This window comes from Dromiciops gliroides, chromosome 4 (genome assembly GCF_019393635.1).
Source record: "Dromiciops gliroides isolate mDroGli1 chromosome 4, mDroGli1.pri, whole genome shotgun sequence".
In the NCBI taxonomy this organism is placed as follows: domain Eukaryota; kingdom Metazoa; phylum Chordata; class Mammalia; order Microbiotheria; family Microbiotheriidae; genus Dromiciops; species Dromiciops gliroides.
The window spans coordinates 118689433-119842865 of record NC_057864.1 but is presented as its reverse complement, the minus strand read 5'-3'; the positions used below and the strand labels follow the sequence as shown (position 1 = coordinate 119842865).

General features: G+C 36.8%; 3 protein-coding genes, 1 non-coding gene and 2 pseudogenes across 5 annotated transcripts; 2 read left to right on the top strand and 4 right to left on the bottom strand.

Annotated features, from left to right (window-relative positions):
• Positions 1-128793: 128793 nt before the first annotated feature.
• On the bottom strand, positions 128794-129465 carry LOC122752731 (annotated as a pseudogene).
• Positions 129466-385968: 256503 nt separating this feature from the next.
• SPATA17 (spermatogenesis associated 17) lies at positions 385969-637807 on the bottom strand. Its single transcript, XM_044004567.1, has 10 exons — positions 637543-637807; positions 605431-605520; positions 604323-604404; positions 562213-562263; positions 553861-553964; positions 499783-499906; positions 458765-458971; positions 451796-451944; positions 432101-432236; positions 385969-387882 (listed from the first exon to the last, which is right to left on the bottom strand). Exons 1-10 carry the CDS (start codon positions 637608-637610, stop codon positions 387802-387804), a joined length of 1092 nt encoding a protein of 363 aa, XP_043860502.1. The 5' UTR covers positions 637611-637807; the 3' UTR covers positions 385969-387801.
• On the bottom strand, positions 497454-497553 carry LOC122727061 (annotated as a pseudogene).
• LOC122755752 (leydig cell tumor 10 kDa protein homolog) lies at positions 513406-513696 on the bottom strand. The gene has a single exon (XM_044004568.1). It carries the CDS (start codon positions 513694-513696, stop codon positions 513406-513408), a length of 291 nt encoding a protein of 96 aa, XP_043860503.1.
• A 122-nt stretch (positions 637808-637929) lies between the features above and the next one.
• Positions 637930-901429, top strand: GPATCH2 (G-patch domain containing 2). Of its 2 annotated transcripts, XM_043962791.1 has the most exons (10): positions 637930-638107; positions 652311-653021; positions 671325-671386; positions 675256-675438; positions 675923-676002; positions 800645-800712; positions 821282-821321; positions 841417-841487; positions 877415-877503; positions 897813-901429. In XM_043962791.1, exons 1-10 carry the CDS (start codon positions 638052-638054, stop codon positions 898031-898033), a joined length of 1581 nt encoding a protein of 526 aa, XP_043818726.1. In that variant the 5' UTR covers positions 637930-638051; the 3' UTR covers positions 898034-901429. The 2 variants fall into 2 exon arrangements, with proteins under 2 accessions (XP_043818726.1, XP_043818727.1); XM_043962792.1 differs by lacking the exons at positions 800645-800712; positions 821282-821321; positions 841417-841487; positions 877415-877503; positions 897813-901429 and adding an exon at positions 676130-682023.
• Positions 780566-780672, top strand: LOC122726923. The gene has a single exon (XR_006352914.1). It is a non-coding gene; the product is annotated as a U6 spliceosomal RNA (small nuclear RNA).
• Positions 901430-1153433: the final 252004 nt, after the last annotated feature.

Genomic DNA, 1153433 nt, shown 5'->3' with positions numbered 1-1153433 from the left:
TTTCTGAACTGAATTCAAAAGGGGGAAAAGTACCCCAAAGATGGTAGCCCCTAAAGGTGGTTATTAAAGAAAAAAATCTTTACTCATTTGCATAGCAAGATTTAATTTCCATCCCTTAAATATGACGAATTGCTGAGATTTTCTTCAGTTAATGCTTTTAACAGCTCCCAATAAACTTCATTAATCAGGCAAGCTCTAGGCCCAATGTGCAGCCTGGAAGCAGCTAATTTGCTTGATGAGCCCCCGACTTTAGTGAATAAACAGGTGGATAATCTGAGGGCTTTATGGCCTTAATTAGACTCTAATCAGTTCAGCGGTTGTTGGGCAAAAAAAAAAAAAAAAAAAAAAAGGAAAGAAAGAGGGGAAATAAAGAGGCTAGCGACCACTTTTTTTTTTCCAGTCTGATACTCTTCATTGTCTTGTCCACATCCTCACACATTCACAAGCTTTTGCTGGTCCTCTCCTCCTCCCCCCCCCCCAACTGAATTTATCTTCCTTTTTCCCCTTGAGTTTTAGTCCTCACTTTCCCCTCCTTGTTCCCATTTTTTACTTTCTTTCCTTTCGTGTTTTCTGCTCAACCTCCCTTCTCCGATTCTCTCCACTTTCTGCCTTCCTCTTATCTCCTTTTTCTTTCCATCATGAGTTCTTTCTTCTCTCCCCCCATCGCTTCCCTTTCCTCAGCAGCGCTCTCCCCCTCTCTCTTCTTCCTTTTCTACTGGTGTGCTTCTCTGGTCTCACTCTCCCTCCCCTCTTTCTCTGCCACATATTCTCCCTGTCACAGTTAGGCCGCCTGACAAATCACTTCAAGGGCAGCCTAACTTTGAAGGACAAGACAAAGCTTCAGCATATGGTCCAATCCCCAGATGTTTGTCTTTCTTTCTCTTCCACTCCCCTCCCACACCCTCCCCCCCCTTCACCAAGGTTGGTTTGGAATCCTTGCGATTCCTGTTATTTTCGTCTTCCTCCTACTCTTCTCACCTATCTTGTCCTGTCTTTCCTCATTACCAACACCCCCGCCCCCAAGTTTGGCTTGGAGATGTGGGGTAGCTGTTACTCCCTTTATAGTCTCTTTTGTTTCGCCCTGCGTCTCTCCCTAACAGATGAAGGGGAGGTGGGGAGGAATCATCAGCTTTCTTTTAATGACTTTTAAACTGCACAGTTAAAGAAGTCCCTTGGCCAGTGAAAAGGACTTGGATGCGGAGTGGGGGTAGCGGAAACGGGGGGCAGAAGGGACATAGCACCCGCTATTGGTGGGACAGGAGTGGGTGTGTGTGTTTTAACCAGCTCGTGGAAGGAGAGAGAGGTTGGGCAAGGTGGAAAGTACCCCTAGAGGAGTGTCACCTAAAGCACTTTCGCCCCATATAACGAAATCAGCGAGAGCGGCCATTACCTTAGGCAATGCATGCAGCCCCTAGGAAAGAGGCTCACCTCCCAGGACCGGACAGGCTATCTGGAAGGAAGGCGGGGGTGGGGGAGCCTTAAGGCTGTCGGTAGCTGAAGCTGCGGCTGGATTTATGACGGGCATCCTCCGCCTTATTTAGGAGCGTACTACTAACACAACTACTACTAAGAAAGAGAGCTTCCCCACCCACTAGCCTCCTCTTCTTGGGAGCCTACACGCAGATAGACAAGGCAGCCGCATGGACTCTCCAGGGCAAGAGAAATAACCCCAACCCGGTGCTCCGGGAAGAAACTACCAGATGACCAGCAGCAGGAGGAGGGGAAAGCGACCCTGACTCTGCGCTGGCGGGCGCGGCTTTGCAGCAACTGCGGGCTGCTGCACTCAGGGTCTGGGGTAGCACGGGCGGGGAAAAGCTTGGGGTGCAATGTCTAGGGAGGGAAAAGGGGAAGGGAGCTGTCCGGCTGCCCCAGCACAGAGAGGGACAGGAGGAGATCAGTCTCTAAGGAGTTGCCGCGCTCCCATTAGCGCACAGCCACGTCTACACTTTTATCCCCGAGCCCCGGGGTCCAGATCGATTTGCCGGCGTTGCCCCCAGTAGCTAGGTCCATCTAAGAAAGTCTTCCCTTTTCGGAAGTCGCGAAAACATCTGGGGCAAAGGGTCGAGGGAGTAAGACCACAGTCCTGAGCCCAACCAACACTCAGTTACTTTGTTCCCCATCTCGCAGACCCCTCCCCCACCCCACCCTGCCAGTGATTGATCCATAAGCTCCAACTGAGCATCAGTTTTTCTTCCTAATCAGCTGGCTCTATCAATCTATTTATAGCCACATAACTTTACTGGCTAGGTCATCAAAGACAGGAGACCAACGACAGTCATTTTCAGCAGTAGGGAACTTTACATAAATAGCATGGGGGTGCATGCTTGTATGTATGTATGCATATCTATTGAGTCTAATTGTCCTGGCAGAACTGCCCACTTTCTAAATCCTTCGTTTTATTTCTGGAGAATTGTATTAACCTACATTGAGTAAATGCGCAAGATAGCAGTATTGTAGCGGAAAATAAAAGGACAAGAGGGAAAAAAATAATTTGCCTTCTCTGACAATTTTCTGGACATATGACAGTGCTGAATATTGTAGAGGGGAGCTCAGAAACAAATGAAGGTTGTTAGAATAGGTTTTATTTGACATTTTAGGTTTCACATTAAATTGTATTTGTTTTTAATTCTCTCTCCCCCCCCCCACCCTTTTGGATTGAGTTTACAATTAAAATATTGTAGGGTTGTTTTTATTTTTTAAACTTCTTGGTCAGCCTTACCCCAAACACCCATCAAATCCCTACTATTTCCTTCATTGATTTGATTGCCTCATTTAATCCAGTCATATTCAAACCAGAAACTAAAATCCTGTATAGGCTCAATGTGCACCATTAGGTAGATTACCTCGATTGTATTCTTTACCCCAGCAACAGAAAGAGAAAAATGTGCATGGGTCTACACAGGAAGATGCAGGTAAAACGTTCACTGTATCATAATAGGCACCCTTTTACCACTTACACAAATTTTCAAGAAGTGGCTGAATTAGCAGAAAATCATTTAAACTGTGTTATCCTTTAATTGCAATTATTTAAAATTAGATTACAATATTAAATCAAGCATTAAAAAACCGAGATTACTATATTAAATCAAGTGTTTCCAAAAATGAGCAGAAAGGGGGAGGGGGTGATTTCTTTCAAAGATGAGGTAAATTATTTTTCACTGCAAAGCTAAGTTAGATCATATGATATTTTAGGGCAATAGGTTGGCACCAGCCTTTTGTTCTTTTATATGATCTGAAAGACCAAATTTCACTTCTGTAACCAGAGTGTGCAAGATGTCTCAAAAGGATGACAATAGCCAGCATTCTCTACCTACCCAAACAAAATTACAGCCTAATAAAATTTGAGCTTGTATAACACTGGCTCTCAAAGACCTCAGGCAGTTGTCAAAATCTGCTGATTAATTTCAGCCCATTGATTGTGTTAGGATTTGATAATCAAACTGAATTTTTTTTTTCAAAATACAATGGGAATTTTCTTCCCCACCCCCAAGTTCTGAAAATTCTCAAACTGGCCCTGGAGAAATACAAATGCACAAAGCGACGGGCGAAGCAGGCCCTATGTTCAGCACTCAATCATTTCCTGTCACAGGTGCAACCACTATGCATTATCCTGCCATGATTGATAGAGTGGGTTTGTGCAGACTGGGGGAGCTGGGTAGACTCAGATGGGGTCCTGTCATTTGGGCTCCATTTCATACTACCTGTAGGGAAAAGGAGGAAAAAAAAAAACTTTCCTGGGATTGGTTCCTTAGGAAGGTTTGGGAAATTTTAGTTCTTCACCTATAATAGAAAGGTCTTATTTCATAAAAGTTAAATGTATCACCTCAATTTCCTTATATTAATCTCTGTGCCTGCGAAAAGTCACACATGCACCATCCTCCCTCCACGAACTGAACATATTAGGTAACAGTAAATATAGAGCTATTATAGCAGGCATGGCAAAGCTATTAGCATTATGAAGTTAAGACTTTTAATTAAATTGTACTTCTTTAAAATGATAAGAAATACAATCACTAAAATACAGATTTCATGTAAATACCAAGAAGAATATATAAATCTAAAGTTATGTTTGATTTGTTTTTTATGAGAAAAAGAATGACACACAAGAATGTACATGATCATGTATCATTTACCCATTAATAATAAACTCATTTATTATCAAATAGGATAGAATACAATAAGTATACAGTTGAAATCTTCGTCATATTTTTACTTCAGCTGGAGACCAGGTTTTTGAGGTTGCTCTGATCATGGAAGATCCTAACTAATTAATGTAAGAACAAAGATAACAACAATCTCACCAGTGTTATATAAAATTACTAAATCCACCAGGTCCTTTCTTTTGCAAATGGCTAAAGGCAAAATGATTTGCATAAGAAGGTTTCAGATTTTTCATGTGTAGAATTTCTTTCATTGGGACTATTAAGTGGTCTTCAATGATGTCCACAGATGTTCATGTTCCAAACTCAGCACTTTAATATTTTTCCATGTGGTTTTTACATGCAACCTGCTGGAATGTTTAAAATGATGGGAGGAACAAAAGGAAAATGAAATCACCATTTAAAATTTGTTTTTAGATGCTAGAGACAATTTATTTTTCTTTCAAAGAACAAGGATTTCTTTATCAATCAGATTGCCACTTTAAAATTGGAACATACAAAAGAAAATGCCTGTTTAAAAAAAAACACTGAGCAAAATAAATGCATCACAAACATTTACCAATTTATAAATTACTTCATTTTCAATACTTTTCCAGGCAGAGGAAAGAAAAATGAAGAATTTTTAAAAACCTAAATTTTTTATGAAAGAATATACTTTGAACGAGGAAATACTTTTATTTCCTCCTCATAATAGTAAATACATAATAAACACATGAAATCAGTACAATTATTAAATATTAAATAGTGGATATTTGGTTGTTAAGAGGTTATTTTAAATACTTCTGAGAGAGATTTCTATAAGGAAGAATTGTACTAATTGATTTGGGAAGTTTATTTGCACAGACTCTTTCCCCTTTAAAGAATTCAAAATGCAAAGGACATACACTTGTAAATATTCCCAGTTACTTTTTCAATGATATGAAAACTAACAAATGTTGTGTAATTGTGCATAATGTCATTTAAAAGTAATTAACAACAGTTTGTGTGGATAATGGCATGTGTGACTATAAAACCACCAACTTCTGTCTTTTAAAACTAAAAGCTTTTAAAATTCATTTGTGCATTGCCTGTGTTCACTCCTGTCTCTCAAAGCAATAAGAAAAGGGAGGGGGCTTCAGCTAAGTAAGTTTTTATTTGTTTGTTTTTGTTTTTTGTTTTTACAATATTACATCTGATGATTCAACTTACTGTAAGACTCTAAAACATAAATTCATTACTTAAAAATGCTTACCACTCTGCCATACCACAATGCAGTAGTACATCCCAGTGAATGGGATTTGAGTTCTGAATGCATTAACTCCAAAGCAGAGAGATACACTCAAAGTGCTCACAAATCAGGGTATTTCTTTAACACCTCATTTATTACTATAACATGAAAAATGTCCCCTTCTATGTATTATGATATTATGGCATTAAAGGTCTTAGTCGAGAAGGAATAACTTTGTACACATTTTGAAATAATTGTGCAGTTTTCTTGCCGAACAGAGAGACTTTTATGGATATTGTGAATTATAAGTTTATAATGTAAATAAAGTGGATGTATATTAAAACTAATATGATTAAAGTTTAGGAGAGAAATATACAGGAGAAAGCTGTGGAGGAAGAAGGAGGGAAATTTGATTAACATTGAGAGTACAATGCTAACCTTTTTTATTTTTTCAGGGATTCATGTGCAATCTTACTTCTGCCTGTCACAGGCAAAAAAGTGACTGAAAGACAAGATGAGACACAAAATAGGGAAGGTAGTCCAGGTTGACAGGCTATTGCCTTTATAAACATACAATAGACCCAGAGGCAAACCTAAAGCTGCCAACTTAACTACTAAATGAGTCTGCCAAATAGCCAGATGCTGCATCTGGAAAAACATTTTCATTGTTTTAGCAGCTGCTTGCTGTGAAGGCCATCCCAAAAGGAAGCAAAAGAAACACTGATTTGGTTCTGATCATCATTATAGCTTGGCTAATGAAATGCTTTATGATGTTGTACCTGTGTATATTGAGAAACAAAAAATAATAGGGCTGTGCTTGATGAATGAAATATTTGCAGAAGAGCCCTGTAAAAGAGGAGAGGAGAGAGATGGAAGGAAGTACAAATAAAGCATGGAAACTCTGTAGTTCGAGCATGATTTGGATTAGCATGTATTTTGTGTTGCATTACCTTATTTTTAATTTCTACTCCCTGAGGAATACCAACACTGCTTGCTTTTCAAGTTATTCAGGACTTATCCAGCAGCCTGCTTTCAAAAGCCATTAGCCTGAATTTTGAAAGCAAATGCTTTTTACTGGTAAACTGGGAATGTTTCCTACTGAAAAACTGACCATTCACGAAGTTGGGTTTCTGATGTAACTTTCTCACTGGGGCAGCCAGTACTCTCAATACCTCTTATTGTATTACACTGTTTCCTGGTGGCAGCCCCTTCTAGAGTCATGGCTTATAGATCTGATTTCCCTAGGATTTGCAGGGCTATTTACCTGTAATAATAGGAGCAAATAATAACGAAGGCATCTTAAGGCATTCTGTTCAGTGCTTGGTGCTAACCAAACTTTCTAAAGTTGACAGGCCTATTCATTTATTACCAATAGAAGGGGCTGATAATAATATACACAGCATTATTTCCCAAGTGACAGCAGCATAATTAGCAATATACAGAACACAAAAAAAGACATGGCTCAAGCTCTATGACTTACATTCTAAAGAAAGGTAGGTGACATATCAGCAAAGAGGAAAATGTTCCCAATTCACACTGGTGGACAGACCTGGAGTATTAGCTTCTTAATTTCCCTGTCTCTTTCTAGAATTTTATCATTTCCCTTTCACCCAAGGATTACAGCAAGACAATTACTCCAGATTTGCGGTGCTGAATTATTGAGACATCAAAAGTAAAATAAAGTGGACTTGGTTGGAAAATAGTGAAATCTCAATGGCTGGATAACCATCCTTTATAATCACAAATGAACTGCCATGGTTATAACCTCATTTCGCAGAAGAGTACATCATATGTGTCTGATATGATGAAAAGATTCTAGGAGGAAATCTTAAAGTGTATCAAGACATTTCTCTTCTTCTAAGGAGACATTTTTTCCCTTGAAATAATTTATATATTTTTTGCATTTACATTGTTCAAATATTTAAATTTAAGCAAAAAATGGAAAACTGATGAAATAATTAGAATGCTTGAATCTCTATTTTCAGTTAAGTACAGAGGACCTATATAAATGGCTTAAAATCAAGGCTTTGAAATTATATATGCATATACATATGTATATATATATGCATATATATGTATACACACACACAGGCTATTATTCCCTACATATTTTTTCATAATATACAACATTGACCAAAAACAAAGGTGCAAAACAGAGGAGCTTTCATTCCACTTCATATACTTAAGTGAATTGTGTGAATATAGACAATTTATTGAACTTTTCAGTCTGTTTCCTCATCTATAAAATGGTGATACTATATTGTCACACTTACAGTTGTGATGAAACTGGTTTATAAACATTTAAAGCAGCATATAAATATTACTGTTATTATATATATATATATATATATATATATTATGACATCCAAGAGTTTCGTCTTTTTTTTTTTTAGTTTAAACTCTGGCAGAGGGTTTTGGTATTTATGTGTGTAGATCAATATAGGATACATAATTGTGTTCAAAAGCCCACAAAAAGAGATTCTATATAAATGGAACCATATCAAATTAATAATAACTTTTTAAAAAGAAATTTCAGGGTATATAGGAAGAATGAAAATGTGAAAAAGTAAACATGGGTCAATTTATTGAGGAAATTTGATTTACAGAGCTGTCTCACAAGGCTGATCCCAGCTTCAGTTCCAAAACAATTCACTGTTGGTTACTTGCTCCTTTCAATGCTGCTGTATGTATTAGCCCTATATGCTCCATGGATCCCCTTTTTTCTGTACTCTCTCTTTCCCACAAATGACAAAGAAGCAGGACAGATGGTCAGAAAGTAGCAAGCACAGTGGGAGAATAGGATAAGTGACTTTGGGGCTAGGCAGATGTGAATGGTGTGACTGGTCACTCAGGGACCCCTTTACCAATCAGACAAAACCCAGCAGGCCCTGGCCATTAGACAACATTCTCAAGGAATGGGGGGAGAGTCTAGATGGGCAGCCTGTCTTGACTGTTTTCATGAGCTTTACTCAACTGGGTTGTCTGTAAATCTCCCATTGATTTGGCAAATCATGACAACTTTTACAACATAATTTACAACATAATTACAACATTCCCTTGGAGGATATGGTTTGGTCATTGAGACATCAGTCAACAAATGAGTATTTATTGAGTGTCTAATATGTGCCCAGAACAGTGCATAGATAGTGAAGGGGATACATGAGAATTATATGCCCTATATTTGACCTTCAGGAGTTTATAGGCCTGCTGTAGAAAAAAAGAAACAATTAAAAAGAATACAAGACAGTATACAGTTAAGTGGCAAACTGTGTGGTGAGGATTATCACTGTTAAAAGAGTTCAAAGAAAAGAGAAGTTATCGTAACCTGGAATAGTTATGGAAGGCTTTTGGTAGAAAGCTGAACTTGAACTTATCTTGAAAGAATTTGAATAGGTAGAGAATAGGGTCAAGGTAGGGTTATTAGTGCTGAAGGTTTTCCTAGAAAAGTGCAATTGAGAAAAGGAATGAAGTATGATTGAGGAGACATTGAGGAGATGGATCTCATTGGAGCAGAGTGGAACATTTGGGGGAATATTGGAAAGTAAGGCAAGGTGGGAGCAGCAAATGATTTTCATCAGCGTGATAGGCAATAGGGAGCCATTGTAGGATTTTGGAGAAGGGTGATGACATTAGGAGAGTACTTTTCCTCAAACAATTTGTATTCCATTATGAAGATCTTTGTGAAAATAACGGGTAAAGAATTGAGACATACATTGAATTCTTTATTAAATTTATACTTAATATATCAAAAATGATTATTTCATCAGTTTGGGTGTAGCCTCCACTGATGAAAATCATAGATAAAAATCTTCTACTTTTTAATGGCTGTGAGTTTTCATGACTGAAAAACGTTATCAATCAATGAGCTTTTCCAAACTTAGTTTGACTGGTCCCTTCATGACTGATATCCAGTCTCTTTCTTATTGAGTCTTTATTTCCAGTCTTTCCAAGCTCAATCAGAACTATCAGAATTTGAACCTGGCTGGCATGGCCTTTAAGAGTTCAAGCTAATATAGAAAAAATATAAATCCAAAATTATTTAGAGCAAAATGAAGGCATATATTTCCAACCTAAACTATGTTGTATGTAGAATTTCAGGAACCCTTTGTATACAGAAATCTGTTATGGATATTAAAGAATATGTATTACCTACCAGATATTTTTCACTAGATGATATTTCACTCATTTAGTAAATCATATCTATATTATTTATTATATAATTATATTATGTTATATATTATAATCTATCATATATTTTTTCTTCCAAAATTCTGAATTGAAGTACTTGATTCTATTTATTCTTGGCCATTGTGAAATTACCTATGCTGCAAGATGTGAGAATCAAGTGGGATGGTCCAAGGCATGAGTGGAAAATAGTCATAATTATTAATAATAGTAATAATATAACCTCAAAGAAATGCCCTACAAAAGAAGTTGCAAGGTAGACAGAACTTTTGTTTGCTGTTGGGCAGAATAGTTGTGTCTCCCAGTAGGCCAGGCAGACTGGCTGATACATCCAGAGGGGACGGGTGTCAGGCTGGTGCAGGTGTCACTGGCTGCTTGTGAGTGATTGCACCATCAGCCTCCTACCGCGATCCATCATGCGGCCCCAGCCGGTGAAGAATCACAGCCTCAGCAAGGTGCTGAGCCCAGCAACATATCATTAAACAAGGTTACCACCGGCAGATTTGTTCCCATGATCAATCTGGTCAATAACCGTTCCACCTCACGGTACAATTTTTTTCAACCCTCCCCCGCCCCTTAAAACATAAACAAGTATTATGAAAGCACTCATAGAACAATGTGAAGCTTTATGAGGACTTCATTTCTCCTGTGGCATTCTGCAAGCTTCTTTAAAAACCCTTATAAATCATGAAAAATAACCTTTACTACAGGAGATATCCTCAGGCAAGTGCTCTACCCTAATTCCATATTTTATTACCTGATACTTCCTTTTTTTTTTCAATTGATTACTGAATCACAGTGGGATAATTTCTTTAAAAAAAATTCTCCTGAAGTCTACATACTTTACTAGCTTCTTCTACTACTTCTGTTCATCCTTTTTTAATTTAAAGAAGGATCTCTATGAAAGAGATAGCAGCAAAAGACCTATTGCCTATCTTATATCCTAATGTTTTCCTTTTAATTCTTCACATGCTTCAAGTGGATCAACTGATTGTTCCTTCATATATTTGAAAGCTTATTAATTATTAGTGCTGAAAACTTTTGTAGAAAGGTAGAGTTGAGTAAACACTGAGGAGATGAACCTAATTGGAACAGATCGTTCATTTGGGGGCATATTAGAAAGTAAGGCAAGATAAGAAGGGTAAATGATCTTCAGCAATGTGATAGGTAGGCAATAGGAAATAAGAACATTTCCTGAATTCATTTCCATGAAGTGATACAATCAAGTCAAGAAAGTCAACAAGGATTTATTAAGCACCTACTAAGTGCCTGGCACTGTACTAAGCTCTGAGGATGCAAAGGCCAAAGATAGACCATGCTCTCAAGGAGTTCGCAATCTAATGGGAAAGACAACATAGAAATCTGTATATGAAGAAGGAATTTTTAATTGATTTGAACAATTAGAATTTAGAAAACTGAACTGGAAATCCATTAAAGCATTGCAACATCAGGTTGGCCAGATTCAAAAAGTCCTGAATTACATAGATACTTTAGTCCTAAATGGTGTGAAGAATGACAAAGTGGGTGAAGGGAAGGGCAAGTAGTAAGAGAGTACTTTTCCAACTTGAAAGAGGCTTTCATATTGAACGCATGAGGTTTGGCTGTCTTTCAACTTGACTTCAGTTGATCAGCTATTCCTATGGAAAAGATGGAGAGATGTGGGTACTATATTGCTGAAAGGATATTGTTAAGCTAGAGGCCATGCAGAGAAGGGCAACTACAATGTTGAATGTCATGAGATCATACCAAATATCCCTAGGTTCAAGGAAAAGGGGATGTTGAACATAGAGAATAAGGGAAGCCAAAAGAACTCTCTTTAAACGTTTGATGGATTATGACATAAAAGAGAAATTAGATTTATTCTACTTGGTCCCAAAGGCTTGAATTAGCATGACAGAGCCAGGACTAAGGCAGAACAACCGGGACATTGTCCCAAAGTCTCTGAATTTAGAGCATGAGGACTGGTGACAGTATTTGCCATGTCTCAGCATCATGGAAACAACAGGGTTTGGAACGTAGTAAGAAAATTGGTAAAAATAGGAAACTGGGATATTATCCTGGAGTGACTTCCTTTCCTCTCCCTCTTATCTCCTCTCCTTAATTAAATGGTAGCATTGCAAGCAGCAGCCTTTCACCAGATACCAAAATCTGTCTGACACAGAATGGCATTCCTTGCTCCCCACTCTCCACATCTACCCCAACATTCCTTGCCCTACAAGTAAGGGCAATTTGATCCCTGGGTTATGGTTTGGGGAACTTGCCCCAGGCACAAAAAATTCCTAGTTAGGGCTATGACGATAGGATTTGTAATATAAAAATTCTGTATTTAACCTAAATTATTCATACTTCATGGGAAAAGCCTAGCACAAAGACCAAACAGAACACCAAACCTCACCCTATAGATGGTGAACCTCTCCAGATGTTCCTATTAGTAGATTACATTGTTAAGCACATCAAGACCCAGAACATTTTAGTCTGTCAAATGAGATCCCTATTTATTTTTAGCTTTTACAAAGGTGTGTTTACTTAGTAATATATTAGCATCTCCCCATTATTTCATGGCATGATCTTTCCTACTGCACCTTGATCTTGCAGATGGTAGGTTAAAAACTTTTCTTAGTTCCTATATAGCATTGATTCTACAAATTTCATGTCTGATGGGGCATGACTACTCGGGTGAGCCCTTCTTATTGACTTGGTTTCCAAAGACTGCTCCTTGTTCCCCAAAGCTTTAAGGCTATGTTGGCTACAAAAGCCCACCTAGATTTAAACTTCCAGATTTCTGTAGCTCACCTTCTGAACCTCTGAAGTGTCCAAGGTCAGAGACTCCATTCCTTTTACATAGAATACATAAGAACAAATAAAAAAAAACAAAATATGATGCTCAGGGGAGTCATATTGTTTTAGGGGGGAAGAAGTACCCAAAGCCTTTGTCCCTTCAGCTCAGTCTCTTACTGAATGCGAGTCTAGCTTGTTGTTAAACAATCCATTGAACTGATTCATTGGCTTGTGTCTTGGTCAGACATTGTGGAGGAACAAAAACCTATACTAAAATTCTAACTGGAGAAGAGTAGTTTGAATGAATTTTCTTTAGAAACTGTGATGTGTGTGACCTCAAGATTCTTCCTGAAACAAAGAACTATTTTTTTTTGTGGGGCAATGAGGGTTAAGTGACTGCACAGGGTCATACAACTAGTGTCAAGTGTCTGAGGTTGGATTTGAACTCAGGTCCTCCTGAATCCAGGGTGGGAGCTTTATCTACTGTGCCATCTAGCTGCCTCAAGAACTAATTTTTTTAACATAATTTTTCTTTGGTGATGCTGGATGGCTCTAAATCATGTAATATCACGAAAAATTAAAGTTTTGGATCACCAAAAGAGAAAGCTTACTGTAGGTATAGATAAGATGTCATCAGAAATATGTCTGACTAATAAAGGACACTGGTTGGCCATGTATGGAGAGCAAGGGATAATTAATAGACAGCCTTCATAATCTGGTATTCACACAATGTCAAGAAAACTTGAGAAAAAACCCAGGATGTCATTTGGACTCCCTGTGGAGACGCCTTGTAGGGGATATATGGGAAGACATGGACAAGAGATACTTAGGATGAGAAGGAATGAATGAGTTACAGTCTGAATCACTGGAGATAGTAACCATAGTAATGAGATCTCAAATTTGTTGAAATATTCATGTGACTTCCTACTTCAGTTTAGGCTCAGTTTCCCTTGCCCTTGCCCTTAGGAGAAATGGGCAATAAAGACCATCCTTCTTCATGTAAAAGTTTATCCTATACTTGGAGACCACTATTGATTCTTCAGTGGCATAAGTAGATAGTTTCAATAAGGTGTTTATGGAAGCAAATTCATCCTTTCATTTCCCCAGAGTGGCACTTAATGTATTTTCATCCTGTTCTGAACTGGCCACCTCATATTAATTTGGCAGTTTGGAAGAATAGAGCTCATTATTTATTTTAAAAGCTGTATACTGTGGTGCCCCCCACCCTCCCCTTTAATTAGTGTGACATATTTCCTGCCTAGGCATTGTAATTCAATTATTACGGTTCTTGGAGAATACTTTTCAATTCACTGTGAATTGTTACAGTGGTTTATATTTTTATAACTCAGATTGTTAGAGCATTTGATCTAGACTTCTTTTCCCTTAGTATATTGTAACTTGTATCATATTTATGTACATGTTCTATTAACCCTATTAGATTATAAGTACCCTAAGAACAAGGATTGTGTTGTTTTTCAACTGTATCCCTACCACGTGGTACTTAATAACACTTTACTTGCAAGTTCTCCTAAATTCTGCCCCAAATCTCCCCATCTTTGAAAAGAGGAAACTGGTTGCTTAATTTTCTGGGTTTATTAGTAATCCCCCCCTTCCCCCCACCCTTTCAGGCCCTTTAGGTTCCAGCCTAATTTACCTAACCTTTCTGCTCTTCCCTTACCTCCTGCATCATATCATCTCTTGTTTGCAAGACATTGTACAAACTTTCCTCTGTGTTTACAATGTTCTCATCTCCAACTTCTGGTATTACTTAGCTCATGTGCCATTAAGGCATTTTCTGATCATCCCACCAGATGTTAGGGCTTCATCCTAGTCTCTCTCTCCTCTCCTCTCCTCTCCTCTCCTCTCCTCTCCTCTCCTCTCCTCTCCTCTCCTCTCCTCTCCTCTCCTCTCCTCTCCTCTCCTCTCCTCTCCTCTCCTCTCCTCTCCTCTCCTCTCCTCTCCTCTCCTCTCCTCTCCTCTCCTCTCCTCTCCTCTCCTCTCCTCTCCTCTCCTCTCCTCTCCTCTCCTCTCCTCTCCTCTCCTCTCCTCTCCTCTCCCCTTTCTCTCCTCCTCTCCTCTCTGTCTCATTTTCTCTCTCTATCTCTCCCCTGCCTCTCTCTTTTTTCTCTCTGTCTCCTTCTCTCTCTATATATATATATACACACATATATAATATATGCATATTTATATACTTTATTTACTTACCTGTCTATATTTTCTTTCCTTCAAATAGTAAGATTCTTTTTTTATCTATGTATTTTCAGAACTTGACACATAATAAATATAACTGCTTAATAAATGATGAATGAATGAATGAATGAATGAAGTGACTTACCCAAGGTCACACAGATAGTAAGTGATAGATAGACTAAGCATTCAAATTGTCTTCTGACTCCAAATTCAATCACTTTCCACCTATATCATACAGTCTTTCAAACTTATTCGGCATATAACATGAACTCATTCACCTTGTGTTTCAAATCAAGTCAACACAATAAGCATTTATTAAACACTTGCTATATTCCAGGCATTGTACTAAACTCTGGGAATACAAATGCAAACAGAATGAAAGACAGTTCTTGTCCATTCTAATAGAGGAAAATACATAAAATGAAGATGAAAAGGTGAGGGGAAGGGAGAGAAAAGAAGAATGTGGGAGGGGGAATTAGAGAGAATCCGAGAGAATGAGGAGTATAGCCTGGAGAGGAGTGAAGACATGATTGACCTGGATATCCTTCTTAAAATGGAAGTTCTGGGATGAACCATCCAATCAGAAAAAGAGGTCACAGGGATGGAAGGTGAGTTTCCAAGGTGAATATGCTTCTGGGGCATTGTAGAAAAAGTGTGGGAGAGTTAGAGTCTTCCAGAACTGTTGTCTTTAGCGGCTTGATTGACAGCTGATATATAGTTGAGATGTTATGTTTTAATCTTTTCTGGTTAATATCATCTCCAGGGGCAGCTAGGTGGTGCAGCAGATAGAGCACCAGCCCTGGATTCAGGAGTACCTGAGTTCAAATTCGGCCTCAGACACTTAACACTTACTAGCTGTGTGACCCTGGGCAAGTCACTTAACCCCAGTTGCCCCGCAAGTATATATATATATGTGTGTGTGTGTGTGTGTGTGTGTGTGTATGTATATATATATATGTATAAATTATATATATATATATATATATATCCAAATTCTACTCAGTAAGCAATTTTCCTATATCAAACTAGTTGACAAAATGAAAATGTTATATATTGGTAGCTCTTAATTCATGATCATTTGTAGAAATTGGGAAAATTCATAATAGGTCTAGGTGACACTTTGCTATCTTCACATTTTTTCCCCTGTGTTTTTAGTTGCCTTTTTTTCTTACAATTACCCTCAGGTTGCAGATTACATTTTTATGTTAAGAAGAGGCTAAATTTGAGTCATGTCGGAGATATTTAATGTGGTTAAAACCTAGATGACTTATGGCCTAGACACAATAGCCATGGCAGCTTTGTAATAGGCCTAGGTGGTTTTCATAGTACAGTAATGTGAAAGATTGAAGGAAGCTATTGCTTCCATAGCATACTATAATTTGACTCAGGCACAGGATAGATAAAGTCATCAATAACTCAGCAAAAAGAATTTCATATCTAAACATTCATTATACCTGCGAAATGCCTGAGCTCCTTGGAAGAAAAGTGATATAAATACAAAAGCATTCTTTCTATTATCTATTATTATCTTTCTTTTGATATTGCTATAGCTAATTCATTAATCTGGAATACAGAAAAAGAAGTGCAAGAATATATAAATGTGTTATAAATATAGGGGAATGGAAATCATTTTTCTATAGTACTTGAGGGCTGTTTGTAAAATTGTTGTCTTGTATTCTCAAATACCCAAATGCTATTAGAGAATATTATAATTTCCTTTTAACAAAATGAAAATGTACTTGTCATTTAGGGTACACTTGTCCCCAACTCAGGGTCAGGGTGAAAGTTCTCCTCCATTTTCCTTTTTTAAAAAAATATATGGAAAACAGTATGCTTATTCCCTTTTGTCCCTTGTGTAAACCCTAGTAGTGTGCCTCTCACAAATTAGAAAATGTTCTAAAGCAGTCCCAATTTATCTTACATAAGCTTTATTCTCAGTGGAAATCTTGTAGGAGAATCAAAGTCCTTTAAAGATTCCATAATGTGTGCTATATATTTAACTCAGCTCACCAAATATTTCTCATCATTTTGTCTGCTTTGATAACAGGGAACTAAATATATTGGAGAGGGTATTTTTCTGCGGAGACTCTCCTTTGTCAGTGATAACTGTATTTGGCTCTTTTTACCAAACTGCTCTTCCTGCATAATTGAGCCATCAGCCCCACAGGCAAAGTTGCCACTGAACCCTGACCTTTACTAACTTACAATTGCATTTGGCACTTAGCAAATGCTACCTTGTTCTATTTTTTTTTTGGTGGGGTAATGGGGGTTAAATGACTTGCCCAGGGTCACACAGCTAGTGAGTGTCAAGTGTCTGAGGCCGGATTTGAACTCAGGTACTCCTGAATCCAGGGTAGGTGCTTTATCCACTGTGCCACCTAGTTGCCCCTACCTTGTTCTAATATTAATCTTTATGTGTATGCTTTAGCTCCCCAGTTATAATATAAGCCCCCTCATGGCAGGGACTGTCTTGTATCTCTTTTTAATAGCAGTGCCTTTCTAGTACAGTGCATTGCACATGGAAGGCCAGCCATCATTAAATATTTTTATTGTTGATGCTGCTGAACCAAATAGTTTACCATCCTTCTTAGTGCAGTTGCCTCCAATTCGGGAAAATGTTCAGATGATCCAGAACTCTCTGCCCCAGATACTGAGAATTCATAATCTGTAATTTAAAATCCTAGAGAGTTGTTTAAGAAACTGAGAGGTTGTCATTTTCCCATAGTCACACAGCTACAATATGTCAAAATGAATAAATGAATAAATACTACTATGTGCCAGACACTTTGCTAAGTCCTGGGGATGCAGAAGAAGGCAAAAGACAATTTCAGTCTTCAAGGAGCTCCCAGTCTAATAGGGAAGATAGCATGAAAACAAATATATACAAACAAGTTACAGGATAAATAGGAAATAAGTAACAATGCCAGCTTTCTGTGTACTATATCATACTTCCTCTTAACTGATGATACTATGATAGAATTCTTCCCTCCCATTTGGCAGGTCTAGGTCTTATTTATGGCCAGAACAGCAACTGGTTCTTAAATTTTTTTTTAAAATAGGTTACTTTTTTTTTTTTAATTTTTTTTTTTATTTTAGTGAGGCAATTGGGGTTAAGTGACTTGCCCAGGGTCACACAGCTAGTAAGTGTTAAGTGTCTGAGGCCAGATTTGAACTCAGGTACTCCTGATTCCAGGGCCGGTGCTCTATCCACTGCGCCACCTAGCTGCCCCAAAATAGGTTACTTTTTAAAAATAAAAGTATTTTATTATTTTCTGGTTACATGTAAGGATAGTTTTCAACATTTGTTTTCATAGAATTTTTAGTTCCAAATTTTTCTCCCACCCTCCCTTCCTTTTCCCCTCCCCATGATGGAAAGCAATCTGATATAGGTTTTATATGTACAATCACATTAAACATATTTCTGCATTAGTCATATTGTGAAAGAAGAATCAGAGCACAAGGGGAAAACCTCAAAAAAGAAGGGAAAAAACCAGCTTAAAAGTAGAAACACTATGGTTCAATCTGAATTCAGAATCCACAATTCTTTTTTATGGATGTGGAGAACATTTTCTATCTTTGAAATTATTTTGTATAATTTCTTTTTTTTTTTTTATTGCCGGGCAATGAGGGTTAAGTGACTTGCCCAAGGTCACACAGCTAGTAAGTGTCAAGTGTCTGAGGATGAATTTGAACTCAGGTCCTCCTGAATCCAGGGCTGGTGCTCTATCCACTGCACCACCTAGCTGCCCCCATTTTGGATCATTTCACTGCTGAGAAGAGCCAAGTCTATCACAGCTGATCATTACACAATGTTGCTGTTACTGTGTACAATGTTCTCCTGGTTCTGCTCACTTCACTCAGCATCAGTTCATGTAAGTCTTTCCAGGTTTCTCTGAAATCCTCCTGCTCATCATTTCTTACAGCATAATAGTATTCCATTACATTCATATACCACAACTTGTTTAGCCATTCCCCAATTGATGGGCATTCCCTCGATTTCCAATTCTTTGCCGCCACAAAGAAAGCTTCTATAAATATTTTTGTATATGTGGGTCCTCTTCCCTCTTCTATGATCTCTTTGGGATACAGACATAGTAGTGGTATTACTGGGTCAAAGGGTATGAACAGATCCATAGCCCTTTGGGCATAGTTCCAAATTGTTCTCCAGAATGGTTGGATCAGTTCACAGCTCCACCAACAATACATTAGTGTTCCAATTTTTCCACATCTTCTCCAATATTTATTACTTTTCTTTTTTGTCATATTTGCCAATCTGATAGGTGTCAGGTAGTACCTCAGAGTTCTTTTAATTTGCATTTCTGTAATTCAGAAATCCTGGTTATAAAAATTGTTTCCCAGCTTTCTGTCTCCCTTCTAATTTTGGCTGAATTGCTTCTGTTTGTACAAAACCTTTTAAATTTAATGTAATCAAAGTCATCCACCTTGCATTTCATAATATTCTCTATCTCTTGTTTGAACATAATTGTTTTCCTCTCCATAGATCTTATAGGTAAATTACTCTTTCTTCTCCTAATTTACCTATGGTATCACCCTTTATGTCTAAATCATGTACCCATTTTGATGTTATAAAAATAGGTTACTTGTTAACTGATACGCGGCAATAAAACACTAATCAATCCTGAGCCTAACTAATATATTATTGTTGTTTAGCCATTTTTTAGTTGTGTCTGGGGTTTTCTTGGCAGATACTGGAGTGTTTTGCCATTTTCTCTCTAGCATATTTTACAGATGAGGAAACTGAGGCAAATAGGGTTAAGTGACTTGCCCAAGGTTACACAGCTAATAAATATTTGAGGCCAGATTTGAACTTAAAAAGATGAGTCTTCTTGACTCCAGGCCAGGCACTCTATGCAATGTGCCAATTAACTGTCCAGTATACATTCTACATTTTCTCTAATCATATATTCCCCTCTGAATGAAATGTAAAAGTACAGTTTCAACTTCTGCACCTCTTCCTTGGTGCTGGATTATAAGATGGACAAGTATAAAAGATTAAAAGCTGAAGTAGAAAAGTAGAGCAAAAAAACTGAAAAAGAAGAAGGAAACAATAGCAGAATCAATTGGGTGTCAGTAAAAGAAGAAAAAGGAGAAAGAGGAAGAGAGAGAGAGAGATTGGAGAAAGAAGAAGAGGAAGGGAAGGAGGAGGAGAAACAGAAGAATAGCAACAAGGATTTGTCAGTGGTTCAAGTGAAATCTATGCTTGCAATTGGCTTTTGTTTTACTGCCCGGATGGGAACGTTGAATTACATATTTGATGGCAAGGTAGTGGCAAAACTCCCCTTCATTCCTCTTTCCTATATCCAAGGACTATCTTGTCAAAATATTTTGGAGCAAGATTATACAGACTAATCCTTCATCTTCCTTTATATCCTTTTGCACCATATCTATTAGAACATTAGAAGATGCTTGGCCTTTCTACTTCTTGGGCTGCCACCCATGCAAACCAGGGGGCTTTCTGGGTTCCCCAATTCCAGCTGGAAATTCTCCTGAGACCAAGCCCAGAGCTTTTTCATCCCTTTCCTACTTAGATACTCAGATCAAACTGCCCCTATTTCTTTATGAACAGCAGGTACTGTTAGCAGTGAGAGACACTTCCCAGTTCTCTGAGCTAGTCTCAGCTTCTATACATGATTGGAATGAGAAAGTATTTGGCAGACAAGATTAATGATTGTACTTAACTGTTGAAGTTGAAAATTTTTAAATATATGTATGTTGGTTAGATAAGTTTAAGTGGTATTTGTGTGGTTGAGAAACAAGGAATCTTTCATGTTATGCTTGTCATAGTCTAAGAATATTTTTAGTGTGACCAGTTCACAGTAATGGGATGTACCATATGCCAAGGAAATGGGCTAGGCATGAAGTCATGGGAAGCTGAACTGAAAACAGTCTGTTAGATCTGAGCTCACCAATAGTAAGAATTTACTTTATGATCTTTTTTTTCCCAAAGCTAAAGTATTATATGACAACTGACCTTAAGGAAATGTTATTTGTGCTACTTCATATATAAGATAATCTTATAGTCTAATAAATATACCTTGTTTTGGCATGTTTATGAATGCATGCCATCTTTAATAATAAAAGCTGATATTGCATGTAGTGGGAATCCTGGTATGAAAAGAATAAAACAAGTTGACTGGCAAAAAAAAAAGTCTTTATATAATAGTAAGTACAGTCCTTGGCTGGTTTCTTAACCTTCTGGGTTACTCTTTCTTTCTTTTTTTGCCCTTTTTTTTGTGGGGCAATGAGGGTTAAGTGACTTGCCCAGGGTCACACAGCTAGTGTCAAGTGTTTGAGGCCAGATTTGAACTCAGGTCGTCCTGAATCCAGGGCCAGTGCTTTATCCACTGTACCACCTAGCTGCCCAATGGGTTACTCTTTCTTAACCTTATCTTGAAGATGGTTGAATAACTAACAACTTGAAGGTGCAAAAATACAAATTTAGGATTGATATCAGGAAAAATAAAAAATTCTTAATATTTGGAGCAGTCCAGAAGTGGAATGGGAGGTGGTGGAATTGCTTTGGAAAGGTGTGGAACTCCCCTAATGAGATAACTTTAAGCAGATTTACATGACCACTTTGAGTATGTTACTCAGGTAATTTTTTGGGGGGTGTATATGAGTGACCATTGTGATCCCTTACAAATCTAAAATTATATGATTCTATGATTCTTTCCAAGGTTCCAATAAATTCTCTTTTAGCATCAAATTCCCCCTTATTGGTCAGAATTAAGTCCATAAATGCAATTCACCTTGCTTCCACTTCTACCTTTTGAAGGGTGCATTTATCATCAAACTAAGAGAAAGCAGATTTTTTTTAAAAGATGATACAAATAAATAAATGTAGGAAAACAAAAGACCAATTCTCATAGTTTTCAATGTGAATTTATTAAATAATCCAATAAAATGACAGAATAGATAAGCGAACAAAACTCACTATCTAAAAAGTAAAGGCACATAGAGACTGAAAATGAGAGACTTTGTTTTGTTTTATCTTTTAACTATGGACCAAGAAAATCTTCAAAAGCAGGAGTTGCAATTATGTTATCAAAGTAAAAATAAAAATCCAGAGGAATTGTACTATGCTTAAAGGAATCTTAGACAATGAGCAAACATCGATCCTAAACACATATGCACCAGATGACATCAAAACCACTTTGATTCCCCGTCTCCTCCTTTTCACCTCTTTCTCCCTCCACTCCTTTTCCTCAATCTTACTGCTTTCCTTGGAACAAAGTGTTTTATTAAAAAACAGAGCTATGTGGTATGCAATTATATTGATCAAGAAGAAAAAGAGGTGAAAGGAATTCATCTCCCTTTGCAAATGCACCTCCACTCTGGGTGTGGAGCATCAGATATACTGTCAGGCATGGTTTAATTGTTAGCTAATTTTACTGAACTGCTTTTAAAATTATTATACTCTGTTACATGAAATAGATATCTAGGTGGGGGGGATAGATGGATATATTTAGAAATGAAGATGACATAAAATAAAAAATCATAAAAAGGAAAAAATAACAAGCAATTTAGGGGGTGGCAAAAATCTGTTAGGAATTGTGAACTAATATTTTATATTAAAATAATATAAAATACATTACTGAGGGTTTTTTCTGAAAAAAAATCATTAAGTCAAGTCATGAATTTTTCAGCTTTCTGATTTTAGTAGAGAGACATTCAGTCAATGTCTGGGTAGCTGAAATCTTCCATCAGTACTGTATTCTGCCTCAGGGCTAACTTTGTGATCTCTTTCTACAACTTATCCTCCATTGCCTTCTTCTGGTCTAGTGGTTGGCAATATGCCCTCATCACAATATTTCTTCTATCCACTGACCCCTATTCAAGTGTTCTGTTTTGATATTTCTCCCTTGTTTGTTGATTTCCATGGAGGAATTTATCTTCTTAAACTACAATATTACTTTACCACCAATCCTTTTAACTAAGCTAAGAATAAGAAAAATACTTCCACTTAAAAAATACTGCCATTTGTTGCATCCCACCAAGTTCCTATAAAGTGGTATTTATATCCTGACTTAAAATTTCATGTTTGCTGTTCAATCACCATGCATCTGAATAGGTTATACTGAAGAAAGTCTGCCAATAAGCATTTATTGTTTATTCTGTGCCATGCATCAAAGATACAAAGGAAGTCTGAGATAAATATCCCTCAAACAAGGACAAATGAGGTACAGTGGAAAAAATAAGCACAAGAGCTCTAGGAGTGTGAGCATACCCCAGATCACAGCTTTTACACCCATCATTTGGAGAGTCAACTCTTATGGAAAAGGAGCCAGGCATCCCTATCAATGGCCAACCAACTGTTGCCCATAGACAGGCAAGCCAATCTCATTGGAGTGGCAAAGTATCCTGAGAGAGAGACAGGAGGCAGCATATGCTGGGCTAGTTATACCACCGTTACTTACTAGATCATTTAATTTACTCCCATCTCCCTTTAGTCCCCAGTGATGACAGCCCAGGACCCTGAACCCAAGAACCATGGGAATAGCTATATATCCTATACAAGGCCTAAAGACAGTATCATGAGAAGCAACTCCTGTGGAGATAATGCCACCTGATTTTATGCTGCATCCTTGGGACTTTTCCATCTAAACTCATAGCTGAAGGAAGGCCACATGGGTTGTCTCCTTAATTAGAATGTGAGTTTCTTGAGAATAGGGCCGATCTTACTTTTCTCTTTCTATCCCCAGGATCTAGCATAGTGCTTTACACACAGTAAACACTTAAAGCATTTTTTTAAATCAATTCATTCAATCATTCTCTCAAAAGAGCATAACTCTGGAATCAGAGGAACTTGGTTTGAAACATATCTTGGACAATTAGTACCTATGTGAACATGCATATGTCACAACTTCCTGGGGAAAGTTCATTTTTGAAATGAAGAGTTTGATAAATGGCCTCTGGGATCTTGTCTAGGTCTACATCTAGGGGACTATAAGTTGTCTCTTTATTTTTCTTTGTCCCAGCTTGCAAAGATATACATTTACCTGAGTGACTGAATAAGTAAGCAGGTGAACTTGTAACAGTGATAAGTACAATGTACTCATGCTCACACATGTACAAAAGAAAAAAATCCACAAAAGGAAATATTAAAACCAAATCTCCTTATGTGTTATCTAACCACAAATGTACAAAGTTTCAGCAACAAACAAGAGGAAATAAAGGTCCTAACACAAAGAGGTGAATTTGATCTCATATTGATTGCTGACTCATGGTAGGATTAAACCCATGGCTGGATGATGGTACTAGGTGAGCATGTTTATGCAGAAGAAATGTGATAGATAGAAGGGTAGGCTGGGTAGCATTATTTATTAAGAAGGTATACTCAGGGGGGCAGCTATGTGGCACAGTGGATAGAGCACTGGCCCTGGAGTCAGGAGGACCTGAGTTCAAATCTGGCCTCAGACACTTGACAACTTACTAGCTGTGTGACCCTGGGCAAGTCACTTTACCCCAATTGCCTCACCAAAAAAAAGGTATACTTACGTGAAGCAATCTGGGAACACAGGAACAAGAGGGGGAAGCATGCCAAATAGACATAGCAGAGAGGAACTGAAGTGAGTTTGTCATTGGATAATACTATAGATGTCATTGGATAGTACTATGGATGAAAGAAAAAATGATGAGGAGAATGCAGAAGTCTACCAATAAATATGAATTAAGTGATTACTATCATAATTCTGGCACAGAGACATGATAGTAGTGATGAGGGACTTCAATTATCCAGATATCTGCTGTGTCTCTCTACCAAAAACAGAATAGCTAATAACTTACTGACTTATCTTACTGATAATTTTTATCCTTCTAAAGATGGAGGGACAAACAAGGGGAAATTCTATTCTGAATGTGATTCTCACTAATAGGAAGGAATTGGTTGCTGAGGTTCAAATGCTGGTGAACTTTGCAGAAAAGTGATGGAGCCATTCTAGAGTTTGTGATAGAAAAGGAGAAGAATCTGGGTATGAAATGCACCATTGATCTTGAGAAAATAGATTTCAAAGGGTTCTGAAGAATATTATGTAGTATTGCTTGGACTAAAATGCAAAAGAGGAAGTGTGAGGAGGAAGTGAGCCTATTGCTAGGCAGAGCCTATCTGACAGAACTGACTCCATGTTTGACCACTGACTGATCCAGTATCTGTATGCAATTACTTGTTTGGTCAACTACATTTAGGGTTAAGAATGCAGTGTTAGGGGGCAGCTAGGTGGTGCAGTGGATAGAGCACTGGCCCTGGAGTCAGGAGTACCTGAGTTCAAATCTGGCCTCAGACCCTTAACACTTACTAGCTGTGTGACCCTGGGCAAGTCACTTAACCCCAACTGCCTCACCAAAAAAATAAAAAACAAACAAACAAACAAAAAAGAATGCAGTGTTAGCAAAACATCATCTTAGCAAATTCCATCCAATCCATGTGTACAAAGCTAACAAACTGGGGCGGCTAGGTGGCAGGGGGGGCTAGGTGGCACAGTGGATAGAGCACTGGCCCTGGAGTCAGGAGTACCTGAGTTCAAGTCCGGCCTCAGACACTTAACACTTACTAGCTGTGTGACCCTGGGCAAGTCACTTAACCCCAATTGCCTCACAAAAAAAACAAAACAAAAAAACAAAGCTAACAAACTTTCATAATCATAGTGTCTAGAGATAGCTTGGTTGTATTCCTTTTTTGTACCTCCTCACCCACTGTCTCCTCACAAGTCATCAGCTTGACAAAGGTGGGAGATGTGGGGGATGATGAAATTCTGAAAATAAAAAGAGAAACAATTCTAATGAAAAGGATTTTTTTTTTCTAAAAAGAAAGATATGGATGTACAGGGAACTCACCAACCAACTTAGGTCCCAAAAATGTCTTGGCAGTCTAGGGTACTGGATTGAACCTAATAACATGAAATTCAACAGGGATAAATATAACAATTCTTACACCTGGGTTCAACAAATCAACCTCACAAATATCAGGGAAGGCATGTATAACCAGTAGTTGTTCTGAAAAACATCTACGGATTTAGTAGGACTTCAAGATCAACTAGTTGGTAGTGTGATGGGTCAGTCAAAACCCCAAACAAACAAAAAAAACCTGATGTGATTTTGGGCTGCATTAAGAAGTCTTAGCTTCCAGGAATAGGCAGGTTATAGTCCTCCTTTGGATCTTATCTGTAGCACTATGTCCAATCCTAGGCACTATAGTTTAAGTACACTAATAATTAATGTTAGTATTCAGAAGAAGGCAGTCAGAATGGTAAAGTGCCATGAATCCATGGCATATAGATATCAGTGAGAGTAACTAAGCATGCTTAACCTGGAGAAGAAAAGACACAGAAAGGACATGCTAAATATGTTATAATAGCTATGTTCAAGTAATTGAAGGGCTGCCATGTGGAAGAGGACCAAGACTTGTTATATTTGGTCCCAAAGGGAAGAAATGGAAGCAATGCATAAAATGAGCTGTCCAATAGTGGAATGAACTGCCTAGATGGGTAGTATTGGTTACTGTTTCTTGGTGATCCTCAAGCTGATGTTGGAAAACTACTCTTCAGCACATTATAATAGGTATTCCTTTCTTGTATGGGTTGGACCAGATAGCTGCTGAGAGCCCTCACAAAGGATATGAGCCTGTGATGCACCATCTTGGCTTGGAGGGGCCCGGGCTGCCTTATTTGCTTTGTGTCTCTTTCCCTGAGAATAGGTGATTGATCCTGAGCTGGACATTTCTACCCTTAATGGTAGCCTTATAAGTTTGACATGAAGAGCTCATGGATTCTTCAGTGAATATAATAGATGGATGAAAAAAGCATTTATTAAGTGATTATTATATGACTGTGCTAAGCTTTGGAGATACAAATACAAATCAGGAAGATAGTCATCCGAATTGGCAAAAAAATAGTATCTAAAGGAGAGAGTCATGACTGAGTGGCAGCTGGAGTAATATTCTGCATCGAAGAAGATGCACGCTTTCCAGGAAGAGAAACTCAAGTCTTGGTCTGAGTGGCCAGGACCACTGAGGTACCTCATGTGGTCATTTCTGACCTCATCAATGTGGTAGATCTGACAGGGCCAGTAATGCTATAGCATGTGGCATCATCAAAAGGGAAGAATGTTAATCTAGTGAGTGGGGAATAATAAGCCTGATGATGGGGGAGGCTGTCAGCATTGAAACTCTAGCAGTGGCAACACATACTGAAGTGCTTGCCCACACTTGGGGGGAAAGAGCTCAAGACCCGGACAGTGACTGTATCTGGCACATGGGGCCTCTGCACAAGAGAAGGTTCTTGGCCTCAGCAGATTGGGCAGTTGAGGACGAGCTGGTAGCAGGCAGTAATAGCAGACAATAGACCAGGAATGTCAGTGGTAGTTGATAATATAATCTCACTGATAGTAGTACAGATGACCAAGCATGGCCCTTGCTTCATAAAGAACTAAAGAGGTCTGTCTACATTGTTCCAAGTCCATTATCCAGTGGTCACTGGGAAAATTAGTTCCTAAAGAAGGCTTGGAGAATCTTGGTTGTGGTTAAGAGGTGGTTTGCTTTCTGTGGGAGGCACAGCTATCTACCCAGACCTTGCAAAAGAAGGGGGCAGTCTCTCAGTAAAGGCTTCTAAGGAGGCAAAGATTTGGTACTTCTCTTGGAAGGCTCTAAAGGAAGCTGGAGTCCTGACTGGCAGGCCAGAGTATGCTCAGTGAATGGTAGGACAAGGTGACTCTTGATAGCAACGTTAGGATATTCTTTATGCAAGAGGGTAATGGCATTTTAAATGCCTTGCTTCAGATGAACCTGAGCTGTGATAAAGGTTGGTAACTGTGCAGGAATTATCATCAACTGGGCTTTACTTTTGAGCTTCATTACCACTTAACATAAAATGATCCACTCTGAACTACAAAAATATAGTTTCATCTATTACATGAACCAGATTGTAAATATTGGACACTTGGTCTTTTTTTTTGTGAGGCAATTGGGGTTAAGTGACTTGCCCAGGGTCACACAGCTAGTAAGTGTTAAGTGTCTGAGGCCAGATTTGAACTCAGGTCCATCTGACTCCAGGGCCGGTACTCTATGCACTGGGCCACCTAGCTGCCCCAACTTGGTCTTTTTTAAAGAGGGAAAGTAAAGCCTGAGATTTCTGATCTTTGTTTTTTATATTTAATTACTCTTTTAGGAGGGATTCCATTGCTTGTCAGGACTATTTCTGTTTTCATTATTTTTTTTTCCTTCTACCCTGCCTCTTTCAGGTTTATTGTTTCCCCAAGGTTAGGGTTGTCCAGCAACAACTCTAAAGCTATTTAAATGGTGGAAGGTCCTTTGTGATAAGTGATAGTGGAAATAGAAATGAAACAGTTTTAAAATGTAGTATTATTTATGTTTTATTGTATTTTTATTTATTTTTTAAAATATTTCCAAATTACATTTTAATCTGGTTTGGGCTACACTAGAGTGTCGTAGGCTAGAAGCAGCATGCAGACCACATTTGACATCTCTGCTCTAGAAGACTTTTAGTATCTTGCCACAAAAGGGTATAGTAGAAACAATATCTTTTTTTTCAGGGTGGGGAAATGATGGTTAAGTGACTTGCCCAGGGTCACACAGCTAGTGTCAAGGGTTTGAGGCCAAATTTGAACTCAGGTCCTCCTGAATCCAGGGCCAATGCTTTATCTGCTGCACCACCTAGCTGCCCCCCTGGAACAATATCTTAAAGGTCTATCTCTCCACAGGTTAGGATGACTTTTCATTAAAAAGCATTGACAATATCCTTGAGACTTAATTGTCACAAGAAAGAACTAAGGCTCTAGTTTTCTGGGGATTTTAGTACAAAAAAGTCAGTGCACAAGAAATGAACTGGTTCTTCCCTCAGGCTTCTGAGTGGCAGATGAACATATCCAACATAAGTTCAGGGAAGTTAGGCTTAACTGAATCAATATTTTATCCTCAATGAATATCCCTTCCCTGCTATAGACAAGTCAACCTACTTTTGATCAATATTAGATGCATCAAAAGTGTCTCATTTTGTTCCAGTCTCAAACCTGAGCTACCAGACTGACCCAAATTAGGCCAAGGCTATCATACCTGCTTTCCCCACCACTGTTATTAATTGCTTTCTTTATGCAAAGTTAGGTTTCCTTATATTTAATTTATTATCACTGAATTTATAATAGACTATTCTCTAATTTAATGACTTCTTTGGTCCAGACCTATGATTTCATTGTTGTAGGGAACTCTGGGTATGGAAATTCCCTCTACCAATACATATTGGCAATTATTCATTAATTAGAGGGTTGCATGGGAGTCTTAGTATCTTTGAATGTTGTGTGGGGACACTGGAAGGTTAAGTGACTTGCTTGAGTTAAAGAGACAGTATGTGTCAGAGGTAGGCCTTGAAGCCACATCTTTCCAACTCCAAGGATGGTTCTCTATCCTATATTGCACTTCTTTGAGTGGCTTGGTCAGCAGCATTTTGTAAAGGAACCACCACATATATGAATGCAATGTAATACTATTGTGCTATAAGAAATGATGAGCAGGAAAATTTCAGAAAAACCTGGAAAGACTTAAATGGACTGATGCTGAGTGAAGTGAGCCGAACCAGAAGAACATCGTACACAGTAACACCAACATTGTGTGATGATCAACTATGATAGACTTACCTCTTCTTAGCAATACAATGATCCAAGACAATTCCAAAGGACTCATGATGGAAAATGCTCTCCACATGCAGAGAAAGAAGTATGGAGTCTGAATGAAGATCGAGTTATACTATTTTCACTTTTTTGATGTTTTTTTCTTTCTTATGGTTTTCCTCTTTTGTTCTGATTTTTCTTTTATAACATGACTAATGTAGAAATATGTTTAACATGATTGTACTATATAACCTATATCAGATTGCTTGCTGTCTTGGGGAGGGGGGAGAAAAGGGAGGGAGAAAGAAATATTTGGAGCTCAAAATTTTACAGAAAATTAATGTTGAAAACTATCCTTATATGTAATTGGGGAAAAATAAAATACTATTTAGTAAAAAAAAAATAAAGGAACCACTACACTTACAAAGTAATTTTGCTTGCTAACTAGGCATCTTTCTCAGTTACAAAGCTGGTGAAGTGCCACTCTGTAGGGCATGACTGGTTTTAGGACCCAATCGACTCCTTAAAATAGCTTGGCTTTTTCCATAAGGGCAGTCTTGTCTAAAAGGACAATAAGTCAATGCATGAAAAAACTTCTTTGAAGTTTGTCAGAATCTGGATGAAGAAAGAGTAGTTTAGGTTCCAAGGAGATGTTGCAGTTAAGAAGCATTACCTGTCACTCCCATCCCTGGGGGGTAAGGATGAAAGCAATAAGTTCCAAGCGGCTTATTAAAGTGTTTAGAGGATAAGCCTCTGGTGTTATCCAGACAGGTTGATAGCCTTCTTTGGCTGGTGAAGTAATGACATTGCAAGGAGAGCTGTATGCAAGCTTCCATATGAAGAAGCCACTGGTCAGAGCCAGGTTTCAAACCAGGTATTTTCTATGTGCCAGGTATTGTGATAAGCATTGGGGATACGAAGGAAATGTTTCAAAAAACCAACAAAAACAAAAAAATGATGAGTCCATGCCTTTAGAGAACCCACATTCTAATTAGGGAGACAACATGTAAATAACTAGATATTTTCAAGATAAATGTAAAGAGTATACATCACAGGGGCAGCTAGGTGGTAGGATGGATAAAGCCCTGGCCCTGGATTCAGGAGGACCTGAGTTCAAATCCAGCCTCAGAGACTTGACACTTACTAGCTGTGTGACCCCGGGCAAGTCACTTAACCCTAGTTGCCCTGCAAAAAAAACCAAACAAACAAACAAAAAGAGTATACATGACTACTATTACCAGACAGTCATCTTTGAGGTCCCTAGAGATTGACTTCTTGTGTAACTCTCCTGGTTTCCCTGTGTGGTAAAAATTATTGGAATTTAGCTGACTCATTTGGGAGGGGCCACACCTGGCCCACCCTGAAATTATGTATGCTACTGAGGTCAGAAGGAGCAACTTCTCCATAGGCAGTTTTTTAAGGACCTCCCCTTTTGGGGGAGGAAGATTGAACACTCCCTGAGGGGAGGCTGAGGCACTTCCTGAATGTTAGTTCTCTCTCTCTTCTGCCTTTCTGGTGGTGCAAGCAATTGCAGATGTCCCAGGTGTGGTGAGTGAACACAAATTCCTTTGAATTAGCTTAATTAGAAATGAGATAGGGATTGTATAGACTTAGGTTAGAGTTAGGAGAATTTATCTGTATTTCTTTTTCCCTACTTCCTTATCTTTGATTTTTATTAATTTCACCTTTGTTGTTTAATTAATTCCCAAGTAATAAAATCTGATCCTTTGTGGAAAAGAAGCTGTAAGGCTCCTTTCTTATTGTCCTGGGAGAAATATCTAAAAGGGCAATTCAGAGGGGAGGGAGCTTTGAACCTAGAGGTCCCTCATTATTTCCATGACCCCAATATTTTGGTGAGTCACCCAATTAACTTTCCATATATTAGATTTGGCCCTCATACCTGTAGCATTTCTCAGCAATGAGCTGGAGAAGACACTTACTTAGTAGGCTGTCAAACACTATGTGTATAAGTTTTCCTGGGACATGGTCTCAGAAACAGTGCTTGTCATGTCTGTCTAAAGCCATACAGGAAAGAAATATGGTGATGTGGGCATACAAGTATCAAGGGGAACCCATCAATGGTGAAATAACTGCACATAGATTAAAGTGGTACAGTGGACAGCATGCCAGCCCTGAAGTCAGGAAGACTCATTTTCCTCAGTTCAAATCTGACCTCAGATGCTAGTTGTGTGATCCTGGGCAAGTCACTTAACCCTGTTTGCCTCAGTTTTCTCATCTGAAAATGAGCTGGAGAATGGAATGGCAAATCACTTCAGCATCTTTGCCAAAACCCAAATGGTGTCACAATGAATCAGAGATGACTAAAACAACTAAATAAAAAGACTTAAAGGACTTTTGAATTGAAATTTTTTTTCTAAAGTATAAATTTAAAATTATGCTTATGTGATTCCCCTAATCAGTACAATTCCAGCAATTTTCTTTCAACTTCAGGATGAAATATAAAGTCCTCTAAATGGTAATTAATGCTCTTCACAACCTGGCCCCATCTTAATTTTCCAGGCAGCTTATCCTTTACTTTTCCAACTATCGCTACTATCCAATCCTACTGGCCAACCTGCTGTTCCTCATATAATAGGAGCTCTATCTCCTATTTCTATGTCTTTCCACTTGCTGTCCCTCATGCCTGGAATGTTCTTTCTCATTGCTACCTCTGAGCTTCCTTTAAGACTCAGCTCAAATTGCACCTTATGCAGAAGGGTTTTCCTGATCTCCCTAGCCCTAAATGCCTTCCCCTCTGAGATTACCTTCCATATATTCTGTATATATCTGGAATATAGTTATTTACATGTTGTCTCCCTCATCAGAATCAGGAAGAGAATGTTTTTGTTTTGTTTTAATTTCTCTGGATTCCCCAGTGCTTATTACAATGCCTAGCAGATAGAACGTACTTAATAAGTGCTTATTGACTGACAGTCTTGGGACATAGTTTGAGTCCAGGTTCTGTTACTCCTCCCTCACCTAGGCAAATAGGGGTAAATCATTTGCCTAATCTAGGCTTTGGTTTCCTCATGTAGAAGTGTAAGAGAGTTGAAATAGATACTCTCTAGGGCCCCTTTCCATTCTAAATGCTACGGAAAAACTGCCAGTTGCTTGTCTGAAGCTTTATACCTTTATTACATCTTTTTCTTGAGGATATGAGTACTTCAGAGGATTTTGACTTTGACATTGTTGAAGGAGAATTAGGGAACATGAATGCAGAGTTGCTATAGCTGGATCCAATTCCTGTCCTTTTTCTCCTCTCAGAAATCATTCCAACCCCCACCCCCAGGAGCCAGGAGATTTCAAAGGAAGAACATCTATTTTCTTATCCTTTCAGCTTCTTCTTCCCCCACCTATCCATCCATAGCTTATTCCACCCTGTGTTAAAAGGGTAGTCCCAGGGGCATGGAATATTATTAGCATGCAGGGTTCATTGCATATTATATTGACTTTATGCAATTTATCATTTGCACAAGTAAAAATATCAAGGCCATTCCTCTATTCAATTCAATTGTTTTGTAAATGGGATAATTTTATTTTCTGATTTTGATCTTGCCTAGAAGAGGATGTTACCCCGATGGTACTGCTTTTAGCCCTAACTCTCATACTAGCCCTAACTCTCAGCCCAATCATACTAGTCTGCAGTCAGGGAGGTAAGGGACAGCTGCTGCTATCAGTAGTCTTAATGAGGCCACTAACCTCTCTCTTACTAGGGATTCATTTACTCAAGCAACATTTATTAAGTCGCTATCATGTTGAAGAAACTGTGCTAGGAACTGGAAATAGAAAGACAACAATGAAACTAGTTAGGAGTTATATTGCGTGCAAAGATGAATATAAATGCAGGATAATTTAAGGAGACAAATAATGCTGACAACTCAGTGGCTAAAGAAAGGCTTAGTATAGGAACACAAGTCTAGAGTTGGAAGATATTTCAGGGTTTTATCTTCTCATTTTACAAATGAAGGCCTGAGAATTTTCAATGACCAATCCAGACCATCCCAAGTGTTATCATTAGAGGGAGGGTTCAAACTCTAGTACTCTACCACTAGAGTTAGAAGTTAACTCCAGTGTATCTTGGTCTCAAAGCTGCTCCTTGAAGGAGCCTTAGCATTCTAAGAGGTGGAATTGAGAAGAGAGTATATTCCAGGAATAGAAGAATAGCTCTAGAGAAGGCAAGAAGATGGGCTAAGAAATGGGGTATTTGGGAAACAAACTAGTAGGCTTGTTTGACTGGAATATAGAGCGTATAGAAGAGAAACTTAAAATGTCTGGCCAGGTAAGTTGGAGCCAGACTTTGGAGATGATATGTTATCCAAGAATACTGGAGATCCACTGAAGATTTTTGAGTAGTAGGGTAACTTGATGAATATTGAGTGTTATTGAGATTATTTTGTCAGTTGTGAGGAGGGGAGCTTGGAGAAGAGAAAGAAGTATAAATAGGGAGATCAGTCATAAAGTGTTTTGGTAGTTTAAGTGAGAGGTGAGAAGCCAGGACTAGGTGTGACATGTGAAGAGAAAGGAATCGATTCAACCAATATTTTGGGGGGTAGAAATGGTAGGACTTGACAGCCAATTGGATAGAGAGTGAAAAAGAAAAGCCAAAGATGAATCTGAGATTATAAACCTGGGCAACTGGAAAGATAGTGGTGTCTTCAAGAGAAGTAATAAAGGTTGGTGAAAAAGCATGTTTAGATGGAAGATAATGAATTCTGCTTAGGGCAATTTGAGTTTGAAATGATAATGGGATATCCAGGTGGTGATGTTTAGCAAGTGGTTCATTCTTTTTTTTTTTTTTTTTTTTTTTTTTTTTTTGTTTGGCAATTGGGGTTAAGTGACTTGCTTAGGGTCACACAGCTAGTAAGTGTTAAGTGTCTGAGGCTGGATTGGAACTCAGGTACTCCTGACTCCAGGGCCGGTGCTCTATCCACTGCGCCATCTAGCTGCCCCAAGTGGTTCATTCTTAGGACCTGATCTGAGAAGATAATTAAGACCTAGATATTTAGATTTGGGAGTCATCTACAGAGAGATGAAAATTGAAGCCAAGGAAGAATACATGATCACCAAGGCGAGAAAGTAAAAAAAGAGAATAGGAGAAAACCTAAAATAAACCTGAGGTGAAAACTTGGAGTTAGGTATCAGAGAAGAACAATGATTGAGAAAGGAGACCGAAGAAATGATCAGAGAGTTTAGGGGATTGGGCAATTTCACTCAAACTAATCTCTTCATTTTCTCCCTATCAGCTAGTTCCTTTTCTCTTACTTATAAACCCACTATATCTATACTCCATTTCCTAACCCCTAGAAAAAGCTAGCTACACTCACTACTTCCACTTCCTCTTTAGACACTCATTCACTAGCCCTTTGCTGTTGAGTTTCCAACCTCATCCTCTACCTATATCCAAACTCTACAACATTACCAATAATCTTTTAATTGCCTAATATGATTTTAAAAACTCGGTCCTAGGGGCAGCTAGATGGTGCAGTGGATAGAGCACTGGCCCTGGATTCAGGAGGACCTGAGTTCAAATGTGACCTCAGACACTTAACACTTACTAGCTGTGTGACCCTGGGCAAGTCACTTAACCCCCATTGCCTCACCAAAAAAAAAAATTAATTAAAAACTCAGTCCTCACCCTTCTTGACTTTTCTTCATCATTTGACATTGTTACCCTCTCTTGGATGTTCTCTCTTCCCTGAGTTTTTATGACACAACTCTATCAAAGTGATTTAATCTCCTTATTCAATAAAAATAAATGACTACCTATTGTCTCTATGATCAAATATAAACTCCACTGATGAGATAGAGATAGACAGACAGGCACAAAGACAGAGACAGAAAGACAGAGAACATAGACAGAGATAGACAAAGGAGAGACAGAGAGAAAGAGACAGAGACAGAAAGGCAGACAGAGAGATAGAGACACTGAGAGAGCTAGAGCCAAATACAGAGCCAGAAATAGAGAGGGACGAGGACAGAGATAGGTATAATGATCAAAGGAACTTCTTGAAGAGATGAGTAAATACAATCAAGGAAACAAGTAGAGAGTCTGGCTTTCACAAAAAGACAGGGCTACTTCATCCTTGGAGATTGGAACAAAGGAAGAGAGAAGCTGATATAAAGGTAGAGTAGAAATTTAGTTTTAATTTTCTTACTAAAGGAGAAATTTAGTTTTAATTTTCTTACTAAAGGATAAGGCAGGGTCTTCTGAGCAGGAAAAGGGGAAAGAGTATAGTAGGGGACTTGAGGAGAGGAGAGAAAGTTTGGAACAACCACACTGGGGAGTGTGATAATGAATCATAGTGAAATAAAAGCATTATTATGTAGGAGTAATGGCATAGCTGAGTTTAGCTAACATCAATTTGTTGTGGAACCAGTTAGCACAGTTGTTTGACTTCCTCCAGTGGCAAACACCAGCATGGGAGTAGGAGTGGAAAAGGCAGATAGCCCCAAGAGTGAAAACAGAACAGGAGTAGAGGAGTAACAAAAGTTAGAGGATGGTCAGCTCTAGGGTTGAGACTGTGAACAGAGCAAAGTGAAGACAGACACATTATATTATCATTTTATTGTTTGTCTGGTTTTTTGTTTTTTGGTTTTTTTGCAAGGCAATGAGGGGTTAAGTGACTTGCCCAGGGTCACAGAGCTAGTAAGTGTCAGTGTCTGAGGCCGGATTTGAACTCAGATACTCCCGAATTCAGGGCTGGTGCTTTATCCACTGCGCCACCTAGCTGCCCCTATATTATCATTTTAGAGCTGATTGGGAAGGAAAGAGAGAAAGGGAGGGTCAGGTGAGTCCTCAGGCAGTTCTAACTTCCTGGGTTGGATGTTCCTTAGACCCTACATTACTTTTCAGTGTGTGTCACAGTGGAGTTCTTATTTATCAGGTCATGCTTTGAGTTGCCTGAAGTTTTGGACACAGAAAACCAGGGGTCTTGAACAATGATGACTGAATAGTATATAGTATGTAGACTGTGTGATGTGTTCTTAACAACACCTCTATTTTCTTTGCTATGCTTGTTTCAAAAAAATCAAAGGACCCTGAAACATACTTATGATTGCTTTAGATTATCTGAACTTCAATGATCTGTTATTTCATTGAAGAAGGCCTTTCCTCTAATAACATAGATAACAACAATCAACATTTGTATAGCACTTTAAGGTTTACAAAGTGTTTTATGTATATTATCTCATGTGATCATTTGATCACAAACTGATCTCTTCATGTAGGTCAAAATCCATCTATGCCTTCTCAACCTAGATGAGTTTATTAGAGGCAGCTAGAGGATACAGTGAGATAGAGAGCTGGACCTGCCAGCAGGAAGATCTGAGTTCAAATTTAGCCTCTGACACTTACAAGCTGTCTGACCCTAAGCAAGTCGCTTAACTTCTGTTTGTCATGGTTTCCTTCATTATAAAATGGAAATAATAATATTCCTACCTCACAGAGTTGTTGCTGGGATCATATAAAATAATATTTCTTAAGTGCTTAGCACAGTGCCTGGCACATCATAGATACTTAATTAATGCTTGTTCCCCTCTCTCTATATGACCCTTCCATGTCTCCCATAAATTTTCTATATGGAATCCATCAAAAGTTGAGACAGCAAATGACTATAAAACTGTGCATATCCTTGATCCAGGATTACTACTACAAAGTTTATATCCCAAAGAAATCCCCCCCAAAGAGAAAAAGAGCTATTTGTACAAAAATATTTATAGCAGTTCTTTTTGCTAAGAATTAGCAAAATCAAAGAATTAGAAATCAAAAGAATTCCCATCCATTAGGGAATGGCTAAATAAACTGTGGTATATGATTGAGATGGAATATTATTATGCTATAAGAAATGATAAATAAGGTGATTTCAGAAAGGCCTGGAATGACATATCAACTGATGTATAGTGAAGTGAGCAGTACCAAGAAAACATTGTGCATAGTGACAGCAATTTTGTTTGATGAAGAACTATGAATGACAACTATTCTCAGCAATACAATGATCTAAGACAATCCTAAAGGACTAATGATAAAGCGTACTATGCCACGTCAAAGAAGGAACTGATATTGATTGAACACGAACTGAAGCATGCTATTTTTCACTTTCTTTCATTTATTTCTTTTAAAGTTTTCTTATATAAAATTACTAGTATGTAATGTTTTACATAATTGCACATATATACCCTATATCTGATTTCTTACAGCTTCTGGGAAGAAGGAGAAGGGAGGGAAGGACGGATAGAATTTGGAACTCAAAATTTTAAATAAAAATGTTTATTATTATTTTTTTTAAAAGTTGTGGCAGCTAGGTGGTACAGTGAATAGAGCACTGGCCCTGGAGTCAGGAGGACCAGAGTTCAAATTTGACCTCAGTCACTTGACACTTAGTAGCTGAGTGACACTGGGCAAGTAACTTAACCCTGGATGCCTCAAAAAACCAAAAAGTAAATGTGGCTTTTCTCTAAGCCTCCTAACATTTAATGAATGCCAGTGGAGTCCACTGGCTGCAATGGAGTTTGCTCTTCCTGCCCGACTGGCCCATCTCCTTTACAGCAATTTCTTTGACAATAACTTCCTATGTCTCCATAGACCTCTACAGAGAAGAAGCATGCTTGATTCTGCTCATTCCTAAAGAAGCACAGGTTTCAAAAGATCTCATTAGGTTGCTATTTTTGAGTTTCTTCTATCTTATTATTTTCCTTATTGTGTGAACAGTCACTTTGGCATAATTATAATAGCTAGCATTTAAGCAGCACTTTATGGTTTGCAAATTTGCTTTACATTTATTATCTCATTTGATCCTTAAAACAACCTGGTGAAGTAGGAATTTTCTTTATAAGTCTATATATGGCCAGCATAGTAACAGAGAGGGATTTTTTTTTAAAAGGGAAACATAACTAAAGAGAGAAGTGGGGTGGGTTAGGGAAGCCTGGCATATAATTGCAATCTGTTTATTTCCAAACCAAACCAGCCACTTGAACCTCTTCCTTTAACAAAAATTTGTAAGACCTGATGTTATTTTGAAAAATATAATTGTTTTTATTCCTTTCTCTTTCTACCTTGGATAAGAGAAGGAAATAAAGATCAGGAAGTCAAAGGAAAAGAAGATAAAAGAATCTGAAAACTCCCAGAGTTGCATAATAATTTCCTTATTAGTGAAAAAATAAGTTGATTTATTATAGCTTGTGGAGAAGGTTTGAAAACAAGCCAGCTGAAAAAAAAAGAAAATAAGCCAGCTGTCCAAATTTTTTTTTGAGGAAGGACCCCTTTTCAATATCAGTAAATTCTCACTTTTCCATATGATAATAATTGTGCTGTTAATATTTATCATTAAAAACAAATAACAAACACTAATTCTTTTGAATGAATTTAAAGGTTTAAAGTTGCAATACCACTTGTATATATTTTGAAAGCAGTAATACATATTTAGATAAATAAAGAGCAAAATGACAAAGCCTAATGGACATATAGATATGTGGACTTCCTTCCATTAAGTACATGGCAAGCCAGGGGTTTGGAAACCACAGGCTGGAAATCATTGGACTAAAGGGTTTAGAATCTCTTAGGCAGGAAAATGAGAATTCCCCAAATGCATCAAATTACAGAATAATTAAAAATAGCTTTTATCCTTTTAAACATGATCTTTTTATGTTAACATGAAAACAGATTTTATAAAGCTATACAAAGCTCTGTTTAAGGAAAACTGATTGTAGAAAAAGTCTTGTACTTACAACTTTCTACCCTAAAGCATCTGGTTTCTTTTCAAGAACATAATTTGTGTATATATGTGGAACAAACATTCATAATTACCTCTAAAAAATATTAACAAAATGATTCTTCCTAGTGGAGTGGTTTATTCTCTCAAGTATCTGACCTGGGTAGGTCTCAGTCCATATCTACCTGAAAATGAAATGAATTTAGTGAACTCTGCATAATCTCTTGTGGTTATTTGTCACAACCACCTCACAATTCAGCATAACTGTCATTATCATCTTGGGGGAGGTTGGGCTGTGAAATTAGAGGGCTGGATCTGGTGGGGATTGAGATACTGCGCTGTGGTCAGAGGCGGACAAAACCTGTCCACAGCCTTTATCTACCCTACTTGGACCACCCCAAATGCACAGCATCTGTGAACATATCCACTCAGCCTATTCTAGCTTTAAAGGTGAATTCTGTAATTTTTGAAAAGGTCCTTAGAATCACATTGCAGAATTAAAGGGTGTATTATAATTATCAATATCAATAGTAATAAAAGTTTATTAAAGGTCATTAAAATGAAAGGGGATGGCTATAGATCCCATCAATCTGAATTGACTCCCTCCTCTTGTGTTAATTAGAAAACTCAGATAATGGTTCTATGGGGGAGTACAGGGGAAATTTAATTACGAAAGTTTAATGGGCCACTATCTACTTCCTGCCAGATTAAAAACTGATGATTTACACTATTTTAGATACTACCATGAGCTTTTCTAACAAAACATGTTGCAGAGGAATGTAAGAGCTTGTTGAGAGTATTTTACTCAATTTAAAGCAATGATAGCAAAAGCCAGATCTGCATCATTTTTTAAATTTTGTAGACTAAAATACCATAGCTATAAGGTGCCCGTTTAAGTGTACAGAAACCACTGCATGCTGAGTAATTCAGTAAAGAGGACATTTTCCACAAATTCTTCTGTTAATAGTAAGTTATATTTTTTGTTTTGTTTAGGAGAGGGATTAAAATTTATTGATTCTAATTGGGCTGTCTTAAATACACAGGCCAACTCTAGATAAATTTTTTTGTCTTGTCTTCAATTTCTTTTATATCCATTTAATGAGTCTCTTTGCTTCTATATCACTTCATCCCTTTTTTCATCAATAAGCACAATTTGACATATATTCAGTATTATAGTTGATGTCAAGCCTTAAGAAATTATATGATGAGTTGAGATGAACAGAACCAGGAGAACATTCTACACAGTATGAACAACATTATGTACTGATCAATTGTGATAGACTTGATTCTTCTCAGCAATACAATGGTACAAGATAGTTCCAAAGGACTCATGATGGAAAATGTTCTCCAAATCCAGAAAAAAAAGAACTGTGGAACCTAGATGCAGATTGAACCATACTATTTCTATTGTTTTTGTTGTTGTTTTTCTTTTTTGAGATTTTTCCTTTTTGCTCTGATTTTTCTCTCATAACATGACTAATGCAGAAATATGTTTAATGTGGTTGCACATAGATAACCTATATCAGATTACTTGCTGTCTTGGGGAGGGGGGAGGGAAGGAAGGGAGGGAGAAAAAATTGAAACTAGAAATCTTATAAAAACAGAGATAGAAAACTATCTCTAAATGTAACAGGAAAATAAAATATTTATATGAAAAAATTTTTAAAAAAGAAATTATATTTTAAGTGAGCAAACATCTTTGTCTTCCCTCCTCCTCTTCCCCCTCCATCACCTGTCCCACATTTTCCAAATAAAACTAGACAAAGTACTAAGCTTTGATGCGGAGACCACAAATAGTCCCCAGAGTATCAATGCTTTCTTGTTCTGTGACCTTAGTCAAGTCACTTTTCCTGAGACTAATCTTCCCTTTTGCTAAAATGAAGGAATTGACCTCTTTACATTTGTAATAAATTTTTTGCTAGTGTTCAGTCATGCCTGATTCTTCGTGAACCTGTGGGCCATACTGTTCATGGAGTTTTCTTGGCAAAGATAATGGAGTGATTTGCCATTTCCTTCTCCAGTGGATTAAGGCATTTAGAGGTAAAATGATTTGCCCAAGGTCACACAGCTAGTATGTGTCTGAGGACAGATTTGAACTCAGAGCTTCTTGACTCCAGTCCCAGTGCTGTATCCACTGAACCATGTAGCTGCCTCCCAGGCAAGCAGAGGTTAAGTAACTTGCCCCAAGTCACACAGCTAGTAAGTCTGAGTCTATATTTGAACTCAGGTTTTCTTGATAACATGATAAAAGTACTTTCATAGTTTCCCAAATGAATCCAGGCTGAATTCTTTGGCTTTCTTCAAATCTCAGCAAAAGTCCCATCTTCTTTAGAAGCTTTTCCTCGTCCTTCATAATTTTAGTATCCACCTTCTAAGACTACCTCTAATTTTTTTGTTGTTTCAGTCATGTCCCCACTTTTTATGACCTCATTTGGGGCTCTCTTGGCAAAGATACTGGAGCCATTTCCTTCTTTAGGTCATTTTACAATTGAGGAAACTGAGGTAAACAGGGGTAAGTGACTTGCCCAGGCTCACACAATTAGTATGTGTCTGAGACTGGATTTGAACTCAGGCCTTCTTGACTCTAGGCCCAGTACTCTCTCCACTGTGTCACCTTTAATTTACTCTGTGTACAGCTTGTTTGTACATAGTTGTTTGCATTGTTCTTCCCTTTTCTGCCTTTCTGTTAGATTGTGAATTCCTGAGAGCAGAGTCTGTTTTTTTCTTTCTCTTTGAAAACACAGTGTTCAGCACAACACCTAACACATAGTAGGTGTTTGTTTAATAAAATGCTAGTTGTCTATTAACATCAAGTGAAACATTAATGAATGTTCGCTGAATGTGTTCTCCTCTGTAGTGAAATATATCCTGCCTAGAATACGAAGAGGCACTTAATACATGCCTGTTGATTGATCAATTGATTGAAGAGGAAGACCTTTAGATGATAAGATCCTGTAGATGCATCTACTTACAAATGATATTGTGCTTATTGCAACAAGCCCTAACATCCTAAAGTCATCTCAATGAGATCTACTTCAACTTCAATTAGATTGATTTAGCAAACCATGTAGGAAAAGCAAGTCGTGAAGAATCCTATTTTCCAAATAAAGACATATAATTGTATTGAAATAGTCTGTCTAATCTGTCTGTTTGCTGTCTATTATCTCTCTCTTTATCTATCTATCTATCTATCTATCTATCTATCTATCTATCTATCTATCTATCTATCTATCTATCTATCTATCTATCTATCATCTATCATCTGTCTACCTATTTCTAATTCTATCTCCATCTCTATCTCTATAAATATATACTGGGTATACCAAAAGTCTCACTGTACTTTTCGGGTATTAAATCACATACACACCTACATATAAATAATCCATTGGGTTAGTAATCTATTTCTAATCTTATACATCTCTGCCTGTCTGTCTCTCCCCTCTCCCCCTCTCTCCAGATGTATGTTGCAGATAGATAAGGAATTTGGCCCAGAATTGAATGGGAGGAAGAGAATTGACTAGATTACATTTGAGAAAGCACACAAGTTTTCAGTAATCCTGAGATACTCCCTGGCACAAAATGCTATCTTCTATCATTGGCATTCAGTATGTGATGTTATATATTTGGAATTGTAGAACACCTCAGACTTAAAAAAAATTAAAATTGTAGGTACCTAAGGGGTACACAGAGATATGTGGTGGGCATAGGTAGTCTGCAGTCTATTATCAATAAAGACTTTTTTGCAAGAAGTGCTCTCTTTCTTAATCTTTCTCTCTCTGTATATATATATATATATATATATATATGCATACACATGTATGTATATTCACACATGTAGGTGAACAGACATATAAACAGACAATACAGTTGTACGTGTGTAATGCATGTATGCACACATATATAAATTGTACACACATATGTGAATGTATACACATGTACATGTATCCACGTGTGTGTGTGTGTGTGTGTGTGTGTGTGTGTGTGTGTGTGTGTGTGTGTGTGTGTATATATAGTTGGACCCTTTGATTTCACTGGTGTAAACTGACTTGTCCTTGGCTGTAAGCAAGATTTGAACCCAGGATTTCCTGACTTTAAGGCCAACCTTTTAGCTACTACTTAATATACCTCCCTCTGTTATAAAATGTCATTAAGCAATCATATCATTAGAAAATGAGGTGAAATAGTTATTTAGCAAGAGGGAGGGATAACCAGTGGTCAGTCTGAGTGCTATGCTTGAACCCACAAAATGGTAAAAGACTTAGAACAGGGTATCCAACACATTGAGGGTGATCCCCTATGGGTGATTTGTAGGAGAACACAGAAAACAATCAATCAGGGTGAGAAAGTATCTTACATGGGGCTTAGGATAAATTAGAAGATTCTCCTGTGAGAAGCAAAACCGAAGATGACCGGATAACAAGGCAGAAATATCAAGGAATCAAGGGGCTATTAAAGTTTAGACTGACCAACTAAACATCAGGACAGACATCCCAAAGCAGTAAGGGGAGATAAAATTCTATAGCAGGAAAGTCAATTAGGCGTGGCTACTACCTGACCAGAGCTCAGAGACAGATATAACCCCAAAGGTCAGGACCATCATTTCAAAGAAACCCCCCTTGACTTCAGGAACATGGCAAGCATACAAGCTTTCCCTACCCCACCCCAAAAAGGAACTTTCCATTTTCAAGTGGCTATCCCGTTTATCCTCTATAAAAGCTTTTGCCTTCTTTGTGTTGGGGGAGGAGGAGATTTCTAAGTCCTCCTCCCTAAGGGGTGAAATCTTTGACTTATGCCTTTCTCTAGCACCAAATAAAAGACCACTTTAATTCTAATTGGACTGTGTTTGAGAGTGTAATTTTTTTTGAGGAATACCTAAGAACCCCCACATTTCCTTGTGACCGTATCCATGGGCAATGATATATACCACTGGAGAGTATTTTCATATCAAGGAATTCACTGATTCATTTAAACAGAATCGCATACATATTCAGATTTATAAATCTGAAAAAGAAATGTAATCCAAGTAGGTCAAGTTTTCACCCTTTATGTGGATTGGGAATCAGGAGAGCTTTGTTTGAATCTTGGCTCTGTCACTTCTGTGATTTTGGGCAAGTCACCTATCCTCCTAGGGCCCTCAAATGACTTTTTTTTTTTTTTAAAGTGAGGCAGTTGGAATAAGTGACTTGCCCAGGGTCACACAGCTAGTTAAGTGTTAAGTGTCAGAGGCCGGATTTGAACTCAGGTCCTCCTGACTCCAGGGCCAGTGCTCTATCCACTGCATCACCTAGCTGCCCCCCAAATGACTCATTTTTAAAATGAGAGGATTGGATTCCTAAATCCCTGAGATCTCTTTCACCTTCTAACATTCTATGACTGTAATTCTCCCTTTTCCAAAGTGGAGGGGGGGGGGGACTGGGTTCTTAGTGGTATGCTCCGGTATAATGTAAGCTCCCTGAGAGGATCCCCAGCTCTTAACAGTGCTTCATGCCTAGAAGGTATTTAACAAGTATTGCATAAAATTCAGTTCAAATTGCCCATCTCCACACTGAAGCCCTTGGATGGTATAAGATGAAAAAGAATTGTTATCCCTTCCACTATCATGGTTTTGATATATTGTGGATTGGCACAAGAAATTACTGTAAATGGGAATTTGTGGAGCAGTTTTGCAGAAGCCACAGATGACACATAAAGACCAGCAGACGACACAGAAAAAGGTTAGAAACTCAGAAATGCATAAAATATATGTATAGTACTGCATAATGTCAACATGTTTTATCTTTTAATATCATAAATATACACAATTTCTTTTTAAAGGTTAAAATAAGTAGAAAGTTAAATTTTGTGAAAAGAAGTGAAAGCCAGGGGAAGCTAGGTGGCACAGTAGATAAAGCACTGGCCCTGTATTCAGGAGGACCTGAGTTCAAATCCAGCCTCAGACATTTGACACTTACTAGCTGTGTGACCCTGAGCAAGTCACTTAACCTTCATTGTCCCACCCCCCCAAAAAAGGTGAAAGCCAGTAGAGGACACACAAAGGCTAGAAATAAAAATTTAGTAACCCAACACCCTACAAAAGAAAAAGAAAAAATTCAGACTTTTTATCTGGTATGAAGGGAGGGCCCCAAAATTTTATGCAGCTTTTCCAGAACACAGGGCCCCTGCGTCTCTAAATCCTGGGATGTAGAAGGGATAACTGTAAACTCTCCTCAACTAGATCTGCATGTTTCTTGGATCTTTCACATCTGTGAGAGACTTGGACTTATGTAAGGAAGGTGAGAAAAGGAAGAACTCATGGAGAAAAGCCTTTTTCAAAGATGCTATTCACCCAGGAATTAATCGGTAGTTTTCCCTTTCACACTTTTTAGTGGTACTTTATTTTGTCTTGTGTAAACAGATGGGAAGAATTGAGTGTATAATTTTTTTTTAAATAGCAATTTAATTCAGCAAAAAAAATATTCATTTGGAAAACAATTCTGATATTAGTAAAACAATCAGGTTGCACCTGGTTATTCTTAGTACTTTTGGGAGGAAAAAACAACAACAAACTTTTACCTGAGATAGATAGAAATAGAAGACAAGGCTTCAGTTTCAGATTTTTATTTTTGGCTTGGAACTTAGTCCACATAATTATTTCAGTTTTTTCAGTCAGCCAATAACCTTTCCTGAGTGGCCACTGAGTGCACATCCCATGTATTAGATGTTTTGGTGAATTAAATGGATTATCCGAGAACAGCATGTGCTTAAAAGGTGAAAGTAGATTAGTCAAATGGCAAAGATTATGAAACAAGGTATAGAGGGAGATAGCAATTTGGTAAGTGGATATCAATTAGTGGGTGACCTTAAAGGCTAGGATTAAGAGTTGATTCTCATGGGAAGGAGGAACTATTGCAAGGTTTGAGAAAGAGATCACATAGTGTTAGAAATATTAAAGCTTAGAATGAGCTGGGTTTGGTGAGGAATTCTAAAGACAAAAGTGTGGTGGGAGGGGCTTTCCACCCCAATTAGCCATATTGTGGAACAGAGGACACTTAGGGAAGGATCATAGAATCATCTATCTATAGGTGATAGGGTCATAAGAGGCTGTCTAATCTAACCCCTTCATATTACAGATGAGAAAACTGAGACAATAACCTGTTTATGGTCACACAGATAAGTATGAGTGATAGGTATGACTATTGCTTGGGTTAAATAGAATGCTGATAGATTGAGACTAGGAAGGTTAGAACCAAAATGTCTAATAGAGAGTTGAAAAATAAGTAGAGAGTTGATATTAAAGCATTTAAGTGCCTTAGATTAGTATGAGTAACCTGTTCAGACCAACTATAACCTAGGCTACTGAAAGAAAATGATTTTCAGGATGTGGCCTAATTACATGACAATAGGATTGTTACCTCCTTTATTCTGAACATTGTATGTTTCCCAATGTAACCTAAAATGACATGAACCTTTTTGATTACCATATACCACCTCCAACTCATCTTAAGATTCAAATGCAATAAAACCTTCAGATCTGTTTTTTAGATTTTTGTAATAAACCACTAATTGTTGTCCTTGCCTCCAGTCTTACCCCATCCTTTACAAACCTGTCAAATAATATCCTGAAGGAATAGGTCTAACCACATTATGCCCCTGCTAAAAATCCTTCAGTGACGTCCTATGGTCTCTAGGAAAAAAATAAATAAACTGTTTATACTGGCACTTAAGGACCCTGGTCAGACCCCCATTGCCCCAACTGTCTAGTCATGAATCTTCCATCTTATACTTTTTTTGACTTCTTAATGTAAGCATAAGATTGCATTTTTCTCCAGTCAATTTCATTTTATCCTGTTCAGTGCCTCATTCAAGCTTTCTGAGATCTTTTGAGATCTTGACTCCATTGACTTCTATGTTATCTACACCTTCTAGATTCGTGCCATTTGCAAATTTGATAAGGATATTAACAGTACCATCTCTACCTTCATTAAAGTCATTGATAAAAATGTTAAACAATGGTAGGACCAAGCACAGATCCCTGGGATATAGCTCTAGAGACCTTCCTGAAATGATCTAATTAATGACTATTCTTTTAACCCAGTCATTCAACCAATTGCAGATTCATCTAAATATATGAAATGATGGAGGTACAAAGACTGATAAGGAGGCATTAGAATTATCTTAGTTATGGGGGCAGCTAGGTGGCACAGTGGATAACATACCGGGCATGAATTCAGGAGGACCTGAGTTCAAATCCAGCCTCAGACACTTGACACTAACTGTGTGACCCTGGGCAAGTAACTTAACTCTCATTGTCCTGACAAAAAAATTATCTTAGTTATAAGGTGGTCAGGGCATTAGTCCTCTTGGTAGGATTCAGATAGGCAGTAAAGATAGGGAATAGAGATGGGTATTCCAGGAAGGGGAAAAAATGTTCTTCCACAAACAAGCAATAAGCATGTATTAAGTACCTACATCATGAAAAGAATTGTATTCAGTCCTGGGGACAGAAAGAGAAAAAAAAAACAACCCATTTTCTGCATTGAAGGAACTTACATCCTACTGGGCAGGATATGGCATGTACACAGATACAAATAATACAAGTAATGGTTGTAAACGAGAGACCCAGACAATATTCCTTGATAATATATGAGGAGGAAAATAAAAACAAACCTCATCTTGCTAGGAGGATTAGAGAAAACTGCCTGAAGGAAACTTGAAGGAAGATGAGAATTCCCAAAGGCAGAGATAAAGAAGAGTGTTTTCCTTTTATGGGGGACAACTGTGAGAATGGTTGGAGGCAAAAGATCAAATGCCAAATTCAGTGGAGGGTTAGTGTTCCAGTTTAGCTAGAACAAAGAGCCTGTGAAGGGAGTAATGGGAAATAAATCTGGAAAGGTAGTTTGGAGCCAAATGGGGGGGTCCTTAAAGGTCAATCTAAATGGTTTATATTTTTTCCTAGAGGCAGAAGCCATTGAAGGATTTAAAAAAATTTTTTTAGCAATGTAGTCAGACTTATGCCTTCAGGAAAGTATTTAACAGGTTTTTTTTTTTTTTTTTTTTGCAGGGTAATGAAGGTTAAGTGATTTGCTCAGGGTCACACAGCTAGTTAGTGTCAAGTGTCTGAGGCTGGATTTGAATTCAGGTCCTCCTGAAACCAGGGCCAGTGCTTTCTTTATCTACTGTGCCACCTAGCTGCCCCCTTTAACAGATTTTTAAAGGGTGGCTTAGAGAGGGGGAATGATTGGCAGTGATTAATTACTATAGTACGATAGTGAGAAATGTTGATGTTTGAACTAGGGTATCGACTTTATAGATGTAAAGAAGGAGACAAATTCAACAGATGTTAGGAAATGACAGGATTTGGCTACTGATTTGATATGGAAGGCTAGGTAGAAAAAAATCCTCAAAGATGACTCTGAGGTATTGAACTCTGGGCAATTGAGAGGATATTGGTGCCAGAAACAGAATTAGGGAAACTTGGAGAAGGCAAGGGTTGAAAGTCATGGTTCGCACCCATTACATCCAAATGGAAAAGGAAAGCATGCAAGAAATGATACAAAATAAGGAATTAGCAGGGCATAGTGACAGGTGGGCTGCAAAGGCCAAAGGAAAGAAGAAGGAAGATCAATCAGTCATTCAACAAGTATTTGTTGAGTGTTTGCCATGTGTGAGGCGTATTTAGGTGCTTTGGGAGATACAAAAAGACATTCTTACCTTAAAAGAGGCAAAATAGAATCATATCAAAAACTAAAGAAGATTTTAAAATAAATGGTATTAGAAGAGATAGTATATAGTTAAATGACAAATTAATTCACATAGACAATAATTCTAAAAGAGTCTGGAAGAGGCAGAGATCAGTTTTACTGTACTTATTGAATAATGTATTATATTACAGAGCAACTAGACAGCACAGTGCAGAAAGCACTGGCTCTGGAGTCAGGAAGGCCTGACTTCAAATCTGGCCTCAGACACTTACTAGCGATGTGACCTTGGGCAAGTCACTTTGCCTTGTTTGCCTCAGTTTCATCATCTGTAAAAATGAGCTGGAGAAGGAAGTGGCAACCATTCCAGTATATTTACCAAGAAAACACACAGTGGGGTCATGAAGAGTCAGGACTGAAAACGAGTGAACAACAACAACCCTTTCTTGGCCCTAAGTCCAAGGAAAGATGAGAAGCAAATGATTGAACAACAATTGTATTATTATGAGTTAAATAAAGCTCATCTCCTTTACTATCATATAAATTCCTTGAGGGAAGGAACTGAATCTTCTTCATATCTATATCCAATCCACCACAGCACCCATCATAGTACTTTGCACAAGGCAGATACTAAATATTTGCTGAATGAGTGAATCAAATTAGTTCACCAGAAATCTGTCTACTTTCTACACTTTATTCACTACCAGTCAACTGTGTTTAATCATCATCAATTGCAGAACTTTATACTGGGCTTGCTTTGAATCATCTTTCAGTGGGATGAGAGCTAAACACCTCTAAGGCTGGGTCATCAAGCTGCTTTGGCATCAGGGTTCTTTTCTACATACTTTGTATTTGTTCTCCTGCCAGCTTGGCCCTAAGTTCCTTTCTTTTCTCTTGATGGCTCTCTTGGTTGCTAGTTGCATGGGATTTGTTCTTTCTACCTTTCTTTGCCCATTAATATTTGTGTCATATTGATCTGCCTTTTTATCTCACCTCTGACACATTGCTATATTGCCCTCCTGTTCATGCTATGCTTCCCTAATCACAGTTCTTTGTCTGGTCCCCTTGTCCTATTCTGCTATCCATGATTTTCAATGACATTTGATAGTCAGGGAAGTATTTTTGAAGAAGGCAGGAGTTGCTTTGGGTCTTATGGGTAGAATTTGAATAGGCAGAAAGAAAGGAGTGCATTTTAGACAGGAAAAGCAATATGAGAAAATGTATTCTCAGGCTACCTGCAATGACCAAACAAGAGTTGACAACTGAGATGATGAGGTTCTTGTAGATAGTGGGCCATCTGGTGCTGTGTGTGAAGCACAATATGGAATGTCAACCAACCTGGAGATTAGGGTATATGGCATCATGCCCATATTTACAAAAATATTTCTAGCAGCTTTTTTGCACCCATAACCTGGGGAATGCCTGAACAAATCATGGTACATGAAGATGCAATAGAATATTATTGAGTTGTAAGAAATGATGAAAAGAAAGGTTTCTGAAAATCTTTAGAAAGTTTATGTGAGCTGATGCAGAATGAAGTAGGCAGAAGCAGTAGAACAATTTATACAACACCATAAAGAGAAATAACTTTGAAAGACTTAAGAAGTCTATTCAATGTAGTGACCAACCACAATTCTAGAGTACCAATGACAAAGCATGCCATCCACCTCCAGACAGAGAGATGATGGATGAGTACAGAATGGCACATATATTTTTTGGACATGGCCAATGAAGGAACTTGGTTTTTGCTTGACTTTGTATATTGTTTCAAGGTTTGTTTTCCAGTGGGAGCCAAGGTATGAGGGGAAAATAGATTTTTATTCATTGGAAAAATAAATTAAATTTTAAAAAAGACAGAATCATGGCAGTGATGGGAACAGGAACTGGGCCATTAAAAGAACAATCTAGGGGAGCAGCTACGTGGCGCAGTGGATAGAGCACCGGCCCTAGAGTCAGGAGGACCTGAGTTCAAATCTGGCCTCAGACATTTGACACTTACTAGCTGTGTTACCCTGGGCAAGTCACAACCCTCATTGCCCTGAAAAAAATAAACAAATAAAAAGTAAAACAAATGTCTCAATTAAAAAAAAAAAAGAACAAGCTGTGTCAGCACATATTAGTGTGAGCCAAGAACAAAAGGTGAATTAAGAAATTATCATCTTAAACCAAAGGGTCAGGTAATCTAGAGATAAACCAAATAGGTAGAGAATAGACTGGCAGCTCGATGACCTTTTTCATAATGTCTACACAACTCAGACAATGAGTCCTTTAATACAGCATTTGCATATGTAACCCATGTCTCTCTTCTGTTGCCATGAAATTGGAAAAACTCAAGGTTGGTTGGTGTGTACTAAGTGTATCACTTTGACAAATGTAGAGGATACGGACAGTAAAGTAATGATAGATCAAGCTTGGAAAGGTTGGTTGGGACCAGTTTGTAGAGAACCTTAAATGTCAAGCCAAGCAACTAGGCCCTTAATTTGAGGGCAAAGGTGAATCACTTAAAGTTTTTGGGCAGGGGAGTGAGTGAAAGTTTAAGAGTACTAGTTTGGGGGGCAGCTAGATGGCACAGTGGATAGAGCACCGGCCCTGGAGTAAGGAGTACCTGAGTTCAAATCCAGCCTCAGATACTTAACACTTACTAGCTGTGTGACCCTGGGCAAGTCACTTAACCCCAATTGCCTCACCAAAAAAAAAAAAAAAAGAATACTAGTTTGGCAGCAGCATGTAGGAAGGAAGATGGAGTAGAGTGGAAAAAATGGAAGGGAGGGAGAACTGTAGTAGTTCAAGTATGAAGTTATAAGAGCCTGAAATAGTATGGTAGTAACAAAAATGAAAAGCAAGGGAGAGAGAAGAGATATTGAAAAGGAAGAATCAACAGAAGATGTTAACTAACTGGATAGTTGAACTGAAGGAAAAAAATCAGAATGAAAGATGGCTCCAAGATTGGGAGAAATGTTGCCTTTCAATGAAATGATACATTTAGAATAGGTATGAGGGAAATTCAATTCAGCATCTATTAAGCAGAACTCTATGTTAAATGCTGGCTAAGAAAGATTAACAAAAAACAAACAACATGGTCCCTAACACATCACAATGGAATATAGAATATACTAAGGGGAAGATGAAGAGCTCAGCTTTTAGAGAAGATGTTCAATTTTAGGTGATAGTAGAGAATTAACAAATGATTTTCTATCAGGTTATTGAAAATGGAGAATTGGGGTCTGAAAAGAAGATCAGAGTCTCACTACAGACCCATAAGAGTCTCACTACAGATCATAACTAAAGAAACTTGGGAATCATTTGCACATCAATGATAACTGAAGCCCATAAAAGTAAAAGAGAGTTCTCCAGTCAAGGGACATCGGAAAAGAAGAGAAGGAAGAAAATGACTCCATGGTCATATCATACAAGATTCATATTTCCAACGGGGAAATTTTGAAAGTGAACTTTCTTTTGCCATACTCCATTACACCTTGCCAGTGTAGACCTTACATATCTACTTTCTTTTTGCTTTTATTAACCATATTTCTACTGTCACCATTTTTATATAATTAATGTACACTTGGTATAAGCCATGACATAGTCAATAAAATAAAAAGTTATAATCATACATCAAAAGGACTCATTTAATAATTGACCTGTATATTTATATAACCTAACCTTTCCAGGGCATCACTTATCCCACACCTCCAGCATTTCTATAACACTGCATGCTAACGAGCACACGTTTACTTTGAAAATGCTAATTTAAAAGTTTGATATCACTACAAGGGTAAAGATGACTCTGCCCTTTCTTTCATAAAGGTGAATTAACGTTTGCGTACCAAATCAGTAGAGGATATAGTAAAATAATTTAAGAATTCTTTTCATCTTATCCAATTACTTCTATTTCAGGTCACTTGGAAACATCAAAATCAATGGATTATTTTATCTTAACATTAAATGCCTGTTTTAAAAATGAGGCATTAAAAATACTGAAAATTTCAAGATATGAAAAATGCAAGGAAAAGAGGGTATGCTAAAGTGAAACAAAAAAACAATCTAAGGTGTGCCATTTCTTTTCCTTGATAGGTTCTGAAGTCTCAAAGTTAAGAATTCTGCATTAAAAATCTAGGGCTAGGTGTCAGTTCTAATTTAGGTGCAAGTAGACATTAACTACATATGCATACAGCCGCTTTCTGGCCTGAAGCTGTCTGTCTTACTATACACTCCATTGTGTCAATTGCATGCCCTTGAACATTTTAGGTAAAAGGTAAAGCTTTGAATTACCACCAAAGAGGATGTTAGGTGTGTAATTGAGATTGGAATAATTTCCAAGCAATGGGATGTACATGAATATCCTGACCATTTAAAAAAAATTTTTTTTTACATATAAGGTATTTTATTTTTTCCGTTACATGTAAAGATAGTTCTCAACTTTTGTTTATACAAGCTTTACAATTTCAGATTTTTCTCCCTCCCTCCCCTCCCTCCCCCCTCCCCTAGACAGCAGGTAATCTGATATAGGTTATATCTATATATCTATATACATATACATATATATACACACACACATATATATATCCATAATAACATTAATCCTATTTCTGCATTAATCCTGTTATAAGAGAAAAAATCAGGGCAGTAATGCAAAACCTCAAAATAGAAAAAAAAAACACAACAGCACCCAAAACAAAAGAAATAGTATGGTTCAATCAGCATCTATATGCCACAGTTCTTTTTTTTTTTTTCTTGGATTTGGAGATCCTCTTCTATCATGAGTTCCCTGGAACTCTTCTGTACCATTGCACTGGTGAGAAGAATATAGTCCATCACAGCAGGTCAACACTCAATGTTGATGATACTGTGTAACCTGACCACTTTTAAAATAAATTTGGGTTACTTATGGAAACTGAAAGATCTTCATGGAACATGATAAAAACAGAAACAAAATTGGTGCTACGCTAGATAAAGATGGCACCTGAGAAATTATCGTTTAAAAGATTTGTAACATAATATAATCACACTTCAGAACTTCCAATTTAAAGAAAATCCCCAGGATAGGAAGAAATATTATGGATTGAACAAAGTATAAACAAGGGAAATTAATGAATAAAGCACCAGATAATTCTTTCTTTACAAGCAACCAAACCAGAAAGAGGCAGGTAGGCTTCCCTAAGTCAGATCGAGCTACCTTTCTTGGACTGTGCGGCATAACTTGAGAATTTACTGTTTTAGCATTACCTGCTAATGTTTGTTAATATTCTTTGCCACCTTCCAAATACATGGAGCTCTCATTAGTTCCAATGTAATGTAATTTTGCCTTGCTTTTTCTTAGTGACATTTCTTTGAAATATTTGGTAATAGCGGATAGCTAGTTGGTCGATTCTGTTAAACCAGCTTCTTGAAAATACCTTTGTTACAAAGGAAGTCTCTCAGGGTAGGGGAGAAAGGGAGCTACGAATTCATGAATTACTGCGATGTAAAACAAAATGCATCGATAAAACTTGTATTTTCAAAAGAGAAAATGAAGGGGCAAGGAATCCTAATGGGGGATTTAGAGAAAGTGCCTGAAAAATTGTTATGAATGTACTCCAGTCCCAATGACCATTGTTAGGGGATTCTCTTCTTATTGGTTGAGATCAATTTCCACCACTTGCCTGATTGGAGTAATATGTTATTTGTGCATTGAAATTAATTAATATAAATATAAATAGTTATGAGAAAGTTAAGTTCATTGTTTTTATGTTCAATGCTAAGTTTTTGTTTGTTTGTTTGTTTGTTTTTGCAGGGCAATGAGGGTTAAGTGACTTGCCCAGGGTCACATAGCTAGTAAGTGTCAAGTGTCTGAGGCCAGATTTGAACACAGGTCCTCCTGAATCCAGGGCCGGTGCTCTAACCACTGTGCCAGCTAGCTGCCCCACAATAAATATTTTGATTAGAAAAAGAATGTCTAATAACACAAATTAAGGAAAGAGTATAATTTACAATGGTAAAGTCACTTGAGAGTGAAAAATGTATCTTTTGGTTTAAAGCCATACTTTTAGAGCTTGTCTTGTAGAGAACATCTAGAGAAACACTTCATTTATTGAAGTTTCCTTTGCTCAGCTGTGTCTCTTCATATAGCCACTTAGAGATCCCTCCCAGGGTAGGACACTGAGAGTCCAAACTGTAAAATAAACTGTGGGTTTGGATTATTTATTTGTTGGCTGTCATAGTCTAGGAAGCAAGCTTGGTACAGGGAACAGGTGTGTGTGTGTGTGTGTGTGTGTGTGTGTGTGTGTGTGTGTGTGTGTGTGTGTGTGTGTAGAGAATGGGATTTCTCCATCTAAGAAGGTGCTTACAAAAAAATGTTGAATTCCCTCAGTTTCTTTTGCAAGCTGTGTCTAATCATGAAGATGAGTTAGACAATTGAATCAGGAAGTTGGTAATAAAGGAGTAAGGTAATTAGAAGCCACAGTGGGTAGAACGCTGGACTTGGCATCAAGAAGATTTGAGTTTACTTTCTACCTCAGACACTTGACAAGTCACTTAATCTCTCTCTGGGCCTTGGTTTCCCCAACTGTAAAATGAGGTACTTGGACTTGAAGGGCTTCCAAGGTCTTTTTGAAGCTCTAAATCTGTAATCCTATGATTCCTTTTAAATTAAATTGGCCACCTTTGGGAGGTAGTGAGTTTCCCACAACAAGCCATCAATAAGTATTTATTAAGTGCTTACTGTATGCCGGGTACTGTGCTAAATGCCAAATTGCTGAAAGATCATAGATTTGGAGCTAGAAGGAAATTGAGAGACTGTCTAGTCCCCTGAGTGGAGGCTGGAGACCTACTTGTCAGGGATGTCCATGGGGAGAACTCAAGCTTCAGGTGAGGGGCGGGGGTACGAGATGACCTCCAAGGTCCCTCACAACTCTGATAGTCTGATTCCATGAACTGAATTATCAGTATCATTACCTCTGTTCCTCACTTCGTTTGTATGAGTAGACACCAGTTTAGATATACTGCCTGAGGGAGGGTATCCTACAGGTATTTAACAGCTGTTGTTTCCAAGATTAGGAAAGTACATCATTGAAGGAGATGAATGAAAAGGCTGAAGGACAGGAGGACTGTCTGGCAGTTCATCTTAGAATACAGTTATAGAATCTAATGACTCCTGCCATTCTCTGCGTAGGGATTTCTGATGCATCTGGTGGCAAATTACATGGAGACCTATCTCCAAAGGTGTGCAATGCTGAAAGAAATATTTCTTATTAACAACAATAGAACTTTGGGAATGGTTAGGGTGTTAGGTATGGAGTCAGAGGACCTGGGTTCATACCTCAGCTCTATCACTTATTGCTCATAGAAGTGCAGGCAAGTCACATGACCTTTCTAGTCCTTCATTTCCCATTGTAAAATAAAATGCTTACACTTCACCTTAGATGTCCCCTAAAGTCCACTTCTAAAATTGTTTAATCCTATGACACCTTCCCAGAATGAGGGAACCTTTTTATTTGGGACCCTTTAACCAAATCAGAGAATCATAGAGCTACAAAGGAAGAAGGGAGATTATTTTGTTTATCCACTTTTGATTTCACAGAAGTCACCTGAACCTTTCAGAAGGGATGTCTATTTTCTTCTTGGATATCTCTAGTATTGGGATTCTGCTACCTCCCCCTGTATAACTCATTCCAAAGTTTCACCACCCTGAGGTCTTTCAGAATTGAGGGCATGCCATTTAAATGTATTGCTATATTATTGTTCTTATTAAAAACAACAACAACAATAACAATAATTTAAAAACAAATCGATTTTCTTTTAAAAAGTTTTATTGCTGTCTTTGGCTTTTACATCAGTTATATCCTCTTAACTTACCCCACCCTCAAAATTTGGACCCTTCCTTGTAACAACGAAACATCTAAGTAAAGCCCACTGGTCCAGCAACCTTCTGTGAGAGTGCATAGTACATTCCATATCTGAAGTCCCCACTTCTCTACTGAAAAGAAAGCCTGTTTCCTTAATCATTTCTCTAGAACTGATATTGTTCACTATAATTAATCTAAGTAGCAGAAATGGATTGGGAATACAAATTTATTAAGCATCTATTTTGTTTTGTGGGGCAATGGGGGTAAGTGACTTGCCCAAGGTCACACAACTAGTAAGTGTCAAGTGTCTAAGGCTGTATTTAAAATCAAGTACTCCTGAATCCAGGGCCGGTGCTTTATCCACTTCACCACCTAGCTGCTCCATATTAAGCATCTATTATGCATGCACCAGGCACTGTGCTATGCTTTACAAATAGTATCTCATTTGATCTTGGTTATTGTTTACATTATTTTGTATGTCTGCAGGTAGCTAGCTAGCTAGATAATAAAGAACTGTTGGAAGGTAAACCAAATAAGCAGGGTAGTTTCAACAACAATCAAATTTCTAAAGAAACGTACATTAATTTTGCTAGTACTATAAAGATGTTTTATAAAATTGTGGAGCTGGGGCACCTAGGTGGTACAGTGAATAAAGCACTGGCCTTGCATTCAGGAGGACCTGAGTTCAAATCTGGTCTCAGACATTTGACACTTACTAGCTGTGTGACCCTGGGCAAGTCACTTAATCCCAATTGCCTCACCAAAAAACAAAAAAATAAAATGGTGGAGCCAATAATAGAGACGATGCATTTATATGGGACAGTTGAGATCTGGAGGAAGAAGGTTAATTCAGTCTTGGAAATTTGAATTTGAGATAATGCTGAGACATTCAGGTAGAAAATTTTGGAGGGTGGTTGGAGATACAGGAATGGACACTGGGTGATAAAATGGGACTAGAATGTTATAGAAGACAATTCTCAGAGAAATGAGTAACTAAAAGACATAGGGATGATAATTCTTCAAGGGAGACATTTTTCAGGCCCTATAGGATTGTCAAGATGAAGATGTATTCTGCTTTATGTAACACATTATTACAAAAATTTGCTTATTTTAAGTTTAGAGGGCAATATAGACACCCCTAAGTTTTACTTGGTTCCCTCCTTTGAGGTTTTTGAGAGTTCATTTTAGACAAACAATTAAGAGTTCAGTCACAATTGCTCTGAGCTCCCAGTCAGGAAAATCCCTCACATTTAGACAGAGGTTGTTTTCTCTTACTAACTTTACAGTTATATCTATCTCTAGTTACCCCCCGGTTTTTCTGTGGTTGAAAAAAAAATCAGTTTCTTGGAAACATTTGGGCAGTGAAACAACAGAATGTGAGTAGTTCAGGTACCAAGAGGGGAAATTAGGGAAAGAACTATTTTTTTTTTTACTTCTCCCAGGCCTTTTGCTCCAAGATTCCTGTAAAGCTGATAACCCTCCTTGATTTTTCCAGTTTTTATCACAGCCCAATCTTACTTTTCCTCTTTAGAAGTGTGCAAGAATTCTATGCTGGATCTAATTTCTCTGCTTTTAGTCTCTGTCTCTGTCTCTCTGTCTCGGTTTCTCTCTCTCTGTCTCTGTCTGTCTCTCTTTGTCTCTTTTATTTTGAGATAACTTCTTCCTTCTATACAAATTCCTTAAAGCATGACTAAGTCTCTCATACAATGCTTTTGATTAATTCAAGGAGATATACAGCCTCTGTTCACACAAGCTTCTGATTTTATTTTATTGGAAGGCCCACAGTTAAATGTAGAGGAAAAAATTCTGTTAAAGTTTGGCTGTTCCATATTAGATAAGAATCAGAAATAAATAAATTCTATAATCAAGCATTTCATAAATGTGGGAAAATAAATTACTTGAGGAAGAACTATTTGAAAAAAAATTGGGAAAACTTATAGACAATTTGGTAGAAATTAGCTTTAAAATAAAATCTTATACTATAATATGCTTAAGATCAATATGTGACCTGAATATTAGAAGTCATACCATCAAAAATAATTTTTAAAGTACAAAATGAGAAATCTCTTTCACAGCAATGGCTGGCTCTTTCCTGAGATTTCTTCCTTTTTTTTTTTTTAAAGGAAAATAGCTTATCAAAACTAACCAATATATTGAAAAAGTCTGACACCTTTAGTGCTCTACATTCATCGTCCTTTATTTCTAAAAAGAAGGGAGGGATATACCTTCTCATCTCTTCTTTGGGCCCAGACTTGTTCATTATAATTTCAGAACATTCAGTGTGAATTGTGTTGTTGTTCTTTCCATTTATTTTATTATAATCATTTTGTATATTGTTTTCCTGGTTCTACTTATTTACTTTACATCAGTTCATATATATGGGGAGAGGCCTTATTCAAAAAAGGGATAGAAGCAATTACAAAAGATAAAACAGATAATTTCAATTACATAAAATTATATGAACGGATGCAGAGTGAGATAAACAAAATGAGGAAATCAATAGCAGTGACTATAACAATAAAAATATAAAGAACAACAACAACAAACCCTGAAACTGAATGATATGTAATTATCATGACCAGGTTTTTTCCTGAGGAAGAGATGAGAAAAGATAGCTTTCCCTCTTTTTTTTTTTTTTGCAAAGGAGGATTCTATGGGTGTGAAACTTCACTTACTTTTCATTGTTTGTCCTTCTTTTTGGAAGAGGGCCATGATAGCAGGAAAATAGTGTCATGACTTGCAGGTGAAATTAATTTAAGTGAGGCAGGGCTGTACAAAGTCATCAGCCTTACCCTCTCTTCTGGAGTCATCTGGGTTCAGTGGCAAGGTATAGATCAGGAGGACTGGAGATGGCCTTCACTCTAAGGGTCAGACACCCAGGGAAGGAAAGGGTCATCAATGGAATATAGTTATGGATTTTTAGGAAACAATAAAGACTAACATTCATTCTCCCAAAATAGAAGACATAATATTCACTCAGTTTTTGTGTGGGAGGAATACCAAGGACAATGTTCTGGTTTTTCCAGTCATTACTGACTCTTCATGACCCTATTTGGGGTTTTCTTGGCAGAGAGATACTGAAGTAGTTTGCCATTTCCTTCTCCAGCTCATTTTACAAAAGAGGAAACCGAGTTGAACAGGGTTAAGTAACCTGCCCAGGGTCACACAGATAGTATCTGAGGCCAGATTTAAACTCAAGAAGATGTCTTCCTGATTTCAGGCACTCTGTCCACTATGCCACCAAGCTGTCACACCAAGGATGGATCAACAATAATAACAATAACAATAACAACAATATTTATATCGTGCTTACTATGTGCCAGGCACTGTGCTAAGTGCTTTACAATTATTGTCTCATTCAATCCTCACAATAACCCTTGGAGATAGGTGCTATTATTATCTCCATTTCATTGAAGAAGCCTAGGCAAACAAACAGGTTAAATGACTTCCCCAAGGTCACAGAGTTAGTAAATGTCTGAGACTAGATTTGAATGTGGATCTTCCTGATTCAAGGTCTAGCACTCTGTTTGAGTGAAATGAAATGTCTAAGAAATCTGGAAAGGTAAGTTGGAATGAAGGACTTAAAATGCCAAACAGAGGAGTTTATATTTTATCATAGAAGCAATAGAGAGCTTTTGGAATTTACTGATCAGAGAAGTGACACGTCAGCCTTGTGTTTTAGAAATACCAGTTTGATAGCTTGGTGGAAGATAGATTGGACAGGGTAGAGAAAAGCAACAGGGAGACTAATTTGGAGACTGTTAGAATAGTCCAACAGCAGCTACATGGCACAGTGGATAGAGTGCCAGGCCTGTAAGATCTGAGTTCAAATCCAGCCTCAGACACTTATTACTATGTTATTCTGGGCACTTAACCCTGTTTGCCTCAGTTTCCACATCTGTAAAATGAGTTGGAGAAGGAAGTGGCAAACTACTACAGTATCTCAGTCAAGAAAATGCCAAATGGTATCAAGCAGACATGACTGAAACACAGCACAATATTTCAAGTCATCTCTCCTAGTTTTGAATCTCTTCAGCATCCTGTTGTCTATAAGTTTATTAACCCACATCAAACAACTTTGACAATTAAAATTTTGTTTTAATCTATGTGTAGGATTTTCACTTATATTTATGAAACTTCATTTTTTTCTGGTCATTAGCTTCTTGTCTGCCAAGAGGGTATTTGTAAGAGCTAATGATAGCTAACATTTACATAGTGACTTGCAAAGCACTTGATGCATATTGTTTCTTTTTTTGGCATCAAACATTTATTTTATTCTTTCCATTTACATGTAAGGGTAGTTTTCAACACTCATTTTCATAAGATTTAGAGTTCCAAAATTTTCTCCCTCCCTCCCTTTCTTCCCCTCTCCACAAGACATCAACCAATCTGATATAGGTTATATATGTACAATCCACAAGTGCTCTTTTTATCAGTTCTTTCTATGGGGGTGCATAGTAAGCGTCCTCATTAGTCCCTTGGGATTGTCTTGGATCATTGTATTGCTGAGAGTATTTAAGTCATTCACAATTGTTCATTGAACAATACTGCTGTCACTGTACAAAATGTCCTCCCAGTTCTGCTCACTTCACTATACATCAGTTCTTATGAGTCTTTCCAGGTTTTTCTGGTACCATCCTGTTTGTCATTTCCTATAGCACAATACCATTCCACAACAATCATATACCACAGCTTCTTCAGTCATTCCCCAATTGATGGGCATTCCTTGATTCCCAATTCTTAGGCACCACAAAGAGTTACTATAAATACTTTTTGTACAATTTTTCCCCTTTTTCTCTTTTTCTTGATTACTATTGTTAACTGTTTCCCTTCATCCTATTCCCTTCCCCATGATATTTATTCTATTACCTATCTTCTTTCACCCTATCCCTCTTCAAAAGGTATTTGCTTCTGTATGTCTCCTCCCCCAATCTGCCCTCCCTTCTTTTGCCCCTTTCTCTTTATCCCCCTCCCCTCCAATTTTTCTACAGGGTTATATAGATTACTCCACCCAATTGAGTGTGTATCTTATTCCATCCTTGAGCCAATTCTGATGAGATTGAGGTCTTTGAGCCAATTCTGATGAGTGTTAGGCTCATTTACTGCCCAGATTACATAGATTACTCTACCCAACTGGATGTGTGTGTGTGTGTGTGTGTGTGTGTGTGTGTGTGTGTGTTAATCCCTCCTTGAGGCAACTCTGATGAGATTAAGTTCTTTGAGCCTATTCTGATGAGTGTGAAATCATTTACTGCCCTGCTCCTCCTCCATCTCTTCCCCCACTCCATAAGCCTTTTCCTGTTTCTTTCATGTGGGATTTCACCCCATGCTGCCTTTGCCCTTCCTCCTCCCCCAGTGCATTCCCCTCATCCCTCAATTTAACCCTAAATATGTCATCATGGGGTAGCTAAGTGATACAGTGAACAAAGTATCCACCCTGAACCCAGGGGGATACCAGCCAAAATCCGGTCTCAGACACAAGACAGTCACCCACTATCCCAGGTATGTCCCCCAACTCCAATTTTTTATGGTTTTCTAGGTCTTGTATTTGAAAGTTAAATTTGCCATTCAGTTCAGGTGTTTTCATCATGAATACCTGAAATTCCTCTTTTTCATTGAAGTCCCATTTTTTCCTCTGAAAGATTATGATCAGTTTTGCTGGATACGTGATTCTTGGTTGTAATCTCAATTCCTTGCCCTCTGGAATATAATGTGCCATGGTCTCTGGTCCTTTAATGTAGAAGCTGTTAGATCTTATGCTATCCTGACTGGGGCTCCACAATACTTGAATACTTTCTTTTTGGCAGCTTGCAATATTTTCTCCTTGACCTGAGAGCTCTGAAATTTGGGTATAATATTCCTGGAGTTTTCCTTTTAGGATCTCTTTCAGGAGGTGATTGGTGGATTCTTTCAATTTCTATTTTAGCTTCTTCTTCTAGAATTTCAGGGCAGTTTTCCCTGAGAATATCTTGGAAAATGATGTCTAAGTTCTTTCCTTGATCATGGTTTTCAGGTAGACCAATAATTTTCAAATTATCTCTCCTGGACCTATTTTACAGGTCAGCAGTTTCTCCAAGAACATATTTCACATTGCCCTCTATTTTCTTATTAATTTGGATTTGTTTTATTGTGTCTTGGTTTCTCATAAAGTTACTAGCTTCCATTTGTTCAATCCTAATTCTAAGGCAATTATTTTCATCAGAAAGCTTTTGTATCTCCTTTTCCATTTGGCCAATTTGACTTTTCAAGCTGTTGACTTTTTTCTCATGTCTTTCCTGCATCACCCTCTTTTCTCTTTCCATTTTTTCCTCTACCTCTCTAACTTTATCTTCAAAGTCCTTTTTGAGTTCCTATGAGCATTCTGAGAAATCAAATAGCATTACTCATGATGATAATGTTTCACATTAAAGAAGGGAAAGAAGTGCCCATGAGTAGATAGAAATCTAGCAATGGGGGTGGGAGGATTAGAGGCAGTGTCTCTTTCTTGATTCTTAAACATGAGGCTAATTAAGGTAGGGTGGGGTCAGTAGCATTGGCTAATGAGAACCTGCTTGCAACTGCATCTCAATGGTTATTTCTTTCTTATCACCTCCAATTTTTTGCTTTGGTCCTTTCTCTTTTGCTGGAGTGTTTTACCCTTAGTTTGATCATAAAATACATGGGATGGGTATTCTTTTTCTCAAAGGATATGGCCTTATTCATTAGCTGCTAGTTTCCTAGGTGTCAACAACATCAGTGGGTGTTTACCTAGGCAGTTAGATGGGGCAATGGATGGAGTATGGGGTCTGGAATAAGAAAGACCAGAATTCAAATCTAGCCTTAGACACTTACTAGATGTGTGACCTTGGGCTAATCACTTAATATCTTTCTGTCTCAGTTTCTTTGACTGTCAAATGAGAATAAAAATAGAAAGAACGAGATCAAATAAGATATTTGTAAAGCACTTAGCATAGTGATTGGCACATAGTAGGTACTTAATAAATGTTCCCTTTTCCCCTTTTGTAAGCCATCTATTGCTGAACAACTGTTAGGTTTAAGTCACATTTTAGCACATTGAATTCTTTTCAGATATCAATTTTGTCAGTATTCTGTCATATGCAAATAGAATATTTGTGTGATGAAATGGAGCTGTGTGATGAAATGGAGCTATAATAATGCAAAATTGACATAACTGGTTGCAAAGAAAAAACCTCAAACATTTCGGTGTGTGTTGTGTGGGCATATATATCACCAATAACAAATTTTATAATTTTTTTCATTGAATCCTTTTCTCTCCTCTTTCCAATTCACTCTCCACAGAGCTGTTAAAGTGATTTTCCTAAAATGTAAATCTGACCCTGTCACTTAGCAAATCATCACTTGAAGCCCTTTACAATTAGGCCCCAACCTACCTTTTAATCAAATTATTCATTACTCCCCTTCACTCTTTCTGCAGAAAAGCCAAACTGGTCTTCTTACCATTCCTCATATAAGACAATTCATCTCCAGTACAGTGATTATGCAAGAGTATCAGCACCCTGAGGGATGTTGAGTGTCTTCTCAAATTCCATCAACTCAAGCACCCCCTGGCTGTTTTCTTGCATTGTTAGAGGTCAGTAACTACCAATCTCAGCTTCATTATAACCACTTAACATCAATTAGCTTTAACAAAGACATATTTACTTCCAAGGTAAAACAATAATAGAAGTACAAACACCTCCCCTCAGTACTTGGGCAGGTACACTCTCCTTTGGTCTATCTTGCTTTAGTTTCTAGGAAGTGCTGGTTCAAAACTTAGACCAATTCTTATATAGCATTAATCTCACCTAGTTCATCTCCAAATGTGGCATTGCTGCTATTGCTGCAAAACTCAGACTCTGTAAAGACCAGATGGTTTACAGACCAGAAGTAATAGTAAAATGTCTAAACATGATCCATTCCATATCACCCTGACTCATGCAGAAGCAGGCTCCTCAGCATCTCATCAGGGCATTTGTACCAGCCAAGCATTTTGATTCATCCTCTGCACACTTATCAGCCCCAACACACTCATCTTGGTGTCTTTGCATAGATTGTACCTATCCCTAAAACACACTCCCTTTCATCTCTTGCCACCTTCATGAGGCCCTTCCTGATATCCCCAGCTGTTAGTACCTTGCCAACTACAACTTATCTTGTGTTTATTAAGTGTGTGTGTATACAGATATGTGTGTGTATGTATCCATGTCCTCCACCATGGAATCTAAGCTTTTTGAGAGCATTTTCTGGCTGTCCCCCATTCCTGAAGTATTCTCCTTCTTCTGCTCCAACTACTGACCTCCCTGGCTTCCTTTAAGTCCCAACTAAACTCTCATCTTCTACAGGAAGCCTTCCCTAACCCCTCTTAATCCAATTGCCTTCCTTCTTTTAATTATTTCCTATTTACCCCGTATATAGTTTGCTTTGCATATATTTGTTTGCATGTTGTTTCCCTATCAGATTATAAGTTACTTGAAGGTAAGGACTGTCTTTTTGCCTCTTTTTGTATCCTCAGTGCTTAGCACAGTGTCTGGTACATAGTATGTACTTAATAAATGTTGAATGAAGATAAGGATTATTTAATTTTTGTGCTTGAATCATCAGTGTCTATCACAGTACATGGCGCATGCTTAATAAATGCGCTTAATGTTTGCCGATTAGTTGACTTTGGTGTTGTGGAAACACACTCTAAGTGTATGTTAGATACCTAAACTCACTTATCTTGTCACTCTGGCCAAAAAACTTATTTTGGGTGTATACAAGACTGAAGCACTGGGGAGAAGAATTTAGACAATACCCCAACACTCTATTTTGTTTCCTAATTTAATATCCTCCTGTGAACTCTGTATCTTCTGGAAGCCAGTTTTACATTTCCATCTCAAACTCTTAGAATTTTGGGTTCCCTAAATAAATTCTTCTACCTTCCCAGCCAAGCTTTCTGATTTCTACTTGCCCTGGAATATGTGATGGACCCTTTCTCTCTCCTTAATAATGACTGCCTTTGCTTGGCCTTGAGGCATGCATGTCCAACAGAGTTGGCCTACCTACAGATAGGATACTGCAATATTATCTGACACCTCAGGAAAAATCTGGCCACTGATAAGGACTGAGTTCCTTGCCACCCCTCCCTCTATCCCAGAAGGGGGCTCCAGAGACTAAAGAGGTCTGGTAGCAGCTGATACAGACATCTGAGGAGTTAGCTGTGCTTCAAGCCCTGTTTGTTACTTTGTAGGGAGCAGTAAGGGACAGCTAGGTAGCACTATAGTTCATAGAGTGCTGGGCCTGGAGTTAGGAAGGCTCATCTTCCTGAATTCAAATTCGACCTCAGACATTTACTAGCTCTATGACCCTAGGCAAGTCACTTAACCCTGTTTGCCTCAGTTTCCTCAGCCATAAAATGAGCTGGAGAAGAAAATGGCAAACCACTCCAGTATTCCTGCCTAGAAAATCCCAAATGGGATCATGAAGATATGGATACAACCAAAAAAAAAAAAAAGGGAGGGGGCAGCTAACTGATAGTGCCTGTGACACTTATAGTGAACAGCCATGGTTCAAAATATTTGCAACAACATTGCATGTTGATCAATTGTGGTTGACTTGACTCTTCTCAGCAATATAATGATCCAAAATAGTTCCAAAGGACTCATAATGGAAAATGCTCTCCAAATCCAGAACTGTGGAATCTAGATGCAGATTGAACCATACTATTTCTACTTTCCTGTTTTTGTTTTTTGAGGTTTTTCCCTTTTGTTCTGATTCTTCTTTCACAGCATGACTAATGCAGAAATATGCTTAATGCGATTGCACATATATAACCTATATCAGATTGCTTGCTGTCCTGGGGAGGGAGGAGGGGAAAATTTGGAACTAGAAATCTTATAAAAACAAATGTTGAAAAGTATCTCTACATGTAACTAGAAAATAAGATAAGTACTTTTATGATTAAAAAAACAATATGTGGAGATTTCTCCTTCAGATGAGTATCAATATCTCTTTCAGATGGGTACCAATACAGCCACCACCAACTTCTTCCTTCCCCTTTCTCTTTCTGTGGCCAAGCATATCTTTCTAGGATTCATGGTTCAGTGTTTTTTCTTATGTAAATAGATCATACTTGTTAAATACAAATCAAAGTTATCTTTTGGGGTTTCTACAACCCTCACAAAGAGACCTTGGACAATATGGTAGGCTTCCTTCTGGAACAACACCAGCAATAATGACGATGACAAGACATTTTTAGAGTTAAAAGTGATATGCAGATTTTCTGGGTCCAAGTAGGGCAAAGGATTACGATATATGTGCCAACATTCAGACCCTAAGTCAGCATTTGGCATGGAATAGCTTTACTCTGATGGTTCTGGATCAGTTCTTGGAGTGGTTGGCTTTGCCCATCTTCATTGAGCCCAGGTGACTGCCAACTGGCCAAAGCTTATCTGGCAACATGTGCAAATGAACTCTTCCTTTTAATGTGGGCCAAAGTTTTAGTGGATTTTCTAATATTTTCCAGTCCTTCTCTAGAGCTGATTGCATGACAAAAGGCAACTGGCCCAATTCCATTGCTACTACGTTTGGCTCACCTTGGCTGCCTGGGAAGAAAATACTACCCAGGAATAGAGCTACCTTGAGAGTCGGCCGTTATAGGTAAAGGAGTAATAACACTTCCTTGCATCCGTGCCCAGATCAGTTGCTTCTTTCATCCTGCTCTGCAGCCAAGCTATTTCTAACTTATGAATTCCCAAGTCCCTCCTGCATTTCTGGTCCTAGCTATGGTGGGCCTGGGGACCTCTGTGAGTTTTATGGAATTAGTTCTGATCAAATCTCTACAATGAACTCTTTCAGGAAGACTTGCTCTAGGCTAAAATGATTCAGGTCATTGAATGTGCTTTTTATATCTTGGAAGCATTAGGGAATTTGAACAATTCAGTGAGAGGTACCATGAAGATCTGAGAACTTGGTAATAAAAGAATACTTTTACCCCATAAAATCAGGGAATCACTGCAGATCATCTGTGGAAGCAATGACCTTCCTCCACATTATTTCCCCATGCATTCTTGGTTCCATAAAGACTTACCATTGACCTGTTCTGTATCACAAGAATACTATCTACTCTATCTCAAATAGACATTTCTCCAATTCATCAGATAGCTATTGTCTGGCTTACCCAGCATGGCTCAGGCCAATGTAGCATGCTGGGTGAGAAATTGATATATTAGCATAAGCCATGAAGTCCGGGTTTAGCATGTTTTGAAATGCCAAATTAACTAACCTATAAAGACAGTTGTAGTATTATGAAATCTAATGGCATAACCCAGCATTCATATAGAATTGAAAGACCACCATTTTTTTCCTCACCCTTTCATATTCTGAGCCATGCTGAAAGCTCTCCAGAAGATCTAATTTGGTGATTCACCCTTAGTAACTGATTCTTCTCTCTCTCTCTCTCTCTCTCTCTCTCTCTCTCTCTCTCTCTCTCTCTCTCTTTCTCTCTCAACTCTCTCTTGTTCTTTCTTTCTCTCTCTTCTTCAGATATTTTATCTTCTATTTTACTGACAATAAGAGACATCCATCATGAGCTTCCTGTTCTTCTCTACTTCGTATTTTAAAAGTCTATATCTTCATTACTACTCCTCTTATTTAGAACAGTCTTTGAGGAAGATGTAGCCCATCTTTTCTCCAAGGTCAACATCCCTATCTCTTCATTCAATGACTTCCCCTCTTCCATCTCAAAGAATTTAGCATCATCTCTCACTCCTATTCTTTCAGTATATTCCTATCCCCTAGCTTCTCCCTCCCCACCCCTACCTCTAACTGCTAGCAAACAGAATCAGGAGTATCAGCAGTTACACTGGAGGTAGTTCAAACTGGCTAGTGCCAGTTGTTAAATTTTCAGTGTGAGAATTTAGACATTGGAAATTGGCAAATGCTACCAATCAAGGTTTGGCTTATTGTTTTGTTTCTTGTCTAGAATTTTAAAAATAATGAATTAATTGTTAATTATGCAGATTAAACTTAAAAGTGTGTTCTATATATACTTTCTAGGTAGAGACATGGTTGTTAAACATTTATTAGCACATTCCTGTTTGTACCCTGTGAGAAATAATTATTAATAATCAATATCTTGGGGGGACTCAGAGATCTCTTCTTTTTTAGTCCTCTCTTCCCTCTACTCAAAGGCAAGGCCTTCTTGAGAGATTTCATCAAATCTCTCCATCTGGGCCAAGCCCAAGCCAAGTTTATAAATGTAGCCTATGGTGGAAACAGATTCTTTTGGCTAGATGAGCTGAAGGACTTTACTGATTAGATTTGGCCTGATTTATCCAGTTCTAGGTGGGAACCATTGTGTCCCCATCAGCTTAGGTGGGGGTCTCTACATTTTCTCCTGATGTCATCTTTACTTGAGACATGTATCTTCCAACTTCATTTTAATATAACCCACCTCCAATCATGTCAACTAATTAGATTTGGATGATGCTACCCAATTAGATTTGATTACTGTGTGATGAACCTCCTACATCTGCAGGGTATATGAACCAAGACTCAACCACAAGGAGGGGTTCTTTGGTCTGAAAGAAATGCCATAGACCCCCTTTTTTAATATCCTACCTGCCATATTAATAAAATGATTAAATTACTCAGAAACAATGTCTCATATTTTTAATCTTCACAGCCCTGTATATTGAGAAATCACCTTACTTTTATTATGGCATCCCCTCAAATTACTGTTTGTTATTTCATTTCACTTTTATATTCAGTCCCTGGGGATTGGGTGAGGGGGGAACATAGTCATTGTCTTCATTTTCTCACCTCCCATTCACTTCATAACCTCTTCTATTCTGACTTCCAACTCCACCTCTCAAATGAAGTTACTCACTTCAAGGTTATCCATAACCTCTTTATTGACAATCCTGATGGCATTTTCTTAATGTTTATCTTGTGTAAGCATTCAGTAATTTTGGTTGTTCTTATTGTTCCTCCAACTCCTGTCTTGGATTCTCTTCCCTCACATGGCTTCCATGACTCTATCCTCTCCTGAGTCTCCTTTAACCTATGTGACTGTTACTTCTTAATTGCCTTTGTTGGACCATGAATGGATGAATCTTTATTCATTTACTAAATTTTTAGTATATTATACTAAGTTCTGGGGATAAGAATAAAAAAGTAAGACAGTCCCTGCTGATAATACCTCACCTTTAATATTATTCCCATGCTAAAATCTTATCAGATAAAGTGAAATGTACTGTATGCAAAATAACAGCAATGTTGTGAGATGATCTGCTGTGAATGACTTAGTTATTTTCAGCAATGCTATGATCCAAGACAACTCTGAAGGTCTTATGAAAAATGCAATCCATCTACAGAGAGAGAACCAATGGTAACTGAATACAGATTGAAGAATAATTTTTTTGTTAGTTCCTTTATCTGGTTTTGTTTTTGTCTGTTTTCTTTCACAACCTGGCTAATGTGGAAATATTTTGCATGACTGCTCATGTATAGCTTATATTGAATTGCTTGAGTTCTTAGTCGGGGGGTGGGGAGTGAGGGAGGAAGAGAATTTGGAACACAAAGGTTTTAAAAAATTGATGTCAAAATTTGTATTTTACATGTAATTTGGGGAAAATAAAATCTAAATATAAAATTAAAATCATATCAGTTTAATATTTTAATCATTTTGGCACTGCCAATTACTTTTTGATGGTAAGAACTTTCTTTTTGGGGTCTTCAAAAAATTTGATGATAGTACTAGCAGAAGTAGTTGCCATGCTGCATCTCCATGGGTGTTACTTCCTAGGATGATGGCTAAGGGCTCTAGGCTAGAAGCATTGTTGTTCCAAAAGTTCTTGATTTCAGGGTCCTGTGCCATCAGTCTCAGGGTCTGAGGGCAGATGGTGGTCAAGGTAGTGGAGAGTTAACTTGTCTAGCATAGGCTGTCTCTCCCTCAGGGTTCCTTGCTGCTTCAGACAGTCTGGCATATCTGCCTTGTGATGGCAGTTGGTGGAGATGGCTTGACCCTTCTCCACAGTTGCTTCCATAAATGATGGTTGTCAGGACTAGACTTAAAGTAGGACCAGTCATCTGGGGACTGATGTCACTTTTAGGGCTCCTGTGCTCATCTACCTATGAGTAGAGGTTGGTCAGCAGCTGTTGCTGGTATTGTTGAAGGTGGGCCCTATATCTATAATACTTTCTCCACTCATCGATAGCTGTGGGGAGTGGGCAAGAAGCTGGTGGTTTGGGGGCATTATTATTCCCAAGGCTCTTGAGCTCAGGGTCCTCTACTATCTCCATCAGGGATAGAGAGGAGATGGTGGTTCAGATGATGGTGATGACTTGACTTTCCCAGAACATATGTTCTCCTTTAGGGTGCCTTGCTATTTCACCATGGCTGGCTTTTTTGCTGTATGAGTTCCAGTGGGTTGGCAGTTTATAGGAATGACTGGCCCTTTCTCTATGGGAGCTGCTTTGGTGAATGAAAGCTGTGGGGGATGGCCTGAAAATAGGATCAGTGGTCTGAGAAGGCCTGCCACTTCTAAGTTACTATGCTTGTTGTGGTCCTTTAGAATGGCTGTGTCTCTCCCACCCAAACCTCACCCTCTGCATTCTGATACTTTTTTTTTTACATTCTCTCTGTCATATGGTGATTTCAATTTTCCATGGATTTGAGTGTCATCTTTATACAGACTACTAGCAAAATTATATATCTAGCCTCAATCTTTCTAATAATAATTATAAATCTAATGTAACATTTACATAGTACACTAAGGTTTGTAAAACACTTTACATACATTATCTAATTTGATCTTCAATTAGAATACTATTGAATTCTACTTTTTGTACGATCAACTGCCTGCTAGACAACTCTGCTTGAATATCGGGTTAAATTTTTTTTTAAAGCTCAATATACACAAAATGGAACCTGTCTTCCTCTCTAAACTGCTCCTTTCATGTTGGAGGGGATGTGGGAAAACTGGGACACTAATCTACTGTTGGTGGAGTTGTGAAAAGATCCAACCATTTTGGAGATTAGTTTGGAACTATGCCCAAAGGGCTATAGAACTTTGCATACCCTTTGATCCAGCAACACCACTTGCTAGGTTTATATCACAAAGACAACTCATAAAAGAGAAAAAGAGCTATTTGTACAAAAATATTTAGAGCAGTTCTTTTTGTTATGGCTAAGAATTGAAAAGGAATGCCCAACAATTAGGGAATGGCTAAACGAGTTGTGATATGATGGTGATGGAATATTATTGTGCTATAAGAAATGACAAACAGAATGATTTCAAAAAGACCTTGAAAGACTTGTAAGAACTGATATATAGTGAAGTAAGCAGAACCAAGAGAACATTGTGCAGTGACAGCAATATTGTTTGATGAAGAACTATGAATGACAGCTATTCTCTGCAATATAGTGATATAAGACAATCCCAAAGAATTATGAAACATACTATCCACCTCCAAAGAAAGAACTGATGTTGATTGAACATACACTGAAGCATGCTATTTTTCTTTTTCTTTTATTCAAGTTTTCTTATACTAAGTGACTCATATGGTAATGTTATAAATAATTGCACATTTATAACCTATATCTGATTGCTTATGGCCTCAGGAAGGGGGGAGGGGATGAAGGAAAGGTGGGATAAAATTGGGAACTCAAAACTTTAAATAAAAATGTTTATTATTAAATTGGTCTTTTCTTCAAATATTCCTATTCATGGGGAGGAAACGAACAACCTCACAGTTACCCAGGTTTATAACCTTGGGATTATCCTTGATTCTACCACTTTCCTGATCCCCCATGTCCAATAAGCTGCCAAATCTTTAACATTAATTCCCCCTCTCTCCAATCACACAGCCACTACCCATCTTCACTACCTTTTATCAGTCTCCTTTTCCCCCCACTGCCTTATTTCTTGGTTGCCCTGTTTCTGGTCTCATTCCCTTTGAATCCATCCTCCACATAATCAATCAACAAGAATTTATTAAATACTTACTGTGCTAAATTCTGAGGATTAAAAGGAAAAGCAAAACCAGTCTCCATCCTCAAGTAACTTACATTTTAAGAGAGGACATGATGTGTACAAAAAGCAGTATGTAGTAGATATGTATAACTTCTTGGGAAGGAAGATGATATGGTTACATTTTTTCTTTAAGAATATCAGCTTGACAGCTTGTGGAGGACGATTTAAGAATGACCAAAAGCACAATTTGCTTGCCCTGGAATTGGTAGAGGCTTCTCACAAATGCCATCGTGACATGTCACTTACTTAAGGCATTCTGGCAGAACAATGGTATCTAAATCCATTGCTTTACTGGTACAGATAAGTCAGTTTGGGGCACAGTATTCCTGGCCTGTGAAAATACTGATACAGAAATGCTTGGTGAGATTGGGAAAAATACATAAGCACTGTAAAAGATGAAAGCTTTGAGGAGATAGGTTAAGATAAATAATCTGCTGTCATCACACCTTGCTTCTGATCAAACACTTATCTATTGTTCTTCCATCTCCATTGCTGCAACTGGTTTCCTGCTTAGATTTCAACTCCTTAGATTTATGCATTCCAGATAAACTCTATTTCTGACCTGGTTTGGTACTCTGATTTACATTTCCTCAGATCCATGTTCAGACTCTTTTTCTTTCTCCTGGAGAGGACTACCTTCTTTAGCTTCAAGTTGGTGTTAGAAGAAGAAGAATATTTTCTAAGACACTGATCAATGAAGAAAAAGCATTTATTAAGTGATTATCATGTGCAAAGTCCTGTACTATGCACTGGGAAAATAAATAGAAAACCAAGTCAGTCCCTGCTCTCAAAGAGCTCATATTCTAAGGGGGGCAACAAAACATATAGGAGGTTTCAGCTGCAAGTCAGATAGAAAGGACCTGTGATCCTTGGGGTGCAGAATCAAAGCAGATAGTAATTCATTTTCTTTAATGTAATTTCCATTAATAAAGTCATATAGGTTTCTGATGTTGAACTGTTTGATAGTTCTGAGGACTTTGGTGGCAAGAACAGAGAAGCATCTTAGATGAACATGTATCTACTTCTTTAAAACATTCCTTGATATCAATATTCAGTGGCTTTTTGAACAATATAATCTCTATAGCTGTGAATATCCTAGTCTTGTGCATTTTTACATAATGCATGATAGAACCTTGTCTGAAGAAAGCCTTTAAGACTGAATTTCAATATACCAAATCAAATGCACGGTAAGTAAGAAAGAAAGGAAATCCTGAAGGAGAAAGATGTGAAGGTGAGGCATTTGGTTAATTCCTAATTATTCTTTAAGACCCTGCTTTAAAAATCTCACCTTTTCCATATAGCCTTTTTTGATCATCTTGGCCTACTCTAACTCTAAATGCTACTGAACCCTAATTCTCTCTATCTTCTGAATACTTAAAACATATATTGTTGACACTACACCTTTAGGACTTTGGAGGTAGCTCCAATATGGCTTCATTTTCTTCATAGTACTTTAATTCATGAGTGTCTTGTTTTCCCAGTTAGATCACTGAAACCAATGACCATATTATATATGTATTTTATAGAATTATAGGTTTTTATGGCTAGAAGGGAATATTAGACAATTTAGTCTAACCTACTTTTTGTCTCTGCCACATACAGATATTTCAAAGAATTATAAATCTAAAGCTATACCAGACCTCAGAGGCCATCTAATTTTTATTGAGGAAATTGTGGCCCATGGCAGTTATGTGTCTTGCCAAATGTGAGACAGGTAGTAAATATGAGAGACTGAATCTGAACCTAGGTCCTCTGACTAGGTTCTCACTTAAAGAGTAAATGGTAGCTGTGGTGCAGTGGAAACACTGCTCTTAGGAATCAGGGGTCCCTGCTCTGACAGTAATTGGCTCTGTAACCTTGGACAAGTTGTATCATCTTGATGAACCTCTGTTTTCTTAACTATAAACTGAGAATTTTGGACTTTAAGACTGGGTCACTAATATCCCTTCTAGTGCCATGACTCCAAAAAATGTTCGTTGGTTTATTTGAATGACTTGAAAGAAGAGAGGTTGATGTCATTGTAGATTTTAGATTGATTTTATTCTTCCTGTGAGAGCAGAATGCATTAGCTAATCCCTTGAGTTTTTTTCAAGATTTATCATTTTATACTACTATATATCAATTAGTTTTGAAACATAGTTGAATTTTTGAGGTGAAAATTCTTTTCAGAGTATTAAAGGGTAATTTCCTTTTTCTTTTCTGAATTTCAGAGGAGCTATCCCACACATGATATAAAAGTTTTCTTGGAATTGGCTCTAAGTCTTCGATGATTGTTACTAGACTAGGTGCTAAATTGATTGTCACCAACTGACACTGACTAATTTTGAGTTATGCAATTCCAAGCTAGTTTGCTTAAAGAGCCCTGGAGTCTCTCACTCCACAGAAGTGCTGTTTTCACAAAATCTTAATAGAGGGGCCTTTCAACTAAAAATAAACCTCAAAGACCCAGCAAGTGACCTATCTGAATCCAAGACAGAACATCATAATTGGACAGTGTCACCAATTGTCAATTCTGATTGCCTTCTTTGCCTCCGGGTGTTACAGGAAAAAGGGGAATTTGTTATGGAAAGGGTTAACTGGATTTTATTATAATGTGCTCCTATTTCATTTCCCTCCCTTCAGCTCCTTCACAAAATGTTAATCTAATTGTGATACTATCACTTTGATGACAATATGACAAGACAGACAAATTTGATTTTATTCTCCACAGAGCAAAGCATATGCTGCTTGGGAGACTTTGACAGAGAGAAGGACATAAAACAAATGGAGTTCATGAATATACAATTTTTATTGTACACAGTAGTGACATCCAAACTTCAGAGAATAGGTGGGTGAGACTTATGCTTTACTATTGAGATTAATGGGTACGTAAAAAAGTGCCAACAGAGAGTACTACAGTTTATGTTAAAAATGTCGAAGTGGATAAGAATAATTTTCTTCTCAAGATGAATGATGCATTTAATGGCTGGAAGACATTCGGGCCCAGTAGCAGTTCCTCAAAAGTAATTTTTTGTTGTTATTGTAAATTATATAATCTTAACAGCAATTATAGTCCTGTTTAGGTAAAGGTCAAGTTAGTACAGAAGCTGGTTATAAAGTAGAGGGGAAATTGGTAAATGTATTCCCTTGTTGATAGCTTATGAATGATTTCTAGCAAGATGATTTTTTTGGGTAACTCTATTTCTAGTTTAATGTAATAGAGCAAGTAAAGATGGGCACACATTAACAAAGAGCAAATTAAATTTATCTAAGTAAACATGTATCTTCTAAAGGAGAAATGCTGCTGAAGTAAGGACAGCCTGAAGGTTAAGGAAGAATGCTGGGTAAACAGGACAGGCTAATTTCCATGGAAAGTAAAAGAATGAGAATAAGAAAAAAATACCTTGAATGGGTTGTAATTTCTCTTTTCTAGCATGACTGATTGAGAATCTAAAATAATGGGAAACTGATCCTACCCCTTGGTCTCAGTGATACAGGAGAAATCTGATAATGGTCCTTGGTTTCAAAAGTCCTTCACTATCTGGCTCAAAACCATCTTTACTGACTGACCTCCCATTAGTCCCCTCATGAATCTACACTCTAGCTGAATTGAGCTATTTGATTTTCCGCAGGGATGTGCTGGAGCCAGCTCGAGCAGGTTGTTAAATTTTTAGTGTTAATATCTGTGTTTCCAAAATCAGCAAATGCTACAAATCAGGACAAGTCAGGGCTTGATTGATTGTTTAGTCTTAAGAAAGTGATAAAGACAATGTTAATAATGCATATTAAACTTAAAAGTATGTCATGTGTGCTTTCTTCCCCTTAGAGAGACAATTGTTAAATGTTTACCAAAACACCACAGCTTGAATAGGACATCATACTTCCTATCTCCATGCCTTTGCATAGGCTGTCATCTCCTGGGCTTGGAATACTCTTCCTTTTCACCTCTGCATCACAGAAACCCTAGCTTACATCAATGCACAACTCCAATGTCATCTCCTATAGGAGGTCTTTTCTGATGTCTTCAACTGCTAGTTCCCTCCTCCCTTCCACCCCCAATTGCTATTTATCCTGTGTATCTTTTATTGTTTATTTATTTTGATTTGTGAATTAAAACAAGTATTTCCATAGCACAATATAGTAAAAATGATGATCACACATCAAACTGCAAATCTGTTATATACAACTTGCTATTCCATTTAAATATATAACAAAACTATCATGTAAATTTTTTCCCCCTTTTGTTTCTTCCCTCCCCCATTTTAGAAATGGCTATCATTAGACACAAATATGTATATATGTGTGTATAAAATTAAAATTATTCTATACATTCTTGTATTCATCAGTTCTATCTCTGGAAGCAAAAAGCATCTTTATATGTTCTTTATAGTTAATTTGGGCATTTAAAATAGTCGAAATGACTCATTCACTCAAAGTTGTTCAGAAAACTAGATTGCCATAAAAAACAAAAAAACAAAAAGGGGGCAGCTAGGTGGCACAGTGGATAAAGCACAGGCCCTGGATTCAGGAGGACCTGAGTTCAAATCCGACCTCAGAACCTTGACACTTACTAGCTGTGTGACCCTGGGCAAGTTACTTAACCCTCATTGCCCCATGAAAGTTAAAAACAATCAAACAAAAAAAACCAAACCAAAACAAAAAACCCCCAAACTTTGCCAAATCTATGATCCTGCGTATCTTTCATACATGCTTATTTGTGTATGGGTTGTTTTCTTTTAGTAGAGAGCATGCTTCTTGGGGGCTTCTGGCAGCTATTTTTCTTTGTATTCTCTCATGCCTACTACAGTTCCTGACATATAGAAGGCATTCAACAAATGCTTATTTAATTAAATAAAAAACTTTACTCTGAGAAGTATAGTCTTCCACCCACTGTCTTCAAGTAGGGACTAAAATGTTCTAAATAATAGTTAACAGGCTATTGTGGGCCAGGCCTTGCTCATGTCAGGTTGGTGCTTTAGGTTTGGAATTGGAATGAAATGGAACTGTCAATGATCAATCAACAAGCAGTTGTTAAGTACTTCCTATGTAAGGGGCATTGTGCTAAGACCTGGTGAAACAAAGAAAGACTGACATCTAGCTAAAAGTTGTTTTGTTTGTTTGTTTGTTTTTAAAGGAGGTTTACTTATTCATAGCAAGGGAAAGAATTCCACAAGAATATGGCATGAATTTAGTTGGGTCTAGTTTCCTCCTGTGTTGGCCATGCTGGCTCACTGGTCAGAAGGCTGAGGGAGAGAAATCCCAAGTTTTCTGACTCCCAATCTAATGGTTTTTACATTCTACTCATGCAAATACCATATATTCATCTATAACCTTTCCCTCTTCATTTCTCTAGAGGAAGGGAAAGGAAATAGGCATTTAGTAAAGGCCTACTATGTGCCAAGTTCTATGCCAAGCACTTTACAAATAATATTTCATTTGATAGGAGGGCCTCTTTCCCATGAGGCCTTCTTCAGGGTAGTATATAGATAGCCATTGTGGAGATCCCCAGTTATAAATTGCATGCAGGTAGGTACAATGTTTTCTTATTACTGTTTTTTGCTTGGCACCTGTTAATATAATGATAATTAGACATATCATTTTTGCCCAGTATGTTTCCTTTTTATTTTGTTTTCTTTACTAATTCTCTGTTGACCTTTTCTCCTTCCTTCCCACTTGTTGTCCCTGACAACAAAAGCTCTTTCTCTTCACTTCTGATCACCCACAAAAGGAAAGTCTTTTCTATCTGGGTCCTCTGGTTTCACCACTAGATTCTAGATCAGAACTCTTCCCTCAGCCAGCCACACAAACCCAATTGGGTAATAAGAGCTGGGACTAAAAAACTGTAAGACTGATTTCCTGACATTTATCAGAATGCTAAGACATGAGTATATGTTATTCTTTTGAAAATGAATCTTCCTTTCATAACATTGACAGCAATCTGTATTTTTAATAGTCTTCATATTATAACTAGTAGAGGTTTAGCAACCTGGATGTAGAGGGGGCTGGGTTCATATAAGCAGGCTAACTTCTGTACCTGACTGCAGGAAATCAACATATGTTTGGTGGTGTGTTGTTTTTTTTAATTTCTCTGAAAATTTAATCAATTTAATTGAAACCATGGTCATTATAAAACAAACCTTATTTGGATCTGTCTGCTTTTAGAGGGCTGCTTGGTAGTTATTTCACAATCCTTTTGAATGATTAGACCAAACTCCTTTCCTTGGCCACCACTCCCTGATTTGTGTTGTAGAATATAGGCTTCTTAAGCAAAGGGATGACCACTTTTATACATGTAAACAGGCACTGGGTACCAGTGCCTAGAACATAGTAGACACTTACTAGAGGCTAGTTGGTCAATTGATTATACATTTTAGATCAAAAGATAATCTGGAATTGTTAAAGGGATTAATTAACAAAAGCAATGGAAGGTCCTTACTCTAGCCTGGTCTCACATGTACACAGTATTTTGTGGGAGAGATGGCATTCAAATGAAGCCTTAAGATATTTTTGCTTTACTCCCCTATAGCAGGTTTTTTTTGTTTTGTTTTGTTTTGGTGAGGTAATTGGGGTTAAGTGACTTGCCCAGGGTCACACAGCCAGTAAGTATTAAGAGTCTGAGGCCGGATTTGAACTCAGGTCCTCCTGACTCCAGGGCCGGTGCTCTATCCACTGTGCCACCAAGCTGCCCCCTCCCCTGTAGCAATTTTACAAACAACTTAAGATTTTTCCTCTCTGCAGTTGCCACATTTTTCATATGGAAAATAACACATAGATAGAATTGAGCAATCAGTCAGTCCATTAAGAATAATTAAAAAAAAAAAACATGCCAAGCAGTGGTGCTAAGCCCTGGTGCAATGAAGAAAGGAAAAAAAACCCAACAACCCATAACCTCTAGGAGGTTTACATTGTAATGGGGGAGACAATGTAAATACATAGGCATATGTAAAATACAAATGGAGCATGAGTAAGGCAGTCTTTGGAAGGAAGAAAGGATCTGGGGCACTGGAAGGGGGGGGCATAGATAGGAAAACCTTCCTGCAGAAGGTGGTGTTTGAATTGTCTTGAAGGAAGTTGGAGTTGTCCAAAGGTAAAGGTGAGGATGCACAGCATTCCTTTTATGGGAAACAATGACTGCAAACGCATGGAGATGGGAGATGGAAGATAGATGGGAGAAAAGCAAGCCGGATTGGGGAAATTGTATAGTGCTTTTAATGATCTCAAAATGTTGAGTGCCCAAAACAAAACCTTTTTTTAATACAAAAATTCTCCCACTCACTCGAGATGGTTACAAATAATGAAACACTAGCCTGGAGAATCAAAACTGAAGGTAAGCCAGAGGACAATGGGAAAATTTAAGGTGGGCATGAGAAGAATGAAATGATATAAAAAGACATCTTAAGCTCCCATGATCCTTTTAAGTACTTCAGAATCAACCTGATATCTAGGTCTCCGTTAAGGTGGATAAAAAGGGACCTAGTTTTGCTGTACAGTTATCCCTTCCACATTGTGACTTTCCCCATCTCGGTTTTGATGTCACTCATTAGTATAAGAAATTAAATAGGAATTTGAGGGGAGTTTTATGGAAGGCACAGACAAAATGTGAAGGCCAGCAGATGACACAGAAAAAGTTTAGAAACTCAGAAATGCATAAAATAGATGTATAGTATTATATAATATCAATACATTTTATCTTTTTTTGGGAGGGGCGGGGCAATGAGAGTTAAGTGACTGGTCTAGGGTCACACAGCTAGTAAGTGTCAAGTGTCTGGGGCTGGATTTGAACTCAGGTCCTCCTGAATCCAGGGCCAGTGCTTTAACCACTGAGCCACCTAGCTGCCCCCCATTTTGTCTTTTAATACTGCAAATATATAGACTTTTTTTCAAATTAAAATAAGTAAAAAGTTACAATTTGCAAAAAGAATGGGAAAACCAGAAGACCATACACAAAGCCTAGTATTTTTACTTAATGTTCACCTACATACAGTCTCTGACCAAATACTTAACCCAAATTTTAAAATAAGGTACTGTGAATACCCCAAAAAAGAAAATGAAAAAAGCAATCAAACTTCTTTGGTATGAATGGAGGGCTAAAAATTTTACACTGATTTTCTAGATCAGGGAGGAGTCACACCCCCTCCCCCCAATCCCTGCCATGGGGAAGGGATAACTGTGTACTGAAAATACATATTGGATAGAGGATAATCTTTATTTCACAGGAAATGCAAAAATAGGAAGCAATACAGTTCGATGGAAAAAAGTCCTGAATTGGGACTCAGAAATGTGGTTTAAAATGAGCTTTGTTCTTAACTGCCTCTGTGACACTGGGCAAGTCATTTAACCTCTCTTTATCTCTAAAATGAGCAGGCTAGACTAAATGACCTCTAAGGTCCTTGCCAGTTGGAAATCTATGATCTTCCTTCTCCAGGGAGACACAATGAAGCATTGGTACCTTTGAGGAGAACTTTTGGAGACAACAATCCCTAATCCAAGGCTGAATCTCAGATGGCATAATTCCAGTTATTATGTCAGCCTGGTGTCAAGGAAGCCTTTTTTAGCAAGCAGGCAGGTGGGGGCCATTCTGTAATTGATTACTCAAGCCATATCACTTAAGTTACCCCCGCCCCCTTGAAGCTAGAAATACTTGGATTTCTCCAAAGGCCTGAGGGGAAAAAAGCCAAGTAAAGTAAATTACAAATCTACCCTAAGTAAAAATGCAAACTTCAAAAAAATTAAACTGAAAACAGATCAGGCAATGAAACTGCAAGAATAGTTTTTTTTTTTTTTTTTTAGTGAGGCAATTGGGGTTAAGTGACTTGCCCAGGGTCACACAGCTAGTAAATGTTAAGTGTCTGAAGCTGGATTTGAACTCAGGTACTCCTGACTCCAGGGCCAGTGCTCTATCCACTGCACCACCTAGCTGCCCCAAGAATAGATTTTTAATAGCACATCACAGGCCATTGACGTTGTTTAACTGCTGACTTTTTAATACTATTGTTTGACAGAGGTTTTGAAAGGAGAGGTGCATCACATGGATTTTGGAGGGAAATTATATGAGTTGAATTCTCCTGATTGATCTATATGATCCTTCCTTCCTTCCTTCCTTCCTTCCTTCCTTCCTTCCTTCCTTCCTTCCTTCCTTCCTTCCTTCCTTCCTTCCTTCCTTCCTTCCTTCCTTCCTTCCTTCCTTCCTTCCTTTCTTTCTTTCTTTCTTTCTTTCTTTCTTCAGGGAAATGAGGGTTAAGTGACTAGCCCAGGGTCACACAGCTAGTTAGTGTCAAGTGTCTGAGGCTGGATTGGAACTCAGGTTCTCCTGAATCCAGGGCTGGTGTTTTATCCACTGTGCCACCTAACTGCCAATATATGATCATTTCAAGGGTGTTATTATCATTTTTGAGCATTGTCAATTAGCAGTGGCTCCTAACATTTTAGCTCTTTAGATTTCTCTGGTTTTCACCTCCTCTACAACATACCCAACAAGTGGTCACCCAGCTTCAGAGTTTGTCATGAAGCTCTAATGAGATAATAGATGGAAAGCACTTTGTGAACCTTAAAGCACTAAATAAATTCTAATGATGTTGATGAAGAAGAAGAAGATGATGATTCAAGAGTCATCAGAACTGCAGTCTGGTAATGACTTCATTCCTAGAGTCTTCTATAGCTCTTTAGCTGAGCTTAAGTAATACTTATCGATCAATAAAGGGGGAGGTGCCTATAAACATTTAACAAATGAGCTCTATTCTGCCCCTCCAAATATATACACATGTACTTTAATCTGCATTATTAATACTTTCTTAAGTCTATAAATCAACAAAATGACAAATCAAGCCCTAATTGGTAGCAAAGGCTACTTTCTAAGGTATAAATGCTCACACTGAAAACTTACCAATTGGCTCTCAAAAGAGAGAAAATTGAACAATTAGCCAGTTAGAAATCACTCCAGCTCCCCCTTGTCCAGATTCCACTTAAATATCTCCAGCAATGAGGAACTTATTATTTTCTGAGTCAGTCCATTTTAATTTTCACAGAATTACAGAATTTGAGAGTTGAAAGGGATCTCCATCTTTTCCAACCCACAAATGAAAGGAATCTCCACAATAATATTCAAGATAAATGCTGATCCAACCTCTTTTGCTTTCATATCCCAGTGCAATATTTTTACATTTATCCCTATTGAATTTCCTCCTAATAGAGTAAGTCCAGTGCTCCAGTCAGTCAAAATCCCTTTGGATTTATGCTTTGTCATTCAGGGTGTTATCTATCCCTCCCAGCTTGGTAACATCTAGTGATTATATCAGTACAAAATCTAAACCATCTAGGTGGTGCAGTGGATAGAATGCCAGGCCTGGAATCAGGAAGACTCAACTTCATGAGTTCAAATCTGGCTTCAGACACTTATTAGTTGTGTGGCCCTGGGCAAGTCACTTAACTCTTTTTGCCTCAGTTTCTTCATCTGTAAAATGAGCTGGAGAAGAAAATGGCAAACATTTCCAGTATCTCTGCCAAGAAAACCCCAAATGTTGTCATGAGGAGTTGGATATTACTGAAATGATTGAACAACAATCTAAGTAACAAGCACAGATCCCTGGGTATTCCACTGGAAATCTCCTGCCTTGTTGACAATGAATCATCATCAAATTCTTTAGGCCTGGCCATGCATCTATTTCTAAATCCATCTGACTATATTATTGTTTAATTCATATCTCTTCATCCTCTATGAGGAGTACGAAAAACCATCAAAAGTTATGCTAAAAGTTAGATAAACTATACCCACAGCATTCCCCTTATCTCCGAATTTAGTAATTTCATCAACCTGATTTGAGCTTAATACAACTCTTCTGGCTCTTAATCATTGCTTTCCTGTGAATACACTTTTGTCTTTTCAGAAAAATCTGACTTTTCTTCCTTGTTTCTCTCTGTTTTCAGAATTTTACTTGAGTTATCTCTCATCACTCCTGCTCTGACTTCAAGTCATTTGTTTTACTCCATGAGACCCTACCTGTCTTTCCTTTAAACCCATCTGTTTTCCCTGAATCTAGGACATGTGTCAGACATTGTCCAGATTTGTTCTTTATTACAAATTATAGTATAGAGTGGTCACTTTCCTTCACACTTCTTATCTTTTACAGTTAATCAATAAACATTTATTAAGCACCTACTATGTGCCAAGTTCTGTGTTATGTTCTGGGCATATAAAAAGAGGTAAAAGACACTTTCTGCCTTGTGCTGAGCTCACAATTTAATAAGGGAGACAACAAACAGACATGTAGAAATAAGCTATATACAAGATCAATTTGTTGTTGTCCACTTTTTTGAGTTGTGCCCATCTCTTTGTGACCCCATTTGGAGTTTTCTTGGCAAAGATACTGGAGTGGTTTGCCATTTCCTTCTCCAGACCATTTTACAGATGATGAAACTTAAGCAAACAGGGTTAAGTGACTTGCCCCCGGTCACATAGGTAGTAAGTGTCTGAGGCCAGATTTGAACTTGAACATGAGTCTTTCTGACTCCAGGCCTGGCTCTCTAACCACTGTGGTACTGAACTGTCCTACGGGGAAATAATTAAGAAAGGGAAGTCACTAGAATTAAGAGAGGTTAGGAGAGACTTGAAGTAGAATATTAATTGGGACTTAAAGGAAGCCAGGGAAACCAGGATATGCCGATGAGTAGGGAAAATGTTCCAGTGATGCAGATAACCTAAGAAAGTAACCAGAACTGAGAGGTGGAGTGTATGATGTGCCAGCAATCATTTGTACTCTATGAGCATTAGATCTGGAATAAATCTTTCTCTTCTTAGTTCTCTACCTTTTGAGGGTTGAAATTATCAGTAATGAAAGTCAAGAAGTTATTAGCTGGCAGCTAGGTGGCGCAGTGGATAAAGCACCAGCCCTGGATTTAGGATTACCTGAGTTCAAATCCGGCCTCAGGCACTTGACACTTACTAGCTGTGTGACCCTGGGCAAGTCACATAACCCCCGTGCCCTGAAAAAAAAAAGTTATTAGCTACTCTACATTTGGGGAGAGAGAGAGAGAGAGAGAGAGAGAGAGAGAGAGAGAGAGAGAGAGAGAGAGAGATGGTTGAATAATTCAAATCCTCCATTACTGCTATATCATGCCTCTGTGTTAAACTTGGGATGTATTTCCCAAACTCCTCATCTAGGTATTTTTTCTCTGTCTAGGTAGTCTGTAGGATACTATGGCAATACAATTATTTCTCTTTTCCCCTCCTTGGTCTTCAGCCAAATAATGTGCATCATGTTTCTCCCCCTCCACTTTCTTGAATTTCCTCATATGAATATGCCTTCTTAATATGCAATGATACCACAGACACACTCTTTTTATTTCTCCTTTTTTCTTTTTAATATGGTGCACCCACCAAGAGCCACTATCCTGTAATAAGTTTCATTCCACCAAGTCTTGATACCTGTGAGGTCAAATTTGCCCTCTTGCATTAGGGCTTCTAGTTCTTTGGGCATCTATGTAGGTTCTGGAGTCCATGAGTTTCACTACTAAGTCCTTTGGAGGGGCAGATTTTTTTCCCTCTTGTTATTCCTGTGTTTCTTGGCTGCTATTCTTCCTTCTTTGTGGCTACTCACTACAGAATCTAAATTGCATCATACACATAGGCAGTCTTCTCTCTTCCAGACCCTTTTTATTTAAAGATCTTTGGATTAGAACTGCAAGACTCCTGGATAAATACATTCTTCCTTACCTCTGTTAGTTGTATTCCATCACTGGCCAGAAATCTGTCAACTCTATATTGTAAGCTGTGATGCAGAAATCTGATTTGTATTATTTTTAGACATAACCTTCTTTGTCAACTGTTGATTTCCCAAATTAATTTTTCTTTTCTTTTCCTCTTCTGCTCCACCTTCAGTGGGCAAAAGTAAGGAAAACACAAACTCTGCCCTTATGGTCTTCAGTTTCTTGTCCAAGATGCCATAAAACATTGGCAATACTCCTTAGGTTCCTTCTGGAGGTATCATTTGTGCCCATGTGAATTACAAGAAGAGAGTAGCTGTTAAGTATTTTTATAAGTATGAGGAGGCTCTCTATTAAGTCTTGGACCCCCTTTCAGAAAAGACAACAAGCTTCTCTGTTATTATTAGGCCAGCCTACCTCAGTATCCCTCAGCAGGAGGAAATCACCAATTACTCTTTTTTTTGGTTTGTTTTTTTTCTTTTTTTGTTTTGTTGCAGGGCAATGGGGATTAAGTGACTTGCCCAGGGTCACACAGCTAGTAAGTGTCAAGTGTCTGAGGCCAGATTTGAACTCAGATCTTCCTGAATTCAAGGCTGGTGCTTTATCCACTCCCACCTCGCTGCCTCATCACCAATTACTTTTAATCTTTTTTTCTTCCTCTGCCCTTTACTGAGTAATTTTGTGCCTGATTATTCTGTGTCTTTATTATATCATTCCTGGTGAAATAAGCAGTTTCTATCAGTTCAGACCAATCTGCTTTGAAACACTACTTATCCATTTCTACTTTTCCTTCCTCTTCCATAGAGGACACTTCCATTCACTATCATCCTGGAAGGCATTAAGCTTCCTCTCCTCTACCTCAGAACTCTTTTTTTTCCTACATGGAAGTCTTGCTTCTGTTTTATTTAGGAATCCTTAATCTTCCCTAACAGCCTTCACTTTGGCAAGTTCTTCAGGCCCCATCACCTTCTTCAGGGGCTAGATAAGCCTCCCTTTGGAACATAAATAACAATCTTTTGATGTTAGCAGAAATACAAACATCACACCATGTTGCAAGTTGCTGCCCCATTTCCCTACACTATAATGGTTGAGATTTTTTGCCTTGATTCTGGAAATTATTTGCAGGTGTTCATACCTAAAACTTAAAACTTTCACTTATAAATTATGAAAACATAACTATTTATAGCCAATTTACCCTATACCAATTCCCTTTGTACATTGACTTAACCCTCTATTACTACTTCTTTTCTTGGTTATCTTCTTTATCCTTTTTAAATCTTCTTCAAGTTTTACTTCCTAATCCTCTTTAAGATTTTTACATCTTCCGTAGTTGTCCTTGACTTTGTTTCCCTTACAATTTGTAAGTAGAATCTCTACCTAGAGATTTCTCTCCTTTAAATTTGCTTCAATTGCCCCTACCCCCAATTTTGCCAAATCTCTCTCCCTTCAATCCAACCTCTGAATTATGCCACTAGTCCAAACCCCTCTAAGTCACCTAGATGGTTTTCTTTTTCATCTTACTATGTGGAAGTTCTGTCATCTCCAGTTCTTTTTCCCACAACTTTTTACCCTTAGAAGTTGGAAGCTGAAAAAATGATTTTTTTTTGTTTTTTGTTTTTGTTTTTTGCGGGGCTATGGGGGTTAAGTGACTTGCCCAGGGTCACACAGCTAGTAAGTGTCAAGTGTCTGAGGCTGGATTTGAACTCAGGTACTTGTGAATCCAGGGCTGGTGCTTTATCCACTGCGCCACCTAGCTGCCCCGCAAAAATTATTAATATTACTTCTATCTCATAAAGCATATGGAAAAGAATAGTGAAAAGTGAAAAAATGAATTTCTTTAAAATTAGTAGAAGTGAGTATAATAAGAAAGTTAGCAGTGAGAGTTGTTGAACATTATTCTGTTTATCACACCCAGCCCTCTTCCATTTCTGTTCCTTTATACTGGCTGTCCTCTATACCTAGAATATACTTATCTCTGCCTCTTAGAATCTTTCATTTCCTTCAAGACTCAATTCAAATGCTACCTTCTCCATGAAGCCTTGTCTGATCCTTCCAGTTGCTAGTGACTTCCTTTCATGAAAAAATCATCTTGCATCTATTTTGTATCTCTATATGTACCTATTGTCTTCTTCAATAAGATGTACACTTTCTGAGGGTAGGGACTTTCACTTTTGCCTTTATATTCCCATAGAGCCTAGTATAGTGCCTGGGTCACAGTTGTTGTTCAGTTATTTTCAGTCATGTCTGACTCTTTGTGACCTCATTTTGGGGTTTTCTTGGCAAGGATACTGGAGTAGTTTGCTATTTCCTTCTCCAGCTCATTTTACAGATGACAAAACTGAGGCAAACAGGGTCAAGTAACTTGCCCAGGATTACAGAGCTAGTAATTCTGAGGCTGGACTGGAACTCATTAAGATGAGTCTTCCCTGATTCCAAGTCTGGTGTTCTACCAACTGTACCCACAGCAGGCACTTTTTAAATGTTTATTGATTAATTGATAATGCTAGAATGTGATGATTTTTTCTCTATAAGTATTTCAAGCTATTCAGCCATCTTGCCTGGCATGATTTTTATAAAGATAGGTGGGTAGACTAAATGACTTCTTGAACTTCCTTTCAAATCTATTGTTCATTTTTTTCTATCAACAATTTCAGTTTAGAAGAAGTAAAAAAGAACCACTTGACATAGAGGTAGGTCACTGCAGTGTTATATATTCTTAGCACTTAATATTAGATTTTACTTTACTTTCATGTTAATAAAATTGCTAATTAACTACTAATAATGCTTCCTCCCATATTGATGGGCTACTGTAAATGCCATCAATGAAATACACACCTTTCTTAAAGACTGCAAGTTAGTCTGACTGCAGTAATATCAATACTAGTTCAGCTCATCAATAGATTTTTATGGAATAAAAGCTGTTGTTTTCACATCTATAAGTCAGGGTCAACGTATTTTTGGTTGGTGATGACAAGTAATTGAAGGGCTCTCAGCAGATATGAAAGGGAGCCATTAACAGATGGCTTAGATAACTCATCATAATTTTCTTAGCTCAATAGTGATGGCAAAGCTGTGAGAAAGACTTTCTTTTTTCCTCTTGAATGTATGCCATCTGACCCTTCTCCTTTTCCCTTCCTCCTTTTGGTTTCTGAGCTATTCTCTTCATCCTAAAGAGGGAAAAGTGATTTGTCCTAGTATTTGCATATTTTAGAATAACCATCAATATCTGTTGCAGAGACAACTTTATATTTCAGCTGTGACAGAACTTTAAAAATGTCAGTTACATCAATCAACATATAGTTGGATTTCAAAAATGACAACTCTGGATGCCATTTCCTTTCCTTTTATGCTGCTCATTTTCTCCTCTTTGGCTGCCATCAGTTTCACATGTGCATATTCCCATTAACCAGGAGGTGTTCGGGGATACAGATGTCTTCTTGTTGCTGTGAGATTTTCACAGCCAGAGTAGGCACCAACATAAGAGTGAGGAGACAGAGAGGCTATAAAGGTGGATTTAGGGAAGGATACAGAAGTATATTTGGGGCACCAAAATCAATCAAAAGATGAGCTGATGTTCAGAATAGTGAGCGGCAATAAACTTCTGGAGGACATGTATATCTCCTCCCCCCCCCCACTCCCAGCTCATACTAGGCACTTATTAAATGCTTGTTTATTAGTTCATTTAGGCAACTTCATGCTGAGAAGGTGGTAATATATGTAAAGTGCTTTGCAAATTTTTAAGTGTTATATTAAATGTTAGCTATTATTATTATTTCTCAGCTCACATTCTGGAACCACCCTACTCCTACCATACATGACTGGAGCTAGGTGCAAAATACTTGGATTGTTCAGTAATATATTTTAACATGTTTAATACAATCTCTGACAGTGTGTAGGGGAATAATAGGACAGAATCTGACTTAATCAATCTAATTTAGGATAATTTACATAAGCAGCTTTCGCATGAGTGAAACAAGTCTTTGGCTCTATCTAGGTGACGTCACAACATCTGATAAAAAGTTTTAAAAAATCAGTCAATCATCCATATATTTGGAAACAGCCATATGTTTTTCTCTTCCATTTCCAAATCACAAAATATCTAGAGATTTATGTCAGAATCTTTCTAAGCTGACTTCTGGTTTTTACTCCCTCAAATATCTGAGATGGATTGAAATAATTTTTTTTGGAATTTTTTCCCCTTACTTCAAATCACCCAGTCTGAAAGTTTCACACTTTTGAATGAAATGAACTCATCTGGCTTAGTTATAACATGAATATTGAGTTTACTATGTAGAAAGAATTCAATTCAACAATTCACTTCAATAAACATTTTGCTTACTATGTGCAAGCACTGTGATGGCTCCTGAGGATGCATAAAGACAAAAAGGAAAGAGTTTACATTCTGCTGCATGTATGCAACACATACATTGCTTGAATTGCAAATTATATGCAAAATAATACAAAGTATTTTTAAGAAGAAGTGAGCATTAAGAATCCAGGGAATGAGGCAAAGGTATAGGGTAACCCTGAAGGAAGCTAGAGATTCTAAGAGGCAAAGGTAAGGAGAGAGTACCAAGAACTTCATATGGATTTATAAGAACAAATCAAACTGAACATCATTGCAAGTCATGGTTAATTCAGCATCTTTAGTCATCTGAATAATCTGTTAAGCTTGACCTCAATCTGATAATGCAAAAAAGAAAATAAAAGAAAAAAGTATGGCTAATTGTACATAGTAACATACTAAATGAATTCATCTGTGATTAATCACAGTTTCATATATTTTTGTATTTTGAAGACAACTTAAAGATCATCTATTCCAACATCTTATTTTACAGATAATAAAAACTGATATGCAGAATGGTAAACTTCTCTACCAATGTCACAGAAAAAGGTAACATAGTAGAGACTAGAACTCCACTCTCCTGCCACCAGTGCAATGCTTGTGTTTCTGCATCATGCTATTGCCTTAGACTTTTGATGGAATTTTGTGCATTTAGGAATGGAAAGTCTTTGCCTCACCATTACTTTTCTTACAAAATACCACCACAAATAACTTGGGTACTGGAGAAAAAAATACTGAACAGTTGTAAGATTGTTTAAAGAACTCTTCCTCTGTCCCAAATCAGATATACAAAGGGAAAAGTGTGATCTTTATTTTAAAATGTTTGCGGTTTAATGGATAACTATGGCATTAGCTATAAAAAGGACAGTTTTAAAACCCTAAGTAAGTGGGGTGATGGTGTCCTAAATCTAATGAAATGTGAAATGAGACATCAGAAAATATGATCTTCTGCCAACCAGGCCAGTAAGCTACTTTATGTGACACTTCTCAAAAAAAGAACATTCTCACAATGTCTCTTAACAGTGTCTGAAGGGGGTGAAATGTCATTTAGGGGATATGAGTTCAGATGGAGAGAAATTCCGCATCTGTGACATGTTGTCTGCTTCTGTATGGTGGGATGCCACCTCCTCTCTGCTATTACAAGACCTGAGGCTGGTAAGTGATGAAATGTGAACTGCTTCCCCACCCACTCCACCCCCATTCTCCCTCAGTACTTGTATGTCTCAAGTTCTGTTTACTAAAGCTTAGGGATCATTTGGATGAAGGGTTATAGATGTCCTGATTAATTATCATTTCCTCCTCAAAGTCATTTTCTATTCCAGGCCACCCCAATTGGATGTCGACTTCTTGAGCCAAGCCATATACTTAAATGGGAGTTTAAAAGGCATTTCAAAAAAATTACATAAACGCAGAGTTCGGAAGACTTTGAAAATTATCTAATTCAACTCACAGCTGAGAAGGAGTACACTCTACATTGTTTCCAAGAAGTGGTATCTAATCACCATTCAAAGACCTCTCACAACAGAGGATCATTATGGGAATTCTCTGTGCATGCATATTCTTTTAGGTCTACATTCCCTTTTCATTAGAACTGTGTGTGTGTGATAAAAATTTCAGCCATGAGAACATTCTGTACCTGTTGACCTGACTTATTCTGTAAAATTTTAGGCCTGGATGCCATCTTTTCTTTGAATTCATCTTCAATTTTAGATTCTCCATCAGACAGTGTCCTAAACTTTTCTCTTCATCTATCATGAACTTTAAGAGGGAACAGTAACTTCATGTTAACATTCCCTTCATTTCTTCTTAGCTCACAAAGCTCCTCCTTATTGGTTAGAAGGAAGTCCAGAACAGCACTTCTCTTCACTTCCTTTACTTTTGAAGAATGTAATTATCATTATGGGAAAGCAAAAATTTAGCAGTCACTCTGTTTTTAGAAGAAAACCAGAGTGGTAGCTAGGTAGCACAGTGGATAAAGCTTGGGCCCTGGATTCAGGAGGACCTGAGTTCAAATCCAGCCTCAGACACTTGACACTTACTAGCTGTGTGACTCTGAACAAGTCACTTAACCCTCATTGTCCCACAAAAGCAAAAAAACCCCACCAAACGAAAACCAAACCCCCCCAAAAAAAGAAGAAAGCTAGAGAAAATGTCTGAGTAGTTGGAGACCTTCATGATAACATCATGCCTCCATGCAATCCAGGTTTGTAATATATTTTCTGAACTTAACATCTACTTGTTACCTTTTACTGGTTTACTGGTATACTTTGACTATGATATTTCCAATTATTCTTCCATTAATCATGACCCCAACATCTTCCACTTTCTTCCCATCTGCAAGTTGATGGTTTTCCCCACATGAGTGTAGCCTTGATATGCAATACTTCACTTCTGCTGCTTTGTTCTTACCTAATCTGTTTCTTAAAAGGAGGTATACTTTTCTATTAGTCTAGAGTCACATGCGTCCAGGTCTCATTGAAATCTAAGTGAATTAAGGGGAATGATATACATCTGGAAAGGTAGGGAGAAAATGGTCTATTAAAGCCTTTAAATGTCAGGCTTAGGAGTTTTTATTCCCTTCTTTTTTCTTAAAGACAATGGAGGTTAAGTGACTTTGCTAGGGTCTCACAGCTAGTAAGTGTCAAGTGTCTGAAACCAGATTTGAACTCAGATCCTCCTGAATCCAGGGCTGGTCCTTTATCTACAGCACCACCTAGCTGCCCCCTCTCATTGAAATCTATAAATTTGAATTTACCTCCTTGTGTTAAAATCTCTAATTGTACTTGTTTATTACCATGCTCTGTGCACATGCCCATAGGCATCTATGTTACCAGTTTAAATAATCCTCTTTTTGGATATTGTCTGTAATGAATCACAATCTCTTCACTGTTATTCATATGATCATGGATTTAAAGCTAGATGGGCCATTCAGTTCAACCCATTCATTTTTTGGGTGAAAAAACTGATATGCTTACACAGGTAATGATGATGGGGAGAGAGGGAGTGAGGGGGGGGAGAGAGAGAGAGATTGGCAAAGTATAGGGAAACTGTCCATTGAACTATTTGGGTAGTTTACCTTTTTTATCTTTTATTTTTCCAGTGTGGACCATTGAATCCCTCTCTATTGAGCAATCAATAATGTCACCAAGGAGGCTCTATAGCTTTCAGGGTCAAACCATCACAGAATGGAATATGAGAATTGGAATGGATCTCAGAGGCCATCTAGTCTAACTAATACAAAATGAACCCTCACTATAAAGCACCTGAGAAGTGTTCATCCATTCTCTGCTTGATCCTCCAAGAAGGATCTTCTTTTTGTGTTTCATTTGGTATTCTTTTTGGTTTGTGATTTTAGTGGATTCATATGTACAATATTTTTTCCTCCCCCTATATTTTAAGTTTCTCCTCACATTCACTAGTATCTAGGTAAATATAATTTGATTACACCTTATTAGGTACCTTGCCTCTCTGGCCAAGAAGCTGTTCTTTTTATCTATTGTTAGTCAGACAGCAAGAGTTTATTAAGCACCTACTATGTGTCATCTATGGTCCAGAAATTCAAGTCTCATCCTCAAACACTACCTTCTAAATTATCGGCTCACTTGATAAACATGTTCTTTTCTGAAACCACAACATTTATTTAACTGCAGTGATCAAAACAGCATTTATGCTCCTAAAATCTTCTATTTTATGTCCTGGGTTTCTTAATCCCTAGCAATCATTTCTAGGTTCCATCTAGAGATATTATGTGCCAGCACGTGAATCCGTGGAAATCTAAAATGGAATTTAGGATTGACGAGTCTGAAGAGACTCACCATCACAACCTAGATAATTGTTCTAGAAAATAGCATATGTCCTTAATATTTTTGCCATGTCAGCATATAGATATATGTTGTCTAGCTTGCTCTTAATAATAATTGCTAACATTTATATAGCTCTTTAAGGATCATAATATATGTTGCTCACACTGATCTTCACAACAAACCTTTGTGGTAGGTGCTACCAGTTTTATAAAGAAACTGAGGCTCAAAGAGGTTAAGTAGCTTGCATAGGGTAATAATATTGAGTATATTTCCAAGGCAGAATTCGAATCTAGGTCTTCTTCACTCCTTCACTCCACAAAATAGCATAGCCTCTTGCACAACTTAGTAGGGAGTCTCACAAGCCACCATAATTTTGTCTATTTTTTGCCTGACAGATTCTAGATGGGCTCTCACCTGGTAGCCCCTGTGGATCCTCTGATGTTTCTCTCCATTCCTCAGAGCACAAAAATCACTCCCTCTTTATAGAGATTTTGCCCCACACTCTAGGAGAAGAGCATTGCCAAGGTTCAACAGTTGCTCCTCTTCTCACCATCACATTCCTCCACCCTATAATTAGGAGGATTCCTCTCTGCCTCTTTGGAGTTTGATTTTTTATTCTATTTTTCTCTTTAAACCATATTTTTTCATTTTTTAAGGCAATTATTTATTCTCCTTTCCAATTTGAAAAAGAGAAAAGCATTCCAATAGTCCTTTCAACTTCTCATTTAGCAGGGTGAACCATCTGAATCTCATGGATGTGTATTGTTTCTTGATGCTAGAAGAATAAAAAATATACTACATTTTCTGTAGGTCGCTTGAAAATTCACCTTGCCCTCCATCCTTGCTAAAACTTGGATGCTCTTTTCACTATGGCTCCTCCTCCTAGTTCTTAAAAGGTTATAATTCTCATGACTAGCTACTATGCCAAACTGCCTCTTTGAAGTGCTTACTCAAATCCCTGGGTACCCTGTTGCTGGGGGTATCTTGGAAAGGCTTAATTTAAAATCCAGCTTACCTTTTCTAGGATTTCCCCAAATTTTCCTCATGCTGTGTTGCTATTTGCTCAAAACCATTTGAGCTACAACTAGCAAATTCCATCCAAAGCCAAAATGCAAACAGCAGCTGTCCTCAGTTGTCTGTTAGGTGTTTTTTCTTTTAATAGAAGTACAATTTCTAACCAAAGCTTGCTTCTTCCATTCCTTCCTCTCATCTCATTATTGATTAAATCTTAGTTATTTGGTCTACTTGTATCTCACTTCTTTACCACTTGTGTCTTTACAAACAAAAAAGGGCAAAATTTGCAGTTTACATATATATAGATATAGGTAGATAGATAGAGATATAGCATGTATATATACACATGTATATGTGTATACATATATGTATATGTGTGTGTATAATTACTATATATAGCTAGTGACAACTGTGAACCAAATAGCAGTCTTTTCCCCAATAACTAGTATGTAAGGGTATTATATCTTTACAATTCAATTCAACAAACATTTGTTAAGTGACTACTGACAGGGCAACAAACTGGGACAATTGCTGGGCATTCAGAGAAGAGTATCTTTGTTCTGTTGAAAAGTCTCTAGGCTCCTATACATGCACACTTTTTAAAATGCAAGGTACCTGTGCAAGTGACCTATTCTGTGGCAAAATTTAACATAAGGCTGAGGAATGTATTGTGTTATGGTAGAATAATCATTAGATTTTCAATCAATCAATCAACTAGCAAGCATTTATTAAGCACTATGGACCAAACATTCATCTTGTATTGAAGATACAAATACAAAAATGAATCCTCAAGGAACTTAAATTATATTGGGAGAGTCAAAATGCAATATATTATATATACACATATTTTCTTATATGCCTATATGTGTTTATATATATACATACATAGTATACTTATGTGTGTATTTATGTACATTATGAACATATATATCTACAACATATTGTATATGTGTGTGAAATTAATATAAGGTAATGGTAAGGTGGTAGTGAAGGTTGAGAGAATCTGGGTTTCAGGTAGAGGGTAATACTTGAGTTTTAAATGACATGAGGAATTCTAAGAGTCAGAGGTGAAAAGAGTAGAACCTAAGTATGAGGGATGGCTAATGTAAAGGAACAGCAATAGAAGATGGAATATCATGTGTGAGGAGCAGCAAGAAAGCCAATTTAGCTGGTCTTTAGATGATGTGAAGAAAATATAATACTATATAATGTAATTTACATTATACTGTATTATAATAAAAGCGTATATAGGATATCAGAGGTGAAATGAAAGTAGGAACAAGATTTGGCAATAGACTGGATATATGGGGTGAGGTCTTGTGGGGAGTTGAGGATAAAGATGAGGTTGCAAATCTAAGTGACTTGTAGGATGACAATTGTTCTTAGTAGAAATAGGGGTGGGTGTAGTCTTGGCTGGCTATGTGACTTTGGGAAGATACATAGCCACTTTGGAACTCATTTTCTGCATATTGAAAGGTGGGTAATTAGACTCTTAATGTATGGGAAAATTGCAATAAATATTTATCTGTGAGAAAACTTTCTTTCCATTAAAGCCACCCCAAGGTTCAGTTTCTGCTCTTATACTCCACTGGAAGTACCCAAGACTGAATAACCATTTGTTGGAGATAGGGGAGGGAATTGTTGATTAGAAATGGTTTGGAATTCTTTGTTTCTAGTTCCACCTCCAACCCTTTCCATCAATCCACAGACTGAAAAGACTTTGGCAACTAGGTTCTAGTCCTGCTGCTACCATTAAGTTGTGGTGTGACCTTGAACAAATCATTGAATGTCTCTAGTTTTTCAGTTTCTTCATGTATAAAAAAACCAAAGGTATTTTATTAGATGATCTCTAAAGTCTCTTCTAACTTTTTTCATTCTATTGCTCTTTTGCTTATATCAAAGATGACACATAGGCGGATTTTCACAGTTTCATGGCCTGGTTGCTGCTGCTACACCCTCCACTTACTTAATCCCATTCCTCCCCTGACCCCTGACTCCACCACCTACTGAGAGAGTCAGCAGGAGAATAACCACCTCTTGAGAGAGTCATAAATCTGTGTGTGGTTAAACCCTCCTTTCCACCTTATTCATGAGCGTGGGCACCAAGTCACTGCCATCCTTCTCTTCACACACCAGAAGAAAAGGGGTCAGAACCTTGGCACATGCTGCTTTTGAAAGGTTGCCAACCCCTGTCTTAAAGTGTTCCTTCCACCCATCATCTGGCACCTTCTGCATGTAATTATCAGTCCACAACACTGCCCTGACTCTAAAAAGTGGTTCACAGTATTTTGTATGTCTTTCTGAATGTGAATATCATGATCCCATTCATCAGCTGGCAGCAGTCCCTAGATGAATGTTTTGAGAACTTTAGATCATATTAGTCTGTTGATTAAAGGACCAATGTCATCATTCATTCCTTCATCCACCATTTATCAAAAGATCATAAGAATTTAAGTTGGAAGGCACCTAAAAGGTAATCTAGTTCAGATCCTGAACTATGATCTACTTTATATATAATGACCAATCTTGATGGAGTTTTTCTAGTTGTGGAGACCAGAAAAAATATGAGGGAATAATTAAATGGGTGTTGAATAACCACAAAAGACAGAAATACATGAGATGGCAAAAGGCAATGTATAATTAGGTGCCAAATGAATGGTACAAATAATAATTGTTATGGTTCATAGGAGAACAGATCACTGAGGGTTGTAGTGGTCAGGGAAGTTAATCTAATGACAGTGTTTGGATTTTTTTTCTTTTGCTCATTAAACAGTTACCTAAAAGAGATAAGATGAAATTGGAACAGTTCTATAACTTGCTTTCTTCTTTTGGTGAAGAGCAGTATATAGGACAATATGCTTTCAAATGTCACATGACCAGTCATACAGTTAAATCCCGTGATAATAAATATTATTACAAAGAGAAGTTCCACATATTTTTTTTAAAAAAAGATTTCTAAGGCCCAGCTAGGAGCACACCCATTTCAAGAAATCTTTAAGATCAGAGATTTAAGGCAGTTTTCTGCACCTTAGAATTCATCTAGTCCAGCCTCCTTATCTACTATATGGTATAGGAATAGCCCAATATAAGTTTAATGGGAATGACCTACTCTTTATGTGTTTTAAGAAGATCATTTTGGCAGTTAAGTGAAGGATAGAGTGGAGTGGGAAGACTTAAGGCAGAGAGACCAAGTACAAGGTTGTTTGTTCCCACAATAGTCCAGGCATGAGGTGATAAGGGTCTATGTTAGGGTGACAGTGGTATCAGAGGAAAGAAGGGGTCATATACCAGAGATTTTGTGACAGTAGAAACAGCAGGATTTAGCAACAGGTTGGATATGGGGGGGGGTGAGTGTGAGTGATGAGTAAAGGATGAGATCTAGGTTGCAAGCCTGAGTGACTTGGAAAATGATGGTGCCTTCAACATTAATAGGGAAGTTTTGGAAGAAAGAGTGGGGAAAAGATAATGAGTTCTGTTTGGGATTTGTTGAGTTTGCATTTGAACATCCAATTTGAGATGCCCAATAGGCAGTTGGTAATAGAAGACTGGAGGTAAGGAGAAATTTAAGATCTAGATACATGTATCTGAGCATTGTTTGCATAGAGATAATAATTTAATTCATGGGAGCTGATAAAATCACCAAGCAAGATAATACAGAAGAGGAGACAGATAAGGAGCAACCCTTGGAAGATAGCCTTGGTTAGGAAGTATCTGGGTTTATAGGAAACTTTCAAAAAAGGAAAATGAAATTAAATGGCATGCCCTGTCCTTAATGAAGCCATATTAGCTTTTTGTAATCACTACTTGCCTTTCTTGATGTTTGACAACTGTCTCTAATGATCCATTCTACATTTTTTTCCCCTGAGGAAATGAAGTAAAACTTCCTGGACTAGTTTGAAGTTTCTGTTTTTTCCCTGTTTTTTGAAAATTCAGACATTTACTTTTTTCTGGCCTTGTGGCACCACTCCCATTTCAATGATATTTCAAATATCACTGACAGTGCCTTAGCAATCCCATCTGCCAGTTTTTTCAAGACGTAAGGAAGTCATTCATCTGGGGCAGGTGACTTGGATTCATTAAGGTCAAATAGAGACTTTCTTGTTATCTCCTATATTATCTTGGTAATCAAATTCCTATAAGTCATTTTTATTCTATTATTTCCAGGGTGAAGATCATACTTTAAAAAATAAACAGAAAAAAAAAAAAACGAATTAGGCAACTCTTCCTTCTGTTCTTTATCAAGAATTATCCTATCATTCACTTCAGGTAGAATTGCTGCCTTTTTAAATACTTTTTCTTCCAACATAGCAAAGAATTTTTTAAAGACCCTTTCTTTTTTTTTCTTTTTTTCTTTTTTGGTGGGGCAATGAGGGTTAAGTGACTTGCCCAGGGTCAAGTGTCTGAGAATAGATTTGAACTCAGGTCCTCATGAATCCAGGGTTAGTGCTTTATCTACTGCGCCATGTAGCTGCCTCCTTTAAGACCCTTTATGTTGTTTTTGGATTATCTTTCTAGATTCATCTTATTTTGAGCTTTAGAATTCATCACACAATTTTTACAGGACAGTCTTAAAACTTTATATTCATTTTTTTTTAACCTGGTCTCACTCCATACTCTGTATATTACTTTTTAAAAATCTAAGTTGGTTTTAAATTCCCTGTACATCCATATTAGTCTCTTCAGAGAAAAAAAAATCCCACTTTTCCTCTTTATTATGTTTCCTTTTTTGCATCCAGAATTTTATTCTTGACCATGTCCCATCCTTCTTAGGCTGACTTCCCCTAAACCATTTTATTCCACAGGATAAAACTTAACTATCCTCTGAATCTTCTGAAATCTGCTTTGTCAAAATTTTAGGTAGATGAATCATGTCTAGATTTCTTCTCCTCCATTACAAACTTTTGGATAGTGCAGTCATTTCCTTCAAAGATTCCCATGATTTCTACCACAGAAACGAATTCTTCCCTCAATGAGATTCAAAACCACACTAAAGTTTTCCGTTGTTGATTCCTCCATCTTTTGAAGGATGACATTCTCATTAGGGCAAGTCAAGAAGCTAATAGCTGCTCTGCTTTTGGGAGACAGAGACAGAGAAAGAGAGACAAAGCCAGGGACAGAAAGAGACAAACAGAGATAGCTCTTGCATATATGCCGATAAGTTAATCACTAATTTATCATATTAGTTCTTTCCCAAACTATTCATATATTTCTTTTTTTCTGTCCAAGTGGTTTGTAACATAATCGCATGACAAAATCACTTCTGTTTCCCCCACTTTCACTCAAATATTCTTCATCTATTTTCTATCTTATTTTAACCTATTCCTCCTCAAAAGTGTTTTACTTCTGACTGTTCCCTCCCCTGCTCTGCCCTCCCTTCTTTCAACCTTCCCTCCTTATCCTCTTCCCCTCCTACTTTCCTGTAAGGTTAAATAGATTACTCCTCCTAATTGGGTGTGGATGTTATTCCCTCCTTTAGCCAACTCTGATGAGATTAAGGTCTTTGAACTAATTCTATGTTCTAAATTTTTCTTCCTTCCTCCCTCCTCAACTCTCCCTATGAAATCAAGCAATTCAATATGTCATACTTGTGTAGTAATGCAGAACGTCTTCACCTTATTCAAAAGTGTCCTCCTTTTTACAGCTCCCTCCCCCAATGTGCCCTTCAATCCTTCCCCTCTTCTCCCCCAACCCCTTATCTCTCTCCCCTCCCTCAGGGCAAAAATGTTTACTATACCTAATTGAGTATGTATGTTACTTCCTCTTTGAGCCAATCCTGATGATATTAAGGTTCACTCACTCCCCCACTCCTTCCCCCTCTTCCCTTCCCCTCTATAAGCTTTTTTTTTTGTTTCCTTCATGTAAAGTACCTCTCCCCCGAATATCTCTCCCCTTCCTCTTCCCCCAGTCTATTCCTCCTACACCTTAACCCTATTTTAAAGATGTCATCATGGATTAGCTAAGTGATACAGTGGACAAAGCACCAGCCCTGGACCCAGGAGGCCCCAAGCCCAAATCCGGTCCCAGACATGAGACACTCCACCCTGTTTGCCTTACAAAGAACAAAACATAAATGCTTTACAGACACCATCCCTTCATATTCAGTTCAGACCTGTGTCTTCTGTGAATTCCTTATGGAGAAAGTTCTTATGAGTTCGAAGTATTATCTTCCCATGTAGGAATATAAACAGTTTAATCTTCTAATATCCCTCATGCAGTCTTTTTCCTGTTTGCCTTCTTATGCTTCTCCAAGGTCTTGTATTTGAAAGTCAAGTTTTCTACTCAGTTCAGGTCTTTTCATCACAAATGCATGAAAATCTTCTTTTTCATTGAAATTCCATTTTTTCCTCTGAAAGAATATACGCAGTTTTTCTGGGTACATGATTCTTGGCTCTAGTCCCAGTTCTTTTGCCCTCTGAAATATCATATTCCATGCCCTCTGGTCCTTTAATATAGATGCTGCTAGATCTTGTTTTATCCTTATTGGAGCTCCACAGTATTTGAATTTCTTTTTTCTAGCTCCATTCAGTATTTTCTCCTCGACCTGGGAGCTCTGGAATTTGGCTAAAATATTCCTGGAGGTTTTCCTTTTGGAATCTCTTTCAGGAGGTGATAGATGGATTCTTTCAATTTCTATTTTGCCTTCTGCTTCCAGAATATCAGGGCAATTTTCCCTGACAATCTCTTGGAGGATGGTTTCTAATCTCTTATTTTGGTCATGGTTTTCAGGTAGTCCAATAATTTTCAAATGATCTCTCCTGGATCTGTTTTCCAGGTCAGCTGTTTTTCCAAGGAGATATGAAATATTGCCCTCTATTTTTTTTTAATCAGTTGGATTTGTTTTACTGTGTCTTGATTTCTCATAAGGTCACTAGCTTCCATTTGTTCAAGTCTAATTCTTAGGCAATTCTTTTCTTGACAGAGCTTTTCTATTTCTTTTCCCATTTGGCTTTTCAAACTGTTGACTTTTTTCTCATGACTTTCCTTCATTGCTCTCATTTCCCTTTCCACTCTTTCTTGCATCTCTCTAAATCTTCCCTCTATCTCTCCTACTTTTTCTTCAAAGTCCCTTTTGAGAGCTTCCATGGCCTGAGACCAATTCGTATTTTTCTTGGAAGCTTTGAATGTTGAAGTTTTGGCCCTGTTATTATCTTCTTCTTCTGAGGGTGTATTGTGATCTGCCTTTCCCCCAAAGAAGTTTTTGATTGTCTTCTGCTTTCTCTGGTTATTCATCTTGGCTGGCTATTTCTTGGCTTTTAACTCCTTCTTAAAGTGTAGTGCTACTTCCAAGACACACTGTTTGAGCTACAGCATGGGCCAGGGGGTGATTGGCCTTCTTCGCAGCCTGCCTGACCTGTGAGTAATCACGGCCACTTTCTCTTTGACCCGGAAACAGAAGCCTTACTCAGATTCCCTGTGGTCGGAAGCTTGCTGTGCCTGTGCCCCTCCCCCACTGGGCCACCATCACTTGATTCAGCCCACTGGTTCAGAACCAGTGTGCTTCACCCCAAATCCAGTAGAGACTGCCTCCACTTCACCCTGGCCTATCACAGAACCCTTTCACCAGTCCATGATTGGATCCTCAGAGGCTGCTGGCACGGAAGACTCTGATGGACACTGGAAGCACTGCCTGTTCCTGGCTGGGTCCGGACTGCACACTGAGCTGTTCAGCCTGATCAGTAGGTGATCTCAATTGCTCTCTTTTGCTGAAAAATAGTCTCAGTCTGTTCTTATGTGCATTAGGCTGCTTTGGGTTTTCTTTTTGTTTTGTTTTGTTTTTAACCACCTTATTTGGCAGTGAGTAGATGGGTTTATCTGGAGCTTGTAGGAGTCACAGCTTCTCCTCTGCCATCTTGGCTCCCAAGTATGCTTTTTAAATATACAATATTGTGGGCCAGCTATGTGGTGTAATGGATAGAGCACTGGTTCTGAAGGTGGGGAGATCTGAGTTAAAATCTCACCTCAGACATTTACTAGCTATGTGACCCTGGGAAAGTCATTTAACGCCAATTGTGTTATAACATCCAGGGCCATCTTCAGTTGTTCTGATGTATATCTTGCCACTGGACCCAGATAGCTCTGGAGGAGAGAGTAAGGTTGGTGCCTTTGCACAGCTCTCCCTCACTTAAATCTAATTCACTACAAGCAATGACATTCCTTTGATGTCATGGTCCTCTTCAAGAATGAAGGACAAATAACAATAATAATGCTCTAATAACTCTCTTTTTATTAATCCCATTTCTTTTGGATATATTATAGCTATCATGACCCATAGTCTAGTCATGAGTTTTGTCTCAGTGAGTCTCTGACCTATGGAGATCAAATTTGTCTCTTTTAGGACCTCTCCTTTCTTCTGTTTAATACCTAAATTTTGAGCATTTCTTTATCTTTGCCATTTTTTTCTTGTTGTGTAAAGCCCTTTTAGATTTGCAAAGTGCCTAATGAATGTATTCATATGAGCTTTTGATAGGTATGCTTCACCTTTGAGACATCTGTTGTTCCAAAATCCAGAAATCCAAATCCCATTCTCAAACACTACCTTCTTAGCCACCTGTTCATTCCCCAGATGAATTTTTCTTCTGGAAGTATCTTTTGTTCTCATACAAATCACAAGAAGTGGGTAACTGGCATCTCTTTTGATAAGTCTTGAGAAGTTTTCTTTAATATCTTGAATACGTTCCCCAGGAAGACAATGGACCTCTATATTGTTACCAGATTCACAAATAGATACCTCAGGATACCTGAAAAAGGAATCACCAGTACTATTCTTCCCTTTTTTCACTACCCCTTACCAAATTATCTCTTATCTGATAACTTTTTTTTTGTGGGGCAATGAGGGTTAAGTGACTTGCCTAGGGTCACACAGCTAATAAATGTTAAGTGTCTGAGGGCCGATTTGAACTCAGGTCCTCCTGACTCCAGGGCTGGTGCTCTATCCACTTCGACACCTAACTGCCCCTATCATTCTTGATATGATAAGCAGATTTCTTATCCTCAGATAATCTAGCTCTCTCCTCTTCAGGAAGTGCTTTCAGACACATTTGTGAGTTATAATTATATAACCATCCATTCCCTTCCTTTTTTCCTCTGTGAAACTCTTTCCAATTCCCCATTATTCAAACAAGAGTCAAGTGTCCCCTCCTCTTCCTCAGATCTATACCTCCCCACACGTTTTCCCCATTTTTTTTCCTTCTAAAAAACGTCAGGCTTTAAGTAAATGCTGCTGCTGCTGCTGCTGTTCTTGTTGTTGTTGTTGTTGTTGTTTGTCCTTCATTCATGAAGAAGACCATGACATCAGGCTGATGTCATGACTTGCATTGAATTGGATTTAAGTGAGGGGGGGTGCTGTGCAAGGTCACCAACTTCTCTCCTCCAGAGCCATCTGGGTCCAGTGGCAAGATATGTATCAGGGTGACTGGAGATGGCCTAGGATGTTTAAGGTAATTAGTGTTAAGTGACTTGTCCGGGGTCACACAGCTAGTAAATATCTGAGGTGAGATTTTAACTCAGGTCCTTCCAACTTCAGGGCCAGTGTTTTATCTACTGTGCCACCTAGCTGTCCCTCAGTAAACATTTCCATTTGGGGAGAGGGCGGTTAGACTGCTCAAGATAATTGCCTTGTACATTTTTCATGTTTTTTTTTTAACCTGTCTTTTTAAACCTGTTTCTTAACTTCACTTATACAGTGCCCAAAAGGGCCCTGCAGGTAATTGTTATGAGACCTTCTCAATTTGATACACATCATCTCCAACCCTTACTCCTATCTTGGTGAGGGCTAATAGCCTTCTTATATCTCATCTCTGATTCAGGAGCTGACAGAATGGTAGAATGTCTCTTCCTACTATTCAGATTTTATGCTGAGGTTTTCTGTGGACTGTGCACATCCTCTTAACTAGTCATTTAGGCATTCAACAGTCCTGCCCACACCCCCTTGAAAAATGTTCTTGAAGAACTGATAAGCTTCAGAAAAATCACCAAAACATGGTATGAGACAGAAACACACGCAATGAGGCTTTCCCATATGTGCCATCCCAGCAAAGCCCTTGTTCCCTTTACATAAATCAAATTTAAATGTATACATGTGCTCTATTTAACCCATGATTATTTTCTTCACAAAAATATTAAGTGGTTTAAATAAGTGTTTAAATATTGTTTTAAGTAGGTTTGCTTTAGCCAAAGATATACATTGATATAGAATTTAACCATTATTATTCTTTGCAAGAATTTAGGTGTAAATTAATAATAGAGGCAGTGTGTCAGAAAGAATAGAAGGCCACTCTCAGATCTTGGGAAACTTGAGTTCACATTCAACCTCTGATACACATTGACTATGTGGACCTTTGCAAATCGTTTAACCAAGCAGGATTCTTGGAAACTCTCTATGACAATTAGTTGCAGAGAAGATGCCAATCTCCATTGGTAGAAAGAATTTTATTACTATGGAGTTACGTCAGTCCAGGAAATGGGAGGTCCAATGCTTATTCCTATCCCAATCCTTACCTGTTGCCAACAGCATTTAAACTAAACACCACTCCCCTCAATGACCTTTCCCTTATTTTCAATTTCAATTATAATTATATAGTCTGCACCATATTATTACATACAAGTTCATCTGATTTCTTGAAATGGTTGTCTAGTTGTTTTTTTGATAATTTCATAATCTCTTCCCCCAGTGGGTTTGAAGTGCCTCAAAGAATCACAAGATTATAGATTTAGAACTAAAAGGAGATGCAGAAATCACCCTGTCCAACCACCCACAGAAGACTGAGACTTAGAGAAATTGAGATTTGAATAAGGTCACACAGATGGTAAATCTCAGAGCTGTGATTCAAACCCAGATTCCCCAGACTCCAAATGCAAAATACTTTCCACTTTAATATGTTGCCTTGTAAAGGCAGGGAGACCCTGTTTTTTGGCTCTTAAAAAAATCCATGGGCCAGCTAGATGGCGCAGTGGATAGAGCACCAGCCCTGGAGTCAGGAGTACCTGAGTTCAAATCCGGCTTCAGACACTTAACACTTACTAGCTGTGTGACCCTGGGCAAGTCACTTAACTCCAATTGCCTCACTAAAAAAAATAAATAAATAAAATCCATTATTGGAATGATAACTAATGCGTATTTAGTACTTTAAAGTTTGCAAAGCATTTTACATATATTGTCTCATTTGATCCTCATAATAACTCTGTGAAGTATGCACCATTATTATCCCCATTATACAGATGAGGAAACTGAGGTTGAGAGGGGTTAAATGACGTGGGCCAGGGTCACAGAGAGAATAGTGTCTGAGACACAATTGGAACTCAGATCTTGGTGATTCCAAGTCCAGCTCCCCATCCCATGACACCACATAGCTATTGACTATGTGATAGGTACTGCCTGAATTTTCATTGAATTATAAGTATTCTGTAGAGTTTAAATCATCTATTTTTTGAACTGAGCACATTGCTCTCATTCCTGCCAGAAAAGTAAGACATTATGCCTTTAAGTATAAATCCCTCATGTTCCAGTGCAAACTCCTTCATCATCTAGATGAGTTATCCATACTTCAGAGCTCAGACCTTTCTGTGTAATTTGGGAGGATGTATGTGAGGAGCCCAAGGATTCCTCCTCACCAAATGTCAAACTGAGTCATCTTCCATCTTCACAAATGCCAAAGTGGTTTAATATCAGTTCAACCATGGGCTACTCTGAGTAGACAGTGTTGTAGAATATGGAAAGTTGACTTAGATGTTAATTTATAGCTTCTCCATGAAAAAACTTATTCCGGCATGCAGTCCTCTCTGACAAAAGGATTCCTTAATCTTCCCATTCCCAAGTGGATTTGACAACACCCTCTTGAAGTCACATTTTCTTTGCTTACCTTACATGTGTGATTGGTGGCCAGTCAGAGATAATCTCTTATAAGAAAAACTTAGTGCTCTGATTTGCCTAACTCTGATTGTTTCAAACCACTCTCCATCAGAGATTTTCATTTTACTTTTTATGACCATTTTAATTATAGTTTCCCTATCTCGGTTCTCCTAAATATGAATGAAGCAGGTGAAGTGTAGCCCAGTTGGAGCATTATACTGCTTAGTGCTGGTTACTATCTTTAGCAGAGATGCTGGAATTCATTCTCATCTCATTTGCTGAGCGCTCTATCATTAAAGTGTCATTGAGAACTGACACCACTTAATTTTAGCAGCTTTCAATTCTCGTTTGCAGCAAGAATAGCTTTAAATGGAGAGGAGTGAAAATTACAGGGAGAGGGATATTTTTACACCACACTCAGCATTTTATCAAACAAAGCAGCCTCTCGGGGAATAGGGGACAATACATTATAAAACCAAACTCTCCTCTGATGCTGGTAAATGGGTATTTAATCTTCCTATTGCAGGCATCCACTCTGATGAGCCTGTAATGAATATACTGTCAGGGACATTATCTGAGCTGTTGTGCTTTCCTATTCCCCAAAATATCTTTGGTTTTTATTTCGGGTGTGGTGAGAGAGAGAGAGAGAGAGAGGGGGGAAAAAAAAGAAAAACACAAGCTTCCATGCTCAGCTGTCCCCTGCAGGCCACAGCCAAACCTGTACCGTGCTGCAAATGAAAGAGCCCTAGGGATTTTTCCCCTATTAATTGCATAATTGCTTTTCCTGCCAGTGTAATTTGAACCCTTGGGGGTTAAGAAAATCACTTACTGTGAAATAGTGGCAATTTTTAACCCATTCAGCTGGTGTTTCTTTGCCTAATTAAATGTAAAATGGCTGTCGGCTGGCCATGTGTGTGTATGTGTTTCTGGGGTTATTCTGCTTCCTATGCTGATAAGGTATTCAAAAAGGTACCAAATATTAAAATGTGGAAATAATTTTTCCACTTAGCCCTAGAGCACAGTGGTTATTTCAGTCACTACTGTGTGCAGAAGACGACTTCATTCAACCACAAGATTACCTTCCTTCCCCTATAAGCCTCATACTTTAATGTATTCCAATGGATGTGTGATCTCATCAATGTGGTTATTCCCTCCATCGATGCAGATCACAACCCATCCATGCCCTCTCATCCTGTCCAATTCATGTACATACACTTCCATAGAACCTCCACAGATTATTTATCGAATGTGCTGGAGGCCATCCTCTAGAGTGTTTTTGTAAATATTTTCATGTGCACCATTGGAACAATTGAGCTATATTTCTGTTATCCCTCATTGTCACTATTTGATTGGTCCACTCTGAATCAACATATCCTAGTCTGGTAGACTACATCTTACCTGAAACTTATCACTAGAAATATGCCACAGCCTATTTGAATCCACCATAAATGTTTCCATCATTATTTGGGTTACCTGCAACTTAGATTCTTTAGTAATTATGGTAGCTTAAAACTATGCTAAGACTTTTGGAACAATCTGTACTTGAAAATAAGTCCATCAATATTTATATATCTGTGGTTTCTGGGAAAATGTATTATATTTTACATTATAAAGTAATATATATTCATACATATACTATTATATTATAATGCACTATTATACTAGTCTGGTGAACTTCTTAAAGAATTTTGTGGAAGTTTAAGTTATTAGCTATATATTATAAAACCTTGGGTCCAGAGACTTTTCCAAAACTATATTAAAATTATTCAATTCATTCACTCATGCAATCATTTAGTCACTCACTCATTGGTTTAACAAATCTTTATTAAGCATCTACTGTATTCAGAGCTGTGACAGCTAGGTAGGGTGGTGCAGTGGATAGAATGCCAAGCCTGAAGTCAGGAAGATGAGTCTTCCTGAGTTCAAATCCAGCCTCAGATACTTACTAAATATGTGATCCTGGGCAAGTCACTTAATCCTGTTTATCTCAGTTTTCTCATCTGTAAAATGAGCTGGAGAAGGAAATGGAAAATGACTCTAGTATCTTTGTCAAGAAAACCCAAAGTGGGACCCCAAAGAGTTGGACATGACTGAAATGACAGAACAACAAAATGAGGAGGAAAGATAGCTTGGAGAGAAAAATTGAATTTGGAAAGGTCTGCTAAGAAGCTGCTCTAATTGTTAGCATGGGTGGTTTTGAGGGTCTTTAGGGAGCAAAGTAGTAGAACATTAGGAATGGAGAAAGGAATGAATGCTAGATGGTACATTTTATAGGCCTTGCCAATTCATTGGAAATATGAAGTGGAGAACTAAAAGACTCAATTAGCATCAAGGTCATGGACATGCGAGCGAATGGTGGTACCATAAGGAATTCAGGGAGCGGCTAGGTGGCACAGTGGATAGAGCACTGGCCCTGGAGTCAGGAGTACCTGAGTTCAAATCCGGCCTCGGACACTTAATACTTACTAGCTGTGTGACCCTGGGAAAGTCACTTAACCCCAATTGCCTCACTAAAAAAACAAAAAACATAAGGAATTCAGAAGTATCATGCTTAGGGAAAGATAACAAGCTTGGTTTGGGACATTTTGAATTTGAAGTGCCAGTGAGACATACATGAAGATCAACATGTCTTATTAGCAGTTAGAGATGCAGTCTGGAACTTAGAAGAAAAATAAGAACTGGATATATGGACTTGGGAGTCATCTCCCAAATAAATATGCAGAGATTTGGAAGTTGAAGTAAAATATCAATAGGAGGATTCTGAAATGGATCTTGAATTCTCAACTCTTTCCCCCACCTTTTTTGATATTTTTGGAATAAAGTATAGCCCCAGCCTTTTGGAAGAAAGCATAAAAATCAAATAGTTGTAGACAGTGTACAGACAGTTGTGCTTCTGTTGATTTTTCTTGGCATTAGCTTGTGAAGGTCTTTCCATATTTCCTCTTGTAAGAGGAACATTCCATAAATACCTCTCCCATAATAATTATAAAAGACCCAGACTTCTCAATTGATTCAATCAATCAGATTATAAACTAGGTCTGAAAAAAGCTTCCATAAGACATCTCTATTGAATCCATCTATCAATCACAGGCATTAAACTAAATCTGAGCAACTGAATCAAAATTTTTGGGAAGGAGTGAAATGCTTCTAGCAATTAGGTGATATAAAATGATACTATATAGAAGGTGTTTTGGGATTTCTTGAGGATACTCAGCTCCTAAGGGGTTTGGGAAAAATAGCAAGCTAGTTTGGAACTTGAACATTCTAGTCTGACTAGCATAGAAAAGAGAATAATTCCAACCAAGTCCCTAAGAGGGTATCTCTGGAGGGTGAAAGGAGAAGAGCATCTATATTCTCTCTCCCCTACTTTGGCCAGAGGAAGACCTCATAAACTTTGAAAGGTGGGGAAGATTTTAAGCTTCCCATAAGTACCTTATACACATGCTGGAAACAGCTGATGGCAGTGTTCACAGTGAGAGCTTAATACAAACAAAACTGAAGAAGTTTCATGATTCTACACACATCCCAGAAGAAAGCTTCACTATAACTAAAGGGAACTTTATGAGTGCCACTCAAAGTGGGGAAAAAGATTTTCTAGAAAAAGTTACCCCCCTTTGCCATGTATTCCATAAACATGAGCTCACTTTCCTCTGAACACTATATCTACTTGAGAATGTGTCCTTGGTTTAATGGGATGTTTTATATCAACAGTTCTTATTTTACTACTTTAGTAAATATCAGTTTCAAAAAACTAAGCCTGGCTGTCTAATTCATATCAACTGATGATCATTGAAGGAAGTCCACTGGTGGGAGTTCATGAAATATAGTACTAAAAACTAGCCCCCAGTCCCATCAGGTTCCCCTAGAATACTTAGGGGAGAAGTGGTGGTGATTTGACCTACTAGTCCAAGTTTTGTAAGACTAAAAGTTGGCATTACAATTCTATACACCAATCAATCAAGGTATCTTAAAGGTCACCTAGTTCCAACCCCTCACTTTGCAGAAGGGAAATATGAGGCACAGAGTTGTTGAATAATTTTTCTAAGGCCATATAAGTAGTAAGTAACAGTGCCATGATTTTAAACCAAATTCATTCATCTTTGTGCACACCACATTTGCTTTATATGACCTCTCTTCTCTCTTCTACCTCTTAGAATCTTTTGTTTCTTTTAAAACTCTACTGAAGGACAGAGCACCAGCCCTGGATTCAGGAGGTCCTGAGTTCATATCTGGCCTCAGACACTTGACACTTACTAGTTGTGTGGCCTTGGGCAAGTCACTTAAACCTCATTGCCCCACAAAACAAAACAAAACAAAACAAACAAAAAACTCTACTGAAGCCACACTTTCTACATCAAGCCTATCATGATCCTAGCAGCTGGTAATGCCCTCTATACCCACAAAGTTGCCTTTTATTTATTTCATTTATATTTTGTACATGAGAAGGCAGTGTTGCAGAATAGCTGGCGAGCCAGCCTTGAAATAAGGAAGGGTCCTGACCAGTACAAATCCCACCTCTGATGTATCATGCTTATATGAATCTAGGAAAGTCACTTAAGACAGTGCCAACTTGTATTGGTAGAGGGAATTTCCTCCCTGGGAATTCCTTATAATAATGAAAATCACAGATCCAGTCCCTAAACGTATATTTTCCAAATGCTTATTTATGTCTACGTTGTTTTCCCACACCTGTCCTCCCTCAAAAAAATGTAAACTGCTTGAAGGCAAGGACTATTTCATTTTTGTCTTCAGATCCTCAGCACCTAGCACAATGCCTGGCATGTAATATGTGTTTAATAAATTCTTGTTGATTATTTGATTGATAGGGCCTTTTTTTCACCATATGCATTCCATTTATCTTATGAACATTTCAAGGATGTGCAAAGTAGATTTATATATTTCAGATTAAGAAACAGATGGAAAATTGAAGTGACTTGTCAAAGGCCAAACAGTAAGCCAGTGTCAAGGCTAGACACAGAATCTATGTCCATTTTGCCACCATCCAGTTGTTGGTTCATCAGAACACAAAAATTAAAACAATATAATCCTCTCAGCCAGAAAGATCTAATGTTCTCCTATATCTTCTATGAGGTACAATTCTAACAATTATTAGCCATGTTAGAATTTTGGTGTAACTTTTTCTAAGTCTCTAAAATGTTGGTATGGTGACTTAAAGCTAATTAGAATGTTTCTGTTTCTGATCAATATGCTTTATATAACTCCCAACCAAGATTTCTTGATCTCCTTTAGAATAAACACTGTCATTAATCTTGTTGGAATGATCCCTTAAAATACGTTTTTTCATCATGAAAATCAGAAGTTGGATAGCCTTGACTTGCTATCAGCCCCTGCTACACACACCCTATTTTGGAGAAACTACATAGCTAGCCTTGTCTTTGGATTCTGCACTGGCAGCCCCATTGGTTTCATGATGAAATGTTTATGAGGGCTAATCCAGAATCCCTTTCACCTTTGCCGTCCCTCTTTAAGGACTCCACCTGAATGTCATAGATAAGTTTCTTCCAAAAATTGCCTTGAATTAATAAAAGCCCCCTGTCAACTTCTTTCTGGGACAGCATTACTGAAGAAAAATAAGAAAGATCAAACAAGAAACCTAGAAATCAGTACATCCTGAAGGGATAGTTATAGTGACACTGTACAAGAAGGACTCATGTCTTTGGACCCCCAACTGATTAAACTCCACCACTTAATCCCTACAATCCATGCTACAGGCAAAGTTCAGTATACAACATTCACTGCACTGACATTTTTTCCATCTAAATATCAAATTCCACCTTCTGCAAGAAGTGTCTTCCTTCTGAGATGACTTTCAATTTAATAGCTATATATCTTATATGTTCATAGCTGTTTGCATGTTGTCTCCCTCATAATAATGGGAATCTGATGTATCCCTAGCATTTAGCACAGTGCCTGGAGCATAGTAGGTGCTTAATAAATGCTTGGTGATGCTTGGTAAATCTTTATGGTACTTAATTAATTTGTGTGTGTGTGTGTGTGTGTGTTTATGTGTATGTGTAGGAAGGGAATCTAGACTTCTTCCACCTAGAGATATTAGCATCTCATCTGTAACCTAAATCTCACAGCACTAAGAGATTAATTTACCCATCCATGCTGTGATGTGTCAGAGCTACAGTTGGACTCAGGTCCCTCTTAAATCCAATACTATTTCTCTATCCACTATTCCATATTGCCATTCATTTCCTATAACATGTTGAAATCTATATAGCTTTCTCAAAACTTCCTTATTCAATCTTTGCTATAGGCATGTATAGAATATGGACCAAGAAAAGCATCAATAGTAATATTCCCTGTAAGTTGTGTTGGCACACCTTGACTACACTCTATGGATACCTATGGCCCTTATATAGATTTTAACTTTAAAATAAAACCTTTATTTTGATTTATGGTGTGACTTGATTGGAGTTTTCATAGGATTGAATGAATGTTGATGTTCTCACCCTCATCTCTTATTTCTCAAAAGGAAGAGAAAAAAACTATTAGAAAAAAAGCCTCATCTGTGGTCCTATAAGACTTTGTACTAGTTAAGTCCTCCTGGATCATGTGATCATGAAAAAGGGGCTTGCATAGCTTAATGAAATTATGAGTGGATGGTTACCCAAGATAGACAGGTCATAGTGGAGAGTTCTGACAAAAGGTGATACATGGGAGAAGGAAACAGCAAACGACTTCAGTATCTTTGCCAGGAAAACCTTATGGACAGTACAAAAATGACAAAAGTTAGAACCGAACATAGAATGACTAATTGGTTTAAGATTGGGAAAGGAGTAGAACAAAGTTGTATGTTGTTACTTTAACTTACATGCAGAGTAGATCATGCAAAATACTAGGCTGGATGAATTAAAAAAAAACTGAAATCAAGATTGCCCCAAAAGATACATAAACACTCTCAGATATATAGATGAGACTACTCTAATGGTAGAAAGAAAAGCAGAATTAAGAAGCCTCTTGATGAAGTTAAAAGGAGAGTGTAAAAGTTGGCTTGAAGCTTAACATAAAAAACCCCAAAGATGATAACAACTGGTCCCAACACTGTCTGGAAAATAAAGGGAGACAAAATGGAAGCAGTGTCAGATTTTATATTCTTGGGCTCAAAGATCACTGCAGACGGTGACTGCAGCCAAAAAAATTAAAAGATGCTTGCTCCTTAGAAGGAAAGCTATGGCAAATCCGGACAGCATACTAAAAAGCAAAGGCATCACCTTGCCGACAAATGTTTGTACACTCAAAGCTATGGTTTTTTCCAGTAGCAATATGTGGCTACAAGAGGAAAGCTGAGCTTTGTGGAATGACAGTTTCAAATTGTGGTGCTAGAGAAGACTTTTCAGAGTCCCTTGGACAGCAAGGAGGTTAAAACAGTCAATACTTAAAGGAATTAATACTGAAGCTTTAGCAGCATAAGAAGATAGGACTCACTGGAAAAGACCCTGACATTGGGAAAGATTGAAGGCAAAAGGAGAAGGGGGTGGCAGGGGATGAAAGATGGATAGATAGTGTCATGGAAGCAACAAATATGAGTTTGGACAGATTTCGGGAGATGGTGGAGAAGAGAAGGGCCTGGTATGCTATGGTCCATGGGTTAGTGAAAGGTTGGACATGACTGAATGACTCACCACCAACGACTAAAATCCTGTTTCTCTATATTGGAGCAATAGTAGTTAGGAATTATATTTACCTTCTTTTTAAGAAATATGCTGCAGATGTGTCATATAAGTTTTTAAAATCCACAATGATAGTCATCTTAACTTGAAGGAGCTAATAGGGAGGATTTATCAGTCTAATTGTCTGTGACCACACCTTCCATTTCTTGTATTCTATTATCTGGTGCTGTCTCATCTCAATACCCAAGTTGATTTACTTTGTATAGATCTGGCTAAAGATGTGCACTTATGGGAGAGGATTTGGAAGAGGAAGAGAACTGGACTAATAGATAAAACACTGGGCCAGCAGATGAGAGAACAGAGATAAACTATAAGGAAATCCTCCCACTTTAAAAGGTTGGTTTCAGCATGCCACACATAGGATTGAATGAATCCTATGCCACACAGTGGAATTTAATGGGAATTCCAGTATGTTTACACTCATAGGCACTCTAAAGTTTCAAGGAACCTCCAAGGCCATCTAGTTCTGAGTGTGAATCTCTTCTATAAAATAGGAAAAAGTCTTCTAACTAGTTCTTGAAAAATTTCAATGAAGGGGAGACAATGACCCTCAAGGAAAGACTTCTTTAATTGGTCTTTTTTTCCAGGAAATTTTTGGAAAGCCACAGCTATACTGTGGAAAAAGTATTGTCTCTGGAGTCAGAATATTCAGGTTCAAATAAGCTGCTACATCATCCTCTCCATTTCTGTATGAACATCATAAGTTAAGGATTCCTCATGGATCCTCAGTGTACTTATAGATGGAGGTTACTTGAAGAGACAAAGAAAAAAATGGGCCTTTATCATATTCTAGAGAAGAGGCCACAATAACCACTCTCTCTGAAATATTCAAATACCTATATTTTAAGTTCAGTCCTTCATGCTGAGGTTGAATAGCACTGGCTCTCTTAACCCAAGGTTTACATATGCCTTCTCTATTCCACCCTTGTTTTTTCAAGCACTAACTGGTACATTAATTCTATTTAGTTAGAAGATTTTCTCATATATAAATGCATTATGGGTTAAATGAAAACTGCATTAACATTTCTACTTTTGACCTAGACAAGAATTGGGTCAGAAAGGACTTCTGGGAGATTTTTTTTTCTGGCCCTAAATATTTGCTAGTCTTCATTCATTCTTGATCTTACTTTCCAGCATACTGCATGAATGCTGACTGCTGGTGAAACATTCTAAAACAAGGGGTCTGAAAATACATATTTTCCCCTCATGGCCCAGAAAGCCCAACACGGCCCTAATTTCTTTCCATTCCTCAAAACCACTTCCAAGTTTCTGAAATGAACATCTGTTTGGAACAGCAGGATCAGCTCACATACCCTGTTGCATTGTTTTTCATTGGTTATAGAACTGCAATCAGAGAAATCTAAACAACTTGTCTGCTCTACCCCAAACCACTGATTAATCTGCATAGTTAAAATGCAGATTATACCAGGCCATAACCCATGCTTCCCCTCTTTGCATTTCCTTTCATTTAAAAACATGGTGATCCAGTAAGATCATCTGTGTTGAGTTACTTTTCCTCAAGCAGAGTGGTTTTACATCGATCCACCGATTTCTTTTCAACTGCCCCCTGCTTTTGATCAATGGTATAGTTTTCTCTGACGTCCATTTGAACAGGACAGACAGTAGCTACAGAATGAAGTTAATAGACAGAACTAGTGACCCTGGCCTGATTAACACTCAGATCTAACCAGCTGAGCTCCACAGTTAACACCAAGACCACTAATAAATGGCTAAACCACCCACTCGGGATATTCTAATCTCTACTTGTTCCCTCAGTGTTGTACTGAATACTAAATTTGAGTTCAGCATTTCCTCTTTCTTTATTTTCACCTGCATCTGGCATCTGTGTTCCCCACTCCTTTCTGAGCACATAAAGGAAAAGAATTCATTGATTTTTTTTAGCAATGTCTACATTTTCTCTCAATTAATCACCCTTGCCATATGCTAGAGATCTTACTATCTCTTTGGCTGACCTTTGGCTCTTTAGATTCTTCAATTTTTTTCTTTCTATTTTGTGCAGTCATCTTTTCATTAATGTCTATACTTTTCTTGTCAGTTCCTTCCACTCTCTTCATTTTGTTCCAGAATAATTTCAGATCCCTGATCCTTGCTTTTTCATTTCAGCAGAAACAGTTGCAATACATTTGACTTTTGTCTTTCCTGCATAGGGGCAGCATGGTAGAGTGGATACAGAGTTGTCCTTGAAGCTAGGAAGACCTGGGTTCAGGTCTTGCCTTTGATACACACTGGCTGTGTGACCCTGGGAAAGTTGCTTAATCTTTCAGTGCTCCAGACCAGTGGTGTCACACTCAGACAGAAAGAGTTCCCTGCTGGTATAGCAGGATGACTTAGGAAACCACAAATTAACATGATCTATGTTGTATTTTGATTTATTTGGTTAAACATTTCCCAATTTTATATATATATATATATATATATATATATATATATATATATATTTTTTTTTTTTTTTTTTTTTTTAACGGGGCAATGGGGTTAAGTGACTTGCCCAGGGTCACACAGCTAGTAAGTGTCAAGTGTCTGAGGCCGGATTTGAACTCAGGAACTCCTGAATCCAGGGCCAGTGCTTTATCCACTGCGCCACCTAACTGCCCCTCCAATTATATTTTAATTTCTTAGGGGTTGCACTTAGGAAAGGAAGCCTGTAGGCTGAGAATTTGACAGCTCTACTTTAGACAACTCTCTATGACAAGTCGAAGAGAAGGTCACTTATAACAATGACACTTCTAGATTTTAAACAACTATTTACTAAATAGTAAGGTAAAACAAATAATATGATAGCTATTAACATATTAAAACAAATTGATAAATAATAAAAACATATTACAGTATACATATAGACTCTGATCACATTCTCCTTCCCACCAATGCTTTCAATAGCTATGGTCAAGATCGAGTACACCCTTGTAGGAACCTTATTGATACAGAGCTCCAAGCCCTTACATCTGTGTTATATATCATTTTCTCTCCAAAACAGTACAAAATCCCATCTGAAAGCTGTGTTCCTTCATTCACATATTAAACAGTAAATATTAAAACTCAATTATTTTTCTAATCATAATAGACATTAGAATATTCATCTATCAGGATTAATGCAGAAATAGGATTAATGTTATTATGTGTATATATATATATGTGTATATATATATATGTATATGTATAGAGATATATAGATATAACCTATATCAGATTACCTGCTGTCTAGGGGAGGGGGGAGGGAGGGGAGGGAGGGAGAAAAATCTGAAATTGTAAAGCATGTATAAACAAAAGTTGAGAACTATCTTTACATGTAACGGAAAAAATAAAAAACCTCATACATTTTAAAAAAAAAGAATATTCATCTATAATGGTGGCAATAACCCCCATTGTTTGATAATCAATAAGAATCTCTTCCTTTGCACAAAAACATTTTTCCTCATTTTTCATCATTTGCTGCTCTTTATGAAAATAGCCATACCTCACAAATTGATACCCTAAGTGCAACATTGGTACCCATCAAATGTTAAAAGATCTGGAGAAAGGAATGTAGCATGTTGGGTAGATCCTTTATGAAAGATTTACAGAAGGACATGGGCAAGCATTATAAAGGATGTAAGGAATGGGTAGGTTGCAATCTTGATATAGAAAATGTCCTTTTTTGTGAGATCACAGATATATTGAAGTATTGAATTATCAGTATTTTTTGTAGATAGGGAAATAGACACTGAGGGCAAGTTCACTAAATTTTCATATTACTAGCTGGCAGAGAAAGAGCTGGCTATATATTCAGGCACCATACTTTTGAGTATTTTGGGGAAAAAGGTATGAATACAAAGTCATGTGAATTTTTTAAAAAATAACATCAGAATTTTTTACATATCCAACTGAGTGTTATCCCCTTCAAATCAGTCACCATGGAAGTCATGCCCTAATGCCAATGATGCTACTATAGCGTTCAGATACTATGGCTTTTTTCTTTGGGGAAAGAATTTGGTATTTGGAGCAGCACTAATTTATTTAGAGTTGAAAGTGGCAATTGGATCATCAAGATAAGTACTGGGCCCAAAATGAGATTTGACCATAAAGTAATAATTTTTTTATGTGCCATAAATTGGAATTTGAACCCAGTCCTTACTGACTACAAGTCACATATTCTAGCCTTTATGCCACCTAGTGGAAATATTTGGGGTCATAGAATATTTTAAAAATGTAATTGTATGACTTTAGGGTATCTCCAAAAGTTGGAAGAAATTAAACTTTGGTAAACGGAAGCTGTAAGACTCTGATTTAATGAATAGAAAATAAAAATGTATAATTACCATTCCAAATTGTATATAAAAACACTATAATGTACTAGGAAAAAACCATTCTTTTAAGCAGGTTTTGTATCCCCTTTTCCCAACACGATCCTTTTCTCCCTATTCATTTGCACATAGATTATTCAAAATGAAACTTAAGTTGGATCCCTATCTGCATGATCACAATTTCAGAGTTTGTTATGTATTGTATTCATTGTATTCAATGAACTTTTATCATGTAGTAATTTAAAAGTACTTTTCTGTGATCTTCTCCATTAAAAAATACATCTAAATTTGCCTAATGCTTTGATTATTTTTACCAACCATTTCCATTGAGTACCAAGTACATTCCACAATTCTGTCTTATCCCATGATCCTTAAGAAAGCAAAAATGAATGGTAAAATTTTTGATTGCTTCCACCATCTCTCTATTTCCAATTAGTTCTCCATGTGTTCCTTCAAACAAATCCAAGTAGGTCCCTGATCCCAGCAGATGGACTTCAAAGGAGAATTCTTGACCCATTTGCTTCATTTATTTTGTCTTTCTGTAGACATTTCAACTTGATGTTAGTGGAGAAAATTATCCTTTATTACCAGTTTCTTTTTTAATGCAATATTTGATGCATATTTTTCAACCACTGAAGAACCACTTTCTATTCTGATGCCTCTAAAAAAAAAAAACATTTCCTCCCTATATAAATAAGTAAAACTGAAAAATACCTCAAGAAACCATCAGCAAGAATGGTTTAGAAAATCATTTGTGTCATCTATCATTCCTTTAAAAAACAGTATCATTAAGAAAACTCATTCCTTGACAATAGGGTTACAAAATAGGAAAGTATCCTCATTCTCCCAGACAAACAATGCTTTCTATCTAACTAATTATGTATTTTCATTGTGAGATTTTGATTTCCAATTCAGGTTTTATTCTTATAGAATGCTATGATTCCTCCCCTTCGCCTGAAAGCATCTACTTTATCCTCCTCCTTTGCATTGATCTGATATAAATTGTGCTTGCTTTGCAATGAATACATCATTGCTTAATTTGGGGCAATTTCTTTAGCTATTTGGACCCAAGTTTTAACTGAGCTCAGGATATCTAGACTCCATTTCTCTTGACTCCTCTTCATCTTTTTATCATGCTGTCGTTAAGGCTTATTAGATTTCTCCTGGACCTTTTATGCAAAGGTTGATACATCAAACATATAACGCATTGGAATTTTCTGCATCCTATAAAAATGCACCATAGTATTTGGAAAAATTTATTAAATTAAAAAAACAAAAGATGGAAACACACATGGGCATAAAGCCTGTGTCTCCTTTAGACTTTACTTTTCAAAGAACCCCAAAAGTAGCTTATGGATGGGGGAAAGACAGAAAATTGAACTTTCCAAGATCAGTACTTAACATAAAAATTTCATCACAATCTTTATCATCTTGCAGTGGTTGCAGAAAAGGCCTAGGCTCCCTCCACCTTTAACTTCCTAAAGTCGCCTATTTTACCTTCAAATCTGATGAAGTGTCAAAGTCATTTACCAGTAATGAGTTCTGCTGCAAATTTTATTTTGCTTGGAATTTAATTAATGGGCCAAAGACTTTCCATTGTGATTTGAGCAAATGAATAATAAATCAAGAAAGGAGATTTGTCAGGGACGGAACATCTGTTTCTTACAGGCGTTACAACATGACTACAGCTTGGCTGTGCATTACCAGCACAAAGACAGTAGGAGTCCTCTCCAGTGAAGCTCTCTTCATTTATTGCTCCACTGAAGGTGAACAGAGAGCACTCTAATGGGCCTCTGGTGTTAATAAAAGCTTTGCGCTTCTCCAGTTTTGCTGTAGCTTCTTCCTGTAGGGTGCTACTGTCTGTCCTTAGTCCATGGTTTGTGGGTCCACGTCAGGATTCTGCAATGTCAGTACTTTATTGGATGATTAATAAGGGAAAGACAAATTCATAAGCAGAAACAATATGAAATTACCATCATATTAGTGTTCGCTGTCATGCTTTTTATTTTTTGGGGGGGGCGCTTTGTAAATGAGATCGTGATTGAAGTTAAGTACTTTGACTTGCACTGTCAAAAGCAAAAATAGGTCACTGAACCTGTTGGGCTCTGTCTCGTTAACCAATAAAGGACTATCTGGCTTAGTTTTGCTTTTTTCCATGCCTCCGCGGCACCCCGAACAAGGATCAGAAAAAAGAGAAAAATTAGAGTCGAATTTACCAAGGGCTTGCACTCCCACGCGTGCAAAGGAGGGATAAGGGGCGAAGCCGCTATAGTGCTTTCTTGGCTATTTATTACCCGAACACATTTTGTTCCTATTCACAAGGGAGGTTTAAGTGCCCACTGGGTAGGAATAAATCGCCTTATGAAAATTTGCACGGCAGGGTTCAGGATGACCCTTGTGGAATGTTTATAATGTATGCAGAACACTAATGGCCACTAATGTCATGCAGAAATAACACTCCAGAAAAAAAAAAAGAAAAAGAAGAAAAAAGAGAGAAATAACACTCTTTTCATGTGCTACAGTTTTTTAAAAAAACACCTTGGCGGGGGGAGGGAGGAGCTGGAAAGACAATAAGAGGCATGTGTAATTTAATGATTTTTATACATTCCTGTGAGGTGCCTCTGAGGAGCGGTGCCCTGATGAAGAAAATATTTCACATCTCTGTCACAACGTGCAGCCCCCTAAACGATGCTTTCTAGCATGCAGCACAACAGGGCTTTGTTTGATATGGCATGCTTCCTGCAATTTGTATCGAAAATGGCCCTATGGAGGGAAATCAGCCAGTTAAAAAGTTTAAAACTCAGCCGAGTGAGAGAAGAATTAAGACACAGACACAGCAAAGGGAAGGGAAGTTTGTCTTAGATTAGTGGATGAGAGTATTTTTTCTCCATTTGTCAAAGGTCTTATGTGACCTAGGAAAGTAAAATTATTTCTGAAATGAATGTTTCCCCGGATAAACAACCCAAACACCATGTCTTCCCTCTCTTGTTAGCACAGAAGCAGCAAGAACCTCATTAGAATAAGAGGGAAGAGTGCTAAAATTTTGAATGAGATATCCTGAATTTTATCTGCTACATTTCTTTCTTTCTTTTCTTTTTTTTTGTGGGGCAATGAGGGTTAAGTGACTTGCTCAGGGTCACACAGCCAATAAGTGTCTGAGGTCCTCCTGAATCCAGGGCTGGTGCTTTATCTACTGTGCTACCTAGCTGTCCATGCTACATTTCTTAAATCTATCCCTTCCTTTCTATTCTGGTGGCCACCACCCTACTATAGGCCTCCACTGCCACCTGCCTGGATATTTATTGCAATATGAGCTCATATTTACATAATTCTTTGAGGTTTTCAAAGTGCGTTACAAATATTTTATATGCCCAATAACCCTAGGAGGTAGGGGCTATTATTATTCTCATTTTACTGATGAGGAAACTGAGGCAGACGGAGGTCAAATCACGTGACTTGTCCTGGACCACACAGCTAGTATCTGAAGCAGGATTTGAACTCAGATCTTCGTGACTCTGGATCCAGACCTCTATCCCCTAGGACACCAAGCTTCTTGTACTATATATATATATATTTTTAGCCACCTAGTTTAAACTTGGCTAAGCCTGAGAAGGAGTGTCCTCAGAGGCTGTGGACTGCATCATTGACAGGGAACCAGTCTCAGCCACACTACTTAAAGGACCTCCTCTTTGGGGGAGGGAGAAAAGGGTAGAAAAAGGGACCCCAACAAGAAGTAGCTCACTCTTGGTCTCTCTCTGTCCTTGGAGGAGCATCTGGAGCAGACTAGAGACTGGCTGCTGATTTCCATAGAAATTACAGACCCCTGGTGGTGAGTTAAATCCAGCCCTTTGAATTAGCTGAGCTGAAAGCGAGTTTGGGTTTGAGACATCCCTTGCTAGAGCCAGGGAGATTATCCATTTTCCTTTTTTATTCTTCCCTTGTCCTTGAGTTTATTAATTTCACCTTTGTTATATATTTATTCCCATTAAATAAAACCTGATTTGTTTGTGGAAAAGAGGCTGTTAAGCTCCTTTCTTATTGACTTGGGAGAAATAACTAAAAAGGCAGTCTGGATGGGGAGGAAGCTTTGGACCCAGAGGTCACTCATTATTTTCTGAACTCCAATATTTGGCGAGCCACCCAAGTAACTCTCCCCATATTAAATTTGACCCCTACAATTTCAAAACAAATAAACTTGAGGGGCTCATTTGCATTGCCAAATAATGGTAGACTAATAGGCAAAGGGGGTGAATATGTACAAAATATATACAAAACCAATAGATACAAGATGATTTGGGGGAAGGCACTTAGATTTAGGAAGGGATCAAGGAAGATTTCATATAGAATGTTGTTTGCATTGTGTTTTCAAGGTAGGAAAGGATTCTAAGAGATGGAGATAGGGAGGCAGTGCAACTTCTGCAAAGGCACAGAAATGAGACAAGGAGCGAGAACCAATAATCAGTTTTCTAGACCATAGGGTTCATTAATGGGAGTAATATGTCATAAAATTGGAGAGGTAGATATGGGATAGGTAGCAAAAGCTTTAAATGTCAAACAGAGTAAGCTGTATTTGAGCCTGGATATAATAGAGAGTCTGTAGAGTTGAGTTGAATAAGGGAATGATAAGTACTTTAGAAAAATCACTCTGGTAGCATGTAGAATGAAATAGGGAGAGATGTGAGGCAGGTAGACCAATTAGTAAGGAACTGTAATAGGACAGGCAAAGAATGATAAAGTTCTGAATTTTGATAGTGAGCATGCGACTGGAGAGAAGGAGGCATATTTGGGTAATGTAGAAATAGAAATGATGAAATAGCAGGGTTAATGAGAGTGAGGAATCATTCCAGGTACAAATCTGATTGGCTTAAGAGATGGTGGTGCCCTTGACAGAAACACAGATGTTTACAAGAGGAGTGGATTTGGGGGAAAAAGTATAAGTTCTGTTTCAGACAAGTTATATTTGAGATGCCAATGGGACATCCAAAATTGCAATGAGCAACAGGAGCTAAGGAGTCAGACAAGAGTTGGATATATTGATCTGATAGATCACAGAGATGTTAATTTTCATATCATTTTTTAACACAAAAGGCATGACTAATAGTATGTTGAAGTCTGAATACACCCACTCTGCATCTTTTTATTGTCCATAGGGTTACTTGAAACATACATTTTTCTAAGAACAAATAACATTTCATTATTTTTAGCATCATCAGGAGAATACTAGTACTTTAAAAGTGTTTTGCATTTCTCGAGGAGGGATAGGATGAAAGAAGATAGAAAATAAGAGTAAATATCAAGGGGAAGGAATAGGATGGAAGGTAATACAGTTAGCAATAATAAGTGTGAAAGAAATGATGAGCAGGATGCTATCAGAAGGATGAATGAAAAATTCAAACCATCAGAAGAGAAAGAACTTATGTATCTGAATACAGATTGAAGTATAATTTTATTTTTTAGTTCCTCTTTCTAAAATTATTTTGTCTATTTTCTTTCACAACCGGACTAATGTGAAGATGTTTTGCATGACTACACATGTATGACTTATATCGAATTGCTTGATTTCTTAGGGAGGGTTTAAGAAGGAGGGAGGAAGAAAATTTGGAACACAAAGTTTTAAAAAAACATTGTAAAAAAATTTTTTTACATGTAACTTAGGGAAAATTCTAAATAAAAAAAATGTGTTTTGCATGTGTGTGTCTGTTTGGCAGTGAATAGTCTGATTATTCATACTGGTAGCTGTTTAGTTTCCTAAATATACTACAGTCTGATCTTCTTTTCTTTGCATTCCATTCTGGGCCCAGGTCATATTTGTACATGTGTGTATTTAGGTTTACTTTGTATGTGTAGGCATGTCCATATATATATATATATATGTGTGTGTGTGTGTGTGTGTGTGTGTGTGTGTGTGTGTGTCTATTTGTAAATAGATATGGATACAAATATAGCTATGTGTCATCAATTGAGTTAGAGATTGTAATATTGATATGCTGATAGGCCAGTTAAATAGACTTTCCATCAAATACATGACATAATCTAGGCAATATATATTTTAAATTTAATTAATTTTTCCATTGATCATGGTTAATTACTCCATACCCTAGAAGTACAAATTCTATTCTCAAACACTACCTTCTTCACTGTCTGTTCATTCCCCAATTTTTCTCTTTTACAAATCTTGTCTTCCATGAGTAATAAAGCAGTGAGGAAACACAACATGTGCCTCAATGATCTTCAGTTCCTTGGCCTAGTCTTTATTATTATTTATAGTACTTTTTAGGTTCTTTCTAGGATCATATTTTTGCCCATGGAAATAACAAGAAATATCTTGTCCTTCATACTTATAAGTCTTAAGATGTTCTCTGTTGTGTCTTGGATATGTGCCCCAGGAAACCAACATTCCTCTATATAGTTGTTTTCAGGTTCACAAATAACTGGTTCAGCACTCTTGAGCAGGGCCTCACCAACGGCTACTACTCTTGTCTTCTTCCTCAGATACTTGCTGGATGATCTGACACCTCATATCTTCTGTGACCATACTATATCATTCTTTAAAGGACAGGAGGTTTCTTCAGCCTTTTAATCTTCAGGAAAAGCCTCCAATTAGATTTTTATAAGCATTTTTTTTATGTATAACATTACCATATTAGTAATTTTGTATAAGAAAATTTGAACAGAAGGAAAAAATGAAAAAAGAAAGTGAAAATAGCATGTTTCAGTTGGTGTTCAATCAATATCAGTTCTTTCTTTGGAGGTGGATAGTATTAGTCCTTTGACATTGTCTTGGGTCACTGGATTGTTGAGAATAGTTAAGTCATTTATACTTCATCAAAGAGTATGGCTATCACCGTGCACAACATTCTCCTGGTTCTGCTCACTTCACTATACATCAGTTCATACAAGTCTTTCTGAAATCATACTACTTGTCATTTCTTATAGCACAATAATATTCCATCACAATCATATACCACAACTTGTTTAGCCATTCCCTAATTGATAGGCATTCCTTTTTTCCCCAATTCTTAACCACCACAAGAAGAACAGCTATAAATATTTTTGTAGAAATAGGTCTCTTTTTTTCTTTTGGGGATGTCTTTGGGATTTAACTTTTAAGTATGCAGCTGTCCTTTTGTTTCTCTTTCTTCTTTTCACAATATTCTTCTTCTTCTTTTTTTTTTTTAAGTGAGGCAATTGGGGTTAAGTGACTTGCCCAGGGTCACACAGCTAGTAAGTGTTAGGTGTCTGAGGCCGGATTTGAACTCAGGTACTCCTGACTCCAGGGCCGGTGCTCCATCCACTGCACCACCTAGCTGCCCCCCACCATATGCTTCTACTGCAACATTCTGGTAAAAGTTATTTCCCCTCTTCCACTTAAAATCCCACCCCATGCTAAAGCCTTCCCTATTTCCTTTAAGTTTCCCTCCTTACTAACCTTGGATGTGGAGAAGCATTCTTCAAGTCCCTGCATGTTTTCTTCCAAGAAGGACAATATTCTACCCTTGGAATAGATGAAATGGCCAGTCAACTGTGGTAGAAATGAAGATACCATGCACTTGGTAAAAGGAACTACACAACTTCCCCATCTCTCTATAAGAGTTAAGACTTTCAGCCCTGTTTTCTTAGAATTATAAGCAGATTTTATATTTCAAGCTAAGCAGGCAGTTAAAATATGTACAGCTAATTTTCAATGCTTAATCACCTGATAATCCCATTTCCTTTCCTCAGTGTCTGTTGACAACTACACCTGACATTAACCTCCTATCTCTTTCAATAATCCACCCCATTCATCAAACTACTCTATCAATTTACTCGCTAATTCTTAACTTTTCTCACCTACTTTTTCTTGCCAACTACCTTCTCCTTTTCTTTCCTGTCATTCTCCTTCCTTCTTTAGATCCTACTCTCTAACCCTTCTTAACATTTTCTATCCTCCCTAATTGTCTTTGATTCTGCTCTTATTTGCAGCCCAAAGTAGAATCCGAACCAGAATCTGGGCCTGGACATGATGCTCCTTCAAATTTTCTTCAGTTTCTCTCAAATGTTGCCACACTTCTCTTTCCCAAATTTAACCCCAGGTGTATTTTACTACTCCGACCCCCTGAAGATCAGGTACACAATTTTCTTTTTCCTATTCAATTCAATCTCTTATCTCTTCTTCCACCCTTCCCACAAGCTTCTCTCATAGAATCTAGGCATATTTGCTATCACTGTTCTTAAAGAATTTTTGTGTTTGGTAAAGGGTCTTTTTTTTAAAGATACAGTGTTTTGCAAAGCTGAAAACAATCAATGAGCATTTCTTAAACTATTCCTGTGTGCTGTACACTGTACCAGGCGCTGGAGACAAAAAAGCAATAATAAAAAAGCCCATGCCTTCAAAAGGAAAGCAACCTGGGAAAGAGGTAAAAATATAAAAGAGAGGCTTGGGAGGTCTGGGTTCAAGTCCTTTCTCTGGTTTTATTTTGCTCTGGGCCCTTAAACATAACACTAATCTCTGTAGGCCTCAGTTTCCTCACCAAGCTCTAGGAGTTTATTAGCCTCTATCTTGAGTAAATCTCAGTTAAACATCCAAGCAGATACAAGCACTTCAGATCAACTTATTAAAACACATCCCCAGAAGTAAATGACTGTCTTTTTTATTTTCAGCCCTTTTTCTTCTTTTTACACTTACCTAGCTTGATTCAGGCTCAGCACCTTCCCCAGGCCTCATGAAGGGAGGACTCTGGGATCATTTTATGTCAAAAAACCTCTCATGACACATTTCACAGGCTTTAACTCCCTTGCCGTCAAGGAACTTCCCATGTAATGACAAACCAATACATCAAAGAAAACATGTATGGGTAGGGGTGAGTGGGGGAAGGAGGGACAAAATATCTGATTGGGATTGAGAAAATATGGAGTCCGAAGAGTAGAATCCAGAGAGAAATGAAGACATAGCTGGCCTGGACACACCCCCTTCCCCCCACCCCCCAAAAAAAGAAAGATGAAGAACTAACCAATCAAAGGAAGGGCTACAGCATTAGGGTCAATTTTAAGTGGGTTGAGAAGCACAGGAGTGGGGTGAATTTCCAGGGCAAGGAAGGCCTCGGGGAACACAGTGAATTTACAGGATGAAGAGCTACTTGTAAATCTCACTTTTTGGTCTTTTTCCAAAAATGCAATCCAGTTCTGTTTTTCTCTGTGAAAAAAAGATCCTTTCCCTTTGTAAATTTTATATATGGAGAGGACAGCTAGGTGGTACAGTGGATAAAGCACCATCCCTGGATTCAGGAGGATCTGAGTTCAAATCTGACCTCAGACAATTGACACTTACTAGCTGTGTGACCCTGGGCCCTGCAAATATATATATATATATATATATATATATATATATATACATACACACACACACACACACACACATACATACATACATATATAGAGAACCCATGTTTTAGAGGACTTGCACTTTCCTTCAGTGCTAAAGATTTATTTTTCCTTATTGTCAAGAAATATACTCCTTCCCCATAGCAATTACTCAGTTCAACAAGAAACTGATTTAATTTATCTTGATGAGAAAGCCAGTTGTCTTCATGATTCAAGATGCTTCAACCTCAAGTTGGTTGTTTTAAATCTGAACTTTATCCAGCTTCATGACTCCTTGTTCTTGAGCCCCTAGACCCTTCCCCTTGGACCAATCTTTCTTCTCCAGCATTTTTTGGCCATATTTGAAATCATCACATCACTGACGAAAAATTTGAACTGTAATTTGCCACTTTTCATCTTAAGCTGTTATAATTGTTATTGTTGTTCTTTGTCCTTCATTTTCTTTCTTTTTTTTTTTTTTTGCGGGGCAATGGGGGTTAAGTGACTTGCCCAGGGTCATGTCCTTCATTTTCAAAGAGCACTGATGACATCACAGAGTGATGTCTAGACTCATGAGTGAATTAGATTTAAGCGAGGCAGAGTTGTACAAAGTTGTTAGCCTCACTCTTTCCTCCAGAGACCTTGAAGTCCAGTAGCAAGACAAAAGTCAAGACAATTGGCAATGGCCTAGGATGCAGTGGATTACCTCAGTATCTTTGATGTCCAACTAAGCTCTAAGCACTGCACATCACCTGCTTCAGCCACTTTCATGGTCATTGGAACAAATTGTTCTAATCTATCCATTCCACTGGAGAAGTCTTCACATGCTTGGGGCAGACAACCTCCTAACTCACCATTGAGTTTGAGGCCTGTTACCTTCAGTCTGGTTTAGCCTATCTGCCAAGATGGTTTACCAAAGTGTGGCTACTATGCATACTACAGATTCTTGGAACTACAGTTGAAAGTTGAGTACCAGGTAGATACCAAAGATGGATGAGCAGCCCTGAAAAGTTCTTAGCAAGCCCTCATACCAGAGGTTCTAGTCCTTCTTTTTTGTTGTTTTATTTTAAAGTAATAACTTTATGTCATACAAAAAATAAATTTTTAAGTATGAAAAATGCATTATTGTAATAATACTTCTTTGCAAGTCCAAAATTTTTGTTTTATAATAAAACAGTAGTGTAAAAAAAGAATAAAACAATCAGTGCCATCTATTCAAGTAGTCCATCATTTTTTTTAGAATGTTGCTTAGCAAGTGGCAGAGAAAGACATTTTGAAGCAACATGTAATCAAAAAGAAGCTACTTGTTTTTCTCATTTTACATTATTAATTATTTTTTCCCTACAGGAATTCAAACACTATAATGTTGGTTTGAGGTACCATCATCCATTCTGTGCAGCTGCAACTTACATATTTCCAAACTCCTCTTCTTCTTCATGTGTATTTTTCAAGATGCCTGTAGTACCAGATTGAACAGATAACAATCTTTCCAGTTGCAGTGATGACATCATCTGTATTGTTAATTTTGCTAGATAAATGCCTTCATATTCCTGAAGCTGATGAGCAAATCCAGCATTGGGATTAATACAGAACCTTCTTTCTTGAACATATGTAAATACCTCCTTGTATTTCACTCCAAATATTTCCATAACGTATGCAATAACTAAGGCAGCACTTCTTGAAATTCCTGCATTTCTATGGACAAGACCATTTCCTCCTGTTTGTAAACTTCCATCAATAAAGACTTTAATCATTAGAAAAAAGGTATTATATTTTCAACTAGATTATCTTCAATATCCAGTACCAAATACCTAAATAATTGTTGAAAGTTTGGTTTAATAAAGTTTGCTTCCATGTTTTGTCTTATGCATATTAAATGGGTTATTCCATGTTTCTGTAGGATAGGTGGCTTGCTTTTCATAGCTGAAAAATATGGGCCCAAAAACAAATCTAGGTAAGATTTCCTGCATTTCTCACCTCATGGGATAGGTCCAATCCTCGCCATCTTCTTAGGATGGTGGTAGGGTGGGAAACTCCAATTTCACGTCCTCCATTGCCCCAGCCAGCTGGTTCGTGTGGTTTAAAGGGCCAGTCCGCAACCCTCAGGCAGGTTGTGGGGCTGCTAGCCACGGCTGCAGCAGACAAGAGGACTGGGGGTGGGGGGTGGCGGGGATGCAGGCTGGCTACTGATACAGGAAGGCCACTAGTTTCCGGCGACCCCTGTGGCAGCAGAGCGTTGGGTAGCTCGTGCTCCGCCGCCATGCTGTTCCTCCCCACACCCCTACCCCGCCCCTTCAGCTTCCGGCACTCCTAAGCAGCATGGTTCAGTTCACCCGGGCCGACGCAAAGCACTAGACCTCTCTCCTGGTTCCGGTGGTTCTTGAACTCCATACACTCCAAATGTAACTCATGTTAAAAATGTATATTTAGTTTATGCTTTGGAAGACATGGTTTAAGCTGAGATATGGATAAACACCTGTGTTATTTAGAAAGTCAGTGTGATATAGCTAATTAGGGGCTGGACTTAAAGTCAGGAAGAGGTTACTTCAAGTCCTTTTTAAACACACTATTATCATCATAGTTAACCCTTATGTAACACTTATGTTCTAAGCACTTTACAATTACTATCTCATTTGATCTTCCTAACAACCATGGGAGGTAGATATTAATTATTATTATCTCAACAATTCACAGATGAGAAAATTGAGACAGAGGATATGTGCCTAGCCCAGAATCACACAGCTAGTAAGTGCTTAAGGCTTGATTTGAACTCAGGTCTTCTTGACTCCAGACCCAGCACTTGTGTCCACTGTCCACCTAGCTGACACTTACTAGCTATGTGACCCTGGGCAGGTTACTTTTACCTCTCTGAGATTATAATGTCTAAATGTGTAATTTGGGGGTATTGTAATATGTAATGAATGTGTAAAATGTGTAGAATGGGGATATTGTAGTCCCTTATAATGTTCAAATGAGATACAAGCTGTTGTTGTTATGTCAAATGCATATGATAATAACCTGCATAGTGATGAAGGTATACTTCAGGAATTCAAGGATCTGTGATTTCACCTGATTGGGTCCCTCTACTTAAATAGATTAGCAACCTTCTTCCCCTTATCGGGCAGTTTTTTCTTTTCTTTTCTTTTCTTTTTTTGGTAAGGCAATTGGGGTTAAGTGACTTGCCCAGGGCCACATAACTAGTAAGTCTTCTCTTTTTTTGCAGGAAAATGAGGGTTAAGTGACTTGCCCAGGGTCACACAGCTAGTAAGTGTCAAGTGTCTAAGGTCACATTTGAAATCAGGTCCCCCTGAATCCAGGGCAGGTGCTTTATCCACTGTGCCACCTAGCTCCTTCCTCAGGTAGTTTTCACAAGCTGCTATAGCTGAAAAAAAAAATCCACTAGCCTATAGCCAACCTGGCATGAATTACCTTTCACATAGTATGTGCTTAATAAATATTTATTGAATAGAATGACGAGCCCCTCCAAACCTGACTAGACTGGCCTACAGAAGACTTTCATTTTATCCCAAAGCCTACATTTAGAGCTTTTCCACTTGGGCAAGATTTACCATAGTTTGCCCTCTACTGATATATCCTTTAAGATCACAGGATTACATTCACAACCCAATGAATCCTCAGACTAGGCTCTAGTAGAATAGTAATACAGTGTTAATTAACAGTAACACAAAAGTTCAAAACATCTGCAATTATCTCAGGTGCCTGAAAATTGTATAGGACCATGGTATAAACTCATATACTTTCTGTGATTATATATAAGCTCCAGCAAGGTTAGGGCTAATTTGATTTACCTTCTGACAATCCTTTTTGACCAGTTATATTGCTATTTATTTCCCAAGATTTAGGATGAGAAGATTGAAAGTCACTTACATGGATAATGGTGACATATTTATGCAGGACTGGGGATTTAGGAGAAATATATTGCTCAAGGACTTTATAATCTATAATCCTAGATCACAGAATATTATAGCTGGAAGGAATCTTAAAGATCATTTAGATCAATCCAATCTACCTTAGAGATCAAAAATTAAGGCTCAGAGCCATGAAATATTTTGCTCAATGTCTCACTGCTAGTTAAGTAGCAGACACTGGATTTGAATCCAGATATTCATTCCAAATTCAGTCTGACTTTGCTCCGGTCATATCAGTTTCAGTGACAGACTAATGACGGCTCATTTCCCAATGTTTCCTCTGCATTGCTCTCTAGCAATGAAAACTATAGGCCAGTGATAAAGTCAGGTGGTCTAATATTAGCTGCCCTTGGAGAGCATATTGTGTGTTCTTATGGGTATAATCTTGTCTAAAGAGCTACATAATGTTCTAACTCCATTGGTGGTACTTTGGAATGGAGAGTTAGTGCAATTTCTTCCTCCATGGCAGCTTGTTTGTACATAGGTTTGTTGTAGTTTTTTTTTTTTTTCATGTTGTTCTCTCCTCCCCCTCATGCCCCATCAGATTGTGAGCTCTTTGAGAGGAGCAGGACTGTATTTTACCTTTCTTTGTCTCTCCAGCACTTAGCACAGTTCCTGGCAGATAAATAGGTGCTTAATAAATATTTATTGATTGATTGTTCCTCTGTCACCTGCAGAGCAGGCAAGTCAGCCTAGTTGAAACATCAAGGCACCCTAAGGGATAGACAGAAGGTAGCATGTATTAGGTGAGGCTAACCACCACCTTGACTGCCATCTTCACTCAAACTCCAATTCAGACACTGAATCCAAGAGCCTTGGAATTGCCAATGCTTCTAGCATAGTTCCCTCAGATAGCATTCTGGGAAGCAACCCCTGTAGAGATGCAGTCTCACAACTCTTCCTGTAACCTATAACTACGGAAGACCTAGAAAAGAAAGCGCATGTGGCCAAAGGCCAGCACAATCATGGGGCTCAACATCAGGAAATGATATAATGTCATCAGTAAAAATGACATTAAAGAAGAGATATTATCTTATCTTCTTTGCTACTGAACTCTAAAGGCCCTGGGACCTTTTCCTTTGATTTGTAGCTGAAACTTTCCATATGTATAGTCTTGCCCATTAGAATATTAACTCCTCAAGAGTTCATTCACTTTTCTGTGTATATCCCTAGCCCTGTGTTTTGTACATAGTAAGTACTTAATAAATGTTTCATTCATTTATTTATTCATTTGTTAAACACCAACTATGTATAAGGCACTGTGCTAAGGGTGGAAAGAGGAAGATAATAAAGGAAACAATCCTGATATTCAAGGAGCTTACATTTTGCTATGCAACAAGTATGTATGCATGTCATGGGAAATTAATCTGAAATGAGGTTGTAGTCACACTGTGAAATGCCAGGCAGAGTGGCATTGTATTTTATCCAAGAGGCAATAGGGAGCAACTGAAGTTTCTTGAACAATGTATTGACATAGATTTGTAATTTAAGAATACCAATTTGTACCTGTGTGGAGGTTGAGTTAAAGAGGGGGAGAAAATAGAGGTAGAAGGACCAATAAGGAGTTTATGGAGGGCAACTGGTAGTACAGTGGAGAAAGCACCAGCCCTGGATTCAGGAGGAGCTGAGTTCAAATCTGACCTCAGACACTTGACACTTACTAGCTGTGTGACCCTGGGCAAGTCACTTAACACTCATTGCCCCGCAAAAAAAAAAAAAAAGAGTTTATGGCAACAGTTCAGATGAAAAGAAGCACAGATCAGAGAGAGGGTGTTATCAAGGTAAATTTACATGGTTTGGCAACTAATTTGAAATGAAGTTAGGTGGAAGAGTTGAGGGTAACTATAAAGTCTTGAAGCTGGGTGACTAGAAAGATGGAGCCTACAGAAATAATATATTATGATGAATGAATTTTTTGGAGAAAAATCTTGTTGAAATATATAGATCATAAGTGTTATATCATAACTACTATCACTACTCCTATAAAATGACCAATCAATCAGTGAACATATTTTTCAGCATCTGCTATGTGCTGGGCTCCACTATATGCTATGGGGATATAAACACAAAGGCAAGAAAAGCTTGGAGGCTCCCTGTTCTAAGTTGCTAATTATAATCTTGGAGTTGGATATTATTACATGGAATACTGGAGGCATATGGTTATTTAATGAAGACCCAGAAGCCTCATTCACAGGTAGCATAGGCCTTTAAATAGAAACTAGTTGGAGAGGGAATGTTAAAGATGCAGAAAGAGGACTAAGTTTTTCAATAAATGTCTGAGGCTGATTGTTGAAATTCTAGGTAAACTAAAGAAATAATAGGAAGCTATTTTGGGACCTATACCTAAGAAGCTAAAAGAACTGACTTAAAACCTTACATTAGGAATCACCCCTGATAAACCCTGATTATCCGTTATGTCCAATAACTTATGAGTTAATTTTTATACAAACTTTTATGTTCACTTTACATCTGCAATAAGGAAAGAGGATGATATGGCATTAATGTAGCTAAATATTGATGGCACACTTTAGAATCATCAATACAGCAAGGTTAATCTCCATTTGGTCATGCAAGAAATATTTAATTGGTGTTCCAAGATTCCTCATAAATTGTGGTGTTCAAAGATTTGCAAACATACAGTACTGCCAAGAGAATATGTGTGTTAAATAGATTAGTGTTTGCATGGAGAAGCAGCTTGGGATTGTTAAGAGTACTGTATAATTTCCTAAATGATGTCTGTCTACCTCACAGTCTTCTTTCTATTTAGTTCTTAGTTCAACTCATCATCTACTGAAAGTATCTGGCCCAGATAGATGTATGAACTAATTAAATGGAACGGTCATCCTACCACATGATGTAGGTTGGATTTTATATATATATATATATATACATATATACATATATTTCATCATTTTGCTTCTCCCCTATATGGATTGTTTATATAGACATTAAATCCTCACAACAAACCTGTAATATAGACATGATTATTATTCCCATTTTATAGATAAAGAAATTGAGGTTGATAGAAATTAAATGACTTTTTCAGTGTCCTACTGATAAATTTTGAGAAAGTCTTCTAACTCAGGTATTTTGGACTCCAATTCCAGCCTTCCATTTACTACACCACCTACCTCCCTTAAGAAAATGCCTGACCTCTCTTCTTAGGGACTAGGCCTCCCCAGGGCTGAATCTGGTCTTCATATATGAACTGAATCCTGAGATAGGTTAAGCCTCCCTCATCCTTCCAATGGTTCTTGTTACATTTGTATACTGGTTCTTTCTCTTCATTTAGACCATGTAAGACAGATCATAAACTCCATAAGTCCAGAGGATCATATTGCCTCCAACTTCCAGAGTACCTAAGACAGTAAATAAACAATGAATGATTGATCACTTGAGTAATATGTTTGTATTATTTTGTTAAAAAATGATTCTCAGGAGAATCACAATATGATTTCATTTTGGGTCTATTTTTAAATTTAAATTGCTTTGATGTATAACGAGAAAAGTAGTATTGAGACACACAAAATATGTAATAAAGGATTTTGACAAATCCATTGATTAAGTTTTATTGAACATAATACATTTAGAGCCATAGTGAATGTAATTGTTCCTGGGGCAACTTCAGTGGATGGAAGGATTGGGTATGGAATCACAAAGGACAGTCAGAGATGGAGGATGGTGCGATACAAAACCCATTCCAAGAAGATGGGTGCAGTGGCCTAGAAGATAGCTTCACCATGGATCCATGCTTCCATGGCAACTAAGTTGGACAGTAGATAGTATACTGACTTGTAATCAGAAAGTCCTGAGTTCAAATCAAGTCTCTGAGCAAATTATTTCATCTCTCCTTGGCTCAATTTCTTCAACTGTAAAACAAAGGATAATCATAGCACCTACATCCTAGGGTTGTTAAGTGGATAAAAGGGGCTAATATTTATCAAGTATTTAGCATAGTGCCTGATACATGATAGACACTTAATGCTTATTCTCTCTGCTTCCTTCATCAAGAATGTCATAAAAAAGTTAATATCATTTACTTTCTTGACATGATTCTTAAACTGATAGATGAGTAGAATGCTGTGGATACAAACATATATAGATACATGCACAAAAATGAGAGATATCTATACATACATAGATATAGTTTTCTATGTACATCTATATCTCTCCATATATCATGTAGACTTTATCAAAGCTTTTGATCATGTATTTCATGCTATTATAGTAAGGAAAATATAGATATGTGGATTAGATAGTAATACATTAAGATAGATTCAAAACTTTTTAGATGGCCAAACTCAAAGAATAGTTGCTAATGGTTCAACATTAATGTGGCAGGAGATATCCAATGGTGTACCCTAGGGATCTGTGCTTGTCCTGTGCTGTTTAACACTTTTATCAATGACTTGAATAAAGGAATAGATGTTATGCTCAATGAATTTTTAGATCTCACCAAGTAGTTAGGGATAACGAAGACATTGTATGATAATCTCAATATCTTTGAAACCCACTATGATCTTGGTGATATTTGAAGTAATCAATGGATATTTGGTTCCGCTTTGGTTCAGACTAGTAACCTGGGAGACCATGACTCCGAGTGGAGAATCTGTGAAATTCAACATTAAAGCAGCCATTCCCCATTCCCCCCATTCACCCTATTCCCATTAGTTCTGGGAATTGAATTACTGGTGTTATTTCATAATTCAATCATTTCCTGGGTTTTAGTGGAAGAGACTTCCTCATCTTTCTCCTTCTCCTTTTTCTTCTTTTGATATTAACACATTATTCTACTGAAGTAAAGTAAAATTGAACTTGGTCATATTCAACCTAATATTCTGAATCAAACTAAGAAAATGAGGTTTTTCTTGATTATTATTAATAACCAAATCCATAAATATTCCTTTAATATTTAATTAGGAATGGATGTCAGCCACTAAATGTAACTTAAATGAAATAGTTTGTCATCACTTGGCAGCAGGAGACATATAGCCATGATTTTTGGACTGAAATTTTTATTAAAAATTATAATTTCATGATTTTTGAAGATTGCTTCAAGAAAATTATTTTGGGAATATAAGAAGAAACTTCCTTTTGTTGCTATCTCCACTTCAGCAAATTTTCTGAAACTATACTATATATAATTCTATTTATCAACTTTTTTCTCTGGAGGTAGGTAGCCTCCAACCCATCATGGGTTCTTTGTAGTTGATTTGAGTATTTATAATACTCAAAATAACTTAGTCATTCACAGTTATTCTTTGAACAATATAGCTTTTTACCATATACAATGTTCTCTTAGTTCTACTCATTTCACTCTTTATTATATTATGTAAGTCTTTCCATTTTTTTCTAAAATGAACCAACTCATCATTTCTTACAGCACAGTAGTATTCCATCATAAATGATGCATATCCTTGTGCTTCTGGTTTCTTATTGAAAGTCATACATAGCTCTAATAACTTCTCAGTTATCATCCTAGTGACTTGCCAGATCAAATTGTACCTCCTTGGCCACCATTCCTTTATTGATGCTTTCTTTCCTTTTTAAAAAGCTCCTTGAGGGCAGAGACTCTATTTGTTATTTGTTTCTCCATCATTTAGTACAGTGCCTGGTACAAAGTAATAAATGCTTATTAATAAATATATTCATTCATTCAAAGTTTCATGAATACTTACTAGGTCAGGTATGGAGACAAATCTTAATCATATTCTCATTTTTCCTGGGATTTTACACAACATATTAAATTATTTTGAATCATCTTGCATCATCTGTCCTAGAATGAACTCTTTGTAAAATCTGAGAAGTGCCAATTTGGTAAGGAAGCTGATGGAGCTCATGGGGACAAAGAATAGGATGGTGAATCACAGAAATTCATGAGAAGTAGAGATTGTACTTCAGTGGAAATCCTAGCCTTCAAGAAATATTTGTCGACTTTCCTTAGTTTCCTGGGGCACTATCTCATTTCCTCAAGTTCATTGCCCTAATAGCAACTCTTAGTGACAGTATAGCCCCCTAAGATATCAGAGTAATCACTGGAGGTAACAGATACATTTAGTAAACTAAGGAACCCATCTGTTTCAGCCCTTCCCCAATCAGCAGAAATAGTTCATTATGAAGACTGACACCTCCAATATTGCCACTGACACTATCCTTTCCCATGCCACCCTTTCATGTTCCAGTCAATCAATCAAGTATATATTAAGCACTCACTATGTTCCAGGCATTGTGAGAGTGAAATAGGTCCTGATGTTAAGGAGCTTACATTCTAATGAGAGAAATAGCCTGCACACACATATTGGTTGTTGTTGTTTAGTCATATCTTACTCTTTGTGACCCCATTTGGGGTTTTCTTGGCAGATACTGAAGTAGTTTGCCATTTCCTTCTCCAACTTATCTGACAGATGAAGAAACTAAGACAAAGAAGATTAAGGGACTTGCCTAGGGTCACACAGCCAACAAGTGTCATGAAGATGTCTTCCTGACTCTAGGTCTAGAACTCTATCCATTACACCATTCCATGTACACATATAGGTATACATAAAACATAAATAGCTATGCACAAAATGCATATAGAGCAGGTGAAAAATAACCTTTGAAGGGAAGGCACAAGCAACTGGGAGGATTGAGAAAGGCTTCTTGCAAATGGTAGCACTTGAACTGAGGGTTTTGTTTCTGTTTATTTTGGGGTTAAGTGACTTGCCCAGGGTCACCCAGCTAGTAAGTGTTAAGTGTCTGAGGCTGGATTTGAACTCAGGTCCTCTGGAATACAGGGCCAGCGCTTTATCCACTGCCCCTGAACTGAGGTTTAAAAGAAATCAGGGATGAGAAAGATGCTTTCAGAAAACACGTGAAAAGAAATATGAACTACTGCAAAGTAAAGTGAGCAGAACCATGAGAACATTGTACACAGTATAGAAATATTGTACAATGATCAACTATGAATGACTTAGATTTCTCAGCTAGCATTATTCTAAAGGAGTCAAGATGAAAAATAATATATACCTCCAGAGAAAGAACCGAATGCAGATTGAAGCATACTTTTTAAACTTTATCTTTCTTCAGATATTTTTAGTCTGTGTTTTCTTTCACAACATGACTAATATGTAAATATTTTTATCATGATTCTATATGTATAACCCATAGCTCTTGCCTTCTTAATGAGGGAGAAGGGGAGAAAGGAAGAGAAAGAATAAGGAACTCAATTTTTTTAAACAAATGAATGTTTAAAATATTTTTTACCTGTAATTGGAAAAAATAAAATATTTTTAAAAATAAAAGAGAGCAAGGATACTAAGAAGAAGAAATTAAGAGCCAAATCAATCCAGATATGGGGGAATAGCCACAGAAATGGGACATAGAGTATCTTTTTGGGGGGGGGAGGATGAGGGTTAAGTGACTTGCTCAGGGTCACACAGTAAGTGTCAAGTGTCTGAGGCCAAATTTGAACTCAGGTCCTCCTGAATCCAGGGCTGGTGCTTTATACACTGCACCACCTAGCTGCCCCTTAGAGTATTGTATATGCTGGAGAGCACGTTGCTTCTTGGTCCATCATGTTTTTTCAAGTATAGTCATTGTGTTTGCCTTTCAGTGTTGAGAAATATGTTGAGGGAGAGGAGAGTTGCCTCTTTAGGGCATAATCATTCTCAGTGTTGAGAAAATGGTACACTCTGCTCTACACTCTCCCCATGCCATGCTGGGCACTATTCCTTCAGCCTCTCTATCCACATTCAATTCAGTTCCTCCTATGAAGAACCTGGGCAGCTAGGTGGTGCAGTGGATAGAGTAAAAGGTTTGGAATCAGGAAAACCTGAGTTTAAACTGGCTTTAGATACCTACTAGCTATGTGACCTTAGGCAAATCACATAATTCTGTTTGGTTCAGGTTCCTTATCTGTACTGGAGAAGGAAATAGCAAACCACTCTAGCATCTTTGCCAAGAAACCCTCAAATGGGGTCACAAATAGTCTGAAATGACTAAACAACAACAACAAATGGAAAACAAATGCTCTTTGTTTTTTCCATCATTAGCTAGCCTTGAAGCCTTATGGGCTAGGCATGGTAGAGTGGAGTAGGCATTAAATATACATCCAAATAATTTTATTTTATTAATTTTAAGGGAAAGAAAAATACTGGCAAATAAAGGGGTAGAGGTGTCAGAGGCTTCATGGAGTAGAGGACATGAGCTAAGCCATAAAGTAAAATATTCTGAAAAGTAATTTAGAGGACATTCTAGGCATGGGGGTCATTGTTTAGTCATTTTTTAGTCATGTCTAACTCTTCATGACCCCCTTTTCAGGTTCTTTTGGCAGATACTGGAGTGATTTGTTATTTCCTTCTCTAGTTCATTTTACATATGAGGAAACTGAGCCAAACAGCATTAAGTGACTTGCCCAGGGTCACACAGCTAGTAAGTGACCAAGACCATATTTGAACTCAGGAAGATGAGTTTTCCTGACTCCAGACCCAGAACTCTATCCACTATGCTACCTAGCTACTTAGGCTTGGGGGTACCTGTGTGAATACATGGAGGAAGGAGCACCTTGAGAATTTGAAAAGGAGGTTAGACTATGTTTGGTCCTATAAAGACTGGAACTAGCAACAATAGGTGGAAATTGCTTTATGTAAGTAAAGCATCAAAGTTTCCTCAGAAGATAATGGGTTTCCTGTCCCTAAACATCTCCAAGGAAAACTGTGTGATGACTTGTTGGGAATTATTAGAGGATTCTTGTTCAGATATTATTTGGATTAGATGCTTCCCAAAGTTCCCTCTAATTCACTCTAGGATTATGGACATGTGATTGATTTTTGGACATAGTGAGTTTAATGTATCAGTGGGACATATAGATGGACATATCTTCAAACCATCAGTTGTGTCTGGAAGGAGTAGAGGGAATGTAATATGTATTTAAGTGGCTACTCTGTGCTAATTGCCTAGATCACTGGAAGTTTGTGAATTATCCAGGATCAAGTTGTCTGTGTCAAAGAAGACACTAGACCTGAAGTCTTCCTGATACCAAAGAGAATTATCCATTATGCTATCCATTATGGTAGGGAAATGCTTCTCTCCTTTTTACTTATATTTATACCTTCGATTTTTTTCTTTTATTTTATTGCTATAGATAGCATTTCTAGAATTAAGACAAGTAATAGTGAGTAAGGGAGCATCCTTACTTTATACCTGCTTATACTTGAAAGAATTCTAATGTTTCTTGATTGTAAACTATGTTAGCTCTTGGGTTTGATATATGGTCTTAATATATAAAATATCTTTTTATGTTTATGTATTTTAGAATTTTAAAAATATAAATGAGTATTGTGTTTTGTTAAAAGTTTTTTTCTATACTTGTTGAAATATTGCACCCCCTCCAAGCTAACTTCATCAATCATTAAATGTTTTGGAGGGCTTTATCCTCAGAAAGAAATTGCTACTTTTTCCTTCATTGTTTGGGAATTAAGTCTGAGAGGCTGATTCCAAAGTACCAGCTCCAACAAGCCCTTACCAGTGTAGTTTTCATTGATTATCAGCCAGAGTTAGTTAGGTCCTAGAAAGGATATTTATTAAGCTGGTATAACAAGCATAATTGTTGTACAAACATTTCCCAAATGAAGAGTGCATCCCCTCATACATACAAGGTCCCTGGGGAGAGTGGGATCAAACATAGAGAGCACATATAGCCAAATGCTAACCTCTGCTCCCAGTTACTACAAATCCTTTAAAAAAAATCCTGTGGAATACTCACAAATTTCACTTTATGTGTTGCTATCTATTGGACTTTGAGGGTTCATGCCTTTTTACAAAATGAAAGCCATATTTCTCTAGTGTGTCTAGTTCATCCTCATTGTGTCGCTCAGCTCCCAGTGCAGATGATGCCAACATACACTACTGCTTCAGAGATACTGCTGCTAACACCAGTGGGAACTCCTAATTTTTTGACGTTTTGAAGTTCACAAAGGTTTTCAATGAGAGAGTAGAGGAGAAAATTTGTTACTAATTCAAAAGGGAAATTTTTTTTTCTAGAGTCCTTAGTGCTATATTTGAATATCACTTAATTGGTCTACTGCTGGAAGATGAGATTCTAAACTGAGGTGCAATTAATTCTTTCAGCTTATTTGGTAACATCTGTCTTTATTCAATGATAAAATGACATTATTCCTCTAAAACTGATTGAGAACTTGTTTGTACCAATCCATATCTTTGATTTTTTTTTTTAGAAAAATATTCAATCCAGATTTCTGAGATGTCTGTGATTACATTCATTGAGGTTACTACTCCCTTCTCTCTCTACTGACCCTTACAGAAATCATCTTTTTTGGTCACAATAAAACGTCTATATGAAAACATTTTGTGAAGCTGTTGTATACATTATAGGATAATAGGATTTATAATTTGCAATTATCTTAGAGATCATGGAATCCAACTGCTTAATTACAAAAGATGAGGAAACAGGCCTAGAGAAACTAAGGGACTTGACTACTCTTACTTCTCATTTCTACCTCTGGACTTCCCTTGCTTCCTTCAAATCCCAGCTATTCTCTTATTTTCTACAGGAAAATTTTACCCAACCCTCCCTCATACTGATATCTTCCATATTATTTCCATTATTTCCAAATTATTCTGTATATATCTTGTGTATACATAATTGTTTTCACCTTCCCCATTAGATTGGGAACTTCTTCTTCTTCTTCTTCTTCTTCTTCTTCTTCTTTTTGGTGAGGCAATTGGGGTTAAGTGACTTGCCCAGGGTCACACAGCTAGTATGCGTCAAGTGTCTGAGGCCAGATTTGAACTCAGATTTGAACTCCTGACTCCAGGGCTGGTGCTTTATCCACTGCGCCACCTAGCTACCCCAGACTGGGAACTTCTTAAGAGCAGAGACTGCCTTTTGCCTTTTTTTCTTTGTTTGTTTCTCCAGTTTTTGACACAGTGCTTGGCGCATAGAAGGTGCTTAATAAATGCTTACTGAATTCATTAAAGTATTGGAGTCATGCATGAAGTAGAAGAGATAGAATTTAAAATCCAGGTGTCAGATTACAGATGCATTGCTCTTTTTATTATACAATATATGTTCTACTGTAGATTTCCTGACCAAAGCAATTAATACTTAATCATGAGACTACCCCTTTCTCCACAAAACATGTGTAAAGGATGAACAAGATTATAGCTTGAGATTAAAAAGGGGTTAAAGATCAAAGAGTGTATCAACTTTAGCTCTTGTGGTGCAAGTATTGAGTATGGACCAAGGTATCTTAAGTGTTATTTTCCCTACATATTGGCTGTACATGCCTAACAAAGCTCCCTGCTTCTGCCACTGATGAACTTGTGTCCCTTCAATTTATTTTTATAATAGGAACACAGTCTCATGGAAGCTAAAATGATAGAATCCTAGAATATCAGAGATAGATAGAGACAGAGATAGACAGACACAAAGAATAGAGAGACAAAGATGGGGAGAGTCAGAGATAAAACAGAAGAGAAGAGAAGAGAAGAGAAGAGAAGAGAAGAGAAGAGAACAGAGAGAAGAGAAGAGAGAGAAGAGGAGAGGGGAGAGAGAGAGAGAGAGAGAGAGAGAGAGAGAGAGAGAGAGAGAGAGAGAGAGTCAAACTTTTAACTGACAATTGGATAGTTGGGCTGGAATAGGGAGAGAGAATTGTGGAAAGTGGATCAGCCAGCAGGCTTTTGAAGTATTATAGTTATGAGGTGATGAGCACTGACACCAGCATGGCAGCAGTGCCAGAGGAGAGAAAGGGGTATATGCAAGAGAAATTACAATGATAAAATTGACAGACCTTGACCCCAGATTGTGTATGGCAGGGGTGGGAGTATGTGAGACAGAGTGAGGAGTTGAAGGGGATACCTAGGTTGTGAGTCTGGATGACTGGATAGATGGCAGTGTCCTCAACAGTAAAGTGAGAAGGTTTGTGGGGAAAGATAATGAGATCAGTTTTGGGCATGTCGAGTTTAAGATGTCTACACTGTGTTGTTTAAAATCTAAATTATGGGTTCTAATCTGCCCTGCCCCCCCCAGTCTTGGGGGGGAATCTGGCTAAAATCACTAATAAATTCAACAAGAGTTTAGGCTTTTAAAGATTTATTAAAATATATATTATAAGTTAGTGGAGAGAGAGAGAGAGAGAGAGAGAGAGAGAGAGAGAGAGAGAGAGAGAGAGAGAGAGATTGAGAACAGATTCCTTATAGCATGGAAACCCTAGCTCAGATCTAATTCAGTATAGCCAGAGAAAAAGAAGGCAATTTCCTTTCCTAGCAGCCCATGTGAAATTTCTCACCACCATGCCAGTGTCCAAACAACTAAGAGGCCCCTTCCCCCACCCTTCTCCATCTGCTGCCACGCTTGCTCCTTCTCACCAAAAAGAGAGTTCTTCTCTCAGTGAGCATTGACTTCCTCATTCCTCTCTCCCTACCCCAAAGGGGAGGTCTTTCAAGCTGGTTGGCTGAGAGTGGTCTCTTGCTGATGTCAGAAGCACACCAACACATCATTCAGGGCTGGCCAGGTGTGCCCTCCATCCAATCATCCCCAAGTAGGTACTTAGTCAGCCCCTCATTCTCACCCAATTCAAACAATACTAAATCTAAATACTAAATAATACTAAATACTAAGGTGGGGCCCCTCGGTGTCTGCCAAATTCCATTATTTTTTCACAACAGTATATCCAGTTTGAGATGTCCAATAGGCAATTGGAGACAAAAGAATGGAGGTCAGCAGAGAGGACACCCATGATTAGTGGGAATGACTTAGATAAAGACATCCAGCTGAAGAAACTGAGAAGTTTAGTTTTCTCATTTGCAAAAATGGGGATAATAATAGCACCTATCTCAAAAAGTTGTTGTAAGGATCAAATGAGATATAAAGCATTCTGCAAAACTTATAGCATGTTGTCTCTGTGTGTGTCTTTCTCTTTCTCTGTGTATATACATAGATATATGCTATATCTATGTAACTCATATACACATATGCATCTACTCAAATATATAGATATATTCTCAAATAGGGGCAGCTAGGTCGTGCAGTGAATAGTATGTCAGGCCTGAAGTTATCCAGAGTTCAAATCTGGCCTTAGACATTAACTAGCTATGTGACCCAAGGGAAGTCATTTAACTCTGTTTGCCTCAGTTTCCTCATTTGTAAAATGAGCTGGAGAAGGAAATGGAAAACCACTCCAGCATCTTTGCCAAGAAAATCCTAAATAGGGCCATGAAGAATCAGAAACCAAAAAGCTCCTGAACAAATTCTCAAATATATAGATAAGTTCTCTTTGTATGTGTATATATATGTATTATATATATACATATATAAAGTGTGTGTGCATACATATATACACATATACTTCTGAGTGTATAGATAGGTATACATATACATATGTATGCATATTCATACATACAAACATATATGTGTATGTGCATATGTATTTGCATACATTTAAAGCAAAATACCAAAAAAGGGTTAGCTAGACTGATCATAGATAGATCTACAACAGAGTAAAAGGAGCATTTGGGTTATATTCTTAAACTTTTGTGGTAAAGCATCATCTGGATGACAGTATTATAGTATTTGAATCTAGGAAAGATCTTAGAAATCATCTAGTTCAACCCAATATGGAACTTCCTTGACATGAGAAAAATGAAGCCCAGAGTGGATTCATCACTTTGCCAAAGTCATACAGGTAGCAAATAGTTTAGTTGAGGTTGTTAAAAGATGAAAACTACCCTTGGGTAGCTATCATTGGTCTGACCCCTTAAGGTATTTTGTGTTGTTTTTTAGAACAGAGATTCCTCTTTCTTATACATCTATAGCTAATCCAGTACACTGTCTTTTGACTCAGTTAAGGTTAAAGTTTTAAAATGGTCCATTTTATGGCTTTAGACAGTAGACAGTGAGCATTCATTTTATAGATATCACTTTTAGATGAACACTCTGTTGAATGAGAAGTTTGTGTGGCCATAGGCAGAAATTTTGTACTGATGGGGACCCAGAAATAGTTATAGGGAACATTAAAATTCATGTTCGTGGTGGCAGGGATTACCATCTGGGCCCTGAGTGTCCCCAACATGAGAAATGCCCCCAGATTCCCTTGGGTTATGACCCTGGGTTAGAGTTATCTTTTCTATTTCAACCATGTCCTATTTGGAAGGGATAATAGTGCCCGAAAGATCTTTTGTTTAGTGCTTCTTATATATAGTAAAATACTGTAATTTAACAGCTTGCTAGGGGAACAAGAATTTGTTCCAGTTCCTGATTTAAATGTTTATGCTAATTGCTATTTATTGGCTCAGATGCAAATGATAGGTTGGCCAAAGTGAAATTTTATGACGAGCAAACTCCCCCCTTTTGTGCAAATTGAAAAAGTGAAACAAGAGGAGGATGAAATGAGCCGAAGATGGTCTTAATGGCTGCTTTTTAATGGGGAAGATAAAATTAAGACTGATTTACGTGGCCAACTCCCCTGTTTTCTCTTATCAGCTCATTTGGCAGGAAAAATGGAAAAGTAATTGTTCCTCTTTCAATGTGGGCCTCAAACCATTATTTATTGGCTGAAATTAATCGCTGTTTATCCTTCATTCACGTGGAAACCGCTCTATCAGCATTATGAACCCCAGCAACCCAACTAGTCCCTTGCAATTTAGTCGACAGCGAGCTCAGATCCTGATGAGGCGTGCCTTAATTTTCTGGGCTGTGGGAGTTAATGAAGACTCCTTTCTTAGGTGGACATATTTGTATTTCTACAACATTAATAACAAAGACCTACACTTTCTCTTCAGCAGAAAATAAACTTTTTTTCCACTTAAAAAATGGAAAAATGTGTCTGGAAAAATGGAGAAAGAAAGGGTGAAGCTAGGAGTTTATTGCTTCAAAGATATCTGAAACATGAGGAACTTCATAGCGATGGGGGGTAGAGAGGAAAGCTCCTTTGAAAGGAAGATATCTTGAAAGCTATAAATTGAAGGAGACACTTTTCTTGATTGTTTCAGTCTTCAGTATTGATTGATTCATCTAATTGACAGCCTGTGGTTTATGTAGGACACCAACTCCTGGATCACCTCTCATTGTGCTTCAGAAGACCATCTGGGATTGGCAGGTCATAGTCTAGACTCAAATCTTTGCCTGCTCAATCAGCATCTTCACTGAATATTTATATACTTAGTGTTTCTCCTTTTTGTGTGGTGAATAAATAGAATGATGGTTTTATTCTGTGTTCAACTGGGAGTGTAGCTGAGCTGTCAGAGGATCATATTGACTCTAGTGAAAAGGGAACATTTACCCAGTGGGGTTAATACAGGTGTGGTCATTATTAAAGTAATCACTTCCATGTCTTTCTAAACAAGTAACGTCTCTGATCATGATCTTTGCCAAGACTTAATTTTGTTTTCATTTCCATTTGGGGGAAAGAGTGTGGAGAGGGAGATGAGACAGAGCTGGGATTTCATTAGTGTAGAGAATTTCCAGGGAAGAAACTTCTTAAATGATTCAGATCTGTAACTTATAGTCTGAGAGATTTGTCTGGTACTGAGGGGCTAAGTGATTTTCCCAGGGTCATAGAGCTAATTTGTGTCAAAAGTTGGACTTGATGCAGGGATACCCTGAAAAAAATGTTTAACAATCAGCTCTCCAGAAGGAAAAAAATGTACATATAACACAATTTTAAGTTTAATCTGCATTGTTAACAACTTCTTAAGTTTAGACAATCAATAAAAAAATAACTCAAGGTCTGATTTATAGTGTTTGATGATTTCTCAGTTGTAAATACTTACTGAAGATTTAACAATCAACTCAGCTCTCAGAAGCTGGTACAAAATGGCTCCAGCACACCCCTGAATATATTACCTCCAATATGCTACTCAGAACTTCCTACTTCCACCAAATTTTCATTCTTAACTTTACAAACATAGTATAATAAACAAGATTCAACATATAATAATGGAAAGAATGTTGGATTTGGAGCAAAGAAGATCTGAGTTCAGGTCTTATGTCTTAAAAGAACTGTGTGATCAAACCACCTCACATTTCTAAGGCTTGGGCAACTATTTAACATAAGCCTAAATAAGACAGGTTGCAGTCTTCTGTGGGGCAGAGAAGCTCCCTCATCAATGAAGTCACAGGCCATAATGTGCTGACTGGAATAAAACTATTATATTATAAGGAGTCTATGGCTATGGGCTCTTTCTGTATTATAACTACTTTTCCTGACTCTGCTAAGATCCATCTTCCTGGTTAGAAAAGCTGCAAGAAGAATAGGATGTTAGTTTAAAAGTCAAAAGGGAAAGGAAAAAAAAAAGCTCGTTCTTGTTTCTGTAATTCTCAACTTTCCCTTGGAAAGATTTTTTCAAGTTATACTACACTATTGATTTTAGAGTCTAGACTATGGATTTTATAGGTTATCACTTTCTTTAAACTGTGTCCATTGATTGTGCATTAGAGTTTTACTGACCTGAAAAACAACAACCTGAAATCCTCTCTCAATCATTTGAAGCTGGCTGTTTTGATAAACACAACCCCATGCCCAAGCCAAGTTCTCTCTAACTTCATGAAATATAGAGTTCTTAATTCATGAGCATAGAAGAGAGAAGCAAAAGGTGAAAATTCCATTGAGAAATGGCTTCCCATGGGAGATACAGTAATCATACTTATTGACCACTGTATAATCACAAATTATTTTCCCATACATTATTTCACTTGAGGCTGATGATAGTCTTTTGTTAAACCAGAAATTAAAGTAGCATTCCCATTTTTCAGAAGAGGAAATTGTGGTCCAAGAAATGAAACAATTGAATAAAAAAACAATCACACAACTAATGAGTGGTAGAATTGGGATTCAAGCTCATTCCTTCAGACTTCACCTCCAATGTACTTTTCACAATACCACACCAAGATACTGAGTCCTTACATTTATAGAAATCTTTAAGAACATGGTGGATAGGATGCTCTTGAGAGGCATAATCAGATGACTCTCAAGAGTCCCTTTCAAAACTATTTATCCTGGGATTTCATCTATTTATTTTTCTTGTTCTTGTACTTAAAGAAAAGACTCAATATATGTAAGTCCTTCTCCTTACTCCCTGTACTTAAGAATCCTTTGAAATGGCATTCAGATGTTGGCATCTATTATGATGTGCCTATCTTAACATTATATTACTTTTTTTATCCATAGTTCTTCAGCTTTGGCAGGAGAAACCCTGCAGGTGACATGTATATTAACATTACTTTGGCTTTGCTTGCCTTCTTCCAGTTATATCATTAAATTCTCCATGACAGGAATTAACTAAGAATAAAACTTTTTCAGCTATAAAAAACTTCTGCAATATTATTTTTATGATTATAATGTTATTATGATATAAGATTGTTTTTAGCCATTTGAGCTTATTCTCATTAGTTTTTTTAATTATTAGAGTCCACTTAACTCATTTATAGTTGGATCCTTAATGCAGCTTGGACAATAATTTAATGTTCTTTGGCCTTCTTGATCTTAATGCTTTTGACCTAAATTTCATAGATGAAGGGGAATACACTCTGACATCACCACTTACAGAAGACACCAACATTGTGAGAGGCAGCAAGGCATGGTGGTTAGAAAGAAAAGTCCCCCCCTCAAGCTTAGAAAACCCTAGGTTAGATTCTTGCCTATGTTAGATATTGGCCATGTCACTTAAGCTCTTAGTGCCCTAAGCAAGTTGTTTATCATCTGGGCACCCTGTCAAACTTCTAAGCCTATATGTTGAAAAACATTTGCCTATCTATACTGGTAGAAGGCATTCCTTTACTTAGAGTTCCATGCGCTAAAGAAAACATAAGTCTGAACCATTAAAAAAGATTTATTTTGAATTTTTTATTCAATTTATGTGCAAATAATAATGAAACTGACTTTCTTTAGAGTCACTATTCCCTATACAAATTCAAGTTATCTTTGGAATTTTCAAAATGAGATTATTACAGTTCAAAATTCATTTCTTGAAATTGAAATGGCTAGTTATTCCTCATTTCATGAATTATATTCATTTTCATATATGTCTATCACTCCATGTTGTTGTTGTTCAGTCACTTACTCATGTCTGACTCTATAACCCCATTTGGGCTTTTCTTTGGCAAAGATACTGAAGTAGTTTGCCATTTCCTTCTCTAGATCATAGTACAGATGAAGAACTGAGTCAAACAAGCATCAGTGTCACACAGCTAGCAAGTGTCTGAAGTCATATTTGAAGTCAAATCTTCCTGATATACCACTGGTATAAGGGTTTGCCAAGTCCTTTTTGGGGCTGCTCATCCCTCTTTAGAGTTCACCTTCACTCAACACTTACCTATGGCTCTAAGAAACTATCATGCACAGCAGTCACATACCAGTGAACTGTCTTGGCAGATGGGCTAAACCAATTTGAGAAGAGCCAACAGGCCTCAAACCCATCAGTAAGTTAGGGATATGTTTACCCCAAGCATTGAACACTTTCCCTGATGTAATGGGTGAATGTAAATGATTTGTTCCAACAGCCATAAAGATGGTTGAAGCAAGTGCTATGGAATGTTTAGAGCTTGGCCAGGCATCAAAGACACAAAGGTTATTCATCCACTACATTCTGGGCAATTGCCAGTCATCTTAACTTTTGTCTTGCCACTGGACTTTGGTGACTCAGGAAGAGGGAATGAAGCTAACAACTTTATGCAACTATGCCTCACTTACATAGAATCAACACACAAGTCAAGACATCAACTAGAGGTCATTGGTCCTCTTCAAAAATGAAGGATGAACAAAAATATTCATTTTAGTAAATCTGTAAAGCACATTCAGTCTCATCTATCTATCAAACCACAGATGATCTTTCAGTAGACTCAGCTGAAAACTATTAATGCTGAAGGAGTAAAGATGAAAAGCACACATGGACATGCTTTGGATTATAGTACACTAGCAAACCACAGATATTAGTAATAATACTTACCTACTAATTCATTTGTTTGGAAAAAGTGCTTAGTAGTACTTTATCTATTCCTTTTCACCATCATACTATTTGTTCAATAAATCAGCATAAATTAATAAGCATTTATTAACCACCTACTGTATGCCAGACATTGTGCTAAGTGCTGGGGATACAGAAAGGAGCAAATGATACTCCCTGCCTTAAAGGAGCTTACAATATAATTGCCTACAGGAAACATTAGGTAACTTGAAACTGGTTTACAGGTGGTTCCAATGGTCTTCATGTCTGTGAACCAGTTTCAAGTTACCTAATGTTTCCAGTAGGCAATTTTTCTTTCCCTGAAATCCAGAATCTTGACCTTAGTATCTCTGAAGGTCCTGAAGGCAATAAAGGACTAGCTTGTTCAATAAATCAGTATAAATTAATAAGCATTTATTAATCATCTACTGTATGTCAGGAATTGTGCTAAGTGCTGGGGATACAGAATGGAGCAAATGATACTCCCTGTCTTAAAGGAGCTTACAATCTAATAGACCTCATTAGTTACAAAAGATTCAAAAGACCTGAATTGAAGTCCTGGCTCTGAAATTGCCTGCTAGTTTGTCTTCCTGCCTCAAGTCTCTCTTCACTCAGCTGTCAAATTAATCTTCCTAGAGCACAGGTCCCCTAGCGCATACCTCCTATTCAATAAACTCCAGGGGCTCCCTGCCATCTCTAAGATCAAGTATAAAGCCCTTTGTTTGGCATCGAAAGCTCCCTCCTACCTTCAAAGTCTTCTCACTCTTTACTGCCCCGACATGTGCTGTGTTCCAATGACACTGTCCTTCTTGCTGTTCCTCATACAATCCATCTCCCTACTCCAAAACTTTTTACTGGTTTTCCCCCATGCCTTGGAACCTTCTCCCTCCTTGTCTCTACCTTGAAGCTTACGTGTTTTCCTTCGATTTTCAGCTAAATTCTCACCTTCTGCAAGAAGCCTTTTCTAATCTTCCTTAATTTTAGTGCCTTCCCTTTGAGACTATCCTCAATGTATCCTGTCTATATTTTGTTTGGACACTGTTTTGCCTGTTAGTCTTTGAGTTTCTTGAGATGAAAGACTGTTAGAGGAATTTATTTTTCCTTTACCCCCAGTGCTAAGGACAGTGCCTGACACAGAACAGGTACTTAATAAATGCCAGTTGACTGACTAATATACACATGTATTGACTCACTACATAGTTAAAGCTCATAATGACATCAATGAATCTATGTTATATGCACTGAAAAGAAGATTTTTAGGGAGGATTATTTATCATCTCAGGGTGGATTTTTTTTTCCTTGTGTGTTCATTTTCCATATTTTTGTGTATGTGTGTGTTTTATTGTTTATGTCTTTTTGGCAGGGCAATGAGGGTTAAGTGACTTGCCCAGGGTCACACTGCTAGTAAATGTCAAGCATCTGAGGCTGGATTTGAACTCAGGTCCTCTTCAATCCAGGGCCGATGCTTTATCCACTATGCCACCTAGCTGCCCTCAATACTTGTACTTTTCAATGGAAGTTAAAATTTACATTAAACAGAAAACAATGAATAAGCAATGATGGCATTCTCTTCTCCTAAAGGCTATCACTTCATAGAAATAAAATCCTTAGGAAGAATGGTTATCATTCCATCATGTTTGAAAGGATTAGCATGACTTCCAAATCATTGAGGTTACTATCAGAGGTTTACTGACTTTGGCAAAACAGAGAATTTTGCTTTTGACAGGCTATAGCATTTTGATTATCCTTCTTTCCAAAAGGCTTACTATTTCTGTTCCTTGTAAGTCCTTATTCTATGGAATATGATTATTTCAACAACCCCAGCAAGCCAAGAGAAGTATTATTTTTCCACTTTGTCTGAGACTTGACCGTTACCATTCCTATGGGATTATTTTGGTTATAGCCTCCCTCGGTTCTTCATGATTGCCCTTGTAAAATCTAATAATAGAAGACCAAAAAGAGAGGCTGTACTAGAGAATTAATATGTTTCTAAAATTAGGTTTCTGGTCCATGTAAAACCTCAAAGGAGTAGGGACAAGTGAAGGATCTCTGGAGGTGAAGAAGATAAGCATCCATTTGACTGGAGGCCAAGAGGAAATGACATGTTAAATTACAGACTTCTAAACAATTCCCTGACAATGATCAAATGTCTATTTTCAGTTTACAAAACCAACTATGACCTGAAGAAGTATCAAAAGATGAATTCCATACATACAGTGAAGGCAGCTGAAAAGACAATCTTCATTAGCCAGAACACTTACTGATGGGTTCTATGTATCTTTCTCGCTTTTTTTTTAATCCTAGGAACTGTTTCTTTGGCTTGATTAAAACTATTCACTTGATCTACCTGGAAAGATAATTAAGAATGCCTTGAACCTATTGTGTCCCAAGGAAAACATGCAAAGGCATTGCAAATACTTGAAAAATGTGTACATTTTATTCAGAGGTATTTATAATTAGGAATTAATACACTGAAGAATTATGTTACTAACAAATTCTAATTTTAAAGGTAGCTAGATGGCACAATTACTAGATTGTTGATCTTAGAGTAAAAAAGATTTGAGTTCAAATCTGGTCTCAGACACTTTCTCGCTTTGTGACCCTGGGCAAATCACTTAGCTTCTGTCTGCCTCAGTTTCCTCTTCTGTAAAATGGGGATTAATAATAGCATCTACCTACCAGGTATTGTGAGGATAAATTAAATGAGTTATTTACAAAAATTAAAGTGACATGTAAATGCTAACTATCATTTGAAAGAATGCTCTGTACTTTCTTTTGCAGATAAAAATTAGCCAGTTATTTTAGTCCTCTGTCTCTCCTGACCCTTTTTAGAAAATCAGTCTCTTCTCTTGGAGAGGAACCATTTCCTAGGAATTGGCCACTGTTCAATAAACCATGTGATAGAATATTTGACATTAATTCAATCAAGTCTATGCAAGAGGCACATACACCCTATGCACTGGACTTCATTCAGTTGCCCTGTTCATGGTAACATACTTAATGATCTAGACTATGAGGGTTCAGTGGCAAGATCTTCAGAAAACATTATTTAGATTTACAGTTGAGTATGGCCCAAATATTACTGGCATGAACCATGTAGTATGTCTCTAGGACTTGCTATATGAAGAAATATGCTAGAATTAACATTAAGTGTTTCTCATTTTGAATCATTAATTGAATCAATAATGATATATTTAGAGCTGGAAGGGTTAAATTACTGAATATAAATGGCTCAGAAGAGAGAGTGAGTTATTATGGATAGAGAGCTTGTCTCAAAGCTAGGGAAAGCTGGGTTCAAGTCCTGACTATTATATACTGGCTGTGTGACTGGGCAAGTCACTTAATTTCTTATTGCTCTAAGGCAACTCTTTAAGAATCTAAATCTTGCAAAAGATCTGACTTGCATTGGTTTAGGGAGTATACTCTCTTGAAATTGACAGATCAACTCTCACCCCCATCACCCAATCCCAAAGTAGATTGATTATGTAGGCAGATATTGTTGTCCCTGATCCCAGTCAATATCTAGATTTGTAATCACATGACCTAGGTTGGATTCTTGGCTTGACACCTTATTAGTGTGATCTTGAGAAAATTACCTTCTCACTCTCCAGATCATTTTCCTCATCTGTTGAGCTAGATGAAATTTAAGTTCCTTTCTAGTTCTAAATCCATCATCCTATGATCCAATTAATTATTTTTGGACTGTTGCTTTTCTTTTCAGTACCACATGTCACAAAGAGAAGAGACTCTTTAAAAATAACTTTTAGAAAAAGAAATTGAATAAGCACAAAGAATGTATGACCAAACACAATGCAGAAAGCATTACAGCATAAACAATGAATAATTTTGATTACATTAAATTAGAAAGTTTTTGCACAAACAACATCAATGCAGCCAAGAAAAAAATGAAAAAAAAGCAGAAAACTGGGGGTGGGGGGAATTTATAGCGAGTTTCTCTGATAAAAATCTCATTTTTCAAATATATAGAGAACTGAGTCAAATATATAAGAATATAAGTCATTCTCCAATTAAGTGATCACAGGATATGAACAGGCAGTTTTCAGATGAAGAAGTTCAAAATCACTATTTTGTTATTATTTTTTGGCAGGGCAATGAGGATTAAGTGACTGGCCCAGGATCACACAGCTAGTAACTGTCAAGTGTCTGAGGCCAGATTCAAAATCACTATTGATTAGAGAAATGCAAATTAAAATAATACTGAGGTACCACCTCAGACCTATCAAACTGGCTAATATAACAGTGGATAAAGCACTGGCCTTGGATTCGGGAGGACCTGAGTTCAAATCCAGCTTCAGACACTTGACACTTACTAGCTGTGTAACCTTGGGCAAGTCACTTAGCCCCAAATGCCTTGCCCCCAAAAAATGAAATAAAAAATAAAGAACTTAAATATCTTTATATATTCAGGAGATGAGAACCTCTGGTTAAGTAGAAGGTGTACAAGAAAAAGCAAATAAGGTTTCCTTAACACTGGAAAAAAAAAACACCTAGGAAGTATTCTTCACATTCCTCTAGCAATATATTACTTATAGTAATGGTATGTGATAATGACAACAATAATAACAAACATTAATGACTGTGGACTACTAGTCCTAAAGCATGACTTTAGAACTATAAAATAGAACAAAAAAAGATTTGAAAGTATATTAACAAAAATATGTACAATATAAAAAAAAAACAACAAAACAGGTCTGTCACATTAATGCAGCCATCAGAAGATGAACACTTCTCCAAAAAGGAGAAAGAAGCTTGAGAGACATCTTCAGAGAACATGGTAAACAAGTCAACTTTCTATAGAAATATTTTGGCAACAAGCATGTATAGCTTCACTGAGAAAAAATAAAGGAAAATATCTGAATGTCTTATAGAACTTTTTGAATATAATTGAAAGAGGTTTATCTCTGGATGTAGCCTTTGAAGTAGCTAAGATCCAATAATGGAATAAAAAACCCCTATTGTGTGATACCCACATAAAGTGAGCCAACAAAATGTCAACAAAGAAATGTAAGACAAATTTTCTGCCCAGCTCTGTCTCCAACTTTCTGGACTTCAAAATCATGTCTCTATTGATGTCTCATCTTGGAATTTCCATTAAGGACTGGAGCCTCTTCACTCTGAATTATCCTATTACCCATGTGGTTTGTTCACCATGGAACATCCCTCCACAAAGTGCTCCCCTTTCTCCCATTGCCGAGTTCCAACTAGAGGCTCCACTTTGTGAGGAGGAGCCAGGTTACTTCTCTACTCCATCCTTCCTGGACTTAAAAATCATGTGGATTCTATTATCTTTTCCCACCTTCTACTTTTCAATTCCCTTTTCTGTGTTGTCTTCTTCCATTACAATATAAACTCCTTGAGGGCAGGGACTGTCTTTCTTTTAGCCTTAGTACTGAATAATTCTTTCTTCCTTCCTTCCTTCCTTCCTTCCTTCCTTCCTTCCTTCCTTCCTTCCTTCCTTCCTTCCTTCCTTCCTTCCTTCCTTCCTTCCTTCCTTCCTTCCTTCCTTCCTTCCTTCCCTCTTTCCTTCCTTCTACAAATTTGCTTGCTAAAACAGAAAAATTTCAGGACCAGATTGTGAACACCAAAAATTATAACAAGGTTATCCTTAAAGAGACCAGATTTAGTATTTCAAGTAAATTATATAAAGACAAGTAAGAACTATGTAACATATCACTTCAATTAGCAAAAATGAGAAAGAAAAATGATAAAAATTGTGAGAACATGTGATAAATGGGTAAAAAAAAATCACTTTAGTAAGCAATAGCAATGTTGATAACAAGTATATACTATTGGCTTTGTTGAATGTTGCTAAAAGTACTTTACCTCCAAGTCAAACTTATGAAATGACTAAGATCTAACAGTGAAATAAAAATTCACTTGCCCCACCTCCCTCACCACCATGGGTTGAATCTATGTGAACTTAACAAATAATATGTTGACAAAGAAGCACTGAATAAAAGGCTTTCACATGTATTTTTTATTGGAAACAAATGGTTGTCATTTAAATTTGATTAGAGAAATAGAGGGATTTTGCAGTGGAAATTCAGGACCAGGTTATTGCCACCAGAAATTACAGAAGAATTATCTTTAAGAAATCTGGACTACTCAATAAATATTATTTAAGAAAACAGTAGGACCTGTGTGATACATCACTTCAGGCTGCAAAAATTTAGCACGCAGCCAATACCTAGCAAGACATAAATATTTGGATAGAATTAGACATCAAAAGCTAACCATCTTTTATATACTGATAAACAATAATATTCTAGAGAATTTATTCAACTTATTTGTTGAAATAAATGCTGGTAGGTCTAGGTCATTGTTACAGATTGAACTTTAAAAACCCAGACAACACATTTTCCAGAGAAAATTAGAACATTTTAAATAGATATCACTTACCTAATACCCATAAATTCCAAGGTACATAGAATAAAAATTTCTCAAAATATAGAGATGTAGCAGAAGAGATCAGAATCGTGTAGGAATAGGATAAGTTCTTATCATATCTGATATATTTCTACTATGAGAAATGTTCTGCAATTGCTTTCAGTGAGCCTACAGAATATATTTCTTACATTTTAATGCTGTTATTTAATTCCAAGAGGCAGGTGCTTGGTCAATAGTCCACAGAGCTTTAAAAATAAAAGAATAATAGCAAGATAGCAACTTGCCCCAGGACCATTTCTATCTCAACATTATCTTATAAAACATTATAAAATATTCTAATAACTTCAGTTCACATGATGCTTTGGTGTTTGAAAAGTACTTTCAATACATTATCTCATTTAATTCAGCAGCCCAAGATCATACAACTGAGTATATGTAGTATTTTGTACACACTATCTCATTTGAATCAACAGCACTGATCATACAATCTTGACAGAGCTGCTAACATTATCCTTTGAAGCAGCTATTGAGTACGCACTGTCAGAGGAAAGGATGGAAAACTATAGTGTTCTCTTAAATTTATCACTTTCAGAAACCGAGGAATTTTCAGACAAATAAAATTAGAGTACATCTGAAAAGAGACACTTGCTTAGAAATTATCTGAGAGAAAACCCAATAAATTTTTAAAGATTTTGTTTGAAATTACTTATTGGAGGATTTAAGGGTATAAAACAATATATTTATTTAGGCAAATGAGAATAAAGAAAAGAAAATCTAAATTTCTCAAGGTTGGATTATGGACAGATATAAAGTATGTCCAGCTCACTTGGTGTGTTTCACCTTGAATGTTTGAGACACAATTGCCCTTGACTTACCTTTTCTCCTTCCTCCTCATTTTCCTTTGCATATCCAGTTTGAACAAAACTTTTCTCAATTTTTTATTGTTTAAAGATTGCACATAACTTGTACATTTCATTTTTAAAACCCTAGAATTTGGTAATTCCTTCTCTGTAATATGAAGAGTTATAGAAAATCAATGTAATTACAGGTGATATAAGGATGAGTGAGAAGCATTGAGGTCAGTACATTTGAATTAATTATAGGCTAATAATAATTAGTCTATAATAAGATCTATGTCTAGATTTTCTCATTGGTTGCACGTTCAACCTTCTGGAAGGCAATGCTTAATTTTGTGTCTTTGCTAAAACTTAGCCTATTTGTAAAACTCAACACTATTAAAGAGTCTATTTGCCCTCTCAAAAAGTCACCAATGGCCTCTGAATCACTAAATAAAATATCAGTTTCTTAGTCTCTATTCTTTTTAGGGGCTCTATAGCTTTGAAACTCTCTTGACGGTGGTGACTACATTATCTTGATTTTCATTATACCTCTCAGATAATGCCTTTTCCTTTTTTCTTTTGTCTATTATCCAAAGTTCTATCTTCAATTCTTTTCTCATCCCTTTCTACATTTTCTCCCTTGGTGATTTCATCTACCTCCATTTCATCAACTATTACCTCTAAGCATGTCACCCCAAAATATGTTTCTGGATTTGACTCCTCTCTATCTCCCCCCAATATTCAATCTTCTGCTAAAGCCTGCCATCTCTTGAATATACCATACTCTCTCATTTGATACTGCACCATCCTGATGCAAGCCCTCATCTCCTCATGCCTGGACTATTGCATTAGTCTATTGGTTCCCTGTCTAACTGAAATCTCTACCCACTCCAATCTATTCTTAATTTGGGAAAAAAATGATTTTTTTAAAAGTAGAGAACCGACCATCTCACACCTCTACTGGTTCCCTATCACCTCCAGGATCAAATATAAATCCTCTGTTTGGCATATACACCCTTCAGAAGCTAATCCTTCTACTTTCCACCCTTTACACATATTCTTCAATTCAATAATATTTAATCTCTTTGCCACTCCTTGAACAAGATACTCCATCTCTCAGCTCAGGGCATTTTCACTGGTCATCTCCCATGCCTGGAATGCTCTCTCCTCATGCCCAGCTCTAACTTCTTCCAAGTCCCAGCTTCTATAGGAAAACTTTACCAATCCCTCTTAATTTCACTGTCTTTCTTCTGTTGATTATTTCCTATTTAATCTATTTATAGCTTGTTTGGACATAGTTGTTTCCATGTTATCTCTCTCATTAAATTGTGAGCTCTTCAAGGGCATAGACTATCTTTTGACTTTCTTTGTAACCATACGTTTTAATATAATGCCTAGCACATATTTGGTACTTACTTTTTGACTGATCTCTCCCCCATACTCTAGTCTTACATTTTCAATCTCCAAAGTCTACATTTTTAAAAATGGAAATCATCGTATTCCTTCCCCTCATCATCTTTTTCTTATTTCTGTTAAAAAATGGCCATGCCATTAAAAGTAACACCATTCTTCCAGTAGCCAAAGTTGGAAACTAAGGAGTCATCTTTGATTCTTTCCTCTCTCTTCTTGAATATCCAGCCAGTCACCAAGTCCAGTGGACTCCACACCCTTCATTCTTTCAAATAATGCTGACCTAGTTTAGGATCTCATTACTTCTTCACTTGGATTACAATGTCCTAATTGGTTTCTATGCTACCAGACTCCCTCATTAATCCATCATATGAAATATCACTACATTAATTTTTCTAAAGTACTTCCCTGATTCAAAATTTTCAGTGGACCTATTGAATAAAACCCAAACTTATTAGCCTGGCATTTAGAGTATCATAATTTGGCCCAAACTACTTTTAAAGACATGTCTTTCTGCATCTGTGAGAACACAACCACTGCCCCCACCCCCACCCCCAGCAAAAACAAAACAAACAAACAAAAAACCCCAAAACTTTGGCAGCAGTATGGGTCTGTCCACAGCTGAAGCTCATTCAGAAAACTGAGACAGGATATGATAGAGTTGTGCCCAAATAACAGGGTTCCAAAGGATGTTGGTGTGGTCCTGGTGTTGAGTGAGTCAGATTGGAACTATAGTACTTTAAACACTTGGTTTCTTGGATTCTTGACTGAATATAGACTGTTCTCTTCTTTAGCTCTTTCAGATCCCAGTGCTGCCTGCCATATTACTGACACGTCTAGATCTTATTTGTATTCCTGCCTCTGTTCACTACCTGCTTATTACTTTGTAATAACTGATGTGTTTTTTTCTTATTCCAACCCCATCAGTTGTTTCTGTCCTCTTACTATTGTGATTTTTAATGGTGCAAGCCAGTAATACTCTCCAAAGTCTTCCCCCTGGTATTGTAATCTTTTTTTGTTGTTGTTTTGGTTTGCTTTGGTTTGGTTTGGTGAGGCAATTGGGATTAAGTGATTTACCTAGGGTCACACAGCTAGTAAGTGTCAAGTTTCTGAGGCTGGATTTGAATTCAGGTCCTCCTGAATACAGGGCTGGTGCTCTATCCACTGTGCCACCTAGCTGCCCCTGGTATTGTAATCTTTAAAGGACTCAGTTGACATTCCTGGTAGTACTAACTTCTATCCCCAAGCCTAAAAAATTATTTTCCTTCTCCCAATCACATAGCGATTTTCTAGCCAAACTGTATCAATTTCAATTCCATGAACATCCCCCTTGTTTTCCCTCCTCTCCATCTTTGTTCATGCCATTTATTATCTTAACCTTAACTTCTCTCTTTCCCACTTCCAGCTGTCAAGATCCTACCCATTGTCATGGACCAGCTCAAACACTACTTCCCCAATGATTTCTTCCTGAATATCCCCAGCTAAAAGTAATCTATTTCCCCCTCTGAACTAGCACTGAACTTTGCCCTCTCCGCTGTATTTCTTGATATTTGCATACATATATGTCTTATTTATCCTCTATTTGATTATAGGATGCTTGAAGGAAAGGACTCTGCCAAATTAATTTCTGTACCTCCTACAGTGCCTAGCACAGTGCTTTGCTTTGTTAATAGTTTAAAAAATAAGTATTTGTAGAATGAGCAAAAGAACAAATTATTTAGTGACTTGAAATAAAAATTATAGCTATTGGGGGCTACAAGATGAGTTGAGCACATTTCCATAGCTCTGTGATGTGGTCCTATTAAAAACAGTAGATATCAGGCCCAGGAATTATCATTGTGAGCAAGGTTATGTGAATTTTTGTTTGTTAGAGATCCAAGACACCAAGCATGGAATGATATGGCTCAGTATTTTTCCAGAGCTTGTGCAATGCAAGGGAAACAGAGACCAGCCTTCAAGGGACTTGCCAATTGTCCTTGAAAAGTGTGAATTAATTTAGGTATCTCCAGGCTTTTTCAAAATTATCTTCTGGTGTGTGTGTGTGTGTGTGTGTGTGTGTGTGTGTGTGTGGTGTATAAAATGTCTGTGTAGATTTAAAATCCATCATCCAGTGGGTACTAATGGGAGCAGGACTTGTGAAGGTAAAAGCACCTAAGATGGGATAATATAAGGTTGAAAATACCTTCATGGAAAAATACCATGGTACTTTAAGACCTAAATCTAATAAACTTGATCAAGAACAACTACACAGAGAAAGGAGGCACGGGGGGGAAGAGGTATTCTTTTTTTTCCAAGGACAAGAAGTCAAGTTCCATATCTATCTATGAGCTTGATAAATGTTTTTATCCTGAGAGGTGGTCATGAATATACCTTATTTGGTTGTTAAATGTTACTCCATTTAGGAAGTTTTTTCCCTCTTGTTTTAATTTTCAGAGAAATACTATTACTGAGACTTAATATGGAAGAGGAAAATCAAAAGCATTTAGAAACACCTTGGGAATTATAGGGTGTGGGTCTGAAACTTTCCCTGAAAATTTGCCCCACTCACCCCACCCCCAATGTATTTTGAAATTATGGACTGTGTCTATTTCAGAAAACAGAGAAACTGAGGCAATGGTCTGGCTCATTAAAGTCCTTTAAAGTGTGTTGCCTGACATATCCAGATATCTGAAGCCAAATTACTTTGTGTTGTGGAGTTGGAATTATTTAGGACAACTGTCTCAAGTTTCCAATTTGTACCATCTATTCAATTTAGCAAACATTTATTACGGGGACATGCAAGGCATCATTAAAAGCTATGTATTTCTTTTCACCTACTATACTTCACTTCTTCATATTTAGGAGCTGGGAAGCCATAAATGTATTGGATCTTCCTAACCAATATGGCCTTGCTTCCAAGTCACTGGTTTAAATAACTTCTAGTTGAATTTCCATTAAGTATGGTCATAAGCATTTTTGATGAAAGTGTTAAACTCTTTAGGGATACAGTAGAGTACAGTGGAATAGCTATCCATTAAGAAACCTAGTTTTTAGTCCCAGCTTTTCCACTAAAGAAATATGTAATCTTGGCAGTTAGGTGGTGCAGTGGATAAAGCATAGGACCTCGAATCAGGAAAACCAAAGTTCAAATCCACTCTTCAACATTTACTAGCTTCATAACTCTGTGAAAGCTATTTAACTTTTGTATGTCTCAGTTTCCTCATCTGTAAAATGGGTATAATAATAGCACCTATCTCCCAAGATTGTTGTGAGGATAAAATGTGATATTTGCAAAGTGCATCTCAATCCTTAAAATGTTTTATAAATGTTAGATATTATCTAGATAAACTTATTTGACCTCTCTGGACCTCAGTTTTCTCATCTCTAAAATAACTAGTAAAGTATATGGTCTCTCATAGTAAGAGATGTACCTTCTAACTTTCTATGATAGTTGTCTCATGGCCTCCAGTTGATCTGTGATCACACTGATTTTGTTGTTCCTTCCAATGATGCAGACTAGTAGATAAGTTTTTATTGAGTGTTGACCATGTAGCTAGCAATGTTAGATGATGTGGAGCAACACCTTTAACATACCTCTTTTCCTTTATTGGGAAAGAGAATGGGTTGAATAGCATCATTACTTCTTGTATGACTAAATTACCTTAGTAACTTTGTCAATGATTTTGGGCATCTAAACATGTTTAATAAAGTTGCCAAAATCCAAGCCAACTGGTAGCTTAAATGTTTTAAGAAAAGTAGAATCCAAAGTGCTCAGGGTAAATTTTTCTTACATCTGTTATGTTGTAATGGGCAGCTAAGTAGTATAGTGGATAGAGTACTGGCCTAGAATCTTGAAGACTCATCTTCCTGAGTTCAAATCTGGCCTTAGACACTTAGTGTGTGACCCTAGACAAGTCACTTGACCCTGTTAGCCTCAGTTTCCACATCTGTAAGATGAGCTGGAAAAAAGAAATGGCAAACCACTCTAGCATCTTTTTCCAAGAAAGACCCATATGGAGTCAGGAGGAGTTTTATATGACTGAAAAATGGTTGAACAAATCATGTTGTAAAAGTCAAAACCACATTTCTTTCTAATAACCAAAGACTATGGATAATACAATGGAAACATGTTTGGGGAGTTATATAATTTGCTTTTTGGGTGTGGATATTTTAATTTCATTTCTTTTTTTTTTTAAAGAACACAATGGAAGTTTTTTTGGGGGGGGTTAGGTATAGATTAAAATATATGACCCTGGGGGTCAACTCCAACTCTTGAGATTCTATGACAGATTTCAGAGTTGGATTCTGTGGTAAAGTTAAAGTCATGTGCCTTGGAACCCCCAAGGTAAAGTGAAACACATAATCTAATCCTCTCTCTAGATGCAGCAAAGTGGCATCTCAAACACTTACTAGCTGTATAATCCTGGGCAAGTCACTAAACCTCAGTCTTAGTTTCCTTAACTATAAAATGGTGATAATAATAACATACTCCTCATAGGGTTTTTGTAGATTAAATGAACTAATATTTATAAAACACTGAGCATAGTACCTGGCACATGGTAGGTGGTTTATACAGGCTTGCTCTTTCCCTTCCCCTCTCCCATCCTTGGAATAATTTGTCCATTTAGACCAAGACCTCTGAGAAGTATAGGAATGAGAGAGAGAGAGAGAGAGAGAGAGAGAGAGAGAGAGAGAGAGAGAGAGAGAGAGAGAGAGAGAGATTGCGAGCATTCTCTCTTAGTAGGCAGTTTAGAGTTTAGTATAGAGTTTTAGAGTTTAGTATACAGAAGAGGGGGAAATACCACTTGATTTGGAGTCAGAGGAAATCAGGGATCTGGGTTTGTATTCTCACTCTCCTCTTTTGCTACTTTTGTCACATTGGGTAAATTTCTTTACCTCTCTGGAGTGAACTCAGTTCTTCATCTATAAAATGAAGGACTTTGCCTCTAAAGGCCTCTGAGGTCCCTTCTATCTCTAAATGTATGGTTCCATATTTCTCATTCCCTCACCCTGCCCCCCACACTTAAAGGAGGGACATCACCAGACCATAGAGTAGAGGAAGATACAAACTCACAGAAGATAGAACTAGAAGGAAAATAACAAAGGAGTTCATGCAACAATGGCCCATTTTCTTATACCCCAAGAGACATTGCTTGTAACTTTCTGTGACTGATGTACAGCTGTATGAGGCAGGAAGGTCACAACAGCTGGTCATGCCATTTTGCAGGAAGCAAAAAAGAGGTAGCTGGGGCTTCCTGAAAAAGGCATGGAATCTCATAGCAAGGAAGGGGAATTTGCAAAGCTTCAAAGCAGGAGTAGATTCTTTTGACATTCAATAACCTACTAAACCATTTTCAATATATTCCACAGAAATCCAGCTGTGAAAGACTAAAAAGGAAGGTGAGATTTGAGAATAGTATTTTGTAAGATTCAGGGTGATAACAGTGAGTTGTTGTTGACGTTGTCATTATTGTTTTTATTTCAATATATACAATATTTCTTCATCCAAAACTACCATATTTTCCAGTTGAATGAAACATCAAGGTAGCATTTCCTAATTTAAGAACTGTTGTAAAACTTATCTCTATCTCAAATAAATAGCTGAAGGGTTTTATCTTTATTATTTTGCAATTCATGTTCTCTCAAAGGAAACTTAAACCTTATAGAAAAGAGACACTTTTTGTACTGATTTCCCCTTGTTTCAAAACCAATGCCTTGAACACTCTTTGGACCCCTTCATGGTATTCATCTTGCTCTCTTAATTTTATATGTTAATTAAAATATTGTTTCTCAATATTCATAGGATTCCTGGTCACAACAGGTATGAAAATAACCTGGAATGAAGCAGATTTTGAGCCTTTAGTCTCTTAGTTGAAAGGTTCATTAATTGCTTTGGTTGAAAAAAACAATCATCACTTCTTGGCAAGTCTTCACGTGTTGAACTCCAAGCTTAGCTAGGTTAACACATGGAACACTGTTGGGCCCATACTGAAATCTTTTCAGCTTGCTAGGTCTTCCTAGATCTTACACTCTCTTGGTATAATGATAGAGAACCCAAGGTTACCTCTATACCTTAATCAAAGGTGCAACTAGCCCTTTAAGCATTTGTTCTCATCTCTCAAATAATCAGGGTTCCTTTGATCTATAAATGTAAGGTTTCTAAACAAGTAAAGTTGACCCTCTAAGAAAATTTCTAGAGTAAAAATTAGAATCCTTAGTAGACCACAAATTCTCCTCTCTTTTGTCAGTGATGTCAAATTCAAATAGAGGGAGCCAAAACCATAAATAAAGATCTCTAAAATCTGCATATTGAATTAGAAAACTATTATTTATGTTATCTATGATTTATTATATTTTTATTTATTTTGTTAGATGTTTCCCAATTGCATTTTTGTTTTGGTTTTTTTGTTTTGTTTTGTTTTGTAAGGCAATGAGGGTAAAGTGACTTGCCCAAGGTCACACAGCTAGTAAGTGTCAAATGTCTGAGGCTGGATTTGAACTCAGGTCCTCCTGAATCCAAGGCCGGTGCTTTATCCACTGCGCCACCTAGCTGCCCCCCAATTGCATTTTAATCTAGTTCCCTTACCCTGGGGAGTGTTGTGGGCTGCATGTGGCTTCATGTAGTCTGCTAGCCACCATTTGACACTTCTGAGTACCACTGGGGTTTCCTGAAGCTTTAGATCTGAAGATTCAAATGAAATAAATTTGACATACTAAACCTGATAACCAGTGGGCAGAAGTGAGAACTCATTTGCAATAGAAGAAATTCTTGGGTGGGAATTCTGTTACTACATAAAGAACTCTGCCCTGATCTGACCTTTTCTGGAATGGAAGAGTCATTCCAAAATCTGGAAAAGGTCACTGTGCAGAAAAACCACTCCCAGCATGGTTTCTTCTCCACACCCATCAGACAGGCTCTTTCCATTTCATTAGTTGGTACCTATATCTAGTAAGAGTAGACAACTAAAAAAAGAAAAAGAAAACAAAACTAACAATAAAATCTCCCTAAGTGGATATTCAGCTTAGGGGAATTAGTTGGATCCACTTGGCTTTTGCAATTTGACCATGGCATTTCCATTTCAGCTAATGACTTAATTTTCTAAAATACAGGTTAGCTCACCCTTCAAGTCTGTAGATACCTGAACTCTGGTGAGAGTCAGAGTTCCCCCTCCACCATCACCACCCCCCCCAACCTCCCCCTCCTTCTATCTGATGCAAAAGGTGCTCTAGTTAATCTTCTCTAAGGTCCTATTCACTTAATGGAAATGCTTAGCTGCATAATTGCTTCAAGTCTATTGCTATTGCAAATGGAAAATATAATAATCTAATAGTATTGTCTCTATAAGCGAATGAGAATTTCAGGAGTGGATGTTGGTGCCACCCATGTGATCCGGAGAGGTTAATGCAGTTAAAGTTATTTCACAGTCCATTAAGGAGCTTACGGTGACCCTGTGACCTTTGAGCCAACAACACGGAATCCATTATCATCACAATGGAGGAGCCCTGGGTTCGGCTGACTTGACAATGGGCCCGGGAAATCCCAAGTTAGTACTTAGTTTAAAAAAATGCACTTTTCTTTCTGCTTCTTGGGTATGGCTATTAATATGCCCTCCTATAATTTGTAACATTAACATTGCTGAAGGTACAGAAAAGGACATTGAAATGAAGATGTCAGAACTGCTGACTTAGTTGAGTGCAGGATAATATTGGCTATGTATTGAAGGGGCAGATATCTTAAAAGGAAAGATCGAAATGAAGGTAGTCAAGGAACTAGGGAAAACTGATGAGAAATTATCACAGGTTGTGAAACTCATTTAGGCAAATAGTAGTTTTATTCTCTGTGTAACGTTACGTGCTATTTTAGCATTGAATATACGATTTAGCTAGGAAAAAAACAGTTTACAGGAGAAAACGATGTTGTAGCTTTGAAAATGGAAGCAATTGTGATCATTTCATTAAAACATTCACCTTTTATCAAACTCTCTGGGAAATCTGACACAAGATTTACAGAGAAGCACATTTCACATTGAACAAATAATACCTCTAAACTGTAATTGACCATTTGTTTCTGTTTGATTGGATCCAATGAAAGGTAGCACTGCTGATCACAAAGTAAAAACCAAATTTGGGACAATTTCAGCTTAAAAAACAAAACCCAGAGAATTATAATATTTGTAGCACAGAAATCAGATGTCTATTAGCATTCTGCTTCTAAAGGTTTGCTTTATCACATCCATGTTGCTGTAGTTCATCTTCCCTTCTTGATCTTGAAGATACATAATTCTCCTTTGGAGAAATAGCAGACATAGGAAATCAAATGAATTTTACCGAATGCTCTATTGCTAGAAAAGAAAGTCTAGATCAAACAGACCTTATGTTAAGAAGCCATAAAAATAAGACCATTTGTGGGTATGCAATTTAAAAATGTAAACACAGGCACTCATAGTGCAATTTATATCCCCAGAAATCAAAAGGGAAATATTTTAAAATAATTTAAGAAAAGGCATTTAAAGGTAATTAAAGACTCCTGCAGTACTTTTCATAGATAGTTATTGCTGACATTAGTTAACACATCTTACCTCATTTAAACACAATAAGGTTTGCAGCACTTATTACTGCTCCAAATGTCTGTAATATAATCACAGTAAAATGGGAAGCATACATATCTAGTTAATTTTCAAGAAGACACTGTAATGATTTCTTTTTATGGTTTGCTATCTGAGCAAATAATTGAAAAAATGTATTACCTACTTCTGATGACTCAAAAGAAAATAGCATGGTCAAAGAGTATTTCCTAAACAGACTTCTACCAGGGAACTTCTTGTGTTTGGAAAAAATTTTTCATGAAAAATATCTATTCTTTGAAACCTTATTGAAATATGAACCTTTCAGTTTGGGAAGTTGAGAGAAAACTTCATAATGGTAGTTTATAGAAGGTTGAAGTAATCATAATATAGCAGTTGAGGCACTTCAGACATGTTTTTAGGGATGCTAGAATTAACACCTATATTGCTCTGGAACCTACCAGTTTTTGTAACAATGACAAATAACAATGACATTTATGTAGTACTTTATTTGCAAAGTTCTTTACAAATAGTAACTTATTTTATCCTCAAAAGAAGCTTAGGAGGGAGATTATCCTCATTTTAGAGATGAGGAAACTGAGGTAGACAAATGAAATGATTTGCCTAGTCAGGCATATAGTAAGTAATTAATTGTCTGAGCCCGGATTAAAACCCAGGTCTTCCTAAATGGTGGCTTTTGATTTTTGAACTTCCTGTTCCCTAATATGAATTTTCAGCTATCTTTCTGATTCTCGTATGTTTAGAACTTTATTTATAGAAAATGAATTCAGGATTATAAATAATTTAATAATTCAGTAAGTGATGATAGGTAAGTAACTCTGGTTCATTAGATCCTTGAGTCTTATTGATTAGAAATGTTTCATAATATGTTTTACATTTACTGGAAGATATATTTCATGTGTTAGAGCTAAATAAAAGGGATGCTTTTAACTCTCAGCTGTCAGATATTTATTTTTAATGGCAGAATCTATCTTTGATCTGGTTGCTTATTTTGTTTACCAAGTTCTACCTTAATGAGTTAGAATAAACAGAGGAAAAGAAAAGTGTCCTAGATGGTAGGATATCAAAAAATCAAGAAAGCAGCCATTGGAGCTGAACATGTCACACTAGTTATATGTTTAAGTGAGTAATATGGTTGGTAAGAAAGAATCAGTTGCCCACGGGAAGCAATAATTAATATTCCAAATATTAAAAAAAATACAAAACACTCAATGTTCCCCTCAAAATCTTATATATCAAAGTATGTGCTTCTCACTTTTCACTGACAGATTGGGAGTATTTGTGAGAAAATGTGGAGTCAGACAATGCATTTGTTTCTAATGCTTTAAAAAAAAAATCCTGTCTACTTTGGAGGTTTATTTTCCCCTGTGTTTTGTTTTTATGCAGAACCCTCCATCAAGAAATTTTGATGAATAAAAAGCAGAATTAAATTGGAGGCCTTGCCATGACATAAAAGGAGGTTCTTTGGCAGATGAAGTGTCTAATCTGCATGGTGGGGAAGAGTTGGACTGTAAAATTCTTTGGAATTGCCTTAAAAGAAAGTTATCCCAGGAAGCATGGTGCATAAATGCTGTTCCAAAGTGAGTTTCAGACATCAGTCGCCAAAAATAAACTGGTTCTTGGCTGAAAGACCTAAGTGCTATTGTGAAATTGATATCCCTTCTTGGCTTAGTCCCAGACAATATGTTCCCTTTCTGGGGGCTGATCAATGTGATTGATGGGATGTGTGAAATCCAGGAGGGAGCTCCCCTTTAATCAAACCCACTGTCCTCAACAGAGAAGCAGCTGTGGACTAACAAGTTCTTTAAGCCTTCTCCCTCCAGGTTTCTTTAGCAATCTGACAGCCCCATAGAATAAAAAACAGTTGAATGACAGCCACAAAAACAAACAAACAAGCCTACCCACCATGGAAAAGGAAAGACAACGGGCTGGGTGAGACATATGATGGCAGTAAATGAACAGCTGATTCACTTTCCAAAAGAAACATTTACTTATTTAAATGTTGTTACAAATTCACAAAAGACATATTCATCTGCTATTTAATTCTTGGAAGTATTAACAGTTTCTTTCCTTCTAGCAGTAATGTACAGTAATTTATAGTCTTTTCTCTCTACCCCACTCCCCCTGTTCATTTTCATGTTTACATAATACACTGCATAAGATATGGTACTTTATCCCAATTCTAACATGTGAAGATAAAGTCACAGTGAGAAAAATAACCTAAAGACTTCTTGGAAATGAAATTAGCCTTGTAGACATAATGTGATTATCTGTATAGTGAATTCTAAATACCAACTCGTTCATTTTACATGTCACTGGTTTATCATCTTCTGATTTTTTTTCCCTGTGCTGCTTGTAAATGAAGGCATAGATGTCAAGTAGGAGATTTTTTTTGCCTTTCCTGTGGCACATTTCTTTCATCAGATAGCAATTAAATTGTTAATTCCCATTTCTTCTGCAAAGTGAAATGAATCAAATTGATTTCAGCTTAAAAGATTGACACCAGAGGATGATCTATTATTTTTTAAAGGCTTCCTTTAATCATTGAAAAGGCTTCCAAAGTACAAATCTAAATTGGTTCACCTTAGTACAATTTACTGCATTATTGTAGTACTTGCACATGATATTCGGGTGCCAGATTGTCAGCTAATTATGTCATAAGCAATCAACTAACAAAGCACAGCCCATTTTTGCCTGGCAAATGAACCTTGTTTTAAAATTATTCAGGGAAGAAGTAAAAAGAAAAAAGAAATCATAACCCTTCAAGACAGACAGAGTTAAGAGTTTTAGCCATGAATTCCATTTTAGAATTATCTTTTAACTGATATGTTTTGATTGGTAATGATATAGACTTTTGTCTACATGTAATATAGATAAATATAAAGAGAAATATACATAGAAATATAAATTTATAAATATAGAATATAGATAAAAATAGATTTATAGATATAGAATATATATACATAAATATAAATATGCACACATCTATACACATGTTTATTTATTCACATGTACATGTGTGTATATTACATATTATAGAGATATATGCATGCACACACACATACATGTATTCACATACTTGCCATGTACTATGGTGATATAATATGGAATGGAGTTGAATAAAAGATGGGATTATTTGGTGAATTTACACTGTAATGCCAAACTGGATAACACAAATATCTCTCCATCAATCAACTTTTCTTTCCTGCACCCTCCAAAGAATCATCATAGCCTGGTTCATTGAAAAGAATACTGGAGTGCTAAATATCACCAGGCCTGAGTGAGCCTTATTCCCTGCTCTTTAAAAAGGGGGAGTGGGTTTAGATGACCTATAAGTTCCCTTCAAGTTTGAGCAATAGTAATAGCTACTATAACCTTGGCTCACATCTATGAAGCAGATTTATAAAATAAGGCCCAAATTCCAAATAATTCTGCACTCAGAAGGGTAGTTAGGAAATGACTTGTACATATGTCCCTATTAAGAGAATACAACTTAGGGGCAGCTAGATGGCACAGTGGATAGATCACTGGCCCTGGATTCAGGAGTACCTGAGTTCAAATCCGGCCTCAGACACAACACTTACTAGCTGTGTGACCCTGGGCAAGTCACTTAACCCCAATTGCCTTACTAAAAAAAAAAAAAAAAAAGAGAATACAACTTTCTTGCAGTGGGATGGAGATTGAACTCTTATCCCTGTTTTAGGAAAGGGACCTCTCTCCTGTATGACTTTCTTGCACCCTTATATCACTAAAAGGAACCCCAGGCAGCATAAGGACCAGTTTATGGGGAAAAAAATTATCCAGCCAAGCTATACTTTAATGGCACGAATTTAAGAAAAAACCAAAACAGAAGTAAGTCTGGGACAGTTCCTCTCAGTTTTTCTCAGCACTCCTAGTACTGTGGAAAGGGCACATGATAAAACACCTATAGTCACATATCCCTCCCACCCTGTCCACTTCAATAGTTGTTATGGGCCTGGGGTACCTCAGAAGTTTTCTAGGGGAAAGCAGGGAACCTCCTCCTTGAGAAGCTAAACCAAAGGACAGACACATCTAAAGAGATAAGAGGCATCTGATCTGGACTGAGTTAACTCCTGGACTATCACCCTTCTTTCCAGTCTCCCTCACCCCATGGGAAAATAATCCTACTAGGTGTGGTTCCTGCCTGAGTAGCACCTAGGGTACAGATAACTCCAGGAGTTAGAACTAGCTCCCCTCATTCCAGCTTCCCCCACCCACAAAGGGAACTTTCCACAGTCAGATGATAACCTCATTGGCCCCTCCACCATCTGTCCTCTATAAAAGCATTTGCCTTTCTTTTGCTTGAGGAGATAGATATCTCAGAGAACCAGGTCTCTGAAACTATCTCTCCATGAAAGAAGCATGACTTCTCTCTTGGTTTCCTTTCTCTAGTGCCTAAACAAAATATTATTTTGTTCTAATTGGATTTGTGTGTGAGAGGGTGTAATTCTTTAAAGAGGAATTCCTAAGGACCCCAACACTCCCACAAATTTCCTCTGTAACATATTGACAATTTCTCAGAGTATTAAATAAGAGAACTGCAGAAGAGGCAGATTCCCAGTGCTTTCCTTGTTGCACTGTTACCATGGGATGACTGCCATCTCATTTTCCTTGAGAGTCCTAAACTTCCTCCATTGCTGTGTGCAACAATTTCTGCTACCCAACCTCCTCAAAGGCTGATCTTGGGTTGGTGTCTTTGTTACCAAAACTGGGAAGAATTAAAAATCCCAAAGTGTTTTGTGGCCAGCCAATCCCTTCTCAGGGGAGGCTGCACTATCTTTTATATAGCTAGTTTGTGAAATTGCTTTATATGTGTTAATTCATTTGATCTTATGAACTTTGTTTTTCATCATTTAAATATAAAGCAAAAGAAAAATTACAATGAATTCCCATCTAATGATTACTAAAGGAGAACTATGTCATAGTTCTCCAAATTAGTAGAATATATACAATTCACATGTATTTTTTAAAAAATGACAGCAATGAAAAGGTACTAGAGGCCTATAATAGATTCTGTGTCCCTGACCTTATGTAGGCTAATATTCAAAATAATGTGCTTCTCCCATGATCAGTACAGTATCTTAAACATAGTGCTTAATAAATACTTGCCGTTAAATTGAATTCTTTGTACTCGCTATTCCTGTTTTGTGGTAGGATGAGGTGGCAACATTTTGATGGAGGAAATTGAGATTTGAAGATGACATTTTGGGGATAATTATACTTAGATATGAACCAAATTAATTATCAATTTATAATAAATTATCATTGTGATTTAGAAGAAGAAAGGCACTGATGGTCCTGTTGAGGAAAGAACAAGATCATAGATAACAAAATACTAAATTCTACTATACTAACAATAAATGCAAAGCAGTTTTAGAGAACAGAGAGGTTTCTAGTGACCTTTTCTTGCTAGATTGCACCTCAGAAATGTGAAGTTAGTTGTGACATTAGAAAAAGTTGGGGTCAGAGTATAGATTCCCAAAGGGGTAAAAGGAATCATCAAATGCAGGGGTTCTAAACCTGGGGTCTACAGTTTTAATATATTCATTTTTTACTGTTTTTACATATATATATATACACACACACACATTTGTAGACAGAGAGAGAGAGAAGGAAATGGAGACAGAATTGTAATCATTTAGTTGGTTTCTTACAAAATTTTATATATTTTATTTTCTACACTTAAAAATATTATTCTGAAAAGAGGCCCACAGGATTTAGGACACAGCCAAAGGGGTTAATGATGCAGAAAACTTTTAAAATTCTAATATAATAGGATGCTGATAGTCCAAATACCTTGCTCTAACAGTTAGTAATTGAGAATTCAAAATGTGATATAGCATATAAAAACCAATTAAAAAAAACCTCAGCCATATATAATGATTTGAGCATGGTAGGCTGTCAATGATTTGTTGACTGAATAAATGAGGGGAAAAAAACTGAAATGCATTTCTCAATCAATCAATATGCATTTCTTAAATGCCTACTATGAACTAGGTAGGCTCTGTGGTAGGTACTGGGGATACTAGTAAAAAGAAGAAAACAATCCCTACTCTGAGGGAACTTACATTTCCCTAAATGTAAATAATTACAGAGTAATTTAATACACAGGAACATTGATACGCAGGAAAGTGGAGAATCAGGAAATTTTTCATGTGTTGCTTGAGCTGCATATTGAAGAGAATGAGAGGTTGAGATGTAAAGGAATGGAGGTGCACAATGAAATGCTGTGTGTGGACAGAAGAGAAAGGTCCAATTTGGCTGCATCACAAGCGGGTGGGGAAAAGAGTAATACACAATATGGCTAGAAAGATGTGTTCATTGCATTCAGGTTATGAAAAGTTTTACAAGTTGAACAGAGTTTGTTTTTTATTCCACAGGGAATAGGGAGCCACTAGACTTTATCAAGTAGGGGAGTGACATGCTCAAATGTACTCTTAAGGAAAATCATTTTTGCTGCTGTGTCAAAGATAAGGTGAAGTACAGAGAAATGTGAGGTAGAAAGACCAATTAGAAGTCCATTGTAATAATCTGGGTAAGAGGTAATTAGGATTTCAACTAAGGTGACTTTGTGAAGGCTCCGGGGAGGGGGATATTTTGGAGGTAGAAAACTAGATTTGGGGTTCTGATTGGATATATGAGGTGAATAAGAGGGAGGAACTGATGATAACACTAATGTTACAAACCTGGGAGACTAGAAGAATGCCTTGGACAGAAATAGAGAATGACCACATTAGAAATAGGGCTATTGTGGAGAAAGCACCAGCCCTGGATTCAGGAGGACCTGAGTTCAAATCTGGACCCAGACACTTAACACTTACTAGTTGTGTGACCCTGGGCAAGTCACTTAACCCTCACTGCCCTGACCAAAAAAGAAGATATCAAGAAATAGGGCTATTACTTGACCTATCTGTGGACTTTAATCCAGTATATTCACAAATGAATACCAGTTTGTCTTCTCAGCAATACAATGATCCAAGATAATTCCAAAGGACTTGTGATGGAAAATGGTCCCTACATCCTGAAAAAAGAATTGTGGAATCTGGGTATAGATTGGACCATACTATTTCTACTTTTTTGTTGTTGTTTTTTTCCCTTTTTTGAGGTTCTTCCCTTTTGTTCTGATTCTTCTTTCACAACATGACTAATGCAGAAATAGGTTTAATGTGATTGTACATATATAACCTATATCAGATTGCTTGCTGTCTTTGGGAGGCAGGAGGTAAAGGAGGGAAGGAGAAAAGTTTGGAACTAGAAATCTTATAAAAACAAATGTTGAAAACCATCTTTACATGTAACTGGAAAATAATAAAATACTTTTATGATCTTAAAAAAATTTGGTTGGCAATAGGGTAAAAAAATGCCAGTTTTCTTAAGGTATTAATGAGTGCTTCATTGAAAAAACAAGTGAGATTGAAAAACAGTAGGGAGCATATTTGGTTGGTAATGAGAGCAAGAGAAGAATTAACTGTGTTACAAAAATAATCAGTGCATTTTTGTAATGCACACTTTACACTCAGCTTCATTGACTACATCAAGCACCTTTGACTAAAGTGTTTCCATTAAGGACAGATAAATCTGGAAAGATGAATGACAGTTTGAAGAGTCATTGGTTATACATAAGTCATAATCAATCAATGAACAAATCAATCAATAAGCAATAAAATAAATGAATGTGTGAATAAAAATAATATACTCATAGATAGGAGTTATGCATAACAAAGAATTATAAAAATCACAAGCTGAATGCAAATATGTGGTGTCTTAAAAGTAAGTTGGATGTCAAAATGAGATTAAATATGTAGAAATGATATATTAACTCTTCCATTACACTTGAAATTGGTCACTCTTACCTGAGTCTGGTGCTTAATTCTAATGTCTCTAATATAAGTGAACCTGCTTTCAATCTAGGGATACCATTTCAGAGAAATCCCAGGTCCTAGACACCCTCCACCAATGTGTATTTTCAATTTTAATATTATTAAAGAATTATTGATAATTATGTGGGGCACAGAGAGGTTGGGTAATTTGTCCTAGTCACACAGCTAATATGTGTACTAAGGAAGCCAGACTGGAATGTAGGCTGCATCTCTAGGTGAATTCATAGTTTAGGACCAAACCAAATCTAAAATAGAATTTAGTAAACAAAATCATATTCTAAGTAAAGCCAAAAATGCTATGCATGTGTGTGACAAAAGTCTACTGATAAATTAAGACTGTTTGGTGAACATAAGGCAGAGAGATGTTTATAATCCGTGGTCAATAATATTAAAGGTTACACAAAGAATAGTGTTCAAATGTTCCAGTTTCCAATGAAGACAGAACAAGATGAAATGGGTTTAAATGGCATCAAGGAGAAAGGGGGGTTAAAAATGAGAAAACCCTCCTTGACAGTGAGGGATTGTTATAATGCTAAAATGGATGAGTGGGAAATATCTGGAAATATGCTTCCCTAGAGATCTTTGAAAATAGAATAGTTGCCTCTTGGTCCCCAATGGTTTTGCTGCTGTCCTGTCCTGAGGCAAAGGAATAGAGTAGATGACCTTAGAAAGTTTCTTCCAGACTTTTGAAATTGTGATTATTATAAAGCCTGTGCAAATTGTACCAGACTATCCACAGCTATGAAGAAATAATTTTATTTGGGATGGAGAAGTGAGATGAAAATTTGTTTTCTTATTTAATAAATTGTACCTTTTTCATTATATTTATCTTGGGGCCCAAGGACAAACATGCAAATAGCCAATAGTCTTCCTTTATATCTTGAATCAAGTCACTTATAACTTTGATATATGTATATATATGTATATATATATATATACATACACACATACACATATGTGTATGTATATACACTCATACATTATACACATATAGATGTATATATGCATATATATCGTATGCATGTATGTGTATATCTATCTATCTATCTGTCTGTCTGTCTATCTATCTATCTATCTATCTATCTATCTATCTATCTATCTATCTATCTATCTATCTATCTATCTATCTAATCTGAACCTGGGTTTCTCATCCTTGCTTTCACCCTCCCTGAATTTTTGAGATTTGATCTTTGGAAAAGAGTTCAAGGCATTACATGAGGAAAATGTGGTTGACTTAGATTTGGGGTATCTTAACCTTTTTTGTGTCATGGACCCCTTTGGCAATCTGGTGAAGCCTAAGAAACCCTTTTTGAAATAGTGTTTTTAAAAGTATAAAATAAAAGCCATAAGATTACAAAGGAAACCCATTTTGCTGAAATACAATTATCCAAATATTAAAATTTTAAAATCAGAAGTTCATTGACCCCATCTTAAGAATTCCTGTCTTGGACAATCAAAAAATATATAGTGGATGCAAAGTGCTATGTAAAATAAAAGGCATTTGTTATTATTTAGTTAAAACTATAGTCTGATGACCAAATAATAGAGGTTTGAGTATTTGATTTTTACTCTTTTCCATTAAGAAGAAAGGTGATACAACAGGTCATAATGGATATAATATGGAGTCTGAACATCAGTTCAAATAAGTAATCTGTCACTTCTTACCTTGAGTTTGGGCATCATTTACATTCTATGGACCTTGGTTTCTTCATGTATAAAATGATGGCATTGGACTAAGATGATTTCATAGTTACCTACCAATGCTAAATCTGTAACACTAGGAAAAAACCAAGTATTTTATAAAAAGAAAGTGTTTTGTTATCATTGGTGTTTATTTGTTTTGATGTTGCTTTAAAAAGTAGCAACATTACTGTGGATATGGAAGAAAAAATATCTCTTTGTATGCTCAAATTTGATATAAATCGTTTAACAGAGGTCAGAGTAGATTTGAGGAATAGGCATCTATATTCTATTGATCATTGAAAAAGCTCAGGGTTGCTTAGCTGCAAAACAATAAACCAAATTTTTGTTGGTGATTTATTTTATTTTGCTAATATAGGTTTTGGATATATAATTTTAATAAAAGGCTACTTTAGCTTCATCACATCCCAAAATTTTGGTATGTTCTTTTGTGATTATCAATGCCTTTAACATTTTTATTTCTATGATTTGTTCTTTTATGCACCCATTATTTAGGGTTTCATTTTTAATTTTCCATTTAGGTCTATGAATTTTTTTGTGTTTTCTGGGCTAATTACTGTTTTCATTTCATTATGGTCTAAAAAGATGTATTTAATATTTCTGCCTTTCTATATTTATTTACAATTTCTCTGTATTCTTACATATGATCATTTTTATAAAAGTTACATATGACATTGAAAAATCTGCCTAGTCTTCTGTGGTCTTTTTAAGAAGATGCTGTAAGTCTGTTCGCCCTAACTTTGTTAACAATTTGTTCAATTCTATCTTTTCCTCTTTTTTAACCTTTTCCTTTTGTCCAACTTTGAGAGAGGGACAAATTTCCTACTAATTATTGTGTTAATATTTATGTATTCTTGCAATTTAGTTAATTATTCTTTTATGAATTTAGATACAAATTTAGATGTATTTGGAATATGTGAATTTAATATTTATGTTGATTTGTTTTCTATGCTTCCTTTTAGCACAACATAATTTCTGTGTTTATTTCTATATTGTGAACTTTTGGTTTTGCTTTGTTTGTTTGTAATTTCTGCTTTTTTTTATTCACTCGATGCACAGTAAACTTTGTTCCATCTCCTAATTTTATTCTATGAATGTTGTTTTGCTTTTTTTCAGTGTGTTTCTTATAAGCAATAGATCATGGGCTTTTATTTTCTTATCAATCTGTCATTCCCTTTCATTTTTATTTGATTATTTAAACCATTCATATTTAAAGTTATGAGAAGTTAATATTTTCCCACATTTATATGTCTATTTTTTAAATTAGGGTTTTGTTTTACTTCCTCTTTTAAAACAATATTTTATCCCCATAATTATTTTTGCTTAAGTTCCCTCAAGGCAACCCTGTTCCCACAGACTTTGTTCTTCTTACCTCTAACCCTGTGACCATGTTGTTGTTGTTGTTTGGTCACCCTTTTTTCTGCCTTCGGAGTTTTACTTAACTTATTGATTCCATTTTTTTCTTTCTTTTTTTATTTAGTAATCTATAGTCCCCTTCTTTTTTCCTTCTCAGCTAAATGGCTAGTTCAAGATCTTTTGTCTCCAACTTCTTTGTTCATTTTCTGTGTTTTTTTCTTAAAAAGACATTTCTTTACCTTGTTGTCTTCTTCACTTCTTTTCCCTTGCGGTCTATTCTAAACTTTATTTTTTTGACTCATTGTCTTTATACATATTTTGTTAGTCTATATGTTCCTTGTGGAATGAAAGCTTCTACAATACCAAATTTGAGTTCTGCATTCTAAATCTAATGTTTTATTTTAGACTCCTAAGATTAAAGAACAAAAATCAGACCTTGCTTCCAGTATTGACTCATGAGTCTTGGCTTCTTCCAGTAGTCTTCACCTCTTACCCTTTAAAAACACTAACAACAACAACAACAACCACCCCCACATGCACACACAAAACTTCTGGGAATTGTGTATCTTTCACATCTCAGATCAACATTTAAAAACTTTTCCTCTAGTCTCTGTCAGGCTCTCATTAAAATGTGAATAAATTTAATAAACACACAACTGCACTAAGTATGAATTTACCTCATTTGCGTGCTCCTTGTTAGTACAAAGTAGTCAATGTATTTAAACTGCTGTCTGCCCTCAATTTGTATTTGGATGTAAGTGAGGCTCATCTAGAGAGGCAGCCTGGCTTATTGACTAGAGAGATGACCTAGGAATCAGAAAGGCCTGTGTTCAAATTCTGCTTTTGCTGCATAATGACTGTATAATTCTCAAGAAGTCACTTAACCTCTTTGTGTCCTAAGCCAGGGATTCTTAATGTGGGGGTTTATGAATTTATTTTATTTTATTTCTTAGTATTTAAAAAAATAATTCAGTATAATTGGTTTCCTTTGCAATATATTGTTTGTTCTTCAGTCATTTTTTCAGTTGTGTCTGGCTCTTCGTGATCTCATTGGGAGTTTTCTTGGCAAAAATACTGTCTTCCAGTTCATTTTACAGATGAGGAAACTGAGTCAAACAGAGTTAAGTGACTTACCCAGAGTCACACAGATAATAAATGTCTGAGTCCATATTTGAACTCATGAAGATGAGTCTTCCTGAGTCCAGGATTAGCATTTTATACACTGGGGCATCTATTACTACCTCACAGTGTTGTTGTGAAGATCAAATGAGATATTAATGGTAAAAACTACTTAGCACAATGGCTGGTACATAATAGGTGATGTAGAAATGCTTATTCCCTTCCCTATTTTATGCATTTAAAGCCATTATTTTGAGAAGTGTCCCATAGACTTCACCATACTGGCAGAAGGGTCCATAACACCCAAAAAGGTAAGAATCCTTGCTGTAGGTAATTCTCTAAAACTACAAATTACAGAGAAAGTACTAATCTGTTTTGGTCAAGAAAGTACTTCAAAAGGAACTACCTGTATGTGTGTGTGTGTGTGTGTGTGTGTGTGTGTGTGTGTGTGAGAGAGAGAGAGAGAGAGAGAGAGAGAGAGAGAGAGAGAGAGAGAGAGTGATAGGGGAAATATAAGTGAAGCCCATTGGAAATGTGACTGAAAATAGAGACAAGGCACACTCAGGCCATTTGGTCCATTCCCCTGCTTTTAGGTGGACTTCACTGAAAGCATTTCGGAGGGAGGCATTAAGCATTTGTAGTACCTTAAGGAAGGAATTTTTTTCTATTAAAAAAAGACAGAAAATAGATTCATGAAAGGGAGGAGTTATTATATTGGGGAAAATGTATTACTTTTAACTGAACAGAGATCCTATTGAAATAACTTTTGCCTGTACAATATTCATTTTCTAATTGACTTTGGAGTCAAGCTGACTCAGCCTAGAGTCTTGCCTCAGACCCATACTGAACTCTGTCTTCATGAAAAATTTTAAGAGTAGTTATAAAGAAGCTGTTGATCTATAAGGCTGAAAGGAATTTCATAGATCTAGACAATATAAATGGGTATCATTCATACACACACACATACACACATTCACAAATACACATATAGCAAGTATGTATTATGTATGTGTCATACTCATATGTAAAACATATGTCTATATCTGTTCATATGCATAAAATAAATGTATGTATTGCAAGAGGCCAATGTCTACCCTATTCTATAAGGGTCAAAATTTCCTGGACAGCTTCACTTTTTTTAAGGAAAGGGAATGAATCATGCAGATACCTTTAGAATACATATTCTAAAATTTTATATTGTCCAGGAAATAAGGATAAGATAGTTTTAAAAAATAAAATGTAGTCTCTTTGTGTGTATGTAGCTGAGGGGTGGGAGTGATTGTGTTTAATATTATAAGGAATCTCATAATAGTCATATAATAGAATGTTCTACAAGGTAAATAAACATTTCAAATGTGTATCAGTTCACTAAACCACATATGAAGAGTAAGTTGCAGAATATGTTTTCAGCAATTGTATGTTAATAGTAATGTTCACCGCACTGTTAATACAGATTCATTGAAAATGCTTTCTGGGTGAATATCCCATTAAATCCAGTTTCAATAGAGTCACGCTGAAAGATTCTGTACTCTGATATGAGGTGGCACACTTGGGTGTGCGCTACAGATAATGTCTAAGGCACAAAAGCTGAACAGTGCGTAGATTGCCAAATTCCTATTTGTCCTTCACATGAAGCCCATATTGACTGCTTCAAAAACTCTTTGTATGAGCCATTATTTTCAAATTGTTTCCCAACTTATACCACAATTGAAAATTGGACAGCTTTTCAATTGTTCTTGTATTCCAATTGATTACCAATACAGTTTTTCAGAATTAAGAATATTGTTCTATTCTCTTCCCGGGCATCATGTTGACTCTGTGCAGTATTCATTTGAATATTGCAGTACAGTTGGGGTCTGACTCCAGCGTTAAGATAACACATGAGGAAATCAATTAGATTTATTATCTCTTCTCTTGACTCTACAGTATGTTTCAATGTGAAAAGACAACCCCTACACATAACGTTGCCTTCGCTTCAAGGACTTGTCCGATTAGCATCCAGACATGGTTTTTGCTGCCACAGACAACGGGCTCAAGGTTTCATATTTCTGCTCTAGGAAAAGGCAATTGTTATGAGCTGGTGACACATGTTTTCTAAATAAGGGTATACGAACACCACTGGGATGGATAGCAAGCCAACAAATATTTATTCAAGACTTCTTATATTCAAGGCACCTCACTAGGTGCCGTAAGGGACATGAAGGGGAATATTTTGTATCTCATAATTTGAGTAACTCAGAAATTGCTCTGAAAGTGGAATAAATAGCAGACATTTGGGATGCTAGGGTTTGGGGGCTTGGGGAGTCACTTAACATTTCTAAAGCTCTTCTAAAAATGTTTTCAAAGTACTTTAAAAATCATTCAATAACCCTCTCAGCAGTTTGTATGTACGAATAGTAGCCACAGTTTATTGTTGGGGCAATTGAAGAACGGAGATTAAGTGCCTTTCTCAAGGTCACACAGCAATACAGATGCAAAGCGGTGCCTGCTACTTTTAAGTTTCCTGCTCTTAGTTCTGTGTTTAATCAACTGAACTACCTTGAAATAGTTTCTCTGTGTGTGCGTGCATGTGTGTGTGTGCATGTGTGTACAGAGTCTCATTTTCTAGGAAAGGATTGGCTGTGCTTTGTTAACTGGTTGTTTATGATATAATTAACTGATATAAAACTGCTGGGGTTCAGACTGAAATAATATAACTGGGTTTCCACTATAGGCTTAATGCTGCTTATGTAAAAATGATTTTAACTTCTCTTATTATTTTATTAAAGAACAGAGTGGTCTATTTTGAAATAGCTCCACTTAAAGAGCAAAGTATTTTTAAATAATGGGGAATATTGTTGATTTATGAAAATATTTGCCCAGCATTCCCCTACCCTTCATTTCTTCATGACCCATAACTATTCAGTTCTTCATGATCAAACTGGGTTTTTTTTAAACTATTAATATTTCATGGAATAATGGACTATCAGAGCTAGAAGGGACTTTAGAAATAATTTAGACCAAACTATTTATTTTATAGATGAGGAAACTGATACCATGCATAATACTCTTGCTGCTTTTCCTGGTATTTAAATATAACATCAATGATCCTGCTATCCATGTGTGTTGTGTGGTAAAAAAAAAAATCAGTTTTTGATTAGTAATAAATATGCAAGAAGAAAATCTTCCATAAGCAGCTAGGTGCTGAAGTGGATAGACCATTGGACCTGGAGTCAGGAGGACCTGAGTTCAAATCCAGATTTCAAATTTATTAGCTGCGTGACAACCAGCCATTCATTTAAATCTGTCTGTCTCAATTAGTCCATTTGTAATATGGATATAAGAATAGCACCTACCTTCCAGAGTTGTTGTGAGGATCAAATGAGATAATAATTGCAAAGCACTTTGCAAACTGTGAAATGTATGATAAACATGTACTATCTATGCCATAAAGTATATAAATATATGCTCTATAAATGCTCCCTCTTATTAAGTGTCTTTTGGCTTTTGGCTATATCATTGTTTATAATATCTTTCCCAATGTTGCAGTTCTCCTCCATGTTCTCCACAACCCTTTTACTCAAACAACACTCAACATTTATTTAGTCATGATAACAGATTCAGAGGTGGAAGCGTTCTAAAAGATCATCTAGTTCAATACCCTTATTGTACAGACAAAGAAACTGAGCTTTAGAGAAGTTAAGTTAAGTGGTTTTCCCAAGGTCACACAGGTAATAAGTAGCAGAACTGGGATTTGACCCAGGCCATCTGGCTGCAAATTGAACAATCTTTGCGATGTGCCACACTGTGATTTTCAAGAAGCTTTAAACTCTATGTTGTCTTATTTAACTCTGACAACAACTTTCTAGGTAGGCAGAGAAAGCTTCATTTTATAGATTAAGAATCTTGGACTCAGAAGTTAAGTAGTCTGCAGCAGGAAATAGAGTTGATAAATGGAAGAACTGGTACCAAAATTCAGCTTTTCAATTTCTAGATCATTATCCTTTCAACAATACACTGTTTGGGGGGGTTTCGTTTTTTGTTTTGTTGGGTGGGGCAATGAGGGTTAAGTGACTTGCCCAAGGTCACACAGCTAGTATCAAGTGTCTGAGGTCAGATTTGAACTCAGGTCCTCCTGAATCCAGGGCCAGTGCTTTATCCACTACGCCACCTAGCTGCCCCCTCCATGACACACTGTTACTGCACAGTCATATCCCACCCAAAGGAGGACTAATATCTGTAAATGATTAGGCAAATGATGGCACTGGGGAAAAGGTATTCCCACCTGGAAAGATAAATGGAGCAAGATCCAAAGTGGGTTCAACCAAGCACAAACCATAAGGCCAAGAAAGGATAGTACCAGAGGTTCTTTAGGGTGATGAAATACAGGGGATGAGATGAGCAGGAAAACTGGTTGACAAAATGGAAATTAAAGCCGGGAGTCTAAGAACTTTATTCAAATCAACATACCCATTGCTTCTGCAAAGGAAATGACAGTGGACTTCCCTATTATTTCACTCCATCTCCATGGTAAGCAAATATGAGTAGTAAGTAACATGTTATAGATACAAAATTGGAGCTTGCTCAGAGTTTGAGATACAATTGGTAAAGCCATATACAAAGCAATTACAACTGAAGTCAAGAGAATAGAAAGTGTCTCCTATCACCAAATATAGAGATCCAGTACAAGTATTAATGTAAGAGGCACAAAGAACCGATGAAATTTTGCGAAGGAGGGAGTAGGCAATAGTACCATAGTCCACAAAAATGTCTAGAAGAATTGAGGAATGAGTAATATAATATATTTTTTATTTTATTTTGTTTGGTTTTGGTTTTGGTTTTGGGTTTGTTTTTTTTTTGGCAGGGCAATGAGGGTTAAGTGACCTGCCCAAGGTTACACAGCTAGTAAGTGTCAAATGTCTGAGACCAGATTAGAACTCAAGTCCTCCTGAATCCAGGGACGGTGCTTTATGCACTGCATCACCTAGCTTCCCCTGTAATATAATATTTTTAAGGAGAACTAAGAAAAATATTCTTATATGTTTCATTTTCCCAAATTGATATAATTTTAGACAATATTTTGGAATCATATCAGATAAGAATTGTGTTTCAGTAAATCAACAGAAAAACAAAAATGTAACTTGTTGACTGATAATGCTGGAAATCCTATCTAAGGTGTAAAAATGTGAAGATACATTTCTGAATCATTAGTCATGCTGAGTATAATTAATTCCCTAACACCACAGGAAGATTCTACTCAGTTTATACTTTGTATGCACCCAGCTATTTTCATGTTTGTCTCTTCCTTTAGAATATAAGGTTCTTGAGGCCAGGGATTATGTTTACCTTTCTTTGAATCTTCAGTGCAAAGCACAGTGCCAAGCACAAAGTAAGGGCTTAATGCATGCTTGTTGACTGACTGGCTCTTTCTGACATAGTTCCTTCCAATTCAGAAATATTGTAGCAAGGTCAGAGGCTCCAGTACCTCATCTAAAGTCTAAGGACTCAGAGGCTTCCATGCAATTCAGAACCCTCATGTTAAATGTCTATTGTTGTACTAGATGCTGGTCATACAAACAATAACTCAGTAATTACTTCAGAAGAGGAGAGACAATATTTGAAGAGTGAGGGATAGCTAAAAAAATGCATAGAGCTGAGAGACGAAGCATCTTTTTTTGTCTTCTTTCTGGAACAACACAGAGGCCAGTATCACTGGTTTACAGAGTGTGTGAGAAAGTCTATTACTGTATTACTTAGAGGTAATTACTCAATTATTTTTTTTAATTCAGATTTCAGCTTTGACTCACAAAAATTTTGAGACAATATTACAAAGAGGGTCAAAAATTAAATTTGAAAAGGAGATGTGACTTTTAAGCAATTTGTCATAATAGATAGAGCAGTTTTTTAGATCCTAACTCTGTCATCATGTGTGCTAACTTTCCACTTCCCAGGTTTATATCATTTACGTATTTGATATTCATATTATCTATGCCTTTGTTCAAGTCACTGATAAAAATGTGAAAGGGCAAAGCCATTGACCAGCCTCTGGGATGCTTTATTGGAGACCTTTTTCTAAGCCCACACCAAGCCACTAATGACTATTCTTTGGGTTAAGCCATTCAACCACTTCTGACCTATACTGCTATCCAGTCCAATTCCCCTCTTTACTATTACCTAACTGTAATGTTGCCTCATCTAATTCTTTCTATTTTTCCATAGGAGTGACATGAAAAAATATTTTCAAATGATTTGTTAAATGTTAATTAAATGATATCTACAGCATTCCCTTGACCTTAAGGTCTAGTAAATGTGTCAAAAAAGAAAAAATGAATTGAAATTAGTTTGGCAAGGTCTTTCACTGATGAAATCATTCTGGGCCTTTATGATCACTTCTTCCTTTTCCTTATGCTAATGGCCCCATCCCTTTAATATGTTCTATTTTCCCCTAGCAAAGTTAAACTCATTGGCTTATAGTTTGCATATTCTACTCTCTCCCTTAAAAAAAAGTCTGGATATTTTCTACCTCTGTAAAACCTCTCTCGTTCTCCATAATCTTTTATTTTTTTTTAATTTTTTTTTTTAGTGAGGCAATTGGGGTTAAATGACTTGCTCAGGGTCACACAGCTAGTAAGTGTCAAGTATCTGAGGCCAGATTTGAACTCAGGTACTCCTGACTCCAGGGCCAGTGCTCTATCCACTGTGCCACCTAGCTGCCCCTCTCCATAATCTTTTAAAGATCACTGACAGTCAATCAGTAATCACATCTACAATTTGTTTCAATACCCTGGTATAAAATGAGTTTGAACCAGGCAACTTGAAAGGCAGCTATGTGTTCTCATCCCCCTGCTTACCCTGAACTTAAATTCTCCATTAACTGTTTTTATTTTGTCCTTTCCAGTCCAGAGATCATTATCCATGTTGAGTAAAAAAAGAAATGTAAGTGTTAAGCAGTTCTGCCTTCTCTCAGTCTTTTTTGGGGGGGGGGGCAGGGCAATGAGGGTTAAGTGACTTGCCCAGTGTCACAGAGCTAGTAAGTGTCAAGTGTCTAAGACTGGATTTGAACTCAGGTCCTCCTGAATCTAGGGCCGGTGCTTTATTCATTGCACCACCTAACTGCCCCCCCCCAGTCATTTTTTACCACTATCTCATTCAAAAGAATTTAAGGTCCTTATGAGAAGGAACATACTTTTGTCTTTATATTCCCAGCACCTAACATAATTCCCTAAAATGTGAATAAAAAAATGATCTGTGATTTCATAAACATGTAGGAACTCCCTCCACCATGGTAGACTGCAACCTCTCAATGACATAGTGGATAAATCTTAGAATTGCCTAGAGCACTTAGAGATTGAGTGGCCTATCCAACACCTCATAGCTAGTAGATATCTGAGGAAGTATTTGAACAAAAGTCTTCCTGGTTTCAGATCCAGTTTTCTATTTTATTGCTCTACCTCCACTAAATAAATAGCTAAAAGATATTTCCCTGATGGAATTGAATCTAAGACCCTGTATCTTCTTTGATATGCCTTTTTCTCTCCCACATAACTTTAAAATAACCTTGAAAGGGGGCACAGGGTGGGGGTGGGGTTCCTTAACATTCTTTGCCAGTTTCAGTCCTTTCTGAACTTTAATGCTCCTATCATTGTTCTTATGAAACCATACTACGCTTTCTACCCTCTCTTCTATCTTCTGTATAAGTTTATGAGAATAAGTACTCTATTAATTCACCTTGCTCTCTTTTTTTTTTTTTGAAAAAGGCTTCTTTTCATTGGAATTTTCCCTTGATGTCTTCAGAATTTCATTCATGAGAACTTCCCATGCCTCCTGAAATGACTTGTCCCAACAGAATTTTAGCCCATGGGGTCCTACTATCTTTTCTCCAAAGCCTTTAAATCTACTCTCCTCAAATCCAGTGTACATTCATGGCAGACTATGTCTAACTTTCTTCTACTTCTCTATAATAGATGCCAAAATGGAGTAGTCATTTCCTGCTTCTTGTTAAGAATAACTGTCATGCCTCCATGATAGATTTGTGAGAGAAAGTGTAGTGTAGAAGAGAGAGCCCAGATTTGGAGTCAAAGGACATAGGGTCATGGCCCAGCTCTGCCAGTTGTCTGTGTCATGTTGAACAAGTCATTTGATCTCTATGGACCTCTGTTCCTCATCTATAAAATTAAGAGTTTGGGCAAAATGATTTCTAAGATGTTGAACTCTAAATTCTATTATCTGCATTTTCCTAAATCCTCATTTATTTGTCTTAACCACCTGTCTAGGTGGTCTGTAGTAAATTCCAATGATAATATTGCTTCTGGGTCTCTCTTCCTTGATTTTTTTTTTTTTTTAGTGAGGCAATTGGGATTAAGTGACTTGCCCAGGGTCACACAGTGTTAAGTGTCTGAGGCCGGATTTGAACCCAGGTACTCCTGACTCCAGGGCGGGTGCTCTATCCACTGCACCACCTAGCTGCCCCTCTCTTCCTTGATCTTGACCCCAATGACTAAATACTATACTTCTCCCCTTCTAGTTACTAGATTTGCTCACATGGCTTTATCTTCTTAATATAAAATGCTATGTCACCATCTTTTTGTAATGAATGAATATAAAACACATTTATAAAGGTGATAGTCCCTGTGCTAAGTTTGGTGGATTCAAATCCAAAAAGAAAGATCATTCCTGCCCTCATAGAGTTTAAATTATAACAACAGAAAACAAGATAAACAAGGGAGTGGTGACCAGGCAGGGGTGTTTTGGACAAGAAAGTCACAGAGAGGGTGAGTGTAGCCTGACACAATTGACTGCCACATCTTTTCCAGGAATAATAGTGTTGATTCTAATAATGGTAGTGATGATTTGTAGTGAAAGGCGAGAAGGGGAAATGGGTGGGGGGAAGCATATGTAGGAAGCAGCATGGCATCAAGATGGCGGGAGAGAATTACCTCGGTCAGTCTGTACTAATTTATCCTATTACCTTTCAGTAAGGTGTAACCTTCCTGAGACAGTAATAGGGTTGTTGTGGTTGTTAGTAGTTTCAGTCCTGTTTTACTCTTTGGGGTAGCCTTGGTAAAGATACTGCAGTAGTTTTCCATTTCCTTCTCCAGCTCGTTTTACAGATGAGAAAGCTGAGGCAGACAAGATTAAGTGATTTGCCCAGGACCACACATCTAGTAAGTGTCTGAGGCCAGATTTGAACTCAGGACAAGCACAGTTCCACCTAGCTGCCCTGGTCTATCTCTAGTCTTCTTCTCTCTATAATGCCACATCCTTCAACTTCCTGAAAAGACTTGCTGTCTTTCTGAATAGAATTTTAGAACTGGAAGGTACCATAGATATGTGATGAAATAATGGGATTTAGCAGATACTCAAAGACCCACCTGGAGATTAATCTATACTGATTGAATCAAGTCAGAGTGATTGACTGCTGATTAAGCCTACTTCAAGTTAACTGGATTGTAATCATACCTGGCTAGCCCTTAAGAAGGTGCTGTTCTCAGAAGCTAGACTGTGAACTCAACTTGAGAACACCTTCAAAGCCAATGGATTTGGAGGACAGCAACCAATCACCTTGAAGGTGTGTGTAAGGACCGCCTCTGTTCCAGACCTATAAAAAGCTTCCACAATCCGCTTGTTGGGGAGTTCCTGATTAAAGCAGGCTCTTGGAGGAGGACTTGAGGAAGAACCCAACCAGGCTGGAACTCTAGGCTAGGTAGGACTTCTTTTTCTTAACTTTCTGAACTCCTTGTAAATATCTGTATGCTTTAATAAATGTTTAATGCCCAAAGACTGGTACTGAAGCTTTTTAATTTAAGGCGATCACACAATATAGATTTTAAACATCACAGATATCATCTATCTCCACTGCCATCTAAAAGATGAAACTTCTCTAATATATCCTTAGAAGGTAGTCATTCAGTCTCTATTTGAAGATGTCCAGTTAAAGAGAACTCATTATATATCCAGGTAGTTCTTTCTATTTTGAGATACTTCTAATTGTTAGGAATCTTTCTACGGAGCTAAAATCTTCCTCTCTGTAACTTTCACCTACTGATTCTCATTCTAAACTCTTGAAATAAAGCAGAATAAATGTCATCCCTTTTCCATGTGAAGTTATCATAGCCATATGATGAAGGTGGTTATCAGTCTCATTAATAAACAAACAAGTGCATTTCTAGAAATTTGGCCCTTTTGCCATAATACCTCCAGGATACAAATAATTTCAATTCAATCAGCTATCTGGAGTGCATCTGTATCCTGCTAGGCATTCTTGGAGATAGAAAGATAATGACACCTAGTTCCTGTCCATTCTTATGGAATATACATTCAAGTCAGGGAGATATGCCACATACACCATCATAATACAGAATGTGAGAGGTACAAAGAATGTAGTGTCTGACTTCCAGAGAAATCAAAGGACTGGTTTTTTGTTTTTTCCTGTACAATAAAAGTCTCTAAATGATAACCATAACACCAGGACAATGATGATCATCCATTATCAGTACATCATGCCAGAACTAAGCAATTATGAAAACATTTATCAATATTTAGGCTATTTCTCATTTTTCCCCTCTGAACTGGCCTTTCAAAAATGTCGACCATTCTCAGGAAATAAAGAGTAGATGTACTGAAACAAATGCATCAAGGGAAAAAATGGGAATATTTTGGCCTAACACAAGTAAGCAAGTGAGCAGTAAACAGTGCCTTGATCAAAATTCAAGTCAAGTACTATCAAATCTGTTTCCTTGAGGAATTTTTGTCATTGGTGTAAATGAACTATTAAAAATAAAGTTATATACCTCTAACAAACAAAATGTGACATAGATGATATTGGTTGGTAGAGTATTATTATTGGTCTTTTAAAAATTTGAATTGATGGGAAGGGAGTCTATTTGTAAACTTTAAAGAAACAATCTCAACCATTATCTTTGATATTTAAATCTTCAACAAGTAGTACCAAAAATCAAAACTATTTTAAAGTATTTTCATATCTATAATTTTTTTAAATCCCTAACTATAAAGATCTTTATATTCATTTACTACAGAATAAGGACTGGGAGTAAACCTGTGATTTCAGTGGTATAGAGATTGCCCATGTAACAAAATCCCATCCATCATTAGTGCAATTCAGCATAGTCTCTACAACTTGTATTCTTAAAGTCACCTACAACATTTAGAGGATAAAAGGAATAATAATAAACACTAATATTTGTATTTTAAGGTTGGTTAAGGATTTTACAAATACTATCTCATCTTATCTTCACAATAACCCTGTGGTTTAGGTGCTACTATTACCCCCATTTCAAAGTTCAGGAAATTGAGGCTGAGAGCAGCTATGTCACTTGCCCAGGGTCATATAGCTACTGTGTGAGGAGGAGTTTGAACTTAGGGTTTCCCCATACTAGGTTTACTGCTTTATCTTCTGTGACACCTAACTGCCTCATGACTTGCCCAAGATCACACAGCCAGTGTGTATAAGAGACAGAGCTTAAACCCAGGTCTTCCTAGCGCCCAGGCCAGCTCTCTTTCTATTATACACAATGCCCCTCTCTTTAATTGCAATAATTATGATTACTTTATGACTATCAAATATTAATAAATCTGGTCCCTATAACCAAAATAAAGCAAAGAATTAAGGGTAATCAAAACATATATAGCTAAGACAAAAGGTAGCTTATTATGGAGGATCAAAATTTTTAAAAATAAGGGAGAAAAATGAATTTATTCAGATGTATAGATAGCAGATTGGATCTGGAGTGTCCAAGATTTAAATTCAACCTTAGACACTTACTAGCTATGCCATCCTGGACAAATCACTTAACCGCTTTCTTCCTCAGTTTTCTTATCTGTAAAATAGTACCACTTACCTACCAGAGAGCCTGTGAGGATAAAATGAGATACAATTTGTAGAGCATTTTTTAACCTTGAAGTTCTTTGTAAATGCTAATTATTATTATTTTTATTATTATTCAGGACCCTAGGATGTTGGCTATTGTAAGGAGATACACCTTTAAAGTATAATGATTAACTCAGTGTATATAATTAAAGTATGTAAATGCAGAAATATGTTTAATGTGAATGTACATGTATAACCTATATCAGATTGCTTTCCATCTTGGGGAGGGGGGAGGGAAGGGAGGGTGGGAGAAAAATTTGGAACTAAAAATCCTATGAAAACAGATGTTGAAAACTATCCTTACATGTAATTGGAAAATAATAAAATACTTTTATTTTAAAATAATTAAAATATGCAATTAAATAAGTAAACAATAAAATAAACGAATGAATGAATGAATAAATAAACGCATGAATGAACAAACATAAATAAACAGATGAATGATATAATTAAATCAGTGATGGTGATTTTACTACAGTCTAGATTTAAGTAATGTTGGTAACCTGAATTCTTCCAGTAATGTTTTTGTTAAAGGCCAAGGGAAAAGTAGGAGGAACCTTGTTTCAAAGGGATCCAATAATTTTTTTTTTCAAACCCACACCAAGTATTTGATGACTAGTGAAGAAACAGAGTGGATAGCTAGGTAGTACAATGGATACAATGCTGGGCCTGAAGTCAGGAAGACCTGGGTTCAAGTCAGACCTTAGGCACTTACTAACTGTGTGACTCTGGGCAAGTTGCTTAACCCTTTTTGCCTCAGTTTTCTCATTTGTAAAATGAGCTAGAGAAGGAAATGGCAAACCACTCTAGTTTCTATGCCAAAAAAACCTCACACAACTGAAAAATGACTAAACAACAACAAAAGAAACAGAAAGGTACAGTAGAAAAGACTGAGTTTGTAATCAGAGGACCACAGTTCAAGTCCTACCTTGACTACTGACAACCTGTGTGACCTTCGGTCCCTCCCACCTAATTTCCTCAGATGTAAAATGAGGGGATTTGACTAGATGACCTCTAAGGTTTCTTTCAGCTCCAAATTTATAAAACTAGAAATTGCAAGTGGCCTAAACAGCAAGGAAGGCATTCATTTATTACCTTCCTTTTTCAGCAATAAAGCAAACATCTTTGTCCCTAGGAAAAAAAAAAAAAATAAGGCACTTAAGGGGGCCTGTCTGGTAAATAGATTCCAAATGGCAACAACTGGTTACATGAGTAAATCTCAGATAACAGAGTTGTTGTATTTTGGGTTTTTTTAGTTTCTCTGTGATCTAGACTGCAATCTGTTTTGTCTGTTGCTGCTGACAGTAACAAAAGGAACCCAGCCTGGTGAGATTGATTGGTACCTCCAACTTTGCCGTTCCCTTACAGAATGGTTGCTTTCTTCCCTCCCCCTTCTTTTCCCTTTTTCTTTCTCTCTTTCGTTTTTTTTCTTTGCCTAATGATGTTACATTTGTCCTGCAGATGATGTAGAGCATGCTGCCCAGGATGAACAGCCCTGCTCTGCTCACTCCTTTCTTGGCAAGCACTCACACTTACACCAGCCCTCCTCGGCACCATTAATATTATATATAGATACCCTTGTCACAGATTTACATTCAGTGATCCGAAATCGGGACAGGAAGGGGGAAGTGTGCTGGTGAGGAGGGGGTGGAGGAAAGCGGGCTGATTTATAGAGGGGAATGTTGGAGAATAAAAAGGAGGTGATCAAATTTATATTAATGCCCTGACCTATATTCTTAAAACTGCTTTTCATTCATTTTTGCCCGGAGCATTTTGCTGCCTGTAGGGGGAAAAAATTAAACACCATGGTGCCTTAGTATTTATTTATCCTCCTTATTTGCTGGAAAATCATTGGTGCCATCATCATTTTGTCTGCTTATAAGCATGAGATATAGAGATGGATTACAGAGATAGACTGATAAGAGGTATATCTATCTATCCTCGTGAAGGCATGTGCTAGATGGGGACGTGCTAGAGTTGGGATGAAACTGCCTGAGACACAGCCTTGCTCAATTCTGTTTGCTCCTGGTTTTATACAGTCTGTTTTATCTATATCTCAGTATGACCTTTTGGTTGGCAAAAAGGATCTTGGTATCTCAAAATGAAGCTTTGCCGGAAGGCGAGCTATCCCAGTGTGGGGACCAATTTTTAATTGGGGAGTGTTAGCTAAGTGGCTTGCCGCAATATTGGGGCAAGGAAGGAGACCAGTAGCCTCCTTCAAAACAGAACAGGATTTATTTTAACAACAACGAACTTAAAACAAAAACACAAACAGGATCAGTAGGATCAAGGGAAAGGAAATAAAATGGGGAAAGGGAAATTATAATACCTGAAAAAGTACCACCGCCCAGGAATCAGCTGAGAATACGCAGCAGAACGCCAGTCGTTCCATGTCCAGCTAGAATGCCCAATTCTCCTCCCCCAATCCCAGAAAAACCCCACACAGCCCCAGCCAATGGGATAGCTGCTCTGACAGTCACATGACTGCCCTCACTAGGCTTCCAATCATTATAATTTTGCCAGGCCCATGTAGGCACTGGCTAGTGGTGATGATGTGAGGTGCCAGCGCCATGGCAACGGCTACAACCAGTGGGTGGAGCACCCTGCGGTTTGCGGAACCCCAGGCCAGTGCTCGAAGAGGCCTAAAAACCTCAAATAACAATTAATTCTTTACACCAGGTATGGAGAGGAAATGTGTATACTCATAAATCTTCAAAGCTTGTCATCAATATTCTGAATTCCATGTCCTCCAGCCCTGTCCCCCTCAATTTTCTTTCTTTTTTTTGGTGGGGCAATGAGGGTTAAGTGACTTGCCCAAAGTCACACAGCTAGTACATGTCAAGTTTCTGAGGCCAGATTTGAACTCAGGTCCTCCTGAATCCAGGGCTGGTGCTTTATCCACTGTACCACCTAACTACCCCTGCCCCCCTCAAACAATTCAAAACTTAAAAGATCTATAGGTTTCTTGTTGGGTATATTTTTATATTTGTAAGTGAAGAAACACAAATCATAGAGATCTTAGAGGCCATCTAGTTCACTCCCCTCATTTTACAAATGAGGAACTAAGTCTAAGTGAGGTTAAGTTTTGACTCAGGGCCATTTGGCTGTTAAGTGTCTGAGGTGGGATTTGAACACAGCTCTTCCTGATTCCAAGTTTACTGCTTTGTTTTTGTTTTTGTTTTTTTTTGCAGGGCAATGGGGGTCAAGTGACTTGCCCAGGGTCACACAGCTAGTAAGTGTCAAGTGTCTGAGGCCATATTTGAACTCAGGTACTCCTGAATCCAGGGCTGGTGCTTTATCCATTGCACCACCTAGCTGCCCCTCTTTTTTTGTTGTTGTTTTTGTTTTCGTTTTTTCAAGTTTACTGCTTTGTCCAATGTATCATGTAGCTTCTCAACATTCTCATCCCAGTTGAGGGTGTCAGGCAGATTTGAATGTAGGTACAGTTTTGCAATCTTTAAAGAACTACATAAATGTGAGCTATTTTTAAAAAGCAGCTAGGCAGCTCAGTGGATAGAATGCAGGCTTGAAGACTCATCTTCATGAGTTCAAATCTGATCTCAGACACTTACTAGCTTTGTGACCAGAGGCAAGTCATGTAACCTTATTTGTCTCAGTTTCCTCATCTGTAAAATGAGCTAGAGAAGGAAATGGCAACCGCTCCAGTATGTTTGTCATGAAAATCCCAATAATAGGATCACAAAGAGCAGGAAACAACTGAAGAACAACAAAATCTGCATGCATTTTAAGTAGTGAGTCTATTTTTGACACCATTTCTCATTTGTGAAAGTAATAGGTGCTGACTTCAAGACTCATTTCACCATCTTTCACCCAAAATCTTTCAATGTGGTGACTGGCAAACTTTTAGCTAAAATGGCAATACCCAGCATTGTAGGGGTTTTGAACTAAATGCCCAACACTGCCACCTGAAGATAGCAATTCTCAATCTCATTGAATTGTTATTTATTATTCAAAATTTTTCCTTAAAACCCACCTCAGGGAGGGGGGAGGACAGATAGGGAAGGAGGGATAAACATTGGAATCCAAAACTATAAATAAAAATGTTTATTACACTGAAAAAAACCCAACCACTGAGTTTGAAGAAAAACTGAAGCTTTCTTTCAATTCATCATAGTGTTTAAAGAAGTTCCCAACTCTAATTTCCAGAGGTGTTTGTAATATTAACTCCCCCAAAGAGTCTCTGTAAAACAGAAAGGTCAAACTTGGGCCTCTAGGCCTCAAGCAGATGGCAAAACTCCAGAGTAAAATATAATTGAGAAATGTTTTTGATAATAAACATTTTTATTTCAAGTTTTGGGTTCCAAATTCTATCCTTCCTTCCCTCCCTCCTCTCCCTTCCTATGAAGCAAAAAGCAGATATAGGTTATACATGTGCAATTATGTAACACATTATCATATTAGTAATTTTGTACAAGAAACCTTAAATAAAAGAAAAAGGTGAAAGTGAAAAACAACATGCTTCAGTTTGATCAATATTGGTTCTTTCTTTGGAAGTGGACAGTACTAGTCCTTTGAGATTGTCTTGGGTGATTGTATTGCTTAGAATAGTTAAGTCATTCACAGTTCTTCATCAAACAATATTGCTGTCACTGTGCACAACGTTCTCCTGGTTCTGTTTACTTCACTATACATCAGTTCATATAAGTCTTTCCAGGCCTTTCTGAAATTGCCCTACTTGTCATTTCTTATAGCACAATAATATTCCATCACAATCATATACCACAGCTTGTTTAGCCATTATCCAATCAATGAGCATTCCTTTGATTTCTAATTCTTGGCCACCACAAAAGAGCTGCTATAAATATTTTTGTACAAAAAGGTCTTTTTTTCTTTTGGGGGATGCCTTTGGAATATAAACCCAGCAGTGGTATTGCTGGATCAAAGGGTATGCACATTTTTTAGCCCTTTGGCCATAGTTCCAAATTGCTGTCTAGAATGGTTGGATTCATTCTCAACTCCACCAGTGGTGGACTAGCAAATTGAGAAATGTTTAACAAAGTAAATAAAAATACAATATAACATATAAAAAATAAAATTTAAAAATACAATACAACAATGTTAATATGTAATTTTCTAAGTAAATATGTGGCCCACAGGAATCTCTTTCAATTTGAATTTGATATCACTACAATAAAGAGTGAAAACTGAAGTGAAAAGAATTAATGATAAATTTACTAAAGTGACTGATGATAGGAGAGAATAGATAGTTGAGCTCCATACTTAGAATCCTATTATCATTTTAGTGCTTCAAGTTTCCCCTTTTGAGTCATTTTTCAGGCACTTTTGACTCTTCATCACTTCATTTGTTTTGTTTTGTTTTTTGTCAGAGAAACTGGAGTGGTTTTTCATTTTTTTCTCAAGCTCATTTTAAGGATGAGGAAACTGAGCCAAACAGTTAAGTGACACGCCTAGGGTCATGCAACTAGTAAGTGTCCAAGCCCAGATTTGAACTCAGGAAGAGGAGTCTTCCTGATTCCAGTCCCTGCACTCTATCCATTTAATGCCATCCACAATCCATCCACACCTCCTCATATTGTATAGTTCCTCCTAGTGTTCTCCTATGCCTCTTTTCCAACAGTCTTCCCAAGGTCCATATCTTTACATGACCAACCTGCCTCCTTTTCTGATCATTACATTCCCTTAATTATATCTATGCCTATGCTACTTCTTGACATTTGAAATAAGCATTTAACTTTTCTGTGTATGCATCTTCATCCTAGCTATCAGAACCATTGAGGTCTATGAACCAAAAGGTGACATTACAAGGCAGAATCTGTTTTGTTACTGCTACTTTCTCTGTAATTGAAAACTGGATAGCAATGTAATGGGAGAGGTGCCATTCAATTCACACCAAGTTGTCCAGGTCTGATGAGTGTTCATTTGGAGTTCCCTGGGTGAGTCTAAAGGCAGGAGGATAATGACTCTGGTGTTCCAGTCAATGAGGCAGCTAGGTGGCTCAGTGATTAGAGCGATGGGCCTGAAGTCTCATCTTCCTGAACTCAAATCTGGCCTCAGACACTACCTGTATGACCCTGAACAAGTCACTTAAACCCTATTTGACTTTAATCCACTGGAGAAGAAAATGGCAAACTACTCCAGTATCTTTGCCAAGAAAACTTCCAAGAATAGTATTGGTATGCTTTGGTCCATGGGATCATGAAAAGTCAGAAACAATTGAACAATTGCACAATGACATCTGGTGAATATTTACACTTTTTTGCACATCAAATTTGTGGCCATCTTCTCTAATACAATTACTCTGTAATTCTTTTGCAAATTAAATCAATGTCTTCCTAAATGAGTGGGAAGAATCAAATCAATAATAATAGTCCACATTTACTTAGCACTTCAAGCTTTATAAAGTGCTTTATGAATGTTATTTCATTTAATCCTAACAACAATTATGCAGTCTTGGTGTCGTTACTATCCCCATTTTATATATAAGGAAACTGAGACAGAAAGAGGTTAAGTGACTTGTCCAGAATCACATAGCTAGTAAGTGTCTGAGGCCAGAATGAACTCAGCTCTTCTTGACTCCAAGTCCATTGCTCTATCCAGTGAGCAACCTAGCCTTTATTAAAAATTCACTACGAGCCAGGTATGGTGCTAAGTACTGGGGATACAGAGAAAGGCAACAAGATTTTTTCTTGCAAGGAACTCACATTCTAATGTGAGAGGTAACATGTAAACAAATATGTACATTTGAAATATATAGAGGGTAAACTGGAGGTGATTTCAGAGAGAAGGCATTACCACTTTTGGGGTCAGGGGTGGAAAAGACTTCTTCCAGAAGGTAGCAATTGAGGTGAATCTTGAAGGAAGCCAGGAAAACCGATTAGGACAGGGAAAATTGTTATTCCTTTACTTTCCATATAGTATTAAGATGTATTTTGTTTCTTTCTAAACATCTTAATGTTTGTATTATTGAAATTTACTGAATATTTCATTTCTTTCTATTTAAAAATGTTTTTGATATATTTTATTTTTATATAATGCTATCTTTCTTATGATTCCAAATTGCTATCTAAGATGGTTAGGCTGATTCCCAGATGAATTAACAATATATTACCATGTCTGTCTTTAAATAACCATTCTAGCATTATCTATGACAACTTAATAACTGTAATGTAAAACTTGGGTATTATTTTTTTCCATAAAAATATTTTATTATTTTCCAGTTACATGTAGAGATACTTTGCAACATTTGTTTTTATAAGATTTCTAGTTTCAATTTTTTCTCTCTCCTTCCCTCCCCCCTCCCCAAGACAGCTAGCAATCCGATATAGGTTATATATGTACAATCACATTAAACATATTTCTGCATTAGTTATGCTGTGCAAGAAGAATCAGAGCAAAAAGGAAAAACCTCAAAAAAGAAAATAAAAAAATAGAGATAGTATGGTTCAATTTTTAGCTAGATTCCATACTTCTTTTTTTTCTGGATTTGGAGAGCATTTTCCATCATGAGTCCTTTGGAACTATCTTGGACCACTGTATTGCTGGGAAGAATCTACTCCATCACAGTTGATCAACATACAATGCTGATGATACTGTGTATGATGTTCTTCTTGTTCTGCTCATCTTACTCATCATCAGTTCATGAAAGTCCTTTCAGGTTTCTCTGAAATCTGCCTGCTCATCATTTCTTACAACACAATAGTATTCCATTACATTCATATACCACAATTTGTTCAGCCATTCCCCAATTGATGGGAAGCCCCTCAATTTCCAATTCCTTGCCACCACAAAAAGAGCAGCTATAAATATTTTTGTACATGTGGCTCCTTTTCCCTTTTTTATGATCTCTTGGGGGAAAAGACCTAGTAGTGGTATTTCTGGGTCAAAGGGTATGCACAGCTTTATCGCCCTTTGGGAATAATCCCAAATTGCTCTCCAGAATGGTTGGATCAGTTCACAGCTCCACCAACAATGCATTAGTGTTCCAATTTTTCCACAGCTTCTCCAACATTTATTATTTTTCTTTCTTGTAATTTTAGCCAATCTGATAGGTGTCAGGTGGTACCTCAGAGTTGTTTTAATTTGCATCTCTCTAATCATTAGAGATTTAGAGCATTTTTTCATATGGGAATAGATAGCTTTGGTTTCTTCACCGGAAAACTGCCTGTTCATATCCTTTGACCATTTCTCAATTGGGGAATGACTTGGATTCTTAGAAATATGATTTAGTTCCCTATATATTTTAGAAATGACTACTTTGTCAGAAACACTGGCTACAAAAATTGTTTCCTAGCTTTCTGCCTCCCTTCTATATTTTGGATGCATTGCTTCTGTTTGTACAAAAACCTTTTAAGTTAATGAAATCAAAATCATCCATTTTGCATTTCATAATATTCTCTATCTCTTGTTTGGTCATAAACTGTTCTCCTTTCCATAAATCTGAGAGGTAAACCATTCCTTCCTCTTCTGTTTTACCTATGGTATCACCTTTTATGTCTAAATCATGTACCCATTTTGACCTTATCTTAGTATAATATGTAAGATGTTGGTCTATGCCTATTAGCCACCACAAAAGAGCTGCTATAAATATTTTTGTACAAAAAGGTCTTTTTCTCCTTTTTGAAATGTCTTTGGGATATAAACCTAGCAGTGGTATTGCTGGATCAAAGGGTATGCACAATTTTTTAGCCCTTTGGGCATAGTTTAAAATTGCTGTCCAGAATGGTTGGATTCGTTCACAACTCCACCAACAGTGGATTAGCAAATTGAGAAATGTTTAACAAAGTAAATTTTTCCCAGCAGTTTTTGTTGAATATTGAGTTCCAATCACAGAAGCTGGAGTCTTTGGGTTTATCAAACAGTAGATTACTAAAGTCATTTACTACTGTGTCTCCTGTGCCTAACCTATTCCATTGATCCACCACTCTATTTCTTAGCCAGTACCAAATAGTTTTGATGACTGCTGCTTTATAGTAAAGCTTCAGATTTGGTACAGCTTGCCCACCTTCCTGTCCATTTTTTTTCATTAGTTAACTTGGGTATTATTTTTTATTTTATCTTATTTTTTGCGGGGCAATGAGGGTTAAGTGACTTGCCCAGGGTCACACAGCTAGTAAGCATCAAGTGTCTCTGGTCAGATTTGAACTCAGTTCCTCCTGAATCCAAGGCTGGTGCTTTATCCACTGCACTGCCTCACTGCCCCATGACTTGGGTATTATTTTTATCGAATTTCTTATTATTGATTTGGAGCATTTTTTCAGAGTTGTTGGTAATTTGCATTGTTTCTTTTGAAAACTAGTTGTTCTTATCTTTTGACTAGTTATCAATTGGGAAATGGATCTAGGTCATATATTTGCATAATTTCACTATTGATTTTGGATGTCCAAAATTTTACAGAGCTATTTAAACAAAGTTTTTTTTTTCCCTTAAACTATCTTAAACTATCTTTCTTATTCTAGCTGCATTGATTTTGTTCACACAAAAGGTTTATGATTTTTTAAAAATAAAAATTGTCTGTTTTGTCCTTTGTAATCTCCTATAACCCTTGCTAGGTAATGAGTTCTCTTCCTAAACATAATTGTGAAATACACACTCTTTCATTTTTATCTTTTTAAAAATTATGACTTTTATCATTTGCATTACTAAGCAATTTATGATTTATCATACCATATAGGGTAAAATAATGATCTAAAGCTATCTTCCACAAAAGTACTTTCCAGTCTTCATTGTATTTTGTTGAATACGAAATCCTTCATTGAGGAGTTTGTGACCTTAGGTTTACTGAATTCTGAGCATTTAGAAGGAGGATTTGTAGTGTCACCCATTCTACTATACTACACTGTCTATGCTCATTACATGTGTAACCTTGAATAATTTACCTAATCTCCTTTGACCTCAATTTTCTCATCTATAAAATGAGAGGTTTGGATTACTTGATAACTTCTGAGGTCCAGTAAGCTCTAGGTCTATGATCTTCTGACGATAATCATGAATATGATCTCATACTAGCAAAAAAAAAAATAGAAAAGCAAGCCAATTAAATAGACTAGGTAGAAGCAAGAGAATACAGTAGCACAGTTCTATAGATATGTGTGGGTAGCTAGGTAGTTCAGTGGCCAGAGTACCAGGCCTGAAGTCAGGAAGACTCATCTTCCTGAGTTCAAATCCAACTTCAGACACTTATTAGCTATTTTAAGGCACTGTTTTGGCCCTGGGCAAGTCAATTAACCCTGTTTGCCTCAGTTTTCTTATCTGTAAAATGAGTTAGAGGAGATGGTAAACCTTAACTAGAAAACCCCAAATGGAGTCAGAAAGAGATGGACACAACTGAAATGACTCAACAACAACATAAATATGTGTGTATCTGCTTTATATTATAATTTGAGATCTAATTGTAATATGTTCCCTTCAATAATGTCTTAACAATTAGTTTGTTCCTCTGTATGAATTTTATTTTATTTTTTAAAAATTTTATTTTATTTTTTTGTGAGGAAATGAGGGTTAAGTGACCTGCCCAGGGTCACACAGCTAGTGTCAAGTGTCTGCATCTGGATTTGAACTCGGGTCCTCCTGAATCCAGGGCTGGCGCTTTATCCACTGTGTCACCTAGCTGCCCCTGTATGAATTTTATTAATTTGTTTAATTCTATAAAATAACCCCCTTGTTAATTTGGCATACGATTTAACATATAAATGAATTTAGATGGTAAATTTTTAAAATTATACAAGCATTTCTCTTTTTTTTCATTTCTTACTCATAAACTAAAAGCAGGCCACCATTTAATCTACCTTCCTTCAGTTATGTTAAAAATATTTTATAGTTGAATGTATACAAGTCTTGTTTGTTATTAGATAAATTATCCATGATTATGTAGTTATTTTGGGTGGAATGGACTTCCTTTCTATTATTTGTTTTCTTTTTTGATCTTGCTACTTTGCTTAAGGTGTTCTCAGGTCCTCCTGAATCCAGGGCTGGTGCTTTATCCACTGTGCCACCTAGCTGTCCCCAGGTGTTAATTATCTTGATTTGTTTCTTTGCTGATTCTTTGGGGTTTTCTAACTGCATTATCATATTGCCTATAAATAAGAATAATTTTGTGATTCATTCTTCTAATACATTTCTCTTGTTTTACTGCTACAGGGAGCACTTAAAATAGCTAATATGTATGTGTGTATGTGTGCATATATGTATATGTATATTGTGTGTATACATATGTGTTAACACTTTAAGGTTTACAAAGTACTTTACATATGTTATTTTATTTAATCCTCATAAAAACACTGCACTATTAGTATCCTCATTTTTCATATGAGGAAACTTATTCTTTTTTTTTGCTTTGAATAGAATTTTATTTTCCAAAATATATGTAAAAACAAATTTTAACATCAATTTTTTAAAACTTTGTGTTCCAACTTCTCTTCCTCCCTCCATTCCCACCCCCCACTCAACAAGAACTCAAGCAATTCAAAATAAGTTATACATGAGTAGTCATGGAAAAAGTCCCATATTAGCAAGTTGTGAGAGAAAATAGCCAAAACCCCCCACAAAACTTCAGATTAAGGAATTGTCAAAGAGGAAAAGAAAAAAAAATTAATGTGTTTCCATCTGTTTTCATATACTATCAGTTCTTTCTCTGCAGATGGGTTTATCAGAAAAACCTGGAAAGACCTATATGAACTGAAGGAGAGTGAAATGTACTGTATATAAAATAACAGCAATAGTGGGGGATGATCTGCTGAGAAGCATGTGGTTATTTTCAGCAAGGCAATGATCCGATATAACCTTGGAAGAAACTGATTCTGAAAGCAATTAAGCAACCTACCTAGGCTCACACAACTAGTAAGACTACTGTATTCCTTATTCTAACATCTACACTGCCACCTAGCTGCCTATGTCAAATAATAGCATAGAAAGGGGACATTAGCTATACCATTTAACTTATATATGGAAAATTCCCAGTTTTTCTCCAATGCAAATAGTACTGGCTCTAGGTTATATATATATATATATATGTGTGTGTGTATGTATATACATGTATATATATGTATACATGTATATATACATTTGATTACATTCAAGAAAGGACATACAATTCTTATATTAATTTGAACTTTTGACATAGAGTAAGAGGCAAAATGGCACAGTAGATAGTTGGTCTCACTTGAGTTTAATTAAGTCCTGTTGCTAGCATACCCTGGCTATATATCCCTGGGCAAGTCAATGAACTCTCAGTGTTCTAGGCAACTATCCTTATGTCTACTATCCCTCATGCCAATCTGTATTGACAGATGGAGTTTCCTCACAAGGAGTTTCCTATACCATGAAAATGTAGGGAGGGCTAGTTAAAACAAAACAAAACAACCCACAAATGATTAATTTTTGGAAGACTTTTCCTTCATCTATTGATATAATCATGTTTTGTGACTAATTTTGCTAATTCTTTTCCTGATGTTGAATTCTTTTTTATTGCTTTTTAAAATACAATTTGTTTATAATTTTTTTTTGGGGGGTGGGGAGCCAGCTAGGTGGAGCAGTGGATAGAGCACCAGCCCTGGATTCTGGAGGACCTGAGTTCAAATCTGGCCTCAGACACTTAACACTTACTAGCTGTGTGACCCTGGGCAAGTCACTTAACCCCAATTGCCTCACCCCCCCCTCAAAAAACACAAAAACCAAACAAAAAAAGAAATAGACTGGTATAATGGATTTTTTTTGTTGTTATATTGCTTTACTCTCATTGCTAAAATTATATTTTAAAAAGTGGCATTAATATTCTCCTATGATATTGGTCCATAATTCTCTTTCTTTACTATATCCTTCCCTGGTTTGGTTATCAAGAACATATTTGTCTCAGGAAAGGGATTTGTTAAAGTGTCTTAGTATTATCCAGAGTAATTTTAGTAAAATAGGCACTAATTGACCTTAAAATGTCTGGTAAAAGTCATTTAAAAATCTACCTTAACAAGGGTTTCCCTCCTTTTTGGTAGTTTTTAAAAAACAGATTAACCAATTACTCTTCCTGAGATTGGGGTTCCTTTTGGCCTATAAATCTTGTTTATCTGAATATTTTATAAATAATTATATTTCATATATCTCTTAAAATCACCATTCATTTTTCCCATCTAATTTTCCGCAAAATCTGCGGGGTTATATATTTTCTATATTGTTTAGGTTTCTGTTAGTTATATATACATATGAAAAAGGAATGTTAAAATCTCTCAAAATCATCGTAATTATAGACCAGAGTGATAACATTTGTTGGCACCTGAGTCAACTGCGATGTTGGCATGTACTGCTGGTGAAAAGCACAAAATGTACCATAAAATCAACTTTTGTCATTCATGGTAAAAAAAAAAAACACAATGCAATTAATAAAGATATTATTTCATTGTCTATGTTGCTTGTAAGCAAACTATGATTATTCATTTAATCTCTCCCAATATTGCCAATTTTAACTTTCTTATTTTAAATAATATTTTCAACTCTCCCTTTGGGGGAAACACCTGATATATAGTAGTTATTTCTCCCACTCATTTCAACTCATTATATATCTTTAAATTTAAATTTTATTTCTTATATACAGTACATTCCTAGATTTTATATTTTTTTATTCTGCCACTGTTTTTCATTTTATTGGGATACTTAATCTATCCAAATTTAAAACTATGACTGTCAAGTTTCTATTTTACTACAATAAGTTTTGTTGTATTCATTGATTTTTTTTCCTTTGTTAAATCGGTGTTTAGTCCCAGTGTTTTCTATTGCTTTCCCTAATTAGATCATGTCCTCCTCTCACATAATCTTTCTTCTCTTCTATTTACCCTTCTCCAAATGACTTTTGCTAAATTTTGTCTTTTTTCCCCATTCTTTCTTTTATTCATTATCTCCTTTCTCAATCTAGGTAAGAATACAGTAGCATAGATTTCTCTCTCCCCACTCTCATCATCAAATATCTTAGTCTGACTAACTTCACCTATAGAATCCCCCTCCAAGAAGTTTTAATTTAATCAATACTGCCTCTTTAGAAGATACTAGGGGGCGGCTAGGTGGTGCAGTGGATAAAGCACCAGCCCTGGATTCAGGAGTACCTGAGTTCAAATCTGGCCTCAGACACTTGACACTTACTAGCTGTGCAATCCTGGGCAAGTCACTTAACCCCCATTGCCCTGCAAAACAAAACAAAACAAAAGCAAAAAGATATTAAAGACTAACTTCCCATTCAAAGACTTTGAACTTACATATTCTTTCTTTATTCCTGATATGACCCTCAGATAAATTGGGGCATCTGGAAAACAAAAGTCCCTTCTATCAATCCCAAGTATAAAAGTAAGTCAAGTAAAAAAACATTGATTAAATGCTAGCCAGTCCTGTGCTAAGCACTGGGGAGTCAAGAAAGGCAAAAACAGCCTCTGCTCTAGCTAGCATATACATAGGTACTTTAAAGCTTTCAAGATGCTTTTTCAAATATTTCATCCTCACAACAACCTTGTAAGGTAGATACAATTATTATCCCCTTTTTACAGATGAGGAAACTGAAATAGGCAGACATTGAGCGAGTTTCCCAGAGTCACACAGCTAGTACCACAAGATGCACATAAATTGGTGATGAACTCAAAAAGAAGGCATTAATTTCTTTCTGTCCCTATTAAAAGAAGAAATATATTAAGGATAAAAATCCAGAATAATTACTAAGTAGGGAGTGCAGTTAGGAGGCTGTTATAATAGTTTAAGTGAAAAGGTAATGAGGACTTGAAATCAGGTGTGGTAGGAGTGAAAGACATACCATGGAGGAACCTTTAAATGACTCCCTATTATCTACACAGCAAAATTCAAACCCCTGAGTCTTGCATTTCAAGGTAGTTTACAACTTTGGATTCAAATGTACATATATGTGTTTATACATATATACATACATATGTGTATTCCTTGATCTGTTATATTGATGAGGGTGGGGGCAGTGTCTTAGATAAAACTTATACCTTCCCCAGTGCACAGCTCAATACTTTATAGATATGGTAGAGCTGAATTGAATTTGTGAGGTAATAATTGACTACACACGTGTGTGTGAGAGAAGAGAATATGATAAATGGAAATGTGAAAGTATTTTTTTCTTGCTAAGCTCACCTAAATGAATCCCATTTTAAAAAGCCAATGAAAAGAATTTGCAAATTAATAAAAATAAGGGCTGTAATTAGCCAATACCTACTAGCCTTTTTCAAATACTTTCCACTGGTCTATTAACAGGCTCCCTCCATGTACTTAATTTTGTTTTGTTTTAAATTAGTTAGTCAATGAATTAATTTTATAAGTATTTATTATTTCTCCTATCCATTGCCCCCCATTGACCAATTAAAAAATGAAAAATGACAAAAGTTGAGAACTATCTTTACATGTAATGGAAAAAATAAAATACCTCATACATAAAAAAAGAAAAAAAAAGAAAAATGAAACATACATGACAAATATACAGAATCCAGCAAATTCCCACATTGACCATATCTAACAATGCATGTCTCATTCTGCATTTTAAGTCCATTATGTCTCTGTCAAGAAATATGTAGCATGCTTCATCTTCAGTTCTTTGGATTCATGGTTTATTATTGCATTAATCAGTGTCCAAAAGTTTTTCAAAGTTGCTTTTGTCTATCATATTTTTGTTTAAATTGTTCTAGGCCTGCTCACTTTACTCTCTATCTTCACAGTTTCTTTTAAAACTGTCCATTTTTATAATTTCTTATGGCACAATAATTTTACATTACATTCATATATTATAATTTGTTTAGCCAGTCCCCAGAGGGCATTCTCTCAGTTTCCAGTTGACTGCTACTATGAAAATATTAGCTATAGATATTTTTATCTGATCTCTTTGGGATATGGGCCCAGTAGCTGTATAACTGGGTCAAATGGTAAAACTCAAAACTATTTTTCAGAATTTATTTATCTACTTATGGCTCCACCAAGAGTTGATTAGTGTGCCTTTTTTCCCATAGCTCCTCCAACATTTATAATTTTTCTTTTGTCATCTTTGCTAATCTTATGTGAACAAGTTGAAACCTCAGAGTTGCTTTAATTTACTTCTCCACTTTTCTTTTCTTTTCTTTTTTTTTTTTAGTAAGGCAATTGGGGTTAAGTGACTTGCCCAGGGTCACACAGCTAGTAAGTGTTAAGTGTCTGAGGCCAGATTTGAACTCAGGTACTCCTAACTCCAGGGCCAGTGCTCTATCCACTGCGCCACCTAACTGCCCCCAATTTCTCTACTTTTCAATAATATGAAGCATTTTAAATGGTTATTGATACCTTAGATTTATTCCTTTGAAAACTATCTCTTGATATCCTTTGATCATTTTTCTATTGGGGAATGACTCTTAGCCTTTGGAATTTGAATGAATTCCTTATATATCTTGTATATGAGACCCTTATCAGAAGAAATTACTGTAGATTTTCCCCCAGTTACTCTTTCCCTTTTCATTTTAAATGCATTAGATTTATCAGAAAAATATTTAAATTTTGTAGAATCAAAATAAAAAGAAAATAGACAGTCCTTTCCACTGCTTCACAATTTTACCCAATATTTTATCACTGCGCTCATTTCACACTACCTTAATAATGTGGTGGATCAGCTAGGTAGTACAATGGAAAACTCACCTTTGTGAGTTCAAATCCAGCTTCAGATCCTTACTAGCTGAATGACCTTGGGTGAATCATTTAACCCTGTTTGTCTCATCTGTAAAATGAGCTGGGTAAGGAAATGGCAAATGACTCCAATGTCTTTGGCAAGAAAACCCCAAATGGGGTCACAAAGAGTCAGACATGACTGGATATGATTGAACAACAAATAGTGTGATATCAAGGAAGACTAAAGCTACAAGCTATCAAAAAAGAAGACTATCAGATCCCTGCTGAATGTATTCAAGTTTGTCCATGAACATGTGAAATGTAACTCCATCTCTCTGACCAGATGTAGATCAAATGACAAAGATTCTCTTCCTTGATGATGTTAGCATAGTGACATTGCAATATTTTAATTATGTATTTCAAAGATATTATCTTCAGGAATCACCATTTCTTACTTGTAAGTAACTTGTTCATAAGCCTTTCATTCCTACAAAGCCAGTGACCGTTAAATTGTAAGATCTAAGGGTCATTTCAGGAAGTAGTCATCCACCTTTAATTTGAAAAAAAAACCAAAACATTCAGTTTAAAAATCAATAAAAACTAAATTCATCTGTACTTGTAGATGTCAGTTGATTGCTACTAATGAAATTAGACATACATTAATATTACATAAAATTGAGTTGAAGATCCCTATAAATGCATTTAATTTTCTCTAAAACATGCATGCTGATTGTATTATGAATCCAGCAATTTCAGATTAGGCAATTACACTGAATTGATTTCAATACCCAGAATTCTTACTGGCCAGTTCTTCCCTTGCCTATTTTATAGTTACCACTAACTCTAGTTCCATAGGTTTATTCATTTAATTCAAGATTGTTCATGCCTTGAAGCATAGAGGAATACAGGAAATATTTGAACCTCTGGCTGAGAAAAATATGGTATTTATAGTTTATTTGTTACTGTAAATAATTCTTACTTTGAGCAAAAAAATATTGTGTATCAATAGGAAAACAGATATTTTAACAAAATTTCTAAAATTTAATTTAAACTCATCCCTAATTATATCCTTGTATCTCAGTGTTCAAATTCTGATATGATATAACAATGAAATGATATTTATTCCAAATGCTTAGCTTTTCCAGAATCATATGCTAATGTGGAGGGCTGGCAGAAAGTTACAGGATACTTTCTGTATCTGACCTCTTAGAATGGGGCAGGAGGAGACTGTTCTTACCTTTTCCCCCATTTCAGGATCACCCACATAACTCTCAAAGGATAAGAAAAATCAAATCCAATTCAAATTTTTGGTCATTTAGTAAATTTCTGCTATTTACTCAATGCCCATGACAAAATCTTTCACTCTACTTCATCTATAAATGAAAATGGTTGTACTCTAGGTCTTACCATTGCCCATGAGTATTCAGCTTCTTCATGAATTCAAAATTCCCTTTATCTGAACATAATCATTTATCAATACACCTTTCTCTCTGTATTACAACATTAATCTCTGAAGAGAATGGAGTTGCCACTGGCCCTACCTCCTGCTTCCCCTCCTGGCAAGAATGAAAGTCTCCCTTGGAGAAGGGTGGGGGGAGGGGGCAGCTAGGTGGCGCAGTGGATAAAGCACTGGCCCTGGACTCAGGAGGACCTGAGTTCAAATCTGGCCTCTGACACTTGACAGTTACTAGCTGTGTGACCTTGGGCAAGTCATTTATCTGTCGTTGCCCTGCCTAAAAAAAAAAAAAGAAAAGAAAAGAAAAGAACCTTAGAGAAAGGTGGGGGGAGAAGAGGCTAGAGATGTCTATTCCACCTCCATTCAAGCCACACAATCACACTCCAATGCTATAATCATAGGGCCTTGCTACATCTCCGGCTTTGCCTCTGCACATAGGGTCATACTTCTAACCTCTTCTCTTCCCACCCTTCTCCAAGAGCAGCTTTCGTGTCTGCCAGAAGGAGAAGCAGGAGATTGAGGTCAGAGGTGACTTTGGGAGTACCTGACTAAAGTATATCTATCTGATCCCTTCAATATTATAGGGAATATATTTGGGTACAAACTAACTTTTTTTTTCAGGGCAATGAGGGTTAAGTGACTTGCTCAGGGTCACACAATTAGTAAATGTCAAGTGTCTGAGGCTGGATTTGAACTCAGATCCTCCTGAATTCAGGGCAGATGCTTTATCTACTGCACCATCTCGCCGCCCCCTACAAACTAACTTCTGATCACTTTGTCATTACTAGGGGAAATAGAAGTCCAGGCTTTATTTCCAAAGCTTGAATCCTTTCCCACCGATCACCAGTTGCACAATGAACATACATAATGCATAGTCTAGAAACTCATTTATCAGAATTGTGGCAAAACAAAAATCAGAATTGGCTACATAGAAGAATATATACCAGACATGGTACAATGAAGGAGTTCTTTCATGGGAAGATAACTCATTCCAACCAAAAGGGGGGGCAATGAGGAAGAGAAAGAAAGTTCTATATCTCACTTAAGGAAAAACTCCCTGAAGTCTCTGTTGTAGCAAAATAGGGATATGATAGAAACTACCAGTTCTTATGTCTTTCATCCCAGAGTCTTTTCATTCTGCAACGTGAAATGGGGTTAGGTTCTTCCACTTTCCCTCTCAAAGCTGAAAGCCAAGAAAATTGGAAGCCATTGACCCTTGAAGAATCCCAAAGAAGATTTGAAGTTAAGGAATCCTTAAGAGGACTGAAGAAGGCTGGAGTTCTCCTGCTCTCTCCAATTCTACCCTGTCCCTCACATATGACAGGACAGTCATCTCCACCAAGAAGGAGGGAGTCAGATCACATTTTCATATTACCTCCCAATTGTATTTTATATCTTGTATGTACCTAATGATTCTCGTGTTGTCTCCTCCATTCAAATGTAAGCTCGTTGAAGGCAGGAGATGTTTTCTGCCTTTCTTTTTAGCTTTCATTCTCAGTATAATGCCTAGCATCTAATAAGTGCTTAATAATTCCTTATTAACTGAAAGACTGGCTGACTCTGAGCAAGGTACTATGCTAAGCAATGGGATGGAAAGACAAAAGCACTCCTTGCCCTCAAGAAGGCTCGATTTGAGGAAGTAGCATACAAACAGATGAAGAAATACAATCTTGGTTACTCATGATTTGCAAAAAGCTTTAACTACCTTAGCTTATTCGATCTTTAAAACATCTTTGTGAAGTATGTCAAACATCTATCATTCTTTCCATTTTATAAATAAAGAAACTGAGACTAAGAGGTTGAATGACTTGTCCATGGTCACAGCAATAACAATAAAGGGAAGGTAGAAACGAGGGTCCCTCTTTGACTACAAGTACAGCATTCTTTTCCCATTACCATTCCTACGACCACTTTTGGTTTCTTCTAGGATGTAGTCATTTCCAAAGCCATAAACAGTCCTGGATTCTTTCAAGGAGAAATGATTCACAATGACATAACATACCTATTAAAAAAACTGTGACATTTTCTTGGGTGCTTGGCAAGACATACATTTCAAAGTTTGCTTGAGTGTAGCTATGATCTTTTAAGAAGTCTGGAGGAAGATTAACGTGTATTTGCTAAATATTTCTTATAAAATTAATTTTTCAATCGTGTTCTTTATATTGCTACAGTCTACATAACATGATTTAAAATTCTGGTCTCATGCGGCTAGTTCCAAAGTAGAGTTTTGATTAATCAGAGAATTGGTTTTAATCATTTGTTGCAAGGAATAATAAATGAGTGCAGCTGAGGACTCTGCAGCTGCCTCATGAGCTCTATTGGCCTCGCCCGGCTTCTCAGAATTTGACATACTGTACGCGCCGTGTTACTGTGTTCACCTAGTATTTAATTACAGGGAAGCTCAAGAATGAAAAGTAAAACAATGGTTTGGAAATGAGGAGTAGGAAAAAATACAAATTCAATTAACTTGCTAGTGTTCAGTCTAATGTAAAAAGAACAAAATGTAAAAATGGTGGCAAAATTCCAGAAGACAATTGTGTATCATTTTAGGATAACTGGGTCTTGAAATCAGAATCTAGACCCTGGGGATCTCCAAAACACATGGGATGCACCAAACTCATAAAACCAGCAGGCCCAACATCATTCTAGTTCTGATTTACATACAGGCATCTGCTATGTAAAACAAAGAGACTGTTCTATATAGAGCCTATAATTTAATTCAATCAGCATCTATTAGGTGCTTACCGTATGCAGAGCATTTTGCTGAGTGCTGAGAGAGAAACAGAACTTAGTTAAGATCCATTCTTCCTCATAAAACCTAGCACTTAAAACACAGGACCCCTTGTCGGATATCTTTGATGATTATTAGCATTAATGATAATAAATATTTATTAAGTTCAAAAATTTATTAAGGCAAGCTTGTTATTGCCTTCCCTCCCTAACTGCCTCACTTTTATTTTGTATTTATTCTGCATATATTTATACATGCTCATGCGGTTTCCCTGATAGAATGTAATCTCCCTGAGAGTAGGGATTATTTCATTTGTTCTTTATGGGGCTTCAGAGGCCATCCCATCTAAGCTTCTCATTTTACAGAGAAGTCTAATGGAGCTCCAGTCATTAACCCACCGTCATAAGAGGACCATGGCAGGTCTATAACCTGAACCCGGTTCCTCTGACTCCGAATCCAGCATTCTCTGAACTACCATTTCAATGAGATTATGCAACAATAAGAGTATTTCTGTACCTATGACCCTTTCCTTTATGATTCTTGCCCCCCAACCTCCACTTTGAGAAAGCAAGGAAGACAACATCCCTACTACAAACATGTGTAGTCAGGCAATACAAACTTTCTCATAAACCATGTCTAAAAACATATATCTCAGTCTGCATCCTAAGTACATCACCTCTCTATCAAGAGGTGGGTAGCATATTTCACCATGAGCCCTCAGGAATTATAATTGATCATTGTGTTGATCAGAGTTCCTAAGTTGTTTTTTTTAATATTTTGTTTTAATCAGCCAAGGCCTGTCTTTTCTCCATCCTACTCCAATATCACCTTCCTCCCCACTGGGAATACAAGAAAAAGTAAAACCCATTACAAACATGTATAGTCAATCAAAACAAATAAAAATATTTGTCTCATTTTGAATTCTGATATCTTCACTTTTCTATCAGGAAGTAGGAAACATCTTTTATCATTAGTCCTCTGGAATCCTGGTTGGTTGTTGTGCAGACAAGAGTTCAGCATAGGTGGCAGCTAAGTGGCACAGTGGATAAAGCACTGGCCCTGGATTCAGGAGGATCTGAGTTCAAATCCAGTCTCAGACACTTGACACTTGCTAGCTGTGTGACCCTGGGCAAGTCACTTAACCCTCATTCCCCTGCCCCCCCCCAAAATATTTCAGCATAATAGCATGCCATCAAATTTATATACCATAGCTTTTTCATCTATTCCCCAATTGCTGAGTATCCCCTTAGATTCTTACAATTTGCCACCTCAAAAAGTGCTAAAAATGTTTTTATACATTCTTAGGATTTGTTTTGCTTATGAAAGATTCTTCCTTTAATATAAATATAATTCCCCTCCCCCCTCATCTCCTTTTCCTTTCCTTCTTCCCTGTCAAGTGAATGCAAAGAGTCTCTATCACAATTTCACAATATGAGAAACAGTATAGCAAAGGAAAGGGAGAAAAGAACAAGCATTTATTTAGTGCTAACTATATACCTAGCACTGTGCTAAGCAATTTGCAAATATTATTTGATTTGATTTTCACAACAACCCTGGGAGGCAGGTGCTACTATGATCTTCATTTTTACAGTTGGAGAAACTGAGGCAAAGGTTAAGTGACTTGTCCAGGGTCACACTAACACTGTTTCTAAGGTTTGATTTGAACTCAGCTCTTCCTCATTCCAGGCCTAGCCAGCATTCTATCCATTAACCCACCTCACTGCATAGTGAATAGGGTTATGACCGACTTTGGAGTCGGTCAGACCTGAGCTCATATCCTGCCTCTAACATATGCTGGCTATGTGATGATGGTCATATCACTTAACTTCCAAGTGTTCTCAAGACACTTTCCAAAATAATCCCTTTAAGGTTACAGACAAGTTTCAAATTAAAAGTTTCATAAACTGGTCAATCTGCACTTGTAGGTGGAATTCTTTACTTGGGAGTCACCTAAAGCAATGAAATCACAGTTAGAAACAAGAAAATAAATGGGTAAGATATTGTGTTACATGTTGAGGATATAAGAAGAAAACTGGAAAAAAAAGTGACTAATAAGAGTTTATGGTGTCCTTGGAGATAAGGGAGGTCTAGGAAGGAAATACAACATATTCACAAATATAAGGAACAGGCCAATGGAATCCCAGTCCTGGGAGCATGTTCAGAGACCTCTGAGAACTTTTGGTGAGCCTACTTCCATGGATGCATAATAAAGATAGCTATTCTCTTATTCAAAGCACATGCAAATATTTTATGACTCTTTCCTATCTGTTTACTGTATAGTGAAGAGGAAGAGCCTTTTGATTCTCTGATGAACTGGAAATGAATGTGCAAACAAGAGACCCCCAAAATTGAACTATCTCATTCCTCCCTCTTCAACTGAGAAGGAAGAAAAACTGTGGGCCTCTGGATGAGAGAGGATTCTTGTTTCCTCTATCTTCTGTATCTGCCATGAAGATGCTGAGTACATGGACTCCTAGGCAAGCCTGTCCATCTGAAATTGGACCATCTCCTCTTCAAGTCTTCTTTTCTTTGATACAGAGCTCTGAGAGACACAGGGACTGGAGTCTATTCCAGCTTGTTAGCCACCGAGCCTAGTGAGGTGGACAGCTCTGAGAAGTGACCTTCAGGATCCAACCCCAACTATGAGCTAAGCTGGCAACAAAGAAGCAACTTCATCCATTGGATCCACTGGGAATGAATTTGGTGAGCCAAATGCTTTGCAGTAATAACTTTAAATTGGAGCCCACACTTCCTAGGGTCTGAATTGTTAGAGGGGATAGTGTCCTATCCCTTGCTCCTATCCCAGTCTGGTGAGATGTAGTTGAACTTCTATTCTTGCTGTATCTTCTCAGTAAATATCACTTTGTAAAAAGCTAATTGATGGTAATTGGTCAAATTGATAGTGGGGCACTAATCACTGGGTCATTGAATGACGTAGAAGAAATACTAACAGTTACTGGCAATTTATATTGAGGACAAAACACAGGAATAAGGGCTCAAGCTAATAGCTTTAGAATCCCTTTCCCTTCAAGGATATCCCCAGAACCCATAGTGGGAGATGGAACTTAGCCATCCCTCTTGGGAACTGATTCATCAGTGAGTGGCAGTTGGTATAAGAAACCCTTAGAGCTGATCAGTATTCCATACACGAAAGTAAATACAAGGTAATTAGAAGGGAATAAACACTAACAACTGAAAGGAATCAGGAAAGTCTTTTTTTTTTGAAATGGGAAGTAGAACCTGAGTGGAATCTTAAAGGATAGCTAAGTATTCTAAATGACAGTAAGAAAAAGTACACTCTTGATGCAGTGCCCCTCTTTCAATTTGACCAATTACCATCAATTAGATTTTTACAAAGGGATGTGTCCTGAGAAAATTTAACAAGAACAGAAGTTCAAGCTTATGCAAAGATACAAAAGTAGGAGATATGATCTTCAGGATTTTCACAGAATGGAGATCTGAATGTCAAAGTAAAGCTTTGAAACCAGTTATTGGTATGTTACCTCATGCTTTGGCATCACAGTAAAATTGATATGTTAACTCATATACACCAATGAAACCATCTTTTGAATGTTCTTTATAGTGAAGAGAAAAACCACGATGGTTCACTCCATCACTCCAAGATGAAAAAGAATGATTCAGAGGACTATAGTACATGAATAAATTCTCTATTCTGAAAAACTCAGAATTCCTTGGGAAAAAAAATGTTTACTTAGTTCAATCAAACAAACAAAAAGGCTGTTTCTCCCAAATAAATTTAAACTGTCAATTATTAGTGACTTGCCATAGAAAATGAATACCACCTGGTGGTATCTATCACACACCTTTTTGTAAAGAATTTTGTTTCCTCTGATGGTGCCCCAATCTATAGGGAAAAAAGGACAGGAAATCAATGTGGAGTAAAAAATGCAATAAAAAGTTGCCTTCATCTTAAGTGTGGTGTTTCTCTAATTTTAATCACTGCTGTCAATTGGCTTTTTACGATCTATGTCCATTGCCTGGATTATAATCAAGATCTCTTACTGTGCTCTAGGTTCTCACCATCTTCACTTGTATCATCCTCTAGAAAAATCTCCTTGCCTGATGTCCTACATTGTTCACAATTTCACTGGCTACCATGAAACCCCTTGTATCTAGCTTTCCAATAATGTCACTTAGCACTTAATGATAATAAGTGACAGTTATGACATATCCTAAGTACTTTATATATATTATCTCATTTGATCCTCATAGCAATCACAGCAAGGGAGGTGGTATTGGTATCTCTATTTTGCAAATAGGGAAACTGAGGTTCACTGAGACTACATGACGTGCCCTACAAGGTTACCAATTAGTGTTTGAGTAGTGATTTGAACCCTGAGTTTCCTAACTTGACTCCAGCACACTACCCACTTCAAAACATCAAATCCATGTAGATGGACTAGTTGTAAGGCACCAAAGCCAATCTACAGGCATACCTTGATGACATTGTGGGTTCAGTTCTACACCCTGCAATAAAGAAAATATCTCAATAAAGTGAATCACACAATTTTTTTTGGTTTCCCATATGCATATAAAAGCTATGTTTGCACTTACTGTATTCTATTAAGTATGCGATGGTATTATGTTTAAAAAATCCAACGTACATACCTTATTTAAAAAAAAAAAAACTTTGTGTCTAAAAAAATGCTTACCATTACCTGAGCCTCCAGTAAGTCACAATCTTTGCTGGTAGGGGGTCTTGCTTTGCTGTTGATGGCTGTTCACTGATCAGGTTGGTGGTTGCTGAAGTTTGGAGTGGTTGTGGCAATTTCTTAAAATAAGGCAACAATGAAGTTTGCCAAATGGATTAAGTATTCCTTTCTTTTGAACACTTAGAGGCCATTGTAAGGTTAATAACTGGTCTAATTTCAAGATTATTATGTCTTCAGGAATAGGGAAGCCCAAGGGGAAAGAGAGAGATAAGGAACTGCTGGTCAGTGGAACAATGAGAATACATGCAAAATTTATTAAGTTTGCCATCTTATATGGGCCTGGTTCATGGGTCCCCAAAACAATTATAATAGCAACACCAAAGACCATTGATCACAGAGCCCCATAACAGACATAATAATAATAAAAAAGTTTGAATATTGCAAGAATAACTAAAACGTGTTGCAAAGACACATCAGGAGCAAATGCTATTAGAAAAATTATACCGATTGACTTGTTTGACACAGGTTGCTACAAACCTTCAATTTGTGAAAAACACAAAATTTGTGAAGCCCAATAAAGTGAAAAGCAATAAAGTAAGGAATGTCTGTATCTCAGAGGATGCTCTCAAAGCTTTTCTCAGGTTGGCAGAAATGACTAGAGCTTGTATTCTATCATAACTTTTGAGAATCCAGTGACACCTGCATACCATGAGGCATCCGAGAAGGATTTTTCTGTAGAAGAAATTAATTATAGGAAAAACATTTCAGATTGGTCTTAAGGATTCTTTTGTCTATGCCTTCCTCCTCCTCCTGAATTTCTGAGTATGATCCCAAGACATGCAAGACATGCTTTTCTTGGATTTCTATCTTGAAAAGACTTTGACTTTCATTTAAGACCTGACTTCCCAAGATGTTATTTTAAGCTAAGTAGTATGGCATTTGTGTTGAAGGGATGGAAGTTGAGGGGAGGAGAGGAGGCACAGAGAAGTAAAGAGATGAATAGTAGATTCTAGAATGCTTATTGGGTTATTATATAGTTTGGGCAATCCAGAAAAAGATGATTGTGGACAGAACATTGATTTCTTGTACTTGAAATAAGGATTTCATTCACAAATTTTATTATAACTTAAAGTAGCAAAATCTTTAATATGAAAAGGTATGCTTCAGAGTTTCAGTAAAATGACTTCTGTCATATTACTGAATTAAGTAATGATACAGAGTATCAGATCTAGAATCAGGAAGGTTTGAGATCAAATCCATCCTTAAAAACTAACTAGCTGTGTGACCCTGAGCAAGTCACTTAACCTGTTTGGTTTAGTTTCCTCAAATGTAAAAAGTGAGATAATAATAGCACTTACTTCACAAGGCTGTTCAGTTGACCAAATAAAATGTTTGCAAAATGCTTAGAACAATGGCTGGCACTTAGTAGGCACTTAAACAATGCTTGTTCCCTTCTCTCCAGCAAAGTTGCAATTTTCTCACAGTTCTTCTTCAATAGAGGCAAAAAAGGTTCTCTGACTTTTGCCATCTATTCTCCCCAACTAGAAATTAAATTAAAAATGATGGGAAATACATTAAGAAGTACCTTCAGGGGCATATGCTTGGTATGGGTGAAGGGATGCCTCATTGTGGATCTTATTTAGAGAATGATATTTTTTGGAAATAATAATAAACAGTAGCCCTGTTTTAGAAATATATAGTAAAAAAAGAGTTAGCATAAATACATCATTTAGAAATGGAAAGGAAGCCATTGAAATTTCCCTAAGAAATCTAATTTTGCTTGAGGTTTTAGATGTGCTTCCTTTATTTTTTTTGAAAGGGGACTTAATGTGATCAAATTCAATCTTTAAAAGGTAAGTATATTTTATTCAAAAACATTTTTTTCAAATGTTCTGCTCAAAAAAACTCTCCTTTATGGAAAGGAGGGAGGCAGTTTAGCATAGTTGGGGTTAAGTGGAACCTATGGCTGTCTGTGTATTAGATTTGGAGAGTCTTGAGAAGACAAATGGCTAGCTCATCAGTAACCTTCAATGAGATTGATTCGCTCTGGAAGCCAGTGCATTTTGACAAACTTTTGGTTAAGGAACATGTCAGGAGAAAGTTCTATGTGACAAGCAGCAGGAGGCTTTCTTAATCACTGCTTTTTTTCTTTGGTTTTCAGAACCATGAATTGCTGAACTTATTTCTGATGTTCAGAATCAAAACAGTACCTCAAAGAAGGATGAATCTTTCCCAAAGTCCATTTCTGTCAGAACTTATGAATTCTTTTTCCTACTTCCCCAAATTATATTAGCAACATAGCAGGTAGTTAAATTAAGGAAAAACCCTTTTGAATAGGAGTTAACCACCAGTATATGTTTAAAAAATATGACTGGCCTCCAAAGTTTTAATCAAGAACCTTCCTAATCTCTCAGTGTGTTCCAACTTCACCAAGGTAACTCAGTCCTCTGCCTCTCCTTTTCTCCTCTCTGTCCTGTTTTCTCTCCTCCTTCTCCTCCACCCTAACTTTCCTCCCCTGTCCCTCACTTTGGAATGTTCAGTAAAGCCCATTAAGGAATGCTTAATCCAAGAGGGTCTAGATGATCAAGAAAAATTAAGCTCCTAATAACAGCAAAATCGAAAGAAATTTGGACAAAATGACTCTCTGCATCACAGATTTTGTTTACTAGTGGGTAATTAATTCTCCACATATGTTGGGAACATCTGTCGCAGTGACCTGCCATCGTATCTGCGAAATGACTGCTGTGCTGTTCCCCCGCAGGTCATTAGCAACACTCTGAAAGGAAGCTTCTTTCTCCTGCCCCCAGCCTGGGCAACTTTCTTTTAGCCATGTAGTTTCTCCATGTAAGCTCTTTGGCATGCTTGCCCTCTACCAATTCCGTACCCCCCCCCCATCCCCGGCATATTCTACCACCTCCTCTTTTAAAAGGCTATGGATTCTGAGCCAACAAAAGACATTACCTGGCCACTGGGACAGAATGGGAAATGACAATGGGATGGTGGGTGAGGAGTCCACAGATTTTTTGCAGATATTTACAGCTTTGCTTAAGCCTCTTTAAATCCCGTCAAGCATGGCTGAAATGAAATGCTTATAGATACTTCTAACTATGACTTCTATATCTAACTTGAGAAAAGCTGACCCCTTATATCCAGATATTTTGATGACTAAGGAGGTACTTTATATTTAGGAACAAAAGCAACCAAAATTGAAAGAAAGAAGAATAGTAATAAAAATCACTGAATTTAAAACAAATATAAAAGTGTTGCTCTTTCCAATAGCTACTCCATGGGTTGAGATTCAGTAACCAGAAAGCAGAAGGAAGACACACTTAAATATGAATATCCTCTACAACATAACAGTCATCCATCCTTTCCTCAAAAAACTCCATGGAAGTAAACTCTCCCTTCCAAGGCAGCCCACTCTACTTTTGGCCAGCTATAAAACTTGGAATTTTTCCTTAAATTGAACCTAACTTTAACTCATTACTTCAATTATTCCCTCTAAAATCAAGCCCAAAAGTCTATTCTCTTTCTTCATGACAGCCTTTTAAATGTTTGAAGCCAGCTCTCATGCACAGATTTCTTCTCTTCTTCAAGATAGCCATTGCAGTTCCTTGAACCAGTCCTCATATGTCAATACTTGAGGCTCCTCGTCATTCTGGATTATCTCCTTTAGATACTCTCCACCTTATCAATGTCCTTGCTAAAATGTGACAGTCAGAACAAAGTGTAATACCCTACATGTCCCATGGCTATAGTGGAGTACAATAATACTAAATCTAGAAGCTATAGTGTCCTGTATTAAACTTTCTGTTCACTGAAATCCTAGCAGTTTTTCATATGAGCCATTGTCCAGCTATGATTCTCTTATCTTGTCCTTGTAAAGTTGGGGTTTTTTGTAGCCCAAGTATAAGATCTTATAATTATCCCTATTGAATTTCAACTTAATGGATTTGGCTACGTGGATCTAGGCTGTTGTCTCCTATTATAGGAATGACCACTATAAATGTTACTAGGGCTGAAGAGCTTCCAAGTTGGAAGGTGGGGTAGAATTTTATTTTATTTCAATTTTACATCATCATTCAGTGGAAATTGTTAAATGATAGTTCATGACTTGAAAGAAATGGTTTAAGGGTATGGATCAACCATCCTTTGAAGTTTTAACTTTGAGCCATTCTGTTAGTTTGCCTCATTAACGTGTCAAAATGGTCCCTTAAAAATCTTCCTTTCCTAATAAGATAGGTTTCTCTCCTAAGAAAGTTTCCAGAAAACTCAAAGAAAAAGGGTGATATAAATACCTTGTTTAAGAAACCTACCTCCTTGTATCATTCACCATTTGTCCCTAGTTCTGTCCTTTTGAGCAGGCAATACAAATCTACAAATCTAATCTCTCCTATATGACATCAATTGAAATACTTCAAGATATTTAGCTAAGTCAGTGGTTCTTAACCTGGGTTCTATGAACTCTTTTAAAAATATTTTGATAACTCATTCAATATAATTGATTTCCTTTGTAATCCCATGTATTTGGGGATTATTAACAGAATTATTCTGGGAAGTAGATCATAGACTTTTCCAGACTCAAAGAGATCTATAACACAAAAAGGTTAAGAGTCTCTGTCATGTCTTCTCTTCTTTAAACTAAACATCTCCAATCCATCAAATGATTCTTGAACAGTATTCTATTCATTCTGGTCAATCTTCCCTGGCTGTGTTTCAGCTATAAATGTCCTTTCTAAAATTTGGTTCCCAGATTATCATACACTGAAATGATCACCTCTTTTATTCCAGAATTATTCTTCTATTAACATTATCTAGAATTAAAATAGCCTTTCTAGGGGCAGCTAGGTGGCGCAGTGGATAGAGCACCGGCCCTGGAGTCAGGAGGACCTGAGTTCAAATCCGGCCTCAGACACTTAACACTTACTAGCTGTGTGACCCTGGGCAAGTCACTTAACCCCAACTGCCTCACTAAATCAATCAATCAATCAATCAATCAATCAATCAATCAATAAATAAAATAGCCTTTCTGGCAATCACATCACATTGCTGGCTATATTGAGCTTACAGGCCATGAAACTCTGAGGTTTAATCCACACAAACTGTTGTTTAGCTACACTTTCCCCATTCTATACTTGTGCACTTCTGAAAATCCCATATGTAGGACTTTGCATTTCTAATAAGCCTTTCCCTTTCTAAAAGCCAATGGTATTTTCAATATGGAATACTTAAATTTGTACACTTGTCAATTCTGTTTAACAAAGGAGCTCCTGCTTCAAACTTGTGGGATTTTTAAAGAACTCAAAATTTATTTATTTGCCAGGATCCATCCATACTCTACTGTTATGCTTTTGCTCCCTAGCTAGTGAGTCTATGGCAAAAGTGATCATTGGGGAAATTGCATTACTTTTACAAGTCATGTTGAATTGAGCTAAGTGCAAGTCAAGAGAATAGAATAAATAATTTAACAGTGAATTTCAACTTTAAGCCAGGTGATACAGCTATGGGCTTTTGAACCATTATTAGCAGCAGGGACAAGAACCCAGCATATCATTATTAAAATGGAGGACAAAATTTTAAAAAATAAAAATAAAATAAAATGGAGGAACACTTTTTGAGCAAGAGTCCAATCACAAATCAAAGAGCACATTTTGCAAGTACCTCGGTAGTACATGGATTTCTTCTCCTCCCTTGACAATTATTAACATTCTCTACCTCTTAAAAATGACTTTGTATTGCTTTATTTTGTCTTATGTTAAATTTCTATCCCCCCAATAAAATGTAAGCTCTATGAGGACAGGATCTCAGTGGTTTTTTTGTCTCCAGTGCTTAGCACAATGTCCTACACATAGTAGATTGCTACTAACTGTTATATTGTACTGGTATTTTAGTGCCAGGTAGATGGCACAGTGGATAGAATACCAGGCCAAAAGTCAGGAAGGCTCATCTTCCTGAGTTCAAATCAAACCTCAGACATTTACTGGCTATGTGACCCTTGGCAAGTCACTCAACCCTGCTTGTCTTGGTTTCTTCATCTGTAAAATGAGCTGGAGAAGGAAATTGCAAACCACTAGGGACAACATTGGCCTTTTTTACACATACGTATACATGGACAACACTTTCAGTTTGGATGGAAGATCATAGGCTCATAGATTTAAAGCTAAAGGAATGGTAGAGGTAATCTAGTCCAACCTTCTCATTTAACAGATAAGAAAATTGAGGTTGAGATTGTGACTTGCCCAATTGAAATTTGAACTCAGATCTTCTTACTTCAAATCGATGATTCTTTCCTATCCTACACTGCTTCTCATGTTTGAAAATGGACAACTAGCAAGCTATTGGATTGTCCCAAGAACTACTTAATGTAAACCAATGATCTGCAAGTGAGTTGGTTGTGATGAATAAAAAACTTCTGTTCTCAAATGAAAGGTTTATTTGTTCAGATGACAACTTTTGTGCTCATTATATGACACCTGTTAAGCCTACATGGTAATAAATCAATAAATTGTTTATTTAATGTACCTATCCTCAGCAAGGATACCAGGGCAAATCCACCTAACACCAAAATCAAAACCTGGAATTTCCCCATTTCCATATTTATCTAACTGGGGTTTTTTTCCTTGTTTTTTTTTTCCAGGGCAATAGGGGTTAAGTGACTTGCTCAGGGTCACACAGCTAGTAAGTGTCAAGTGTCTGAGGCCAGATTTGAACTCAGGTCCTCCTGAATCCAGGGCCAGTGCTTTATCCACTGCGCCACCTAGCTGCCCCTTATCTGACTAACTGTGACCTTGACTCATCACACTAAGTATCTGGCCTCTTGCTTGGCCACTTACAGCCCATGCTATCCAGTCTAAAATTTGGGCAGGTCATGATCCTTGCTACATGATCTGCCCAGTGTGTTTCTGCAGGATAAATTGTCTCCAGCATGTCTTCCTCACCTGACTTGTGGAGCTATCATACTAAGAAGTTTCCAGAGGGTTAAACAAGAAAATATTTAGGCTGAGAACAGAAGTCTCTAAGCAGCCATTATCTACTGGAGAAACAACATAGTATAGTGGGGAGGGGCGTGTGTGTGGAGGAAACATCCTTGTATCATAATAAGACAGATTCACATATCAGCTCTGCTATTTACTACCTGTGCAAACTTAGGAAAAACACTACTTCTTTACATTCAGTTTCTTATTTGTAAAAGTGAGTGCATTGAATTATATAATCTCTAAGAGACCATCCAGCCCTAAGTCTCAGGAGTGTGTTGATCACTGATAATTATGTGTTGTGACATATGTACTCTAACACAAAGTGGATATTGAGCTTGATTTTCTTGCAGAAACCTTGCTTAATTCAGTCAAAATAATGTTGCATAGGAAGTTCCCTTTAATTTCATTCATTGGCAATTTACCGAGTGAAGTTTATGTGCAGTTTCTCTACAGCTACCCTGCCATGAATGGAATATCACATGGGTTTCCTTTTCTGTAGTAGCTCAATCCCCTCTGGGAATGGCTCCTGTCTGTTTCTTGCCACATGGACATTTATGTCACGTCCTTTGTCTTCTAGCATTCTTCATGTGGTACCAGCTACAAGAGGAGCTTAGTGGAAGTCTCTTTTACAGAGCCAGAAGTGAAGGAATGAAGTCAGAATTTTGTTATTCTTTTGCCCAGATTCTTCCTCTTATAGGAATATAATGACTCTTTTCTCTGGATGGGGAATGTCCCTCCCTGATGTGTATTCTATGGATTAAGTTCTTGAAGCTCTACATTCTAAAAAGGCCACCGCAAAAGATATTCTCTGAGCTAGTATTTCCCATCTCCCCCACCATCTCCCAAATAGAGCTTCAGCCAAACTAAATACAAGATCATGCATTTTAAATTATCTTTGTGTTCAAGGGTATTGATAGAGCATTTATTGTCATGAAGCACTTCTCTCTTCCTCTCCTCTCCCCCTTGACTTTCCAGTAGAACTAAATAATTGAGCCAGAACAAAACACTTTAATTTCCTACTTTATCTTCAGTTAAGGTTCTTCCAGTACAATGAACGACTGTTGTGGCCACAGAGTACACAACACTTAGGAAGAAGCTGTATGGTACAATACACTGAGGGTGTGAGTGGGGAATTGACTTTGGAAGACCTGAGTTCAAGTCCTTAATGTACCTCGTACTAGCTCTGTGATCTTAATAAAGTCACTTAACCTCTCTTGGTCCCAATTGCTTCATTTGTAAAATGAGACAGTTAAACTGGGTGACCTCTAAGGTCCCTTCTAGCTTTAAATCTATGTTTCTATAGAGACTCTAATTCTCACTGACCAGTAAAAATAGCATTCACCGAAGAGCTATGAAACCTCCATAGTCTGTGCCTATATCGCCACTGTCCTCACTGAAGCATTTGTCATTTTGGAAACTATTCCATATTTTTCAAGCTAGCCTCTCTTCTGAAGCACATATTTTATCCTTCTCCCTGTTGTTAATACCCAGGTGTTTTTATGTCTTCTTGCGGAGTTTTATTTTAATTCAGTCCTTTTATTTCTGATTCCATTCATTCTTCATCCCTGTAGTATGTTTTAAGGATTTTGTAGAGTGTGGACCCTCAAATGCTATTCCAGTAGAACACAAATGTTGACAAATCCCATCAAGCTTTAAAGAATTTTGGTTTGGAACCTGTTATATTTTCTGTGGACCAAATTCATGAGGCTCTATTTATTAGACTTGGAGTCAAAATTCTAGTGCAGTGGTGTCAAGCTCAAATAGAAATGGATCCCTGTGGGTCACATATTGGCTTAGAAAACCATGAATTCACACGATCTGTTTTGTATTTTATTTTTGCATATTTTGTTAAACATTGTCTAATTACATTTTCATCTGGTTCAGCTACATTAGGGAGTTTTGTGGTTATGCTTGCTGCAGGCTGCCACTTTGATACCTCTGTTCTAGACCCATAGTTCTGACATTTAGTGGCTATGTAACATCAGGCACTCTAAGGTTTCCTTATTTGTAAAATGAGAGGGTGAGACCACTCCCACTACCCCCTTCAGCACAAGATTGTTATGATGATCAAATAAGAAAATATCTGTGTAAAGGGCATATATCTATTTGGATATAGTCATCGAATCTCAGGGTAAAATTTTCCTGATTCTTTCCATCATTAGGACACTTCTGACATAGCTTTAGTGCCAGCATGGCCTGAGATACTTGGTTAGGCAGAAGTGACATAAAAGGAATGTTGAAGAAAAAGGAAGAGGCAGGTTAATGTCATTCTAGCAATAGACGATACTACTGTAGCCTTTGAAATTATCCTTTGCAACCCAAGACTCTTCTGAAGCTTTGGCTTGTGAGCATTGTGTATATGATTTCATTCTCTCTCTTGGACTGTGGCGGCCCCTTCAGAGCTCACTCATCCTTCTTGGAAAGAAGTCTTCCTATACTAGGAAGTCTCAACATGAGAATACCCTAGAGAACTCTGGAATTTTTAGAACCATGAAGAAAAGACCAAAAAGGATATACCTTGAGATGATTTATACTTAGTGACTTTTCCCAAGACAAACATTGGAACTTCCTGAATAGAAACCAAAGCTCTTGCTGCCATCCAAATGACCAAGTAATTTAATTCTCCATCTGTGGTAGAGATAAGTTTTATAAAAGCAGCAAAATTCCTGACTTCCATTTCTGTCTCTTGAAAGTGACAAAAAAGTTAGTGGAGAGAGTGTAATATACTATAGCTTGGGGAGATAGATGGAGGAGAACTTTGAAATTGGGAGATGATGGAGCCTATATATTTGAATCTACCTTTGTTGGATATTTAAAATAATCATGGCTTTCCTAAATTAATTACTTGGTTTTGTTTTTATTGCTATATGAGATCTGTTACTTGTCAGCAAAGCTGCACTTAATGGATGGAAGATTTCTAGTAGATAGGGGTAATATAAGCCAACGAGAATCTTAAAGTCTCTTTAACATTCTTGGGGAGTCTGTGACATAAAGATTATCTTCAAGGATACCTTCTTTATTTCCCATTTTGTTGTTTTTTTTTTCCAACATAGCAAGAATTGGCATAAATATAGTGGTACCTTTCCCTCTGTTTTTTTACTATTGTCTCTAAAGTTCTTCTGAATTTAGAAATAAGAAGTAAGGGGGTTTTTTTTGCCAAAAATCCACACTTAATCATGACAGAACAGGTTATGAAAAAAAAGCAGAAAGCTTACCTTCATTTGGGTTCTTAAACACTCCAGGAACAAGGACTGTTTTGGTAATCCCTAGTACACTGATTGGTACATTGGATATAGCTGACAAATGGTTGTTAAACTTAATTTGTGGAATTATTTTGTTCAACTCTCTTTACTACTGAGAACTGAGCTTATGTCAGGCTTTCCTAACAAAGACATTTGTAGTGATTTGGTAATATCTCATTAAGAATTAAATGTGTACTATATACAGTATCAATGACATTGTGTGTTACAGATCAACTGTGATAGACTTGACTCTTCTCAGCAATACAATGGTCCAAGATAGTTCCAAAGGACTCATGATAGAAAATGCTCTCCAAATCCAGAAAAAAAGAACTGTGGAATCTAGATGCAGATTGAACCATACTATTTCTATTTTTTTTTTGGTTGGTTGGTTTTCTTTTTAGAGGTTTTCCCCTTTTGTTCTGATTCTCACAGGATTTTGTTCTGATTTCACAGGATGACTAAGGCAAAAATATGTTTAATGTGATTGTACAGATATAACCTGTGAGAATCCGGGTGCCACCCCCTTGCTGAGAAAGACATTGTGAGAACCAGGGCAGTGCCGCCGTGAGAAGAAAGCATGTGACTAGCATCCAAAAGTTTCATCCATTCATAGAACCGTTACATCTATCCACAGAAACACCTGTAAGTCATGTCAACCAATGCTACCAGCCAATTAGCTTGGAGCTGTGTGTGGGGACCATGCCTAGGCAGGCCTGCAGGGAGCTTCAGCTTGGAGAGAAAATGGGGATCTTTTTTTTTTTTGTAGGATAGTTAGGAGCAGCTGCAGGTGCAGGGAGCTAGGGTCTTTCTTTCTCCACGTGTTCTCTTTACTAACCCCTATTATACTTTAATAAATGCATAATGCCCCAAAGACTGGTGCTATGAGTTTCTAATTTAAGGCAACCACACATTAGATTTTTATACATCACAAACCTTTATCAGATTTCTTGTTGTCTTGGAGAGGGGGGAGGAAGGGGAGGGAGAGAGAAAAATCAAATGTTGAAAACTATCTCTACATGTAACTAGAAAATAATAAAATACTTTTATGATTAAAAAAGGAAATGAGATATAGATTCTATAGTAAAGGAATTTATTATTGTTTAGAAAAGAATGAAATGTGTTATATTAAAAAGTAATGAAACCAGTATTAATGCATAAGCCTTTTCTGATAAAGGTTTAATATCCAGGATAGAGAACTAGGACAAATATATAAAACCAGGAGCCATTTACCAATGGATCAGTGGCCAAAGAATCTGAACAAACGGCTTTCAAAAATATTAAAAATTATGTCAGTAAATAAATGGTCAACCAATAAATATTTATTAAATGCCTACTACATGCCAGTCCCCGTGATGAGCTCTAGGGATACAAAAATAGGCAAAAGATAGTCCCTGTCCTCAAAGAGCTCACAATTTAATGTGGTAGACAACAAGCAAGTAAATATGTACAAACAAGCTGTATATAAGATTAATAGGGAATAATTAAGAAAGAGAAGGAACTAGGATCAAGATAGGCTGGGAAAAGCTTCCCACAGAAGATAAGACTTTACCTGGGACTAAAGAAATCTAAGGAAACCAAAGGCAGAAATGAGGAGGGAGAGCATTCCAGGAATGGGAGACAGTCAGAGAAAATGCCTAGAGAAGAGGGATGGTTCATGGAATATCCAGTAAGACTGTGTCACTGGATAGAAGAGTACTCTGCATTGAATAAATTATAAGAAGGCTAGAAAGCTAGAAGAGGGGTAGGTTATGAAGGGCTATGAATTCCAAACAGAATTTTTATTTGATCCTGGAGGTGATAGGAACCACTGGAATTTATTGGGCAGGGTAATGACAAAGTCAGATATGTACTTTAGGAAAATCACTTAACTAATGGAGGATGGACTGGAGTAGGAAAAGACTTGAGGCAAGTAGACCCACCAGCAGGCTATTATAATAATCAAGGCATAAGATGGTGAGGTTCTTCACTAGAGTGGTAGAGTTTTTTTGTTTGTTTGTTTGTTTTTTGTGGGGCAGTGGGGGTTAAGTGACTTGCCCAGGGTCACACAGCTAGTAAGTATCAAGTGTCTGAGGCCGAATTTGAACTCAGGTACTCTTGAATCCAGGGCTGGTGCTTTATCCACTGTGCCACCTAGCTGCCCCCTAACTAGAGTGGTAGTACCAGAAGAAAGAAGGGAGAATATTTGAGAGATGTTCCAAGGATTAAATAGACAGGCCTTGGCAACATCTTGGATGTGGGTGAGGTGACATTGAGAGATAATGGAGCGAAAAATGACATCTAGCTTGCCAGCCTGAGGAACTGGGAAGATAGTGTTGCCCTTGACATAGTAGGGAAGGTAGAAGTTGGGGAAGGTTGAGGGAAAAACATAATGCATTCAATTTTGTACATGTTGAGTGTAAGATGTATACTAGATGTGCTTTTTGAGATATCTGAAAGGCAGTTGGAGATGTGAGATTGAAGGTTAGCAAAGAGGTTAGAGCAAGATAGATAGATTTGAGAATCATCAGCATAGAGATGGTAATTAAAGATATGAAAGCTGACGATATCACCAAGTGAAGTAGTATAGAGGGAGAATATGAAAGGGCCTGTGACAGAACCCTGTGGAACATGTGATTTAGATGAGGATCCACCAAAGGAGAATGAGTGGTCAGAAACATATGAGGGGAACCAGGAAAGAGTAGTTTTCTAGTCTCTAGAGACTAGAGAGCATCAGGACCGCTAGGTGGCACAGTGGATAGAGCGAGAGGCCTGGAGTAGGGAAGACATCTTCTTGAATTCAAATCTGGTCTTAGACACTAGCTGTGTGACTCTGGGCAAGTCACTTCACCCTATATGCCTCAATTTCCTCATCTGTAGAATGAGCTGGAAAACGAAATGGCAAACCACTCTAATATCTTTGTCAAGAAAACCCCCAAAGTAGTCACAAAGAGTTGGGCATGACTGATACAAATGAACAACAATAACAACAGAGAAAGAATCAAGAAGAAGAGGATGATCAATGGTTTGAAGGCTTCAGAGAGGTCAAGGAGAAAGAGGATTGAGGTAAGGCCATTGGAATCGTCAATTAAAAGATCATTCGTATTTTTGGAGAGAATTGTTTTTGGTGGAATGATAAGGTTGGAAGTCAGATTTTAAGGGTTTAAGAAGAGAGTGAGAAGAAAGTAGAGACACGTATTGTAGATGACCTTTTCAAGGAGTTTAGCCAAAAAGGCAGAAGAAATGTAGGAGGTTAGTCAAAAGGGCCATCAAGTGAGGGGGTTTTGAGGGTAGACATGTTTATAGGCAGTAGGGAAGGAGCCAGTAGAAAGAGGGATTGAACATAAATAAAAGAGTGGGGCCAACAGAGCAGGCAATCTGTTGGAGGAGATGGGATGGAATGAGACTGCTTGAGCAGGTGGAGTCAGTAGCCCTGGTATAGAATAAGGCCACATTATCATATGAGGCAGGGATGAAGGAAGGCATAGTGGCAGAAGGCACATGAGTGATTTGAGATGAACCACATGAATGATTGTTCCAAATCAAAAATAATAAGAGTGGGGCAGCTAGATGGCGCAGTGGATAGAGCACCGGCCCTGGAGTCAGGAGTACCTGAGTTCAAATCCGGCTTCAGACACTTAACACTTACTAGCTGTGTGACCCTAGGCAAGTCACTTAACCCCAATTGCCTCACTAAAAAAAAAACAAAAAACAAAACAAAAAAAAATAATAATAAGAGAAATGCAAATCAAATAACACAAATAAAGAAGTAAATTTTTTTAAATGATGAAAATGGGAATAGTTCAGATTGGAGGGACTGTGAAAATATAGACAAACATACACAATTAGAGGAATTGTATATTATTTCAGCCATGTGGCAAAGCAATTTGAAATTATACTAAGAAACGGAAAATATCCATACTCTTTGACTGAGATATCTCGCTGGTAGACATACACTCCAAGGAAGCCCAAGATAGGGAAGGGGGAGTCTTGTATACAACAAAATATAACATAACTTTTTATATTAGCAAAGAATTGGAAATGCGTTATATGCCCATTGAATGCAAAATGACTAAACAAATTGTGATAAACAAATGTAATAGAATGTTAATGCACAGGAAGAAATGATGAATACAAAGAATACAGAGAAGCATAGGAAGGCTTATATGAAATGACAAAAACTGAAGTAAGCAAAACTTAGAAAAAAGATACATGACTACAACAATGTAAATGGAAAGAACAAAAACTTTTTTTAAAAAATGGAAGCTGTATTCATTTGTACATTGTAATGACCAACCTGGCTTAGAAAAAATATATAAATAAGAATAGATATCTCTCCTCTTACAGAACAGGGGGACCTTGTGTGCAGAACATAAAACACTGTGAAAACTATTGGATTTAGTTAATGTGTTCCTTACTCTTTCTGAATTGCTTTTCTTTTCCTCTTTTTTTTTTGTTTGTTATGGGGTGGGGGATATTAATATTGGGAAATGAAGGTGTTATGAAAAGAAAAGACAGTAAATGATTTTTTTAAAAGGAAAATTTATAAGCTTTTAAAAACTTAACTAGAGGGGCAGCTAGGTGGCACAGTGGATAGAGCACTTGCCCTGGAGTCATGAGTACCTGAGCTCATATCCGGCCTCAGACACTTAACACTTACCAGCTGTGTGACCCTGGGCAAGTCACTTAACCCCAACTGCCTCACTAAAAAAAAAAAAAAAAAAAAAAAAAAAAAAAAAAAACCAAAAAACTTAACTAGAGGAAAGCAAGCTCATACTTAGCTTCGTGGAAATAACCATTGAACATTTCTCTTAACAAAGAAATTATCTTTGTTATAATTAGTGTCTTATTCTGTCAGTGTTAACTTTTAAATGACTAATAACCTCAAAGCATCTCTTTACAAATTAAACAGCAAAATATTTGTCAAAAAAGACATATGCATTTCTTTTTAACAGAGATATGGATAAAATTCCCTCCCTCATATTTTCTAGAAGCTAAGTTGGTGGTTCCAGTTAAAGGGTAAGAGAAAAAGGCTACCATCATCCCCCTGTGCCCGGTGTCTCTGCATCTCCTTAGGACCATTAAAATGAAACATTTAAAGAGATTGTAGAGTATTTTGGGTAAGACCCTAGGTTTCAAAACAACATACTTGGTACTATTAAAGTCATGTGATTTGATGTCTCTTCTCCCCTCCCCATCACACACACACTCAAAAAGGCAAGATATATATTACTTCTTTCCTATATTCTCCATATGAACCTCTGACAGGTCTCTCAGTCTTGGCAGACCTCTTCTACACAATTCAGCTTTACCATTCCTGCTTCTTGTTCTAGTCTCATTGACCCTTTAAAGAGCTCTTCCTTCTTGTAGTATGGTGAAATTAGGTGAGATTACCAAACTCACTGGACTAAAACTTCAAATTTTCGTTTTTATTGGGTCAAAGGTAGCTGTATCATTGATTGCAGGGATGTGGGAGAGGGGGAGTCGCCAGTATGGAGACAACAAACAGCCTTCAAGACAACTCTTCTGTCAGAGAGACGGATGATAATACCCAGGAGGCCTGTATATAATTAGCTGTCATCATTTACTAGGCAGGTTTTCTTTACCACAGACAAAATATACATAATTACAGTTCAGTAAGAGAGGATTCATTTTACTGTATTTATGCATATGTCAGGACTCTTAGAGCCCACAGAATGCAAGAACCATTAGTTTGAGCTACTCAGAGGCAGTGGCTAGACTGAAATGGTCTAAATGACCTCCTCTTGGCCCTAAGAAGTGTTCATCCAGCTCTCCGGAGCCTGAAGAGTCATCTGGTTTAATAAGGCTATACAGATCAAGGAATCTCTTGGACTACACAGAAGATCTCAGCAAAGAAGAGTTCTTATGACTTGGAATCAAATTTATTCTAAGAAAGCCATAGACTCTGTGTGGTTTGGTAGAAAGAATATTGGACTAGAAATCAGGAGACCTGGCTTGTAGTTCTTTCTTTATTGCCCAGGAATTTGATGACCACAGTCAAGTCACATGATGTCATTGTAAGACTGAGGGTTCTGACCTGTATTATGAAGAAACTGGACTAGATGATCTTTTAGGTTCTTTCTCTCTCTAATGTTCTGTGATTATGATTCTAGATTCCATGATATGGGATAGTTATGGCTCTTCTTCCTTTATGGAAAGAATCTAAGAAATCTATCTGGATCATCTAGATTTTTCTGGTGGCAGTATGATATAGGCAGTCAACAAGCATTGTGAACCCTTACTATATGCCAAGCACAGAAGATACAAAGAAAGGCAAAACAGGAACCTGCCCTCAAGGAGCCCACCTTTTAATGGAGGAGATAACATGCATAGAACTGTGTACACCTAAGCAATATATAGTGTAAATGGGAACTAATCTTTAGGGAAGGCAGCAATGAGGAATGAGGTGAGGCGGGAAGAGGACTGGAGAGGGATGTTATGCAGGACCAAGGGAAATGAGCGCTGGATTTAGAGTGAGAGGAGCCATCTTTGAATCCCGACTGCAATTTACCACTTGTATGACATTGGACATCACTTAATTTTGGTACTCTGACAAATTAAGGGAAGTTTTAACCCTCCCACAATTTCAGGCCTTTAGGTAGGGTAGTGTTTCCAGACAAAGATAGAGTAACTTGTCTAAGGAGCATTATATAGAAAACATACTATTCTTAAACCATCATTAGAAATAGCATGGAACATTGGAAAAAAGCATTGTATCTTCTGCTGTCAGAGAACGTGGAGTCAAATTTGACCTCTGATGCCTACTAACTCTATAACCTAGGGCAAGTCACTTTCACCATCCTGGGCCTCAGTTTCTTCATATGTAAAATGAGGGGCTTGGACTACATAGCTTCTGAGGTCCCTTCCATGTCTAGACCTATAATCCTAAGTACCTATTCTCCCGCATGTGTACTCAATAAATCCATAGGGTCTTCTCTCTATTTTGGACAAAATTCAAGGGGAAAAATTAAGTTTCATGAACAAGAGATTCTACCAATGACTCCCCAAATTCCACATATACAAGTGCAGTTAAAGCTTCCAAAAACTTGAAAGGCTACATTCTCAAGATAAATAATTTTAATTCATAATAATTTTGCCTTAAGTGTTGTATAAATGTCCTTTGTTTCATAGTTAGACTGTCAATGACTATCAATGAGAATTGCAGACTGGAGCTTGTCATTCATTAGAAGCAAAGAAAAATCAATACAATTTTTAATTAAAGGCATAATCAGACGAGGCTTCCAGACAAGGAATTCTCCTTGTCCGTTCAATTCCCCTTTAAACTTTGTCAGAAGTCCTAATTTAGATGTTAGCAGACAGTAGAAAAGAAAGAAAATTTGGGTGTGTATATTTTAGGGAATGGAGTGGGGGGAATGGCAGAGACAGGTAGGGAAAAATGGATGGAAACTTTGTGAAGTACTTTCTCTTCACCCATTCCCAAAATGGATCTCTCAGGAACAAGATAATATACATAGATATTATGTCTGCCTGATATTATAAGGGAAACCATTTCATTTGCAGACTACGAAATAAATAATAAATAAGTAACAGTTAAAGAGACATTTTTGTCAGTTGTTTTATTATGCCTTAGAAACAAAAATCACAGGTGTATTTTTGATGTTTTCCAAAACAGTGTATCTGATAACCTCAGGCTCCCTTGCTTTGTGTTTTGTATTTCCTTATTAGTGTAATTTCCCCCTTTCAGTTAAGGTTAAAACTTTGATTAAGAAAGGCAATTGTAATTCTGCTTTTTGCCACTGATTTAAGATTTAGGGCAATTCTGATGGATGCTGTTATTTCAAATATTTGGATTTGTCAAGCCTGAAAGTGATAGAAAACACATCTGGATCCCTTTCAAAATAAGAAGCATTCCCTAAATTGCTCCTTTTCATTCAATCAACAAGAAATTACACAGAGCATTGTGTACATAGAACACTGTGCTAGAGGCTGAGAAATAGAAAATATAAATAAGATGTGGTTCCTGCCTTCATAGAACTCCCCTTCTTCTAGGAAATAATATGTAAAAACCAGATAGTTCTCTTACTGTCCACTGTTTTCAGCATTTCACATTACTCCATCTCTATTTGGGGGTGGGGGGTAGGGTAAATGGCCAGAGAATAAGGCGTATTTCAGAGAATTTCAAGAAGTTCTCATCAAGCCCAATAGAATTTGCCAGTGAATAGTAATATGCTTTTATTCCTCTTAGTGGCTAGTGTATTATTATAATAATATATAAAATTAATATAAAATAATACTAATATATTATTATGCTATGGATAAAATGAGATAATATTTCTTAAGTGTTTTGCAAACCCTAAAGTGCTTTATAAATGCTAACAATGATGGTGATGATGTTGATGCTTAATAAGTACTTTTTGAATAAATGGCAAAGTAATATTTCATTTTAAATAAAGCAGAGGCAGAATGATTGGACAAAGCTACGGAGACTCAGCCCTCTTAGAATGAGTGTAACCAGTTGGTTCAATAGCTCCCATTATCCCGTGTGGTCAAAGTAGCTAATCCTTTGATAGATTTCCCATCCACTCATCACCTCTATGATGAAGGATTATCTCTTGCTTAAATCTCAGTATTTTTAGTATTGCCAGCTTGAGTAGGAAAAAAAGGATATAAAAACGAGATAAAGAATACATGTCCCTCATATTGAATGAACAACTTTCATATGCAAAACAGAACCAGAACGCTCTAAACCCTTATGAAATAAATAGTGCTCATTTTCATTTCTTTCATAAAAATTATCAAGTTTTGAATTTTCTTCCTGCTATTAAATATGAAAAGATGCTTTGTGATGGTAGTGTTCTCCTTCTCATTTTAATTTTCAGGCTGGTGGGTTATGTACATTCCTGAAACACTTCACCTAATAGCTAGGGTAGACATTTGGATACTGTGGAAATAAATGATCTTTGACTATTTCTACTAATCTATTCTTGTGAGTTTTACCATATCAGAGTGGGGAGTATAGGATCAAACTTGGAAGCACTTGGAAGAACTCTACAGGCCATCAAGTCACATTATCTCCCTTTTAAAAATTAAATGTCATTTTTCAATTGACAGGCATTTATTTTCTTTCCTTTCCACCTACCCTTCACAAATGACAAAGGAAAAGATAAGAAAAATAAAAACTTTTGTGACAAATATGAATTATTAAACAAAACAGATTATCATACTAGTCCTGTCTAAAATGTATATATTTGTTTTTTTTAATGTATGTATGTATGTATGTATGTATGTATATTGAGTCCATCACCTCTGAGGAAACATAGCAGCTTTCTCTGTAGCGGCAAAGAACTGAAAATGAAGGGGCTCCCCATCCATTGGGGAATGACTGAGCAAATTATGCTCTATGAATGTAATGAAATACTACTATGCAGAAAGAAATAAAGAGATGGTTTCAGAAAACCTGGGAAGACTTGTATGAACAGATCCAGAGCAAAGAGAACAGAACCATGAGAAGAATTTTTATTGTTCTTATTGTTACTGTTTTGGAACTGTTTTTATTGCTATTGTTATATAACAAATCCCCTCATTTTCCAGATAAGAAAATTGAAACTGAGTGAGTGGCTTGCCTGTAAGCACAGTGTCAGAGGTGAGCTCTGACCTGGTCATTCTAACTCTAAGTACAGAATTCTATCCACTAACCAGAGCCTTCCTCCCACCATAGTTCTATGACAAAATAAAGATCAGCAACCAAAAAATCAATTAATAGCTGAACATTTGTGAGGAAGAGATCAAAATGATGGAGAGGGAATATTCTAACAGAAGTTCTCCAAGAAGGAAAAGCTCCTAGCATGTACCAGGAGCCAGAGCTATTATTGGAGATAATTTAATTTGCTTTATCTTTCTCAATTATAATTATTCTTGATGACTTGTTGGTATATCTTGTATGCTAAGTGTGCTGGCTATGCCTCCCCTTCCTGCTTGTAAGCTATCCTTGACTTGGACATGAGAATCTTTTTTTGCCTATCTCTCATCTTTGCTCCCTGCATTCTTCTTTCTTGGAATAATGGCCGCTTCTTTACTCATTCAAAGTTTATACACTTTTATCACCACTTGGTACTTATTAATTCTTCTGTCTCCATTAACTATGTCCCAAGCTAAGAGCACTCATTCCCCTCTACATTTTCCTCCTCCTCCTCCATATCATCCTTTAGGATTTGCAAAGTACTTCATATATATAAGAATGACAACAAAAATAATGATAGCTAGTATTTATGTATAGGGCCTACTATATGCCAGGCATCACACTAAGTGCTTTACAAATATGGTATCACTTGATCCTCACTATAACCCTGTGAAATAGGAGCTATTATTATATTTATTTTACAGATTAGGGAGCTGAAGATGAGAGAAATTAAGTAACTAGCCCAAGGTCACATAGCTAGTAAGAGTCTGAGGTTGTATTTGAACTCAGGTTTTCCTGATTCCAAATTCAGCACTCTATCCACTGTACCCCCTAGGTTCCCTTATGTCCCTATGAATCATTGGGCATTTAAATATATACTTCCTTGTGACACCTCTTGGCTTATTGGTAAACTATTATTTAACTTTTTGTTTTAAGCTACTTGAGTATGTGAACTGATTTTTATCTTTCCCTTTTTATCATACAGTAATGAACATAGAAGATGGTCAGATGGTCAGAAGATATTTCTTGATTGATTATATTCCATTTTTTTCTCCTTGAAACTGATTCCTGGTGTGTATTCAGGATTTTATTCTGAAAGAAGTATCTCAATTCTCTTCAGGTCACTTCCCCTGTAGAATTTTACTCACCAGGATGCTAACTGTCATTTCTCTAAACTTACAAGGTCTGCTCTATTCAGAATCTGGTGTAAAAGTTAGATAAAGGTTGGCTTTCCTCTCTATTATCACAAACTCTAGGAAGGAGCAATCATTTCCCTTCAAGGTTTGCATGATTTTCACACTAGCAACCAGTTTCCGCCTTATCATTAAGGCAAGTCAAGAAGATGTTGGCTGCTCCTAAATGATCTGACTCCAACTAAGAAGCACAGTGGATATAATGTTGGACATGGAGTTGAGAAGACCTGAATTCAAATCCTACTCAAAACAATTACTAGCTATGTGACCCTGGGCAAGTCACTTAACATTTCTTAATCACAGTTTCTTCATCTATAAAATGAGAAGAAAAATACCTGTATTCTCTAACTCCCAGAGTTGCTGTGAGAGACTTCATAAAAATCATTTATTAATCTGAGCCTTTATTAAGAGAGAAATGTGAACCATTTTGGCATGTTAAGTTCCATCAGGGCAGATGGAAAAATGAAAACACTTTGTTATCTCTCCCAATACCCAACATTGTTCTGGGCCTATAGGAGGAGCTCTATAATTGTTTATTGAGGCAAATTTAATTAAGCCCAGCCTAGAACCTATGCACTACGGTTTACTGTCTGCTCTTCCTCATCCTCTTGTCTCTTTACTACAAGATGGGAAGGAAAGGGGATTCTAATAGTGGTGAGGATGTGTGTGTATGTGTGTGTGTATGTGTGTGTGTGTGTGTGTGTGTGTGTGTGTGTGTGTGTGTACACATGTTTCATAAGGAAAAGGATTCCTGAAATTTCAAAAGCTAAACTGACACACCAAACTATCCGAGTTGAAGGGCCTCCTTGCATGTTTCCAAACTAGAATAAGAAGCTTTGCTTTTCTTACCTCCTTGGTCTTCTGGACCCAACCTCCCACTGTGAACATAAAATAAAATGTTGGGCTGGGCCTGCATGTTATATGTAGTAATTTATACCATGGTAGACCACTCTCATTCCCTTCTCACCCACACCCCACCCAACTCCCAATCTCTCTAACTTCAGACAATGAATAGTAGCAGTTCTGGAGAGTTTTTGCCTTTTGATCTCCTCTCTGATCTAATGCAATTGTCCACTGGCAGAAGCGCTGTGAGGTGCAGAATAAAGTAATGAAGCTAATCTGATTTCCACCCCACCCCCATTCTCAGGATCTACATGCCCTTATTGCATTAGCCTTCTAATGAGATTCTGTGCTTGCACTCCAGCGGTAGGACAGAGGATGTGTGTATGGGAGTAGATAGAGGGGGATTCAGTGTGTGGAGAGCATCTTCTCACTGGAGATTTCCCCCATTTACATCCCATCTTTAATGGATACAGACCTGCCTGCCCTTGACTTATAAGATGATCATCTCCCTTCCCAAATTGTATTGAGAAGAGAAATGAGAAGACAAACTCTATTGGAGTAGAGGTGGAAACACAGAGTGAGGCAGAACTGTGTTTTCCTCTCTTGTTTCTGACTAAATGGGAGGCACTGGTACAGTAAGTTTTCCATGAAAGCCTAGAAAAAAAATCACTTTTAGCTTATTTCTACCCAACATAATCTGCTGCTTACAGAGAAGCAACAAAGAGAAAACATTCTTCTGCGTTTCTTGCTACACCCTCCCCCAGTTCAATTCTTAGGGAGCTACATATTACATAACAATACTAAAGTCTCAAAGGATTTCTTTCCAGTTACTACACTTCCCTGCATGGTCAAACATTCCCCATTGTTCCTCAGTGTGTCAAACAAAGGCTGTGTCAAAGGTTGAACTGAATAAGATCCAGTCATTCCAATTGTGCAGGACAAATGGAGATGCCTTTAGAGACATCTGCCCCCTTCTGACTGAACCCTAATTTATTCTCCTTTTGCCTGGGTGGTGTAAAAAGAATTAGGCCTTAGGAAAATCCCTCACCCTGTTCCCCAAATCTCCTCTTTAGTGTGGGTTCTTACTGTGCCATTTCCTCTTGGGATGTCAGTGAGGAGAATTTCTAGTATTGTTGTCTTTTTTCCAACATTCCAGGGATTTTAATTTAGCTTCCCCAAATCACAAAACAAACAGCTGACAAATTAGAGTGGGCCACTAAATATTCTACATCTTTAGGGTTGGAAACTATTTACTATACTTCTAGATCATATTGTAATAAACTTTAAAACCACCATTAAAACACACATACATATTTATACAGACTGTTAAGTAAAATATATATCACAGTGTATTTAAGGGGATAACTGACACCCAAAGAAGCTAGGCTGGCCATGAATTAAGAGATAAATGTCAATCCATTATTGGGCCCATGTTTTGAGCCATAGTCTAAGGCAGCTAGATGGTATAGAGTATTGTGCTTGGAGTCAAAATTCAAATCTGGCCTCAGCTATTTACTAGCTGTGTGATCCTGGGCAGGTCACTTAACTTCTTTTTGCCTCAGTTTCATCAAATGTAAAATGGAGAAAATGACAGCCCCTACCTCCCAGGTAAGGAGAATCAAATTCAGTAATATTTGAAACATTCCCTAGCTCATAGTAAGTGCTTAATAAATACTTGTTTCTTTCCTTTCTTGCTTGATGAGGCCTTTTGAAGTTTTCATTTTACTGGTGTTTTCTTCAAGAAAAAGAGAGGGAATAAGCATTTATAAAGCATCTACTATGTGCTGGCTATTGTGCTAAGCACTTTACAAATAGTATTTTATTTGATCTTCCAAACCACCCTGTGAAGTATGTGCTGTTATTTCTACCATTTTATACTTAAGGAAACTGTGCCAGGAAGAGATTAGGTGACTTAGATCAGAATCATATGACTGGTAAGTGTGTGAGGCTGAATTTGAATTTAGGTCTTCATGACTTCAGGTCTAGTATTCTATTCCCTGCATTACCTAGCTGACCCTTATTTTCGAGTCAGCACAAAATCCTGTGAAGGCTTTGGACTAGGGAGAGAAACATAAAACTCCTTCCTTTACAACCTCTCCAACCACCTAAAAGATTCCCTCTTCAGGGATTTCTCAGGTTTGCTAAAGAGTCAAATCCCCCAAAAGAGAAAAAGACCTATTTGTACAAAAATATTTACAGCAGCTCTTTTTGTGGTGGCTAAGAATTAGAAATCAAAGGAATGTCCATCAATTGGGGAATGGTCAAACAAGCTGTGGTATATGATGGGGATGGAATCTTATTGTGCTATAAGAAATGACAAACAGGATGATTTCAGAAAGGCCTGGAAAGACTTGTATGAACTGATGTATAGTGAAGTGAGCAGAAACAAGAGATCATTGTGCACAGAGACAGCAATATTGTTGGATGAAGAACTGTGAAGGAAACTATTTTCAACAATGCAAAGATCCAAGATGATTCCAAAGGATTATTGATGAAATATACTTTCCCCCTCCAAAGAAAGAACTGATATTGATGTAACAGACTGAAACATGCTGTTTTTCACTTTCATTTTTTCTTTTATGCAAGCTTTCTTAAACAAAATGACTGATATGGTCATGTTTAAAATAATCATATATATATATAATCCATATCTGATTGCTTACTGACTCAGGGAGGCAGGAGAGGAGGAAAGGAAGGAGAGATAAAAATGGAACCTAAAACTATAAATAAAAATGTTTATTACTTTAAAAAAACTGTCAAGCAAACACATGCCTACAGACAGGTAGTATACCACAATACACCTTCATTCACACTATACAAATGTGAGTGGTATAATTTCAAAAATTAAGCAAACAAACTTCTCAGTTAGCCTCCCAAGAAGTAACTCATTGCCCAGAACCCCCATGCTTTGGATTTACATAGACCAGGGATAATCTCAAAAGTTTTCAAACATTTTCATTTTCTTTTTAGGGAAGAAGAAAAAGGAGGAGGAAAAAGGAGAAAGAAAAAGAGGAGGAGAAAAGGAGGAAGAAGAGGAAGAGAAAGAGGAGAAGATAGAGGAGGTGAGGAAGAAGAGAAGGATCTACAAAGTATTCTACATGTTATTGCATTTGATCCTCACAACAACCCTGTAAGATGGATGTTATTCTAATTGAAGCCAAGACCTTAAGTGACTTACCCAGGGCCATACAGCTAGGGCATGTCTGAGGCAAAATTTGAACTCAGGTCTTCCAGATGCCAAGTCCAACACTCTATCTACTGTTCTACCCAGTTACCTATTACTGCCACCTAGAGTTTACTCTGGAGAATCTCCAAACACAGTTCATGTCTAAAGCACCATGAAAGTAGATAATGCTGCCTCCTTCCCACCCTACCACCCATCCCTTATAAATACCCATGGTTATAGTGCAAATATGGGATGAAGAAAAGCCCTTTTTTTTCCCCAAGGAAAAGACAGAAAACACATAGGGGAATCATGGTAGCCGATCACCAATTAACATACGTTTCCTTCACAAGTAATTTCCTCTTTTCCACAGCATCTAAGTTTACCATATTGTGATATTAGTCCTTTGACCTTGCTTCTTCCAACACTGAGGATCATGTGCACAATCCTCTTCTCTCACCAAGAGGCTTAGGAAATTCTTCTATCTTTCAAAAGACTAATTTCTAACCTGCAAAGTTGTTGTTAACAACAAAAACAAAATTTCCCTTCTCTGTATGCCCTTGGCCAAGTCACTTAAATTTAGGTTGCCATGCAGTTTTTAAAAACTATGTTACCTAAGAGATATTGATCACCATTGGTAAATGTCTCACTAATCACCTGTGTGGTAAAAATCACATTCAATTGCTCCTTATGCTTGCTTCTCACTGTTGCTCACAACACCTTTTCCTGCCTTATAGGCTCAAAGAGCTGAAGCTTGAAAGTTTTTTCTAGGTGATCTTATCCAGCACCCTCACTTGGCACAGGACATGGCATATAATAAATACTTAATAAATGAATATCCAAAGTCACCCAATTAGTAATAAGCAGCAGAACCAGGATTCAAACTCAGGCCTTTTGACTCCAAAAGTAATGATGTTTCCATGGTATTGAAAAGCACCATATACTATCAATCATTGATAGTTGCATTTGCATACATAGCTGCATAAATAGGTTAGGACCAGCTGATCTACTCCAAGTTCATTTTAAGGCAGATGTGGCTCAGTTGCTTTGTTTTGTTTTGTTTTGTTTTTTTACCCTTCCCATATGATGCTTAAATCACACTCAGAGGAAAACAGTGATTGGCATTGTGGCTAAGACTCTGGGGGGGTGGGGAGGGGGGAGTTTATATCTAATCTAAGGTCTTTAAGAGAAATCTATCAGCTTTGGTTTGGTCCTCAGTGGACAGATGTCCGTATCATAGAAGTACCATACATAATTCACCACAAGAGAGCCCCAGAACTTAGCAAGAAGGCTAAATTACCTGTCACTTCCAGAAAAGGTGTTCCCTTTAGGTCAAGGTTGAAAGCATTGGTAAACCAGAATGAGGGCAAGCTTCTCAGTCTATGTGTGGATGCCAACCCCTCTCATGGCTGTGGTGAAATTCAGCAGGGCTAAATACTTGCCCCTCAAAGCTGAGGGTCTTTTGCACAGCTAATTAACACATGACTGTTCTTGACTCAGATGGAGAAGAGGGAGACGGGGTTCATGTTTTTAAGACCCCAGATTTCTTTGTTTCTTTGAGCTAAATCAATTGATGTGTGTGGAAGAGTAGTATTCTGTTCACAGGGGGGATCCTGTCAGAAGTACGAGGCGTTATGGCTTACACAGAATACAAAAGGAAAAAAAAGCCTCATTATTGCACAGGGTGGGAAACTCGGGCTAGTTGTGGGCTGTGATTCTGACTTAGGAATACAGTTCAGGAAAAGCAAGTGCCATCTGGCTGTCGTTAAGCGGCTGATTGTGCCCCTTTCCCTGTGATTGACTAGTGATTGATTGACAGGTGGTAGAGAGGGAAGGAATAGAGCATGTGTCACAGAGGCACAAAGTGCTTTGGATTTTACTCCTGGAGTGTTTTTGGAGTGTGTGCAAGGCATAATGCAGAGATTTCCCTTTTAATTCATCTCCTGTATTTCAGGGACTTTGCTCTTGTAGGAATGTGTTAAAGAACCAGATGCACATCGCATTTTTTAAAGAGAAAATTGTACTTCTAAAGTTCTGATTCTGACTTCACTAAGGGAAATTTCCCAGCATTTTTAGTTTTATTCATTTCAACACCATTTCTCCTAAAACTATGCAGTAGAATTTTTTTCCTTTCAAGTCAACAAAACTTATTAAGTGACTCTTATGTGTAAGGCACTGTACTAGAGTCTAAGGGAATCTACAAAGCTTAGATAAGATATGGTTCCTGTGCACATGAATGTACAACCTAAGGGGGGGAGGGATAGGTGATTAGAGGGGTCATTTGATCATCAGTTTAAAGCAGGAAGCAGCCTTTGAAGTCATCTAGTCCTGCTCCATCATTTCATAGATGAAAAAACTGAAGCTTAATCAACAAAAATTTATTTCTTTATTTATTTTTAGTGAGGCAATTGGGGTTAAGTGACTTGCCCAGGGTCACACAGCTAGTAAGTGTTAAGTGCCTGAGGCTGGATTTGAACTCAGGTACTCCTGACTCCAGGGCCGGTGCTCTATCCACTGCGCCACCTAGCTGCCCCAACATTTATTTTTTTAAATATTTTTCCAATTACATGTAAAAACATTTTTGACATTAATTTTTTAAAATTTTAAGTTCCAAATTCTCTCTCTCCTTCCCATCCCCTCTTCTTGAGAAGGTAATACAAAACATATGTGCAAAATGTTGGCATATTGCAAAAGAAAACAGACAAAAAACTCAAGAAAAATAAGGAAAGTTTTTTTTTTGAAGTATTCTTTGATCTGCATTCAGACTACATTTCTTTCTTGGGAGGTGGAAAGCATTTTTCATCCTAAGCCCTTTGGAATTGTATTAGATCATTATATTGCTGAGAATAACTAAGGCATTCATATCAACCAGCATTTATTAAGCACCTACTTCATGGTTTGGATCTTGAGAGGAAGACAAAAACAGAAAGATCCCTTTCCACAGAGATCTTATAACCTATTTGTTAGCTAAATGGACTGCCCAAGGTATGCATAGGTAGTACACAGAAGAGCCAGGATAAGAGCACAGATCTTCTTACTATGAAATCATTTTCCATTCCACTGTGTCAAGCTACATAACAAAGTATTATGAGAAGTCCCTGAAGTAGTAGGGAATACAAAGACAAAAGCATTTACAGTGCTCACCTTCAAGGACCTCCCAAGATGATGGCAGGAATGGTTTAGACATATATACAAATATCTCTCATTCAAGATACATTACAAAAAGTGCAAAGGAAAGGTCTAGAAACCCCATAATCCAAGGATATGAGAGCATTTCAGCTGGGGGTAGAGGTTGAGGTCAGGGAAGGATATAAGAAGCAGGGGGATATCTGAACTGGGTCTTGATTTCAGTTTTTATTGGAGGTTGCGGTTGATTTTTGCCTTGACTTCTAATGAGGAAGCAAAATATAAAGAGTTTTCAGCTGAGCTGCTATTGATTATGGATGTGGAAAGAATCTATTATACTGCAAAAATCACAGCACATGCTCTGAGATCATTTCTGTGTTTGACAGAGGGTTTCTTTTGGTGCAGCAAGGTACAGTAGAAAGAGAATTAACTCTACAGAGGACTTGGCTTCATATCTTATCTCTGATCTTTCTACCTGTGTGATCTTAAGCAAGTAACTCAATTTTCCTGTGCCTCATCTTCCTTATCATTAAAACAAGGGGTGAGGGGCAGCTAGGTGGTGCAGTGGATAGAGCACCAGCCCTGGAGTCAGGAGGACCTGAGTTCAAATCCGACCTCAGACACTTAACACTTACTAGCTGTGTGACCCTGGGCAAGTCACTTAACCCCAATTGCCTCACTAAAAAAATAAATAAAATAAATAAAAAATTTTTAAAAACAAGGGGTGAGGGGGAGTTTGAATTACAAGGTTTCTTGAGGTTCCTTCAGGCTTTAGCTCTATGACCCCAGGTGAGAATGTTTAGCATATTGTTTGAGGTGTGCCACTGGACCTCAGGAGAGAGGAGGGTTGGATTGGTAGATTTTTTTTATTTTTTATTTTTTTGCGGGGCAATGGGGGTTAAGTGACTTGCCCAGGGTCACACAGCTGCTAAGTGTCAAGTGTCTGAGGCCGGATTTGAACTCAGGTCCTCCTGAATCCAGGGCCGGTGCTTTATCCACTGCGCCACCTATCTGCCCCTGGATTGGTAGATTTTGGAGTCATCCACATGAAGACAATCATAAAACCCATAGGAGTTATTGAGATTACTGACAGAGTTATATATAGAGAAGAGCCCAGGACTGAGCCTTGGGTTATACCTGTGTACGGGGAGCTGCATATTGATAAAGATCTCACAAAGAAAACTGAGAAAGAATATTTTCATTAGTGGATGGAGAACCAAGACAAAGTAGTGTCACATAGCTTATAGGAGAGAGAGTGTATTGATGAGAGTCAAATACCAAATGCTGCAATTGTCATGAAGAGGATAGAAAATAGGACATCGAATTTACCAATAAAAAACTCATTTGTGACCTTGGAAAGGTGGTTTAAATTAAGTAGTAGAAATGGAAATAGTATTGCAAGGGTTTTCAAAATGAATGGGGTTGAGAAAGTAGAAACACAAAATGGAGATAGTTTTTCCCCCTCTCCCTTAAGAGTTTGACTGTAAAAGGAAGACCATACATAGAACAGTTTTAGGAGAGCAAGGGGTCAAATAAAAGTTTTGGGGTTTTTTTTAAAAGAATATATGAAATTGGGTGGCCAAAGGTAGCTATTGTTGTAGCCAATGGATAGAGATTGAAAATTAGGGAAAGAGTGGGTGCTGGAATGGACAAGCTTTAAGAGGGAAACAGGGGAGTTAGGATCAAAGGCACAAATAGAGGTGTAGGCACTGCCAAAGAGAAGGACAGTCTTTTCCTCTGAGACTAGAGAAAAGAAGATGACAATATAGAATGGTGCTGAGGCATTTTGCAGTATAGAATGACAGAGAAGACAGTTTTCTTCCAATACATAGCTTCAATTTTTTTTCAGTGAAATATTATATGAGACTCTGCAGTGAAGGTTGGAGGTGGGTAGTTTGATAATTTGAAAAGAGAAAATTTGGCCCAGACACTGTGGAAAGAGTATTAGAGACTTCATTCATCAAAGTAGAGTAAAATGATTGGCATGGGACAATGAAGTCCCTATTAAAGTTACATTACATAAACATAATAGTCCCCATCAGTTGACATGTTTTGTGATTCTTTGAATCATTTCCAGTATTCACAACACACTCTCAAAGGTAACCCCGGAGGAATCTGGGTTCTCATCCTATCTATGAAATGAAATGTGTCATTTAACCAACCTCTCTATGCCTCAGTTTCCTAATTCCTTCAGTGAATTTACACCAATCTAACCCAATAAATATTTATTAAGCAACTACCATATGCAAGACATTGTGTTAGATGCCAGGCCTATAAGGACAAAAGTAAATATGGCTGGACTCAAGGAACTTAATCCAATGAAATAATATCATTATGGAGAGCTCAGACTAGGTGACCTCCAATGTCCCTTACAAATTCTAAATCTACAATCTCTAAACCCTATAACTTTAGCCAATGACTAAGGATTTTCACTGTGCCATGGTATAAGCACAGTGTCAATTGCTCCAAACTATCCCTATTTTTATGTTAATAACAGAACATATGATAGGTAGGAAGGGGGAAAATCAAGGTAACAGGATTTATTATTTTTTTAATACTTCATTAGAAGTAGGGGAAATGTGATGTGATGACGAAATACCATTTTTGAGACTTTAATTTGTTACTTGGGGGTGAGAGTTTTCTGCCTGGGACCAAGATTATGACTGCTTCTTTAAGAAAAGAGGGTCTCCAAACAGTTTATGAAGTGATAGATCATATATAAATAGGTTGTTTGCTCTCCGTACAGATGCCATCATTACTAAGTACTTTCAGGCTCTTTGAGAGCTAAATAATTTCGTAATGCATCATTGAACATTTAGTTGCTTCGATAGCAGATGGTTTCAGGGGTCCATCTGCTCACAGCAATGTTTTCAACAAGCCCCCTTCACCTTCACCAAGAGGTTCAGAAACATTAGAATATTCATTCTTCACTACAGGTGCTGTTCTTTTGCTCCCTCTATATGAGGGAAAGGGGTCACTGTCTTTTTACAGAGAGAAGAAGCTGCTACCTTGGACTCTTTCAGAAGGATGCCAACCATCAGTGGTATGAGGACACTAATGGACACTAGTGGTTAGGACATATTCAGACTTACCTGGATAATCAGTCTTTTTCCTCTTTTTTTTTTCCCTAAAGTGGGCACACTCTCTGTTAAAAAATGAGAAACCAGTCAGTGACCCTCTGCTGAGCTCCTGCTATATGCCAGACCAGGACCAGGTGCTGTCAGGTTTACCAAAGGATGTACATTTCCTGCTCTGGAGGTCACATGCTGAAAAGGGATGGAGATGTAGGGGGAGTGGGGGAAGGAGGAGCCCACATGAAGCAGGCATAAGAGCACAAAGTAAAAAGACATATGGAGAAGAGCAAACTGAGTGCCTAAGTGCCTGAGTGCTGAGGGGGATGGAAGGAAAAGTGCTGAGGGACGCAGCTAGATATGTTTCAAGAGTCCCTAATGCCCCATTACTTATGTCGTCATTCAATATGCAGGCAAACTGCTGGAGAAACATGATAGTACTGTAGCATGAGGCGAGTATACAGCCATCATTCTGTGCACATGCAGAGTTTTCTTTTTCCAAACTGGAAAAAAGAGAGAGAGAGAGAGGCATAGTTGGTAAACAAGAAACACAGAAAATTAAATAGGAGGGTTTTTTAAAACTCACAAATGAATAAGCTTATTGCTTTGGGTGAGTCAATTATGCTCTCTTCCAATACTCTGGAGTCCATAGATTTTATTCAGTTAACTAAAAATATGTATTTCCAATATGGGCTAATTAGGGACATGTCACTTCATCACTGGTCTGTCAGTCCCTGGGAAACAATGAAGCGACTGCTATCTCTGAGAGTAGACATGTCTATGAGAGGCGAATTTTGCTCTTGTCTCTGCTAACCACTGGGGATAACTCAGAGAAGCAAGAATATTCTATATTTTATGTGAATATGGGTTCTTGAATTTTGAACCTTGGGACAAACCAATTAATAATAAGTTCTGGTGCCTTGGGGAAAAGCAATGTGAAATGTTCTGAACTACTTTGGCTATGGCTTAATGGATAGAACGCTGGATAGCACCAAGTCAGTAAGGCCTGGGTTTGAGTTCCATTCACAAGTTACAAGTTCTCTGTCCTCAATTTCCTCATCAGTAAAATGAGGATGATGAATACCTATAGTACCCACCTCAACAAGAGAGTTGTGAAGCTCAAATGAGATAACCTATGTAAAGTGCTTTACAAAATGTAAAACACCATGTAAATATCAATTATTGCATTAAAATGGTGATGGTTTTGTGGGGTATTGCTTGTCCTCTGCTTATGACCTTACAAACAAACTAGTTTGATTTTTTGACAGCCTAAATTAAGTCAAATAATTTTTTATTTTATCTTATTAATTTAATTTATCTTATTAAATAAATCTTTTATTTGAAGGGGGTCCTAAATCAGTGATTTCTAACTCTCTAGTAATAGTGAGGGGCAGCTAGGTGGCGCAGTGGATAAAGCACTGGCCCTGGATTTAGGAGGACCTGAGTTCAAAGTCGGCCTCAGACACTTGACACTAGCTGTGTGACCTTGGGAAAGTCACTTAACCCCAATTGCCTCACCCCCCCCAAAAAAAATAGTAATAGTGAAAGATATATCTGGTTATTTCAAGGGATGCTGTGAAATTCTGAACTACACAACAAAATTTACAGAATTATAGAATTGGAAGATTGGAAGGGACCTTAGTGGTCATTTCATCCAACCTGCTCCCCACTATAACATACCTGACTAGTGGTCATTCAACTTAAACTCAAAAATCCCCAAAGAGAAAAATATAATCACCCCTTGATGCAACCTATTTTATTGTTGGACATCTCTAATTATTATTAAGTTTTTCCTGACATCAGTCCCAAAATTTGATACTTTGCAAATTATAGGCTGCTGCAATTAGAGCTTGAAGGGACCTCAGAGATTATCTAGTCCAATCAATCCTTTCATTTTACAAATAAAGAAATGGAGGCTGAGAGGGGTTAAGTGACTAGCCCCAAATTACATAGATAGTAACAGTGATAGGCTGTGAACCTCTGACAACTGGCTCCAAATTTCTAATTACACTGAACCATAACGCTTACATCTATTGCTCCTAGTTCTACTCTGTTGGGTCAAACAGAACAACTCTAATCTTTTCGTAACATGACAGCTTTTCAAATATTTGAAGAAAAATGATCATCACCACTACTTCCCACCAGCATCACCACCGCAAAGTCTTTTCTTTTTCAGGTTCTGTTCTGTTTCAGGTTCTTCTGTTCCTTCAAAGAATCTGATTTTATCATATGAACTTAAGAACTTTACCTTTTTGCCAGTTTATTGATGTCATTTTTATTTTCTCTCATTTTAAAATGATTCACAAGGGTCCTATTATTTCATTGGTGTACAGGACTCTTGGATGCAGAGGCTTCCTCTACCAATCCAAGTCAGCAGCCTCTCTGTGACTTAGAGTCTTAAAGAGTTGCCCAGGCATCCAGCTCTGGATGGGCAGTAAGTAGCCCAAAACTCCCACCTGTGGCCATTTCCAGATTAAAAAGTAACTGAGAAATGTTTGACATAACAAATAAAATGAAAATATCAATTACTTTAATTTGTGGTTTTCTAATTCAATATGCAGCCCATGGGGCTTTGTTTCTATTGATGTTTGATACCATTGACTTTGGGCAATGAGGTTAATTGACTTGCCCAGGGTCATATAGCATATGTCAGAGGTGAAATCTGAATCCAGACCTATCCACTATATCATGCTTGCCTCTCTGAAAATATAGGGATGGAGATGGAGTTGGAGAGGAAGATGGAGATGGAAATATGGATATAGATGTAGCTAAATGGGTGGATGGGTGGATAACTATAGATAGGTAGATGGATAAGTGGAGTTATCAGATCTGATGTCTATAATCAGACAAATGGATGACTAAATAAATATCACATTTGATATCTATCTACCTATCCATCTATCTATCTCACCAAAGGAATATAGATTTAGTGCTGGAAGGTACCAAAAGGTCATCTAGTCCAAGCCATTTCTTTTACAGATGAGGAAACTGATCCCAGGTGTTAACTAACTTGCCCAAGTCCACTTAGGCAATAAGTGGTGGAGCCAGGATTTGAACCCAAGTCTGAGTTGAGCACTTTTCCCACTGTACCATGACACCTCCAATATTTTAGTAGGAGGAGCTAGATGTCAAGTGTGACAAGACAAATAGTGAAATGATGTCCCAACTTCAAGAAAACTAGAATCATGGTGCTAAATAGCTGGTTTCTCACTTTAAAATCGGTTTCTTGTCATTGTTGTCCAGACGAAGCTTAATTAGAGCTTCTACTGAGGGCATCTGGGCAATTTACCAGCTTCTGTCTTTCTACATAAACATGCCTGCCTTTGTTCATTTTACCTCATGCAATAATTCATTACTTTGTATTAATCTTGGATAAAAATAATGTAAAATCATTCTGTGTAAGATTTTATCAATATCATACTCAAGATTTAATGTTTTAATTAAAAACAATTATTTGCCTTTAAACACTCCAAATAAATGCTGTCCGCTTGATTGGGACCAACCCGGTGTTTGCCTGTCTGGATAAGAGAAAAGCAGGAAAAGCACCATTCTTTTCTGATTAGTGTAATCAAAGACAGGCAGTATATTTAATTAGATGTTGATTTCCACTATGACCTGGATAGTGAGGCTAGCAGACTAGTGATTTGTTATTTCTAGATATATAGTATAGGTATGAAAGGGCAACTAGGTGGCACAGTAGATAGAGTGCCAGGCCTGGAGTCAGGAGGACTCATTTTCCTGAGTTCAAATTTGGCCTCAGACACTTATTAGACCATGGGCAAACCATTTAACATTATTTGCTTTGGTTTCCTCTGTGAAATGAGCTAGAGAAAGAAATGGCAAACCACTCCAGAATTTCTGCCAAGAAAACCCTGGATAGGGTCATGGAGAGTCAGACACAACTGAAAAACAACTGAATGGGGGCAGCTAGGTGGTACAGTGGATAAAGCATTGGCCCTGATTTCAGGAGGACCTGAGTTCAAATCCAACCTCAAACATTTGACACTTACTAGCTGTGTGACCCTGGGCAAGTCACTTAACCCTCATTGCCCCACCAAAAAAAAGAAAAGAAAAAGAACTGAACAACAACTGAATAAGTATGAAAAATATACATATGACAAGAGGGGAGTAGGATTGTATTTGGCACACTAAGAAAACTCAAAGCAGACATTTGATTTAAAAATAATGTAGGGTTTAACCTCAGTTAAGTAGAAATCAACTAGGCAGAATTTTTACTTTCTCCCTTACTCTATTTTCAGAAGAAAGTAAATGGCATAAAAATTAAGACATCAAGTATCTTATCAAAACTAAACTAAACTAAACTCAGGAGGATGTCTAGGAATCTGTGTATGTAATTTGAATCTTCTAGATTTTCTACATCTACATCCAAAATAAAGTTTAACATCTTTGGCAGAGAAAAGGGCTTAACATTAAAAAACTAGAAAATTCAATTAACTAGAATCTAACAATTCAATTCAATGAATTCTTATTAAGTATCTATTCTGGTAGGCACTGGGGAAATACCATTCAACTAATTGATTTGTTAAACTCCTATAAAGTACCAAATGAGAGGATATTTATAAAGCATAGTGCCTGACACATAGTAGGTGCCAAATAAATGCTTATTCCTTTCACCTTTCCCCCCTACCAGGCATTGTATTATGCACTGAGGATACAATTGGTCTCAGTTCTCAAATTGCTTACATTCTATTAGGGAAAGAACTTGAATGTTTGAAAGTCAATACAGAATATATACAAATTAAATACAAGATAATTTCAGAGTGAAATCTACTAAGTAAAAAGATCCTGGGCCAGCCTTGATTCCCCTCTTATCTCTGATCTTTCAAAACCAAATCCTGATTCTGCATGCCTTCATCTCCCTCCCTACTACTTTTAGATTCCTTTGATGTGTTATCTTCCCACATTACAAAGTAAGAACATTAAGGGCAGGATATATCTTTTTTTTTTTCTATTTGTATCCCCAGGGCTTAGCACAGGGTCTTGCCCAAAGACAGCATCTAATAAATGCTTGTTTTCTTTATCTTTCTTTCTTCCTTCTTTCTTCCTTTTCTCCTTTTTTTCTTCCCTTCCTTTACTTTGATTGATTTTAATATGAAGCACAGGCCAGCAACGGAACAGAGGCCACCCACAACACATGAAGAACATGACTCTATCACATCCAAATCCAGGAATTCCCTTAAAATTGTGATAAAAAGAAACTAGTTCAGAGCCACAGTACTAATAATCTTAATTCACACCTAGAGATGGTTAGATTTAAAGTTAGGAAGAACTTGGATCAAATCTTGCCTGTGACACTTACTAGCTGTATGACTGGGTAAGTCTCAGGATGTGAAATGGGCATTAATAATAGTACTTACTGGGGCAGCTAGGTGGTAGGTACAGTGGATAAAGCACCAACCCTGGATTAAGGAGGACCTGAGTTCAAATTTGGCCTCAGACACTTGACACTTACTAGCTGTGTGACCCTGGGCAAATCACTTACCTCTCATTGCCCTGCCCCCCTAATAATAATAATAATAATAATAATAATAACAATAACAATAATAATAACAATAATAGTAAGACCAAATGAGATAACAAAGCTTAAGAGTTTTGCAAACCTTAAAGCACTATATAATCACTAGCTATTTATTACCTTTCTAAATGACTCCAAATATGGTAGAAACAAATTTACTTAAAAAAACAAGCTAATTTAGTATTTAGCTAAATCCTTGGCTTAATTAAAGTCAGGCAGTTAGTCAAGAAACATTTAAATCATTCAGAATGTGCCAGGAATTATGTTAAAAGATGGAGACTTACTGCCACATAACAAAAACATTGCCCCTGCTCTCAAGGGGTTCACCCTCTAATGGGGAACACAATCTGTGAAGCTGGAACATTTTAAGGGCTACATCTAACCCTATTGGCAGGATTTCTCAAACAAGTTTTTTGTGTCTCAGCACAGTCTTAAAGTATTTACTGTATATGCTAGGAAGTGCATACAATTATGTAGACTAATTATGCCATTTTATATGGCTTCTGACCTGTGCAAGAAGCAGGGCAGAATTCTCTAACTGCACTTTCCTGACCAATACATATCCATTTCCTCTTGGAAAGAGCTTCAAATCCTCTTATCTCTGGGATTATGTTACTCAAGATACAGCACCAAAAGGGAGATTAGTTACTGACTTGGAAACCATAATAACAACCTCACTTGGGAGATCTGATGACCTGATTCAAAATTATCTTTACTTCAGAAGTCAGGGAAAGGAAATGTTAAGGCTGAATGGAACAGGAAACGTTACCTTAGCATTGTCTATATTCAATCAGGTACTGATCACCAAAGTCCTCCAGAATCCTTAGTTCCTGTTTGTCCCTTTGGGCTGAAGCAGATGAATCCACACCATGGAATTATGCACATAAAGTGAAGAGTGATTTAAGATCAAAACAAGTTTAGCCCTCAATACATTGGACTCTATTTTATCACATCAGTTTTTGTTTGTTTGTTTGTTTTGGCAAGGCAATGAACATTAAGTGACTTGCCCAGGGTCACACAGCTAGTAAGTGTCAAGTTTCTGAGGCTGGATTTGAACTCAGATCCTCCTGAATCCAGGGCAGGTGCTTTATCCACTGCGCCACCTAGCTGCCCCACATTAGTTTTAATGAAATGAAGTTCTCCTTCATTTTGCTTGTATACGCACAACTTTTGCCACAGGATTCAATTAGTGACAGGTTTGTCTATCAATGGTAATAATAATGATATCAACAACAACTCTTATATAGTCCTTTACAAATTCTCATTTGTTGTCATTCATACAAATTCTCTGTTGTCATATCACAAGAACCCTAGGTAGTAAGTGCTATTATTATGATGCCCATTTTACAGATGAAGTAACTGAGGTAGACAATGATTAAGTGACTTGTTCAGGGTTAAAAAATTGTTAAGGGCCAGAGGCAAAATTTGAACTCAGGTCTTCCTGACTCCAGATCCACTGTGCCCCTTCTCAATTGCTTTCTGGTAAAGGAAAGGAGAAAACAATGGAATGGTGGTATTAGGTTTTTATGGTTACAAATACCTTTAAAATTTAGGCTACGACCAACATTTTGACCTTAATTACCTATGCACGTGCAACTTTGTAGACCTGGACTTAACGGTGACATTATAAAATTGTGCCCAGAAAATGTTTTATAGATATTACTATATGGAGGACTTATTATCAGAAGCCTTAATTATGTTTATGCTTCATTGACAATTTTACATCAGAATGAAGCAACTGCAAATTTGAAGATCATTAATGAAAAGACTATTTCTGCCCCTTAAATGAAAAGCACCATTGCCAATGAAGGGTTGACCTATAATCACAAAATGACTAAATTATAGTGATTAAATCAGAGGTAATTTAGGCATTTGGTTAAAAGATGAAATTGAACCACCTACCAATGTTTGTTTGGTGCAATACTTAACTACTTACTTTAGCTTTGTGCTTAAAAATCTTTATTTCTATATTTCAGTTATGATTGTATTTTTCTTACCACTGAAGAGGAGAGGTTCATTCACAACCTCATCATCATAGTCATGAAGCATAAATCTAAAAAGATGGAGATCAGTCACTTCACTAACTAATGTTTGCAGATGTTAGGCATTGGCAGTGCCATATTTTTAGATGCTAGATTTTCTTGGATTTGAGGGTGGATTTTTCTTTTACTAATTAGTTTCTAATCCACTACAGAAAATGTTCTCTGAGGCTTGCTAGTATAAATTCTTCAGGAATCTTAAGAAAGTTCCATATCATGAAACAATTTCTCTCATGTCTGCTTCATTTCATTTCTTTATCATTGGAGTCCAACAAATCCCATTCTTTCACAATATTTCCAGTCTCCCAATGTAAGGAGTCAGGATTACTTAATCTTCTGATGCCTCCAGTGCCACCCATGTCATACTTTTGCTTGAGTGGGTGATACTGAGAGAAGTTCATATCTAATCTCAATGGCCGTTGGGCCCTTCCTTTAAAGAAACAGAAAACAAACATGCCAAGTTCTATATACATATGAATAAAAATGGGATGTCAGTGCTTTGGAATGGACCCAATATCCAGTTTCTCCATGTGAGGTTTGGCATTCATTGTGGAAAACCACCAGTGGCAAGAACAGTTGCTACTTTGGACCTCAGGTCTCCTTTATAAGATAGCACTAAGAAATGGGTAATTGAGTTTTTACTTCCTGAAAAGAAATAGAGATAGAGGTCTAAGTTAAAATGAATCAAATATTCCTGATCAATGACTATTTCAGTAAAGAGGCAAGTTTAGGAGAATCTACTACTTACTAGCCAGCCCTTTGGAAAAATAACAAAAATGCATCAATTTTTCTATGTCAAAGAAAATTCTTAGTCAAATAAGAAAACTAGGAATTGTGTACTCCAGGTTTAAACACAAACTATCCAGAATTAGTCTCTGGATACAAAACCAGATGTTTAGAAGCATTAATTTTTAACATAATTTTTATTAAATAATGCAGGTTTTTAATAGAAAAAACCCTCACCATGATAGTGTGAGGGGCAAAAATCATGTCACTTTAAGAGCATGAGTGTTTAACTGAGAAGTCAATGCCCTCTTTGCTGCTAGTTTTAATTATCCCAAGAGTGCAAACCAAATTTTGTTTCATAGGAGTAAAAGGACACTGCATTCTGACCTCTTCACAGAGGAAATGGATCAGTTGTTTCAGTGAAGTAAACCCATTCATCTCCTTCCCTAAAAGTAGACTCTAGCAGCACAGAGACATTGGAATCTACATAGAACCTAAGTTATCAAAATAATTATTAAGTTCTTTATCCCTGCCCACTAAGCATATTTGTTAATTGTCAAAGAGAAAGTGCACTGAAACATGTCCAGGGAGCAAATTATGATTTCTATAAGGCAAAATTTGCGGGGGGGGGGGGGAGGGCGGGTTGAAAGGAATGTTCATTTCCATGGTGCTAAAATTTTATTTTTGGTTATAGAAAAATATTCATTTTAGAATTTACTTATGACAAAAATACCTCATGTCAATATGAACTTGGAGTTTTTAATTGGCTAGCATTTTTGTACTTTATACAATATACTAAATGGACAAACTATTAACTTGCATTGAAAACCTGTATAATGTCCCTATAGGTCATGGCAAAAACATATGCCAATTTTAACTTGTAATCTAATTAGTTTTAAATGCTTTGGGTTATTTTGCATCTGATGCTGTAATAAGAGAATTTTCAATATTCCTCAAAAATTCCTCTTCAATCAAAAAGAGCATGATTTTGTTTTTGCAAATAATTTAAGGATTTTTTCTTTTTATGAAATCTTATTGTATTCAGTGTTTACATGTGCTCACATATGTGCCCTAGTAGAATTTTTGAGCAGAAAATTACAACACTCTTTATAAAAAAATAATGAAATCAGCTATCAGAGGTATTCAACAATTTAAGTTTTCTGCTTTGCTAAACAGAAAGAGACTACATATTTTCAAGTCCTAATGATGTTTAAACTTAATTTAAATGATTTGGGCTTGGTTTCACTTTATCTTTTCTTGGGAAGCAACATTATATTGGAATCTTTGTAATAGCCACGCTCTGGTTCATTGCCTCCACATCTTGCTGTAAGTTCTTGGGACAGGGCTCTGTTTTGATTTCTTTTTTATTAATGGGAAATGCTGTTCACCTTTAGGTGCCATCATTCTAGTTCTTAAACAGTCCAGCACACCAGCCTTTGCAACCCTATAACCTCAATTTTTAAATGGTGTGCTGGCTTCCCGTCTGAGTTGGGAGGCTACATGATTTTCTCTGCCTTCAGAGTTAAGAAAATTACTTGGTGCAGGTCATGGTAAAGTCAGAATTATGACATAATTGGAAGCAGCATGTTCAATTTGGGGGTAACCAGACAGTGTTATGGGGGAAGAGGCGGGAGGGGTGTTTTTCTTTCTCTTGAACCATTTACACGAGTATTCTGTTGTTCCTTTTGGATAGAGACGAGACTTCTCAGCACCCATTTCGACTCCAATTTAATGAAGTTGTTAAAGTAGCAAGACTGACAGGTTAATTATCCTTTATAAAAGGGGGACAAATTGAACTGTGTCTTTCCATCATTTTTTGATATATCAAGAAGCTCCAGAGGTGCTCAGATGCCACTCTGGTGAATAGCACAGCTAATCCACTCTGCAATTCTGTCTTGACCCTGCTCTCCCCACCGGGGCCGCACTCGATTGCAGTTGGTTTTTGTTTCACATTCAACAGATCCCACTTTATTATAAATTCAGAAGGATTTTTTTCCCTTCTCCCTCCATATGTTGGCTGACAGCTCCCCTGAAATAACTGATGGCTAAATTTAAACTCTGATGAAAATTAACCCAAGTGTTAAATGCAAACAGGAACTGCTTGGAAGAGAAAAGAGTTATCATAGTAGATGCCAAACAGTGGAAAATGTGTGTAAATTAATGGAGCCTCACTGGTGACAAGCTGTCAGGCAGTTTGATGGCTCTTGCTCTCATTTTAGTCCCACTGAAGTTGGCCAGAGGGCAGCATGGACAAGTCCTGCTTTTCAAAAAGACCGCGGGATGCTTGACAGTAACGCTAACTAGATCATCGAAAGTTCATGGTCAAATAAGAGATTTTTTTTTTGCAAAGCTTTGCACTAAACAGAGTTCACAGACAGATGAGCTATGAATGAGAGATTAAATTGCAGGTGCAGCAAAAATGGTTACAAAAGGAAAGGGGGGGGGCAGAGAGAGAAGGAGGAAAATATCACCGAACTGGGCTATTGCTTTCAGATTTAAGTTAATATTCAAGAAGCAATCTTGTTAGTCCCAAATGAGCAGTTGACTTTAAAAGATTTTCCTAGTTAGAGAGCAATGTTTCACTTAATGGAGGCATCTGGCCAAAAAAATCATATTTTTCAGATTAAAATACAGAATTTTCTTGGAAGCTCAATAAAAAGAAGAAATTGAATTAAAGTGAGTTCTTGTCCTGCAAGCATTCCTGTTGGAAATACACAGGAAACCAAAGACAAATTAAACTCATAGGTTTACAGAATACTGGAAATGAAGAGCCCATCAATCTATTATCCATTTTTAAGTCAACACCCCCAGAAGGCAAAAATATCCTTTTTCTTTGCTTATTGGCAAAAAAGAAAGGCAAAAGCCAATCATATTCTATTGCTATTATTAATTATGTTAAATATTTGTATTGTAATCTTAGCATGGTAAAGTATATTTACTAATGCACAATTAATTATTTGATATTTATTGTTATTCTATTAATCATATCTTTATTATTATTACTTATAATAACTTATGATTATGAATAAAATGTTGTTGTTGTTCAGTCATGTCTGATTCTTTGTGAACCCATTTGGGATTTTCTTGGCATAGATACTGAAGTGGTTTGTCATTTCCTTCTCCTGCTCATTTTACAGATGAGGAACTGAGGCTAAACAGGGTTAAGTGACTTACCCAGGGTCACATAGCTAGCAAGTGTCTGAGGCTGGATTTGAACTCAGGAAAATGAGTCTTCCTGACTCTGGGGTTGGCATTCTACCCACTGCACTACCTGGCTCCCCTTATGAATAAAATAGCATGTAATGAATTTATCTTACTTTTCATTATTAACAAAAACAATACATGCTTAAATGAAAATTTAAAATTTGTGAAGAGATATTTATTATCTTAGCAATCCTTTGGGAGCAGGTATGAACAACATTATCATCCTTTTTTATAGACGTGGAAACTAAGAATAAGAAAAGTTAAGTAAATTGCCCATAGTCACAGTAAATAACTGTCAGGTGAAAGATTTGAGCTTTCCTGACTCCAAATTCTGCCCATCATCCATTGTGTTATGTTGTCTTACAATTAAAGTATAACAAAAGATTTCGTTGTTTTATATAATTAATTAAACACCACAATTTAAATATTAAAAGATCATTTGCTGTTCTGAGTGGAACATTGAACTGAAAATCAGACCTGTTCTAGTTCAAGTTCTGTCCATATGACCTTGAAATTAACCTCATTTTCCTTATTTATAAAATAAATAGGCTACCTACTCTACCCACCTCATGGGTATAATATGATGATTAAGTGAGATAACACATAAAAGTATTTATATGACAACATTTTCTATAGTATTTATTGAATTTTTATTCAATTCTTTTTAGGCATTTTTTCCCAGAGGAATGAATATCAATTTAGAGTCAAAAATCATCTAGTCCAAACCTTCCGTGTTTCAGAGGAGAACATTGAGGTCTAAAGAGTTTAAGTGATTTGCTAACGGTTATTTTTTGTTAATGGTAACAGAAGAGGTGGAATTCACACCAACATCCTCTGTCTCTAAATCTAGCACTCTGAACATTGTAACATGGGGCTGAGATTATTTCTCTGCAGTAATTTATTTCCTCCCCGACTCTCTTCCTTTCTTCCACTTTTCTTTCCTTCCTTCTTTCTGTCCTTCCTTTCTCCCTCTAATCCTCTCTTCCTTTTCTTTGTTGTTTTTCTTTTATTTCTTCTCCTTCCTCTATCTTCCTTCTCTTTCTTTATCTTCTTCCACCTCTTCTACACACTTTCTTTCACCCCCTCCCTGTCCTTACTGGTATTCCTACTTTTCTTTTTAATCTGTTATTATTTAGGGCCCCTTTTCTAATAGGTATGGGAGGAGAAGGAAGGAAAAGGATGGGGAAGGGGGAGATTATAAGCATTTATATAGCACATACTATGTCCCAGGCACAGTACTAAGTGTTTTAGAAATATTTTCTCATTTGATGCTCACAACCCTTCATGGTAGGTGTTCATACTATCTCCATTTTACAGTAGAGGAAATTGGGACAAACAGAGGCCAAGTGATTTGTCTAGGGACACACAGTTAGTAAGAAGAAGGAAGGAAGGAAGGAAGGAAGGAAGGAAGGAAGGAAGGAAGGAAGGAAGGAAGGAAGGAAGGAAGGAAAGGAGAAAAGCAAGAGGAAAAAGAAGAGGAGGAAGATGAAGATGAAGACAAAGAAGAAGAAGGAGGAGGAGGAGGAGGGGGAGAAGAAGAAGAAGAAGAAGAAGAAGAAGAAGAAGAAGAAGAAGAAGAAGAAGAAGAAGAAGAAGAAGAAGAAGAAGAAGAAGAAACACATGCCTACTATCTCAAGGTGGAAAACACACCATAATCATCTTTGGTTTTAATGATTTTAAATCTTCTGAGTGAAGTAATTATCTGTCTTTTAGGTGCCATAATGTTCCATGGTTATTTCTTTGATTTGAAGATATGCCTCATTACGATATGGGAATATTGTTTGTCTCAAGCATTTCCAATGATTACTATGATTTATTCCCCCATGAAAGTTTATTGTACTCTCATACAGTTAGTCATAAAACCTACTTCAAAATGAAGACTTCTGATTTTTGCATGATCCCCTACTTTCTTAAACACTTGGAGTAACTAAAAATTCGAGATGAGGTCTTCAGTACCTCTGGTCTTGTCACTTGTTACAGAAGACACCATAGCTAGCAGCAAGGTGCATGTTTCTGATCTTGGGAGACGGAACAGTCAGATAAGGATTCTTAGCCAAATCTCTCTCCCTGCCCATTTTCAAGGGCCTATAGGGAGGTGATAGCTCTTGACAGAGTCCTTCATCAAATTCTGTCCTCAGAGTCCATCCATGGGCCCACCATGCATCCCCTGGCTATAGACTCAAAAATGCAGTAGCTGAGGTTCATTATCACAGTGGGGTACAATGTAAAGAGCATTGACCTTGGAGTCAGAATATCTGAGTGAAATTTTTAGCTTTGACATTAGCTGTGTGACCTACTTCAAGCTGCTTAACTTCCTTATGCCTTAATCTCTTCATCTGTAAAATGCAGATAGAAATACACTACTCTACCTATCTTCCAAGGTTGTTAGGAGAATAATGCCTTGTAATAATTAAAGCCACACATTCAAAGTTTAAAATGTCATGTAATTATGAATTGTTGTTAATAAAATTTTCCTAGATTGTTCTAGACTCTCCACCTTCCATATAAGTAGAGTACTTAGTGCTTGACTTCTTTTTTTGTTTGTTTGTTTGTTTTTGGGGGGGGACAATTGGGGTTAAGTGGCTTGCCCAGGGTCACAGAGTCAGTAAGTGTTAAGTATCTGAGACTGGATTTGAACTCAGGTCCTCCTGACTCCAGGTCCAGTGCTCTATCCACACTTGACTTCTTTAATCTCCTCCAACATCCCTGCTCATTCTCTCCATGAACACAAATGTTCTCACCTTTTGGATTTTGGAATTAGAATACTTTTGTACAAATGCTGGCTTTATGATAGCTTCATTTTTCTTCTCTGGAAATAAGGAGGTTGCACTGTATGAGCTCTAAGTCTACTTTCAACTTTAGCTTTCTATGATTCTGCAGAGTTCCCATGCCACTTCTGCCATGTTTTGCTCCTAGAACCCCATTCCTTTCTTGCTTTGTCAAATTGGTGTATTATCATGACAAGGCTCTAGAAAACCACCACTGCTGAGAAGGTGCCCCCAACTAATCGAAAGAGGTGGGGAATTTCTGTTTGAGAAATTATTATTTCTCTCTTTTATGAATAACTAATCATTGTATTGAGACCAAGGTTTTTTCCCCTTTTCTACTTCCTCATCCAGAAATCAACCAATGTGGGAAATCTTTTTTAAAAGACTCACTCAGCCAGGATGCCTGAGATCTAATCAAAGACAATAAAAGAAATTCTAAGTTTAGGCTAGTAGATGGATTCCTCAGACAGGTTTAAGAAAGTGTGTGTTCTCCCTTTTGTCGGAAAGGTGATATGGAAATTGATGTCTTTTTGACCAAGAAGTGGGTGATCTAAATCACATACCCCAAAGACCCTCATTTTAATATAACCCACCTCCCATGATAATATTTATTCTCTCTTATTACTTGTTGACCAATCAGAGTTGATTTTCACCTTCAGGTGTGCCTCTTTTTCAAAAGACTTTATAAATTTTGAAGGTTTGGTCTCTTTAGTTACTGAGGGGACAATGATCCTGGTTTTTGATGACTGATTCCTAGACATAGTGAGTAAAACTGATTTTAATTTACCCAGAAGCTTTGCCTCTCAGAACTTTTTAAAATATCACACCTGCTAGCATGTCTTGGGGGTGGGGGGTGGGAGGGGTGCAGTATTCATTACATTAAAAATCACCTATTTCAGTATCTGGGGAGAATTTAAGCATTTTCTTGTATTTAATGTGCCATTCTAGTATATAAAGTGAATTTTTTCTGGGCAATGAGGGTTAAATGACTTGCCAGTAACCTATGGGTAGATTAATGACAACATAGACCTACATATTTTCTTTTTTTTTTTTTTTTTTGGTGGGGCAATGAGGGTTAAGTGACTTGCCCGAGGTCACCCAGCTAGCAAGTATCAAGTGTCTGAGGCTGGATTTGAATGCAAGTCCTCCTGAATTCAGGGCTAGTGCTTTATCCACTTTGAATTTTATTTTTTAAAAGATAAATTTGTAGAGCAGTGTACTAGGAATAGGAGGTTTGAATTTTAATCTTAAGTTAGCCACTCATTGGTTATATTTGTAACCCTGACCAAATCATTTTCCATCATAGATTCAGTTTCCCTGTTTGTAACTTGAGTAGATGATTTCTAAGGTCTTTTCCAGTTCCAAAATTGTGTGATGATTGTGCCTGTATTAAAAGTTATAATCTAAGAAACACCCCCAAATTTTAAGTCCTATGGAATAATTATAGGTTTATTATAGATTAATATTATCTTTGTTGAGATTGTAAATTTCTAGATGCATGGGTAATGTCAGTTTACACATTCGAATTCCCCAATGAAGGATTTTGTTTTGTTTTGTTTTTGTCTTTGTTTTTCGTTTTGGTTTTGGTTTTGGTTTTGGTGATAACAGTATATGGCTAATTAGGGTGTCATAAAACTGTCAGAGCCTAAGGAGGTCATATCTCTAACTATATGTTGAAGAGTACAAATCTCTTTTATATTTTCTGTACAAGAAATACAATGAATATATAATTAACATGTGAAGGCAAACATCCAAGGATAATTCAATGTAGGAAAAGGACTTCTGGTCACGCATCATTTGCTCTACATGTACAAGGCTCCCATTATCAACAGCACCACCTTTAGATGTGTGGACGATATTCCCACATCACAGATTATGGACCACACATTTCAAACACCTAACTATAGGGTCCTTTGATATCTCTGTCTATTATTTTATGTTTTAGTTTTGTCTACCCAACTAGATTGCAAGATCTTTGAAGGCAGAGACTATGTACTATGTTTCTTCCTCATCCCTTTATGGAGCCTGGCACTAGTCTGTGCACATGGGAGGTGTTCAAAAGATGCCCATCAATTTATTGATAATTTGAAAGGCAAATCTGCAAGAGGAAAGGTGCATATGTATGTATGTATGTATGTATGCATGTATATATATATGTGTGTGTGTGTGTATGTGTGTGTGTATAATTTCATTCCTATATAAAATGGAAATGACATTTTTATCTACTATTTTATACTCCCTTCTTCACTCCTTTAGGGCAAATTACAGAGGCTTGACTTTATACAAAAAGAACTTCTTGATTACCTGTGAGTAGGTAGTCATTTGTGGTTTATCTCTAATCCTAAAACAGCTTCTAACAAATCTTCACAGGCTGCTAAAATGTTATCCTCCCCACTTATAATGTATAGTCAAAATTTTCATTATTCCAATAATTAATCTAAGAATAAGAAATTTAAAAGCACCCACTATGTGTCAGGTACTGTGCTAAGAATTGGGGTTAGAGATAGGGATATGATTAGGAATAATAAGGTTATATTGGTTAAAAAGAAACCCTCACAGATTGCCCTCTACCAATGCAGGAGGGCATCTTTTCCACAACTTGTAGTCTTAGAGAATTGTGAAGGGCATTAACCTGGATTAAATGGCTTCAGGTTCACACAAGGGGTATGTGCAAGAAGTGGCACTTCAAACCAGATGTTCCTGATTCCAAAGTCTCTATCAATGGTACCACTTTTAGATGTGTACCACTCTGCCTCTCAGGGGATGCATTTTTAAAATTAAATAGTTCCTACCCTCAAAGAGCTCACATTCTTTTGGGAGCATAGAATACTTAAAAAAGAATCACAGATTTTCTTCTCTCCCAAACAACGTAATAGATTCTAAAACCTAACATAAAGCATTTTTGAATTATCACCCCTATTAAAATTGATCAAGTGGAGAGTGGATTTTTTAAAAGCAGAAAATATGTACCATCATTAGATAAAATGCCCTTGAAAAAAGAACAAAATAAAACTTGAATTGCAAAGGCATGTCTTGTACCAAGTCACTGTAGTCTCAGATATTCTGCAATCAGTTTTAAAAGACTTGGCCACATGCAATGGAATACTGTGAAACAACTTCTCTTTCAAATACCATTAGTCAAAGAAAGAATATGCTATCTCTAATCTTAATAGGTACTGAATTCAAATCCTGCCTGTCACTCTCTGTATGACTGTTAGCAAGTCATTTAATCTCTCTGGGTCCAAAGTTTCCTTATCTGCAAAATGAGGGATTTAGAGTAGAAGACATTTGGAATTTCCACCAGCTCTAAATCTCTGACTTTGTAATCTGAACAAGACATCCATAAAAAATGGCAAGGTCATTCTCCTACCCAGTGTTTTCTTATGTGAATCTAAACAGAATGGGTAAAATAGAAATCAATAGTACGGAGTCCTGCTTTTGGATTAAAAGAGTCAATTATTCTGTTCTTTATTGTGTCCTTTCGTAAAAAGATTGGAGGGAGTGAAGGGCAAAGGGGTCATGGGGATACTCTGATTCCTGGGAGATTTTGGGAATCAATTGCTGGAAACAGACTGGGGCTGGGCCAAGTACAGGGGAAGCACTCTAGAGTGGGTCATGAATGATGGAAAACTGGAGACGTCTGATGGCCCTTTGGATGGCCTCTGCCGGGCTAGTCGGGGAGGGGTTCATCCTCAGTGGACCCATCTCCACATCACAGTTTGCACTAATTGGTGCTCTCATTGGCTGTCTCAGCAGGGAGGCAAGAGATTGGCATGGCTTCTGTGATGCCTGGGCATTGGAGGGAGTTCTCTCTGGCTCAGTCTCCAGTGGTGCTGAAGGGGCTGCCTGGTCTAGTCTGCTGTGCAGCCGACTACTATCCTGGCAGTCCAGCACAGCCCTTGCAAACACCCTACAGTGCAAGAAGGGATAAATAAGGTGCTGCCCGCCTTTCTTTTAGGTTGTCATATTTCATAAGTGGGCATTATCTTCCTTCTTAAATCTTAGCATAGGAAACCAAGGAAAAGAAGTATCTGGGAATGGAAAACAGATGAAAAAGAAAGGAGAGGCAAGGGAAGTAAAGGAAAGAAGCAAGAGGAAAATAAGGGGAAAGAACAAACATCTTAATTGCCCCAACATGTCAGGTACACTAAGCACTTTGCAAATATTAACTCATTTGATCTTTACAACAACCCTGTGGGGTAGGTTCTCTTATCATACCTATTTTACAGTAGAGGAAACCTTGCCGAAGGTCACACAGCTAGTATCTGAGGCCAGATTTGAACTCAGGCCCTCCTAACAACAGATCCACCATCCACTCCACCACTAAGCTGCCAGGGAAGGGAATTGTTGTTATCTTTGTAAAACTTCAGTGACAAACTTACAAATGATTTAAGCAAACACCTCACTTGAGGTGAATATTCAGTAAATTACTGAACATATTTAACTTATCAGCCATAACTATCATAGGATCCTGTATGTTTCCAGTGGAAGTATGGGGGATCTATTGCCAGAGGAAAGACTTTAAGGCTGCATTTTGTTCTATAGGGTCAAATGTTGTCTTGTTATTTGCTAATCTTTCCTCATTTACTAAAAGAAAAAGCCTTTTGAACCAGAGCCATAAATATGGCAGACCAACTTGGCTATTGTCCTAGGCCACTGAAATTTCAGAGGTAGAAAATTTGAGTACATACACTCCTTCAGCAATATAGAAGTCCCTATATTAACTAATTCCATCTCCCATTTTCTTCCATTCAACTAAATTTATCTTAATTACTTCTTGCATCATTTTCACATTATAAACTGCAGAGTTAGTATGAAGTCATGTTTCATGTTGTTTGATTCAGGTACCCAAATTCCTAGGAATGGTTCTCTCAGGATAACTTAGGCTTTAATGTGCAGCAAGCTAACATTTGCCAGGCAATAAACATGTGTGGTGGTGGTTTTCAATGGCAGAACCAGAGCTCTGTGCTTCCATCTTGATGTAAAAGAAAAACTTTTGCTTCTTGTAAATGATACCTCTCTGAACTTGGGCAAGTACCACTCCCTACCTAGACCTGTTTCCTTGTCTGCAAAATGAGGGGATCATTCATAGTTCCCTGAAATCCCTGCTACTGGTTGACTGAAGCTGGTGGATCACTTTAAATTGCAGTAGGGCTAGAGATGTTTTGGTGTCCTCACTAATTCCAGGACTAATATGGTAAGCCCCTTCCCCATTCCCCAAAGAGATAGGCGGGGAGCATCAGGTACTTATGGAGGAGCAAATAAGCTTAGGAAATCAACAGAACAGGTCAAAGTTTCCTTGCTAATCAGTAGTGGGATCAAAATGATGAGTGGCCATTGAACCTAGGTAAGATAGGGAGGAGGAGGAGGAGGAGGAGGAGGAGGAGGAGGAGGAGGAAGAAGAAGAAGAAGGAAGAAGAAGAAGAAGAAGAATAAAGAAGAAGCTCTAAGATTTTTTTCCAGGTCTAAATCACATAATCCTATAAAGGGATTTATTTGTCCAGATCAAAACCTGCTGCTATTTTATCACTGGAACAAGTATCCAAAGGCAGTGGTGCCATGGAAAGAATATTGAGCTTGGAATTGTATGATCTGAATTTTATACAAATCCAGGCTCTGTCAGTTGCTCCCTGTGTGACCTTGGGTAAGTTAGTTAAACTCTAAGGACCTTAAATTTCCTCTACCATAATATGAAGGAGTTGGACTAGATGACCCCTAAAGTCCTTTCCGACTCTATGTCTATAAGCCTTTTTTTAGCCTATCTCTCTCTCTGGCTCTGGGTAGACAAACTCAGTACAGAGGAAAATGCTTGTGGTCAAACAATTTGGTACAATTCTATAACAATTTTCTTCCTTTACTCTAGAAAAACCAAGTGATGAATCTGTTAATTTCCTCTACGGTGAGTCAGGAAGAAGTCCTGTAAGTTAAGAAGTGACCCTTGTGCCATGAAGGGTCCTCTATGCCCCAAATGCATACATTTTCTCCTTACCTCTTAGAATCCTTAGCTTTCTACAAGCCCCCCATCCCACCCCTCTCACCCCAGGTGCTGCCTACTATATACAGGGAATCTTATCTGATGCTCTTCATGGTTATTGTTCTATGACTCTTCATTATGTCATTGTCTTAGTTTTAGACCCAGGAGGGACTTAAAAGGTCATTTAGACTAAATGTCTCATATAATGATGATAATGATAATAGCTAACATTCTTAAAACTACTGTGTTCCAGGCACTTTGCTAAGGACTTTACAAATATTATCTCCTTTGATCCTCAAAAAATTCCTGGGAGGTAGGAGATATTATTATCCCCACTTTACAGATGAAGAAACTGAGGTTAAGTGTCTTGCCCAGGGGAACACAGCTAATAAGGGTTTAAGGCCAGGTCTGAATCCAGCTCTTTCTCACTTCAGGCCTAGTGCTCTATCCACTGGGCCACCTAATTGAGGCACCATAGGCTCACTCAGGAAAGAAGTTAGTTGATGTATCAAAGGTATAAAACTAAGAAGTATTTAGAAATCTGTCTATTACATCCTCCAGTTGAATTAAATAAACTCTTGAAGAGAAGAGATTATTTTTGTCCTCGTTTTTGTATTCCCCCCCACCAATTCAAAGAAGTAGATGCTTAATTAATGATTTTAAAATGAATGAATGAATGGAATACAGATGTGTACATATACAGCAGAGCCTCACACAGGAACCTAGAAAAGAGAGTGCTTTATGATGCTGCCAAAGTGATGCAAACCACAAATTTTCCTCCTGATTTTTCATCTTTAGCTTCTGTTACACACTAACAAGAGAGCTTTAATCCCTTCCTCCACTCCTAAGTTTCTTCATACTTCCCCTGGCTTCACCACAGCTGCTCCCAGAGTGACTAGTATGGGGGAAGGCAAGGCCTCAAAGTATAATGACCTACCCACCAGATACTGTCACCCTGAATCTGTATCTGGGTGCACAGGGAATGATCTACTCAGACTCTAAAGCTTTTGTTTGACTCTGCTATGGGGGGTATTTATTTTTGTGACCTTGAAAAACTGTGACATTTTTATGCTGTAAAGAAAATAAGAAATTTGTGTTTTAGAGCAGTAGGAAATGTGACATTCTGCTATTAGTGCTTTCTTCAACCTATTATTCCCCAAAACCTCAAATAGAGCAAGGAAGAAAGGCTAGGGGAAAAATGTTGCTGGGAGAGCTCCAATGTGTGCGTGGCCCCAATATGTTTATTATACAAGGACTACATCTCCATCAAGACAAGCATCAGGATGAAGGCTGAAAAAATAATTCTATAGAATACTCATATGAACTCACATATAAAGAGGTACAAGCATGTGTGTGTGTGTGGGGGGGGGAGTCAGACAATATATTTGCCATAGATATAGGTTGCTTAAAATTTCCTCATCTTGAGAGAGAGTAAGGCCTCTGAATAGTAGAGAACATGGGATTTGGGAGTTGAAGTATTGAATGGTCTAGTTTGGCAGGGAAATGGAATTTTCAAAGGAGAATAGAAAAGGTAGGAATAGAGATTCAGAGATGGATGAGACTTTATCAAAAGTCATCTAATCCAACTTCTTCATTTTATAGATGAAGAAACTGAGGCCCAGAGAACTTTACTGATTTTTCTAAGATAACACAGCCAGGACTATTATTTCTTTTCTTTCTTTCTTTCTTTTTGTGAGGCAATTAGGGTTAAGTGACTTGCCCAGGGTCACAGAGCTAGTAAGTGTTAAGTGTCTGAGGTCGGATTTGAACTCAGGTCCTCCTGACTCCAGGGCCTGTGCTCTATTCACAGCACCACCTAGCTGCCCCTAGGACTATTATTATAATAGCCTCTTAATCCATCTCCCTCCATCCAATCACTTTCTTTTCTAATCAGTCTTCCTTACAGCTGAGAAAGTGATACCCCCAAATCACAGATCATACCATGTCAGTCTCCTGCCCAAAAAGCTTCTGTAGCTCCCTATTTCCTCCAGGATTGATAAAAATACACTCTCTGGCCCTTCAAAGCCTTTCATAATGTGACTCCAACCTATCTTCCCCATATAGTGCTGGACCAGGAGTCAAGAAGACCTGAGTTCAAATCCAGCCTCAGACACTGACTAGCTGTATGAACTTGGCAAGTCACTTAATTTCTCAGCTTCCTTATCTGTAAAACAGGGATACTAATAGTATTTATCTCCCAAGGTTTTTGTGTGAATAAAATGAGATAATATTTATACAGTGCCTCCCCCAAACCTCAAAGTACTAGATAAATTCTAGCCATCATCGTCGTCGTCGTTGTCATGGTGGTCATCATCATGGTGGCGGTCATCATCACCATCATCACTTCACTTCATAAACACTTTGTTACAACTAGACTGACCCATTTGGTACCCCACGCCCCCTTCTTTTTCTTGCTTTAACTAGAATAGTAATATCAAATCATTACCAGTGTTGCTTCTGGAAAGAGAAAGTCAGTCACTGCCCTACAAATTAACTCACTGTGCCTGTGATTTACCAGACCAAAACTCTCTTTTCTGGCAAGCCTTCCCTTATACAGGCAGTTCTTGCTTTTCTTAAATTTCTATTATGCAAATTCAACTTTAAGAATTCTTAAAAAAAATCAGCATTCCAAAATCTCTCTCTCTGTCTCTCTCTCTCTTTTTTCATCTCTCTCTCTCTTTCCATCTCTCTCTCTCTCTCTCTCTCTCTCTCTCTCTCTCTCTCTCTCTCTCTCTCTCTCCATCTCTCTCTCTCCATCTCTCTCTCTGTCTCTCCAACTCTCTCTGTCTCTTTCCCTCTCTCTCTCTTTCTCTCTCTTCATCTCTGTCTCTCTCTGTGTCTCTGTGTGTCTCTCTGTCTCTCTGTCTCTGTCTCTCTCCCCTCTCTCTCTCTTTCTCTCTCTCCCTCTCTCTCTCTCTTTCTCTCTCTTCATCTCTCTCTCTCTCTGTGTGTCTCTGTGTGTCTCTCTGTCTCTCTCTCCATCTCTCTCCATCTCTGTCTCTCTCCCTCTCTCTTTCTCTCTCTCCATCTCTCTCTCTCTCTCTCTCTCTCTCTGTCTCTCCCTTCCTACCCCTCCACTGCCCAACCAAAACCAAAACCCTATAAAACAAAACAAAACGAAATTCCACCCAATCCTCCAAGTGAAATTAGAAGAAAGAACAGACCATCTCTATAGGATAGAGGACTTAGCTTGAGCCCTTGGGTGCTAAAAGAGGAGATCTTTAGCCCACACACACACACACACACACACATATATATATATATATATATATTGTTGTTGTTGTTGTTGTTGTTGTGGGGCAGTGAGGGTTAAGTGACTTCCCCAGCATCACACAGCTAGCAAGTGTCAAGTATCTGAGGCCAGATTTGAACTCAGGTCCTCCTGAATCCAAGGCCTGGTGCTTCATCCATTGTGCCACCTAGCTTCCCCAGCAGTGTCTATATTGAATTAGCAGAGGGCTTGGCACATATTTCAGAAGGGAAAAGAGCTAGGATTACAACCAAAAATAACTTATTCAGCAAAACTGAGTATAATCCTTAAAGGAGGGGCATTTAATGAAATAAAGGACTTTCAAGCATTTCTGATGAAAAGATCAGAACTAAATAGAAAATTTGACATTGAAACATAAGACTCAAGAGAAGCATAAAAAGGTAAACATGCAAAAGAAACCATACATGATTCAATAAGATGAAATTATTTGCATTCTAACATGGGGAAATGATATGAGTAAATCCTAAAAACTTTATCATTATTATGGCAGTTCAAATTAGTTTATATAAACAGAGGGCAACATTGAGTTGATTGTGTTGAAATGATCTCCAAAAGAAAATTAAGGGTTGAGAAAGAGGGGTGTATTGGAGGGAGGAAGGGAGAGGTAGAAGGAGGAAAATGTTCTCATGTAGAAGAAGTACACAAGGAAGAGTTCTTACAGTAGAGAGGGAAGTGGGAAGAGGGTGGCAGGTAATTCTTGAACTTCACTCTCAGTGGAATTGGTTCAAAGAGGGAAGAACATACACACACACACACACACACACACTCAATGTTGCACAGAAAGCTATCTAACACAAACAAGGGAAAAGGAAGGGAAGAGGATAAGAGAAAGGGTATAGTGAGGATAACAGGGAAGACAGATTAAGGGAGGCAGTAATTAGAAGACAAAATAGACTTTTGAGGAGGGACAGGATAAAAAGAGAGAGAGAGAAGGATAAAGAAGAAAATGGGATAGCAGGAAATACATAGTAGTCATAACTGTGAATGTGAATAGGATAAGATCCCTCATAAAATGGAAGTGGATAGAAGAATGGATTAGAAACCAGAATCCAACAATATGTTGTTTCCAAGATAAACAATTGAAACAGAAAGACACACACAGGTAAAATAAAGAGCTGAAGCATGATCTATTATGCTTCTGTTCAACTAAAAAAGGCAACGATATCAATCATGATGCCCAACAAAGCAAAAGCAAAATAGACTTAATTAAAAGAGATAACTAGAAAACTACATTTTACTAAAAGGTACAATAGACAATGAAGTAATAGCAAAAAAATTTACAGCAAATTTCTTTGATAAAGACCTCATTTCTCAAAAATATAGGGAACTGAATCAGATTTATAAAAGGAATAGACATTCTCCAATTGATAAATGGCCAAAGGATACAAACAGGTCATTTTCAGAAGAAGAAATAAAAGTATCTATAGTCAGAGAAAAGTGTTCTAACTCAGTATTGCTTAAAAATTCAAATTAAAACAATTCTAAGGTGCCACCTTACAACTATGAGAAATAACAAATGCCAGAGAGGATGGGGTAGGGGGGAGAAGTACACTAATTAACTCTTGGTGGAGTAGTGAACAGATCCAACCATTCTGGAGAAAAATTTGGAACTATGCCCAATGGGCTATGCCCTTTCTTTCATCCAGTAATAATTATGTCTGTTTCCTATAGAGATCAGATAAAAAGGAAAAGAACCTATATGTGCAAAAATATTTATAGCAACTCATTGAGATGATGCTCATCAATTGGGGAATAACTGTAACAAGTTGTGGCATATGATTGTGATGGAGTATTATTTTGCTGTAAGAAATGATGATCAGGATGGCTTTGGAAAAACCTGGGAAGAACCATATGAAATGATGCAAAGTGAAATGAGAAGAGCTGAGAGATCATTGTACATAGTATCAAGAATATTGTACTGATGATTAGCTGTGAAAGACATGGATACTCTTATCAATACAATTTATCCAAAACAGTTCTAAAGGACTCATAATGAAAAAATGCTATCCATCTTCAGAGAGAGAACTGATGAACTCAGTGCAAACTGAGGTATAATTCTCTCTCTTTTTTCAATATGGCCAATATGGAAATGTTTTGCATTATTTCATATGTATGATCGATATAACATTATTTGACTTCTTAGTGGGTGGTGGAGGGGAGGGAAGGAGAGATTAAATGTGAAACTCTAAATCTAAAAAGATCAGAATGTAAAAAATAAATAAATGGTGTTTTTTCCAAAAGAAAAATAGTTAAATAAAACTGTTAAAGTATACAAAAATGTGTGTGTGTGTGTGTGAGAGAGAGAGAGACAGAGACAGAGACAAAGAGAGAATTTATTAAGTGCATACTATGTGGCCTATCAAAGATCAGAGTGGTTTTGTTGTTGTTGTTGTTCAGTCATTTCTGACTCTTCTTGACCCCATTTGGATTTTCTTGTCAAAGATACTAGAGTAGTAGGGGGCAGTCAGTAGCAAAACACTTTTGAGGAGGAATAGGGTAAAATAAGAGAAAATAGAGTATATATCATTGGAAGGGAATAAGATGGAGGGAAATAGTTATGATGATTGACTACCATGGCAAAACATATGGTACTTACTCTGCTGGGCTATTGTGAAGAGAATTCTTTATCAAGTTTAAAGTACTGTGTAAAAGTTATGATGAACAGGATGGTATCAGAAAAACCTGGAAAAACCCACATGAACTGAGGCAGAGAGAAATGTACTGTATACAAAATAACAGCAATAGAGTAAGATGATCTCCTGGGAAGCACGTAGTTATTTTCAGCAAGGCAAGGATCCAATATAACTCTGAAGGACTTATGAAAATTGCAATACATCTACAGAAAAAGAACTGATGGTATCTGAAAACAGACTGAAACACATTTTTTTGGACAACTCCTTAATCTGAAGTCTTGTTTTTATCTGTTTTCTCTCACAACCTAGCTAATATGGAGATGTTTTCCATGACGACTCATGTATTGAATTGCTTGTGTTCTTGGGTTGGGGAGTGGAAAGGGAGAGAGGAAGAGAAGTTGGAATACAAAGTTTTTAAAAATTGATGTCAAAATTTGCTTTTACGTGTAATTTGGAAAATAAAATTCTAAAAAAAAGATAAAAAGAAAAAAAGAAAAGAAATTAAGTGACAACACAAAGAATCCTGGGTAACAGGATGAGATCCAGAGGGAAGTGAGGAAGAACCAGGAGAATAATGCAGGCAAGGCCAGCATCACTGTGAAAACAAACAACTCTGAAAGCTTTAAGAAGTCTTGAGCCATTCAGTGGGTGATAAAGCAGGTAACCCATCTCCTGGCAAAGGTGATGACCTCGAGGTTCAGCAAATAAATTCTTTTGAACCTGAAAAAAAAGATACTAGAGTAGTTTGCCATTTCCTTCTCTAGCTCATTTTACAAATGAGGAACTGAACAAAAAGTGGTAAGTGACTTGCCCAGGGTTACCCAGCTAGTAAGTATCTGAGACCAGATTTGAACTCACAAAGATGAATGTTCCTTCCTTCAGGCCCAGCATTCTATCAACTGTACCACCTAGCTTCTCCCAGAGAGGGCTCTGGGAGCCAATTTATAACAAGTAAGTGACATCTGAAGACTTATTTTGCTTCCAGAAATAATAAGCCCTCTAGTTGTCAGCACAGTCAAAGACTACTCTTGGAGGCTACACAACCTCTAGAGAGAAATCATTAACTCCTTGAGGTCAGAGTCTGCTTAGTTTTTGTCTTTGTATCACTAGAGTCTACACGTAGTGGGTATTTGATAATATATCTGTTAAATATAGTTATTAAACAAATAATGAATAAATGAATGAAAGAATGAAGGTAGCTCAGTTGTTATTTGAACCTAGATTCTGGGTAGGTTGGAACCAGATTAAGAAAGGCCTTAAATGTCTTCCTGAGGAGCTTATAAATCATCCTAGAAGGAGGGAGTCATGTGTCCAGACATACAGATCAGGTAGCAGCATCATGTAGGTATATTTCAATGCTTGCCCAGTAACTCACTGCTGTGCTTCTATGTTCTTCGCTATGGGATAAAGCAGGAGGAGCCTAGGTACTCTTTGGGGACCTCAAGTGACCAGGGTGCTCTTTGTTTATACTATAGCCCCTTGCACACTCTGATTTGATTAGGGTAGAAAAGATTGTTATCCCCTTAAATCAAATGCTGAAAACTCCTTTGAACAGCAGCTGCACGTAGAAAGCATAACAATAGCCCAACTTTAGCAACCACCCAGGGCAGCATCAAGAGTTGAAAGAATAAATAGACTAGCTGCCATGTAACTCCCTAAGCATGGTCTTCCTGGGAGGCGTCACAATAACTCCAACACTAGGAAAGTGAATTAAACAAGAGTGGGAGCTGGCTAATGTGCTGTTAGCGCACTGTGACAATGCGGTGTGACATTTACTTTAAAACTCATGTCGAAGTGGTTAACAAATTCTATTACAGCATTTACAGAACTGCATCACAGCTGGTCTTTACTGAAAATGAATCGTAAAGCTATCCAAAAAACTATGAAAATGGAGACAGAAATGCATTTGCCTTGGCCTGCCAGTATTGAAAATTACTGAGCTGAGTTGAAGGACCACATTTCTCTTTCTCCTTCCCCACTGGATGTATCATATGACTTTGGTGAAATCACTTATCTCAGCCTTGGTTCCCTACACACATAAGTCTCATTACCTGTATTGCTCCCTGAATCTCATGAGTACTGTGGGATCCTAGATTTAGAACCGAAAGGATCTCTGCAGTAACTTGGTCCCAGTCCATTTAATTAATTTATTTTTTTTTACTTAATAAGAATTTATTTTCTCTCCCTCCTAACTCCCCCCAAAATTTTTTGGAAAAAATGCAGTAAGTATGCATGATCAAGTTATACAAATTGTCACATGAGCAGTATCTGAAAAAGATACATCTCATTCTGCATGTTGAATCTGTCACCTCTCCATCAGAAGGTGAGTAGTGTCCTTCATCATTGATCTGGATCAATCATTTCAGTAACTGGCCATTGTGTGGCCCAGAGTTCATAAGTCTTTTAAAATTGTCTTTACAAAGGTGTTGCTATTGTATAAATCATTCTCCTAGGTCTGTTCACTTCATTTTGCATCAATTCATACCAGTCTTCCTAGGTTTCACTGAAACTATCCCTTTCATCATTTCTTATAGTGCAATGATACTGCATTACATTTATATACTATACTTGGTTGAGGTAACTGAAGCTTAGAAAAGTGAGAAGTGGAGCCAGACCTTCATGATGGAGATGATACCTCCCACCTCCTGCTGTATGTGTCCCTTGAGGGGAGGCAGTAATGGATTGGGCCAATTTCCATGTACTCCAATTTGACTTCCCTCTGCAGCATAATGTCTACCCCACTGCTTGTATTGGCCCTATGTCCAGTTTTAGGTTAGAAGAGAAGTTGAAGCTGAACCTTCCTTTGACTTCCATTTCCTGCTTCACACTTCCCCAGAAGGAAGGCTGTTAGGGGCCAATAGTTTGACTTTCATCTTTGCCAGTGCAAGACATTTCTCCCTTCTTCTGCCAGCATCATCTTCTCACTCCCCACTCTTCCTGTGCCACCATTGTGGAGAGCCTCCAGTGAGAAAAGGAGTAACTTCTCCTTAGCTCTCAAGCCTTCTATCTCCTACTGTACCAGAGAAAAGTTAGTGGAGAGCAGAAATTCCATCTTCTATTGTGGAAATTTGACTTTCATCCCCTAGTGGGCCATTTCTTCTTGCCTTATCTCCAGCCTTCAGAAGGAAGAGGAATAGTGAAATGGGGCCTCCTAATTGACTAGCTGACTATATGCCTTCCATTGTCCATTGTGCTTGTCTCCTGTTTAATCTTTAGTCTCCTCTGTGAAAAGGAAGGCCACCTTCTATTCAAAGATGAAAATTTTCACATCTGGTAATACTCTATACATCCAAGTGATTTTGAACTCTTGTAGGTAATCATCCAAACTTCATTCCCCATCCTTTCCCTCCTGATTCCTTATGCTTATCTGCCTCAAACTGCCCACACTAAAATCTCAACCAAACTCCACCAATCCCTTCCACTGTGCCCTTCGGCCCATTCCATATATAACAAACTTTCCTTCATCCTAAAACCTTTCTTATCCCATTCTTTTCACCATCTAGCAATCATTGAAATCTGGCTCCCTTGCCCATGACACAACTTTCCTGACCACCTCGTCCAGTACTAGATGTACCTTCATTCATTTTCCTGGGCTCATTGGCTAAGATCAGAGAGTTGAATACTCTTTACTCCCCATTGCCACTTCCAGTTTCTCACCCTACCCCCATCACACCATAATCTCTTTCTTATCCTTTGAGGTCCATGCCATTCATATGTACTACCCAATCAAAATCCTGGTATTTTTATAGACCTATTGTCTATAAAACAATTGTTTATAGACCTCTAGGTCACTTCTTCTTTCTTCCATGAGTTTGGTACCTGGCTCACAGATTTCTCTGTTCCCCAACTCCTGCTAATTATAGGAAACTGTAACAGATATTGACTCTCTCAAATGTCCTAACTACTCAGTTCTCAACATACTCACTTTCCATGACCTACTTCTCCATCCCACCTAAGCCAAAACAAAGATGTTCATATCTGTGATCTTGTCATCACCCACAAATGCACCACTTCTACATTCAAGAATTTCAAAATCTCCTTATCTGTCCATAATTTATTGACTTTCTGCCTCTTGTTCCATCTTCCCTTATCTAATCCTCCTTTTTTCTACAAAACAACCTCTATTTCTTTGATTCCTCAGTTCTCAGCTAGGCCATTTCCCCTTCACTAGCCACTTCCCTCTATCCCCTCAACTTGAATCCTTGGTGATCCTGTTTGACTTTACACTGTTCTCTGTTCTTGAGTCCCTGGCCCCATTATAATACTGACAATTGTAACCTGACAAACCTCAGCTTTGGATGACTCCCACAATACACCACCTTCATTCCTATATATGTGCTACTAAACAAAAGTGGAGAAAACCACACAGCCAGTCTAACTAGGTCCACTACAACTTCATCTTACATGACCTCAGCAGAGGCCATATTGTTTCTAGGTAATTCTTCTATTCCTCCCCTATTGACTCACTATTCCATTCTCCACTACAGCTCCTCCAAACCTTTTCATCCCTCCTCAAGCCTTCCATGCCTTTCCCTACCTCTTCCTTCTCAGCTGATAACCTTGACTTATATTTTAAAGAAAAAAAAGACCTGATTCATTCGTCAAAAGCTCCCTCTTCTATCCAATTCTTTGTCTCATCTCACTCAGATCCCTTCTGCCACTATCTCCTTCAACTCTGTCTCACATGAAGAGGTGGCCTTACAGCTTACCCTTTACCTGCACAGGCATCCCATCACCTCTAACAGTTTGCCCTTATGTCATCCCCACTTTATCACTTACCTTCAACTTATCTCTATGTCTCCTTCCCTAGTGCCTACAAATATGCCCATGACTCTCTCATCTTTAAAAAACTCTCACTTGATTGTTCTGTCATCCTATATTTCTCCTGCCCCTTGTGTCAAACTCCTTGAAAAGATCATCTAAAAGATCCTCTCACTCAATTCTTCATCTCTTACAACCTGACTTCTGGCCTCATTCCACTGAAACTGCTTTCTCTGAAGTTATCAATGATGCCTTAATTGGCAAATTCATTGGCCTTTTCTCAATCATAATTCTCTTCAACCTCTTTGAGGCTTTGGACAATGTTGATCACCTGCTTCTTAATACTCTCTTCTTTCTAAGTTTTGGGAGAGGAAGATAATAAGGTCAATTTAAGACATGATAAGTTTAAGATGTCTATGAGACATCCAGTTCAAGATGGCTAATGTGGCTTCAATAGGCAATTGGAGATGTGAGACTAGAGAACCTTGTCCGGGATCACACAATTATTATGTCTTGGAGGTAGGACTTGAACCCAGGTCTTCCTTGCTTCTAGGCCAGCTCTCTAACCAGTACACTATACTGCCCCTCTAAATTTATGTATAAAGCAAGATTAATTTCATGTAGTATGAAGGGTAGTATGGAGAGGGAAGTGAATAAAGGAAAGAAGACCTGTATGGCAATCGTCCAAGTGGGTATGAGAACCTACTACACAGTGACACCTATGGGAATGAAGAGAAACACGCTTGTGCAAGAATCTTTAATTGGTATTTGCACCTAGGTAATGTTTTTATTGTACTTTTTAAGGAGAACATTTATTGACTTTTTAATCATAAAGCACACTATTTTATTTATCAAACCAACTAAGACAATGAAAACAACTTTATTTTTTTTTAATTAAACTTTGACTAAAAGGATGCAGAATGTTTCCTTTAATTAAATCCTTTCTCTTTACCTAAAATACAGAATAACCTTTTTAACAGTTTCTTCTTGGCTAAATAAATAATGAAACATTTTTCCCAGCTGGACTCAGTTTCCCATGCCTTGTACTTGAACATGAAGGGCAGGCTGTGGTATTTTAAAATTAAAAAAATTTAAACCTCTTTGTAACAACCAGAGCTCTGGGTCAGCATATAGATTGAAACACACACACACAAATAAAATTTTTTGAAAAAATTTAAGTGACCATAGGAGTCAAAGACCACATGTTGAAGGAACAGTTTAGTTTATGTTTTCCTGACATAATTGGAGCTGGCTAGATACCGTGGGCAGGAATTAATATGAGCCTCTTGGGAATGGGAAGGAGGACACAGTCTGCTTGACCCAGACTAAAATCTTGCTCTGCCAAATGGAAAAGCCGCCAGAACAAGTGAACAAGTGAACAAGAGAGGGAGTTGGCATGGCATGCAAAAGAGTCTTAGAAGAGCCCAAACCTCTAAACTGGCCTCCTTCCTCCCTCACCAGAGCTTCCGTTGGAGAGCTAGTGAGAATTAGAGGAAAGAAGCATGAGTAGCAATTAGAAGCTGCTCACTCATTCCCCCTCTCCATCATGGGAAAGCTTCCCTTCCAGTCTTAGTGGACACAGGTCCCACACAATCTACCCTTGGGAGAAAACTTCTGGCACATTAGGGTGATGTTATAAGTAAGTCTATGGGGAGGAATGGATGTATAGAATAGATATTACAGAAGTGTAATCAGCAAGATTTGCTCACTGCCATAAATATACAGAGGAACAAACTAGCATGGGTCAAGAGGCAGGAGTGGAGCCACTGAAATGTTTCAGTCCCACTAAGAGCACAGGAGGAGCTGAATAATGGCAATAGTGTGAGGTCTCCATAAACTCTAAGGTCTCTTCTGGGTCTGTTACCCTCATCCTGTGACTTGGTTTGGGGTCATAAGACTTTGATTTCAGGCCTATCTCTGTGAAAGATACACTCTAGAATATTACTTTTACCTTCTATTTGTTTAACTCTTCACCTACTCTGCAAGTAGTGTGACACTAAAAGGAGCCTATAGCATGTAGGATTAGAAGGTACTTGCCAACAACTCTAGAAATAGCTGGTATTCCTATCCCTTCTCACAGATGAGAAAACTGAGGCAAGCAGAGAAGTCAAACTCCCTCCTGTTTTAGCCCGGATCTATCTATGGGTTTTTGATATTCCTACTTCATGGGAGCCATTTCTACAAGGCAAAGCCAACAAGTAAGAATATTAGATCACTTTGGTCTTTGGGACAGCTAATAATAGCAGATATTTTCATTAGAGATTTAAAGTTTATAAAGCTCTTTATGTACATTATCTCATTTGAGCTTCCTAAAAACCCTGTGAGAAAGTACATAGCTATTATTATTTCCCCAACTGCTAATGCTTTACCCCCTCCATTTACCTTAATCTACATTTTATCTCTCCACCCCATAAAATATAAGCTGTTTAATATATATATTTAATTAATTATTGTATATATATAGATTGTATATATAGATTTAATTATTATTATTTATATATTTAACTTATATATATTTAATTATTATTAATTAATGTATATATATTTAATATATATATACAGCCCCTGACATGAAGACTCTTAATAAATGCTTATTGATTATTCCCATTTTACAGATGAAGAAAGATCACAAAAGTGGCTTGTCACACACACAAATTAGATTGTGAATGCAGACCATCTTGACTTCCAGTCTGCCTACAACATAGAAGTGGATCCCCTTAGTTTCCCCAGGGACATGACATTGTTCCTTTGACAGTGTCCTCTCTTGTAAATCATTTTCATCGGGACCCAACTTTCCATTCAAATATTGGATGTTGGTTCTCTCTTTTCTTAGTTGTGGGAAAGATGAAACTGATCAGTAACCATTGTGCCCCCAACTTCCTTTTTTTCTTTCTTTAGAGGAAATAATAGTGCTATTTTAGTGAATAAAAAGATAGTGTAAACTTTTTTTTTCCTACCAATTGAAAAAGAAAGAAAACAAATTTTGATTTAGCCTCACATGGACTAGAATGGAGAGATGACCAGGACTTTCTCTGGTTCTAATTGATATTGTTAGACAGTGTCAATTAGACTGAATTTAGGAGCTCCATTTGATCTTAAGTAAGTGACTGACTGCAGTTATAAAGTGTGAGAGTTTCCACACTGTCCTGTGCGCAGACTCTGCCTGCCCCACCAACTGACACTCCACCTTCCTCCAGTCGCTACAGCAAGTCGGGCTTCTCGATCTTTTTAGCTTTCTTGCCATCTGTTCCTGCTGTTTCAGCAGCCTCCCTGCTCTCTTCCCCGCCAGGGCCTGTCTAAGCGAAAGGCTATGAGGGCCTCTGATGAGGTAGGCCTCAGGCCCCTCCATCATTCTGAGCCACAAGGAAAGCACCAGCTGTCTGGCTTCATTTGCATTTTCTCTCCCAAATAATGAAATTAGCCATGAGTTTCCTGAGGTGATGCAAGGCGCAAATTTCAGCTAGATGTGTCAGTGTGTGATAGGGAGAGAAGGGGAAGGTCAGGGAAGCATTTTGAGAACCATTCAAAGCATTCAGATGGGCAAAACAAACACAAATTTTTTAAGCTGTAAAAGTCATTTCAAAAGTGTATTTGTTTGGGGGAAAGTTGAAGCAGCAGCCTTTTAAAGTTAAAAGGACCTTGTCCTGTCTACTATTTACTGCCTATGTGACCTTGGGCAAATCATTTATCCTTTCTGAGACTCAGTTTCTTTATCTGTAAAATCAGGGAGTTGGACTAAAGGCCTCTAAGATCCCTCCCAATTCTTAATATATTATCTTATGGTATTTTTTTTCTTGAGATAATCACAGGTAACTCTTTAAGGGTATGTTAACAGATCAAAGAACATGGTAAGGGTGGGTCAGTTCTAAGTTACTATATATTGCATTGGTTCCATAGATTCACTTAATGTTAATCTGTATACTGAAATGTATAAGAAGGAAAGGAAGGGGAGGGGAAGAATCTATGGTAAATGCTTCACAAATAAAGTATATAGTATAGTCCTAGAAAGTTAAAGAGGGCTATTGCTGAGGCTAAAAAGCTAATTTCTTACCTTTCTGTAGTGTTGAGATGACCAATTGCTATTCATCAAAAAACAAATAAGCCTAAGCATTGCCCTATTTGTGAAAAATAAGAGGACCTAGTTCCTTGAGCAGGGCATGTATCGATCTCACCTATTCAAAAAGAATCCAGTTAGTTATCACTACCAAATCAAATGTCCAAAACCTTAGTCATGAGATAAGGAATGTCCAGGTACCTACCTTCTACCCCATTTATAATACTGATACCCTAGGAAAATGCAAGACATTACTCTGAGTAGCTCTTTTTCATGCAATTTTAGGTAAACAGAAGAAAAATAGTTTACAGAAAGTTTGGGGACAAGTCCAATTAAACCAGATCATCAAACAACCAAAGAACAAGTCGTTGAAATGCCTCCTTTGGGACAAGCTCTGTATTAAGCACAGGGGATAGAAACAAACATAAAAGTGAAATAAGATGGATTGCATGGATTCATTCTACCAGGGGAAAATGTGCATAAAATAAAAACATGCATAGATAAATAAGTATAAGCATATATAATATATATACAATACATACATATATGTATGACATATATGATATGCATCCATTTTTTTGTGAGGCAGTTGGGGTTAAGTGACTTGCCTAGGGTCACACAGCTAGTAAGTGTCAAGTGTCTGAGGCCGACTTTGAACTCGGGTCCTCCTGAATCCAGGGCTGGTGCTTTATCCACTGCGCCACCTAGCTGCCCCCTGCATCCATTTTTATATGTGTATACTGAATACATACATATATGTATTATATACACAGTAATTTGGGGTGAGGCACCAACAACTGAGGAAATCAGGAAAGACTTCTTGAAAGAGGCAATGCTTGAGCTGATAAACTCTGAAGGGAGTAAAAGCTCCAAGTGGCAGAGAGGACCGGGGGAGAGAAATCCCAGGCTTATACAAAGACACAAAGGGAGGAGATGGAATATTTTTATGGAGTTAACAAGTAGACTAGTCTGGAAAGAGTGCAGAATTTGTAAAAGACAGAGCAATGTATTTATTATCAGTCTATGGGCTGGAACTGAATTGTAAAGGGCTTTAAAGGCCCCAAAAGAGGGACTTATATTTTGAAGGCAATGGGGATCCACTGAAATTTCTTGAGCAGAAGAGTAATGTCATCAGAACTTCCCCTTAAGAATATCAATGTGGCAACTGTGATAGACTGAAGAGGTAAGGGACCAATTAGAAGGACTACTGCAATAATTCAAAGTAGATGTGATGAGGACATTGATTGTAGTGGCTGTGATATAAGCAGAGAAAAGGGAAGGATTAGAGTCATTTTGTATGGATAGAAGCAACAAAACTTCATAATTTATACAAGATGCCATCTTCAAAGCTCTCCTCCAGTGAGGTGCTTCCCATGCATATGCTAAAATAATATGCTATTCCTTGAAAGATGTCACAACACAAATCATTCTGATTACCAATATCAAGTGAGGCACAAAAGAGAAGTATGCTCACTGAAGTCATTTACTTCTGTCATGGAGGGCTTCTAGCACAAAATGAAAGTATTCCCTATAGGTAGTCAGGTCATCCAGACATCCTAATTTGTAGCTGATATTGTGCTGATTGCATCTGGTCCTGGAACATTGCAGAACCTCAAATGATATTTAGACCCATTCAGAAGAATTTGATTTAACTATCCACATGGGGAAAACCAAATGGATGAAGAATGCCTGCTATCCAGAGAATAATATTCAGCTGGACAGAAAGCCTATCAGGGCCCATGTCTTGGAGAAACATTGTGATTAGACAATTAACTAAGCCCAGAACAAAATATAAAGAGGAGAGAAGGCTGAATTATATTTGGGAAATTTGTGCAGTACTTTTAATGACCTCAACTTTCTTCCTGAAATTAAGCATCATCTTCTAAATATCAATATTATCCTGGTGACATTATATGGGTTATGAGTCATAGGGTACTACAGTCTCTGATAAATTAAAATTGTGAGTCATCCAAAGGGTAATGGAGAATTGAATATTAGATGTGAATAGGTGACAGCATATTAGGAACAAAAAATCATACAGGAGAAGCAATGCAGAGAATATGATCAGAGAGATGTATGTCCAGAAAAGGAGGCAGGCTGATTAGGTAGCAAGAGTGAGGCAAAATCAATGGAGACACCTTATGTGCTCTGTGTGTGTCCCCATAAAGTCAATGAATCCAGAAAAGGGCTTCCATCATGTTGGTGCACCCCCCGTGAAGAATTTCCAGAAGGATATGTTCAAGACGCACAGAAGATAAAAAAAATTAATTGTAGTCTTCACATTGAACATGGTAACCAAAGAAATGAGAGTATAGGTCTATAAGAGTAATGAAGTAATTTAGAATTAACCCTTGTTCAACTCATAGATGCAGATTAATTGCTTAGAGGAGTTAATTGATTAGTCCAAGATACATCTGGAATAATCTCAGTGCCTCCTTTGCATCCCAACAGAGCTGATACAAAGAGGAAGATACAACTGGAGTTTGAAGTTAAATGGAGTCTTCAATATTCTTTATGTTAAAAATGATAGTCTGTGGGGGCAGCTAGGTGGCGCAATGGATAAAGCACTGGCCCTGGATTCAGGAGGACCTGAGTTCAAACCCGGCCTCAGACACTTGACACTTACTAGCTGTGTGACCCTGGGCAAGTCACTTAACCCCTGTTGCCCAGGAAAAAAAAAAAAGATAGTCTGAAGGCCAGGGAGTGACTTTTCCAATGTGACTCAAGTAATACAGTACCAGCAGAGCTAGAAAAATTGTATGTCTAGTTTGGGGAAGAGAAAGGAACAATAATTCATTAAAAGTGAGACATTTGCAAATGAACACTTCATATGAATAGGAACTACTCGAGGATGTCTTGAAAATGTCAGAAAACAAAATACAAAAATAAGACCAAAGAACCTGGCTCTCTCTCCTCTTAACTATTCCCTTTCTTAGTAGTGGCCTAGTCAGGACCACTCAGGACTCTGCCTTCTCATTACAGCAACAATGGCAAGTTTCTCTGCTTCCAAATCAAAAGATCATGGGATTAGGTCAACAAATAAACTTGGAGATCATATAGTCCAACCTTCTTACTTCACATAAGAGGAAACTGAGCTTCAATGTAGTGAAGTACTTTGCCAAAGATTAGTGATAGAGCTGGGATTAGAATTTAGGTACTCTTCTGTCTTGTGAACATTGTCAAGAATCAGAATCAGCCACCAAACCATCTCTCCAAGGTCATTAATGGAAATATCAGTAGAGATTTTAATCAGAGGTCATAATTCAATGAAGAGGCTTTCCTGGCTATATATGCTAACTATGGTCACAAATATACCTAAGCGGGGAGAAGATAAAGACTTTGCTCTTGGGCTTAGTTTAATACCCTTTTCCCTCTCTCTCATTGGAAGATGATAGAAAAATAGTTTTAAAGTTGAGAAACTGAGGGAACCCAAATTCCAGAGCCCTTGAAAATTTGCAAGAATAAAATACAACAAAAAAAATATGTATATGCCTGCTTAATTATTGATATTTTTATAATTATTTTATTTATAATTATTTATATACCTATTTAATTATTAATAGTAATGATATTAATGTTAACTTTTAATATTTATTATTTATTAAGCAACTACTATACACTGGGGACTGTGCTAAGCATTGGAGGGTACAAATTTTTAAAAAAAGAGAGTTCCTGTCCTCAAGACCTTAGGATCTAATAGGTAGTAACTTCTATATGGATAGAGACTAGACATAGTTTAGTTACTGAAAATTAAGCAGAAAGTGACATAGAATTATTAGAACTTAACTAGAGAATTGTCTTTGGTCCAAGCCCCAGTGACCAGGAAATATAATTTTAGAAATGCAATCAAGTCTGAGAGCATTTGCTAGCCAGAAGTAGACCTGTTCTGTTTTCCAGAAATTTTGATGCTTTGGAAAATAAGTCTCTTTAAGGAGAGTGAGTCTCTTCTAGTCAAGGCTCTGAAAGAAATAGATACATCATTCTTGGTGGGAGGAAAAAGCTGAAAATAGTCTGGGGGGTGGGGAGTTGTTAGTTTTCTTCAGGAATTTTGTTTTGTTTTATTTTGTTCCTAATCAGATGACTGGGCATGATAAGTGTTTATGATTACCAAAAGAGCAATGGAAACCCTCAGGAATTGAAACTGAGGGCATATGGGAAAGGAACACCCCTCAAGAGGACTTTAGCTGAAGCCAGAATCTAGAAGCAGAGAAAAGTTCCACAGCATCACATCCAGTGGAGCTACACTTGACAGTAAGCAGAAGTAGCCATTGGACCAGCCAATTGATGCTAAGCAGGGGCCACATGGTCCCTACAATGAGTGACACCTGACAGACTCAACAGAGAGTGAACATCTGCAGAAGCTACACATCTGTTGGGGCTAGACATGTGGCAGGCTGAATACCATATAACCAGAGGTGAGGGGGGAAGTTGAGATAAGCAGTCCTACAGTATCTGAAATGTGAGTTACCTCCTCCATGTATGTGCCAAGTGTGTTCCCCTAAGTATGTTGCCCCACTATGTTTGTTTATTCCCTACATATGTCCACTCTTCCTATGTATGTGTGTGGAGAAGAGAGAGAGAGAGAGAGAGAGAGAGAGAGAATTTTTTAGCTTAGTGCTAAGAAGTCTATGTCACTCTGCTTAATTTTCAGTAGTGTAGGGGCCAAATTTTAATTGGAGAGTGTTAGCTAGGTGGCTCGCCTCAATATTGGGGCAAGGAAGGAGACCAACAGCCTCCCTCAAAAACAGAAAAGGGTTTACTAACAAGAATGAACTTAAAAACACAAGCAAGATCAGTAGAATTAAGGGAAAGGAAAAAAATGGGGGAAGGGAAACTATACAACCTGAATAACACCACCGCCCAGGGATCAGCTGAGAACACACAGCTGCATCCTGTCCCTTTCCAGCTTCAAGCTAGAATGGCAAAACTCCTCTCTTCTCCTTCCCAGCAGACCCCAGGCTGACCACACACAGCCCTAAGCCAATTGGCTGGCAGCCCTGACTGACAGTCACATGACTGACCTCATTGGGCTTCCAGTCATTATAATGTTGCCAGGCGCATGTAGGCATTGTGAGTGGTGATGACGTGAAGTGCCAGTACCATGGCCACAGCTACAACCAGTGGGTAGAACACCGTGCCATTGCAGAGGCGCATGCCTAAGCCCCAGGCCAGTGCATGCCTGGGGTTTTGTTTTTTGTTTTTTTAAATTCTAGCCAAAAGATGGGGTCATAAAAATCTCAAACAATTAATTCTTTACAGTAGCTAAACTATACCTAGTCTCTATCCATATAAAGGTTACTCACTATTATACTATAAGTTCCTTTAGGGCAGGAACTGTCTTTCTTTTTCTTATGTGTAATGTGCAGCATTTAGCACATAGAAGGTTCTTAATAAAAGTTTATTGTATTAAATTGTATTCTAGCAAATTGTTCAGGGCTCCAGAATTTGGGGTCCCTCAGTTTTTCAGCCCAAAATCTCTTTTTCTGTCATCTTTCAATAAAGAGGGGGAAAGGTAACTAAGAAACAATAGTCTAGGAGAAAATATATGGTAATAGATGAAATAAATTGTACACATAACATGAGATATATGCATGTGTATACACATTATAGATATATAAGATAGGATCATAGATTTACAGCTGGAATGGACTCTGGGGGCCATTAAGTCCAACAACTCTCATTTTACAGATGAGGTAAATGAGGCCACTGGCAATTGAGTGACTCGCACAACTGGTAAGCGGCAGGTAAGATTCAAAATCAGGTCTTCCTGTCCCTAGGTCCACCATTCTATCCACTGGATATATACTTGTATAATTTAATGTATATAACCATTATATTAAATATTATATAAACATAATGAGGTATGCTATCTATATGTATCTTCTAATTAATAGCAATAGTATATTTTATATCCCCCCAAAACACTCAATTCCAATGTAATTGCTACTTGCCTTGAGGAAGTATTATAGGATCCTGGGTGAGGGTAGATTTGTCATCTTAATTACATTTCTTTTATGCTCAGAAGAAAATGAGTCTTGATTCTACAAGCAAGTAAGTAGAAGGAGATAGCCATGGAAGATATTGGATACAAGGAAGAATATGGACTACCACAAAATGAAAAGTCTACATGTGCTCAATAGAGAAGTGACTCTCTAGGAAAGTAGGCCATTGTAAATGAGTCCTAATGGCACTTATCCATTGCTTTGTGGAACATGGTACAATTTCTTTCTGGACATATGGAATACCTGGGAGCAGGTGTATAATTTGGTACAAGGCATATTGTCTCAGGCATTATTTGTTTTGCCCAGGCCTTGGGCCCTAAGGGGTTGATGAGGCTCCATATTGTTAATGATTTAAAGCCTATACATAGTCCTTAGTCATGGAGACCTGGAAAGTGGAGAGGCTAAATGTGCTACAGCCTGCACTGGGGGCAATATTACATAAAGCATTGTCATGAAGGAAAGGGAGCTCTTCACATTTGATGAACTGTTTATTCCTTCATGGGCTGTTGTGGTTATTGACTCCTATGTTTCTGGTTCAGCAGGCACCTGGAGAGCTGCACCTGTATATCTCAGGTATTTGCTTATATGCTGTGAGATCATTTAAAAAAAATTATGGGCCTCAATGAGTCAATCTCTCCAGATCCTGAACTTGCATTTGGGGCCAGTCTACACTGTTAGTCTAAGACACATGTCTGTTTGTGCTCAATTTTTAGATCTTTCCTGAAAGCATGTATCATTTTCATTAGTATAATACCTTGACTTCCTGATGATCCTGAAGAGATAGTAATACATGATTATCTACTCTGTGGTTTTATATCTGGAATAATCATTGTAGATCAGATATGAGCTGATTGGTACTTAAGCCAAAGGCAACAACTAGGGCTATCAAGATTCTTATTGTCATAATTATCATTTAACAATATTATCATTGTGATTATTTTCATTGATAAAAAGACAGGCAGCCCAAGCAGAGAGATAAATAAATAAGGATAGACATATATATATACATATATATATATATATGTATGTATGTATGTGTGTGTGTGTGCAGTATTAAGCATTTATTATGAGGTAGCCACTATGAGTTAAAAGCTAGTATAAACACAGTTTAAAGTTCCTGCCCTCAAGGTGCTTATTTTTTAATGGGTGAAAATGACATAAAAGAGAACTGGAAAGGTGGGGATATGTGTGTAGCAGTGTGGCATGATGTGGTAATAGCATGGAAACAAAGGAGGCCCAGATCATGGTAAGATAAGATTCTAATGATTTAAAGCTAAAAGGGACTTGGGAGGTCAATGGTTTTACACATGAAGAAACTGAGACCCAGAGAGGTATTTTTTTATCCCTATAGATGTTACTATATAAGATCAGTTAAACAAGTATGATCCATGCTGCCCTATACACAATATCTTTCCTATTTAATTCTGTTCATCAGATATTTAAGAACACCTATTATGAGCAAGAAGTTTTACCAAGTGATTAAAGTATGAAGACAAAAACTATGGAATCACCACCCTCCCTGGAGTTTACATTTCACTTAACAGATAAAGCAAAAGACAAACAAATCTAATATAACTCACCTAGGGAGAGAGCATGAATTATGGGAGAATCTGGGAAACCTTTGTAGGTAGGTGTGGAGGATGGCAGTAATACCTGAGCTGAACCCTGAGGAAGGCAGAGACAAAAACCTTCTGAGTAGGACAATGGGAGGACGGCATAACAGACCTGGGGTGGGAGTGGGGTGAGGGTGGGATATATGCTTTGTCAAATGCTTGGAGGCAGAAGAAAGGGTAGTAAGATCCAGGAATATCTAGTAGTACAGTTTGGACTTAATGTAGAGCCTGTAAATCGAAACGGTCTAAAATAAGGCTCAAAAAATCGATTGAAGCTAAATCATAGAGGGCCTAAAATTCTAGGCTGAGTAATTTGGGCATGGAATGGATTGGTAAGAAGTAAGAATGGATTGAAGATTTTTGAAAAGGAAAGTTATATGTTGAGACCAATGCCTTAGGAAAAAGATTTTTTCTGCTTTGTAGAGGTTCAACTCCAGGAGGGCAAGCCTGGGAGCAAGCACACTAATTGTGGGGCTCCTACAGTAGTCAGGGTGAGAGGTGATAAGGGTAGTGACATGGTAGTCATATGACTGGAGAGAAGAGAATGAATGAGGGATTTTATGGATTATCATCAATAAGACTTGTCAACTTGGACGTAGGAAGTGAAGGGAAAGGAACATCAAGAATAACACCAAAGTTAGAATCTACCTAGTAATGGTGTGAGTGGGAAAGTGGTACTATGCTTGACAAAATTAGAGAAGTTTAGGAGAAAGGCTTGAAGTGGGGGATGGATTTAATTGATCAAATTGATCATGAGACATCCCAAAGAATTACAAGACTCAGTGATTTGGGTTCCTAAGTTTTCTTTTTCTTTCTTTCTTTCTTTCTTTCTTTCTTTCTTTCTTTCTTTCTTTCTTTCTTTCTTTCTTTCTTTCTTTCTTTCTTTCTTTTATTTTTGTGGGGCAATTGGGGTTAAGTGACTTGCCCAGGGCCACACAGCCAGCAAGTGTCAAGTGTCTTCCTGAATCCAGGGCTGGCGCTCCATCTACTGCACCACCTAGCTTACCTTTTTTTTTTTTTTTTTTTTTTTTAGAGAGGCAATTGGGGTTAAGTGACTTGCCCAGGGTCACACAACTAGTAAGTGTTAAGTGTCTGAGGCCAGATTTGAACTCAGGTACTCCTGACTCCAGGGCCAGTGCTCTATCCACTGCGCCATCTAGCTGCCCCCTTAAGTTTTATTAAAAGGCTGTGAGGCCACAGGGAGAATCACCCAAAGGAGATAGGTATCTCAAATAGGGAGATGAAAATGGTTATATTTATAGTGAGAAAAGTAGGTTACTTCCTCATTATCTTAATCTCTTCCTTGAGGAAGGTTCATATCCTATTTTGTACTTCCTGGGGTCCTAAGAAGTCCTCCAAGGCGGGTACCCTTTTGGGATTTAAATGTCATAAGGTGAACCTAAGGACACATTTGTTCCTCCTGCGCATGTTCCTAAAAACATTTAAATTGTCTCTCTGTTTAGGATATCTCTTTACTTTAAGTTCTGGTTTCTGGATACAGTTTCTGTTTCCTGTCATCCAGGATTATTAATCCCTGGCTACTGTTTAAACTTCTGTTGATGGTATTGGTTTGTAGAGACTCAAACCTTCTGTTACTGTACTGTTGATAAGAACACAAACCTTAGTTTCTCTCTTAGCCCCTTTTAGCTACAGTTGATAAGAGCTCAAGTCTTAGGTTATCTGTTAAATCCCTTTTTAGCTACTGTTTACTAGAGCTCAGGTCTGTTAACCCTTTTTAGTCTCCTCCATCAGTCTGGTTTAAGGAGAAAGTGGACGAGTTTTACTTGAGCTCTGTTGATTTTGAAAAACTGATAAGATACATCATAGGGGCTTGTTAGGTTCTATACATTCTCTAAAATAGAAACCCAAGAATACTTTTTTCTGATATAATTGCCCATGTTTTTTTCTAAAATTCTCCATCATTCATTTTTTTCCCCTGATTTTTTTTTATTAAATCATGGAGCAAATTTCGCTTAGCTATTCTATTCTTTGGTATTGTGAAGGCAGGAGCAGCTAGGTAGTGTAGTAGATAGACTAGCAATCCTGGAGTCAGGAAGACTCATCTTCCAGAGTTCAAATCTGGCCTCAGACACTTGCTAGCTGTATGACCCTGGGCAAGTCATTTAATCCTGTTTGCCTCAGTTTCCTTATTTGTAAAAATGAGCTGGAGAATGAAATGGCAAACTACTCTAGTATCTTTACCAAGAAAATCCCACATGACGAGTTGGCCATGACTGAAAAATAATTGAACAACAGGTAGGGATGTGCTTGGGCTTTCTGGTTGTTGTTGTTTGTCCTTCATTCTTAAAGAGGACCATGACATGGGGATGATGTCATAATTTACAGTTAGTTGGATTTAAGTTTGGGAGGACTATGCAAAGTCACCAACTTCACTCTCTTCTCCAGAGCCATCTGTAGCAAGATGTATATCAGGATGACAAGAGATGGCAATTGGGGTTAAGCGACTTGCCCAGAGTCACACAGCCAGTAAGTGTCTAAGGTCAGATTTGAACTCAGGTCCTCCCAGTTTCAGGGCCAGTACTCTATCCATTGCACCACCAACCCCAGGGCTTCCTGGTGTATAGACTGGTGAAAGCTTATTGTTAAATTTTCATTTATACCTGGTGAGCATTTATATATTGGAAATTGTTAGAGGACTTGATTTATTGTTTTGTTGATTATCCAGATTTAAGAAATTGATGGAGATCATGTTAATGTTGAATATTAAACTTGAAAGCCCCCCCATACCTGCCAAAGTGAGCCAGTAGTTAAACATTTAACAGGATACTCCTGCCTATAGTATCCAGATTCCAAAACAGCATGGTGCCTAATCTTTGTTTTAACAAGCAGGTTCTATCCTAGTTTTGGCAGCAGCACTACAGGGAGAGGTGGGGGTGGTTTTGATGTTGGGCAGCACAAGGGAGAAAGAAGCACTTGGATCAATAATTAATCATCATAGTAGTAATAATAATAGCTAACTAATATGTAACACCATGTGCCAAGCACTGTGCTTAGAGCTTTACGATTATTATGTAATCTGAGTCCCACAACTTAGAAAGGTGGGTGACGTTATTATCTTCATTTTATAGATGAGGAAACGAAGGCAAACAGGTTAAATGACTTGCCCAGGACCACACAGCTAGTGTCTGAGGCTATACCTGAATTTTCTTAAATGTCTGCTGAATTGAATTAAATAAGAAAGATATTGTATATTAATTTATCTTCCAATGAAAGTTGGGAGGACAACATGGATCATGCTTGTTTAACTGATATTGTATAGTAACACAGTGATCAAAAACAAAATTCTCTGGGTCTTGGTTTCTTCATGTATAAAATCAGTGACCTCTCAAGTCCCTTCTGGCTTTAAATCCATGTCCTATGACTCATAAAGGTCTTATCTTGTCCTGATTCAGGCCTCCTCTCTGTTTCTTTTCTTTTTTTTTCTTTTTTTTGGGGGGGAGCAGGGCAATGAGGGTTAAGTGACTTGCCCAAGGTCACACAGCTAGTAAGTGTCAAATGTCTGAGGCCAGATTTGAACTCAGGTTTTCCTGAATCCAAGGCTGGTACTTTATCCACTGCACCACCCAACTGCCCCTTCCTCTCTGTTTCTATGCCATTGTTTCACCATGCCATACCACTCTCCATATAGCCCCACCTTTTCCATTTCCCTTTCATGTGTCATTTTCACCCATTAGAAAGTTAAGTGCTCTGAGGGCAGGAACCAGTATTCCTGACTCCAGGCCTAGCACTCTATCCACTGTGCCACCTGGCTGTCCCTAAGTATCTATGATATCATGATCCATTAGAAATTGTCATAATCTATAGCTTATATTAAAAACTGAGAAACTTGAATCTTTCAATTTAAGGGCATCCCATTTATACATATACATGTGCATACATATGGAGAAATTAATACCTTTTCAGGCATTGATTAGATTTAAAATAAATATTAACTAATGTAGACTTCATATGAATCTCTTTGGCAAGTTCATTACCCAAAGAAGTAACAAAACAATCACTAGAGTATAGAGTAAAAGCATTTCTACAAATCACTCCTATTACAGTGTGGAGCACCCCAGTGTATTTAAAAAAATAAAAGTGATGGAAAAAATTGCTGAGCCCCTTTCAGTGATATCTGAATAATTGGGAGAGAGATTCAACTGTTAGGAATACAACAAAAGGACAGCAAATGAAGAAAAATACATCTTAGATACATCGAAATACTGATAGCAGCACTTTTTGTAGTAACAAAGAATTGGAAACAGCTGCTCATCTATTGGGGAATACTTATGTGAATTGTGGTACAGAAGTGTATTAGAATGTTACTACATGGGGCAGCTAGGTGGAGCAGTGGATAGAGCACGGGCCCTGGATTCAGGAGGGCCTGAGTTCAAACCCTGCCTCAAACCCTTGACGCTTACTAGCTGTGTGACCCTGGGCAAGTCACTTAACCCCAATTGCCTCACCAAAAAAAAAAAAAAAGAGAGAGAAAAAAAGAATGTTACTACAACATATAAAATGATGAATATGAATAATTCAAAGGAAGACTTGTATGAATTGTTTCAGGGTGAAATAAAAAGAACCAAGAAAGCAGTATATGCAACAAAATAACTAGGTGGAATAGTGATATAGAAGTAGTCCTATAGGTAGAAAGACAACTTCAAATTCAGACTCAGACATTTACTAGCTATGTAACTCTGGGCAAGTCACTTAACCTCTGCCTGTCTCAGTTTCTTCCTCTGTAAAATGGGAATAATAGATTAAATGAGACAATATTTATAAAGCACATTGTAAACCTTAACAGTATTATTATTGTTATTATTATTCAATGTAAATAAAACAAGCAAAACAAAAGTACTTGAGCACTATATAATTATAATATGATGAGAAAACAGATCTCCCTTCCTTTGTTGAAGAAGTAAGAGACTGCAGGTATGGAATATTATACATACTGCCAGACTTGGTTGAAGTGTTGATTGGATTTATTGAACTACCTTTTTTACCTTCACTTTTTAATTTTTGTTACAATTTATCATAATTTTAGTTTTCTTGTTGTCTTATTTTGTTATTCAACAAGATACAGAGTGGAGTAGAATGGAAAGATTGAGAAATTAAAGTGATAAAAAAACAAAAGCTATCCATAAAATTTTAAATTAAAAAAAAAAGAACATAGAGATTAGAGAGGGTCAACATGACTAAAGAAGGGCAAATGCCCTGCCTTTCAATAAAAAGAGGAAGCATTGCTTTGCTTGTTGTTCCTCAAACAAAATACTCTGCCTACTAGCTCCACTCATTTTCACTGACATGCCTAGAATGATTTCTCTATGTATCTTTACCTCCTGCATTCCTACAAGTCTCAGCTAATATCTTACCTTCTACAAGAGGCTTTTTCTGACCCTTCTTAATTCCACTACTTTCCCTCTGGTGAGTATTCCCAATTTATGCTGTCTATAGTTTGTTTGTACATTATTGCTTGCATGTTGTCTCTTTTATCTTTTTTTGCATCTCCAGTGCTTAACAAAGTGCCTGGCACATAGTAAGTGCTTAATGTTTATTGACTGGCACTGAAAGAATGGAATACAAAGTTTGGTATACTGAGATTGACTTTTATTCCTGTAAAATTCTAGCCTACACTATTAGGGACATTTTTTATGAGCATTTAAAAAGAAAAGTAGTAATTGCTAGACACTTTTATAACTTCATCAAGAACAAGGTCTAGATGAACTTATTTTCCTTTTTTGATAAGACAACTAGATCAAAGAATATGCTATAGATAGAACTTACTTTGACTTCAAGAAAGCACTTGTTAAAATCTAATATGATATTCTTGTGGACAAGATAGAGAGATATATTAGAAGATGATATGGCAAAGTAGATTTAGAATTGTTTGAATGGCCAGATACAAAGGACTCAAGTCAATTTGATATCAACCAGGAAATAGGTTTCTAATGGAGTATCCCAGGCATCTAAATTTGGTCCTATGCTCTTTAACATTTTCATCAATGATAAATAAAGGCATAGATGCTTAACAAACCTGAAAGTTTAAGAAGACAAGGAAGGATGGCTAAAAGGTTAAATTACAGAGTTACTATCAAAAAATAAAACCTCAACAATCTGACATTGCTTTTAAAATAAATTTTACTGATATCTTTTGGTCTTTTTACATTATCAGAATTTCTTCTGGTATGCCTTGCCTTTCCCTTCGCACTGAGAGAGCCAGCTTGTATTAACAAATATTTTTAAAAGAAAGAACAGAAGAATAGCAAAACTGATCAACAATTCAAAAAATTCTGGGGGCAGCTAGGTAGTGCAGTGGATAAAGCACTGGCCCTGGATTCAGGAGTACCTGAGTTCAAATCTGGCCTCAGACACTTGACACTTACTAGCTGTGTGACCCTGGGCAAGTCACTTAACCCCCATTGCCTCACAAAAAAAGAAATTCTGAAAACATAGGCAATGTTTTATACCCATATACCTTCTGCCTCCACAATGCAGTGAGGTGGAGGGGTTTTCTCAGTTTTTTTCTTTGGGGCTATGCTCTTCTTTTGTAATTTTTCAGTACTCAGTATTAATTTTTTTGTGGTTGTTCTTTCCATCTCCATTTTGTCATCATTGGGTATGTTATTTTTCTTAGTTATACTTGCTTCACTGAATCATATCATGTAAATCTTTCTCTGTTTCTCTGTGTTCATCATATTCATTAATTCCTACAGTATAATGATAGCTGATTAAAGTCACATACCACAATTTGTTTTGCCATCCTCGTAGTCAATGGACATATAACATTTCTAATTCCTTGCTACTACAAAAAAGTGCTGCTAAAAATGGAGAATTTTAGTGAACTGCAAATTCAATATGAATCAACAATGTGATCCAGAAGGCAAATAAGCTGGATACAAGAGATACATATATAAATTATAGTATATTATTGTACTCTGCCCTGTTCAGACTGTCTAATTTTCTCAGTGAGTCAACATTCAGACAGCAAGCATTTACTAAGTGTCCTCTATGTACCAGGTTCATTTCCACATGTCACAGTTTAGGAAGGGCACTAATCATCTGAAGATACTCCATGTAATGCAAAGATGGAGTAAATGAGACTTTATCTAAGGACACTGACATTTAGAAACAATTTATGATATTTGAATTCCTTATGTAGATAGATCCAATTTAGCATTATACCTAGTTAGCAAGAATTAAAGTAAGAAGTTACCAGATGGGGCAGCTAGGTGGCACAGTGGATAGAGCACCAGCCCTGGATTCAGGAAGATCTGAGTTTAAATCTGGCCTCAGACACTTTATACTTACTAGCTGTGTGACCCTAGGCAAGTCACTTAACCCCAATTGCCTCACACCCCCCCCAAAAAAAGAAGTTACCAGATAGCTTGTTCTTTCTTCTATAACACCCCAAGTGAATGCCTCCCTCAACCAACCCAGCAGTAGCCTTAATTTTACCTCAGAGATCTCCCCTCATAGAGCAGCTAGGTAGCACAACAGATAGAGTGCTGAGCCTGGAGTCAGGAAGATTTGAGTTCAAAGCTAGCCTCAGACACTTATTAACTCTGTGACCCTGAGCAAGTCACTTAAGTATGATTGCCTCCATTTCCTCATCTGGAAAATGAGTCAGAGAAGGAAATGGCAAACCTCTCTAGTATCTTTGCCAAGAAAGATTCAAATGAGGTCATGAAGTGTCAGACATGATTGAAATGACTAACGACAGAAACAAGTCCCCTCATAGAGAGCAAGGCTTTGTCCCTCCAATATATATCAATGTCCTTGGGCTCTCTATAATCACAGCTTTTATGTCCTAAGGCCTCTCCACTCTCCCATTCTCCTATCTTCCCTAAAATTATTTTTCTTTTGAAAGTTTACTTGGCAATGTGGTTTGTACTCCATGTGCTAAACACAACTTGAAGTTCATATTCCAGTGGTTAGAATTGCTTGTCATGATTCTGGTGCAGGGCATCAGGAGGATATCATATGGAGATGGGTTAAAAGAACTGGGGACTCAGCGTACAGTTGGGAGACAAAGGGAGAGGGACAACTACAATAGCTATCTTCACTTATTTGAAGGGATTACATTCAGGAAAGTGATTAGACTTGTTCTGTCTGGCAGTAGAATGCAGACCTAGCAGCAATGGATGGCATTTGCAAAGAGACCAGTTTGGTATTGGTTTGTAAGGAAAACTCCAGAGCAATTATTGTTATCCCAACATGGAGCGGCCTGCTTCACCATGGATTCCTTTGGTAGTTTGGTGAAGCCTGTGGATCCTTTCTCAGAATCTTTTGAAACACACAAAATTAAATAAACAGGATTACAAAAGAAATCAATTATCTGGAAGTGAGATGATTTTTTTTCCCACTGAAGTTCATAGACACTCTGAAATCTCTCCTTGGGAGTTAAGGACCCCTGTTTTATCAACAGTGGTTTTGTTTCAATAAAGGACTTCAAGGGAAGGCTGACTGACCAGTTTCCAGGATAATAGAAAGGATTCATGTTCTGGTATGTGTTAAACTAGAAAGCCTCTGAGGTCTCTTCCAATTGTGAGATTCTATGTGTCCATTTCTTTACCACATTCCAAATTTGCCAGAAATATCTACTTGGGAGATTTTGTCTTTAATAGGCTATGTAGTTATAATATTTTGAACAATTTATAAGACACTTCTATAGCTACATTTGGAAGAGTTTGTTAAAAGGAATAAGAATAATGGAAATATGACTATGATAGCAAAGTATTATTGGTTCAAATTTGAATTCTTCAAGTCTACAGACATCTAAATTGTCAGACTTGAATGTGGGCTTCACACCTTTCTTTCCAGCGGCAGTTTTTGTTTGTTTGGGTATGAATTGGGCATTGTATCAGTGTGAGGACACTCTCAATGTGGACACTTCCTTTCCCAAATAGATTGAGAATGTCACCTCCTCTGAAATGTATTGTCTTTCAGAGTTGCCCGAGACTCACAGCTAGTGTATGTCAGAAGGGGAACTCAAACCCATGTCTCTCCCAAGTCAGTCTCTCTGTTCACTATCTCCCATTGCTACTTTTATGATAAACATTCAATGTATTATATCATGTATAAGTATGTATATCAGGCTTCTATATAACTCTGGATGTTTCTCCCTTTTGCCTTTCCATTTCACAGTCACCACTGGAATGTGAGATTTCTTCTTGACAGCTCTTCATGTCAGTCAAAAGTCTAGGTCAGACACTTATCAATTGACCCAGTGTTAAAGGTAGACACTCATTTCAGCATCTGTCAATAGCATCTTTTGATCCATTTATACAAGTCTGCATCCCTGCTGTGATTTATAAGAGAGCGTGTGTGGACTCTTAAAGGCAGGGGAAACATTGCTGCAACTTTGAAAATCACCTGGCATATCTATTTGATGATGTGGATCATTTCAAAGAGAGAACCTGAAAGGTCTTTTGTGGTTCTTGGAGTAGTGATGGTGGGGAGAAGGGGATATCTAACCTTCACAGACCTCTATTAAAGTATCTGAACATGAAGCCAAGTCGAGAGAGTTAACTTTTTACACTTAATGCCCTGTTTTATCAATACTCTAATCTTGTTTCTGACTGTCAAGCTAGGAAGACCTCCACCTGGAGTGTTGGGCAAATTCCCAAGATATTCAGTTACTAAGCAGAGTTCCCAAAGTCTGTAGGCCACTGTTGTTACTTCTACTCCCAGGAAAAAACACCTGCACTACAAGTCTCATCCAACAAATCTGCCAAGAGGAATGCCTCATCTCCCTCCAGGAATGTCCAACCTGCTCCATCCCCTATTTGGGAAAGTACCAAGGGGCCAGAGGGGTCTCCTACTTGAGCTCAGCTGGGTCTTCACCTCAAGACCCCCATGATCCCTTACAGGGATAATGCCCATTTTTCTTTCCCAGGTGTTAGTCACAAAGCTGCCAATCCCGCCCTCCTTGCAAGACAGGAAAAGAAATGTGAACATGTAAGAAATTCAGAGGGGCCTATGAAATTTCCCTGACATGCTCCTGCTGTGACACCACGGCAGTTGAAGAAGGCCTGTCATTGGGCTGTCAACCTTTAACCTCCCCCAGACATATTTTGAAATGATGTGAAGAGAATTGCCGTGCAGTACCGCTGGCTCCTTCCAGCTTGGCGTGTCTGTCCTTGATGTCAGTCAAAAGTAGTTAACTGGCACCCACAGAGCCTAAAAAAAAAAACTCTCTGAAAAATATCAGTAATGACTTTAGTTAGTAAGACTAGCTCTTGTCAAGTAATGACTTTTTGACATAAGGTATTGTTTACCTAGGCAACGTTCTCTTACTTGCATTTTAATGAGCCTAATTAATAATAAGTTAGGAGTCCACAGCTATTGCTTCACAGCTGGACCATATGCACTAATTACACTGAGTGTGCAAACTTCAAATAATCCGTTTGGTCCGAAGAAACATTTTAATTTTGGAAAAAACCTTGGTGTGGGGATATTTCTGTCTGATCTCCCTAAAGATGTCAATACTGCAATGGAACAGATTTGCAAAGGATTAAGGCAAATATTGTCTTTTAAAATTCCTGCATGCTTTTCTTCATTTTCCTCCCTGGTTGAAGGTTTCATTTTCTAAATGTTTCAGGAGGTTCAGATGAGAATAGAGTAATAGACTTGCTTATAAAATGAGATCTGTGCTTAGTAAAGCAGGATCCCTCTCAAGTTGAAGGACAATCACCAGTGGTTTTTGGAAGGTCCTTTATTAGAGGGTCTATTGCATTTATTAAGAATAAATAACCTTCAAATAGCTATTTTTAAGCTTGTAAAGGCTGCTTTATTTATGGTCTGGAGAATGTTTTATTTCCCTTTCCCATTTTCCAGCTCTATTATTGCTTTTTTATTTTTTTATTTTTGGCTATTGCCCTCAAAATGTAGAATTAGCCCTAAAAAAATCAAACCATTACCTGACATTTAAATCAGGTCATCATTCCCAAAGAAGGAAAAAATGGCAGACAACTAAGCTGAGTTGTCAAGGTTAGTAGGCTCACAAGAGCATAGCTTTAGAGGTAGAAAAGACCTTAGTGGTCATCTCATCTAAACCCCTCATTTCACAAATGAAGAAAGCAAGAGCCACAGGGGTTAAATCATCCAGGTAGTAAATGAGTGGCAGAGCCACCAACAACAGAGATCATACTGTTGATCATAATAATATAATAAAATAACTAATATTTAGGGATTATTTTAAGGATGGCAAAGTGTCTTGACACATATTATTTGATTCTCACAACAACCATATGAGGCAGGTGTTATTATTATCTCCATTTTACAGGTGAGATAAGTGAGGCTGTGATAAGTTAAGTGCCTTGCTCTGGGTCAGACAGTAAGTATCCAAGGAAGGATTAAAAACCAGGTCTTCTCGAACCAAAAGTGGTAGGTTCCTGCTGTCTCTCTACCCCCTGTTCCCTGGAAAAATGTAAGTTATCTCATAAGCTCAGTATGATTGTTTTGGGAGACCTTCAGCCTAGTTTATAACCAATCAAAATACTAAAGGAACTAGTTTTATCCAGAGGAGCCTGAGGTTGAAGGCCTTGTGAGTAAATCACAGAAAATCTAGAATGTAAAAATCAGGCATTTTTGCTCTAGGACTGGCCAGAGGTATTGTTTGTACATTAGAGAGCTGGACTAGAAGCTGAGGGTAGAAGTTGAAAAGAAGTGAATTTCAGCTTTAATGTAAGAAAATACTTCCTAACTTGTAAAGGTATGCAAAAGTGGAATAGGCTGCCTAGGTTGGTACTGGATTCCCTCTAATTGGAGCTCCTTAAACAAAGGCTGTTATTGAGGGAATTATTTTTCAGGCAATTAACTTGGACTGAGGGGTCCTTAACCTTGGGGTCCACAAACTTATTTTGCTATACAGTTTGATTACTGTGTTTCAGTATAATCGCTTTCCTACATAACCATATATTTTATTTTATGCATTTAAAAACATCATTCTGAAAAGGGGTCAACAAAATGGCCAAAGAGGTCTATAACACACACACACACACACACACACACACACACACACACACACACACGGGCATGCTAAAGAAACCCCGGACTAAAGGTTTCTGGGGCCTCTTATGACTCAAAAATTCTGGAATAATCTATAAATCTATGATTCAGTTTTGTTTCCACATGGTCCTCATAGTTCATAGATTTACAGAATTTTAGCTCTAGAAGGGACTTTTGAGGTCATTGAGTTCCCCAATCCTTATTTTACTGATAAGAAAACCAAAACTCAGAGTAGTAAAACGATTTGCCTATAGTCTTGCAGATCATTTGGCTTCCATGAAGTAGAAAGAAATCCTTCAGTGAGAGCTTTTCTCAGGCAGTTGGTCATTGGACCCCAACTGAGGTCAAAAAGAATTGTGGACAGGAAAGCATTCAACCTGTGACCACCGCGGAATAAAGGACGAGAGGGAATACAGACTTCAATGCTACTTTGTTCCCTTAGTATATTCCCTTTTGGACTTTACCAGAGTTCCTTCCACCTATGGATTAAACAAGACACAGTTCAAAGCAGAGTCGTTTCGGGCTAATTGGTCGATTCAGCAAGAAATGAGGGAAAAGGTGAGACTGAGGCTGGGAGGAACCAGGCTGGCAAGGGAAGCAGATGCTCCCAGGAAAGGCCCTCAGCGTGGAAGTGCACCCTGCAAGGCACCATATGTGTGATGGATGTGACGGTGAGAGCACAGAAAACCTGAACGAAGGTGACAGACCTTCAGTAATTTGTTCAGGGAAAAAGAAAGAAAGAAAAACACATTCTGGGCATAAGACAAAGTGTGCGATAATGCCCACAAATACTCCCTCAACCACTTAGGGAATGTGTAAACTGTGGGGAGGGGGAATGAAATCTCCACAAGCCACCTGTCCAGAGTCTAGTTCAGTGCCTAGAACATAGTAAACATTTAATAAATGCGTATTGACTGACTGGCCTGTCCTACATCTCCTACCCTATAAAGAAGGTAGCCCGTTAATCTGGTGACAGTAAAATGGCATAAAAAATAAAATAATGGAAGGAACAAAGAAAGAGTACCAAATCACAATCTCAGAGCTGGAAAGGATTTGAGAGACTATCTGCCCTCAGAGGTACATAGATTGGTTTCAAAGTGCACATGAACTTGGAGGGGACAAATCACATTTTTATGTCAATAGAATTGATTTCTTTTGTAATCTTATGCATTTTAGGCATCTAACAACATTATTCTGAGATAACAACATTATGCACCAGACTGCTGAAAGAATCCATGGAATAAAAAAAGTTAAGAATCCCTGATCTACTCCAACCCATATCCTAGCAAGAATTTCCTTTACAAAATTCCCAATAATTAGTCAATCAGTAAGCATGAATTCCCTTCTACTTTCTGGGGACACACACACAAAAAAAGGCTCAAAATGGTCCTTGCTCTCAAGGAGTTCATAGTTTGATAGGGGAGATAACAAGCAAACTATATGCAAATAAGATGTATACAGAATAAATTGTAGATAATCAAGAAGCAATAGAATTAAAGGGGATCAGGAAAGGAAGGCTTCCTACAGAAAGTTGGATTTTAGCTGCTGTTTAAAGGAAGCAAGGGAATCTAGGAGGCAGAGATGAGAAAGTACAGTATTCCAGGAATGAGGGACAGTTGATGAAAATGCCAAAGTTGAGAGAGAAGCATCTTATGTGAGGAACAGCAAGAATGTCTGTGTCACTGGATAGCGGAGGGCATGGATGGATAGGTGTAAGGTGTAAAAAGATTGGGAAGGTGGGGGAGAGGACAAGATTATTAAGGACTATGAATATTATACAGAGAATTTGATATTTGATCCTGAACATGATTGGGAACCACTGGAATTTATTGAGTATGTGACTGGTGAGGGCTGGGGGGGAGGGGGGGGAAGAAGACCTGTGCTTTAGGAAGACCATTGACAGCTGATAACACAGTAGGGAGAGACTTGTGGCAAGGAACCCAAGAAGCAAGCTATTGCAATATAGTTCTGACATTAGATAAGAAGGGCCTACACCAGGGTGGTGGCAGTGTCAGGGGAGAGAAGGGGGCACCTGCAAGAGATGAAAGTAAAATCAACAGGCCTTGGCAATAGAATAGATATGGGGGTAAGAGAGTGAGGAGTTGTTATCCCACTTTTGTTTGAAGTCCTCCAGCCAGAAAAAAATCCACTATTTACGAAGGCAGTCCATTCATTGGATAGCTCTAGTCGTTAGGAAGGTTTCTTCTTTATATCAGGCCCAAATCTACTTCTGCAAATTGTATCAATTGCTTCTGGTTATTAGCTCCAAGGCCAAGTAGAAAAAGTCTAATAATCCCTGTTCTATGTGATAACTTTCCAAATGCTTGAAGTATTCTTCCCACCCAAAAGGTTGCTGCAAGATTTGTGATCTAGAACCTGAAAGGATTTCAGATTGAAAAATATCAACAAAGCCGTGAGAGTCAATTCTATTCAATTCAATACAACAAAGATTTCTAGGTCCCTGTTATGAGAGGCAGTGTGGTCTAGTAGAGTCAGGAAAATGTAGGCTTGAATCTGGATTTAACCCCCCCAACTTTGGGACACCAGGAAAGTCGTTTAATCTTTTAACCTCCATTACTTTATTTGTAAAATGGGGATAGATAACGCCTACTTCACGGGGTTTTTATAGAGATCGATAGAAATAATAACAAAGCATTAGATAAAAGTGAACTATTGTTATTGTGTTCAATATGTGGCCCACCCCAATTTCTTTTCTTTTTTTTTTTTTTTTGTGGGGCAATGGAGGTTAAGTGACTTGCCCAAGGTCACACAGCTAGAAAGTATCAAGTGTCTGAGGCCGGATCTGAACTCAGGTACTCCTGAATCCAGGGCTGGTGCTCTATCCACTTCACCACCTAGCTGCCCCGGCACACCCCAATTTCAAGGCAAAGGGTGGGGGGAGAGAAGTTGTCTGAAGAAGGGAGAGTTCACTTTCATTCACAGAGTTATCGTAGTTCCCCTTAAATACCTCCTTTCTTTCCATGCAGCTACCACTTTTAAACAATGACTCCATTCTCTAAACTGAATTGCCAAGAAACAGATTGAAACCTATGAATGAAGAGACACTATGTTTTTGTTGAAGTAACTTGAAACAGTTCAGCCTTTCTTAGTAAGGTACTTCATATATAATGGTATATGGGTGAGAAATTAATACAGCTTTTCTACTGTTAGGAGAAAAACTGGTCCTATTTCTTGCCCTTCCCCCTTCCTCTTTCTTCCATCCACAATCCCAAATTGGAATCTCTCTCTCCCTCTTCCCCTCCCTCTTCCCCTCCCTCTTCCCCTCCCTCTTCCCCTCCCTCTTCCCCTCTCTCTTTCCCTCTTCCCCTCTCCCTCTTTCCCCTGCCCTGTCTCTCTAATGGTGGAAATTAAGGCTTCTCTATTTTACACTAGAGGAAATCTTTCCTGAGACAGAATTAAATGGACTTGAGGTTTCTACTCAGTGGTGTTCACTTAGATGTCTGAATGCTATTGATTACTTGTCTAATTTGTATTATTTCTCTTGGTCTCCCCAGACAAACTGAGCTGTTTTGCCATCTGATCTGCCCTCAATTATGCATTTTATGTTCTAATCCTTTTAGCTTCTGTCAATACAGAGAGGTCTCCCTGCTCAGTTCATCCTGCCTCAGCTTCCTTTCATAGAAGTCAGTGGGTTTGCTAAAGAAAGACTGGAAAGCCAGTGGCGTCCCAATGCCCCTGCATCCTACTTACCCTCATGCTGGGCCGCAACTCCTTAATGTTGAGGTGAATTGTATTCCCTCTAGATGATCCAATCCAAGCAGATTTCTTTTTTTTTTTAAGTGGCAGACAGAGGGAGAAGGAAAGAGGAAAGGGAGTAGTGTAAACCTCATCCTACAAAGTGAAGGTTTCTTAAGATGTATATCTTTTATGTACACTATATTGTTGTATGTTATACATAAATAATATATATATTATAATACTATATAATCTTATGAATACATGTATATTTTACATACGTACCTTATATGTGTATGTATATACCTTCTGTATGTACATATACTGTATTTATGTATTGTGTGTGTATAAATATATACATCTTATATATATGCCTTATATACATATATGTATATATATTTGGTCAGTAGTATGTAGATTATCTTCTTTTTTATTCTCTTTTTGCTACTTGCTTTAGGGTCTCCTCATTTCCAAGGAAAAAAAGTCACTTGTGACCAGTACTAAGTAAAAGTTTGCTGGAGGGAAAAATTGAGACTGGGGGGGACAGGGGGAGATAAAGTAAAAATTTGAATAGAGAGAGCCTGTATGAACTTTACCTTTCCCTGACAACAGATAATCAGGAGCTAGCAATGCATTTCTCCTTTTTCTTTCTCACTCAGAAAACAAGCTGAAGGATGAGTCTTGTAAACTAAAATTTTATTTGGGTTGGGGGTGGGGCGAACAACTGGAGCCTAGGAGACAGGAGCAGTAGCATTTGCCATTGGTCAATAGGCATTATTGAGCACTTGCAATATGCAGTGGTCTCTGCTGGATAGTTTGAGAAAATGCAAAAGGAATTGAAGACATGTCTTTTCCCCAAACTTTGTTGAATTTACAATCTGATCAGGAAGACAACCTATTCGTAAATGAAATTGCTTAAGAAAAAAATGCAACACTTGTATCGAATTCAAAATAATATAACATAGACTAAGTGATTACAGATACGAGGATTATTTTTGACCAGTGAGGAAGTGAAAATTATTTGAGAGTCAGCATGATACACTGGCAAGAGCACTAGAGGACCGAGGTTCAAATTCTGCCTCTGAATTTACTACCTGTGTGACCTTGTGAAAATTACTTTAACCTTCCTAGGTCTTAGTTCTCTCATCTATAAAATGAATAGTATGGACTGCATGTTACCTGGGGTGCCTTCCAGACTTAGAATTACAAACCTGGAAAGTAAACAGAAAATGAGTCTTCAAGCAAGAATTCTTAGCCAAGAGTCCATGAACTTGTTCGTTTGATTGATTTGATGTTACTATAACTCTATTTCAATATGATTACTTTTCTTTGTAAGCCAATATATTTTATTTTATGCATGTAAAAACATTATTTTGAGGAGGAGCCCAGAAGATTCACCAGACTGACTGGCAAAGAGGTCCATAATCCAAACAAGGTTAAGAATCTCTCAGGCAAAAGGGCACTCAGAGTAATAACTTCACATAAACAAAGAGGGGCAAGTAAGTCAGGAGGAGGCTGCTGAAACCCGATCATCTAAAGAGGATAATGGAAGAGAAAGAAAGATATGAAATGGCCTTTGAGTAAGTCATCCCCTAGCAAGATAAAGGTGCATGGATAACTGGCATCTTGTCACAGCAGATCTCCAAGAAAAAGTGGCCACAAAACCTACCAAGGAGAGAGAACAGGAGACTTAGGATAATGTTTCCAGTAAGTATAGAAGGCAAGGAAGATTTTGCAGTGATTTGATCCTTGCGATTGTTAGTGCCTCCTCCCTCCAGATTACTTTATGTCTATTATTTACATATTATATAGGGCCATGTTGCCATAAATTATATAGTCCTTGAGAGTAAGGACTGGTTTTGCTTTTGTCTATATATCCCGAATACCTAGTGTAGTTCCTGGCACATAGCAGATATGCAACCGATGCTTGTGGATTGATCTATTAATTGATTTCAAGTAACTATTATCTAAGTCGATGATGATCTCATCATTCAGCAGCAGCAGCAGCATCACCACAACTAACATTTATAAGGAAAAGTAAAGGGATTTGAGGAACATCTCTCCACTGTCCAGGTGCTCTAGTTTGATTTACTTTCCCCCTTCAAATCCATGCTTTAGCGTCAAACAGTTTCAACTTTCACAATTCCCTATCCCCGAATCCCTGGTCCCTTTGTTCTATTGCCACTCAAACCTTTCCAAATTCCTACTCCGTATTACTCCCACTCTTCCCCTACTCTGCCCCTTATAGGCACACTATTAAATAACAATGGAGGAAGTAAAGAAAACACGCTGACCAGGTCCACTACAAAATTATCTCATATGATCTCAACGTGGCCCTCACCTTAGCATGCTAATCTCTTGACTTTATCACATTCTACTCCACATCTTCTCCAAAACTTCTCTTCTCAAAGCATGTAAACAATATTCCTCTGAAACTTTGACTCTTCAGAATAGTTCACCTTATGCTTCATTTCAAATCACTTCTACATCATTTCCTAATCTTGCAGGAAGAGGTGGCCCTTCTCTTTATAAACACCAACTTTCACTTACTAGCTGTGTGACCCCGGGCAAGTCACTTAACCCCAGTTGCCTCACTAAAAATAAAAATAATAATAATAATAAACACCAACCTTTCTACTTATATACTTGATTGCATCTGCCCCCATATTCTTTGGGAATCTATCCCTTCTATAATTCCTCTTATCTTCCTAATTTTAATCTTTTCTTATACACTATCTAATTCCTTATTACTCAAAACATGCTTAAATTTATACCATCCTTAAAAAAAAAAACTCTTCAGTTGATCCTATTTCCTTGAATTAGTCTCGAACATCTCTCCTCCCTTTCACAGCCAAACTATTAGCTCTCCACATTGGTTGCCTCCAATTTCTCACCTCCCACTCTTTAGCTCCTTGCAATTTGACTCCTCTCTCATTACTCAACTGAAACTGTTCTCTCCAAGGTTATCAATGATATTTTAATTAATTGACAACTCAGATGGCTTTTTCTCAGGCATCATCATTTTTTAAAGCTTCTCTGAAACATTTGACACTATTAACCACTCCTTCCTTATAGACTCTGTCCTGAGGTTTTGTTTTGTTTTTTAGGACACTTCTATTTTCCTGTTTGCCTCCTATTCATGTGGCCACTCCTCAGGGTCTTTTGCTGGCTCATCACTCTTGTCCCACTCACTATGCATGTGTATATGCCAGAGATCAGTGTGAGCTCTCTTCTTTTTCTATATTCTCTCAGTGATCTTATTTCTCCCAAGGATTCAACCATTACTGCTATCATGTAGTATAGGGTAAATGGCCCTACAATCTACATATTCATTACTACACTTTCCTAAATTCTAATACCACATCCCCAACTGCTTATTTTTTTTTTAGGGAGGCAATTATGGTTAAGTGACTTGCCCAGGGTCACACAGTTAGTAAGTGTCAAGTGTCTGAGGCCGGATTTGAACTCAGGTACTCCTGACTCCAGGGCCGGTGCTCCATCCACTGTGCCACCTAGCTGCCCCCCAACTGCTTATTAAAGATTTCCAAGTACTCATCCTCTATGTAACTCAAATTTAACATGTTCAAAAAAAGAAACCACTGCCTTTTTTTTTTTTCAAAAAACCTGTTCTCTTCCTAATTTTCCTCATTGTTGTTGTTTAGACATATCCAACTCTTCATGACCCCATTTGGGGTTTTCGTGGCAAAGATACTAGAGTGGTTTTCCATTTCCTTCCCCAGCTCATTTTACATGTTGAAACTGAGGCAAACAGGGTTGTGACTTACCCAGGGTGACAGAGCTATTTAGTGTCTGAAATCAGATTTGAACTCAAGAAAATGAGTCTTCCTGACTTCAGGTCAAGTGCTCTAACCATTGTGCCATTCTTCTAATCAACTTTGGAGTGATCCTCTATTATTCTTTCTCCCTCAACCTTCTCTGTCAATCAGTTGCCAAGACTTATAAATTCTAACTCCACAATGTATCTCACATTTATCTCCTTATGTCCACTAACTTGACCAACACTCTAGTTGAGACCCTAATTACTTCTCACCTAGCAGCCTATTCCAATAGCCTCCTAATTGGTCTCCAGGTAGCCACTCTATCCTCCACACAGCTATTAAATTGACATTCCAAAAGCACAAGTGAGATTTTGCTTAAGAAATTCCAGTGATTCCTGATTTTATCTAGTAAAAACTACTGGTTTACATTTAAAGTGCTTTGCAACTTGGTTCCAGCCTACCTTTGGGGGCTTACTGTCCATTGCTCTACTTCACACAATCCATGCTCCAGACAGGCTGGGCCATTTGCTATTTTATGTACATAATATTCCTTTCCCCATTTGTGTACCTTTTCATAGATGGACTTTCACCCCATTCTTTGAATATATTCCATCTTCACCTTGATATTCTAGAATCCTTGACTTCTTTCCTACCTCTCCAGTCTTCTCACACCTTACTCCCCATTTCATACTTTGTGATACAGTGACACTGGCTTCCTTGCTATTCCTAGGGCAAGACATTACATTTCCCAATTCTGCATTTTCATTGGTTGTCCTCGATGCCTGGAATTTTCTCCCTCCTCATCTCAGCCTCCTGTTTTCTGTGGCTTCTTTCAAGGCACAGTTAAAATTCCACCTTCTATAGTCAGCCTTTCCTCACCCCTCCTTATGCTAGTGTCTACCCTCTGAGATCATCTCCAGTTTGTTCTTCATAGATGTTTTTTCTACAAAGTATTTTTTCATCTTATTCCTATCTCTCAATCCCCATTAGATTGTGAGCTCATTTGGGACAGAGACTATTTTTTCTTTTCTTTGTATGCCCAGAACTTAGGACAAAGTCTGTCATATAATACCTCAAGTTCTTGGGGGTGAGGGGGTGGAGAATTCAGCCCGGGAGGTATGGGAATCTCTGATGACTTAAATACTGAAGACATAAACAAGTTGTTACAGTGACAAAAAAATTAGGAACTGCTTAAGAAATCAAAATACTCTTTCCAAAATGAAGGCCCTGAGAAGAATACAGTCAGGATCCAAAAAGGTTTTGACAATTTAGAATCATAATTCATACTTAGTAAATTTAAATTTAATAAGTATAAACATAAAATTTTATACTTTGATTCCAAAAATCAACTCAACAAGCATACAATGGGGTAAATGTAGGTAAACAACAATTCATGTGAGAAAAAAATGATTGTTTTAATCGAGGCTCAAATGAGATTATGGTTATAAAGCACTTTTCAAAACTTAAAGCACTATATAAAAGTCAGTTATTAATATTAGTAGTAGCAACAGCAGCAACAACAACAGCACTGACTACAGTTGCCAGACCTCCAATCTGATGATGACTTCTATTACAGTCCTATTGTGCTTAGGCAATATTTTTAGAGCATTTCAGGGGTATTCTGGGAAACATTTAAACTGACCCTAAAAGCCATGTATGCACATATACCTTTTAGCTTAATATGATTTATTAACACTTTCTTGAATCTGGATAATCAACAAAACAATAAATCAAGAGCAGATTTGTAGCCATCAGATTTCTGAGGTATAAATTCTCATGCTGAAAATTTAATAATCTGTTCTAAAAAGTCCTTAGTTAGAACTGGGTCTAGTACACCAGTGGTTTAAATGGGATTAAACTTAAAGAATCAATAGTACGACATAGCTTAAAAACAAAAATAAAAACAAAACAAAAACAGCATTAAGAGATGTATTAAGAATGGTGGAGGCCATAGTCCTGCTGTACTCTGTACCTGTTAGACTACATTTAAAGAATTGTTTTTGGTTTTAGGCACCACATTTTAAGGAGGATATTGATAAGCTGAAGAGGATGGTGCCAGGATAGTGACTATGCCATGTGATGATCCACTGAAAGAATTAGAAGGTTTAATTGATAAAAAGAAGATTTAACAGAGATATGAATTCCTTTTACATAAAAGAGATATAAGACTTCTTGTGCTTGATCCCACAGGAGTGGAGACTGGAAATTGCAAAGAGACAGATTTCTGTTCAATGGAAGGAAAAAATATCCTAACTAGAGCTATCCCAAAGGGCAAAGGTCTTTACGAATGGAAGACTATTTGTTAGACAGGTTATAGAAGGGATTTTTATCCATATAGAGCCTTAGTTAGTTGGTCTTTGGGAGTAACTTTCAACTTTGGTATTCTCTGAGATGGACACATCAAGAGTAGAATCATGGGAAACTAAGTTCCTTTCCATGCAAAACTTCTTGAATTATAGGGGTATTATTTTAGGGGTAAGGGTGTGGGTGGGGGTTGAGAAGAAGGATATATCTTTGCATAAAACCAATTTCAAGTTCCTTTATTCAGATCTTGTCCCTTCTGAAAGTGGTTAAATATGGGGTTAGTTATTCTGTGCATTTATTTGTTTCCCCACTTAGATCTTCTTTGAGAAACCTACTGAGTTCTGCCAGAAAAAGCTCATGACATGTTGTAAGTTTAATTATGTTCAATTCATTAACACAATTAGAGCCATGAACAAATTTATTGACATAGCCAGAATCACTTAGTAGCAGCCAGTAAGCCATAGATTAAAGAAACTCTTTCTTATAAGTGTCTCTTCTTTGGGGAAAAAAAAAAAGATTGGGAATTCATCCTTAATTCTCTGGATCAGGTTTTGGAAGACCAGACTAGAGGTGACTGCTAATAATTCATTGCACTGATGATTCATTAAAAAAAAGATATTCATATTTCTCAGAGCATAAATGAAATCTTTGTGATTGCAAATTTAATTTTAGAATAATCAGTGAACCCAACTTGAGGAGAAGGTGATGAATGGCACACCCAGCCAGCAAATCCCAGGCTCTGCAGATAAAGATTGACTATTGCTTTTAGGGAAAGGCCCACGTAGGTAAAATAATATAGGTGAGGTGGTTTATACTAAGCTTCAGAAAAGCATCTTTAGGGATTAGGGGCAGAGTCAAGATGGTGGAGCATAGGCAGCAACACAGTTGAACTCTCCCAACATTCCCCTCCAGACATCTTGAAAATAACTCCTAAAAGCAAATTTTGCAGTGGCAGAACCAACCAAAGGACAGAGTGGAACATTTTTCCACTCAAGACAACTTAGGTCAGCTGGAGAGGTCTGTGACATCAGGGTGGTGCTGGCCCAGAGCATGGCATCAGTACCAGAAAGTGGGCCTTGGAGGTGGCTTCAACAGTTGCAGCAATAGTAGTAGCTTCCTAAGTTCTCAGCCTAAAGATAGTGATGGGGTAAGAAAGAGATTATAAGGGACCCTTTGCTGGTACTGAAGGCAGCTGATGCTGAATATTGCCTGTACATAGTTCTGTGTTAAAGTTCCAGGGCAAAGAAGAGTACTTATGTGATCAGTCACAAGGAAACTAGGTCCCTGTTCACAGTTCCAAGGCAGAGAGGAGCACTAGCACTTGTGGCTACAGAGGAGCAGGAGGCTTCCTGGGTAAAGATCAGTGTGCAGACCAGGAAAGCAACAACCACACCTCCCTTGGAATCACATCACCTTGAAAGCACAAAACATTTGCAGAATCCCAGAGTTAATTCTGAAAATAGCAGCATGTAAAAGCCTAAATCCTCAAACAGTGCCAACCACCTTCAGGTGAACAGAGTCCAACTTTAATATAAAGTTCAAAGTCAAGAAATAGGCTGGGAAATAGTCAAACAAGAAAAACAGCAGGAGCAGCAGCAGAAAAACAACAACAAAACAAAACAAAACTTGACTATAAAAACCTGCTAAGGTGGTAGGGAAGACAACAATGTGAAAACAGCTACAAGTAAAGGCTTAAAGAAAAATGTCAATTGGATAAAAGCCAAACAAGAATTCCCAGAAGAGTTCACGAAAGCAATGAGTGGTAGAAGAAAAATTGGGAAAAGAAATAATTGTATAGGAAAATTATTAAAAGAAAATTAATAGGACAGCTAGGTGGCGCAGGGGCAGCTAGGTGGCACAGTGGATAGAGCACCAGCCCTGTATTCAGGAGGACCTGAGTTCAAATCTAGCCTCAGACACTTGACATGTACTAGCTGTGTGACCCTGGGCAAGTCACTCAACCCTCATTGCCCCACAAAAAAAAAGAAAAAAGGAAAAAAAAATTAACACCTTGGTAAAAGAAGCACAAAAATTCACTGGAGAAAATCACCTTAAAAAGCAGAAATGGTCAAATTGTAAAAGGTACAAAATTTCATTGAATAAAATAATTTCATAAAATTAGGATTGGGAAAGTAGAAGCTAATGCCTCCATGTGACATCAAGAAACAGTAAAAGTCAAAAGTCAAAGACAAAATGATGAAAAAATAGAATACATGAAATATTTCATTAGAAAAATAATCGAGTTGGAAAAAAGATTGAGGAGAGAAAATATAAGAATTATGACACTACCTAAAACCTATGGTAAAAAAGAGCCTAAACTTTCTTTTTTTCTTTTTTCTTTTTCTTTTCTTTTTCTTTCTTTCTTTCTCTCTCTCTCTTTTTTTTTTTTGGCAGGGCAATGTGGGTTAAGTGACTTGCTCAGGGTCACACAGCTAGTAAGTGTCAAGTGTTTGAGGTCAGATTTGAACTCAGGTCCTCCTGCATCCACCTAGCTATCTCCTAAACTTTATCTTTCAAGAAATTATCAAGAAAAACTTCCCCAATATCTTAGATACAGAGCGTAAAATTAAAAAATGAAAAAAATCCCCCAATCACCTCCTGAAAGATATCCCAAAATGAAAATTTCTAGGATTATTATAGCCAAATTCCAGAGCTTTCAGGTCAGGGATAAAATACTTCAAGCAGCCAGAAAGAAACAATTCAAATATCATAGAGTCAGAATCAAGTTCACACAAGATTTAACAGTTTCTATATAAAGGAGCCTAGATCTTAGAATATGATTTTCTGGAAGGCAAAGTGGCTAGGATTACAAACAAGAATAACCTAACAAGAAAAATTCAGCATAATCTTTCAGTTGGAAATTGATGTTTAATGAAATAGAAGAATTTCAGGCATTCCTGTTGAAAAGACCAGAGCTGAATAGAAAATTTGATATTCACACACAAGTTTCAAGAGAAGCATAAAAAGCTATATGTGAAAGAGTAATCATAAGGGACTCAATAAAGTTAAACTGTCTACTTTTCATATGGAAAGTTGACTTGTAACTCCTAAAACTTTATTATCCTTAGGTCAGATAAGCATATACATAGAGGGCATGGTTTTGAATAAATTATGTTGGAATGATTTTTTTTAAATGAAAGGGTATAAAAGATAAATGCATTGAGAAAAGGGGGAAAGGAAAAGTAGAATGGGTAAAATTCTATCATATAAAAGAGGCAGAATAAGAGAGGCAAAGTAGTGGAGTGGGAAATGGGACAGTGGCAGGCAACATTTAAACTTCACTCTCATTGGAGTTAGTTCAAAGAAGGAAGTATACACACACACACACACACACACACACACATTCAGTTGTGTATAGAAATCTATATTACCCAATAAGGAAACAGGAGGGGAAAGGGATAAGAGAAAGGGGCAATTGATGATAAAGGGGAAAGCAGATTGAGACAGTGGTTAGAAGTAAAATAGACTTTTGAGGAGGGATAGGCTAAAAATAATAAAGAAAAAAAATGGGATGGTAGGAAATACACAGTAATCATAATTCTGAATGTGAATGTGATGAACTCACTCATAAAATGGAAGTGGATAGCAGAATGGATTAGAAACTAGAATCCAACAATATGTTGTTTATAAGAGATATGCTTGAAACAGAAAGGCATATATGCAGGTAAAATAAAGTACTGAAACAGAATCTATTATGCTTCAGCTGAAGGAAAAAAGGAATGGATAGCAATCATGATCTCAGACAAAGCAGAAATAAAAATAGACCCACTTAAAAGAGATCATGAGTAAAATTACATTTTGCTAACAGGTACAATAGAAAATGAAGACATATCAAAAATTTTATAGTAAGTTTTTCCAACAATGACCTCATTATTCAAACATATAGGAAACTGAGCCAAATTTATAAAAGGAAGAGCCATTCCCCAGTAGAATAATGGTCAGAGGGAGAGGAGTTCAGTGTGAGGAGCAGGACCACCCTCAAGTAGGCAGCACCTCCAGAGCCTCAGAATCCTTGGCTACTTCTTCTGAAGCTCAGCTCATGGACCAGTGAGGAGGTCCAATGGTTGGACAATAGCTGTGGTCTCTGCTGGAATTGGGGTGGAGTGCCCATGTTCTGAACCAGCAGGAAAACTCTAGGGACAGCCACCCACTGGGGAAGGGGCACAGGCACACCAAGCTTCTGACCATAGAGAATAAGATTTCAATCAGACTTCTGTTTCCAGGTCAAAGAGAAAGCAGCCGTAGTTACTCACAAGCTAGGCAAGCTGAGAACAGGCCCAATCACCCCCTGGACCACACTATAGGTCAGAACAGTGTGTCCTGGAAGCAACACTACACTTTAAGGAGTTAAAGGCCAAGAAATAGGGGATCAAGATGAGTAGGTAAAGAGAAGAGGAGAACAGTGGAAACTTCTTTGGGGGAAAGGTAGACCAGAATACACCCACAGAAGAAGATAATAACAAAGTTAAAGCTCCTGCATCCAAAGCTTCCAAAAAAATATGAATTTGTTTCAGGCCATGGAAGCACTCAAAAAGGACTTTGAAGAGAAAGTAGGAAAGAGAGAAGGAAGATTTAGAGAGGTGGAGGAAAGAATGGAAAGGGAAATGAGAGTGTTGCAAGAGAGTCGTGAGAAAAAAAGGCAACAACTTGAAAAGCCAAATGGAAAAGGAGATACAAAGGCTCTCTGAAGAAAATAATTTCCTAAGAATTAGGATTGAACAAATGGAAGCTAGTGACTTTATGAGAAATCAAGACACAGTAAAGGAAATCCAAATGAATTAAAAAAAAATGGAGGGCAATGTGAAATATCTCCTTGGAAAAAGAGCTGACCCGGAAAAAGATCCAGGAGAGAGAATATGAAATATTGGACTACCTGAAAACCATGACCAAAATAAAAATTTAGACATCATCTTCCAAGAAATTGTAAGCAAAAATTGCCCTGATATTCTAGAAGCAGAAGGTAAAATAGAAATTGAAAGAATCCACCGATCACCTCCTGAAAGAGATCCCAAAAGGAAAACTTCCAGGAATATTATAGCCAAATTCCAGAGATCCCAGGTAAAGGAGAAAATATTGCAAGCAGCTAGAAAGAAGGAATTTAAATACGTTTTAGCCACAGTCAGGATAACACAAGATATAGCAGCTTCTACATTAAAGTACTGGAAGGCATGGAATATGATATTCCAGAGAGCAAAGAACTGGGACTACAACCTAAAATCACCTACCCAGCAAAACTGTGTATAATCTTTCAGGGGGAAAATGGGACTTCAATGAAAAGGAGGACTTTCAGGCATTCATGATGAAAAGACCTGAACTGAATGGAAAATTTGACTTTCAAATACAATACCCTAGAGAAGCATAAAAAGGTAAACAGGAAAAAAAAATCATTAGGGACATTAAAAGGATAAACTGTTTACTTTGTTACATTAGAAGATAATGCTTCCAACTCATAAGAACTTTCTCAGTATTAGGGAAGCTGAAAGGAATATAGACAAAGGGCACAGGTGTGAAATGAATATGAAGGGATGATATCTGAAAAGCATTTATCCTTGTTGTTTGTGGGGCAGGCAGGGTTGGGTGGCTTATGTTAGGGACTAGATTTGGGCTTGGGGCCTCCTGGGTCCAGGACTGGTGCTTTGTCCACTGTGTCACTTAACTGATCCATGAGGACATCTTTAAAATAAAATTAAGGGGTAAGAGGAATGCACTGGAAGAAAGGGAAAGGGAGAGGTAGAAGAGTGTAAAGTAACTCACATAAAATAAACATGAAAAAGTTTATGGAGTGGAGGGGGAAATGGGGAAGGAGTATAGGAGTGAGTGAGCCTTACTTTCATCAGAATTGGCTCAAAGAGGGAACATAAACACTCAAGTGAGTATAGTAATATATTTTGCCCTGAGGGAAAGTGGGAAGGGAAGGGGATAAGGCAGGGGGGAGAGGAGAAGGAAGGGAGGGCAGATTGGGGGAGGGGGTAGCAAAAAGAAAAACATTTTCAGGGAGGGATATGGTGAAAGAAGATAAAATGGAGTAAATATCAAGGGGAGGGAATAGGATGCAGGGTAATACAGTTAAAAATAATAACTGTGAAAGAAATGATGAGCAGGATGCTATCAGAAGTCTATATTTAAAATGCAAACCATCAACAGAGGAAGAACTAATGATATTTGAATACAGATTGAAGTATAATTTTATTTGTTAGTTCCTCTTTCTAAAGTTATTCTACTTTGACTAATGTGAAGATGCTTGGCATAACTTGCATATGTATGACATATTGAATTGTTTGATTCCAGAGGGAGGGTCGAAGAGGGAGGGAGGAAGAAAATTTAGAACACAAAATTTTAAAAAATCAATTTAAAGAAATGACGAGCAGGCAGAATTCAGAGAAAACTGGAAGGACTTACATGAACTGATGCTGAGTGAGATGAGCAGAACCAGGAGAACATTGTACATAGTATCAGCAACATTGTATATTGATCAACTGTGATAGACTTGACTCTTCTCAGCAACACAATGGTTGAAGATAGTTCCAAAGGACTCATGATGGAAAATGCTCTCCAAATCCAGTAAATAAGAGCTGTGGAATCTAGATGCAAATTAAACCATACTATTTCTACTTTTTTTGTTTTCCTTTTTTGAGGTTTTTCCCTTTTGATCTGATTCTTCTTTCACAGCATGACTAATGCAGAAATATGTTTAATGTGATTGTATATATGTATAATCTATATCAGATTTCTTGTTGTCTTGGGGAGGGGGGAGGGAGGGAGAAAAATTTGAAACTAGAAATCTTACAGAAACAAATGTTGAAAACTATCTCTACATGTAACTAGAAAATGATAAAATACTATAACTTTGAAAAAAAGAAAAATGGTCAAAGGTAGAAAATGTCAAAGCATATAAAGAGGTAGTTTTAAAAGAAGAAATCAAAGTTATCTTTTTCATATAAAAATGCTCTAAGTCATTATTGCTTAAAGAAATGCAAATTTAAACAACTCTAAAGTACCAAATTACAAATATGAGAAATGACAAATGCTAGAGGAAATGAGGTAAAAACAAGTGCATTATTAACTCTTGGAGTAGTAAATTGGTCCAACCATTTTGGAGAACAATTTGGAACTATGCCTAAAGGGCTATAAAGCTGTGCATACCCTTTGTGTCAGGATTACTGCTACTATGTCTGTATCCCAAAGAGATAAAAGTAAAAAGAAAAGTATTTAAATGTACAAAAATATTTATAGCAAGTATTTTTATGGTGGCAAAGAATTGGAAATTGAGTCAATGCCCACAAATTGGGGAATGGCTGAAGAAGTTGTGGTATTAGATTGTGTTGGAATAATATGGTGTTATAAAAAATGACAAGTAGGATGCTCTCAGAAGAACGTGGACTCACATGAACTGATGCAAAGTGAAATGAGCAGAACCAGGAGAGCATTGTACATAGTAACAGCTATATTATATGATGTTCATCTGTGAATTACTTAACTATTCTCAGTAAAACAGTCATCCAAGATAATTCTGAAAGACTTATGATGAAAAATGTCATCCCCTCCATAGAAAGAACTGATGGGGTCTGAATGCAAATTGAAGTACACTTTTTTAACTTTATTATTCCTTTTTATATATGTATTTTTCCTTTGCAACATGGATAATTTGGAAATGTTTTTCATGACTGCATATGTTTGATCTATATCAAATTCTTTGCCTTTTCAAGGAGAGGGTAGGATATAGAGAATTTGAAACTCAAATTTTAAAAAAGGAATGTTAAAAATGTTAGTTTTATGATTGAAAAAATAAAAATAAGCAAAATATTTATAGCATTTCTTTTTATGGCAGAAAAGAATTGGAGATTGAAAGAATGTTCATCAATTGTGGAATGGCTCGACAAGTTGTGGCATATGATTGTGATGAAATAGTATTGTGCTATAAGAAATTACAATGGAGGTGGTTTCCGAAAAGCATGGTAAGATCTATGTGAACTGATGCAAAGTGAACTGAGAAGAACCAGGAGATCATTGTGTATAACAACAGAAATTTTGTAATTATGATCAACTGCAAAAGACGTGGCTGCTCTGATCAATACTATGATCCCAGAAAATTCCAAAGAACTCATGATGAAAAAAAATGCTACCCATTTCCAGAGAGAAAACTGGTGAACTCTGAGTGCAAATTTAAATATAATTTCCTTTTTCTTTTTTTCAATATGGTTAATATGGAAATATATTTTACATGATTTGACAAATATAATTGATATAATTTTGCTTAACTTCTCACTGGATGAGGGAGATTTGGGGGAAGGAGGGAATTTGGAACTCAACCTTTTGATAGAAAAGAACATTTTAAAGATTTTTTTTAAAAGAGAGAGAAAAAAGCAACTTCAGAAGTATAGGACAAGGAAAGCATGGTTACATATGGAATTGTATGAAAAGGATCTGGGATTTTAACTGGACTGTGCATAAGCTTAGTATGTGTGATGTTGTAGTCAAAAAGTTCTAATGCAGTCTTGGGCTGTATTAAGACAGTGAGAGCTTCTAGGAATAAAGAAATGTGATCTTGTCAGACCACATCTGTGATACTGCATTCAGTTCTGGGCACCAACATTTAAATTAGATACCAATCGACTGGGGGAGAAGGTGGCAGCTAGGTGGCTCACTGGATAGAGTGCCAGGTCTAGAGTCAGGAAGACTCATCTTCCTGAGCTCAAATTGGGACTCAGACACATATTAATGGTAAGACCCTGGGCAAGCCATTTAACTTTGTCTGTCTCATTTCCTCATATATAAAAATGAACTAGAAAAGGAAATACCACTCCAGTATCTTTTCCAAGAAAACTCCAGATAGGATCACAAAGACTTGAACAGGACTGAAATGACTTAACAATGACAACAACAGATTGATTGGAGAGTATATGGAAAAAGGCAACTGTAAGGATGCAGAATCTTGAGTCCATGACATATAAAGATCAGTCTAAGAGAATGGAAAGATTTGTAAAAGAGAAGTCTCAGAAACAACATGGTAGTTGTCTTTGAATATCTAATGGACATACCTGATGTATGAGAGGGATGAGATTTGTTCTGTTTAATTCTATGAGATAGAATAAAGAGCAATGGGCACATGACAATATCAGGAGAGAGTGACCATAATTAGAGCTGTATTAAAATACAGTCACAGGTTAGTGAATCCCTTATCCTAAAAAGTCTTCAAGCAAAGGCCCCATGATCATTTATCTGAGACATAATGGGAATTGCTTTCAGACATGGGTTAGAACTAGAAGGCCATTGATATCCCTGCCAATTCTCAAATCCTATGATTCCAGGATTCTGGGATTGGGTTCCATAGGGAAAGGAGTCAAGATCATTAAAATCATTCTCCTGATCTTTATCACATTAAACATTTCTAGTATGATACTATAGACAAATAATAAAAATGTGCTTCAACCACAACTAAAGCCAAAAATTAAAAAAGATTAAATTCTCTAAGGATTTGTTATGGATCTTCTAGATGCACTTGGGGCAGCTGGAGATAAGCCTTTACAATTTTTCCCCCTTCTATAACAAGAGCTCATGAAATATTATTATTGTTGTTTGCTCATTTGTTTGTGTCTTGATTTTTTATTTTGTTTCATTTTGTTTTGAGACTTGGTCTCCTTATCTCACCCAAGCTGGATGAGGCCAATCTTACTCACAGGCCAATCTCAATATTGATCTACACAAACATTTTAACCCGCACCATTTTTCCAAACTGGGCTGGTTTACCCCTTCTTTGCCAGTCAGTCAGTCAGTCAGTCAGTCAGTCAGTCAGTCAGTCAACAAGCACTTATTAAATCTCTTACTAACTGCCAGGCACTCTCCAGGGGATACAACTAAATCAGAAAGGCAACCCCTGCTCATTCCTGTGTGTGTGTGTGTGGGGGGGTAATTGAGGTTAAGTGACTTACCCAGGGTCACACAGCTAGTTAATATTAAGTGTCTGAGGCCAGATTTGAACTCAGGTCCTCCTGACTCCAGGGCTGATGCTCTATCCACTGTGCCACCTAGCTGCCCCCCCACTCATTCTAATGGGAGAAGATAACACATAAAAAGAAGCTGAAAAGGGGGTGGGAGTATAATAGAGAAAGTTTGGAGTATAGCCTGGAGAGTAATAAAGACATAAGTGGCTTGGGAGGAGGCCTTCGCGATGAGGGACAATTCCAATGTGTGAATTCTAAGACTAGAGTGAGCTTCAGAATGAAGAGATTTCTAGAGTAAGGTAGGGTCTGCCTGCCCAGAAACCCTCTGCTCCTGGGGGCTTGCCATACTGGTACCACCTCTGGCTGTACTGCAGCTCAGAATTCCTGGATTCACATAATTCACCAGCCTTAGTCTCCCCAAAAGTAGGGCCTACAGGCAAGTACCAACACACTCAGCCTATCTATTATCATTCACTAATAAAAATGAACCAAAATACTGAAATTTATCACAATGTACAGTTTATATTCTTATTTATGAGAATTTATTATCCTTAGGGACAAAATACCAGCTAGGTAGCACAATGGATAGAGCGCTGGAACTGTAAAAACACGAGTTCAAATCACGCCTCAGACATTTACTAGCTGGGTGATCCTGAGAGAGAGTCACTTAATATCTGTCTGACTCAGTTTCTTTAGCTGTTAAATGGGAATAATAATAGCACCCCCTTCCCAGGGTGGTTGTGAAGATTAAAGGAGATAATGTTTGTAAAACGATTTGCAAACTTTAAAGTGACAACGATGATGAATGATGGTGATGATTTTCCTTTCACCACCTACTTTTCCTGGGAAAAGATTGTTTCTCAAGATAGTAACTAATACGTGTCTTAATCATTAGCACTCTCTCCTAAGCAACAAGTAAATTCTTCATCATCTCATCAGAAGTATCACTACGCATCAGCTATCTTCATAATTACCGTAAAGATTTAAAGTGGAAGTCGGCAGTCGGAGTCCTATGTTTGTAAGTGTGTCCTAAGACATACTCAAGAGAAGAGGGAAGTGTTCAAGAAAGTATCAAAAAGGATATAGTTGTCACTGAAGTTCTTAAGTCTCATCCATTTGGGGTGTGGATATTGTGCCTCCAAGATTCGCCTGGCTTTATGGTACCATCCACTGGATGAGAACCCTCCCCAGGGAAACACAACACACCTGGGAACACTGACTCTTACAAATAGAAACACCCAGACATATTCCCTGAAGTTGCAGCTCTTCCACAAGGAAGTCTCCCTTCTGTCAACATAGTCATCTGTGCAATGTAAGGGACAATTTAGGAAGAGGTGTCTCAAAGACTATATTCAATCTTTGGTAAGCTGCCTGCCAGAAGCATTAGGAGAGAAAGTCTGGGGTACTTCTCAGGATAAGTGGCAACAGCTACTGCCTTCCTGACCCAAAGATCATGCCTCTTGCCTTCCTGATAGTGGAAAATTGATCACAAAGGTCTTTCAACACATAAGCCCCCTAAACCCCTGTATAGAAGTATTTTTAAAGAGTATTTGCAAATAAATGCCTAATGCCTCCCCAAGAATGAGAGCTGGGATAACTCACTGAAGAAAAAAAAAAAGCAATCTTATTCCTCTGCAAAATCAAGTCTACATACAGGTTCAAACTGACATTCATTGTGATTCTGCAAGAAGTTGGACATCAGAGGAGCATGTAATCTTTTTGAAAAGTTAAAAGTGTGAGCATAGAAAACTAAGACTGACCTGGGAATAAAACAAGTCTTTTAACTGCATAAAATCAATTCAGTAGGAGGGCATGATTTAGAAGTCAATCAATCAATTGATTAACAAGAATTTGTTAAGTATCTACCATGGGCCCGGAACGGAGCTCATACTTATGCTGTGGATAAAAATGCAATAATAATAATAATAATAATAATACTTAATAATTTTAGGAGAAGTTTATATTCTCATAAAGGAAACAAATTATCTATCTATCTTTCTATATCTTTCTTTCATCCATCTATCTCTATCAGACTATCTTCCTTTTTTCTACTTGGATATGTATGTATATACCAAATGTAGAGAGATACCTTGTATGTATATATTTGCATGTGTACATACATAGATACCTCATATATTTATGCACAAATACCACATATGCCTTATATATTTATATGTATGCATGCATACATGTATACCTCACATATATACGCCATATATTTGTATACCAAACATACCTATATCCTTTGTATGTATATGTGTGTATATATATATATATATATATGTAAATAACTACACATAGCAAATACAAAGTGTTTGCAGACATGTAGTTTTGAAGGGATGGCACTAGCTTAGCTGTTGGGTGGAAGACTGAAAACAAAAGAGATGTAATATGTCGGAATGTTTCCTTTCCCTTAAATGATGATGCCATATCATCTGTGATTTTGGAGCTTTAAAACATTGTATGGATGAGAGTGGATGAGAGTGAGAAGGTTCCCACTGTTTTGGATACTGCAGCATGCTGCCCAAGGTTGATGTTAGATTGGTATTATTAGTTGATGATAAAGGTGAGCTGATGCAAAGAAATCTTGTTGTTCAGGAGCAGATAGGTACCATCATATTAAAGGAAATTCAGGGGAGATCAATAAAAATGATTAAAGGACTGGGAGGATTGATTTTTGAGAAAAGATTAAGAGAAATAAATGTGTAGTTTGACACATGGCCAAGGAGGAATATGATAAGTCCGGTGGTCAAATGAGGTATAACTGTGGAATAAATGAGATGTAAGAAACGGAAAAGAAGCCTTTTTCAAATTCATACTGAAGAAAATTTCTGAACAAAGTGTCTTAGATGGTAGAGGAATTTTCCCAGGGAAGTAATGGAGGCCTATTTCTGGAGTCACCACTTATATGGACGAAATGTATTTTGAAAGAAGGTACCAGTCAGTAGTTGTGGGCAACATGATCAGGTAAAACTAAAATGTTTTCATTCTGATATTAACTAATAATAACTCCATAGAACAGACAATATGCATTTATTAAGCACCTAATGTGTCAGGCGTAGTTCTAAGAACTACAATGGACAAGTGAAAGGATGAAGGTTCAGACTAAGCCAAGAGTTTTCAGATTCAGATCAGGTATTATAAAAGGATGGTGCTGATGACGAAAAACAACAACAACAAAAGTTTGAAATTCTGAGTTCAGATCCTGATTTTACCACTTAGTCACTTAATCTCTCTGGACTTCAGTTTCTCCTATATAAAATGTAATAGTTGGACTAGATGACTTCTATGGTCCTTCCTAGCTCTAGAGATATGACCTATGAACCATATGAACAACAAAACCAAACTGGAAAACAACCAGAATCCCCAAATCTGACTGCGGACAGGTTAGGTTCATGTAGGGACTGAACCAAGGAATGTTGTCCTATAGTTTTTATCAGTTGTTCAGTAAGCATATATTAAGTGCCAACAACTTTATAGGCACTATACTAGGTTTGGGGGAATACAAGTTCCTGCTCTCAAGTAGTTTACGTTTGACTGTTATTCCATAATAAATAGTTAAGCCTATAAGATGTAAGCTAGGTCTGCACTGCTGGTCAATGAAAGGAGGGAAAAGATGAGACAGTCAATTTAATATGTTGGTATGAATTTAACATATACATAAGATAGCATCTTTCTGTAACTCTTACTATATTTGCATATGTTTATTTAACCCCTAGTTTTGCTTTTGTTGTTGTTGTTGTTGTTTTTCAGGCAATGGGGGTTAAGTGACCTACCCAGGGTCACACAGCTAGTAAGTAGGTGTCAAGTGTCTGAGGCTGCATTTGAACTCAGGTACTCCTGAATCCAGGGTCGGTGCTTTATCCACTACACCACCTAGATGCCCCCCCCCCTGTTTTTTTATACTAGTTATCCACCAGTCTACATTTTTTTTAAGCGGGGCAATGGGGGTTAAGTGACTTGCCCAGGGTCACACAGCTAGTAAGTGTCAAGTGTCTGAGGCCGGATTTGAACTCAGGTACTCCTGAATCCAGGGCTGGTGCTTTATCCACTGAGCCACCTAGCTGCCCCCACCAGCCTACATTTTAAACCCTTATGTTCAAGCAATTCTCTCTACCCACAACTGTAACTAATTCACCCTAGTTCTGATTTCCGGGATCAAGGGGAAAAAAGTCTCATCCCACAGAACACCCCTTCAAATATTTGAAGATAGCTACTTTGCTTTTCCCTAACAATTCATCCTCCACCCATATTTGCAAAATTCAACAAGAAATTTTAATATGCAAAGCATTGTTAGGCCCTATAAATATAAAAGACAAAAAATGATTTGATCCCTGTCCTTAAAGGGCTTACAGTCTTCCAGCAAGGACAGAAACACAGGTAAGTATAATGAAAGATGGATTCTGTTAGGGATAAATTGTTAGAAATAGGCAAAGTGTTCCCAGGAGAGTTGAGGAGAAAGGACATCGTTTCAACTAGGAGGATCAGGGTAGGCTTCTTGTAAAAAGTGGCACCTGACCTAAGGAAGAAATGTAGCAGTAGAATCAATAAGATTACAGAAAGAAATGAAAAGAAGATGACAAGATGACAAAGTAGGCAGCCACCTAAGACACAAAGTAGAAAGAAACCAAATGGACACCGTTCAATATTACTTTTTATAAATATATTTATTTTTAGTACCAGTAGAGGCTCCAGAGCATGGTCACCTAATCCAATCTGAGCTCTCAGGTTAGCACTGAGGAATAGGGTGACATCTTTTTTTTTTTTTTTTTGGTGAGGCAATTGGGGTGAAGTGACTTGCCCAAGGTCACACAGCTAGTAAGGGTTAAGTGTCTGAGGCTGGCTTTGAACACAGGTCCTCCTGACTCCAGGGCCAGTGCTCTATCCACTGCGCCACCTAGCTGCCCCGGGTGACATCTTCTTAATGCTATAGCTCACTACCCCCCATCAACATGCTGCCTCCCATAGTTATCACTTGATACAGCCAGTCTTAATTAGAAGGGGGTATTTACTAAGGTGGTATAATGAGAACAGTTAGTACAAAACAACTGATCCTGATCCCCAGAAGTCATGATTCAGACACTGCCACCAACTACTGATATCCTGGGGATGCTTCCTAGATACTGGATGCAAACTCTGATTCTTCCAGTCCCTTTAAAGTTCAGAAAACATCTGACCAAGGAGGCAGGGTTGCAAGGGAGAAGGGTTGGACTGGTGGAAGAGGTGGTAGAGAATATCAAGACTAAATCCAAGGCCAAAGCTCTGTTCCTCGTTCCCACTTCTCACCTCCATAGATTCCTTCTCAGGAAGTTAGATGAAACATTCTCTCCTCTACATAGTCAGGCATTAGACTTCCCATTCCAGTGTGATTTGCATAGCACCAGAAGGCATGACCAAGTCTCTTTTTTTGTTTTGTTTTGTTTTGTTTGCAGGGCAATTAGGGTTAAGTGACTTGCCCAGGGTCACACAGCTAGTAAGTGTCAAGTGTCTGAAGCCAGATTTGAATTCAGGTACTCCTGAATCCAGGGCCAGCGTTTTATCCATTGCACCACCTAGCTTCCCCAACCAAGTCTCTTAACCAATTTGAATAGGCTTCTTGTCACATCTAGAGAGGCAATTATGCCTTGTTCACACCCAGTTAACAATTTAAATATCTTCTCACCTGATAAATATATCAGGGCTAAGCATCTGGGTTTACTTTAAATGATATGGAATAGTTTGAATGAATTCACTCAATTCAAGCCCTATCCTTATGCCAGACAAAATTATTCTTTCCTAAAAATATAGAATTTTATGTGTTGAAGATTCTGATTGGTACTAGCATACAGTGGTGTGATTTTCAATAACAATAGTTTACATCTGTGGAGTATATTATATCTCAAAAGCACTTTATCTACACAGCCTCCTTTGATCCTCACTACCTTATAAAGTTAGGGCGAGTGTTATACCACCCATTTTTCAGATAGGGAAACTGAGACTCATCATTTTATAAGATCTCATAACTAGTAAGTGGTATAGCTGGGGGCCCTCAAACCAGGCCTCCTAATTTTAGGTACAGTGTTCTATTGCCTCATAAACTCTGCCCAGAGCTCACACAGGCCTTGTCCTAATGCTGGTAGGAGAGTAATCAATTGCAGCATCCAATTTGCTATTTCTCCACCCATTAAAATAATCCATTTCTATTAGTGCAACATGGGGATCAAAGCAGTTGTACTTTGGGATGCTCAATAAGTATGCAGGCCCATCATTCTGACAGCCGATTGGATGATAAGGGACCCCGCCAGTGAATTACCGCATCATGTTCCGGTGGCGTTTCCAGAAATGGCTTCTCAGCCAAAGATGAGTCATCTTTTTCTAGCACTAAGAGATGTTTTCAGAGGAGCCTCACATCTCAAAGCCATCATTCTCAGACTTCCTGGCTGAGGCAGCAAAGGAAATGACATCATCCAACCCAGGTCATTCAGACTGTTGGGTGGCAGGTCTGGCATGAATCTCATATCACCTGTCCAGTCACCTCCATAGGTCACAACATTTCTTTATCTCATATTAGCCACATCCCCTGTCCTTTCCCATTTCCTTCCTAACAGCAAATAAGAAAAAAAGTGGCTTGAGCCATGCCCAGCAGTTATAAACCTTCCTCAGCATATTTATTGCAATAATGAATGTATATAATCATAGAGCAGAGGTGCTGGCTCTATCTTTAATTATGATCCATACATACAGACTGTATAGCTCCTATTTTTCACACCATCCTCACAGTATTTGAGACCCTTTAATTGCCATCATAATAATAAACTGTGTAGAGGATGAAGTGACTCTGAAAACCACAGGAAAAAAATGCTCTATGCATTTTTGATGACGTTTTTCATTCACAGAATGGTGAGATTGAGATTTTTCTACTTTATTGAAAAGATGCAGTGGGTTAATTTGCCACCTTTCTACTGCTCAAAGACTAACATCAAAAGGATCCCAGTCTATAATACACTCATTGTTGCCCTCCACTGAGCATAGGTTTCTGAGCTGGGCTTGGTATGTTTTCCTTGCACAGAGATGATTTGGCATGTTTTTAGGTGGAATTGGGCCATGACATGGTGAATAGCTGCTGTAGCACACCTGGCTTAATTGATGGAGAACTACCCCCAGGTGTATGATCTGGAGTGTGGGTGCACATGGGAAGACATCTGGAAGGAAGGATATAAGAGAGGCCCTTCTGGACCTGAAGAAGGTCCTCAGAATCCATTTTCAACCAGAGTTATTGAGCTTGCCTTAAGGGAGTTGCATTCATTGTTTGCTTTAGTAAAAATCACCACTGTGTTTAAATACATACCGTGGCATCAAAAGATCCATTTGTGTCAGATAAGAAGGGAAGCTTCATAGAACATTTGGTATCTTTTGGTAGAATCTGATGCAATGGCCTCATGGTTCAGGAAAGGCAGAGGGTGAGGTAGCCATGGTCTGGCCTATAGGCACTAATTCAGGCAATAATAATCAGTATAAGACATGACATGAGCAGGAGTGTAAGCACAAACAAGTCTTGTTGGCTCCAAGGATGAATGGGGTTGGAATTGGACCCTAGCTTATACATGTGATTGGTGGAAATAGATACTAGGAAGATGAGAATTGATATGATTTGTGATTCCGACTCCCTTGATCATTTAGGGTGCTTGTGGTAGATCTGGATGCCATGGTGAATAACAAATATAGTTTAGCTGGAGCTTTGTTCAGGTGGATAGGCTGGGGTGTAATGTGATTGGACATTTGGCAGGGAGGGGTCTGCCCCATTACCCCATGGTACCTCTGCAGACCTGACAGAATGTCTTATGGGCCACTTTTACCCAGGGATTCTTGACTGATTCTTGAAAGGTAAAGTGGAACCATACTTGATGTGTATTTTTGTAGAGGCAGCTAGGTGGTGCAATGAAGAGAGTGCTGTACTTGGAGTTAGAAAAATGATCTGTTTCATATAAAGTGGCTCCAAGTGTTCCATTTGTGGCAGACTAGAAGCCATTTTAGTCATGACTCAGTCTGGGAGATACAGAGCTGAAAAGTTTAATTGAGAGGTTGTCTAGTCCAGGGCTTCTTAAACTTTTTCCACTTGTGACCCCTTTTTGCCTGAGAAATTTTTATATGACCCCAGGTATATAGGTATGTAACAAGGCTTCTTTCCCCCCTAGTATAGTTGGGGCTTTTTGTTTGGTTTTTTTTGCGGGGCAATGGGGGTTAAGTGACTTGCCCAGGGTCACACAGCTAGTAAGTGTGAAGTGTCTGAGGCCAGATTTGAACTCAGGTCCTCCTGAATCCAGGGCCAGTGCTTTATCCACTGAGCCACCTAACCACCCCTCTAGTATAGTTTTATAATCTATTTCTTCTTGTAACTCATTCAACTTCTTCGAAAATTTAGATGCTATACTATTTGGTGCATATATGTTAAGTATTTATATGACTTCATTGTCTATGGTACCTTTCAGAAGTTTCCTTCTTTGTCTCTTTTAATTAGATCTATTTTTGCTTTTGCTTTGTCTGAAATCGTGATTGCTACCCCTGCTTTCTTTGCGTCAGCCAAAGTATGACAGATTCTGTTCCAGCCCCTTACCTTTATCCTGTGTGTATCTCTCTGCTTCAAATGTGTTTCTTGTAAATAACATATTGTAGGATTTTTGTCTTTAATCCATCCTGCTATCCATTTCTGTTTAATGGGTAAGTTCATCTCATTCACATTTATAGTTTTGATAACTGTATATTTCCCTCCATGCTATTTTTCACTTGTTTTCCCCCTCTCTCTCTTACCCCCACCCTTTCCCTCCTCACAAGTGTTTTACCTCCTTCCCCAATATACCCTCCCTTTTTTCAGTCCCTCTCCCCCTTCTTTCGTTAACACCCTTTTTTACTTTCTTGTAGAGTAAGATAGATTTCTATATCCAACAAAGTATGTATTTTATTCCCTCTAATAAAGCTTCTTAACCTTTTACTGTTGCCAGATTTTTCTCGACCCCCCCCTTATTCAGTTACCCACATTTTAAGAAGCTTTTGGTCTAGTCCAAACTCCAGGCATGATTACACGTTGTAGTACATAGAGACCATGTATGGTAGAGGTTAGAAAAGGGCAGAATTCCCAGGATAGGAATTCTCATTGGAAGAATGGAGACTCTACTGCCCTCGAAGTCATGTATGCCCACAGTTTGTATATATTTTTTGTCCAAGAGGGCAGGATTGGTAATGAAGGCCAAGAAATGATGGCATAATGGAGGTTCCCAATGGGATTCCAGAGTAGGAGACAAGCCAGGGAAACATGGAAACAACCATGACCTTGATTGATAATTATTACCTGAGCAAGCTAAGTGAGGAGCATCCTGGAGCCTGAGGATGAATTGAGGAATGATCAGCAGTGGAGACCAGGTCACTGGCAAGAGCAGTTTTCCAGCAGTATCACCAAAGATATATGAATGGAAGGCTCTAACTCCTTCCCTCTGGCTATATAGTAATCTTGCCTGTGGCTAGTCCCATCAGATCCATGAATCTTTTGAAGAACCACATTTCTACAATGAGGGGAAAGGATAGAAAGCTATATTTACTTATTTTAAAATGTGGCTAAAATTGTTTTCTGCCATTTTACTATCCATTTCTATTTTTAATAAATAATTTATTGTTTTAATGCTGTTCTTGTATACCCAGGTGCACAAGGAGCCTACAGACTATAAACATTTATTAAGCATTTAGTATGCATCAGGCAAGGGCATCTAGGTGGTATACTAGATAGAGTGTCCAGGCTTGGAGTTAGGAAGACCTGAGTTCAAATCCAGCCTTAGACACTTACTAGCTATGGGATCCTGGGCAAGTCACTTAACTCTGAGCACCTCAGTTTTCTCATTTGATACTCTTTACAACCCACTGAGGTAGGTGCTATTATTATCCCCATTTGATAGAAAAATAAACTAAGGCTGACAGAGATTAAGTAACTTGCCTTGGGTCACACAACTAGTAAGTGTCTGAAGCGGGATTTGAACTCTTTGGAGCCAGATCTATCCTGGCTTCAAATGCAGTGCCCTATGAACTGTACTACTTAGCTGCAGAGTTTAGGCTACATTGCTGTTTAGGGATCTATGTCCCAGGCATAGCAGCAGTTAACTGGATATGACTGGTTAAGAAAATGAGTGAATCCAATTCTAGGGATCATTGCATAATCATATTTTGGGGTGGCATTATTCTGTTGTGTTTGGATGTTCAGCTATAATGGCTGCTCACATATTAGAAAACCATTGCACAATGGTGAAAATAGACCCACATGAAGCACAATTCATTTTGGAGGTGTCTATTGACAGTGATAAGTAAAACCAAAAGAGACTAATTACAAACCTTTGAACTTTGGGATAAAGGAAGGCATAAAGGAAGCGAGAAGATGGAGGAGCTGCATTGTGTTAGCTGCTTGAATCTTCTGATCCTTTCCAGATCCTCAGAGAGATCTTGGAAAAGAAAGTATTGGAAATTAATCATTCAATCCTCCATTGCTGACCAGGAAATACTGAGCAAAGGATTTAACTTCATGATGACTGTGGATGACATAAAAGGCCAATTGTAGGGCAAAAGGAAGTCCCTCTTTAACAGTCAGTGACCTGGTGTCAATAGTAGTCAGTAATGCACCACCCCAAAGTTACAGTAGTACTTAAATGTTTTCTGGGCTCTGGATGGTCAATTTGGTGGTGCCAAGAGCACAGAGGACAGCAGTGTTTAACCATTTCCCATCAAAAGAGTCCAAGGTTGGGGCAGCTGGTGGCACAGTGGATAAAGCACTGGCCCTGGATTCAGGAGGACCTGAGTTCAAATGTGGCCTCAGACACTTGACACTTCCTAGCTGTGTGACCCTGGGCAAGTCACTTAACCCCATTGCCCCACAAAAACCAAAACCAAACCAAAACAAAAAAATAAAAATAAAAAAGGGTCCAAAGTGTATTGAATGAAAAGCATTTGTTAAGCATGTACTCTATGAGATGGTGGTTTAAGGAAATGGAATCAAAAGCACTATAGCTTTTCTTTATCTTCTTTCTCTCTACTCTTCATTTCCCCTGATCTTTTTCTTTATTTTTCCCAAATCTGAGGTGATAAGCAAATCTGTGAGAACTAGAGAATCAATTTTAAGAAATGTCTGTTTTCCCCCTGTTGTTATCCCCTTCTTACAAATGTGGAAATTTAAGGAGGCAGAGGTTAAGTGACTTACCCAGGGTCACACACCTAGGGCTAGAATTGAATTTGGGGCTTCTTGACTCCACATCCAGTACTCTATCCATTATGCTACCCAACAAGATGAGAATGTGGATAAATCTGTTGGACAGGTAGTTGTAACCATATTCCAAAGTTTCCATGTCTTTTGATCATTGAAGGGGCTTGTGGGAAAAAGATGGAAGCCAATCAAAGGAGGAAGATGCAGACCTGTGTGTCAGGGTTACAGCAGTAGGTGGGTATGCCCTGTCATTGGTAGTTTCCCATCATGGCCCCCGTATACCCAGAAAATGGAAGGTTACTTTTGTGAATGATGTTGATTAGAAATTGAGAAGAAACACCCTTTACAAGAACTGATCAGTGTTTTACACGAGTAAAAGTAAGGGTGGCTAACTCAGAGCTAATATCCCCAATAAGCTATTGGACTATTTCTTCCAGTTCTCATTTCAGGAGAATGGAGGAGTTATGGGAAAGAAGTTTTATTTTATTCCTACCGATGTCAATTTCATCCTGAATGGACACTTTTTTAGCCTTCAAATTATCTGTTCACCAATTTCTTACTGATCTTCTTTGTTATTTATCAATTAATCCTTCTTGACATAAATAAAAATTCAATAGCTGACAATCCTGACTTGGTTAGCTAATGATGCCATCAGAAAGTGTTGTAGAGGGGGAGATGTTATTTCTTTTGTTTTTAAGGAGATGCTAGTCCTCTTAACCAGAACTGAGTTGGAAAAAGGAGACTAGACCTTTTTCCCTTTTTTTAAAGGGGCTAGAGACTCTACTTCTAATCAACATGTGGGGGGAGTTTGGGGAGTAAGCGAGGAAGGCCCTCTGATTTTCCAATGAGGTAGGGTGAAGTGTATAGTGCGCTCCCTCTCTCTCTCTCTCTCTCTCTCTCTCTCTCTCTCTCTCTCTCTCTCTCTCTCTCTCTCTCTCTCTCTCTCATCACCCCAATACCCATAAATGTAGAGAATGAAAGTCATGAAGATAAAAGCTCAAACAAGATAAGGACAGGAGAATTTGGCATTGAATGCACCAGGGGATTTGTCTGGGCTCAAGGTACTAATACTGTAGTTACTTAAGGGCTCTAAGGCATTTTAAGGCTACTGTAACTGGTCAGTAGCTAAGAATTGTTTTAGCACCTGAGTGAATTTTTGACTTAGCTTCATGAAGCCTCAATTTACTTCTATATAACCCCCATTTGCTCTTGGTTCTGCCCTCGGGGGCCAAGCAAAACAAGTCTAATCACATTTCCACATAAACATTATTGAAAACTGGAAGAGGATTATAATTTCCCTCCAAGTTTTCCCTTCTTCAGGCTAATGCAAAGGTGGGTATCCATCCACCCCAATTAAACATAGAAGGCCCGGACATCTTGATTGAATTGGTCAATCAATCAAAGGTGTAAACTAGATATGAAAAAGACTTAGACACCTCTATTAAATCAATTATCAATCAATCAAAGGCATAAATTAAGTTGGAACAAGTCCTTAATCATGGAGTGAAGTGCTTTTTTGAGCCAATGGATAAAATAAGATGACCACACACATGAAAAGTAATGGGATTTTTGGAAAGAATTAAGACAAAATACAGGGTGTATTCATACACACATACACACACACACACACACACACACATCTCAGAGAAAGGACTCAGGGAGAAAGTCAAGTTTCACTATGAGGAGGCAGACCCTTTTTGTACATATGTAGAGGGCAGCAAGTAGAGGCATGGGAGGGCAACTTTGTGAATTTCAAAGTCAGAAGATTTGGACTTCTTATCTGAGTCACATCAGCAATGGCCAATGCCTCACACCACAGATGAACCAGAAACACTTAGGAGAGGCAGCTTTAGGCCTTTCCTAGGGGACTGAAACTCAGAGCCCACCAAAGACTTAAACCTAAGGGGGCTCCATGAAGATAGGAAGGGACTTGATATAATCAGGAGTCGTGAATTTACTCTTGGCTGTATTAGGTCTCTAAGTTTATACCCATCCTCAGAAGGGCCTTTGGTGTGCAAGGGGATAATGTTTCCAATTTGGGGAAGATGTTTCTGTAACAACTGTCACTTGTATTACTGATTAGTAAATATCCCTTTCTGAAAGTTGATTAATTATTGGAGGTTATTCGATAATCAATGGGAAATATACCATGTAGGAGCTTGAGAGCAAGAGTACTAGAAAATCCCCAACCCTTAAAGCAGTTATGTTACCTTAAAAGGATATATTTCCCATTGATTCAACCCTTTAAGGGTTGGGGATTTTTCTAAGGTAATTCCTGAGGTGAGAAGTAGTAACCCACTCCCGCAATCATCCCCCAAGGAAACAACATACCAGCACAAATGGCTGTTGGGAGGAGGAGTCCAGAGAGGTTGCTACAAAATATTTCCTTCAACTGGTCTTCTTATCACACAGACTTAAGGCCTTCAACCATTGTGATTATGCTACACTTGCATACTCTTTAACTTATTAATGTCCTTAATTAATTATTTAGCTAATGTCCTAAATTAATGTTCTAAACTGTGATATCCAGGATCGAACATACTACTTTAATGAATGAAGAATTCAAGGATGAACTCTGGGAAGAGTTGGGACTTGAACTTTGTTTTTGAAAAAGACAAAACTTTTAGAGGACCTGAAAACTGTCTTTAAATATTTCAAGAATTTGCTTAATTTAACTTTGCCCTACAGGACAGAACTAGGAGCAATAGGTTCAGAGAGGCAGATCTTCGTTCACCATAAGGGTAACTTCCTACCGATTAAAGCTGTCTTAAAGTAGAATGGGTCACCTAGAAAAAGTGGGTTCTCCATCAGTGGAGGTCTTCCAGGAGAGGCTGAAAGAACAATAAAGGGATTCTTGGATAGGTATGGGTTAGACTAGATATCCTTCCAGCTCTGAGATCATAGCATTATAGGATCACATATCTAGTGTAAGGGGCTAAAATTCTAGCAATACTGTCTAAAATATCTAATGAATGGTCACCAATAAAATATAAGCTTTAGCAAGAATTTAGATTTTTAAGCATCTATTAAGGAGAATAAGAATTCGGTGAAGAGAGAGAAAGAGACCTAGATTCAGCTATCTCAGAGAGCCAATGTTTCCAGCTCCTCTAGAAAGAGAGCAAGAGAGCAAACCTCACCTCTTCTTTGTCCCACAAGCCTCCTGTGAAACTGGGAACATCCCATCCACAAGCACACACAGCTCCAAGCTAATTGGCTGGTAGCTTTGATAGACAGTACCCACAAGCAAAGGTCACTTCCTGACACCAAGGAAAAGCCACATTGCTTACCCTCAGATGCCTTCTCCTCATCGTGGCGCTTTCCTACAGTAACTCTCCAGCAGATGGCATCACTCCAATCATTACACTAAAGAGAGAAGGGATCTAAAAGGTCATTTAATCCAATCCCATCATTTTTCTTTCTTTTTTCTTTCTTTTTTCTTTCTTTTTTCTTTCTTTTTTTTTTTTTTGGGTGAGGCAATTGGGGTTAAGTGACTTGACCAGGGTCACACAGCTAGTAAGTGTTAAGTGTCTGAGGCTGGATTTGAACTCAGGTCCTCCTGACTCCAGGACCGGTGCTCTATCCACTGCGCCACCTAGCTGCCCTCCATCATTTTTCAGATGCAGAACTGATACCCAGGGAGGTTAGTGACTTATCCAAGGTCACACAAGTATGAAATAGTAGAGCTGGCATTATTCTTTGATCCTATGGGAAAGGAGGTTGAAAGCCAAAATTGGTCCTATTTAAAAACTCTGTATATGGAGTTAAAGGGATAGATAGGCAAAAAAGGAAAGAAAAAGGATATTCCAGCCAAGTCAAAAGGGGTAAAAAAAAAAAGGAATAATATTATAGAAAGTAAAATTAAAGTATGTAAAAAAAATTAAAGTATGTAACTTACATATTCACAGGATTTAACAGTGAATGAAAACAATAATGTGTTAGGAGTATTAAGTAATTTTTTTAAGACAGGGAAGATCTGTGCACATTTGAAGGTAGAAAGGAAAAGATCATCAAAGAAAAAGAGATTGATGATGTTCCTAAGTCCAGTGTTATGCTAGCCTTCTAAAGAGCAGCAGGACGCTACTGACTCCTATTTAACTTATGATTCATGATAAGATCCCCCTCCCCTACAGGGGCTATTTTCGTAATGTTAGTGTCCAGTCAGTCATTGCCCATTTCTTGTATCAGAACATTTCACTTTCTCAAGCCCTAAATCATGCCACCTTAAACCTGTCTCTACTGAGCCCCACCTTGCTTTGATAGCTCATTTGTCAACTTTGCTTTTTATCTGAGTCCTATTTCCTGGGGGTATCAACATCCCCACAAACTTAGTGCCATCTACAAACATGACAAATATGTTCTCAACTCCATCACCTTGATACACATATTAAAAAATATTGTCCCCAGGACTGCCGATTGAGGGATTACCCTTGAGTTTTTCTCTCTCTACTTTAGCTTTAGGCTACTGACTACAGTGGGGCAGCTAGGTGGCCTCAGTTTCCTCATATGTAAAATGAGTTGGAGAAGGAAATGGCAGATCACTCCAGTATCTTTGTCACAAAAACTTAAAATTGGGTCACGAAGAACTCCTACACGACCAAAATGATTGAAGAATAAAACTGTGTGGGGGGACTTACATCTCATCTGAGTTGCAGTAATAGCAAGGTATGATTTTAAAAAGGTTCATAGCCTGGGACTCAGGTACAAAACTCCACTTTTCCATTGGCTAAGTCCATTGAATAATAGGACTAGAGCTGGAAGGGACTTCAGAAAACCATCTAATCTAATACCCTCAATTTATAGATGAGAATACTGAGGTCCAAGAGGTTAAATGACTTGCCCAAGGTTATAAGGTACTAAATGTAAGAGGTGAAATTTGTATCCATATCCTCTCATTCCAAAGTCAATGGTTAATCCACTATGCCACAGGAAAATCACCTCATAATTCCACTTACAGAGAAGAAAACGGGCTCAGAGAAAGTTGAATGACTTGCTTAGTCACAGATTCTCGAATGCAAATTTAACACCCTTTCCATTATACCATCATAATAGCCAAAAATATTAATTCTAAATTAAGCCAAATAGAGGCATATTATTAGAAATTATAAGGATGATGCTCCTGATGTGCTTTGCCTTAGTCAGACCACATCTGGAATAATGTGTTCAGTTACAGTTACCTTGTTTTAAGAAGAACATCCTCATATCCTGAGGATGATGACCAGGATGGTCAGAGGACTAGAGACCAGGCGATGGAAGGGTCAGTTAATAGAAAGACTTCTCTGCTCTTCCATTTCCTAACCTATAAAATGGAGATAACAATATTTGCACTACTAACGTCATGAGATTATTTGCAATGATCATGCTCTTCAGAAGGCATTTACCTACAAAGCACACTACAAATTCGAGCCACTTCTAACTAAAGGATATAGTTCTTTTTAATATACTTGTAGATTCACCTGACTCACAGACGCCATGGACATACAAAGTATTGATGACCAGTAGCCTCTCTTATGTTGTCAAAGGGCTGCATAGGCCTGTCCTAAGTGTTGTGACCACATTACAAATACCATGCTATTCAATGATACCTGAGCCTCCCCAGACCTCATGTTTCGGGCTTTGTGCACATTCTGAATAATGAGAGACCAACTCAGTCTACACTCTACTAACACCTAGTTGGCAGATAGTTCAACCAATCAAGTATTAGCCAGCAGGCCTCTATATCTTTAGGGGGGACATCCAAGTCATCATGTACTGGATGTCACTGCAGGACCGCTCCATGCCGAGAGTAAAGGCCAAGGCAATGCTCCAGCTGTCAAACTGTGCCCCTCGGCTCTTAGGCGGTTAGTTCCAGCTCTTTTTTTTTTTTTGCTTGAAGCACAAAGACTATATCTATTAGCAGTGGAGTGGCTTGAGCTGACTCACATGCACAGAAGCTGATTGATGGAGCATGATGCATCCCTTAATTAAGCAGAAGCTACTAATAAAAAATGAACTTGCTGGATGATTTGTGGGGTCCTTACAGGGCAGCCATATGTGCCTCACGTGGATAGAAGGAAGGCATGCCCCATGGCCTATACTAGTTGTATGTGGAGATCAGAATTGTGGTGCAAAAGGGGGAGTCTTAGGTGGGACCATTATGGAGTCCTGGCAAAAAGAGGGGAAAGAGACTGATATCAGAAACAGATTCTTATGTGTTTTGTTGCTTGAGTGTTTCCTCTACTTTCTGCTTTTATTTATCTTCTCTCCTGCCTGGAGACAGGGGACTGGGCTAGATGGTGATCTGAACTACCACAGAATCTTGTAAGTCCATGAACCATCTGTCCATGCCTTTAAAGTATCTCTACGGCTGTGTCGCCTCCAATTTTCAATTGATACTCATCCTTTTATGAACAAATTGGCATTCATTTCTAAAGAAACCCTAAAATGTAATCTGGCTACATTAACCTTCTCTCCTTCAAGGTTCTTCTTAAAACCCTTTCTCCTGGGCAGCTATATGGTGCAGTGGATAGAGCACTGGCCCTGGATTCAGGAGGACCTGATTTCAAATCCAGTCTCAGACACCTGACACTTAATAGCTGTGTGACCCTGGGCAAGTCACTTAACCCTCAAATGCCCCACCAAAAAGAAAAAGAAAAAAAAAAACCTTTCTCCTTTGGATGAGAGGCATCAAGGTCTAGTGAGAAGCTAGACTTGGAGTCATATAACCTGAATTCCAATCTTGGTTTTACCAGATAGTATCTGTGTGAACCTGAACAAATCCTTTAACCTCTCTCTCCTTGAATTTTCTTTGTAGAATGAGAGGATTAGAACAGATAATCTCTAAGATCCCTTGTATCTCTATACCAATGATTCTGTAATTCTTCAAGCACGTACCCAGGATCCATGGATGCTAGTTCCCAAGACAGTGTGTCTCATAATACTTCTCCTTATTACACATGTTTGTATTAAGTTGTCCTTTATTATGATTTTGTACAACTCTGTGTCCCTTTTGCATGCTACCTAGGCTTATTTTCTATCCCTTTTCATGTTAATCATTTTAGAATCCTATCCCCTTCTATAAGGGCACCATGGACAACTTGAAAAATAATAGGCATGGTTTACTCTGCTAGCAAACTATTTGCCTGAAGTAAATGACGGGACAGGAGGGGAATGAAGAAATAGAGGAACCCCCAGCTAACCCTTCCATAGGCATTTAGTCAGCTGTAGCTTCAATCCACCAGCTGTGAACATATAAGTGCTTCTGATTTCTGGTTGAAAATATATAGGTCTGGGGACAGTTAGGTGGTAAAGTGGATAAAGCACCGGCCCTGGATTCAGGAAGACCTGAGTTCAAATCTGGCCTCAGACACTTGATACTTACTAGCTGGGTGACCTTGGGCAAGTCACTTAACCCTCATTGCCCCACCAAAAAAAAGAAAAAAGAAAATATGTAGGTCTATGTTGTCATTAATCTATCCATAGGTTACTGAGAGTTCTAGTGTTTCTAGTCACATTGCATCACAAATTTAGAGCTGGAAGTAACTTTAGAGGTCACCTATTTGTCCCCTCAGGTTTCTAGGGGTAATCCTACAGGGTTAAGATTCTCTAGTGCTATCACTCAGAAGCCCCAATATGTTCCCCAATATCAGTTAACCAGTTGAAATGAATTCATTTTATAGTGGGATATTTACTTGTGTGGTATAGTAAAAACAAACAGCCTCCCAAAAGTCTGGGTCACAATTTCTCACAAGTACAGAGTCCAAGTGAAAATGGGCTCAAACTTAAAGGGTTCATTTGGCAAAAGAATAACAGAGTTCTTAGTTGGAAGGAAGTCCTTTTCTCTCCCTCCATGGATTCCTCATGAGTCCTTCCCTTTATGTAATTCTCTGTTTTCTGCTAGGCTGTGAGGTTTGCTGCCTTTGTTCAGTGTCTAGTTTGTTTTCAGGCCGCATTGCTACCAGAGGCAGCTAGATGGTAAATAGAGCCTAAGGTCAGGAAGATAGGAGTTCAAATACAGCCTCAGAAACTTAGTAGCTGTATAATGCTGGACAAATCACTTAATCTGTTTGTCTCAGTTTCCTAAACCACAAAATGAGGATAATGACAGCACCTACCTTGCAGGGTTGTCGTAAGGATCAAATAAGATATTTGTAAAGAGTATAGCACAATGCCTGGCACATAGTAGGTGCTTTTATAAATGTTTATTCCCTTCCACATCTACAAGCTATGATGGAAAATCCAAATCTTCCAACCTTTCAATGTTCACAAGGTCATCTTCTGTTCAATAGGGGGGGAACTGTGAGGATGCAGAATTCAATCAATCCTCCTCCACTTTTTGCAATCTGGTTATAAGTGCAAGGGTCTCCCTCCTCAAAGTGTTCCTGAAGTTTGACGGTTAAAAGAAATTGCTGGGGGCAGCTAAGTGGTGTAGTGGATAAAGCACTGGCCCTGGATTCAGGAGGACCTGAGTTCAAATCTGGTCTCAGACACTTGATGCTTACTAGCTGTGTGACCCTGGACAAGTCACTTAACCCTCATTGCCCCACAAAAAAAAAAAAAAGAAAAGAAATTGCAGAACTACTTCTCTTGGAATCTTCTTCCCTGATAGGATCCCAAATTACTTCTAATTCTTTCAGTCACTCCCAGTACATCTACTACATAGCATCAAATGGCTCAAAAGAATTCTTCCCCAATTGATTAAGGACTTGTTTGAACCTAATTTATGCCCTTGATTGATTGATTGATTCAATAGAAGTGTCTAAGATGTATTCACATGGTTTACAACTTTGATACAGTGATTCTGTAACTCGGTCAAAGAGATATCCTCACCTGGTAAAGTTAACAGAATTCAGAGCATCTTGTCTAATACATTAACTGAGGATGAGGGTTATAGGATACACTTCTTATATTTTGACTGTGATCTTTAAAAGTAAGACAAAAGTACTTGTACCACACATTTCTCTGGATTGTTTTGAAGAAAGTACTTCATAAAGTATAAGGTCTTAAGAATGGAAGCTATTATTATTGTCCAAGAATTATTCTTCAAGAATGATACTTCTGCATAGACCTTAACTGACTTTTCACAAAGGAAGTATTAGTAAATCAAAGCCTATCAATTTTTCCCAACCCTCAAGATGAGACCATCTGGTCCTGTGGCTCATTGGGTGTCTAGATGATGTCCTGAGTCTAACTTAAAGTGTATGCTGTTTAGAGCAGCAACTCTGTTTTGTATATTGATGAGCCCATAATTGGTGACTAACAAACAATAAATATTCATAAAAGCTGACACAGTGATAGATCTGACATGGTTTCCCAAAGAGCAGCAGGACAAGGATGGGTTAGGAAATGGACAGGCCGTCTGGAACTGTGTTCTGCAGTCCCCTCAGGGAAAGTATCTCTTTGGGCCATTTCATTTATGACAGCCACTGCAAAGTCGCACTCACTGCCACAAACTTGCAGGTTTCAGGTCATTCTGGTTTTTGTTAAATGTGGCTTTGTCCAAAGCAAGGTTCCATCATGTGTTTACAGAGTACCTATTATGTGCAAAGCACTGGGAAATTTGCTTTCTCAATAATAATTGATTGACATATTCTCTCTCTCTCTGTCTCTGTCTCTGTCTGTCTCTCTCTCTCCACATATATACATATACACATGCACAAGCACATATACATATATCAATCCATATATATCCTAATTTATAAATTAATGTCTAATTAAATCCTAGTTCATATTGTTTTGTGATTACACAGAACAGAATGTATAAGATATATCCCCTCAAAATAAAATTATATACATGCTCCCTCAATTCAAATTCAAGTTAATTCAGTAAATACTTATCTAAGCACCTACTGTGTGCAAGGCACTGTACTCTAGGGCAAAGACTATAACATTTCTTTTTTTAACACCCACACTAGCACAATGGGGAAATATAAATTATATACATAAATCTGCATATCTACTATATAATACATTCTATAATATATTCTGTATTAATATACATATTATATATTATAATATATACAATATAATAATATATACATTGTATAATGTAATTTGTATTATACATTATATTATAATATATTATGAATATATTATATAGTAGTATACAATGTAGCATATAGTGGTCTATAGTGCAGTATATATGTATATAAAATTGTAACATAATACAATATTATAGTATACCATAATATATCCATTATATAAGTATGTATTAAAATATATAACATGATATATTATGGTACATAGTGTGCATATATATAGAAAATATAGTAGATATATGTGTATATATACAATAATACCATTTAATAAAATAGTATACCATAATATATCTACTATATAATATATTATGTATTAAAATATATAACATGAAATGTAAACTATAATATAGTATGATGTGCATGTATCCCCATTTTGCTAGTTGGTGTGGGTGCCAGTGTTGAAGATGCAGACTTAAGCCTAGATAGAAAGGAATACTTCCTATCATATTTGTTCAAAAGTAAAATGGTGTACCTATCCACTGGAAGAAGCCAGATGACCACTTGTCTAGTATATTGTAGGAAAGCTCATTTCAGCTATAAATTAGACATGGCAGCCACTGGAGTTGCTTCCAATTTGGAGATTCTGTGAATAAGTAGAAGGAGGGATAGATGGCATACCTAGCAGATTTGTACTTAAGGGATTTTTTTACTTAAGATGGATACAATCAGAAAATTGAGGGCCTTAGACACAAGTTTAGTTAGTGGAACTACAGCATTTTGCCAGATTGATTGGAAAGAGCTACTGAATAGTTTGCATGGGCTTATTTGTCTCTGTACCTAGTGAGCTCCTATTTTTAGGACAAAGCCTTCTGGTTTTAGTTTATTTGTTCCTGAACACCTCAGTGTCCTTGCTCAGGCTGTGCCTGTGGCTGTAATGCCCTCTCTCTCCTGGAGGGAGCTGAAATATAAATCAGGATTCCTGAGTTCTAATCATGCCTCAAACAGTTTATTTACTGTATGACCCAGGGCAAATCACATAACTACTCCAAGTCTCAGTTTCTTTATCTGTAAAAGGCAGGGGCAGGGTGTGTGGGTGGAGGGATGGCAGTGATGATAATTTCAGGTTATTATAATAATATCCTAAGGTCATTGTTCATTATCAAATGAAATAACATGTAAAGCATTGTGGAAATAGATGCTCAAATATTATCTTCACCAATCAATAGGTATTTAGTAAGCACCTACTCTAATCCTGGTACTATGCTTGGTGCTAGGGGCAGAGCTACCAAGAATGAAACAATCCCTACTTAATTCATCATTATTCAATTCCTCAGTAGCAGTTGCTCAATATAAATGAGTGTACTGTGATATAAATGATTGTACTGGCTTTCTGGTATGACTCAGTTTCACTTAATATAGGTAGTCTAAAGCTTGGCCTTATCCTCAAAGTCCTAGATATGGAAATCTGAAAGAAATCCCCTTGGAGCACATAGAGAGAAATCTCAAACATAGCCTTTGCCTCATTCAGGTGCTTCTTTCCCTATTACCCACTTAACTCATGGTAAGTAGTAATATTTGTGTAGATTGCCAGCTCCCTAAAATGAGTCAACTAGCTAGCTTATTTTAAGAAAATGCTTTTCTTTGCCTCCTTCATCAGTCTTCAAAAATCTTAAATCTGTGTTATGATTAATCCCTGAGAAGCAGTTTCATTGGGGTTAATACACCGTTTGCCTGGATCAAAAGAACTGCCCCCTGGTGAGATCGTCTGTTGTTTTCTCACTCATTTTGGTAACAAATGAGCCCTTTAACTCCCTGGGATTAGCCTAGGATCACATAAACTGTGAGCCTGGGCATCAGACTCCTAGCTCTTCCTATAGATTGAAAGGATACCCAGTGCTAGTCCACTCTAGGAGCAATCATTTCCATCTATAGCCTCCGCTGACATCTGCAAAGGGACCTCTCCATAGGACAATAGTTGAATGAGCAATTAACAGGAAGGAATTCACAGGTGCAGCCTCTAAATTGCCATTGCCCAATGCTGAATCTAACCTTGCCTTCACAGCTAGGGACTGATTGCCTGGTTCTTGCTATGCAAAGCCTCTTTCTCAGAAGGCATGGTGATTCAAATGAGCATACAATATTAGTTGTGGAGAGGGTTTTGGGGGTTATCTATTGAAATCCCTTCATTTTACAGATGAAATAAATAATGCCCAGAGATGGGAAATGACCTTCTCAAGGTCACACAGGTAGTAGCAACTGTAAGATTCATTGGAGTTCTCTTTGAATAACAGATTATTTCAACTGAGAGAACATCAGCTCAAAACATAATAACCAGGTTCAAGGATTTCTTACAACTTGGGTACTTTCCTCCCAAAAAAGTCAGCTTCTGAGAAACTTCAGATTAGAAAATAGGCATGAAGGATCAAAGATCTCACAAAAATCTAAATCTCATAAAAATCCCCCATCAGCTAAAGCATCACTTTAGCCTTGGGTTTTAGGGTATGCAAATAAGATAAGTACAGTAGGGTCCTCTTACCAGTCCTGAATAGTCAAATTTTCCCTTTGAAAATCCTTAAATTGTCCCAAAGTCAATTCAGTGAGCATTTCTTAAGCACTTAAAATGCATCACACACTGTGCTAAGAGCTGTGGCCACAAAGAAATACAAAAACATTCTAAGGGGGAGAGACAACATACAAACAACTATGCACATGCAAGATCTAGAAGTCAGTCAATAAACATTTATTAAGCCAGGTACTGTGCTAAATTCTAGGGATACCAAAAAAAATGGAAAAGATGATCTCTGCTGCTGATGCTCATAATCTTATAGGAGATGACATGCAAACAATTACATACTGTCAAGCTAGATAAAAGATTGGGCAACTGCTTTTGCAACATGACACAACTCCCATCTCTGCAGCCACAGTTATTAAAGATTTAGAAAAGAAAGGTCTTCTCACCTAAGTCCTTGACACTGTCAAATGGTCCAACATCTAAAAGCAATATGGTTTCTCAATGCAAATGTCATCAAGGAAGATGCACTGCCATCAGCCAATAGGACCAATGAGCCTTTCTATCTGCCCTTCGAATGAAACCTCCTTTATGTGTTGTCTCCCCCTTCCTATTTACAGTATTCCCCCAGGTTTTTAGCATGGTACTTTTACACAGAAGAAGCATTTAATTGATTCTTTTTAATTCATTCATTTACTATACCAAGTTGCCACTCAAGCAATAGAATAAGACTTACAGAGTATACATTTAAGGGGTAGAACAGGATTTTATAGGGACACAGGAAGGATGGGTCTAACATGTATGGGTTTGGGAGAAACTCTGACTTAGGCAGCCTGAGGGGAGTCACAGGATAGTCAGAATGTAGCAATATTCAGGTCTGGGCAGTCCCTGGATCTGATTGATGATCAAAGCAGGATCAGTGAAATCCAGGGGCCAGCCTGATTCTAGAAAGGTGGAACCTGTTTAGGGGTATGCTGGTGCCAGTTCAAATCTGCTTAAAAAGTTGATTGTTAAAATTTCCGTGTGAGCATTTCCACCTCAGAAATCTGCAGTATCAATAAATCAGGATTTGATTTATTGTTTTGTTGATTGCCTAGACCTAAGAAAGTATTAATAATGTAGATTAAATTTAAAAGGGTATGCATACTTCCCCCTCACCCATATCCAGGAGGTTCAGCATTCCCCAGCACTCCCCTGTATTACTCTATAAACATTGCTTGAGCTCAGCAGAAATGCAATAGAATGTTTAGGAAATGAAGCCATCATCAAACTGTAGGCCTGCTGACTATAAGATTAATATTATTATTGCTAATAATGATAATACTTGGAATTTACATAACTTTGAGGTTTGCAAAGTCCTTTATATTTATTTTCTCATTTGAACCTCACAACATCCTTGGGCCTTTTTGAAATACCATCAGCCAGGCTAGCTTTTCCCTAGGATACTATCAAATACTGAATAACAATAAAATGTATTCTATATCAAAGAGCCGGTTGGTCAGTTATGGTTACTATGAAAACAAATGAATGTAAATTTTATTTTTCACCTCAAACTTGTAAAAAAAAGGAAATGTTTTCCCCTTAGAAGAGAAAAAGAAGCAAAATAAGGATGGAGTAGTTCTACCTTCTTTGTTATCCACTATTCTCATCCTAGCTACCCCTAAGAAGTTCTTCTCTCTATGAGGTGAGGAGGGAATTTATTCCTAGAATGGGAGAAAGTCTCTGCAAAGTCACAGAGGTTGGAGATGAAATAATAAGTTGGGGGGGGGACAGCATGGAGGTCAATTTGGCTGAAACGTATCATGAGAGAGGGGGAGTTGTATGAAATGAATCTGGAAAGATGGAGCTTTAAATATCAGTGTTATAAGGCAGCATGCTTATAAAGAGTAGAGCACTGGATTTGCAATCAGGAAGACTTGGATTCATACCACTTTCAACACTCAGTAGTTGTGTGACCCTGGATAAGTCATTTAACCTCTGTGCTTGTTTACTCATCTGTAAAGTGAGAAGGTTGGACTCAATAGTCTTTAAGTGCTCTCCCAACTCTAAATCTGATCCTATGAGTTTTAACTTTATCCTAATGGTAGTAAGGAAGCAATAATAATGCAATCCATTGTAATACTTTGTTCTATGGCATTCCCAGGGTTTAAAGACTTTACATATGCATAAATGTAAAATAGTTAGAGAGAGATCAACCAAATTACCAAATGAGGACAGCTTCTGAAAAATGCACTGACTGGTTTTTATCATCCAAATGATAAAATCCTTCCAATAGTTGCCATGGTACCTCAGTAGCAATACCTCCCATAGCTTATTAGTCAGTCTGCCACAATTTCTTTTCTTTTTTTTGGTGAGGCAATTGGTGTTAAGTGAATTGCCCAATTTCTAAGTAAAAGACTGTGCCTCTCCAGATGCCAGGGTCACCAATTAGGATCCTTCAGTCCCATGGCATGGATCAAGCCTCCTTTCTTACAAAGAGGAAGAACTGTTTCAGCCCACCTAGCCAATAAACAGACATTTACTAAGTGCCTACTGTGCTAGGCAATAGTTTTTTTCAGAGGTAGTATAAAGGAATAATTCACACTATTCATGGTTGTTAATGAATCATATACTATAAGAAGTAGCAAAAGATACAGGATAGAGGAAGTTCAGTTAGTAATTCCGTTACTCTGGACTCCAGATGTTTGTGACTTGGGGATATTTGGTGGATTTGAGCCAACAGAGAAGTTTGCACAACCAGGATAATGGTCAGAGATTACTTTTTAGGTGGATGGCACCTTTATGCAACTGAGGAGAAGGATTATTTTACAAGAATGATAATGGTTAAGCAATATTTTACACTATATTGGAATAATGACTGAGCAAGGCCCCTTTATACTGTAACAGTAGAGAAGCAGGAGATTGCACTGTAGTCTTCATCTGTTTTCCCCTCATATAGCAACAAGTCCTGATTGCCACCTGACCTTGGACTATATATTATATGGTCTGGTCTGTGTGATCATGGATATAAAATGGACTTCTGCTCTACTGAATTGGTCAAGTGAGTCAACTAAGTTACATACACCCAATTATACTAGAATTGGATTAGCAAAGATTATCTTATTTCATTACATCTAGGGAATGAGAAGAGGGTTTGGAACAGAGGGAGCTACAAATACAGGTACACTCAAGAACCACAAAAATTTAAATGAATGGGCAAGTCCGTGAGGAGAAAGGTGGGCATGGGGGAAGGGGGAATTTACAATTATTTTGCAAATATTTAAATCATATTAAGTTCAACATATCAAAGTTTGATTATGTAGAAAAAGAAGACAATAGCCATATGTATCAGGCTGTCAAGGCACAAAGCTAACAGTTATTCACTGGCCCTTTTCCTGGGATCTTGGACAAGAAGTAGTTTCCAGTCCAGTGTTGATCATAGAGCTGTTAAAAATTGGAACTGAAATGGTGAAAGAAAGAACATAGATAAGGACTGAATGTTGTGACAAAGGAATATTTGTGTTCGATGTTTTGCATTTGAGGGTTGATATGGTAAAAGTCATCACTTAAAGTTATATTGAAAGTAAGTGAAGATTCAATGAGGGGTCTCTAAGAGAATTTACAAGGTCAGGATTAATACACCTCATCCATGCATTGAGCCTTGAGTGTATGGAAGGCCCAAGGCCCAAATAATACTCCCTCACACAAACATGGCATCTATGGCAGTGGAAGAGAGATAATGAAACATTACTACTCAGATATCCTATCACTTATTTGAATCAGGCATTTTCAGAGCTTTTTTCAGGTTTTTGTTTTTCAAAAGGAAATAAGTGCTCTGGAAGACAGAGGGTATGAGTGACTATAACATTTTCATTTCCTAGCTTGATTCCAAAGATGAGCTATGAAAATGCACCTTCCTCCCTTCTTTGCAAAGGTAGACTAGAGAGTAGGAAGGGTGGAACATAAGCAGGAACATTCTCATAATGTAGAATTTGGCGGATGTGCTAGTTACTTTTGCTGAATTGTCCTGCCCTTTTTGTCTATAAAAAGCCATTCTATCAAAGTAGGATGGCAAAAGGTAACATGGGGCAACAAAGGTAATAAAATCAATTAAGAGCTAAAAACAAACCAAAATTGGTTTTGTGGCTAAATGAGAATAAAATAATTGCAGTGGGGGGGGGGAGGTGTACTCTAAACTGTCATGCAAAATAAATAACAGAACATAAAAGCTAAAGGGGGCCTTAGAGATCTTGTGGTCTACCCCTCTTCCTTCAAAAAAAGTAAATTGAGATCCAGAGTGATCATAAGTAGTATTAGGGAATTCAACCACATCACCTGGCACATAATAGGCACTTTTAATAAATGCTTGTTGACTTGATGTCACAGATTTTCGAGCTCTTTGTCCTTTGGGATTTCCCTGAGCGTTCTCTCATTTCCCACAAGACTGTATTAATCAAATATGGAACATCTTGTGACTCTGGGAAAGTCCCTTTACTTTGATTGGAATCAGTTTCCTCATTTATAAATGAGTTGGCTTTTGAAGTTCCTTCTAGCTCTCGGGCTCTGAATCTAGGAACTTTTTACTTCAGGCATTCCAGGGCAGAGTGGACACAAAACCCATGAACAGAGAAGCAAGCTTGACCAATCTTAGAATTAGGATCCTTCGAGATGACTAATATTGTTTTTTCCAGACTCTGGTACTGATAAATCATTGAAAGGTGACATATCAGAGGGTGGATTTTTTCATTGCTTAATTGCTTTCTTTTTCAATGAAATAAAGCTATAGTGTAAACTGAAACTTTTCCTTCCATCATCTAGGCTGCTATTTTAAAATGCCATTCTCAATGATGGCTCAGATTTGTTGATATATTATTACAAAGCCTCACTGCAAAGGTTCTTTTCAAACCCCCCTCCCTTCACAAAATCCAGATCCAAAGCCAAAATTACTTCACCGTACAAGCCTCTTTGCAAAGCATTATATCAGAGAGCCTATAACTGCTTTGGCAAAGCTCTCCCATTTATTTTCTCCATCTAATCAGTATCATCTCACTAGACAAATTCTGAAAGGACTTTTCATTTTCCTTCTTTGTTTAGTGAATCTTTAAGGATGATCATTATTGTGCCCTGGGATTCCTTTTGACAACTCCAAGGAGAAAGAAGAAATATCCAAACCTGGCATTCTAGCCAAAGCCTAGGAACATGATGAAGAAATTGAAATTTGTGAAGGACTTTGGAAGTCTCTTGACATCACTCTTGGAACAAAAAAAGGGATTACAGGAGTGATGAGGTCATATCATGAAAGAACATCCTGTCCATGAACAAAATATTGAGCTCCATTCACAGGAAAAATTGTAAAAATGGTCTGAGGTATAGTATCTGGGGAAATGCAGACTAGATGTCCTTGTGTTGGTCTGACTGAGGCAATAAAGGGCTCTGTGACCATTTCATCTATCTCAGGCCAAGAACACTCATAGTTATAATTCAAGTTTGGACCAAGGAAGAAATCTACATTCATTATGCAAGTGAATAATGGCTAGAGCACTGAGCCTGGATTTAGGAAGACCTGAGTTCTGAGGCTCAGATACTTACTAGCATGTGACTCTGAGCAAGTTACTTGACATTTTTTGTCTCAGTTTCCCCCCTATAGACCAGGAACAATAATAGCACCTAGTTTGCAGGGTTGTTGTGAAGATCAAATAGAATAATACTTGTAAAGCACTTGGCACAGTGCCTGGCACATGGTAAATGCCATATAGATGCTTATTTCCTTCTCCTTCCCTCTATCCCTTTCATAAAGGCTATTTATTGACCAGTCTACTCCATAGGAACATGTGAACTTTTCCTTCTAGTCATCTCCAGACCCCAGATTCCTGAAAGCACTGTGGAACCTGTCAGTATGCTATCTGCTAGCAGCTGTTATCATGTCTTCTATGAAAGGATGGAATGCTCAGCTGGATGACTGAATGACAAGGTTATAGCTCTTCTAGGCAATTTTTGCAGGGGCAGCTAGGTGGTACAGTGGCTAGAGTGATGGTCCTGAAGTCAGGAGGACCTGAGTTCAAATTCAGCTTCAGACACTTACTAGCTGGGTGACTCTGGGCAATTCACTTAACCTGTTTGCCTCAGGCAAACAAACGAGCTGGAGAAGAAAATGGCAAAAAATTCTAGTGCCCTTGCCAAGAAAACCCTAAATGGGGTCATGAAGATTCCCCATGACTGAACAACAACAATTAAATCATCCACATGGAATGTAGTGGAAAGAATGTTGGATTTAGAGTTCAAATCCTGGCTCTGCCACTTTCTATCTGTATAACCTTGGACAAGTCACTTTCTGGGCCTCAATTTCTTCCTCTATAAAATAAGGGGATTCAACTTCATGGTCTCTAAGGTCCTTTCTAGTTCTAGATACTAAGAACAAAAAGTTTTCTATAATTAAGTTTTTAAGGGTTTTCTCGAACACAGAGGTTACATGACTTACCCACAATTGCTTAGCAATACCCCTCCATAAAGCTTTTCCTTTTCCTTCTAGCTGCTGGTATCTCTTGCCAAAATCGCATCATATTTTTAACACATTTGTTTATATTTATATATGCTTATATCCCCCTCCTTGAGGGCAGGGACTTTTGTGTTTTTACCTTTATACCCCCTTTACCTGGCACAGTGCCAGGCATAGAGCAGATGCTTATTGACTTATTATTGATAGCAACAAGTCAGCAAAGTTGTAGAACTAAACCAATCAGCCTTTACCATTACATTCCCATCCCTCATCAAAGCATCATAGAGCATTTCAGTAAAGGGACACATATTATGGAATTCACCAGTGAAATCTCTCAGCTAAAGCTCTGTATACTCTTTTTTGTTGTTGTTTTTTGTTTTTTTGGAGGGCAATGAGGGTTAAGTGACTTGCCCAGGGTCACACAGCTAGTAAGTGTCAAGTGTCTGAGGCCGGATTTGAACTCAGGTCCTCCTGAATCTAAGGCCAGTGCTCGATCCACTGTGCCACCTAGCTGTACCTTCTGCATACTCTGAATATCATGTTATACACAAGTCATTAAGCACATAAAGCAGGTGAAGTAAGGTAGATATTATATCAAACTACTTCTACTATGAGGTGGGGCTCTTATCTAGATCATATATTGGATGCAAGCCTAAGAAATAAGCAATTTTAATAAGTAGAAGAGAGGGTACCCATCAATTATAGCTATGTGAATGCAGAAATAGAGTCAGACTACAGAAGGTATGGAATTGAGCTTTCTGGATAGCTACAGATCTTATCTAGTTTGGGGGTTTAATTTAAATCCTCTAATGTGCCTTTATTTTTGAACAAAAGAGTACTGTGCACTTACTACATAGCCTGGTTGAGTTAATTTGCAGAATTGATTTTCTTTTGACCACCCAAACTTGAATCTTAATGATCAGTTTTGTATTACTATAGACAGGGCTTAAGGGCAGCTAGGTGGTGCAGTAGACAGAGTGTCAGGCCTGCAGTCAGGAAGATTCATCTTCCTGAGTTAAAATTTGTCCTCAGACACTTATTAGCTGTGTGATCCTGGGCAGGCCACTTAACCCTGTTTGCCTCAGTTTCCCCATCTGTAAAATGAGCTAGAGAAGGAAATGGCAAACTGCTCTGGTATCTTTGCCAAGAAAATACCAAATGGGGTCACAAAGAATTGAACACAACTGAAATAACTGAATGAGAACAGCAACAAAAAGCACTTGATGTCACAGAATATTAAGATAATATCTTAGAGGTAGTATACTGCTTTATTGGTCTGAACATGGCATGCCTTTTATGTATTATGCATTTAATTATGTATTATGCATTAAAATCTCTTGTATTAAGAATCCTAGAAATTGGACAACCCACAATTATAGTATGATGAAGATGACTATTAGTAACTCCATAGCCCTATGAACAGAGTAGAGTCTTCACAGGTGAGTGAATGAATGAATGAATGAACGAATGAACAAACAAACGAATGCACAAGTGACAGAAGTTGATTTTGGACCTGAATATCTTGAATACAAATCCAGTGTTCTTTCTACTATACCCTAAAAACCATCTCCAGAATTATCCCCATAGATATCCTATGGTTTTCTTACTAATGCAAGTTTGGATTTCTATTATTCCCAGTACAAGACCATAGTGTGTATCTATCTCAAAAACTGCACAATTCTGGTCAATCTTTCTGGAAGAAAGATCTCCTTGAAAAGTACTTAGAGGTACAAAAATATTTATAGCAGCTCTTTTTTATGGTGGCAAAGAATTGGAAATTGATGGGATGTCCATCAATTGGTGAATGGCTGAACAAGTTGTGGTATATGATTGTAATGGAATATGACTGTGCTACAAGAACTGGTGAGCAGGATGGTTTCAGAAAAAACCTAAGAAGTGAGCAGAACCAGGAGAACATTGTACGTAGTAATAGCAATATTGTATGAAAATCAACTGCAGATGACTTTGATATTCTTAGCAATACAATGATCCAAGACAATTCCAAAGGCCTCATGATGAGAAATACTATCTACCTCCAGAGAAAGAACTGATGAGTCTGAATGCAGATCAAAGTATACTATTTTTCACTTTTTTGTGTAGTTTTTAGTCTATGTTTTCTTTTATATGACTAATAGGGAAAGATATTTTGCATGATTGCACATTTACAACTTCATCAAATTGCTTGCCATCTCAGAGAATGGGAAGAAGAGAATTTGAAACTCAAAATTTTCAAAAATGATTGTTAAAAATTGTCTTTACATGTAATTGGGGAAAAAACAGTATACAAAATGTGAAGAAAAAAGAGAAAAATCTCCTTGAATTGAAAAAGATCCAGACATTGGAAAAAAACAATTATACCAGGGGAGACTAAAACACTCTCCATTTGCAAAGATGCAAGCCTAGATGATATGAGGGAAATTTATAAAAAAGTTGGTATAGTAAGAATGGAATTGTTTAATTTGTGAAGCATGGAAAAGGTAAATTTAAGAAATATAAAGGCAACTACATAGCTAATAGTAAAAATATGGAACTCATTGGACCCAAGAATGGTAGAGGTTGAAAATACATAATTGCAAAGAAAGCTTAGATTAATTCATGGCTGATAGATCTGTTAATGGGTTTAGGGAGATACAGAGATCTTAAAGGACTCAACTTTTTGCAACCCTTAAGTCAAAGGGTGCTTTTGGATTTGGTCCAACTTTTCCTAGAACCATGAAGATATTCCACAGTCCTTGCTTCCAGATGTTCTTCAGTGCTAGGGACTTTTTGGGCAAGAATCATTCAGCTAGCTCCTTTTTAAAGTATATTCACGTTTCAGACTTTGTTACCACAATAATTTAAATATGTTGCTTACTGCCAAAATTAACTCACTGCTTCACTTCTTCCACACTGTTTCATTTAATTAAGTTTTCCAATTAATCATCTCTGAGTATTATACCATGTCCAGAAGTCCATATTAATAAAACTTCTGCTTACTTTTAAGGACTCGGTGGCAAGTTTGATTTCAGGGCATCGATCCATCTGGCCCTTCCTACCTCAGAAGAATTAAGTTGGGGAGAAAGTGAGTACCATCTGTTTCTGAACATTTCTTTCATGACTTCATAGTGGGGAGGAAGTTGATTCTAAGATGTCATTGTTAAAATAGATTAAAGGAAAATGACTTGCTGGCCTACCACCTCATTCATGAGAAACTGTCATGAAGGAGAAATGTCACTTTTGGGACTAAATGCCCAATGGAACTAGAGAAAGCAAGCTGCTCATCATATATTTAGTCACAGAAAGAGGTACAGAGAGAGTATAGTCAAGGCTGATGTCAGTAAGTCCTCTAGTCTAAGTGAAATTAAGGAATTAGGTAATTTTCAGTTGTGTCCTTTATAATACAATATCTCCAAAAAAGAAAAAAGAAGTCATTGGGAATATAGAGGGGAGTCACAATTAGTAAATAATTGACAATGACAATGACTTTTTAAAAGGCTTTGAAGTGCCTGCTTAGTCACTTTGGATAATTAGCTTTCCACAATTGGGGCATGCAATTTTCCACTTTGGGGAGGGAACAAATTGTGGGAGGAAAAATAGCTATGACCCTGTCTGTCTGAAGATTTATTTCTCGAAAACATGATTTTGCCCATCCATCAGAAGCCATGGGATCATGAGTTCTAGCCTGGAAATCCAGTAGTTTCCTTTTACCTCTAGGACCAAGTAGGAAAACATTTGTTTGGCTTTTAAAGCCCATTACAACCTGGCCTCTTCCTGCATTTTCCTTCTTCTTACACTTTACTATCCTCTATATACACTATGATTCAGTGACATAAACCTCTTTGCTATTACTCACAGAAGATATTCTATCTTCTAAGTCCAAATATATTTTCTTTCACTGTTTTTCATGCCTGAAATAATCTCCTTTCTCCTCTCAACCTTCTGCCTTCCTTTGAATTTCAGCTTAAACCCCACTTTCTGCAAGATGCCTTTCTCAGATCCCCTTAATAATTTGTGCCTTGCCTCTGAAATGACCTTGAATTTACCCTGTACATATTGCAGGGAGAGTTTTTTGTAGTGTTTCTCCCATTAGAAAATGAGCTCCTTGAGGGCAGGGACTACTTTTCTTCGTATCCCCAGTACTTAGCATGGCACCTGGAGCATAGTAGGAGCTTAACAAACCCTTATTGACTGACTTTCTGAACCCAAGCAGCAGCAAGAGAGAAAGAACAAAAGAAAAAGGGGTGGGCGATTTGTCTCTTTTCTTCAGTTTTATGTGTATTTTAAGCTACAGATTGTGCAAATATCATAGATACCTATTTTCTCATGGGAATGACATATTAAAAGTGTTCTTTGCTCTTTCTTCTTTCTTCCTATTATAGTCTGACCTTGTAAAAACATTTGTTCCTTCCCATCATACACAGCCTAAATGGTTGTACAAAATGTCATTATGCTATCCCCAATGGATTTACATCAATTCTTTCCTTAAACTTGCAATCTACTGAAACTGTACTCTCAGAAAACAAAGGTCTCTCTCCTCACTAAATCTCATAGCCTTTTGTCTGTCCCCATGCTTCTTGCTTTCTCTATAGCAGAGGCATGGGCATCTTCTCCTGCACTCTCAAAAGTTCTTATTCCCATAATTTCCACAACGCTTTCCTATCTTGGTCCTCCTGCCTTTCTAATATGTATTATCTGTCTTTTTTTTGTTGTTGTTGATTCTGTTCCCACATCCCACCCTCTAACTGCAAATGAATGTTCAGAGTCATTATCTTGGCCTCTTCTGGGAGCTCTGATAGATGAATTTTCACTTTATCTTACCTGAGACTAGATCTACATGTCACATCATTCCAAATTTCCCTCTCTCTAACAGACCCTGAGACTTAACTCATGGGATTCTAGTCTATCATAGATGAGATTTTGCTTTATGTTGCCTAGAAGATGAGCTACACAGCACTTCCAAGACATCTTTAAACCTCACCACACTAACTCTTCCTTTCCAGCTCCTTAATGTCTTGTCTTCCCCCCATCAAAATGTAAGTTCCTTGAGGGAAGGAATTAATTTATTTGCCTCTATTTGTTTCCCAGGGCTTACCACAATGCCTGAACACAAAGAAGACACCTGAATACTTTATCATCTATCCATCGATTGCTTTCTCGATCACTTCATGTTTTTATCTTTGATCTTTACTTTCTCTATTTGCTCTCAGCATTCTGTCTTCCAACAAGTGAACACTTGTTTTGTAAATCTCTGTTTCCAACTCTCTTCTCTGACTCCCTTTTATGGATATCCAGCTGTCTCCAGGACATTTATACTTGTATCTTGGCTACTTATAATTAAAAAAAAAAGTTGTTTCCTCGAGTATAAAATAAGGATTAAATTAAATGATGTTTATTAAATGATGTCTACCTCCCAGCTCCAATATTCTACAAATAGACCAATTTCGTTTCCTGATAGAAAGGAGGAAGGGGAAGTAGGAGTCAAACAAAGGTTTTGAACTCTAGAATGATAGCACGTTACTTCACTATTATTAGGTCAGGAGTGCATAGAAGCTATGGATGCTGCAGGACTCTCTCCATAAGATCATTCCAAAAATGAGAAGAGAAATAAGGAAGGATGTGGACTTGATGATGATGTGTATACTACCTACTTTGCCAGCCTTTGGTAAGGAGGGTGATACTCAACAGGAATTGGCCTAGCTATTCACATAAGAAGCCCTAAGTGAATGAAAAATTCATATTCCCTAGTCTGTGCCTGAAGTTGGACAGGCAGCCAATGGATTTAATCCATTAGTGCATACATCTTTGATAGAGTGGATGGATAATAATAGATTAACCCCCAAGTTGAATATAATGACAAGATATGAGTAGATTGCATTTGAGAAACTGCAATATTTTCAATGATACATGGATGCTCATTGCTACAAAAGCACATCGTTTCAATGAAATAATTCTTCTAGGGATACTTACTATATAGAGAAGCAGTGTGGGGTAGGGGATAAAGCGCTAATCTTGAAGCCAAGAAAATTCAGATTCAAGTCTTGTATATAACACATACTATTTGGGTCAGCATGGTTGTGACCTAACTTCATACAGAGAATCAGAAGGATGTAAAGTAAACCAAACAAAAAATACATATACAGAGGGAGGGAAAGAAAAGGCCCAAATCTTTACCTTTTCAATATCTAAAGATTACATCATCTATTTCTCTCCTCACCCTTATGCACAGTCCTCAGGATAGTGAAAATCCATAATGACTGAGGTAGCTAGGTAGTACAATGGATAAAGTGATGGTCCTGGAGGGAGGAAGACTTGAGTTCAAATCTGCCTTCAGACACTTATTAGCTATGTGATCCTGGGCAAGTCAATTTCTATTTGCCTCAGTTTTGTCAACTGTAAAATGGTGATAATAACAGAACCTCTCTCCCAAGATGTTGTATCAAGTAAGTTAGTATTTGTGTAAAAAAAGCACTTAGCATAGTGCCTTGCATATAATAAGGACTATATAAATGTTTATTCCCTTCTTCTGAATAGAATCACAATGCACCTGGGTAATGGTGAGCATGTGCCCCAGTATATAAAGAGAGATATACAGGTTCAATGAAAAGGAATAAAATTCTCCTGACAAGTGTCAGAAATTAGTGACTCTGATATTCCAAGGGGAATGGTCAGTAGATCCAATGTTAGTTTTGCTTGACCAAGGTACTGTTTTTTTATTTGCTCAATATCCAGGCAAAACTGGTACTCGGAAGTTCCATAAAGAATAAGGTTAGTAATCCATTCTTTCCTCCAGAAGTCGCAACCTGATTCCTGGTGCTGACAGATGGATGGAAAATATGTGATATGAGTGGCATTTTTGTAGCTTGGCAGTGGTTAGGTGCAGCTTTCACAGACCCAAAATATACCACTACCACTGTTTCTTCCCATCAGCAGGAGATGTTTAAGCTTCCAAAGAACAGGAATAAATATTCTTTTGATTCTAAAGATCTTACTTTTGGCATTTGCTGAAGAGACAGAGCACATCAGGGAAATCTGCCATATACTAAGGTATAAATTACTGTCAAATAAGACCTTTTTGGATTCTAGGTATTTGGTAACAGCTGTGAGATAACGTAGCCATGAATAGAAATGTATGAGAGCTAAAGCCTGTGTTCCTCATTTTATGAAGTAGGTCAGACATTAAGTTCTGTCTTGCTGTTCACGGACACTGCTCAGAATGTCAGGGTTACCATCGTGTCTGGCCAGTGCTCAATCAGCGAGGGGCTAGCAATCTAAAGGCAGTTCCTGTTCTCTCCATCTGCCCAGCAACAGCTTTTTAAAAAATGGAAACATTGCGTCATAAAGGACACGATTGACAATCTCCTTAATTCCCTAATTTCATTTAGAGTAGAGGAAAAGATGACATCAATGTTGGACCAGAATCCAAACCAGAGCATGCTCAAATTATTAAAAAGGTTAAGAACATTTCCTTTCTCTCCTTCCACTGTACTTCATCATGTAGAAATATGTATGTCCTTAGCTATAGCAGTAACCACAGAGGGCAGTGTGGAATAGCCCATGAGTTTAGAGTCCCGTGGCTAAGTTCCAAAGAGACTGAAATTATAATCAGAAAACCTGGTTTCAAGTCTCAGGTTAGGTGTGATTTTGAACAAGTTAATTTCCCTCTTTGGACTTCAATTTGCTTGTTAAATGAGAGGGGGCTGGGTAAATGACCTCTAAGCTTCCTTCCTTCCCTAGCATTCTGTGATGCTGTGTTGGGTGACCAAAGAATATATCTTGATCAGCAGAATTCCTGTTACCTGAACAAACCTTCATTCAAGAAATACTTATTGGGTAAGTATAGGGTGGGCCAAAAGTCACAAAGGGGTCTGATGTTTTAATAACTTTTTGAAAAACACTGATTTCAACAAGTAGAGATGGTGACATGGGCATTCTAAGTATAGGGCATGATGTCAGCAAAGTCATGGATGTGGGGGAAAGGGGGAAATATTCAAGATATGTTAATTAGTTTCATTTGTTTAGATTGTGGAGTATGTGAGAGGAGAAGCATGTCTGTATGATAAGGCTGCAGAAGTTGGATCTAAGTTGTGGAGAACCTTGAATGATAAGTTTAAAGAGTTTTGGCTTCATTTAGTTAAATAATGATTGCACTAAAGATTCTTTGAAGAGGGAGATGAGAAGTTACAACTGTGTCCCTTCATTTCAGAAGTAGGAGATTATATATATGTGTGTGTGTGTGTGTGTGTGTGTGTGTGTGTGTGTGTGTATAATCATATCTGGCCAATGTGTTGGTTGGATTTTTTAAATTCTTTTCTTTCTTTTTTAATCTGTTAAAAGGGAAGGTTCCCTGAGTAGGTGAGGGGTAGGGGATAAAAATCTGAAATTAATATAATGTAAAATGAAAGACATCAATTAAAACAATTAACAGGGACATAATGTAAAATCATTCATTTAGATAAAAAAATCCATTATACAAGATGTTGGTGACATGGATTGCGACCAATTTGTATGAAAAAGGCCAGTGGATTTTAGATGAACTCAAGTGCAATAAAAGCAAATGTATGTTGTGGTTGCTAAAAAAAAGCTTAAGTAAGCATAGACTTTATCATCAAAGTAATCTAGCCAGATCATGGTGAATGATAATTGCACTATGCTCTTCAATGATCAGACAAATTTGCATTTTTGTGCTTGGTTCTGTGTGCCATATTTTGAGAGGGACAATGAGAAATGTGAGCAAATCTAGATAGGGGGCACTGGATGTTGAGAGGCCTGGAAAATCATGGCAAAATGTAAACATTTCATCTAGAAAAGAGAAAAACTAAGGGGAACCATGATGATGATTTATAAATATTTGAAGACAAGCCATGTTGAAGAGAGCATAAGGCCAAAACAATATCAATGGGTAGAATTGAGGCCAGTTTCTATGCCAGTAAAGAACAGCTTCCTAAAACTTAGAGCTATCATAAAGAGACAGGCCATCTTATAAAGTAATGAGTTCTATGATACTGGGAATATTAAAAAAAGATGTTTGATAACCATTTCTAATCTCAATTTTAAAAGGAATTCATATAAGTGGAGGGGAGAGAGAAATTGAATCTGATGGCCTCTAAGAGCCCTTCCACATGATTCTATGTTTTTACTAAATAAAATTTCAAGCAACTATAGTATTGACCACTGAGAACATGAGTGTGACCAGGCTAATGCAAAAGCAAAGTCTAAACAGTTTTAAAAGTTAGCTTAATATTTGGAGATTCCAATGAAATTAACATCCATGTTTATGATAAACTAAGATGCTTATAAAGCACTTAGCACAGTATCTGGAACATAGTAGGTGCTTAATATATGCTTATTCACTTCCCCTTCCCTTATGACAGTGTTCCCCTCTCTGTCAAATGCCATAACTCTCTAATTAAAAAAAAAAAAGCTTTTGTGAGAAGGTACGATGAAATTGACTTGGGCGTTTGCCAACAGTGTAGGATTCAGGATGTACCAGGGATGGCTGAGGCTAATAAAAATGAAACTTATCAAAAAACATCCACATCAGATATTAGAAACCAAACTGCCTGGGGATGTTTGGTGTTTGTTTGATCAGCTACTGTCTAGACAGCCATCAACGTCTTTGCCATAGAGTGAAGGAGAAGGGAAGAAAATTGCACAAGATGGGAGATAAAAGCCTTGTAGCAAGAAGGGGGAAAAATTCTCCTTCATTATACTGTGGGCTTTCTGGAGTCTTTAATTCTCCCTCCAGCCCATCTTTAAGCTGGCATGTGGGACGTACTGTAGATGGATGGTGATGCTCATCAGGAGAAGCACACACATATATCTTGTGGCTTGATTTTTTTATTTGCCAGCTCAAGAGGAGCAGGGAGATTTATTTGGAAGGATGGTAATGAAGGTGGGAAGCACTAGTTATACTGCAGTTTCAGTTCTTGTTTGGTTATCCTCATATTTTCCCATTCTTAAAGCAGAGTTCTCCCCTTTATTTTCTGTTATTATCTTGAAGTGGGACAAAATTCTTGGAGGAGCAAAATGTGGGAAAGGCTGGGAATACAATACTTTTAAAAAATATTTGCTGTAAGACCTCAAATGTTTAGAAATATTCTAAACATATAGGTATCTCCCTACTTGTAAATCTGAGCTAGAAGAATTAGATTTGTCCCCCCTAGATGCAGATGGCCACCTGGGAATTTAGGCATACCTGCTACTGAATGTACAGATAATAACCTGAAGATTTTACCCAATTATTCAAAAAATTTAAAATACTTGAATCCATAGGTAGATACAGAGTGTGGGACAGGTAACCCGACACACTCTGGGCAAGCTAGGACACTCAAGGGTGGGGAGGCAGGGATATTCCTTGAGGAATCAAGGAAGATCCAAAAGGAATGCTCCTTCAGAATTTGCTGTTTCCCCAGGGTATATGATTCATGCTACCTGTAAACTTACTCCATACATATGGATGTTCATGCTCATATTTATCAAGTATTTGAGTATGGTGATTTTTAAAAAAACTTTTTGTGGAGATATTCAGTATTCTATTGACATACCCAAAGTAACTGCCTTCTCCTTTTTCAGAACCAGGATACATTTACACACATGTATGTGTATATGTGTAAATTTACCTTAGATTTGTGGTTATCAATTGGCTTGGTGCTCATCTGAGATCTTTATTCCTGAAGTTGTCTGGGGATCTGGATTGCCCTGCTTTTCTCCTCCTCTACCATTTTGGTCAGTCTCCCTTCAAAGAGATGGAATTCTCTTTGGTACAAATAAGAAGAAAATATATTCTAGGGATGAAGAACACCATTGAAAAGGCACCAACTTGTGTGGGAGGAACAGAGAGAAATCTAGTTGTAGAGTACAGGAGTAAGTATAATGTCCAATGGGGCTTGAAAGATGGTTGGCTAAGTAAAGGAGTATATATCTAATCAATAGGAAGCTACTAGAGTTGGTTAAGTAAAGGAGTCATATGATCAGATCTGTGTTTAAGGAAAATTACTTTGACAACAATATGTAGGATGGCCAGGAGTAGGGAGAGAAATGAGGCAGGGTGTTGCTACCATCGAAGTGAGATGAAGAAGCTGGGGCTAAGGAGGTGGTAACTATGTGAGTGGAGAGAAGAGGTGGATGAAGGAGAAACAGCAAGCTTTAACATCTGATTAGATGTGTAGGGTGAGAGAGAGGGAGAAGTAGAAGATAATAATGTGGTTATAAATGTAGGAAACTAGAAGGACAGTAGTACCTTCGACAGAAATAAAGGGTTTTAGAAGAAGAGAATGTTTAGGGAGAAGATGGAGTTCAGTGTTGGATATCCTAGTTTAAGATGCCACTAGGATATACAATTTGAAATGTACAATAGGCAATTGGTGATATAGGACTGAATCTCAGAGAAAGGAGCAAGACTGGGTATATTGATCTGGAAGTCATCTATATAGAGATAATGGGTAAAACTATGGAAGCTAATGAGGTTCCCAAGACAGAGGAGTAGAGGGAGAAGATGAGGCCTAGAATGGAACCTTGGAGAATCTTCTAATTGAGGGGGATGATATAAATGATGAAGCAGCAAAGAAGAATGAGAAAGTACTATTTTGTACATATTCAGCATTTAAATGCTTGTTGAATTAACAAATGAGCAAATGGCTGAATGAGCAGTCCCTCTAATCCAAATTTCTGCTCATATATGTATTCTATCAGACCATTACTCAGGAAGATTGATAGGTCACACAGATAATTACAAACTAGGTCCCTATTTCTCCTACTCATATCTAATTTTTTTCCTGCAAAGTACCAAGAACTAATTTCTATTGGTTACTTGGGAATAAAATTCAAATGACCCCAAAATACATTAAATAGCACAGGCTCGCTGCAAGCTGGGAAATAGGCTAAGTGCAGAGCAATCCAAACCTAGTAAATAACTATCATTAGATTTCTTAATAGGAACTAAAGACTAGTAAGATTTTATAATCCTCTTCTCCTTCTGATCCCAAAATGAAGCAGCAAATTAAGTTTATTTACCCCCAAACACAAACTGTACATCCTCTTGCCCCCCTTGCCCCATATAATTTTCCCTCACTTTCTGATTTAGTCCAACAGGTATGTGTGGTTGACTCATTTCTTAATTTCGTGATTCTTTAACGCAGAATTTTAATAGATCACATTTTGGCAGGCGTTACTTAATGCAGCAGAGTGCTAATGAACTGCTCCTTCTACATCCTGTGGTTGTGAATATGAATCTGAGTCCTTTCAATGGAACCCAATACACTGAAAAGTGATGGATTCTGATAGTATTATTCTCATGTATGAACTAAAGTGCTAAAAAGTGGTTAAATGCTGGAGCTATTTCTCAGAAGAGGTAAGTAGAGCTCAAATGCAGGGATGAATCTAGAAACAAAGTTAAAACTTGAGAGGGCAAACCTTTATTATTTGGATGTTGCTATCAGGAACATGGGATCTTAAATGTATGAGGTAAAAGGGACCCAAGGGGTCATTGAGTCTAACCTCTTTATTTTGCATATAAGGAAACTGAGGCTTAGGGGGTTTCAGTGACTGTTTGGAGATCACATAGGTACTAAGTGACAGAGAGGGGATTTGAACTCATGTCTCATGACTCCAAATTTTGAACTCTTTCTACTACAAAATACTGTCCCAGCTTACACAAAGTGTTGGCCATATAGGTTATGGCCAAGGGTTTTATTTGAACAAATAGTGGGAGGGGTGAGCAGAATTATGCATTTAAAATAACTTAAGAAAGGGAGGTAAAATTTTTACAAAAATATTTCTAGCAGCTCTTTTTGTAGTGGCTAAGAATTGTAACACAAAGGAATGCCCATCAATTAGGGAATGGCTAAACAAGCTGTGGTATATGATGGTGAAGGAATATTATTGTGACATAAGAAATGCCAAGCAGGGGGGCAGCTAGATGGCGCAGTGGTAAAGCACCGGCCCTGGAGTCAGGAGTACCTGAGTTCAAATCCGGCCTCAGACACTTGACACTTACTAGCTCTGTGACCCTGGGCAAGTCACTTAACCCTCATTGCCCTGCAAAAAGAAAAAAAAAGAAAAAAAGAAAAGAAATGCCAAGCAGGATAATTTCAGAAAGGCCTGGAAAGACTTTTGTGAACTGATGTATAGTGAAGTGAGCACAGCCAAGAGAATGTTGTGCACAAAGACAGCAATATTGTTTGATGAAGAACTCCTCTTTCAAGATTACTTTAGGAAGCCTGAACCACTTTCTTTTAATCACTGCAATGATAAGTTTTATCTTTGGAAAGAAACAAAGTCACATGGAGCTATCCATCTGGAAATGAAGAATATTGGTTTTGGTTCAAAACAAGATGTAATGTAAATGAAGAGACTAATTTTCATATGTCTTTTAAACTGGCTCTAAGGACAATTCTAAAAGGAGAACTCTTAAAATATGTTTGAACCAATAGCAGCACCATTGAGGTAGAGAGTAAATCGAGACAAACTGCTCTGCTACCTCTTGTGTCTTCTTACTAATGTGTCAAGTCTCTAAATAAGGTATCCTTAGATCTAATACTAGGATAAGTCCTCATTGACCCACAGATGAGTCCTTGGTTCTGTCACTGACACAAGTTCATTATCTGTTTATACAACTGATGTTTGTACTCTTGAGACTAACATATACAAGGCATCAAGAGTGCTAAAGAGGGGAAGGTAGATGGGACTGGACAAAGACAGAGACTCGGTTCTCTGGAGCGAGGCCTACTCAATCACAATACTACTTTAGAGAAGCATACATCCCTCATGATGGCAGTGATGGAGTGGAATGGAGTTTCTGGACCAGTCCAAGGACTTGGTTTAAACCAGGAGCTATAAGAGGTAGAAGTGAGGAGCAATGAGTCAGAATCATGATGCAGAAGAGAAAGTCTGGACTTCATTAATATGATAAGTCATGTGGACTGCACAGTCCCAAAGGAGAGAGAAGAGAGTCTTTTGATTGTTAGTGACTCTGAGATCCTTTTCTGCTTAATCCTCAAATAACATTATTAGTCTGTAGCATTTGTCCATGAAGAAGGGTAGTTTATAATAAAGGGAGCTTGCTTGATTTCTCTAGCAGCAATGAGTGTTTTCCCCATGTTGGGTGAAAGACATGTAGGGTGATAAGTATTTTAAAATATTATATAAGTTAAGTAGTATTATAAGTTATTTTTTAATTTTTTAATTTTTTTTTTTTGCTGGGCAATGAGGGTTAAGTGACTTGCCCAAGGTCACACAGCTAGTAAGTGTCAAGTGTCTGAGGCCAGATTTGAACTCAGGTCCTTCTGAATCCAAGGCTGGTGCTCTATCCATTGTGCCACCTAGCTGCCCTCATATTATAAGTTATAAAGATTATATAAGCCTCTGTCAGAGGCTTTTTTGTGTGTATTGGTCTACTACGAAGGTTCGTACTTCTGTGTCATTTTTCTTTCTATTCTCGATCAAAGTTTTATCATGTGATCATAATATTTACCTCCTAAATCAGTGAATTTATCAGTACCAACATTTTTTTTTATCATCCTTGGATGCTTAGTTCATTTGTTTAGAAAACCATGCTAAAAGCACGTTGGACATAGTCCTATAGGTGCTTAAGAAATGCTTGATGAATGAATATTTATTGAATGACTGAGAATAAGGTCAAGCATTAAATCCCCATGTAGTTCACACAATTCAAACTGTCCCTTGGCCACAAAATTATACATTTAACCTCAGTCAAAAAAGCCTTTGCTCATTGGTTACAAGGGGGAAGAGTTTAGGTATTTAAACTAAGAATGATTTTTTTTTTTTTTTTGCGGGGCAATGGAGGTTAAGTGACTTGCCCAGGGTCACACAGCTAGTAAGTGTCAAGTGTCTGAGGTCAGATTTGAACTCAGGTACTCCTGAATCCAGGGCCAGTGCTTTATCCACTGCGCCACCTAGCTGCCCCCCTAAGAATGATTTTTTAAAATTAAATTTTAAAAATTTAAAATTGATTTTTTTGTTTAACCTTCAAATCATGCCCTGATATAAATTTTGGACTAGCCCCATTTTTGCATATGAAGAAATGCATACAACATAACCTAGGTGTTTTAAGATAGCATTGGGTTTTATTATAAAGAGATTTGCAAATCATGAAGTGCTATGTAAATATCAATGCTTATGTAGATCTAGCCCAGCTCTGGTTGTACTCCAAGCCCACCTCTGTCCAGTCCCCTCCACTACCTCTCACAAGTGTGTAAGAAGGAGAAATATCTTTAATTGCTTTTGTCCTGGTTGCAAGAGGAATTTCCATTTTGGGGGAAGCCAGTAGAAATGGTTGGAAAAATGAATGACCTGAGGGGATGAAAGGGAATAATGAAATTTTAAATTGGACATGAGCATTCTGTACTAATTATAATCCCCAAGGGAAGATGCTGAAAGATGAGCAATGGAGTTGTGAAAGAACCAATTCAAGCATCCAGGCTTTCTTTAGCAGAAGTCAAGTTAATGGTTTCTTTAGAAATGCTAGGAAAATAAAATCAGAAAGACATTATTTGAGAACTGATATAATAATTAAATAACAAGTCTAGATCTGAATGAACTTCCAACCTAGGAGATTTGAGCAAATAAAAGAGTGAACAGTTCTAAGTCTTTTGTCCTCAACATTCTTGACTCTAAAGCAGCATTTCTCCAAGTATAGTACATTAACTCTTAGGTCCAAGATTCTTTCAGGGGGTCTGTAAGGTCAAAACTGTTTTCATAATAATACTCAGACATTATTGTTCTGTTAAAATATTCCTCCCTTTTCCAACTAAATATCTGTGTTGGGCCAGGTTCTCTTTATATACTTAAGCCAAAACAGCATATCAAAACATATTAAATGTAGAAGAAAATTAAAAACTGGCTATTTCTATTAAACCAAACATTAAAGAGATTTACAAAAATATACAAAAACACTACCACTCTTGCTACTATAATGGATTATGTGAAAATATAGTTCTTTTTCATAAAGTTATGTTAAAAAGTTTATTATTATAATTTTCAATTAATTAATAGGGGGAGGAGCAGATCCAAGCTGAGAGAATAGAGAAGCATTCGCCTGTTCCCAAAATCCCCTCCAAGCAACTATAAAATAATGCCTCAAATAGAATTCCAAAGTGACAGAGCCAGAAAAATGTCAGGTGAAACAATTTTCCAGCACAAGACAACTTAGAAGCTCAGCAAGAAAAGTCTGTCTTAACAGAGTTCTGGTTGAACCATGAACCAGGCCACACTTGTAGCACAAGTAGCAGTCCCTAGAGGTGGCAGCATTGGCAGCAACAGCACCTTCTGGAGTTCTCAACCACAGATGGTTGTGGGGTAGAACAACTGGATCAAAGGAGATTGCAGGGGACACTTTAGCAGTGCTGAGTTCAGGACCCTATTGCATTGCCAATATACAATCATGGGTTGCAGTTCCAGGGCCAAAAGGAGCAATAGCACTTTCAGCAAAAGGCTGCAGGGTTCCAGGTCACAGTTCCAGAGTGGAGAGAAGACCTTGTGGTTACTCATGGATGAGTAGGGTCCCTAGTCTCAATTCCAAGACAGAGAGGAATATGAACAATTGTAGATGGTCACAGTCCCAGGGCCAGGAGGAGTGCTAGTGCTGGTGGCTACAGGGGGAAAAAGTCCCTTCCCAGGTAAAGATAAGAGAACAAGGCAGAAGAGCAATGACCATACTTTCCCCTATATTATACCATCTTGGAAGCACTGAAAATCTACAGACTCCCAGAACTACTTCTGAAAATAGTAGCAAGAAAGACCTGAAACTTAAGACAGTGCTCCCTCCACCCCCTGCCTCAACCACGGAAGTACAGCCCAACTTTAGCATAAAGGTAAAAAGTCAAGAAATGGGCTGGAAATATAAGCAAGCAAACCTGACCATAACAAGTTACTGTGGTGACAATGATAATCAAGATATAAACCCATAAGAAGAAAATGATGCCAAAGCAGCTATAAGAAAAGCTTCAAAGAGAAATGTAAATTGGATACAAGAAGACAACAATTCTTGGAAGAGCTCAAAAAGGATTTTAAAAATCAAGAGGCAGAGGAAAAATTGGGAAAAGAAAGAAGAGTGATGTCAGAAAATTATGAAAAGAAAGCGGCTTGGTTAAAAAAAAATCACACTTAAAAAACCAGAATTGGTCAAATGGTAAAATTAATAAATAATATTTTAAAATTTATCAGAAAATTTATTTTAAAATTTATCAGAAATTAAGCTTATTTAATTTATAAAATAGTAAATATCAATAATGAAAATAAATAAAAGCTATTTGAAGTACTTAGTAATTTTAAGAATGTAAAGGGATCCAGAAACCAAAAGTTTTAGAAATATTGGTCTTGGGGCGGCTAGGTGGTGCAGTGGATAAAGCACCGGCCCTGGATTCAGGAGTTCCTAAGTTCAAATCCGGCCTCAGACACTTGACACTTACTAGCTGTGTGACCTTGGGGAAGTCACTTAACCCCCACTGCCCCGCAAAAACAAAAACAAACAAACAAAAAAAAAGAAATATTGTTCTAAAGCATAGGACTGAGCTCTAAATAATAAATGAATGAATAAATAGATTAATAGATAAATGAATAAATAATTAGACAAATGAATGAATGAATAAATCTTAATTTGAAGTTCAATTTTTTAAGAGTGGTAAATGGTAAGGGGAGTAACTTGAGAATTAAGATATGACACTTTTAAAATAATAAACATTCTTATTTAAAGTTTTGGATTACAAATTCTATTCCTCCTTCCCTCCTCCCCCCCCCCCAGGCAACAAGCATTTAGATATAGGTTATACATGTACAATTATGAAAAAATATTTCTATATTAATCATTTTGTATAAGAAAATTTAAATAAAAGAAAAATGAAAGTAAAAAATAACATGTTTCATTCTGTATTCAATCAATATCAGTTCTTTCTTTGGAGGTGGATAGTATGCTTCATTAGTCCTTTCAGATTGTCTTGGATCATTGTATTGCCGAGAATAGTTAAGTCATTGACAGTTCTTCATCAAAGAATATTGCTGTCACTATGCACAATATTCTCCTGGTTCTGTTCACTTCACTATACATCAGTTCATATAAGTCTTTCCAGGTCTTTCTGAAATCAGCCTGCTTGTCATTTCTTATAGCACAATAATATTCCATCACCTTCATATACCACAATTTGTTTAACAATTCCCCAATTGATAGGCATCCCTTTGATTTCCAATTCTTAGCCACCACAAAAAGAGATGCCATAAATATTTTTGTACAAATAGGTCTTTTTCTCTTTTGGGGGATGTCTTTGGGATATAAACCTAGCAGTGGTATTGCTGGACCAAAGGATATGCAAAAATTAATGGTCTTTTGGGCATAATTCCAAATTGTTCTCCAGAATGGTTGGATCTTTTCACAACTCCACCAACAGTCTATTAGAGTCCCAGTATTTCCACATCCCCTCTAACATCCAATATTTTCCTTAGAAATAACACTTTTGGGGCAGCTAGGTGGCACATTGGATAGAGCACCAGCCCTGAAGTCAGGAGGACCTGAGTTCAAATCGGGCCGCAGACACTTAACACTTACTAGCTGTGTGACCCTAGGCAAGTCACTTAACCCCAATTGCCTCACCAAAAAAAAAAGAAAAGAAAAGAAAAGAAATAACACTTTTTTATAAACCCTAAAAAAACACTAAATACTAACAATTGTTTTAGATTATGGATCTGACACAAAGATGAGTTATTATTACTAATATTATTATTATTAATAAACCCATAATTATTCATCTGTGACTGAAACATCACAAAAGGTGCTGAGGTTAGTCCTAGAGTAGAAATTTCAATTATACCTTGAGAAGGGGTATGGGGGGTTAGGTATGCAGCTCAGCCTTGCTAGGTATTTGGTCTTGGAATCAACACCTCAAAAATGCTACTAATTTTCTGAGATTCTCCCCTTCTTCCACTGTGATATCCACAGTTTCTTCTTACTACTTCCCACCCTCCTTCCCCTCCCAATCCTACCTTAACTATTCTCATGGCAATGGAAGTATGAAGAAATTAGGGCAGAAATTAAAGGGAAAATTTTAAAAAGGAAAGTGAGATAAGTATTAAAGTCAGAATCAAGAATATGAATAAATGAAAAAAGGAAGGGAGGAGGAGAGGGAGGGACAGGGGAAAAAGGAGGGAAGGAGGAATAGGAGAGGAAGGAATAAAAGGAAGTGAGGGAGGGGAGAAGGAGGGAAGCAGAGAGAGGAAGGGAAGAAAGAAAAGAAAGAAAAAAGAATGAATGAATGAAATAAGAAAGAAGGAAAGAGAAAGGAAGGAGGGAGGGAGGGAAGGAAGGAAGGAAAGAGGGAAAGGAAGGAGAAAGAAAGAAAAAGAAAGCGTGAAGGAAGAAAAAGCTGTCGCCTACAAATATGCTTGGCTAGGCAAGAAGAATAAGTGAAGATAGAATGGAATGGGTTTAAGAGATGAAAAATGGACAGATTCAAATGTCACTAAAAGAGAAACTACAGATAACAGGGAGTTCTTTATAGAATAGTTTCAGAAGCAAGAAAAGGCAGAGAGAAGAGGGGCAAGGACATGGGCTAATGCCAGGGCATCAATCAATGGATGAAGAAAATACGTGATTTAACAGCAGACATTACAGCTTAAGAAGTGAGCAGCATGATCAAATTGCAAAATAGGACAAGTGCTCTCATTGGCTGCCTGTAGTTTGCAGTAACATGGGAAAAAGATGACATGCCCAGAACAATGAGTATTAATGAAGTTTTTTGTTTGTTTGTTTTTATTTGTTTTGGGGGTTTTTGCTTTTGTTTTTTAAGAGAGAAAGAAATTATTTTAGAAACTGGAGGCCACTGAGCTCACCAACCATAGATTATATACATATCACCAGATTCTCACTTAGTTCTTCCAACTTTGTCCTCTATGATTCCACTTTCTACATTGCCTCCTTTTTCTAGATTACTATGTTCCATTTCAAAACCCTTTCTTTTTATAGCAGAATGTTCTCTACCATGGGCATTGGGAAACAGAAGCTTCTTTGCTCACTCCTAGCCCTACTCCCCTCCCCTCAATCTTCCTTCACTCAATATTTTCATATTTCTGTCAAGGGTATATTCATTCCTCTAGGCACCCAGGTTTTCAACCTCAAGTCAGTCTCAATGATTTTCTCCCCTTCACCCCATGTATACCTAAGCAATTTCCGAGCTTGCTGTTTCTACCTCTGCATCCTTTATATCTGTCTCCTTATCTCAAGTGGACAGCTACCTTCCTAGTTCAGTCCCTCATTACATTTCACCTGGACTATGATAATAGCCTTTTAATTGGTCTCCCTGATTCAAGGCTCTGTCCCCTCCATCCATCTGCCAAGATGATTGTATTAAACAGAAGTGCTGAGTTAATCCCCTGCTTGATAAACTCCAGTGGATTCCTATTATTTCTGGGATCAAATGCAACTTTTCCCATTTGGCATTTAAGGCTTTTCATGACCTGACCCTTACCTACTTATCCAGCCAAATTATTTATTTTTTGCTTTCACACACTCTATAGCCCAATCAAACTGAATTTCTTCTGTACATAGGATACACCATCCCAATATGCTTTCAGTGGCTGCTCTTCATGACTGGAAGAATTCCCTCCTCAACTCCACCTCAACACATACACACACACATACACACACACACACACACACACACACACACACACACACACACACACATAGAATCACAGAATTTTACCTTATAGGCCGATCCATACAGAAAAGGAATTCTCATAACATACCTGACAAGTTTTTTAAAGCATCCAAAGAAGGGGAACACAATACCTCCTGAGACAGGTCAATCATGAGGACTTAATATAGAGAAATTTTTCTTTTGCATCTAAGTGTTTATGAGGATAGAGTGCTGGACCTAGAGTCAGGAAGATCTGAGTTCAAATCCAGTTTCATGCACTTACTATGAGACCCTGTGCCACAGTTTTGTGCTATTGTAAATTGAAGATAAGAGTAGCACCAACCTCTAAGGGCTTGTAGTGAGAATGAAATGAGATGTTGTAAAGTGCTTAGTACAATGCCTGGCACATAGTAGGCACTTTACAAATACCTGTTTGATGAGTTGTTTGATAGTGGTTAATTTTACCTTCCTAATACAGAAACACAAACTTCATTAAAATTAGTAGCAACCTGGAGATCTGAGCCCCCAGGTTGTCCAACTCCAAAACCTGTGTGTTTTCTGATGATAACTGATCTGCCTTACCCCCATAAAGCAGAACTAGAATCAGTGGGTATATATTTGCAGAGATGCAATTAGGATTGAGGTAAGAAAAAACCCCCTCTAACAATTAAGAACTCTTAAGGAGATGGAATAGAGTTCCTTCACTTAGTCTTCAAACACAAGCTTGCTGGTCTATTGTCTAGTTTTGAACTAGAAAAAACCCTGTTATTCTGGGCACTTTGGGATTACTGGTCTAAGAGTTTCTTGAAAGTCTGAAAGCCTATAATTCTATAAATACTTATTTTACTTTCATTTCATTTATTTTTTCCTCTCTGTTCTTTTCAAGGTGTTTTGCTGTTATTTTCACTGAAAAATCCTCCACTTTTACATTTCCAATGGTATTTTTTCTTCTTTGTTTCTGTCATCTTCTTGACTTTAGGCTTTGTTTTTGTCTCCTCCCATCTGGGTTCCTGCATGTACTATTTATATATATTTTTAGATTAGCTCTCTTCGTTCTTCTGTTATCACCATGTTATCATTTATGTGTGCAATGACTAGGCTAGATGGAAATTCTTTTGGGGAAAATCTTGGACATTTAGTGGACTGTGTCTCAATATGAATTGAGTGTGATATATAAACTAAAATAGTAGGATAGATTGCTTCAGAAACAAGTGGTTATCCTCACATTAGAGATCTTCAAACCAAAGTTTAGATAACCACTGGTTAGGTGTGTTATAAAGGTGAGGTTTTTTTTTTTTTAAAGAGAACCAGGAAAAATGACAGACTATTTTTTAAATGATTTTAGCCTAAGGGAAAAATAATAGTTTAGTTTTTGTAGAAGTTTGTAATTGAGAAAAGAAATTCAAATATATGTAAGCCTTTATACCCTTAATGAATTACATATTACTGACCTCTTTATAAAAATCTCCTCCCTTGGCCAATGGTCTGCTTTGCCCAAGTTGTTATCTTGCTAAAGTTGAAGCATGAGGTGCTTGTGTTCTACTTCTACTCAATCTTCAAGGCAGATATATTGTGTCCTTCACTTTACTGATGAGAATCTGAGTCCCAGATAAGTAACTTGCTCAAGGTCTCCTAGAGGATGATGGGTCAAGGATAGAACCCAAATCTCCTATCTTCTATTCTAATGATCTTACTACATCATTCAACTATCACACCACCACACCATTTACTCTTGAGTATTCTATGTTCTTCCCCTCAGAGGTCTCAGCCAATTAAGAGTCATGTCTGATGAATTCATAGTATTGCAGGACTGTCTTTCAGAGAACTATCCAACTAACTTAGGGCCTTGTGCTACCTCTCTACATTTATTTCACTCCTAATTTTAATATTCCTTTCAGTTTTACATTTTTATTCACAGTATTTCATTAAAACAAAGGAGCAAAGTAGGAAAATAAAGACCAGATCAAATAGCAAAAGTATGCCTTCAAATTTTGTTTTAGTTCTTCTAGTTCAGTTAGGAGCAATTGAGTAGAAGAACATGGGATTAATGATGCCAAAGCCAAAAGCTGCATCCATTTTTTTGGTTCTGATCACTTTTTCTCTCCAGTGAGCTGACCTATCTTACTTGGTCAGTCATTAAACATATGCAATTGATCACATATCTTGTCACCACTAAATGACCAAGATAAATGGGTAAGTACAAAATCATCAGCATATGGAAAAAAATTCAAAAGTCTATGTCCCATTCCTAGTGGTTAAGTTACATCTTCTTTATTTATGAAGGACAGTTCTCAGCTGGTGAAAAAAGTGGAAGAAGGTATAATTTTTCTATCCAATTTATTTTTGAAGACAGCTATATCTTTAGTAAGGTTTTGTTACTAAACTGAAATTTTAGAATATAATCAAGTCTTATTATTAATTAAACTGATGAACTTTAATGATTCTAAATTTCTTCCTGAATTATAATTCTAATTTCATAATATGTTACTTGCAGGATAAGAAATGTTTTTATTGGGGCAGCTAGGTGGAGCAGTGGATAGAGCACTGGCCCTGGATTCAGGAGGACCTGAGTTCAAATCCAGCCTCAGACACTTAATACTTACTAGCTGTGTGAACCTGGGCAAGTCACTTAACCCCAATTGCCTCATCAAAAAAAAAAAAAGAAATGTTTTTATTCCTCATCCTTTTCCTATTTTTTAGAATCTCAAATAAGCATTCTCAGAATAGTATTCTGTTTATTTGGAAGCACTATTCAGAGCCTTGATCTCCTAATTAAAAAAACCAAAAAGCTAATATAGTTTCACAGTTTCCCCCAATTCACTTGCTAATTAGACATGAATTCTTTTTTAAAAAAAAAACATTTTAAGAGATTTCCTGGCATAGTGTCAAAAGTCAGCCTTGAAGCTAGGAAGACCTGTATTCGAGTCCTATCTCTGACATCTACTACCTGTGTGACCTGGGGCAAGTCACTGAACCTTTCAGTGCTCCGGGCACCCTTCTGAGTCTGTTGATAATGAATGTACCTGAAATGGTACATGGAGTACTTTATATGAATAAAGTCACAGGCCTAGTCTCTAGCCTGAATTCAAATTTTTTTCTGGGGGGGAGGATTGCCAAAATTAGTATAGGAAATTAGTAGATATGTATTATTTTTGTTATTTGTCTCATAGAAAGTTGATGGAGTTAGCTCAAATTCTGCTCATCTTTAAGTCTCTCCAAAAATTGAATTGGTTTTTGGTGCAAAATTAATACAGACCAAAATACAATGCAAAAGGAAGTATTTAACATGATATTATTGGAAGAGTGGATCTGTGATTTTTTAAGGATAAGAAAATCCAATGAAGAAAATCCCTTTCCTAATATACCAACAACTACTCTGCAATGTATAATCTAAGAAAGGTGCTTGGGGATACCTCACCCCGGATACTGCATCCAAGATATCTCAGAAGCAGGGCTTAAACCTAGGTCTTCTGTTGTTGTTGCTGAGTCATTTCAGTCATATCTGACTCTTCATAATTCCAACTTGGATTTTCTTGGCAAAAATACTAGAGCAGTTTACCATTTCCAACTGACGTTCATTTTACACATGAGGAAACTGAGGCAAACAGTGTGATTTGTACAGGGTCACTCAGCTAGTAAGTGTCTGAGTCTGGATTTGAACTTGGGTTTACCTAACTCCAGGCCTAGCACTCTATCCACTACACTACTTAGCTGCCCTGAACCTAGGCCTACCTGACTTCAAATTCGACTCTTTATCCATTACACCACATTGACTATCTGAAGGAAATTATAAGGAGCATGGTAAACATTAAGAAAATTTAAATGGTGGTCAGCTTGCTTCTGGATTATGGTCTTTCATTTCAATGAGTTTTTCTAAACCTTAAAGGTAGTTCTTTAACGGAAGAAGCTCAATGGTTAAAAATTGTTTTCTGATTCAGTAAATCCTAATACAAACAAGATGACTTCAAAGATAGTATGAAAGAAAAGTGGTTGGTTTAAGACGTAAATTAGGGTAATAAAAAAAAGGGAATGGGCTGATATGAATAAAATGGTGAATCTAAAATATTCTTTTAAATATGAATTCATACTGAACACTATTAGTGACTGAGACCTTAGTGTTTTCAGTGATAGGTGGTTGGTATGGGTTCTGTTTATTCTAGGCTCAGAGATACTAAAGGAAAAAGAGAATGATTAATCTGATAATGGTATTGCTATTTCTAATTGGAATGATGGGAGAATGTAGTCTAGCAGTTAGGAGGAAAACAGGGTGAATTATGGTGAAGTAATGGACTACCTTGAAGCAGGAGCAATCAAATAGATAGCTCTGAAAAGGATGTTTCCATCTTTATTTAACAGTTTGGTGCAGGTGTCTCTTCCCTACTACCTTCCTCTGCACTGAGCAAAAGTACTTTGTGTTATTTGGTGAAATTAAATCTCAACAAGAGGGTCTTCACTGAGGGTGAGTCTCTTCACTTACCCAAATTAAAATCCTGTATATCCACTTTCTGAGATGATATATAAGGACAAAGGTTTGGTCACTTTTTGCTATTTAGGGCACTTTAAAATCCAGAGGAAACAATAAACTGGCATGATTTTCACCTCCTATCATCCACTGGTGTCTTTGTTAATAATAATAATGATAATTAATGACCTCTTCAAGGTTAGCAAAGTATTTGACAAATATGATCTTATTTTATCCTCATAATGAGGATCATCCCCATTTTACAGATGAGAGCACTGAGGCAAATAGGAGTTAAGTTACTCATCATGGCCACACATTAGGTATATTTCTGATTCTAGTTTTGAACTCAGGTCTCCCTGACTCTAGGTCCAGTGCTCTATTCCTTGTACCACCTAATTTTTATAAAAGCAAGTTGAAGGCTTGATCATTCATTGTTTCTCATTATGTAATTGATATCACAAGGAATTATACTATCCTAAGAAAAAATAATTGCTTTTAAATGACCAGAATTAGGATAGTATAAAGTCAAGGAATTTCTCCAATGAGAAATAAAGTTTTGGAGGCCTCAGGCTGCAAACTTTTATTGTATTTGCTGTTTGGACTTGTGCTTTCAAAATTACAGGGAACTCCAGCTAGAAAGTAGTTAGGTCATAGAGTGAACAGAGTGCTAGGCCTGGAGTCAGAAGATTTGAATTCAAACATTGCTTCAGATATGTACTAGTTGTATAACCCTTGGTAAATGACATAATCTCTCAGTCTCAATTTCCTCATCTATAAAATGAGGCCCATCATCCCAGACACCTTACAAAATTGTTGTGAAGACTAAATGAGATCATATATGTAAAGTACTTTGCAAACCTTAAAGCATCATATAAATTGTTCTAGGCTGAGCCTGATTCAGGCCAATCCCCTGTTAGATTAGGCTTGCTATTAGAACAAGATGAGATATCAATAGATCATTCACCAGTTAACAATGAAAGGAGAGCTTCCCATTACGATCCAGTAGCCTATCATCTGAGAGCCCCTCCAGCAGCTTAGGTTGCTTTATACTCAGGTGATAAGGAAGCCCTTAGTCCCCCAAATCTTAAGGGGGAAAAAACTATTCTAACTTACATAGGCAAGGAAGGAGGGAAAGTTTAGGATATTGCTCCAACTACATGGTTAGCCATTATTACTAGTATTGTTAGCTCCACTCAAAATCTTAATTTTACGATGTCTTTCCTTTCCACTCATTTATCCCCTCCAAACCTGAACTCCCTTCACAACAAGGAATTCTGGCATAGGCAAATTTTTTACCCAATGTCACATTCCAACAACAGCCCTCAGGCGCAGAACTTGAACTTTAAAACTACAAAAATAGATGAATTAATTGGTTTGGGTACTCCTTCCACCAACACAGATTATAATCTCACCATGCCAGAGTAAAAGATTTTCTGAGTTGCTGTACCCAAAATAATTGATGCCTAGTAGCTAACCTTCTGGTGCTGAGTCTCTCTGACCAAAAACTAAGCTGAGGTCTTCAGCTAACAGACAATACATTTCCCACTGGACTCAAAAATCTTTCTATCTGAACAAGATTAGTCAAAAATTATGCCCTGTTGCCAAGATTTTTGATAAAGAGGGCCATCTCGGATGAATAAAAACTTTAAATAGAGTAGTGTAACAATTGGAGTGATGCCACCTGCTGGAGAGTTACTGTAGGAAAGCTCCACCGTGAGGAGAAGGCATCTGAGGGCAAGCCATGTGGTCAAGTTCCTTGGCATCAGGAAATGACATTTGCTCATGGGTACTGCTTATCAAAGCTACCAGCCAATCAACTTGAGGAGCCTCTCATTTCTGGGAGGAGAACATGATGTAGGAAGTGGATGCTGGCTGAGGGCTTACTTTCTCTTTGGGTTCAAGATATTGGCTTGGTGGCAGGACTTCACTGGGAGCTTAGGAAGGCTAAGAAATCTGTTCTCAATCTTTCTCTCTCTTTACTATGTTATATCTTTTTATATATTATTTATTTATATATCTTTTTATTTTATATATTTTAATAAACCCTTAAAAGCCTAAACTCTTGGTGAATTTATCAGTGACTTTAGCCAGTTTTCCCCCCAAACTGGGGAGGGTAACAGATTAGAACCCACATTTAGATTTTTAAACAACACAGTAGAATCATGCATATGATAAAACATTCTCCATTTTTCCCATCAGTTTACATTTCAGTTGTTATAATATAGCAACTACAGACAAGTGAGAAATCCATAGACACTGAGATAGAGACAGATCACTAGCCATGAGACTAGCGTTTAGAATTTATAAAGTTTAGGACTTTGCTGGTCATCTCTGTTCCATTTGTAATGAAGCAATTAACCATGAAACAAACCTACTATATCTAGGGTACTGGGGATTCAAAGACAAAAGGAAATGGCAGAATCACTTGCCCTCAGGAAATTTTACATTTTAATTGGGAAGACACTATGTATTCATAGAAAACAAACTTAAAGGGGGAGGCACTTTCAAGTATGGGAATCAAGAAGGGCCTCATGGAGAGATACCTTTCCACTATTCTGGTTCTCTCCCTGTGGTCACCCACAGTATTGCAATAAAACTTGGGAAACTGAAGGGGAAAAAAAAAAAGGAAAGGCCTTATGTTGGGAATGGTATTTGAGCTAAGCTTTGAAGGAAACTTGAATCAGAAATAAGAAAGTAGAGAATCCCAGGCTGCATGATGGTAAACCTGTACAAAGTCACAGAGATGGGAGATGGAATGTCAGATGTGAAAAAGGGCATTCCAGTGTTTAGTACAGTGCCTTGCACACAGTGGCATGTACCACATGTTTAGTGGATTGGATTGAGGGTAGAACAAGAAGTCCTATTTGCCTGTATCATATAGTGTGTTAAGTAGAATATTGAATATTAAGGTTGGGAAGGTAGAATGCAGTCAGGTTGCAAAGAGTTTTACATGCTAGCGGTGTTCATCCATCTTCCATATACCTGCTGAAGAAATTTCCCTAAAGCACAGGTCTGATAATATCGATATCCTACTTATTAATTTCAGGGGTTCCCTATTATTTCTAAGATCAAACATAAGTTCTTCTGTTTATTTTTTAAAGACCTTCACAACCTGATCCCCACGTGCTTTCCCCATAAGAAACTTAATAAAGGAGCTTAATAAAGCTCCTTGAGGTCAGGGAAGTTTTTATTTTGTCATTTCTAGAACCTAATACAATGGTCGGCATAAAATCAGTGCTCAATAAATATTTGTTGATTGAGGAGCTGATTGGTTAATTCATTGCTTTCAGAGGCAAGAAGGAATCATCAGTATTTTTTGAGCAGGGGAGTGACACGTGAGGCCTATGCTTTAGGTATTATCATTTTGGCAGATATGTTGGGGATAAATTGGGAAAAGGAAGAACTTAGGCCAGGAAGATAAATTAAGAGTCTGTTGCAATAGTACAAAAGAGAGGCTATTAGGGTTGACCTTGGTTAGTGCTCTTGTAAGAAATTTATTGTGATTTGGGGTTTCCATCACCCCATCTTTGCTTCATTATGGTCAGACTGAAAAGATGTAATCTTGAAAAAGCCTAAAAGAAGATGGGTCTGTACTTGAAGAGATTATAGAAAAGAATGACTAAGTATCTAAGTCTCTTCTAGCAGTTCCCCTATGCCCACATGGGCCTAGTCAAATTATAATGGGGACAGCCCAGAGGGTATGTTGAACCAATTGGAGACTCAGCATGGCTAAGGACCTCCCCTTCCTGTAGTAGAGGCAAAAAGGGGGGAGAGAGGAGCTGTGTGAGAGAGCTTCGGAGTAAACCAGGAGAGGGACTGCACAGCTGACTCTCATTAAAAAACTATAGACCCCAGGTGGTGGTGAGTGGGATCGAGGCCAGCTCTTTGAGCTAGCTGAGCAGTGCGCAAGTTTGGGGTTTGAGTCAGTCATTGCTAGAGCCAGGGAGCTTATTTGTTTTCTCTTCCCCTATTCCCTTCCTCGCTGTCCCTGGCTTTATTAACTTCAACTATGTTGTAAATTTTGTTCCCTTTAATAAAACCTGGTTTGTTTGTAGAAAAGAGGCTGTTAATCTCCTTTCTTATTAGTCTGGGAGAAATAACTAAAAAAGGCAGTTTGGAAGGGAGGAAACTTTGGACCTAGAGGTCTTTCATTATTTTCTGAACCCCAATATTACAGTGAACTGCCCAATTAAAATTTGGCCCTTACACTCTGGAGGGATAATTGACAAGATTGAGTAACTGATTAGATATAGGTCATAAGGGACAGAGAGGAGAGTCAAGGATGACTGAGATGGCAAACCTGGGTGACTGGAAGAATGGTTGTAACCTCAGAATAAATAGGGAAAAATAGAAGATGGGTAGATTGGGGGAAAAAATGAGAATGTAAACTCCTTGAGAGCAGAAACTGTCTCCATTTTAAAATTTTTATCCCCAGAACTTAGCACAGTGCTTTGTGCATAGTAAGTGCTTAATGTTGTTTTTTTTTTTTTACTTATTCATTCATTTACTTGTTCATTCATGATTGTGGGGACAATCTAGTAGAGAAAACAGAAGGGCATGGGATCCAGAGTACAAATAGAGCAGTTGGCCTTGGTACAAACAAAGCCCCTTCTTCATCAGACATTGGAATAAAAGAAGCAATGGAGAATAATAACACCAAGGGGTTTTGAAATGTAGAGTGGAGCACAAGAGGCAGCACATAGTAAATTGTTTCTATTTTTTCAGTAAAGTATGGGATGAGGCCCTCTGCTGAGTGGTATAGGGAAGGGGTATTGTGGGAAGTTGCGGGGTGGGGTGGAGAAATGGTTTGGAACAGCTGCTGTGGGAAGTGTGAGAATAACCTTGGTAGGACTAAAGATATTACCTTGCTGCAGTCAGGGCCCAGTTTAACGTTAATTAACAAAAATATGTAATGGACCAAATCAACACAGTTGTATGACTTCCTTTCCAGGATATACACCTCACACCCCTCTCAGACTTTACAAGGCTACAATAACCTCTACTCTAGAAGTTCACTCCTGTCCTGGTCTTCACTGGAAATACCCCTCCCTGTCCCTGAAGCCCCTCCTCTCACTGGCTGGTTCTTCCAGAATCTCCATTTTAAAGAGGACACCCAGGCCATTCACCCACATTTGCATTCCTCTCCAGGATACAATACTGACTCTCCTCTGGTATATTTGTACAGGGGTGTGCTGGTAAGTGTTTAATAAACATCCTCCTAAAAAAAGCACTCACAACAATGCCCTGAGGGGTGAGGGAAAGATTAGAGGATATTCTTTATAGACAGCTACAGTTGGTAGGAGGTTTGACAAACTCATTCAACTCTGCATCCAGATGGTGGTGCACACACCATCTTTGTACCTTCTTACTGGTTGTCTGGAATGTACTCCCCCCTTCAGTTCTGCCACGTGGACTCCCTCTCTTTCTGTAAGTTCAAGCACCACCTCCCAATTAAAGTATGTCTTTTTTTGTGGGGCAATGAGGGTTAACTGACTTGCCCAGGGTCACACAGCTAGTAAGTGTCAAGTGTCTGAGGCAGGATTTGAACTCAGGTACTCCTGAATCCAGGGCTGGTGCTTTATTCACTGCACCACCTAGTTGCCCCCTAAAGTATGTCTTGATTCTTCTAATTGCTAGTGTCTTGTAAATCAGGGTTTGCCAGTTTCAGAAAACATGGATTAGTTTTCCCTGAAAGGCAATGGGACTCTTACTATTTGATTGGACCCTGTCTCCTATATCTCTTGAAATAGTTTCCTGGTCACCTTAGAGAGTAGAAAATCCCACCCATAGGGAGTCAGGGCCCCTGGATTTGGCAGATTTCCAAGGACCACAGAAATCACAGTATCTTACCCTGTTGATAGAAGTGAGGGAGACTGAGTCTAGAGAATGCTCCAACCATACAAGTGCTGCTGCATTCTAGTTGGATAACCTTGCTCTATTAGAGCAAAGTAAACCTTATATGAACTTCTCAATGACTTATGGGTGCCTTATTTTATCACAAAATCAAACCTTAAGAGGACACCCCTACCACTTTCTGTCTAGACCACCTTATATTTTAAAAATTTACTTATGTGGTAAAATATACTTCTCTCTTCTCCCACACTCCAAACCCTACCCCACCTCCATTTATTGTTAAATTCCTTGAAAGCGGGGATTATATCGTTCTTGGTATTTTTATCCCCAACACCTATAACAGTGCCAGGAACATATTAAGTACTTAATAAAGCTCACTGATTCATTCATAAATTAAAGAATATTTTACTTATTTTTCCTTTTTGTAGGGGAACAGTCCAATCTCTGATGTGTTAGAAATACTTCCTTGTTTTCAGGGGCTCCTGGATGGTGATTGGTGAGAATGCCAAGAGATCTGAGTTCTAGTCCTACTTCCCTCTTTTACCACATTTGTGGTCTATCTCAGATTCATTTCCTTCCATTGTAAAATGGGGATAATGGTGCCTTTCCTTCCTGACTCACAATATTCTTATAAGTTGTTATACAGATGCTTATAAAATCTCTTAGGCCTATAAAACACTATCTAAAAACAAGGTATTATTTTTAAGATACTACTAGGTAAGTCACTTAACCTCAATTGCCTCACAAACAAACAAACAAACAAAAAAGAGTACTGCTAGGTACTCATCATATCCATATCAAGAAAAATAAAAGCCACAAGTTTTGAAGTAGACCTGGAAAAAAGCAATGCAATAAATCTCCATGTTGATTTTATTTATTAATATTTTAATTGATTTTCCATTATTATCATTTTTTCAATACCCTCTCCACAACAGAAAACCATTTTGTTAACAATGAAGTACAGTTAAGCAAAAAAAAGTGACACATTGACCCTTTAGGTTAGAATACATATCTCATTGCTCACCTTGCATCTTTTTTAACTAGTCTCATCCATTTAGAGCTTATTTGAGTATATAGTTTAAAATGTCGTTCTAAGACTAATTTCTACCAAACTACATTACAGTTCTCAACAGTTCTGGGTGAATAGGAAGTTCTTCCCCTAATGGATTTTTCCTTGGATTTAAAGAAAATTTGTTTGCTATATTTAATTGCTTCTAGGGTTAATTTAGTCTCACTAATATACTTTTCTATTTTTAAATAGTGCCAAATAATTTTGTTAATCATTGTTTTGTAATATATATATATTTGGCAGGGCAATGAGGGTTAAGTGACTTGCCCAAGGTCACGCAACTAGTAAATATCAAGTGTCTGAGGCCGGATTTGAACTCAAGTCCTCCTGAATCCAGGGCTGGTGCTTTATCCAGTGTGCCACCTAGCTGCCCCCATGTTCTAAAAATCTGGTGATGCTAGGCCTTCCCTTCATTTCTTGAGATTCTTGAACTTTTACAACTCCAGATGAATTTAGTTATATTTCATCTAATTCTATAAAGTAATCCTTTAATCTACTTTCTCATCTATAAAATGGATGTTGGTCATATTATGAAGCATATACCTCAGGGAATTATTGTAAAAAATAAAAGAAAGATATATGTTAAGCATTTTTCAAAACTTATTGTCCTAAATAAATTCCAGTTTTTGTGTTTAAACAGTGGGAGAATGAGTTCAAAGTTCTAAACAATTATACTACAAATTTTCAAAAAACAACTTCTTTGTAAAGAGAAGACTCTTTAAAGTTGGAGTTACAATCACTATTGATTATAAAAATGTAAATTAAAACTACCCTGTAGTACCACCTCATACCTATCAAATTAGCTAATGGAAAAAGGAAAATGATAAATGTTGGAAGAAGATGTGGGAAAATTGGAACACTAATGCATTGTTGGTAGAGTTGTTAACTGATCCAACCATTCTGGAGAGCAATTTGGAACTATGTCAAAAGAGCTATAAAACTGTGCATACCTTCTGATCCAACAATACCATTACTGGGTCTATATCCTAAAGAGTTCATAAAAAAGGAAAAAGACCCCACATGCATATAAGTATTTTAGCTGCTCTTTTTGTGTGGCAAAGAATAGGAAATTGAGGGGATGTCCGTTAATTGTGTGTGTATACACATATATATGTGTCATAGTGAATAGAGTCTTGACATGGAATCCAGAAGATCTTAATTCAAATCTGACCTCAAACACTTACTAGCTGTGTGATCCTGGGCAAGTTATGTAATCTCTGTCTGACTCATTTTCCTCATCTGTAAAATGGGATCTTAATAGCACTTACCTTGAAAGGTTGTTGTGAAGATCAAATGAGATAATAGTTGTAAAGCACTTAGCACAGTACCTGGCATATAGTAGTGTTATTTAAATATTAGTGTGTGTGTATACCTATATATATGTTTGTATGCATATACACATATATTTGTGGCCATAAAATAATCAAACTGAATTTTTAACCATCACCACAAAAACTGATTAATTTAGTTGTCTGTTCTTGAAAGCAGTCACTTTGGAAAACTGAATTTATCTCAGTGAGGCTGCCATTTCTCAAAACCCCTTTGGAATTCCCTTTCTTGGAAATGCCTCCAGAGTTGTATAAACAATCCACTATTGTTACTTGTTGCATCTTTTAAATTGGTATAACCCACCTTGACCACCCATATTATTCCTGAAAATTGGCTCTGAATTACTATTGGCTGTTTCCCCAAATCAAATTGACTCTGAGACAGTGATGATTTGTCACCAATTAGGGTATTCAAAAGCACATGCCACATACTCTGAAGCCAATCCCCAAAGAGGCATTCCAAAAATGCTTTGAGCAATAGCAGCATTGTTGGAACAAGTGTTTAGCTTGCCAAGGTAACATTTGTTAATTTGAATAGGGATGTTATTCATTTGGAGGTATGAGTTCTGGTACATTTGTCAAAAAAAATCACTTGCTTTACTTTATAGGCATACCATATAAACCTATTTTTAGATTATTCCAAATCAAGCCAGATGGAAGACATTGTAAAAATATTAGCCATTATCATCAGGATAACTTAATTATTGCCATAAGCCACTGAATAAACCCATGTAATAAAGTACCTTGCAAAAGGCTTCGAATAACTCAAAAAATGAAATCATCTGTGCTACACTAATGACATTTAGCATTTAGTCTTTATATTAATATAATATGGTAATGACTACTTCCTAATGATTTCCATTCTAGACCAATGGTAAAACATGTCCATAAAGGCAACTTAAAAGTGAATATGTTTATATGTAGTTAAGAAAGAATTGTTACATGTATTTTTTTTCAACATAACCATCTATATCGCACAAGGAAATGGCTCTACTCAATGTTTTCACCATCAGCTTTCCTCTGCTACAAATCTCAAAGAATTTAGGTTAACCTCCGACATTACATGAATAAAGGAAGTATTGTTGAGTCTCTCAAGTACTGTTGGTTTAAAAAGACTAAATGAAGATAAATCTTCCCATAAGTAACACATTATGAGCCTTTTGTGATACCAATAGTAGATTATATCCAGAAGAAATGGTATTAACTAACTTCCCTAGTTATAGTAAGGTTTGGTCCTCTATGAGTTCAGTATCTCCAGGGGTTCTGAAGGAGTCAACATGAGGCTCCCCAAGTAAATGGGAGCTTTCTCCCTACCTGCCTCCACAGCTTTAGGTGCCATTCTCCCCACACAAAATGTTCTCCACAGTCTTTCTATTATCTCTAAAACCTGGAACAAAACTATGTTAGGAAACTTTCTCTAATTAAGCTAATTCATTCTATGATCATTCATCTATCCTGTAGCTCTTGTTAACTACATACTAAAATTGGTTTGACTGATTTTATGACTTGAGCCACTATCATTATTTTCCATTGTATTTTATAAACTATATTACCTAATATCTTCCCTCTGTTGGATTAAAGGATATATTGGTGCTTTCAAAATTTGTTCTAGTTCCATTTAAATAATTGTGAAGTCCGTATAATATAGGTGAGTATATATCTCTGTCAGCAGATATTCTGGGGGGAAAATGCATGCCTCCACTAGGTTAGATTCTAAGAGGTTTAGGAAGTTTCTTTACATAAGAATGTGATGATGACATGGTTTTTAAAATGCATGGTAGATAGCTCAATCAACTTTATTTTTGGCTTTCTGAGTTTATTACATTTTGAAGAGCTCTTCATGTAGATATACAAACCCTTACACTATCTCTCCGGCTCTTGAATATACTTTTCCATACTTGTCAAAGAGAACAAATGGTGGAAACACTGTCTGGAAGTTCTAGGAGGAAAAAAAAAAGAAAAAATAGTTTAAATTAGTGAGGTATATTTATGCTGTTTAATTTTGTTTAGATTAGTACAAAAACCCAAGTTAATTTTTATTTGAAAATTGTAATCCTGCTGGTAATGGATATCAATAATATTTGAAGATCAGAAAGACATTGGCTGAAAGCAAGGAAATAACCCATCCACTAATTCAATAAAAATTAAGATACCTACAATGAGCAAGGAATCGTGTTAAATTTTGTGATATTACAAAGATGTACAAAACAGGGTTTCTCCCCTCAAGTGGACCTATAATCTATCAGCAGGTTAAAAAAATAACTAGGATATAGGAAAGAGACATTTAATGTCATATATATTTGTTGGGAATTCTCATTCAAGAAGGGTATACTACCATTCAAGATGAAGTGATGTTCTATACCTCTCTATAAATGATCTCTGCATGTATAAAGATGTATTTAACTTTCCTTAGATTTCTCTTTTTCAATCAGCTAATCAGCAATAGGACCCTGTCTTCAAGGAGCTTATCTTCTAATGGGGAAGTTGACATGAATATATGTAGGTATATATAAATTTTATATAAAGTAAAAAGGAGAAATCACTAGAGCTGAATCATGAAATAGGGAGGGTTAGGAGAAGGGGAGGGGAGGCAAAAGCCACATAGTACCATCTATCAAAGGATATTATTTTACAGCAACTTTAATGATCATCGCGGCTCTCTTCTAACCCTCCTTTGTTGTCTGCATACTTTTTCTGGTTCTAAGCAGTCTGAGTACATTCAAAAGATTACATCAAGGCTTCCTAGGTGCCATATATATTTTAATGCTGTCAGTGTTTCAAGACTACACTAGTATAAGCTGACCAGCATTTCCAATTCTTTCCCAATTTTAAATGTAATTTACTTTTTCATCCCACTGCTATTATGATTATCTCTGAAACATTTTCCTTTGGGAATATCTTCTCAACTATTACATTGAGAAATTGTAGCACAGTGGATAGTCAGCCCTGAAGCAGGATGTCTGAGTTTAAAGTCCTATCTTTGACATATACGGGCTATGGGCCCCCCCTGCAAAGGTCACTTAACCTCTCAGCATCCTAAGCAACTCTCTAAGACTGTAAATTGCAGAGAAGGTTCCACTTGTGTTGGTAGAGACTTTCCTCACCTGGGACTTATATATGACAATGAAATTACAGATCCAATCTCTGTACTTCTGTCATAATGTTAGTTATAAACTGGCCTTAGATAAATCTGGATTTTATTTATTTTTTTTACTGCAAAAAAATGCTTTGGAAATTACTTTGGCATCAACCATGGAAATCCAAAAGGTACAAAGCCTGAAGGTACTCAAAGTACTTTACTATGTTGCAGCACTGAACCCCCTAACATTTGTAATCAGATCTATAATTTATTCTGTATAGGAAACTTTCTGTGGGAAAATTCCCATCCTTTGATGGGGATCAACTCTAATCTAATTTAGACTACTCCTTGGGATACTGGGAGGGCTCAGTCCTACAACAAGTATTTTATCAGGGGACAGTGGGACTTGGACCCAGGCCCTCCTGTAGTTACTGCAAATCCTCTGTCCACTAAACTATGCTTCCTTTCACCCCCTAACATATACAATAATAACAATATTCAAGTTAATCATTTTTAAAATGAAATTCATCTTCATTTTAAAATACTCATTCCCATGGACCTATTTCTTTTTAAGGGTACAAAGGTACTTTTGTGTTTAGTCCTTTATCCATCTATCTATCTATCTATTTTTGTGGGGCAATGGGGGTTAAGTGAGTTGCCCAGGGTCACACAGCTAGTAAGTGTCAAGTGTCTGAGGTCAGATTTGAACTCAAGTCCTCCTGAATCCAGGGACTGTGTTTTATCCACTGTGCCACCTAGCTATCCTGTGTTAGTCCTTTAAAATAAAGTTAAGGAGGGCAACATGCTCTTTACTCCTGACAAAATATCCCCAAATGGGATGGTAGAGGAGGGTGGTGGTATTGCTTATTTGCATAGATATATTATCTTTATTGTTTAGTTTCATTTTTATACTAGAGTCTGCAGATATGGGTGATGAGCTGTCCAGAAATTCCTTACTGTCCTCGATACTGTTTTGTTTGTTTGTTTGTTTGTTTCAGTCTGAATTCCTACTTTCTTGCCCAGGGAAAATAGCCCTCTCCTACAGTGAATTAATCCAATTGTATTTGATGTGAGAAGAGAAGGATATGCCACTAGGGTTGCTTTGGCTTCAGGAAAGCTTGCACTGATCACCATGTGCTTAAAATTTGATTCTCATAGAAATGCAGGTCATTGTGACATAATGATGTGGGTTCACTAGTGGCAATGAAACAATCTGTCCTGTGTTTGCATTCTGTGTGTGTGTGTTTTCGTCTTTTTTTGGGGGGGGGGCAAAAAAAAAAAAGCTTTTCAGAAAAATAACTTCATCAGGAGGGAAAAAAAAACCCTGGAAATGGGTAAATCTAACTACTGCTGAAGCCCTCATTTGCCAGAGCAGACAGCTTTTACTATTAGGATGCCCAGGCCAAACACAAATAATCCACCTGCCAAAATGCGCTCCTTGGGACAATTTAGGAGTCCTTTTGAAGTGAACGGCTTTTTTGAGCTGGAATGAAGCCCAGGTTCATTTTCAAACCCAAGTCCAAATGACAAAGAGTAAATTTTCCTGTGCCCCTCGCCCCCATAGTGTAAGATTACTTTGGGCTGAGTGTTGCACTGTTTATCTAGTTATTCAAACTATTTTAGCAGTTATTCACAACTGAGCAATTTAAACAACTGGGCTAGGATCTAGAAAGGGAGAAGGGTCAGTTCTCTTTGACCACATCTTGAGAAAACTTCCCAGAGAGGGAATGAAATAAGATAAAAACTTATCTTATAGATCAATTGTATCTGCAAATATTTATTTCTAGGTTTTAAAAATAACGGTTTTAGGTTTAAAAATCAAAAGTTTTCCTTTAAAGGCTAAACATTAAAAGACCTCCAATCTGAGATTTAAAAAAAAAACATTCAAAACCCCCTCTTGGGATCTGAACAAAGATCTGCAACTTTGGGATCTCAATCAGTCATTCAATTAAAGAAGTATTTATTAAGTGCATTAGTCCTATGTGCCAGGACACCATGATAAGCATTGGGAAATAAAGAAAAAAGCTAAAGTAGTCCTTGTCTTCAAAGGCATTACATAGTTTGAAAAAAATCAAAACATTCTTACAAGGGTTTGAGTTTCCTTGCATAAATTTGACATTATACCTGATCAGAATTATCTACTACCATTGTCTCTCAGATAAGTTTCTAAGAATCAGCACCCCATTAGCATCAGAGGTTCTCAACCTAGGGTCCATGAAATTGTTTTTAAATATATATATAAAATTTATTTCCTTTGTAATCCTATGTATTTGATTTTATGCATTCAAAAGCAATATTCTGAAAAGGCTTCACTAGATTGCCAAAGGGATTTGTGATTCAAAAATGGTGAAGAATCAATCTCTCTCTCTTTCCCCCTCCCTCCCTCCCTTGTCTCTCCCTCTTTGATCTGCATTCAAACTCCATTAATTTCTCTGGAGGTAAATAGTATTTTCCATCATGTGTCTTTGGTATTATCTTGGATCATTGTATTACTGAGAATAGCTAATTTATTCACAGGTCTTCATTGCATAATACTGCTATTACTGTGGTTCTGCTTACTTTACTTTGCATCAGTTCATGGAAGTCTTCCCAGGTTTTACTGAAATCATCTTGCTTGTCATTTCTTATAGTGAAATAATATCCCATCATAATCATATTCCACAGCTTGTTTAGTCATTTCCCAATTGATCCTATCTTTTCCACTAGACTTTCTTTTTCTCATAAAACTTTTGAAACCAGGGACAAGAAAATGTGATCACTTTATTTATGTCTATTCAATTCTAGAGACTATCATCTGTACATCTCTTACCTCTATCTGCTGCTCTGTTTGGTTTTCAACTCCACAGAACTAAGATGCATCTCTCAGGATAAGCTGAGTACTTAGAATCTCATCACCATGCTGCTAACTCAGTCTTGAATACTCAGATCTCTTCCCACCTTCCTCAGCCTCCTCTTCCCTGTGATTAGAGGCCTGGAGGATGGAGTACTAGACTGATCCCACACCTTCCTGTATATAGGACAGACATTGGACTTCTAGATGATTCTCTATACAACTACAGCTCTCCTTGGTTCCAATTCTATGGAACAAGCTGTCCTGCCAGGTACTTCCTGGTGTTTCTACTCCACACCCTTTCTAACTTCCTTTTGTGTGTTGTTTTCCCCGACTAGATTTTAAACTCCTTGAAGGCAGGGGCTTTCTTTTTCTTAGTTGTATCCCCAGTGCTTAGCACAGCAGCTGGCACAAGTGCTTAATAAATATTTATTCAATTGAATTGAGCTCCAAAGTGTCCATGAGTAAAACAATGGCATTTAATATGTCCTTCTTTACATGTGGTTTTGGCAAATATTGGTTCACATGATTTTATTTCTCTGAGAATTACAGCCTTGGGAACAAACAGAAAAATAACACTAGCACTATAAAAGTTAAAATCTTTTTTTTGTTTTGTTTTGTTTTTTTAGTGAGGCAATTGGGGTTAAGTGACTTGCCCAGGGTCACACAGCTAGTAAGTCTTAAGTGTCCGAGGCTGGATCTGAACTCAGGTCCTCCTGACTCCAGGGCTGGTGGTGCTCTATCCACTGCGCCACCTAGCTGCCCCAAAAGTTAAAATCTTTAGGTATTAGTTCTATCAGATTTGAGATTTAAGGATGAAAAACACAATTCATACAGAATTTTTAAAAAATCAGACCACTCTTTCATTGTTATAGGAAAAGTCTTGTGAGAAAACTCCCTCTATGAATACAGACTGACACCTGCTCTACAATTTATAATCTTAGAGATTTCTCTCAGGCACTGAGGAGTTAAATGCCTTGCCAGGGCCAACTTGAACCCAGGTCTTCTGACTCTGTGCCTCTGTCCACTATGCAAAATTCCTTCTCTATGGTCACATTAAAGTGGTACAGGAAAAGAATGGTAAATGCATATGAGGGAGGTATGGGAATGGGAGAGGAAGAGAGATGAAGAGAAACAAAGTGAGAGAGAGAGCCAAGAAGGTAAGACTTGGGCTATGTATTTATGCAGGATATAGATATAGATGATAGATGGATGGATGGATAGATAAATGAATGGATGGTTGGATGGAGAGAGAGAGAGAGAGAGAGAGAGAGAGAGAGAGAATTAATGAGTGCCTATTCTTCTTCTGGTTAGGGTATAATCCCATGGTTGTTTGGTAGGATTTTAAGAAGCTTGACTGGAGAATTTTAGAGTATTGTGATGATCTGTTTGGAAGACAGTTATGGGGAGCATTTGTTTCTTTACTGAACAGGTATGCAGGAAGGAGGATATGAAGAAGGTCTTAGAATTCAGGGGTTCATAAATTCATAGATCTACACATATATGTATGTATGTATATGTATATACACACATATATACTTATTGCAATACAATTGTTTCCCTTTGTCAAGTCAAATCAGCATGCATTTATTAAGCACCTCTGTGCCTGGTACTGTACTAAGTGTTGGGGATACAAAAAAAAAGGCAAAATAAAACAAAACATTGTTCCTTCTCCCAACCAGCTCACAGTCTAGTGATGGATATAACCTGTAAACAACAATGTGTAAATGAGACAGGATAAATTCAACATAAACTTAGAAGGCAGGCACTAGCATTGGGAAAGGCTTCCCTTACAGGGTGGAATTTTAACTGGGATCTGAAAAAAGTCAGGAAAACTAAAAAATAGATTTGAAGGAGAGAATTCCAGACCTGGAAGAGCAGCCAGGAAAGATGCATGGAGTGGGGAAATGTAACATCTTGTGTGAGGAATGCCAAGGAGATGCAGGTCGAAGGATCACAGAGTGAACTTGTGTGTTTCATTATATGCATTTAAAAACATTACTCTGAGAAAGAATCCATAGACCTCATCAGACTTCTGAAGGGGTCAGTGATACAAAAAAGGTTAAGACCCCCGCTTAGAAAATAGTATAACAATGATTAGATATGGGGCACTAAGAAAGTTTATCTGGAGAGAAAGACCAGGCTGAGTAAACTAGTAAAGGTGTTTTTTTTAATTGTTATCAATTTATTGATTTAGTAAGTATTCAACAAGCAGTTCTAAAACTCCAAAGCACTTATATTTATTTTCTTGATTATCACAAAGTGCTTGACTCATTTCCACTCATAGCTGCTTCGTGAACTGCAAATATAGACAAGAGATTCTAACCCGGATCAGACTGTTTTTTCCCTGGATGACTTTTTTTAAATTTTTGAATAGAATTTTATTTTCCAAAATATATTTAAAAACAAATTTTAACATCAATTTTTTAAAACTTTGTGTTCCAACTTCTCTTCCTCCTTCCATTCCCACCCCCCACCCACAAGAACTCAAGCAATTCATAAGAAGTTATACATGAGAAGTCATGGAAAAATTCCCATATTAGCTAGTTGTGAGAGAAAACAGTAAAAAAAAAAAAAAACCCAAAACTTCAGATTAAGGAATTGTCAAAAAGGAAAAGAAAAAAAAGTTTAAAATGTGTTTCCATCTATTTTCACATACTATCAGTTCTTTCTCTGCAGATGGGCTGCAATCTTCATAAGTCCTTCAGGGTTATATTGGATCATTGCCTTGCGGAAAATAACCACATGCTTCCCAGTAGATCATCCCCCACTATTACTATTATTTTGTATACAGTACATTTCCCTCCGCTTCAGTTCATATAGTTCTTTCCAGGTTTTTCTGATAGCATCCTGTTCATCATAACTTTTATATAGTATCTTAAGCTTGACAGATAATTTTCTTCATAATAGCCCAGCAAAGTAGGTACCATACGTTTTGCCATTATAATCAATCATCATAACTATTTCCCTCCATCCCACTCCCTTCCCATGACATTTCCTCTATCTTCTTTTTACCTATTCCTCCTCAAAAGTGTTTTACTTCTGACTATCCTCTCCCCTGCTCTGTACTCCCTTTTTTTCACCCTTCCTTCCTTATCCTCCTCCCCTCCTACTTTCTTGCATGTATAATCTTTCAGAGGAAAAAACGGGATTTCAATGAGAAAGAGGTCTTTCAGGCATTTGTGATGAAAAGACCTGAACTGAATAGAAAATTTGACTTTCAAATACAAGACCCTAGAGAAGCATAAAAAGGTAAACAGGCAAAAGACTTCATGAGGGATATTAAAAGATCAAACTGTTTACATTCCTACATGGGAAGATAATACTTCAAACTCATAAGAACTATCTCAGTAAGGACTTCACAGAAGACACAGGTCTGAACTGAATATGAAGGGATGATATCTGTAAAGCATTTATGTTTTGTTTTTTGCGGGACAGACAGGGTGGGGTGTCTTATGTCTGGGGCCAGAATTGAGCTTGGGGTCTCCTGGGTCCAGGGATGGTGATTTGTCCACTGTGCCACCTAACTAACCCATGATAATATCTTTAAAATAGGGTTGAGGTATAGGAGGAATAGACTGGGGGAGGGAAAAGGGGAGAGATGGTCTGGGGAGAGGTAGTTCACATGAAAGAAACAAGAAAAAAGCTTATGGAGGGGAGGAGAAGAGGGGAAGGAGTTGGGGAGTGAGTGAACCTTAATATCATCAGAATTGGCTCAAAGGACCAACATACATACTCAAGTAGATATAGTAATATATTTTTGCCCTGAGGGAGGGGAGGGAGATAAGGGGTGGGGGGGGAAGAAGGGAAGGAGGGAAGGGCAGATTGGGGGAGAGAGCAGTAAAAAGAAAAACACTTTCAAGGAAGATGAAGATGGTCTGCATTACTGCACAAGTATTACATATTGAATTGCTTGATCTCATAGGGAGGGTTGAGAAGGGAGGGAGGAAGAAAAATTTAGAACACAGAATTAGCTCAGGGACCTTGAGCTCATCAGAGTGGGCTCATGGAGGGAATAGCATTCATACCCAATTGGGAGGAGTAATCTATTTAACCCTACTAGTAAAGGTTTTGAAGGAGAGAATGAGAGTCTTGAACCTGATTTGTAAAGTGAGCGGCCACAGTAAAAAGGGAATAATATTAGCCAAAGTGATGTTTAGAGAAGATAATAATCAGTCAACAATTTTAATTAAATACAACATCTGCAGTATATTAGACTCTTGCAGTTTCATCAAGAATCTCTGATGTGGTAAAAAAATATGCTAGAGATTTCACAACAAATAAGTATTTACTAAACACCAACTATGTTAGAGTGTAATTTAAAATTCTAAATGTGGGTTCTAATCTGTCCCCCCAGTTTTTGGGGGAAACTGACTAAAATCACTGATAAATGAGTTTAGGCTTTTTAAAAGGGTTTATTGAAAGATAGTAAAAGAAAGAGAAAGATTGAGAACAGATTTCTTATAGCCTGAAATCCTTGCCTTCCTAAACTCCCCTGTGAAGTCCTGCCACCAAGCTGATCTCTCCAGCCAAAAGAGGCTGAGCTCTCTTTCCAGGGTCCACTGCCTCCTTCCTGTTCCCCTCACAGAAATGGGAGGTTCTTCAAGCTTATTGGCTAGTGTCGTTTTTTGCTTCTAAGAACAATTAGTTTCTTAAGTACCCTTAAGTACCAGCCAGGGAAGTAAGCCAGTAATGCAGTCAGCAGTCAGTCACCTTATCCAATTCAATCAGTTTAAACCAGTCTCCAGGTGGGCCCCTGAGTATCTGCTAAATCTCATCTATCACATTCCATTATTTTGACACATTAGGTAGTAGGAATGTGGAGACAAAAATGAAGTAGTCCCTGACTTCAAGGAGCTTCCATCTATTGGGAGAAAATAACATATCTGCCTATGAGTAAATATAAATTAATACAAAGTAACTTCAAGAAAGAGAGTACTAATAACTTATTAGGAGGGTGTGGTATAGGAAGAGACATTTATATTGTGCTCTGACTTCAGCAAGGAATGTTGAGAAGTGCTAGTGAGGCACAAGAGCCTTGTAAACATGACAAGAACAATTTAGGCAAAGGCAGAGGCCAGAGATGGAAGATGCTGGGTACAAGAATACTTAGAGTCAAGAACAGTAAAGCCTAGGATCTGAGAATTGTGAAAAAATTCATTGAAAAATAAAGTGGGATTTTTAGTTACATTTTGACCAAGAAAAAGATCAATTTTCTTGGAGCAAACAACAACATGAAGCACAGGTATTCAATTTTAATGGTGCTTCATCATCTCCATCAACTGAACAAACAAAGAACAGGAAAGAAATGGCTCAAAAGTAATTCACGGGAAAGACTTAGAAGACTGGAAATTCTATAACTGAAAACACCATCATTATCCTAGACATCTCAGTCCATAGGCTCAGTCCATCATTCTACACTCTTTCCTCTCATGCAAACTGCCCTCCATATCCACTAAGCTAAGTCTTTTCCATTCTATCTCCACAAAATGTCTTGCTTCTTTCTGTTTCTCTCTATCCATAGTACCACCACAGTTCTTTAGGACCTCCTCTTCTCAGGATTATACCCTTAGAATAATCCCATTAATCTCCCTGCCTCAAACCTTTCTTCACTCTAGTCAGAGACTTCCTGAGGCAGAAGCCTGACTGTATCATTCCATTGCTCCTCCCCCAAATTTTCAGTGGCCTTCTTTTGTGAGCTGGATAAAAATCGAAATTCCTTAGCTTAGAATTTAAGGTCCTCCGACTTTTTTTTTTTAATTTAAGTATTCAATCTACCTTTCTGGCTTTTATTTCTTATTACTTCCTACATATACTCTAGATTCCAGCCAAATGAGAATATTAGAATATTTTCCCATAATTTAGTAGTCTATATCCAAAAGTTGTCCCCCATGCCTGATATTTACTCCTTCTTCATCTCTGACTCCCAGAAATAACATCTTTTAAAGTTAAGCTAAGGTGACTCCTCCTCCAAGAACACTTTCACATCCTCCTCAATTATTTGTGATTGCTCTCATTCAAAATTTGGGGTTGTTCTTTTCATTTGTGGTCGTTCTATCACTTCAGTCACATTCAACTCTGTTACTCCAAAGAATTAAAGGAGATTCATGATTCAGGTCTAGTTTGGGTTAGATGACCCTCTAAGCTCCCTTCTAATACTAGGATTAGCTGTAATTCCAAAATTTCATTGATTTATTTCTCCCCCATTTTACAGTATGATATTCTGAGACTTGTTAGCTGCCTCCCTGTGACTTAGCAAGGGCTGTTGTTCTTGTTTGTTGTTCAGTTGTGTCTGATTCTTCATGACTCCATTTGAGATTTTCTTGGCAAAGATAATGGCGTGATTTTCCATTTCCTTCTCCAGCTCATTTTACAGATGAGGAAACTGAGGCAAACAGGGTTAAGTGACCTGCCAAGGGTCACACAGATAGTAAGTGTGGGAGGCCATATTTAAACTTAGGAAAATGAGTCTTCCTGACTCTAGACCTGACACTCTCTATCCATTGCGCCACCTACATGCCTCCCCATCTAAAATGATTTTGTATTTATCTGTTTACATGTTTACCTTCCCCATGGAGTATAAACTCCTTCATGTTAGAGCCTATTTTGTTTCTGACCTAATAACTCTAGAGCTCAGGACAGTATATTGTATATATTTTTTCTCACTGGACCTGTATTTTCATTGGAGTAGGGAAGTCCTCATGAGTTCTACAACTTACTGTTTTAGGGACTTTCCTGGGGGCACTGAAAATTTAAGTGACTTGCCTTGAGTCACATAACAAGTATATGAGAAAGGTAGAATTCAAATCCAGGTCTTCCTGCCTGTGAGGCCATCTCTCTATGGCTATGCCATACAATCTCTTAGCCCGATGTACATATTAGGATTTTGTAAATGTTTGTTTGATTGAATTAAATTGAATTATTAGAAATGTTTCCTTAGTAGCCAATAAGTTTTTGAAAGCAATGGCTGTATCCAAAATAAACTTTGTACTTCCATTACTTAGCAACTAGCATACTGTTGTGCATATAGTAGATCTTTAATCTTTGTTGACTCATAGATCATCTTTCAGCTTTGTTATGGGAGCATCCGTTATAGGATGTGTCAGATTAGATGGCCTCCATCACTCAACTTCTACAGTTCTCTGGAAAGGAGGAGACTGAATCTTAAAAGAAAAATCAGCACATTGGATATTGAGCTCAAAGGAAAATGTATGGAGTTATTTTTATTTGAAGAATTTTAGTTGAGAAGTTACTAATATGGCCCTTTATTTGTTATAGAGGGGATTCTGCCTCAGATATGGTTGAAGCCTCTGAGGTTCCTGAAAATTCTGAGATTCTGAAATTCTCACATGATGGTGTTGTCCACAACAATGGGGAAACTAAGCAGATATAAAAACCAGGGAATATATTAAAAATGCTGCCTTATTTCAAATTAACAAATGTTTATTGAATGTTTATTATGTTCAAGACACTGAAATGAGATAGCTCAGGAGGTGGTAGATTTTCTCACTAGAAATCTTCATGCAAAAAGTAAATGATATCTTATTAGGCAAATTATAGAAAGAATTCCTTTTAAGATACAAGTTGGACCAGACGGCCTTGAGGTCTCTTCAAACACTAAAATCTGTGTTAGCTATTTGAAAATGCATTATAGGCAGAATAGTATGTAAAGTATTGGTTTCTTAGTTTGAACATAAGTCCTGGTTATAATTCCTACCAAGTTGACTTCATTCTTTTATGATCATATATACTCAAATTTCTATATAATCTTTCAAATGCTGACTACCAGTCAACAAAGGATTTTTTTTTCCCAAAGCCATTCCCATTACTAGAAAAGAAATACAAGAAATATGCCCTGTAGATAATGGGTTGATAATAACTTATAAATAGCGCATTTTTGCATATAGATTCCTATGTGAAATTAGAACCATACAGAAAAACTGGGGAAAGATGTGTTTAGTCTGACTATATTATATGGAATAAGGAGTATATATGCATATAGGTTCATCAGTTAAATATAGTCTAAGAAGCCATGTTTTGTCAGTGAGACCATTGGGCCTGAGAATAGAGCTTTAACAATGTTTGCATGATTTTTTTTTCTTTTGAATTGGCTTTATATTAGGATACTTTGTTTTTTAGTTGGTTGGATCAAATATATTTTAGCTATAATTCACTATAAATTCTTTATTATTGATGAACTGTTTCATGAACTTGGATTTGGATATACCATGGTGCCCCAAATATATTAACTGACTTTTCTATAATACTTAAAAGTTCACAAAGCTCAGTCATCACATGAACCTTGTGAGGTCAAAGGACAAGTATAGTGAGGTTCAGAGTGGTTGATTTATTTGCCCAGGGTCACATGTCTAAGTGTCAGAGCCAAGATTCAAACAAAGAGTTTTCTTTACTCCCAAGTTTAGTGCTCTTTCCATATAAAACACTAACCTTGGATAGTTTATGAGACATGTGCAGTCCCATCTGTCATCCTTGCCCATATTTGGCATTATAAAGTAGTCCCCACATATATTAATTTCCTGCCTTTAACTAAGTGATGTTAAATGAAAAATATCCATTCAATGCATACATTTCAAAAACCAAGCTGATAGAACAAAAGACAACTGAAAAGAATATGTTGATTTGAATTATGATCTTGTTTACAAAGGCAGTAAATAGGATAATATAATATTGAATTTTCCTAAGTATTTATGAAACACTTTCATTTCAGATGTAACTTTGTGATGGAATATATACACACATACACATCTAAGATAGTGATACTTCACAATTATAAACAATTGTAAATAATTTTTTCAAGGAATTCCCAAAATGTTCTAACAATCCTAGACCTCTGAGGTCATTCAAAAGAGGTTAAACATTAATCCAACTAATTACTTCCCTTGTAATTTGACAAGAACTGGTTGAAAACTTTTCCAGCTAGTACAAGTTACATGTTAGTACAGCTGACATGCCCCAAATGACTACAACAACCACTTCTGTCAATAACGCACAAATGTCATTTCAAGTGCTCAAAACACACTAAGCTCCCCTAAAAAAGATTGATTTCTTTGCTCCAATGTTTCTTTGGGGTAAACTTTTCTAACAACTGAAACCAATTAGTTCACCTGGCACTTGTAGTCCAGAATGTAGGTCAGAATCAAGTAATAAAAAAGTATTGACGTTTCTCTGTCTGTAAGCAGCATGAAAGGGGTTTCGTGGCCTTGTTGTATATGAAAAGGGCTCCATTAATTTCACTTATTTCAACAAGAGCTGTCAAACCCTAATGCTTCTATTGCACTTTTCATACAAAGTGCATTGACACCAATCTTGTCCCTGTAAAGGTAGTTTACAATATTTCAGCTAGTAAATAGGACCTGTCCCATAATTTTAATTCTCTCTCATACATTTAGCTCCTCGAAGCTGCACTTCTCTAGAGTAACATTCATAGGAAGAAAGTGAACTATTAATAATGTTTACCTATGTCTTCCATTGGTAATGCAAATGGTGTCTGGTTTCAAGGAGTAATTAACCGGACAAAAAAAGTCACATAGAAATACTTATGATCGTCTCTTTTAGTAGCAGTGATTACCGAATGCTTTGATTGGCTACCAATAGCTAAAGAGATATTCATAGGGAGGAGGGGCAAAATGGTGGATGAGAGATAGTAACCTAGATTAACTATCTCAATATTTACACATGCCCCAAAACAACTTTAAAATAATGCCTCAAATCAAAATTTGGAGCATCAACCCCCCCCAAAAAAAAGTCAAGGTGATACATTTATCTGGCTTAAGAAACCTTAGGAGGTTGGCAGGAGAGTTCTGTGACACTGAAGTGGGGGCCAATCAAAAGTACACACACATGGCATGGCAGAAACTCTGAGACTTGTATGTGGCCCCAATAGCAGCAAAAGTAGCAGCAGCAGCTTTAGGGGCTCTCAACACAGGTGATAAGTGGGTTGTTAACTGTTCAGAAGGAGATCACATCAGAAGTTGATCACAAGGGACCTATTCTGGCATTGGGTACAGCTGGCACTGATTGGCAACTCTATAGTCCATATATAGTTCTGGGTTTCAGTTCCAGAGAAGAGAGGCGTGCTTGTGGTCAGTCACAAGGGAATAGGAGTTCTGGCCACAGTTCTAAGGCAAAGAAAAGTGCTGGTGTTTGTGGCTATAGAGGAACAGAAGTCTTTCCTGGGTAAAGACCAGAGTATGAATCAGGAGAGCAATGACCACACCTCTCCCTGGATCACAATGCCTTGGAAGCACCAAAAACTTGTAGACCCTAAAAACTACCTCTCAAAAAAGTAGCATAAAAAAGCCTGAAGCTTGAGACAGAATCTTCCCACTTCCAAGTGATCAGAGCTCAACTTTAACATAGAATTTGAAGTAAAGAAATAGGCTGAAAAAAATAACTTGACCATAAAAAGCTACCAAGGTGGCAGGGAAGACCAAGACAAAAACCAAGAAGAAAATAATGTAAAAACAGCTACAACCAAAGCCTCTAAGAAAATGCTAATTGGACCTAAGCTCAAGAATTCCTGGAAGAGTTCTAGAAAAAGATAAGAAATCATCAACATTTCTATATATTACCAATAAAGTCCAGCAATAACAGATAGAGAAATTCCATCTAAAATAACTGGCCAATATAGAATACTTGGGAGTCTACCTCCCAAGGCAAACACAACGACTATATGACCATAACTACAAAATATTTTTCACAGAAATAAAGTCAGGTCTAAACAATTGGAAAAATATTAATTGCTCATGGGTAGGCAGAGCCAATATAATAAAAATGACAATCCTACCCAAGTTAATTTATTTATTTAGTGCTATACCAATCAAGCAATCAAAAATATTTTATAGAGCTAGAAAAAAGAATAGAATTCATCTGGAAAAAACAAAAATTCAAGGATATCATGGGAATCAATGAAAAAAACTATGAAAGAAGGTGGTCTAGCAGTACCAGAACTCAAACTGTATTATAAAGCAGTAATTATCAAAACAATCTGGTACTTGCTAAGAAATAGAGAGGTAGATCAGTGGAGTAGAATAGATAGAAATGACACTATAATAAATTACTATAGTAATGTAGTATATGATAAATCCAAAGATCCAAGCTTTTGGAACAAAAACTCATTATTTGGCAAAAACTGCTGGGAAAACTAGAAAACAATATTTCAGAAACTAGGTATAGACCAACATCTCACACCATATACTAAAATAACATCAAAATGGGTACATGATTTACACATAAAGGATGATACTATAAGCAAATTAAGAGAGTATGGAATCATTTATCTGTCAGATTTATGGGCAGAGGAAGAATTTAGAATCAAAGAAGATATAGAGAGTAAAATAAAATGTAAAATAGATCATTTTGATTATATTAAATTAAAAAGCTTTTGCACAAACAAAACTAATGTAACCAAGATTACAAGGGAAGCAGAAAACTGGAAATTTTTTAAACAAATAGCTCTGGTGAAGGCCTCATTACTCAAATACAGAGAGAATTGAGTCAAATTTATAAAAATACAAGTCATTCCCCAATTGTTAAATGGTCAAAGGATATGAACAGGCATTTTTCAGACAAAGAAATCAAAATTATCTAAAGTCATAAAAATGCTCTAACTCACTACTGCTTAAAAATGCAAATTAAAACAATTGTGAGGTACCACCTCATACCTATCAGAAATGACAAATACTAGAAGGTATGAGGGAAAAGTGCTATACTAATGCATTGTTGAAAGAGTTGTGAATTGGTCCAATCACTTTGGAGAATAATTTGGAACTATGCCCAAAGGGCTATATAACTATACATACCCTTTCATCAATCAATTCCACTACTGGATCTGGACCCCAAAGAGATTAAAGGGGAAGAGAAAGGACCTATATATAAAAAAGTTTATAGCAACTCTTTCTGTAGGGGCAAAGAATTGGTAATTGAGGAGATACTCATCAATTGGAGAATGACTGAACAAGTTGTGGCAAATGATCATGTTGTACTATTGTGTTATAAGAAATGATGGAGTGGTTTCAGAAAAATATACTAAGACCTATATGAATTGATGGACAGTGAAGTGAGAAGAACCAGGAGATCATTGTGCACAGTAACTCCAATGTTGTAATGATAATCAACTGTGAAAGCATGATCTAAGACAATTCCAAGGGACCCATGACGAAAAAATGTTGTCTCCCTTTAGAAAGAGAAACGATAAAATCTGAGTACAAATTGAGGTTTAATTTTCTCACTTTTTCTTTCATTTTGGAAATATAGCTAACGTGGAAATGTTTTACATGGTTTTACATGTATAATTGAAATCATATTGCTTGCTCTCTCATTGGGTGGGGAAGGCATGAAAGAGAAGGACAAAATCTGGAATTCAAAATTTTTAAAGGAATGTTAAAAATAAATAATAAACCAAAAAGAAAAAGAATTTTAAATTACTCAATATTCAAAAAAAGATATTTACAAAGGGCTATTAGCATAGTGCTTGGCACATAGTAGTTGATATATAAATGCTTATTCCCTAAAGAGACTAAAGATAAGGTTCTCCTTTGCCATTTTGGACACCAAAGTAAAATATTAAAATGAGAAGAAGCAAGGCATGGCAGGATGTGTGTTGGACCTTCAGTCAGATGATTTGGAATCAAGACCTGGCTCTATCTCCTATTAACTTTCTAATCCTCTGGGACCAGTTATTTTAAATTTTCTGAACCTCAGGTACCCCTCATAGCCAAACAGGAATAATGAGATTATATTGACTTGAAAACAATGGATGTCTGATTTCCCACATCACTTCTAAAACATATAGATTTAGAGATAGGTGATAGATTTAGAGCTGGAAAAAACCTCAGAGGTCATCTATTCCAGTCAGGGCTGTGCAGGAACCAGTTCAAGTCGTGAGTTCTGATTGTTTAAAATTCAGTGAGAGCATTTACACTTTGGAAATCAGCAAATGTTAAAAATCAGGGTCTGATTTATTTATTTCAATTGTCTAGATTTTTTTAAGTTATGGAAAACATGTTAATAATGCAAATTAAACCTAAAAGTGTTTTATAAGAACTTTTAAAAAAACAATTTGTTTTTTGAAGAGTCATTTGCTAAACAGTTACCAGCATATCAGTGAGTTCAACCCCCTCATTTCATAAGTGAGAAAACTACGACCCCCTAGAAGTTAATGTCTTGCCCAAGTCACAGAGCTAAGAAAGTAACTAACTTGGGATTTGAACTCAGGTTGTGATTTTACTGAAAGGCAAAAATTAGACACATACATGCTAAAAAATAACAATAATGACAAACTAACTCAGGCTTTAGAGAAGCCAAATTTAGAGGAACCTTTTCCTATGTTAGAACATAGCTCACTGTGTTGTTGTAAGGATTAAAATAAAAGTGCTCCCTAACTGTAAAGTACTAAGTAATTGGAAGTTCTTGTTATTAAAGAAGATATGTATACAACAAGTATTGCTATTTCTCTTCCTTTTTCTTGAAACCATGCGTTTTTAATTTACTATGACGGGATCTAATGTCACTTATTGACTGACTCAAGAGGCGGCCTGGGTGCCTGATATGTGTTCTTCATTTCCTAATTACCTCCTGTATATCCAAACAACATTGACAACAATAAACTCTCTAATTTAAAAAGACGACTGATTAAAATGAAGGGCAATTTTCTACTTACTTTAATGACTTTAAAAGTGCAAATCTTACCCTTTGAATCAACTTGTCATTAGATCTTAAAATAAAAAGTGATATTGCCTTGCCATCATAAAAGCAAGTTTATATCCTTCTATATGACACTTTCATCAAACAACTTTTTTCTATTTGTTAGTTTACTCATTTATTGTGGGAATGCATATGATAATGTGCTGTATAAAAATCGAGAAATTATTCTCACAGTGGGAAGTCTACTAACAAAACTATTTTAATCTTATCTCTCAAAGAGACAGAAAACATATTAATTGCAGTTTAATTTATGCAACAAATATTTCATTTTAATTATGCTTAATTTATTTGTCAAGCTTTAAAAATGTGAATGACACTGACACAGTTCTTTCTGAGTTTTAAATGAAAGAATCGAAATCAAGTAGAGCTTCCACAAGAAATTGTAAAAGACTCTAATTACTGTGTATAGAATTTGAAAAATTGCTAATCTGATAGCCACAAAACAACATCTGGGAACATATGGACTTGAAGTCTTATTGCTAAATATTTATAATTCTTAATAACATACAGAGGCATCATTAATAAATAGCTGAATTATCATGAAGGGATTTCCCTTCCTAATTGCACTGTATATCAACAATTCTGTGTTGAATTTTCTCTATAAAAATGCTCCTGTTAAGTACTCTCAGAAGGCTTCAGAAAAACCAGCTATAAATATAGTTGATTGCTATTGATATGACACACATACATATACATGCATACACACACATACATATATGTATCCTAAAAGAAATAGGGCAAAAAATGTCAAATCACAAAATCTTCCCAGTATTATCTTTCTTTCTTTTTTCTTTTTTGCAGGGCAATGAGGGTTAAGTGATTTGCCCAGGGTCACACAGCTAGTAAGTGTCAAGTGTCTGAGGCTGGATTTGAACTCATGTACTCCTGAATCCAAGGCCAGTGGTTTATCCACTGCACCACCTAGCTGCCCCCCCAAGTATTATCTTTACTTACATATTTCTAAAGATTTCATATGTATGCATACTCTACCAATCATATTGCCACTGTGGTAAAAAAAATGGAATTTGGTAGACGCCCAGGAGTCCTACTTGATTGACTTAGTAGTGTTTGAATTGGGTGTGAACAAGAAACCATTAAGTGCCCAGTAAGGTGATTAGATCTTGAGCCACACTTGGCCCTTAGACCTTAGTCTAAATTTAGCCAGCCCTGAGAAGGAGTGTCCTCAGAGACTGTGGACTGCATAATCAACAGAGAACCAATCTCAGCCACACTACTTGAAGGACCTCCCCTTTGGGGGAGGAGAAAAAGGTAGAAAAGAGGACCCCAACAGGAAGTAACACACACTCTCACACAGACACACTCGCACACAGACACACTTGCACACTTTGTCCCCCTCTGGCTTTGGAGCTGACTAGACACTGACTACTGACTCCCACAGAAACTATGGACTGCTGGTGGTGAGTGAAATCCAGCCCTATAAATTAGCTGAGCTGGAAGCAAGCTTGGGGATTGTTTAGATTCTTGTTAGAGCCAGGGAAATGAATTATTTTCCTCTTTCCAGATTCCCTTGTCCTTGACTTTATGAATTTCACCTTTGCTGTGTATTTTATTCCCATTAATAAAATCTCATTCGTTTGTGGAAAAGAAGCTGTTAAACTCCTTTCTTATTGGCCTGGGAGAAATATCTAAAAAGGCAGTTCAGAGAGGAGAAAGTATTAGGCCTAGAGGTTCCTCATTATTTTCTGAAACCCAATATTACAGCGAGCCACCCACTTAACTCTCTACATATTAAATTGGGCCCCTAGAGTTTGGCGAGCAAAGCCAGAAGCTAACGAATCTGGTGTGGATCTCTTTAACCCACGTCACCCACCCCTTACTTGGCCACATGCCAACTAATCTGGTGGACCTTTTTAACCCTCCCCCACAGCCTCCCTCATTTAACCAATCTCCCTTACTTTAAAAGCCTCTGAAAGCCTTACCTCAAGAGAAAAGCCAGTCCATTTTAAAGGGAAACATGATTGAATATTTTGCTTTCCCCTTGTGTATTCTCATTGGAATGTTTTGGGACAGCATAATGTCCCAATTTAAATGACTAACTTACTCAATATTTCTTCATAGCATTACTGGTTTCCTCCTCATTCATACAGTGAAAATTTTTGGAATAATTGGCATCTTCCCAACTGAGCACATGTTTAATATTAGTGGAAGCAGGGGCAGCTAGATAGTGCAGTTGACAAAGCACCAGCCCTGAAGTGAAGAGTACCTGAATTCAAATCCAGCCTCAGACATTTAACACTTACTATGTGACCCTGGGCAAGTCACTTAACCCCAATTGCCTCACTAAAAAAAAAATTAGTGGAAGCATTATATCTAAATTTGAACTCTACTCTGATAGTATAATCATAGCTCATATGACTATAAATTTTATTCTCGTTATTATCATTGTTGTAATGTGGCATTAAAAAAACAAACAAACTGGAAAGATAGTGTGCCACGTGGTCAGAGAGATGCTAAGGCACCTCCCTCTGCTGGAGATGACCCTAGTTCAGAAACAGATCTTGACCAATCTTTAGAATCAGATCAGCAGAAACTGCTCTCCCTGTAGGAAGTTATAGAATGTACCAGCAAGGGAAAAGCAGTGCAGGTTAGAAAATACACTCTGTTTAACCCAAAAGATTTAAGTGCATGGAAGAAAATTATACCTAGGTTTGATCAAAATCCAAAGACTGTAATTTCACAGCTAAGGACCATATTTAATACATATCAACCCACTTGGGCTGATGTCACTGGTTTTAGGGAAATTATACTATCCCTGAGTGAGATTATGGATATTATCACAGCAGGAAATTCCTTGGTAACTTCAGGCCAGGCTACTACAGAATGGCCTCTCCAGAACCCAAACTGGAATTATAATGATGACCAACAATTCCAAGAATTAAATGACACTAGAGAAACACTTCTAAAGAGAATGGAATCTTGCACTAAAAAATCTGAAAACTGGCAGAAATTCTTAAAACTCACTCAAGAGCCTAATGAATGACCTAATAGGTTTTATGATAGACTTTGTGAAGCTGCTAGGCAATTCACCAGGCTGGACCCACTAGATTCAAAAGATTCCTATGTTGTGCTTAACACGTTTGTTTACCAATCTTTGCCAGAAATCTGCAAATATTTTATGACACAATGTCCACCACCATCCATATCTTAGTAGGTCTTCATCACATGCTTTCAGCAAAAAATATTGAGAGCCTGAACAAGCTCGTTATGAACTTTAAAGGATCTGCTAGAGTTAGGGTTCTGTTGATATGCCAACTCTAACAACAACTGAAGACTATTTTTGGATGGGCTGTGATCTACATTGGTGGAGGAAATACTAAAACTAAATTACATAGATCTTTGAAGTATTGGAAATATGATACTGTGTGGTATTGAAAAGCTACTGTATAGTAATCTAAAGTAAGTGGTTACTCCAAAGAGGGAAGAATAAATAGCAAAAGTATTGAAAATGTAGCACTAACAAATATGTAAATCGCTAAAAAGAAAAATTACTGGATATGATATGGGTATGGGTATGATAAAAACTGAAAGAAGAGACCCAATAAAATAGTGACATATCCTGAAAGTGATAGTTTGAAGAGCTAATCAAAATACTGATGACATCTATAGAATTTGGGGTAGATGGTAGGGTTTATTTGGTGTTTATGCATGTGTGTGTATGTGTATATGTGTGTGTTCAGTTGTTTTTCAGTCATGTCCAACTCTTTTTGATCCCATTTAGGGTTTTCTTGGCAAAGATACTGGAGTAGATTGCCATTTCCTTCTCCAGCTTATTTTACAGATGAGAAAACTGAGGCAAATACGGTTAAGTGACTTGTCCAGGGTCACACAGCTTTTTAGGTATCTGGTATTAGATTTGAACTCATGAAAATTAGTCTTTCTGACTTCAAGCCTGGCACTCTATCCAGTGCACCTTCTAGCTGTACATTTGGTACAATATGTAAATTTATACCTGTTTGAGCTTTATAATATATTGAATCAGAGACAAGATAGTAGATGAAAAGTCACATATTTCATAATGTCAAACCTCTTTTCAAGGTATTAATATACACAGATACATGCATATGCACATATACATACAATGTCCTACCAGCGTATTTTACTTCTCTGTATTTGGATCAAAATCATAGAAGTTGATCTATTTTCAGGCATAATAATCTTCCCCCACCCCAAACTAAATTAAATTAAGAAAGCAATGTGAATTTTCCCATAAGCTATTTCATACTTGGATGCCCATGAACTTTACTGAGTTTGAACTAAAAAACAAATGTGTGGGTGAAATTCTTGGAATAGTATTCAAAATCTCCAGGGATGTTTACTTGCTATTTCCACTCAAAGCTCAGCTTTCTGCAAAGCACTCTTAAATGAGGACCTGGAGGTGACCTGCATTTATTTAAAGTATGTAAATTAATGGTGTTTATCAAATGTGACAAAATATTGATATATGATAAACCTTAGGTAAGAATTTAACATCTCCAAAGAAACTGCATTTAGTATAAGGATTAGATAATAACTATACACACTGTAGAAATAAAACACAAAAGTTTGAAAGGTGATAATAAAAAGTGAAATAAGCTATCAATGTTTATTGCATTTTAAATTGGGAATACACTTGGCACATACTTCCAATGAAGAAAGAACTCTTACGAACAAAATTATATCCAAGTGCCTAGAATATTGACTTTTACCACATATCTTCTTTATGTTAAGTTCCTTCATTGCTTAAAGCACTAAGTCATTCACATGCCTTAGAAACAGAGGTAAAAACTGATTATAATCACAATAACCAACACAATAACAACTGTTGATTTACTGATACAGTTAAAAATACTCTTTAAAATGGTCTGGTCAAAATAATGCAGATTGGTTCATACCTGGCAGGATGTATAGCAGAGTAAAAGCTCTCCTATAACATACTAAACTGAGGAGAAGCTTTAAATTACAATAAATGTTCAAGGAAATCATGTTTGGGGTGTGTGTGTATGTTTAATTTCCAAGAGTATTTTGTTGTTGTCTGATGACGTCCTAGGATTTAATCTAAAGAAAGAGTTCTGCCAGCTTACAGACCAGAAGCCTCTTTGCAACTTAAACTTTTGTAGTGTTTCTCCAGGCTTTCATACATTAAATGAATTTTCCTATAGTCACTTAGGTAGAATATGTCAGAGGGAGGATTTGAACCCAGATCTTTCTGGCTCCAAGGCCAGTTTTTATTTTAAATTGTATGTAAAAACTCCAATGACAGTTACCAAATAGAGAGCTTTTGGTTACCAGCTAATGAAGAGATAAGAATTATATCAAATTTGCATATCAACTGTATGCAAATATTACTTCCAAAGCACTTAAAACAGCTGATTTCCTTATATAGGTCAAATACTCTGCACATCATATTGTTTACACTGTTAAGATGCTTAATAGATCCTTATGTCATAGATAACTTTGCAATTGTCTAACTTTTATTGTTCAGTCCTTTCAGCCCTGTCTGACTCTGTGACCCCATTTGGGGTTTTTGTAGCAAAAATACTGGAGTGGTTTGCCATTTCCTTCTCCATCAACTAACTTAATAAAGGTCAAATTACTGATTTTTAAATACTACTTCTAGAATTAATTCCTAAGGACTGCAATTGGTCTTAAGGCCAATGGGTTAAAATGTTATACTAGGATATTATCTTAATTCACATCCATCCTTTGATAACTTGAAGTTTAAAATGAATTATTTTAGTTGGACGAGCCTTTAATTGAGCATAGTAAGGTAAAAGTATTTCTAACAAATGGAAAATATTCTTGGTAATTCTTGGCTTAATATTAATAGGTTAGAGACAAGGTGATCATACCTATATTTGAGTTAGTAGAGCATGATTTTACTGATTGGTGATACATTTTCATCTTAGTTTAAGAGAAGGAAGAAGTCATCAAAAATTAAATATCCCAATTCTAAATCAAAGTTCTAGTTTTTATTATAGATACATTTACATGGAAAAATAATCTTTCCCATGCAAGACATTATCTTTTATATGAGCATTTCAGTATCCAAATATACTTTCAATATTTTAGTAAATAATATTTTTATATGTTGGGTAACAAAATCCTATGTTCTAATAGTAAAGATTTTGATTCTGAAATTATTGTTAATGATTATAGAAATTCATTAATTTCTGGGGAGCATGGAAATTGTTGGGGAAAAAAACCCCAAGCTCTTTATGTTTGAAAAGGGGCATTAAGGGAGATGGTACACTAAATTTGTATTGCAAAAGCACAGATCTTGTCTTGTTACTGCTCTATTCAAAATTCTTTATTAGTTCCCTGTTATCTTTACTACAAACTTCAAAATCTTTAATGTGACATTTAAAAACACTCCTCCTCCTTGTTCCTAAGACTGACCCACATCTTCTTCTTGGCCCCTGACCCTTTATTCACTCTTTGCTTCTGCCAGATGCTAACTAGTTCCCCATGCATAGCATTCCATTGATCTTCTCTGTGTATCCATCAGTACTGTTGGGTCCCCATGTCTGCAGTGTTATACATCTTTTCCTAACTGGTAGAATCCTTAGTTTCCTTGAAAAACTCCAGATAATCCCCACCCTCACTCCTTAACAAGTCTTTAGCTCATCTCAGTTATTGATGCTTTCTCACTTTTGAAATTGCCTTGAATTTGGTATTTACTTCTCCAAGTCTATGTTATATTCCTCTCAGCTCCTTGAGAGCAGGGACTGTTGCATTTTTGTCTTTGGGTCTCCTGGGCCTAATAGAGTACCTTACACAAAGTTAGTGCTTGATATAGTTTTTAAATTAATTGAAATTTCTAGGCCATTGTTAGGCCCATCAAGGAGAACCACTGAGAAAGACTTTTTGCCAAAGGTGGAACTTATCTGAGATTTGAAGGAAGCAAAGGAAGGCAGAAGGTTGGAACAATGAAAGAGAGCATTCAAAGCATAAGGGACAGCCAGTGAAAATTCTCAGAGGAAAGAGATGGAGTATCTTGTGCAAGGGAAGAGAGGGGAGGCTGAAATCATTGGACTAAAGAGTATTGGAGGGGAAGGGGTGGAGGGAATGGTATAAAAAGGCTAGAACAGTAAAGGGCCAGGTAATGAAGAGTTTAAAAAAAAAACACAAAACTAACTAAAGGTTTTATATTTGATCCTGGGGTAACAGGAAGACATTGGAAAGGTCAAAGTTTCTGCAGTAAGTAGTGGGAGAATCAGTTTAGTCCTAGGGGGAATTGGTTCATCCAGAGTTCATTACTATAGACGGTGAAATTACAATTATCACCTAAGCATTTAAATACCCAAAATAAATGAACAGTAGAATATTTGTTCCAGATTTCCTTATGAGTATATAGAAATACACATATACATACATATGTATATTTTTATTATTTAAATATTGGCAAAAAATCATAATTTTTCTCTTTAAGTATTTATTATCAGTTCCTCTGGGGTATATAAAATAGACAACACTGAAGTGACGCCATCAAGTATATATAAAAAACTAAATACGTATGGAATAAAGACATAAACATCAAAACTTCAAGAATTCTAGGGTCTTTGGTGCAGTTGCCATATCCATTGGTTCAAAACACAACCCCTCTATAGTTTTGGGGTTGTTGTTTTTTTTAATTTGCTGTGACTCAACAACACTGTCACATAAGCTGTGAACCTTTAGAAGATACTTACAATTCACACTTACAATCTGATTTCAGTTTCACTGACCTAGGAGAGGCCCATGAATACAATGGATGTTCAATACATATTACAGACTAAAGGTCTGTATGGGAAAATAGACACATAAAATGACTCAGTTCAATTTGCTTATTCATTGATTAGATAAGAAGAATATACATTTCAATGCAAAATTTGTCTTAATTTTCTAAGGCTGACATTCATTTCTATTAGTTGTTTTCAAAGGTGCATAGTGAGGCCTTCGGTTGTAAGGCCTGCCAGAGGCATGGAATTGTGCAAAATCTGTAAATCATGCCCAAAATGTGTTGAACGTTATCAGAAAAACTACAGTCCATGAGAAAATAAGTGAAGAGGAAGACATTCATTACATATGGTGATATTTGTCCCCCAAACCCAGTTCATATGACTGTAGCAGATATACAGTTCACAATAATAGTGATTCACATACATGCATGTGAATATGCTTTATTGCTACCTTTAGTTGGATTAAAAGCAATATATCAAGTTTTATTCTGGTGGTCCTTTTATTAGCTTTTTACCACTTGATCAGCTGATAGGGGCAATAATGAAATGTTTTTTTATAAACTAGAGTTTGCAAGTCCTGTTCTGAGGTTGTAATATTTCAAAAAACAGTCTAAGCTTTGGGGAAAAAACCAATTACAGAAACAGCATTAAAAATGCCAAGCACCGGGCAGAAGCAATTCTGGATCAGTTTAAAAAAGTGATTGATGAAACTCTAATCCAAGCTGAAGGAACAGTTTCACGACAAGCTGTGACCATTCCACACACTTCATTAGCTGCCATAATTAGCCTGGTGTTTCAATTTGTTAGAACTGGTGGGGACAATTTTCCTCAGAATGCAAACATCAAAAAACAGGGTCCCTCAGACTTCAGAAGGGGCTGATGAGAGGCTTTTCTAGTCTCTGTTAACTAAAAGATTAATTATAGCTGATGGGAGGCTGTGCTGTGATTGTCTCTCTGTCTCTGTGCATTACTTTTAGCATCAGAAGAAAGATATGGTTGACACCGCACTACTCAATCAAGCAGCTCTGCATCAGAGTACAAAGTCTGTTTAATATACAGTTTGGCAATTGGGTTTGGGTTTTTTATTGATTTCTTTGTTCTTTTGTTTTCTGGATTGTAGACCCTCACACTAATTTTGCTAAATTGGTGAAGTTCTCATATGTTGAGGAAGGGCTGGGCTAAGGGACTTAAGGAACCATATCCTTCTACCATCATGGATCGGTTAGAAAATGATTTTATGCTCTTCTATCACTATATAACTTTCTTTTGGATAATTTTGTAATATTTTCAAGTCTACAGACTAGTTTGTCTATCCTATAATATGCAGTGATCTCAACAGTGTTACAAATGTAGCTCATTACCAAGCTAACTAAAACAACCCAAATGATTACCTATTCTATAACATGCACACACATATAAACACATATGTATATGTATAACACAATACACTTATATGTTTGTATGCATCTGTAATTCAGGACTTAGGCACACACAAATTCTTGAAAATCTAACCAAAATGGAAAAGAAAGAAGAACTGGTGTCTACTTAATTTTCTTTGGAAATAAAAGATTTAATTTAGGATGTGGATACATGTTGTTAAATTGCATCAGTGGTAGGTAAATTCTGTAGTACTACTACTAGTAGTACTGGTAGGTACTAGTAATACTTTAATTTTTATAATGTTTACAAATTAGTCTACAAATATTATTTCATTTTATCCTCACAACAATCCTGAGAAGGTAGGTGCTATTATTCATACCATTTTTACAGATGTAGAAACTGGGACAAATAGAGATTAAGTGATATATCCGAAATCATAAGTATCTGAGGCTGAATTTGAATTCAGTTCTTCCTAGTTCCAGGTACAACTTTATATCCACTGTGATTTTCAGTTATCAAACAGGGCTGCTCATGAAAAAGAAATTAGCAATCATCTACTGTCAATAGTGACCTATTAATCATTTAATAATTGATATTAAAACCACTCTTTTAAAATCTAAAACATGTTTTCCTTTATATAATTTCTTAGGCCATTCTAAATCTGTATTGCTCAAGAGCTTCCCAAAACTTTTATCATCACTGTTACCTAGCCATGATTCCATTTTGAAATGACTAGATATATTCTCAGAACAGAAGTCTTGTGTTTCATAAACAGTCATCTCCAAAATCATCTTTGATGTGGTCAGAATAACTTGGGTTAGAACCAGAGATGTTTCTAAATGATTTAACTGATTAAATAAAGTCTGTGATCCTGAACGTAAGTCTCTTTCTGAGAATAAAAAGGTCAGTCCTTCAAAAACTACCAGTGATTATATGGAATTTTAGTTTATTGTTTAATTATCTAGAGGAACAACATTCTTTTTAATCAAAACACTTCATTCTTCATATATGAAGGAAAATGTAGGCTTTGGAATTTATTTGAAAATTTCTTCTAATATCCACTAATTATATAAAATTAAAATCTAAATAAAAGAATGAAAAATCATAGGATTTAGTGTCAGAAAGTTTCTTAAAAGATAATATATTCCAATTTCATTTTATAAATATGGGAACTAAGGCCTAGAGAGTTGAAGTGACTTGACAAGGGTCAATCTGGGAATAAAAAGCAGAGCTGGGTTTCAAAACCCAGTCCTTTGATTCTTTTTTTTTTTTTTTTTTTTTTTAGTGAGGCAGTTGGGGGTTAAGTGACTTGCCCAGGGTCACACAGCTAGTAAGTATTAAGTGTCTGAGGCCGGATTTGAACTCAGGTACTCCTGAATCCAGGGCCGGTGCTCTATCCACTGCGCCACCTAGCTGCCCCCCAGTCCTTTGATTCTAAAAGCAGTGCTCCAGTCACTATACCCTTGGCTGCTTCATTCAAAGGCATTCTGTAATTTACGCTGCTTTTTCATTTTGATTTCATAGGAAAGGTACAAAGAAGTGGTATATGTGTATATATGTATGCATATACACATACACACATGCACACAACACAATGGATGTATATATGCATGATATTATATATATATATATTTTTTTCTATGCGTGTATGTATGCATGATGCATATATCAATATATATCCATATCCATATATGTACATATCCATATATGCATATATATTGAGTATTGAGGAAGCTGCTTCCAAAGATTTATGTGATATTGCATAGTAGAGGGGCCTTTTTCTCCACATCAGAGTAAGTGCAGGTATTCTGTTTTTATTAACTGTCCTCTTTCTGTGTGGTTTAAAAAAAAAGCCTTTTGATTGTTGGGTAAGCCAAAACTGAGTATACATATGAAAGGTACTAACTGGCTGACTGGTCTCTGTTCTCTTGGTAACTGAGGCAAAGAACACTTTAAGTCTCCAGATGGTCTCCAGAGAGAAAGTACCAGTGACCTATCTACTTTATTGGTGTTTTTTAGTTGTGACCACTCTTAATGACCTCAGGACACTATGGCATGCCAATACATCTAAGAACTGATATCCATGCCAGGGTTTTCCAGTAGACAAACTTGATGAGGAACACAGTTCTAAGGGGCAACTTGTGGAATCCAGTCCAGCAGTGGATTGATCCAGAACTAAGATTCTATTTCCTAAAAGCAAGGGAGAAAGTCTATCTCTGATGCAATGGGAAGTAATCTTGTAGGAAATGCCTACAAGTCAGGTCCTGCCAACGAGGAAGGAAATAAACTTGGTGTGGCAGATTATTTGCTGCAACTTCTTTAAATTGGAGCCTACTCTCCCTAGTGCCTGACATGGTGGAAGTGAGAGTGTGCTCCCAGTTTGGAAAAAAAGTATTCATACTTCTGTGCTTGCTATATATTTTTTTCAGTAAATATATCTTTGTAAAAAGCTAATTGAATGGCTAATATTGGTATGCTAATCACTGCTATTGATATTAAGGAGATATTAACTGACACAGGCAAATAATATTGGGACAGTAATAGCTATCAATTGATATTGGAGAGAACTCATAATGTTGTTTTATATTAGAGTACATAAAGATGAAAGAATAAAAATACTGAACAAATTCAGGCACTATTAAAGGCTTCAATGTGTCCATGTGTATATGTTTGTTTCCTATCTCTTCTGGTTAACTTCCTTTGTAAAATTGTAAATCACAGAAAACTACCTATACTTTCACTGAACTCTTTGAAATCTGCTCTCCAGAAATTTGGGATGTGTGAGATTAGGACTCTTTATAATTATAATGATAATAATATTTATGTGGAATTTGACTACTTGCAAAGTCCTTTACAAATATTTCCTCATTTGATTCTCAAGACAGCCCTGCTGTTATTATCCTCATTTTATAGTTAAATACTGATGCAGATAGTAGTTAAGTGATTTGCCCAGAGTTATATAGGTAGGAAATGTCTAAAGTCAGAATTGAACTTGAGTCTTCCAGACTCCAGGCCCAGCGCTCTAGCCACTGAACCACGAAGCTGCCTCAATTATGTCTTTTTCCTTATTCTTTTCAATCAAACAATAAACATTTATTAAGTGCTTAATATGTACCAGGCACAGCACTCAGTGATGAAGTTTCAAAAGAGACAAAAGACAGTCCCTGCTTTCAAGTAGATTACAATCTAATGGGGCAGACAACATGCAAACAAATAGAGAGCCAGCTATATTCAGGATAAAGAGGAAATAATTTTAAAAATCAAAAACACTGGAATTAGGAGAGATTAAGGAAAGAGGGGTGTTATTTGGGGCTTAAAGGAAGTCAGAGAGGTCAATAGTTGGATGAGATGAGGTAGAGCTTTCCAGGCATGAGAAACAGACAAAGAGCAGAGAGATGGAGGGTCTTGTTTGTGGAACAGCCAAGAAATCAGTATCACTGGATCAAGGAGAATTGTGTCAGGAATAAGGTGTAAGAAGAGGGCTAGGTTGGGGCAGAGCCAAGATGGCAGAGGAAAGACATTAAATGCACAGAGCTCCTGATACAATTACCCCAAGAACAGCAACAAAAGAACCCCTGGAGGAGAAACCCCCACAAAAATACAGGCTGAGATAATTTTCCAGCTATAGACAGATTAAAGGGGGCCATGCTGAGCTACTGGTAAAATCCAACCCCACAATCACACCAACAGAGACCCCAGGCATGCCACACCAGAGGAACTTAACCCCCGAGTCACGGAATCAGCTGCAGCACCAATGTCTTCTGGAACTGAGCTTGCGGGTCGGGTGAGAGGGCTGAACGGCTGGACAGGGTGGGGTGGGGGAAGTACAGGGGTGTCAGTGGGACCTAGGGAGGAATTCAGCTGTTCCTCCCCAGCAGGGAACCAGGAAGAAATCCTGAGCAGCAGGAGGCCCAGGTTGGGGAGGGGCGCAGGCTCATCAAAGCTAAGAACCACACCACAGAAACCTTTTCTGGTTGGTTGTTTAGTAAGTAGACTTGAGGTTATCTTTTGACCAGAGAACAGGCCAGGCAAAAGAATAACCTGCCCTCCCTCAAACCAAAACACCTGGGATGCTCTGAAGCTGGGGACAGTAGTGTAGCCTAGAAGCAGGGCCCCCCAGTGAGGAGTTAAAAGTCAAGTAAAAGACAGCAAGATGAACAAAAAAGAAAGCTGAGAATTATAGAAAGTTTCTTCAGTGACAAGGAAGGTCAAGGTGCAACTTCAGAAGAGGATAACAACCTCAGGGCTCCTATATCTAAAGATTCCAAGAAAAATAGGAACTGGTCTCAGGCCATGGAAGCTCTCAAAAGGAACTTTGAAGAGAAAGTAGGAAAGATAGAAGGAAGATTTAGAGAGAGGGAAGAAATAATGGAAAGAGAAATGAGAGCAATACAAGAAAGTCATGAGAAAAAAATCAACAGCTTGAAAAGTCAAATGGAAAAGGAGATTTAAAAAGCTGTCTAAAGAAAAAAATTGCCTAAGAATTAGGATTAAACAAATAGAAGCTAGTGACCTTATGAGAAATTAAAACATAGTAAAGCAAACCCTATTGAATGAAAAAATAGAGGGCAATGTAAAATATCTCCATGGAAAAACAGCTGACCTGGGAGAGAGAATTTGAAAATCACTGGACTACCTGAAAACCAGGACCAAAATAAGAGCCTAGACATCATCTTCCAAGAAATTGTAAGCGAAAATTGCCCTGATATTCTAGAAGCAGAAGGTAAAGTAGAGATTGAAAGAATCCACCCATCACCTCCTGAAAGAGATCCCAAAAGGAAAACCTCCAGGAATATAATAGCCAAATTCCAGAGCTCCCAGGTCAAGGAGAAAATATTGCAAGCAGCTGGAAAAAAGGAATTCAAATACTGTGGAGCTACAATAAGGATAACACAAGATCTAGCAGCATCTACATTAAAGGCCCGGAGGGCAAGGAATATAATATTGCAGAGGGCAAAGGAACTGGGATTACAGCCAAGAATCACATACCCAGCAAAACTGTGTATAATCTTTTAGAGGAAAAATGGGATTTCAATGAAAAAGAGGACTTTCAGGCATTTGTGATGAAAAGACCTGAACTGAATAGAAAATTTGACTTTTGAATACAAGACCCCCGGAGAAGCATAAAAAGGTAAACAGGAAAAAGAAACCATGAGGGACATTAAAAGGTTAAACTGTTTACATTCTTACATGAGAAGATAATACTTCCAACTCATAAGAACCTTCTCAGTAAGGAATACACAGAGGACACAGGTCTGAACTGAATATGAAGGGATGATATCTATAAAGCATTCATTTTTTGTTTATCCTTTGGGTGGGGTATCTTGTGTCTGGGGCCGGGTTTGGGCTGGGGGTCTCCCGGGTCTAGCTAGGGCTGGTGCTTTTTCCACTGTGCTGCCTAGCTAACCCATGATGACATATTTAAAATAGGGTTAAGGGGTAGGAGGAATAGACTGGGGGAAGGGGAAGGGGAGAGGTGAACTGGGGAGAGGTAGCTCACATGAAGGAAACAAGAAAAAAGCTTATGGAGGGGAGGGGATGAGAGGGAAGGAATAGGGCAGTGAGTGAACCTTACTATCATCAGAATTGGCTCAAAGAGGGAATAACATACATACTCAAGTGGGTATGGTAATATATGTTTACCCTGTGGAAAAGTGGGTAGGGAAGGAGATAAGGCAGGGTGGGAGAAGAGGGAAAGGAGGAAAGGGAAGTTTGGGGGAGGGAGCTGTAAAAAGCAAGACACTTTTGAGGAAGGTGAAGATGTTCTGCATAACAGCATATGTATGACAAATATTGAATTGCTTTATTTCATAGGGAGAGTTGAGGAGGGAGGGAATATTATCATAGAAATGGCTTTACCCCTTCTCACTGCTTTATAAAACTTTTTCAAGGTCCTAAAACTTACTGGCAAAAGTTGCCTCAATCCTGTTGTTTTTCTCTCTACACTCCTGCCAATCTATATTATTTCTCATATTTAAAGATAATCTATAGATTTTAATGTCTATTTCCTAGTTTCAATCATTCTTATAATCACAGTTGGGAAGAGGGATAGGCAAGACAGGCAACACCCCCAGGGTCCAATGTACAAGAGAGCACAGGATACACTTTTAAATAATACTTTTTATAAATTCATATAGACTTTATGACAGAAAATTCCACTCTCCATGGCCCATAGATTTTTATTTTGTCATAAATCAAATGATAGGATTTCAGGGTCATCAATCGACATATTTATTATATGTCACTGTGCTTGGCTCAAGAGATGCAAAGAAAAAGTGAAAACCATCCCTGCCTTCAAGGAGCTTACATTCTAACAGAGGATACAGCTAATATATATAGATTGATTATTTTATATATCCAAGATTTATTAAGAATAGATATTGGGGCAGCTAGGTGGTACAGTGGATAGAGCACTGGCCCTAGAGTCAGGAGTACCTGAGCTCAAATCCGGCCTCAGACACTTGACATTTACTAGCTGTGTGACCCTGGGCAAGTCACTTAACCCCAATTGCCTCACTAAAAAAAAAAAAAAAGAATAGATATTAAGCAGTCCTAGAGAAGATGGCACTAGAAGCTATGGGGACTAAAAAAGGGCCTCCTATTCTTGAAGGAAGCCAGGGCTGCTAAGATGTGGAGGAGATAAGGGAGAACAATTCAGACACTAATTCTCTCTGCACAAAGACAGAAGATACAGCATCATGTGTGAAGCACAGCAAATAGAGCATTTAGACTATAGAATGCATGGAGACTAATGGTATGTAGGAACACTGGAAAGATATGAAGAGATCAGTTTGTGAAGAGTTACAAATGCCAAACAGGGGAGTTTTTTTGGATCTTAGAAATTATAAAGAACTAGTGGAATTTATTGAATAGGAGGGTGACATAGTGACAATTATGCTTTAAAAAAGTCACTTTGGTGAATGTATGGAAGATAGTAATAATAACTACCATTTGTATGGTGCCTCAAGATTTGCAAAACACTTTACATATCCTGTCTCATTGGATTATTACAATAACTCTGGGAGGTAGGAGCTATTATTATCCCTATTTTACAGATGAGGAAACTGAGGCAGATAGTATTTAAGACACTTGCCCAGTGTTACATAGCTACTAAGTATCTGAGGCTGTATTTGAACTCAGGTCTTCCTGACTACAGACCTAGCACTGTATTCATCATGCTAATAGTAGGTCATTAAAGAGGGGAGACTAGAGGTCAGAAGAGATATTTGGGCTTCAAAAGGCCAGTTCACATTTCTTCTTTCCTTATGGAATTACTGTTTTCTTTCTGACCTATTTTAATTTTCAGATAGTATATTACTTGGGTAAGACTTTGTATATCTTGTATTAAGCTTTTATTCTTTTTCTAATTCCTCGACAACTCTTATTTCATTTGTCTTTTTAAAAAATCTCATTTAATCTCTTCCAGGAATTCTAATAAACTTTGTGGAGAAGTCATAACTATGAGGCTGTACTCATAGCTCCTATGGAGTTATTCTCTGAATATTTGCAAAGTTTATTTCCAGTTCTTTGTTACTAAAAAATGTACAGCTATATTTTGTGTAGGTGGGACATTTCTTTTGATCTTTTTATTTCCTTGGGTTTTGCACCTAGCAATGGAATTTCTGGTTTAAAAGGACGTGGACATTTTAGTCACTTTCTGAGGAAAATCCCAAATTGCTTTCCAGAATGGTTGGACCAGTTCAAAACTCCACCAGCAAGCATCCTTGTGATCATCCTTCCCTAACACTTCAAACAATGACTTCCTGTCTTTAGTCATCTTTGTCAGTTTGTTTGGTGTTAAGCCCTGTTTTGAGCTGTGCTTCTCTTATTATCAGGGATTTAGATCCATTTTTGTATAATTGTTACAGCTATGTAACTATGCCTTTAAACCCAAAATACTCTGGCTCTCAGTGATTAGACAATAGTAGGTTCTAGTCCAAGGCTTATTCGCTCATTGTTTGGGTTTTAATGGGTCAGATTGAGTGTAAATAGCAATAGTTTCTGTTCTGACTAGAAGCTATTAATGTCTTCTCCACCCAGATTGATTTTTTTGTGAAGGAAAACTTTTGCCTCGTTTCTGAGTGAGCTTTAAATTACTGAATGGGTGCTGTCTCAGAGAAACAGACTTGGGAACGACCTTGGCTTGGAAAGTTCAAGGTTTCCCACTGCATCCTGGGCCACTGCCAGTTGTCCTAACCTATGTCTTGCACTGGACTCTGAAGACTGGAGGAGAGAGTGAGGTTGATGACTGCACAGCTCTTCCTCACTTAAATTCAATTAACTCAGAAGTTATGACATCACCCTCCTGATGCCATTGGTCCTCTTGAAGAATGAAGGATAAACAATAACAACAGTTGTTAAGTTTATTAATTTGAAAACTATTTGTTCATATTATTTGACATCTTATCTATAGGGCTTTTGGTCTTATATATTTGTTGTTAGTTGCCTTATCTTGGTGATCAGACCCTTATTAAAGACTTTATTTTCCTCATTTGTTTCCTTCCCTCCCAAACTTTGTTTCCCTCCTTAGCAGTATTAATTTTGTTCTGCAAAAGCTTTTCAAATTCCTGTAATTCAAAACATCTATTTTACATATTGCCATAACTTTTATTCTTTTTTTAGTAAAGAATTAAACCCTTTGCCAAATCTGTGAGCAGCACTAGATGAGCTTCTCTTTGTTTTGTTTCATTTTTGTTTTACAAATTATATAGTCTTTTCAAGTGACTTCCCATTTTTGAGTTATGGCACATATGCTATATAATGTTAGTTTTAGCCTAATTTCTGTCAGAAAGAAGATTGACGTTCTGTTTTTTTCCAGCAAGTCTTGTCAAATAGAGAGCTTTTACCTAGTTCATTTATTATTTTCAGGTTTACTATACAGTGGGTTATTTGCATTGATTATTTCTGATACTTCCTTATCTAGTCATTTTAGTCATGTCCTACCACTTGTGACCCCATTTAGGGTTTTCTTGGCAAAGATACTGGAGAAAGCTATTGCCTTCTCCAACACATTTTACAGATGAGGTAACTGAGGGAAAATAGGTTAAGGAACTTACCAAGGGTCACACATTGAGTAAGTGTCTGAGGTCAGATTTGAGCTCCAGTCTTCCTGACTCCAGGTCTGGAGCTCTATCCACTGTACCACCTACTTGCCTGGTCATTACATTTATATGTTTCTCTATTTTAAAACTATGACTAATAGTTTTGATGATTTCTGCTTTATAATAAAGTTGAAGTCTGGAATTGCTATCCTCCCTTCATTCCTAATATCTTTTTCATTTTTCCTTAGTATTGTAGATGTTTTATTTCTTCAAATGAATTTTGTTATTTTGTCTAGCTTTGAAAAGTGTTTCCTTGGTAATATGACTGGTATATCACTAAGTATATATATTTAATTTGGCTAATATTATTCTTGTTTTTACTGGTATAGCTCAGCCATAAGTACTGAATCCCTCTCCAGTTATGTGTTTTTCTTTATTTCTTTGAGGAATATTTTGTAATTGTATTTACACAAGAATTTAGTATGTTTTGGCCGGTTTACTCCTATACATTTAATATATTTTGTAGTTAGTTTAATTGGACTAACTTTCTTTTTATTCCCTTCTGGGTTTTCTTGTTGCTATTAATATAGATATTATTATCATAAAGATTTTATATGATTAAAAATATACAGATATCTTTTTAAAAAATTAATACCATCCATGATTTTCCCTAGTTCTTGAGAAGTCACAAAGAACTGGGTTCAAATTTTACTTCTGACATTTACTAGCCAAGTGACTATGGGTCAAAGTTTCAGTTTCTTTTTGTGTTGCCATTTCCATTCTTATGTTCTATTACTTCTCTACATATATTCTCTTTTGCAGCTAAACTGGCCTTATAACTCTACTTTCTATATAAGATTCCATCTCCCATCTCTAATCTTTTGCATAGGTGGTTCTCCATATCTGGATTACTATTTCCTCATATTTTCTTTATAGAATCCTAGGAGACAACTCCAACAGGATACCTTTGCTCAAGTTGATTGGGCTCTCTTCCTCTTAAAATTATGTTTCTCTGTATATACTTTGAATTTACTTAAATGTGTACTTGGTATAACCCCCTTGAAAATGTAAAATCCTTAAGGGGTTGGATTATTTGCTTTTGTTCTTTTGTCTCCCCAACATAATGTTTTGCACATAGTAGGTGCATACATTTGTTTTATTGAATTAAACTTAAAGTAGTTCTTCGGGGCCTGGTGACTTGAAATACCTTGGAACATAAGGAAACAAGCTACAAATAAAACAGAAACATCTGAGGATGCGTTCATGGTTTCCTAATCAGGTCTGTATATATACCATATTTTGCAGATTATGAATATTATCTAATATTAACAGAGTTGAGAGAAGAGGGAAATAAGATGGATCCAGATTCCTTACATATTCTGATATCTTCCTCCATTTGGTAAAAATCAACTATTGCCAATAAGCCAATTAAAATATGGCTATCTAGCCAAACAGACATTTGTGAAAAGAGGAAGAAAATTCTCTTCATTCTTATATTCTTACATGTCCAATAAAATGTTCTGAAGCCATATCAATATAAAATTCCTCCTCAAGCATTCATGCATTACTGAAGACACCATCCCATGGTGGGAGTTGGGTAGAAAATAGAGTAGTCAAAGAAATATACAAGAAACCCCTGATATTATGTGAAACTTGGCTGGAGAGAGATAGATAGGGGGAGGGAGGGAAGGAGGGAGGAGGAGGAAGAGGAAGAGGAAGAGAAAGCTAAGAGAAGAGAAGAGAAGGAAGAGAAGGAAGAAAAGAAGGAAATGAGAAGGAAGGAAGTAAAGAAGGAAGGAAGGAAGAAATCTCTATAAGTGACAAAGTGCCAAAACAGTTGTAGGCTACCTTTGACTTCTTATTTTAAGAAACAATCTGAAATTAGAAGACTGAATAGTTATATGGATGAGAGCTTTGGTGGCCTTTGCTAGACAGAATTTAACTACTTTTGCTCTAAAGTCAAAGCACAGCAGGGAAGACTGGCAGGTGTGGGATTTTCATGGAATGAGAAAGTTTAAATGCTACTTTTCATAATTTCAAGAGTCACAGTCTAGTTCAAAAACTTCTAGGAGAAGAATTTTATAGTGAGGTGATAAAACCTTAGGCTGTCAAACAAAAGTCTTTGTCCTCCACATCAGTGTACAGCTGCATATCTAGGGCAATCATCTCACCTAGGGCAATGTAAATCTTACAGGCCTCAGAAGAATACGTTTCCCCTAGTCTCTTTAGGGCTGTAGAGTTATTAATAATCGGATGTAGTGATCTTGTCGTTTCAGGCTTAATTGCCATTTGAAAACCAAAGGTTTTCAAGCTTGCTATGCTTCCTGATGAAAACGTGTATCCTCATGTTTGGCTATCATCATCTACTTTCTGCATTCTAGAGTCAAATATAGACAGGACGGTCTAGCTGATACATATTGACTAATATTTGTTAGATTTTTCTTTAATCTGGAACATAACACCCCACACCTATTTTCATCCTCAGGTTCCAATCTAAGAGCAATAGACTTTAAGCAAGAAGACTTGACAAAATTTAAGTTCATTACCTATTAGCTACATGACCTTGGTATAATTACTTAACTTCTTTGAACCTCAGGTTCCTTTTTTAGAAAATGGAAAAAATACTTGCCCTCCCTATCTCATAGGGTTATTAGTGAGATTAAATGAGTACATATATTAAAAGTGTAATGTAAACCAATGAGTGTCACATAAATATACATAGAATTGTGTGTGTGTATATATATATATATATATATATATATGTGTGTGTGTGTATGTGTATGTGTTTGTGTGTGTGTGTGTATGCCTATGTATATCTATACACATAGAAAGAGATCTGTATCTTTATTTCCTCTACACATATGATTGCATATTTTTCCTGGATCTTCTGACTAACTTTTGGCATAATCAGAGATCAGTGATCAGTAAAAATAGGAAAGTGAAGTCCCTGGTGTGTTGCAGAGGAGAGAAAATACATAAACTGAATATTTGATTATTGAAGGCCATCCTCATAAGAAAAATATTTTCCCTCAATTACATCTAATTATTTAATTGTTTACAGTCACTAATGAAATGAAACCACTCAAAACAAACAACAGTATGGTCTCTTTTTCAGTAAGTGCATAATCATCAATCCATATATGTAGAAAGCTTCCTAAAATTATATGAAGCTGGTCTGTTTAAATAGAAAGGCATATTTTATCCCAATCAATGCATAAAAGTAAAATTATCCATAACTAAGGCATGTTTCTCTGCTGTACAGTTCAGCTGTAATGATCCCCACACACTGCACTTGCACATCAATTATGATAATCATAATCACGGTCGTTAAGCTGAATGTTCATTATTATCAGGATGCTGGTGACAGCAGATTCAATCATCGGGTGCCATGGGCAGGCAGTCACAGTCCCACCCAAGTTTCTGCAGACAGCGTTGTGCCACATTAAATCTATGATGTGTTCCACATCCCACTCCATCCCAAAAGCTGTAGACGGTAAAGGTCAACTTTATGTTCTGTGCAATATGCTTAGGTTCTCTAAATTAATTCTTTGGAGTGCTGGGTATTTTTATGCTTTGTAGATAATAAAATCCTGTTTAGGGCCAAAATGCCTGTGAAAATAATGAAACAGTGCTGCAGTCGTGTTGTAATTCACCTATAATAAGGCATCAGAGGAATCTATCAACAAGGACTATCTTAAAATGTCAATTCCTGAATTTTGCAAACAAGGAAAAAACGAAATATATTGTTAAAAGTGGTTGTCTAAAATGCATATGTAAATTCATTCCAATTCAGTTAAGGGCCATAGACCATCATTTCTGCCTCAATAAGTATGAACATATGTGAGTGTTTTGATAACCAAAAGATTATAGTTAGTGCATTGGATCCCTAGCTTGTCCAACTGTTGAGACCTCTCAAAACACATTAGGTCTGTGGTGATTGGTGGTACTTTTTCTGTTTCATGCTTATTATGAAATACCAAATAATTATAGTAATAATAGTTAACTTTTGTACAGTACTTACTAGATGCCATGCAATGTGCTAAATGCTTTATAACTATTATTATATCATTTGATATTCACAACTCTGGAAGGTAGGCGATATTATTATCTCCTTTGTACATTTAAGGAAATGGAGGCAAAGAGTAAGTGACTTGCCCAGGCTCACACAGTTAGTAAATGTCTTATGTGGGATTGGAACTCAGATATTTATCAAGGAAAACCTTTTTTTAGAGCCTTTCAAAATTTGACTTTTGATCAAAGAATAGACCTATAATTTGAGTCATTTAACTTTAAAATATTTTATAAATGGAGAAACTAATCTGAATAATGTTCAGGACAGTTACATTATTTTCCAGGATTATTTTTCTATATTTTAGGGGGAAATTAAGTATTACATAGCCAGTTTTCTCAATTTAGTGAATATAATTTCCTTTTCAAATATGCTATTTTTTCAGATTGTTAATTCTTTGTTGTTTTTTAAAGAAAACAAATATTGACTAGTACATTCCATGTGAATTGCTTTTAGGGAAAGAAATATGAGTTCAACAAGGATGGCAGAATAGAAGGAAACCATAAAGTCTATGTCTTCCTAACCACTACTCCAATAAGACCTAGAAAGATTCCTATGCTACATCATGAAATCCAAGGAAAAAATAAAATGAGTCATATTTTTCTAGCTGAGTATCATTGTAGGACAAAAGACAGAAGTTTGTAAGCATTTGGGAATAGGTCTAGCCAAGCAAATGGCATGATAAGGCTTACTGGACTGGGGCCTGCTGCTGTGTATCAATGGCAAGGAGCAGTCAGAGGTGGAGCCGGGTGAAGCTTGAGCCTCTCAGTGATCAGGAAGAGGAGACAACTGTTAACTTTATCCCTCTGACGTGGAAGCTGGATCCTAGATACAGTATGGTCACTGAGCCAGTCACTTCCACCTAGAGGCCCATCTGAGGCTGCATCTCAGGACAAAGAATGGTCCTGCGTCTAAGGCTATGTATTGGGAAAGGATCAGGAACAGAAGCTAGCACCAATCATGTGACTTTAACCCTAGAGGAGTGTCTTGATTCTAGGTCCCAGCCTAGTATGAGGCTTGTAGCTAAATATCCAGGGCAAGGAGCTCAGACCAAGAAAGACCCTGTAGTCCTATTGCTCTGAACCTGCAGATCTTTCAAGCTAGCTGATGGATGCTGGGACCAGCAAGAATCTACTGGAGATTTAACAAAAGGCAAATCTATGAGTATATAAAACAGATGCAAACTGGAAAGGGATCCTGCAAAACTCAGGTCAGAACGGCCGCAATCAGACTTTGCATTAGATGAGACTGTGTTGGGTGCACTGAAAGTTTGGAGGTCTCCAGCCCAAACTAGTCTTGAGATTCTTAAATATATATATATGTAAAATTCAACGTCTGGAGAAAGCAGTATCAAGATGCCAAAGAATGTAAATGAGAACCAAACAAGCCCCAGGCATTCCTATCAGGAATGCACAGAGCCTGGTCCCAGTACAAAGCCACAGTTTGATAAGTAAGATTGAAAAAAAAAAATAAGGAAGTGAAATAATACTCCTATTATAAAGAACTCTTATGGTGCCCAGAATGCCCAAGACACAAACTCAGAAGAACAGAATGACTTTAAAACATCTATGAGAAAATTCTCAAGGAAAAAACACAGCTTGGACAAAGGTCAACTAGAATTCATTGATGAAATAAAGCAAGAATTTTTTTAAAAGAATTTAAATTTTGTTAATGAAATTAGAGTACTAGCAAAAACAAATGGAAAAGAAATAAGTGCTTCCCACCCCTTCAATCCTTTTAATTCAAAGTTTCATTGTATCTCCATTCAATACTTCCACTGTACCCTCTGGAATACCTATACCATAGGCAATATACTTTCATTTATAGATTTAAGAATATACTTTCTTTCCCACTGAAACCTGGCTTCCTCCAGATGACACAGCCTCCCTGGCCACCCTTTCCAGTGCTGGCTGAACCTTCTCTCATTCTCCTTGACTCATTGGTTGAGTCAGGGGGAGTTGGAATATTCCTTGCCCCCCATTGCCATTTCCAGTTTCTCCTCCTGCCTCCTTTACTCAGTAACCTGTTTTTGAGGTTCATGCTATTCATGTCTATCAGCCAATCAAAATCATGGCAGCAATTGTCTACAGACCACCCAGTCACTCCCCATCCTTCCTCAATGAGTCTGCTATCTGACTTGGAATATTTCTCCACTCCCCAACTCCTGTCCTCATAGCAGGAAACTTCAAAATGCATACTGATTTCCCTCAAAATACCCTAAGCACTCAGTTCCTCAACCTACTCTCCTCCCATAAGGTACTCTTTCATTCCACTTCAGCCACACACAAAGATGGTGATTTCCTCAATGTTGCCATTACCCACAAATGCACCATCTCCATGTTCAAGAATTCTGAAATCCCCTTATCCAACCATAATCTATTGGCTTTTCATCTCTTCCTCTGCCATCACTTATCTAACCCTAGTCTTCATCACCATGACCTCCAATTATTGACCTTTCAATTCTCAACCTGGCCATGTCTTCCTCTTTTCCTCATCTTGAATCCTTGGTGAGACAATTCAACTTCACACTGTCCTTCTCTCTTGAATCCCCTTATTATATCACCAATTACAACCAGCCAAGCCTCAGCTTTTGATCATTCCCACTATTCATTTCCTTCATGACTACCCATGCTGCTAAACAAAAGTGGAGAAAATCACGCAATCATTATAACTAGTTCAACTACAAATTTAGGTGATATAACTTCAACTAAACCTTCATTGCTGCTTATCAACTCACTATCCCATTCTACACAGTGGTTCTTCAACTCCCTCTTCATACTTTTCCTACTTCCTCTAGCCTCATTAATAACATGTAGAAGTGGGTGCATTTCTTTCAAGGAAATGACATTACTACTACTCCATTAAATTTTTGTTTTGAATTTATAAAATAGTTATTTAATTAATTACTTCTTATAAACTTAGTTAACAGGCTAAAAACATGGACTAAAGAATGTTCAAATACTACCCCCCCCCATTTCCTTTAAGGTCTCTCTATAGAAATTAAGGTCTGTATCTATAGAAATTAAAAATGCTTTCATTTTAAAAGTCAAGAAGAACATATGAAAATAGTAAAGAAGTAATTATTCAACCATTCCCTTCCTTCCATTTCATGCTTCATAAGAAATGTTCTAAAACTGTGAGGCCTTGAAATCTTTGAAATATAATATTCTATAGTATTGAATTTCTTCCAATAGTTATATACTGTTAAAAAATATTGCAATGCTGATATTTTAGAAAAGTAGGTAATAATCAAATGCATTTGGAAAACAACTTCCTCTTATCAATTTTATAATTCCCTTTGATCTATTTAATGGATGATAGATATAAAATACACACATATATACATATACATATATTCATGTACAGAGTGGGCCAAAAGTCATGAAGTCATGAAGGGGTCTCAATATTTAATAACTCCTTTATTTTTGTTTTTAATTTATAATACCATAACATCACATAAAGTACATGTAGGATACACACACATATAGATGAAATAAAGAAAAATGATTTTCAAAAAGTTAGTAAAATATCAGACCCCTTTGTGACTTTTGGCCCACCCTGAATATACAAGTATATAGAAAAGAGATATATTTGTATGGATGTTTGAATAATGAGGTTAGATCAACTGGTAAGAAAGTAATGCGAATTATAGTGTGCTTTAGTACAAAGGACATATTGGAATTAGAAGATCTGATCTTCTGCTTATTATTTGCATGACCTTGGGCAAGTCACTTAACTTCTCTGGGCCTCTGTTTTTTCATCTGTAGAATGGATTAGATGATGTTCATAGCCTAGTCCAATTCTAGAGTCTATTAATCCATGATCTAAAATGTTGAAGATCCCAGTGTGATCTCCATATGTGAGGAAATTGTTATTTTTCTTTTCTTTGTTTATAGAGCTCATCTTTAACTTTCACAGAATGCTGCCACCACTCATCACAAGGGGAATTAAGGAAAATCATGTCAATTTAAGGTCAATACCACAATACTGAAAATAACAATTTCATTCACTGGATTTAGGAATGTGGATGAGTGACTCCCTCATTGTGTATTATAAAAGCAGGAAGTGTGAAAACTATTTTTCAGTTATTATGTGGCCTGAGTTTTCTTTAAAAAGACCCTTCTGGGGGCAGCTAGGTGGCGCAGTGGATAGAGCACTGGCCCTGGAGTCAGGAGTACCTGAGTTCAAATCCAGCCTCAGATACTTGACACTTACTAGCTGTGTGACCCTTTGCAAGTCACTTAACCCCAATTGCCTCACCAAAAAAACAAGAACAAAATCAAAAGACCCTTCTGTATTGTCAATGTTAACTTACCTTGTTACTTATCCATTTCTCAGGGTCTTCATCTTGGAATTGTTTTTGTCCATAAGAAACACCATTATACTTGGTTGAAGAGTGAACCATTGGGATGTACTTTTCATTCTTATTGTAATTAGCAAATGGCAAAAACCTGAAAGATAAAATATTTAATTTTGTTATTAAATACATAAGGAATAGATATGATATAGTGGAAAGTTTATTGGGCTTGGAGTCAGGAATTCCTAGATTTGAATCCTGCCTCTGTCACTATTTGCCTCACCTAGGGAAGTCACATAGACTTTACATGCCTCAAGCAACTAATTAGAACTTCCTCTTTGGCCTGAGGCAAGTATTTTCACCCCTCTGGGTTTGAATTTCTCATCTATAAAAGGATGAGGTTAGGCTAAATTGTTTCTACCATCCCTTCTAGCACTAAATCTATGATCCAGAGTCACATTCTTTAGATAGGTTGTGATCTTCACTGGTAAAAGAAGTATGCACGCTGGAAGTTCTAACGCTAATAAAATCATAGATCCTTCACTAAGGAATCATGAAGGATTGAATGAAAAACTGTGTTAACTATTGAATATTCTTTATGAGAGTAAAACTTTTCTTGTTTTCAAATTGACAGCCCAAAGTAAAATGGATACCCACAGTGTAGACAATTTAACTAAAAGAGATGCTCTGCTTCAATTATTTAAAGTATTTATCCAAGATTATAATGAGCATAAAGGAAGAGATCACACATATTATTCAGTGTAGACCATTGGTTTAGTATATATATATATATATATATATATATATATATATATATATATATATATATTTAATATAGTATTAAACTCACCCAATATAGTGGTAAAGACAAAGAGTAGCACTTAATTGTTGCTAATGACAACAATATATTTGATGAATGACTAAATAATCACTTCCTTTTTCTTTTAGTTTCATTTATCCTGAGAATATCAGTATTGATATGGTTTGGTTCTTCCAATGATGTGTCAGTTTGTTGCTTGTTGGGCAAAGATTTCATATTTTTAGTAGCTATAGTTAAGTTATTATTTACAAAACTGTTTCTTAATATACTTTCCTCCTTTTTCTGCTATTCCACCAATGTCACTGTAGAAGGAAAAGGGTCCACTCAAGATTGAAGATGATTTTCAATTTTTTTTCTTTATTTCATGGATTCACATGGCTAAAATATCCATCACCTAGGGGCTAGCTCCTGGCGATGAGCTTTGTTGCCCATAGCTAGGTTTGTTTTTGGATAGCGGATTCAGCCCTTGATGAGATTGATTTCAAAGCCTTTCCAGCATTGTATAAACTGGCACAGATTACACTCATTGGTGTAGCCTTGGGAAACAAGTATCAATGTCCATAATGCAATGAAGCATTGAAATAGGATTCCGTGGAAGATTATCATTGAATTCTAAAGGAAAATATGCTAAAGCTAAGAATAAACTAGTAGAACTATATCTGTTAGATTTATTTAGCCCTTTTATTAGGCAATACTATTTAATATTTGGAGATATTCATATTTCATGAAATAGATCACATATATTCTGAAATCATATTGCATTTTTCCCCTAAATGATAATCTAGACATTTTATTTATTGTCATTTGAAAGCTCTATGTGGTTCATTTTCTAGTAGAAAAATTTCTCATTCAAGCTTTAAAATGATTCCTTTAAGTGTTTGTATTTATGAGAGAATCCTGGTTTTTTTTTTACATTTAGAATTCATTTTTAAGAAAGGTTAGGATTTTCTTTCTGATTTAAAGCCTACTATGAAATTGATTGATCTACATAAGGATTTTTGTCAAGATAAAGTCAAGCATCAAATGATATTTGTATAATATGAAATAGATTTAGAAAACAAATTTAGGAAGAAATAATGGTTCTTTCAAATTTTCTGCCAGTTTTCTTTACTCTCTGAAACTATTTTAAGAGCAACCTATATTTGTAAATGATATTTGAGAAAATGTCTACTTGCTCAACACAACTTAACACAAATCCACACATACAGAAAGCTGATATTCAAATTAAGCAAAGCTATGGAAACAAGGAAGGGATGTTCTCTTGGGTCAGCTGACTCATTTGTGACAGATTATGGTACTTGAAATGCTAATTTGCACATGGGATACACATCATGCACATACATACACATACATACATGCACACACAAAATTAATGGGGCCCCAATGTCCCAGAGTATACAGAGGAGGTGCTGTGAACCGGCTGCTCCATATTCAGTTTTTATCATTTCTGAATTGAATTTTAATAGTGCATTTTTCTTTTATTTGGACACAAAAGACATTTTGATTATTTGACTAGATGGCTGAGAAGATAAGTTTAGCAACTTGGGGATTTTTCCACCTGTGAATGAAATTTGATTTGATTTTGCCACATTTTATAAGTGAATACTAATTCAGACTTCTGAAGTATGCATTAATCATTTTTTGATATTTAAAGATATGTTTTGAAATAAGCTTTAGAGGTAAAAAGCAGCATCTCTAAAGAATGATGAAATCTGATTACTTTTAATTTTAATATATACAATGAGAGAATATGTCCTTACTCCTTAAACAAACATCCTCATAGGCCTTTCACTCTCCTAGTCACCCTTCTCTAGATGTGATCCTTCTGATCAATGGCCTCCCTAACACATGGCATTAAACTAGACACAATATTCCACACTTTGTCTTACCAGGGCAAAATACAATAGAAGCCTCTTCTTTTGTGTTATAAATGTGAAATGCTTCTGTTAATGTGACCTATGATTGAGTTAACTTTTTTGTTTGCCATACTATTTCAGTTACTCATCTTACAGTATATTAAAAAACCCTCAGGGTTTTTTTCCATCACATAGGTCACTTTCTACCAAGTATTTCCATCCTTTAAATAAAAATGTTTATTGTCCCCCCCCCAAAAAAAGTATTCTGGAGAAAGCTAGGTGGCACAGTGTATAAAGCACCCAACCTGGATTCAGGAGGACCTGAGTTTAAATCTGACCTCAGACATTTGACACTTACTAGCTGTGTGACCTTGGGCAAGTCAATTGCCTCGCCAAAAAAAAAAAAGAAAAGAAAAGAAAAATATTCCCATTCTGAACTGTTGCATTTTATTCTTTGAATCCAAGTGCAAATCTCTAAGTTTACCACTCTATAATTTTTAACCCATTAGGTTTGGTCTACTATTCCAAGCTACAAAATTATTTTGGGGTCTCTGTAATTCTGTTATCCAAGAAAGGACCACAGATGGAGAGCTGCAAGGGAGCTCAGTGGCCAAGTATTCATTTCTTCTCTTTTTTTTTTTTAAGAAATCAAGATTTATTTTCCTTCAAGAATCTTTTCCTTCTCTATTAGAGCACCTGGGGCAAAATTTAGGACCACTCTATGTTAGTCCCTACCCACTCAGTGGCCTGAGCAGTAGGAGCCACAGACCAGTCCTCAGTAGCAGGCTGAGCACTCCAGTCTTCAGTAGGGAACTGCTGAATGGGCACAGATAGTACCTGCACTCCCTCAGACCAATCAGCCACCTCTGGTTGAGCAGCAGTATATGCTGGGGCAGAGGGCAGTCCATGCACCCTGAAATTCCTCCTGTGTCACTGCCTTCTCAGCTGCAGCCTGATCTTCCTTCTCAATCTCCTCTGGATCTCTGTAGAAGTAAAGATCAGGCATCACTTCCCATGGGTGTTCACAGGAGATGGCACCACGCATACGTAGGACTTCATGGGCCAGTATCCACCACATCAGACCCACAGAGTGAGTTCCCTTGTTGTTGCATAGAACGGCAAAGTCCACATAGCAAAGTGGGGAATCTGTGTTACACAATGCAATGGTTGGGAGGTTAACATATGATGATTCAATCAGAGGCTGATAATCTGCCCAAGGATCAGTGACCACCAAGAGGCGAGGTTCCCTGAAAGCTGCCTGAATCTGGTTAGTGAAGGTGCTTGGGGTGAAGTGTCCAGCAATAGGTGTAGCACCAGTGGCAGCAGCAAATTTCAGAACAGCTCGCTGGCCAGTGTTCCTGGATGAGATGACACTATCATCAGTAGGATTTTCAATGGCAGGACCAGCAAGCAGAAGCTTTTCCCAAGTTCTCTTCAAATTAATGATGTAGATGTGCCATTACTCTTCCTAAGACCCTGATAGATGAAATACACTCTAATGCACTAGACGTATGATCCTAAAATGCAGGACAACATAAACTCAGACACACAAGGAAAGTCACTCAAGAACATTAGACTTCCAGAACCAGCAAGAACACTATGGCAAACTATTCACTTGGCTGCTTTGCCTTCTTTCCCTCTTTTCTTTTCTTTTTTTTGCAGGGCAATGAGGGTTAAGTGACTTGCCCAGGGTCACACAGCTAGTTAAGTGTCAAGTGTCTGAGGTTGGATTTGAACTCAGGTCCTCCTGAATCCAAGACCAGTGCTTTATCCACTGTGCCACCTAACTGCCCCCTGCTTTCCCTCTTTTCAACTGAAATAGCATCACTATGGAACAGAGGAAAGCTAAAACACAAGCTTAGACATTACAGCTCTATCTTCTTTAATTCAATTCAGTCTAACAAACATTTATTAAATACTTAGTATATAGGAACTATAGTTTTAGGAACTGGAGATATAAAGATGAAAAATGGCACCGTTCATGTTCTTAGGAATTCCTTATCTACTATGGGTAAATTGAATATGAACACACACACTCAGAAGAGCAAAATACACATTAATGCATAAAAGGTGCAAAGAAGAATTCCAGACAAAGTGCTCTAAGAAAATTTGAGGAGGGAGTGGATATTTGCCGATGAGGTCAGAAAAGGTATCAAGGAAAAAAGAGCTCCTGAGCTAAGCTTTTTGTCAGGAACTAGGGATGCTAAAGGTTTTACATTTATACAAAAATAAGTTTTCCCCATCTTGTCACCATTTCAAGGCTAGTTAGAAAGAAAAGTGAGTGATGAGAATTCCATGGCAGGTATTTGAAGCCATTCGGAAGTAGTCAGCACATTTGCATAGATGGTTTTAAAGAGGCTGGCCTGGGTTTTTTGAAAGCAATATAATATAAGACTGTGGGATCCTGTAAACATCCTTTTGCATGCATTACAGAGGCAATAAAATGAAAAATGAGCACTTCAGAAAATCAATGATTAGTTTTACTTTATATGCCACATGGAATAGGAATCATGCCAAATTTGTATCCTCTTGGAGCAAAAAATAGGGCAAATTCCAATAAGATCACAAACTTTATTAATAAGGAACACAGCTTATAAACAACTCCCCCTCACTGCAATCATAAATAACATCCTTTGTACATTTATAGGATAAATTAACTTCTTTTTCACATAGGCAAGGAAATCATCTAAGGTAAAAACTACTAGTGGTATTTGTGTAAGGAACGTTGGGGTAAGATGATATTGCCAAGGTGGTAAGGAAAGATGGAGGAAGGATAGGTTCCCACAGTGAAATGAGGAGTAAATAGTAGAAGACAGAGGATATATTTCTAAATACTGCAAAGGAGAATTTGGGAATCATTTGTTGAGGAAGAAAGAAAAAAACAAAAAGCAAAAAAGTGTTTACTTTGGAATAATGAAAAGAGAAGGGTCTTAGACATTATATATGAAATAATAATCTATAAAATTTAATTTCATGCAGATATGGCACCTGGAGACAGAAACTTGGGAACTATTCAGGCAGTCAGTTATTCTGTTAGTCTTTCTGTCTGTCTGACTGGCCATGGATTTGAAACTTAAAGGAGTAAATATAACTATTAAATCCAAACTAGCCAATGAAGCTTCATTTAATCAAATAAGCAATTAATAAGTCACAAGACATTTTCAGAAATTTAGTCAAAATTATTTGCTAAAAGTGCAGTACTTGTACTCTTTCCTAAAACCTAAGAAAATGATTATTTTACTATTTTGCCTTATGAGTTCTAACCAGTGCAAACATGATCTCAAAATCAAATAGACTTCTCATCAATGAATCAATTTCCTTTATCCCAAGATATTTTATAGGGATACTTAACTGTTAATGTATAAATTATATATATCAAGTCATTTTTGGAAAATCTGCATGTAAAATTTGTTAACATTACATGAGAAAGAAGAGACCTATTATGAATTTCATGATGTATGTAATTAATAAATTGCTGAGGAGTTTATTTCTAGCATTTCTCAACATTTTAATACTTCTAACTATGCAGTTCACATGGACTACAAAATGCTGTCAATTATTTTTTATTTGTAATATAGAATGGTCTCTTAAAATGAAATGGCTGGTGAAATAGTTTCAATATATTTTACACTCCCTTCAATATGATATAGAAAAAAAAATCTGAAGTTCTTATAACACCTTTTTTCAAACTCAGGGATATAATAAGTAGAAATATATAAAAATGTTAAGTGTGATAATATCAAAAGAACTAAGGCTTTGGAATTGGAGGACCTGGATTCAAACCCTCCTTCTTGTTTTGTTTTTTGTTTTGTTTTGTTTTTTTGTGGGGCAATGAAGGTTTAGTGACTTGCCCAAGGTCACACAGCTAGTAAGTGTTAAGTGTCTGAGGTCAGATTTGAATTCAGGTCCTCCTGAATCCAGGACTGGTGCTTTATCCACTGTGCCACCTAGCTGCCCCCCAAACCCTCCTTCTAATGCTTACTGTGTGACTTTGGGAAAGTCACTTTACTTCCCTGGGACTCAATTTCTTCATCTGTAAAATAAAAGGGCAAGGTTTAACCCAAAGGTATCCATGGTCTCTTCTAGCTCTAAATCTACAGTTTTACATTCCTATAGATACTATAAATATATCTACAAAGAAAATAAAAAGAACAGAATTTGACTATGGACTAAAAAGTGTTTCAGACTTGAGGAGACTGAATTCAAAAAATTAATAAAGCATGTAGTCTGTTACATATGATTAATACTTCTGCTTTTATTATGCATTTTTCTAAACCGATTAAACCATGTGTTTAAATTATAACTTCAATGGAAGGTAGATAAAAGAAGCAACTTGAAGGGAAGGCAAGGGAAGGGCTCATGGCCAAGTAAGTGGGTTCTGAGACAAAGAACAAAACACTCATATTCTTGTGTAAGAATCCAGATAAAAACACTGATTTAGCAATGGTGAGGAGAATGCTGGTTGGTTGAATGTCATGACTCAAGGTCAAGACTGTTTACCCTTGATTATACTTATTACATGAATAATGTAGCCTCACAATTAAGGATACTGAGAGGAGTTTCTCTTTTTCTCCTTTTTGTGTTTTCCCAAGCTGAAGAGTTCCCATGTCAATAGAAGTAACCCTGCTACACACGATAGTGCCATCAGGCCTATTTTATAATGCCACAGTGTCTACTATTTCATAGTGACTTGCAGCATTTCATTTTCCTTCATATATAGACTGGGGGTGAGAGATTCAGTTTTATTTTGCTCACGCCTGAAGTACCATATGTTAGATATAGTAAATTTTGCTATTATAGAAGTTTTGAAAACATAAATTTGTCCTAATGTGATTGGTATGTTTAGGGAATATTTTGAGCAAACTTGAATTAAGAAGTGTTTCCTGAGTGATTTCTTCTGGGAGAAACAATAAGAATGCAGAAAATCACTTCACTTCTGGAGTCCCACTTCCACAAGCGAAGAAGTCCTTCCCAAGATAAAATGCTATATTTATTGTATATCTTCTGGTACAGTAGAAGCTGTGAGGAGAGAAGGGCTGATTTGCACCAACCCCCATGGCCTCCTGGAAATTCTGAATTTTGTCTTGTACAATTCAATCCTGCTGGCCAAGCAACAGCATGGCCACTGTTTATTGTAGTATTTATGTATTTGGTTACCATTTAATTCAATCCATTCCAGTCAATATTTATTAAGTGCCTACTATGTACCAGCACAGTGTTAAGTGCTAGGGACACACTTAACTAAAAGAACGAACATCCCTGTCCTCAAGGAGCTTACAATTGAAAGGAGAAGACAACACACAAGAAGAGGCAGAAAAGAGGAAGGATGAGTTAAGGCACCAGGAGGTATCTTGATTCATGGTGTTGAAACCAGACAGGGCAGAAGGTGCAAAATGGAGTTAAATGAGCCCAGTTTCTACCTTCTCTAAAGGAAGGCACTGAGAGGAGTTTGGTACTTCCCCACTCCAGCGCTCTAATCAGAGGGGAGTTGAAGCTGCAGAAGGTGGTATCATTCTGGGCTTTACTTTAATATGTATAAAACTGTACTATGACTTTTCATTATGTTCTTATCTTTTTATGTGTCAAAGATAAATTTTTGAGTGTGGGGTCCCTAATCCCATTTTCTCCATAAGCTCTATGGTTTTTATTATGCTATTTTGCAAATAAGTGTTTTTTGAGAACACATATATCACATTATAGTAGAAATGACTTTACATTTAAAGGTCCTAAGCAAGTAGCAGCCAGACAAGTCTTAAAGAAAAATGGGATCTATCTTAAAATACATTCTTGTTAAAACTGGTAAGTTCCAGAAGAGGATAAATCATTTTCTCTCAATAAGACCACTGTTAAGCTCCTTTAAATAATAACTAATACCATGCACAATGTAGAGAAAGGGAGAAACAAAAATAATGTGTAGACAGAAGTATAGACATCATGAAAATGTTAACAGAAAAGTTTTTAAATATTACATCTACAACCTCCTTGTTTCTAAAAACCTTACATACTGATATTTCATCCAAAGAAAACTCCAAATTTCTTTCAACAAGAGTAGTTCTTTTTTTACTTATGGTATAGATATTTAGGGCCAAAATGAAGGGACATGACATACTTATCGAATAATCCCGAGAGATTTAGGAGATAATATATTTTGGTCAGGATTATAAGAATTATATTCTTTTTTTAAAAATTATTTATTTTTTTTAAATTAGTAAAGTATTTTTTCCATTACATGTAAAGATAGTTCTCAACCTTTGTTTATACAAGCTTTACAATTTCTGATTTTTCTCCCTCCCTCCCCCCTCCCCTAGACAGCAGGTAATCTGATATAGGTTTTATATATATATATATATATATATATATATATATATATATATATATATATATATATATATATATATATACATACATACACACACATAATAACATTAATCCTATTTCTGCATTAGTCATGTTATAAGAGAAAAAAATCAGAGCAATGATGGAAAACCTCAAAATAGAAAAAAAAACAACAGCATCAAAAACAAAAGAAATAGTATGGTTCATTTAGCATCTATACTCCGCAGTTCTTTTTTTTTTTTTTTCCCTGGATTTGGAGATCCTCTTCCTTCACGAGTTCCCTGGAACTCTTCTGTGCCATTGCATTGGTGAGAAGAATATAGTCCATCACAGTAGATCAACACTCATTGTTGATGTTACTGTGTACAATGTTCTTCTAGTTCTGCTCATCTCACTCATCATCAGCCCACGCAAGACCCTCCAGGTTTCTCTGAACTACTCCTGCTCATTGTTTCTTATAGCACAACAGTATTCCATTGTATTCATATACCACAACTTGTCCAGCCATTCCCCAATTGATGGGCACCCCCTCAACTTCCAATTCTTTGCCACCACATAAAGAGCAACTATAAATATTTTTGTACATGTGGGTCCCTTTCGCCCTTCCATGATCTCTTTGGGAAAAAGACCCAAAAGTGGTATTGCTGGGTCAAAGGGTATGCACAGCTTTATCGCCTGTTGGGCATAAGAATTATATTCTTAATTCTTGCTTATCTTTTGGCAATGGACACTTGGTCACCAGATCATAAATTATGATGGTGCTGTGTGAAATTTTGAAAACTAAGCTATTCATAGTAGGATGGTTAATTGAATGGTTGTGTCTAAACCCAGCCTTCTTTCATATCAAATAAAGTAAAAGAACAACATCAAAAGAGGGTAAGATGAAAGTATTGCACACAATGTAAACCTTACAGAAAACAACAATAGGGAGGTTAAATAAATTAGCAGGCAAAAAAAAATAGAGGCCCCAATGTAAAGAATAAAAATTTTGTGAAAATTAAAGTAAATGAAAAATCTTCAAAAGGAATAAAAATAGGGGGCAGCTAGGTGGCACAGTGGATAAAGCACCAGCCTTGGATTCAGAAGGACATGAGTTCAAATCCAGCCTCAGCCACTTGACACTTACTAGCTGTGTGACCTTGGGCAAGTCGCTTAAACATCATTGCCCCACTCAAAAAAAAGTCAAAATATCATAACAACAATCAAAAAAACTTTAAAAAGGAATAAAAATAGTACTACAATGATATCAACTATATTGTAAGAAATAAGACATTTAACAATTTATACAGATTTCCACAGTGGTTTAGAAATTCAATAAACAATTAAAGGAAGATATAAATATGGATATTAGAGCTCTTAAACAGCATTTAAAGGCGATAAATAAGGTAATGGACTAAGAAGAGTGGAAAATCCAAAGAAGTAGATACTATGGAAAGATAGAATAGCAAAATCAAAACCCAACAAAATGTGGAGATAAAACAGATATCAGAATCACATTAAAAGATAATAAAACTAGAATTCTTAAAGATTCTTCAAAACTAAACCAATGACCTTGAAGACAGAGCTAGATAAGATTAAGTTAGGTTCAGGGAATTGATGGAATTCAGAAGTAGCCACACTTAACTCAAATGCAAAGTTTTAAATATAGTATGTAGGCCACTAATGGAATACTCACTAATACCCAAATGATGTGTTACTTCACTGCTTTTCCTAGATCTCCACTTTGGCCTGGAATTGGAGAGCAAATTTGGGCACGTAAGGAACTGAATGGCCTAGCAAACTAGATTATTCTGCCTGTCTCGAGGCTCTTTGAGAACATGTGTTCACAATGGAGTGAATGAAGAGGCCGCCCTGGTGCCAGAGACCCCTATTTAAGGTAACACAACTCAAATGTTAGCATGGGCATGCCATATATAGAAAACATTATATTTAATTGCTCATTAATTTAGTCTCCAAGTTCTATAGTTTCATTATCAAAGAAACACTTTTGTAAAAAACTGAGTGAAGCATCTCAACTATCAGAAACAACATTATGAATGACATGACTACTCATCAGTGATAAAAAGTAAAAGACATTGCTATAATATGCCATATCAAAAAGTTAAGAAAATTGACTTTTACCCCCCAAATTACATATTCAACAAAGCAAAACATACTCTTTTCTGTCCATCAACAAATATTTATTTAGCATTTATTATGTACCAGGCACTATGCTAGGTTCTGGAAGTACAAAGGGGGAAAAAAGAGTCATTGCTCTCTGGTAGCTGACATCCTAATGGGGAAGACAACATAACAATAACTAAATACATACAATATAGATTCAGAATAGAGGGCACAGAATATATCTAGATATAAATGTATAGATGTAGACATAGACATAGACATAGATATAGATATAGATATAGATATAGATATAGATATAGTTAGACATCTCAACAGAATCAATTATCATTCTTTCAAATAAAACAAGAGTCAGGGCCTTTGATAAGCAAATTCAACAAATATTTTAATAAGAATGAAAAAAGTTAATAAGCATGAATAGACTAAGTGACAAATGGGAATTTATATGTGGTGGAGAAGACATGAGTTGTTTTGAGGCTCCTTTTATCTAAAGGGCATTGAGAGAACAAAGAGAGGTCTATCCATCCATCCATCCATCCATCCATCCATCCATCCATCCATCCATCCATCCATCCATCCATCCATCTATATCTTCCCTAGAGTGACAGACTTGTCATTCCTAGTGGGGGTAGGAGGGCACTGTAAAAGAAGATGGCAAGGTGACCATTCAGAAAAGGCCCTATTTTCCCAGTAAATGGTTGAAAATGAAGAGGATATTATCTAACAACATAAAATGATGGCTATGGCAGGGGTTAGGGGAGGGGGAGATAACTGAACTACTCTTTTAGCTGAGTTAGGCAAGGAAATAAAGAAAAAAGGAAGGAACAAAGGAATGAATGAGCAAATGAATGAATGAATGAAACTTTGACAAATCTAATAGAAAGATGAAGATGAAGGAAATTATAGATCTGAATTAAAGGTTTGAAAATTAGATTCAACAGGTCTTTTATGATTATTCAAACAATATATTTTTCTATATTGACAGTACCTTTTCAAAAACTGATCATGCGCTAATGCATAAAAATCCAGAAATAAGTGAAGAAAGGCATAAATATTAAATATATTCTTCATAGGTAATAAAAATTAAAACTACAATCAATGAAGCAATTATTTGTAAACAATGAAGACCCAAGTAAAAAATAAATAATTATATCCTGATTAATTAGTAGATCAATAATGAATTCATAGAAACAACAATTATATTGAAAAGAATTATAGCAGTGAGACAACATATCAAAATTTATTTAAACACATTCTTTAGAGGACAAGTCATAGCTCTAAATATTTTATCGACAAAGAAGAAAAAGAGATTAACAAATGAGCACACGATTAAAAATAGAAATTAACAAATTAAAAATCCTAAAACAAGCAAAAATTAAATTTGAAAATCAAAGTTGAGAGGAAAACAAAATTGGATATAAAAAGGCAATAAAATGTTATGTAAAATAGTAGATAAATCATAAACTAGTTAATTAAGAAAAGGAAAAAACAAGATTAAAAGTAAGGGTATACTCATAACATGTGGAGTAGAAATTTTTTAAAAATCAGAAACTACTATGATTTACTATATGCCAATAAAACTGAAAACTTTAAGTGAATTATATCTATAGAAATATAAAGTACCCAAATGGATCTTAAAGAAAGTCTAAATAATCCTTTTCCAAAAAGATAATTTGAACATGTTATTAAAAATGCCCAAAGAATAAAATGAATGAGTCAGAAGAGTTTATTATTAGATTCTACCAGGTATTTTTAATAACAATTGTTTTTTGAGGAAACAGACTTTAATTAGTTCTTGTTCTAGGGCATGTGTCTTCTGTGTCAAAATAAACTGGCTTAATAATAATTTTTAAAAAGAAATTTAGCAAATTAATTTCTTGGATTTTTAGATCTTTAGACAAATTCTTATTTAATGATCTTTATAGGGAAGATTAAAGGTGGAAATGCTGACACAACCTTAGCTCTACCTGGGTGAACAGCCCTACTATAATTTTGCCTAAACAGGGTCTATGCACTAGTGATTCTATCTCTTGTCTTCTTGTTCCAGCTCAGATAAAACAGAATTTATCTGCCAGTCTAAAGAGGACCATGAACAATTAGCTCCACACAAACTATACTATACCATCTGGCACATGTTTTGCAGAGCAATACTGATTTCTAATCTCCAAATTGCCTTTTAACTTCTATATTAATTTTCTACTAATAAGTTATCAAAGTATAAACACCTGAGAAAATATAAAAAAGTGACTAAAATCACGTGAATAAAAAAAATTCCTATAACAATATCTAAACCTATTTTCAAATGTCAAATGAGAGAGATAAGGTTAATGTGAAAGTACATGTAATTACTAAATTCAAGAGGATTTTTTCCTACAACTTTTTCTACATCTCAAGAAAAGAAACAATTTTCAGACCTTTCTTCCTATAGATGATAGCTTAAGAACCACACCTATTTTTTAATCTGCTAAAGTACCTCTTAGGATATTAGGTAATTGTTGTCTGGGCCTTATAATGTCTGAAGGTTCTGCAGAAAAATTAATATGGAACTTTGATTGGAGGAAGAAAGAACCTGGAGGATGCTAGCTCCTTTCTTCCTCCCCGCTCCCCCTCTAATTTTTCAGGAGGGCCAAAGGATACTCTATAACTATCCACTGTCAGTAAGAATTTCTGTTCTAGTTTTCCCTTCCCCTATTATCTACATGGTACCTAATAGGGTCATGGTGTCAGGGTTACACAAAGACTGAAAGCAGGGTTTAATCTCCCTGTGTTCTCTCCTTTGTCCCTGTCCCAACCACCAAACTGTATTCTTAGGTCTATGTAATTGGATTTTCCTTGGAAATCCCAGTTGAATGGAATATGAACTGAAGTACTAATTTAAGAAATTACCTATGTACCCAAACAGGCAAATTCAAGTAACAGTTGGTGTATAGCCATGTTATGAACTATAATCAGTTTTTCACAATCAGGATTTCAGATGTCACATAAGATCACTATAATTTAGGGGGGATGGCCAGACATTATGCCTAGTATTTTGACTCATAGGGCTCTGTCTTCAATGTCAAGGCTATACTAAAATTGTACGATAGACACAGTTGTGCCACACACACAAAAAATGTTCAAATTCATAGTTATGTTAATCACATACTTATACTATAAACTTTTTTATGTTCTGATGTCAGGAAACAGAGGAGTCCATGTTCACATTTTAAAACTAGGGCTGCTTGAAAAAAAAAGTAGCGGACAAAAGGAGAGCTAGTTCTTACTGCAAAGCAAAAGTGATAAAGGACTCTTTTGCAGACAAATTCTAGAAGTTCTTAATTATACACAGGCTTATTATCTGCATCCCCAGTGTTATAAAGTACCAGAACTTCATTAGAAAAATTAAGCTGGAAAAATGAAGGCACCACTTTGTAAATTTCCACTGGAAATTAGCTGGGAGAGGCAGAGGAATACTGGATCAAAAGAGGGTAATCATGCTTAACTGTGCCCTAGAGCACCCGCATGTATAATACGATTTGCTCAGTAACTACCTCTCCTATTACAGCTTGTTTGGAGTATTCTGTGTTAATGGGGTTAGCTAATTTAGTATTTTAACTTAAAAAGGCTCCGCTGATTAATAAATGTTGCACACTGTGCTAGTAATTAAAATAAATGGAAGAGTTACAAATAGAAGTTGAATTGTTAAGAAAACATTATCTGAAAATATATGATAATCCCTGTTTATCATAATACAGTAACAGTCCAGAAAATATGCAAATTGGTAAAGTTGTAAAGTGTTTGAAAAACTAGACCTCTCAAAAAACTTTCGAGATGTCTTAGATTCACAGGACTTCTCTGGTTCAAATGTCTCTCTCTCTCTCTCTCTTTCTCTGTATGTATATATACACATATATACACACATATACATATATAGCTAAATATATAATATATTTTTAAAAATAATAGTTCTGATTATCATTTAACCACAGAATAACACAACTTCTAAATCATTTCCCTCTCACACCAATGAACAATGCATTTTCAAAAGGATTAATAAAAGTAAGATTTCTTTGTGTTCAGAGTGCTTATAAATTCTTAAAATAAGAGATTAATTTACATTTAAAATGTAGTATAGAAAAAAATGTGGTTTGATAATGAATCTCATAGAGTAACTAATTCATTTTCTAAAAATCCTGCAATTTAGTTTGGGACCACGGACTGACAAGTAACTGAGAATCTGTGTTCCTTGGGGGTTTTGAACAAACAATTCTGAATATCTCATTTCCACCCCCATCCAGAGATGGGAACTAGAACTGATGTGATTTCTTTGGTACAAAGAACTAATGGGTGTGGAAAATCCCTCTACCAATGCAGGTCAGCACCTTAAACTTAAAAGTTTCCTTTATTATATCTCTTGAATCCACCTCTTCCTTTCTATTTTACAAATACTCCTCTAGTTCAGGCACTATTCATTCTTATAAAGGCCCCCAGGAATATGTAATTGGCCCTGTTCTATTTAACAGTTAGTCAATAAACATTTATTAAGAACTTATTAGGCGGCACAGTGGATAAAGAACCAGCCCTGGATTCAGGAGGACCTGGGTTCAAATCCAGTCTCAGACACTTGACATATTACTATCTGTATGACCCTGGGCAAGTCACTTAACCCCCATTTCCCTGCCAAAAAAAAAAAGAACCTACTATGAACTGTACTCAGCCCTGGGGATACAAAGAAAGACAGTGCAGTCACTGCTCTCAAGGAGCTCACAATTTAATAGGGGGAGAACATCATTCAAACAACTACATACAAATAGGAAATAAATTCAGAATAATTTAGAGATACTCAACCAAAAAAAGACAAAAGCATTCATAAAGGAAATTATGAAATACTTCTTTAGAAGGTGAGATTTTATTTTTAGGTGTGGCATGAAGGAAGCCAGGAGATGGAGATGAGGAGGAAGAGAATTCTTTGCATGAAGGACAGCCACTGAATATGTTCAGTGATGGAGTATTGTGCACAGGGAAGAGAGATGAAACTAGTGTCACTGGAACTCCAGATATGGGGTGGAGGGGAGAATAAGGTATAAGAGGACTACAAAGTTATGGAAGGACAGATTATGAAGGACTTTTGACATCAAATAGTTTTTTAAAACATATTTGGTTATATTTAATTCTAGATGTGATGATATTTTACAGATATGGTGAATGTGTGTATATGTGAGTGTATGTATTAGGATAGGGGGAACATAATGAGACCTGAATTTTAGGAAGACATTGCTAAGGAGAAGACAGACTGGATTGGGGTGAGACTTGAGGCAGGGAGAGACTAACAAGTAGGCTAAAGCAATAGTTCAGGCATGACAGGATGGATAGTAGTGTCAGAAGTGAAGACAATAGATAATATGGATAAAGAGGGACATAATTATTTTTAAGAAGAAAATATATCAAAAACAGTATAAAAATCACTTGGATAAATTATCTTTAAACCCAGGGTATATACATAGACTTTAATTTCCCTTGTCTTAAATGAGAGAACATCCCTCAATTATTAACATTATTATTATCGATTTATTTTTTTAAAGAAAATTAATGATTTGGAAGAGATTGAGAAGACACAACCAACCTATCCTTTCATGAGGTGGGAGGTCCACAGTTATTAGACATCACATATGTTTTCAGACTTTTTTCAATGTATCAATCAGTCATGCTGACTCTTGTTCCTCTCTAAAAAGTATTATTTGTCATATGGGAAGGTTTTCCCTACTAGATGTTTATAAGGGAAGGTTGGATGACCACTTTAGGGGGAGGTTGTAAACAGGGTTCTTGCTCTAGGGTGTGTTGGGTTGGATTGATGTCCAATTCTGAGATTCTGTGAATCATGCCTGACTCCTTCCTTCTAATAGTATTAGAATGAGGTGATCTCTTTGCCACTAGACTTTCTCCTCTCCAATGGAATTTGTACACTGGACAAAAAAGAAAGTAATAAAAAGAAATAATCATGAATAAGTAGTTGGTGTCTGATTGTGACTGGCCTTGAATACAAGGCCAAGGAATTTAAACTTTATCATGTAGGTCAAAGACATTTAAAGATTTGAATAGGGCAAGGATAGATGAGAGGAATTCATAATCTGATCCCAACCAACTTATACAGACATTTCTTTTTAATCAAACTTTTTTCTTTATATTTCACTACAAAAACCTCTGCTCAAAACAGCCAAATCTTATCTTTCTTACTGAACATGCGTTGTCATTCTAGTCTTAACCTTACAGCCTGAATCAACCTACTTTTTAAAGAATTCTTCATACGACACCAGAGTCCAGAGTTGACTTCCCCTCCTCTGAACAAATAGCATTTATTCTCAACCACACATTTGGCAATTACTTATTTACTATTCTGTAAGAAATATAGCCTTCTGAGCTCATATTGGTCTGATCAGACACACTGTATACCTTGACCCCAACATAATGATGTCATTTTGGTCCTCTTTGGGAATGAAGGACAACAACCAAGATATATTATATCTTGAACTGTCCTTTAATGTTTCATATATTTATAACACATCTCCCCAACAAAACTTAAATCTCCTTGAAGACAGCCTATGGCCATGTCATATATTTCTCTGCATTTCCTACATCATCAGAGATAGTATCTTTTGCATACAATGTGTGCTTAATAAATATTTGCTGATACATTGGTGAATATCACCCTAAGCAAGTCCTTGACCTCTTTGGTGTTCAATTTCCAGACCTTTGTCTCTTGTACGATTTGAGCTTAGTCATAAAGAAAACCAGGGAAGTCAGAAGTTGAAGGTGAAGAGGGACAATATTCCAGGCATGGGAGATAGACAGTGAAAAGTCACAGATTTGAAATATGAAGGACTATGTGACAGGAACAGCAAAAAAGCCAGCACTACAGGGCTGTAGAGCTCCTAGAGGGGAGTAAAGTATAAGAAAATTGGAAATATAGGAAAGATCCATCTTGCAAGAGATTCTAAAAGCCAAAGCAATATGTGATAAGGCCTTGAACTAGGAAGGTGGCAATGTGAATAGAAAGAATTTCATGTCTTATTTTATTTTGTCCCAGGGGATAGAAGTATGTGCTACTGTGCTTCAAAGCTAAGTAGAAAAATAGTTCTGTAATAGTACTGACATAAAACATCAGTGATTGGCTAGAAACCCTATGAGCAAGTCATCTTTTGAAAGCTTTAGGCCAAGAGTTTATTAACTACACTTAGGAAAGTGAAAGCATTTACAAGTATTCTCCAGAAAGTAAAAAAGCAACTCACCCTTCTTCGGTGATGGCAGAGATATCTGATCTTGTGCTTAGCCATGAACATACTCCAAGAAATTTAGATAAATTTGGGTGTTATAATTGTTTATGTAGAAACATCAATATTGCTGTTGTAAAAGATAATAGCCATTTTGGGGGAATTTCATTTTATTTGTTTTGATGTTTTATAAGCCTTCCAAGTATCACAAAATAAAAAATATATTAATAACCTATCATCTCAGATATTCATCACTGAATCACTCATTTTGCTTCATTCTCTCAACCTTAACATCACTAATCTGGTATAATCATTTTTAGTAAATCAAAACTAGCTGCAGAAAACCTTCATGTAATAGGAATTTTTTTTAAATTATCAATCTTCAGTCATTAGGTGAGCTCAGTTATTTTCAAAATAATTTGCTGAACACTGTAGCTAATTGGTACACTTCAAATAATTGTCATAAAATAAAAAGCTTTATTGAAAATTACTTTAGCTATTTACCAAATATATTTAAAACATTATTTTATGAAAATTGTATTGATCAAGGGCCTCTTCAAAAAGATACTTAATAAATCTGATTTTCTACAAACCAGATGTTACCAGGATAAAGCAGATTCTAAATGTTTGCTGGCTGATAAGGTGCTCTCAAATGCAATTGAACCATATAAGAAAACTGTGACAGGTGGCAGAAAGTGGAGGTAAAATTAGAGGGTTTTGGTGTTTTGTTCCTAAGGTGACAAAACACATATTGTAATGTGTTGTCATCTAGAGATGATGACAATAATAATAAACTCACCACAAATTTATAATATTTTATGGACTGCAACTATCTCCAGCATCTGTAAGAGAGGTCCCTTAGAGCCCTAAGCACAAGAATTGAGACATACCTCAATGAAGCTAATGGCAATAATTTAAAATTTTACAAGCCACTAGTTCCTCCTTTGTCTTCCTCAATTATGAAGGAAGCAACGACTCAACTGAAAGTTATCTACTATAAGGAATGATGTTACTGAGATTTTTATTAAAGTAGCATAGCTTGGCCTTCACTCAACAATTAGAAGAATCATCATTTCAAAAGCATAGATGAAAGATTTCTTTTTTTGCCATTTAAAAGGCAATACTCTGCACATTCTCTTTGAGTTGGGAGTTAATGATTTAGCTTTGCTATCCTCGCTCATCTCATCAATGACATTTGCATCTTGAAGAAAGTCTTCTGCTAGAAATATTAGATTTCCTTCCATACAACAAGAGGTTCCTAGACATATTAGAAAACACAAGGTGTTGGAAAGCACAAGGCACCAAACTCTGATACAAAGTATTGAAAACTCACAAGTTGTCATTGACACGGTGTTTCCATTCTTCCCTTTTGAGTTCCTCTCGGGCCTCTTTTACCGCATTGATTGATGTGGCCACCCGCAAGGTTGGCTGCAAAGGCTTGTAGCGCTGCTGCAATACTTCAGCGATATCTCGGAAGGGCCCCTGACAGGTACAGGATAAGGTCAGTGTTTTATTAAGGTGGGTTTCTTTTGACATATTATTGATGACCAAGGATGGAGAGTGTCTGGGAAGTACAAGAAGTTTTTCTTAGCCAAATAATTAATAAAATCGATGATTTCTTATACAAATAAGGGAAAAAAAGCATGAAAGCTGATGTATTTTCTTATAACAAGGAGGAATGTTCTCATTGCTTCAATAGAGAAGTGGTCATTTACAAGAAAAAAAATCTGAAACAAAATGGAATTGTTGATTTTACTTAATCCCATCGTAACAAAAGGTTTTTTTAATTGTGAAGTGATTGATTCAACTTGTGGCTTTACATGATTTTATTTTCTAATTTAAAGAGATGTTATTTGTTTTAATTACATAAATATTTCTTATTTTTAATCAGTAAAACCATTAACAAATTCTGAGCATGACCTTTAACAATCCCTCCCATAAATGACAATTAAGTAAAAATGTGGATTTTCCATTAGCTGAAAGGTTTAGAGGGAAACTCAAATCTTACCTTTAACTGATTATATGCAAAAATCTATCAGGATTATAATTTCTCAATAATTTTACAAATTCTTAATGGAAAAATCTATAAATGTATTGTTTAATAATTTAGATAGTGATATTAACCATTTCATTATACACACACATAGAGAAACACATGAAAAGCCTGTACTGAATTGAGAGATGATTTATACTCTATCTTATTTTAAGTAGTAGTACTAGTAATAATAATTATAATAATATAATAAAAGTAGTAATTGGTATGAACCCACTTATAGTATAATTAGTACTGCATTAAGCACAATACAAATCAGTGGCAACTCCAGGTTTTGCAGTGTCACTAATTACATCTTGTTTTCTCTCCCTCTTCCCCCCCAAACCCCCAACATTATTGTTGTTCAGTGAGAGTAGTAAAACCTTCTGAAAATATGAATGGACAAAGAATTCTAATCATGTTCCTTACTCTTAAAGATCTCCTCTTTAAATAGGTTATCACTAACAAGTCACAGCTGGAGATACTGCAAGCACTGAGTGAAGACTGTGGGGCTAATAAAAAGAAATGATTCACGCCTCATTTATGTTCACTTATGTTTTACATTAATAGAAACCAATAATAGGAACCAGTTACCATAAAAGTCATGGACCGTAAATAACACAAATGGCAAATAAGTATCATCTAGTACTTTTCACAGCTGGACAGGAGGATTGCTATATTTGAAAGTAGTTAATGGATTTTTATTGGAACTTTACTTTTTAAAGATACAGGGACATGATTCCATGTCTCCTTTTAGAAGCATTAAGGAATCAAATATTCATATTTTTGCGTTTCTACATGTTCTTGCTTTTCTTAGTTCTAGAAAATAGATGGGAAGGTTGAATATATTTTGGGGATACCATTAACCAGGCTTTGAAAATAGATTGGGGGGGGGGAAGTTTTACCAGGAAGTAGGTATAACAGAATATTGACAAGCCACTTGTTAAGAATATCAGTGTTATTTAATTCAACAGTTGCCATATTACTTGGAATTAGATACAAAATGTAATTTTCTTTAAAATAATTATTTAAATCACCTCAATCTAAGAGAAAAACAAGATATCAAAAGAAAAAATGACTAAAAACTGATATATAATGTGCTATGAAAGGATCATGGGTGTCTTTCTGAGGAAAATTAAAATATCAACATATATTTTTAAATGTCTCATTCATCATAAATTTTGCAGTATAGTTTTTCTTCCACAGAAATGTACCACTTCCTTAGGATCAACCAATGTCAAAAAGGCATTTTCAGAGCCCCCCCCCCACCTTTTTAAGGAGGTGGTTTGGTATACAACTAAATTGGGAGTGCCTGAATAGACCTGTCTTCTTTTTTAGCATTCTTTTTCTACTAGAGAACCAAAGTCAAGTTTTGGTCCATCTATTATCTGTAGTCTTTGCTGAAAATAATTATTCTACATCTTCTATTAAATTATGGCTATCCCAATAGCTTAAGGGTTTAGGTAGAAGCAGTGTGCACACTCTTATTAATGTTCTTTAATGAAAAGATGACTAATTTCACTGTTATCTATACTTTTGTTAGACTGGAATTAATGCAGCAATAAAAATGATAAATCAGATATATCAGATGCATTAAAACTTTCTTTTATATACATTATCTTACATATATAGTTCTTACCTATAAAATGATAAACACCAATGTTCTCATGAGAAAACTTATGGATAGTTAATTTTTCTACTTTTAAAGAGTTATAAATCTCATCATCATTTAAATACTACCTATAAGAACTAAGAACATTTTGATTATTTTAAAAAGTGTTTTAGTAACAAGAATAATTATTATAGTGTGTGATATAGACAAAAGCCAAAGTACATTATGTAGGCATTGTTATTATAAAGAAGTAAATTATGGAGAAAGTGTATGCATTACTACCACCTTTTAGCTAACAGCTCAGACTGAATTCTTATGAGTTTTCACTTCTAATTTCCCTCAATAACATTTTAGAATATACATTACAGTACAAATGCCATCTGTCTGGCAAATCCACATGTGAGAAAGATAACTAATCCAAGTGCAGAACTTCTATTCAAGTTGATTCTTTAAAAAGCAATAAAATGACTAAAAAAACAATTTATTGAGTTAAAAAGACATGAATAGAATTCATCCAACATGTATTAAATACCTTCTATGTATTTAGCACTGTGCTGGATAGTGGGGATATAAAGTTGCTGCCTTCAAAGACCATACATTATAGTTTCAATGTTTTAAATGCAATAAGGCATTATTTTTTCAAGTGAACTCTAATGCTTTGGTTTTTGTTTTTGAGTAATATCATGAGCTAATATATAAAGGGCTGGACTCTGAGTCAGAGGACTTGGGTCTAAATCCAATCTGTGACATACACTGGTTGACCAAGGACAAGTCACTTAATCTCTCAGTTCCTCTGATTTGCTAATGTGCATTGATAGATGGGTTTCCATACCAGGAGTTCTCCCATGTTTATGAAATCATAGGCCTGGACAAAAAAAATGTTTTCTATAAAGTATGACTATAAAGAATACTTTATAAAAAATAATGTTTTGCATTTAGCATCTATTCAATACATATTTGTCAGCTGGATCAAAAGGACAAATAGTAGACTTTATATATGTAAATAAGTAGGGTGCTTCAATGATAGACATATTTATTCTAACCATTCTACTATATTGCTAAATACATACATTTTGCAGCCCTTATTTTGGGACTAACTTCAGAGAAATATAAGAAAATAAGTTTCATTGGTACTTATGCATCACTTTTAAATAAAAATTATATTAACCATAATCCATGAGTTTATTAGACATTAGCCATGTGAGAAAATAATGGGATTTGGCAGATACTCAAAGAACCCACCTGGAAAATAATCTAAACTGATTGAATTAAGTGAGAGTGATTGACTTTGCTGATTAGCCTACTTAAAGTTAATTAGATTGTAACCACACCTGGCTGGCCCTTAAGAAGGTATTGTTCTCAGAAACTAAGGACTTTGAACTCAAAAGGAGACCACCTTCAAGTCCAGTGAACCAATGGATTTGGATGATGCTAACCAATCAGCTTAAAGTAGTGTGTAAGGACCGCCTCTGCTCCGGACCTATAAAAAGCTTCCACACTCAGTTTGATGAGTCAGTTCTTAGTTGAAGCAGACTCATGGTGGAGGACTTGAGGAAGAACCAGACCAGGATCAAACTCTAGGCTAGATAGGCCTTTTCTTAACTTTCTGAACTCCATGTGTTCTCTTTTCACTAATACCTGGTATGCTTTAATAAATGCTTAATGCCCAAAGACTGGTGCTAAAGCTTCTAATTTAAGGTGACCACACATTTAAATTTTAAACATCACAATCATCAACTTGATCATCCACTTTATTCACTAATCATAAATCCAAATGGCTTTTATCTCTAAAAAAAAAATCACTGTCTTTAAGTGTCAAGGGTCAAGAATTGTCACTAGAAGAATACTCAAAATAAATACGTTAGAAATTCCTATTTCAAAAAGGAAATAGAAATGTATCTTTATCAATGGCATAATACATATATAGCTTCCTAATATGATTTTGAAATGGATACAGTATAATTGTCTTTTTGTATATTTACCTCCTGTAGCTCTATAATCTTGCCATGTGTGCCCACTAATTCAATTCATACTATGCGATCAAGTCTAATCCTGTGAATGGGATATACATACATACATACATATATACATATGCATATACATATATATGTGTGTGTGTGTGTGTGTGTGTGTGTGTGTGTGTGTGTGTGTTGAGTGTGTATATATGCATCAGAAGGATTGATTCAACCATAAATCATTCTTGCAGCTGGTCCTATCGCCACTTTGTTGACTAGAGTTCTTTCCTTGAACCTTACTCATTTTCTCCATTAATATTCTAGTATCCTTACATCTGGGCTTAACATCAGTAATCTCAGCTTTCTGGGTTTCAGGCCCTGATGCCTGCTGCTGGACTGGGCCTTATCTGACTGCTAATTCTATTCATCTATCTAGATATCAATTTTGGACTTTGCTTTGTTTTCAGTTTATTTCATTTTTGTTTCACTTGCCCTTTCCCTTTTGATGGATCTCCAAGTCTTGAATATGTTTACCAGAGTCATACCCCCTCCCTATTTTTCCCTAAAGTAATAGCCTTGTTAATTCATCCTAACTTCAGTCTAACCCTATAGGTCTACTTTTACTTTTGATCCTGGCTTTCCTTGCTCTGCCTTGCCCTGCCATGGTCAAGTCTTGGTTATGCTATTGAGATGTACATGTTCTATCATATTGTTTAAAATCAAAATTCACATTATTTTTGAGTCACATCAGAAAACCTGTTTTTATTTAGATTATCACCTTTCAAAAACTTAAGTCAACTCTCAAAATAATGGAGTTAACAAAAATACCAATAAGATTTTTTAAAATGTGCTTTTGGGGGGCAGCTAGGTGGCACAGCGGGTAAAGCATTGGCCCTGGATTCAGGAGGACCTGAGTTCAAATCTGGCTTCAGACACTTGACACTTACTAGCTGTGTGACCCTAGTCAAGTCACTTGACCCTCATTGCCCAGCAAAAATAAATACATACATATATACATACATGAATAAATAAATGAGTAGGTGAATAAATAGATGAATGAGTAAATGAATGAATAAATTAATTAATAAAATGTGCTTTTGTTTAGTAATGTTTGTGACACAATGTGCAAGTTGTACCATGACAAATAAGATGGTTATATAGCACTTAGTCTATAACCTAGACATTGCTAAAAATTGCTGATGTTGTATGAATGTTTATCTATGACTCTAATTATGGTTAGAATTGGTTAATGTTCTAACCATTTGGTAAAATCTTTTTATTACTGTTTAATGCAAAAATAAAAAATAAAAAACAGAGTAAATATGTGAACTTTGCCTAATCATACTACTAAAGACATTATATACATGGTCAAACTATTCCTATGAAGAGTGTGTAACATACCAAAGAATATGGCATGGCATGTGGGTTATTAAATACTCATTTAAAAATATTGTGCTTGATACATGGGTAGCAAATGAATTAACCCAATTATTTATTTTCCTTGAAATACGAATTCAATTGTGATAATCTGATAATGAAATACTAAAACATGTAGTCAACTTTCCATCATCTATACCAGTGGAAAGGAGGAGTGGTATGAATAATTCCAAATCAATGAACACAAAAGCAATTACTAAGTACCATCGGAATTAATTTTCATTTTGACATTGAAATAGATGTTTTCAATATCCTGACAATTTACTTAAAAAAATAATGAATTTGGGGCAGCTAGGTGGTGTAATGGATAGAGCACTGGCCCTGGATTCAGGAGCACCTGAGTTCAAATCCAGCTTTAGACACTTAACACTTACCAGCTGTGTGACCCTGGGCAAGTCACTTATCCCCAATTGCCTCACCAAAAATAAAAATAATAATAATAAAGTTATACTGTGAAGACTTGGCTAAAGGAAATTAGAATTCTTTTCAGGTTCTCTATTTTGGTTCTCTTTTCATATCTTCTCTCTTCTCTATTTTGACCTTTTAGAATACCAGACTGAGCCAGCATCATAACTCTCCCTGTTCTCATAATTTACTTGGTTAGAGATAAGTAATTAAGTATTTTGAATTTTTAAAATATTTATTATCTTAATTGAGTCAGTGTTCGAATGAATGCTAGTAACAAAACTGACATGATTAACTGCTAATCTCCTTTCTTGCAAACTTACCAGATAATAGCAGAGTTGAGAGAACAAACAAGGAATCAAAAATTTAATAATAAACAACTGAGAATCATAATAACAAATAACGAATGAAATAATCTTATGACCTCTTAGAAAGGTTGTGGATTCTTCCTTGTCTTGGGAGCCAATCCTGATATTATCAAATTTTTACTTTTCCCTTTACTCAGATCGGGACTAAACACTATGTACATAAGGAATGGCTTACAAGATGAAAGGGGAAATTAAGTGTAATTTGACAGAAAACATAAACTTTTTGCAAATAAATCACAATAGGAAAATACAGTTTTAGCAATTTCCGTAACTTGACTGATAGTATATATGCAAATTTTGATAAAAAATACCACGTTAACAAAATAACAGAAGGTCCCTTATAAAAGTCAATTATAAAATGATCTGTCATATTTGGTTTAAAATTAAAATTATGTTATTTAAAATCAGCCAATCATTCTAACATGTTGCAGAGACAATAAATATTGGTGATAATGCAAATTAACAGAATTGTTACAAAAGAGCTATAAAGTACCTGGCATTGCTTCCTGTTAATGGGTGGTAAAATGTCTGATCTTGGAAAAGAACGCTTACTCGTGCAAGCGAGCCAGGAGGAAAGATCTTCATAATCTGTCTGCTGAATTTGAGGCCCTGTGGATGTCATTTGAAATGCCCTCACTTTCCGTAACTCAAATTCCACTGGATCTGGATCTCTATATGGTGAGTTGTATACACCTGGAATCTAAGATGGAGAACATTATTTTGATATTGTTAAATATATTTTATCAAAATATAACTATAAGACACATGTTAAAATGTAGAGCTATGTTGTATATCTATTTTAAACTATAGTGTTTATCTGTCACTTAGCCTTTATTGTGTAAATTGTTACAGCCTAGAATTAGTGATATGCTGATAAATGTTTAACAAATGACTTTCTGAAGGAAAAAAAGTATACAAGACACATACTTTTAAGCTTAATTCACATCATTGACATTTTCTCCCTTTCTTTTTAAAAGTCTAGACAATCAACAACAAAAAATAAATCAAGGCCTGATTTATAGCATTTGACAATTTCCAAAGTGTAAATGCTAACACAGAAAATTTAACAACAGGCTTTCACAAGCCAATAGGGCATGTCTCTAACATAACCCTGTCTGGAATTCTCTTTCTTTTAAAAATCTGTCCCTTGACAGATCTGTCCTGATAAAAACAGTAGAAAGAAACAAACAAACAAAACCCTAAAGGGAAAAGGACAGCAAGCAAGGAGATAGAATCAGAGAAAGGGGAAGAGAGCCAGTGGAAAAAGAGTCACCTTAAAAAAAAATAAAGTAAAATAATTGAAGGAACATAATGCTGTAGTTACAGCAAAAAGAGGAGAGAAAATATAATGGAAAAAAATTTAGAGACAGAGAAAAATAAAAGCCTAATTCATAACTTTATATGTTAATAGATTAAAGAATCCAATAAAAGAAAAGAAAAAAGTGACAGATTGGAGAAGAGGACAAAATGCTACAATCTTATGCTTACAAGAAACACATTTAAAAAACAAAGATATACACAATTTAACACTGAAGGGGTGGGGGAAAATGTAATAAGCATCAAGTAAATCCAAAACCCCAAGAGTTGCCTTCCTGTTCTCAGACATAGTGAAAACAAACATGCAAAAAATAAAAAGGGAAAAACAAGTAGACTGTATTAAGCCAAAAAGAACCATAGAAAACAAATCAAGATCAGTAATAAATATATATATGTTCAAAGCACCAAAGATCTTAAATAATAGGTACATATATTGGTTTTTCAGTAGTTTCTTAAATCACTAATTCTTCCCCATTTGTTTTATTTTTAAATTTTTCTGCTATATTGTGTAAAAAGGCATGGGGGAGCTTTTGTCTTATGGAAAGTCTATAAATAAAAACACAAACCTTTCAGGAAGTTCAATTGTGAGAAATGTATTTGAAAACATGCCTAGAACCCTCCACCATAATTAAAGTGTTATTAATACATGGAATTTACCCTTTTTTAAAGGAACTGTCAAACAATTAATTTTTGAGAATAACATTTTACTTCATGAGAAAAAAAAGTATATGCTCCAAATGCCTTAGAAACCTAATTTATAATGGAAACATCATTTAAACTTTAAGAAGTAAAACTAACACAATAGTGACAGTAGACCAATATTTCTCTCTCAGATAAACAAAGGCAAAAGTATGTAACTGAAAAAAATTTTGGAGAAACTAGAGTTAAAAGATTTATAGCATCTGCTAAATGTGACAGCAACAGAATACACACAGTACTTCATGGAACCTCTACCAAAAAAAAAAACCCAACAACAAACACCAAACATGTTCTAGGGCACAGAAATATTACAAACAAATGTAAAAAGGCAGGAAGAGAATATATCCCAGGGGGCAGCTAAGTGGCACAGTGGATAAAGCACTGGCCCTGGATTCAGGAGTACCTGAGTTCAAATCCAGCCTCTGACACTTGACCCTTACTAGCTGTGTAACCCTGGGCAAGTCACTTAACCCCCACTGCCCCGCCAAAAAAAAAAGAAGAAGAAGAAGAAGAAGAAGAAGAAGAGAATATATCCTTTACAGACCATAATACAATAAGAATAGAAATTGGCTTCAGAAACTACAAACAAAAGATACAGACCCAAATGGAGGCTTAATGAAATTTTAAATAATAAGTGGGTCAAATAACAAATCAAACTATGTAAAAGAAAATGATGATGAAATAACATTCCAAAATTTCTGGAATGCAGCTAAAATATTCTTCAATGGGAAAATCATGTCCTTACAATTATACATTAACCAAATAGACAAAAAGAAGATTAATGAACTTAAAAATGCATTTAAAAAATTAATGAATCAACCAATAAGCAAACCTAAAATAAGCACAAAAGATATTTTAAAAACTAGAGGGTAAATAGGTACATTAGAAAGGGAAAAAACATAGAAATGATAATTTTAAAAAAAAACTGGTTCTCTGAAGTGTCTAATCAAATTAATAAACCCTTACCAAGTCTTATTAAAAAGACAGAAAATCAGATCAACAAAATAGGATATGAGTAAGATGAAATCACAACAAAACTAGAAGAAAGAAAAAAGAATAAGCACAACACATCATGCAGTTTTATGATAAAAAACTTAAAACACAAAAGAAATAGAGGAATATCTTCAAAAAATATAAAATTCCCACACTATCAAAGTATCAGATAGAGAATTTAAGTAACTCAGTCTCAGAAAAGGAAATCAACCAAGCTGTAAAGGAAGTGTTAAAGATAAAAAGATCCTGGACTTGATGGATTCACAGAAGAATTTGTCAAACTTTAAAGAACAGTTAATGTCCATACTTCACAAATTATTCTACAACTTGAAAAACAAGACAAATGTAGTTCTAATATCTAGAGGGGAAAATAAGACACAGAAAGAAAACTATTAGCCACTATCATTAATGAATATTGACTCCAAAATTTTAAAGAAAATCCTATCAAATGAACTATAGAGATTTAATAAAGAAATTATTCATTATGATCAAGTGGGATTTATACTATGGATGCACAGATGGTTCAACAATAGGAAAACAATGATTATAATTAATCATATTGGGAAAACCCAAACACACAAAACCATATAATTAAGTCAATAGATAAAAAATTGAAAAAGTTTGTCCTTTTATGCTAAAATACCTTCAAAGTAGACATAAAAGGAAATATTGTAAGTAAATTAGAAGAACATAGAATATACTACCTGTCAGACTTATGGATATGAGAAGAATTTATGAATAAAAAAGAGATAGAGAGCATTGTGAAATGTAAAATGATTACATTAAATTAAAAAGAGGTTGTAGAAATAAAATTAAAATAGCCAAGATTAGAAGGAAAGCAGATAATTGGGAGAAAATTTTATAGATGGTTTCTTGTATAAAGGTTTCATATCTCAAATACATAAAGAACTTTGTCAAATTTATAAAAATATGAGTCATTCCCCAAATGATAAATGGTGAAAAGATATAAGCATGGAGTTCTTGGATGAAGAAATAATTCATATACATATAACAGAAATTTGATACAAAGATTTTTCCCATTCTCCTATTTCTCTTCTTATCCTAGATGCATTAATATTATCTCTGCAGAAATTTTTCAGTTTTGTGCATCTTCACATCCATATATGCACAGAGAGATCTAAATCTACATCTATACATCTATGCAGAATCTTTTTAGTTTCAAGTAATCAAAGTTATCATTTTATCTTTTGTAATCACTTCTATCTCTTATTTGGTTAAGAATATATCTATTCCACAGGAGACACAATAGTAAATGACAATAGTAATCTACTGTTTGATAAAACCAAAGACTCCAGCTTCTCGGATAGGAACTCAGTATTTGAAAAAAAAAAACAACTGTTGGGAAAACTGGAAGATAATATGGCAGAAACTTAGGCATAGACCAAGATCTTACACTCTATACCAAAATAAAGTCAAAATGGGTACATGGTTTAGACACAAAGGGTGATACAATAGGTAAATTAGAAGAAGGAATAGTTTAACCCTCAGATCTATGGAGAGTAAAGCAATTTGTGTCCAAACAATAGATAGAGAATATTATCAAATGCAAAAGGGATGATTTTGATTACATTAAATTAAAAAGGTTTTGTACAAACAAAAGCAGTGAAGCCAAAATTAGAAGGGAAGCAGAAAACTGGGAAACAATTTTTACAGCAAGTGTTTCTGATAAAGGCCTCATTTCTAAAATATATAGGGAACTAAATCAAATTTATAAAAATGCAAGTCATTCCCCAATTGAGAAATGGTCAAAGGAAATGAGCAAGCAGCTTTCAGATGAAGAAATCAAAGCTATCTGTTGCCATATGAAAAAAATTGCTCTAAATCACTATTGATTAAAGAAATGCAAATTAAAACAACTCTGAGGTGCCACCTCATACCTATCAGATTGGCTTATATGACAAAAAGGGGAAAAAATAAATGCTGGAGAAGCTGTGGGAAAATTGGAATACTAATGCATTGTTGGTGGAGTTGTGAACTGATACCATTCTGGAAAGCAAATTGGAACCATGCCCAAAAGCCTATGGAGCTGTGCATACCCTTTGACCCAGTAAAGCCACAGATAGTTCTGTATCCCAAAGAGATCAAAGAAAAGGAAAAAGGACCCACATGTACAAAAATATTTATAGCAACTTTCTTTGTGGTTGCAAAGAATTGGAAATAGAGGGAATGCCCATTAATTGGGGAATGGCTGAACAAATTGTGGTATATGAATGTAACAAAATACTATTGTGCTGAAAGAAATGATGAGCAGGAGGATTTCAGAGAAACCTGGAAGGACTTACATGAACTGATGCTGAGTGAGATGAGCAGAACCAGGAGAACATTGTACATAGTAACAGCAATATTGTGTGATGATCAACTGTGATAGACTTGGCTCCTCTCAGCAGTGCAATGATCCAAGACAATTCCAAAGGACTCATGATGGAAAATGTTCTCCACAGCCAGAAAAAAGAATTGTGGATTCTGAATGAAGATTGAACAATACTGTTTCTACTTTTTGGTTGGTTTTTTTTTTTTGTTCCTTTTTGAGGTTTTTCCCTTTTGTTCTGATTCTTCTTTCACAAACATGTCTAATGCAGAAATATGTTTAATGTGATTGTACATATATAATCTATATCATATTGCTTTCTGTCTTGGGGAGGGAAGGGAGGGAGGGAGAAAAATTTGAAATTAAAAATCATATGAAAAAAACAAAAAAAGGAAAAAGACTGACATGAACTGATGTAAAGTGAAATGAGCAGAACTTAAAAAAGACTTAGATGGACTGATGCAAAGAGAAATGAGAATTAGGATTCCATTGTATACAAAATAGCCATATCATATGATAATTAACTGTGAATGACTTTCTCAAAAATACAATGACACAAGACAATTCTGAAGGACTTGTGATGAAAAATGCTATCTACCCATCTTTAGAGGAAGAAATGACGGAGTTTGAATGCAGATGTAACATACTTTTTACCTTTCTTATTTTTCTTGGGGGCTTTCACAGTATGACTAATATGGAAATATATTTTATATGACTGCAAAAAAGAATACAATGTAATCTATTTCTATTCTAATTTTAATAGTATGACCTTTAATATTATGGCCATGAATCCATTTAGAATGTATTATGGAGTGTGGTGTAAGGTATTGGTCTAAGGCTATTTTCTGTCAGAATGCTTTCCAGTTTTCCAAGTAACCTGTAACACATAGAAAGTTTTTTCCTAGGTAACTTATGCTTTGTACTTTATAAAAGACTCAGTTGTTGAAGTCTATTACTTCTGAATCTCCCCTCTCTAGTCTGTTCCATTGATCTATTTCTATTCTTTAACCGATAACAAATGGTATCGGTATGCCGCTTTATAATATAGATTGAATTTTGAAGGAGCTATTCCCTCTTCCTTCATCCTTAATTCTTTTTGTCATTTCCTTTGATATTCTAAATCTTTTGATTTTTTTCAAATGAATTGTGATTTTTTTGTGGGGCAATGAGGGTTATGTGACTTGCCCAGGGTCCCACAGCTGTCAAGTGTCTGAGGCTGGATTTGAGTTCAAGTCATCCTGAATCCAGAGCCTTTATCCACTGTGCCACCTAGTTGCCCCTGTGCTATTGTTTTTTCAAGCTCTGCAACATATCCCATTAGTAATTTGATTGGTACAGCATTAAAATTGTAAATTAATTTTGTAGTATTATCATTTTTATGTCATTTATGTCTGTGTATATGTGTGTGAATAACAGCTATTTCCTTATAGATAAATGGTCAAAGTTTATGAACAATTGGTTCTCAAAAGAATTGCAAAGTACTCACAAGCACATGAAAAATGCTCTAAATTATGAATAATAAGAGAAATGCAAATCAAAACAACCATGAGATTTCACATTAACACGGTGAAAATTGGCCAAATTGTGAAAAAATGGTAACAGTCAATGTTAGAGGGACTGGGAGAAAACAGGCAAATTGGTGTGTTTTTGGTGAAACTGTGAAATGGTTTGTCCATTTTGGAAAGCAATTGAGAATCATACAAATAAAGTGACTGAAATGGCCATGTCCTTTGAACCACAGACTCAGTTACTAGGCTTACACTCCAAGGAAATAATTGATAAGAAAAATGTCCTCATATATTCCAAAATATTTATAACAGCATTTCTTGTGATAACTAAGAAGTGGAAACAAAATAGCCATCAATTGGGGAATGGATAAACAAACTCTGGTACATGAATGTAAAGGAATAATATTGTGCTATTAGTTATAATGTGTATGAATCATTGATCAATGGAACAAATCAGGCACATAATACACAAAAGTAAGTGACTACAGTAACTTAGTGTTTCATAAAACAAAAGACCCAAGCTATTGGGTCAAGAATTCACTATTTGACAAAAAAAAAAACAAAACTGCTGGGAAAACTGGGAATCGATGTTGGAAGAAATTAGGCATAGGTCAACACCTCACACTGTATTACCAAAACAAGTTGAAAGTGGATACATAAAGGGTGGTGTAATAAGCAAACTAGAAAACCATGGGAAAAAATACCTGTCAGATCTATGACTAAGGGAAAAGTTCATGATGAGTTAAGAGATAGAAAGGATCATGAGAAGCAAATTGGATAATTTTTATTACCTTAAATTTAAAATTTACACAAACATAGTCTATTCAGCCAAAAGAAGAAAAACAGGAAACATTGTGGGGGGGGGGGGAGTGAACACGACTGCACAGCAGGTTTCTTTGATAAAGGTTTCATTTCTCAAATATAGAGGGATCTGATGTAAATAATTATAATAATAGCCATTCCCCAATTGATAAATGATCAAAGGATATGAACAAGCAGTTTTCAGAAGAGGGTATCAAAGCTCGCAAAAGTAACAAAAATACTTTATCTCACTAATAATTATCAAAATGCAAATTAAAACAACTCTGATGTACCACCTCACACCCATCAGATTGGCAAAGATGACAGGAAGGTGATAAATGCTGAAGAGAATGTGGGAAAATTGGAATACTGGTGTACTGTTAGTAGAGTTGTGAACTGATACAACCATTTTAGAAAATGATTTGGAAGAATACCCAAAGAGCTATAAAATTCTGCATATCCTTGTACCCAGCAATTCTAGTACTAAGTCTGTACCTCAAAGAGTTAAAAGGAAAAGGACACATATATACAAAAATATTTATAGTGGCTGTTTTTGTGGTGGCAAAGACTTGGAAACTAAAGGAATACCCTTCAATTAGAGAATGGCTAAGCAAGTTGTGGTATATGATTGTGATGGAATACTAGTGTGCTATAAGAAATTATGAACAGGATACTCTCAGAAAAACCTATAAAGACTTACATGAACTGATGGAAAGCAAAGTGAGCAAAACTTGGACAACAGTGTACACAGTAATAAATGACAATCAATTGTGAATAACTTAGCTACTCTGATCAGGACAATGATCTAAAACAATTCCAAAGTACTCATGATAAAAAAAATCTATTCTCTTCCAAATAGAAAACTGATACACTCTTCTGAGTGCAGAAAGAAGAATATTTTTTGCACTTTCTTTTTCTTGCTTTTTTTCTGCACAACATGGCTAATGTGGAAATGCTTTGCATGACTTCATATGTATATTGGGGATTGTATTTCTTTTCTTCTCAATAGCTGAAAGAGATGCTGCAAGGAGAAAATTTGGAACTGAAAATAATATTTTTAAATGATGCAGATGATGAATACAGAGAAGCAGAGAAAGATCTATATGAACTGATGTAGAGTGAAGTAAATAGAGCCAAGAAAGCAATATACACAATATTGCAAATGGGAAGAACAATTATATACCAAAAAATCCAAAGAAAAATATAACAAAATTATAAAGATCAAATGGGACTTGAATGAAGAGATATGGCAAAGACACCCCCAACCTATCAATTCATGGAGGGAGGAGATCTATAATTGTTATATGTTGCACATGTTTTGGACTTTGTTAGTGTATTGATCAGTTATTTTTTTTTCCTCTCGAAAAAGATTCTAGTTTTCATATGGGATGGCTCTCAGAGAGTTTCAGGGAGAAAGAAACAAAGGACACTATGGTAATATAAGAAACAGAGAATATTATTCAAATATTTTTTAAAAAAATAAATAAGCAAATCTTTCACAACTTGGCCCCTTTCTACATCTCCAAGCCTCTTACACATTACCCTCTTGCACTACTATCTACTGACACTGGAATTTTTGCTGTCCTTGGCACATATCACTAAATTTCCAGTCTCCATGCCTTTGAAATGTCTCTCCCTCATGCCTGAAGTGCTCTCTTTCTCACCTCTGCTTATTGTTGTTCCTGGCTTCCTTCAAGACCCAGCTGAGATCATCTCCTGCTGTGGCCTTTTCCTAATCACGATGATCGCCACTATCACCCCACCAAATCTAAGTGTTTTGTTATTTTTTCTGAGCTGTTCTTCTGTTTACACAGTAGATAGGTGATAGACAGATATGTGTGTATATACATATATATATATATATATATATATATATATATATATATATATAATTTATTTATGTGTTTCCCCCCTTTTCATCTCCATTTGAATATGCCCTCTTTGAGGGTAACAAGTATTATTTTGTTTGTTTTTTATCCCCAATGTTTAGTAGAGTAACTGGAACACTAAATGTGCTTAATAAATGCTTGCTGACTATATATAAAATACAACATATTTAATGGTAATTTTACTGATGTATACTTGTCACAAAATGACATTAGTATAAGTGCTGATATTCAATTTCTGGAGATATATCTTATCTTTTAAGATAGCTGGACTATAAACTTCTACAGACAGATAATAGTCACATGCACAATAGAAAGAACACTAGAATTAACAATCTAAAGATCCCAGCTCTACCCTTTACTACCTAAGTGACCTCAAAAAAGTCACTTTGCCTTTCCTGGCACAGTTTCCACATATTTAAAATGTGGGGGTGGGGGGGTGGAGAACCTGGACTAAATTACTACTAAGGTCTATTCCAACTCTAACTTTCTGTTATATTGTAAAGTATATACTTAACAATGAGAATCTTAGAAACTGTTCATTGACAGCCTGACTTGCCTTTTATTCTCCATATTACAATTTAGACTAACACTAAAAGTTATGTTAATCCTATTTCAAAAAAATACTTGTGGAATTTCAGTCTGATGTCACCAGTGTATTGACAAATACTTAGTTGTTTTTGCCAAGTTAAGCTCATGGGACCAAAAGTGCTAAAGATTCCCTAATTAGAATGTACACATTTTTTTTTAAGTCCTATTAAAACCCTTAAATTGGAGGCTTCAAAATTGTCATGGGATCAACCTTTCATGGATATTTAGCGAAACAAAAACCTTCAGAAATCTCTATTTGTTCAAGAGTTTAAACTGAATTCTAAATTAGATTTCTACTTCCAAAAAGGAACATAAATCTTTTCTGTAAAATATTTAAGATTTGTTCCAAAATATTGATTGTTCTCCAAGCACTTCATTAAATACCTTTTTAAAATTAAATATCTTTCTTAACAGAGTTTCAACTGGCTTGCAAATACTTTGTGACCTCCTAGGGTTATATTACTATAAGGAAAATCCAATCCCTTCCAACCTCTACTTGTTTTGCTGCATATCAAGGGATTGTGTTCTAAATAAGTAATGACATTTACATCTTTAAAATTTCATCACATTAAAAAGTTGGATTTTCTTTGAGTTTTTAATTTTGTAAAAGCACACTGTCTAGAAGAATATTAAAGAATGAGCTACATCAGTTTATGTTTTGAAACTTGCACACAAGATTTAGCTCTTTGTATTTTTAATTTTTTAAAAAATTTCATTAAGAATAATCTAACACTGCTAGGTTTATATGCCAAAGACATCCAAAAAGGTAGGGAAAGGACATATTTGTACAAAAATGTTTATAGCAGCTTTTTGTGTTGGCTAAGAACTAGAAATCAAAGGGATGTCCATCAATTGGGGAGTGGCTAAACAAGTTGTGGTATAAAATTGTAATGCAATATTATTGTGCTATAAGAAATGACAGGCAGGATGATTTCAGAAAAACCTGGAAAGACTTACATGAACTAAAGTATAGTGACGTGAACAGAACCAGGAGAATGTTGTTCACTGCAACAGCAATATTGTTTGATGAAGAACTGTGAATGACTTAGCTATTCTTAGCAACACAATGATCCAAGACAAGACTAAAGGACTAATGATGAAGAATTATCCACTTCCAGAGAAAAATGATATTGATTGAATATGGACTGAAGCATGCCTTTTTTTTTTTTTTTAGTGAGGCAATTGGGGTTAAGTGACTTGCCCAGGGTCACACAGCTAGTAAGTGTTAAGTGTCTGAGGCCGGATTTGAACTCAGGTACTCCTGACTCCAGGGCCGGTGCTCTATCCACTGCACCACCTAGCTGCCCCCAGCATGCCATTTTTTGCTTTCTTTCATTTTTTCTTTATTCAAGTCTTCTTATACAAAATGACTAATATGGAAATGTTTTACATAATTGCACATGTATAACCTATATCTGATTGCTTATAGCCTGGGGTTGGGGGGGAGAGGGGAAAGAAGTAAGGGATAGGATTTGGAATTCAAAACTTTAAATAAAAATGTTTATAAAACTAAAATAGAAAAAAGAATAATCTAACTCAAAACTAATAGCAAAACTAATCATAGTTAAAGAGATAAAGGACATATCCATCCTGATTAATGATAGGCTCGCCAGATATAGCTTGTAAAATGGGGATAAATACTTCTACTATTGCCTCACAGGGTTGTTGTCTGTAAAGTACATTTTAAACCTTAAAGTGATACATAAATGTAATCAATCAATAGAATGCTGTTAGAGGTTTTTCCATATTAGCTAAAAACAATAATATTGGTCTACCTACAATTTACCTGATTATGATATCTTTAAAAAAGAAATCTACTTTTGTGAACATGTTTTGATACTGAGAAGTAATTAGTAATTTATTAGTCACAATTAGTAATTTGCTCATCAGTAATTCTAATAACCAATCTTAGTCTTGGAGAAATTCAATAGAGAAATGGAGAACTATGGATGTAGAATATTGCTCATGCTGTCACAGTAGATGTGCTACTTGATTTTACTTTAATTTATTTTCTTTGTTACAAAGGAAAGTTTAAGGCTGAGGAGAGTGGGAACCCAGAAAAAAACATAATGTAAAAACAAAATTAATCAAAAAATTGTTTTTAAAGTATTAGACAAATAAAAAGATATTATGACCTACAATATTACAATTAGATGCTTTTATCTATTTTCATATTTACATGTACACACAATTACTATGCAGTGAATGCAAAGAGACCTGTAAATAAAATGGCTTCTTCTCACTGTATTTTAGTCTATATGGAGAATTTATGTGGCCTCTAGTTCTAATCTCTATTACAGTGTGTGTGTGTGTGTGTGTGTGTGTGTGAAATGAAAAACAAGAACATGATTCTTTTTTTAGTATTTTTAAGAGTATCAAAAATTTCCAGGGCTTTTGTAAAAATTAATTCCATCAATTACTAACAGATCAAAGAAAACATTCCAGGCATTAAACCCTTTAGGCATAGTTCCTATTGCTTTCTTTTTGTAATAATTGACCCTGCATTCATTTTACTATAAAGTTTACTGATCTTTCAATAGCAGAACATAATTTCAAGGTAATAATGCCTCAGTTGCCACATTTCACAATATGTTCCGCATTTTATAAATAGTGGCCTCTTGTTCTTTTAAAATATTACTAGGGTTCACACACAAGTCATAGTTAACCCTTTGGGACTATGACAGATTTTCCAGTTTTCACATTTTTCACAACTTAGAAGGGCTACTGTGATGCTGGCTTTCTGGGGACTTCATTTTTAGCAATAATTTTCTAGAGTGACCAACACTATGGGGAAATCTGTGCTAACTGTTAAAAAAAAAAACCCTACAACTGAGTTATTTGCAGTACTGTCATGCTAACTTCCAACTCAATAAGACCAAAGAAATCTCAGGAGAGGGCCCTGCTAATAGCTTCTTACTGACCTTCTTGCATCAGGTCCTACTACTGACTGGTGGCTCAGTGGTGAATATGAGGAGTGAAAGTACTGATTTTTTAAGGGCTATGATTCTGATGCATCTAAAGGGGGGGAAAAGGAAATTAATTATATTGTATACATATATGTGTATATGTGTGTATATGTGCATATATGTATTTTTTTCTTGACTGTCCACCATCAAAATCTCTATCAAGGGAACTCATGTATGTCCTAGAATATTAGAATATGCTAAGTTGTGCAATTGCCAACTATATCATTTGTTGCCCAATAATCCCTAGCATTATATTAATATTTTATATCCTTCTATATTTTTAATAAACTGTGCTTTGCCAGTACATAAAAGAACAATAAAACACATGACAGATATGGAACGAAATTAATAACTTGATAACACTCAAGATGTTTTATGTTGCTCTTCTTGTTACTTTATGCCCTTTTCCCAACTTGTGTTGCCCAAGGAGATAGCCATAGTGTCACTTTTCTTTCCTCTCCATTATGGAGGTTACATTTTTTAAAATTCTATAGCATTTATGGAGTTTCATTTTCTTTTTTTTGTTTGTTTGTTTTGGTTTTGGTTTTGGTGAGGCAATTGGGGTTAAGTGACTTGCACAGGGTCACACAGCTAGTAAGTGTCAAGTGTCTGAGGCCAGATTTGAGCTTGGCTCCTCCTTACTCCAGAGTGCTCTATCCACTGAGCCACATTAGCTGCCCACATTTATGCAGTTTCAAACTGGCCTATGATTTCCAAACATGGCCAATGGTATCTTGTCATTTCATAATATCTTCTTTGTTCCAAGAATGCAAAACTTATAATACACTATGTGGGAATTGTATTTGGGGGGTACAAAGACTACTGTATGAGATGGGAAACTGAATGATTACTAGCAGGCTTGAAATAAAAGTTTGATTTCTTTCATCACTTTAGTTTGCCAGCAATTGGGTGATTTTCTTCCAGCTTAAAAGTAATTAACTCTGTTTAAACTAAAAGTTTCTAAAAAGAAATTTCCTTTTAAAATATTTGAATTCTATTTAAGGGAAACTCATTTGAAAATAAAGAAAAACTAAGAAAACTTAGAATAGAAATAAAAGATCTTTAATAACCAGAAAAGTAAAAGGCGTGACCGAGAGCTGTGAATGAAATATTTTCTAAAGAAGGGACTGCTGAATCAACACTGACCAGTGCACTTCATCATAATTATCAGGACATAGTAGTGCCAAGGGATTTATAAAAATCCCACTCAGCAAATAATTGCCCTGCTGTTAGGAGATAGTCAGAGTGTTAACACACTGTCACAGTCCAGCGTTTAGTAAGATATTCAACATTCAATTACTCTTGCTGAAAACTAAAAGGAAACACAATCATTTCTCAGCTGTAGCACTTTTGCTTCCACATGAATTCTGGAGAATAGTCTTATTAAACCTCATGTATTGTTTCTCTAGCAGGAAAAAGAACATCTTGGTAATATTAAGGATTTGCAAAGAAAACATTTGCAATAGATTTTTATCTGTAGAAAACAAGTGTTTTCCAATTATGCATATCTCAAATGTTTTTGCATTCTTTTAATTTTTCCATGAAAGAAAGCAAAGTAATGAAATAAATATGTAGGGGAAAATACTGTACAAATTTAATCAATCAACAGGTGTTTGTCAAGCATTTGGTATGTGCTAGGCATGGTGGATACAAATACAGAGAATGATATTTTTAGGGAGCTTTAAGATACCTCTAGATGTATATGCCAGAGGCTCTGACAAGTGTTTCTGAAGGACTTCTTGTGGAGCATCTCAAGGCTCCCCAACATAGGAGATAACCAATCTTGAGATACATATAAATTTATTTCTCAGCCATGGAGATGACTTTGGGTGGTGGATTGTAATACCACAGCAAGCTTAATGCTATTACAATTTTTAGGCATTTTTTTGTCTCAGGCTCTTGTTGCCAATTACAGTGAAAAATGGGTAGTGGAGCTAGTGGGTATCTGTGGGCATGTAGAATGACACTTTCTTCCATTCTATAGAATGACACTTTCTTCCATTCTATAGAATGACACTTTCTTCCATTCTACAGGCCCACAGATGCCTACCTGCTCCACTGTACATTTTTCGCTGTAACTGACAACGTGACCTCCCACAGAAAAAGATGCAAGTTTATAATTTCTTTTTTTCTGTTTAAAATTATATTTTCCTAATTACATGTGAAAACAAATTTTGACATCAATTTTTTAAAACTTTGTGTTCCAACTACTCTTCCTCCTTCCCTTCCCCATACCCCCCCATCCCCAAGAACTGAAGCAATTCAATATAAGTTATACATGAGTAGTCATGGAAAACATCTCCACATTAGCTAGGTTGTGAGAGAAAACAGATAAAAACAAAACTTCATATTAAGGAACTGTCAAAAATGTGTTTCGATCTGTTTTCAGATGCTATCAGTTCTTTCTCTGTAGATGGATTGCAATTTTCATAAGTCTTTCAGAGTTATATTGGATCATTGCATTGCTGAAAATAACCACGTGCTTCCCAGCAGATCATCTTACACTATTGCTGTTTTTTTTGTATACAGTACATTTCACTCTGCTTCAGTTCATGTTTTTCTGATACCATCCTGTTCATCATAACTTTTATATAGTACCTTAAACTTAGCAAAGAATTTTCTTCACAATAGCCTAGCAAAGTAAGTACCATACATTTTGCCATTATAACTGTTTCCCTCCATCCTATTCCCTTCCCATGATATTTACTCTATTTTCTATCTTCTTTTACCCTATTCCTCTTCAAAAGTGTTTTACTTCTGACTGCCCCTTCCCTCACTCTGCCCTCTCTTCTTTCATCCTTCCCTCCTTATCCTCTTCCCCTCCTACTTTCCTGTAGGGTTAAATAGATTACTCCTCCCAATTGGGTATGTATGTTGTTCCCTCCTTGAGCCCAGTCTGATGAGATTAAGGTCTTTGAGCTAATTCTGTGTTCTAAATTTTTCTTCCTCCCTCCTCAGCCCTCCCTATGAAATCAAGCAATTCAATATAAGTCATACATGTGCAGTTATGCAGAACATCTTCACCTTCCTTGAAAGTGTTTTGCTTTTTACTGCTCTCTCCCCCAATGTGCCCTTCCCTCCTTCGCCATTCCCTGCCTTATCTCCTTCCCCACCCACTTTTCCACAGGGCAAAAATATATAAAAATATACCCACTTGAGTGTGTATGTTATTTTCTCTTTGAGCCAATTCTGATGATAGTAAGGGTCACTCACTGCCCTATTCCTTCCCCCTCATCCCCTCCCCTCCATAAGCTTTTTTCTTGTTTCATTCATGTGAGGTACCTCTCCCCAGTACACCTCTCTCCTTCCCCCTCCCCCAGTCTATTCCTCCTACCCCTCAACCCCATTTTAAAGATGTCTTCATGGGTTAACTAGGTGGTACAGTGGACAAATGACCAGCCCTGGACCCAGGAGGCCCTGAGCCCAAATCCAGCCCCAGACATAAGACACCCCACCCTGTTTGTCCCTGAAAGAAAAAAGATAAAAAATGAATGCTTTACAGATATCATCCCTTCATATTCAGTTCAGACTTTTATCTTTTGTCTAAGCATATTCCTTTCAGCTACCCTAATACTGAGAAAGTTCTAATGAGTTAGAAGTATTATCTTCCAATGTAGGAATGTAAACAGTTTAATCTTTTAATATCACTCATGATTCCTTTTTCCTGTTTACCTTTTTATGCTTCTCTAGGGTCTTGTATTCAAAAGTCAAATTTTCTATTCAGTTCAGGTCTTTTCATCACAAATGCCTGAAAGTCCTCTTTTTCATTGAAGTTCTATCTTTTCCTCTGAAAGATTATATGCAGGTTTTCTGGGTATGTGATTCTTGGCTGTAGTCACAGTTCCTTTACCCTCTGGAATATAATATAACATGCCCTCCAGTCCTTTAATATAGATGCTGCTAGATCTTGTGTTATCCTTATTGAAGCTCCACAGTATTTGAATTCCTCTTTTCTAGCTGCTTGCAATATTTTTTCCTTGACCTGGGAGCTCTGGAATTTGGCTATAATATTCCTGGAGGTTTTCCTTTTGGGATCTCTTTCAGGACAAGAGAACTTTCAGGAATTCATTTGTTCAATCCTAATTCTTAAGCAATAATTTTCTTCAAAGAGCTTTTGTATATCCTTTTCCATTTGACTTTTCAAGCTGTTGACATTTTTCTCATGACTCTCCTGCATTGCTCTCATTTCTCTTTCCATTCTTTCCTCTACCTCTCTAAATCTTCCTTCTATCTCTCCTACTTTCTCTTCAAAGTCCCTTTTGAGTGCTTCCATAGCCTGAGACCAATTCATATTTTTCTTGGAAGCTTTAGATGTAGGGGACCTGAGGTTGTTATCCTCTTTTGAGGGTGCACCTTGATCTTCCTTGTTGCTAAAGAAACTTTCAATAGTTCTCAACTTTCTTTGCTTGCTCATCTTGCTGTCTTTTACGTCATTTTTAACTCCCTCTACAGTGAGGCCCTACTTCCAAGCTACACTGTCCCAAGCTTCAGAGAGTCCCAGGTGTTTTGGTTTGAGGGACAACCGGTTTTTCTCTTGCCTGGCCTGTTCTCTGGTCCAAGGATAACCTCAAGCCAACTTGCTAATTAACCAGCCCACAGAACTTTGTGTGCTGTGGTGTTTCTTAGCTGTGATGCACCTGCACCCCTCCCCCACCTCCTCCACTTAAGATTTCTTCCTGCTTCTCCCGCTGGGGTGGGATAGCCAAATTCCTCCTTAGGTCCTACAGACACCCCTGTATTTTTCCCCAGCCAGCCATTCAGGCCTCTCACCCAACCATAAGCTTAGTTCCAGAAGATGCTGTGCCACAGCTGATTCGGAGGCTTAGGGGTAAGCTCCTTTGGTGCAGTATGCCTGGGGTCTATGTTGGTGAGATCATAAGGTTGGACTCTTCTCGCAGCTCAACATGGCCCCCTTTAAGCTGTCTTTGGCTGGAAAAATAATCTCAGCCTATCTTTTTGTGGGTTTTTCTGCTCCATGGGTTCTTTTATTGCTGTTTTGGGGTAATTGTGTCAGGAGATTTGTGCATTTAATGTCTTTCCTCTGCCATCTTAGCTCCACCCTAAGTTTTTCATTTCTTTCCTACCATCCTAGATCTAAAACAAGTACACATACTTTCTTTAGGGCTCCTAGTGGTTTAAAATCTTGGTCATTATAGAGGAATTATAGAGGTTACTACAGAGGAGCTTAAAAGCAATAGACAAAAGGAAAAGGCTACAAAGTTCAATTCAACAAGCTTTTATTATCCTCCTATGTGTAAGGTACTATGCTATATACTGGATGACAGAGATAAAAAAAAAATTACAATTCCTCCCCTCACAAACTTCTCTTTTTCTTGCTGTAAGGATAAAACTTGTACACAGATAATTAAATATAAAAAGTAAACAGAGTAAATACAAAGAAATGGGGTATGGCATAAGAAAGAGCAGGGTCAGGAAAGATCTTATGTAAGGGGTAGGGCTTGAGCTGAACACTGAAGTGAGTGGGGAATATGAGGTAGGTAAGAGAAAATTACAGGTTATTAAGACATTATAGAGTCAGCCTGGATCCAGTTCTCTTTGATTTGGATATTAAGTCAATATCAAGTCAAATTGAATTAGAAAAGATTTTAGGTTTCTCAGCACCTGTCATAGAACCTCTGATGTAGGAAGACTGTCTTTCATCTTGACCCAAACAAAGACACCCTTGGGCTTTTGACTGCCCTCCACTGATTTTGTAGTTGCATCCTTTCCTATTTTCCTGGAGGCTTATTCGTTGTTATTTTCAAACAAAATTGTCACCTTTGTTTTCAAAGAGGACCAATGACACATATGGTGGGGTGATATCTTGGTTCATGTGTGAATTGGATTTTAGTGAGGCAGTGTTGTGCAAAGTTTTCAGCCTTACTCTCTCTTCCAGAGTAATCAAAGTCCACTGGCAAAAGACAACTGGTGATGACCAGAGATGCAGTGTATGACCTTAGCATTTTCTGTGTCTGACCAATCTCTAAATTCCCACAGTACTTGCTTTAGCCACGTTCATGACCATAGGAACAAATTGTTCTCATCCTGCCATTCTGTCAAGGGAAGTCTTCACATATTTGGGGTAGACATCCCCTAACTCACTAACAGGTTTGAGGCCTTTTGGTTACCATCAACAGTTTTATCTGGGTGTGGCCACTGCACATACTATAGGCTTCTTGGAGCCACAGATGAGAGTTGGGTGACAAGTGGAAACCAAAGGTGGTTGAACAGCCCTGAAAAGGGCTCAGTAAGTCCTCCCATCAGAGGTACTTATCCTCCATGAATACCTCATATACTCCATGGGACTCATTCATTTATTTGTTTGTTTGTTTTATTATTCAGGGCAATGAGGGTTAAGTGACTTTCCCAGGGTCACACAGCTAGTAAGTATCAAGAAAGTGTCTGAGGCTGGATTTGAACTCAGGTCCTGCTGAATCTAGGGCTGGTGCTTTATCCACATCACCACCTAGCTGACCCCAGAGGATTATTTATATGGCACTGGACCTATTAAGGCAAAATTCTCATCTTGGCTACATGGACGAAAAGAGTCTATCCCCAAAGTTTCCTCTCTCAGACTTCAATGAATCCTGCATAATTCTGATAGTTGTTCTTTTACATTCCAGGCATCTTAATGGCTTTGAATAGAAGGCAACTGACACCATGGGATTCACTCATTCCTAATCTGTGATGAGTACTGATTACTTTGGCACTACCTAGAGGTGGCAATAAGGCAACATCACACAGTACTAGCTAATGAAACTGTTGGGTCAGGACCAAAATAAAGGTCAGGAAAACTGGGTAATAAATAAAGGGAATAAACCCAAGACTGTTACATTTTGCCAGTGCTCTTTCTTCCCAGTCTTCTGGTTGAGGAGCTGATTGTGTCTGACTGGCAGTAAATGCCAAGAAAGTCTATTTATCCATCTTATTTCTTTTGTTTTAAGCAAATTTATTAACTACTTATGACTGGTTCTACTCACAATTCCTCCACTTCCTCTAATTCCTCCACTTCTTTCCCTAAGTAGCCTTTTGTCCCAGTCCTCCTAAGAGGACTTCATAAAACCTGTCTCTCAGGCTGTTTCCTCCAGGAGTAAGCAGAAATATTGCTTTCTCTTCCTATTATTCTCTCCCTTTCTATTTCCTATTTGAGAGATTCTTCTAACACTCAGCTCATTTGCTGATCTTGTATGACTGCTTTGCCTTGAGTCCAATAAATAATAACTTCTCAGACTCCAAGCATTCACAGTACACCATATTCCACTCAACATCCAGCCCATAACTGTCCAAGAATAAATTCCACCCTAAGGACTTCAAAGTTGTCCTTGGACTACATAGATGTAAGTTCTTAAAGGTATCCCTGTGATAAAATTTCCTTTACCTTTATGAAAATTGTCTGAATGCCACATCATCAGGCCTTCCCTTACTCCTCAGCTGGAGAAGCTTTAAACCGTAACATATAACTCATCTATGTTTAACTTCTATCATGTCCTATCCCAAAGAACCAATCTAGTCTGTTTAATTTAAAGTTTCCCTTATCACTCCCCAGTAAAATGATAGAACCCATATATGGTCAGCCAACCTTTTCTTTCCAGTCATACATCAATAAATACTTTATTAACAAACATTTACTAAGCACTTGTCTGTTAAGCAGACATGAGGAGGCAGTGCATTCTAGTCATAGGGTATATCCAGTGGAAAGGCAAGAATGCCAAAATAGCTACATCACAGAGTTCAAGAAGGGGAGTAATACATAATAATATTGGGAAAGTAGGTAAGGGCTAGATAGTGAAAGGCTTTGAAAACCAAGGAAAGGAGTTGATATTAAATCCTTAACACAATAGGGAATTACCAGAATTTATCTAGGAGGGTAGTGACATGTACTTTAGAAAAATCACTTGAGCAGCACTTTGAAGGAAGAATTGGAATGGGGAGAGGAGACTTGAAGTAGGGAGCTATCACAATAGAGTAGGTGAGAAGATGATGAGGCCCTGAACTAGGGTCTTGGCTTGTGAGTAGTGAGAAGCTAAAAAATGAGAGAGACATGAGGAGGTAGTCAGAAGGGACAAGATGTGGCAAGTGACTGGATATATGATGAGTAAGAATGAAGAGTCAATAGTAATGTGGAGGTTGGGAACGCAAGTGATTCATGGGATGGTAATATCCTTGAAAGAAGTAGGAAAATTCAGAAGATGGAATGGTTAGACCTATTTCCTTTTTTATTCAGTTAGGAGCACTATTAAAATTTCTCAGGTAGATAAGAACATATTGTAAAACCAAAGAATATCAGCAAAGAGAAATTCTGCAATGTTGTTTAATAACCAATTCTATTTTTTAAGAATAAAAGCTATCACTGACATAGTCCTTTAAGAATTATAAAGTACTGGGGGGAGCTGGGTGGCATAAGGGATAGAGCGCTGGCCCTGGATCCAGGAGGACCTGAGTTCAAATCTGGCCTCAGACACTTGACACTTACTAGCTGTGTGACCCTGAACGAGTCAATTAACCCTCATTGCCCCACAAAAAAAGAGACAGAGAGAGAGAGACAGAGAGAGAGAGAGAGAGAGAAAGAATTCTAAGTTCTTTGCAAACCACTTAATTTCATCCTCAAAACTTCCTGGTAGGTAGGTAATGATTATTAGAGGAAACTAAGACTCAGAGGGGTTAAGTAAGTAACACAATGAAAAAACTAATCAAAAAAATTAACATCAATAAACTTGCAGGATATTAAGTGTTTTGATGTTGTTGTTGTTGTTGTTGTTTGCAACATCCCCTAATGAGAACTTGGCATTTTCCTCGTTTTTCTGCATTGTTGATGCTTTTGAGAGCATCTGCCAGGACATTCATGCGTACCATGGTGGCAGCACTGCAAGATGGCAGAAAGAGCCATTTTGGGGATTTCGTAGCAAAGATACTAGATCGGTTTGCAGTTTCCTTCTCCAGCTCATTTTACGGATGAGGAAACTTAGGCCAAAAGGGTTAAATGATTGGGCCAGGGGCACACAATAAGTAAGTGTCTGAGGGAAGATTTGAACTCAGCAAGACAAGTCTTCCTGACTCCAAGTCCAGTGCCCTATTTACTGTGCCACCTAGCTGTTCAGAATAAATATTTACTGAATTGAATTGTCTTCTTTTATACTCTCATCCTCCTATTTTGCTTATGTACACACATGTAAGATAAAATGTTACAAAGATATATGCTTTTCAGCATATATTTCTTCATTGGAAGAAAAATGGAAAACTGTGACATTCTAATTTGTATAGAAGGCATGTATATTTGTTGGATTTGTATTTTATTTATGACTGAAGCAATAAATGAATAACGAGTACTGTATTTCCATATAAGCATAGTTAACACTATGCTAATGATATATATCAAGGAGAAAATAATATATGAAAAGTATTTCACAAACTTTAGACTTACACAGTGTGTCTATTTCTTTTATTAAGTAGCTTAGCAAAATGAAAATCTTAATTACTGTAGTTTTACTTTTTTCATGTCTTTCCTGCATCACTCTCATTTCTCTTTCCATTTTTTCCTCTACCTCTCTGACTTCATCTTCAAAGTCCTGAGACCAATTCATATTTTTCTTGGCATCTTTGGATGTAGGAGCCCTGATGTTGCTATCCTCTTCTTTTTTCTTTCTTTTTTTTTTTTAGTGAGGCAATTGGGGCTAAGTGACTTGCCCAGGGTCACACAGCTAGTAAGTGTTAAGTGTCTGAGGCCGGATTTGAACTCAGGTACTCCTGACTCCAGGGCCGGTACTCTATCCACTGTGCCATCTAGCTGCCCCTGCTATCCTCTTCCGAGGGTGAACCTCTATCTTCCTGGTCACTAAAGAAACTTTCTATGGTCCTCACCTTTCTCTATCTGCTCATCTTGCCTTTCTTTTACTTGACTTTTAGCTCCTTAAAGTGGGTCACTGTTTCTAGGCTGTACTATCCCAAGCTTCAGTGGGTCCCAGGTTGTATGATTTAAGGAGGAGCAGGTTCTTCACTCACCTGGCCTGTTCCCTGGTCTGAAGATAACCCCAGGTCAACTTTCTAATTAACTAGACAGCAAAACTTAGTGTTCTGAGGTTGTTAGCTCTGACAAGCCTGTGCCCCTCCCCCACCTGGGCCACTGCTACTCAAACCTACCTCCTGGTTCCCAGCAAGGGTGAAAAACCCAAGTTCTGCCTCAGCACTAGCAGAGACCCCTGTAATCTGCCCCCTGCCAACCACTCAGGCCTCTCACCAGGCTGTGAGCTTAGTTCCAGGCAACACTGGCACTGCAGCTGATTCAGAGGCTCTGGGGGTTTCTTTCTTTGGCGAGGCCTTCCGGGAACTGGATCTGTGTCAGTGTGACTGTGGGGTTGACCTCCATTCCTGCTAAGGCACAGCAGCCTCCTCCTTCTGACCTTCTAAGCCATCTTTGGTTGGAAAATTATCTCAGAACGTTCTTCTGTGGGTTTTGCTGCTCTAGGAATTGTCCTATGACATTATCTGGAGGTTTTTTGGAGCCATTGCAGTTTTATTTTTAAATGGTGGTGTTTGCCTTGTTTATGTTCATTTATAGAATGGTAGATTTAGTATTAAAATATTAACATTGCTATTTTATAAATCAAAATTATATATTTTGTTTCTAGATGTGTTAAGTCTACATATATTATAAGACAAAAGAGAGACGTTAAAACATATGTGTATTTGGCAACATTTTTTTCTACTATACAATAAGAAAATGGACATCTTATTTATGATGCCCATAGGAATAAAACTATTTCAGGACAGGACCTAGGTAAAATATAGTGTTTCTTTGACACATTCTTCCTTTGCCCACTTTAAAGATTCTTTTACATCTTGTGGGACCTCATCCTTCCCTGGTAATTGGGGAACCCCTAGCTCTGTAAACTTTTTTACATTGTCTTCTCTTCCTGAAGGCATGTCATATCTTTTGGACCTATGTTTCTGTTGTTCTGCTATTAAAAACCTGCTTTAAAGTAGCTTGGAGGGGAGCAGCTAGGTGGTGCAGTGGATAAACACTGGCCCTGGATTCAGGAGGACCTGAGTTCAAATCCGACCTCAGACACTTGACACTTACTAGTTGTGTGACGCTGGGCAAGTCACTTAACCCTCATTGCCCTACAAAAACACACACACACACACACACACACACACACACAAATAAAGTAGCTTGGAAAAAATCTGAAAAACATGAGGCTCAGTGACAAATAATGCTTAATGTCTTAAGCCTTCTAAATTTTTTTCCTTTAAATCTCTTGAAGCTAAAAGAATATGAAGCTAATGATGTAATTTTAGGCATTAGTGACAAATAACCAGGGAAGAAACTCTGGAGTTTAGTACCTTCTCAGCACCCATATAAGATCATGAAGGCAGATTCTTATTCTGTCTTTCTATAACAACATCCTCATGGTAGTGGTCATGATAATGGTAGAAAAAGTTGAAATAGTAGCCTATATTAAAATAAATGTATGAATACACATATATTCATCATAAAACAATTGTTCATTTTAATATATGCTATACAATTTGCATTTTTAAAGTAGAAATTCAGGGGGAGGGCCAAAAGCAAAAAAGAACTAATGGATTTAAAATTTTAAAAACAGAATCACCACATCTCAGATTGGGAAGCCACCACTTTCTTTCTTTTTTCTTTTCCTTTCCATTCCCTTCCTCCATTTCTTTCCCCTTCTCCAACTCTACCTCCATTTCTCTTCTCTCATTTTCTCTTTTGCTATCAGATATGATATTATGTGGATAACATAAGTCATTGTTGAGTACAATACTACTAAATGTCAAAAGTAGGTAGACGATACAGTGGGTGGAGAGGCATACCAACTGACATGACTATTAGTTATACAGAAAAACTGCCATTTCATATTCAAACTACTTGTAACAATATTCATTCCTCCAAAATGAAACCAGTACAAACCATGCTTATTTATATTCTCATTTTTCTATCTCACTGTAAATCCTTTTTGATTGCACTACCTCTTTGAATCTAGAAAAGACAGTCAAGTATTGACTACATTTTCTGTGTTTTTTTTCTTTAAAAATTTACCTAGATGTTATGTATTGCATAAAACCTTGAAGGCACTGGAGAAATTTGTTGTGCAACACTAGCCCTTAATTTACAGACCTAAGAAATATTCATACTAGTACTAGTGATCTTAATGACTGAAAAAGATTGACTGTTCAGAGAGACAATCTGCTTGGAAATAACCCATTTGAATGGTTCAATTGGTGCACCATATGGATACAGCATCAATCTTTAACACAGCTATGGGATACAGCATGCCTCAGTAGCTCAGCCATCGACTAGATTAAGAATTCTGTTTGGGATAGTATTGGGAATGTAACCATTGTGGCCATGTCCTTGAGATAAATAGTGGAGAATTAGTACCAGGATTAGGAGCTTTCAAATGAGTCTTAATAGCCCAGATTAAAGCATTTTTTTAAATTTCCTAGGCCCTGAGGTGAGACCTAAATATTAGGGATATGGGGGCTAAATGTGGAGGGAGGATTAAATACCTGGGAAGTAAAGATTTAAAGAACATAATATTTCTGGATTTATGGAAGAATGAACCACAGCTGGGCCTGACACATTTCATGTTTGACAGTTAGTTTCCACATCTATATGCATGTGTCAGTTTTAAAAGAAGCTAGTAATAGCATTCTATTTCATAGAATTATTGCATTCAATTCAAAATGTTAGTAAAGTGTTTCAAAAATGTACAAGTAGTCTAATAGAGAGAGTAAAAAAAGTTCTCAATCTAGAAAACTGCTCATGGTTCACAACATTTGTATTGGCACTGGTCATACTTAATAGAATAGCAATGAATAGCACATACAACTTCCTCCTCGACAGGGTACCAAAGATGTAAGATAAAGACAGAAGTCACTCATGATGGGCTCAATAATCAGCTAGGCCTAGGGTCATTGTATTATCACAGGCAGTTCCTACAGTGATTTATGTTACTATGAGCAGATAATAGGATCATGAAACAGATCAGACGGAGGAGAGACACAACTCTGTCCACATCAAGACCATATATGTACCAGAAATAGCACTGAAACTGCACCTAGACTAAGAGGCAGAAAAAACTGGAAAGTTTTACTCACCGGCCTACATTAGTGGAGGTGCTCCTATATCCAGAGTCTTTAATCCGGACTAATTACCCACTTATTATCCCAATCCAAGTAATATTGAGTCCCCGTTTCCTTATCGTAAACAGCCTTTCCCAATTCCTGTGACCTATTCTTCCATTCCCACCCACCTCAGTCCTACCTCTTTAATCTAGTATTCAAGGTCTGTTCTTTTTCTATAGTGCCCTCTAGGACTCTTATTCTGTAATTAACACATTTCCCTTTATTTTAGACCTCTTCCTTTAATGTTCCTCCCAGTCATTGAGACCTAGTTTTCTACCCCCACTCCCATACCCCTCCATCCTTGGCTATCTGCATTACAAATTACACTTTCCCTCATAATCCCTGACACATGGTCCTGGAGGGGAATTCAATATTTATTGCTACTCCAAGACACTCTTCTGCCAAACACCTTCTTTGTAGTTCACTTTATCCAAATTTATCAGCAACTTCTTTGTGGTTCATTTTATACAAATTTATTACCTATTTTAGCTCTTAATGTTCATTACCCATAAACCCCCAAAACAGCCTCCCTCCTCTCTCAATGAGTTTAATGCCTGAATAACCATTTCCTTGTATACTCCAAAGCCTATACTTTACCATGGGACCTCAACGTAGATGTTGGTTTTCTTTCAAATACCCTAATCTCCTAGTCCCCCAACCTGTTCAGCTCCCATGATCTAGCCTGTTCACTCCCTCAGTTATGTACAATTATACCCTTGATCTTGCTTCATGCACTAGTATCTGCTTCCACAATCAAAAACTATGATATTCCTTTTATGATAATAACCTTCCATTATTCAATCTCTCCTTCTTTCTTTCTTTCTTTTTGGTGAGGCAATTGGAGTTAAGTGACTTGCCCAGGGTCACACAGCTAGTAACTGTCAAGTGTCTGAGGCCGGATTTGAACTCAGGTCCTTCTGAATCCAGGGCCGGTGCTCTATCCACTGTGCCACCTAGCTGCCCCTTCTCATTATTTCTTACCCAGCTTAAACCTGTTCTTTATGGCCTCTATCTACTCTCTCCATTCCTCAATTTTTTCCCAGGCCATCAACACTGATACACCAATCTTGACCCTTTAAGTTAAGCAGTTCAACACAGCCTTATCTTTTATTCTCAAATTCCTTGCTCATTTAGCCTGTGGTAGATCAGACGCTGCCAAATTTCAATACTGCATCAATCCCACCATCTATCTCCTTCACTTCTGCTTCACATGTTAATAGATGGAGCTGGAAGTCACACAACTGTGTTGACCAAATCCCCTAAAAATTAATCTTTCATAATATCAACTGGACTTTCATTGTACAAAGCAATATTTTTATTCACTCCATTAGATTCTTTATCTGTCACTATAGCAGCTCTTCTAAACTTTGTCTTCTCTTTTTAAGTCTCCCACATGATCCTTTGCTCTCCCATCTCAGCTGATGAAAAATTATTATTATTATTAATAATAATAATGTAGTACCTATTATGTGTCAGGCATTGTGCTAAATACTTTACAAATATCCAATTTGATTCTCACAACTCTAGGTGTTATTATTATGTATTATTTTTTTCACAACTCTGGGAAGTGCTATTATTATTATTATTAACAACTGAGGTAGTTACTTGCCCAGAGTCATAGAGCGAGAAAACATTTGAAGTTGTATTTGAACTTAGGTCTTTATGACTCCACGTCCAGTTCTCTATCCATTACATGGACTGTGGCCCATACTTTACCAAGAAAATCAAATCCATTTGTCATGAGCTCCCTCTTCTCTCCTTCTCATACCATATTCTTGTGACATCATCTTCTACTACCTTCTCCATCACTCCAATCAGATGAAAAGGAAGTCCTTTAATCAAAGTGTATTCCCTTGTTCCCATCCCTTCCTGTCTTCTCCAGCAGCTTACCTCTAGGATCATTTTCTCTATCTCTCTAACTTTCAATCTCTCCTTGTGTGTTGATTCCTTCCAGATGCTGCCTATTAATATGCCAAAGTTTTCTTTAGTCCTAAAAAACCAAACAAAACCTAACTAGACTATGCCATTCTTCTTGCCCTTTTCAACCAAATTCCTTGAAAAATCTGCTTAAAGTTGTTACCCTTTAATTCTTATCAAAATTTCCACAATTTGACTCCCAGTCTTATAACTCAAGTGAAAATACTCTCTCCAACCTTACCATTGCTCCTTGAATTGCCATATTTAATGGACTTCCCTCAAATTTTTCATCCTTTTCAACATGGATGACTACCCTCTCTTCCTGAATACTCTTTTCTCTGGGTTTTCATGACACTAGACTCTCTTGGTTCCCTTTTTCATGTGAGGGCAATTTTATCTTTGGCAACCATATACAACTGTGGGTATTCTCCAACATCATAACCTGGCCCTGAGTGGTATATAAGACATGAAGAAAAAAAAGGAAATATCTGAAACTGATGCTATGAAGAATGAGCTAGGAGTCAAATGAGAGTTAGAAGATAAGAGTTATGAAGCAATGAGGGCTCAGGTGAAATGATGTAAATGTGTAGTGGAAATTTTGATGGAGAAAGTATACTGACTGGAAAAAGCATGGATTGATGGAATACTGGAGGGTGTGGTGAAGACCAAGGATAAGTTTAGAAAGGGAGAGGCACTGAGAGAGATGGAAGGATAGAAGATAAAAGAGAAAATTTTCAGAGTTCTGGATCATGGAGGTGAAATACTTGTGAATGATAGAATTAAGTTGCACTTTATACATGTTGAGAAGGTTGATAAACTGGTAAGGTATAGTGTCTGAAGGGACATTATGTATAATGAAGGCCCCATGTATAAGGTCAGGTGTTAGACATGGGATGTAAACCAAACCTACTCACAGAAAGTCACTCAATTCATAAAAATAAGATAGTCAAATGACAGAGGAAGAAGTCACCTGGATATGGTGCCTGAGTCCTGGACAAAGTATAAAATTATGGCTACCAAAAAAAATCATTAAACTAATGTTTCCGCATGGTCTTCCTGAGCAGAAGCATTGGTATTAGTCTTGGCATAGACTTCTAAATGTTGCTTCCAATTACTCTCTGGAAATAAAATTACTGGCAGATGATCCTAGATTAGAAGTACTTTTGCACTCAATGCCTCTTTCTGACACTGCTTGAGAGCTAAAATACCGATTATCCTACACTAGTCACATATGTAATAGAAGCAGGCTGACAATGAATTTTGGAATAGTTGGTACAAAATATGAAAGGCAATCATGGTAGAGTGGATAGAGAGCTTGACTTTGAGTAAAAAAGAAATGTTCAAGTACTGGCTTTGAAACATGCTGTCTATATGACCCAAGGCAAGTCACTTAACCTCTTAGTGCCCAAGCAACTCTTGAAAACTGTAAGCTTCAGCACCAATGCCAATCTGCATTTATTGGTAGAGGGTTTCCTCATTAGAGGTTCCCTATACTTTAAAAAAATCAACAATTTCATTCAAGACAAAAGCAAAATGTCTAAAATATGCAATAATTTGAATAGTGCTAAACAAGAATGAAGGAAATAAGTGCCAAAATAACATGAAATTAATGAATGGGCACAGCCTTTAATATAGATTTTATCCTAGCTATATCTTTTATTTAATATATTTCTTCTTAAGTAGGTAAATATATGAATGCTAAGCATGAGGCTGTGCTACAATATTTATTATATATCTAGGTATTTCAGCTTTAGAGATGGGGATGGGGGTGGGAGAACAAAGAGTGCTATTTAAATGTCTGATTTCTTGATTTCACATCCTCAAATCATCCTCCTATATTCAACACTTAGTATATTGAAAGAAAAATAATATTAATATTCAGGATTTGAGGAATAATAATGAGAACCACAGATCTTCCTACAAAATAAATATATGATTGATTGAAAGCTATAGAAAATAAATAAGAGATATAGTCATAGATATAGACGTTTTAGCCATGGCTTAAGGACACAAAGTACTAAAAGGAAGGTTGTCCATTACAGGAAATAATACATTGAATAGGGAGCTGAGTATCTTTTTGTTTGTTTTAGCATTCTCTGCGTCAATTTCAATTTAATTTTTGCTAGTTGTTCATTAGGAAACATTTTTTGATGCATGGTGGCTAAAAGGTACTAAAGAAAGGGGATAATTTGGGGGACATAGTAGAATTTTTTTACTTCATTGTTCTGTCTCCTGCAAGAGTTCTGACAGTGAATAATAATTCCATCTGTACCATGTATTAGACAGGATAATAAAAACTATAATGTTAAAGAGAGGGGAAATAAAATATAAAAGGTAATAGCTAATTCATTCTCCATGCTAGTTCAGTCCTTGGCCTTTCCTCAGACTGCCACGAGAAACAAATTATGCGGCGATTTTGTGATGTAGACTGTTCAGTTGGGAGTAAACACAAATGACCAAACTTGAAGCCCTATCACTTAAACTGGTGATCCACAGATCAAAAGGGAAAATCTTTTTCACTGAGTTGTCTCCCATGAAAAGGGAAACATTTCTGAGGCAATATAAATGCCAAATAAAATCATTTTAGTCATCAGGAAAGATAATAGCTGGCTCTGCTTACCTCATAGGGATGTTGCAGGGATAAATACAGAAAAAATCCTTTGAGTTTTTCATAGGGATGGCATTATATAAATCTAAGTCATGACTTGCCTTGATTTCTGGCCCTGAAATTTCTTTGAATTTTATGGATGAGTTCTATTAGGGATAAATAATCTAATTCCATGTTTCTTATATGCATTGACCAGTTAAAGGACCATGAAGCAGCATTGCTTTCACATCCTTATAACACTTAAGGTTTTTTCATAAAGTATTTTATTATTTTCCAGTTACATGTAGAGATAGTTTGCAACATTTATTTTCATAAGATTTCTAGTTTCAATTTTTTCTCCCTCCCTCCCTCTGCTCCCTCCTCCCTCCCCAAGACAGCTAGCAATCCGATATAGGTTATATATGTACAATCACATTAAACATATTTCTGCATTAGTCATGCTGTGCAAGAAGAATCAGAGCAAAAAAGAAAAACCTCAAAAAAGAACAAAAAAAATCGAGATAGTATGGTTCAATCTGCATCTAGATTACATAGTTGTTTTTTTTGGATTTGGAGAGCATTTTCCATCATGAGTCCCCTGGAACTATCTTGGACTATTGTATTGCTGAGAATAGTCAAGTCTATCACAGTTGATCAACACACAATATTGTTGACACTGTGTACAATGTTCTCTTGGTTCTGCTCATCTCACTCAGCATCAGTTCATGCAAGTCCTTCCAGGTTTCTCTGAAATCTGCCTGCTCATCATTTCTTACATCACAATAGTATTCCATCACATTCATATACCACAACTTGTTCAGCCATTCCCCATTTGATGGGCATCCCCTCAATTTCCAATTCCTTGCCACCACAAAAAGAGTAGCTATAAATATTTTTGTACATGTGGGTCCTTTTCCCTTTTTTATGATCTCTTTGGAGGAAAGACCCCAAAGTGGTATTGCTGGGTTAAAGGGTATGCATAGCTTTATAGCCCTTTGGGCATAGTTTCAAATTACTCTCCAGAATGGTTGAATCAGTTCACAGCTCCACCAACAATTGCATTAGTGTTCCAATTTTTCCACAGCTTCTCCAACATTTATTATTTTCCTTTTTTGTCATATTAAACAATCTGATAGGTGTCAAGTGATACCTCAGAGTTTTTTAATTTGCACTTCTCTAATCAATAGTGATTTGGGGCATTTTTTCATATGACAATAGATAGCTTTGATTTCTTCATCAGAAAACTGCCTGTTTATATCCTTTGACTATTTCTCAATTGGGGAATGACTTGGATTCTTAAAAATTTGATTTAGTTCCCTATATATTTTAGAAATGAGGCCTTTATCAGAAATACTGGCTATAAAACTTGTTTCTTAGCTTTCTGCCTCCCTTCTAATTTTGGATGCATTGCTTCTGTTTGTACAAAAACTTTTTCATTTAATGTAATGAAAATCATCCATTTTGCATTTCATAATATTCTCTCTCTTGTTTGGTTATAAACTGTTCTCCTTTCCATAAATCTGAGAGGTAAACTATTCCTTCCTCTCCTAATTCACCTATGGTATCACCTTTTATGTCTAAATCATGTACCCATTTTGACCTTATTTTAGCATAAGGTGTAAGATGTTAGTCTATGCCTAGTTTCTGCCATACTATTCTCCAGTTTTCCCAACAGTTTTTGTCAAATATTGAGTTCCTATCCCAGAAACTAGAGTCTTTGGGTTTATCAAACAGTAGATTACTAAAGTCATTTACTACTATGTTTCCTGTGCCTAACCTATTCCATTGGTCCTGATAGTTTCGATGACTGCCACTTCATAGTAGAGCTCCAGTTTTGGTACAGCTAAGCCACCTTCCTGTGCATTTTTTTTCATTAGTTCCCTTGATATTCTTGACTATTTATATTTCCAGATAGATTTTTTAGGTAGTCTGATTGGTATGGCACTGAAACACTTAAAATTTTTATCCGGGACTAAATATTGAATTTCTATAAACCTATCACTTAATTTCTTTTCATTCAAGATAGGGAAGAGGGGCAGCTAGGTGGTGCAGTGGATAGAGCACTGGCCCTGGAATCAGGAGGACCTGAGTTCAAATCCAACCTCAGACACTTAACACTTACTAGCTGTGTGACCCTGGGCAAGTCACTTAACCCCAATTGCCTCACAAAAAACAAAAACAAAAACAAGATAGGGAATAATCCACAAATGTAAAAAAATGCTCAGGTCTCAGAAAACATGGTTATAAGGACAATGAGAAATCAGTTCTCAACATATACCTGAAAGAGAGGAAGATACCAGAGGTTTGGGAAAAAAATTATCGATCTTATTGTTTCTGAAAAGATCAAGAAAACCACCACTGCACATGTCTATTTTCCCCCCTATACAATCTTCATGAGAATTATGCATATATACATTGAGAGTTTCCTTGATGAAAGTTTGATTAGGAAATAAGTAGACATTCTGAACATTCTACAGCAGACCACATTTTTATAGTACGGAATTGACTGAAAGGTATAGAGAATACAAGATTCTACTGTGTTCATTGTTTTTGTTCTTTACTATAGGAAGTAATGAAAGGAACAAGTATTTATATAATACCTACTATGTTCCAGGGACTGTGCTGGGTAGTAGTGCTAGGTACTTTATTATCTCATTCAGTCCTCAAAACAACCCTATAAGATAGATGTTATTACTATTCCCATTTTACAATTGAAGAAACTAAGGCAAACAGGTTAAATGACTTGACTACAGTCATACAGCTAGTAAATGTCCACAGATATATTTGAACTATGGTGAGTTCCTGACTTCAGGCCCAGTGCTCTATCCATTGTACCACCTAGTTGCCTCTATAAAAGCAAGTGATTCAGTAAAGCAAAATGCTGCCTTTAAGCCTTTTCATCAATAAGGGTCTTTCATTCATAGATAAATAGATAGATAGGTAGGTAGGTAGGTAGGTAGGTAGATAGATAGATAGATAGATAGATAGATAGATAGATAGATAGATAGATAGATGGATGGATGGATGATAGAGATAAAGAGATAGACGATAGACGATAGACGATAGAGAAAGAGAGAGAAATATAGATGATAGATAGATAATGTCAAAATCATATGAATCTTTGAAAAATGAAAAAAGAAGTAACCATGGTCTATGACATTCTGATTATTAGTAGTGAGCTGGATATAAAACAAGGATATGAATCTTCACCGAATATATCATGAATGATGTCCATCTCAGAGTACAAAACAAAGAGAGATACAATAAACCAGTGCTTCTTAAACTTTTTTTTCTTAAACTTTTTCCACTCATGACCCCTTTTTGCCCAAGAAATTTTTATGCAACCCCAGGTACATAGGTATATAAAATAGGAATACATAACCTTTTACTGTTACCAAATTTTTCATGACTCCTTCATTCAGCTATGCAGCCTAGTGAAGTTGTTTAGACTTGAACAAGTATTGGGGAATTGTTGGAGGTTTTTTGAGCAATAGGATGACATGCTGAAAGAAGTATTTTGGGAAAATTCATCTATTGGTACTATGCCTACTTAATTGAAGGGCAGAAGAGATTGAACTTAAGGAATGAGTTAGGGAGAGCAGTCTATTTTATTTAAAAGTAACAAAGCTGGGGCAGCTAGATGGCGCAGTGGATAGAGCACCGGCCTTGGAGTCAGGAGTACCTGAGTTCAAATCCAGCCTCAGACACTTAACACTTACTAGCTGTGTGACCCTGGGCAAGTCACTTGGCCCCAATTGCCTCACTAAAAAAAAAAAATAAAAGTAACAAAGCTGTTACGGTAAACTACACTTGAGTAGATTAGCTCTTAAGACAAAAGTATTAGAAAAAGGAAGGAAAAGGAGATTGTCTGTGAAAGACATTTAGCAGGATTTGTTCACTGGGTATATAGAAGGAGGAAGATAACCATGAAAATGACTCCAAATTTTATAACCTAAGGAGAATGGGAAATGGTTATTACCATTAATAGTGGGAAAGTTTGGGATGAGAGCAAGATTGAAACTTTGGAAGCCGTGAGACATGATATGTTGCCCACAGGAAAGAGTGTGAATGGAGAAGTACAAAGGTAAGGGTTGCCTCAACTTTGGTGGTAAGAGGAGGAAGAACTAGAGAAAGAAACACAAAAGAAGTATTCAGTAAAATCAGAAGGAAGCTGAATGCAATGCAGGTAAACATTGTGGAAATTAGGGGAGAAAGGTTTTATAAATATTAAAGTATAAACTTGTAATACCACTTGCAATTACTCTTATGAGTTGTTTTACTTAACTGTTTTCAGGGATATTAAGGAATTCAATTGGAATGTGCTGGAGATTTCTATGATGCATTGGAATGAAATTAAATTTTTTTTGAAGGAAGTGTTTAAAGAAGGGAAGTTTAACCAAACTCATCACAGAGATCAAGGACAAAAAGAACTAAGAAGGAAGCATTTTGATTTGAAAATTATCTATAAAATGAGGAAGTTGGGTGAGAGTCTCACTTCTAAAATTCCTGCTGAAAATATGAATAGAATATGTAAATTAAAAAACAACCCTATAGGTTAGGTGGCATTATTATCATTTTACAGTTAAAGAAAGTGAGGCAGAGTTAGAAAGTGGTTTGACTAGAATTACATAACTAGTAAGAATAGGAATCAGGATTTGAACTCAGATTTTACTGATTCCAAGTCCAACATTACATCTACTTTGAATGACCATATGGTCAGGTAGCTATGTATATCATCTGTTTATGATATCTGGAAAGAGAGAGAGCTAAATTTGTGGATCTGAATAAGTCAATGAATTTACTAAAATACATTAAATAATTAGCTTATTCTTTGTCAAGGTCTGGTTTCATGATCATGTTGTTAAACATAAAAGACCAAACAATCAATTGTAACCATACTATCATCATAATAAACACAAAGTCTAATTTTCAAATTTCAGAATTATTTTTCTTTACAAAAAGAAACAAAGATATAATTTAATTTAGAAAAGTAGTGGGTATCATCATTCTTAGGAACCCTGAAATATCCAAATGACTTAATTTCTTAACTAAAATAATAACAGTTTTATTCAAATTAAGAAGATTGAAAGGTTCCACTTCTGGCAAATTATAGACATGTGAAAAATAGTTATCCTTCTAGAGTTCTGAGTTCTTATCTGCAAAATGAGTGAGATAGAGTACATGATCTGTAAGCATCCTTTCCAACTTTAGCATTCTGCAATCCCATGAGAAATATTCATTGTTTATTTAAAGAACAAACATCTCAAAACATGATAGTAGCATGAAAAAAATGTCCAAAAATTTTGGTTAACATTTTCATTTTAAATGTTCACTGATTTATAAATTATATGTTAATTTATAAATGTACATATACAATTTTCATTTAAAATCCATGTGCCAAATTAATATTCCTATACACATAGGTGTTTTACAATATAATCTGTTGTTTATTCATATTGATACTTTATGCTATCATGTCAAAACAAAGGAAGAGACAAAATAAGTCATTCTTTTAAATAATAAAGTAATTATTATTTTGGGATGGGGATGTTCTATGCAAGATCCTATTCCTCTGAAAATACTGCAGGACATGGTTAAATTATGGAAGATACTGATTTTCATTTTAGTTCAGATCTTTATTATCCCTAAGCTGAAGATGTTTCTCTAAAATTCTGGTACCATTTTAGAGGTAGTAGTTTTTGGTTTTTTTCTTATTTTTAAATGAAGTTAACAATAAGCTTCTTTGCATATTGCTACCAGTAGGTGGAGCAGACAACATAATTTATTACTCAAGAACAAGGCCACGGAAATCAAGGTATAGCTTTTTAAAAAATAAATAAAGGGAAATCTGAAGATGAGATTTTCTTCAAACATTCCTTGGTATGCAGCACTCTTTAAAATGTTGTCTTCAATCATTATTTATCTTGACTACTTTTAAATTTCTTTACAGATGAGTGAACACATTATTTAAAAAAAACTATAACAAGAACATCACTGATGGTCATATATGTGTGAGATTTAGTTTGACAAATTTTTGAACTGACATAAATAACTTTGTTGAATGATCAATTTTCTTTTGTAAGAAGAGATATTTAAAGTTTTTAAAAATCCAAAATAATGTAGAATTTGAATATTACCTAGTTTCATTCAAGTAAAAATGATTTCTTTTTAGAAAACATTTACAGGGACAAAAATTCTTCATGTGCTCATTTAATAATGGAATTAAATTCAGTCATGTTTTTATAGGTAAGGAGGTGCATAACAAGCAGTATTTTCTAAGAAATATAATTGACTAATTCTATTAAGTCTGTAGCAACAAATTAACCTTATTATTACTAGTAAATGATGATTGATTATTTATGCAAATATACTAGTGTGTTCAGTTGTCTCACTGAAATAAATATATACAAAAAGTATTTCAATATTACTTTAACTTTTTTAATTAATAAAGCCCTAAGGGGTCTATTAATTCACTCATTGCACTATTGGTTATTTATTTGTGGTAACTTCTATTAATGTTAAAGTGTTTATAAACATAAGGAAAAGATAATTAATACAAGTAACAAGAAGTATAGAAATTTGAAACTATTTCATTAAAAGAGGACTAAATTTGGAGTCAGAGGATTCAGGTTCAAATCACTGATTTTCTATGTATTACCTGTGTGACCTTGGGCAAGTCACTTGTGCTATTGGGTCTATTTCTTCCTCTGTAAATAAGGGTGTTGGTATAATTTTAATGTCTCTTCCAGCTCAAAATATATCATCTGTGATCTTTTGTATATTTCATTAATATTAACAATAGAGCGAATATAGACTTTTAAAATCTAGTGCCAATGTTACAGTGTTCTGGCTTTCAAAAACATAACCTTCCAACAATGGATAAGGCATTACCTATCATAAAATATAGTTAACTTTGTTGTCTAAGATTTGCATAGCTGAATAAACTAAAACGAAGAGATATCTTTTGAGATATAGCATTCTTATTTTAAAATTTGGCCTTCAGTCATTACTTCAACTACTTTTGAATTTATTTATCAGGGAATAAACTCTTTCCTTATGCTGGATTAGTAAATTTTCAACTTTCTTTTTTTAAGAAGAGAGATTTAAAATTTGAAAATCCAGAATGGGACATAGTTACAATGTTACTTGGATGAGTATAAAAGATAAATGTAAAGTTCTACACGGATTAAAAAAAGCAGAAATGCAAGATGTAGGAGATATGACTACATTGTAGTTTGTCTGAAAAAGATCTTGTAGTCTATTGAAAGTCCAGTGTGAATCAACAGCAAAATATCTAAACAAAAATATTAATGCATTATTATTCTACATTAAAAGAAACAGTATGTAGAACTAAAGAGGGGACAAGTCCATTATACTTTGTTTGGTTCAGGAAATATCTCAGATAGTGTGCTCAGTTCAGAACATTATTTTTACTAGAGAGTCATTTCCCTTGTTGTCATCCATAGGGACGTACCACCTCTCAACTGTACTATTACAATAGGCTTATTGTTCCTGCTTCTAAATCTCTTCTCCCTCCAATCCATTCTCCATATTAGGGCCAAAGGTATTTCCTATAACATAGATCTAGACATATCACATTCTTACCCCACCCCCCAAAAAAGTGGCTCTCTATTGCCTCTAGAAAAAAGTATGAAATTTTCACTCTAACATTTAAAATCTTGCACAATCTGGTTCCCACCTATTTCTCCTATCTTGTTTCATATTACTTCTATTTCTACACTGTCCATTCTAGTCAAATCAGCCTGTTAGCTGTTCTTTTTCCACAACATTACACCTCCCACTGCTATGCATGCACCTGTAGCCACCTCATCTGGAATGTATTCTCTCATCATTTTTTAGCATCCTTAACTTCCTTCCAAGCATAATTCAGGGCCCACCTCCTCCATAAAATCTTTCATGACACAATCATTTGTTAATTCCAATTCCCCCTTGAAATGAGTTTGTATTACTTACATGTGTGTATGTTGTATTCCCTTAGTGAATGGTACTTGAGAAAGGCCGTTCAGTATTTGTCTTTGCCTCCCCAGTATACATCCCATCCCATGTACATGTAATGTTTGTTAAATTGACTCTAATAAGCTTGTGTCAAGTATTTCTTAAATGTTTATGACATTCCAGGCACTGCCTGTGCTAAGCATTAGGGGATATAAAGAAAGATAAAAATGGTAGCCCCTGATCTCAAGAAGCCCATATTTATTTTTTAAAATAAAAGTATTTTATTATTTTCCAGTTACATGTAGAGATAATTTAAGAAGCCCATATTTTAATGAAGGAGATAACATGCAAACAACTATGTGCACACAAACTACATGAGGGATAAGTCGGAAGTAATCTCAGAGGAAAGACACTACCATTGGGTTGGAGTCAAGGGGGAATGGAGGGAGACCAGAAGAGGCCTCTTGTGAGGCAGGAATTGAGCTGAAAAATATGGAATGCTTCAAGGATTTACATGTTATACTTGTGCAGAGGCCATGCTGATCTTTGCCATGTCATTCTGTTTTAGAGTACTTATGGCCAAAGTTTGATGGAAACAGGCCTTAAAATCATGCCATATGAGGACTAGTTGGAGGAACTGAGGATATTTGACCTAAAAAAGAGACTATTTAGAGGGAACATAATAGCTTTCTTTAAAGATATGAAGGGATATCATATAGAAGAGGAATTCATTTGTTTCTACTAGGCCCTAAAGAGGCAGATTTAGGCTGTATGGAAGAAAAAATTGTCCTCTAAAAGCTATCCCAAAATGGAATGTTCTGTCTCAGCAGATAGAAATTCTACCTCATTAGTTAACAAGTCCTGGATGATGACAAAAGATGGGAAAAGTCGATACTATAGTGGTTGTGGAAAGACAGGCACACTAAAGCATTATTGGTGGAACTATGAATCATTGCAACTATTATGGGAAGTGATTTGGAATTATGGTCATAAAGTAGCAAAAACATCTATTACTTTTGACGCAGAGATTCTACTGCTCTCTCTCTCTCATATACATATACATACATACACACAGATCACTGACAAAAAAGCTCCTTATACCAAAATATTTATAGCAGCAATTTTTGTAGTAGCAAAGAACTAGGAACAAAATACATGACCATTGATTGGAAAAATGGATAAACAAATTGCATTACATTAATAGGATGGAATATTACAGTACTATAAGAAATTATAAGCATGATCAATACAGAGAAGCATGGAAAGACTTAAATGAACAGATGCAAAGTGAAATGAGTAGAGTAATAATGCACATGGACTACAACAATGTAAATGGAAAGAACAACAACTATAAAAACAATCCAAAATTAATGTTGCAAAATTATACAGAACAAGTTTGGTTCATTCTAAAGAAGAGAAGTGAGAAAACATCCTGCCCTGGAGAGATGGGGGACAGGTCTAATGGATGAGGAACACTACATAAAATGTCAGTTTCCTCCTCAATGTATTGATTATTTTAGCCTAATGCTTTATTCTCTTCTTTTTCTAAAATTTGCTAAAGAGATGTTGAAAGGGGGATGCAGGTTTAAATCCAGGTAATATAAAAACAAAAGACATCGAAAGATAACTGTTGAAAGGAAGGAAGGAAGGAAGGAAGGAAGGTAGGTAGATGAACACTTCCAGGGCACATAGTAATGGGATTCTTGTTCATGTTTAAATTGGACATAGATTGTTTCTCAGGTTCCTTCCAACACCAATATTATTTTATTCTACTATTCTGAAATCTTGAAAGCATCTTAGAATGTCTAACATTCTGTTGATCAATAATACGTGACATCTTACCTTCCTCTTAAATGTTTAATTTGTATTTGAATACATTATGCCTTAAAAATTCTTGGTTATTAAAAATCATTTTCTTTAAGGTTTTGTGTAAAATATTAAGCGGAATTATAGCATAGTGGACAGAGTGCTAGCCCAGGATTCCAGAATACCTGGGTTTTCATCCTGCTTTGAACAGATACTAGCTGTGTGGAAGTTGTGTGAACATCTGTGATGCTTTTAACCCTTTAGTTCCCCAAACAACTCTGTAAAACTGTTTAAAAAAATGAGTCGAAGATCTACAGCACATCAATGGGGGGAAGTTTTCACACTAGGAGTTCTCCACACCAGTAAAATCACATATCTTTGTCCACCCATCCCATTTATAAAATAACATTCTCTTTTTACCAACAAAACTAAAACTATGGAACATCAAAATCTTCCCATGTGCAAAGTTGATTCCTAAAGATGCAAAATCTAATAGTCAAATTCCACTGTGAAAATAGAGGAAAAACTTGGCTGAAGCAAATGGAGCTGGGAAAAGGTTTATTTGAAAACTTTCCTTAAAATCTACTTGGAAACAGTGAAAGTGCAGAGACTCAAGCTCAGCACTAGCTCAATTAAAAGAGAGAAAAGGAAAGCGTCTTCCGCCTAAGCACTTGTTAGTTCTAGACAAGTTCAACAACACAACAATAAACCAGTCAAAATGAGTTTTGAAAGTGAGGTGATGCCCTTTGTGTTGTGTTATCACAGCGGCAGATCAAACTGCTGACTTGGACGCTTTCTGGGAGCGCCCGGCTCCTGCCTTTCGGAAGCTGCTGTCACAGAACAGTCGTGGTGCCTGCTCTTGCCTAGAGAAAAGCCTGAAATTGAACTCGAAGCAGTGTCTTTGTGATATCTTTCCAACAAGTCATGTCCCATTCAGCCTGCTAGTTTATCTCTGTCAGACTCGGGGCTCAAGTGGCTTGTGAGAGCTGCCAGGGACAGGTATACCGACCTGCTTTGTGCTGAGAAGGTAATGGGTCTTTCGGGCTTGGTACTGCTTTCTCTTCTCTTCCTTCTCTAGGTCAGCCTTCCTCTTTTCTCGACCCTTCATCTCTGCAAACTCCTCCAGTGCTTCCCTGCATCAAAACAATTCTCTGTTATTTACAATCAACCAAGTACTTTTGAGAACTCATTATGTGTAGAAATAACACATTTGTAATGTGCTTTATAGCTTTTAAAGTGTCTACAACTCGCAATTTACTCAATAAAGTTAGGAAATGGACATTCTGAATGTAAAGAAAATTATGAAAATAGGGCTTGCCTGAGATGATTAGATGACAGTGATTTTTAACTGTTCTAAAACAGATACTTAAGCTACTAAAAATGTGAAGCTTTGATTTTATACCTAGACATCTCAAATCATCATTTCCATATGCAATGCCAATTTCAAAATTGTGCATTTGTCTTTTGTACGTGTAATTTATCATAACTTAATCTCAATTAGCATTTATAATAATATCAATAAGAAACAGGCATTGTACATTAGCCTGCATACAAAAGATTGACACTTGGTTCAGTGATGTGTACAGACAGAATAAATGTTAAACTAGATGAAGCATTTCAAGCCTTTCTCATATGTTCAATAAAATTAAAATAATGAAAATATTTATGTGTCTCTCTTACAAATATATGTTTGTGTATACATAGATCAAGTATGGATCAATAAATATTAGACATATTGTGACAAAATTCTAGGTGTTTTAAGTTATCTAGAATTGTGAGCTCTCAGAAGAAAAGGCCGGTGGTTTGTTTTTCTTTTTCTTTTTTTTTTTTCTCCAGCAAACATTGCAATGTTATCTGTACCTAGCTGGCCCTCCATAAATATTTGTTGAAGTTTAGGTAGCATACCTAAATCAAACTTGCTAAATTAAAAAAAATGGTTTGGAAAATTAATACTTTTGAGGATTTATTTTAGAATATACTTTTAAATGTACACATACACAATAGCAAGTGAGCATATTTTAGGTAAACCACCTATGCATTTGCCTTAAAGGTAGTAGGGGAAAAGAGAATGAAAAGGGAAAAAATCAAGTAGGAAAAAGACATATACATCTATTTCAATCTGTAGAATTTTTTCACACTTTTCTGTTAAAGGGTAGTAATACAATATTTCATACAAGGTTACTTATGAAACATACTGACGTTTAAAAATCACCATGCTATGCTTTTGCAGCAGTGTAATTTTTTTTCAACATAAGATTAAATTGCAAAATAAATGAATTACTTGGAGTGGCATGGCCCCCATTTTACCACCCTTCTCCTGAAAATTGCTTATTAATATGAAAAAAGGAGTTGGAAAATAGCCTGTTTTACTTTATGCATAGGGTTTTGGGGGCCTCCAAGCCTGGAGAACTGGACTAGCTGCACATTTAGATTGTGTTGGCAAGCTGGTACAATGACCTTTCTGACCTGCATCTCAAGGCTATTATTAATCGCTAAGTAACCTAGTAAAGCCAAACAAATTTGTTTCCATTGAAAGGATCTCTATCTGTGTCTGAGAATTTGTGCTGTACCAAACAAACCTCATTAACTGTGTCCATTTTTGACAAAGAACTAGGAGTTAGAAGGATTGGTGACCTTTGTTTGTCCTTACAGTACAGATTTCAGGGCAGTTACATGTGAGCAAATGAGTGTTTTTAAAAGAAAGAAAAAAAATCACTGTTTTTTGTTACACATAAATAGGTGAATACATTATAAATTTTAATTTTTTATATTTTATAGAATATCTTAAATGATTCTTTTGCTTCTCATTATTATACCCTTCTTTCAACCTTATGATCACTGAAAATAAACAAATTAATTTACACTATAAATTTATTTTCTGTTATACAGCAATGAAGGAGAATTTTTTTGTTACTCCAAAGATAAATGTCATTAAAAATTCCCAAAGAAATATGTGGATTAAAAATATATTTTTAAATATACAAGTTATTGTAATCTCACTTTGTAATATCACAGGATTATACATTTGGAGTTGGAAGGACCCCTAGAGTCAGCTAGTCCAACTCCCTCATTTTACAGTTGAGGTAACTGAGGCCTAAAGAGGTTTAATTTTTTTCCATGTCACTTTCCTTTGACACTGAAGTAAATGTGATGTTTAAAGTTCTTAAAAGGTTCTCTATAAATATCAAATTTTTGTAATAAATCTACTTATAATTGTGTATGAACCAAGGACTTAAATTCTAAATCATTAAGTATACAGAAGCCAAGATAGACACAGAATTCATGACTCATGTTCAGGAAGTAGGAATGTTACAGAATAGCAGAGTATACCTAGGGAATAGTAATATAGGAAACAAATATGCATAATGTGTTAGCTTATAGGGCCCATGGTACAAAAAATGGGATTGGTGCTAATCCCTACAATATGCTTTCCAACATCTTAATTTAACTAAAACTTGTCTCTCCAAAATTAATAATAATCTCTTAATTGCCAAATTCAATGGTCTTTCCTCAATCCTCATTCTTGACCTCTCTGTAACTTTTGACTTGTTGGTCACTTTTTCCCCCCTGATAGTCTCTTTTGATATTTTGGTACATCACTATTTTATGGTTTTCTCCCTGCCTATTTAACTGATCCTTCTCAGTCTCCTTTGTCAGAGATCCTCATTTAGGTTATGCCTGTTAACCATGGGTATCCCACAGGATTCTGTTGTGGGCCCTTTTCTGTTCTCTATCTAGTCTACTTCACTTAAGAGATCTCATGAGCTACCATGGATTTGCTTATCATTTCTCTGTTCATGGTTCTCAAACTTAACTATCCAATGCAGCCCTAACTTCTCACATCTCTAACTGCCTTCCACTCATCTCACTCATCTTTTAGACTTTAGATCTTTTTAGACACACAAATAGCCTATAAGAACTTAAGAGAAATAGTTTTCTCTCTCTTTGGGGTTTTGTCCAGTGCTTTCTCTCACTTGGACTTTGAGCAAGGAGGTAGAAGGGATTTTCTCCTGTCTTCCATAGCCTCAATGATGACTACAGGCACATGGCAGTGATAGCACATGTTTACCCAGGCAAGCCTGAATCTCTAGTCATCTTCTGTTATCTGTTTTCTCCTTGAGCACTGGTTTGCAAATGGCAATCCTGAGAAACTGAGTCCTGTTGGTAACCTAGCAAATTTCAGACAGAGGTCCAGAATATTATAAGTCAAGGAATAAGGCAATGGGTGATTCTATAACAGCAGAATCACTTTTCAAAAAAGTACATATACCTTTAGCTAAGTGAATACTACTACTGAAATGACTAAGAAAGTTCAACCTATTCCTTGACTGCAGAGAAGATATAGAGCCTGTGAGTTGCTTATTCCATGCATATCTGAGAGGAAATGAAAATCTATTTCAGTAGTTTCACAAAATTGCTTTTACTGTTTGGGAAAGAATAATATGCATGATGGTTTATTGGAGTATTTTTGTTTCTAGAATTGTTCATGAGAACTTATAAGTTTTTTATATGTTGAGCAATTTCAATGGTAGAAATAAAATGCTGTCTTATAATTGATATCCGTGATGTACATTTCCTTGAAGGGAAAGTGCTACTTTTGGGGAACCCTAGATACTCCTGTTATAATGATGAAAGTAGCAAAAAAGGGGAAGTCTATCAGTATCAAATATCAAAGTATACTACAAATAAGTAATCATTAGAATAATTTAGTACTGATTGAAAATAGAAAAGTTAGCTAGTGGGAAGGACTGGGTCCAAAGACAAGAAAATCTACCAGCATATATTCCAGTTACTAAGGTGAAAATTCACTGACAAAAATTACTGGGAAAACTGGAAAGCAGTCTGAGTATAGCCAAATATTTCACATTGTGTATAATAAAATAAACTCCAAAAAATATAATATATGACTTAGACACAAATCAAAAAACAACCTTTCAGATCTAAAATAGGGAAAGAGTTGATGATGAAATGATAGAATGAATAATAGAAAATAGAAAATGGACAGTTTTCCTATGTAAAATTATGGCATATAAAAAGCTTTTGTACAAATATAATGCAGATTAAAATTAGAGGGGAAACAAGGAATGGGGGAAAATCTTTACAATAAATTTCTCTGTGAAAAGTCTTGTATCTAAGAATTGATATAAGGAAGTGATTCAAGTTTTTAAGACTCAATTTTTCAAAGAAAGTATTCCAAGCTATCAATAACTATATGAAAAAGAAGGTTTCTAACTCACTAGTAATTAGAGAAATGAAAATTAAAAAAAAAAACCTGTTAAGTTCTCCCTCACAACCATCAAATTGGCAAAGATGACAAGAGGAAAATGATAAATGTTGGAGGAGCTAAGGGAAAACAGGGTCAATTCATTATTGGTAGAGATGTGAATTGGTCTAGCCTTTTTGAAAAGCAATTTGTAACTATGAAGAAATAGAACTAAACTGCCCATGTTCCTTGACCCAATTATACTTCTAGGCATACAGCTCCAAGTGGTCAACGAAAGAAGAAAAGGATCCATATGTACAAAATTATTTATAGCACCCCTTTTCATCCATACAAAAACTGAAAACTAAGAATGTTGCCCATCTATTGGGGAATGGCTAAACATATTGTGATATATTACTATGATGGAATTGCCACAAGAAATAATGAAATTGATAGTTTCAGAGGAAACTGAAAAAAAGCCTCTATGATGTGACATAGAGTTTAAATGACCTGAATTAGAACAATTTTGAAAATGACAACAATATAATAGAAAGGGGGGGCAGCTAGGTGGCACAGTGGATAGAGCACTGGCCCTGGATTCAGGAGTACCTGAGTTCAAATCCGGCCTCAGACACTTAACACTTACTAGCTGTGTGACCCTGGGCAAGTCACTTAACCCCAATTTCCTTACCACAAACAAAAACAAAAAATAATAGAAAGGGGGAAATTTGAAATTTAGAACTATGATTAATGCAATGGTAAATAAGTCCAGGCAACTAAAGTTGAATCATGTCACATATCTCCTGCCAGAAAGGTCATGACTTAAAATCTGGAATGAGATATGAACATATGGACATGGCCAACCTGGGAATTTATTTTCCTGGACTATTAATGTTTTGTTTTTATTGTCATCATCGTCATCATCGTTGGCATCATCATCACTGCCATCATTGTCATCAACATCATCCTTATATTGGGGGCAGTGTGTGAAAGGTGAAAGAGATAAATGCTTGCAAAATTTTTTAAAGAAATTTCCCTGGAGTTACTATGGGTTTCAGCAACATCCAAAGAAGAAAAGATGTATGACCCTATTCTTGGGTGTCAGCCCCTTCACCTCAAGATAAACCTAGGCAATGTAAATCAGAGTAGAATCTCTTTGTAGAAAGAACATTCTGGGTCATGTTAAATGTATGAGAAAATTTCCCTTGGAATAAATATAAAAGAAACACAGCTTATTTTTTAATTCATCATTTAACTAGGAGTGAACTGACATCTTGAGGCCTCATAAGTTGTGAGAGTTTACTCTTTAACCAATCATGTGTTTCCTCCTTTTTTGAGAGGCCCATCCATCTTTGTAACTCATCTGAATTTTTTTTTCTTAGTGAGTGTGACCCTTGCCCAGGGTCACACAGCTAGTAAGTGTTAAGTGTCTGAGGGCTGATTTGAACTCAGGTACTCCTGACTCCAGGGCCAGTGCTCTATCCACTGCACCACCTAGCTGCCCCCTGAATTTATTCTTTAAGAAAAAGAACAACTTGTATGCTTGTCCTAGTGCAGGCTGAGTCTGGCCATCCATTTGTATTGTCTAAAGTATGGTATGGATCCAATGGGCCCAATGGGCCTCCACAGAGAACCTTTGAAAGAATTTTAACACAAGAAACATTTCTCACCTTAAAATGAGAAGGTATCTTTCAGGTTACACCAGGTCCCCAGTCCTGGTTGGGAATGCCCCATACTCCTTGAGACCCCATTTGGGAACCACATTTTTTTCCTCTGGGGGAGGGATTTTTTTTCTTTCTTTTTCTTTATCCAATGGAAAAACTATTGTTAGTTCTTTTTTGTTTGGTTGGTTTTGTTTATTTGTTTTTGCAGGACAATAAAGGTTAAGTGACTTGACTATTGTTAGTTCTTATAGAACTTGGTAAAATTTTGTATGCTTGTTAAATTTGCATAACCATGTATTGGGATCTGAGCATAATCATAAGACTGGATATTTGTGGTAAGTCTGGATCCTCACAAAAGAATAATAATTTGGTAACTAAGGAGAATGCTGCAGGGACTTTGTTAGAATATTTTAATGAAATGCACTGGGAAAGACAATCCCAGTCTCTAGACCTGGTCTCTAGAGAGATATCCAGCATTAGGAAAATTAACCAATTAACAGCAAATTAAAAATTAACAGCATTACAGTTTGCTTTGCTGGCACAACAAATATTTAACTAGAATGATGGTGGAAGAATGCAGCAGGAGTAGAACAATGATCATTCTGATAAGATCCCCCAATCAACTCAATGATATTAAAGGGGGCGTACTTTAGTCAGAAGGGGTCATATATCATGGTGTCAGACATGTATCCTGACCCCTTATTGGAAAACATGTGCCCTACCTCCTTGCTGAAAATTCCTCAGATTGGTGCCTAGTGACTGGATTTCCTTCTTGATGTTTCTTAGACTATGGACCAGGAGGACAAATTATTATTAGAGGAAGTTCTCCTTGGTCTATGATTCATAAGAAGGATTGAGAAACTATGACCCCTATGCCAACTATGTCCAGCAGACCAAAATGAGCCCACCACATGTTTTCATATAGCCCACTAGCTAAGAATGAAATTTAAAAAAACATTCTACCATTCTTAGCTCATATGCCATACAAAAAAAAAAAAGGAGTGTGGCCAAATTTCACCCACAGGCGATCATTGGAAGACCATAGTTTGCCAATCTGAGGTCTATAAGAATGAACTGGAAATAGCTATGTCCCTGGGTTTGCTTCTGCTCTCATCCACACCCTTGGATTTCCAAACTGGAATACAGCAAGGAGGGAGAAGCGGGGAATCTTGACCCCTGTCCAGTAGCAACAGTAATGACTGCAGGGGCATGTGACAGTGGAAGATGTGCTTACTCAGAGTCCCTAGACCTCTAAGTTCTGGTTGTCTTCTGTCTTTAGGGTTCTTTTTTCTTTTTTTCTCTTTTTGAGAAAGAGACAGTGAGTAGTGAATTGGGGGTATAAGTGTTTCAAACCTAGGGAATTACTTTGTGCATAATGAGTTTTAGATTGAGGGAGACCTCCTTAACAGTATGCTTCTTAGTGAAGAAGGGATTCATCAAGAGGAAGACTGTCCTCAAAGACTGAAACCTTGTCAAAGCTGAGTAGGAGATCTGAACCTTGCTTATCCTTAATGTTAATTGCTAGTACTTGCTTGGACAGCTCAGGTCTGAAATAGGGAATATCTTTTTATCCATTCCTCAAAATAGCTTTACCTCCAATGATAGCATAATAAATATAATGAGCTACGTGAGTGTTTCATGTTTCCTATATTTTTTTCTGAGTCCTTTGGGTGGTACATGATTAAAATGCTGGTCAGTAGTCTGGAAGATCAAAGTTTAAATCTTTCTTGAGACACTAGCTACCTTTGAGCAAGTCATTTAAGCTCCATCCAATTTACATTCCTTACTTAGAAAATTGAGATAATAATAGTGCCTCTCTCACAGGGTCATTTTGAAGATAAATTGAAATATTATTTGTTAGAAGCTTTGCAAAATGTAAAGTGCTATCTAAATGATATGCAGGTTTCATGGTGGAGGACATAAAACTGTCTCATACCTGATATTCAAATTGTCCACCAAATAACTTCATTGGAGAAGACCTGATTACTCCTTTTTGGGGAGTTTCTGGATTTGAGCCTTATCTATGTTTTGGTTTTGAGTTTTTTTTTTGAAGAAATTTAGGTAGGGACAGTAGTGAACCAAAAAGAACTTTACAACTTTGGAGTTAAGTTCCCAGCATTGATCCTAGTTGGAATGAGCAAATTTATGTTAAGGAGGTAGGGGCTGTGGCCTTGGGTGCCTCTTTAACTCTTTCTCATCTAAAATCTAAGAGAACTTCACAAATGAGATTTTCATCAACATGAAGAGTTTAAAGTTAAACAATGAATTAATAGAATAGCCAAGAGTCTGAAATGGAGCTGCTTATTCTTTAGTTGAGTGGTCTTGCCTTCAGAATCTGTTCCCTGGAGCCTCAAAAAAGTTCTTTTTAACTGAGGGAAGAATCAAATAGCACCATCAGATGGTCACTGGATTAGTTTTTTATTCCCAGGAAAATCTGACTGCTATTGATGAGAATATTACTAAGAATATGTAATTATATGGTTCCTGGAGGGTACTTATAATTGAATTATAAGGTGCCTTGTGATCATTCTAGGCAGTGAAAGGACACTTTACAGATTTGTCACAGTCCAGAATGTGAACAAGATACCTCATAATTCATACATAAGTACACTTAAGAAACAATATGATTATATTAAAACATTCTTCTTTTATAAGAAAACGAGACCAGAGGTTTTAACTTTTATGAAATTTCATATTTTACTTAACTCCATCATGCCTAGGCTGTTACCACTCTAGAAAATAAAGTGGGGCAGCTAGGTGGCACAGTGAATAGAGCACCGGCCCTGGAATCAGGAGGACCTGAGTTCAAATGTGACCTCAGACTCATGACACTTACTAGCTGTGTGACCCTGGGCAAGTCACTTAACCCCAATTGCCTCATCAAAAAAAAAAAAAAGAAAGAAAAAAGAAAATAAAGGGAAAATAAGAGAAGAGAAAGTCAAAGAAAATACTTTGTGGACAGCAAGCAGATAACCAACCAAATAAGAGTTGTACAACAATGTACATGACTTTATTCTTTACTCCAAGTTTTAAGTTATATGTTTTCTTGGATGTGGAAGAAAATTCCCCATTGTGCTGTCCTTATATATTCTCCCATGCAACAGGTTTTTCATCTAGCCAACAGCCTGCAGCTTCATGCTTGCTACACAGCAGTCATGATGGCAAAACTAGGCAAATGCTTATAATTCTCTAACAATGTGCCAAGCTTGGCACATTTCAAAGCCTGGCTCCAGTATTGTTCCAGACTAATTTCATACTGTTCTCTTTCACATACTTTATGTTCCAGATAAACTGGACTACTTGCTATTGTGCAAACTTGACATTTTATCTCCCAATGATGTGCCTGGGAAGTATTCTTTTTCTGACCATTCCTCTTAGAATACTAAGCATCCTTTAAGGCTAAGTTCAGGTACCATTTACTAGATTTTTCTAATACCCCTATTAATAAATGCTACCTACTTATTTTAGCCAGTATTTATTAATCTGCATACTTTCTGTATCCCTCAGTAGAATGTAATATTCTTGAAGGCAAGGAGTGGTTTTTTTTTTATTTTGTCTATGCCTACTAAGAACCTAGTTATGTGGTTTAAAAAGAACTGGATCCACTACTTTCTAGGCATTTAATTCTATTTCAGGATAGCTGTAATTATCAGGAACTTTCCTCCTACTTTAAGCCTAAATCTGCTTATTGGAAGCTTTCACTCATTGCTTCTAGTTCTCCCAGAACACATTCAGTTCCTGTGTCTACATTATTCCCCTGATATATTAACTACTTACTGTATCAAAAAAGTAACAAAATTAGTGCTGGTGTTTATGTTTAAATTATTTTTTATTTACTTCATTAATTATTTCCCAATTACATTTAATATTTTAAGGGGTTTTTTTATATTTTGAATTCAAAATTATCTGCTTTCCTTCCACTGAGAAGGCAAGCAATATGATATCAGTTATTCATGTAAAGTCATAAAAATAAATTTCCATATTTGCCATATGGCCAAAAAACCCACAAAAAGGCATGAAAAACAAAGAAACTGGAAAAAAATATGCTTCAGTTAGGTACTCAGAGTTAATCAGTTCTCTCTCTGGAGGAGAATAACATTTTTTTGTCACAAGTCCTTCAGAAATGTCTTGGATCATTGTCTTGCTTAGAGTAGCTAAAGTGTTTCACAGTTGATCATCCTTACAATTGCATTTACTGTGCACGATGTTCTCCTTATACTGCTTGTGTCACTTAGCATCAGTTCATATAGGTCTTTTGGGGTTTTTCTAAAACTATTCTACTTATTGTTTCTTACAGAACAGTGGCATTCCATCCCAAGAATATATTAATTGTTTAGCCATTACCCAATTGAAAGGCACCCCTCAGTGTCTAATTCTTCTTTACTACAAAAAGAGCATCTATAAATAATTTTGTACACATAGGTCCTTTCCCCTTTTATCTCTTTGAGATACAAAACTACTAGTGGTACTATGGGGTCAAAGGGTATGTACAGTTTTATAGCCCTTTGAGCCCAGTTCCATATTGTTCCTTTGGGTAGTTGGACCAGTTTACAACTCCACCAACAGTTCATTAGTGAATTTATTTTCCCACATATCCTCCAGCATTTATTACTTTCCTTTTCTGTCATCTTAGCCAATTTGATAAGGTGTCAAGTAGCACCTCAGAGTTGTTTTATTTTCCATTTCTCTAATTGATAGTGATGTAGAGCATTTTAAAATTTTGATTATAGTTAGCCTTTATTTTTTCTTTTAAAACTTACTTCATATTCTTTGATTATCAGTTGGGGGATGGCTGTTATTTATATAAATTAGGCCCAGTTCCCTATATATTCTCTTTAACTAAGAAATTTGCAATAAAAGTTTCTTCCCAGTTTCCCACTTTTCTTCTACTTTTGGTTGCATTGATTTTGTTTGTGCAGAATACTTTAGTTTAATGTAATGAAATTAACAATTTTACCTCCCATGATTCTCCATCTTGCTTGGTCATAAATCCCTTCCTTATCCATAGATTGGACATGTTTTTTTTAATTCTTCCCTAACTTTACTTCTGGTTCTAGGATACCAGTGCAGTTTTCCTTTATAGTTTCTTGAAATGAGATATCTAGATTCTTTCTTTGATCATAGCTTTCAGACAGTCCAATAACTCTTCAATTATCTTGACTCTATTTCCCAAGTTACTTATTTTTCTGATGAGATATTTCCTATTTTCTTTTCTTTTTCATTCTTTTGACTTTAGTGTCTCTTAGTGTCTCATGTAGTCATTAGTTTCTACTTACCCAATTATAAATGTTAAGGAATTATTTTCTTCACTGAGCTTTTGTGCCTCTTTAACCATTTGGCCAATTTTGTTTTTAAGGTGTTGTTTTCTTCAGTGTTTTACTAAATTGTTACTTGTCTTTTCATCATTTTTCTTGCATAGCTCTCATTTGTTTCCCCAGTTTTTCCTTTACAACTGTAATGATTGGAATGACGCCACCTGCTGGAGACTTACTGTAGAAGAGTTCCGCCCATGAAGCGAAGGTCTTTGAGGGCAAGACCAGGAGTCTTTTCTTTGGAAAAGGAAGTGACGTGGGCTAGTGGGAGGAAGAAGGAAGAGACTAGCGCTCTGTCTGGCTCTCTTTCCTTTGGACTCTGGTGGAGAGTGGAGCTAGAAATGTGCTCTCCCTTTAATAGATAGGAATCTAGGCCTTCTCTCTCTTTACCAAATTCTTATTCTCCTTAATAAATGCTTAAAAATCTAACTCTTGCTAAAGCTTATAATTTATTGGCGACTACTCATTACATATTTTAGACAGACTAGCTAGAATTTTAGCCCTTAACACTACACTTATTTGACTTTTGAAATGACTTTTTAACTCTTCATGGAATTCTTTCAAGACTTCTGTCCAATTCACTTTTTCCCCCTTTGAAGCTTTTCTTGTAGCTATTCTGAGTTTGTGTCTTGATCTTTCCTGTCACTATAGCCACCTTTTATGGTCGGGTTATTTTTTTTTGGTTTGATAATTTTTCAGTCTATTAACTTTGAACCTTATGTTAAAGTTGCACTCTGTTCCTTAAGTGAAGGTAGGGGTGAAGGAAAACTGTCCCATGCTTCAGGTTGTTTTCTACTACTGTCTTCAGACCCAAATTGGGGGGTGGGGGTGTAATTTGGAAGTTTTCAGTGTTTTCAAGGTTTGTGTGATCCAGGGAGAGCTGTGGTCATTGTTATCCAGGTCTATGCTCTGGTGTTACCCAGGAAGGGCTCCTGCACCTTTAGGACTGGAAGTAATACTGCTTCTCAGGGCCCCTGTTTCTCTGTGACCTAAAATGCTCCTCTCCATATATCTTCATTTCACAACTGTGACCTGAAAGGGGATGTAGGCAATGAGGTTGCCAAACATACCCAGTCACGTACCCAGCACTAGTGTATGGGTTCCCTGTAATCTATTTTGGACAGCTACCTGATCCCCTTAACCATATTTGATTTGAGAGCTACTGAAGATGCTGCTGCTGTCACCACCCATCACGGGTGTTGCATCCATATGAACTCCAGGGCAGTTCTCACCCCAGGGTCACAGATCTTTTCTTCTGACCTCTTCAGTTAACTTGGGCTGGAAGAATGTATTTACCTTTTGTTGGCTCTGCCATTCCAGAATTTGATTTAAGCCATAATTTTAAAGTTGTTTGGAGAGGAACATGGGGAGAAATTGGATGAGTGCTTTTTCTATTTCACTATCTTGGCTCTACCCTGAGAAGTCACTAATGCTATTCTTAATGAAGTCACACTGGATGTTTGTGATTACACCTTCCTTTTCTAAATCCTCAAAACCCTCTCTGTTTTTAGGACAATGAGGGTTAAGTGACTTGCTCAGGGTCACCCAGCTAGTAAGTGTCAAGTGTCTGACGCCTGATTTGAACTCAGGTCCCCCTGACTCCAGGGCTGGTGCTTTATCCACTGTGCCACCTAGCTTCCCAAAGCCCACTCTTTTTAAGGACAGGTTCTAGAAGTAAACATTTATTAAGAGCTATGTTAATCATTGGGCAAACAAAGAAAAGGCAGAAATAATATCAGCCATCACGGACCTTACATTTCTAATCAAAGTCTAACTTAGGGACCTATAGTTTGTAGACTCTGCTCTTTTCTGATTATGCAAATCCAAGGGAGGTGTGATTTTGTCCAATCCTTGTGCACTTCTTTCCTTCTACAAATATTTCAAAGATCAGTGACATTGGTTCAGCAATTGTATCTGCCACTTTTTTAAGATCTTAGAATACAGTTTGTCTGAGGATGATGATTTGAACTCTGGTCCTGATGACAGAAAGCTAAGTGCTGATGCTTTTTTTTTTTTTTTTTTTTTTAGCGAGCAGCTGTTTCCTTTTTATTGCTTCAAGTTAGACAGAGGCTGTGGGGCTCAGGGAGGGTACAGAGGAGGAGAAACGGGAAGATACAAGTGGGCTGAACGACCCCTGGGTCTGCCAAAGACCCAGCAGCCTCCTGATGGTCAGGGAGGTGTTCTCTCCTCCAGAGAGTGTCCCTTCAGGGGATCTGAGAAGCGGCAGCCTTCAGAAGATGCTCTGTTTTGGTCAAACTGAGGCCTGAGAGGTTGTGGTGAAAAAGAAGACAGATAACAGGGCTATCCCTGACTGAAGAGAAGCCTATTTCTTCTGCCCTAATAAAGCTCTCACCACATATGTATCCACAAACATACCGGGGCATCAGATATTTCAGGGCCACAGGGCCAGGCAGTCAAGCAAGCTCTGGGACGAAGGGCCTCCCCTTTTAATTTTAATTCTTGCCACCAGATTCCTTTTTCTTGGCCCCCTTCTCTGGGGCCTTCAGCAGGGCCAGTTTCTTGGGCAAGCTGGTGCTGGCTTTCATCATAACCTCATGTTCAATCTTCTTTCGGATGCCAACCTCCAGGTCCTTCTTTAGTTTCCGCTGCTGGATCACCTGGGCCTTTTGGGGGGCTATTACTCGCCCGCCTTTCTTAGGGCCCGGGCAGGCCGAAGAAGCAGCCGCCACCAATGCCTTCTTGGCAGGCCTCCGGGCCTGAAACTTCTGCTTCCCTTGAGCCATGTCCATGCCGCCAGACCGCAGAAAAGTCGCTGATGCTTTCTTAACTTATTCTCTCTTTACTGTGAGTATCAACTCCTGATTAGCCATTTTTGTTGCGTTCTATCCAGTCTGAAGATCATTCAAGTTCAAAGAAATAAAATGAGTTGAATAATTAACTGTTCTGCTCTGTGTGTGCCTTTGTCTCCCTCTGCCTCTGTCTCTGTGTGTATGTCTCTGCTTCTCTGTGTCTGTCTGTTTCTTGTAGCCCTATGTCTTCTTTAAACTTCTACTTTCCCCGACTATGTATTCTTTTTTTCTTTCTTACTTTTTTTCTTTTTCTTTCTCTTTTTCTTTACTTTTTCTCATTTCAGCTCAGAATGAGTTTGAATGCACCCAACACTTTTCTTATAGAACCATGCCATGCTTGTGCCTTTGTCCTCCATTCTCTCACTTTGCTTCTATTTTCTCTAGTGCCTTTTAAAAATATATAGTTTGTGGGGAAGCTAGGTGGTGCAGTGGATAAAGCACCGACCCTGGATTCAGGAGTACCTGAGTTCAAATCCAACCTCAGACACTTAACACTTACTAGCTGTGTGACCCTGAGCAAGTCACTTAACCCCAATTGCCTTACCAAAAAAAAAAAAAAATATATATATATATATATAGTTTAGTCAACAAGTTCTCCCTGAAGAGAACATGATTCTTTTCAGACAACTCAAAGCAAAATTCAGCTTTAAAGGCTTTTTAAAAATTTTCAATATTTAAGAAAAATGCAAGGTCCCAGGGCAGATAGACTGGCAAATATGACTTTGTTCAACAACCTGAATTAACACTGAATGAAGCACAAAGTAGAAATTGTTCACTAGTTGCATGTATGATGTCTTTCTGCAGAATATAAACAGGAAATAGTTTCCTGTTTATGGCAAGGGCCTCCACATATTCCTGTTCTTAGCTGATATTAATTAATACTTTAAGGTCAGAATGCTATACTTCTGAAGTGCAGTATAATTATTCTTAAACAAAAAGTGAAAAAAATAATATTGGCATTATCGTGCAACTGGATGAATATATCCAACAAAATTTGCATCAGTCTGTCTGAATTTCTACTCAGTTCTCTGTTAGACATTGTAAGACAAAGCCTGGACCTAAGTATGAGTAGGAAAAGATCAGGCTGTAATATCATTTGGAAAAGGACTACACAGTGCTTTCTCAGATATGTTACCTGCTGCTAGAGAAACCCATCCCTTTAATACTAATACTCTATTCTACTATTAAGTTGAGAATAATAGAACTCCACTATCCCAAAAGGGAAAAAATGCAAATGACTTAAAAGTTAAAGGAAAAAACATGGTAGATTAAGAAGACTGCAATAAATTACCAAAAATTACTTGGACAAGAGGAATGGTATACAATACTTGGAAGTCTGCCTGCCAAGACAAACCCAGGAACTATATGACCAGAACTACAAAATACTTTTCACACAAATAAAGTCATATCTAAACAATTGGAAAAATATTAATTGCTCATGAGAAGTCTGAGGCAATATAATAAAAATTACAATCCTACCTAAGTTAATTTATTTATTTAGTGCTATAACAATAAAACTATCAAAAATATTTTATAGATCTAGAAAAAATAATAATAAAATTCATCTGGAAAAACAAAAGTTCAAGGATATCATGGGAACCAATGAAAAAATACAAAAGAAGGTGGTCCAACAGTATCAGATCTCAAACTGTATTAGAAAGCAGTAATTATCAAAACAATTTGGTACTGGCTAAGAAATAGAGAGGTAGATCAATGTAAAAGAATAGATAGAAATTACACTATAGTAAATGACTATAATAATCTAGTATATGATAAATCCAAAGATCAAAGCTTTTGGAATAAAAACTCATTATTTGACAAAAACTGCTGGGAAAACTGGAAAACAATATGACAAAACTAGGTATAGACCAACATCTCACACTGTATACTAAAATAAGGTCAAAATGGGTACAGGATTTATACATAAAGAGTTATACCAATAGCAAATTAAGAGAGCATGGAATCATTTATCTGTCAGATTTACGGGCAGAAGAAGAATTTAGGACCAAAGAAGATACAGAGAATAAAACAAAAAGTAAAATAGATCATTTTGATTATATAAAATTAAAAGGCTTTTGCAAAAATAAAACTAATATAACCAAGGTTTCAAGGAAGTAGAAAATTAGAAAGAATTTTTGAAACAAATATCTCTGATAAAAGCCTCATTTCTCAATTATATAGAGACTGAGTCAAATTTATAAAAATACAAGTAATTGCCCAATTGATAAATGGTTAAAAGATATGAACAGGGGCAGCTAGGTGGCACAGTGGATAGAGCACTGGCCCTGGAGTCAGGAGTACCTGAGTTCAAATCCGGCCTCAGACACTTAACACTTACTAGCTGTGTGACCCTGGGCAAGTCACTTAACCCCAATTGTCTCACTAAAAAAAAAAAAGAAAAAAGAAAAAAGAAAAAAGAAAAAAATATATATGAACAGGCAGTTCTCAGACAAAGAAATTAAAGCTATCTATAATCATGTGAAAAAATGCTCTAGATCACTATTGATCAGAGAAATGCAAATTAAAATAACTCTGAGGTATCACCTCATACCTATCAGAGTGGCAAATATAACAAAAATGGAAAATGTTGGATGTCGGAGGGGATGTGGGAAATCTGGGATGTTAATACACTGTTGGAGTTGTCAAAAGATCCAAACATTCTGGAGAGCAATTTGGAACTATGCACAAAGGGCCATAAAATTGTGAATACCCTTCGATCCATCAATAACACTACTAGATTTATATCCCAGAGGTATCCCCAAAAAGAGAAAAAGACCTATTTGTACACAAATATTTATAGGAGCTCTTTTTGTGGTGGCTACGAATTGGAAAACAAAGGAATGCCCATCAATTGAGGAATAGCTAAACAAATTGTGGTATATTGTGGGGACCAATTTTTAATTGGGGAGTGTTAGCTAAGTGGCTCGCCGCAATATTGGGGCAAGGAAGGAGACGGAAAGCCTCCCTCAAAACAGAGTAGGATTTATTTAACAAGAACGAACTTAAAAAAACACAAAGAGGATCAGTAGGATTAAGGGAAAGGAAATAAAATGGAGAAAGGGAAATTACACAACCTGAACAACACCACCGCCCAGGAATCAGCTGAGAACACATAGCAGTGTCCTGTCGCCTTCCAGTTTCAAGCTAGAATGGCAGAAATCCTCCCTTCTTCCCAGTAGACCCCAGGGTGACCACACACAGCCCCCAGCCAATTGGCTGGGCCGCTCTGATAGTCACATGACTGCCTTCACTAGGCTTCTAATCATTATAATTTTGCCAGGCCAGTGGTGATGATGTGAGGTGCTAGCACCATGGTGACAGCTACAACCAGTGGGTGGAGCACCATGCCACCCGTGGAGCCCCCAGGCCAGTGTGCGCACTGAGGTCTCCTCAAACTCCAGCCAAAAGATGGGACCATAAAAACCTCAAATAACAATTAATTCTTTACAATATGATGGTGATGGAATATTACTGTGCCATAAGAAATGACAAGCAGGATCATTTCAGAAAGGCCTGGAAAGATTTGTGTGAACTGATGTATAGTGAAGTGAACAGAACAAAGAGAACATTGTGCACAAAGACAGCAATATTGTTTGATGAAGAATTGTGAATGACAACTATTCTCAATAATACAATGATCCAAGACAATCCCAAAGGACTATTGATGAAACATACTATCCACCTCCAAAGAAAAAAAATTGATATTGATGGAACACAGACTGAAGCATGCTATTTTACACTTTCTTTCATTTTGATTTTTAAAATTTTTTCCTTTTATTCAAATTTTCTTGTACAAAGTGACTAATATGGTATTATTTTACATAATGGTATATGTATAACTCATATCTGATTGCTTACTGCTTTAGCTTATTATTTAAAAAAAAACAACAACAAAGGACAAACAACACCAACAACTCCCACATGAGTATGGTAAAGGAAGTCCATAGTGTAGCCTGGAGAAGTATAAAACATGACTGGCCTGGTAAATGTCTTTTAATGGAGGTTCTAGGAGTTACCAAATCAAAGGGAGAGGTCACAGGGGCATATAGTACCTCTGATGTGTGAATTTCAGGACTAGGGTGAGGCTTCAGAATAAAGAGTCAGGACATGGTGAAGGGCAGCCAGAGTGCAACCAGTGGAAGTCCTTTTGCCTGCTGAGTTTACCAGATTCCCTGCTCATTAATGTGCACTTTGATTTCTGCTTTTTGATGTTCTTCTAGGATGCATTTCTTCAGAAACTCAGTTCCAATAGGAATCTTTGCTCTGGTGAGAGCAAGTTGTTTGAGTTCTCCAGCAGAACATCCTTGTACAGCAAAGTGAATTCATAATCATTCAAATTTACCTCTGCAATATATTTGTTTTCTTTTGTGGGGCAATGAGGGTTAAGTGACTTGCCCAGGGTCACACAGATGGAAAGTATAAAGTGTCTGAGTCCAGATTTGAACTCCTGAATCCAGAGCTGGTGCTTTATCTACTGCTCCACTAAGCTGCCCCCTGCAATATTTTTCTAATATTTATTCTCATCACCCCTCATTTGCACCATTTTAATAGTTTCTTGCCTGGTCTCCTTGCTTTCAATCTCCCTTCTCAAATACATCTTTCTCACCCTGCCAGCAACACTTTACAAAAACACTTTAAACCTCTGATCACAAACCCTAAGTGGTTCTATATTGTCTGCCTAGTAAAGCATATAAGCTTTTTATCTGGGAACTCAAAGTCCTCTACCAACTGACTCAAATTTTCTTTTCAAGCTTCATTTCATACTATTCTTCATCATCTCTCATTATCTTCTTACATTTTTCTATTTGATACTTTTACTCTTGCCATCCTTCACATGCAGAATGAGTCTGCCCATTCCTGACTTCATGATCTAGCTCAGGTGTCATATCCCATAAAATCTTTATCGTTACCCTCAGTTTAAAGTATCTTTTTCCATACAATGCTTTATGACACATTTTTTTGTTCTTTGTACTTTTTAAATTTTTTCTTGTAATATCTATATCTGTATATAAACATACAGAGATATATTACAATATTATATATATATATATCAATAGATATAGATAATAGAATATAATATATATGTAATACATCTATATCTATACACCTTATTTCCCACCTCCATCACACTGAAAGTTTCTTAAGGGCAAAGATAATACTTTCTGTTATCTTTATACCTCTGGTGCTTACTAGGACCGTGACTTGAACATAATAAACACCTAATAAATATTTTCAGTACTGGCACAATTTTGGATTAGTTACTTCATGTCATCATCAACTTGTTCTTGGAATTGCAAAGAGATTTTAGATTCAAAGCAGTACATCAATAATTATATTCATTGAATAGTATAGATGATGGGGGGAAAAGACTTTTGAATTATATTAACTGAATGTACCATTGAATGATATTTGTAAGAATAGGTTGCAACTTATCAAAAATAAGGAGATATGGCAGCTAGGTGGCACAGTGGATAAAGCATTGGCCCTGGATTCAGGAGGACCTGAGTTCAAATCCAGCCCCAGACACTTTACACTTACTAGCTGTGTGACCTTGGGCAAGTCATTTAACCCTTATTGCCCTGCAAAAAAATAAGGAGATATGTAAGAAAATTGGTTTTAAAAAAATAATGTCTTCAAGGAAATTTATGAGTGAAAAAAATGGGCCACCCACATGGTAAGAATGAAGACACATGGGGGCAGCTAGGTGGCACAGTGGATAGAGCACTGGCCCTGGAGTCAGGAGTACCTGAGTTCAAATCTGGCCTCAGACACTTAACACTAGCTGTGTGACCCTGGGCAAGTCACTTGACCCCAACTGCCTCACTTTAAAAAAAAAAAGAATGAAGACACATGTAGATAGTCAGAGCTTATCAGATATGCTATTACTGAGGTGTGCTGGAGGCAGCTCAAACTAGCTCGTGAGAGCTGAGTGTAAAATTTTCAATGTGAGCATTTACACATAAGAAATCAATGAAAAATACAAATATGGACTTCATTTATTGTTTTGTTGATTACCTAAATTAAGTGACAAAGAAAATGTTAATAATGAAGATTAAATTTAAAAGTTATATATGTATGTATAACATTTTTTAACAGAAAGCTGGTTGTTAAACATTTACCAGAACACTACTGTCAATGGAGTATATGGGCACTCTATGACAGTGTGAGTAGAAAATCAGGGATAAACACAGATACCAACAATTAATTATATGTATATATATGCATGTGTATACTAAATATACCTAATATATACATATGAGAGAGAGAGAGAGAGAGAGAGAACTCTCTGGATTAAGAGAATAGGAAGTAGAAGTTTTCTAACTATAGGACAGGGAGGTATAACTTAATTGGCTACTTAGTTGATCAGATCAATAGTAATGGCTGTCCTGAAGATCATATAAAAAACAGCCACTAATTCCAGTCAGTATTATGGCTAGAGTGACTACTTCATTAATTCTTGTATAATTAGACCCCTGGGACCCCTTAATGCTATCAATCTCCTTAAACATTCATCTGCCTGCTCTCTATCACAGTCCCCACCTTACTTGTCTGAATTGAAACCATTATGCTCTTTTTTCTTTATTTTTATTGGATCTTCTTTTGCCCAGACTAGATATGAAAAATGTTCATGGGATTCTCTATTCTACCTAATCTTCTTTTATATGGATGAATAATTTTCATTATTCATGATTTTTACTCAGTTAAAAGAAATAGTAAGTTTCTTTCTCCTGCTCCCCTCTGCCCTTCCATAGGGTACTTTTCCTTTTTTTTTACTTTCCTTTATTTTTATTTTTGAACACCTAATCCCAAATTTTTTTCTCTGTACTAACACAATGACCCTTTGGGTGATAGAACTCCAAAGTGAAAGTATTCTCTTATTACTTCATTTATTCTTTCTAGGAAATTTTCCTATTCAAGTTTTTTATTTGTTTTATCATATTTCTCTGGGACCCTTATGATTCTTAAATTATCTCTTCTTCTCCTGCCCTACTTTGTCTTTTAATAGGTAATAGCTCATATGTTCTTCCAATTGGAGTTCCATTTCCTCAATTATTTTTTTCAGGGTACCCTTCAGCTTACTAAAGTTTCTCGTTTTCTTTTCTAAATTGTTGGTTTCAGTCCTTATATCTTTCTCCAAACCTTTTATAAGAGCCTCAACCATTCTTGATGAATTGGTGGAATTCCATTCTCTTTCATGTGTTCCAAATTGTAGGAATTCCATAATTAATCTCTTCTGGACTCTTACCCAGTTATATTTCTTCAATTTGTTAGGAGTTTCTCTTTTTTGTTGTTCATTTCCTCAGTCTCTTTGATGTTTTTTCCTCCTGTCCCTTCTCTACTATAATCACAAATAGAAAGTTAGTTCCTGAACTTTCCTCTATTAGGGATGGGGGTGGTAGAAGACACTGTTTTATTGGTTCCAAAAGGCTAGGCCATGGCACCCTAATGTTTCAGAATTGAAAGGTGGATGAGAGGTTGTTGCAAATAAAATAAAGTTAACTAATAATTTTAATACAAATTTTACTTGCTAAGCATATTTTGTATAGTAAATACACTTTATAAAATAAGCACACATATATATTAACCTCAAATGCAATACACCTTGAACATGAAAAGATTTCAACAAATCCTAATCTTCTTATTGAAAGAAAATTGCTCATATATGAATCTCCTGACTCTACCTAAATGTTGTCAACTTAAATCAGTCAGTTACCTAACATTTAAGTGGTTATTATGGGACAAGAGCTATACTAAGTGCTGAGGATGTTAAAAAATCCAAAAAGGGGCAGCTAGGTGGTGCAGTGGATAGAGCACTGGCCCTGGAGTCAGGAAGACCTGAGTTCAAATCCGGCCTCAGACACTTGACATTTACTAGCTATGTGACCCTGGGCAAGTCAGTTAACCCCAATTGCCTCACCAAAAAAAAAAGCCAAAAAATTATTCCTGGCCTCAAGGAGCTCACAGTCTAATGGGGGAGAAGGCACACAAAAAATATGTACAAACAAAATATATCAGAATAAATTAGAGGAATAATCTGAGAGAGAAGGCACCAAGATTAAGGAGGACTGGAGAAGGCTTTTTGCAGGAAGAGAGAATTTAAGTAGGCCTTGAAGGAATTCAGAGAAGGAGGCAGAGATAAAGAGAGAGAGAATTTGGAGGCAACGAGGTGGTGCAGTGGATAAAGCACCAGCCCTGGAGTCAGGAGGATCTGAGCACTTGACATTTACTACCTGTGTGACCCTGGGCAAGTCACTTAACCCTTATTGCTCTGCCCACCCCCCCCCAAAAAAAAGAGGGAGAGAATTCTAGGCATGAAACATAGCCAGTGAAAATACATGGAACTGGAAGATGTAATTTTTTGTGTGACAAACAGAAAGGAGGCCACAATCAGTATTACAGGATTGTATGGGGAAACTTTCTCCCATAAAAGAGGTATACAAATAAGTTTTTACAATAAATGTAAGCATGAATGTGAATGGGATAAGCTCACCCATAAAATGGAAGTGGATAGCAGAATGGATTAGAAACTAGAATCCAACAATATATTGTTATAAAAGACATACTTGAAACAGAAACACAGAGAGGTAAAATAAAGGGCTCAAGTGAATCTAGTATGCTCCAGGTGAAGTAAAAAAGGCAGGAGTAACAATCATGATCTCAGACAAAACAAAAGCAAAAATAGATGTAATTAAGAAATAATCAGGGAAATTACATTTTGCAAAAGGTACTATAGACAATGAAGCAACATCCAAAAATTTACAGCTAGTTTCTCTGATAACTCATTCCTCAAATATATAGGGAACTGAGTCAAATTTATAAAAATAAAAACCATTCCCCAATTGATAAAGAGGTCAAAGAATATGAACAGGCCATTTTCAGAAGAAGAAATCATAGCTATCTATACTCATTTGAAAAAATCAAAAAGGATCTATATGTAAAGAAATATTTATAGCAGCTCTTTTTGTGGTGGGAAGGAATTAGAAATTATGGGGATGCTCATAACTTGGGTAATGGCTAAAAAAAGTTGTGTTATATGAATAGGATGGAGCACTATTGTGTTATAAGAAATTCTATGGGGAGTTTCAGAAAAAAGTATGGCAAGACCTATATGAATTAAGTGAAGTGAAAAGAACTAGAAGATCACTGTGCACAGTAAGAGCAATGTTGTAATTAAGATCCCAACCATGAAGGAATTGGCTACTCTTAACAATAAAATGAACCAAGATAATTCCAAATAACCTCTGATGAAAAAAAAGGGCTATCCAATTCCAGAGAGAGAACTGATGAATTCTGAGTGCAAATTGAAGTATAATTTTTTAAACTGTTTTGAAATTAAAATAAATTTATTTTTTCTTTTTACCTTGTAAGTTCAGAATTGATCCCCTTCCCCCCTCCACCATGCACTAAAGAAGGCCATCATTTGATGCAGATTTATAAATATATTAAAAACATACTATGCATACTTCTATTTATCATATCTTTCTCTTGTGATGGATAGCATCTTCCTTCATAGGTCCTTTATAGTTGACTTTAGTATCTATAGTACACAGAATAGGTTGGTTATTCACTATTATTCTTCAAACAATCTTGCTATTACTGTATACAATGTTGTCTTGGTCCTGATCAATTACTTTTCATTATTTCATGAATCCTTCCATATTTTTTCTAAAATCAACCAGCTTATCATTTCTTACAGCACAGTATTACTCCATCACAATCATATATCACAACTTGCTTAACCAAGATAGATAAGGTTATTTAGTCTCCAATTCTTTTTGAATCTATGTTCCCATTGTCCCTAACAAATACAATTTTTATTGCATTATGATCTGAAAAGCATGTACTTAACATTTCTGCTTTTTCGAATTTAACTTTACATTTTTTATATCTAACTATATGGTCAGTTTTTGTAAAGGCACCATGTATCACTGATAAAAAAGTGTATTCCTTTCTATTCCTATTGAATTCTTTCAAGGTATCTATCATTTCTAGCCTATCTAAGATTCTATTTCATCTTCTTGACTTCTTATTTATTTTTGTTAGATTTATCTAGTTCTTAGAGGGGAGGATTTAAGTACCCCACTATTATAGTTTTGCTATATGAGAGGTGAGAATGGGTAATAAGTGAAGGCTGATGCAATTTATAAGACTGAATGACGAGGGTGGTAGTGGTACCTTTGACAGTGATAAGGAATTTGGGAAGGGAAGAGTTGGAGTACAGATCGTAAGTTCAGTCTTGGAATGATAGGTTTAAGATGTCTATGAGAATCTAGTTTGAGATGTTTAAAAAGTAGTTGGGAAATGTGAGACTGGAGGTTAGAAGCTATTGGCAGAGAGGTTAAGAGTAGAATTGAGAGTGATTAGCAAAGAGATGACAATTGAAAACATAGAAGGTGATGAGATCACAAAGTGAAATAATATAGAGGAAGAAAAGAAGAGAACCCAGGATAAAGTCTAAGGGGAATCCCACTGTTATTTGATGAAGATCCAAAAATGGAAGTAGAGAGGGGGTAGTCAAACAGATAGGAGAAGAACCAGGAGAGGGCTGTATCATGAAAACCTACAGAGAAGAAAGTAACAAAAAAAGTGGAAGATTCTATCAAAAGCTACAGAAAGTTTAAGAAGGATGAGGATTGAGAAAAGGACATTAGTTTTGGCAATTGAGATCAATGGACTGATGAACTCTGAATGAAGACTGAAAACATATTTTATTTTGACTGTTTTATTTTGTTTGTTTCCTCTAGCAACATGGCTAACATGGATGGTCAATGTGCTACAATTACTAAAAGCAAAAAAAGAGCTATCATCAAAAAAGTTTGAGACTGACTGATCTAGTTGAATAACTATGGAGGAGAGATTTCCTCTTGAGTTAGTCCTAAGCTTCTTTGAACCTAGTAGAATAAGGAGATGCTGTCACAAGGAGTCAAAAGCACAGGGCCATAAGCTGAAAGTGTAACTATCCCAGACAAATGAGCAAGTAGAGCTAGAAGCTGATCATGCAGACCTTTGCTGCTTTTATTTTTCCTTTTGAGCTGTGCCTGTGGCAGCAGTGTTGGTAGTAGAGGTACATTTACCCTTTCCTTAAAAGTATGGCCACCTCCATATAGTAGACCCTTGGTGGTGATAAAGGGGTCAAGTTTCTGTTTTCTTAGGTGATAGTCACTGGCAGCAGGCAGTGACAAAAAGCAGAGTTCCGCTTATGCAAATGGTAGGTGGGAGGGCTCTGTGTTATGCAGAACTCTAACCCCAAGTCCTGAGGGGTGCTGGAGTAAGGTCTAGAGCCCAGCATCTATTCTCCTGGGACCACTGATAACGGAGGAGAAAATGATACTCCAGTAAGATTGATTCAGTTATTTAATGTGTCAGCAGGAACTCCTCTCAAAAGTGGGAATCCCCATCTATCTGGCGTTTGGAAGCAATAAAGAGTTGAAGAGCACTTTTCTCTCTCTTTACTGTTAAGTGTTTTTCCTATCTGAGTAAGATATTGCCTGGAACTAATTGACAGATGTGGCAAATCCCATCAGAGAAACACTGTAAAAATATGGCTTAAATATAAGAAACTTGAAACATGTAGATACTAACTTTAAAGCATTCTAGGCTAGTTCCCTAAATAATTTATCAGATTATTAAGAGTCCGTGTAGGGGAAGCTAGATGGTGCAGTAGATAAAGCACCGGCCCTGGATTCAGGAGGACCTGAGTTCAAATCTGGCCTCAGACACTTAACACTTACTAGCTGTGTGACCCTGGGCAAGTCACTTAACCCCCATTGCCCTGCAAAAAAAAAAAAAAAAGAGTCCATGTAGATGGGGATAGGAAACTAGGTAGTGCAGTGGATAGAGCACTGGCCCTGAAGTTGGGAGGATCTGAATTCAAATATGATCTCAGACACATACTAGCTATGTGACCTTGGGCAAGTCACTTAACCCTGATTGCCTTGATAAATAAATAAATGAATAAAAACAAATAAAGTGAATGTTGCAAAATTATAAAGAACAAATGATAGCTATCAAATAGATATGAGCTGACACATATATTCCAACTTTTTGTAGCAATAGGAAGTCCACAAGTATTAGATACTGCACATATTTTCAGACTTTTCTGATGTATTGGTCAATTATGCTACCCACTCTTTATCTTTTTATTTTTGTCTTTTAAAACACTATTTGTTATATGATATGGCTCTGGGAGGGGAAGGAAGAAAGAAACTAGGGAAAACTGTGGTGATGTAAGAAACAAAAGACATTAAAAACTTATTTTAAAAAGTATAATATAAATGCTAGCTCTTAATATCTATCACATATTTCATATGACTTACTTATACTATTTATGTGACCTTGGGCAAGTCACTAAATGTCTCTGGACTTCAGTTTCCTCATCTGTTTGAAAGGAAGGGATTGGACTATAAATCTCTAAATTCCCTTGAGGCTTTAAATCCTATGATTCTATTATCATAATAAAACAATCATTATTATTATACTATTTCATACTCTATAATAATGTAAGCTTCTATCTCTGTAAGAGATAGAATTGTTCATCTGAAATATGTGTGTCATAAAATCTGAAATATATGTATATGTGTATATATATGTATATATATGTAGCTATATAGCTATACATATATACTATATATACAGCATGATAGATAGATGATAGACAGACAGGCTGATGTATAGACAGACATATAGTCTTTTAGGGTTTGACCACCAATAGTCAAAGCCACACTAAATTAAACAGTGTTAGTAAATTCATGCTCCATAGATTGTATATGTAAAGAATTATAAAAAAAATAAGTATGGGGGAAATAATAGCATGACTTTCCTTTGAACACAGAAAGGAATATTCTGTCACATTATTTTTGCAACCTATTTTTCATCATCTTTAAAATGATCAGATGCTACTCTCCATTCAAAGGATACTCAAGAAAATCAATTTTCTTTCTTCTAGATCTAATCAAATGGCTTATATAAAAACATTTATAAGATTTTCCATTTAAGATAAACACATTTCTTTGCAAAATGACTTAAATTTTTTAGTATTTTGGACTATTCTTTAACAAGAAAGAATAATTATATGTAATATGAAATAAGGAACAATTAAAAGAAACACCAAGTTAAGTACAAAAAGAGGAATAATAATATCTTGTATTTACATAGTACATTCCTTCTAAGGGGCTCAAAGTGCTTCACAGACATTAATTCATCCTCACAACATCCTAGTGAGGTTGGTAAGGGGCAGGTATTATTAACAAGGTCCCTGTTCTTCTTTGTGAAATGAAATGACTTTACAGATGGTGACTTTGAGACACAGCATGTGGGCTGTCCTGCTTGAAGGTAGATCAAGACACAGTGTTTTCCATTTCATTTGCATACTTTTGCAGTGATTCAGCTGTCCTCTACATTACTGTACTTGTGTTTTTGGTTACATTCACAGTTGGCTAAGATTAAGCCAAAATTCATGTTTTTGCAATGCAAAATTGCTATAAATTTCTTTGCAATTGCTCAAAAATCACAAAATATACCATATAAATGTTTTACTCTTATTTTCAAGTTATATAAACTCTACTTTTCCTTGAAATCTATTCCATATGGTCCAGTGACACTCTTCAACTGAACTTGATGTTAGTGTAAGAACATGCCAAAAGTATTTGAAATCTAAAGCATGATGTCAGTTCATTTTATAGATTGTGCTATATACAACCTTTGAAAGAATCCACAGTAGCTCTGGAAACCAAAGAATGAACAACTGTTTTATAAACAAGTCTAAAAATCATTACCACATAAATGTCAACTAGGGACCCAACCCTATTTCTTAGATAGGCTAACCAGCTGAACAATGAAATGGTGCTACCAGGAGTTTGAGATGAAAGAGGAAAAAGGAGTTAGTTTCCTTTTCTGTTCATGTCAATGTCATATCCTAGGAAAGGAAGAAAAGAACACAGAAGGAAGCAAGATAGGAAGGGAAACAGAAAAAAAAATGTTGTGTATTGCATAAGATTTTTTAATTTACTCAGAAAAGTAAGAAAATTAATTTCTTTCATAAGACTAACTAGAATTAATGCATTTTATAGCACATTGTTATTATAAAAGTTTCAACTTCATCAATTTCCCAAGCAATAAAGACAATAAGAAGGTTAGTTTTTGCCTAAGAAATAGAATGTGAATGGAATTTGTATTCTTTTGCTAATTTTATAACTGAAATTGGTTCCAATGGTGTGTTTCTCAGTGACAGCATTTTTTATGGATTAACATGATTTTGAAATATAAATCAAGATAGTTTGATCCTTTGACATCTTATACCCTTCCATTACGATATATCTGAAAGGTTGATCTTGTTCTTTGATCAATAATTTTATAACTTTTCTATAGTAGTAACAACCTGGATTTGGAATTACGAACTAGGAATTCACCACAAATAAAAGATGCTACAATGAGAAATAGTGAAAATAAAAAGAAATTAATATAATGAAAGAAAACAAATGGTAGTACAGTATGTTAACTTGTTACTTCTTTTTTTTGAATGATTGTCAAATTCATTAAATAAAACTTCACATTTTGCATTTCTTCAATGAATTAATTATATTACAGAATTTTCCTTTATTAGTTTCTTTTTGAGAAGTCTTTTTGTACTTTTACTTTACTTTTAGTTTTTACTCTATTTTTAATGTTATGATAGATGACTAATTCTTTAAAATAATAAAATCCTACATACATATACAAGTTTTTGTGAGAGTTAACAGTTATTGTTAATAAATTTGCTATGATTGAACATTATATACATAGGTATACTTATGCCTATATTTCTTATCAGACAGTATTTGAGCAGGAATATACAACCTATAAAATTATGACTTACAAATTACAATCAGCATCTTTTAAAAGTGAAGAAAACATGTTCAGTTTTAAAATAAGATAGCTAGCCAAGTAGGTATCTTACAGAAATGTTACAAGTATAATCTGCAAAAATTACTTCAGCTTCATAAGCAAAATCATGCTTATGGAAAAATGTTTGAATATATGTTGAAATTTTGGGCCTTGCAAACTAAAGTTTAGTATAGGGCTTTAAAAAAAATCTTGGAATAGTATTTAATATTCATAATCTGTCAGGTAGGCAGAATTAGAGAAAACCAAATTGTGATGACTAAATTGGTGGCAATCAGAAACTTATATTTTGAAAATTAAGTTTATTAATCTGTAATCTTTAGGTAATCATATTTATTCTCCTAATTTACACAATATTTATGATGCTCCACATGTCCTTGAAATAGGGAACAGGGACACTATAGTATGAAAAAGTGGCCTAGCTGCTGGAGTTCATAAATTTTGTTCAGCTTTGGATGAGTTCAAAGAATTGCCATGTAAGAAAAGCCTTACAGAGGGAATTTATCTGATTATGGCAGTAATAATTACCCAGCTGTTTATTGCAGATAGAGAAATAATTCATGTAGGCAATAGGCCGTGGTGGCAATGACACTCTGCATTTAGTAAATATGCAAACTGTTCACTTCTAATTAACCAAGCTAGAGGATGCCCTTATTAAATGTATAAACTAAAAGTGCCTTCCTGACAAGTGATGAATTGTTACATTGCACAAACTCTTGCCACAGAATTATTGGAGTGAACTTGGGGCTTAACTTCATTAAGAGATCTTGTGGGATAGTTAAATGAGGATGGACAGCATAACAAGGCCTACCTGACAGCCAATGATATGTGAGACCTGAAGGAAACTGCACCTTTTATTTTCTTCCTACTTTACTGTTAAGATGAACTACAGATAAATTGTGAACCTGCAAAGTTAATTTGATCAAAGGAAATAAACGAAATACCATATAAATTAATTTATTAAGAAGGTATGTTGAAAATATAAAGTTGAGGGGCAGCTAGTTGGCACAGTTGATAGAGCACCAGCCCTGGAGTCAGGAGAACCTGAGTTCAAATCTGGCTTCAGACACTTACTAGCTGTGTGACCCTAGGCAAGTCACTTAACCCCAATTGCCTCACTAAATATATATATATATATATATATATATATATATATATATATATATATATATATATATATATATATATAGTTGAAAATTTACCTTCCAAATTAATCTCAATGACCACCATATTATGATCATAGATATGTAACTTTATTTTGACATTTATTTTTCTTTATTTAATATTTCCCATTTAGATATACAAAAATAATGCTCATTTCTAAAAATTTTACGTTCCAAATTATTTCCCTCCATCCTGCTCCTCCCCTAACGTTGAGGAGGCAAACAACTTGATGAATATACACATGAAGTCATGTAAAATGTTTCCATAATAGCCATGTTGTGAAAGAAACCACAAACAAAATAAAACAATAAAGTGAAAAAGTATGCTTCACAATGCAGCCAAAATTAGAAGGGAAGCAGAAAGCTGGGAAACAATTTTTACAGCAAGTGTTTCTGATAAAGGCCTTATTTCTAAAATATATAGGGAACTAAATTAAATTTATAAGAATGCAAGTCATTCCCCAATTGAGAAATGGTCAAAGGATATGAACAGGCAGTTTTCTGATGAAGAAATCAAAGCTATCTATTGCCATATGAAAAAATGCTCTAAATCGCTATTGATTAGAGAAATGCAAATTAAAATAACTCTGAGGTACCACCTTGTACCTATGAGATTGGCTAATATGACAAAAAAGGAAAATAGTAAATGCTAGAGAAGCTGTGGAAAAATTGAAACACTAATGCATTGTTGGTAAAGCTATGAACTGTTCCAACCATTCTGGAGAACAATTTGGAACTATGCCCAAAAGGCTATAAAATTGCAAACCAGTTGACTCAGCAATACCACTATTAGGCCTATATCCCAAGAAGATCATAAAAATGGAAAAGGACCCACATGTACAAAAATATTTATAGCTCTTCTTTTTGTGGTGGCAAAGAATTAGAAATTGAGGGGATGCCCATCAGCTGGGGTACAATGAACCCAGATAATTCTGAAGGACTCATGATGGAAAATGTTCTCCACATCCAGAAAACAGAACGGTTGAGTCAGGAGGTAGATTGAACCATACTATTTCTACTTTTTTTGTTTTTTCCCCTTTTTTGAGGTTTTTCTCTTTTGTTCTGATTCCTCTTTAACATGATTAATGCAGAATTATGATTAATGTGATTGTACATACACAACTTATATCAAATTGCTGTATGTCTTGGGGAAGGGATGGGAGGAAGGGAGAAAAATTTGGAACTAGAAATCTTATAAAAACAAAAGTTGAAAACTATCTTTACATGTAACTGAAAAATAATAAAATAGTTTTATGATTAAAATTTTTTTGAAAAATTAAAAAGTATGCTTCACACTATTTTAGAGTTTACCAGTTCATTTTCTGGAGGTGGATTTCATCTTTCATCATGGGTCCTTTGGAATTGTCTTAGATCATTGTCTTGATCAGAGTAGCTAACTATTTCACAGTTGATCATCTTTACAATATTGCTGTTACTACATATAATGTTCTATTTATTCTGCTCACTTCATTTTATATAAATTCATATACATCTTCCAAGATTTTTCTGCAACCTTCCTGCTCATCATTTCTTATAGCATAGTAGTATTCTATTACAATCATATACCACAACTTGTTTAGCCATTCTCCAATTGATGGGCATCTGCTTGATTTCCAATTCTTCATTGCCACAAGAAGAATTGCTATAAATATTTTTGTACAAATAGGTCCTTTTCCCTTTTCTTTGATCTCTTTGGGATAGAGATGTAGTAGGGGTATTGCTAGGTCAAAGGGTATGGGAAGTTTTATAGGCCTTTGGGCTTAGTTCCATATTGTTCTCCACAGTGGGTGGTCTAATTCAGAACTCTACCAGCAGTGGAGTTTTACACAGCTCCTCCAGTATTTATCATTTTCCTTTTATGTCATATTATCCAATCTGACAGGTATGAGGTGATAACTGATTTATTTTAATTTGCAATTCTCTAAGAAGTAGTGATCAAAAGCATTTTTTCATAACTACTGATAGCTTTGATTTCTTCTTCTGAAAACAGTATATTAATAACCTTTCACCATTTATCAACTGAGGAATGGCTACTATTTTAATAAGTTTTACTCAGTTCCTAAATATTTGAGAAATGAGAACTTTATCAGGGAAAATTCTGATTAAAAAACCTCCCTATTTCCTACTTTCCTTCTAATTTTGGATGCATTATTTTTGTTTGTGCCAAAGATGTTTCACTTCATGTAATGAAAATTATCTATTTTACTTTCCATAATCCTATTCTTGTTTGGTCACAAACTTTCCCCTTATACATAGAGCTTAGAGGTACATTTTTTCCACACCACCCTAATTTTCTTATAATATCACCCTTTGTATCTATATCATTTATCCATTTTAAACTTATCTAGTTATAGAATGTGAGATGTTGATCTAAATATCATTTCTTCCAAACTGCTTTCCAGTTTTCCCAGCAATTTTTGTCAAATTCTGAGTTCTTATCCCCAAATCTTGGATCTTTCAGTTTATCAAACACTGACTTACTATAGTCATTTGCTACTGCATATTGTGTACCTAATCTATTACACTGATCCACCACTTGATTTCTTAGCCAGTCAGTACCAGATTGTTTTGATGATTACCACTTTGTAATATAATTTGAAATTTGGAACTGCTAGGCTACCTTTCTTAAGCTTTCTTTCATTGATATTCTTGACCTTTTCTTTTTCCAAATGAATTTTGTTATTTTTCTAATTCTCTAAAATAGTCCTTTGGTAGTTTGCTTTAAATAAGTAAATTACTTTAGGTAGAATTGACATTTTTATTCTATTGGATCAGCCTACCCATTAGGAATCAATATTTCTCCAGTTGTTTAGATATGCCTTTATGCGGGTAGATAGGGTATTATAATCAAGTTAACATAGTTCCTTCACTTGTCTTGGCAGATAAAGTCCCAAGTATTTTATATTGTCTGTAGTTATTTTAAATGTAATTTCTCTTTTATCTCTTGCTGCTGGGTTTTGTTGGTGGTATATAGAAATGTTGATAGTTTATGTGGTTCATTTTATATCCTGCAACTTTGCTGAAGCTGTTAATTATTTCAATTAGATTTTTAAATTGATTCTCTAGGGTCTCCTAAATATACAACCATATCATTTGCAGGGTGATAGTTTTGTTTCTTCATTGACTAATTGTATTCCTTCAATTTTTTTCTTCTCTTATTCCTATAGCTTGCAATTCTTATACAATATAGAATAATAGTAGTGATAATGGCCATCCTGGTTTCATTCCTGATCTTATCGGGAAGGCTTCTATCCCCATTGCCAATAATGCTTTCTCTTGGTTTTAGATAGCTACTACTTATAAGTGTAAGAAAGGCTTTATTGATTCCTATGCTTTCTCATCTTTTTAATAGTTGTTATTACATTATTATATTATAGGGCATTATGTTTTATCAAAGGCTTTTTCTGCATCTATTGATAGAATTATGTAATTTTTATTGTTTTTGTTATTGATAGTGTCAATTATACTGATGGTTTTTCTAATATTGAACCAGCCCTGCATTCCTGGTATAATTCCCACCTGGTCATAGTGTATTATCTTGGGGAATATATTGTTGTAATCTCCTTTCTAGTGCTTTATTTAAAACGTTAGCATTGATATTCATTCATTAAGGAAATTGGTCTGTTTTCTTTCTCTGTTTTTGCTCTCCCTTTTTTAGGTACCAAAATCATATTTGTGTTATACAAGGAATATGATAGGACTCTTTTACCTATTTTTTTTTTCAAATTGTTCATATACTATTAGAAGTAAGTGTTCCTTAAATTCTTGATAAAATCCCCTTATAAATCCACCTGGTCCTGGGGACTTTTTCTTAGGGAGTTCATTGAAGGCTTGTTACTTTTTCTAAGTTAGGGTTATTTAAGTACTCTATTTTTTCTTCTTTAAGCTCAGCAATTTACATGGTAAAGACTCATCCATTTCATTTAGATTTCAGTTTTATCGGCACATAATTGGGAAAAATAACTCTTCATAATTGCTTTAATTTCACCTTCATTGGTGGTGCAGTAACCCTTTTCACTTCTGAAATTAGTAATTTGGTTTTCTTCTCTTTTTAAAAAAAAATCAAATTAATGTTTTTTCCCCATAAAACCAGCTCCTAGTTTTATTTATGTACCACCTAGCTCCCCTTTCAAATGAATAGTTTCTTTCAAAATTTTCCTCCTCATAGTTCATGACCAAGTAAATAGTGGCTAGAAAAAGGTCACAGAAAATTAAATGGATGGTTTTAATTATATAAAATGTGAAAATTTGTGTGCAAATAAAACTAATGCAGATAAAATTAAAGGAGAAATAGTTACTAGGGGGAATAATTGCAGAATGTTTTTTGACAAAGGTCTTATATTTAAGATAGAGAAAGAACCAATTCAAATGTATAGAAATTGGCCATTCTTCAATGAATGGTCAAAGAAAATTTGTAAAGGAAGAAGCTATCAACAAGGATATGAAAAATGCTCCTTGAGGACCAGGGCTTGCTTTTATTTTACTAATAGAAAAATACAAAGTAAAACAATTATGAGTACTTCATACCCATAAGATAAATTTCTATTATAGTATATTTACTAAGAACCTGCTATATGCTAGTCACTGTGCTAAGCACTGGGAATAGAAATAAAATCAAGTCCTAACCCTCAAAGAGCTTATATCCTAATTGGAAAAGACAACAAATAAAAAGGAACTAGAAAGCATGGATGGGAAAAGAATGGAAGTCCACAAACAGTGGCATGGCTGGACATGTCTGGAAATTGTGATGGAGGTCTAGATCCTAGTAAGACGAGGCCAATGTTAGGCCATTAAATACCAATATGGTTCCAGGGTGGTCCCATTCTTGGGTGAGGAGAGAATAGAGCTAGTAGCCTATGTGCAATGCAACAAGTATATGGAATTTTTTTCTGTTTGACTATATAGATTTGTTACAATAATTTTTCTTCTTTCTCAATGAAGGGAGGAGTCAGGAGAGGAAGGGTAGTTACGAATAGGGTTGCTAAAGAAAAGAAAGAGAAAAGAAAGGAAGAGGAAAAGGGAGGAAGGAAGGAAGGAAGGAAGGAAGGAAGGAAGGAAGGAAGGAAGGAAGGAAGGAAGGAAGGAAGGAAGGAAGGAAGGAAGGAAGGAAGGGAGGGAGGGAGGGAGGGAGGGAGGGAGGGAGGGAAGGGAGGGAGGGAGGGAGGGAGGGAGGGAGGGAGGAAGGAAGGAAGGAAGGAAGGAAGGAAGGAAGGAAGGAAGGAAGGAAGGAAGGAAGGAAGGAAGGAAGGAAGGAAGGAAGGAAGGAAGGAAGGAAGGAAGGAAGGATCATTGAAATGTTTTTGAATGGCACATAAATCCTTCCAAACAAAATCTTCCCCATTGCTTCCCAGGGCTTCCATTTAATTTTCTAAATGAATGGTTCAATTTTACACAATAAACTCTTAGAGACTGAAGGGATCTCGAGATATGCAAAGTATAACTAAATGGGAAGTTCCTTTATATCACAACATAGTCTTCTGCTGGAAGACCTCCAGTGAGAAGGAATCTAATACCTCCCAAAGAAAGGCATTTCATTTTTGAATAGATTAAACTGTTAGGAAGTCTTCTGTTACAAAATGGCTAAATCAGCAATTGACTCTAGTTTTATAGTCTAGAGCAGAGGTGCTTTCTCCCCAGCTGTCCCAAATACTGAAATGCTCTTCCTCCTTAGCTCTGCCTCCTGGCTTCCCAGGTTTCCTTCAAGTACCAGGTAAAATTTCACCTTCTATAGAAGCTTTTTCCCTTTGATTACTTCTTTTAATCCTGTCTATAGCTTGTCTATACATAGTTGTTTGCATGTTGTCTCCCATTAGACTGTGAACTCCTAGAGGCCAGGAACTGTCTTTTGCCTTTGTTTTTATCCTCAGTGTTTAGCACAGTGCCTGGTACATAGTAGGTTCTTAAATGCTTATTGATTTGCCAACTGATTAAAATATGTTCAGTCTTGAACATACAACTTAAGAGTTCCAGTGCATCTGAATTTTCCTCCCACGTCTTCTGCAGGCATCACCTGGTTGGCTTTAATTATAAAATGAAGAGACTAGATTAGATGACCCTGAGATCTCTTCCAGCCCTCATTGTACAATCCAGACATGGTCCAGATATGACTGACCTAGTGCTGGATGTTATGTGTCTGTGAAAGCAGCCTAAGATGATATTAACTTTTTTTTTTGGAGGAAGTGTCACAATGCTGACTAGTACTGAATTTATAGTTCACTAAAGTTCTCAGAATTTTTTTTTTCCAAACAACCTTGTCTCCTACATCTTGTACTCCTGAGGTTGAGTTTTATACCCTAGTGTAGGACTTTAGGTGCAACTACATTACAGCTCATTCAGATTTGTCTCATCTAGCCTATGAATCGACCAATAAGCATGTGTCAGGAAGTATTTGGGGCTGGGAATAAAAAGGGAAAAAAATGATCTCTGCTTTCAAAGAACTTATATTCTATCAAAAGAGAAAATGTGTAAGTATACAAGTATATACAAAATAAATACAAGGGAAGGAGTGAATGCTAGCAGCTGGAGGGTTCACAAAAGGCTGCATATAGATAGTCATACCTGAACTGAGCTTAGAAGGGAACTACATATTCTAAGCCATAGAAGTAATGTGGGGAGTTCTATCCTGGACATGGGGAACAGTCAAAAGGCACAGAGATGAGAGATAAAGTGTCACGTGTAAGGAGCAATTAAGAAGGCTAGTTGGACTGGACCACAGAGTATGAAAAAGGCAGTAATCTGTAATAAAGCTGGAAAGTTAAGTTGGAACAGAGTTGTACAGGGATTTATTTAAAAATTAAACAAAGGAATTAGAATTTGATCCTAGGGGAGATTGGGAGCCACTATCAGGGAAGTGACATAGTCAGACCTTAGTTTTAGGAATAGTTCCTTGAAATGGATATTGTAAATTTTGTCAGTAATTGTCAATAATTGACTCATGGGCCAATGTAGAGTTTGCAGATTCCATATGCAGAAAGTTTTAGGACATTATGACACCACTTGGCCTTCTCCAATACTAAGGCACCCTTTTAATTCTCTAGTGTCTTTCAAGGATCACTGATAGAGGCTCGGTAATGATACCTGCTGTTTGGCGTCTGTTTGTTTGTTTTTATACTTGAGGATGTAATTCATAAGGGCGGAGTGAGCAGAATTCATCCAGGGCATCTAGATGCTCTCTCACTAGCTTCCTAATTATCTTGGATTTCAATTCTCTATTCACCATTTTGGAAGCATTCATAGCCTAGGAATCATAGAGTCATTCTCCCTGACAGAGAATACAGAAGTAATTTTTTTTTTAAGTTGAGCATTTCCACTTTTCCCCAGTTGTGGATATTACCACTTAATCTACTCAAATCAGTGGCTCTATCCCCGGCTCTTCAACCCTTTTCCTAGTATAACTTCTTTTTCCCTTAGGTTTCTTGAGCTCATTCAGAGCTTTAGCATTCCTGACACTATTCCTCCAGGATAATGTCATACTTTTGAAATAATCTTCCATTTTTCTGCCTTTGATCTGTTTTCTGTACCTGTATTTTTAAAAATCCAGTTCCTTTTTAAAGTTTCTGCACATGTGTGTTGATCTCTGGGAAAGCTTCCTCTTTCCTTCTCATTGGAATTGGTTTTCTGTCTGTCTTCATAATTTTTTGTAACAGAGATTTTCATTCTTCCTGGACTTTGTCTATTGAATTTTAGTTCACAAGAGCCTATCTGTGCTTTCTCTGAATGCTTTGAAATCTGTCCTTCCTAAAATCTTGGGTGTATGTTAGACTATACCCAACTTTTTCCATTATCAAAAATTCTAAGATGGGAAGATTACTTCCATTTAAGTTTCTTATCATTTCTATCCCCAAAATCAGTTCCTCATTTTTGGTAAGAACGAAATACAGAGCAGAATTTCCCCTGGTTGGTTCTTCTGTCTTTTGAAGGATATAATTATAATTAAGGCAAGTCAAGAAATTATTAGCTACTCTGCTTTTGGCTCAGCAATCAATCAGCAAATGTCCAGATAATTGAAACCCGCTATCACTACTAAATCATACCTCCATGACAGGCTTGTGATCTTTTTTCCAAATTCCTCATCTACTTGGGCTGTCTTCCTAGGTAGAATTTTAGTTCATGGCAGTCAACCTATATTCTCTCTGAATCCTTTTAAATCTGTGCTCCTCAAATCTAGGATGTACATCAGATTATTTGTGGTTTTACTTTCCTCTATCACAAATAACAAGATGTTGTAGTTATGATAACAGCCATCATTGTGTCTTGGTAAATTTATGTTTCCTCTGGCATATTTCCTTTCCCACATGGAGAATACCAGGGCCTTAGAATTGTGTAAATTAAAAATTCACATTTATCAAGATTTGGTCCTGACAGCTTTCCCAGTGAAGGTATTTTATGAGAATTAGTACTTAAGTTAGAGCAACACTTATAAACTTCTGTTTGGTCCCAGAAGCTACTCCCTATACATCTCAAATCATCTTTTTGGGTACTCACACATACATCAGTATCCTTCATCTCATTCAAGTCCGAACATGGAAACAGTTCTAAGTATCCGCATTTGGATGTCCTTTGTTACTTATACTACAACCTAGCATTCTACTTTCAATCTGCATGAACTGGAAAACTAATCCATTCTCCATTAATTCTTTCACATTCTACTCTGATCGCTTAATAATTGTTTTATCTAGATTCTACTTCATTTACTGAGTAACTGTATCACACAATCAGAAACATATCTAGGGGCCAGATCTCACAGCAATGTCAAACCTTAATCATCTCTAGTATGTCTCCAGGCTGGGGCAAAGGAAGAGTCAAGGAATGGAGAGTTATAGGTGTAGCAAAATCCAGATTACAAAAGTTTAAGAGGTGAGTAGGAGGTGAGAAAGTAGAGGCAATGGGCACAGATTATTCCAAAAGTTTGGCAGTAAAAGGGAAGACAAATATAAAATGAGTGTTTAAAGGTATAGCCAGACAAAGTTATGGTTTTTAAAAATGAATTATGCCTAAGCAAAATAGCAGGGAAAACACTCAGTAAATGGGGAGAGATTGAAGAAGAAAAATACAATAATCCAATTAAGTACAAGGATTTGGTCTTGGAAAGGAGAAAAGTCATAATTTTCTCCAATATAAGGGTAAAGTGGGAGATGATGGCTGAGGCTCTAGAGGGATTTTGAGGTATATAGTAGGAGAGAAGAAACAACTATAGATGACCTCTCTTTTTTAGTACAGTCGGGGCAAAACATCTGAGAGATGGGATGGGATACAGGAGAAGCATTGAATATTTAAGGTTAGAAGGAAAAATCTCTAACAGCCATTAAAGAGCATGAGATAAAGGGTCAGTCAAGGAATGAAGGAAAGCTTTCCTATCTGTAAGTGAGAATCCCATGAGATTAAATAATTTGAATTTTTAGTAGTCCCATTTCATATGGTCTAGCTCGAGTAGGGGTTGAAGAAGATGGACGATTAAGATTACCCAGGGTTGGGGGCAGCTAGATAAAGCAGTAGATAAAGCACCAGCCCTGGATTCAGGAGGACCTGAGTTCAAATCCGGCCTCATACTTGACACATACTAGCTATGTGACCCTGGGCAAGTCACTTAACCCCCACTGCCCACCAAAAAAAAAAAAAAAAAGAGATTACCCAGGGTTGATGATTGCTATACAAGGATGGTAATAACCCAGAATACCTTCAGAAGCACCCCATTGGGAAGCAGTATTGGGCCCTAAGAAACTGCATGGTATATTGGAAAGAGTAACAGATTAGAAATCAGGATGCCTTGGTCATAATATATGTCATGCTAGTTTTGGCTCAGCATTCCAACCTATTGAGATCATCTAGAATCTTCATTCTGTCATGTATCATATTAGTTATCATTCCCAGATTTATTAGTATGTTCCATTCCCAGCTCACTTTTTAATTACAAGGAGAAAAACAATTGACCTATGGTTTAAATGCCACAACATGCAGATAGCTTTAGTCAAAGAATCACAATTTAATCATGCAGTTGGCAATTGACATTCTGTGTAAATTCTTATGATATAATGACACCAGCAAGCTCATTCATGAGAATTGATGTCCATTTGCTTACCAAGGATTGAAAACTGTCTCACACAAAATAGAATGTTAATTCGCCTTTATCATACAGAGTTATAGTCCATGTTAATTGCTTCTGATATATCTTCTCATGGTTCCATTTTGCTAACCAACATAACTTTTATATATTTGCCATAAAAATTCTGGACATATTTAACCCTATTCTTCAATTTAAAAGAATGAAGGTATTGCTTTCAAATACTGTGTTAAGAAGTTAATTCACTCTTCTATTACCTGAGGATGATGGAAACAAATATATATAGTAATGGAATTTATTAAAATTAACTCAACTGTTTTTAGGTTTTGAGCCTTAGATATTTTTTAATCTACATTGTCAATAGAGGCTGTGGTATTTGAAAACTACTGCTTGAATATCTTGGATTCTTTTTTAAAATTCTAAGAAGATTTAAGGTCACTGTGTAGGATTGATACATGAATTCATTCAACAAATATTGATCGAGCATTAAATCCTATATGCAATCCCTGTGTACAGCCATAAGCGTGACACAAAGAAGAGTAAGCCATGCCTTCTTCCTTCATGAAACTTAAAAGTATATTTTAATATCAGGGAATAAAAAGGAAATGTAGAACTTGTCACAAAGTAATTTTACAAAAACAAATAATAAATAACCAGACATCAATTCATTAGTCTATTGCTTATGGTGCTCCTGGCCCCAACTCCCTTCCACCCATGCAGTGCTTGCAGCCAGCATAGCTGCTGAATGGTCTTAGTAGCTGCTAAAGTTTAAGGAACAAGATTTTGGAGTTAACAACTTGGAAGTGTTCTGAGTAAACACTACTCCCAAGACAAGCTGAGCTCCTATCTCTCCTGAAACTCCCATTTCCACTTCTACCTCTTTTATAGCCCACAGTTATACAGACCCAAAAAGCTCTGTATCCTTAGAGACTCCTGAAGTTTGGGGCATTGAGTATCATAGTTAACCTCTTGGCACTGTCCTAAGTAGGATGAAGCTAATGAATCAGACTGGTCCAATGGGCTCAAGGCAGAAGAAAAGCGGACAATTGTGGAGAAGAGTTGAGCCCAGAGTACAAGATTTTTGAGGAAGAGGATGAGAAGTACAACACTGCTTATAAAAGATTAATATGATATTTTTTAAAAAGGCAAAAGAAGAGGTGTTAGAAAAAAAGAGGGAAGATCCAATTGGTCTCCTTAAGGACTCCCTCTAATCCCCTTCCTGATCAGTCTCCATAGGTCATTCTAGGAACTGAGAAATGTCAGTGTCAGAGAAGAGGGTAGAGTCCAGGAGAGTAAGATGGGTAGAGCTTAAGAATAGGACAATCTACAGTGGGTTCTTAGTCTTCCTGACATAGTATCCTAGACTCATTCCTTGAGGGACAGCAACATACTTCATTCAGTTCATGATGAGAGACATTATCAAATTGGTAACAAGGGCTGGGGGATAGTTTGGGCATTATAGCACTAGACTCTCAGGAGGAAAAGTATTAGTAGATTAAAGCACATTTACAGTAAGGAAACTTGAAAAATCAGCAGAGAGATTGATAAAGAAAGATAAAAACATGTTTGAGGAGAAATAATAAACATTTTAAGGAAAAAGCCATGTCAATGAACACATGCTTTTCTTTTCTTTTCTTTTCTTTTTTTTTTTTTGGTGAGGCAATTGGGGTTAAGTGACTTGCCTAGGGTCACACAGCTAGTAAGTGTCAAGTGTCTGAGGCCAGATTTTAACTCAGGTCCTCCTGAATCCAGGGTCAGTGCTCTATCCACTGCGCCACCTAGCTGCCCCTGAACAGATGCTTTTCATTTTAAAAAAGGGTCAAAATCCCCTGTAAAATATGAAGGTTTTATATCAAATATTCCAGATCTCTTTATAATGACAATTGTGAGAATCAGAGCACTGCCACCCTCCTGAGAAAGACATCCTAAGAACCAGGGCAGCTCCGCCCTGAGAAGAAAACATGTGATTTGGCATCTGGCAGTTGCCTGGCATCCAGAAGTTACGTCTATTCATAGACTGCCTGTAAGTCATGTCAATCAATGGACCAGCCAATTAGCTTGGAGCTGTGTGTGGAGATTGTCCCTCTTCTGGTCCCACAGGGAACTTCTACTGGATGCTGTGGAGTATCAGCCTTTTCATTGGGGAACCAGCTGTTGGCGGCAGGGGCAGGGAGAGTAGACAGAGTAGACAGATCTTCTTTCTCCACGTGTTTCTCTTTACTAACCCCTAATATACTTTAATAAATACTTAATGCCCAAAGATGGTTCTAGATGTTTCTAATTTAAGGTGACCACTCATTAGCTTTTTAGACATAGCAATTAGATTTTTAACTATCACACAATGCAGAACCCCCAGAATGGATTCTGAAGAGCTATCAAAGAAATAAGGAAAAAATTATAAAATTTCAGGGGACAATTAGCAAGTCTACCAAAAAAAAGTAGAAAATTTGTATAAAAAATCCACTATTCATAGTTATAATAAAGATATATAGATATGTAGATGTCAGTTTCCTTGTAATAATTTTATTTAAAATTGTTGTGTCAATATTCATTAATGAATTTAGTCTATATTTATCTTTCCCTGCTTTGTACTTCTCTGGTTTGTATATCAAGATCAATAAACAAACTTTATTTTAAAGAAATAAAGTTTTTTAATTTCAAAGAAAATAGTGAAGAAAAAGGAGAATAATGAAGGGGGTATAGCATTACAAGATCTCAAAGTATATTATAACAGTAGATTCTCTGAAAAAAAGACAGAACACAAAAATTCATAGATGGAAAAAATGGAGGAAATACAAGATTAGAAAAGCATATGAAAGCTCTATAAAATAAGAATGCTGAACTTGAAGATAGAATACTCAGAGATAATAACCTAAGATTAGATATCTTCCTAAAATACTCATGAAAAAATTGCAAACAAGGATTTATAAAGAAAAATTGCCCAGGAAATACTGGAATCATATAGTAGAGCATAGAGCAAGATAAGGAAGTCTGTATTTATGAAGAAACATCATAGTTAAGCCTCAGAACTGCAACATTAATAAACAAACTTTGCAGCCAGAAAGGAGTGAGGAAAGGCTTTATATTTCAAGATGAGCCAATCAAAATAACTCAGGGACAGTCTGTGTGTACAAGAAACCAAGGGGGGAAATATGAATGTATTCAGAGCAAAGAAAAACGTTTAGTATTCAATAACATCCTAAAAAGCAGAGCTTAAATTTCAAAGAAAATAACTGAGCATTCAGGTAAATAAAAGAATTCAAATATTTTCTTAAAGAAAATCCAGAACTATACCAAAAGGGCTATAAAACTGTGAATACCCTTCGATCCATCAATAACACTACTAGGTTTATATCCCAAAGCATTTCCCAAAAGAGAAAACGGCCTATTTTCACAAGAATATTTATAGAAGCTTTTTGTGGTGGCTAAGAATTGGAAATCAAAGGAATGCGCATCAGTTGGGGAATGGCCAAACAAACTATGGTATATTATGGTGATGGAATATTATTGTGCTATAAGAAATGACAAGCAGGATGATTTCAGAAAGGCCTGGAAAGACTTATATAAACTGATGTATAGTGAAGTGAGCAGAACCAAGAGAACGTTGTGCACAGAGACAGCAATATTGTTTGATGAAGAAATGTGAATGACTTAACTATTCTCAACAATACAATAATCCAAGAAAATCGCAAAGGACTATTGATGAAACATACTATCCACCTCCAAAGAAAGAAGTGATACTGATAAAACACAGACTAAAGCATGTTATTTTTCACTTTCTTTCATTATTTTTCTTTTATTCAAGTTTTCTCATACAACATGACTAATATGGTAATGTTTTACATAATCGTAGGTGTATAACCTATATCTGATTGCTTACCGCCTCAGAGAGTGGGTAAGGAGAGGGAGGGAGAGAAGGAGGGATAAAAATTGGAACCCAAATCTATAAATAAACATGTTCATTATTTAAAAAAAAAAAAAGAGAGATGCCACAATATGAGAACAGTCCCAATGAGGGTTAGAGGCAGTGAAAGTAATGGCTTCCAAACTGTTTTGATTATATATCTCATTAATAAAAAAATTTTGAGCACACAAAAAAAGAAAATCCAGAAGTGAGTGTGAGAATTGGAATGACACCCCCAGCTGGGAAGGACATTGTGAGCTCTGTCCTGAAAAGAAACCAGGTGACTTTGGCGTCCAGAAGTGATGTCTGCTGTCCATGGGTCCTGTCAATCAGTGTTACCAGCCAATTAGCTTGGAGCTGTGTGTGTGGATGGCCCTGTTTCTGGTTTCACAGGAGGCTTCTGGGAGAAGCTGCTTAGGAGTGAGGCCCTTTCATTTTCGGGACCTCAGCTTGGCAGGAGGATAGATGCTAGGCTCTCTTAGATAGTAAGATCAAGTTTGCTTTTTATCTCCCTCTTTCTCTCTTCACTAATTTCTAATGCACTTTAATACTTAAAAGGCTAAACTCTAGCTAAAGCATCTAATTTAAGGCAACCACTCATTAGATTTTAGACATCACAGCTTGAATTTTAGGCCCTTACATGAGCCAGATATTCAATGTGAAAATTGACCAAACAGATAAAAATTAAATATTTTCAGATAACAATGAAAGATTAAGCAATGAAATGTTTGTTTTCATGTGGCCAGGGCCAGACAAGGCCAGGAATGTAGGGTTGGAAAGTCTTTTTATTAAGTTTCTCATTGTTTTCAAACAAACAAACAAACAAATGTGCGTAGCTAAAATGTAAAGAGTAGAACAATGGTTTCAAAAACCTAGGAAGCAAATGGTACTATGGGAAAAGTTACCAAAATATAAAATGAAAAAAGTGAGTTCACATAATTAGAGGAAATTTTTAAAGAATTGGCATAAGCTACTCTACACAATTATTTACCAACAAAATTAAGAGTTCATAAGTAGATAATGATTATGAACGAAAATATAAAATATCCAAACTAACAAAACAAAAAATACCACTTCAAAATAACTCTATCTTAGGGAAAACAAAAAAGGATATAAATGAATTGCTGATGAACTTACAAATGATGTGTCAAACATTCAATATATATGTTAAAATAAAAATTTTTCAAAAGTAGAAATAGCAGACACTACCCAATTCCTTCTATGAGACATGTATGGCCTTGATATTGTCAAAAACAGATAACTTTTCCCCCACAAAAACAGAAACAGAGTGAAGCACAGTTGTCAAGACATAAACTTGTTTATTCTGATCAGAAAGACAGGCATGCAATACATGAGAACTTCTCAAGAGAAGTTCAGTCCAGACTTGAGGAAGGAGAATATTTTAACAGTTGAAAGTGCTTGGACAGTTAATATTTATTGATATGTCAGTTACCTCTGGCTTGATTAACTCCCTGATTCCTGGTTTGCAACAGAATGTTCTTAATTCCATTTGCACAATACAAATCAGCCTGAAAGTTCAAACCGTGAAAGCAAACAATGTGATAGAGGATATGAATCAAGAAATCTCTGTGAATCTTTGCAGAAAAGAATGTCTCCATAAACTGTCAAATGGCTTAGGGAGGGAAGTCTCTACAGAAAAAGAAATTCCTACATGTCTCTAGGTCTGCTTGGTTTGTGCTTTTTATTGGTCTGAGGATTTTTGATATGTTAGGCCAGGTTTTCATACAGTTCCTCTGGAAAATAAGGGAGTTCTAATAAATCCAAAAAGTTTGTAAAATAAATTATGTACAATACCAAACCTGAGAAAGAAAAAGCAGTGAAAGATAACTATAGACTCCTAACTATTGATAACAAAAATTTCAAGTAAAATCTTAGCAAGACAATAAACAATAAACATTTATTAAGCACTTTTTATGTACTAGATATTGTATTAAACACCATAGATACAAATGTAACCAAAAAAAAATGTCCCTGCCCTCAAGGAGCTTAACTTATAATGGGGTAAGTCAACACACTAAATAAAGAAAGATAAAAAAGTAAGGAAGGGTGGAGAATAGAGTGCAGAGGGAGAGGAAAGGTATCCAAATGAAGGGAAGGGTATTGATTTCCAGAAAGTCATAGGGGCATAACAGCTGTGATGTAATAGTTTTCAAGTATTTGAAGAGCTATCATGTGGAAGGAGTGGATTTGTTCTTTTTGGCCACAGAGGGTAGCATTAGAAGTTATAGGTTGAAGTTGCAAAGAGGACCATTTTGATTTCATGTTAGGAAAAACTTCCCAACAATTAGAACTGTCCCAAAGTGGAATTGACTACCTGTGGAGCTCATGGGTTTCCCATCATTAGAGGTCTTTAGGCAAGGCCTGGATGACTTCGGCCTAGACTTCAGACTTCCATTATGCCATTCTCTCTCAAAGCATGGAAGCAGGAGATTAAATGTGTAACTGGGAACACTTTAGCTACAATGTAGAGTGTATAGAGTGGAAAGTAAAATGAAATGTCTAGAAATTGCTATACTGAAAAATGTTTGGAGGACTTTAAATGCCAGATTGAGAAGTTTATATTTTATCCTAGAACCAAAAGGGGGCACCAGAAAGCTTTTGATAATGGGAATACATGGTCAGATGGATTATCCAATAAGAATAAATAATTTTAAATATGGTAATTAATTCTGTCAAGATGATTATAAAATTTAAAACATAATACATAATACATATAATACATAAAAATTGAGGTAAAGTGCTATGTCCAGAATATTTAATTATCTAAACCCTATTACAAAATTAATGTGTTCAAAATATCAACCTACTTTTATTAATAACAATTTCAAAGCACCATTACCATTAGGAGTTATTAACAATCAACAACTATATTTCCTTAAACACTAAAGGAATGTTATATTCAGTTTGAACCCTCTTCAAAAGTAAAGAATGTTAGTTTTTTTCCATACAACAAAGTAATAATATTTTATTAATGTGACCTATCTGTAACTCTGTACCTAATTTTTAATTTCACATCATCATTTTCTTGTTCATAACCTGGGGCACTTTTTGCATATTAGGCTAGAGGTTATAAGTGTACAAGTCTACCAAGTACATACTCAGCCTTTAAATTAATCAAACCAATTTATCTTTGTAAAAGACCCAGGCTCGGTAAGAAAATATCTTCTCAGAAATATGTTGCATAATTTACTATACTATTAACTATAGAGTAGATGAACTATGCCTATTAACTATACAAAGTTTAAGCCCAAGGTCAATGGATGCTTGCAAAATTTGAATAACCTCATGTAATCTACTTAAATAGGGCAGCTTGGTGGCACAGTGGATAGAGCACTGGACCTGAAGTCAGAAAGACCTTTATTCATATTTGGCCCTCAGACACTTACTAACTCTGTGACCCTGGGCAAATCACTTAACCCTATTTGCCTCAGTTTCCTTACCTATAAAATGAGCTGGAGAAGGAAATGGCAAACAAGTCCAGTATCTTTACTAATAAAACCCCAAATGGGGTCACAAAGAGTTGGACATTACTGAAGTCACTGAACAACAATAAAAATTAAATATTTTCAAAGAGTTGTAGTTTTACCAGGACTATTACTTTCTCCACCAATGTAGATTGTAACCCCTCCACATGATGGAATCCACTGTGGTCAAAAATATTTACCACATAATCACCAACCTTTTACTCATTAAGTCCCAAAACTTATCTAAGCTTGTTCTTTGATAAGAAATAAAGACAACCATTGGTTCAGAATCCAAAACCTTTCCACTTTTTAGGAACACATAAAACTAGTGTTTTATAGCCATGACCTTTGAGATTCATGCCACAAAATGGCATTCAATATGGAGTTGAGTGGAAGAAACTCTTACTTAGCCTATTTTCCTTAAGCCTATTGCTTAAATTTGTCCAAAGGTAAGAAGCTGGGTTATGTGACCTCTGGAAAGTACTTCCAAAAAATTCATTTCATAGTTTCTTAATACTTGCTTAAAGTTTTAAAAATAAAGTCAATTAAAAACAAGTAAAAGCAACCAACATAAACAACAGATCTGGCCTGATATAAAAGGTTGAGCAATAATCAATCAATAAGCAGCAACAACAACAAGCACTTATTAAGCTCTTAGGCCCTAAAAATACAAATATGGGGGTGGGGGTGGGGCAGAGCCAAGATGGTGGAGGAAAGGCTGTAACTTTCAGAGCTCCCCACAGGATCCATCCACATACCTCCAAATAATGCCATAGGACAATTCCTGGAGCAGCAAAACACACAAAAGAACAGAGTGAGATAATTTTTCAGCCAAAAAAAAAGGCTTAAAGGGGTGCCAGGAAAGGTTTGTTGTACTGGGCTGAGAGGGGAGTGCAGCCGTGCCACTCAGATCCAGTCGCAGGCAGGCTGCACCGCCAGAGCCTCAGAATCATCAGTATCAACAGCTACTTCTGGAACTCAGCTCACAAAATGGTGAGGGGGTCCAGCAGTTGGCTGGGGGAAGATAGCAGGACTCTCTCCCGGAACTGAGACAGAGCACTGTTGTATTTCCCATGTTCTGAACCAGGAAGCCAACTTGAGTGGCATTGGCCCAGTAGGGGAAGGGCATAGTCATGCCAAGCTTGTAATCACAGTGAACCAGATTTCTGCTTCCAGGTTAAAGAGCAAGACTTTGAAGGTAAAGTAAAAGAATTAGAGGGAAAAGTAAGAGAGGTAGAGGAAAAAATGGAAAGAGAAATGAGAGTGATGGAGGAGGGTCATGAAAAAAGTCAATAGCTTGAAAAACAATTTCACATTGCCCTCTATATTTTTTATTTGTTTGGATTTGCTTTATTGTGTCTTGATTTCTCATAAAGTCATTAGCTTCTATTTTCTCAATCCTAATTCTTAAGCAATGATTTTCTTCAGAGAACTTTTGTACCTCCTTTACCATTGGCCAATTTGGCTTTTCAAGCTGTTGACTTTTTTTCATGACCCTCCTACCTCACTCTCATTTCTCTTTCCACTTTTTCCTCTACGTAAGGGGCTAAAATTTTAGCTAAACTATCTAAAATCTAATGAGTGCTTGCTAATAAATTATAAGCTTTAACAAGAGTATTTAAATGTTTAAGTATTTATTAAAGAGCATTAGGATCAGAGAGAAAGGTAAAAATCTAACTATTTCTAAGAGACCCTATCATCCGACCCACCATGGCGAGGTCAGGAACCAAAAAGAGACAGCACCCCTCTACTAGCGTCTGCTTCCTACTTCGTGTCCTCCTCCCAGAAACAGGAGGTTCCTCGAGTTGATTGGCTGGTAGCCTTGAGCAAACACCACTTCCTGACGCTAAGGACCTTGACCACATGGCTTGCCTTCAGAGGCCTTCTTCTCATGGCGGAGCTTTGCTACAGTAAGTCTCTAGCAGGTGGTGTCATTTCAATCATTACATCTACCTCTCTCACCTTTTCTTCAAAGTCCTTTTTGAGTGCTTCTATGGCCTGAGACCAATTCATATTTTTCTTGGAAGCTTTGGATGCAGGAGCTTTGACTTTGTTATCTTTTTCTGAGTGTGTAACATCTAGTTACTTTAAATGATACTCGTATGGAATGATCTCAGGCTCTTCTGCTTCCTAGGGGTGCATCCAAGAGGTTCTAACCGCCAAAGTATCAGCGTCCTTATGAAAATGTGGTATTCAGAGCTTGACAAAAGTTTCTAGTTGTGTTATAACCAGGACATGATACAGTGGAACTCACAGCTCCCTTGTTATAGCAACAAAATCTCTTTTTAAATGTAGCCTAAAATTGCATTACTTTTTTGCAGTCATGTCACCTTGGTAATTTATATTAATCTTGTAGGCCACTGAAACCTCCAAATCCTAATAATATTAAAACTAGTGCTCTAAGTGAGACTCACTTTTTAAAAAAAGTTAAAATAAAGTAGAATGTGTTTAGTATTGCTATCTGTGGAGAGTAAAATTAGCTTTCCTAGGGATTTTGTAAGATAGAGATGATGACAATGTTAATATCTAAACTAAGCATTCTGAATTCTTATACTGAATTAAAGTGATTTGTAGCCAAGTTTGAATTCATATCTTTAATGAGAGAATATCTGTAAAGTGCTTAACATGATACTTGGTACATAGAGGGCATTTAGCATTAATAAATGTTTGTTCCCTTCCCTTTTACCTTCATAGTCATATAAATAAACACCACCTAGAGGATGAAGGAGTTTGCTGTGTTAGAAATAAGAGACTTGGGTCCGCTAGGTGGTGTAATAGATAGAGCACCGGCCCTGGAGTCAGGAGGACCTGAGTTCAAATCTGGCCTCAGACACTTAACACTTACTAGCTGTGTGACCCTGGGCATGTCACTTAACCCCAACTGCCTCACTTAAAAAAAAAAAAGAAAAAGAAATAAGAGACTTAAGTTTTAAGTCTAGCCCCACTACTAAAATGAGGTTATTTTTCATACCTTAGTTACTAAATTCCACATATGGGGTAAAAGATAGACCTTTCATGGACTGCATTCCACTCTATATTCAACAGCATAATAATGATGATGATGATAATGTATGTAGGTGTATATACATATATATATATACACATGTTAGATATGTGTATGTGTACATTTATTGTGTTTATATGTACATGTAAGACTGTGTGTGTATAAGATATATTTTCTCATGGGTTGTCTAAATGTGGTTCACAGATGACATGAAGAGATAGATATCTCTGCAATCTGGCCCATAGCTCTCCAAAGAAGACTTGATGATAGGAGGAGAAGGAATTCTAGCCTATCTCTAAGAGAGGTATCACAACAGAATTTTATTTGTCTCCTCCAAATATTGCTAGTTTAGGGGTACAAGTCTGTTTCTAAATAAAAGTAAGTTACCTGGTTGCTAGCCCTTAGTTTATACTTGCCCTCTTAATTCCTTACTACTAAATGCTAGTTAAAGAAATGACTATAGCAAATAATGAGTAAACTCATTTATCCAAGGAAAAAGAAATCAGAGAAAGTATACAAATTAGAATATGCCAGAAAATAAATAATAAACATGAGTAAAGGTTATCTTTAGATGGGACCAAGAAAACCTCTCAGCTAAACCAAGAGGGAGGCCCCAAAATTTCACCCCAGGATAAACTATCCAAAGTTAAAGGGGGGGTATAAAATAGGAAATCAAGGATATGTTAAGAAGCCAGCTTCTGTTATAAGTCTGTATACTCCCCAAGAGTACATATGTATGGGGCAGCTCAGTGGCACAGTGGATAAAGCACCGGCCCTGGATTCAGGAGGACCCGAGTTCAAATCTGGCCTCAGACACTTGACACTTACTAGCTGTGTGACCCTGGGCAAGTCACTTAACCCTCATTACCTTGGCAAAAAAAAGAGTACATATGTACTACCCAAGAGTATCTCAAACCACCTTGTCTCTCTCCCATAATGCTCCAATACAACCTCACCCCTTCTGTAGGTCAATATAGCATTGTGTCAGCATACTCTCCATTAGAGTCAGCATTTCCCCCACAAATGCAGCAGCACACAAAGTACCCCAAGCTTTTGTTAAATTCCAGTTACACAATCTATGTATGTTTCTGCATGTGATATGGATGCATGTAGTATGCATGCATGTTCATATATGTATGCAATCTAGCATGGTCTAGAAGCCAGAGGGCCAGCACTGGAGTCAGGCAGACCTAGCTAGATTTAATTCCTCCCTCAAACACCCAGTAGCTGTGTGACCAAAACCAACTCATTTAATCGTGTGACTATGAACAACTCATTTAATTTCTCAGTGTCCCAGACAAACTATGATTGTAAGTCAAAGAAGAGTTGCCAACATGCATGAATGGAGGTAGTGTTCTATATCAAGAAAGCCACAGATACAAGCAAAATATGTGTACCTAATATTGGCAGGGGAGCTGTCAGGAAGGGTAATTTTTCCCAGCTAGGAGGAGACTCTGAAACATCATGAGAAGCAGGATCCATATGGGGAAGACAAGGATGGCAGATCTAGGTGAGAAGAGGGGAGGAACTGACCCATGTAGCAGAAGTGTAAGTCCCATCTAAGGATGTTGCTGTCCTGAGAAGGTCAAATAGAATCAGGAGCAATGGAGTCTTTTCTGCTCACTGATCTGCTTAAGGTGTAATCTGTATAGACAAAACTTGCTATATGTCTGAATGTACTTCCCTTACTTGGGACAGCTAGGTGGTACAATAGCTAGAACACTGTGCCTGGAGTCAAAAGGACCTGAGTTCAAATCTGAACTCAAGACACTTACTAGCTGTGTGACTCTGGCCAAGTCACTCAACCTTGGTTGCCTCAGTTTCCTCATCTATAAAAAGTGTTTGAGAAGGAAATGGCAAAGCACTCTAGTATCTTTACCAAGAGAACCCCAAATGGGGTGGCAAAGAGTTGGACATGACTGAATAACAACACTTCCTTTACCATGCTACTGAAACTTGGTGAATTGATTCATTCTCATTTCTACTCCTTCCTTGGCCATGAAGGCAAATGTTTGAAAAATGTCTCCTTTCTCTAGAGACCCACACCCTTCCCCTTCTCCCTCTCAACATTTAGATTGGGGCCTAAATTTTTTTTAAAAAATGTTATTTTTGCTGTCACCCATTTCTGCCATTGGTTTGTAAGCCCAGTTCTCTTTTTAAAAACCAGTTCGGGGGCAGCTAGATGGTGCAGTGGATAGAGCACCGGCCCTGGAGTCAGGAGTACCTGAGTTCAAATCCGGCCTCAGACACAACACTTACTAGCTGTGTGACCCTGGGCAAGTCACTTAACCCCAATTGCCTCACTGAAAAAAAAAAAAAGAAAGAAAGAAAAAATAAAAACCAGTTTGTTCCCTTTATCTGTAGATATGCCATTAGTTGAGATTAGAGTATGCATAAGTGCTTCATTTAATTTCCCAAATTTATCCTACTAGGATTCTGCAGTTCTGTTATGGGACATTTAAAAGTCCTCTTTAAGGGTTATTGAGTCAGAGTTAAGTTTCACGAGTAACCATATAATTCTCCCAGGTAGAATTTTAAAACTTGAATTCAGAGCCCTTTTGGATTTCCCTGGAAGAATGAGCTAACTGAAGCTATGGTGCTGCTGAGAGATGGTCCAAGAAGGTAAGGTCTCCTCCTCCTCTTTTTACCTGAAAGAGGTAGGGGGTTAGGAGTATCTAGACCTCTTGTGCTTCAAAGAACATCTAGTGTTACATGTATATAGGGGAAGGAAATGAGCATTTGTAAATCACACAATACATGCATAAGTGTGTATGTATATGTATGGGCAGCCCTGGCTTAAAGGTTTAGGTCTATCCCACACAGGCTGTGTGACCCTTGGTAAGTCACATACATTTTCACTGCCCTAGGCAAGTCTCTAAGACTATGAATTGTAGAACAGTTGCTTGTCTGAATTGGTAGAAGAATTTTTTTAAATCAAAGGTCCAAACTTACACACACACACACACACACACACACACACACACACACACACACACACACACACATATTCACTGTGATAGTACAAACACTGGAATGATTTTTAATTTTACATTTAAAACCTATCAATGATATTCTTTTAAAAACAATACATTTTCTAAGCTAGCATAAGATTATATGTTAATGGCATGTTACTGATGTTAATATTAATTTCATCTTCAGTCTGATGACATAATCAGACAACTTACTTAAAACATTATTAAAAATTCATTGGGCAATTATTCAGGAGCAAAATAGATCACATTTAATATTTTTGATATTTTTAAAATTTTTATAAAGGTAATAGGTAGGAAACTAGGCAGGACAAAGTGAAATTTTTGTTGTTATTTCAATCAGGTCCAACTCTTTGGGACCCCATTTGGGGATTTCTTGGCAATGATACTGGAGTCCTTTGTCATTTCCTTCTCCAGCTCTTATAGATGAGTAACTGTGGCAAACGGGGTTAAATAATTTGCCCAGGTCACACAGCTAATAAGTGTCTGAGGTTAGATTTGAACTTAGGTTTTCCTGACTCTGGGCACTGTTCACCACCTACCTGCCTGTAAATTGAAATTACTATTATCACTTATTTTCAGATAAAGTTTCACTACTTTTGTTTTCATCACCTGATTGCTTGATTGGTGTCAGATATAGCTCTCAGATATTCCTTCAAGTAATAATAATTGAAGCAGTACTTCCGGATCTTATATCCTCGCCACCACTTCTGAATCTGTCATAAAAAATACATATGTATATTTTATTACATTCAATATTGTAGGGAAAATAATGGTGCTCAAATATTTGTTATGTTAAATCAAAATCAAAATCAACATGGATTTGAATTTATAGCCAATATAATCATGACTTTTCATTTATAAAGTACTACATTAGTTTGACCAAAGTTTGAATTGGTAGATTTATTAAAAATATTAGATAGATAAAAAGCAATTATTGAATATTATGAATTCAAATTTTTTCTAATAAGTTTCAGAGTATTCTAAATTCCTAAATTAATCATTGAAAGTTAGGAAGAGGAGGAAGAGGAGAAGATGAAGGAGGAGGATGAAGACTAACATTTATATATCACTATGTTCCAGGCACTTTGCTAAACACTTTATAATTATCATCTCATTTGATCCTCATAACAATCCTGTAAGGTAGGTGCTATTATTATCCCCATTCTGCATGTGAAGAAACTGAGGCAAACAGAAGTTAAGTGACATTCCCAATCACACAGCTAATAAGTGTTGGAGAGTAGTTGCTAACTTGGGTTTTCCTGACTTTGAGTCAGGCTCTCCATCCACTGCATTACCTAACTGCCCTAATAACAAAACTAATGTAGCAAAGATTAGAAAGGGAAATTAGTTACCAGGGGGGAAAATCTTTGTATCAAATTTTAATAAAGGACTTGTTTCCAGGATATAGAGGGAACTGATTAAGATTTCTAAGAATGAGTCATTCTTCAATTGATAAATGGTTGAAGGATATGAATGGTTTTCAAAGAAAGAAATTCAATCAATAGCCATATGAAACAATTCTCCAAATAACTAATTATTAGAGAAACAAAAATTAAAGGACTTAAAAGGTTCTATTTTATAGTCGTCATATTGGCAAATTTGGCAAAAAGGAAAATGACAAATTTGGGAGGGGTTGTGGGAAAAGTCATATTAATGCACTGCTGGTTGAACTGTGAATTGCTACAGCCATTCTGGAAAGGATCCATGGCATCATATACTAAACTGTTCATACCTTTTCACCCAATAATACCACTACTAGGCCTATACCCTAAACATATCAAAGAAAGAGACAAGCTTCTTCTCAAAGCTATCTCCTAATAACCATGGGACCAATTTGATCTCTAAGCTTCTGCATACTTTGTGACTTCCCTGCCCTATCATTAGGTAGTTTCTAACTCTATTTACCTAACCCCTGTCATTCAGAGTGTGATCTGCAAAGGCTTCAAAAAATATTTTACCTTTCTTGGAATTTCATTCTTTTCCAGTTTAGCTTGACCCTATATAACTGTTTTCTCTCTCCATTTTGAGAACAAGCTTAGCTCCAAAGAAGAAATATGAGAAAACACCTCCCCTCACTCCTTTATAGAGATGGAAGAACCATCAGTGTGGAACATTGCATATAATGTCATATTTTTTTTGATGCTGGTTAATTTTGCTGAATTTTTTTCTCTTCTTTTTCTTTAAAAAAATCATTGGAATGGTTCTCTATGAGGGGGAAGTTGATAGACACTAGAGAAAATCTAGGCAATGCAAAAACAAAATATATGAATAAAACCTATTAAAAACAAAAATAAATTTTAATAGATAATTTTTTGAAGGTGCTTTTGCAATACTCAGGTGCAGCCCTGGAGTAGACCATGGGAGACTATTGGGAGGAACACCCTATTGAAATTCATCCGCTTTAAAGTACAATCCAGCAATCATCAAGTGAAAAAGGCATAACAGGGTCTTTGTTTTGTTATATAGGACTAGTGAAGGGATTGGGGGATGGAGGTGGGGAGGAGCACATGAATTTAAAGCCAAGATAGATGATATGGAGAGTAAATGTATAGAAAAAGTAGTTAAAGCACAAAGAAGAACAACTGAAAACTTTAAAACTTGGTCTAAGGTTTTCCTATTTATCTTTAATAGTGCAAGTCCCAAAAAGCTGTATGTAGAAGTGTTTGGACTTTTGTGGATTTATCTGATGATAGTTCTGTTTCACAAAGTTTATACATTTTAAGAAAATAAAGACTTGACAATAAGGTAGCATATTTTCTTGAGGAGTCATTCATGTAGGCAATCAGCACTATAATTTGTTGTCTTTCAGAAGACCTGATCTATCTAACAACATCTAACCTGATGCTGTATTGTAATAAGGAGCTACCTTATGACAGAACTTCTATTGTACTACTTCTTTGAAGAATTTGTGACTTCTTGGATTTTTAATACGTGTTCTTGTACCATTGATATTCAAGTACTTCATCAACACCTTGAATGTAAATTTTACTTTTGCAAGACTACAAATTTTAACAAGGGTATTTCTTTTTGATTCCAAGGTGAATGAGTTAGTATTTTCAAAAAATGACTGGTGTGCATGCCCTTCAAAGTAATTAGCAACTTTCAAAAGTGATTGGTACAAAACAATTATTATCATTGATCAGCACTGAATAGATAATTTTAAACAAAGTCATTGTGTGCTCAGCAGATTACAGCTTGTTAACAGGCAAGTTCTAAATGACCTCTTAAGCTAGTCAAATCAATGATGCATATTCCTCATTAAGTAACATCAAAATGTAAGTGGTCTTATAAATAATGTTTATTTTAAGCACTAAAACAAATGGCAAAACCTTGATACACCAAAAGCCATCTGCTCATAGATTCCCTCCCTCACTGAGTTTAGTTTTGTTGCCAAAAATTAATAATCAATAACTGAGCTGAAAGCAAAAAAGAACGTACCCCCCAATGTTAAAATTAAAGTAGAAATTACTCTTTCGCAATAACAACTAATATTTACAGCAACAGGTACAAGGTCAAAACCACCAACAAGGGATCAAAAGCTAGAAGAAGATTTAAAGTTCCCTCCCCCCCCCATCTCTTTTCCTTCCTGCTTATTTCTATTGATTGCTGTATTCTCCCTCTCAAATTGTCTTTCTGTTATTTCTTTTCTTTTCTTTTCTTTTTTTTTTCTTTTTTTTTTTTTTTTAGTGAGGCAATTGGGGTTAAGTGACTTGCCCAGGGTCACACAGCTGGTAAGTGTTAAGTGTCTGAGGCCGGATTTGAACTCAGGTACTCCTGACTCCAGGGCCGGTGCTCTATCCACTGCGCCACCTAGCTGCCCCTGTTATTTCTTTTCTCTTCAAAATTCTTCTTGATTGGGGTGGTGGTGGTAGGAGAGGAGAAAGTGAAGGAAGAAGAAAGAAAACTTCTCATTTCTAAATCCTCATGAGTAAAGCCCTTTATGTTGTTGCTTATTCATTCAGTCATGTCCGACTCTTTGTGATCACCTGGACCATAGCATGGCAGGCCTTCTATCCTCTACTAACTCTCAAAGTTTTTTCAAGTTCATGTTTGTTGTTTCCATGATACTATCCATTTCAACCTCTTCCCCAATATCAGGGTCTTTTCTAATGAGTTGCATCTTCTTATCATGGGGCTAACGTACTTAAGCTTCAGCTTCCATATTTGACCTTCCAGTGAGTAGTTTGAATTAATTTCTTTAATTATTGACTGATTTAACCTCCTTTCTGTCCAAGGGACTCTTAAAAGTCTTCTCTAGCACCACAGTTCAAAAGTATTGATTCTGCAGGTGCTCAGCTTTCCCTACAGTCCAACTCTCATAGCCATATATTGCTACTGGAAAAAGCATAGCTTTGACAATATGAACTTCTGTCAGCAAGGTGATGTCTGCTTTTTAGTATGCTGTCCAAATGTGCCCTATCTTTGCTTCTAAGGAGAGTATTTTAATTTCATGGCTGCAGTTGCCATCTGCAATGATCTTTGAGCCCAAGAATATAAAACTTGCCACCACTTCCATTTCTTCTCCCTCTATTTGCCAGAAAGTAATGGGATCCATTGCCAAGATCTTAGTATTTTTTATGTTAAGCTTCAAGTCAGCTTTTACACTCTCATCTTTCACTCCCATCAAGAGGCTTCTTAATTCCTCCACTTTCTGCCATCAGAAAGGTATCATCTGCATATCTGATATTGTTGATATTTTTCCCAGAAACCTTAATTCTGGCTTTTGATTCATTTAGCCTGACATTTTGCATGATGTACTCTACACATAAGTTAAATAAATAAGGTGACAATATACAGGCTTGTCATACTCCTTGTCCAATCTTAAGCCAATTGTGTTCCATGTTTGATTCTAACTATTGCTTCTTGACCTGAATACAGGTTCTTCAGGAGACAAATGAGATGATCTAGTACTCCCATCTCTCTGAGAACTTGCCATGTTTTGTTGTGATCCACACATTCAAAGACTTTAATGTAGTCAATGAAGTATACATAGATGTTTTTCTGGAACCCCCTTGTTTCTCCATTATCCAGTAAATGTTGGCAATTTGGTCTTTTGTTTTTCTGTCTCTCCTAAAACCATCCTGCTCTTCTGGTAAATCTCAATTTATATATTGTTGAAGCCCAGCTTGCAGAATCTTAAGCATAACCTTGCTGGCGTATGAAGTGAATGCAATTGTTCAGAAATTTGGACTTTTCTTGGTAATTCCCTTCTTTAGGACTAGAAGATAAACTTACCTTTTCCAATCCAGTGGCCACTGTTGAGTTTTCCAAATTTGGGGCATACTGAGTACAGCACTTTAACAGCATCGTCTTTTAAGGTTTTAAATAGCTAAGCTAGAATTCCATCACCTCCACTAGCTTTATTGTTAGTAATCCTTCCTAAGGCCCACTTGACTTCATTCTCTAGGATGTCTGGCTCTAAATCAGTAATCACACCATCATAGTTATTGGATATGTTAAGATCTTTCTTGCATAGTTCTTCTGTGTATTACTGCCACCTCTCCTTAGTCTCTTTTGCTTCTGTTAAGTCCTTAGTGATATCTTAAAAGAGTGATCAAGGATCAATGTCATGATTTTTACTTATTCTGCTTTCTACAGAGAAATGTAACTGAAGAAGGCATCAGTTCAGTCTTTCCTAGTCAATATTTTTAAGAGTCATGGACGGGGCAGCTAGGTGGCGCAGTGGATAAAGCACCGGCCCTGGATTCAGGAGTACCTGAGTTCAAATCCAGCCTCGGACACTTGACACTTACTAGCTGTGTGACCCTGGGCAAGTCACTTAACCCCCACTGCCCCGCAAAAAAAAAAAAAAAAAAAAGAGTCATGGACTATCCATTCTTTTTAAATTCTAAGAAAGCAAATACTGGACTTACCGAAGCTCACCCAAATATTATTCAGCAGCTCTGAGATTTGAATATAGGGTGCCCGATTCTAGATCCAGTCTACTGTCTCTTGTGCCTTGTTTCTAATAGATAGTATACACAATACATGGACACTATACACTTATGCCTGCTCTATAGGATTTGGAGCATAATGCTAACATTCCAAATGATCGTAGAAGTTTACAGCTGTATCTTTGCTTTATGACATTCTAGGTCATATCTCTGATTTTTTATGTTGAATTGCTTATCATGAATTATACATTCTGTATTGTGATGATCTTTATGTTAGGGTTTATTCAAATCCATTGCTATAAAAAGTGTGAGCTTTTAAAAAAAAAATTTGAACTTGAAAGAGCTTAATTTTTCCTGTGTTTTTCTGACATTACTTGTCAGGTTCACTTTCATATGCCTACATCCTTTTCTTTTTGAAGTGCTTAATCCATAAACATATACCAGTCATTTATGTCACTACCTAAGTGCAACCCACCTCCATCAGTACAGAGCAAAAATCCAAGTTCTTCAAGATCTCCTCAGGAGAGTGAAATGAACATTTGGAAAAGTTATTACAACTAGCCCATCATTGACTGACTAGGTTATGTTTCTTTCTTCTTAATTTAGATCAGAAAATGGTGTAGGACAAATGGTCAGAAGACATGGGTTTTAATCCCAGACCTGCTACTTTTTAACTGTGGCATTATGAGTAAGCCAATTCATCCCTCTGGGCCTCAGTTTCCTCATTTGTAAATTGAGGTCATTGAACTAATTGACTTCTATGGCACCTTCCAGCTTTACATCTATCATCCAATGATCCTATGTATCATCTGAGGAACTTTCTTCTATGTATCATCAGAAGTTTCAAAAGACTTCTGAGGAACTTTCTTAAGAAAAAAAATTTCCAGAAAGAAACATTAGGAGATGGAGGGCAATCTGATCTAAGCACCCTGAGAAGCAGTGTTTTCAGGGCCCAAGATTTCTCTGATACAGTCTAGACCTCAACAATAACAGCAAAGGGACTGGGGCTTCTATGATCTTCCTATGGCTATGCCAAGAAACCCAGGATATCCTATGCTGATATGGACACTACCCTAACATTCTGCTTGCCATAACCAGTACTAAATGAATTTGGATTGGGCAATTTTGAGAAATAGGTGGTGAGAATATTTGCACCTTATTTTCAATTCCTTCCTACTTACCTTAGATTCTATTTTTTTTTACATTACATATTTTGCTATTTGGTAGTCATGGTGAAAATTCAAAGGAAAATAAAGGGATGGATGGAGTAAGCATTTATATCTACTAGGTGCCAGGCATTGTGCTAAGCATTTTTTTTTTTTAGTGAGGCAATTGGGGTTAAGTGACTTGCCCAGGGTCACACAGCTAGTAAGTGTTAAGTTTCTGAGGCCGGATTTGAACTCAGGTACTCCTGACTCCAGGGCCGGTGTTCTATCCACTGCACCATCTAGCTGCCCCTGTGCTAAGCATTTTTACAAATATTATCTCAATTGATCCTCACAACAATCCTGCAAGATAAGAGCTATTATTATCCCCATTATACAATTGAGAAAACTGAAGCAGACGATGTTAAGTGACTTGTCCAAGGACCACAGAGTCCTTTGGTTTTGTCCTATTCAGTATCTTTGTCAGACTTCCATGAAAATATAGGTGGCATGTTTATTAAATTTATGGAAGACACAAATCTGAGAGGGGCAGATAAGACACTGAATAACTGAAAAAGGATCCAAAACAAATCTCAATTGAGTGGAACAATAAATAGACTAAATCCAACAAGACAGAATGTCATGGGGATAAATGTAAATAAAGTTTTGTGCTTAGCTTCAAAAAACCAGTTACACAAACAGTTATAGAGGGTAAATCAGAACTTTTTTTAAAGAGATCTGGCTATATAACTCATGAGAAAATTATTTTGTAGTGTCAAGTTAGTGGCACAAGAGTTTCATTTAATAGGGTGAAGTATTTTTTAAAAAGCTAATTTCCAGACCAACAATACTTGTGATTTTCATATTTAGCTATGGGGATATACTATAGTAGAGGACAACTCTTCAATGCTTTCAAGTTAGTCTTTAGGAGTTGCTATGGTCAAACTTCAACAGTACGTAGCCAAACTTCTAATGACACTACTTGAATTTAGGCTGTTACACAGACAAAATACATGAAGTCCCAGGCTTTCCAGCTTGGTAGGATGCAGCAGACCTTGCAGTCTACTGACATAGCCTTTAAGAAAATGGGGTCACCTCTGTACCATACTGAATCATAAGAATAGATTTTTAGTGGTTGGTCCAGAAAAAGGTAGGTCTATTGTAAATTGCTCTTGGTTTAATAACTTCTGGATTATTGCATTCAGTTCTGGGCTCCACATTTTATGAGGTACATTGAACAGTTGTAGCATGATCAGTGGAGGCTGACCAGGATAATGAAAGGACTTGAAATTCTGCTATTTACAGAATAGTTGAAGGAACTGGCAGTATTTAGCCTAGAGAATAGAATGCAAGGAGAAAGTTAACTATTTTCAAATATGTGAAGAGTCATCATGTGATAGAGGGATAATTTTATTCTGTGTGACCTAAGTTATAGGCTGGTAGGTTGGGTCGAGTATAAGAAGGAAGAAACAAGCAATTAGAGCTGCCTAAAAAGTGGAATGGGTTGCATCATCATGGAATAAGGTGATTTTTTACCACTTGGAATAATCAAGCTGAATGATTCTTGTCAGGAATGTTTTGAAGGGGACATTTATATTGAGTATAATTTGGAGCCTATATGACCTTCTATTTCTTCTATTAAAAGAAGCTTTCTTTCTCATATTTAGGGTATTTCTCTTTCTGTGTCTTAAAAACACAACATATTAAAACACATACATTTATATGATTTATGTCTTGCCATAATTTTTAACAATGCTCAGATTATTTAGTATAACTTTTAACTTTTAAACTATGTGATATTTCCTCTCCTTACCATCAGCATATCAATCAAGTTTATATTATTCTGGTTTGCTCATTTTATTAAAAGCAAATTCAGAGCACAATTGACTTTTCATTTGTTTAACAAGTGAAGAAATATTTACCCTGACAGCCATTTCATTGTAGAAATTCATCTTCATAGTCAAATATGCTGTCTGTGAATCAAGAAAAAAAAAAGATGGCATACATTTCAGTTACACAAAGACAGTGCTCTTATTTTTACATATAAAAGATAAGAATCTTTATACATAATACATAATAAGAGTTCTAGGCTTAGAGAGAATAAAATCAAACTTTGTATTGAAGAGATAGGCTTCCTAATACATAATGCAGGCTTAACCAGAAAAATCTATGGTAGTCAAACTAGGAGCTAATGGAGATATATGATCATAAAATGCTCTCCGCTGAGTTTGATAATCAATGGTGCTCTACTGAGAATAGAATAACAAAGCAGAAATATTCACAAGTGCTGGTGACATGTAGTATTGTATGATTTATTCACTGGGGTTCTTTTAGCCAAAACTCACAGAAACATAAAAGGAATTCATATTTCAAGACGTCTGGTTTAATGAAAAATTCAAAGAAATGCTGTCTTCAGTCGAAATCGTTCAAGGATACGGATGCAGTGATGGAGCAAAATTGTGCCTTCCAACCATCTGTACAAAATGTTATGTACTTAGCTGCCTCCTGAGTAATCCTTGGGAATTTTGTTTCATTTAATATTCATTTTAACACCATAAAATCATAAATACAGTGATATCATGTTATAGTGAATCCCCTGATATAGAACACTTCCTAAAGTCCTAGTTTCTTTCTGGTAAAGTCAGATCTCTCTACTAGTGTAAAAAAAAATCATTGGTACTGTGAATATTCATTTGGTAACATAAGTTTTTCTAATGACCACATATCTTTAAACTAAGTCTTAACATCTGTTCCACCTTCTAATTACAGATATTAAATTAACATAATTCACAACTGTATCATAAAAAGTAAGACATAAGTAGTTAAACTCTTGTGTATGTCCTTTTCAATGCTATATACAACTTTATACATTTTTATTCATTCAATTTCTCCTCACTCAACAAATTAAATGTCTAGTATGTGTCTTGGGTGTCTGGAAACAATGAGAAAGGGAATGCTTTAACTCTTATACTGGGGTGCTCCCCCATGGCAAACAAGAATTCACTATAAAAGGGTTTCACTATAATTAGTGTTATTTGAATTGCCTGGTCTGATCGAAAGCAAATTGTCTGTGGAGAGCAGCAGGACTGGATTATTTATCAACAGTCTGGGCAATTAAGAAACAGTTGGCTGCAATATGTTATTTACAAATGAACACAATGATGCTACTTCATTTTAAATTCTCTTTCTTCATTACATCAAACAAAGCATAATTCTTGTAGCTTAATTAAGGTGAATTTAAAATACTCCCTTTAATATTGTATTACTTCAACTAATATTGAAACAAACATAACAAAAACATGAAATATTTTTAAAAGAAGATGCTTGTTGGAAATCTGTGGTCATATGTATTTTTTAAAGTTGTGTAATGAAAAAAAAACCCCACTTACCAGAGTTAACTGCTAAATTCTAGTAAATAAAATTGGTGTGTGTGTGTGTGTGTGTGTGTGTGTGTGTGCTTAGAGAGGGTAGTATTGGATAGTTTGGTGTTTTAAATGTAAATATCCAAACACTGAAAGCTCTTAGATTCTGAAAAGTAGAAAATGTTCTTGTATTCTATACTACTAAGATTAAAAGGAGATATGACCTTGGGACTTTGGAACTCTATTTTCCTGTGCTTATGTTGAAAAGGAAATTTTATTTCTGTATATCCTTCTAATATTACCCAGTACAATCAGACTAAAAGAAGTATCTCCATTTAGTTCTTTGGCACAGATGCCTTGGGATGAAGGCTTGGGGGGGGGGATAACTATTAATTTTATTAGATAAAATATAAGTGAGTTGTTCTGATAAGCATGGAATCATGCATTCATCATTTCAGAAACAATTCTGACTAAAAGGAAAAAGAGTATTAACAAAATACTTCCTCTCTGAAGTTTTCCAAAACTGCATTAAAGTTTAAGTATCCCAATTCTAGGGAGTAAAAAACAGCAAAGACAAGTAACAGTTACATTTCCCTTCTTCTCTCTGATAGAAATCTAATAATAACTTTCATTTATGTAATATGAAGCATTTTCCTTACAACAATCCTATGAGACTGTTTGTGTAACTATTATCCCCATTATGTAGTTGAGGAAACTGAGGCACAGAGAGGTTAAGGTGAAACTGGTATTTGAAGCAAGTTCCTGATTCCAGTTATAACATGTACAACTCATCTTAGCTAAAATATAGTTAAATATAAAATATAGTTAAAATAGAATTCTTATTTTCTCATACTTTTTTTTGAGACTGTCTCCCTGACTGAGTCTTCTAGTCTTCCCAACTAGAAGTGCAGAGGACATTCATGAAGCATCATCTCACTGATCATGGGAAGCTTTGAAGGCTTTGACCTTCTCCAACTTGGGATGGTTCATCCCTTCCTTTGGCAATATCAGTGCCTATTCCTTACCCCCATCCTGGAAGCCTGCCACATTGAACTCAGCATGGACACCCAATCAGGTTTAGTCCTACTGCAGCTCAGAGCTCCCAAACTTAAGCAATCTATGAACCCCAACCACCCCAATACCAGGGATTGCAGATGTGTGCTAGCACACCTAGCAATTTCTCATACTTTTTCAAATTCTTCCTCCAAATTTATGTACTAAATGTTCTTCTCCATTCCACAGTCTCAATTAAGTAAAATGTATATCAGCCGGGGCGGCTAGGTGGCGCAGTGGATAAAGCACCGGCCCTGGATTCAGGAGTACCTGAGTTCAAGTCTGGCCTCAGACACTTGACACTTACTAGCTGTGTGACCCTGGGCAAGTCACTTAACCCCCATTGCCCCGCAAAAACAAAAACAAACAAACAAAACAACAACAACAACAAAAAAACAAACAAACAAACAAAAAATGTATATCAGCCGTTATTATATAACCAATTTCTCCAAATAATTAAGAGGTTTATATTCCCAAGCAAGAGACAGTATAGGTAGTCAGAGTAAGGAAGACTGGAGTCCAAGTCTAGCCTCCTATACATGGTGGTTATGTGATAATGGGACAAGTCGTTTAACCTCAGTATTCTAGGCAACTTTCTAAGATCATAGCTTGGAGAGGAGGTTTCAGACTGCCTTGGTAGAGGGGTTTTTCTCTTCTCAGAACTCCTATGTTAATGAAATCACAGGTCCAGTCCTAATACCACATAAACAACGTGGGCTTTTCTTTCCAGATATTCACAGAATCATGTTCCAGGGAAGAATAAGTTTCAAAGCCATCTACAACAAAATTCCCCTGGTTGAAATTCCCCTCTATATTATTACCAAGTAATCATCCTGGCAGCACCTAAAAACCCAGAGCAATGGAAGAACATACCTCTTGAGGTAGCTCATCTCATTTTTGAATAGCTCTAATGGTTAAGAAGTTTCCCATTCATCAATATTAATTATTCCTCCATGTAACTTCCAACCACTGCTCCTGGTTCCTTCCTCTGGAGTCAAGCAGAACAGTCTAATCTTTCTTACACAGGACACTTATAAAACTTGAAGACAGATATCAGGTCTTCCTCTCTCAAGCGTTCTCTTCTTCAAGGTGAACATCTCCTTCAACTTAGGTTCATGTGGAATTTTTTACTATTTCCTCATCATCTTAACTCCCCTCTTCTGAATATACTGTAATGTCTTCTCTTAAAATATAGCACTTAGAACAAAACCCAGTACTCCAGGGAAGAATACAATGCAATAAGCTCTATGTGGACAACCCAGAAAAGTACAATCCATCTTTCATTTAAGAAACTCCAATGATAGGGAACTAATTGCCTCCTAAATCAATTTGTTCCACTTTGGGAAGGCTTTGTAAGGAACTCTTTTCCTTACACAGAGATTCTATTTGCTTTCTGGAACTTCTACCCATTACTCTTAGTTGTACCAAAAAGAAAAGCCTAATTCTTCAAAGTGGAAATCCTTCATTAGCTAAGGACAGCTATCTCCCTCACCCTCTTCCCCAAATCTTCTGCTCTCCAAAATAACCATCACCCCTCACAGTTCCCTAGCTCCCCCAGGCCATGAACCTTGATGCCATACTTAATTAACTCTTCACTATTGCTTCCCCACCCCATTCCCACCCCAGTCCAATCTGTTGTCAAAGCCCACTGAATTAAGGGTTTTTTCTGCCATATCACACACTTTGAGCTTTCATCCACATAAAACACCCTGGTCTTTTTTTAGATAAACTACAATCTAGGCATTTCAACTAGAAAACGTTACATTTAGTATTATTACATTTCATCCTATTAGATTAAGTTAAATGTTCAAGCCTATCAAGATTGTTTTGGATATGATTCTTATTTTTCTGTATATTAGCTATGCTCCCCCAGCTTTTCATAATTTACAAATTTGATAAGGATGGCACATATTAGGCATTTATCCAAGAAACTGATGAAAAAATATTAAACAGTAGAGGGCTAAGCCCGAGAAAATTCTATTAGAAACTTCCTTCTACTCTGACATAAAACTGTTAATGGCTACTCTTCAAGTATGATCATTCAACTATTTCTGGATTCATCTCACTATGTTATGATTCTTCCCAATTGTGCATCCTTTCTATAAGAATAGCATGAGAGATTTTATCAACCACTTTCTAAAATGAAGGTAAAGATTATTTTATCTATTAGTTTGGCGATCTATTTTTAAAAAGGAACTGGTTGGTCTGCAGAATTTGGGAGCTCCTTGAGAGCAGGGATTCTTTGGTTTTCCTTTGCAAACACAGTGCTTAGCACAGTCCCTGAAATATAATAGGTGCATAATAAATGCTTATTAACTAATTGACCAATGAAGCAATGGTAGCTATCTGGGATACTACTTCTATTTCCTCATTCTGCATTAGATTGTGGTAGGAGTGAAAGAAATAAGAAGGACTTGAGCTGAATAAGAAGGAAATTGTGTAGGTGATTTGTATATACTAGTGAAGTAGGTCAGTTTTTGTATTTAGGGAGGAGAAGATTTGGTGAAATCTAGGAGATACAGAGGAAAATGTAAAGGAGAAAAACCTCTAGGTACAGCTACTGGTCCATATTCTACTTCCAGGTCGAGAGCTGAGTTAGATACTGGACATTTAAGTAGAGCATATAAAGATTAAGGAGATATAAAACAGATCAAAACAAAATGGACAATTTTGATTATCTAAAATTTTAAAATTTTTGCACAAATAAAAATAAAAACAGCTTCAGTTGCAAGAACCTCTTAGACAGCTAAATAAAATAAAAATTTTGTTAATACAAAATATTTCTAGGATGAGCATTTCTAGGACTGTCAAATATTAGTGGTAACAAAAGTCATGCTTTGCCACTAATCTTATTAGGAAAGCTTATAGTACTTTAAGATAGATATTTCTGTTCATATTAAGAAAAAGTCCTTCTATTTTTAGGCCTTCTATTGTTTAAAAAATAAAAATGCTTTCTTTTCCTTGTAAAATAAAAGTGCCTGTTATATAATTATCCAATTTCTATTTTTTTAATTGATTAAATTATGCTAATAGTTCTCCTGATGTTGAATCTTCCTTACATGGCTCATACAAATCCATTATAGAATTATGATTTTTGAAAAATATGTTGCCATGACCTCTTTTTTTTTTTTTTGCCCAGCGTCACACAGCTAGTAAGTGTCAAGTGTCTTTGGCTAGATTTGAACTCAGATCCTCCTGAATCCCAGGCCAGTACTTTATCCACTGTGCCACATAGTTGTCCCCCAAGACCCCTTTACTAGTATTTTATTTGTATCTTTATATTAATGGTCTTACTGATACTGGTTTATATATTTTTCTGCTTTATCCCACCCTGGTTTGGAAATCAGGCACATATCTGTCTCATGGAGTTTCATAAAATGCCTTTCTTTTCTATCACTTTTCACAAACTGTCTAGGTAGCATAGCAACTAGGAATACAAGTGAATAGTGTTAGGCTTGGAGTCAAGAAGATCTGGTTAAATTTCTGTTTCAGACACTTACTAACTCAGTTATAAAATGTGACCTCCATCTGTAAAATGGGTAACTACCCAATTCAGAGGATTATAGTGAGGATCAAAAGGGATAAAATGTATACAAAAGTATATTGAAGAACTTAAAGCACAATATCAATGTTAGAGGGTACCCAGGCCAGAAGAGAAAACTAAACAGAGCAGCTGACGGCAAATGAAGAGATATCTGGAATTTTGAGTACTCTATGATGGGAAGTTTTTTGTTTGTGGCCTCCAGGACCCCACACAGAGGGGGAAGAGTAATTGAAAGTTCTTATGATGGAAGTTAATTTATGAAAGTGATATTTTGGATGGTTGATCTTTGAGACATCCTCCTGTGGTCTTAAGGAGCAAGAAAGAACAATCATTGAAGTCATTGATCCTAGAAGTTAAGAAAAAAGTCAGCTATCTCCATTGGCTTGTTCCCTTGCATTTTCTCCAGAAAGCACCAAGATGGGGAGATGTCTCTATCCATTCCTAACCCCCACCAGTAATGTCATCTTGAACTAAAGCAATTTAGCTACTTTGCCCAATAGAGAGCAAACCCAGAAAGTCTAGCTGTGGATTTGAGTTCAGTTGCAGAGTAGTCCCAGGGAGCCCAACAAAATGACATGCCCCACAGAGACATTGCATCCAGGGAGAGTAACATAAAGATACCAGTAGAGAAAAAATGATAGGAGCCCTAAAGAACAAGAAGCATGACTTACTGTAGATGAATATTCACTATGTCTGCACCTCTCTACTAGTGTGTTCTATGTATGTGTCCATTTTTCTCACTGATGTTACACTGATATTATGGGAATAATATGGTCATGTTTACAGGGGACTTATTTGTTCCTAATGTATACTATTCCATTCTGGTAAATGCCTTTCACTTCAAGTTAAATATGTCAATTGGCACACTATTAAAGGTACAAATACAGTGAGTGGGTGGTTGGAGCAAACAATAAGTTTAGGAGTATAGATCCATAGAATATCTCAAACCTGGGGAAGTCACCCCATGGGATAAAAAAAAAAAAAACCCAACATGAGCCAACACTATATAATAATAATAAATTAATTTTTAAAACCTAGCATTTATGTAGTACTTTAAAGTTTGCAAAGCACTGTACATTTGTTATCTCATTTGATACAAGGACCCTGTGATGTGGGTGTTATCATCATTACCATTTTACAAACTGGGAAACCATAAAAAGAATACATCTCCTACCCACAGCTGTGAGGGGCATATGATGTGATGTACTCTGATCATTAATACTAAGATTGTGTATCCATTTAGAATATATTGTGGAATATGGTATAAGGTGTTGATCTTAAGTCTGATTTGTGACAGATTGCTTTCCAATTTTCCCATCTAGTTTTATCAAATATATTTTTTCCTAGATAATTTATTTTCCATTTTATCAAACACTTGGCTGAATTCCATTCTGTGTTTCTGATTCTCCCTGGTTTGATCTGTTCCATTGATCAATCTAGATCTTTATTTTTAAACTAATACCAGATGGGTTTGGTGTTTGCTATTCTCTCATCATCCTTACTTCTTTCCAACATTTTCCTTGATAGTCTAGATTTTTATATGAATTTTCTAGAAATTCTTTCTCAAGTAATTTGGTTAAGTATCCTATTACCTCTTCCATTTATCAAAGCAATGTTTTTATATTCATCCATTTCACTTTGATGATCAGTTTAGTGGCATATAATTAGGCAAAATAACTCCTAATAAGTGCTTTAATTTCATCTTCATTGGTACTGCATTCACCTTTTTCATTTTTGAAACTAATAATTTGTTTTTCTACTTTTTAAAATCAAATTAACCAATGATTTATCTATTTTGTTTTTTCCCATAAAATCAGCTCCTAGTTTATTAGTTCAATTTTTAAACTTTCAAATTAATTAATCTCTCCTTTGATTTTTAGAATTTCCATTTTGGTATTTAATTGGGGAAATTTATTTTGTTTTAATTTTCTGCTGTGTTTTTGTAGATGCATGTTCAGTCCATCGATCTGCTCCTTTCTTTTCTTTTCTTTTTTTGTGGAATCTGCTCCTTTTTATTGATGCATATGTTTACAGATATAAATTTTCCCCTAAGTACTGCTTTTGCCGTGTCCCACAAATTTCACTGTATTGTCTCACTGTTACATTCTCTTTAATACAATGATTGTTTCTATGATTTTTTCTTTGACCTGCTCATTCTTTAGAATTAGATTATTTAGTTTACAGTAATTTTTAATTTCTGACTTGAAGTCCCTCTATGGAATGTAATTTTGATTTCATTATGGCCTGAAATTTGCATATTTATATTTCTGCTTCACTTCATTTGTTTGTCAAGTTTTTATGTCCTAGTATATGGTCAGTTTTCACAAAGTTGTCATATACAGCTGAGAAAAAGGTATACTGATTTCTATTCCCTTCATTTTTCTTCAGAGGTCTATCATATTTAACTTTTCTAGGATTTTATTCATCTCTTTAACTTCATTCTTATTTATTTTATGGTTAGATTGATCTAACTCTAAGAGGAGAAAGTTGAGTTCTCCCACTAATATATTTTTACCATTTCCTCCTATAATTCATTTAACTTTTCCTTCAAAAATTTGGATATTATGTCATTTGGTACTTTTAGGTTGAATATTGTTGTTACTTGATTATCTATAGTTCCTTTTAGCAAGATATAGTTTCCCCTTATCTCTTATATTTTTGCTTTTGCTTTGTCTGAGATTATGATTGCTACCCGTCTTTTTTAGTTCAGTTAAAGCACAACGGATTCTTCTCTAGTTCCTTATTTTAACTTTGTGTGTGTGTTTATGTTTGAAGTGTGTTTCTTTTAAACAATATATTATTGGATTCTTCTAACCCATTCTGCTATATGCGTACATTTTATGGGTGAGTTCATCTCAATCACATTCACAGTTATGATTACTAACTGCATTTTCCTTCCGTCCTATTTTCTATTTATCCTTTTCTTTCTCTTTATATCCTGTCCCTCTTCAAAAGTCTATTTTACTTCTAACTTCCTTTAATCTGTCTTCTTTTTTATAACTACATCTCTTTCTCTCATATCTTTCCCCTCTTAATTCCCTGTTGATTAAAATAGATTTCTATATCCACTTGAGTGAGTATATGTATTCTTCCCTTTTTGAACCAATTCCAATGTATAAGGTTCGAGTGCTGTCTCCCTTCCCTTATTATCCCTTTCACTATAAAATCTCTTCCTATGTGCTTCTGTTATGTGAGAAAATTTCTCCCATTTTTTCTCCCTTCTCCCTTTACCCAGTGCATCTCTCTCCATTTTTTGATCATCCCAATATAATCAACTCCCACACCTTCTTTCTGTATGGAATCCTTCTAAGTACCCTGATAATGATAAAGGTCTTAGAAAATTCATGTATCATCTTCCCATATTAAAAGGCAAACAGTTTAACCTTAGTGAGTTCCTTATGATTTTGCTTTCACATTTACCTTTTAAGTCTTGTACTTGACAGTCAAATTTTCAGGGGCAGCTAGGTGGCACAGTGGATAAAGAACCAGCCCTGTATTCAGGAGGAACTGAGTTCAAACCAGCCTCAGACACTTAACACTAGCTGTGTGACCCTGGGCAAGTCACTTAACCCTCACTGCCCCACAAACAAAAAAAGAAAAGAAAGAAAAAAGTTTAAAGAAAGAAAAAAGTTAAAAAAAAAAAAAAGAAAAAAGTCAAATGTTTCTATTCATCTCTGGTCTTTTCATCAAGAATGCTTAAAAGTGGGGCAGCTAGGTGGCGCAGTGGATAAAGCACTGGCCTTGGATTCAGGAGGACCTGAGTTCAAATCCAGCCTCGGACACGTGACACTTGTTAGCTGTGTGATCCTGGGCAAGTCACTTGACCCTCATTGCCCTACAAAAAAACCAACAAAAAACCCAACAAAAAAAGAATGCTTAAAAGTCCTTTATTTAATTAAATATCCATTTTTTTTTAAATTTGAAAGATACTCAGTTTTTCTGGTTAGATTATTCCAAGTTGTAATGCTACTTTCTTTGCCTTATGGAATATCATATTCCAAGTTCTCTTCTACTTTAAGATGGTACCTGCTAAATCTTGTATAATCCTGACTGTGGCTCTATGATATTTGAACAGTTTCTTTCTGGCTGCTTTTTACTGAACTAGGAGATTTGGAATTTGGCTGTAATATTCCCATGAGTTTTCATTTTGGGATCTATTTGAAGAGTTGTTTGATGGATTCTTTCCATTTCTATTTTACCCTCTGCTTCTTTTATATTTTTCTCAAAATATGATTTCTAGGCTCTTTCTTTGATCATGATTTCCAAGTAGTCCAAAATTCTCAAATTATCTCTCCTTGATCTATTATCTAAATTAGTTGATTTTCAAATGAGATATTTCACATTTTTCTATTATTTTTCATTCTTTTTACTTTATTTTATTGTTGCTTGCTCTCTCATGGAGTCATTACTTTCTACTAACTCAATTCTAATTTTTAAGTTATTACTTTCCTCAGTGAGCTCTTGTGCTGCTTTTTTCCATTTGGACAATTCTTTTTTTTAAGGAATTATTATCAACAGTGATGTTTTGTACCTTTTTTCCATTTGGCCAATTCTATTGTTTAAGGTGTCATTTTATTCAGTGATGTTTGTGCCTCTTTACAAAGCTATATTGTATTTTCATAATTTTTTGCATTCCTCTCATTTATTTTCCCAATTTTTCCTATACCACTTTTATTTCATTTTAAAGTCATTTTAGTTTGTTCCAGGAAATCTTGTTGGGCTTAAGTTCAATTCACTTTTTGTTGTTGTTGTTTTGTTTTGAGGCTTTGCTTGTAGCTGTTTTCACATTATCTTCTTCTGATTTTGTGTCTTCATCTTTCCTGTCACCAAAATATCTTCTTATGGTGAGGTTCTTTTTTGTTGCTTGTTTTTGCCTAATCCTCTTACTATTTCTGGTTTGAGAGCTCCCAAAGCTGCTGCTACTGTCACCACTGCCTCTGTGACCCACAGCTGGTGTTGATGCCATTTATACTGTAGACCAGCTTCTCTCCCAGGGTCATAAATTTCTCTTCTGATCTCCTAAGTTGTCTAAAAGGTCTCACCCCAATCTTTTGTTTACTCTGCTGCTTCAGAATTTGATTTGAGGTATTAGTTTAAAAGTGTTTAGAGATGAGTGTTAGAACATCAATGTAGCTCTGCCAAGTCTCAACTTTACATCATTCCCACCATCTGTTTCATAAGCAAAGATGAAGAAAATCATGAAATTGTGCTGACTGGATCCCATACAAATTTTCTTCACATTTGGCTGTCTTGGCTCTCTTCTGCAAGGCAATGCTTATACCTCACTGATTACCTTAATAATCCACTCACTAAAGTGGCTCTTTCAAACCTTGTCATCCCTTCTGAAGCTTTCTATGGCTCCTTAACCCTTGCCAACCCCCAGATAAAAATCATAACTCATGTTTTACTGTAAATTTTGAGACTGTTTACCAAGTTTTCTCTTCTACCCTTACATTACTCAGTTGCCTTTTGTCACTATTTGTTCTTTTACCTCCTATTTCACACAATGCGATGGCTTTTCTTTGTCAAGGCAAACCTTTCTACATGCACAAGTGATCCCATTCCATCCCATCTTTGTCAACAGATTGTCTCCTTTATAATCCCCATTCTCTCTTTTATCTTCAAACTCTCCCTGTCTACTGGTTGCTCCCCTACTGTCTACAAACATGTCCATATCACCCTAGTTCTCAAAATAAATAATTTGATCCATTCAACTCCACTAGCTATTTTACCCATATTTCTCATTCCTTTTGTGGCTAAACTCCTTGAGAAGGTCATTTACAATGGGTACCTCTATGTCCTTTTCCTCTTACTCCCTTCTTAACTCTCTACAATCTGGTTTCATTAAAATGAAACTTTTCTCACCAAAGTTACCATATCTAATGATCTTTTCTCAGTCCTTAGCCTTCTTGATCTCTTAGCTACATCTGACATTGTCAATTACTCTCTTTTCCTTGAAACTCTCTTATTTCTAGGTTTTTGTGACACTATTCTTTCCTGGTTCTCTTCCTAACTATATGGCTGCTCCTTTTGAGTCTCCTTTGTAACCACTGGTTTTACCCACAGTTCTGTCCTAGGCCCTCTTCTCTTATTTCTCTGTACTATTTCATTTGGTGATCTCACTGACTCCCATGGATGCAATTATCTTCTATAAATTAATTATTCTCAGATTAACTTATTTATACCTAATATCTCTGCTAACCTCTAGTCTCTAATCTCCAAATGCCTGAAAGACATCAAAAGCTGGATTTTTCATAAACATCCTAAATTCAACATGTACAAAAAATGAACTTATTACCTTTTCCCCAAAGTCTCCCCCTTCAAACTACTCTCTTACAATCAAAGGTACCCAGCCATCCAAGTTTCTAATGTATGTGTTAATCTCAATTCCCCTTATAACTACAATTGCCAAGACCTGTTGATTTTGCATTCATAACAATTTCTTGCTTAATCCCCCTTCTTTCCCTTGATACTGATATCACACTGGTCCAAACTCTCATCACCTCATGTCTGAGTTATTACAATAGCCTGCTGATTGGTTTCCTTGCCATGTCTCTCTCTACTCTACTCCAGGCTCCATTCAGCAGTCGACATGATCCTCCAAAAGTACAAATCTGACCATCTCCATTCTATTCAATAAACTCCAATAGTTCTCTATCATTTCCATGATGAAATATAAAATCCTCTGTTCAGTGTTCAAAGCCTTTCAAAACCTACACACACTTTTCCAATATTCTTACACTTTACTGAATTCTCCCTACCCTTGTTCTCCAAGATCCAGTGACAATGATCTTCTTGTTGTTCCTTGCATAAGACACTCCATCGCTTGACTCCAGTCATTTTCACTAGCTCATGCCAAAAGTTCTTATTCCAGAATTTTGTCTCTCTTCCTCTTCATCTGTGCCTCCTGGCTTCTTTCAACTACCAACTAAAATCTTACCTACCACAAGAGAGCTTCAAAAATACCTCATATTTAATTATTTATATGCTTTTTTTTAATAAAAAGCAGGTGATGTGTAATAGAGATTTACATTTTCACATATAATCCTCTTTTTCTGTTCTACTTTGCATATGGAAATGTTCTATTTAATTTTTATTGTTTGTCGAATACACAATAAAAATAAAATTAGTAAATTTTAAGGTGATAATAATATAAAAACAATCTATACTTTCAATATATTGTGAATTTATTGACAATAAGGAAATCAACACAACTCTTGTATTAACTGCATTTGACAACAGCAAGTTAAAATAGAGTAAATATAAATTGGGATTGTTTTCATCCTAGGAAAAATAGTGCTAAACATTAACTGATACTATGACAGTGTCCAAGTACTATGAACATTACATTGTTCATTATTTAGAATTATGTGAGTGTTAATAACTAAGCAGTGAATTTAGATTTCAGATGCATTGATGTCAAATATTATAGAAAGCTGAAATCTTTGTGCATCCCTCTGGGACACATTCAAAATAAGAGTGATGAAAAATTATTGATTGGGATATAGTAAAAAATGTTCAGGCATTTGTGCAATTTGGAAGGCCTCATTTTATCAAAAGCTGGATTTAAATAGTAATTAAATTAACAAAAAATAAGAAAAAAGGTTTAGTACTAAGTAAAAAGAAAACAGGAGCTAAAATAGTAGAAAAGAATGGCATAGAAACTTAACTGACAGAATAATCAAAACTACTGATCAGATCTTAATTTTCCTATATTCACAATGTTAAACTGGAACACCATGTAAAGAATGATAAACCCATAAAAATATTGCTATTGGATTTTTAGCCAAATACTGAATAATTATTACTAATTTTTCAAAAAAGTCAGTTAAATTGAGACAGTACTGAAATATGTGATAATACATTTTTTAAAAATTAGTGTAATCAAATTTATGCTGCAGGTAATGAAATTATGACATAATGTCCAGAAAATATTGCAATCCTCCTTTAACTCTGATGCCATTGTATCCTTCCAATAGTATTAAATTCCCCTCAATGGATCTTTGTCAAATATCTGAAATTGTCTCTAAAACTATCAAAGAATTCTCAGACAATAATTGCCTCTACATTTTCTTTAATCTTCATTAGATGATCTCATACTTCCCTTCAAGGTGATGTTCATTTTTTTAGTGAAGTAATACATAATGACTTATGCGTGTCCATGTAAATTATATCAGTTTTTGAATATAAGATGTGAAACAACTAGAACAATGGTAAGAATATATGTGTTCCCAATAAATAATGCTTGGAGGTCATCTATATACTTTAACCTTCTTTTAAAGCATTCAAATGCTGTATTCTAGAGGTTTGAGTTTAAATGGTGATTTAAATGGATCAGTGACATCATCAGCTCACATCTCTCTATATCCTCTACAAATACATAGTGTGAGATTGTCAAATCCTTAGCACATCTTGAACTGGATGTTCAGTACGAATCTGCAACTCGACATATCCAAAACAAAACTAATTATCCTTCCCCAAAAACCCTTCTCTCTTGCCAACTTTCCTATTACTGTCAAGGGTACCAACATCTTTTCAGCTTTGCAACTTCAGAGTCAACTTCAATTCTTCACTCCATGGTTCAATCTACTGTCAAAACTTTTTTTGTCAGAAATTGAATCTTTGCTTTTTGTTTTGATCTATTAACTGTAGCTTCAGAATGAAAGAGTACATTAACCCATTAATTCTGAGTAAACAATTAAACTATTTCTCTTTTTCAATAATCTATTCTTGAAAAAAATTCCAAAGAATCTGATTTTTTACATGAGCCTGTCTGTCTTCCCCTTTTTAGTCTCCATAAGCATCAGATTTATATTTGGAATGGAAGCCTTAAAAATAGATATAGTCTGTTTCAAACAGGCTGAAAAACCTACAATGAAAAAAACCCATGTACCTATAGAGTTTAAACAATATTAAGTTTAATGCAATTCAATGGCAAACATAGAAAATAGAAAACACCCAATTAATAAAATTATAGAATGTTAATGTAGTAAAATATCTCAGGGGGTGCAGCTAGGTGGTGCAGTGGATAGAGCACCGGCCCTAGAGTCAGGAGTACCTGAGTTCAAATCTGGTCTCAGACCCTTAACACTTACTAGCTGTGTGACCCTGGGCAAGTCACTTAAGCCCAACTGCCTCACTAAAAAAACAAAACAAAAAAACAACTCAGAAATCAGGTAATTTATCCAGTCCAAACTATTCCAGGAGTCCAATAACTCATTCAACAAGTGGTCATTCAGAATCTTCTAAATGACCTTCCATGAATGTGAATTTGCTATTTCTGGAAATAGTCCATTTCAAGTTTGAATAGCTCTACTTAAGTGTAATGTTTAACTTATGTTAAACTAAAATTTGTCTCCCAGGGTTTCTATCCATTGATCCTAGGTCTTCTGCCCTCCAGAGACAAGCATAACAAGTCTTCAATAAGAAAGTACTTTAACATATTTGAAGACAGTGATCAAATATCGCCAAAGACTTCCAATTCTCCAAGTATAGTATCTTCAGGTTCTTCAATCAACTTATGGCAAGTTTTCTAGTCTTCTGACCTTTCTAGGTCGCCATTCTCTATATGTCCTCTAGTTTTACAATGTCTCTGCTAAAACACAAGCCCCCAAATTGGGCACAATATTCCCAATATGGCCTAAATTTTCTTGGGCAGAAACCAAATAGTTCAGTAATGCTTCCTAATATCACATGTAGCTTTCAAAGATGCCCTTGTTTGTGTTTCCTTCTGGCCTTCATTCTGTTCATTTTATAAAATGTTTCAATGACCTCCTTTCTTTTCCCTTTCCCTTTCCTTTTATGACCCTATTGCTAGTCTCCTCATCCTCCCAATTCTCATAGTCCTAATATTGGAAAAACATTCTTATAACATATAAAATAGTGAAAATTTTTCATCTCATTCTGTATCTTTAGTGCATTATTTCTCAGTTTAGAAGAATTAGCATACTCTGGTCATGGCATTGATCAGAGTTCTTAAGTCAATCAAAGTTATTATTTGCAATAGTCATATTCCAGTATAACATGTTCCCTGGGTTTTGCTCATTTCATTTTGCATCGGTTCATACATAAGATTTCTATGAATTTGTCCCTTTTATAATTATTTGTAGCATGAAAATATCTCATTACATGTTATAATTTGTTCAACCATCCCTCATTATTATCCAGAAATGTAGAAATTTTATTAAAACATTATCTATGGGGGCATCTAGGTGGCACAGTGGATAGAGCACTGGCCCTGGAGTCAGGAGTACCTGAGTTCAAATCCAGCCTCAGACACTTGACACTTACTAGCTATGTGACCCTGGGCAAGTCACTTAACCCCAATTGCCTCACCAAAAAAAAAAAAGTTTATATTAAAAAAAAAACACAAAACATTATCTATGGGGGCAGCTAGGTGGCACAGTGGATAAAGCACTGGCTCTGGATTCAGGAGGACATGAGTTCAAATCCGGCCTCAGGCACTTGACATTTACTAGCTGTGTGACCCTGGGCAAGTCACTTAACCCTCATTACCCCACACAAATAAAACCCCAACCCCAACTCAAATCTGTTCTCGGTATAGAAAGTGGAAGGAAAAAATATTACAAAACATTATCTGTGCCCAAATACAAAGCATTGATTAAAAAATATTAAGCAAGGGAGCAGCAAATTCCACAGAAGAATGTACTGAGATAATTTTCCAACCAAGGACGGCTTAAAAGATCAGAAGGAGAGAGGTGCTATGCTGAGACAGAAGTAGAGCCCAACCCCACAGTCACAATGACACAGATCCAGTCCCAGGAGGGCTTTGCCAAAGAAAGAGACATACCCCCCAGAGCCCCTGAATAAGCTGCAGTGCCAGTGTCATCTGGAACTAAGCTCACAGGCTGGTGAGAGGGCTGAGTCCTTGGCAGGGGAGAGATTACAGGTGTTTCTGTTGGTGCTGAGGCAGAACGTGGGTTTTTCACCCCTGCTGGGAACCAAGGGGTAGGCTTGAGTAGCAGTGGCCCAGGTGGGGAAGGGGCACAGGCTTGTCAGAGCTGAAAACCACAGCACACAAAGCTGGTTGATTAGCAAGCTGGTCTGGGGTTATGTACAGACCAGGGAACAGGCCAGGCGAGTGAAGAACCTTGCCTTCCTTAAATCATACCACCTGGGAACTCCTGAAGCTTGGGATACTGCAGCCTGGAAACAGTGCCTCACTTTAAGGAGCTAAAGTCAAGTAAAAGAAAGGCAACATGAGCAGAGAGAGAAAGGTGAGGACCACAGAAAGTTTCTTTAGTGACAAGGAAGATCAAGGTGCACCCTCAGAGGAAGATGTCAACATCAGGGCCCTTACATCTAAAGCCTCCAAGAAAAATATGAATTGGTCTCAGGCCAATTTGAGTGCCTCACTCCAAAAGGACTTTGAAGATAAAGTTAGAGAGGTAGAGGGAAAAAATGGAAAGAGAAATGAGGGTGATGCAGGAAAGACATGAGAAAAAAGTCAACAGCTTGAAAAGCCAAATGGAAAAGCTCTCTGACAAAAATAATTTCCTAAGAATTTGGATTGAACAAATGGAAGCTAGTGACTTTATGAGAAACCAAGACACAATAAAGCAAATCCAAGTGAATAAAAAAATAGAGAGCAATGTGAAATATCTTCTTGGAAAAACTGTTGACCTGGAAAATACATTCAGAAGAGATATAATTTGAAAATTATTGGACTAGCTGAAAACCATGAGAGCTCAGACATCATCTTCCAAGAAATTGTCAGGGAAAATTGCCCTGATATTCGAGAAGCAGAAGATAAAATAGAAGTTGAAAGAATCCACCTAACACCTCCTGAAAAAGATATCAAAGGGAAAACCCCCAGGAATATTATAGTCAAATTCCAGAGCTCCCAGGTCAAGGAGAAAATATTGCAAGCTGCCAAAAAGAAAGAATTCAAGTACTGTCGAGCCCCAGTCAGGATAGCACAAGATCTAGCAGCTTCTACATTAAAGGAGCCAAGGGCATGGAATATGATATTCCAGAGGGCAAAGAATTTGGGATTACGACCAAGGATCACCTACCCAGCAAAAATGTGTATAATCTTTCAGAGGAAAAAGTGGGACTCCAATGAAAAAGAGGACTTTCAGGTATTCATGATGAAAAGACCTGAACTGAATGGCAAATTTGACTTTCAAATAAAAGACCCTAGAAAACCATGAAAAATTGGAGCTGGGGGACATACCTGGGGTCATGCAGTGGATGACTGTCTTTTGTCTGAGGCCAGGCTTTGGCTGGGGTCCCCCTGAGTCTGGGGTGGATGCTTTGTCCACTGTGTCATCTAGCTGCCCCATGATGACATCCTTAAGGTAAAATTGAGGGGTTACAAGAATGTATTGGGGGAGGGGGAAGGGCAGAGGTAGCATGGGTTGAAATCCCAAATGAAAGAAACAGGAAAGGGCTTATGGAGTGGGGGAAGAGATGGGGGAGGAGCAGGGCAGTAAATGAACATTATATTCATCAGAATAGGCTCAAATACCTTAACTTCATCAGAGTTGGCTCAAGGATGGATTAACACATACACCCAATTGGGTGGACTAATCTATCTAATCATGCAGGAAAATAGGAGGGGAAGGGGATAAAGAGAGAGGGGCAAAAGAAGGGAGGGCAGATTGGGGTAGGGGACAGACAGAAGCAAATCTCTTTTGAAGAGGGATAGGGTGAAAGAAGATGGATAATAGAGTAAATATCATGGGGAAGGGAATAGGATGGAGGGAAACAGCTAACAATAGTAATCATGAAAAAGAGAAAAGGGGGGAAATTGTACAAAAAATATTTATAGAAACTCTTTGTGGAGCCTAAGAATTGGGAATCAAAGTAATGTCTATCAACTGATGAATGACTGAAGAAGCTGTGGTATATGATTGTAGTGGAATGGTATTGGGTTATAGGAAATGACAAACAGGATGATCCCAGAAAAACCTGGAAAGACTCATATGAACTGATGTATAGGGAAGTGAGCAGAACTGGGAGGACATTGTGCATCATGACAGCAGTGTTCTATGAGCAACTGTGAATGACTTAACTACTCTCAGCAGTGCAATGATCCAAGACAATCCCAGGGGACTAATGGTGAAGCACACTATCCACCCCCATAGAAAGAACTGATAAAAAGAGCACTCATGGATTGTACATATATAACCCATATCAAATTAGTTGCTGTCTTGTGGAGGGGAGAGGAAAGGGAGGGAGGAAGAAAAATTTGGAACTCTAAATCTTATGAAAATGAATGTTGAAAACTACCATTACATGTAACTGGAAAGGGGGCAGCTAGATGGCACAGTGGTAAAGCACTGGCCCTGGATTCAGGAGTACCTGAGTTCAAATCCGGCCTCAGACACTTGACACTTACTGGCTGTGTGACTGGGCAAGTCACTTAACCCCCATTGCCCTGCAAAAAACCAAAAACCAAAAAACAAAAAAAACATGTAATTGGAAAAAATAAAATAAATGTTTGTTGCTTTAAAAAAATTAAGCAAAAGTGAGGTAATGACAAAGCAAAGAAATATTCCAGTAAAAGCCAGCTTTCAAAGAGAGATTAATTTATTGTTGGTTGATTGATTGATAACATTCTCTGGGTCTGTTACATAAGTCAGTTATGTAGCTCCCTGACTAAATTATCACCTAGCTCACATCTCTCCATATCATTCACAAGTACATGGCATGAGGCTGTGTCAAATCTGGAACTGAATGTTCAGTGGGTATCTCAAACTCAACATATTCAAAAAGAACTCATTTTGCCACCACCACCACCACAACTTCACCTTGACTTTCCTGTCAAGGATACTAACAGCCTTTCAGCTTTGCAACTTCAGGGTCATCTTTAATTCTTCATTCTATTATCCATTATTTCTATCAAATCTTTCTTGTTTTCTGCTTTCCTAATATCTCTTGTATATATCTCCTCTCCAATCACATAGCCACCATTCTACTAAAAACCCTCAACACTTCTTGCCTGGACTGTTGCAGCAGACTCCCTGTTGGTTTCTCTTCATCAATTCTCTCCTGCTCCACGTTATCCTCTACTAAGTTTGAAAATTAACACTTAAGCAAATAATTGGGAGAATCATTTAAGTCTGTGGCAAAGGTGGGATTTAATTGTTATCTTTAGATCCTCATTCTCCCTTCCTCTATATATCCCATCAGTTGCCACATCTTGTTCATTCTATCTCCATAATATCTCTGAAGTCAATTTTCATTTCTCTATCCAGAGGCCTAACACCCTAGTCGGGCCCATACATCCCTTGCCTATATTATTACAATAGATTCCTAATTGATCTCTATGACTCTGCACACCAATCCATTGTCTGCTCAGCTGCCAAAGTGATTTTCTTAAGGCATAGATCTGATTGTGTTACACACCTACTCAATAAACTAAAGTATTTGGGAAAAGTAGAACAGCCAAGCAGTGCTCCTTGGAACACAGAAAACACAGCATAAAGCAGAGATAGAAAACAGAGTATACTTCAAAGTGAGACAAAAGACAGAGATGATGAGAGACAGAAACAGAGAGGGAAAGTGTTCCCCTATTATAGTATAAGAGAAGAAAGTGAACCAAGGTAACTAACAAATTCAAGTTTCACCTGCTATTTGTCAAGTCACATGCTAAGCTCCAAGTCTTCTCAGCTCTACACTCTTGAGACCAGGGAGTAAAATCAGAGTTTATACATTGTAAGCTCTGTCATGTGTGAAGATAAGTGAAGGCACTCTGCTCCTTTTAAAAAGAAGTCAGGGGGCAGCTAGGTGGCACAGTGGATAGAGCACCGGCCCTGGAGTCAGGAGTACCTGAGTTCAAATCCGGCCTCAGACACTTAATACTTACTACCTGTGTGACCCTGGGCAAGTCACTTAACCCCAATTGCCTCACCAAAAAAAAAAAAAAAAAAAGAGTCGGCTTAACCAATTCACAATTAAAAGTAAATTCCTTAATCTATGACCCAATGAAGAGGAATTTTTCCTCAGAATGATAGATTTTTGTTAGAAAAGTGAAGCAGAATGAGTAATTCTTCCAATATCCCCACTCCCCAAACTAAACAATTACTAGATAACAGGATCTCTGAGTTAGATGTTACTTCAGAAATCATCTAGTCCAGATCATAACTAAATACTCTCTTTACAACATATTCGAAAAGGGTTCATCCATAGGATACCAATACTGTCATCTCGGAAGGAAATTCATTCCATTTTTAGATAGACAGCCCTATCGTTCCTCCTTACATGAAGCCCATTTTATAACTTCCCTCCCTTGCTCCCAGTTCTGCCCTCTGGGAACAAACACAACATATCAGATTGCTCTAACACACAACAGACTTTCAATAATAAAACAGACAGGGTGTTCCCTGGCTATTTCACAGTGTATACAATGAAGCTGATTTTTTTTGAAACCAAGCATAAGAATTTACATTTTTACCGATTAACTTTCATCTTGTTTGATTTAACTCACTATTGAAGCCTGTCAAGGACTTTTTGAATCTTAATTGTCATCCAATGTGCTAGCTAACCCTCCTTTATGTCATTGGTGAATTTTATAAGCCTGCCATCTGTATTCAAATAGACAAATACATTTGTGATCTCATCAATTTCAATTTAGCAGTCTTCTCTAATGACACGAATTTCAAAGCATCCATACCTGCTCATACTGTGTGATGCCTGTCTATGTTCTCTAGTAAGTTCATCACAAGCATCCACTCAAATTTCTGGAGATCTTCCTCACTGTCTCCTGACATCACAAGGGTATCAGTGGGGTACTCTGGCTATCCACCTGCCATTCTTCACCCCTCACCACATCTTTTCTTCCTAGCATGCAACCTCTTGATGACATTTTCCACCCTTCTTCATCTCTGAAGTCCCTCATTGGTTATATAATAAAGGCTCCTCACAAACCTACTGAAAATTAAACCGACATCTTGACCATGAAACCAAGAAAAGTGAAAACATCATTTATGCCTTTATCCAGATAAAATATGCTCAGTAGCCTAGATACAAATTCCTAGGTACACCACCAAAAATACCCTTTAAATTAGACATCTAACCATTAATAATAATTTTTTTGATTTAGTCATTCAACCAGTTCTGAATCTATTTAATTGTTCTATCATCTACTTCACATCTTTCCATCTTTATTCATGTAATTAGTCAATAATTAAGTGCCTACTATGTGCCAAGGTAGTGTTAAGAATACAAAAAAGGCAAAAAAAGTCTCTTTTCTCAAGGAATTCAGTGGTGGACATCATAAATACAACTCGGTACAACATGTGTGTGATAAATTGAAGATATTCAACAGAGGGAAGACTATCATTAAGGGAGATTGAGAATGGCTTTCTGTAGAAAATGGAGGGGCAGCTACGTAGTGCAGTGGATAAAGCACCGGCCCCAGATTCAGGAGAACCTGAGTTCAAATGTGGCCTCCGACACTTGACAGTAGCTGGGCAAGTCACTTAACCCTCATTGCCCCACACCCCCCCCCAAAAAAAATGGATCTTTAGCTGGGACTTGAAAGAAGCCAAGGAAAACTGACAGTAGAGATGAGGATAGAGAATGCCAGGCTTGAGGGATAGCCAGTGAAAATGCCTTTTCACAAGGACTGCATGCTAAAGTCTAGGGAAACAACATCAACAGCATTTCTCTCATATACTAATCTAGTAGTTCTAAAGTTTGTGTGGCACTGGAATCAGATTGGCCTATGACATATACCGTACTGGGTACACCTGACCTTTCAGTACCACACACAGTTCTCTGAGACCATAAGTGACAAAACAGTTGCAAATTGCATCAATGGAAATAGTTTCAATATGTGAAATTCTCTACTTACTTCAATTAGATCACAGGTATAGATAAAAAGAAATATATAAACAATATTGTCAAAAATTAAATAAAGTTAATGTGGCATGATCTGCTCTTAATAAAGCCACGTTAGATACCTATTAGCAAGGGTTCCTTTAAATGACACTCCCTAAATATTCTTTTCTTAACATGTACAAGGATTTTTTTAGGAATCAAGTGTTGATATATAATCTATACACTCCACTTTTTTGTAGCAGGGAAATATTTCTCTTTCTCCAAACCTTCAATACCATCCATTCCCATTGAACTCTCAAGAAACATGGACTGTGGCTCAAAAATCATGTCTACCAGTTCTTTGAATTTTAGAAGATACAGTTCAGCTAGTCCTATTGACTAACTTCATCAAAGGAAAACTAGGAATTCTTTTAAAATATCTACTTATCTAGAGTATAAATAGAAATAGCCATTTACATTTTGTTCTTCCAGTCCACAGATCATTTTCCTTGGCAGAGAAAATAATTAAAATAAGAATTGAGTACTCCTGTCCTTCTCTCTGGTAGTCCCTAATTATCATCAATTCTGAGCAGAATTCTTTCTTTGGTCCTCCTCTTTTCCAAACACTTTTTTTAATATCCTCTCCTTTGTTGTTTTCAAGTTTTCATCACCAATTTCAGCTCATTCCAAGTTTTAGCATTCTGAATATTATTCTGACAGGAACACACCATATTATTGTATTCATACTCTGTTATCTTTCTGTGCTTCCATATTCTGTATAACTTTTAAAAATCTCTTAGCTGGTGAGTGTCATTTGCATCTATATCAATCACTTTTAGACAACTTCTTTTCCTCTTCATTGTATTGCTTTTCTTTAAGTCTTCAGAATTTGATTCCCAAGGATGTTCTATTCTGCTTAAGTTGAGTTCCCTTTCCAAATTTTAGTTTGTTAGATCCTACTTCTCCTTTAACTGAACACTTTGAAATCAGATCCCTCAAAATCTAGGGTATATGACAAATAAACCCCAGCTTCTCTCTCTTCAAACAATTTTTTTTCAAAAATTGTAAAATGAAGTAATAATATCTTGCAGGTTCTCATTATCACTATTTCAGTCACTAGTTCTTCCTTGTTGGTGAGAATTCAATCTAGAATAGAATTTCCTCTTGTTGGTGGTTCTATCATTTGGAAGTAAGACACTATCATTAAGAGACCTATTTGTGGGGCTAGAGCCAAGATGGTGGAAGAAAGGCAGTGACTTCCCTAAGCACTCCCCAAGACCCCTCCAAATACCCTCAAATAATGCCATAAGACAATTCATGGAAAAAATAATTGAAGCAAGTTTGATAGGCCTCAATTCTCAAACACATGGAGAGCTGAGTCAAATTTGTTAAAATAAGAGCCATTCCCTAATTGATAGATCATCAAAGACATGAAGTTTTCACATGAAATAATCAAAGCTACCTATAGTCATATGAAAAAAATGCTCTAACTCACTATTGATTAGAGAAATTCAGATCAAAACAATTCTAGGAACTACCTCATACCTATTGGATTGGATAATAGGACAGCAGAAGAAAATGACAAATGTTGTAGGGAATATGGGGAAAATGGGACAGTAATACAGTCTGCTTAAGTTGTAAACTGATTCAAACTTTTTTTTTTTTTGCGGGGAAATGAGGGTTAAGTGACTTGCCCAGGGTCACACAGCTAGTAAGTGTCAAGTGTCTGAGGCTGGCTTTGAACTCAGGTGCTCCTGAATCCAGGGTTGGTGCTTTAGGTACCACCTAGCTGCCCCAATTCAAACATTCTGTAGAGCAATTTGGGACTATGGCCAAAGGGCTATAAAACCACACATACTCTTTGACCTAGTAATACCACTACTAGGTTGGTATCCAAAAAGAGTTTGAAAAAAACACAGTGAATTCAAAATTAGGGAGATGCCCATCAACTAGGGAATGGCTGAACAAATTCTGGGAAGAGATTATGATGGAACCCTATTGTGCTGTAAGAAATGATAAGCAGGACACTATCAGAAAAACCTGGACTTATATGAGCTGATGCAAAGTAAAACGAACTATATACAAAATAACAGCAATATCATAAGATGATCTACTGTGAATGACTTAGTTATTTTCAGCAATACAATGTTCCAAGACAACTCTGAAGGACTTATGAAAAATGTAATCCATCTACAGAGAAAGAACTGATGGTATCTGAATACATATTAAAGCATAATTTTTTGTTAGGTTCTTTTTCTAAAGTTTTTTGTCTTTTTTCCCCCTACAACCTGACTAATGTGGAAATGTTTTGCATGACTACACATGTATAACTTATATTGAAATGCTTGTTTTCTTAAGGGGTGGGGTGGGGAGGGAGAAAGAGAATTTGGAACACAAAGTTTTAAAAAACTGATGTTAAAATTTGTTTTTACATGTATTTTGGAAAAACTTTAAATTAAAGAGTTAACAAGTAAAATTTAAAAAAAATAAAAGAAACCTATTTGTACAAAAATATTTATAGTAGCTCTTTTTGTGGTGGCTAAGAATTAGAAATCAAAGGAATGTCCATTAATTGGGGAATGGCTGAATAAACTGTGGTCTATGATCAGAATGGAATATTATTGTGCTATAAGAAATAACAAGCAGAAATATTTCAGAAAGGCCTGGAAAACCTTATATGAACTGATGTATAGTGAAATGAGCAGAACCAAGAGAGCATTGTGCCCAGTGACAGGAATATTATTTGATGAAGAACTGTGAATGACTTAACTATTATCTCCAATACAATGACCCAAGACAATCCCAAAGGACTAATGATGAAGCATACTATCCACCTCCAAAGAAAGAACTGATATTGATTGAACAAAGAATGAAGCATGCTAACTTCACTTCACTAATTTCTTTCATTTTTTTATTTGAGTTTTCTTATACAAAATGACCAATACAGTAATGTTTTACATAACCATACATGTATTTGATTGCCTACTGCCTCAGGAGGGGAAAGGGAAGGGAGGGAAGGAGGAATAGAATTTGGAACTTGAAACTTTAAATAAAAAAGGAGACTGGGAAAGAGCAATTAGATCAGCAAGAGAATCAAGAGATAACAGGTGGCAGTTAGATGGCACAGTGAAAAAAAGGCCTGAACCTTGGGCCTGGACTCAGGAGGAGCTTAGTTCAAATCTAGCCTCAGAGACTTCTTAGCTTTGTAATCCTGGGTATGTCACTTAACTTCTGTTTGCCTCAGTTTTCTCAGCTGTAAAAATGGGGATCATAATAGGACTTCTATTACAGAGCTGTTGTGAGAATCAAATGAGATTTTTGAAAAGCTCCTAGCACAGTACCTATACATAATAGGCATTTACTGAATGTTCCTTTCCCCAATAAAAACCTAGAAAGGAGAGAATAGGCAGGAGGAGAGGGTAGTTTAGTTAACAGTGTCTAATACATCAGAAAAGTCAAGAAAGAATTGAGGACTGAAAAAAGATCATCGAATTTGATTTTGGAAGCAGCAGTTTTAGTTGAGCAATGAGGTCAGACACCAGATTGCAAAGTGGGCAGATGGTAAAAACAAAGTGTAAATCTTTCACTCTCCACCTAGTATTTGGTTAAAAAAACAGAGAAATAAAGGATGATAGCTTCAAGGGATATAGTATAACCAAGTATGAGGGTGAGAAAGAACTAGGGAAATGTATAGGCAGGAAGGAAGAAGAGATAATGAAATATTAGCTTCCTCAGTCTCTTAAGACATATAAAGGAGAAGATGGTGGAGGAAAAGCTGTGACCCCTGGTGGTTCTGACACAAACCATCCACTTACGTTCAAAATAATGCCATAAGACAATTCTTGGAGCAGCAGAACCAAGAAAAGAACAGAGGGAAACCATTTTCCAGCCAAAGATTTCTTTAAAGGGTGACAGGGAAGGTCTGTGGAACTAGCTGAGAGAGGAGTGAAGTGCATGGTGCAGATCCAGCCCCAGGCAGGCCGTGCCTCTAGAGCCTCAGAAACATCAGCATCAGTGGCTACTTCTGAAACTCAGCTCACAGACCAGTGAGGGGATCCAGTGGTTGGCCAGGGGGAACAGCTGCAGTCTCTGCTGGAGCTAAAGCAGAGTGCCCATATTCTGAACAAGTAAGCAGGCTCGAGTGTCAGCAGCCCAGTGGGCGAAAGGCACAGGCACACCAAGCTTCTGACCATAGAAAATCAGGTTTCAATCAAATTTCTGCTTCTGGGTAAAAGAGTAAGTGGGCAACATAAAGTCCAGTGGTGGAGCCAAGAGAAAAGGCAGTAAAACCTCAGATTTCCTGACACAATTATTCCAAAAAAGCCTCCAAACACAGCCAGAAAACAACGCCTGGAGCAGCAGAACCCACAAAAAGACGGCTGAGATTATTTTACAGCCAAAGGCATCTTGGAAGTTCAAAGAGACTAGACCCGCAATCCCGCCAACCCAGACCAAGCCCCAGGCAGACTGTGCCTGAGAAACTTACCCCCAGCCTCTGAATCAGCTGCAGTAGTGGCGTCTTCTGGAACTAAACTCACAATCTGATGAGAGGGCTGAACAGCTGGCTGTGGGGGAATCTACACGGGTATATGCAGGAGCTAAGGGGGGATTTGGATGTCCTACCCTAGTGGGGAACCAGGAAGAAACCTTGAGCAGTGGCAGCCCAGGTCAGGGAGGGGTGCAGGCTCATCAGAGCTAGCAACCATGGCACATAAAGTTTTGCTGCCCGGTTGATTGGCAAGTTGCCTGGAATTAGCTACAGACCAGAGAAAGGGCCAGGTGAGTGAAGAAACTGCCCCTCATTCAATCATAACACCTGGGACCCCTGAAGCTTGGGACAGTATATCCTGGAAGCAGGACCCTACACTGAGAAGGAGTTAAAAATCAAGTGAAAGATGAGCAGGATGAGTAGGCAGAGAAAGTTGTGAACCATAGATAGCTTCTTTAGTGACAAGGAAGACTGAGGTGCACCCTTAAAAGAGGACAGCAACATCAGGGCCCTTACATATAAAGCTTCCAAGAAAAATATGAATTGATCTCAGGCCATAGAGGGACTCAAAAAGGACTTTGAAGATAAAGTCAGAGAGTTAGAGAAAAAAAGGAAAGAGAAATGAGGGTGATGCAGGAAAGACATGAGAAGAAAATCAACAGCTTGAAAAGCCAAATGGAAAAGCTCTCTGACAAAAATAATTGCATAAGAATTTGGATTGAACAAATGGAAGCTAGTGACTTTATGAGAAACCAAGACACAATAAAGCAAATCCAAGTGAATAAAAAAATAGAGGGCAATGTGAAATATCTTCGTGGAAAAACTGCTGACCTGGAAAATACATCCAGGAGAGAAATAATTTGAAAATTATTGGACTAGCTGAAAATCATGACCAGAAAATAAACTTAGACATCATCTTCCAAGAAATTGTCAGGGAAAATTGCCCTGATATTCTAGAAGCAGAAGATAAAATAGAAATTGGAAGAATCCACCTATCACCTCCTGAAAGAGATCCCAAAAGGAAAACTTCCAGGAATATTATAGCCAAATTCCAGAGCTCCCAGGTCCAGGAGAAAATATTGCAAGCAGCCAGAAAGAAGCAATTCAAATACTGTGGAGTCACAGTAAGGATAGCACAGGATATAGCATCTTCTACATTAAAGGAGCAGAGGGCATGGAATATTATATTCTTGAGGGCAAAGGAATTGGGTTTACAGCCAAAAATCATCTACCCAGCAAAAATGAGTATAATCTTTCAGGGGGAAAAAATGGGACTTCAGTGAAAAAGAGGACTTTCAGGTATTCATGATGAAAAGACCTGAACTGAATAGAAAATTTGACTTTCAAATGCAAGACCCTAGAGAAGCATAAAAAGATAAACAGGAAAAAGCAATCATGAAAGATGTTAAAAGGTTAAACTTTACATTCCTACATGGAAAGATGATATGCCTAAATCATAAGAGCCTTGTGAGTATTAGGACAGATGATAGGAATAAATGTAGACAGAGGGCAGAGGTTGGAATTGATTATGCAAGGATGATACCTGTAAAGCATTTTTTTTTTGTTTCTCTTATTTTGGGGGCGGGGCGCGATCAGTCAGGGTTAATGAGTGTCTTGTATCCGTGATCCAAATTTGGGCTTGGGTCCTCCTGGGTCCAGGATTGGTGCTTTGTCCACTGTGTCACCTAGCTGCCTCATGATGACACCTTTGGGGTAAAATTGAGGAAGGAGAGGAATACACTGAGGAAGGGGATAGGGAAGTGGCATAATGGGGTGAAAGTCAAAACTCCTACTTCCAAAGCTTCCAAGAAAAATTGGTCTCAGACCATAGAGGTGCTCAAAAAGGTCTTTGGAAATAAAGTAAGAGAGGTAGAGGGAAAAGTTAGAGAGGTAGAAGAAAAAATGGAAAGAGAAATGAGAGTGATGCAGGGGGGTCATGCAAAAAAAAGTCAACAGCTCGAAAAGCCAAATTGGCCAAATGGAAAAGGAGATATAGAAGCTCTCTGAAGAAAATCATTGCTTAAGAATTAGAATAGAGCAAATAGAAGCTAATGACTTTATGAGAAATAAAGATACAATAAAGCATCCAAATGAATAAAAAAAATGGAGGGCAATGTGACATATCTCCTTGGAAAAACAGCTGACCTGGAAAATAGATCCAGGAAAGAGAATTTGAAAATCATTGGACTACCTGAAAACCATGACCAAAAAAATGAGCTTAGACATCATCTTCCAAGAAATTGTCAGGGAAAATTACCCTGATATTCTAGAAGCAGAAGGCAAAATAGAAATTGAAAAATTCCACTGATCACCTCCTGAGAGAGATCCCAAAAGGAAAACTTCCAGGAATATTATGACCAAATTCCAGAGATCCCAGGTCAGGGAGAAAATATTTCGAGCAGCTATAAAAAAGGAATTCAAATACTGTGTAGCCACAGTCAGGATATCATAAGATCTAGCATCTTCTACATTAAAGGAGTGGAGGGTACGGAATATGATATTCTGGAGGGCAAAGGAACTGGCACTACAGCCAAAAATCACCTATCCAGCAAAACAGATTATAATCTTTCAGGGGGAAAAATGGGACTTTAATGAAAAAGAGGACTTTCAGGTATTCATGATGAAAAGACCTGAACTGAATAGAAAATGTGGCTTTCAAATGCAAGACCCTAGAGAAGCATAAAAAGATAAACAGGAAAAAGAAATCATGAAAGATGTTAAAAGGTTAAACTGTTTACATTCCTACATGGGAAGATGATATGTCTAAATCATAAGAGCCTTGTGAGTATTAGGGCAGATGATAGGAATAAATTTAGACAGAGGGCAGAGGTGGGAATTAATTATGATGGGATGATATCTGTAAAGCATTTATTTTTTGTTTATCCTTGTCTTTTGTGGGGCAGGCAGGGTGGGGTGGCTTATGTCTGGGGCCGGATTTAGGCTAGGGGCCTCCTGGGTCCAGAGCTGGTGCTTTGTCCACTATGTCACCTAGCTGACTCATGATGACATCTTTAAAATTAAATTAAGGGGTAAGAGGAATGCACTGGAAGAAAGGTAAAGGGAGAGGTGGAATGTGGTAAAGTAGCTCACATAAAAGAAACCAGAAAAAGCTTATGGAGTGGAGGGAAAGATGGGGAAGGAGTCGGGGAGTGAGTGAGCCTTATTCTCATCAAAATTGGTTCAAAGAGGGAATGACATGCACACTCACATGGGTATAATAATATATTTTGCCCTGAGGGAAAGTTGAAGGGGAAGGGGATAAGGGAAGAGAGGCAAAGGAAGGGAGGGCAGATTGAGGGAGGGGGCATTAAAAGGCAAAACACTTTTGAGGAGTGATAGGGTGAAAGAAAATAGAAAAGAGAGTAAATATCAAGGGGAGGGAATAGGATAGAGGGTAATACAGTTAGCAATAGTAATTGTGAAAGAAATGATAAGCAGGATTCTATCAGAAGGACCTATGAAAAATGCAAACTATCAATAGAGAAAGAACTGATGGTAACTGAATACAGATTGAAGTATAATTTTATTTGTCAGTTCCTCTTTCTAAAGACATTTTGCCTGTTTTATTTCACAACCTGACTAATGTGAAGATGTTTTGCATGACTACACATGTATAACTTATATTGAATTGCTTGATTTCTTAGGGAGGCATGAGGAGGGAGGGAGAAAGAAAAAATGAAACAGCTTTAAAAAATCAATGTGAAAAAAAAATTGTTTTTTTTACATGTAACTTGGGGAAAATTCTAAATAAATTTTAAAAAAAGACACATAAAGCAATCAGAATTGTTAAGGTTTAGACTGATCAAATCTGGGTTAATTTCTGAGTCAAGGACACGTTAAGGAAGAGGTACCACTAGGTATATAAGATCTTATGTGAGTGCCAAAACATGCTGGAAATCTCTTGAACCTCTTTATCTGTTTAAAATGTGAGTGTCTTACCCTCAATATCTCTAACTACATAATTCTCTTTCTGATCTTGACTCAGTGACCTGGCCAATATGAGGTAATAGAAAAATAAGTACTGGATCAGGCATCAAGGAATTTGCACATTTCCCATTTTACAGGTGTAGGAAAGAGAAACTGTGAGTTGCACATAGATCTTTTGGTGGTAGAACTAGACATTAAAAATGCCAACTGCAAATTTCAATGAATCCAATAACTTTATTCCAGTAACTTTGATTTTGTTTTGTGTTTAGATTTAAAACTGGTAACCTGACCTTGATTCCTGCATTCTTGCTTTCCTTTCTGATTAACCAGACTAAAGCTGCTCAGAGAGAAGTGCTTGAGCCCTTTTCCTGTCAGAGACTTTGTTGTTGTCAATTACTTATTACTTTGTACTGCTAAAAATCAGTGCCATAACCTGCAAGTCACAGGATAACTGTGATGAGGGCAAAATCAAAGGGAAAAAAGTTACAACTTATTAAATAAGATTGACATATTAAATTAATTCAAGGACCTAGCCCTTTATCAATATTGAAGCCTCTAATTGTGGTAAAATTGAAAGTCACTCTGAGCAGTCAATTAAATGAATGACCTGCTTCTAGAAGTGATTCTCTAAAAATGGGGCTATTTCTGGGACAAATTATAGTTGGGCAAATGAAGATGATTAAGTGAATAGGAATCATCAAACAATGGTATGAGAGATTTAAGAAGGGAAACATCATTTTTGGTTGGGGAGAAGACAACCAGGAAAGGCATCACATATTCACAGAATTCATTGTTAAAAGGGACTTCAGGGGGAGCTAGGTGGTGCAGTGGATATAGCACCAGCCCTGGAGTCAGGAGACCTAAGTTCAAATCTGGTCTCAGACACTTAACACTTATTAGCTGTGTGACCCTAGGCAAGTCACTAAAACCCAAGTTCCTCACCAAAAAAAAAAAAAAAAAAAGGACTTCAGAGGTTATCTAACCAGACCCATACTGTAATAGGAATTCTACCATGCTACCACAGATAAATATATGTTTAGCCTTTGCTGGAAGATGTCTCATTCATCACCGTCTAAGGCAGCTCATTCCACTTTCAGACAATTCAAAAACAAATTTAATTCTTTTTCCATATGTCAGCCCTTTCAAATGTCTGAAATGACAGTGGGTGCATTATCATTCTCTTCCCCACTCCAACCCTAACTAGGAACCAATATTTTCCTATGGCTAGATATCACCAATTCCTTAAACTGAATCATATGGCAAGGCCTTTAGTCATGTTACCATCCAAATCAGCCTTCTTTAGGTGGCCACAAACTTATCAATGTCATTACAAACATGGGGTACCCAGAAATGAACACAAGACTCAAGATGTGTAGCACAGAGAAACATATCTCCAGCCCTTTTCTCAAATAGGGAAACTGACCTACATTTGTGTCCACATGGGGATTAGTTGGTAGTGACAGAATCACAAACATAGAGCACTCTTTGTAGGTCAATGGAAAATCCTTCTTTGGTCTACATACTTACTAGAACTAGGCTTCACAGTGTTTTCTGGCTCTTTTTATTATCTCTTGTAGTCAATTACCCTGGCTAATTGTTAGTCTATTCCCTGCACCACAGGTTTTGATTGTTAGGAACTACTTAGAAAGGAACTCTATTATGGACATTTCTTTCTTTTTCTGGGGGCTTTCTTTGACTTTTCTTTTGGATCAGATAGATACATGCTATCAAACTAAACTTCATTTGATTTGCAAAGAAGTAGATTCCCTCACCAAAACTTAATGTGAATGTTAAGTGCCTTCAACTATTGTCTGCAAGAAATGTTTATGTAGAAATACAACTTACAGTCACTTCTCACTTCTTCCTTTCTCTTCTCTTCTCTCACCACTTGCCAAACTTCAGATACTTTCTACCCCTGTCTTATCTCTTCACTGTCTCATAGAGAAGGTGGCACCTGAGCTGAGCCTTGAAGGAAGAGATGGATTTCAACAGTCAGAGATGAGGTGTAAGTCCATTTCAGGCAAAGGGCATAGTATCCATGAGAAGTGGCCAAAGAAAATTGGATGAGTAGTCCACTTTGATTAGAAAGTCAAATGTGTGGAGAGAGAAGTGTGAAATATGTCTGGGCTGAAGGTACATTTGGAAATAATCAGGCTAAAATAATGGTTGAAGCTGGAATAGCTAAATTCTAATTGGAGATTACACTTATTCCAGTGATGTATGTATTCTCTTCATACCCTCAGATCCTTTTCACTTCTTACTGATATTTTCTCATGAAGCCTCTATAGAGAATTAACCCAATTCACTACAGTTTACTCCTGTTTTCTTAGCATTTTGGTCATACCAATGTGCTATTCGGACTATTCTTTTATTGTCTCTCAATCCTACTACATTATTGGCCTAACTGTTTTTTGTAATAATGTCTTTTATAAGGGGCGGCTAGATAGCACAGTGGATAAAGCACCGGCCCTGGATTCAGGAGGACCTGAGTTCAAATTCGGCCTCAGCCACTTGACACTTACTAGCTGTGTGACCCTGGGCAAGTCACTTAACCCCCATTGCCCCGCAAAAACAAAACAAAACAAAACAAAACAAAACAAATAATGTCTTTTATCAAAGCATCCCTGAAAACATGGTACCCCAAGTATGAGTTTTTCCAATGTTCTTTGTGTTCTTTGTAAAGAATCTCCCCATCAAAAGGGAATCCTTTGTTTAGACTTTGTGCAGTACATTTTTCATGACACCAGGGAACATCTTCAGTGAAATATATATTTCATTGAGAGCTTCAGAAATATGTCTTTAACTCTGTTTTTCAACACTTTTGTCAATAACTTGGATGCAGGCATAAATTACATGCTTAACCAATTTACAAATGACATCAGGCTGAAGAGAGCAGGCACAGTGACTAAGAGAATCAAGATCCAAAAAGGACCTGTCAAGGTAAAACAATAGGCTGAATCTTATAAGATTAAATTTAGTTTGGGTAAATGTAAAGTTTTATATTTGGGTTTTCAAATGTCAACTTTGCAAATATCAGATTGGGGAAGTACAAGTAGGCAACAGTTTTGTTTTTTTAATACATTGGGCATTTTAGTGAACTTCAAATTCTATATTATCCAACAGTTTGACATAGCCAAAATTTTTTAAAAAATCAACCCTTAAACTTAAGCATAGAATTTAAAATTTACAATGTAATAGTCAACTTGTACTCCACCTGGTCAGAAAATGTCAAAAGGATTGTGTTCAATTATGGATGAAACATCTTTGAAACGTCCTTGACAATCTAGGGTGGGTACAGAGAAGAGTTACCAAGAAAGTGGGGGGAGTGTACACTATGCCATATGAGGGTCCATTGAAGGAAGTGGTCATATGTAGCCTGGAGAAGAGAAGATGAAGAGGTCATGATAAATATTGTTAAGCATTTGAAGGCCTGACATTTGAAAGAGGAATTAGACTTATAGCATTGGATACAAGTAACACTAAGGGAAATTGCACCTGAATATAAGAATTCTTCTAACAAGTGGAGCTCTTCCAGAGAGGACCTGCTGCCTCATAAGCTGCTTATGGAGGTCATAAAGGAAAATGCTTAGGAATTGTGTAGAAGGGCTTCATGTTTTAGGTAAGGCTTAGGCAGATGACCTTTAAAGTTCTTTCTGTATCTGAGATTCTGTGATTCTGATAGTTCTACTTTTTCACTTTTTAGAAACTTATTGAGAAAATATTTAAGGAGGATTTAAAAATGATACAAGAACTCCAAAGAAATTACAATGGGTAAACCTCTTTCCCCTTAAGTTCCAGTTTCTTTCATTTAAAATCCTTTATCATTTATGGAGGACTAATTACTCTACTATAAATTATAGAAAGGTATGTGGATCATTATAGTCATTTAATGGAAGAAAAACCCAAACCAATACTTAAGCAAAATGACTAGGTGAATCCTTCAAATTGGTGATAAGAGCAGGATTAAATTAGTGTCATTTTTTACCCCTTGTTGTCTCTTACCCCATCTACCCAATCGGTAGCTAAGTCTTGGTCTCCCTGCCTCAAATCTTTCCTTCTTCCAATCCATTCTTCTCATAGATATAAAAGCAATTTTTTTCCTAAAGCACAGGTCCAAGCATATCACTCATCCACCCAAAACAGTCCAGTCGCTTCTTATTACCTCTAGGATCACTTAAAAACTCCTATGCTTAGCATTTAAATGCCACCACAATCTGTTCCCAGCTTACCTTTCTAACCTTAGAGAGCTTGTCCTAATACCAGTTCAAGTTCAGTGTTTGGATGAAATGAAGTACTTATAAGTCACAGAATAATGAACCAAAGGAGATATATTTTGCCCTAAACTAGCAAGGATATGTAACAAGGATACAGTGGCACTTAGGTTCTCTGGAGGTGCCCCAATCTTCATCTCCATATAGAAATATATCTAGTCAAAAGGACAGGATATGGTAAATCTTGTGGTCTTCAGACATACACCAACTGTGCTTTCTCACAACTCCATGTGAGTCAGGCTTTCTAATGCCCTTAGATGACCAGGAAGCTGTATCAAGGGAGGCAAAAGGCAATCAAGTCCCAGGGATATCTGTTGTTGCAATTGTTCTTATTGCACCACTTTAGGAAATATCCCTTTCTAAATAGTTAATTGTCTAGATAACTAATGTCTATCAATAGACAGTCATAATGGGAATTACATCAGTTGGGGCTCATGAGCTATGCTACACCATTGAAAAAAGATACTCCTAACCCCTCAGTGCCCTGTTGGGAAGCATCTAGAGCCTTGATGGGAGATATAGACATTTTTGCTTTGAGGACCTAGCCTACTACTGTGAGTGGGACTTGAGACAAGCACAGAGTTTAAATGAGCTATACTTTAAAATATAAGTACCACTTTCTACATGAAGCATTTTCTGCTCTCACCAAAATTATGTTGTATTTATTCTAGATATACACATCTCTCCTCACAAAATGTAAGCACTGAAAAAAGTTTGTATCATTTTTGTCTTTAAATGAATGAATTAAAATAATTTATTAAGGATCCACTATATAACAAGCAAGGGGTTTGCATTCTTTTTTTTCCATGAAAGTATTTTATTATTTTCCAGTTACATGTAGAGATAGTTTGCAACATTTTTTTTTTGGTGAGGCAATTCAGGTTAAGTGACTTGCCCAGGGTCACACAGCTAGTAAGTGTTAAGTGTCTGAGGCCGCATTTGAACTCAGGTCCTCCTGACTCCAGAGCTGGTGCTCTATCCCCTGCGCCACCTAGCTGCCCCAACATTTGTTTTTATAAGATTTCTAGTTTCAATTTTTTCTCCCTCCCCCTCCCCAAGACAACTAGCAATATGATATAGGTTATATGTGGACAATCACATTAAACATATTTCTGCATTAGTCATGTTGTGCAAGAAAAATCAGAGCAAAAAGGAAAAACCTCAAAAAAGAAAAACAAAAAAAATTGAGATAGTATGGTTCAATCTGCATCTAGATTCCATAGTTCTTTTTTTTCTTCTGGATTTGGAGAGCATTTTCCATCATGAGTCCTTTGGAACTATCTTGGACCACTGTATTGCTGAGAAGAGTCAAGTTCATCACAGTTGATCAACACACAATGTTGCTGATACTGTGTACAATGTTCAAGGAGTTTGCATTCTAATAAGAAGAGGCAAGGAGGAGACATTTTGGTTTGGAAAGTTACAGAAATGGTGAGTGGAGCTAAGAGGAAATAGATTAGCATCTCCTTTTCAGGAGCTTACAAAGAATTGATGTAATTTGGATAACAGAAATGGAAAGGTGGGGGTGGGGGTGGGCAGAAGGACAGGGAAGCATGAAAGTTGGTAAGGTCCAAAGTAGTGAGTTGAGGCATGGATGGAACTAGTTCTAGACATAGTGGGCAATTATAGTGAGACTCCATCAATAATCATGTCCTAAGGCAAGGAGTCCAAGGAAAAAAAAAGAATATCTTGAATTTTTAAGGAGTCTTTGCCTCTTAGTGCCTATCACAGTACCTGGCACTTAATAAATAAATATATGTTGGTTGGCTGATTTAAATATATAATTCCATTCATTAACTTACTAAGGCATTTTACCTTTTCCTTAAAACCTTGTTTGGCTTGGATGGTATGAATTGGAAAAGAAATGAAAAGCTAAGGAATAGATACTTGTAAAAAGAATTAACAGCATACCATAAGAGGTACAAAACTTTAGCCAAATAGCAGACTTCTTGAAAACTAGAATAGACCATCAAACTTAATAATTCCATGAATAACAAAGTCAAAAGACTGAAAAAGAAGACAATATAAGATATCTCATATAAAAATAACTGCCTAGAAAACACATAAAGAAGAGATAATTTAAGAATGACTAGACTACCTGAAAGCCATGACTAAAAATGAAATCAGGAAAGAATATTGCTAGATCTCTAGGAACCAGAAGGTGAAAATAGAAAGAATCCACCAACATCAGCTGAAAGAAATCCCAAATGAAAACTCCAAGGAACATCATAGGCAAAATTCAGAGCTTTCAGGTCAAAGAAAAAAAGACTTCAAGGAATGAGGAAAAAAGTATTCAAGTACAGAGGAATCATAGTCAGGATCACATAGGATTCAGCAGCTACAACCATGAAGAAGTGAAAAGCATGAAATACAATATTCTAAAAGGCAAAAAAGGCTTATATGCAAGAATGATTCATCTAGAAAAACTAAATATAACATTACAAGAGGAATGGACCTTTAATGAAATGGAGGAGTCCCAACCATTCCTGATGAAAAGACTTCCGTTGAGTAGAAACTTTGAAATAGACATAAAAAAGCAAAGTCAAGTGAGCGATCAGGAAAGGTCTTTATAAAGATAAAGGATTCACATTCGAATGTGAAGAATAATATAAGCATCCCCTAAGAACAGTAATGGCAGCTAGGTAGTGCAGGAGATAGAGTGCTGGGCCAGGAGTCAAGACTCATCTTCTTGAGTTCAAATCTGACCTCAGACACTCAATAGTTGTATGACTCTGGGGTAGTCACTTAACCCTGTTTGCCTCAGTTTCCTCATCTGTAAAATGATTTGGAAAATTTGGAGAAGGAAATGACATATCACTCCAGTATCTCTGCCAAGAAAACCCCAAACGGGGTCACAAAGAATTGGATAAGACAAAAAAATGACTGAACAACAACAAAGCCAGCTGAGTGCCACAGTAGATAAAGTGCTGGGCCTGAAGTCAGGAAAACTCATCTTCCTGAGTTCAAATATGACTTCAGACACTTGTTGCTTGTGTGACTCTGAGCAATTCACTTCACTCTATTTACATCAGTTCTTCATCTATAAATTGAGCTAGAGAAGAAAATGGCAAACCACTCCAGTATCTTTGCCAATAAAACCCCAAATGGGGTCATAAAGAGTCAGACACAACTGAAAAATGAAATAACAAGAGAAGAAGTAAGACCATCAGGGATTACAGAAGAAGTCAAATTAGATGGAAGGCTTGGGAATGATTTTATTGTGTTTTTATGTTATTAAGAAAAAGAGAAGGAAAAGGGGAAAGTATACACTATTGATGAAAAGGGAAGGCATAAGGGGGAGTGTTTTCTCTTAATCAGGAAATGCAGGTGGAAGTCTATACAAATCATAAAGGCGATGAGATAGCTATCAGCTGAACCTCATTTTCATTTGAACCAGACAAAGGAAGTTAGAATATATTAACATAGACACAAAAAGCCTGGTGGAAAAATACATTCAATTCAACCAGGGAAAAGAGGGCTAAAGGAAGAGAGAAAAGGGAGAATAAGAAGAAGGGTAGTTGTTTGTCCTTCATTTTCTTTTTTTCCCCGTTTTTTTTGAGGGGCAATGAGGGTTAAGTGACTTGCCCAGGGTCACACAACTAGTAAGTGTCAAGTATCTCAGGCCAGATTTGAACTCAGGTCCTCCTGAATCCAGAGCTGGTGCTTTATCCACTGTGCCACCTAACTGCCTCTTGTCCTTCATTTTCAAAGAGGACCATGAACATTAGGACAATGTCATGACTTTCAGTAAATTGGATTTAATTGAGGGAAGGCTGTGCAAAGTCACCAACCTAACTTTCTCCTCCAGAGCCATCTGGGTCCAATGGAAAGTATATCAAGATAACTGGAGATGGCTCTGAATGTTTAAGGCAATTGGGGTTAAGTGACTTGCCCAGGATCACACAGCTAGTAAGTGTCTGAGGTGAGATTTGAACTCAAGTCCTCTTGACTCCTGGGCCAGCGCTCTATCCACTTCACCACCTATCTGCCCAGGGAGGGATAATAAGGGATAATAAAACCAACTAATAAAACCATAAGCAAAACCAAACTTAATTCAGAGTTATGGATCATAAAGAAAAATTCAAAAGCAAAGGATGGGAAGGTAAGAACTTCTGACTGGAAGTTGGTTAAAGAAGTGGAAACTGCATCAAGAATACAATATTGAGGGGGCAGCTAGATGGCGCAGTGGTTAAGCACCAGCCCTGGATTCAGGAGTACCTGAGTTCAAATCTGGCCTCAGACACTTGACACTTGCTAGCTGTGTGACCCTGGGCAAGTCACTTAACCCCCGTTGCCTGCAAAAAAAAAAAAAAAAAAAAAAAGAATACAATATTGATATTAAGCACACTCCTATTCCATACATCTATTCTTCTCTGTAAAGAGGAGGTTGAAAACAGAGAGAACAGGTATAAGAAAATAGGTTGGAGGAAAATATTTAAAAGTAAAGGTTATGTTGAACTAAGGTTAGAAGGGGAAAAGTTTATGGGGGAGGGGGCAATCTGCAGCATATTTCTCTGATAGAAGCTTCATTATTAAGTTATAGAAAGAGACGATTCAAATAAAATAAGAGCCGTTTCCCAACTGATAAGTAGTCAGATTGACAGTTCTCGAGGGAAGACATCCAAGTTCTCTAGAGCCATAAAATGAAAAAAAATACTCCATTTATAATTAAAGAAATACAATTTAAATCAACTCTGAGGCTTCACTCAACCTATCATATTGGCAAAGTTGATAAAAAAATGAAAAATGGAAATCTTGGAGAGGCATCTGAAAAATAGGTACATTGATGCACTCCGTAGCTATGAATTGGTACAGTCATTCTGGAAAGCAATTGGGAACTATACCCCAAAGGTTTAGACCCCAAAAAGTCAGTCTCTCTCTGTCTCTGTCTCTCTGTCTCTGTCTCTCTCTGTCTCTGTCTCTCTCTCTCTATATATATGTAAATATATACATAAACATATACACATACATATAGTCACATTTTTTGTGGTGGCAAAAAAAAACCCCAACCCTGGAAACTAAGAGGGGTAGGGATACACATCATTTGAGGAATGTCTGAACAAAGTGCTGTATCAAAATGTAATGAAATGGTATTAGGCTCTAAGAAATGAAGAAAATAATGGTTTCAGAGAAACTTGGGGAAAGATGCAGGGACTGATTCAAAGTGAAGTGAGTAGAATTTGAACAATTTATACTACAACATGAACACTGTATAAACAAATATTATGAAAGAATAAAGAATTTTGATCAACATAATTTTTAATTATGATACCAAAGGACTGATGATGAATGTTACCCTCCCTCCTGACAATGAGATGATGGACTCATATGTAGATGGGAAGGTCAAGGGACAAAGGAATGAGCATTTATACAGCCCCTATTATGTGACAAGCACTGTGCTAAGAGCTTTTTATAGATATTATCTCATATGATCCTCACAACAACTCTGAGTAGTAGCTGCTGTTATTATCCCTATTTTCCATTTGTGGAAGCTGAGGTAAACAGTCATTAAGTAACTTGCTCAGAGATACGCAGCTGAGGCTGTGTACATATACATGTCTGAGGCTGGATTTGATCTCAAGTCTTGCTGATTCCAGGAATAGTGCATTATCTATTGTGCCGCTTGGCTGCCAGAAAGAGACATATTTTTGGACATGGCCAATATAGGAATTTGTTTTGCTTGACTATTCTTTCTTATGAAGATTTTGTTTTTCTCTTTTCTAGGGGTGAGGTAAAAGGGAGAAAAAAATCAAATGCTTGATAATTTTCAAAAATTAATTTTTAAAAGGATAGCTAGAACCTATTTATAAAGGAATATGTTAAAGAAATCTACATTCCAGATGCTAGAGTTGTTGTATGACAACTTTTATGTTAGCTATGAAGCATTAGGATCTTTCCCAAGTAGTACTTCACATAGTTTATTCGTGTGTTCTAAAATCCCCTTGTTATATATGAACACATTTTATTTAGTCATCTGCTTATTTTTATTTTCCTTCTCTGTGCATTTTTATTTCTGTGAAAAGACAATAATTTGGCTTAGATGCAATTAATCAAGAACAAATGAAAAGCAAATTAAAAACTATTGTAATAGAAAATATTAACAAATTGGAAAATTAGTGAAGCAAGCAACTGATTAAAAAATCTTCCAATTATGTGTTGAGAAAAAAAATATTTTTTTAAATTTCTTAAGCCTCTTAGCTGAGTTTAAAGCTAGTTGCTTATCATACAATTCAGCTATCTTAAAGTCCCTTAGGGGAATTAGATGGCTGTGATCTGCTATGTGCCTCAAGGCAAATCTCAAGTATTTCAAGGTTCATTAGGTAAGAAATTTAAACCAATAACATAGAGAACAGTAGAAAATAGAGAAATTGACTCATTTTATTATTTTTGGAATTAAATTAGAGTAAGGAATATCAACTCCAAAACTACCCATATTCTTTCTTTAGGTAAATTTATATAACTATTCAATGTCATATGTAGATTTTCAAGAAGAATGGTATACTCGAAAATTTTGTCAATTTTAAACTATTAATACATAACAGTCAATTATTTACATTCTATTGTATAATTTAAAAGATTATTTAATTTATGCAGTTACCTTCACCATTTCTCGATATTGTTTTCTTCCCATATAACCTCTCCACCATTTCTGTATAATTGTCATCATTTTGTTTAAATACCTGAAATGTTAATCATGAGATTATTTCATTTTTAAAAGTTTTCAATTTTTTTTGGAAAAAACCTCATTCCTAAAATTTTAATTTCCAGAGTATTTGCATAATGTTGACATTAAGAGATGGATGGAGTCATCTCTGTGGTGGAAGCCATTATTTTTTAAAGGTGGGAGGATTTCTTTGCCTTTTCCCAACAGTTATAGCCCCATAAGGCCAGAATGTGGTACTAGTAATGACATAGTATTGGTAATACAGACTTCAAATTCCACTCCACTCTTCAATTCTCCCTACATCCCCTTTCACCATCCAACATGGAGGAAAGAATTGAGACAACCTGTATGTTCACTTAAGATTAATTTCTCTTCCTTTAGGCAAAAGCCCAGTGTATTATATCTTGTGGAGTCAGACCAGATTTTCAAGTAGAGTAGTGGAATAATAAACTCAATTTTAAACCACAAGTACTATAGTCAATTAGTTACACTATATTACCTAATTTAAATGATCATATACATTATATGATATTAACTTCATTTGCCAAATATAAGGTTTTTGAAAGCTTGTTTATAAGTAGAAAATGTCAGTATACATATTTGTCTGTTGACATCTCACCTACAGCACATAATTACAAAGAATACTATAATCAATGTTTCCATCTTTATCCAAATAGCCAGACTATTGGTTTGTCCAACTGAGTTTTCAACTTCTAGAAGTTATTGGATCGTTTTCCTATATGACCTCACCTATTAGTTGTGCAGTTCATCTACTGTCCATCATTCTTGCTATATGACTCATCCAATAGTGACAAACTACCTCTTATAAATCTGCCATTTGTGAATTTCTAGAGTTCCTTGCTTGGTATGTCAAATTAATATACTTAGTTCTCAATATTAATATGTATTATTTTTCTAAGAAGATATTTTAGTTACTCTTCATGACAATTTAAAATGTTTAAAAATCAAATAATTACACAAGTTTCAAAAAAATATACCTTAAATGATATGTCTGAAGTTTCATTGACAAAAATCAATATACCTGATATAAGCACGAACACGACATCCTCGAAACCAGCTCTGTATTTTAACTGCTGCCTTATATTCCTTTTTTCTATATCCATCTACAATCCTGAAAACATTGTTTTAAAAAGTATTTCATTAGTAATTGACATTTTAGTTTTGAAACAAAGTCATTCTATTAAACTTAATCCTTACTTCTAGTAAGATAATTACAATTCAAATGTCATTTTTAATAAAATTAAAACACTAAGTAAAGAGCATTGCACACATCACAAGCTATATTTCAAAATGAACCTCCTTCTAAGAGGTCGTCTGCTTTCAACAGCTTTACTTTTTCATTTTTATAATCACCTTTTTTGAAACTAATTAATTTGTAAATATTTTTATCATGGAATAGAAAGGAATACATATTTTATTATTCTTTTAAGAAACTAATATGGATGTAATTAGGAAAAAATACTTAGCCCCAGATAGCTTGATTTTACTGTTTAATTTCTGCAAACATAATATGAAAGTCATGAATTTCTGCATTTTCCACTCCACTGACCAACTGAGTCAACTATTCTTAAGTAAAATAAATCCATTACATAATGTCAGTCTAAATATAATCCTAAGAAAGGCCACTGAAGTTAAATGAGGGAGAAGGCAATGTTCTGATACTTATAAAGGATATACTTATAATCATATGTTGATTAAAGTTGGAGAGTTTAATTGAGGAAAATCTCTTCTTAATTTTATTCACCTCCAACATACCTACCCAAGCAAGTATTGTAGAACTGTTCCGGGCCCACAACACAGTAAACTAATAAATAATCCCTATGCTCCCCCAAATTAATTCCCCCATCCAAATATATGTCAGGTAATTGATATCCCCATTCAGAGAGATATTCTCCAAGTTTGAGAAGGTAAGAAAGGTCAGAACATTGTAAATCATGCTTAACCCTTCTCCACCTGCTTCTACACACACACACACACACACACACACACACACACACACACACACACACACCGCACATCCCAAAGTTGTTATATTTTTCATCAAAATTATTTTTAATTCTTGTTCTATTTATCTGGTACCTAAGTACCCAACTAGATAAAAAAAATGATTTTATTGGGTGGAAACAAATAAATGCTGTTTCCAAATTTAACTTTTAATCAATACAGAATGAAACAGTCCTATTTTACAAAAAAAAAAAATTGTAAAGCAACCTAGAAGCCTGGATTTTTGATGACTTGTCTCCAGTGGACAAATTTCACTCATAAATTAATGTCCCCAACCCCAAATCCACATTGAGCTAATGATATAGTAATATTTATAGGGTCCTGGAAGTCTTGAGGAAAAAATCCTTTAGATCACTTTTGGTGCATTAAACTATTTTGAGTTAGATTTCTTAGCTTTCAACTTTCATTCATGGCCACAGAGCTCATACCGGAGATGACAGAGAATTTGGCTACATAACTCTTATGCCATGGAGGTCTACTCCTATGTTTCAAATCTACTAGTTATTTTAGCCTAATTGATAACTGGAGTTTGAAAAGGGAGAAGACTGAAATAATGGGAAGAAAGATTCCTTAAGGAATATGGTTCTACTACAGTTTTAAGAGTACTGTAACACATTGCTATTTCAAGATGGCTTCTTTTAGTATTAGTTATTTTCTCAGGCTTCTCATTTTGTCTTTTAAAGGAAATGTGGTTTTTTTAACTAGATATCCTAAAAAATATTCTAAGAAGAAATTGTCCTTTGAGGTTAAGTGATTTAATTTTTAAAATTCATTCCTAATTCAGGAGGATTAAAGAGAATTTTTAAAAATGCTTTAAATTGGATTCAGGAAGCTAGAGGTAAATGACTTGGTGGTGTTTTGTTTTTTTTTTTAAAGAATGCTTTGATAAATACATGTTGCAAAATACAAATATATTTTCAAGGTTAGATAACTCACATTAAACCTGATGGTTTTGCTCTGTAACATAACTTTTAAAGCTATGCTGAGAGCAAGAGCAAGATCAAATAATGGACAGAACTGTAACTCAGTTGGGGTGAGATAATAATTAAAGAATGAAATGACAACAAAAATTTCAATTCTTATTCTTCTGTTTTGTTTACCAAAAAGAATGATCCATGGACTGTGAAGGCTAGAACAAAAGTGGTTAACCAGAAGCTAAAACCAAAATAAATAAGGAATGTAAAGAAAATACCTAACTGTTTTCAATGAATTCAAGTTATTGGGTGCAGACAAACATCATCCCAGGGTACTGAAAAAAAAAATGGTAGATATGAATGACAAAAATTTTTGGAGAATGGGAGTTGAGCCACTGGACCAAAAATGGGCAAATGTTCTAATATTTAAAATATTTTAATATTCAAATAGAGGGTTGGATTCTTCAATCTATATAATGATGAATATTAATTTGATTCCTGACAAAAAATCTGGAAATTATTACAAAGAGTATTGTTTATAAGCTCTTAGAAAATTAGGCAGCAATCACTTAGTATATAAGGAAAAAATTCCTTAAAGAACCACCTATGTTTTGGTAGTTAGTAGGTTCCTGATCACTTGAGTTCTTCAAATTGGGCAATGAATGATTTTCTGGGGATGTGACTAAATTAACTAATCAATAAATAAACATGTATTAAGTACTTACTATAGGCCAGACATTGTGCTAAGCACTGGAGATATTAAAAGAGGCTTTAAAAAAAAAAAGTTCCTGCCCTCCAAGAGGTCACAGTCTAGTGGAGGAGCCAACAAGCAAATATATACAAACAGGCTATGTACAGGATAAATAAGAAATAATAGATTAGCTCTGAGATCCCTCTTAAAGCTGATACTCTATCATTCTATTATTCTTAGTTAATGAAGTTTGCCTGTTTATACTTCCAACAAATAATTATTAAGCACTACAGTAGGCATTATGCAGAGTACTAGAGAACATAAAAAGGTATGTAAGAAGAAGTTACTATTCATGAAGAGCTTACATTCTAGTAGGGGCAATGGACACATTATTAACTATTAATAGAAAGAGAAATTTTATATCATATGAATAGTAAAAATAAAACAATGGAATCTCAGAGGAAGTAGAAATAAATCCAATGTTTTTTAATATAAAGGAGGTATGATTTGAGCTGAATATTGACAAAGAGGGTTTTCAGTAGAATTTTAATAGACAAATACAGAGCTGAGGAAATTTTAGGTAGAAGAAACCATATATGCAATACTAACAAAAAAAGTAGGTAGGTATTGGAAAAATGTATTGTGTATTCAAGACATGAAAAGGAGTTCCATTTGGCCATCAATCCACTCTAGACACTCTAGTTCATTCTCCAATCTGCTGTTAAATTAATCTTCCTAAAGTTTGGGTCTGATTATGTCATGCTCCCCTCCCCATTCAATAAAATCCAGTGACTCCAAGTCATCTCCAAGATCAAACATAAAAGAATCTATTTGGTCATCAAACCCTCCAAAACCCAGCCCCTCCTACCTTTGCATTCTTCTAACACCTTCCTCCCACATACTCTGTGACCCAGTGACACTGGCTTCCTTGCTGTTCCTTGTAGAAGATACTCCATCTCTATATTTTAGGCATTTTCACTGGCATTCTCCCAAACCAGAAATTGTTCTCCCTCCTTCTCTCTGCCTCCTACTTTCCCTAGCTTCCTTCAAGTCCCAACTAAAAATCCTCCATTGTACCAAAAGCTTCTCCCAATCTCTCTTAGTGCTAGTGCCTTACTTTGGCTAATTATTTTGAATTTAACATATATGTATCTAGTTTTTTGGGTTTTTTCCCCTGGGCAGCTAGGTGGTCCAGTGGATAGAGTGATGGGCCTGGAGTCAGGAAGACTTATCTTCCTGAGTTCAAATCTGGACTCAAGACACTCAATAGATGTGTGACTCTAGGCAAGTCACTTAACCTTTTTTGCCTTAGGGCACAAAGGCACTTAATAAATATTTGTTGACATGATTAAGTTAACTAAAGTGCTGCCTAGGATCTGAGGAGGATAAGTACTTACTAGGAAGACAAGGAAAGGCTTCCTGGAGGATATGGAATTTGATCTTGGCTTTAAAGGACAGCTAGGTGGTGAAGTGGATACAGCACTGGCCCTAAAGTTGAGAGCACCTCAGTTTAAATCTCACCTCAGACACTTACTAGCTGTGTGACCATGGGCAAGTCATTTAACCCCAATTGCTTTAAAAAATGAAGGGTCATCTCCAGTCATCTGGATCTATATCTTGCCACTGGACCCAGATGGCTCTGGAGGAGAGAGTGAGGTTAGTGACCTTGCACAACCCTCTCTTACTTAAATCCAATTCACTGAAAGTCATGACATCACCCTGATGGTTATGGTCCTCTTTGAGAATGATGGGCAAATAACAACAAAGGATTAATAAGAATTCAGTAAGTAAAATGGGGATATGGATGGGGAGGGAGAGTCAAAGGGTATTTTAGCCACTGAAACAGGTAGGGCAAAGAAAGGAGGCCTGAGAACACAATTCATGTTTGAGTGGCAAAGTACAGTCAATTTTACTAGACAATAGAGCTTAGATGAGGATAATATGAGATAAGGCCAAAAGTAAAGGGTGGCATGAAACTATTGAGGAACCTCACTGCCAACAGAGGAGTTTAAATTTTACTCAGTAAGCAATGGGTATCTACCAAAGATGTGTGAGCAAAGGAGTAATATGACCAGATTCATTCATTTAAAAAATATATTATTATGGAAGAAGTTAAAAAAAATTGGGATGGATTAAAGGTCAAGGTGCAATGATCTCTAAGGAAGCTCCTCCAATAATCTAGATAGATGGGAATAGGAGTCTGCCTTAAGGAAATAACTATTGGAAAAGACATCCAGAAATTGATGTAAGAAATGTCATGGAGATAGATTTGACAAATTGGTAAATGAGTGGATATTTGAAGTAAGGAGGACAGAGGTGTCAAAGCTAATCCAAGGTTACAACCATTGGAAAACAGGTGAATTACGGTGCCATAGGCAAAAAATAGTGAAGTCAGAAGGGAACATGTATAAGGGAAAATATAATGAACTAGATTTTGGATATATTACATTTCAGGTAGGATATCCACATAGATGTGTCCTGAAAGAAGTTGGAGACCAAGATATAGAGCTCATAAGAGAGGTCTGGCCTGGATGTATAGTTTGGAGAATGTACTGCATAGAAATAGCACTTAAAATTATGTGAGTGAATAAAATAAATAAGGGAGAGCAAAGAGACTACAGGAGATGACTTGGGAAAACCTCTTGGAGAATTCCCACATTAAGAGGTTGGGGGAACAGAGCCAAGATGGTGGAGGAAAGGCTAAGACTCCCCCAAGCTCCCAATAAACCCATCCAAATGCTCCAAAATAATGCCATAAAACAACTCCTGGAGTAGCCTTACCCACATAAGAACAGAGTGAGACTATTTTCCAGCCAAAGACAGCAACTGGGATCACGGCTGTTCAGGCTGAGAGAGGAGAGCAACGTGTGTAGACCCAGAACATGGAATATAATATTATGGAGGGCAAAGGAACTGGCACTACAGCCAAAACTCATGTACCCAGCAAAACTGAGTATAATCTTTTGGTGTGGGGGGGAAATGAAACTTCAATGAAAAAGAGGACTTTCATGCATTCGTGATGAAAAGACCTGAACTGAATAGAAAATTTGACTTTCAAATACAAGACCCTAGAGAAGCATAAAAAGGTAAACAGGAAAAAGAAATCATGAGGGGTGTTAAAAGGTTAAACTGTTTACATTCCTACATTGGAAGATAATACTTCTAACTCATAAGAACTTTCTCAGTATTAGGGTAGCTGAAAGGAATATACTAAGAGGGCACAGGTGTGAATTGAATATGAAAGGATGATATTTGTAAAACATTTATTTTTTGCTTATCCTTGTCTTTTGTGGGGCAGGCAGGGTGGGGTGGCTTATGTCTGGGGCCGGATTTGGGCTAGGGCACTGTGACACCTAGCTGACCCCTGATGACATCTTTAAAATTAAGGGGTAAAAGGAATGCACTGGAAGAAAGGGAAAGGAGAGGTGGAATGTGGTAAAGTAGCTAACATAAAAAAAAAAACCCACACACACAAGAAAAAGCTTATGGAATGGAGGGGAAGATGTGGAAGGAATGAGGGAGTGAGTGAACCTTACTCTCATCAGAATTGGCTCAAAGAGGAAATAACATACACTTAAGTGAGTAAAGTGTTTTGCCCTGAGGGAAAGTGGAGGGGGAAGAGGGGAGAGAAGGCAAAGGAAAGAGGGGAAGATTGGGGAAGGGGACAGTAAAAAGCAAAACACTTTCGAAAAGGGATAGGGTGAAGGAAGATAGAAAATAGAGCAAATATCAAGGGAAGGGAATAATATGGAGGGTAATACAGTTAGCAATAGTAATTGTGAAAGAAACAAAGATCAAGATGGTATCAGAAGGACATATGAAAAATGCAAACCATCAACAGAGGAAGAACTGATGGTATACGAATACAGATTGAAGTTTAATTTTATTTGTTAGCTCTTCTTTCTAAAGTTATTTTGTCTATTTTCTTTTACCAACTGACTAATATGAAGATGTTTTGCATAACTACACATGTATGACATATTTAATTGCTTGATTTCATAGTGAGGGTTGAGGAGGGAGGGAGGAAGAAAATTTAGAACACAAAGTTTAAAAAAAATCAATGTGAAAAAAATTGTTGTTTTTTTTTTACATGTAACTTGGGGAAAATTCTAAATAAAATGAAAATAATATTAAGAAAAAAAGAGGTTAGAAAGGTGATGCAGCAAAGGAGATAGAGAAGAAACAATTATAAAGGTAGGAGACCCAGAAAACTATGTTTACTTTGAAGCTAGAGGAAGACAAACTGTCTAATTTCAGGGGGTGACCAATAGTGTCCAAAACTTTAGACTTCAAGGATGAGGACTGAAAAAAAGATCACTGGATTTAGCAACTTGGAAGTCGCTGGTAACCACAGGTTATCAGTAGTTAAGTCTGATTGTAAAGGATTAGGGAGAGCATAGATAAGGAAGAATGCAGAATCATTCATTGTAAACTTTTTCAAAGTTTAGTAGTCTAGGTAAAGAGAAATGGAATAACAGTTGGATGGTATAGGAAAAACTCTTTTTAAGACTTGGGAAAGCACCATGTTTATGGGCAGATGGAAAAGATGCTATTAAATAAAGAGCCATTAGGATATTCAAGAAAGAGGTTAAAATGGAAATCTTTAGAGCTCAGGAAGGATATTGGCACTAGACAGTAAGATATGGGAGTAAGTCTGAATGATGGTTACAGTTGAAAATGTGGTAACAGATCAGATCAGAACGAGAGTGTATAGAAACAAAAGAGTGAAGGACTAAATACTCCACATTTCAGGAATGATACATAGCATGAAGGAGAATCCTAAAGAGAGACAGATAAGGAGGGGGTGAAAGAGGTATGAGAACCAGGAGAGAAAAGTACCTCCAGAATTAAGAAAAGATTTTCAAGAACAGACAAAAGTGTCAGATGATGGAGAAAAATAAAGAAGGGTGAAACCTAAGGATATTAAATTTGTCAATTTAGGCCCTGACCTTGGAGTGACTAGTTTCAGTAGAGCAGATTCAGATATAATTGACTGGGGAGGAACAGTGTGAGCTGACTACCTTTAGAACAAGGATCCTAAACTTTTTGTCTCATGGACCCTTGACAGTCTGGTAAAGTCTAACACTATTTTGTTGCCTCAAAATAGAAGGGAATGCTTAATTTCAATTAGAGCTTAGTGAAAGTAAAGATATCGCAAGCAGGATGATTTCAGAAAGGTCTGGAAAGATTTATGAACTGATGTATAGTGAAGTGAGCAGAACCAGAAGCACTTTGTGCACAGTGACAGCAGTATTGTTTGATGAAGAACTGTGAATGACTTAACTATTCTCCGCAATGCAACAATCCAAGGCAATCTCAAAGGACTAGTTGATGAAGCATACTATAAACCTCTAAATAAAGAACTGACCATAAATGCCAGGCTAAGAATTCCTGCCTTGGAGGTTCATGAGATTATGATCTAAATCTGATAAGGATCTCAGATTCTATTGAGTCTAAGTCCTTCATTTTTTAGATGAGGAAACTGAAACCCAAGCAAGCGGTTGGGGGGAGTGTAATTTTCCTAAAGTGGCACAGATAGTAAGCATCAAAGGTGAGATTTAAACCCAGTTCATCTGTCTTCACACCAGTGGTGTTTGGCAGCTAAAGGAAAAAGGAAAGGCGGGGGTGGGGGGGGTGGGGTGATGAATGAAACAGAGAGAGAGAGAATGAATGGCATCGTTAGGAGTCAGAAAGGTTAAGGAAAATATTTATTATTATGGATAAGGATATGTTTGTTGTATGTGAGCTGTCAGTCACAGGTGGGAAAAATCAATAACATGGCTCAGAGGTGGAAAGGATAAATTCACCTATCAGTATTCTGTATATCTATAAGGGAGAAATGGTTCCATTAATTCAAAGGGGGGACATAATCATTTCATTCTCTAAAGTTGGTATAAGCTTATGAGGCCTTCAGGAAAAGGCCTAATGGGTTAGGCATGTTATAACAGGCTTTTACTATATGTATTAAGGTTCAGAGAATATCATCTAAATCATATTATACCTAAAAATGTGCAATAACAATCTATTATAATGGATTCTACTGTGCTTTTCAACACGACTGTGCTATTTGTTTAACTTCATTGTGAATAAAGCTTTTCTTTTCCTAAAATTTAACTTCATTATTTGGGCGCTGTTCTATTTTTGTATTTTTTTACATTACTGAATTTAAAATGAGGTATATTACACTTGTTTTGATTGGACCTGTGAGACAACTGTGGCATAGTGGATAGAAAGCTGACCTTGAAGAGCTAGGAAGCCCTGGTTTCAAGAGCTACTTCTAACATATATTGTCTATGTGATGCTTAGAAAGTCACCTTACCTCTCAGTGCTCTAGGCAACTCCCTAAAATTATAAATTGCAGAGAAGGTGACTGCTGATCTGCATGGCAGAGGGAGTTTCCTCACCTGGGAGTTCCCTCTATCAATGAAATCACAGGTTCACTCCCTATTCCCCATCCCTACTGATTAGGGAGCAGAACTACAAACAATGGATATGTTAGCTAGAGACAGACTTCTGTTGTAAAAAATATCTGCCCCCCCCCACCCGCCCAATATGTAGCTCTCTAGAAGTGGACTGGGCTGCCTGCCTTGGGAGGTAAGAAATTTTCTCATCTCAGGTGGTATTCAGACAGAAGCTAGATAAGCACTTGTATGCGGCAGGGAGAGGTTGGAATAGATGACCTCGAAGGTAATTTCCAACTCTAAGATTCTATGACTATAAGTAGACACATATTTTCCTACCTAGGTGACAAATTATTATGTATAGTATGGGAGAAATAGGAATTGCCAGAGTCAATGAAATGCACAGATAACCTTAAAACCTCATTTGAGCTAGGATAGTAGTTTCAATCTCCTCCCTACCCAAACTTCCACTATTGTCACAAATAAGTAACCACATTGCCAATTTTGAGTTTTATATCCATTTATCATGCCGGGCTGAAATGCAAAAGTTCAATGAAATGCCAAAGGACAGACCATAATAGTTTTAGACAGTGGGTTGTGTTGTTGTTGTTTTTTAATGTCGGATGTTTTATCTTTTTTTTTTCTTTTAAGTCTGTACCTAAGATTTCCTCGTGAAGAACCTTCCTTTACCAGTGTAGATCAGCAATTACTCTTCAACCTTCAGTTTCAAAGAATTGTCTGAGGACACTTGTCCAGGGTCACAGTCAGTATGTGTAAGATGCAGGACTTGATCTCAGGTTTTCCTTACTCTAAAGCTATCTTTTTATGGACTGTTCTATGTTGTTTCTCATTACTTTGGATATTAATAGGTAAACTGAGGCGACTGAATGAGTGAGCTATTTCATTTATTGAGGCTATTTCTGTCCCCAGAAATCTTGGATAACATAGAGGTGAAATAAATAAAAATAAATAAAATACAAGCATATCCATTACATTAATAGGCTTCTCTAAGTAAAAGTAGGCATTGAAATAATTTGGTAGGTAAATTACTGCTAAGTTATAACTTGTCTGCTGACACATGAATTTTATGCACATTTTTCATTTTTCTATTGCTTGAAAAATGTAGTTTCCAGATACTTGGGTTACCACTGGGATATTGAATACTCATACCAATATGTCATGAACTTCTACACTTTTTATGTTTTAAGTAAAAAATGTGGGTAACACTTTATTTTAATGGTATATTAATTAGTGGTAAATTACAATGGAAATCCTATAGCAGTGCATAAAATATGACATCTACATGAATACCAAATAAATTCATTATGATCAGTATTATCACAATGAATACTAAATGAATTAATAATGATGAAAGATCAAAAGAATTACCAGTAGTGTAATAAAACATGAAGAAAAAGCTGGAAGCTTCTAGTCACTTAATCACCAACTAGAAATAAGTACTCTAACCCACATAACACTGTATTTGTGAATGCGAATCTTTAATAGTCATAAATTCATAAATATAATAAAAACAGTTAAACTTATTCCCAGTAATACACACATACAACTATGTTCACATACTGATTCAAAACTGGAAAGGAACTTTTGAATTCTCTAGTCTAAACCCTTCATTTTAGAGATGAGGAAACTGAAGCCTAGCAAGTAGAAGTGACTTGTCCAAGGTCAAACACATAAATAAAGATCAGAGTTAGGAATTGAACCCATATCTTCTGTAACCTATGGTAATAAATATCGAAATTCTGTTGTTCAGAACACTTTCAAACTGTATGATCATGGATCAAAAAGGAATACTTAGCGCTTAACCAATTTATGAATGCTTACTCAACATTTGAAGAACTGTACTTATAAGCCAATTCTATGTAAAAAAAAGTGGGGGGGGGTTGGGGGGAAGGCGGAGTATTTGGGATTTTTTGCTCTCCACTTTAGCCTGGTCTAGGCAAAAGAGCATTAAACAAGGAAGTAGAAGTTATGGAATTGTCATCGGCATAGCCCTAAGACTGTGATTGTTACCTCTCTCTCTCAATCCCAGTTTACTCAGCTGTAAAATGGAGATAATAATAATTATACTACCTATCTGACAGTGTTATTCTGAGAAAAGTGTTTTGAAAACTGTAAAATAATATAGAAATGTGAGTTATTGTTATTATTCTGGCTTAAACTTTAAATGTCTGAAAGACTCTGAAATTACAAATTCCTTAAACTTAAGAACTATAAACTAATCTCTATTCTAAACTTTAAGAAGTCCCATAATAAGGGGCAGGTGGTGCAGTGGATAAAGCACCGGCCCTGGATTCAGGAGGTCCTGAGTTCAAATCCGGCCTCAGACACTTGACACTTATTAGCTGTGTGACCCTGGGCAAGTCGCTTGACCCCAATTGCCTCACTCCCCCCCCCAAAAAAAAGAAAAAAAGAAATCCCATAATAGACTTTTTCACCTCAAAATGACAGAATGTCAAAGTTAGATGGGATCTAAGAAGCCAATTGTTCATAGTGGCTCAATCTCCCTTTTTAGGGAATGGAGGAAGGTGCCCACTGGGCAGTGCCTCTGTGTCAAATGACTTGAATTCATCAGTGGTTCTCTTTCCACCCAATTCAAGCAGCAGATATAGTCCTTCTTTTATCCTCTTCTTCCCCCAATGTAGTTTTTTAAATCTTTTTTTTTTTTTTTGGTCATCCTTAGCTTTCTTCAGCAGCATCAGGTCATTGTGAGCTTTAGCACATTAGATACTATTTTTAAATGATCACACAATATTGTGTAGTATTTCTGACTTCCCTTTCTTCTGCATTCTATACATTTTTTTCTGATAAGAGTATTTTATTTTTTTCCAGTTACATGTAAAAATAGTTCTCAACATTTGTTTATACAAGCTTTCCAATTTCAGATTTTTCTCCCTCCCTCCACTCCCTCCCCCCTCCCCTAGACAGCAGGTAATCTGATAGAGGTTATATATATATATATATATATATATATATATACACATACATAATAACATTAAACATATTTCTGCATTAGTCATATTATAAGAGAAGAATCAGAGCAATGAGGAAAAACCTCAAAATAGAAAAACAACAGCACCAAAAGCAAAAGAAATAGTATGGTTCAATCAGCATCTCTACTCCACAGTTCTTTTTTTTTTTTTTCTGGCTTTGGAGATCCCCTTCCATCATGGGTCCCCTGGAACTCTTCTGTACCATTGCACTGGTGAGAAGAATCTAGTCCATCACAGTGGATCAACACATAATGTTGATGATACCGTGTACAATGTTCTTCTGGTTCTGCTCATCTCACTCATCATTAGTTCCTGCAAGTCCTTCCAGGTTTCTCTGAACTCCTCCTGCTCATTGTTTCTTACAGCACAACAGATGCATTCTATACATTTTTTAACATCTGAAAGGTAGTTGGAGTTCCTGCTGCAAACATATCTTTTCCTTAGACAACTCCCCCTCTTTATCTTTACTGAAATTGCTTTTCTTTGTGTCTTCATGATTTAATATTTTAAGAGTATTTAATCCCTCATAGACTAACTACCCCTGTAATATTTTAAGTTGTGGGTTTCTAGCTATTCTTTCTCTGCTTTTTTGAAATTTGTTTCCCCAAATTCTTGGGTTCATGTCAAATGAAGCAAGATTTTCTCCTCTTCCTCTATCACATTTTTTTTTTTTTTGCGGGGCAATGAGGGTTAAGTGACTTGCTCAGGGTCACACAGCTAACAAGTGTCAAGTGTCTGAGGCTAGATTTGAACTCAGGTCCTCCTGAATCCAGGGCTGGTGCTTTATCTACTGTGCCACCTAGGTACCCCCAATCTATTGGAATGGTCATTCCCCTCAAGGAAGCTAACACTCTCATTCTAATCAATAGTTTCTTCTTGTTGGTGCAAATCTGATGTAGAATAGAATTTCTCTTTTCCCCAACTTTTAAAGGATGAAGTTACAATTAAGGCAAGGTAGAAAATGATCAGCAGCTTCCCTTTGGAGAAAGAATGAGTGAAGAAGAAGGAGGAGGACAATGAGGAGTAGAAAAAAAGGGGAAAAAAGAGAAGGAAGAAGTAGAGGAGGAGGAGGAGGAAGAAGAGGAGGAACACATAAGCAAATTAATGAATAAATGAAGTCTCCAACCACTACCATATTATGCCTCCTTGGCAGGCTTGGGATCTATTTCCTCTGCTCCTCTACTATCTCTTCTTTATGTGTAAGTGGGCTGTCACAAAATATGATGATGTCACTCCTGTTTTTGCCTCCATGGAACTTCATTCAAAATTTTCCATTATGCTTGAACTCTGTAGTTCCTGTATTTCTTCACATGAGTATATCTTCTTTATATATTGTTGTTCTACAATTCTCCTTTTCTTATTTTTCCTATTGCTTTTTTTTTTTTTGGCACGGCAATGGGGGTTAAGTGACTTGCCCAGGGTCACACAACTAATAAGTGTCAAGTGTCTGAGGTCGGATTTGAACTCAGGTACTCCTGAATGCAGGGCCAGTGCTTTATGCACTGCACCACCTAGCTGCTCCCTTTCCTATTGCTTTTGAAAAGAGTACACCCTCTTTCAGAGCCATATGCAATATCCAGGATCTCATCACATCAAATATCAGTGACACTATGAGGTCCTATATCCCTCCTTGCACGAGAATTTCTAGTGTGCACTTCTTTCCCCTAATATTTTGTCACTTTGCCTTATTTCTGTGCTGCAGTCTGAAGATGTGGATGTGTTGTTTGTTTTTTTGTTTTGTTTTGTTTTGTTTTTGCTGTTGTTGATTACTCTCTTTGTCCCCTGTAAATTTTGGCTATCTTTTCTATTCTTCTTCCTATGCTATAGCTGTCCTCTACAGTAGCTAGGTTAATGGATACAAACTAGTAGTTTTCTCTGAAGCCTCCCAGCCCCCATTTCTTTTCAGTATAAATCCCTTCAGATTAGATTTGCAGGATTCTAGAGAAAAAAGATTTTTACCAACTATAAATAGGTGTTCCATCTTTGGCCAGGATGATTTTTATTCCTATGGTTTAAGGTAAGTCCAGAAAAACAAATCCCCTTTACAGACGCTATCTTCTTAACCAGCTGTTTACTTGCCAAATCTACCTTGCTCTTCTGAAGCTTATTCCTTTGACAAATGATAGTGATGAGAACAGCACCTGTACTCTATAATGTCTTCAGGTTCTTGGCCAATAATTCATAACCTTTAGCAATGTTTTCCAGAAACATGTTGTTAATATAATTTTTACTCTTGCTAAATGTGGCTAACAGTCATGCAGTTTAAGTCTTAACAAGGTTGTCACATCCCAGATACATGCCCCCAAAAGACGGCAGCACTCTCTATTGTTACCAAGTCAACAAAAAGCAGCCTCAGTACCCTTGCCACCAATAGCCACTGCTTCTTCCCCTTTTGTCTCATTGAATGATCTCTTAGCTAACTGTGGTTTCATAGCATCATTTTCTTGGAAGAAAAATAGCTTCTTTCTCTACAGAACAATCAAACGTCCCCTTTTAAGGCTTAAGTAGTCTTTATGATTCCCTTTTCTCTGTTCGCTCCATTCTTCCATTCTCCATAGAGCTCCCTTCTCCTTTGTCTCTACAGAAAATTATTTTTTTTCTCAAAATGAAGTTTTGATATTAAAGTTCTTCCATTAATAATAACAGCAACAAAAAAGAATATTTCATTATCCCTGATAACCTGAAGAGAAGAGATTAATCTTTTTAGCCCCTTTACCTTCTCTTCTAGTACTGAGATTAACCTGCATTTGAGTATTGATAAAAATCATTCAACCACTGCAGGAATGTAAGCATCATACATTCTATTTAGGTAGCTCCAAAATTATCTCTGCTTTACATGCTTTCTGCTAAGTGAGAATCTCACTCCTTTGTCATTCTTGCTAGTAGTTCCAGGGGAAGATTGCTGTGTCATGTTGCATGTGGTTATCTTCAACTTTGAATTTGTCCTACTTCTCACAGTGTTAGCACCTCAACAGTTATATCCAATTTTCTTTCCCTTGTCTTACAAACCCTTTATTTTGTCCATAAATTGTCTTTTAAAACAACTCAGTTCAATTCAGTAATCATTTGCCAAATAGTTTATATGCAACACACGAAGACAAAAATAGTCCCTTTAAGAAAGAAGCATACATTCGACTGTCGGATCCAGTGTATAAGCAGAGAAGTAAATATAAAAGTTGGCTAATGATAACATATAACATGTTAAGGAAAGGCAAGAACCAAGGATGATTCTGAGACTGAATGGTAGTGTCCTCAATAGAATTAGGAAAATTTTAAGGAGGGGACCCACTTGACAGTTTCAGCCTTAGATTTGGTGTAAATGATTCAGTTAGTAGGAGTAACTTAAGTTTTAAGAAGGGCGGTAAAGGTCTAAGACAGAAATTCTTAAAGGGATGAATTTTAAGGGTTCCAACAACATGGGTGGGGAAATGACACCATTATTTTTACTACTCTATAATTGCCTTTTTGCATTTCTTTCAGTTATGAATTTTAAAATAACAACATTGTTTTGGGAATGTGTCCATTGTCTTCACCAGGCTGTGAGAGGAGTCCATGAGCCAAAAACAAGCAATCTACTGGATAAAATGGAGATAATCAACAGAAGGAGAAGAATAGAATTAAAGGGGAATTCTATTTCCTGTAGAAGGTGAGATCTTAAATGAGACTTGAAGAAAGCCAAGAGGCAGAGATTAGAAAAGAGTATTCTGGGTATGGTGGACAGCTAGTTAAAATATCTAGTCAAGAGATGGAGTGTCTTGTGCAAGAAATAGAAAGATAGCCAGTGTCACTTGATGGAAGAGTACAGGGCAAAGTAAAAAGTGTAAGAAGACTGGAACATTAGGGACAAGGCACTTTTCAGAGGAAGAAATCAAAGCTATTAGTAGTTTTGTGAAAAAAAATGCTCCAAATCAAAATAATTAATGAAATGTAAAACAGTTCTAAGGTACCAACTCACACCAATCTTTTGGCTAAAATGACAGAAAAGGGAAATGAGATATGCTGGAGATGTGGGAAAATAGGGACACTAAAGCACTGTTGGTGGAGTTGTGAACTAGTCCAACTATTCTCTAGGGCAATTTGGAACTATACCCAAAAGGCTATAAAACCCTGCATACCCTTTGAACCAGCAAAGCTGGCCAATGCCCCAAAGAGACCAAAGAAAAGGAAAAAAGAAAAATATATACAAAGATGTTTATAGCACCTCTTTTTGTGGTGGCAAAGAATTGGAAACTGAGGGGAGATCCAGCATTTAGGGAATGGATGAACAAGGTATAATATATGAATACAATGGAATACTGTTGTGCTATAAGGAATGATGAAGGGAATGGTTTCAGAAAAACCTGGGAAGACATATGAATTGATACAAAGTGAAATGACCCAAACTAGGAGAATAATGTACACATTAGCAGCAATACTGTAACAATAATAAACTATGAAAGATAGTAGTTGATCAGTCCAATAATCTACAACAATTCCAAAGGACTTATTACATAAAATGCTACCCACATTCAGATAAGAACTAATGAACTTAAGAGTACAGAATGAAGCATATTTTCTTTCACTTTCTTTATTCCTCTTCTGTTTTTTCCCCTTTCTGCAGCATGGCTAATGTGAAAATATGTTTTATATGACTTCATATGTTTAGCAGGTATCATATTCCTTGCCTTCTCAATGGGAAAAGGAAGGGGAAGAAGGGGAGAAAAAATTTGGAAGTTAAAAGGAAAATAATTTTTTTTAAATGATAGGAGACGAGATGGAATGCCATGTAACTTATCCTTCTTTCTCTCTCTCTCTCTCTCTCTCTCTCTCTCTCTCTCTCTCTCTCTCTCTTTCTCTCTCCTCCTCTTCCTCCTCCTCCTCCTTCTTCTTCTCCTTCCTTCCTTCTTTTTTTTTTTTTGGCAGCGAAGTGGCACCATGAATAAAACACTGGGCCTGTAATCAGGAAGGCCTGAGTTTAAATCTGGTTTCAGACCGTTGATAACTCACTCAATCTGGGTTTGCCTCAGTTTCTTAATCTGTAAAATGAGGATAATAATTGCACCTGCCTCCCACAGTTGTTCAAATGAAATAATAATTGTAAAGAGCTTAGCACAGTATCTGGCACACAGTAAGCCCTATATAAATATTAGCTAGTTATTATTCTTATATATTTGTGTTTTTCAGTTCATTCAGATCTTTATGACCAAGTTCTTCTCTATCTTCAACTTGTCTTCTTTTCCTCTTTCAATTTTTCCTAAATTTCCCCTCTTCAAATTCAACCTCTAGCCTTCTTTAAACTTTCAAAAGCTCTTTTAATCACTTTTATTTTTTTGGAGGGCAGTGAGGGTTAAGTGACTTGCCCAGGGTCACACAGCTAGTAAGTGTCAAGTGTCTGAGGTCAGATTTGAACTTAGCTCCTCCTGAATCCAGGGCTGGTGCTTTCTTGTGGTAAAATATGAAAGTTTTTAACAGTCGGTTAGGATAAGTGAAAGACGCCAGTTTTTCAAGGACCACCCTTTTGGGGAGGAGATGAACAGTCTGCCTGCTGCGCATGTCAGACTGCCTGCCGGGTACAGTCCGCCTGCTGCGCATGTCAGACTGCCTGCCAGGTACAGTGCGCCTGCTGCGCATGTCAGACTGCCTGCCGGGTTTTTTTTTTTTTTTTTTTTTTTTTTTTTTTTTTTTTTTTTTTTTCTAGATTTTCAGGTGTCATGAACACATACTAAATTTGGCTTTGATCCAGACACATGGTGGTAAAAAGTGTTACACATTGCATAACTACCTCAACCCTCTATTACAAGTCTAACCATATAAAGGAGGGAATGTAATGGAATTTATTAATTTGATCATTGACAATGCTATGCTAAGGTTTTAAAAATACAGCAATTCAAACAGTTAAAGAAGATAATCCAGCTTTCCAGACCAGAGTCCAGAATCCAGTTTTCCAGACCAGAATCCAGTTTCCTCCTGATGACATCTTACCACTTCAAGAAGACAAGAGAACTCAGAGACTTTATATGAACTGTTTTGCTTTATTAGCTTTTACTATCTCCTTTCTGTTATATACTATCTGTAACATGTACTCTCTGCAGAGGCTCTCCCTTTGCAAGACTAATGTCAAAGCGTCGGTTCATGAGGAAAAAAAAAAATCGCCCCTCTGGACAAAACTTTCCTCTCTTCCTTTTCTGTATTGTTGTTCGCATATTATTAGTCAGCAAAAGTTATTATATTCTTTTTACTGTTCCATCAAGGAAACATTCCGTTTCTTGAGGAAGCAAAGGGGGGAAATGTGGTAAAATATGAAAGTTTTTAACAGTCGGTTAGGATAAGTGAAAGACGCCAGTTTTTCAAGGACCACCCTTTTGGGGAGGAGATGAACAGTCTGCCTGCTGCGCATGTCAGACTGCCTGCCGGGTACAGTCCGCCTGCTGCGCATGTCAGACTGCCTGCCAGGTACAGTGCGCCTGCTGCGCATGTCAGACTGCCTGCCGGGTTTTTTTTTGACTTCCGGGGTGGAGAGAACGGGAGTAGCCTTTTTTGCCGGCTTGGCGGGACTCCGGGCGGCGCGGCACAGACGGTCTGACTCACTCCAAAGGTGGCCTAAATCGGTTTGGTGAGTTTTTATAAGGAATATAGACAGCCTAGATTTAAGACGATTTGTACTGTATTTCTGTTTTCCTATCCTTCTAATCAACAACACCTTATATACAATAAAGGCTCTATCTAGAAAACCAGAAGCTTCTTCCATTTACTAGTCTGGGAGATGAATTAAGGGAAGGGTTAAGTAGGGGAGATTTATGATCTAATATCCAATTTTAAATCTCACATTCTCCACTGCACCACCTAGCTGCCCCTCTTAATCACTTGGTCAGACTTCTCAATACCTCATAACTTTTCATTATAAAACCAAAGATTCATTGTGTGTTTTTCAAGTGTAAATAATCAAAAACATACATGTAAATTTTAAATGTATATAATCACAGATTCTAAGTTTGAAAGAATCTTAGAGGTCCTCTAACTGAAGTTGTACCTGAATTCCCTCTAGTACAGACCTAATAAGTGGTTTAATAAGGAGGAATTATTGCTATATCCTCATAAAACCAATGCCACTTTTGGATAGCTCTAACCTTTTCCCTTATATTGAACCTAAAACAAAATATCCATATCCTTCACATATTGCTCTTATTTCTTCCCTCTGGAGCCAATCAGAACAAGTCTAATCCCTTTTCTACATGATAGCCTTTCAAATGCATTTGATAAGACTCCTCTTGACTAAATATCTCTAATTCTTATAACCAAGCCTTCCATAGCACAGTCTCCAAGCACTGTTCCATAATGGTTACCATCCATTAGATGCACTCCCACTTGTCAATTTCCCTCTAAAAATGTAGTGCCCATAATCTAGGGGAGGAACCTCTATGGATAAGGGAGCCCTGAATCTCCATTGGACAAGCGATCCTAAGAACTACTAGGAAAGTAGTGTCCCCAGGCCATAAGCCCTGTTTTTATCTCAGTTCCCATTGTTATTGATTAGATAACATGGACATGCCTCTGTAGGGAATGTGACCATGGGTTTCTCAGCAATTATTGTTACTGAGATTCAGAAAAGAAAGTTCTTGAAACTGTGAGAAAATAATGGGATATGGCAGATGCCTAAGGGACCCACCTGAAGACTGATCTGGAATTGATTGAATTGAGAGACTGAGAACTTACTTAAGGTTGATTAAATTGAGACTACACCTGGCTGGCCCTGAGTGGGGTGTTATTCTCAGAGGTTGTGGACTACTATATCAACCAATCAGCTTGAAGGTCCAGGGGAGGGGGACAAGAAGTAGGAAATAAGGCTGTCTTCTGGGCTCTGGTCTTTTTGGTTTGAAAACCTCAGGTTGGTAGCAGAAAGGAAAGGAGAAGAAAGAGGGCAGTCTGAACCCTAAGGGAGATAGGTTTTTCTTTCTGTACTTTCTGTACTCCACATGTCCTCCTTTGACTCTGTAATAAATGCTTAATGCCAAAAACTGGTGCTGATGTTTCCAGCTTATAAGTAAACCTTAGCTAGTTTCCCCTCACCCCATACTGGGGGTAGAAACATTAGATTTTTTTTTTTTTTACAGGGCAATTGGGGTTAAGTGACTTGCCCAGGGTCACACAGCTAGTAAGTGTTAAGTGGCTAAGGCTGGATTTGAACTCAGGTCCTCCTGAATCCAGGGTCAGTGCTCTGTGCCACCTAGCTACCCCAACACATTAGATTTTAAACATCACAAAACCAACGTCTTTACCATTGTCAAATGGTTTATTATCAGATACAAAAATGCCACAACCCACACAAAATGAAAATGATACTTTTAAAAAATATAGTACTATCTGATTTTTGGCCAAATCATAAGGTCTTTGGGGTCCTCCGATCTAACTTGTGGCTCAAATCTCCCATTTGTATTATCTTCCATTAGAATGTGAAATTAAGAGCAGGACTCTTCTTACTTTTCAATTTGCATTCCCAGTATACTTAGTAAGTGCTTAATAAATATTTTTTCACTAAACACAAAACTTCAGAGTGAGTCTGAAGGACACTACTTCTTTAAATGCATCAGCTTTGGGGACTGCCATGTCATACTCATATTGCTGACTGTATTGACCTTTACAGTCGGGTAAAATTCCCAGAGCTTTTTCACACAACTATTTATCTAGTTATTCCTTTCCAATCTTGTGACAATGATTATTTGGTGTTTTTTGTTTTTTTGTTTTTTATAATCCTGTGATGTTTAAAATCTAATTGTGTGGTCGCCTTCAATTAGAAGCTTTAGCACCAGTCTTTGGGTATTAAGCATTTATTAAAGCATGCCAGGTATTCATGTGGAGTTCAGAAAAGGCCTATCTAGCCTAGAGTTGCAGCCTGGCCTCCACCATGAGCCTGCTTCAACCATGAACTCCCCTCAAACTGAGTGTGGAAGATTTTTATAGGTCTGGAGCTGAGGTGGTCCTCACACACTGCTTCAAGCTGATTGGTAGGTGACATCCAAATCCATTGGTTCACTGGACTTGAAGGTGGTCTCAAGTTGAGTTCAAAGTCCTTAGCTTCTGAGAACAATACCTCCTTAAGGGCCAGCCAGGTGTAGTTACAATCTAATTAACTTGAAGTAGGCTAATCAGCAAAGTCAATCACTCTCACTTAATTCAATCAGTTTAGGTTAATCTCCAGGTGAGCCTTTGAGTATCTGCCAAATCCCATTATTTTCTCACAATTCCAAGTATAGGACCTCATTTATTTCTATTAAATTTCATTTTAGTGGATTTAACTTATCCTTCTAGCTTGCTGAGATCTTTGTTTGTGTTTTTTGTATTATAAATGTTATCCAATGTGTTCAATAACTCTCCTGACTTCACGTCTCTTCAAAGCTGATGAGCATGCTATCTTATTACTTCATCTAGCACTTATTAAAATGTTAAACTATACAAAGGCAAGTACAACTTCCAGGGATACTATGCTGTTCCCTCCACAGTTGACCTTTTATTCATGATCACCTTTTGGATCCAGACATTCAACTGGTTCTAGGTCCACTGGTTCACTGAAATGTATTCTTACCTAGACCCAATTTTTATTTTTTCCATAAGAATAGCAAGAAAGACTCTGCCAAATGATTTGATAAAGAAAAATATGCCTATATCCTTTCCCCAATCCACAAATCTAATATCAAATTGCATGTTTCAGATTTGTGAAAAATAAGGCTCTAAGGCCCTGGGGGGCAGAGCCAAGATGGTGAAGGAAAAGCAGAAGATGCTCAGACTTCCTGACACAATTAGTCCAAAAAATAAAAACTCTAAACACAGCCAGAAAACAAATCCTGGAGCAGCAGAACCCACAAAAAGAGGGCTGAGATTATTTTCCAGCTAAAGACACCTTGGAAGTTTGGCCAGAAGGAGGAGTCAGGCTGGTTGGGCAAACACAGATAAAGCCCTAGACAGGCTGCACCAGAGAAACTTACCCCTGAGCTTTCCAATCAGCTGTAGTGCTGGCATCTTCTGGAATTAAACTCACAATCTGATGAGAGGGCTGAACAGCTGGCTGTGGGGGAATCTACACGGGTATATGCAGGAGCTAAGGGGGGATTTGGATGTCCTACCCCAGTGGGGAACCAGGAAGAAACCTTGAGCAGTGACAGCCCAGGTCAGGGAGGGGTGCAGGCTCATGAGAGCTAGTAACCATGGCACATAAAGTTTTGCTGCCCGGTTGATTGGAAAGTTGGCCTGGAATTAGCTACAGACCAGAAAAAGGGCCAGGTGAGTGAAGAAACTGCCCCTCATTCAATCATAACACCTGGGACCCCTGAAGCTTGGGACAGCATATCCTGGAAGCAGGACCCCACACTAAGAAGGAGTTAAAAGTCAAGTGAAAGATGGGCAGGATGAGCAGGCAGAGAAAGCTGTGAACCATCGATAGTGGTTCTTTAGTCTTCTTTAGTGACAAAGAAGACTGAGGTGCACCCTTAAAAGAGGATAGCAACATCAGGGCCCTTACATCTAAAGCTTCCAAGAAAAATATGAATTGATCTCTGGCCATAGAGACACCTAAAAGGACTTCAAAGATAAAGTCAGAGAGGTAGAAGAAAAAAAGTGGAAAGAGAAATGAGGGTGATGCAGGAAAGAAATGAGAAAAAAGTCAACAGCTTGAAAAGCCAGATGGAAAAGCTCTCTGACAAAAATAATTGCCTAAGAATTAGGATTGAACAAATGGAAGCTAGTGACAATACATAATAAATCCAAGTGAATAAAAGAATAGAGGGTAATGTGAAATATCTTCTTGGAAAAATTGCTGACCTGTAAAATATATCCAGGAGAGATATAATTTGAAAATTATTGTACTAGCTGAAAACCATGACCAAAAAAAGAGCTTAGACATCATCTTCTAAGAAATTGTCAGGGAAAATTGCCCTGATATTCTAGAAGCAGAAGGCAAAATAGAAATTGAAAGAATCCACTGATCTCCTCCTGAAAGAGATCCCAAAAGGAAAACTTCCAGGAATATTATAGCCAAATTCCAGAGCTCCCAGGTCCAGGAGAAAATACTGCAAGGGCCAGAAAGAAGCAATTCAAATACTGTGGAGTCACAGTAAAGATAGCACAGGATCTAGAATCTTCTACATTAAAGGAGCAGAGGGCATGGAATATGACATTCTGGAGGGCAAAGGAATTGGGTTTACAGCCAAAAATCATCTACCCAGCAAAAATGAGTATAATCTTTCAGGGTGGGGATGGGGAATGGGACTTCAGTGAAAAAGAGGACGTTCAGGTTTTCATGATAGAAAGACCTGAAATGAATGGAAAATGTGGCTTTCAAATGCAAGACCCTAGAGAAGCATAAAAAGATAAACAGGAAAAAGCAATCATGAAAGATGTTAAGAGGTTAAACTGTTTACATTCCTACATGAGAAGATGACATGTCTAAATCATAAGAGCCTTGTGAGTATTAGGGCAGATGATAGGAATAAATTTAGACAGAGGGCAGAGGTTGGAATTGATTATGAAGGGATGATACCTGTAAAGCATTTTTTTTGTTTGTTTGTTTCTCTTATTTGGGGAGTGGGGTGGTTGGTCGGGGTTAATGAGTGTCTTGCATCTGCGATCCAAATTTGGGCGTGGGTCCTTCTGGGTCCAGGGCTGGTGCTTTGTCCACTGTGTCACCTAGCTGCCCCACGATAACATCTTTGGAGTACAATTGAGGGGAGAGAGGAATACACTGAGGGAGGGGATATGGGGAGTGGCAGAATGGGGTGAAATCTCACATGAAAGAATCAAGAAAAGGTATATGGAGTTGGGGGAGGGGGAGAGATGGGGGAAGAGTGGGGAAGTGAAGGAACTTTACACATATCAGAATTAGAACAAAGACCTTAACCTCATCAGAGTTGGCTCAAGGAAGGAATAACATAAACATACAATTTGGTGGAGTAATCTGTCTAACCCTGCAGGAAAGTAGGAAAGCAAGGGGATAAGGAGGGAAGGGTGAAAGAAGAGAGCAGAGCAGGGGGGTGGGCCAGTCAGAAGCAAAACACTTTTGAGGAGGAATAGGGTAAAAGAAGAAAATAGAGTAAATATCAAGGGAAGGGTATAGGATGGAGGGAAACAGTTATGATGATTGATTATAACTGCAAAACATATGGTACTTACATTGCTGAGCTATTGTGAAGAAAATGCTTTGTCAAGTTTAAGGTACTATATAAAAGTTATGATGAACAGGGTGCTATCAGAAAAAACTAGAAAGACCTACATGAGCTGAAGCAGAGTGAAATGTACTATATATAAAATAACAGCAATAGTGTAAGATGATCTGCTGTGAAGGATATGATTATTTTCAGCAATGCAATGATCCAATATAACTCTGAAGGACTTATGAAAATTGCAATCCATCTACAGAGAAAGAACTGATGATAAACTGAAAATAGATTGAAGCATATTTTTTTTGATAGTTCCTTAATCTGAAGTTTTGTTTTTGTCTGTTTTCTTTCATAACCTGGCCAATGTGGAGATGTTTTGCATGACTACTCATTTATAACTTATTTTTTAATTGCCTGAGTTCTTGTGGGTGGGGGGTGGGAATGGAGTAAGAGAAGTTGGAACCCAAAGTTTTAAAAAATTGATATTAAAATTTGTTTTTACATATATTTTGGAAAATAAAATTCTATTCTAAAAATATTGATGTCAAAATTTATTTTTACATGTAATTTGGAAAATAAAATTCTAAATGGTAAAAAAAAGAAAGAAAAAGAAAAAGGCTTTATCAGAATTATATGATATTTTAGAACTGGAAGGAACATAAAAACCAGAAAACTGTAGGACTTACAGGTGAAAGGGACCTTAGAGATCATCAAGTATAATTCCCTAGTTGCAAAGATGCAGAAAATAAAGCCCAGAGAATTGAAGTGACTTGTTCAAATTCATAAAGATATTAAGTAGCAAGCTAAGATTGAAAGTCATGTTTTCTCACTTCAAATCTTCTAGAACATTTAAAGAGGAGACTACTGAGACCCAGAGCAAATGAGCAACTTGCAAGGTGTTTTGTCAGAGTTTTGACTTGATTTAGAAGTATGTAAGGAGCTACTAAAGACTTTTGAGTAAAAGAACAGAATGATAAAAGCAGTTTTAATGGAAAATTCATCCAATAACAATATTCAGGATAGAGGTGAAGGGAAAACCCAGTGTTAGAATTCCAGAGCCTGAGGCAGCTAGGTGGTGCAATGGATAGAGCACCGGCCCTGGAGTCAGGAGTACCTGAGTTCAAATCCGGCCTCAAACACTTAACACTTACTAGCTGTGTGACCCTGGGCAAGTCACTTAACCCCAATTGCCTCACTAAAAAAAAAAAAAAAAAGAATTCCAGAGCCAAGAATGTTGAAGTAACCCAGAATAATAAGAATCATAAATAAACCCCACAAGTTTTATGCCTAGTATATCCTGTGGATTATGGTAGGTACTATGACTACAAATACAAAAGTGTGGTAGTTCCTGATTTCAATCAGCTAACATTCTAATGGGGGGGGGGCTAATACAAAAATATCAGGCATAAGTCAATACAAGATATTTGTAAATATAAATATATATGCATATATATATGTACATGCATATACATATATTTCAAAACATCTCTATTTGTGACACTATTTTTATCCTGATTGAAATCATGATAATTTTCCAAAATTATCATGCTTTCAATCAGACTAAATATGGTATCACAGAGATAAGTTTTGAAAATAGAAATAGGGTCTATTTAACTCCAAACCTTCTGCACCTATGACCAGAAAGAAAAAAAAATAGTTGAAAATCCTTAATAAAGCAAAACAAACAAGCAGAAAGAAAGGAAGGAAGGAAGGAAAGAAAGACAGACAGAAAGAAAAGAAAAAAGCCCAGTAACTATTAGAGCAGGGATAAAAAACTAAATAGAGCCTGTGCTCCATGTTCTAAGAGTTCTAAGAAGCAGTGAGAATCTGATTTCTTAATTACATAAAATGTGTGTACAACTGAGGCTTACATAGTCTTTATAAGTAGCACTTTAAGAATTTGCATGTGTAACCATAAGTTTCTTGTTGCTATCATAATTATAATTGTTTTTACACAATGTGTTGCCTAATTACCAAAGTATACTTTGCAAAAATGTTCTTGAATCTACTTTACCAAATGAGAGAAAAATCTATGATTACATCAGTGTTTGTACTCTCAAAGGCTCTTGATGATAATGATGGTAACTAACATTTATATTGTGCTTTAAGGTTTGCAAAGCACCTTAAAGATATTATCTCATTTCAGCCCCACAGAAACCTTGTGATGCAGGTGGTAATATTTCCCGCATTTTAGAGTTGAAGAAATTGAGATTATTAGGTTAAAAGTCTTGGTTGGGATTATGGAATTTGTAAATGTCTGAGAAAGGTTTTCACCTCAGGCTTTCCTAAGTCTAGCATTTTATTCCAATTTGCCATAAGCAAAAAAACTAAAGACCTAAGAGTCACCCTTCTGTGATGAACCAGAATTAAATAGTAGAGGTATTGACATTTATCATTTTGGTAGAAAACAGATAAGCAAAAGAAATTCATATAATATTTTTACAAATTTTAGTAAAGCGAATTCCAAGAAAATGAAAGCATTAGTTATGAAAAAAAAACTAATAGAATCAGAGGATTTAGTGCTCAAAAGGGCCTTAGAAATACAGGCCTTAATGAGGAAATACAGAGGTGTTATAACATGTGTAGTCACATGGATAGTAAGCAGGAGTCAATATTTGAATCTATCTTCTTCTAATTCTAAATCAGAGAGGGAATCAAGAACCTGAGTGAAGTTTTTAAATAATAATAATTTGCAGATCTGAATATCGAAGGGAATAATACAAAAAAGTAGGAATGTATGGGATTAGCATTTCAGTTCTCAATCCATATTATGAAGATACTATTATCAAAGAGGTAATCATCAAAACCATTTGGTACTGGTTAAAAATTTAAAAATAGATTAACAGTACACACTATTAATAATATACATATGAGGAAGAATTAGAAATATTTAAACAGTGATCCAGTGTTTGATAAATCCAAGAATATAAATTACTAAACCTAGTGAAAAAAACCAAAACTCCCCATCTGACAGGATGTACTGCAAATGTTGGAAAGCGGTCTGGCAGAAATTAGGTCTATACCAACATTTTATACCACATTTCATAAATTCAAAAAGGATACATGACCTGTATATTAAAGACCAGACCATGAAAACTAGAATGAAATCCTATATCTTTTATAGATATGAGCAGGTGAATTCTTAACCAAACAAGAGAAAGACAATTAAAAAGAATAAAAAAGGGGTCAGCTAGGTGGCTCAATAGGTAAAGTAAAGGCCCTGGATTCAGGAGGACCTGAGTTCAAATTCGACCTCAGACATTTAAAGCTTACTATCCCTGTGATTAGCAGGTTACTTAACCCTCATCGCCCCTCAAAAAAAAAAAAAGAATAAAAAAGATAATTTATTTTATGTTTAATTGAAAAGCTTTCACATGAACAACATCAATGAATTTAGGATAAGAAGAAATGCAGTCCAATGCGAAAACATTTTTGCATCAGATTTATCAAACATGTACTTGCTGCTCACTAATGTCTTTAGAATTTTTACCCAATAATTTATAACTTTTAGCAATGCTTTCTAGATTCTTTCTGTACACATAATCTATGCCCTTATTTATCAACAAAAATGACTAGCAGGGGGCAGCTAGGTGGCGCAGTGGATAGAGCAATGGCTCTGGAGTCAGGAGTACTTGAGTTCAAATCTGGCCTCAGACACTTAACACACACTTACTAGCTGTGTGACCCTGGGCAAGTCACTTAACCCCAATTACCTCACTAAAAAAAACCAAAACAAACAAACAAACAAAAAATGACTAGCAGTCATCCAGTTTGATGCATCTAGCTTTGTCACGTTGGGCAAGCCTCTTCACCTTTATTTGCCTCAGTTTCCTCATCTGTAAAATGGGGATAATAACATCACCCTGAATTGCTGTGAGGATCAAATGAGATAATATTTGTAAGTGTTTAGCCAGTGCCTGGTACATAGTAAGTACTATATAAATGCTAGCTATTATTATAATGTATTATGTAAGCTAATTGTCTCTGTATTTTACATATCAAACACTTCCATTTTTTTAGAAAATGACTATACCCTTTGACCCAGAGATTGTATTGTTAAGCATATAACCCAAGAATGTCAATGACAAAAAAAAGAAAAAAGAAAAGGAAGAAAGGCCCTATGTACATTAAAATATTCATAAAATAACTTTTTAATGGAACAATGGATCCTCAGCAGCCATTATGGGGAGAGAATATTATCCAGGATAAGTTAGAGGAAGAAGAAACAAGTAATACTAGGTAACCCTCTGCTAAGGTGACTTTCCTTTGCAAATATAGAGAGATTTGCTGTCTTTCTAAGGGTGTATCCAGGAAGTGACAATTCTTCCAATGAAGGCAAGGGCTTTAGAAAAGAAAGACAAGTATGGACATTGAGGAGATGACTAAGAAGATGGTGTATGGGACAGGTATTTGAATTTGTGACCCAAGTTTAGAATATAGAAATGACAGTTTCCAGATCAGGAATGAAGTGTACCTAACAAGGTTTGGTATAAATTTATTTGCCTGAAGTCTTGTAAATCTAATAAAAAGGCTTGCTTAAAATGAAAAGGCAAAGGGAGGCAGAAAATAACCAGTTTTATATCTACTAAGACAGAGATAGCTACAAAAAGTAGCTAGAAGAGTAGCAAGAAGAAAAGCAGGAGAGATACCCAGAATTATAAGAGATAATAATTTAAGAAAAGTATCCAAAAGTAAAGCCCTTGGCCTCAAATACTTATACACAGTTATACAGAATATGACTAACAAGCAAAGTAAACCAAAGATTCTAGAATCTAATGCAGAGACAAATTTGACAATATAGGTATCACTGCAATTAAAATTGCATGTCATCTAAAGAGCAATAAAGAGCATGCTAGGCCCGTGTTTGCTGCAGCATATGACCAGTCATGAATTGCACTGGAGAAGCAGTGTAACAGATATCATCATAAGAATGCCTTGAAAAAAATGAGGGCTGATTGTGTACAGGAATAACCAATGGACAGACTGAATGCTCCATTGGTAAATATGTAACATCTTGAGATCTAGAAGAAGATATCAGAACTTTGGGTGGACTCCTTGAGAAAGACAGGACAGATATAGCCAAGAGTTACACAGGATGAAGAAAAGGTGAATCAATTACAATCTATACTATTGGAGGGAGTAACTACATTGAAAATATGGATCTGAACAGGTATTACTCATTCAAAAGGAATGAGAAAGGTAAAAAGCTATAGGTAAAATGCCATTGCATATCAAGAAGATATACTAATGATAAAATTCCGGAGACAAAGGGGAAAAATGAGAAACATGGGGGGAAACATATGAATGAAGATCATGGGCATTTTGAGAGCCTGGTCAGCAAAAAGGAAAGGGAGTGAAGAATAGCAGAAAGCAATGAACTTAGAACCAAAAGATCTTGGATAATAGAATTTAGACCTGGAAGGGGAATATCTAGTCCAAACCTCTCATTTTAGAGATGAAGAAACTGATGCAATGGAGTTCAGTGACTGGAACAAAGTCATATAGGTACTAAGTAGTAGATCAAGGATTTGAACTTAAGTCCTTTTAGTCCAAACCCAATGACCTTCCCACTGGATTTGAGTCCTGGCTCCAAATTTTAATGGCACTGCCATCATGGGCAAATCATTGAACTTTTCTGAGTCTCAGTTTTCTCATTTTTAAAAAAATGGGAACTCTGAGGTACCACCTGACACCTATCTGATTGGCTAAAATGACAAAAAAGGAAAATAATAAATGTTGGAGAAGCTGTGGGAAAATTGGAACACTAATGCATTGTTGGTGGAGCTGTGAACTGATCCAACCATTCCAGAGAGCAATTTGGAATTATGCCCAAAGGGCGATAAAGCTGTGCATACCCTTTGACCCAGCAATACCACTTTTGGGTCTTTTTCCCAAAGAGATCATGGAAGGGGGAAAGGGACCCATATGTACAAAAATATTTATAGCTGCTCTTTACGTGGTGGCAAAGAATTGGAAGTTGAGGGGGTGCCCATCAATTGGGGAATGGCTGGACAAGTTGTGGTATATGAATACAATGGAATACTATTGTGCTATAAGAAACGATGAGCAGGAGGAGTTCAGAGAAACCTGGAGGGTCTTGCATGGGCTGATGATGAGTGAGATGAGCAGAACTAGAAGAACATTGTACACAGTAACATCAACATTGAGTGTTGATCTACTGTGATGGACTATATTCTTCTCACCAATGCAATGGCACAGAAGAGTTCCAGGGAACTCGTGAAGGAAGAGGATCTCCAAATCCAGGGGAAAAAAAAAAGAACTGCGGAGTATAGATGCTAAATGAACCATACTATTTCTTTTGTTTTTGATGCTGTTGTTTTTTTTCTATTTTGAGGTTTTCCATCATTGCTCTGATTTTTTTCTCTTATAACATGACTAATGCAGAAATAGGATTAATGTTATTATGTGTATATATATATATATATATATATATATATATATATATATATATATATAACCTATATCAGATTGCCTGCTGCCTAGGGGAGGGGGGAGGGAGGGAAGGGAGGGAGAAAAATCTGAAATTGTAAAGCTTGTATAAACAAAGGTTGAGAACTATCTTTACATGTAATGGAAAAAAAATACTTTATTAATTTAAAAAAATTTTTTAAAAATGGGGATAATATTATACTATTTACCTCACAGGATTATGAGTCAAATACTATATAAATGCAAGGTTCTGTACATATATTGAAGTTCACTTAATCTATTTGTCATAAGTGCTAAATTATTAAACTTACAGAAATTATACTTCTCTTTCTGACTCTTAGCTTCCATCATTGTTTTTGTTTTAAAAACTCACTCATTTAAACCAGGTACAGTAGTGTTAAATAAGCTTTTATAAGATATAATGTGAGGAGTTCATTAAGGTCCTACCTGCCACCCAATATCTTCCCCTGACTTGCTAAGGGTTCATGTTGTTGTTGTTGGGTTTTGTTTTGTTTTTTTAATATCTGGTCTAAAATTAATTTAATTAAAATCAATTCTTTTGGTTAGACAACGAAGATGGAACATTTGCCTTCTCCCCCTAACGGGAACTGGAATCTTGAGGGAGGAGGGCAGCTAGGTTGCAGTGGATAGAGCACTGGCCCTAGAGTCAAGAGGACTCGTTCAAATATCACCTCAGACACTTACTAGCTGTGTAACCCAGGGCAAGTCACTTAACCCCAATTGCCTTAAACATCTGGGGCCAACTCCAGTCGTCCTGATCTATATCTTGCCACTGGACTCAGATGGCTCTGGAGGAGAAAGTAAGGTTGGTGACCTTGCATAGCCCTCCCTCACTTAGATCCAATTCAGTGCAAGTAATGACATCACCTTGATGTCATGGTCTTCTTCAAGAACGGACAAACAAAAAGTATCATTCTATAGACTTCTATGAACTTGTGTACTGATAAGGCTAGCTTTGTTGTTCTCACCCTGAAAGGCACAGAGGGATTGTCTCCAATTCCCATTATCCTCTGTCCCTGGGAACGGACTAAGAAATAGACCAGAAAGTTCCAATCAGGATGCCCCATTGGTAATAGGCTAGTCCTGAATCAGGGAGGAACTATGGGGTCCAGGAAGAGGAAAACCCAGGCTACAGAGGTGACAGAAATGGGTAGCTGGTGCTTGTAGGAAGATTTCATGAAAATGGGGGTGCTGATGAGGCAGAAGACAAAATCAATATTTTGCTTGGGAAGACCCTTAGTTAAAGGGTGCACAAGGGTGCACAAGGGTGCACAAGGGTGCACAAGGGTGCACATATGGTTCAGGGTCTCCCAGACCCCAGCCTCTTCCCTTAAACCTCTTAAAGTTATAAAGGCTCCACCCACACCAGAAGGCAAGAAGGGGAGGGGTAAGTGGGGGTGGGAATGGGGGGGGAGGTTGGGAATTCGATAATAGTTATTGCTTTAGGACATTGATGACAGGAAGCTCCAACCTCTGGCTAGATATCTACTGCCTAAGTTTCTCGTCAGTGCCTTACCTGTTCCTGTAATAGTATTGGCTTTCAATGAACGGGAGCCGATTTTGCAGAGAGACTAGAGTGGCCATGGCCTTCCCCGCCCCCTTGGCGCCCAACTGATGTTACTCTCTGTCTCCATGGCAACCGGGTCATACCATAGCCTTCCTTCAAGAAGGGCGAGCTCTTTCTTCCATTCTCCTCTTTATCTCGGTTTTCATATCCCAAAGAAAAAGCCTGAGGGATCAAAGCAAGGCTCTAGTTTAATCTCTCAGCCCGTCAAAGGCTCGACAACTGCAGGGGAAGAATTTTAGGGGCGTTTGACCCACGCAGGGATCCGAGGGGGAGAAATGCTACTTAGTCTCGTCCAGCTTCCGTTTTCCGCTAGCCCGCCGCTTCCGGAGTCCCCTCTCAAAATGCGACGCCGGGGCGGTAGAGCCCCTTCAGGTACGGGAGCCCGAGCCGAAACCGGGGCCGGCGCTGGAGCCTCCCCTCGGGCCTGAGCCTCGGGGTCCGGCTTCCGGGTGTCGTTAATGTTCGGGGCGGCCTGGAGCCAACCGATCGGAGCTCGAGCCACGGCGAACCGCTGGTGAGGCTGGCGGGCCCGGGGACGGGGGAGAGGCAGAGAGTGGACCGAGGGACAGATGATAACCGGAGGTCGCGAAGGGAAGGAAGGGAAGGGAGCAGCTAGGTGGGAGTGACTGGGCTCTGAAAGTGATGTCCGGTGAGGAGGAAGTGAAGGAAGAGGATGGACTGTTCGAAGACGTTGGCCTTTGGCTTCCTTTTCCCCTCCTGAGGTGGAGGGAAGTTTGAGGAAGATGAGAGCGTACTTGGAGGAGGGCACGGGGACAAGCAGGACGCTCTTGACTCTCCAGGGGATGGATACTTGTTGATGTGGATTGCCTGAGTTACACGTTTGAGGGATTGAGGACGAGTCTTGGAGCGGTTCATCTCTCTGCAATTGGCAAGAATGGGGACAGAGAGACTTGTGTTTTTCGATCCCCTAACTCCACCCCCACCCCTACCCCCCGTGTTAAGTCACACTAAGTACTCAATTCTTCTAGAATCATACATACAAGTGTAGATCATGGAAGTGTAGAACTGGAAGGAATCCTAGAGATCACTTCGTTTTCCGAGACAGTCAGAAAGCATTTATTAAGCGTTTACTAATGGTAGGCACTGTGCTGAGCTCTGTGGGGCAAGTGAGTACCAAAGAAAGTAAAAGTAAACGCGGCCCCCACCTTCTAAGGCCTCTCAGGGCAATGGCGGGGGGGTGGGGGTGGGGGGGACGGACACAACGTGTAAATAACTCCGTTCACATAATCAATTAATAAACATTTATTAAGTGCCTGCTATGTGCCAAGCGCTGGGGATACAAAAAAAAGAGGCCCCCGAGTTTGCATTGTAATGGGGGAGACATGTAAACTAACATCACACAATCAAAAGCATTTATTAAACGCCATCTACGGGCCATGCCCCCGTGCTAAGTGCTGGGCATACAAAAAGAGGGAAAAGGCAGTCTCTGCCCTCTAGGAACTTACCTTTACACTAGCCATTGTAACACCTAGCCACCTAAAATGATTAAAACAGACCCTGCTCTCAATGCATTCACATTCTAATTGAGAGACAACACTGCAAAGTGAGGCCCAAAGAAGTTTTGCTTTGGCCAGTTCCTTAGTGGCATGGCCACTAGAACTATGTTCTTAATTAGGACATGTTTCTTTTCTCCTAGCCCAGTGCCCTTCTACTACACTTACTGCCTCACTGTAGAATTTCAGAATTTGAGTTCCAGGATCTTAAAGTGAGTTCAGTCTCAAAAAAATAAATAGTATAAATGAACCGTGAAGACATTAGTTAATCTGGTCTTTCCTTCCAGATGACCAAATACCACTTATCTACTTATATAAAGCGGTTCATTTCTCTGGTCTTCAGTTTCTAAATCTGTAAAATGAAAATTTGAGGCTAGGTGACCACATCTTAGCAATCACTCTAAATGGTATTGTACAGAAACCCTATATTATAGATCAGGAAACAAACTTCTAAAGGTTAAAGAAGCTTACACAGTTTCACAGTGAGTTAAAATCATGCCTAGGAGTAGAATCTAGATCCAATTCTTCCCTTCCTGAACCCCAGGTATCAGACCTCCAGTTCTTAATTGCTAAGATAATAGGATTTTTGTTTGTTTGTTTGGAGGGCAATGAGGGATAAGTGACTTCCTACTCACAGGACCAGTAAGCTTTAAGTGTCTGAGGTCAGATTTGAACTCAGGTCCTCCTGAATCCAGGTGCTTTATCCACTGTGCCACCTAGCTGACCCAAGATAATAGATTTATAGATTTAAAACTGTAAGGGATCTTAGAAGTCATCTAGTCCATCCCACTTCATTGTACATATAAGTAACTTGAAACCCAGAGAAGTTAAATGACTTGCTGAAAGTCACATAGTGTCAGAGCTAGGATTTGAACCTAGGACCTGTGACTTGAAAGCCAACTACCAATGTGTAGTAGTTACTAAACCAACGTGACCCTCTTTACATTCATAGAATTTGAGAGATAGAACTGACTATAGAAATCGAGTCTAACACCTTTATCAAAGTTAATAGAACTGAAAAGCATATTGTTAAGTATTTACTATGTGCTAAGCATTATCATAAGTGCTAGAGGCAAATATTTATATAATGCTTTAAGACTTTTTAAGTACAATTTTACCCTCCCAACAACCCTGGGAGGTAGGTGCTATTTTTATTCCTCTGTTACACATGAGGAAACTGAGGCTAAGGGAAGGTTGCCCAAGGCCCAGTTAGTACATATCTGAGGTTGCACTTGTCTAGGTTTTAGTAAGTGTTTAGAGTCAGGTATTCCTAACTTAAATCCCCCGCTAGCCACTTTATCACCTAGCAGCCTAAAATAAAGAATCAAAACAGTCCCTGTTCTTGTTGAATCCATCACATTCTAATTAGGAGAGACTACTCACAAAGTGAGGCTCAAAGATGTGCCTTGGCCTACTCCTTAGTGGCACAGCCAATTAGACCTATGTCCCTAACTAGAGCATAATTCTCTTTTCTCCCTACCTACACATTGTTTGCTGCCTCATTATCTAACTTCAGAAATTGAGTTACAGGATGTTAAAATGCGTTCAGTCTTGGAAAAGTATTTCCTCTGTGTTTGGAGAGGTAGCATAATGTCATATAATACAAAACTAGGCAGAAGACCTAGCTTCTGGTCCCCATTCTGCTACTCAACTGGTGTGACTTTGGGCACTTACTTAACATGGTTTCCACACCTATAAAATAAAGAGATGCCCTACATGATTTCTAATGTCTTTTTTTAGCTCAAAAATTCTGTGGCTATATATTTTGCTTGTAATTAGCTAGCTCCCCTTAGGTAATAAAAAGATTATTGACTTAGCAGAATTTCTTTCTTCAAATCCCTTTGATTTGCGGGGCACTGAGGGTTAAGTGACTTGCACAGGGTCACACAGCTAGTAAGTGTCAAGTGTCTGAGGTCAGATTTGAACTCAGGTCCTCCCGAATCCTGGGCCAGTGCTTTATTTCTGATGTCTGAAATCAAAGGACTAACTCAGAGGAAAAGGTAGCATGTTTTGTGATTGTCATGTCCAGCCAATAAGCTAGTTTAGGTTGGCTGACTCTGAAATCTGGTTTTTATGGCAGTTTCACAGTCTTGAGATTAAATGTTTTTTTAAAAAGAGTATCATAACACCCTGTGAGGTTTCCTTTATCATTGTGGAATAGGAGTTTTATTTGGTGTATGTACCTGTACAGTCTTGTAACCAAGTTAAAGTCAGAGTCCTTTTGTTTATTTCTTCCTTTCTCTTGCTGGGTTTTGGTTTTTTGTTGTTGTTGTTGGGCACTGAGGGTTAAGTGACTTGCCCAGGGTCACACAGCTAGCTAGTAAGTGTCAAAAGTCGGATTTGAACTCAGGTCCTCCTGAATCCAGGACCTGTGCTTTATCCACTGCACCATCTAGCTGCCCCTCTCCTTATGCTGTTAATGATAGGAGCCTGGATTAGCTATCAGTGTCTTGTTTTGGTTGTTGTTTTTAAACACATACTATAATAATATTTTTTTCATCCTTCACTTAAATCATAATTTCCTAGCAGATTCTAGGTACTCAGTGGACATTGTTGATAAATCTCTACCGTTTCCTCTTCAAATCCCTTTGAAGAGAAAAGAAGACAGCTCATATCCTATTTTAGGAACAGGTGAACTTATTTACAGAGAAGCTCTGATAGACTCTTAAGCAATAGAGAACACTTGTTTTCTAGTCCTTTCATCCAGTATGATTCCATGACTTGTAGGATGTGTGTGTAAAGGGGAGGGTATGTACAACTAAATTTTGGTCTAAAATATATATTGTCCATTTTTAAAAATTAGGCATTTTAGATGATTATACTTTTTAAGAGAATGACCTCAGCAAGTGTCCATTTTTGTAAAAACCTCCCTCCTACTTTTAACCTGCTTTTGAAATCAAGAACAGCAGGTAAAAGGAAAGAACATTTAGAATTCAGGTTAATTTCTTAATGCTATTTCCCTTAATGTTTTAAGATGCTGGTTTCCTGTTTGAGCGTTTGAAAAGATGTAATTTCTTTTAAAATATTAATTTGGGGGAGTATCAGACCTTCCATTTTATTGGTATAGGAACCTCTTGATGAGGAAATCACTAATGTAGAAATCAGCATCTGCTGTTGGTGTTATATAGTATTTACATTGTATGAGGCTTTGGAAGCTTAAGTGAATTATCCAAGGTCACACCACCAGATTAAATTCTTAAATCTTTCTGTGCTTTAGTATCCAGGTATGAAATATATTTTAGCGATTTAAGTTGCAACCTACATGTGGAGGATCTTGAATACAGGTCTAAAGAGTTTGAACCTTACACTGTGGGACAGTAGGAAGTCAATTTTATGCATGATTCTTACTCTTATCACCTGAAGGGAATTCATAACTTGCTTAATTCCTTCCACCAATGCTGATACATCAATTTACTTGGGGGGGGGGGCAGGGCAATGAGGGTTAAGTGACTTACCCAAGGTCACATTGTGTCTGAGGTCAAATTTGAACTCAGGTCCTCCTGAATCCAGGGCTGGTGCTTTATCCACTGCGCCACCTAGCTGCTCCCACAATATTCTTTTAATAACATTTTACTTTAGCAGCAAAATTGGAATTTAAAAATGTTGTTTCTTATTTCTTTATTCAATACTCTAGACATTTCTAGAGTTAATTAAGACAATTTGCAGATTGGCTTAGGTTAAAGAAATCTCAACATACCTACTACCAGAATCCTAGTAAACTTTGAATAACTTAATTTCTTTTAGTCGAATCTAATTTGCAGGATTTGGGAAGTCCTGAATTCAGAACTGTCCTTGGACATTGGCAATATGAACTTGGGCAAATTACCACTTCTCCCTCAGTTTTCTCAACTGTGAAATGAGGATAAGAGTAGTACCCACGTCCCGTGGCTATTGTGAGGATCAAATAAAATAATATTTGTAAAGTACTTAGCACAATGCCTGGCACACAGAGTAGGTGCTTAATAAATGCTTTTTTTCCTTCCTTCCTTCCTTCTCTCTGTATTCTAAACATTCTTATTGTACTCTAAACATACCTTCCTTCCATCTTTCCTTTCTTCCTCTGGTTTATCATTGGCTGTATCCCTATCCTATATTGGTCTTCACTTTCCTAGATAAAAATTGTCACTCATATTTCAAGTTAGGTATACTCCACCCTTGGCCAGGACCCTGTCATTGCTGTCTTTTAAACTAGGATACAAAAAAATCCAAATCCTGATGTCAGATACTATTTTTAGAAAATAACATTTTATTCATTCTCTTTGTTTTCCTGATTTTCCAATCTCTAACCTTTCAATATTCCCTTACTTGTAGCCTTAAGGCTTCCCAGAGGCTGAAGTCTTATCAACTGTACTTAATTTAAATTTTTTTTTTTTGGTGGGGCAATTGGGGTTAAGTAACTTGCCCAGGGTCACACAGCTAGTAAGTATCAAGTGTCTGAGGCCGGATTTGAACTCAGGTACTCCTGGATCCAGGGCCAGTGCTTTATCCACTGCACTACCTAGCTGCCCCCTTATTAACTGTACTTAAACATATCTTCGTTATTTCTGATTCTAGGCCTTGGTCCATTTTAATCTTCTTGTCTGGAAAGCCAAAGTAAAGTCTAGTCTAACCATGTTATCTGTCTATTGAGCAAACTTCACTGCCTCCCTAGAATCAATTACAACTCTTCTGTTTAGCCTTTTACACTCTTCACAACTTGACTCTTTCCTATTTTCTTACACACATTGCTCCCTGAGAGAAACTTAATGGTTCAGCCATACTTAATTACTTGCTATTCCTCCTTCAAAATATCTCTTGTCTCTGTGCCTTTGCATTCTCTGTCCCCCATGGCTGGAAATGTGTGTCCGTCCGTCCCGTCCCCCGTCCCCTGTCACTTCCATCTCTTGGAATCCCAGGCTTTCTTTAAGACTCAACTCACATTACTTCCTGTAGAGGGCTTTGGTCTCCACCACCTGTTAATGCCTTTCTAAGTCTGTACTTTCATTCTCTTCTGTATTGACATGTTGTTTGCTGTTTATTTGTTGTTAAGTCATTTCAGTCCTGTCCAATTCTTCATGACCCCATTTGGGTTTTTTTGTTTTTGCAAAGATACTGGAGGGATTTGCCATTTTCTTCTAGTTTTATAGATGAGGAACTGAGGCACACAGGCTTAATTGACTTGTCCAGGATGACACAGCTAAGTGTCTGAAGTCTGATTTGAATTTAGGAAGATGAGTCTAATTGACCTCAGGCCAAGCACTCTATTTGCTGTAACCTGCCTGCCCTGTATTAACATATGTATATCTCTATATACATTTTTATGCACTCCCCTCCCTGTCTTGGAATGTGAACTCCTTTAAAAGAAGGTTAAAGAAAATCTTTGTATCTCCAATGCACAGTATCTGACATATAGTGAATGCTGAATAAATGTCTATTCACTGATTAATTTTTGGATATATTACTTTCTCAACTTAGTTTGAGCAAAGATTAGTTAGCCACCATGTTCTTAATTATTCACTTCCCATATCTGACTTTCTTTTATGAGGTTCATCTTTGATAAGAAGTAATGACTTGGGGCAGCTAGGTGTTGCAGTGGATAGAGCACCAGCCCCGGAGTCAGGAGTACCTGAGTTCAAATGCTGCTTCAGACACTTAACACTTACTAGCTGTGTGACCTTGGGCAAGTCACTTAATCCCAATTGCCTCACTAAAAAAAAAAAGAAGAAGAAGAAGTAATGACTTAAAAAACAAACAAAAAAATTATTTCTCTATGGTGTTTAATTTTTTTTTTAACCCAGCACTTCATACTGCTTAGAGTTACTTTCTAAATCTTTTTTGCCACTGCTATTTGTCTTATAAATCTCTAGGAGAAGGGAATGGTTATAAGATTTGAAAACTCTTGGAGGAGATTTTCCAATAAGTATAGTATGCTTTAGGAAGGCAGTTGACTTTTCTATTGTTAATTTTATAGCATTGAGCTAGATTATCAGCTACTTTAAAAAATGAACTATTTATTTATCTTTTATTGCCTCTTTACTTACCATCTATTTGGCTTAGCATTAATTCCTGTATTGAATTTATATGACTATTAGGCACTGTGATTTTTCTGATCATGTTTATTTTTTATTATTTCATAGCCAATGGTTGGTGTTGTTTTGTTTTTTCCACTTAAACAACTACCAAATGAAATCAGATTTGTTCAGTTGTTAATTTATGGAAGTTAAGATAAATATACACTACATTTTACTTTGGGCTGAACAATTCATTTGAATTTGAGGTTTATTGAACATAGTTGGTATTTTGCTGTTTCCAGTATGCAGCTGCCTCTTCTGGCCATAACTTTCAGTTCTGTTCTATCAAGTGTCAGGGGGCATCCATTTAAAATGAGTTTGATCTTGATAGCATTTGTCATGCTGTTGGCACTTTTCCCATATGGGCACTTAGATAACAGTAATCACCAAAGGCCATCAAAAATACCTTGTCCATATTACAAGCTTTCTGAGATCAGAATTAATGGGTACCTAGAAATTGTTTGATAACTAACCAGAATTTATAAAGCTTTCAGACCCAATGCTAAATAATTTATAAGCCTAAAGCGACTTATAGTATCAGAAAAGTTTTCAAATCAGGTTAAATTGGATCTTTTTTTAAAAAAAATCAGTCTCAAAGGGCTTCAAAAGTCATGTAGTCAAATTGTTTCACTTTACATATGAGGAAACTGAGGTCCAGAGAGGGCAAATTATTTGCCCATGGCCACATAAGTCATGAGTAATAGATCAAAAAGGAAAGAAGAGAAAGTTCTGCTTTTCAAATTTCAATCATAAGTGGCTGACTTTTCCAAATTTGTGACATTTCCAAATGGAATTACATTACACATTAAAATAGAATAATGAGCCTTGTGATCCAATTGTGCCCCTGCTGACTTGAAGAGGAGATAACTTAGTGAGCTTTTCTTTGGTACTTATTGAGAAAGTGAGTGATACTGTTAAGATTTAATATTTGATAAACTCAGCATACGTTTTGTTCCCCAGATAAATAATTTGGGGTTTTGTGTTGTTTTCTTCTCAAAACATAACACTATGGCTATGGATTGTGAAAGATAGCTATATTTTTTCTCTTTTCTGTTGTAGCTGTATGTTCATTGGAGATGGAAAGAACAGAATTGCAATGTGACAATGAGTTGTGATGGTGCTTCTTGATATTTTAGGGAGAAAAATAATGTTTTATAATGTCAGTTGAACTTTAAATTTGAAACTAACACACAAGGTTTGTAGGTATACTCAAAATAGTGGGTAATCCTGATGATGTAGAATGGAGGTTGGCAAATTATGTCTTGGCCTGTTTTTGTACAACTTGCAAGCTAAGAATGGTTTTGTATTTTAAAATTTTACTGTCTTTAAAATTATAAAAAACATTTTTAGCTTGTGGGTCTATACAAAAATAGGATGCAGCTCATCCTGCTTTAGTTTGCTGACTCCTAGAATTATTAAAGTGATCTCCATCCATATTGCAGCTCCATTTAAAAGGTAATTAGCCTCTTTTGGATTGACTGTGTAATAAATATGTCCTGTGTTTAATTTTATTCCATAAAGAAATGTGTTATAAAATGACAATGTATCATAATGTTTAGTTTTGAATTGATGCAAAGGACTAACTTCTCACTGAGATATGTTCATTAAAATTTTTTCCCTTCAATAATTCCTAGAGTTCTGCTCTAATATCAATAGGTAGATTATAGCACTTCTCAAATTTTTTTAGTGTTCATACGTAGGATTTTCTTAAAATAAACAATATTATTTCTCTAACATGATCCCATGTAGATTAGAATAAAAAAATTATTAGTAGCATGGTGCTTACCTATACATTAGACCCTGGACTGTCTGCATAAATCTCTATATAGCAGAAAGTTTGGGTCACAATTTTGTTTTGGGGAGAAGGGGATCCAGATCTGTGGTTTTTTTGGGGGGGGGCAGTAAGAGTTAAGTGACTTGCCCAAGGTCACACAGCTAGTAAGTGTCAAGAGTCTGAGGCTGGATTTGAAATCAGGTCCTCCAGAATCCACGGTTGGTGCTTTATTTACTGTGCTACCTAGCTGCCCCCTAGATCTATGATTTTAACACTGGAGGACTGCCCGCATATAAACTCTATAAACTGATGCACATTGGCAGTTTGTATTTTATAGTTTTAAGGAACCATCTGAGGTCTCTGAGAGAAAGCTGGGTGATTTGCCCATGTTATATAGCACATATCTTCTCTGTCTTAATTGTAGTACAACAAATTGTATGACTAATACCATATTCTTTGATTTAGCAAGCATTTAGGAGGTCTCTGTGTCCTATACTGTTTTAGACTCTGCATGTCTAAAGACAAAAGTGAAACGGCCAAACAAGATGGAGACAGATGTGTAAATACAAATTATAGACAAACCAATTTCTGGGGGAAGGAGGGGTCAAGGGAAAGAACAAGCATCTGGAGAGGGATCCAGTAGCTTCCATAGGGGAGCATGGATCAATAGAAATAAGGCTGGCTATGGAGGCAGAAGACATGGATTCAAATGTGGCTTCTGCTACTTACTATTCATGTGACCTTGGGCTAATCGTTTAACTTTACTTGACCTTAATTTTCTCATGTGTGAAATGACTAGAATCAAAGATTGGAAATAAGGTCTACCACCTGTTTTTGTGCATTTGGCTCCCTAACAATGTTTTTAAATTATTCAATATGTAAAGCTTTAAAAATGTAAAAGCCTATTTTAGCTGGGAACTATCCATAGACAGGTAGCAGCGGAGTTTGTTGACCCCTGGACTGGGAATCTGAGGCTGAGAACTCTTCCATTTTTCATTCTAAGACCCTTTGCTTTTAAGCTATTTACATAAACAATTCATAGATATCGGTAAAGGGGGTGACACTTGAACAGAGACTTAAAAGAAGCAAGAAATTCTAAAAGAGACTAAGGTGAGGAGAGAATATATTCCATTCTGAAGGGACAGAGGCACAAGAAGGGATGAAATGTCTTATAGGCAGGTAGGTGGATAGAGTGCTGGGCCTAGAGTCAGGGAGATCCGAGTTCAAATCTCACCTCAGATATTCACAAGCTGTCTAACCTTGCACAAGTCATTTAATCTCTGCCAGCCTCAATTTCCTTACCTTTAAAATGGGTATAATAACATACCAAATTGTTCTCAAATGAAATAATATTTATAATGTCATAATAGGTGCTATGTAGTGATCATGATGATGAAGAAATAGCAAATAGGTAATTTGACTAGAATAGGAATTTTGGAATCTTTATTATTCTTAGTTCTTTTACTTATGAAATGATTATGTTAGAAGAGAAATTAGTTTCCTTAGGAATTCTTTTTCTTCTAATTTTTAGTGAATCATTCTGTAGTTAAATCTATTTTTAGCAAATTTAGTATAACCTACTTAGCTCTGGTCTTTTTTATCAGAAATACTTGACTTCCCTCTATTTTACTAGTTCTTTTTTGTAAGCCTATCTCTTTTGCTTTGGAATATAGAATTCCCAAATCTCCTGTCTTTTATAGTAAAAGGTTTTATGTGATCCCGATTAAAGGACTCTAGTCTAACTCGTTGTCGTTGTTGTTTCTGAATGCTTGCAGTACTATTTCTCTGACATGAGAGTTTGACATTTTGGCTATGACATTCTTGAAACTTGTCTAGGATTGCTTTCAAAATTCCTTTCAAGAAGCAATAGTTGATTCTGCTTTTACTTTATCCCATGTTTCTAATGGGTATGAGCCATTTTTATTTATGATTTCTTGAAAAGTCATGTCTGGCTTAAAAAAAAAAGTTTTCAGGACTTAGCTCAATGAGTCTTAAATTATTTCTCCTTTACCTGTTTTCTAAGTTGGATATTTTTGATATCAGCTAGCTTAAATTTCTTCTAATTTTCTTTTTATTTTGTTGTAAAGGAGTGGATATTTGTCACAGGAAAGGGCCACCTCTTCTTCCAAGTTTGGAGCAAGGAGGAAAGAGATGTAATTGAACTTGAGGTGATTTGAAATGTAGAGTTGAACAGAAAGCAAAACACATCACAAATGACATCCATTTTTGTTTGTTTTTTTCATTCAACTACATGGTGAGAGGGTGAGGGAGGGGCTTGAGAAGGCTGGGCATCTGAGCTAAGAGCTCAGTGGTGATTATACACTATTCAAATGAGATAATAAATGCAAAATGCTTTGCAAACCTTAAACATTGTCCTATCTGATCGATTATTAAATATGCAGTAGATCCAGTCAGCAAAGTTGTTGGACTTCTGTCAACAGAGTCGACAGCATGTGTGTAGGAGTGGAACAGACTGGTTGATGCTAGGAGTAGTCCAGGCTCGGGGTTTGTCAAAGGATGAATTGCTAGCACATAGGGTTAAGGGACTTAAGCTAATAGAGTATGGTGTAAAGTTGGATTTTTTAATCTAGAGTCATTGTTTTGAAATGAGAAATATGAGGCCAGATTGGGGTGATGTACTAGGAAAGCAGGGAAGGGTTGGAATGACTGGAGTTTGTAGTATGAGTGGGGAGTAAGTTTAAGATGAGGCATCCGGAGAGATGAAAGGATATGAAGTTATGGTCAGATAGAAGACTATCAGAGTCCTTTAACAGTGCACTTTCCTTTACATACTAAATATGACTAATAACATTCTCTCATCCATCTGTATTCTTCTCATACAAACCTTACTTAGTATGATATCCTTCACATAGAATCCAACACTCAATACAAGGCAAATTTTCCAAATTAGCCTTGGTTACTATCTGTCTTTCAGAGACATTTACTTATAACTGCCAAAAGTTTCTATCTACTGAAATACTAGAAATGTAGACATTGAAGAATCATAGCTTTGACCTTAGACTGTTCATATTTTTAGGGTTTCCTTTTTTTGTCAACTGTATCAAAAAGGCATATTTGAGAAAATGTCTTTAGGATAAAATGTTGTTTCAGTATAATAGCCTCTTTCTGATGCTTCCACCTAACTGCCACAGCAAATGAAATAAATGAGTTATTGATCTTGTGGTGTTCTCTTATAATGACATTATTTCTGTCAGGCAATAGATGCCAATTTAACCCAAGAGATATTGTTGAAGCAGCTTGACATTTACTGACTATAATATTACTTTACTGTTAGGAGGGATCCTCCTAAGTATGGACATTTAAAAGAGTCCAGTTAGTTGTGAACCAAGATAGTGCATAATTTGGACAATAGATCATACTTTTATGGTGAATTTTTTCACATATATTTTAGATTTTTAACTTATTGATGAAACTAAAAACGAGCAATTTACAATGCAGTCAATAGATGAACAAAATTTGATTGACATAGTAGTGGATTGAGATTTATGCTACTATTTGGTCATTTAACTTATATCTGACCTGTTGTATAATCTGCCTCTCTTTTCCTCTTGGTTGGGGCAGGGGTACAATATAACATTTATCTTTCACAGTTTGATTGGAGTCCTATAAAAGATTTCTGCTTTCAGCCATTTCCTTGTTGGCTATAATCTGTTTATCTTAATTACATCATCAAGTTACTTTTTTTTTTAACGGGGCAATGGGGTTAAGTGACTTGCCCAGGGTCACATCAAGTTACTTTTAATATGATCTGATTTTAAAAGTAGCGGAACTCTATTGCTCCCAGGTGCTGTTAGTGGTTTTGACTTTACTTCTTTTAGAAGACCCCCAAATACCTTTCTCCTTCTGCTACTTTCTATCTCTGTGACTTTTGACAAGTCCCTTAACCTCTTTCTGCTTGAGTATCCTGATTCTTAAAATGAGGAGGTTGCACTTAGATGTCCTAGTGTCCTATAAGGTCTTTTCTTGTTCTTAGGCTATGATCTTGGGAACTCTAAAAACATTTTAAACTAAGTTGAAACACTGGTAAATCTCTTGTTACCATTTGAAACTAAGCATTTACCCCACAAGAAAAGGTGTCAGTAAATGAAAAGTAACTAAGCATGTAAGAATGCATGCCTAGGCTTCATTAGCTTTTGAGGGGACTATATTGGGAAATAACTGTGCTTATTCATTTATATGTAGTGCTTCAAGTTCTCTTTGTGCCACTACAACTTCAGCCTAACTTTATTACAAAGAAATGTTTGTAGTTTGTTCTCTAATAAACAAATTGAAGAAAAGATGCTATGAACAATTCCCATGTCTATATTAATAGCAAGAATTAGAAGCATAATTATTACTAAACAATAGCTAATGGGGGGGGTAATTTATTTGGTTTTGTAATGTGGTCAGAAACATTGTTATTCACTATTCACTTAGTCCTGACCTTTGAATGCCTTAACCTTACTGTCTCAGTATGTAATGTTTTTTGGTTTGGTTTGGTTTGGTTTGGTTTGTTTTTTTGGTGAGGCAATTGGGGTTAAGTGACTTGTACAGGGTCACACAGCTTGTAAGTGTTAATTGTCTGAGGCTGGATTTGAACTCAGATCCTCCTGACTTCGGGGCCAGTGCTCTATCCACTGCACCACCTAGCTAGGCAACTATGTAATGTTTTAAAAAGAAAGTCTCAACTAAGCCTTCTTCAATATGGATGATTTCAGATTACATTTAGACCAATGAACATATAGATTGAACTTGAATATAGTTCCTGTTTATTTGATTATGTACATAAGGATAAAAACTGATCAGTCCAGCAAATGATTGCTTAGCTACTGTCATCCTTCATCATAGCAAAGAACAGTTGGCCATAGTTCGTGGGGCTGGAGGGAAGGAGTACATCATGAGATGTGTAGAGTAGTCTGTGCTTTCCTACTGACCTAGAAAGAAGGAAAGGTGAGCAGGGAGGCTATCTCTACTGTGGTAAGAAAACGGCTTCAGGTGACATGTAAGAGAAAAGGTTAGGCAGAACAAGCACCATTTCTTCCATTGTGTATGTGATTTTGTTGAGGAAAAATGCTCAAATTGGGAACTCTTATACTTGAGCCACTTTTCATCTATTTTAAATGGTTCTTTTATTGTTTAATAAGAGAACCTCTAAATCAGAAAAGAAAGGGACTTAAAATTGAGTCATTGTAAATATGTAAATGTTCAAAATCTGTATTTCAGGCCCTTACAAGGAAAATGAAATAGCTTTACAAACATTTCTTTATAATGACTTAATGTTGTATTTAGTTCAATTTAGAGAAAGGGCCTGATTGGCATATAATTATATGAATTATTTAGGTTGATTACTTTCCTTTTTTTCTTGTCTAAAATTTGCAGGCATTTTAGTAGAACTATGGAGGAACTGGTTCATGATCTTGTCTCAGCCCTAGAGGAGAGTTCAGAACAAGCCAGAGGAGGATTTGCAGACCCAGGGGATCACTCTCGAAGTATGCCTTGTCCACTGAAACGCCAGGCAAGGAAAAGGAGAGGGAGAAAACGGCGGTCATATAATGCTCATCCTCCTTGGGAAACAGGCCACTGTTTAAGTGAAGGTTCGGATTCCAGTTTAGAGGAACCAAGCAAAGACTACAGAGAGAACCATAATAATAAGAAGAAAGATCACAGTGACTCTGATGACCACATGCTAGTAGCAAAGCGGAGACCATCATCCAGCCTAAATAATGTTAGAGGTAAACGACCCTTGTGGCACGAGTCAGATCTTGCTGTAGATAATTTGGGTAACAGAACTCTCCGTAGAAGAAGAAAGGTGAAGCGCATGGCAATAGATCCACAACCTGAAATCTCTAACCCATTGACACTGACCCAACAGCATGAAAATAGAGACCAAGAAATGGACAATGACTGTAGATCTTACCAACACCAGGAGTTCAGTAAAAACAAAGTTAAAAAAAGAAAATTAAAAATGACTAGACAGGGATTGAAAATCCAAGACGATGGAGTGGTTTGGGAAAATGAAGAATTGGTTCAAGTCAAGGATAAAATGGAATATGAAGAACAAAAAGGCTCAGATGAGATCATGAGTGAAAGGTGACTTTATTTTTCAAATTCTCTTAAATATGAATTATTTGTCCATGTTTTTCAGTTTCATTGAATATATATATATATATATATATATATATATATATATATATATATATACACACACACGCATTTAGCAGTAATAGTTTCAAAATATATCTTAAAATATGCTAAGATTTATGGTATTGCTTTATTTAATTAGTAAGCATGTATATCCTAGTGTGATAAGCAGTTTGATTTGTTACAATCATTTTATTAATTTTATCTGTAGAGTTTAGAGATTCTTTATGTATAAAATAGGATTCTCAGAGTCAATTACCTAATCAATTATTTGCTTGCTTCGATAACTTTTATATTTTGATACTTTAGTGGTCACAATTTATCAGAGCATTCTGGCTTTCTTAAATCACAAATAGGGGCAGGTAGGTGGTGCAGTGGATAGAGCATCGGCCCTGGATTCAGGAGGACCTGAGTTCAAATTCACCTTCAAACATTTGACACTAGCTATGTGACCCTAGGCAAGTCACTTAACCCCAATTGCCTCGCCAAAAATAAATCAAATCAAATCAAATGAAATCACAATTAGCTAGATCATCTCGGCTCGTGTTATGGAATAGACACAAAAAATCTCAAGATTCCAGGAGTACTAATCACCTCTAAATTGCAAAATAAAATGTACAGCACAGAAACACCTGAATTTACCATTAGAAAGGTAAAATGGGGGAAAGAACGATCATTTGGCAGTTGGTTTCAACTATCCATTCTAGACAACAGATATGCCACAATTATAATTGTTTCTAAACTCTATTTTGGTAACACAGAAGAGGTAAGTCATTCTTCCACTTCACAAAAAGTACTGCTTGTTTCCTTTAAGACCTGGAGAGATTAGACATGTGCATATTGTTCATTGTATGTGTATATTAAAGTTGAATGTAGGACTGTTGTCTTGCAGACATAAAAAAATTGTCTGGGGCATTTATAGTCAGATTTATATCACTGTTTCCTAAGAAGTGTCCTTCATGACTTGGAAGCATGCAGATCAAGGACTGAGCATAACCTGCTGATTTGCAGAAGGGAAATATACACATTCTTTTCAGCTCCTCTTCTGCCTTGCTATTGGATAACACGAGAAGGATATGCAAAGATATTCATAGAAGCTTGTTATATAGCCTTTCTAGAATTTACTCAAATCGAAAACCTAGATTATTTATTTGTTTTCAGTCTAGGTTTCATTAATGTAGGTACTCTAGTGTGGAAACTCTCTCCCCCCCTCCCCCCCCATACAGGTGGGCAGCTTATCTGATACTCACGGAGATAGCAGAAAAGATGTTATGACTTGGCTGCTCAACTAGGATGTGTCAAAGGTAGGAATGAAACCCATCGCTGAAGCCAGCAACTTGATAAATGCTACCATAGTGCCTCTTGTGTGTTTATACTGTTCCTGAAAAGACTTAACCCTGATTTGATAATTATTTGAATGAAAAGCAGTTAAATCTTTAGAGTATTTTGTTATGTTATCTGGTCTCTTCTTAAGGAATGATAGCATTCTTGTACCAATTCACTTCAGCTTTTATTCAGCAAACATTCAGGTTGGTTGTGTGTAGAGCATTATTGTGAAGTCAGTGTTATCATTTCAGTAGCAAATATTAATAATTCACTAACTGTGATGGTGAATAATAGTAAATTATAGTACCATGAATTTTACAAAGCACAGCAACTTTGTAAAAGGAAGTATTATAACTATTATCTTCATTTAGTAGATGTGGAAACTACATCTTGGAGATAGGAAGCAGTTTGATTATGGTTATGTAGCTTTTAAGTTTCAAGATTAGTAAAAATCCTCTTCTAAACCAGTGGCCTTTTTTTTCAATCCTCATAGTACTTGATCTCTGAAGCTATTGATAATAGTAACTTCTTTTTGCCTACTCTCTTTTCTTGGCTTCAGTGACATTTTTACCTCCCACTTTTCTCCCTACTTATCTGACCACTCTTTTTCAGTCGTCTTTTCCAGTTCTTCATCTATTTCTTCTCCCTTAACTGTGAGTGTCACCTAGGCTTTATGTTAGGACTTCTCCTTTTTCTCTTTATTTCTTTGGTGATCTCTTCTTTCATGTGTTCAGTTTGCATTTCTATACAGATGACTCCTAAATTTATGTACAATTCTAATCTCCCTTATGAACTTGTGTACCATATTGCCAGTTGCTTGACATCTTAACCTCATTATTCCCCAAGTGAAAGTAATTATCTTGCCTTCAACTAAACCCACTCTTTCTTCAAACTTTCCATTTCCTATTGAGGACACTATTGTTTTTAAAATCACTCCTATTTACTTATAAGAATAATAAATATTTAACACCCCTCAAAGTTTAATCATTGTTTATGCTATGGGGAAGTAGGACAAATAATTTCAGGCTATTCCCACATGATATGTCTAGCTTGAGTTCAGCAGCAGAGGGGAAGGGTTCTGTGGCAAGACGGATTCTGCAGACGAAGCCTAGTACAAGAACAGCCCTGTAGTCTCTTAAAGGAAGGATCTTGTCTGGTTCACTGTGCTTTGGACTAGGCAAGCCTAGCCCATGCCATTCAGTTGCAGAATTTGGTCTAAACATAGAGTCCCTTAACTTAGGTACTGAGATGAACAAGATGATCAAACCAAGGAAAATGATGACTGTTATCAGGAAATAACAAGATTAGGGAAATGCCTTTGGGATAATGACTATATAATAAGTCAAGTAAAGCTGAGGGGAAAAATGACCTAGTCACAAGGAGTACTGGAATACTAGGAAGAAATGAAATTAGAGATACAGAATGGAAAAGCTGGAGAGGAAAGAACAGCTAGGAAAATTGACACCTGAGAACAGATGGAGGAAAACCTCTCCTAAAAACTGTGTATCCTGAAAACTAGAATGAGTCAGATAGAAAATGACAATGAGAAGAAAAAAAATAGAAAAATATATTATAAATGCAATATCAAAAAGAACTGACCTAGAAAGCAGGCCAAGGAAGAGAGAATTATTTCATCCAAGAATTATCTATAACTAAACTGTGATTTTAAAAAGTGTGGACACCATATTTCAAGAAAGGAAGACCCAGAAATCAGACCCAAAGGGCAAAGTAAAAATAAAAGGAATATCTTAGTCACTTCTGAAAAGAAGCCTCAAAATAAATAGTCTCAGGAATGTTGTAAGCAAAATCCAGAGTTTCCAGGTCTAATAGAAAGTACAAACAGCCAAAAGGAGTGCAGTTACCAGAGAGTTACAATAATGATCACACAAGACTTAGGAAATGTCAAGATAAAGGAGTGCAGTTCTTGAAATATGATATCCTAAAAAGTTGTTTTTGATGTTGTCTTTCTAATTTTTTTTACCCTTTTGGTTTTATTTTCTTATTGAGTAATTTTCTGTCTGAGTCATACTGATTTTCAGGACATTCAGTTTTTAGGTGAGTTTTTCCTCCCTCTATTCTCAAGTGTCAAAGATAAAGGCTAACAACCACTGATGACCTATTAACCAAAATTAAATGTAATCCTATGAGGATGGGGGAGGGAAGGAATGAATCTTTAATAGAATAAAAAAATTTCCAAGCATTCATGATGAAAAGGCCAGAACTTGGCAGGTATTTTGAAGTGGAAAAATTGACATTTATACCTAGAAAGATATACACATGAGTTTAATTGGAAGAGAATACATGGGCATTAATTGTTCATCTATTAATAGGGAATGAGAAACATGTCATGAGAATCCTAATATCTTTAAAGGTCACAGAGAAAGGTAAAAATGAAAGAGAGTGTGTCGATAGTTTTGTTCTCTTTTAATGGAGGACAAAAATAGGATGGATAGAGTCCTAGACTGGAGAAGAAAAGAAGAAGGGAAGAAAATAACCATTACATAATAGAAGTACATAAAGTTATATTTTCATGGAGGAATAAATGGGAAGAGTGGGCATCCCATGAACCTCACTTTCACAGGACCAAATAAAGGAAGATTGAACACAATTTCTCTCTGTTTCTGTCTCTTACCGTCTTTTTCTCTGGCTGTCCCTCCTTCCCCATGTCTCTGTCTCTTACATATTTCATTGCAGAAATATATTAAACTCAAAATGGAAATTGGAGAAGATAGGGACAAGAGTGGAGATAGAGAAAGGTCTAAAAAACAGGCAAGAGAGTTATGGGAATACTCATAATCAAAATAAACTTGAATGTTGTGGGGAGGAGCATGAGGTGGGAATTTAAAGGAAAGGAATAAATAAATGGAATTGGGATGGGTGAAGTAAAAGAAAAGAGCTGCAACAGAGAAGAAACATGTTATTTCACTTAGAAGACCACATATCGGGCCAACTCCCTCTGTTTTACCACCTTTTTATTTGTGAAGGTGGAGGTAGGAGAAGGACAAGGGGGACCAATGAGAAGAAAAAATACAGAAGGATAGGAAGGACACAATTAGCAATCATTATTGTGACTGTAAATGGGATGAATTCACCCATAAAACAAAAGAGTGGAAAGGGTTAGAAAAATGAATCTAATAGTACATTGTTTATAGGAAGTATACTTGAAACACAAGTAGACACTGAGTCCTTGAGATCAGAGACTATCTTTTATCCTTTTTATCCCTGGTGGTTAGCTTAGTACTTCACATTAATGCTTATTGACTAGATGATTAAAAAAAAAAAGTTAATTGAATTGGAAGGAGAAATAGATAGTAAAACTATAAGAGTGGGGTGGGCCTTTCAGAATTAGAGAGATTTAAACAAAAGATAAACAAGAAAGAAGATAAGGACCTCATTGGAACTTCAGAAAAATTATAGTGGACTGATTTCTGGTCAGTACCGAATGGGGAAAGAAAAGGATTTTTATACTTCAACTATGCAAGTCATCTTTATAAAAATAGTGTATAAATTGGAACATAAAATCTCACCAAAATATAGAAAAGAAGAAATATTAAGCACATCACTTGCTGATCACAATGCATTAAAATTTTATCAATAAAGGTACTCTAAAGAAAGTACATGAGACTATCCATAATCATTGGCTGAAATACTTCACAGTGATACCTGACTTATCTGCAAAATACTTTACAAGCTTCCTCTCTGATGTAGACTTGATTCCATCTTTCTTTTTTTTTTCCCTCTTTTTTTTTTTTTTAAGTGAGGCAATGAGGGTTAAGTGACTTGCCCAGGGTCACACAGCCAGTAAGTGTCAAGTGTCTGAGGCCAGATTTGAATTCACGTCCTCCTGAATCCTGGGCCGGTGCTCTATCCACTGTGCCACCTAGCTGCCCCTATAAATATTTTTGTACAAATAGGTCTTATTCTTTTTGAGGGGCATGTCTTTGGGCTATAAACCTAGCATTGTTCCAAATTGTTCTCCAGAATGGTTGGATCTTTTCACAACTCTACCAACAGTGGATTAGTGTCACAGTTTTCCCACATCCCCTCTAACATCCAATATTTTCCTTTTTCGTTATATTTGCCACTCTGAAAGGTATGAGATGATAACCTCAGAGTTGTTTTAATATGCATTTCTCTAATAATAATGATCTGGAGCATTTTTTCATATGATTATAGAGAGCTTTGATTTCTTTTTTTGAAAACTGCCTGTTTTTGACCATTTATCAATTGGGGAATGGCTTGTATTTTTATAAATTTGATGCAGTTCTCTATATATTTGAGAAATGAGGCCTTTATCAGAGATATGTTTAAAAAATTCTTTCCCAGTTTTCTACTTCCTTTGTAATCTTGGTTGCATTAGTTTTGTTTGTACAAAAGCTTTTTAATTTTATACGATCAAAATGATCTCTATTATATTTAATTTTTTTCTCTCTATCTTCTTTGGTCCTAAATTCTTCCCTTACGCATAAATCTGACAGATAAATGATTCCATACTCCCTTAATTTGCTTATGGTTATCACCCTTTATGTGTAAATCATGTATCCGTTTTGACCTTTTTTTAGTATATGATGTGAGATGTTGGTCTATACCTAGTTTCTGCCATACTGTTTTCCAGTTTTCCAGCAGTTTTTGTCAAATAATGAGTTTTTGTTCCAAAAGCTTGGATCTTTGGGTTTATAATATACTAGATTCCTATAGTCATTTACTATAGTGTAATTTGTACCTAGTCTATTCCACTGATCCACCTCTATTTCTTAGCCAGTATCAGATGGTTTTGATAATTACCATTTTGTAATACAGTTTGAGATCTGGTACTGCTAGAACTTACGTGATATCTTCTATGGAAGAAAATTCATATCATTTATGGTTCTGCAGGCATAAAACAATTATTAGTCCTGAACTGAACTTAGTTTTACTTTCAGGTCATAGAAGGAGCGATTCCACTTGATATATCTGGATAAAATAAAGACATATGACTTTATTGAAAAAAATATTAACTACGGCAACTCATAGAAACTTTCTCCAGTGGTATCAAAATGTCTTTTGGACTCAATAAATGTAAAATTCTTAACTTGCCAAGGAAGAATTAAAAACTATATACTTTGAGATTGAATTTAGGGGCCAAATAAGATCACTAGTTAAACATATAAGAGCAATTAATACATTATCCTTCTTAATGTATACTTTTGTCATGAAAGAATGGATGATAGCGAATTTAGAAGTCCAAACCAAAACCCACAAAATGTTAACAAAACCCAGGAAGTATATTCCTCTTTTTTTTAGCAAGGCAGTTGGGGTTAAGTGACTTGCCCAGGGTCACACAACTAGTAAGTGTTAAGTGTCTGAGGCTGGATTTGAACTCAGGTACTCCTGAATCAAGGGCTGGTGCTCTATCCACTGCGCAACCTAGCTGCCCCTTATTCCTCATTTTTAAAAGGGAGAGTGGTAAGAATAGAACTAACAGGAATTCTCAAAGCACACAGTAAGATAAGTTAATAATTTACAAAAATAATTTTGGGATAAACAGACCTCTTTCCCCAAATAATAAAGGCAAGCAGTGGTATTTGTCATTGATTTCTTGAATACTATATAACTGAAAACTACTTAAATCCAGACAGTGCCTATGAAATGGCTAAAATTCAAGAGTTGAATCAATAGATGTCACAGGGGCCATGTTCACATGGGCCACAACTCAAGCAATAATATGTTAAGAAGGAAAGACCAAATAAATGACTGTTATGCACAAGTTCATACAAATAGAAAGGTGTGATACAAATTTTACAATAAAATGGTAGAAATTGCAACATTACTGTAAGTTGTAAAAGTTTAGTACCTGTAGGATATTTAGAAAGATACTATCAGGTGGCTAAAATTATATACTAGAAGCTTGACATCCTTTATATACTAAAAAGAAAAGAAATGCCTGTACTAAAAAATACAGGCCCCCAAAATATCCTTGAGAATTCAGCAAATAAACTCTAATGGACCTAGAATATTTTTTACAGAAAGAACTGTTTTCTACAGTTGACCTGACTTAAAATTTAAAAACAATTTTAATAGATGTGGCCTTATTTTATTCATAATTTCTAAACAATATCAAATGGAAAACTTTCAGGATATAATGACATTGCAGAAGAAATCAAAACTATTTAAAACAGGATGAAGTGCATGTTATCTCTGTTTTGTTTGCTAATTGAATTACCCTGAAGATGCTTTCACTGTATCTGCTGAATATGAGCTTATATCTAGCTCAGTACTTTCTTCAGTTACAAAAGGCAGTCATAGTACCTATGATTAAATATGAATGAATAACAGTGTAGTAATTTGACCTTGTATTATTTCTATCTGAACCCCATAAAAATGAGAAAAATGAAATTTAGTAGTGATTTTAATCATAATCATGTCTTTAAGGAATCTCTTATCTTAAAACTCTAGATAATTGCAACTTCAACAGTCCTCCCACACTCCTGCCTCCCCAAACTTCAACTTCACTTATCTTCTAGTTCTGTCTTTACTGCCTTCAAAACTCTTCATCCCTCATTATTTATTTTTAAATTCTCTTTTGTTCTCAATTTAATAAGCCAAATAAAATGACCACTTTGATATTAAAAAGTAGAATAATGAGGATTGTACACAAAACCATAAATCTGTTAGGTACAACTTTTATTTTTAAGTAAATGACTCTTTCGGTAGGTTACTTTTGCACTGACCTAATTGCATTTCCTTTTGAACTTCCTGCTGTTCACTTTTGTATGTTAAAAAAAGATTTAATTTCCCCCAAAAAAGGATAGTGACTTGTCCCCAAAACATTTCTGTTTGAACTCCATTTGCATCAGCTCATGTAAGTCTTTGCAGGTTTTTCTGAGAGCATCCAGCTCATCATTTCTTATATCATAGTAGTATTCCATCACAATCACATAGCACAATTTGTTCAGCCATTCCCAAATTTATGGGCATCCCCCCCCAAGTTCCAACTCCTTGCCACCAAGAAAGAGCTGCTATAAATATTTTTGTAAATATAGGTCCTTTTCCCTTTTGTTTTTTATCTGTTTTTGGATACAGACCTATTAGTGGTACTGCTAAGTCAAAGGTTATGCATGGTTTTACTTTGGGCATAGTTCCAAATTGATCTAAAGAATGGTTGAATCTGTTCACAACTCTACCATTAATGTCTCATTTTTCTCACAAACCCTCCAACATCTGTCATGCTAGTTCTCCTATTATCCAATCTAATAGGTATGAGGTAGTACCTCAGAATTGTTTCAATTTGCATTCTTCTAATCAGTACTAGTTTAGAGCACCTTCTCGTAGCTTTGATTATTTCATCTGAAAACTGTTAATATCACTTGATCATATATCATTTGGGTGAATGGCTCCTATATTTGAGAGGTGAGAATTTTATCAGAGAAACTCACTTCAAAATTATTTTCACAGTTATGATTGCTAAATGTATTTCCCTCCATCCTATTTCTCCCCCTCCCACATTTATTCTGTTCTCTCTCTCTTCTTTCACCCTGTCCTTCCTCAAAATTATTTTGCTTCTGACCAGTACCTCCTCCAATCTACCCTCCTTTCTATCACTACCCCCTTCTCTTCTTTCCTTTCTCTCCTACTTTGCTAGAGGGTCAGATAGATTTCTATACCCAATTGAATGTGTATGTTATTCCTTCTTTGGGCCAATTCTGATGAGAGTAAGGTTCGCTTGCTCTCTCCACTCCATCTCCCCCATCTTCCCCTCCACTGTAAAAAACATTTGCTTGCCTCTTTTATGTGAAATAATTTACCCATTCTACCTCTTCCTTTCACATTTCTCTTTTTCACCCCTTAATTTAATTTTTTAGATATCATACTCTATTTCATTGAATGTCCATTTTTTCCCCCTGAAGGATTATATTCAGTTTTGCTGGGTAGGTGATTCTTGATTGTAATCCTAACTCCTTTGCCCTCCAGAATATCATATACCCTGCCCTTCAGTCCTTGAATGTAGAAGCTGCTAAATCTTGTATGATCTTGACTGTGGCTTAACAGTACTTGAATTGGGTTGTTTTTTTGTTTTGTTCTGGCTGCTTGCAATATTCTCTCCTTGACATGGGAGCTCTGGGATTTGGCTATAATTTTGTGATCTCTTTGAGGAGGAAATTTGTGTATTCTTTCAATTTGTATTTTATCCTATGGTTCTAGAATATTAAGGGTAGTTTTCCTTGATAATTTCTTGAAAGATGATGTCTAGGCTCTTTTTTTTTTTTTTTATCATGGCTTTCAAATAGTCCAATTATTTTAAAATTATCTCCCCTGGATCTATTTTCCAGGTGAGTTGTTTTTCCCTATGAGATATTTCATGTCATCTTATATTTTTTCAATCTTTTGGTTTTGTTTGATTGTTTCTTGATTTCTCATAAAGTCATTAGCTTACATTTGATTAATTCTAATTTTTAAGGAATTTTTCTTCAGTGAGATTTTGTACCTCCTTTTCTATTTGGCCAATTATACTTTTTAAGGAGTTTTTCTTTTCCTTTAGTGAATTTTTATGCCTCCTTTTCCATTTGGCCAGTTCTGCTTTCTAAGGCATTCTTCTCCTCATTGTCTTTTTTGTACCTCTTGAAACATGTCGCCTATTCTGTTTTTTAGGTGTTATTTTCTTCAGTATTTTTTTGTGTCTCCTTTACGAAGTTGTTGACTCCTTTTACATGATTTTCTTGCGTCACTCTCATTTCTCTTCCCAATTTTTCTTCTACCTCTCTTACTTGATTTTGAAAATCCTTTTTGAGGTCTTCACTGGCTTGAGAACAGTTCATATATTTCTTGGAGGCTTTGGATGTTGGAGCTTTAACTTTGTTATCTTCTGAGTGAGTGTATGTTTTGATCTGCCTTGTCACCATAGCAACTTTCTGTGGTCAGATTTTTTTTTTTTCTATTCTTTGCTCATTTTACCAGTCTACTTCTGATTTTTAACTCTGTTAAAGTGCGGCTCTGCTTCCAGGGTAGAAGGCTCACAGCCCGAAGCTTCAGGAATTTTGTGCAGCTGTTTTCAGAGATACTTCTAGGGATGTGTAAGTTTTCAATTCTTCTAAGGTGGTTTGATCTAAGGAGAGGTTGTTTATTACTCTACTGGCCTGTGCTGTGGTCTGTGAACAACCACAAACACTTTTCTGCCCTGGAACTGTGTCCTTTTGTGGGATCTGCAACACCAGTAATTGTTTTATGGCATTCTTTAAAGATGTTTAGAGGGCTTTGGGGGAGGGCTCAGGCAAGTTACTACCTTTTCTCTGCCATCTTGGCTCCAGGCAGAGTGTTCTTAAGGAGCAAGTCTTTTTTTTTTTCCAGCAACAAACATTTATTTTATTTTTCAGTTACAAATAAGGGTAGTTTTCAACATTCATTTTCATAAGATTTAGAATTCCAAATTTTTTCCTTCCCTTCCCCCCCCCCCCCCCCCTCCACAAGATCACAACCAGGTTATATATGTACAATCCACAAGTGTTCTTTTTATCAGTTCTTTCTATAGGGGTGCATAGTAAGCTTCCTCATTAGTTCCTTGGGATTGTCCAGGTTATATATGTACAATCCACAAGTGTTCTTTTTATCAGTTCTTTCTATAGGGGTGCATAGTAAGCTTCCTCATTAGTTCCTTGGGATTGTCTTGGATCATTGCACTGCTGAGAGTAGTTAAGTCATTCACAATTGCTCATTGAACAACACTGCTGTCACTGTGCACAGTGTCCTCCAGCTCTGCTCACTTCACTATACATCGATGTTCATTAGTCTTTCCAGGTTTTTAGGGAATCGTGTTTTTCATTTCTTGTAGCACAAGATCATTCCACTACAATCATATAGCACAGCTTTTTCCATCATTCCTCAATTGATGGACATTCCCTTGATTCTCAATTCTTAACCTCCACCAAGAGCTGCTATAAATATTTTTTGTACAATTTTTCCCCCTTTTCTCTTTTTCATGATTATTATTGTTAACTGTTTCCCTTCCATCCTATTCCCTTCCCCATGATATTTATTCTATTACCATCTTCTTTTATCCTGTCACTCTTCAAAGGGGATTTGCTTCTGTCTGTCCCCTTCCCCACTCTGCCCTTCCTTCTTTTGCCCCTCTCTCTTTATCCCCTTCCCCTCCTATTTTCCTGCAGGGTTAGAGAGATTACTCCACCCAATTGAGTGTGTACATTATTCCCTCCTTGAGCCTATTCTAATGAGATTGAGGTCTTTGAGCCAATTCTGATGAGCATTAGGCTCATTTATTGCCCAGATTAAATAGATTACTCTACCCAGTTGGGTGTGTCTGTTAGTCCCTCCTTGAGGCAGCTCTGATGAGTTTAAGGTTTTTGAGCCTTTTCTGATGAGTGTAAAATTCATTTACTGCCCTGCCCATCTCTTCCCCCACTCCATAAGCCTTTTCCTGTTTGTTTCATGTAGGATTTCACCTCTGCCCTTCCTCCTCCCCCAATGCATTCCCTTCATCCCTCATTTTAACCCTAAAGATAGCATCACCTAGCTAAGTGACACAGTGGACAAAGCATCACCCCTGGATCCAGGGGGATCTCAGCCAAAACATGGCCTCAGACACAAGACAGTTGCCCACTGTATGACCCTAGGTATGTCCCCCACCTCCAATTTTTTATGGTTCTCTAGGGTCTTGTATTTGAAAGTCATATTTGCCATTCATTTCAGGTCTTTTCATCACAAATATCTGAAAGTCTTCTTTTTCATTAAAGTCCCATTTTTTCTGCTGAAAGATTATGCTGAATTTTGCTGGGTCGGTAATTCTTGTTTGTAATCCCATTTCCTTTGCCCTTTGGAATATCATATTCCATGCCCTCCGGTCCTTTAATGTAGAAACTGCTAGATCTTGTGCTATCCTGACTGGGGCTCAACAGTACTTGAATTCTTTCTTTTTGGCAGCTTGCAATATTTTCTTTTTGACCCGAGAGCTATAATATTCCTAGGAGTTTTCTTTTTGGGCTCTCTTTCTGGAGGTGATCAGTGGATTCTTTCAATTTCTATTTTAGCTTCTTCTTCTAGAATTTCAGGGCAGTTTTCCCTGAGAATATCTTGGAAGATGGTGTCTAAGCTCTTTTTTTGATCATGGTTTTCAGGTAGACCTATAATTTTCAAATTACTTCTCCTGGACCTATTTTCCAGGTTGGCAGTTTTCCCCAGAAGATATTTCACGTTGCCCTCTATTTTTTTTATTCATTTGGATTTGCTTTTTATTGTGTCTTGGTTTCTCATAAAGTCACTGGCTTCCATTTGTTCAATCCTAATTCTTAGGCAATTATTTTCATCAGAGAGCTTTTGTACCTCCTTTTCCATTTGACCAATTTGACTTTTCAGGCTGTTGACTTTTTTCCTCATGTCTTTCCTGCATCTCCCTCATTTCTCTTTCCATTTTTTCCTCTACCTCTCTAACTTTATCTTCAAAGTTCTTTTTGAGCACCTCTGTGGCCTGAGACCAATTCGTATTTTTCTTGGAAGCTTTAGATATAGGGGCCCTGATGTTGACATCTTCCTTTGAGGGTGCCCCTTGGTCTTCCTTGTAACTGAAGAAACTTTCTATGGACCTCACCTTTCTCTGTTGGCTCATCTTGCCTTTCTTTTACTAGACTTTTAGCTCCTTAAAGTGGGGCACTGTTTCCAGGCTGCAGTATCCCAAGCTTAAGACATCCCAGGTGGTATGATTTTATTTTTGTTTTGTTTTTTGTTTTGTTTTGCAAGGCAATGGGGTTTAAGTGACTTGCCCAGGGTCACACAGCTAGTAAGTGTCTGAGGCTGGGTTTGAACTCAGGTCCTCCTGAATCCAAGGGTAGTGCCTTATCCATTGCACCACCTAGCTGCCCCGCCAGGTGGTATGATTTAAGGAAGATCAGGTTCTTCACTTGCCTGGCCTGTTCCCTGGTCCTTAGATGACCCCAGACCAACTTTCTAATCAACCAGCTTTGTGTGTTGTGGTTGTTAGCTCCAAGGAGCCTGTGTCCCTCCCCCACCTGGGCCCCTGCTACTCAAGCCTACCTCCTGGTTCTCAGCAGGGTTGTAAAATCCAAGTTCTGCCTTAGTACCAGCATAGACCACTGTAGTCTCCCCCCTGCCCAGGACTCAGCCCACTCACCAGACTGTGAGCTTAGTTCCAGACAACACTGGTGCTTCAGCTGATTCAGAGGCTCTGGGGGTCTGCTTCTCTGGTGAGGACTTCCTGGGACTGGATCTGTGTCAGGGTGACTGTGAGGTTGGGCTCAACTCCTGTATTAGCACAGCAGCTCCTTCCTTCTGACCTTCCAAGCCGTTCTTGGTTAGAAGATGATTTCAGCACATTCTTCTGTGAGTTTTGCTGCTCTGGGCATTTTCCTATGGTGTTATTTGGATGTTTTTTGGAGTGATCATGTCATGAGTTCGGGAACTCACTGCCTTTCCTCTGCCCCAGAAGTCTCAGGACCTGGGTTTGAATTAGCTCTTAGATGTTTGCTCGAGGAGCAAGTCTTTGAAACTTAGCAACACCTAAGCCCTACCTAATATACCTGAAGTCCTAGGAACTTAGTTTCAGTTCATGGGAACAAAATCTTGCCTATTTCATAAGGAATAGATTAAATTCTTATAATAATGATCAATGCATCATTTATTTGGCAAGCACTTATAAGCACCTATGGAGCCAAAGTGGTATAATAAATAGAGAACTAGCCTTGGATTTAGAAAGTTTTGGATTCAAGTCTTGCTTCTGACATACATTGATTCTTGTGACTGGGGAACTCACTTGGCCTATCAGTGCCCTGGGCACGTCTCCAAGAGTATAAGATTCAGAGCAGATACTAATCTGTATTAATAGAAGGCGTAGCTCTAAGTGCTACAAGTGTGCAAAATAAGTAGAGATCTCAAAGGAAGATCTTATAATACACATTCTGGAAAAAACCCCAGGATCTTAAGGACTCTTAATTCTCACATAGAAAAACCAAGAACTTTCACAGAGAAAACAAGGAACATGTGGCACATGGAAAAAATTGAAAGAGTTTTTAAAATGAATGTTGGTTATATATTTGGATGCTCATAAATTTAGGGCTAGAAGTGACCTTGGAGGTCAAATAATCCAACACCCTCATTTTGTAGACAAGGGGATAAACCTAAAGAGTTCTAGGCCTTTGTGCAAGGTTACATGTGAAAATAAGAGTTAGGATTTGAACCCATGTCCTTTGACTCAAAATCTAGTACTCTTTCTGTTGTAACATGCTGTCACTCCTACTGATGCTTTGGAATTTTTATCTTGTTTTGGGGTTGTTGTGTTTTTTTTCATACAACAGATATTTACTAACAAACTTCACTCCACAGTACATTCTCTAGAAAGTTAAGTTTAAAAAAGTAAAAAAAAAAAGTTTAAAAAGTTAAGTAAAGTGCCAGATACTGATTGTGACCAATGCCCAATTACTTTCCACTTTCATATGGTATGAATTGTTAACAGAAAGGAAGAATGTATCTATAACTTGCTTCATATTTTATCAAGTTTAACTATTGTATTTGACCTGTTATGTTGCTTTTCCATATTGGCTTTATTTGCATTGATGTAGTTATTGTATATGTTCTCTTGTTCTGCTTCATTAGGTGTCACTTCTCTCAAGTCTTTCTGTGTTTCTCTGATAGCTTCATTTTTTTCACTCTTTACAATGCAATAATATTCCTTTACGTTTATATATCGGTCTGTTCATTCAAGTCTCAATTATTGGACTTGTTTTATTTCAGGCTTTTCTATAAAACTTGTTTTGTAATTGTGTGAGATTGTATGTATCTTTGTAGGTTAATTACCAGATTTTTAATCCATTTTGTCATTTAAAAAAGAATTTCTTCTCTCTTTCTTTCCCTTGTGTTTTATTAATAATATACAGAAAAAAACTAATGTTTTTTGTGGATTAATCTTCTATATTATTACTTTGCTAAAGCTATTATTGTCTATTCAATTTTTGGAGAGTGATTCTTTTTTTTTTTTTTTTGCAGGGCAATGGGGGTTAAGTGACTTGCCCAGGGTCACACAGCTAGTAAGTGTCAAGTGTCTGAGGCCGGATTTGAACTCAGGTACTCCTGAATCCAGGGCCGGTGCTTTATCCACTGCGCCACCTAGCCGCCCCTGGAGAGTGATTCTTAAGGAATGCCCAGCTAAAGGTAGTAGGGAATAGATTGTGTACACACAGGTCCTAAAATAGTGACTAGTAAGGCAGTGGTAATTATGTGCCAATTGGTCTTAGAAAGAATTCCAGAAGGAAGTGAATCCTGCTTGATTTAAGCTTTCAAGAAAGTGATGGATTTAGAAATATAGAAAGAAGAAGATGGGTATTTAAGGTGGAATAGCAAGAAAAAGACACAGAGGCTAAAAATGCACATGGTATATGCAGTAAAGGGAAGAAAATCCACTTCAACTAGTGTCCATGCATAAGAAGAAAGGGCCATTGATGTTAAACTGTTCAATCCAAACTTATTGGCTGAAAAGATAGAAAAGTATTTAGGGTTTTTTAAGTAGAATAATCATTACATAGATTAGAGGAGAAAGGAGTTATAGTTAGATCAGAATACCATGGTAATAACCCAGAATTGTGATGACTTAGGTCAGCAGGAGAGGTCTGTCACAGTTGGATGCAGTGTAGGCTGCACCAACACAAACCAGGTCTTGGGAACCACTGAATAAGCAGTCCAGATTAGGATAATTGTAGGAAGGAAAAACTAATGAAAGAGTGAAAAACCAGTTGGCCTTGTTGACTACTAGATATGGGTATCTAAAAGATGGAAAGGGAGAAGTAAAAAAATAATACTATATTCATGCCTTTGATATAATTCATTGGCAAATTGAGAAACAGTCAGTTTGACAAAAAGGATTTGTTTAAAAGGGAGTGAGGTCATTGATCTTAGATCTTAGTTTTAATGGAATTTTGCTTAGATATGTTTCCTAATAGAATAAAGTCAATTCCTGAATTCCAGATAATTCCATACAAAACTGTGTATTTGCATGCATATAGACATGAAAAACACAAGGTGATGATTTAAAAGAACTGCTATTTTTATCATTGTGAGTACTTATTCCATCCAGTGCAGCTCAAAAACCCTCCATGCCTTGGTTCATGGTTTCATGATAATAGTGGTGACCAAAACAATTAATAACCTGATGACCAACGTTCTGATTATGAACTTTTTTCAACTTTGCTAGACTGGTCCTTCAAAACAGGTATTATAGGAGCAGCTAGGTTGCACAGTGGATAGAGTGCCTGCCTTAGAATAAGGAGGACCTGAGTTCAAATCCAGCCTCAGACACTTGACACTTACTAGCTGTGTGACCCTGGGCAGGTCACTTAACCCCAATTGCCTCACAAAAAAGCCAAACAAACAAAAAAACCAGGTATTATAATTCCAATAGAACCTCAAGCAGAAGCCTTTTTATCTTGGTGTAGGATCAGCTTAGAACTTGTACTCAGCTAAAATAGCCTTTGAGAACCCAGGATTATGTCTGTGCCATGTTGAGGAGTAGGAGGATTTGGTGGAAACATGATGCCATAGTTTGAATAAAGAATAATATTTATTTTATGTTTAATTTTTTTGTGTGTAGCATTGACTTCAGTTGTTAGGAATCACTGGGGGAACAGTGTATTATAGTCATTTAATTTGGGCAAAACGTGGTGAAGATGACATTTCAGAGATTTTTGGGGGGAAGAATAGTCCTATATAATAATGAATGCTATATTTCTAAATTTCATAACAAATTTAAAAGGTTGAGTGAAACAAATTATAGAAGCAAAATGGCAGCATTATTTTTTATTCAGCAATTAGTAGCTGGGTATAAATTTATATCTTGGTTGATTTAAAGTTGAGTTTCTGAAACTTAGTTTCAATTTTTAAAGAAACTATAGTAAATTTTTCTAAGCTTGGGTATGAAGCATGGTATTTCCAAAACGAATCCTTTGCATAAACAATCATTTGGTTTGCTGTTGTCATTGTTTTTATTATTCACAAAACTCATGACTTTGTAATTTAAAAATTTTAAATCACAATAATAAGAAAAGACAAAACATTTTGAAATCATATTTCTTTTCCCATTCAGAGATAAAACCCATTGTTGACAGATAGCTATAACCTCATCCTGTGCTGTGTTTTAACTAACCATAAGGGTTTCTCATCTTCTAAAAAGGACCACAGTTTCCATTAGCACTAATGGACATCATTTTATGTGTATAAAAAAAGAGTACCTATTGGCTTTAATTTATATGTTAAATTTTACTATATGTATTCTACTGTATATCTGTTCTACTATAACTCTAGAACTGATATAGAAGTAATTTGAACCTATATTTTTTCCTATCATCATCATACTAGTCATATACATTTTTTCAGGGTGACCTTAAGTTTGATTTAATGGATTTCCAATGTTGTAAACTTTTTTCCCTAAGTAATAGAAATGTAGTGAATTCTTAAGTAATGTATTTTCCAGAATATTTGCAAATGTTGTTATGAAAAGTAATTCCATCTCCAGGCCCTTGTATTTCATGTGCTGAAGAAAGGCTTAGACTGCTTTTGATTGAGATTTTTCCCATTTTATTGAGCAGTGGTGTTCCGGGATCAAGCTGAATTGCACAGCATAAGAAAAGAGCAGTGAGCATTTGATGGAAGCAGATAATAAAATGCATCAATTGTGTCAGCACCTCGTTGCAGTCACATCTGGCTTACTGTCAGGGTCCCATTAGATTCCTGTGGTTTTATGTGCCAAAAATAATATGCTCTGTAGTTAATGGAACCAGGATATTTGCAGTTTGATTAAAAAAAATCATCTTATTTTCTTTCAGATCTTTGTCAGGCTTAAGTTCCATCTGAGCACCACCTTGTCTCTTTAAAATTTTACGACTGAGAGATCAATTGTTCTTTTGATCCATTTCTCTCTTTTTCCCCCTCTTATTACAGTGACTCCAGCAGCCTCAGCAGCACTGATGCTGGTTTGTTTACCAATGATGAGGGAAGACAAGGTACTGAAATGTCATTCATTTTCTCCTCCTCCTCTTGAAAAAAAAAGTTGTGTTTATTACAAGTTATTTGATGACTTATATAATCCATTTTACAATAAACATGACTTAATAGACTTGAGGTTTCATTTCATGGCTAGTCTTCTAGGTGCTCTGACGGTATCTTCATGTCCTAAAGCAATTAAATCCCTTGATTATCTCCTAAAGCTAGTATGTAAAGCTTATAATATTAGGAAAGGATTATCTTTTTTTTTGAAACTAGTATTCTAAAAGCTTTACGTACCTCAGTCTTTTCAATTTTGTTCCTCTTTTTAACAAGTTCACAAGAGAGTGGGTCTCATTCTCTAACTGATTACAATTGTCTTTAAAACTGTTAAGTATTAATATAGCTGGATTTGCAACTCATTTGTCATTTTTATTCAACTGTGACATTCCTCCTATCCATTTTGTAAGTAATTAAATGATTTTCTTTAATTCAAAATTCTAAACCACGAAACAGAGTGTTGTCTGTCTCACAATTTTTGCATCTACCTTCTTTAAGAAATTCCTGAAAATATACTTTCCTGAATTTTTTATATTCATATAAGTATTTTAAAACTACTCATCTTAAAGAAAATATGGAAGAATCCAAATCATTCTGTTTAAGATGTGCTTAAGAATCTCACAAAAATTTTATCTTGTTGAAATTGAGCTAATCAATCCATTGATATTAGAAAAGAAACAGGGTTTTTTTTTTAATTCATTTTTAAACATTTTAATTACAACTTTAAAACAAACTATAAGTGTTACCATATCACATTAACTTTTTCCCGGTCCATCTATCCCTATGGTGATACATTTGTAGTAAAATGAATGAAATGATCATTAGTTTTATTTCTAGTATAAATTATTTGTTCTGCATGAGTAGGCTTATGGCTAATTTCAAAGGTGATTTTAGCCCACTTGTAAAACTCTTGAGAACTTTATTTTGAACTTAAACTTTTTAGCAAGAAAGATAGTACATTCCAATAGCTAGGAGGGAACTCTGCCAAGTTTCTTCGTACCTTTAGATAAAGATTGGCTAAATTATCCCCAAAAGATAAATTCCTCCAGATCAGATCTCTATAAATTTCTATTTATGTTAATTAAAAAAAATCAGCCTTCCAAATCTTTTAAAGGCATTAATCTTTGAAAAGCACAGAGTGGTTTAAGAAAGTTCTGTCCTTTCCATTTTTTTTTTGTCACTATGTATGTATTATATTTTCATTCTTGTCCAAATTGGTTTACTGTTTCCTTCTCCAGCTGTCACTAGTAAAAGCATTAAATGTATACTCACTGAAATAATTATTAGTGACAAAGTGATAAAATGCTTTTATGCTCTCAGTGAGATCTACAATTCTTTGAGATGACTTGATTGACCTTTTTCCCCCTCAATTATATGTAAAAACAATTTTTAACATTCATTTTTTCTAATGTTGAACTCCAAATTTTCTCCCTCCCCACTCCTTGAGAAGGAAAGCAAATTGTTATAGATTATACATGCAAAACAAATTTCCATGTTAGCCGTGTTGCAAAAGAAAATAGACCCCCCCCATCCCCCCAAAAAAGAAAAGAAAGTAAAAAAGTATGCTTTGATCTCCATTGAGACTCCATCCTCTCCATTATTTCCCTGGATGTGGATAGCGTTTTTCATTCTTGGATCATTGTATTCCTGAGAATAGCTAAGTCATTCATAGTTGATCATCGTGCAATATCATTTTTACTGTGTACAATGTTCTCTAGGTTTTGCTCACTTCAATTTGTATCAGTTCATATAAATCTTGCCAGTTTTTTCTGAAAGCATCTTGCTTATCATTTCTTAGAGCACCATAATATTACTTCACAGTCATATACCCCATGTTCAGCCATTCCCTAACTGATGGTCATCCCTTCCGTTTCCAATCCTTTGGCCACCACAAAAAAGAGCTGCTATAAATATATTTGTACATATAGGTCAACTTCACTGTTCTTGACTAGGAAGGTAATATCACTCATTCAGATTCAGTCTGACGGGCAGCTAGGTGGCTCAGTGGATTGCCCTGCAAAAAACAAATTCAGTCTGACTCCAGTGGTTTAGTTCAGTATCTTGTTTTCTAAAACTGACTTATGGAACCTAAATACATTGTTAGGAATAAATTATAAATTGTTTTGAGTTTACTCATAGTTTTTTGTTTTTGTTTTTGTTTTTTTAAAGTGAGGCAATTGGGGTTAAGTGACTTGCCCAGGGTCACCCAGCTAGTAAGTGTTAAGTGTCTGAGGCTAGATTTGAACTCAGGTACTCCTGACTCCAGGGCCAGTGCTGTATCCACTGCGCCACCTAGCTGCCCCCCATAGTTTTTTTTTTTATTAAAAATTAGTTTAAGGAGCAGCTAGGTGGCGCAAAAAGTACTGGCCATGGAGTCAGGAGGACCTGAGTTCAAATCTGGCCTCAGACATTTGACAGTTACTAGCTGTGTGACCCTTGGCAAATCACTTAACCCTCATTGCCCTGCAAAACCCCACCCAAAAACCAACAACAACAAAAACAAAAATTTGTTTAATGTCCCATTTAAATCATGTTAATAATTTTTATTATTGGATGAGGGAGGCATCTACACTGGTCTTATGATTTAATTGGCATAGGAAAATCCCTCTACCGATGCAGTTCAATACCTTTGCAATTTATTGTCTCAGAGAGTTGCCTAAAGCACTTAGAGGTTATGGGGTTTGGCCAGGATCACATCCCTTTTAATTCAGGCCTTCAGGCTTCAAGGCCAACTTTTTATCCACTATGCCATGCTAACTCTGTATTATTTGAAATCTCCTATTAAATTTTTCCCTGTTTTAATTGGAGTAATGAAAATTGTTAGGTTATAAGCTGTGTCTATCACCTAAGATTGAGTGTTTCTGAAACCTTTCTTAAAGAAAAAAAATTAAATTACTTTCTGTTCAGATTTAGGGTGATTATCTGTGTGTCTTTAGTAAGATAGACTGTGGAATGAATAAAAAGTTGAAATGATTTCCATGGAAGCCAACATTAGTAAAGAAGGGTCTCTGAAAATCTTAGAGGGAACTTATGAAGTCCCAAATTTCATTTTAAAGTGCTAAATGCTTTATATTTTTTAGTAGCCATCTATTTTGTTCTGTAGTTACATGCTTAGACATTTTAGAAATCTCATTACCTTTCATTTCTTGTCTTAAAAAGAGGGGAAAATCATTACTCTTATTAAAGAAGTATTTCTACCTTAATTTTAAATTAATTGTTCCCCTTAAATTAGACTTTTAAATACTCTCATACGTCATACTTGCTAGTTTGTGTTTGTGGCTGTACAGCATACTGTTTCTCAATATACCCCATGCTACTGTCACTTTTCATTTAAAATCAACTTTTTCAAAACTATTTCTTAATGAACTTAATCAGATTAATTTCATTTAGTCACATCTGTTCATGATTGTTTCCCCTTTTACATTCCATACAAATCATGAAATTAAGCTAATTATATACCATTATCAGCTGCAAAGAACGAGTTTCACAGTTTTATACCTTTTAATTCCCTGCAGGAGATTAAGGCTTGTTTTTTCTTAATATGGAAAGGGTAGTAACTTAAATGGATTTCCCTGCAGTTATTGCCAGAGGATTAACCAGTTTATTATTGTTTTTCACATTTCTAAATTGGTTCTAAAACATTACATTTTATGTGTTCTTATTGATGGCAATGCTTGTCATGCCATTAAAAACCCTTCCTGGAATGGAGCTGCCGTGTAAAAGAAAAATAATTTTGCCTCTTTTTTTTATTTCATTGGTATTCATTCTCTTGAAGTTAAACCTGAATTTTTGGGGTGGGGGGGGTTTATGGTTTATTATGTTTGTACAGGTGATGATGAGCAGAGTGACTGGTTCTATGAAAAGGAATCAGGCGGGGCATGTGGCATCGCAGGAGTCATTCCCTGGTGGCAGTCAGAAGAGTCTACGGAACTAGGAAAAGAATTACCAGATCCTGTCTTTCAGAGTATCTTAAGTGGCTCTTTTCCTCTTATGTCACCTTCAGGCAGAAGAGGTCAGTAGCACTCAGACCCTGAGAGGTAGGCACAGTACTTTATAGACTATACCCAGAAGTGAAATATACACTTGAGTACATATTCTAGTTCAACTCATTCCAACCATCCCATTTTCCAGTGCTTTATATGTTGATACTAACTATTGATTAAAAAAAAGCAACTTTCTCTTGCTTTCCTTTTCCTTGCTATATCCCTATGATGGCAGTTAAAATTAAGGTTTTGTAAAAGTGAGGAACATGGTACATAAGTAGACAGTTCTATCACAAGCCAAAGAGTGATCAAGAGCTGACTATATTAGAAATCGTCTTTCAATTTCTTCTAATGCCATGTAGATGAATTTTTCCCTTATATATGTTTTATTTTCATTAATTTTTCATTTTACACATGTGTATTTAATTGTTTTATGGATATCTTTATATCTGTGTATATATTTCTGGTCTCCAACTTCTGCATATTTACTAAATTGAGTCCTTTTGATTCTAGGTTTCCAGGCTAGACTCAATCATCTACATGGAATGCCCTCAAAGAACATCAAAAAATCTGGAGGAAATTCTACTACAATGGTAGGCAGAATTTTCTATATTAATGGTCAATATTTGAAAACGTTCTTCTCTTTCTGTGGAATAAAAAGCCACATCCTCATCCCTTATGTCCTGATGCTATAGCTAAAAACAATCCGTTTTCTTGTAGGCTGCAAAACTGGACCAGTGAGATTCCCCTATAAACCAAATCTTCTAATGCTAATTAATTAGTTACCGTTTTGAACATCTGGGGAATGACATCTGAGGGAACCTGGCTCCTGTCCTCTTCCCTGGAGATATACTATTGAAGTCAGAGCCTGTCTGGTGGAAAGATGAGAATGTTTTTGCTCAAGGACTGGTATTCTTTACTTTTTTAGTAAGAAATGAACCAGATTGAGGGGTTTTTTTTAGTAATATAGGTTGGACATGAGAGGAGGCAGACCAGCATAAATGACTTTATGCCTTTTTTTATTCCATATTTCTTTTAAGATTGAAATTTTGTATTACTTTCTTTGCCAAAATCTTTCCTAGAGTTAGGAAATTTAGAATTCATCACTGATCCAAGAAATCCTTCATGTTTTATGTTATGCCTAGTAAAGAGTAATCTGTGCATATTTGAATTGTTCTAAGTGAAATGTGACTAAGTAGTACATTGGCATTTATGGTTCCATATTAGGTGAAGGATTTTAACCAGCATCGTTCAAAACATCTGAGTTCTCAGGGTACTTTCAATGAGTGTAGAAGAGTAGTAGATAAGAATGCTCTCTTTTTTATATAAAGTTCACTTTTTATACAAAATGTGCATCCTATTTGAATAATTGGCTTTTTACTTCTGTATTTATTGAAAAAAATTGTAAATTATAGTATTGCTATATTGTATTTTTGAAGTAGTCCCAGTTCTCTTTTTGCCAGGGAGTTGTCTTGATGCACCACTAAAGATCATTGAGTGTAGTTTAGAAACCACTAGCCTGGGGAATATTTAACATAGCCTGGAGCTATCAGTTTTATTTTTTTATCTAAAAATTGATTTGAAAGCTGCTATTTTTTTTTAAAAAATGCAAATACAAAGAGATTTTTTGGGTTTAGATAAAAATGAGAACTACTCATCAAATATCCATAGATCTGCAGAAAATGTTGACTGGAGCAATCTGAAATTAATTAGTTTACATAATGGTAAACTAATATTCACCAAGTTAAAAAAAAGTTTGTTGGACTCTGTAACCTTTATATTTTGTCCAGCATATGGCAGCTTGCATAATTATAGTTATAATTGCGTCAAGGTGATTAAATTTATTAAGTGCCAACAATTTATGATAATCATTTCTTTGATATATATTTTTATATTACTTTATAGCTGAATTGTTGTAATCCAGAAATTAAGATCAATTTGAAATATTAATTGAAAAGAAATTTAGGTTGAAATTGCCTTTACCTTACCTTTATATTACAAGGAGAAATTTTTAACACATACAGTATTTCAGAATGTTTAACAATCAGTCTCCTTTCTTATTGCTTATGGAAGCTGAGTATGGTTGAATCACAAATGTAAAGCTTCTCCTGCAACTGAATATTTTTGCTTTTGCTTATTTAAGTTGGATGCTGATATTTTAAAGGTAATATAGGTATTTAAAGGTAAAGTAATGTGGTTTTGATAATTGCAACCTATTTTGTGTAGACCATTATGTGTTATAGACTGGAAATTCAGATGATTACTTTTGAATTATATATATAAAAAAAGAAATTTTTGTGTAATGGCTGCCTTTCAGATCTGAATAAGACACTTTAAAACCTTGACCTATGAACTTTGCCTTACTGATCATGAATCGAGATGAATGCTATCTAGTTCTTGGTGCAGTTCTACCTATTTTTATTTTTGGTTCACTGCTTGCTTGAGCATAGCTGGGATTTGTAGCCCATTTTCTAGGCTTATTGCAATCTCACTCTGGTATTTTATAGGAGCTATTACAACTGATAGGTTAGCTTCATGGTATTGATGATACATGGCTTAACTATACTAAAAGCTGCCTTCCCCCTCTAAATTGTAAAAAGGTGATTAAGTTTCAGTTGATGGAGATATACTGTATATATGTGTTTATAACGGGACTAGTGCATTAGGTCATAAACCGTTTCCCTGGCCTATTTTTTTGTATTCAAAATTTAGCTGTAGACAGTGGCTCTTTCTTTTGCTTTTTACCTCTTCTCTTATTTGTAGGACATCCTTTTAGGGGTTTTAAATGATGTAACTTTATTTTTAATAAAATATTTAGTTTGGACAGGAAAGCTGTGAGTTCAGATTTGTGAAAGTATATTAATAATATTAATTATTGCATAATATTTCTCTCACAATCTTTATCATTTAAAAACTCAAGTATTTGAAAAGTGAAGGCATGTAATATGACATTTCTAAATAAAACTAAACATAAGTAGCACAGACTCATTGAACAGAATGGTACCTGATTCTGTTCAATCAGTGATTGAATAGGCTAGGTGAGGATTTTATAAGAGCGGTAAATTATCATATTAATATAAAGCCAGGGTTCTTAACCTGTGGTCCAATTTCAGGGGACCTGTGAATTTGGGTGGGAAAAAATTACATCTTTACTTTTCACTAACTTTTGATTTGCTTTATAATCCTATTTATCTTTATGCACTTAAAATCATTATTCTAAGATATCTTTAGGCTTCACCAAGCTGAAACAGGGGTCTATGACACAAAAAAGGTTAATAACTCCTAATGTAAAGTAAAAATATTTGAGCATTGTTCAATAAAGTGGTAATGGGAATTTTGTAGCTAAAGTAAATAAATTTACTTATGATAGCTACCATTTATATAGTGCTTAAAGTTTTCAAAGTACTATTATGTACTAAGCTCTGGTCATTTTTGTTTACTTGGGCAAGCTTCACCCATATTTCAGTTGAATCTTATCTTTATTACAGACTGTGTAGACTTATTTTGATAAATGTCAGATTGAAACTCTATGCACTGGTTATCACAATACAACTTGTATTTTATACCCGACTCTTCTTAGAAACTTTTATTTCTGTTTTTGTCAATTATGAAGTTGTTCATTTGAAATACCATCCATACTGTCATAGTGATTTTCCTCTAGATAGATCTGAGTTTTATAACATAATGTAAAAAAATAAAACATGTAAGTAAGATGGGAGCCATGAGTGTTATAGAATAAGTACTGTTCTTATTACTTTAAAGGCTGAGTTAACAGGAACCCAAGGAAATATATACCTCAAATCATATTTCTCCCTCTCTTCTTTCCACACCCAGTTTTTAGAGGGGAGGGGAAGGGACGGGAATGGAATAAACATTTATATAGTACCCACTTTTTGTAAGGCACTATCTGTGCTGAGGGACTTATAAATATTATCCTCAGAAATATATCCTCAAATATCCTCGATTTATAAATAGAATCCTTAATAACTACTGACCCTCACAGCAATATTTTGAAGGTAGATGCTATTATTATCCCCATTTTACAGTTGAAGAAACAGAAGCAGAGTCATACAGCTAGTAAATATGAGAGACTAGGTTTGAACTCGGTTTTTCTTGACTCCAGGCCCACCACTTTATCCACTGCACCATCTAGCTGCCTTTAGAAGAGTTACATAAGTGAAAACAAAACAATAGAGATTTAAGGAAGAAAAAAAAAGCATTCAGGAGAAGTCCTGGATTAGTTTGTATTCATCCTCCTATACAGTCTACATGATGTTTCATATATTGTTTAAAATGAACATTTAGTAAGAATTTTCTTAATCATAATAGATTCCACTTGTGTGCAGCAATTTAAACTTTCACTAAAGCAAAACAGTAATTTTCAGCAAGTTATGGGAAAGGAAGATACATTTTCAGTTAACTTTTGTTCTAAATACTAAGCTAACCAGAACAATGTATTCTGAAAAATTCTATTTAAGATTTTACCGTAGTTGATATATTCTGTTGGTGATATCACATATATCAAGCTCTGTTAGCACCTGGGACTGTACTTTTTGGACTGACTAAAGAAAGAAATGAGGATTGGAGGAATAGTGAGTAGGTGAATGTATCAAAAACCAAAGAAGTTTTTGCTAAAAAAAAAAAAAAGTAGATGTATTCCTTCAAAGGAATTCATTAAACAGCAAGGTGGTAAGACCTGAATTCTAATCAACCTTAGGACACTTACTAGCTCTGTGACTTTGGGCAAGTCACTTAGCCTTTTCCTCCATTTCCTCATCAGTAAAATGGGAATAATAATCACATCAACCTTAGAGATTTGAGAGGATAAAAATGGGTTAATAATTGTAAAGCACTTTACAAATCTTAAAGGGAAATATAAATGCTAGCTACGTTTATTATCATCATCAATAAGTCTGATTCATTAAAACTTTACATTATTGTAAAATTTTAAAAGCAGAACCAAAAAATAAAAAAAACCAAAACTAATATAGTCTACAGTCATATAGAAGTAAAAGTGAGTGAAAATGAACAAACACAGAATCCCGATGGAGACATAGAAGGAATAGCCAAAATACATTTATTTAAATGTATATAGTTGTAAAATAAGTTGAATCGTTTTTGTTGATCTTTAGTTTTGTTTGTTATAAATCATTTCAAAAAAGGAAGTTTACATTCTTTAAAATGCTACTTTTAACACATCATGAGATTAGGAAATTGCCTCATTTATTAAGGTCAATCGAGGTTTATAGCTCTAGATAAGGACATTAGAGAATGTGTAGTATAAACCTCTAATTTTTCAGGTGAGGAAACGGTCTAACAGGTGAAGTGACTTGTTCAAGGGTACACAGCTGATAAGTGGCAGAACCAGAATCTGTGCCCAGGTCCTCAAACTTCAAGTCCAGCACTATTTACCTTCCACTGTGCTGAATTATAGGACAACTAAAGGAGGTTTTAGTTTTTAAATTATATGGTAGGCAACTCAAGTTTAAAAGATTACATAAATATTATTTTGTGTAATTAAAATGAGAATACTTAAAGGAATATTTCAAAGAAAACAAATTTCATTATTGTGATTTTGTTTTTTGCAATTTGAAATATTTATCAAATTAAAATGCTTACAAATATTTGATTCTAAGTGAGAATGTTTAATTTAAAAACTGTCATGGTATATAAGAAACCAAACAAATCTCATTGATTGATGATCTAATAAGAATAATAATTTATTAAGCACCTAATATATGCCAGATGCTGTGTTAAATGCTTTCCAGTTACCTCTCAATCAGACCTCACAACAATCTTGGGAGGTAGGTGCTATTATTTTCCCTATTTTACAGATGAGGAAACTAAAACAAACAGAGTTAACAGTTAAGTGACTTGCCTAAAGTTACACAGCTACTAGGTGTCTGAGGTGGTATTTGAACTCAGGACTTCTTGACATCAGGCCTGGGACTGTATTCACTGCAACACTTAGCTTCCCACCTGTACTTGATCCATATCTCATTAGATTTCACAATCTGTTGTCCAAGTCACTAACTGATAAATGAAAGTATGTATTGGGTATTTCCATTAGGATTTAGATCTTAACATGGCATGGTATTCATAAAAAAGTTTTTTTATTTGTGTGTGTTTCTGATATTTATCACAAAATCTCATTTTCAACCTTTCTTTTATATGGTTGCTTCCAATATAGTTGGAAAGTGATATTTAGACTGAATCATAGCTGTTTATAGAATGACAATTTAAAGTGGTTGCTGTTTTAACTAAATGGACCATATAAGCCTTCCTTTTAATTTATTTAATAGACCCATGACCTCATCAGTGTGGGTATCCTCTCCACTTTTGTGGAGAGAATATGTACAATATTTACGATATCTACAACTTTTCATCCTGTTTGCTTCTTCTTTTATGTCCTTCCATAAACTCTCCAATAGAAAATCAACCAACTATATTGGAAACCTTCCAGTTCTTTAAAAAAAAATTTTTTTTTGATACTAATCTCAAGTCTGTTGTCCTGTGAACTTGATAAATGGCTAGGCCACATCTTTTTTTTGGTCATATGTATCATTAATGGTATTTTTATGATATTATTGGTAATGAATGTACTATGGCCTATTTATACATACCATTTGTCTTTCTAGAACTTCTTTGTTCAGATAATTCAAATTTAAAAAATATTTTTATGTAATGTCAAAAAATTATATTTATATTATTAAAATAAAAAATGAATACACACATTTCAACCAGAGTTATGCTCTTAATTACAGTTTTATTGTGTGCTATCTGATGGAGCTGTCTTATTAAGTGACTTTTATATAATGCTTTAAGTTTCTTAAGTGGTCTTTAAGCTCAAGTCATATTGATTCTATATTTACTCCATCAGAGAAGTGTAACATTTCAGTAAATTAATTTGTATACATAGATACTTATTTGAGTACTTAAAATATTTTGGAATACTTTGTAAAAAGCAAGAGATATGTCTGTGTGTGTGTGTGTGTGTGAGAGTGAGAGAGAGAGAGTGAGAGAGAGAGAGAGAGAGAGAGAGATTGAGATTAAGATTTAGGACTTCCTATGGTATGCATTATCTCAAGGCACAAATATTAGAAGTTTTCTATTCTCAACTAAAGAGTTTAGACTACTTTCAATCATAACACTTACATTTGAATGTAAAGTTAGTTTCAGATCTAAAGAGCTTTCTTTTTATCTTTTTCAGGGTAGAATGTTGTGCTTTGTTCAAAACTGTAGTTCATTGAATTGTAAAAAAAAATAGGTACATATTATTTTTGAGGGTGATAATGATTTTGTTTGGTAAAATACTTGATTACACTATCAAAAGAGACATCATAATTGCTTGCCTTTGCATGTTACCAACATAGTTCAATATACTTTCTTCATAAAATTCCATTAAAGTCTACACTGAAATTGATTAGGCTTACTCTTTTACCTTATACTCATACTCTAATATCATTTAAAAACAAAGGTTAAAATATTTATTGACACCACTCAGCTCCCCTCATCTTAAAAATATTTGATAATTTCATAGATTTTAATCACTTTATATTAGAGACAATTATGATTAATATATCAGATGCATTGTAAAGGATTTACTGAATAAACAAGGGGATAATATTTCAACAGGGGCAGCTAGGTGGTACAGTGGATAGAATACCAACCCTGGATTCAGGAGTACCTGAGTTCAAATTTGGCCTCAGACACTTGACACTTACTAGCTGTGTGACCCTGGGCAAGTCACTTAACCCCAATTGCCTCACCAAAAAAAAAAAAAGAAAGAAAAGAAAAAAGAAAAAAAACATTAATAATCACCTTCTATATACCACTTTATTTCATGGCATAAATAAAAGTTAACCTAGAAAATCCTTACATTCTTCTATTGTCAAATGCCCAAATGTACAACGGACTCGATGTTTCATCTTACTTATAACTCAAAATAGAGCCATTTAATGATTCCCACAAGCAGAAGCACAACCTGAACCTTTTTGGAACTTTGCTTTTTGTGTTTAAATAGTGTATACTTTATCACACCCTCATCTCTCCAGATTTTGTTTTTTTTGTTTTGTTTTGCGGGGCAATGGGGGTTAAGTGACTAGCCCAGGGTCACACAGCTAGTAAGTGTCAAGTGTCTGAGGCTGGATTTGAACTCAGGTACTCCTGAATCCAGGGCCAGTGCTTTAACCACTGCGCCATCTAGGTGCCCCCCTCCAGATCTCCTTGTACAACTGAGTATAGTTGGGCTTCACAGGAGTCCAAACATACTTAATAATACTACTGTATGTTATGGCTACCTAAAAGGGAGGGTGGCACTTTGGAACCTGGGCCAGCAGGAAAATTCACAGTTCTGAATACAACAAAATTTTGGGACACTAGTAATATCTAAAGATTAAGTAAAACAATACAGAACTTTCTGTAATTAAGTATTAAGAATCTGTAAAATTATTTCAATTCAAAGTAAAAATTAATTATAATATTGTCCTTTGTATATTTATTTTTGAGAATATATAGAATTAAACAGTTGTTTAAGGAATATATTCACATTTTTATAGTAATCTTCCATTATATTCTTTTTACTTAATATTAGAATTGGCTCTTATTTTCGGGTGCTATCACTTGAAGTTGAAAGAAGTTATCTAATTGAGTAGTCATAAAGTAAACTTGAGTGAATAAAAATTTCATTGTTTTTCCTTAGATGGTAAGCCAAAATTAATGCCATCTCAGAAGTCTTCTGCTCTCCTCTCAGGCCACAGATACCACAAATATTTCTCATCATTTGATAGACTTTAATCCAGCGGTAAAATACAATTTTCATTGTGGATTATTTTTTTTAATAGCTTTTGTCCTATATCACCATTTCCAAATATATTCTTTCCTCTCCATTTTCCAGTGAACCATTCCTTGTAACAAAGAATTTTAAAAGAAGAGGGGGAAAAAAGTAGGTCATCAAAACTAACAAACTTATTAATCAAGTACATATTATATTCCATACACATAGTTCCCCATCACTGCAAAAAATCGAGAGCAGTGCTTTTCTGTTCTCTTTGGTGCTAAGCTTGCTCATTATAATTGTGCAGTTATTAACTTTCTTTTTGTTGGTGATAGCCTTTTCATTTATATTATAATCACACATTTTATACACATATGTATCATGCAATTCAAATGTGTATATTTATGCATTTATAGATGCACATATGTCACATTCAACACATATGTGTGTTTGTTTTCCTGATTCTACTTCATTCTGTACCAGTTCATATGTCTTCCCATGCTTCTATTTTATCATTTCCTTGGGTGCAGTAATATTCTTTCACATTCATATGCCACAATTTGTTTAACCATTCCTTAGGTTATTTGAAAACACATAGTATGGGATTTTAGATGTACACACAGACTTTCTTTGTAAATATTTAATTCTTAACTGGTTAGAAAATAATTTTTTTTGAAAGGGCCCCACATATAAGCAGAAATTTTGCCTGCCATTTTTTTTCTTTGTTTGTTTGTTTCTTCTTTCTTTCCTTCCTTCTTCCCTTCCCTCCCCTCCTTCCTTCCTTCCTTTAATATATCATGCATCTTCTTTTCTTGTTAAATATGTAGGCTAAATGCAGTAGGTGTTGTCTTTATTACTGTGGATGGCTGCTGTGGCCAGAACCAGATTAAAATGTAATTGGGAAATATTTAACAAAATGAATGAAAAGACAACATAAATACTTTTAATTTGTACTTTAACAAGTCTACAGGGATCCATTTCTATCTGAGTTTGAGTCTGGTTTTGAAGACCATGCAAATGACACTAAAATATTTGGTACAAATCACTTCATGGCCTACTGAATTTCAAGGCTATATCCCAGAACTTGGCCAATACACCTTAGCTACTCATCCAAGTGCCTTGGATTACTCAAAGGATCATCCAAGAGAATGTGGTTAGTTTAATGGAAATACTGGTAAAAGTGCTCAAAATACAAAGTATTTTGATAAATCATTTATATTGGCATACAAAGAATAACATTATGATTAATATTTTTTACTTTGAATTTAAACAGTTTTACAGATTCTTAATTATTAATTCTTGAGTATTCTGTATCATTTTCCTTAATCCTTTGTATCACTAGCATCCTGGGATTTTGATGTATTCAGAACTATTTTTATCTTTGGAGAGGTCATGTAGGAAATTTGCCCATTTCCATAGATATTAAGATAATATTTTGAAGTAATTCTTTTTATTATAATTTCATATGGGTTTTAAAGTACATGATTTATGTTTTTCATCTTCCTTTTCCTTTTGTAAAAGTATTTCTAAATAATCTTTCTGTTTGATCTGGAGACATGAGTGTACTTAGGACCAGTTTCAGAAAGCCACGGTTTGCAACACATATTCTGAGTTTCTATAAAACGTTTCTCATTTCAATTTTCATCTTTTAAAATTTGTATTCTGTCTTATGTTCTACATATGAAACCTGCTATAAATATGTTCCAAAACTGTAGTGTTTTCATTCCTTGATATTAAGACTACCGGTTGAAAACCATTTGACTCTAAAGAGGGAGATGACATGCCATCTTTTCTACCTTGCCCTTTAAAAGGGTGGCGACATTGCCAGAGTATCCATTATTTTTGTCATCCAATTCAAAGAAACAGAAAAGCTGCAAAACATTTTACTTTCTAAGAAGCTTCTACTCTGGGTTTCTGCCTTTTATGTTGCTGATAGAATTATTCTGATGGTCTATAAAACTCAGTTTTCTAATTTGCCTTCAGATATGTCAGATATCCAATATCAGAAAAGTTCAAAATCAATGATGGGTAGAACACTTCCAAGTAGTATTTAACAAGCACTTACTTTACTATAGTCTCCTGAAAATCCTCCAACTGAAGGTCAATTTGAAGAACTCTAAATGTACATGGAAGTCATGTAGATTGAAGAGGTTTTTCTGCCATTGCCAGAAACATTGCCCAAGATAATGTTTATAGTTATTAGTTACCTGTCATCAGGTATGCTGAAAGGAAGCAGTGATGTTTCTAAATTGAAAACTAGAGATAATAATTGCAAAATGTATTTGTCCAAACTTTGAACCAGCAAAAGTAAAGTTTGTAACTTTTAAAACATTTTTTTTGGGTTTAGAATTAGCCAGAGCCTGAACAATTCTCATAAAATAGAAGTGGGTGTTGATCATTTCTACATATACCAGAGAAATCAGTTTGAGATCTTGGAGTATTTAGATACAAAAGCCATAATTTTCCTCTTGAGTTCTTTATTCATCATATATTGGCTAACCTAGAAATTATCCCACAAAAAGTATCTTCCATATCATTACTTTTCCTAACTTGCAGACAACTTAACTCTTAGGTGTAAGTTCAATATGGTCTTAGCAAGTATTTGTTCTTTTTTAAGACTTTCAGTTTACTGAGGTTATGCAGATTCTTGACTTTCTTACTTTAGAAATTATTGTATCAAAATATAAAATATAACTTTATTTTTCAGGATCATTTTGTGACCTCAGATTTTCTAGCTCTAACTTTTCCAATGTCACAGAAATACCTGTTACTGATTGAACGAAGCACACATGACCTTTGCTTAGTAGAGGTTTTCTACTCTTGTTCTAAATTACTTTTATTATATTTTTCTTCTCACGTTAGAAAAGTTTTTAGGTGGCACAGTGTATAAAGCACCATCCTTGGATTCAGGAGTACCTGAGTTCAAATCTGACTTCAGACACTTGACCCTGGGCTAGTCACTTAACCTCCATTGCCCCGCCCCCAAACCAGCAACAACAGAAAAGTTTTTATGGAAGTTTTTTATTCTTATTTTCAACTTAAAATTTTCTTTTAATCATTTATCCTTTGTTCTCCCTCTTCTCCCACGTTATCAGTCACCAAGGCCCATCACTTCTTTTGTTATCTTCCAGTGATCCCTTCCTTTCTAGTTCCACTGCCACTACCCACTTTTTTGTTCATATCTCATACCTGAGTTATTCATGCTGACTCCTAAATAGTCTTCTAGTACCCAGTCTCCCCCACTGACATTTTACATTTCATTGTCTCCTACATCCCACCAACTTGTACATTTTTCTAAAATTTCACTTGCACATAAGAGTCACTTGGTCAGGAATCTTGAATGATTTCTCTTCACCTATAGTATAAAATTTAAACCTTAGTTTATTTAAGTTAATTCAAGAAGCTTTTAAGTGCCTATTATCTGTCAGGCCCTGGTGATATTAAGATAAAAATAAAAGTTATTGTCCTCAAGGAGCTTACATTCTAGGGTTAGAGCCAAATATTCCTCTGGCCTCTTTTTATATCTCTATCTTAATTTCCTACTCCTTCCTCCTATGTACTATCTTCATTAGCTTCACTTTTGAAATAATGTACTCTGACCTGCTGTTCACAGCCCTGTCTTTGTCCACCCTGGCATTTGTCTTCCCTGCTGACCTCTCTGTTTCTCATAAGATTTATCCTTAAAGCCTAGTTGAAGCCCAACCGAGCAGAGCTTTCCTATCCACCCCATTCCTCAGCAGTCACTTTCTATGAATTCCATTTTCAGTATATTCTGTATTCATTTGACACTTAGGCCACGATTCTTAGCGGTATTATTAATTTTTAGTACATAGTGTGAACTGAATAAATGCTGATAATCATATTAAGTGTTATCCTCTCTTTTTTCAAGTTCTATTTCCTTTATCACATTACTAGTGTAACTTCCAACAATTTTACATTTCCTGCCAATATAAACCTAAAGCCATTTATTAATTTTTAATGCCCTTTGACAAATACAGAGAATTTTTTAATACCTATTATGAAGAGCCTCAAATTCAGTCTCAGCTTCAGTGTGTATTTCATGAAATCATAATATTTTAGAACTTGAAAGAAAATTGGTGATCATCCCTGTCATTTTACAGATGAGGCATCTGAGAAAATGATTTGTCCAGGGGCAGCTAGGTGGTACAGTGGATAAAGCACCGGCCCTAGATTCAGGAGGACCTGAGTTCAAATCCAGTCTCAGACACTTGACACGTACTAGCTGTGTGACCCTGGGCAAGTTACTTAACCCTCATTGCCCTGCCAAAACAAAAAACAAAAACGAAAATGATTTGTCCGGGGTCGTCATTCCTTAGAGCACAGTTCTTTTTTTTCCTTTCAGGGCAATGAGGGTTAAGTGACTTGCCCAGGGTCACACAGCTAGTAAGTGTCAAGTGTCTGAGGCCAGATTTGAACTTAGGTCCTCCTGAATCCAGAGCCGCTGCTTTATCCACTGTGCTACCTAGTTGCCCCTAGAGCAGGCTTCTTAACCTTTTTCGTGTCATGGATTCCTTTGGCAGTCTGGTGGAGCCTGTATACCTTTTCTCAGAATAGTGTTTTAAAATACATAAATACCTAGGATTCCAAGTGAAACTAAAGGTTAGTGAAAATAAAGATGTAATATCCCACCCCCCACATCCATGTTCACAGTTTTCCTGAAATCTATCTATAGATTCTGTGGATCCTGGGTTAACCACCTGATGTTTTGAGTATTATAGATTACTCGTGACTGTTCTTATGTAGCACAGTACATTAATGTATCTGGAGTTGGAAAGAGAGTTGTTACAGAAATGATCCTGGAATAGCCATCGAAAATAATATCTTGGGAGTTTTTCATAAAATAATGCTATTGTAGATTTTAACCTATCTTAGATAATGTACTTATGCTTAAAATAATCTGAGATATAATTATGTCTTGATATATGCATCTCAGAGAAATAAGAATAAAAAGATGCTAGGGAATTTATCTAATTGATTATCTTTTAATATGCCTTGAAATATATACAAGATATCCCAAAAGTCTTAGTAAAGTTTTAAGCTTTAATAGCTTTATATTTGTATATGTGTATATACACACATACATACACATACCTATTATCTCAAGAATGTATGGCTAACAATACATATATAACATACACATGTGTATCACATTATGAGTACATTTCATTTTAAAAGCACTGTTGGGCTGGATCCATGTTGTCTTAAGTAAAAGGATTTTAGAGATCATATGATCCTACCCTGTCATTTTAAAGTTCATCCAACTGACCCCTAATTAGCTTAGGTGAAAAGACATCATTGCTACTTAGTGATAAAGTGAGTTAAAACTCATCTCTCCAGATTCTGGTTCAGTGACTGTTGCTCTATAACTTTAAACTATTGTTATTATTGAAGTCATTTTCAGTTGTGTCCAACTTTTCATGACCCCATTTGGGATTTTCTTGCCAGGGATACTGGAGTAATTTACCATTTCCTTTCCCAGCTCCTTTTATAGATAAGGAAACCGAGGCAAACAGGGTTAAATGATTTGTCCAGGGTCACACAGGTACTAATTGTCTGAGGCCAGATTTGAACTCAGAAAGATGAGTCTTCCTGACTACAAGCCTGGCACTCTTAACACTGTGCCACCTACCTGCCCTATATAAATCCTAGTTTGTAATTCTAAGTCAAATTATTTGCGGATATTTGTACTTCGTGTTTTGCCTTAGAATCATTATATCAAAGTCATTTGTAGTATAACCCTTAGGGCCTATATCTTTCATTTTCTTTTTTTAAGTGAGGCAATTGGAGTTAAGTGACTTGCCCAGGGTCACACAGCAATATGTGTTAAGTGTCTGAGGTCAGATCTGAACTCAGGTACTCCTGACTCCAGGGCCCGTGCTCTATCCACTTAGCCATCTAGCTGCCCCTGGGCCTATTTCTTTCAAACAGAAACTGTAGAGGCTACCATGTAATTTGCCACAGTTAGCATATATATTAGGAACCTAATACTGTGAAAGTTATCTCCAAAACTCTGGGTTACTTATCTGTAACAGGTGGGATGATACCTGAGTTGATCTCTTCCTTTGTATATTAGTATACCACCCCTTCCATGTTTATAGTCAGTCATCAGATAGCTTTAGATGTAGCATGAACATGAAATCAGAATCAGGGTCCCACACCACTTTATTACACCACTAATTACCAAGGTAATTAGTATTACCTTGAATATACAATTGATGTACTCCTAAAATAAACATTGATTTTGGTAAATCTGGACATAATTGAAAAACATTGGGTAGATAATTATAGGGACTTATCAATAAATTTCCCCTTTTAAAGAAAAATATAAAATGTTAATTTCTCCCATGTTTTTTGATAATTTTTTCTTTTCATTTATTCGACTTTCTTAAGGCATAGTATATCTGTATATAACAGTGTAAGACAACAATTGAACCAAAATTTGAACTATGTTTAAAGACTTTGTGTGGTTCTTAGTAGCTATTGTTACATTTCTAACTGTTATAGGTAAATTCGTTTACTACCTGTTCTCTATACCTGGGATTTCACCTCCTGACTCTTTATGTCTAGAATTCAGTCTTTCCTTGTATTATTTGTATCCTTGACTTCCTCCAAAACACTGCTCAGGACCTATTTTGTTTTTATCTTTGTATATCTATTTCCTTACATTGTACCTTGCTTATAGAAGGTACTTAATAAAGATCTCTTGAATTGCATATTTATTGATACAAGCATCAGTAGTGGTAACTTTGTATTGATAAAACAAAAAATTGTTGAAAAATACAGTGGAAAAATTGATTTTATAAGTTAATTCTATTTAAGCAAATAGCACGATATTGAAGGATTCTGAATGACACAGTTATTTTGATAATCTCATATCCATAATAACAGTGTTTTTTTGATGTGGTTAAAACAAATTCTGTACTTTGAATAGTTTAGAGCACAACATATCCTTTCCTTAATTCCTATCCTTTCTCAGTTATTCTCATAACAAAAAGGAAAAAGTAACACTCTGTACTTTTTGGATAATAATTCCAATTTGCTAATTCATGATGAAAATTAAAATTCTTCAGTTCAATTCAGCAGACATTTATTAGGTGGCTACAGAAAAGAGGGTTACATGTGTGATGGGGCAGATAAAAATGTAGATAAAACTTTGTCTTACTTTCATAGAGCATATAAACACTTTAATAGGGCAATATGATTCATATGCAAATAACATTATTGCAAAGTAATTCAGGAAAAGTACCCATGTACTTTGTACATAAGATGTACAAAGAAAGTGCTGGGTTAGGTTTGTAATAGATAGGTCATTACAAATTTGGGGTAAGGAGAGAGAATCAAGGAAGGTTTTTTTGGAGGGAGTAGCAGAAGGCAAGAGTAAAGGATAGCTTAGTAGACCTGCATGTGAGCTTCTCATAAGACTTGTTTAATATATGCTTTTCAACTACACTCATCCCTTTCCCCATAAATTTACAATCAGATGCCTATCCAAAAGAAACTTTATTTAGCTCGGGTTTCTTGAAGAATGATAGTTTTTTATATTTCTGAGAGTTTGAATTTTTGTCTTGGTTACTACCACACAATAGGAAAAAAAATGCTATGCAGAGAACAGGTACCTGGATTTGAGATAATAGCATTTATAAAAATTATTGTCATGACAATTGCAGTATGGTACCTTATATAATCAAGGTGAAAGAAACAAATTGTGTGTGTGTGTCTCTAATAATAATTAATTATTTTGGGGGAAAGGGACCCAGAACCATGATTTTATTTTTGTGGTTTACCAGTGTAGAAACTCTGTCAATGCAAAGCGGCACCTGCTCTGCCACTTTTACTTCTGTGTTTTGCCTGAAGCCTTGAGAGGTAAGTGTCTTGCCCTGTGTATGTCAGAGGCAGACTTAAAGCTGGTTCTCAGTGTTTTTTCTAATCTCTGTTCATGTTTATTAACTTTTAAAAATTTTTTCTTTTTTAATAATTTGAGTATAACATACTTACCTTAAGAACTATTGACAGTGATGTCAGTTTTGTCAGTGAGTTTGGAAAGACATGAATTATATACCCTCAAAGAATGGAAAAAAAGCTAAATCCTTTTTTCATCTACGTCTTGGATTTTGGTTGTATTATTTACCATATGTATTTGAAGTAGGTACTCATAAGGTCCATGAGTTTGTTGAATAAAAATGTGTAGACATTCATCTCTCTTTTTTTTTTTTTGGAGAAGTATCAAAGGTCTTTATTTATACATTTGAGCCTGAATGGGCCAGCTCCCTAATGGAAATGGACATTCATCTCTTTTGTTTCTAAATAATATTTATTCTTCTCTTCAAAAAGAATATATTGATATTTAATAAAACAAAAGGTATGTGGTTGAACTCAATACCCATTGTAACTTCCCAGATAGCTTATTATTCAACAACAACAAATGGATGCAGGAGGGTATGTTAGAGAATATTTTGCTTGAGTTCTTTTATCTTGTCATAGGAAAAACACACATTTACACAAGTTTCAAAAATGGATCACAAAACTGAAGATCTGGTTTTAGTATCTGTGTATAATCACACTCCTTAAGCACAAAACATTATTGGCAATATGCTGTAATCTACTTATGACTACATGTCCCATGTTTGCTTCTTGAGTCACCTGCAATTTTTATTATTCATTGATTGTAGTATTCCATGATTCAAACCATATAGTATTTGGGAGAATTTTGGTTTTAAAAATCAGAATTTTTATATCAGGGAGCAGCTTGAGAATATTGGTGAATCATATAGTATATTTTCCCAGATGTACTCTCATTCATTCTCTTCTTCCTGTCAATTTGGGGCCTTAAACATTATTCATCTAAAGTACCTGTCCAAAGTATACTTAATAATGGATAGTCAACCTCTTGAGTCAGTCCAACTAATTATATAAACAATAGGCATTCTTCATTCTTTTTTTGTGTTGATGCTTAGAACAATCTCTTAAGTAGTAGTGGGTCTCATTGACTGTAATATTCTGGAACTTGCTGGAATCAGTATAATATTATCTGTAAACTGAAGTATCTGGAGGACCCACCTTCAAAAATAATCCCTATTACATGTAGATTTTGTACAGTATATTCTCTATGGTAATGGTGTATATTTCTGTCGGACGTGTATATCCACCCATTTTATGTCTTGCATGATATTGATAATTAGAAGATCTTGATCAAAGTTACATCTTTGTATCTTTAAAAGAGAGTGTGCATGCACATGAAAAATACCTTGTTGGATAGCCTTTAATGCTACATTTTGCTTTATTGAGTACCTTACATCTTTCAATCATTTGTGTGATTATAAAGATGTGATCTGCTGTAGAAAACAATGAGCAAAAATTTTCTTGTTATTTTCTCATATTTTCATCAATATCTATGTAGATCACTTTTAAAGGCTTTTGGAGGTGAGAAAGAAGACATATGGGACCGTAATTAATGATATCTTCTTGATCACCTCTTTTGTTTGGTTTCCCAACTGTAAACATTCAATTAACTGATCTTTGACCACTGCCAAGCCAACTGACATACTAATGAAGAAATCAAATCAGTATTGATGGTGTCTATAAATGAAGCTGGAAGGTGGGAATAGGGTAGTATGGGGAGAAGAAAAGAAAATATGGTTTAGGGTTAAGTATAAAAGGTTGTAAGATTTAAATTATTTGTAGCTTTTGATACATATATTGTCTATGAATACTTATTTTTAAAAAAGAATTAGAAGGCTTACAAACAATGTCATACAACATGCCTCATAAAAATGAAATTGAAAGAATCTTAATAGAAAGAAATCAACCAGTTGCTAATTTGGGAATCCTTTTTGAATCAGCAATCTGTTTACAGTCATTGGCTCATTAGAGTAAAAGTCCAAATCAGGAGAAAGATAAAGCTGAGAAGAAGATACTGCATGTAATTATAACAACCCTAAACTGAATCTATTTAGACAAAAATACAACATGAATAAAAGAAAAGACATTGATACAGACTGTCAGCATTTTTAAAAGGAAAATTAATGGGAGAGGAGAGAGAATATAATATAGGACTTTGGAGAAAGGAAAGAAATGAAAACCACATTGTATACATGACACCATCTTCTTGCTTAAAGTTGTAGATCTTAACACAGTTCTAATAATGACAAGGTTCTAGGTTCTGGTGAGTTCATTTTGATGGTTCAAGACAGGTACATCTCAAATATATGTAGTGGAAACTTGATGCATATACATTTTAAAAGATGCATGTGTAATATAAACAATTTATATTATAAATAAATCATTTTAATAAATGACTCTATAATGAAAGATCATTACAAAGTTATTTTAATAGAGCCCACCTGTTTTTCATAGTAAGATTTTTATGTTAAATGTTCAAACAATAAATAGTCAGAAATCAAAACCAAGAATTCCTAAATCAGCCACAATCTATCACAACTCTTAGGACACTAAGTCAAAGTATGTTATGGGTCAGCTGTATTTTCCTGTTTAAAAAAAAAGCCATGTGTGACTATCCTGCAAAGATAATTAACTTTGGGACTGTTGTAGTATTCTAGGGGAATAACAATAACAACAACAATAATAACAATAAATATAACCGTCACTTATAGAAAAAGTTTAATTTTCCTAACTTTCTTTATATACATTATTTCATTTGAGCCTCACAACAATCCTGTGAGGTAATTCTTTTTTTTTTTTTTTTGTGGGGCAATGGGGGTTAAGTGACTTGCCCAGGGTCACACAGCTAGTAAGTGTCAAGTGTGAGGCCAGATTTGAACTCAGGTACTCCTGAATCCAGGGCTGGTGCTTTATTCACTGTGCCACCTAGCCACCCCAAGGTAATTCTTAAAGATAACATTATCCCCTTTTTTACAAAGAGAATAAAGACTCAGGGAAAAAATCTCACCCATGGTCAAATATTTGAATCCAGGTCTTCCTGACTCCAAATGGAGTACTCTGTCTACTATGCTTTACTGCATCATCACTGTGTACACCTCTTAGTGTTTTTCCTTTTTATTGCCTCTGTCTCTTTTTACTCCTACTACCATCTTCCTTTTTTTCTCCTTATAATTACACTTGTTAGTGGTACCCATGCGTTTACATTTTTGACCTAAGAGGTTTAGACTTACGACTTTATTTGTTCTGAACACTAAGATCATAAGATTTAGAATTTGAAGAAACTCTTGGAGAAAAACTTATCCAAACCTTATTGTATGATTACAACTGAGAATCAGAGAAGTAAAATTTATTCTATAAGTTCACACAGGTAATTGAGAGCCAAACTTGACTCTGGTGCTCTGGCTCCAGTGATTTTCCCGTTATACCATATCCATATATGCTATAGTCATAGAGAAAGACAGGCCAAAGATCACTGCCCTGAAGACTGGAATGTAACTTTTGTAATAGATCGATTACATCAAATTCCCACTTTAAAACTCAGAGGCCAGGGGCAGCTAGGTGGCGCAGTGGATAGAGCACCGGCCCTGGAGTCAGGAGTACCTGAGTTTAAATCTGGCCTCAGACACTTAACACTTACTAGCTGTGTGACCCTGGGCAAGTCACTTAATCCCAATTGCTTCACTAAAAAAAAAGAAAAAAGAAAACTCAGAGGCTAAAGGAGTTCATTTTAATGAAATTTCCTGGTCCTTATTGTCACTATTATTATATTCCTTAAAAAATATTAAAAACAGGAAAAGAAATAATTAGGGACAGGATGCGGTACATGTCATCTCAATCATCCTTCTGAGGATTCTTTATATGTTTATAAAAGATGATCTAACATCCTTATACTTTTCCTTCAACTGCAAAAAGCAGTTACTATATTGATCTGTGCAGTAGTCCATGGAATATTAAATATAAAAGAATAATATCAAGATTGTGACTTGCCTCAGGATTATTTCTCTCTGAATGACAATTAGTTAATGAGAAAAATGAGATAAATATAATCATAATAGCTTTGATATTGATAAGGTACTTCATATTCATTATTTCATTTGAGCTTCCGTACAACTCCGTGAGGTTCTTACTACAAGTATTGTTATCCTCATCTTACAGATAAGAAAATGAGGTTTAGAGAAGTCTGGTGACCCTCCTGTGGTCAGAAATGGTATTTGAACACATTGTCCTAATTCCAAATCAGCATTCTAATCCACTGTGCCCTACTACATCTCAGGAAGCAATATATATCTACAGAAAAAATGATGAACATTGCAGAGTAATAAATGAATATCAGCTTAATGGCACTAGAAGTAAGTATGACCAAAAGTCAGAACATAAAGTTATAAGTCTGGTCTGGGGCATATAGCCTTGAAGTGTGGATCAAATTCATGTGGGTAGAAAAAAGTTGCTACTGGGCATGAGGAAGGAAGGCAATCCAGGCATGTGAGATGGCCATTGAAAAGGCCCAGAGAAGGGAGATGGAGGGCTGTGATTGGGAAAAAAAGAGAAGGTTTCAGTTTGAGTGGATGTCAAATGAGTCTAGAAAGACAGGGTGGCCCAAGTTCTGTAGGGTTTAAAAAGTTCAATAGATGAGTCTATATTTGATCCTACAAGCTTTAGGAAGCCATTGGAGAGTTGTAGGTAGTTAATAAATCTTGATTAAATTGAATAGTAGGCTGCGGGTTATAGTGGAAAGAATCCTGGTTTGGGAGTAAGGAGATATTTGTTCTAGTGCCAAGTCTCCTATTAATTAACTGTGATTTTGGGTACTTTGGGACCTCAGTTTTCTGAACTGTAATATGATAGGATTGAACTAGATGATTACTAATGTCCCTTCTGCCTCTGATCTTCTATTAGTCTATAAGTGATTGAATTGTATCCTTTAAGTTACATAAGATTTTTTAAAAATAAAACTACCCTAATGATTCTCTTTTTGGTTTGCAATGTCAGGAGGGAAAGATGCAAATTAGAACATGCATGTAAGTTTTTTTTAATGTATATAAGTATTTGTTTGTTTTTTAGTGAGGCAGTTGGGGTTAAGTGACTTGCCCAGGGTCACACAGCTAGTATGTGTTAAGTGTCTGAAGCTGGATTTGAACTCAGGTACTCCTGACTCCAGGGCCGGTGCTCTATCCACTGTGCCACCTAGCTGCCCCTTGTACATAGGTATTTTACATTATCCTCTTGTATGGATTATTGATATCACCCTTATTTCTCTTTGTGTAATCAAAACCTCTTTCTTCCCACTTCTTAACTCTTTTTATTCTGAATTTCAACCTCCTTATGTAATGGAAACCACTCTTCAGATTTGTCAATGATAGCTTAAAAGCCAAATTCATTGATAATTTCTGTCTTCATCTTTCTCAACATCTCTAAAGTTTGTGACACTGTTGACCATACTCTCCTAAATTCCATTTCTGGGTTTCTGTGACCCTGTTGTCTTTTGATTATTACTTATCTGGCTATTCCTTGGTCCCTTTGCTGGGTTTTCTCTATTCTTTCTTGCTACATTGCTAGTCTGCATGCCTTTACACTGGCTATCCGCTGTGCCTGAAGTGTGCTTCCTCTTGACCTCTTCCTCATCCTTCTCTTCTTCAGGAAGCAGCTCAAGTACCACCTTTTATACAAAATCTTTCTTGATGTTCCAGCAGATGGAACATCAGCTTCCTTAAGAATGAGGATTGTTTCATTTTTGTGTCTGTGTCCCTAGTACCTAGTGTAGTGCCTGGCAGTTAGTCAGTCAACAAACATTTATTAAGCACTGTTATAAGCACTGTGGATTTAAAAAAAAAAAGTCAGAAAGAGTCCTGTTAAGGAGCTTAAGAGGATTTTATATTTAATCCTAAAGTTTATAAGGAATCACTGGAACTTGTTGAGTGGTATTTGGGAGGGCGGGGGTGAAAGTAACATAGACAAACTGTGGACTGAAGTAGGGAGAAACTGGTAGCAGGAAGACCAGTCAGAAAGCTATTGCTTATAGAGGCATGAGGTGATGAGGACTTGTACCTAATGGTAGGAATATCAAAGGAGATAATCTAGCGTATGTGAGAGATGTGACAAAGGTAAAATTGAACCACCTTCACAACATATTGAATATGAGAGGGGAGAGAGAAAGTGAGGAGTTGATAACACCTAGTTTGTAACCCTCAGTGACTGGGAACATGGTGATATCATTGACAGTAATAGAAAAGTCTGGAATGATAGAGTGTTTGATGGGGAGAGGGAGAATGAATTTCAGTCTTAGACATGTTTAATATATGGTGCTTAAGGGAGGTCCAACTTGTGATGTCCAATATGCAGTTGAAAATGTGAGTCTAGATGTTAAGAAAGGGCTACACCTGGAAGCAGTGCCCCACTTTAAGAAGTAGTTAAAAGTCAAGAAATAGTCTGGCAAAATGAGAAGACAGAAAAAGATGCTGACCCTAGAAATTTTCTTTGGCGACAAGGAAGATCAAAATATACCCTCAGAAGAAGATAACAAAGTCAAAGCTCCTACATCCAAAGCTTCCAAGAAAAATAAGAATTGGTCTTAGGCCAAAGAAGTGTTCAAAAAGTACTTTGAAGATAAGGTAAGAGAGGTAGAGGAAAAAATGGAAAGAGAAATGAGAGTGATACAGGAAAGTCAGGAAAAAAAGGTCAACAGCTTGAAAAGCCAAATGGAAAAGGTGATACAAAAGCTCTCTGAAGAAAATAATTATTTAAGAATTAAGATTGAGCAAATGGAAGCTAATGACTTTATGAGAAATCAAGACCCAATAAAGCAAAACCAAAAGAATGAAAAAATAGAAGGCAATGTGAAATATCTCCTTGGAAAACCAGCTGACCTGGAAAATAGATCCAAGAGAGATAATTTGAAAATTATTGAATTACCTGAAAGCCATGATCAAAAAAAGAGCTTAGACATTTAGACATCATCTTCCAAAACATTTTCAGGGAAAATGGCCCTGATATTCTAGAAACAGAAGGTAAAATAGAAATCAAAAAAATCCACTGATCACCTCCTGAAAGAGATCCCAAAATAAAAACATCCAGGAAAATTCAAGAACTCCCAGGTCAAGGAGAAAATATTGCATGCAGCCAGAAAGAAACAATTCAAGTACTGTGGAGCCATAGTAAGGATAACACAAGATCTAGCAGCATATATATCAAAGGATTGGAGAGCATGGAATATGATATTATGGAGGGCAAAGCAACTGGGAGTACAACGAAGAATTACCTACCCAGAAAAACTGAGTATAAGATTTCAGGGCGGGAAATGGGAATTCAGTGAAAGAGAGGACTTTCAGGCATCTGTGATGAAAAGGCCTGAGCTGAGTGGAAAATGTGACTTTCAAATACAAGACCCTGGAGAAGCATAAAAAGGTAAACAAGGAAAAAGAAATCATGAGGGTTATTAAAAGGTTATACTGTTTACATTCCTACATGAGCAGATGATACTTTTGACTCATAAGAACTTTGTAATTATTACTGCACCTGAATGAAGTATACTCCATAGAGTGCATAGGTATGAGTTGAATATGAAGGGATGATTTCTTTAAAGCATTTCTTTTGTAAAATTCTTCCTTCCTTCCTCCCTCCCTCCCTCCCTCCCTCTCTCCCTCTCTCTTTTTCTTTCTTTCTTTCTTTCTTGGTTGGGAAGCCGAGTCACACATAGCTGGTGAGTGTTGGGTGTCTAAGGCCAGATTTGGGCTCAGGTCCTCCTGTGTCTAGAATTGGTGCTTTGTCTACTGTGCCACCTAACTGTCCCATGTTGATATCTTTAAAAAATAAAATTAAGGGAGGGGGGGAGAGGAATGCACTGGGAGAAAAGGAAAGAGAGGTGGAATGGGGTAAAGTATCTCACATAAAAGAAGCAAGAAAAAGCATATGGAATGGAGGGGAAGATGGGGGAGGTGCGGGGAAATGAGTGAGCCTTATTCTCATCAAAATTAGCTCAAACATGGAATAGCATACACACTCAATTGGGAATAGTAATATATCTTATCCTGCAGGTAAATGAGAGGGTAAGGGGATAAGGGGGGAGGGTTGAAGGGAAAGGAGGACAGATTGGGAGAGAATTGGGAGTAAATATCAAGGGGAGGGAATAGGGTGGAGGGTAATACAGTTAGCAATAACTGAAAAAAGTTTGAAGCAAGTTTGTCTGATAGGCCTCAGTACTCAAACACATAGAGAACTGAATAAAATTTGTTAAAATGAGAGCCATTCCCCAATTGATCGATGATCAAAAGACATGACATTTTCAGATGAAATAATCAAAGCCATGTATAGCAGTATGAAAAAAAATGCTCTAACTCACTATTGATTGGAGAGATTCAGGTCAAAATAATCCAGGGTACTACCTCATACCTATTGGATTGGATAATAGGACAGCAGATGAAAATGACAAATGTATTGGGAAATATGGGGAAAATGAGACATTAGTACACTCTTGGTAAAGTTGTAAACTGATTCAAAGATTCTGTAGAGCAATTTGGAACTATGGCGAAGGGGCTATAAAATCTTGCATACTCTTTGACCTGGCAATACTACCATTAGGTTGGTATCCTAAAAGAGATTTTTTTTTAAAAGTTGAATTTGAAATTGGAGTGATGCCCTTCAGTTGGGGAAAGGCTGAACAAATTATGGGGATGAGATTAGGATGGAACACTAATGTACTGTAAGAAATGATGAGTAGGATGCTATCAGAAGGACTTATGAAAAATACAGTCCATCTATGGAGAATGAACTAGCGGTATCTGAATACAGATTGAAGTAATTTTTTTGTTCCTCTTTCTAAAGTTTTTTGCATGTTTTCTTTCACAACTTGACTAATATGGAAATGTTTTGCATGACTGCACATGTATAACTTATATTGAATTCTTTGAGTTCTTAAGGGGGAGTGGGAAAGGAGGGAGGAAGAGAATTTGGAACAAAATTTTGAAAATCAATGTGAAAATTTCTTTATTCATGTAATTTGGGGAAAATTCGAAACACACAAATGAATGAATGAATAAAACAAAGAAAGGGCTACATAAGTAGATCTGAGACTCATCAGCATAGAACTGATAGTTGAATCCATGAGAACTGATGAAATCATCAAGTTTAATAGTACAGAAGGAGTAAAGAAGGCCCAGGGCAGAGCTCTGTGGAACACCTACACTTAATAGACATGACTTAGATGAAGATCTAACAAAGGAGATTGAGAAAGAGCAGTCAGATGGGTAGATAGGAGAATTAAGACAGAGTAATGCCACAAAAATGTAGAGAAAATGGAGTAATTGACAATGACAGAGGCTGCAGAAACATCAAGAGGGATGAGGATTGAGAAAATGCATTAATTTGTAAATTAAGAAATCATTGGTTTCTTTGGAAAAAGCAGTTTTAGTTGAACGATTAAGTTGGAAGTTCAACTACGGTTAAGAGAGTGAGAGGAAAGGAAAGGGAGACACGTTCTCAAGGAGCTTAGGTATTAAAAAGTGGAGAAGATAAGGGATAATCACTAATGGAGATAGACATATCAAGTAAGGATTGTTTGTGAATGAAGGAGACAGGAACAAGTTTGTAAGTAGTAGTGAAGAAGTTGGTAGGCAGAGATTGAAGATTGAAGTGAGGAGGGCAATCTGCTGGAGATGGGATGAAATGGGTTCACTTGTGCATTTAGAGGGGTTTGTCTCTGCAAGGAGAAGGGCTACCTCATTATGTAAAAAAAGATAAAGGAGCTACTGAAGCAAGGCATCTAAGTGATCTGTGATCAAGAGAAGGAAAGGAGGAGCTCTCAGCAAATGATTTCACAGTAGAAACTGAATAAATGCTTGATGCCTTCCCATGTCTCTTCTATTTTCACAACATCTTTAGAATTCATCCCTTTCTCTCTAGTCTTACCACACTGATCCTAGTCCAGTTCCTTGTCACTTCTTGCCTCCAATATTACTAGAGCCTCCTAAGTGGCTTATCTTCCACATGGCTGCCAAATGGATACAGATCTGACTTTCACTCACCTGCTCAGAGTGCTCCAGTGACTTCCTATCATCTTCAAGACAAACTACAAAGCCTTTTATGGTCTATAGCTCCTGTGTACCTTTTCAGGCTTATTATACATTATTCCTCTTTGCAAACTTTCTGTTTCTTCCAGATTGACCTGCCTGTTATTACCAGAACATGACATTTTCTCTCCCATTTCTGTGCCTTTTCCCAGGTTGTATCTCATGCTTGGAATTGGAGACATTCACTTCTGCCTCTAAAATCCTATACCCTCCTTCAAAGCTCACTTCAATTGTCAGCATCAGTGTGATGCTCTTCGTGTTCCACCTTTTCGCTAGTGTCCCCCCAATCATTACTTTGTACTTAATTTTTGTATATTTTGTACTTATGTATACATGTTGTTTTCCCCAGTAGACTGTAAACAAAAAGGCAAGAATTGCTTTGTTTTTGTTCTTGAAACCCCAATACATAGTACGTAAGCCGGCTAAATGCTTATTGAATAAATAAGCAAAACTGACTCAGCCATATGTTTTTCTAAGTATTTTAGTTTGTTTCAAGAGAAAGTGGATAACTCATGACCAAGACCCAGCTCTGTAACTTACTTAACTATGTGCCCTTCAGAGGCCATTTAACCTTTCAAAAAAATGTTTCCTTTGTAAGATTAAGTTAATACATGTGCTTACCTCCCAGGGTTATTAAGAGAACCAAGTGAGGTACTGTATGTGAAAATGCTTTGTTAACTATAAACTGAAAAATTCCAATAAAGGCAGACTATTTAGCTACTGACATAATAACATTCAGATTTGTATAGCACCTTTCCTTTTTACAAAGCACTTTCATCAAAATCATGTTAATAGAATTATCTGTTCCCCATTTTACAGATAGAGAAACTGAGACCTATGCAAGTAAAGTGACTTGCTAATATCATAAGCAAATAAGTGTCTCTACTGGGATTCAAACCCAAGTCTTCTGACTCAAGTCTTAATGTTGACCCTCACAGGCAAAATAGATGTTTCTCTTGCTTTTCTTATAATTCACATAAACTTTTTAATGCTGCTTTCACTCATAGGTCACCAAAATGTCCAAACAATTCCATCAAAAATTTAGTCTAATCATTGAATAAAAAAACATGTTTGTTGTTCAGACAACCAATGAATAATTCCAGCCCATTGTTTGACTTTATTTAATTTTTTCCCAGCATGTAGACATGACCTTTCTTCCTTCTTTTCCATACCATCACTCTAACACCCATTCAATTCAATTCAACAGTCATTTATTAAGCATATACCATGAGCCAGGCCCTGTGCTAGATAGGCACTGAGGAATACAAAGACAAAAATGAAGTAGCCCCTGCCCTTGGAGTTTACCTTCCTAGATTCAGTTCAATCCAACAGTCATTTATTAAACTTATCTACTATGTGGCAGGCACTGTGCTAGGTGGGCACTGATTATACAAAGACAAAAATGAACCATCTCTGTCACTGAGAATTTCTTAGAGATTGTGAAAAAATAGTCAAATACAAAGTAATTTCTAGTTTGGGAATTGGTGGGGTGGGAAGCATTAACAAGAAAGGCTTTCTATAGGAACTGAAACTTTAAATGAGTCTTGATTGGAAAAGGCACAAAGAAGAGAGATTTTGATGGAATGTTATATAAGAGGAACAGCAAGTAGACTAGTTTGACTTTACTGTTGACTGGGGGGTTCGTGAAGAAGGGGAGACATAATAATGTCAAGGCAGTCTGTAAAGATAGGTGAAATAGCCTGATAGTAAAAGGCTTTACAGGCCAGATTAATTGCTATGTATTAAACTCTTTCTTCTTCAAACTTTGTTTGAATGGTGTCATCCTCTTTTCTATATTATTTACCCACTTTTCTGCCTTAGAACACTAAATTTAAAAAAGGAATTGTTATTAGTAATATCTCAGTGAGATATTACTATTCTATTCTCAGTTATAAACCTATAATCTCAGTTATATTCTATATTCACAGTTATAAACCAAATGATCCTTGTTGTTTCACTGAAAATGCCATTTTTAAAAAAAATATGAGAAATTTGCTTGCCTCTGTGGCTTTAGCCTCTAACAACTGCCCATTTTAAGGCTTGATTGAGTTTTAATTCTGGAAGAAGACTTAGGGAGAGTCTTATTTTGTCTGATCCTTAATTTAGGCTTATAAATGGTTTCTAAGACTTGCTGTCAGCCATAATTTAATGCAGGCTACAAAGTTGGCATTATCCTTTCCAGATTTATCAGTATCACCCCTTTTCCCTCTTAACCAGTTACATTCCTTAAAACTGCTCCCCACAACACTAACCTATTACAGCACTAGAACCTTTCAAAACAACTATGCTAAGCCAACTCATTCTTTAATTCACAAGCACAATTGCTGATGACCATTTTCTCTAAATGAAGTTTTATAGTTGATATATTTGTTGTTTAAATACCTACTCTCTCTCTAGATTTTGTCATTACTTAAGGTAGTGATGGGGGTGTGTTTGTGTGTGTATACGTGTATATGTATATATGAAATAATTCTAACCATATAGTGTTGATAATACTAGTAACAGTTACTTATTAAATCATTGATCCTTAGGATTTCATTAGAAATTGATTTTTTGTGTGTGTGAAATGCAGTTTATCTGTACTGTTATTATTATCACATATACATATCAATGAGAGAGAGTGTGAGTCTGATTTTTATAAGCATGTCTTTATTTTTCCAAACTCAATGAGGGTGTGAGTTCTTTTTCCAATTACCCTAATCATCTTTTTAAGTGGACTAAGACATGAATATGTTAAGAGACCAGAAAGACATTTTTGATCTTGTGTGGTTTATGGTGTCACTATGTCTTGAGTGAATTACAGACTTTACTCATTTCTGGGCCATTTGTTTTACATATAGATTAAACATAGATAATTACTCATCTGACAGGTTACTTTATTACTTTGATGTATCTCAAACCACCATACACAGCTATCATGTTACTATTATTACTATTTTATTCACTTCTGGCTCTGTTTAATTTTAATAGGAGGTATTATAAGTTACATTTGAAGTTAGAAAAAACTTGGTTTTATATTTTAGATGATGACATTAAGTGATCACTATGCTTCTGCTCTTTATATTTATTTAAAAAATGAAATACCTACTTTTCTCTAATAAAATCCGTCCTTAAAGAGAATCAAATCCTTGTAGCAAGTACGAAACAATTCTATTACTGCCTTAAAATCTAGCAAGTAAATAGTAGCTACTGTAAATTAATAACAGCTCTCATGATTGCTTTGCTTCTCACTTGTATTAAGCATAGAAACAATCACTAACATTAATTTTTATATTTGTTGAGTTCATAAATGTGTCAGAAATAATGCATCCACTTAAGCATTTTAGTTGAAATTATTTTCTCTTGATATAACTGAAGTTCAAATTATTTTTGAAAGGTGAATGCCTAGAAATTATTTGTACACTTAGATTCCTTATCTAGAGATATAAACTGAAAGTAAGCATCATAATCATATATCATCCTTTTTTATCTTTGATTTTTATTTGTTCAACATTAAGATATCCCTAATTCTGATTTGGGGTGAACTTCCCTTCTTGTTTTAGGTTCATGCAGTCCTCCTGGAAAAGCAAATGCATTCTAGCTATGCAGTGCTTTTTATTTAATTTTATAGTTTTATGGTATCATATATTAAAGATTGCCAAAAATATAGAAAAATTTTAGAGAGCATTTTTGGGTTTGATGGATTACTACTCTTGAAAGGGAAACAAAACACTAAATATTTCTAATCCCGCATTATTTACCGCATGGGTGGTTAAATGCTACTTTAAGCCTCATAAAATTAAAAGGGAGAAATCTGCCAACTGTAGCAGGAATTGGATTTAGGAAGAGTGGTACAGAGCCAAAATATTGCTACAGAATTAAATGTCAAAAATCTTCTTTAATAGTAGATATATAGTTCACAGTGCTTGGTTATGATTAATACATTTAATCTAAATCACTGAAAGTTGCTCTCTCCTTTTCCATAAAATACAATAGGACACAAATCAGTTTTACTGTAGGTGGATAACAATTGGAAAATAATGCATCTTCCCGCCCAATAAATTGTCAGTTATACCTTTTAACTAAAATCAATTCATCTTTCCAAAATTTATTGCAATTTCTAATAATAAATCTTCTCAAATGTTTATTCATTTGCTTTTTGATACATTTGTGCCACTTTTGCTATGGTCTAATGTTTTCTCTTTTGATTCATTGTAAATTAGAAAATCTATTTTGAGTCAATTTTCTAGTTAAGAAGTTAAAATCTATAACCCAGCCACTTTTTCAGTCTCCTTTATACATTTTAATACCCTTGAACTTGAACTTAAATGCAATCCAGTAAATTCTGATCAGAAGGTGATTAAAAGACTTTTCGATGTAACTTCTTGAATAGGGGCCAGATTCATAAAACAAGTGCTTATGATGTTGTTAGGTGCTTGTTGCCATAGATCTATTTCTGATTCAGAAAAAGAGAATTATTGCAGTGTTTAAATACATAAGTCTAAAGAGCATCACTTCCTATAGGTAACTAATACAAAGAAATGGAAATACCTTATTGAATTAGGTTCTGACTTGGTTCATAAGTAGAATCCCCTTTCATTGTCATTTTATAGCAGTGGCTCAGTAATTGTATTAAAGAAAACATGAAGTGTCAGGTGCATCATGTTTATGCAGTTTTCCCCTATTACTATTCTCAAATTCCTTATTTCAACTTGTTCAGTGTTTTATAAATATTTGAAATCATATTGATTTAATGGATTTTAATGTTATAACATAAACATCAAGAAAGACAAGGACTAAGTATGAAATTTCCATATTGTGGTCATAATTTTAACACAAGGTTTGTTGGGATATTTTTAGTCTTTTTGAGTTGATAATGCTCAACCTCCATATACTTCCCTTTATGTGCTTTTTTTTTTTTTTACTTAATAGTGTTTTATTTTTTCCCAATTACATGTAACGATATCTTTCAGCATTCATTTTTGTAAGATTTTGAGTTGCAGGTTTTTCTTCCTCCATCTCTTCCCTCCCCCATCCCCAAGACAGCAAGAAATCTGATATAGGTTATATAGTTATGTGCTTTTTAACATATCTTCTCTAGAATAAAATATTTTGGTCTTTGAAATTTTAATATCTGTTAGTTATACCTTTTTATTTGAGGTGGGACCACCTTTCAAATTCACAATAGGTTGAAAAATTATCTCTTTTTCCTTTATTTCCTAGTTAGCATCATTCCAAACTAAAACAAAAAATAAAAATTAGAACCAAATTTTAAAAATCATAGCATTTTGAGCTTGAAGGCACCTTCAGAGACCACTAGTCACATGATCACAAAAAGGACTTTAGTAGTCATAATACATCCCACACCCCCCACCAAAGAATCCTTTCTAGAACATATTTGACAAACAGTCATCCAGCCATTGCTTGAAAGGGAAACCCATCAACTCTCAATGTATCCCATTCCACTTTTGGATAACTAATAATTAGGAAATATTTCCTTACATCAAGCCTAAAGTAGCTTCTTTGCAATTGCCACACATAGCTCTCAATTTTGCCCTTTCAGTCCAAAGAAAATATCTAATTCTTCTACTCGACAATTATATACTTGGGAATAGTTGTCATGCGCTCTCTGAGTCTTCTCATCTTTCAGACTCTAAACATTTTTAGTTTAGTTTTTTTTTTTTTCATTTTTTTTGTATGGCATGAAGTCAAGACCCTTCATCATTCTGGATGTCCTCCTCTCTACACTCCACTTTAATGCCTTTCCTAAAATTTGGTACCCAGAACTGAACTTAATACTCCAGATACTCCAAGAGAGTGGACAACTATAATATCAAATCTCCAGTCTTGAATACAGTACTTCTCCTAATTCGACCCAAGATCATATTAACTTTTTTGGCTGCAATAACCAGTGACCCCTGTTAAGATCTTTTTTGAATACTGACTGTCATCCAGTGTATTAGCTCTTTTATTTTTTTTGTTTATAATTTTATTTTCCAAAATATATATAAAATAAATTTTTGACATCAATTTTTTAAAAAACTTTGTGTTTCAACTTCTCTTCCTCCCTCCCTTCCCACCCCAAGAACTCAAGCAGTTCAATTTTAGTTATACATGAGTAGTCATGGAAAACATTCCCCCATTATCTAGGTTGTGAGAGAAAACAGTTAAAAAACAAAACTTCAGATTAAGGAATTGTCAAAGAAAAAAAAATTTTAAGGTGTTTCATTCTGTTTTTAGATACCATCGGTTCTTTCTCTGTAAATGGGTTGCAATTTTCATAAGTCCTTCAGGGTTAAATTGGATCATTGTCTTGTTGAAAATAACTACATGCTTCCCAGCAGATCATCTTACATTATTGCTGTTATTTTGTATACAGTACATTTCACTCTGCTTCAGTTCATGTAGGTCTTTCCAGGCTTTTTTGATAGCATCTTGTTCATCATAACTGAATTAGCTCTTTCTCCAAGCTTTGTTTTTACAGTGATGTCAAATTCAAACAGAAATAGAGAATACTAATCTACATAAGGATACCTGCCAGCCATTATTGTCTTAATTGAAAAAAATGTCATGTTATCTATGTTTTATTGTTTTTGTTTTTATTATGTTTTATTATTATTTAGGTTAAATATTTTCCAATTACATTTTAAGCTGGTTCAGGAACTGGAGTGTTCATGAAAGCAGGTGAGGTAGCTAACACTTCTGATATAAGCCATTTAATAGAGTGTTAAATAGTATGGAGCCTAGAGATTGAATCATGAGTAACTTGGTATTGATCAGTCAACAACTTCTAAAAACCATCTTACTCTATTGATTGCTGTTCTACATTTTTCCATATTTTCCACAAGAATAACATGCTGTTTTATTAAATGTTTGTCTAAAATCTAGTTAAACTATGTCTGCAGCACTACCAGTTATATCAGTTTAGTAACCCTGCTAAAAAAGGAATTAAAGTTGGTTTTGCATGACTTATGTCTGATGAAGCCATGTTCACCCTTTGTGGCTTCCTTTTCTACATGCTAATTAACCATCTCTTGAATAATACACTCTAGAATCTTGCTGGGAATTAGAGTACTAGAAGATATTTATCTGAACCAGGAGAATCAAACTTATCAAGAGAAAGTATATGCTTTCTTAGTATCTCCACCTGGAGCCTTCTTTGCTTTTTCCTCATGTATTGAGAATACCAGTGAAATACTTGGGCCACCCACCTTTTATCCCTCACCATCAGCGTATAAACATTCCATCATCTTTTTCTATCATACATTTCCCTTAAAACACCTTTAACTCATATTCGTTTAGTTTCTGTACCAGCCTACTTTGTCTCTTCATTGACCTCTGTGTGATATACATTTTCAGTTCTTAAAAAACTATTGTTTTTCATGTTTCATAGCTATATAGTACAAGTAGAATATTTTTAAAGAAAATATAAACCTTTGTTTCTTGTGGAGGTTTAGGACAATTAAAGGAATTTTGTGATATTCTGAAGGTAATTTAGCCCAGTCTTTTCCTCCTGTTTAATTCTAAACCCATCTCATTGTCCATTTGTACAATTAATGCCCAGGTCCAAATTCTATAAGTTGATTATCCAACTACATGTCATTGGCATTCTTTATCTACTTGTTTTTCCTGTGTGTAGTCTGGTCAAACTCTATAGGTCTCTTTGTAGTTCTGCAATGTTCTAGGGCTTAATGTAGCCAGCCTTCTATTATCCACAAAAAGAATCATCTTAAGGACCTTGCCATTCATAAGGAATTCTTCAACTTGAACTTTGTCCCACATCTCCTCCATCTCAGTGGTGACTATCTTTGGGGAACAGACACTTGCTTGCTTTATATATTTTATTTTTATTTTTATTTATTTTTTGTTTTTGTTTTTGTTTTTGCAGGGCGATGAGGGTTAAGTGACTTGCCCAGGGTCACACAGCTAGTAAGTGTCAAGTGTCTGAGGCTGGATTTGAACTCAGGCCCTCCTGAATCCAGGGCAGGTGCTTTATCCACTGTGCCACCTAGCTGCCCCTGTGCTTTATATCTTGTATAATTTTTCTTGCATTATGGCTAAAAAAAAAAATAACAAAAACCTTTTCTTTTGTTTCCCAAACACTTCATTATACAGCTGAGAAAACTGACATCCAGAGGAGTTAAGGGACTTGGTCAATTTCTTTTTTTTTTTCTAGTACTTATTTTTAAAATTAAAAAAAATTTTTTCTAGTTACATGTAGAGAGAGTTTTCAACATTTGTTTTTATAAGATTTCTAGTTTCAAATTTTTCTCTTTCCCTTCCCCCTCCCCAAGACAGCAAGCAATCTGATATAGGTTATAAATGTATAATCATACTAAACATATCTCCACATTAGCCATTCTGTGAAAGAAGAATCAGAGCAAAAGAGAAAAACCTCAAAAAAGGAAAACAAAAAAAAAAAAGTAGAAATAGTATGATTCAATCTGCATCTAGATTGCACAGTTCTTTTTTTTTTTTTTTGATTTGGAGAACATTTTCCATCATGAGTCCTTTGGAACTGTCTTGGACCACTGTATTGTGAGAAGAGTTAAGTCTGTCATAGTTGATCAATACACAGTGTTGTTGATACTGTGCATAATGTTCTCCTGATTCTGATCATGTCACTTAGCATCAGTTCATGTGAGTCCTTCCAGATTTCTCTGAAACCCATTTGCTCATCATTTCTTCACATTGATTTTTTTAAAACTTTGTGTTCTAAATTTTCTTCTGCCCTCCCCCTTCAACCCTCCCTATGGAATCAAGCAATTCAATATAAATCATATATATGCAGTTATGCCAAGCATCTTCACATTAGTAAAGTTGTGAAAGAAAATAGATATAATAACTTAAGAAAGAGGAACTAATAAGTAAAATTATACTTCAATCTGTATTCAAATACCATCAGTTCTTCCTCTGTTGATGGTTTGCATTTTTCATACATCCTCCTGATATCATCCTGCTCATCATTTCTTTCAGTTACTATTGCTGACTGTTACCCTCTAGCCTTTTCCCTCCCCTTTATATTTACTCCATTTTCTATCTTCTTTCACCCTATACCTCCTCAAAGGTGTTTTGCTTTTTACTGCCCCCTGCCCCAATCTGCCCTCCCTTCCCTCACCTCTCACCCCCTCCCTTTTCCCCTTCCCCTCCAACTTTTCCTCAGGGCAAAATATATTATACCCACTTGAATTATTATGTTATTCCCTCTTTGAACCAATTCTGATAAAAGTAAGGCTCACTCACTCCCCTACTCCTTCCCCATTTTCCCCTCCACTCCATAAGCTTTCTCTTAATTCTTTTATGTGAGTTTTTTTTTACACCCTTCCACCTCTCCCTTTCCCTTTCTTCCAGTGCATTTCTCTTACCTCTTAACTTTATTTTAAGGATGTCATTATGGGTCAGCTAGGGGATACAGTGGACAAAGCACCAGCCCTGGATCCAGGAGGCTCCGAGCCCAAATCCAGCCCCAGACATAAGACACCCCATCCTGCCTGCCCCACCAAAAACATGGACAAATGCTTTACAGATATCATCCCTTCATATTCTATATACACCTGTGCCCTCTGTTTATGTATATTCCTTTCAGCTGCCCTAATACTGAGAGAGTTCTTATGAGTTAGAAGTATTATCTTCTCAAGTAAGAATGTAAACAGTTTAACGTTTTAAAGTCCCTCATGATTTCTTTTTCCTCTTCAACTTTTTATGCTTCCCTAGGGTCTTTTATTTGAAAGTCATATTTTCTATTCAGTTCAGCTCTTTTCATCACAAATGCCTGGAAGTCCTCTTTTTCATTGAAGTTCCATTTTTTTCCCCTGAAACATTATACGTAGTTTTGCTGGGTAGGTTATTTTAGGTTGTATTCCCAGTTCCTTTGCCCTCCAGAATATCATTCTGTGCCCTCTGGTCCTTTAATGTAGAAGCTGCTAAATCCTGTGTTATCCTGACTGTGGCTCCACAGTATTTGGATTCTTTTTTTCTAGCTGCTTGTAATATTTTCTCCTTGACCTGGGATCTCTGGAATGTGGCTATAATATTCATGGAAGTTTTCCTTTTGGGATCTCTTTTTGGAGGTGATCGGTATATTCTTTTAATTTCTATTTTACCCTCTGCATCTGGAATATCAGGGCAATTTTCCCTTACCATTTCTTGGAAGATGATGTCTAAGCTCTTTTTTTTGATCATGTTTTTCAGGTAGACCAGTGATTTTCAAATGATCTCTTCTGGATCTATTTTCCAGGTCACCTGTTTTTCCAAGGAGATATTTCATATTGCCCTCCATTTTTTCATTCAGTTGGATTTGCTTTACAGTGTCTTGGTTTCTCACAAAGTCAATAACTTCCATTTGTTCAATCCTAATTCTTAGGCAATTATTTTCTTTAGCGAGTTTTTCTATCTCCTTTCCCATTTGACTCTTCAAGCTGCTTGTTTTTGTTCTCATGACACTCCTGCATTGCTCTCATTTCTCTTTCCATTCTTTCCTCCCTCTCTCTAAATCTTTCTTCTGTCTCCTACTTTCTCTTCAAAGTCCCTTTTGAGTGCTTCCAAGGCCTGAGACCAATTCATATTTTTCCTGGAAGCTTTGGATGTTGGAGCTTTGACTTTGTTATTATCTTCTAAGGATGTATTCTGGCCTATCTTTCCCCCAAAGAAGCTCTCTATTGTCCGCTGTTTTCTTTGCCTACTCATCTCAAGCCAGAAATAGATGTCTGATTGAAATCTGATTCTCTATGGTTGGAAGGTTAGAGTGCCTGTGCCCCTCCCCAGCTGGGCCACCACTACTCGATTCAGCCTACTGGTTCAGAACCAGAGAGGTTCAGCCGACTCCTCAGAGACTACAGCCCCTTTACCCCGGCCAACCACCAATCCCCCTCACCAGTCCACGAGCCGAGCTTCAGAAGAGGCCGCTGGTGCTGAAGACTCAGAGGGTCTGTTCCTGGGTGGCTCTGGACTGTGCACTGAGCTCTTTTTACAGCCACATCAATAGGTAATCTCAATTGCCCTTTCTGGCTGGAAAATAGTCTCACTCTGTTCTTATGTGAGTCAGGCTGCTTTATTTTTTGTTTTGTTTTTGTTTTGGGTTTTTTTTTTTAATTGAATTATTTGGGAGTGAGTAGATGAATTTGTCAGAGCTAGGGGGAGTCACAGCCTTTCCTCCACCATCTTGGCTCCATCCTGGACTTGCTCACTTTCATAGAAATTGCAGGTGTCTGAGCCATCCTGTATCTTTCCCTTGTATAGTAAAGCTGAAGCATATTTTGAAATTTTAGAATTGAAATGGACCTTAAAGATCATCTATCCCAAGCCCTTTTGTTTAGACAGACAAGGATCCACAGGCCTACAGAAGTTAAAAGGGATTTGCCCAAGGCCTCATAGTTTAGTGGCAGAGCCAGGATTAAAATCATTTCAGAAAAATTATACCATATCACAAGTTGGCATGAAAACAACATAATCATAATTTAAACCAGATATGTTAATTATTTGCTCGTAGTAGGCACCTCATTTGAAGTGCTAAACTGAATTATTGGCATATTTGCATAATTTGTAGTACCTGGGTTGTTGAAATGATTTATTCAGAATTTTTAAAGGACCATTTGTATGGATGGCTTGAAATGTGTTAATTGTGTTAATTACCTGGTGAAGCAAACAGATGTTTTCTTGGGGAAAGATCAAATATTAATTACAAATGTTACCTGTTCATTGAAAAATAGTGTCAACATGTTCACTGTAATCTTATAAAATTTATTATGTAGATAAAATTTAATGTTCTTTTGGTTTGCCAAATTCTGTTTGCCTAGTATAAATGACAGTTTTATTGAATATTAACAACTGCAGTTATAAAAAATTTTCTGCCAAATTAATAAAAGGAAATACAGTCAGTAAATCAATCAACAAACATTTATTAAGCATCTGGCAGGTACCAGGCATTGTATTAGGTATTTAAGATAAAAAGGCTCAAATGAAATAATCCCTGACCTAAAGCAGCTTATATTCTATTAGAGTAGGCAACATGGACATAAATACTAATTGGAGGGAAAGGCATAAGCAGCTGAAGATCAGAAAAGTCTTCATAAATGAAGTAATATTTAAGTATCCTTTGAAAGAAAGGAATTATTTGGAAAATATACATGACATCATGTGAAGTATCAGGGATTTGGAATTTCAGTTCAATTGCTCTAAATATCTAATAAACATTAATAATGCCTCATTGATAATTTCCTAATTGGTTGTTTTTATGTGCTTGCAGTTCATATTTTATTCAATTAAAAAGAAAAGCAAACCTTGTTATTTGCAGAACAGTGTGGTAACTGTGAGTATGGAATGCTATAGATACTGTTGTTTTTTCTTAACTTTTTCTTTTTTTTTAATAAGGAAGGCTTGACCAACCGTAGGACAGATATTGCTATCATTATTTTACATGGTAATGCTAGGACTAGAATTCAAATCATTTGACTGAGTCCAGTGTTGTTACAATGCTGCAATACCTCTTCTGTTGGGTTTTTTTTCCTGTTGAAATAGTTCATTCTAAAGGAGGAAATCATTTACCTTCTTAGCTACTACCAGCAGTGGTTTGAGACATGGCACTTAATGTTTCTAGGGTGAAAAAATAAAATTTTTATTTTTTCACAAAGTATATTAAATAAGATATTAATGAACTTGATGAAAATGTTTTATTTTGATTTTTTTATCTCCCCCAGTACCTCCCATTGCTATGCACTTGGTAGTTATTTGCCAACAATAACAAAATAAACATGAGTTTAGTGGAGCTTTGTCCTAAGGAACCAATATAAGGAGGATATGCCTTCTTCACTAAGAGTTCTGTCCTGGTAGCTATTAATATCCCAGCACTTCCCTAGTTGTTTTTGCACTTGGTGAAAAGATTCCAGGTTTTTACTTAGTTGATTGATATTTATTTAATTGAATTGAATAGTTTTATTCCCATTCCCAAACCATTGTTTTGATTAAACCAAAAGGACAGTTCCATTTCAATAAGAAATGTTCTTTTTTCCAATCTTCTGAGACATTTTCAAAGACTTTTGACCTTTATTACATACTACCTTGTGTTAGAGCTGTCTGTATAAATATTTGTCTTTTTTTCCTTTTAGATATAAACTTCTTAAGGACAATAACCATGTCTAGTTCATTTTAAGTAATTATTGTCATTCATTTCTATGTCATATAATGCCACATCCATTGTAAATGCTTAATAAATTTAATAGATGAAATTAGTCAGTCATTCAATAAACATTTATTAAGTACCTACTATGTGTTAGGCACTGTGCTAAGCTCTGTGGTCACAAAAAGAGACAAAAGATAGTCCCTGCTTTCAAGGATCTTTTAATATAGGGGAGAAAACAATTAAACAAATATGTACAATCTATAAGTAGAAACTGCTTAAGAGGTGACTTGGAAAAGCTTCCTGTAGAAGATAAGATTTTATTTGGGATTTAAGGAAGCCAAGAAAGGCAGTAAGTGAAGATGAGGAAGGAGAGAATTCCAGGCATGGGGGCCAGCCAGAGAAAATTCTCAGAGCTCAGAGATGGAGAATCTTGTTTGACTAACAGCAGGAAGGCCAGTGTCACTAGACTGATGGGTATGTCATGAGAGAGTAAAGTATAAAAAGAGCGAAAAGGTAGGAATCTTAGTAGTAGGAAATCTTAAAACCTAGAGAGAAGAGAATTTCAGGAGGGTAACAGTGGCAGAGGCTACAGAGAGGTAAAAAAGAATAAAGACTGAGAAAAGACCATTCATTTGATCTGGCAATTAAGAGATCTCTGATAAGAAACCTGGAGGGTGTTGTGTGGGCTGATGATGAGTGAGATGAGCAGAACCAGAAGAACATTTTACACAGTATCATCAACATTGAGTGTTGATCTACTGTGATGGACTATATTCTTCTCACCAATGCAATGGTACAGAAGAGTTCCAGGGAATTCATGATAGAAGAGGATCTCCAAATCCAGGAAAAAAAAAAAAACAAAAGAACTGTGGAGTATAGATGCTGAATGAACCATACTATTTCTTTTGTTTTTGGTGCTGTTGTTTTTCTATTTTGAGGTTTTTCATCATTGCTCTGATTTTTCTCTTATAACATGACTAATGTAGAAATATGTTTAATGTTATTATGTGTATATATCTATATCTATCTATCTATCTATATCAGATTACCTGCTTGTCTAGGGGAGGGGGGAGGGAGGGAGAAAAATCTGAAATTGGAAAGCTTATATAAACAAAAGTTGAGAACTATCTTTACATGTAATGGGAAAAAAATAAAATACTTTATTAATTAAAAAAAGAGATTTCTCATAGCTTTAGAGAAAGCAACTCTGATGGAATGATGAGGTCAAGAGATAGATTGTAAAGGGTTAAGAAGAGAGTAAAGGGAGAAAAAGTGGAGACACCCATTGTGGATGAATGAAAGACAACATTGAAAAAAAAATAACATGTTAGAAATGACTTGAATAGGGAAAATATTCTGAACTCCTAGATCTTAATAGTAAAAACAAACTGATGAAAAATGTGTTTGTTTACAACCTAAAATTCTCTCCTTGACTCTTATTCAGATGTATATCAAAGCACCATCATAATTGCATATTAGCTTAGGGACTTCGCATTTTTGACTCTAACTTCAATTTTCCTCCAATGATTATCCCTACCAGACTGTTTAAATAGGGTATTTGAAGTGAAAATAGAGGCTACCCAGACAGGGATGTGCTGGTAAATGTTTAACAATCAGATTTGGGGCAGGGGGAGGAAGGGTGCAAGTGTCATGATACAGTTTTAAGTCTTTTCTCCATTATTAATATTTCCTCCAACATTTCTTAGGACTAGACAATTAGAACAATAAATCAAGCCCTGATTCTAGCATTTGCTGATTACCAAGATGTAAATACTCACTCTAAAAATTTAAAGAAATAGGTAAGAGCTGGTCCCAGCATATCTCTGGGCACTGCTCTCCACTTTTGCCTTATCCCTTGATCCTTTTTTCTTTAATGAGGCAGTTGGGGTTAAGTGACTTGCCTAAGGTCACACAGCTAGTAAGCGTCAAGTGTCTGAGGCCAGATTTGAACTCAGGTCCTCCTGACTCCAGGGCTGGTGCTCTATCCACTGTGCCACCTAGCTGCGCCCTCCCTTGATCCTTGAAGGTTGACCACAATGTTTGAGAGTTTTGACCTTTGTCTTGCCATTGGAAGTTGATGATTCTGGAGGAGAGAGGGAGGCTGATGACTTTGTACAGCTTTGTCTCACTTAAATCCAATTCATTCACAAATCAAGATGTCAACCCCATGATGTCATTGGTTCTCTTCAAGAAGAAGGATAAATAGTAATGATTGAGATTTAGTCATTTTTTCTTTTTTGTTCTACAACAAGGAAACATACTAAATGGTCAGATTCTTTTATGTGGTAAAATATGCTGAAGGTACTTTTCATTGTTTTAGGAGCCATTTTCAATTCTCTTATTAAGAGTATAATATATAGTTCATTCTTATTCCTCAAAAAGGAAGTAAGGTGAACAACTTAGCATAGCTTGCAAGATCTTTATTATTTTTCTTAAGGCATAAATACGCATGGTGCTTATTTTATTTTTTCCTTGCCTCCTTCTACTAGTGACTATTTTGACTGTCATTGTATTTATAGCTCAGAGGTCCCATGTGATCTTAATAAAACAGATTATTCCATAGGGTGACAAAACTGATGGGCTATTTTACAAAACTAATCAAGCCAGACATATGAGCCAACCACATATAGTACAAATAAATATAAACTTGGCTGGAACCAGATTAATTGAATGCAAACATGAATGCATTAGAAATTTTTTAAAATACTTTTTCTTAATGGTACAGTTCCCACAGCAGGAAAAAGCTATAAGGACCTTTTGACCACATTTAATCTCCAGAATATCTAAGATGGAAAAAAATGTGTCTTAACACCCTTCTCTATTAAGAAGGACCATTGAAACTATTAAGGGTTTATCCCTGGACAAGTGGCCTCGCACAAATTGACCCAAAAGAAGTCTCCCTTAAAATTTTCTCCATCTTTTTCCACCTCCTCCCTGCCCCATCTCCTTTTAAGAATGTACAGTCAGGGGTAGTAGTTAGGTGGCACAGTGGATAGAGTACCAGCCCTCGTGTCAGGAGAATCTGAGTTCAAATGTGGCCTCAGACATTTAACACTTAATAGCTGTGTGACCCTGGGCAAGTCACTTAACCCCAGTTGTTACACACACACACACACACACACACACACACACACACACACACACACACACACACACACACAAATAGGATGTCTGGTCAAATCTTAATTATTCTAGTCTGGACATTTAGTTCTATTTTCCTCATTAGTAAATATAAAGATTTTTAAACTGTGACTTTTCTAGATTCATTGAAATGAAGCATCTTTCTCTCTCATTAACTTTATAATTAACTTGTTAACCTGAATAGTCTTATACACAAGGTTTAACTTTGCTTATTTTTCCTAAGCCCAATTTTAGTCAAGTGTGTTAATTTGGCACCCTTCCTCTAGTCATTAAGCAGCAAAAATGCCCTTGCCCCTTCTCTTTTATATAGTACCTTGGTATCTTTATTCATCTAATACATTTATATATATATTTGTTTTATATATATACATATATATAGCCATTTTAATATTTCTAATTACATTCTTTAAAGGTCTTAACTCATATATTCCAACCTTCTTATCTGTACTTATTTTCCTTTAATTTCTCCTAGCTACCTTCTCTGTACAGGCAAGTAAAAACATTTACTGACCATACAGAAAACTTGTTCTCTTTTGCTTTTTAAACCATCAGATTTTCCACTGCTCAGATTTGAAAAGCCTTTCCTTCTTGACTTCATTAAGTCACTTTTATAGCTTTCCCTTTTCTTTGCCAATATACATGTCTTTATTTAAAAACTGCCCAGAGCAGGGTGTGGTGGTGCACATGTGGTGAGGAGGCTGAGACCGGCAGATTTCTGGAGATCAGGAGTTCTGAGCTGCAGTGGATTTTGCCCATCCCCCATCAACACTAAGTTCAGCAGTAATGTGGTGAGCCTCCAAGAGTGGGAGGCTTTGAGATGCCCATGTTAATAGCCTCTGCATCTCCAGATGAGACAAAGAGAGCCAGTCTTTTTTTTTTTTTTTTTTTTTGGTGAGGCAATTGGGGTTAAGTGACTTGTCCAGGGTCACACAGCTACTAAGTGTCAAGTCTCTGAGGCTGAATTTGAACTCAGGTCCTCCTAAATCCAGGGCCAGTGCTCTATCCACTGCACCACCTAGCTGCCCAGAGAGCCAGTCTTTAAAAATAAATGTATATGGTTAGAACTCACTTGCCTTTAAAAGTCTTCCCAAACTGACCTCCTTCTAGTTGTGTCATGCTAGTCTCTTCAACAGTGTCCTTATACATAAATCTCTAGTTCCATATAGCCTTTTTTAAAACTACTTGTATCCATGCATTTTCCTATTGTGTACATTCTTATTTATTTGTCATGTGTATTTGTATTAGTTGGAAAACACTGTTTGGAATAAGAAAACCTCTGTTCAAATGTTGGCTCAGCCAAGTACAGTTAATAAAGATATTTATTAACTGTCTGACTCTTGGCAAGCCACTTACTTCTCTGAGAATCAGCCTCCTTATTGGTGAAAAAGGGCGAATAACACTTGTACTACTTACCTAGAATGGTTATTGTGAAGAAAGTGCTTTGTAAACTTTAATAGGTTTTATAAATGTAAGCTATTATGGTATCCTACAACATTCTGCACAGTGGCCAATTAGTGTTGGTTGACAATTTATGTTTATGCTATCTGTCTTATAATGTAAACTTATAGAGAAGGTTATATTTCTTTAAATTGTACACTGTTTTGTATCAAGTACATCATTTATATAGGTGCTTTTGGTAGTGATTTTTTTAATTTAAATATTTCAAGAAAACTTAAAAATTAATCAGAGTTCTTGGAAGTGATTTTTAAAAAAACTATTGGAGTATTTATACTCTAGTTACTTGTTATTTTAATGTTAATTAAAGTGGTTCTCTTATCAGAAACACTAAAAACAATTCCTTTTATGTTCTTTATATAAAAAGATATTACTGCTAATAATAATTACCATTGTATTAGTTAGGACATATTGAGGAAATCATCAATGCTTGGAAAATACTGTTATTTCTTGTATTCTACCTTTTCCTCTTATCTGCTTGTGCCTTCCACCTCACCCACCTATCACATACATGATTCTATCATAATTAAAAACACCATGGGTAATGGAGCTTAGAGCAAACTAATTCTTGTCACATTTGAGTGAGTTCTGCCCAACCAGCAGCCTTCTTTTGCTGTCTTTCTTTTTGTTTCTGACCTGGCTGTATTTGTGGATTGTTGCCTTTGGATTACCCTAGTCACCCCTGGGTTAAGGATCTCAGTTTGATTAGCCTTTTGATTACTCCTTTCATATCTTTATGTCAACTACTGGACTATGACTGATTTATATGTCCTGAGTATCCCTAGCAATACTGCCCTTTGGGGGAGGAGGATTGACGGTAGCTAGAATTTGTAGAACTCAGTGTTATTTGTACCCCTTAAATGTTTCCTGTCTTGTTTACAAATAGCCTTTATATGTAAGCCATTCTCTGCAGCTGTCTGGTCTATTATGGTTATTTTGCAACAAGCAGAACTGCAGGCATAGTAGGTTAGTTGTGTCCTGGGCTTTTATTATTAGTAGTCCTATCCTACTTTTAATGCTAACCATGATTTTAGTGTTTGTTTAGTATACAAATCAAATTGCCAGGTGTGACATCTGGGACAGGTATAAATCCCCAAATTGCCAGAACATTGCATAATACTATCATGCTATTGACTCAACTTCATTTGTAGCTTGCTGCCCTATTTTGTTTGCAAGTTTCCCAATAGAGAGACAACTGACCATATTGATTATTATCATTGGAGCGTCTGCTTTCCAGGTATAGAATTCAGTGGTGTGTTTTAGTTTTATTTTGCCACTGAAAAATGTTGGCTGGTGATTTCCCAGTATAGTTGGAATGCAATTTTTTTTTCCTTGAGATTTATAATATGCTATGCTGTATCTTAAGAAATCTTTGAAGAAGACTTCGTAATTACCACCAACCTTGTCCTCTAAGGAAAAAAAAAAGGCAAGAGAATTGATAACAACAGCATCTATCAAGTTTTTCACATCTCTCCATTGCTCATAAGATCCAAACCCTACCTTGACTACAGTTCACCATCTTCACTTTTCTCTTACATGAATTTAATTTTACTTCATATGGTCAGACTTATAAGAATGGCTTATCTTTTTAAGTAGTGTATTTGTGAGTTAAATTGTATAACCTAATATTAATATACTTCTAAAAATATTAGCAAAATAATGTAAAGTCCCAGTGTTGAATGCACCCTTGATTCTTAAGTGTATAGATATCCTAGTTTACTTCTACATTTTATTTCGTGCCATGAGAACTAGTTAATTTTATATTGAAATAGTAGATTGTAATGCTCATTATTTCTCCTGTAAAAGGAATTTGAATTCAATTGGCTTTCCAAGAAACTGTCCGAATAGGATCTAAGTACAGTAATTAGGAACAGTAAGGCATTGTAAATGTACAACTGATGATGCTTATTTTACCTTTTCAGTGATTGCATTTTACCCAATAAAAGGTGTTTAGCATGTTTAGGAAAATCTAATAAATGCTTCTTAGATAATGTTTAATCCTTAGTGAGTGGGATCAATGATCTACATTAGCCTTATTCTGACATGGTATACTCGAGTGGTTTTTTTTCTATTGGAGGAAAAAAAATCCATTGTAGTTGAAAGATTTAAGCTTTCATCTTTTGCAGCTTCTACACCGTTCAGACTCAGCTGATCTTGTTAATCACAGTTTGAATATGTTTCTCTACACCATTGTTGGGTGTGAATAGGCTACTGAATATGTAGGAAACAGAGCCAGCTATTCAAACTGCCACAGATCTTTCTGCTTCTGGGCCTGCTGGCTGAACATTTATAAAACCCCTCTAGTCATACTGTGTAGTTCTCTCCACACCTGTCATTTTATTCTCCTCTTTGATATGATATGACTTAATCCATTTTCTACAACTGGGCAGTGTATTGGTTGCAAAGAATTCATCCTTAAGACATAACTGCAGTTTGGGGGTTTTTGTTTGTGTTGCAATTTCTAACAACTAAGAAGAGGTGTTTTTTTTTTCTTAATGAAATTGTCATACTTGTATTCAGAATTTTTGTCTCTGGACTCAATATATGACATAATATTTTTTGTAAAATAAAAAACCTCATATACATATCTAAGGAAGCTTGTGTATATTTATGGCACCATAACTATGGCACTGGAATAAAACCATGGTTGATCTGTCATGGTCAGAATTATTTTCACTATCATTATTATGCAGAAATAATTGATTTGATGAATTATTGGATTCAAACTCAATACATTTTACAAGGAACTATTTAAGTATTTTTTCTAATTTTTTTTCAAATAGCAGTGGGGAATAGAAAAGGAAGACAAGGAATAGTAATACCAAAGGAAAGATGGAGGTGGCAACTTCCAAAATACCCATCCAATTAAAACTGCCATGTTAATTCCTTATATTATAAAATAACTTTACATAAATATTCTTATTGGTTGCCAGTTCTTACTTCCCAAATCATGGGTAAATGCAACCATATGTTATAATGAGGGATGAGCAAATAGTAATACATGGCTAACATGTGCATATCACTTACTGTGTGCCAGTCAGTGTGCTTTATAATCTCATCTCCTTACAACAACATTGGGAGGTCGGTGCTACTATCGCTATTTTAGAGGTGAGGAAACTGAGGCAAACAGAGTGACTTTGCCCAGGGTCATGTAACTATTAAGTTTCTGAGGCCATATTTGAACTCAGGTCTTTCCTATTCCAGGCCCAATGCACTATCTTCTATGCCACCTGTCTACCCCAGATAATACAAAAGGAGATCATTTGTCAATAAGTAGAGTTGAGAAATTAGAAAATTAAATGTGATATTTTTCTGCAGCCAACATAGCTGAAGCAGGTAAGGGATCCTGAAAGTGACAAGCAGTGACAGGTACCTTGCCCGTCAAATGATTGCCATCATCTTTATTACCAGATCCCCTTAAATCTGGGTGGATACAGCCCTAGATCCTGAGCCTAAGTGGCTTATCAATCACAGTTCTCCCCAGACCATTGACCTTGCTTCTATTCCTGCCCACTCAGCTATTTAGAGAAGAGCATCCAACTCCACTGCCAACTGCCAAACAATATGCCAAGCATGAGGAAGAAAGCCTAAGAACCTTGGGAGTGTCAGTGCTCCCCAAAATATCATCTCTCAGCCTTATCCCTATAGCTATCATCAAGAGGACCAACCTCTGTCCAACTGCTTCTGTAGGTGCTGCAGTCCCTGCCATCTCAACAGCCACAGCTACTAAAGACCTTGAAAAGAAGGTCCATGCCACCAAAGTCTTTGATACTGCCAAATGGTTCCATGTCACAAATGGATAGATATGATTTTAGTAGTGGAAATGACATTAGATAAGAGGCATTACCATCTGCTTTGCCTTAGCATCCTGTGGACTCTTGGGCCTTTCCATCCTACTTGTAATTGGAATCTCCTTTATTATTGGTTTTCCCACCACCTTCTGCTACTCAGAATACATGAGTGTACACACACACACACACACACACACACACACACACACACACACACAAATGGAAGTTACTTAAGAGTAGGGACTCCTTTGTTATTTTTCTTTGCATCCTCAGTGCTTAGCCCAATTCTTTGCACATAGTAAGTATTTGAGAAATTCATCATTTCATTTATTTCGTAGAATAACTTGGTAGAGCTGGAGGACTTAAGAAGGAGAAGAATAAAAATGAGTATAGAAGGTAATTTTTGTTGCACGCCTTTGTACTGCTGACTGCAGTGAGAAACTCAAAGCAGGAAGTGAAAAGCAGGTCATTACTTTAGCGGTTGAATAACTAGAGAATTCAGTTGCATTCTTCCTTTGTATATCAGGAAATATGTAAAGTTACAGAAGATATTTAACAAATAAAGAAATAGCAGCCTCTGGTATTTACACTTAACTCATATCCTTCTTGCTTTTTATGCTTCAAATATTTTCTACAGAAACTACTTGAACTTTTACATATAAAGTTTAGTTTTATTTTAGGTAAGGACATGGTGAAAGCTATATGCTGTTACCAGTAGAACTCTGATATAGTTAAGAAGTTTGTGCCTCTTTTTAGTGCACTTATCTCACTTTATTTTGTATTACAATTGTTTATCTTATATCCAATATTAGATTTTTAATCTCCTTGCAAAGTGTCTTTTTATTTACATTTACCAGCTTGTTTAGGTGCTTGATATATGTTTTTAGTTGAAGGAGGAGACAAAATTTTTAAAAATCAAATTTAAAGTATTCCAAATAATTTCAATGGATATGTGATTTAAACATTAAACCTAAGTAAGTACAACATATTTGTTTAGTTAAAGAGATACAAAAGCAGTTACCAGTTGATGGATAACCAGATCTTTTTTTCTTTGTGGAAAAAATGTTGTCATCTTATACAGTGATAAATTTCAAAGTGAGAGTAGTGGTTACTGTATTTTTATACCCTGATGCATCTGTGTTGTAATAAAATTGTTTAAGCAAACATACATAAAGATGAACAAAAGCATGGCATTTGAAGTACCAAAGGAGGGTGAAGCACTGTTAAGTCATCCATAAAGTATGACGATTATGGCATACAGCTGCTTTGGGAATAATTGTAGGGAAGCAGAAGGAACATTCTTTTAACATCTCATTCTTACTGTTAAGAACTTCCTCTAGGTATTAGCTGAGTGATTGTTGGGTGCAAAAACTAGTCAGAACTTTTTATTAGCAGCAGGTAGGGGGTGCACTGGTAGCAGGCTTTGAAGAGTTTTCTACTTAAAATGCAACTTATCCAACAGCAGTAAATATCTTTAAGAATATTTTGAAAAGACTACTTTGTATGCATTTAGAAAGCTTTAAAAAAAACAACAAAGTTCACAAAGGTTGTTATTCAGTGTTCCCTTTTGAATATTGACATCTACCTCTCTGATCAGTCTTTATTATTTCTCAATAAACTCTTGATGAGATGTGTGTGCTAAATGCATAGATTTACTCTTGCAATCTGAACATTTTTAAATTATATCTCCCATTCTGAATTTATTGATGTACACATATGTATGTCAATATTTAGTTGAGAGAATTTTCCAATAAGTTAAAAAGATTTGTTAAAGCAGGTTAAACTTACTAGAGTTGAATTTCTTTTTATCTGTTTTTGTTCATCTTTCTTATTCTTGATACCAGTATTGTTTTTGAGGATTACATCAGCAGTTTAACAAAAAATATCAACATACTTTGATCTCAAAGAAAAACTCATTTCAATGAATTATAATTTGGTAGACTTTAAACTTTTTTATTTCTAACTTTGACTATTTTTTTCCCTCAACATTTTACAACACTTTTCTCTAGTCTCTGTAATATTTGCATTTATGTGAATTTTTTATGAAATAATGTCACTGTGTGTTTGAGTCTTTTAGGGCCTTAAAAAACACTTTCAAAGAAGTCAGGTGTTAGCTACTGTGTATTTATAAACATTAAACTGTTTCAGTACTTTAAAATATGTAGATTTCCATTAGGGGGCTCCCCTTTTCACTAGAGCTGTGGTTTGCCATAGTTAGAAAATGTACAACTGAAAAGATCATTTGAACACTGGGATTTTACAAGATATAACTATATGCATGTTGGCACCTCTTGACTAACGAAGAGTATCATTTCTCATGTCCTTAGGGTGACAAAAGCACTCAGTCTCTCTGTTCACTCACCCTAAGAAGGCAAAAGGCGATGCATTTGATTAACCAAGTGATGCTGCTGCACGTCCATTGATTTACAGAGTAGATGATAATTTTGCATAGGTTTTTCAAGCTGACAGAAATCAGCTCTTGTCTATTTTATTACATATCATTACTCTGAAGTTGACTGTGGTAAGTTGAGTCCTTATAGACATTCATAATGTTGGAATAAATGTATCACACAGAAAAAGTTTGGGTGGTAATTAAAAAAATACCAAAATATTTAATAAACAAAAAATTATACACTCTTGCACAAGGAAAATGGAAATTTGGTAGCATATTTTTTCCATACTTAATAAGTTGGGATAGAAAAGACTTTTCAGTGGACTTCATTGATCTGGATCTCATTTCTACCTGCTTCACTGAGTCTATTTTACAAATTTGAAACAGAGACTCAAATCTGTGTTTTGACTTTGCTGTTTCCAAAGGGCAGCTGGTCATTCCTCTCTGTTCAGTAAGATTTTGACATTAATAGCCAGTATTTTCACTGCTGGTTTATAAAATTTAACTTTGGGCACTCTCATGTCTTGGTAATTAATCACTGTATAACATAAAAGTTTTAAGTAAAATCTATGTAAAATAATTATAATTCAAAATTCATTATAATTTCCTATCTAATTTAAATCAAAATGTTCTGGTCTAATTTGAGAAACTAAAGTAAGCTGCTTTTTTTGTTAGATTTGCCTTTTTTTTTTTAAAGATTGGACATATACTTTGAAATATGAATGCAGATTTCACTATTAAAATACTTATATTGTTCTGCTAAAGTAAAATCTCTTTGAGGGAAGAAAAACACATCAGTACACATGAAAAAAATAATTACACAAAGTGAACATAAATATATGTGTAGTGGGAATTTTTTTTTAACATTTTGATTTCATCAGAGGTGTTTGATTTATTTTTATCAGCACTGTGTCTTCATTACATTTACTGTTGTTCTCTCACTAAGAATGTACAGTTATACTCAGATTTTATAAAGGCCACTTTGGGGAGAACAGTTCAACCCATATTTTGAAACAATAATATGTTTTTTTTAATAAATTCCTTAAGACATATGTAGTCCCTCCCCTCCGCCCCCCACAAGTCTTCTTTTTATTCATAGACAATTACAGGTTGATGTTGTTATGCTGTTGTTAAACTGAAGAGTGTAACCTTTTATGTCAAATGCCTTAGAAGTAGTTTATGTACTTATCTATTAGTGAATATTAACATTTGTCGGTCTAAGATTTATAGCAATTCATTCCACATAGCATATTTCAAGGGTTTTTTCCCCCTAAACTTTCTGCAGCAAAAAACCGAACAGCAATGTTGGCTATATACTCAGTCATCTGCTTAATCCTTATCCCCTTCGCATTGTCAATACCCATCTAATTCCACTTTAACAACAGTAATTGGCTGATGGAGTAGAAGATATAGATTTGTTTTCCTGATGACTCCTTGACTTTTTTTCCTCTGGTAATACTAATAGAATTCCAAATCCGTACTGGTGTGATCATGTCATGAGTAGGTCAACAGTCATGTCAAGGTCCTATTGGAAACCTCATAGCCAACATCTTAATTTAGACTTAGCTATCTTTTTCTCTTGTATGTGCAATTGTAAGCAATTCTTTCAAGTCCCAGCTCCCATTTCATTATAACAGAATTCATTTAATTCAAAGGGAGGTAGTTCTGCATGTGAATTATTTGGACTCACTATACTATAATTTATTAAATACAGATGCATAAAGATTTTTTTCCTTTTTAAAAGTGAGGAATTTAAAGTAAAAGGAAAAATCTTATTTCTTTTCTTTCAGCTATATTTTATTTGAATTTATTAAATTTGTGATGATAAAACAAAAAATTGAGGGGAAGTTAAGCCCTAGGAGACAGTGGTGGCAAGACGTGTGTGTTTATATAGAATCTGCTTTTATATTATGTGCATTCTGCATGTGGTCAGTGTTCTGCTTATATTTCATTACAAATGCTTGGAGAAAAGCATGCAGTAAGAAATATAAAATATATAATCTTACTAAGTAATAATGTTAATGATAATGATTCTTAAGAATCCTTAATGTTGAAGTATTAAAAGCTCTTATTACTTTCTCTTTCCCCTGAAAATAATTGTGGTTACTAAAAATAATTCTGTTATGCTAGTATTTCTATACATAAAAGGGCAATTTCAAGAAATTGGAGGAAATACAATAAATATGGATTTTGGTTAATAATTGATTATTATAACCTGGAGTTATTGGTATCACATATGAAGAACCAAGAAGTTTGAAATGATAATATCTAAAATGAAGAGAAATAAAGATCTAAGTATTGTCATTTTTAGCCTTAAAGACTTTGGAAGCAAATTCTGAAGGGACTTGGAAACTACCAAAACCTTTTTCTGATCATTGTTTTAAGCTTTTATGTTTTGTTACATTTATTGTTCCAAAAGTTTGTTATTACTTTGTGTGGAATCATTTACACTGCAGAAATGTTTTTCTCATATTAGCCAAAGCATGTTTAGAGGCTATCCACATCTAATATAAGGTATTTATTATCATACTAATAGGTTTCTGGTACTGACATTTATATATTTGGAAGGCCAAGATAGTCAAATTGGAGAACACATAAAATTTTAGTAATAGTTCTTCATATCGACTACATTGCCTATTAGCATGTTTTTATAAAATTCAAGTCATATGACATTTGACCAATAAATCCAATAGATGTACAAAATTAGTTACAATATTATTAATTAACTATGCTGTTATTAATTAATTTTTGTCTTTATTAATAATATTTGCTTATTTTGCAAAATAGCTTATTGATAAAAAAATAATAACCTAGCTAAATTGGCTCTACTTTGAAAACTAATTGAACATATTTTGTTTCTCTGGTAAGATCAGTGCTCATGATGCACTTACTATTTTTATTTAGTAGTAAAAGTTATGTAATGTAGTACTTTCCAGAGGATGAAATGAAAAATATGTTTGAATTAAGCACAGGCACCATAGCGCAAAGGGGGAAAGCACTAGGTTTGGCACTATGTAACATTACAAACTTGATAAGTAATTTGATCTTTTTTTATATCTCTGCTTCCAAATTTATAAAAATAGATCTTTAAGAAGCCTACTATTTCTAAAATTATATTATTTCGAAGCACTAAATTCATAAATAAGACCTAATAGTTCCAAGCTCGAAAGCAAGCTTCTTTGGACTTACAAGAATATTCACAGAGGAAGTAGCATCATCAACATACATCTTTATAGTATTTATAGACCGATTTGAGGAATGCAAAGCACTTTATAAATATGATTTCATTTTATTCTCACAACAGCCAAGGGAGGGGGCAGGACAGGGTGCCATTATTATCCTCACCTTACAGATGAAGAAACTAAGGCAAAGAGTTGTTAAGTGACTTCTGCAGGATTACACAGCTAGTAAAAGTCTGAGGCACAATTTGAACTCAACCCTTCCTGACTCCAGGTCCAGTGCCCTATCCACTGAAACACCTAGCTGCTTATTATATTTGTCATTTTGACATGTATCTTTGTGTGTCATTCCCAAAGGACAAAAATTGACTTCAACTCCATTGAGTCCTCCTGTTGTTTCCCGTAAGGACACCATTCCATACTACATGTACTATAGGGATCTCCACCAGATTAATGAAGTCCTAAAGATTTAGAAGATCCTCAAGGAAATAGATTACTTCCAGGCTCCCCCCTAACACTATCATGAGCAGCCTTTTCTTGAATTTTATTTATTTCCAGTGTGTATCTGTCTCAACTACCTCTTTTCTACATTGAGCAAACCAGTAAACTAAAGAATAATATCACAAGACACAGCTATAATATTACCAATCTATATTGTCCTTCTTATTCACAGATCATTGCTGAGTGTGATCATTATTGGTATTAACCATAATTTCTATCTTGTAGTCAACAAGACTGCCTTGATTTTTCTTTTTCTCTTCTACCTCTTTTTTATAGGGGTTCGAGTGTATCAATTTCATCATACATAATTTCTGAAAAGAGGGCCAGTCCTCTCATGTACTATACAAATTAAACAGTTTTATTTAGGCAAATCAGTAATTGAATTTTGACCATAACTTGTTCTTTATGTGCTTGAATCAGGCAGTTAACATTATTTAAACATTTTTCTGTAGTATAATTAACAGCCAGAGTAGGTTGGTCCCAAAAAGGACATCTACCAGTTTTGACACTGAGAATTAATTACAAGTGAAAAGACAGATTTGTGCTCCGGCTAGAATTAGCTAGCAGTTCAAAACATAGCAGTCACCTTGGAATCTTTATAACAAAAAGTGACACCCTTTCTTTTACTATGGACTAGATATAGCTTGTGAAGTTTATTTAGCCAAATCAGCTGCTTGTCAGCTCTATCCATTCAGTTTAATTAAATTTAGAAAAGAGTTTTTGGTTCCCTTTGACCATTGCAAAGTTCATGATTATTGAATAATAATAATTCACCTCATCCTTTAAAAACACATTTTGTATGTGTTTGTGTCTAAATAGGTCAGATAGTTATCACAGCTCATTCATTTTAAGTGGGAAAGGGTGACATTCAACTTAACATTTCTACCTACTTTTAAATGTAGTGAAGTTTCAAAAGAATATCCCTTTTAATTAAAGAGCTGAAAACTGTACTAGTCCTTTGCATGATATGTGTCACACAAAGTGCTGGCACTGTATTTTCCTGATGTTCTAAGTGACCAGATTTTTTTAAAAAAAATCTTTTAATGAAAGTTTACTCATTCTGAGACAACAAAGACCCCTTCCAAATATCTTACATTGGTTAATACAGAGAAACACTGTGATAGTGGGTTAATTTTGAGTGCACAAAGAGCTATTGGAGGGTACAGAGAGGGCATCTGGTGGATAAGCTTTCAATATGATGAGAATGATAACAGATCTGCCACTTGTGCAAAAGACAAGGAATCTTTTACAGTATTTGACTTTTAAAAGTGTGTCGTTTTATTTGTTTTTTAAAAAACATAGTTTAGATAAATGGGATAAGTTTTAACATGAAAACATTCTTTCCTTGGACATCTTACACTAAAAACACAACTAAGATATTTCTGAGTTTCTCAATTTCAAGATGTTTAGGTCAGTCTTGTGCCTGATGTTTTAAACTAATGCATATATGTGTATAATAATGAAATAGAAGATTTTTATGTGGATGATTTTAGCAGTATAATTAGTGCTATCACCATTTACTGTTTAATAGTTGTGGGCTGTGTTTTGTTTTTTTTTTTAATTGTTCTAAGTATCTATTGTGACTGTGTGATCATTGTCTGCACTCAGAGCTGAAAGTCACATCCTGACCCCAAATCAGTTCAATCCATTTCAGGCATGGGGGACAGCCTGTAAAAAGTCACAGTGATGGGAGATGGAATGTCATGTGTTAGAAATAGCAGGAAAGACAATCTGACTGTGCCACAGAGTACATGACAGAGAGAAATGTATAATAATGCTGGAATAGCAGATCAGGGCCAGATGTATAGAGTTTTAAAATCCAAATAGTGGAATTTGCATTTTATCCTAGAGGTAAGAGGGAGAAACTGGAATTTATTACTATCTGTAAGACTGGAGAGAAGGCTGAGTGTAGTAGTAGTAGTCATAGTCTGCTGTCATCGTCATTTTTGTCATTGTTGTCCTCATAATAATAGCATTTTTAAGGTGTACAAAATGATTTATCAATCTTGTTTTATTTGATTCTCACAACCTGGAAGGCAGGTGCTATCATTATGCCCGTTTCTACATTTAGGCTGACAGAATTTAAGTGACACACAGGTAGTATGAGTGTGTGGCAGGATTTGATAGGTCTTCCTGACTCAAGACTTGCCAACTGATTCGAAATATGGGGTGAGAAAGAATGGAAAGAATAGAATGATTCCAAAATTTCAGTTCTGGGTGACTGAGAATGATAATGCCCTCCATGGAGATAGGGAAATTTATAGAAGGGGTAGGTTTGCAAAGAAAGGTAATGAGTTTTTTTTGCACATGTTGAGTTTTAGATGACATGCATTTTTCATTATGTCTAGTAGACAATTAGCAATATAAGACTGAGTTCAGGAAAGAATCCAGGGCTGAATATGTAGAACTTGGTGTCATCTGTCATGTCAAGAGTAGATCTAGTATCCCCTTATTTTCTGTCCTAACTCTAATACAATAGTTCACCTGTATTCCATTGTGTCATTTGACAACAGAGGTGTCAAACATGTCATCCTTCAACACTCCCAAGTGTGGCCTGAAACAAATTAAAATATAATTGGGAAATAGTTAACAAAATAAATAAAAATGCAATACAATGTAATGTTACATTTTAAAACTAAGTCAATATACAGCCCACAGGGATCTATATGTATATATTATGACCCCCATTTCTATTTGACTTTGATGCCATTCTTTTACAGTGTCCTTGTGGACAAGATAGGAAATGTGGACTAGATGATAATATTCAGGTGACAAATAATAGGTGTTTGAACAATTCAGACAATGTCGATTCATTGATAAATGCCAACCCTGAGGTAAATTTCTAGAGGGATACCATAGGAAATAGGGGTTAAAATATATAATGTGATTTTAGACTGTATTACTGACTCTGGAATCTTCATAGTACAGGAGCCAGTAGCGCCAATATGTATTCTATAGGCCTTTGTGACAACTGAAACTGCTACTTTGGCAAGAACTTGATGGAAATTGGACCCTAGGGTCCTACCTCTAGAATTGGGAGATAGCATTTATTTATAGGTCATCTGATCTAAGCCCCTCACTTTACATTTGAGGAAACTAAAGACCAAAGAGTTTAAGCAACTTGTCCAAGGTCACACAGGTAGCAGAGCCAGAAATCAAACTATCACTCCAAAATGGAATATGTTCAATTATGTCATTCTGCTTCCATATAGCAATTGTAGTTGAAATGCTAGATGGGATTAATCGTGAAAGTGCAGAGGGTGAAGAGATGGAGTTTCACAACTGAACCTTAAAGAACATAGCCAGTTAAATGTTAGTAGAGAAACACCAAAGAGGTAATCAAGAAGCAGTCAAAGCACTAAGAGGAAGCCTATGAAGTTGGAGTGTTAGTTTTTTTTAGACTTTTGTTTTCCAAATTACATGTAAAAGCAAATTTTGACATCAATTTTTAAAAAAACTTTGCGTTCCAACTTCTCTTCCTCCCTCCCCTCCCACCCCCACCGCAAGAACTCAAACAATTCAACATAAATTATACATGGGTAGTCAAGGAGTGTTACTTTTTTAAATGAAAATTTTATTAATATATTTGGGAGGTGGGTTAAACAAAATTTTCCTCTATATCCTTTCTCCTCCCTCTCAGAAGGCCATCACATATAACTTTTTTAAGAAAGAAAAAGAAAAAAAAATTTGAGCAAAACCAATATATTCAAAAAATATCCATAGTGTCACTCACCCATGCATGGAATAGGGGAAATGTATTCTCATATCTCTTCTTCGGGGCCAAGCATGTATTTTGTAATTGTGTCACATTAATTTTTTTATTGTTTTGAAGTGGTTTTACATTTATAGTGTTGTCATCATTGTATATATTTTCTAGCACTGTTTACTTCACTTTGCATTGGTACATATAAGTCTTTTCATATTTCTATGTATTCAACATATTCATCATTTCTTACACTGCAGTAATATTCCATTACATCTATATTCCAGAGTTTGTTTCCCCAACTGATGAGCATTTCTTTGGTTTCTTGATCTTTGCTACTACAAAAATGTGATGCAGTGCTATGTTAAACAAAACAAAAAGAATAAAGAGCAGAAGACATTGGCCATGATGAGACTGAATGAAGTCAGCCATTCATGAGAGTTTATTTTCAGTAGGCTATATAGGATTTATTTTCAGTATGCTAGATTTCAGGATAATTAGAGATGTGATATAGAAATAGAGGCAATGGGAATAGTTATTTCATTCAAGAGAGAGAGTAGGAAAACAATATTGTAGCTGGAGAAAACAAGAGGTTCAAGTGATGATTTTGTTGTGTTTCCTGTTTCTTTTTGTTTTTTTTCTTTTTTTCCCATGATGGGAAAAGTACATTAATGTTTCTGGGGAGACAGAAAATAACTAGTGGAGAAGAAAAGATCCTAGAGAGTCCAGAAATAAGTATATTAGGAATTAAGGAATCAGGAATTAAGTATAATAGGAATTAAGAAGGTCTAAAATCTGGAGTACAGCTTGTTATATCAGTTTTGGGAAATAAGCTAGAGGGAGACACAAGAGGGTGTGTATAGAGCCTGAGATAATGTTAAAGATGAACAAGCTGGTATGGTCTAGAAAGCAGAAATCAAGATCATTTGCTGAGAGAGAACAAGAGAGATGAGAGTACAGTGAGCAGAGAGGAGGGGATTGTAAGAATGGCTCTGAGTATGATGGATTTGGCAGAGTTGATTTTTGGTGGGAACTTTTTGGGGGAAGGAGTTGGGATTGAGCACTGTGGAGAATATGGACCCAAATGACCTCAATTTAAACATCAACGTTTTTGTCCCAATATCATTAACTTTCTGGGTAAGCATTTCAAAATGAAAAGACTCAGTTATGAATATCATCCTTTCTCCATAAACATTAGCAAATATTATTAATAATTTTGAGATCTGTACACTAATATGAAGTGGAAATTTGTTTTTCCTGTTACTTAGATAACTGATAAATCAAAAGACAGGTCAGATTTGCCAGGTGTTCATTTGAAAGTGGTAGAATAAGCATCTCGCCAGAGGATTTTGATTCCTTAGCTTTCGTAAAATAGGGCAAAGCTAATTCTACTTATTGTGATTTTCTGCTTAAAAGATTTATCCTACATTTAACATGCAACCACCAAAATAGTCCAGGATATCACTTGCTCCTATTATTTAGACAGCAGAGTTTTTACTGTAATGTATATTCCATAGGACCCAGGCTTAATGCTCTCTTTTATGATATGTTGATTGAACAAAGATAATTTGTTAAAATGGAAAACCTTTCTTAACTTCAATTCTCCCTCTGGTTTTTCATTCCTGTGATATGGTGAGAAATCTAGTGATTGAGTTAGGGTCAGAAAGAACAGAAGAACATAGCAATGTTTCTAATCATGGAGATGTTATAGCTAGTCATTTTAATCAACTCTTCGTGCACATATTTCAGTCTTTAAGGAACAGCATCTAAATTCTTTTGCCAAAAAAGAATACCAGTGCTCAGATGAATTTTGAGCTTCTGTAGTTGCATCATGCCAGTAGTATTATTTTGATCCTAGATATTTTCAACATAATTTTAGAGAATCTGCAAGTCTCAGTTATCCCCAGGCCAAATCAAACAAACTAACTGAAGCATAAAGTACTGATTTCATGTCAGTCTAGGGATATTTTATAATTGATGTTTCATTATTTTTTTAAAAAAATTAACATAGAAGCCACAGCAAGGAAAAATTAAATGTTTTCACCAAGGTTATATGGTGAGCAAGTAAAATCTATTTCCAGCTCTACCACTAATTAAGTAATGATGATGAGCATTTTTGTATTACCTTAAAGTTTGCTTTACAAATATCTCATTTTATCCTTCCAACAACTCTGGAGAGAAGGTTCCATTATAATCCCATTTTTCAGATTGGAAAACGGAGGCAGCAAAACATAAGTGACTTGACCAGGTTCACATATAGTGCCTGAAGCTGGATTTAAACCCAGGTTTTCCTCCTTCTGGTTTTAGCACTTTACTTACTATCCTACCTAGTGGCTATAAATTGGTTTATTTGCCCAAAGTTAGATTAATTAAAAATGAAAACTAACCAAAACTGTGGTTCCATTCTCTTGGGATTCTGGTAAGGCTCTTGTCTCATTATATATAGTTTAGTTTTCTTCTGAAAGTGAGATAAAACCTCAGTGAGAGATGTGGATTTGTTTGAAGTTTTTTAAATTATCAGCCCCACTATGAACTAATGTTATATATGAGTTAAATATTACAAGAACAATCCATTTCTTAGATAGGTGAACACCAAATAATTCAGTATCTTAAATGAAGTTAAAAGATTTAAATTGTACTGTGAACATATTTGCTTTTAGCATAGCTCAATCATTTCTAGTTCTGTCTTTGCAGCACCCCAAAATGTTTCAAGTTATCTTTGATTCATGAAGCTCTTCAAAATAAATAAAATGCTTTTTTTTTTAATTTTTTTTTTTTTTAGTGAGGCAATTGGGGTTAAGTGACTTGCCCAGGGTCACACAGCTAGTAAGTGTTAAGTGTCTGAGGCCGGATTTGAACTCAGGTACTCCTGACTCCAGGGCTGGTGCTCTATCCACTGCGCCACCTAGCTGCCCCTGGTTTTGTTTTTTAAACAAATGAGATATAACACTTTTAGGAGAATATACTTAAAGATTTATACATCATCTGACTAGGCATCTTTCCTGGATGTCCTCCATGCTGGGAATGCTCTTCCTCCCCATCTTCATCTCCTGGCTGCCCTGACTTTTGAAGCCCAGCTAGAATCCTTCTGTCTAGAGGAAGCCTTTCCTGATCTGTATTCATTTTATTGCCTTCCCTCTATACCATTTTATCCTGTCTGCAGCTTATTTGTACATAAATGTTTGTACGTTGTCTCCTTCATTAGACTGTGAGCCCCTTGAGAGTAGGGAGCTTCTTTTACCTTTCTTTGTATCAACTTAGCACACTGCCTGGCATGTAGGTAGCATATAAGTATTTATTGACTATTGACAGTGTGTTATAAAATATTCACTTTTCAAGACAGGTAGGGGGTTGGGTGGAAGGAGATAAGATGTTAATAGGGGAGTGTGGAAATTTATTTTGATTTGGGGACCCTACCTTTAGGCTGAGATTAGAAAGCCTTAGGCCCTCAGGGTCTCCCCCCTCCTCAGCTTCAGCTGAGTGAAAAAGCCCCGTGGGCTATACAAGACCCCAGGTCAGACAGCTGGGGGGGAAAAAAGCCCCCAGCTCCCTCTGACCTGAGCGGATCCCGGATAGCCTGTGCTGAGGCACGTGAAACTTGGAGCACCCCCCCCCCCACCAGCCGCAGCTCTGGCTGGCGGATTAGCTTGGTCTGTGGGGGCGAAGGAAGCCCCGAGATTTGAGTGGAGAGAAGAAAAGGTATATATAGACCTGGGAGACGGACTAGGAGGAGGACGGCTGACTAAAAGAAGGAAAAAAAGAAGGAAGGAGACTAGTGGGAGATGGACTAGGAAGGAAAAGGGGGGAACGGAGGAAGGCTGACTAGAGCAAGGGAAGCTGACTAGGAGGACGGACTAGATAGAGAGACAAGATTAAGGAGAGTTCGGCTGACTAGAGGAGGAAGGAGACTAGAGGGAGATGGACTAGAGAAAGAAGGAGCTAGGACAGACTAGATAGAGAGACAAGATTAAGAGGAGTAAGGCTGACTAGAGCTAGGGAAGCTGACTAGGAGAGACGGACTAGAGGAAGGAGACTCGAGGAAGGACTAGGAGAGAGGCTGACTAGAGGGGGTCTTAATACAAACCAGGGAGAGTGTAACTTGCCCTGAGGCCAGAGGCGGCTAAGGCCCTTATTGTATTCAAGAAGTTCAAAGAGACAGTGGAAAGAGACCGCAGGAAAGCAGTCAGGTTGTACACTTTATTTCCCTGTATTCCTAATTTGAAATAGTATCTCATAAATAAACTCTGCTTTGATTATTTGGTTAAGAGGCTTCTTAATCTTTAGTCTATCAGTTTGGGAGCAGTGTGGTGGAACTTTATAAATGGCCCATATTAAATTAACAGCAGTCAGATAGCCAGTTAGTCACAGTCCCAGATTAGTCCTCCAATCAGCTTCAGCCACCACAATTAGCCCTAGTCAATTCAAAAATATTTCTACATTTTAATGGCGACCACGAAGGGACTTATGACCCAATTATAATTTTTCTAAATTTATCATTTTTCATATAATCATAATTTTTCATAAATCCAATTATATATAATTTTCCAGGTTAGTTATAGTTATGAATAATTAATTTTTTGTACAGGAGGATACTACTGTTGAAAGAGAAGAGAGCAATGCTGAAGCTTAGCAGGTAGTAGAAGAACCAAAAGATAAGAAAGAAAAATTAATCAAAGAGAAGAGTAATAGAATCATGAGAAAGGAGTATACTGAAAATTATAAGAAGAGATATTAATAGTTTGGTCAACATCAGATTCTAAGGAAAGGTCAAAGAAAGTGATGACTGAATAGAAATCATTGAATTTGATAATTAGGAAGTGATTGATGAAGTGATTGACTTTGAAAAGTTTCAGTAGAATGATAGGGACAGAAGTCAGGTTTCTTTTTTGTTTGTTCTTTTTTGTTTTTCTGCATTAACTATGACCCCTTCCCCCCAAAAAAGACAAGATAAAGAAAGAGGAAAAAATTGTTTTATTCCATGCTCTGTGTTCATTAATTCTCTATCTGGAAGTGAATACCATGTTTTATCATGTTTCATTGGGATTTCAGTGGGTCATTGTGTTGATCAGTTAGTCTTTCAGCTTTATAATATTGCTGTTACTGTGTAAATTGTTCTGGTTTTGTTCACATCACTTTACATGAGTTCAAACAGGTCTTCTCAGGGTTTTCTGAAACTATTCCTTTCATTATTTCTTACAGCACAATAGTATTCCATCACATTCATGTGTCATAATTTCTTCAGCCATTCCCCAATTTATAGGCATCTCTTCAGTTTGCAATTCTTTGTCACCACAAAAAGAGCTGCTATTAATATTGTTGCACATATGGGTCCTTTTCTTCTTTAATCTCTTTGGGGTATAAACCTAGTAGCAGTATTTGGGCATAGTTCCAAATTGCTTTCCAAAATAGTTGGACTAATTCATAGCTCCACCAACAATATATTAGTGTTTTTGTTTTCCCTCATCCCCTCCAGCATTTGTCATTTTCCATTTTTGTCATCTTAGCCAAAGTACTTAGTTGTTCCCCTAAGTAACTAGACTCAGTTACTGTTAGCCAGCTGGGAAATTATGCAGGTTCAGAGCAATGAACTGCTTGACTCCCCTTTGGTCTTGGTTTCTTGCCCTAGTTATTCCACTTCAAGCTTATGTGCAGCACTAAAGGTTGTAACTGAGTCTCCTCTCTGCTTGTGGGCTCAGATCCACATGGCTAAGATTTTGGAACTTGTTTTTTGCTCCACCTACAGCTGCCTCTCCCTCTCTCCCTCTCTCCCTCTCTCCCTCTCCCTCTGTCTTCTGGAATCTCTTTCTGTTCCAGTGCTTCCCACTCTGATATTCAGCTTCACCCCTTTACAATTCCTGAGCACTAGAATGCTTCCAACTGCTGCTGCTACTTCAGTGCTTCTCTCCTGCCACATTGTCTATAGACCTCTCTGTCTATCTTCCTATGATAACCTGGATTGCAAAATTGACCCACTGACTTTGTCTTGGTTTTCCTAATCTGAATTTGGTCTGGTGCATTTTCTAGGTTGTTATAGAGGAGGTGTGTTGGGTGAGCTGAGTAAAAACACCACCATCTCCCATCTTGACTCTACCTCCCAGAAGTCTCATGCTGTTCTTGTGGAGAAGATAGAGACAGGAATTAGGCAATAATACAGATGGATTCAGAATTGGTTGGATGATGTAAGAGTTAATGTTGATGATTCTATATCATTGTGGCAGTAAATCTCCTATTGGATCCATAGGAATTTGTGCTTGACCCTGTGCTGTTATATAATCATTGGGACAAAAGCATAAATGGTGCGTTCATCAGATTTGCAGATTGCAGAAAGTTGGTTAGAATAGTGAGTACACAGGATGTCAAGATACAAAGGGATAGTAATAGGCCAGAACAGTAGTGTCATGTTCAAATAGACATGACTCCCCCTGGCCAAATATTGACTTAGAAAACCACAAATTAACATTATCTGTGTTGTATTGTATTTTTATTTATTTTCATAAACATTTTCCAATTACATTTTAATCTAGGTCTGGCCCCACTTGGAATTTTACAAGCCTACATGTCACAAATTTGCCACCTCTGTGCTAGAGCATTGGACTGAATCTAATAAGATGAAATTAAGTAAGGATAAATGTAAAGTGTTTATAATGAGTACAAAAAATCAACTTCACAAGTATGTGTGGGGTCACAGTCATAGTTAGATGACAATTCTGAAAAAGATAATGGTGGCTTTCATGGACTGCAAGCTCAATATGAGTCAGCAGTGTAATATAGCATCCAAAAAGGCTGATACAGTTTTGGATTGTATTAAAAGGGAGACAGTTCTCAGGAAGAGAGAAATCATGTGAAATATTGTGTTCATTTATGGGTGTCATGGTTTAAGGATATTTATAAACTGGAAAATGACTAGAAAAGGGCAGCCAGGATAGGCAGGGTCCTTGAGTCTATGTTATATAAGGATGAGTTAGAGGAAATACACAAGTTTATCCTGGAGAAGAGAAAACTCAGAGGAGACAATTTCTGTGTTTCTGTATTTGAAGAAGAATTGGATTTGTTCTTGTTAGCCCCAGAGGGTAGAATCAGAAGCAGTATGTGAAAGTTAGAGACAGATTTAGTTTCAATGTAAAGAAAAGGTTGCTTGACCATAAAAAAAAAAAAGTCTGAGAGCCAGTTAATTCCAAAAATGGAATGTGTTGCCTTGAGTGGTGATGTGTTTTTCCTCCTTAGTCAAGAAGAGGCTGGACCTTGTGTGGGAATTCCTTTTTTGTATATAGGTTGGATTCGATGGCCACAGTTCCCTCCCAATTCTCAAATGATGTGATTCTGTGATAGGGTTGGACTAGATGTTCTTCTAAGCCCTCTTCCAGGTCTGAATTCTAATTGAAAGGAGAGAAATAGAATTTGTGGCCCTGTCGATGAAATTGGATAGGTTTGAAATATACTCAGCATATGTTATGTTCTGTTGCATGTCAAGATTCAAATATTGAGAAAAATTTAGAACTCTAAACCTTATGAAAATGAATGTTGAAAACTACCCTTACATGTAAATGGAAAATAAAATAAATGTTTGTTGAAAGAAAAAAAAAAGATTCAAATATTAAGTTTGACCACTGAGGGAATTTTTGTTAACCAGGGTCTTCTATCTTGAGTTCATTCAGCAAACTGATGTTTTGCCCTAATTAAGGATATGCTATAGATGTAGGATGAAATATATGTTAATGAATGGCTCAAGCACAGTATTAAGAGGAGTAGTTGGATGTTGCTTTTCCCTCCAGGAGAAATATAAAAGCTCATTTTCACCTCAGCCCAGGGAAGCTGGTCACCCAGATATCACTGGTTTGTGTAGTGGGTGCCTGACCTTGAAGCTCAACCATTTCAAAGCTGACTATACCACCAGATGTAGAAAGACTGGATTCTGAGACAGTTATACGGTGTTCAATTTAAGATGCTCAGAGAGAGAGAGAGAGAGAGAGAGACACACACACACACACACACACACACACACGCATAGATTGATTGTCACCTTAGACATAGAAACTTCTGGTGTACAACCATAGCTAAGTACTTGTTTTACTTTAAACCATATGTGTACCCCTAATATGGTACAAGAAAATTATTTATGCTCTAAACATGAAAACACATACACACACACATATCTTTTAGAGTCCCTAGTAAGTGCTTTTGGAATTCAATGACAAGTACATCCATTACTTTTCAGTTAGATACCAGAAACCTACATAAGAGTTAATGAACTAAGATCATCATCAATGAGAAGTTCATTCATGGGAAAGGATTTGATTGGGACCTAAAAGAATAGGTAGCATTTCAGAAGCCCTTTCCAGCTATAAACCTGTGAAGTGGAATATGCATTGCATTAAAGGATATCATGAGCAAAGGAAATTAAAAGGCATTTTTTCAGGAATTCTGGTGGGCTAGTGTGGAGCAAAGGTTATGTAGTAAAATAGTGTGAAATAAGACTGAAAAGATGGGTTAGTGCCAGAATTTGTAAGGCCTTGAATGTTACAAAAAAGCAACTTGAACTTTGACCTTTTCTGCATTAGTATTTATTTGTTCTAGTTCTCCAGATTTCCATTAACTTGGGTTAGCAAATCAACATAGTGTAGTGGAAGGAGACCTGGATTTGGAATCAGAGCATTCTAGCTCTGCTGTTTACTAACTGTATAAATGACCTTAAGCAAGAAATATCATCTCTCTGGGTCTTGGCATCATCATCTGAAAAATGAGAAGATACTGGATGACCTCCAAGGCTCTTTTACATTCTAAAAATCTGTTAGGAAATCTCAAATTATTTTTCTTGGTTAATATGAATCAACAACATTACATGACAAGAAATTTAACGTAATCTCAGACTTCATTAGGGCAGCTAATTGGCACAGTAGATAGAGCACTGGGCTTGGAATCAAGAAAACTCATCTTCATGAGTTCAAATCCATCCTCAGATACTGTGTGATCCTGAACAAGTCATTTCATCCTGTTTGCCTTAATTACTCATCTGTAAAATAAGCTGGAAAAGGAAATGGCAAACTACTTATCTTTGCCAAGAAAATCTAAAAAATAATCACGCAGAGTTGAACATGACTAATACAACTCAACAATAACAAATAGACTGAATTACGGTAGTCATGATGTCTAGGACAAGGCAGATGATATTCCTGCTCACTAAGGCTCTGGTCAAACCACATCTATAGTATTGTGTTGACTTCTGGACATCACATTTTAGGAAGAACTTTGATAACTTGAAGAATATCCAGAGGTGGACCATAGTGATCATAGAGGTTGTTAGCTTTATAAAACGAAGTAAAGTACCAAGTTGTATGCCTTCAGTAAGCTCCCAAGTTTCAACCAAAGAAACTCTGATAAAATTAATCATGTGAATAAAACTAAGAAACCAAGTATGTTGAGCTACACTTAAAAAAGAAAAAAAAAAACCATGAAAAAAATAATAGGTATATTCATTTATAGTGACTGCTTATGTGGTTAAAAAGATGTAGATACAACTAGTTTTCATAGTATGTAATTTTTTGAGTACAGAATAACCTAGTTTTTACAGACACAGCTGCTGCTTACTGCTGTGATAATTGAAATAAAACCCCTGGAAGGTGGCTTTTGTCTTTTCCTCAGAAACTTTCTGAAATTACATCTAGAGTATTGTATTTTTAAGTATAGTAGTACCTTTTATTTTAAATTATCTATGTACATTTCTCAAATAGAGTTAGATTTCCTTTTGTATATATAAATTAAGAAAAAAAAGTTTTACATAGCTGTTTAGAAAAGGCAAAGTAAGCATTTCTAGGACCCAAGGTTCTTGGTTATCAGTAGAAAATAATAAATCAGTAAGTAAAATAGCAATAAATGGATACATCATTTAGCATTGCTATGTTGAATCTAATCTAAATTCTAATATAATAAATAGGCCTATGAAATATATCACTGAGCTCTAGAAAGCCCTCTTTTTCTGCAACCTGATACCTTGTAGAATATATCTATTCCTCCCTTTTTATACACCCAACCCCAATGTTACAGTCCTGTGCTTTGATTGATTCTAAATTCAAGCTAAGGACCATATATAAATGCAGATCCTGAAAAGGAAAGCAAATAGAAGAGGGTATTTTTTGTCATAGCAATTAGATCTCAAAATTAACTTACTTGTCAGTATTCCCTTTGATTTTATTTGCTTCAAGTATGCCCTATGGCGGTACTTTTTTAACTGCTTTCTATACTTGCTGAATATAACAATCACCTTAGGACTTGGCTGTTATGACACCTAAAACAAATCAAAGTTCTCGTCTTGATTTGTTGGTCAATTATAAGAGCTTACTCTTAGTTTTGAAAATAAAGAATTTCTTATCCTTGATCATTCAGTACAGAAGAACCTGCTATATGATTTGGCTGCAAACCAATGAAAAGTTTTAGTTAAAATGGAAAAATGAAGTACTGTATCAGATTTCAAGTGTGCTTTCACAGAGTTGCTGGAAGCAGTGCACTGAGTCAATGATGTAATATGTGGAGTCAAACTGAGTATTTGCTGTACTGGAGAAAACTAATGGAAACATTCACTTGGGGTAAGACAAATGGTATTAAATGAGAAAACACACCATGAATTGCAAATGGAGCTGAGTTAATTTGTTGCTACAGTAGTGTTGCCCTACTGTTAAATGAAGGCTGTGTAATTATCTTGCTGGCAGAGATAATGTCAAAACCTCATTTCTCCTTACATGCCTCGTTTTTACATGAGGGCTAATTGAGCTGCAAGGTGACAACTGATTATATATGGCTATCATCGGGTCCTCTTGCTCAATTTGCAAATAATGTTATCCTTTTTAAGTGATGATTTTTATCACATGTCAAATGAGGTCTTAAAGAAACTTTTTGAGCTATTTGAGTAATTTATATTTTTTATATCTCTAAATTATTCTGGATATACAGATAAAATGTATCAATTATACACATATTTTTAAGGCCCTTTCTGTTTCTCCTCTTGACATGTGTTCACTGCAGCATATAGGAGAGACCAATATTTGTATTTTCTTTATAGCAGTTAAGGCTTTAATTATGTCTGATCAAATGGATTTCAGTTTTTTTATGTCTTTAAGTTTGAGAAGGAAGTGTGCATTCTTGATATCTGTATTTTCAGTGATTAAAAAACTCATAGGAGAATTTCAGAACTTTTAAAGTATGAGAAAATTACATGTTTAATAAATTTCTAATAAGGAATACTCAAATTACTTCCTGAAGGATGCTTGGATCTTTGATCATCAAATATCCCCATATGGCTTTCCTCTCTGAATACAAATTTTGCTTCATTATAGTTTGAAAGATAGTTTATTACTCTTTTGTTATCCATCCTATTGTAGCTTTTCTTAGAAAGAGAAAATTTTCTATCACAACAGTTAGTTTCTATTGAACAACCAAAGGACACTTACTGCACTATTTTAATTCCAAAGTGTATATTAGAAATAGTCCCCAGCTAATGCACTAGACAAGACAGATGGACATGTTTAAAAAAAAAAAAAGGCACATCTGCAGATTTTCCAGAGTGTATTAAAGAAACAGTATGTTTGATGTTGGCTAAGAGAATTTCCTGTTTTAATCTGCAATTTCTCAGAGTGAAGAATGAGATGTGATTTAAAGAAGAGAAGTCCAGTGAGGTATGAGCAGTAGGGTTTATTCTCTATAAGTGGGGACAGCTTACATTTGAGAGTAAAAGTCCATCTTGACTAACATGAGGATGGGGGCCAGAGTGTAATAAATACAGTTGAAAGTTATCATCATCTGCCTGGTCCTCCTTCACATGCATATTTTAGTCATGATAAAGAATTATCACATCAAGTTAGGAGAATCAGTGAACATTTCCTGGAGGTTGTTATAGAACAGAAGAAGTCTTAAGTGAGAAGTGGTAGAAATCCAGATTTCTTCTGAGATTTCAAGGTTCTTTGTGATCTGCGCTCCCCCACCCCTTCTCTATCCAGTCTTTTCTCCTACTCTTCAGTTTCAGTCAGGTAGGCTTCACATTGTTCCCAGTACTTGACTTTTTTTGTTTCTCCTCATTTGGAATTCCTTCTCCCTTGCTGCTTCCTATCAAAATTCTGTCTACCCTTTGTGGGCCAGCTAAAGTCCTAACTCTTCTGTAAAACTTTCTATTATTCCAGCCTGGATATCTCTTTTCTCTGGATTTTTATGTGTGTGTGTGTGTATGTGTGTGTGTATATATATATATATATATATATATATATATATATATATATATATATTTGGGGGGGAGGAAGGCAATTGGGGTTAAGTGACTTGCCCAGGGTCACACAGCTAGTAAATGTTAAGTGTCTGGGGCTGGATTTGAACTCAGGTCCTCCTGATTCCAGGGCTGGTGCTTCTGAATTTATATTTCGCCAAATAGCACTACACAATTTAGTATTTACAATGATGTGTTAATTACTTGAGACAAGTAGTAATTTTGATATTTCACCACAGTGGTGATGCATGTGTACTTCTAGTAACAGTAGGCTACTTCAGAATGTGTGACCTTCACTAGGTGTCCCCTCTCAAAAAAAAAAAAATTAAAATGAGCTGATTCCCAACCTTTCATTAGTTTTCTTTCAGATGAGTGCTAGATGTCTTAGCAGGCACCAGTTCCATTGCTGTCTTTTGTTGTGTTTTTAGTTCTTTGGTAGTTAATGAACATTACTCTATGGAAAGGCACCAACTTGTAGCTTTTTTTTTTTTTTTGGTGGGGCAATGGGGGTTAAGTGACTTGCCCAGGGTCCCACAGCTAGTATGTGTCAAATGTCTGAGGCCGGATTTGAACTCAGGTACTCCTGAATCCAGGGCCAGTGTTTTATCCACTGCGCCCCCTAGCTGCCCCAAACTTGTAGCTCTTAAAGAACATATTTAAATACTGTTAGAAACTAACACTTAGAAATGTTGCAGCAGTTGTTAGTATGGGACAATCAAGTGTTTCAAGTAGCATTCAAGCCCACAATCAAATAGAATTAGTTGTACCAAAGGGCAAAAGGAATGTGTTTGAAAATTTTAAATGCCATCAAGAACTAATAAAATATTGGAACAAAAGAGATTACTCAATCCTCAAAGAATAATCAAGACTTTTAGAGGGACCCCTAAGTTGTAGATGTTGTTTTTGATTCCTCTACAGTTAAAACAAAACTATCTTAAAGTTGTATGAACAGTGAGAATACCAGTAAAAATCACAGTTAATGATGAATGAAAAAGTATTTATTTAATGCTTTCTAAGTGCTAAGCACATGTTAGGTGCTAGGGATACAAATACAAAAGTGAAGTCGCTGGCCCCACAAACTCATTTTCTAAATAGTGAAGTGGCACATAGAGGGGAATTCTTATATGAAACGTTTGGAAAATTACAGGGATTGTTAATGGAATTAGAGGGGAAACAGAATGATGTAACCTTCCAGGAAGAAATAACAGGATTAAAAATAAAATAAAATTTAATTTAATTTAAAAGAAAAAAGAAATGACAGGATTGATTTGATTATGATTCCAGAACTGGAAGTAGGGTAAGTGGACAAGTATGTATGGGGCAATATGGTGACTATGAGGAAATGTTAGGAAACTTATATGAAATATCCCTGAAAGTGGCCCTAGATGTACTTAGTGACATTTGTTGTTGTTGTTAACTTGTTTTTCAGTCATGTCTGACTCTTCATGACCTCTTTTGGGGTTTACTTGGCAAAGATACTGAAGTCATTTGCCATTTCCTTCTCTAAGCTTATTTTACAGTTGGGGAACTGAGGTAAATAGGGTTAAGTAACTTGCTCAGAGTCACACAGCTACTAAGTGTCTGAGGTCAGATTTGAATTTGCTCCAGGGCTGGCACTCTATCCACTGTACCACCCAGCTTCCCCCACTTGGTGACTTAGGTAATCACCAGCCAGTACAGTGGTACTACAAGGTATATTTCAGCTATGAATGGGTTAAGCCTTTTAGCCTTTGGTTTCTTGTCCAGGTGGCATGGTGCCTGGTTTTATGTCCAATAGGCCTGGATTCTTGTTGCTATTATGAAGTGATGAACTTTGTTAAGTCTAGTGATATATTAAGAAGCAGAAGTATTTTATAATTATTGACATTTTCAAATTGAAATAGAATACTGAAATGTGACTTTGCACCATGCTGCATGTCACAGATTATTAAGAAATTTATTCAAGTGATGGGGGAAAAAACATACTTCAGTGCTCTGGATACTTACCTGATTTAAACCCTATCACAAATTTTTGGTCTTTACTCAAAACTGGATTTGGAAAAAGAGGCTAGTCATCAAGGGTATGTGATCCCTTGTAAAAATTCTCAAGGAATTAAAGATAATAACTATATGTGCAGAGGAACAGGCTCCTTAGTTCTTGGTAAGTACAAATAAGGATGTCTCACAAATTCAAGTCAAAGGCTGTGAAAGCTCGACTCCATCTTAATGTTTTATATGATAAACTTGTAGGGTTAGCTCAACGAATTGTAACTCAGAATTTTCAACGCATAAACTTGGTAGCAGAAGCATCAGATGCCACTCTGTACAAACATTTGTAAAATGTTAGAAAATCCAAAGTAATATTGAGAAGGAAGGGAAAATATTAGGAATATCAAAGAACACATGGGTACATGAAATTTATTTAGTATATAGGACAATTTCGGGAACTTTCATCTTTGAAGTATTGCATTCTTTGTGGACTCCAATCCCATAGTTAGATCAGTAGAATGAGCAATAATGGTCTTGAAGCTAGAAACCTCCAAAGACCTGATGGAGCAAAATCAGTCCTTAGAAGACCACTGGGATCAATAACTGTGAAACAAAGGACCAACTAATTGCACCCCTAAAATTTCATGCCAGTTAATTTTGGCTCTGCTTACTTACTTAAACCACCACTTTCAAAAGCACCTGCTACCCAATTGTAGGGGATACAGACAAAGCTCGATCACATCTCTTGCCTCCAATAAGCCCTCCCTTATTTCTGTACCACTTCCCCCCCACACACTCTCTCACACACACACACACACACACACACACACAATTTCCTAATTCAAGGAGAACTGGTGGAACTTTTACCAGGTTCAGGACCTAGAGAAAGATTCATATTAAAAGTTTTCTGGACATGGAATCCAAGGTTGCAGCCACCTCAATATTTATTTTTGACCTGGAACCTAGCAAAAATGAGTATTTCAATGAATCAGTGCTAAGAGTTAGCCAACTAAGGTTTTACCATTGTAAAATAAAATTAGCACTGTACAATGGAGTCTTACATTGTTAATCATGTCAAGTGGAATTGATCAAACTGAATATCTTTATATTCAACTATATGTAACTTGAATTATCCACCATTACCTTATATTTTAATAAAACAAATTTTATATAGTAAACAAGTGAATAAATATGCAATTTATTGATGACCCAAAATGCAAGACCTACATATAGAGCATGTGGTCATGTGCAATTATATCAGACAGTATAGAAAGGTCAGTCTTTAATCACTTCAGTGATGTGGCAGTAACTGGTTCAGAGGTAAACATGGAAATAATTTTGTTTGCTTTTATGATCAGATTATCTAATGGTCCTTCAAACAAGGAGGTTCTAGAGCTTTGACAAAAGTAATATTTGATCTACACGGCAGTAAGAAACTTATTTCAAACAATTCTGATAAAATATAGTAGGCATAATAAATGCAAAATATTGTCAATATATTAGTTATTAATAAGGGACTTGGTTAAAGTGGTATACATAGAAAATAACTATATATGCAAGCATTTTCAAACTAAAAATAATAATATGAAAAACTTTTTATCTTTTAAATTTGGAATTTCTTGGGTTTTCTTCATATGTATTATTAAACTGGGCCATCAACCTTTGGGGTAGTTTTGTTTGGAAGTTAGAGAATGAAAGGATTGCAAGATCCTTTCTGACTCTATGATGTATAGTCTTCCCTTGAATGGTCAAACAGTCTTATTTTTGAACCCTTATGATAAGAATTGAATGCGTTTACAAATTACTGCTACAATTTTAGTTCAAAGAAATAGCACTGAAACATACTTCTGATCCCGGGCTGCATTTAAAAAGTGCCCTTCATTCACTGCTTGCTCTCAGTACCCATGGGTATGCCATTCGTCTGTGACATGTATAAAAGACATTTGCTTTAATCAGAAGTATTTGGGCATTTTGTATCTCCTACAACCTTATGCTAATGCCAGTTATAGTTGCCAGGTTGTGGGTGCTCCTTGGATTTCTAGAGTGACTCTGTGTCCATGTCATACAGAGCAAGTTAGAATTAGATCCTTCTCATACAGAGTAAATAGACCCTGAAGCTTTGGATAGGGACCAATTGATCCACTTAGAATCCAAGTTGGCTTCAAAGCTCATGGATGAGCCAGAGGGGTCTAATCCAGTTCTAATCTGTTTGGAGTGAGCTCAAGAAGTTGCCAGTTTGGTCCCTGTTTCATGAAGGACCCACAAAACCAGATTGTGTATAGAAGTCTTTTTCTGGCCCTGAAGTGGACAATTTTTGGCAACTCAGCAGCAGAATGAGTTACTTAATGTTACCCCAGTCTTCACCCATCTCTTCTCAAAGGTCCTTCTTACCTGTTCTTTGTTGTCACTGGCATACTTTTATTTTCTATTGCTTAGAGAAAGAGAATTTAAACCCTTGGTGGGTGTTGAAATGTTGTACAACTGTTAATCTCTATTTATTTTACTTAGGCTCTCTGTTATCCACAATAGCCTGAGGAATATCCTAGAAGAAAATGGAAAAGCTTTTAAGGGTCTGAGAATATTGAAGATAAAGTAAATATAGAAACTTGCTGATCAAATCTTGAAAGTGAATTTAATACATATCAAAATTTGAAAATTGTAAATGGAAAAATCCGTTGCCGTGGAAAAAAATCAAATCCATATTGAGCCAACTGTGGTGGAATTGCCTGAAATACATTTAAAAAACAAAATGACAAATGTCATTGTAAATCCTCTGGCTGCTTGAAGTGCCACATATTTTTCAGTTTTTACTGCCCAAATTTAATTTTATCTCACAGCAACTGCTGTGAATACATTTTTAGATAAACCTTTTTCTACAGGTCTAATGACACCAGAGCCCCTCCTGTCAGGAAAGCAGTCATGTTTATTATTCTTTTATTAAATTTTGAAGCAGATGCACAGTTACCCCCCCCCCCATGTCTTATGTTATAATTTAAAATGTCTGTTTTGATGCTGCATGGCAATGGGGGGAAAATCAAACGCCTAACAGAAATGACTGAAAAAAGTAGACTATGAAAAGATATGCATCCTTACAGCAAATTTTCTTTCTCTTTACAAAATACACCGAAAAGTTTCCCCTGCCCTTTCAAATGATGTGCTTGTTAATTATGTGGCTTTTTGCATTAGACTAGCATTTATCACCAATTATAAGACAACCTAAGTTTAAAAATAACCTTTAAAATGGATTTGCCTGATGTTAACTAGCAAAAGACAAACTCATCCCATGGGTCTGAACAAAATAAAGAGAGCTAGAAGTGAGCTATGTTCAAATTTAAAATAAAATTGTATTTGATAAAACTTAGTTTTGATTCAAAAACAAAAGCAAAAATAAATCTACAAAACCAGTGTCTTTGTGGCTTGTATTTTACTTTGCTTATAAAACTGATACTTTTATCTGTAAAATCAGAGCACTAGATATTGTTGAAAGTAAAGAGATTCCTTGCTCTTTTAACGTATTGCAAGTATTTTCTCTGTAGAAACAGGAAAGAAGGGAGCTCTCACCAATAAATGGATAAAATGCACACATGACATATTCTCAGAACGATTACTGATGTCTAAATTAGAGAAAGGTTTAGCTAGTCTGGAATCTGTTTTATCACTAGATACAGAAGACTGAGAATGAGATTACTCAGTCCTTGAGAGCTGCAACACTTCCATACCCCTTAAATCTTGTATCTTTTTGTGTTTTATTTGATGTTTGTGGAGTGTAAAGTGGGTGTTTCCAGAAGGAATGGTTGATATCTTTGAGATGGGGTAGTTGAGGTAGAGATGAGGGCAGTTGAAAGATAATTGCTACTTATTGGCCCAGCTAAGTATAGCTCTGCTTTCCTCCTCACATGATGATAATAGCTATTTGCTTTTATCCAGTGGAAGGGAAATAAGAAGCTCTTATTGCTTCCAGGAACCTTGGTTCACCAATTTGGCCAGGGGATGTGGGGGCAAGAAGGCTGACCAGGACTAGAAAATTTTGATATTTTAATACAACACTTATTCTGAGCACTTTCCTTAATATTATCTACATTTCTTGCTGATTCATTAGTTTTCATTCTCACTAGGCAATAGCACTGCCTTCCTTCTGAGGTGAGAGAGTGAAGGCATTGTTGAGAATCCTGCCTTAGACACTTACTAGCTGTGTGAATCCCATCTCTAAAATGTAGTATCCTTAACACCTACCTGACAGGATTATTGTGAGGATCAAATCAGTTTCCATGTAAAGTACTTTGCAAACATTAAAGCACTGTATGTATGCTTGCTATTCTTCCGCATAGTATGAAGGTAACCCTAGTCTGCTGGAGATCATGAAGGAAGAGCAAGGTCTCAATATATTTCTCCTATACTCAGACTCAAGGTTTTCTCCTAAACAACTGTGTTTGCTGTGGCACCACCATTCCAAAACATTGCTTGTAACCGATTTTTCACTATCCCATGGTTCACATATCTAGTTCCTAGCACAACACCTAGCACTTAGGTACTTAAACATATTTGTTGATTGAATAATGTCAATATTCTCAAGTTCTTTTGATTCTAACTCCATACTATTTCATAACTGTCTTTTATCCACATTAACACAGTTATTTTTCATTACAGAGTTTGGTATCACCTGCCTACACAGTTGTAACAGTCTTCTAATAAGTTTTTCCATTGCCAGTCTTCTCCCTCCTTGAATACATCTTTCACTCAACCAGACTGATTGGTCATTTTTCCTCTGCTGAAAAATCTTCAATGGCTCACTATTGCTTACAGACTAAAATTCATACCACTTTGCCTTGACTTTCAAAGCCCTCCACAATCTGACCCTACCCTGCCTTCTCGGGTGTATCTCATATCTGTTTCTGCGTACTCTATGGCCTGGATAACCCAGACCATTTTCTGTCCCCTGAACATACGGAATGTATTTTTCATGTGCATGCCTTTGTTTAACACAGTTCCCAATGCCTAGAATGGCCTCCTTTTCCCTTCTTTGTCTAATGAAACCTTCCCATTTGTAAGATTTTCCTCTGATTTCACTTAGTAATTTGTTTTTACTCTTTACAACAACATAGAAATATTAAATCCATTATGCTAAGTAATGAGGGAAATACAAAATTTAAATAGGAAATGATTCCTATAGTAATGGAGAATATAATATAGTAGATAAAAACAAATACTGATACCATATGTTATTTTGTATTATAAAGTATACCCATGTGTACATATGTATGTAAATGTATATGTTTGTTTCTTTGCAATAGAGAAGTAAAAAATAAAGTGTTATGTGTGTCCTGAGGGAGTAAGGCTGTTACCTATGGGAAGATTAGAATAGTAATTCCTGAAGGAGTTAGTGTTTAAGTAGTGATTTAAAGAAGAATCATGATTCAGCAGAGGTACCAATGTGAGCAAAGACAAGAGAGATGTGGAAATTTAGAGTATGTTTGTATTATAGTTATATTTGTATGTTTTATCAACTAACAAGACTATATACCCTCTGAGTATAGGGACTGTATTTTATCCAAATGGTTAATTTTCAGGTTTATCAGTGTAGTTAGTGCAACTCAGGTTATTAAGAAATATTTGTTGAAATTGAATTAAATTGGTGGAGGGAGGAAGAAAGGAAGGAAGAAAGGGAAAAAGTTATTTAGTGTTTACTATGTTTAAAACACTGTGCTAAGCACTGGAGATCTAAATAGAAAAACAAGGTAGTCCCCACTCTCAAAAAGTTCATATTCAAATGGAGAGGATAATAGAGGTTTTCAGCTGCTAGTCACTCCCATAATGCTTAGGGTGCACTGGCAAAGCAGATGGCAATGTATCTTTAATGTCATTTCCATTAATAAAATCATATCTGTTTGTAATGTTCAACCATGTAATGGTGCCACAAACTTTGCTGGCAAAAACTTTATTTTCCAAGTCACCATAGCAATGGGTTACTATGATTCTTGGGTCCAGGCCGGAAACAGGACTGGTCCTTTAGATACTGCTACAATTCCCAGTGCATTTAGGCTTACCTAAGTTTGGTAGATTAGGTAATTATGCTTGTCACCAGGTTTTATATATATATATATATATATATAATTACTTACAGCAACTCATGAAATAGTATAATAAGCTTTAGAGATTACAATATGCATCATTGGAGAGCTGTTGAAATCACAGTTCCTCATGTGTTAAGATCAGAAAATATAACTGATAAAGATAATTTCTGTGATTTATGGTATTGTTTGTTTTGGCAATAGCATCTACAATGCTGCTGATGCAAGGGACTATAGCATCTCTATTATAACATGTATCTCTGTTTACTCAAAGTTTAATTGTCCACTGTTAAAATCCAGTATACACTTACTTCAAAAAGAAATTACAAGATGGAATGAAATATCTCTGTTGTATTATGTGTAATTATATTTTGATTTTCAAACTGTTTGATATATCTCCTATAAGATGTTAAATTTGAATGTCTTAAAGTGACAAAATCATAGAATTTTATGCACCTTATTAATAACTCTATTGCTGACCATCAGCCTTGCTTAAACTTGAACAGAATCTTTTTTATTTTTTTGTCTCTTATGAAAGTCTTATGATTTTAAAACTGGTTAAATTATTTTAATCCATATAATTTTAATGAATATTTACTTGAAATGGAAAAAATACCTATTACTTTCTGGATTTTGTTTGTTTAGTACCATAGTATTGTAAACAACCTAAAAGGGCATTCAGTCTAATGCCTATATGAAGCAGGAACATTTTCTATAACATTCCAGAATTTTTTTTTCCTAGCCTCTATTTGAATACCTCTAATAGTGACGACAAGCTCACTACTTTCTAGGCATCTCATTCCATTTTGGACAACTATAATCTTTAGGAAGTTCTCCTGTATTCTGAGTCAAAATCTGGCTACCTGTAACTATCATACCTGTTTTCAACAATGATTCTATTTATATAGCTTAAAATTATTTTAGCCATTTCTGCTCCTAGAACCTACTTTTATTAAGCTGTTGAAAACATTATATTTTATCCCAATCATATTAAGCATACAATCCACCAAGCCCCCATCTTTTTAATATAAAATTCCAACATGTGTCATCTTTCCCTTGCTGTTTTTAAGATCCTATTTATTGTTGTGAAATTTCATCCTCTTGGTTTTAGTCTCCTTAGTTCCACCTCATCGAGATCTTTTTTTGATCCTAATTCTTTTAGCCTAGTTATTCAGCTTAAATGATAATTCTTTTACAAGGTCTTTGTCTTTGTTGATTATGCATCTATCCATATATTTTGTAAATATTTGGAGGGGGCAGGTAGTGGTGATATACAATACAATAAACTTCTGCAGAAGGTGGGATTTGAACAGAAACTTAAAAGAAGCCAGGGAAGACAGCTAATGCCAAGGGACAGAAATGGGAGATGGAGGGAGCATTGTACCTGAAGAGGAGCAAGTAGGTCAGTATGTAACTGCATCCTGAAGTTACTAGAGGGAAGTAAAGTGTAAGAAGTCTGGAAAAGTAAGAAAGGACCAAATTATTGTGCTTTAAATGCTAAATAGAGGATTTTATATTTGATCTTGACTCAAGGATATAAGCTTCTTGAGGTGAGGCACTGTTTCATTTTGTCTTTTTATTCCCAACACCAGCACTCTGCTTGACTCAGAATAGACATTTTTTTTTTAAAGTGAGGCAATTGGGGTTAAGTGACTTGCCCAGGGTCACACAGCTAGTAAGTGTCAAGGGTCTGAGGCCGGATTTGAACTCAGGTCCTCCTGAATCCAGGGCCGGTGCTCTATCCATTGCACCACCTAGCTGCCCCAGAATAGACTCTTAATAAATGATGGTTGAATTATTTATTCCCTCATTTATGTAATTTAAAATTTTGCCGTCATCTGAGTAATTGGAGGAGAGATGGTGAATAGAATTTGAAGCAGTCATTCTTTTCCTGTTAAAGGGATTAGTTTGGGGGCAGGTAGAAAGTGCAGTTAGTTGATAAAGGACTGGCCCTGGATTTGGGAGGATCTGAGTTCAAATCCGACCTCAGACACTTGTATGTGACCCTGGGAAAGTCACTTAACTCTCATTGCCCCTCACAAAAAAAAAGCATTAAAAGAAAAAAGGATTAGTTTTTATAGCTCCTTTCCTAGGCTGATGTATGGGGAAAGGGAAAAGGAAAATGAACATCTCTTCTCTCACCTAGCCTTTCAACATGGAAGTTAGAACCTGTAATAGCTGACCAGGGAGATAAGTCTTTGAGTGGAAAGTAACTTGGTTTTTTTTTTCTTTGTTACCCTACTGTGCAGTGAAAAGGGTACAGTGAAAAAGATATGCCATTGCATTTCCTTTGTCCATATGCTTCCTCTTTCCCCCCACCTCCAGATTTTTAAACCTACTCATAGGTCTGGAGGGGAGGAAAAACAGTGAAATCTTTTCAAACTCCATTCTAACATATCACTGATTAGGTGGGAAACCCTTGAGGCATACAATGAAACACTTTTCCAGAAGAGAATTCAGAGAAGAATTTTCTACTTAGAATTATAATCTTTGGTTTGTTTAATCTTGTTTCAGTAACTTCATTGGCTACTTTTGGGTGTAGAAAAACATAATAGGATGGCAGTCATTATAAACAGCTGACTTTTATACCACATTGATATCCAAACTTACTTCAACATTCTTTTGATTTTTGATTTTTAAAGGTTGATTTTTAAAGAGGGCATGAAAAAACAAAATAGCTATTTCAGTAAAATCAAAGTGCCTATAACATAAAAACCAAGTAACAAATAGTTCATCTGGATCTAGGGACATGAAAGAAATGGTTTCTTATCATAAACTTTTAAACTCTGCTTGTAATATATAGACTAGTGAATAAATCAGATATTTACATGTAGTGGAATTATATAAACTCTTGAACTTTGAAGTAATTTATGCAGTGTATTCAGTGCTAACTAGTAGTGTAGACAGAATCTTACAAAAGCATTCCAACTATGTGCTTTATTACAAATTATGGAACATATAACTTAAAAATCTCTTGCTGATTTAAGATTTAATTTTCAGCCAATAAATGCTTTCTTGTACAATTGACTTTTTCTGATAATCATACTGTAGTGATGTTTAAATCCACCCTGCATGGATTACATTTCTCTTAAGTAGAAATTAAATGATTTCTTGTTGATATTTGAGTCTAACTACATTGAGAGTTCTGTCAAAATACTAGTTCGATTTTTGAAGATTAGGTTAAACAGATTATATAAAGAAAATGAGCCTTGCTAATGGGTTTCTGCATTACTGAATCAGCACATAGTAACTTTAGCCCTTTACAGTTGCAACATTACCATTCAAATGGTAGGAGTTCTAGCAGTTTCATTACTTTAGTCCTGTAGAGCTAACAATTCAATGTTTTGCCATAGTGTATGTTATACTATTGTTAAATATAAGTCAATTATTGAACAATAACATAGGTAATTTCAAAAGGAATGATACCAAATGCAGGTAGGGGTTGGTATTTTGCACTCACTAGTGACTGTCATGACTTGTAGAGCTCAGTGAAGACTGGACTGCCCTAGGCACTGACCTCATAATTTCCAGAAGCAGGTGGAGGTGGCAATTATAGCTACGGCCACTATCTTGAACTTTCTGTAGTAGGTGATGAATTGCAAATGGCTAGACCCAGTGCACAACAATAAACTCAAATAAATCTTCAATGTGTAATAATGACAAGACTGAAAGACTGGCAGCTATAACAAGGCTGCTGTTGTCACCCACTTTGCTGTAGCCTTGATATCCATCATTATCAGCTGGAGCTAGCTCAAGAGCTGGACAAGAAGGTCCGAAGAAGGATGAGTTGTTTGCGCTGAAGCGTCCAGTTGGTCCCATCTGGCAGAGAGTAAATGGGATTTTTTTGCCTGTTCACTAGGCCAGAGCTGTCCATCATTTTAGGCAGATATCTGATCACTTCATGCTGAGGAACAATATGGCTTTACACTGTTTGGTATACTTTTGGTAGTTCAATCTGCTATTTTTTGTTCTCTTGAAAGCTTTTGGTTACTTTGTTGTTATGGGCGGGGGGGGGGGGGAGGAAGGAGAGTTGTGCTTTTACTCCAAAACTTATGTTTCTGGTGATAGTGTTAGCCATCATTAACAGGCAGTTTCCAAAATGATAAAAATATACTTTAATGCAGCATGAATCAAACTTGAAATCTTTATTCTGAAATGCAGTGTGGTCTTTAGTATTTTTCTATCTTTATATTACATGTACTCTTCTATCAGTAGACTATAAGCTGCCTTTAATATTTTTAAAGTAATACAGATATAGAGAGTTACTATAATCTTACCTGTAAAATATCCAAAAAAAATTTATGGTAAATACTGTATTTAACATCCACAAGAGCATGTTCATTGTTCTGTATATTCCACTATTGATTAAAATAGCTTGTGATGGCTGAAGATTACAAATTTGACCTAAAAAAATTAATGGCAAAGTTCTTAATAATGAAAAAAAATATATAAGCTGTCACTATACCTGCCAGACTTCAAAACTGAATACTGTTTAAGTTTAACACAGGGACTTATCTTGAATATTCTTTGGTCCTTGAATGTTTCATCAAGATGATATGATTAATCAACATAGCACTTTAATAAGTGACTCTTGAATCGCTTTTCTCTCTTAGAAGTCTTAGAGTTGTTTAAAATAGGAGAGTTCATTGAATAACAGTTTATTATGCCTATATAATTTAATTTCCTAATAAAGAAATAAGGAATTTCATAACCATTGAATTATTTCTCTGAAGTTGTGACCAGGACTATTTTAAATAAAGATTACAAGTATGCTATTTAACATCTTTTGTTTATTTCAATATTTTGCCTGTTAAGGGACAAAAATTGGGAAATTATTTTTTAAAAATAGGCTAAAATTCCTTTTAGTTTTGTTGTTTTTTAAATGAAAACACATCAACATACACTTGAACACTTTTAATTTTTAAAATTCTCTTAAAATATATAAATAAATGAATAATTAATGCATTCATAGTGACTAATTCCTGAAATGATTAAAATTCTTCAAATGATTTTGAGATGTACTTGGAACTAAATGAACACTCATTCTTAAAACCTAGATCACATGACATGACCCTCATTCATTTTGCATTTATTTCATTATAAAGCTTGAATATTTAAAGCAACAGATTCTTTCAGATTTCTTTGCATGTCAGTATCTGCTTTGGATAACAATTTCCAAATTAAACCAAAACATATTTCATCTCTGTAGACTTAGCTTCAAACAGCAATGGCCACCTGAAAATATGTCAAGAACACTGTTTTCTCATATTGGAATTTAGGCAATTTGTTTTTAGACAGTGAGCTGTTTTCAACCTATTTTTGGAGTCCCTCTGTGGCCTGACCATTCGTTCCAACATAATTTATGGTGGCACTGTAACATATGGACTTTTCATCACTGTCCAGCTGAAATCCTCTGTTGGACATGGGCATTCTTCCCTTCCCCCTCCAGTGGCTCCCTCCACTACTCATATCTTAGCAGCCTCTGGAGCAGGTAAACTAATGTTGAGTTTGTGTAAGACCTGATATGTTCAACATGATATGAATTGTTAAAATACAAAAGATGTATTGTCCTTCCTACTTGAAGATGATATTTAGTTGCAATTTATAATATGGTTATACATAATAAATGTTTTCTATACTATGTCTTTTATGAATATGAACAATGAACTTTGATTAGCAGCTTTGATAACTTAGTCAAGCCAAGGGTTGGCTTATACTGCTTTTAAAATTGCTTTAAGATTAAGAAATATTCAAACCCAAATGGTCTTTTTAGTTTTTAGGGAAAAGATCAGTAATATGTTGCCAAAAATATACTCTCTTGCATCTTAGAAATAACTATAAATTAAATACTATAAAATGACATCTACAATTGTTATGGTACTAGCAAAATTGATTTATTTTTTTAGAAGTCTATTTGATTATTGTTGTAACTACCCTGCTTGTTATAGTCTACCTGTCAACAGATTGCTGGCCCTAAAATAGCTATGGGAAAGAAAGAGATGGTTCTAGAAGCCATAGAAAGAGCTCCTTAGGTCTTCATCTACTTTTTTTTTTTTTGTGAGGCATTTGGGGTTAAGTGACTTGCCCAGGGTCACACAGCTAGTAAGTGTCAAGTGTATGAGATCAGATTTGAACTCAGGTCCTCCTGTATCCAGGGCTGGTGCTCTATTCACTGCGCCACCTAGCTGCCCCCTTCATCTACTTTCTTCTATACTTCCACCCCACCTGCACTTCGGAACAGGAATCATTTATGAATGTGACACTGTTTTGTCAAAATAGATATTTTATTTATAAATAAAAGGTTAAGAAATATAGAGGACATAGACAGTATCTTGTCCCAAATAGCAGCCCAGTAGGATTTAATAGTTGAAGTTCCTCATAAGTATTTGCAACTATTTGGGTAGGTGAATGTGAGATGGACAGGCAGCTTAGCATATGGGATAGAAAGATGAACTCAAAGTCAGAAAGTACTGGGTTCAGGATCTGCCTTTGCTATATACTGAATGTATAGCTCTGGGCAAATCCCTTATCCCTTCAATGACCTTGGTCTAGTACTGTATTTGCAGAGAAGGTTCTCACCTGCATTGGGAAAGGAAGTCCCTTATTTGGGAGCTCCCTACACAGATGAAATCATAGATTTGATAAAGAAACAAAGAAATGATAAGCAAATTCTAAAATTACCTCCAAAGAGCTCCAGTTGCTCCAAAGACCTCCAGTTATTGAGACCTCACTTGCTACCTCAAGACCTGGCCTGTCTTAGCTTCTAAAACACTTATCCATAGGTAGCCCTAAAAATCACAAAAATAAGTAATAAAATAGAACTGCTGTCTTTTTTCTAACAGGCCTCTTTTCACACATAGGTCTTGGCAGCTATTATCTATTAACTGAGAGGTGACAAGTAATAAATTATGGTGGTTTGGAATAATATTAATTTAAGAAAAATAAGCCTTTCATTTACACGTTGTACCTATTCCCATAATACTTGTTTGATTTCTATAGTACTTTAAAATTTAAAAGTACTTTCTCCCCAACTACTCATTTAGAAGTAGGATAGAGTCATTTCCTAAGTGGAATGATTTACAAGCTTCACACCATTATGAGGTTGCAGTTTTTGTTTTGTTTTGTTTTGTTTTTTTGCAGGGCAATGGGGGTTAAGTGACTTGCCCAGGGTCACACAGCTAGTAAGTGTCAAGTGTCTGAGGCTGGATTTGAACTCAGGTACTCCTGAATCCAGGGCCGGTGCTTTATCAACTGAGCCACCTAGCTGCCTCTGAGGTTGCAGTTTTGATCTTGTTAGTCATCTGTTCAGAAATCTGCAGTAGTATTTATTTGCCTCAGGTTAAATACAAACAATTTAACACAACCTTCAAATTTAAACATTTATTTCAAAGTACTACCTTGATTTGACCATTACTCATCAGAAAACTTTTTGTATTCTTTGCATTATTTTCTGACTTCCATCCCTAAATTCTCACTCATATTTTTTCCCATAACCATATACATGCCTCTATGTTTTCCTCCTACCAGTCAACTGTCTGCTCCAGAAAGTCTTCCACAATTAAGCTCACTCTTTTTCTTATTATCACATTCATTAGTTTCAAAAAGTATGTATACATACTAGTTTTAGCCTGTGATTTCTTCAGAGTATAAGAAATTTCCCAGTGAGAAGCTCCCTCTACCAGTAAAGATTCAGCACCTGCTCCACAAGTCTCTGAGAGTTACTTGGGGGCAACTCAGAGAGATTGAATGATTCACCCAAGGTTGGGCACCTAGTACATGTTACAGCTGGCATTTAAATGCAAATCTTCCTCCTCACTCTAAGACAAGCTTTCTATCCACTATGCCACACTCCTCCTGCCCCTTTCCCCATGTGTGATTGTGTGTGTGTGTGTGTGTGTGTGTGTGTGTGTGTGTGTGTGTGTGTTTCTATGTGTGTATGTATTTGAACAAGCTACATTTGGACTGAATGTGCTCAATGAAATTGGGGAAATGGCACTAAAGAAATAAAAAATGGGAAGGTCCCCAATACCAAAGGAGATTTGTGCTATGGACAACATTTGAGGACATTAAGGAACTAATTCTCAAGTTATCTGAAAGAAGAGGACATTGATTAGAGAAAAAAAAAATCAAGTCCGATATGATCAGAAAAGTTGACTTAAAAGCATATCCTACTTTCTCAATTCTCAAGTGGCAATGAGAACAGTTTATAGATATAACTCCATTAAAAGAGAAAGGCAAGCTTTCAAAAGGTTATATTCTAGAACAGGACACAATTGACAAAAAGGCCTCTGTGCATATTGTTTATTGACTGCAAAAAACAATCAACATTTGATTCAGTAGAGTAGAATATAATCTTTAAAGGTGTTCATTCAGCAGGAGGTCTACCATGAACATGATAAGATCATAGAAGATTTCACTATCGATTTGGGTGTCCAAAAACCTTCGTGCAGTTTTAAGCTATTAAGTCTTAAGCAATTCACCCAAGGTTGATCCCATAGTATATATGAATGTTAGCACTTGAACCTCAGTCTTCCTCCTCACTCCAAGACCAGTTTTCTTTGCTTTGCTGTATTCCTCCTGCCCCTTTTCCTGTTTAAACTATTAAGGCTTAAAACTGAACCCGGGGCAGCTAGGTGGCGCAGTAGATAGAGCACCGGCCCTGGAGTCAGGAGTACTTGAGTTCAAATCTGGCCTCAGACACTTAACACTTATTAGCTGTGTGACCGTGGGCAAGTCACTTAACCCCAATTGCCTCACTAAAAAAAAAAACAAAAAACCCCGAACCCAGACTTTTGGGACAACCCAGTATGATAGCAGAGATAACTTGGTTCAATGATGCTCTGATTATCATTGTTAAGTAAGATATCAAAACAGGTTGAAATTTTTCACCAAAGGTATTTGCCCTCCTTATGAAGGATTTTTTTCTTCATGAAGGATATTAAGTGAAGAGTTCAAATGGAAAATGGAAATCAACATAGAATAGATGATGAAGTTCTTCTCAAAGGCCATGTTAATAAATTATTATCTGCAACTAATGGAATTTATAAATTCACAACTTAAAGACAGTTTTATTTATTTATTTTGTTAATATACATTTGATTTATTGGTTAATTTTGCCAAGTTAATGTTTCACATAATCAAATTTTACAAAATCAAATCACTGTCTGCGCTATATAATCTTAAGTGTAAATATATTTTCATCACATGGAATAAAATGTGCCTAATATGTAATTGTGACTCTGTAATTATACATTCTATAATATAATTATCGTAAATACATGTAACGAAGCAAGTAGGACATGCAATAATTAAGACATTCAATTATGTGATTAATGTGTGTAATTACATAACAAACAGCCTCAAACTTTCTGGAAAATTTTTGCTGACATGGACAGATGATAATTTTTGACACATGCATCGCTTTGAACAGATCTGTCTTAACAAAGATTCACTTTAATTTAGACCTAGTTCTTTTGCTGTTGTTTTGAAAGTTATCCTTCCATACTTCTAAGATGTTAACAAGAAATAAGCCTGCTTCACTACAAGAAATATTAATTAAAAAGAAAATTTTTTGGCTCTTACAACCCATTGGTACAAATGCTGGTCAAGATGGATCAAGGGCAATCTATAGGTCAGGTCACATTGAGGGCAATCTGAAGTCTTTCTCAGTTCGCCAAGTGGTAACCTGGATTTACACCCTAATATCTGGGCAGTTAGGTGGTGCAGTAGTTAGGGTACAGAGCTTGGAGTCAGGAAGACTGACCACAGATGTGTCCTAGCTGTGTGACCCTGGAAAAATCATGTAACCCTGTTAGTCTCAGTTTTCTCATCTATAAAATGAGCTGGAGGAGGAAATAGCAAAGTATTCCACATTAGTGTTCCAATTTTTCCACAGCTTCTCCAACATTTAATATTTTCCTTTTTTTTTTTTGTCATATTAGGTGTGAAGTGGTACCTTGGAGTTGTTTTAATTTGCATTTCTCTATTCAATAGTGATTTAGAGCATTTTTTTCATATGGCAATAGATGGCTTTGATTTCTTTGCCAAGAAAACCCCAAATAGGGTTACTAAAATTTGGACACAGCTTAAATAACTGAACAACAACAATAATCTGTAAATATTTTCCACTAATAACTGGATTTATTGTAAACTCTTTCACTTTAATTTTCTAATTTTTTTTAAAAAGTAAGGCAATTGGGGTTAAGTGACTTGCCCAGGGTCACACAGCTAGTAAGTGTTAAGTGTCTGAGGCTGGATTTGAACTCAGGTACTCCTGACTCCAGGGCCGGTGCTGTATCCACTGCGCCACCTAGCTGCCCCCTCTAATGTCTTTTAATTTCCATAATTATGACTAACATTTATATGGTGCTTTAAGGTTTGTAAAACGTTTTGGAAATATTATATAATGTTATCCTTACAACAGTCTTGAAAGGTGATATTGTTACCCCATTTTACAGATGAGGAAATTGAGGTAAACAAAGGATTTAGTGACTAGTAGCACAGCTACTCAGTGTCTGAGTCCAGACTGACTAGACCCAGTATTCTGTGCTCTGCACCATTGAGCCAGATTTGGATTTGGATAGTCCAGATTTGAATCTGGGTTCTGCCAATGAATACATGTGTGAACTTATACAAGCCCTTACCCTCTCAGTTAAGAAACTCCCCTCAGGGGGAAGCTAGGTGGCATAGTGGATAAAGCACCGGCCCTGGATTCAGGAGGAATTGAATTCAAATCAGGCCTCAGACACTTGACACTTAACTAGCTATGTGACCCTGAGCAAGTCACTTAACCCTCATTGCCCTGCAAAAAAAAGAAAAGAAAAGAAACTCCCCTTCATAATTTATTGAAAAAAATGGTGCTTCATGGAGAGATTTCTCTTTTTCCCTCCTCTACATTCTATCTATATTATTCTAGTTTCTAATGAAGAGGTGACCTTTCTCTCTAAGATCATCCCTTGTACATATGTCTTTACAGGTATCTATTTTTCCCTACTATCATCCCATTTCTATTATCTTCTTTCTCTACTTATACATTGGTTTCTTCCTTAATGCCATCAAACACATAATTGCATGTTTTAATTATTGCATACCCTAAAAAGCAGCAGTTTACTTTTCTATAGCACATAAGGTGATTTTTATTCTTCTACTTCTTCAGCTTAAAATTAAGTAACCTTTTAAAAATATTTTTAATAAATAAAAGTATTTTATTATTTTCCAGTTACATATAAGGATAGTTTTCAACATTAGGTTTCATAGGATTTTTAGTTCCAAAATTTTCTCCCACTCTCCCTTCCCTCTCCTATCCCCAAGACAGAAAGCAATCTGATATAGGTTATATATGTGCAATCACATTAAACATATTTCTCATTAGTCATCTTGTGAAAGAAGAATCATAGCACAAGGGGAAAACCTCAAAAAAGAAGGAAAAAAAAAACAGCCCCAAAATAGAAACAGTATGGTTCAATCTGCATTCATAATCCACAGGTGTTTTGGTTTTTTTTTCTGGATGTTGAGAACACTCTCTATCATGAGTTCTTTGAAATAGTCTTGGATCGTTGCACTGCTGAGAGGAGCCAAGTCTATCACCATTGCTCATCAAACAATGTTGCTGTTACTATGTACAATGTTCTCCTGGTTCTGCTCCTTTCAATCAGCATCAGTCAGTGCATGTAAGTTCTTCCAGGTTTCTCTGAACTCCTCCTGCTCATTGTTTCTTATAGCACAATAGTATTCCATTACATTCATATACCACAACTTGTTTAGCCATTCCCCAATTGATGGACATTCCCTCAATTTCCAATTCTTTGTCACCACAAAGAGAGCTGCTATAAATATTTTTGTACATGTGGGTCCTTTCCTCTCTTCTATGATCTCTTTGGGATACAGATTTAGCAGTGGTTCCACTGGGTCAAAGGGTATGAACAGTCCCATAGCCCTTTGGGCATAGTTCCAAATTGCTCTCCAGAATGGTTGGATCAGTTCACAGCTCCACCAAGAACACATTAGTGTTCTAATTTTTCCACAGTTTCTCCAACATTTAATATTTTCCTTTTTTTTGTCATATTAGGTGTGAGTTGGTACCTTGGAGTTGTTTTAATTTGCATTTCTCTATTCAATAGTGATTTAGAGCATTTTTTTCATATGGCAATAGATAGCTTTGATTTCTTCATCAGAAAACTGCCTGTTCATATCCTTTGACCATTTCTCAATTGGGGAATGACTTACATTCTTATAAATTTGATTTAGTTCCCTATATATTTTAGAAATGAGGCCTTTATCAGAAATACTGGCTGTAAAAATTGTTTCCCAGCTTTCTGCCTCCCTTCTAATTTTGGCTACATTGCTTCTGTTTGTACAAAAACTTTTTAATTTAATGTAATCAAAGTCTTCCATCTTGCATTTCATAATATTCTCTATCTCTTGTTTGGACATAAATGGTTTTCCTCTCCATAGATCTTAGAGGTGAACTATTTTTTCCTCTCCTAATTTATCTATGGTAAGTCTAGATCTTGAACCCTTTTTTGACATTATTTTGGTATAGACTGTAAGATGTTGGTCTATGCCTTAGTTTCTGCCATACTATCTTCCCATTTTCCTAGTAGTTTTTGTCAAATACTGAGTTCCTATCCCAGAAGCTGGAGTCTTTGGGTTTATCAAACAGTAGATTACTATAGTCATTTACTACTGTGTCTCCTGTGCCTAACCTATTCCACAACTCTATTCCTTAGCCACTACCAAATAGTTTTAATGACTGCCACTTTATAGTATAGCTTCAGATTTGGTACAGCTAGCCTACCTTCGTGTGCATTTTTTTCATTAGTTCCCTTTATATTGTTGACTTTTTGCTCTTCCAGATGAATTTTATTATTTTTTCTAACTCTATAAAATAATTGTTAGGTTGTCTGATTTGTATGGCACTGAATAAGTACATTAGTTTAGGTAGAATTGTCAATTTTATTATATTAGCTCAGACTATCCATGAGCCACTGATATTTTTCCAATTATATAGGTCTGATTTTATTTGTGTGAAAAGTGTTTTGTAATTGTGTTCATAGAGTTTCTGGATTTGTCTTGGCAGGTAGACTCCCGAGTTTTTTATATTGTCTACCATTACTTTAAATGGAATTTCTCTTTCTATGTCTTGCTGCTCAGCTTTGTTGGTCATGAATAGAAATGCTGATGATTTATGTGGATTTATTTTATATCCTGCAACCTTGCTAAAGTTAATTGTTTTAAGTAGTTTTTTAGTTGGTTCTTTAGGATTCTCTAAATGTGCCATCATATCATCTGCAAAGAGTGAAACTTTTGTTTCTTCCTTGCCTATTCTAATTCCTTTTTCTTCTCTTATTGCTAAAGTTAACATTTCTAGTACAATATTAAATAATAAAGGTGATAATGGACATCCCTGATTCAACCCTGATCTTATTAGGTATGCCTCTAACTTATCCCCATTACATATAATGTTGTCTAATGGTTTTAGGTAGATACTGCTTATTATTTTAAGGAAAGCTCCACTTATTCCTATGCTCTCTAGTGTTTTTTAATAGGAATGAGTATTGTATTTTGTCAAATGCTTTCTCTTCATCTATTGAGATAATCATATGATCTTGGTTAGTTTTGTTATTGATGTGGTTGATTATGTTGATAGTTTTCCTAACGTTGAACCAGCCTTGCATTCCTGGTATAAATCCCACTTGGTCATAGTGTATTATCCTGGTGATCACTTGATGTAATCTCCTTTCTAATATTTTATTTAAGATTTTTGCATCGATATTCATTCGAGAAATTGGTCTATAATTTTCTTTCTCTGTTTTGTCTCTACTTGGTTTAGGTACCAACACCATATTTGTGTCATAAAAGGAATTTGGTAGAGCTCTTTCACCTGTTTTTTCAAATAATTTGTATAGTATTAGAATAATTATTCTTTAAATGTTTGATAGAATTTACTTGTAAACCTATCTGGCCCTGGAGATTTTTTCTTAGGGAGTTCCTTGATGGCTTGTTCAATTTCTTTTTTCTAAAATGGGCCTATTTAAGGATTTTATTTCCTCTTCAGTTAACCTGGGCAATTTGTATTTTTGTAAATATTTATCCATTTCATTTAGATTGTCAAATTTATTGGCATACAGTTGGGCAAAATAGCTCCTAATGATTGTTTTAATTTTTGCTTCATTGGTGGTGAATTCACCTCTTTCATTTTTGGTACTGGTAATTTGGTTTTCTTTTTTTTTAAGTCAAATTAACCAAAGGTTTATATATTTTATTGTGTTTTTTTTCATAAAACCAGCTTTTATTTGATTAATTGTATAGTTGTCTTGCTTTCAATTTTACTAATTTCTCCTTTGATTTTTCAGGATTTCTAATTTAGTATTTAATTGGGGATTTTTAATTTGTTCTTTTTCTAGATTTTTTAGTTGCATGCCCAATTCATTGATCTCTTCTTTCTCCTTTTTATTGATGTAAGCATTTGGAGATATAAAATTTCCCCTAAGCACTGCTTGGGCTGCATCCCATAGGTTTTAGTATGTTGTCTCATTATTGTCATTCTCTTGGATGAAGTTATTGATTGTTTCTGTGATTTGTTGTTTGACTCACTCATTCTTTAGGATGAGATTATTTAGTTTCCAATTAATTTTCAGTCTACCTTTCCATGGCTCTTTATTGCATGTAATTTTTATTGCATTATGATCTGAGAAGGATGCATTTACTATTTCTGCCTTTCTACATTTGACTATGAGGTCTTTGTACCCTAATACATGATCAGTTTTTGAATATGTGCCATGTACCGCTGAGAAAAAGGTATATTTCCTTTCTATCCTCATTCAGTTTTCTCCAGATATCATATCTAAATTTTCTAACATTATTTCACCCCTTTAACTTCTTTCTTTATTATTTTGTGGTTAGATTTATCTAATTCTGAGAGGGGGAAGTTCAGATCCCCCTCTAGTATAGTTTTGCTCTCTATTTCCTCTTGTAACTCATTTAACTTCTCCCATAAGAATTTGGATGCTATACCACTTTGTGCATATACATATTTCTTATTGATATTACTTCATTATCTATCATACCTTTTAGCAAGATGTAGTTTTCTTCCTTACCTCTTTTAATTAGATCTGTTTTTGCTTTTTCTTTGTCTGAGATGATTGCTATGCCTACCTTTTTTACTTCAGCTGAACCATAATATATTCTGCAACGTTTTACCTTTATTCTGTGTATATCACCCTGCTTCAAATGTGTTTCTTGTAAAAAACATATTGTAGGATTCTGATTTTTAATCCATTCTGTTATTCACTTCCATTTAATGGGAGGGTTCATCCCATTAACATTCATATTTAAAATTGTTAACTGTTTATTTCTCTCCATCCTCTTTTTCCCTTTGAACTTTTTTCCCTTCTTTCACTCTATTCCTCCTGACCAGTGTTTTGCTTCTGAAAACTGCCTCCATCAATCTGCCTTCCCTTTTATCAACAGTCTTTCCTTTTCTTGCCCCCTTTTCCCCCTGCTTCTGCCCTCCCTTCTATCAATACCACCCTTTTCCCCTTCCCCTTTTGCTTCCTTAAAGAGTAAACCAAGTATCTTAATACAGGTGTGAGTGTATGTTATTCCCTCTCTGAAGCAAATCTGATGAGAGTAAAGTTGAAACCTTTTTTTTAAGAAAAACATTAAGTAAACCTGTCTGACATAACAATTACATTTCATACCACATAGCATTGATATACCACAATTTGTTCAGTTATGCATTAATTTGTGAGCAAAGAGTTTGTTCAAAGATTTCTATTATTAGTGCTATTAGTTTAAATAGTTCATCTGTGAATATTTTCGCCCATATGGGATCATTTTCTGAAACTGATCTCTTTCATTTATAAATTTAATATTGGGATCATTGAATCAAAGTATATGACCATTTTAGTTATTTTTCAGGCATAGTTACAAATTGTTTTCTAGAATAATTGAACCAATTTACTGGCTTGCCAATATAATAATGTATTACTGCGTCTATTTTCCCTTAGCTATTCTAACAATTACCATTTCTATCCTTTGCCAACTTTCAATTTTCTCAGTCTGAAGTAATTTGCCAGGTTTTTTTTTTTTTTAATGTATTTCTTTTATTAGTGATTTGGAGCCTTTTTCATGTGGCTTTTGACAATTTGTATTTCTTCTTCTGAAAAATCAGAAGTTGTAAACTTGTAATGTTTATCATATCCTCTACTACTTCTATATTCAGGAAAGAGTTTTTGTCTTGCAGATTTGCATTAATTCCCTAAAGATATTGGATGTCAGACATTTATCAGAAAGATTTCATTTAAATATTTTCCCCTACCCATTACTTTTTTTCTCATTCTACTTTCATTGGTTTTTGTCAGGCAGAGAGGTATATAAATTTATCTTCTTAAATTTATTCCATTAGTATATGAACTTGACAAATAACAACAAATGTGAACTTTTTGATATAGAGCAGAGGAAAAGAGAATTGTATATAACACCACAGATTTTTATTATGCAGAGCTTTTAGGGTCTTTTTTTTTTAAGTGAGGCAATTGGGGTTAAGTGACTTGCCCAGGGTCACATAGCTAGTAAGTGTCAAGGGTCTGAGGTCGGATTTGAACTCAGGTCCTCCTGAATCCAGGGCCGGTGTTCTAGCCACCGTGCCACCTAGCTGCTCCGCGGTCTTTTTTTAGTATATATTAAATTTATTACCATAGTTGCAATATTACCCTGTTTGTCTTTTTCCCCCTTTGAGCTTCCTTTTGCTCTCTTCTATGTATATTTTTTGTTTCACTGTCACTCTCCAGTCCTCTCTCTCCACATTCCTATCCCCACATTATAGTCAACCAAAACAGATTTCACACGTTGTATATTTCCAAAAATGTATGTCTCTTTTATCACTTCTGGTCTGTTATTTATCTGAAAAAAGTTAGGTGGTTTGATGAATCATCAATCCTCTGGAGTTATTTGTTAATTAGTCTTTTTTTTATTATTTATCCCTTATCTGCTTATGAATTCTTTTCCCAACCATAGTACCGAAAGATAGGACCTTCTGCTTTCTTTTTTTTAATAGGACATTTTATATTCAGATTGCTTGTTCATTCAGAATTTATTATGGTACATGGTATAGGATAATGGTATAAACCTATTTTCCACCAAACTGCTCACCAGTGTTTCCTCAGTTCTTATCAAATAAAGAAACTCTCTCCCAGTAGTTTGTCTCCCTGGGTTTGCTGAACATTGGCCTTCAGCGTTCAGTGAGATATATTTTTATATCTTTATATTTTGTCAGCCCTACTTATTTTCTTTTTTTACAATTAGTATTATTATTATTATTACTTTATATATTGATTTGAAATCTCGTAATGCTAGGGTCTCCATTACTCTTATTTTTTTGTTATTTCTCTAGAAATTATTGATTTTTTGTTCCTTTAGATGAATTTTATTATTTGCATACTTATATAAAAGTAAGTCTTTTATAGTTTGATTAATATGGTATTACATTTGTAAAGTGAGGTTATATCATCGTTTTTATTATATTTTTATAATCATGAAAATTGAATAACTATTTAAGTCTTTACTTTTATAAAGACTATTATAAGTCCTGTGAATGTCTTACATAACATGATACAGAATTCCTTGGCCATCCTATATTGGTTATACTTTTTTCTATCTAGGCCATCTCCCACCCCCAGGACACTGATCCTAGAGAGGGAGTCAGAATATTTCTTGCTTCCCTCAATATGTATAAATCATATAATATATATTTGCTTTGGATGATGATGATTCTTAATCATTTCAAAAGTTGAATTTTATTTTAATTTAGAATTCAACTGGAGTGTTTTAAACTTTTCTGTGAAATCGATTTCAATTAAATTTATCAGTTCTTTGACATGTGGACTAAAGGGTAATTTGATTGCTTATAGTCAGCATTTCCTGAGGTGATAGAGGCAATATGGCCATAAAGTGCTGGATTTGAAATCTGAAAGAGCTAGGTTCAAGTTTTACCTAAATTGGTCAGTAAGCCTTTATTATTAATCTACGTACCAGGCACTATGCTAAGCACTGGCGAAACAAATTACAGGAAAAAAGACAGCCCTTCACCACTTTTTAGGAAAAATAATGTTAGTAGATTACAAAGAGAAAAGCAGTACTTGTCAGTTATTTTGCTTCTCTCTCCATCACAGAAAATGATTCTCTTGAAAGGTTGTAAATCATTTAAAACACAGTGTAGTAGAAAGAGCACTCACTGTATTTGAAGATGGCAGTCTGCTGTTAAATTCTCATTCTTCTGCATTCTCACTGTGGGACTATGGGGAAGTTTGTTAACCATCCTTGGGCTTAATATCTTCATCTATAAAATGAAGGGACTGGCCCAGACGGTCTCTAAATTTCCTTTCAGCTCTAAATCTTGTAATTCTAAATTGAAGTCCAAAAACCCAATGCTATAGGAATTCAACTTTTATTAAGCTTCTATGATATGTAAAATGTTATGCTAGATGTGATATAAAGGTTAGATAAGATACAGCCCCTGATTTCATGAAGTTTATAATCTATAAGAGGATGCAATGCAAACCGATATACTTAATAATATTCTATAGTAAATGCATTTTTGTTGTTTAGTCATTTCACTCATGTCTGACTCGTTATGACCCCATTTGGGGTTTTCCTAACAAAGATACTGGAATAGTTTTCCATTTCCTTCTGCAGCTCATTTTATGGATGAAGAAGCTGAGGCAAATAGGATTAAGTGACTTGCCCAGGGTCATAGAGAATAAAAGAGGAAGGAAGGAAAGGGAAAGAAATTAAAGAAAGAATATCAACATCTAGTTGATAAAAAATGTCAGGAGAAAAAAGTGCAGAAGGAGACTCAAGTAAACTGGATATAACAGAAGTTGATCATATATAATCCTTGTTTGTCATTACTTCCATTTTTTGCATGTTTATATAATATAATATATATATATATTATATATAAGGACCTATTAATGATTGTTAGGTCCATAATTTTTTTTTTCATTTTGGAATAATAGTCAGAAATGATGGAGTGGAGATACACAAATAATGTTCTTATTTTCATAGAGTGTTTCGGGATAGTGCTAATGGAACAGGCATTCCAGAAAATGTAGGTGATAAGCTTGATGTTAATTTCACACAAATTTTAAATGGGTTACTAAGAATATTTGTGAGCACTTAGAAAATAAGATGGTGATTGTTACAAGTCAGGGTGGTTTTGCTAGGAAAGCATATCTAAATAGTAATTCTCTTCTTTGAGAGTTACCAAGCTAGGTAAATCAGAGGAATGTCATAGACATAGTATACTTGGAATTCAGCAGGGCATATGACAGCCTTAAATGATAGCCATTTGGATGGAGCAATGTGGGTTGGACAATTCCATTTCAATTAAATAAACATTAAATGCTTACTGTGTGCAGTGCAGTGTGCACAATGATTCTACAGTTAGATAGTTTCATTATTGGTCTTCATGCCTCCCTTTCCTCCCTGTTCCAATCCATTCTTCACATTGCTGCCAAAGTAATCTTCCTGAGACACAGGGCTGAGCATGTCACTCTTGTGTTTGAAAATTTTCAGTAGCTCCCTATTGCCCCTAAGAGAAGACATAAGCCTCATTCTAGCTTTTAAGGCACTTCATAATCTGACTCTGGTTTACCATTTTAGGCATATTTCATGTTATTCTTTTTTATGCACACTTGACAAAACCTGTCCCATTAACATTCATTCACTCAGCCCTAGAATATACTACCTCTTTATCTCTTCTTTTCAGAATCGATATCTACTTTCAAGATTCATTTCAGATGCCTCTTTCTTTCTTTTTTTTTAGTGAGGCAATTGGGGTTAAGTGACTTGCCCAGGGTCACACAGCTAGTAAGTGTTAAGTGTCTGAGGTTGGATTTGAACTCAGGTACTCCTGACTCCAGGGCCGGTGCTCTATCCACTGCGCCACCTGGCTGCCCCTAGATGCCTCTTTCTTAATATAGCCTTACTGGGAAGACAACATGGTATAATTGAAAGAGTATTGACCTAGGTCCAAATGCTACCTCTATTTTTTATTACCTTTATGACCTTGGGAAATTCATTTAATATTCCGAAGACTTGGTTTCTTTATCTGCAATATTAGGAGATTGGAACTTTTGGCTTCTGAGGGTTCTTCCCTCTCTAGATATATTATCCTTCCACATTATCTATCTTCGGCTTTTCATTCTTTTTCACCTCACACACCTAATCATTTTCTCGATATCCACTTCCACAGCCACCACCCTAGTTCAGATCCTCATCACCTCTCACCTGAACTCTTAGCTCCTAATTGATCTTCCTGCCTCAATCCTTTCCCCACTTCAGATTGTTGTCAGTGCAGCTCCCTAAGTTATTTTCCCAAAGCACAGGTTTGAACATCTCCCCCTACTCAATAAACTTCAATGGTTTCTTACCTCTAATAGTAAATATGAACTCATCTGTTTGTCATTTAAAGCCTTTCAGTCTTTTTATATATTACTCCTTTCCATGCACTTGATGGCTAACCTATAGTGGCCTCCTTACTGCTTCTCACACAGGATCTTCCATCTTCATGCCTTTTTACACCTTTTGAACTCTGCCATCAGAATGCTTTACCTGCTACTCACTTCCACATCTTAGAATCCATGGTTCCCTTAAAGACTCAGCTCAAGCACCATCTTCTGCAGGAGTCTTTTTCTGGTCTCACCATCTGCTAGTGCCTTCCCATCTGAGGTTACCATAATCAACTTCATATATCTAGACTGAGTGTTTTTGTTCTTGTGGTTTTTCCTATTAGAATGTAAACTTCTTCAGAGATAGTTTTGCTTTTGTTTTTTGTATTCATAGCAGATAGTATTGTATCTAGAACATAGTAGGCATTTAATAAATGCTTGTATAAATGCTTATTAACTGACTCATTAATAGCCTCCCACTTTTAGTAGATCTACTTAATACAGATGAGTATTAACATTTTATGCTATCACTGTCCAAAATAATACTTAGTGTTCAACTAATGAATCACTATTTTATGGCTCCTCTATGTCAGTTCTCTTCCTATAGTTCTTTTTTCCAGAAGCAAAGATCTAGGTAGAAATTAGTTCTGTTCTAAGAGTAGATGTCATAAAAAGATGTAATTTCCTCAAATAGATTCATAAAAGGAAATAAAATAAGTAATCCTTCTCTATATTGGGGCAGTTATAAAAATGTCCCCCTTGGAGTTTTTGTTTTATTTTTACTTTTGGTAAAACTATAGTTTTCTCCAAGAAACAATTGGGGTGAAAAAAATTGTGTTTCTAGAATCAGCCTTTATATACGAGAGGCAAATGAGATTTTGGGTGGCTAAAAACAGAAGAATCTGAGTAAAATATTGTTCCAAAGTAATTTATTTTTCTTTCCTCCTCAGCTTTTCATCTTAATGAAGTTAGGGCTATATGGATATGGTTGAGTGTCTTCTAGTCCCTAAAACAAAGGGAAAAACAAAGGGAAAAAAAATCAGCAGTCCAAACATTTAGAATTTCTACCAGGTTAACACTTCATAAGTTTAAGGTTCTGATATTACTATTGTAAATATGTCAAGTCATAAACATTCAATGATACTTGGAGTAATTATTGAAAATCAACCTGGCATGGTGATGCAGACCTGTCCTTCCTTCTACTGAGGGAGTCAGAGGCAGGTGGATCATTTGAATGAAGGAGTTCAGAGCAGCATTAGGACTAAAATCAATCAAGTGTCAATTCCACCTCTGGCACCAGTATGGTAAACTTTCAAGTACATAGGGCCATCAGGCTTGCTTGCCTATTGAGGTACAAATGATCCAAAGTCTGAAAAACAGCTGGTCAAACTTTTCCTGCAAATCATTATTGAGATGAGGCTTTGTAATTCCATCTTGGGTGATAGGGGGAGACAGTCTAAAAGAAAAATGAGTCAGCACACATTTATTAAGCACTTACTGTGTGCCAGGAACTGTGCTAAGTGCTGGAAACATTTGGTGTTTTGTTGTTCTTTTAAATCATAGCCTTTCTTCAGGAAAACACATGTTAAAATTGAAAGAATGTGGTTATTGTTCAGTCATTTCATTCATGTCCAGCTCTTCATAATACCAAATGTGGGATTTTCTTGGCAAAGGTACTGGAGTGCTTTGCCATTTCCTTCTCCAGCTCATTTGACAGACTGAGAAAAACAGGGTTAAGTGACTTGCCCATGATCACTAGTAAGCTAGTAAGTTCTGAGGCCAGATTTGAAGTCAAGATGTATCTTCTTGACTCCAAACCTGGAGTCCACCTACCTACACAATTGAAAGAGGAAGTACTCTGTGTGGGGCTGGTGAGAGAATGTCTTCTATAGGAGAGCTAAAATGTGACCTGAAGATTCAGAGGAGCCCAGGGAAGAAGACACATAACCTCATTCATAACTTTGGTAGGAAGGTACTTAACCAGGATGCCCACCCTGTTCATCAGTCCAAAACCCCAACCTTCAACAATAGGGGGATCTGGTGCTACTACTTGAGGAAACACTTACTTACCCTGGTATTTGTCACTCAGCATACTAAAGAAGAAACATACCATCCTGAAGCATTTTTTTTTTAAAACAAGTATTTGCATACTCCTTGTAGGAACGCCCTTTGACCAATTATGTTTTGCTAATGCTTTATCAAGAAAAAAATACAAGAATAATATTTGATAGAGGAGTTTTTTAATTAATCTTTTTTTTTGCCAAGTTTCAGCAAGGAGTAAATTTTTATAATTCAAGGTATTAATTTAAAAATAAGCAAGTTTAATTTTAAATGACAGTTTCAATATAGAGTAGGCATGTATGGATATATGAAAATGTATATTTAAATACATATAAAATGTATAAATAAACAATATAAATAATCAAGAAATCATGTCTTTCAGTGTTATCCATTGTCATTATTCCCCATGCATTGAGGCTCTCACTATAGCTATTACTATAAAACGTTCCCTAAGTACATAAAGGCTCTGATCGTTAAGATTTTTATTACCAGCCACACATACAGAGCTGCAAATTGCCTTGTTTCAGATTTATTATGTATTACTCCAGAAATTCTATAAAGATCAAAAGAACTGATTACAATGTTGACCTTTGCATTAACTCATCTGAATTTAAATTCAAGTGTTTGATTTGGGAAAATAAGTCCATTTATCATAGGTCTGCTACTGAGGGGATTGTGCAGCTCTGATTGGGAGTGCTGAGACCAAATTTATTTATTGAGCGTGGGCTTGAAAATTGTTTGTAGGACAAGAGGAACAAAAGTTTGACCTGCCATTGTATAGTACCAGGGGAACAATGTGGCAGTTGCCCTTTTCAAATTTCAGGTAGTCAATCTGTTTCAATCTTGTTGATAGAGCCACCAGATATTAATAGTTGAGAAAATATATACTATTTTTTAAAATGTAAACCATTCTTTGATTTAAAATCAATGATTCTTCTTTGGCTATAAAAATAACCAGCTCTTCAGTACAAAGGTTATATTTTAACCACATGTTGGAAGTATATTGGGATTCTTTTATATGTTTTAAGATAGCCTTGTGGAAGATCACATTGTCAATATAGTATTTATATTTACTTTTAGATACATATATAAATGTTTTCTTCTTATCTGTTTAGGAAAAGAAAATGACAATAGTTTTTAATTGGAGATGCTAATAGTTAATATTTTCATTTGTAGAAGTACATGTTGAAATGGAAGTTGGCTCATAAAATGATCTTTTTTGAAATGGAAAGAGCAATATGCAAATATGCAAAAATCTGGCCTTCAAAGCCACACAGACAAGAACTTATCTACAATAAACTATCTTTCTTTGCCTCTTATGATAGATAAGTATAGGAAAACCCAGGCTAGAAGCCATTTGGGGGCATCAGTAACAAAATCAGGCAATTCTTTAAAAATTGAATTTTAGAGTTGGAGGGCAGCTTAGAGATTATCTAATTAAAACCATTTATTTTACCGATTAGTAACTGAGTCCAAAAATGTTTACATGACTTGAGTAAGGTCATAGAGGTACTTCTTTTAATTCAACATCTTTTAATTTTGTACAGAAGCCATTGACTGACTACTGGAATTAAGTTGTTAAAGCATTGACAATCATATAAGATTTCCCATTTCCAAACATGCCCCATATTTTCCTTTTTGTCATCCCATCTACCTCAGATCACTTATGTGCATATATCCATATGCTGAAATCCTATTAACCCTTTAAAGCTCAACCTAAAAATACAATGTGTTCTGTGAAGCCTTCCTTGATTTGTCTCCTTTGCCTCCTCTTGGGAATTATCTTTCATAACTTCCATAACACTTTGGTTCTTTTTACACTTTAAACATTCTGTCTTTCAGTATTTTTTTGTATGTATGTACTCTGACCACTGCTAGACTGTAAGCTCACTGAGAACAGATAACTCTTATTGTCTTTTTATTTCCATTGTGTTTAACAGTACTTTGTAGATAGTAGATACTCAGTCAACATATTTTGAGTGGATGTATATTTCATGGCCATAGAAGGTATCCTTAAATTCAGATACGCTTCTTGCTATTTATCATAAAAGCATACTATGTGAAGGAAATCTATCATTGCTGCTAATAAAATAATTTATGACTGACGTTTAATTGATGGTGTCATTTTTATAAAGGATAGACATCTCATACATCTAGGGCTTTGGTGCAGATTTGGATTAATAAGGAATATGAATGATTCCATTGTGTAAACATGACTTTCTGATAATTCATGAATTCTCCTAAATCCATTGTTCTCTCCTATTCCTAAAATGAATTGCCTCCTTACTTCCTGGAATACCTAACTCACTGGAAAATACAGCTTAAGTGAAACCTCCTACATTAATTCTTCCCTGCTCCTCCTCATTCTCAGAGTCTCCCCCTCCAAAAAAAACCCCCAAAAAACAAAAAACCACACACGCAAAACTTTATCTTTATACATGTTATTTTTTCCCAGGAAAATGCCTACTCTTATTGAGGGAGAAGTGTCTCATATTTTGTCTTTTTATTCCCAGTGTCTATCAGTGTCTCAGACATAATAGAAGTTTAATAAAGGTTTGTTGCAAGAATGAATGAATGATTGCACCATGAAATCTCACATTGTAGTGGAAGTTTTCACTCGCTTATAAGTGAACCTGTCATATTATATGCTGATGATCTGTTATATATAAGACTACAGGAGACATGATAGGGGCCAGACTGCAACTCTTACATTTCAGGCCAAGGAAGAGGATCTTCCTTAATTCTTTGCTTGTTTTCTTGTGGTGGTGGCAGAAGAGACCAGCAGGTGACAAGACATCTTGGTATATTTTAGGCCCTTTTGTCACAATTTGTAAATAATTTAAAGAAAGGAGATCAACAGTTTAAAACAGAATTTGCTTTTAGATATAAAATAAGTTTACTTTGTTGTGTGGATTATAATAAACTGAATCTTTCAAGCTGTCTTGTACTAACCAGCATAATAAACAGTTTTTAATACTTAAGTCAATATTTCATGCACTACAAGTATACTCATAAGGATTCTAAACTTGAACTCTAGCAATTCAGTTACTAAACTGACAGATAAGGAAAACGCTATAGATATATTTACCTGAAAATCTTATTTTCTTGTATTAAAGATGGAGAGAGATGAACTAAATGGCATTAGATGGATTCAAAACTGGTTGGATAGCTAAATTCAAAGATTCACTAATTAAAAAATTATTGATTCAACATGGCAGAAAGTTTCCCATGGGCTACCCTACTTAGCAGCTATGTTTGGCTCTGTGATATCTAACTTTTATCACTGACTTGAATAAAGGCATATATGACATACTAATCAAATTTACAAATGACACAAGGGTATGAAGGATAGCTAAGACAATGAGTGGTCAGGTTCCAAAAAGATCTTGACAGGCAAGAACATCAAGCTAAATCTAATAACATGAAATTTAATAGATAGAAATTTTATATACTCAGGTAGAAAAATTTAACTTCTCAAAAACAGATAGGGGAGGAATGGTTAGACAGCATTTTTTCTTTAAAAAAAGATCTGAGGGTTTTAGTGATTTTTGTTGTGGTTCATGCGTTTTCAGTCAGGTTCAATTCTTCCTGACACCATTTGGGGTTTTCTTGGCAAAGATACCAGAGTGGTTTGCCATTTCCTTCTCCAGCTCCTTTTACAGATGAGGAAACTAAGGCACACAGTGCTAAATGACTTGTCCAGAGTCAGAGCTAGTAAGTATCTGAGGCCAGATCTGAAGTCAGGAAGATGAGTTCGTCGGACTCCAGATCCAAAACAATCCACTTCTCTGCCTAGCTCCCCTTTTTTTGAACTAAAAGCTTAATATTGTTCAATGGTTTTACATGGTAACCAAGAAAACTAATGGAATCTTTGGATATATTAAGAGAGGCACAGCTTCCAGTAATAAGTAGGTAATAGTCTCACAGTATTCTGCTCTAAGCAGATAATCATCCTGAGTATCATATTTAGTTCAGAGTATTTAAAAGGGATATTGAATTAACTTTTGAGACCTTGAGTACATGACATATGAAGGAATTGGGAAATGTTGAACCTGAAGAAGAGAAGGCTAAAGGACAACATGATCGCTCTCTTCCTGAATTTGAAAGGATATGCTATAGAATAGAATTAGATTTTACCTGTTTGGTCCTAGAAAGCAGAGGTAGGATCAATGGGCAGAAGCTTGATGTCTTCACTTACACGTTATTTTGTGTTATTCAGTTTCCAGCACATTATTTTATTACATGATAATATGGGTTTCTGCTCAAGTCTTCCTTTGGTGCCTTATTGTGCCATGGAGATGACTGTCCCTGGCAGGTCCAACCAAGCTGAAAAGACTAAGTATAGTGCTCCCTTCAGCAGCACATATACTAAAATTGGAACAATACAGAGAAGATTAGTATGACCCCTGTGCAAAAATGACATGCAAATTCGTGAAGTGTTCCATATTTTAAAAAAAAAAAAAGGCTAAGTATAAGCCAGCGTTGAATTGTGTCTTCCATCTAAGGACCAAACTAGTTAAGTTTTAAAAACTTAATCACCAGAAGATTAGCTCAACTCAATAGAGAGGTATTAATGACCAACCCCCTATTGCTATTAGATGCTATTATAAGATATTATTTTTTAAAATGTTTAGCTAAAAAGAGTCCAGAACTGAGCACTCAAAGAACTGGTTGTGAATCCTAGATCTGTCATTAACAGCTATGTGATCTAGGTTAGAACAAATCACATTACTGGTGTTCAGTTCCAAAATGTATAAAATAAGGAGATTTTACGAGATTATTTCTAGTTTTTCAGGTCTAACAACTTAACGAATCTAATTTCTGGTGATTCTTTGCTGTTACTTAGTGATCAATAGAATTCCTGTTGTGGTAGATAGAGCACCCAGCCTGGAATCAGGAAGATCTGAGTTCAAATCCAACCTCAGACATTTAACAGCTATATAACCCTGAGCAAGTCACTTAACCCTGTTTGCCTCAGTTTCCTCGTCTGTAAAATGAGCTGGAGAAGGAAATGCAAACTACTCCAGTATCTTTGCCAAGAAATCCCCAAATGGGGTCATAAGTTGGATGTGGACATGATTTGCTTTAAAATATCATCACTGCTTCTCAAAGAACATAATGACGTTGATTCATGTTTCTGATTATTGTCAATCAGTGCTTCACTGCGCAGTGTATTGCCTCAGGAACAAAATACAAATTGTTTAGTAGTAGCAATAGTACAAGTAGTATTAATACTGCTAATAGAAGTAGTATAGTAATAGTAGTTGTCATACTGGTGGTGGTGGTAGTACTAGTAGTACTACTACTAGTAGTAATCTATTGCTGTAAAGAAAAACCTTGAAAATTATTATCTATTCATTCAATTTATTCTGGGCAAATAGCCAATTATAATGATCAATTTTTATATGGTATATGTCCTGTTAAGTGAGGACTCTGTTTTTTATCCACTGGGAAAGTTACACTTGCTTGCAAGGTCACTTTAGATCATTCTGTTTGTGTTAATAATAAAGTAACTGCCAAAATATGGTGTTCAGACTTATTATAAAGCAACCTGCAATATTTGACTTTTGTATTAGTAAAAATGTATATGCTGTGGAATTTTATGTCAATACATCAAAATTCAAAATGCTTATGACTTCAAAGAAATATTTTTGCATTTTAAAAATTAACAAATATTAATTGAAAGTCAACTCTGTTTAAGATAATATATATATATATATATATATATATATATATATATATAATGATAGATACTTTGGAAGAAAAAATGAGTAAGGCATAATCCCTGCATACAATAAATTTGAAATGCACTATAGCAGAAAAACAGTTATGTGAGAAATTGTATAATTGGCTAGAATTTGAAAAGATGACCTCATGTCCTTACCAATAATAATAATAATAATAATTCTTTCATTACATATAACTTTTCCTATAACAATCTTATGAGATAGATATTATAAATTTAATATCCATCTTATGGATAAAGAATCAAAAACTGAGAGATTCAGAATCCTCTCAGGAGCAGGATTCACTAAGATGCTCTGATTAATGGAGGAAATATTGAATACTTTACCATCATCTTTTGTTTCACTGAAGTCCTATATGGTTATTATTCCCCTTGTAATTGTGTGCGTGTCTGTGTCTGTGTATAAGCACAGACACACACACTTATATGTATGTAGTAATTTTCCATGTACTTGGTACATCTAAATTTCTGTTTTCCAATCCACGTTCCATTCAGGCTTCAGGAATGGCCAATGAGGACAAATCAACAGTTGGTTGAGAAACTACAATTATAGATTAGATGTAACTATTCTTAAAATCAGTACTATAAATATCATAGCGGGCAGCTAGGTGGCACAGTGGATAGAGCACTGGCCCTGGAGTCAGGAGTACCTGAGTTCAAATCCGGCCTCAGACACTTAATACTTACTAGCTGTGTGACCCTGGGCAAGTCACTTAACCCCCATTGCCCTGCCCCCCCAAAATATATATATCTCATAGAAAATCATCAGAATATCAACATACATATTCATGCACTCATAAAACTGGTTGGGTTCATGACTATAATCAGTTACAAGTGAGGGACAATATCCTTTTACTTATTTAGTAAAACTTTTTTTAAATTTAATGGTTTTACAATTACATGTACAAACAATTTTTAACATTCATTTTTTTTTTTAAATTTTGAGTTTCAAATTATTTCCCCTCATTGAGAAGTGACTCAATTTGATATAGGTTATACATGTGCAATCAGGTAAAACATTTCCATCTTAGTCACGTTGTGAAAGAAAATATAGACCACCCCCCAAAAAAACACAAAAAAGGAAATAAAAAATAATATATTGGGGCAGCTAGGTGGCGCAGTGGATAGAGCACCGGCCCTGGAGTCAGGAGTACCTGAGTTCAAATCTGGCCTCAGACACTTAACACTTACTAGCTGTGTGACCCTGGGCAAGTCACTTAACCCCAATTGCCTCACTAAAAAAAAAAAAAGTAATATGTTTCAATCTGTATTTAGACTTTAGGAGTGGATAAAATTTTTCATCATAAATCCTTCAGAATTTTCTTGGGTTTTTGTATTGTTAAGAATAGCTAGGTCACTCAGTTGATTATCATATAATGTTGCTGTTACTCTATACAGTGTTCTGGTTCTGCTCAGTTCATTTAAATCTTTACAGGTCTTTCTGAAAGCATCCTGTTCAACACTTCTTATAGTACAATAGTATTCCCTCACAATTATATGCCATAACTTGTTCATCCATTCCCAAATTAATATCCTTCCCTTCAATTTCCATTCCTTTACCACAACAAAAAAGAGCTGCTATAAATATTTTTTGCACCTATGGGCCCTTTTCCTTTTTAAAAAAAATCTTTTTGGGATACAGACCCAGGAGTGATATTTCTGAGTCAAAGGGTATACACAGTTTTATAATCCTTTGGGTATAATTCCAAATGCAGAAATCCTGGATTTGGGGACAAGAACTTACTGTTTGACAAAAACTCTAGGAAAACTGGAAGGCAGTTTGACAGAAACTAGGTATAGACCAAGAAGCTCACACCATATGACTACATCAAAATTGGTACATAATTTGGACATAAAAGGTGATATAAGCAAATTTAGAAGAACATGGAATAGTTTATTTGTCAGATCTATGGATAGGGGAAGGATTTATAACCAACCAAGAAATAGAAAGGATTACAGAATATAAAATAGATAATTTTGGTTACATGACATTTTTAAATATTTTGCACAAACAAAACCTATGAAGCCAAAATTAAAAGAAAAGCAGAAAACTGGAGAGGGGGTGATTGTCACAGCAAGTTTCTTTGACAAAGGCCTCATTTCTCAAATATATAGAGAACTGAGTTAAATTTATAAGAATGATTTATGTCATCCCCCAGTTGACAAACAGTCAAAGTATATTAACGGGCAGTTTTCATGTGAAAAAAAAAATCAAAGTGATCTATGGTCATATGAAAAAAATGCTCTAATTCACTATTGATTAGAGAAATGCAAATTAAAACAACTCCGAGGTACGGCCTCATACCTATTAGATGTTGGAAAACTGGGACACTAATACATTGTTGGTGAAGTTGTGAGCTTACTCTTTTCCTAAGAATCCAGTATGTTATCCAGAGTAAATATGCAACTGTCTTATTCATATGCTACTAGTCCTCAATTTTAGTTCTTTTTATATAATCTAACTAGTTTTGAACCAATATAACATTGGCTCTATACAATATCAAAACATCTAGTCAAGCTAGGAAATTCTTTTTTTAATTTTTTTTTTTTCAAAAACCAGCTAGGTGGTGCAGTGGATAGAGCACCGGCCCTGGAGTCAGGAGGACCTCACTAAAAAAAAAAAAAAGAATTCTTATTGATGCAAGAATGAACCATGTTACCAGAGGGTGAGGCAATTGGGGTTGAGTGACTTGCCCAGGGTCACACAGCTAGTAAGTGTTAAGTGTCTAAGGTCGGCTTTGAACTCAGGTACTCTTGACTCCAGGGCCGGTGCTCTATCCACTGTGCCACCTAGCTGCCCCATCGATAAGAATTCTTAACTGTTTCAAAGTTTTGCTTATTTATTTAATGTTGTTAGTGTGTACATTGTTTTTCTGGCTCTGCTTATTTCTCTTGGGGGTAGGGGGAAGAGGAATTGAGTCATATTTGTCATTCCTGAAAGCAGTAACTTGTCATTTGTCCAAGACATCTGATCAGTGGACTGAATTCACTTTTCAGCAAGTTGTTTTGACACCGGGTAAATAATATCCAGTGTTTGGTCAAGAATGGTACCCAAATTAAAATAGACTAAATAGTAAGGCAAGAAGAAAATTCTTGTGTAGCTAATACCTGAGAGATTCTCTTAATTATCTTAATTCTTTTCATTTTCAAAGTACTTACAGAATGTACTATATTGATAGTAAAGGGCAAGGATTCTGAATTACCTCACTTCCCATGCAATATAATACCATTACTATTAGGTTCACAGTTGCTCTTGTATATTTCTTACTCTTACAAATTCCAGAGAAAACTATTAGAATAAACTTGATATGGTGTTATGCTTGAAGGTCATGAGAAATTCAGCTAATACAAAATCCAGCAGTTTATGGACTTACATACTGTAGTTGTATAGAGAGGAGATAGGAGGAGGAGTAGGGAGGGAGGGAGGGAGGGAGAGAGAGAGAGAGAGAGAGAGAGAGAGAGAGAGAGAGAGAGAGAGAGAGAGAGAGAGAGAGAGAGAGATTACCTTTTGTCGTTTAGTTGTTTTCATTTGTGTCTGACTATTCATGACCTCTTTGGGGGTTTTCTTGGTAAAGATACTGGTGTGGTTTGCCATTTCCTTCTCCAACTCGTTTGAGTTATGAGGAAACGGAGGCAAACAGGATTAAGTGACTTGCTCAGGGTTAAACACTTAGTGTCTAAGTGTCTAAGGTCAGATTTGAACTCAAGTCTTCCTGACTCCAGGCCTGGCACAATATGTATTGTGCCACCTAATTGCCCTTAGAGATTACACTATCATATAACAAACATAAAGCTTACACTACAATATGAATGGGAAGGAGAAGGCATGTACATAAATATGCTACAAGCCAGAGACAAGCTACAAGGACAGCGGATATATCTATCAAAATTCTCTGAAGAAGCCGATAAGCAAAATATTATTTGTCTTGAAGGCCTGTCCACACCATTCCTAGCAAATGGTTATCCAGACTACACTTCAAGATATCCAGTAAAGTCTTTGAGGAGTTCTAATTATTAGTTATTTGTTGAATCAAAATTTGCACCTCTGAAACTGACACCTATTTTTCCTTATTCTGACCCTGTGACCAGCTAGAACAAGTCTAATTTTCTTCTCTGGGACAGCTGATCAGACACTTAAAAATAATTATCGTTCCTCCCCACCTCCAAGATTTTCTTTTCCAGAATAATCATCACTTGATCCTTCAGCTGGTCTTCTTGTAGCCAGATTTCGAATCCCTTGACTGTTCTCATAGTCTTCCTCTAGTTATGCTGCTGCTTATCACTTAATAAACATTTATTAAGCACCTACAATGTACCTGCCTGGTGCAATGCTAAGTACTCTGTCCTTCCTAAAATATGGCACTTAGAACTGAACATGGTAATCAAGATCTGCTTTCATCCTTCATTCTAGATACATTTATCTTAATCTAGCCTGAGTTCTTTAGATGGCTTTGTTATCACAATGTTGACTCCTCTTGACCCTTAGATTCACTAAAATGCTATTCTCTATTTGTAAAATTGTTCTTTGAACTCAAATATAAGACTTGAAATTATTATGAATAAATTTTATCTTAAGGTAATAGATTTAGAGGTGGCAAGAACCTTAGAATTCAGCTAGCCTAATCCCTACATTTTACAAATAAGGAGACTTGTGTCCAAGAGGTGAATGAATTGAGCTGCCCAAAGCCACAGAGTGACAAACCCAAGTTTCTAACCCAGGTCTCCTGTCTCCAAATACAATGATTTTTCCACTGTCAAACTTTTTTTTTTAAAGATTAAACCCATCATTCTAGTCTTTTAAACTCTTTTTGGATCCTGATTCTGTTATCTAATAGATAAGGTATCCTCCCCACTTTTTACATTTTCCATACATTCTCTATATCATCCAGGCAGTAAATACTAATATAAGTAGCAGAACGTCAAAGATAGATCTATGGGCCATTTCAGTAGAGATCTCTTTCAATCTTGACGTCAGCCCTTTAATAACTAATCTTTAATTCTAGTTATTCAACCAGTTCTGAATCCATTCAAATTTACTATTATATAGCTTCCATTATGTCGACAAGGATAATATAAACAATTTTCCCAAGTATTTTGCTAAAACCTAACTATACTTTTTTTTTTAGCTTTTTCCTGATGTAGTAGTATATTAATTCTGTCAAAAAAGGAAATGAAGTTATTCTGGCATGACCTATTCTTAATGAAAACAAGCTGGCTCTTGGTAATCACCAATTACCTTCATTCTAGATTTTTGACAAGAATCAAAATTGAGCTCACTATCCTATCCTGTATGTAAAAGAAAAAATTGTGTTACTGGATTTTTGTATTTTTTAATGTTTAATATTATAATATTACTTGAAAATTACTAAGTACCTCCTCTGACTTTCTATAGTTATGTTAATTAGCATTTATCAAGCACTGTAGGCCAGGCACCATGCTGAGCACTAGGAATAAAAGGACAAAAAAAAATCCTTGTTCTCAAGGAGCTCATAGGAGAATATATAGCATTACATAATTGATGAAGGGCTAATTGAAAATTATAGGGGGTATATATATGTATATATGCTCAACTATGTTGTGTGTGTGTGTGTACATATACACAGACACATTTTTTGTTTTACTTTCCTCATCTGTAAAATGGGGATAATGATACTACCTAGGTCCTAGGCTCATTGTGAGATTAAAATAAAATAATATTTGTAAAGCAGTTTGTAAATCTTAAAGCACTATATAAATTCTAGTTATTATTATTATTTATTAAGTTTTAAAACTTTTTCTCAAAATGGGAGATATAAAATGTGGTGTAATTAATAGTACAGTTCAAAAAGCAACCCTGTGATTAAGTCTATAATGATGTGTTTTAGTTCCCTCTGCTAAACCATTGATTGCTAATGTACCCATTTTAACCTTTATGCACAATCAACACTTGTCCTTTAATTATATCAGGCGTTTCATCTGATTTTCTTTACCTTTCAAATATAAAGGAATTTTTAATACCAGTCATCATTTTTTTTTCACTTGATGTTAATGAATCTCTATGAAGCATCAATGTCAACTTGATAGAGGGAAAAAGAGGAATGAGTGGAATAGTTCATAAAATCCTGGACAGTTGAAACAGTGTACTAGCCAATAATATATATATATATATATATATATATATATATATATATATATATATATATTCCTAAATTGTAAATTTTTGAGAAAGTTATTCCTGAAATGATACAAGAAAAGAAATACTTTAGCAACCTTAAAATTGAATTTACAAGCATATTTTCTGTGTAATTTCTGTGGACATTGTAGAATTTTATTACTTTGTTTTCAGCAAGAAACATTTATAAACTCTACCTAGCCACAAACATGCATATTGAATGGGATCATCATCCCTTCTACCACACTGTTTCAAAAGGGTTGAAAGTAGTTTATTTCACATTGTTAATTAACATCTTTTGATAGTTTACAATCTTTCTTTTGACCAAAATGTGTGGGGTTTTGTTCTTTGAAGAAAAATCTTTATAAAATTCTAAACCAAAAACAGTACCCTGTGAACTCTATATATTGAAATTTCTGATTTTTCCATCTAACTTTTAAAAACTAGAAAGTCAAAATGCAACCAGAAATTCTCGCTTATTATCCAGTCTTAATTGATAAATTTGAAGATGGTTTTTAAAAGGTTTTGTTTTTACAAGATTAAAAAGGCATGTTAACGTAAATTCTTTGTCAGGGGCTTCCTTTATATGCTATGAATTTCAGGCTAATAATAAGGGCTTACTCTGGGTCAGTGTGTCATATCCCAGTGGTATCTAGTGAGATGGAGGGTTATCTTATGTGTCAGCTAGATAACCCTGTGAACAGTTTTGAGCAGGCAAGATAATGGGACTGAATTCTGAAATAAGGATAGAAATATACTGGAATACTGTTACATATGAGAACAATAACACTTTTTTGTTAATACAGTTAACTTTTTGACATAATTAGGAACATTTGATAATAATTCTTTTTAATAAGGTATAATAAGTTAAATGGTCACAAGTTGGGAAGGAGGAATATGAACTCAATCAAATATGAGATTTTCTATTTAGAAGAATCTAAATTTAAAATTACTAGTAATTCCCTAACATGAAGAGAATTTTTACAACAGTACTAGTAAGGGATTTCTAAAGGGCTTTTTACATAATGAATCTTAAATTAAATGTTTAATAGTATAATATTCAAACTTTTAAATGTTTTAATTACTGTTTCCTTATTACACCAAATTATATTAGGCATTATATAAGAAATTCATCAATTTACAGACAGCAAGAAAATGGTTAACATTCATTAGAATTGTTTGAATGGACCAGAAGAAAAAACCACTTTATATCTTTATAACAGGTAAATTTAGAATAGATTATTACAAATTAGCATTCATACAAATTCTTAGTGAAAAAGAAACAATAGTAAGTTGATTTCTCTAATATCATACACATATTATTTTTCATTTAGCAAGCACTAAAGATTAGGTTTAAGTCCTTGTTCATGATGGTTTTCACATTAAAATATAAAGAATATACTCTTGTTTTCCTGAAGCTTTCAATAATTTTACGGGTAAGGTATGTTCCCAAAAGCTTAGTGACTTATGAAACCTTTGGTCAGCCAGTAGAGGCCACTCACAGCTTGCTACTAAAACTAACCACTGAATTGTAACTCTGCTGTCTCCCGCAAAAGGAAAGAACTGAGTATTGTTGGAAGCATAATTTAGTTTTCAGTTTCCTATTGTCTCATGGAACATTCATTGTCATGGATCTACATTAAAAAAGTTGCTATATTTATTTTTAATAATAAATTGATTAATCTCTTGTATTAAAGCATTTAAACCCCATAGTAATTTAGTAATAAATTTATTTATTCAGTATTTTATACAGGAAATGTGAATTTATGCTAGTAATAATTAGAAATGGACTTATTCTAATAAACTAATAATTCTAAACTAAATAATTAATGCTCACTTATTTTGTAAATGAAAAAGCTGATAAATCTATAGATTTTAGGGTAATGATTTGGTTTATCTCTCCTCAGCTGTTGCTAATAATACCATACATATAATACATATGTGTGCATCTCTACATGATATGCATGTTTATTTTACAAACCTACACGGAAATAATTTACATCCTGAAGTTTGTATTAGAGGAGAGCACAAACCAGTAGTGCTAGAAAATAGAGTGTATGTCTATTCACTGCTTAGTGTGAAGCTGGCAAGTACAAGGATAGTGGTTTCTCTGTGACATATGTACCATTTCTTGCCTAGAAAGGCTAATCCCTGATTGAAAGGAAAGCCTAGTGCCTCTCTGTGCTTCATTTCCTGTGCTTTCTTGCTTCTTTATAATACTTTTCTGGTTTTTACCTCTACTTTCACTTTTAGATTGATATTTGATTTGCAGAAATTTCCCAGGTAACTTCATTTTCTCAGTTTCTTTCGAGTTCTCAACATAATTTGCTTCCCCTTTCCCTGATTGCCACCCTCACCCCCACCACAGCCCTTTGAATGATTAAACTTTCTGCAACTTCTACATAGCCAGTAAGGAATAGTAGTTAGATCCATTTCTCATGCTTTGAAGCCCAGCTTTAATATCCCTTTGGAGCATCTAACCTTTCTCTCCTACCTCTCTTTCAGACCTGTACTCTGGAAAAGCCCTAGAACCCCACAGCAGTGGGGTAGATTGTAACTGGGCATATGATTCTACTATAGAATTTTCCCAGGGGTGTGTACTAATTCTACCCCTAGAGGCTTCCTAAAGTTCTGACCTTGTGATTTCCTAGACCTTTAAAATACAAAGGACCTTGCGTTTGTATTTATTTTTCTGTATGAAGGGATGACTATTAGAGTTGAAAGAACAACAAACTAAGAAGACCTGAAATCTAGTCTCTCCCCCCCCCCCCTTTGCCACATAACTGGCTTGATCAACTTGAGTGAGATATTTGAACTCTTTAGGCTTATTTTCTTCATCTGTAAAATGGAAGGAAAAATATCAGTCCATCCTACTTTGCAGAGTTATTATGAGACTAAAATATGTATGAACATTGTTTACACACTATAAAGTACTCTACAAATATACATTAATAACATTGTACCCATTCATGCAATATCACTCATGGTCTTGCACTTATCCAGAACAGTATATCTAGTTAGATAATACCCCTTATACCTTTTCTTTTTCCTTATGGCTATCTTTACAAATAACTTAAATGATTTTTCATCACTAACAGCATATCACTTATAGTAAGAAAGGTAGTATGGTAATGAGGAAAAGATACTAGACATGGAGCCAGAGACCTAGGTTGGAGTACCAGCTGTACCACTTACCAGCCCCATGACAGGAAGCAGATGACTTAATCTCTTGTCACATCCATTTCCTCATCTAAAGGGTGAGGAGTATAATACTTGTATTATGAGCAAAATGGCCTGTGGACTTTGAAGTACTATATAAATGTAAACTCTAATTCTGGGTGTCCCTCCAGAAAGTTCTACCAAATCTTCCTAATTCATGCATGAAGAGAGTAATGGAAGATTGTTTTTCTTTCCTCCTTTTTAAGTTAGTAAGAATTTATTGAGCAAGTACCGTGCCCAGTTGTCATGTCAGATGTGTAGGAAGACACATAGTTTTGTCTTTCCATATGTACTACAGAAAGAAAAGCAGTGGAGCTCACACAGTAATTCACAAGAAATAGTGATAGGAAAGAGGATCAAAAATGAGATATTGGGGGGGAAGCTATGTAGCACAGTGGATAGATAAAGCACTGGCCTTGGATTTAGGAGTATCTGAGTTCAAATCTGTTCTTAGACGTTTGACACTTACTAGCTCTGTGACCCTGGGCAAGTCACTTAACCCTCATTGCCTCAAAGGAAAAAAAAAAAAGAAAAATGAGATACTGGCATAGACAAACATCTCATGCCATATACCAAAATAAGTTCAAAATGGGTCCATAATTTAGACATAAAAGATGATATCATAAATAAATTAGGAGAACATGGAAAAATGTACCTGTCAGATCTATAGATAATGGAAGAGTTTATGGCCAAACAAGAGAGAGAGAGAGAGAGAGCATTACAGAATATAAAATGCATAATTTTGATTACATGAAGTTAGAAACATTTTGCACAAATAAAAGCAATGAAGCCAAAATTAGAAGGAAAGCAGGAAACGGGTAAACATTTATAGCAAGTTTCTCTAACAAAGGCCTCATTTCTCAAATATCTAGAGAACTGAGGCAAATTTATAAAAATTAGTTGCTCACTATTGATAAGTGATCAAAGGATATGAACTGGCAATTTCAAAAGAAGAAATCAATGTTATCAAAGTTATCAGTGATCATATGAAAAAAATACTCAGAATTCAACTCAGCTATATCTCTACTAAATCTATATCCCAAAAAGATCAAAGGAAAAGGACTTATGTGTGCAAAAATATTTATAGCACTTCTTTTTGTGATGGCACAGGATTGGAAAGAGGGAGGATGCCCATCAATATAGGAATGGCTGAACAAGTTTTAATATTTGATTATGATAGACTACTATCATGCTATAAGAAATGATGAGCTGGATGGTTTCAGATTAACCTGGGAGGGCTTATATGAATTGATGCAAAGTACAGTGAGTAGAACCAGAAGAACATTATACACAGTAACAGCAATATTGTAATGATAATCAACTTTGAAAGACTTAGCTACTCTGATCAAGATGATGATCCAGGACAATGCCAAAGGACTCATGTTGGAAAATGCCATACATATCCAGAGAGAGAACTAATGAACTCCGAGTAAAGATTGAAACATTTTTTTTACTGAGGTTTTTTTTTCCCAGCATGGCTAATATAGTTTACATGTATAATTGATAACATATTGCTTGTCTTCTCAAAGGGTAGGGGTGGGGTTTGAAGGGAAGGAAAGAATTTGGAACTCAAAATGTTTAAAAATGAATGTCAAAGATGAGATGCTGGTGGTATTAGATGATATACCAGAGAGTACAATAAATGGGTAGTAAATTAAACTATAGATTTTAACATGGAAGGTAAAAATAACCCAGGGGTATCATAGAAACTTTTTAACATGTGACTCATAATTATAATGTAATTGTGGAATGCTTCTGATTAAGAGAAATAGATCAGCTAGGAGAGGCATAATAATAATATACATCAAAAATATATTGACTTATGAGATCATTCATAAGCCTGAGAAAAAAGGATAAGCAGGAAAAAAATAAGCAGGAGAAAAAAAGGCATTTGTATAAGAATCAGAAGAGAGATAAAGAGGAAAGAGAGTGCTTAAAAAGTATACAAGATTCTAAACCAATTGAAGGAGTTGAATTTTGAGTTCCTAATAGTTTTTAGAGCTCACAGAAAATGACTATCATTATAATGGAGAATTTCACCTATCTCTTCCAGAGATCTTACTTCAAAAATCTAAGAAGTTGAAAAAGTCATTTCTTGTAATATTATTAATAATTTCATCTTTAAGATAGATGAGGAACAACTATTTTTTTTTTAAAGTGAGGCAATTGGGGTTAAGTGACTTGCCCAGGGTCACACAGCTAGTAAGTGTCAAGTGTCTGAGGCCGGATTTGAACTCAGGTCCTCCTGAATCCAGGGCTGGTGCTCTATCCACTGTGCTACCTAGCCGCCCAACACAACTATTCTTTACCTCATTCTGGGTAGGAGTAACTAGTTGATAAAATAGAGATGATAGAACTTTGTGAGTAATGACCATGCCATCCTAAAGTTTATAATAGAGAATGAAGATAAAACTTAGCACAGTTTGACTTGTTCCCTGGGCTTTAGAATAAGTAAAAGGGATTTCTAAATATTAGAATACTATAACCTAAGACACTAAAAGGAAATTTGGCCGAAGAGGTAATCTCTGCTCTTAAGGAGTTTACATTCAAACAAGGGAGAAAGATACATATATAAGTTATATACAGTATAAATATCAAGAGAATACAAAACAAGACAGGACCATGGTCTTATTTTAATTCTCACATATTAAACAAAAGAAAAAATGTAATTTTTAAAAAAGTATTACATTTCTTAGGCCAAAAATGTGACTTTAAAAGGAGACTATCCCTGTTTAGTGTGAGTTTAGGACAAGTAAATTTAATTGTCTGTTAAAGTAAGTTTCTTTCAGTGTTTTGAATCCTATCTTTGAGCCTGTTTTGTTGACTTCTCCTCAATACTTGTCACTTATAGATTTGGCCCACATTTGTTGAACATTCTTTAGGGGGTCTAATTTGGGGCCTGCTATGATTTAAAAGTGTATTTCATTTCAAAGAAATACTATCTGATTAAGATCATAAGAAGTAGCAGCAAACTTCTGGCTTTTGACAAACTGGCAAGGAGTCATTGGTGGAGTAGTTGTACTATAGTTGAACCATGGAAACCTAAAGCCTGGAGGGAGAAGAAATGTGATTGAATAAGTATCAGGGAACTACAAGAATGGCCTATTCAAGAAAAACCTTCTTTGGCATGGCAGCATGTCACCTTCTCTGATTATCATGGTAGGCACTGGAGCTAGAGAGCATTTGAAGGGTAAATAGAACCATAATAGAAAGTCAGAGGGATGTCTACATGGGACCTCTTTACATAACTGAAGAATCTAGAGTGGAAATTCAAATCGAAAACCACCCAACACTAATAAAGTTTCTCATTATTTATATTAAAATGATTGTCTCATAAAATTTGGCTGGATTTGGATAATTATTTTTTTATTTCCCTGGATGCACAACAGTGGAGTGGAGATGGAAGAGAGAAAGGAAAAGAGAGTCAGAGATATGTCTCTAAGACCATACTTCAGAGAATTCGGTTAATAAAGAAGTAAAGTGAGATGTAAAAGAAACTTTCTGCCAGTCTTGTGAGTCAAATTATAAAACTGATGATAATAAACAGTTGATAACTCTGAGACATTGCTATTAACAGAGCTAATAAACTGTAATGAATAGATTTTTTTCCCTTTCTTTAAGGATATTTAGCTAATTTTTAAAAAATTAATTGATAATTATGGACCTTGGGAATTATTACAATGGCATTATTACTATTGTACTTAAATGTGTTTCTGTTTCCATTATAAACACTGGTTTGAGGGAATTGCTACCTTAATTGTTAAGAAGAAATCCTATGGTACATGAAACTTTAAACATGTGGCCTTAGTATATAAGTATATACTAAAATAATCCCACTTCAGAAACTAAGTCCCATAACATAAAAATTACTCTTATTCTGAATCTTACAACTATAAAACCTGAATTATCACCAACCGTATTTTCTTGAGTTGAAGTTATAAGACAAATAATTTGTGATATTGATTATGGCATGAGTATTGAAAGTTGTGTTCAGGTTTTTTAATTAAATCTTACTAGAAAATGTAGTTCCCATGTCTAGGAAAATTATTGTATGGTTAGTTTTATAGTAAATGAACAAATAGCAAGGATTAGATTGTCAAATAAGTATTCCCTCTAAATAACAAAATATCTGTTCCTCTATCTGTTCTTACCAAATATAGTTAGCTTTTGCTTGATAATCCTCGCAGGATTGAGTATTTCTTTGCCTGTATATTCAAAGTAACGTAAACTTCTTAACTTTTAATCTTTTCCAAGAAAAGATTACTCTGTCGTTTTGGAGAAAATCAAAACATCTCAACTGTACTGTTTACCAGGAATAATAATTTTGTCTGACATTAAAATAGATCTTTGATAGATTATGGTTCTATAGATTATTCAGTTCAATTTTTTATTATGGATTAGGCTTCCAGGGGGTGTCATGAACTTTCAGTGGGAAGCCCTTTAAAAATTTCAAGATATTCCATGACTTGGCTTGCTCCCCTCTCCTTCTATTCTATTTGCCCTGCCCTTTCCCCCTACTACAGTAGTAGTAGAGGAAGCACTGTCTTGTGTTTAGGCCTCTTTTTATACCCAACAGAGTTGATCTTCCTAAGACTCTTTGAACTCTTTCAAAGAATAATGCTTTAAATTTTTTTTAAAGCAAAGGATTCTTTTGTACCATAAATCCCCTCTACTTATTTTAGGATCATAGGATTTAGGTATAGAAAGGACCTAAGACATAATCTACTTCAATCTCCTCATTTTTCAGGTGAGGAAACTGAGCATTTAAATTCAGTTTTAATGATTCCAAATCCATTGTTCTTTCCACTACATCATAGTGCCTCGCTATTAACTTAGAATTTTTATTTGTTAGGTTTGGAGTTTTTTGTTTGTATTAGTAAGGTACATTCCAGTTTGTAAGGTAATTCCAGTTACTGTATTCTGTATAATTTTATTTTTTAGAAAAAGCTGAAGGTTTTCCTTGCTACTAAAATCCTTTTGGTCATCATATTGAAAGTTTATAGAATACTGAAAACTAATTATGCTTTTCAGCGGAATGTAATATGTCATAGTGAACATAGAACTGGATCCCCAGTACTTATTTTTTAGGGAATTATTTTTGGTTTGTTTTGTTTTTGTTGTTGTTGTTGTTTGTTTGTTTGTTTTTAGACTTTTCTTTACCAAATTACATGTAAAAGCAAATTTTGACATCAATTTTTTTTTTAAGTTTCTGTTCCAACTTCTCTTCCTCCTTCCCCTCCCACCCCCACCCCAAGAACTCAAACAATTCAACATAAATTATACATGAGTAGTCATGGAAAACAATTCTACATTATCTAGGTTGTGAGAGAAAATGGATAAAAACAAAACTTCAGATTAAGGAATTGTCAAAAAAAAAAAAAATGTGTTTCAGTCTGTTTTCAGATACCATCAGTTCTTTCTCTGTAGATGGACTGCAATTTTCTTAAGTTCTTCAGAGTTATATTAGATCATTGCCTTGCTAAAAATAACAACATTCCTCTCAGCATATCATCTTATACTAATGCTATTATTTTGTATACAGTACATTTCTCTCTGCTTCAGTTCATGTGGGTCTTTCCAGGTTTTTCTGATAGCATCCTGTTCATCATAATTTTTATATAGTACCTTGAACTCGACAGAGAATTTTCTTCACCATAGCCCAGCAGAGTAGGTACCATACCTTTTGACATTGTAGTCAATCATCCTAGCTCTTTCCCTCCATCCCATTCCCTTCCAATGATATTTACTCTATTGTCTGTGTTATTTTGCCCTAATCCTCCTCAAAACTGTTTTGCTATTGACTGCCTCCTCCCCTGCTCTACCCTCCCTTCATTCACCCTTCCATCCTTATCCTCTTCCCCTCCTACTTTCCTGTAGGGTTAAATAGATTACTCTTTCCAATTGGGTGTGTGTGTTATTCCCTACTTGAGCCCATTCTGATGAGGTTAAGGCCTTTAAGCTAATTCTGTTTTCTAAATTTTTCTTCCCTTATTAGGGAATTACTTAAAGACCTTCATCATAACAGACTTCAGAACCATTTCAAATCATATATTCCTGATCCTGTGGGTAGGAAACTCCCAAATCATATCCTGCTCCAAGTTGTGAACTCATGTGGCCTTCATCTCCATTCTCCCTCAATTACCCACACAAATGAGGTCACAATTTAAACATTCCTTTCATTCACCTAGGTGGAGCAGTGGATAGTGTGCTTTGCCTGGAACCATTCCTGAGTTCAAATATGACACCATGCACAAGCTAACTGTGTGACCCTGGGCAAGTCACATAACCCTGTTTGCCTCAGTTTCCTCATCTGTAAAATGAACCAGAGAAGGAAATGGCAAACCACTCCAGTATTTTTGCCAAGAAAACCCCAAATGGTGTCACAAAGAATCAGACAGGAAAGAGAAATAACTCAGTGTTCACTCAAAACTGTACAACCTCCATGGTCTTGAATATTGAATTTTTCCTTTCTGATCATAATCTGCTTTTTTCAGTTCCCGCTGTGCTGCTGAACCAGAGAAGTCATAAAGTCATGTCGAATGAATCCAGTCCAAATTCATTTTATCCAATTCCACTGAACTCTTGTTGCTTCACTGAAATTCTTTTGTTCTTTGGATTGAAAGTCACATTCCCAGTACTAGCTGTTTGTTGCTTTCTTCCTCTTAAACTCTCATATCTAATTACTACCAAGTCTTGGTGTTATACTTCCAAAACTTCTTTCACATCTTCTCCCTTTTCTCCACTCACATGACAAATATTCTAGTTCAGGATGTTTTTACAACTCTTGCCTAGATCATAATGACCTCCTAGTTGGTCTCTGTGCCACCATTCTCTCCTTTCTGCAATCCATCCTTTGCAGCCAATCCCAATTCTGATTGGGGATCATCATATTAGTGCTACTTAGTGCAGACATCCTGCAGTTCAGAAGTACCAAAGTCAAGCAATCCACTGAGCCTGAGCCTCTCCGCTAGTCGAGAATATGGAAGTACCCTACCACACATACCCAGCTCTCAAACTTGGTTCCTTTGTGCCTTTTAATTTTCTTCCACTTAACTACCCTCCACATATTCTACATTCAGAGATAATGAATTTCTTCCTATTCCATACACACAAAACTCCATCCGCCTCCAGCCTGCATGACTTTTGCCTGACTCTGAACCCCAAGACTCACCTAAAAATTCCACCTGCAAGAACATTTTCTAACCTTGTTCCCTCCCTCAATACTACTTGTGCCTTCCCTTAGGAATTAACTCTGATTTACTCTATGTGTGTGTGTGTTTGTGTGTGTGTCTGTGTGTGTCTGTGTGTGTGTGTGTCTTTATGCCATTAGCAGAGACTTACTGAGGGCACGGAATGTTTTTGCCTTTCTTTGTATCGAAGAACTTAGCACAATGCCTGACACATAAAAGGGCTTAATAAATGCTTGTGTATTGATTGTCTTTAAAAGTGAATTTAAAATAATAGTACAATATTACTTCAATTCACTATGACAAAAACACCATAAGAAGATCAAGTAGATAGAAATACTTAAAATTTTTTCATTTGATGCTGTAAATCTTTTGGGGTTTTTCCAACAGTTGAAATGGACTTAGAGATATATATGAGAAATCTGAGAAATTCACTGTCTGATTGTTTGTGACTAGATTGAAAGCTTACATTTATATTATTGTATAAATTAGTTACAAATTCAGTGGTATTATGTTCAGATATATTGTTTCACCTGGCAATTTATCACATGGGTTCATGTGAGATTTCTTCATTTATTAAATTTTGGATTATGTTTTTCAAGCCAGATCAAGACTTAAACATTTTTCCATAAGTATTGCTGCAAGTAAACAAGCAATTTGAGTCCAGAAAATAGCTTCTGCTTCTGTCAACATGTTGTTTATTTTTTCCATGAGATAAAAAGTTCAGTTTTCTGATATTTGTACCAAGATAAAGTCAGTAAACAAGATTAATATAGTGTGGAAAAGGTTGTCAGCAGCCCTGGCAAAGGAAATAAGTTGCCTGTACACAGAACATACTGTAAACTGAATAAAAGTGTCAGGTCCACCATGAGATAATGTGATCATGAACCTCTAACAAAGCATGACATAGGCCCGGTCGGCTTTTCTCACAGCCACAGTGTAGAAAATGGATTACTGTATGCCAGGGATGCCCCCTGGAATAGCATGAAAACCTCATTTTGAGATGAACACTGGAGGTAGTCCTGGAGTTGGGCCACATGTTTACCTATGGTTCCCAAGTAACCATTTGGTTATTAGCATCAGCAGTAGTGAATATTTAAACTGTTTTAGTTTTTAGAATTTTGAAACCTCTTTGCCATCTAATTTTTTAACCAAATGAAAGACAATATCATTTCAGTGATGTGTTCTTCAGTGTTTTTAAACTATCTAATATATCACCATACCTTTTTAAATCCTGTATCTTAAGTGGTAATTCTATAATTACAGAATGTTAGCCTGTGTATAGCAGACAATATTAGAAATTCACGATGTTCTGATGGTTTCCATACTTGCAAACATGTACTCTGATAGGGTGAGAATAATATTTCATTGTGCAATATTAATATTTTTAGATTTGGCATGTGTGGATCTCACAAATCTTTCTAATTAATAAAATGTAAAAGGCTTTCTAAGGAAATCAAGAAGTGAATTAGGTAGTGGGCATTCTAATTCTAAATTGATCCTTGGACTTCTTAAATTGGCTTGATTTGAGTCTGTGAACAGAGAAATAAAGTTTCTTTTTGTTAGTGAAATGCATTTTGTTTTTTTGTAAGTGGGAAGATAATATACATTATTTCTTAGCTTTTTAATATGTAAAAAAGAACACATTTGATGATTTAAGCTAGTGTATGCATTTAAATGTGTGCATTATAACAGGCGTTACTTATGTTTATAAATGAACTATGCATATAGTTCTATAAAATACAAAGGTGGTCAACAAAAACCTAATTAAGTAAAACCATTTTTTTCCCAAATAAAATTAAATATATGAGCAATGGAACAATGTTCTCAAATAAATAGCCCGATGGTTTAGTTCTCAGTATTATAAAACATTATTTTTAAATGTACTTTTAAAAAATAGTCCCAAACTACTGTCCTATAAGCCATGAAAACAGTAGATGGCCAGCTCATAGAAATGGTCAGGCTTTCATTCAGTAGTTATTCATTAGACTCTGAGAACCTTTTTTAGAACATGTTCTTCTGTGTTATTTTATCTATTTTAGATGTCATGTAGCCTTCCATTATTTACTGTCTTTTTTGTAAACTCTTTTCTTCTCTCGTGTTTTATTTGATCTCTTCAGGTTGCTGCGTCTGGCCCAGTAAGCAACAAGAGAATGGTTCACTTTTCCCCCGATTCCCATCACCATGAGTGAGTATGCTCTGTCTATACTGTATATCATTATTAGTGACCTGCATGTATATAGTCTTTTCAGAGTCTTCTGATTCTTTTCACACATACAATGATAACTCTGTGTACCTTTTAAAAGGTATTTGTTACAAAGTGAGGGCAGATGGTAGAATGAGAGGTAACCTAGGATGCAGCTTGTTTTTCACAACCCCAAATAAACAAGAAAAGCACCCCAAAATGCAGCAAACTAGGAACAACAGAAAGAATATAATAGGAAGAAGTCAACCTATGATAATTCTTAAAGAAAAAAATAACTGAAAACCAGTTCACCAGCCTGTCTCTACAGGCATTTGGATCCTGAGCATGCTTCTTCCTTCTCCTTCCCCTCCACTCCCTGTACCCCAATCCACACACACATAGAGAATCCGTGGCTGCACCTGCAGGCGAGTCACTGAATCCCTAAGGACAGGTTTAGTTTAGACATGGACTTAGGGGTAAAGTCCTGTGGACATGGCAGGTTAAGATCAATGAAACAGACCAGACCCAAGGCTCCAGAGAAAGGAAAGGGAGTGACTGTGGGAAAGTATAGCTTCTCAGGCAAACAAAAGTGCTTCTACTTTTCAAGGGGGACCAAAGAGATGCAGCACTGATTATAGCTATTTAATACTGTACAAGAAGAAACAAGCAGTCAGCATAAAGACAGAGAGAAAGGTAGAAAAGGGACCAAATTACAACAATTTCTAAGTGCTTCACCTGGGCAGTGGCTCAGGATATTCTCTCCCAAGACCTTCCTGAACAGCTCTCCAAGGTCAGCCCTAGGGTTGAATGAGAGTCCTCTAATCACAGAGCATACAGAAGCAAAAGTACTGATGGTAATAAGCACATCTATAGCAAGAAAACAATGGAAAAACCAGAAGATCTGTTAAAGATCACCAAAAGTCATCTGAGAAGTAGGACCCAGAAAATCAAATGAAAGAGCCACAGTGAATAATCATTTCATAACAAGGTGATCTGAGTCACAATCGTCTGCAGAAGTTAAAGTGTTACAACAAATTCTGCAGCAGCGCCTAGAACAATATAATAATTAAAAGAATCCCAAGAGTATTTGAAAAAATCAGGGAATTAAGTGAAAATAGTTTTTAATTATAGAAATTGGAGCTCTTAAAGAAATCCATAAGACAACCAAGAATTCAAGTCAATAAGCATTTATTAAGTCCTTATTATGTGCCAATATCACTAAGTACTGGGGATACAAAGAAAGACAAAAACAGGACCTACCCTCAAAGAGTTCTCAATTTGATGGGGAGACAACTTGCAAACAACTATACATAAAAATATATTCAGGATAAAGTGGAAGCAAAGTTAGGTACTAACATTAAGAAGTCCAGGAAAATTTCTTTTAGAAGGTGAGAGTTTCACTAAGACTTGAGGGAAGCCAAGGAAGGCAGGAGGTAGATAGGAGGAGTGAGTGCATGCTGGGTATGGGGACAGACAGTAAAAACACATGGTGTCAGCAGATGAAGTGTCTTAAATGAGAAACAGCCAGAAGGCTAATGTGACTGGAAAGCAGAGTGCATAGAAAGAATTAAAACAAAAGAAAACTGGAAAGGTAGGAAGGGACCAGGCTGGAAGGGTTTTACAAGCCAAACATGATTATATATTTGCTCCTGGAGGCAATGGGGAGATACTGGAGCTTATTGGATGAGGTGAAGAGTAGTAACATGATTAGACTTGCACTTGAGGAAAATCACTTGGACTGCTCAGTGGAACTTGGGTTCAGTTCTGTGTATGTTGAATGTGAGACACTGAATTCAGGATGTCCAGTAGACATCTGAGATGTAAGATTGGAGGTCTTGAGAAAAGTTAGGGCTCAGTAAATAGATCTCAGCATCATAGAGATGATAATTTGAATTCATGGGATTGTATGAGATCACCAAGCAAAATATGTAAAAAATTTTAACTGCTCCTAATCTGAAAAACTTATAGCTGTGAGCTATCTGAAAAATTCTAACTAGCTGAAAAATTATATCTGGCTTATAAGTCCTGCCGCGGTTGCCATTCATGTAAAAAATATTTTAACTGCCTTAGCTATAATTAGCTGGCTGGCTGGCTATCTGTAAAACTATAGCTGGTAAAGCTATAGCTGGCTATTGGCTGCCTAAGCCAGTCTGTAAGAGCCGTTTAAAAAAATCCCCAACTGCTTCTCCCAGACCATGAGAAAGAGCCTCTTTCAATTTAAGCAAATACCAGGGTTTATTGAGGTGAATAAACTTAAAAGATAAGGATAACAAAAGTAAAATACGACCTGACTGCGTTTTAACTTTCTCCATAGCTTCTCCTCTCCTTTCACTGCTCTGCTTCTCTGTCTGTCTCTGTAGCGTCCTTGCATCTCCTTTCTCTCTAGCTATCCTCCGCTTCTTCTCCTACCGTGCCTGCTTTCACTACCAACCGACCTCCTCCTAAGTCTTCACTACCTCATCTTTCACTACCCCCGCTAGCTCCTTCACTTTCACTGTTAGCCATCTCCCCTACTAACTGAAAGCCCCCTGGCTCCGCTTGTGCTTCCGCATAAAAAACCCTTTCTTTCGAAGGAAACAGGCTGACCAACGCCTGCCCACAGGTACCAAGCTAATTCGCTGGTGCCCCCAGGGCAGGCCCAGCCCTGTGCCAGGAACACCCAAATCTGGGAGCTGGGCAAAGGAAGCTTCCATGTGTCCCTGAGGCCTCTAGTGCACATCCCCACTGAGTGGGGCCTTGGCTGGACGTGGCACAAGTGAGGCTTATGTGCCTGGGGCAGTTTCTGGAGAGCAATTGAGCTGGGTGAGGGGCAGCCTGTTTGGGGTGCCCGAGGCTAATTTTAGCCGCTCACAAATATTATAATAGGGAGAAAGGAAGAGAGATCATACCTTGGAGCACCTCCATAATTAGCAAGTATTATCTGAATGAAGATCCAGTGAAGGAAACTAAGAAGGAGCAGACAGATAGGTAGAAATGGAAACGAAACGTGAACAGTTTCACAAAAAACTAAAGAAGAGAGGGTATAAAAAAAGGGGGGTCAGTAATGTCAAAGGCCATGGAGAGGTCAAGAGGGATGAAAATTTTTAAAAGGCTATTAGATTAGGCAAGTAAGAGATCACTTTTTACTTTGGAGAGGGAAGTTTCAGTTAAATAATGAAGTCAAAAGTCAGACTACAGAAAATTAACTCGGAGAAGAAATAATGCAGATACCAAATATAGATGGCCTTCTCAAGGAGATCAGACATATATGTATATAATGGAGAAGACATATAGGATAATAACTTTGCAAAAATGGGCATATCCAGTGAGGTGGTTTTGTTGTTTGTTTTTTTGGGTTTTGTTTTCTGTTTTGTTTTTTTGGGATGAGGAAAATGTGGGCATGTTTGTAGGAAGCAGGGAAAAGCAGTCAGTAGGCAGGAAGAAATTGAAAACTAATGTGAGTATGGATGATATAGGGGGCAATATGCTGAAGAAGACAGACTAGAACACTATCAGTCGTTAATGAAAAGCCTTAGTAAGGAGAGGCTAAACTCTTCATGTGAGATGTACAAAAGTAGAAGGGTGGAGGCATATGAAAGATATAGAATGAGAAGAAAAGAACAGGGTTCTTCATGAATGGCTTCAACTTTTTTCAGTGAAAAAAAAAGGTTCTCAGTTAAGAGTGAGAGAAGGTAGAGCCATGGGAAGCTTGAAAGGGGGAATGGTTCAGAAAAGCTTTTGTGGTGTGATAGTGAAACCATTAAGGAGATATAAAAGCACTGCCTTGCTACAATGAGAGCCTAGATGAACTTCTGTAAGATAAATTTGTAGCAGACCCAGTGAGCAAAGTTTCATGAATTGTTGTTTTCCAGCTTTATTTGGGAGCTTTTGCATAGGAGGGAAAACTGTAAATGGTGGGAGTGATCCATGGCTGGGGCTTGGCAAAGCAAAACAGATGATAGGATAAGGGACAAAGGACTTAAGTATAGAAGCTAGTATAAGTTTTTGAAAAGAAGTTTGAAACCAATAGATTAAGGTAGAGAAGTGGCCAGTGCAGGATTGATAGCCTGGAAAAGAACAGATGGGTTGAAAGATTGGAGGTTATGGTGAGAACGAAGAATAAGGTGAAGAATTACAGAGAAGAAAAGATGGAATGACAATGCTGTAGTGACATAAAGGGATTTTGGAGTTCTTGAACGTGGAAATGGGATAACTGACAGTTATAACAAGATCAAGTGTATGACCAGCTCTGAATAGCTGAGTTGGGTGCAGGAGTAGGTTATGGGAAATTCAGGAACAACTTGGAAATTAAAGTATTTGAGGGAATAACAGTATGTATGTTGAAGTATCCTAGTTTGAAGGTAGGAGTATAAGAGGAAAGAAAGACTTGAACAAGGCAATGAATGCATTATGGAAAGAAGGAAAGTGTTCCAGAAGTAGGTAGATGGCAGCAACTAGAATCTTGACTGGGTAATAGATACAGACTGAATGAACCTCAAGAGACAGAGAGGTTACTGAATAATGGCAATAGAGGGAAAGTCTACCAGTAACAATGGGGAATAAGAATATTCTCACTCCCCTATGGTGACCAGTAAGTTGGGGGATATAAGTGAAAATGCAAGCAGTTCTCCAAGGGGTGTCATCAGGAGGGAGCCAAGTCTCAATTGGAGACTTTAAGAATTTAGAACCAAAATAAAAATTGTCTCTAAAACAATAGGACAACAGACCAACAACAAAAATATAGGAGCAGAAAGAAAGTTATTAGAAAAAAATTAAAAGACAAAATTTGAAGAACATGTGAATAACAAATTAAAAGATAGGATAGGAAAAGATAATCTTAAGATTATGAATCATCCAGAAATAGAAACAAGAAAAACAAATCCTAATAATAAACTCTAAAATTCATCCAGGATATCCAAACTTATTAGATAGGCTTAAAGAATTTCTGACCAAAAAAAATCTCTAAACATATTCAACAACCAAAGAGAGAAAGAACAAAAGAATAAATTTGGTGTGCAATTTTTAAAAGTTGAATAAATCAATCAAAAAACCCCAGCTGAATGATAAGGTAGAAATTCTGAAATGAGTCCGTCAATAAGCATTTATTACCTGCCTGTTTTATGCACCAATAGAAATTCTGGATAGACACTGGGATACAAAGATAGGCAAAAGATAATCCTGCCTTCAAGAAGCTTACAGTTTAATGGAGGAGACAACAGGCAAACAAATATGTACAAACAAGTTATATACAACATATATGGGAAATATGCAGCAGAGAGAAGGCAGTAGAACTAAGAGCAATTATGAAAAGCTTTTGATAGAGGGGAGAATTTTATCTGGAATTTGAAGGAAGCCAGAGTAGCCAGCATCTGAATATGAGGAGGAAGAACATTCCCAGCATGTAGGACAACCAGAGAAAATGCCCAGAGCCAAGAGGTAGATTTTCTTGTTCAAGGAATATCAAGTAGGCCAGTATTATTGGATTGAGAAGTATGTGGGAAGGTGTAAGAAGTAAGAAGACTGGAAACAGTGAGGCAAAGGGAGCAGAGGAGTGGGTTAGTAAGCATTTTTAATGCCAAGCAGAAGATTTTGTATTTTATCTTGGAGGTAATAGGGAGCCACTAGGGTTTATTCAGTAGGGAGGTGATGTGGTCAGACCTGTGCTTTAGGAAAATCACTGAATAGAGGCCAGACTGGAGTAGAAAGAAACTTGTGGCCTAAGAGAAAGGGTCATATTTGAGATGTGTTCAAAGGTAAAATTGATAGGTCTTGACAACAGATTGATTAGAAGAGATTAATAAAATGGAAAACAAAAAGACCATTGAATTAATAAATAAAACTTTTTTAAGTGTATTAAAATAGGTAAACCATTAACCAACCTAATTTTTTTAAAAAGGGAAAATCCACTTGTTTATATCAAAAATGAAAAAGGAGAACTTTGAAGAAATAAAGACAGTTGTTAAAATCAGGTATTTCGTTTTGTTTATTTTCCTTAAGGAGGATGGGTAGCTAAAGGAATAGATTAGTAAAAAAATGAAAAAGTGATATCTGAAAAATAGAGATAATAATTTTTTTTAAAGCTGCTTGATTTTCCAAACTCAGTCTAGCTCACTTTCTTCCTCCTATACAATTATGGACACAGTTCTGTTTGTAGGCCTGAGCCCTGTGTATGCATTCATGTACTTGTAAATTCAATGGATTGGCCATTTATCAGCATGCCATAGTCTGGACAATAGACATTTTTCATCCATTTTGTTTAGGGGTTTTTTTGTTTGTTTTTTTTAGGTTATGTAGGAATATTATTCATAAAACTTGAAAGCATTTTACAAATAGTACAATGATTGATCCCATTACATTATGATTGATAGGATTGTTAGAATGATTTTGGTTTACTAGAATTCTGTTATAATCAATTAACCAACTAGCTTTCATTTAACCTTATTATATGTCAAACCCTGTTGCTAACTGTAGGGAATACTAAGAAAAACCTACAACAACCCCTGCCCTCAAATGACTTACATTCTAATGGGTGAGACAGTATGTACATAAATAGGTATAAACAAGATACATGCAGAGTAGCTACAATGTAACCCTTAGAGAGGAACACACTAGTATTATCAATTATGTGTTAACATATGTCAGTCACATATAGAGATACTTTGATTACATAGAGATCATTGTTGTAATACCCTATTCCATATAAAACATTATTTCCACGATATTGTAAAATAACAAACCTGGAATGGTGGACCAGGAATGGTTCTCATACTTTACCAATGGGGACTTTAGAGTTTTCTAATATAATTAGTCTAGTACCAGTTCCACTTCATGACAAAGTTTTAGGGAATCTGCTCCCATTGTTTCTCTAACACTTGACCATAAATGATTTCCTCAATAGGTCTTTATTAATTGTATGCCATTTGCCAGGCATTGTGCTTTGCCCTGGGGATACAGAGACAAAATGAAATAGTCCCTGCTTTTAAGGCACTTAAGAAGATATCTCTGAGACCCAATTTCCATTTCTCCTTCTCCTCTTCCATCTAATAAGCAAGGCAACTTAATCTGTAGTCAGAATCTGTACTCTGATTTTGCAGCATCATCACTGCCCTTTAGTATTAAATAGCCCTAAAGGAAAACAATCTCTTTATATTATTTGTTTTTAGGAACACTGGATCTGAATGTATTACTTACAGACTGAGATTTAACATGTTCAAAATTAACTCACTGTTTCCTTCTTAGATCTGTTCCTCCTTACTTTTTCCATTTTACTCTATGGTACTACCATTCTCCCAGTAATAAAATTACAGATCAGAGAGTTAGAAGAGACTTTGGCATACATCTAATCCAAACCCCTCCCATAGATGAACAAGATTCCTCTCTATGACATCCCAAACAAGTTGTCATCTTTATAAATATATTTAAATATACATAAATATATTTGATAATGTTTTAGACTTTGAGAAATTATAAAAATAAGACATTAATTGATTTTACAAAACTTAAGCCTTGAATTTAAGGAATTTTTAAATAGAAGACTACCACAAGTTAACAGCACCATTTTATATATATAAGACACAGATAAGCACAATTAGAGAAAAGGCACTAAATTCAAGAGCAACTTGATTGCTGTTATTTCTTAATTTTGACTTGTATGGGAAAATGCACAAGTTCCAAAGTCAAGAAAACACAGCAGTGTTTTTTAACCCAGCCTAACATGGATTTAACCCTTTACTAAAAGTTTTCAACTCAATCTCTTATGGGTACCAAACCACAATCTTAGTTTGAAAATGTCTGTGCAGCTGCTATTTCAATTCAGTGGGGAAAGAGTTAATCATTAATAAATATGTGTGTGTGTGTGTGTGTGTGTGTGTGTGTGTGTGTGTGTGTGTATATATATATATATATATATATATATAGTTACTATATAACTTTCCTACCATGCTACTGAGTTACTTTTCAACTCACTTATTTAAAGGCATACTTTTATAGAATCTATTGCTAAAGATTTGTAAAGCCAATGTAACACATTCTGAGGAACCCTAGAGAATATTGCTCTAATGAGATTTAGAATATACTCTGAGTTTAAAGTGTTGACAATTTCATAAAATAATACTTTACATTGTAGTCATTGCTTTGCATACAGAGTAGTAACTCACCCTTTGTATAATTTGTTACAGTACTTAAAGCCCAAATTTTAATATGTAGTTTTTTTTAAAGGGAAATGTTTAGTATATAATAATGAAATACTTATTAAATAAATGTGAAGCAATACATAAAGAGCTGCCTAAATATTTTACCTTAATTCTTCTAAGGGAGTTAATTTAGTGTCTGATTCCCTACTAGTAAAAAGAACACTAAGTTACCATATTATTTCATTGAGAATGCAAATGATTTATATATTTTAATAAGAACAAATTCAGATTTCCAACAACATTTAGAAATCTCAAAGCAGTCACGTTAAAACTTTTTTTACCTTTTCTTCTATACTGAGACTCAAAGTTATTGATTAATAACTTAATAGCTGCAGAGTTCTTCTATTCCTTTATTCTCTTTTGGTTTTGTCTTGTTTCTGTCACTATCATCTCAGTATTTATTTCTTGAATGCCAAATGGAGAAAAATTAATTACATTTAAAACTTTAGTCCTTGAATAAATTCATGATTTCATCAGTATGAGTATTTTCTCTAGGGATGCAAAGTGAAACCCCAGTCCTTGTTTTATCCTATGCCTTCTTTACCCATGATTTTCCATAAATCCTCAATAGACAATCAGCACAACAGGGTGGAGTTCTTCCTATTATTCTTTATGTCCTGATGAAAATGACCCACTGCTAGAATACTGACAATTTGTTTCTGTCTGTTTTCCTCCTGTATTCATTGAAAGAAGCCTAACACACAGTATAATATGATTAAATAAATGCTTGTTCAACTGAATTCAGTCAAATTAATTTGTTCTGTAGTCAAGAAGAAAAATACATGAGTAATTAAATAATAATAATAATAAAATATTTAAATAATAATTCAACTTAATTCCATTCAAATTTAAGTACCTACTGTGTGCTAGGTGCTGGGGATACAAAGAGGAAGATGACAAAATCTCTACATTCAAGAAGCCTATATTCTAATGCTATGGGGAGAAATAGAAGATAGATAGATAGATAGGTAGAATCATAAAACAAAGGAGGAAGTGATAAATGCAATAGAAAAATCCAAAATTTTATAAGAAATCAGATACTGTCAGGTCAGAGAAGGGGAAGAAATAAGGAAGGCTTCATGGAGAAGGTGGGGCCTGAATTGGGACTTGAAGAAAGGGACTTAAGCAGGTGAACATATGAGTAAGGAGTCTATTCAAGGTATGAGGGACAGGGTGGGCATATAAGCACCAAAATTGTTAAAAACCAACAAAAAGTACTAAGTCAGTGCATCAACAGTAATTTTTAAGCACACAGTATGCGTCAGGCAATGTGCTATATGCTGAAGATACAAAGAAAAACACAAACTATTTCAGACCTGAAGGAGTTTACATTTATAAGCACTTCTAGTTTGGTTTTATCATAGAATAAGTGAAGAGAAGTCACTGTATTTATACATAAAGTGGCTGAGAGCCAAAATAGTGCAGGGCAATAAGTGATATAAAGGAGGAGAAAAATAATTATTAAGTGATAAGTATAAATTGTAATTACTGTAGAACTATAGACCAATACATAGTGAATACAACAATTTTAAATAAAATCCTGTCAAAGATACTTCAGCAATTTGTCCAAGAAATCATTCATTATGACTAAGTTAGATTTAAACTAAGGACATAAAAATGGTTTAGCATTAGGAAACAATCATCACAAATAACCATATTAGAAATAGAAATCTCAAATTCCATGTTATCTCAATTGAGGCAAAAAAGGATTTGACAAAGTATAACTCGCATTTATGCTGTTAATTAAAAAAAAAAAAAAGAGGGGCAGCTAGGTGGCACAGTGGATAAAGCACCAGCCCTGGATTCAGGAGGACCTGAGTTCAAATCTAGCCTCAAACACTTGACACTTAGTAGGTGTGTGACCCTGGGCAAGTCACTTAACCCTCATTGCCCCACAAAAAAAAAAAGAAAAGAAATTTACAAAATAAAGGTATCATGAAAAGGATCTTAAACCAAAAGCAGGAATTATGTACAATGAGGATATACTAGTAATTTCCCAATAATTCAGGAGTAAAAATAATGCCCACTCTCTCCTCTATTCTTCGATATAGTTTAAGAAATGCTAACAGTAAGACAAGAAAGAAATTAAAGGCATAAAAATCGGCAAAGAAAAGAAATTTTGAAATCTCTATTTGCTGATAACATGGTGATTTCCTTAGAAAATCCTAGGGAACTGACAAAGATACTAATTGAGACAATTTATAGTTTGGTAGATTTCCAGACTACATAGTAAACTCACAAAAATACTTAGCATTTCTTTACAGGGTGTCCCAAAAGACTTTGTGCAGTTTTAAGCTATTAAAGCTTATCACAATAAGAATTTTAGGACAACTTGTATGATAACAATTCAAGATTCAATAAAAGAGAAATCCAATTCAAAATAACTACAAAATGTATAAAATATTTGGGGATCCAGCTACCAGAACACAAAAAATCCTTGAGTAGTTTCAAGAGCAAAAGATTCCTTAAATAAATAAAGAATAACTTAAATAGTTGGAAGAATACTTAGGGTTCATTGTTAAACCATGCCAGTGTAATAAAATGACAATACTGCCATAATTTATTTACAGTTTTATTATACTAATGAAACTATCAAAGGATACTTCATAGAGCTCAATAAAATAACATATTCATTTGGAGAAACAAAAAATGTAGAATACTTAAAGGAAACAACAAAGGGGAGGAAAGGATAAAAATTAAGTGAGAATGGTACTTTCAGAACTTAAATTATATTATAAAACGGCAGTCATCATAACTGTTGCATATTTGGGGGTGGGGATGGAGAGGAAAGAGAAGTAATGCTTAGTGTCATGGTACATGCTTGTAATCCCTGCTACTGGAGGATCCTGAGACTGATAAATACCTTAATTTGGGAACTCTACATTGGCTTAGTACTAATGCCAATCATTTTATCTAAATTAACTTTAATACAAATATGGTGAGCTCTCAGGAGTAGAATGCCACCAGACTACCTACAGAAGAATGGGCCATCACAGTTCAGAAAAATGGGACAGGGTAAAGTTTCTATGATGATCTGTTTGGGGCCCATGCATGATGTTGCAAGATTCCAGCCTTCACAACCCAGGCTGAGAGAGAAACAGAAATCAATGGAACATACTAGCGAAGGGAGAAGCAGAAACAATAGAACTTAGTGTTCAATAAGTTGCTTAGGAAACAACTCCAGATAGTGGAGAAGACAGGAAGTTGCCTGAGCTCTCTCCACTTTCCCTTGAAACAACTTTAAATCAAGCCTCAAAATGAGTTTTAGAGTGACAGAACCCACAAAAAGATGGGGTGAAGCAATTCCAACCTAAGATAATTTAGAAGGACTGCAGGAAAGATCTGTTTCAGTTGGGGAGTGTAACCCAGTGTAGTCAGTGTCCAGGTAAGACAATGAAAGGTCCAAAAACCAGCAAAGATCAGCAACCAAGGCCCTGCAGTCTGGCTTAGCAGGCCAGTGACAGACATGACTGGCTGTGAGGCCAATCCTGGAATCCCTGGTGCAAAAGGCAAGCGACCAGCCCCAGAGGTGTAGTAAGTCAGTGACCTGGCCCCTGCTCCCCTGTACTAGGAGCTTGGTGCAGTGCCTGCCTCCTGTGTTTCAGTAGCAGAGTTCAATTTTAAAAGTCATCAAAAAGGCTAGAAAAATGGTGGGGGTGGGGGGGGGGCAGACCCTGACCATATTAAGCTACTATGGTGACAGGGAAGATCAAACAAAAACTCAGAAGAGGACAACAATGTCAAAACATCTATATGTCAGTCCTCAAAGATAAATATGAATTGGTCACCAGCCCAGAAAGTCTTCCTGGAAGAGCTTAAATCCCTCAAAAGAAATTTTAAAAATCAAATAAGAGAGAGAGAGGAAAAATTGGAGAAAGAAATGAAAGTTACGCACAGGAATCATGAAAAAAGTTAACAAATTTTTTAAATGAAGCATAAAAATTAACTGAAAAAAACAAACTTCTTAGAAAGTAGAATTGGCCAAATGAAAAAGGAAGTACAAAAGCTAAGTGAAGAAAACAATTCCTTAAAAATTAAAACTGGACAAGTGGAAGCTAATGACTCTATGAGACATCAAGAATTAATTTTAAAGAAACAGAAGAATGAAAAAATAGTGGAAATGTAAAATATTTCACTGGAAAAACAATTGATTTGGAAAATAGATCCAGAAGAGATAATTTAAGAATTGTTGGACCATCTGAAAGCCATGATTTAAAAAAAAAAGAAAAGAGCCTGGCCAGCATCTTTCAAGAAATTGTCAAGGAAAACTGCCCTTATATCCTGGAACCAGAGGGTAAAATAGTAATTGAAAGAATCTACCTGAAATATCCCAAAATGAAAACTGTCAAGAATATCAGAGCCAAATTCAAGAACTTTCAGGTCAAAGAGAAAATATGGCAAGGAGCCAGAAAAAAACAATTCAGATATTGAGGAGTCACAGTCAGGATTACTCAAGATTTAGCAGCTTCTACTTTAAAGGAGCAGAGGGCTTGGAATGTGCTATTTTGGAAAGCAAAGGAACTAGGATTACAACCAAAAATAACCTATTCGGCAAAACTGAATATAATCCTTTAGGGAGGGGAGTATAAACAGGGGGGAAATAGGATAAATATCATAACTGTTAATGTGAATGGGATGAACTCTCCCATAAAACAGAAGTGGATAGCAGAGTGGATTACAAAACAGAATCCTACAATATGTTGCTCATAAGAAACACATTTGTAGTGGAGAGAGAGACATAGAGAGTAAATGTAAATGACTAGAAAAGAATTTGGAGAAAACTGAATAGGAATAGAAAGGAATATACCTTTTTTTCTCAGTAGTACATGACAGCTACACAGAAATTGACCATGTATTAGGGCATAAAAAACATCACAGTCAAATGTAGAAAGGCAGAAATAATAAATGCATCCTTTTCAGACCATGATGAATAAAAATTACAATTAATAAATGGCCATGGAAAGATAGATTAAAAATTAATTAGAAAGTAAGTAATCTAATCCTACAGAATGAGTTGGTCAAAGAACAAATCATAGAAACAGTAATAACATCAAAGAAAATTACTAGAATGAGAAAACATACCAAAATTTATCAGATGCAGCCAAAGTAGTACTTAGGGAAAAAGTTATCTCTATAAATAAAATAGAGAAAGAACACACCAATGAATAATGTGTACAATTTAAAAATCTAAAAAAAGGACAAATTAAAAATTCCCAATTAAGTACTAAATTAGAATTCCTGAAAATCAAAGAAAAGATTAATAAAATTGAAAATAAGATAATCATTGAACTGATAAATAAAACTAAAAGCTGACTTTATGAAAAAACCAATAAAAATAGATAAATGTTTGGTTAATTTGATTTTAAAATAAAAAATAAAACCAAATTATAGGTATAAAAATGAAAAGGGTGAACTTATCACCAATGCAGAGGAAATTAAAGCAATAATTAGGTGCTGTTTTGTCCAGTTGCATGCTAATAAATCTGACAATCTTAAGTGAACTGGATGAACATTTACAAAAATATATATTGCCCAAATTAATGGAAGAGGAAATAGAATCCTTTACTGCATTTTAGAAAAAGAAATTGAACAAGCCATCAATGAACTCCATAAGAAAAAAATCCTCAGGACCCAATGAATTTACAAGTGATTTCTACCAGACATTGAAAGAACAATTAATTCCGATGCTATATAAACTATTTGGGAAAATAGGGGAAGAAGGCGTCCTACAAAATTTCTTTTATGACACAAATATGCTCCTGGTGCCTAAACCAGAAAGAGTCAAAACAGAGAAAGACAACTATAAACCAATTTTCCTCATGGATATTGTTATGAAAAATTTTTAATAAAAATCTATCATGGAGATTATAGTATTATATCACCAGGATCACAAACTATGATCAAGTAGGATTAATACCAGGAATTCAGGGCTAGTCCAGCATTAGGAAAACTATCAGCATAATTGACCATATCAATAACAAAACCTACAGAAATCATGTGATTATCTCAATAGATTGTGATGTTTAAAATCTAGATTGTGGTCGCCAAAAATTAAAAGGCTTCAGTACCAGTCTTTGGGCATTAAACATTTATTAGAGCATACAGATATTTACAAAGAGTTCAGAAGGTTATGAAAAAGAAGTCCTACCTAGCCTGGAGTTCCAGCTTGGTTGGGTTCTTCCTGAAGTCCTCCTCCACAAGCCTGTTTTAATCAGGAACTCCTTCTCAAGCTGACTGTGGAAGCTTTTTTATAGTTCTGGAACAGAGGCAGTCCTTACACACTGCTTCAAGGTGATTGGTTGGCGTCATCCAAATCCAGTGGCTTTGAAGGTGTTCTCAAGTTGAGTTCACAGTCTAGTTTCTGATAACAATACCTTCTTAAGGGCTAGCCAGGTGTGATTACAATCCAATTAACTTGAAGTAGGCTTAATCAGCAGTCAATCACTCTCACTTGATTCAATCAGTCTCGATTAATCTCCAGATGGGTCTTTGAGTATCTGCTAAATCCCATTATTTCATCACAAGATGCAGGAAAAGCTTTTGACAAAATATAACATTCATTCCTATTTATTAAAAAATCAATAGAGAACATAGGAATAAATGGAGCTTTCCTTAAAATGACATGTATTGGGGGCAGCTAGGTAGTGCAGTGGATAAAGCACCAGCCTTGGATTCAGGAATACCTCAGTTCAAATCCGGCCTCAGACACTTGACACTTATTAGCTGTGTGACCCTGGGCAAGTCACTTAACCCCCGTGCCCCCCCCCCCAAAAAAAAACTTTAACAAAAATGTTTATTAAAAAATTTTTTTTAAATGACATGTATTATATATCTAAAATCATCAGCAAGCATTATCATAAATAGGGATAACTTAGAAGCCTTCCCAGTAAGATCAGGGGTGAAACAAGAATGCCTATTATCACCACTATTATTCAATATTGTACTAGAAATGTAAGATATAACAATAAGAAACAGAAATTAAATAAATTAGAATTGGCAATGAGGAAACACAACTATTACTCTTTGCAGATGATATAATGCATAGAGAATCTTAAAGAATCAACAAAAACTTCTTGAAATGATGAACAACTTTAGCAAAGATGCCAGATATAAAATAAACCCACATAAATCATCAGTATTTCTACATATAACCAACAAAGCCTAGAAGCAAGAGACAGAAAGAGAAATTCCATTTAAAATAAATTCAGACAATATAAGATACTTGGCAGTCTCCCTGACAAGACAAACCCAGGAAGTATATGAACACAATTACAAAACACTTTTCACTCAAATAAAGTCATATTTAAACAAATGAAAAAATATCAGTTGTTCATGTGTAGGCCAAGCCAATATAATAAAAATGATAATTCTACCTAAATTAATTTACTTATTCAGAGCCACACCATTAAGCTACCAAAAATTATTTTTATGAAGCTAAAAAAAATAGTAACAAAATTCATCCGGAAGGACAAAAAGTCCAGAATTTCAAGGGAATTCATAGGGGAAAAATTAAAAAGGAGGTGACCTAGATCTAAAACTATTATAAAGTGGTAATCATCAAAGCAATCTGATAGTGGCTAAGAAATAGAGCAGTGGATCAGTAGAATAGATTAGGTGTGCAAGACAGTAGTAACAGACCATAGTAATCTAGTGTTTGATAAACCCGAAGACCCCAGCTTCTAGAACAAGAACTAAAACTGCTGGGAAAACTGGAAAACGGTATGGCAGAAATGAGGTATAGACCAACATCTTACACAGTATACCAAGATAAGGTCAAAATGAGTACATGCTACTATAAGCAACTTAGAAGAGCAAAGAACAGTTTACCTATCAGATCTATAGAGAAGGAAAGAATTGATGATCAAACAAGAGATAGAGAATTACAAGATATACAATGAATAATTTTGATTATATTAAATTAAAAAGATTTTGCACAAATAAAACCAATGCAACCAAGATTAGAAGAAAAGCAGAAAGCTGGGAAACAGTTTTTACAGCAACTATCTTGGATAAAGGCCCCATTTCTCAAATATATAGGGAACAGAGTCAAATTTATAAAAATACAAGTCATTCTCCAATTGATAAATGATCAAAGGATAAGAACGGTTTTCAGATGAAGAACTCAAAGCTAACTATAGTTGTGAAAAAATGCTCTAAATCACTATTAATTAGGGAAATGCAATTTAAAACAATTCTGAGCTACCACCTCACACCTAATCAGATTGGCTAATATGACAGAAAAGGAAAATGATAAATATTGGAGAAGATGTGGGAAAATTGGAACCCTAATGAACTGTTGGTGGAGCTATGACCCAATGCAACCATTTTGGAGAGCAATTTGGAACTATGCTCAAAGGGCAATCAAACTATGCATACTCTTTGATCCAGCAATACCCCTACTAAGTCTATATCCCAAAGGGTTGATAAAAAGGGGTAAAGGCCTACATTTATAAAAATATTTATAGCAACTCTTTTTGTGGTGGTAAAGAATTGGAAATTGAGGGGATACCCATCAATTAGGGAATGACTGAACAAGTTGTACTATGTGAATGTAATGGAATACTTTTGTGCTATGAGAAATTACGAGTAGGCAGATTTCAGAAAAAGCTGGGAAGATTTATATGAACTAAGGCAAAGTGAATTGAGCAGAGCCAGGAGAACATTATACACTGTAACAGCAATATCATGTGATAATCAACTATGATTTACTTAGCTCTTATCTCTAATACAGTGATCTTAAACAATTTCAAAAGATTCATGATCAAAAATGCTATCCACATCTGGAGAAAAGAATTAATGGAGTCTGAATGCAGATTGAAAATACTATTTTTAGTTTATTATTTTCATGAGGTTTTTAAATTTTTTAAAATGACTAATAGGGAAATGTTTTACATGGTTGCAAATTTATAACCTATATCAAATTGCTTACTGTATTAGGGAGAGGGAAAGAAAATTTGGAACTCAAAATTTTATTAAAAAGAGTGTTTCAAGAAACAAAATGGAGATAAAACGGGGGAAAGGAAATAACTCCCTATTTGATAAGAATTCTTGGGAAAATGTAAATCATTCTGCAAAAGTTGGTCTTGGATTCACATCTTATATTCACAATAAATTCAAAAGGGATATATTTCCTTAATATTAATTAGAAGATTATATAAATTTCACAGCTTTGGGTAGGAGATGTATTCTTAATGAAACAAAAGAGAGATGGTTACAAGATAACAGATAATTTGGATTACATGAAACTGAAAAGTTCCCACATAAATAACATTAATACTTCTAGGAGATGAAATAAAGTGATTGAATGGGGAAAAATTTGAATCGTTTTTCTCAGATAGGGGTTTTATATTCAAAATATATAAATTACACAAACATATACAGACATACCTGTTTATATATATGTGTTTGTGCATGTGTGTATATATGTTTTATTTATATATAGATATATAGATATATTTTTACACATACACATATTTGGGGGGGGGAAGGAGGGAGAGAGAGAGAAATAGAAGATCATAAGCCATTCCCCGGTAAGTGGTGAAAAGACATGAACAAATAGTTCTCACAAGAATTGCAATCTAATAACAACCACATAAAAATGCTCTATATCACTAATAATAAGAAAGTAGCAGAACAACTCTGGTTTCCTCTCTTAGCAAATTGACAAGTGGGATCATTAATGCTGAAGGGGTTGTAGAGAGAAAGACACAGTAATATATTGGTAGTGGAGCTTCACATTAGTACAGTCATTTTGGAAAGCACTTTGGAATTCTACAAATAAAGTGACTAAAATGTCCATACTTTCTGACTCAGAGATTCCCATCCTAGGCATATAACCCCGAAAGGTCTTTGATTTGAAAAAAGAACCCATATTTACCAAAATATTTACAGTAGGGTTTTGTGGGGTTTTTTTTGTGGTAGCAAAGAAACAAAGTAGTGTGCATCAATTGGGGAGTGGCTAAACAAACGATGATATAGAACTATGTAGAAGCATATGACCTTAGTGTAAGAATAATAAATAAATACAGAGAAGTAGATCTATTTGAACTGATACAGAATGGAAAGATCTATTTGAACTGATACAGAATGAAGTAAGCAAAACCAAGAAATCAATATGTACCACATTTCTGTGACAGTTTAAATGGGAAGGAGAATGAACACAAAATACAAAGAATAAGAATGGTCCTTAAAAAAAAAGAGACTATGAGAGAATACTTCCCCTCACTCCTTTGTAACAGTGGGAAGGTCCACAGTTTCGAAACACTGCATGTATTTTCAGGCCCTTTCTGTGTGTTTTGCTGGGGTGAGAATGGGGGGTGTTCTCCTTTCCTTTTTTTCTTTAAAAAAAAACCTTATATGGCTCTTTAGAAAGGGGCAGGAGAAAGAATACTAGAGCATTTAGGTGATATAAAGACAAAAGGTATCAATAAATAATTTTTTTTTAAATAAAGGGAAATACTCAAACCTGTGAGAATGGTATTAGGGAAGCTAAAGTCCAAAACAAACAAAAAGGGAGGGAGGTGTTTTTTGTCTATTATTGTTGTGAGGAGGGCAAACAATGTTTTATCGGTTAAAACTTAATAACTTCAAAATCTTATAAAAATGAATGTTGAAAACTATGTTTACATGTAACTGGAAAAAATACTATTAAGATTTTTAAGATTAATAATAAATGATATAAAACTTTTTCATTTTCTTTGATTCTCACAACTCCCTATGAGTTCAAAAACATTGTCGTGTAGTTGAAAGGGTGCTGCGTTTAGAATCATTTTGAATCCCAGCTCAAATTATGCCAAACTTCATTTCCTTCTTCAGGAATGCTACCAATAAGGAATTAAGCAACGTTTCACAATATCCTCATAGACAAAGTAGGAGATGTGGGAGATAGGATTGTATTGCTATTTTCAGATTGCATGGTCCTATGAACATAATCCCAGGAAGCACTAGGTTTGGAGTCAGGTTACTTGGATTCAAATCCGACCTCTCTATTATCTGTGTGATCTTAAAAGTCACTTAACCTCTCTGGGATTCAATGTCTTCACCTCTAAAATGAGAGGACTGGGGTGGCTAGGTGGTGCAGTGGATAAAGCACTGGCCTTGGATTCAGGAGTATCTGAGTTCAAATTCGGCCTCAGACACTTGGCACTTACCAGCTGTGTGACCCTGGGCAAGTCACTTAACCCCCATTGCCCCACAGAAAAAAAAATGAATAAAATAAAATGAGAGGACTGGGCAAGATGTCCTTCTAAAGGTTTTTCTATGATCTACAAATCCAGTGGCCATGTTCATGGACCATAGTCCCAACCCAAAAGAATCCCTTCATCCTAATGAAGAATGGTCATCCAATCTTTGCCCGAAGACCTCCATTTTAGGCAGGTTAGCACTTTCCAATTTTGTATTAAACCTTATTATAATTATATCTAAATATCCCTCTTTGCAGTTTGTGCCCATTGCTCCTATTTCTGCCTTCTAGGGCCAATCAAAACTAGTCTAATCCCTCTTCTGCATGACAGCTCTTCACATACTTGGAGACAGCTATCACGTTTTCCTTATGATTATTGAGGTGATATATTCCCAGAATACTCAATCTTGGTCAGAAGCCATAAAAATTAAATTACTCTTATTAATAATTTGTAAGAACCAACATTAAAACCATTTTTGGAGGAGCAAGGCAGTTGGGGTTAAGTGCCTTGCCTAGGGTCACAGAGCTAGTAAGTGTCAAGTGTCTGAGACTGGATTTGAACTCAGATCCTACTGACTCCAGAGCCAGTGCTCTATCTACTGCACCACATAGCTGCCCCAAAACTATCCTTTTGGAGATATGAACCCCACTGCTACCCATGTCTCATTTTGGAAACATACCTTGGATATTTTAAACATAAAAATAGATTTGAATACAGCCTTCCCAAAGAACTAAAAATATGTTCTCTAATTGTGGCATGTTGCCTGCAGTGTTCTTATACACAGTGATAAGTTGTTGGGTATGTGTTTTTTTTTTAATATAGCAGTCAAAAGGTCATAATTTGTAATTATGGTATTATAATTAAATTGTGGTGAATAGCAACATTTGTGTTTCATTTCCAGAACTGATGCATAAAATATTGAAATTTATACAGACTCAATAATTTGTGTTAATACAATTAAGTGGAAGTGTAATCCTCTCACTCATTTTGCTTTAGCAGTTTGAATATTGCTTGGTTATAGACATTTTTACATTTGTAAAAGAAGTAGTATTCCAGAGTTACATAAAATATCCATTAAAATAAAACATAGCTTAAGGCTTCCTTTTCCTGGTAGACACTAAAATACCCAAAAGCACATAGAGGTGGGTCATGTGACAGCTGACAGCATATGTTTTAGTCAAGTTCATGCCTAACCCCTTCTTTTTTTTTCTCCTGTAGTCACTGGTTTAGCCCTGGGGCCAGGACAGAACATGGCCAGGTAAGACTCACTCTGATCAAGAAAGAGTTCACATCATCTAGTTCAAAATTTAACCCTCTCTTTGATCAGCTTTATGAGCATAAAGAACAAATCCTCCCTCTGTTGGTTTTAAATAGAAGAGATTGTGACTTCAACAGCAGTGGAAAAGAAAAATTCTCTTTTGATTAATTCACTTATGGAATGATTCTTAATAAGGATCAGATATAGGTTACCTCAGTAACTGATTTTACCTCAGTGGTAGTTCTTTGGGTCTCAGGTTTTATGAATACTTCATTTTTTTTCAAAAAACAAACTATCAGAAGTAAGTCTTCTGAAGTATAATGCTTGATTTTTCATAACAACATAAGATAGACAACAAATAATTTGAATTTGAATGGGATATAGAAGTATTTTACTTAATTAAGGATACTGTGTATTCTTAGATGGTTTCTTTGGTTACAAAAACACTTATTCATATGCATGATTCTGTAGGAACTAGTTGATAAAGTTGGAACTTGTTATTCAGTTTTAATTGATGGGATACAAAACTAAGTTACCTGTTTTCTTTGTCCCTTGAACATACAGGTTATTAATTAGAAGAAGGCTCATGGAACTTAGGGACAAAGTTAGTAATAAGTTTTCAAATAAATACATTTTTGACTTTTCGTTGTGTTCCAACAAAATACTGTGTTTATTAGATGTTAAGTACCAAGGGAAGATCTAACTTACTTTTATTCACCTTTTGAACTGTTCCCTTTGCCATCAAAAGAAACTGTTTAAAAAAAGTTAAAAACCTTTTGCTTTTTGTTGAAAATCCTTTTTTAAAAGGGGGAGGTGGGAATGCTGAAAAGTATTCTTTAATAATTGTTTAAAGTTTATAAAATCACAGGACATAGATCTTTTAACTTCCATGTCTTATCAACACTTCAAACTCATATATTCCAAAGGGATTTTATTATCTCTCTCCCTAAACTTTCTGACTTCACCATTTCTGTGGCACTACCATGTTCCCAGAGTTGGAGCGGGGGGGGGGGGTTAGGAAATGGGAAACATAAACATTACCATAGAAACATCATGCAGTTTATCATAAAGCAGAATTTTTTGTTTAGGATAAGTCTTGACCTAGGAAATAGCCTTTGTTTTTCCCAAGTTTACTTTGATTTTTATTCTGTTTTTTTATTTTTTTTGTCAATCGTTTCTCCCTTTAAGTTTTATTTTCTCAAATTGCATGGAAATACAAATTTTGACATCAAATTTTTTAAAAAAACCTTTGCATTCCAAATTCTCTTCCTCCTTCCCCCCCCACCAAGATCTCAAGCAATTCAATATAAGCTATACATGAGCAGTCATGCAAAACATTTCCACATTAGCTATGTTGTGAAAGAAAACAGATATAAACAAAACTTCAGATAAAGGAACTAACAAAAAAAAATTATGATTCAGACACCATCAGTTTTCTCTCTGTAGATGGACTGCATTTTTCATAGGATGTTCAGAGTTGTCTTGGATCATTGCATTGCTGAAAATAAGCAAGTCATTCACAGCAGATCACCTTACAGTATTGCTGTTATTTTGTACACAGTACATTTCACATTGCATCAGCTCATGTAGGTCTTTCTGGCTTTTTCTGATAGCATCCTGCTCATCTTTTTTTTTTTTTAATAGTAAACTACATTTATATAGTACTTTAAAGAGAGATTTCCTTACAATAAACCCATGAGGTTGATTCCTACAACAACAGTAATAGATAATATTTATATAGTACCTTATACCTGACAAAGAATTTTCTTCACAATAGCCTAGCAAAGTAAGTACCATACATTTTATCAACATTAATCAGTTCTCATCATCATCAGTCAATCCCCATCTTCATCCAGTCATCATCATTCCATCATTTGATTCTTATTCTAAAATTTTCATAGAGGACATACATCTGACATTAAATGCTAATGGGGGAAATAGCTTTATTTAAAAGATATGCTGACTAAGCTGAAAGATAAGAGCTATAACTTAATACTTATTTTTTCCTTTTTATTCAGATAACAAAATTCAGACCTTCCACCCACCTTTCCAGTCTGGTGATGTCCCAGCATGTACAATACTTGTGATGTTATATTCATCACAGGATTCTTCTGCCAATGGAGGTCAGGTCAGTTTATATTTTCTCCAAAAATGCATGGTTTTCAAAAATGATTTTATACCCTTTGGGAATCATTTAAAGTAATACTAAAAACACCTTATAAATCCATGTGTTTTGGGATAAAATATACCTTGATATCTCCAGGCAGTCTTCTTTCTGCAGAAAAAGATTAATATCTGTATCTGGGGAAAATAGTAAAATCATAAATCAGGGTTTTGTTTACAATCTTATTTTAAAAGATAAACGTTTATTCAAGTTAGACCTTATTTGTTGATGACCCTATATTTTTCCCTTTTAATGTTTCAATAACCACTGCAGGAGAAAAGGAGCAGTGTTGACATGATTTGTCTTGATTTTTGGCCATTCTTGGCCTAATAATACTTTTCATCCCTGGGCAAGTCCTACTATCAAATTTCTCACTCTCTGCTTCTAGACTGCCAAAAATCAGCCGAAAAAGAAAAAAACAAAATTCACTCTTGACATATTTATAACCTCAACTTAGTTTTTGATACCACTTGACATTCTTGCTCTATCCTTCTTGAGTCATTCTTCATATTGACTGTTCCAAAACCTTTCCTTTCTCCTCAAACCCCTAACCACATCTACACACCTTCCTCTATACACACACACACACACACTTACAACAGATGGCTTAGCCCCTTTCTTCTCTGAGAAGTTTGAGACCATCCAACATGAACTCCCTCAACTCCCTACTTCCATTCTTCAAAATGTTACCACAGAATTTCTATTCCTTCTAGTAAAAGAGTTATCCTTACTCTTTGCTGAGGTTATTTCCTTTATCTGTACCACTGATCCCATATTCTTTTTTTGGGGGGGGGGTGCAATGAGGGTTAAGTGACTTGCCCAAGGTCACACAGCTGATAAGTGTCAAGTGTCTAAGGCCAGATTTTGAACTCAGGTCTTTCTGAATCCAGGGCCGGTGCTTTATCCACTGTGTCACCTAGCTGCCCCTGATCCCATATTCTCTTGACCAGAGGTGTCAAACTCGAATCCCAAATGCAGCCATACTACATTAAATTGTAATTGGGATCATTTTTAATAAAATAAATAAAAATCCAATGTTGTTTAGTTATTTTCAGTTGTAACTGACTCTTCACGACCCCATATGGGGTTTTCTTGGCAAAGATACTAGAGTGGTTTGCCATTTTCTTCTCCAGCTCACTTTATAGATGAGGAAGCTGAGGCAAACAGGGTTAAGTGACTTGTCCAGGGTCACATAGCTATTCAGTGACAGAGGCCATATTTGAACTCAGGAAGATGAATCTTTCTGAATCCAGGCCTGGCATTCCATCTACTGTGCCACCTAGCCGTCCTATTAATTGCTAAGTCAATATGTGGCCCAAAGGGATATGTTTCTATTTGAGTTTGACACCATTTCTTTGACTACCCTAAGATTCTCCAATAGTTATACCTTTCTCATGTATCTGCAATATCTCATCTGGCCCCTTCTACCTTTCTTTAAACATGTTCATCTTCCCAATTCTAAAAAAAAAATCCCATTTAGCCTATTTTTGCTACCATCCTGTCTCTTTTCACTGCTAATCCTCTTCAAAAAGCAGTCTATACCCAATTCCTTCTTGTCAACACTCCTCCCTTTCTCCTGTTTCTATTCATAGTGCTTTATTGTGCTGATAGATACCCCTGATGACCTAATTACCAAACCAGTGGTCTTTTTTTCAGTACTCATCCTCCTTGACCTCTTTATAGAATATTTCATTGTTGACCACTCTCTCCTACTTTGCTTCACACTCATCACCCCCTCTTGTTTCACCTCTTAAACATTTAACTGCTTCTGCTCTCTGATTCAGGGACTTTTCCTCTTCCTTGAGAGGAAGGATAACATAATAGAGAGAGTACTGCATTTAGAGGCAGACCTCACACCTCTCTTTAAATTTTGCATCTGATGCTTCTTAGCTCTGTGACCTTGAGTAAATCACTTATACTACTAAGCTTCAGTTTTCTCATCTGTAAAATGGAGAAAATACCTGTAGTACCTCCCTAATGAGCTTGTTATAAGGCTTTATAAGCTTTAAATCACTAATATCTGTTACTATTACTTCTGACTCCTTAAAGGTGGTAGTTCCCCAAAGTCCTGTCCTTTCTCCTCTTCACAGACAGAATTCTAGAGTTAGAAGAGATTTCAATAGCCATTCAGCCTGTGAATGGCCAATCTACTTCCATACTGGAAGTGAATTTTCACTATAATATGCCTGATAAGTAGTCATCCAGGATGTACTTAAAGATCTCCAAACAGGGAACCCACCACTTTCTGAGAGCCATTCCAGTCTTTAGACAGTTCACATTTTTAGGAAGTTCTTTCTGACATCAGGCCTAAATTTGCCCCTTTGTAAATTCTGTCTCTTATTCCTAGTTCTGCCCTATGGGGCCAAACAAAACAAACTTGTTCTCTCTTCTACATAATACCCCTTCAAGTACTTAAACAGAGCTGTCATGTCCCCCCTGAGCCTTCTCTTCTGGCTAAACATCCCTCGTTCCTTCAACTTACCCTCCTATAACATGGACTCAAAGCTATTCTCTGTCCTGATTGCCCTTCTTTGGAAACTCTCCTGCTCATCAGTGTTTGATTTTTTTTGAACTGTGATGCCCAGAACTGAACACAGTATTCTAGATGTGGTCTAACCAGGGTAGAGCACAAAAGAATTCTTATTTCCTTAAGTTAAGCCTCTGTTAATATAACCCAAGACCATTTTAGCTGTTTTGGTGGTGATCTCACACTGCTAACACATCAAGTGTTGAGTCCACTAAAACCCAAAGCACTTTTAATTGACAAATTGCTTTCTGACCTCATAGCCCATACTTTTGAAGTTGATTTTTTTACCCAAGTATAGGACTTTACATTTATCCCTATCACATTTCATCTTATTAAATTCAGCTCAATCTCCTAGCCTGTCAAGATATTTTTAGATCTTGACTGTCATCCATCTTATTAGTATCCCTCCCAGCTTTGTGTCACTTGCAAATTTGATGAGCACATCATCTTTGATAAAGATGTTAAATAGCACAGGACCAAGTACAGATCCCTGGGCCCTTCCACTTCTACCATGTTGACATTGAATGATTAATGACTATTCTGAGTTTAGCCATTCAACCTGTTATGAATCCATCTAATTGTATTACTGGATGCCATCTTTCCATCTTTTCCACAAGAAAAATGTGAGATACCTTATCAAAAACATCATTATAATTTAAGTAAACTATGTCTATGGCATTCCCCTCACTTACCAATTTATTAACCTTGTAAACATAAAAAAAGGAAAATAAAGTTACCGTAGCAACACACTAATCTGGATGAAGCCATGCTGGTTCTCAGTAGTCACTGCTTTCCTTTCTAGATGCTAACTAGCCATCTCTTTCATTCTAGATTTTTCCCTTGAATCAAGGTCAAACTCACTTTCAAACTTTTTTCTCTTCTCTTTTTTGAATTCTGGGACAACATTTAACCTTTCCCAGTCTTATAGTACCTATTCCATTTTCCAGTCTTTCATGTAAGATTGATTACCCCATCCATGGTCTTCCATTGAGAGTAGCGCAGCTGTCTTATCTGCCAGTTCTTTCAGAACCTAAGGACACATACACACACATACACGCTATTCTAATAAGGGAATTGCTATTCGTCAGGCCAATACATGGATTCAAACCTGGAATTGGAATGCAGTAACACTCCAAACCATAAAATATTCAACAGTTTACTAAACCATTAAAAAAAGGATCGATAAAAATATAACATTGATTCAGATGAATGAATCTTCCCTTAGACTCTGGATTTGTCATGATGGCAACATAAGTAAGAGAATTATGTGGATTTTGAAAGCGGTGGGAATTCCATAAAACCCAAGGAAGAGTAACTTCTCATATACTGGGCATTTTATACCTCAGGCAACCAGGAAGCCATGTCAGTTATTCATGTCCTAACCTCCCAGATCATCAATTCTGAAGATGGCCTCCTTGCCTCCTCAAACAGAAATCAGCCCAGGCTATATAAAACAGATGCTATTCCTACCACAGGCAATTAGGGTCTTTCTTACTACCATTTTACCTATCTTTGTTATCAGCTTACATCCTGTTAGCCATTTTAATTCTGGCATTTCCAATTCAGAAGTTGTTCTTGTAAAGGAAAAGAAAATCTAAGAATTATGAAACCCTGCCTTCTGTCTATTATAAGACTATGCCTCATTCATATTTTTCTTCTGTGACCTGCCTTTGTTTCAAACATCTGTACATTTTAAAAAAATTAATTTGGATGGTAAATTCCCTAGGTACCAAATCCATCTCTTTATATAAGCCCCATTTTTTCTCATCAATGGAAGTTTCCGTGTCTTTAGAATTTAATTCTTGTCCATCAGTGATCTCTCCTTGACTGAAATCCCCTGAAACATTTTATTTTGTGATATCCTACTTGTCTTCCTCCAAACCCTTTGAAATATTTTCCAAAATCTAGGGTGTTTCTTTGTCCTCAAAGGGATGTAATAGTAGGTCCCTGGAAGTTATCAGATAAGAAATCTATTAAGATAAAGACTATGTCCAGATTTCCTTTCATTTTCTATTACAGATCCAAGGATGGAGTAAATTTAGTTCCTTCAGGATTCCCTTCATTTCCAACCTAACTACCAATTCCTCCATTTAGAATTAGATCCAGAATAAAATTTCTTTTTTTTTCTTTGTAACAACAATAATTTATTTTATTTTTTTCCAGTTACATGTAAAGGTAGTTTTCAAAATTCATTTTCATAAGATTTAGAGTTCCAAATTTTTCTCCCTCCCTCTCCCTTTTCTCCGCCCATCACAAGAGAGCAATCAATCTGATATAGGTTATATATATATATATATACACACACACACACACATACATATATATGTATATATGTATATATACATATATGTATACATATATGTGTATATATATGTATATATATATACACACACACATATATGTATACATATACACAATCCACAAGTGCTCTTGTGCTTTTTTTTTTTTTGTCTGTGTTCAGTCAATATCAGTTCTTTCTCTGGGAGTGGATAGTACAAATCATAATTAGTCCCTTGAGATTGTCTTGGATCATTTTACTGCTGAGAATAGATAAGTCATTCACAATTGCTCATAGAACAATACTGCTGTCATTGTGCACAATGTCTTCCCAGTTCTGCTCACTTCACTATACATCAGTTCATATTAGTCTTTCTGTGTTTTTCTGGAATCATCCTGCTTGTCATTTCTTATAGCACAATAATATTCCATTACAATCATATACCTCAGCTTCTTCAGTCATTCCCCAATTGGACATTCCTTTGATTTCCAATTCTTAGCCACCACAAAGAGTTGTTAAAAATATTTTTGTACCATTTTCCCCCCTTTTCTCTTTTTCACAATTACTATTATTAACTGTTTCCCTCCCACTTATTCCCTTCCCCATGATATGTACTCTATTATCTATCTTCTTTCACCCTATCCCTCTTCAAAAGGGATTTGCTTCTGACTCTGCCCTCCCTTTTGCCCCTCCTACTTTATCCCCTTCCCCATCTATTTTCCTGCAGGTTTAGATAGATTACTCCACCCAATTGGGTATGTATGTTATTCCTTCCTTGAGCCAATTCTGATGAGATTAAGGTCTTTGAGCCAATTCTAATTAGTGTTAGGCTCATTTACTGTCCTGCTCCTCCCCCATCTCTTCCCCTACTCCATAAGCCCTTTCCTGTTTCTTTCATGTGGGATTTTACCCCATGCTACCTCTGCCCTTCCCCTTCCCCTTCCCCCACTGTATTCCTCTCAGCCCTCAATTTTACCCTAAAGATGTCATCATGGGGCAGCTAGGTGACACAGTGGACAAAGCATCCACCCTGAACCCAGGAGGCCCTAGCCCCAATCTGGCCTCAGACACAAAACACTCACCCCAGGGATGTCACCTAACTTCAACTTTTTATGGTTGTGTAGGGTCTTGTATTTGAAAGTCAAATTAGGTCTTTTCATCACAAATACCTGAAAATCCTCTTTTTCATTGAAGTCCCATTTTTTCCTCTGAAAGATTATACTCAGTTTTGCTGGATATGTGATTCTTGGTTGTAATCCCAATTCTTTTGCTCTCTGGAATATCATATCCCATGCCCTCGAGTCCTTTAATGTAGAAGCTGCTAGATCTTGTGCTATCCTGACTAGGGCTCTACGGTACTTGAATTCTTTCTTTTTGGAAGCTTGCAATATTTACTACTTGGGAGCTCTGGAATTTGGCTATAATATTCCTGGGAGTTTTCCTTTTGGGATCTCTTTCAGGTGATCAGTGCTTTCTTTCAATTTCTATTTTATCTTCTGCTTCTAGAATATCAGGGCGATTTTCCCTGACCATTTCTTGGATCTATTCTCTTTTTTGTTTGGTTTTGTTTTGGTTTTGTTTTGTTTTTTTTCAGAGGCAGTGGGGGTTAAGTGACTTGCCCAGGGTTACACAGCCAGTAAGTGTTAAGTGTCTGAGGCTGGTTTTGAACTCAGGTCCTCCTGACTCCAGGGCCGGTGCTCTATCCACTGCGCCACCTAGCTGCCCCCCTGACAATTTCTTGGAAGAAGATGTCTAAGCTGTTTCCTTGATAATGATTTTCAGGTAGACCAACAATTTTCAAATTATCTCTCCTAGATCTATTTTCCAGGTCAGCAGAAGATATCCAAGAAGATATTTCGCATTGGCCTCTATTTTTTTTGGATTATTTGGATTTGCTTTATTGTGTCTTGGTTTCTCATAAAGTCACTAGCTTCCATTTGTTCAATCCTAATTTTTAGGCAATATCAAAGAGCTTTTGTATTTCCTTTTCCATTTGGCTTTTCAAGCTGTTGACTTTTTTCTCATGTCTTTCCTGCATCATCCTCATTTCTCTTTGATGTTTTCCTCTACCTCTCTAACTCTATCTTCAAAGTCCTTTTTGAGCACCTCTGTGGTCTGAAACCAATTCATATTTTTCTTGGAAGCTTTAGATATTGGGGCCCTGATGTTGCCATCCTCTTCTGAGGGTATACTTCAATCTTTCTTGTCACTAAAGACACTTTCTATGGTCCTCACCTTTCTCTGCGCATCTTGCCTTTTAATTGACTTTTAGCTCCTTAAAGTGGGACGCTGTTTCCAGGCTGCACTGTTCCAAGCTTCAAGGGGTCCCAGGTGGTATGATTTAAGGAGGGGCAGGTTCTTTATTCGCCTGGCCTGTTCCTTGGTCTGTAGATAGCCCCAGGCCAAGTCGCCAACCAACCAGACAGCGAAACTCCATGTGCTGTTGTTGTCAGCTTCGAGGAGCCCATGCCCCTCCTCCATCTGGGCCACTGCTACTCAAGCCTATCTCCTGGTTCCCAGCAGGGGTGAAAAACCCAAGTTCTGCCTCAGCACCAGCAGAGACCCCTATAACCTCCCCCCTGCCAAGGGCTTAGCCCTCTCACCAGACTGAGCTTAGTTCCAGACAACACTGGCGCTGCAGCTGATTCAGAAGCTGTGGGGGTCTCTTTTTCTGGTGAGGTGTTCCTGGGACTAGATCTGTGTCAGTGATACTGTGGAGTTAGCCTCCACTCCTGTCTCAGCACAGCAGCTCCCTCCTTCTGACCTTCAAAGCTGCACTTGGTTGGAAAATGGTCTCAGCACATTCTTCTGTGGATTTTGCTGCTCCAGGAATTGTCCTATGGCATTATTTGGAGAGTTTTTGGAGCAATTGTGTTGTGAGTTTGAGAGCTCACTGCCTTTCTTCCATCATCTTGGCTCCCCAGAATAAAATTTCACTTTGATATTCTCCCATCTTTTGAAGGATAAAATAATCATTAAGGGATGGCAGGAAGTCTTAGCTGTTCTCCTTTATCAAAGATTGTTTCAAAAGATGTCTGTATAATTATAGTCACTCCCCATACCTATTCTTACTCAATTGTGTTAGTGTACCAAATCATAATATATTTTCCAAACTACTCAGCAATTCACGCTTTTCTTTCTTTCTTTTTTTTTTTTTTTAGTGAGGCAGTTGGGGTTAAGTGACTTGCCCAGGGTCACACAGCTAGTAAATGTTAAGTGTCTGAGGCTGAATTTGAACTCAGGTACTCCTGACTTCAGGGCCAGTGCTCTATCCACTGCGCCATCTAGCTGCCCCCTAGCAATTCACTCTTTATGTCCAGGTGATCTGTAGTATACTCTGATGACAAAATTGTTTCTGTTTCACCCTCAATTGATCTTCATCAAAATACTCTCTCTCTCTTTTAAGCTGCCTTGATTTCTTTACGTGAATTATTCCTGTTGTTCAATGATTTCAGTTGTGTTTAACTCTCTGTGACCCCATTTGGTGTTTTTGGCAAAGATACTTGAGTGGTTTGCCATTTCCTTCTCCAGCTCACTTTGCATATGAGGAAACTGAGGCAGGGTTAATTGACTCTCCCAAGATCACACAGCTAGTAAGTGTCTTGAGGCCAGTTTGAACTCAGGAAAATGAGTCAACCTTACTCAAGGCCCTGCACTCTATCCATTGTACCACCTAATTGCCTTACATAAATATACACATACACCTGTTTTACCTATCCTATTTCATTTGAAAAAAGCATATTCATCCAAAGCTATATATTATATCCTAGTACATCTCAGTGATACCAAGGCCAAATTGTTGTGTGTTAAAAATCTCTAGTTTTTGTTGCCTAAATTTTGGACATTTGTGTATAGACATCTAAGGCCAGAGGTTTTACTACTATCTCCACTCTTGGATTTTTGTCTCTTGTGCATTTGTGGCATCTAGGTTGCTTCACTGTAGTTCTCTCTGTGGTGTCTCACTTGGTGGGTATGTGTAGGCAGATTTCTCCCTCGCGCTCCCATTATTTTTTCATTTTAAGTGCTTTTGTATGGATTTTCAAACCACTCAGACAAATATATTTTACTTCGACTTTGTTAACCATACAAGAACACTGGCCAGGAATCTGTCAACTTTCTATTTTCTATTTTAGGTCAAAGTGCAGAAATCCAAACACCATTGTCAGACACCATCTTCTTAGCCAGCTGTTCATTTCCCAAATCATTACTTCTCTTCTTTATTCTTTGGCTTCAATGGGCAACAGCAAGGAAAACAAACCTGTGTCCCCATGGTGTTCATTTTATTACTTTATAATCTCTGACAATATTTTAGGTTCCTTTTGGCATTATTTTTGTGCCCACATGAATAACTGTAAGTGGGGAATAGTCCTCTCTTTTAATAAGGCTTGTGAACAGGGGCAGCTAGGTGGTGCAGTGGATAAAGCACCAGCCCTGGATTCAGGAGTACCTAAGTTCAAAATCGGCCTCAGACTTTTGACACTTACTAGCTGTGTGGTCCTGGGCAACTCACTTAACCCTCATTGCCCTAAATAAATAAACAGACATAAATAAATAAATAAGGCTTTGTGAAGTTCTCTGTTATGTCTTAAATACATATAAAAGGAAGACAACATATTTCTCTACTGTTGTTAATTGGTTAATAAATAAATAGATAAGGAATCACTAAGCACCACTATACTTCTATTCTTCTTTTGACCTTGACTGGATAATTTCTCACTTCAGCAACAACACAGCTGTACCCTGCCTTCTTTTCCCCTTGAATAGGTAAACAACTTGTACCACCACTCCCTCAACCTACTGTATCACTTTTCTTTATTCTCCAATTGTTCTATTGCCTTTTTTTTTTTTTTTTAGTAAGGCAATTGGGGTTAAGTGACTTGCCCAGGGTCACACAGCTAGTAAGTGTTAAGTGTCTGAGGCCGGATTTGAACTCAGGTCCTCCTGACTCCAGAGCTGGTGCTCTATCCACTGCGCCACCTAGCTGCCCCTCTATTGCCTTTTTAAAATTTAGTTTGCCTCTTCCCATAAAATACATTTTCTTGTCCCTCCTCCAATCTTCCCTTTCAGGTCTTTATTTCTAAATTTTCTCTGATCCTGTTCTGTCTTGAACAGAAGCCAATAGTAGAATCTGACCTGAAAGATTGTTCTAATTCAGATTTTCCTCAATTTCACTGAGATTTCTCCAGTTTTTCCTCCACAAATTCAATATCTGATTGCTTCACTAATACATGATTTCCTTTGCTTTCATATTCAGTTCAAGCTGTTCTCTTTTCTTAAGCCTGCTCCTATGGCTTTTCCCCACTATCTCCCTTTTAAATCTCATTTGTTTCTAGAATTTCATTTTTCATCCCTCCTCCAAAGACTCACAAATATTTTTTTTTCCAGTGTTGACTTCTCTTCTGAATTCTTTAAACATGTCTCCAACTGTCTACCCAACAACTGTACAATATATACGTCCCACTAGCACTTCAAACTTCCCATGTCCAAAACTGAATTTAGTAACCTGTCTCTCCCTCTGATTTAACTCTGTTGGTGGGACCACCGCTCATTCCATCTCCTACATTCATAACCTTGAGGTTAAATGAGGGAAATAATACTTGCCCTGCATACTTCATGGAGCAATTATAAGGAAAGTGCAATTGCAGATGTTAAAATGTTATATAATTGTGAGTTACAAAATTATCTGCTGCCTCTGTAGTCTCACTGCCATCACCCTAAGATAGGCCTTTGCTATCACCTGTCTGGATTGTTCTAATAGCCAGTTTGTGTGTCTTCCTGCCTTCATTCTTTTTACCTGCGTTATTTATCCTTTTGATCACAGGAATATAGATCTAGAACTTCTAAATGCCCTTATTATATTATGTTATATATTATGGTTGTGTTTATCTGTCTACAATGCTGTAAAGTACATGAAAGCAGGGACAGTACCTTATATAAACTTCGCATGTGCTTGGCACTTGGCATCGTGCTAGGCACACAGTTGGTGCCTGATATTTCTTGAATGAAATTGTTTATTATTGAGTTAACAAGTAAGTATACAAAAGTATTGACCAAGTCTAGGTCTTTACTATAAATGCAAGATCATGCATATATACAAAACATTTCTATTTATCGTCAGCAACAGCCTTAATCATAATTTCTCATTTCAAACAAATGAGAACTTTAACTCAAATTCTGGTTGCTTAATTTAATATTTTTTCCCTTTGTCACTGTTAAACTGTGGGCATAACGACAATGAAAACAGTATCTATGAAGAGGCAAAGTTCTCCCCAAACTATGCTAAATACTGTAGATAATATCAAAGAAATATGAGGACTTACATATCTAAGCAACTAAATGGTATAGTAGTTGGAGTACTCCGCTTTGAATCAGGAAAATTAGTTCAAATCCTCCCTTAAATATTTACTAGCTGTATGACCCTGGACAAGACTCAACCTCTCAGCCTCAGTTCCCTCATCTTTAAAGTGAGGATAATAAGCACTTAATTCACAAGGTTGCTGTGAGGATCAAATGAGATAACACGTTAAACACTTTGTAGACTTTAAAGTGCTATATAACTACAATCTGTTATAATAATCATTATTACTAGTACTTGTCACATACCCTACAGTAAAGCCAAACTGAGCTTAACATTCTCTAAACATACAAGAAGATCTTCATTCACACTAGCCTCTACACCTGGAATGCCCTCCCCTCCCCATCTGCACCTGTTGAAAATCTGTCTTCATACTGAGCTCAAACATCACCGTCTCCATGAAGTGACTAGAACTAATCTTGAATAAAGACATATATTGTTTGCTTAACATATTTCTAAGTGACACATACATAAAGTGCTTTGCAAAACTTAAAGCTCTATATAAATTCTATTACTGCAAAGGGATAACTAACATGTTGGATAAAAGAGTCAGGATCTAAAAATACTTCAGCAAGTTAAGTCTATTGGGTCAGGCCTAATACAACAGGGATAAATGTAAAGCCTGTGCTTGTGTTTAAGAAATCAATATCATAACATTCTAAGTCTAAGATGGGGAGAGATTTGGTTCTGAAACAGTTCATCTGAAAAAGATTTAGGATTTTAAAGAACCTGGAAGTTCAAAATGAATCAATAAGTGGCATGATGCTCCTCACCCCCCCCCCCCCAAAAAAAAAAAAAAAACAACCTTAAACTAAGGTAATATTTGACAATATTAAGAGACCAGAAGTACTTCCCAGGTGTATAAGAGTGGTAATCCTGCCTTACTCTGCCGTAATCAGACCACACGTAGAGCACCATATTCAGTTCCGGGTGCCACATTTTAGGAAGGACATTGATCAAAACTATAAGCATTTATTGAGTAGTTACTACGTGCCAGGTACTCATAAGAAAACAAAGCAAAAAAAATGAAACAGTTCTGCCTTTGTGGAACTTACTTTCTATCAAGGAAAGCAACATAATGGAAAAATAAGTATATAAAGAATATGTAAAATAATAATAATAATAACAAGTGATTTGAGGTTGGAAGCCATTAAGATGCAGTCGCACCAGAGAACACTTCTTATAGAAAATAGTGCTTGAGCTGCTTAGTCTAAAAGAAAGAAGGCATTCTAAGTGGTAGAAATGAGGAAAAAGCACATTCCAGACATGGGAACAGCCAATGCAAAGACACAGAGAAAGAAAATAAAATATCATGTGTGAGGACCAGCAAAAATACAAGTTTTGCTGCTCCATAGTGTGTGGAAAGATTGGTCATAGCAAAATTGCAAAGACCTTTAAATGCCAAACAAAAGTTTATATTTTATCTTAAGGGCAGAAGGGAACCATTGGAGCTTATTGAATAGGTGAGTTACATAGTCAGACCTTTTCTTTATGAAAAATCTATTTGGTATCTAAATGAAACATGGATTAGAAAAGGGAAAGACTTGGCGCAGCTAGGTGGCGCAGTGGATAGAGCACCGGCCCTGGAGTCAGGATTACCTGAGTTCAAATCCGGCCTCAGACACTTAATACTTACTAGCTGTGTGACCCTAGGCAAGTCACTTAACCTCAATTGCCTCACTTAAAAAAAAAACAAAAAAACAAAGAAAAGGGAAAGACTTGATGTAGGAAAACAGAATAGAAGCTTATTGTAATTGTCCAAGTTAGTGATGAAGGCCTTAAATAATCTAGTAGCTTTGTGAGTAAAGAATAAGTGACGGATGAAAGAGATGTTGTGGAGTTAGAAACAACACTTGACAATAGTCAAATATGTTGGATATATGAGAGATGGGGAACAGGTGTGAGAGTGAGAAGTTGATGACACCAGGGTTTCAAACCTGGGTGACAGGAAGGGTGATTGTGAATTGGAAGGCAATAGGGATATTTGGAATAGAGGAAGGTTTGGGGGTAAAGATAAAGAGTTATATTTTGAACATATTAAGTTTGAAATGCCTTTTGGACATCCAATTTGTTCTGCAGTTAAGCAGTCTAGACCATGTCTAGGTATATAGATCTGGGAGTCTTCTGCAAAAAGATGATAATTAAGTTCATGAAAGCTGATGAGTTCCCCAAGCAAGAGAGTATAAAGAGAAGAGAACCCAAGACTGGGGTACACCCATTGTTAGGCAGCATATTGTATATGAGGAACTAGCAAAATAGATTAAGAAGAAAAAGTCAGAAGGATAGGAGAACCAAGAAAGGACAGTGTCTCAAAATCCAGTGAAAAAAAGAGCATCTATAAGAAGAGGATGATCAATATTGTAGAATACTTCAGAGCTTAAGAATAAGAAAAGGCTATAAGATTTGACAATGAAGAGATCATTAGTAATGTTGCTGAGAGTAATTTCTGTTGGGTGATGAGGTCAAAAACCAGATTGAAGAGTTATGAAGTGAATGAAAGAAGAGGAAGTTTAGGCAAAGTGTATAAACAGCACTTTGTAGGAAATTGGCAGTAAAAAGGAGAGAAATAGAATGACAGCTTAAGGGAATGGTATGGCCAGAATCAGACAGGATTCTAAGCAACAAAAGGAACTGATAGATATATGAAGAAAGATCATTATGGGGACAATCTGTTGGAAATGATGGGAGGGGATAGGATCAGATTAGGAGGGCCTCTGGATTATGCATTCCATATGATCTGCTGCATCATGTTTTCATTACCAAGCTGTTTAGGGGTACACAGATGCTTTGTTATTTTGATAGAATTTGATCCATCAGTCCTGTGAAACACAAGTTTTCTTTTTCAACTAAATTCACCATTTTATTGAATTGACCTAGTCAGTTCCAGGAGGAAGGGAAGAAGGGGGAGAAGGAAAGAGGAAGGGAAGGGAAGGGGAAGGGGAAGGGGAGGGGAAGGGAAGAGGAAGGGGAGGGGAAGGGAAGGGGAAGGGGAGGGGAAGGAAAGGGAAGGAAAGGAAAGGAAAGGGATCAATTTCTATTATATGCAGAGCACTAGGGATACATGTCAAGGAGTTCACCTTCTAATGAGTGAAATAGCACATATAGGAGAAGGTCATTGATCTGAAAGTCAGGACTTCTAGGCTCTTTTTTTTTTTTTTTTTTTTTTTTGGTGAGGCAATTGGGGTTGAGTGACTTGCCCAGGGTCACACAGCTAGTAAGTGTTAAGTGTCTGAGGCCGGATTTGAACTCAGGTACTCCTGACTCCAGGGCTGATGCTCTATCCACTGCGCCACCTAGCTGCCCCTTCTAGGTTCTCCTTTACTGCTCTGCCACTGTTAGCTGTGTGGCAATGGCCAAATCACTTAACCACTCTGAGCCTCAGTTTCCTCAACTATACAATGGGAATAATACTATCTGTTCTGTTTATATTACAGAAATGTTGTAAGGATCAGATGAAATAATATGTGGGAAAGCAGTTGGAAAACTTTAAAGTACTATACAAATGTAATGTAAGCCACTCTATCTTATCTGTATCTTCCTCACATATTTAAATTGTCCTAGTTTTTGTATTAATTATCATAATAGGTTGCAATGAAATTCTTTGCCAGTCTGTCTTAAAAAAGAAATAAGCATTTTCAGGCTACTCTTAAGGGAAACATTTGGGGTTAGCCCAACAAACTAGACATTTAAAGTAAGAAGCATTTCAAGACACCTTAGAAATGCTATTTGTAGTTAGTCATTTTTCAGTCAGATCACTCTAAAATTACCTCACTTATAACACTGACAATACAGGAGTAGAGTGAAGAAGAAAACCACTTAGGGGGAAAAAGGATGACTTAAATCATTAGAAAATTTTTAAAGTTGTTTAAACTAACTGGAACTGCCTTCTAAATCAGTGGTCGTGGCTTGATTCTTTTTTAATTGTTTTTATGGCCTCATGACCTTTTATACTTAGTTATTGAAAAATGTTAGGACATGATGTGCATCCATGCCTGGTTTCTTTTATTCTCTTTATCCCTTAGCAAAATTTTCACCTTTTTTCTTTTTTAAAATTACTTTTAAGGGCAGCTAGGTGGTGCAGTGGATGGAGCACCAGCCCTGGAGTCAGGAGTACCTGAGTTCAAATCCAGCCTCATACACTTAACACTTACTAGCTATGTGACCCTGGGCAAGTCACTTAACCCCAATTGCCTCACTAAAAAAAAAAAAAATTACTTTTAAAATAGGATTAAAATTCAGTCCTATATAACTCTCTTTAGATTTATCATATGCAGTCTGTATTTTTCCATAGGTTTGATTTTAAAGATTTCAAATAAAATACTGATAAATTCAATTCAACCCAATAAACAGCTATTAAGCAACTGCTATATTCAAGGAACCACATTAGGCACGGAAAATCAAGAAAATTTTTGAATGAGTGTTTGACACAAATGTATTAAATAAGAAAATGTCATTATCAACCATTTAGTCATACTCTAAAGTCATCAAAATCAGAAGACTTCGGGGGAAACTGTGTGTGTGTGTGTGTGTGTGTGTGTGTGTGTGTGTGTGTGTCCTCTAGTTGCATTATTTGATGAAGAAATGCCAACTTGTTTAAATGCAGCCACATAGTACTGATATTGAAGAACATTCAGCTATCAACTTTTTCATAATTGGACATTTCACCATTAGTTAGAGAATCCCATTCTTTTTCAAAATATTTCACTTTGGTTTTTTTGCTCTTAATACATATGCAGGACTGCAAGTCAGGGTTAAAACATTTCTATTCTTATTCATCAGAATGTTATTCTCCTTACCACTATTGTGATGGAGTAAGGTTTTTGTTGAAATACCAAATTGCCTGTGTCACATATGGTTGTCTCCCCCCCCCAAAAAAAAATGACACTATATATGGAAGTGACAAAGGAATTGACAGTTACCTATTTTAAACACTTTCAAAATTAATGGGTTTCAGTAGAATGGGTGCTCTACTTTTTCCCTGTAAGTGGTAACAAGTGTTGGCTTTGACCTCATATTAGCTATCTCAGGTTACCTCAGATTCAGCTTTCAAATTTTCTCTTTTCACTGGTATCAGTATGATATTCCTGAAACAAGTTAATGAAAAATGGAATATTCTTGGAAATTTGACCAAGGTTCAAGGTGATAGTCCCTTATCTAAACAAATATCTTGTGGAGGTAATAGATTCACAAGGTTAGCATTCTTCTTTGAAGTTTAGTAACAGGTTAAAGTGAATTACCTTAACACAACCCAGAGTATCAATACTCATTTGTACCAAATTGTTTGTGTTTAGTTTCACAGAGAATAAATGAGTACTGTGAAAGTTTTTGTTTAAATTTAATTCTAATTACCTGAAGGAATCACCCTTTAGATCTTAATATTTCTCTTCCATGGCCTCCCTGAGATTTGAGACAATAAGCTACTTTCTGCTTGTGATGACATTAACTTATCTATCAACCTCATCGTGCCTGAGCTTGCAGGGTGTTTTCACTAGCAAACAAGAAAATGAAAAGTGTTCCATTTTAGCTTTTGCTTTAACCAATTTGGAAGCAATAATAGTAACACCCTAAATTTTTTTTTTTGCATTGCACTTTCGCATATAAAACATTTTCACATTTCACTTGGTCTTCATATAAGGTAGGCAGTGCAAGCAAGTATCGTTCCTCTTTTCAAGGTAAAAAAGTTGAAGCTCAAGCTAGTAAGATAACTACCTCAAGTTTTATGGCTAATAAGTATCTGAGTCATGACTAGAACTTAGGTCTCCTAACTTCCAATTTTGTATTCTTTTCACTGAAGTCCCAGATACACATGCATGTATATGTGCATGAAAAATAGCTTACCGCTACAGATTCATAGCCATGGAATTTTATAATTGGAAGAGACTTAAATCCAACCTCATTTTATGGATTAGATTGTGACTCATCAAAGGTCACACAGCTAGTTAAAGGCAGAGCCCAAGTGAGACCACAGGTCTCTTGAATTTCAGTGCAATATACTTTCCCATTATACTGTACTATTATTCCTAAAATATTATAGCACATATATTTTTAAAAAAATATTACTTTTATATTAAATTTTTAGCTGCGTTTATGTCTAAAGAATTATACTTAGATGCAACCTAATATTGTTGGTAGTCATATTCCCTCATGAATGGGACTACTAACACTTCTGGTTGAACTAAAAATACAAGGAAAGTAGTTTGGAGAGAGGCAGAATGGTAAGACATTTTGAGGAACCAGTAAATCAGTCTTTCCACTTTGATGGTACAAAGTACCATCAAGTCTGTGCTTAATCTATATGAAAGGGGTTTGTAAGAGGTTTCTTCAAAATATTACACTGGTGAGTATGGGGGGGGGCAGGACGGGTAGCATTAGATGCTTTAGTTATCAAAGTAGTTCATGACAAGGCCTCATAAAACTCAGAAATAAGTATGTTGTTAGAGTGTTGACAAGAAAGGTTATATTACTTTCTCATAGGCATTAAGGAGCAACAATTAAAACTGAGGTTCTTACCTCCTGCCCCATCCTGTCCATTAAAAAGTTGTAAAGTCAGTTAAGCCATCAAGAATGCATTGAATTGCCAGGTGTTAGCAACATTTTTGCAAGGATAGTGGTGGTATTTCTGGCAAAGACAGCCTTTCTTTCAAGCCAATAGAAAATATAATGTGAATAAAATTCATCTTGTCCATATAAATGACAATAATATTTTTACTTGCAAAGTAATATGACCAAAACGTGCTTGTTTCTATAACTGTGTCTTAACAATTTGTATAGCTTCAGCTCCTGAGAGATAACCGATCAGAACGAGGACACAAGAAAAACTGTTCTGTGAAAACTGCAAGCAGGTGAGAAAATTGGAAATCATGTTTTCATTTTTTTCATTAAACTATGTGCCATTGTTTCCCAAAGAGTTGAGTAGAGGTATTATAATTTGAGGTTTGGGTTGTCTTTTTAAAAAATATTTATATTATGCTGTGAACTGTTTATTAGAATGCATATAGAAGATTACTACTAAGAAAAAAGAAAGTATTTTGTTTTTAATATAGAAATAAGTGGAGAACAGATTTTATTAAGTAAATTTCTATCTCATAGATAAGCAAAAACAGTTTAGATCATGTCAGTATAATTATTTCCTTTGAAATGATTTATAAGTTCAATGAAGTGCAACTAATCTTACTTTCAAACTTTATATGACATTAAAATCTATGTTTTACTTGTGAAAGGATTAATATGAATGTTGATTTTGTAAGTTATTTTCATTATTAGCAAGAGTGAGCAAACAGTAATGAAGACATAATCCCCTTTAAAAATAAAGTACATTTTTATTCTTGCACATTACATATTGTTGAGGATGGGTAAATTTATTTTCTTCAGTACATAAAATTTGATCTTACATTCCAGTTTGTAACAAAACGTGGCTGTCCTCAAACTTTTCATTCAGCATTTTTCAAAACCAATTTTTTAGGGGCAGCTAGGTGGCGCAGTGGATAAAGCACTGGCCCTGGATTCAGGAATACCTGAACTCAAATCCGGCCTCAGACACTTGACACTTACTAGCTGTGTGACCCTGGGCAAGTCACTTAACCCCCCGTAGCCCCACCAAAAAAAAATAAAAACAAAAAACCACAATTTTTTATTTAAATAAGGATGGTCACCTTTGGGAAAATATCTAGAACTTGACAAAGAAGTAGTTCAGACAAGAACTAGTTCCCTGACATTTATACTGATTTGACTTCTATTATGGAACCTGCTTTCATCCTGAGTCTTTTGGGGTCAGTACTATTAGGATCATCTAGTCACAGGCTACTAAAGGACCTAGAAGCTGAACTCTACAAAATAAAGGCATGCTATAACATTAGAAAGAAATATTTAATGAAAATTATCACATACATATAAGAAAAAAATGTAAGCTAATAACATATAAAAGCAGTCCAAGTTGTAATCTGTTACATACATTTTTAGGACATTAGCTCAGCGCAAGTATGGAAATCTGTCCAAAAATGACTCTTGGATAATGAAAATAAGATACTTTAAAATAATCCTAAAAATCTAATACAAAATTATTTCTAAAAAGAAGATGGCAATGGATTACCAATCAGTATCTGTCACGGGCCTAGCAGGACTGGCTTTATCATTGCCAAAGAATAATGGGAAAGCTAAGAATTAATCTTTGGCCCACTTGGAAGAGAAACTAATGAAAGAAACTATGCTTCCCTGAGAAGAGAAAGGGATAAAACCCAGAGAAGACTAGACAGAAAAGAGAGCAAGGTCAAAGCCTAGAAGCTGCTTATCTCCTCAACCCAAAGGAAAAGAAAAGACGAAAAAGCCTCTATCTTTAATTTATACCTTCAATCCATGACCCTTTATAGACTTGCCCAGGCTTACCCACCTAGTAAACATAAGACAGCATATTTTTAATTCAGGTCTCTTCACTCCTTCACGGCTGTTTCTTTCTTTCTTTCTTTCTTTCTTTCTTTCTTTCTTTCTTTCTTTCTTTCTTTCTTTCTTTCTTTCTTTTAATTAATAAAGTTTTTTTTTTCCCATTAACATGTAAAGATAGTTCTCAACTTTTGTTTATACAAGCTCTCCAATTTCAGATTTTTTCTCCCTCCCCCCTCCCCTAGATAGCAGGCAATCTGATATATGTTTTATATATGTATATGTATATATACATAATAACATTAAACATATTTCTGCATTAGTCATGTTATAAGAGAAAAATCAGAGCAATGATGACAAACCTCAAAATAGATAAACATCAGCACCAAAAACAAAAGAAGTGGTATGGTTCATTCAGCATCTATACTCCACAGTCCTTTTTTTTCCTGGATTTGGAGATCCTCTTCCATCATGAGTCCTCTAGAACTCTTCTGTACCATTTCACAGCTCTTTCAATAGGACAACATTACTTCTTAGCATCAGAGGATTGTGTCCTGGATTGAATATAATCCATTTATTCTTTGTATCCTCTCATTTAGATAAAAAAAAAGTCACTGGTTTGTAAATTAATTTTAAAGTCTCTTATCTAACCTTTAAGAAACTTTTAGCTCAAAAGTATATAACCAGGGGTGGCTAGGTGGCGCAGTGGATAAAGCACCGGCCCTGGATTCAGGAGGACCTGAGTTCAAATCCGGCCTCAGACACTTGACAATTACTAGCTGTGTGACCCTGGGCAAGTCACTTAACCCCAATTGCCTCACAAAAAAAAAGTATATAACCATTATCAGACATCTGTATGGGATAATTGTCTTAGAAGTGGCTATTTGCAAATTGCATGCTTTACAACAACAGGCAGGGAAATTTTGAGAAATATTATTGACCATATTATAACTTATAAATTTCTCTAGACCTAGTATAAGACAAAGATGCCATTCTAGATACCAGCTTGCACCAAGTAATTTTGTTGTTGTTGAGTCATTTTTTAAGTTGTGCCTGACTCTTCATGATGCTATTTAGGGTTTTCTTGGCAAAGATACTCGAATGTTTTGCCAATTCCTTCTCCAGTTCATTTGACATATGAGGAAACTGAGGCAAACAGGATTAAGTGACTTGCCCAGAGCCATACAGCTAGTAAATGTCAGAGGCCAGATTTTAACTCAGAAAGAGGAGTCTTCCTGACTTTAGGCCTGGTATTCTAGCCACTGTGCCACCTAGATGCCCTGTATATCACACACAGACACACACACACACAAATATTGTCAATAGAGTTTAAAAGGAACACTAAATTGTTCTAATTTAACAGCATATTTCTCTAGATGAATGGAAAATGTAAAATGTCACCAATGTGGCATCAGGTTAAAAGTCTTTTGGGGGTGGGAAGGGAATGGTTTCTTTATGCTTTCTATCGTAGTTGACGACTTGGCTTTTTGACCACATCCTTCATTACTTGTGGGCAATACTCAGTATTAAATAGCAATATAGGATTAGCATCAGGGAGGTCTTAGAATATAAGGAGAACCAAAGTAATTCATTTCTTCTTATATACCCACTTGTTGGGATAGAGAGAAAGGGCAGCAACAGATTACCCAAATATCTGTGGTAGGCTGAGGTAAAATAATGGACTCAGTGTATCCCTTAAACCTATATTATATACCAATAAGTGCTTTTTCTGAAAATGATTCTAGACTAAGTCATATAAGCCAATGCCAAGAGCTCTTTATGTTGTTTGGCACAAATTTTGTGAGTCAGCCTATCCCTTTCTACCTTTTCAATAGCTGTTGAGCTAACTGTATTTCCTCCTGCTATGAAGAGGCCACCATCTGCAAGCTCCTTAATATTACAGCCTACTTGGGCAGGGCAGCCATGGTTAGAGTTCTTAGGGCCATTTCTCTCTGAAGTGTGTGGGTCATCTACCATTTATGCAAATATATTTGCATAAACTACCATTGTGTCGGCTTGTATAATGAGAGTCTTAGTTTGACCTGGCAGCCATACAACAGCTATTCTCAGCCTGATCTTAATGCTCACCTTAAAGGGTCCAGTTACATATTCCCAATACACACTATCAATTTCATATAAAAAAATGTCTTTCCAAAGATGTATTATTTCTGACATTGTTTATCAACACCCAACCTCTTCCATGCCTGAGAAGCCTATGTTAGGTACCCATCTGTAACTCAAGTAGGGTTGAAGAAACTGAAACTCCATCCAAGGCGGTTTGTCTTGTAGAGAGAACAAGCCCATGCCCTCCCAAAAGGTCACTAGACTACAGATACTCATATGGGACAAAAAAAAAAAAAAACTTTTTCATAAGCCAGGATAGCATGAAAGCACCTGTTAATTGTAACAGGATCACTGAAGCACAACATCCCACAGTATACCAGAGCCATGGAATCCTGGGAAGCAAAAGAAACATACAAGCCAGCTGAGAGTGTAACAGGCAGATGTGGCCCTGCTGTTTTCAATCAGAGGAGTCAGGCAAATTATTAGTGAAGAGATAGAATTAGATGCAACACCAGGCTGTTCTGCAAATAGCATCTATGACAGCATAGCACATGACATTCAGGTCCACCTACAGTCTTGATCATCTCAGTTTCATCATCTCCAAATATAAAGGATACTAATATGAGAGGAGATATATAAATATATACACACACACACACACACACACACACACAAACATATATTTTATATATGTACAAAAATGTGACCATATGCACACAGATGTTTTAAGATTTGGTTTTCAGAATTTAAATTATTATAAACAAACAATTTTTGTTGTTCAGTCATTTTGGTCATGTCTAACTCTTTCCATTTGGGGTTTTCTTGGCTGAAATAGTTTGCCATTTCCTTCGCCAGCTTATTTTACAGATGAAGAAACTGAGGCAAACAGAGTTAAGTAACTAGCCCTGGGTCACTCAGCTATTAAGTGTCTACAGCCAGATTTGAATTCAGGAAGATGAGTCTTCCTGATTTCAGGCCCAACAGTCTATATACTGCCCCACCTAGCTACCTCATTATAAACAGTAATTCAGCAAAAACAGAAACAACAAAAATTGGAAATTGCTCTAAAATCACAAATCTCAATATTACTGTATAATCCTAGACATTTAAAAATTGTAACTATAATGAACTACTAAGAGTAATAACTTCTATGAACTTCTAACAGCAATAATTTATTCACTATGACCACTTTTCAAGCTCTTGCCTTTCTATAAATGAAGACATATAAAGTTTTAGTGGGTGGCTTTTGGAGATACATACATACATACATACACTGCTAAGCATATAAACACAATGAATATGTGTGTGTGTGTGTATATATTTATATAAGCTATAGATGCTTCTCTGGTTCTGCTTTCTTCACAATGTACTTTTTATTTAAATTCATATTTATTTATATCTCATATAATTACCTTTTTCGGTGGCATAATTATTCTGACTAGCTTTTACCATGCTGCAATCCAGCCATCTTTCGGCTTTCCACTCTTGTTCCCGAAAAGATCAGATGAATCAGTTGACCTGTGACTGCACTCATCATAACTCGCTATTACTTCCCAAACCAAAATGTCCCTCCTCAGGACTTCTTTATGTGAAGTCTTCCCCTCATAAATATGAACTCCTTAAAGGGAGGAACTATCTTGCTTCTTGTATTTACATCTCTAGTACTTAGCATATAGCCTGCTAACACATAGTAATTGCTTAATAAATAACTTTTCACTAATTACAGTCTGCTCAACCATCCCTTAGCTATTTGAAATATAGGTTTTTTGAGTTTTTCAGTATCACAAATAAAGTAATTAAAAATATTTTTGCACATATAGGCCTATTTATTTATTTATTTGGTGAGGCAGTTGGGGTTAAGTGACTTGCCCAGGGTCACACAACTAGTAAGTGTCAAGTATCTGAGTCTGGATTTGAACTGAGGTCCTCCTGAATCCAAGTCCAGTGCTTTATCCACTGCACCACCTAGCTGCCTCAGGCCTATTTATTTTTAACTAATTCTTTAATAATTAGATCATTGGGTCAAAGATAGAATCAGTTTTGTAATTCTTATTGTGTGCCAAATGTCCTCTGAAAAGATTAATATTCAGATTTATAATTCTACTATCAAGGTAATAAAATAAATCATAACATAAAAAACTGAAAAAGAAAATAATCATTTGCCATTCAGAGATGTAGATAGGGAATGAATTCTTACCCAAACAAGAGATAGAGGCAATTACAAAAGATAAAATCAATCACATCGATCACATAAAATCAAAATTTTTTATGAAAAAACAAAATAGTTACTAAGAAATATTTATATCATATATTTCTGATAATTATTTGATACTCAAAATCCATAGATAAACAAACTAAGAGAAATATGTGACCAAAAACTATTCTCTAGTGGATAAGTGGTCAAATAACATGAAAAATTCTCAAAAGAATTGCAAAATATTAACAACCATATGAAAGAATGTTGCAAATCACAAATTACAAGAGAAATGCAAAGTAAAACAACTCTAAGATTTCACCTGATACCCAGCAAATTTTCAGAGATGATAAAAATTGAAACTAGTCAATGTTAAAGGGGTTGTAGAAAGACACATTAGTTTAGTGTTAGTAGAACTGTTAATTGTTACAAGCTTCCAGAAAATTCAAAATTATACAAATAAAATGACTAAAATATCCTACCCCTTCACCCCAGAGAGTCCACTGCTAAGCATATACCTCAAGGTGGATATTGACAATATGAAAGTCTCAATATACACCAAAATATTTATATCACCACTTTTTCTGATATCAAAGAATTGGAAACAAAGTAGATTCCCTTTACTTGGGAGATGGTTAAACAAATTGTGGTATATGAATGAAATGTAACATTATTTTCCTTTAAGAAACCATAAGTATGACGAATATAGAGAAATTTTTTGAACTAACACAACTCTTCTCTACCTCTCCACCCCGTCTTCTCCCATATCTTTTATTTTTCACTCCTCCCCCACCCCATCTCTCTTTCCTTTCTATCTCTTCTCTTGGTAGTATGTTCATTCCCTTGGCTTTAACTATTACTTCTGCATAGGGGATTTCCAGATCTTTATCTCTAACCTTTATCTTGTTTCTAAGAAACATATTTAACAATTTTAAATTCTGCCTCTATGTCCTGCAAGCACTTACAAAGTCAAAATGTCCCAAAATATACTGTCATTCCATCAAAACCTTCTCCACTTTTGAATTCACTATTTGTCACTGGTACCCTAACCATGTTCAAGATTTTTGTTAGAACCATTTTGTAATTATCTTTGTAAATGTTATTTAGGGTGTTAATGAGTTAAAAGATTATTATATACTATTAATATGTTAACATATACTATTATAGTCTCTATAAAAATCATAAATTGTAGAATCATTGTTGATCTCCATTGTTAGAGGGTGTTTCCTTACCCAGAGTTCCTTTTAGCAGTCAAATCACAGTGATATGTGTGTGTATATACACATATGTATATATGTATGTATATGTATATATACATATCTATATAATACACATACTTGATGATCTTGTCATTGCTTGAAATGATATTTATCTTTTCATTAATTCTTCATCATCTTCATTAGTATTGTAGAAAAATAGATATTATTTATGTGATATTATTACATATCCTTCTGTATTTCATCTTTTGATTATTTCCCTTGTTTTGGGGGGTTTTTTGCCAACACTTGGATTTTCTAGCTGTGTATCTTGCTATCTGCAAAGGGAAGCTTTAACATCCTTATTACTAGTGATAATTCTTTCACTGTCTTTATCATGCCATAACTAGCATTTCTAGAATTATGACAAATAGAATACACTGAAAGTGGATGATCTTTTGTATTTTTTTAGCGGGAATGTTTCTAATGTTTATTCATTACAGATAATGTTGACTTGATTTCAAAAAGAACTTATTTTATCATAAGAAGAAGGGGGAAAAAACTTCTATCCCTTTGCTTGTTAATGTTTTATCATGAATGGTTGTATTTTATTCAAGACGTGGACAAACAAACATGATTGAACTTGAGAGCTGAGTCTGTCTATAAATGCAATACCACATTTGTTTTTAATCTCTCTTTGAAGGCTTATGTCTCTTACATTAAAATTCCAACAGTGACTTTTAATGATTTTTACTTACTCATTGTTCTACTCAAGTATTAACTACTTAACTCTCCAGGATTTCACTATACTTGATACTGAATGGATTTTTTTTTTCAAGAATAGGCTTTTTTCCATGAATTCTTTGAAATCTTGTTGTTGTTCACGCCTTTGCAACTCCTCCGTGATCTCTTTTGGTGTTTTTTTGTCAAAGATACTGGAGTGCTTTGCCATTTCCTTTAACTCATTTGACAGATGAGGAACTGAGACAAACAGGGCTAAGTGACTTGCCCAGGGTCACACAGCTAGTAGGTGTCTGAAGCCAGATTTGGATTAAAGATAAGTCTTCCTGACTTCAGGCCTGGCACTCTATTCACTGTGCCACCTAGCTGCCCTTTGAAAGTCTTATTTGTTTATAAAGATTTTTTTTAAATCTTTAAAGAGAAATGCTTATATTTATTTTTTAAATTATAAGGTTCGAGTCTATGTTTTTAAAACATATGTATTTATACACACAAATGGATTGTGAGGTGGTGGTGGTGGTGCTTGTTTGCCCTTCATTCTTCCTCTATTCTTTTTCATTTTTTTTTCCAGGATAGTGAGGGTTAAGTGACTTGCCCAGGGTCACACAGCTAGTAAGTGTCAAGTGTCTAAGGTCAGATTTGAACTCAGATCCTCCTGAATCCAGGGCTAGTGCTTTATCCACTGCACCACGTAGCTGCCCCCTTGCCCTTCATTCTTGAAGAGGACCATGACATTGGGGTAATGTCATGACTTGTAGTGAATTGAATTTAAATGAAGAGGGCTGTACCTCACTCTCTTTTCCAGAACTATATGGGTCCAGTGGTAAGATATGGATCAGGATGAATGGAGATGGCCCTAGATGGCAATTGGGGTTAAGTGATTTGCCCAGGTTCACATAGCTAGTAAATGTCTGAGGTCACATTTGAACTCAGGTCCTCCAAACTTCAGGGCCAATGCTCTATCCACTGCACCACCTGGTTACCCCATGTATGTGTATGCACACACACATACACATACACACACATATTCTAGGGTTGAAGGCAATGTTTTTTTAAACATACATGCACACCTATATATGTGTCTGTTAGCACTTACCTCCCTAAGGATAGTTAGCGCTTACTAGTGACCTATACCTTTTCTGGGATGTAACTTTCCTTTCAAACCCAGGGCATAGGAAAAATGGTTGCCCTTCTTGCTTACTTTCCTACCTCATGGATCTCATCTACCAGTTCAATTAGGAGTATCATCCTGCAGGATTTTCCTTGTTCCCCAAATAAGCTTTTATCTCCTTTAAATGTATGGCTTTACACCTAAGCCAGTTTGCACTAGCAAAATCCAAACTGAATTTTTAAAACCTCAGTATTTTAGACTCCTTCATTATACATCCCATCCCCCACCCCTGCCCAGTTTCCCACCTTAAGTAAAGCTAGCCAAAGATTTGATAATATCTAGTTTTAATGAATCAGCATTTCCATAGACACATTATTTTGGTCAAAGTTGAGTTCTACATATTCTTCTCCTTTTGTCCGTCATTCAGTAGCATTTTATAACAGAAAGATTGCTGGACTTGTCCTCAGAAAAGATCTTGGTTTGAAATTCAGTTCTGAACCTAGTTGTGGCATCCTAGACAAGTTGCTAACCTCTTAGATCTAGAATTTCTTCATCTATAAAATAGATTTAGTACCTCCTAGCTTACAAGGTTTCTCTGAATAAAATATTTTGGAAGTCTTAAAGTTTTATATAAGTACAAATTATTAACATATATGATGAACCCACTGTGTACAGTGCCCTGTATCAAAAAGTGATTTGCAGGGGCAGCTAGGTGGCACAGTGGATAAAGCACCAGCCCTGGATTCAGGAAGACCTGAATTCAAATCCGGCCTCAGACACTTGACACTTACTAGCTGTGTGACCCTGGGCAAGTCACTTAACCCCCATTGCCCCACCCAAAAAAAGTGACTTGCCCAGGGTCACACAGCTAGTAAGTGTCTGAGACCAGATTTTGCCACACTTTTTTTTTATTCAGTTCAACAAACATTTATTAAGTACCTACTATGTGCAAGGTACCATTATAGGCAGTCGAGATACAAAGATAGTTTAGATATGATCCCTGCCTACAAGAAGTTTATTATATACTAGAAAAAAATGAAATATACACATTTGCATGCAAGAAGACAATGAAAAGCCATGAGAGATAATAAGCTAAATACTTTCAGAGTCCAAAGGGTCAGAAGGAATCACTTCTGATGGGAATATTCAAAAAAGGCTACATGGAGGAAGGTCTTGAAAGATTACCAAATGAATGCTTTGTCTTTCTGTACTGTTCATTTTCCATATGACATATTTTACTATATTTACTCCATATTTCACTACAATTTATTTGAATTACAGCTTGCAAAGTAAAATTGTACTTACCAGCACCTAACCTTTTATAGTTAAGATTTTGCTTTCTTTTGGTAATTTGTACATCTTTCTTATATTCAGATTTTTGTAGTTGTACAGGACCTACAAAGATACCCCCCTCTGACATTCTAGTAAATAATTGGAGTCAAGTAAAAGAATTTTTTTCCAGATATTGGCAAGTTATTTTTTAGACAACCAAGCATCTATTAGGAAGCTTTTTGTACTAAATGTAAATAATGTCTTTTAAGTATCAGACTTTGACATTATTCTCTAAAACTGTGATTATCCACCTAGATATCTTCAAATGACATGATAGATCCCAAATATTGTTTGTTCTCCTTTCTGGTTTGATCTGTTAATAGTTTTGGTAGATAGAATAAACAAGTTATTTTTCAGTTATTATTTTTTATTGCTGCCTTAGATTGCCAACTAGTATTTAAAAGAGTCTTCTCAAATGAGAAAATGCCAAAAGATTTGACAGGAAATTCAAAACAAACTCCATTATTGCTTTAGATTTTTAAAAATCAGCTTTCTTGCATCAGGCTAGAAAGAAAATTCCTATTTACATTAGAACAGAGCTCATTCGTTTTCATCCAATGATACAGATCACTGTATTTTGTTACACAGATGTGACAAATAGAATTACAGCTGCTCTTTATTTGATCTTCTAAAGAGACAAAGATGTGCAAGGATTGTGTCTGCTCCCTTTTTCCCACAGTGTCATCTGTTATTTGGGAAAGAGTCCTAATTTGTAGCAGAGACAAAACTATTTGTTGCATTGCAGGTTTGCCAAAAATAAATGAAACCATTAATTACTACATTTTTGAGCAGCTGTTAATAAAGTGGGATAGGAAAACTGTACGTTAAACTACTGGTTAATTACATGTACTATATTTGTTTAATGTGGCTTTTCACAGAAATTGTAGTATCATCCAAAGGAAATGATCCCTTAATTAAGTGATTTAAAAGTGAAAATCATATAGCTATCTTTGTAATTTCAGGATTCTATTACAAATTGTTATCTTCTCTCATGTTCAAACCATAATCATATTCAAAGCCAAAAGTTAGATGGACATTCTCTTTTCATTGTTCTGACATAATAGTTTTTCTACATTTAACTTAAAATCCTAAACATTCACTAAGGTTGTTATTGTTTCCTAGTGCTAAATGACTTTCGTTAGACTTAAAGTTGCAAAAGTACTTTTCTCATTCTACCATTGTATGTGTATATCTATGTGAAAACTGTTCAAAAATATCCATGTCTTTATTTCATTTTTATTGGATTTTGTTCAAATAAAAAAACATTTTAAGATTTTCTAGATAAATTTCTAAGATTTTTGGTAGAACGGGTAAAAACATTTAGAAATAGCATTTAGAAAATAATTTTAAATATTTAATCTATATCACTTTACAAGACCAAATTATTGTATCAAAGAGTAGCACAATTCACAAATTACTAATTTTTTCCCTCCTGTCCTTTTGGCATTATGAAGTTCTAACTTTGCCTGCCAAGATTTTAAACTAATGATTGCAGAATGACACCTTAATTTGTGATTATACTAAATAAAATTAGTATAAGCCAATTAGATTTTTGAAAGGTTGGTATTCAGTTATATCACACAACCTCAAGGAACAAATTTGTCATTAAGAAAATAAGTTATCAAAATCCCATATTTTAATATGACAAAAGGGATCAACTAGTCCCTAGGTGAAGTACCTGTATGTCCTGTGCCTGAAATCCAGAAGAATCACTAGATAATTTAGGATTACTAAATGGATATACAGCTTTTCACCACTAGAGCTCCAATTAAATTTAGCTATGATCAATAATGAGTGAAAGTAGTTTCCATCTGAAAGCTGCCCAGTGACCTGTAGCCAAAATGTTTGTGGACCCAGGTCCATTTCCTTAAGGACAGGTGCCTATTTCACATTGGCACATTTCAAATTGATTCAGTGATTAAATGGGTATGGATACTGAACTTAACCTTTCAGTCCCACAGATGGCTTCCCTAGGAAATGATTAAGGTACATCAGCAGATGATAGAAGAGCAGCTTGTGGTGCTGCTATTGAATGGGTTATAGCTTCATCATTAGTAGGTCTAAGTGCATATTGATAATACAGACTTATGTAATTTAAAAATAAATTTTATACATTTGCATATGTACACATTTACCATGCAAAAGTTTAAGATTTTATTTTTGCATTGTATCCAGTGGTAATATTAATATTTGAGGTCAACAGAACATCGAATACTGCTGCTACTTAATAGGTTTTTCCGTGATACTCAGACAGAAACTCGCTTCTTTTCATTTACTGCATCAAAAATAGGCTTTCTAGAAGAAGTGTTATCAAAGCATCACGTTTTCCTCTGTGCAACACAGGGATCTCTTTTTTCTGTGCATTTTTTTCCATGTCTTTAGAACTTATTAGCTAGCTCCATTAGCTACTACTCTTTAGATGAGTACAGTACAGAAGCCCAAATCACATTAACTCATCAATTCTGTTTTCAACTGCTTCATGTATCTTCATAATAAAGAAGAGAGACAGATAAAGCATCTCACAATCTAAAAAATTAAGATACTAAAAAATGCTTTGAATTCCTGTTTACATAGGAATCTAGGAGAAGATAGAGATCTTAAACATTGGGCTATTATTGATTGCTGCTAATTTTCTTCTTTTTTCCTGTTACACAGTTGATAGTAAATATTGGCATTGGTAACAGAATACCCTTTCCGTGTTCTTAAAAAATAAGTAAATACATATTTCCCAATCAAAGTTTTTTTTCTACATTTTGTTTGTAGAAATAGATATTTTCTCCCTCATTCCATAGTGACTTGTTTGCGTACCAAGTTATTGGCAAGGATTTGCCTTTGTTTATTTCATATACTTTTGATCAATTCCAACTCATGCCCAATTATATTACACTAAATTAACATAATTCAACAGATGTTGATATTTAAATGTTTTCTGGCATTCAAATCTTGGACAGCTGTCTTAGAGCTTGGGGAAAAGGCAAACATTTAGAGTTAAATGCTGAACATATGCTTAAATTACTAATTAGAAACAAGAAAAAAAACAACAGTGCATTATCCTTTCGGAGGACAATAAACCTCAGATACATATTTTCCTAAACTCTTTTCACACCAAGTTATAGTCAAGGGGTGTTTGGGGACTGATGGGGGAGGAGTTGTGCTTATTAATGGAGAACTAAATTTAATTTCAAATAGGATTACCTAGAGATGTTCATCGTGGATGTTTACTTCAGGTGAAGCATTTTTGTATCCCCTTAGCACCTAGCACAGTACCTTGTTCAAGAAATGTCCTTAGAATTAAATTGAATGCTACCTGCTGTTTGGGTTAAGCAATATCAAAACAAAGGGACTTTCCATCTGGGACTACTCCTAGTGCCCTCCATTACCACTTTGGAAGTTTCAGAATTAAACTAAATCCCCACACCAAGTCTTCCCAAGCCTCTTCTACAGCCAACACTGCTTCATTCCATCTAATAGTCAAAAACAGTAAAACATCCATTAATGAAGAAAATAAATGCCGTCCATACTTCTTTGTCAGAAACATTACTACCAAGTGAGCTTAGGAAAGTATATATAATAGGTTTGGCCTAAAATCTAAAATATAAAAAAGAATCCTTTTTATAAAAGTTAGAATGAATAATCATGTAAATGACAAGTATGTAACAAATAATTTGCCCTCCATAAATAATATGTTATAATAATCTACCAAATACAAGACATTACTAATTTCTCAGTGCAAAAAATAAGAAAAAGAGGACTAGGCCAATTCATGTAGTCCAAAGAGACGGTATAACATACAGTACGAAGAACACTAGCCTAAAAGTAAAGAGGCCCAGATGCTGATCCTGACATAGGCACTAACTAGCTGCAGGAGCTTAATTTCTTTTGAACTCAGTTTTCTTTATTTCTAAATTAATTGGGCTGTGTTTAGATGTCTTCTAAAACAGAGGGCTTAACACACAGCCCATCGGATATAATGCCCCAATATTCCCTGCATGCTGCAGAACCAGATTAAAATGTAATTGGGAAACATTTAATAAAATGAATCAAAATACTGAACATAAATAATGTTAATAGGTGGTTGTCTAAGTCAATATGGAGCAAGAAAAGACCCTTATTATGGTTTAGTGAGCCCACTTATATTTTAGTTTGACACTACTACTCTAAAGTCTTCCAGCTCTAATTTCCTATAATTCAGGGAGTTGTAGGCCACCAGCATTCATTAAGGTTACTTAAGTTGGTCTACAAGTAGGTTATAGTGTTAATATTAATAATAGTTTTATTATTTCCTAATACTAATTCATATTAGTAATAGTATTAGTTAATTGTTAATTCATTTCAGCTAATTCTTATATGCTGCTGGACATGGTGGGGGGGAGAACAGAAATATGTATACTATACAGTTCATGTTCCTTAGGAATTTGCAGTCTAATAGAGGAAGTCAGAGTCTCTTTTGTGCCTCATTGTATCTACCAATCAAGCCCATATCTACTTTTGGCTAGCATGAATTCTTTAATATGCTGTATGCATGGGAAAATCATATTCAGGGTAAGAGAATTTTTGATACAGCAAAGTAAGTGCGTCTGAAAAAAGTGGCAAACTATAAACATGGTGGTATGTTCTAGTCTCTATAACTGACAATTATATGACTATAAAGATGTGATAAAAATAATCAGCAAAAGTCTATTCTATTCTCATGATCTTCAGGGATACCTTCAATCCCTGTGTGATCCTTCAATTCCTACATAAAATGAGACTCAGTATGGTACTATCGGGGAAAAAAAAAAAAAACATTGGGTTCAAAGTCAAAGGAGCTGAGTTTGAATTCTGCCTCTGTGACTTACTATCTATATAACTGTGAATAAGTCATTTAACTTCTCTGGACGTCTGTTTCCTCATCTGTAAAATGAAAGGGTTGGACTAGATCTGAGATGTTTCTTAGCTCTGTATCTATGCCTCTGATCCTAATAAATTCTGAAATGCAGGCATATTATTTAACAACTGCTAATGTCATCTAGTTTCCACAATAAAAAATAATACTTGTGATTGTAACCATTTCATAATCTTAACCATCCTGTAATCTTTCACTGTCTGATATATCTTTAACAATCAATCAGTCTTTTGGTATAATATCACCTCCAGAGTGGACTTCTGTACATATTTAGTCAGAACCAATGACTTTTCTTGGCTTCATGTTGGTTAGTTCCACTGCTACTCAAAGTAGATTGAATAAGTGAGTCAATATATTCTAAATAGAGTAGTTACAATATTGTCAGTCATGAAAATAGATCACTATAGAAATTCCAACAGCCCTCCCTATTCCATTTCATATCTCTGGTTTTAGTGGACTGGGAATTCAAAATGAACTGAAAATGTAGTATGACAGTCAAAAAAAAGTGCATTATTAGACTACAGAAATAAGAAGGTAATAGTTCTACTTTATTCCTTTTGTGTGTGTGTGAGGCAATTGGGGTTAAGTGACTTGCCCAGGGTCACACAGCTAGTAAATGTCAAGTGTCTGAGGCGGTATTTGAAGTCAGGTCCTCCTGAATCCAGGGCCAGTACTTTATCCACTCTGCCACCTAGCTGCCCCAGCTCTATGTTATTCTGACCTACTTAGACTACATCCAGAGCTGTGTTCAGTTCTGCACACCCTGTTTTAGGAAGGACATTGATCAAATTGTAGAGACAGAGAGAAAGACTAGGATGGTGAAGGACCTTGAGAGTTTGCCATATGAAGATAAGCTTAGTGAGCAGAGAAGATTTTGGAACACTGTCTAAGCTCTTTTCAAGTATCTGAAGCATTGTCAGGAAGGAAAAAGGAACTAGACTTTTCTGCTTGCTCTAGAAGAATGAACTAGAAGGAAAAACTATCACCAATGTGTAGAAGTGAAAAAAGGAGCAAACTTAAGTTTGATGTAAGAAAAAACTGGCTAACAATTAGATTGCTATCCAAAAAATGAAATGGCTTGATTTAGGAAGTATTAGGATTCCCATTACTGGAGGTCTTCAAGCAAAGGCTATCAGAATTCTTGGTTTAGAGCGCCTCTGAATTCCTTTCTACCTCTGCTAATCTGTCATCTCTCCAGTTTCAATTACAAATATTTGTGTTGGTCTGTCTTCTATAGATCCTAAGGGAAACATTGTGCCTCAACTATTTTTTTTTTTATATTGCATGTGTCATTGTTGCTCTCAACATGTCATATTACTCTGGAAGGTTTTTTGAAAAGGAGCTTGTATTCCAAACCAGTGTTAACATTAGTTGCTGTGTTTTATGACAGGTTAAAGATTTGTTGTCCCAAATAGCTTCTGGAACTTTTTGTTCTCATTGTGACGAGTCTTTTTCGCTATTTTCAATTATTTTTAAAATGTCTAGCTCTTTTAAACTGATCAGATTGTAGCTGCTATTATCAGGCACACAGTGTCATCTTTTCATTCTTCTTTTTTTTCTGATCTTGTAGATTTTTACCTTTATCCGACCAGTCAATAATGTGACTGCACACTAACATATCATTAACAAATCACTCCCTGTCTCTTATGATATTGTTAATTTCCTTTTATGATGGAATGTTATTTATTGTATACCACATTTGGTGCCTTCCAGATCACTTCTTGAACTAAACTCAGCAAGCATTTTTAATCATCTACCACATGTTAAACACTGTGCTAAGCACTGTGGACCCAAGGACAAAAATAAAACACTCTCTGCCTTCAAGGAATTTGTGTTATACCAAAGGGAACATCATATACTAAAAAGTAAATTTAACTTATGTACAAAATGAATATAAAGTAATATTTTTGCTGGGGGGGACGGCAATGACTTTCTTAAAGTATTCACGATGTGTAGAAACAAAATTACTCTGTAATCTGCAATTAATTTCTTTGTTTTGTTTTGTTTTGTTTTGTTTTTTTGCTGGGCAATGAGGGTTAAGTGACTTGCCCAGGGTCACACAGCTAGTGTCAAGTGTCTGAGGCCGGATTTGAACTCAGGTACTCCTGAATCCAGGGCCGGTGCTTTATCCACTGCACCACCTAGCTGCCCCTGCAATAAATTTCTTAATGCCAAATATTTTCTGACATACTTTTCACCATCCCTCCATGCCATCCTTCACTCTTAAATCAATAGAAAGGAATATGTTAACTGACTTTGAAGTATCTTCTCTAATTCTTCCTAGAATGTTTCTATTTTTTTCATCTTTTACAATGGGTATTGATGCCATAGCACAAACTGTATTTACATTCTTGATGGTCTGTTTCCTTAAGCTTAAAATGAAACTGCAAGTTTATGATCGAGTGTCCCATGAAATAACATTACATGTGCCTTTGGGACACATGGTAAAAAGAATTCTGCAAACTCTTTTATAAATTCCTCATAGAAAAATCTTCTAGTTAGCCTTAACTTCCATTCATGGAACTATCACATCTAACTATATGACTCTTAGCATTCTTTGCACCAATTTCTGTCCCTCCACTATTGTCTCTGTGGATTCAAAAGGGGGCTACCTAATAATAAGACCTGTTCTGTATTTTTTATATTAGTTTCCTAGACTGAAATGACCAAAATAGTCATCATTTAATGGCCAACCTCATCATGCTTGTTTTCTTCACAATTAGCTATGCCTGTGTTCGGAATGCAAACTTGAGACCCATACGCAAAGTCCTTATAGCTCAGTATAACCTACAAGACCTTATGTTTTGCTTTCAGAGACTTTGAGAATGCAGATTCACCCCCATCCTGTGTTGGGGCATTAGAAGAGGATTTCTATATAAATCCATTCATTTTTAGTGAGTTTGTTTTTGTATTGTAGTAGCAAGTAGTCTGTGAAATAACAATATTTGAAAATTAGTTGTACAACAGAATTCACTCTGGTATTCTGTTGCCATATTCTATTATATTGGTGTTCATGACAGACTTGTATGGAATTCAGTAAGTCTTTCTTAGCTAGAGATAAATATAGCATTTTATTCCTTTTGTACTGGAACAAGAAGTAAAAAATGGGTATTAATGCTTAGAAGTGCTATGGATCTGTTTCACTTAACAATGATATTTCTCCATTGTTTTCATAATGATTCAGTAGTTTTACTTTGGCAAGTCTTGTTTATAGGTCATATATAAATTAAATCACATGTTTTCTCAAACTTAATCTTGTTTTCAAGCCATACTTAGTGTTTTGGTTTTGAAACAGCAGCCTTTTGTATATTTAGTATTTTATTTATATACAAAGAGAAACAACTCCTTTCTAAAAATACATCTAATGTAATCACTTATCATTTGGTATTTCAACAAAAAAGATAACTATAAGGATATATAAAGATAAATATAAAAATAAATAAACATAAGGATGTGCATTTTTGTCTAAACATGCATTACATAAGTTAGAAATGAAAAGATAGCTCATTTTCTTTTTCAGTATAGGATTCTACCTTTTTAGGAGTATTTCTAGACAATGCAGCCTATCATATTCAACCTAGAACTAAAGAGTGATAAATTCTTTAGATAAAACATCCTAATAAAATTATCAAAAAAGCTTTTCATTCGAAGATTTCAGTGGGGGAGGAAAGGGTGAGCAGTGAATCTCAAATATAAGTGTAATGCTTACCAACTTTATTTGATGTTCAATTAAGTTATATTATGAGAATTCTTAACAGCAAGTATTTCTATAGCATTCTTAGGTTTGCAAAACATTTTACAAATTTTTCATTTGATCCTTACAACAACTCTGAGAGGGAATTGTAATATCCCCATTTTGCAGATGAAAAAGCTGAGGAACACAGATCTTAAATGACTTTATTAAGTTACATATCTAGTGTAACTTGAAGTCAAATTTGAATACACATCTCTTCCCAAATCCAGATCTAGCACTCTATCCACTATGAAGCCAAACTACCTTAATTCTTAAATACTTTGCCTACTATTGGGCATTTGTTTAAATCCTAAAAATCTCCAAGGACCTTATTTAGCTAATATGTAGGCTTAAGTTTTTAATTTTTAGAAATATTCAGGAGACACATCATTAAAGATTTTATGGAGGTGACTGTCCATTTTTTGACCAAGCATCATCATATTATAAAATTTACTGAAAGCATTATTTTTGTATATTTTCTCCCAGTAAAGTTTCAAACTGTGATAAGAGGAACATTTTGGACTTAAGTGAATGGATTTTTTTTTTTTTTGGTGAGGCAATTGGGGTTAAGTGACTTGCCCAGGGTCACACAGCTAGTAAGTGTTAAGTGTCTGAGGCCGGATTTGAACTCAGGTCCTCCTGAATTCAGGGCTGGTGCTCTATCTACTGTGCCACCTAGCTGCCCCTGAATGGATAGATTTTAAACCCACCAGATGTAAACATTTAAATACTTAACCTCTATGAAGACAAGGAAGTGGATCAGATAAATTTTATAATTCTTTTCATGCTTAAGTAATTATTTTTAAAATAATACAGAGCTCCGACTCGGAGTAAAATAATCACTGGCAATAAATTATCTGCCAAAGCAATGGTTGATAACATAAAAACACTAAAGCTTCTCTTGATGTCTCCACCTATAATTGACTGACCATAATAAATTTTCCACTAGTAAACATTAGTTTATGGCACTGTGCCTGGCGCATAGTAGATGCTTTAAATAAAATCATACTATGCACTTAGTAAATGTTTATTAATTTAATCATACCTGCTAGACAGTTTATATAGCAACAATGCTAAATGGACACCCTAACTTAAATCAGATGCCTCCCAGTCTAACAACCAACCTAAACATTTGGTGAATTAAGATAGTAGTATGACTGACTAGACAATTTGTAGCCCAGGAATTACCCTTTACTGAGGCATTCAGAGTATAGGTCATTGTCCCCTCTGACACCCTCTAACTGTAGGTGTCCCTTGGGATTCTGTCCTGGGACCTCTTCTCTTTTCCCTCTATACTACCTCACTTGGTGATTTCATTAGCTCCCATGGATTTAATTACCATCTCTGTACTAATGATTCCTCAGATCTGTCTTTCCTATCCCAGACCCTGTGCTGACCCCTAATCTTGCATTTCTAACTGCCTTTCAGACATCTCAAAATGGATGTCCAGTAAACATCTTAAACTCAATATGTCACCTCCTAAACGCTCACCTATCTTCCTTATTACTATGGAGCAACAACATCTACCCAGGCCCTCAGACTTCAAACCTAGCAGTCATTCTGAATTCCTCACTAACTCTTAATCACCTTATTCAATCAATGCCAAGGCCAATTGATTTCACCTTTGCAACATCTCTAGAATATGCCTCCTTCTCTCTTCTGACACTGCCACCACTCTAGTGCTGGCCTTCATCACCTCATTCCTGGACTATTGCAATATCCTGGCTGGTGGGTCAGCATGCCTCAAGTCTCTCCACACTCCAAACCATTCGCCATTAACCAACTAAAGTAGTTTTCCTAAAATACAGGCCTGATCATTTCACACTCCCCTATTCAGTAATCTCCAGTTGCTTCTTATTGCTTCCAGGAGCAAATACAGAATGCTCTGATAATCAAAGTCCTTCATAACCTAGCTGCCTCCTTTTTTTAGTCTTTTTACACCTTACTCCCCTAGGTGGCACAGTGGATAGAGCACTGGCCCTGAAGTTGAGAGGACCTGAGTTCAAATGTGACCTCACACACTTACTAGCTGTGTGACCCTGGGCAAATCACTTAACCCTAATTGCTTTAAACATCTGGGGTCATCTCCAGTCTTCCTGATATATATCTTGCCACTCAACACAGATGGCTCTAAAGGAAAGTGAGGTTGGTGACCTTGCACAGGCCTGCTTCACTTAAATCCAATTCACTGCAAGTCATGGTCGTCTTTGACAATGTGATGAGTAAAATCTAATGTGTGTGTCCTTACCTGTCCCCCAGTGTGGGGGGAAGCTAGCTTAGATGTACTTATAAATTCAGCAACAGTTTAGGCTTTTGAGCATTTATTAAAGTTATATTAGAAGTTAGTAAAGAGAGCACATGTCTCTGAAAGAATGGAAAAACCCTAGCTCAGATCTATGCTAGAGAGAAAGTGAGAAAAGAGAAAAAGAGCTCCTTCACCTAATCACTCATGCTTCCAAAGAGACTGAATCCCAGTCAGTTCCACCGGAAACCCCTGTGGAACCAGAGGAGGGGCGGTCCCCACACACACAGCTCCAAGCTAATTGTCTGGTCACATTCAAGTCCATTGATTGACATGACTTAAAGGCAGTCTATGAACAGAGGCAACTTTGGGGACACCAATTAGACCTTAGAAACCTCAGAAAAGTCAAATGCTTTCTAGTCAGGGGGCCGGGCCCCTGGTTCTCACAACAATAAATGACAAACAATAACAACAACAACCACCTTAGTGCATAACACATATTCTTAGATCCAGTAATACTGACCTCCTGGCTATTCTACAAACAAGCTTCTTCATTGCTCAGCTCCAGGCATTTTCTCTGCCTATCCCCCATGCCTGGAACACTCTCACTCCTCAACCATGCCTTCTGACTTTCCTGATTTCCTTTAAGTTCCAACTAATATCCCACCTTCTTCAGGAAGCTTTTGCTAAGTCCTCAATTCCAGGGCCTTCCCTTTCTTAATTATTCACTATTTATCCTGTATTTAGCTAGGTTTGTGTATATTTGTTTACATGTTTTCTTCCCCCATTAGATTTTAAGCTCCTTGAGGGCAGGGATTGTCTTTTTATATCCCCAGGACTTAGTACAGTTCCTGGAACCTAGAAGGTGTTTAGTAAATGTTTATTGATTGATCAATTGACTAAGACTTAAATAACTAATGTTCACAAACCATTATAAAGGAATTCAAGCCTTCTTCCCAGTACACAAGTGAACAAGCATTCTCTAAAAAGGAAAGTGTCGGTCTCTTTCATACACTCTGACCTGGAATCTGTCCAAAAGAAATTAAGCCTAAGCATTCATTTAGGGGCTAAATTTTCCATTAGTTATTTCCAAACAATATTTGAGACATATCTAATGTTAATGATGGATGGAGGGCAACCACCCTTGCTCATAAAGCATTCCTTGATAGTTCTGTCAGAAAAAGATAACCTGGCTGGATTGACCATTGCTTGAAATCAATATGGAAATTCTCTGTGCTCTTAGAATTCAGTGTGCCTCTAGATTTGTATATGTGTACACAGTCAAGTCTTCTAAGAGTTATTAGGAGTAGCCAAATGGAATTACACCTTCTCAAACACCTTTTCTTTTCTAGTGATGAAGATGGTAATGGTAACTTTTAGCTACTCTTGCCATCAGATTCAGTCATTCTGTGGCTGCTTCTCCCTAGTACACTATGCCTGATATATCTGTATCTCGCTAACTTCCATCCAATCTTATAGTCTTTGGAGGGAAGATTTTTGATCTAGTGAATAGATAGCAAGGAAGAGTCCAAATTTCAAAAATGGAAGACCCCTAGGTTGTAAGAGGAAAATCAGATTGTGTTAAACAAACTTGAATAGTGATATCAGTACCATTGTAAGCTTATTTAATTGAAGTACCCCAAATAGCTTTTTAGAGACCCTGGAGAGTAATTTGCTATATAAAAAGGTAAAAAATTTTTCCAGATGTCATAGTTTTCTCACTCAGAAAATTCTAATTATGCCTGAAATGCATGAAATGATCACCACCACCATTCAGGAATCATTTGTGTAACATCATAAAGAGGCACAAAGTATAAGCTGGCAAATGGCTTGACACATTACAAGTGCAAAGAGGAAAAGCCTTCAAATGAGCTGTTCAGGGAGACAAGGTATGTGTTTATTAACATTTCAAGACATGAGCACACAGCGCAACAGTCAGATAAGGCAGAGAACTCACCATATGTGAGGAAGAAGACACTTTTCAAAGCAAGAAGCACACTGAAGTAACAACAGGAAAAAATGTTTGGTAATGAGCTCATGGGAGAGTATTGATGAGATTGCCATTTTCAACAATTTGATAGGCTTTTCAGTAAGAGCTATTATCCTTTCATTGAGACTTAGAAATAAAATGGGTACTGAGTTCTCAAATGCTGTCACATTTCAAGCAAGCAGAGTAGATCAACAAAAATAAATTTGGCCTTCCTATTGAGTACAAAAAGAAAAAAAGATGCTCAAAAGCAATCATAATTATCCCCAATTCACCACAACCTTTGCTAAGTAAGAGTGTAACAGTAGCTATCCTTTTCATGTACTTATCAAATACCTGTTTTCATTTGGCATTATTCTTGGCACATTGCACAATTATAACCCCTACTCTCCAGGAGTTTGTCATCTGTGATGGACCATAGTGACATATAAAAACATGGCAGGGATCTATGAACATATCAGTGAGAAACAATGAATATTAGAAGTGAGGTTAAGTATTTACATTATGTATAGAACCTCTTCTAGGCTTATTCCCCAATTCCCACTCCAGTGATAGGAAGGGTCCCATAAGAACTGAGACTACTTCTCCCCTCAGGATTCTGTCACTGGGCAACCATGAGATGCTGGGACTTCTAATTTCACAAGTTCCCATCTATTGTGTTCCCACCAATAGTAATCAACAGTTAGTATCCATTAGCTTTTACAAGAATGTATTTTCTGTGAAAGAATAAGCAAGGACAGAAATAACAAAAACAATCGCCCAGATAGAGAACATTCTAATCCTTCCTCCTGCCATCAGTCCCTGGGGAGAATGAGCTCATACTTAAAGTACAAAGGTACACATGTAGGGAACAAATGGGACTAAGGTGAAACCTCCTGAATTCAGGAGTCCTTTCCTATCTTTCTGATGTCCCCACCAAGTCCAATGTATCATACAAGTTGTCCCCATGCTCATCTAAGCCACCCCGTTCCAAGGTTCAGTGTCTTAGCTGAGAAGCCATTCTAGTGCTGATGTACTGGCTCCACACCAGACACAACTATGGCTGCTCTCAGCTCCAGTGGCCTCTGCTGCTAACCTCAGTCACTGAAAAGACCTGGTGGCTCTTTTGAAGCTCACAAAGTCATAATATGATAAATGCCATCTCCAGAAACTCATTCGCTTAAAATCTGGGAAGAATAAACACAAGAGAGGCAGAAGAAATGGAAGTATCATACATTCACCAACATGGTGGCTAGGTGGAGCTATACAGTTTGTGATTGACCCTCTGCCACTCAACAGCTCACAGCAACATATATACATACCTTTTGTACACATCCACAGGTTTGACTCAGTCTCTCCTGCACAGTCAGTCCTTCCACCTCCTATGCCAACCAGAAAACTTCACATCGCCCCACCACACCTCAGCAGTTAGCACCATGGTTGGCACATAATAAGTGCTTAATAAAGCTGATGTGTGACTGAGGCTATGCTTTTGCATTCACTATCTCTCATGTATACTCTCCCAAATCACCCTTATCTTCAGATCAAATCCCATCTTCTATAAGAGACCTTAACAGTTTCTCCCACCCACCCACCCATCCACCCACAACTACTAGGAGAAAGGAGGGGAATAAGCATTTCTATACCTACTATATTCTAGGCACTGTGCTAAGTACTTTTAAAAAATATATATTTAATCTTCACAATATCTCTATAAGGTAAATGCTATTATTATGCCTATTTTAGAGTTAAGGAAACTGAGGGAAACAGTGTTTAAGGGACTTTCCCATGGTCACACAGCTAGCAAGTGTCTGAGGTAGGATTTGAACTCAGGTTTTCCTAATTCCAAGCCCAGCACTCTATCCAGTGAGTCACTGAATCTATGTTCAGTGATGAAGAGCAAATAAATATCAGATCTAATACACTGTTTATGTCTCCCAGTAACTTCTAAGATCATTATATTTTAAATTATGTTCTTATCATCTACTGTTTGTCACCCAGGCTACAAAGGAAATAAAAAACAATTCCTGTCCATGGAAAGCTTGAATCTAGGTGGGAATGCGACACCTGTGTATATAAAGCAGTTTCTAAACAGGCTATTTTATCAGCATTGGATTTGGACATAATGAACTACCAAATGAATGATGCATTTAGAGAACAGAACAGAATCAAATACCAGTTACTATTCTCCATATGTATACATATCTACAAGAGTAAAACTTGGCCACTTAAAGTTTTGCGATCTTTTTTTTTTTCCCATGCAAAATAAACTGAGACTTCAGAAAGTTTGAAAGGCATATAGGCATCATTGTATTGGATAAATTGGCTCTATACATTATTAATGCTCTATGCCACACATTGCAACTCAGTAAAGCTTTCAGAATATCTATTGAAAATTAATGTTCACTTGCTTTTAAAAAGGACTTTTCTTCAGTCCTTTTCAAGACCACATGATATAAATAATGATTAATGAAAGGAGGTTTGTGACTTCTAGAAGTTTGAAAAGCATTGATGTTTAAGGTGATGTGTATATGTCATTATTGTTTGCCATACATGTCAATAACATTGAATTTAAGAAGTTTGAAAAGTCTTGAGATACACACATACATTCAGGGGTTTCCAAACTTTTTGAAGTCATAGAACATGCTTGGTGGGAAAAGACAGTACTTGAATTGTCATAAAGTTTTGTTGATATTCATATATGGAAGATCATAATAATTAGCCCTCACTATATCCTACCATATTTATTTAGATTAATACTTAAAATCTTGCCCAGTTTGAAAATTTCTTATCATCATTATGTGTTTTTGTGAAAATGTGTTAGAGCATACAAGGAGAGAGGGGAGTTAATGTAAATGACAATTAATGGAAAATTGGAGGAACTGTTAATTATCTTTTCCTTCATAAACAGTAATTATACTGTTGACCTCTCATCAGTAGGACATGTATTATACTGAACTATAACCATGAATTTGTGATGCTCCATCCTACTCTTATCCATTAGAAACAGTATACGAATATTATGGTTAGCTCCAAAAATTTGGTTTTTATCTGGGATCTAACACAAACATTTAAGAGCCAGATTAACTTCAGCTTTGAAGAAAAGAAAAATAAGTGTGGAGGGGAGTTCACAGTTGAGATAGTAAAAGAAGTTAAGATACAAGTTAGAGTACCCAGTCTCTCTACAGAAAGTTTTCAGAGAATCCTCTGGAAAGGCTTAAGAGTCCCCAGTGTGTCCAAGTAACTCTCTCCTCACATCTTAGTGAGGCTGTAAGCCTGAAGAAACCACCAACAGCCCCAGGGAAGGTTCCCACTGTTGCCTGTACTAATAGTCATTTCCTGGGGCTATGGACTTTCTCTTAAGTACTGGTGAAAGCCAAACATAAAGGAGAAAAAGCAGAATAAGCTGCTCTTCTACATTTGCTGTTAAGATTACACCAAAAATGGGGCAGCTAGGTGGCTCAGTGGATAGAGCACTGGTCCTGGATTCAGGAGTACCTGAGTTCAAATCCCACCTCAGACACTTAACACTTACTAGCTGTGTGACCCCTGGGCAAGTCACTTAACCCCAATTGCCCCACAAAAACAAAAAAAAAACAAACAAAAAAAGATTACACCAAAAATTCTACTGGTCTTGAAGAAACTCCTAGAACCTTGTTGACTAGAAGATGAAGATGCCAGTTCCCAGTATGAGATGACTAGCCAAAGTTTAGAAGTGTAGCTTAGAACCTGGGGGCAACTAGGTGGTGCAGTGGAAAAAGCACAGGCCCTGGATTTAGTAGGACTTGAGTTCAAATGTGACCTCAGACATTTAACACTAGCTGTGTGACCCTGGGCAAGTCATTTAACCCTCATTGTGTGCCCCCCCCTCAATAAAAACATAGAACCTGTACCTCATACTATTTTTCAATATTGAACTCTTAGAGACTGAAGGAAAGTAGTATAAATTATGAAGAATCCCAATAATGTGTTCACCTTTCAGATAAATTTAACTCTCTACCCTGCCTACATGCGCGCGCGCGTGCACACACACACACACACACACACACACACACACACTTTATTACTCAATTAGAACTTTAAGCAGCACTTATTCTTAATATACTCTATATGAAGCCCTGAGCACTTAATTAGCCTGCTGGTCACATGTTTACATTTTCATTTAAAATAAGTCGTTAGCCCGTGTCTTTTGAACACCCACCCTAGGCAGATTCCCCAACTGGGCATCATCATAAATAGTGGGCACAGTTCCAGCCCCAATTATAAGATTATAGTTTAGAAGCTCCTGGATTTCATTCAGCCTATTATAGTGGCTTAGATCATAGGCTTCTATTTGCATGGGGATATGCCTCCAGCCCTTAGCATACCATTGCATAAATTATAGCACTGTCCAGCCAAGCAAGAGAGATGCCTAAAACAGAGCTGTCCCTAGTTAGCGCTTACCATCTCAGAGAAAACAATTCATTTAGAGTTATTTTGTGATTCAACCAGTCCTTACTCTTGCATTTACTAATGTATTCAATTGCAATCTCCCAGTTTTTAATGGAATAACTATGCCTTTTAGTCGTTCCATTTAATGTATTAAGACAAACTACCACAGAGATTGGGGGGGAGGGTAGAATCAGTTTTGACCTACTAGAGCAGGTTCACACTAGCCTGGCTTTTGCAGCCCCTTTACTTTCCTCTGCCACAACTTTGCCGTGGTGATGACACTTGCAGGCCTGCTTCATTGCTGTGCAGCTGATGCCCTGTCCAGCCTTATATGTTTCTAACTGACAGTGAGTGTTCTTGCCAAACGCCAGGGACCATAGTCACATCTGTTTGTCTCTCCTCTGGAGCTTGTCTGAGGCTGCTTGGGAACACATTTTATCCAGAGGGCAGCTTTAACTAGGCCTAATACTCTGAAAAGCCTCTATTTGTAAATGCATACAATGAGGCGACAAGTTCCTGTTGTCTTTCCTTTAAAATTATTCCATCTGACACTGCCTGCCCCAGTCCCTGTCAGCCCCACGTCAAAAGCCAAGTTTTCAGGCAAGGTGGTCTTAACGAGTTTTTATTTTTTTTCCCCTTCTGATAAAATGCCTAGCTTCCCACCACATCACTATTTATAATGATAGCTTGCAGCAAGCCATGAATAAGCGGAGATGAATCTGTGGTTCTTAAGAATAAAAAATAAAAAGCCTGCATTCTTTTCTTGTTCTTTGTCTCTTGATTTTAATATTAAGAAGCAGGTTTTGGAATTCAACTATGATTCAAGGGTCAGAGTTCCACCTGCTCCCCCATTATTGCATTAGCAAAATTTACAGATGCATCCGGGTTTAGGTTTAAAGTTACAGCTAAATGAAGGCACCTGCCTCATGTAACCAGGTTAGTTCTTTGTCCTTATTTCTTAAAAATACATTGCTTATTCTCACCTAATAATGAATACAACAACAGCACATATAAAACGATAAGTCTTTTGCTTTTCCTTCCCCGAGGAGTCACAATGAAAAAAAGGAGGTTTTGTGACTTCAAAAAGTTTGAAAAGCAGTGATGTTTAAGGGAATGTGAATGCCATTATCATTTGCCATGTATGTCAATAACATCTTACTACTTGTTCAGTGCTTTCATTATTTGCAGTATTGCAAATGCACTGATCCAGTATTATTGCTAGTTTCATACAGTACCTGATGGAAGAGGCTCCTCTAATTTTTTAATGTTGGGTCTGTTCATTTAGAGTACAAACCATAGCTTTCCTTCTCTATACAATACGAAAAAGATACCCACTATCACCTTGACTGGTGATCTAAGTGTGCTGCTTTTCAAAGACAAATGATTCATTTATGTTGAAAGAACGAGGCTGCCTTTCAGACATTCATTGATTTTAAATTAAAAAGTAACTGCTATGTTCTACATGAAGGGTGACAACAATAACAAAGTAGTTCTTACTTAGTGTTATTTGTTACAACTCTATTACAGGTGCCTCAAGGAAGAAAGGGGGTGGGGACTGAGTCTGGAGTACCTTAATCTTATTGATCAATAATCCAGATATCTCAATGCAGTGTAACAGATAATCAATTCTTGGTAAAATTACTCAAACACAGCTAGAGCTGTTGCTCCTGTGGCTTATTTAGGTCTTCAGGTTCAGCTAGCTACTTTATTAGTTTCTATATTTCATCCTTCTTGCATTCTTGTCTATTTGCTCTGCATAGCAATACTGCAGAGAAAATCAAATCCAAATTATTCTTCCTTCCTTTCTTCTGTTTTTTCCTTTCTTTCCTTCCGTCCTTTGCTTCCTTCCTTTTTGGAAAAGCATCCCTAAGAGTAGTTGTTGTTTACTTGTCTATGGATGGAATATAGTTGAGTATAAAGGAAAGTCATGTCAATGGCCATTATGCATCTGCTCTCCCTTTGCACTATTTGCATGCCCTGCCAGCTACATTTTAATCAATAGTTCATTAATTCAAATGCTGTGATTCTCAAGTTTTGCTAAGCAAAAGTATATTTTTGTAGCATCTAGACAAACTGCATTTTCTAAGCAAGTTAATAGTGAAAACAAAATGTTTACTTAAAAGAATTACATTTACTCACTTCAGAAGAATTATTTTATTTTGTAAACAGTGTTATATAAGCAAAAGCCAGTACTGTTCAAGCTGGTGTTTGGGGTATGCTAATTGCAAATCATCCTTATTTTTCATTAAAGGAGACCTCTACTGGGCAATATTTCACTAGCAACTAAATTGAGTTATTTTTAAAACAGCAACTCCAATTTTTTTTTCATCAAAGTTTTCATTATTCAAACTGACTTTTTTCCTACATGGTCTATGTTAGTAAACTTTTCCTTTGTGTTTTTCTCTAAGTACATTTATTTGAAGTATTAAAATATGTCTTGATTTCCTGTCCAGACAGTTTTCCTAGGACAAACTCTGAATATTATGATTTCTTTGTGCACCATAATAAAGTACTTAGTAAAGTAGCACTGTGTACCCCAACCATATTCACATACTGAATACTTGTTAAATAAAATAATTAATGCATGCATCCATATGTCTTTAAAAAATGATAATAACCACATAGCTTAGCAAATTGACTTCCAGTTTCTTAAAACAAATCTCATTTTTAGTTCTGTTTATAGTTTTATTTTAGTTAATGGTTCTGTTAACTGTTTAGCTCATTTTAGTTAATGGTTCTTTTGATAAAAGAGTTTACAATGCTCTTACAGAAACAAAAAGATTTGCACTATGATTCAATTTTTTTGTTTGTTTTTGTTTTGTGGGCAATGGGGGTTAAGTGACTTGCCCAGGGTCACACAGCTAGTAAGTGTCAAGTGTCTGAGGTTGGATTTGAAGTCAGGTCCAGCCTCAGACTCTTGATACATACTAGCTGTGTGACCCTGGGCAAGTCACTTAACCCTCATTGCCCTGCCCCCCCCCAAAAAAAAAAACCTTAATCTGTGTCACATAACTTACCAAAGAAATCAGCCTAAGTTATTTTAGCGGTCATACATGATATTCCTATCAGATCTGTGATAAATAAAATAACTTTTTTTGTTTACTTTTTTCTGATTTAACCAAATTGACCAGTTACTTTTAGCACTATATAGACACAGCCTTAAATTGCATCTCTTTAAAACACATTTCAATGGATCGGAGAATTTAAAACTGGATGGGACCATAGTGATGATTGACTTCAAGGGTCCTTAACCTAGAGTCTAGGAACTTTAAATGTATGTATGTGTGCATGTGTGCATGTATGTATATGAATGCATATATATGCATATATATGCATATGTGTATATATAATTGTATTTCAGTGTCATTGGTTTCCTTTGTAATATTATTTATTTGATTTTATGCTTTAAAAAACATAATTCTGAGGAGGGGTCCATAGATTTTACCAGACTGCCAAAGGAGTTCATGATAAAAAAAAATAAAGTGACTTGACTTTGTGTCACATAGGTAGTTTTCTTTAACTGTGTTTCTATAACATTTTTCAATCTAGAAGTTTTGTTCAAGTAAAAAAAAATAAGACAGTTGATTGTATTATTTTATGTAACCATTAGAAATTAGAAATTGCAAGGTATGAAATTATATTTTTTATGTTTTAGCAGTTATATTTAAAATATCACTTGGGCTCCCCCAAAATGAAACATGAAAATTCATATGATTACATTCTATTCTTAACCCAAAGCTATTGTAAACAATATGATCCTCTGGTCAATAAAAATCATCAATTCAGAAGTCATTTGAGCTTCTACCTACCTCATAGCAAATTGTCCTTAAATTATAGACAGAGGAAATTCTTGCTCAGGACTGGGTTCAAGTAGATTGCTACCAGGGTCCCTTTTTATCTCTGAGATCCTGTTTCTGTGATCATAAAGTAAACATAAATTATCATGCTTTAGCAAAATGAAGATATTTTATCACTAAAAACTCAGAAGTAGAACTTTCATTTTTAATGAATGAAACTCCAAAAACAGCTACAATAAATTTTGTGCATAAAATACTTAGTAATTTATTCCTAAAAGCTAAATTGAATTTTTTTATTTTATAATTTGCACATCTTTCTTACTCTCTTTTTTTAGAGAGCCTTTTTAAATGAGGAGTATTATTTCTTACAAGTGAAAAAAAAATGCAGCCTAGAATGTCATTACCTTTTCCATTGCCCTAAGACTGTTCACATAGCACAAAATGAATTGGAAATTAGGATAATTCATTTAATATGATCACTGTAAACTATTTATTCTGATTTATCAGTTTGACTGTCTACACCACCTAGATTAGTCAAGCTAGGTAATAAAACTTCTCCTTATAAACACAATCTAAGGAATACCCCAGTATTGTGAAAGTTTTGTTTATTTCATTCAGTCAATAAGCATTTATAAAGTACCTACTATGTGCCAGCCACTATACTAAGCACTGGAGATACAAAAAGAGGCTAAAAGATAGTCCCTGTCCTCAAGAAGGTCACAGTATAATAAAGGAAATGATAAGTAAAGAAATATATACAGGAAAAATAGGAGAAAATTCACAAAAGGAAGGCACCAAAATTAAGAAGGATTTGGAAAGGCTTCAAAATAAGTTACTTGCTTCCAACTAATTTGTAATCACTTTGACTAATGTTACAGTTTAAATCTAACCTAAATTTCTGAGTATTTTGAGCCCATTTTCTCTAGTTCAGTCCATTGTAGAGAAAGAAATTGGACATATTTCTGTTTGTAATATCTTCCTACATATTTATATAAATTTTAATTTCCTCTTAACATTGTCTTTTGAACAGATATGTTAAAATTGTATACTATGAAAACTGAGAACTCAAAACATTGCTGTGGGTATTTTGCAATTAAGTCTGACCCTTTTGCAAAAGTAATGCAATTTATGTTTACATGGTGATCAAAGGAACACAGAATCTCAAGAGTCCATCTATTCCAACCCATACCTGAACAAGAATTGCCGTTACTAGCCTTTTGCCTGAACACTGCTAGTAAGAGGCTATCCACAACTTTCTGAAACAACCATTCCATTTTTTGCTAAATGTTTATGAAGAATGACAACAGAGAATAGTGGTTAGTACGCTGATCTTAAAGTCCTGCTTCATTCACATACTGGCTGTGTGACCACGAGCAAGTCATTTTAGTCTCAGTGCTGCATACAACTCACCAAGACACTCACTTCTAGAGGAGTTGCCAGTCTGTATTGGAAGGAGATTTCAAGTACTACTCATGCTGATAAAATTACAAATCTTTACACTACCACCACCCCAGAAAAATAGGTAGAAAGCTTTTTATTACGTCAAAGCTAAATCTGTCTCACCGCAACTCCAACCTGTTCTTCTTAGTTCTTTCATCTAGAGCAAAACTGAAAAAGACTGCTCACTCATGTAATAATCCTTTCCAAAAATGTGAGGGTGGGGTAGGAGGAAGAGGGGAACAAAAGTAATCTAGTACAGAGGGTTTTAACTTGGTACTCATGAATTTATAAATACATACAGAGTGGGCAAAAAGTCACAATGTTTTAATAACATTTTGAAAATTATGCTGGTTTTTTCACCATTTACAAGATTTGATTTTTCACATGTAATATAAATTCATTTCCTGTATGTACTGTATATAATGCTATGGCATCATAAATTAAAAACCAAAAAGAGTTATTAAATATTGGAACTCCTTTACAACTTTTGGCCTACCCTATATGTGATACATAAATAAATGTATTTATACATAATATTCAGGTGCATGAATTATATAATGTTTATATAATGTGCAAGTATATGATACACAAATATGCATGATATATCCTATAATATGCATATCTGTGTATGTATATATAAAGATAAAAGTTTCAACTTAATGAGTTTTCCATGTGATCCTATATATTTTTTGCATTCAGAAACATTATTATGAGAAGTCCATAGCGTCGAAAAGACTGCCAAACGGCGGGCAGCTAGGTGGCGCAGCAGATAAAGCACCGGCCCTGGATTCAGAAGTACCTGAGTTCAAATCCGGCCTCAGACACTTAACACTTACTAGCTGTGTGACCCTAGGCAAGTCACTTAACCCCCATTGCCCTGAAAAAGAAAGAAAGAAAGAAAGAGAAAAAAAAGGAAAAAAAGAAAAAGAAAAGACTGTCAAACGGATCCATGGTGCATGCACACATACACAGAGCTTAGGAACCTGTGGTCAAATATGACCTGTTCTTAATGAAACCTTCAGGTTCAATGTAACTTCTACTTTCTATTATAGAATTATGCAAGGAATCAAAGGCAAGCTTAGTGGCCCATATTTGCCAAATCCTCCCTCTTGCTCTTCTTCAGTCTTGTGGCATCTTTCCCATCCTACAATCTTCCATAAATCACTGACAATGACAGCAATCACATTTTTCAGTTCTTTCAGTACCATGGAATGTAGTCTGCCTGGACTAAATGACATGTACTAATAAAGGGCAGCTGGGTAGTCTCTTTCTATCTCCTAAGACCATTATCCTTAGAAAAGAAAATAGAAGCACAATAAGAGATAAGTAGCTCAGCCTTCTCCTTGACATTTGTTATCCCATCAAGTCAGGAGTACTGGCCCTTCTTGGCTTCTCCTCTTTTCCCCAACATAACTTTTTAAAACTCTCTTACCAGTGTCCATTCAATCTGAACTTTAGTGTTCCTGACAGCATTCTGACACTATCATCTTTTTGGTAAGGGAAGGGGCACTAGCAGCTCTTAGGTTGAAGAAAGGCTCCATATTAGAAGGTGGAGCACAAGCCAAGTTTTAGAGGAAACAAGAGACAGATGAGGTACATTCTAGGAATGGGAGTAAGCCAGTATAAAGATAGAGATAAGAGACAAAACGTGTGTGTGTGTGTGTGTGTGTGTGTGTGTGTGTGTGTGTGTGTGAGAGTGTGAGTGTGAGTGAGATAGCTTGGGTAGGCCATGATGTATATAATAAATCTGGAAAGTTAGTTTGGAGGCAGGAGACAATGAGGATCTGAACTAGGCTGCTGTTCCTGTGAATAGAAGCAAAGGGACAGATAAGAGAGATTTGGATGGAGGCCATGCCCCTGCATTTATTGAGGATTCCAGATCTTAATAAAACATGAAAACCGTTCTAGGTCAAATTAATCATTTTATATATATATATCATCTTTTCTGGTCCTTTGTCAGGTTTTCTAATCTGCAAATTAATCTCTTCCAGTTTCTCTACATTCCTCTTTCAAGAGTTCGACTCAGTCAATCAACAAGCATTTCTTAAACACCTACCAAGTGCCAGACATTTTGCTAAGCCCTCTAAGATTGCCTTCCATTCTACCAGCTAGGTGACTTAGTGGATAGACCACTGGTCCTGGAGTCAGGGAAACCTGAGTTAAAATCCAGCAGACACTTAATAGCTGTGTGACCCTGGCCAAGTCACTTACTCTCTGCCTCAATTTGTTGTAAGGATCAAATAAGATAATCATTGTAAAGTGTTTAGTACAGTGTCTGGCCTATAGTAAGCACTATATAAATGTTAATTGTATGTATTATTTATTATTTTATTTTTCTTGTATGTAGCTAATTATTTACATGTTATTCACACTGTTAGACTATATTCTCCTTGAAGGCAAGGACTGTTTCCATCTTTCTTTGTATCCCTTTGTATAAATCTTTTATAAGTTTTCAAAGATGCAAAGAAAAAAATGAAAAAAAATGTTTTTAAGTTTAGTGTCTATGAGTGTCCTGAAAATAATAGACAATTCAATAATTTTTTTTATTAAATTGAAAACATAAAGACCAAAATCAAACATCATAATCTAATGCTACCTATTTTCAGTATACTTGAAGGTTAGCTTCTTGGCTAGTACCAATTTTTATCATTATAATTCAGTATCATCAATGTTTTCCTGAAAGCATTACCAATAGCACTGACATTCAACTTTTGTTCTTTTATGTGACCATTGAACAATTAACTGAAGGCTTCTCCCAGTTTGGATATAAGAGGAGCATTACTATTTTCCTTATGTCTCTTTCAGCTGTTTTAAACTAATTCCCTGTTGCATAATATCCTAAAAGAAATTGATCATGCTTTTCCTATAATAAATGTTGTTCTGACAGTAAGGCATTAGTAACCAATTGATAACCTAGCAACAATATTGTGATCTCTTTAGATAATTAATCTTAGCTATTTTCCTGTCAGAAGCAACAGTGTTTGATTTTATGTTGAGCTAGAAAGATTGCCAGTTTTGAAAATTAAAAAGCATTCCTTTTATATTATTCATTCCAGTAACAATTTATGATGGCGCATTTAGCTGCTGAACGCTTGTCAACAAACGTAATTATGTTTCGATATAAACAAGATTGGTGGCTTTACTATGCAGCTTCATCTTTGTTGAGAATGTTTTGATTTAGGTTCAGATTATACAAGCTGTGTATTTATGTGTCATATTTTTCCTCCTTTGTTAATAGTTTTCTCTGATAATTACTTATAGACAAACAAGTATGCATTTGGGATCCTTGTGCATGGGAGATATCAAACGGAGAAGAAAGGCTGCACCCTTGCCTGGACCTACTGCAACAGGTAAAATGAAATTTTTTAAATGGGAAATATTTAAAGGTTATACATTCACTAGAACCAAAATGTCGTCAATTCCATATCACCTCCACTGGAAAAACAGTATATTTATAGCAAATCAAGAGTAATAGCCAATAATGATACTAAAAATCCCTTGTGTTTGGTTTTAGAATGTATTTGGTCGTTTTTAATTACCAGAACTTTTCTCAGTTAATCACTAAATAATATATCAATGAATATTTACTGAGTAGTTTACATACAGGGGATTATAGTCAGTGCTATGGAAGAATAAAAGTCCCCTCTCTCTAAAAGTTAATTTATCTAATTGGGAATGTGAAGCTTAAACATATGAATAATTAAATAAGTGTAAATACAATTATCTGTCACAAAGCGAAGTACAAAATATCCTGGATTAGGAAAAAACACTAGATTATGAGTCTAGAGAGCTGTATTCTAGTTCTTACCTGGTGATTGATGAGATTTGTAACCTTAGTCGGATTTTTTTTTCTAGACCTCAGATTCTTCATTTATAAAGTGAAAGGTTTATAATAGATAAGCTCTAAGGTCCTTTTCAACTCTAAAATTCTAGTTCCAAGCAAAGGAGTGATATAGGCAACAGACTTCGAAGGAAGGAGTAATCCATGGACCAGGACTTCTTACTGGAAAATGGCAGGATTAGTTTATAAAACCAGATCCCACACCAATTTATACCTAGGGGACAGATTCAAATAACATATTCGGTACGGGGGGGGGGGGGGGGGGGGGGGGGGGGGGGGGGGGTGGGGGGGGAGTTAACATAGAATTGTGATTTTGCCAGGGTTTATAGTTGACATGAATTATGTGAATATTCAAAAGTTTACCATAATATATTTGCAATACAAAAAATTAAGGATCTGAGTAAATGTTCTTAAGGAAGACACTCAATTAGTTGTAAAAAAAAAATCTATTGTTTACTGACAACCTTTCTAATGTTTCCAACCTTCCTTTGTCTTTGTTTTTATTTTGAGGAGGGGAGATAAGGTGGGGAAGGAGCCTTAAAGAAAATAAGTCCTTTTCCCCCAGGATTTATCAATTCAATACAACAAATATTGATTAGGTATCTACAATATACAAGGCTCTGGGCAATCCCCAAAGTAATATTCATAGGAATTATAGGAATAAACAGTAATATTCATTCCTAGACATTTTACCCAGAAGCAAAAGAAAATAAAAGATAGGAAACAGAAAACTCTCAATTTAGAACTGCATATTCCACAGGAGAGTTTAAAAGAAAAACCAACTGGACTATAACTGTACAATTAGTATAGCCCAATGTAAAATTATTACTAGAGTAAACTGTCTAAAGGGTTCAGGAGTCAAGAAGGCTCATCCTCCTGAGTTCAAACTTGGCCTCACACTTATTAGCTGTGTGACCCTGGGCAAGTCTTTTAACCCTGTTTGCTTCAGTTCCCTTATCTGTCAAATGAGCTGGAGAAAGAAATGGAAAACCACTGCAATATCTTTACCAAGAAAACCCCAAATGGAGTCACAGAGAGTTGTACATGACTGAAAAATGACTAAACCAACAACAAAGCAGTCTAAAAAGTTGTAGTGTTTTGTTTTGATCAGATGTAGTTGCAGCTTTATATTTAAGAGACCCTATATTTGTCAGTTAAACTGTTCAGGAAAAAAACCCAGTATATATATATATATATATGTTTCTATTTGTCATGACTATAGCAACTATATGGAATGATTATAGCATGTGTGTGCATGTATATGTTACATGCCTGCACACATACATATATATATATGCACAGCTGTATATGTGTATCTATTTATACCTATCCATAGATGCATATATACAGAAATATAAAGCTAAATGTTTATTTTGGAATCACTAAGTCTGGAAGGGTTCTTAGAGATCATCTAGTTTCACCCTTTCTCTAAAGAAATGTAGAAACTGAGGTTCAAATTACTTTTCCAAGGTCATAATGCTCATTATTCTGGTTTTCTCTACAATGACACTTCACACATAACTCAGTATGAATGAAAATGCTACAATTCCATTTTTAAAAACAGTTATTAGTGTGCCAGCTATGCACTTTGATAACTTTGTAATAGAAGCAATAGCTTCATAAATAAACTAATCAATTCAAATAACTATTTGGGTCAGTATTCTACAGAATCCCTTCATGTTCTCATTCCAGGTAAGTAGTCCCCTAAATTCCCTTACCCTTCGGTGTTTTGAATGTTACTGACAGAAGCTGAACAACAACAACAACAACCTCAGAAATACTACTATTGCACCTCAGTGGTAGCAGTAAGTAAAGTACATCAAGTCCTAAGACTGAGCATATGTGAAGGGAGAAGGAAAATGCCTAATGTTTGAGGAGAAGATGATGTGATTATTTCTGCTAGATGGTTCTGACTCCCTAACTCAGTAACAGCAGAGTAGCAGCATTTGTAAGGAATTGTGGGTATTAACATTAAACTTTAGCCTAAAACTCTTCTTTTTTTTTTTTTTCACTTGCTCACAGCATTTTCACCATGTTACATTTTAGAAGTTAACTCTTACAAGTCATTTACAAATCCAGCTTTTGATCAAATTACTGGATATCTTAATATCTCTTTCAGACATCCCAATTTTGTAGTAATTTAAATATCCTTTTAAATTATTCCAAAAGTAACATAGTGGGGAAAAATATGTTAAAAAATTTTTTCAGTCATGTGTTTTAAATTCATAACTAACTGTACAAAGTTTTGCTCTCAGCAGAATCAAACCAGTATGAAATATACAGTCATATCAAAGGGGAAGAGAGTGAATTATTTAAAAGTACTCTAGTTTAAGTAGTGAATAATATCTCCTAACGCCATTGAATCAAATCACAGTTGAAGATAATTATCTAAAGTCAGGTGAAAAATACTTTTGCATGAATACATTTTGAAAAAGCATTGATGTTTATGAAGATTAGTTCTTGTTCTTTGTCTCCTACTGCCTCTAATTGTGTGTGATTTTTAAATTTCAGAACGATATGGTATCTGATTTTTGTCAGACAAAGTATATCATACCAGATACTCTTTTGTAAAGGACCAAAACCACATTAGCATAAAAAATCTACATTTTGTTTTTTTAAAAACAAAGACATTTTATGGACTGTTTCCTTCTTTAAAAGACCTGGATATATGTAGTCTTTATCGTGTCTTGTTTCACGTTAAACTTTAGGTAAAAAAAAAATAGCCACATGAATATCTTTTTTAGTTGAATTAGGAAGTAAAAGTTAAGAGTTTTGACAGGCTGACTAGATTGGTAATCAGCTCAGAATTTATGTTTGAAATATCATGCAGTCAAACAAAATGGTGTAAAAGCATTTACCATAAGATTGGTTAGAAAATCTGTCATTGGGTAGTTTAGCTTCATAATCCCAAACTGTGTATTTGGACAAAATTGTATAGCTCTAAAGATAGAAAGTGGTGCTTGGCACATACAAATGCTGTTCATTGAAAGTAAGATTTACAATAGTGTATTGTTATTATCCTGCTACAATACATTGTCATTTTAAAAAAAATAAACACTTTTCAAACTACAGCTAAGCATGACTTCAGAAATTATATGAGGCTCTAGCCTATCTAACCATGTTATTGGTTAAACATTTATTAATTGTGACAAGAACACCAAATTTATTTCACTTCCCTGCCTTATTTACTGCTCTTTCACCTTTGTATTTTGTATTGACAAAGGAAAATGAATATTGATAAGTTAGCTATTGATTTCTAAATTTATTGCTTGTTCTCTGCCTTATTCAAAGTCACAAACCCAAAGATGGTGTGTATATTAGTAACAAAGGATGTAGATTTACTCTTATAAAATTGAGAACTATCGAAGCAAGAAAGTTTGCCAGCACAATGCATTTTATAGTTTGAAAAATGTCATCTGTAAAGGTGAAGAAAAGCAGTGAACAAAATATGAATACTATTAAGTTCCCTATCATTTAAAAGCCAGTCCACAGCAGCAGTGTTTTTTGATTGCATCTGGTGTTTTTAGTAAAATCTCTTTTGGGAGATTTGAGACTACATTATAGAGGGGGTGGGGGAAGCAATGGATTTTGTCCACAGTAGCTATGAGAATTTGTTTTACCATATATGAACTTACTGAATTAAGGGGCAGTTTTTGTTATTGACAAATATTTGTTATAGGTAAATATCACCTTTTGTCATTTGGTTTCTTTTGTGTAAGTAGCAAAATACTGTTATAGTGTAAATACTAATCACAATCAACCTTTTTTCTAACCATTTCCAGTTATGAAATTGATATCCAATATAACATAATACTATTAATATAGATACCCGCCATTGAGGGTGACCATGGGGTTTCTTTAAATACTTCACTGCTCTTTTATAGAGGGTGTCATTTCAGTTGGTGAGTGTTCTGGGGGGAGGAAGGGATGACATTATAAATTTTTTACTCTATGCCTAATTTAGATTACATTATAAAATGCTCTTTTTAAAGGCAAGAGTGAACAACATGCTATTTAAAGTTATAGTCTAAAACTTTCTGAAAATGCTTACTTTTAAATGATGACTCACAATATAAAAAATTCTCCTTCACAGTTAAGCTCCTAATCCATTTTGAAGTTGTGCTCCCTTAATTTGAATTTATAAATAGTTATTTTGTTTCTTTTATTGCTAGAATTATATGATTAGACAACAATAGGGATCTCATCCATGCAGTCCCCAGGATTCTTTTGTTTTATTCTAGTGCTGTTAATTTGATGGAAAATGAATGTTTGACTTGCTTAGATAGAATTGGTAAATGCATAGTAATTCAGTTCTTGAATCTTGTCTACACAAAAATACTAAATCAGCTTTTTAGCTATACTTTTTTCTGCTACCTTAAAAGCCAATTCTCTTCATTGAGTGTAGACTACACTAGAAAAAAATGAAATATAAAATTGAAAACAATCAGCTGTATGTGTTTGTATACACACACACGCACACACGCACACATGCACACACACACACACACGGGGAAATGGTTTAGCAAAATCTTGCCAAAGGCTGATATCTGAATAACTATGTTCCTCTCATATATGACCTTGAGAAAAAATGGCTACTCCATCTCAGAGCTCTCTAATGAATAAGCAGAGGGTTGGGCACATGCTGACATATACCCTAGTCTTAAGGAAAGAATAGGAAGCATGTCATGGTGTGAGACTCTAAAATGAAAGCTGACTAAAAGAAAAGGGTAGAAAAAAAATTAAATAAAATTCTGATGATACAGTCACAAATGAGTCTCATAACCATGGAATCTCAGAGATCATCAAGCCCAACCTGTATCTGAAAAATAATCCCTTCAACAATATCCTGAAAAAGATGACCATCCATTTTTCCACTTGAAAGCTTCTAGTTAGAGACTTCGTTGCCTCCTGCGGCAGCCCATTTTACTTTTCATTTTACTTTTAGCTCTCATCATTGGAAATTCTTCCGTATCTTCAACCTAAATCAACTTCTTTGCAACTCCCTATTGATCCCAGTTCTGCTTTCTGAGTCCAAACAGAAAATGTTTAATTCTTCCTCTTCACAAAAGCTCTTCAAATACTTAAAGACAGCTAGCTGTCTCCTCACTCTCACCCACACACATTATATTCTCTTCTTATCCCTAAGTATCCCTAGGTCTTCTAGCCAATACTTATAGTCTGATCTTCACCATCCTCACTAGCCTGGTTACTTTTCTCTGGACTTACTCCAACTGGTCACTGTCATTCCTAAAACATGGCACTCAAAGTGAAACACAATACTACACAATACCATGACTCCATTCTGGTCACTGTCTCTCAGTGCAGAGTGATTTTAACTGCCACACAGTTGACTCATATTGAGATTTTAAGCCATTAAAACCCCCAAGATCATTGTCTCACAAACTGTTTTCTAGCCACACCTCTTTCCATTCTATATTTTTCTCATTTGAGCCCAAGAATAAAGTCTTACATTTATCTTCTACTAAATAAAATCTTAAATTCATCCATCATTCTAATCTGTCCAGTTCACTTTGGATCTTAACTCTGCTTTCCAAAATACTTACTATAAGCAGCTCCTCACCTGCCTGAGACTATGTACTCCAATCCAATCATTTAAAATATATTAGGAAACTGAGGCACATGGAAAAGAAGTAACTTCATCTAAGGACACAAGGCTTAGGAGATGTTTAAGAATCCAGGTTTCCTGACTCTTAAAGCCCATATGCTTTCCATAACAACAGACTTTCAAAAGCTAAGAGGTCTAAATGAACTAAAACTCAGTTGTAAGGTATAAGCATCCCTGAGAGGGATTTTAATTACTGAGACACTATCTCTTTTAGGCCCAGAGATTTATACAGCTCCTTCTGAGGCAGGAACAATTGCACCTGGAAGCAGGTGATCAGAGCACCTGGCTGAGGTAAAGTGTGAAGGGACAGAGGATCAGAAGTAGAGAAGATCACAACAATCAGTGGCTTACAAATGAAATCAGAGATAACTGTTTCAAAAAATATATTTTACTGTTTTTGTCTTTTCTTTCTAAAAATACCAAAGAACTGTAATAGATGTTCTTTAAGTCAAGTAATGACATCATAGTCGTTTGAGACCTTCCACACTAAATCCTTGTTCTTCAAGAAAGTAAGTAATTGGGGCAGCTAGGTGGCACAGTGGATAGAGCACTGGCCCTGGATTCAGGAGGACCTGAGTTCAAATTTGGCCTCAGACACTTAATACTTACTAGCTGTATGACCCTGGGCAAGTCACTTAACCCCAATTGCCTCACCAAAAAAAAAAAAAAGAAAGAAAGAAAGTAAATAATCATGAGATTCTCCTAAGGGGTCTAAAATGCTTTGATGTTCTGGTCAAAAAAACTGGAAGATCCTTTAAAGACCACTTAGTCGTACCTTGAAATCCCTCCTACATAACTGTTAGGCCTCTGTTTTTTAATGCTTCCAGATTCTGTCTTCATTGTGTATCTTCTGCCTTCATTCTGTCTTCATATTTTTGCAAAATAAATTTAGAAAAAGATATTTGGAGCTAAACATATCCTTATTTTAGACATCTTCTAGCAATAAAACCTACACCATGTTTTTCCCCTTCACACCAAGTAAAAGATTTAAACTCCTGCCTCCTTTATTCATGTACTCATGAGTAGTATGGGCTTGCAGCCCATTTACATGTCTTTGTTAGAAATTTTTATTTTGTTCACTTTGAACTATCAAAATTCCCAAGTTTCTATCAATGAAGAACATCAAGTTGATCATTCTTTAACTTTGTGACTTTTTTTCTTTTATAAATACTAAATTATTTGTAATAACAAAAGGTACAGAAGAAATCTTAAAACTAAGAACTCAACTCAGAGTCTCTGAAGAGATTCAATTTTTGGTCATTTACTTCCATTTCTACACTATAATACAGTGACTTTTCCAAATCTTTTCATTCCTTCTCCAAGTTCCTATGCCTCCCTTTCCTCCTATTCTCTCAGCTGAGAATCTTGCCTCATGTTTTACAGAAAAGATTGAGACCATTCAACAAGAACTCTCCCATCTTCTTCATCTCTTTTCACTCATGTGCTTTCTTCCACTCTCTTCTCCTTCACCCTGTCTCACATGAGGAAGTGATCTTATTCCTCACCAAGAGTAACCCCTCTACTTGTTCAATCCTCTTCCATCCTGGTTCCTCCAATAGATTGAAAATAAGTGAAAGAGTGGGGATAACAGAGAGAACAATCTCTCCCTCTCTACTGGCTCATTTCCTATTGCTTATACACATGCCCATGTCCCCATGCTGAAAAAAACCCTCACTTGGCCTTCCCATCCCTGATGATTATCATCCTGTATCTCTTTTGCCCTTTGTAACTAAACTCCTTGAAAAGGCCATCTACAATAGGCACCTCTGTTTCTCTTCTCTTATTATCTTACCCTTAAGGGTTCTTAACCTCCTTAGGTGAGAAACTTGGCTTCTGACCTTAGCACTCAACTGAAACTGCTCTCTCCAAAGTTACTAATGATCTTTTTTTTTTTTAAAGTTTTCAACATTTGCTTTTATAAGATTTCTAGTTAAAAAATTTTCTTCCTCCTTCCCTCCTCCCCAAGACAGCAAGTAATCTGATATAGGTTATATGTGTATAATAACATTAAACATATTTCTGCATTAGTCATGCTGTGAAAGAAGAATCAGAGCAAAAAGGAAAAACCTCAAAAAAGAAAAAAAACCAATAGAAATAGTATGGTTCAATCTGCATCTATCTTCAGATTCCACAGTTCTTTTTTTTTTTCCTGGATTTGGAGAGCATTTTCCATCATGAGTCCTTTGGAACTATCTTGGACCATTTTATTGCTGAGAAGAATCAAGTCTATCACAATTGATCAACACACAGTGTTGTTGATACTATGTACAATGTTCTCCTGGTTCTGCTCATCTCACTCAGCATCAGTTTATGTAAGTCTTTCCAGGTTTCTCTGAAATCCGCCTGCACATCATTTTCTTACAGCACAATAGTATTCCATTACATTCATATACCACAAGTTATTTAGCCATTCCCCAACTGATGGGCAACCCCTCAATTTTCAATTCCTTGCCACCACAAAAAGAGCAGCTATAAATATTTTTGTACATATGGGTCCTTTTCCATTTTTTATGATCTCTTTGGGAAAAAGACCTAATAGTGGTATTGCTGGGTCAAAGGGTATGTACAGCTTTATAGCCCTTTGAGCATAATTCTAAATTGCTATCCAGAGTACTAATGATCTTTTAGTTGCCAAATTCAATGGCCTTTTCTTAATCTTTTACCTCTCTACAGCCTTTGACACTGTTGGTCACTCTCTCCTCCTTGATACTCTTTTCTCTCTAGGTTTTTGGGACACCACTTTCTCCTGACTTCTCCTTCTCTGTCTCCTTTTCTGGATCCTCTTCCAGATCACACCTCTAACCATAGGTGTCCTTCTTGGTTCTGTCCTAGGACCTCTCTTCTCCTGCTATACTGCTTCACTTAGTGATTTCATCAGCCAATAGTAATATGTATGCTTACATTTGGTCCTCATATGTTGTGAGAGTGATACTATTATCCACATTTTGTAGATGAAGAAAATGAGTGAGGTCATGTGACTTGCCCAGGGTCACATAATGACTTAATGTCTAAGGTAGGATTTAAACTCAGGTCTTCCAGACTCCAAGTCCCACACTCTGTCCTCTGCACCCCTTCATTGCCTGATATATATGCACTTGATTTCAGTGTCTAGAGCTTATTTTAAATTTCTCAATTATCAAGCCACATTTTTCATTCTTAGTCATTTTAATCTGCTAGCAATACCAAAATATTTCTTTCCCTAAATCCAATATACACGAAGGACCTGAAATTTTTTTTTTTCAGAGTGAGTTCTCTGTCTATTGATGCAGGTCATAATCTCCAATACCACTTAGTTGCTGTTCTTTTTGAGTTTTCTATGTCTGAAAAGCCATCAACCTGTCTGTGAACAACCTTCTGGTGGTGAATGGTGCTAAATTTAGCTGGGTAGATCTAAGCTAATCTAATAATATAATTTTAACAGTGACAAATTTAAAGTTTTACCCTTGAAAGAGTTGATTTCAAAATGATCTAGAGAGAGCTTTTGTGGACTACAAGCTCAATATAAGTCAATAAAGTGCAGTCAGAAAGCAAATGTCATCTTAGGCTCCATTAAGAGAGTCTATGTAGTCTGACCAACAGTCACTGTCTGGAGAACAAGGAATTAACTTGGACAGCACAGGCCCTAAACTCTCAGATTTTGCATGTAGGCCACTAGGTGATAAAGAATAATGATGTCACTTATCTATGACATATGAAAGGGAGCGTTGTTCGTGTTCTTCCTTCCACTCAAGGAAAAAGCAACACTATTTTGTCCCTTGTGCCCCATGTGTATTTCCTGGACATTTTGGCATGTGTAATGCTTGAGAATTTTGTTGTGTTGTTGAATAATAAACCTTTAAAATAATAATAAGAGAGTCCATGTACTGGACCAGAAAAGGGACTAGGTGGCTCTGCTCTGTCCTAGTCAGATGCTGTCTGGAATAGAGTGTTCAGTTCTGAGTGCCACTATTGATAGCTTCCAGAAATACAACCAGAATGGAGAAGGGCCCTGAGATCATGCCATATGAATACTGATTGAAAGAACTAGGGATATTTATCCTAGAGAAGAGATAATTTACTGGGCATGTGACAACTTTCTTCAAGTATTTGAAGGACTCTCCGTGGAAGAGGGATTCAACTTGTTCTTTTCATCGGCTGAGGAAAGAACTAAGAGTAATGAATCACAATTCCACAGAGGCAAATTTAGGCTTGATAGAAGAAAACACTTTGTAATATCTATACCTATTCAGAAGCAGAGTGGCCCACCTTGGAAGGCAGTTGATTCCCTTTCACTGGAACAAAGGCTCAGTGACCACTTGCCAGATATATGGTAGAGGAGATTCTTTTTTCAGATATGGCTTGGAGTGGAAAGCCTTTAAGGCCCCTTCCAACTCTAAGACTATAATTCTCTATGATTCCTAGACAACCAATACATAGTCCAACACTGGACTTCTATTTGAAGCTTTTCTAAAAACCCAAAGGATGTCATACACACCTGGGTAAAATAGGTTTTAATAGACAATTCCCAAGTGTTGTTCATTCATTTAAGCCATGTCCAACTCTTCATGACCCTATTTAGGATTTTCTTGGCAAAGACACTAGAATAGTTTGCTATTTCCTTCTCCAGTTCATTTTATAGATGAGGAGCTAAGGGTTAAGTGACTTTCCCAAGGTCACACAGCTAGTAAGTAACTGAAGCCAGTTGTAAAGTCAGATAGATGAGTCTTCCTGACTCTAGTCTCCACTCTATCCACTGCACCACCTAGCTGCCCAATTCCCAATAGACCTATATTATACAATAAATTAAAATTTGGTTTATCTGATAACCTATTAATCAGTTGTTGTTTTTTTTATTAGCCAGCATTCACACACATCTACAACACAAGATAACAGATTTTCATATTGATGGCTCTGAGGCACCTATAATACTCTTCTAATAAATCAAAGAAAGTTTAAATTCCCATTTGATATAATTTTAGAGGGTTTTTTTAAGTCTTTAAAAATTGATAATCCATGGCATATGATTATTCTCTTTGGCTTTTTTGATATTTCTCTATTAACAAAAATGACCCAGTGGAACCGTGTGGAAGGAGGAATGCCCAAAAAGTCAGGAGACCTAGATTCTACTGTTAACCAGATGATGACCTTGGGTAGGTCTCTTAGCCTCTATGAATCTCCATTCCTAACCTCATGAATGATGAAAGGGCTAGCCTAAATGACTTACCAGGCCCCTTGCTGATCTGAAAGGCTGTGGTTCACCAAAATACCTTATTGTTCAATTACCACAATGCCAGATCATTTCCAGTAGTGTTTCTTAAACATAAAATCATTTTAGCAAATAGTCATTAGTTACTGAACTTCAAAAATTCAAACTGCACTGAAAGAATCTTTAATGTCCTCAACCCTTCCACCCAAAAAGCTACCAATTTTAGATTGAATATGCCTTGATTGAAAGTGCATGCTGAACATTATCATAAGAGGTTATTCTGAACTTTTTACTCAATAAGAATCACATGTAAAATTCCTTCACAATCACAACTCATAGCGGCTTTGTTAGTAATGTTTATTGAACTGAAATAGTTAATAACAAAATTGGCAGGAATACCATATGACCTGTCTTACTCATGTCTGAATTTTGATATTTTTTTCTCACATCTGAAGAAATTCTTAATAGTCTTGCAGACTATTCCTTGACTATTTACTGGTGCATAGAAACCTATGTCCCTATAGTAGTTATCATAGATGTAAAGTATACGGTATTAGTTTACAGTTTTAATAATGTTACTGGTAGATTTATATCTTGCAACAAAACAAGCCATATATGGCCCCAATCTTCAACTGGCTAGTACAATAGAAGCAGCAGAAAGAGTAGGCAGGCATGAAGCACAAAATGCTTTCTGAATCCTGGGTCAGGAGAAAGGGAGACTGACGGCTCTCACTGTTATAAGGGAAGCAGCATGTATCACCTCCCCTTCCATTGGCTGTTTATCCAACATCGATACAACACTTTAGGAGCCAAATTACTAAACAAGCTGCCAATTAGGCTTGCAGTCAGCTGGATAGATTAGTGGCTAAGAGAGACCGATACAAGATTTTCATCTCTTGAGCCAATTACGCAAGTGAATTACCATCCACAATACTCTGGAAGATTTGAGAAAAAAAGACTGACTCTGCCGTATTAGACATAAGTGAGATCCAGCATAAAGGGGGTGAGGGGTGAGCAGACTATGTATTGCTAAAATTGCCCAAGCAAAAGGAGAGCCTTCTAGGAAAGGACTTAAAGGATTTAGCACTGCTAGGAGTGATAGAAAAGGAAATAATAGTTGTTGAGTACTGTGCTGAGACTTGAGTCGTTTCATTCCTAAATCTTAATCTTATAAAAAGAAGGATGAGAGACTAAAAGGAGATTTCAGTGCAGTATCATTTTCCATGAAATATGAAGTTTCTAGGTTTTTCATTTAATGATCCCTAGATCTTTTTTAAAAGATTGAGTGTTTGGAGACATGTGTCCCTTTTCCCCCGTCTTCTCCTTGTTACTTTTCTTCTTCCAACTTGCTTTAAAAATATGTTTTAGTAGTTTCCCTAAATGAAACTGACATTTAAAAGAGAGAATCAAGTTTTGATCATGAAAATAGAAACACAAGCACCAGACTAGTGTGGATACTCATGGACTTCCATAATAGGCATATAAGGCTTTTGCCAGTATTTTACAATTAAGGTACAGAATTAGGTTGCCCATGCTGGCCTTACTGTTCATAATTGAGGAAGGACCACAATTTCATAATTCTAGCTGAGATTTTTTCGAACTAGGCTAATGTTATTTCTTAAGTATTAAACAAATTTTAAACCTGAACTTTTGCAAGCTGTTGTATCCAAAAATGATTAAACAGATGTGTAGCCTGCAGCAACATTAGACCTCTGATCTGATTTTAGCTTACAGATGGAATTAAATTAATTCATGGCAATCACTGTAAAATCAAGGGTATGGTACTGAATGCTAGCGTACTGTTTAACCAGAACATACCTGTATCAGCAGCTGTTAAGAAAAAATTACGTGCCTTCATTTTTCATGGAAATCTGCCTTCATTGCCACCATAAACATCGTTTCAAAATAAAAATTTAATTGCTGGTTTTGTTATTATATTAAGCAAGCCTTTTGACAAATGACTTGCCCTTGTTTTGTGCACTTAGAAGGTTCATGCTACCTCTTAAAATTTTTAGCACCTCAAGTACTCAATTATTATTTTTATGCATGCTTTTTTATCTTTGGCCACAAAGAACAAAGTCAGTGAAGGATTTTCTTTTTGCCATCAGACTGTGGCCATTGAAAACTACTCCTTATATCAACATTTTTTTTTCCTATCATATTGTGACCCTTGTCACATCTGGCAAATCTGGGCATCAAGTTGAGCCTCAGGAAGCCATCCTTGAAATGAACATACCAGTGCAAATATGGTAGCAAATGAAGATTTTATTTATTCTTCAGTCCTAACAAATATAACATGCAGAAAATATAAATGAGAACCTAAATAAATTAATGCATGATGAATAGCTAATTGGTTATTATAAGCAAATTATAAGAAGCAGCTTGACATAGTGGATAGTTCTGAAATTGAAAGCAAGAAGACCTGGGTTTGAATCCTACATTAGCCTTGAACCCTGGACAAGTCATTTAACTTCTCTGTGCCTTGATCAATTCCCTAATACTTATCTTCAAAGGCATAGTTGAGTTGGAATGCAATCTGTATTTATGGAGGGGGTTTATTGCTCTGATAAACACACATTTCCTTACAATGTTTACGTGTGGTAAAATGATGGATGATTGAGACACATCTTTAACCTTTAGAGGTCAACATCATACTCCCCAAAATATCACAGCCAAGTATTGAAGTAGACGGTCCGTTTGTTCTGCCCCAGTGCAGCATTTCTTATAAATCTTTTTCTTTCCATGGGAAAAAGAACGGAATTTCTATGAACTTTTGTTTGAAATGTGTTTCTCTGCTTTTATCATGACTTAAGAATTTTTTTTGCTAGCTAAATTTGGGGTTCTTTTCCTTTTACGAATGGCTGCTCCAGACAGACAGACTCTTGCTTCTGGCTAGGTCAGTACCGCCATATCCAAGAGCAGGCCTTTCCAGAGGCACTGTGCCAGACACACCTTCTTCCAGAGCCCTAGCTGGCCAATCTTTGGTCTGCTCCTGGCATTCATTGTTGGAAGCTGTGCTTGAGGAGATGTGTTAGGACATTTATTGCTACTAATTAGGAAATAAAAACTGTAGGCAAAAAATTAAAACCAAATAAATCAAGACCTATCAAATGTTCCAAGCCTAAAAACTGACCTCAACTATCTGAGGGTGTTATTTGGATACTAAAATCCTTTATTAAGATGGAATCGATTCTCTTTTGTCATAGCGGGGGTGGGGGGGTAGAAAAAGGAAGAGAGAGGAAGAGGAGGAATATATTTTATGTTCCTCTAGCATTAACTGCTTCCCTTTGCTAGAACCCATAAATAAATTGGTATGCCTTTCTTTAAAAAATACTAGCAACCTAAAGAGTTAATTTATCCCCAAATGTCCTACTAGTAAAATATAGTAAAACTTTAAGTTACTGGAATCCTTTGGAACTGAGATGCTCTTTTTAAATTAATTTTATGAAAAAGTCAAGCTTAAACTTTTATAAATATAGCTTACTAAATATAATTTTACATTACTTTGATATAGCTTTCTGTAGTCCATTTGTTTTGTTCTGAAAATCAGTTGTCACAGTGTGGAATTGTAGATAGTGTAGGTATAGAGTAGTAAGTAGATGCTTTTCTCTTTACAGATTTACTATTGATAGAAGTGACAGGAGTGGTGTTTGCTGATAGGGAAGTGTGGTGGGGGAAAGGTGCTGAAAAGGAAATACTACCAAAAAGTTATTGGAAAGTGGAGGCAAAGGTAGGAGAGTGCTACCACAGTTCCTGTCCACTTTCCCATCCTACCACAATTGTGGAGAGAAAACTGCTAAAAGGAGAGAGATGTGGGGAAACAGGTGGAGAGAGGATTCTAGGAGTTTCCTACCATGCCTATTCCTTCTATCTCTAGGCACATGGCAGTGAGTCAAAAGACTTGAGTCTACCCCCTTCCTTATATCTATAGACACTTAAAATGTCAGTCTCCCAACCATCTAAGTACCCAAAAGTTCTATACCAAACCCTCTTCTCTCCCTATATTAAGCACCTCAGTGATCTCATCCATTCTCATGGATTTAATTTGTCTTAAACATATGTTTCCAAAATTTATGTATCCAAACCTAACTTCTTGCTCCTAAATTCTAGTCCCACATCTTCAAGTGTCAGTTGAAAAGCATGACCAAAATGCCCAAGCAGCATCTCAAACTCATCCAAACTGAATTGATCATCTCCTATAGGCAGCTACATGGCACAGTGGTTAGAGTGCTGGGTTTGGAGGCTGGAAGACCTAATTTCAAATGACACCTGAGTTGAACTCTGTATAAGTCACAACCCTCTACAGCTTTAGTTTCCTCATCTGTAAAATGGGGATAATAATAGCATCTGCCTCACAGGGTTGTTCTGAAGATCAAATGAGGTAACATGCATAAAATGTTTTATAAGTCTTAAAGCACTATATAAATACTACAAATTAGGTTGTTAACTCATACCCTCCCCCAAATTATCCTATTTCTCTTGAGTTCACTCTTTGTCACTCAGGTTAATAAAATCAGTGTCAATACTGGCAATATCTTCCTCATCCCTACCAATATCCAAGCAGTTGCCAAACCTTATCAGTTCTCCCTCCATAGTATATCAATCTCCTTCTCCTCACATCACCACTTTTAGGACTCTTACTAGAATTACTGGAATAGTCTCCTAATTATATTTTTTCCTTCTGTGGAAATTTATTTTGATTTGGGGACCCTACCTTTGGACTGAGATTGGAAAGCCTTAAGCCCTCAGGGTCTCTTCTGTGTGGGAGGGGCTGGTGCCCCTCCTCCTCAGCTTCAGCTGAGCCAAAAAGCCCCGTGGGCTGTACAAGACACCAAGTCAGACAGCTGGGGGGAAAAAGCCCCCAGCTCCCTCCGACCTGAGCGGAGGTATCTGAGAGATGCTGGGCTCTGGCATAGCCTGTGCTGAGCCACGTGAAGCTGGAGCGCACCCCCCCCCCAACCACCAGCTGCAGCCCTGGCTAGCAGATTAGCTTGGTGTGTGGGTGCAAGAAGCCCCAAGATTTGAGTGGAGAGAAGAAAAGGTATATATAGACCTGGGAGTTAGACAGCATGGGAGGCGGACAAGGACAGAGCGGTTTGGACGGATAAGACAAGGCGGAAAAGAGGTCAAGCCGGGGCTGACGAGATTAGAAAGGTTGGAGCACAGCAGACTAGAAATGGGGCTACAAGAACGCAGGAGAAGACAAGAAGAACTAGGAGCAGGGAAAAGAGAGGCCGAAGGGCAGACTGATGGAGCAGACAGACAGAAGGTCGGTGAGAGAGAAACACGGGTTCAGCAGTGGCAGTAAGGAGAGGAAAGTTAGAAGCAGGGGGATTTACAAAGTGAAAGGGGCTTGGAGCTAGAATAAAAGTGAAAGTACCCTGAGGCAAGAGGCAGCTAAGGCCCTTATTGTATTAAAAAAGTTCTAAGTGTAACCAGTGGGAAAGAGACGCAGTGGAAAGAGACTGCAGGAAAGCAGTCAGGTTTTACATTTTATTTCCCTGTATTCTTAATTTTAAATAGTATCTCATAAATAAACTCTGCTTTGATTATTTAGTTAAGAGGCTTCTTAATATTTTGCTTATCAATTTGGGAGTGGAGCAGTGTGGTGGAACTTTATAAACGGCCCATATTAAATTAAACGCAGTCAGATAGCCAAATAGTCAACAGTCCCAGATTAAGTACCCCAGTCAGATTAGCCCCCCAAATTAGGCCTAGTCTTCAAAAATATTTCCACATTTAATGGCGACTGCGGCAGGACATATGGCCCAATTATAATTTTCCAAAACTTATCGTTTTTCATATAATTATAATTTTTCATAAATCCAATTATATATACTTTTTTAGACTAGAATAGCTAGTGAATTACTAATTTTTTAACACTTCCTCTGTCCAATCCTCCATACAGCCGCCAAAATACTATCCCAAGGGAGCAGGTCTAACCATATCACTCCCACACTCAAGAACCATCAGTGGTTCCTTATTGCCTAGGGGACAAAATAGAGACTTTTCCGCTTCTCCCTTTAGTCCTAACATAATTTGGTTCCCATTTCCCTCTCTAGCTTTATATCACATTGCTTCTCCACACAGTGTTCCTGCCAAACTGTACAAACAGCTGTTCCTGATCTTGTCATCCTCTTTCCTATCTCTTTGCATTTGTACCATGTCCATAATATACTCCAGCCCCATCTCCTCTTCCCAGGATCCTTGTCTTTCTTCAAAGTCAGCTCTGGGACCTGCCCCCTCCACCAGTACCTCCAGCTACTGATGTTCTCTCCCCTTCAAATGATCTCTGTATGTGTTATGTTCACCAAGGCAAATGTAAGCCTCTCAAAGGCAAGGTCTCTTTCATTTCTGTGCTTGTTGTTCAGTCGTTCTGACTCTTCATGTCCCCACAGACCATTGCACACCAGGCCCTTCCCTTCTCCAGTCTCTCTCAAAGGTTGCCCAACTTCATGTTCATTGTTTCCATTGTACCTTCTATCCATCTCATCTTCTGCTGTCCCCTTTTCCTTTTGCCTTCTATCTTTCCCAACATCAGGGTCTTTTCCAGTGACTCCCAACTTCTCATCATGTGGCCAAAGTATTTAAGCTTTAGCTTCAGTATTTTACTTTCCAGTGAATAGTCTGAATTAATTTATTTAACTATAGACTAATTTGATCTCAAACTCTTCTCCAGCACCATAATTCAAAAGCATTGATTCTGCAACACTTGACTTTCCTTTCTAATGCAGCTCTCACACTGGAAAAACCATAACTTTGACTACACGTAAGACCTTTTTTGGCAAGATGATGTCTCTGCTTTTTAGTATGCTGCCTAGATTTATCATAGCTTTCCTTCCAAGGAGCAAGCATGTTTTAATTTCATGGCTACACTGAGCCCAAGAATAGAAAATCTGATGCTGCTTCCATCTTTTCTCCCTCTCTTTGTCAGGAAATGATGGGTCCAGTTGCAAGGTCTTAGGTTTGAGTTTTTTATGTTAAGCTTCAAGCCAGCTTTTTACACAATCCTTTTCCCCCTTCATCAGGAGGCTTTTTTTTTTTTTTTTTTTTTTTTTTAGTGAGGCAATTGGGGTTAAGTGACTTGCCCAGAGTCACACAGCTAGTGTTAAATGTCTGAGGTCGGATTTGAATTCAGGTACTCCTGACTCCAAAGGCAGTGCTCTATCCACTGTGTCACCTAGCTGCCCCTGGAGGCTTCTTAATTCCTCTGCACTTTGTGCATCAGAGTTCTATCATCTGCAATATCTGACATTGTTGATATTTCTACTGGCAACCATAATTCCAACTTTTGATTCATCCAACCTGGCATTTCTTCACATGATATGTTCTGCAATATGAGTTAAATAAATAAGTTAATATATAGCCTTGTCATACTCTTTTTCCCATCTTAAACCAATCAGTTGTTTCATATTTGGTTTTAACCATTGCTGCTTGGCTCACATACAGGTTCCTCAAGAGACAGGTAAGATGATCTGGTACTCCCATTTCTTTGAGGATTTGGTACATTTTGTTGTGGTCCACAAAGTCAAAGGCTTTAGTGTAGTCAATGAGGAAGAAATAGATGGTTTCCTGGAACTCCCTTGCTTTCTTCATAATCCAGTGAATGCTGGCAGTTTGGTCTCTAGTTCCTCTGTGTCTTCAAAAACCAGCCTGTTTTTCTGGTAATTCTTGGTTCATATATTGCTGAAGCTACCTTACAAAATCCTAAGTGTAACCTTGCTGGAATGTGAAATGAACATGTGTTCAGTAATTTGAACATTCCTTGGCATTGCCATTCTTTAGCATTGGGAGGTAAACTGATCTTTTCTAATCCAGTGGCCACTGTTGTGTTTTCCAAATTAATGACATATTGAATTCAGCACTTTAACAGGGTCATCCTTAGAGTTTTAAATAACTCCACTGCAATTCTGCCACCTTCACCAGCCTTAGTATTAGCAGTACTAACTAGTGATAAGGCCCACTTGACTTCATTCTCCAGGATGTCTGGCTCTAGATCAGTAACTACACCATCTTGCCACTTCTTCTTAATCTCTTCTACTTCTGTTCCTATTGTTTTCTCTTTTTTCATTTTAGTACTGTCCATGGGGTTTTCTTGACAAAGATACTGGAGTGGTTTGCCATTTCCTTCTCCAGTAAATCACCTTTTGTCAGAACTCTCCACTATGACCTGCCTGTAACCCTGCATGACATAGCTCATAATTTCGCTGAGCCGTACAAGCCCCTCCACCATGACAAAACAATGATGGGGGGGGGGGGTGACACAGGGAATATGTTTATACCCATAGCTTTTATGCACAGGGTTGTGAATGCAGTAGACACTAAATAAATGTTTGTTGAATCTGAATGACAGTTTCCCTAAAGAACAACAACAACAACAACAAAAGCTAGAGCCATAAGCCCTGGAACTGACCAAAAAATTAAGAACTACTACTGTAAGAGAGTACACTGAATTCATACCTTAGATGTTGTTTTGTTTTTTGTTTGGTTTTGTTTTTAACAAACCATTATAGGTTACATTATGGTCTTCTCAGTCTTTTTCAAACAGGGAGGAGGGGCCAATCCTCAGCTGGTTGGGTTTTGGTTGACCAAATTTTTACCATACACTCCCTTTTTCCCTGTCATTAAATGATACCTCATAACTATTGGTATGAAGTGCAAAAAAAGTCAGAGCTGTGCTGTAGCCATGGCAAATAGATGAGCCTGGGAGTTCTGGAGATTGTTGGGGGTTTGTGTTGTTTTCTTCTTAATCTGTCAGGATAGGATAGTTCAACTGTGCTTGTTTTATTATTTCCGGAATCTACCATCTAATACATGTATTCAGCTTTCACATTCAAGTTCTCCATGAGGTCCCTGCATACTTGCACACTTGACTTGAGGTCATTGCAAGCTTGTTCCAGCTTCCTATCCAGTTGTAACAATCAGAAGAATGATATTTCTCAACAGATGCAATCCTCTTCTCTTCTCATGGCAGTACTGACTAACTTTGTTTGTATCATTCATGCAGGACTCATAGGTGAAAATGCCCAACCTATCCCAGAGACCAACATTGGAAACCGAATGCTTCAGAACATGGGCTGGACTCCAGGGATGGGCCTCGGAAGAGACGGAAAGGGGATGTCTGAGCCAATACAAGCCATGCAGAGGCCCAAAGGATTAGGACTGGGATTTAGCCGACAAAACACCACACCACCAAGTAATGTCCCCAAATCAGGAAAATCTACCTAAGAAGACATGGGTATGCTTAGGATATTTCCCAGAAACCTAATTGTTCTCAATTTACAATATAGCTTCCATTAAGAAGCAACAACCAACATGCCTCAAATCCGCCACACCAGAGTTCCATCAGTGTTTAGTCCTGCCTCAACAGCAGGATACAGATTTCAGTCACAGTTCATGGTGCTAAAGTGGAATCCTAATTGTACTTGTTTTCAGTATCGTAAATCAACTTCTAATGATAAAATACAGCCTTTTTTTTTTCTTTTCATTAAGATTTTTAGAAATTAGCTATTTCAGACACCCTTGCCTAGGGCATGTGGGGAACTTGCATATGCAAACATATTTAAATGATTGGATTTTTTATGTTCTTCACATTATCCAAAATGCTAGTTTACCCAGAAAACTAAGCCCTAGACAGATACTTCTTTGATAATCATGACAGCTTCATGTTCCTTGAGTTTGACATTTTGTGAAATTTTATTAGTAGGGTGACACTCATCGGGTTCCCATTTTAGGTTGACATGGTATACAGTTTTTACACGTGACAACCAATACCTACTTATTTTCCTGAGGAATTAAGACAAAAATATACCTTATCATCTCTGGATAAATAATCACCACTGAGTGCCCTCAACACTACTGAAATGCAGCTTTTTAAAGCATTTTTACCTCATTTAGGACCTAAAATGAACAAATGATGAATGAAAAGCTTATTTTTAAATTCACCCTGACTGAGCCGTATGATCTCTTAATTTAGACCAGCCTCTACCTCTCTTCCCCTTAAAAAGTTCATTTTAAGATAACTCAGTTGTACCCAACTGATTTTAAATTGTGATCATTGCAGCAAGGCCTTCAAATAAAAATTTGCCTCTAGTAGTCCTGGAAATTGAGAGATTTCTGACAGTAGCCTACCCTAGGTGTAAATCCTGAGATTTTCAAAGGAACAGCCAGACAAGTGAAAAGAATTAGCTGATACTTTAAAGTCAAATAGGACAGGCATTTTAATTATGTGCCTAATTTAGTATCCAAGTATTCACCAATCATGTACTACGCTAAATAAGAGTAGGTATGCAGACACACTTTTCATCTATACAGAATGCTATACTGTGTTCTGTCCTGTTCTCATTGTTTTTAAAATAGTATTAGTATTAGTAATACCATTAAAATGATACTGAGTTTTTATTGGATGACTAAATGCCAGGGTAGTGCATTAGGAGGCTTCTCTCAAACTTTTTAATAAATAATTGATCAATCATCAGAATTAAAATACAAGCACACTCAAACTATCACTTCCCCATCCTCTAAAGGAAATAGTGATGATTTGGGAGAGATTGGCCTGCTGTTTAAATGCCTTGAAAGTTTTGCCAAATACATACATTTCTTTTAAGAATTATCATCTTATGAATCTGAGATGGGGAGTGCCCTGGGAGTAGAAAGGGCGGGGAGGGGGGGGGAGGGAGAGGGTAATAATAGTTGGCTCTTTTGTGCTGCTAGCCAAATATTCATGTTGCACAAAGGAACTGGTTTATTTATGAACTACTGTTCAATGCTGTCCAACAAGTTTGTTTTGTAGGAAATTAAGTTGTGTGTATGTTTGTGTGTGCATGTGCGTGCATGTGTGTATGTGTTTAGAAAGGGAACGGGGCAAAATGTGTCTATGGCTTTAAAAAAAAAAGGTAGCATATAACATTCTCAGCCATATTGGAGAAAGGTTTTAAGAAATGTCATTGCCTAAGAATTTTACAGCTCTAGAATTGTGAAAATCCCAATTTTTCTGGTAATGGTAGAATTATCTCTAGCCCTGAGTGACTAAGATTTGGCTGACATTTGTTTTTGAACTTCACTGTCTGGACTGCAGAATTCTAGAGAACTCAGTCATAAAAGGGAAAAATTAGTAACAACTCCATTCAGATTGTGAACAACTGTTTTGGATGAAGCCTATAGTTGTGCATGGCAGCATTTGATCTTAGCTGTGGGCGTTTGTTTTTACTGCTGTGTTTATAAGAGTCATTTCTTCCACACAAAGTGGCTGCCCTAGGACTTAGCACAGAAGCACACAAAGCCCCTGTGGTCCTTGTAACTAACCATGGTACTCGTAACACAAACATCATATTGTTCATGTTGTCATTAAATGTAAAATAGCTGTCATCCTTCAGATGGTACACCAAGAATTTCAAATATTTAAAAACGCATATGAACCAAAGTTCAAAGTGCAGAGTTGGGAATATCCCAAGCTGACTTGGCATACACCCTGATCTTTGCTCCAGAGTCTGTATTCATTCACCATGATGGTCCTATGGCAGAAAGATATCCCAGGTGACTTGTCAGTGTACAAATTCAGGTGTGAAATGTGGAAGATTCTGATTTTAAATCAAACCTCTGTTAAAACATAAAGCACACTAATTTAGATGGTTTAGACATTAATCACGGTTTGGTTTTGGTTTGTTTGGGTTTTGTTTTGTTTTGTTTTTTTACCATTTGTAATTCCTATAGGACCAAAGCATTCAGTGGAGTGTGTGATTTAGAATGACCTGTTTGTCTCTCCATATAAAGGTAGCCAGATATTTTCTCTATACTACCATGAGTCAACCCTTCTTACCCTTCTAGTCTAAAGCCTCTTATTGACCTAATTAGTAGCATAGATTAAAAATCTATGTGGACATTTCAAGAGAATGCAGAGATCTAACAATGCCTATTAACCCCTGCCCTTCAGATAGCCAGATTACTCCATTCTCTGGCAATGCCATTGAGAGTTTTAGCATAAAGTACATTTGATTTCTCTGCAAATTTTTTTTAATCACTTTAGTACTACCAAATTAATCTGTGGTAGTACTGCACATTTCTATTTTTTTTCAAAATTTCAGTATATTGAGGTTTTATGACACACAATTATAGTTATCTTTATTTTTAAATAATATGGAATACTTTTTAAAATCCTATTGCTATCTGAAACTAATTGGATCATCTCTACATTTGATTACATAGGACTTCCAATTTATACCATGTCATCTACCAATAGCAAAACCATAGCTAAGATAACATATGTGTGTACCTATATGTATGGATGTATGTGCATGTATCTCTACATGTGCCTTCTGATATACATACATTGTATGTAAAATAGGCATTGTATTTCTATGTTTATCTTCACACTTTGTACTGATGTACTTCTCAGTAATTAAACAATTGATTTAATGACAGCCATTTCACTTTGAACAAATATTTGAAGAAGAAAAATCACTGTTAACATGCTTGTTTTAACCATTTCCCTCTACATTTTTTTCTGTAGAAATGGTTGAGATTGTTCTAAAATAAACTATATGGGCAAAAAATGGTTTTAAAGGTATATAGAAGGCTATGCTAACAATCCAACAAAAATGAAAAAAAAATAAACTATAAAATACATTTTCTGGTTAAGCACATTTTTGTTCTTGACTATATCCTTTAAATGCATTTTCTTTCTGCACTAAATGTATCAGGAATTTAAAGAAGAAACAGTATGCAATTCAGTTGGATTATAAACTCCTCAAGGGCAGAGCTAATGGCTTGTGTTTCTTTTGTATTACCCAGTAGAATCTTTATTACAATCATCTTTCCAAAGTGGCATTCATTAAATGTTTATCAATGAAATATCACCTTATGAAAATAAACAGGTATTAACAGGTTCTATCCCTCACATAACCTTTTCAACCATTTAGGTTGACTTGGCCAATAATCCTAGTAAAATAAGCCTTTTGACTCTAGTTCATTTTTAATTTATTGATCATGTTCTGCCACAATGGTCAAACTAGTTGGGCCTTACCTGTAACTGAACATGTATCATTGAAAAATATAGGGTTTTTTATGTTTAGTCTCCTCTCTTTGGCATTACCTTTTTATCCTAGCTGCAGCTGTATTCAGCTTGGCTGATCATCCACAGATTTGGTTTAATACAAAAATTATGCCATTCATTGATAACTCTAATCAAGAGTTAACTATTCAATTTGTTTACTTTCAAGTCATCTACTCTTACCTAAAAACCCAGACTATACTCTTTACACAGGCAAAAGTAACAATGGCATTAGAATTATAGAATATAATATTGATGGCTTGAATGATATTTTTTAAATATCACTAACATCCTATCCTAATGCCTTATCATGGAGTTCTTAAAAGCTATGTCAGTGGAATACAATCTCTATGTGATCCTACCAAGCTAGAAAACTTTTAGTACAAACTTTATAATAGACTTGAGGTCTGTCAGCCTAGCCAAAAGACCACCCTAGCTAAGTATAAAGGGATTTATCACCAGAAGGTAGAACACCAAGTGAGAAAGTATCTGGAATACAGACCATCACTTAAGATAGGGATGTGTGGAGGAGAGGAGTTTTCAATCCTCACTAGGAAAGAGAAGTATCTACACAGATAAATCTAGGATCCTTGAACAACTGTATTAATAGCATACGTTTATATAGCACTTTTAAAATTTACAAAGCACTTTACATATATTATTATCCAATCTCACAATATTCCTACTAAGGAAGGAAGTTTGATTCAATAGATCTATGATCTCATTCATGTGGATACTTTCTCCAATGGAGATCATCACTCATCCACACCTCATCCTATGCAACTCTTATCTATATCCTGTAATTCCACCACAGAATGTACACCCAAAGTGGTAGAGACCTTCCCTTGGATCATTTCATTATGAGTACCCACAGAGTTCCCCTCAGATTATCAGTTGGTTATTCTTAACTCTTGCTATATGGCCAGCTCACCCCATTTCTGTTATATATATCTTTCATACTGCTCCTACATAATTACTGTTGGTAGAATACTTTAGTTTATTCACACCCACTATATGTCTCTCCATTGCCCTTTCAGTGACCTACAATAATGATTCTTCAATGGTGGTCCATGTTTTACAGTTACATAGCATCACAGTAAGACTATTGGGAGAAAGGAGGAATCTTTATTTGTAATAATTAAACGCACTGCAAAATTCCAAACCATGATCCAAGTAATCAATCAAAAAGCATTTATTAAGTAACCACTATATGCCAGATACAATACTACTTCTAGGGAGACAAATACAAAGACTGAAACAATCCATACTCATAAGGAGCTTTTGCTTATATTCTTTTTTTTTTTTTTTAAAGCAGGGCAATGAGAGTTGTGACTTGCCCAGGGTCACACAGCTAGTAAGTGTCAAGTGTCTGAGGTCACATTTGAACTCGGGTCCTCCTGAATCCAGGGCAGGTACTCTATCTACTTCATCACCTAGCTGCCCTTACTTGCTTGTATTCTAATGAAGAATCAACAAGTATACATTTAAGTATAAAAATAAAATCCAGCCCACTCCCCTTCTACTCAGTTACAGATTTAATTATAAATTTAATTCATTGCCCATTTTCAACGTCTGTGTAAGGTATATGTGTATGAGCAGTTGAATGAGATATCCATTGAACACATCACATCCTAGTCTGGACAACAGTCAACAAATAATAAGCATAGCAATATCTTTTATCCTCCATATATTTCAATCAATTGTGTAACTGCAAAATGTGATGTGCTATACAGTATCATTTGTAAACTGTTCCTTTTTCATACTTTTTATCAAGGATGTTCTCAATAAGAATGTAGATTATTCTAATAAAGGTTTTGCAGCAATTGGAAAATGTGTACATGGGTGGATAGTTATTGAGGTTTTCTTGATTGCCATTTTCAGTAGTAATCATGTCCATAATTTTTCTGAGCACTTGGTATCCTCCTTATAACTGTATTGAAAATAAACACTTCAGAACCCTCAGAATCGTGTCTTTTCCAACATAGAACTATACTTCTTTGGCCTAATTCATATGCTCTTCACATTTGATTTTCTTTATTCTCATATAAACATAGTGGTTCCATGATTATAGACGGAGAAAATAGTTTGTTACAAATGTCTTAGCAGATCTTTTTCATATTTATCTGTTTGTTATCTTCCTTCCAGATTTGTACATAAATTCCCTTAGGGTGATCTGGTTTAGTTTCTTACCAAGTTTTCTGTAACCTTGTTTATCCCTGTGCTATTTCTTGATGTTTTATGATAATATTGTTCACTATCTTCCACAATCCTCCTCAGTAAAGTTTATAAATTAGTATATACTTTTAAAAAGTGATGCCTTTACATGCCATTCCTCTCTTCCCATTTGAAAACTTGATCAAGGGTTTGCTAGATAAGGTGATCTCTACACTCTTTTGCTTTCATCATAATAGTTGATTTATATTGGTTAAACTTCCTTAGGAAATGATGATAATCTATGTTACTCTGTTCTTTTATTCATTTCCCATCTTTAAGCATCAACAGGTGATAGAAATATTATGGTCAGGATGGAATTATTTAAATTACATGCTGTATCTTTTTTTCATTTTTACTCTTCTAATTTGATACTGATTTTTACCTTTGCTCTATTAAGTCAATGGTCGATAGTACATAAGTCTGCAGATTCAGAAATGACCACATAAATAACCAGTCACTTCCCATCAAAATATAATTTGTTTAATTTTTTTAACATTATCCGTGCACACAGTGTCCAGTGTCCCTACCACCCTTGACTCCAACTTTCTTTTCAGAAAACGTTCATGATATAGTGGTACTAAGCATCCATATAATCTACAGTCATTTTCATGGTATTCTTTTTATAAATACACATCCCATGAAATGTTGACATGTTGCCTTTGGAATCACAATATAATCAACTTGGTCTTATTTGTGATGCCAGGGATAACCTATGAACCATCTTCAATTTAACTATAACTTCCTTTCATCTTCTGTTTTCACTTATTTTTATATAATTCAGTTCCTGTTGTATATCTACTAATTAGTCTCTGGATGAAGGTTTCACCTTTTCAGAATTAATTTTTTTCTTTTTTTTTTTTTGGTATTCTTTTTCTGTTTAGAATTTTATTTTCCAAATTACATGTAAAAACAAATTTTGACATCAATTTTTTTTAAAACTTTGTGTTCCAACTTTTCCTCCCTCCCTCCCCACCACCCCCCAAGAACTCAAGCAATTCAATATAAATTATACATGAGTAGTCATAGAAAACATCTCTACATTAGCTAGATTGTGAGAGGAAACAGATAAAAACAAAACTTCAGATTAAGGAACTGTCAAAAAAATTATACTTCAATCTGTTTTCAGATACCATTAGTTCTTTCTCTGTACATGGATTGCAATTTTCATAAGTCCTTCAGAGTTATATTAGATCATTGCATTGCTGAAAATAACCACATGCTTCCTAGCAAATCATCTTACATTATTGCTGTTATTTTGTATATAGTACATTTCTCTCTGCTTCGGTTCGTGTAGGTCTTTCCAGGTTTTTCTGATAGCATCCTGTTCATCATAACTTTTATACAGTATCTTAAACTTGACAAAGAATTTTCTTCACAACAGCCCAGCAGAGTAGGTACCATATGTTTTGCCATTATAATCAATCATCATAATTATTTCCCTCCATCCTATTCCCTTCCAATGATAATTTACTCTATTTTCTATCTTCTTTTACCCTATTCCTCCTCAAAAGTGTTTTGCTTCTGACTGCCCCCTCCCCTGCTCTGCCCTCCCTTCTTTCAACCTTCCCTCCTTATCCTCTTCCCCTCCTACTTTCCTGCAGGGTTAGATAAATTACTCCTCCCAATTGGGTATGTATATTATTCCCTCCTTGAAGCCCACACAGAGTTAATTTATTTTTTTCTTTTTGGCAAGGCAGTTGGTTTTAAGTGACTTGCCCAGGGTCACACAGCTAGTAACTGTTAAGTGTCTGAGGCTGGATTTGAACTCAGGTCCTCCTGACTCCAGGGCTGGTGCTCTATCCACTGTGCCACCTAGCTGCCCCATAGAGTTAATTTTTAATAATGGTCTGAAACTGATTTTTAGCACTCTCTCATCTCTTTTCCTCTACTTTGCCACCATCACTGAAGAGGTGGAAAGTATGCAGGACTAAAGTTCATTTTGATTTCATGGGTTACCATGGACACAACCAATTATCTAGTGATCAGACTGTAAATGAGACTATGTACTTAAATCTGCTAGTACTTGGAGTATAAACAGTCTGTCACCAGTCCCATGCTCAAGACTTTCTAGCATGGTATCAGAGTTTATAATCTAAACAGTCTTCTAGAACCCAAAGTTACCACATTCTGACTTTGTGTAGAACCTTGTGGAGGATCCTAATATTCTAGTATATTGACCTTTTGCTAAAATGCTTCATAATTCATTTTGATAAACATCTAAGTGCCTACTATCTACAAGGCACTGAGCATTCAAAGGAGCTTCTATTCTAATTTGAAATTACAACATATATAAATATGTTAGGGTATGATGAAAGCAAGAGATATATCAGACAGAATACTTGGATATTTGAGGATGGAATGAACATTATTAGAAGGAGTGAATCAGGGAATTACAAATTTGTCCAAAGTGCTATGAATGTATACTCAAAAAGATTCCTCTATTACAGTAAATCTTTAAATGCACGGCTTTGTTATAAAATATCCTCCTGAAAGATTTGTGAATATATAGAACTGGGACTATTTTACTTTTTTATACATTAGAAATTGATTGATATGCTTAATTTAGCAATTATATGGCATCATGGTCAGCTGTTCCACTATTAAAATAGTGTGAACTACTTGCTTTCATCCATTTTTCCTTTGGAGATGTGATGATTAATTCACTAATTCACTTGGTAATTTTTACTTTACATTATAACCACTACTCTTTTAAGCCCTTTAAGATTTATAAATTGCTTTCCTCACAGCAACACTGTGGCATAGAAGTATTCTCATTTTAAGAATACAGAAACAGACTCAGATAAGCTGTGACTTGCCAAAGGTTAAATAGCTAGTAAGTAAATGTCTGAGCCAAGATTCAAACCAAGACTCCACTTTCCATACTGCCACCATTTTGCCTTTAATTTGAATTATTACCCCTTCCTTAATCTTGAATTTCTTCCCTTTCTTTGGCTTGTTATACTATTCAAAATAAATATAGCTTCAGTATGGATTAGCTTACCTTTATCATAAGGAAGATGTTAAAGAAAATAAGAATCACTTTACAATTTAGTATGGTGCAATCCACTAGAAAGTTCCTGTTTTATCATTCTTTCCCAATTGTTTCCATCCTTCTCTTATTCAGTACAACTTTTATACACGTATCTTTGTCCAACTAGCCAAAGCCATTGTGTTTTCCCTAGAGCCAAGTAAGCCTTTAAACTCTGCCTTAATCCTAGACACTCTTAAGACATCTTTCCATAAAATTCCATTTAACCTATAACAGACTCCTTTTTAATATTAGAAACTTTTTGTTTTCAGTTCTACATTTTAGGATGTCTGCATTGCTCAGCTTTCTATTTGCAAGCAGGGATTGGTGAATTTAATATATTTTCAGTAGGAATCTGAAAAATGAGAAGAATGCAGTATATGTGTTAGAGTTCCTCCTATTTTTAATCTATCCACTCTAAAGTAGTTGCCATCCCCAAGTAGATGAAATGTGTATTAACTTTGACCAACTTGTCTTGTCAAGAATTGTACTCTCTGGCATACTTCCTGATTTAAGTCTGTCTTGATAAGTGATTTAAACTAGAAGATGTATTTATAATATTGGACATGTTTTTCCTAGTCACATGAATTCACAGATTTGTGCCTATTATGTAAAACAATTAGGTTTTTCTTGAGTGACAGACTGATGGCACCAGACAGAATTTTATTCATCATAGGACTATAGAGTTTGGAGAATGGAGTCCATTTTTCAAGATGCTTAACTCCCTTACCTATGCAGACCAAACAATCTTCATTTTAGCATATTTTCCCAAGACACCTTTGCAGTGACTTAAATAAATGGGCTACTGAAGGTTTCCTCATTTGTCAATCAATGACCCTTTGAATAATGAATTCTGGTTATGATAAATTGGATGAAAGCATTCTGCACTGTAAATGCTCTTCAATATTGCAAAGATGAAGTCAACAAACAAACTGGCAGAGAAACACATTTAAACTTCCACTCACAGGTCTCCAGTGTTCATTTCTATTTGAATGCAAAAAAAAAAAAAAAGCCATAAAATGCACTTGCTAACCAAAGATGTGGTAGGAATAGTTTTTTTTTTTTAACTATGTTCAGTCAAAATGATGATCAGTTCTCTACTCTTCTTCCCCTCCCCTCGCCTTGAAAGAATGGAAGCAAGAAGAGAGTATGCATTTGATAAATTGGCACCAGATAAGCACATTGAGGACCTTTTAAGGACAAGGTACCATAATGAGGTACTCTCAAAGGGATCCATAGTCCCCTTTGAAGCCTTTCCTTCAAACCACTTTATCTGATGCAATGCAAAGATCCCTTAAACTGTATTATTCACCTCGGAAGTGGAGTTCTTGGATTGTTTACATGAAAGTCAATAAATCCATTTTGTGTCCTATTCTGCCTTTATGTAAACCTGCCCCCCCTTTTTTTAGTTGTCTTCATTCTAATAAGTGGTAAAGTGCTGTTAATAGCTCATTTAAGGTGCCATCCATTACCATGAGTTACTGCTAGAACTAATTAATAGAGCTGAAATTATTTTGTAATGAGAAATTGAAGTATTGCAGTGTTTTAAAAAATTACCATTCATTGGCAATTAAGGTTTAATATTGCAAATAAGTCAATCATTATTTTTTTAAGCCACAGAAAAATTTTGTGACATATACTATTTATACTTGACTTGTTCCAATTGTCCCACCTATCCAAATCATGAAGGAAAAGGAAAAGGAAAATATACCCAGAACACAGACTGAACCACAAGTGATCTTGTCTTGACCAGCCACACTTACAAATTTTTCTGATAAGTGTACCTAGACATGACTACATGATTTCTTAAAATCTCTTTCAGTTCAAGGATTCTCCAGTTCAAAAAATACATTTTTTTCAATATGACCCATTGCATTATCAGAATCACATATGCCATCAGTCATGCTACTTCCTACAGGAGAGCCACGTTTCTCAAAAACCTGCATTGATTTTTAAATCTTTTCAAAATGTTCATTGAAATATGCATTCATTTGTATGTGATATTAGGGAGAGGTTTATTATAAATATATTTGTTGGGATTTTTTCCCCTAAAATGTGAATAGAGTATTTGGGGTGAGGGTTTAGGTTGGTTCCCCACCCCCACCCCCCATGAGTAGGTATTAAATACTCATTTATTTAACAGGTTTGCAGTAATATACACCCAACTGACAAGTGGACCATGAAGGCTCCTTCTGCTGGTCTCCTACTAAGCACAGACTCATTACTTTACACACCTGACATTTTAAGTAGATCCAGATTTGTCTCCAGCAAGTCAGTGCCATTAACTGCCAGGAGTATGATCTAGTATTGCCACTTTTGGCTTTATCTGTACATTAGAGTTGTCTTCTGTCTTTGAATTGTCAGACAACATAAATCACTTTCTGATTCACAGAACTCACTTGGAGTGTGGTAAAAGACTGTGCCGTGATTATTCCTTAATTTTTTTGGTGCGAAGTTAGATATCAGTAAAACTCATCTTTCTATATGTTGAAGATTTTCAACATGAATTTTAAAAATAATTGTATTTAGCATTTCTAGAGTTGATAATGCTAGATTTTACAGTTATGTGGGTATTTCTTTAATTCAATCAAGCGCACCATTTTTATTGAGTCATAATAATACCGAAATTATTTATTTATATATGTTAGTTCCTCCCTTTTTACTTCTGAGAACATCAGAATTCTTCCTGCTTAGAGTAGCTATATATATGCCATTAGATGTCTGATATCTTTTTTTGGGGGGGGGGTCAAAAGGACAAGGTGGAGAAATAGTGTTTGAGTGTACTCTGGGCAAGTTGTAATAAACATAAAAATGAAGTTGGATGTTTCTCCCCCAAAAAAAGATATGAAAATTAGCAACATAAAGAGTGGGAGAAAAAGGAAGGCTAGGGATAAAGTGCTCTGAAAAAGAATGAAAAAAGGTTCAATGAAGGCTTCTTTTAATGCTCAAAAGAAAAGAGAAGGAAAGAGAGAGTCATAGACAAGCAAGATAACTTTGAAAATTAGATGTTGAATTTATATGTAGTATATTGTTGAAATTATATGTAGGAAAAAGCTCTATGTAACGGGCCCACAGTTTTATATACAATGCTCAGATTTTTCTGTTCAACTACATGTTTAGAAATGCCTTTATTTGATGTTTTAAGTTTCAAACAAAAAAAACCCAATAAACACTTATTAAATGCTTATGATGTGCTAAGCACTGTGCTAAGTGCTAGAAATTAGGTTGGCAACATACTTGTAATAGTGAATTTCTTAAGATGGATATCTTACATGCAAGAACTCATGTGCATGTTCATAGTTCTTGGGGAAGAAGGAGTCCATTATATGATTCTTCAACTGAAGTAGAATTTATAAGCTCCTATGCTTAATTTCAAAAATATTTTGGAGAACCCATTTTGTCCCCAGGTTACAAATCTTAGATAATAATAAAATGGATGTGCCTTACTTGGAAGTGGAGAATGAAGGTACTGGGTTGAAGGTGGGAAACAAAAATGTTTTTAAATACCACGTGTCAAATTTGTTACTGTGTTTAGGTAGCATTGAGGAAGGTGGGCCATATATTTTTAAGGTTTGGTGTCATGGTTACTGACAACCTGAAAAACACCCCGCCCTTTATTGCCGGAGTCCCATTTCTTTTCAGCTGTCATAGTATGCTTGAGCTATTTCTCCATCACAGGACAGCTTAACAAAGTCAGCAAACAATTGTCCAGCACACACCAAGGAGCCTTCTTGTCTTGACTCCCATGCCATTGTATTTCTCCATTAGGTCTGTTAACAACTACACCAGAAACAAGCAGCAGATTCCACCCCCACCCCACCCCCAACTCGGTGAGTAATTGTCTGCCCAGCAGTGACAGATGTGCAATATAGCAGCTTCTTCAGGAAAAAATTAACAGTTTGTCCAGCGTGTCAGCTCGCTCTTTTTAGTGCTTCGGAGGTCTTGGCCCCATTATGAATGATTTAGAAATTGAGGCAAGCAAAGACCAGCTGCCTGAGTTGAAAGCCTTAGTTAGTAGGCCTCATCTGCATTCCAGGATTCACTTACATCCAGAAATTGGTAGAGCCCCTCTGGCCACAAGATGAGTATGGGCTGACAATGCCTTGATTTGTTGAGAGAGAGAATAAATGGGTTTTTCAGAAGATGAGGAAATATCACCATTACTGGCCAATTTACAGCATTTTATCTGTTCTTCAAACATGTCACTTTTGTTATTGTTGCATGGTAATTACATAGTGAAACGGAAAGAAAACAAATTCTGGTTACGTATTCAGATGGATTGCAAAATCATATAATCCTGATAAATGCCCATTTATGATACACACGGATGAAAGGTTCATTTTAATTTTGAATAGCTAGCACATCCATAAATAGGATATAGGATTAAATCCCACAGAATCTGATTACATCAAAGCAAATAGTATTTTTCTTCCCTTTTCGGGACTAGGAAATTCAAGGAGTGCCATAAGGTATTTTCACAAACAGGATTTTCATGACCCAATATAAAAAGTGGATTGGGAACTGCATTTTAAAAAAAGAAAGAAAAACATCCCCGGCAGGTAAGGTAAGACATTCATCTTGTTCCAGGGGTTGGTCTTAAAGGTACCTCAAGAATCTCATCTCGGGGCCCTATGCTTATATTTATTCATTTTGAAGGAATGTTTGAGATGCAGATAACTGGCCACTTCTAGAGCCTCTTCAAAAGCTTAGGTATTAAAGGGCACATTTTGTTTAGTGGTTGCATCTAAGATAATATCCCAGAAATTTTCATCTGCTCTTTTTGTAATTATCTTCTTCATGTTAACATTCTACCCCTGCCATACCATCTACCAAACTACGTGCTCACTAAAATTCAGTCAATCCATCTTTAGATAACTTTTCTACAATCCCTCTTCTAAGTGAAAACTACTCTGGTGTATCCCTCTTTCTTTCCCAAACAATTGTGTCCTACTCTTTCTTCCTCCTCCCTTCTTTTCCTCCTCTCCTTACCTTCTTATTTTTTCTCTACCTATGCTGATACCCAAGTTCACACGAAGTAGAAAACTGGTCAGCGTTGTCAGCAGTGGGTAAGGGACTTCAGACAACAATACTAAGTCCAACTCTTTTATTCTGAAGATGAAGAAACAGACCTAAGAAGGTTAAGTGATATGTCCAGGGTCACAGTTTGTAATCATTAAGGGTCAGTTTTGCCTATGATTTTTCTCTTTCCCCTCCACTATGCTATCTCTGCCTCCTCTCTGTACCTCAGTTTCCTCATCCGTAAAATAAGGATAATCCTGCCTACCACACCTACTTCACAGAGTGGTTGAGAAGGTCAAATGAGGTAATGTTCCACTCAGGGACTTGCCCTGAGATAGAGCTTACCTTGTATTGGAAGGGGAGTATCAGTACTCAATTCAGCCATCTCTAACCCATATCAAGACTGGACTCTTTTCCCCAACTCCTAGTTATACTGATAAATCAAGTTCCCAGAAGGGACCTAGTTATAAATTAACCTCAAGCTTATAGGAGTACCACTGAGGGGCAGTGGGGTTTTCTCTAATGCTATTAATTCAAGTCCCCATTCTAGTGTACTGTCCCAGATATCCATCACCAGTTACAATTAATATCACCTCTATTGCATTAGTTCAGTGAATAGTGCCCAGCTATAAATTTGACCAATTAATATCAATTAACCTTACAAGATGATATAATGAAGATGTAGCAAGAACAAGAGTTACAAAGCATTTTCCTCAAATCCATGGGTATATTCCAACCTCTACCTCCTCAATCCTTAGGGAGAGTGAACTCAGATTTACAGTGGTTACTACAAAGCATTCTACCAACCAAGTTCACTTCTGAATCCAATGTAGCCACTGAACGAGTGGCCCTCTTACTTAAAGGACAGGGCATCTCAGCCACAGTCATCCAGTGCTACAATGGATCAAGCAGGCCATTTAGGGCTATGCTATTTCCACTCCTAGCTAGGCTTCTAGAGAGCTCTGTCTTCAACTCCAGCTCTTCTGTCTCTAGTGATTCACTCTTCTGACTGTTAGAAGCTCACAAGATCTTAGCCATCTCCAATACCCCATCTTAAAAAAAGAAAAGAATAGACACAGCAGAGACAGAAATCGCACCTGCAGCAAGGTCTTAACCATCTCCAATACTCTATCTTAACAAGAAAAGTAAAAGAATAAACAGCAGAAACAAGTCACACCTGCACCCTGTGCTCATTACATCCTGGTGACTGGGTGAGAGAGAGCCAGATGCCCCTCCCACACTTGGAGTACCCCTGCAATTTGTGGTGAGAGAATAATTGCTTTGGCTGGCTAATACCTTTTGTAAAGACAAAATAATTCCACCTCAGTAGCCAATATAAAGGTACCTCTTCACCATACAGTAAGTTGACAGTAAACAGTCATAGAATATCTGCTTATACTCCAAAGTACACATAGGAGTAGGAGGTAAGGGTTGCATCACTGCTCCTAAGAACTGGTTTTTCAATGGCCATTACAAATCTATATCTAGTCAACCCCAGACCACGCTTTATTCCATCAGGCCACTCACCAAAATATCAGGTCTTATCCAGCATGGCCATGTTGCCATTCTCTTTACTATTTGTCCAAGTATCCCTTCAACCCAACCTCTTCACCTCTTTCCACTTCTTGTTCAGGGACCAATAATCAAACCAATATTGCCATTGCTCCTGGCCAGGGTATGACAAACTACTGTCATTTGGCTCTATTCACAATTCTTATAACTGGGGGCAGCTAGGTGGCACAGTGGATAAGGCACCAAGCCCTGGATTCAGGAGGACCTGAGTTCAAATCCGGCCTCAGACACTTATTAGCTGTGTGACCCTGGGCAAGTCACTTAACCCTCATGGCCACACAATATATAAATTCTTATAACTTCTCAGTCTGCTCTTTCCCCTTTACAGAAGCCCCTTGAGGGTCAGGACTGTCACGCAATGCCTGTTACATAGCAAGTGCCTTATAAGTGCTTAGTAATTGATTGCTTGATAGAGTTTAATTAACATTTTATATACAATCAGTGCTCCATGTTTTTTACAAGTCAAGAGCCCTATTTCAGGACCTATCAGTAACTTCTCTTATAGGAGCTACCAGTAGAAAGACACAATTTAGGAAATTGTACTACATGACTTTAATGGTCTAGTACTGTGCTGTAAGAAGCAGGAATGGGATGAAAAAATCTAGATGGCACACTGGGCCTAGAGTCAGACACTAGCTGTGAGCAAGTCTGTTAATCCCTATTTGCTTCAGTTTCCTCATCTGTAAAATGGGGATAATAATAGCACCTCCCTCCCAGGGTGGTTGTGAGGATCATTTGAGGCAAAATTTGTAAAGGACTTAACACAGGACCCAGCACATACTACACTGTTTAAGAGTTGTTTGGGGTTTTTTTAATCATTATTATTACAGACAAGCATGGAAAGACATGAATTGATGTGAAGCAAAGTTAAGCAAAGCCAAACACACACACACACACACACACACACACACACACACACACAGACTACAACAATGTAGAAAGAATCACCTCCACAAAATGATAGAAAATAAACACTGAAAAACTGTAAAGAAGCACAGTCCCAAAGAGTTATGAGAAGACAATCCCATCCCACTCCTTTGCAAAGGAATATGAAACGTGTATTTTTTCAGGATTTTCTAATATGTTAATTTTGCTTATTTTTTTCTTTTATTAAAAAATATTGTTATAAGGGATCATTCTCTAGGAGGGGTAGAAGGGGAAATTCAGGTGATATAAAAGAAAAAATATCTTAAAAATACATTTTAAAAAAAAAACAACGGTTTGGTTTGGGCCGCAGTTTTGTACTGGGTTGGGAGAGAAAGTAGGATTGGAGTTATCTGACAAGACCCTCTTCCTCCCTTGTCTCCGCCAGGGGACTTCTCCATTTCAGGACCATGTATGTGAGTTAAAGGAGACTGGAGAGCAGTGGGTCCTTGTGCCTTCCTAGCACACTCTTGGAAACTCGAGGCCAGTTTGTGCCTGTGGAATGAGCAACCTAGCTTCCACAAGCCGACTTAAGGTCACTCATAGCAGAATTGGGCTAGCTCAGGCTTTAGTCTGTGTGGCTCTCTGTGTGACCTTGCCCTCCGTGACTCAAGGCACCTGGTTATCTCAGTAGCATCCACAGAGACAACCTTACAGTTGTCCCTTGTCATCCTGTTGGTTCTACCTAAAATCAATCTGATTCTAATAGTGCTGAAGACAATTCTCACAATAGGGCTTAGAGATACCCTTACCCAGGTCTCAAAGTCAAATGTCATCAGGTTCCCAATAAGAAAGTAAGTTTGTTGAATGTGTAACCCAATGGAACAAATACATTGCAGTATCTGTCTTGACTGGACCCATATGGGCAAATCCACCAATTGGTGGAAGAAACTTTTCTCCTAAATTTAAGGGGAAAAAATGGACACATTGACTGAAAGAGCCAGCATGACTTAAGAAATAAGAAAATATAAAATAGAGTACATAGAAACCCCGAAGATTAGACAGGACTGGTCGACCAAAGGCTTTTGGAATATTGAGATGAAAATCAGAGTGCAGATTCCATCATGATTAGGTGGAAAAGGAACAGCAGTGAAATAGAAACATGTCAGAATCTGTAGCATTCAAAGGGTAGGATTGTGGTGAGCAGGTAGTCCCAAAGAGAGATCATGGATCCAGGAGAGAAAAGTGATGCTGCATGGAAACCATAGTTTGGTGAGGAAACAGCAAACAGGAACACAATGCTGAGAACATCTGTCGGCTCCTAAGGGCTATGTGGATGGCCATGCACTCCAGAAGTAGTGACAGCGTAACACTGTGTATGTCTCTGTATAGCTTCATTTCTTTTGTATTCATTATGTGCTTTAAATGTAGCTTTCTGTGTTCGTTGATTTTATGAAATAATTCTTTTAAAAACACTTTAATGAATAATTTTGAAATATTTATGAACCACAGATCCTATCATTTCCACTTCAGATTATCCCTTTCAATTAAGATCTATCCAGGAAAAGAGAGAAAAAGAGAGTTGTTTGATAAAACACAATGGCAGGTCTTAGGCTATAGGCTCAAAACTCTAAGAACAACCACAGAATAAATACCAAGCACAGGAAAGAGAACGTCTCTAGTGTTGACTGCAACCCAAGATGAATGCTACTCTGCTAACTATAGATACTTTGTTGGAAATATCTAAAGCAAAGCTCTCCGTAAAGATATTTGATTGAGATTTTCTCATAATTAGACCAGGGATTCTTAACCTTTTTAGTGGCATAGATCCTTTTGTCAGTCCAGTGAGGCCTCTAGAACTAAATTAGACACACCAAATCATACAAATTTTAAAGTTGTACCTCAATGGCTATCACTTACTTTGGGGTCTCCTAACATAGTCATCTCTTCCCTTCTGAAAGACTTCCTGTTGTTCATCCATTTTAAAATGATATCATGGGGGCAGCTAGGTGGCACAGTGGATAGAGCACCGGCCCTGGAGTCAGGAGGACCTGAGTTCAAATCCAGCATCAGACACTTCACACTTACTAGCTGTGTGACCCTGGACAAGTTACTCAACCCCAGTTGACACACACACACACCAAGAAAAGAAAAAGGAAAATGATATCATGGGATGATGTCTTGACTTGCACATGATTAAGATTTAAGTGAGGCAGAGGTGCACAAAGTGATCATCCTCATTCTTTCTCCCAAGTCATCAAAGTCCAGTGCCAAGACAAAAGTCAAGACAACTGGTGGTGGCCCAGGATGCGTGAATAACTTTGATGTCTTAATGCCTGGCCAAACTCTGATCACTCCACAGCACCTGCTTCAGCCATCTTCATAGTTATTGGAACAAATGGTACTCACCTGCCCATTTTGCCAGGGGAGGTCTTCACATGCTTGGGTAGACATCCTCCTAACTCACTGACAGGTTTGAGATCCATCAGTTACTCCCAGCCTCGTTTAGCAGCGAGTGGAAACCTACTGTCTCTAAAGACAGACCATTACATTTTGGGGCAGCTTTAATTGTTTGAAAGTTTTTCTTTTTTTTTTTCTTGTGAGGCAGTTGGGGTTCAGTAACTTGCCCAGGGTCACACAGCTAGTGTCAAGTGTATGAGGCTGGATTTGAACTCAGGACTTCCTGAATCCAGGGCCAGTGCTTTATCCACTGCACCACCTAGCTGCCCCCAAAAGGTTTTCTTTCTATCTAGCTAAATTTGCCTCTCATTGCCTACACTCATTGCTCCTCATTCTGTTCTCTAAAGCCAAGCAGAAAAAGTCTAATCCCTCTTCCAACATAGTCATCAAGTGTTTGAAGACAGCTATGATATCCTGCCACCCCAACCCTATCTGCCAGCCTTCTCCCCTCCAGACTAAACATTATCAATCCTTTCAAGGAATATGGCATGGACTCAAGGCCCCTCCTCACCCTCGATCTCTTCCTCTGAACACTTCAACTCATCACCATCCCAAAATTAATATAGTCTGCTTCAATTTCTGACCATTCAATTACCTAAAGACTGAATTTGTTGTTTAAATAAAACCCTCTTAACGGCACAGAGGCATTTTAAACTAATTGGTCATATTTCCCATCTTTGTATTCCAACCCCTAACTCTGGATGAAAAGAATTAGCTCCAGGGAGGAGGGTCTCAAACGGAATATTCATCAGAGAGGCCGCATCACACAGTGGGAAAAGCACATGCTTTGAAGTCAGAAGACGTGTTTGGTTCCTATCTCTTCCTTTTTCCATCTCTCTGACTTGGAGTCATTCACTTCATTTGCCAGAACCTCAGTTTCCTAGTCTATAAAATGGAGAGCGTAATACCTGTAATACTTACCTCATAATACTATTAGACTTAACTGCCATAATGTATATAAAACATTTTGTTTTGTAGCTTTCACTAAATATAGCCATTTGCCTTATTCTAACAGATCTATGGAATACAGTATTTTCCCTGGGTGACATGATATTGTGAATCAGCTGCTAGACCTGAAATCAGAAAGTTTTGGGACCAAATCCTGCCATTGACATTTACAAAAAAGTTTCTTAACTAATGTAAGCCTCAGTTTCCCCTCATGTAAAATGAGGATCACAATAATGGGTAACCCCTTGTTGTCTTGAAGATTACTTTTCAGTTATGTTATTGTGTCTTAGGTCCTTTTCCTGGAATGAGTTGAACCAGAAGTCCTGTTTACTGAGGTCCCTTACAGGTGGAAAATCCTATGTTTCTGTGAATAACTGCAGCTCCTACCTCACAAGGTAGGAAATAAGTCTCAGATGAAATGATGTACAAAAAAAATGCTTTACAATATGCTTTCACTAGTAAAGAAACTCCTGTGTGAGGACATTCCCTGTACCAATGTAGCTTCAGCACCTTCTCTTGAACTAATAGTCTTAGAGAATTGCCTGGAACCCTGAAAGTTTAAGTGATTTGCCCAGGGTTACACAACCAGTAGGTGTCAAGTGAGACCAGAGCCAAGGCCTTCCTGGCTTTGAGGCCCGTTCTCTGCTCATTATAGAACTGCCTCTCTGTACTAACATCAATGCCACCCACCATTACTAAGAATTCAAACAACAGAGCATTATCACTCTGAAAAGAGTAAAAACTGCCTCTCTAAGTCTTCTGAAATTTCTATCTCATACTTAGTCTTTGAATCAAAAGACCTATATTTGAGATTTGCCCCGATACTTATTTTCTGTGTGACCTTGGGGAGGTCCCTTAAATTCTTAGAACCTCACCTTCCCCATCTGTAAAATGGGGATATCAATAATAATAATAATAATAACAACAACATGATCTACTGTGATGGACTATATTCTTCTCACCAATGCAATGGTACAGAAGAGTTCCAGGGAACTCATGATAGAAGAGGATCTCCAAATCCAAGAAAAAAAAAAAGAACTGTGGAGTATAGATGCTGAATGAACCATACTATTTCTTTTGTTTTTGGTGCTGTTGTTTTTTTTTTCTATTTTGAGGTTTTTCATCATTGCTCTGATTTTTTCTCTTATAACAGGACTAATGCAGAAATAGGATTAATGTTATTATGTGTATATATATATATGTGTATATCTATATCTATATCGATATTGACATCCTATATCAGATTACCTGCTGTCTAGGGGAGAGAGGAGGGAGGGGGGGGAGGGAGAAAAATCTGAAATTGTAAAGCTTGTATAAACAAAAGTTGAGAACTATCTTTACATGTAACGGAAAAAATAAAATACCTTATATGTAAAAAAAAAAAAAACCAAAAAACATTACCGTAGTTATTTTGTATAAGAAAACTTGAATAGGGGCAGCTAGGTGGTGCAGCAGATAGAGCACTGACTCTGGAGTTAGGAGGACCTGAGTTCAAATCCGGCCTCAGACACTTAACACTTACTGGCTGTGTGACCCTGGGCAAGTCACTTAACCCCAATTGCCACACACACACACACAAAAAAAAAAAAAAACTTGAAGATAAGAAAAGAAAATGAAAAATTTTTTTAAATTAAAAAAAAAAAATAACAACAACAATAGCATACTATCTAGCCCTGTCTTTAATTGTTTCTCCAGCTGCTCTCATTCTGCCTACAGCCAGTGAGAGTAGAGATAAAAAGGCATTGGGCAGCTAGGTGGCACAATAGATAGAGCACCGGCCCTGGAGTCAGAAGTACCTGAGTTCAAATCCGGCCTCAGACACTTAACACTTACTAACTGTGTGACGCTGGGCAAGTCACTTAACCCCAATTGTCTCACCAAAAAAAAAAAAAGCATTAAAATTCACTTCAAGTTTACCAACATTTATTAAGCACCTACTATGTCCAAGGTAAGGTGCTAGGTCCTGAGGGTACAAAGATGAAAACAAAACAACAGAAAAAAAACAAAATCAGTTCCTTGCTTCAAGAAGGTTACTTCAGTAGCTTCCCTAAAAACTTGTTATCCACCAACTGCCACCCCCTAACCCTACCCCTGAATTAGAGACAAAGAGTATCCTATTAATTCAATTCAACAAATATTTATTAGTGAAATTCAAATTTCTTTTATTGACCATTTATGAGAGGATGCAGATATCGCTTAGAAGGGAAAGGTCAAAACAAAATTGTGAAAAGTTTCAAATGTTAAATATTTTTAAAAGATAAATAGTTTACATCTTTCAAGTGCATAAGCATTCCAAGCTAGGCTGGTAAAATGTTGTTTAGTAAACTTGCTAGTAAAGCAGGTTGGTACTTGTTTTAATGAAAGATGAACCTGCTTTCATGAATAAATTTTGAATTTGCATATTAAATGCAAACCCAAGTGTTACTTGGGTTCCTTAAAAGTTTATTCTCCACTAATAAAAAAAAAAGTTTATTCTCTCAACTAGTTTATTTCCTCCCAACAATTTTCTTTACTCACCTTATTTAACAAAGCCAGTCTTAATGCTTCAAAGAAAAACAACTTCAACCCAGTCAATGTCTGAATTATTCACAAACTGTAAAATCAGTGAGATCCAAATTATTGAGATTTGATTGCATCCCATTGTGCATTTTTCTTGACTTATAAGGCCCATCTCAACTACCCCTTTTCTAATAGAAAATCCACTTGGCCACAGTGATAACAACATAACATCATGACCTTGGGTTTGTGTCAAAGTGTCATTTCCCAGAATAGGAAAGAAGAAAGTGATGACTTTTTCTTTTTTAAGGGCCTGGGGTCTGGTGGCCTTAATTCTGCCAACATTTTGAAGAATTGGAGTGGGTTCTGAGAAAATCAAGACAAATGATTAAGAGGCTGAAGGAACTGACTTTAAGAAAAACAGATGAGATGAATGGTGGGGAGTTCACTAAATAATGACTATAGACGAGGTAAGATAACCTCTAGAGGATTAAAAAGGAATAAATATCCAGAAAGAGTTATTTCGAGAGATACCCTTTTGTTCTACTGTGGGGAAAAGTTTGTATGCCATGGCTTGAAATTTAAATAAAAGAAGGAAGATAGGGTAAGAGGAAACAAAAAGACAATGATTTGTTTTCATGAAAAATGGTTTCCTAAGCAAAGAAATAAAAATTGAGGTACTTTATTCTAAAGTGATTCAAGTCTGAAGTGAACATACCAAAGGCAACAATGCACCACAATCCAGAGATGGTAGTAGAAATGCTCTAATTAGCCTAATAGCTTGTTTCCTCCATGAAACTGAACCAAGGAGTCATTGGCAGCAGATTGGTCATAGATTTATGAGGGATTTCCGGGTGGATCTCAATTAGTGTACTGTGTTTATTGATCAGTAGGTTTATGTTTTTATATTAATTTTTGTTATTCTTCCACTCTTGAGTTGAACTGTCTCAACCATGATAATTAGTAACAGCTTGGGGGTATTTGGGCAAGCAACAATCTCCTCGACCTCCATTAGTGCTCCTCTGTCTACTGTGCTTCTCATCCTCTTCCTGACCACTTAAGGTGCATGTTTCCTAAGGTTCTAGACTCGGCCGTCCTCTTCTGACACTACATTCTCAACTTTGCAATCTCATTCATTCCCCGAGCTTGAACTGAACAGCCTTCAGAATCTTTATTTCCATCTTGGACTTCTCTTTTGAGCTTCAGATTTCCACCTGTATGTTCTACCTGAACCTCACACTCAACACGTCTGAAATGAAACTCATTTTCTTTCCTCCTTGACAAGTTTCTTTTTCTGATGTCATTATCTCTATTAGTGGCACTACCATTCACCCAATCTTCCATTTTCAAAAGTCTGGACTTGTCTTTAACTCTTCCTCTTGATTCCTTCTCATATGAAATTCATTAATGTAGTTCATTAAGTACTAAAGTCATACATTGGCCCTCACCTGTTTAGACTATTGAAATAACCTGCTAATAGGTCACCATTCCACCACTCTTTCTTTTCCTATACATCCTTCAAACTGCTGTTGTTCTGATGCTTCTTATTCAACAATTTGGTCACCTCACTCCTTTTTTAACTGCCTACAGAGGAAAGGCCTATGTTGCATACCTTACAAAGCCCCCTGAAACTGGAACCAACCTAAGCTTCAAGTCTGGTACACTCTAATTAAACTAGGCTGCTCTCTGCATCTCCAAGGCACACTTATTTCCATCTCTGTGTCTTTTTCTTTCTGCCTAGATGTTATTAGTGAGAATTGCCTGTTAAATTTTTGCTCATACTTTAAAGCTTGATTCAAATGCCCCTTCTCCATGAAGTCATCCGTGATCTTTCCTGGGACCCCTATGAGTAATAACTTTTCCCTCTTAGGGCTCGCATAGCAAGTTGGTTTTGCACCTCTCAAATGTACTTAGTGTGTAGCATTTTATATTGTGCTTATATATTTCTGCATATCATTATCACCTACTATGTAGCACAGTGGATAGAACTTAGGCCTTCCTGAAGAAGAACCTGAAGAGGTCAAGAAGCCTTGAGTTTAAATCCAGCCTCAGACACTTAATAGCCGTGTGACTCTCCCTAGACTAAGGGATTCTATCTGCCTCAGTTTCCTCAACTGTGGCATGGGAATAATATGGAAATACAGGTTGTGAGGATCAAGTGAGATATTTGTAAAGTTCTTAACACAGTGCCTGGCACAAAGTAGGTGCTTAAAAATACTTATCTCCTTCCTCTTTCCTTTCCTTTTTTTCCCTTTTTTTCATCCTTTCTTTCCTTCTTTTCCTTCCTTGTTTTTTTTCTGTCTTCTTCCAACCTTTTTTCTTTCCTTTTTTTCTTTCTTCTATTCTGACTTTCTAACTCCACCTAAGACCAAGGCTTTTTTCACAATATCACATTGACTCTCAAGTCTCAATTTCATAACTTGAAAGATGGTAACAGAATCCAAAAAACAAATTATCTTCCAAGTGACAACAGGAAACAACACATTTTCCACCTCAGCATGAATCTTTTAGGCAGGTAGAGCTGTGTAGCAGACTACCCAATATTCAAACCTGACAGGGACCCCATTGCACTGATTTAGAAATGAGTATGTTCTCATCTAAGATGTTAAGAACTTATTCTGGTAGATTGGAAAGGACAAATCCCTGTTTTAACTCCAAAATGGATGCTGTTTGGCCTTCTTACTTCACTCTGCCACAGGTTATCTGTGTCTGCAGAGCAGACTCTTCAGACGATTTAGCAAAGCCCTGCCCGATCTCACTCTCTGCTTGGTGCCATCCTGCTGCTGCCCATCTCAGCTTCTCTCCATCTCAGGGAGCCCCACGAAGATGTCAACACACAAGCGTATAAAGTGGCTTTTGAAATCTGAATAAGCACTCAGCTATCATCTCCCAAATTGTGGTTCATCATGATAGAAATTAGGAAGAGATCACTTTCTTATTCTATTTTATTGGCAAAAATCCTTCATGGTACCAAAACCTTTCTATAATAAGATGTCATCGGAGACAATTGTCTCAGAAGATGGTCTCGAGTTTGATTGCAGGCTCTGCAGACACCAGACAGTAGGAATGCGATGCTTAACCTTCTTCACTTATTGCCTGCTGATGTACAAATATAGGATTTGGCAATTTCCCCTAAAGCCTTAGCATCTCCTTCTAGATATGCCCACTCTGGGAGGTGTTGGAAAAGCAACTTTCCAGGGGCACCAGGGCACAGAGGAGTACAATAGAGCTGAAATCACAGCCAGGGTGTGTGGCTGCCTCATACATAATCAGCCTACAAATGCACTCTGATGCACCCCCATGCTACGGTTGATCTTTGGACTCCTCACCACTGAAATAAAAAGCAACCCCACCAAATCCTCATAAATTCTGAAAAGAAGCAGCTGGTAGTCAAAAAGACACCTTAATAACAAGAAAGAAAATAAAGCCATTGCTGGGCACAAAAAAGGCTTATAAGGAATTATTGCAGAGAATAGGGATCAGTTATATTTTTATATCATGCAAATCTAGAAGAGGGGAGAATTTAGCATCAGAAAACTCCCTCTGAAACCTAGCAGAGAGCTAACACTGTATCACAATAGTCAAATGATCTTAAGATGTTCCTGAGTCCCCCATGGAGATATAGAATACTGTTCATCTCACCTCTTAGGAAGATGGAATTTCAATTTAAGAAAATATGTTTTAACACTCAGTTTCTATATAATGGGGCCAGAGCCATAACTAGTAATTGTTGTCCCTGGGGCAAGTTTAGTTGGTGGTGAGGGATGGCAACATGATACAGAGCAAAAAGAGGGAAGTTGCATTTGGAAAGTGGTCCGGCTCTTCCTCCCATAGAGTACACGTGGTACTCCCCTGGGGGAATGGGAAAAGGGAGCCCCATGATTGAGGTTTAAAACACTATATAACTGAAGGTTTTAAGGATCCAGTGACCCTTGAGTTAGGTAGTCAGATGAGTAAATGTTTGACATATTGAAGTTGGGGAATCAAAGCAAAGGGCACATTCCAAAGAAAGGGAACAGATAGAACTAAATTGGCATGAGTGCACAGGGCAAGCTCAGCGAATGAGAACATCCAGTTTGACTGAAACATAGCAACCATAGATTTAGAGCTGGAAAGGATCCTAGAAAGCACCCAGTTCAATGTCCTCATTTTATAGACGAGAGAAACTGAGGCCTAGAAAAGTTAAATGATTCTCCCATGGTCACATAAGTCGTATGCAGCATTGTCAATATTTGAACCCAGGCTTAACTCCAAATTGATCATCCTTGTCACTATGGTCTCCAAAAAAAATCACATCCTTAAATAAGGATATAAATCCTGTATCCTCAAGTGGAACATCTCCCACATACCCTTTCAACTCAACTCTGAACTTCTAACTTAAGGGGAAACGTGTCATTTATTTCTGTAGTTTTTCTAAACCTTGAGATACCCAATCCATTCATTCATCACATTAGCTACAGTAACACCAAGAATTCATTCATACACCCCATACACACATTTGAACGGGTAAATATTTACAGCTTAGTCTCTATTTGAGACTTTAAAAACAACAATCCCCAGCTTTAAGCAGAGATGCCATCACCCATAAAAAATGCAAAATCATTTCCCCAATTTCCTGTGTTGTCCTTCTCTATAATGGCTGATTTTTTTATGTTAATGTTTCTATTGTTTTAATATTCTTGCTTTTCTCATTCATATTCTAAGAGATTATTGTTAGTGCCAACTCATTTGATTTATCATTTAGAGAAAGCACTTGTTCCAAAAGTCAGCACTGGATATTAAATGATGATTGCCTGCAATGAATTTCTTCTCAACATCTGCAAAGACAATTTTGCCTTTTCTTCTATCACTTAACTCTAAATGAGAGATCTTAAACATACTTAAATAGGATTCATAATATCTTGCCTGCTGAACATCTTAAAAGCTTGGATGTTAAAAATAGTAAAGTTTTAGTGCCTGTTTTTCTTGGTTGAAGAAAAACATACTTGTATGGGAAAGGAACACTTTAAAAATGGACAAAACACCTTTTTCCTAAATCCTCAAGGAGCAAAACCAAAAGTAAAATTATTAACTAGCTCCCTTCATCATTGTTTCTACATAAATATCATATTAATTTAGCTATTGCTTTACAAGTACATCTTAATCTCAAAGACTGTTGTGGGTTGTGGTTGTTGGTTGTTTTTTTTTCCTGAGCAAAAAAATGTAATAGGTCTGTAACTAGGAGGAAAGCAAGCACTGCATCTGCAAAAAGAGATGGCCTGAAATTTTCTCACAAGGTGCAGTTCTATTTTCCTTACCAAAAAACAAACAAACAAAAACAAACAAACAAACAAAAACCCCTCTGTCCGATGACGATATTTAAATCAGAACTGTTTCTGGTTTAACTCCAACAGTATTCTCAAGAAACACAACCCAGAGTTAATTCCTGCCAATTGGCTATGGCTTAATAATGTTGATGTTGTGACAAACAGACCATGCACACATATGCATGCATGCGCAAACACACAAGCATGTCTTTTCCAAGGAAAGCATTTTATATAGAAAGCAAATATCTCATTTGCTTTCCTCTTATCGACACAATATTGTAAAAACAAAGATTTGTTTTGTTGGCAAATAACTTCAAAACATGTTTGGTCCCATTGTAGCTGCTGCTGCTATTTTATTAGAGGTTAAGAAAATGGACAGAACATTTGCCCTCCTTTATCCTCGTAGGGGAAGAACCTCCTGGTGGTCATGGTTGTTTTATTTTAGTTGGATGGATTTTAAAAATAATTTGTGAAAAAGATAAAAACTTCTTTGCCCTTGCAAGCATGTGAGGCTGTTTGTATGGATTATCCAATTTAGCATTTAATTCTCTGTTTTATAGAGGCAGCTTGGTATAGTATATAAAGAAATTTGACTTGAAAATAACAAAGGCCTAGGTCCAAATCCAGTACTGATAGAACGTGACTATAAGCAAGTCACTTAGGTTCTCTGAATAGCACGGTTTTTTCTTCTCTAAACTGGGTCTTTTAAGAACAAGGTATTAAAAATTCCATTTCACTTGACCCTTTTAAAAGACCATGTATGTTAGCCACGAAACATTATACAACTTGGAGCACTGTATAAATGACAACCGTTCCTCACAATTTTCACCCATGGTACCGGCCCCAAGATTCTAGTGCTCCAAATCCTTTAGCAAAGGACCAGAGCACAGGTGACCCATCATCAAGTGGCATCTCTCAGGTCCATATCATGCATGCTTCATGGGATGGGCTCCAGTTCTATCCAACACTATACTCATAGGGTCCCAGGATCATAGATTTAGAGATAGAAGGGATCTTAGTGATCATCTAACACAGCCCTCATATTTTACAGATGGGGGAAAAAAAAGGCCTAGCAAGATTAAATTAATGGGGTCAAGATTCTAACTTCTGTTCTTTAATTGCAAATCTAGCATTCTTTTTCTATGCCATGAGTTGCCTGCTCTTATTTCAGAGAGAGAGAGAATACACATGCACATACACACACACACACACACACATACACACACAATATGTATGTATATATACATAGATATGTATGTATCAGTCTTGCCTCCTCAATCACATCATAAACTCTTTGAGGTAGTAGCAATTGTGACATACTATATTTCCTCTAATGCTAAGTACATAGCAGGTGATGACTAATTAAATACTTATGTATTTTTTACATATCGTGTTAGCAAATGTGATTCTTTTGATTGCTTAGATGTTGCCAGAGTTTAATGAGATAAAATTGTTGTTCTACCCACAACCAACTTGGATAGGCTTCATAGACTAGCCAATGCCCAGGAAGATTAACTCCTGGTGTCTTATACATTGCCTGATACCAATGAAGTGGTGTGAAGCAAGGATGAATAGCAAGAACCAGATTTATTCAACTGATTTCTAAATTGTTATGCTTAAAGAAAGACATTTCAAGGAATATGGAAGGCGGTTATATCATTTATTTTTACTCTATGGTTCGATATAAAACATACTGGATTTGATCTCAGAGCACCTGGGTTTGAATTGCTGGCCCTTTCCACTCATGACCTTGCTTACTCTTCTAGGCTTCAATTTCCTTGTGAATAAAAACAGGGGCTGGACCTGATCTATTGCATCTCTAATCTGTGAACCAATAATCTTGGGTTGATCATTCAAGAACTATTGCGTAGCAGTAATAAAGTAATTAATGATAATCATGATGATCATGATGATAGTGATGATAAAAAGAGGCATATGGCACTTTAAGATTTACGAAGCACTTTACATACATTCTTTTGATCCTCACAATATCTCTGTGAGGTAAGTGCTATTATCACCCCCATTTTACAGATCAGAAAACCGAGCCTAGTTAAGTGATTTGCCCAGGATATGTATTTGGGGATTCTATGGACAAATCTGAGCAGTGTATCTCCATAATTAAATGTAAAAGGTTTTATGAAATAATTTTCCCATTTTTATTAAATGTTTAATGCTGTTATTAGATAACTATCTATCCCAAGCATCTTTCATACACCACTCCCCAAAAAAACTGTAAATATTTATTATATGGGATGACTCTCTGGTAAATTGAGGGGGAGGGATATTGAGGAAAATTATAATTATGTAAAAAAAAAAGACTAATAAAAACTTATTTTAAGACAAGAATCAGATCAGGAATCCAGGACATGAACAAACTTTGGCACCTCTGTTCTTTGTATAAGCTTATGATCACATGTATAGAACAGAGTTTCTCAGAGACCAATCATAGCCATGAAAGCTATGGCCCCTTTCTCCATTAGAACAGGCTCTGAGTTAGCTTTTGGAGTGAATCAAACTGTCTCCCCACCCCTTCCTTCTCTCTCCTTTGCCCTATCAACCAATTACAATGTTCAAAGGTCAAGAAAGGTAGATTCTGGAACAGAAATAACAGCTAGCACTTTTCTTCCCCAACAGTGACTGCTCTAGAACCTCTAAGAAGCATAGAAAACTGACATCAGATATGCTGTTGCATATCAGAGGTAGGCATTTTCATGAGTAAAAAGGGAAATTCAGGAAACAATATTTAGAGTTGCTGCCCTGCTGTCTCCCATCTTACACACACACACACACACACACACACACACACACACACACACACACACACACACACATATTACAGTAGATGCAGACCTGGAGAGGTACAAGAACTGCCCCTACCCCCATAATGAATATTTTCCCTTAAGTCTCATTTAGATATATGTTTGGTACCAGGGCTTTCTTTCTCCCCTCCCTGGTATGGATGCCCATTTACCACAGAATTTGAGGCCCCAGTGGATAGAAAACAGGACTTGTATTCAGGAAGAATGGAGTTCAAATGCTGCCTCCTACCCGTGTCATGTCATCTTTCTGTGACTCAGTTCCTCATCTATAAGATGGAGATACTAATAGTTTCATAAGATTGTTGAAAGGACCAAATAAGATGACCTATATAAAGTCCTTTGTAAAGTTTTAAGTACTACATTATTATTATGTGGAAAGGCATTTGACCCCACATGTAGGAATTAAAATGGGTAGGAGAAATGAATCAATTCTTCTTTAGTTTAAGGTAGAAAATCCTACAAACCTAAAACTAATAACAGGGTAGCATCAGGAAAGGCCTCATTTAGGATAGAGTACTTGAACTGGGCCTAAGCCCACATTGTTCACATTGAAGTGGAGAGGAAGGGGAGAAAGGCTCTATTTCGAGCCTTTCAATCCTAAGAAAAGGTAAGCTCTTTGTAGCACATAAACCATTTCAATGTGAGTTTGTGAAAGGAGACATTACTGTTGGAGAAAGAACCAATTTATAATGCTCACTGTGACACCAGGAAGAAGCAGCTGATGGGATGAGTGGTATAAATGGTGAATAGAGTCTGGGCCTCCTGTGGAAGTGAAAAGTCAAGCCATGGGGACCTTTTCAAGACCCACTTAACCACATTTTGACCTAGGACAAGGGCGCTTGAGGACCCCATGGTTAGGCCTTCATTCTGCAGTGGACTTGAATAAAATGATGATCATTATTGATCCAACAGGCTGTAATGGCTTCTGCTGAGCCCTTGGGGTCTATTGTGTAAATGTGTACTTAGGGACTCTTAAATATAGCTTATTAATGGCTCGAGGGCCATAACTGCTCTGAAAGAGCCATTACAGTCCATGGTGTAAATCCTTTTGGGTTCTCACATCATTGACCATCCTGTCAAAAGCTTCCACACATGCTCATTGAACCTGTGCTCCGAGTAATGGGTGATGCTTCAACTCCCTTTCCACCCCCTAAAAAGAGTTAGGACATCAACCAGCAGCAGTAACCAAGCAGTTTTATCTACTGAAAGATCTTGTTTCCTTTTCCCTTTTTCATAGCATGCAATGGATTTCTTAAATAATTCAAACTTAAACTCTTTACAATGATGTGTCCACTTGCAACTGAACAAAAACGGATTCTCTCAAACAGCAATGATCCAGTTATTTTTTTTTGTAAAAATTTTATTGATTTCTTTTTACATCACCTTCATTTTTGAATTTATTCCTCCTTCCTTCCTTCCCTCCCCTGTTAGCCACATGATCTGTTTCTACTTGCTGGATACTCAGTAAATATTGATGGGTAATGATCTTGTTGATAATTAACAGAGAGCAGTTATATAAATAACTGCCTACAATTTTGATATTACTACTCATTAATATTCAATGATAGAATGCCCACAAATACCAAGTCTGTCCACTCGTTCAATACTAACTCGACAAGCATTGATTAAGCACCTGTTTTATGCAAGACACTATGCTGGGTGCTAAGAATGCAAAGACAAAATATGAGAAAAAAATTTAAAATAGCAACTCATCAAAATTCAGTCATTGGTTGAGGCCTTCTTTGTGTAAAAATTTCACTGGAAAGGGTATGTTTTCCTGATACGTCTGAACCCTGGTAAAATAGCATTTAGCTGGTGGGAATGCCTAGAGCCCTTTCACTTCAGCAGCCCCCTCAATGCCCTAGCCAGACATGTGTTCTTTCATCAGGGAGTTCCAATAAGACACTTACTGATGCTAAACCGTGATGCTAGGCAGGCATTGATCTCATCTTAGCTATTTCACAAGCCTAGTCTAGGGGACAGAACTTCCAAGTCTAGGGATGTGTTGCCTGAGGAGCACACAGAGGTTTAAATTACATCTTTTTAATGCATTCTGCTATAGCAGCCTAAAGCCCCTACTTGGGTTTTGTTTTGTGGTTTTTTTTAAACTGGCAACCTGCCTCCCACGAACGGAGGAAGCAGATTGCCTCTATGCTGAATCCTTAGACAAGGTACTGATTTAACAACAGTGGACAAGCAGCTGGGAGCTGGACTGTCAGCCTGTCACACACTGACAAATCTGTTGTTCATATTCAGGCAGGATGTTCCAGTTAGATTGTCATCAGTATCATCCATCTAGTCCAGGCTTGCGAGGAGTACCCCCGTCTACTGCATGCCCATAGACCAAAGGCTTGTTATTACATCTTTCTGAAGGATCTCTGCTAAATAACTCATTTGCTTTTTCATGACGGGAGCCCTGTAATGAGACAAGGGAGATAGCAGCTTCAATTTTTGTTTCTCTTTCTGTCTTCCACACTCTAGGATGGTGTGTACTCATAGAAACTGCAATTTCATGTAACATACATGAACTTATAACTCTAAATGGTTCCAAACCACTATGCTTCATTCCACAAAACAAAAGGAGAGACAACTATAAGAGTATAACACGTTTAAATACCGTGGCTTGAAAGAAAAAAAAATAATTGGAATGCAGCTTTTTTTTTTTAAAGGCAGCTCTGACTTTCAACATGATCTTTCACAAATTTCCCCTATAGCCATAGAATTTGTAACACTCAGAAACTCTCTCTACAGATTCATTTCAGGACTGAGTGTGAAGCCCACCTGAGACTGAATTTACAACTCCCTAGTCAAGCGATATCTATATTTATATCAGCCTTTGTAAATCAATGAAATATATTTTCTTTTTCAAATGTAGGCATTCCAGGGAATTTAGAGAATGATGGAGGGTATAACCCAGAGGCACCAACATCACTATTCATTGGTACAAATGGAGAAGAATTTTGTTTAAGGTGTTCTGATTATGACCGTTAGAGATGATTAATTTATTTCATCTGTGCAAATGTATGCATCCCCCATTGTCTTTTCCTTTTCTAACCTCGCATCTTAAAATTAAGAAAAAGGATTTGGAAATAATCAACACCAAGGCCTGTATGTTGTAGAGCCATGGGCCACTTTAGATTTTGGATTTTCCTACATCAGTTTTTTTCCCACTTGCCGTGGTAAAGCTGACGGACTCTCTCTTCCAAGGAAATATGTCTGGGAAAGGTACATCCCAAGTAACTCACTCTATAACCCACATAGAAAAATCCAACTGTCTCAGGTGAGAAACAGGAGCAGTACAAACCAAAGGTATAAATCACCCTGAAAAGAGGCATTCATAGTAGACTAGTATCTTCCTTTTTTTAAGAAAATTACACAGAAGCATAACATTATCAGTCACACATTTCCCCATAATAGTTATTTAATCACTTCATATCCCCTTTCAGGCTTACACATTCATTCTGGCTTTATAAACAGTCCTTGCCTCTTGGATTCTTTGATTTCTGAGTTAAGAAAAAAGGAAATCCAGTAAATTTTCAAGATTCCAGGTTCAGGTAGAGAGTTAAAAAAGCAAAGAAGGTGGTCTGGTGAATGTCTCTTTTATTTTTGCTGGCTGACTGTCTTGGACATTGCTCTTACATAAGTATTTGTTCATTTAAAAAAGAAAAAGAGGATCGGGTCAGTATGATTACCACAAAATCCCCTAAAAGTCTTAAGGGGAAAAAAAGCTTTCATTGAAAGCAGAGATAGCACAGATATATGCTGAAATTTTGACTTAAAGGCAATGATTTGAAGTCAATCTCCTAAAAGTGTAAGAAAAAAAATATGTATTTCAAGCCATATTCTGTCATCTAAGAAATATTGCTTCAGGAAAGAGAAACTAAGTTAAAAATGGATCTAGGTCTGCTTTCAGGCTAGCATAACTTAAATCAGCCTTCAACAGAAAAAATTTCTCTGGGGCCTATGAATACTGTTATCCTGTTGGTTTAGCTCAGTTTTAGGACAACAAACACTTAGATAAGGCTAGGTATAACCAAGTGTTTTACTCTGTTATGATCTGTTCCCTACATTTTTGTGGGTCTGAATGAGGAGAAGAGAAAGACCAATTCTGTTTAAATCAAGAGTGGAAATTTAAATAGGACGGACTGATTCATACTTGGAAATGAATTTTGTCCAAATAGAAAATAAACCATAAATATTCAAGAGGATCAAATGATTCTTTTCATCTTTAATAACATCCACTTTTGCTCCTTTATGTACTCTCAAATTTTAAGATTGTGCCTATTTTTGATACAATAATGATGGTCAGTTCCTCATCTTTATACAATTGTAGGGGTCCTTTTATTCTACCCTGAACCCTCAGTGATTTTTGATTGACAGAAAGATTACCTAATAAACCTTCACTACAAACTAATTAATCACTTTGAATACAACACTAAATTGGCAAGCATAAAAAGGCAAATGAGATGGGTGTTGAAGACCATTTTCGAATGACCTTAGTTAAAAGCCAAGTACAGACTTAATTTTTCTTTACCAGTTCATCCTTCATGCTATCAAGAAACTAGTTGAGCTGAATACAATTTGTCACATGACACTTTCCTCCCCGACACCCACCCTCCCGATGATTTTTACTTGAACAAATCAAACAATGACAGAAAGAGGCAATTACCAAGTATTCATTGAGCATCTAAAATATAAACATACCAATATCACCTGTTGGAGAATAAACATCAACCACAGGATGTTTATAATCAAGTAGAAAGAACTGTCATTTTTGGAGTCAGAGGAGATCTGTTCATATCCTGAATCTGTCACCATTCAAGTCCCTTCTGATTCTAAATCTACAAACGTCTTTCTCCCTCAGCATCTTGTATCTTCCTCCTTTCTGAAGGTCAGGGCTTAAATTTTGTTTTCAGTTAACAAGAATTTATTTTTCACCCTCCCACTCCCCCAATTTTTAGATGAAGAAAGAAAAGTTCTTGTAACAAATAGACATAGTCACGCCAAATGAATCCAGGATCAGCCCTGTTCAAAACATGTATATGTCATTCTGCCTCTTGAGTCCATCATTTCTCAGGAGGTGAGTACCATCCTTCATCATACCTCTGGAATCTTGATTGGCCAACACATTGGGTCAGAGTTAAGTCTTTCAGAGTGCTTGTCTTTAAATGTTTTTGCATGAATTGTTCTGGTTCTGCTGTTAAATGACTATCTTTTTCCATAAAAATAATTGTAACTATACTTTTCTCTTTAATCTCTCAAAATGTTTCAGAAGCTCCCAGGTCACAGATGTCTAGGTATAAGAAATTTCAGGGGCCAACAATCCAACCTCTTCATCATATGAGGATACTAGGGACTGAGCAGATTTGATGACTTACTCAAGATCACAGAAGTAGCACAAATTGAACCAAATAAATGCTGTTTGTTTTACCAGGAAAGAATGGTCTTCCATTTGTAAGGGGCTAAAATTCTAGCTAGTCTGTCTAAAATAGCTAATGAGTGGTCGCCAATAAATTATAAGCTTTAGCAAGAGTTAGACTTTTAAGCATTTATTAAGAAGAATAAGAATTTGGTGAAGAGAGAGAGAAAGGCCTAGATTCAGCTGTTGATCTCAGGGAGCCAATGTCTCCAGCTCCTCTCCCCTCTGAGGTCCTCCAGAAAGAGCCCAAGAGAGCAAGCCTCACCTCTTTTATAGACAGTACCCACAAGCAAATGTCACTTGCTGATGCCTAGGAAAACCGCATGGCTTGCCCCCAGATGCCTTCTCCTCATGGCGGAGCTTTCCTACAGTAGCTCTCCAGCAGGTGGTGTCATTCCAATTGTTACACATTCTATCAAGGTGTCCCATACACAGGGATGCTAAAGCCAGTTTGGATAGGCTTGCAAGAGCCAAGTGTTAAATTTTCAATTTATGCCTTAGAAATCAGCAAATGTTCCAAATCAAGTTTGATTTATTATTCGCTGATTGTCTAGCCATGAGAAAGTCATGGAGAAAATGTTAATAATGCAGATTAAATTTAAATTTTGTCAATCATTTCTGGAGAACCAATCATTTGGCATTTGTCAGCCTATGCCTGCTTGTACCCCATGAAAAACACTTCCCTAGGCTCAAGTTACCTTAGAAGAATATTTCTGACAAGTGTTGTATCTAACCTCAGCAATTTGGTGGGTACAGTTTCTGCCTTGTATCACTCCTGAAGCATCTAATGAAGTATCACTCATGTTTTTCTTTAGGCATAACTATAATCGGGAATTTAGGGGGGCAGTTAAGTGGTACAGTAAGTAGATAGAATGCTGAGCCTAAGGTTGGTCAGGAAAACTTATCTTCCTAGTTGAAATCTGACCTTAGACACTTCCTAGCTGTATGACCCTGAACAAGTCGCTTAATCCTGTTTGCCTCAGTTTCTACATCTGTAAAATGAGCTAGAGCAGGAAATAGCAAATCATTCCAGTATCTCTGCCAAGAAAACCCTAAATGGGGTCATGAAGAGTCAAACCCAGCTGAAATGAATGCACAACAATGCTATAATTCAGAATTTATATCTAAGGAAGAGAAGAGGGAAAGGAGTGGGGAAAGCAGTTGACTCCTACGTAAAACTAAAGTTTGCTAAATGTAGGTGGAAAGAAGTATGCTGCCTGCCTCTCCCCTCTTAGCTTATCCTTCAAGAAGAATGAGGTGAGGACGTTTTAATACAATACTTATAAATCCTTCCTTAATAACTTCCTGCTGGGCAGCTGATCCCAAATCACAGGCTGGACAAGCTAAAGCCAGTGACATGCTGAGCTTCGACCTTTGAAGCTTTTGCCAGTGACACTTCATTCTCTCTCCCCACCTGACCCTCCACCCAGCCTGCCACCTCCTATGTTAACTTACCTTTCCTCCTATCCTTAATGTTAACCCGGTTCCTGAAAAGTAAGGAGAAGATTGAAACCAGGACAAGATTTCAAAGAGAGGTTGACAGAGAGAGAGAGAGAGAGAGAGAGAGGTCTCCTTTCCCTTTTCACCTAAGCTCCTGGATTACTCTATTTCTATGGTGTTTGGGGTGAGGTTGATGCTGTTGTCTCCGATAGTTCTTGTCTAACCATAGCTGCCTGCCTAGTGATCACAGGGACATAGATCAAGAGGTAGAAGGGCTCTCAAAGGCCAAACACACACACACACACACACACATACACATAAATGAGCACTCATGGACACACAATCATTTCACTGATGAGCAAATTGAGGCATAGGGAGGATATGTGATTTACCCAAGGTCACACAACTTTGGAGGTTGGGCTTAGAATCAATTCCTCTGACATCAGAATCCATATGCCTCAATGAGTATAGAAAAACTTGGAGTCTAGAGATCTATCAGTTGAAATACAAGCCCAGACTTCCCTTCTATCCATCAAACGACAATTTTCCAAGATGTTAATAAATTGGTGACAGGGCCAGCAACCATTTCTTTTTCCTCTTTCTACCCATCTCTCCTCTTTTCCAAATCTGGTTTTCCCTTCCTTCCACTCATTCCCAACTCTAAGAAGACCCAGTTCATTTGATCCCCCCCCCAACACACACACACACACACACACACACACACACACACACACACACACACACACTTACAGACACACACACTTTTCCTCCCCTAAGCCTCTCAGAGAGAGACACAGAAAGGGAGAGGGGAATTATTTATTGTGTGCCTGTTTAAAATGAAAGGCTTTTACATTTTAATGAGCACTAAATAGGCGCGAGGAAATATTGTTCATTAGCTGTAATCTGCGGAATTGCTTGAGTGAACTTCCTTTGGAGGCTCCTCTAAACGGTTCACTCAAGTAAAGCAGTTTGTATGGTAATTAAGGGAGCGTTTTTCTGTCAACATCTGTGCTGCTATTTATAACGCTGGAGGTATCTTATGGCTCTACCAAAGAGCATGAGGGATAGGTAGGTAGACACACTCGAAAAGTAGGATTTGGCACTTTACTTGATGATTTTGAAAACAGCTGAAAAAGATTCCCTTTCGAATCTTTCCCCTAGAAAAGCTCTCTGCTTCTCTCCCTATGTCCCCTACACAAGTGCATATTCTCTCTCTCTCTCTCTCTCTCTCTCTCTCTCTCTCTCTCTCTCTCTCTCTCTCTCTCTCTCTCTCTCTCTCTCTCCTGTCTCTCTCTTTCTCTGTCTCTCTCTGTCTCTCTCTCTGATACACACACACACACACACACACACACACACACCAACAGACATGATCATTTCTGTCTATCCCTTCTTGATAGGGAGAATTATCTTTCTGACATCTTTTCATTAATCATACCTTGCCTTCATTTGGCAGCTGGTCAGGGAGACTGAAGCAGCTCAAGAGATGAAAAGGATCCCTAATTTTGTTCACTGTCTTTCCGCCATCCTCCCTAAAAAGAGCTGGTCCCACTGCTATTCCTGTCCCAGCCTCAGTTTACTACCTTCCTCAGGTAAGGTCCAAACCATGGTTAGCAGGGGCCCTAACACTGCTTCGTCCATCTTGTCAGAATAGAGACATTAATAAGATCACAAAGGTAGTTTAGGTCCTTCAGATTTTGCTTTAGATAATATAAGCTTTTCTCCCTAATGTATACTTTAGCAACCAGCCAGGGAAGAAATGTCACTAAAACTTAGTGGCAGAGCACAGATAATTGGAAAGAAGCATCTAGGAGAAGATTGATCTGAGGAATCTTAGGAAGGAAAGGGGAATCTTACTCAGTGGCATCATTGTCAATAGCATGTTTCAGGAAGGGATGCTTGAGTGAAAATGTGGCTTTGTTTATTATTATCTCAGAACTGAAGTTAGAGAATAACAGTTTATTGTTTTAGAAACACTTGACCCACTCTTCATACAGGAGACAAAAGGCCTTATAGTTCTTTTCTCAATGTATTATGGTCAACATAGCAATGAATTTGGCATTAGAAGATCACAGATTTAGAGCTAAAAAGGACCATAGATCCAGAATGGCCCTCAGAAGACATCTGATCAATTCCCCTCCCCATTTTATAGCTGAGGAAACTGAGGCCCAAGGAGTTAAAGTAACTTGCCTAAGATGACACAGAGCTAGGATTCAAACCTAAATGCTACAAATCCGAATCCATCATACTTTCCACCAAACTGCTATTTGATGGTTATGTGACTAGTAGAAAATCACTCAACCTCCTGAGCTCTGATTTCCTCATCTGTAGAGAAAAGGATATTTGTTCTACTTACTTTAGAGAGCTGTTAATGAGGAATAAATTAGATAATTATATAAAGAGCTTTCTATTGCAGTATAATCTCTTTAAGGGAAGGCTCCTTGTTTTCTTTATCTTTGTACCTTCCTCGACTAGCATATCTGTACCTTTCTCAGCTAGGATATTGCATTCAGTTGGTGATTAATTAATGTTTGTTAAATGAAAATGTGAATCCAAACTTCTTTATATTAGCCTACAAAAAAATAAAGAGACTTAAAGATTATGTAATCTACTTTGTTCCAGCTATGCCCAAACTCAGATTGTGTCTTCTGGGTAATTAAGCAAGGGACAGAATTTTGAAATGGAGACCACTAAGAAGGGAAGAAGAATAAAGGCAGTTGATTGTAATCCTGTCCCCTCATTCCTATCCCTCAATATCCGTTGCCTTAAGAGAGATACTAATAGCCAGGGAATACTACCTGTAGATAAATCCAAAGGACTTTTCCCCCTCCTCACTATTAAATGATTAGATTAAAGATCAATTTCAAATGAGGGTGATGGCCAAGCAAGGGGGCAAAGAAACTTTTAACAGCCCCAGGAAAATTTAAATTGACACTAGCTGCCTTTCTAAGGCCACAAGTAGTGTATGATATGTAAGATTAAAAAAAAGATAAAAAACATAGAGTTGTAACAGAGGAAAGAGTCCATTTCACTAACAAGTTAAATTCTCTTACTTCTACCACCTTCATATTTATAAAGTAGGAAATGGGAATAAAAAGAGGGGAAAACTGCAAGGACATGATCAAGGGAAATACAAAATCAACAATTATAATAGTGTATATAAATGGGATGAAATGGAAGAGGATGGTAGAATGATTTTTAAAAGAGAATCCCACAATATGTCATTTACAAGAAACATACACTTGAAGCACAGGGATTCACATAGAGTTAAAATGAGGAACTGGAACAAAATCTTTTATGCTTCAGCTAAATGAAAAAAAAAAAAGCCAGAGGCAGTAATCATAATTACAGATAAGGTTACAATAAATGTAAAAAAGATAAGCAGGGAAATTACATTGTGCTAAAAAGCATTGTAGAAAATGAGTCAATATCAATACTTAATGTATATGCCCCTAATACAGCACCTAAGGAAAAAAAAACTGAATTGGAAAGAGAAATGGGTAGTAAAACCATAATAGTGGGAACCTTAATATACCCAACTCAGATCTAGAAAAATCAAACTAAAAGATAAACAAGAAAGAAATGAAGGACCTGAATACAAACTTTAGGAAAAATTGGATATTATAGATATCTGGTGATTACTGAATTCAAAAAGAAAGTAACTTATACACTTCTTAGATGTCAATTGTATTTTTACAAAATTGACCACATTTTAAATTTAAACACTCCACAAAAAATGTAGGAAAATGAAAATATTAAACATTATTTACTGATCATAATTCAGTAAAATTACATTCTCTAAAAGGCCCTCAAAGAAAAAAAATTGAGTAATTGGAGACCATATAATACAATTCCAAAGAACTAATGGGTCAAGGGACAAATTATAGAATAGTAAAATTTATCAAAGAAAGTTACAATAATGAAGCAAAGCACCTATATGCCAAAACTTATAGGATGCAATTTATACAGACTGATTATATCACTTACTGAAGGAATTTATAAATAGCCTGACCAACTCAATCATTTCAGTATCAACTCTGTATGGAACTGATGGGGGATGGGTATAAGAATGATAATGGCGAAAGGGCTAGGATAAGAATGGGAATGAGAGTGAGAATTAGGGAGGAGACAAAATCAGAGAGAAATAGGGGAATCTATTGGGGAAGGGCTCCACATATGTTGCAAAAATGGTGAAACTTATCCAATTGCCAGCAGGATAGTCATATTCCCTTTATGTAACTGACCTAGGGGTCATGCCTATTATTTACAACTTGGATGAGATTATTTCGAAGGTACCTTCACTTCTAAGGTTCTATGATTTAATGGCCACAGTAGGGTCAAATCAATAGCCCTAACCCTTTATCCTCAACTGTACTACAGGATAGGTTGACCCAGTTTCATCAATATGGTCAAAGTAACCAAAGGTCATGAATTCCATTGTCTGATTACCTCAGATCCCTAATAAGACACATAATCCATTCTTTGTGATTCCTATATGAGGACTCTATCCAGGAGAGTACAAAAGAAAGAGAAGGAATGTTATCAGAACTATGTCACCAGTGGGAAGCTGCAAAGAAGCAATGGGGATGATTGCCAATCTTCCTTCCCTGAGGATTCTCTTATTTCATGTGATCAAGTAACAAGACATAAATGAGACCTAGACTCTTTTCTGCTTTAGGGAATAGTTGATATTAAATATCTTGAATTTGGAAATAATTCCATTGTTTAAAAAAGTTATAATTTTAATACTTGAGAATATCTGTCATTTCATCAGTGTGGGTTGTTGCTACACTGACCTCCATGAAAGAGTGGACATGGTCCAAAAATGTCACCACTTGTTAACCAATCCTCAGGTAACGATCCTTTATGTGCTCAATGACTATTTCTGTGACAACTGGCATCTCTTGGTCAGATCTTTCCAGAACTTCTCCACTGAAAAGCCAGGGTCACCCATGACATTGCGTGTCATGATAAGGCATCAGAATAGGATTTCATTGGAGGTAAAAATTTATACATTTATATACTTAAATATATAACTTGTATATTTAATATTAAATATATTTGCATATATTAATATATAGCATGTTATAGATAATATGGTATATAATCTATATTTCATATATCATTATATTTAATATAATATATAAATTTAATTATATGGTATGTGTTTAATATGCACATACATAGCTGTATTATATATTCAATATATAATACAAAATGTAATTTATATATTACAATTTAATATATAAATATATACATGTAATTTTGTATATAATTTTTAAAATTAAGAAATCATACAGCTTTTAAAAAAATTTAACCTTCAATGAATTTCTACTCTGATGCCTCAGTGAGGCCTGAGAGTGAACCTGGATTCTAAGATATAAATACACATACATGCATTCACATGTATGTATATGCATGTGTGTGCATATGTATATACATATACATACACATACACACATACATATATAGGAATAAGAGGCCATATAGAGTAGTGAATAAAAAGTAGGCCTCAGCCTAGAGGACCTGGGTTTGAATCTGACCTCTAATACAAATTGATCATATGACCTTGGACAAGTCACTTCACTTCTCAGTGCTCTGAGGTGTCAATCTGCATTATTAAGAGCATTTTCTCACCTCAGGGTTCCTTATATCAATGAAATTACAGATTTAGTCCCTATACTATACTATACACACAAATTCCATGCATAGATACATGCATACATGTGTGTTTGCATACATATGTGTGTATGCAATGCATATACATATATACATGGATGGCACAATAGATAGAGATGAATATGAAATCAAGGAGACAAGTTCAAACTTGGCCACAGACACCTACTAACTATGGGATCCTAGGCAAGTCACTTAAACTGTCCTACTCAGTTTCCTCATCTATAAAATTGGGACAGTAACAACACCTACCTCTTGGGATTGTTCTTACTATCAAAATAATATTTGTAAAGCATTTTGTAAAACTTAAAACACCATATAAATGCTAGCTATACTCAACTCTGGCTCAGGAGCCGAAATTAGAAGACTTTCTGTTAGGTATTCATCTGACAGGAAATTAGTTATAGAATAACTACACATGCTCTAAAGTGGTAGGCAGATTCTGAAGATCACCTGGCAATATAAGGTACCGACTGCTGAGGTCCTTTCTTGAGCTGAATTGCCAACCATTCAAACTCTACTGCAGACAGTGCAACTTCAATGGGCTGGCCATGTTGTTTGAATGCCAAATGTATGGAGAAGTCACACAAGGCAAGCGCTCACACAGAGGTCAGAAGAAGTAATATGAGCATATTCCCAAGGTTTTTCTGAAGAACTTTGGAATCAATTGTGAGACATGGGACATACTGTCAAAGAACTGCCCAGTATAGTGTACCTGCATCAAAGAAGGCACTGTGATCTGTGAGCAAAGCAGAATTGCAGTAGCTTAAAAGAAACATGAGATGAACAAACTTAGAGACATCTCCACTCCAAATGTTCATATGGACTATTTATGCCCAACCTGTGGTTGAGCTATCTGAGCTCCTATTGGTCTGGTCAGCTACACTGTACCTCAACCCTGACATGATATCATTTTGGTCCTCTTCGAGCATGAAGGACAACACCTAAGTGGTTGTCATAGTCTTCCATTCAACTTGGGAAGCAGCCTCTCTAAGCATTCACTTGGGTTGCTACCATACAGAGCAGAATGCATGTGCTCAAAGGACTGGAACCTCAATGCACAGTTCTCCCCAATACATATGCCAACCTATTGGTCTTTCATAACATTTGTAGATGTATAGACAGATATGAATTTATCCCCTTTCTGGTCAATATAAGTATTATCATTGATGTCAATCATCTTCTCTTTATTAAACTTTTGGCTTTTTTTAAACTCATGATAATATTTACTATTAAATATAGTTTAAAAAATATTTCTGCTGCTTTATGAAGGCTGTACTTGTATTTGATTTGTAATTGATGTTTTGATTGTATAGTCATATCCTGAAGTAATTTCATTGAAAGATTAATTTTGTGCAATGAAATAAGCAAATAAATAAATATAGTAAGTGCTCAATGATTAGTGACAACTGTCGGAGGAATAGCATGGGCAAGATAAACCAATGTATTTTTACCACGATACCATTCATTTGAATCATCTCCTTCTACAAACTTTCTTTGACAGTGAACAAGGGAAAAAAATAATCAATCAACAAATTTCATTTCCCCTTCTTCTCCTCCTCTCTTGGGAAGGGGCCAAAAGACAACAAAAATGCGTAGAAGAGAAACAGTGAAAGGAAAGTCCACATGGCAACACTTATATGGAAACATTCCCATTCATAAAGTGGTGTGGGCTTTGCAGCATCCTTTAGGTACAAGCCTATGTGAACTTCAAATTATCTCTGCCTGGAGACATACAGAATAAGCAAACCCTTTAGGAGGTACTTGTGAAGTAAGTTGTTGTCCAGTTGTATAGTCATGTCCAATTCATGTCCAGTGGACTTTGTCAATGAGGTTTCTTTAGCAAAAATACTGGGATGGTTTACCATTTCTTTCTCCAACATGTCCCCATTTTACAAATGAGGAACTGAAGCAAATAGAGTTAAGTTATTTGCCCAGTGTCACACAGTTAGTAAGTGTCTGAGGCCAGATTTGAACTCAGATTTCCCTGACGCCAGGCCCAGTACACTGTCCACTTCTCCATGTATGTATAGGTGGGCTTACAGGCATCATTTGGGTTCAAGCTAATATGAACTTCAAGTTACCTCTGCCTGGAGATATACAGAATAAATAAACCCTTTAGGAGATACTTGTGAGATAGGTAGGCAACAAGCATTTTGCTAAAGTTACTATAAAAGACACAAGAAAGGTATATTTAGTTTCCATTTAATCAGGAATCTGGTCTTTTTCTGCTTTTGCTCAAGTTAAGGGTACCTGGGAAATGGCATTACTATCAATCTCCTTTCAAAGTATGTTAACATTTTGGTTGAGTTTAAATGGCCCCAAATGGTTCGTTTCTGCTAGGTGAGCACAAATCTGGCTATTCCAAAAGAAGCACAAATTGCCCACGTATATCTGTTTCTCCCCATCATCATTTGATCACATTTAGCCAAGTCAAGCTAATTTCTGAGCTTACCCATTCTGATCATTTCTAAAAAGATCCCTCTGATTTGGAGGCATCATTGTCTAGTAAATCATCATTTGTTTCATTTTTTCTAAAATAAAGTCAAGAAACAGTCAAACATATATTGATATCTTATATCCCTAGTAAGATTGTAAACTCCTCAGGGGCAAGGATTATATCTGATAATTATTTGTACAATTCGCCAGCCCAGCATGGCTTCCTTTTCAGAGTGGGAACTCAATGAATATTTGTTAATTGAAAAATAAAATTAGTACTGTTACAAGTGATGAATTAATACCTAGAAATTTTGGAGCTCTCAGATCTACTTTATAATAACTGATATGAAACTAATACAATAAATAGTTAAGGCAATTTCATTTTTAAGAGAGGAGACCTTGGGACATTATGCCCTTAAGGAAGAACAAAGTCCCTGACAATGGTCCCATGGGGTCAAGCCCAAGATAACGGAGCCATGGAGACAAGCTCAAAACAATGGTGTCTCACATCATCTTGTATCATTTGATTTTTAGCTAATTATTTCTTGCTAAGGTGCTAAACTCAGTTATTACTGTGCTACTCAGAGTACAAGAATTGGCAAATGGACATGTAAGAAATTTTTATATTGCAAAATATTTTAAAACATTACTTTTCTCTTTTTTTAACCCCATCAATTTTCAGGTGCTGGGACAAAGCAATGGTCACTTTTTCATAGTTATGGCTTTGGCTAATGGTTAATTCTTTTTTTTTTTTCAGGGCATTGAGGATTAAGTGACATGCCCACGGTCACAAACAGCTAGTAAGTGTCAAGTGTCTGAGGCTGGATTTGAACTCAGGTCCTCCTGAATCCAGGGACAGTGTTTTATCCACTGTGCCACCTAGCTGCCCCCTAATGGTTGATTCTTAATTAACAAATGGCAATATATATTCATGTAGCAAGGTTGTCCTCCACCTGTTGCGTAGGAATGTCATTGTGTGGCTCAAAAAGAATGGACATTTCAATCTCTTCTCCCTTCTACCCTTCTTCAAAAAAGTCTTTAATTTCTGCCAAGATGGGAAGCAGGAGGTGGGGGCCAGGAGCTTGACCACTATTCTCTCCTTAGAATTATAACTACCAGGGGCATCTAGGTGGTGCAGTGGATAAAGCACTGGCCCTGGATTCAGGAGGACCTGAGTTCAAATCTGGTCTCAGACACGTGACACTTACTAGCTGTGTGACCCTAGGCAAGTCCCTTAACCCTCATTGCCCTGTTCCCCCCCCCCCAAAGAATTATAACTATCTGATCCTATAAATATTATTAGTCTAAAGGATATGATTTTCAGGTTCAAGCTAGACTTCTAATCACAATTCACATTTTGCAGGACTGCTATCATTTTCCATTGACTCTGCATTATCCCCTTCCATGGTAGATGTTTTTCTAGAAAGCCAGGATGGGGCTTGAGCTTGTCTTGTTCATGGTGATCATCATCTGTTCCAAGAATACTGGAGTAGTTGCCAAGACTCCTCTCTTTGCTTCCATTCATTTTCTTTTTTTTTTTAATTTCTTTTTTTGTGTGTGAGGCAATTGGGGTTAAGTGACTTGCCCAGGGTCACACAGCTAGTAAGTGTCAAGTGTCTGAGGCCGGATTTGAACTCAGGTCCTCCTGAATCCAGGGCTGGTGCTCTATCCACTGCACCACCTAGCTGCCCCACTTCTTCCAGTCATTTTCAACCAAAAGACCTAGGCCTTTCAAACCCCTTGACTTCCCCAAATGGCCTCCAAACCTGGATCTATCCATCTTGAGAGCCATACTCTTTCACCTAGATTTAGGAAAGAACAATCACAGCCTAAAACCCATGACCAGGTTTCCATAGACAAGACATGCACTCACAGCCTCAGGGATGTGTGTTTGAACTGCAGGCTAGTAAGAGCTGTTCTTCCCCATTCCTTCCCAGGAAAGTCTAGTGAAAGAGAGCTCTGTCACCATGGAAGAGTCAAAGGAAGAGAGCACCAAGGGAGGAGTCACTCCCTTTTTGAAGGCCCCTCTAGTCATCAGCTCTTTCTACTAGGTGGCCAAGGAGATGCTGTGTCATGTCTTCCTCTCAAAGGACTAGAGTCCTTCAGCCCTGAATAACACATAGCTGGAAAGAACCAAGAGCTTTGTCTTCCCCCAAATGCTCAAGCACTCAACTAGCACAAGAGATTGGCCAGAATTAGGAAAGATGGCTTCAAATACATCCTATTAACATTTGGTTACATTGAAAATTAGCAAGAAGGTTTTAAAAATAAATAAAATCTCTTTAGAGGAAGCACAGTGTAATGAAAATCACACTGGACTTGGTGTCAAAAATCCGGGCTTCCAGTACTGGTGCTGCCATTTATTAATGGCATGACCTTGGCTAAGTCATGTTCCTCCAGGCTTCAGTTTTTCTTAACTTAAAAAGTGTGGCATTGGACTAGATGATGTCTCAAAGGTCTCATATAGGCTATGAATCTAAGTCACTGGAAATTGGTTATCATATTGCCTGATTGAGAGTATATGTATATTTTCAGATAGACTGGGTAATTCAATTTCAAATGTTTTGACTCTATCACTGCAAAAATGACCTGGGGAGTTTCCTTGATACTACTTGTTATTTGCCATAGTTATTTAACACTTATTAGGGGACCTCCAGGATAATGGGTGCCAAGCAGAAAATATTTTATTGCTTATGCATATTTTTGCTGTTGTGAGAAAATTAGATTTTTGACAACTTTAGGTGACATAAAAATCAGCAAATCATGATACTTTGCAAAGTTTGGTAACATTCAGCAGCAGGCTTTATCATATTTCGGTGTCTGTGGGTATCATAGCACTAACATTCATCATTAGGACGCAGCAGGACATAGTTTACTCTTCCCTTTATATATCCTACAGATGTTCTACATGAGCATCCCGGACCTGTGATTTTGTTGGTGTGGTAAGCACCTCCAGAAATGCAAAGCACAGGCTGTCTATGGCCTCAGAGAGTTTCCAGAGGCTTAAAGAGACTGAGTGACTTCTTTAGACCAAAGCTTCTTAAACTAAAGGTCATGAACCCACATGGGGTCATGTAACTAAATGTGGGGATCCCAAAATTTTTGGCAACAGTAAAAGGTTATGTATACCTATTTTATATACCTGTATGTTTGGGGTTGCATAAACATTTTGGGGGCAAAAAGGGGTTGTGAGTAGAAAATGTTTATGAAGCCCTGCTCTAAATCAGGTTGTTCATAACTATCAGAGGTCAGATTTCAACTGAGTCCAAGTCGAACAGTCTATCCATTCAATGCTACACTGACTCTCACTGTATAGCACTTACCACAGTGCCTGGCACATTGCAGGCACTTAATATGTGCTTATGGGGCAGCTGGATTCTGGGCCTGAAGTCAGGAAGACCTGAGTTCTAATCTAGCCTCAGACATTTACTATTTGTGTGACCCTGGGAAAGTTACTTTAACACTATTTGCCTCAGTTTCCTCATATGAAAAATGATCTGAAGGAGGAAATGGCAAACTATTCCAGTATATTTATCAAGAAAACCTGAAATGAGGTCACAAAGAGTTGGACATGACAAACTACTGAACGATAAGGGCTTATGGACTGACTGAATATAGTCAGCTCTTAATAAATAAATGAATACAACAGCCCTGGATTCAGGAAGACCTGAGTTCAAATCTGGCCTCAGACACTTGACACTTACTAGCTGTGTGACCCTGGGCAAGTCCCTTAACCCTCATTGCCCCATTTAAAAAAATAAAATGAATGAATAAAAAATGAATGCTGAATCAATTCTTAACTGTTTTTAGTGATCCTTTCTTTTTGCTTTTCTTTCTGTCTACCCTTTTGGTCAAATAATGTCTTCTTCTCCATCCCCCTCCTTACTAAATTATATGCTTCCTGAAAGGAAGATCACATTTTATTTATTCTTGAATTTCTCAAAAGGGCACACACATACTTAGCAGAGTGCCATACATATAGTAAGCATTTAATGTTTGTTCAATTAACAAGAAAAAGAATCAATTTAAAACTCAATATATTCAACTACCTGAGAGAAATATCTATCATCTATCTCTCTATCCATCTCTCTATATAAATGGGCCACAAAAACATAGTTCTAAGTGACTTTTAATGCACTTAACAAAATTGTCTCATGTTTTATAGATGTGTGTGCACGTATATATGTTTGTGTATGTATAGACATATACATATATGCATATACCTATATGTGCATGTAAGTATATATACATATACATGTGTGTATACATATGTATGTGTGTGTGTATATATATAAATATATATAGGTCCTCCAAATATTTTTCTTTTTAAAAATCACAGTTAATAGATGAAAGACTACATTCTTAGTCTGCAAAATTCATTAAATACTTTCTGTGTGCCAGGCACTGTGCTAGGCTGTGAGGATTCAAAGAAAGGAAAATACATGACTCATACCCTCAGTGAGCTCACATTCAAATGGGGGATACAACATGAGACTAACTAGGTTCATACAGGATCTACAGAATAGATAGAAGGTTATGTGAAAGAGGGAAGGCACTATATGATTTCTTTGGTCTTTTCTAGCTCTCTGATTTAATTCACACGTAGAATTTTAAGCTAGATATGCCCCCAAACTACGTGTCTGCAAGAACTTTAACCATCCAGACTCTTATATTCTTGGTCTCTGGTCTGCATATGTACATGTATCCCCATATACAATTCTTTGCTTTGAAGGCCTTTCACATGGCTTTCTCATTCATGGTAAAGAGAAGATACAATATCTGCTCTATACATGCTTACAATCAACTAAGGGAAAGAGGGCCAGTATATAAAGAGTGTAAATATAAACACATAAATATGGCAATTTTAAAAATGTCTATGAAGGGCAAAAGCGGGTCAAGAACAGTGCTGATGGGTTGGAGAATAAGGAGGGAGGGAATAGTGAAAGTATTACTTAAGACCAGGCTCCAAACTTGATAGTCTTTTACTGGAGAGTACCAAGGATATTATCAATATACTGCCATCCCGGGACGCTGTTCCAGGTGGCTGGTAAAGTTTTAAAGACTGCCACATTTGTGCTGACATGCTCAGGCAGAATCATCCTCTTTAGTGCTCGTTCCCATGATCACTTAGATATCTCAGCAACTTAATAGTCAGTTGATACTTAACATGTAAATGAGACCATTCCATGAGGAGTCAGAGTTTACATCCACATAACCAAAACTCTCAGTAGCATAAAAGTTGTACTGCCTACTATAGCGGGCAGTGTCCAAAGCCATATTTTGGCAGAGAAGGAAGAATTGACAGGCAGAAAATCAACCCTTCCTATGCAATATGACACATATAATTCCTCATTCTCTTCAGGTCCAAAGTACAGATAGAAAGCAAGAAATGTAGGGGATTCCTAAGCCCAGAAATTATTTGGGTAGACAAATCTCTGCCCAGCTGCCCACATCAAATAGAAGAAGCCTTTCAACTGCAATTTCTTTTCTTTTCTTTTTTTTTCTTTTTTCTTTTTTTTTTTTTTTGCTTTCTTTCAAAAATAAATCTGTGAGACAAGGTCATGGTGTCTTTTGACTTTGCTTGAATGTTAGTTAGGGGTGGGGGATTTATGACTGTGTATAAAAAAATAGACTTTAAAAAACTTTTTTAAAACCTGAGACCTTATATTTAAAAAAAGGAAAGGAAAATGAGAATGTAATCACTACTACTGACTTTATGTATGGAGCAAGAATGTAGTTTGAAGTTTTGGTAGGCCAAAGGATCTTAACCTTTTTTTTCTGTCAGGGACTCTTTTGGCAACCTGGGGAAGCCTATGGACTTCCTCTTAGAATAATGTTTTTAAAGGCACAAAATAAAATAGGATTACAAAGAAAACCAAAGGTTCATAAAAATAAAGATGGACCCTCAAAATATATCCATGGACCCCTGTGGACTCGAGCTTAAGAACCATTTCTTTAAATCATAGGCTATAAGTAGGCAGACAAGGAGTCTATAGTTCATTCATTCAAGGTTACCAAAATCTGTGATGTTTGAAGACTATTTGGGGAGCATCTGACATTCTTAATGTAAATCAAAGACTTCTGGGAGGTGTAGATGAATTAAAAGGAAAAGAAAAGCTACATCTACAGAAAATTATTATTCAGCTATTATTGCCAAGTATGGTGGCAAACACCTGTAATCCTTGCTTGCAAAGATGCACTAGAGTGGACTAAGGTCGCAAGGCTTAGCCCATGGGTATATGGACAGGGAAAAAGGAAGGGAACACACACTAACAGATCAGATGGCTTGACCAGAGTGATAGGGTCAGTATGTGTCTAGAGGCAAGACTTGACCCCAGGTCTTCTAGGCTTGGAAACCAGATCTTTATTCACTATGCTTTACTGCTTCTTTGTGTGTTTATATATGCACAATATGTTTAGAAAGATAGACAGACAGACAGAAAGTTGTTGTTGTTGTTTTCCTTTGTTTCTTTTTCTCAAAGAGGATCGTGATATTGGGGCAATGTCTTTACTTACACTGAATTGTATTTAAGTGAGGGAGGGCTATGCAAGGTCAACAACCTCACTCTCTCCTCCAGAGTCATCTGGGTCCAGTGGCAAGATATATATCTGGATGACTGGAGATTGCTCCAGTTGTTTTTTTAAGGCAATTGAGATTAAGTGATGCCCAGATAGATAATAGATAGATGATATCAATTTACCATATATGCATACTTTAAAGATATATATTGTAAAGATATACACATAATAGGTATGTTATATACTTATTGTGTATATATGTATATCATCCCTCTACTTGTGTATATGTATATATCATATAAATATACGTCATAGATACACGTATAGGTATAGGTATATCTTCTAGATTAGTTTGTAAATTCTCAAGGACACAGGCAATGTCCTTCATTTCTTTTGTATTACTGACAGCATCTACAACAGTGCTGGGTACATACCAGGTACCCAATAAATGCTTATTGACTGAATAAATTAATCAACAAATTAATACATCAGTTAATTCCATGGATCATTCATTAATTTCATGATAATATAATATAAATTACAAGTGCTGAGGGAACACACTGATCAGTCACTAAGAGAGTGATCAGCAGAGGGTAAGGTTATAGTAGTTAGGAAATGATTCTTGAAGAGAGAAAATAATTGCTATAGAGAGACTTGAAAAATCTTCTCATGCAACTACCAGAAGCATTTTCCTTTGAGCCATTCTTTCTACTGTCCTACCTTCTAATTTTTCTCTACTAAAAACAAAAACAAAAAACTGGTCTCAACAATAATTTATTTGCCTATAAAACGTTCCTCCAGCCTACAATTTAGATGACCCGTAAGTAACCTCTTCTATTTTACAGGTTTAATTGTTCTTCTGGTTAGAGGAGGATTGACTATGACAATAGGAAGCCGTCAACCCTATCGAGAAAAGTTTGGAAATAGTGTTATTGACCAAATAGAGTGAGGTATCTATCACAATTGTATTACTTGGAATTTTACATGTTTCTTGGTGTGTTTTCATTTTTTTCCCTAATGACTTCTGCATGATTCTGTTCATTTTAACCATAATTTATAAAACATTTAATTCAATTCTAGGCTTAATTTAGAATTTATTTATTTTTTTGTTTGTTTATTTTTGAAAAAAGGGCAGCTGATAAAAGTTTAATTGGGCATACTTTATGTAATTTTAATGAAATTTGGCATATGGTTAGAGATTATTAAAAGAGTATGAATATGCAACTGTATTAAAGTCTATAAATGATAACACTATCAATCGTTTAAGTAATCCTTTGGTGTTAATATCATCTATGCATTCCAGCCCTGTCAGTATGGCCCCTCTTAGATTGTACCCTATTAAAGTCAGGCACCCAGACAATTTCCTTCTCTTCCTACAGTTTCTAGCACAGGTTCATGAGCAAACAGGTGCTAGAGGATTCTTGATACTGATATAGACTAAACAAAAAAAGGGAAAATGTGAGAGAAAATTCAAAATTATGTCCTGATAAATGTCCTTAACCTGGTGACTGTTTCTAAAAACATCAAATGAATTTTATCCTGTCTTAGTCATCACTCTAGATGTTGTACAGCTAAGATCAGGAAAGAAAAGGAGAAAAAAAAGTAAAAGGAAGTCAGGGCATGATTATATTTGAATGTTGGAAACCCAGCTGGCACAGATGCCATTTACTGCTGTTCATGAATCATGAGCCACTTAGATTTCAAATACTTGGATACCATATATTTATACTCTTGTACAAGGATAGAAGAAAAATATGAAAAGCAAAATATTAAATACCATTATAAACTATTTCACACATCATTTTATGGGTAAGCAAAAATATGCTTTTTATATTTAAAAATGTCTGTGCTGAATAAGTATTGTAAATAAAATAAAATCATGAATACATCAGTGCTAGGCCATGAGCAATAAGTGGGACAGGGATGTAGACCAAGGAGCTTAGATTAGAATAACTAAAAGGTTGGGAAATTGGTTTGGATCAGTAGAAAGCATGTAAACGGGATAACTTCAGGATCAAAAGTTGGTGGTGACAGGAGAATTAGAATTCTCAAGTAGGGATACAGACAAATGTCATGGGTCAAAGTAGGACAGGAGGACAGAAGTCTCTGTAGACAAGCAGTACTTTAAACATCATGTAACTCTTACAAATCCTACCCAGGCTGAATGAGTTATAGGCAGCAGAGTTGGTCAGAAGAACAGGAGAGCAATGATGTGGGTCTGAAGCATAGGTACACAGAAATCTAGGCAAAGATAGGGATAAATCAGGGACTGGACAAAGAGAGACTGGGCAGCAAGGGACTGACATCTTGCCCAAGAGTCTAGGCACTGTCTATAGCAAGAAAGAATCTTGAAATTGAGCCAGACTCATACAAGTTCTACCAAGGACCAAAACTATTCCCAGAGTATGACTGGACCTGAGCCAAAGAGTTAAGGCAAATTGAAATGTACCACTGGACTGAGCCATGAATGACCAGAGAAGTGTAATTCCTGACAGATCAATTCAATGTATTTAATACACTGCTAGGTCCTATGAGAGACATAAAAATATATAACATAATCTCTTCCCTCAAGATGCCCCATATCTTTTAGGTGATTTAGAAAAAAGCCTAACACATGTAGAAAATTAGATAAGCAGCCAGTTGGCATAGTGGATAGAGTGTTGGGCCTGGAGTTGGAAGACGTGGGTCTATAAATCCAGCCTAAAACAAATTAGTTGTGTGATCTTGGACAAGTCATTTAACTTCTGTCTGTCTCAGTTTCCTTATCTATAAAATGGAGAAAATAATACTACCTATGCCCTGGGGTTGTTGTGAGGATAAAATGAGATAAATAGTTTTGCAAAAATCATAAAGCTTTATTTAAATGCAGCTGTTATTATTATATAAGAGCAATAGAAATGATTCAAGATAAAGAGCTATAGCCTGGTCTAGACTTGGAATAAAAAAACAACTAGGGGACAGTTAGGTGGTGCAGTGGATGGAGCACCAGCCCTGGATTCAGGAGGACCTGAGTTCAAATGCGACCTCAGACACTTGACACTTACTAGCTGTGTGAGCCTGGGCAAGTCACTTAACCCCAATTGCCTCAACAAAAAAACCCCAAAACAACTAGGTTAAAATTCTACCTCTGACATTTATTAACTGTGTGACCATAAACAAATCATTTTACCTCTCTGAGGCTGTTTCCACATCTGCAAAATGGGGCTAATCATACCCGTGTTATCTATCTCACAGTGTTGTTATCAATGGATATTGTTATCAATGAGATAATGTGTATAAAATGCTAGATAAATGTCAGTTATTATAAAGCACTAAATGATCTATAATTATGACTCTTTCCTATTTTATATACCCAGTTTCAAATTTCACCTTATTAATTTGTGGTAATTATATAAAAGTGGTGTTTTTTTCTCAATTAAAGGAGTAAACACTCATGGACACATATTCGCCCAATTGTATTTGAATGTTAAACGAGTGAGCAATGTATTCCCTTAATGATGAACTTTTATAAAATATAAAGTAGTTTAATTTTTGGAAGAACACTCATATGGGAAGATACCACTTTATCATTTGCTAAACCAAAGCATCCTAGAGGAGATAATTAGCCCCATTGAATCATCCTTGAACAAAATAATTACACTAATAAAATACTTTGCATACAAGTCTATAGATTTTAGGGTATTGGGGGGAGGGCAGTTGTCATTTTAAAATAATTTTAGCTCACTGTTTACATATCTCGGCTTATAACAAACATAGTATTTCTGTGGTGGGATTTTAAATGCCCTCTGTGTAGTCATTCCTTAAAAAAAGTTAACTACTTTATGATCATAGCATGAATACATCTTGCATCTTCATTAACCAAAGCCATATGCAACCTGTTTATTTTACTTTTGTGTGAGACCCTTTGAATTTCAAACATTCAAAACACCTTAACTGGGCAATAAAATATCTTCATTTTATGGAAACCTGATTAATTTCCAACCTCAAACCTCTAAATGCTTATAATCATATCATGCAACAGAATCCTTTCATCACATTAAAAAAGCATTAGTGAAAGCGAGTTTGGGAGATGGGAGACAAAAACTCAGGATGCAACATGGTGTCTACTGAGCACCCTATAGAAAAACAAATATATATATATATACATATACGTATGTGTGTGTGTGTGTGTGTGTATATATATTTTAAAGTGGCATGATGCATACCAATGAGAGAGTGATGGAAAACAGAGACATGAAGCAGAAATAAAATCTAAAGGAAGCCCAATCATGGTGCCAGTCATAAAGGCCTTTTCAAACACGGTTGCGTCTAGAATTATACTGTTAGCATTAACTACTCTGCTAAATGTAATTTCAGAGCAGCTTGGCTATGCTGGGACCAATAATGTTTCAGCAGATGTTAACAGTGAGGGAATTTAAAGATTACAGAGTTTCATGGGTGTAGTAAAGCTGCAGTGGGAACAGAAATATTACCATAGCTGTTATGTTCTAAGTGCATCACATTTACTGACAAGTAATACATGAGTGATAGTGAGGACCAAGGGAATGGAACTTTATACTTACTGGTCAGCAGCATATAAATTCCATAAATTAAACAAAGTTTTATGTATTCTTCTTTCTTTTCAGATTGCTCCTCCTCAAAGGGCCTTTGTTTCAGGTTAATTCCATCATCAAGGCTTTGCTCAACCATACTGCGCTTTTTAAGGAAGGCATTTCCTTAAGTAGCTTTGACTGTCTGCCCCCTCTGTAGACTTCCATACTTCTTTGTTCTTTCTGTGATCTCCGTAAGGTCTGTAAAGTTTTAAGCTGTGATGATTTAATCTCGTGCAATATTAGTCTCCAGTAAAACGGAAGCTTCTTAAGGGCAGGGCCTATTTTTCATTTTGCTTTTATATGTCCATCCCCTAGCCCAGTGCTTTGCACATAGTAAGTACTTAATAGAGCTTATTGGTTTGGATTGTTTATACATTCTATCCATTCCCTTATAAGGAGTATAGTCACCCTTTCCCTTTCTTTCTTATGTGGTGAATGTATTGGTAAAAAATAAAAAGGCACTATTTTTTCTCACCTTCTAGCTCCATAAGGGAAAACAATAAATGTACCCTCTGAAGTCAGAGAGTGCAGTAAATGTGGATGAGGGAAAAACCATCATATATATGTATTTGTGTATGTATGGGTATATATGTGTGTATACATGTATGTGTATATACACACATACATGCATCCCATTTATTTATTCATCCATTAACCCATTTATTTATCTGTTCATCTATTCATTTATTTATTCATTAATTCATTCATTTATTGTTTGTTTGTTCATTTGTTTATTTATGGGGTCTTTTCTTCTGCACTATTATTTTACATAAAATCAAACTCTAACCCATGAAGCATATTATGTGCTATGTGTCCACTCTAGGGCAGCATCTTTTGCAGTTCTGAGGAGCCAGAAGAATTATAGAGTACAATTATTTTTAAAATTAATCCTGGAATCTGTAGAATATTCTCAATACTTACTTTTTGCTTACATCTGAGATTTTCTTTCTGGTGTCTTTTTTTTTTTTTGTGGGGTGGGGAGTTGTTTGTTTGTTTTTTAACAAGTACAAAGAACCAAGGAATTTAGTTGTAATTGTGATATGGAATTAAGCTGAATTGAGTGATTAAATCACACATGAAAACAAAAACCCTCATTCTATTCTTTGCCTTTTGAATTGCTCTGCCTACTCTAAAATTTAACTAAAAAGTCATCTTTCCCCCAGAGTTCACATCATATTTTCTTTAAACCTCTCAGGCATTTATCATAGACTCTCAGGACTAAAAGGGGCCTTAGAAACTATCTAGTTCTGCAGTAGCTGGACAGGAATACTCTCTCCAGTAGACCTAACAAACGGCCATTCAGACTTTGATGAGGAAGGAACCCACTGCTTCCTGAAGCAGCACATTCTATTTGAGGACTGCTATAAATTGCTAGCAAGATTGTCTGCAAATTCTCCTCACTGGAGTCAAGCATAACAAGTCTCTCAATAAACAAGTTTTTATCAGTAATTTGAAAGGAGGCAGGGAGGATATTTACAATGGGTTGGGCCTGTCTCAAGCTGGTTGTCAGATAGATAAAGTCTGATTTTGGAAAAAAGGAAAAAAAAGATACTCTTAGGTCATTCAACAGTTAACAACAAGAGGCTTACTTAAGCCACAGCACAGAAAGCATACTCGCTAAGGATGTAACATTTAGCCTAGCAGAGACTACCCTGGCTCTGGTCAGCAGGGCAGAGTATGGGACCGTTCTTGTTCTCTGTCACACTGGTAGAACTTTTATGCCCTTAGGTGAACAAGAAGTCATATCACCATGTCCTGAGGCCACTAGGAAGTAACATCAACAGCTAGGTAGTTTGAACCATAGCCTCCTGTTCCAGCCAAGTCTCTGGGACAACTTCTTTGGCTTTCAAGTCAAAGAATCAGCATAATCTATCATGTAGGGGGTGGGGAACTCTGGCCTATCACTATCTTTTTCTAAAATTGCAGATAACACAAAGCTGTCTAATATAGTGGAAGACAGAGTCGGGAACAAGAAAGACAGACCAGGCTTAATCATATGCTATTTCTTGTTTGACTGTCTCCAGTCCTGTGGCACCTCTCCCGTTTTCAAATATCACAGACAGTGGCTCAATAATCATACCTGTCATGCTTTTTTTCCCCCTTTTTATTATAGATATTTCTATTTGGTGTCATTCTCTTTTTACACTATAAGTTTAATGAAGATAGGAGTCATTTCTCTCTTCACCCCACCCCCACCCCCAGGGCAATGAAGGTTAAGTGACTTGCCCAGGGTCACACAGTTAGTAAATGCAAGTGTCTGAGGCTGGATTTGAATTTAGGGCTTCCTGAATCCAGGGCTGGTGATTTATCCACTGCTCCATATAGCTGCCCCATATAGGAGTCATATCTTACCTAAACTTTATATATCCTAAAGTGTCTATCTGTGCTCTGCACAGGGTAGATGCATAAAAGTATTTGTTGAATTGCAAATAAAATAATCTTATATGTCTTAACAGATGGAGTCAATTAAATGGAGCCTGTCCAATTTCAAGAAAATTGCCTATTCACAGTGTGAAATTTACTATGTTTTCCCAACTTCATAATTTTCTTTTTTATTAGAATTTCTTAAGAAAGAAAGCCATAGACCATATTTAAATGACACAACTAAATTAACCAAAAAAATTGTAGTCTGAAATTTTAATTTATGTTATATTCTTCCTTAGAGTAGCATCACGGCATAGAATTCTTGAGGACCATGAAAGTAAGACCACACACTCTGGAAGGTCCTACAAAACTGGAAAGCCAAGAGCATGATACTTCACTGTTTGCATCATCCAAAGATTGGACTAGCTAAGTTGAGAAATCATCAGCAGCAAAAGGTTGGTCACCCTTTGCTACAGAAACTTGGGATACCCACCATGCTGAAGCATGAATGAGTTATGGTCCATGTCAGTAGACCAAAGGCCTTCACCAGCAAAATCATATCTATTTTGACATATTTAAAAAGTAATGGAAATTATGAGGCAAATAAAAGAATTTCACAAAATCACAGAGCTTCAGAGTTGGAAGACAGCTAAACCAAACCAAGAATACCCTTTACAACATATTCAAGTAATTATCTAACTTTTGCTTAAAAAGTGCCAGTATAAATGCCTTCAGAGGAGACTGGGTCTATGTTCAGACACTTCTGGTTGTTGCATACATTAATCCTCAATCTGTCTCTTTTCAGCTTTTCCCCATTATTCCTTGTCTTCTCTGAGTTAGCCAAGCATAAATAATTTTTTAATTAAATAAATATAAAATAATACATAAATATATAATATAATATGTTGTATAATATATAATATTAACATATGGATATATCATATAAATACAAAATAACAATATAAAAATAAAATATAAAAGACATACTTTGTTTTATTGCACTTTGCTTTACTGTGCTTTGCAGATATTCCTTTTTTTTCTTAACAAATTGAAGGTTTGTGTCAACTCAGCATCAAACAATTTTTCCAACAGCATGTGCTCATATCATGTTTATGTAATATATTGGTAATTCTCACATATTTCAAACTTTTTCGTTATTATTATACTTGTTATAGTGATCTGTGATAAGTGATCTTTGAAGTAACTACCATATATAAAATGGTGAACTTAATTGAAAATGTTGTGTATGTTCTGATTGCTTCACTGACCATCTCTCTTCTTCAGGCCCCTCTATTCCCTGAGACACAATATTGAAATTGGGCTAATTAGTAACTCTATGATGGCCTCTAACTGTCCAAGTGAAAGGAAGAGTCAATGGATATAGCAAACTTCATTGCTGTCTTATTCCAAGAAATTGCCATAGTCACCCCAACTTTCAGCAACTGCTACCCTGATCAATCAGCAGCCATCTGCTGACCTTCCACAAGCAAAAAGATTAAAACTTGTTGAAGGTTCATCATTTTTTAGCAATAAAGTATTTTTTAATTAAAGTATATGCATTGGGGTTTTTTATACACAATACTATTATACACTTAAAGGGCCAAAATATAGTTTAAATATAAATTTTACATGCACTGGGAAACTAAAAACTTTGTGTGACTCACTTCATTGCAATATTCACTTTATTGTGGTGTCCTGGAACTGAACCATCAATATCTCTAAGGTATGCCTGTATATCAAAACCCTCTTCCACATAACAGCTCTTCAAATACTTGAAGACAGCTATAGTGGCCTCTCCACATTTTCTCTAAGCTAAACATGCTCATTTCTTTCAATCATTCCATACATGGCACGATCTCAAAGCTCTTCACTGTCTTGGTTATACACCTTGTCAATGTCATTCTTAAAATATAGCACTCATAATTGTACATAATACTTCATGTGTATTCTGACCAGAGCAGACTACAGTGAGACTATGACTTCCATAGTCTTAGACACTATACCTCTCCTTAATGCAGCCTAAGTTTATATTAGCTTTCTGACAGCCTTATTACATTGTTAATATACTGCACTTCAGTTCATTAAAACCCTCAGATCTCTTTCAAACCATTTTCTATCTAACTATGCTTCCCCAATCTAGTCTTTGATCCCATTTGGTCATTAAAATGACTGCCCTTCAGTCTGTTGATTTTCTAGTAATCTAGGCATAGCCAAAGAAAAATATTTTGCATTGCCTATTTGAATCCTAAATCTGAGATATTTCCAAAGAGTCTACACCTAGCTTGCTAGAAATTAGATTTATTGTGTGTAATTTAAGATTCTAAATGTGGATTCTAATGTGTTCCCCCAGTTTGGGGGAAACTGACTAAAAATCACTGATAAAACGTGTTTAGGTTTTAAGGGTTTATTGGAAAATAGAAAGAAAAAGATTGAGAACAGAATTCTAACAGCCTGGCATTCCTATCTTTCCTCAAATTTCCTGTGAAGTCCTCTGCCGCCACCACCATCAAGTCCGGAAGCGAAAAAAGGCCAGCGCTCTCTGCGCAGGCTCCCTTTCCTCCTTCCTGTCTCCTCCCAGACCATAGGAGGCTCCTCCAGTTGATTGGCTGGTAGACTTGATAGACAGCACCCATGAGCAAACGTCATTTCCTGACGCCAAGGAAAAGCCACAATGCCTCTGAGGCATTTTCCTCATGGTGGAGCTCTCCACAGCAAGTCTCCAGTAGGTGGCGTCATTCCAATCATTACATATCTGAAAGTCTTCTTTTTCATTAAAGTCCCATTTTTTTCCACTGAAAGATAATGCTGAGTTTTGCTGGTATTAAGGGCTAAAATTCTAGCTAAACTGTCTAAAATATCTAATGAGTGGTCGCCAATAAATTATAAGCTTTAGCAAGAGTTAGACTTTTAAGCATTTATTAAGGAGAATAAGAATTTGGTAAAGAGAGAGAGAAAGGCCTAGATTCCTATCTATTAAAGGGAGAGCACACTTCTAGCTCCGCTCTCCACCAGAGTCCAAAGGAAAGAGAGTGAGAGTGAGCGCCAGTCTCTTCCTTCCTCCTCCCACTAGTCCGCATCACTTCCTGATGCCAAAGAAAAGACTCCTGGTCTTGCCCTCAAAGACCTTCACTTCATGGGCAGAACTCTTCTACAGTAAGTATCCAGCAGGTGGCGTTATTCCAATCGTTACAGTTGGTTTTAAGATGCTTCAGTAGGAATATTATAAATACTTAAGTTAAATAAAAAACCACAAATCAATTTTATTATTTATTTATTTATTTGTGTCCAGGTTTGCCAAAAATTATTTACTACAAAATAAACTAGTATAATTAAAGAAATGTAAGAAGACCACGGCAGATTTTTTTTTACTCCAGTGATCTCTAAATTGAGTTCTAGGTCACTTAGGAGACCATGACATAATTCCAAGGGGGTCTGTGACTTGACCCCAAGTGGTATCTGATCAATTAATCAGATTTAAGAAGATGGATTTCATTCTACCCTTCATCCTTATTGAATGAAATAATATTTGTAAAGATCTTAGTACAGTACCTAGCACATAACAGATGCTTAATAAATGCTTATTCCCTCCATCCTATAACCAAATATTAGGTATGTCTCCAATGGAACCACACCTCCCTTTCAACCACTACATTCCATCTATGTTCCATCTTTCCGTGGTCTAAGCTCTCAACATTCCCACTTCTATCCACTTTTTTAATGATAGGTATCCAAAACTTTTGGAGACCACTAGTTTATTTCATTCCTCATCTTCTAGGGAGGAATAGATTAATAATACTCCAAGATGGATGTGACTTTTTACTTTTCAAGACTTTAAAAGAAGAAAAAGCTGCTCTGTAATTCATCCAATTTTGAAACAGTCATTTCTATGTTTTTGTTACATTGGTTATGACCAAAAGTAGATGATTTCTATTTGGATTTGGATATATTTGTTGGTGGAAACACTATGATTCTCTCATGTTTACATTTCTCTCATATTAACTTTTTATAAGAAAATAAGAAATTGTAAAAAGAACATTGGACTTTGATTAAGGTGAGACCTGGGTTCAATTTCCAGCTCTCATACTTACTGGTTGTATGACCTTGGGCAAAGTATTTTATCTTGTCAAGCCACAGTTTCCTCATCAATGAAAGGGACAAATGAAGACTCAGACTGTGTCACTTATGGGCTTACCAAAAGAAAAGTGTTTTGTGATTTTAACTTTGAACTTTGTTCAGTTGTTTCAGTCAGTGTCTGACTATTCATGACACCATTTGAAGATTTTCTTGGCAAAGATATTAGAGTGTTTGCCATTGCCTTCTCCAGCTCATTTGGCAGATGACGAAACTGAGGCAAACAGGGTTAAGGGACTTGGCCAGTATCACACAGCTATTAAGTGTCTGAGGTCAGATTTGAACTCAGGAATTGAGTCTTCCTAACTCTAGGACCCATGTTCTATCCACTGTATCACCTATTGAAGCATATGGGTTATTACCAGGAAATATTAGAGAATAATTCGTTGTTCTTTGTATGTAGGGTAGTTTGTGTTACATTTGGAGTACCAAACTATTAGTTTCCTAAGCTAAGAACCAATTTTATCAGGAGAGTCTTGTTCTGACATTGCTACAGGCCCATGGTGGAGTGTGAGACAGGAGATGAGGCCGGTCCTCATGGTACTTCTCATTTTAATACCTTTTCGGGATGATGATGAGGATTGATTGGTTATTGATGAATGATAACGATTGATTGATTGATGATGATGATACATTAAAAACCTAATACTGTGGGAAAAGCAGTAACTGTGAAGTTAAAGGACCTAGGTCAAATTCTTCCTTTGACATTTATTACCTACGTGACTTGTACAAGCTATTTGGCCTCTCTCAATCTCAGTTCCTCAGCTGGAAAATGAAAAGGTTTGGCCAGATGGCCTCTAAAGTATCTAATTCCATGAATCTTTTATTTTATTCAGCAAGAGATCTCCCTATATGGAATTCCCTTCACTGAGACAAATATAAATGAGATTATATATTAATATTGCAAACCTAAAACACCCTATAAATGTTAGCTTACATTTATCACCATCACCATCACCATCACCATCATCATCCTCTTCCTCCTCCTTATCATTATTTTAATCTTTTGCTGTTAAAATGTAGTCATAAGAGCCTAGATTCAGAGATGAAGGGCACCTGATGGGGCATTCAGTTATTCCCCTAATTTTACCAGAGGCCAAAAAAGTTTAAGTGGCCCGTACAAGGTCACTTGGTCTCTGACTACAAATCCCCCCTGTACCATTCTGCTGATTTCAAATTAGAGAGTTGCCACAAGCTCAGAGAAATTGTGACTTATGCAAGGTCACATAGCTAGTAAAAGCCAGAGGCAAGATTTAAAGTCCATTCTTCCTAAGTCTAAGGACATCTAGGTGGTTCAGTGGATAGATCACTAGCCACCGAGTCAGGAGGACCTGAGTCAAATTCAACCTCAGATTCGTATTATCTGTGTGGACCTTGGACAGTCGTTTAATCCTGTTTGCCTCAGTTTCCTCATCTGTAAAAGAGCCAGAGAAGGAAATGGCAAACCAGTCCAGCATCTCTGCCAAGAAAACCAAATTGAAGTCACAAGAGTCAACATGATTGAAACAACTCAACACAACAATTTCCTAATTCAGTCTAGGCTTCTAGTTATTCCATTACACCTCCTCTCTTTTTATAACAATGGCTAACATTTACTTAGTACTTCAAGATTTACCAAACACTCTAAATCTGTTATCTCATTTGTCCTTCACAGCAACCCAAGAGGTAAGTAAGCACTACAGGTATGATTAGCCTAGTTTTCAAATGGAACAAGGGTTATACATGACCATTTAAGTAAAGTATTAAGTACAAGAGGAAGAATTTGAACCCAGCTCTCATGACTCTTAACCCAGCATTCTCTCCTCTACACCACAGAGGTCAAACTGTATACAACCTCAGATCATTTTTTGGCAGTAGAACAAGGTGAAAGCCCCACTTGTCCACTGTTAGATCCCTGAGGATAGTTTCCTTTTTGTCTTTTCATCTCAAGCACCCAGTGAGCCAGGCTAGCATCTAGTGGGCCCTACAACGCTTGTCTAACTGAATTGAATTATTGAATTGAATGGGAGTAAGGAGAATCACTGGAATTATCCTGCTGATACTATTAGCTTTTAAATCCTACTAAATTCTCTTGTGTGAGGGCACCGAACCCTATAAAACCATACAAGTTCAATTAGTGGTGCCAGGGAACTTTTCCTGGGAGTCAAAAGTGTGTATCAAAGAAACAATACAGTTCTAGCCTGCTGATATTAAGAAGGGAGACACCCACACAGCAGGAGACAATACTGAAAGCCTTTTTATTTTGATGGCACTATTCTCGTCTATCATAAACTTAGCAGAGCAGGCTTTCTCTATCCTGCTCTCCTTTTATTGGGTATAAATCACTCCCGACAGGAAGTTTTATGCCTAATCCGTTTACTGTCCTTGTTGGTAGTCTTTTAAATTAATATTTATAAGCTGAGAGAGCCTAAAGGATGCAGTAGTAAAATATCTAAATGCTTCAGTTTGCCTCGAACCTCTCTTCTCCTTCTTGACCATTGACCTTTTAAATTACTACTGACCCAAGCATACATTGCTGGGTGCTATCCCCAAGCCCACAAATCAGTGGCTTTGAGGGTCTTATGATTGACAAAAAGGAGATCTAAAAGGGTCTTGCCAATGTGCTACAGCAGAGGAAATGGTTTTGGCAGGCAAGGGAAGGGGAGACAAAAAGAAGAGCCTAACCCAAGAAGGGAGGGGAAATTAAGTCACCATTCCAAGGAGTAATTTTTGACTGGAGAAACAAAAGTTGACGATTCTACTATAAATGTTTAAGTTGTGATTGCATGGATTGATGGATTTTTTAAATGCCATTAAAAAAACTGCAGCATAACCCATGATTAACAAAAAACAAACTTCATACCAGATTAATTATTGACATTTAATGCATGAAAGAATTCTGTGCTGCTCCATTCTCATTAAATTCAGGATGCAAATATTACCTCTAAAACACTGACACCTTTACAAGAACCCTGGCCCTGATGTACGAAGCAAAAATTGTAAAGTAATACAAATTTGCAAAGGTTGAGTTTTTCCAAGGGATTTTATTTTATTTGTTTTAAAAATGAGCATAATTGTCTCTATGTTTTATCTATCAAATATAGGTTCCATTTTCCCTTGGAATTCGGCTTTCCTTCCTCTACCTTCACTCACTTATACAGGGGGAAAGGAAGGGAATATGCCTTTATATGGTACCTACTATGTGCCAGGCTCTGTGCTAAGCCCTTTTTTACATATAACTCATTAAATCCTGGGAATTAGGTATTATTATTATTCCCATTTTCAGTTGAGGAAACCGGGGCAGACAGAAGTTAAGTAACTTGCGCAGGATCACACAGTTAATAAGTGTCTGAATCTGGATTTGAACACAGGTCTTCCTCCAAGATCAGAATTCTATCCACTGTGCCACCAGCTAGCTGCCTTGGTGTACATGCAATGCTTCCATATGTACATGGCCAGCCTTAGAGTTTCACTGTATGATAGTCCTCTATCTCTAGTTCCCTATAGACCATTTCCACTTAGGTTTATCCTTATTATTTGAAACGTATCCAATTAACCCTACCTGTCTTGCTTGCTTCTAATCCTGTGGAAGGAAGATGCCCCGTGCCCTCTCATCTTGCTTTACTTCTAGGTCTGTGTGTATAACATTTTTCAACACTCAGTTTAAAACTTACTTTCTCCAAAATGTCTTCTCACACTATTGTGATCATTCTTTTATCCCTTAAAAATCTCCTTTTATCCCCAGTGCAGTACCTTAAGAACTTAAGATATGTTTGTGGAATTGAAGTGAATTAAATTAGAAGGTGAAAGGAACTTCAAACGTCATTGAATCCAACTGGTGCACATGATATAAATTCTGTCTAAAACTCACTTTGTTTAAAGAATGTCTTGTAATGACCAATCACACTTCCCGCCTCTTTGCAAAGAGGTGATGGACTAGGTATATAGAATGAGTAATACATTTTCAGACACAATCAACATGTGGATTTATTTTGTTGGCTCTATTTGTTACAAGGGAGGGCTTTATTTTGGTAGGAGAGGAGAGTAGGAGGAATAGTTAAAAAACATAGTCATAATGATATCGAATAATAATAATAGCTTGAATTTATATAGCACTTTACAAGTGTTAACTGCTTTGAATCTCACAACAAGTCTGGGGGGTAGGTGTTACTATTACCCCCATTATACAGATGAGAAAACTGGGGCAGACAGAAGTTAAGTGACTTATCCAGGGTCACAGAGTCTGAGGCAGGATTTTACCTCAAGTCTTCCTAATTCCTGGTTCCACATTGCATCTTCTGTGCCACCTATATACCTTGAAAAGAGAAAGAAAAAGATCATCAAGGAAATATTTTTAATATGCAAAAGAAAACACAATGAAGTTTAAAGGAGAAATAGGGGCAGCTAGGATGGCACAGTGGATAAAGCACTGGCCCTGGATTGAGGAGGAACTGAATCTAAATCTGGCCTCAGACGCTTGACACTTAGTAACTGTGTAACCCTGGGCATATCACTTAACCCTCACTGCCCTACCAAAAAAAATTAAAATAATATAAAAGGAGAAAAAGACAAATAGAGCAATGTTGGATTCACCATATTAATTTTAGTATATACTTTTTAAAAATTCAAGCTGTATATAATAATAGAGATTCATAATGTAATATATATATTACTTTTTATTCTTTTTGTATAAGGAAATGTTCATCTTGTTTATGTACTTCAAATTCAAAGTAATAAAAATATTTTTTAAAAAAAACAAAAAGGTGTTTTATAATTGTATCTATACAGGTTTTGAGTGTGACTTGATAGATTGACTCCCAGATATTTTATGCATTTTTAAGTATTTTGAATGGGACTTCCTGTTAGATTATGTCTTCTGGGATTTTGTTGTTGCTATATAGAAATGTTGAGTTTTATGGGTTTATTATTTTTCTGCTATCTTGCTGAAGTTATTAATTATTATGATTGTCTTTGCTTATTCTCTAGGGTTTTCTAGCAAATTATCTCATCAGCAAATAGGAATACTTTTGTTTCCTCTTTACATATGTTTATGCCTTTGATTTTTTCATCTTTTCATTATGCCTTACTTTCACAGTTGATCAACCCATGTTCTTATCAATGCTGATAATGCCCTCTGCTAGTACTGAGTACACTACCACACACCAGATTCTTTCCTGGCTCTCAATAACTCCTCAAAGCACTGGATGCCTTTCTCTTGTTCTTTACACATTTTAGGGATATCAGTAAAACACTTTGGCTCTCAATATATTATCTTGAAGTAGCTAGGGAAAGGGGAGATAGTATAATACAGAATAAATGTGATGTAAAAACAAAATAGGTCAATAAAACTTTTTTTTTCAAACAAAAGATGGACTTTTGCAGCAAGAAGCTGCTTGAGATCACTGAAATACTTCATAATTTCCCAAATGCAATGCAGCCAGTTCTTCTGTGTTTTTTTCCCCAGAACTGGGCCAGTGTTTCTCAGCCAACTCTAAAATATGCCACTTATACTCTGGCCCCCAGTACCTCCCTCCTGCCTACATTCCAACTTGGTTCTGTATATCTGTTGTCTTCTCTATTAAAATGTAAGTCTTGTAGGGAGGGATTTGTATCCCCAGAGCTTAGCACAATATCTGGGACATATTAAGCATTATATTCATTCCTTTCTGATTCTGAGTTAGTCATTGCTTATCTTCAATGCAAGTCAAAGATGTTTTATACCAATGTACAAGCATACAGATTAATTTAGTGGACTGTCCACCCAACTATATGTCATAATTTGTGCATTATATATTTTTTCTCCCCCATGTCTATTGCTGTTCCCTTCAGAGTAATTGTGAGTGTCTTTGAGGTCCTATGACATTTGGAGGCTTGATATAATTAACCCAATGCTATCCATAAAAAGAAGCACTTGGGGAACCTTAGCCTATGCAGAACGTTGTTCTTCCATTTACTTTGCATCTTAATATCCCTAACAAATGGTTGTTCAGCTTTTGTTTAAATACTTTTAGTGTTGGAAAACTCACTACTCCCTGATGCAATTTATTCTTTTTTTTTAAAGTTCAACTGTAAAAAGTTGGAAGAATCATTTGGTTTGATAATTTTCTTGATTTTTGATTTTTAAAAAATTTTATTTTCAATTCCAAATTTTCTTCCTCCCTCCAGTCCCTCCTCCACCCATTGAGAAGGTAAGAAATACTATGCCCATTATACATATAAAGTCATGGAAAACATTTCCACATTAGCCATGTTATGAAAAAAAAAAAGCAAGGAATTGAAAGAAAATATGCTTCGATCTATACTCTGAGTTCATCAGTTCTCTCTGTGTATGTTGATTATATTTTTCATCATGAATGAGTCTTTTGGTATTGTTGTGGATTATTGTTTTGATCAGAGTAGCTAAGTCTTTCACAGTTGATTGTCATTACACTCTTGCTCTTACTGTGTACGTTGTTCTGATTCTTCTCACTTCACTTTATGGAAGCTTGTATGTCTTCCTGGGTTTTTCTGAACCTAAACCCTCATCATTTCTTAAAGCACAATAGAATTCCATCACTATCATATACCATAGTTGTTCATCCATTCCACAATTTATGGGCATCTCCTCAGTTTCCAATTCTTTGCCACCACAAAAAAGAGCTGCTATAAATATTTTCATACATGTGGGTCTTTTTTCCTTTTTCTTTGATCTCTTTGGGGTAAAGACCTTATAGCAGTATTGTTGGGTGTTTGACAATTTTGTTATCTCTTATGCGCTCAAATTAGCCAGTGCCATTCAGTTATCATTATGAGAGGTTACACACATTTCAACAATGCCACCATTACTTAACCATTTTTTGAATTCTCTTCAAACCCCATGGTACATTCTTGTGGATCCCTTCAAATGAGGGCTAATTTTATCCTTTAGGATGGCAAGTTTGGGGGGGGGGGAGTTGTTGTTATTTTTACAAATAACAAAGTCATTCAGGGCCAATAAAGTCTGGTCCCAAACTGAAGAATATAATTTTCATCCCCAAATATTATGGAACTAAAAGCAATTAGATACTTTTCGGTGTAGTTTGGTTTATTAATGTGCTCTGAAGGCAATTCCAAGAGAATAGTTCCAGAACTGTTTTCTTCTGAAAGCATCACTATGTCAGCATTGCTTTAATAAGCAAATGGCCTCCTTAGGTGACTAATATGAAAGACATAACACCCATGAGTCTTTATTACTTCTAGAATGGTTGCTCCTTTAAAAAAAAGTCACATTACTTTGCATATACCTTATAGACTATACTCTATTATTTTGTGTTTGTTTGATTGTTACTTTTTTTTTTGTGAGGCAATGGGGTTAAGTGACTTGCCCAGGGTCACACAGCCAGTAAGTGTTAAGTGTTTGAGGCCGGATTTGAACTCAGGTACTCCTGACTCCAGGGCCGGTGCTCTATCCACTGCACCATCTAGCTGCCCCTTTGATTGTTACTTTAAAGTTGTGTTATATCCATATGTCTGCAGTAATATAAGGCAAAGTGGATAGAGTGCTGGACTTGTCAGAAAGAAGAGTTCTGAATCTTGCTCCAGACACTAATTTTGGTGACCACAAGCAGATCACTTTATGTTCATTCAGTCTCATTTTGCTCATCTGTATAAAGGGGAATAATAGCACTTACTTCACAGGGATTGTGAGGATCAAATAAGATAGCTGATGTAAAGCACTCTAGAACTGCTACCTAGTTATCATAAATCTAGAAGAGACCTATTGGAAATGGATATTCCAATCCCCTCAAATTAAAGAAATGGTTGAAGGCCAGACAGGTTAAGTGCATTACCCAAAGCTCTGCAGATAGTGACTAGAAGCAACAGGATTCCAACCCAAGTCCTGAGACTATAATTTTCCCTTTCCACAGTGCCATGTTTCCTTTCTGATCTGTGCCAGTAGGCATATATTCCACTAATGAAATAAAAATGCTAGTATTATAAAATGCTTTAAAACTAATTTTAGTTGTGTTTCCTCATCACATCTTACAGACACCAGTTACTCTTCTAATCCTCATTTCATAGATAAGATAACTAAAGAAAGGAAAGTGTTGGGCTTAAGGTCACTCAGTGAGTTGCTTGCAAACAAACAAACAAACAAACAAACATGGACTCCAATCTCTTCCTTTACCTGCAGAATTCTGGGGATAGGTCATTGCACTTTGAATAGCCAGAATCCAGGTCACCAAGAAAGATGGTCTATTATTTCCACCATCTTTACCAGGTGGAAATGCCCAACAGTGAAAAAGCCTACACACATTCAGGTATGTGGTTTATTTTCAGATGTCCAACTCTCAGTGACAGCTCAGGAACCTTCTCAGACTGAATCCATATTATTTACATTTCTACACCTTATTTTTTACTTGGGTGTGTCGTTAAACAAACTTTTAATCCTAAATTTAAGAAGAACCACAATGAAGAGTTCACTCTGAGAAGCCTAACATGGCTTTTAGTAAAATTGTGTTACTTTGCTTCAGTCAGGACAGGCAGGTTCATGGTTGGGGATTCTGTGGGCAGTGCCATTTGAGACTGCTGTGGTTAACCTCCACCTACACTACCCACCCTACCCACCCATCCAACAAGATCCATTTCATGGTTGTGTGACCTGAACTCCATACAGTCTAGTACACAGCTGATTGTTTTGCCATTGTAAGGGAGAGAATTATTTCTCCTTTCACTCTGTAGGTCTGTGATATCCTGCTTTTGGCATGTATAGCCCCATTCTGCCCATTAATTTCCATAGGCTTGTGGCTTTTCAAGGACTGGTGGTTCAAAACAGCATGAAAAGAACACAGTCAAGTGGCTAAAAACATTATCAAAAACCTTGCAATGGTCAACCAACAGCTCCCAAATGTCATGTGCTGATAAATTTGTTCTCAAAGAGCAAACACAAGATGTTTTCAACTGGAGTTGACATTGAATTGGTGGCATTTTTAGGTATCTACCAATTCTGATGAGACAATGTACAGAAAGCACTTTGAAAATGTAAGCTCTCTATAAATGTCAGTTATAAACATGACTTCTATGGGACAGGGGATCAAGTCTCTAATAAGCCCTGAGACTGCAAGGAGATAAGGACTTTTCAGAATTAGTCGTGGCTGCATTTCTGATATGGTGCTCATTCTGAGTCTTTGTCCCATCATCCTAAGCACTTGTTTGAGAGCCAGACATGTCACAGAACAAGCAGACAATTCTTGAAAAAATTTTGAGGTCAAGAACAGCTTTGACAAAATGATAACAACTCATATTTACATAGTGGTTTAAGATTTACAAAACACTTTCTCATAACAACTTGATGAGGTAGATAATGCAAACATAGAAAATGTGTATGTATATATAATACCATGCAATATGTGTATATGCAATAATGCAAATATATAATGGTGGTGTGTGTATACATACATACATATATACACACACACACACGCACATACAATGCACTTTTAACCCTAGAAGTACAGTGGTCATGACATAAAATATGTATATGTGTATACATGCATATATAGTACATATATATACTCACATATATACACATGCATACATATCTTTAATCTAGTATTATATATGCATTATATGCTTATATTATACCTATATACTTGCATGTTCATATGTATACATAGAAACATATACACATATATGTAGGTATACAAGAACCCTAGAAGTAGAGTAGTCATGTGGTCACTCATAGAACAATCCCATTGCTAATTTGACATGGAATCATTGACCAGCTCCATTTCTGACCTGAACTGTTTTGCTTCTCCTTAGGCAGCTTGGTGACCTCCTACTCTTGGGGACTCACCATACTGGCACAGGTACCTAATGCAACTGCAAATTTCCAAGCTCAAGCAATCTTCCAGTCTCATCTTCTCCATTAAAACAGATTATAGGCATGCACCATCATGCCCATCCAAGATGCAAGATGTTTTACTCTCATTTTACAGATAAGGAAACTGAGGTTCCAACTAGGTAAGTCATTTGCCTAAGATCACTTAGCAAATAGCAGAGATGGGAATTTGAACTTGGGTCTCTTGAATTCAGTGTTCTTTCCACTATATCAAGCTACCATAGCATATAGTATTTTTTTTTTGGTGGGGCAATGAGGGTTAAGTGACTTGCCCAGGGTCACACAGTAAGTGTCAAGTGTCTGAGGCCGAATTTGAACTCAGGTCCTCCTGAATCCAGGGGCAGTGTTTTATCCACTGCGCCACCTACCTGCCCCTCTACCATAGCATATAAATGATACAGGAATGGTAGCATGGTTAGAAAATTGCCTATTCCTCATTGCCCTCTAAGATCATCTACTTCTGTCATTGTCAACTACTATTAGTATCATCAAGTAACACTTGATAATACTAAGCATATACAATGCTCAGGTCTTGAATGTTATGTGGAACAAGTATGGCAAGGTAAACAGAAGCCAACAAAATGGCTTTGTATTGGGTTGTTAGGGATTCCCCTTCCCCTTACTTTGGTTTTATCTTACCAAACAAGCCAAAGACCTAACTGAATTTCCCAACAATGTCTATACTGGGCATGGGGTCTCTCACTGTGTCATACTGCTAAGCATTATCTTGGCAAAGATAACATGGAGCACTTTGACACAGAAGGCTTTTGTGAGGTATGTCATTCATTTATCTCTTGAAGGAAAACATTTCTATTCCTGTTCCTTTTTATTTTTAGTGACTTCATGGAGACTGTATTCCTCAAACTGTCCTCGCTCCTGGTGCAAGTTTGATAATTATGTTTTACTGCCATTTATACATTGTTCTTAAATGGGATCAAGAATGCACATAGAAACATCAAGGACTGACTCCCAGCCCCTATTAGCACTAATACTTACATAGGGCAAATTGAAGAGTCAGTAAATGAACATCAGCTGAGCTATAAAACACATGATAGTGAAACAGTTTATCTCAGTCACCTTTTATAGACAGGAGCTGGCCACCAGAAGATGTACGGACCTAATAAATCAATAGGAAGGAATTCCAAAAAGAATAAATCAATAACCAGGCGAGTGAGAGAATCCTACAGGTGTATGACAGTGACCCACTGGGGCCCTCTGATCCTCAGCCAAAGGGCTTAGCCAAGATCGTCTGGAATGATGGATGTACAGAAATGACAAATACCTCCATGGAGAGAGGCCGGGTTGTCTTGTACTTTTACCCAGCCCACTCTTTCCATAACATCAGTCTCTGGTGAATTATCTTAACCTAAGAATAGTTTCTTCAGGCTTTCCACTGTGGTTCTCTAGGCTTGGGTCAGCTCTCTAAGGTATTAAGGAAGCTGCCCATTTGCAATGCATCAGTGAGTATGGGAACTGGGATGTTCCTGTGGATTAGGCCCAGAAATAACTTGTGCCTTAGGAGCCAGCCTCAGAGCACTCAGGGAAACAGTGCTTGCCTAAGAGACCCCAGAAGCAGGATGCCTCTGCTCGCATGATGTTTAACCCAAAGTGGATAATGCTAAAGAAGCCATTACTTTTTCCCCTTTATCATTAATTGGCTTGTATTATTAGTTACCTTTTTATAATTGTCATTATTCATCTTCCCAACCAAAGTATAAGTTCACTCAAAGCCAGGACCACAGCACCTAGGCAGCCAAAAATATTGAGAGGCAATGATAATGAGAAGTGGTATGCTCTGGTGAATAGAGAGCTAACCAGGAAACCAAGACCTGGATTCAAGACCTACCTAGGACATAGCTAGTGCCTGGATGACCCTGGCTGAATTGTTTAACCTTGAGTTTCCCCATCGACAAAATCATGGGACCAATCTCTACCCCTAAGGACAATGACAATGGACATTTATAGAATACTTATAAGGTTTAGACGTTAAAAAGCACTTTAAACATATATGATGCTATTTGGTTTTCACTTGTGAAATAGATCCTAGGGCATTCTCATCCTTGTTTTAAAGTTCAGAAAATTGAAGGTCACAGGATTATGTGAATTGCTCAGGGTCACACATCTAGTTAGCGGTGGACATCTCCTGACTTCACGTGAAGTGCCCACTACTCCTCATGATAATGCTGGTGATCACAGTGATAGTGAGTGAGTGGTGATAAAAAGTCTTAATGAATAAGAAATGCTATAGGACTGGAATAAGAAATAGCTATAGAAAACACCTGAATGATGCTGTCCTAAGAATTCATGTCTAAATGTAGTAAACGTCAATTTGTTGCTGGGATCAAAAGGACGTTAGGTGATATAATGGATAGAGTTCTGGGACTGGAATCAGGAATACCTAAGTTCAAACCTGGCCTCAGACATTTATACTAGTTGTGTGACCCTGGGCAAGTCACTTAACCTCTGTTTGCCCCAGTTTCCTCATCTATAAAATGGGGGTAATAACAGCTCCTACCCTGTCAGGGTTGTTGGGAGGATAAAAAGTGATAATTATAAAGTGATTAGGGGGCAGCTAGGTGGCACAGTGGATAAAGCACCAGCCCTGGATTCAGGAGTACCTGAGTTCAAATCCGGTCTGGGACACTTGACACTTACTAGCTGTGTGACCCTGGGCAAGTGACCCACTGCCTTGCAAAAAATAACTAACTAACTAACTAAATAAAGTGATTAGTACAATGCCTGATACATAGTAGTACCTATATAAGTGTTAGCTATTATTATTATTATTATTATTATTATTATTCATTGTTCAGAGCAGTAAGCATAGTTATTTTTGTGAGAGAATCTAGATGGAATTCATGTATTCTTAAGTGGCAAAAAAAGCCCTTCAATGGGAAGTTCAAAAAGGTCATTTTTACTAATTTACCATTCACAATAATAGCTTCTAGTTTAATACCTTACTTGATGTCAGTCCCCAGCAGATGGCCCCATTCCTTCCTATATGCCTTCTGGAATCTCCATTGTATTGTTAACAAACTTCTTACCATTCTAGCCTTCTTCCTTTCACAATCTTCCTTTCACTCCACACTCAAAAAATTGTCTCCTGTGAGAAGACACTGCATTCCTGACCATCATCACCTCATGCCTGGACTATTGCAATGGCCTTCTGACTGGTCTTCCTGACTCAAGCACATTCCAGTGCATCATCCAAGTCAAAGTGATTTTCCTAAAGCACATGTCTGGCCATGTCCCACCCCCCTCCCCTCCCCTTAGTCAATAAACTCCCTATCCCTTCCAGGATCAAAGGTGAAATCCTGCATTTGGCATTTAAAGCCCTGGTCTCACTTCTTAGACCTTACCTACCTCCAGGAAATCTTTGATCTAGTGATACCCACCTCCTTATTGTTCCTTATAGCACTTTTATGTCCAGGCTCCATGTATTTTCTATTGAGATAGTTTACTAATTTTTCTTTTCAGTTCCAAATTCTCTCCCTCCCTCCACCTCTCCCCCACCCATTGAGAAGGCAAGAAATGGGATACCCATTATATATATGAAATAATGTAGAACATTTTCACATTTTAGTATGCATGGATATATAAATATATACACAGATATATAGATATATAGAGAAATATTTTAATTTAAGTCCATGAATTTCCAGTGTCTAACTCCCATGCCTTTCCTCACCTTCATCTCCTGACTCCCCTGGCTTCTTTCAAGTCCTACCTTCTACAAGAAGCCTTTCCTGAACCACAAGAAACTTTGCACCTCAATGTACCTTCCCTCTGTTGATTACCTTCCACTTCTCCTGTTTATAGCTTATTTGCACCTAGTTAGTTGTTCATATGTCGTCACCCTCATTAGACACATATCACTCAGATCCAGATTCTTAATGTAGACACCAGGTCTTCAGGTTTTCAGGTCATTTTCACTCCTTTTTCAAGGAGTTCAATCCTGAGTTCATAAATTTCCCTTCAACCCTAGCCTACTACCTCATATTCAAGGATGTTGATTTACATTCTTATGTTCCCTGACTTCCTACTTCATTAATATCCCTAACACCTATGACCTACATCTTCAGTCCACTCCAACCACTCATAGGAATATTCATATCTAAGTCTCAATATCACCCATAATTGTGCTTTCTCCATAATGTTGCACTTTGAAATTCCACTTGCCTCCTATCCTTCCCTTTCTCCCTATACCTCACTCCTCCTAAACCTGTTCCTCATTCTTACTGTGACCTTTAATCTCTCCATCCCTCCCAGTTTCTCCAACCCATCACCCCTGATCTAGCTTCACTATTTGCCCTTCATGGTCTTGATCCCATGGTCAATTAGTCAAAACTACCATATATTCCATCTTTGAATCCCTTGGCTCCTTGGTCCTACTTCTGTTTGTACTTTCCTAAACCCTAAAGCTGGGTTGTCTATGCCACCTGTCTTCTCCATTCCTATTGCTATACTAGAGAAAATTATACAGTTGCTCCAAACTGAAACCACTAGAAACTTCCTATCTAATCTCAACTGTGCTCAAACTTTTGTAAATCAATCTTTTTATTCAGCCCAGATTGACTCATCATCTACATATAATCACCTATTCCTAACTTCTCTCAAGTCCCTTATACAACCTTCTCAACCTTCTCTCTATGCAAAGGACCTCACCTCCTATTTTTACTGAGAAAATAGAGGTTATCTACCATAAGCTCTTTCTTTTCCCCTACTCTATGCCTCAGAACCCATCTACACCCTCACCCATTCATCCTCTTTTACTTCAATCTCAGAGGAAGTGATGCTCTTTCTTTTTCTTTAACAGACCCTCCACTAGGGGTAGCAAAGTAGCACAGTGGATAGAGTACCTCACCTGGAGTCAGGAAGAGCTGAGTTCAAATCCAGCCTCAGACACTAGCTATCTGAACCAGAACACTTAATCTCTATTTGCCTCAGTTCCTTCAATTGTAATATGCAGATAGTAACAGCACCTACCTCCTAGAGTTGTGAGGATCAAATGAGATGATAATTGTAAAGCACAGTGCCTAGCACATAAGTGCTATATTGTTGTTATTATTATTTATGCCTTTGATCCCATTCTCCTTCTATTAATTCTCTAGGATTAACAGGAGTTCAACTCCTCCAGAAGCTTGCTACTTTAGTCATTTTGCTCCATTTCCCATTTTCAAACTCTCCTTATTTTATTACTTTCCCTGTTGACAAACATGTACAGGTCTCCTTTCATGTATAGGTCCTTACTTGACTTCTTAAGCATCTTCCTATATTTATTTTCACCATTTACAACCAAATTCCATTCAATTCAACCAGTATTTGTAATGGGCCTCACTTGTGTAAGATGGTGCCAAATGCAAAACTGTCCCTTTTTTGAAGAATCTTACTTTTTACATCTAAAAAACAAGAACATTTGGGGAGGAAGATAGTATTGACAACTGGAATGTTCCAAAAAGGCTTCACATAGTAGGTACAACCTGGACTAGGACTCAGAGAAAACTAAGGATTCTCTGGGGCAGAGACAAGAAGGGTGCATGAAGGACAATCTCTGAAAAGGTGTGGAGATAGGAGATGGAAGGTCAAGTTTGGAAAACACTTGCTAGAACAGGATGGCTAGAAGGTATAAAGTGTCTGGCACCCCTCAACTGAATCAACCCTCTTCAAGATTGCTACTGCTCCCAACTGTTAAATCCACTGGTCTTTTCCCAGTACTCATTGTATTTGACCTCTCAACAGTTTTTGACACTATCAAGTATTGAGAATAGGAGAAACTCGCTCTCTGCATTCAGATCTCTATCTAGTCTAGCTGGAATTTGGTCTTGGGAAATTGCTTGGGGGAAGTTGAGTGTAAGTGACTTGTCCAGATGACACAGAGAATTTGGACCCAAGCCTTCTGGACTCCAAAAACAACTCTCTGTACTCTGCCTCTGACCTTGCACATTATAAATGCTTGTTAAATTAGTAAAGCCATTATTTACATAGTGTTTTAACCCTGAGAGATAGATGCTATTATTATTCCCATTTTTAGAAATGAGGCAGGATTTGCAATATACTTTACAAATTTTATTTCATTTGATTATCACAACAACCTTAGGAGGTAGGCACTCTCATTATGCCCATTTTACAAATGGGGAAACTAAGGCAGACAGAAGTTAAGTGATGTGTCCAGGGTCACATAGCTACCAACTATCTGAGGCGAGATTTGAACTTGTCTTCCTTGACTCCACGTCCACTGTACCATCTACCTGCCTCCTAATTGATCCTACATTATAAAAGCAAGTAAGCTACCCAGCAATCTACCTTTCAACTACTCAATTATTTACTTTGTTAATCCTCACAATGCCAAAACTTATTCTTCAACATGGACTATATTTTGAATTTTTAATGGAACTGTGACCATTTGTTCTTGAAAAAGAAGTGACTAGCAGTAGACTTAAATCTCACCATGGCCTGTGAGGACACCAATTATCAGAGAGAAAATAATCCAGAAACTGGGAAGCATTGGTGAGTTCCAGTTTTGTGTGCCGAACAAACATCAAATTATAAGGAATCTGAACCTGGTGGCTCATCACTTTCTTTTATTTGGAAAAGTTAAAGAAAGCAAATACTATGTCCCTATGTCATTGCCTCTGACCTGCTCTCCCACTAATCAATAAAACTTACTGCTCCAGCATCTTATAAAAACAAATTGTTTGTTTAAAAGACAAGGTTCTGTATTCCCCTTTTTAAAGAAAAGTTTTATTTATGCCTTTCAATTTTACTTCACATTCATTGCCAGATATGTTCCCTACCCCCAACACACTGAGTCTTCCTTTGTAACAAAGACAATCAATGCAATATTCTTTGCTCATAGTCCCCTACCTTTCCTTGGGGATACAGACCTAGTGGTGGTATCAGAGGGTATGCACAGTTTGATAAGCTCTTTGACCATAGTTCCAAATTGCTCTCCAGAATGGTTGGATCAATTTACAACTCTATCAACATTACATTGGTGTCCCAGTTTTCCCACATCTCCTCCAATATTTATAATTTTCCTTTTCTGTCATATTAACCAATCTGATGAGTATGAGGTGGTACCTCAGAGTTGATTAATTTTCATTTTTTAAACCTATGGTGATTTTGAGCATTTTTTGTTTGTTTGTTGTTGTTGTTTTGGTGGGTCAGTGAGGGTTAAGTGACTTGCCCAGGGTCACATAGCTAGTAAGTGTCAAGTGTCTGAGGCCAGATTTGAACTCAGGTCCTCCTGAATCCAGGCCTGGTGCTTTATCCACTGTGCTACTCAACTGCCCCAGTTCTGAGCATTTTCCATATGATTATGCATAAGTTTGATTTCTTTGGCTCAGTTATCTATATATTTTGAGAAACGGTGCCTTTATCAAAGATGCTTGCTGTAAAAAATTTTTTCCTAATTTTATTCTTTCCTTCTAATTTTTGTTGTATTTGTTTTGTTTGTGCAAAACCCTTTTATTTTTATATAATCCAAATTAGCTATTTAATATTTTATCATTATAATTAATGTATTGCTATATCATAATTATAATTCATAATTAATATGTCTTATTTGGTCCTAAATTCTTCCCTTATCCTTACATCTGACAGGTAAATTATTCTGTGCTCTCCTTATTTGTTTGTAGTGTCACTCTTTATGTTTAGATAATGTACCCATTTTGACCTTGTCTTAGTATATGGTGTGAGATGTTGGTCTATACCTAGTTTCTGCCATACTGTTTTCCAGTTTTCCCAGAAGTTTTTGTCATGTAATGAGTTTTGGGTTTTTTGGGGTTTTTTTGGGTTTTTTTAGTGAGGCAATGGGGGTTAAGTGACTTGCCCAGGGTCACACAGCTAGTAAGTGTTAAGTTTCTGAGGCCGGATTTGAACTCAGGTACTCCTGACTCCAGGGCCGGTGATCTATGCACTGCACCACCTAGCTGCCCCTGTAATGAGTTTTTGAAGGTAAGAGGTTTTAAGTTTCAAGGTCCAGTCCATCCTGCACACAGTAGCCAAATTGATTTCTCTAAAGCGCAGATTTAACCACAACAATCCCTTACTCAAAAATCTCCATTAGTTTCCTCTTATCTCTATGATAAGGAATAGAGGAAAAAACAACAGAAAATAAACAATTTTAATTACATTAAATTTTAAAGCCTTTGTGTCCACAGAATTAATGTAGCTAAGATAGGAAAGAAACTGTAAAAAGGGAACTCAAATCAAATCAACAAGTATTTATTAAACTCATAGTATGTGCTGGGCACTGTGCTAAGCACTGAGGATATAAAAAAAGTAAAACTAGTCCCTGTCCTCAGGGAGTTCACAATCTAATAGGGGAGACAACAAGCAAACAACTATGAATTATGAACAAACAAGATCTATGCAGGATAAATTAGAAATAATCAACAAGAGGGAAGGCACCAGCATTAATAGGAATTAAGAAAGGCTTCTTGCAGAAGGTGGGATTTTAGCTAAGACCTGAAGGAACCCAGGAAAATCAGAAGGCAAAGGTGAGAAAGGAGAGAGTCCCAGGCCTGAGGGATGGGCAATGAAAATAGCCAGAGGGGACAGCTAGGTGGCACAGTGGATAGAGCACTGGCCCTGGATTCAGGAGGACCTGAGTTCAAATCTGACCTCGGACACTTAACACTTACTAGCTGTGTGACTCTGGGCAAGTCGCTTAACCCCAATTGCCTCACCAAAAAAAAAAAAAAACAAAACCTGGAGTCAGAGGATGGAGCATCTAATTCAAGGAAGGACAAGGAATCACCGGATTGCAGAGTATGGGGGATGGGGAGTTTACGGAGTGAGAAAAATGGAAAGGTAAGAAGGGAACACATAATAGAGGACTTTAAAAGCCAAAGAGAAGATTTTAATTTGAATTGGGAGGCAACCAGGAGCCACTACCTTTTATTATTAGATTGTGAGTTGCTGGAGTGCAGACTGGTTTTTGCCTCTTTTTGTATCTCTAACTATTAGCATGATGCCTAGTACATGGGAGGTGCTAGGAGGAAGGGTGATGTGGTCAGAAAAATGGAAAGATCTTAAAGATCTTTGTATCAAAGATACCTCATCTCCATGAAAGTGCTGCTATCCGAGATATATACATTGTTGTATGTTTATGTCTGTGTATACACACATATGTGGAATTAGTGCAAATAAAACTAGGGGCCATTCTCTAATAGATAAATTACCAAATGGCAGAAGCAAACTTTTCAGAAGTATAATTGTAAATTCTCAGAGGCAATGTGGCAAAATAGGTAGATGAACTAGATCTACAGTCAAGCTAAGCTCCTAACACAGACTGACACATATATTGGCCAAGTTACTTAACCTTTCAATGCCTGCAAGTAACTCTGTTATATGCAGAACATTAAACTCTGAATTTGTAAAGGGAGTTCCCTACTGGGTGCTCTCTACACTGATGAAATCACAAGTCTATTAAAATACATACATATACACATGCATACATATATTCTTATATGCACAAACGCACACAATATATACACTCATACAAACACATATGTAGGCATAAAATCATATGTACATACACATGTACATGGAAACATATGAAAATTGCTGCAAATTAACAGAAGACATGCACATTAAAACAATTCTGAGATTAAAACTCATATCCAGTAAATTGACAAAGATGACTATAAACAAAAATAGTCAATGATGAAGAGAATGAAGGAAGATAGATATGCCAACACACTGTTGGTAGAGCTATGAATTGGCCTAACCAATTTAGAATTATAATTAAAAGTGACCGATATGTCCATAGAAGCCAGAGATCCTGATGCTAAGTATATATTTCAATCAGGTTAAGGAGAAAAAGAAAAGTCAGATGTTTATACCAAGTAATCATTGCAAAACTTTTTATGATAAGAAAAAGTAGGAAACCAAGTAGAGACCCATTGATTAGAAAAAGGCTAGACTAATTGCAGTACATAAATGTGGTAGAATATTATTGAACTATAAGAAACAATGAATAAGGAATTCAGAGAAATACAGGAAGATTTGTATGAACTGATACAGACTGCAGTAAGAAGAACTAGGAAAACAGCATACACAAGATGAACAAAAAGAACAGAAATGTGGTTCGGAGCACTGTGATTAAAATGACAAATCACGGTCCTAGAGAAGAGGTAAGGAAATGCACCTTTTCCCCTTCTTTGCAGAGGTGAAGGGCTATGGGTATGGAGTGTTACAAAGGAAGCCAGTTACAGTTGGTTTTTGCTTTATTTTTTTCCTTCTTTATTGTAAATGAAGCCTTAATGAATATAGATGAAGCATGTAGAGGTAGTGGTAAACGATTGGTAAAAAAGCCTTTTTTAGAAGTAAAAAAAGGCATTAGTAAAACTCTTTTTTAAGTATATTGAAGCAAAGGACTCCTACCTGCTCCTCCAACTGCAGCATAATGTGTAATTAGTGTCAGCATCTAGTTCTAATAATTGAAAGATTAGGGAAACTAGCTGAGTTGCGGGGAGGGGTTTCCTTCTCCTCCCATCCCCTGACAGGAATAAGTAGAGAGACTTCCTCACTGGGCCTTTCTAAAGTGTCATGAAAGTTCAATGACTAAGAAAAGACAATGATATACCCGCCAGGCCTGATTGGCTTTGAATTCCTGGCTGATGTTGCATTCCGTTCCTCTCCCTGGCTCTAGAAACACCATGTTGTCTGATATCATTTGGAATGAAAGACATAGCAGGTGGCGACTATCGATGTGACCTTTTGGGTTATCTATAGGACACCATGTGCATTTAAAAGGATGAAGTTGACATTTGTGGTCATGATAATTCATATTCTCATCATGTGTCCATTGATCTAAGACATTGGCCACATCAGTGTCTAGAAGCTCGGTGACAAATGTGACATCTGACTGATAGGCAAAACCTCAAGTGAATTTTGCCATTTATTATTATAATTATTGTTGAGTCAATTTTCCTCTCTCTAGTTATGGGGACGGAGTTGTAAGCTGTCAGGAGGACTGATGGGGACATCCAATGAGAAGAGGAAAGAATTTACCTTTGGGAGGGAGATATGGTGGACCCTGATGACACCTGCCTCTAGCCTTCATTCACCCCACCCCTCAATACCCCTTCCTATATCTTGTACCTCTCTTTCAACCAGGATACTCAGTGTTTTCCAAATATATCCCATACTGTCCTATCTCTGTGACATGAAGGCCTCTGTAGGTAGAATGTTTTCCTCCCTCATTTTAAAAATTAAACATTTTTTATTTAAAGTTTTTAGTTCTAAATTCTATCCCTCCTTCCCTCCCTCCTCTACCCCCTCCCTGAAGTCAGCAAGCATTCAGATATAGGTTATACATATGCAATTATGTAAAACATTACCATATTAGTCATTTTGTGTATAAAACACAAATAAAAGGAAAAAATGAAAGATATGAAGTAAAAATTGCATGCTTCCATCTGTGTTCAATCAATATCAGTTCATTCTTTGGAGGTGGATAGTATGCTTCATCATTAGTCTTTTGGGATTGTCTTGGATCATTGTATTGCTGAGAGTAGTTAAGTCATTCACAGCTCTTCATTCAACAATATAATTGTCACTGTGCATATTGTTCTCCTGGTTCTGCTCCCTTCACTAGACATCAGTTCATACTAGTCTCTCCAGGCCTTTCTGAAATAGTTCTTCTTGTCATTTCTTATAGCACAATAATATTCCATCACCATCATATACCACAGCTTGTTTAGCCATTCCCCAACTGATGGGCATTCCTTTCATTTGCAATTCTTAGCCTCCACAAAAAGAGCTGCTACAAATATTTTTGTACAAATAGGTCTTTTTCTCTTTTTTGTCTCCCTCATTTTTTGCATATTGAAATGCTATCTATCCTTCTCCAGACTCAGTGTAAATGCTGCTTCCTTCATGAAGCTATCCCTGATTATCTTGGTTGGAAATGTCCACTCCATCCTCTGAAAACTCTTAGTAGCCTACAATTATTATATTCTATTTGGATCATCATTATCTATGTATATATCGATCCTTCCTGGTTGATTATTTGTTTTTTGTTTTGGTTTTTTTTTTTTGGTGAGGCAATTGGGGTTAAGAGACTTGCCCAGGGTCACACAGCCAGTAAGTGTTAAGTGTCTGAGGCCGGATTTGAATTCAGGTCCTCCTGACTCCAGGGCTGGTGCTCTATCCACTGTACCACCTAGCTGCCCCCCTGGTTGATTAAAATCCTCGAGGGTAAGGTCTGTGCCTTGCTCATCATTTTTGTATTCTTTAGTGTCTATCTCAGTGCTTTGAATGTAGTAGGGGGAAGGAAAAGGAATAAGCATTTATCCAGAGCCTGCTACACCTCCGTGCTAAGCACTATACAAATATGATCTTAATTTGATACTCACAACAACCCTTTGGGGTAGTGCTATTATTCCATTTTTCAGTTGAAAAAAATGAGGTAGTGATTTGCCCAGTGTCACACAGCCAGTAAGTGTATAAGTTTGGATGTGAACTCTGGTCTTCCTGACTCCAGGCCCAGGACTCTATGCCCTATGGCGCCACCTAGCTTTCTCTAGTCTAGTAGGTGCTTAATGGGGATGGAGACTGGACCTGTGATTTGACTGGCATACAGAATTCCTTGATGAGGAAACTCCCTCTATCAGTGCAAGTTGGCACCTTCTCTACAACCTATATTCTTAAAGAGGTGCCGTGATGATAATGACGTTATTTCCTATTCGTCCTGTGCGTTGATTGCTTATATATTTGTTTGCATGTTTTCTCCCCCATTAGACTGTAAGCTCTTTGAGGGCAGGGACTATCTTTAGCCTCTTTTTGTATCCCCAGTGCTCAGCACATTGCCTGGAACATAGTAGGTGCTTAATAAATGCTTATTAATTGATTAATAATAGCTAACACTTATATAGCACTTTGCAAAATGTCTTATGTACCCCATTTAATCCTCACAACCACCTATTATTGGCCCCATTCTATAGACAAGGAAACTGAAGTTGAGTGAGGTTAGTGATTTGACCATTGACTTGCCACAGTCAACACATGTCACAAGCAGGAATTGAACCCCTGTCTTCCTTTCCACTATGCCATAGTGCCTGTATTAATAAAAAAATAACTAAAGTTGATATGACACTTTTAGTTTTACAAAGCATTTTACATATATAGTCTCAGTTGATCCTCACAGCAGCCTTATGAGGTACATACTATTATAATACCCATTTTTCAGATAAAGAAACTGAGGCTGAGAAAGCCTAAGTGATTTGCCCAGATAACACAGTTATTAAGTTCCTGAAGTAGAATTTGAATGTAAGTGTTTCTGATTCCAAGTCCAGTGCTCTATCTACTACGTCATACCCCCTCCCAGATAGTTATTGGATTCACTGAATGCCAGACCCAGCCTATGCAGAGTTGTGAAGTGAGGTTATTATTTTACTACCCCCACCCAGCTTTTTCATCCTTTTCCCCTTCTTTATAGTACCCTTTCCTCCTCTGGCCTTCAGATGCTCAGTGTTCTCTATCCCTTACATTTCTCAAAATCTACTTAGGAAAAGATCTAATAAATTCATAAATGACTCATAGAATTCACATCTTTTCATCCTGATATAAAGCATGAAATGGAGGTGGTGGATGTAGAGTCAGGAAGACTTGAGTCCAATAAGGCTCGAGTCAACAAACATTTATTAAGCATTTCTTATGTGCCAGGAACTGTACTAAGTACTGGGGATATAAATATAAACAGAAAAAGACAATCCTTACCCTCAAATTGCTTCCAGTCTAATGGGGCAGGGGGAGAGGTAAAACAGAAAAAGAGAAGCTGAATGGGGTGGTGGAAATACCTACCATGAGTACATGGTGGAGAAATTTGAAGGACAGCGTGGGGAGAAATGAGATCTTGGCATCTCAGAGAAGACAAGGGAGCTCACACTGGGCCATCTTGTTCAACCCTGCCTGAATAAGAATTTCCCCTATACAATGTCTAACAAGAGGTCATACAGCCTCTACTTTGAAACTTACAGGATTGAGAAGGGTAAGGGAACTCATCACCTCCTGAGGATGCCTGTTCCACTCTGTAATGATGCTCAATGGTGGGAAGTTATTAAAATCCTATCTCTGTTGCTTAGTAGCTCTATGTGACTATAAGCAAATCATCTAATCTCTCCAAACCTCAAGCAAGACTATCTCCCTCCACAAAAGGAGGTTCAAATATGGGTCCTCTGATACAAATCTCATGTCCTTTCTGCCTTACTATGCTGCCTCTAAAACCAATCACAACATGAAGGTAACTATGCTGACATTTAAAACTAATCCTGCCTTATGAACCCCTTTTTAATGTCTGAGAATGAACACTCTTGGTCATCATTGCCTGTGATGCCACCACACCAAGTGAAAAAAAATGTCTCATTACAGCTTTAAGGCTATGCTAGTATCAGAAGTATATTAGAGACACTCTTTTGTCATTAAAAATTGAAGAGTTGCTTCCTCCCCACTCCCAACCCTATGTTTAGAGAGAGCTGAAACCAGAGACCTAGGAATAAACTATGGTTCCTGGAGGGGCAGTAGGCAAAGCATATCCCCTTTCAGAGGCCAAGAAAACAAGTTCCTTTAGCCACAAAAGATAATAGCAGCCTGGGTTAGTGGTAAAGTAGCAAAAATTCATGAACCAAGAATTTCTCAATTCTGTTTTCTTGGATAGAGATGGAGAGATAAGCCAAATAATACTAACTCCTAGAGAAATTGAGAATCCAGTATTCTAGCAAAAGAAGGGAAAGGTCCTAGACAGGACTAGTCTCTCTCAGAGAAGATTTTAGAGAGAGGGGAGTGTTTCTGAGCACTACTAGTATGATCATTACTTCCATTAGACTGTAAGCCCCTTGAGGACAGAGAATATTTTTTGCCTTTCATTGTATACCTAGCACTTAGCATGTAGTAATCAATAACACTGACTGACTGGCTAACTCTAGCAACCCAGAGTTATAGAATTTTACTTCAAAGTTGGGGGTCAGGGTTACTGAGCAACATCAGTCTCTGGGAAAGTAGAGGATCTTGTCATCTAGCTTTGTACCAAAGACATGGTAGAAAAATAGGGCAGCAATCTTTATCAGTACCAGCCTCTTGAAAAGAAAATTATTGTATACAACACCCCTTTAATGGAGGAGCAGCCAAGAGTTAGGAAGGAAGCAAAAGTCCTATATGTTGCCTTTTTCTATTACCATGAGTTATTCTGACAGTGTAACTCCAATGGGAAGAGGGTTGCCACTCTAGCAATGCCTAGCTAATTTTCCTTCCAGCTTGAATCCAAGCCCTTAGATTATAGTACCATAAAGTGAGAGGTCTGTATGCATCTCTGAGGTGAAAGTGGAACTCTCCAGAATGCCAGTGGAAATACTTACTCGTGAGCAACCATAGTTTTATTTCCCTTATTGGGGTAATATGAATTGTAGGCTACAGTGAAGGGTGGAAAACTGCACAGGACCTTGGGAAGGAGAGTGAGATGCTACTCCCTAAAGTGGGAGGATAATTATATTGATTATATGGCTTACTGAAGTTGCCTTTATATGGGGTTTCTTTTGCCTTTTCTGTGGGATGAAATAAAGATTCATCTATATTCAATAGCAATTGTGGCATTGAATACTTGCACAGGGACCCTTTGGGGAGCCCTACTCTCAGATTTCATAGAGGATAAGATGATTTGCAGAGCCTTCTCCAACACTGAAGCCAGCCCATGTAAAACCAAAGTTTGTGGGGTTCTGGGTCATCTTTGACATCGATGCCTCTACCTGAATCACTAAAAACAGAAACAGAATATATAGAACATTTGTGTTCACCCTACTGTGTATGTCTTTTTCTAGGAGCAGGTCTTTTGCTGAGTTATTTTTGTGACAGAAAACCTCAAGCAAAACTTTCAATAAGAAGCATTTCGTTCTGGAGCTTATCTGAAAACAAGAACAGTGTTGAGGCTGGTTTGGTTTCACACACTGAAATGTTAAGGGATTAGCTGCCATGTATTCTTGGGTGGCTTATGGTCATTGATTTTTCTCAAGTTGGTTTTTCTGGTATAATGGTCGCATGCCCTGTGGCTTCCTTAGTGTGAAGGGTTAATGGCAAGCGTGCATGTTTCCATCCTGGACCTCGACTTTTACCTCACATCTTTCCCCCAATCCTGGAAAATAGCACTGAGATGAGGAGAGGGGGAATCAGTCAGCTAGCCTTTATTAGCAAAAATTTGGCTTTTTTAGCATGCTCGCCCCCAACCAAATAATAGATGTTTCCCTCATAATAAAGTATTCTTCATCCTTTTCTCAAGAAAATATTTTCAAATATCATACTGTTTTCCTAAGGGAAGATTCCCCTAAAATACCTAACATTCTCTTAGTCAAACAGACTTATCCAAAGTTTTGCTTTTTGAAATATTAATCTTGGGCAGCTAGGGGGTGCAGTGGATAGAGCACTGGCCTTGGATTCAGGAGGACCTGAGTTCAAATCTGACCTCAGACATTTGACACTTAACTAGCTGTGTGACCCTGGGCAAGTCACTTAACCCTCATTGCCTCGCCAAAAAAAAAAAAAATTAATCTTTATTCTAAGGCCATATAACTTAGAGCCAGAAGGCACTTTACAGGTCATTTTAGTCCAGGCTCTTCTTTTGCAGATGAAGAAACTGAAGCCTACATACATTAAGTGACTTTTCCAAGTAAATATCAGAAGTGGGATTTGAGACTAAATTCTCTACCATCCATTCCAAATTATATTCCACTATCCCACCTTGGATGAAGTTTATTCTTTTTTTTGTGGGGCAATGGGGGTTAAGTGACTTGCCCAGAGTCACACAGCTAGTAAGTGTCAAGTGTCTGAGGCCGGATTTGAACTCAGGTCCTCCTGAATCCAGGGCCGGTGCTCTATCCACTGCGCCACCTAGCTGCCCCGGATGAGGTTTATTCTACAACTGAGCTCAAAGATTTTCTGTGGAAATGAAATATGAGCCACTCTTGACTAACCAGGATAAAAGGAAATACCAAAGTAAGAAATTGCAAAAGTAAAAATGTAAAAAAATGTAAATAGTTATGGGAGGGAAAGCAATATGGTAGGCAATATCATAGGATCATAAATCTAGAGCTAAAAGGGACCTTCTAGGAATGGGAAGCTACCCCTCCTTAAAATAGCCTATTCCTAAAAAAATAATAAAAAATTGTTTTTAAAGATTTTGTTGTTCAGTTGTATCCAACTCTTCATGACCCCATTTGGGGTTTTATTAGCAAAGATACTAAAGTGGTTTGCCATTTCCTTCTCCAGCTCATTTTACAGATGAAGAAACTAAGGCAAACAGGGTTAAGTGACTTGCCACTTAGTGTCACATAGCTGGTAAGTATATGAGACTGGATTTGAACTCAAGTTTTTCCTGACTCCAGGCCCAACACTCTATCCACCGTGCTACCTAGGTGCCTGTTCCATTTTTATATACCTCTAATTGTCAATGATTTTTTTCTGACGTTAGGCCTAAATCTGTTCTTTTGAAACATTCATCCATTGCTCCATATGTTGTCCTCTAAGGTCAAACAAAGCAAATCCAATCCCTTCTCCACATAGCCACCCTTCATGTGGTAGAAAAGAGCTATTCTGACTGTTCTAAGTTTTCTCTTTGCCAGACTCATCCTCAGTTCTTTCATAAGGCAATAACTCAATATAATTCATAATTTGGGTTTTCCTCTTCTGGGAATTCTCCAGCTTATCAATGTTCTTCTCAAATTGTGGCGCCCAGAACTGGACATGATACTCTCTGTAGACAAGGTCCTAAGAGGGCAGACTACAGTTGCACTTTCATTTCTTTATTCCTTGGAGTTACATTTCTGTAATGCAGCCTAAGGGACTCATATTAAGCTTGGAGTCCACTAAACCCTTCAGATATTTTTCAGAAAAACTATCTATGCTTTCCCCAACTTGTATTTGTAAAGAAGATTTTTGTACCCAACTTTAAAACTCTATTTATTTTATTTCCTCTTATTAGATTCAGCCCAGTGCTCTAACCTATTGGATGCTGACTCTCATTCAGTGGGTTAGCCATTCCATATCTCCCCTCCCTACATTTTGTGTTATCTGCAAATCTGATGAATGCATTGTCTATTCATTTATCCTAATCACTGATAAAACTGTTTAGCACAAGGCCAAGCATAGAGTGATAGGATCCTCCACTGAAAACCTCCTGCTGTGTTGAATTTGAACCATTAACAACTATTTTTTGAGTACTCTTTCAGTACCAATACTGAATCTGTCTGATTCTATTATTTTCTAGTCCACATGTCTATATCTTCTCTATAACAAGAACATATGATACTTTATCAAAATATTGGCTAAAATCTAGGTGAACTCACTACACTTCATTCTCTTCATCCATTGGTTTACATCAGAAAAAGAAACCTGGTTAGTCTGGCATGAGAAGTTCAATCAAGGTAACCCCTGAGGACAATTTTCAACTCTGGAATTCTGGGATTCTAGTCAACATTTATTGAGTGTCTTGATGAAACTACACAGACTCTTGTCAATCACTACTTCCTTTTCTAGAAATTCAAAATACCCTTATTTGATGAACATTCTAAAATTCTCTTAACTTCCCAGGAGCTGAGTTGCTTCATCTGCAAAATAAGGGGGTTTGTTTAAAATGGACCTAAGTTCTCACCAAGATCAAATATCCAATGATTTATGTGTGTGTTTTGAAGCCCACGGATGTCATTGGTCTCCTTCAAAAATGAAGGATAAAAAATGACAAAATCTCACCCTCTACAGTAACCCCAACCTCTCAATTCTAGTGCTCTCTCTCCACTATTTCCCATTTATCCTGTATGTAGTTTGCTTTGTATTTATTTGTTAGCATTTATCTCTCACGATTAGATTGTAAGCTCTTTGAGGTCAGGGACTGTCTGTTTGCCTCTTTTTGTATCCCCAGTGCTTAGCACAGTTCCTGGAGTATAGTAGGTATTTAATAAATGTTTATTGATTGATTGATTGATTGATTGATGCCCAGTGAAGTGTCAAGGTACCATATATTCAGAGGTAGAAGCAAATACAAATGGGGTTTAGATAATCACAAGTTCTCAGAGAATCAAGAAAGGATTATATGATTTAAAAGGTCATAGGATGAACAGATTATAGACAGCCACCTTCCAGAGCACTAGAGTTAATCTGTTTCATTATTGGAAAGTATGGAGTGAACTTTTCATAGGGTAAGAACCTGAGGCACCATGGAATATTTTATAGAAAAGTATAATTATCTAACCTGATGACAACCTCAAAACTTTGTTCTCCCAAATACCCTAATTATTAGTCTAGTATGGATTTGTTATCTATTCAAATCTTTTTTTAAAGTATTGATGTTTTGAAGGAATTGGGAATGTTTTGCTTAGATTGCTGCAGGAGGTACAGGGTACAGATAATTACAATCTGCAAACATCTGAAGGACAATTGTTTGGAAGAAAGAATAGCCTTGTTCTGCTTAGCTCTAGGGGACAGAATACTGGCTAGAAGTTGCAGAGAGGTAGATTTCCATCCTGGTGTAAGAAAAAAACACTCCAACAATTAGAGATATCCAAAAGTAGATGGGCTGCCATGGGAAGTAGTTGATTTCTCCTCATTGGACAATCACTTAATGGGGCTGATGTAGAGAAGTTTGGACTAGTTCAGGGCTTCTTAAACTTTTTCTGCTTACGATCTCTTTTCACCAGAGAAATTTTTACATGACCCTGGGTGTATAGATATGTAAAATAGGTATCCAAGTCAAACATTTACTGCCAAATTTTTCGTGATCCCCACATTCAGTTACATGACCCTATATGGGGTCACAACCCATCGTTTAAGAAGCTTTGGACTAAGTCAACCTCTTCTCTTTCAATTCTAAGATTCTGTGATTCTACTCAACAAATAGTAAATGAGTGCCTTTCCTATGCAAGGCACTATTCTGGTTTGCATAAAACACTACACTTGCCTCTTGGGAGGACACAATCAAATAGGAAGCTAAGTCCAATTTCTGATGCTAGATATATTTTTCTCTTGACTAGAAAAATTAATACTTGTTTTTAAATTGTTCTAAATGGACCCCTTAATGCTAGTATTTCAGAATTTGGTGAACCTGTTTGTGCTTGCACTGATATTCTCATCTTGTTAGCTAATAACTTATATTTATGTAACACTTATCATGTGCCAGGAACTGTGCTAAGTGCTTTACAATTATCATCTCATTTGATTCCCAGGGTACTTGGACTCAGAATCTTTGGCTTTCTCTATCAGTGTCTGAGAGCTTGTGGTTGCTGAAAAGGTATGGATGGTTTGATTTATCTCACACATAGTATATCTCCTGTTTGAATGGTATTGCTTTGCAGGTGGTTAGTCTTCTTGGAGCTTTGTGCCTGAATTTAACTAGCCAGGGTAAAACCAATATGTCTTTATTAAGAATAGGCTATTGTAAAGACACTGACTGGATAAGGCACTAAGAACATAAAGAGAAATGTAAAATAGTGCCTGTCCTCATGGAATTTATATTCTACTGGGGGTTAGTAGTCGTGGACAACCATGGATCAGTGCCTTGAAGAGCCACAGGCCACAGTGTGGCCGTGCAGTCCGATACAGGAGCCGCAGCTCCTGCCGCACCTTGGTTCCTGCGTCTCATTCGTTTTTTCTTCCTCCTGAGCTTGAAGGCCCATCTCAGCTGCACACAAGCTGCTCCTGAGTACTGAACTCCATCAGGTGCAGTCCTTGGCTATCTCCTCCCAGCTGCCGATGTCTATTTCCAGAGCCCTCAAGTCTCGCTTGCATACATCTCTGTAGCAAAGCTGGGGGCGTCCAGTAGGTCTTTGGCCTGAGGCTAACTCGCCATAGAGTAGGTCTTTAGGAGTGCACCCGTCTTGCATGTGGTGCACATGACCAAGCCAGTGCAGCCGTCTTTGTTTCAGTAGCGTGTAGATGCTCGGAAGTTGCGTGTGTTGGAGCACTTCTGTGTTGGTGATCCTATCTGACCAAGATATGCCAAGGATGCACCTAAGGCAGCACATGTGGAAGCTGTTAAGCTTCTTCTCTTGTCTAGTATATGTAGTCCATGTTTCGCTGCCATACAGTAAGGTACTCAGGACGCTTGCTCTATAGACAGCAGATTTGGTTCGTCTTGTCAGTTTACTGTTAGCCCAGACACGCTTGGCAAGCTTAGCCATGGTTGAAGTAGCTTTCCCAATCCTCTGATTGATCTCAGAATCAAGTGACAAATTGTCACTGACAATAGAGCCAAGATATGAGAATTGGCTTACGACATCCAACTGGTAGCTACTGATGTTTATCAATGGAGGTGACATAGTACTCTGACACATGACTTTCGTCTTTTTAAGATTTACGGTTAGGCCAAAGTCTGTGCAAGCTTGGGAGAAGCAATCCATCAAGGTCTGCAATTCACACTCTGAGTGACAAGCAAGTGCGGCATCATTGGTGAAAAGCAGGTCTCTAAGGGTGCTACCTCTCACTCTGGTTTTGGATCTCAGAAGTGAAACGTTGAACAGGCCTCCGTCCAACTGGGAATGCAGATAGATGCCATCAGTTGACAAACCAAAAGCATGATGCAACAGCATGGAGAAGAAAATTCCAAACAGCGTGGGAGCAAGCATGCATCCTTGCTTGACTCCGCTGTTTATGCTAAATGTTTCAGAAGTGTTGTCTTCAAACTGTACAACACCCTGCATGTTGCAATGAAGGGAGCAAATGAGGCTATGGAGTTTAGGAGGGCAACCAATTCTCGAGAGAATTTCGAAAAGACCTTCTCTGTTAACCATATCAAACGCTTTGGTCAGGTCTATGAAGGCAATGAAGAGGGGTTTTCTTTGTTCTCTGCACTTTTCTTGCAGTTGGCTAAGTGAAAAAATCATATCGATAGTTGACCTCCCTGCTCGAAAGCTACAATGTGATTTGGGGTAAACACGATCGGCAGGTTTACACAGTCTTAGCAAGATAACCTTGGCAAACATTTTCCCAATGACACTGAAAAGTGAAATTCCTCTGTAGTTGTTACAGTCACTCCTGTCTTCACTGTTCTTATAAAGAGTAACTATACAGGCATCACACATATCCTGGGCCACTTCACCTTCTTTCCAACACAGGCACAACAATTCATGCAGGGGCTTTAATAGGACGTTTTTAGAGCATTTGATCAATTCAGCTGCGGTACCATCTACACCCGGAGCTTTTCCACATTTTAGGGAGCTAACTGCATTCTCAAGTTCCTCAAGTGTGGGTACATTGTCCAACTCCTGTAGTACAGGGAAGGACTCCATGATGTTTAAAGCTGATTCTGTGATAGAATTTCTGATGGTGTACAACTCAGAAAAGTGCTCGACTCATCTTTCCATTTGCTTAACTCTGTCTGTAATGTACTCTCCAGTGCTGAACTTGAGGGGAGCTGTCTTGCTCTGAATGGGTCCGCAAGTTTTCCTGATGCCTTCGTACATTCCTTTGATGTTTCCCATGTCAGCAGCAACCTGTATTTCCTCACTGAGCTCAACCCAATATTCATTTGCATACCACCTCGCAATTTGCTGAGCATTTCTTCTCACAGCACGTAGTTTCTAAAGAGCATTTTCATTCAGGGAGTGGTTGTATTCAGTGAATGCACTGCACTTGGCCTCAACAACGGGATTCATGTCACTGCACTTGGCTTCAAACCAGTCATTCGTTTTGCTGGTCCTCTTCCCAAAGACATCAAGAGCAAGTCTGTGGACACTCTCATGTATCTGTTTCCATTTTTCAGCAGCTGATGTAGCAGATGCTATCAATGCATTCTTGAGAGGTCTCAGAAATTGATCCACCTTGCTGAGATTCATGGTTTTGCTAGTGTCAATACGAGGTCGCCCTGTTGGTTTAAGGTGATGCAATGTTTTGGGCCAGAGCTGCACTTTATAACAAACTAACGAGTGATCAGTGTCACAGTCAGCACTGTGGTATGACTGCATGTTAAGAATGTACTTGAGAGCAGACCGCCTGGTTATTACTGGGAGTTACAACCTGTAAAAGAATAACTACATACATGATATTTTGAGAAAGAGGGAGAGAGTGTTGAAACCTAAGGAAATAAGGAAAGGCCTCCCAAAACACATGAGCTAAGACATGATAGATGGGATTAGATTAAATTCCAGGCATACAAAGGCATAGAAATGAGAAAAAGGGTGGAATGTTTAGGAAATGTGAAGTAGACTAGTTTGGCTCAAAAGTTGGGTGTGTGAAGGAGAGAAATATGCAATAAGCCTAGAAATGTAGCCTAGAGCCATGTTGGAAAGGCCTTTAAAAGTCAACCCTAGGATTTTGTACTTTATTCTAGAGGCAACAGGAAATTCCTAAAGAGTCCTGATCTGGCCTTTGCACCTTAGATATACCATCCATCAATGCCCCCCATGTGATACCACAGTCCTATTTACACCTGGTTTTGATTTCTTCTTCTAGCTCCCTATATTCTGAAAGCATTTTACCCCCTCTAAGATTGCCTTCAGTTCATATTGTATCTATCTTATATGCATATTTATTTACATGTTGTCTTTTTCATTAGAATGTGAACTCTGGGGGCAGCTAAGTGGTAAAGGGGCAGCTAGGTGGTGCAGTGGATAAAGCACTGGCCCTAGATTCAGGAGTTCCTGAGTTCAAATCCAGCCTCAGACACTTGACAATAGCTGTGTGACCTTGGGCAAGTCACTTAACCCTCATTGCCCCACCAAAAAAAAAATAATGTGAGCTCTGATACTTGACACTACCTGTGTGACCCTGGGCAAGTCACTTAACCCTCATTGCCCCACCAAAAAAAAAAAAAAAAAGGGAGCTCTTTGAGAGCAACAACTATGTTTTGATCTTTCATCCTATTCCTATCGGACTGCCTGACACATAGTAAATACTCAATAAATGTTTGTGTCTGAATAATAATAATAATAATAAACCAACATATATATGGTACTCTAGGGCAGAGGTCTCAAACACTCTGCTGCAGGATGCATTGCAGCCCAAGACTCCCCAGTGGGCATGGCACCAGATTAAAATGTAATTGGGAGATCTATGACAAAATAAATAAAAATAGACTAGAATACAAATAATGTTACTATATGGTTTTCTAAGTCAGCATGTGGCCCACAAGGATCCTTGTTTATGGCTTAGTAGCCTTGTTTCTATTTGAGTTTGACACCACTGCTCTAGGGTTTATAAAAATACATTCTCATTTGAATTAAAGGTGTCTTCTAGAAATGAAAAGCAAGACATAGTTACTGGGACAGATTGGTGGTAGGGCCAGTAGAAATAATATCAACTATTAACTTCCCTTGTGAAGATAAAGTCACAGGTCCTGCTTGTGTTAGGGTCCTTTTGTTTTGGAAGAAACAAATCCTGGAAGAAACTAAGAATAGACTTAACATTTTACAAGGCATACAAAGAAGAGATCAAAATGGATAAACGATTTAGATGTGAAAGGTGATATCACTAGTAAATTAGGGGAGCATGGAAAAATATGTCTGTCTATGGTTAAGCGAAGAGTTTATGACCAAACAAGATAGAGAGGATCACAAGAAGTAAAATAGACAATTTTCATTACATGAAACTAAAAAGGTTTTGCACAAGCAAAACTAATGCATCCAAAATTAGAGAGGAAACTGGGGGGGAAATTACATCATTTTTCTGATAAAGTCTTTATTTTTCAAATAGATGGGGAACTGAGCCAGATTTATAAAAATAACAGTCATTTCTCAATTGATAAATGGTTTTTTAAAAAAGATACGAACAGGCAGTTTTCAGAAGAAATCAAAGCTATTCATAGTCACCTAACAATGTTCTAAATCACTATTGATTAGAGAAATGCAAATTAAAACTCTGAGGCACTACTTCACACCTATCACATTGACTAAAAGAACAGAAAAAGTAAATGACAAATGCTGGAGAGAATGTGGAAAATTTGGGACATGAATACCCTATGGATGGAGTTGTGAACTAGTCTAATCAGGAGAACACTGCATATGGTAACAGCAATAGTGTATGATGATCAACTGTGATACTCACAAGACAATGACCCAGGACAATTCCAAAGGACTCGTGACAAAAAATGCTATCCAATTCCAGAGAGAGAACTGAATAACTCTGAGTGCAGATTGAATCATACTTTTAAGAAACTTTATTATTCTTGTTTGTATGTGTATGTATGTTTTCTTTTGCAACATGGATAATATGGACATATATTTTGCATGACTTCACATGTATAATTGATAACATATTGCTTGCCTTCTCAAGGGGTTAGGGAGGGATGAGAGGGAGAGAATTTGAAACTCAAAATTTTTAAAAGCAAATGTTAAAAAAGTTTGACATATAATTGGGAAATATTTAACAAAATAAATAAAAATATGTTATTAAAAATTGTCCTTTCCCTAATACTAATGTTTCTTCTGATAATTACAAGTTGAATTTTAAGTGAATTGAATTTTAAGTGAAATTAGAAATGATACTTTGAAAAAATGGTGAATATAGGACATATTTTCCCCAGAAGACCAGCCTACTTTGTTTTGTTCTCACTAATCATGCTCTGCTCCAGAAATTCATGGCCATAACCATGAATCTTTCTGTGGAGCAGGAAGATATGAACCCTAACCCTTAAGTCAATTTATTGGGATAATAATTCCTAACCCATCCTTTAAAGCTCAACATAGATACCACCTCCTCTAAGACACTCTCCTTGAGCCCCCCCACACCCCCATTCATAATGGCCTCTATCCTTTACCACCATCACCACCCCAGGCCTTCGTAATATTTTTTGTACCTTTCTTATGTTCTTTTGTTTGGTCTGGATCTGTGATTTCATAGTATTCATTTAGACCTAAGAGAGATTCCAATCTCCATTTAGTCTAAGCTCCTAATTTTACAAATGAGGGAACTGCAAGCCAGGGAAGTTAAATGACTTGTCCAAGGTCACACAGGTAACAAGCATCGGAGGCAGAATTTTAATCTACATCCTCTGATTCTAGTGCTACGTATTTTTTACTATGCCATATTGCCTCTATTTCTGGGGCTAGGGACTTTCCTATAAAGCAATGTCCTCTACCAATTCAGATCAGCAACTGTTTTGCAGCATATTGTCTTAGAGTCTTGACTGGGAATTTAGCAATCAGTAACCCATAAGGTTCAAGAAGAAGGGATGGAACCTAGGTCTTCCTTACTCCAGGCCCAGATTTCTATGCACTGTGCCACTATTGCCTCTCATTTGGTTAATCAATCAATTAACACTTATTTATTAAGCACCTAGTCATCTGCCAGGCATTGTGATTGGTGGCAGGGACACAAGTGCAAAGAATGAACCAATCTGTACTGGCAAGGGCCTTACATTCTAACAGGGATACAAGTACATGTAAAAATATATACAGCAAAAAAAGATCTTTTAAATATTTTGCATCTGGAAACTAGAAAAAATGATACTGTAAAATATTTAGTAGTTATAGAGAGAGAGTGATATATAGATATAGATATCTAGGTAGATATAGAATATTAAGTAAATACAAATCCATAAAAAATAGTTAACTTTAAGTTATTCTGAGAATATGCACTAGTTTTATATTATCTTTATTATAGTTGTTTGTTTATGTTTTTCATCCCCCTACCAGACTGCAAGTTTCATAAAATCACAAACTTGGTTTTTTTCTAAATTTTATGCCTCCCTCAATACCTAGTAGGGCACTCTATAATAGTGGCTCTGTAATGTGACAATATTGTTGAATTGAACTGAACTGAATTAAAGTGAATTGGAACTATAACTCATGACCTAAATATAATCAATTCAATTCTCTTAACCAATGAAGCCAAGTAAGCGTAAGGGATAATCTTTCTAAAATACCAATTAATCCAAAATTCACCCATAGTTGGCATCATAATACACAATAAGATTCCTCATGTTGTGTCCTTACCAGCCTGGTTATGTTTTGCTGTGGATGATATTAAAATGAGTCTGTATTCCCTAAGCATACACTGACTGACAGCCAGGGGAGATAGCTCAGGCTAGAGAAAGCCAATTTGGGATGATGGATAATCTACATGCAGACAATGGAAAATTGACCATCTCCAGTAAGAAGAAAATCTTACATCAGCCCAAACTAAAAGCTAACTTGCTGCAACTGTCTTTGGGAAGCTTGAAAGTACCTCAGACTTACCCCGAGTACATTCAAAACTTTTGCAAATAACATTGCTAACAACTCCCTTGCCATATCAATAAATCACCCCAGTTCCTATGTGAGAGACTGATAGCAGCTGTCAGAACACAGTTTCTTTGAAACGTTTTATAAATACCATCCAAAGAGCCAGATTGTTCTTTAACTGCCTTGTTATCCTAATGAAATCACTCTGCTTTCTAATCTTTGCTCCAGACCCAGCCAAGGTTGGGCAAAGGAATCTCCTTCTCCCCAATGACTCTAAACACCAAGTTTGGATGACAGATTAATGATTGGATCTGCCTCCCTATTAATTTATTTGCTGGAGACACCTGTGCCAATAACCTCGTTAGGGTTTGGAGCTTGTCCCTAGAAAGGCATGTCTCCCCTCTCACCGAATCTGCTTCCCATAATTCTTAATTACTTTCTATTGCCTAGTGGGGAAAAGGCACATGACATGGAACGTTTTATAGGGTCTAATCATTAACTGATTCTGCTCTTGGGGAGAGTCAGAGAATCAGAGGAATTGGTGTTTCTTAAACTCCCTAGCTGTTTTCAAAAGCAATAACCAAAGAATTTTTCCTGTAGTTGGTGGCCAGGTATGTTGCTCTTCTCCTTACTTACTCCTTTTCTAAATTCTTCTCTATATAATCAAGGAAATGCTTTGCCTCTTCCATATATGATCTGCTTTGAGGGATCACTTAGTAACTCAACTCCACAAAAAAGTCCTAGATAATTTTTCTTTCTTTATTTTTCTACTTAAATTGAACTAGAAAAGCCCAGCATCTAAATAATGGTTCATTAGGGGGCTTTGATCTATTTGGGATAGCCTATCTTCCAGCTAGAAATTCCCCCAATATTGGTGAAAATGCTAAGTTTTAAATCAAACAAAAACTCTACATTTAAATAAAAACAAAACATCAGTGAGCAAACTCCAGATCTAAATAAAGGTTAATTTTTGACGGGACAATATGAAATTTCCATAATGTTCCCTGGTGCTCCTGTTGCATGTTGAATCAAGATCCAGTCAGTAGTTTCCACCATTTCTGTTTCCCCTATCATTGGCCAGATAAGCTATCAGCAACAATTCAGCCAGTGCTGGTTTTACAAGCAATTAAAACCAGTTAGTTGGCTTGATGCTAATAAGCAGGTGGGCGGGTAAAGGATATTAGTTGAAAGAGGGAAAGGGAAGCAGTAGCCTCTTTTGTGCCCTATAATTTTTTGTGGGAGGTCATTATTACAAAATTTCAGTAAGCAGTCCTAGCTATATCATTCTCATTTACCCAGTTGCTTAAGGAATAGAGGTTGTAATTCATCCCATCCAGTAGGCACTGCTTTATTTTTTTCTCATTCAGTTCTTTATGATACCTAGGACACAAAAAGGAGTTTGCATTATGTGGTATATTTATCTCTAAGTTGAAATCTCCTCTGTTAGCCATTCTTATTAAAGCAAGCCTTTAAGGGAGATCATGAGACAAAACACCAGTTTTGTAACTCGAAGATGATTCCAGGCAAAAACCACCCTCCCTATTTGGCTTCACCTGAATCATAAAATAATGAAGCCCTCTCTGAACCTTCTTCAGAAACTGTGCTTCAAAGACCTATTTAGGAAGCAAAATGGTGGAACTGAAGTTGAGAATAAAGTTTCCTTAATAATCTGTCTAGGGGCAGCTAGGTGGTACAGTAGATAGAGCACCCGACCTGGAGTCAGGAGGATCTGAGTTCAAATCCGGCCTCAGACACTTAACACTTACTAGTTGTGTGACCCTAAGCAAGTCACAACCCCAACTGCATCACCAAAACAAAACACACACAAAAAAAACCCAAAATAATAATAATCTCTCTATTCTAGAAACATCTAAGCTACATAGTCCATCCTTGGTGTCTTTTTTATAGACCAGCAAGAATTCTGAGAAGCTTATAAGATATTCCTTCCATAGTCATATGTTTTCAGATGTGTTGGGAATTCCTGATATGAGAATTCCCTCCATCAACTGCCTGTTTCAATGTTGTCTATGAGTCAGTAGATCAGTCCTAATGAGGTGCCTGAAGCACATAAAGGCTGAGTAAGTTCCCAGGCTCACACATGTGTCAGATGTGGGGTCTCAACCCAGTTCTTCCTGACTCTAAGCTTGATCGACAAAAATCCTAATAACTCTCAGAAAATATATTTTTTATCCTTTCATTTGACTGGTATATATTCATGTAATCATGATTGCTACCGATTCCTTTAATCAAGTTTAAATCTGCTTTTGACCCAAAACTATTAGGAATTGCGTATGGTCTACCCTAGCCAAACCACATCTGGAGAACTGTGTTCATTCAATTCTGGTCTCCACAGATTAAAAAGGACATGGCTAAACTGAATAATATCCAGAGAACAGCCAGGATAATGGAGGCTCAAAGTCCATATCCTGTGAGGATCATTGAAGGAATTACGGATATTTAGCCCAGAGAAGGAAAAACTCAGGGGAAACATGATAGTTATCTTCAAGTATCTGAAGGTTTGTCACATAGAAGAGGGATTAGACTTGTTCCACTTTGTCCCAGTGGGCAGAATCACGAACAATGTAAGAGAGTAGCAAGAGCTAAACTTCCTAACAATCAGAGGTGTCCAAAATTGGAATGGCCCACCCTGAGGGGTGCTAGGCTCTGCCTCAGTGGTGATGGTCATCAAGCAGAGTATGGATAACCATTTGTCAGGCATACCTTCTTACAACTGCACTAGATGGTCACCCTAAATTCCTTTCTAACTCTCCAGTTCTCTGATTGTGGAGTAATTCAATTAACCCATGTCCTAATTTGCTCCTCCTCCATTTAAAAATGTTTTTCAATTTCTTCTGGAATTCTAGTCTACTCTCTGCAGTGAAATCTTGAAATTCTTCCTTTCCTTTCCTCTTACCTTCCCCAGGCCATTGCCTTTCTTTACAAGACAGATCTTTGCAAAGGAAGATTTTCTTTTATAAAATTTGCACTCAAATCTTTCACTGTTAGTTGAGCAATGAATGTCTAGGGATCAGAGTGGTTCAGTGAACTAATAACAGCCTTTTCACCTCTGGGATCCAGGTTCTAATATAGCCTTTGATTTAAGTGGCTCTAAATCACCCTGATGATCATTGCCCTTACTTATTCTAATACGGATACCACTTAATTCTGCATGGAGATAGTCTGGTTTTTATCATTCAGGGTACTGCCTGCCCTCCAAACTATCATTAGACCTGCTCCCTTACAACTTCTATATTGCCCAGCCTAACATGAAGTGGAGATTTGGCAATCATGTGGTTAATTTGATGGGTGCAGGTTGATCTTTATGAATTCAACAGATACTTTTTGAGATTCCACTATGTGCACGCTTACAGAGACCGTTAGTGCCTAGAAAGTTGTCAGTAGTATGAGCTAATGCATAGGAACCCACTGAGCACATAAACTACTAAAAGGGGGGTTCATAAGATAGAAATTGACAAGAAATGTTATCAAAATCTACCATTCATGTGCCTTTCATGAGAATTGGTTTCCTCAGTGACTTACGGAATGACACACAGTGGCAGGAAAAACCATACAAATGGTATGACAAAAGGCAGATTAATTTTTTTCTTACTATATTAGAATGATAAGCAGGAAACAAAATAAAATTTAGCAGAGCCAAATGTAAAACTATGTATCTAGGATTTTTAAATCAGTTATATTAGCATAGGATGGTGGAAACCTAACAGCAATTCATATGGGGAAAAAAAAAACAAAACCTGGGGTTTAAATTGACCACAAGCTCAGTATGAGTCAATGACATGGCTACTAAAACAAAATTAAATATAATTTTAAACTACATTAATAGTGTGATGTCCAGATTGGCAGGGGGTCAGGGGATGGGGAGTCCCGCTTCATTATGCACATTTAGACCACTGTGTTCAGTTTCAGGGTCCACATTTTAAGGATTATATTGACAAAATAGAATGTGTCCTTAGGATGGTGATCAGAATTGTAAAAGAATGGTTGGAAGAACTTAAAATATTTAACTTGGAGGAGACAAGTGACTGACTTCAAATGTTGTAGGGAAAAGATCATCTGGAAGACAGAGTAGTTTAATTCTGCATTGTTCTGTAAGACAGAATTATGGGTGGAAACTAGAAGAAATCAGATTTCTGCAAATTATGAGGAGGAATTTTCTCACAAAGAGAGTCATTCAGCATGGAACTGGGTGTCATCAAATGTGTCACCTCTCACATTTGATTTTTGAGAATACTGATCTTTACCAGAATCGGCCAAACAGAATTGGGATCATCATTTAACAAGGATGTTGTCAGGGGGGTTCCTGCATGCAACGTTTATTTCCACTTTTGTGCTTCTCTTCATCTTCCTGAAATACCTTGTGCTCCTCCTCTCCACTCACCTGATTTTTATCCATCCTAAAAGTGAAGGTCAGGTTCTACCCTCTTCAGAAAGCTTTCCCTAGCTTTACTACACCAGACTATCTCTTCTCTGAAACCTTATAGCATCTATCATTTTAACCATAATTATACATGCTATATGGTTCTCTAATTTTTTCATTTACCATGTATTTTTCTTAATCATATTATCCCAACTAGACTATGAGCTATTGAAGTCAGGAAGTCATACCTTTTTTTGTATTCCCCATGGTGTCTAGCACAGTGTTGGGCACATATTACAATAGAGCTCAATTAAAAAAAAATTTTTTTTGATTGAGTGAATGAAATGATCTGAGTTCTGAGTGCTTTCTCCTCAGACTTTCCTGGAGCACTGTGTCTAGATTCACCTTTTGTACCTATCATATTCTATCATGTATTGTATCTGTTATATCTCTGTTCATAGATTATAAGCTCCTTGAGGGCAGGGTAGAGATTTTTTTTTTTTTAGAAATAATTTTCTCCTCAGTGCCTATCTTATAGTAGACACTTAATAAAATATTTTAGAATTTACTGAATGACTTCATACTTTATTGACACTTTACCCACAGAAGCAACAAATATTTATTGGTCAACAAGCACTTACCAAGTGAACTGTGTTAAGCACTGAGAAAACAAATGTAAACAAAAAGATAGCAGCTACTCTCACATAGTCAGGAAAATGGGGAAATCTAAAGTAGATTTAAGAACCTGAATTGTTTAGACTTCCTGATAATCAAGTTACCTGAACATTTGACATATCCCCCTTTCACTGTGATGGAGTAAACACAACCTTGGAAAGTGTTGTGTTTTATTGCAGTTTAAAAGGAGAAACCTGAGTTCTATCCTGGCTTCACCTTAATTATCTGTGAGTCTTTGAGCAAACCAGTTTCCTTCCATGGGACTCAGTTACCTCAAATCTTAAACCAGGGAGATTATAGGAAATAATGCCTAAGATTCCTTCCAGGTCTAAAATTCAGCAAATCTGTGATTCTGTACATAATATTGACCAAAGAACTGAGTCAGGCCTCATCAAAAGCTATGCCTCCAGTTTCTGAGTAGCTTCCATTCTCATCACAGGCCTTACCTGAGGCTGCAGAGAATGATGAGGTCCAGCTTGTCAGAGTTTATTACTAACTAACAAAAACATCACACCTTTGACACATCTGTCAGTTCTTATCCCCAAACCAAATAAGCAGGGAAGCTAGTTTCCCCTTCCCACACTGAAGGGCATTACTTGGAACTACCCCCTAGCATCGGGTCAGGTCAGTGGCTTAATAACAACAAAAGAGTCAAGGGATAGGCACCAACCATCCAGAATTCTCTAAACTCCCAGATAAAATTGGTTTGGTTTTTTTTTTTTCCCGTTTTTAAAAGTAATTACATTTTAAATTTCTAGTTAGATAAGAAGTTTGCAAAACAGTCAATAAGACTTTTATTGTTGTCCAGTCATGTCGGAGTCTTTGTGACCTCATTTAGGATTTTCTTGGTAAAGGTACTGGAGTGGTTTGTCATTTCCTTTGCCGGCTTATTTTACAGATGAGGAACTGAGGCAAACAGAGTTAAATGACTTCCCCAGGGTCACACAGTTAGTGTCTGAGGCTGGATTTGAACTCGAGAAGATGAGTCTTCTGGACTCTGGCACCTAAATATATAATGTCAGTTTTCTAATTCTTTAGGTCTTAGTATTATGCATAAGTGAGTACTGTAACCAATTAGTAATTAGTACAGTACTTAAGTAAAGCTGAAGGTTAGTAAAGACAATAGAGACATCTAAATGGAAAGGGAAAGACCTTCAGATGCAAAGGAAACGTTCCACACCTTAAGGAAGGGTCTGAGGTTTTGAACAGCTCAATTACATGTGAAGAGGCCAGTGAAATAATGTGCTGAAGGGTACAAGCCACTTCAATACCTTTATTCCCAGAGACTCATCTGCATAAGACCCAACCGGACCCCAGGTTGAATACCAACCTAAGAAAAACTACATCTGAATCCAGAAAGGATTGTCCAACATGAAAAAACAGATTTCTCCCTCTTCCTGCCTAGAAGTGAGAAACCTGAGTTTAGGATCTGAGGGAGCTTAAGAGGAGAGACTTCTTCTAATCCTAACCACTGCCTTTGTTGAAAGAGTGGTAACACTGCAGATGATGAGAGTCAGCCCAGCTGAGCATTGGAACGACTCTTCAGTCACCACCAGCAGATTTGGCAACAGGCTTCCAGAAAACCCTTTGGAAAAGGAAAGGATATTGAGACGCTGCATTTCTAGAGTTGTGAGTTAACTTATCCATGCATGTTCCCTACTTCTTTGCTTTACTGTCATTGTATTTTAAGTTGTATGTCTACTTTTCTCCTATAGATTCTGTGTGTATTTGTGGGAGAATGCTCTCTAGGTTTCTGAGTAAATGTCTTTGCTAAAGAACTGAATGTACTAGCTAATTGTTAAGGGAAAGTGCATCTGGTGGCTTGGGAGCTACAAATCGGGAGCTACACTATTGATTTCCTCCTGGAACCCTGAAAACAATAGCAATTGTTCTTTTGAGGGATCTAATTTGCCCCTGCACAAGGTACTTCGAAGGAATGAGCCCTGAGGTCTTACTACACAAAGAAGGTAGTTTAGTAAATATTCTAAATTAGCATCCTCCTGAGACCCTAAGAAGACACTCTTTTGCTAGAGAACAAATGCAAAAATATTGACAAATATGTTATTAATAAAATTACTAAGAGATACTCTAGGAAGACTTTCTTTTGCTAGAGATCAAATACAAAAATCTTTAAAAATATAGTATTAATAAAATTAAGAAGGAATAGGGACTGGACCTGAGATTTCATTGGCATAAGCAACTCCTGAATAAGGAGACTCCCACTTCTGATGAAGGTAGGCACCTTTTCTGCAACGTAGTCTTAGAATGTTGCCAAGAATACTGAGTCACAAGGCCAGTGTGTGTCAGAGGTAGCATTAGACCCTAGGTCTTCCCCTCTTCAAGGCCAGCTCTCTATCCACTATGCTACAAAAAGCTGCCTGAAAATAGCAAATATTCTAAATAAATCAACATTAGAGGTTAAAGTAGCAGATAGTAGAAAATAAGGAGTTCAGGGTTTGAAGACAGTGGCCTTCAACCTGAATATTGGTTCATTTAGTGTTAGAGAAAACATATGTAATAAAGTTATCAAGTATTTATAATATAGCACCTTAAGGTTTGCAAAGTGCTTTACACATGTTAATTCATTTAATCCTTACGCCCACCCTAGGAGGCAGGTACTATTATTATCTGGGTTTTAGATGATGAAACTGAGGCAGACAGAGGTTGAGTGACTTACCCAGGGTCCTAGTGCACTATCCCAGTGTCTGACCAGGATTTAGCCTCAGGTCTTCCTGACTTCAATAAGGTAAAAGAAAACAATGCTGAAAGAGTTCAGAAATAAGCCTTCCTGCCACCTCTCAACAGAGACTGTAGTGTAGAGTAAGGCATTTATTCTTAGACATGGTAGATATGTTCATTCATTTTGCTTGATTGTACTTGATACAAGGAAAGTTTTGATGGGGTTAGTAAGACCTTGTATCATTGGGAAATGACAGTGATTTTAAAAGAATTGATAGAACATTTCAAAGGCGGGGGGTAAACCTTTGGAAAATGTTAAGTCCAATGGAGCTGTTGACTGAAGGCTCCAGAATAAAAGTCTTTTCTGAAATCATATTTGACATATAAAAAGACTATCTATAATGCTGAAATTTACTTGTTTCAAACCTTTGTCTTTGAATCTGTTCAGAAATCAATGAAACGTTGACTGCTTCAACTCTTCTATCAACCACTGCCACGTCCAGATGATCCAATTTTGAATGTCACTCATTCTTTTTCTAAGTACAAAAAAAAATCACATATAACATTTCAATTTTTCCCCTTTTAGGCTTTGACCAAAAGATCACTGATAAAACACTTAAAGAAATATAGCTCTGTGCCAAGTCCCCCCTTCCTCCATTTATAATCTCCCTTCTGTTTCTCAAAAGCCTCAGTAAGGGCATATTTCACTGCTCTGTGCATTTTTAGCAATTAATTGAAGGGAAAGGAGAAGTTAAGGAGAATGTGAAACAAAGTGTGGCTTTGGCTTATTTGCAGAGCTGTGTTTCGTGAGTTCATTTCCAGAATTAGACAGAGGTGTTTAAGATAGACCCTCAGTGATTGACAACACATCAGGATATCATATTAGCCTGATCATGTAAATGATGAACTTATATTGAGTAGCCATTGTCTTTTAGGCAATAGTAACATATAAAATATGGATATCATTTTTGTTTACACAGTGTAAAACTCGATTTCAAAAAGCTACAAGTATTAAAATATGATGAAATGGTGGTGGTGATGATAATGATCACTAACATATTTATATGTGCATGGTGTATATACATATACTATATATATTCATATGTGTGTATGTATTCTCTCATTTCATCCTCAAAACAACTCCGTAAAGCAGATGATAAAAATAACCCCAATGAATGAGGCACAGCAAAGTTAAATGACTTACCCAGGATCACGTAACAAGTAAATGTCTAAGTTAGGATTCAAGATGAGTTCTTCCAGACTCACAGTCGACTGTGTCATAATGCTAACACTTTTAGATTCCTCAAAGTGTTTTCATTAATATAATCTCATTTTAGACTCTTTAACATTTGTGATCTGTTGAGTCAAGTAGTTTATGCCATCAAAGCCTCACTGGTAGCTTAAACCTCTCTACCCTTTTCATTGCTATTAGAGCTTAGCATTCCTAAAATAGCTTATATCCCTTTGAAAGGATAAGATAATACCCTTTTTAGTAACAACCCCATGAATTACTTACCTACTTTTAAACTTTATTGTTCCTATTTTACAGATAAGGAAACTGAGTCTCAGAGAAGTTAAATGACTAGCTATTGTCAGAGCTAAGACTCTAACACAGGGCTTCTGACTCCAAGTTAGAAGCTCTTTCTACTACATGGTTTTGCCTTGCTTAATAATTTACTTTTAGATTGTGCTTTCTGGTTATAAAATGCTTTGTTGATATTATCTCATCCGTTCATTGAAATAACCCTCTCTGATGGGTAATGTTCAAATACTGAAACAGATCAAGGATCTTGTGAATGTGGGTGTTCTTTTCCATAGATCATAGCCCATGCATGTCTGCCATCATTTGTGGTTGGTGTCATCCACTAAGTTTGAAAAGGTGTTGGGGGCCTTCCTCACTTACTCTAGACAAGGGAGCACTCATGCTATCCAAAGGTTTTCCCTCACTCACACTAATGACCAGTCCATCTTTTTATTTTTCCACTCAAATGTTTCACTGATGACATCCTTTATTCAGCTTCTTCATAATTCCTTATGTAAGGGGCTAAAATTCTAGCTAGTCTGTCTAAAATACCCAATGAGTGGTTGCCAATAAATTATAAGCTTTAGCAAGAGTTAGACTTTTAATCATTTATTAAGGAGAATAAGAATTTGGTAGAGAGAGAGGCCTAGATTCATCTATCTATTAAAGGGAGAGCACATTTCTAGCTCCACTCTCCACCAGAGTCCTGATGAAAGAGCGAGGGCGCCAGCCTCACCCCCTCTTCCTCCCACAAGCAAATGTCACTTCCTGATGCCAAAGAAAAGCCACATGTCTTGCCCTCAGGCGCCTTCTGCTCATGGTGGAGCTTTCCTACAGTAAGTCTCCAGCAGGTGGCATCATTCCAATCATTACAGTCCCCCCCCCCCTTTGTTTCTAGAGTAATGTAAGTAATCCAAAGAGTGTCCTTATCACCAGAAGTGTTCAAGGCAGCACTGGATAGCCAACTGTTAGTGAAGCTGTAGAGGCATCCATTCATGGAGCAAGATCCTGGACAAGGTGACTTCTCAAGTTGCTTACAATTCTTTGTTTTCATATGTATCTATACAACATAACTGGACTGGTTATAACATGGTACATTTTGTATTTTCAATTGTCTTCATGAAGATAGCAGTTGTTCAGATAGCCAATGAAATTTGACTTGCGATGACCAGACTAAGTATTGGCTATGCTGTTGGCCTTGCTGTTTTAATCTTGCAAATACTGACTAGCTCTTAAAGGAATCATGGGAATTATTCCAAAAATCTACATGTCTGTTCTCCTTTTTCAAGCAAGAAAAGGGAAGCAAGAGAGTCTCAGCTCTGGAAGTGTTTTACGACATATTTGAGGGAGCAGAATCTATACACAAACACAAATGTGTGTCCTTGTAAGAACTTAAGAAATACCTGTGTGCACACATCCATTCCCAGCAAGCCAATCACCTCTTTCCTAAAGGGGATTGAATAAAGAGCAAAGTTGGGTATAGGTTGATAAGCAGTGGCTTTCCAGAGGAGGTGAGTTTTGTGCTTTATCTATAAAAAACACCCAAATAACCACCAGAATAACCTTTACAAAGAACTAAAGAAAAAAGGAAGGAAAGTCACATATGGGCAAAATGGGAAGCTGAGAAAATAAACTGAGCATGAGGTGTTCCCTTTTTGCTGTACTTGTTATTCATCCTGAATTGGACTTTGGGTCTTTACCCTATTTCCACATACGCTGATTCGTTTTCACTCCTATTTTTGCACCTGGAAATTCTTCAAGGGCAGACAGTCTACTACTTGTGACTCCTTGTCATTTGGGAGTACTACTGTTCACCCTAGATGCCCGTAAAATGTCTCTGCCCACAAAATCCAGACAACTACAGTAGGAAAAGATGGTGATACAGAAGCAAAAAGGATACATGATATACCTTTTTTACATGTACATTTTAAAATAAACTATAACATTAACACACATTTTTAAACAAACCCCATAATGTTAGTGTCTTCGCTTGGAGATTACCTCCATTTTAATCCTCTGTTTATCTTGTTTGTACATAGTTGCTTTGCCATGTTGTGTTCCCCACTAGTCTATAAGCACCTTCAGGGCAGAGACCAATTTTTACCTTTCTTTTATCCCTACAACTTAGCACAGGGCCTAGTACATCCCAAGTGCTTAATAAATGCACTTTGACTTAACTTGAAGAAAGGAATTTATTACTTCATATACTTTTTTCTTTTTGTTCATATATGGAAATATGATTGTTGGTGACTATTAAGTTTAGAAGCATTTTTGTTAACTTTAAAAAAGAAGTGAATACTGTTTGACTGAATGGAATCTTAAACTATGGAAAATAACATGTAAGAAGTTTTACTAATGCCTTTTCTTCTCACACCATACTCCACCCTCCATCATTTAGGCTTCCTTTGTAAGAAAGAACCATTAAGCAAAATTAATGGATACAGCTGTTACATTTGGCGCCATATTGAAGCATTCCAGACCTATCTCCCACCTTACTACACAAGGGAGGGAAGTGCGTTTCATCGTTACTTTAATTGGTCAGTAAAATTAATCGATGACTTTCAGCATCGTTTTCACTTCTATCATTGCAGCCATTCTAAATTAGATTTTAAAAAATAAAACAATTTCCTTCATTATTAAATATTGGCAGCTTCAGACAGCTCCATCTAGGTACCTCCTAGTCTTTCCCAACTTAGTAGTTTTCTACCAATTCCTGGTCAGTTTGGAGTGCCCTGGGCTCACAAACCCCAGATCTAATCTAGATTCATCAAGGATTAAAAATGAATAACATGACTATAAGGAAGGATAGATGAGTTTTTAATGTATTCTTTCCAAATGATCATCAGTGTTCTCTAATGGGTGACTTAGAGCTTCCTGAACAACCTGAGTTTCCATATCAGCTAGGAGGGGCTACATATTGCCTGAATCTACAAAAACCCTTTCCATCATCTCTCCCCTCTCTCCTCTGCAAAGTGGAAGGAAGTGGTTTAAAAGCTCCAATTCACCAACGATGATAATGCTCATTACTATTCAATGGGATTCAAATTGCTCTCTACCCTGGCAAGCATGCGCTCAGACATATAATCAACCAAACAGGAGACTTGAATCTTGCCAGTTGGAATACTTGGGGTCACAGATGCTATACACATTTGGACATCGTGTCCTGTTTTGTGTGTGTTTCTCAAGGAAAAAAAACCAAAAACATTTATGTGGCTTGCTCAGGGAAAGGAAGCAAGTGATTCAAAAGGGTCTCCGTGGTCCCTTTTCTGTGTTCTCTCTCTCTCTCTCTCTCTCTCTCTCTCTCTCTCTCTCTCTCTCTCTCTCTCTCTCTCTTTCTCTCTCTCTTTCTCTTTCTCTTTCCCCGCCTTTTGGGTTATGAGGGTATGAGTGTCTTTGTTTCAGTGACGGATTTTCTCCGACCACCCACCCCACCCCCACCATGATCAGAGGAACCCTTGTTCATCACCTGGAGTGAAGGCTGACAGAAATGAGCACAGGCAGGGAGCAGCGTGACACACACACATTGTCATGCATGACTGACCAGCAGCCATCAACAGCAATTAAACACTGAGAGCTTGGGATCTTTTTGGACAGGTTCAAGTTCCCTGGCACTGCTGTGATTAGATGTTTTGCACTGTTTCCCTGTAGTCAGGATGTGACACATTTTCTCTCTCTTGCTCTTTTCTCAATTCCTTTTGTGTGACGCTCGCACTGCCTTGCCTCCCAATACAGACATGTCAATGGCTTCATTTCAGAAAGGTCGAGCCCAACATAAAAGGACCCAAGTAGACAGCAATCCCACTCCAAAGAAAATAAGCTTGTTTCTTAAAACAAGACATATTCTTGTCCAGAGGCAGAAATATTTGCATGGTTTGAATGACCTGTGGAGGTATGCAACATTTTTCACCTTCTTTCATTATAATTAACACCCTATGAAATGGATTCTTTAAAATTCTCAGTTGTTTTCAAGGCAAATAGTGTGTGAACTGAAAGAAAATGGTCTTTGCTTTTTAAAAAATTACCTAATTCTGTTAAAATAGTTATTCAGAACAAGTAAGTTATAGCTAGGCAAGATAAATAGTCTTATCTACTAAGTAAAGCCTATGCTAGGTGTCTTAGTACTCTATCGGCTGAAAGAGTTCTAGATTTGAAGTCAGAAAGATCTGAGTTCAAATGCTGATGGCTTGTATACTTATTAGTTGTCTGACTAGCCAAATCACTTAACCTCTCTCAGCTTTTTCATCTGTAATGAGGAGATTGGACTTAATGGTTTCTAAGGCCCCTTCTTCTACCCTTATCTCTGATCCTACAAAAGCTGAAAGAGTAGAATATACCGAGGTGTCTGTTGTACTTAAAACATTTTTGTTGTTGTTCAATCAGTCATTCCCGACTCTTTGTGACCCCATTTGGACTTTTCTTGGCAAAGATAATGGAGGGATTTGCCATTTCTTGCTCCACCTAATTTTAAAGATGAGACTTGTCCAAGGTCACAAAGGTAATAAGTGTCTGAGGTCAGATTTGAACTCAGGAAGATGTCTTCCTGACTCCAGGCCCTGGACTCTATCCACTGTGCCACCTAACTGTCCACACTTAAAATATAAGCATTGTCATAATTTAAAGCAAGTCTTTCTCCATACCTTCTATAGCTTCATGTCTAGAAATAAGACACATTCCTAGTTGATGGAGGATTGAAATCCTCATTAAAAAGTTGTCTCTTGGGGCAGCTAGATGGCGCAGTGGATAGAGCACCGCCCTGGAGTCAGGAGTACCTGAGTTCAAATCCGGCCTCAGACACTTAACACACACTTACTAGCACTGTGACCCTGGGCAAGTCGCTTAACCCCAATTGCCCTGCAAAAAAAAAAAAAAAAAAGTTGTCTCTTAAGAAAATAATAGCTAACATTTATATAATGCTTACCTTGGGCCAGGATCTGTGTTGAGCCCTTTACAGTTGTTATCTCATTTAATCTTTTCTTTTTTTTTTTTTTGACGAGGCAATGGGGGTTAAGTGACTTGCCCAGGGTCACACAGCTAGTAAGTGTTAAGTGTCTGAGGCCAGATTTGAACTCAGGTCCTCCTGAATCCAGGGCCAGTGCTTTATCCACTATACCACCTAGCTGACCCATCTCATTTAATCTTCAAAACAACACTGGGAGGAAGATATTATTATGGATCTCATTTTAAAGATGAGAACACTAAAGCAGACAAAAGTTAAATGAATTTCCCAGGGTCACTCAGCTAGCACAAATGTCTGAGGCCTAATTTGAACTGAGTTCTTCCTAATTCCAGGCCTGATGCTCTATCCACTAAACTACCAGCTTCCAAGAATGCCTGAATTCAACTCCTGTCTCTAAGGTTGGCCTGTTACGATGGCAAGCCAACTTTAGAGAAGAAGTCAGAGAATATTTCACAGGGGAGAGTACACTTGAAAGGCAAGTAGGATTGGAACAGTTGGAGAGAAAGAGAGAGACTAAATACAGTTCTAGTTCAGAAATGTTTTCAGGGAGAAGCGAGCGACCAGTTTTACTGGTGTGAGTGGCCTTTCTTCTCAAATCTTCTTGGAAATACTTAGATATCTCTTTTGTTGGTATCATATCCTACCTAGGATTATCGTCTTGGTGTGTGTCCTTGTTTCTCTTCCCTTCCCCCATCGAAGGTAAGCCCTTGAGGGACGGATATCTTCCACACCCAGCAGAGTACCTTGACAAAGGTAGAGACTCAATAACTGTTTGCTTAAGGAATGAGAAGACTCATCTAGGTCATGGTGGTAACAAGAAGAAAAAGGTATTTAGGTTGGTAGAACATTGTGGAAGGCCTTGCATATCAAGCTAAGAAGTTTTTATCGTAACAAGCAAAGAATAATAATTTTATTAATTCAGGTAACTGAGTCCATGCTTATTGTTTCTCTTGTGATATGTTCCCATTTGAAGTATCGACCTATACACACCTGATTTCTCACTTCCAGTAGCTGTGGTGTAGCCTTAGAATATCTCTGTGGACAATGGAGCAGCTAGATGGCATAGTGAATAGAGTGCAGGGTTTGGAATCGGGGAGACCTGAGTTCAAAGCTACCTTCAGACATTTACTAGCTGAGTGAACCCTGGTTATGTCACTTAACCTCAGTTTCCTCATTTGTAAAGTGGGGATAATATTATGCACCTACCTCCCATGGCTCTTGTAATTGTAAAATGCCCGGCACATAGAAAGCACTACATGCATTTTAGACATTCACTATTATTATTATTATTGATATAAAGGAAAGATGCCTGAGCTACTGGGAATCAGAAGATCCAGATTTTAGTCCTGGCTCCATTAATAGCAGTAGCAAAGTGTCAGTTTAACTCATTAGGCCTCAGTTTCCTTACCTGGAAAATGAAAAGGTTAGATTAAATGATCTCTAAGGTCTCTTCCCATTCTAACATTTTATTATTTTATTTCTTATGCATGGGATCGGAAGTATTAAGTATCAGTAAGTAACAGGACATCAATACTGAAAAGCTGCTGACTTTTCCTCTGTGTAAAATGTAAAATAACCATATCACCCACTAGAGGAACAAGTCTGAACCCCAGCAAATGATGATAATTGGAAAGAACTGTAGCCGGCACAAGGGGGAGATCTAGGAGAAATAGTCTCTGCCTTTGAGAATCTTGTAATCCCAGGAAGGAGAAAAGAAAATGCCAGTAAGCAAATAACTTGCACAGTTATTTGGGGCAACCCTGCTTTAGAGGAGTTTGTTAGGGAAGGCTTTAGAGAAGGTGAGTTTTGAACAGAGGTGTGACAGGGGAGAATCAGAGGATCATTGATTTGGAGCCTGAAGGACTATTAGAGCAGTGAGGTGAGTAAGGAGCCTTGGAGTCAGTAAAAGCCGAGTCTGAAAGTTGACCTGTGTGGCCCTGTGTAAGTCAATTACATATCCTCAGCCTCAGTTTCCAATGAGGATGATCAATCACAAGGTTGTTGGAAAGATCAAATCAGATAAAAAATGTAAAGTCCTATAGAAATATTAATCATTAATACAAAGTAGTCCAACCTCCATATTATACCTGTGAGAAAACTGAAGTCCTCATAAGGATACCACTACTTGATGTAGAAGACAGCAGGGTGTTCCATGAAGGAATAATGGCTAGCAAAAACCACCTGGAAACAAGTCATATGGTGAGATGACCACCTCCCCACCTTTATCTCCCCCTGGCCAAACAAATCTTCTCTTATAACTCAACTATTCTCCTGACCATTTTTATCACATATTATACACATTCTTGGCTCCATACATTTGCTCACACAAGTTACCCACTCCTCTTCATTTGTTCAGTCCTTCACTTTGTAACGATTGGAATGACGCCACCTGCTGGAGACTTACTGTAGAAAAGTTCCGCCATGAAAAGGAAGAGCCAGACGCTCTGACTCACTCTTTTCCTGAGGACTCTGGTGGAGAGCGGATCTAGAAATGTGCTCTCCCTTTAATAGATAGGAATCTAGGCCTTTTCTTCTCTCTTTACCAAATTCTTATTCTCCTTAATAAATGCTTAAAAGTCTTACTCTTGCTAAAGCTTATAATTTATTGGCGACCACTCATTAGATATTTTAGACAGACTAGCTAGAATTTTAGCCCTTAACAACTTCATTCAGGATCCAAAGTCCCACCTCCCCCATAAAGTCTTTCCTAATGGCCCCAGCCCTCAGTGATCACTCCCTCCTCTGAATTCCTGTAGTATATTATGTATAGTCCACAGAGAACCTTTTCTCATATTTCACAGGAAAATTGAAACTATTTGCGGAGAGTTCCCTCTTTCCCCTTTCTCCTCCTCCTCCTCCTCTTCTTCTTGCTCTTACTCCTCTTTCTCCTCTCACATTACTCAAATATCTTCCTCCACTATTCACCCCACACACACACACACACACAAAGAGGTAGCCTTCTTACCAAGGAAAATCCCTCTACCTGCATCCTTGACTCCATACTTTTATATCCGCTCTAGCAGAATGTTCTCTTCCCTGCCCCCCTCTTTCTTTCTCTCTCTGTCTTCTTCCCCACCCCCCCTCTCTTTCTCTCTTATATCTCATAAATTTCTCTCATATCTCTCTGTTCTGTTTCTCTTCTCTCTTTTCTTCTCATCTTTTTTCTCTGTCTTAATTTCTTTCTCTGCCTCTCCTCTTTTCTATTTCTGTCCTTCTCTCTTCCCTCTATCTCTGCTTCCTTGTTCTCTTTTCTTCTTTCTTTTTTCTCTGTCTCTTTCTCTTCTTCTTCTCCTTCTCTCTGTTTCTCTCTGTTTCTGTTTCTCTCTCTCTGTCTCCCTGCCTTTGCCTCTGTCTCTCTCCCTTCACCCCCACCCAGGATCTGGATATACCATCTAGTTATTGTCTTATATCCCTCCTCTCTATCTCAGTTAAACTTTGCTTCCACTTCCTCTCCTTTCACTTAATTTTAAACCTTCTGCAATCTAGCTTCTGACCTCATCATTCAATTGAACCTGCTCTCTCCAAAGTTACCAGTGATCTTTTCCTTGCCAGATCTAATAGCTTTTCTTCCGTCCTCATCCTTCTGGACCTCTCTGCAGCTTTTAACACTATTGATGAATTTCTCCTTGATAATTTCTCCTCTCTAGGTTTTCATGATGCTACTTTCTCCTAGCTGTCTTCCTACCTATATGATTGCTCCTCCTCCATCTCCGTTATTAGGAGATTGTTCATTCATGCCCTGCTCATTAAGTGGGGGTGTCCTTCAAGGCTCTGTCCTGGGCCTCTTTCTCTTTTCCCTCTATATTATCTCACTTGGATTATTAAGAAATAATGATAAACTAATTTAATCCCCTTTTTGAGGTTATTAAACTAGTAGATCAGAAAAATTCCCTGGATAAATATGTCAGAATAGTATTTTACAAACTTTATCAGGATATCACACAAACAAGATAAAGAAATGTGAGTTGGATATATGATTAGGTGGATTTAAAGGATTCTTCTTGTGTGAGTTTTTTAAAGTCACTGTTTTCTTGTGGTTTAATTTGCCTCTTCTAAAAGCCAAGTTTAACTAAAAACATTTAGTTAATTGAGGGTTCTGGTCAGTTGAATTCTATTTTTAATTAAAGGTATTAAAAAATAATGTTAGGTCATTTGTAACCTGCTAGATAATTTACATACTGATAGGATATGCAGTTTTAAGATCAGCTTTCTCTTCATTTCCACCATTAATTATTATAAATGTTGGGGATTTTTCATTAAAAACAATCATTAAAATGTGTTCCATAAAAATCAAATGTATTCTAAATGTTATAACCATCAAACTCTTTTTTACATTTTATTTTTTATTATGATAATGAACACGGACTTTTTGATATACAAAGAACAAGATAAGATTGTATAAAGAACTCTTACATAGGTGGAAGGAGGGAAGGAAGAAGAAAGAAGGAAGAAAAAAGGAAGGGAAGGAGGGAGGGAGGGAAAAAAGAAAGGAAAGAAAAGTAAAGTGAAAAATCATTTGTTAAGTGTTTATTATGTTCCAGGCATTGTGCTATGGATACAAATAAAAACAAAAAGATAGTACCTGTCTTCAAGGAACCTACATTCTAGTGAGGAAAAACCACACACAAGAAGGAGTAGAAAGGGGAAGTGGCAGCTTGAAGGTAGCAGGCATCGGGTCATGCTTTTGAAGTCAAGAAGCCAGGAATAGAGATGGGAAGGGAATGAAGGCCAGCCTGGATCCCTCCACAAAATGTAGGACCCATGAAGAACTCACCAATGGCATGAGTGGTTGGACTTTATGGAGGAATATACCAGGTTGGGAGCAGCAACAAGATGGTTGGATATTCCAGGACAAGAAGGCTCAAGGTATCGATAGAATTGCCAAAATGAGACACCAGTTGAAACATGATTTTGAAGTTTGGAGGCCAGGAACTGGGCTAGGGAGCCCATTTTTATAACAAATATGTACAATCAAGAAAAACAAATCAACTCATTGGCTATATCTGGGAATGAATATATGATTCTGTACCTCTTATCTATCATCACCTCTCTACCAGGGAAGGGGAAAGTATGTTTCATTTTCAGTCTTTTGAAGTTGAGACTGGTCATTGCTTCAGTCTAATTTCTAGGCTCTTTCAAAGTTTTCCCATCACAGGTATGGTCATTGAATACGTCATTCTTACAATTTTCGTCATTTCATTGCATAACAATTCATATATGCCTTTCCCTAATTCTCTTAATCCTTCAGAATCATAATTTCTGATAACACAATAAATATTACATTGCATTTATATAGCATCTGTTTAGACAACAACTATAGACAATTATTTTGTTTTCAGTTATTTGATATAGCAAGACATCAAAAATACACAAAATGATGCTACAAACAGTCTCATTCATAAGGATCTTTTCCCTCAGTCCTTGACTTCCTTAGAGTATATGCCTAATAATATTATTATTGGGTCAAAGAATATAAAGTTAATAAATTTGGAAATACACTTCCAAATTGTTTTAACTAATTTGTGACTCCACCAATAATGCATTAGTGTGCCCATCCTCCTTTAACCCCTTCAGCAATTGCTAGCTTCTTCTTTTGTTATCTTTGCCAGTAGAATGGATATCAGGTAGAACTTCAAAGTTGTGTTGTTTTCATTTCTCTTTTTATTAGTGATTTTAAATATTTTACATGGTTGTCAAACTTTTGCATTTCTTAATTTGAGTACTTCCTAGGCATTTGAATCTTCCTTCAAAACAGGTGAAATAACTGCACCATTGCTAAGAGTTTACTGTGCAACCTCCTCTAGGAAGTCTGACCTGATTCCCCAAATGCTTCTTTCTTTGCTCAAGCTGCTCTGTCTCTCCTACAAGACAGCAAAATCCATGAAGCCCAAGACTATATAATGTTGTGATCTTTGTGTTTTCTATGGCAACTAACACAGTGTTTTTATACATAGTAGATGCCTGCTAGGTGTTCGTTGAATTATTTTTAGAGGGGGGAAAAGGAAGCATATTTTTCTAACAAAGTTGTCATTCCCATTGAGGAGATTTAAACAAAAGATTTTTACCTTAAGGCAACCAAACTTGCTCAGAAAGTCTCCTGGCTCTGATGTTCCATGCCATATTCCTCATACAAATCTATTTTTGCTTTCCTCTGGAACAGTTATATCTCAGCTCCAGATGTGTTTCAACACTAAAAGACTTGGATGGACACATCACACTGACCCTATCAAGGTGCTGGGTCGAGTTGCACTCATGGCTTGTGAGAGACTTTATATTGTTGGGGAGCGGGGGGAGTAAGGATTGCTTCAGCCGTCCAACAAGGCAGCTAGTTTGTAGGGTTGGAGCTCCAACAGGCAGCCTGAGATAAGCATCTTAATAGGATAGGTATGTAAGATCCTCATCATTGCCCCTTATAGGAACCAATCCTTAGTTAATCCTCACTGTTTAGCTGATCTTGCTAAATCCCTTTCTAATACACTATACTTCTTTTAATAAGATCAGATGATCTGTGGAAAATCTTATATTTTAAGGAGGAGGAGAAGAGCAGGAAAGAGATGGAAATTCTAGCATTTTCTCTTTTATTCAATGGTTAGCTTTCGAATGAACAGCTCGCAGGCAATTGCAATAAGTTATTTATTCTGCCTCTATTGTCCCTATCTCAGAAGAGGCATAAGTAAATACATTATTAATTCTCATTTGCAGCACTAGTTTTATTTCTTTCTCCATCTTGAACTATTATTGCTGCTGCCGCCGCTGTTGTGGGACTTGTGTGTGTATGTGTTTTTGTGTATGTGAATGTGCACTTTGTGGGCACGTGAATGTGTTTGTGTGCATATGTGTATACATGTGTATACAGAATCTAGAAGTCAGGGAAGAGGGTGGATCTCTACCAAAACAAATATTTATGGTTCCTTTTAAAATTTTCCATATTTTCCATGAGCTCCTTCCTAAATTCTGGACTTATTAATTTGATGATAACTATTGCATTGTGAAAGCAGCCCCCTCTCCCTTTTTTTAAGTGAACCTCTGAGTATTTCATTAACTGCTAGATTGGTTGCACAATGTCTTTGTAATGGCTTTTGGCCTCCTGGGATCTCTCTCTCTATCTTATATCCTTAATTAATAAGTTCTTTACCAATTGCCACACAATAACAAAGTATTTTTTTTCATCTGAGCAGATGCATTGGTGCTTGTTAACTCATTCTAGGTTTCTATCTTAAAATAACTGTGTGAATACCTGTCCCATGGAATACTGTGCATCCAACTGAAAGAATTTATTTTGCATGGAAAACCTTGGGGGATGTCTCAGCCCTTGGGGCTTCTGATGACACCTGACCTTCGCATATACTAGGCAGATAACCATTTGGAATTGTATGTTATTGTGTGACAATGAATGCTGTGGGTGGGAAAGATCGAGGGACTAATGAGGGTATCTGGAGAGAAATGATGTAGGAGTATGAAAAGGGGTTAGTAATAGAAGCAGTATGACTTTATTATTATAGATATTTCTGAGTCCCCCTCATGACTAGGAAGAACCAGTCCAATGATGCCTTAAGAATACCCATTCATTCTAAACCTCCTCCGAATGGAATGCAGGAAGAGAGTTGTTTCAGTAGATACCAAAGAAAGCCAAATGACAGGGCTGATGGAAAGATTAAGGAGCTTTTTTGTTATTTTAAACCATATAACTGGGTGGGAAATATAGACTTTATTCTTTATATTAGGGACTTTCACAATTAAATCTCCTGAAATCCTACAAACTTGGACTGAAATCTCAAGGGCCAATTTCAGACTAGAATTCCCCTATTACTTTCTCCATGAAGCAAAGTGACTCTGGATGGAGTGTTGGCCCTGGAATCTGGAAGACATCATCCTGAGTTCAAATATGGCCTTAGAAACGTACAAGCTGTATTACCCTAAGCAGGTCACTTAACCCTATTTGCCTCTGTTTCTTTGCCTGTAAAATGGGCTAGAAAAGGAAATGGCAGACCACTCCAGTGTCTTTGCCAAGAGAATCCCAAATGGGGTCATAAAGAGTCAGACACGACTGAACAAAATGGTTGAGAAATCCCCCAGTCATTCATACAAATCAATTCAAATATGTATTAAGCTCCCGTTACATATGTGACACTGTGACAGATGTTGAGATTACTTATATGGATCTCCATGAGGTGTGTACTTTCTCCAGTGTTGCAAACTTTGAACTCATAGGCACCCCTCATGGTGTGTAATCAAAAAGGAGCTACAATCTATAGGGAGAATACAACTCAAAAGCAAATTAGAATAATACAAAGTAATTTGAAGAGGAAGAGGTGGGATCAGGGAAGGTTTCACTGAGAATATTGCACCTGAGCAGAATCTAGAAAGAAGACATGGATTCTCAGAGAAAAAAAAAAAATCAGGTATAGGGGCAGCTAGGTGGCGCAGTGGATAAAAGCACCGGCCCTGGAGTCAGGAGTACCTGGGTTCGGATCCGGCCTCAGACACTTAACACTTACTAGCTGTGTGACCCTGGGCAAGTCACTTGACCCCAATTGCCTCATTAAAAAAAAAAATCAGGTATATCCACTCTTGGGAGTCATTAGATGATAGATTTACAGCTGGGAGATACTTTTAAAGTAATCTAATCCAGGGTTTCTTCAGCTCTTTCCACTCATGACCCCTTTTCTCCTGAGAAATTTTTACGTGAACCCGAGTATGCAGATATATAAAAGAGTTAGACATCTTTTACTGTTGCCAAGTTTTTCACACACACCCACATTCAGTTACTCAACCCAATATTGGGTTGTGACCCACAGTTTAAGAAACTTTGATCTAATCCAAACCCTCCCCTTCCCCCATTTGACATACGTGGAAACTGAAGCATGGGGAATTTAACTTAGTTTCCCTAGCATTAGGTGGTTAAGATAATAAAGCCAGAATGCAAAGCACAGTTATGTAGGTACAAATCCAGCACTCCTTCAATAGAGCGGTTTCTGTGAATACAAAAAGGCAGGAGATATGTCAAGTTCAGAGAGCAGGTCCTATTACAGTTCGGTTGGAATGGAGTGTTTGTAAAGAGGGATAGAGTTAAATAAAGCTGGAAAGACATGGTAGGGGGAGCCAGATTATGTGTGGAGGTTGTTAGGCTGAAGACTTTTAATTTTTTCCTAGCAACATGGGGAGCTATTGAAGATTTCTGAGCAAGAGAATTACAGGATCAGAACTGTGACTTAGCTTGGGAGCTGTGCAGAAAATGGATTGGAGAAAGGAAAAAAAACCCAGAAGCTGAGAGAGACCACTTGGCAGATTATTATAGTAATCTAGTTGAGAGGGGATGAGGGCTTGAATTAGGGTGAAGACATCATGAGTGGGTAAAGGGAATAGATTCGAGAGAAAACATGGAAATACAATTAATAAGACTTGGCATCCGTTTGGACATAGGCTGAGATAGAAGGAGGAGACAAAGATCTCTCCAAGTTCACTAATCTGGAGAACTTGAACAATGGTGGTTCTTTTAACCAAAATTGGAAAGCTTGAAGGAAAGAGTCTCAGGGAGAAAATAAGTTCCATTTTGTATATTTTTTGTTTGTTTTTGCCCATAAGATATTTGAGAAGGTATCATAGGATCAACAATAAAAAGCTAAAAGAAACTTTAGAAGCCATTTCCTTTAACCCCTTCATTTTACAGTTGAGTAAACTAAGGGCCAGGGAGAATGTTATTTGTCAAAAGTAACAGAAGTTGGGGCAGCTAGATGGTGCAGTAGATAAAGCACTGGCCCTGGAGTCAGGAGGGCCTGAGTTCAAATCCAGCCTCAGACACTTAACACTTACTAGCTGTGTGACCCTGGGCAAGTCACTTAACCCCAACTGCCTCACTCAAAAAAAAAAAAGTAACAGAAGTTGAAAATATCAAAGGTGAGATCTGAGCCTCATCCTCTGCTTTCAGAGCTCATTATCTGTCCACTGTGTACCACACTTCTTCCAATTGGTAGATGATAATACAGAATGTGAGTTCAGGAGAGTGGGGATGGGAAGGGGGAAGAAAGAAGAGGAGAGAAAAGGAGAGAGAAATGTAAAAATAAATATAAATGTATGTATGTAGAGTGACATCTAGATATAATTATCTATACAAATGTATGTATTTTAGGTCAGAAGCCAACATGCAAGAGTTCAAAGAAAAAGTGGGTTGTAAAGACAGGATATGTAGGTGGCACAGTGGATAAAGTACTGACCCCCTGGAGTCAGGAAGTCTCATCTTCCTGAGTTCAAATCTGACTTCAGATACTTATAAGCTGTGTGACCTTGGACAAATCACTCAACCCTGTTTGCCTCAGTTTTTTAAACTGTAAAATGAGCTGGAGAAGGAAATGACAAATCACTCCAGTATCTTTGCCAAGAAAACCCCAAATGGGTCCACAAAGAGTAGGACAGGACTGAAATGACTGAATAACACCTAAGACATAGAGGGAGTGATTATAGACCAGAGGTGTCAAACTCATGGCTCAGGAGTCATAAACTCCCAAACCAGATTAAAATGTAATTGGGAAATGTTTCAAAAAATAAAATACGGTAAAACATAGATAATGTTAATTTGTGGACTTTTAAGTCAACATGATCTGTTTCTATTTACCTTTGACACCACTGGTATAGATCACTCCTTCTAGAAGTTTTGAAGTGAAAGGAAAGAAGCAACACAGTGTCCTGCAAATAGAATTGAGGTCTGAAGACTCATATTTGAATCTCAGGCTATGATTATTTCTTTCTGTGTCACTTAATTCCTCTTAAATTCTTAGAAACATAAATTTAGAGCTAAGGAGAAACTTATAGCTTTCTAATTTTACAGACAAAAAACATGAAGCCAAGTGGCTAAGAAGCAACTTGCCCAGGCTCTCACAGATAGAAAATAATTCATGTATAAAATAAGAAAAATGGACTATGTGATCTGAACAGTGCTAACTCCTTTGATATAATCCACAGAGACAGGGCAGTAGCTTGAGTAAGTACTAAAGTTATGGTTTGGGCATATAATTCTTTAAGAAAAGAGGGACATGATTATATTTTTAGTGGGAGAGGAAGAAGCCAATAAAGAAAAAGAGATTGAAGATGTGTCATAGAAGGGATGATGGAAGAACAAGGTCCCAAAGGAGACAACAAGAGATGGTAACAATGTCATAAAAATTAAGGTTACATGGCACCTTAATAAACAACCGATGGGTATTAATTTAATGTTTTCTAAATGTATATTCCACTAATTTCCAGTTTTGATTTCTTAACATGCCCTGTATTTCTAAGGATCTTCTACCATCTAAAATCACACGCAAATAAAAGATATGTGGCAGCTAGGTGGTGCAGTGGATAAAGCACTGGCCCTGGATTCAGGAGGACCTGGGTTCAAATCCGACCTCAGACACTTTATACTTACTAGCTGTGTGACCCCGGGCAAGTCACTTAACCCCCATCGCCCCTCAAAAAAAAGATATGACACATAGAGAAATAAGTACATTATAAAAAAAGATTTGAGCATAGAAAAGGCTTAAACCAAGTGATATATGAATTTCAGGGTGAAGGGAAAGAGAGTAAAGAGGATTATTATTGAATGAGGTAGGGGAGAATAAGGGATATAACAGGTTATAGTCCATTTTAATGGAGTTTAGGGTATGTGAAGAAGAGTAATACAAGATAAGATTGCAATGGTTGCATATCCCCAAATAATGGCGGATCATGGATGCTGAATTATAGAATTTGGACTTTTTTTTTGTAGGGAATAGGGAGTCATTGAAGAATGTTGAAGGGAGAAAAAACATGACCAGATCTGTGCATGAGATAGATTAGCCTGGTAGCAAAATTAAAGGAGGGACCAGAAGTAGAGAGAATACAGGTTAAAAGACAAGTTAGGAGGCTAATGCACAGAGAAGCATGATGTAGCCTATAGCTGGAATTGGAACAAGACTTGGGTTTAAATATCAGCATGGATATTTACTAGCTATGTGATTCTGGGCAAGTCATTAACCTCTCCTAGCCTAAGTTTCCATACTTGTGAAGTGAGAATAATAATAGCATCTACCTCACAGGATTGTTGTGAAGAACAACTGAGATCAGTAAATTACTTTGCAGGTGTTAAAGTACTATGTAAATATAATCAGCCATCATCTTTATAATTCATTATCATCATTATAATAGTCCTGGGCAGCTATGTGGTGCAGTGGATAGGTCTGGAGACAGAAAGACCTGAGTGAGTTCAAATCCAGCCTCAGACACTCACTAGCTGTGTGACCTTGGACAAGTCACTTAACCCTGTTTGCCTCAGTTTCCTCATATGTAAGATCAGTGGGAGAAGGAAATGGCAAACCACTCAAGTATCTGAAATGGCTAAACAACAATTGCAATAGCCCAAGCAGGTGATAATATGGACTTAAAATAAGATTTTGGTAGTGATAATGGAGACAAAGGAACAAATTCAACACAAATGCTGAATGGGTGAAGAACATGAGGAAGAGGGGAAAGTTAAGGATCTAAATTAAGATCCTAAATGAAGCTAGGACTATTGACAGAGACAACAAAGGAATAGAAATTGGTGAAAGTTGAGTTGCTGACAGCTTGGTTGAGAGCCTCATTACACAGATTTCTACAGATTGTTCTTCCTAAAACACAGCACTGATCATGTGGCTCCTAGGCTTAAACACAATTGATACTGAACTATGGACTGAATAAAATTTAAGATCCTTAGTCTCCCAAGAAAAGTTGCAGAGTCTTAATATTGAAAACTTTCAAGAAGATAATAGCCACCCTTCACCAACATAAAAGCAGAGAACTGAACAAGATGACTTCATGACACCTGTCAGCTGTAGGATTCTCTAACCTTCAGTTAGACTAGGTGTTATACATGCATCCTATTTACTGGTGCCTTGGACACCTTTCCTCCTCTGCATTTAACCCCATCCCATAAGTCTTCGAAGCCTAATATATGAATTCCAATAGACACACCTGCCCCTGTCACTGAAACACAAAATCCTTTGAGGACAGAGCTGTGTCAAGAACAACACTCTATACAAGAAATTAGGACGGCAAGGAGGTGTACAAAAGGATCAGTTACCTTGGGGAATTTGAGGATGGGAGAATGTAATTACCCAGGCTGGAATTTAGCCAGTAAACTAGGATTGATGCCAGAAATAGAATGGCTTCAATCTTGCGAGAAGTATCAAGGAGTCTAGGAATCAGAAGTAGCCAAGCCATCCATTTGGCGGCTACATTGGATTCCTTGAAGCACCCTCACTGAAGCATTGGTCCCAAGCTGACTTAGAAGAATGGGGTTGCTTACTAAAGCATCAGCATTATCAATAACACTGGACAGTCTAGAGAGCAGAAGAGATTTAAGACTTGGCAGAATTATGAAATGTGGGTCAGTGTGTATGAGAAGTCTTCTTTCCAGAGAAATGCACAGATTGATTTTATTGAGGCTCAGTTAACAAATTGTAATGCCTTTCTAAAAGACCCAGTCCAAAGCACACATTTCCCCAGTTGCTCCCTCTAGAGATTGTTTCCTAATTTCAAAAGCAAAGCAAAAATAACGGCCACACAGTGAAAGTATTTACAATAATCAGTAATGGAAGCCACTTCAATTCTTTTCATACTCTCGCCCTTCACTCTATTATGAAATGTACACATTTCCTAGTTAAGTGAAATTACAGTTAATACAAAAAAGAGCTCATACAACTTCTCTCAATCTCAACATTTCTTTGTGATTGTCCTTATTCTCTTTTCCTTGAAGCCTGTATCAAAGGGGAAAAAATCCCTACTTCTTGCCAAGTTTAAGGTTGTTGATTTCATCTACTCCTGCTTTAACAAGAACTAGTTCATTCAATTACTCTATTTCCCTTTTGTCTTCAATTAGAAGTTGTTTAAGGATTAGAAACTCTTATCAATGCCTCTTTCTCCAGTACATAAAAAATGGTAAGCTGCATTATGTTTAAAGATACCATCAGTAATAAGGAAATGGAAATATTAAGTATTTAGGGGCAGAATGGCATGGCATTAAAGTTCTTAAAGGAAAAGCTAACAGAATTATAAGGTGATGTAGGTAGAAAGAAATAGTTGAGGATTTCAACATGCCTCTTTCAAACTTTGATAAATCTAACAGATGAAGAAAGAAGCACAATGTAAAAACAAATGATATTAGTAAAAGTTATTTTTAAACTAGGAAAGATAAAAGCTATGAATTGACTGTTCATCTAAAAAGCCTAGATAATCAACTAATTCTAAAAGAAGTAAAATAATGAAAACTTTAAAAACCAAAGAACTGAAAAGAATTAAAAATAAAAGGCTATTGAACTCATTAATAAAACAATGGGTGGTTTTCATTTTTTTTAAAGGCTAATAAAATCATAGGGATTCAGTGAGTTGGTTCACTGAACAAAATAAAGCACCCAAAACAGGGATATTAGTGCTAAGAGATATAAATAATAAAAGTAGGAATGTGGGCCAGGTATATGTAGAATAATAATCTTACCTTCTTTGTTTTTCATGGCTCAAATTCTTTTGTATGCCAAGCCAGAAAAGAGCTCTAGAATTCCTAACCTTTAATCAAATAACTGTTTGGAACAATGAACTATTATTTCAGTTATAAGAAAAGACTAAATCTAAGACTGGTGTCTGCGGAGGGTCTCTCCTGTTAATTGGGTATGGTTAACTCATAACTTCTGCTACGAATAAAGAGGTGTCATCCTGTCTAAAAGAATGAATTAAAAACCATTCATTAAGCACTTACAATGTGCCAAACATCATGTTAATTGCTGGGGATACAAATACAAAAGCAGAGAAAGTCTCTGATCTTCAAGAGAAGCAATACATATAGGAGGTTTCTGCTGCAAGTCACATGTTCCTTACAGGTTAGTAGGAAAACAGATTGTAATGTAATTTCTTTAATGTAGTTCACACTGATAAACTTTTATCTGTTTCTGTTATTTTATTATTTGACAGTACCAAATACTTTGATGCTGAGAACTTTTTTCTTGGTTTTCAATGGCTGTAGTTGCTTAGGAGGTTGGGGGCTTCAGTCCCTACAAAAGCAGTGGCCAGGCCAAATCTCTACAAAGGTTGCTTCCTGGGACGAGAAAGTCTTCAAGGCGACTAAGGAGATAAGGTCTAGAATCTGATAGTAGGGAGAAAGGTCTAGCAATGGTAATAAAACTAGCATAGCAATGTACCCAGTAGAGAACAGAGAAGGCAGAGGCAGATACAGACAGAGAGATATGGGGAACATCAGAGACATGACATCTATTGGTAGAGCAACAAAGAAAACATTAACTAGACAGTCCAACAGAAAGCAGTGCCTAGTACAGAGATTATTCAGAAAAATGAGCATGACATAATCAGAAGACATTGGTACTACTATAAAGTTGGGAGCACAAGTTGTCCCATTATAAATAATAATACAAACCAAATGTTTCCTATATGTGTGCCATTCTACATTTGTGCCCTAGCAAATATAACAGAAGGATATAAAATAAAGTCACAATCATCCACATATTTGTATTTTACTAACAAAACCAAGGAGGAAAATAATAGAGGGAAAGAAATCCCATTTAAAATAACCATAAAATCGGGGCAGCTAGGTGACCCAGTGGATAAAGCACTGGCCCTGGAGTTAGGAGGACCTGAGTTCAAATATGGCCTCAGACACTAACACTTACTAGCTGTGTGACCCTGGGTAAGTCACTTAACCCAAATTGCCAAAACAAAAACATTTGTACTAGGGCACAAACAAAAACAAACAAAAACTAAAATAAAATAACTATAAAATTAATTAAATATTTGGTAATTAACTTGGCACACATAGGATTTATATAAATAAAACTAAAAACAATTTTTTTTTTTAGTGAGGCAATTGGGGTTAAATGACTTGCCCAGGGTCACACAGCTAGTAAGTGTTAAGTGTCTGAGGCCGAATTTGAACTCAGGTACTCCTGACTCCAGGGCTGGTGCTCTATCCACTGCGCCATCTAGCTGCCCTAAAAACAATTTTTAAAAACAAACACTTAAACTTCTAGGTGTAGAGCCAAAATGGTAGAATAGAAAAAGCATTCAGTTACTCTCTCCTGACATTCCCCTCCAAACAACTTTAAATAATACCTCCAATTGAATTCTAGAATGGCAGAGCCAACAAAAGATCAAAGTGAGATATTCTTTGAGCCCAAGACAATTTAGGAGGTTGGAAAGAGAGATCTGTGACATGAATTTGAGGCTGACCTGAGCCCATCTGGATGAAATACCAGTTGTGGGAACAGGTGGTAGAGACAGAAGCAGCAACAGCCTCATCAGTTCTAAAGCTCGAGATGGTAAGGAGACCTAGCAAATGGTTAGAGACAGATTACAGGGGATCCCTGAAATGATACTAGACAAAGAACCAGATGCTATTTGGCACCTCTATTGCCTATACCCACTTCTGGGTCATAGTTAGAGGTGGAAAAAATCCTTTTGACCAAGTGGGAGAAGAAGCCCTGAGAAACAGTATCACTTTTGGTCACAAGAGATCAGAGATCTTGAGGCATGATATCACTTCCAATCCCAAGAGATGAGGGGCTCTGAGGAGCAGTATAGATTGCAATCCCAAGAGATCAAGGATATGTTCTGGGTAAGGACCATAGTACAGACTAGAATAGCAGTAGCCACAACTCTCCCTGGATCACAAAACCTTGGAAGAACTAAAAACTTCCAAATCCCCAGAACTAGCTCTGAAAACAGTAGTGCAAAAAAGCTTGAAGCTTGAAACAATGCTACTTTCTCCACCCACACTTGGAACAGAGCCTAACTTTAACATAAAGTTCAAAATCAAGAAATAGGGTAGAAAAATGAATAAACAACAGAAATAACCTGATCATAAAATGTTACCATGATGAGAGGGAGAATAAAAAACAAACTCAGAAGTAGACAATGAAGTCAAAACAGCTAAAAAAATCATTAGAGGAAAAAGATGTGAATTGAACATAAGCCCAACAAAAGTTCCTAGAAGAGCTTAAAAATTATTTTCAAAATCAAAGTGGTAGTGGAAAAATTGGCAAAGGTAAATAAATGAAAACAAAGGAAGAAAATTGTGAAAAGACAACAGCTTGGTAAGAAGCACAAAAATGCTGAAGAAAATAACACCATAAAAATCAGAATTGGCCATATGGTAAAAGAGGTACAAAAACTCACTAAAGAAAGTAATTCCTTAAAAATTAGAAGTGGGAAAATAGAAGCTAATGACTCCACAAGACATCAAGAAACAATATAACAAAATCAAAAGAATGAAAAACAGAAGAAAAATGAAATATCTCATTAGAAAACTGACCTGGAAAATAGTGCAAAGAGGGAAAATTTAAGAATTATCTACTTGAAGGCCATGATCAATTTTTTAAAAAAGAGTCTAGAGATCATATTTCAAGTAATTATCCAGGAAAAAATTCCTTGATATCCTAGAACTAAAGGACAAAATAGAAATTGAAAGAATCCATTGATTACCACTTGAAAATAAATCCCAAAATGAAAAATCCCAGGAATATTATAACCAAATTCCAGAGAAAATGTTTCAAATAGTCAGAAAGAAACAACTTAGTCAGGAGCCACAGTCAGGATCACACAAGATTTAGCAGCTACTAAAGAGTAGCCACATTTAGCAACCACATTAAAGAATAGATCACATGGAATATGATATTCTAGAAAGCAAAAGCTCTGAGATTACAACTAAGAATAATCAACCCAGCAAAACTGAGTATAACCCTTTAAGGGAAAATGGATATTTAATAAAATAGAGGACTTTAAAGCATCCCTGATGAAAAGACCTGAGCAAAATAGATAATTTGAGTTTCAAATATGACTCAAGAGAAGCATAAAAAAATAAACATGAAAGAGAAATCATAAGGAACTCAATAAGATTGTTGTTTACCCTTCTATAATGGAAGATGATACATGTAACTTCTAAGAACATTATCTTTTATTAGGTCAGTTAGAAAGATTCTACATAGAAAGGGGTCATGGGATGAATCAATTATGTTGGGATGGATAGATGAGAGAGAGAGATGCCTTGGTAGAAAAAAATGAGGGAAATTATCTCACAAAACAGAGTCATGCAAGAAAGAACTTTTATAACAGCAGGGAAAGAGGAGGTACAGGCAGTATTTGAATCTCACTAACATCTAAATTGGTTTAAAAAGGGGATATATGGGGCAGCTAGGTGGCACTGTGAATAAAGCACCGACCCTGGATTCAGGAGGACCTGAGTTCAAATCCAGCTTCAAACACTTGACCCTTACTAGCTGTGTGACCCTGGGCAAGTCACTTAACCCTCATTGACCCACCAAAACTTTTTTTAAATTAAAAATAAAGGAGATATATACATGTACACATGCATACATACATTTTTATATATACACATATGTATACATATATATGTATGTGTGTGTATTTATGCATATATGTATACACACACATACACAGGCGTACACACCCACCCAACTAGTAATAGAGATCTATCTTACCCAACAGCGAAGTAGGAAGGGAAAGAGATAGGGAAAGGTGGGGGCGGGGGGGAATAAAATGGAGGCCAGATAAAAGAAGACAATGGTCAGAAGCAAAACAGATTTTAGAGGAGAAACAGGATAAAAAGAGAGGGAGAAAGATAAATAATAAAAGATAATAGAGGGAAATACACAGTAATGATAGCTGTGAATGTAAATGGGATGAATTCACCCACAAAATGGAAGCAGAAAACAGAATGGATTAGAAACTAAAATCCAACAATATGTTATTTATAAGAAAGATCCTGAAACAGGAAGATACACAGAGTTTTTTTAAAAAAGGGTGGGGCTGGAGCAGATTCCATTATGCTTTGGCTGAAGTAAAAAAAGGCAAGGGTAGTAATTATGATCTCAGAAAAAGCAAAAGTAGGCCTAATTAAAAAATAGAAGCAGGGAAACTATATCTTACTAAAAGCAACCATAGACAATGAAGTAATATCAATACTAAACATATGTGCACTGAGTGGCATAGCATCAAAATTATGTTTTTTCTTTTTATCTTAGAATATAATTTTCCAAATTACATGTAAAAGTAATTCTTATATCAATTTTTTTAAACTTTGTGTTCCAACTTTTCTTCCTCCTTCCTTTCCCACCCCAACCCCAAGAACTCAAGCAATTCAATATAAATTATACGTGAATAGTCATGGAAATCAACTCTACATTAACTAGGTTGTAAGAGAATACAGATAAAAACAAAACTTCAGATTAAGGAATTGTCAAAAAAATGTGTTTCAGTCTGTTTTCAGATACCATCAGTTCTTTCTCTGTAGGTGCATCGCAATTTTCATAAGTTCTTCAGAGTTATATTGGATCATTGCCAGCATCAAAATTCTTAAAGGAAAAGTTAATGAATTATAGGAAGAAATAGACAGTAAAACAATATTAGTGGGGGACCTCAACTTTCCCCTTCAGAGCTGGTAAACCTAACCATAAAATAAATAAGAAAGTAAAAAGATGCATAGAATCTTATAAAAGTTAGTTCTTTGTAGAAAACTGAATGGGAATAGAAAGCAGTATACGTTTTTCTCCACTGTATATGGCACTTTCACAAAAATTGACCGTGTATTAGGACATAAAACCTTACAACCAATTGCAGAAAAGCAGGAATGTTAAATGCACTCTATTTAGACTATAATAAAATATAAATTATATTTAATAAAGGGCAATAGAAGCATAGTTTAAAATTAATTGGAAACAAAATAATTCTAAAGAAAGAAAAAGATACTGATGAATTGAGCTTGAAACTAAAAAAAATTGGGAAAAGAATAAATCAAAAATCCTGAACTAAAGACAAAAATAGAAATCCTGAAAAATCAAAGGAGAGATTAATAAATTGAAAGGAAAAAAGATCATTGAACTAATACAATAGGAGCTGGTTTTATGGGGGGGGGGAAACAATAAAATAAATCAAAACTTCTGAAGCTGTGGATTGTGCCCTCATGAGGTGTCTTATAACTGAATGTGGGAGTTTCAAAAAATTTGGCAATAGTAAAAAGTTACCTATATCTATTTTATATACCTATATACCCTGGTGACATAATAATTTCTCTGGCAAAAGGTATCATGAGTGGAAAAATTTTAGAAAACCAAATTACCAGTATCAAAAAATGAACAGAGCATATAGACCGATATCTCATATCATATACCAAGAAAATGTCAAAATGGAAAAATGATTTAGACATAAAAGATGATACCATAAGTAAATTAGGGGGGGATATAAACATGTATTTGTCAGATCTATAGATAAAGGAAGGATTTAGAACAAATGAGATGAAGAGGATCACTGTAAGTAGAATAGATAATTTTGGTTATGTGAAATTAAAAAGCTTTTGCAAAAACAAAACCTATGCATCCAAAATTTTAAGGAAAACAGGAAACTGAGAGGAAAAAACTTCATAGCAAATTTCTCTGATAAAGGCCTCCTTTCTCAAATATATAGAGAACTGAGCAAAATTTATAAAAAAAATAAGACCCATTTACCAGTTGATAAATGGTCAAAGAATATGAACAGGCAGTTTTCAGAAGAAATCAAGTTATATGTAATCCAACAAAAATGCTCTAAATCACTACTGATTAGAGAAATACAAATTAAAACAGCTCTGAAGTACCTCCTCACACCTGTCAGATTGGCTGACATGATGGAAAAGAAAAATGACAAATGTTGAAGGGGATGTGGAAAAATCAGAATGTGAATGTACTGTTGGTGGAGTTGTGAATTCGTCCAACCATTCTGGAAGGGCCCAAAGGGGTATAAAACTATGTGTACCCTTTGACCCAGCAAAATTACTACTAGGTCCGTAATCCCAAAGAGATTAAAGAAAAGGAAAAATACCGATGGTTACAAACAAATTTATAGCAGCCTTTTTGTGTGGTGGCAAAGAATTGGAAATTAAGGAGTTGCCCATTGAAAGGAGAAACAAGTTGTGGTATAGGATTGTGATGGAATACTATTGTGCTAGAAGAAAGCATGGTTTCAGAAAAACCTGGGAAGACGTATATGAGCTCATGCCAAGTGAAGTGAAATGAACCAGGAGAACAATGTACACCATAACAGCAATATTGCAAGGATGATTGATTGAGAAATACTTAGCTACTCTGATCAAGACAATGATCTAAGACAGTTCCAAATGAAGATGATGTTATCCACCTCCAGAGAGAGAACTGATGAATGCTACACTTGATATTAGCCAAAAGGCTGAGAAGCAATGAACTGATGAATTCTAAATACTGATTAAAGCATACTTGAACATTTTTCTTTCTTTTTCTTGTTTTCTTTCTTTGTGTTTTCTTTTGCAATATGACTAATATGGGAATATGTTTTGCATGACTACACATGCATAATTGATATTAAACCGCTTGCCTTCTCAAAGAGGGAGGGGTACAGGAGAGAGGAAGAGAATTTGGAACTCAAATTTTTTTTTAAATGATTTTAAAAATTTACATGTAATTGGAAAAATTTTAACAAAATAATATTTTAAAAGTAATTAGACAGATATTCAGCACACATGGGGAGGCTGCAACAATATACAATTGTAAAAATAATTCTTTATTTTGTAAGAATTACTGGGAAACTTGGAAAGAAGTATAATAAATATAGATTTAACTCAGCATTTTAAACTTTAAGCCACAATAAATTCTAAGTAGATGACAAACAAAATACAACTATCATACCACAAAAGTATTAAAGGAGAATAGAAAGCTATCTTTCACTATTACAGAGAAGAGAAAAATATATAAATAAAGGTAAAATAAAAGAGATTTCAATAATTCTTCTTTTGGGGGCAGCTAGATGGCGCAGTGGATAGAGCACCGGCCCTGGAGTCAAGAGTACCTGAGTTCAAATCCGGCCTCAGACACTTAACACTTACTAGCTGTGTGACCCTGGGCAAGTCACTTAACCCCAATTGCCTCACTAAAAAAAAAATAATAATAATTCTTTCAAAACTTCAACGGATCCATTATCCCATAGATGTGGAAGTTCCCTCTATTGAGGCTGATTTCAACCCACTCTTCTTATCCCTTGTCTATTTCCACCATGTGGACAGTCTACCACAGTTGAGCCATTGGTCATGTTGAGGGCCTTCATATTTTTTGATATCTTGTTGGCACCAATGGAGCACATAGGTGATTTGTTGATTTTCACTCACTCTTGCTATGTCTCCAAACCATTCTTTTTTTTCCTGGTCATATATTTCTCTGGTAACATCTTTTACATAGTCCTACTGTACAATTCTTCCCTTTAACATGTTATTGCCTGTTTGTGTCCACCATGTGGTCCTTTGGATGATCTTCAACTTCCATTCTTCAGATACAATGTTATTCCACAATTTACAGCAATACTATTACTGAAATATTACCAAAGAAATTACCATCTCTCCAATCCATGCCTTTTTAAATGTTATCCCCTATAGTTAGAATTCTCTCTCTCCTTAAATCTCTCTCCTGCAATCAATAGCTCTTGTTTCATGCTTGCCTCCTTCATAATACATTTTCTAATTCCAACTCCTCCCCCTGATTTTAGTTTTTTCTCTATACTGTAAAACCAATTTGCATTTACTTTTTATATAATTTATACTTATTTGCATGCATGATGTTCCTCCCCTCCACAAGAGAACCCAAGCTCCTTGATGTCAGGGACTATACCTTTTGGGGGGTGGTCTTTCTATCCCCAGATCCTAGCATAGTGCCTTGTACCACATAAGCACTAAATAGATGCTTGTTGCATTGAATTGAATTAAATTGAATTTAATAATCAATTATGGAGACCTAAAAATGAATTGAAAGTATTTTTCCCTTTTCTTTTTACCAGGTTTAAAGGCAAATTTAATTACACTGTTCACTTTGGATCAAATGTAGTTCATGTTTGTGCTGAGAAACGGAAACATCACATCATGCTGGCACTTAAGATATTAAATGAGTTTATAGGTAGGAGGAAAGTGACCTTGTAAAGATCATTTACTTCACCATAACATACACTTACTGATTTGAATTGAAATCAATTCCAGTCCCACTTTTCCAGCTGCCTGATGTTATCTCCTCCTAGATATTCTCCTGGCACTTTAAATTCATCATGTCCAAAACCAAAATTCATTATTTCTCCCCTAAACCAGTTCCTCTCTCAGATTTCCATTTTTCTGTGAAAGGCAGTTCCAGTCTCCAAGATACTGAGGCTCAAAATCATTGAGTCATCTATGACTCCCCCTCTCCCCCTCCCCATTAGCCCTTTGTATTCATCTGGTTACCAGGTCCAAGAAATTCTACCTCCAGAATATATTTTCTATCAATCTGTTACTTTCTAACTCCATTAGTGCTAGCCTAATCAGGTCCTCATTACCTGTCTATTACAAGAGTTCCCTAACTAGCATCTGGAGTCTGCCCCACTACCAACAATGCATTCAATACATTGACATCAGAATCATCTTCCTCTGATTCCTCTGTTCATGTCTCTCTCCCTGCTAAATCAATTTCAAACTCATTAACCTGGCATTCAAGGTTCTTCATGCTCTGACCTAGCCTTTTTTTTTTTAAAGTGAGGCAATTGGGGTTAAGTGACTTGCCCAGGGTCACACAGCTAGTAAGTGTCTGAGGTCGGATTTGAACTCAGGTACTCCTGACTCCAGGGCCAGTGCTCTATCCACTGCGCCACCTAGCTGCCCCCCCTAGCCTTTCTTTCAAGCCTTATTTTCTAATGGTTCATTTTATTACCTATGCTTCAGTCAGTGGTACTACTAACAAAGATCTTTGCTTCCCTAACTTGGTTTGCATTATCATGCCAGTTCTTCTTTCCTGGACTGCCATTTCTCTCATCTCCAGTTGCTAAATTTCTACTTGTTCTTCAAGGCCCAGTTAAAAAACTGCCTTCTTCATGTAGCCTTCCCTGATTCCCTCCATGAAAAGCATTCTCTCCTTTGAAAATCCATTTGTACTTTTATTATAGTATTCATCATATTCTATCTTGTGTTAGAGTAATTGCTAATATTAATTAGCATTTTAAATTTTTATAAAATATTACATAAAAATCTCATCTGATCTGCAAAAAAACCCTGTGGGGTGGGTAAGACAGGAATTTATATGTCCCTTTACAATCAAAGCTTAGAGAGGTTAGGTAAAATGTCCAGGGTTGCACAGATAAGTGTTGAAGGAAAGATTCGAACCCTGGTCTTTTCTGCCTCTAAGTTCAGTGTTCTTTCTGCTCTACCACCCTGATTCTCTTATGTGTATAGGTATAGAATCTTCTCTACTAAATTTTAAATTTCTTGGGGATAGCCTTATTTTCACATATAATTCTGTAGCAGAGGACCATGCTCATAACAGGCAATCAGTTAATATTCATTAAATGAATTAATGAACAGGGCACCTTCATACTCTTGCCTTCAATCAATCAACCAACCTTGAAAAAATTTGTAGTGCTTAAAAACATTTTATTTTTCCAATTACATATAAAATATTTTAAACATTAATTTAAAAAAATTTAAGTTCCAAATGATCTCCTTCCCAATTTGGTATAGGTTAAACAGGTAGAGTCATATAAAATACATTTCCATATTCATCATGTTGTGAAAGAAAACATGGGCAACCAGGTGCACGGTGGATAGAGTGCTGGACCCAAAGTCAGGAAAACTCATCATCTTGAGTTCAAATCTGGCCTTAGACACTTATTAGCTGTGTGACCTTGGGCATTTTCTCATCTGTAAAATGAGCTGGGGAAGGAAATGGCAAAACACTCCAGTACCTTTGCCAAGTAAACCCCAAATGGAGTCATGAAGAACTAGACATGACTGTAACAACTGAACCACAATAAAAGAAAACATAGGTCAAAACAAATAAGAAAAATACAGTTAAAAAAAAACAAGCATGCTTTAATCTGCATTAAGACTCCATCAGTTCTTTCTTTGGAGGTGGAGAGCATTTTCCATCATAAGTCCTTCAGAATTGTCTTGGATCATTGTATTGCTAAGAATAGCTAAGTCATTCACAGCTGATCATCATACAATATTGGTGTTACTGCCTACAATGTTATTCTGGTTCTGCTCACTTCACTCTGCATCAGTTCAGGTAAGTCTTTCCACAACCTTAAATTTCTAAAAATGAACCTTTCTTCCCAGTCTCTTGTTATGTCTTACTACTGGAAGCTTCCTGGTTGGCTTCCATGTGTGTAATTTCTTGTGTTGTTTCTGTATCTAGGGAAACTCTTATTCAGAGATGTACTACAAACTTTGGAGATCTTGAGGCATAGTATATACTAATAGGGCTGGGTAGTCTTCATATTCTGTCACAAGATTAGTGACACTTGTGTCCTTGAAAATGCCTTCTTCAGGGCAGCTAGGTGGTGCAGTGGATAAAGCACTGGCCTTGGGTTCAGTAGGACCTGAGTTCAAATCCAGACTCAGACACTTGACACTTAACTAGCTGTGTGACCCTGGGCAAGTCACTTAACCCTCATTGCCCTGCAAAAACAAAAAAAAAGGAAAATGCCTTCTTCTCTCTTCTCATGAATATACCTGCACCAGAGGGTATATGATCCTAACAGAGATTGGGACTATCTATATATTAAAAACACAAGAAGAAAAAGATGTGTAAAAGAGCAGCTATTCCCCCTTCCCAGCTGGCTTGAAGAAGTCATAAGGTATACTCACAGATAGTGAGCTTTTAACATATTAACAAGGTGTTAACATCTTGCCAATCTTTTAATAAGGTATGACCACCTCTCTAGTTGAGTCAGAGTGGAGCAACTTCATTGGAAAAGCTCACTAGAGAGTTCAAAAGTTGGGTATTTTACCTGGAAATGCTTACTTGAACAGATGCAAAGTGAAGTGGAAAGGACCAGGAGACCATTGCACACAGTAACAGCAATGTTGTACAATGATCAACTATGAATGACTTAGCTATTCTTAACAATGGAAAGATCCAAGACAATTCTGAAGGATCTATGATGAAAAATGCTTTCTACCTCCAAAGGAAAAACTGATGGAGTCTGAATTCAGATCAAAGTATACTACTTTTTTTACTTTATTTTTTTCATAGATTTTTTTGTCTCTGTTTTCTTTTATAATACAATTAATATGGAAATATGCTTTGCATGATCACACATCTCAAATTGCTTGTCATCTCAGAGAGGGAGGAAGGGAAGAAGGAAGGGAGAGAATCTGGAACTCAAAATTTTTAAAAAGGAATGTTAAAATTTGGTTTTGCACCATTGGGGAAAAAATAAAATATTCAAACAAAACTTAGATCTTTTAGTTCAGCATAGGCCAGAAGCTGCTTATAGAGGAGATCCATACAATCCTGAAACTTCCAAGTGCCCTGGACCACTATCCCCAGTAAGGTCTGAAATCTCAGCTTCTCAATGTGTTCAGCCACTCCTGTTAAGATCTGTTTTCAACTTTACTTTTACCAAGGGTGCAGTTTTACATGACTGCGCATGTATAACATATTGAATTGCTTGAGTTCTTAAGGGAGCAGGGAGGAGGGAAGAAGAGAATTTGGAACACTAAGGGTTTTTTTTTGTTGTTGTTGTTGGGGGGTTTTGGTGGAGCAGGGCAATGAGGGTTAAGTGAATTGCACAGGGTCACACAGCTAGTAAGTGTCAAGTGTCAAGGGTCAAGGGCCAGATTTGAATTCAGGTCCTCCTGAATACAGGGCTAATGCTTTGTTCACTGTGCCACCTAGCTGCCCCCTGGAACATAAAGTTTTAAAAATTGATGTTAAAATTTGTTTTTACATGTTACTCGGGGGGGGGGGATTCTAAATAAATAAAAATAATTTACCAAGGGTGCAGATGGTGGAGAGGCCATTTGTAGAAACTATCCAGAAATGCCCCAATATATTTTATCCAAACCTCAAAGTCACAAAGTGATGGCAATCTTCTACCCTGACAGGGAGACATTGGCTTTCATGGCTGAGGGACATGTGAAAGTTTTTTGCTCCTGAAACTTCAGCAGGATGTCCATTGGTAGGTCTCTCTGACATCCTTGATATCACCTGATTTTATCACCAGATCCTATTGCTGGGGGGTTGGAGATGGAGGGTGGGGAGTAAAGGAAAGGAGTTTTATGCACAGGTATGTCTGATAAATCTTTGTTCCCTCCTCTAATATCTTCCAGTGTGTTTTCCATTCTAAAGGGGAAATCTGTTTTTAAATGTCTTGCTGAATCCCACTACTAAATGACATTAAGCAACTAAATCCCTTTGTGAGAAAATGCTGGGCAATTAATTTTCTAGATGCCTACATTTTGATTTCTCTTTGGAACCACAGAGATGGCAGGAAAATGAATGGGGTTGGGGAACCAAGGACCTGTGGCTTGCAAAGGACTACCATATGTAGGCCTCATACAGGATATCTTCAGCCTCCCTGAATTTTCTAAGACATATAGGAGAGGCAACAAGAGAGAACAACCTGAGAAGAATCTCATGCCTCCCACACAAAAGCACATATCTGGAAGACACCCAGTTACAGAGACTCCTCAGAGCTATACTATGCTGAAACAAAGGTCTCAGCTGGTTCTCCTCTTTCTCCCAAGGACACAGTCAGTTCTGTATTATGGATAACTAGTATAGCAACACATATCCAATGCTATGGACTAGTCATGTCTTTATCAGTTGGCTACAGAAGAGGAAGAGAGGCTGACAGTGTGGTTAGGGTCAATGACAACACTGACTTCCGTTCTGATTGTGCTAACAACTATAGTCAAAGACTGGCAGAAAGGCAGCAATTAGCACAGTGCCTGTCACATAGTAGGCACTTAATGAATGTTTACTGATTGATTAAAAATATAGGGGCATAAGCTAGCAACATTAAAAAGCGCCAAAATGGGGATAGGGCAATGCAGTCTTTGGTGTTACGTATTTTCCACCTGTGTGGTGGGCATCCCCAGAAGAGTCATCATATTTGAATCAAATTCATATAAAGCATTACTAAAACCATTTCCTTCTGTTCCACCCTCCACCTCCAATATTCAGGAATGACTTGTGTAAACCACCATTCAGAGCAATGAGATAGAATCTATTTTGAACATGGAGCAAGAAGAGGGGGCAACTTTAATGTCCTGTGGGTGATTTTTCTGAAGAAATATGCAGATGAAAGAAGGTCAACCACTAGAGCCAAGTGAGGCCCTTCAATGTAATTCTGTATCAGAAAGAGGTGGTGCTTCCAAAAGGATAATCCTTTAGCAGCTAAAAATATCCATACTACTGCAAGTAAAGTCAGCTGTTTAATTCACTCTTATATCCACTTGATGTCACTATCACTGCCCAGTAGAAGGTTGTGTCAAAGGCCTTTGGTCACACAAGTTTCACAGTAGAGTTGGTTCAGAACATGATTCAGCCCAAGTCTGAGTTTTTTCAAAGTGCAGAGTTAGGCTTGGAGGTATCGAAGAGATAGAACAACAACCAGTAATGCCCATAGGCACCCCCGGAACAGCATAGCTGCCTCCTCCTTCTTGGTTTTCTTAGCACATTCACCATCTCTTCATAGCAAATTGATAGAACACAGGGCTTGGCTCTCACCAGGGCAAGGTCAGTGATAGTGTTATTGCTTGGCAGAGACAGGATTGTTGGTTTAGGGATAAAATTGAGACTCATTTTCTTTCTCCACTAACTAGTTCTAGATTACCATTTCTATCATTGTGAATTCCCCCTCTTCTCCCCTATTCTGAATTAGCATTTTGATCTTTCTTTTTGTTTTGTTGTTGTTTTTGTCTATCACTGGGGTTCTTATTTCGTCATGGAATCTTTTGTCAATCTCGTGAAACTCATGGACACCTTCACAAAATCATGTTTTTGTTTTGTCTTAATTCATAATTTTTTAAATGCTATATTTCAAATAAAGGTTAGTGAAAATAAATATGTAATTTTTTTTTCCTATCCAAATTCATGAATCCCCTGAAATCTATCCATGGATCAGTAAACCCCAGGTTAAGAAGTCATCCATAAAAGGTCTTGGCAATTTGGGGACCCTGAAATAACCTTCAAAAAGAACACCAACCCAGTTGATAGAATAAGAGAGCTAGGAAATCTGGACTCTGCCTAGCTGTCTTTTTGACTTGCTGTATATATGTATGTCCTTAGACATGTCACTTAACGATTTTGGGTCCCAATTTTTTTTTTTTTTACTAATGACAAAATAATTTCAGGGGGTAAGAAAAGAATGAATGAATTCATTTCTGAGTGTAAAGCACAATTTAAACATGAACATTTATTCTGAGTCTAATCGATGTAACTGTAATAAGGCATTACTCTAAAAAGCTCTGGGGTGAAATGTAGCATTTAGCTCTTCCTTAGGCAGTCTCAGCCTCATCAAACTAAGAGCCACTATCATGTGACTGAGGACAGACCACTTAACTACCTTAAGCCTGGCTTTAAACAATTGTTCACAGTGAAACTCAGCTCTCCCATGTGAGCCATTCTCTGCCAAAGCCCATTGGTTCGGATTAAGTGCTTTGGGGACCTGCTGTATGCTGCTCTAAGGAGCCAGGATTCTAGGCTGTTGTCTTCTTGCTGCCTGAGTTGTAAACACTTTCTGTCAGTTAGTTCACAGTTATCTCTTCAGTGCACAACTCAGATCCGATCTGACAACACAGCCGAATGGGCTGTCCTCTCCTTTCTTCAGTCTGGCCAGCAGCTGCTTGTTTTCCTTTCCTACCCCCATCCTAATCAACTACTTGTCTGTAGCCCTTACCATACCTCTGTGAAAGCTGGTTCCCAAAGAGGGCCCCATCACTCACTTATTTCTCTTATTTTCCCAAAGCCCTTATGTGGGAATCTCTCTCTAGCCCAATACTTTTCCTACCACATATAAGCTTACAGACTGTCATTCATGATTCACTCATTCAGAATTAGGGATTAGTTCCATCTACCAAGCAAAAAATTAATCAACCTATAAGCATTTATTTATTAAGGACCTACTGCTAGGTTCTAGGAACGCAAGTACAAATGTACAAATGGAATAAATCCTTTTCTCAAGGAATTTTAATTATTTTAATTTTTTAAATTAAAAAAATCAATTTTCTCTCCCTCCCACTACTACCCCCTCTCCATTAAAAAAATATCGATTCTGCAGTCAAGCAAAATATATTCTTTCATTGGTCAAATGCAAAAAATATGTTTCATTGTGCACTATTTTCTCTGTCAGGAGTTAAGTAGGGTGCTTTCTTTGTTTGGTAAAGATACAAAAGACCAGGCCTTCTCCTACTCCAATGGGACAATTTACCAAGGTGATCTGTTTCCAGCCATATTCTTCTCTCCTAATAAATCTTTTTATTTTGCAAGATTCATGTTGAGCTTCCAATTCTTTGGGTAAGCTAGACCACCCCCCTCCAGGTCTTAAGTACTCCCAAACAGTATGTGTCAATGTGCTGTTGGTACTACAAAGATGAAAAGGACTTTGTCTCTGCCCTGAAAGGGTTTATCATCTACGTTTTACTGAATATAACCCCTCTTTCATATGTGCTGTCTTTCAGGTATGAAAATGACATTACTAACTAAAAAAAGATATGTACTGAGTGATTTTTCCAATAATGGTGATAGCATACAAGAGATGATTTTAACTTTTATGTCTCTCTTTTACTTATATCAAAACTGGTCAGAGTTAGGGGTGTATAGGGAGCCCAAACAATGGCTTTTTTCCATTTAAAAGAAACTTCACAGAAAAAAGATCCTGAAATCCTGTCCTTACCAGCATCTAGCACCATGATCAAATGGTTAGCACCTGCTGTACTAACCAGATAACATACCTATTCCATACACTGTCCTACTAAACATATTGTTATTTCAGTAGGGTAGGGAACTCAAGTAGGGCTGAGGAGACTCAACCACCAAAAATTGAAAACAGAATTGCAATTTATTGTCGTTGATAGGTTCCTGAGTCAATGAAAGGTTCAGTGATGTGTCCAGAGTCACAACCTTTGTGTATATTGTATACTTGCATTTATTGTGGATCTACTGACAAATTTATATGTAAGTTTCTTAAGGTAGGAAACCCAGTGCCTAAAACATAATAAATATTGGTTAATTTTGTCAGAAATGAAATTGGAAAACTAATCTTCCCAGCTCTAAGGCCAACTCTTTATCCACTTCACCATGCTTGCTAACTAGTTGGGATCAATTCTGGGAACAACATTTCCTCCTTTCTCTTGTTTAATCCATTAGTAATTCATACAGTTGGAATTTCAGACTAGGTAAAAAAGAAAGAACACATTGTCAAGCCAATGAGTAAAAATACTTTGGGACAGGAAGTCTTTGTTGTTGTTGCTGTTGAGTCTTTTTGTCACATCCAGTTTTTCATGACCCTGTTTGGGGTTTTCTTGGCAAAGATACTGGAGTAGTTTGCTATTTCCTCCTCCAGCTCATTTTACAGATGAAGAAACTGAGACAAGCAGGATTAAGTGACTTGCCCAGGGTCACACAGCTGATATGTGTCTGAGGCCAGATTGGAACTCAGGAAGATGAGTCTTCCTAACTCCAGGCCCAGAACTACTTTGGACATCCCTTAAATCACATTGTGTAATTAACACCAACATCCCCCTCCCACTCAGGCTGGTTCTCATTCTCTTTGATAGTAAAATTATAGCTTAGCCCTCAAGAACAGGCTGTAGGGGAGAAAAAATGGAAATAACTACAAAATATTCTGGGTAAAAAAGAAAAGAGCTGTCACTTCTAAGCCTTTTCCCCTGGTTGCTGCTGCTTTCTCTTCAGTGATGGCGAATCTCATTTTCACACTTAACTAAAACCCGAGTGTGAGCCAAAATTAAATAAACATTTCACATTCTTAAAAAAAAATGTCACTTAGAACCACTTAGGGCCCTAGTTTCCTCATCCATAAAATGAAAGAGAGGAGAGGGAGGGAAATAAGGGACAGGTTAACCTAGGGGATTTCTAATTTCACAACCAAGTCTAACATGCTATGATGTAGGTTGAACTATTATGATTCCAGTAATAATAACTGGTATTTGTTTCGGCCTTTCAAATTTGCAAAGTGTTTTATATTCATTGTCCCATTTGAGCTTCACAACAAGAAAGATATTGAAGGTAAACATTATCCCTATTTTAGAGATAAGGAAATCGAGATTTGGAAAGTGTAATTTGCCTAGTCAGGATCATACTTTTAGCAAACGTAGGAGGTGGGATCTGAACTTGGCTCTTTTTGAGGCCCTTTTCAAATCCTGTAGCTCAATGAGTTCGACACAGAGGGGCACACTCAGCTCCCCAGAGTTAACTCATTGGGACTTTCAATCCCTTTTCCTTCTCTTGGGAGACGTAAATGAGGCCACACCCTGAGGTCATGAATGGGAAAGTATGGGAAGAGCCATTGGCAAAGTACTCTGTTAATAGCTAACAGGAGGGGCCAGACTTTTCAATTTTGAAAGAACAAAAGGTGAAAAGGCATAGCCAGAGAGGTATTAGTCAAGTTGATGATTGTAACTTATATAAGCAATTTAGTTGCCAAGAGACAACAGAAAGAGTATCATGGCTGATGAGAGAGACAAGGGGTAATTATGTACCATGTTTAGGTGCTTGAGCTATGAAAGCTGTATGAATATGATACCTCTTCAATAATTCAATAAATAGATATCTTATTATGGTTACTCCTTCCAATGGGGCAGACCTAAATCCATACCTGCCTTTTCATCCCATATAATTCTTGTCCATGTCCTCCCAAAAGTGGTTCAGTAGATAGAGCTTCCAGTAGACCTGAAGTCAGGAAGACTTGAGTTCAAATTTGTCCTCAGACATTTACTAACTGTCTAACCTTGGGCCTGTCTCAATTTCTTCATCTGTAAAATAGGAATTATTGCAGCATCTACCTCCAAGGGTTGTTCTGGGGATAAAAACTTTAAATAGCTACATAAATACTAGTTATCATCATTATTATTATTCTAATTATTATTTTTCCGTATCATTAGTCACCCGAGGGATCTATCTAAAACAATTGAGGCCTTCTTCTAGGTCACTTAAAATTCCAGTACCAGTCTGGTATTTGAACTTTCCATCTGTTATTCTCCATTTTTTGTTATGTCATTATCAATCTGATATTCCAAAAGGCTTCCATTACTGGCCTGGTCATGACAGTCTTTTTGGCCAACCTTAGTGTAAAGAAGCTGAAAAGGGAATGGAATATGATTCGTTTTCTTGTCCATAGCAACCCTTTTTTTTTTTTTTTTGGTGAGGCAATTGGGGTTGTGACTTGCCCAGGGTCACACAACTAATAAGTGTTAAGTGTCTGAGGCCAGATTTGAACTCAGGTCTTCCTGACTCCAGGGCTGGTGCTTTATCCACTGCACCACCTAGCTGCCCCGACCATAGCAATTCTTAAAGGCCATCTACAAAGGTGTAGATGGTGTCATAGGGTTATGATCTACAAGAGAAGAGAGAGTATCCACATCAGTTGAAACTGCAACTCCTCCAAGTATTAAAGGATATATGATACTTTACAATTTATAAAGATACAGAAATGTTTTCTATAGTTATAGAATCTCAGAACTAGACGTACCTTCGGCTGTAATCTAGTCCAAGCTGTACCTATCTGGGAATACTCTTTATATCATTGCCTATAAATGTTTACTTATCCTCTATTTGATGGCTTCAAGTGATGGAGAACCCATCACCTTATGAGGCAGCTTTACATCTGCCACTTTATATCCAGCCACTACTGGACAGTGTTAATGATTAAGCAAGCATTTTTCCTTATATTAAGCCCAATCTGTGTCTCTTCAATCAACTTCCATCACTTGTTCCTACTTCTATTCTCTCAGGCCAAAGTAAACCTAATCCATTTGACACATGAATCTTTAAAATTCATATAGAGCACTGAGGTCCTTTCCCATTCCTTTCCTTCTCTTGCTTTCTCTTGTCTTTCCTTCTTCATATTCTTCCTTTGATGCAGTACCTTAAAGAAGTCACTAAATCTCTCTGGATCTCAATTTCCTCATAAGGGTGGTTGAACTCAATGATCTAGAAGGTTCCTTTCAGATCTAATGTACCGTAATTCTTTGTAATAACAAAGTTCTTCTGATGCTTTCAATAAATCCTCTCAGACTGATTCCAAGGAGAGCCATTTCTCCTGGCAAAATCCACAGTAATATCTTGCATTTGTAAAATACTTCATAGATTATGACATGTTCATATCTCCTGTCTATTTCGATCCTCACTATTCTTTTTTTTGGGGGGGGGGGAATGGGGGTCAAGTGACTTGCCCAGGGCCACACAGCCAGCAAGTGTCAAGTGTCTGAGGCTGAACCCGAACCCAGGTTACTCCCGAATCCAGGGCCAGCGCCCTAACCACTGCGCCATCCAGCCGCTCCCGATCCTCACTATTCTAAGGTAGGCAGGGCAGCTCTTATCCCCATTTGACAGTTGAGAAAAGCAAAGCTCACAGAGGGTGACTCATCCAGAGTCATACCACAAATGGTAGACCTGGGACTGAGACCTAGGCTGGGATTTCCAGCCCAATGTAATTCCCTCTCTACCTACTCTGTGGTGCTGGAGGGAGGCTCCAGGGCACATATACTGTAGTACTTTGGATGGGGCCATATTCTCAAGTGATCTGCAGAGTGAAGTGTAACTTCAGCTTTAGTAATCTGTGCTCCTTTTCTTCCTGAACTGCCTCCCGAACTGCCCGCCATGGTTCTGTCTCACCTTCTGCTATCTGATTTCTAGATTTTCAGGGCTAAGAATTCTTTTTAAGCTGCAGGTGGAAGCTCCACTGTAAATTACTCATTTTGAGAGTGAGATAATGCACCTGATACAACCCTCATTAACAATAAACAAGGACAACATTTAGAGAGTAGGTGTGCCATGCCCACAAATAGCCTCATTTATCTTAATTTCATGACTCCTTGTATGTACAAACATATTCTTGTTCCTGGAGGCACTTTCATGGACCAAATCCTCTTCTCATTTAACACACATGATGTGTGGTTAGAGTGTAAGGGAGCAAACCTGCCAAACACTTTTAATTTTCCCTTGTGTCAGTTCAGTGCACGCATGTACTATGCGTACAGGTGTTGAGTACTGTCCATGCAGATATTTCCCTCTTAATAAAAGGAGACAGGTAAAAACTTTGGTGACATCATTTGCTCAAAGTTCAGGAAGCATGTACATAACCCAAACTATGATGGGGGCCAACTTCCTGAAAACTTATAAAATGGAACAAGCCAAATTCTAATGGCACCAGCTAGGATTTCCTCTGAAGAGCAATGCACCCCCCCTAGCTGATCCACAGGATTTATAATTTTCTTTGAGATAATCGAATATGGAGGGATGGAGGAGAGGAGAGGAGAAACATTTTAGAGGCAACAAAGTTAGCCGCAAAAGTTCCTTCCCTATAGTTTTATACAACATCATTTCTTGTGGGGACTCTTTACTTTACTCAGAGCAACACCTTGTCAGACACTGGAACCACTGGGCTTATTGCAGGCAGGGTGGGATTCTCCAGGAATGCAATTAAGCATTTGCCAGTTGTCCAGGGTTACCCCTTGTACTTTTCAGGATAGGATAGAAGCAGCAGCAAACTTCTTGTCCTGGAAACTCTACCATGGTTTGTCAGCCTGGAAATTTGTCTGACTAGGAAGTTGTCTAACCCTGATTATAAAAAGAGATGTCTCCAGCTTCAGAGGGATTTTTTTTTCTCACTGTTGCTTCTTGGAGGAGATCTCAATAAGCTTGCAGATTTTCCTAAAACGATCTACTGATCAAACTCTTCTCTGAACAATTTGTACATAGTTCCAGTGGAGGGCCAGTGACTTTATAGATGGGGCTCTCTTGCTTTAATTGACCAATTAGGGATAACAATAATAGCTCACAATAGATTTTATTCCAAGGTTTGCAAAGCTATTTACATCTATTCTCCTATTTGATCCTCACAACCACCCTGTGACATAGGTACTATTTTTATCCCCATTTTACAGGTAAGTAAACTGAGACAGAGAGAGCTTAAGTGCCTAGGAAACTTTTCTTGCTCCCCAACCAAATGCTAGTGCCAAGGATTACTTTCCATTTATCTATAAATATCTTTTACGTACATAGTTACTTAATCAAGAAAGATTTTTGTTGTTTCGTCATTTTCAGTTGTGCCCAACTCTTCGTGACCCCATTTGAGTTTTTCTTGGCAAAGATACTGGAATGGTTTGCCATTTCCTTTTCCAGCTCATTTAGACATGAGGAAACTGAGGCAAAGAGGGTAAAGTGACTTACCCAGGGTCACACAGCTAGTAAGTGTTTGAGGCCAGATTGGAACTCAGAAAGATGAGCTTTCCTGACTCTAGGTCCAGCACTCTATCCACTGAGCCACCTAACTGCTACTATGTGCCAGGGACTATGCTAAGTGTTGGGAATACAAAAAGAGGCAAAAGACAGTCCCTGCCCTCAAGGAGCATACCATCTAATAGTAGAAGCATATTTACGTGTTGTCTTTCCTATTAGAATATGAACTTCTTGTGGGTAGGGACTGTTTATCCCTTTCCTTCTATCCTTAGAATTTAGTGCTATGTTTGCCAACCAATAAGCACTAGATAAAGACCTTGTTGACTCGACTTTCCCAGGGTTAAGCAATTCCTAAGTGTCTAAAATGATATCTGAACCCAAGCCTTCCTGACTACAAGTCCAATATGGTATTCATTACATCATGCTGGGGATCCCATTGTAGCCCCTAAGTCAGGAGCCATGTGAGTCAAAATCTTCTGACCCCTAAAGACAATGGATTTATTGGTTATTAACTGATACTATCCCCGTGTGGGAGCCTAATACAGGGCTCTGCTTGTTGGAAATTTTAGCCTCACCAAATTGTTGCCCATGGACAGCACTTAGCTTCCCTAACTCAGTTTCCTCATCTATGGCAAACATAAGGCACACAAGCACTGCGGGTGTCCTGTACCCTTGGCCACATTCAATCCTTTTCTTTTTTCTTCAATTACAAATAAAATTAGCTTAATTTCAGCTAACTTGGATCCCAAATGTTTTTCATTTTATTTCAGGTTTATTCATTATTCTAAGAGTAAAAAGTCATTCATCAGTTTGATGTATGGCATAAGGAAAGAAAAGATTATCTAACAATGTCCTTATAAGCCATTTTCACCCTGCTTCAATGTGGTCTGGAATTCCCAATCTATCTTTAAAGGATGAGCAACCTAACTTCCTCTTCAAACTCTCATCAGAAATAAATTCAATTTTCTTTCACTCTCTGGCCCTTTCTTTTTTCTTTTTTTTTTTTCAGGGCAATGAAGGTTAAGTGACTTGCCCAGGGTCACACGGCTAGTATCAAGTGTCTGAGGCTGGATTCGAACTTGAACACAGGTCCTCTTGAATCCAGGGCCAGTGCTTTATCCACTATGCCACCTACCTGCCCCTCACTCTTTCTAACCAGATCATTTTCTTTAGAGAAAAGGAGTTGGAATGATAATAATGATAGCTATTTCTTTCTGATATCAATAGAAGATGAGATAAACAATAAAGACTGATAGTTACATAGTGCTTTAAAGTTTAAGAGGCACTTTTTTCATAACAAGACTTTGAGGTAGGCAAACCCCATTTTATAGATGAGACTTACCCCAACTGAGGCTTGCCCATAGTCACATAGCTACTAAGTGCCAGCATTGGTATTTGAACACACACTACAAGATCATAGATTTAGAGCTGGAAGGGACCTTAGAAGTCATTGAGTAGGGGCAGCTAGATGGCGCAGTGGTTAAAGCACCAGCCCTGGATTCAGGAGGACCTAAGTTCAAATCTGGCCACAGACACTTGACACTTACTAGCTGTGTGACCCTGGGCAAGTCACTTAACCCCCATTGCCTAAAAAAAAAAATAAGTCATTGAGTTGAACCCTCTCATTTTACAGATGAGGAAACTGAAGCCTAGTGACTTGCCCAAAGTCACTCTCTGTCTCAGTTTATTCTCCTGTAAAACCGGGATAATAATAGCACCTTTGTCAAGATTATTGTAAGGATCAAATCAGAGAATATATGTAAATAGCTTTGTAAATCTTGGGATGAGATATAATGTGAGCCACCATTATTATCATTCATTCAGTCATTCGTTCGTTCATTCATTTATTTATTTATTGTTGTTTTATTATTATTTATTATCATTATATCCTACTAGGTCAATTAAAACAAAGGATCCCTATCTACAAAGTAACTGGCCCTCCACTACACATCTGAGGCAAGATTTGAACTCCAAGCTCAGTGCGTTAGCCATTGTGCCGCCAAGGTCTCATGGCAAAGTCCAGGACTCTCAGAAGTAGGACTGTAACCAAATTGGGGATGTGTAGAGTCCAGCTAGACATCCCTTCATCATCTCAACTTATTTATGAGATGGTAAGAGAGAGAGAGATAGAGAGGAGAGAGAATCAGGTGTGGTTATTGTCTCTGTCATTAGCTGGGTGATAATTGGATCAACCATTTCCCACATCTAAGTTTCAACTTCCTTTGAAAAATGAGGGAGCTGAACCTGATCTGGTCTGAAGTCGTTTCTGGTCCTGAGATTCTGGGATTCTGGGATCTGAGAACAAATGTCCCTAACCTCACCATCTAATCTTGGGCTAGACTTGGAAGAGTATAAAGTATGTTCCATTTGGAAAGGTTAAAGGATGTGGGGTCATTCAGGCTGGGGAAGGGAAATCTGAGGAGAGATGCATAACTTCAAGGATCATGATTTCCTCAGTTTGGTTTCTCCCTCCACTGATGCATATGCAGCCCTTCTGCAACAAACCCCTAAGTTTTCCCTTCAGCCCTCCCCCCAATTCTACTTGCTTTTCAATCCCCCCTCACAGACACCAAATATCCTCATACTTTATTCTATATCTGAAAAATGTGACCTAATGCAATAAGTTTCACAAAGGTAAATTAAGTGACTAAGTGTTAACCCTTCCCAGGAGAAGGGTAATGCTTAATCGAAAGCAGTTAATCACTAACAGTAGAATTCCAGTTATCATTAACAAGACAATTCAATGATAAGGATTCTGGAGGATGCAGGGAAATAGGTGTGATTTCTGGCTGTCCTTAAAATCACCCCATGTAGGCAGACAAATACTTTCAAATGTAAGACCCAACTTAGAGATGTCCTTTCATCAGTTTCCTCACTTTTCTCTGGCCCCTGTCTTGTCTCCCAGCATCTCTTTTCAAATGCCTGGACCAAAACTGGACGTGATACTGAATTGAACCCTGAAAAAGGATCTAACCAGGTGTAGTGACATCCTAGCCCTGGCTAGTTTTTGTTCTAACATCAGCAGGCTCCTCTATCTCCATTCTCCTGCTGTGAGAAAATGTCTTTTCTCCTCACACAGAGACCACAGCCCAGAGTGCCCCCATCCATCAGGCTCGCTATTGTTGGGGTGGATGAGAAGAGAAGTAAAAGGAGGGCCCCTAAGTGCAGGGTGAGCCAGGATTATCGACAGAGACTCTCTCCCTCATAATTGGTCTCCAGACATACTCAAAGACTTAGAAGGCTGGGGGCTTTGAAGATGAGCCACTCAGAAGACTGTGTCCTGTGCCTAGTCAGCCATCACCCTCTGAGTGATGGGCTGCCACTCTGCTCGACTGTCAGCACTATTGTTTCAGCTTTCCCCAGGGACAAGGCAATAGCCAAGGCAACCAGGAGCTCAGAAATAAATTCCGAGGGGTGCACAGGGGGATTTTTCCCTCAAATCGTATACACTCGCCTTTCCAAGCCTCTTGTGGTAGATAAAGTGGGAGTGATGGCTTATTTGGCTTGGAAAAATTAATGTTATCTTTCCCTAAGCTTTAAAGAAATCCTTTGCTTGTGAATTGCAATAGAAGTCTCTTTATTTATCTTTTTTTCTGTTGTTAAAGATTCACATTGCACCGATGCTATGTATACACATACACACATCTCTGATTTTTATTATGTTATTATATGTTACTTTATTATGTTTCATTATATCTGTCTCTTTGGTGGTGCTTCTGATATAAATGCATTTTTGTAGCATCTGTGAGTTTTCTCACAATCTAATTCATATTTAACATTTATTATCATTGTCTTGGGTCCATACACACATACTTTGTTCCAGATATTTAATGCTGCCCTTAGTAATTCATATATTTAGTGATGAACAAACTTTCTCTTCAGAAAAAAAATCATCTTCAACCCAAATGCCTAAGCTAGACTGTCGGTGACATTAACAAGCCTTGGGAAGAAGGAGTCCATTGAAGATAGTAAGCCACTAAGATATAGTCAAAAAGTTTTCACAGAAACTTTCAAATTGTTTTCTCTTTTAGTTCTATGCTCATACTTCTCAAAGATCCCTAATTCAGAATCTTGCTAAATTCAGAATTTAACAGAGCCAGGCTAGCTTATATTTGTTCTACCCATGGGGAAAAAAAAAAAAACAACGAGATCATGTGCAATAGAGTTAAAGAGATTGAGTGGACAGTGTCTTACCTCTTTAAGGGAATCCTTTGGCAGCCACCTACATACAAACAATGAGCACTCTCATTTAAAAGGATTGCTAACTATTCTTAGAGCAGGCCTGGTGGAATTTTGCCCTGGCCACTCTATTTTAGTTTAGTTTGAGTTCTGATGTGATCTTTAACACATGGTACCATAAATTTAGAGCGGGAAGGGACCTTTGATCATCTAACCATTTCCTTAATTTTGTTTGTGAGTTCAACTGGGCCCAGAGAGAGTGAGTTACCCAAAGTCACACAGCTAGTTAAGCACAGAGTCAAAACCCAAATATAAGTTCTCTGACTCCAAACAGTGGTATTTTTACCATAGGGAATGTCCTTCCTAGCTTTTTTTTTTTTTTTTTTTAGTGAGGCAATTGGGGTTAAGTGACTTGCCCAGGGTCACACAGCTAGTAAGTGTTAAGTGTCTGAGGCCAGATTTGAACTCAGATACTCCTGACTCCAGGGCCGGTGCTCTATCCACACTGCGCCACCTAGCTGCCCCCCTAGGCTGTGCTTTTAAAAATATTTTCTAGTCCACTCATCAATAATTCAGACTGTTTATTTACCCAATTTTTAAGGTTTGGCTATAACCCCATAATCGGAATTTATATACCCTAACCATGACTTCTTTCTTCCACAAATTAAAAAGCTTGTGTGGTAAAATTCAGGCACATCGGGGGAAGGAGAAGAGTAGCAGGCACCTTCCCTCAGAGGTGAGGGGAAATGAGGAGTTGCCTGACTCTTAGCTATTGAAGAGTACTCATCGGGAGTCATATTGTGAGACTGAAATAGAGCCAGAACCAGGTCCCAGAGCTCCCTATTCCCAAACCAAGGCTCATGGGCTCTTATATTGATAGTTCTGGGACCACGTAGTCTGGCTTCTTATTTCATAGATGAGGAACCTGAGGCTCAGAGGGAGAAGTGAGTTACCCAAGGTCATACACATAATAAATGGTAGAGGTCCCCTCAGTCTTGAGAAGCCAGCTGCCTTTCCCACAGAATCATCTGCAGCCACCCATTAGGTCAGAAGCATCTCTGAGAAGTGTGGCTTACAAATTCATGGAAGCGATTTACCCCCAAACTATTCCAATTAAAATCTTACCTTTATGCTAATCCTGCCACAGCACTAATGTCATTCATTTCACTTCTAAAGAAAATGCACTACATGTACCCCTATGTATTGTCAACAATTATATATACATATGTATCTGTGTTTGAATGTATGAGTGTGTAAATATGTATATATACATAGTGTGTATATTGCATATATTTCTACCTGTATCTACACATATGTGTATGCATGTGTAATATGTGTGCATATACGTGCATCATTTAACATGCTGTGTGCATCTATGTATGTACGTGCATGAGTATATATTTTTGTATGCAAAACGTCTCACAAGTCTTAGTGCAGTTTTAGGTTTAAGAGTATAAAACTGTACTAAGACTTTTAGGGCACCCTGTATGATTAAGGTGTGTGTGTGTGTGTGTGTGTGTGTGTGTGTGTGTGTGTGTGTGAGAGAGAGAGAGAGAGAGAGAGAGAGAGAGAGAGAGAGACAGTGCATCCTCAGATGGTTTCTCTATGTGGAGGAACCTAGGGAGATGATGGTATCCCTTCACATGGAGCTAATTCAGGGAGAATCTTAATGACAAATAAGGGAAACAAAGGGCCTTGGCAGAGGCAGACTGTGGAGGATGCATGGATGGTCTGTGACTGGTGCTGGTTGGCTTAACCAAGTCAAGAGGAGGTTCTTTGGTTATAAGAGAATAGCTAACATTTATATAGCAATTATGTGCCAGACTCTGTACTAAGTGCTTTATATATTATCTCATTTGATTCTCACAACAACCCTGGGAGGTAGGTGCTATTATTATCCCCATTTTACAGATAAGGAAACCGAGGCAAATGGTGGTGAAGTGACTTACCCAGGATCATGCAACCAGTAAGTGTCTGAGGTGAGATTTGAAATCAGTTCCTCCCAACTTCAAGGTCAGTGCTCTGTCCACTGCACCCTGCTGCTCGTTTCAGGCAGTACAGGTTTGATAAGAGGGTGGCTTCTCTAGCAATCTGGAATTAGCTCCCTTCCATGGAGGAGTCTAAGCCGTTAGGGCTACCATAAAACTAGAGGCCTGTAGGTATCCCTGGGGTAAAAGTGGGACAGACTAGAATGTGGTGGCAGAGGGAGAAGTGGTCTTCTCTAACAGTCTCAAGCTTGTTTCCCTTCTGAGAGGAGTCTAAAACCCAGGAGGTATTAAGGGCTGTATAAACCCTGGAAGCAAAGTGGAACTTGGCCAATAGGAAAGCACTATGGGCAATTGTAAATCATTTATATCTTCTCTGAACTTTTTTGTAGCATAAAATCAAGACTATTCTATAACCAATATATATATATTATTACCATGAACTTTTTGCAGAAGACTTTTTAGTGGCATCTATTATGACCTAGGTATAAGCTAGATTCCCAGAGGAAACTGCAAGGTGGTTTGTTAGCCAAGGAAATATGATTTTGAGGCTCTGATCTAAGATTATTCTAGAACAAAATAAAAAATCCAACTTTTTAAATCTTATTATCTGATCAAACTATCACCCTATATCTCACCCTCCCACCCCTCACCCCCATCCACCTGCATTTCTCCTCCCCCCGCCCCCTTCAAATCTCCTTTTAAAAAGTTGTCTACATTCATTGTCCCTATTTCTTCTATTCTCACTTCTCAATTCTGCAATCTGGCTCCCGACTTCAGCACTTAACTGAAGCTGTTCTTTCCAAAATTACCAAGAAACAAATAGTTAGAAAGATGGGCTGGTTTAAAGGAAGAATGAGTGAGAATTAGTATATGCTGGTAACTTTAAGTATCTTTTACAAGTCTGATTTATCCCATTTTGGAGACAATAGTTATTATCTTTAGAACATGCTGCCAATTGCAATATGGCTGCTTCTTCTCATAGGCTGATAACCACGTTATCTTGAAAGGAGATGCCCTGAAGTTTTGCCTACCACTGTAACTTCCAGAAAAGTAAATAACTTTTTATCACATGACTCATTTCTTGAGGGCAAAGATCACATATATTCTTCTTCAAATAGGAAGAGAAAAGGGACTATCTGCCTATATCAGATGCACTGTGGGTGCTTAACATAAAAAGTCTCTTATTCTTGGGTATCTTTCTCTGTCTTTGCCTCTCTCTGTCTGTCTGTCTGTCTCTCTCTCTCTCACACACACACAGTCACACACACACACACACATTTTACTATGTTAGTATATGAGGCCACAGACCTAGTAAGCCTTTGTACCTCAAGCATCTTTACCTTACTCTCAGGCTTTTTTCCCAGCCCAGGTGCGCTTCATTGGGTCAGTCAGCCTTGTAACAGATGAGCTTTTACATCTTTTTCAGGCAGTTTCAGCAGAGCATGAGCCAGTCGAAGCTGATGGATGGGAAAGTTCACAAATGAAATGAGTTCAGGTGATCTTGACCTCCTCCCTGAGCCCTACATGAATCCACATAGTAAAACAGCAGTGTGCTGGCACTGGCTTCTTACTCTTACCCCAAGGCAAGCAGAAAAGGGACAGTAGAATAAAGGGATGTGTGTCCCTTGGGCCAAAATCAAGCACTTTGTTCCTTAATGCAGGATGGTTGCTGCTATCAGGGGCTTTTGATGTAGCTACCAACCTAGTTGCAGATGGCTCTAAAAAGGAGAAATGCCATCTTCTTTAAGTACTTAGCCTGTAATTCAAGGTCTTCTCCATAATATGGTCTTCTTTCACTCAGTTGTACCTCCAATTTAATCTTGTTTGAATAGCTTCCTGGGTTCTTCCTCCTTTTATGGCAACATTTAATCTAGTCCAGGGTCCTTATAACAAGGGAGAGGAACAAAAAATGTTTCACCTTTCTAGCCATTCCCTTTGCGCCTAGTGAGACAAACATTTCCTCTCCCCTTATTTCATTTTCCCACTGCAGATTCAACATCTTCTTCCTTGTGACTTTGTATTCCAAACTCAGACCCCCCCACCTCCTCATCCCTCTTCTATCCATCTGATTTAGCCTCAATTCAATACCACCCTAAGATCCACCCCCCCCCCACTGAAGGCAGCCTCCTCAGAGCAAATGAACTAGGAGTGACCCCCTCCTTCTCCAAATACCTCCCTGGTACTTCCTTTCCACCATTAGTGGAAAAAGAACTAGACCCAAAGTCAAAGGACTTGACTTCAGACCTGGATTCAGCCACTTAATAGTTGTATAATTGTGGGCAAGCCACTTAAACTCTCTGAGTCCCAGTTTTCTCACCTGGAAAATGCTGGTGATTATATTCACACTACGTAAGTCATAGAGACTTCTAAGAGAGGGCTAACTTAGGTTAGCCCACTGATTCAAGCTAGATATTGGGAAATGAGAAAGAGTAAGGCGTCAAGGATGACAGCTGGGTTTCAGGCCTAGGTGACAGAGAGGATGGTGATACCCTCCATAGCAATAGAAATTGGAGGTCATGGTAAGGGCAAACAACAGGGTTAAGGGTTATAAGCAGAGAGAAAGGTAAAGTGATAAATTATTATGAACAGATAAAGAAATTTCAGAGTTTATTAATATGGAAGTGAAATATTTGTGGGAGATATCAAAATTGAGGGTATAGCCATCTCTGTGCATAATTGAGGTAGAATAGGGGAGTAAGTCATGGAAAATGAATACATTGAGGACCTGGAAAGCTATGGTTCAGTCATTTTTCAGTCATGTCTCATGCTTCATGATCCCATTTGGAGTTTTCTTAGAAGTGATACTAGAGTAGTTTGCCATTTCTTTCTCCAGCTCATTTAGAGATAAGGAAACAGAGGCAAACAGGATTAAATGACTTGAACAGGGTCACACAGCTAGTAAATTTGTGAAGCTGGATCTGAACTCCCAAAGATGAATCTTCCTCATTCTATACCCAGAACTCTATCCACTGTGCTACCTAGCTTCCCCAAATACCAAATAGAGGAGTTTATATTTGATCCCAAAAGTAAGTGGGCCCCCTAGAGTTTATTGAGTTTATCATGGTGGTGGGATGGGGACATGGGACAGGGGAGAAGGTGATCTGGTCAGAGTTGCTCTTTATTAACAATAGAGGATGTCCAGTAAGAGATGGCAATAATCCAGGGGAGAATTAATAAGGCCTGAATGAGGGTAATGACCATGAATATAGAAGAGTGGAGAAAATATGATGGATGCTGTGAATATAGAAACAACAGAATTTGGTCACTGATTGGATATGTGGGGTGAGAGAGAAGGAAGAATGGAAGATGATGCTGAAGTTGCAAACCTGCACAGCCAGAAGGATAGCAAGGCCCTTGAAACAAAGATGGGTTGGGGTAGGACAAAGAGAGTGAAATGAGTCCCCTTTTGGATATGTTGAGTTTGGCAAGTCAATTAACAGGATACCTAAGGATTAACTGAGGAATGATGTCACATACAAAGGACTTTATTAGTGAATAAAGTGAACACCTGAACAATGAACACCTGGCTTTCTTAGTGTGGTGAGTAAAATTAAATGTGGATGCCCTATTTCTGTCCCAAGTTTAGGGAAAATTAGCTGGGGTTCTAATACTTTGCTAATTAGAAATTAGAGGCTTCTGTACCAGTTTTGGGGGCATTAAGCATTTATTAAAACATTAAACATTAAAACATTAAATATTAGTAAAAAAGAGAGCACACGGCTCTGAAAGATAGGAAAGCCTAGCTAGGCTCTAGGGGAGGAGAGAGAAAATGGGCCCTGTCTGCTCTCTCCAAGTTCCCCCCGGGGCCAAGATAGTGAGTCACTGTGTAAGCTTGCTGCATAGGAGAGCCCATCCTTACCCATTGCTCAAAGCTGGTTGGTTAGCATCATTCAAATCTATTGGTTTACTAGATTTGGGGGTGGTCTGGCTGATGTCAGAGTACAGGGCCTTCGAAGGGGGAAAAGCCTTCAAGTAGGTATGTGGGCGTTTTTGTTGTTGTTGTTGTTGTTGTTGTTGTTGTTTGGTTGATTTTTCGAGGCAATGAGAATTAAGTAACTTGCCCAGAGTCACACAGCTAGTAAGTGTCAAGTGTCTGAGGTCAAATTTGAACTCAGGTCCTCCTGAATCCAGGACCAGTGCTTTATCCACTGTGCCACGTAGCTGCCTCCAAGGTAGGTATGGTTTTAATCCTTGTTGTAACAATTGGAGCGATGACACCTGCTGGAGAGTTACTGTAGGAAAGCTCCGCCATGAGGAGAGGGCGTCTGAGGGCAAGCCATGTGGTCAGTTCCGTGGTGTCAGGAAGTAACATTTGCTCATGGGTACTGTTGATCAAAGCTACCAGCCAATTAGCTTGGAGCTGTGTGTGCATGTGGATGGGATGTTCCTGGTTCCACAGGAAGCTTGTGGGACGAAGAAGGGGCAGGGCTTGCTCTCTTGCTCTCTTTTGCGAGGACCTCAGAGGGGAGCAGAGCAGGAGACGCGGGCTCCCTGAGATAGATGTAGGAATCTAGGCCTCTTTTTCTCTCTCTTCACCAAATTCTTATTCTCCTTAATAAATGCTCAAAAGTCTAAACTCTTGCTAAAGCTTATAATTTTTTGGTGACCACTTATTAGATTTTAGACAGTAGAGCTAGATTCACAGTCCAAGGTCCAACCAAATTTCCTTTGAAATTCTCCTGACTCTGGACTGGCCCCAAGAAAGGTCTGACCAGGTTCTCTGGGTCTCATAGAACCCCCAAACACCCTATTATTAATACTTTTCTTACATTAGTTACCAGTACCAGTGGCTCAGTGAATAGAGCATTGGACCTGGCATTAGGAAGACCTCATTTCAAATCCCACCTCAGATACTCACTAGTTGTATGACCCTGGGCAGGTAACAATATCTGTTCACCTTAATCCACTGGAGAAAGAAGTGGCAAACAGCTCCAGTACCTTTGCCAAGAAAACCCCATATGTGCTCACAAAGAGTCAGACATGACTAAACAACACCAATATTTTGGGATACATATTACTGTGAATCCTCCCAGATTTCTAAACTTCTTAGAAGGATGTCCTTTTCCCCTCCTCCTACTCCCCATGGAAAAAGGTTTTCCATCAAGCAACTCCTTAAGCGATGAAACACCTTTTTACCTAGATCCTGATGGACAGCTAAATCTAGGGTGTGACAAATGGCACCTGACATCCAGGAAGGAACACATCCTAAAGAATAAATCCATATCTCTCATCTATCTCTAATTTCATAGGACATCCTCTCATGATAGATCCGTATCTGCAGCTGCATGCCACAAAGACCAGATCTTAGTTTTCAATTCCCATCATCAACATGGCAGCAGCACAGCGACAAACCCACTTTCTATTAGAGTCTATGTGTCAAAAGAAAGGCAACATGCCATTTCTAAGGGGAGTAGGCAGTGTTTAAAAAAATTACTTGGGGATTTCAGAAGCCAAAAAGAATGGTTATTAAGTATCTACAAAATTAAAGGTCTGTGTGTTTGAACTGCTTTGAGGAAACATTAACTGGAGTTGGCTTGGGCATGTATATAACATGTTCTAGGTATGCTCAGATGGACCCTGATGTCTCAAAGAAAACTTGGTCTTTGTGTCTTATTTTTAAAGTAAAGTTTACTTCTCAATTTTTATAAGGTTTTTAAAGTTTGAGTTTATTAAGTGAGTTAAAATAATATTCCATATGCTGAGTATCATTGAGGCAGCTCTGTTCTATAATGGCTAGAGTGCTGAACATGGGGTCAGGAAGACCTGAGTTTGAATCTTGTCTAGATTTACTAATGTAAATCTCAATTTCTTTATTTCTAAAATGAGGAAGTTGTATTTCAAACTCGAAAGTCTCTTCTAGCTATAATCTATGATCCTATGAATATTCAAGAAATGTTTTCCTTTTTAAAAATTCCTTGTGTGTCCATTTTAATGAAATGTGTTTCACACACCTATTGACCTTGGGATTTGTCTCAATAACCTTTCATCCAAAGAGTACAAAACACTTATAAAAACAAGTGTGCAGGGGCAGCTAGGTGGTGCAATGGATAGAGTACCGGCCCTGGAGTCAGGAGGACCTGAGTTCAAATCCGGCCTCAGACACTTAACACTTACTAGCTGTATGACCCTGGGCAAGTCACTTAGCCCCAATTGCCTCACCAAAACCAAAACAAAACAAAACAAAAAAAACAAGTGTTCAGATTTGACTGTATACCAGAGAGAGTCAAAATAGTGGATGGAGTAGAGGCAGCAACCCACCTGAACACTAACATTCCTCTCCAAACAACTTGAAAATAACTCATCAAATAGATTCCGGAGTAGCAGAGACAACTAAAGGTCAGCATGAGCCATTTTTTCAGCCCAAGACAATTTAGAATTGTCTTAGGAGAGGTTTGTGACATTGAGATGGGGCTAGCCCAGAGCACATATGGGGACAGCACCAGCACTGGGCCTTTAAGGCAACTGCAACAGCAGCTGCAGTAGCAGTAGCAGTAGCAGTAGTAGTTTCAGTAGCTTTCAGGCCAGAAACAGTAAAGAGATTGGACAAGTGGTTAGAAAGAGATTAGAAGGAGACCCTGAGCTCATACCAAGTGCAGGACCAAGTGCTATTTGACAACTCCATTGCCCATATGTGGCTCTGGGGAACAAGGGTAGAGAGCAGCACCTGTGGTTGGTTGCAAGAGGCCCTGTTCACAGTTCAAGAGCAGAGAGGATGAGCACTAGTGTTTTGTGGCTACAGAGGAGCAGAGGTCCTTCCTGGTTAAAGAGAAGAGTATAGACCAAGAGAACAGTGACCACACATCTCCCAAGATTAGAAGCACAAAAATTTTTTGCAGAGCTTCAGAACTAGCTCTGAAAAAAAAACAGAAAGAAAAAAACCTGAAGCTTAGGACAGGACCTCCCCAACACTAGGTAAAAAAAAGCCCAACTTTAACATAAAATTCAAAGTGAAGAAATGGGCTGGGAAAATGAGCAAACAACAAAAAAGAACCTAACCATAAAAAGCTATTGTAACAAGGAAAATCAATACACAAACTCAGAAGAAAGCAACAACATGAAAACAGCCACAAGCAAAGCCTCAAAGGGAAAAAAAGAAGCAAATTGAGCACAAGCCCCCAAAAGAATTCCTGGGAAAGTTAAAGAAAGAAATTAGTGGTATAGGAAAAAATGAGAAAAGAAATGAGAGCGGTACAAGAAAATTATGAAAAGAGAATTAACAGCTTGTTTTTTAAAAAGGCACAAAAAAGTCTGAAGAAAATAATGCCTTAAAAAACCAAAATTGGCCAAATGGTAAAAGAGACGCAAAAATTTAGTGATGAAAAGAACTCCTTCAAAAGCAAAATTGGCCAAATGGGGGAAAAAAAGATGCAAAAGCTCACAAAAGAAACTAACTCTTTAAAAATTAGATCCATTCCTTAATTGATAAATGATCAAATGATATAAACAGGCAGTTTTCAAAAGAAAAAAGTCAAAGCTATCTATAATAATATGGAAAATGCTCTAAATCACTATTGACTAGAGAAACACGAATTAAAACAATTCTGAGGTACAACCTCACCTATAAGATTGGTTAACATGACAGAAAAAGAAAATGATAAATGCCAGAGGGGATGTGGGAACACTGGAATACTAATCCACTGTTGATAGAGTTGTGGAGTGGTCCAACCATTCTGGAGAACCCTTCTGAAGAACTATGCCCAAAAAGCTATGAAATCCTTTGATCCAGCAATACCACTACTAGGCCCATGTCCCAAAGAGATAAAAAGAAAATAAAAAGGACCTATATGTACAAAAATATTTATAGTAGCTCTTTTTGTGATGGCAAAGAGTTGGAAATTAAGGGGATGTCCATCAATTGAGGAATGGCTGGAAAAGCTGTGTTTTATTATTGTGATGGAATATTGTTAGGACAGGACCTCCCCAACACATTAGAAATGACAAGGGGGATGATCGCAGAAAAAAAAACTGGGGAGACCTATATGAATAGATGCAGAGTAAAGTATACAAAATGAGGGGATTATTGTACATAGTAACAGCAATATTATAATGATGGTCAACTGAAAAAGACTTAGCTGCTCTGATCAATACAATGATCCAAGACAATTCCAAAGGATTCATGATGAAAAATGCTATCTACCTTCAGAGAGAGAACCACTGAACTCTGAGTGCAAATTGAAGTATAATTTTTCACTCCCTTTATTTTTCTTGCTTTTTTTGTAACATGGCTAATTTGGAAATATGTTTTGCATAATTTCACATGTAAAATTAATATCATATTTGGAACTCAACTTTTTAAAGAGTTAAAAATAAATAGTGATTTTTAATAAATAAAACATAATAAAACATGGTACTCAGTTTGATTCCTCCCAAAACCTCTTAATGAAGTTGTAGGGGTTAAAGTGACTTTCCCATCCATCTCTTATACTGGTTCAGTTTCTGAACAACCTCATGTCTATGCATCAGAATGGCACAGAGAATCAGGTCCTAGGAAACTTTAGTTCAAAAGAAACCTACAACATGTACAAGATAGACTATAATGAGGACAAACCAGAAAGAGGCAGGGACACCTACTTGAGAGTAAGGGAAATGAACATCCCCTGTACTTCTCTACTGGTATCCATATGATGTCAAAAGAAACAGGAGAAAGTCTCCAAGCATGTTGGCTGAATTTCCCAAAATATATTGGTTGGGCCCCTTGTAGAGAATCTGTAAAAAAGAAATGGACAAAAGTTACCCAAGATAAGAAGGATGGATTTTGATGAGTTGAAGGTAGTGCTCACATCAATAAAATTATGGATCCATCAAAGTATGACGTATCTGTCTAATAATATCACCATAAGTCAACTCTATGAAAAATAAAACCAATCAAATCAAGTACTTAATATCAAATAGAATAAAACAATGGTGAATTGAGTGAATTTTTAGCTTCTCAGTTATTAGACGCATCCTGTATGAACACAGCCTTATTTTCTATGTTTTCTAAATTGACAATTTTTATAAAACCAAGTCATGGGGGCAGCAAGGTGGTGCAATGGATAGAGCACTGGCCCTGGATTCAGGAGTACCTGAGTTCAAATCCGCCCTCAGACACTTAACACTTACTAGTTGTGTGACCCTGGGCAAGTCACTTAACCCCAATTGCCTCCCTAAAAAACAAACAAACAAACAAACCCAAGTCATTAAAAAAAAAACAGAACAAATATTTCTTTATTTTCAGATTTCAAGGACATCCTGGAATGAAATAATCCAGCTCCAGGAAAACAGAGGAATCAAAAGGTATGAATTATAATTCCTATATGAGTAATGTTTCGGTTGATGAGAGGGATGCTGGTTGGCTAAACACTGATTGTTTCATAATTTTTAAAAAATTATATATATATACATATACATATCATTAAAAGTAAGACCGGGAGGGGAAAAATTCTCAAGGTAATTCTTTTTTTTGGGGGAAAGGGGACAAGGAGGAAGAGACAAAGCCTTAGGGTGTTTGAAACACTGTAGGCCTCAGCCACTCTGCTAGGAAAATCTGTCAGTGGTTTGCAAACATGAAGACAACAGCATGGATGTCTGAGAGGTGGGTCAGAAGTTAACAGGATTTTGCCCTCTTATGAAAACTTAAGCTGCAGATCGGAAAGTGTTTATGTGATATCACCATTTGAGTGACAACTGTCAATAGGAATTGCATAGAGGTGAGGTTGGTATAGATTTTTTTCAAAGTCTCCCTCCTGCCATTGCTTGTCAGGAAATAGTTGTCATTTTCAAATCACTTACATACATTCAGCAAATTTAATGCATCAGCATATGGCAAAAACACTGAGACAGCAACTGTTCCTGGTTTTAAATAGGTTCCTTTTTTTTTTCTTCTCCCGTATACTACAGTGGGCAATACTTAGGATTTGTTTGAGGCTCCTATGCTAAAACTCATATTGAAAACAAGTTAAGTATCTACAAAAGTCTTTTTTCTCTTTCTCTAGGATAATTCAGTTCTATGCTGTATTTTATGTTTCCTTTAATGGACAGAAAAATTACTTTTGTTTAAAAGGACTTCATTGCCCTAGATTGTACATTTTTCATTTGATGAGGAGAAAAATCAATTATTTTAAGGGTTCTGTTCTTTCTGGCAGCTCATTTAAGTAAATCCTACTATGTTAAATTACAATCAGTATTCTTTCTTTATTTATCAACTCCAGAAAAAGTGCTATAATGTACAAAAGTGAAATATAATTTGCTGTCATGGAGAGGGCATTGATTTTGCTCCCCTGTTAAAGACTGGGTTAGAATGCAAGAATAATATTTTAACTTCTACTTGATAAAAACTTACTAGGCAGAAACTAGCCTAAGGTCTCACTATAGTCAATATAATACAGTTTGGTCCATACAAGCCATATATAATTAACTCATACCAGGTGCAATTTATTTTTTTAAATTAAGGAAAAAATAAAACAAATACTTAGGGTACTCAGTTTGAATCCTCTCCCCTCCCTACCCCCATTTTATTTTGCTAAACGGGGCAAAGAGCAGAAGGAGAGGATTAGAATTGGTCTTCCTGACTCCAAGTGCAATAGTCTATCCTGTGCTATGAGCCTACTGGGTTCAGCAGTTATGTTGTATTCTTACAATACTATTTAGCTTCTGAAGTTTCTAAGTTAATAATTTTTATTGAGACTACAGCTGAGATGTTCCTCCATATTTTTTTGTAGAAACTGTAAATTTTGTTGGCAAATCCAATGGATGTTGAACAATACAATCTTTAATATAGTCTTATACTTTGTGAGATAGCATGGTGGGACAGTGGATAGAACACTGAACCTAGAGTCAGGAAGACCTGAATTCAAATCCTGCCTCAGATACTATCTAGCTACATGACTCTAAGTGAATCATTCAACCTCTGTCACAGTTTCCTCATCTATAAATATCTACTTCCCTAGGTTATTATGAGGATAAAATGAGGCAGTATTTGTAAAGTGTTTTTGCAAACCTTAAAAGTACTATATAAGTTCTAAAAATTATCCCAATTATTTTATCCCTATTATCATTATTATTCATCTGAGTCATCTGTAATTTCAGGAAATAGATTGTTAAATCCTCTACCTATAGATTGCCACTCTAGCCTGCCTTGTAATCCTGTGCAAATGCATAGAAAATCTACCCAGCATGACTGATCTACCATGATCAATCAATCAATAAGCATTTATTAAGTGCTTACTTGGAGCCAGGCACTGTGTTAGGTACTGAGAAACAGACAAAAACATGAAAATCCCTGTCCTCAAGGAGTTCACATTCTATAAGCTTACATTGTGTGATAAAATAATTGAAGCTAACCACGTAAATTTGACAAAGTATTTGAAAGACTTTGACTGGAATACCAATAAAAATCTGAGTTCCTATCAAAGGAGCAACATTTTACAAAGAGATGGAAATACCTTCCCTGTTATTTCCTAAACTCTAGATTTTCTCAAACCAGGTAAGTTTGAAATGATGCTTAAATATTTACAGGAGGTAGTAGGCTCCAACAATATTGAGACATATAAAAACTTATTGAATTGAATGTTATTTTTAAAAATAATAGAATTGAGTTCCCATTGTTTTGCATGCCATATTTATTGAAAACTCCCAGGATGTTGGGTAGACTCTCTGGGCAGAATCTGTGGCAGGCCATGAACAACATTTACACAGGATGGACAATTGTATTCCCACAAGCAGGATGGGAGGGCAAGGATGGATTGATACCTGCATTGTTGGATTGAGAGGATACCTGTATCACTGAGAACCCAGATCCATCTAAGTCTAGAAGTATAAAAATGTTCGTGTTTCCATATTTGCCACCTCACAATAATAATTACTGGTATTACTACAACTGACAGTATACTGCTTTAAGATTTGCAGAATGCTTTAGATACATTATAGCATTTGAAATTCACAACATAAATTAAAGCTATAAAAATTATCCTTGTTTTATAGATGTAGAAACTTAGGCTCAGAAAAGTTAATGATTTGTCCATGGTCACACAACTGGTAAACATTCATAGATGGGATTTGAACTTGGGTCCCCAGACTCTACTTCCAGCAAGTTTTCTATTACACTGAAAAATGTAAACTATATCCGGTTAAGATGGCAACAAATTTCAAATTCCAAAATATGCTGTACCTGCAGACTCGCCTGTATTTTCCTCACTAAATGGGTTAGAAATGGAGACTTGACTCTACAGTAAAAACAAACATTTTTTTTAATCCCAGAATTATTTCTGATTCCCAAAAGCTTTTCTGCTCTATTCAATAAGATGTTCCCAAGGCAAGTTGTGGTAACTTAAACAGAAGGAAAATAACATCACAAATTATAAGCAAATATTTATCTATTTATGGATCAATCTATTTTTCTTATTTCTTCTTCTCCTCTTCTTTTTCCTTCTTTTTTCCTCCTCCCTATTTGCCCAGACCAGAAGTACAGGGCTACTTGCAGCCAGGTCACAGGAGCTTTGACTTGCTCTGCTTCCAACCTGGATTGGTTCTTCCCTCAGACAACTTGGTGTCCCCTCACTCTTGGGAAGGTCACATTATTGGTGACAGACTTTGAGTTAACAAGCTGAAGCTTAAAACTCCTGAACTCAAGTGATCCACAAACCTCAGTCTTCACCAGTAGCAGGGATAATGAGCTTGCTTATACTGCACCACTGGCCAAATCTCTCTGCCTTCTAAACCGACCCTCAAGAACAGAAATAAGCAGACCCCATGGTGACTTGCAAACCCAGACACAATTTTGACCTCTTTGAAGCTTTCCTTACAAACATAGTATAAATACATTGGGGGTGGAGTGAAATGTAATTCAAGCAGCTCATTATTTTAGAAATAACTACTAACTAAATAACTTTTTCACTGTGTAACTCTGGGCAAGTGACTTGGTTTTCCAAATAGTAGTTTCCTCTACTGTAAATTGCATATGATCCTCCTTCCAATACCAACCTCACAGGGTTGTTGTGAGAAAGGTGCTTTATAAAACTTAAACTGTTATAACAATGTCAGCTATTAGGATCATTATCTCCAGAAGGAGATGCCAATTTTTCAGACTAATATTTTTCTATTATGTAAAGTTAGTTACATTCATATCTTCAGTTAGACCCATCAGGTTGTGGAGTTTGATGTTTAAATATTGTTCAAAAGATATCTTTTAGATCAAGTTTTCCAGATATGGTTCCTATTCACTTAGTCACATTGGATATTTTATTGAAAATGGAGGAATAATCTCAGCACAAGCATTGGCTTTTGAATTCAGTTCAACACACATTTGTTAAAGACCTATCATGTGCAAGGCACTATGCTAGGTACTGGGGATATAAGGGAAAAAAATATATATATATATATATATATATTCCCTACCTCAAGGAACTCACAATCTAATAAGGAATACATAATATGTGTAAAATTAATAATAGTGTCATAAGATATAGCTGGAAAAAACTTAGAGAGATCCCCTAGTCTGGTTCTAACATTTGATTTATATATATATATATATGTGTGTGTGTGTGTATGTGTGTAATATTAATGCCTTTTTTTATATCATAGTCATTTCAAACCTTCCTTTCCCCAGTTCTACCTGGCGACACAGAAAAGCAATTAAACAAAAATTAAATTTACAATGTGTGACACATAGTAGGTTCTTAATAAAAACTTGTTGACTTGATTAAATTCCCTTCACCTTGCAGAGAAAATTTAGGCCCAGAGTTCAGTGAGTGAGTTGTTCAAGGTTAAAAGTTAATAAATGGTAGACCTGAGATTCAAATTCAGGCTCTCTAACTCCAACTTTGGTACCTTGCTTTCTAGACTATGCTGCCTTTGATATGGACAGAAACTGGTAAAGGCATAGTAAAGATTCAAAGTGTTCTAAGACCGTTTGAATGAGGAAAGAGTATTTCCAGCTGGGGGAGAGGGACTATTTTTTGCCCCCAGGTCTTTCTTTATATCTCTTGGGAGAGGTAGCATAAGGAGTCTTTAATAATATCAGCCTTTAACTTCTTATCATGAATTAGTTTAACAGATTAGATAAACAGCAGGTCCAGGAAGAAACTGGACAAAGGAAAGGTAAAATCTGGTGAGAATTATGAGACATGGAGAATTCTGGTGTTTAAAGGAAATACCTGATTAGAACATTGTATGCAGGACAGAAACAGCTTGGTGCAGCAGAAAGAACCCTTGGGTTGAGAGTCAGATGGTCTCATTCTGCTACTTACCATATTTGTGACCTTGGACAAGTAGCTTTAACCTCTCTGGATTTCAGTCTCCTCCTCTGTAAAATGAAAGTTGAATTATGTGACTTCTGAGGTCTCTTCTGAATCTATAAAACCATGAACTAGATTGGGGGGGGGCCCTAGAAAGGGACCAATGGGATCATGAAGAGTTGAACATGACTGAATAATAAAAACAACAGAAAGGGACCAAGAGCTGCACAGACAGTGCAGGGTCTGATGATAAACCTCATCTATTTCACAATTTTGTAAGCCTTGTTTCTCAGTATAACCTCCATCCCTTAAATATCCTATTTTTTTCCCTCTCTCTTCCTCCCCCCAACTTGGGTTCATTAGGAGATCAAGCTTTCCAGTCAGCATTAATAGTATGCTTTTTCTCAGCTGCTCATTTGGAGCCTGTGCCTGGAATCATGATAGCCGAGTAAGGAAAAAAAGAAAGAAAGAAAAAGAGAGCCCCAAGCACCCTCATTGGTGAATGGGAGAAAGGGAAGAAAGGGATATATTTACCAAATAAATATACTTTGGAATAAAGAGAGTTATTTAACTCCCCAAGAGATTGAGCATGAAAAAGACCCACAGCCCACTTATTTTATGCACCTTGACTCTAAACAAGAAGCTAACTTAAAGATGGTATTGATTTCAATTATGTGTGTGAATGCGAACAAAGAGGAAGGGCAGTTTATGAAATCTACAATCTCATAGCCAGCTGTGAATAATGCAGGGGGCGAAAAATCCTAGTTTAGCAAAAGGAACATATCAGTCCAGGCCAACTGCTCCCATTCCTGTAAATGTGGGGTAAAGAATGGGAGCTAATCACTACCTCTCAGTCCATGAAAGGGATGCAGTCAATATATTAGATACATTAGATAGCTCTGTCTGTCTCTCTTTTCCCCAAACCAATCATTTCAGAAAATTATAACATACTTTTACTTTTCCAGAGTTGGTTTGTTTGTTTTATATCTGGGGTTGTTTTCCTAGTTCTTTTAATCTCTCCCAGGATGAGGGAAGGCATTAGCAACACTTTTGTGTGGTAGCAAAGAACTGGATGCAAACTAGGTCCCTATCAATTGAGGAATGACTAAACAAATCATTGTACAGAAATGTAAAGGAATATTTGTATACTATATGAAATGGGTAATATGACCAATTTAGAGAAACCCAGAATGACTTATGTGAACTGATTAAGAGTAAAGTAAGGGGCGGCTACGTGGCACAATGGATAGAGCACTGTCCCTGGAGTCAGGAATGCCTAAGTTCAAATCTGGCCTCAGACACTTAACACTTACTAGCTGTGTGACCCTGGGCAAGTCACTTAACCCCAATTGCCTCACTAAAAAAAAATAAAATAAAAAAAGAGTAAAGTAAGCACAACCAGGAAAATAGTATACAAAATGACAATGACAACATAAGTAGAAAGAACAGAAAAATTAAAATGATTGTTATGTGACTAGACTGACTGAATTTCTCCCCAGATAAGAGTTACAAAAGTATATCTCCCTTCATTTCATAGATGGTGGACATTGGATGTGGACTACTGCAAATAATGTCAGAGAACGCTGATATTTGGCTAGTTTTCTGAAAAGTGAGGGTTTGTGTTTTTCTTTTTAGTTTAGCAAAACAGTTTTCTTCCTCTATTTTTTCAAATCTTTGTTACAAGTGGTATACAGAGGAGGGGGAAGGATACATTTGGAAATAAATGTCATATAAAAATGAAAGTTATCAAAAAATTAGATAATTTTTTTTAAAAAAAAGAAACAAATAGTGGAAAGGACATTGAAACTGGGATCAAAGGATCTGGTTTTGATTCCCAAATCTACCATTTAACCTTGTGATATACCCATGTGATATCCTGATGTCATGACCTCTCTGAGTGTCAGTTCTTTCATCTATAAAATGGAAAAATAATATGGGACCTCATAGGATTGTGAGGGAAAAAATTGTAGAATATGAGTTGCTGCATAAATATGAGCTATTATTATTTTCTCAATAATGTCAAGTATATCTACCCTAGAGAAGACAATTCTTTTTTGACGATACATTTTAAAATTGATCCCCAATACAGTACAATTGATTTAGTGCTACTGAGGAATATGGATAGGAAAAAAACAGATAATTTCAGAGTAGAAGGGGGTCTCAATGTCATACTAGTCCAACCCATATGTGAAAAATAGTTCCCAGTACAACATTCACATCAGATGTTTTTAGGAAGATCATTTTGGCAGCTAATTGGAGGATAGATTAGAGCAAGGAGAGACTCCAGATAATACTGGTGACCTCTGCTTAAAGACCACCAGTGAGGAAAAACTTGTTCTCTTTACAGACAATCCATTCTACTTTTGTACAACTCTAATTATAAGGAAAATTTTACTGACCTCAAGTCTAAACTTAAATCTTTGTAATTGCAGTCCATTAATCAACAAACATTGATTAAGTACTCACTCACTATATGCCAGGAACCATATTAAATCCTAGACTTGAACAGAAAGGCAAAAAACTTTCCCTCCCCTCAAGAAGCTTACATTCTAATGGAGGAATTGACATGTAAATAATTAGGTATATAAAAGATATATAAAGAATGGAATTATTTTATAGAGCCAGAAAAATAATAATGAAATTCATTTGGAGGAACAAAAGGTCAAGAATCTCATGGGAAGTATTTTTTTTTAAGTATGCAAGAAGGGGACCTAAAAGTACAAGATCTCAAACTATACTATTTAGCAATAATCATCAAAGTGATTTAGTGATGATAGAGGTAGAGCAATGGAACAGATGAGTTACACATCATACGGAAGCAACAAAACATAGAAGCCTAATGCTCAAATAAATCCAAAGGCCCAAGCTTTAGAGCAAGGACTCATTTTTGGACACAAATAAAAAGCCTGAAAAAAACTGAAAGGCCATCTGGCAGAAATTAGGTTTAGACCAACATACCTCATATGACAACTATGCCAAGATCCTTGACTTTTCTGCAACCTGATACCCTTCTTCTTGATACTCTGATCTAGATTTTTATGGAATCTCCTGTTTCTCCTATCCATCTGCTCATTCCTTCTCAGTCTCCTCTGTTGGATCTTCACCCAGGTCACACCTACTAACCATGGGTGTCCCCTAAAGCTTTATCCTGAGCTCTTTTCTTTTTACCTTCTTTATTATCTTGCTTGGTGATCTCATCAATTCTTATTGATTACATTATCATCTCTATGCAGATGATTCTTATCTAGCCTCAGCCTCCTTCCACACCTCCAATCACACATCTCCAACTCTCCATTAGATTTCTCAAATCAAATATTCCTTTGGAATATTAAACTCAACATGTCTAAAGGTGGACTTATTACCTTTCCTTCAAAACTGTCCCATCTTCTAAACTTCCCTCCTAGTGGTAAGGACACCATTATCCCCCTAGTCACCCAAGCTTGCAGTCTACATGTGATCTGCCACTCTTCACTCTTATCTTCCATATCCTCACTTTGATCTCCCATATCCAATCCATTACCAAAGCCTGACAATTCTGGTTCATGTCTTATATTAATTATTTTCTCTCCTTTGAGATAGCCACCACCAAAGCACAGGTCCTTATCTCTTCATGCCTGGATTACTGCCATAGCCTCATGGTCAGTCTCCTTATCTTGAGTCTCTCCCTGCTCCAGTCCATCCTCCAACTTGGTTGTCAAAATAATTTTCCTAAAGTGAAGATCTGATCATGTTACCCACAGCTTTCTTACTCAATAAATTCCAGCCACTCCCTATTATCTCCAAGATCAAATATAAAATTTTCTGTATGACTTTTTTAAAGCTTTCTAACCTGGGTCCTTCCTCCCTTTCCAATCTTCTTTCATTTCTCATACTCTAAGATCCAGTGATACTGGCCTTCTTGCTCTTTCTCACACAATTCACTTCATCCCTGAACTTCATGCATTTTCTTTGGTTGTTCCTCATGCCCCAAATTCTTTATCTATTCACTTTTGCCTTATGTCTTCCTTGGCTTCCTTGAAATCGTGGCTAAAAACTCACCATGTATAAAAAGCCTTAATCAATCCCCCTTAATACTGGTGCCTTTTCCTCTGAGAATACTCCAGTTTACTCAAAGGTAGCCTGGATGTATACAGGTGTTTACATTTTTCACTCCCTCATTAGAATGTGAGTTCCTGGAGGGCCAGAACTGTTTTTGCCTTTATTTGTATCCCTAGCCACAGTTCTTGGCACACAGCAAGCTCTTTATAAATGCATGTTGACTTGTTAACCAAATAGATACATACCTTAGATATGAAAGGGCACATCATAAACAAATTAGAAGAGCAAGGAAGAAATTACCTAAGAATGGATGGAGGAAGAGTTCATGGTCAAACAAGGGAAAGAAAGGCTCCCAGGAGATAAAATAGACAATTTTGTTTGTGTAAAATTTTTTAAAAAAGGTTTTATACAAAGAAAACTAATTAATATCAAAAGGGAGACAAGTTAATGGCAAGAAATCTTTACAGTGAATTTCTCTGATAAAGGTTTCATATCTAAGATATAAAAGGAACTGATTCAAATTTAGAAGAACAAGAGCCATTCCTCAATAGATAAATAGTCAAAGGATATGAAGACAGTTTTCTATTTTCTTTCTTTCTGTTTTTTCTTTTGTTTGTTTGTTTGTTTGGAGGGGGCAATGAGTGTTAAGTGACTTGCCCAGGGTCACACAGCTAGTCAGTATCAAGTGTCTGAGGCTGGATTTGAACTCAGGTCCTCCTGAATCCAGGGACAGTACTTTATCCAGAACAGGCAGTTTTCAGTGGAAGAAATCCAACTTTTCATCAACCATATGTAAAACATATTCCAAATCACTAATAATTACAGAAATAAATATTAAGGCAAATCTAAGATTCTGCTTTACCCCATCAATCAGATTGGCAAAGAAGAAAAAATGGAAAGTGACATATTTGAAGGCCTATGGAAAAACAAGCACACTAATGCACTGTTGGTATTGCAATGAATTAATTGGTCCAACCATTTTGGAAAGCAATTTGGAACTCTTCCCAAAATGCCACTTAAACTATGCATACCCTTTGATTCAGTGACAACTCTACTAGCCATATGCCCCAAAGATAACATAGAAAGAGTAGAAGGATCTATATGTACAAAAGTATTTCTAGAAGCTCTTTTCATAGTAGCTGGTAACTGTGAGGGCCAAAATTTTATATATGGAGCATTATTACGGTGACTCACCTTAATATAGCGGTCCCAGAATTATGATGGACTCTTTTAGGTTTAATCTCCCCTTTGAACTTTCCTTTTTATATATTCCTCCCAGGCCAATAAGAAAAGGAGCCTCTGAGCTTTAATTCATAAAGGATCAAGTTTTATTACTTGGGAATTAATTAAACCACAAAGGTGAAACCAATTAAAGAAATAAGGAAGTAGAAAATACAGATAGATAGTCTTAACTATAAGCTTAGCCTATGCAATCCCAGAGCATTCCCAATTGGGCTAGTTAAAAGGAATTTAGGGTTAAACTCACCACCCCAGTCAGTTTACAGTTGCTCATTAGAAAAACACAGTTGCCCCAAACTGAGCAAAACATGTGTGTCTGCCAGGTCCAGGACCCCTCCAGAATCACCCACCAGGCTGAAAGAACATGAACTCCTTGAACACGCCCCACCTCCCAGAAGTCCCCTCCCTTCGATCGAGTTCAGTTTTTCCTCCCCCAAAAGGGGAGGTCCTTCAAAAGCTGCTCAATAGCATGCGCAGTCTCAGGGTGGGCCAAGTGTGGCCCCTCCCAAATGATTCAGCTAAAACTTTCAATATTAATCTTTACCACAAATAATTTTTACCACATTCCCCACTTTGTTTTGTTGAAAAACTTGAATGGGTTTGCTCAATGAAACAGTCAAAAATAACAGAAGATAATATCCTATGCTAACTAACAATATATTAATATCAATATAGAAAAGGGAGAGAGAAAATTTTTGTCCAGAGGGGCGGTCCCTCATGAATGCAACACTTTGACATTGGTCTTGCAGAATGTGGGCCTCTGCAGAGAGTACATGTTACAGATAGTATATATAGTAACAGAAGGAAAAAACAAAACCAACAAAACAAAACTGTTCATATAAAGTCTCTGAGTTCTCTTGTCTTTTTGGAGTGGTAAGATGTCATCAGGAGGAAACTGGACTCTGGTCTGGTGAGCTGGACTCTGGACTCTGGTCTGGAAAGCTGGATTCTCTTCTTTAACTGTTTGAACTGCTGGATTTTTACTAAACCTTAGCATAGCATTGTCAAGGATCAAATTAATTGCATTCTATTACATTCCCCTCCTTTATATAATAGAGGGCTGAGGTAGTTATGCAATCTATAACACTTCTTACCACCATGTGTCTGGATCAAAGCCAAATTTAGTAATGTGTTCATGACACCTGAAAATGTTATGGAAAGTTTATCATACCATATCTCATGGTTTCAAGACAGCCAGTAATTGTGCTAGGCCACAGGTGGATGGATTCTGACCATGCCATCAGACTGAGTGAAAGAAAAAGAAAACAAGTTAAATTAAACTAGTTTATTTTAGGAGGGAAAGAGGAAGAAACTGGACTGTGTCCGGCAATTGTGGTCTACATAGTCACCATCCTAAGCAAACCATGGACTTACGTGTACCCATCTCTCCTCTTGTTGTACATATATTCTGTCCAGGGCCTGCATTAAAGCTCACAGTAAGAGTTAGTTATGTCTCTGAAATGACAAGTTTCCATAATTCATAAATCTCATATTAATTTCACCAAAGACAGCATGATGGTAAAACACGTGTTATGCTGCATAACTGAGGATATACTAGTAATATAGACAATAATTCCAAACCATACCCAGAGTATAATGACATATAAATGATAAATGAATGTAAATAGCTGATAATATCAGACATTATTACATAATCTTCTTTTAGCAAGTAAACACAGTATCTTATATATAAATTCTCTATCTAGTATAGCAGTAACAGATACTTAAAGTGGTAATCAATTTTTCGAAAAGAAATAAAACTTCAATCAGCAAGATTCAAAATTCAATATGTTCATTGAAAAATCAAGCAATAGGTTTCAATAACCCTTTTAAAAAAACAGAATCCCATAAAAAACTCATTGAAAATTCATTGTTCTCTCAAAAAAAAAAAAAAGAATTGTGATAGCTTCTGAGGCCCAATGGCCCCATTAGACTGAGTGAGAGAAAAAGAAAACAAAAAACAAGAGTTTAACCTACCTATTGGGGCATATCTAAACAAGTTATGGTACATAAATGTGATAGATTATTATTGTAGCATGAGAGATGCCTGTTTCACAGGAAACTGTGAAGAACTCTATCAAATGATGAAGAATAAAGGAAGTAGAACTAAGAAAACAGCTTATCCAATGACAACATTATAAAAACAACTTTGAAAAACTTTAGAACTCAGAAGAACATAATAACAAACCATGATTCCAAAGGACAGAAGATGTAGCATGCTACTCACTTCCTGATGTTGATGGACTTAAAATGTAGAATGAGACATATATTTTTGGACATGGCCAACATGGGAATTTTTCTTTGACTTTGCATATTTTTATGAAGTCTGTATTTTTCTTTTCTGTTGTTCATTTGGAAAGGAGAGAGTTAAAAGAAGAGAAAATTAGTGCTTGTTGATTGCAAAAAAACTTTAATTTTACAATTTAAAAATAAAAAAGAAAAAGAATAGAAGGTAATCTAAATGGGGGAGGTACTAAAAGCTGGGGGCACTAGAAAAGACCTCTTGAAGTAGGTTAGGTTTTAGCTGAGTCTTGTAGCACTCCAGGGATACTGAGAGCCAAAAGAGAGGGAGCAGAACATTCCAGGGGAACAGGGGAACAGTCAGTACAAAGGTACAGAGATTGGAGATGGAATGTTATGTTCCAGGAACTGGGGAGTAGGCCAGTGAATTTGGATTATAGAGTTTGTGGAGGAGAGTTAACCCATTTCTTCCAATTGCTTTGACCACATGACAACCCTTTAAATATTTGAAGACAGCTAAAGCGCCTTCCTCCTTCCCCTTTTCTACTTTAAGTCTTCTCTTCTCCAGAGTAAATATTTCCAGTTCTTTCAGATGATCCTTAAATGACATTTAAGCCTTTCACCATTGTAGTTACCCTTCTCTGGAGATTCTCCAGCTCACTAATGTCTTTCTTATAGAGAGAATCTAAATGAAAGAGATTCTATATAGATGAAGTGTAGAACCAAAGTAATTACTTTATATCTGGCACCCCCCAAAATGAAAAAAGCCTTATTCTTCCTATGATTTGTCTCCACTGGACATCACGAGGTTGCTCTTTTCATTCTTTTCTCTTTCATTCTGCTTATAAACACAGCTTGACTATATCTCCTAAGAGAGCAAGGTGAGAATGAAATGTGGGGAAGATGTGCTGGTAAAATCCTTGGCTTTATCATTGCTAGAATTAATCACTTTTTTAATGCCCCAATTCTTACTTGAGAAATTAGACATGTGGAGCTACTCAAGGGTAAAGCTGAGCTAGGCAGGTGTTTAAATGTAGATTCTTGGTTTTGGTCTTCAAAACAAACCAAAATGCAAAAGATGCTTTATCCATAGTCCTACCATTGACTTTGGACTGGTAAGTCTGCTCAACATTCCTGCTAGTGAGTGACAATGTGGTATAATGGAAAGAATGCTGATGGACCTGGCATCAGGAATACCTAAGTTCAAATCTTGCCTCAGACACTTATTAGTTATATAACTAGGAAAATAATCTGAACTTCCCTGAACCTAAATTTCCTCATGTAAAATGGGCATAATAATAACAACTTACTGGCAGGATTATTGGGAGAGTTAAATAAAATAATATATATTAAGAACTATATTTGTATGTATTATACAGAATATCCTAAAAGAATTAGCAAAATTTTAAGTTATTTAAGCTATTAAAGCTTAAAATTCACCTAAGACTTTTGGGACAGTGTATGTTTATTTGCATGTATGTATTGCAATAATCATAGTTATGACATGTATGTACATACTAAAGATTAAAATATCAACCTTGTCTTCAATAAGTGAATTATTATGTCAATACTTCCTATTTTCCAAAAATCTAATACAATGCCTTTCACATAGGAGATAATTAATAGTGTTTGTTGATATGTTGTTTGATTGAATATATGAAAGTATTCTCTCCACTAATAAAGATCACAATTTATCCACACATTTGCACAGTCATTCTTGTCCTTTTCTTCCCACAAACCTCTCATAAAGGGTGTATCCAGCTTACTAAATTTCTCACTCTAAGACTTTAATTTTTTTGTGTGGGTCAGGGCAGCACTAATGACATCTACCTGTCATTTTTCATTCTTGCAACATGATCAGCCTATCTCCTTTTCCAGTTACATATTTCCTTGATGATATATTTTTATCATGCTTTTTACACACAAAAATATGCTGACTTATACTCACCAAATGTTTTCCATTGAGATCACCCACCATTTTGATGCTTTGAAGGTATGGTGTGCCACCATGAGGAGAATCCTAGAGTTTTAAAATGGGGAATTTTGTTAGGAAATAGTGTGGGATAATTAAAAGTAATGAACAATTTCCCAAATGCAAACTAACCAATTCCCTTCTTTGTATTCAATTCTAGATTTAGTTCATTGGCGATCTGTAGATTCTATCCACAATAAATATGTTAACATATTCATGTAATAGAGTATCCATCCTACTGCATGTTATGATCTGGACAATAGATATTCCTTATTCTCCTTCCCTTTGATCTTTTTGTGGATTCCTAGGATGGTTTATTTTGAGCCCCCTCTAGTATTCTATGACTTAATACAGATGAAAGCAACTTCATCCGTAGATGGCTCATCTAGAGGATCCCCCCTCTCCTATCTATATAGTATTCTTCTTCCATTTAGATTCTCTACAGTACATCCTCAATGGAAGTGACAACTGAAAAGCATGCTTTTCTATTTGAGAGGATATGTGATGTCATGAAAAGAGTGATAAATTTGGAGTAAAAGGATCTTGGGTCAGACCCTATATTTGATACTGGCTATTCTTGTGACCTTGAGCAAACTCCCCTCTTTGGGTTTCAGTTTTCTGATCACTATAATAAGGAAGTCTGTGACCCTTAGTGCCTAAGGCTCACTTGATATTAGTAATCACAGAGTCACTGAACAAGGAAAGCTATTTCTGTAGTTATATCTATCAAGGAATCATGGCTAGAGTTCTGGGCCTAGAGTCAGGAAGACCTGAGTTTAAATCTGCCCTCAGACACTTACTAGCAAGTCACAACCCTGTTTGTCTCAGTTTCCTCATCTGTAAAAGGAACTGGAAAACGAAACAGCAAACCACTCCAGTATCTTTGCCAAGAAAACCCCAAATGGGGGTCACAAAGTCAGGCATGACTGAAAAATACTGAACAACAACAAAATGGCTTTGAAAATGTGGCCTTTGTTGCAGAAAATAATCTGCAAAAACATGCCTGATCCTTTTTCATATCTCATACATTTTAGCCCTCTTCTCCCACCAAAAAAAAAAATACCCTTATATGTTCCCTTCTGTTAGCTACAATCACAGGAAAAGAAAAAGAGAGACATAAGTAACAAGGGCTGAGAGTAATCTGGGGCTAGTGGTGAGTGTGCCCCTGGGATCCATATGAATTGAGTAAGAACCTAACTGCCCTATCCTTTTGCTATCCTAACATCCTGAGGAGTGCCGACTAAATTTAAGTGTGCCATAAGGAATGATCCCCCACCCAAATCCATCTATGCAGTTTTGTGGGCTTGGTCAAAAGGTCAACATACTCATAATTGATTGAGATCACAAGTTTTAGATCATGACTAAAAAAGACCCTTTTATTGCTTCTCAGTGTTCCGAAACTGAAAGGGTGTTTATAATCTTCTACCATTCCCTTCCATTATGTTTTACATATGACCTTGGATGTTCAGCTGAGATTGTCCTGTCTTTCCATTTAGCAAGGATATCAAATGATGGTTGTCTGAGATGGTTTGTATACTCGTTTAGCCTCCTTATTGCAACAACCATTTTAGGTCATTCAAACGGTCATTATGATCAGATTCAATATCTTTGCTTTTATCCATTTTCCATTTTTCAGAGTCAATGGTTAATTTAAGTAGGTCAGGTTGGGTCTACTATAATTGAACCCATAGTTTTCTCATTTCCACCCTTTCTTCTAATTTTATGTTAGACCACCACATAGAGCAAAGGTTAACACTAACTTCATAGACAAGTAATTCAACAATGACTATCATTTCAATAATACATTGCTAATTATCTGTTAAGATAAAGTCAATTTTATTTTGTACTATTGCTCAGTGTTTACCCTCCAACTCACTTGAAGAACATACTCATGATATCTAGGTGTGAGCCTCCTGAATAAGCCTCTTTCATTTCTTAATTCTGGTCCACATTTTCCAACTATTTTATTCACATATACCATGTCCACCTTCTAAATTAAGTAACTTAATATTAAGATATATAGTTAATTGATTTGTGAAATTATTTGTAGAATCTCTCTACTTTATCCTTTACAACAGATAATAGCACATTAGCAGCAGCTATTTTCAGGGTAGTCTTCTTGTCTCTGCTCATTATGAGCACTGCAAGGCAAGATGACTAAGTATTCCATGAAATGATGTGGCATATTGCCTTTGGGCACACAATAAAAAGCAATTCCACCCACTTGTTTATCTGTCTTTTACTAGAGAATCTGTGAGCCGTTCTTCGATTTAGTTGCAATTTCTTTATATCTTCTGGTTCCATTTATAGTGAGAATGCCAATATTTATATGGTTCAGTTCCTTTAGTAGCATATCAACACATTGGTTTTGAGACAAAGCGCTCACATTTAGAGTATCAACAATTAAATTAATGTTGGCAGGTGGTCTCAAAACTGTATGATTCTTAGAAACCCCTGCTCATTTTTTCTCTTCTCCATCACTATCACTGCAGAAATGGAAAGGGGCCTCACAGAACTGATGATCATTTTATATTTTTCTTTGTTTCACAGGGCATCTTGGCCTAAGAACTTATCACCTAATGGCCAACTTCCTGACAATAAATCTCTCCATACCTACCCTAAGCTGATCTCATGAAAACAGGCACAGCGTGTTGCTGAGAGTCTGTTTGGAGACTTTCCAGACTGGTAGAACCTGCCAGTACCTTCAAGAGTTCAAGGTCATGTCCATGCCACCATAATACTCTTGAGTAAGCCTTTGGTAGAGGAAAGGTAAAAACATGAAAAGCGAATTCACAAAACCCAGAAAAACTCCTCTAAAATTATATAATCTAGAGTCAGGACCCTTAACCTGGGGTCCACAGAGACCCTTATTTTCCCCTACTTACTGACCAAAAATCTATGGATAGTTTTTAGAATGTCCATGAACTTGGGGGAGGGGGGAATACATCTTTCTGTTCACTAATTTCTAATTGAAATTTGTCATTTTCTTCAATTATGATTTTAAAGAAAAATATTATTCACCAGACTATTAAAAGGTCCATCACAGAAAAAGATTAAGGACCCTTATTTAGAGTGTATTCCAGGCTATACAATAAGACTGAATTCTTTCTGACATAGCAGATTTGTGGGGGATTTTGTATAGATTTACAATGAAATAGCTACCAAAAATCAATAATCATAACTAGCCCCCAAAATGGTCAAAATGTGTTCATTCAACAAATATCTACTGAGTAGTCACTCAGTATTTTGGGCATAACATCCTAATAGATGATGAAGACAAAATAGAAGAAAAATAAGGCATGCTCTCTGCTACATTTCATGTAACTAAGTTAATAATAGATCAGCTAATATTAGTTCATTTTTATATGGTGCTTTGTATAAAATTTTACATAAATTATTTCATCTGAGATTCAAAATGATCTAAATGCTATTATTATCCTCATTTTGCAAATGAGGAAACTGAGGCTCAGAACAGTTAAGTTACCATGGTTGGGGGTGGCTAGGTGGTATAGTGGATAAAGCACCGGCCCTGGATTCAGGAGTATCTGAGTTCAAATCCGGCCTCAGACACTTGACACTTACTAGCTATGTGACCCTGGGCAAGTCACTTAACCCCCATTGCCCTGCAAAAAAACCCCAAAAACAAACAAAAAAAAGTTACCATGGCTAATGACTATGGTGAGATTTGAACATAGTTCTTTTCTGACTCAAAGTTTATTATCCAATACAGTATGCTACACTGTCCTGAGCAAACCCACCATATTCATTTCTGACTATAAATCTGTTCATAATGTTGCATTCATTTGCCCTATAAGTATCTAAACTAGACTCAGCCTTCAAGGTCCAACTCAAATTCTTTGTCTTCTATGGATCCTTTTCCTGCTAAATAATTGATCCTGGCTTAATAATTGGTCCCATGAGACAACAGCCAGCAGGGAGTCTGAATCTCAATGGGATGGGACAATAATCTATTTGGATAAAAATGGGAATAGTAAAGTCTCAGAGCCCTATTCTTGTGTCATCAATGAGCAGCATTAGGTTCAAATATAAATGGCTCCTAACCTCTAGGAACTTATAGTCTAGTTAGAGAGATAGGGCATACACATGAAATTTATGTAACCATACAAGGGAGTGGATAATTAGGGACTGTAAAGAGTTCAAGCAATCAGCAAACATTTATTAAGCACTTTGTGCCAGGCAGAGAAGCAAGCACAGGATACAAAGAAAAAGCTAAAAAAAAAATTCTCTGCCCTCAAGAAGCTTACATACTAATTGGAAAAACACCATTATGTAAATAAGTATGTACAAGATAAATGCAAAGTAGATGGAAGTAACTCTTAGAGTGAAAGGACTAAATGGGGCCAGCGGGGGCGGGGGGGTGGGGGGAGTGAAACAAGATCAGGAAAAGTTTCCTGCAAAACTTGAGCTGAGGCTTAAAGGAAGCCAGAGAGTCTAAGGGATGGAGGTGAGGAGAGAGAGCATTTTAGGTCCGTGGAAAAGCCATAACAAAGATCACAGAGCATCATGTGTGTGCAAAGCAGCAAGTAGAGTTAGACCAGAGACAATATCATAGACAATGATAAGGCATAAGAAGTCTCGAAAGAAAGATGAGACAAAGCCAGGGTATAAAGGGCTTTAATGCATTTATATTTGATCCTAGAGGTAATAGGGAACCACTGGGGTTTGTTGGGGGGGTACGTTTGACAAAGGACTGAATTTTAGGATAAACACTTTTTTTTCTTTGTCACGGGCAATTAGGGTTAAGTGACTTGCCCAGGGTCACACAGCTAGAAAGTGTCATGTGTCTGAGGCCGGATTTGAACTCAGGTCCTCCTGAATCCAAGGCAGGTGTTTTATCCACTGTACCACCTAGCTGCCCCCAGGAAAAAACACTTTGATAGCAAGGGGTAGGATGGACCCAAGCTGGAAAAGACCTGAAGCAGGGAAACCTATTAGAATGCTACTGAAGCAGTCTAGGGGAGAGATGGTGACTGTGGGAGTGTAGAGAAAATCCAAGACATTTGCAAGAGGTAGAAATGAGATTTGGCAACTGATTAGACATGAAGTGTAAATAAGAGTGAGGAGACAAGATTTCCGTGGAAGATGCAAATCTGACAATGATGGTACCCTCCACAATAATAGGGAAGTTGAGAATAAGTGAGTTGGGGAGAAGAGATAATGACTTCTGTTTTGGATATGTTGAGTTTGATATGCCTACAGGATATCCAATTCAAAATGTCTAATAGGTGGATGGTGATGGTAGATTGGTTCTCAGAAAAGAAACTAGGGCTGGAGAGACAGAGACAGAGTCAGAGAGAGACAGAGAAGCGTATACAAAGAGAGAGACAGATACATACATACACATATACATCCATCCATCTAGGAATCATCACCAGAGAGATAATAATAATAATAATGGCTAGCATTTACTATGTGCCAGGCCCTAAGCACTTTACATTGTCTCATTTGATCTTTATAACAATTCTAGAGGGTGGGTGCTACTATTATCCCAATTTTAGAGTTGAAAAAACTGAGGCAGATAGAGGTGAAGTGATTTGTCCAAGATCACACAACTAGTAAAGTGTCCAAGGATAGATTTGAACTCAGGTCCTCTCGACTTCAAGTCTGTCATTCTAGCCAAGGTAACCAAGGAGCCTGATCTTGGATTTGAGGACTTACATTGGGCAGCACAAAGATCATTTTCAACATTTGTTTCTATAAGAGTTTGAGTTTTAGGTTACAAGTCTTAAGGAAACATGTACAAAGCATCTTTGAAAGGATCATTATATGTCATGATTATATGACTGCAGTAACTGGACCACCTAGCTGCCCCACTGTGGTAATATTATTCATGGCTAGATCTCATATTAATTGGTTTCCTTGGTAATACTACATGTTTTATTTTATGAATTTAAAAACATTATATTGAGGGGGCAGCTAGATGGCGCAGTGGATAGAGCACCAGCCCTGGAGTCAGGAGTACCTGAGTTCAAATCCGGCCTCAGACACTTAACACTTACTAGCTGTGTGACCCTGGGCAAGTCACTTAACCCCAATTGTCTCACTAAAAAACAACAACAACAAAAAACCCATTATATTGAGAAGGGGTCCATCAGAAGGCCAAAAGGGCCCATGACATAAAAAAGTTAAGAACCCCTGCTTAAATGTCTCACAGGAGGACTGAAAGATGACTGGAATGTCTATTCCAGAGGTTATCACCTAACCCCTGGAAGCTATGATAACTCTGCAGTTAAAGCAGCAGGGACCCACTTCTTCTATTAGTTGGCCCCGTTTTATGACTTAAGACTATATGGTTCTTTGCTTCACTGTTTTTCTTCTCTTCTTCCTGGAAATGTAATTCTTTCACAGTGTGATCCCTGTAGCTCAAATGGTCAGCTCCAGTCAGACAAATATGACTGTCATGAGGCATCTCATGATTTTGTTTCTATGTGGTTAACATTTGCCATATACACTAGTTCTACTGACAAAAGCATGCTTTCTTTTTGAGAATCATATAGACACACATTTTCATGGTACAGGGGACCCTGAAGGTCATCTAGTCCAGTAGAAAGTAAACTCCCTGAGGGTAGGGATTATTTCATTTTTGTCTTTCTGTTCCCATTGCCAAGTATAATACCTTGCAATAGAAGGTGCTTAATGGATCCTACTTGGATAAGATGAATGAATTGTCCAACTCCCTTCTTCCCTTTACAGGTAAACAGAAGCCCAGAGTTGTTAAATAATTTGCTCAAAGTTACACAGCTAAGGGGGCAGCTAGGTAGTGCAGTGGATAAGGCACTGGCCCGGGATTCAGGCGGACCTGAGTTCAAATCCAGCCTTAGACGCTTGATACTTACTAGCTGTGTGACCCTGGGCAAGTCACTTAACCCTCATTGCCCTAAAAAAAGTTACACAACTATTTCAATCCAATCTAATACATAGTGCTTAGAGAGATGCATAGCATAGGTGAAATTTTGTTCCTGTCCTATTGGAGTTTACAGTCTTGAAGGTAGCAGAACAGAGACACGAATTCAGGTCCCCTGGGAGTTTCAGAACTTTGTTTTTGTGTTTGTATCACAAACCCTAGAGAATCTGTATATCTTCAGGACAACCAGATTAAAAACTATTCTCTTTCAAGACTCAACAATACTTTTGGCAGCCTTGTTCTAATTACTCCCATCCTATTGATGATGTGAAGAAAAATGGGAGAACAGGGCTTGGTTTATAAAAATCCCTTGTTGATTTTTGACAAGGAAATTGTTTGTTTGTTATGAAAGCCAGAGAAAATAAATATTGAGACCCCTGTGCCTTCGTTCCCCAGCATCAATTTTTTAGCCAGACATACAGTTTTAATAATGACTCCAAGTGCTCTTGTAAGAAGTTGGGATTCCTGAGGCAGGCTCATGAAAGAACCAGTTCAGGTTGTTTAAAGTCTGCTGACACGTAATTAACAATTTAGTTGAGCTTGAGTTGTACCAGGGAAGTTACTCAGTCTTCTACTTCCACTGGACTCCCAAGCTTTGACTGGAGGATGTGTAGATAGATAGATAAATGGATAGATGGATGGATGGATGGATAGATAGATAAGTTAAAATGAGGAATGACTTTATGTGTGTCTTTGCATGTGTATCTATGTGTGTAGATGGCTGGTAGTGCAGCCTTTATTCAATACAGAATTGCATTTAACACTGTGCTAAAATAATTTCTAAAGATATGCTCCTGGGGGTCTGAGGTCTAAGACAAAAGGAACAGGGATGAATGTTTGAAGGACATAGTGGTAACAATAATAGCAACAATTAACCAATAGATGAATAAAGAGCAGTATTCCCATTATATGCAGGTTAAGGCCAAGGGCATTCTAAGGGATAGAGAGGGATGAAGGGCAGGATTAGATCTTAGGAGCTTGGAGCAGAGAGCATTTCCATGCTTCAAATGTTTGAAGGACAGTCATGTGGAAGAAAGATTAGACACCCTCCTGTAACTTCCAAAGGTGAGAATTACAAAGTGACTGATTTTAGTCTTTCAAACAGGACATCCTGCTTTACTCTGCCTGGGTCAAATCTCCTCTGGGGCATTATGGAAAACTAAATTATATGAGTCACATTTCAGGAAGGACATTAATTATAACAAACTAAAAAACACCCAGGTCTCAAGTTCTTACTATATGAGGATTGGTTGAAGGAAGCAGAAATTATTAACTTGCAGAAGAGAAAGGGGAAGCATGATAGAGGATATCATGTGGAAATGGGATTCTCCTTATTTTCCTTGATATCAAAAGAAAGAACTAGTCCCAAAGAGGTAAACTGAGGCTTAATGTCAGGGGAAAAAATTTCTTCATAATCAGAGCTATCCAAAAGTAGAAAAGAATTCCTTAGGAAGTAATGGGTTCCTTCTCGATGGCGGTATTAAAGGGGGGAAAACTAGCTATCCAGTTATACTGCTGCAGTAATACTTTAGACTAGATGAGTGATGAGGCCCCTTCTGACTAAAAATCTGTGATTTCATGAAGACTTTTTTTTGGTCAATGAAAACCATCCCCAAATGGAGTAGATTGCCTCATGGGTTCTTGAATTCTTCCACTTTTAGCCACTTTTAGGAACATTGTAGATGTAATTGATGTATCAGATAAATAGGTTAGGGGATTTCTAAGGTCCCTTCTAGCTGAGATTCTACTTTTCTGACTTGATAACCAAACAAGGTAGAGAGGGGGAAAAGCTTTCCTATTTGTGGCAATTCATAGCCTTTGGTTTCTTTCTTGTTTTTATCTGTAGAGACTCCTGCTTCACCTCTTTTGAAGAAGAAACAATGGTATGACTCAATAAAGTGCTTTAAGAAATGTTCCATGTCATGATATTATTGGTGGAACCCAAGTCTTTATCACTGAACCAACAAATATCCCATAGTACTAAAACATTTGTTGCAATAATGTTCATCCTTGGAGCACGTTACTGTCATTTTCCACATTGTTCCTTCAACGTGTCATATTTGATGCATTACATTCCTCTAGGACAGATGTTAAGTTTGTCTTTCAACCTCACTCTGCCACAAGAGCCCTTCTTGTTAAGTCTCAAGCTGTATTGATTGCCAGTAAAAATGTTAAGAGAGAAACTGTATTTACTATTGCTCTTATCATTAGTTTGAAGCAGTTGATTTGTATTTATCGACCCACCAAGACTGTGATGAGAAGAAAGCGGAGTGAAAAATTAAATGTTCTGGTAAATATTGTGGGGAAAAGTCCATGGATAATCAAACCAGTAGAAAATTGGGTTTTCTGTTGAAGTTATTTTGACTCATTTCCTTTCAAAAAAATATACAATAAGGCAACAACAAAGGACAGCTTGTAATGACAGGGTGTACTTTTTTTATCCCAAACATATGCTGTTAAATTCATTCTGAGTACCAATGCTTACAATCCTTGGGTTGATCATATGTTCACCACTAGAGTCTGAAACAACTGTCAGCTCCTTTTCTTTTCTTTCCCCGCTAACCTCAGCTCTTCACAATACTTTTAATGTCACTGACTCCCTGAATCTAAAAATTGAAAGGTCCCTCAGAAACCATCCATTTCAACTTCCATGAATATTTCCTTCTATAATGCACCTAACAAGTAATCATCTAGTCTTTGCCTGGAATCCTCTACAGAGAGAGAACAATAATTTCCTAACGTAGCCCTTTCTACTTTTGGACATCTCCAAGTGTTAGGCAGTGTTTTCGTGACATCAAGCCTGAATTCACCACTTGCAATTTCTATTCATTGTTCCTAGTTCTGTCCTTTATGAACTGTAAACTGTACAAGTGCAATGCCTTTTCCATGTGATAGTGCTTCAAATACTTGAGGGTAGTGATCATCCCCCTCAAAGTGTTCTCTTTTCTGAGCTAAGCATCTCTCGTTCCTTCAACCAATCCTCAAATGACATTAATTCAAACCATCCTGTGCACTGTCACCTGAACACTGTCCAGATTATCAGTGTGCTTCATTAAATGAGGTTCTTAGGACTAAATGCAATATTTCTGAAATCTGGCCAGGGCATAGTATAGCAAGACTATTTCATCACTTATCTTGAACTCCATACCACAGTCAATCAATAAACATTTAACAAGTGCTTTATTATATGTCAGGCACTTTATTATATGTCAAGCACTGGGGATACAAAAAAGAGGCAAAAGTCAATCCCTGCCCTCAAGGAGCTTACAATCTAATACAAGAGACAACATGCAAACAAGTATATACAAAGCAAGATATTATATATATATATACACATATAAGACAAATAGGAAATAACAGAAGACACTAGAATAAAGTGATTAGGAAAGTTTTCCTATAAAAGAGGGGATTTTAGGACTTAAAGGTAGTCAGGGAAATCAGTAGGTAGAGTTTAGGAGGGAGAACATTCCAGGCATGGGGACAACCAAAGAAAATGTGCAGAGAGGAGAGGTGGAGTATCTTTTTGTGGAATAACCAGAAGGCTAGGGTCACTGGATCAAAGAGTATCTGATGGGGAATAAATTTCTATTAAGAAAGCCTATGATTGTATTATCTTTCTTAGTTATTATATCACACTTTGATTCTTGAGTTTACAGTCTATCATAAACCCCATATCTTTTCTCAAATGAACTATTAGTATGATCTAACAACTGTCTTTATAGATCATAAGAAAGGGTTAGTTACAATTTACTTACATTTTAGTAAAGCAAATACCAATCTCATTCTGTTATGGAAAAGGTTGAGAGACATGGGTGAGATGATGAACTACTATTGAATCATTCCCACACATTTCTATTGTAAAGCCGATTTCTTAAGCCAAATGAAGAATTTACATTTATGTTTATTAAATTACATTTATTTAAATTTAACCTGTTTGTTATCCAGTGTGTTAGCTACCCCACCTACTTCTATGTCATCTGTGATCAACATACTATACATGCCTCCAAGTCACTGGTAAAAATATATTAAACAGTACAGTAACAAGCAGAGATCCCTTGGATATTCTACTAAAAACCTCCTTCCAAGTTAGCACCAAACCAATACTCTTTAAATGCAGTATGTTAGCCAATTCAAAATCTTTCTAAAGGTATGTTCATCTCATGCACATATCACAGCCTTTTCCATAATAGCATGGTAATTGCTTTGCTAAAATTTAAGTAAACTGTAACTAAGCCTTTCCTCTGATCTACTAAGACAGTAGCCCTTTTAAAAAGGGAAATTAAGTTAAAATTTCATGGTTTGACCTGGATAAAGTCATACTGGTTCTTGATGATAACCACTCTTTTTTAAATAATAAATTGTCCTTTTAGTAATAGGTTCTTGTATCCTTTCCAGGAAATTGAAGTGGTCACTGGCCTATAGTTTGTAGACTTCACTTTTCTTTTGAAATTGGGATTAATCTGTGCCCATCTCCTATCTTATGATACTTCTACCATTCTCTTTGAACTTTCAGAGATTGAAGACAATGGTTCATCCATCAAAATCACTAGTAATAATAGCTAATATTTATTTAGTACTTTACATATCTGATTTCATTTGATCCTCACAACAACCTGTGAAGTAGGGGCTCTTATTATTTCCGTTTGAGAGATGAATGTATTGAGTCTGAGGAAGATTAAGTGACTTGCTCAGTCATAAAGCTAATGTCTGACACAAGATTTAAACTCTGTTCCTCCTGACTCTAAATCCAGTATTTTGTCCACCATACCACCTAGCTTGCCCCAGTACTCAAGGATATACGTCATTTGGGCAGCTGAGTAGACCTCATCCAGGGAATCTATGTCCTTCCTATCTTTCTCCTTATTTATCTTAGTTATTCATTCCCTACAAGCCATTTTATTCGTCAAAGACCAAAAAAATTTAGAAGTTAAAAAAGAAACAAGAATGAGTAGTACAGAGTTTTCTCCTCTCCAGACTAAAAGAGCTTCAATGTCTCATATGACATGATCTAAAGGTAATCTTCACTACCCTGGTTATACATCCTTGAATGTTTTCCAGTTAATGTTTTTCCTAAAATTTAATGTCCAGAACTCAATATAATATTCCAGCTATGGTTTCTTCCATCACTGTTAGCTTTTTCTAAGCCAGAAGGTGTACCTTGTATGGAAACCCATGTCTATGGAACTCTTTTGAGGAACACATCTCTAAAGAAGAGAACAACTATTTTCACAGAAATCTCTGTTCTTCATAGCTAGTTTCAAAGATAACAATGGGATATGTTTTAAAAGGATTTCTAGAAAACACTGCAAATTGTGGGAAATATATAAATTGTAGGAATGGAAGGAATATATTTATTACAAGAGGAACTTAGTAAGTAAAAGAAAATTATAAATGCAAGAAATTGTAACATGGTTCTTTATGTATTGTAGCATCCAATCACTGTTGAATTAATTGGAAATAGAAAAAGTTCAAATAAATAAGGGATTTGTATCTACATCTTTTAGTCACCAAATGTTCTAAAATTTATTCAAAGATTCATCAGAAGCCAAGTGGTAGAATCATAGATTCCACTGTGGGTGGGGAAGCACTAAAGACTTTCTCCAGAGAAAATGGTGACCCTGAATGAGAAGGTAAATAGGAAAGGAAACTTTCTTCTGAAGTTTCTTCTGAAATAAAGATCTCAAATATGAATAATCCCTGATATGGGATAGATAAAGGATAGAGCTTGGAGTTCTGCTCTAAGTACTAAAAATGTCTCTGGCTTCTGGGCCTATTTATAAAATACAAGTTTCAAGTATTTTCATGAAAATGTATCATGCAGCACAATCTGGTTTGATTTCGCAAAGTCCACAGAAACTGTGTATTTGCCTTAGAAGCCTTATCTCTAGAGATTTGGGGATCCTGAATTATCCATGAATATTATCTAGACATGAATAATACAATGTACTTGCCTTAATTTGCTGCCTAATTCACTCGTCATGAGAATTTATTTTCGATGTGTCATGTTCCTTTTCTGATGAGTCATGTTATATTAGGCACTTTTGGGAAGGAACCAGACGTGGCATCACCCTAGAGTGCGTTAGGACAGGACGTGGGACCAGTTCCCTAAGTACATCACGGTCCAAATAAACTCCTCAATCAATACCACAAATGGATGCCACGGATAAAGCCTCTGGGCCCCAAACTCAGACAATTGCTATTCCAAGTGGAGCTGCTTTTCATGCTCTAAACAGGAAGTCAATCCTTAATGGGCACTGGCTCCTTGCAGAAAAGGTAGGGATACTGGATGCTAAGTTTTTCTCTTCTATAATGTTTTGTTCCATTGTCTCAAAGAAGTCATTTAATGGGACAGCCAATTGTCCCCCTAGATCCACAGCGAGACTTGATACCCCAAATGTCTTCCCTCTATAAAAGAAAGTCAATGGCTTCTCCCTTGTGCAATTATTCAACTAAAATAATTTTTTTTCAATTGATCCTTTGCATGGATTATGTGTGTGACAGTGTCGAGGGATAGGAGATAGGGATTGAATCTGTTATTTCATTGGTATAGGGGACTTTCAGGTGAGGAAACTACTTCTACCAGCTTCTCTAGAAAGTAAAGTCTCAGAAAGATGCCTGGGGAACTGAGAAGTTAAATTATGTACCCAGGGTCATACAGCCCTTATAAATCGGAGGTAGAACTTCCTGACCTCAGGGTCCTTTCTCTCTAACAACTGCACTATACCGTGCCCTCCAGAGTAAGCAGGTCTACCATTATCTTAGCATGGTCACAGGCTAAATGTGTGTTTAATACATTCATCCCAAATATTTTCATCTATTAAAGGAGAGTCTTGGACTTAGCTGAGCCCCTGAAATTCCTTCTCACTTTCAATCAATGGTCCCAATCATCCCTATAATCCCACTACAAGGCAACACATATAAGATCTGGTCCTAGGGTTGTCATTACTAGCTGTGTGACCATGGACAAGTCACTTGGCCTGAACCTCAGTTTTCTCATATAGAGATTAACATAGTGTAAAAGTGCTGAACTTGCAGTAAGGAGAGACCTTGCTTTGAATCTTGGCTCTAATACTTACCAGCCAGATGGCCAAGGGCATATAGTGCTTAGCCCCTTACAACTTCAGCTTCTTCATCTGTAAAGAGAAGATTAAAAACTCCTATATTATTTACCTTCACAGGGTTGTTGCAAAGATTAAATTAAATAACCTGTGGAAAGTACTTTCCAAACTTTAAAGTGCCCTGACAGTATTATTGTTCTAGTCTGTCTTTTTCTACCCTGCTTTTTCTCTGTCCAAGAAAGACTGTTCTCCGCCCAAACATTGTTACTCTCTCCTTGTTGTCATGCCCCTTCTCTAGAGGAAGGTAGGTGACACAGTGGGTAGAGGGCTGCACCTGAAGTAAAAAAGACATGGGTCCAAGGGGACAGCTAGGTGGTAAAATGGATAAAGCACCGGCCCTGGATTCAGGAGTACCTGAGTTCAAATCTGGCCTCAGACACTTGACACTTAACTAGCTGTGTGACCCTGGGCAAGTCACTTAATCCCCATTGCCCTGAAAAAAAAAAGACATGAGTCCAAATCTAGTTTGAGATTTTTTAGCTGTGTGACCCTAGAGAAGTCACTTAATCTCTGCCTGCCTCCATTTCCTCATCTATAAAATGGGGATTACAAAGGTACCTAGGTTTGCTGTGAGGATCAAATGAGATATTTGTAAAGTGTTTAGTATAATGCTGGCACTTGAAAACAATGCTTGTTTTCTTCGTGACCTCCTTCTGGAAACCCCATATCTGGAATGGTCTATTCCAGGCTAGAAGGTTGCATTTTCTTGGCTTCTTGGTGTCTCATTTGTCCGTGACTTCTGGAGAGGGAAACTAATCACATCCACCTGTTCAGAGCCCCTCCTTTTCTTCCTAAATACCTGGCTGAACAAGCTGCCCTGAAACAGGGACCCAGGAATACCAGAGAGAACTTGATAGAACCATATCCCAAGTCCTAGGTACTGTCTATGTCAAGATAGATGATTACGGACTTCCTAAGGTCATCCTCAAAGAGACTCGTTAGCAATATCCCTCAGGGTATCTCTTCCCCACTCTGCCCAGTCATGCTTTCAAGGTGTCCCAACCCCAATTTGAGGAGCTAGTTTAGTATTGTCAGGTCCAGCCTCAGAGCTGAGGATTGATAGGCTATCCAAGTACCTTTCCCTTGCTAACTCCATTTACACACACACACACACACACACACACACACACACACACACACACTCACACACTCACTCACACACTCACTCACTTACTCTCTTTGAATATCTCCAGTTTAACTACCCAAGAGTCCACTTCATAAGGGACTGGATCTTTGATTCTATTCATATAGGGATCTTCCAGTAAGAAGAAATCCATCCATCGAAGCAGATGGACACCAGTTTATAGCCTTAGAGAGTTGCCTAAGACCCTGAGAAGTTAGGTGACTTGCCTAGACTGTGTCTGAGGTAGAACATGAACCCAGATCCTCTTGGCTCTGAGGCTGGGTCTCCCTCTATTACACCACTCCATGATTCATTACGCTGCTTCTCTTAACCTCTTTTAAATGTGCCAAATAAAAGGGCCTATTGCCTTTAGCATTGACTGGCTAGTCTAATGATTCTGCAAAGCCCCTTTAGTCCTAGCAATGGAGCCTGACAGTTACCCATTATCATTATTAATAAAATGAGGGGTTAGACTAAATTATATTGAAAGTCTAAAATTCTATTATTTTGTGCTTCAGGGGCTGGAGCAAGGGGGAGGGGAGAGACATATATAGAGGATGGTACCTTACATATACATATATAGATATATTTATATATATAAATATATATGTATAAAGATATTAGAAAGATAGATAGATAACCTAAAATAATTAAACTACTCTCTGGGTGGTTGTAGAATTAGCCTCATTACTTTATAGCCATCTTTTTTTCCATTCTACCAATCTGTTCACCTTGGGAGAATGAATTCTCATGTGAAGTCACAAGAAAGCAGCAAACTGCAGAAGGAAGGGATGCCTCCCAGATAAGAACTGCAAAGCAAGTCAAATCAGCTGCAGAAGAGGCAGTGAGTCAGGTGGCAAAGGAGAAAATTGTCATAAATGGAATTTTGATATTGTGCATAGCCATCCTCATGGAATTAAGTGAATTGGCTGGGGCCATGATGGAAGAAACTTTAAGTAAGCAACTATAACAGACAGAGACCATGCCCTGTGTCCCCTTCCTCCTTCCCTCCCTCCCTTCCTTCTTTCCATCCATCTTTCCTTTCTTCCTTCCCTCCTACCTCCCTCCCTCTCTTTTTTCCCTCCCTTCTTCCTTTCTTCCCTCCCCACTTCACTCCTTCCTTTCTTTCCTCCTTCCCTTACTCCTTCCTTCACTCCCTCCTTTCCTCCCTTCCATTCCCTTTTCTCTTCATTCCTCCACCTCTCTTTCCCTTCCTACTTCTCTCATTCCTTCCTTTCCTCCCTCCCTCCTTCCTTGCTTTCTTCCCTCCCTTATTCCTCTCCATCCCTCTCTTTCCCCCTTTTCCTTTTCTCTCTCTCCATTCTTCCTTTCCTCCCTCCTTCCCCTCATTCCCTACTTTCCTCCCTCCTCCCTTCTTCCCTTCTTCCTTTCTTTCCTTTTATCCTCCTTTCCTCTTTCTCTTTTTCCCTCATTTCTCCTCTTTCTCCTTCCATTCTTTCTTTTTTCCCTCCCTTTTTCCTTTCCCCCTCCCTCCCTTCTTTCCTCTCCTTTCCTCTTCTTTCCCTCCTCTCCTCTCTTTTTCTTTCCTTTCCTTTCCTTCCACCCCACCACAGGGTGTTTTGTGGTTGGTTGGTTAGGGCAATGCTATCAATTCATCAAAAACTATTTATGTAGCAGCTCACTCCTGAGCCAAAAATAACACAGGGACCTTAGGAAGCATCTGTAAACTTGTTCTGGACTTCCCTTTGCAGCCTAAGACTGCTAGCAGACTACCCCCAGGTTCCAGATGGATAATAGAAGCTGGAGCTGACACTGGTATCTTTAACCTAGCCCCAAACTCAGGGTGAAAGTGGTTGTCATTTTATTTTAGAATTGGCACCGTATGTTGTTCCACAAAACCTGCTCATTCTTTAACTGAAAGCTGTAATAATGGACTCCCTGTCCTTCAGTCCCTTAGCATAAGTTCCTTTAAAATAGTAGTTAGTTAATCAATTAAGTCTTTTAGGTACCATAGTAGAGAGAGTGCTGGCCTTGTAGTAGGAAAATCTGAGTTTGAATTCTGCTGCAGACACTAGCTGTGTGACCATGGGCAAGTCACTTAACCTCTTTGCCTCAGCTTTCTCATCTGTAAAATAGGGATAATACTAACACCTACCTCCCAGGGTAGTTGTGAGGATAAAATGATATAATATTTGTAAAGCAATGTGCAAATGTTAAAGAGCTCTATAATTTTTATTATTTTATTATACTTGTTGGGTTGAATTGAGAAGGGAAGAAAGTGAAGCTGCAATGAGGCTAATGTGATATTCTTCCCCTGGGAATGAAACTTGACATTACTTAATGATTAAATGGGCAGGTGTGATTGAGCATCAAAAGCCCACTATCAGTCAAGAGGTTCCTTGATTGGCTAAAGGTGAACCTGGAATTGCAACTTAAATTAAAGTACTCCAGAGACTAACCCACCAATTGGGAGTGGGAGTCAGGCCCCTTTGGGAAGAAAGACGTCATTGTCTTTGAAAGAATTGTGGGATACTATATAGCTCTGGGGCTTCAGGGACCACCAGGACAGGACAGTCTAGGACAATGCTAATTAGTTAGAAGAGGTCAGAAAGGTTGTGTGCCATTCAGTCTGATGGTTGGATAGAAATCTTAGCTGCCCTTTTGACGACCTGAGTAACTTTGGTTATTTCTATAAGTATGATTTTTTCCTTGCCAATAAATACCCCTAGGAGAAGCATGCTTTTGTGGTCTGAAGTGCATGATAGAGAGAAAAGGAGGAAAAGAAAGGCTGGAGGTCAGTACCAGGACACTAAGGACATCAATGGGTGATTTTAGCAGGTTGAGGGCCACAATCATAGCAGGGCAGAATATTTAATTAACTCGGCTACATCAAGCCAGAGATAGTGATTTTCATATTAATTACAAGAAAGAAAACACTAGCTAGGTTCAGTGGGTAGGATATTCCTTCCTCCCAACATCTTCACATATACTTCACATTTTAGAGAAGGAACTGATTCCCAAAAAGTTGAGATTTGAAGGTTCACAGGTCAGGGTCAGAAACATCACAGTGAAGACTTCAGCAAGATAGAATTAAAAGAGGGATGAATTTGGAGTGAGGGGACCTGAGTTCAAACTTTGACTCCATTATCTTCATGATGTAAGGCAAGTCATTTAAATTTCTTGTACCTCAATTTCCTCATTTGTAAAATGAAAGAGTTGGGTTAGATAAATTCTAAGTTTATTCAAATTCTAAGTCTGTAATTTTATGACCACACACACACACATATTGAGGGGCAGCTAGATGGCATAGTAGATAGAGTACTGGGTCTGAAGTCAGGAAGACTCTTTTTCCTGAGTGCCAGTCTGGCCTCAGACACTAACTGTGTGACCCTGTTTGCCTCAGTTCTTCATCTGTCAAATGAGCTGGAGAAGGAAATGGCAGACCACTCCAGTATCTTTGCCAAGAAAACCCCAAATGGGGTCAGGAAGAATTGGACACTTCTGAAATGAGCAAACAACATTAATTTTGAATGATTTTTTAAAATCTTCACCTAAATGTTTGGTATTTATAGAAATAATTTCAGCTAACAAAGTACAAAGAACCAGGATCCAGAATCCTCAGAGATATAATCTTAGCTCTGGGTTAGGAAAATCATTGTATTTCTCCTAGATAATTTGTTTATTCACTCAGCAATTTTATAACCTATTTGAAAGCTTGGAAGTCTGAGTAGGTAAGAATAGGACTGGTCTAGATCCCAATATTACCTAGCTGGCTTCCAGTTTTATGAGTTCTTGTTATTAAGGATCAAGTAGCTAGCCCCAATAGGCACACATAGGAAAGGCCAGCATGATGACGATAATGACAGGTCCTTCAAACAAGCACACACTACAGATCGAACTGCGGCTCTAGTCAGAGATTTGTCAGAGCAGTACGGAGGGTCTTTCGATGGTATTATCACGTATTATTGAAAAAGACTATCTATCTCAAGGGTCTCTCTAATAAAGACTGATTGATGTTTTCAGCTGATTGGTGAGAAGTACTACAAAAAGGTGAAGAAAAAAAAATTGTCATTTTGGAGATTTCATAGTTTCATTCATCCATTCAACATTGGTGCAGCTAGGTGGCACAGTGGGTAGAACATTGGCCCTGGAGTCAAAAGGACCTAAGTTCAAATCTCACCTCAGACACTTACTAGCTGTGTGACCCTGGGCAAGTCATTTAATCCCTATTGGCTTTAAACATCCAGGGCCACCTCCAGTGTATATACCTTTCTACTGGACCCAGATGACTCTGGAGGAGAGAGTTAGGCTGGTGACTTTGCATAGCCCTCCCTCATTTAAATCCAATTCACTGCAAGTCATGACATCACCCCAATGTCATAGTCTTCTTCAAGAATGTAGGACAAACAACAACATCCATTCAACAAGTATTTATTAAATGCTTACTTTGTCCCAGTATAATGAGGATACCAAAAATAAAAAAATAAAAGGCAACTAATCCCTACCTTCAAAGAGTTATATTCTACTGAAATGGCCATGGGAGAGGGACAACTCACATACAGATTAGTAAACGTGAAATATACACACGGGGGCTAGTAGGCACTAGCTTAAGCTGGGGAAATGATAATTCTCATAATTATTGCCATTCATCCATTCCATACATGCTAAACACAGAGCACTGTAATTTGTTTTGGGTTTGTGTGAGCCCTGGGTTCAAATCTATCTCCTCTGTGCCTCATCAGTAGAACAACCATAATAATAATGCCTACAATAATTAATTCACAGGGTTCTTCTGAGGAATAAATACAGCTAATCTAAGTCAAGTACTTTATAATATATTACTCAACATTTATATAACAATTTATATTTCTATGTAATTGAGATCAGAGAGCATGTTATAAGAAAGGTCCCTGTCCTCAAGGAATTTACAGTCTTAGTGCTTTTTTTCCCCAGGGCAATGAAGGTTAAGTGACTTGCCCAGAGTCACACAGCTAGTAAATGTCAAGTGTCTGAGGTCAGATTTGAGCTCAGATCCTACTGAATCCAGGGTCGGTGCTTTATCCACTGTGCCACTTAGCTGCCCCCAGGAGCTTATAGTCTAAGTGGGAAGAAGGGGTAGACATAAACACAGGTCACTAGAAGGTATAATATTACAGGTAATTTTAATACACAATAGTAAATACATTGAAGTTCAAAACTAAATTTTCCTTCAAGTTCTTCCTAAAATCCCACCTTCTACCAGAAGTCTTTCCATTAGATTATAAGCTCCTTAAGGGTAGAGAAAATTATTTTAACCTTTCTTTGTAAATCCAGGGCTTAATATAGTGCCTATCACATAGTAAGCATTTAGTAAATGCTTGGAGAAAATGGATATCATTATACAAATTACACAATACTTGGGTAAAAATTAATGTTCCTTATTCATGAACCCCAGAGAACACTTGATTCAACTAAAAGTTTTGCTTCTAAGAAGGAGAGTGTTTTTTCCAAATATCACAGGAGAACAGCTTTAATTGGGTGCTATGTGGATGGTAGCCTGTGGTTCCCCATATCCTAAATTTCAGAAGGCCCCGTTTCTGTATTAGCATCATTAGGAGAGCATGACTTGCTTATGGGCACTTAGGGCAAAGCCTTGGGTAACAAGTTGCTTAGCAACACATGCCAAAAGCCTATTAATGGAATGGAAGTCTTGGCAGTCCCTTTATGAGACTCATCAACTCTAAGGGGGTTGTGTGTCAGGGAGGACTGCAGCACCCAAGACTGATGGGGAATTGAATAACATCACAGAAATCTCTTAGGACCAACTCTTGTAGTTGTCTCTCTGAGAAAGTTAATATTACCTATTGATTAGTTGCCCTGAGCATAGGGTAAAGAGATGAATATGGGCTTGATGAAGGAGCCAACAAAACAAGTGGAGAGCATTCTTGCCAGAAACCATGATCAAACTAGGAGAGACCAATTAAAGGAATGTTAGTCTCCTCAAACTAAGATAATTATTTTCTGGGGCAAAGATCTCAGAAAGACTGGCATATATGTCTTACTGGATGAGCTGTTGGGGAAGCACTTCACATCACCTCGAACACATCTTCTTGGGATTTGCCACCTGTCTTAGACACACACAAATACTAGGGATCTACAGGGAGGCTCTGTCTATAATGCTACCTCCTTTTTTGTTTTGAAGAATGGGATAAAATGAGTAGCGTAATGGGTCTGTTTTAAGAGTTGGAAGAAGAAACCTGTTTCTAGGAAAGATTGCTTTTCAAACAACTACTTAAAAGAAAGCTCGTTTTTCTTTAGTATCAATAAAGCTACAAGCATTATTCACAGGTTGGAGAAGAGTTCAGATAGCAGAAAAGCGCTAATAAAAATCTCAGGTAGGTATGAATACATTTTGACCACTGAATTGAAGAAACAGCTGAATTGAATCAAATTGGAATCCCTGAAGGTAAGAAATTTCTGTTTCTGGAAATGTCTTATTGAGCACAAAGTATGCTATGTCCTTAGGTCATTTTTTTTATTTGAAAAACCCTAGGTTTTCCCTCACTTTTCTTTCTTGCTGGACTAGACACATAGAAGAAATAACAAGTTTAAAGATGCCCCTAAACACTTCAGTGCTTTGCTTGGTTTAGATATTAACAGCCAGATTCTTCCCTTCTGGCTCCATTGGGCATTGTAGTACATTCCCTGGAGCCACAGAGGGGAGAAAAATAACTTTCCCCTACTCCTCCAGGGAGACATCAGTGTCTCTTTCTTTCTCTTGCAAATCTTTGGCTTTCCTTTACTAATGTCCAATCCCCAACCCAAAGGTCAAAGTGGGTAGCTGTCCACCCAAAAGGAACTGAAGAAATTGAGAGAATTACTACTTTTGTCCCAAATGATCAAATGAAAAATCTTGACATTCAAAACAATTACATGAGAACAAATGGTGAGTTGCTCACCAGTATGAGAGAGAACAGAAAAATGTGCCTGCAGGCAGTCCTCGAAATCTAAACACTTTACTGGGCAAAGTTTCATGCATATGAACTAATAGTTGCGCACTGTACCCTCAAGTCATCCATGTTCCCCCTGACACCCCCGCTACATACTGCACACTGCCCAGAACACTGTTCACCAGACAACTCCTCACCAGACAGAAAATCTCAGGCCCTTTTACACAAAGGTGTATAGAACATCGTAGTAGAATAATTTTTCCCAAGATAACAAGACTGGGAATAGTGAGTAAACAATCCACTGTGGCTGGTAGCGTGTGGTTGGCCACGTCCTAATTTCAGAGGGCCTAGTTTCTGTTTCAGCAGTCTTAAGAGAACAGTATCACTTGTTTTACAGCTGCTTAGGACACGGCCTTGGTAACAAGTTGCTTAGTAGTACATGCCAGAAGCCAGTTAATGTTAACTCAATAAAGAAATTGTCTTGCTCAGGAAAGGCAAGGAAGAAGAAGTAATAAGCATATATAAAGCAACTCCTATGTGGTAGGCACTGTGCCACAACACCTCTGCAAGGTAGGTGCTACCATTATCCCCATTTTGCAGTTTAGGAAACTGAGGTAGGCAGAGGTTAAGTGACTCTCCCAGAGTCACACAACTAGTAAATCTCTGTGGCCAGATTTGAATTCAAGTCTTTATAATTCAAAGTCCAGTACTCTATCCACTGTTCTACCTACCTGCATCTAAGGGAAAAGAGGTTATAAGCCTGGAATTTCAAGGAAATTTTTGGCTCAGGACAAACAGGTTAAACCAACAGAAGTGACCTCTTCAAGTAGTGCATATAAATCTTAACAGTAACCCTAAAGATATGATATGCCAGCCTCTTGGAAAGGAGAACATAATTAGACTATAAATCAATGAAGGTCCTGGCCCCTGTTGGGGCTTGAGTTTGATGTCAGCTGCCTCCAGGGAATCAAGGAACATTCCCCACCTTCTATGTTCTGAGCTCCAAGATATATATGGGGGTCAGTAGGAAATCAGTATGGCAGTTAAGTGGCACAGTGGATAGAATGCCAGGCCTGGAGTCAGGAAGACTCATCTTCATGAGTTAAAATCTGACCTCAGACCCTTACTAGTTGTGTGACCCTAGGAAAGTCATCTGACTCTGCTTCCATTTCCTCATCTGTAAAATGAACTAGAGAAGGAAATGGCAAACCACTCTCGTATCCCTGCCAAGAAAATCCCAAATGGGGTCATGGAGAGTCAGACAGGACTGAAACATCAACAAGGGAGTGACCATTTTTAAAGAAAGGTCAGTTTTTGAATCAAGGAGGTTCAATCCCACTTAACAAGATCCATTGCCTCAATCTGCCTTGTAACTCATTGCTTTTCACTCCTTTTTGAGACCTGTTGTTCTAATAGAAGTCATATTGGGGAGGAACATGTTCTTATTCCTCTCCCCCCCCCCACCATTCCAAATAGACATGATGAGTAGTTTTGAGCCTAATCTGTAGAATGGAGATACTTGTAACTGCCGTACCTACCTCACCAAGTAAGTCATTATGAGGTACAAATGGGCTGAAATACATGAAGGAGATTTCATATGATCAGTGATTTGGAGCTAAAATGGTTATCAGAGACCAGCAAATATAATTGCTTCATTTTAGAAATTAAGACAGAGGCACAGGCAAGTAATTTGATGCAGACACCCAAGTAGTAAGTTTCTTAGGGAGAATTTCAACTCAGATCTTCCTGACTCCAAGTCCAATACTCATCCACTGAGCCACTTAGCCGCCAAAGCGTGATCATGGTTCCATTGAAGTTATGTTGCAAACTTTAAAAGCACTGTGCAAATGTTTATAATTGTTATTAACACTAGGAAAGCAGGCTCCTAATATTGGGGTTTGGTGACTGAGCATCAAGAATTAAATGACACAGGGGCAGCTAGGTGGTGCAGTGGATAAAGCACTGGGCCTGGATTCAGGAGGACCTGAGTTCAAATCCAGCCTCAGACACTGGACACTTACTAGCTGTGTGACCCTGGGCAAGTCACTTAACCCTCATTGCCTCACAAAAACAATTTTAATGACCCAATATCTATTCCTTCAACTTCCTTCCCCCCACAACATACTTATGCACATATGTCATAGCCCCACCTTTTCTTTTTCCATTATATCCAACTCAGTTGAATTTTCCCATGAAAAATTTTCATTTAGTCATGCATGACATCTTTAATTCCCTTCCTCTCATTTCCAATTCTAGCCTAGTGACCTCATGAAAATTTTCTTTTCTCTTCTTTCTTTTCTCCCTCTGCTTCCCTGTCCCTCTTATTCTCCTTCTCCCTTTCTCTATCCCTCCCCTTCTTTCTCTCCCTCCTCCACTCCCTTTCTCTCTACTTTTTCATTCCCCTCAATGTCTTCCTCTTTTCTCCATATCTATTACACTCATTAGCTCCTAATGACTGTAACTGTGCCTAGTAGCTAAAAGGTAATGCCATTGAAACATGTTTCAGAGTCAAAAATACTAATGAAATGAAACATGATAAAGATGAAATAAAGGGTCATTGTCCTGTAAATCCTCAAGAGTTCAAAAATTCGTTTCTGAATCTTCACAAATTTCCATCTGCATCTCTTGGTTGTTGTTGTAGTTGTTGCTGCTGCTGTTGTGTTGTGTCCAACTCTTAGTGGCCCCATTTGGGATTTTCTTGGCAAAGATAATGGAGCTGTTTATCATGTCTTTCTCCAGCTCATTTTACAGATGAGGAAACTGAGACAAACTAGCCTTCGTCTAATTAAATATGGTTTTCCTTGAGCACCATATTAAAAATAAATAAGAAAAAGGTTTGTTATTTTTATTCCCTTTTTTCTGCTTTGATTTAGTTTTTTTAAATAGTCTTTTCAACTATTTTTGTTGCAAGAATACGGTGTTTCAGCTACATTCTGGGTTTAATAGTCTTTTTAAATTTTTTTCAGGGCAATGAGGGTTAAGTACTTGCCCAGGGTCACACAGCTAGTAAGTGTCAAGTGTCTGAGACTGAATTTGAACTCAGGTTCTCCTGAATCCAGGGCCAGTGCTTTTTCCACTGCACCACCTAGCTGCCCCATAAAATTTTTTAAATAGTCTTTTGTGGATTTGCCTGGGAACCTAACCACCATGTTTCCTTGGGGTGAAAAAATGCCCTCTGAGTTCTAGGCAACAGTTTTATAAATGAGTTTTTTTGGAACACTATAACCTAAAGTTTCCTATTTATTCTTTACATGTACTTTAAGAATTTCAGAAGAAGTTCTAGGTATGTTTATAAAGTAATGAAAACAATTTTCACATGTGGCCAATAGATTCCATCTATCATGCTACATATACATATACAAGGGGTATAGTTAGGAACTGCAGGCCTCCAAGAGAACTTCAAAATGAAGAAGCCAATGCCAAGGAACTTGACTTCCTGGTGGAGACAGAGCCAAAATGATCCATTATTGTAGTTGGGCAAGTGGTCCAAAATGTACCTTCAAATCAACTTCCTCCAGCAAATTTAGTTGAGCAGGGTTACAAGGGAGCAGGGCCAGGCTGGGTTGGAGGAAGGAATCATGACATCTGGTAGCTTCCTTTTGTAACTAATTATTCTTGCTAACTAGGTGTTAAGTGCAAATGCTTCTAAACTGTAGTTCTACAGGCACTGTTACTGGCATCTAGAGTCTCTAAATTTTGACACCCTGGGGCAAAGCTTGTGTCAATGCACTCTAGTTACAGCTTTGAGTAAGTTCCCCCACCTGTCAGGTTCTGAGAGCACTTCCACTTTTGTTCTGGTATCTAATGGTAGCATGTATCAATACCACTAGTCAACATGGACTGGAGATATAAAGGAAGGTAGAAATATTCTCCCTGCCCTCAAGGAGCTCACATTCTAATGGAGGAGATAATACCTTAGCAATTATATACTTTATTTCTTGAGAATTCTTCTTCTTCTTCTTTTTTTTTTTTGCAGGGCAATGGGGGTTAAGTGACTTGCCCAGGGTCACACAGCTAGTAAATGTCAAGTGTCTGAGGCCGATTTTGAACTCAGGTCCTCCTAAATCCAGGGCTGGTGCCCTATCCACTGCACCACCTAGCTGCCCCAACTATATACTTTGAAGTATAAGAGTGAGGGCTAATAATTTATTCAACGCAATTCTATTTAAAGTAAATTATAGAATGCCCAATCAATCAATTGCAATCATGGGGTTTTTTTACTAACTGTGAAAATTATTTGTCAGTGACTTGCTAAAATGAAATGAGGCCAAACAAAAAATTTCTTGAGAGATTTCATCATGCCCACTGGGTCCTGCATAAAAGTATTGAGTTAACTGGAATTTTGAAATTCTAGAAATTGAAGAAAGAGTCTTCTAGAACACCCCTGAGGAGAAAGAGTTTGGAAAGGAGAGGCTGTGAGCCTTAATGAAACTGAAGGATTTTGAATTCCCCATTTTTTCATCAGCATCCCACTGTTGTTCCCCAGGAAAGCAGTGGCTAGTGACAGTGTCTGCATCCGCATTAGAAGCCTAGGGAAGACTGGACACAGACTCATTTAGCTTAAAGGGAAATCCTTGAGTATCCTACAAATAGGAGAAAAGGACTCCAAGTGACCAGAAGCTCTGAATTATACTTTTGCCACATGCATTCTCTAAGCTTGAGTCAAGTTTCCCTTGAATTCTGTACGTACTTGTGGGAGAATATATAACAAAATGTAGTGGGGGGGGGGGTCGTGCTTTATATTAACTGTCCTTAGTAAAAAAACAAACAAACAAAAAACCCTTTCCTGTAAGCTACTTAAGGCAGGATGACTCAAGGTGATAATCTTAGAGGGAAGAACACCAGTGGGGGTTCAAGCCAATAGCAAAAAGAAAGATATATCCACAGCCACTCAGCAATTCCCTAGACTCCTGAGGGTAGACGTAGCTAACCAAGTTCTAGGGGAGCGGGTGTTGAGATGAAGTCTCAAAGTTTACATGGGCTATACAAGGTACATGCCGAGTAAGTGGACTATGTTCCAGTAAATCAACGTGCCTGTTTCCAGGTCCAACAAATACCCTACAAAGCACCAAACTTCTGTTCTCTGACTGCCCCTACACACACACACACACACACACACACACACACACACACACACGTATGCATGCATGCGCATACATTCATACATATAAACACATACATATGTGTGTACATACATACACACACATCTAGAGAAGGAAATGGTAAACCACTCCAGTTACTTTGCCAAGAAAACCCCAAATGGGGTCACAAAGCGTTGGACATGACTAAAGAAAACAACAATCAACACACACACAGATAGAATTATGGTACCATCATACATTTTATATAATAAGACCTCAAGAATGCAGTGTGAAGACATTTTAAAAAGCATTAAACTTGGGGGTCAGAAGACCTGGTCTTGCTATTTACTAGTGTGCTTTGGGCAAGTCTCACCCCTTGAGGTTATATGGTACAATGGAAAGAGCACTAGAGCTAAAGTCAAAAGACCTGTGTTTGAACCCCCCATTCTGTCCCTTTTGACCCCTATGACCTGGGCCTTTGTTTTCTCATCTATAAAATGGGGTTATACCAGATGATCTCTAATACACCTTCCAGAGATAAATCTCTGAACTGGGATCTATTAAGTCCATTAGTCCTTCTGAGCCTCTGTTTCCTCCTCTGTAAAATACAGACATCCACACCCACACTGCCTCCACCACTGGGTTCTTTTGTTGTGTTTTGTAAAACAGGAAACATCATGTCACCCATTACCATTACATACTGCACCCCCTTTTTCTTTGAGAAATACAAAAGGAAAAGTGATGTCTACAGGACTTCAATCTTGTGTGCTTGCAGAGGCGGGGGGCTTCCACTAAGGGAATTTTTTTTTTTCATCCACAGGACTTTGCGTTGTACTTGGATCTGGGTGATGTATAGAGGTACTGATATATATATATATATATTTTATGCTTCACATACTAAATTTTTAAAAAGTTACACCTGCAGATTTTTATCTGTGTTCCATCAGCATAAACGCTTCAGGATCAGCACTTTCCAGTTCTCCCATGAAAAGTGATGAGGTCTTGCAAGGGCTGGGGTCATATGATCTGTCTCAGTGCTGTCTTAAACGGCTGCCAGAAGCTAGGGCATAAAGCGAATGCTATTTTGGCCACACTTTACTGAATTCCCTCTCCAGATGCTCTACATATTCCACAGTAGAATTAGCAACAGCAATCGTTGTGGAAGAGCATAAACACGCTGACTCCTCCTCCCCCCTCACCTCTTCCCATCTCCCCCTCCCCTCCCCAACCACCAGTTCACAGCTACTACTAGCTACAAATTATGACAAGCTTGTTCCATCCATCCAACACCAAAAAACAAACAAACAAACAAAGAGCCCATGTGCTAAAAAGTCTTTGAGCTTCTGAAGGAGACTGGGGCGGGGTGGGGGGGAGGGGGAATAAACTACCTCATTGTAAGAGGGAACAAAGTTTGCTCTGATGACCAAGACTTTTCCCTGCCTGAAATCCAATAGGGCTCTGAGGACCTAAAAGTGGACAGCAGATCCCTTTTCTAATGCTGGACTTCACACCTTGTTCTCCAAGCCGGACTTGTCAAAAGCATTTCTCTTTCATTCCAAGTACATGCAATTCTCATGTTAGCTTCTAGATCAGAAGCCATCTGAACAAGTGATTTGCATAGCCAAACATTCCTTGAAAAACTATCTCCAGAGGAAGCTTAACCAGGAGTCTCTGTGGTGTCATCGAAAATGAAGTGACCAGGATTTTATTTAGTTTTCACTTAAAACAGCAACCTAGCTCAGCAGTTCCGTCAAACTGATGATAATGCACAATAATATTTGTAAGAGCCCCATGTCGTGTGGGGAGAGGTATATTTAGAAGTTTTCCTTACAGGGCAGCTATTTAAGGCTTGTGCCTCTGTCTCCTTACCATGGCATCCCTTCAAATCTATTAAATGACTGTCAGGTCCAGCAGATGAGTGGAAAAGCTAAAACAAAATCTTCATTTTTATACTACAGGACAAGGGATAAGTACAAACATCCTAATAGGGTAACCCATGAAACTACGAGGTCTTTATAAGCAGGGACTGGGTTTTTGTCTTTTTTTAAATCACCAGAACTTAGCACATTGCTTAAATGCTTGTTGATTTGATATGACATGGGACTAACAAATGCTCCTACATATTTGGTCATCTGAGGGCAGTGGTTATAAGGGCTTGCCATAGAGTCAGAAAGGCCTAGATTCAAGTCTTTCCTGTCACATATGAGCTGTGTGAATCTTGAAAATTCATTTAACCTCCAAGTTTTCCTGGGCAATTCTATAAGACTAAGCTATGTGGGGGCAGCTAGGTGGTGCAGTGGATAGAGCACTAGCCCTGGAGTCAGGAGTACCTGAGTTCAAATCTGGCCTCAGACACTTAACACTTACTAGCTGTGTGACCCTGGGCAAGTCACTTAACCCCAATTGCCTCACTAAAAAACAAAAGACTAAGCTATGGAAGAGTTTTCCATCTGGCTAGGTGGAGAGGTGTTACTGATGAAAAACCTAGGTGTACACAACACACACACACACACACACACACACACGCACGCACACAAAAGGTCACCTGCAAAACCAACATAATGTAGTATTAACTTTCAGATAGGTGTCTCAAATATTTATTTTCCTGATTAAGCTGTATGAAAGGCCTGAGTAACTCTACACTATTTCCCCATGTCTGTCAGAAGCCCCAAATTTGCAATACATGACTAGTGTACTTAACATTTGCCCTCTGAGGGATATACATGTTATGAAAATGATTTATTAGTGCTATGACAAGTCTTTTTTTAAAACTGCCATGTGTCTCTTAACTTCAATCCTTAGTGTCATGATCTGGGAATTCCAAGACAGTCTTTTGGAATTAAAATCTGAACTTTAGGCCAGAATGTTTTAATGTCCATGGTTCCAAGTGGTACCCATTTTCTTCCACTTATTAAAGCTATGGAGAGAAGTAATAAGTAAGTTTGAACAATGATCTTTATATAGAAAGAGCTTTCAAGTAGCTGGACACCAATTCCAATTCCTACACTATTCCTTAGTTTTACTATGCCATTTAAGATGGCCAAGGATAAAAGGAAATGAGCAGTCAATGACAGGAAGAAGAGTCTTGGAAATCATTGCCTCCCACTTTCTTTTGTATTTATTTTTAAGATGAAATCCCGAGGCTTTGATGACACATCCAATTTTACCTTCCAGTCTCTAGTAAGAATCAAAGGATCTTATATCTAGAAGGTACCTAAAGAACTTATCTCATGTACACCCCCTCCTTCAGAGAGAAGCTCTTCTTAGTCACCCCAAGCCATGCTATTTCCAGCTTTAGAAGACTCCCAAAGAGTGAACCACATCTCCTAGGTGCCCCAAGCCCCAGGTCTTCCTCAAGAAATTCTTTTCCATCCCTAATAAAGCCCTCCTGTGTCACCAGTTTAATCCCATTTCCTCTTGTCTCATCCTCTTCTGTAACCTGTGGAAACATCAGACCAGTTTCCATCTTGAGTTCCCTCCCTGCCCCCCATCCTTCCATTTGTGAGGATGCTAATGGTGCGTGGTTGAAGCAGTGCTAAGTCCCCTGTTATCATGCAAGCAATTGCTAACTGTGGACCTCTGACTTTGTAATTTGTTCTTCATGGACTTGCCTGCAGCCAATAAGCAAAATCAATAGTCTTTGCTGAAAAGTAAGCAAGTACTAGTGTGTTATGTGACAGGTGAAGATACATGTGCTTACCAGGGGTCAGGGGGCCACATCAAATTTCTCTCTGACTTCTTTTCAAAAAAAGCTAAATCCATTTAGGGAGCATTCGTCATTGGAAAATGTTGCAGTGGGGAATTGGAGAGGCTGCCGCTCTTCTTTTCTCATTTAACGATGTTTGTTTTCAACAGCCTGTTCAATAATGTCACTGAGAAGAAATTATGTGAGAAGAATAAAGTGCTTAGAGTCTATTTATTTATTCATTCATTCATTCATTCATTTCAGTAGAATAACACTAGCTATTGCTTTCTCATGTTTATTAATACAGCTGTGGTCGGCCAAACATTTGTTTGTTCCAATCCCTTCAAAGAAATAGGTGGGGTCTTTTTCCAACGCCTTGGAATTGATTACCTGTAGTTTAAATCTGAGCGAAGGTTATATGAGCTTGATGGGAGATATACATATCTCTAAGCCAACATTATGGGAGGATGTAAATCTACCTAATAATTTGGCTTCAGATGAGATGCCAAGAAGCTTTTTGTTTTCTCCTTGAAATGATCAGGCAGCAGGCAATTTTGGAGAAAGATATAAAATAAAAGACTAATGAGTTAAAGTGGATTCCAAAGGACTAAAATAAAATGGGCTTTTAATCTTTGATATTTTATCACTGCAGCTCTCCATTTTCCATCCTAGAGTCCCAACATTGGATGTTCAGATCATGAGGAAAAAACAGAACCTCAGTTAAAAAGAGAATTTCTCAGAACAGTGTTAAACAGGAACAAGCCATTTGGGCAAATTTTTCTTTTCTGTTTTATTTTCCTATGAAACAACTTTGAGGAAGAAAAAACACTGTAAAAAAAAAAAGAAACTTCAGCAACTCCCAACCAGATGTAGTTGACTGACAGAGGAAGAAAGAGTTGAGCATTACTTACTGGGCTATTAGCTAGTGGAGCATTAGAAGTAGCTATTGAGAACCTCATGGAGCAACCCATGAATCCTGCCTATTTGAGTGTGGGAAGGTTGAACTAGAAGTGTTCCCATCATTTTTTTTTGTCTGTCTTCCCAGATAGCAACTTGGCTCAAACTGGTCTGGAAAACCACAATAAGTCATTCCTTACAAATGCCTAAAATGTGGCAGTTGTATGGTTCTTAAGACAACACATCTTCATTAACAAGATCTAAGGTTATACTTAATATTAATTATTTTATTAATCACATTGGGATGTTTGGGAATTCTCTGATGTTCTTAAATTCCGTTATACTACAATGAATGTTAAGAAGAGCATAGGTCAAGTCCCATTATAAGAAATATTGTGACAATGAAAATATCTGTGAGTCCAAGGTCTAGCTGATATTACATTTACTTTAAAGCAATGTTTACTACAATGGGATTCCAGTACAATGAAAGCATTTGAAAATCTCCCTGCTATGATGTCATATCAGTATGATGAGACTTGACTTAGTGCTTTCCTGTTTTTCCATTCAGCATTTGCATTAAAAAATAGTGTTTCACAAGTTTATCAGGACTTCTAAAACTCTCTTGGGGAAGCAGAAAGTTGAAAAAACAGAGTTAACTTCCAAATTATCCATATGGTAATTATACATTTTTGGGATTGTACATGGTATTTAATAATATCAATCTGGATCACGCATTATGGCCAAGACTGAAGAACTATGAGCCTATCCTTATGAAAAGAGGTTCTAGCCACCATAACCTATAACAAAGTTTCTCAAATTCAAACTTTCAGTCTCAGGACCCCTTTATATTTTTTTAAATTATTGAGGACTCCTTCCCCAAAGAGTTTTTGTTTATGTGGGGATATATTTATTGTTATTCGTCACATAAGAAATTAAAATATGTTAGTATTATTATGAAAATAGTTTTAATCTTGTTGTAGACCCCCTGAAAGGGTCTTTGGGACATACAGGCATCCCTAGACACCACTTTGTGAAACACTGCCTTATTAGATTAGAGCTGAGATGGCTGGTTGATAGCTCCAAAGAAATAAGCTTAGAAGCTGGTAGTAGGAAACATCACACAGCCCACTACATAACCAGCAGCCAACATAAGAACATTTGAGACCAGTGGAGCAACCACCACCAGATACATTCATCAGCAGTGGGGACCTGAGTACCAATGTACCCAGAAGAACTGTCATATGCACTCTAGCAGGCCTAGTAAGAATAGCAAAATTACATCATCAGATGGTCCTGTAGTTTCTGAGGCATGAATTGCCCCTCCTCTTGTGGACCCTTGTGGCACATGTTCCCTATATATGTGAACCTTATCCATGATGCACTAATGATGCATGTAGAGTATGCCCTAGGTTGTTTTATTTTTTGAGGGCTAAGGAGGGAATATTTTATTGCAACTTTCTCTACTATGCTATTTCATTAAACTCCTTTGCTTTGAATTAATTGTGTCCACTGGGTAACTAGTGAAAAATAAATACATTGGATGGGGCTATGTTTTTGTATATATAAAGGTCCACAAAGAACCTTGACCCTTAGGGCCCCTACATGTGAGAATTCTGTGTCTCAGTAAATAGAACAGGATTATAGGTTTAACAGTGGAAAGACCCTTAGATGTCATTGCATATCCTCCTTTCATGCTGTTGTTGTTGATGCTGTTTGTTCTTCATTCTCAAAGAGAACCATGACATCCTTTAGCGTAACACATGAGTAAAGTTAGGCCAGAAAAAGTCTACTGACTGGCCCCAGGTCATATATGCAGTTACCATACTCCCATTAGCTTCAGTAATCAAGTTTACTCCGTATTAATGGGTTTCAATATATACTGTCTAAATGATCGGACTCAATGTCACTTTCCTAAGAGAGCACTAGATATATTCTAGTTAAGCATAAAGACTGGGAGAATAAATATGTGGTGATGACTACTATTCTCTTCACTTCATAGACAGATAAATGAGACATAACAGTTGAGTGACTCATCTAAGGTGACACAGTTAGCAAGAAATAGAAGGTCAGGACTGAAATGTAACTTGGTTCACTAGATTGCCCTTCCTTATCACCTATTCAAAAAATATCTCCTGATGGATACAAAATAATCAACCTTCTTCTAGAGCTCATAGGCTTTTATAGTTTGGGAGAGTTCTGTCTTGTTTTGTTTTGTTTTGATTTAATCCATTTCTCAGTGAGGAAACTCCTTCTATGGGTTATAGACTGGAAACAGTTCTGCAGCTCATAAGCTTAGATACAGCTTCCCCCATGCTCTCAGCTCCAATTGTCTTCACTACTAAAATGACCTTGTCTTTATTTTGTAGATGCATCTTACTGTCCCGCTCAATAGAACATAAGCCCATTGGATGAAAGACAGAGCATCTATGCACTTTGCAAACCTTAAAGGGCTAATGTCAATGCTAGCTATTACTGTTGCTTTTGTCTTTGTAGACCCCGTGCTTGGCACATAGCAGAGGTTAGATAAATGTTTATTGCTCAATGACAATGTCGACCGAGTCACTGAGAGGTAAAGTGACTTGTCCAGAGTCACCCAACCTTTATGTGTTAGAAGTAGAAGGACGTCCAGGTCTTGCTGATACTGAAGGAACATTCCTCCTTCCTCCTACTTGACCCTACTTCTCACTGCTATAGGTTGGCAGAGAAAAATCATTCTCCTGGTATATGCAGGAAGGAGAGACTTCATTGTTTCCCTTCCCTTGCCCTTTTTCCCTTCCTTTCCTTCCTTCCATCGCCACCGTCCCATGACCCAACATTAGGGTTGGGGAGAATCTGATTATATAAGACACTCTGCTTTCATTCCGAGGGGGGCATATTAATATACATGATGTCTCTGTTGTGCGGGATCTGCTTTCTGGCTGGCAGAAGCAGATTATCTGTATTCCTGGGCTTATAACAGTAATGTCATTTACAAGCTGGTTCACAAGCTGTATAGGAGAAGGATAATGAATCCCAGTACTTGACACAGGCTTAATTAAGACTTTAATGGTTAAAATAAAGACCTGACTCGCCTTCCTACCACACCAACTGAGGGCAGAGATCCCAACATCTTCCCTTGATGCCCACCAAAAATAAAAATGCTCTATTAAGGATCCTCTGCTATCCAGGCTAATTTAAACCCGAGGCCAAAAGAACACAACTTTCCCACTGCTTAAGTTATTCCCTCCTTCTAAATTAGCTGTTTGTGAAAAGGGCATCAGCACTTTGGGGCCACTAGGGGATCATTTAAAGGAGTGTAACAGTCCTGCAATGCTTGAGGGGCACAGGGACTTGAGGCATGGGGCTGAGATGGCATTGAAGAGCTATTGGGTGTACCCCCAATCAATATTACTAGGTCACAAGGCTGTTCCTGACCTGTACTTCCTGAACTCTAGGCATGTTCAAGACTCAGGGTTGCCCTCAGAGTGTAACTCAGGTCTGGCATCTCTACCTTGATCCATTCCTCTCTGGACTTACCCTAAAAATCCTGCTATGGGCTTGGGTCAGTGGCTAGAATGGATTAGTTCTAAAGTACTTGAGGTCTCTGAGGAGTCTGCCAAGCCTAGATTAGGTGACCTTTCCCTTCCTCCGGATGCTCCTACCTCCTCAGCTTTCCTCACCATTAGAGGATGAGGACTAAAGTGAGTTGTATAGATCTGAGCCAATATACACTCCTGCATCCCAAGACTGGATCAAAGGCTATAATATACCCTTATATATAACACATATGATAAAATATAGCATTTATACAGGATTTTCAGATTTTCAAAGTGCTTTACATTCGAATGAATGTTCCCTCATTTGACTCTCACAACAACCCTGTGAAATAGGTCAGCTCAGTCCAGTGTTACCACCTCACTCAATCAAGAAACTAACCAAGGAGGCAGCTAGGTGGCACAGTGGATAGAGTACTGGCCCTGGATTCAGGAGGACCTGAGTTCAAATCCAGCCCCAGACACTTGACACTTACTAGCTGTGTGACCCTGGGCAAGTCACTTAACCCCAATTGCCTCACCAAAAAAAAAGAAAGAAAGAAAGAAAGAAAGAAAGAAAGAAAGAAAGAAAGAAAGAAAGAAAGAAAGAAAGAAAGAAACTAACCAAGGCCTACTAGGAGCCAAGATGGCAAAGTATAAGAGGAGACCCAACTGAACTCTCCTAACATTCTCCTCCAAACAACTTTAAAATAAAACCTCAAATCAAATTTTTTAGTAACAAAGCCAACAAAAGGTCAGAGGGAGGCATTTTTTCAGCCTAAAACAACCTAAGAGGTCAGCAGGAGAGGTCTGTGTCACTGAGGTGGGTGCAGGCCCAGGATGCAGCAGGACTGTAGCAGTGAGGCTTGGAGGTGCTGGGATAGCAGTGGCAGCAGCTTTGAAAGTTCTCAGCCCGGAGACTATAAGTGGATCAGACAACTGGTCAGAAAAAGATTATGAGACCTTTTTATGAAACTGGATCCAGCTGCCACTGATTGGCAACTGTGTGGCCCATAAGCACTTCCAGGTTGCAGTTCCAAGGTAGAAAGAAGCAATTGGGATTAGTCACAAGGGAGCAGGGCCCCTTAGTCACAACTCCAGGGCCAAGAAGAGCACCATCACTTGCAGCAGCAGAGGAACTCTTAGTGAGGGGGAAATGGGGGACACTCTCATCAGAACTGCCTCAAAGAGGGAAGAATATAGATACACACTTACTTGGGTATAGAAATCTATCTTGCCCAATAGGGAAATAGGAGGGAAAGAGGATAAGAGTTATTAAAGGAAGAAGTGATAGAAGGAAGGAAGGATTAAGAGAGGCAGTAGTGAGAAGCAAAACAGACTTTTGAGAAGGGATAGGCTAGAGAGAGAGAGAAGGATAAATAGAAGAAAATAAGATGGAGGGAAATACACAGTTTTGACAACTGAATGTGAATGTGAATGGAAGGAGCTAAGCCATAAAATGGAATTGGATAGCAGAATGGATTAAAAGGCAGAATTCAACAATATGTTGTATACAAGGAACATACTTGATACAGAAAGATATACCCAGAGATAAAATAAAGGGCTGGAGCAGAATCTATTATGTTTCAGCTGAGGTTAAGACAAAACAAAAGTAGCAATCATGATCTCAGACAAAGCAAAAGCAAAAATAGACCTAATTAAGAGAGAAAATCAGAGAGATTATATTCTGCTAAAAGATACCATGGACAATGAAGTAATATCAAAAAGTTTATATCAAATTTCTCTGATGGAGGCCTCATTTCTCAAATATATAGGGAATGCAGTCAAATTCATAAAAATAAGAACCATTCCCCAATTGGAAAATTCTCCAAGGATATGAACAAGCAGTTTTCAGAAGAAGAAATCAAAGTTATCTCCAATCATATAAAAATGCTCTAGATCATTGTTGATAGAGAAAGGCAAATTAAAACAACTCTGAGACACGCCTATCAGAAATGACAAATGCTAGAGGGAATGAGATAAAATAGGTACACTAATGAACTGCTGGTAGATTATTACTGAACTGATCCAACCATTCTAGGGAACAATCTGGAACTATGCCCTTTGATTCAGCAATGCCACTACTAGGTTTGCACTCCCAAAGAGATCAAAGGAAAATGATCTATATGCACAAAAATATTTGTAACTGCTCTTTTTTATGGTGGCAAAGAATTGGAAATTGAAGAGATGCTCATCAATTGAAGTTTGGCATATGACTGTAATGGAGTACTATTATGCCATAAGAATGATGAGAGGGGTTATATGGTCTCAGAAAAAAAAAAACAAACTGGGAAGACTTATATGAACTGACGCAAAGTGAAGTGAGAAGAAGCAGGAGATTATTGTGTATACTGATAACAAAATTGTAATGATGATCAAGTGTGAAAGAAATAGCTGCTCTGATCAATACAATGATTCAAGGCAATTTCTTTTCTGTTTTTTCCGGGTACAGGCTTTATTTGTCCAGAACTCACTCTGCGAAAATAATCAACAATAAGCTTACAGATTTGATAGGTGTTCTTTATGAAGCCCCGTGAGGCAAGAACATTTAAAAATACATTCACATATGTATTATAGAGGAGGCAAAGAATGTAGTCCTTGGTTTCATTCATTCTGAATTGAATCTGTCTGACTAGAAGCTAAAAGATGAGGGAAGGGAGAAGGGAAAATATGAAGATTGTTAGGAAGGTCACTAATAACTCAGACATTTGTAACCTTCCAAAGAAAAGAGCTAGGATCAGTGTCTTCCAACTTGAATATGAATAAAAAAGAAATGAGCTGCAAACCCCATCACATTTCAGAGATACACAAGGGGGTAACAAATACTTTTTAAGGAGAAAAAGATGTTAATTTAATTTGAAAATGTTATTTTGAAATTTTTCCAGGACTGCTTTCAGAAATGTCCCAGATCCTGTTGGTGTTTTTTCTCTAGGCAGTTTTTTGGTGGTGCTATTTGCAGGCATTTTTCCTCCTGAGGGCTGGTGTCTTTCGGAGATTCTTCTTTCCCTTTCTTGGTAATCTTTGCTGTAGATAAAATCAAGCCAATAGACTCCTGGGGGCAGTCGATGGTAAATAAATGATTCAAAGGACACACAGTCTGAGAAAGAAGACGGAGAAAAGGGGGAAGATGAGGAAGAAGAAGGTGAAGAAGGTGGATGCTGAGGCAAAGACCCAGTTATCGCTTTTATATAAAGCAGCCATTTAACACCCTGGAACTGGTGGTTGATACTCTGGGGTTGAATGTCAGGAATCACTGGGTGTGTTGCAAAGGTAGGAGCCTGGAATGTAGTTGTAGCCTCAGTGAGGCTCTTATGAGCCTCCTGACTCTTCTCTTCCTCAGGTGTGATCAAAGCGTCATATTCTTCTGCAGGGGCCAGAGGGCGCTGCTCTTCATTGCTAGGGCATGGAAGGCAAGAAATGGAGGGAGCTTGGTTTTGGCTGTGGAATTTGTAGAACTAACCTCACACCCATCCCCCCTCAGAACCAGGCAGAGGTGTGCGTATGGCCACTAATTTTGCTCCATTAGCGTCTTTTCTCCCCTTAACATGAGAACAGACATATTGGATCCAGGAGGCACAAACTAAGCAGACTGTATAAGTTGATGACAAACGTGGACCAGGTTGAGGATTAGGACGCCCCCTCATTGACCTCTAGAGAATCTGTTTTCAGATATCTCTGTGAATTCTGCTCTGGGGGATGAACTGACTATGCTCTTAAGAATTTCATTAGGGATAATCACACCATCCACTATACATGGTTTAAGGTAAAATAAACTCCATGATGGCTCTCTATTAGACATAGATTTGGACTGATTGGGACTTTGTAGAGTCTTCACCTGGTGCTTGGATTTCAGCAGAGCATGAAATGTTTGATGTATGATGTTGACCTAGTTTGATGACAGAGGCAGAGTGTTGGGGTAGACATGAACTGGGGGTATTGAGTGCAAGGTAAGCATGCAATCTGGCAGTTATGACTTGATGATATTACTTGGCGGAGTCTTTTTTGAGAATGCTTAACTTGGGGATATGATGTTTTAATTCCTTTTAGGTCTCCCAGCAAGACCTAGAAGTCCAAAGGGCGCTTTTTTAAGTATCTGGTTTGTAAGACTTTTTGACTTCCACCTAGTAATTGTCCTCCCAACACAAGATAATAGGGAGAATAAGATGGCAGATTGTAACTTAGCTCTGTTTCCCTGGTTTTTTTGGATCAACTTGTCAATAAGCTTCTTCCTTTCTATCCTTTGATTTAACCTCCAGGTTTTCTCAGTAACAGAGGGTCCATCAGGTAGTTTCCTCCATCTTCTTTGCTTCAGTCTCCTAGAGATGTTTTCTTCAGGAAATAAGACCAGTAGTAGTTTCAAGAAGAGTAAGAAGCATGTTACTTCAATTATCCCCAACAGCAGTAACTTCTGCAAATCCAAATCCAAATGACTTTCATGGATGCAAGTCTCCCTCATAGGGGACGACAGAGCTTCCACTAGAAGTATCCAAAAAAGAGTAGACTTTCCTGAGAGAACTGTGCCCTTTTCAGATGACTTCCCATGGCAAGATGTCAGAGTAAGGAAGGAACCTTCTGGATCTCTCCCAAATTTCCCCTCCAAGTCAATAGAAAAGTGCTTCTGAATTGTTCCAGGAACAGGGAAGCAGCCTACCAGCCCAGCAGGGAAGGTCTATCGATTCAAGGCAATTTCAAAGAACTCATGAGCCACTTGAAGAAAGGGATGAATTCTGACTGCAAGTTGAAGTATAATCTTTTTACTTTTTTTTCTTTTTGCTGTATTTATTTTTGGCTATATGGCTGATATAGAAATATGTTCTGCAAGATTTCACATGGATAACTGATATATTGTTTGCTTTCTCAGTGGGTGGGAGAGGGATGCAAGGAAGAAGGAGAATCTAGAACTCAAAATTTAAATAGAATGTTAAAAATAAATAAATAATGAGTTAAAAGTGGGAGAGAAACTAACCAAAAGGAATGACTACTTGAGGACCTCTTGCATATGCATATGTACACTGGTCTCAGAATTAGGAGGGAACTGGATTTGAATTCTGTTTCTGACAATACTAATAACTAATCTTTCTATAATGCTTTTAGGTTTGTAGACCACTTTACCTATGATCTTATTTAAGTCTCACAATTACTCTGTAAAGTATGTACTTATGGGTTCTATCATTCTTATTTTACAAAATAAGAAAACTAAGGTTTAAAGCAATTAAGTGACTTACCCATGATCACACAGCTAGTAAATGATTGAAATTGAGGAAGGATAGAAGTCCAGCCTAGCCTCAGGTTCAGGTCTGCATCAACCATGTGCCTAGCTATGTGATCACAGGTAAGCCATATAACCTTTCTGACCCATGGATACTACCTGTTGTACTTAGCTCACAGGGTTCTTGTAAATTTTTAAACACTTCTTAAACCTTTCAAATAAATATCATCTCTTACTATTAACTAGAAATCTGTTATACATGGGGGGAGAGGGATGTAGAGAAATAATAATAACTAACATTTATGTAGTACTTTAAGCTTTGCAAAGTGCTTTACAAATCTATTTTTATCATTACTACAACCCTGGGAAGTATGTATTATTATTATGCCCATTTTAAAGATGTAGAAATTGAGGCTGTCACTTTTCTAAGGTCACACAGCTTGAATCAGAAGCAGGATTTGAACTCAGGCCTTCTTAACGCTAAGTCAAGGTGGCCCATGTGCCACCTCAATGCACATGGTCCCTGTCCTCAAGGAGCTTACAATCTAGTTGGTGTTCATACTGAGTCAGAGAGATGCTTTAAACCTTATACCTCTCATCACAAGGAAGTAGCATTCTTGGTTCAGAATTTGTGTAATATTTTAACCTGTCAAAACCCTAATTTCAAATACAGAGAACAACCCCATTCAATTAAATATTACTAGACCTAGAATCATAGTTTAGAGCTGAGTGTCTAACCCATTCATTTTAAAAAGGAGAAAAATGAGGCTCAGACAAATCATCATTTTTCTGAAGTCACAGAGATTATCAGTGCCCACGCCAAGCCTAGAACCTAGCTTTAGCTCACAATGCACTATTTTTCCTCATTTCTTCCCTCTACAATATTCTATCATAATCACATTTGACTAAGACAAGCACATTTCTTTAAAAAAATACAAAAACTCCCCATTTCTAAGACCTAAAGATAAAGTTGATTTTGAGCCTCTCTAATGTGAATTAACAAGTTGGGGTTGGTCTAGCTGTATTAAGGTTCCTTTTCTCTAAAATTCTATGATTGTATTAACATAATACACGGTCAGATATATTAACCAAAATAAATGACTGTTACCATGCACTATTACCTCTCTGATTGCTCCTTTGCTGTCTTCTTTGCCAGCTCTTCTTTCACCTCTTGCCCCTTAAATGTGGTTATCCCCCAAGGCTCTGTCCCGGATCTCATTCTACACTTGCTCACTGGGGAGGCATATCTGCTCCCTGAGCTTCAATTATCATCTTTATGGAGATAAGTCCTAAATCTATCTATCCAGCTATAACCCATCCCCTAAGTCAGAAATTCCAGCTGCTTGTTGGCTTAACCCTTCCTGAATATCCTTTTAGCATCACAAACCCTACATCACTAGAACTGAATCCAAAACACCTTTTCCCCCAAGCCTGTCCCTCTTCCTCACTTCCCGGTTTTTGTTAAGTATTACCATTATCCCAGACCCTGAGATTCAAAATCTCAGAGTCATATTTGACTCTTCTCTTGCTCTTATATCCCATATCTGATCAGTTGCCAAGTCTTTTAGACATTCTCTACAATAACTCTCTTATACATCCTGTCCTTTCTACTCCTAGTACTACTCCTTTCAGTAAATCAGACCCATATCTATTATGTGGGACTGGGTTGAATTTGTGATTTCCTGGGTAAAAAACTCCTCAGTAAGGAAACTCCCTATACCTTCTCTCCAATTTAGAATTTTACCGTATTTCCTGGAGTGCTATAAGATTGACTCTCCAGGGTCACATGGCCAGTTTCGTCAGAGGCAAGATTTGAACCTGTTCTTTTTTCCACCTCACCATACTTGCTGCCTCTATGACCTAGCTCCAAATGTCCAATGGTTTTTATTCTTCTTCCCTTCTTTTTCTGTGCTTAATCCCTCTCCCCTCCATCCTTCTGTTGGTCATATTGAGAGCTCAGTTGATGGAAACTCCTGGATGAAGGTTTATTTATAGAGGGCTTCCCCACCTTTTCTTGCAATGTGACCCCAGTCTGCTCAGCTGCCTTTGTTCTATAATTGACAGATTCCTGCAGAAGCCCTAAAGCAAACAGAAGATGCCCTCAGCTGTTGTCTGTGGGAAGGAATTTTCACAACCAGATCAACAAACATTATGTTACTCTGAGACTTGAAAATAACTGTTACATTCAACCTTTATTTCTAATGGTATTTGTTGTAGTGCAATTTGTATCTCTAGGTAAAACTTAACCAATTATTTTAATTGCAGTTCATTTTTGTTTATTAGAGGGAAGGAGAAATTGTAGTGTAACACTGACTATTGTGGCCCCCTCCCCCAGGGTTCTCCAGTACCCTTAAGGGGCATTGGGAGATGTCTAGACTCTCTGCAAATGGCTTCAGCCCTAACTGATGGTGTTAACTCTTGTTTAGAGGGGATCCCAACCCCAGTTCCACTTAACCACTAACAGTAAGATTACATAGAAATATTTACTTCAGTGGTATAATATTAAATATACAAACATAGTTCAGTTCCTATAGAGCACAGTTCTGGTACGAAGTTCATAGCCCACCTTGGGCTCAAGCCTCAAGTACCCTTGGGATTCTCCAGGCTTCCCTGCCAGGATGGCTGGCTGCAACAATCTGCCTTTGGTCCTAACTCCAAAGTCATCATGGCTTGAATTCTCAGCTTAGTAGAGATCATCACCAGCATCTTAAACTGTGAAGAGCAAATGAAACAAAAGAGAAAACAAACACTCTTAGGCCCATTTCTCAGTGCCAAATCAAAAGAGGAGCTGTGATCATCACCCTCTGGAAGCAACGGGAAATAGTACACAGGATAGAGCAAGCAGAAAAGAGCTAGATTACCTCAGTCTGGCCAGTTTTAAAGAAAAAAGGAGTCTACTCCCACCCATGTGGCAGGAGAACACAGGGAAGCAGGGTGCCCCCAAGTTAGGCAATATGGATGTAAGCACGAAGTAAAACCCTTTATGGTATATATTTAAAGCATATGAATAACGGTATGAACTTATTTTAGAAAAGGACTTCACTCTCCTCCCCACTCATCCTGGTAGGGTAGAGGTGGGGGTTGGGGGGAATAAGAAAGGGAGCAGCTAGGTGGCACAATGGACAGAGCCCAGGATGAACTGAGTTCAAATCTAGCCTCAAACACTTATGAGCTGTATGATCCTGAACAAGTCATTTAACCTTGGTCTCCCTCCATTTCCTCCTTTATAAAATGAAGATAATAATAGCACCTACCTCCCAGGATTGTTGTGTGGCTCAAATTAGATGACATTTATAAATCATTTTGCAAATCTCAAAATGCTATATAAATGTTAGTTATTTTATATAATATTATATAATTTTATATGATAATAGTTATTTTATATAATATTATATAATTTTATATGATAATAATAAATACCACTGAAAAGAATGGTTCAAACAATAACTGGGATTTTTGGTTTGTTTGCCTGAATCATCCAGAGTCTCCAGATTGCTGGGCATTCTTCTTCCTTTCTCCTGAGCCACCTCAGGAGAGTAGGGGGGAAAGTACTCCTTTCCTAAGAGTTTGAGAAGGAAGGAATAGAAGTCTGGTTTTCTGAAAAGTAGGACAAGACCTCTGAAGAAATATGAAGCCTTAGCACCGCTGGGCAGTCACTAGTCTTCTTTGGCATGGAAATCGCTTTATAGCATACCAGGGCAAAGAAGGGTAATGTTCACATCATTTGAATCTCTGAACCAGTGAATAAAAGGTATCAGTGTTACTTAGCAAGAGACGCAAATAAATATTCATAACAAAGGCACATGCATAGCTAATTGAACGATTTTTGTTAATATTATACTAGATATTCATGGACATGTGCCTTTCTCTATAATGAAAATACTGCCTTAGGCTAGCTTTGTTTTTCTTGTCTAGAACAATTTATATGCTTTCATTTAAATGGATATAAACTCCTACTCTCATGACAAAATAATTCACCATTAATTTGAGTAAGGAATTTCTTTATTCCCTTTGTGGTACATTTTATTGAAAAAGAAAACCCTAAACATATCTCAAAATTTCCCTTCATGTGTTATGTTTAATTTCAACAACACATTAGATGTCTATGAATAGTGATTTCAGGGATTATTAGGGGCAGATGTATTGTTATGTGTGCACATGAGAGATTTTCTTTCAAATTAATCTAAAAAGTAATAAAAAAAATTAAATCCCCATGAGAATGTTAGTGTGGCATTTGTGCTTGTTATTTTTCTTATCCCCTCATTCATTTAAAAAAAATCATCTCTTTCCTCCTCTTCTCTCTTAATTCACTGACACCTCTGCTCTCTTACTCTTTTGAGTCTGGATGTTTACAGTTCAGTATTGGGGATTATGGAATAAGTAGAATCCTGTATTAATGTAGGATTATTATAATACAGTTCTTTTCTATAGGAATACAAGTATCTGTGCTTTCAATTTTGTCTTTGTATTTCTAGCACCTAACACATTGTCTGGCACATAGTAAATATCTAATAAATACCTGTCAAATTAAATTGTTGAATTTATTCTGTGTGGGGAACTCCATGTAGGAAGTCTCTCCAATGAGACATATCCCAATATACCTATGTGCAACAAAAAAAGTGGAGAAATTTGCCATCAGAAGACATGGATTCAGTTCCCAGCACTTCTGCTTACTACCTGTGTTTCCCTTGGTAATGTAAGCTACTTGAGTGGAGGGAGTGTTTCATTTTTGTTGTCTTCCCATTACCTGGCACACTAACTAGAACATAGTAGTCACTTAAACATTTGGTGATAAAATCATGCACACCAAAGTCTAGAACATTAGTTCTCATATGTTTTGGTCTCAGAATCCCTTTTCACGCTTGAAAATTATTGAGGATCCCCTAAAGAGAGTTTGTTTATGTGGTTTATGTCTCTTGATATTTACCATACTAGAAATTAAAATGTCATGATGATGATGAAGAAGAAGAAGAAAATTGTTTTGAACTCTCAGACCCCTGAAAAGGTCTTGGGGATCTCCTACAGTCCCTGGACCATACTTTTGAGAACCACTGGTCTAAATAAACTGACCTCATTATTCTCATACCTAGCACTCCATTTCCTATATGCAGCCTTTGACTGCATATACCCATGACTGCAGGGTACTTTCTCCTCAGCCTGAGAATTCTCCTCTTACTTCAAGGCTTAGTCCAAGTATGGCCTTCTCCATGAAACTTTTTCTGATCTTCCCAGGCTAGTGTCTTTCTTCTTAAAACTATCTTGTGTCTATTTTGTATATAGCGATATCTGTCTTGTGTTGTGTCCCCTGACTAGATTAAACATTCCTTGAGGGCAGGAACTGTTCTACTTTTGCCTTTGTATCTGCCAAATCTAACATACAGCCTGTCATATAATACACTTATTAAATGCTTGTTGATTGATTGGTTGACCTCTAAAGTTCAAGGTCTAAACTTTTATGGTTTAGATCTTTCCAGCTCTAAATTTATGATCCAGTGAACACAGGGAATATACATAGAGATTAAGAGACTTACCTAGCATCACAGAGTTAGTATCCATCAGAGACAGGATTTAAACTCAGATCTTCCTGACTCCAAGCTCATCATTTTGTCCACTGTAAAGTCAAATCATGTCCTTTGAAACACAATAACCAAATAATAATTGTAAACTTGCAGATAATCACTAGATATAAAATAGCATCACAACAAAACTAGAAGAAATTTTAAAAATCATCAGAACATATAAATGTTAACAAGTAGTATTACTTCTTACCCAAGTTATCATAACTTCCTAAATTAATTTCCTGCCTTCAGTTTCTCCCTTTTCCAATTCATGTATCACATTTCTGCCAAAATATTCATTTTGATGTTGAAATTTGATCACTCGCATACTCAAAAATCAGCAAAAGTTCCCATAAGTCTATGAAATAAAATATAAATACCTTAGCCTGCATTCAATGTTTTCCATAATCTGTTTTCAGCTTATTTCTCAAGAGATTTTTTTGGAGTGAGGGGGTACGGATCACATTTATTTTCTTTTTTCTTGTTTTTCTTTTCTTTTCTATTTATTTAGTATTTTATTTTCTCCCAATTAGATGTAAAAACAATTTTAACATCCATTTTTAAAACTTTGTGTTCCAAATTCTCTTCCTCCCTCCCTTCCTACCCCTTTTAGAACACAAGCAATTCAATGTTTTCTTTTTTTAAATTTTATTTAGAATTTTCCCCAAGTTACCTGTAATTTTTTTTAATCTTTTCACATTGATTTTTTAAAACTTTGTGTTCTAAATTTTCTTTCTCCCTCCCTCCTCAACCCTCCCTATGAAATCAAGCAATTCAATATAAGTCATACATTTTCAGTTATGCAAAATATCTTCACATTAGTCAGGTTGTGAAAGAAAATAGACAAAATAACTTTAGAAAAAGGAACTAACAAATAAAATTGTACTTCAATCTGTATTCAAATACCATCAGTTCTTCTTCTGTTGATGATTTGCATTTTTTCATACATCCTTCTGATAGCATCCTGCTCATCATTTCCTTCAAAATTACTATTGCTAATTGTATTACCCTCCATCCTATTCCCTCCCCTTGATAATTGCTCTATTTTCTATCTTCATTCACCCTATCCCTCCTCGGAAGTGTTTTGCTTTTTACTGCCTCTTCCCCCAATCTGCCCTCCCTTCCTTCCCCTCTCCCCCCTGCCTTATCCCCTTCCCCTCCCACTTTCTGTCAGGGCAAAATATATTACTATACCCACTTGAATGTGTATGTTATTCCCTCTTTGAGCCATCTTCCCCATATTCCCTCCTTCCCCATCTTCTCCTCCACTCCATAAGCTTTTTCTTGTTTCTTTTATGTGAGCTACTTTTCCCCAGTCCACCTCTCCCCTTCCTTTTTTTCCAGTGCATTCCTTTTAACCTTTAACTTTATATTAAAGATGTCATCATGGATCAGCTAGGTGACACAGTGGACAAAGCACCAGTCCTGGACCCAGGAGGCTCTGAGCCCAAATCTAGCCCCAGACATAAGCCACCCCACCCTGCCTGCACCACAAAAAAATCAAGGATAGACAAAAAATAAATGTTTTACAGATATCATCCTTTCATATTCAATTCACACCTGTGCCCTCTAAGTATATTCCTTTCAGCTGCCCTAATACTGAGAAAGTTCTTATGAGTTAGAAATATTATCTTCTTATGTAAGAATGTAAACAGTTTAATCTTTTAATATCCCTCATGATTTCTTTTTCTTGTTTACCTTTTTATGCTTCTCTAGAGTCTTGTATTTGATAGTCACATATTCTATTCAGTTCAGGTCTTTTCATCATGAATGCCTGAAAGTCCTTTTTTTCATTGAAGTTCCATTATTTCCCCTGAAAGATTATATTCAGTTTTTCTGGGTAGGTGATTTTTGGTTGTAGTCCCAGTTTCTTTGCCCTCTGGAATAACATATTCCATGCCCTCTGATACTTTAATGTAGATGCTGCTAGATCTTATGTTATCCTTACTGTAGCTCCACAGTATTTTAATTCCTTTTTTTTTTAGCTGCTTGCAATATTTTCTCCTTGACCTGGGATCTCTGGAATTTGGCTATAATATTCCTGGAAGTTTTCCTTTTGGGATCTCCTTCTGGAAATGATTGGTGGATTTTTTCAATTTCTATTTTACCTTCTGCTTGTAGAATATCCAGGCAATTTTCCCAGACAATTTCTTGGAAGATGATGTCTAAACCCTTGTTTTGATCATGGTTTTCATGTAGTCCAATGATTTTTTTTGGTGGAACTGTTAAGTGACTTAACCAGGGTCACATAGCTAGTAAGTGTCTTGTATCTGAGGCCAGATTTGAACTGAGGTCCTCCTGAATCCAGAGCCAGCACCAGTGATTTTCAAATGATCTCTCCTGGATCTATTTTCTAGGTCAGCTGTTTTTCCAAGGAGATATTTCATATTGCCCTCTATTTTTTTATTCATTTAGATTTGCTTTATTGTTTATTTGTTACTCATAAACTTACTAGCTTCCATTTGTTCAATCCTAACTCTTAGGAAATTATTTTCTTCAGAGAGCTTTTATATCTCCTTTTCCATTTGGCTTTTTAAGCTGTTGACTTTTTTTTCATGACTTTCCTCCATCACTATCATTTCTCTTTCCATTTTTTCCTCTCCCTCTCTAAATCTTCATTCTATCTTTCTTAATTTCTCTTCAAAGTCCTTTTTGAGCACTTCCATGGCCTGAGACCAATTCATATTTTTCTTGGAAGCTTTGGATGTTGGAGCTTTGACTTTGTTATTATCTTCTTCTGAGGATGTATTCTGGTCTACCTTTCCCCCAAAGAAGCTTTCTATGGTCCACTGCTTTCTCTGCCTACTCATCTTGACCCAGAAGCAGATGTCTGATTGATTCCTGATTCTCTATAGTTGGAAGCTTGGAATGCCTGTGCCTCTCCCCCACTGGGTCACTGCCACTTGACTCAGCTTACTGGTTCAGAATATGGGGGATCCACCTTAACTCCAGTAGAGATGATAGCTATTTTACCCTGGCCAATGGCTGAACCCCCTCACCTGGTCCATGAGCTGAGTTTCAGAAGAAGCTGCTGGCACAGAAGATTCCAAGGCTCTGGTGGCACTGTCTGCACCATACGCTGAGCTCCTCTCTCAGCCCAAACAGTAGGTGATCTCAGTCACCTGATTAAGCCTTCTTCGGCTGGAAATAGTCTCACTCTGTTCTTTTGTGAGTTAGGCTTCTCTGGGAGTTGTCTTATGGCATTATTTTTTTAATGTGTGGACAAGTTTGTCTGGAGCTTGAGGGAGTCATAGCCTCTGCCATCTTGGCTCTGCCCCCCAATTCAATATAAGTTATACATGTGTAGTCATGCAAAACATTTCCATATTAGTCAGGTAATAAAAGAAAACAGACAAAAAATTTAAGAAAAGGGAACTAAAGGGGGTAGCTAGGTGGCACAGTGGATAAAACACCAGCCCTGGATTCAGAAGTACCTGAGTTCAAATCTGGCCTCAGCCACTTGACACTTCCTAGCTGTGTGACTGTGGGCAAGTCACTTAACCCCCATTGCCCAGCAAAAAAAAAAAAGAAAGAAAGAAAGAAACTAAAAAAAAATGCTTCAATCTGTATTCAGACACCATTGGTTCTTTCTCTGGAGATGGATTGCATTTTTGATAAGTCCTTCAGAGTTGACTTGGATCATTGCATTGATGAGAATACTCAAGTCATTCACAGCTGATCATCTTACAAATATTGCTGTTACTTTGTATCAGGTCATGTAAGCCTTTCCAGGTTTTTCTGAGAGCATCCTGTTCATCATTTCACATCATTTCCCTCTATCCTACTCCCTCCCAATGTCATTTACTCTATTCTCTATCTCCTTTCACTCTTTCCCTCTTCAAAGGGGTTTTGCTTCTGACTGCACCCTCCCCCAATCTGCCTTCTCTTCTGTCATCTCCTCCCCTTATCCCCTTCCCCTCCTACTTTCTTGCAGAGTAAGATAAATTACTATATCCAGTTGAGTGTGTATGTTATTCCCTATTTGAGCCAATTCTGATAAGAGTGAGTTTTACTCACTCCCCAGTACCTCCCCCATCTTCCTCTCCACTGGATAATCTTTTTCTTTCTTCTTTTATGTGAGATACTTTACTTCATTCCACCTCTCCCTTTCCCTTTATCCCAGTGCATTCCTCTCTCAACCTTTAATTTTATTTTTTAAAAGATATCATCTCTTCATAATCCTTTCACACTTGTGCCCTCTGTCTACATATACTCCATTCAACTGCCCTAATACTGAGAAAGTTCTTATGAGTTATAAGTATTATCTTCCCATGTAGGAATGTAAATAGTTTAACCTTTTAATATCCCTTATGATTTCTTTTTCCTGTTTACCTTTTTATGCTTCTCTAGAATCTTGTATTTGAAAGTCAATTTTTTTATTCAGCTCAGGTGTTTTCATCATGAATACCTGAAAGTCCTCTCTTTCATTGAATTCCCATTTTTTCCCCTGAGGGATTACAATTAGTTTTGCTGGGTTGGTGATTTTTGGTTGTAGTCTCGATTCCTTTGCCCTCTGGAACATCATATTCCATACCTTCTGGTCCTTTAATGTAGAAGCTGCTAGATCTTGTGTTATCCTGACTGTGGCTCCACAAGGCTTGAATTGTTTCTTTCTGGCTGCTTGCAATATTTTCTCCTTGACCTGGGAGCTCTGGAATTTGGCTATAATATTCCTGGGAGTTATCATTTTAGGATCTCTTTCAGGAGGTGATTGGTAGATTCTTTCAATTTCTATTTTACCTTCTGCTTCTAGAATATAAGGGCAATTTTCCCTGACAATTTTTTTCTTTTCTTTTCTTTTTTGGGGGGTTGGGGCAATTAGGGTTAAGTGACTTGCCCCGGGTCACACAGCTAGTAAGTGTCAAGTGTCTGAGGCCAGATTTAAACTCAGGTACTCCTAAATCCAGGGCTAGTGCTTTATACACTTTTCCACCTAGCTTCCCTGACACTTTCTTAGAAGATGATGTCTAGGCTCTTTTTTTCATCATGACTTTCAGGTAGTCCAATAAGTTTCAAATTATCTTTCCTAGATCTATCTTCCAAGTAAGTTGTTTTCCCAAAGAGATATTTCTTATTGCCTTTTATTTTTTTCATTCTTTTGGTTTTGCTTTATTGTTTCTTGATTTCTCATAAAGTCATTAGCTTCCATTTGCTCATCCCTAATTGTTAAGGAGTTATTTTCTTGAGAAAGCATGTGTATCTCCTTTTCCTTTTTGCCAATTTGGCTTTTAAAGGCATTCTTTTCCTCATTGACTTTTTGTGCCTCTTTTGCCATTTGGCCTATTCTTTTTGTTAAGGTGTTATTTTCTTCAATATATTTTTCTGTCTTCTTTATCAAGCTGTTGACTTTTTTTTCATTATTTTCTCACATCACTCTCCTTTCTATTTCCATTTTTTCCTCTACTTCTCTTACTTTATTTTCAAAGTTCTTTTTGAGTCCTTCTTTGGCCTGAGATCAATTAATATTTTGCTTGGTAACTTTGGATGTAGGAGATTTGACGTTGTTATCTTCTTTTGAGTGTGTATTTTGATCTTCCTTGTTACCATAGGGGTCACCATAGGGGTCTAGGGTCAGCATTTTTTTCTGTTTGCTCATTTTCCTAGCCTATTTCTTCATTTTTAACTGTTACAGAGGGGCACTGCTTCCAGGGCAGAGGGTGCACTTTCACAAGATTCAGGGGGTTTGTGCAGCTGTTTTTCAGAGATGCTTCTAGGTATTTATAATTTTTTAGTTCTTCCAAGGTGGCATGATTTAAGAAGAGGTACATTTACCACTCTCCTGGCCTGTGCTCTGGTCTGCAAGCAACCACAGGTTTGCTTTTCCGCCCTGGAACCTGAAATAGAGTCCTACTACACTGTGTCTGCAAGCTCTTGTGTGCTTATGCTCCTCTCCAGTCACCCAAGACTGTGAACTGGATCTGAGTATGGGCAAAACAACAGAATCCTGCCTCAGTGCTAGCAAAGAGATCTCTGTAATCTCCTTCTGGACAATTGTTCATCCCCTTTACCATCTGTGGGCTGAATTCCAGAAGCTGTTACTGCTGCTGCTGATTTTAGGGGCTCCTAGTTTGCTGTGGCTGTGGCTGTGGCTGTGTCTGTGCTGGGCTGTGCTCCACTCTCAACCCAGTAAAACAGACCTTTCCTACCAACCTTCTAAGTTGCCTTTAACTGGAAAATTATTTCACCCTGCCTTTTTATGGATTCTACTGTTCCAGGAATTGTTTTATGGCATTATTTGAAAGTATTTGGAGAGGTCTTAGGGAGTGCTCAGGCAAGTCACTGTCTTTCTTCTGCCATCTTGGCTCCACCCCTTCCTCAAGTTTTAATTAACATGACTCCTACCTACCTTCACTCATTCCATGATCCTGGAGACTGGATAACTCACTATTCCCTAATTCATTTTGCTTTCCTTTACCTACTATACCTTTAGCCACAACAAGCCCTATACCCCAATATCTGGCAATTACTATTCTTGGGTTCTGCTTCTTCCACTGAAGTTTTTTGCTGACATCCAGATAAAAGTTATCTCCCCTCAAAAATCTCATGTTATTCTGTTTGGATCACTCCTGAGTAGTTATGTTTTCATTTGAGTTATAGTTGTTTGTGTACATTTTTTTTAATCATCCCTATCAGACTTCAGGGCCCTAAAAGGCAGAGTGGGTCACTTTTTAAAAATAATTTTATTCCCCAGGTTGAATTGAACTGAATTGTGTCTTAGAGACACAGCCTAGATCTATCTCTAAGTCAGGTCAGAGAAATGTTCCTTCTCATTCATTGTTTACAAACTTTTGCTAATTTAAAGTTTAGTGATTCTATTCATAGGTAACAAATGGTGTTAAGCACTTAATTAACTAATCAATTAATTCAATTGAGAGAGCAAATTAAGATGGTCAGGTAAACAGAATACATCTCTTTCCTTGAAAAGATGGAACCTTAAGCTTCTGTCTGCCAAATGTATTATCCTTGAGGGCTAAATTAAGATATCTTCAATCCATTATATCCATCTAGAGATAGATAATTGCTTGAAAGTGTTTCTGTATACCAAATAGACCTTTTTTATGCTATGATCCTAAAAGATAATACTGGGGGGTACCTGACAAAACCCCAATTTATAGACTAAATGATAAATTCCTAGAGGGCAAAGGTCTCATCTTGACTATTGCTAACCTTACCTTCTCCTAGCACATTAGTGTTAATTTAGCCCATCAAAGCCTTAGTTTTTAGAAGAAATAAGTACTTAGCTCAATCAGGTAGATAAACAAGAAATAATCTAAAAAGTAAATTTGCAAAACAAACAACTGTTTATTCAGATCAAATTACCTATAGGCCCTACTACTCCATCATTAATAACATCTTACATTTTTAGAGTACATTTAGAGTTTTGTTGATGATATTAAATACTTTCATAGTGTAGCCTGTTGTATCCTTACAAAGTCTTGCATAATAAGTACCAGAGTGGGAACTCTTATTAACCCTTTATTATCTTCCTTTGATTGGGAAAGATTCAGATACAGAAGAGTTAAGTGACTTACTTGCCCAAGCTGACACAAGTAGCCGAGGACAGAGTTAGAACAAGGACCTAAGTCTTCTGATACCCTTTTCTTCCTATATATACACACACACACACAGCTTTCTCTACTAGATTGACCTGCCTCCTTTATTTTTCCTCCTGAAGTAAAACCAATATTTTCCCTTAAACTTCCAGTTAAATGAATGGCCCCAAATCCCATTCATCATCTTTCATTATTATCCAGTATTATCCATTCCTATCCCACCCCACCATCTAATGGTTCTTTTTATATTCACAATATAGTCTTTATAATGAGATGCCTAAACTTTCATGTTTCATAATTATGGGAGATTTTTAAAACTAGTTGTAACCTGCATTTGGCCTCATGATGCCTCTTGGAATACCAATGATTTTGCCTTTAGTATATAAGGCCTCAGAACTGATTGTTGCTCTTCATCTTTTGCATATTAAAAAGCCTTAATTAATTAATATTCAGCTAGCTTGCCCCTTGCACACAGGACATCATCTTTACACTGAGTTCCCAATGGACAAAAGAATAATTGTAGTTTAAATGAAAAGCTTTTGAGATCCCTTTGAGTGGGGTGTTAAGATTACAAACATGTATTACATGTGCCAGAGACATAGAAATCATCATTTTGTTTCTGTCCAATGTCATCTCTAAGATTATTCAAATTGATCTGTGAGCCTCAATGTCCACCTGATTTTACTAGAAATTTTTGCCATGATGGAACTTGCTTTCTCCTACTTTTAAAGCCTTTCACAGACTGCCCCTTCCTACTTTTCTGCATTTCTTATATGTTGCACTCTACAATTCAATGACACTTGCCTTCTTACTATTCCTCCTTCATTACTTGATTGTGTGCCTTTTTAGTGGCTGTCTCCCATGCCTGGAATGCTCTTCATCCTCACCTTTCCCTCCTGACTTCCCTGGCATCCTTCAAAACTCACCTCAAATTCCACCTTCTACAGAGGGGCTTTCCCAGTATCTTCCCTATCTCCACCTCCCAACTTCTCATTTCTAGAGCCTTCTCTCTGAGATTACCTTCAATTTACACTGTACACATCAGGTATATAGCTATGTTGTTCACATATCTCTCCCTTTAGAATATGAGCTCCTTGAAACCAGGTAATCTTTTTGCCTTTATTTGTATCCCCCCATACTTAGCACAGTGCCTGACTTTGTAAACCTTTAATAAAAACTTTTTTTTGACCAGCTTACTGAGTGGCCTACCTCCCAGGGTTGTTGTCTGACCAAATATGATAATGTAAGTAAAGCAATTTGCAAACCTTAAAGAACTACACAAATGCCAGTTATTTCTTGGACATTTGGTTACTGGTTGAAAACTGTTCCCACAGATTAGTGTTTATTATTAAATTAGTTACATTAGAAAGAGATATCCAATGGTGTTCCATACCTCTGTCTTTGGTCCTGTTTCAGCAATTTTATCAATGACTCGGATAAAGAGCAAAATGGCATGCTAATTCAATTTTTAGATAGTACAATGCTGGGGGGGAGACCTAATTTTTAAAAGATTTATACAAGCTAGAGGGATGGGGTGAATATTAGAAAGGTGAAGTCCTACAAGTTCACAAAAGCAATTTCACAATTACAAGGTGGGAGAGACCTGTCTAAAGAGTCATACATACGAAAGAGGAACCCAGTGTTCTAGTGGATTGGAACCTCCATATGAGTCAGTAGTAGTGTATGATATGATTATGGATTTGGGTCAGATTGAACTCTGAGAATGGGGTCTGGAGGGTGCCCAGCCCTGCCCCAGTATAGTTGGTTTGGAGGTTTGTTGCTTGTCAAATTCTCACTGTCTCCTTTGGGTTTTGTTGCCAATTGGCAGTGTTTTTACTTCTGCTCAGTCTCCCCACTTGTCAGCTACATATTAGTTTTGTCTGCAATCCATCATGTGTCAGAACCCCAGTCAGTGGGTCAGGGAGTTTGCCCACCAATTCAATACTCGGGACTCAAGAAGAAAGGATGGGGCTTGGCACAGGATGCAGCAATTGAGTTGAGACCAGATGTTAAGTGACATGTCTCTTTTTCTCAGAGCAGAATCCCCTTGACCCTAGGGTCCCAACAATGTGTTATTCTTTTATTCTTTATTCTATTTCTTTGACTTCCCAACATAGCCGAAGATAAATTTTAACCCTGTCATCCTTCTAGAATTAACACAACTACAAAACAATGCTAAAGCACCTGAGTGACTCTTCCTGTTATTCAGGTTGAATATCTTTAGAGACAGGGGCCGGGAGAGGGGAGTCAGTGGGAACTGTGAGATCTGAAACATCTGACTGTCACTCCCCTGTTTCCTCTTCCTTTGGTTTGACCTTGTTCCCCCTCCCCTTTTCCCCCTTGTTCCTGGAACACGTATGCATGTCTCCATACATTGATCACAAGCTGAACACGCACCCTGGGTGAGACAGGATTGGATGTTAGATTGTGAGCTCGACCTAGTGTGCGTGGGGACTTCCCCTCTGACCAACATTCCTATATAAGGTCAAGGCGTGTATTAGCTGGCGCGGTTCAGGTATTGAACTTGCCCATTCCTATGGGAATGTAATAAATCTGTCTCTGCTTGACTTGGTGGTCTCCTCGAGTTATTTGGGTAAACTGAGGCAGTTTGCTCCATACAGTAGCATGATGGGGTTGATGGTGGAAAAAATAGCTAACAATCTTAGGCTTCTAAAAAAGGTATGCTTATTCTGGTTGATCCCAATGGGCAGAACTAGGATCAATATATAGAATTTTTTAAAAAACATTTTAGCTAGCAAAAATATTTCTCCTATCTACTTTTCCCCTCCTATTAGAAAAAAAGGGGGCAGCTAGGTGGCGCAGTGGATAGAGCACTGGCCCTGGATTCAGGAGTACCTGAGTTCAAATCCGAACTCAGACACTTAACACTTACTAGCTGTGTGACCCTGGGCAAGTCACTTAACCCCAATTGCCTCACTAAAAAAAAAAAAAAAAAAAAAAAAAAAAAAAGGAGAGAAAACCCCTTCTAATATGCATAATCAAGCAAAAAAATTTACACATTGACTATAGATCCAATTTCATTCTGTCCTCTGACAACATGACCCTCCTTTCAGGAGATGAGGAGCATGTCTTATCATTCTTCTTAATCATGATTAGTCATTGAGTTCTTAAGTCATTCAAAGTTGTTTGTCTTTACAATGTTGTGGTATTACATAAATTGTTCTCATGGTTTTCTTCACTTTCTATTAGTTCGTACAGGTTCCTCTAAAATAAACTATTTGTTTTATTTTAGGAGGTGGGGAGGGTGGAATTAAATAAGTATGGATACAAAGGTTCAAGCTCCCAAGCATATAAATTTATTAAATAATGCATGCCAATTGCATAATAAATGAAGACCAGACCTCTTCAGCCTAGGGCTGGACCCCAAATACAAGGAAAAACAGATTTTTTTACATAAAAAATTCAGGGGCAGCTAGGTGCCACAGTGGATAGAGCACCGGCCCTGGAGTCAGGAGTACCCGAGTTAAAATCTGGTCTCAGACACTTAACACTTACTAGCTGTATGACCCTGGGCAAGTCACTTAACCCCAATTGCCTCACTAAAAAAAATGTTAAAAAGGTCAATTGATTAAAAGGAAACAATTAACCAAAATATGTTAGATAAACCTGATTTCTAACTGGAAGAAAGAATAAGGACTTTTCAAGTTGGGAATGGGAGAATAAACAGGTGAAATTCCTTGAAATCAGAAAAAAGAGGTGTCTTACTCCCCCCTGAGTGTCTATGAACAATCAGAGGAACATGGAAAAATAACTGATTTGTTAGTATGGGGTCAATTATCAAGTAAGAAATAGGGGTTATTTGAGATGTATAATTATGAGAAAACTCCTTGCATCTCTCTTTGGATCTGACTGGGTTTCTGCTCAGTATAACCTACATCCTTACTTAAGGGTCCCTAAGCAGCAGGTAGAGGTGGTCAAGCTTTCCACCCATACAGCACTGGGTTCAAACAATGCAACAAAGTCCTCTCCCAATTCCCTGAATTGAAAAAAGTTTTCTCACAGGGCAGAAATTGGACCAAACCCATAACTGAATAGAAAGGGAACTAAGCTAACTCCAGAATTGTCATTAGATGGAGTCAGTGTGGTTCACTCAATTCCCACTACCACTTGCTCTACTAATCCCCTCAGTTCTTTCCCATTTCTAACAAGAATATTCCATTAATTCATATACTTTAATTTTTACAGTCATTCCCTAAATTGTTGAGTATCTTCTTAGTTTCCAGTTCTTTGCCACTGCAACCTGCTATAAATACAAGTCCTTTTCCTCTTTCTTTGATGATTTTTGATGGAGCAAAAAGTATGTAAAATTTAGTAATTTGTGTGGTATAGTTCCATAAAGCTTTCCAGAACAGTTGGACCCAAATAATTAACTAACATGCTTTTTTTCTCACAGCCCCTTGAACATTTACCACTTCCTTTTCTGTCAGTTTTACCAATCTAGAGGTTATGAGGTGGCATCTCAGAGTTGTTTTAATTTGCATTTCCAAAGGGCAAAAGTTATAAGGAGTTGGATTTAGGCTCAATATAAGAATAGTTTGCTAATAATGAGAACTGGACAAAAAGGAAATAGACTGCCTCCAGACATAGCAGATGTCCTGCCTGAAAAGATGGAGGGGAAAGTATGTGAGGGTACATGAAGAATAGCTATTATTTACATAGCACTTTAAGGTTTGCAAAGCACTTTACATATTTATCTCATTTAATTTTCACACAACTACCCTGTGGGGTGAAAGATATGGGGAGTCCTACTTTTTTAAATCCCCATTTTATAGAAAACTGAGGCTGAGAGAACATAAGTGACTTGCCCAATAACAACACATACCTAGTTAGTATCTGAGTTACTATTTGAACTGACTCTAAGCCCAGCACTCTATACACTGAAGTAGGTATTAGAGTACATGTCTTTCTACTATAATATATTATAATTCTTAGGGAGTTCCCTGTCTTTCTTCTGAAAGAGCACAAGGGGTGAAATACTTAACCAAAGTGTTAATGCAATTTGCAAATAATTATTTTGCTCAGAAAATATTCTTCCTTTATGTGGAATATTTAATCCTCTTAAAATTATGATCCCTGCATACTTTTTGATCCAGCAGTACCACTTTCATGTGCATATCCAAAAGAAATACCCCAAAAGAGAAAAAGACCTATTTGTACAAAAATATTTATAGCAGCTCTTTTTGTAGTGGCTAAGAATTGGAAATCAAAGGAATGCTCATCAATTGGGGAATGGCTAAACAAGCTGTGGTATATGATGGTGATGGAATGTTATTGTGCTATAAGAAATGACAAGCAGAATGATTTCAGAGAGGCCTGGAAAGACTTGTATGAACTGATGTATAGTGAAGTGAACAGAACCAAGAGAACATTGTGCACAGAGACAGTAATATTGTTTGATGAAGAACCGTGAATGACTTAACTATTCTCAACAATACAATGATTCAAGACAATCCCGAAGGACTAATGATACAGCATACTATACATGTCCAAAGAAAGAATGGATATTGATAGAACACAGACTGAAGCATGCTATTTTTCATTTTCTTTCTTTTTTTCTTTTATTCAAGTTTATTTGGAATTGGAACTCAAAATTATAAATAAAAATATTTATTATTTTTAAAAAGAAATAATAACTTCAACTAAGTAGCAGAATATAAAATAAACTTGAAATAAACAAAAAAATATTATCCCTGTTTGTAAAATAGGAATGACAATACCTACTTTACAGGGCTATTGTGCTGATCAAAAAAGATAATGTATTCAATATCATTTGCCAATCCAAAAGCATTATATACATGATTATTAGTTATAATAATATTATTTCCATAAACAATAACAAACACTTTTAAATCTTGAAAATGTCTTATCATTAAATCTAACTATGATGACTTAGCTGTGGGACTATAGGTATCAGTTTGATTCAGTTTCCAGGGAGCATTTTAATCTTAATACTCATGAACAAAAGACCAGAACTTCATGGAATTCATCATGAATTAATCAGTCAGAAAATATCTAGAGCACCCACTACCTGCTCATTATTGAGAGATACAGAAAAAAACCATGAGATTAGTTCCATGCCTTCATCAAATCTGTAATCTAGCTGGGGGAATCAGTGCAACATAAATGATATAATGAACAAATAATACGAATATTTTCTTAAGTGCAAAATTGTTCTGGTCTACACTATAGGTGATATAGTTAGAATGCTGAAGAAAGACTTCTAGAAAAAAGTATGACCAACCCTGGTCCAAGAAGAATAAGTAGAATTGAAATGAGCAAGATGTAATAATAAAAACAATTATAATAATAACTAACATTCATATAACAAATAGATATTCTTTGATGTGGGTACTAGAGGTATTATTATCATCCCTATTTTTTATACAAAGCACAAAGATTGTAAGTAATTTATCCATAATCACACAACTACTTGGTATGAGGAGCAAGATTTGAGCCTAGGACTTCCTGACTCCATATTCAACATTCTAGCCACTCAGCCTCTGCAGAAAAATAGAAGGAACATTCCAACTGAAGAGAATGGCATGGATGAAGTCATGGTATTGAGAGTAAGCATTATGCCTTCATGAGATAATGAGGATGCCTGCTTATCTAGAGCAGAGGAAGTACGCAGGGAAGCACTGAGAAATAAGGTTGGCTATGTCCAGTGTGGGCAGACCTTGAAAGCCAGACAGGGCAGTTTGAACAAGAACGAGGAAGTCACAGAAGTTTCCATTGCATATGTAGTTCATTGTTTTTCATCCTTCATTTCAAAGAGGAACAGTGACATTACAGGGTGACATCTTGACTTGGACTTGAATTAGATTTAAGTGAGGCAAAGTTGTATGAAGTCATCAGCCTCACTCTCTCTTCTAGAGTCACTGAAAACTAATGGCAAGACAAAAGTCAGGATGAGTGGCAGTGGCCTGGGATGCAGCAGATGATCTTGGGGTCTTCACCGTCTGACCAAGCTCTAAATGCTTCACAGTACTTGCTTTAGCTGCTTTCATGGCCATTGGAACAAATTGTTCTTACCCATTCACTCCTCTGGAGAAAGATTTCACTTGCTTAGGGTAAAAATCCCCCTAACTTACCTATGTGTTTGAAGTTTGTCCGTTATCCTTAACCTGGTTTAATCCAGATACCAAGAAGGTTTATGAGAGTGTGGCCACTGTGCATGCTACAGTTTCTTGGAGTCACAGGAGAGAGTTGGGTGACAAATGGATACCAAAGGTGGATGAGCAACCCTGAAAGGGGTTCAGGAAGCCTTCACCCCAGAAGTGTTAGTCCTCCCTGAATACCGCATACACCCCATGTGTAGTTAGATGAGTAGTAGTAATGAACTTTTTTATTCTGTTCCATTCATTTGAACTTGTATGAAATTGATCACAATCCATTTCCTTCCCTTCTTCCTCTCCCCCTCCCTAGGGTAGATTGGATAGAAATCTTGGGCTAGTCAGTGGCCCAAGTTGTAGTTTTGTAAATCATTCCTGGTATTCTGTGTCCAGAAGCTCCCCGTAGGGGGTACTATAAAATAAGATGGAGTCGAGTTTAAAGACTTGGCCCTGACTTGTAGGGAGCTTCAATGGCTTAAAAGCTGCCATCTGGCCAATGAGGTCTATTATTTTACATAATTAGACTTTTCAGTGCTCTGTCATTCTTTGGCTCTTTCTTAAGTTGGCACCTGGTATTACTGTGGCTTTTGCTTATTACATACCTAATAGCCCTTTGATTGACTATATGCTTGAGCTGCCATGAACTCTGTTGCTAGTCACTCTGTTCAAACTATGCCTTTGAACAGCCTATTTCTACCAATGACATGATGAATTGTTGTCTATGCAAATGGACCTGCGTCTGACTGGCTTTCCTCCACCTAAGCTGCTGCAGGAGGCCCATTGACAATAGCTACTCCCTTCAAGTCAGCCTTGGACATTATTTTCTCTGTGAATATCTTTTCTGGGGATTTCCTAGCTGAATTAACAATGTGTTTCTGGGTCTCTCCTGAGGAGGTTGCCAACTAGGAAAAACTGTCTCCTGGGGATTTTGAGAAAATGTTAACTGAGGCCTAAGTATGAGATTGCCAAATTCATAGCTTAGCACTGACATTTAGTAGACGCATTCAATATACTTAGCACATTGTCCTGGTTCTCTCCTGTTTTAGGTAGCATGATGATTCATTCCTTCCTTGAAGGATACTATTTGTTCAACCAAAGTGCATGCTTACAAATTCAGTCTGCCCAGAGTACAGCTTCCCTCCTCTGACTCTGAGAGATCCCAGTTGGTGGTCCTCTTGGGACTGAATACCTTTCTGAAATTTTTTATACCTAACTTTTGTCTATTTTTACCCATCTTTGTTTTTGGTGCTTCTAGTCCTAGCTTCCATGAAACATTTTGGGATTTTCAAGTTTTCCAGGGGGTCCTGCTCAACTTTGGCCTCCATTGTGGCTCATTGAAAGTATAGCCCCTGGTTAATACAATTTAAACGCCTCATTAATCCCTTGTTGGTCATGAGTAGTTGTACCCTCTAGGGTTTTAGTGGCAGTTCAACTAGTATTTGATTTAACAATGAAATCAACAAAGGCTTTGCTTTGTCTCTCTTCTCTCAGCAGTTCAAATCCTGGAACTGTTCATTAAAACAACAGTAACAATAATTTCCCCAGCTTCAACTATTGGGATACCAATGTATGGTCATACTCTTTTATGCTCTGTTTGTTTAACTATCTTTAGCAGTATTATCATTATCCATTGATACCTCAATAACTTCTATCTACTTGGAAGTGCAGAATAACCTATTCTCTTTCCTCTTTCTCTCCTCCCCATCCCTATCACCTCTAGACGGAAAAATGGGCCTTAGGAAAAGGTCAATGTAAGAATTGAGGAAATCACTTTCTAGTAATAGGGTTGGAACTCCTCAGTCTCATGACTGACCTCATCTTTTAAAGGAGACAACACTTCCTAAATGACCATTAGATTTGACCCAGAGTTTAAAATATAAAAAGAGTGGGATTTTTTCCTCCTCCAACCTTCAGGAGGCAATTTAGAGCATAAAAATACTTCACTCATTCTCTTTATATTTATTTCATATATATTTATATTTTGTCTTTATTGTCTCCTCCTCCCTTCTCCATCCTTAGAATATGAGTTTTTTATGAGTAGGGATTGTTTGCTTTCATTCCTTATGTCCCTGTCTCATAGCATAGTCCCTGCCATATAGTAAACACTTAATAAATGCTTGACTGATTGAATTAAAGACTGTTCTCTTTTCTAATGGGCAGAGCAGTAGCTTGGAAACAGATATTTTTCTTTTCTCTTTGGTTCCCTTCCAGAAGCTACATTTTTAACTATCTGTCTGTCTGTCTGTCTGTCTCTGTCTCTGTCTCTGTCTCTGTCTCTATCTCTATCTCTGTCTCTGTCTCTTCTTGGCTTAGATCTTGTAGGCTGCATGACCTATGTCAAGTAAGCCAGCCTAATGGGACCCTAGGAGAAGTACTAATTTGTAATATAATTCTATCCTACTTGCATGAATGCTTCTAGAACTATATCTTTGGCAATATTAAGAATTATAGTCTCAATGTAAAGATGTCTTTTTAAAATAGATTTGCACATTTGTGTAAAAGTATCCATTTCTGTGAGCTTGCCAGTCCTCATTAACTACCTTCATCTACAACAGGCTGGTGGATAGCCATGTCTTTTTTATTGAATGAGAATTATTTATCAGCCACTTACTAAAATGTCCAAGAGTTGTGGAGCAGAAACTGAAGTCAATGAAAACTTAAAAGCTCTTTCTAGATTTTCTTCATTACAAACTTTTATGTTAGTTTTACAGAATTCAACTCTGAACCATTTGTCTTCTGACATAGGCATTATTTACTTGAATCAATAAACATTTATTAATCACCTACCATGTGCCAGGCATTGTGCTAAGCTCTGGGGATGCAAAGAAAGGCAAAAACAGTCCCTCCCCTCAAGGATCTCATAATGTATTGGGAAAGACTAAATGTAAACAACTCTGTGTGTGTGTGTGTGTGTGTGTGTGTGTGTGTGTGTGATCACAAAAAGCACACTATAGAAGGTGGGATTTTAGCTGGTCTTGAAAGAAACCGGGTAAGCCAGGAGATGAGATGAGGAGGAAGAACACTCAAGGCATGAAAGCCAGTCAGTGAAAATGCCCAAAGTCTGGAGATGGAGGGATTGTTCAAGGAAAAGCAAGGAAGCCAAAGTTACTGGATCAGAGTACATGAAAGGATATAAGATGTAAAAAGACTAGAAAGGGTGGGGGTGAGTGGGTAGAGGGTGTACATTATGAAAGGCTCTGGATGACAAATAGAGGATTTTATTTTTGAACCTGGAGATGACAGGGAGCCACTGAACTTGAAATGTATATCGCAGTGGTAGGGGAGGGTAACATGGTCAGACCTGTGCTTTAGGAAAATCACTTTTATTGCTAAGTTGAGAATAGACTGAGGTGCAGAGAGACTTGTGGCAGGCAGACCAATGAGTAGGTTATTGTAATAGTCCTATTGTGAGTTGATGAAGACCGGAACCAGGGTGGTGATAGTATCAGAGAAGAGAAGGGGTTTATTTGAGAAACATTACAAAGATGAAATCAACAGGCTTTGGCAACATGTTGAATATAGGGTAAAGGAGAAAGAAATAATGAGGAGCTGAAGAAGACACCTAGGCTATGAGTTTGGGGGGATGGTGTCTTTAACAATAATAGGTAAGTTTGGAAGGCAAAAGGATTTGGGTAAAAGATAATGAAATCAGTTTTAGAAATGTTGAGTTTAAAAGTGTCTATAGGATATTCAACTTGAAGTGTCTAATATGTATTCTTTAATACAAAGCTTTACATTAATAATCATTGTAAAACCTTTTTAGGTAACTTGTCTTACCTGCTACATTACTGGGAACCATTCAATGATAACCAGATGGATAGAGTACTTGTCCTCTAAGAGCTCATGATTAAAAGCAACATGAATACTGACCACTTTGGGACTCACAGCAGAATAAAAACAGTAAATCAAAAAGTTAATTGATCATTCATAAGACAAGGATAAATGCCACCTGAGATGATGAATAAGAGTAAACACATGATATCAGCTAAGTGGCTCAGGAGATAGGGAGCTGGACCAGGAGTCAGGAAGACCTGAGTTCAAATCTGGCCTCAGACACTTACTAGCGGTGTGACCCTGGGCAAGTCACTTAACCTCTGTTTTCTTTAATCCACTAGTGAAGGAAATGGCAAGCCATTTCAGTATCTTTGCCAATAAAACCCCCCATGGACAGCATTGCTGTGCTATGATCCACAGGTTCACAAAGAGGCAGACATGATTGAATCGACTGAGTGATAACATAATATCAATGAAATAACAGGAATACTTGTGAAATTTCAATGTCCCACACTAGATAGTGAAGTCACAATATTTCTGTTATCTTGGTCAGAGTTGGAAGGGACCTTAGCAATCAGATGTTAGAGCTCATTAGTTGAGGCTTAGAGAGGCTAATGGCAGCTCCAAAATCAAAACCTACATCTTTGATTCTCATGATGGTACTTTTTCCATTTTATCACCCTTAAATTTATTAACAAGTATTTATTAATTGCCTACTAAATACCTGGTACTATTCTAGATACTTATGATAAATAGACAAAAATGAGACAGTTCCTGCCTTCAGGGAGCTTGTATTCTATCTGGGGAAGACAAGACCTACACATGGAAGTATATACAGAATTAGTATGACCAACTTCACCCAGATCATTCTTAGTCATTATAAATCACTGTCAGTAACCAAATAACAGGAAGAGACCTCAGAGTGGCTGTATGCATAAAATAGCAACTGACCCCCATGGAGGATTGCCCTAAACCTGTTTGAGATTTGCTGAGAGTCTAAAATTTTTATTAGATTGTAAACTCCCTGAAGGGAAGAACTCTCTTTTGTTTCTTTTTGTATTCCTAGTGCTTATCACTGTGCCTGAAACATAGTAAGCACTTAAAAAATGTTTATTGAATTAAATTAGTGTATATCAATCAATAAAAATTTATTAAATGCATACTATGTGCCAGGCACTATGCTAGCACTGGGGATACTGGGGATAAAAAAAGAGATAAAAGATAGTCCCTGCCCTCAAGGAGCTTATAATTTAATGAGGAAGACAACATGAAAACAAATATATAAAAAGCAAGCTATATCCAGAATGAGAGAGAAAGCACTAGAATTAAAAAGGTGTGTATCATTGCTGTTGTAGCAAGGGCATTCCAAAAATCACCAGTAATTATCATAAGAACAAAATTTGTGATTATAGAAAGGAACTTCCTTTTGTGAGGGCCCATTGGAATTAGTCACCTTATTTTGGTTGCCTCCAAGAGAGCTTCTTGAATAAAGTAAGAAGAAATGAACTTGGGGGCAGCTAGGTGGCACAGTAGATAAAGCACCGGCCCTCGATTCAGGAGGACCTGAGTTCAAATCTAGCCTCAGCCACTTGACATTTACTGGCTGTGTGACCCTGGGCAAGTCACTTAACCCTCATTGGCCCACCAAAAGAAACGAAGAAGAAGAAGAAGAAGAAGAAGAAGAAGAATTAGAAGAAGAAGAAGAAGAAGAAATGAACTTGAAAGACAGGTAGGTAGGAAGTGTAAGTCAGATGAAGGCTGGAGTGTTTCATGAATGGATTCACTATTATTGGAGACAGATAAGTGATATTTTTGGAATAACTTTAGATATAATTTTTTAACCTCTTGACTTTATTATCATTATAAATTTAGAGCCAGAAGTCACTTTAGAGACCATCCAATACAACCCCCTCATTTTACAGATGAATAAGGTCCATAAAGTTTAAGAGATGTGACCCAAAGGCACATGGGTTGTAGTGACCTAGCCAGAATTTGAACCCAGATCTTGAGTCCAAATCCAGTCCTGATTCTACTATCTAACACTACCTCCTGCCCCTTCAATTTTCATTCCAGACAAAGTGCCACTTGGAGAATTGATGCAGTTCAATTATTGGCTTTCTCAAAAGGCTTTCTTTCATCCACCTGTTGGTCTCAACAATCTGTGAATGTTCATTAAATTAAGAGTACAATTTGGCTCTGACAGACAAATGTTTTTCCTGAAGCAAGGCTACATTCAGCATGTTGTTTTCTTCTGTTTTATTCATTAAAAACTGCTCAATGTTTCTTAGTGTTTTACTGAGAAAGCAACACTAACATCTCATAGCCCCAAGCAGGGAGACATTTTCAGAAAGCATGAACAGTTGGGATTCTGTCATTCATTGACATGGTTTATAGCTTTGGCCCTTAACTTCCTCCTGCCACCCATGACTTGGGATCCTTTGCAAATATCAATAATAGAACTAACAATCAACAAAACTAGCAAATGAATAAGGTCCTAACAGAATTTGAGAGAGGATACACAAACTCCAAAAAGAATACTTTGGTCTATATGAGGAGACAAATTCCCCAGCTACAAAATCACTGGGTGGAAGTTCTGGGAAATAGAATTTCCAGAAAGAGCCACAACTAGGAATTTTTACACCTGGAATTAGTCACAGGGATCCATGTAGAATGAGGTTGCTAGAGGGAATGAATGTGCCCTGAGAGAGTTCAAGGTTTCTAGGCTGCTGAATAATAATAACTAATAATAATCATAAATAACAACAATAATAGTTAACACATTATAGAGGCAGCATGACATAATGGATAGAGAACTAGCCTCAGAGTCTGAAATACCTGGGTTCAAGATCTACTTCCAACATATGCTGTCTGTGTAACCCTGGACAACTGACTTCAGCTCTTAGTACTCCAGACCAGTGGTGCCAAACAAATAGAAATGAGGACTGCTAATACACACTAAGGATCCATAAAGGTAGCATATTAACTTAGTTTTGAAATGCAATATTATCTATGTTGTATTTTTATTCATTTTGTTAAATATGGGCTACCTAGTTGCCTTCAAGAGAAGAGAAAACACTCCAAGATGAGGTTGTTCTGCCAGTGATGGGCTGAACAAAGGAAAAAGGATGCTCAGGCATCAGTGGCTCACTCTAAGCATCCTGCCCTGGAAGTAAGCACCATTGGCCCCAGCCAATCTACAACTCTACTTCTGAGAGATGATTTCTGTGAGTGGGATTTCCAGAGAAAAATGATCTCCTCTAGTTTGAGCAGGAATAGTAGACAGAGGCAATCTAATCACTACTGATTTTCAAAGAAAACCTTACAGGGAAAGTTCCTGAATGCTGTCTCGAATAGCCCAGCTTAGCAGAGGGAAAGGAATGCAGGGGGTGGGGAAGGAAGAAATAAGCATTGATAGAACATCTACTATGGTCTAGGCACTGTGCTAAGTGCTTTTTACAAATATCTCACAACAATATTTCAAGGTAAATACTATTTTAAATCTACATTTTACAGTTGAAGAAACTGAGGCAAACAGAGATTAAGTGGCTTGCCCAAAGTCACCCAGCTAGTAAGTGTCTGAGGTTAGATTTGAGCTCAGGTCATCCTGACTCCAGGCCCAGTGCTCTATTCATTGCACTAACTAGCTGCCAATAAGAAAGTTATTTACTTAAATAAATATTCCAGTCTTTATACTAATGCATTTTGATAAGTTTAGAATTACAGGAATCTGGGGTTAAAAACAAAATGAAACCCCCCCCAAAATCCATTCATTTTGATGGAATTCACCTCTTCCTCTATAAATCTTTTTTTTTTTCCTGGCTATTTTCTATATGGATTAAGGCTAGAAGTAGTACTTGACATTCTTCTCATATTTCATGCTTCCCTGTTTGAGCTGTCTGCAGGACCAGCTCTGGCTACAGGTGCCCCACTATGCCCTGCCCTCATCATTTCCTCTGTTTGTATTCTGGGGCAGGTGTATAAGGTGTGTTCAGGGAAGACTAACTAGTACCTCTGGTGTGAGGGCTTGCCAAGTCATTTTCAAGGGGTACTTTCCACCTTTCATGTCGTCCTGATCCACCCAACTCTCACTTGTGGCTCCAAGAAGCTATAACATGCACAGTGGTCACATCCCAGTAAAATATTTTGGCAGACAGGCTAAATCAGGTTGAAGATAACTGAGGGGTCTTAAACTATTCCATGATTTAGGAGGGTATCTACCTCAAGCACATGAAAACTTCCCCTTCTGAAATGGGTAGATGGGAACAATTTGTTCCAATGGCCATGAAGGTTGCTAAAGTAGCCACTGTGGAGCACAAAGATGCCAAAGTCATCCACTGCACCCTGAGCTATCACCAGTCATCTTGATTTTGTCTCACCACTAGACGCTGATGACTCCAAGAGAGTGAGGCCAATCACTTTGAATAACTCTGCCTCACATAAATACAGTTTATGCATGAATCCAAAGATATCACCTGTACCATTTAACCAGATATACTGGGAGCTGTAGTCACAACCCTACACATAGGCAATCTAGACCATAGGGTTTTCTTCTTACTGAACTGAAGCAGCAGTGGGGTTCTGCAGTTCCCTGGGTGTCTGAGCAGCCTTTTAAGGGCCACACTACTTAACTCTTGGTGTGAAGAAGGGCTAGAAAATGTACCCTAAAATTGTCTGCTTCACTCAATCCTGGCCTGCTTACCATGGCAGGTGGGAATCCCACCCTACAGTTGAAACATCAAAAAAATGTACAAAAATGTTCGCAAAGATGACTCTGCTCACCACAGGTACATGGAATGTGTGTAAAGCCTAAAATTCTAGCTGTGATGTTTAAAATCTAATGTGTGGTCTCCTAACCTGACCCCAGTGTGAGGGAGAAACTAGCTAAGATTTACTGATCAATTCAGCAAGAGTTTAGGGGTTTAAGTATTTATTAAAGTGTATTAGAAGTTAGTGAAGAGAAAGAATGGAAAACCCTAGTTTAGATCTATGCAGGATAGTCAGAGGGAGAAACCCTTGCTTTTCCTAGCAGTCCATGTGAAGTTCTCCCATCATGCCAAAGTCCTGGATGAAAAGACACTGCTTCTCAACAGCTTCTCCCAGAAGCCCTCTGTGAAACAGGAAGCAGGGTCATCCACACACACACAGCTCCAAGCTAATTAGCTGGTAGATTTAATCGACATGAACCATGGGCATTAGACACAACTTCTGGATGCCAATCTGACCTTCAAAACCCCATAAAGGTCACTTCCAAACACCAAGTCACATGATTTCTTTTCAGGCCTGATTCTCACAATGTCCCTCTCAGCAGTGGGTGTTGTTCCAATTCTCATAGCATGCTTATGGACAACATGAAATTCAGTAGACCTAAAAGACGAACAGCTCTTGTTGTGAGAGAACTCAGAAGGTATCACATCCAAATAGCAGCCCTCAGTGAAATAAGGCTGGCAAATGAAGGCCAGATTACTGAAGACAAAGCTGGATACACATGTTTCTGGAGTGGCCACAGTGAAGGGGCATGCCATAAAAGCTAGTGTAGGTTTTGCTGTCAAAACTAATTGAGTCAGCAAGCTTTTATGCCTACCAAAAGGAGTGATTGATATACTCATGACAATGCAATTTCACTTGCAGGGAAGTGCCACGCCATCATCAGCAGTGCTTATGCTCCCACCATGACAAATACTGATGAAGTCAAAGAAAATTTTTATTAAGAGCTGGAGACCTTCATCATCAATGTATCAAGAGAAGATAAGCTTTTAATTCTGGGTGACTTTAATGCCAGAGTAAGCTCAGACTACTAGTCATAGCAGGGAGTCCTTGGGAGGAATGAAATCAGAAATAACAACAGCAGAAGTTCCTTACTACTAAAGACTTGCGCATCTTATGACCTCATCACCAACACTGTCTTCCATTTGCCTAAATGCAATAAAACTTCATGGATACCTCCTCACAGCAAACATTAGCATTTAATAGATTATGTCAATGTAAGGAGAAGAGACAGACAGGATATGAGAGTGATGAAGGCAAGGTGTTTGCAGAGTGCTGGACTGATCATAGATTTATCCTCTCCAAGACAAATATTTGCATTCCAAAAAAGTGGTGGTCCCAAGGCAAAATGACTACAAGAAGACTTAATGTCAATATATTGGAGTGCTTCTCTTAGTGGAAATAGTTCATTTCTAACTTGGAAGAAAAGCAGAGCCAACACACAGTAACAGTGAAGCCAAAAGGGAGTGGAAAGCTTTTGGAGATTTGGTGTACAGCACCTCATTTATTCATCTGGGCCAGAACACTCACAAACATCAAGATTGGTCTGATGAAAATTATGAGGAAATTCAGAACCTGATAAATGAAAAATGAGAACTCCAAAGGGTTTACCAGCAGGATAGTTCATCTTTCTATAAGAAGGAAACATTTAACTCCATCAAAAATAAAGTACAAGTGAAGCTTAGAGAGATGAAAGACTCTTGGCTCAGTAAGAAGGCAGATAAAATTCAGTTTTATGCTGATAGTAACAATCCAAAGTGCTTTTATGATGCTCTGAAAGCTATTTATGGGGCAAAGACTTATGGTGTACCTCAGCTACTCAGTGCTGATGGAGCCACATTGATTAGTGATAAGGACATGATCCTGGACAGATGGGCTGAACACTGAATACTATGAACATAGAGTATTTTCAATAGACCATCATCATTCAATGCTGAAACCATTGACTGCATACCTCAGGTTGAAGTCAATCCCTCTCTGGCCAAATTTCCAACTGAAGATTTTTTGAGCCATTAGGCTCCTCTTGTGTGGCAAAGTGCCTGCTATTGATTCTGTTCCAGCTAAGAGTTAGAAGGAAGGGGGTCCACTACTCATACAAAAGCTGATTGAAAATTTCCAGGTTACATAGCAAGAAAAGGCCATCCCCCAGGAGTTCAAGGATGCTTCCACTGTCCCTCTCTATAAAAGTAAAGAAAATATTGTCCTGTGACAATCACAGAGGGGGTCTCTCTGTCTCTGTGTGTGTGTCTCTCTCTGTATCTGTCTCTGTCTCTGTCTCTCTCTGTCTCTCTCTCAGTGACTTCTGGCAAAATTCTTGCCAGAGTCCTCCTTAATAGCCTGATCCTTCACCTGGAAGATGGCCATCTACCTGAGAGCCAGTGTGGCTTCAGAAAGGGCCAAGGAATGGTTGATATAGTGTTTGCTGCCTGACAACTTCAGGAGAAATGCTAGGAGCAGAACAGAGGTCTATATACAATTATCACCAATCTAACTGAGGCTTTTGATACTGTCAGTCATTAGGGCTTGTGGGAAATTATGGAAAAATGTGTTTGCCCAGAGAAGTTCAGCAGTTTCATGATAATGTGCTTGCATGAGTTCTGGATTATAGACTCACACTTTCCCCTTTACCAATGGATTGAAACAAGGCTGTGTGCTTGCTCCCATGCATTTAAAAATGATGTTTTCAGAAATGTTGTCAGATCTTCAATGGAGACAAAATGGCATCAAGATCAGCTACTGCACTGACAATACATTAACTTGAAAAGTCTATAAGCCAAGACTAAAGTGGAAGGAGAGTTGGTGCATGATTTTTTTGTTCACAGATAATTTTGCACTCAATGCAGCCTCTGACTTAGATGCAACAAAGTATGGATCAATTCTCTGCTGTTTGTGCTAATTTTGGCCTAACAGTTAACACCAAGGAAACAAAGGTGCTCCATCAAGCACTATTGGTGAAACTATTGGTTATGGCAAATGGAGAAATATTGAATGCTGTGGATAAGTTCACTTAACCTTGGCAGTATACTTTGCAAGGATATACACATAGATGATGAGGTTGGCACACACATTGCCAGAACTAGTTCGGTGTTTGGGAGACCTGGAAAGAAAGTGTGGGAGAAAAGAGGTATTAGGCTGCCTACCAAACTGAAGGTCTACAAAGCTATTGTTCTGACTTCATTGTTGTATGCTTGTGAAACCTGGACACTCTACCAGCTCCATGACAGGAAATTGAATCACTTCCATTTGAATTGTCTTGGGAAGATTCTGAAAATCACCTGGCAAGATAAGGTACCAGACACTGAGGTCCTCTCTGGAGTTGAACTGCCAAGTATTCAAACTATTTCAAAGAGCGCAACTGATGGGCTGGCTATGTCGTTCAAATGCCAAATGTGCATCTGCATAAAAGGCTATTTTATGGAGAACTCACACAAGGCAAGAACTTACATGGAAGTCAGAAGAAGCAATAAAAGGACCCTCTTAAGGTATCTCAGAGAAATTTGGGGATCAGTTGTATGACCTGGGAGACATTGGCAAAGGACCACCCACATGGCTCTCCCACATCAAAGAAGGCATTGTGCATTGTGAACAAAGCAGAACTGCAGTAGCTCAAAAGAAATGTGAAACGTGCAAATTTAGAGACATTTCCACTCCAAATGTTCATGTGGAGTATTTGTGCCCAACCTATGGTAGAGCCTTGCAAGCATGTATCGGTTTGATCGGACACACTGTACCTTGACTCTAACATAGAGAAGTCATTTGGGTTCTCTTTGAGAATGAAGGACAACAACAAATCAATTTGATTGTGGTATGAGTAGTTGTGTGGTGTAGTGAGTAGAATGGTGGATTTATAGCCAAGAGATATGAGTTCAAGATGTATTCTAATACTTATTGGCCATATGACCATAGGTAACTTGCTTAACTGCCCTGAGTTTCAGTTTCCTCATCTGTCAAATGAAGATAATATGATTTGTTCTACCTGCCTCACCAGAAATATTGAAAAGAACTTTGATATTTTAGTAAATTTGTGATTTTGGTGATGTGAAAATTCTCTCCTATGGTACAGATCACAGCCATTGATGTTTTATCACACAGTACGCCTTATTTGGGGCAGCTAGGTGGCACAGTGGATAGAGTACTGGACCTGGAGTTAGGAAGACTCATGTTTCTGAGTTCAAATCTGACCTCAGACACTTACTAGCTGTGTAGCCTCAGGCAAGTCACTTAACCCTGTTTGCATCAGTTTCCTCATCTGTAAAATGAGCTGGAGAAGGAAACAGAAAACCTCTCTAGCATCTTCACTAAGAAAACCCCCAAATGGGGTCATGAAGAGTCAGACATGATGGAAAACAACTGAAAACAACTCAGGTACAACAACATGACTTAGTCATATCTTTCTATTATCCATACACAGGGATCCAAATTAATGTGCTGGGAACCTTCTTCTGCATCCTCATTCTTCTCCAGGCTTCACTGGACTTCCTCTACCATGCCCCAGAAATATCTTCATCCTGAAGCTCATTCCATTCCTGGAATTCATTAAATGGAGATACCATATTCCCCTTCTATCTCTCCCTCTCATTGGTAGCTCTTCCCAAAACCTCTATTTAAGGGAAGCCAACCATGTCTCATCCTTCTCCAGGTTGCATATGGGACTTCTTCTACCATGCCCCCAAGCTAGGTACCCTCACATGTACCTGCTTTTATTCTTCTTTTCATGTGTTGTCTTCCCCCATTAGAATGTAAGTTCCCTGAGGGCAGGGACTATCTTTCATTCTATTTATATTTGTATTCCTATCACTTAGCACAGTGCCTGGCACACTAATAAATGTTTGTTGGCTGACTGATTGGAACTCTTGACATTATGTAAATGTCAGTGGAGTGCATGGTATGTGGTTGTTCTTTGTTCTTGTTATATCACCAGCACATATTTTGATTATACATCTCTACAATGATATACTACCTCTGGTATAAAAGATATCATTGTCTGTTAATAATATCTTTCAGCCTATTTCTGCTTACCATTCATCTCCCCATTGCTGTCTGTGTAACCTACAACTTTAATTCTTTGGAGACTATGGTTTTCCATGTTGTGTTTTTTTATATAGACATATAATATCACTGGTAGAATATTGGCATCAAAAAGATGGGCCTATGTTTCAAGAAGAAGCTTGAGGTCATTAAAAGCATTGCATAAGTTCTCATTCTTTCCCTTCTATTAAAACAGAAGCAGTTCATTGTCTTTTTGTAGTATCTGCCTAAGATATTTATACTAATGAACTAGCTCCATGGCTATCTATCCAACTGCAGGAAAGTAGACATCCTTCATCCACTTTGTTTTTCATGTGTGAAAAGGTAAGCCAAATTCTTTTGAGTGATTATGGATCTCATTTAGGAGGCTCTGCAATGTTTCTGGGATGGGTGCCATTGATACAATGTCAGTCATGAATAAGAGTCTCTGAAGGACCCCAGCATCGATAAAGAATCCCTGTTCAATTTGAACTCTACACTATTCATCATCTACCTTATGACACTTGCCAATACATTTGGCTAGAATAAGTCAACAATCATTTATTAAGGTAAAAACAGGTTCTGCCTTCAGGAAGCTCACATTCTAATGGAGGCAATGAACATGTAAACAACATACAAGATACATCAAGTATAAATGAAAGATAATCTCAGAGGGAAGGAACTGGGGAGGAGGAATGCTGACCTTAAAAAGTTCTCTGTAGAAAGTGGAATTTGATCTGAGTATGGAAGGAGGCC

Bases quoted from the DNA above. Each gene is read 5' to 3' on its own strand.
- SPATA17 (XM_044004567.1), bottom strand. From the start codon at position 637,610: ATGGCCACTCTAGTCTCTCTGCAAAATCGGCTCCCGTTCATTGAAAGC. The intron at 458,972-499,782 runs GTCGGTATACCT...TCTCCATCTTAG, and splicing joins ACCTTCTCAGCACAAAGCAG to ATTCCAGGTGTATACAACTC. The intron at 432,237-451,795 runs GTGAGTTTTCAA...TTTATCTTTCAG, and splicing joins CACCGTGTCAATGACAACTT to GTTTTTGCCATTTGCTAATT.
- LOC122755752 (XM_044004568.1), bottom strand. From the start codon at position 513,696: ATGGCTCAAGGGAAGCAGAAGTTTCAGGCCCGGAGGCCTGCCAAGAAG.
- GPATCH2 (XM_043962791.1), top strand. From the start codon at position 638,052: ATGTTCGGGGCGGCCTGGAGCCAACCGATCGGAGCTCGAGCCACGGCG. The intron at 638,108-652,310 runs GTGAGGCTGGCG...TAAAATTTGCAG, and splicing joins CGAGCCACGGCGAACCGCTG to GCATTTTAGTAGAACTATGG. The intron at 675,439-675,922 runs GTCAGTAGCACT...TTTTGATTCTAG, and splicing joins GTCACCTTCAGGCAGAAGAG to GTTTCCAGGCTAGACTCAAT.